Here is a 1,149,846-nt window from a genome sequence, read left to right on the forward strand (position 1 = left end):
TTACCCTAATGTAGGCCTATTTGCCTACTAGCCAAATAAAGTGCAGAGCATGCATGATGCGTGCAACTCATCATTCCAACATATTTGAACATTTAATTAATCCTTCATTCAGTTCAGTCAGTCAGTATGTCATCCATTCAGTCATTTGTCTGAGTTGCAATAGGATCCAATGAGAATAGAACAGTCTTATCCACTTGTTTATTGAAATGCATGTGTATTCACTTTAATAATTAAATGTTTAATTTAGGCCTATCCAAATAAAAGAAATTGTCCTTCAACTTGTAGGCATTGCAATTTAGGGTTTTTGGGTACTTCATTTTGGGTACTGGTGTCTTGCGGAATCATTTTTTAACTATTTGTGTTTAACTGTTTTTATTATAGAGTAGGCCGTCATTGTAAATAATAATTTGTTCTTAACTGACTTGCCTAGTTAAATAAAAACAAAGAGACTAGCTCACAGGCCTCTAAATACAGCCTCTAAATAAATGTGAAAAAATTGTTGAAGCAGCACGTGCAGTGACTGATAGGGAAAAAAGATCTCGCAATAAGAATAGGCTATAGATAGTCTTGACCATTTGGGACCCCTTGGCTATTTCGCTCAGGACAGGTTACAGCCAAGACTTAATCAATATTTAGTTTTGTCTCATTTATTGAAATGGATATAGCCTCTGCGTGATGGGGTTGTGTAACGCAAATGGCTATAACAAGCCTATATAGAATGGAATTCATTAATATAACAGTCGAAATGCCTAATATGAGGCCTACAGTCCGTGCTCCCAAATACTGGAAAAAGTGTGATTCATTAGGTTACATGATCACCACAATAGCCCCACGCGGCTATAAAAATAAATTATGCAATTATATGGCCATTAGATAACACACAACAGCATGGCATATTTAGATAGCGGATTAGACTCAACAGCCTTGGTTTCTCAAACTACTGCCTCGCCAACTACTCCTTAGATAGAGTTCAGTGTGTCAAATCGGAGGGCCTGTTGTCCGGCCCTCTGGCAGTCTATGGGGGTGCCACAGGGTTCAATTCTCGGGCTGACTCTTTTCTCTGTATATATCAATGATGTCGCTCTTGCTGCTGGTGATCCTCTGATCCACCTCTACGCAGACAACACCATTCTGTATACTTCTGGCCCTTCTTTGGACACTGTGTTAACAAACCTCCAGACGAGCTTCAATGCCATACAACACTACTTCCGTGGCCTCCAACTGATCTTAAATGCAAGTAAAACTAAATGCATGCTCTTCAACCGATCACTGCCCACACCCGGCCGCCCGACTAGCATCACTACTCTGGACGGTTCTGACTTAGAATATGTGGACAACTACAAATACCTAGGTGTCTGGTTAGACTGTAAACTCTCCTTCCAGACCCACATTAAGCATCTCCAATCCAATATTACATCTAGAAATCGGCTTCCTATTCTGCAACAAAGCCTCCTTCACTCATGCTACCAAACATACCCTCGTAAAACTGACTAACCTACTGGCCCTCGCTTCATATTCGTCGCCAAACCCACTGGCTCAAGGTCATCTATGTCTTTGCTAGGTAAAGCCCTGCCTTATCTCAGCTCACTGGTCACCATAGCAACACCCACCCGTAGCACTCGCTCCAGCAGGTATATTTCACTGGTCATTCCCAAAGCCAACTCCTCCTTTGGCTGCCTTTCCTTCCAGTTCTCTGCTGCCAATGACTGGAACAAATTGCAAAAATCACTGAAGCTGGAGACTTAAATCTCCCTCAATAACTTTAAGAATCAGCTGTCAGAGAAGCTTACCGATCATTGTACCTGTACACAGCCCATCTGTGAATAGCCCACCCAACTACCTCATCCCCATATTGTTATTTATTTTTGCTATTTTGCACCCCAGTATCTCTACTTGCACATCATCATCTGCACATCTATCACTCCAGTGTTAATGCTAAATTGTAATTATTTCGCCACTATGGCCTATTTATTGCTTTACCTCCCTAATCTTACTACATTTGCACACACTGTATATAGATTTTTTCTATTGTGTTATAAGTGTGTTTTTGCCGCTTTGCTTTGCTTTATCTTGGCCAGGTTGCAGTTGTAAATGAGAACTTGTTCTACACTGGCCTACATGGTTAAATAAAGGTGAAATAAAATATTTAAAAAATATATTAAAAAAAATATCATATTTGCTTTCTATTTTGCAGCTCAGGTGGTTATTCTAGACAAGGCTCTTCTGTTTCTTTATCATTCTCACACAAGTAATTTGTTGAAGGCCCAAGCCTATACTATGGGATCTACTGGTATAACGCCATTATTGAATGCAGTTCTAAAACAAGCTCCAGACTTTTATTTTGGAAATTAAACCGGAAGCTGCAAACTAACGTCTGGGCTAGAGTTGCTTGATTGACTAGCTAACTTCGACTAGCTACGTTCAGATCATGTCCTTTGCAGATGCCACATTACTGACAACAGTTTGTACGCATAAAAAATATCTGTAACAGAGTAAAGGGAGACGTAAAGTAAGAATTTAACGTGTAAATATTAATAGTCGTAACATAGGGTTTGTACGTTTACAGATCTATTTTAACATTTAGATTTCATGTTTCACGCAAGGCTTTTCTTACGATCCTAACAATTTACAAATGGATTTTCTTACAATCCTAACAACTTTTTGGCAGGTATTTGGCTCCATATGGTCTTCTCTTTCCTAGCAGTTGAAACTCAAACAGAAAAACAACCTAGTTTGTGAACAAAACAAAGTAAAGAGCCAAGAAACACAATGACAGTCTCACTTCAGTAGACCTTCGTTTCAAGTAAATTAGACCAACTTTTATGCCTGTACGCAGCGCTTCTAAAAAGGTATTTCACTCAACTCTTTGCGTGTACACAGCCCCCAGCCAGGCAGTGTTGCAGCGCGAGGTGAAATAGGCAATAGGATTCGTAGTTTTGACTTTGTGATTATTTTACCAGCTATGAAACAAAACGGCGAAAATACTTACAGCTACTGCAGCATTTATTTTAATATAAATGTGATCATACTTGACTATTTTTATTCACAAATGCGAGTGAAATGCTCGCACCGTAGAACCCTGACCACCCGTCAACGTGGCTGGTGAAATAGACATTTTACCCGCTAATGCCAAAATCTACCCGCATTTGGTGGGTGTTAATTTTAGGGACTGGCTCAATCTGAACAATAACACGTGTCAGTTGTGGTACAGTTTTGGAAACATAAGGACCGTATCTTTCATAACGAGAAATAATAATTTAAAAAAGGTTAAATTGATACACACCTTGATAGGGTTAGTGTTCCCACAAGGCCATATCTCCATGTTACAGCGCTTTTTACGGAAGACAAGAGGCGACCACCTGAGGTAATTAGTTATCTAGCATGCGCCGAACACCTGTGTAAGTGTAACCTGGGAAGTGTAGTTTCTTCGGATGGAGGCACACTTAACTGTTAAGGATCAGTTCAAAACTGCTACAGTATGTGTATCTTTTTTATTTAAAGGATTGTTTCTCGCCGATGAAAGATATGTTTCGAAAGCTGTATCGCAAGCAATGATTAACGTTTCTAAATGTTAAAGTTAAAACACAGCATCGGGATTGTAGTTCACATGAGCCAGTCATGGGCGAAACTAATGGCTGAAAACTGTATGGAGAAGTCAGAATGTCGCCGAGACCAAGATATACTACATGGCCAAAAGTATGTGGACACCTGCTTGTCAAACATCTCATTCCAAAATCATGGGCATTAATATGGAGTTGGTTCCCCTTTGCTGCCTTAATTTTGTCAATCTAGGGGGTGCTGTTTCCACTTTGGAAAATATCGTCTCCAAATTAAACTGCCTCATACTCAATTCTTGCTCGTACAATATGCATATTATTATTACTATTGGATAGAAAACAATCTCTAGTTTCTAAAACCGTTTGAATTATGTCTGTGGGTGAACCAGAACTCTTTCTGCAGCGAAATTCATGACAGGAACTGCGAAGGTCTGAAAACGAGGCTCTGTTCTCAGATCAGTTTTAAAGCTCTGTATGTATCCTATGGGTCGACATGAACTGCACCCGCCTTCCCCTGGATGTCAGTAATCAATGAGAATTGGAATGGAGTTTCTACGTAGATCTCAGACCTTATAAAAGGCCAAGGAACGAAGGGAGCTCTCTTTTCGACGTTCGTCATTACGCAAAGCAAGACCTCAGGATGGCATTTTGAAACGCTCAGTTATCGGCCTTAGATATATCCGTCTGTAATTTAATTCGATATAGGTGTTAGAAACATCATAACGAAGTTATTTTAAACCGAGTTATATCAGTTTATGCGAGTATATTGCTATTTTCGGAATTTCCTTAGTATTGCGTTTTGAACATTTGGGCATGTTGTGGCCACATAGCTATTGTTAGCTGCTAATTCCGAAGTTGAAGACGACGTTTTACAACCAAGCAACGATTCTTTTGGACAAAGGACAACTTGCCCAAGATTCTGATGGAAGCTCGTCCAAAAGTAAGAGCTATTTATGATGTTATTCCATATTTATGTGGAAAAATGTAAACGGATTTGTCCGCCATTATTGCGGCACTGGTCTGGCTGTAACGCACACTGTATGTCTAGTAACGTTAATTTTAAAAATCTAACACAGCGGTTGCATTAATAACTAATGCATCTTTCATTTGCTGTCCAACCTGTATTTTTTAGTCAAGTTTACGATTATTTATTGATTAGATTAGGTGCCTCTCCAAGATGGCGCTGGCCAGAATGCATGAAATGTTGCTAGTGATCACATTGTATAACCACGATTGTGCTGCTAAATATGCACATTTTCGAACAAAACCTATATGCATTGTGTAATATGATGTTACAGGACTGTCATCTGATGAAGTATATCAAGGTTCGTCAAAAATTATATATCTTTTGCTGGATTGTCACGATCGCTAACATTTGCTGCTGGTAAATGCGGTTGTGTTTCTGGCTATTGTGGTAAGCTAATATAATGCTATATTGTGTTTTCGCTGTAAAACACTTAAAAAATCTGACATATTGGCTGGATTCACAAGATGTTGGGCTTTCATTTGCTGTACGCTGTGTATTTTTCAGAAATGTTTTATGATGAGTAATTAGGTATTTGACGTTGGTCTCTGTAATTATTCTGCCTGCATCTACGCTATTTCAGATTGCAGCTGCAATGTAGAACTGTGATTTATACCTGAAATATGCACATTTTTCTAACAAAACATATGCTATACAATAAATATGTTATCAGACTGTCGTCTGAAGTTTTTTTCTTGGTTAGTGACTATTTATATCTTTATTTGGTCGAATTTGTGAACGCTACCTATGCAGTAAGAAAATGGTGGAGAGAAAAAAGTTGTGTCTTTTGCTATCGTGGTTAGCTAATAGATTTACATATTGTGTCTTCCCTGTAAAACATTTTAAAAATCAGAAATGATGGCTGGATTCACAAGATCTGTATCTTTCATCTGGTGTCTTGGACTTGTGATTTAATGATATTTAGATGCTAGTATTTACTTGTGGCGCTATGCTAGGCTATGCTAGTCAGCTTTTTTTACTGATGGGGGTGCTCCCGGATCCGGGATGCGTAGCAAGTAGAAGTTAACAGCCTCCACTCTTCTGGGAAGGGTTTACACTAGATGTTGGAACATTGCTGCGGGGACTTGCTTTCAATCAGCCACAAGAGCATTAGTAAGGTTGGGCACTGATGTTGGGATATTAGGCCTGGCTCGCAGTCAGCGTTCCAATTCATCCCAAAGGTGTTCGATGGAGTTGAGGTCAGGGCTCTGTGCAGACCAGTCAAGTTCTTCCACACCGATCTCAACAAACCATTTCTGTATGGACCTCGATTTGTGCACGGGGGCATTGTCATGCTGAAACAGGAAAGGGCCGTCCCCAAACTGTTGCCACAAAGTTGGAAGCACTGAATCGTCTAGAATGTCATTGTATGCTGTATGTGGCGTTAAGGGGCCTAGCCCGAAGCATGAAAAACAGCCCCAAACCATTATTCCTCCTCCACCAAACTTTACATTTGGCATTATGCATTGGGGCAGGTAGCGTTCTCCGAGTATCTGCCAAACCCAGATTTGTCCGACGGACTGCCAGATGGTGAAGCGTGATTCATCACTTCAGAACAAATTTCCACTGCTCCAGAGTACTATGGCGGCGAGCTTAACACCACTCCAGTCGACGCTTGGCATTGCGCATGGTGATCTTAGGCTTGTGTGTGGCTGCTCAGCCATGTAAACCAATTTCATGAAGCTCCCAACGAACAGTTATTGTGCTGACGTTGCTTCCAGAGGCAGTTTGGAACTCGGTAGTGAGTGTTGCAACTGAGGACAGATGATTTTTACACACTTCAGCACTTGGCGGTCCAGGCTGAGCAGTTGTTGCTCCTAGACATTTCCATTTCACAATAACAGCTCTAGGTGGGCAGAAATTTGAACTGACTTGTTGGAAAATTGGCATCCTATGACGGTGTCAGGTTGAAAGTCACTGCGCTCTTCAGTACAGACATTCTACTGCCAACGATTGTCTATGGAGATTGCATGGCTGTGTGCTCGATTTTATACGCCTGTCAGCAACGGGTGTGGCTAAAAAAGCCGAATCCACAAATTTGAAGGGGTGTTCACAGCTAGCCCTTAAATCATGACTGTTAGTCTGGTGTTAAAGTAGATTTAATTTCTTACTGGTACAGACACCCAAGCGTGCACACTTGTTTTTATAGCCTAGTTGTAATGATAGAATCCCGATTATCTGTGGACCTAGAAAAGATGTCATATCACTTTTAACAAGTTATACCTTTTAACATAGGCGGCGTGTAGGTATTAAGTTAGGGGAAGCTAATTTTCAGCATAAACATGCACTGTTATAATAAAGTAATTCCATGCATCCTCGCATTTGCAGACTTATGTAAAATATCCTACTATTACTAATGTGATGATTAGATTGGATAGTGATAATTTGGGCTAATAATAATTTAGGCTAATAATAACTCAATTACTGTTCAATGGAGCGAGTAGTGTCGTAGATTAGGCTTATCAAATACATTTCATGCAATTCTACTACACATTGACTGGAGACAGCATAATGTTTTTAATACGACAAACTACAGGGTAGCCTACTCTGCTGACGCTTACAAACAGATCAATAAAAACGACGTTGTCTGATCCATATACTAGGCCTAAGAAAAGGGGAGATACAAATACAATATGACGTCCACCTAACCTGGAGTGGGAAATTATTGTCCAAAAACAAACCAAAGTGGCACTGACTCAATGATAAAGACAGTGAATTTAGGGGGGATTTATGTTTTTATAACTGTATCGCAATTGAGACTCGATTCGCGTTTAGATGGGAGTATTTGGCTTTTTGGGCTTCCAAAGTAAATTCGCCCTTTAAACAGACTATGTGAGGTACTTGGACTGCAAGGAGTAACGTTCAGCCAGTCCAACGTTAGGCTACAAAATAATAGCTAGCTACAACTAGCTAACTAGCGAACAGAAAGGTACACAACACTTGACAAAACACCACTTGAAATGTATGCATACTACTCAGATTTGAAAATAATGAATTTACCTGGTATTTGCTCATTTAAACGTAAAACAAATTAGTTAGAAATTTGCACACGTAGACGCCTGTGGTCCCAATGTTTACTGTTCAGCAGTAGGAAGGGATCACTACTATTCTGCAAGCAGCACTAACAATGACGTCACTTTCATATGGTAATGAAGAAAACTTCCAAATAAAAGCTCGCATTTCAAAACATTGCAAGGTGGATAACTCATTCAAAAGATATTACATTTTAATCAATGTCGATTTTTATTGTGCTTATTTTAACATTATTTTAAGACCTCTATGGAAAAATACAATGCTCAGACTGGTATGTTGACAATATGGGCTTACAGTAAAAAATAATAATATATATTAAAAAAATACTATATTTTGTAAAAATATAAAAGTGGGGGTGGGAGTACTCAGTAGTGCCTGTAGAAACTATATATGGTGTATTTTCCTGAGCGAGGCAGTTAACCCACTGTTCCCCGGGTGCCGAAGACGTGGATGTCGATTAAGACAGGGGGGGGGGGGGGGGGGGGGGGGGGGGGGTTGGGTTAAATGCGGAAGACACATTTCAGTTGAAGGCATTCAGTTGTAAAACTGACTAGAAGGCCAGCATCCCGGAGTCGACTCTCCACTGTTGACATTGAGACTGGTGTTTTCCGGGTACTATTTAATGAAGCTGACAGTTGAGGACTTGTGAGGCGTCTGTTTCTCAAACTAGACACACTCATGTATTTGTCCTCTTGCTCAGTTGGGCACTGGGGCCTCTCACTCCTCTTTCTATTCTGATTAGAACCAGTTTGCACTGTTCTGTGAAGGGAGTAGTACACAGCGTTGTACGAGATCTTCAGTTTCTTGGCAATTTCTCACATGGAATAGCCTTCATTTCTCAGAACAAGAATAGACTGACGTGTTTCAGAAGAAAGTCCTTTGTTTATGGCCATTTTGAGCCTGTAATCGAACGCACAAATGCTGATGCTCCAGATGCTCAACTAATCTAAAGAAGGCCAGTTTTATTGTTTCTTTAATCAGCACAACCGTTGTCAGCTGTGCTAACATAATTGCAAAAGGGTTTTCTAATGATCAATTAGCCCTTTAAAATAATAAACTTGGATTAGCTAACACAACGTGCCATTGGAACACAGGAGTGATGGTTGCTGATAATGGGCCTCTGTACACCTACGTAGATATTCCATAAAGAATCTGACGCTTCCAGCTACAATAGTTATTTACAACATTAACAATGCCTACACTGTATTTCTGATCAATTTGATGTTATATTAATGGACAAAAAATGTGCTTTTCTTTAAAAAATAAGGACATTTCTAAGGGCCCCAAACTTTTGAAAGGTATTGTATACAGTGCATTCGGAACGTATTCAGACCACTTTACTTTTTCCACATTTTGTTACATTACAGCCTCATTCAAAAATATATGAAATACTTTTTTTCCTCTTATCCATCTACACACAGTACCCCACAATGACAAAGCAAAAACTGTTTTTTAAAAACTTTTTTGCAAATGTATTAAACATTAAAAACTGAAACATCACAATTACATAAGTATTCAGACCCTTTACTCAGTACTTTGTTGAAGCACCTTTGGCAGCGATTACAGCCTTGAGGGTTCACGGGTATGATGCCACAAGCTTGGCACACCTGTATTTGGGGAGTTTCTCCCATTCTTCTCTGCAGATCCTCTCAAGCTCTGTCAAATTAGATGGGGAGCGTCACTGCACAGCTACAGTGGCTTGCAAAACTATTCACCCCCTTGGCATTTTTCCTATTTTGTTGCCTTACAACCTGGAATTAAAATGGATTTGTATCATTTGATTTACAAGACATGCCTACCACTTTGAACAAGCAAAATATTTTTTATTGTGATACAAACAGGAAATAAGACAAAAAACTGAAAACTTGTGCTTGCATAACTCTTCACCCCCTGAAAGTCAATACTTTGTAGAGTCACCTTTTGCAGCAATTATAGTTGCAAGTCTCTTGGGGTATGTACAGTCTCTCACTGTTGCCGCCTGCTACCGACCCCCCTCAGCTCCCAGCTGTGCCCTGGACACCATCTGTGAATTGATCGCTCCCCATCTAGCTTCAGAGTTTGTTCTGTTAGGTGACCTAAACTGGGATATGCTTAACACCCCGGCAGTCCTACAATCTAAGCTAGATTCCCTCAACCTCACACAAATCATCAAAGAACCCACCAGGTACAACCCTAAATCCGTAAACATGGGCACCCTAATAGACATTATCCTGACCAACTTGCCCTCCAAATACATCTCTGCTGTCTTCAATCAAGATCTCAGCGATCACTGCCTCATTGCCTGTATCCGCTACGGGTCCGCGGTCAAACGACCACCCCTCATCACTGTTAAACGCTCCCTAAAACACTTCTGCGAGCAGGCCTTTCTAATCGACCTGGCCCGGGTACCCTGGAAGGATATTGACCTCATCCCGTCAGTTGAGGATGCCTGGTCATTCTTTAAAAGTTACTTCCTCACCATATTAGACAAGCATGCTCCGTTCAAAAAATGCAGAACTAAGAACAGATATAGCCCTTGGTTCACTCCAGACCTGACTGCCCTCGACCAGCACAAAAACATCCTGTGGCGAACTGCAATAGCATCGAAGAGCCCCCGCGATATGCAACTGTTCAGGGAAGTCAGGAACCAATACACGCAGTCAGTCAGGAAAGCAAAGGCCAGCTTTTTCAAGCAGAAATTTGCATCCTGTAGCTCTAACTCCAAAAAGTTCTGGGATACTGTAAAGTCCATGGAGAACAAGAGCACCTCCTCCCAGCTGCCCACTGCACTGAGGCTAGGTAACACGGTCACCACCGATAAATCCGTGATAATCGAAAACTTCAACAAGCATTTCTCAATGGCTGGCCATGCCTTCCTCCTGGCGACTCCAACCTTGGCCAACAGCCCCGCCCCCCCCCGCTGCTACTCGCCCAAGCCTCCCCAGCTTCTCCTTTACCCAAATCCAGATAGCAGATGTTCTGAAAGAGCTGGAAAACCTGGACCCATACAAATCAGCTGGGCTTGACAATCTGGACCCCCTATTTCTGAAACTGTCCGCCGCCATTGTCGCACCCCCTATTACCAGCCTGTTCAACCTCTCCTTCGTATCATCTGAGATCCCCAAGGATTGGAAAGCTTCCGCAGTCATCCCCCTCTTCAAAGGGGGAGACACCCTGGACCCAAACTGTTACAGACCTATATCCATCCTGCCCTGCCTATCTAAGGTCTTCGAAAGCCAAGTCAACAAACAGATCACTGACCATCTCGAATCCCACCGTACCTTCTCCGCTGTGCAATCCGGTTTCCGAGCCGGTCACGGGTGCACCTCAGCCACGCTCAAGGTACTAAACGATATCGTAACCGGCATCGATAAAAGACAGTACTGTGCAGCCGTCTTCATCGACCTGGCCAAGGCTTTCGACTCTGTCAATCACCATATTCTTATCGGCAGACTCAGTAGCCTCGGTTTTTCTAATGACTGCCTTGCCTGGTTCACCAACTACTTTGCAGACAGAGTTCAGTGTGTCAAATCGGAGGGCATGTTGTCCGGTCCTCTGGCAGTCTCTATGGGGGTACCACAGGGTTCAATTCTCGGGCCGACTCTTTTCTCTGTATGTATCAATGATGTTGCTCTTGCTGCGGGCGATTCCCTGATCCACCTCTACGCAGACGACACCATTCTGTATACTTCTGGCCCTTCCTTGGACACTGTGCTATCTAACCTCCAAACGAGCTTCAATGCCATACAACACTCCTTCCATGGCCTCCAACTGCTCTTAAACGCTAGTAAAACCAAATGCATGCTTTTCAACCGTTCGCTGCCTGCACCCGCACGCCCGACTAGCATCACCACCCTGGACGGTTCCGACCTAGAATATGTGGACATCTATAAGTACCTAGGTGTCTGGCTAGACTGCAAACTCTCCTTCCAGACTCATATCAAACATCTCCAATCCAAAATCAAATCTAGAGTCGGCTTTCTATTTCGCAACAAAGCCTCATTCACTCACGCCGCCAAACTTACCCTAGTAAAACTGACTATCCTACCGATCCTCGACTTCGGCGATGTCATCTACAAAATAGCTTCCAATACTCTACTCAGCAAACTGGATGCAGTTTATCACAGTGCCATCCGTTTTGTTACTAAAGCACCTTATACGACCCACCACTGCGACCTGTATGCCCTAGTCGGCTGGCCCTCGCTACATGTTCGTCGTCAGACCCACTGGCTCCAGGTCATCTACAAGGCTATGCTAGGTAAAGTGCCGCCTTATCTCAGTTCACTGGTCACGATGGCTACACCCACCCGTAGCACGCGCTCCAGCAGGTGTATCTCACTGATCATCCCTAAAGCCAAAACCTCATTTGGACGCCTTTCCTTCCAGTTCTCTGCTGCCTGCGACTGGAACGAATTGCAAAAATCTCTGAAGTTGGAGACTTTTATCTCCCTCAACAACTTTAAACATCTGCTATCCGAGCAGCTAACCGATCGCTGCAGCTGTACATAGTCCATCGGTATATAGCCCACCCAATTTACCTACCTCACCCCCCCATACTGCTTTTATTTATTTACTTTTCTGCTCTTTTGCACACCAGTATCTCTACTTGCACATGATCATCTGATGATTTATCACTCCAGTGTTAATCTGCTAAATTGTAATTATTCGATTTATTGCCTACCTCCTCATGCCTTTTGCACACATTGTATATAGATTCTCTTTTTTTCTACCATGTTATTGACTTGTTTATTGTTTACTCCATGTGTAACTCTGTGTTGTTGTCTGTTCACACGGCTATGCTTTATCTTGGCCAGGTCGCAGTTGCAAATGAGAACTTGTTCTCAACTAGCCTACCTGGTTAAATAAAGGTAAAATAAAAATAAAAAATGTATAAGCTTGGCACATCTAGCCACTGGGATTTTTGCCCATTCCTCAAGACAGAACTGCTCTAGCTCCTTCAAGTTGGATAGGTTCCGCTGGTGTACAGCAATCTTTAAGTCATACCACAGATTCTCAATTGGAATCAGGTCTGGGCGTTGACTAGGCCATTCCAAGACATTTAAATGTTTCCCCTTAAACCACTCGAGTGATGCTTTAGCAGTATGCTTAGGGTCATTTACCTGCTGGAAGGTGAACCTCTGTCCCAGTTTCAAATCTCTGGAAGACTGAAACAGGTTTCCCTCAAGAATTTCCCTGTATTTAGCGCTATCCATCATTCCTTCAATTCAGACCAGTTGCCCAGTCGCTGCCAATGAAAAACATCCCCACAGCATGATGCTGCCACCACCATGCTTCACTGTGGGGATGAAGTTCTCAGGGTGATGAGAGTGGTTGGGTTTGCGCCAGAAATAGCTTTTTCCTTGATAGCCAAAAAGCTAAATTTTAGTCTCATCTGACCAGAGTACCTTCTTCCATATGTTCCGGGAGTCTCCCACATGCCTTTTGGTGAACAACAGTTTTTTTCTTTAAGCAATGACTTTTTCTGGCCACTTTTCCGTAAAGCCCAGCTCTGTGGAGTGTACGGCTTAAGGTGGTCCTATGGACAGATACTCCAATCTCCGCTGTGGAGCTTTGCAGCTTCTTCAGGGTTATCTTTGGTCTCTTTGTTGCCTCTCTGATTAATGCCCTTCTTGCCTGGTCTGTGAGTTTTGGTGGGCGGCCCTCTCTTCGCAGGTTTGTTGTGATGCCATATTCTTTCAATTTTTTAATAATAGATTTAATGGTGTTCTGTGGGATGTTCAAAGTTTCTGATATTTTTTTATAACCCAACCCGATCTGTATTTCTCCACAACTTTGTCCCTGACCTGTTTGGAGAGCTCCTTGGTCTTCATGGTGCCACTTGCTTGGTGATGCCCCTTGCTTAGTGGTGTTGCAGACTCTGGGGCCTTTCAGAACAGGTATAGATATACTGAGATCACGTGACACATAGATTGCACACAGGTGGACTTTATTTAACTAATTATGTGACTTCTGAAGGTAATTGGTTGCACCAGATCTTATTTATGGGCTTCATACCAAGGTGGTGAATACATATGCATGCATGCACCGCTTTCCGATTTTTATTTGCTAGAATGTTTTTAAACAAGTTATTTTTTAAATTTCACTTCACCAATTTGGTCTATTTTGTGCATGTCCATTACATGAAATCAAATAGAAATCTATTTAAATTACAGGTTGTAATGCAAAAAAATAGAAAACACGCCTAGGGGGATGAATACTTTTGCAAGGCACTGTATTTTCAGATCGGGTTCAAGTCCAAGCTCTGGCTTGGCCACTCAAGGACATTCAGAGCCCTGTCCCGAAGCCACTCCTGCATTGTCTTGGCTGTGTGCTTAGGGTCTTTGTCCTGCTGAAAGGTGAACGTTCACCACAGTCTGAGGTTCTGGGCGCTCTGGAGCAGGTTTTCATCAAGGATCTCTCTGTACTTTGCTCCGTTCATCTTTCCCTCGATCCTGACTAGTCTCCCAGTCCCTGCAGCTTGGCAGACGCGACGCTTGGCATTCAGACGTGACGCTTGGCCTTCAGGCCACAGAGTTCAATCTTGGTTTCATCAGACCAGAGAATCTTGTTCCTCATGGTCTGAGTGTCCTTTACGTGCCTTTTGGCAAACTCCAAGTGAGCTGTCATGTGCCTTTTACTGAAGAGTGGCTTCCATCTGGTCACTCTACAATAAAGGCCTGATTGGTGGAGTGCTGAGATGATTGTCCTTCTGGAAGGTTCTCCCATCTCCACAGATGAACTCTGGAGCTCTGTCAGAGTGACCAGAGTGACCGTTCTTGGTCATCTACTGGACCAACACCCTTCTCCCCCGATTCCTCAGTTTGGCCGGGCCGCCACTCTAGGAAGAGTCTTGGTGATTCCAAACTTCTTCAATTTAAGAATGATGGAGGCCACTGTCTTCTTGGGGACCTTCAATGCTGCAGAAATGTTTTGGTACTCTTCCTCAAATCTGTGCCTCGACACAATCCTGTGTCGGAGCTCTACAGACAATTCCTTCGACCTCATGGCTTCGTTTTTGCTCTGACATGCACTGTGAAGTGTGGGACCTTATATAGACAGGAGTGTTTCTTTCAAAATCATGTCCAATCAATTGAATTTACCACAGGTGGACTCCAATCAAGTTGTGGAAACATCTCAAGGATGATCAATGGAAACAGGATGCATCTGAGCTCAATTTCGAGTTTTATAGCAAAGGGTCTGAATACTTATGTAAATAAGGTATTACTAAAAACCTGTTATCACTTTGTCATTATGAGGTATTGTGTGTAGATTGATAAGTAAAATAAATATTTAATACATTTTAGAATAAGGCTATAATGTACAAAATTTGGAAAAAGTGAAGGCGTCTGAATACTTTCCAGAATGCACTGTATATATTCACAAAGTTTAGCATGTCATTACGGAAGCCCAAGGCAAAAAAGAAAGACAAAAAGTAGACTCAAGGAATTATCTTGTTTAAACGACTTCGTAAAAAAAGGCGTTTTAAATACTTAATTGTTCTTATGTCTAATTAAGCCTAATTTGTTATGCAGCTTATCGGACCGTTTAATGGTTGCTGCAGCCATTCACTGATTCCATCAATTGATATGATTGACAGTTCTTTGATAGCCTAAAATAGGGCTGCTTTTGAATGCCAGAGCATGTTAGTGGGCGAGTGTGGAGTGAGGAGCAGAGCGTAATTCGATGCAGATTTAAAAAATGGTGTTGGCCATCTCTCTCTCTCTCTCCAATTTCGCTCTGGTAATGCTCAGCCACAAGCTCTGGGCATGCTCTACATAGCATTTCTTGTTTCCTTTGTCACCATTATTTTAATTAACCCTACTCGGTTGTAATTACTTAGCCTGCCCCACCCACAGTAACCCAGTAATTAATTTTGTTTGTTAATTTAAACATAACCTCTATGTACGTATGTGCATTGAACATTCTTCTTGATAAAGGCATAGAAGGATGGAGAGACTTATGTTCTGACACTTGAATAAAGGTGTGTTTTTGCTATTGTCTGTGGTCAATTCAGTTTTAACAAGCAAACCATGTGACTGTAATTTGATGTAGGCTATTACTCTAATCTCATGTTATTATCATGCCACAGCTATTTTACCCCCCTATATCTCAGAAATTTGATAGGATGTGATTTGATACACCCCGCACACTTCAAAGAAAGAGAGTGCACATGTAGTAAGCTTTCGATCTAGCAGACCTCCATTAGAACATATAGCATACGTACAGCCTGCATTACATACTGCCACTTTCTCTGGACTCTATAACACCAGCGGCTATTTACTTTGTGTGTTTGGGATCTGTTTAAATGTGATATTTTACTATAAATATCTTATTAGTACAGTAAACAGGCACGGGTTATTCCTTTTTGGTAGTTTATTCCGTTATTCCATCAGGGCATGGCCTGCAGGGTCTCATTATAATCATGCAGAAGGCAGTATTGAGTCATGACCTGAAGGCGTGACTCAATTCTGCTATCTGCAGGAAGATAACGAGACTCCAATATACCATAGTACTCTATTACATTTAAGTAAGGAATTATAATCGTGAGTCCAGTAGGACAGTGTCACAAGGCTACACAGTGTGATGGAAATGATGGAAATATTATTGGTTGTTCTTTTCTAATAACACATTTCTGTGTTCTATTCATGTACTTTTCTAATAACCCATTTATGTGTTCATGCAAGTGACTGATGTCCTCAGGCCAGGATGTCCTCAGTCGTGGTCCAATAGCCTCAGGTCCCCCGGAAGGAGAGACAGAGAAAGATTTTAAAAAATCTGGGTTAGTGAGAGCATGGCAAAGACCATAGTACACCACATGCACTGGGGGTAGAGAATAATCAATAGTGTTGCTGTTGACACAAGATAATCTGACTAACACACACACTTGTTTGACCTCGCTGCGATACTGTAGGCCTACTTATGTTATTTTTCTGAGTCAGTTCAGGTAGCATTCAATGTCCTGTGTTTGTGTTAACCATGGCAGCCAGCACTGTAAATAAAGAGATGTGCAGAAAGATAATCTGTGTCTGTGGATTCTTTTCCCTTGAATGTATTTTTCATGTCAACCAGGCCCATCTTTTCAAAGAAACCATTTATTTCAATCTCTAGTTGAGTAAAATAAGGAGTCTATTGGTTGAGTCCTTGTTTCGTTTTCACTTCTTGTTACCTGGTAAATAACCAACAACCATGGATGATTCCAATCATTTAGGTAGTCTAGTAAACAGTGCCCCCCTCTGGTATGTTCTATTGCAAACTGTCTGGGACTCGTTTCCCTGTTTACTACTCAAAGATATTTTACTTATTAAATCGTAGACTAAATTAACTGCAATAGACTGGTCTCAAGTATATTAGAATTACTAGGCTACACAGAACCACAGCAGAGCCATTGTATATTGAGAGGCTTTTCTTTATTATTATTTTTCATACAATAAAGTGTCCCAGTAATCGGTGTTCTCTTTTGGTAATATCACCATTGCGCATGCCCTCGGTGACAGACTGTTCGATTACAGCTATAAAAAGAAGCCGATACTGGCCTTGATTAGTTATATTAGGGTGGTTCTATTCTATATATTGCCTACCTAAAACATCCATTAATACATTTGAAGTCCTTCAAAATAGAAACTACATATCTTAATATTAGAAAGTAGAAAATAAACTAGATATAGGCTACTGTGGGTGGGTTAGGCTAAATAATTACAACCAAATGGGCCTAATTAAAAGAATAGTGATAAAGTAAATGAAAAATGCTAGACAGCAGAGCATGCCCAGAGCTTGTGACTGAGCAGTACCAAAGAGAAATTGGAGCAGGAAAAAATGCAGTCACAATTTTTTATATCTGCCCAATTACGCTCTCCTCCTCGCTCCCCTCTTGCCCACTTACATGCTCTGGCATTCAAAAGCAGCCCTGTTTTAAGCAATCAAATAACTGTCAATAAATGATCATATCAATGGATGGATAATGATGCCGGAGGAGATGGCTGCCGTTTTACTGTCTCCTAACCAATTGTGCTATTGTGTGTTTTTCGCGTTATTTGTAACTTATTTTGTACATAATGTTTCTACCCCATTCTCTTATGACCGAAAATAGCTTCTAGATATCAGGACAGCAATTACTCACCTCGTACTGGACGAATATTTTTTCTTAAAGAGTCGCACGCAAAGGATTTACTTCAGACACTCCACAAGGCCCACATCCCTGTCATTGGTAGGAGAAAGAGACTGAGATATTGGGGACATAGGTCGGGGTGCCTTGTAAGGATCTGACATCGGGTAAGTAATCTGCCTCTACCATCAGTCCTATTAGCCAATGTACAATCATTGGATAACAAAATAGACGAGCTACGATCACAAATATCCTACCAACGGGACATTAAAAACTGTAATATCTTATGTTTCACCGAGTCGTGGCTGAATCGGCAACATAGAACAGCCACCTCAGGTAAGGGGGGTGGCAGTCTGTGTATATTTGTAAACAACAACTAACTGGTGCACGAAATCTAATATTAAGGAAGTCTCAAGGTTTTGCACGCCTGAGGTAGAGTATCTCATGATAAGCTGTAGACCACACTATTTACCAAGAGAGTTTTTATCTATATTTTTCGCAGCTGTCTATTTACCACCACAAACCGATGCTGGCACTAAAACTGCACTCAATGAGCTGTATGAGGCCATAAGCAAACAGGAAAATGCTCACCCTGAGGCGGCACTCCTAGTGGCCGGGGACTTTCATGCAGGGAAACTTAAATCCGTTTTACCTCATTTCTACTAGCATGTTAAATGTGCAACCAGAGGGGAAAAAATCTAGACAACCTTCACTCCACACACAGACGCGTACAAAGCTCACCCTCGCCCTCCATTTGGCAAATCTGACCATAATTCTATCCTCCTGATTCCTGCTTACGAGAAAAAACTAAAGCAGGAAACACCAGTGACTCGGTCAATAAAGAAGGGGTCAGATGACACAGATGCTAAGCTACAGGACTGTTTTGCTAGCACAGACTGTAATATGTTCCGGGATTCTTCCGATGGAATTGAGGAGTACACCACATCAGTCACTGGCTTCATCAATAAGGGCATCGATGACGTCGTCCCCATAGTGACTGTACGTACAAACCCCAACCAGAAGCCATGGATTACATGCATTATCCGCACTGAGCTAAAGGGCAGAGGGGACGCTTTCAAGGAACGGGACTCTAACCCAGATGCTTATAAGAAATCCCGCTATGCCCTCCGATGAACCATCAAACAGGCAAAGCATCAATACAGGATTAAGATTGAATCATACTACACTGGCTCCGACACTCGTCGGATGTGGCAGGGCTTGCAAACTATTACAGACTACAAAGGGAAGCACAACCGCAAGCTGCCCAGTGACACAAGCCTACCAGACAGGCTAAATTACTTCTATGCTTGCTTCGAGGCAAGCAACACTGAAGCATGCATGAGAGCATCAGCTGTTCCGGATGACTGCGTGATTACGCTCTCCGTAGCCGATGTGAGTAAGACCTTTAAACTGGTCAACATTCACAAGGCCGCAGGACCAGACGGATTACCAGTACGTATACACCGAGCATGTGCTGGCCAACTGGCAAGTGTCTTCACTGACATTTTCAACCTGTCCCAGACTGAGTCTGTAATACTAACATGTTTCAAGCAGACCACCATAGTCCCTGTGCCCAAGAACACCAAGGTAACCTGCCTAAATGACTCCCGACCCGTAGCACTCACGTCTGTAGCCATGAAGTGCTTTGAAAGGCTGGTCATGGCTCACATCAACACAATTATCCCAGAAACCCTAGACCCACTTTAATTTGCATACCGCCCCAACAGATCCACAGGTGAGAATGCTATTCATTGACTACAGCTCAGCGTTCAACACCATAGTGCCCTCAAAGCTCATCACTAAAATAAGGACCCTGGGACTAAACATCTCCCTCTGCAACTGGATCCTGGACTTCCTGACGGGCCGCCCCCAGCTGTGCCCTGGACACCATATGTGAATTGATTGCCCCCCATCTATCTTCAGAGCTCGTGCTGTTAGGTGACCTAAACTGGGACATGCTTAACAACCCGGCCATTCTACAATCTAAGCTTGATGCCCTCAATCTCACACAAATTATCAATGAAACTACCAGGTACAACCCTAAATCCGTAAACACGGACACCCTCATAGATATCATCCTAACCTACCTGCTCTCCAAATACACCTCTGCTGTCTTCAACCAGGATCTCAGCGATCACTGCCTCATTGCCTGCGTCTGTAATGGGTCTGCGGTCAAACGACCACCCCTCATCACTGTCAAACGCTCCCTAAAACACTTCAGCGAGCAGACCTTTCTAATCGACCTGGCCCGGGTATCCTGGAAGGATATTGACCTCATTCCGTCAGTAGAGGATGCCTGGTTATTCTTTAAAAGTGCTTTCCTCACCATCTTAAATAAGCATGTCCTATTCGAAAAATGTAGAACCAGGAACAGATATAGCCCTTGGTTCACTCCAGACCTGACTGCCCTTGACCAGCACAAAAACTTCCTGTGGCGTACTGCATTAGCATCAAATAGCAACGATAATTGAGAATTTCAATAAGCATTTCTCTACGGCTGGCCATGCTTACCACCTGGCTAACCCCACCCCGGTCAACAGCCCTGCACCCCCCACAGCAACTTGCCCAAGCCTCCCCCATTTCCCCTTCACCCAAGTCCAGATAGCTGATGTTCTGAAAGAGCTGCAAAATCTGGCCCCCAACAAATCAGCCGGGCAAGACAATCTGGACCCTCTCTTTCTAAAATTATCTGCCGAAATTGTTGAAACCCCTATTACTAGCCTGTTCAACCTCTCTTTCGTATCATCTGAGATCCCCAAAGATTGGAAAGCTACTGCGGTCATCCACCTCTTCAAAGGGGGAGACAGTCTAGACCCAAACTGCTACAGAACTATATCTATCCTACCCTGCCTTTCTAAGGTCATCAAAAGCCAAGTTAACAAACAGATCACCGACCATTTCGAATCCCACCGTACCTTCTCCGCTATGCAATCTGGTTTCCGAGCTGGTCATGGGTGCACCTCAGCCACGCTCAAGGTCCTAAACGATATCATAACCACCATCGATAAGAGACAATACTGTGCAGCTGTATTCATTGACCTGGCCAAGGCTTTCGACTCTGTTAATCACCACATTCTTATCGGCAGACTCAACAGCCTTCGATTCTCAAATGACTGCCTCGCCTGGTTCACCAACTACTTCTCAGACAGAGTTCAGTGTGTCAAATCGGAGGGCCTGTTGTCCGGACCTATGGCAGTCTCTATGGGGGTGCCACAAGATTCAATTCTCGGGCTGACTCTTTTCTCTGTATACATCAATGATGTCGCTCTTGCTGCTGGTGATTCTCTGATCCACCTCTATCCAGACAACACCATTCTGTATACTTCTGGCCCTTCTTTGGACACTGTGTTAACTAACCTATAGACGAGCTTCAATGCCATACAACTCTCCTTCCATGGCCTCCAACTGATCTTAAATGCAAGTAAAACTAAATGCATGCCCTTCAACCGATCGCTGCCCGCACCTGCCCGCCCGTCCAGCATCACTACTCTGGACGGTTCTGACTTATATGTGGACAACTACAAATACCTAGGTGTCTGGTTAGACTGTAAGCTTTCCTTCCAGACTCACATTAAGCATCTCCAGTCCAAAATTAAATCTAGAATCGGCTTCCTATTTCGCAACAAAGCATCCTTCACTCATGCTGCCAAACATACCCTCGTAAAACTGACTATCCTACCGATCCTTGACTTCGGCGATGTCATTTACAAAATAGCCTCCAACACTCTACTCAGCAAATTGGATGTAGTCTATCACAGTGCCATCTGTTTTGTCACCAAAGACCCATATACTACCCACCACTGCAACCTGTATGCTCTCGTTGGCTGGCCCTCGCTTCATATTCGTCGCCAAACCCACTGGCTCCAGGTCATCTATAAGTCTTTGCAAGGTAAAGTCCCGCCTTATCTCAGCTCACTGGTCACCATAGGAGCACCCACCGTAACATGCGCTCCAGCAGGTATATGGCCTGCTTGCCTCCCTACCTCTGAGGAAGTACAGTTCCCGCTCAGCCCAGTCAAAACTGTTCGCTGCTCTGGCACCCCAATGGTGGAACAAACTCCCTCACGACGCCAGGTCAGCGGAGTCAATCACCACCTTCCGGAGACACCTGAAACCCCACCTCTTTAAGGAATACCTAGGATAGGATAAAGTAATCCTTCTAACCCCCCCCCTTAAAAGAGTTAGATGCACTATTGTAAAGTGGTTGTTCCACTGGATATCATAAGTCGCTCTGGATAAGAGTCGCTCTGGATAAGAGCGTCTGCTAAATGACTTAAATGTAAATGTAAATGTATATTTCACTGGTCACCCCCAAAGCCAATTCCTCCTTTGGCCGCCTTTCCTTCCAGTTCTCTGCTGCCAATGACTGGAACGAACTGCAAAAATCACTGAAGCTGGAGACTCATATCTCCCTCACTAACTTTAAGCACCAGCTGTCAGAGCAGCTCACAGATCACTGCACCTGTACATAGCCAATCTGTAAATAGCCCATCTGTAACGATTCTCGTCTGGTGAAGGAGAAGAGGACCAAAATGCAACGTGGTAAGTGTTCGTCATAATTTAATTGAAAACAGAACACTACACAAAATAACAACGAGGAGAAAATGAAACAGTTCTGCAAGGTGAACAGACACTACACAGAAAATATACACCCACAACCAAAATGGGGAAAACAGGCTACCTAAGTATGATTCTCAATCAGAGACAATGATCGACAGCTGCCTCTGATTGAGAACCATACCAGGCCAAACACAGAAATACAATAACATAGAAAAAAGAACATAGACTACCCACCCCAACTCACGCCCTGACCAAACTAACACAAAGACATAAACAAGGAACTAAGGTCAGAACGTGACAGTACCCCCCCCCCCCCCAAAGGTGCAGACTCCGGCCGCAAAACCTGAACCTATAGGGGAGCGTCTGGGCGCGGGACGTGGACCCCACTCCACCATAGTCTTTGCCCGCTTAAGTGGCGCCTTTGGAGCGGAGACCCTCGCCGCCGACCTCGGACTGGGGACCCTTACAGCAGGCCCCGAATAGATGGGAGACTCTGACAGCGCAGGACAGGCGGGAGACTCCGGCAGCACCGTAGTGAAGGGCGACTCCGGCAGCGCCGTAGTGAAGGGCGACTCCGGCAGCGCCGTAGTGAAGGGCGACTCCGGCAGCGCCGTAGTGAAGGGCGACTCCGGCAGCGCCGTAGTGAAGGGCGACTCCGGCAGCGCCGTAGTGAAGGGCGACTCCGGCAGCGCCGTAGTGAAGGGCGACTCCGGCAGCGCCGTAGTGAAGGGCGACTCCGGCAGCTCCTGACTGACGGGCGGCTCTGGCAGCTCCTGACTGACGGGCGGCTCTGGCAGCTCAGGACAGACGGGCGGCTCTCGCTGCTCCGGACAGGAGGGAGACTCTGGCTGCTCCGGACCGGAGGGCGACGCTGGAGGCTCCGAACCGGAGGGCGACGCTGGAGGCTCCGGACCGGAGGACGTCGCTGGAGGCTCCGGACCAGAGGGCGTCGCTGGAGGCTCCGGACCAGAGGGCGTCGCTGGAAGCTCCGGACCGGAGGGCGACGCTGGAGGCTCCGGACTGGAGGGCAACGCTGGAGGCTCCGGACTAGAGGGCGACGCTGGAGGCTCCGGACTAGAGGGCGACGCTGGAGCTTCCGGACTAGAGGGCGTCGCTGGACGCTCCGGACTAGAGGGCGTCGCTGGAGGCTCCGGACTAGAGGGCGTCGCTGGAGGCTCCGGACTAGAGGGCGTCGCTGGAGGCTCCGGACTAGAGGGCGTCGCTGGAGGTTCCGGACTAGAGGGCGTCGCTGGAGGCTCCGGACTAGAGGGCGTCGCTGGAGGCTCCGGACTAGAGGGCGTCGCTGGAGGCTCCAGCCTAGCTTCCTTCGTTGGAGGCCTCGTGCCATAACTCCTCACTGGAGGCTTTGTGCCATGGATCCTCACTGGAGGCTTCGTGCCATGGATCATCGCAGGAGGCTTCGTGCCATGGATCATCACAGGAGGCTTCGTGCCATGGATCATCACTGGAGGCTTCGTGCCATGGATCATCACTGGAGGCTTCGTGCCATGGATCATCACTGGAGGCTTCGTGCCATGGATCATCACAGGAGGCTTTGTACCATGGAGCATCACTGGAGGCTTCGTGCCCTGGATTATCACTGGAGGCTTCTTGCCATGGATTATCACCGGAGGCTTCTTGCCATGGATCATCACCGGAGGCTTCTTGCCATGGATCACCACTGGAGGCTTCGTGCCATGGATTATCACTGGAGGCTTCTTGCCATGGATATCACTGGAGGCTTCGTGCCATGGATTATCACTGGAGGCTTCTTGCCATGGATCACCACTGGAGGCTTCGTGCCATGGATCATCACTGGAGGCTTCGTGCCATGGATCATCACTGGAGGCTTCGTGCCATGGATCATCACTGGAGGCTTCGTGCCATGGATCATCACTGGAGGCTTCTTGCCATGGATCATCACTGGAGGCTTCGTGCCATGGATTATCACTGGAGGCTTCTTGCCATGGATCATCACTGGAGTGGAGAGACACACAGGAGGCCTGGCTCTGGGAGAAGGCACAGGACTCACCAGGCTGGGGAGACATGCAGGAGGGTTAGTGCTTAGCACAGGCACAGAACTCACCAGGCTGGGGAGACATGCAGGAGGCCTTGTCCTTGGCCGAGGCACCGGATGCACTGGACCGTGGAGGCGCACTGGCGGTCTCGAGCGCAGAGCTAGCACCACTCGTCCTGGCTGGATCCCCCCTGTAGCCCGGCAAGTGCGGGGAGTTGGAACAGGCCGCACTGGGCTGTGCTGGCGAACTGGAGACACCGTGCGTAGGGCTGGTGCAGTATACCCCGGGCCGAGGAGACGCACTGGGGACCAGATGCGCTGAGCCGGCATCATCCCTCCTGGCTCGATGCCCACTCTAGCCCGATTCGAGGAGCTGCGATGTAGCACACCGGGCTATGCGTGCGCACTGGGGACACCTTGCACTTCCCCGCATAACACTGTGCCTGCCCAGTCACTCTCTCGCCACGGTAAGCACGGGGAGTTGGCTCAGGTCTCCTACCTGAGTCCGCCAATCTACCCGTGTGCCACTTCCCAAAAAATTCTGGGGCTGCCTCTCGTGCCAGTTACCTCGTGCCAATTCCTCGTAGTGGCGCCGCTCCGCTCTAGCTGCCTCCAGCTCCTCTTTCGGATGGCGAAACTCCCCCGGCTGTGCCCAGGGTCCTTTGCCGTCCAAAATTTCCTCCCATGTCCAGGAGTCCATGTTCCCACGCTGCTTGGTCCTTTGTTGGTGGGTGTTTCTGTAACGATTCTCATCTGGTGAAGGAGAAGAGGACCAAAATGCAGCTTTGTAAGTGTTCGTCATAATTGAATTGAAAACAGAACACTACACAAAATAACAACGAGGAGAAAACGAAACAGTTCTGCAAGGTGAACAGACACTATACAGAAAATATACACCCACAACCAAAATGGGGAAAACAGGCTACCTAAGTATGATTCTCAATCAGAGACAATGATCGACAGCTGCCTCTGATTGAGAACCATACCAGGCCAAACACAGAAATACAATAACATTGAAAAAAGAACATAGACTACTAACCCCAACTCACGCCCTGACCAAACCAACACAAAGACATAAACAAGGAACTAAGGTCAGAACGTGACACCATCCAACTACCTCATCCCCATACTGTTATTTATTTATTTTGCTCCTTTGCACCCCAGTATCTCTACTTGCATATTCATCTTCTGCACATCTATCACTCCAGTGTTTAATTGCTATATTGTAATTATTTTGCCACTATGGCCTATTTATTGCCTTACCTCCCTTATCTTACCTCACTTGTACACACTGTATATAGACTTTTCTATTGTATTATTGACTGTATGTTTGTTTATTCCATGTGTAACTCTGTGTTGTTGTTTATGTCGCACTGCTTTGCTTTATCTTGGCCAGGTCGCAGTTGTAAATGAGAAGTTGTTCTCAACTAGCCTACCTGGTTAAATAAAGGTGAAATAAAAAAAATAAGAAAAATAAAAGTTAACAACACATCTGCCACGCTGATCCTCAACACGGGGGCCCCTCAGGTGTGCGTGCTCCGTCCTTCCCTGTACTTCCTGTTCACTCATGACTGCATGGCCAGGCACAACTCCAACACCATCATTAAGTTTGCCGATGACACAACAGTGGTAGGCCTATCACCGACAACAATGAGACAACCTATAGGGAGGAGATCAGAGACCTAGCCATGTGGTGCCAGGATAACAACCTCTCCCTCAACGTGATCAAGACAAAGGAGATGATTGTGGACTACAGGAAAAGGACGACCGAGCACGCCCCCATTCTCATCAATGGGGCTGTAGTGGAGCAGGTTGAGAGCTACCACATCACCAACAAACTTTCATGGTCCAAACACACCAAGACAGTCGTGAAGAGGGCACTACAAAGCCTATTCCCCCTCAGGGGACTGAAAAGATTTGGCATGGGTCCTCAGATCCTCAAAAAGTTCTACAGCTGCACCATCGAGAGCATCCTGACTGGTTGCATCACTGCCTTGGCGTCCGACCGTAAGGCGATACAGACTGTAATACGTATGGCCCAGTGCATCACTGGGGCCAAGCTCCATGCCATCCAGGACCTCTATACCAGGCGGTGTCAGAGGAAGGCCAAAAAATGGTCAAAGACTCCAGCCACCAGCCACCCTAGTCATAGACTATTCCCTCTGCTGCCGCACGGGAAGCGGTACCGGAGCGCCAAGTTTAGGTCCAAAATGCTTCTTAAAGCCTTCTACCCCCAAGCCATAAGACCGCTGAACAGCTAATCAAATGACTACCCAGACTATTTGCATTGTCCCCCCCACCCCTCTGTTATACTATTGCTACTCTCTGTTTATTATCTACGCATAGTCACTTTAACTCTACCTACATGTACATATTACCTCAATTACCTCGACTAACCTGTGCCCCCGCACATTGACTCTGTACCGGTACACCCTGTATATAGCCTCGCTACTCTTATTTTACTTCTGCTCTTTAATGAGTTGTTATTTTTATTTACATTTTTCACTTATCTATTTTTTACTTAACACTTATTTTTCTTAAAACTGCATTGTTGGTTAAGGGCTTGTAAGTAAGTATTTCACTGTAAGGATGTATTCAGCGCATGTGACAAATACATTTTGATTTAATTTCATTTGAATCAGCTGTCACGGATCCCCCGGTACTGATGCTCATTCTGTTCACCAGTTCCGGAGGTCTAAGTCACCAGCTTTCTAGGCTTCACTGAACCGAATTCATCATCATCAACCCTTGACTGTCATGTCTGATTACACACACCTGGTTCCCATTTCCCCTGATTAGTATGTTATATATGTGCCTTCTGTCTTTGTCGGTTATTGTTCCCATGTCCGTTGGTCGTGTGAGTACCTACGCGTTGGTGCAGCTGTTATGCTGCTTGCTTTAGAAAACTCATGAGACCATATGGCTACTGGTAAATGCACATGCGGGGGTAATTCAGAGGTACTCCAGGCAGAACAAAATTCAGTTGGTGGTACAGTCACTAGAAAAGGTTGGGAACCAATGCATTACAGCAGGTATTCCCTAACGGGTACGCGCAATGCCGTAGGGGGTGTGCCAAAAAAAAATGTGATTCACATTATAAAAAAAAAAAAAGGAATAATATATATATATATATTTTTTTAAATATTCACATTTTCAAACAGTCCATTTATATTTTCCAACAGGGCCATACATTTGGCTGAGGATTTTCTCTCGCCTGAGTAGCCTCGTTTCACTGCCAAAAATCAAATTAAAGCATCTAGTGTTCAGCGAAACAACAACACAAATCAAATCAAATCAAATGTTATTTGATACAGCCAACACTATGTCAAATACAGGTAGCCTAGCCAAATAATTAACAAACAATCACATTAACCGTTACTCTCTCACGGGAATTCCACTAACGGTCAGTATGTAGCCAAACGTAGCTGCTGCTCATTCCGTTTGCTCGAAAATTGATAAATAGTTAAAAAAAGTAAGGCCCGCGTCCATAGAGACACATAGCAGCTCTACTGGCAGTACTGCTACTACCAGCAGTACTACACCTGCACCTTTCAATGACACAAGTTGTTCCACTTCCACGAGCAAATCCAATGCTAGCATTAGTAATTCTACACTTGTTGTTAGCCCAGCTAGCATGGACACTGACAGTTGTGAATCTGATACAGCCGAAGAGCTACTACCCCCTCACCCGGGAAAGCACCGAACAACAGACAGGGACAATGGACCATCGAAGAGGTACAAATATGATGAGAACTACATTCATTTGGGGTTCACTTATATTGGGAGTAGTGTTATCTGTGCAAAAGTACTATCTCACAACGCAATGAAACCTTCGCTCTTGCGCAGACATTGTCGTGGCAGAATCAGATTTAGCTAAGTAACATAGATAGATAAGATGTTATTTTCATCATATGCTTATGAGACACTTGTCATTAGAATGGTGCCCTTTGGACTATAGAATTGGCAGTGCATTTTCCTCTTCTGTGATAGGGCTTAGTAACTTGGGGCCAGAGAGGGGAGAGGTCAGGCTTGTCTTCATATGTCAATGTACAGTGGGGCAAAAAAGTATTTAGTCAGCCACCAATTGTGCAAGTTCTCCCACTTAAAAAGATGAGAGAATGTTACTTAGCTAAATACTTATTTTCCACCATAATTTGCAAATAAATTCATTAAACATCCTACAATGTGATTTTCTGGATTTTTTTTTCTCATTTTGTCTGTCATAGTTGAAGTGTACCTATGATGAAAATTACAGGCCTCTCTCATATTTTTAAGTGGAGAACTTGCACAATTGGTGGCTGACTAAATACTTTTTTGCCCCACTGTATATGTTAAACCATGTGGTGCTATGTAGAATATCAGAAGGGGAGGAGGACAGAGTGGAACGTTGTTTTCTTATGGGAATGTGTCTGTAACTATTCCTAAACCATGTGAAGGGATGGCGTTATTAATGGGGAATCAGTTAGTTATCTCATACAATGTCTGTACGCCAGTCACTCCCTACTTTTCTCAAGGGGGGAAGGAGTAAGGCAGTGTTTGGAACCATTGTATGTCCCCTCTGAGGTTGCCCTTATCTTGATCTGGTATATGACCTAAGAGGTTCACTGTCTTTTCTGAGCTTATCCAGGAGGGGGTGTATTTGAGATGGGAGTATCTCAAATGACAATTGTTATATGCCATTGGATAAGGTAATGTTTTGGTAGACAGTGAAGTACCAAGCATGAAACCTTGTCTTGGGAGACCAAACTGAACGATGATTTATAGCTGATGCTGTCTAGCGATAGGATACTCCTCTTTGGGGTAAAGGATTCTTTGTAAGTTGAGAGGGGTGTATCTTGGCTATAAATGAAACTAAGAATTGTTTTGTAAGGACTCTCAGATAATTCATTGATAGACACTGAATTGATCTGAGAGTCATAAAGGTCTATGGTGAAACTTATATATTATTAAAGATGGATTTTATAATATAACTCTGACTTGTGTGTGGTTGGCTCTCTCTCTCTCTTTATTGAGTAATACAGGAAATTACCACGACAACATTTAGAAACAAAACATGCCAATTTGAAAAATAAGCCACAGGAGTTTTTTGAGATTCGAGTAGTAAGACATGTATAAAAGCAACAGATACCATTAATAAGAAGGGTCTAGAAGCGTCTTATATGGTGAGCTACCGAGTGGCTAGGACAGGCAAGCTCCATAATATTGTGGAGGACTTAATTCTTCCTGCTGTCGGGGATATGGCTGGGACATTGCTGGGGGAAAAGGCCAAAAAAACTATACAGACAATGCCTTCATCAAACAACACTGTTTCACAACGCATCAGTGACATGGCAGGAGATGTTTTGAGACATTTGTCGCTTCGCATACAAGCCAGTGAATTCTATGCGTTACAGCTGGATGAGTCAACAGATGTGGCGGGCCTGGCACAGCTCCTGGTATATGTCCGTTACGTTTATGGGGGGTCAATTAAGGAAGACATCCTCTTCTGGAAACCAGGACAACAGGAGAGGATATTTTTTAAGTATTGGACAGCTTTGTGACATCAAATGGACTTTGATGGTCAAGATGTGTTGGTATCTATACTGATGGCGCGAAAGCCATGACAGGGAGACCTAGTGGAGTGGTAACGCGCGTAAAAGCAGTTGCTCCTGACGCCACTTGGGTACACTGCAGCATCCACCGAGAGGCTCTTGCTGCCAAGGGAATGCCTGACTGCTTGAAAGACGTTTTGGACACTACAGTGAAAATGGTTAACTTAAGGCCCCTTAAGTTAACCATTTAAAGCAAGGCCCCTGAACTATCGTGTATTTTCTGCAACATGCAATGATATGGGCAGCAAGCATGTAACGCTTTTACAACAAACATTGTATAATTTTGTGTGTGCAAATGAACTAAAGCTTACGGACAATGTCAAATGTGATATAGCGAAGCACCTGAGTGAGTTTTGTGCGCAACTACGCAGGTACTTTCCCGAAACGGATGACACAAACAACTGGATTCATTATCCCTTTCATGCCCTGCCTCCAGTCTTACTTACCGATATCTGAAAAAGAGAGCCTCATCGAAATTGCAACAAGCGGTTCTGTGAAAATTGAATTGAATCAGAAGCCACTGACAGATTTCTGGATTGGGCTACGCTCAGAGTATCTGTTAAGACACTGATGCTCTTTGCAACCACATACCTATGTGAGAGTGGATTCTCAGCCCTCACTAGCATGAAAACTAAATACAAGCCCAGACTGTGTGTGGAAATGTATTTCAAATCAAGTTTATTTTATATAGCCCTTCGTACATCAGCTAATATCTCGAAGTGCTGTACAGAAACCCAGCCTAAAACCCCAAACAGCAAGCAATGCAGGTGTAGAAGCACGGTGGCTAGGAAAAACTCCCTAGAAAGGCCAAAACCTAGGAAGAAACCTAGAGAGGAACCAGGCTATGAGGGGTGGCCAGTCCTCTTCTGGCTGTGCCGGGTGGAGATTATAACAGAACTATGCCAAGATGTTCAAAATATTCATAAGTGACAAGCATGGTCAAATAATAATCATGAATAATTTTCAGTTGGCTTTTCATAGCCAACTGAAACTGAAATAGCCAACTGAAATTTAAGACTGAGACTCTCTCCAATACAACCCAACATTGCAAAATTATGTGCAGCCTTTCAAGCACACCCTTCTCATTAACCAGTGGTGAGTTATTCACAATATTCAATTAAGTTTTATATGTAGGATGGCTAAATAAAGAGCAAAATTATTGATTAGTATTATATTATTATTAGTGCCCTGGTCCTATGAACACTTTGTCACTTCCCGCAAGCCAGGTTGTGACAAAAACTCACACTCATTCTTAAGTTTAATAAATATATTGTATACTGTGTGTGTGGCAGTCTTACAATGATGGCAAAAAACAACATTTGAGAGTGCGCTGACCCTGGTGCTAAAGGGGGTAAGCAGCTAGAGGTTGAATGTTTGAAGGGGTACGGGACTATTAAAGTTTGGGAACCACTGCATTTACACGTTCTGACAAGCTTTGTAACAAGTTAGACAAAATAACAATTATCTTTCAAACGAGATACTAAGTCGTTCAAACAAGATAATTCCAAGAGTGTAAGTTTTAGTAGATTTTTTTGCCTTGGGCTTCAGGGCTTCCATATGTCTTTGTAGGGGGATAAAACCAAGATTGTGCTGCCAGCATAATATTCTGCTGCCAGGAGAACGGTAATGAAGTGATCGGTGAAAGTCCGAAGTGCATGCACAAGTTATGTGCTCACAACCATCTGCACCAATTTCGGTTCTCTCCAATTCCCCAATAGTGTGTGATTACAGCCCACAATTTGGGGCGTTCCTGCATGTGGTTATTCCCCGACCCTTGAGCATCCCATTGGTTCCTGCATGAACGCCCTCCCCTCGAGCATCCAATTGATTGGGTGGGCCTGAAGAAATTTGGGTGGGTAGAGAAACAGTTAACCTCTTGCAATTCTATACATTCTGCCATGGGGCAAAGAGAAAAATGTGCAGTTTTATAGCTAATCTCATGCTATTCTATTTTGCCATGAGGCTGAGAGAAAATGTTGCATTTTTAAAGTTAATTAAAGCTAAAATATAGGTGATAAAGTCACTATATGAGTTGTCTTGTTTGCTAAATTGACAAATGAAGTAGGCAGTGACATGGTGCATATAGCCATAAAAGCACAACAACATACTGTGTGTGTGTGTCTATATACAGTATCAGTCAAAAGTCTGGACACACCTACTCATTCCAGGCTTTTTCATTTTTCTCTCTCAATTATCTACATTGTAGTATAATAGTGAAGACATCAAAACTATGAAATAACACATATGGAATCATGTAGTAACCAAAAAATGTTAAACAAATCAAAATATATTTTATATTTGAGATTCTTCAAAGTAGCCACCCTTTGCCTTAATGACAGCTTTGCACACTCTTGGCATTCTCTCAACCAGCTTCATGAGGTAGTCACCTGGAATGCATTTCAATTAACAGGTGTGCCTTGTGTGAAATTTGTGGAATTTCTTTCCTTCTTAATGCGTTTGAGCCAATCAATTGTGTTGTGACAAGGTAGGGGTGGTATACAGAAGATAGCCTTATTTGGAAAAAGACCAAGTCCATATTATGGTAAGAACAGCTCAAATAAGCAGAGAAACGACAGTCCATCATTACTTTAAGACATAACGGTCAGTCAATCTGGAACATTTCAAGAAGTTTTTAAGTTTCTTCAAGGCAGTCGCAAAAAGCATCAAGCCCTATGATGAAACTGGCTCATGAGGACCGCCACAGGAAAGGAAGATCCAGAGTTACCTCTGCTGCAGAGGATAAGTTCATTAAAATAACTGAACGTCAGATTGCAGCACAAATAAATGCTTCACAGAGTAACAGATACATCTCAACATCAACTGTTCAGAGAAGACTGCGTGAATCAGGCCTTCATGCAAAGAAACAACTACTAAAGAACACCAATAAGAAGAAGAGACTTGCTTGGGCCAAGAAACACGAGCAATGGACATTTGATCAGTGGAAATCTGTCCTTTTGCCTGATGAGTCCAAATGTGAGATTAATGGTTCCCACCGCCGTGTCTTTGTGAGATGCAGAGTAGGTGAACGGATTATCTCCACATATGTGGTTCCCACCGTGAAGCATGGAGGAAGTGTGATGTGTGGGGGTGCTTTTCTGGTGACACTGATTTATTTAGAATTCAAGGCACACTTAACCAGCATGGCTACCACAGCATTCTGCAGTGATACGACATCCCATCTGTTTTGCGCTTAGTGGGACTATGCTTTATTTTTCAACAGGACAATGACCCAGACCACGAGAAACAAAATTATCTGGTCTGATCAAATCAGCAGATGTTTTTTACGAGTGTAGCGAAATGCTTGTGCTTCTAGTTCTGACAGCGCAGCAATATCTAACATGTCATCTAACAATTCCACAACAACTACCTAATACACAGAAATCTAAGTAAAGGAATAAGAATATATACATATAAATATATGGTTGAGCAATGGCAGAGCGGCATAGGCAAGATGCAATAGACAGTATAAAATACAGTATATACATATGAGATGAGTAATGTAAGATATGTAATTCTGGCCTGATGACTCCTTGCTGCCCCCAGTCCATCTGGTCGTGCTGCTGCTCCAGTTTCAACTGTTCTGCCTGCGGCTATGGAACCCTGACCTGTTCACCGGACGTGCTACCTTGTCCCAGACCTGCTGTTTAAAACTATCAAGAGACAGCAGGAGTGGTAGAGATACTTTAAATGATCAGCCATGAAAAGCTAACTGACATCTACTCCTGAGGTGCTGACCTGTTGCACCCTCTACAACAACTGTGATTATTATTATCTGACCCTGCTGGTCATCTATAAACATTTTAACATCTTGAACATGTTCTGTTATAATCGACAACCCGGCACAGCCAGAAGAGGACTGGCCACCCCTCATAGCCTGGTTCTTCTCTAGGTTTCTTCCTAGATTCCGGCCTTTCTAGGGAGTTTTTCCTAGCCACCGTACTTCTACACCTGCATTGCTTGCTGTTTAGGGTTTTAGGCTGGGTTTCTGTACAGCACTTTGTGACATCAGCTGATGTAAGAAGGGCTTTATAAATACATTTGATTGAAATTTGATTGATTTGATTGATGTAAACATTATTAAAGTGGCATTATTAAAGTGACTAGTGATCCATTTATTAAAGTGGCCAATGATTTCAAGTCTGTATGTAGGCAGCAGCCTCTCTGTGTTAGTGATGGCTGTTTAACAGTCTGATGGTCTTGAGATAGAAGCTGTTGTTCAGTCTCTCGGTCCCAGCTTTGATGCACCTGTACTGACCTCGCCTTCTGGATGGTAGCAGAGTGAACAGGCAGTGGCTCGGGTGGTTGTTGTCCTTGATGATCTTTTTGGCCTTCCTGTGATCTCGGGTGCTGTAGGTGTCTTGGAGGGCAGGTAGTTTGCCCCCAGTAATGCGTTGTGCAGACCGCACCAACCTCTGGAGAGCCTTGCAGTTGTGGGCGGTGCAGATGCCATACCAGGCGGTGATACAGCCCGACAGGATGCTCTCAATTGTGCATCTGTAAAAGTTTGTGAGGGTTTTAGGTGACAAGCCACATTTCTTCAGCCTCCTGGGGTTCACTATACAGTCTGTGTGGGTGAACCACTTCAGTTTGTCCGTGATGTGTGCCCCGAGGAACTTAAAACTTTCCACTTTCTCCACTACTGTCCCGTCGATGTGGATAGGGGGGTGCTCCCTCTGCTGTTTTCTGAAGTCCACAATCATCTCCTTTGTTTTGTTGATGTTGAGTGAAAGGTTGTTTTCCTGACACCACACTTCGAGTGCCCTCACCTCCTCCCTGTAGGTTGTCTCGTCGATGTTGGTAATCAAGCCTACTACTGTTGTGTCGTCTGCAAACCTGATGATTGAGTTGGAGGCGTGCATGGCCACGCAGTCATGGGTGAACAGGGAGTACAGAAGGGGGCTGAGCACGCACCCTTGCGGGGCTACAGTGTTGAGGATCAGTGAAGTGGAGATGTTGTTTCCTACCTTCACCACCTGGAGGCGGCCCGTCAGGAAGTCCAGGACCCAATTGCACAGGGCGGGGTTGAGACCCAGGGCCTCAAGCTTAATGATGAACATGGAGGGTACTCTGGTGTTGAATGCTAAGCTATAGTTAATGAGCAGCATTCTTACATAGGTATTCCTCTTGTCCAGATGGGATAGGGCAGTGTGCAGTGTGATGGCGATTGCATCGTATGTGGAGCTATTGGGGTGGTAAGCACATTGAAGTGGGTCTAGGGTCACAGGTAAGGTGGAGGTGATATGATCCTTGACTAGTCTTTCATAGAACTTCATGATGACAGAAGTGAGTGCTACAGGGCGGAAGTCATTTAGTTCAGTTATCTTTGCCTTCTTGGGTACAGGAACAATGGTGGCCATCTTGAAGCATGTGGGGGATAGCCGACTGGGTTAGGAAGAGATTGAATATGTCTGTAAACACACTAGCCAGCTGGTCTGCGCATGCTCTGAGGACTGGGCTAGGGATGCCGTCTGGGCTGGCAGCCTTGCGAGGGTTAACACGTTTAAATATTTTACTCACGTTGGCTGCGGTGAAGGAGAGTCCGCAGGTTTTGGTAGCGGGCCGTGTCGGTGGCACTGTATTGTCCTCAAAGCGAGCACAGCCCAACAAGGTGAGTCCAAAAATGCATTGTATGCCACTGCATAATTTATGTAATATGCCATGGATATATGAATACTGTAGCTAAGAAAGTAATACTTACTGTATGTTGTGTAGTAAGATGTTACTAGTCCATGTGCCTCACCTTAATAATTTGGTCTATTTACCGCTCTTAATTTCACCTACTGTTCTGACTTGGTGGTGCACATGTAGCCTATAGCCTGTTTTAGAGAAATGTAATCATCGAATATTGTAAGAGCTTTCATCGGCTGCTTATATGCCCCCTTTATTTATCCTACGGTTCCGACTTGGTGTAAAGGGAGAACACTAAGAACGGCCCATGTTCTGAATTCTGTCGCTGTACATTTCAAAAGTGCTAAACAAATAGTTATATTGACTACGTCCGTCCTAGCTCGCTCAATGGCTTAACCGAAATTATGAACTTCCTCTTATCCGCTTGTCGTCCCCTTATTCCATAGTTTCTACATCTCAATTATCATTAGAAACCACATTTCTTTAAACAAGTCAGCCATATCAGCTGTTTTTTTAAAGGCAATAAATGAGGCTGAATTGAACCATTTCGCTGCCAGATAAGGCTCCGCTGATAGCCAGGTGTAGCAGCGGTAAGATGTTGGGACAGCTTTATGTAGGCCGTTTGTGGACACTGTCACTGTTATAATGCAATTAATGTACTGTTTAGTGGCTTTGCTGGCATGCATACCACATTTTTTTGCCCCACCAAGATTTACATGCTAAAATCGTCACTGCCTATTTGATACATTTGGGTTAACTTGCTCATATCAAGCAACACATACCAGTATGTGGAAAGGTAAAAATAACAAGTGATCGTTTTTTGAATGATCAGACAGCGAAACCAAAATAAATTGGTTGCTAGCTGGTGAGACTTATTTATTTCTCAATTAATTTGGTGATGAAGCTGAAGCTGGTTTCCAAAGTCGTTCAGACGGTGCTAACTGCTCATGCCGGCGGGACGAACTAGCTAAGCATATGGCTCTGTAGAGCATCTGTGAAGTCACACACTCAAGAAGGCTCAACCAATCACCCAACAGGTACTATGTTGACTGATGAATATTCAGGATATTGACTGCACCCTTCTCATTCAACCAGTTTTCAACCCACTAAAAAGTAAGAAATTCAATCCAAATTATTTTGAATGTCATTCCTTTATTACTAAAGTCTCAAAAACACAAATGAACACAAGCATGCTTGAATCATCACTGAACAAGTTTATGGTTTCAGATCAGGTTCAGTTATGTGCTATAGGGTAAAGGTGAGTACATAAGGTCGAAGTACATAAGTATGTCTCTTTGGCTGCACTGCATTAACAAGTATTAAAGGACAGGCATAAGAGCAGCACAATCTTCTGAACGTTCTAAGCAGTGCATTAGATTAGTTTTAGAGCGACATTTTGAAATGAACATTAAAAATAGAAGTCTATTCAATCAACATGCAAAGATTATAAACTTCAGAGCCTTCAATTTTCATTCCATATTTTTTTTTAGGAATGTTTGATCTGTAGCGAAGGCAGCGGTAGAAGTCCCAGTACTACAACATTTCAGCAACAGTCTGTCCATGTACATATCAGAATAAAATAGAGACTTGAAGCTTTGCGCCAGTGTATGAAAAAGACATGGACATTGAAAAAAAAAAAAACTCCTCTTAGCTCGATGAAACACCAAGAGGTACTTAATAACAAAACATTTCAAATATTAAAACATTACTTTGGAAATTCCACAAGTTTCTCAAAATCAAGTGCTTTAAAACATAAATATTCCAGCATATACTACTGCCCACCAAAAGCTCATGAACTGTGGCGCAGCGGTCTAAAGCACTGCATCTCAGTGCTAGAGGCGTCACTACAGATCCTGGTTCGATTCCAGGCTGTATCACAACCGGTCGTGATTGGTAGTCCCATAGAGCAGCGCACAATTGGCCCAGTGTCACCCAGGTTAGGGTTTGGCCGGGGTAGGCCATCAATGTAAATAAGAATTAGTTAACTGACTTGCCTAGCTAAATAAAGATTAAATAAAATAAAAAACTGAAGACAGACCAATAAACTGTGGTGTGCAGAACAGTTCAAGTGCTGTCCAGTAGAGGGAGTCCCAGTGCAGTCATTACTTGCAGTCCTCAGTAGAAGCAAAGCCAAGGACTGACTAACTCCTACAGAAGGCATACATTTCTGTGTACAATTGGCACAATAGTTTCTACAATAATTGTTTTATTATTTACAATCAGCTTGTTTGCTTTTTTAAATCAAATTGACGGAATTAAACAAATTGAATGAAGTAACGTTTTAACTGTTTTGTCGTTACATTGTTATTAAAGGAAGGATAGGATAAGGAAGCGAGGCCTTGGCGTGGCAGTTGCTATTATCACTGCCTGATTAAATTCTTATCGGAAGAGCCCTTTAATAAATAAATGAGCTAAGAATAGCGTCATGTAAAGTGACAGTGGAAAAAGTAATGTTTATATTATGAAAAACAAGGGACATAGTATTTTTTTTTGTTATAGTGATGCATATTATACAGTTGGCTTTGTATACAAAGAAATATTAATTCTATATAGGGATACTCTACAGTTGGCCTTCTCAATACGTAGCTATCCATACCCCTTGTGTAATCTATAACATGGCATAAAGGCAGTGTACACAAAAATTCCTCTGAATAACAAGCTGTCCCAACAGAATTTGTTTTAGAAAATCTAATAAATGTAGTACACTTGCAATCTTTAGATCAACTACAAAAGACAATAGAATATTGGTTCTTCAGGTAGAGCAGACAGGACATTGACCTGATTACAGATGTGTTGCTCCACCTAAAATACCCATTCCATACCCCTGCACTTGTATCAAGTTTGGCAACAATTTGTAGAACTTTTGCAACAACTCAAACAAGCAAAACAAAATCAGCAGACACCTTGGAACTTGGCATTAAAAAAAGAGAACATTAAACATGTATGGCTAAGTAACCATCACTAAAGACCTAAACCCTACATTACCCTCATGAACATATCAATCAATTGGATAAACACTAATCACTCTTTTGTAATGAGTACTTTGTAGTGAGTACTGAATATTAAATCTGCTCTCTAATAGTAAACTCTAAGCTATCTTACTGGGAAGTTCAGACTCAGAGTATGATACATGTTATTTTTACATGTGAACTCCCCACTCCTATTTAGAAACTCAAAGAACGTTTTTGGATGTTGTAAACTCAGTTCTGAACATTCTGGGAGCTTTTGGGGAGTTTCTGTCCCGAGATGTCAATAATTCCAAGAGCACATGAGCGCAGCATAACATCTCAAACAGAGAGCTGAACTCTAACTCTAGTCAACTAATGGAAGATTACATCATGTTGAAAAGGGATGCTGGACACGGGACATGCAAAAGTATAGAATTGGCTACATTTATTATGTAACAGGCCTAAAGGGTTTAGGGAAGAAATCTATTGAGTCATATTTTATGGCTGAGATAAAGGGAGAAATTCAAGAAAGAAATATGCCTCCATTTCAACATCCCCCATTTATATTTTTCTCACCTTATCTGGCTGCAAGTTCTGATGCACACAACAATAGAGCAAGGAACAAGCAGCACAAGAAACAAAACTGCTTCTCTCTCCCAATCTCTCTTACAGCTGTTTAGTTAGGAAATGAGCCATACATTTGGACAGAATTGTAGAAGCCCATAAACCTTAACAGCAACAAGTGCTTTGTTTGAAAAAACACACTCCCCTGCTTGATGCGTGAGTGAAAGGGCAACGTCTTTCCATACCCATAGCAGATGGCATGATGACCACCACAAGCTTCCTATGGACTAACATTCACCCAGAGCCATCCCAACAGAGTCCCATACACCCAGGTTCGGACATAGAGTTTCCTGCCAGACTCCGTCAACAGCATTGGCAGTGTTAGCCCCCCCCAAAATAGCAGCGATGGCAATGTCTTCATAATACTCAGATGGGACCTTTGACCTTCTCCAGGGAATTTGCCTTTTTTGTCTGGATCCTCAGACTCATAGAAAGTAGTCAACATCCTGTGGAGAAAGAGAAGGTTCATTTTAGAGTTAACACATATCCCCAGTTTGTGTATAAAATTAGCCAATCATACCAATTTATAACTCTAATTGTCAGTTCTAGGTCTGCAAATTTTCACTAATTCTGAGATTTTCCAGAAATTATGGTTGAAAGATTCACGGCATCAAATGAGAATAACCAAGAAGCCCGGAATCCTCCAATCAGGTTTTCCCGTAAAACTGGATATTCTGTGCACACTTTTATTGTGTAGTCAGGGCACTCATATGATTGAATGAGCAATCAAAACAGACCAGCTCTAACATCCTTAAAATTAACATTGCAGTCCACCATTTGAAGTGGTGGCAGCATTTCTGATACATTTTCCTAACATGAACTGAACCTTGGCCTACATGTGGAAATTGTGTATAGCAGGTTGGTCAGTGTCGTATAGTCAGACAGGGTTAGAGAGAGGGGGTAAGTAAGAGGATACTCACTGGTCCTTGATCTCAAATCGCTTGTGCAGCCACCCACGGAAAATCACGGACTCCGGAGGAATTTCCTTCATGTCCACACGTTCAAAGTGGATGTGAACTCTTGGAGATTCCTTACACAGGAATTCTATCAAACAGAGAAAACATGAATGAGAGACAGAACATGAGGAAGAGCATAGGGCTTAGGCCACGTAGTCAGCCATCAAATCAAAAGTGTGTTCAAGAGGTTGTTAATGAGGCACCATGTAGGTTCAGAAGATTATGGATGTGACCCTAAATTCTTCCAAAATGCTGGCCTTCTAGGCAGAGTTGCAAAGAAAAACAACATATCAGACTGGCCAATAAAAAGAAAAGATTAAGATGGGCAAAATAACACAGACACTGGACAGAGAACTCCAGCATCCCGGAGTCACCTATTCACGTTGAGATTGGTGTTTTGCGGGTACTATTTAATGAAGCTACCAGTTGAGGACTTGTGAGGCGTCTGTTTCTCAAACTAGACACACTAATGTATTTGTCCTTTTGCTCAGTTGTGCACCGGGGCCTCACTCTTTCTATTCTGGTTAGAGACAGTTTGCACTGTTCTGTGAAGGGAGTAAAAGGTTTTTATTTTTATTTGACCCTGCTGGTCATCTATGAAGGTTTGAACATCTGGCCTTAATGGCCATGTACTCTTATAATCTCCACCCGGTACAGCCAGAAGAGGTCTGGCCACCCCTCAGAGCCTTGTTCCTCTACAAGGTTTCTTCCGAGGTTCCTGCCTTTCTAGGGAGTATTTCCTAGCCACTGTGCTTCTACATCTGCATTGCTTGCTGTTAGGGGTTTTAGACTGGGTTTCTGTATAAAGCACTCCGTTACATCTGCTGATTTAAAAAGGGCTTCATAAATACATTTGATAACAGGGCTGCAGTGGAGCAGGTCAAAGTCTTCAAGTTCCTCGGCGTCCAAATCACAAAAAAATTACAAATAGTCAAAACACACACTCTTCCCCCTCAGGAGGTTGAAAAAGTTTGGCATGGACTCTCAAATCCTCAAAAAGTTCTACAGCTGTACCATTGAGAGCATCTTGACTGGGCTGCATCACTGCCTGGTAGGGCAATAGCACCGCCCTCGATTGCATGGCTCTACAGAGGGTGGTACGGACAGCCTAGTACATCACTCGGGCCGAGCTCCCTGCCATCCAGGACATCAATATCAGGCAGTGTGGAAGGAAGGCTCGGAAAATCGTTAACTCCAACCCCCCAACCCATAGACTATTCTCTCTGCTTCCACATGGCAAGCGGTACCGTTACATCAAGTCTGACACCAACAGGCTCTTGAACAGCTTATATCCCCAAGGACTAAGACTGAAAAATAGCTAACAAAATAGATACACAGACTGAGTTAACCTTGTATCTTTATTGACCTTTTAGTATTGCACTCACTATGCACACTCACAGGACCTTACACACACACCATCATCTCCTCACTCACACATAATATGCGCATACCTTTATACTGACTCTCCACACACGCACACCTACTCACATACAAGCTGCTGTTACTCGGTTTATCTTATATCCTGTTGCCTAGTCACCTTACCCCTATACATATCTACCTCCATCACTCCAGTATCCCTGCACAATGTAAATATGGTATTGGAACTGATCCTGTATATACAGTTGAAGTCGGAAGTTTACATGCACCTTAGCCAAATACATTTAAACTCAGTTTCACAATTCCTGACATTTAATCCAAGTAAAAATTCCTTGTCTTAGATCAGTTAGGATGACCATTTTATTTTAAGAATGTGTAATGTCAGAATAATAGCAGAGAATTATTTATTTTAGCTTTTATTTCTTTCATCACATTCCCAGTGGGTCAGATGTTTACATACACTCATACATACATATACATACACATACACTAGTATTTGGTAGCATTGCCTTTAATAGTTTAACTTGGGTCAAACGTTTCGGGTAGCCTTCCACAAGCAATGAGTTGGGTGAATTTTGGCCCATTCCTCCTGACAGAGCTGGAGTAACTGAGTCAGGTTTGTAGGCCTCCTTGCTCACACACGCTAATTCAGTTCTGCCCACAAATTCTCTAGGATTGAGGTCAGGGCTTTGTGATGGCCACTCCAATACCTTGATTTGTTGTCCTCAAGCCATTTTGCCACAACTTTGGAAGTATGCTTGCGGTCATTTGCGATCAAGCTTTAACTTCCTGACTGATGTCTGGAGATGTTGCTTCAATATATCCACATAATTTCCTCATGATGCCATCTATTTTGTGAAGTGCACCAGTCCCTCCTGCAGCACATCAGAATCTTCTACAGCTTCTAAAGCTTCTAAATCTTCTACATCCTTTTCGGGAATTTTCCAAGCTGTTTAAAGGCACAGTCAACTTAGTGTATGTAAACTTCTGACCCACTGGAATTGTGATACAGTGAATTATAAGTGAAATAATCTGTCTGTAAACAATTGTTGGAAAAATTACTTGTCAAGCACGAAGTAGATGTCCTAACCGACTTGCCAAAACCATAGTTTGTTAACAAGAAATTTGTGGAGTGGTTGAAAAATTAGTTAATGACTCCAACCTAAGTGTATGTAAACTTCCAACTTCAACTATATATATATATATGTGTGTGTGTGTATATATACATACACAAACACATACAGTACCAGTCAAAAGTTGGCACCTACTCATTCCATTTTTTCCCCTTTACTATTTTCTACATTGTAGAATAATAGTGAAGATATCAAAACTATGAAATAATACATATGGTATCATGTAGTAACCAAAAAAAGTGTTACATCAAATTAAATTTGAGATTCTTCAAAGTAGCCACCCTTTGCCTTGATGACAGCTTTGCACACACTTAGTAAATAGTCAAAATAAATTAAAACCCTTGAATACATGTGTCCAAACGCTTGACTGGTACTGTATATATAATACATAAAACGATGCCAGCTGATTCCTGATTTCGACAGGCTGAGAAATGCTGCCTGCCAGTCTGTCTCATCCTGATACATTCATTACATTACAGCTGGAGATCGAATTTGAATACTGAAACAATCTTGCAAATGTCAGAGGCAGACAGCAAGGTTTATATAAATCGCCGCTGTTGAAAACTAAATATTAGTCTAAAAGAAATGTGAAATAATGTATAGATGCTTTTTACAGTGGAGATCAAGTTAATAAATTGGGGTTTTAGGCTGGGTTTCTGTACAGCACTTTGTGACATCAGCTGATGTAAGAAGGGCTTTATAAATACAATTGCCTGGCTGGACTGATGAGACAGTGGATTGCAAAGTCAGATGGAGGTAAATAGGCATTTTAACGTCGTAGATTTAGCTGGTGGTAGCTTGTGGAATAGACACTGGTTAAAACCGCATTCCAGCCTATCAGCATTCAGGATCAGAACCACCTTTATAAAAGAGTAAAAACACCAGGAAATCTGCTCCAAGTGATTTTAATTTAAGAAATCTGCTCAAGTATTCCCATATATAATAGAAAGACACGTTAACGTATACAAATGTAAGCAAGGTTTGAAATTATTGTCTTAGTCAAATATATGTTTGGGCTTCTTGGTCAATTTTCAGTCTACAAATGATTTGTAATTATATTGGAGAGATGGTGAGGATACAGCACAAAATACCAGCGGATGGTGGCTGTATTACATACACTCAGCAGTTCCTGTCAGTCTGTCTTGATGGCGATGTATTGGACGTGTCACTTCTTGGTAGAAGAGGTTACTGAAATTTTTCTTGATTATACATTGTTTGAAAGCTAACAGTAGTGGGTAAGTGCTCAACATATATAATAAGTAACCTATAACGATCATTATCACAAGTGCTGTTTGGCGCAATGGTAACGCATTTGAATCGCAGACATGATTCATGAAATCTCATTCTAACCAAAAACAGGGCATGCTAAATATAAATACATTATGATTTAGTTTCAGTATCAGAATCTCTTTTATGATTTTGTTTGCAGTGCATACACTCTGGCAGCTAACCGCCAGTTCACCCTATGAACACAAGGGAGAATTGGACGAGGTGTATGGCGTACCATCCCTGCGCATGCCGTCTCTTTCATAAAGCGCAAGTGGCATTTACATAGGGTTTGAGTTTGAATAAAACCAGTTCATTTAGTAAATCTACCCTGCTGTAATGTTTAAGACATATGCATAATTTGAGAGTGGTTACATTTCTTCAGCCGCATCCCTCAGCTTTTTACCGAAAGAGGAGCAGGAAGAACACTTTGTTATTATTTCAACTGCCGACTGCCGCTTTAAGATAAATTGCAGATTAAATACCAAAATATGTTACAGATACTATAAAAATGTCACATTACTCACACAGTTAGTGAATACACAGCATAGCAAAAATTTTACAAATCCCTTTTTACATCAAAATAATAACCAGTGGTTATAGAGGGTGCAGCACTTCACCACCTCAGGAGCAAATGTCAGTTGGCTTTTCATCGCTGAGCATTCACAGGTCCAGACAGCAGGTCCGTGGGTAGGAGGGCGAAAGTGTCGAAACCGCAGGTCCGGGACAAGGTCGCACGTCTTTTGAAACAGGTAAAAAAATAAAAATCTGTATAAAAACAATTCCACTCAAATTGCCTCTATGGATGGGTGTATCTTTGAATTGGCTGTTGAATGGCCTGCTCCTTCTCCACTTTCAGGAACATCAGCCCGCTTCCCCAAAGTGACCATCACTCTTTCTCTTTGGGCACTCAGGAGTCTTCTGGGATGGTCCTAGAGACAGATAAAAGTTACACAAATAATTTTAGCTGATTTCTCTCTCCATGTCTACATCTGACATACAGTCGTGGCCAAAAGTTTTGAGAATGACACAAATATTATTTTCACAAAGTCTGCTGCCTCAGTTTGTATGATGGCAATTTGCATATACTCCAGAAAGTTATGAAGAGTGATCAGATAAATTACAATTAATTGCAAAGTCCCTCTTTGCCATTCAAATGAACTGAATCCCCAAAAAACATATCCACTGCATTTCAGCCCTGCCACAAAAGGACCAGCTGACATCATATCAGTGATTCTCTCGTTAACACAGGTGTGAGTGTTGACGAGGACAAGGCTTGAGATCACTGTCATGCTGATTGAGTTCAAATAACAGACTGGAAGCTTCAAAAAGGAGGGTGGTGCTTGGAATCATTGTTCTTCCTCTGTCAACCATGGTTACCTGCAAGGAAACACAGGCAAGGATATTGCTGCCAGTAAGATGGCACCTAAATCAACCATTTATTGGATCATCAAGAACTTCAAGGAGAGCGGTTCAATTGTTGTGAATGCTTCAGGGCGCCCAAGAACGTCCAGCAAGCGCCAGGACCGTCTCCTAAAGTTGATTCAGCTGCGGGATCGGGGCACCACCAGTACAGAGCTTGCTCAGGAATGGCAGCAGGCAGGTGTGAGTGCATCTGCACGCACAGTGAGGTGAAGACTTTTGGAGGATGGCCTGGTGTCAAGAAGGGCAGCAAAGAAGCCACTTCTCTCCAGGAAAAACATCAGGGACAGACTGATATTCTGCAAAAGTACAGGGATTGGACTGCTGAGGACTGGGGTAAAGTCATTTTCTCTGAATCCCCTTTCCGGTTGTTTGGGGCATCCGGAAAAAAGCTTGTCCGGAGAAGACAAGGTGAGCGCTACCATCAGTCCTGTGTCATGCCAACAGTAAAGCATCCTGAGACCATTCATGTGTGGGGTTGCTTCTCAGCCAAGGGAGTGGGCTCACTCACAATTTTGCCTAAGAACACAGCCATGAATAAAGAACGGTACCAACACATCCTCCGATAACAACCTCTCCCAACCACCCAGGAACAGTTTGGTGACGAACAATGCCTTTTCCAGCATGATGGAGCACCTTGCCATAAGGCAAAAGTGATAACTAAGTGGCTCGGGGAACAAAACATCAATATTTTGGGTCCATGGCCAGGAAACTCCCCAGACCTTAATCCCATTGAGAACTTGTGGTCAATCCTCAAGAGGTGGGTGGACAAACAAAACCCCCAAAATTCAGACAATCTCCAAGCATTGATTATGCAAGAATGGGCTGCCATCAGTCAGGATGTAGCCCAGAAGTGAATTGACAGCATGCCAGGGCAGTTTGAGAGGTGTTGAAAAAGAAGGGTCAACACTGCAAATATTGTCTCTTTGCATCAACTTCATGTAATTGTCAATAAAAGCCTTTGACACTTATGAAATGCTTGTAATTATAATTCAGTATTCCATAGTAACATCTGACAAAATATCTAAAGACACTGAGGCAGCAAACTTTGTGGAAATGAATATTTGTGTCATTCTCAAAACTTTTGGCCACGACTGTAGGTAGCGGTGAAGTGACTATGCATAGATAATAAACAGTGACTAGCAGCAGTGGTCCTAGACTTGGCGCTCCGGTACCGCTTGCCGTGCGGTAGCAGAGAAAACAGTCTATGACATGGGTGGCTGGAGTATGACAATTTTATGGGCTTTCCTCTGACACCGCCTATTATATAGGTCCTGGACTGCAGGAAGCTTGGCCCCAGTGATGTACTGGGTCATACGCACTACCCTCTGTAGAGCCTTACGGTCAGATGCTGAGCAGTTGCCATACCAGGCGGTGGTGCAACCGGTCAGAATGTTCTCGATGGTGTAGCTATAGAACCTTTTGAGGATCTGGGGACCCATGCCAAATCTTTTCAGTCTCCTGAGGGGGAAAAGGTTTTGTCATGCCCTCTTCACGACTGTCTTGGTGTGTTTGGACCATGATAGATCATTGGTGATGTGGACACCAAGGAACTTGAAACTCTCGACCCGCTTCACTACAGCCCCGTTGATGTTAACGGGGGCCTGTTCGGCCTGCCTTTTTCTGTACTCCACGATCAGCTCCTTTGTCTTGCTCACATTGAGGGAGAGGTTGTTGTCCTGGCACCACACTGCCAGTTCTCTGACCTCCTCCCTATAGGCTGTCTCATCGTTGTGTCGTCAGTGTCGTGCCTACCAGTGTTGTGTCGTCAGCAAACTTGGTGTTGGAGTCGTCTTTGGCCACGCAGTCGTTGGTGAACAGTGAATACAGGAGGGGACTAAGTACACACCCCTGAGGTGCCCCAGTGTTGAGGGTCAGCGTGGCAGACATGTTGTTGCCTATGCTTACCACCTGGGGACGGCCTGTCAGGAAGTCCAGGCTCCAGATGCAAAGGGAGGTGTTTAATCCCAGGGTCCTTAGTTTAGTGATGAGCTTCGTGGGCACTATGGTGTTGAACGCTGAGCTGTAATCAATGAACAGCATTCTCACATAGGTGAGAAACACACATTTCCTTTTGTCCAGGTGTGAAAGGGCAGTGTGGAGAGTGATTGAGGCTGCATCATCTGTGGATCTGCTGGGGGGGGGGGGGGCGAATTGGAGTGGGTCTAGGGTATCCAGACATTTCTGGGAAAATGACCAGCCTTTCAAAGCACTTCATGGCTACCGACGTGAGTGCTACGGGGCGGTAATCATTTAGGCAGGTTACCTTCTCTTTCTTAGGCACAGGGACGATGGTGGTCTGCTTGAAACATGTAGGTATTACAGACTCAGTCAGGGAGAGGTTGAAAATGTCAGTGAAGACACTTGCCAGTTGGTCCGTGCATGCTTTAGTATTTGTTTTACATTTTTTACCTTTATTTAACTAGGCAAGTCAGTTAATCTTGACACTACAGGGGGTGCTGTTTCAACTTGGACATTTATCGTTCCCAAATTAAACTGCCTCGTACTCAATTCTTGCTCGTACAATATGCATATTATTATTACTATTGGATAGAAAACAATCTCTAGTTTCTAAAACCGTTTGAATTATGTCTGTGGGTGAACCAGAACTCTTTCTGCAGCGAAATTCATGACAGGAACTGCGAAGGTCTGAAAACGAGGCTCTGTTCTCAGATCAGTTTAAAGCTCTGTATGTATCCTATGGGTCGACATGAACTGCACCCGCCTTCCCCTGGATGTCAGTAACCAATGAGAAGTGGAATGGAGTTTCTACGTAGATCTCAAACCTTATAAAAGGCCAAGGAACGAAGGGAGCTCTCTTTTCGACATTCGTCATTACGCAAAGCAAGACCTCAGGATGGCATTTTGAAACGCTCAGTTATCAGCCTTAGATATATCCGTCTGTAATTTAATTCGATATAGGTGTTAGAAACATCATAACGAAGTTATTTTAAACCGAGTTATATCAGTTTATGCGAGTATATTGCTATTTTTAGAATTTCCTTAGTATTGCGTTTTGAGGATTTGGGCATGTTGTGGCCACATAGCTATTGTTAGCTGCTAATTCCGAAGTTGAAGACGACGTTTTACAACCAAGCAACGATTATTTTGGACAAGGACACCTTGCCCAAGATTCTGATGGAAGCTCGTCCAAAAGTAAGAGCTATTTATGATGTTATTCCGTATTTACGTGGAAAAATGTAAACGGATTTGTCCGCCATTATTGCGGCACTAGTCTGGCTGTAACGCACACTGTATGTCTAGTAACGTTAATTTTAAAATTCTAACTCAGCGGTTGCATTAATAACTAATGCATCTTTCATTTGCTGTCCAACCTGTATTTTTTAGTCAAGTTTACGATTATTTATTGATTAGATTAGGTGCCTTTCCAAGATGACGCCGGCCAGAATGCATGACCTGTTGCCACTGATCACATTGTATAACCACGATTTGTGCTGCTAAATATGCACATTTTCGAACAAAACCTATATGCATTGTGTAATATGATGTTACAGGACTGTCATCTGATGAAGTATATCAAGGTTAGTCCAAAATTATATATCTTTTGCTGTATTGTTACGATCGCTAACCTGTGCTGCTGGTAAATTGCTTGTGTTTCTGGCTATTGTGCTAAGCTAATATAATTCTATATTGTGTTTTCGCTGTAAAACACTTAAAAAAATCTGACATATTGGCTGGATTCACAAGATGTTGGGCTTTCATTTGCTGTACGCTGTGTATTTTTCAGAAATGTTTTAAGATGAGTAATTAGGTATTTGACGTTGGTCTCTGTAATTATTCTGTCAGCTTCGGCACTATTTCAGATTGCAGCTGCAATGTAGAACTGTGATTTATACCTGAAATATGCACATTTTTCTAAAAAAACATATGCTATACAATAAATGTTATCAGACTGTCATCTTATGAAGTTGTTTCTTGGTTAGTGGCTATATATATATCTTTATTTGGTCGAAATTGTGATAGGAAAAATGGTGGGAAAAATGGTGGGGGAAAAAAAGTTGTCTTTTGCTATCGTGGTTAGCTAATAGATTTACATAGTGTCTTCCCTGTAAAACATTTTAAAAATCAGAAATGATGGCTGGATTCACAAGATGTGTATCTTTCATCTGGTGTCTTGGACTTGTGATTTAATGATATTTAGATGCTAGTATTTACTTGTGACGCTATGCTAGGCTATGCTAGTCAGCTTTTTTACTGTGGGGGGTGCTCCCGGATCCGGGTTTGGGAGGAATTAGAGGTTAAGAACAAATTTTTTTGATTCCAGCCTACAAACAAAAACTCAAACAACAAGCTCCCGCGCTCAGGTCTGTTCAACGCTGGTCCGACCAATCTGAATCCACGCTTCAAGACTGCTTCGATCACGCGGATTGGAATATGTTCCGCATCGCGTCCAACAACAATATTGACGAATATGCTGATTCGGTGAGCGAGTTCATTAGGAAGTGCATTGACGATGTCGTACCCACAGCAACGATAAAAACATTCCCAAACCAGAAACCGTGGATTGACGGCAGCATTCGCGTGAAACTGAAAGCGCGAACCACTGCTTTTAACCAGGGCAAGGTGACCGGAAGCATGACCGAATACAAACAGTGTAGCTATTCTCTCCGCAAGGCAATCAAACAGGCTAAGTCTCAGTACAGAGACAAAATCGAGTCGAAATTCAACAGCTCAGACACAAGAGGTATGTGGCAGGGTCTACAGTCAATCACGGATTACAAAAAGAAAACCAGCCCCGTCGAGGACCAGGATGTCTTGCTCCCAGACAGGCTAAACAACTTTTTTGCCCGCTTTGAGGACAATACAGTGCCACTGACACGGCCCCCTACCAAAACCTGCGGGCTCTCCTTCACTGCAGCCGAGGTGAGTAAAACATTTAAACGTGTTAACCCTCGCAAGGCTGCAGGCCCAGACGGCATTCCCAGCCGCGTCCTCAGAGCATGCGCAGACCAGCTGGCTGGTGTGTTTACGGACATATTCAATCAATCCTTATCCCAGTCTGCTGTTCCCACATGCTTCAAGAGGGCCACCATTGTTCCTGTTCCCAAGAAAGCTAAGGTAACTGAGCTAAACGACTACCGCCCCGTAGCACTCACTTCCGTCATCATGAAGTGCTTTGAGAGACTAGTCAAGGACCATATCACCTCCACCCTACCGGACACCCTAGACCCACTCCAATTTGCTTACCGACCCAATAGGTCCACAGACGACGCAATCGCAACCACACTGCACACTGCCCTAACCCATCTGGACAAGAGGAATACCCATGTGAGAATGCTGTTCATCGATTACAGCTCAGCATTTAACACCATAGTACCCTCCAAACTCGTCATCAAGCTCGAGACCCTGGGTCTCGACCCCGCCCTGTGCAACTGGGTCCTGGACTTCCTGACGGGCCGCCCCCAGGTGGTGAGGGTAGGTAACAACATCTCCACCCCGCTGATCCTCAACACTGGGGCCCCACAAGGGTGCGTTCTGAGCCCTCTCCTGTACTCCGTTCACCCACGACTGCGTGGCCATGCACGCCTCCAACTCAATCATCAAGTTTGCGGATGACACTACAGTGGTAGGCTTGATCACCAACAACGACGAGACGGCCTACAGGGAGGAGGTGAGGGCCCTCGGAGTGTGGTGTCAGGAAAATAACCTCATACTCAACGTCAACAAAACAAAGGAGATGATTGTGGACTTCAGGAAACAGCAGAGGGAGCACCCCCCTATCCACATCGACGGGTCAGTAGTGGAGAAGGTGGAAAGTTTTAAGTTCCTCGGTGTACACATCACAGACAAACTGAATTGGTCCACCCACACAGACAGCGTTGTGAAGAAGGCGCAGCAGCGCCTCTTCAACCTCAGGAGGCTGAAGAAATTCGGCTTGTCACCAAAAGCACTCACAAACTTCTACAGATGCACAATCGAGAGCATCCTGTCGGGCTGTATCACCGCCTGGTACGGCAACTGCTCCGCCCACAACCGTAAGGCTCTCCAGAGGGTAGTGAGGTCTGCAGAACGCATCACCAGGGGCAAACTACCTGCCCTCCAGGACACCTACACCACCCGATGTCACAGGAAGGCCATAAAGATCATCAAGGACAACAACCACCCAAGCCACTGCCTGTTCACCCCGCTATCATCCAGAAGGCGAGGTCAGTACAGGTGCATCAAAGCAGGGACCGAGAGACTGAAAAACAGCTTCTATCTCAAGGCCATCAGACTGTTAAACAGCCACCACTAACATTTAGCGGCCGCTGCCAACATACTGACTCAACTCCAGCCACTTTAAAAATGGGAATTGATGGAAATTATGTAAAAATGTACCACTAGCCACTTTAAGCAATGCCACTTAATACAATGTTTACATACCCTACATTACCCATCTCATATGTATATATACTGTACTCTATATCATCTACTGCATCTTGCCATCTTTATGCAATACATGTACCACTAGCCACTTTAAACTATGCCACTTTATGTTTACATACCCTACAGTACTCATCTCATACGTATATACCGTACTCTATACCATCTACTGCATCTGCCATGCCGTTCTGTACCACCACTCATTCATATATCTTTATGTACATATTCTTTATCCCTTTACACTTGTGTGTGTGTGTAAGGTAGTAGTGTGGAATTGGTAGGTTAGATTACTTGTTGGTTATTACTGCATTGTCGGAACTAGAAGCACAAGCATTTCGCTACACTCGCATTAACATCTGCTAACCATGTGTATGTGACTAATAAAATTTGATTTGATTTGAATTCTTATTTTCAATGATGGCCTAGTAACAGTGGGTTATAACTGCCTTGTTCAGGGACAGAACGACAGATTTGTACCTTGTCAGCTCAGGGATTCGATCTTGCAACCTTTCGGTTACTAGTCCAACGCTCTAACCACTAGGCTACCCTGCCGCCCCAGTACACGTCCTGGTAATCCATCTGGCCCCGCAGCTTTGTGAATGTTGACCTGTTTAATGGTCTTGCTCATATTGGCTACCGAGAGCATTCAGAGTCATCCAGAACAGCTGGTGCTCTCGTGCATGCTTCAGTGTTGCTTGCCTCGAATTGAGCATAAAAAAGGCACTTAGCTCATCTGGTAGGCTCACGTCACTGGGCAGCTCGGGTCTGGGTTTCCCTTTGTAGTCCGTAATAGTTTTCAAGCCCCGCCACATCCGACGAGCATCAGAGCTGGTGTAGTAGGATTCAATCTTAAATCATGTATTGACACTGCTTGTTTGAAGGTTCGTCGGATGGCATAGCGAGATTTCTTACAGGCATCCAGATTAGTGTCCCGCTCCTTGAAAGCGGCAGCTCGTCTTTAGCTCGATGCAGATGTTGCCTGTAATCCATGGCTTCTGGTTGGGATATGTACGTACGGTCACTGTGGGGACGATGTCATCGATGCACTTATTGATGAAGCCGACGACTGTGGTGGTATACTCCTCAATGCCATTGGATGAATCCCGGAACATTATCCAGTCTGTGCTAGCAAAACAGTCCTGTAGCGTAGCATCCGCGTCATCTGACCACTTCCGTATTGACGAGACTCTGGTACCTCCTGCTTTAGTTCTTGCTTGTAAGCAGGAATCTAGAGAATATAATTAGGGTCAGATGTGCCAAATGGAGGGCGGGGGAGAGCTTTGTATGCATCTCTGTGTGTGGAGTAAAGGTGGTCTAGAGTTTTTTCCCCTCTGGTTGCACATGTGACATTTTGGTAAAAGTGTCTGCATTAAAGTCCCCGGCCACTAGGAGCACCGGTTCTGGGTGAGCATTTTCTTGTTTGCTTATGGGCTTATAGAGTTGGTTGAGTGCGGTCTTAGTGCCAGCATCGGTCTGTGGTGGTAAATAGACGGCTACGAGTAATACTAAGTTCTTCCCCGCACAAAACACACTGGGCGATCCTCGTTATTTCTCAAAGTTTGTATGAAAATGAGAGTAACTCATCACTGTATTTGCGTTCCATGGCGATCGAGCTCAGTCAGAACTTGTGGCTAGCTTGAGTCCATTTGATGAGTGGTGAGTGCTGGCAAGAGGGAATGACAAGTCAGTGGCTGACAGCGCATCACCTGCTGCTGAACGACATGGGTAGCGGAGTGATCTTCAAGAAAACTGCCGGGGGGAAAATCTGGTAAAACGCTTAGCGGGCATCTCCCTCTCCCGCAGCTGCCAAACTGAGCAGAGAGCGCACTGAACCGTGAGCGCAGTTGCACTTGCCCAAATCAATTAAATAATTATACATTTACTCCGACACGTCGCAACCCACCATTAACAGGTCAACGACCCACTTTGGGTCGAGACCCTTACTTTAAGGCTGCCACAGACAATTTGATGATTCCTGCCAGTGACTCACTGGCATCAGTCATTACTATTGCAATTTAAAATGGCGCTGACCATAGCTCAAATAAAAAGGGGGATACCTAGTCAGTTGTACAACTGAATGCATTGTGAAATGTGTCTTCCGCACTTAACCCAATCCCTCTGAATCAGCCTTGTCGATAATCAAAATACTAAATATAGAGCGTTTGTTAAATGCACATGTTTAGTATTAGTGGATTGAATACATCGCTTTGCTTAGTTTTGCTTCCTAAAGTGTTTCCATTCCCCTTAAATACCTGAAAGAAATGAATTGTCTCGAACAACTTCATACCTGGCATGGTTGGGGCAGGTTGTCTATCACTGCTTTTGCCCAGTGTTGCCTCATACACAACAGTGATATCATAAACAGCATCCAGGTGATCCCTCATGGTCTCTATGGCAATGTGAGAGGCTTTCATTCTTGGGGTCAGAACATGGTCTAAGGCAGCCAGCCCTGAGGGAAATAAACAGGAGAGCATTGGTTAACTCTGATGTGCCAGGCAACATGCAGTGGTAGTCCTTTACACTCGTACCTGTATACATGTTGAAAATGGCAGATTTGGGCACTAATATGTGTCTCAAATGGAACGTAGTAACTGTACAGTAACATGCTATACATGAGGTCAGAGCTCAGGCTCTGTGCTTCACAGTGCTGTATGGTTTTTGATTGACGGCTGTTCTGAACTTGAGCGTGACAAGTAGTCCCCCTCCTCCCTCCCAGTAATTGGGCAACTTTTGCAATGTTGTCTGAGTGAGGGAAACGCTGTAAATTAAGAGGACTCAAAGTATTTTGAAAGATGAGACAATGAGGATTATAATAAATACTGCTTTGATATCATACAAGCCAAACACCCATGAGTCCAAATGTGCACTGTACATTTCCAAATCATTAAACCCATGTCATACAGTTGAAGTCAGAAGTTTACATACACCTTAGCCAACTACATTTAAACTCAGTTTCACAATTCCTGACATTTAATCCTAGTAAAAATTGTTTTAGGATTAAGAATGTGAAATGTCAGAATAATAGGAGAGAGAATGATTTATTTCAGCTTTTATTTCTTTCATTACATGCCCAGTGGGTCAGATGTTTACATACACTCAATTAGTATTTGGTAGCATTGCCTTTAAATTGTTTAACTTGGGTCAAACGTTTTGGGTAGCCTTCCACAATAAAATTAGTTGAATTTGGGCCCATTCCTCCTAACAGAGCTGGTGTAACTGAGTCAGGTTTGTAGGCCTCCTTGCTCGCACATGTTTTTTCAGTTCTGCCCACACATTTTCTATAGGATTGAGGTCAGGGCTTTGTGATGGCCAATACCTTGACTTCGTTGTCCTTAAGCCATTTTGCCACAACTTTGGAAGTATGCTTGGGGTCATTGTCCATTTGGAAGACTCATTTGCGACCAAGCTTTAACTTCCCGACTGATGTCTGGAGATGTTGCTTCAATATATCCACATAATTTCCTCATGGTGCCATCCATTTTGAAGTGCACCAGACCCTCCTGCAGCAAAGCACCCCCACAACATGATGCTGCCACCCCCGTGCTTCAGTTGGGATGGTGCTCTTCGGCTTGCAAGCTTCCCCCTTTTTCCTCCAAACATAACCATGGTCATTATGGGGCCAAAAAGCTCTATTTTTGTTTCATCAGACCTGAGGGACGTTTCTCCAAAAATTACAATCTTTGTCCCCATGTGCAGTTGCAAACCGTAGTCTGGCTTTTTTAAATGGCGGCTTTGGAGCAGTGGCTTCTTCCTTGCTGAGCGGCCTTTCAGATTATGTCGATATAGGACTCGTTTTACTGTGGATATAAATGCTTTTGTACCTGTTTCCTCCAGCATCGGATTTTTTTGTGCAAATTCTTTTGATTTGACAGAATTGGCTTTAGGGCAAACTAGTTTTCAAGGGAAGTGGGTGACAACTGTCAGCCCTCAACAAACTGTTACGATCAGTAGGTTTCCTGTAAAGATCAGTGTATAGAACATTATTTTCACACAAGATCAGAAGATCAAGAAAACTGATTTGACGTGTATCAGATTGCATAGTAAATCTCAAATGTTCAGAACAGGAGTTAAGAAAAGCATGGAATGCCTGGAGCTATTTTGCATCACCCCTCCATAGAACAAAAATATCATCAATATACCGTTTCCAAATAATGATGTTAGGCTAGAAAACATGCACCTACCCCACATTTTCCAGGAATATTCCTCTCATGTATCCAGAGTATTTTCAGATTTTGCTAACGAAAATGAAAAGTACAGTAAATATAATAATTTACCACTACAGTAAATGTAATAATTGTACCACTATCTCCAAACTGTTCCCTTTCAATTGCTACCATGGTTATGCATATGCTTTTTGGATCTTCCAATAAATGCTAACAGCAATACAGCACTCCATTTAAATAATCAGGTCACATATCTGAATGGTAGACAGTGGACAAATTGCAGGATCAAAGGACAAACGAGCCCATACTTCACTGAGAGGTGACTAATGTAGTCTTTCAAAATGTCACCCGGTTGTTGTAATCACTAAAATCATTAAGAATGTCGGCTGCACTTGAGACCAGCAATTATCTAAAACCATATACGTAATGGCACCGGAGGATGGCTGCCGTTTCATGGGCTCTTAACCAACCGTGCTATTTATTTAATTTTGCATTTTTGTAACTTATTTTGTACATAATGTTGCTGCTACCGTCTCTTATGACCGAAAAGAGCTTCTGGAAATCAGAACAGTGATTACTCACCTTGAACTGGACGAAGAAACTCTTTAACGAAACGGACGAGAGGGATTTACTCCAGACACCCGAACAGGCCCTCATCTCTGTCATTCGCAGGAGAAAGAGATGGAAAAGATATCGCGGAAAGAGATCAGGGTGCCTTGTGAGGATCTGCCGACGAGTGGCTAATCTTCCCTTGCCAACGCACAATCGCTGGAAAATAAACTGGACAAGCTAAATGCACGTTTATCCTACCAGCAGGACATTAAAAACTGTACAACTAATGCACGACGACATGATTAACATACAGCTGGCGGGTTACACACGGCATCGTCAGGATAGAACTGCAGCCTCTGGTAAGACAAGGGTTGGCGGCCTATGCATATTTATAAACAGTAGGAAGTCTCAAGGTTTTGCTCACCTGAGGTAGAGTATCTCATGATAAGCTGTAGACCACTCTACCTAGAGAGTTTATCTGTATTTTTCGTAGCTGTCTACATACCACCATAGACTGATGCTGGCACTAAGACCGCACTCAATGAGATGTATACCACCGTAAGCACACCGGAAAAAGCTCATATAGGCGGCGCTCCTAGTGGCCAGTGACTTTAATGCAGGGAAACAAATCTGTTATACCCAATTTCCATCAGCATGTTAAATGTGCAACCAGAGGAGAGAGAAAAATAAATTAATAAAAAACAAAAACTCTAGCGATCCCCTTTACTCCACACACAGATGCTTACCAAGCTCTCCCTCGCCTTCCATTTGGCAAATTTGACCATAATTCTATCCTCCCGATTCCTGCTTACAAGCAAAAACTAAAGCAGGAAACACCAGTGACTAGATCAATAAAAAAAGTGGTCAGATGAAGCAGATGCTAAGCTACAGGACTGTTTTGCTTGCACAGACTGGAATATGTTCCGGGATTCCTCCGATGGCATTGAGGAGTACATCATATCAGTCATCGGCTTCATCAATAAGTGCATTGATGACGTCGTCCCCACAGTGACTGTACGTACATACCCCAACCAGAAGCCATGGATTACAGGCACTGAGCTAAAGGCTAGAGCTGCCGCTTTCAAGGAGCAGGACTCTAACCCGGAAGCTTATAAGATATCCCGCTATGCCCTCCGACGAACCATCAAACAGGCAAAGTATCAATACAGGACTAAGATTGAATCATACTACACTGGCTCCGACACTCGTCGGATGTGGCAGGGCTTGCAAACTATTACAGACTACAAAGGGAAGCACAGCCGAGAGCTGCCCATTGACACGAGCCTACCAGACGAGCTAAATTACTTCTATGCTCGCTTCGAGGCAAGTAACACTGAAACATGCATGAGCACACCAGCTGTTCCAGATGACTATGTAATCCCGCTCTCCACAGTCGATGTGAGTAAGACCTTTAAACAAGTCAACAATCACAAGGACGCAGGGCCAGACGGATTACCAGGACGTATACTCCGAGCATGCGCTGACCAACTGGCAAGTGACTTCATTAACATTTTTAACCTCTCCCTGTCCGAGTCTGTAATACCAACATGTTTCAAGCAGACCACCATAGTCCCTGTGCCCAAGAACACTACGGTAACCTGCCTAAATGATTACCGACCCGTAGCACTCACGTCTATAGCCATGAAGTGCTTTGAAAGGCTGGTCATGGCTCACATCAACACAATTATCCCAGAAACCATAGACCCACTCCAATTTACATACCGCCCCATCAGATCCACAGACGCACTCCACACTGCCCTTTCACACCTGGACAAAAGGAACACCTGTGTGAGAATGCTGTTCATTGACAGTAGATCAGCATTCAATACCATAGTGCCCTCAAAGCTCATCACTAAGCTAAGGACCTTGGGATTAAACACCTCACTCTACAACTGGATCCTGGACTTCCTGACGGGACGCCCCCAGGTGGTAAGGGTAGGGAACAACACATCCTCCACGTTGATCCTCAACACGGGGGCCGCCCAGGGGTGCGTGCTCAGTCCCCTCCTGTACTTCTGGTTCACTCATGACTGCACGGCCAGGCACGACTCCAACACCATCATTAAGTTGGCCTATGACAACAGTGGTAGGCCTGATCACCAACAATGACGTGACAGCATATAAGGAGGAGGTCAGAGACCTGGCCGTGTCGTGCCAGGACAACAACCTCTCTCTCAACGTGATCAAGACTAAGGAGATGATTGTGGATTACAGAAAAAGGAGGACCGAGCACACCCCCATTCTCATCGACAGGGCTGTAGTGGAGCAGGATCAGCGCTTCAAGTTCCGTGGTGACCACATCACCAACAAACGAACACGGTCCAAGCACACCAAGACAGTCATGAAGAGGGCACGATAAAACCTATTTCCCCTCAGGAGACTTAAAAGATTTGGTATGGGACATCAGATCCTCAAAAGTTTCTACACCAGAGAGCATCCTGACTGGTTGCATCACTGCCCTGGTATGACAACTGCTCGGCTGCAAGGCACTACAGAGGGTAGTGCGTATAGCTCAGTACATCACTGGGGCCAAGCTTCCTGCCATTCAGGACCTCTATACCAGGCAGTGTCAGAGGAAGGCCCCAAAAAAGTTGTCCGACTCCAGCCACGCTAGTCATAGACTGTTCTCTCTGCTACTGCACGGCAAGCGGTACCGGAGCACCAAGTCTAGGTCCAAGAGGCTTCTAAACAGCTTCTACCCCCAAGGCATAAGACTACTGAACATTTAATTAAATTGCTACAAAGACTATTTTCATTGTCGTCCACCAGCAGATATTGCTGCAGTCAGCATGCCAATTACATGCTCCCTCAACTTGAGACATTGTGGCATTGTGTTGTGTGACAAAACTGTAGATTTTAGAGTGGCCTTTCATTGTTCCCAGCACAAGGTGCATCTGCGTAATGATCATGCTGTTTAATCAGCTTCTTGAAGTGCCACACCTGTCAGATGGATAGATTCTCTTGGCAAAGCAGATATGCTCACTAACAGGTATGTAAACAAATTTGTGCACAACATTTGAGAGAAATAAGCGTTTTGTGTACAAACAATTTCTGGGATCTTTTATGTCAACTCATTAAACATGGGACCAACATTTTACATGTTGCGTTAATATTTTTGTTCAGTGTAGTTAAATCTGTTGCTATGCAAACATAAGACTGCAGTTTATCGAGTGCCACACTGGGTATATATTGCATTCCATTTCATGGTGATATGGCTGTGAAGGCCAAAGCAGTTAATTGAGAAATCAGCAATTGCAAATGTTATAACTTCAGAAGCGGCTCACACAAGGAATTATGATCTAAAAGACCCAAAGCAGCAGTTTCTCAATATCAAACAATTTCTGGGTAACAAACTAAGTACCTAATTGTTTTCAATTAAAATGGTAAAAAAAATAAACAAAAATAGCTTCTTAGCAAAGAGCAATTTCTCAAGCTAGAATTTTGCTAGGACATTCTGGGAGTGGTCCGAGAGGAGAGGAAAACTAGCTGTTATTGGCAGAAGTTTGGAACTCTCGTTCTTATTGGTCTACTAACTAATTAACTGCCTGGTAAGGTCACCAGGCAGGCCAAAACACCATTCCACCAAAACAGACTGAAATTCCAGGCAGTCTTTTCAAACAGCTCATACACTTTAAGGGCATTATCATTTTCACAATATTATTAATAAAATTAAGCTAATGCTAAAGATCAAATACCCTGTGCAGTCAAGTGATATTCCTGTGTTTTAATATTTCCACACTGTGGTTGGAATAATATTGTGAAAATGATAATGCCCTTAAAGTGTATGAGCTGTTTGAAAAGTATTAATATATTTTATAGAAAAATAAGTACATTATAGTAAACAAGAAGTATGTGGACACCCCTTCAAATTAGTGGATTTGGCTATTTTAGCCACACCCGTTGCTGACGTGTGTAAAATAGAGCACAGCCATGCAATCTCCATATACAAACATTGGCAGTAGAATGGCCTTACTGAAGAGCTCAGTGACTTTCAACATGGCACCGTTATAAGTTGCCAACAAGTCAGTTCGACAAATTTCTGCCCTGCTAGACTGCCCCGGTCAACTGTAAGTGCTGTTATTGTGATGTGGAAACGTCTAGTAGCAATGTTTCAACCGAGAAGTGGTAGGCCACAAAAGCTCACATAATAATGGGACCGCCGAGTGCTTCAGTGCATTAAAATCGTCTGTCCTCAGTTGCAACACTCACTACAGAGTTCCAAACTGCTCCTGAAAGCAACGTCAGCACAATAACTGTTCATCGTGAGCTTCATGAAATGGGTTTCCATGGCCGAGCAGCCGCACACAAGGCTCAGATCAGCATGCACAATGCCAAGCGTCGGCTGGAGCAGCGGAATCGCGTTCTCTGGAGTGATGAATCACGCTTCACCATTTAGCAGTCCAACTGACAAATCTGGGTTTGCCGGATGCCAGGAGAACACTACCTGCCAATGCATAGCGCCATCTGTAAAGTTTGGTGGAGGAATAATGGTCTGGGGCTGTTTTTCCATGGTTCGGGCTAGGCCCCTTAGTTCCAGTGAATGAAAATCTTAAAGCTACAGCATACAATAACATTCTAGACAATTCTGTGCTTCCAACTTTGTGGCAACAGTTTGGGGAAGGCCCTTTCCTGTTTCAGCATGACAATGCCCCCGTACACAAAGTGAGGTCCATACAGAAATGGTTTGTCGAGATCGGTGTGGAAGAACTTGACTGGCCTGCACAGAGCCCTGACCTCAAACATTTCGGAATAAATTGGAACGCCGACTGCGAGCCAGACGTAGTCGCCCAACATCAGTAGCCAACCTCACTAATTCTTGTGGCTGAATAGAAGCAAGGTCCCGCAGCAATGTTCCAACATCTACTGGAAAGCCTTTCCAGAAGTGGGGAGGCTTTTATAGCAGTTAAAGGGGGACCAACTCCATATTAATGCCCATGATTTTGGAATGAGATGTTAGACGAGCAGATGTCCACATACATTTGTCCATGTAGTGTGGTAGTCGGCTACCAAACGAAAATATCCTACTTTATGAAACAAAAGGTCTTAAACAAGAAGCCATTTCAAACCTTTCAACTTGCGAGTTAGGTCTAGCAACATAAATCACTTATAAGTCAGCAGTAACATACTTTTGCAATCACAAATTAACCTTTTGCCCAATTTATAAGCTACAGCCTCTGAAATATTTAATTAAAAGGAGCTCACTGGTCCAAGCTGCCAAGCTCTTAGCACTGTACCAGCAAACCACTGACGAGGATAAAAAAATAGAACAGCCAGGTGGCGTTTCATTTTGTCTAAGGTTCCACTCTAATGCGGTCAACAAACAATTGGGTTGTGAGATTTTGACAAGAGATTGCAAAAAGTTAGTTGGGAGGGTGGGTAGATTGTATCCGCTGTCACGGTAAATGTATCTTGCTTTAAAAAGTTGCAAGTTGTATTTTTTCAAAACCTTATTACCAAATACCTTATGACCCAAAAACCATTATACAGTTAAAAAAAAAAGTTTGGGATCGAGTCCTCTGTATTCTGCCACTGAACATGGCCAATGCAAAGTTGCTGAGTTTCAGAGGTTAAAGGTTGAAAAAGAAAGCAGTGCTACAACAATCACTTTCAATGTGGGATAAGGAATCCATTAAGCATGGGAGGGGAAGGTGAAGTACCCGTTCCAATGCATTACCCCTACATGACCCCCATTCGTTAATCCTCCCCAAAGCTTTGCTATTAGTCATGAAAGAATACACTAGCTTGGAATTTATAAATCAATGTGAAAGTATGAAAGAGCACCTTCTTTAGTGGCAAAAGCCTGACTGTCGCTGATCATCTTCTTGAGTTCAGGGTTGTATCGGGTTCCTTCTGGGAAGATGACAAGATACATCTGCACAGAAATCAAAACAAACGGGGGTTGAGTTACAGCAAGTGAAGTCTTGCAGGGGAGATCAGCACATCATTTCTCGTAAGGTAAGTAGTCTAAGACTATGTTTCTAAACTCTACATACAGAGCATTCGGAAAGTATTCAGAGCCCTTGACTTTTTCCACTTTGTTACGTTACAGCCTTATTCTAAAATGGATTAATCTACACACAATACCCCATAATGACAAAGCAAAATATCACAAGTGTTGAGACCCTTTACTCAGCACTTTGTTGAAGGATTACAGCCTCGAGTCTTCTTGGGTATCACACTACTAGCTTGGCACACCTGCAGATCCTCAAGCTCTGTCAGGTTGGATGGGGAGCGTCGTTGAACAGCTATTTTCAGGTCTCTCCAGAGATGTTTGATCGGTTTCAAGTCCGGGCTCTGGCCACTCAAGCACATTCAGAAACTTGTCCCGAAGCCACTCCTGCGTTGTCTTCACCGTTTGCTTAAGGTCACTGTCCTGTTAGAAGGTTAACCTTTGCCTAAGTCTGAGCACTCTGGAGCAGGCTTTCATCAAGGATCTCTGTGTTTTGCGCTGTTTATCTTTCCCTCAATCCAGACTAGTCTCCCAGTCCCTGCCACTGAAAAACATCCCCACAGCATGATGCTGCCACACCATGCTTCACCGTAGGGATGGTGCCAGGATTCCTCCTGACGTGACGCTTGGCATTCAGGCCAAGTTAAATCTTGATTGTATCAGACAAGAGAATCTTATTTTTCATGGTCAGAGTCATTTAGGTGCCTTTCAGCAAACTCCAAATGGGCTATCATGTGCCTTTTACTGAGTGGCTTCCATCTGGCCACTACCATAAGGCCTGATTGGGTGAGTGCTGCAGAGATGGGATAACCTTCCAGAAGGACAACCATCACCACAGAGGCAATATAGAGCCTTTTCAGAGTGGCCATCGGGTTCTTGGTCACCTCCCTGACCAAGGCCCTTCTCCCCTGATTGCTCAGTTTGGGCGGGCGGCCAGCTCTAGGAAGAGTCTTGATGGTTCCAAACTTCTTCCATTTAAGAATGATGCAGGCCAGTGTTCTTAGGGACCTTCAATGCTGCAGAAATGTTTTGCTACGCTTCCCCAGATATGTGCCTCGACACATTCCTGTCTCGGAGCTGTACAGACAATTCCTTCGACCTCATGGCTTGGTTTTTGCTCAAACATGCACGGTCAACTGTGGGACCTTATATAGACAGATGTGTGCATTTCCAAATCATATCCAATCAATTTAATTAACAAAGGTGGACTCCAGTCAAGTTCTAGAAACATCTCAACGATAATCAACGAAAACAGGATGCACCTGAGATCAATTTTTAGTCTCAATTCAAAGGGTCAGAATACTTATGTAAATAAGCTGTTTTTCAATTAACAAATTTGCTAAAATTTCTAAAAACCTGTTTTCGCTTTGCCATTATGGGGTATTGTGTGTAGCTTGATGAGGAAAAGACTAACATAACAAACTGTGGAAAAAGGTCTTAATACTTTCCGAATGCACTGTACCCATGCACATATGAAAACATGGGTGTCATGAAGACAAGACTAGTCAGAAAATCATGACAAAATGCTAGCACAGAAGCCCAGGGACAAAGGGTAGCCCAGAAGCTCAAACAACAATCTGTGGATCTTAGTGTCCTGGGAAGAAGTTATTTGGCAACAGCAGTCCTTCCTGATATAGACTAGGCACAGGGAAACATTTAGAACGGACATGCCAGTGACCAAAACAGCCTTTATAGATATTTATTTTAGTTGGTTTCATGTATATTTTAGAATTTTTATTTTATTTTATTTTTTATTTCACCTTTATTTAACCAGGTAGGCTAGTTGAGAACAAGTTCTCATTTGCAACTGCGACCTGGCCAAGATAAAGCATAGCAGTGTGAACAGACAACACAGAGTTACACATGGAGTAAACAATAAACAAGTCAATAACATGGTAGAAAAAAAAAAGAATAGCAATGCTCTTCAAAGAATGACAAATTGGGATAAAGTAAGAGCACTTTCATGGTATTTCACTGACAGCCTCACAGCCCATCAATAGAATCCATTGAATGAAGTGACAGTATTAAACATTAGTTTTGTTGGCAGCCATGTAAAAAGTTATTGGCTGCGATGCAAGAAATAACATGCTTATCACCAAAAATGCTTTTGGGAGTAAATAACATTCACAAAATCAAACAGTTTCTGTCAGTGTGCTCCTTAAATACTTACTGGTGTTCCCAACACTGTTTGTGAAGAGAGCTTCTTTTTCATTGCCTTCTCGTCAAACTTTGCGCTTCGCTTCACGTAGACACCACCATGCTAAAAATGAAATTTTAATAAAAAAATGTATACCAAATAGGATTAAATCGCTCTTACCAATAAGCACAATATATATTATAGCATCTAACAGTACAAAACTTTTAGATAAATATATTACCTGAGAGAAATACCATCCGTATAATGGGAGCCATTTCAGCCCATCTTTTAGGACGTATCTCACATGTCCAAGTGCTTCCTGCCTAATGGCTAACATGTCAGCAATGATCCAGTCCGCTGTATGACAAGAGAAAGCAAGGGTTTTAGTCCAACTGCATCATGTGCCAAACTTTAACTAACAAATTATTCTCGCTCAGAATGAACAGAAATGAATTAGTTAAGCATTTTGTTGAAAAGGAACAGCTCACCTGTGCATTGATGGTTGGAAAGGTAGACTACATTCTCTTTAATCTTTGGCACGTCTCCATAAATAACAATCTAAAGAAGAATGAACATCGTTTTACTAGGCCTAAAAGACTTAAGGGCATAATGACAAACAGAAACAAAATGGAAGAAATTTGGGTGGCAACCAAACTGAAATTATTTGTGCGAATGTTTGTAATTAGACATACACCCAGGATTTCGTGGAAAATCCACAGTGCTGAGGACGTCAATGGCAAGCCAACTGTGTCTTAAGTGTTTTGTTCATAAAAACGGGTCTCATCATCTTAACCTTTTAGAAGCTGTTAATGAACCAACTTCGCCACTTGTTAAAACACCACAACTCAGAAGTGTTGGTGTGCTTCATAAAACAAAGGGTGTTTCTCAATATGCATACTAATGTTATCCACACTCATGCTCCGAGTTAGTTCGCCAATGACGTTCTTGTGAGGACGAGAGGGTTGAGAATGCATTAACATTAGAATTTGTGAAGCTAGCTATATGTGAATCGTATTAATATAGCTAGCTTGACAGTTTGATTTGGAGTCATTCTCTGACCATTGCATGCTCCAATTTGCTTGCTTGGAGCACGGTATAATGCATATTGAGAAACACCCCAAAATGTTTGAAAATAGTAGGGAATTCCAGGTCTTCAACGTGTCTACTGGTATTCCTACTGTCGGCCTATGTGAAATATCATTTAGAAAGCCATATCCAAGAACACCCATAATAAATGAAGTCATCACCAGACTAGGCCTAAATAGCAAACAAAGCTGAACCACAAAGGAATGGCTTAGTAGTTAAGTCATACATAAATCAGATAACATTGGCAATAGGCTCGATTTGTTCCTACCAACCTAAGGATTCATTTCATAACCCCCATGCAGCAATAGCTCAAACACAGACCAAATCGAAGCTTACTTTGTTAGTTGTTTGGTGAAAACGTTGTGTAAGATAGACCTGGGCGGTATACCGTATTTTACTATACCGGTATTGATGCACGGACTGGTTTGGGTTTTTACTTTACCTTCTATAATAGTATTTAAATGTTTGTTAAATGTGATATGCCATGTGTAATGGTCAATGCAGCACAAGCAACAAAGTTGTTTCCACTTTAACCTTAATATAAATCCACAAGCTTTCTATAATTACAATATTAGTTTGTGTTTCTTACATCAGCAAACTCGTGTTAGCCACTAATGCTAATCGCTAGTCAGCTGGCTAAAAGTCAGAGCAAACGTAGCTAGCTAATACAGCCTGATACCAGTGCTGGTGGAGGCCTAAATCAGCATGTTTGTGCAACAGTATCTTCGAAATCAAAGAGGAATAGGCGAAGCATGACCATGTTGGCTACATGAATAAAGATTTAATGTAGCCAAAGATTATAGGGTCCCCTAGGCAACACTGAACATCACTTTGGTTCCTACCCTGTCACAATAACTCATCCATAGCATTTTTAATTCGTTGTCATGTTAAACACTGTATTCAAAGTGCCCACTATTTTTTTTTTTTCTTTCTTTTTTTTTTTTTTTTTTTAAATTTTATCCCCTTTTCTCCCCAATTTTCGTGGTATCCAATCGCTAGTAATTACTATCTTGTCTCATCGCTACAACTCCCGTACGGGCTCGGGAGCGACGAAGGTCGAAAGTCATGCGTCCTCCGAAGCACAACCCAACCAAGCCGCACTGCTTCTTAACACAGCGCGCCTCCAACCCGGAAGCCAGCCGCACCAATGTGTCGGAGGAAACACCGTGCACCCGCCCCCCTCAGTTAGCGCGCACTGCGCCCGGCCCGCCACAGGAGTCGCTGGAGCGCGATGAGACAAGGATATCCCTACCGGCCAAACCCTCCCTAACCCGGACGACGCTAAGCCAATTGTGCGTCGCCCCACGGACCTCCCGGTCGCGGCCGGCTGCGACAGAGCCTGGGCGCGAACCCAGACTCTGGTGGCGCAGCATAGCACTGCGATGCAGTGCTCTAGACCACTGCGCCACCCGGGAGGCCACAAAGTGCCCACTATTATTAGTATTCTAACTATAGAATTATAATAAACATTCTATTTCCATAATGCCAACAGTTCACCCAAGTGTTTTGATCTAAATCGCAACATTTGGTTAAAAATAAGGCCTAGTTTTTTTGCCCATATCGTGGCAGTGTGGAAATGAGTGCAGGAAATGCAGAAATTGATGGAAATGCAGGAAATTATTTTAGGTTAAAGTTGAACAGTATAAAACAATCAGAATGCAGAAAGACCCATTGAAATAATTTAGAATATATATATATGCTGCCTAGGGTCACGCACTACTCAAAGCAAATGTAGAACTTTTATTAATCAAAAACATAAAATACCGTTGAATTTGAAAAATACCATATGATGTTTTGGACATATCGCCCAGCCCTAGTGTAAAATATTTTTTTGACTCAGGGCTGGTGGTCAATAGCGGTAGGTCACAGACGGACAAATAAGACATCCCCATGATCTGTGGAGTCCCGGATTTCGGTGTGATTCAACGTATTCCGTGTTTATTTTGTTTATGCTTTCGCAATCCTAACCGGAAAGTAGGTAGCAGCTATCTTGAAATGAGGTCATCGGCTCGGCCTGCTCTTAACTACCATATATGGGCATATGAATGTAAGTCACACCAACGATTTTAAGGCACAGATCAATAGCCAAGATACTCAGCTTTCCGCAGACAACCTGCTTTTGCAGATAGGGGCTACTGTTCTCATACCAGACGGAATTGAATAAAAACAAATCTAACATGGGGACTTTACATTTAAGAGGCGTGGTGCCACAAAATAAACAAATAAAACAGCATACCACAGGTAAAACTGGATGCCTAATGCAATGTCCCAGACTCATAAAGCACTAAAACGTATACAGACCACATTCACACGTTTTTAACTAGCCATTATTTTGCTCCCTAGAGGACTGGTGAAGTAGTCCAACACTAATGACAACCGGTTCGGTTTCAGTTAGATTCTTCAAAAATAATCAGTTTTCGAGAAGAAGAAAAACGATAGTGTCCAAACCGTTTGGGCTACACACTAATATGACCCCTCTGTGCAAAGGTGAAACTCTCACGAACACTGTTGTTTTGCTCTAAGACGCCTACAGGCCTCACAAGACTCGTCTGATGGACACCCAGTAACAGTTGAAAAATTAATGGAAGTATATATGGAGACTGTTTAGTTCCAAAAATGTGTCCTGATCTTATCTCTCAGATATAGGTCAGACACTCAGAACAAACTGCCTTAATTTTAAGGGGGATTATCTGTTGTTCCATGTAGTGAATATGTTATTTAATGAGTTTGTATGGGCTAATAGCAGTAAGGCCAAATAAAATGTTTAATCAAAAACTTTTGGATATTTTATACTTCAAGGGGTCTTCAAATTGATCCATTTTTGGAATGACCTTTAACACAGAATAAAACTATTAAAGGGTAGTTAACATAAAATCTAACTACATGTAACATATGGATTTGCATTAGTATACACATCAAAAGTCCCAAAGCAAAGTCACACCTCATTTTTCAATTTTTCAAGTTATTACTTAAACCAATCAGAATTCCCGAAACCATGTCGGGAATTGTTTGAGGTGATATAATATTTCCTGTAATGTAAACTCCAACTGAAATAATATCAAATGTATAACTTCATTTTCAGCCAACAAGCAAATACTTTATGAATTTATTGTTACAAATCAACTTTACGTTAGCAATTGCCTGACTTGTGCAGTGGAATCAACACCTGGCTTACAGCTACATTAAAGTAAACCAAAGTTTGGGAAATACATAACACTATCTAACCTGTTAGCTATATGCAGTAATCCTAGCCAGCTAGCTAATTTTAGCCATTTAACCAAATAGCTATTAGCCTCGCCAATCACCACAGTTATGGTCAGCAAGCCAGAGCCCAACAACTGGAGACCAGCTAGACCACCACAACTAAAACATAACCACAGATCAAAAGCAGAGAGCAGAGACTTACAGATTGTTGGCTGGGGCTCAGCCGATGATAAAACCTTTCAAAGAGTGCAGGTTGAGTTAGCTACAAAAGCAAGGGGGAAGCGGGCACTTCACCAAGCTGAGTGAAATCTAATGGCAAGAAAATCTAAATTAGATAGATTCCAGATGTCAGTCAGCTAGCGTGCTAGCACTAAGCCAAAGAGGGAAAAGTTACAAAACTCCCATAGCCAACTCAACAGAGAACATGGTGAAAAGGTGACCAAAAAAAGAGAACAGACAAAGTGCTACACAATTAGAGCAATTGGTTGGAGCCCACGGCAAGAAGGCACCAGAGTCTGCCATGCTAACGGGTTCCCACTAGATAACACAGCCACAAAGTCTGAAGAGTATGAGGATGCTAACCGTAGCCAGCTACAGAGCTAGCATACAAACTTGGTAGCACAGAGTAGATCCTCCATTTGACGTTGATAAATACTGCAGTGGGTAGTTTAGAAGATACCTGAAAATAAGTTAATACATTTGTAATAACCCAAAAACATAAGTTTGTAGTTATAGGTACCAGATCGTGACTACAACTAAGTTACTAACTCTGACCACATTGTTGTTACTTTGGTGAGTAAAAACTCATGCTTCCTACCCTTTAATAAGAGCCCCATAATGGTAGTGACTGCCCATTACTGCTTATCACTTATTAACCATAATTTGTAAGCATTACTTTAAGTAATATACTGAAATATTGTTAGTTTTACTTTGAAGCAAGGTAAGACGTTACATAAATGAGCAAAGTAGCCTAGCCAAAATCCAACCACAGAAAGGGAGGCAATTATTTTATAAAGACTTCCTATTCGTTTTCATAACTTTCTTCCATTGTCCAGAAGCCAAAGGCACAATCCTAGTCATTATCAACCAATCCTAGTTGTTACTATTAGATCCCCTCTCTTAACTGAGATTCTCATCTCTGTCACATATGGAACTACTCGCATTAGGTGCGCTGTTTAGAACGGTGGTTTCCCGCGAATTGCATTTTGGCAAATGTTTGAAAATGACTTATTAGCTGCTTCATTATACAGGAGTAGCATGTTCAATAATAGGCTATAGCCTTTTGACCAAGATGATAGGCTTGCTATTGTTGCATGTTTTCATTAAGAGGCATTTTCTCTGCAAAACAGGTATGACTGAAGAATGAAGCAGTTGTTCAAGATGGCTTTGCTACAGAGAAAGCAGCAATTGGCTACTCCATTGTCACTGACTAAATCAGTAGACCTATAGTGCATTCGGAAATTATTCAGAACCCTAGACATTTTCCACATTTTGTTATGTTACAACTTTAGTCTAAAATTGATTCAATAGTTTTTTTCTCATCGATCTACACACAATACCCCATAACGACAAAGCAAATTTATAAATTTTTTAAAACAGAAATATTTAATTTACAAGACCCTTAACTCAGGATTTTGTTGAAATAACTTTTGCAGCGATTACAGCCTCGAGTCTTGTTGGGTAGGACTCTACAAGCTTGGCACACCTGTATTTGGGGAGTTTCTCCCATTCTTCTCTATAGATCCTCTCAAGCTCTGTCAGGTTAGATGGGGAGCGTTGCTGCACATCTATTTTCAGGTCTCTCCAGAAATGTTCCATCGGGTTCATGTCCAGGCTTTGGCTGGGCCACTCAAGGACATTCAGAAACTTGTCCCGAAGCCACTCCTGCGTTGTCTTGGCCGTGTGCTTAGGGTCGTTGTCCTGCTGAAATGTGAACCTTCGCCCCAGTCTGAGGTCCTGAGCGCTCTGGAGCAGGTTTTTAATCAAGTATCTCTGTAATTTGCGCCGTTCATCTTTCCCTCGATCCTGACTAGTCTCCCAGTGCCTGCAGCTGAAAAACATCCCCACAGCATGCCGCCACCATCATCATCATGCTTTACCGTAGGGATGGTGCCAGGTTTCCTCCAGACGTGACGCTTGGCATTCAGGCCAAATCGTGCTTTCATCAGACCAGAGAATTTTGTTTCTTATGGTCTGAGTCATTTAGGTACCTTTTGGCAAACTCCAAGTGGGCTGTCATGTGCCTTTTACTGAGGAGTGGCTCCCATCTGGCTACTCTACCATAAAGGCCTGATTGATGGAGTGCTGCAAAGATGGGAGAATTTCCAGAAGGACAACCATCTCCACAGAGGAACTCTGGAGCCCCGTCAGTGGCCATCGGGTTCTTGGTCACCTCCACCAATTGCTCAGTTTGACTGGGCGGCCAGCTCTAGGAAGAGTCTTGGTGGTTCCAAACTTCTTCCATGTAAGAGTGATGGAGGCCCCTGTATTCTTGGGGACCTTCAATGCTGCAGACATTTTTGGGTACCCTTCCCCAGATCTGTGCCTCGACACTATCCCGCCTCGGTGCTCTACGGACAATTCCTTTTTTCATTGACATGTGTTAAGCTCGCCGCCATTGGACTCTGGAGCAGTGGAAACGCGTTCTCCGGCAGTCCGATGGACAAATCTGGAGTTGGCGGATGCCAGGAGAAGGCTACCTGCCCCAATGCATAGTGCCAACTGTAAAGTTTGGGTCGAGCTAGGCCCCTTAGTTCCAGTGAAGGGAAATCTTACGCTATAGCACACAATGACATTCTAGACAATTCTGTGCTTCAAACTTTGTGGCAACAGTTAGGCCCTTTCCTGTTTCAGCATGACAATGCCCCATGCACAAAGCGAGGTCCATACAGAAATGGTTTGTAGAGATCGGTGTGGAAGAACTTGACTGGCCTGCACTGAGCCCTGACCTCAACCCCTTCTTAAACCCTGGGGATGAATTGGAAAGCCAAATGTGAGCCAGGCCTAACCTCCCAACATCAGTGCCCGACCTCACTAATGCTCGTGGCTGAATGGAAGCAAGTCCCTGCAGCAATGTTCCAACATCTAGTGGAAAGCCTTCCCAGAAGAGTGGAGGCTGTTTTAGCAGCAAAGGGGGACCAACTCCATATTAATGTCCATGATTTCTTAATGAAATGATCGACAAGCAGGTGTCCACATACCTTTTGTATGTAGTGTAAGTAGTTTGGAGGTGCATTTTCAAAATGGTACAGTATAAATGCTTTTAGTACATAAGATCGATAGTGGAGTAGTTGTAATACTTTATGTAAACTCAATTGATTCATGTATTTGAAACATTATTTTAATTGAGTCTTTAATAGGGATGAATGGCATTATCGCTTATGTGATGCAAGTATGTTTGGAGGGGTGCATTTCCAAAATGGTAAAGTAAAAATGCTTCTAGTGCATAACAGATAGTGGAGTAGTTGGAACCCTGACCTGTTCACTGGATGTGCTACCCCTCTCTACCTCTGAATGCTCGGCTATGAAAAGCCAACTGACATTTACTCCTGAGGTGCTAAACTGTTGCACCCTCGTTAACCACTGGTATTATTATTTGACCCTGCTAGTCATCTCTGAATGTTAAAAAATCTTGAAGAACGATCTGACCTTAAAACCTCTTGACGCTAGGGGTCAGATTATTATTATTATTATTATTATTATTATTTTATTTTTTTAAATAACGTTCCCAAGGTAAACGGACTATTTCTCAGGTCCAGATCGTAGAATATGCATATAATTTACAGATTAGGATAGAAAACACTCCAAAGTTTCCAAAACTGTCAAAATATTGTCTGTGAGTATAACAAAACTGATTCTGCAGGCGAAAACCTGAGAAAATCTAACCCGGAAGTGATATATACACTGCTCAAAAAAATAAAGGGAACACTTAAAACAACACAATGTAACTCCAAGTCAATCACACTTCTGTGAAATCAAACTGTCCACTTAGGAAGCAACACTGATCGACAATACATTTCACATGCTGTTGTGCAAATGGAAGACAACAGGTGGAAAGTAGAAGCAATTAGCAAGACACCCCAATAAAGAAGTGGTTCTGCAGGTGGTTACCACAGACCACTTCTCAGTTCCTATGCTTCCTGGCTGATGTTTTGGTCACTTCTGAATGCTGGCGGTGCTTTCACTCTAGTGGTAGCATGAGACGGAGTCTACAACCCACACAAGTGGCTCAGGTAGTGCAGCTCATCCAGGATGGCACATCAATGCGAGCTGTGGCAAGAAGGTTTGCTGTGTCTGTCAGCGTAGTGTCCAGAGCATGGAGGCGCTACCAGGAGACAGGCCAGTACATCAGGAGACGTGGAGGAGGCCGTAGGAGGGCAACAACCCAGCAGCAGGACCGCTACCTCCGCCTTTGTGCAAGGAGGAGCACTGCCAGAGCCCTGCAAAATGACCTCCAGCAGGCCACAAATGTGCATGTGTCTGCTCAAACGGTCAGAAACAGACTCCATGAGGGTGGTATGAGGGCCCGACGTCCACAGGTGGGGGTTGTGCTTACAGCCCAACACCGTGCAGGACGTTTGGCATTTGCCAGAGAACACCAAGATTGGCAAATTCGCCACTGGCGCCCTGTGCTCTTCACAGATGAAAGCAGGTTCACACTGAGCACATGTGACAGACGTGACAGAGTCTGGAGACGCCGTGGAGAACGTTCTGCTTCCTGCAACATCCTCCAGCATGACCGGTTTGGCGGTGGGTCAGTCATGGTGTGGGGTGGCATTTCTTTGGGGGGCCGCACAGCCCTCCATGTGCTCGTCAGAGGTAACCTGACTGCCATTAGGTACCGAGATGAGATCCTCAGACCCCTTGTGAGACCATATGCTGGTGCGGTTGGCCCTGGGTTCCTCCTAATGCTAGACGTCATGTGGCTGGAGTGTGTCAGCAGTTCCTGCAAGAGGAAGGCATTGATGCTATGGACTGGCCCGCCCGTTCCCCAGACCTGAATCCAATTGAGCACATCTGGGACATCATGTCTCGCTCCATCCACCAACGCCACGTTGAACCACAGACTGTCCAGGAGTTGGCGGATGCTTTAGTCCAGGTCTGGGAGGAGATCCCTCAGGAGACCATCCGCCACCTCATCAGGAGCATGCCCAGGCGCTGTAGGGAGGTCATACAGGCACGTGGAGGCCACACACACTACTGAGCCTCATTTTGACTTGTTTTAAGGACATTACATCAAAGTTGGATCAGCCTGTAGTGTGGTTTTCCACTTTAATTTTGAGTGTGACTCCAAATCCAGACCTCCATGGGTTGATAAATTTGATTTCCATTGATAATTTGTGTGATTTTGTTGTCAGCACATTCAACTATGTAAAGAAAAAAGTATTTAATAAGAATATTTCATTCATTCAGATCTAGGATGTGTTATTTTAGTGTTCCCTTTATTTTTTTGAGCAGTGTATATATATATATATATATATATATATATATATATATATATATATATATATATTTTTTTTTTTAAATCTTTGTTTCCTTGCCTGTCTTTCTTCCATTTAAAGGGATATCAACCAGATTGCTTTTCCAATGGCTTCCTCAGGCTGTGACCAGGCTTTAGACATAGTTTCAGGCTTTTATTTTGAAAAATGAGCTAGATTTTTCAAAAGTAGTCAGGTGTCCTCTGAATAGTTCCTGCGCGCGAGAGGGGAGTTCTCCATTTTCTTTTTCTCTCTTATTGAATAGGTTACGGTCGAAATATTATCGATTATGTTTGCTAAAAACAACCTGAGGATTGATTATAAAAAACATTTGACATGTTTTTACGACCATTACGGATACTTTTTGGAATGTTCATCGAACGGAACGAGGCTTTGGTTTTCTGAAAATAACGCGCAACCCAAATGGCGTTTTTTTGTTATAAAAGTAATATTTATCGAACAAAAATAACATTTATTGTGTAACTGGGAGTCTCGTGAGTGCAAACATCCAACGATTATCAAAGGTAAGCGATTAATTTTATTGCTTTTCTGACCATGCTAATTTGGGGCTAGCTGTTCTAGCATTGATTGATACACTCACAAAAGTTTGGATTTCTTTCTCTGTAAAGCATATTTTCAAAATCTGACACGATAGATGGATTAACAACAAGCTAAGCTGTGTTTTGGTATATTTCACTTGTGATTGCATGATTATAAATATTTTTGTAATATTTTGCGCCCTGCAATTCAGTGGTTGTTTAGGAAAATGATCCCGTAAAAGGGATCCGTGCACAGAGAAGTTAATGGCCATGTACTCTTATAATCTCCACTCCGCCCAGTCAGAAGAGGACTGGCCACACCTCGGAGCCTGGTTTCACTCGTCTTCCTAGGTTCCTGCCTTTCTAGGGGAATTTTTCCTAGCCACTGCTTCTACATCGGCATTACTTGCTCTTTGGGGTTTAACCTCCCTTGGGTACGTGAGACGTTAGCGTCCCACCTCTTCAACAGCCAGTGAAACTGCTGGGGGCCAAATTCAAATACAGAAATACTATTTTTTTTATTTTATTCAGAAAACAAAACATATTTTACATAGGTTTAAAGATTAACTTCTTGTGAATCCAACCGCGGTGTCAGATTTTTTAAATGCTTTACGGCGAAAGCATACCTTACGATTATTTGAGAACATAGCCCAGCAGACAAATCATTACAAATAGTAACCAGCCAAGTAGAAGAGTTACACAAGTCAGAAATAGAGATAAAATTAGTCCCTTACCTTTGATGATCTTCATATGGTTGCACTCAGCAGACATTCATTTACTCAATAAATGTTCCTTTTGTTCGATAAAGTCTCTTTATATCCATAAACCTCAGTTTTCTTCAGTAATCCACAGGCTCAAACGCAGTCAAAACAGGCAGACAAAAAATCCAAATTGTATCCGTAAAGTTCATAGAAACATGTCAAACGGTGTTTATATTCAATCCTCAGGTTGTTTTTAGCCTAAATAATGGATAATATTTCAACCGGACAATAACGTCGTCAATATAAAAGGTAAACAAGAAAGACACTCTCAGTCGTGCGCATGAAAAAGCTCTGTGACACTTTAGGGTCCACTCATTCAGACTGCTCTTACTTCCTAATTTTTCAGAATACAACCCTGAAACAATTTCTAAAGACTGTTGACATCTAGTGGAAGGCATAGGAACTGCAATTTGAGTCCTAAGTCAATGGATACTGTAATGTAAATGCCATTATTACAAATGCGATGTATGTGTATTTTCAAAATGCTACATAACGTATTTGAAAGAGTATGTTAAACTTTCACTGAGTCTCAAATACAGGATACATATTTTTGGAATATGAGATGAAACTAACCCGGTAATTACTTGTATTGGCAATCTATTTGAATTAGCTCTTCAATAAAAAAATAACCATTCAAATATTATACATGCTGATATTTGACAATAGGATATGATTACAAATTCCAATCGTGGCTATACTAATCCGAATGATTTTAAAATCAGACCCGTGCCTTTATAAAGTAGTTAGATGTTTCTTTGCAGCAAGACTATTCCTGACCTAACTTATGTGATGACATCCAATTGCAATCATAGTTAAGTGCAATCTCAATCACTAAAGATGGTCTACCCGAACTACCGTGTGTTGTTTACGAAGCGAAACTAAAAAAGGTGAATAATGTACCGAGGTAAAGACAGTTTCAGGTTGGATATTCAAAAGATATATTCGCCTGTAGTTTTCCTTACGTCCACCAACAGCAGTTAGGGACCGTAAACATGGTGAAAAATCACATTTTTACATTTTCAATAGCTCTTTAACCATCACTCCAAACACTTTGAGAACTGGTTGTAGCTAACCCGATGGCATAGACACACATTGCACACCCTTTAGTTTGTCCATTTTTATTTCACATGGTTTTACATGAATTTTTCAAAATGTAGAATTTCAATAGCTCCTTGGTCATGTGACCTAATGACTTCAAACAAGGTTCAGCATGTCCACTGACTATGCCTTCATATTGCACACTCTGATGTTTGTCTACTTTCATCTCATGCTATTAGACTTAAATCTGTAAGCTTTGCAGGCCTTCATTTTACATGGGTGTTTAAAAAAAAACTTTTACGTCAACAAATGTTCCATCCTCGCAATAACTATCGTTCACATGGACACTGAAAAGATCTGCAAATGGCTGTATGTGGAATGGATCAAGGACAGGAGAGGTGTTCAAACAGAGGTGCTTAAAGGAAGGCGCTCAGGTAGGCCTCATGAAAAACAATGTTTCATATGCTCTTTATAATCACAGAAATAGGCAGGGATTTGTCAGTCACAGTGAGCTTGATAACGTAAAAGAATCCTTTTTATAGCATCACTTTCATATACTGTACATTAAGACAAATCCTTCTACGTTGAGAATTAGAACGCAGTTTATATAACCTGAAAATGACTTGATATTTGAGTGCATTCACAACAAGCCACCTGCAGACAACTTACAAAATGCAATATTGCATTTGAGGGTTTGTTTTTCTGATGAAAATAGTTATTTGATGCATGGCCTACTATTTCGAACTGGGAAAATAAATTCCTACGTCTTTTGTGAGTAAAATCCTTTTCCCAAAATTGATTTAGGTACATTTTTGTGAAGAGGTATGCGGGTTGTGATATGGGTCATTTAACAGTAAAATCATTTAAGGGATCAATACATTTCTATATTGCTTCCTTAGTATCTGCATGAACCATCAGGCCACGTGTTTTTGGTTGACCTTGTTGGACAGAAAGAGAAGGAGGAATTGGAACACGCTGCATTCAAATTCTGGTCTTAGTTATTCCATTGTACTGGATCTAATACATATTAGCATTTTACATACATTCATAAGTGTAATACTTTTTTATGACATACTGTGAAAAACTCTTGGCTGCTGGCTCTGTCACTTTCAGACATGCGCAGAGCAGACATGAACCACAGGGATTCTGTGTAAAGAGAGAGTAATCCAAAAGGCACAGACACACCCCTTGACTTTCAATTGGCACCGTTGACCTGTATGTATTCTCTCCTGATTGGCTCTGTGGTGCACAGTCTGGCTAAAGTGCCAGAGGTATGAGGAGAGATCCTCCTTTGTATTTATGATAACAAATATTTCCTAACACTTTGGATCTTATTTTCGGACAGTTAGAAGACACAATGCATCAATGCATCAATGCATAAAGCTGAAAAATGCCTTTATGCATGTGTATACATTTTCCACCAAGACAGAACTGTCAAAGGGGGTGGAGTTGCAATCTACTGCAGAGACAGCCTGCAGAGTTCTGTCATGCTATCCAGGTCTGTGCCCAAACAGTTCGAGCTTCAACTTTTAAAAATCCACCTTTCCAGAAATAAGTCTCACTGTTGCTACTTGTTACAGACCCCCCTCAGCCCCCAGCTGCGCCCTGGACACCATATGTGAATTAATTGCCCCCCATTTATCTTCAGAGTTTGTAATGTTAGGTGACCTAAACTGGGACATGCTTAACACCTCAGCCGTCCTACAATCTAAGCTAGATGCCCTCAATCTCACCCAAATGAACCTACCAGGTACAACCCCAAATCTGTAAACTCAGGCACCCTCATAGATATCATCCTGACCAACCTGCCCTCTAAATACGCCTCGGCTGTCTTCAACCAGTTTCTCAGCGATCACTGCCTCATTTCCTGCGTCAGTAATGGGTCCGCGGTCAAACAACCACCCCTCATCACAGTCAAACGCTCCCTAAAACACTTCAGCGAGCAGGGCTTTCTAATCGACCTGGCCCGGGTATCCTGGAAAGATATTGACCTCATTACGTCAGTAGAGGATGCCTGGTTATTCTTTAAAAGTGCTTTCCTCACCATCTTAAATAAGCATGCCCCGTTCAAAAAATGTAGACCCAGGAACAGATATAGCCCTTGGTTCACTTCAGACCTGACTGCCCTTGACCAGCACAAAAACTTCCTGTGGCGTACTACATCAGCATCGAATAGCCCCCACGATATGCAACTTTTCAGGGAAGTTAAGAACCAATATACACAGGCAATTAGGAAAGCTAAGGCTAGCTTTTTCAAACAGAAATGTACATCCTGTAGCACAGACTCCAAAAAGTTCTGGAACACTAAAGTCCATGGAGAATAAGAGCACCTCCTCCCAGCTGCCCACTGCACTGAGGCTAGGAAACACTGTCACCACCGATAAATCTACAATTATCGAGAATTTCAATAAGCATTTTTCTAAGGCTGGGCTTGGTTTCCACCTGGCTACCCCATACCCCGGTCAACAGCTCTGCACCCCTCACAGCAACTTGCCCAAAACTCCCCCATTTATTCTTCACCCAAATAGCTGATGTTCTGAAAGAGCTGCAAAATCTGGACCCCTACAATTCAGCTGGGCTAGACAATCAGGACACTCTCTTTCTAAAATGATCTGCCGCAATTGTTGCAACCCCTATTATTAGCCTGTTCAACCTTTTTCGCATCGTCTGAGATCCCCAAAGATTGGAAAGCTGCCGCGGTCATCCCCCTCTTCAAAGGGGGAGACTCTCTAGACCCAAACTGTTACAGACCTATATCTATCCTACCCTGTCTTTCTAAGGTCTTAGAAAGCCAAGTTAACAAACAGATCACCGACCATTTCGAATCCCACCGTACCTTCTCCGCTATGCAATCTGGTTTCCAAGCTGGTCATGCGTGCACCTCAGCCACGCTCAAGGTCTTAAACGATATCATAATCGCCATCGACAAAAGACAATACTGTGCAGCCGTATACTTCAACCTGGCCAAGGCTTTTGACTCTGTCAATCACAGCATTCTTATCAGCAGACTGAACAGCCTTGGTTTCTCAAATGACTGTCTCGCCTGGTTCACCAACTACTTCTCAGAGCTCAGTGTGTCAAATGGGAGGGCCTGTTGTCCGGACCTCTGCCAGTCTCTATGGGGGTGCCACAGGGTTCAATTCTCGGGCTGACTCTCTTCTCTGTATACATCAATGATGTAGCTCTTGCGGCTGGTGATTCTCTGATCCACCTCTATCCAGACAACACCATTCTGTATACTTCTGGCCCTTCTTTGGACACTGTGTTAACTAACCTCCAAACGAGCTTCATGCCATACAACTCTTCTTCCGTGGCCTCCAACTGCTCTTAAATGCAAGTAAAACTAAATGTATGCTCTTCAACCGATCGCTGCCCGCATCTGCCCACCCGCCTATCATCACTACTCTGGACGGTTCTGACTTAGAATGTGTGGACTAGAGGTCGACCGATTATGATTTTTCAACACCAATACCGATTATTGGAGGACCAAAAAAAGCCGATTTTAAAATGTATTTGTAATAATGACAATTACAACAATACTGAATGAACACTTATTTTAACTTAATATAATACATCAATAAAATCAATTTAGCCTCAAATAAATAATGAAACATGTTCAATTTGGTTTAAAAAAGTGTTGGAGAAGAAAGTAAAAGTGCAATATGTGCCATGTAAAAAAGCTAACGTTTAAGTTCCTTGCTCAGAACATGAGAACATATGAAAGCTGGTGGTGGTTCCTTTTAACATGAGTCTTCAATATTCCCAGGCAAGAAGTTTTAGGTTGTAGTTATTATAGGATTATTTCTCTCTATATGGTTTGAATTTCATATACCTTTGACTATTGGATGTTCTTATAGGCACTTTAGTATTGCCAGTGTAACAGTATAGCTTCCGTCCCTCTCCTCGCCACTACCTGGGCTCGAACCAGGAACACGTCGACAACAGCCCTCGAAACATCGTTACCCATCGCTCCACAAAAGCCACGGCCCTTGCAGAGCAAGGGGAACAACTACTTCAAGTCTCAGAGCGAGTGACGTCACCGATGGAAACGCTATTAGCGCGCACCCCGCTAACTAGCTAGCCATTTCACATCGGTTACACCAGCCTAATCTCGGGAGTTGATAGGCTTGAAGTCATAAACAGCTCAATGCTTGAAGCACTGCGAAGAGCTGCTGGCAAAACGCACAAAAGTGCTGTTTGAATGAATGCGTACGAGCCTGCTGCTGCCTACCATCGCTCAGTCAGACTGCTCTATCAAATCATAGACTTAATTATAACATAATAACACACAGAAATACGAGCCTTTGGTCATTAAAATGGTCGAATCCGGAAATTATCATTTCGAAAAACAAAACGTTTATTCTTTCAGTGAAATACGGAACGTTACATATTTTATCTAACGGCTGGCATCCCTAAGTCTAAATATTGCTGTTACATTGTACAACCTTTAATGTTATGTCATAATTATGTACAATTCTGGCAAATTAATTACGGTCTTTGTTAGGAATGAATGGACTTAATATATACTTGTGTATTGATTTTAAAGAAAGGCATTGATATTTATGGTTTGGTGCAACGACAGCGCTAAATCATCACCCATTTGTCGAAGTAGGCTGTGATTCCATGAGAAATTAACAGGCACCGCATCGATTATATGCAACGCAGGACACGCTAGATAAACTAGTAATATCATCAACCGTGTGTAGTTAACTAGTGATTATGTGAAGAGTGTTATTTTATAAGATAAGATTAATGCTAGCTAGCAACTTACCATGGCTTCTTGCTGCCCTCGCGTAACAGTTAGTCAGCCTGCCATGCAGGCTCCTCGTGAAGTGCAATGTAAGGCAGGTGGTTAGAGCATTGGACTAGTAACCGGAAGGTTGCAAAAACAAACCCCCGAGCTGACAAGGTAAAAATCTGTCGATCTGCCCCTGAACAAGGCAGTTAACCCACCGTTCCTAGGCCGTCATTGAAAATAAGAATGTGTTAACTGACTTGCCTAGTTAAATAATGGTGTAAAAAAAAAAAAAAAAAAAAACATTTTTAAATCGGTGTCCAAAAATACCGATTTCCGATTGTTATGAAAACTTGAAATCGGCCCTAATTAATCGGCCATTCCGATTAATCGGTCGAGCTCTAATGTGGACAACTACAAATACCTAGGTGTCTGATTAGACTGAACTCTCCTTCCAGACTCATTAAGCATCTCCAATCCAAAATTAAATCTAGAATCGGATTCCTATTCCGCAACAAAGCATCCTTCACTCAGGCTGCCAAACATACCCTCGTAAAACTGACGATCCTTGACTTCGGCGATGTCATTTACAAAATAGCCTCCAACACTCTACTCAGCAAACTGGATGCAGTCTATCACAGTGCCATCCGTTTCATCAACAAAGCCCCACATACTACCCACCACTGCGACCTGTATGCTCTCGTTGTCTGATCCTCGCTTCATATTCGTCGCCAAACCCACTGGCTCCAGGTCATCTATAAGTCCTTGCTAGGTAAAGCCCCGCCTTATCTCAGCTCACTGGTCACCATAGCAGCAACCACCCGTAGCACGTGCTCCAGCAGGTATATTTCACTGGTCACCCACAAAGCCAATTCTTCCTTTGGCCGCCTTTCCTTCCAGTTCTCTGCTGCTAATGACTGGAACGAATTGCAAAAATCACTGAAACTGGAGACTCATGTCTCCCTCACTATCTTTAAGCGTTAGCTGTCAGAGCAGTTTACAGATCATTGCACCTGTACGTAGCCCATCTGGAAATAGCCCATCCAACTACCTCATCCCCATATTGTTATTTATTTATATATTATTTGCCCCTTTGCGCCACAGTATCTCTACTTGCACATTAATCTTCTGCACATCTCACTCCAGTGTTTATTTGCGAAATTGTAAATATTTCACCACTACAGCTTATTTATTCCCTTACCTCCCTAATCTTACTTAATTTGCACACACTGTATATAGACTTTTGTATTGTGTTATTGACTGTACATTTGTTTATTCCATGTGTAACTCTGTGTTGTTTATCATACTGCTTTACTTTATCTTGGCCAGGTCGCAGTTGTACATGAGAACTTGTTCTCAACTGGCTTACCTGGATGAATAAAGGTGAAATAAAAAAATATTGTATGTGGGAATGTCTTATGTCCGTCCTACATGTAGTGTTGGTACATGGAATATTCCTCAACTGCATATATCATAAATTGCTATTGCAAGTAGAAGTATTATGTTCAACAACTGACATTTTCAGATATTATTTTGACAAACACACTTTGGTGCTTACAATTCGTTCTCTATTGTATTGGGCACTGTCATCTGTGATGTCTTTCTTTAAGCATGCACTGATGAAACTGTCACTTAATATTTTTTTCTTAAAGTCTACAAAACGCTCTACAGTCATGGCCAAAAGTTGAGAATGACACAAATATTAATTTCCACAAAGTTTGCTGCTTATGTGTCTTTAGATATTTTTGTCAGATGTTACTATGGAATACTGAAGTATAATTACAAGCATTTCATAAGTGTCGAAGGCTTTTGACAATTACATGAAGTTGATGCAAAGAGTCAATATTTGCAGTTTTCTTCAAGACCTCTGCAATCCGCTCTGGCATGCTGTCAATTAACTTCTGGGCCACATCCTGACTGATGGCAGCCCATTCTTGCATTATCAATGCTTGGAGTTTGTCAGAATTTGTGGGGTTTTGTTTGTCCACCCACCTCTTGAGGATTGACCACAAGTTCTCAATGGGATTAAGGTCTGGGTAAATTTCCTGGCCATGGACCCAAAATATCTGTTTTGTTCCCCGAGCCACTTAGTTATCACTTTTGCCTTATGGCAAGGTGCTCCATCATGCTGGAAAAGGCATTGTTCGTCACCAAACTGTTCCTGGATGGTTGGGAGAAGTTGCTCTCGGAGGATGTGTTGGTACCATTCTTTATTCATGGCTGTGTTCTTAGGCAAAATTGTGAGTGAGCCCACTCCCTTGGCTGAGAAGCAACCCCACACATGAATGGTCTCAGGATGCTTTACTGTTGGCATGACACAGGACTGATGGTAGCACTCACCTTGTCTTCTCCGAACAAGCTTTTTTCCAGATGCCCCAAACAATCGGAAAGGGGATTCATCAGAGAAAGTGACTTAACCCCAGTCCTCAGCAGTCCAATCCCTGTACCGTTTGCAGAATATCAGTCGGTCCCTGATGTTTTTCCTGGAGAGAAGTGGCTTCTTTGCTGCCCTTCTTGACACCAGACCATCCTCCAAAAGTCTTTGCCTCACTGTGCGTCAAGATGCACTCACACCTGCCTGCTGCCATTCCTGAGCAAGCTCTGTAGTGGTGGTGCCCCGATCCCGCAACTGAATCAACTTTAGGAGACGGTCCTGGCGCTTGCTGGACTTTCTTGGGCGCCCTGAAGCCATCTTCACAACAATTGAACCGCTCTCCTTGAATTTCTTGATGATCAAATAAATGGTTGATTTAGGTGCAATCTTACTGGCAGCAATATCCTTGACTGTGAAGCACTTTTTGTGCAAAGCAATGATGATGGCACGTGTTTCCTTGCAGGTAACCATGATTGACAGAGGAAGAACAATGATTCCAAGCATCACTCTCCTTTTGAAGCTTCCAGTCTGTTATTCGAACTCAATCAGCATGACAGAGTGATCTCCAGCCTTGTTCTAGTCAACACTCACACCTGTGTTAACGAAAGAATCACTGACATGTCAGCTGGTCCTTTTGTGGCAGGGCTGAAATGTAGTGGAAATGTTTTTTTGCTTTTGCCGATTCAGTTCATTTGCATGGCAAAGAGGGACTTTGCAATTAATTGCACTTCATCTGATCACTCTTCATAACATTCTGGAGTATATGCAAATTGCCATCATACAAACTGAGGCAGCAGACTGAGAAAAGTAATATTTGTGTCATTCTCAAAACTTTTGGCCAAGACTGTACATTTATTCACTCTGTGATAGGGTTGGATCCTATATGCTACTTTTATTGTCCTGTAAATGGTTCAGTGCCTATCATTTAGGCTGTGGGTAGAACGGGGCATTAAGGAAATTACCTCTACTAATAAATTACTACTAGATTATAGTGATAAGGAAAACAGCATACAAATGTGGCTTGTGTATTAATTTGCCTATAACTAATCATAATTCCATTATTTTTACATAAAAATGAGAATACTTCAAAATGAGATCCCGCCATGGAAAAGACTGGGCAGACAAAGTGTAAAGGAGGGGAAATAACTCACACCATGCAGCAGGACACCTTCAGCTGTGGGGTCTTTGTCATGCAGGTTTGATAGTTATATTTTCAATAATGAATGTTTAGCTGTTATGTGACAATTAGGTAAAAAACTATATTTAATTTTTTGGTGTAGATGGCCAAGGAAGTTGCACAGAACTTCCAACATCCCCTCCCAAATTGATATGGAACCTAAAAAAACACATGGAGCAACTGCGAAAAGAAATGGCTGAGGATATGCTAAAAATGTCTGGTATGTAATTACATTTAATTCAAAGTAAATGTAAATTCTTTATTTTTGTGTGGGACAGCCATATGTTCAGTTCATGCCTATGATTTCAGAGTTCAACAAAGCCAACAACTGCTTCATGTGTGCCACTGATAAAGAACCTGGATGTGGCCCAAAGACTGGGTTAGTAACTTTATTTAACATGTTTATAATCTTCTGACAACAGTGGCGGTATGTAAGACAATTTATGGCTAATATTTGATATTATTTATAACGTGTTACGCTTTATTTGGTTTTGATTGAATGTTTTGCATGCCAACTGAGGTTCCATGTGCTGTGCCTAGGAATGAAGACAAAAGAGTTCAGAGTAAAGAACACAAACTGGAAGTGCAGTCTTTGTTGTTGAAAATGTATGCTATACCCCATCCACACTGAAGAGGCTCTGAAATATACATCAACCAGGGATAAAGAGAACCAGGGATAAAGAGAAAGTTAACACTGAAATGTTTCATACTTAATTGAAGTTAAGTGTCTGTTGACATGTTGGAAAATATTAAAGGTATACAATTTCTTTAATTTGTCAATATTATATTTTTATTCATTGATTTACTTGCCACAATTACTGTGGTTACTTACATGTTCAGCATATGTATTGACCAGCAAACCACTGCAGTCTACCTCACTAGCTCACTCTCCATCCCTGCTTTGGACAATTAATAGCATGACTCTCGTACTTTGCCCTTTTCCTTTATGGTTGATATTAACGACGAAAGGAGATATCTGTCTCTTTCCTATTGTGTACCACTGTTAAATACTGTGGAAAAATAAAGAACAGGGAAAATAAATACTTAGAACTACCAATTATTGTAGATAAATATTAAAGAAAAGGGTAAACAACACTGGACCCCGTAATTGTCAAACTAATAATAATGAAAAATTCATATAAAACCACGTGAGATGAAAATTGACAAACTAAAGGGTGTGCAATGTGTAGGCCCACTCAGTGGACATTCGGAACCTTGTTTGAAGACACCAGGTCACATGACCAAGGAGCGATTGAAATTCTAAATTAAAAAAATTCATGTAAAACTATGTGAGATAAAAATTGACAAACTAAAGGGTGTGCAATATGTAGGCCCACTCAGTGGACATTCTGATCCTTGTTTGAAGTCACTAGGTCACACGACCTAGGAACTATTGAAACTTTACATTTGGAAAAATTCATGTAAAATCTTGTGATGAAAATTGACAAACTAAAGGGTGTGCAATATAGAAGAGTAGTCAGTGGACATTCTGAACCTTGTTTGAAGTAAGTATGTCACATGACCAAGGAGCTATTGAAATTTGAATGTAAAAAAGTTTGTACTTTGTTCACGCTCCCTAACTAATTCAACTAGGAATACAAAACACTGCTCACAATACCACATGTTTATTAGCTTTGGAAAGCAAATGAATGTCTAAATCGTGAAAATAAGACCTGTGCAATGTTGTGCGCAATTTTTCCAACACCATGACACTTATTTGGAGTCTATTGAGGTTTGAAAGCGATATACGTCGAATATCGAACTTGAAACTGTCTTTACCTCGGTGAATAAAGTCAATACAAATTCACCTCACTTTTTGAATAAAGTAACTGGATGTAAACATCACGTCATCATACAATTCACTGGCAACACTAAATATGAGGTTCAGAAGAGGTTCATAGATCGGAGATTCTCTCCTTTCAAGCATATTCCGCGTGATACCATAATGTGCAGTGCATGCGCGCACTTAAATTCTACAGCTCGTATAGCTTGACCGATCATTTTCAGCATAGGTTGACTGCAGTGAGGATTCACCACGTGCAATCAGCTATCGTATAGCAAGCCAGGAGGCAATACAGGTTGCATGCAATTCCATTTAGGACCTAACAGTTCAATGTGAATCCTTAAAATGAAATGCAGGCCTACTCACCTCCACCCCGGTATAGTTTTCGAAGAAAAATAGGACGAGGCTCTGGTAGATGTTATAGAGGTGGTCGTCCATCCTGCGATATAGTCTTGATGGTAAGACAGCGGTAAGCACACGACATGCACCCCATGACAGCACATAAGCCGGAGCTGTGCCTAGCATTACCACTGCAGGAAACCAGTACCGCAACGAGTATGTGTGCACAACCAGGGAGAGCAGCATTCTGTATTACTGCACACTTATAGCTAGTTCAACTAGCTATAACTATAAGATATCTGCACGTTCACTTCTCGGTTGACTGTTTCCTATTGAAAGTAAGCTAGGATGAGAAGTTGCAAATATAGCTTATACAACGGCCACATAGTAACACCACATGTCAACGTTATGCATATCGCAAACGACCTCGAATCTCCGATAGCTAGCTAACTTTACCTAGCTAAGCTAACTTACTTTGCGGCTAAACACTGCTCAACCGGCACATGACCCAAACGAATGGTTTCGTACAAAACCACGGTTAAAACAGCAGTGGTAAATCATTACTATATGCTTTGCATATAAATTCTCCTCAGTCAACAGTGAAGTTTTAGTTCAAAAACTACCTCTACCAAAGTCACACACACGCCTCATGGACTCAATGGGGGAATCGCGTTCTCCTCGCCTCCTCAAAACCCATTGGAGGAGTAGGCCAGAGGGGCGGGACTTCTGGCTTTCTCATCCAATGGGGTTTGAGGAGCGAGGAAGCAATTGCGATTGGTCCGTGCTATCCGGGATCATTGGGACCCCTCTACCCCACTGAAGTTAACATTTTAAATTACATTTTAAATTAATATGGTAGGGGTTAAGGTAGGGACATCCCAATGATCCCGCATAGCACTGGCTATTGAAATTCTATCCATGTTTAATAATGATTCATGCTATCTGGGGTCATTGGGGCTTCTGTACCCTAAACTTAACCCGTACCTGGGTAACCCGTACTACGCTGCAGTATAGAACGACCAGTTGAAACACCGGAAGGGTTGTGGGACGCTGTCAGCATCGCTACTTCCCTTTAAATACGTAATTCATTGCTTAAAGCCACACCCACCAAACGGGAGCAAACGTACCTCAAACAACTTGTTCACACTGACAGGGTTTTGGGACACCAGAAGTACATTACACATGATCACACCGACAGCATCATTGCATTTTGGTACACTAGTACATTCAATTCCAATGGAATGCTGAGTTTGCCTTGCAGCATTGTGTTGCAGATGCAGTTGCAGTATGTTCTGTGGTGCATATGTTGGATTTGTCTTTTTTCTTTCATCAAACTATGCATAGAAATGGTAGCAGAACGTGAATGTTGAACTTCTGTTGCAGGTATATCCAGATGATGCTGCATACTATTTTGCACAATGACACTGTAGGTGTGATCAAGGTGTTTGCCTTCCAGCATTGAGTTGCAGAGGCAGGTGCAGTGCATTCTTTGTGGCACTTACCTTGTATTTATCAAACATATATATATATAAATGTATGCTGTAGACAGCTTGCTGTTGCGTACCAATTTGCGCAATGATGCTGTAGGTGTGATCAAGGCGAAAGTCTGTTCAAGAAAGTACAAGAACGTTTTGGGGAAACTTGTCATACAGTCCAAACCCGTTCCGCAAAGTAGCAAACTGAACGCACCTCTAGTGTCATGTCAGATGGCGTCACTCCTATGCTACGCTCGTCCCTCATCATCATGCACTACTCGAAACTAGGACTCTCAGAAAATGTCCGACTTGCTAACTGGTTGAAAGTGGCAGTGGCACCTGTATAACTACAATCATTTGGCAAGTCGGAAATGTCAGTTTCCTAGTTCCAACTACCACATAAATGCGGAATCAGTGTAGACTGCGGTCACGCTATCTGACTGAAGACAATGACCCTAAACCCTACCCTTACGCCTCGATCACACCTACAGTGTTTGCGCAAAATGGTACGCAGCATCATCTGGATATGTGTGCAACAAAAGTCCAACATTCACCTTCTGCTACCATTTCTGTCAAACTGCCGATTTATACAATTTGATGCATACTTCGATAAAATCCAACATATGCACCACACAGAACGCACTGCAGCTGCCTCTGCAATGCAATGCTGCAAGGTAAACGGAACGGAGCATTCCATTGGAAATGAATGTACTTCTGGTGTACCAGAATGCAATGACACTGTTGGTGTGATGGAGGCTGGAGGCGTAAGCCATTGGCCAACATTGTGCAAGCTGATTGGTTTAAAGAAGAGTTCTGAGACTGGGGGGTTGCTAAGGGTGGATGACAGTTGCTAATGTGCTGGTGTCAGGGACAAGTCTAAACGGGATACTTGGGACATCCCATCTCTGACATCACCCCCATTTAAGTTGACATTTAAAACGTTATAAAGGTTCCAATGCAATCATTTTTTTAAATCTCAATTTCAAATAATTTCTGGGTAACAATTAAGTACCTTACTATGATTGTTTTCAATTAAAAATGGTAAATAAAATAGCTTCTTAGCAATAATTTTGCAAGATGTCTGGGAGGGGTCTGAGTGGGGAGGAGAAAATGGAAAATTATGTTATTGGCCGAGAGGTTTGGAACTGCTATTTGTAACTAATTCCCCAGGCAGGCAAAAACTCTACCCACCAAAACAGGCTGACATTTCAGGCTGTCTTTTCAAACAACTCTTACATGAAAAGGGCATTATAATTTTCACAATATTATTCTAACCTCACTGTGAAAAAGAAAAGAAAAGGGAAATCACATTTTTTGGCTGCACTGGGCCTTTAAGGTTAGGGTAAGGATGTCCCAAGGACCCAGCATTGAACTAACCCTGGTGTCAGTGCCAGATGCCAGCAGCAGTAAAGCAAGATCTGCCGAAAACTAAGGCTGAGTTTTAAAGTTATTTAGATAGTAGTGTGTGTCTGATGAAACCTGACAAGTGTGTGACCTGTGCTATCCAGTATAACTTAACAGTAAATTACTGAGTGAATTGTTAAATAGACACTGTATAAGCACTAGCCTAGTCCCAGATCAGTTTGTCGTATAACCAGCTATCTTTGATGCATAGTAAACTCCTATGACATTAAAGCACTGCTTTGACAATAGACTCATCTTTGAATTGGAACTGTGATGAGTGGATGGACTGACATGACTAGTTTTGTGACAAATAATCACAAATAGAGATGTCCTTATACTTCAGTCTATATCAAACAAAAACCTGCAAAGTTATGCTGCGATGAACATTCTGACAAGGTAAACGTTTTATTAAATAGAATGCAATAACAGTAGAAAGTCAATTCACATTCAAGGGGGAAAAAAGCCAAAACGATTTCCATGTGTGTTCTCTCCATGTTTGAGTCCAACTTCATATTACCCGGACTTCCATTCCAAGTCATACTTCTCATATGGAAGTTGCTTGAGATGTGTGATACAATCTAGAAGAAAAAGGAAGTCAATGAATGCCATTGTTAAAGAAACATAATGAGACAGAGGGTAAAAACTTCAATTTACATAAATATTCTAAGCTAAAGCCAAATGTAACACCACACAATCCAAAAACAAATCACAACATTTAGTAACATAATACAAATATTCATGAACATTTGGGGTAGGTGCAACATGAGAAACTGAAAATGTCAAGGGTTTGAGTGAGAGTTGTCTCCAAGTGGCTATACAGCTATTCAAAGTGTACACAGTTCCTAAGTAATTTCAATGCACTTTTATAACTCAAGGAAAGAGCCTTCAACTATTATTAGATGCTTTCTGGAGCTCTCCTAGCTGTTCCATTGAGGAACTTAATGAGCACAGTTTTTTGTTTGGAATGCAGCCATGCACCCCACCTTCACGCAATTACTGTTGTTACGCAATTCAAAACCAGCCCATCACAAATCACAATCTGCGTCAGATGGGCATCATTTGAAAGCGTATTCTATTGCCAACATGACTAGTGAAGTTATAAAATACGACCTTGCAGTGTTAGGCTTCCCAAGGTACTTCAGAGAACAATACAATTTTGGTGCATATGGAATGTCATGAGTGCATTCAGGTGAGTCTTCCATGGCCATTTTCTTCACAACACAGAGAACATAGGCCCATTTTGTTCAGAATAACCTGGGGTATGACGCAATGTCATTCTGTAAAGCATCATTACGATCATACATTTCGATGCTGTAAATGACATGAGTTGGAAATGTGAAGTGCACATTTGGACTCATGGGTGTGTGGTTTGCTTGTGTGACAAAGACATATTTATAATTTTCGACTTCTCATCTTTCTGAACACATCGAGTGCTCTTGATTTACAGCACTCCCCTTACTGAGACAACACTACAATGTGCAAATGTAACCCAATTTGCGGGAAGGATGGGGGCATCTTGTTGCGGGTGATGCTCCGGCCTAGAACTTGAACTCCCATACATCGCAGTAAAGCGGTGACCCAGAGCCTGACAGCCACTGTGTTCCAATTTAAGTGCTTATCAGTGACGTAATCTACATTTTTCAACCTGTATATGGGATGGAGAGTAAAAGGGCTACACATGAATTAACACTGGGCTGACATCTTACCCAGCACCCACTGCTCGGAGAGAATCCTGCTCCCTTCTGGTCTCTTGCCGTTGTACTCCCCTATGCAGAGGCCTGTCTGCCGGACCGTTTTGCAGACTGTGCCCCCACACAGCTGGATGAGCTCCACCAGGCTGTGGGTGGGGGGCTGGGTGTTCCGGGAGACAAACATTGCAGGCTGACCCAGGAAGAGGTCCTGCTGGTGCTCCCCTGCAGACAGGTGCTGCTGCAGACGGCAGATCTGGGAGGAGAGACATGGTATGGTCTTAGATGGGATGTATTTTCAGGAAGAGTGGAGTTGTTTGCAGCGGTGTTTTAAAAGAGCTCATCTTAATATAGCTAAATGAGTAGTTATTCAGAAATGTACATTTTGTATATGTATTGTGCGTTTGCCTGACCATTAGTTGTCACAACTCAAGTGTGTTGCAGTGTTCTCTTTTCACAAGGAGAGGGCAGAAAAACACCTTGAATTTGTAAATACATTGAACAAAAATATAAACAACACGTAAAGTGTTGGTCCCATGTTTCATGAGCTGAAATAAAAGATCAGACATTTTCCATACCCACAAAAATCATATTTCTCTCAAATGTTGTGTACAATTTTGTTTACATCCCTTTTAGTGAGCATTTCCTCTTTTCCAAGATAATCCATCCACCTGACTGGTGTGGCATATCAAGAAGTTGATGAAACAATATGATCATTATACAGGGGCACCTTGTGCTGGGGGCCATAAAATGCCACTGAAAATGTGCAGTTTTGTCAACACAATGCCACAAATGTCTCAAGTTTTGACGGAGCGTGTAATTGGCATGGTGACTGCAGGAATATCCACCAGAGCTTTGCCAGATAATTTCATGTTAATTTCTCGACCATTAGCTGCCTCCAACGTTGTTTTAGAGAATTCAGCATTATGTCCAACCAGCTTCACAACCACAGACCAGGTGTATGGCATTGCGTGGGTGAGCGGTTTACTGATTTCAACGTTGTGAACAGAGTGCCCCATGGTGGCGGTGGGGTTATGGTGTGTGCAGGCACAAGTTACAGACAACAAACACAATGGCATTTTATCGATAGCAATTTGAATGCACAGAGATACCGTGACGAGAACCTGTGGCCCATGGTGAGGCCCATATTTTAAAAAGTATCTGTAATCAACAGTTGCATATCTGTATTCCCATTCATGTGAAATCCATAGATTAGCGCCTAATGAATTTATTTCAATTGACTGATTTCCTTATATGAACTGTAACTCAGTAAAATCTTTGAAATTGTTGCATGTTAAGATTATATTTTAGCCACATTTCATACAAACAGAGTTGCTGTTGTCATTATCTGTACAATCAAATGCCCTCCAAAAAGCTTAACCGAATCTGACTCCAAATCACACACCATCTACCATTTCCCCACTTGAAGAACAATCTACTAACTTGGTATCTTGACAAGTGCAGAATTGAAATAAAATGTGTGTGAAATACAACACAATATGAAAGGGATTTGAGGTTCGAATTATAAATAAATGTGTCTGCCAGAGTGAACCATAACAACCCTTAGCAGTATAACATTCACTACCGGTCAAAAGTTTTAGAACATTTTTAGATCACACTCATTCAAGGGTTTTTCTTAATTTGTACTATTTTCTACATTGTAGAATTATAGTGAAGACATCAAAACTATTAAAATAACACATATGGAATCATGTAGTAACCAAAAAAAGTGTTCAACAAATCAAAATATATTTTATATTTGAGATTCTTCAAAGTAGCCACGCTTTGCACACTCTTGGCATTCTCTCAACCAGCTTCATGAGGTAGTCACCTGGAATGCATTTCAATTAACAGGTGTGCCTTGTTAAAAGTTAATTTGTGAAATTTCTTTCCTTCTTTACGTGTTTGAGCGAATCAGTTGTGTTGTGACAAGGTGGGGGGTATACAGAATATAGCCCTATTTGGTAAAAGACCAAGTCCGTATTATGGCAAGAACAGCTCAAATAAGCAAAGAGAAATGACAGTCCATTACTTTAAGACATGAAGGTCAGTCAACACGGACAATTTCAAGAACTGAACGTTTCTTCAAGTGCAGTCGCAAAAACTATCAAGCGCTATGATGAAACTGGCTCTCATGAGGACCGCCAAAGGAATGGAAGACCCAGAGTTACCTCTGCTGCAGAGGATAAGTTCATTAGAGTTACCAGCCTCAGAAATTGCAACCCAAATAAATTCTTCAGAGTTCAAGTAACAGACACATCTCAAATTCAACTGTTCAGAGGAGACTGTGTGAATCAGGCCATCATGGTCGAATTGTTGCAAATAAACCACTACTAAAAGACACCAATAATAAGAAGAGACTTGCTTGGGCCAAGAAACAGAGTCAATGGACATTAGACCGATGGAAATTTGTCCTTTGGTCTGGAGTCCAAATTTGAGAGTTTTGGTTCCAACCGCCGTGTCTTTGTGAGATACGGTGTGGGTGAACGGATGATCTCTGCATATGTATTTCCCACAGTAAAGCATGGAGGAGGTGGTGTTATGGTTTGGGGGTGCTTTGCTGGTGACACTGTCTGTGATTTATTTAGAATTCAAGGCACACTTAACCAGCATGGCTACAACAGCATTCTGCAGCGATATGCCATCCCATCTGGTTTGGGCTTAGTGGGACTATCATTTGTTTTTCAACAGGACAATGACCCAAAACACACCTCCAGGCTGTGTAAGGGCTATTTTACCAAGAAGGAGAGTGATGGAGTACTGCATCAGATGACCTGGCCTCCACAATCCCCCAACCTCAACCAAATTGAGATGGTTTGGGATGAGTCGGATCGCAGAGAGAAGGAAAAGCAGCCAACAAGTGCTCAGCATATGTGGGAATTCTTTTAAGACGGTTTGGAAAAGCATTCCAGGTGAATCTGGTTGAGAGAATGCCAGGAGTGTGCAAAGCTGTTAAGGCAAAGGGTGGCTATTTAAAGAATCTCAAATATAAAATATATTTTGATTTGTTTAACACTTTTTTGGTTATTACATGATTCCATATGTGTTATTTCATAGTTTTGATGTCTTCACTATTATTCTACGATGTAGAAAATAGTAAAAATTAAGAAAATCCTTGAATGGAGTAGGTGTTCTAAAACCTTTGACCAGTAGTGTATATATGTTATAACAGGAGTCATGATGAATGATTACATGTAATTTTTGTAATCTGGGCCCATGCTTATTTACTTGTAATGATTGAAAATACAAAAAAAAAAAAAAGCGAACCACATGGAAAGAACTCATTCCACTCATTTTGTTTACTGCTTTCCATTGTGTAATTTTGGCAATGGATTTAATGTCTTAGGTTCATAACGGTGCACATTTTGGAGGTTGGACAAGGGGTAGAGCATTGTACCTTATACTAAGCTTGATCTAAAGGTGATCCCCTACTCAGACCAGGTAGACAATTACTTTTCACTTTGAGGATACATGTTGGTTACCTCGGACTCCAATCCACATCTCTGTGTGAGTAATACCCCTTTATCCACAGCCTCTAAGAGTGGACGATGGGAAGTAAGCCTTATTGTGCTGAGAAGCTAAGCGATAACAAAAGTCCTATGACATTGGCTGACACAGCTCATAGCTTGTAGTAATACAAAGATTCAATACAATGCCATCAAAATTTCAGTAACTTTCCCCAAATTCCCTGGTTTTCCAAAAATTCAGGTTGAAATTTTCCTTGAATCATACAGGAATAAGCACAAAACCCGGAATCCTCAAACCAAGTTTTCTAGAAAACCTGGGAATTTGGGGGGAAATTACTGGATTTTGCAACCCTAGTCCAGCATGGGACGGTTGCAAGGCTGAAAGGGACAATCTGCTCCTTTTTGAATGAGTGCCAGAAAACAGGCTGTAAAGGATTTTGGTCCTCCTCTGTACATAGCAGCAGCCTTTTTATCACTATTTTATCAAGGGTTTGTCAAATGGTTCAGATGGAGAGTGAACTGAGCATTGAAAGTACATTGTTCACTTCATGGGGCGTGATACTAGTGGTGGATTCATATTTAAGACATGAGGATTATCAGTGTCTTTAAATCAGGGAACACTGATTTGGACTGGGACAAGAAGTCAGCCCTGGCATTTTATTATTTGAACTGGCTAGCCAGCTAGCTAACAACGGACAAAAAGCATTGTTTAGAAAATTGCTTGTAGTTGCTTTGCTTGCTAGGCTGACATTTACTGAATTCATTTTAAACAGATTAGTGTTAAAATAGAGAACATATGCTATTTGGAGCACCGGGCCGCTGATGTCATGCAGAGGCTGCCGTTTTGTGTACTTTTTCATAATGACAAGTTTAATGTCAGACGACAATAGCACGTTCATGATATCGCTACGACAATTGTCTACAGACATATCAATAGACAGACTGTAAACAAGCCATTAGGCTATATTGCAAATTAGTGCTGGTCATATGTGTTCTCTGAATCAACACCTACCCTGAGTGTTTATTACTACAGGATTCCAGCCTAACATTTTCCCCTGGTGTCACTGGTGCCTCTAACTTTTACAGTTGGTGGCACTAGTGCATGATTTGGTGGGATCCAAGTTTTTCGAGTGGTGTAAAGTACTTAAGTAAAAATACTTAAGTAGTTTTTTTGGGGTATCTGTACTTAAAAGAAAATAAATTTACTTTTTCACTCCATACATTTCCCTGACACTCAAAATTACTTACATTTACATTTTGACAGGAAAATGGTCGAATTCATACACTTAAGAGAACACCCCTGGCCATCCCTACTGCCTCTGATCTGGTGGACTCAAACAAATGCTTTGTTTGTAAATTATGTCAGTGTTGGAGTGTGCCCCTGGCTATCCATCAATTAAAAAAAATAAAAAAGTTAAATGGTGCCATCTGGTTTGCTTAATATAAGGAATTTGAAATGATTTATACTTTTACTTTTGATACTGAAGTACATTTTAGCAATTCCATTTACTTTTGATACTTAAGTATATTTAAAACCAAATTATTTTCGACTTTCTTTAGTATTTTATTGGGTGACTAACTTGATTAAATTTTCTATTAAGATCTTTACTTTTACTCAAGTATGACAATTGAGTACTTTTTCCACCAATTGCATTTTGAAATGTTATACGATCAGCATGCATCTCTCTGTAGCGCATGGTGCAGAGAGGACAGTGGTTCGCTCATCACAGCAGGATACCCCAGCGAAACAAGCACAGCGGCAGGGCACACACTTTCATCAGAGAAATCATGAGGATAATGCACTTTACCGTTTGACCAAATCATGGTTTTAGCCGCCACAAAAATAGAAGTTTTGAGTGAGGTGATAACGTAGAATGTGCTCCTACGTTTATAGGCACGATTTCCATTTTTTACGATCAATGATCTTGGCAGTCTAACTGATGACGAGTCAGAGCAGGTATCTTTCCCGATGCCGCGTTTGACTATGAATGTGAGGTTGAGTAACCTCAGCCTATCAGAAAACCGGGCTGGTCTATCTTGGTAGGGGGGCTGGCCTTTGCCCACTAGTCAGGCAACGGTTCATTATAGAGTAGTATAACAGAAACATTTAGCAAAAAATCTAAACAAAAAACTATAGGCCCATGGGCCTCCGGCCATGTCACATTTTTCAAAAAAAATCTTATATACAGTGCATTCGGAAAGTATTCAGAGCCCTTGACTTTTTTCACATTGTTACGTTACAGCCTTATTCTAAAATTGATTAAAATATATTCCCCCCCACCTGATCAATCTACACACAATACCCTATAATGACAAAGCAAAAACTGTTTTTTAGACATTTTTGCAAATTTATATAAAAAAATATATCACATTTACATGAGTATTCAGACCTTTTACTCAGTACTTTATTGACGTTCCTTTGGCAGCGATTACAGCCTTGAGTCTTTTCGGGTATGATGCTACAAGCTCCCCACCTGTATGTGGGGAGTTTCTCACATTCTTCTCTGCAGATCCTATCAAGTTCTGTCAGGTTGGATGGGTAGCGTCGCTGCATAGCCATTTTCAGGTCTCTCCAGATATGTTAGATCGTGTTCAAGTCCGGACTCTGGCTGAGCCATTCAAGAACATTCAGAGACTTGTCCCGAAGCCACTCCTGCATTGTCTTGGCTGTGTGCTTAGGGTCATTGTCCTGTTGGAAGGTGAACCATCACCCCAGTCAGAGTGCTCTGAAGCAGGTTTTCATCAAGGATCTCTATACTTTACTCCATTCATCTTTGTCTTGATCCAGACTATTTCCCAATCCCTGCCGCTGAAAAACATCCCCACAACATGATGCTGCCACCACGCTTCACCGTAGGAATGGTGCCAGGTTCCCTCCGGACGTGATGCTTCCCATTCAGGCAAAATAGTTCAGTCTTGGTTTCATAAGACCAGAGAATCTTGTTTCTCATGGTCTGAGTCCTTTAGGTGCATTTTGGCAAAATCCAAGCGGGCTGTCATGTGCCTTTTACTGAGGAGTGTCTTCTTTCTGGCCACTCTACCATAAAAGGCCTGAATGGTAGAGTGCTGCAGAGATGGTTGTCCTTCTGGAAGATTCTCCCATCTCCACAGAGGAACTATGGAGCACTGTCAGTGACCATCAGGTTCTTGGTCACCTCCCTGACCAAGGTCCTTCTCTCTTGATTGCTCAGTTTGGCTGGGAGGCCAGCTCTAGAAAGAGTGCTCGTGGTTCCAAACTTCTTCCATTTAAGAATGATGGAGGCCACTGTGTTCTTGGGGACCTTCAATGTTGCAGAAATGTTTTGGTTACCATTCCCCAGATCTGTGCCTCGACACAATCCTGTCTCGGGGCTCTACGGACAGTTTCTTCGACCCCATGGCTTGGTTTTTGCTCTTACATGCATTGTCAACTGTGGGACCTTATATAGACAGGTGTCTGCCTTTCCAAATCATGTCCAATCAATTGAATTTACCACATGGACTCCAATCAATCTGTAAAAGCATCAAGGATGATCAATGGAAACAGAATGCACCAATTTCGAGTCTCATGGCGAAGGGTCTGAATAGTTATGTAAATAAGGTATTTCTGTTTTTTTTTTTATAAACTATCAATTCCTATAACGTTGTTTCAATATGGCTGCGGCCACATCTCTAAGCTTGTGCTAGGCTCTTGAAAACGTTTAATATTATGTTCAAAGCATTTTCATAACATCACATTCAACAAGGTTACCTAACATCGACATGTAAAACAATGTAGATTGATTTGAGCATTTCAGTGCCACTTAGGTCCAACCAAAATTTTACTTCCGCTTTATCCCACCCGCTTTATCCCAACCCCTTCCGAAAGATACAATATACAGGTTGGAGAGGATGGAGCAGTGGGCTGCCACACTGGGCGATTGTGGAGCAGTTTTGCATCTTTGAAAATAAGTTGTTTTAATGATCTTAAAATGTGTCCCAAGAACAAACTACTATTGAATTAACTAAACATATCCTCTACACCAGGTATTCCCAAACTGGGGTACGTGCAATGCTATCGGGAGTACGCCAAATATAAATGTGATTCACATTTAAAAAACAAAAAGAAAATGGTTTTATTTTTATTCACATGTTCAAACAGTACATTCATATTTTCCAACGGGGCTATACATTTGGGAGAGGTTTTTTTCTCGCCCGAGTAGCCTCGTTTCACTGCCAAAAATAAAATTAAACCATCTAAGCAACAACACAATGTCAAATACAGGTAGCCTAGTAAAATAATTAACCTCCAATCACATTAACCGTTACTCTCTCATGGGAATTCCACTAACGGTCCGTATTATAGCCAAACGTAGCTGCTGCTCATTCCGTTTGCTCGAAAATTGATAAATGGTTAACAAAAGAAAGGCCCGCATCCAAAGACGAATATACCAGCTCTACTGGTAGTACTGCTACTACCAACAGTACTACACCTGTCGACGACACAAGCTGTTCCGCTTCCACAAGCACATCCAATGCTAGCATCAGTAATTCTACACTTGTTGTTAGCCCAGCTAGCATGGACACTGACAGTTGTGAAACTGATGCAGCCAAAGAGCTGCTGCCCCCTTACTCGGGAAAGCACCGAACAATAGACAGGGACGTTGGACCATCGAAAAGGTGCAAATATGATGAGAACTACATTGATTTGGGGTTCACTTAGATTGGGAGTAGTGCCTTTCCTCAGTTACAGTGCATTATATTTGCAAAAGTACTATCTCATCACTCGATGAAACCGTCACTCTTGCATGGACATTTAGAAACAAAAACATGCCAATTTGAAAAATAAGCCACAGGAGTTTTTTGAGCGAGAATTAAGATGACTTTCGAGTAGTAAGACATGTATAAAAGCAACATATACCATTAATAAGAAGGGGCTAGAAGCGTCTTATATGGTGAGCTACCGAGTGGCTAGCACAGGCAAGCCCCATACTATTGTGGAGGTTCTTAATTCTTCCTGCTGCAGCGGATATGGCTGGGACAATGCTGAGGGAAAAGGCCCCCAAAAAATATACAGACAATGCCTTCATCAAACAACACTGTTTCACGACGCATCAGTGACATGGCAGGAGATGTTTTGAAACAATTACTTCTTTGCATACAAGCCAGTGGATTCTATGCATTACAGCTGGATGAGTCAACAGACGTGGCGGGCCTAGGACAGCTCCTGGTATATGCCCGTTATGTTTATGGGGGGTCAATTAAGGAAGACATCCTCTTCTGCAAACCAGTGGAAACCAGGACAACAGGAGAGGATATTTTTAAAGTATTGGACAGCTTTGTGACATCAAATGAACTTTGGTGGTCAAGATGTGTTGGTATCTGTACTGATGGCGCAAAAGCCATGACAGGGAGACATAGTGGAGTGGTAACGCGCGTGCAAGCAGTTTCTCCCAATGCCACTTGGGTACACTGCAGCATCCACAGAGGCGCTCTTGCTGCCAAGGGAATGCCTGACAGCTTGAAAGACGTTTTGGACACTACAGTGAAAATGGTTAACTTTGTTAAAGCAAGGCCGCTGAACTCTCATGTACAGTGCTGTGAAAAAGTATTTGCCCCCTTCCTGATTTCTTATTTTTTTTGCACGTCACACTTAAATGTTTCAGATCATTAAACAAATTTAAATATTACACAAAGATAACGGCATTTTGTGTTTACTTGGGTTAAGTGATGATTTTATTTATTAACGGAAAAAAGCTATTTGAACCTTCATGGCCCTATGTGACAAAGTAATTGCCCCCTAAACATAATAACTGGTTGTGCCACCCTCAGCAGCAACAACTGCAATCAAGCGTTTGCGATAACTGGCAATGAGTCTTTCACATCGCTGTGGAGGAATTTTGGCCCACTCTTCTTTGCAGAATTGTTTTAATTCAGCCACATTGGAGAGTTTTCAAGCATGAACCGCCTTTTTAAGGTCACGCCACAGCATCTCAATCGGATTCAAGTCCGGACTTTGACTAGGCCACTCCAAAACCTTCATTTTGTTTTTTAAGCCATTCAGAGGTGGACTTGCTGGTGTGTTTTGGATCATTGTCCTGCTGCAGAACCCAAGTGCGCTTCAGCTTGAGGTCACGAGCTGATGGCCGGACATTCTCCTTCAGGAATATTTGGTAGAGAGCCGAATTCATGGTTCCATCAATCACAGCAAGTCGTCCAGGTCCTGAAGCAGCAAAGCAGCCCCAGACCATCACACTACCACCACCATATATTACTTTTGGTATGATGTTCTTTTTCTGAAATGCTGTGTTACTTTTACGCCAGATGTAACAGGACGCACACCTTCCAAACAGTTCAACTTTTGTCTCGTCAGTCCACAGAATATTTTCCCAAAAGTCTTGGGGATCATCAAGATGTTTTTTTGCCAAAAGTGAGACGAGCCTTTATGTTCTTTTTGGTCAGCAGTGGTTTTCGACTTGGAACTCTGCCATGGATGCATTTTTGCCCAGTCTCTTTCTTATGGTTGAGTCATGGACACTGACCTTAACTGAGGCAAGTGAGGCCTGCAGTTCTTTAGATGTTGTTGTGTGTTCTTTTGTGACCTCTTGGATGAGTCGTCGCTGTGTTCTTGGGGTAATTTTGGTAGGCCGGCCACTCCTGGGAAGGTTCACCACTGTTCCAAATTTTCTCCATTTGTGGATAATGGCTCTCACCGTGGTTCGCTGGAGTCCCAAAACGTTAGAAATGGCTTTGTAACCCTTTCCAGACTGATAGATGTACAATTACTTTGTTTCTCATCTGTTCCTGAATTTCTTTGGATCGCGGCATGATGTCTTGCTTTTTGAGATCTTTTGGCCTACTTCACCTTGTCAGACAGGTTGTATTTAAGGGATTTCTTGATTCAACAGGTCTGGCAGTAATCAGGCCTGGGTGTGGCTAGTGAAATTGAACTCAGCTTTCCAAAAAATGTGATTAACCACAGTAAATTCATGATTTAACAAGGGAGGGGCAATTACTTTATCACACAGGGCCATGAAGGTTCGGATAGGTTTTTTCCCTTAATAAGTACAATTATCACTTAAAAACTGCATTGTGTGTTTACTTGGGTTATTTTTGTGTAATATTAAAATTTGTTTGATGATCTGAAACATTTAAGTGTGACAAATGTGCAAAAAAATAAGAAATCAGGAAGGGGTCAAATACTTTTTCACAGCACTGTATTTTCTGCACTATGCAATGATATGGGCAGCGACCATGTAACGCTTTTACAACATACAGAATGCACTGGTTATCAAGGGGCAAATTATTGACACTTTTTAAATTGAAAAATGAGCTTAAAGTTCTCTTTACTGACCATCATTTTCACTTGTCTGACCGCTTGCACGATGATGAGTTTCACACACGACTGGCCTATCTGGGTGATGTTTTTTTAAATCGCCTGAATGATCTGAATCTAGGATTACAGGGACTCTCCACAACTATATTCAATGTGTGGGACAAAATTGAGGCTATGATTTAAGAAGTTTGAGCTCTCCTGTGTCTGCATTAACAAGGACAACACACAGGTCTTTCCATCAAATGAACTCAAGCTTACGGACAATGTCAAATAGCGAAGCACCTGAGTGAGTTTGGTGCGCAATTACGCAGGTACTTTCCCGAAACGGATGACAAACAGCGAATTCATTATCCCTTTCATGCCCTGCCTCCTGTCCACTTACCAATATCTGAACAAGAGAGCCTCATTGAAATTGCAACAAGCGGTTCTGTGAAAGTTTTATTTAAATCAGAAGCCACTGCCAGATTTCTGGATTGGGCTGCGCTCAGAGTATCCTGCATTGACAAATCGCACTGTTAAGACACTGATGTGCTTTACAACCACGTACCTATGTGAGTGGATTCTCGGCCCTCACTAGCATGAAAACTAAATACAGGCACAGACTGTGTGGAAAATGATTTAAGACAGACTCTCTCCAATACAACCCAACATTTCAGAGTTACGTACATCCTTTCAAGCACACCCTTCTCATTAACCTGTGGTGATTTATTCAACATTTTCGATTAACAAATAAAGTGTTATATGTAAGATGGCTAAATAAAGATAAAAATGATTGAGTATATTATTATTTGTGCCCTGGTCCTATAAGAGCTCTTTGTCACTTCCCACGAGCCAGGTTGTGACAGAAACTCACACTCATTCTTATGTTTAATAAATGTATCGTATAATGTGTGTGTTAAAGGTCGACCGATTAATCGGAATGGCAGATTAATTAGGGCCGATTTCAAGTTTTCATAACAATCGGAAATCTGTATTTTTGGACACCTGTATTTTTTTTATTTTTTTTTACACCTTTATTTAACTAGGCAAGTCAGTTAACACATTCTTACTTTCAATGACGGCCTAGGAACGGTTGGTTAACTGCCTTGTTCAGGGGCAGAACGACAGATTTTTACCTTGTCAGCTCTGGGATTCAATCTTGCAACCTTACGGTTAACTAGTCCAACGCTCTAACCACCTGCTTTACATTGCACTTCATGAGGAGCCTGCCTGTTATGCGAATGCAGTAAGAAGCCAAGGTAAGTTGCTAGCTAGCATTAAACTTATCTTATAAAAATCAATCAATCATAAATCACTAGTTAACTACGCATGGTTGATGATATTACTAGTTTATCTAGTGTGTCCTGCGTTGCATATAATCAATGTGGTGCGCATTCGCGAAACAGGACTGTCATTGCTCCAACGTGTACCTAATCATAAACATCAATGCCTTTCTTAAAATCAATACACAAGTATATATTTTTAACCTGCATATTTAGCTAAAAGAAATCCAGGTTAGCAGGCAATATTAACCAGGTAAAATTGTGTCACTTCTCTTGCGTTCCTTGCATGCAGAGTCAGGGTATATGCAACAGTTTGGGCCTCCTGGCTCGTTGCGAACTAATTTGCCAGAATGTTACGTAATTATGACATAACATTGAAGGTTGTGCAATGTAACAAGAATATTTAGACTTATGGATGCCACCCGTTAGATAAAATAAAATACGAAGTCTATGATTTGATAGAGCAGTCTGACTGAGCGGTGGTAGGCAGCAGCAGGCATGTAAGCATTCATTCAAACACCACTTTCGTGCGTTTTGCCAGCAGCTCTTCGCAATGTTTCAAGGAGCTGTTTATGACTTCAAGCCTATCAACTCCCGAGATTAGGCTGGTGTAACCGATGTGAAATGGCTAGCTAGTTAGCGGGGTGCGCGCTAATAGCGTTTCAAACGTCACTCGCACTGAGACTTGGAGTAGTTGTTCCCCTTTTTCTGCATGGGTAACTCTGCTTTGAGGGTGGCTGTTGTCGATGTGTTCCTGGTTCGAGCCCAGGTAGGAGCGAGGAGAGGGACGGAAGCTATACTGTTACACTGGCAATACTAAAGTGCCTATAAGAACATCCAATAGTCAAAGGTATATGAAATTCAAACCGTATAGAGAGAAATAGTCCTATAATAACTACAACCTAAAACTTCTTGCCTGGGAATATTGAAGACTCATGTTAAAAGGAACCACCAGCTTTCATATGTTCTCATGTTCTGAGCAAGGAACTTAAACGTTAGCTGTCTTACATGGCACATATTGCACTTTTACTTTCTTCTCCAACACTTTGTTTTTGCATTATTTAAACCAAAAATTGAACATGTTTCATTATTTATTTGAGGCTAAATAGATTTTATTGATGTATTATATTAAGTTAAAATAAGTGTTCATTCAGTATTGTTGTAATTGTCATTATTACAAATAAAAAAAAATATATATAAAGAAATTGTCCGATTAATCGGTATTGGCTTTTCTTGGTCCTCCAATAAATCGTTATCGCTGTTGAAAAATCATAATAGGTCGACCTCTAGTGTGTGTGGCAGGCTTACAATGATGGCAAAAAAACAACATTTGAGAGTGCGCTGACCCTGGTGCTAGAGAGGGTACGCAGCTGGAGGTTGAATGTTTGAAGGGGTACGGGACTATAAAACATTTGGGAACCACTGCTCTACACTATACACCAGATGTAGCCTATTGTGTCTATAGAGCCTTGTAGCATCCACAAAGGAGCATGAAGCAGATTGGATTTTGAATGTCAATTCCGGCAACAACAAAAAAAAAGGCTAGGTCATTGTGCGACACTTCCTTCCCCCTGATGCTCTTCCTCCCGACATGAAACGACTGACAGACAAACATCCACGCCCACACATCTAATGGTGTAGCGATTCAACCAGAACACCTGAATCATTCCGTGTTCTGTGTTTCTGGAATGAACAGCCTTCCTCTGTGGTCATCTGCCTAAAACGTGCCGCATTTCCTTCACATTCTATTACATCACTTCACTTCCTGTAGTTCAGCTTCTTGTGTGTGCTGGGAACTAAAGAGAGAGTGTGAGTAGAAGGCAAATGCAATGCGTTCATGGATCGCCTCAATAACGGAGGATGTTGGTTATTGTGTGGTAGGCCTATATGATGATGGTCAATGCATTGTAATAGGAACTGATGCTTAGAAATAGACAGAATATACCTAAAAGGGGACAAGACTAACAGACCTTTGGAATAATGTAAGACCTTTGGCTATGTTGATCATTTTCTCAAAGTACAAAACTGTCACTCAAAAGGCTTCCGCATTCTTCGGTTTGGCTAGGTGAAAGAGTGTGCTCGCATACCTTTGACCTTCACTTGAAAAATGAGAAAAAAAGTGTCAATTTTGAGATGCCATAGCCAGCATACACTACCTAAAAAGTCTGAATTAATAGATAACTCAAGACATCGGTCATTAATTTTGATGTTTTTGCATAGGAGAGCTTAGGTCGCGCAATTTTACATCTATACTAAACAAAAATATAAACGCAACATGCAACAATTTCAACGGTTTTACTGAGTTACAATTCATAAAAGGAAATCAGTCAATTCAAATAAATTCATTAGGCCCTAATCTATGGATTTCACATAACTGGGCAGGGGCGCAGCCATGGGTGGGCCCCAGGAGGTTAAAGGCTCACCCAGTGGGGAGCCAGGCCCAGCCAATCAGAATGTGTTTTTCTCCCACAAAAGGGCTTTATTACAGACAGAAATACTCTTCAGTTTCATCAGCTGTCCGGGTGGCTGGTCTCAGACGGTCCCACAGGTTAAGAAGCCAGATGTGGAGGTCCTGGGCTGGCACGGTCACACATGGTCTGTGGTTGTGAGGCCGGTTGGACATACTGCCAAATTCTCTAAAACGACGTTGGAGGAGGCTTATGGTAGAGAAATTAACATTCAATTCTCTGGCAACAGCTCTGGTGGACATTCCTGCAGTCAGCATACTAATTGCAGGCTCCCTCAAAACATAATGCCACAGATGTCAAGTTATGTGACAAAACTGCACATTTTAGATTGGCCTTTTATTGTCCCCAGCACAAGGTGCACCTGTGTAATGATTATGCTATTTAATCAGCTTCTTGATATGCCACACCTGTCCAGTGGATGGATTATCTTGGCAAAGGAGAAATGTTCACGAACAGGGATGTAACCAAATTTACGCACACAATTGGAGAGACATAAGCTTTTAGTGCGTATGGAACATTTCTGGGATCCTTTATTTCAACTTTTAAACATAAGATTAACACTTTACATGTTGCATTTATATTTTTGTTCAGTATATTTTGGATGTTTGGTGCAGTATTTCTGAAGTGAAAAATGTGCATGAAAATGAGTCTATCGTTGAATGATAAACACTTAATTGAAGAATCCCTACTGTTGACCAATCACCAACGAAGTGGCGTAGACTTCGGGTTCCAAACTTCAGCTTCCCCCGAGAAAATATTACGTGCAAAAAAAAATCTGAAAAAAACCCTTGCTGAAGGCAAAAACATTGTCGTAATATATGCAAAATGTTCCGTACTGTTTAGATGGGATGCATGCGGACACCTAAGAGAGACTCAAGCAGTTTCACTCAGAGGTGAAATATGTTCAGCTTTAGTGTTAAAGGAAATGAAGAATGAAGCCAGTGGAGCAATAGGAAGATGATCATGATTGAGAAACATCCCTGGGGTTTAAGACAAAACATCCTCCAAGCGGACTCACTTCCTGTACAGACCACCTCCATCGCACCGTGTGTGATATCAGCTGTTTGATATAGCTCACATCATTGGAATAGACAATGACTGAAAAACAACTTTACATCACAGGCTGGCTCATTATCTTGAAGATAATAAATGCAATACACTCTCCATAAATCTTATGTTTGATGTTAATTGTATAAACTGAGCGATAAGCAGCCTGATTAGTAGTTTTGACATTAAACTTATTTATGTCGGTTTTTACAAAAAGCCATAAACTAGGAATATACATTTTTTTGATATTCCTGTGTTTTATATACAATTCCACACCAAGTTTGTAATAACGGGAAATGTGAAAATTATGTCCTTTTAGTGCGAGGGCGGTTTGAAAAGACCACTTTAAATTTCTGCCTGTTTTGGTGGGATGTTTTGGCCCACCTGGTGACCTCACCAGGCAGTAAATTAGTTAATAGATTAATAAGAAAGAGTTCCAAACCTCTCTGCTAATAACAGCTAGTTTTCAGTTTCCCCTCCCAACTCTGACCACTCCCAGACAGTCCTAGCTAAATTCTTGCTTCAGAAATTGCCCTTCGCTAAGAAGCTATTGTTTCTTTTTGACCATTGTAATTGAAAACAATCACAGTAAGGTACTTAATTGTTACCCAGAAATTATTTGATATTGAGATAAAAACAGCTGCATTGGACCTTTAATGTGTGACCCTCACCTTGCACCGACCCAACTTGATCTCTCATCCATTTAAGCCAAAGGTTAATGTAAATTAGTTATGTTTGCCAAGTGTGTCAGTTGGACATCTAGATACACAGCAGACAAACCATTAACATTCCGGAGCTTGGTTGGCACCTTTGAAATTAAGCGTCTGCTTTCCTCAAGAGGCACAAGTCTCCTTGGAAGACAGTTTCCCAGCAAAATGTATTGCCTATACCCCCTCCCTAAGAATAAATAATTATCAAACCATGCTTGAACTCCTGAATAATCACAATATTTGATCAGTAAGGACAAAAAGGCTTTTTTTTTTTTTTAATATAAATATGATTTGAACCTAGGTCTGGGCTCAAATGACTAGGCTATTTGGGGCCGTTTTTTCCTCATGCTACTCCATGATAGTCTGAGAAGGATTGAGACAGGATGCAGGGAACACAGCCGCCCTGACCTGAAACATCCTCTAAAATCAAAGGTGGGAAAATCGTGAGGGGAACGTGGTCTGGCGACAGCCAGGCACCACTGAAGATTGTAATCGAAAGTTACTACTACAGCACAATAAGCTAATATTCAGGCTACATTACCTTAGCTTCAGACATGGCTACAGTGTAGTGTGATTCTGATGGTTCCCCAGCTGCTCGTCTACAGTTGCCAGGATCAGAGGATGGAAAAAATATACTTTAAAAAAAGGACTAGATGAAGAACCTTGACTACTTCATTCCCACACAGGAAAAAAAAAGCAGGCAATCTGGACAACAGGGCTCTGTGAAGCCAAGATCAGTCTATTTTAAGTCACATTAAAATTGAGATTTAGCATCTTATCATGATGACATGAAGTGGAAGGATGAGCTTTATTAATGTCCCCAGAACCCCAGCCAGATACTCGTCTCCCTCTGTAAACATACTGGATCTCACCCCTACATGTGTAACAAGATCCAGATACAACCCAGAGTTGGAGAATGACAGGAAATAAGAGCTAATGTTTTTTTATGACTGAGCAAAGAGATCGGAATGGGATGTGACAGAGAAAAGGCTCTCCTTCCTTTAACATTCTCACTTAAACAAATGCCTGTGCTTTGTCGTGGGGAGAAAAATGTTTACCACGGTTGAGGATGGACATTGCAATTCCAGACTTTACTTGATGGAAGCTGCATCCTGAATAGATGTTCGGCCATCGGCTTGTGAGAAAACACAAATATGGGCATTGTTGTTTTATCCTCTCTGCCCTTCTCCCTGACCTGTTGATGAAGCTCTATCCCAGGCAAAGATGAGGATATGGTGGGAAGTGTTTAATTAGTGCATCTGCTCCTGTGTGTGTGTGTAACAAGTAGAGTCTACACATTGCTTCTTCCAGCCTAGCAGCTCTTCGTGGTGACTGGCTACAGGGATATAGTGGGAGGGGCCTTGCCATTACTCCCATAGCTAGTAACCAGAGGGCCAACTGCAGCTGAAATCAAGAGGCTGGAGGCTTAGTGAAAAAGAGGGAAACATGCAGTCTAGGAATGACACCATCTACCCGGCGTACCCACTGACTGTATCCCCTCCTCCTGCCTATAAAAGAACCTGAAGAATTGGACTGTGTGCACTTCGATATTCCAGAGGATAGCAATACAACAATATTTAACCTCGAAAAACATTCAACTGCAAAGGCAGTGACCCAAAAGGAGAGCTTTGGGTAACATTTTTACAATAACATTTTTGTTTTAATTCTTGTAAATGTTTTATGTTGGCTTACTGGTGGTCTTGAGTGGCTGCCTGGCCCTGGGGACAGGCTACAGGAAAACTACAGACCCAACAGCTGCTAAGAGACAGTACCAGATCCAAAATGGCCCGTGCAGCTACACCTTCCTGCTGCCTGAACAGGACAACTGCAAGACCCCAAGCAGCACCTACACCAACCTGGTCCAGAAGGACGATCCGGCAGAGTATGATGAGTCGGTCCAGAGGCTAGAGCAGCTGGAGAACATCATTGAGAACAACACACAGTGGCTCCTCAAGGTAAAGTCTTCTGCTTGACGTCACACAGCAGCTTCTCTACTGGGAGTGCAGGTCTGTGTTCAATGGGGTCCCTCTATTTAGTATGATATTTTACATCCCTCCAATTTGTATGTTATGTGTTACTTGCATGTCCAGGTACACTCTGGTATAGTGCCTACATTTAAAACGTAACAAGGAACTTGGTTCCGGATAACCCGTTGGGTGCTGTGAACCTTTCAGAGATTAAAAAGTAAATGAATGGTTCTGCTGCTCTGCCGTCATGTTACATCAACTTGAGATGATAAAGAGACCGCAAGTTTTTGCAGCCTTTGGTATAGAGGTATAATTTGGAGGGGAGTGGGGGGGACAAACTGAGCTCATTATGTAGCCTACTGTGCAGAGGTGATGTAGTGTCATGATTTCCCACTCTGCACAATATTATTAAGAAGTTGCTTTCTATAGGAATGTCTCATTTCCCACCCCATCAGAAAAGATGAGTATACACACTAACTTTTCAGTGATGTGCAGACGCGTTATACTCCAGTCACCTTCGTTACTGCAAAGAAGGCTTTGAAAGACTAATTCAGATTTTTAAAATCCTCCTTGTAAGGAAGCAGGCAAGTGAATTGTGACATTGTCCTACTATTTGAAGGGGGCATCTTCACATGGATTCAGTCTTGAGCAATAAGAAAGCGAATGTGAGCCGAAGTAGGGAGAAAGTAGCCTGTGTCACAGAAGCAGGGCTGTGGTGGCTCTAAGTGGGTGAGAAGGGCCGAGTAGTGACAAAGCCTCTACACAGGTGCCCAGATGAAGGATCTGCGCATCCCTTTCAGCGCTACTGAGCCATCACTTGTGTGAAAGGAACGAGCTCAGGCTACCTACATTCTTTCCCACTCTTTAGAGTTTGATTAATGATGAGGTCTATAGAGCTCTGACAAGACAAGCACAACTCATTGCCTGATCACACAGCTCACAACCAAAAAAAACAGACCCTGGCCTGAATCATTCCACCAGCTCAGTCATTGGGGTACCTAGACCTTTTGTCATTGCCGTTTTATCAGAGCAGAGCCACTGCTTAAGAACACTTTATTTAGAATAATGTAGGCTTTGATGCTTTGAATTTGGCACTGAACATAATTTAGCTTTTAAGGTAAAGACAGCAACTTTTAAGCTAAGGACAGTGATTGAGCTACTTTTTTAATAAGATGTCCTCACACCGGAGGAATACCTAGAAATTAAGCGGTTCAAATAGTGAATCTCTAGTCTTTAGACTCCATAATGATCCTTCATTCAGTTCATTAAGCATTTACTGCCTCACAGGCTTTTATCCTCCAAGGACAGATTTGTTACGTGAGATACATTTGCGTAACTGTGCTAAAATCTCAAATCAATTGACATGTATGATTTATGCTGCATAAAAGTCAGCGTAACGTGTGTTTGCGGTTAGGATTCGTCCCAAAGTGACTACTCCGGAAGGATTAAGAACTTTGTCATTAATATCTGTCAAGGAAAGAATTGCAATACTTAATTGATTGATGTAAAACCAACATTAAGTGAGGGGAACTAATCTATAGGAGCTCTGCAAAGGTTAAGAGACTCCTGGTAAAAATTTGGTTGACTCAACGCATCCAGAATTCTGGAGGCATTGTAAAGGAAAAAGTAAGCTATGTAAGGGTCCTTTCATGCACATTACTACTACTAACAATTAACAAGCCTTATCCAAAATATAAGTATACATTTTCCTAATACATTGCTAATGAACAAACACTTGAAATTGCCCTTTAAACATATAAATAATTTCCTGACGTGTCAATTTCATACACTAGAGCTTGTCCGTATATTGGCATTATACGTAATAACAGAAGAAAAGGTCTTCCTTTGAACTTCCCCATGTAAGACCGAGTCGAAGACAGAGGAAATCATTGTACATCAACTGACGAAAATACAATTTGTGAGAGCCGAGGTAATACCTCAAAATCTTGTACTGTCTCACTCTCAAAATTGGAAGACAGGATGAGGGACTTTGCTGTCGTGCCGGTAAAATAAAATGTCAGTTTGCCGTCACGCTTTTCATGTAAACCGGGTGTACAAACAAGAATTCCTCGTGGAATACTTAGAGGCAGGAGTGGAGTAAACAACTGATTAGATCATTTGCCGTCAATGGAATGTCCCGCTCGCAGTTCCGATGACACACTCTTCCAGCCTCCACGTGCCTGTGTCCAGGAACACAGACAAGATGGAAGTGGAGAAAGGAAGACAAACAAAATTAGCACTGATTGCAGCACTTGTCATGGCAAAAAGCAAAATATACTTCCCGTTTTAAAATTGTCCCAATAGTTTACCTTTTTGGCAGATGGGTATACAGCCTAATTGTTTACGCAAACAAAGATCAGAACGACTAGGCCTACTAACGCTACTAATATCCTCTTGCAGTGTAAGACGCAGTGTCGTAGAGGATGCAACTCGTCACTCATCATTTCCATCCTGTTTACAAGACTTTCAGGCCTGATTGCCACTCAGGAACTCAATGCAGGAAAGAGCTTTATGATTGGGTTTGTTTTAAATCTGTCAGTTTCATTTTGACAGGTGGCTACTGGATAGGGGTACAAGACTCCTATTTAAAGCTCTTATTTGCTCTAAAGAAAATTATACAGTGTGGGACAGACAAGAGAGAAAAAAATCTTATTTCAAACTTTTCTACAGGTAGGAATGTTACAATTATGAGTTTGCCTTCACAATGACTTAACCAAACTCATGTGAAGGCTCAGTCAGCAGTAACATTTAACAAAAAAAGAGCCTTAGAGGTTGAAAGGGCATTCCAGTGCAGTCCCCATTGACAGTGATACAATTTGATATGACCAAAAATGACCATATTAAAACGTTTTAATTTTCGGGAAGCTATTAATCCCTTGTGTAGATCAAATATGAATCAGCAGGGATGCTGGGAAAATATTCTCAGTCTTTCATTTTTGACCCCTCTGAAAAACAGAAGCACATGAACTTCCTGACCCAATTTTTAGAGGCTTCAACATCATGTAATCTAAACACTTGTCAAAAATCCCTGGCCTGTCACCAGATAATTCTGCCCACTTGTACCGCTCAAGAGACTTCTAGGTCAGACACAAGGGGGAAAGCCATGAACTCCATGACAAGGCGGTAGTGCTTAAAAATAGTAATTCTAAAGAAAAACAGCCTATACTTTCACTGCGACATCCATATGGTAAACGACAGTTTCGTACACAATTAATTTGAACCCATCACAATGGCCCAATAACTCTGCCAGGGGACAAGGCAGTACGCTCCAATCTTTATGCCCTGTACAAAATATAACCACTCCTTTTCCAGCTCCCCTACCATTACTGAGAAAACATGGACAAAGGCCCAATATCATGGTAAATCACTTAAACCATCTCACTAACCTGCCTTCATCAACTTTTCTTCATCCTTACTGCAGCTGGAGAACTACATACAGGAAAACATGAAACAGGAGATGTTCCAGATCCAGCAGAATGCAGTGCACAACCACACGGCAGCCATGATAGAGTTTGGAACTAACCTGCTGAGTCAGACCGTTGAACAAACACGGAAGCTGACTAACGTAGAGGCACAGGTGAGGACCTTTTACTTAATATAGTTTTGAAAATATATGCTAAATGAATAAAACATTCAAAACCCAATAGCCTACACCAAACAAAAGTTATAAAAATTTGCAAAATATGAAAAAAATCTAATGCTGTCCAACAGGGCCAGGATTTGCTGTAGAAAGTCATTGACCTTTTGTGAACGAACTACACAGCATTTCCTGTTATTAACGGCATTGTATTCCCACAAGAAAGGGTCTATCAATTTGTCACAATCAGACATCCGTTTGTTCAAAGCCACCAACACCAGGTCCAATAGTAGCCCGACACATACCCAACATTCATGTAAACAACAAATTGGCACAGGATTTTGCTGAGTTCAGTTCCTCAAACTGGAAAATAAGAGGGGGCTTTCTAGAACCAGGAGTTCAATACGTCTGTGAGGAGACTTTCATTACATTATACAGCCACTTTCACAGTAGACCCTACATCCCCTGACCCCTTTCCAACATATCTGTCCTTTATTGGAATTTGATTGTTCTGTTTTTTCCTGTTACGAAACAGATTTTTCCGACCATCTAGGCCTATGCACATTGTGCTCGTTAGAAAGTGAAGCGAACCACAAAACCGTGTTTGCACATGAAGTGAGATAGGACTGTTACAAATCGAGTTTGGACTGAAATTGTAATCAAGTTAAGCGCTACTATTACAAGATAAGTGTATTGAGGCCCTGTATTGTATTTAGTGTACTGTAAATGTTTTCAGTGAGAGGGAAAAAAACTAAACTGATGGCTGGCTGTGCACAATTTATTTTTAACTGTAGCTGATCCAAAAGTATTGCAGTGAACTGTGGAATTGTTTGTGAAACAAATTACTCAAGAGAAAAACAGGGAGATGTCAGAATCCATCCATTACATAATACCAATTTGAGATTTTTTCTAACCAGGAAAGACCAAGTTTTCATTTAATCATACCACATCCCTAATTGAGAGAGTACCTCAAGGACAGGTTGTGAAATTACAGAAGTAAAATGACTTGTTCATTTGGTTCTTGCCAAATATTCAACATAATGACAAATCAAAATGGTGTTTACTTAATTTAATCTGTAAAGGGCTTGCAGCAATTACTAGCTCCATCTAATCTAAAATTTCTATTTAATCTTTAGGTAATAAATCATACAACTCGGCTCGAACGTCAGCTTCTTGAGAACTCTCTATCAACGAGTAAGTTGGAAAAACAGCTCATTTTCCAAACAAATGAAATAACCAAGCTGAATGACAAAAACAGGTAAGGATATTTGTTTGCATTAACAAACTTCCCTTTCATTCAGGTGCCCCATCTCTAAATCATGCTTCAACTAAAACAAGGCTACAAACACTAGACAGTAGCCTAAATAGTTAGGCTAATATTTCCTGTGTTTTCTGTTAAACACATTTTTGCCTAATTGTAGGCTTATATGTTCTGTTCCCGTAAAACAATTTGCTTCTTGATATGAAATACTACAAGACCAGTAATGCCAACCAGCTCTGCTACGGGTTTCTGAGCGTGTACCTTGCCCTTGTTCCTCCCCAGCTATCTGGAGAAGAGGGTGGGGGAGATGGAGGAGCAGAGGCAGGTGGAGCTGAAGACGCTGAAGGAGGAGAAGGAGCAGCTCTCTACACTGGTACTGAGACAGACGGCTGTCATCGAGGAGCTGGAACAACAGCTGCTGCGGGCCACCACCAATAACTCTGCCCTGCAGCGGCAGCAACAGGAGCTGCTTGAGACCGTCAACAACCTCATCTACACAATCTCTATCCCCACAGGTGGAGGTGGGTGACACTATGACAGCGTCTGGTAGACTTAGGAGGGGGCTACATTGGCATCACTAATTAAGACCAGAATGCTATGGGCAATTCAATTTTTGTAGCGTAACTAATAAGCCACAGTTTAGTAAAATATAGAATGTCAATTGTTGATCAAATCACAACCTTTGAAAAGTCACAGTATACTAGTATGTATTTACAGTGCCTTCGCAAAGTATTCAGACCCCTTGACTTTTCCACATTTTGTTAGGTTACAGCCTGCTTTTCCCCCTCATCAATCTATACACAATACCCCATAATGACAAAGCAGAAACCGGTTTAGACATTTGGGCTAATTTATTAAAAATAAATAACAGAAATATCATATTTACATAAGTATTCAGACCCTTTACTCAGTACTTTGTTGAAGCATCTTTGGCAGCGATTACAACCTCGAGTCTTCTTGGGTATGACGCTACAAGCTTGGCATACCTGTATTTGGGGAGTTTCTCCCATTCTTCTCTGCAGATCCTCTCAAGCTCTGTCAGATCTCTCCAGAGATGTTCGATCGGGTTCAAGTCTGGGCTCTGGTTGGGCCACTCCAGGACATTGAGACTTGTCCCGAAGCCACTCCTGCGTTGTCTTGCCTGTGTGCTTAGGGTTGTTGTCCTGTTGGAAGGTGAACCTTTGCCCCAGAGTCTTTAGGTGCCTTTTGGCAAACTCCAAGCGGGCTGTGTATGTACCTTTTACTAAGGAGTGGCTTCTGTCTGGCCACTTTACCATAAAAGCCTGATTGGTGGAGTGCTGCAGAGATGGTTGTCCTTCTGGAAGGTTCTCCCATCTCCACTGAGGTATTCTAGAGCTCTGTCAGAGTGACCATCGGGTTCTTGGTCACCTCCCTGACCAAGGCCCTTCTCCCTCAATTGCTCAGTTTGGTCGGGCGGCCAGCTCTAGGGAGAGTCTTGGTGGTTCGAAACTTCTTCAATTTAAGAGTTATGGACGTCACTGTGTTCTTGGGGACTTTCAATATTGCAGACATTTTTTGGTACCCTTCCCCAGATCTCTGCCACGACACAATCCTGTCTCGGAGCTCTACGGACAATTCCTTCGACCCCATGGCTTGGTTTATGCTCTGACATGCATTGTCAACTATGGGACCTTATATAGACAGGTGTGTGCCTTTCCAAATCAATTGAATTTACCACAAGTGGACTCCAATGAAGTTGTAGAAACATCTCAAGGATGATCAATGGAAACAGGATGCACCTGAGCTCGATTGTGAGTCGCATAGCAAAGGGTCTGAATAGTTATGTAAATAAGATATCAGTATTTTATTTGTAATAAATGTGCAAAAATGTCTAAAAAACGGTTTTTGCTTTGTCAGATTGCTGAGGATAAATTTTTTTTTTTTAAATCAATTTTAAAATAAGGATGTAATGTAACAAAATGTGGAAAAAGTCAAGGGGTCTGAATACTTTCCGAAGGCACTGTATGTTAAAGTACATGTACAACTTTGCTGTATTATCAATTTGATCGGCCCTCCACTTTTTGCAGGGAACAAGCCTACCATGATGCAGGACACACCAACCACATACCCAGACTGTGCTGCTGTCTACAAGTCAGGAAACACAGACAGTGGAGTCTACTCACTGACCCTTCCCAATACTACACAGGAGATTAAGGTAGAATTAAACTTTTATGTTAATATTGTACAATAAAAGTACAATCACATGGAGACTAGTTAAGAAATAAGTAAAACATTTCTAACACCACAGCCAATCCGTTAATTCAGAGTAAATTCAAATGTTCTCAGCCTTTGGTTTGTTTTGTGCATGCCCGAGCTCAAGTAGGGATCTCCTTAGATACTTTTCAGTGGTTAGAGTTAGACTCTGGCACATCACTTGTTTTAAGAAACCTCCCATTCCATTCAACTAGACTGAGAAGGCACTGCTTTTGTCAAGTTTGCTGCTGAAGTCGAAAGTCCCTCAGTGTAGTCAAAAATCTGAATTTATTATCATTGATAGTTGGAGTAATCTATGTTTTTTGTTTGAAGGCTTACTGTGACATGGAGACAGAGGGGGGTGGATGGACAGTACTACAAAAACGATTTGATGGCCGTGTTGACTTTCACCGTACGTGGAAAGAGTACAAAATGGTGAGAGCTAAAGGAAATTATCCAAGTTCCACAGCACAAAGATTAGATAACACTGCCAAGTGTCAACAAACAGTGAAAAATGTTTTGTTAAAATATCTCAGAATGCAACTCAACTGTGACATTGTGATCATGCTAAAGGCGAATCATTGTTTCATGTTCTTTCAAAGGGCTTTGGAAACCCTTCAGGTGAATACTGGTTGGGAAATGAGTTTGTTTCGATACTGACCAATCAGCACCCATACGTCTTGAGAATACAGATGATGGATTGGGAGGAAAACGCAGGATTCTCACTATATGACCAGTTCTCTCTAGGCAGTGAAGCAGAAAACTACAGGTAGGCCTACGTTTCCCAGGTGTGGTGTCTAAATATAGGCTACATATGTAATGTAAAAACAATGTTGGGGGAGTCTGTGTGTGTGTGGAGGACCATTGAATATACAGTGGGGAGAACAAGTATTTGATACACTGCCGATTTTACAGGTTTTCCTACTTACAAAGCATGTAGAGGTCTGTAATTTTTATCATAGGTACACTTCAACTGTGAGAGACGGAATCTAAAACAAAAATCCAGAAAATTACATTGTATGATTTTTAAGTAATTCATTTGCATTTTATTGCATGACGTAAGTATTTGATCACCTACCAACCAGTAAGAATTCCGGCTCTCACAGACCTGTTAGTTTTTCTTTAAGAAGCCCTCCTGTTCTCCACTCATTACCTGTATTAACTGCACCTGTTTGAACTCGTTACCAGTATAAAAGACACCTGTCCACACACTCAATCAAACAGACTCCAACCTCTCCACAATGGCCATGACCAGAGAGCTGTGTAAGGACATCAGGGATAGAATTGTAGACCTGCACAAGGCTGGGATGGGCTACAGGACAATAGGCAAGCAGCTTGGTGAGAAGGCAACAACTGTTGGCGCAATTATTAGAAAATGGAAGAAGTTCAAGATGACGGTCAATCACCCTCGGTCTGGGGCTCCATGCAAGATCTCACCTCGTGGGGCATCAATGATCATGAGGAAGGTGAGGGATCAGCCCAGAACTACACGACAGGACCTGGTCAATGACCTGAAGAGAGCTGGGACCACAGTCTCAAAGAAAACCATTAGTAACACACTACGCCGTCATGGATTAAAATCCTGCAGCGCACGCAAGGTCCCCCTGCTCAAGCCAGCGCATGTCCAGGCCCGTCTGAAGTTTGCCAATGACCATCTGGATGATCCAGAGGAGGAATGGGAGAAGGTCATGTGGTCTGATGAGACAAAAATAGAGCTTTTTGGTCTAAACTCCACTCACCGTGTTTGGAGGAAGAAGAAGGATGAGTACAACCCCAAGAACACCATCCCAACCGTGAAGCATGGAGGTGGAAACATCATTCTTTGGGGATGCTTTTCTGCAAAGGGGACAGGACGACTGCACTGTATTGAGGAGAGGATGGATGGGGTCATGTATCGCGAGATCTTGGCCAACAACCTCCTTCCCTCAGTAAGAGCATTGAAGATGGGTCATGGCTGGGTCTTCCAGCATGACAACGACCCAAAACACACAGCCAGGGCAACTAAGGAGTGGCTCCGTAAGAAGCATCTCAAGGTCCTGGAGTGGCCTAGCCAGTCTCCAGACCTGAACCCAATAGAAAATCTTTGGAGGGAGCTGAAAGTCCGTATTGCCCAGCGACAGCCCCGAAACCTGAAGGATCTGGAGATGATCTGTAGGGAGGAGTGGGCCAAAATCCCTGCTGCAGTGTGTGCAAACCTAGTCAAGAACTACAGGAAACGTATGATCTCTGTAATTGCAAACAAAGGTTTCTCTACCAAATATTAAGTTCTGCTTTTCTGATGTATCAAATACTTATGTCATGCAATAAAATGCAAATTAATTACTTAAAAATCATACAATGTGATTTTCTGTTTTTTTGTTTTAGATTCCGTCTCTCATAGTTGAAGTGTACCTATGATAAAAATTACAGACCTCTACATGCTTTGTAAGTAGGAAAACCTGCAAAATCGGCAGTGTATCAAATACTTGTTCTCCCCACTGTAGGTGATAGCTTTTATTACTTTGCGATGTGGACTGAAATACATCATAGCTGCATAAGAGTCTATTAACATTACTATATCAAAACATTTTGTGTAAAGTATTATAATGAAATGGTGTGCAAGTCATGTTCTTGAAAATCAACAAATGACAAACAAAACATTTAACTTGCCTGAAAATACACATAAATACATGGGGTGGAAGGGTCACCAGTACAAAACAAATGTGTTGCCATCTAGAAAATGTTTTGGATCTGTGACACAGAAGGCTAAAATGAATCAGTCTCCTAAACCTTCAATCTGTACCCCTAGACATCACCAGCGCCTGCTAGAACATAAGCTGATTTCAAGGAGAGAGCCGATACTTCCTTTCTATTTGAGCAGCACACCTCAACTCAAGCGCACTCCTGTTAATTCCTTTAGTCTCAAAGTATATCCAATGACAATTCTAGAGCCAGACAAAGCTGATTTCCATATAAATTATTTTTATACTGGAATTGAGAGGCCACAAAACAATGTAGGTCAGCATTGACATCAATATCTCATCACCTGCGTTAAAATTTTGTACAGAATGAATGACAACCAAACCATTACAGGGCACTTCTTTCAGAAAACCCTGCTGCAGCTTTCATGAGTCACTTAACATCTAAATGACTAGTGTGTAGACATAGCCTATAGATTCTCATGGAGCACAGGAAAGGTTAAAAAGTCAGGAAAAAAAGAAAGAAATAAAAAGTCAGTAAAAAAAAAAAAAAAAAACGCATCTACAAATACAACCTCTCCTGTACATAGTTTACTGCTAGCAGAGTAAGGAATAAATGGCGGACTCAATTCCAGCATTTCCCTTATATTGTAAAAAGATTCATAAAAAATAAACAGCACCAGTGAAAGTTTGGACACAGCTACTCTTCATTTTTACTATTTTCTAAATTGTGGAATAATAGTGAAGACATCAAAACTATGAAATAACACATGGAATCATGTAGTAAACAAAATCAAAATATATTTGAGATTCTCCAAAGTATCCACCCTTTGCCTTGACAGCTTTGCACAATCTAGGCATTCTCTCAACCAGCTTCATGAGGTAGTCACCTGGAATGCATTTTAACTAACAGGTGTGCCTTGTTAAAAGTTCATTTGTGGAATTTCTTTCCTTCTTAATGTGCTTGGGCCAATCAGTTGTGACAAGGTAGGGGTGGTATACACAATATAGCCCTATTTGGGAAAAGACCAAGTCCATATTATGGCAAGAACAGCTTAAATAAGCAAAGAGAAATGACAGTTCATCATGACTTTAAAACATGAAGTCAATACGGAACGTTTCAAGAACTTTTAAAGTTTCTTCAAGTGCAGTCGCAAAAAGCATCAAGCGCTATGAAACTGGCTCTCATGAGGACCGCCACAGGAAAGGAAGACCCCGAGTTACCTCTGCTGCAGAGGATAAGTTCATTAGAGTTACCAGCCTCAGAAACTGCAGCCCAAATAAATGCTTCACAGAGTTCAAGTAACAGACACATCTCAACACCAACTGTTCAGAGGAGACTGCATGAAACAGGCCATGTTCGAATTGCTGCAAAGAAACTACTACTAAAGGACACCAATAACAAGAAGAGACTTGCTTGGGCCAAGAAACAAGAGCAATGGACATTAGACCAGTGGAAATCTGCCCTTTGTCTGATGAGTCCAAATTTGAGATTTTTGGATCCAACCGCTGTGTCTTTGTGAGATGCAGAGTAGGTGAACGGATGTGTGGATCCCACCGTGAAGCATGGATGTGGTGTGATGGTGCTTTGCAGGTGACACTGTTATTTATTAGAATTCAAGGCACCACAGCATTCTGCAGCGATATGCCATCCCATCTGGTTTGCGCTTAGTGGGACTATCATTTGTTTTTCAACAGGACAATGACCCAACACACCTCCAGGCTGTGTAAGGGCTATTTAAACAAGGACAGTGAAGGAGTCATGCATCAGATGACCTGGCCTCCACAAATCACCCGACCTCAACCCAATTGAGATGGTTTGGGATGAGTTGGACCGCAGAGTGAAGGAAAAGCAGCCAACAAGTGCTCAGCATATGTGGGAACTACATGATTCCATATGTGTTATTTCATAGTTTTGATGTCTTCACTATTGTTTGACAATGTAGAAAATAGTCAAAATAAAAACCCTTGAATGAGTAGGTGTGTCCAAACTTTTGACTGGTACTGTATATAATATATTTAATTTTCGGGATGGTAAAACGTTTTCATTGTAAACTTAGACTAAAACCATATATAATGAAGATAATGGAGGCATTATTTTTTTTATAAGATCATCTTTGAGAACTAACAAACAAAATAATTGCCACCACTGCTGAAAAAAAACCCAGAGGAAAAACACTGATAATTCCTTCCCTAAACTTGGGTCTTTTGAGGAATGTCAATCACGTACTTCCTCCTCACAGTGTATTTCTCCGTTTTCATTTCACAGAATACACCTTAAAGGCTACAGTGGCACAGCAGGCAAAATTAGTAGCCTTGGTCAGCCGGGAAGTGATTTCAGCACAAAAGATGCAGACAACGACAAATGTGTTTGCAAATGCTCACAACTGACAACAGGAGGTAAGGAACAGGTTCCTTTGCAAATCACCTTCGAGTTTTCACTGGCCTTTATTAAGAAGATCACTTATTCCCTTCATTATTCCCTCCACTTGACCCCCCCCCCCCCACAAGCTTTGGTACTTCTCCCAGAAATCTGCAAGAAAGTTAAAAGACCTCTTGTTTTTTCTTTCTGTTGCGGGGTCAAGGTTCTTGAGCAAAATTAGCTCAGAGTTAATCACTGATGAGCTCATTTGGGAATTCTGCCCCTGCAACTGCTGACATTAATAGTCTGGGAACTGAGGATTTTTTCCCCTCCCTCTCTTGGAGCTCAGAATAGAGGTCCTGCTCCATGTCACTGACATTTGGACTGCTTTGGGGCCAGACTTGGACTCCTTCAGTGTATCGGTGTCTGCTTACTTGACATATGAGAGGGTCTTCTCCAAATGAGAGGGTCCCCTCAGAGGTCTTGCACAGAGGAATCCCTCTACCTCAGGGAATTGTTGGGGATAACCAGCTGCATATTAACGAAATAGGACTAAGATGACAGACACCCGGGGGGAATGACCTAGACTAGCTTGCACTCCATGTGATAACAATCCAGACCTTCCCATTTAACTCAACAAAGAGGTACAAAAGTGTGCAAGTTTGTTGTAATGTGATAATTCAAAGCATCAATGTTAGAAGGAGAAGCACAGTTACTTACTGGGCATGTTGTCTTATAGACAATGCACATCCTGAAAACCCTCAGACTGACAATCTCGTTTTCTGCTTTCCTAGGCTGGTGGTTTGACGCCTGCGGCCCCTCCAACTTGAACGGAATATTTTTCCAGCAGGGCCAGAACTCAAATCGATTCAATGGAATCAAATGGTACTACTGGAAAGGCTCAGGCTACTCACTGAAGTCCACCACAATGATGATCAGACCAGTAGACTTCTGAGGCTGTGACAGAGACATGCCTCTCACAGACATGCATAGAATGGAGAGCAGAGCTCTGTCACTCTGGGAAACAACAACACAGACAAACAAAAAAGACCAAACAGGCCAAAGTGCTCCATAACAGCAACCTCATCACTTCCGAACATTCCACAAGGGAAGGAACAATTTGCTTTGCTCCAACAAGTCACTTTAAAAAAAAAATGTTTTATTAACTTTTGTACAAAATGGACAGGTGAAGACTAGCAGAAAAGTCTATGAACTATCTATACTCAGAAATATATGGGCTTTGGACTGCATAACCAACCAGGACAAGGCAGTCAAAAGATGACCAGTTGGAAATCTTGTATTTATAGCAAACTGGAACTGTGGTAGAGATAACAGTATTGTTTTCTATTAATAAGCAATACTAGGGGAAATGTCAGTGTGTAACACATTGCAAGGTTGACAAAGTTAATTTTGTAATAACAATATTTCACCCCATTAACATTTGATACAATGAATTGGAAAATAAGTTAAATTTATAATGTAAAATAAAAATGTAACAATAGCCCTAATTTTAAAAGCAAAGAAAACTAGGGTACAAAGCACAATACTTCATACATATCAAATATGAACATAATGCAAAAAGGCAATCTGTAATGAATCTACGGCTTTTCTTCCTTACAGAAATTGTACATACTCCGTGCCTTCAGAGAGTACTCATACCTCCCTGGTCTTTGTGGTTGAATGTGTTTGAAATTCACTGCTCAACTGAGTGTCCTTACAGATAATTGTATGAATGGGGTACAGAGATGATAGTCATTAAAAAATCAACACTATTATTGCAACTTACTACGTGACTTGTGAAGCACATTTTTACTTCTGAACTTATTTAGGCTTGCCATAACAAAGAGGTTGAATACTTATTGACAAGACATTTCAGCTTTTCATTTCTAATTCATTTGTAAAAATATCATTCCATTTTGACATGAAGTATTGTGTGTTGGCCAGTGACACGAAATCTCAATTTAATCAATTTTAAATTCGCACTAAGTCAACAAAATGTGGAAAAAGTCAAGGGGTGTGAATACTTTCTGAAGGCACTGTACATTATTTAATTCAAATGTATAGATGGTTCACAAAATGTATTAAAATCAATGTGATAACTTTGATCGGCATGTTACTCAAAACATGTCATCAATGTCAATTAACCTAATTATGCAAGCACACGTGATATCAATTGCAAATCCTAAAGTGTGTTAAACTTTTTCCATGATTACTTCGCCTTCCACCTCTTTTGCCTGACTTAGACTACATACTCTCATGACTCCAATCTGTACAAGTTATCCAGTACTATGGAGCATATCTGCTTATATTTATCAATCTAATTTAATTGTTTTATTGTAGAAATGTGATTTATGGTCATAACTTATTCATGTAATATACTTCACCTATTGTTTTGTGAACATTCGGGATCACAAGTTAATTTTCACTTAATTCTTCTAAGTGACTTGTGGTATGAGTAAGATTAGTCTATTTTGGACTTTTTCTATGTGGAGTATGGATAATGGTTGTCAACAGCAGGAATGTAAACAAATAGACTTTAGAACTTAATTCCAATCATGTTGAAAGTACAACCTACAGTTCTTATGTTTTCATTCTGCTTTAACACAAAACATAAAATATTTGTTTTAATGTCTGATGTGTCATATGCCTTTGCTTTAAAATTGCCTTTAACTTTCAATTCAGTTAGATTTTCTGCAAATATCAGACATTTTTCAGGAACGGCCAGGAAGCTATTTACCTCAACACAATCCACAAGACAGAGGAATCAGCACAGATGGAGTATGTGTCAGGTAAAAATGCTGATTGGCCCCCCACCAAAAAAGCCTTTAGGGAATGTGTGGATTGTTATGGCCACCACAACAGAACTGTGTGTGATTTCAAGAGGAAATGTGATATTCTATACTAAAACACCCCTTCCCCTTCACAGATGCAGGACAAAGATTCATGAATGAAGGAGGACAGGAAGAGGCAACATCCACATCTGACACAGGATGCCGGAGTAAAAAACAACCGCCTTAAGTTAATGAATGGCAATAAAATTAGCAGGTTTCCAACCCACTTCCTTCTGTTTGGAATTCCAGGTCTATGATAGTCAAAAAGATGGTAAACTGACCAGGCTATTTCATTATAAAAGCATAGATTTAACCAATTTGACCCCAAGGGCTATGTGTTTAGATATGAATGGTATACAATATTAGCAGAATCTTCAGTTACTTACAGATGCTGCTGGAAACTGATCTGAAAGTTCATATGGTTCTTCTGGAATCCATTGTCTTTGCTCCAAACACCACAAAATCTGTTTAGGGGAAAATTACTAGAGTTTACCATTGGCCAGAATTTTTGAGCTGTGGAGTTTATGGATGGCAAAATCATGTGTAATGTACAATCTACTGTACAATGTGTGCTAAACAGTGTTGTGTTCTTCAACTAACACTCAAACCATCTAAAATCAGCGAATTCACGTTGCCAAAGACCCACAAAAATAACATACATACCCACTCAAAAGAGAGGATCCAACAGCCACGTGCGATGCCCAGGAGAATGTTGAGGGTCCGCCGGTGGCCCCCTGACACCACGTGGGTAGTGCTCTCACACACCTGGGCCACCACTGAGAACCCACCCAGAGCTCTGACCACCTGGGCCACTGTGTGCTGCTTTCTGAGGAACCAGAGGAGAAAAGAGGAAAACCTGAAATGGGATTTCTAAATACCTAGGTTAGTAGGTTGAGAAGGAAAAGCATTAGAGTCAACAAGACACTATCAAATGTTAATCTGTTCAAAAGGTGGATGTGTCATACAGCTGGATATACTTACTCGGTGGGCATGCTTGTCATAACTAATGTCCTTAGAGTCTGAAATGAAAAATCAACCAAATGTAAACCAATTATATGCACTTGAGAGTACATTAGCATGGAGTGAGGTTCAATACAAAGTATTCACCCAAAAATTACCATGGAATAATAGCATTGATAAAGGCTTTATCAGTTTTCTATTTCCTTATTGCTTTCCATTGTTGATATTGAGGGACAACACAGTGGTACAGCTCTGGATAGGTAAACAGTATCTCGCTCATTTTCACAAAAAAACACCACATGCCGGATATCTGCATATTTGATGTGTGAAAAGGAAATGAAACCCAAGGCCATGAACAGTGATAAACAGGCTGGAGAGCACCGGTATTGAAATAGAATTGTAGGTTAGTGTGGTTCTGTCCCATCCATATCATGTACTGACGCAGTGCCGTGGTCCCCCACACAGCAGGCCATCAGCACTGAACACCTGAGCGCCAGTTAGAGAGACTGACAGGGCGACCAGGCTCTTTCCTGTCAGGAACAGCTCTCCAGTCCCCGAGCAGGAAGTCTGGGGTGAAGGCCTCCTGAGCAGAGGGCAGCCAAAACAGCCCACCAGTACACAGCCCCATATATGACTGCTTTACAGGCATAACAGGGTGTCCGTGACATCAATATGTGGCCAGGTGTGATCACTAATAAAAAGGTTGCTTGTTGCGTATTAGCAATGTGGGGGTTGGAAACTGGCAGCATACGGCAGGGGCTGAGGTAGTTTAAAACAGGCATTAGGATGAGAAGAAGCTAACACAGTATATTGACTGAGCTGAGGATTGTTTGTCCGAGGGCTATCATGACTCAAATAAATAAGTTAGAAATACTAAATAATTCACCCTGCCCAACCCCTCTATAGAGAAGTCCTTGCTTTTCATCTGAAGGTTTTCAACAAGAACACCTAGAGCCTCCGTGACAAAATAACCCTTTTAATCTACCATACCCAATACACTCAGCAAAAAAAGAAAGTCCTCTCACTGTCAACTGCATTTAATTTCAGCAAACTTAACATGTGTAAATATTTGTATGAACATAAGATTCAACAACAGACAAACTGAACAAGTTCCACAGACATGTGACTAACAGAAATGGAATAATGTGTCCCTGAACAAAAGGGTGGGGGGGGGGTTCAAAATCAAAAGTAACAGTCAGTATCTGGTGTGGCCACCAGCAGCATTAAGTACTGCAGTGCATCTCCTCCTCACGGACTGCACCAGATTTGCCAGTTCTTGCTGTGAGATGTTACCCCACTCTTCCACCATGGCACCTGCAAGTTCCCGGACATTTCTGGGGAGAATGGCCCTTAGCCTTCAACCCCCCAATCTCAGCCTATTGTCTCTCTCAGCCTATTGTGGACAGTATGAGAACTGATGGAGGGGTTGTGCGTTCCTGGTGTAACTCGGGACAGTTGTTGCCATTCTGAACCTGTCCAGCATGGGTGATGTTCTGATGTACCGATCCTGTGCAGGTGTTGTTACACGTGGTCTGCTACTGCGAGGGCAATCAGCTGTCCGTCCCGTCTCCCTGTAGCGCTGTCTTAGGCGTCTCACAGTACGGACATTGCAATTTATTGCCCTGGCCACATCTGCAGTCCTCATGCCTCCTTGCAGCATGCCTAAGGCACGGTCACACAGAGGAGCAGGGACCCTGGGCATCTTTCTTTTGGTGTTCTTCAGAGTCAGTAGAAAGGCCTCTTTAGTGTTCTAAAATGTCATAACTATGACCTTAATTGCCTACCGTCTGTAAGCTGTTAGTGTTTTAATGACTGTTCCACAGGTGCATGTTCATTAATTGTTTATGGTTCATTGAACAAGCATGGGAAACAGTGTTTAAACCCTTTACAATGAAGATCTGTGAAGTTATTTGGATTTTTACGAATTATCTTTGAAAGACAGGGTCCTGAAAAAGGGACGTCTTTTTTTGCTGAGTTTATAACACACCACAAATCTCTATACGAATGCACATAAAGGGATTAATTGGTGAAAAAGTTCTCAGCTTTCTTTAGTAAAGCATGGTATGGTTTGTGTCATCATTAATTACAAAAGGATTGTCCTTAGCTCAGTGCTGAAATAAGTTACTAATCTTTAAGATGGACATAAACCATCACCACTGTGATGATGCTGATTAAGTGACATGGAAAATAACGCAGCTGCTGCTAATACCAAAGAAAGGTATTTATCAGGGGGAAAACAATGTTTTCAGTAGTAATTGTGTGCTACTGAGCAAGAGAATGCTTTTCAGACTTCAAAACAAGGCCACGAGGACTTTGTTAGAGGGGACAACCCTAAAGCACTAGCAGTTCTATTAACTTTTCACTTATTCAACAAGAAACAAACTACAAGGAATTTCAGCAGCTACGTTTTAATGGTTCCTCAAGGGGAATTTTTGGCTTCACTTATGCAATGGACATGTTCTTGCAGCAGTTGAAGAATGGGTCCACACTAAATAAACATGAGACAAAGAGTTGGTGAACTGTTGCACCAGGCTCCATTTCAATGTGCCTCACACAAATGAAGGAAATTCTTTTGGGTATGACAAGGTCCCCTTGATGGCCGGTCTATGCAAACTGAAATGACTCAGGCCCTATTCATACAGTGAAAGAGGTCAACTTCCATAGGCCCTTGTCCTAATCCATCTGGGGGTCTGGGATGGCCAATTATAACTGAAAAATCACCTTTGAGTACAAAAATCTGATTACAACTTGTCACAATTGAACAGTGAGTTAATTTGCAAAGGCCGTGCATAGAAAAACTTAAATCACATGGTTAGGCTACATGCTATGAATAAAGTGGTTATGACATATTTCCTGAAGTTCTTTAAGGACACATACACAATGCCATCGTATAGAGCCAAGTACTAAGGTAAAATTAACTCATTTCTACTTTAGGGCATCATACACATGCTGCATGATACACATACAGGACAACTCCCCTAGCTGCTAAGGGTACAAAGTACACATCAGATGCCATGCTTCATCAACCCAAACAACTTTTCACCAAATGAGTTATTTTAAAATTACTTTTAGTGAGTATTAAAATCACTATGCTGTAATGCCTCAGTAAACTATTTTACAAAACCATAGATTGTCTAAATTTGGTACGTATGATACTGTCTAAAGAACAAAGAGGCTAAAAGTGGTTTCTGTCATGGCTGTTGCACTTGCACATGACTTCTTTCCACTTTTGGTAAGACTACCTTTGTCCAGATGCTGAGGGGGATGGAGTCTAATCCAAACAAAGCACTCCATAACCTCATAATGAGTGCTCTTCTTACGTGGGCTGTTCTGTGAAGGTTGCACCTGCAACCTAGCACAGAAAACCAATACCATCTTTCACAGTTGTAAAACAGGTGGCCAGTTTTCCAGACCCTGCTAAGTAAACTATTTCCTGGAATTAAAAATAAACGAATTTGGGGGTAGAAGTAACATGACAGTGTTACAATTAATAATTTAAATTCATATTTAATCTCGATCATGTAACGATGAAAGAATATTATGCATTCTGCGATACAGTTCACATGGGAATTCAAACAAGGTTCCTAGGGAAGATGAAAGCCATTTTCACCATAGTGTTAAAAGCTGAAGTTTTGTTCAGTTTGAGAGAACACAAAGACTGAGCCAGGTGCATTTTCACAGACAAGGATGTTGTGCTACCAACATGGAGGTAACACACAGGAACCCCTGAAGACTACACAGACAGAGCCCCCGTGGCAGCAGCTTCAAAGACTACCCATTAATACTCATGCGTGTACTGCTCACTTTCTGAGCAGCTGTATTCAAAAGGAATGGAACACAAAGGCAAAAAGATGCCACTGTTCCTCCACGGCTTGGTTTTACCAAGAGATTGAGGACAAGTTTATAAAGTTTAGGTTTCGTATTTAATTCGCAAACTGTCAGGTTAATCAATATCTAAGATTTTTTTTTAAACCATAACATTGTTGAAAATGCTATTGTATGTTTATAGTCTGTTTAAATGCTGGGCTATAACAATTACAGCAAACACCACAACAACTTAGATGGTTACCTTTGTATTTTTGTCCATGCTCTTCTCCACCACATTGACTTGTCCTTTCTGTTTGCTTAAATTGTCAGAAATTGTGTCCGTGACACCAGCTGTTGCAGCATATGCAGTTCCTCTGCCTACAACTGAAAATGTTGAAAACGTTACAAAACAACACACACAGGTGCATTTTCTTCCTGCTGAATGCTGATTCACTTGTGTTTATGTGTTTACGGCTATCATGCGAACAGATATTGTCAGTAAGGTTAATCTGGAACGAAAGGTTAACATCTGTTTATTTGAAAATGTACCATCACATCAGTATTAAAACAGTTAATTTAATCAATTTTCCAATTGTGCTGGAATGACACAGCCATACTAAAACTTAATCATACTGTGAATTTAACTTACATGGCTAAACATTTTCCAATATGAAAGTACATATTTTCAGCTTTTGCTTCACAAAATACTGATCAAGGTAATAATTCTGATGTGGCTAATAAGTGCTATGCCGTTGCTGTGATAAAACCCCAGTTTGGGACACTTGCAGAGAAAGGATTGTAAACATTCATGTGGATAATGAAACCATGAACAACTACAGTACCAATTTCACAGCACATTATTACTACCCGAGAGTCGAAGGTGTTTTATGTTGATCAGTTATATTGATTAGTAAAACAATCTCTTAAATGCTATTGCATTGATTATATTGATGACATGGTAACATCCCAACATTTTGTAATATTTAGGTTTTAGAATTCACATACTTTCCAAACGTGGGCTACTTTTCCCTTTATTGTCCTTGTGCCGAGGTAGGATATATGAACTGTTTGGCTTATCTAGTGATTTTTTGGCCGCTGTCAAATTTGGTTTTGAAAGTTGTGTGGGATCTGTTGACGCGCTCTGCTTCTCAGGGGCACAAGTCAGATCATCGGTTGAGTCTTTAGGCACTCTGGAGAACGGCAATGTGCATTGTGCACTTCTTTTAGTCACAGTTTGTTTTGTATTATTGTCCTCTGAGGATGCAAGTCCTTTTGTATCCTGGTGTGGGTGCTCGTGTTGAGACAACATGCTGCTTACACTGCTGGACTCTTTTACACTTGGCACCCCATGTTTTCTCTTTTTGGCACTGGCTGACTCAGACCCTGTGGTTTCACTCTTGCCCCTCTTCCTCTTCCCAGGGCTAGGCTGAGGCTCCAGTTCAAAGGGAACAAGAACCTTCAAATCTGAGGGCAAGCAGGGCAAAAGGAGACTTTGTTGTCTCCGCAGGTTGTTAGCTGGAGAGAAGAAGTCCTCAAATACCCCATCATCATCATATGCACAGGAGGAGGCATGAGAGTCATTTGAGACAGTGCAAGTTCTTGCCAAAGCAGGAAGCAAGGATTTTCTACGTTGGCTCACTTTTGATTTCAGTGTGGTCATCTTTACGGATGTTTGATGAGGCACATTGGGGTTTTCTGGTAAAATTTTAGAAGAACGGCGACTAGAAATGCTAGAAATGTCCAGATTAACAGTTGGCTTACTTTCTGGAAGAGACTGTGGTGTTCTGCTTTTTCTAACAGGTGGTGTGACTTTTGACATGTTACTTCTGCTGGTTGATCGTCTATTTTTTCCCACTACAAAACTGTCAAACGTAAACACTGATTGCACACTCTTGCTACCCTCCGGGAGGTCATCCAGGCATGGACTCTCTAAAGACCTGTGTTTCTTGATGCCATCACTTTTGACTGAGGTCCTTTTAGGATTTTTGTCTTGTTTATTTGCTTTTTCTTTAGCCGGTGAATTGGGTAACGGACTTGTCTTTTGTCTCGGCACAACACTGCAAGGTGACATCCAAGGTTTCTGAAAGTCTTTCTTGTGCTGTATTTCTATGGTGTCTTCATGTTGCTTCTCTCCATCTGTCTTATTTGAGCCAACAGATGCATTAAAATCCTCATCCGGTTCTTCATCTGCATAGGGAAAGATATGCCATTATGAGAATTAGAAAAGATACTGAAACTTATAGCATTATATAAATGAGTGTCAATGCATCTTATGTCCAAGTACTTACACAGTTGTTGCAAAAAAGAGCGAGATGGTGTATTCCCAAGAGGAGGCTTGAGCTCAGGTGATAACCTAGATTGTATCTGTGAAGCTGAGAGAAATCATTAACTAGAGTTGCCACATATCTCAGCTCTTTCACAGACTCTGGCCCATGTTTTGCAGGTGCTAAACATACTATACACATCAAACAATTGGCCATAGACACATAAAACATACCTGTCGGGGAGAGGTTTTCCCTTTTTTCTCTCATTTCTTTCAGGCGCTGTGCCATGGACTCAGACCTTTTCATAGAAGGACTGTAAACTATTCCGTTCTCTTCGTCGATAATGTAAGGGGACACATCTGTAACTATACAGAAATACATTTCAATATGAAACCACATCCACGCACAAAATGTCAGACATGAGGACAGATTTCTTACTAAGAGGTGATTTTGGCACTAGGTCTTTGATCATCTTGTCCAGTTTTTTTTTCATGCGCCTGTCATTCTCAGGGGTCCTCTGAGGGGTGTCTCTTGGCTGCATACAACGATGCTGTATGAAAGAAAATATATAATATTATTTTGGATTTGGTTGAATCTCATAAAAAAAAACACTTTAAGGCCCTTTCAATAAATACACTTAATTAAAGCAATAAACAAATTATTCATGTTCTTTGGTAAAAAGTCCTTGCTCAACTATTACAATTTTTAAGAAATAAAATAAATATAGTTTAACTCCAGACAGCCAAGGAGTTGACAGTGATCAAAGAGAAGTTATGTACAGTAATTATTTAAACCTAGCAAAGATTTGTACATTTGCTTACCACCCTTTTCTTGAGTGCTGGATTGACTTCATCATTTAATGCCGGACACAACTCTTCATTAACATGTTCACCATCATCTTTACATCTGCATTAATAAACAGAAACAACATGAGTGTTAGGATAACAGAGCGCCCAACTATTTTATTTGTCAGTCAGTGACACCATGTGGCTGGTGTAATAATTGCAAAAACAAAATGGCCATATCACTGACTTGTCAACACGCAGACCAAAATATATTGAAGATACATTGTTGCCATTGCTATGATGGTGCACTTTAAAGAAAATAAAGAATATACACAGAAATTAAGCTTGAGGTTTACCTGGCCACCCAAAGGACAGACACAAGTTTCACACCCGTCTTCTTGGCTTTATTCCAGGTGGCTTGATGGCCATTTTTAAAGACTACGTGGGTGACTTGTTTATTGAAGGTTTTTGATACCTGGAATTATACAGGGAAAATCACATGTGAAACTGCACATAGTAAAAACAAACTTCTGTGTAGTTAGTTAGCAGTGTAGCTATAAAAGGGTAACTCACCTCAACTCCCATATCCTGCAGCTGCTGGATGAATGGTTTAGAGTAATTCTCTGTTTTACTTGATGACCACACGTCAACATAGGCAACAACATCTAGAGAAAAGATCAAACCCCCATACTTAATTCACAGAAAAATTTGAAAATACATGAAAAAGCTGTAGCTAGTTAGGCAAGCTATTCAAAGCATGAAAGGTGTACACATAATTTACCTTTTAAAATAGCAGCACAGTTAGGCCTACTGTTTGAGGTCATTTGAATCTCTTACTGAAGTATTCCCCTACAACCAGAGAAAAATAAGTAACCAAGTTAAATTTAGGGAAAGAAAGTGGAGTCAGTTAGTTGGTGAAATGCTGCGGGGGATGTGCTTCTGGCAAGCAACAAACCATCTGATGACATGTAACGTTAAGTCTACACCCACATGCAAACTGAAACTCATAGCTAGCTAGCTTGCTCTCCAGAATCTAAGGCATTAACAAGTCATTCTGTTTAATCCCAAAGGTTCTCAGCTATAAGCACCGGCGGGTAAGGCCCACCGACTATGATTTTAGCGGTCTTATGCCACGATTTTGCCGTCCCAAACTCTTAGGTAGTAAATGGTTGTCGGACGACTTGGCTTGTTCAGTGTGACAGGGTCTAGGTCTGCCGATTAAGTACAACTACGTGTGGTCGTAGGCTCCGACAAAGTTCTGGCAGGGTCAGAAATGTTGAGCCTTTATCATGTATGCCCTAGTGTGGTCGGTGTTATGAGCGGACCCCGTGACTGACCAACAGGAACACGGCCCTAATTATCTTGTTCAGCCTACAACATGACATCTTAATTCTTATGGCTGAGATCCCGTTAACGGGATCGATATGACAACAGCCAGTGAAAGTGCAGGGCGCCAAATTCAAACCACAAAAATCTCATAATTAAAATTTCTCAAACATACAAGTATCTTATACCATTTTAAAGGTAATCTTGTTGTTAATCCCACCACAGTGTCCGATTTCAAAAAGGCTCTACAGCGAAAGCACCACAAACCATTATGTTAGGTCACCGCCAAATCACAGAAAAACACAGCCATTTTTCCAGCCAAAGACAGGAGTCACAAAAAGCAGAAATAGAGATAAAATTAATCACTAACCTTTGATGATCTTCATCAGATAACACTCATAGGACTTCACGTTACACAATACATGTATGTTTTGTTCGGTAAAGTTCATATTTATATCAAAAACTCTCAGTATACATTGGCGCGCTATGTTCAGTAGTTCCAAAAACATCTGGTTATTTTGCAGAGCGCCACATCAATTTCCAGAAATACTCATAATAAACGTTAATCAAAGATACAAGTGTTATACATGGAATTTTAGATCCACTTCTCCTTAATGCAACCGCTGTCAAGATTTCAAAAAAGCTTTATGGAAAAAGCAAACCATGCAATAATCTGAGGTCGGCGTTCAGAGCCCAATCAAGACAAAAAGATTCCCGCCATATTGTGCCGTCAACAGAAGTCAGAAATAACATTATAAATATTCACGATTCATGATCTTCATCAGAATGCACTCCCAGGAATCCCAGTTCCACAGTTCCACAATCCCAGTTCCACAATAAATGTTTGATTTGTTCGATAATGTCCATCATTTATGTCCAAATAGCTACTTTTGTTAGCGCGTTTGGTAAACAAATCAAAACTCATGCAGCGCGTTCACTAGTTGCAGACAAAATGTCAAAAAAATCCGTTACAGTCCGTAGAAACATGTCAAACGATGTATAGAATCAATCTTTAGGATGTTTTTAACATAAATCTTCAATAATGTTCCAACCGGAGAGTTCCTTTGTCTTCAGAAAAGCAAATGGAACGGGAGCTACCTCTCATGTGAATACGCGTGACCAGCTCGTGGCTGCTGGCAGACCTCTGACTCATTCCCCTCTCATTCAGCCCCCCTTTACAGTAGAAGCCCCAAACAAGTTTCTAAAGACGGTTGACATCTAGTGGAAGCCTTAGGAAGTGCAACATGACCAATATCCCACTGTATCTTCAATAGGGGCTGAGTTGAAAATCGACCAACCTCAGATTTCCCATTTCCTGGTTGGATTTTTTTCTCGGGTTTTTACCTGCCATAAGAGTTCTGTTATACTCACAGACATCATTCAAACAGTTTTAGAAACTTCAGAGTGTTCTCTATCCAAATATACTAATAATATGCATATATTAGCAACTGGGACTGAGGAGCAGGCAGTTTACTTTGGGCACCTTATTCATCCAAGCTACTACGTTAGCTATTTAGCTATTTGTTTTATCTCCTAATGTATTGCACATTTTGACTGCAGGTAATTACTTAAATTGTTAAATATCCAAATGTAAGGAAAAACTTCACCCAAAAAAATTATACGATATTGAAAAACCATCCAATGGCTATTTCCAAATACCCCAGTATACCGCCCAAGCCTACTAGGCTGGCCACTCAACTACAATACATTTTGAATGCACCAAACAGCAATGCTGCATTCAACTGCACCGGTAATCCATGCAGTACAAAAAAAATAAAAAACACGTTTTAAGTTTAAATGTTACACAGGGCTTGACATGAAAATTGTTGGACAAGGGAATTATAGATTTAAGTTGTCAGGAAAAAAATAATTATGTACACAATAACAATTGGGCTGCTCCGGATGCAATGTTTTGCTCACTGTCCTCTCAATTTCTGCAGAGCCCATGAGAGTTTAATTATTGTAGGCCTGCATTGACAGGTACGAGCAGTCTTTCAATCATGCAGTCGCGAGTTGAGTTTGAGATCAAAGCAAGCCGCATTTGCTGATAATTTCCATTGAGTCACTTGCAAATTTGTTGATGATAACTGATAGAGTTTTTTGCCCAGTTAAAGCAATGAAAATCCTGGAAAAGTAATGGTGTGTGTATCACCTGCGTGTGTGCCAGTGGGCAGTTGCGGGGGGGGGTAGCCAATTCAAAACATTGTGTCGCTTGGCTGTTTAAAAAATATATATGTATTATGAACACATTTTTATTATGAACACTTGGCTGGTTATCTCGCTAGTTAACTATTTAGCATACATTAATGCATCATTGTTATGTCCGATGTCCTAAAATAACTTCACACAGGCACTTGTGTATAACCGCAAATGACCAACACTCAGTTGATACAGGTGCCTTCTATTGTCAATACCAGTCATAATAATGGTTATTTTGTTTAAGTCGTTATTTGCATAACTTTTCATTCACCTTTTTGGCCATTGTGTTACAGACCATTTTTTATTTTTGGACAAGTGACTTGAGCTTTTGGACAAAATAAAATAAAATCTGTCCTACTTGTCTGAAGGACAAGAGGCAAAAAAAAGCCCTGTTACAACAACCTAAAGCTACCTTTTTTGTTATTTGAAGTTATTAAATACTTTGATTAGGGTCGCAGAATATTATGCACATCTGCAAGCATAGCAGCAAAGACTGGACAAATATTACTTATCTTTTGTTTTAATATGTTAAAATGCTAGTACATTGTGGGCATTATAAAGGGACATATTCTTTCTAAAAAAACAATGGCCAGTTTGGGTCCCCCGCAAATTCGTTGTGGTTTTTAATATGGCCCGTGTGCTGATCGAGTTTGACACCCCTGTGCTAGCGAATCTATTTATGTAGCTAGATATTTATTAAGCAAGCTAAAAACCCAGACTCAAGTTAGCTAGCTAGCTGCTAGGAGGATGTCATGTCATTGGATGAGTGGCTGAGTGACTTAATTTTCCCCCCTCATATCATTTTTGGGTGGCTACAGCTAGAGATGCAGGTGTCATTTGGTTAGCTAGCAAGAAATGTGAATCGCTTTGCTAGCTAGGCTGAACTTGTTATCCACAGTTAGTGCATCTCCTAGTTATCAATCAAATGTATTTGGCATTGATCAAATGGGCAGGTAGGCAGGCAAGTTCCCATTCAGTTGACAAAACGTGGGTTGAGACAAGCATGCATTATGCAGGCAAACTGCAGAAGGACGAGCAGGCTACTATTCCCCATCGTTTATCTAGCTGAAAAAGTTTAAGAGGGTTTATCTAATGTTCCCTAATTAGATTTTTAGCTCATCTCGCTCTGGCTAGCATTAGTTGTTGATCTTGTTGATGGGCATAGGCAACTGAGGGAGTCTACCTTTTCATGGTTGTTTTGATCAGTAGGACTGAAGTTCCCAAAATGTAAGAAGACTCCCGTGGTATTTACATTTGTAGAAATCCATTAAGGTGTATTTTGTGGCTTAGGGCAAACGTTTTCTAATGATCTAAAGTCACGCTGTTGCTAATGCCTGTAAAAACACAGTCAACTTCAAAGTGAATTTATGGCAGGCCCGTGTGGAAAATGGATAATTTTTTATATAGGCTTACTGTAGCTCTGATTGGCTATGGCACATCTGTGTTGACTCAGGTCCTGGACAAGACAGATGTTTTTATTTACTGCAGTGTCTATTACAACGTCCAAACGCACGGCCGCTTTTCCCACTATATTGCAATCTAATTTTCATAAATGCCTTACTATATTCCCAAACGTTCTATGAATTTATGAAGAAAAAAAGTGTTATTCTTCCTGGGGGTGTATATGAACATATTTTAATAAGACTTCAAAGGGACTACAAAGGGAAACCCAGACATGAGCTGACCAATAACGTGAGCCTACCAGACGAACTAAATGCCCTTTATGATCGCTTCGAGGCAAGAAACACTAAAGTATGCACGAGAGCACCAGCTGTTCTGGATGACTGTGTGATAACGCACTCGATAGCCGACGTGAGTAAGACCTTTAAACAAGTCAACATTCACAAAACAACGTGGCCAGATGGATTACCAGGACGTGTACTCAAAGCATGCACGGACCAACTGGCAAGTGTCTTCACCTGACATTTTCAACCTCTTCCTGACTGAGTCTGTACTTATTTGGCTTCTATCCCCAAGCCATAAGACTGCTGAACAATTACTCAAATTGCCAACGGACTATTGACCCCCCCCCCCATTTGTTTTGTACACTGTTGCTACTCGCTGTTTATTATCTATACATAGTCACTTCACCCCTACCTACATGTACACATTACTGCTAACTTGTACCCCCGCACACTGACTCGGTACCGGTGTTGTGCCAGAATTCTCCCCCTTTCTCGTTCTCCATTGCTGCAACTTGCTTGCTAGTTGAGATTTCTGCTCTTCACTCCATTGTCAGTTTAGCCTACGTCTCACTGATCTTAGTAGCAGAAAGCATTTGTCTGCAGTTTTCAGTTTGGCTATTTGTTTCATGTGTAATTGGCGGTTCTAGCTTGTATGGCGCCCTGGGTGAACCCTACCTTCAGCACCCGCGCCCGCCCATGTCGCCCGTACCTAAATCCGCTACTGATTTGTATTAGTCTATAAATAAATCTCTTTGACAAAATTCGTCATCTCTCCCATGTCTTATTCGACTAGTATTTTTGAAAGTGTAAGGATAATAATTCAGCAATTTATTGCTTGCCAACATTTTACTCCCTCTATGTTTAATATAACACACATACATTCATTATTAATTTCGGTTGCCTATCCTGACGTGAAATTTGTTCTATATTAAGTATTTGACTCTGATGTGTGCCACAGAAAGTATTTGACTCTAGCCACAAAATTAAGGAAATTAGAAGGGAGGGAAATTCTGTCAGGAGGGGGATTTTCGCCACAACACCGGTATATAGCCTCGTTATTGTGTTACTTTTTACTTTAGTTTATTTGGTAAATATTTTCTTAACTCTTCTTGAACTGCACTGTTGGTTAAGGACTTGTAAGTAAGCATTTCACGATAAGGTCTACACTTGTTCTATTCGGCGCATGCGACATACAGTTTGATTTGTTGCTAAAACGCTTTCAGTTCCACGTTAATATTAGCATGTTCTAATCAAAAACCAATGTAATTCAGTCTCCCCCAGATAGCATACTCTAAATGTCATGCCCAAATAGTATCTTCAAACCAAGAACTCGAAAGTGTAACCAAAGATTTGTATAACTCATTCTGTCTTTGGTGTAACGTTAACGTTTAGGTATTTCTTTGACGGCTAGCAAATTCACATAACCTTGAGTCCGAAGATTTCTAGCAAAGTAGCTAACAATAGCTAACTTCCTAGCTTGTGAATGCAAATCGTACCATAATGATACTTAGCAACTTGACAAAAAGGTATGAGTGCTAACGTCGGCTAGCTACTCTAGCTAAACAAAGCAATTTAGCTAGTATATTCCGACGGAGTGTGTGTCGACAAGTTCAAACAGATCCAGTACTGTGATCCAGCCAGTTACTTTTATAAAGCGTGTACTAAAACTGTATGGCTTTAAAAAACACTTTTCTCTACTTACAATCTTGAGACTTTCCGCGGGTGTAATTTTATGACACAAGGCATGCTGGGAAATAGAAGACGTACGAACCTGTCATTGGTTGGTCTGAAATATACAGTATTAGCTAGCTAGATTTGTGGGTCTTTTAAGAAGATCACGATAGAGCAATTATGAGAACAATAGCTTTTGAAGCCATAGCCTACCCCTCTGGATATAATCTCCTCTCCTCATTCTAGCTTTCACTTATCTGATGTCCCCAGACCTCCTGACAAGCTGTTTTGTGTTTCAACTAATATCTCTGCTAAGCAATGCATTTTTTGTTGATAAAACAGTGAGGACGACAAGAGTGACTGACGCATATTATTTTGGTATGCTGATGCTGCTGAATAAAAACATTTTCCACAATGCTTCTGACTGGAACCAGTAAGAATAGGCCTGCATGTTCATTTTGTTAAAAATTTATTTGGTTGGCACGTCTCAAAAGCATGCTATGAAAGGCTGGTGAGGCTGGGTGATGGAGTTGATTGTTCTAAGTTATCCATGCAACACTGGCATCTGGAATCACAATACCTGCCTGACTATCATTCTAATTCATCATTCTTCTAGATATGAATGCACTCATTTGCATAAATAGTTGCCACATTTGTGCTCATACTGTGCTTGTTGGTTGGTGAGACATTTTTACTCTCTTGCTCCAATTAAGCAAATTGCATTTCAGGTGTGAAATTCCAATTGTACCTGTTATCTCTAATGAGAATAATGAGAAACAGTGGAACATTTTTAGAAAGTAACTAATCTATTAAGTGCAGTCTCTCTGTGAAAAAAAAAAAGAATTATGAGAGTTCATATAAAGCTAAGTAATGTGCAGGGGACACAACCATCAAAAGGTTGACTGTCAATCCAATAATCATTATTACATTTCCCTCTCCATACAAAAACACAACAATTCGGGCAAAGAGCCATGGAGAAAAGTCTCAAAATGTATTAGCTCAGATTGATTGATCATTTAGATGTGATGCAATCACAGGTGCATGGCACTGAGAAGCTTTTCATCACTCATACTCATTAGCCGGGGTAATGCTAAATTGATTTTCAACTACTCTATTGGATTCATAGACCCTAACATAGAGCAGCACATTTGCAGCTCTTGCCCAAGCAAACAGCAAGACAGTACATACATAAAACGTTTTTTATACAGTTTATCATATTTTTATAATCATCTATTTTAAATGTTTTTTGAATGACCCTCTATGTAAAGGTTTACTAACCTAATATAATGTAACCTCTTGCCAGTGGAGGTCTCTATGTCGCCAGATTGCCTCAACATTCTGCAGTGGATGCTTGCTGTGTGTGTATTTTTATCCACTGAGTTTTGAGGTGTGATTTTATTTAGCAGTTTATCAAGGTGATACCATACCTAATATGCTGTAACCTCTTGCCAGTAGAGGTCTCTGTCTCCAGCTTGCCTCAACATTCTGCAGTGGATGATTGCTGTGTGTGTATTGAGGTGTAGATTCTATTTTGCAGTTCATCAAGGTGATACCATACAGTGTACCAAAGACACATTGTCTTTTTCATAAATATGAATAAATCAAATATTAATAAAACATTTTAGCTTGATTTAGCTTTTGCACTTCTGGGACTATTTTATTGGTTCCAGAATACCAGGCAAATTAAATCAGAACATGTATTTATTTGACCTATGTCTGGAGTCTTTTGAGTAGAAATACAGTACCTCTGGTATTGTGCTTAGGCCAACATCTACCTGTTTCATGGAGAGAAGAATGACATTATCTTTATAAATCTCAAAAATGGTCAGTGTATAAAATAAATAAAGATGGTTGCCTGAATGTGCTACCACCAACAGCATGCAGTTATCTCCTCATGCACAATTCACCTTGACATGATGAAAACACAACTAATAGCATTTTTGTTTAGAGCCCTTTGAAAAAGAAAGCTAATTGACAAAGAGTTCCATTGTAACAGACACTGAGTTGGATGACATCAATGAGGATCTTCTTCAACGCCAGAGATGGAAAGAACTTATCCCAGCTATGAAAGCTGCCATAGAGTGTGGGGACATTGCTTACATCCGCAATTACAAGCTCATTGTCCAGAGTTTCCAGGTCAGTAGCTTCAGCCCAACATCATACACACACAGTGGTGTAAAGTACTTTAAAGTAAAACTACTTTAAATTACTACTTAAGTCATTTGGACGGGTATCTGTACTGTACTTTACCATTTATATTTTGGACTACTTTTACTTCACTACATTCCTTAAGAAAATATTGTACTTTACTCCATACATTTTCCTTGACACCCAAAAGTACTTCTTACATTTTGAATGCTTAGCAGGACAGGAAAATAGTCAAATTCACGCACTTATCAACCGAACATCCCTGGTCATCCCTACTGCCTCTGATCTGGCGGACTCACTAAACACAAATGCTTTGTTTGTAAATTATGTCTGAGTGTTGGTGTACATAACATGTCTATCACTGCTAAGCTAGGCTTTCCGTAAATAAAAAAATACAAGAAAATGGTGTCATCTGGTTTGCTTAATAAAGGAATTTGAACAAATGTATACTTTTACTTTTGATACTGTAACGGCTGTCTTCGGGTGAAAGAGAGGAGGACCAAAATGCAGCGTGATGATAATCCATATTTTAATAAGGATATTTAAACGACGAACAAAAACAACAAACTGACAGAAGGAACCGAAAACGCTACAGTCCTGAACATGGGAACACAGAACAGATGAACACACGAACAGGAACAATCACCCACAAACAAACAGTGAAAACAGGCTACCTTAATATGGTTTCCAATCAGAGACAATGACAAACACCTGCCTCTGATTGAGAACCATATTAGGCCAAACAACACACCCAACATAGAAACACAAAACATAAAATGCCCACCCAGCTCACGTCCTGACCAACTAAACAAAGACTAAACAAAGGAAATAGGGTCAGGAACGTGACAGTCGTCGTCGTCGTCCCCCCCCCCCCCCCCAAGGTGCGGACTCCGGCCGCAAAACCTGAACCTATAGGGGAGGGTCTGGGTGGGCATCTGTCCACGGTGGCGGCTCTGGCGCTGGACGTGGCCCCCACCCCACCATAGTTAATCCTCGCTTCCGTGGCCTCCTCTTAACGGCGACCCTCCAAATTAACCCCACTGGACGGAGGGGCAGCTCCGGACTGAGGGGCAGCTCCGGACTGAGGGGCAGCTCCGGACTGAGGGGCAATTCCGGCATCGCCGGCGTGACTGGCAGCTCTGGCAGCTCCTGGCTGACTGACGACTCTGGCTGAATGACGACTCTGGCAGCTCCTGGCTGACTGACGGCTCTGGCAGCTCCTGGCTGACTGACGGCTCTGGCAGCTCCTGGCTGACTGACGGCTCTGGCAGCTCCTGGCTGACTGACGGCTCTGGCAGCTCCTGTCCGGCGGGCGGCTCTGGCAGCTCCTGACTGGCGGGCGGTTCTCGCAGCTCCTGTTCGGCGGGCGGCTCTGGCAGCTCCTGACTGGCGGCTCTGGCAGCTCCTGACTGGCTGGCGGCTCCTGATTGGCGGGCGGCTCTGGTGGCTCCTGACTGGCGGGCGGCTCTGGCGGCTCCTGACTGGCGGGCGGCTCTGGCGGCTCCTGACTGGCGGGCGGCTCCTGACTGGCGGGCGGCTCTGGCGGCTCCTGACTGGCGGGCGGCACTGGCGGCTCCTGACTGGCGGGCGGCTCTGGCGGCTCCTGACTGACGGACGGCTCTAGCGGCTCCTGACTGACGGACGGCTCTGGCGGCTCCTGACTGACGGACGGCTCTAGTGGCTCCTGACTGACGGACGGCTCTAGCGGCTCCTGACTGACGGACGGCTCTAGCGGGTCCTGACTGACGGACGGCTCTGAAGGCTCAGGACAGACGGGCGGCTTTGAAGGCTCAGGACAGACGGGCGGCTTTGAAGGCTCAGGACAGACGGGCGGCTTTGAAGGCTCAGGACAGACGGGCGGCTCAGACGGCGCTGGGCAGACGGGCGGCTCAGACGGCGCTGGGCAGACGGGCGGCTCAGACGGCGCTGGGCAGACAGCAGACTCTGGCCTGCTGAGGCGCACAGTATGCCTGGTGCGTGGTGCCGGAACTGGTGGTACCGGGCTAGGGACACGCACCACAGGGCGAGTGGGTGGAGGAGGAACAGGGCTCTGAAGATGCACATGAAGCCTGGTGCGTGGTGTTGGCACTGGTGGTACTGGGCTGGGGCTAGGAGGTGGCACCGGATATACCGGACCGTGAAGGCGTACTGGAGCTCTTAAGCACCAAGCCTGCCCAACCTTACCTGGTTGAATGCTCCCCGTAGCCAGGCCAGAGCGGCGACGTGGAATAGCCCGCACTGGGCTGTGCTGGCGAACCGGGGACACCATGCGTAAGGCTGGTACCATGTACACCGGCCCGAGGAGACGCACTGGAGACCAGATGCGTTGAGCCGGCTTCATGGCACCTGGCTCGATGCCCACTCTAGCCCAGCCGATACGTGGAGCTGGGATGTACCGCACCGGGCTAAGCACACGTACAGGAGACACCGTGCGCTTTTCCGCATAACACGGTGTCTGCCCGTACTCTCACTCCACCCTGAATGACGGACGGCTCTAGCGGCTCCTGACTGACGGATGGCTCTGAAGGCTCATATTAATATACTGTATGTAGCCTTAGAAATAAGGTTCGTGAAATCAATAACTTCCTAACATCAGATAACATTCATGTACTGGCCATCTCTGAAACGCACTTAGATAATTAATTTGATGATACAGCAGTAGCAATACAAGGATATAACATCTGTAGAAAAGACAGGAATGCCTATGGGTGAGGTGTTGCTATATTTGTTCATAGCCATTATTCCTGTAAAGCTTAGACTGGATCTCATGTCAAATGTTTTTGAAGGGTTGTAAGTTCACTTGCCTCATCTAAAGCCTCTTCTTTTGGGGTGCTGCTATAGGCCACCAAATGCTAACAGTCAGTATTTGGATAATATGTGTGCAACGCTTGATAGTGCATGTAATGTTAACAGAGAGCTCTATTTTCTGGGTGACCTGAACATTGACTGGTTAGCAACTATCTGTCCTCTCAAGAGGAAGCTTCTAACTGTGACGAATGCTTGTAATATGACCCAGGTTATCACTCAACCAGTTGGAGTGCATACCAATAGTGTTGGATCTGTGACATACACTTGTATTGATCATATAAAATAAAATAAAATAAAATGTTATTGGTCACATACACGTATTTAGCAGATGTTACTGTGGGTGTAGCGCAATGCTTGTGTTCCTAGTTCCAACAGTGCAGTAGTATCTAACAATTCACAACAATACACAAATCTAAAAAGTAAAAGAATGGAATTAAGAAACATATAAATATTAGAACGAGCAATGTTGGAGTGGCATTGACTAAAATACAGTTGAATAGAATACAGTATATACATATGAGATGAGTAAAGCAGTATGTAAACATTATTAAAGTGACGAGTGTTCCATTATTAGTGGCCAGTGATTCTATGTCCACGTATATAAGGCAGCAGCCTCTAAAGTGCAGGGTTGAGTAACCGGGTGGTATCCAGTTAGTAATGGCTATTTAACAGTCTGATGGCCTTGAGATAGAAGCTGTTTTATAGTCACTCTGTCCCAGGTTTAATGCACCTGTACTGACCTTGACTTTTGGATGATAGCGGGGTGAACAGGCCATGGTTTGGGTGGTTAATGTCCTTGATGATCTTTTTGGCCTTCCTGTGACATCGGGTGCTGTAGGTGTCCTGGAGGTCAGGCAGTGTGCCCCCGGTGATGCATTGGGCAGACCCCATCACCCTCTGGGGAGCCCTGCGGTTGCGGGCGGTGCAGTTGCCGTACCAGGCGGTGATATAGCCCGATAGGATGCTATCAATTTTGCATCTGTAAAAGTTTCTGAGGGTCTTAGGAGCCAAGCCGAATTTCTTCAGCTTCCTGAGGTTAAAGAGGCGCTGTTGCGCCTTCTTCACCACACACACTCTGTGTGGGTGGACCATTTCAGATTGTCAGTGATGAATACGCCGAGGTACATGAAGCTTTCGACCTTCTCCACTGCGGCCCAGTCGATGTGGATAGTGGCGTGCTCATTCTGCTGTTTCCTGAAGTCCACTATCAGCTCTTTTGTTTTGTTGACGTTGAGGTAGAGGTTACTTTCCTGGCACCACTCTGCCAGGGTCCTTCCTCCTCCCTGTAGGCTGTCTCGTCATTGTTGGTTATCAGGCCTACTACTGGTGTGTCGTCTGCAAACTTGATGATTTGAGTTGGCCACGCAGTCATGGGTGAACAGGGAATACAAGAGGGGGCTGTGGGGCCCCTGTGTTGCGAAGTGGAGGTGTTGTTTCCTGCCTTCACCACATGGGGGCGGACCTTCAGGAAGTCCAGGACCCAGTTCCACAGGGCGGGATTCAGTCCCAGGGCCCCGAGCTTAATGATGAGCTTGGAGGGTACTATTTTGAAGGCTTAGCTATAGTCAATGAACAGCATTCTGACGTAGGTATTCCTCTTGTCCAGATGGGATAGGGCAGTGTGCAGTACGATTTCATTGTCTGTGGATCTATTAGGGCAGTAAGCAAATTGGTTCTAGGTGGGTCTAGGGTGTCAGGTAAGGTAGAGGTGATATTGTGGCGAAATCCTGCACGGAGCCTTCACCGTGCGCTGCCACTTTAAGAGCGCATGAGCAGTAGAAAGGAGGAAATAAAAGAGCTCGTTCAGCTCTTTGGGGAGGAGCTATTGATTGGCGCGACAGTTTTGGTTGTGTGTGTTATGCTGCAGAGTTTGTTTGTTTATCTTCAGCGTATGTGGTTGTACAGTTTTTGGAACAATCCTCGGTGTGATCGCTCGACGACGTGGTTGTTCTCATTTGGGACCGCGACGGTTAGGCTGCAGAGGTTTTTGTTTGTCTTCAGCGTCTGTGGTTGTACAGTGTTTGGAACAATCCTCGGTGTGATCGCTCGACGACGTGGTTGTTCTCATGTGGGACCGCGACGGTTATGGATCAAAGGGATTAGTAGCAACATTGTTGCGAAGCGTTCAACTACAACCCAACACTCCATCGGACAGTCAGACCGTACACCTGCAACCTCAAGACCACAGCTAAGACCTCTCTTGTTCCCTTTCTCTCTTTCTCTTCCCGCTATGGTCCAGTGCTTTACACTGCAACCGACTCTATTTTCATAAATGCATTGAAGTTTCATTGGAGCTGGACTAGTGTGTATATGAACACCACACATTCATACCCTCTGCACTCCTTCCCTGGAAGAGAATACAAACTCTTGCAAATCCTCTGTGTGATGACTGGGTTCAGTCGTTATTGTATGAAGTTGCTGTTTATTTGCTCTGCCATTATTGTTATATGAGGTATGCTTGGTGGGGTTACCAAGAATTGTGGAAGGACTGTGATGTGATGTGGGATCTATAGGGTGTGTATTCTTTTTTCTATCCGCTGGCTATCTGGTCAACAGGCTACACTCTAGGCAGTCTCTTCTGTTGATGTGTGTGGGTCTGGTAGTGGTACTCTCACTGTTCTACTATTTTCCTTTCGGCAGGGTTAATACCTGCCTGGCGCCCGAACAAAATCTTCTTTACCTTTCTCTAATTAATACCGCTACAGAAGTGGCGCCCGAACAGGGACTTGAAGAGAAACACCCATGACACCATCCACACAAGGTTGAATCATGTCTTTTGTTGGAACCCCATACTGTGTCAATGTGGACACACCTAATGGTAATCGTGTTCAAGATTCTTTCATTGTGGAAGGATTCGATGAACTAATGGAGTTGGATAGCACTGACCCTAATCCCCAGGTTTCTGGCTCACCTATAACCTCTCCACCATTACCCTCCCCTCAACCTCTTCCTGTTACCCTGCCCAGAGAGACTGGGAGAGGTGTCTCTGTGATCACTGGACAACTGGAACATCAATGGACACACACCAATCATAGTTTTTGTTCATAGGAACAAAAACAGAGAGCAGAGGAGTCAGCCTCTGTTGTGAAGGGAGTGTGTTCTTATCTGAAGGAAGTTATGGAGGACATGAAGAACTCTCTCACAGGGGAACTACGATTGTTGATTGAACAAACTAAAAAGGACACCGTTAATGAGATGGGAAAAGCACAGAAGGCCACAGACCTTCAAATGGAAGAGCTGCACCAGGAGGAAATGAAAGGCTTTTCCCTTCTGGACAAATCTTCTGTACCTCCCTTAGGTTTTACCTCTGCCACTGGCTTGGTCAGTAACGGAATAGGAACAGGTAGCACTACAAAAAACCCTATGAAGATACTGTTAAACAGAACTGAAACTGTCATGCCTCCTCTAGAGCGCTCCCTCCCTATCAAACTACTTTTCCCCACTTTTGGCAGCCCAGAAGATGATGTTGATCCACTGTTTTTCTTATCTAAGTGTAATGATTTTCTTTCTATCCGGCCCCTTACTGACTGGGAGGTTCTTGCCACCCTCCGCAGTGTTCTCCATGGTACAGCAAGAGACTGGTGGGAGATAGCCTGTGAACATGTGAAAACCTGGGAGGAGTTTCAAAAAATATTCCTCTCAGCCTTCCTCTCAGAGGACTATGGGGATGAACTGGCGGAACGTGTTCGTAACAGAGTCCAGGGTGAAGCAGAGCCAATACGGGACTTTGCCTTCTCCTATCGAGTTCTATGTAGGAGATGGAAGGCTGACATTACTGAGCCGGTGATGGTCAAACTCATTCTCAAGAACATGATTCCCCGCCTTGCTAGTCAACTTCGAGAACGTGTGCAGAATGTGGATGATCTGGTGCGTCTGGGGACTCAGTTTGAGAAGGACTGGAAGCACCACCTTCAAACTAAAAACCCTGTTCCCTCATCCCAGTATACCCATAGCTCTCTGGGGGCTAAACCATCTCAGATATTTGTACCCAAGAGCCAAGACAAAAGTCCAGTGATGTGTTGGAGGTGTAAAGTCCAACATCCTCCAGGTTCTTGCCCGCTCTATGTCCAGCGTCAGGATTCCGGAAAAGGTCAGAAAGGACAGAAGACCGACAGTCTAGACAGACGTGGTGGCTTGCATACCATTGGGTCAGCCTTAATGCCCATGAAGCCTTTAGACATCACCCCTAGCTGTCTTATTACTATTCCGCAACAACTATTGGTGCCCCTGACTGTTAGGAACTGGAGAGGGAAGGCCATAATTGACACAGGAGCAACTTGCACCCTGATGCAAGAGGCCCTGTGGCAGAACATGGCATTACCTCATGAGGAGCTACAAACATGGGAGGAGGGACCATTGTACTTGGCCAATGGAGAACCTACCACCCCTTTGGGCTGGATTAGTATAATAATACAACTGCATGATGAGACTATTAAACTTCCTGTGGCTATTCTTGCAGATTCAAGCCTTGCATTTGCTGTAGTCCTTGGTCTAGACTTCCTGTTCTTCAGTGGACTGACCATCTCGATGTCTGAACCCTCCTATCGGCTGCACTCTGACTATTCCCAGCCTCATCCATTTCAACCTGGTAATGCACTGATTTCAGGCTGGAGCCTGCTACATTATGCAGAGTCCGGATAAGGTCAAGTCAGAGACCGAGAAAATATAAAAAGACAAAGACAAAAACATGTTCCACCAGTGAAGTCGGAGAACCCAACTGTCACCCTGATTACCGCCGTACCCCCCTTCTATCCGAGAGCAAAAGCAAACCTGATGCTGATTTCTACATCAAACAAGCAGTGGAACAGGCATGTCTGTCGGATGATGAAAGGTGGAAGCTCTCCCAGATGTTGGAGATGAATAGTGAGGTCTGCACTCTTACACTCGGCCGTACCACCATCTTCAAACACAAAATTTATACCCGGCATGATGTCCCTATTAAGCAGCGTCCCTACAGGTTGTCCCCCGCCAAACTGGCAATCCTCAATGAACTGCTCAAAAGCATGTTGGAGAATGGAATTGTGGAACCGTCTTTTTCCGGATGGGCTTCTCCGGTTGTCCTGATTCCTAAGAAAGATGGTGGATATCGATTCTGTGTGGACTACAGGAAGCCGAATGCCATAACAGAAAGCGATGCCTACCCTCTACCAAACATAAATGACATACTGGAATCTCTGGCAGGAGCATCTATCTTTAGTCATCTGGATCTGAACAGTGGCTATTGGCAGGTGGCAATGGATCCCGCTAGTCAGGACAAGACTGCCTTTGTCACCCCTGCTGGTTTGTACTACTTCAAAGTCATGCCTTTTGGTTTGAAGAATGCTCCAGCAACCTTCCAAAGGTTGATGGAGACTGTCCTGGGAGATCTGAGGGGTAGAAATTGTCTTGTGTATCTGGATGACATCATAATCTACTCTTCCTCTGTCGCGGATCATCTGAAAGACATACAGTCCGTCTTCAACAGACTAAAGGCTGCAGGTTTGACCTTGAACTTGAAGAAGTGTCGTTTCTGTTTGCTAGAACTCAAGTTCCTTAGTCATGTGGTTAATGCTGAAGGTATCCATGCAGATCCAGCCAAAGTTGCAGCCGTGCAGGAATTCCCAATTCCCACATCCCTCAAAGCTGTTCAGCGTTTTCTGGGTATGGCTGGATGGTACCACAGGTTTGTGCCTGACTTTTCAAAGGTCGCCGAACCCCTCAACCACCTTAAGAAGAAGGGTGTGAAATTCCAATGGACCTCTGCATGCCAAAGTGCATTTGAAGCACTCAAAAACAGTCTCATTACTCCTCTAGTGCTTGGACATCCTAATTTGAATGCTCATTTCATTGTGTACACGGATGCAAGTCAAACAGGACTTGGAGCCGTCTTGGCTCAACAAACAGGACTTGGAACAGAAGAAGTTCTTGCCTATGCAAGTCGCACCCTTAATTCAGCCGAGAGGAATTATTCAACGACTGAAAGGGAGTGCCTCGCTGTGGTCTGGGCTTTGGAGAAATGGAGCTACTACTTGGAGGCGAAGATCTTCATCGTTGTCACAGACCACGCTGCTCTGCAGTGGGTTCTGGCATCAGGCAAGACCAACAGCCGTCTTATTCGCTGGTCTATCCGACTGCAGAAGTTTGACTTCATCATTGAGTATCGCAAAGGAAAACTGAACGTTGTACCAGATGCCCTTTCTCGGATTACAGAGACTGCCAATGTTTGTCCTCCCTTGTGCAGCACTTACACTACCGCTAAGTGTCTGGATGATTCCTTTCCTCTGGATGATGAGAGTGTATGGAGAGCACAGCAGAAGGATGCTACCATCATGGCGATCCACAAGAGTCTGTCTGAAGAAGACTCAAAGAGTCGTTTCAATGATAAGTATAGCATAATTCAGGATAAAGTGTATCGAAAAACTCCAAGAGGAGAGGGACAACACAGCTCCCATTATCACGTCTTCATTCCCTCTACATTGAGTGACCAGATAATCCAAGCTTATCATGCTAACCCCATGAGTGGCCATCGCCAGCTAAATCTGGCGAGTGTAGAGAGTATAGAGATATTGTTATCCACGTCGGCACCAACGATGTTAGGATGAAACAGTCAGAGGTCACCAAGTGCAACATAGCTTCAGCGTGTAAATCAGCTAGAAAGATGTGTCGGCATCGAGTAATTGTCTCTGGCCCCCTCCCAGTTAGGGGGAGTGACGAGCTCTACAGCAGAGTCTCAGCACTCAATCGCTGGTTGAAAACTGTTTTCTGCCCCTCCCAAAAGATAGAATTTGTAGATAATTGGCCCTCTTTCTGGGACTCACCCACAAACAGGACCAAGCCTGACCTGCTGAGGAGTGACGGACTCCATCCTAGCTGGAGGGGTGCTCTCATCTTATCTACCAACATAGATAGGGCTCTAACTCCTCTAGCCCCACAATGAAATAGGGTGCAGGCCAGGCAGCAGGCTGTTAGCCAACCTGCCAGCTTAGTGGAGTCTGCCAATAGCACAGTCAGTGTAGTCAGCTCAGCCATACCCATTGAGACTGTGTCTGTGCCTCGACCTAGGTTGGGCAAAACTAAACATGGCGGTGTTCGCCTTAGCAATCTTATTAGGATAAAGACCTCCTCCATTCCTGCCATTATTGAAAGAGATCGTGATACCTCACATCTCAAAATAGGGTTACTTAATGTTAGATCCCTCACTTCAAAGGCAGTCATAGTCAATGAACTAATCACTGATCATAATCTTGATGTGATTGGCCTGACTGAAACATGGCTTAAGCCTGATGAATTTACTGTGTTAAATGAGGCCTCACCTCCTGGTTACACTAGTGACCATATCCCCCGTGCATCCCGCAAAGGCGGAGGTGTTGCTAACATTTACGATAGCAAATTTCAATTTACCCCCCAAAAAATGGCGTTTTCGTCTTTTGAGCTTCTAGTCATGAAATCTATGCAGCCTACTCATTCACTTTTTATAGCTACTGTTTACAGGCCTCCTGGGCCATATACAGCGTTCCTCTCTGAGTTTCCTGAATTCCTATCAGACCTTGTAGTCATAGCAGATCATATTCTAATTTTTGGTGATTTTAATATTCACATGGAGAAGTCCACAGACCCACTCCAAAAGTCTTTCGGAGCCATCATCGACTCAGTGGGTTTTGTCCAACATGTCTCTGGACCTACTCACTGCCACAGTCATACTCTGGACCTAGTTTTGTCCCATGGAATAAATGTTGTAGATCTTAATGTTTTTCCACATAATCCTGGACTATCGGACCACCATTTTATTACGTTTGCAATCGCAACAAATAATCTGCTCAGACCCCAACCAAGGAGCATCAAAAGTCGTGCTATAAATTCTCAGACAACACAAAAATTCCTTGATGCCCTTCCAGACTCCTTCTGCCTACCCAAGGACGTCAGAGGACAAAAATCAGTTAACCACCTAACTGAGGAACTCAATTTAACCTTGCGCAATACCCTAGATGCAGTTGCACCCCTAAAAACGAAAAACATTTGTCATAAGAAACTAGCTCCCTGGTATACAGAAAATACCCAAGCTTTGAAGCAAGCTTCCAGGAAATTGGAACGGAAATGGCGCCACACCAAACTGGAAGTCTTCCGACTAGCTTGGAAAGACAGTACCGTGCAGTACCGAAGAGCCCTCACTGCTGCTCGATCATCCTACTTTTCCAACTTAATCGAGGAAAATAAGAACAATCCAACATTTATTTTTGATACTGTTGCGAAACTAACTAAAAAGCAGCATTCCCCAAGAGAGGATGGCTTTCACTTCAGCAGTAATAAATTCATGAACTTCTTTGAGGAAAAGATCATGACCATTAGAAAGCAAATTACGGACTCCTCTTTGAATCTGCGTATTCCTCCAGGGCTTAGCTGTCCTGGATCTGCACAGCTCTGCGAGGGCCTGGGATCGGGAGAGACACTTAAGTGTTTTAGTACTATATCTCTTGACACAATGATGAAAATAATCATGGCCTCTAAACCTTCAAGCTGCATACTGGATCCTATTCCTACTAAACTGCTGAAGGAGCTGCTTCCTGTGCTTGGCCCTCCTATGTTGAACATAATAAACAGCTCTCTATCCACCGGATGTGTACCAAACTCACTAAAAGTGGCAGTGATAAAGCCTCTCTTGAAAAAGCCAAACCTTGACCCGGAAAATATAAAAAACTATCGGCCTATATCGAATCTTCCATTCCTCTCAAAAATTTTAGAAAAAGCTGTTGCGCAGCAACTCACTGCCTTTCTGAAGACAAACAATGTATACGAAATGCTTCAGTCTGGTTTTAGACCCCATCATAGCACTGAGACTGCACTTGTGAAGGTGGTAAATGACCTTTTAATGGCGTCAGACCGAGGCTCTGCATCTGTCCTCGTGCTACTAGACCTTAGTGCTGCCTTTGACACCATCGATCACCACATTCTTTTGGAGAGACTGGAAACCCAAATTGGTCTACACGGACAAGTTCTGGCCTGGTTTAGATCTTACCTGTCGGAAAGATATCAGTTTGTCTCTGTGAATGGTCTGTCCTCTGACAAATCAACTGTACATTTCGGTGTTCCTCAAGGTTCCGTTTTAGGACCACTATTGTTTTCACTATATATTTTACCTCTTGGGGATGTTATTCGAAAACATAATGTTAACTTTCACTGCTATGCGGATGACACACAGCTGTACATTTCAATGAAACATGGTGAAGCCCCAAAATTGCCCTCGCTAGAAGCCTGTGTTTCAGACATAAGGAAGTGGATGGCTGAAAACTTTCTACTTTTAAACTCGGACAAAACAGAGATGCTTGTTCTAGGTCCCAAGAAACAAAGAGATCTTCTGTTAAATCTGACAATTCATCTTGATGGTTGTAAAGTCGTCTCAAATAAAACTGTGAAGGACCTCGGCGTTACTCTTGACCCTGATCTCTCTTTTGACGAACATATCAAGACTGTTTCAAGGACAGCTTTTTTCCATCTACGTAACATTGCAAAAATCAGAAATTTTCTCTCCAAAAATGATGCAGAAAAATTAATCCATGCATTTGTTACTTCTAGGTTAGACTACTGCAATGCTCTACTTTCCGGCTACCCGGATAAAGCACTAAATAAACTTCAGTTAGTGCTAAATACGGCTGCTAGAATCCTGACTAGAACCAAGAAATTTGATCATATTACTCCAGTGCTAGCTTCCCTACACTGGCTTCCTGTTAAGGCAAGGGCTGATTTCAAGGTTTTACTGTTAACCTATAAAGCGTTACATGGGCTTGCTCCTACCTATCTTTCCGAGTTGGTCCTGCCGTACATACCAATACGTACGCTACGGTCACAAGACGCAGGCCTCCTAATTGTCCCTAGAATTTCTAAGCAAACAGCGGGAGGCAGGGCTTTCTCCTATAGATCTCCATTTTTATGGAACAGTCTGCCTACCCATGTGAGAGACGCAGATTCGGTCTCAACCTTTAAGTCTTTACTGAAGACTTATCTCTTCAGTAGGTCATATGATTGAGTGTAGTCTGGCCCAGGAGTGTGAAGGTGAACGGAAAGGCTCTGGAGCAACGAACCGCCCTTGCTGTCTCTGCCAGGCCGGTTCCCCTCTCTCCACTGGGATTCTCTGCCTCTAACCCTGTTACAGGGGCTGAGTCACTGGCTTGCTGGTGCTCTTTCATGCCGTCCCTAGGAGGGGTGCGTCACTTGAGTGGGTTGAGTTACTGACGTGATCTTCCTGTCTGGGTTGGCGCCCCCCCTTGGTTTGTGCTGTGGTGGAGACCTTTGTGGGCTATACTCGGCCTTGTCTCAGGATTGTAAGTTGGTGGTTGAGGATTTCCCTCTAGTGGTGCGGGGGCTGTGCTTTGGCAAAGTGGGTGGGGTTATATCCTTCCTGTTTGGCCCTGTCCGGGGGTTTCTTCGGATGGGGCCACAGTGTCTCCTGACCGCTCCTGTCTCAGCCTCCAGTATTTATGCTGCAGTAGTTTATGTGTCGGGGGGCTAGGGTCAGTTGGTTACCTGGAGTACTTCTCCTGTCTTATCCAGTGTCCTGTGTGAATTTAAGTATGCTCTCTCTAATTCTCTCGTTCTCTCTTTCTCTCTGAGAACCTGAGCCCTAGGACCATACGTCAGGACTACCGGGCATGATGACACCTTGCTGTCTCCAGTCCGCCTGGCCTTGCTGCTATTCCAGTTTCAACTGTTCTGCCTGCGGTTACGGAACCCCTACCTGTCCCAGACCTGCTGTTTTCAACTCTTAATGATCGGCTATGAAAAGCCAACTGAGATTTATTCCTGATTATTATTTGACCATGCTTGTCATTTATGAACATTTTGAAAATCTTGGCTCTCTCTAATTTTCTCCTTCTCTCTTTCTTTCTCTCGGAGGACCTGAGCCCTAGGACCATACGTCGGGACTACCGGCCGTGGTGACTCCTTGCTGTCCCCAGTCCGCCTGGCCTTGCTGCTATTCCAGTTTCAACTGTTCTGCCTGCGGTTATGGAACCCCTACCTGTCCCAGACCTGCTGTTTTCAACTCTTAATGATCGGCTATGAAAAGCCAACAGATTTATTCCTGATTATTATTTGACCATGCTTGTCATTTATGAACATTTTGAAAATCTTGGCTCTCTCTAATTTTCTCCTTCTCTCTTTCTTTCTCTCGGAGGACCTGGGCCCTAGGACCATGCGTCGGGACTGCCGCCCGTGGTGACTCCTTGCTGTCCCCAGTCCGCCTGGCCTTGCTGCTATTCCAGTTTCAGCTGTTATGGAACCGCCACCTGTCCCAGACCTGTTGTTTTTCAACTCTTGATGATCGGCTATGAAAAGCCAACTGAAAATTATTCATGATTATTATTTGACCATGCTTGTCACTTATGAACATTTTTGAACATCTTGGCATAGTTCTGTTATAATCTCCACCCGGCACAGCCAGAAGAGGACTGGCCACCCCTCATAGCCTGGTTCCTCTCTAGGTTTCTTCCTAGGTTTTGGCCTTTCTAGGGAGTTTTTCCTAGCCACCGTGCTTCTACACCTGCATTACTAGCTGTTTGGGGTTTTAGGCTGGGTGTCTGTACAGCACTTCGAGATATTAGCTGATGTACGAAGGGCTATATAAAATAAAATTGATTGAAATTGATTGATCTTGGAGTTTTTAAGACGTATTGAAGACTACAAGAGGTGGTTTACTGGCCAGGCATGTGGGTTGATACCCGGAAGTTTGTACAGCAGTGTGAAGTCTGCCAGAAATACAAACCAGATATTGGCAGACCTGCTGGAAAAATGCAGCAGACCGTGGTAAACCATCCAAATGAAATGTTGGGAATTGACCTCATGGGACCTTCTCCTCCCAGCCGGGGAACCCGGAATTAATTTTTATTGGTGGTAGTGGACTACTACACACACTGGGTGGAGTTGTTTCCACTCCGCAAAGCCACTGCATCAGCCATTGCTCTAATTCTGCGACGGGAGGTCTTTACCAGATTCGGAATGCCAGACCAAATCCTCTCTGACCGAGGTCCGCAATTCATATCAGGAATATACAAAGAGCTTTGTACCTACTGGGGTGTAATTGCCAAGCTGACCACAGCCTACCATCCTCAGACCAACCTGACCGAGAGGGTAAACCGTACCCTGAAAGGGATGATTGCTTCATTCGTGGGGGATCAGCACACAAGGTGGGATCAGCATCTTCCTGAATTTCGCTTTGCACTGAACTCTGCCGTGCAGGAGACTTCTGGGGTCACTCCCGCTGAACTCCACCTGGGAAGACCACTAAAAGGTCCGATGGACAGAGTCTTGCAAAGTTCTAATGTTTCACCTGACTGCCCAGCGTTTGATGCCGTACAACACCACCACACCTTGCTAGCCAGAGTGGAGGCCAGAAAAACCAAAGCCAAACAACGACAGCTGAGAAACTATGATAAACATAGACGAGACGTGTGTTTCCCACCTCAGTCTCGCGTCTGGGTACGTTCACATCATCTGTCGAAGGCATCTAAGAAGTTCACTGCCAAGCTAGCTTCGAGATGGAAAGGCCCATACCGTGTAGTGCAGCAGTTGGGACCAGTGAACTACTTGGTCTGTTTGGAGGACACTGGGGAAGATGTCAGGACGGTGCATGTTGTTGACCTAAAGCCCTGCTACCCTACGGCAGAAGAGCTGGATCGCCGGCAAAAGCAACACCTGCAGGAACTCTTCGTGGAGGACTCTGATGATGAGGACTTCCCTGGTTTTGTATAGCAGGAACATTAACTTGTCAAAGCCTGCATCCTCTCTGTTTCTACAGGTTTGTTTTTTCATGGGGGGAGGAGTGTGGCGAAATCCTGCACGGAGCCTTCACCGTGCGCTGCCACTTTAAGAGCGCATGAGCAGTAGAAAGGAGGAAATAAAAGAGCTCGTTCAGCTCTTTGGGGAGGAGCTATTGATTGGCGCGACAGTTTTGGTTGTGTGTGTTATGCTGCAGAGTTTGTTTGTTTATCTTCAGCGTATGTGGTTGTACAGTTTTTGGAACAATCCTCGGTGTGATCGCTCGACGATGTGGTTGTTCTCATTTGGGACCGCAACGGTTAGGCTGCAGAGGTTTTTGTTTGTCTTCAGCGTCTGTGGTTGTACAGTGTTTGGAACAATCCTCGGTGTGATCGCTCGACGACGTGGTTGTTCTCATGTTGTTCTCATTGCCTGTTTGATTACGTTACAGAGGGAATAACTACACTGTTTGTATTCAACCATATTCCCAGTCACCTTGCCATGGTTAAATGTGATGGTTCACGCTTTCAGTTTTGTGTGAATGCTGCCATCTATCCACGGTTTCTGGTATGGGTAGGTTTTAATAGTCACCGTGGGAACAACATCCCCTATACACTTCCTGATGAACTCAGTCACCGTGTCCGTGTAAGCGTCAATGTTATTCTCAGAGGCTACCCGGAACATATCCCAGTCCGCATGATCAAAACAATCTTGAAGCATGGATTCCGATTGGTCAGACCATTGTTGAATAGACCTTAGCACGGGTACTTCCTGTTTGAGTTTCTGCCAATAGGAATGGAGGAGCAAAATGGAGTCGTGATCTGATTTGCCGAAGGGAGGGCGGAGGAGGGCCTTGTAGCCATCTTGAAAAGGCAAGTAGCAGTGGTCTAGTGTTTTTCCTAAGCGAGTACTACAGTCAATGTGTTGATAGAACTTTGGTAGCGTCTTCCTTAATTTGCTTTGTTAAAATCCCCAGCTATAAATGCGACCTCATGATATGTGGTTTCCAGTTTGCATAAAGTCCAGTGTAGTTCCTTGAGGGACGACCATGGTATCAGCTTGATGGGGAATATACACGGCTGTGACTATAACCGAAAATAATTATCTTGGGAGGTAATACAGTCACCATTTGATTGTGAGGTGTTCTAGGTCAGGTGAAAAAGGGACTTTAGTTCCTGTATATTATCACAATCACACCATGAGTAATCATGAATCATGAAATATACACCCCCGCCTTTCTTCTTCTGTCTGCGCGATGAACTGAGAACCCAGCTGGCTATATTTACAGGGACAGTATATCCCAAGAGAGCCATGATTCCATTGTATGTTACAGTCCCTGATGTCTCTTTGGAAGGAGATCCTCGCACTGAGCTCGTCTATTTTAATGTCCAGAGACTGAACATTAGCAAGTAATATACTCGAAGTGGTGGATGCTGTGCTCGCCTCTTGAGTCGGACTAGAAGTCCACTCCGAATACCTCTTCTCCACCGTTGGCGTCTCGGAGCAGCCTCTGGGATAAGTTAAATTGCCCTGGGGGATACGAACAAACATGTGGAATGATCTACAATGCACTTAAAAATTGGAGGAATTGGTGTCTAGGGCATTTCAGACAGTTTCTAGGGGACCTTTTTACTGAAGAATGTGTCTGTTTTTTATGATTGTGTTTTGCTTTTCATGTATTGTTGTGTATCATAACATGTATTTTATTGAGTATATGAATGTGTAGCTTAATGTGTTTATTGTATTTTGATGTGTGTTGTGGTGCTGTACAGGGCTCATCTGGAAAAGAGACCTTGGTCTCAGCATTGACTCCCTGTCAAAATGTTAAATAAAAAGTCACATTGACAAAGATGTTGTGAAATTGGGGAGGGGTATGTCTGTTAGAAAAATATGATTTCAGACACCCATACATACCCCACAAGACATGCCACCTGAGGTCTAGTTACAGTCCCCAATTTCAAAACGAATTCACGTAAACGCACTGTATTATACCATGATCGCATGGAACTCCCATTTCCAATTACTCAAGCAAACAGCAAAATTACCTTTACAAAACCAATTAAACAACATCTCATGGAACAGCAGGGACTGTGAGGGGACAGACACTAACACACGCACACATTCTAACATACATAATTTTTTAGTTGTATTGTTTGTATATCGTTGTATTTTACATTTGTGTGACTGTCTTTGACTATCAGTGTATCAGTGTTTTGTTACTTGTCATCTTTAGTTGTTTTTGTGGACCCCAGGAAGAGTAGCTGCTGCTTCTGTAAAAGCTAATGGGGATCCTAATAAAGAAATAGGCCCACAGAGAGTATGGTAAAGAGATTTGCCACTTGTGAGGCTTGCAATTTGCGAGGAGAAATAGATTTTTCAGCATCTGTCTGTCTGTCTGTCTGTCTGTCTGTCTGTCTGTCTGTCTGTATCACAAATAGTTATCTACCTTTATAAACAATGCATCCCACTAGGCAGAGGCATCAGTTCAATGTCTAGTTTTGGTTGAGTTGTCAACTAATGTGAGTTCAACATGAAATCAACAAAAAGTGTCACCATGTCATTGGATTTAGGTTCAAAGTTGTGTGAAAAAAGTCCCTTATGTTGATTACTTTTTGCAAATCCAATCAGTTTTCCACGTTGAATCAACGTCACATAGATTTTTTGGTTGAAATTACTTGATTCAGACCAGTTTTTGCCCAGTGGGTTGGCATTGTCCATGATCAAACTTTCATACAAATATGGCTCTAATTTGTCCTTTATTCATAGATATACTGGGACATTTTCAGAGCAAGACCTGTGGTTATTTTGCATTGAGGCTACAATACCTTTAATTTCTGACGCCTTTGATTAAGCTCTGAAGCTAGAATTCTCAAAATTTGGCAGCTGCTTTTGTCAGAAGGTGGGTGTAGCTGGTGCATGAAGTCAGGCGCAGGAGAGCAGAATGAGTGAGCAACGTACTTTACTCAAAATAAAGGCACAAGGTAACAATACACTTGACCAACAATAAACGGTAATCAATTACGCACGGGTGAAAACAGCACCCGTCGAAATCCAGCCATAACCTACCGAATGAACATAGAAACAATCCCGCACAAAAACATGGGGGAAACAGAGGGTAAATACATGAACATGTAATTGGGGAATGAAACCAGGTGTGTATAAAACAAAGACAAAACAAATGTAAAATGAAAGGTGGATCAGCGATGGCTAGAAGACCGGTGACGTCGACCGCTGAACGCCGCCCGAACAAGGTGAGGGACCGACTTCGGTGGAAGTTGTGACAGCTTTCCTGTACGTGTCGGTGTGTATTGGCATCTACCTTTATTCCAATTCATTCTAGGGAGAGGTGGCGTTACAATACCAGAGAGCAGATGCACTGGGCCCAGCTGCACTGAGACAGCTTGACACTGGTACTTAGGGGGATGGCTCCAGGACTAATATAAAAGGAGGAACGGGACCACTGTTTGCTTTTCTCACTCCACCACATAGTTGGCAAAGGAGACAGAAAGAGGGAAAACAAACATCAGACCCAATTTAACAGTGAACAAAGCAACAAGAGAATGCTCTTGCCATCAGCCCAATGCTCTCCTGCACAGCTGTACTCTCACCAGCATTAGACACAGCCACTCTGTGCTCAGTCACTTTTTGAACAAGTGGATTCCAAAGAGGGTATCATTCATGCTTCTCCCCCAAAGATGTGCACTTGGAGAATGGGAACAAAAGGAGGACAGACCTTAAATGGATCCTTGGACAAAGGTCTGCAACTTCTGCATGTGTACCAGAGCTATCTGGCTCACAGTTTTTACGAAGACTTTGTCTTCCTGCTGGAAAATCCAGTTTAACCCCTGAGCTGGTCAGTTGATGGAAGACTAGCTTCAAGCTGGTGGAAACATGGTTGAGCTGGTAGATCATAGCTTGGCTAAGCTGGTGGAAATATGCTTTAACTGGCCATGTTGGTCAAGATGGTATGGTAATATAATTGCTTGAGCTGATATTAACATTGGCATTGATGTTTATTTATGGTGGAACGAATATATGGTGGACATATATATTTTTTTACAGAATATGAACATAGCCTATCCATGATTTTCATACACAAATGAACATTGAACATTTTAAGGTAGACTCAGCAAAATGTCATTGCCACGAGCAGCACCACAAATATTGCGATGATTGCGAAGACTTCGCTCCCACACAGTCACAGACAGTATCTACGCACGTGCATGGGTTTGCTTCACGCTGTTCGAGTGTGGGAGGTATGGGACCAAAACAGTATTTAGAGTTTATTAGTCACATGCACAGGGTTGCAGATGTAATTGCAGGGTACAGTTACATTCTTAAGCTCCAACGGTACAGTTCAAAGCGAAGTGAATGACACAATTATACAAATACAAATAATAATATATACAGTACCAGTCAAAAGTTTGGACACACCTACTCATTCACAGCAAAGCTGTCATCAAGGCAAAGGGTGGCTACTTTGAAGAATCTCTAATACAAAATATATTTTGATTTGTTTCAGACTTTTTTGGTTACTTCATGATTCCATATGTGTTTTTTCATAGTTTTGATGTCTTCACTATTATACTACAATGTAGAAAATAGTAAAAATAAAGCAAAACTCTTGAATGAGTAGGTGTGTCCAAACTTTTGACTGGCATTGTACATATTTACAACTGTAACAATGACAAATGTCCATTGGGGGTGGGGGCAGGGAAAATGTCCATTGAGAAGGGGGGTGGGGGGGGGGGGGGTAAAATGACCATAGGGGGATTAGCAGGGGGGTGGGGGAGGGGTAGGAAGCCTGGAGGACAGGAGGGGGAAAGGGGAGCAGGTAGCTGACTAGTGGTGGCTGTTCTGCAGCCTGATGGTCTGGGGGTAGAAACTATTGGCCAGTCTGTCAGTTTTTGCCATGATGCTCTTATATTGCCCGCCTTTGAGTGATGGAAGCGGGGAGAACACGCCGTGGCTTGAGTACCCTGTCTTCATAATAGAAATACCTGTGAGAATGCTGTTTATTCACTACAGCTCAGCGTTCATCACCATTGTCCCCTCCAAGCTCGTCACCAAGCTTAGGACTCTGGGACTGAACATCTCACTCTGCAACTGGATCATGGACTTCCTGACAGGCCGAACAATGCTGGTGAGGGTAGGCCGAGCTCCATGCCATCCAGGACCTCTATATCAGGCGATGTGAAGGGAAGGACCGGAAAATCGTTACAGACTCCAGCCAGACTGTTCTATCTGCTTCCGCACGGTAAGCGGTACTGGTGCATCAAGTCTGACACCAACAGGCTCCTGAACAGCTTCTATCCCCAAGTTATAAGACTGCTAAATAGCTAACAAAATGGCTACACAAACTATCTGAGCTGACCCTTGTATTTCTTTTTATTATGCACACTCACAGGGTTCTACACACTCACCCATAAAAACACTCCAACACACACACAAAGATAGCTTTGAAGTTTATAGTGATGTTGACTAGGTCTGGGTTTCTCTGACAGCAGATATTTAGAGCTGGCTAGCTAGATAGATCAATACTATTTAAATAATTAACTCTCCCGTAGTGGATCCTCCTGTTCTGGAGCCTCGGCTGCCTATCAGACCCAAAGTCTTTCCCAATTAAATAAAAATGAGTGTTCTCAAAACATTTACGCCTACCCCTAAGTGTGCTTTGTTTCACTGTGTCTGTCATCTATGAATTTTTGTAGGTAATTGCAACTAATTCTAGCGGTGCAACAGAGCTCAAGAATGAGAAGCATCATGCTTAGATGTAGTTCTCGTCAGATCCCTGTATTTTGGATGAATGGATGTCCTCCATATAGGGTTCTAGCGTAGGAAAGAATATGGATAGGGGACACATATACAACCTACCTTTACTTGGCAATGTTAATAAAACAGCAGTGCATGTACTAACTGTGCTCAACAGTTGCACATTGTCATAGCTGTAATTGAGACATATTGAATCACTACCAATGGTCAGGCCAGGGAGAGCAAGAGAGGATGAAAGGCTCACTCCCTCACTGTGCTGCCCCTGTAGCAGATTATCTTTTCTTCAGTGGGGCTCTGTCTGGAGGTCCCTCACAGCTGTCCACAATTCCTCCACCACATATGCATGCCAATGATTAATTATTGATATGCCTGACCACTGTGTCCAAGCTGTCAGACGTAATGAGATAGACAGGGAAAAAAATCATAATTTGGTTCAGTTCCAAAAGGTGCTCTTTAGGGTTTCCATGTGTCACAACACATCTCATCACATAAATTCCTCTTGACATAGGATAGGCACATTGACATTTTCTTTTTACATATTGTCTTTAATTCTAAGTCCCCAAAACCCATTTAGAAATAGCCATGTTTGTCCTCTTTAACTGAATACTGTTGAATTGATTGACGGATATTCAAATGTATATATTCAGACTATATTTCAATTGTGTGATTGCTTTTCTCAAAAGCACTTCTGTTTCTAGCTCTAGGCCATGGCTATCTGTTCAAAAAATAAATGTGTGGATTCAGAGGATGGACCTACAGCCCTACCTGTAGAGGTGTTCCATAGATTCAATACATGCTCAGAATCATGTAGAATAGCTTTAGGCAACTCAAACAGCCAGCTCAAGTTCACATGTCCCCCTGAGTTCAAGGGCTCATAACAAACACAAAAAGCTCCGGTTGATAGGAGGGAAACAATAAATTAAGAGACAGATTGATGCATTCTAGACCACAGCGCTCTACAGTCCACACACCTTAGTTCCTTCCAACCCAGATACTGTATGTCATAAAAAGTCAGAAAGCAAGCAACTTCTATCAATCTAGTCTGAGCATGGTTGTTGAGCGTGGTTGAGCTTGGACAAGCAGACTCATTGTCAAGGTGGGAAATGAACAGGGTTCAATGTTGTAGTGTTCTGTGAAATTGTTGAATAATGTTCCACTTGACTTCCTTTAGGGCACTTCCTATACTGTATCTTGAGCTATGTATGCGTAACTTGAACGTTTCCATACAATATGCATTGAAGTTTATTGAGTAGCCTCACTTGTGTAAAAATAGAATTACACAGATTTACTGTAGAAAAACACTACTGTAAGCAACCAACAGCAGCTCATGGCAAGTAGCAGCTGTGCAGAGTGAGATCTCTACTGTCGATGCACAGCAGCACTGACTCACTGTTAGCCTGACCCCTGAGACCTCCTGGAGAATGCTGCAGAGCATGCCCACAAGCCCAGGCTTGAGTGTGATACAATATAGAATCTTGATGGGGACAGATAAAAAAATCCTCTACTTTCAAACTCTTTCCTTGGTGTGTTTAGGCCAAAGCTTATGTTCAGTGTGCCTGTTGACTGATTCAATCACCTATACTCTGCAGCACTGTTTAACATCCCACATTTTAGGTAGCTACCTATCTTTGAAGCAACATTTAGGTAAGAGACAGGAAAAATAACTAGGGAAGATACTGTAATTTTGAATTTTCTGTAGCCTTAAGTACTTCCATAATTCCATATTGTAGCCTATAAAATGAATTTAATAACGGATGAATATGATGTTATGCGTTTGGACTTCCTCCCACAGATGCTCCCAGAGAGTTGTTCTCCTCACACATAAAGAGGCACAATCATTTAAAGTCCACATAAGGTGAAATAAACAGATGTTTGTATATATATATATTTTGATGTGTCACCATGGAGTCACGAAGGAGTCACCATGTGTCATCTATTTATCTGTCCTGTTCTCTTCTTCGTCTTTGCACCATCTGAGTTTCTCTTCAAAGAGTCTGGTAATAGAGTGCAACGGTCGGGAACCAATGGGATGCTCGAGCAGGGGTGTTCATGAAAGAACCAACAGAATGCTCGAGGGGGGGCATTCGTGCAGAAGCAGGAATGCCCCGATTTGCGGGCTGCAGTTGCACACTAGTGGAGATTTCTGTTAAAAATAGAATCACATGGTTTATTGTGTCTCTGTGACCGCTGATAACTTCAGAACAAAGTTGACTACAAATACATATAAGTTGCCAATGTCTTTGCAATTGATACAAACAAGCTTCAAATATAAAATGCTTCAAATTAAAACCAAGATGACTGCATTCAGATATAAACAGTAGGATATAGTCCTATTTCAATCATATTTAAATACATTTAATGTTCAATCAATTGAAATCAACTTGCTACTTGTAGGCTACTGTCTGTAATTTGTCTTAATATGTTTGATGTGTAACCTAATGTGCGTAATTTGCCAAATCTTTGATTTAGTGAATTTCTATTGGGTAAGCAACATTGCACATGGTAGGTCAGGTGCATTTTTTCCCTAAATCTTTCCCTCTGGACAGTTTCTGATGGAATCTTATTGGTGTTTTTGTCTCAGCGGCCATAATAAAAGTAGAACTGTGAAGTTAGACTTGATTCCCAATGTTGTCTTTGAGCGTGTATGTATGTTGGGAAAATATTCAGACCCCTTGCCATTTGTTTACGTACAGCATTATTCTAAAATGGATTAAAAAAGAATGTTTTCTCATCAATCTACACACAATACCCCATAATGACAAAGAAACAAATGTTTTTTAGAAAATTTTGCAAATGTATTAAAAATTAAAATATAAAACCTTATTTACATAGGTATTCAGAACCTTTGCTTTGAGACTCGAAATTGAGCTCAGGTGCATCCTGTTTCCATTGATCATCCTTGAGATCTTTCTACAACTTCATTGGAGTACACCTGTGGTAAATTCAATTGATTGGACATGATTTGGAAAAGCACACACCTGTCTATATAAGGTCCCACAGTTGACAGTGCACATCAGAGCAATTGTCTGTAGAGCTCCGAGATATGATTGTGTCGAGGCATAGATCTGGGGAAGGGTACAAAAACATTTCTGCAGCATTGAAGGTCCCCAAGAACACAGTGGCCTCTGTCATTCTTAAATGGAAGAAGTTTGGAACCACCAAGACTCTTTCTAGAGCTGGCCGCCCGGCCAAACTGAGCAATCGGGGGAGAAGGGCCTTGGCCAGGGAGGTGACCAAGAACCCGATGGTTCCTCTGTAGAGATGGGAAAACCTTCCAGAAGGACAATCATCTCTGCAGCACTCCACCAATCAGGTCTTTATGGTAGAGTGGCCAGACGGAAGCCACTCCTCAGTAAAAGGCACATGACAGCCCACTTGGAGTTTGCCAAAAGGCATCTAAAAGACTCTCAGACCGTGAGACACAAGATTCTCTGGTCTTATGAAACCAAGATTGAACTCTTTGGCCTGAATGCCAAGCGGCACGTCTGGAGGAAACCTGACACCATCCCTACGGTGAAGCATGGTGGTGGCACCATCATGCTGTGAGGATGTTTTTCAGTGGCAGGGACTGGGAGACTAGTCAGGATCGAGGAAAAGATGAATGGAGCAAAGTACATAGAGATCCTTGATGAAAACCTTCTCAAGAGTGCTCAGGACCTCAGACTGGGGCGAAGGTTCACCTTTCAACAGGACAATGACCCTAAGCACACAGCCAAGACAAAGCAGGAGTGGCTTTGGGACAAGTCTCTCAATGTCCTTGAGTGGCCCAGCCAGAGCCGGGACTTGAACATGATCAAACATCTCTGGATTGACCTAAAAATAGCTGTGCCGTGAGGCTCCCCATCCAACCTGACAAAGCTTGAAAGAAACTGCAGAGAAGAATGTGAGAACCTCTCCAAATGTCATCCCCAAGAATACTTGAGGCTGTAACCGCTGCCAAAGGTGCTTCAACAAAGTACTGAGTAAAGGGTCTGAATACTTTAAGTAAATGTGATATTTCAGTATTATATGGAGTATTGTGTGTAGATTGATGAGGAAAAAACAAACATTTAATACATTTTAGATTAAGGCTGTAACGTAACAAAATGTGGAAAAAATCAAGGGATCTGAATACTTTCCGAATGCACTGTATGTTTGCACGTGTGTGGTCATGTGAAAATATCCAGTATGCATTGGTCATTAGAAAAGGGAAAATATTAGTTGTATTTCTTTGAAAGTTCAAAGATCAATGAACAGTGGGAAAATGCATTGCCATACTGTGGTACTCCTGGATAAAAAAAATGTTTTAACCATTTTTATGAGAAATGCTTGATGCTCATTTCTCATGCTTTGCTTCATGTCTGCACAATGGAATTAGTAAAGAATGCTAGGGAGGTGGGTGCTGGATAAACCAACAGAGGTTAAATCAGGGAGAATTTTTTAAAACTTTCTTTACTTGTCCAGTCATGTAGAAACAAAGGCAGCTGGCTCTTGATCCACAAGCAATTCGACTCCATAGCCTTTTTCATCTAGATGCAACCAGCTGAGTAAATTAATTCACAGAAGATGCATCTCAAACTTATCAAGGTACGGGGGAAAATGATATGCATGATCTTTCCTTGAACAGCGTGAAACATCATAACAATATCAAGAATGTGAAAAAACAATACCGTTAGATACTGTGAACCATCAACATTCAGTAACAAAAATGTGGGTGTAACTGTAACAGATGTGATTGTACTTTGTTTGTAACTCTCTTGCTTTGTGTTTTTGAAGAAAGGACTGCCCAGCCAGTGGTCCCAGTTGGTGTTTATTCTGACGATAGACAGAAGGAAGCACATTAGATGTGTAGGACAACAGTATGTTGATGGCTGTAGATTTATGATTTGTCGCTTGCATGTCAATATCAGACTGGGTATTTTGTAATCAAACATCTTAACAATGACAAATTGTACAAAATACAATAAATGTAAGTACCTGACGATAGACACAAGAAAGCACATTAGATGTGCAGGACAACTGGATGTTGATGGCTGTAGATTTGTCTGTGAGCATGGAAGTAATTGTGAATTAGCAGGGACCACTACAATTAGCGCATGCCAGCTAACTCGCTCTTACATTCAAAAGCACATCCCAGGAAGCCCCCAAAATCTAACAGGTACCTTACACACACACACACACACACACACACACACACACACACACACACACACACACACACACACACACACACACACACACACACACACATTAAGGACACCTGCTCTTTCAATGACATAGACGGACCAGGTGAAAGCTTTGATCCCTTATTGATGTCACTTGTTAATTCCACTTCAAACAGTGTAGATGAATGGGAGGAGAGGTTAAATAAGGATTTTTAAGCCTTGAGACAATTAAGACATGGATTTTGTGTGTCATTCAGAGGGTGAATGGAGAAGACAAAATATTTCAGTGCCTTTGAACGGGGTATGGTAGTAGATGCCAGGTGAACCGGTTTGTATCAAGAACTGAAATGCTGCTTGGATACACACAGTTTCTTGTGTGTATCAAGAATGGTCCACCACCCAAAGGACATCCAGCTAACTTGACACAACTGTGGGAAGAATTTCAGTCAACATGGGCCAGCATCCCTGTGGAACGCTTTCGAAACCTTGTAGAGTCCAATAATACAGATATTTATGCAGTGGTAAGTGACAACATAACCAATCCTGTTACATGGGTATAAGATTGATGTATGTTATACACAAAGCGGCAGTTTCTCAGACACAGATTAAGCTTTACTAAAAAACATTCTTAATGGAGTCTCCATTGAGTTTGCTTGTTAGTCCAGAACTAGGCTTAATCTGTGTACAGGAAACTGCCCCATTATGTTGACATGCTTGTACTTGTCACGTGTATTGGTACTGATTTGCTTTACAATACAGGTTATGTGTCATGCCAGTATGATTCAAGCATTTGATTTGATACCGCATCACATTTCTTGAAGAATCACTTTCTTAAAGTAAACATATTTTTATAGGTTTGTTCCTCGGAGCACTTGTCAGTAAATATTACTGTGGCTTCATGGGAGAAAATATTAAAGCAACATGACTTTTTAACAGCTGATGATGGAATTGAAGCATCTGACATTTTTGACAGCTCTTTCTAGCGAAACATAATATTGACCAGACCCAACTCTCTTTCAAATAACGGACACCACAACTTAGTAGTATAACAGTCATCTAATCTACATCATATTATTACAGTGCCCTGTTAAATCAAAGGCGGTAACTGAGTTATATAAGAGCCACCTGTAGGGTTAATTTAGTTGAATACTTATCATTACTTTATTGAAATCATGAATCTAAATATATTTTCTGGAAGCAGTTGAAGATAATTTGTGGGAAATAGGAATCCATTTACCAGTTTTCATACAGTAAGGCCTTAGATTTATTTTTGAATAGCCTGTGTAGACTAGTTCCCTTGGAACCCAGAGACTATATACTGTATGTAGTGTCATGTAACAGAAACTTTCAAAGTCCATTTTTGAGAACAAGTTGAACCAAAGTGTTTAATGAATACAGTCCTCGACACTGGAAGAATCTGTCTTTTAACTCTCTAAAGTGGGGTCTTAGCAGTGTGTACAATATTTTATTGAATCCAAAAGGACATGACCCATACTGTCTGCTCTGTCTAAAATCCAATACAAAACGTTTGCTACTTACAGACAAATCGCATCGCAGGAACTTATTAGTTAATAGCCTTATGTACAGAGCCCACCCCTTCTCAAGGTTACTGGTGAATAAAAACAAGGTAATTAAACATAACTTAATTTCCTCTCCCCTATCATCTGTTTCAAAGCTGGATACCCACTTTCAGTCCAACACACTGTAGATCTCATAATGCAATCTTCTCTTCTGCTTATTATAAATATTTCATTGGGGCTTCCAGCTTTGCATTTAACCGTTCAAAGTCGCAGAGCTGGGCTAAAGACCCGGGAGTGCCTGCGGGATAGAACTGACTCGAAAGTGCTGGATATGTGCTGCAGCAACAGAGTGTTTTTCATAATACACCATAAGATTTTGATATTTTACTTTGACACTCTTCTGTCCTGAAATTCTATACAGACACATCTACCTTAACAAACACCCCTCACCTCGACCCACTGACAATGCATGCATCAGCATCTCTCATGTTCTGATCCCAATGGTGAAGGGATTAATAAAATAACACCCGTCTCTATGCTATAAAACACATTATATGATTTCAAAGACATACCATCATAGGCTTAACTTTGTAAATAAACATGATGTACTGATCAACTCACACCTTTAAGGGCCCAGTGCAGCCCCAAACATTTATATATATTTCCACACTGATGTTTGAATAATATAGTAAAATTGGGAAAATTATGATTAAGGCCCTTTTAGTGTAAGAGCTGTTTGACAAGACCGCCTGAAATTTCAGGCTGTTTTGGTGGGATGGAGTTTTGGCCTGCCTGGTGGTATCACCAAGTAGTAAATTTAGTTAATAGACCAATAAGAAAAAATTCCAAACCCTTGTTTTTGTTCTCCCATGAAATGTAATGTGCTGCAATGCAAATTAATGCCATATCTAGGAAAAAGCACATTTGTTTCCAGGGGAAGTTGTGGGAAAGTACGTTTTTGGTTTCCCATTTTTATGGGAATGAAGCCATATGTTTCCTGACTGGTAAAACTGAACGTTTTTTAAAAACATTCTCAGAACAGAAGTGAAAATTTCGCTTGTTCTGGGAACATACATTTTTAGGTTGCAGGGAGGTTTTAATAATGTTTTATGGTAGCCAAGTTTAATTTTTTTTTTTTAATATGCGCATTTTCCCCACCAGAGATGTTTTCCCATCAAATTGGCAGATAAAGGCTGCGTGTGATGACACATTGCACATAATAATACCTTTTGCATTAAGTTAAATGGGTTTCCATTGCATTTTCAACTCTACTGATAGTTTTCTCACAAATGTTTGCGTTATATAGCCAGTGTGCCCACTCTGGTATTGATACGTGCGCTCTAGCCAACAGTGCTACCGTATATGCGCGCTGTTGGCTAGAGCACACGTATAGCCTACATTATGAGATTATGATTATGCCCAAAAGAGCGACATTATTTGTATTTGTCAAACGGCAAAGGAGCATCAAGCTCTTCACCTTGCACTTTCACCACCCACATTTATTTAATATGTAGCCTAATAAACGGCATGCTTCCCCGAGAGTTGGAGGACCACACAACATCGCCTGACTCCACGTTTACTTCGACATGGATATAATATATCATACCTTGCCTAGCATTTTTTTTTTTTTTACATTGTTTTGTTTCCATCAGACCTCTAATGACTTTTTTAAAATCAGACATGTACTTTATTTTCATTAAAAAGGTTGGATGGAAACCTGGTTAGTAGTTCCCTGAAAGTTTTCCTGTGAGAATTTATTAAAGTTCTGAGAACAAAACTGATAGGTTATTTGAAGTTAATTACACAGAAAAAAGTCCCATCTTCCATTAGCTGAATTCGTTTTTATCCCAGACATTTTTCATAAGCACAAATCGCTTATTTCTCTCAAATTTTGTGCACAAATTGGTTTACAACAATGTTAGTGAGCATTACTCCTTCGCCAATATAATCTATCCACCTCACAGGTGTGGCATATCAAGAAGCTGATTAAGTACTTTACACCACTGATTAACGGCATCCAACATTTAATCGGGGGTTGTTTTTTTTTCTCTGTCCTCAATGTCTACATTTGTAATGGTAAAGGATTTAAACTTTTAATATATGTATTTCATACATTTCAGGTCTAGAATATGCACTCGGTTCATTCTCCAAGTTTTGCTGCTAAGTGTATTTTCTGTTGGTGTATTAAGCATGATACCAGACAATTATCTATACTGAACAAAAATATAAACGCAACATGCAACAATTTCAATGATTTTACTGAGTTACAGTTCGTATAAGAAAATCAGTCAATTTAAATACATTCATTAGGCCCTAATCTATGGATTTCACATGACTGGGCAGGGGTGCAGCCATGGGTGGGCCTGGGAGGGCATAGGCCCACCCACTAGGGAGCCAGGACTTGCCAATCAGAATGAGTTTTTCCCCCACAAAAGGGCTTTATTACAGGCAGAAATACATCTCAGTTTCATCAATTGTCCGGGTGGCTGGTCTCAGACAACCCCGCAGGTGAAGAAGCTGGATGTGGAGGTCCTGGGCTGTTGTGGTTACTTGTGGTCTGCTGTTGTGAGGCCGGTTGGACATACTGCCAAATTCTCTAAAACGAAATTGGAGGCGGCTTATGATAGAGCAATTAACATTCAATTCTCGGATAACAGCTCTGGTGGACATTCCTGCAGTCAGCATAACAATTGCACGCTCCCTCAAAACTTGGGACATGTGTAATGTCATGCTGTTTAATCAGCTTCTTGATATGTCAGACCTGTCAGGTGGATGGATTATCTTGGCAAAGGGGAAATGCTCACTAACAGGGATGTAAGGAACATTTTTGGGATCTTTTATTTCCGTTCATGAAACCAACACTTTACATGTTGCGGTTATATTTTTGTTTAGTATATATAGTACCAGTACCAGTCAAAAGTTTGGACACACCTACTCATTCAAGGTTTTTCTTTATTTTTACTATTTTCTACATTGTAGAATAACAGTGAAGACATCAAAACTATGAAATAACACATACAGAGTCATGTAGTAACCAAAAAAGTGTTAAACAAATCAAAATATATTTTATATTAGAGATTCTTCAAAGTAGCCACCCTTTGCCTTGATGACAGCTTTGCACACTTTTGGTATTCTCTCAACCAGCTTCATGAAGCAGAGTCCTCATTAACTTATTTTGTACATAATGTTTCTGCCACCGTCTCTTATGACCGAAAAGAGCTTCTGGATATCAGGACAGTGATTACTCACCTCGTACTGGACAAAGATTTTTTTCTTTAACAAGTCAACGTGAAGGATTTACTTTAGACACTGGACATGGCCCATATAGCTGGCAAGATCGAACAGCTGCCTTCGGTAAGACAAGGGGTGGCGGTCTGTGTCTATTTGTCAATAACAGCTGGTGCACAAAATCTAATATTAAGGAAGTCTTGAGGTTTTGATCGCCTGAAGTAGAGTATCTCATGACAAGCTGTAGACCACACTATTTACCAAGAGACTTTTCATCTATATTTTTCGTAGCTGTCTATTTACCACCACAAACCGATGCCGGCACTAAGACTGCACTCCACGAGCTGTATAAGGCCATAAGCAAACAAGAAAACGCTCATCCAGAAGCGGCGCTCCTAGTGGCCTTGGACTTTAATGCAGGGAAACTTAAATCAATTTTATCTTATTTCTACCAGCATATTACATGTGCAACCAGAGAGAAAGAAATTAAATAAAACTCTAGACCACCTTTACGCCACACACAGAGACGTGTACAAAGCTGTCACTCGCCCTCCATTTGGCATATCTGACTGTAACTCTATCCTCCTGAATCCCGCTTACAAGCGAAAAACTAAAGCAGGAAGCACCAGTGACTTGCTCAATACTGAAGTGGTCAGATGACACAGATGCTAAGCTACAGGACTGTTTTGCTAGCACAGACTGGAATATGTTCTGGGATTCTTCCGATAGCATTAAGGAGTACACTACATCATTCACTGGCTTCATCAGTAAGTGCATCGATGATGTCGTCCCCACAGTGACTGTACGTACATACCCCAACCAGAAGCCATGGATTACAGGCAACATCCGCACTGAGCTAAAGGGTAGAGCTACAAATTTCAAGGAGCGGGTCTCTAACCCGGACGCTTATAGGAAATCCCACTATGCCCTCCAACGAACCATCAAACAGACAAAGCTTCAATACAGGACTAAGATTGAATCGTACTACACCGGCTCCGACGCTCGTCGGATGTGGCAGGGCTTGCAAACTATTACGGACTACAACGGGAAGCACAGCCGCGAGATGCCCAGTGACACAAGCCTACCAAACGAGCTAAATTACTTATGTGCACACTTTGAGGCAAGCAACACTGAAGCATGCATGAGAGCACCAGCTGTTCCGGGCGACTGTGCGATAACGCTCTCCGTAGCCGATGTGAGTAAGACCTTTAAACAGGTCAACATTCACAAGGCCGCAGGGCCAGACTGATTACCAGGACATGTACTCCGAGCATGCGCTGACCAACTGGCAAGTGTCTTCAATAACATTTTTAACCTCTCTCTGCCCAAGTCTTTAATACCAACATGTTTCAAGCAGACCACCATAGTCCCTGTGCCCAAAACCACCAAGGTAACCTGCCTAAACGACTACCGACCCGTAGCACTCACGTCTGTAGCCATGAAGTGCTTTGAAAGGTTGGTCATGGCTCACATCAACATCATTATCACCAAAACCCTAGACCCACTCCAATTTGCATACCACCCTAACAGGTCCACAGATGGCACAATCTCTATTGCACTCCACACTGTTCTTCCCCATCTGGACAAAAGGAACACATACGTGAGAATGCTATTCATTGACTACAGCTCAGCGTTCAATACCATAGTGCCCTCAAAGTTCATCACTAAGCTAAGGTCCCTGGGACTAAACACCTCCCTCTGCAACTGGATCCTGGACTTCCTGACAGACAGCCCCCGGATGGTAAGGGTAGGTAACAATACATCTGCCACGATGATCCTCAACACTGGGGTGCATGCTCAGTCCCCTCCTTTATTCCCTCTTCACCCATGACTGCATGGCCAGGCACGACTCCAACATCATCATTAAGGCGACACACAGTGGTAGGCTGTCTCACCGACAACGATGAGACAGCCTATAGGGAGAAGGTCAGAGACCTGGCAGTGTGGTGCCAGGATAACAACCTCTCCCTCAACGTGATCAAGACAAAGGAGATGATCGTGGACTATAGGTAAAAGAGGGTCTAGCACGCCCCAATTCATATCGATGTAGCTGTAGTGGAGCAGGTTTGAGAGTGTCAAGTTACTTGGTGTCCACATCTAGGAACTGTCATGGTCCAAACACAGCAAGACAGTCGTGAAGAGGGCACGATAACGCCTATTCCCCATCAGGAGACTGAAAAGATTTGAGGGTCCTCAGATCTTCAAAAAGTTCTACAACTGCATCATCGAGAGCATCCTGACTGGTTGCATAACTGCCTGGTATGGCAACTGCTCGGCCTCCTACCACAGGGCACTACAGAGGGTAGTGCGTACAGCCCAGTACATCACTGGGGCCAAGCTTCCTGCCATCCAGGACCTCTATACCAGGCGGTGTCAGAGGAAGGCCCTAAAAATTGTTAATAACTCGGCCACCCTAGTAATAGACTGTTCTCTCTGCTACCGCACGTTCTCTCTGCTACCGTACCGGAGCGGCAAGTCTAGATTCAAAAGGCTTCTTAACAGCTTCCACCCCCAAGCCATGAGACTCCTGAACAGCTAATCAAAAGGCTACCTGGACAGTTTACATTGACCACTCCCCCCACTCCCATTTTTCTGCTGCTGCTATCCTATTTATTATCTATGGGTAGTCACTTTACCTACATGTGCGTATTACCTTAATTACCTCGACTAACCTGTGCCCCCACACATTGACTCTGTACCAGTACCCCCTGTTTCTAGGCTCATTACTATTATTTTATTGTTGCTCTTTAATTATTTGTTATTATTATTTTTTTACTTTAGTTTATTTTAGTAAATACTTTAACACTTATTTTTCTTAAAATGGCATTGTTGGTTAAGGGCTTGTAAGTTTTTCACTGTAAGGTCTACTACACATGTTGTATTCGGCGCATGTGACAAATAACATTTGATTTAAATGCATTTCAATTAACAGGTGTGCCTTGTTAAAAGTTCATTTGTTGAATTAATTTCCTTTTTAATGCGTTTGAGCCAATCAGTTGTGTTGTGACAAGGTAGGGGTGGTATACAGAAGATAGCCTTATTTGGTAAAAGACCAAGTCCATATTATGGCAAGAACTGCTCAAATAAGCAAAGAGAAACGACAGTCCATCATTACTTTAATACATGTAGGTCAGTCGATACAGAAAAATGTCAAGAACTTTGAAAGTGGGTTACCTCTGCTGCAGAGGATAAGTTCATTAGATTTACCAGCCTCAGAAATTGCAGCCCAAATCAATGCGTCACAGAGTTCAAGTAACAGACACATCTCAACATCAACTGTTCAGAGGAGACTGCATGAATCAGGCCTTCATGATGGAATTGCTGCAAAAAAACACTACTAAAGGACACCAATAAGAAGAGACTTGCTTGGGCCAAGAGACACGAGCAGTGGACATTAGACCGGTGGAAATCTGTCCTTTGGTCTGATGAGTCCAAATGACATTTTTGGTTCCAACCGCCATGTCCTTGTAAGACGCAGAGAAAGTTAAATAATATGCCTACATATGTCATCTGAGAGCATAATAATAATAATAGAACCGCAATCTACATTTTTTAAATTTTTAAATTTTTCCTTTATTTAACTATGCAAGTCAGTTAAGAACAAATTCTTATTTTCAATGATGGCCTAGGAACAGTGGGTTAACTGCCTTGTCATGGATGATGTTCCAACATGTTATAGCCTACGTTACTGGCAACAACAGTTAAAACAAGAAAAACATATATGAAGTAATATACTTAATAATAAAGATAAATGTCCAAGGGAATATGATCAAGACAGACTTAATTGTTTCTTTGACCCTAATTAGCATTTGTCATCAAACGTAGCACAACACATCATTGTAACGGCTGTCGTCGGTGGAAGAAGGTGAGGACCAAGGTGCAGCGTGGTAAGTGTTCATGATATTTAATAATAATCAAAACTGAACACTGAATAACAAAACAACAAAGAAACAACCGAAACAGTTCTATCTGGTGCAGACACACAAAGACAGAAAATAACCACCCACAAAACCCAACAGAAAACAGGCTACCTAAATATGGTTCCCAATCAGGGACAATGATTGACAGCTGCCTCTGATTGAGAACCATATCAGGCCAAACACAGAAATAGAAAATCATAGAAAAACTAACATAGACAACCCACCCAACTCACGCCCTGACCATACTAAAACAAAAGACAAAACAAAGGAACTAAGGTCAGAACGTGACAGTACCTCCCCCCCAAGGTGCGGACTCCGGCCGCTGTCACTGTCACGTTCTGACCTTTATTTCCTTTGTTTTGTCTTTATTTAGTATGGTCAGGGCGTGAGTTGGGGTGGGCAGTCTATGTGTGTTTTTCTATGTTGGGGTTTTGAGTTCGGCCTGCTATGGTTCTCAATCAGAGGCAGCTGTCAATCGTTGTCCCTGATTGAGAATCATACTTAGGTAGCCTGGGTTTCACTTTTGGTTTGTGGGTGTTTGTTTCCGTGTGAGTGTTTGTTGCCACACGGTACTGTTTCGGTTTCGTTCATGTTCACATTTATTGTTTTGTATTTCATAGTGTTCAGTTTATGTTTTAAAATAAACGTTATGGACACGTACCACGCTGCACCTTAGTCCTCCGATCCTTCAAACTTCTCCTCCTTAGATGAGGAGGACGACAGCCGTTACAATCATAGAGTATGGAGTCAGGAACCATGTTGCCCAGCTGCATTATACCTTTACCAGCCGTTAATTTATAGAGAAGAAGAAAGACTGAAAGCCAGATGCTCTCTAGATTGAGGAAAATTGTAGTTAAACAAAACATGGCTGCATCGATGAAAACCCATTCCATCTTTAGTGTGCGATGTTTTCATAATTCCCAGTACAGATATGAAAAAACAAACAGTTCTTTGTCCATCTGTTCGTGTTTTTCATAATCTTCTTTGATTATTCCCAAATTGCAAAGTGGCAAAGGAGGCATGAACACTTATAGAATGGAAAATAGTTTATTTGAATAAAAAAAGAAAAAACTAGTCTAAACAAAAGGAAAACCCACTGACAATATTTAGGAAATAGTGTGTGTTGAATCAAGATGTATTTTTCTTCCTAAAAAGCATGTTTTTACCACAAACTAGGCCTAATAATTAGTTTTCTCTTATTGAGAGCCAAATATCAGCCTGTGCATTTTGAGAGGAACATTATTATGGTTCTATTGTGCTGTGTCAGAGGTACACAACATCAAGATCACTATGACAAATTGTTCAGAGCTGAAAAACACCCCAAATAATCATAGCATCAATAGGATTGACTGCAAAAATAGGCAGGTTGCTCGTAATTGTAATAATTAATTTGTCGGTAACAAATGGGACCAGGACTTCAAAATATACAGGTATACAGACAAATTGAGCCAAATTCTTTTAATTCCCAAGGTATATAACTATAGGTTAAAAAAATATCCATATGTGCTCCTTATGAAAGGTTATAGACGAGCATAGAGAGCAATAACTGTAGAATGGAAATACAGTGCATTCAGAAAGTGCATTCAGAAAGAAAGACCCCAGAACTTTTCCTACATTACAGCCTTATTTTAACATGGATTTTAAAAAATCCTCAATCTACACACAATACCCCATAATGACAAAGTCAAAAGAGGTTTTTAGAAATGTTTGCAAATTTATAAAAAATAAAAAATCTGAAATTCCTTATTTACATAAGTATTCAGACCCTTTGCTATGAGACTCGGAATTGAGCTCAGGTGCATCCTGATTCCATTGATCTTCCTTGAGATGTTTCTACAACTTGATTCGAGTCCACATGTTGTAAATTCAATTGATTGGACATGATTTGGAAAGGCACACACCTGTCTATATGCGGTCCCACAGTTGACAGTGCACGTCAGAGCAATTGTCTGTAGAGCTCCGAGATATGATTTTGTCGAGGCACAGATCTGGGGAAAGGTACCAAAACATTTTTGCAGCATTGAAGGTCCCCAAGAACACATCATTCTTAAATGGAAGAAGTTTGGAACCACCAAGACTCTTTCTAGAGCTGGCCGCCCGGCCAAACTGAGCATTCGAGGGAGAAGGGCCTTGGTCAGGGAGGTGACCAAGAACTTGATGGTCACTCTGACAGAGTTCCATACTTACTCTGTGGAGATGGGAGAAACTTCCAGAAGGACAGCCATGTCTGCGGCACTCCACCAATCAGGCCTTTATGGTAGATTGAAGCCAGACGGAAGCCACTCCTCAGTAAAAGGCACATGACAGCCCGCTTGGCGTTTGCCAAAAGGCACCTAAGGGACTCCCAGACCATGAGAATCAAGATTCTCTAGTCTTAAGAAACCAAGATTGAACTCTTTGGCCTGAATGCCAAGCGTCACGTCTGGAGGAAACCAGACACCATCCTTACGGTGAAGCATGGTGGTGGCAGCATCATGCTTTGGGGATGTTTTTCAGCGGCAGGGACTGGGAGACTAGTCAGGATTGAGGGAAAGATGAACAGAGCAAAGTACAGAAAGATCCCTTGATTCTAAAAACCTATTTTTGCTTCTTCATTATGGGGTATTGTGTGTAGATTGATGAGGAAAATTTGATATTTAATCCATTTTAGAATACGGCTGTAACGTAACAAAATGTGGAAAAAGTCAAGGGGTCTAAATACACTCCGAATGCACTGTATATCTAGAGGGAGCCTTATGGAATTACATACATTTTGACTGGGTCGCGTCTCTGGCAACCAAATCGATAGAACGAATGACCAGCCGGCTAGGGTAGCAAACCTAGATTTGTGTCGGGACTATATCTTGTGGAAGGAATAGTATGAATAAATTAATCAAAATAACTTTTTAATTAAAATATGTCAATCATTATTTGAATATGTTGGAAATCCTTTGTATAAAAGTGATAATGCATGTATGTTTAAGTGATAATCCCCTCGAAGCTGGTGTTTGGAGGATATATTGGCATGGTTTGCCGGCCCTCGACTTTGTTTCGGGCCTAACAACACCCATGCCAATATATCCTCCAAACACCGGCTTCTCGGGCATTATCACTTAAACATACATTTTTTGGTGGGCAGGAAAACTCAAATGCCTCTTTGAGATGATTGACTGGAAAATGGCATAGCCAATTAAATAACCAATAGTGACTGTAACTATGCCGTTCGGCTCATTTTAAGATCCCATATTGATACTGGTTAACACAGATTTACGCAACGTGAAAAACAGTAGGCTATTTCTGTGGAATGGGTGTGTTAGCCATATTCAAGTTCAGTTGAGGGAGACAATGGTCAAATGTCCAAAGTGGCCTTTAAAATGGAAAACAGTAAACATACTGAAATGATACAAAGAAATGGTGATTTGAAATTGCCACTGACATTTTTAAAGCCATACATCCAAGTTGGAAAAAAATGTAAACAACCTAGAAGTCTCTAACTGGCAATGGAGCTGAATTAAAGGTGTTATTTGTTGATGACTCACTTTGCTGCAATAATGTGCCCACCCTTTTCTCCACCATAATTGCCAATGCATTATTACTGTGGAGCCCTAACATGTGATGCGTGGCTAACATGTAGCCTATAGAATGTGTTAGACAGAAAAATGTAAAGGTATTGGAGCTGCTAGGAGCTTGAATAAGATGTTGAGAGCATTGAGGACAAAGTGGAGTTCATTGAGGGTGACACACATAACTCTAAACATCAGCTGCATTTCAAACACATTATCAAGTTCAACCAGTATGGAGCTTGAGCTGATTTATTTCTGGCCTGTATCGGGTAACCAAGGTGAAATACAGTACAGTCTGACTTAATCTCTGTTAAAAAAAACTGCTGTTATCACTATTATAAAATCTATGAGTAAATGGAGAGGGAGAGAGGGAGGGGGAGCAGCAGCAAGGGAGGTTCAGTTTAGTATAACTTTGATTACTTGTCTTATCTGGGTGGGGCGATTGTGCTAAATTACTACCATGTCAATCCGTTCGGGTGAGCTTGGAAACTCAAAAATGTTTTTGCAAGGGCCCGTCAAGGTGCTTAGCTCATGAAAACGCACATCTTAAATATAGGAGAACAACGGAAGTAAATTCCTGTGAGAAGGTGCTTAGAGGTCATGAGTTCATAAGCTATAGTGCTTAGAGAGGCAATCACAGAGGACTGTTACTGTAAAAAGGTTGAGTTGAGAGAAACTTTTTTAGTTTCAGATGTTCTGCAATTAAATCTAATTCATTGGAGATGGTAAATCAAAACCGGCTGTTCTCTCGCCGTATGCAATGCAATAGAGCGATTGAATGTCCCAAAATACAACCGCTGTGGGTCAAAACAGATTAGACCCAATGACACCATGATGAACAGCTTATTTGATAACCTTAAAGAATCACATTACTTTCAATTACTCTAATGTCAGATAACCCCCACGAGATGCCATTTTGGAACATTGTGACTTACAGTAGAGGCCGCCGCAGTGAGCGCTGTAGACATCGTTCTTTCCAGAAGTGACTTTTCCTGCCGAGGGGACAAACTGTATAATGACATTAAAATCAGGTTTATACTAGTCGTGGATAACAAATTAAATGAATTTTCTCTAGACCACTTTAATCCTTGCTTTAGGGGTATTGGCATGTGCGATAGGCAGGTTCAGGTTATTGCCATACTAAATGTTTGAAGTTTGTCACAGTTAAGTTTGATATTGGGTAAAAGTCAAATCATGTCCGCATGCGTCTCAAAAGGCATTTTATGAAGTTCTGAAGGCAATGCTTATTCTGTAACTGATGACGGTAAAAAGCCAGATTTACATTGTCCCTGTGTGTTTATGTGGTTTTGAAGGATAGCTCCGCCAAACAGGTATTCATTGAATAGGAAATATGTCAAACATTTCCTATACAATGAATAGCCTACCTCGGCAGACGGGTTGCCTCCCACATTAACAATGTTCCAGAATACACGTCTGCACAAAACCCAGCGTCGGTTGGGTCAAGCGGAACTGGACATCTGTCATGTTTCCGTGGGGATACTTTTTCCAAGAGCACAAGGTTGATCTTTATGGCTGGTTGTGAGCCCATGTTGGCATGAACAACACTTCCCATATTCTTAATTCTCTGCATGTCCTATTCATTTGCTGAAATGCATTTGACAACATGTCGTCCTCCAAACATGCCATGTATATATTTGTCCCCACTCTCCCGTTTCCATCAGCCAAGTGCCATTTTCTTGTTCTGTTAAGCTTGTCCCTTCAAACTGACGAAAGCATTTCTAAATGAAACATGCCAATTACATAAAATTAAAACACAAAATAACACTTTAGTAGGGTCTTTTAGCAAAATCTGCTCCCTGCACCCAATATAATTAAGCAATAAGGCTTGAGGAGGTGTGGTTTATGGCCAATATACCACGGCTAAGGGCTGTTATTAGGCAAGACACAAAGCAGAGTGCTTGGATACAGCCATTAGCTATGGTAAATGGCCATATACCACAAACCCCTGAGGTGCCTTATTGCTATTATAAACTGGTTACCAATGTAATTACAACAGTAAAAGGTCATGTTTTGTCATACCCATATATACCACGTATTTCAGCCAATCATCAAATCTAATTTATTTATAAAGTCATTTTTACATCAGAAGATGTCACAAAGTGCTTATACAGAAACCCAGCATAAAACCCCAAACAGCAAGCAATGCAGATGTAGAAGCACGGTGGCTAGGAAAAACTCCCTAGAAATTCAGGAATTCAGGGCTCAAACCACCAGGTTTATAATACAGTATACTGTATTGAACTGTGTTACTGCTTTCAATCCAGATAATATTACTGGACACTACACAGAGTTTCCGCCAAAGAACCATTGCATTGTCTGCCATAAGAACAGCAGGGGCGTTTGGCTCACTGTTTCCCCCCATGGGGAAGTAGAAATAAAAAAAATTCTTTGCTTGATGGGGATTCTTGTCAGACGCCATCAAGGGAGACAACAACCACTGTTTGCATAACTATGTGATGGTTGCAGTAAATGACAGAACCACTTAATCCATGAGGATGTACAAATACACTGTTCAACACTGCATGTGAATTACACAAAGGTACAGCGGTTTGAAAGGCTGCACAATGAGCCTGGACATGGAATATATACAAGAAGAAGAGAGAGCTATAAATAAATTATTTATTTGTCAGAACAAGCCTTGTGGTAGCATGATTTACTTGAGCAATTTTATACTGCGATAGGTTCACATTGTTTTTTATTTTGCTTTGATGCATGAGCGCAGTACACAGTAAGTTATACTTGACAATGGTTATTATTTATACTGATTGTACCTCAGGAATTGTAATGCTATTTCCATGAGCATGGTTAGTATTGTAGTCAAATCAAATCAAATTGTATTGGTCACATACACGTATTTAGCAGATGTTATTGCGGGTGTAGCGAAATGCTTGTGTTCCTAGCTCCAGTAGTATCTAACAATGCAGTAGTATCTAAAAACAATTCACAACAAATCACACAAATTTAAAAGTAAAAGAATGTAATTAAGAAATATATAAATATTAGATTGAGCAATGTCGGAGTGGCATTGACTAAAATACAGTAGAATAGAATGCAGTATATACACATGAGATGAGTATGCAAACATTATTAAAGTGACTAGTGTTCCATTATTAAAGTGGCTAGTGATTCCAAGTCTATGTATATAGGGCCTCTAAGCTGCAGGGTTGTGTAACCGGATGGAAGCTGGCTAGTGATGGCTATTTAACAGTCTGATGGCCTTGAGATACAAGCTGTTTTTCAGTCTTTCGGTCCCAGTTTTGATGCACCTGTATTGACCTTGCCTTCTGGATGATAGCGGGGTGAACAGGACGTGGCTCATGTCCTTGATGATCTTTTTGGCCTTCCTGTGACATCGGTGCTTTATGTGTCCTGGAGGGCAGATAGTTTTCCCCCAGAGATGCGTTGGGCAGACCGCACCACCCTCTGGAGAGCCCTGTGGTTGCGGACGGTGCAGTTGCCATACTGGGCGGTGGTACAGCCCGGCAGGATGCTCTCAATTGTGAATCTGTAAAAGTTTGTGAGAGTTTTAGGGGCCAAGCCAAATTTCTTCAGCCTCCTAAGATTGAAGAGGTGCTTGTGCCTTCTTCACCACACTGTCTGTGTGGGTGGACCATTTCAGATCATCAGTGATGTGTACGCCGAGGAACTTGAAGCTTTCCACGTTCTCCACTGCGGTTCAGTCAATGTGGATATGGGCGTGCTCCCACTGCTGTTTCCTGAAGTCCACGATCGGCTCCTTTGTTTAGTTGACTTTGAGTGAGAGGGTATTTTCCTGTCATTACCCCTGCTTGAGTCTTTGATTCAGTCTGTGTCAAGTCCGCAGCTATATTTCCTTTGAAGTCAGGGGGAGAATATGCATGTTTGCCCAAATCAATGAGTCTGAAAGAAGCACTTCCTATTTGGATGTAATAGTGGCTCAGCATCTCTCTCACTCCACTTCCTTAGATGGGCTGGTTGGTCATTCCAAGCACAGGGCTGGTGTATGGGGCCAAATGTTCAACGAGAACAGATCTTGACAGAGATTAGCCTATGTTTTTAATTTACATGTTTATGCCTCTTGAACCACTTTGAGTCAAGACAATGAATTGATTGGGGGATGGAAGGAGGATCCAATGCCAGCCCGACATAAGGCGCCGCTAGGGGAACCCTGACCCCCAGAAAATGTTTAGGAACTCAGTCAAGGTCTCAACTTCCTGTTGAGAGTTAGAATAGTTGAATACTCAAGATGCAATTTAGAAATTGGGTAGTGCATAATCAGTTTACACTCAATTAGCCCATGTTAGCATTTTTGGGGGGATTGCTGGGTAAGTTAGTCCAGCCACCTATTTAAACCTTGTAGTAATCATGGCCGAATTACCCACATGCCCATGGGCCCTGACCTTCCGTGGGCCACTGTTGATTTTGTTAGTCACTCTTATTCAGATATCATATGAACATGGCATATAAGTCATGGCAAAACTTGCTTTAATACGGCAAACTTTTTTTATTTCACCTTTATTTAACCAGGTAGGCTAGTTGAGAACAACTTCTCATTTCCAACTGCGACCTGGCCAAGATAAAGCAAAGCAATTCGACACATACAACAACACTGAGTTACACATGGAATAAACAAAACATACAGTCAATAATACAGTAGAACAAAGAAAACAAAAAGTCTATATACTGTGAGTGCAAATGAGGTAAGATAAGGGTGTTAAGGCAATAAATAGGCCATGGTGGCAAAATAATTACAATATAGCAATTAAACACTGGAATGGTAGATGTGCAGAAGATGAATGTGCAAGTAGAGATACTGGGGTGCAAAGGAGCAAGATAAGTAAATAAATACAGTATGGGAATGAGGTAGATAGATAGATGGGCTGTTTACAAATGGCCTATGTACAGGTGCAGTGATCTGTGAGCTGCTCTGACAGCTGGTGCTTAAAGCTAGTGAGGGAGATATGAGTCTCCAGCTTCAGAGATTTTTGCAGTTCGTTCCAGTCATTGGCAGCAGAGAACTGGAAGGAAAGACGACCAAAGGAGGAATTGGCTTTGGGGGTGACCAGTGAGATATACCTGCTGGAGCACGTGCTACGAGTGGGTGCTGCTATGGTGACCAGTGAGCTGAGATAAGGCGGGGCTTTACCTAGCAGAGACTTGTAGATAACCTGTAGTCAGTGGGTTTGGCGACGAGGATGAGGTCAATGTCATTCCAGGATACCTTGGCCAGGTTGATTAGAAAGGCCTGCTCGCAGAAGTGTTTTAGGGAGCGTTTGACAGTGATGAGGGGTGGTCGTTTGGTCGCAGACCCATTACGGATGCAGGCAATGAGGCAGTGATCGCTGAGATCTTGATTGAAAACAGCAGAGGTGTATTTGGAGGGCGAGTTAGTTAGGATGACATCTATGAGGGTGCCCGTGTTTACGGATTTGGAGTTGTACCTGGTAGGTTCATTGATCATTTGTGTGAGATTGAGGGCATCAAGCTTAGATTGTTGAATGGCCGGGTTGTTAAGCATGTCCCAGTTTAGGTCACCTAGTAGCACGAGCTCAGAAGATAGATGGGGGGCAATCAATTCACATATGGTATCGAGGGCACAGCTGGGGGCAGAGGGAGGTGTATAGCAAGCGGCAACAGTGAGAGACTTGTTTCTGGAAAGGTGAATTTTTAGAAGTAGAAGCTCGAATTGTTTGGGTACAGACTTGGATAGTAATACAGAAGTCTGCAGGTTTTTTTTGCAGTAGATTGCAACACCGCCCCCTTTGGCAGTTCTATCTTGGCAGAAAATGTTATAGTTAGCGATGGAGATTTCAGGGTTTTTGGTGGTTTTCCTAAGCCAGGATTCAGACACGGCTAAGACATCCGCGAGTAAAACAAACTTAGGGAGTAGGCTTCTCATGTTAACATGCATGAAACCAAAGCTTTTACGGTTACAGAAGTCAACAAATGACAGCACCTGGGGAGTGGAAGTGGAGCTAGGCACTGCAGGACCTGGATTAACCTCTACATCACCAGAGGAACAGAGGAGAAGTAGGATAAGGGTACGGCTAAATGATATACGAACTGGCCGTCTAGCACGTTCGGAACAGAGAGAAAAAGGAGCAGGTTTCTGGGCACGATAGCATAGATTCAAGGCATAGTGTACAGACAAAGGTAAGGTAGGATGTGAGTACATTGGAGGTAAACCTAGGCATTGAGTAATGATGAGAGAGATATAGTCTCTAGAGACGTTTAAACCAGGTGATGTCATTGCATATGTAGGAGGTGGAACAACATGGCATATTAAGGCATATTGATCAGGGCTAGAGTCTCTACAGTAAAATAAGACAGTAATCACTAACCAGGACAGTAATGGACGAGGCATATTGATATTAGAGAGAGGCATGCGTAGCCAAGTGAACATATGGGTCCAGTGAGTGGTTGGGCTGACTGGGGACACGGCGATTCAGACAGTTAGCAGGCCGATGCTAACAAGGTAACAGTTAGTAGGCCGGGGCTAAACAAGCTAGCAGTTAGCAGACCGGGGCTGGCAAACTAGCAGTTAGCAGACCGGGTTAGCAAGCAAGCAGTTAGCAGGGGCTAGCAGTTAGCAGACCGAGGCAGGCAAGCTAACGTTAGCAGTTAGCAGACTGGGGCAGGCAAGCTAGCAGTTAGCAGATGGGGGTAAGTCTGTTTTTGCCTCTTTGTGCGGTGACGTTGATAGACCAGTCATGGAATGAGTAGGGTTCCAAGTAGCTCTAGGTAGCTAGCAGGCCTAGCAGGTTAGCAGAATGGGCCTTCAGCGGGCGTCGCGCCTGAGGGGCCTGTTGGAGTCCTTGGGCAGATTATGTCGGTATTCCAGTCGTAGAGGATCGGCTGGGTTCCGTGCCCCGTACCGGCAGTAGAAGGGGTCCGGATATCAAATCAAATTTTATTTGTCACATACACATGGTTAGCAGATGTTAATGCAAGTGTAGCGAAATGCTTGTGCTTCTAGTTCCGACCGTGCAGTAATAACCAACAAGTAATCTAACCTAACAATTTCACAACAGCTACCTTATACACACAAGTGTAAAGGGATGAAGAATATGTACATAAAGATATATGAATGAGTGATGGTACAGAACGGCATAGGAAAGATGCAGTAGTTGGTATCGAGTACAGTATATACATATGAGATGAGTAATGTAGGGTATGTAAACAAAGTGGCATAGTTTAAAGTGTCTAGTGATACATGTATTACATAAAGATGCAGTAGATGATATAGAGTACAGTATATACATATACATATGAGATGAGTAATGTAGGGTATGTAAACATTATAGTAAGTAGCATTGTTTAAAGTGGCTAGTGATATATTTTTACATCAATTTCCATCAATTTCCATTATTAAAGTGGCTGGAGTTGAGTCAGTATGTTGGCAGCAGGCACTCAGTGTTAGTGGTGGCTGTTTAACAGTCTGATGGCCTTGAGATAGAAGCTGTTTTTCAGTCTCTCGGTCCCTGCTTTGATGCACCTGTACTGACCTCGCCTTCTGGATGATAGCGGGGTGAACAGGCAGTGGCTCGGGTGGTTGTTGTTCTTGATGATCTTTATGGCCTTCCTGTGACATCGGGTGGTGTAGGTGTCCTGGAGGGCAGGTAGTTTGCCCCCGGTGATGCGTTGTGGATATTGTAGCCCAGGAGTGGGCTTCGGTGGTAGCACAGGAGCCCTGGCCGGGCTAGCTTCAGGCTAATTGGTGCTTGCTCCGGGATGGAAACGCTAGCCAGGAGTGGTCACCCGGGATTGTGGTTAGCTAGTTGCGAAGATCCAGATGAAAATGATCAGAGTTTGCGGTAGGGGATATAGAGAGAAATAGGTCCGTTATGCTCTGGTTTGAGTCACGTTGTACGAACTGGCGAGAGCTTTCCGAGCTAAAGGTTAGCTGATGACCGCTAGCAATGGTTTGTTGACTGATAGCTGGTAGGTAGTTAGCTGGCTAGCTTCAGTTGAGGGATTCCAGATCTGAAGTAAATAGAAATACTTTAGAAAAAAGCAGATCCACGCCACATTGGGTGAGGCGGGTTGCAGGAGAGTATTTAGAAGTTGAGGTTTAGGAAAATATTTTAAAAGATATGCAAAGAAAAAGATGTAAAAATATATATACAAGGGACACGACTGCTACGCCATCTTGGTTTCGAAGTTGAACCTTTCCTTTAAACCCAATGGCAAAATTTGTATAATTCCAGGAAATTAACATTAAAACTGCAAAATGTTCTGCCCGCCACCAAGAGGGGGGCCACAAATGTTTTTGCCGGTGAGATGGGGTTGCCCCCCCCCAAACAAATCTTACTTAGGGCCCCTAAAAGTCTGGGGCCGGCCCTGGGGGGGATTATATACACTATCTTCAAAAGAAAGTTGGAAGGTTGAGATCTTGTGCAATGACTCAGAGTTTGGTCCAAAAAGAAGGTGCTGTCTTGTTTCGTTCTTCTTCATCAAATAATATCAAAGGCATCCAATCATCCACTCCTGACTGGCATACAAAGCTTGAAGTGGTTTGCTATGATGGTTTGTTCACAATGAATAACAACAATGAATCTCAGAAGAAAGTAATATCTGGGAATGGCAGATCGCAGACCCAAGAGGGCCGGCAGGAGATTGCTGTAACTGACAATACAAAATCTCACTGAATTTATCCAGTATATCCATCTTGTTGTGTTTCTCAGCAAGAAAACCAAAAATGAATGCTCGAACAGAAATGACAACAACTAAATGAAACAGGTGGGCTTTTAGGAGGGATTCTGAAAGACTCATGGGAGTGTCCACTGAAAGTAGACTAGCATCAACAACTGGGACCTAAAAGACTTGAAGTGTGTATTAGGCTATGTAATGACAGTCTTTATATGCATGAACCTCATAAAGCAGGTACATCATACAATCCTACCTCATTTGCACACACTGTATATAGACTTTTTTATATTGTATTATTGACTGTATGTTTGTTTATTCCATGTGTACAGTTGAAGTCGGAAGTTTACATACACTTAGGTTGGAGTCATTAAAACTCGTTTTTCAACCACTCCACAAATTTCTTGTTAACAAACTATAGTTTTGGCAAGTCGGTTTGTGCATGACACAAGTAATTTTTCCAATAATTGTTTACAGACAGATTATTCCACTGTATCACAACTCCAGTGGCTCAGAGGTTTACATACACTAAGGTGACTGTGCCTTTAAACAGCTTGGAAAATTCTAGAAAATGATGTCCTGGCTGTAGAAGCTTCTGATAGGCTAATTGACATAATTTGAGTCAATTGGAGGTGTACCTGTGGATGTATTTCAAGTCCTACCTTCAAACTCAGTGTCTATTTACTTGACATCATGGGAAAATCAAAAGAATTCGCCAAGACCTCAGAAAAAAATTCTGGTTCATCCTGGTTCATCCTTGGGAGCATCCTTCAAAGTCTGGTTCATCCTTGGGAGCAATTTCCAAACGCCTGAAGGTACCACGTTCGTCTGTACAAACAATAGTACGCAAGTATAAACACCATGGGACCATGCAGCCATCCATACCGCTCAGGAACTCAGGAAGTTCTGTCTCCTAGAGATGAACGTACTTTGGTGCGAAAAGTGCAAATCAATCCCAGAACAACAGCAAAGGACCTTGTGAAGATGCTGGAGGAAACATGTACAAAAGTATCTATATCTACAGTAAAACGAGTCCTATAACGACATAAACTGAAAGGCTGCTCAGCAAGGAAGAAGCCACTGCTCCAAAACAGCCATAAAAAAATCCAGAATACGGTTTGCAACTGCACATAGGGACAAAGATCATACTTTTTGGAGAAATGTCCTCTGGTCCTATGAAACAAAAATATAACTGTTTGGCCATAATGACAATCGTTATGTTTGAAGGAAAAGGGGGGAGGCTTGCAAGCCGAACACCACCAACCCAACTGTGAAGCACGGGGGTGGCAGCATCATGTTGTGGGGGGTGCTTTGCTGCAGGAGGGACTGGTACACTTCACAAAATAGATGGAATCATGAGAAAGGAAAATTATGTGGATATATTGAAGCAACATCTCCAAACATCAGTCAGGAAGTTAAAGCTTGGTCGCAAATGGGTCTTCCAAATCGACAAGGACTCCAAGCATACTTCCAAAGTTGTGGCAAAATGGCTTAAGGACAACAAAGTCAAGTTATTGGAGTGGCCTTGACCTCAATCCTATAGAAAAGTTGTGGGCAGAACTGAAATAGCGTGTGCGAGCAAGGAGGCCTACAAACCTGACTCAGTTACACCAGCTCTGTCAGGAGGAATGGGCCAAAATTCACCCAACTTATTGTGGGAAGCTTGTGGAAGGCTCCCCGAAATGTTTGACCCAAGTTAAACAATTTAAAGGCATTGCTACCAAATACTAATTGAGTGTATGTAAACTTCTGACCCACTGGGAATGTGATGAAAGAAATAAAAGCTGAAATAAATCATTCTCTCTACTATTATTCTGACATTTCACATTCTTAAAATAAAGTGGTGATCTTAACCTGATGAGGACCAGAGGGCGCTGTTTTCACTTTGGGGGAAAATCGTATCCAATTTAAACGGCCTCGTACTCAATTCTTGCTCGTACAATATGCATATTATTATTACTATTGGATAGAAAACACTCTCTAGTTTCTAAAACCGTTTGAATTTTGTCTGTGGGTAAACACAACTCATTTGGCAGCACACTTTCTGACCAGGAAGTGGAAAGTCTGAAATCGATGCTGTGTTCAAGGGCCTGCCTATAAATGGGCATGATACGTATGACTATACGTACACGTCATACACCTTCCCCTAGATGTCAAGAGGAAGTGACAGGAGAAATGAGTTGATTATCTCGGTCTGAGATGATATGAATCGCCTTGGAACGACGTGTCCTCCATTTTCTGTTTTCTGCAAGGCGCGTGAAGGGACCTGTTATTGCGTTCTGGAAAGCTGTCGTTATAGTCGAATACTATCTCCGGCTTTGATTTTATTTCATACATGTCACAATATCATCGTAAAGTATGTTTTTTCAATATAGTATTATTAGATTATTGAAATTTATTCGGGACGTTAGGCGTGTTGCGTTGTTTGCGTTTGTTCAGGAAGGAGAAGCTTAGCACCACCTGGCCAGTGTGCTTGCTAATTCAAGAGGGAAAAAGAACGTTCTAATACCAAACAACGATTGTTCTGGACAAAGGACCCCTTGTACAACATTCTGATAGAAGATCAGCAAAAGTAGGAACCATTTTGTGATGCTATTTCATATATCTGTCGAACTGTGTACTAGTAGCTTTGCGCTCAGGTTTTGGTTATTCCCTTACCATAACTAAGTCTTATGTCGTAATGAAGATATTTTTAGAATTCTAACACTGCGATTGCATTAAGAACTAATGGATCTATCGTTTCCTATACAACATGTATTTTTTTGTAATGTTTATGAATAGCTATTTGGTCAGAAAAGGTGAGAGTCTAATAGAAATATCCGCACATTCTGGGAAAAATATGCTACGTTAGCACATTGTATTACCACGGATTTCAGCTCTAAATATGCACATTTTCGAACAAAACATAAGTGTATGTATAACCTGATGTTATAGGACTGTCATCTGAGGAAGGTTTATGAAGGTTAGTGAAATTTAATATATTTTGCTGGTTTATTCGCTAACGCTAACGTGCCTATTGCTATCGCTAACGTGCCTTGATGAATGAATGCGGTAGTGTGGTAGGCTATTGTAGTAAGCTAATATAATGCTATATTGTGTTTTCGCTGTAAAACACTAAAAAAATCGGAAATATTGGCTGGATTCACAAGATGTTTGTCTTTAATTTGCTGTACACTATCGATTTTTCAGAAAGGTTTTATGATGAGTATTTAGGTAATTCACGTTGGTCTCTATAATTACTCTGGCTGCTTCAGTGCTATTTTTGACGGTAGCTGTGATGGTAGCTGCAATGTAAAACTGATTTATACCTCAAATATGCACATTTTTCGAACAAAACATAGATTTATTGAATAACATGTTATAAGACTGTCATCTGATGAAGTTGTTTCTTGGTTAGTTTGGTTGGTTCTAGGTTAGTTTGGTTGGTTTTGTGCATGCTACCTGTGCTGTGAAAAATGTCTGTGCTTCTTTCTATTTGGAGGTGAGCTAACATAAATATACGTGGTGTTTTCGCTGTAAAACATTTAAAAAATCGGACATGTTGGCTGGATTCACAAGATGTGTATCTTTCATTTGCTGTATTGGACTTGTTAATGTGTGAAAGTTAAATATTTCTAAAAAATATTTTTTGAATTTCGCGCTCTGGCTTTTCAGTGGAATGTGGGAGGAGTTCCGCTAGCGGAACGCTGGGGCTGTAAAGGTTAACTGACCTAAAACAGGGAATTTGTACTAGGATCAAATGTCAGGAATTGTGAAAAACTGAGTTTAAATGTATTTGGCTACGTTGTACTGTATGTAAACTTCCGACTTCAACTGTATGTCCCTGTGTAAGTGTCAAAAAAAATATTTCCAGTTGGAATAAGTTTAGTGACAGTGAAAATAATGTATTATTAATATTGACGTTGACATTTGGTGAGCCCTGTGAATCAAAATGAAATATTAGCCATAATTAAAAATACATATTTTTTTATGGAGTTCTCTTTTGACTTGACTCTTTGTGTGACACACTGTGATGATGCTCATTATTGAACTGAAGAAAAATTAAAGAGACACATTTCATTAGGCTGTTGGACTTGGACAAGATAGATATATTTTCAATGTTACTAAATGTTCAGTGTATGTGACACATACACTCCCACCTAAAGTGTATTTGGACAGTTAAGCTGAAAAGGATCAGACCATTTTTTTCAATTTTCACCTAAAATGATATACCCAAATCTAATTGCCTGTAGCTCAGGACCTGAAGCAAGGATATGAATATTCTTGATACCATTTGAAAGGAAACACTGAGGTTTGTGGAAATGTGAAATTAATGTAGGAGAATATAACACATTTGATCTGGTAAAAGATAATAAAAAAATGTTTAAAGAAAAGTTCATCTTTGAAATGCAAGAGAAAGGCCATACATTAAGACAGGATCCTAGGTGTAATTTAGATTTTGTCCACAGGATGGCAGCAGTGTGTGTGCAAAGTTTCAGGCTGATCCAGTAAAGAATTAACTCACTACACAATATTTCTGCAAGGAGTTTGCCCAAATGTGCCAAATTGGTCAATTTAGAAAATAGAAAAATGCTATGGTAATATAACATTTACGTTTACACATTCCCAGGAATGTCATACATGATGGATCATTAGCTTCCCTACAGAAAAGACACTTCTAGATTTCCGGGCAGGTGTAACGGATGTGAAATGGCTAGCTAGTTAGCGGGTACGCGCTACTAGCATTTCAATCAGTTACGTCACTTGCTCTGAGACTTAAGTAGGGTTTCCCCTTGCTCTGCAAGGGCCGCGGCCTTTGTGGCGCGATGGGTAACGATGCTTCGTGGGCGACCGTTGTTGATGTGTGCAGAGGGTCCCTGGTTCGCGCCCGTGTCGGGGCGAGGGGACGGTTTAAAGTTATACTGTTACACAGGGTGTGTTATTGCCCTGCTGAAAGGTGAATTAATTTCCCAGTGTCTGGTGGAAAGCAAACTGAAAAAGGTTTTCCTCTAGAATTTTGTCTGTGCTTAGCTCCGTTACATTTCTTTTATCCTGTAAAACTCCCCAGTCCTTTATGATGACAAGCATACCCATAACATGATGCAGCCACAACTATGCTTGAAAATATGGAGAGTGGTACTCAGTAATGTGTTGTATTAGATTTGCCCCAACCATAACACTTTGTATTAATAAGGACAAAAAGTGAATAAGTTTTCCACATTTTCCCCAGTATTACTTTAGTTACTTGTTGCAAACAGGATGCATGTTTCGGAATATTTTATTCTGGACAGGTGTTATTTTATTCTGGACAGGTGATTATGCAGGTGATCCTAAATGCTCCCTCATTTTCGAACTCCAGTCCTCTTCGTTCCCGTCAGACCAATCCAAGGTACCGTATTTCGGCGACCAGTGTGTGAAAATCTATTGCGTAGTCTGCCACACTACGGGAGTTCTGACGTACCTGCAGTAGTTTTTGAGCCGCCTCCCTCCCGGGCACCGGAGAATCGAAAATCTTCCTCACCTCTGCCATAAATTCCTCCGGGCTGTAGTACACAGCGGATTGCTGCTCCCACACAGCCGTCACCCAGGAGAGCGCCCTTCCGGACATTAGCGTGATTAAATACGCTATCTCAAATCAAATCAAATTTTATTAGTCACATACACATGGTTAGCAGATGTTAATGCGAGTGTAGCGAAATGCTTGTGCTTCTAGTTCCGACAATGCAGTAATAACCAACAAGTAATCTAACCTAACAATTCCACAACTACTACCTTATACACACACACAAGTGTAAAGGGATAAAGAATATGTACATAAAGATATATGAATGAGTGGTGGTACAGAACGGCATGGCAAGATGCAGTAGATGGTATAGAGTACGGTATATACATATGAGATGAGTACTGTAGGGTATGTAAACATAAAGTGGCATAGTTTAAAGTGGCTAGTGGTACATGTATTACATAAAGATGGCAAGATGCAGTAGATGATATAGAGTACAGTATATACATATGAGATGGGTAATGTAGGGTATGTAAACATTATATTAAGTGGCATTGTTTAAAGTGGCTAGTGGTACATTTTTACATAATTTCCATCAATTCCCATTTTTAAAGTGGCTGGAGTTGAGTCAGTATGTTGGCAGCGGCCGCTAAATGTTAGTGGTGGCTGTTTAACAGTCTGATGGCCTTGAGATAGAAGCTGTTTTTCAGTCTCTCGGTCCCTGCTTTGATGCACCTGTACTGACCTCGCCTTCTGGATGATAGCGGGGTGAACAGGCAGTGGCTTGGGTGGTTGTTGTCCTTGATGATCTTTATGGCCTTCCTGTGACATCGGGTGGTGTAGGTGTCCTGGAGGGCAGGTAGTTTGCCCCCGGTGGTGCGTTCTGCAGACCTCACTACCCTCTGGAGAGCCTTACGGTTGTGGGCGGAGCAGTTGCCGTACCAGGCGGTGATACAGCCCGACAGGATGCTCTCGATTGTGCATCTGTAGAAGTTTGTGAGTGCTTTTGGTGACAAGCCGAATTTCTTCAGCCTCCTGAGGTTGAAGAGGCGCTGCTGCGCCTTCTTCACAACGCTGTCTGTGTGGGTGGACCAATTTAGTTTGTCCGTGATGTGTACGCCGAGGAGCTTAAAACTTACTACCCTCTCCACTACTGTCCCGTCGATGTGGATAGGGGGGTGCTCCCTCTGCTGTTTCCTGAAGTCCACAATCATCTCCTTTGTTTTGTTGACGTTGAGTGTGAGGTTATTTTCCTGACACCACACTCCGAGGGCCCTCACCTCCTCCCTGTAGGCCGTCTCGTCGTTGTTGGTAATCAAGCCTACCACTGTAGTGTCATCCGCAAACTTGATGATTGAGTTGGAGGCGTGCATGGCCACGCAGTCGTGGGTGAACAGGGAGTACAGGAGAGGGCTCAGAACGCACCCTTGTGGGGCCCCAGTGTTGAGGATCAGCGGGGTGGAGATGTTGTTACCTACCCTCACCACCTGGGGGCGGCCCGTCAGGAAGTCCAGGACCCAGTTGCACAGGGCGGGGTCGAGACCCAGGGTCTCGAGCTTGATGACGAGTTTGGAGGGTACTATGGTGTTAAATGCTGAGCTGTAATCGATGAACAGCATTCTCACATGGGTATTCCTCTTGTCCAGATGGGTTAGGGCAGTGTGCAGTGTGGTTGCGGTTGCGTCGTCTGTGGACCTATTGGGTCGGTAAGCAAATTGGAGTGGGTCTAGGGTGTCCGGTAGGGTGGAGGTGATATGGTCCTTGACTAGTCTCTCAAAGCACTTCATGATGACGGAAGTGAGTGCTACGGGGTGGTAGTCGTTTAGCTCAGTTACCTTAGCTTTCTTGGGAACAGGAACAATGGTGGCCCTCTTGAAGCATGTGGGAACAGCAGACTGGGATAAGGATTGATTGAATATGTCCGTAAACACACCAGCCAGCTGGTCTGCGCATGCTCTGAGGACGCGGCTGGGAATGCCGTCTGGGCCTGCAGCCTTGCGAGGGTTAACAAGTTTAAATGTTTTACTCACCTCGGCTGCAGTGAAGGAGAGCCCGCAGGTTTTGGTAGGGGGCCGTGTCAGTGGCACTGTATTGTCCTCAAAGCGGGCAAAAAAGTTGTTTAGCCTGTCTGGGAGCAAGACATCCTGGTCCGCGACGGGGCTGGTTTTCTTTTTGTAATCCGTGATTGACTGTAGACCCTGCCACATACCTCTTGTGTCTGAGCTGTTGAATTGCGACTCGATTTTGTCTCTGTACTGGGACTTAGCCTGTTTGATTGCCTTGCGGAGAGAATAGCTACACTGTTTGTATTCGGTCATGCTTCCGGTCACCTTGCCCTGGTTAAAAGCAGTGGTTTGCGCTTTCAGTTTCACGCGAATGCTGCCGTCAATCCACGGTTTCTGGTTTGGGAATGTTTTAATCGTTGCTGTGGGTACGACATCGTCAATGCACTTCCTAATGAACTCGCTCACCGAATCAGCATATTCGTCAATATTGTTGTTGGACGCAATGCGGAACATATTCCAATCCGCGTGATCGAAGCAGTCTTGAAGCGTGGATTCAGATTGGTCGGACCAGCGTTGAACAGACCTGAGCGCGGGAGCTTGTTGTTTTAGTTTCTGTTTGTAGGCTGGAATCAACAAAATGGAGTCGTGGTCAGCTTTTCCGAAAGGGGGGCGGGGGAGGGCCTTATATGCGTCGCGGAAATTAGTATAACAATGATCTAGGGTTTTTCCAGCCCTGGTAGCACAATCGATATGCTGATAGAATTTAGGGAGTTTTGTTTTTAGATTAGCCTTGTTAAAATCCCCAGCTACGATGAATGCAGCCTCAGGGTGTGTGGTTTCCAGTTTACAAAGAGTCAGATAAAGTTCGTTCAGGGCCATCGATGTGTCTGCTTGGGGGGGAATATATACGGCTGTGATTATGATTGAAGAGAATTCCCTTGGTAGATAATGCGGTCGACATTTGATTGTGAGGAGTTCTAGATCAGGTGAACAGAATGACTTGAGTTCCTGTGTGTTGTTATGATGATCACACCACGTCTCGTTAATCATAAGGCATACCCCCCCGCCCCTCTTCTTACCAGAAAGATGTTTGTTTCTGTCGGCGCGATGCATGAAGAAACCAGCTGGCTGCACCGACTCCGTTAGCGTCTCTTGAGTTAGCCATGTTTCCGTGAAGCAGAGCACGTTGCAATCCCTGATGTCTCTCTGGAATGCTACCCGTGCTCGGATTTCATCAACCTTATTGTCAAGAGACTGGACATTGGCGAGTAGTATGCTAGGGAGTGGAGCGCGATGTGCCCGTCTCCGAAGCCTGACCACGAGACCGCCTCGTTTGCCCCTTTTACGGCGTCGCACAGGGTCGCCGGCTGGGATCAGATCCATTGTATTGGGTGGAAGGCAAAACACTGGATCCGTTTCGGGAAAGTCATATTCCTGGTAGGAACGACGATGAGTTGACGTTAATCGTATATTCAGTAGTTCCTCCCGACTGTATGTAATGAAACCTAAGATTACCTGGGGTACCGATGTAAGAAATAACACATAAAAAAACAAAATACTGCATATTTTCCAAGGAACGCGAAGCGAGGCGGCCATCTCTTTGATCGGTCTGACGGGAACAAAGAGGACTTGAGTTCGAAAATGAGGGAGCACTGGGAAAGTAATGCCTGGCAGGTACCAGGATCACCTGCATAATGCTCCAGAGGTGGTAAGCGGGGTTCTCGGGGAGCCGGGGTAGGTTGAACCACTCCACAACTAGTAGAAAGGTTAGTGGGTGGCTGGGAGGTCTCAGATGTGGCACGCTGCCTATGAGCCACTTCACGGATTTGCTCCATTATCGCCTTAAACCCTCGGTCCTGGCATTCCGTCAGGGAAAGAAGCCCTTCCAAAAGGTCCCGAAGTAGCTCCTCATGCCTCCCAATGGTGGCTCCCTGCAGGGAGACAACGTGGCGGAGCTGGTCCAAGTCTGCTGGGTCTGTCATGGCCAGTTCGTACTATAAGGGCACAAGGTGAGACCCAAATGCAGACACAGAAGGCAGATGGGAAAAATAAGAGCTAGGAGAAACACTGGTTGACTTGGCAAAATAAGACGAACTTGCACAGAGAGACAGGAAACACAGGGATAAATACACTGGGGACTAATGGGGAAAACAGGAGACACCTGGGGGTGGGTGGAGACAATCACAAAGACAAATAAAACAGATCAGGGTGTGACAATGAAGGCATTGTATGAATGAAAAAACACTCAAATAAAAGGTGACCTTCTGTACTGTTGTCTTATATAATACATTTGATCTCAAAATTGAAAATGTAGCAGTAAATAGCCACATTAAATATTTTAGCTTTTAGCTTTAGCACTGTCCAAATACATAGGGAGGGGGGTGTTTGTACATGAAAAATGTTTGCCAAAGATCAGTTTGAGATATCAAGGATTTTACTTGAACTATCGGTATGACTTACATACTGTAATTCTGTAATACAACTGATAGCCAATGTCCTTAGGAGTTATGACAACAGTCAACAAGTCTTCATTGATACTTTACTTGAACATTTATTTTAGTGCCTGAAAAAATACGGTAGTCACTTGGAGAAACAGTCCCTCTTGCTATTATTGCTCTTAAAAGAGACACAGTATTTCTGTTTCTAACATGCTGGGATCACTGCTACTAGAGGCTCATCTCTACTACCTCATGTTGATGAGAAGGTTATTTATTTTCTTGTTTTTGTTTTTACTCTCACCTGTTTATGTCTGTTTTTCGCAGTTGAAATATCCAGCTCCTCCCTGCCTGAACAAAAACAAAAGATGTTGTAAACCCACCAGTATGTTCACACTTTAGGGTAACACTTTATTTTTAAAGAAAAAATCTAATTTAAGCAGATGCTTTGCTTGCATTAATTATATATATATATTTTTTACATACAGGTGGTCCCGGGAATTGGACCCACTAACTTGGCTTTGCAAGCACAACGCTCTACCAACTGAGCTACAGAGGACCACATTGGACCACTTTGATCATCCCCTACAGATGGTTCAACTAACTGTTCAAAAAACTGTTCAACCAACTACTGTATACAAACGTGTCTTCATGACCACTTTGACCTATTGAATTATAAGTAATTGAATAGAATAATTTAAATCACACAATGATCTCTGGTTAGGCTACTGATACTGGAACAGGTTAATGGAATGGGCCATAATGTGGGTGTCCATATTAAATACCTATTTCAACAGTAGCCTGAGGGCAGCAGTTCAGGAGAAAAGGAGGAGAGTTGTATGGCATTGAAGCTCGTCTGGAGGTTAGTTAACACAGTGTCCAAAGAACGGCCAGAAGTATACAGAATGGTGTCGTCTGGATAGATGTGGATCAGAGAATCACCAGCAGTAAGAGCGACATCATTGATGTATACAAAGAAGAGAGTCGGCCCGAGAATTGAACCCTGTGGCACCCCCATAGAGACTGCCAGAGGTCCGGACAACAGGCCCTCCAATTTGACACACTGAACTCTACCAGAGAAGTAGTTAGTGAACCAGGCGAGGCAATCATTTGAGAAACCAAGGCTGTTGAGTCTGCCGACAAGAATGTGGTGATTGACAGAGTCGAAAGCCTTGGCCAGGTCGATGAATACGGCTGCACAGTATTGTCTCTTATCGATGGCGGTTATGATATCGTTTAGGACCTTGAGCGTGGCTGAGGGCGTGAGCGTGGCTGAACATTAAATGTTCATGAGTGGCCTAGTTACAGTTTTGACTTAAATCGGCTTGAAAATCTATGGCAAGACATGAAAATGGCAGTCTAGAAATTATCAATCAACTTGACAGAGCTTGAAGAATGTTTAAAAGAATAACGGGCAAATATTGTACAATATTGTATTGTACAATTAAGGTGTACAATTAATACGTCTCTTAGAGACGTATCCAGAAAGACTCCGTTGTTATTGCCGCCAGAGGTGCTTCTACAAAGTATTGACCCAGGGGTGTGAATACTTATGTAAATTGAATAGTTCTGTTTTTCTATTTAAAAAAATAAATAAATGTGCAAATATGTCTAAAAATACATTTTCACTCTGTCATTATGGGGTAGTGTGTGTAGATGGGTGAGAAAAAAAGGTTTTTAATCAATTTTGAATTGAGGCTGTACCAACAAAATATGGAATAAGTCAAGGGGTATGAATACTTTGAAGGCACTGTAAGTTCCCCTCTAGGCAAGATATGCACTTACTGTAATGATGTAATGATGTCCTAGGGTCAGTTGGTTATATCTGGAGTACTTCTCCTGTCTTATCCAGTGTCCTGTGTGAATTTAAGTATGCTCTCTCTAATTCTCTCCTTCTCTCTTTCTTTCTCTCTCTCGGAGAACCTGAGCCCTAGGACCATACGTCAGGACTACCGGGCATGATGACTCCTTGCTGTCCCCAGTCCACCTGGCCTTGCTGCTGTTCCAGTTTCAACTGTTCTGCCTGCGGTTATGGAACCCCTACCTGTCCCAGACCTGCTGCTTTCAACTCTTAATGATCGGCTATGAAAAGCCAACTGACATTTATTCCTGATTATTATTTGACCATGCTTGTCATTTATGAACATTTTGAAAATCTTGGCCATGTTCTGTTATAATCTCCACCCGGCACAGCCAGAAGAGGACTGGCCACCCCTCATAGCCTGGTTCCTCTCTAGGTTTCTTCCTAGGTTTTGGCCTTTCTAGGGAGTTTTTCCTAGCCACCATGCTTCTACACCTGCATTGCTTGCTGTTTGGGGTTTTAGGCTGGGTTTCTGTACAGCACTTCGAGATATTAGCTGATGTACGAAGGGCTATATAAAATAAACTTGATTTGATTTGATTTGATGCCTGAACATTACAGATGTGTCATATTGCTGTTAAAGATAAAGTACCTTCCCTGTTGAAGCCTTAATTACTTTTTCAACCACTCCCTAACTTTGTACCTTAATACATGCAGCTTAGGTGCTGAACAATGTCTGCAAATCGAAAATATAACAAGAAGGAATTTAATTGAGATCTTATATATATTTTTTACTTGTACTTAATCCACATCATAGTACAAACATTTCATCTTTACTTCAAATTTCAGTCACACAAATCTTACATTAAAATTGGCAGACGACTCAATGGAATACTAATATCTTTTATATTCAGTCGACGAGAACAAAATAAGTCAAGCGAAGTCAACCAGTTAGGCTCGCTTGTAAAACATTCTCAATGCAGATTGACAGCCGGTGTAAAACGTCTATATGGGCTCAATGGAAGCATGAGACTGAAAACCTGTTTCACTCAATACAGGCAAGATGGACCTGGAATAAAGATCAATAATGGCAAACCTGTGCATCTCAAAGGAATAATCTATTAGCAAGAGATGAAGGTGCATCAGTTAGGCAGAGCAGAATTGAAATTGATTTGGCAGACAATTGCATAGGTCCTGTGCTAAGCTATTTAATTACATGTGAAGCGTTGCCCAGGAGAATTGATAGAGCAGGTTTCTGCCAGTTTTGTTAGACGGTTCTTTCATTCTGGGTAGAAGTTGCCTGTTGGCACAGATCTAGTATCAGTGTACCCTCCCTCAAATCTTAACTTAGGGGGGAAACAGAATTTACCTAAGGTCAGAATATAAGGGGTTGTTACAGGGGCAACTTCATCCCATTGTTGTTCATTCGTAATGTATCTCAGGGATGTGCAGCTCATAAAGGAATCAATATTTTTTACTGGTTGTTAGACTTGTTCCCAGGAATGTGTTGTCCCTTTTCCCCTCTGTGAAGAAAGAAGTGATTTGAGTGCAATTAATGCAAGCAACAAAATACAGCACAGCAATCTACCTTGATCAATGTGGGCCTACACTAACTTCTGAGGTAATTGGACTTCTTTATTAACATAATTACAAGCTTTTATCATATTTGTGGCTTTGCAAGTAAAGCTAAATATGGTATTAGAGCTTACTATGGCATGCCTTGTACTTACAGCGGACCTTGGTGTCGCTGTCCTTGGTTCTGAAACCTAGCTGTCCCGTTTGCACTATCAACTTGTTGAAACACTGTTACCAACCTCACTGCATTTTCAGACAATTGAACATAATACTGCCCATCCAGGCAGCCCAGTGAAAGGATGATCTTCTTAGTGATCCTCTTTGTGGTCCTATGTAGCTCAGTTGGTAGAATGTGGTGCTTGCAACACCAGGATTGAGGGTTTGTTTCCCGGTACCAAACGTAGATCAAATGTATGCACGCATTACAGTAACTCGCTTTGGATAAAAGCGTCTGCTAAATGGCATATATTTTTGTCATTATATTATCCTCTGTACTTAGAATAGGTGTTGCTATCTGTGGTTTTGAAGCCAAGCTGAATATTGAATATAATAATATATAATATATATATTGAATATTGATTGATTTGTAAAGTTTTTAGATTTTCTGTTAAACCTTCATGATGCCTGGCAATTAACACACATCCTGGGGTCTACCACTAAAATAATATGAGAGAAAATGTTGCCATTACATTTTTATCGGCAGCTGTCAAAGATGTCTACTTGCACTCATTTTATTCAAGAGACAACATCTTGACATCCCAATGATTTGCAATATATGATTGATTAATGAAATGGCATCTCAAATTCAGTACATTCCAATTGGCAATTAACCAGTCCATTAGACTGGCGAACAGATGTTAATTTAATATGAGTTGGCAAAGCATGACTCCATAAGGAGCTAGACTTTAAATCTTTTTTTTCATCTTTTTTTTCTATCTTGGAGGCCTCCTCAGACTCAATGTTTAAAGTGATACCTGCAATGGAATAATGCTCTCCTAATCAGCTCAGAGCATGACCTTCCTTTAACCTAATTTGCTTAGTTTGACCCCAGCAGGAGTAATGAAGCGAATCTAAAATAGTCCTCAGCTTTAGCATTGTCAAATGGAAATATGACCTTTCCACCATAATAGCACAAGGCTGCAATTCACTTTTATTAATCAGACAGCCAATAGAATAATACATGAAGGAAGAAAGGAGAGGAATCATACACTATATATACACAAAAGTATGTGGACAACCCTTCAAATTAGTGTTTTCGGCTATTTCAACCCCACCCTTTGCTAACAGGTATATAAAATCAAGCACACTGCCATGCAATCTCCATAGACAAGCATTGGCAGTAGCATGGCCTTACTGAAGAGCTCAGTGACTTTCAACATGGCACTGTCCATAGTGGTTAACATGCACCTGTCCAACAAGTCAGTTTGTCAAATTTCTGCTATGCTAGAGCTGCCCCAGGTCAACTGTAAGTGCTGTTATTGTGAAGAGGAAATGCTCATAGAACAGTGAAGTGGACAAGCTCATAGAACAAGACTGCTGAGTGCTGAAACACGTAGCGCATAAAAATCTACCGAGTTCCAAACTTCCTCTGGAAGCAACGTGAGCACAATAACTGTTCGTCAGGAGCTTCATGAAATGGCCGAGTAACTGCACACAAGCCTAAGATCACCATGCGCAATGCCAAGCGTCGGCTGGAGTGGTGAGAAGCTCGCCGCCATTGGACTCTGGAGCAGTGGAAACGCATTCTCCGGAGTGATGAATCACGCTTCACCATCTGGCAGAATCTAGGTTTGGCAGATGCCAGGAGAATGCTAGCTGTCCCAATACATAGTGCCATCTGTAAAGTTTGGTGGAGGAGGAATAATGGTCTGAGGCTGTTTTTCATGGCTAGGCCATTTAGTTCCAGTGAATGGACATCTTAGCGCTACAGCATACAATAATATTCTAGATGATTCTGTGCTTCCAACTTTGTGGCAACAGTTTGAGGAAGGCCCTTTCCTGTTTCAGCATGACAATGCCCCCATGCACAAAGCGAGGTCCAAACAAGAAATAGTTTGTCGAGATCGGTGTGGAAGAACTTGACTGGCCTGCACAGAGCTCTGACCTCAACCCCATCGAACACCTTTGGGATGAATTGGAACACTGACTGCGATCCAGGCCTAATCGCCCAACATCAGTGCCCAACCTCACTAATGCTCTTGTGGCTGAATGGAATGGAAGTCCTCGCAGCAATGTTCCAACATCTAGTGGAAAGCCTTCCCAGAAGAGTGGAAGCTGATATAGCAGCAATGAAGAACCAACTGCATATGAATGCTCATGATTTTGGAATTAGATGTTTGATGAGCAAGCGTCCACATACTTTGATCATTTAGTGTTTGTCAAAACTAGGTTTAAACATGTTTTGACATAATAGTCTGGGTATGTTACGTCTTCAATACAAATGAAGTGGAGCTTCTCCAAGGAGAGAAATAAGCATTGATTTGTATTGGGTGTCCAAAACAATCTGACACAGGACCTCTTTCCAACAGTTAAGTTGTCAATAAAATCATACAATACAAAATTGGAGACAGAGTCCTGTCTTTAAGGCTGGAAACATGAACATGGGGCTACTTTTGCCAATAGCTGATCTAAACAAATCTTATTATTGAACTTTTCATGTCAATATAAGTATGGGAACTGATGCTTTATTTTGTGGTCATTATACTGGAAATACAGCACAAATCTTTGATGAACCCCCCAAGTTAAATCTTTGGAATACAAGTGTAAATTGTAGTGTGCATTGCTCATTAGCTGCAGGTAAATGACTACAGGATGACCGCTTATGGGCTCTCAATCAAATTAAAACTCTTTAGCCATATTCAGATAAATGGATGGAAAATTCAAATAAATTCTATTTGATAGCTCTGACTCGAATCACCGGATGTCAGTCATGTCTGAATTATTTATGATCAGTGTCAGAATCTGAGCTTGTACAGCGTTGCACACGACCAGAGGCTGATCATTTTATTTAGAGCAAATTAAAAAAAAATGTTTTTAATGAAAATATCTCAACAACATGTATTGAGAAACCAAGTCTATTTGTATCCACTCTGCAAACAGGAAAGCAAAGCAGCATCTGCATCACAAATGCAGGGAATTAAAATGCTACAGAATTGCTGTGGAAAGTTAAACAAACAAGTGCCAAGAATGAGATTAGTTATGTCATGATCCTGGATGTAAATTTAATTTGGAAGCTTGTAATGGCACGGGTCTCATATTTGCAAGACTTAGTGTTAATTGCAAATTCTGTGTGATTGCAGAATGAACAGAATGAAAATAGCTTAGTCCTGTTTTTCAGAAAGAGGACCTAAAATCATAGCTAGCTGTTGGTAGATGTGGGGTGTGAGTGCATAATGCATGCATAATGCGGCAAAGGACTTTAAAGCTCCCAAGTGGCGCAGCAGTCTAAGGCACTGCATCTCAGTGCTAAAGCATGGCCTTACTGAAGAGCTCAGTGACTTTCAACATGGCACTGTCCATAGTGGTTAACATGCACCTGTCCAACAAGTCAGTTTGTCAAATTCTGCTATGCTAGAGCTGCCCGCGGGCTTTATCACAACTGGATGTGATCGGGAGTCCCGTAGGATGGTACATAATTGACCCAGCATTGTCTGAATTAGGGGAGGGTTTGGCTGGAGTAGGCAGTCATTGTAAAATAAGAGTCTGTTCTTAACTGACTTGCCTAGTTTAAAAAAAGGTTAAGCTTTAATTGAGGAAAAATACTTTATAATGTGCAGATACACACAGATGGTTTTATTTAGACAGTAAATTGAATCACCATTGGCATCTCTGTACACGGCGCTACCAACAGTAACTGCCATAGTAGAATTAGTATTTTTTATTCCATCCCCTAACAGCTATCTCTGAATAGAATGGTTCTAGACTGCAGATATTCCCAAAAGATCATCCCACTTACTACACAATCCACGTGTTTTTAAAGTAGAGACACTAAAATGTTCTCGGAAAAACAAAACATGGTTACTCTCCGCAATTACATCCCCACGATTCAACTCAAATCCATATTAAATATGCACACATAAAGTACTGTGATTATATTTGTAACATTTCAAAACCACCTATGAGAGTAAACATCATGTTGGTCTTAATGAGAATCCGTTTATTTTCTTTATCAAGATCTAAATGGACAAAGAAGGACAATATTAAGGGGGCATTCTATCTATCCTTTCTTTGAAAAGCCATGATACAGATTTCATTTAAAAAAAATGTCTTTCATAGCCAGCTTCTTTTACCACACCCCAGGGTAGCTCTTCCATACAAGCAGCTTCACCCACTCACTCTTAATTGACTGCCATGAATGACCAAGTCCGTCATTCACCTCCTTGCCTGCCCCCTAATTTAGTCTAGTGTGTGGGCAATAGAAAGTCTACAGTACTTCTTGCAATAAACACTATCAATTGCTAAGATCACAGAGAGGGTTAACCCACATCAAAATGAAATGTCCAAACACAAATTACACCCTGGAGGGGTCATTTGAGCAGATTAAAAGTTAACCAAGAGACCTGGATCGGACCCTTTTTTTTCCAATTTTCACCTAAAATTACATATCCAAATCTAACTGCCTGTAGCTCAGGACCTGAAGCAAGGATATGTATATTCTTGATACCATTTGAAAGGAAACACTGAAGTCTGAAGAAATGTGATATTAATGTAGGAGAATGTAACACATTAGATCTGGTAAAAGATAATACAAACAAAAAAACATTCATTTTTTAATATATTTTTTGTTCCATCATCTTTGAAATGCAAGAGAAAGGCCATAATATAATATTGCAGTTTAGACACAATTTATATTTTGGCCATTAGATGGCAGCAGGGTATGTGAAAAGTTTCAGACTGATCCAGTGAAGCATTGCAATTCATCAGAAAATGTTGTATCAAGTCTGCCCAAATGTCCGAATTGGTCATAACTATAGAGAACATACAAAAATTATATGGTAATAGCAAATTTAAGTTTACACAATCCCAGGAAGGTCATACATGATGGAAAATAAGCTTCCCTACAGAAAAGACACTAACCTTCACACATCCAGATGGCCGGACAGGGTGGGTGTAGAGCCAGAAACAGCAGGGGTTCAAACTTTAGAACCCAGTTCGTACATTTGAAAATAAAAATGTATTTGATCAAACAAACTATGCTGTATTTTATCGCTGGGACCCTCAGGACAACAAATCAGAGCAAGATTACTGAATGTAAGTACATTATTTATCTTCAGAGGTGACTGTATCAAACCAGTTGCCGTGATAAGTTTTTTGTTGTTGTGCTCTCTCCTCAAACAATAGCATGGTATTTTTTCACTGTAATAACTACTGTAAATTGGACAGTGCAGTTAGATTAACAAGAATGTAGCCTTCTGCCCATATAAGACATGTAAATGTACTGTGAAATTTCTTGTTACTTACAACGTCATGCTAGTAAATTTCAATTGACAAAAAAACAACTATGTTTTCGTCTTTTGAGCTTCTAGTCATGAAATCTATGCAGCCTACTCAATCACTTTTTTATAGCTACTGTTTAGAGGCCTCCTGGGCCATATACAGCGTTCCTCACTGAGTTCCCTGAATTCCTATCGGACCTTGTAGACATAGCAGATAATATTCACATTTTTGGTGATTTCAATATTCACATGGAAAAGTCCACAGACCCACTCCAAAAGGTTTTCGGAGCCATCATCGACTCAGTGGGTTTTGTCCAACATGTCTCTGGACCTACTCACTGTCACAGTCATACTCTGGACCTAGTTTTGTCCCATGGAATAAATGTTATGGATCTTAATGTTTTTCCTCATAATCCTGGACTATCGGACCACCATTTTATTATGTTTGTAAATCGCAACAAATAATCTGCTCAGCCCCCAACCAAGGAGCATCAAAAGTCGTGCTATAAATTCTCAGACAACCCAAAGATTCCTTGATGCCCTTCCAGACTCCCTCTGCCTACCCAAGGACGTCAGAGGACAAAAATCAGTTAACCGCCTAACTGAGGAACTCAATTTAACCTTGCGCAATACCCTAGATGCAGTTGCACCCCTAAAAACTAAAAATATTTGTCATAAGAAACTAGCTCCCTGGTATACAGAATATACCCGAGCTCTGAAGCAAGCTTCCAGAAAATTGGAACGGAAATGGCGCCACACCAAACTGGAAGTCTTCCGACTAGCTTGGAAAGACAGTACCGTGCAGTATCGAAGAGCCTTCACTGCTGCTCGATCATCCTATTTTTCCTACTTAATTGAGGAAAATAAGAACAATCTGAAATGTCTTTTTGATACTGTCGCAAAGGTAACTAAAAAGCAGCATTCCCCAAGAGAGAATGGCTTTCACTTCAGCAGTAATAAATTCATGAACTTCTTTGAGGAAAAGATCATGATCATTAGAAAGGAAATTACGGACTCCTCTTTAAATCTGTGTATTCCTCCAAAGCTCAGTTGTCCTGAGTCTGCACAACTCTGCCAGGACCTAGGATCAAGAGAGACACTCAAGTGTTTTAGTACTATATCTCTTGACACAATGATGAAAATAATCATGGCCTCTAAACCCTCAAGCTGCATACTGGACCCTATTCCAACTAAACTACTGAAAGAGCTGCTTCCTGTGCTTGGCTCTCCTATGTTGAACATAATAAATGTCTCTCTATCCACCGGATGTGTACCAAACTCACTAAAAGTGGCAGTAATAAAGCCTCTCTTGAAAAAGCCAAACCTTGACCCAGAAAATATAAAAAACTATCGGCCTATATCGAATCTTCCATTCCTCTCAAAAAAAATTGAAAAAGCTGTTGCGCGGCAACTCACTGCCTTCCTGAAGACAAACAATGTATACGAAATGCTTCAATCTGGTTTTAGACCCCATCATAGCACTGAGCCTGCACTTGTGAAGGTGGTAAATGACCTTTTAATGGCGTCAGACCGAGGCTCTGCATCTGTCCTCGTGCTCCTAGACCTTAGTGCTGCTTTTAATACCGTCGATCACCACATTCTTTTGGAGAGATTGGAAACCCAAATTGGTCTACACGGACAAGTTCTGGCCTGGTTTAGATCTTATCTGTTGGAAAGATATCAGTTTGTCTCTGTGAATGGTTTGTCCTCTGACAAATCAACTGTAAATTTCGGTGTTCCTCAAGGTTCCGTTTTAGGACCACTATTGTTTTCACTATATATTTTACCTCTTGGGGATGTCATTCGAAAACATAATGTTAACTTCCACTGCTATGCGGATGACACACAGCTGTACATTTCAATGAAACATGGTGAAGCCCCAAAATTGCCCTCGCTAGAAGCCTGTGTTTCAGACATAAGGAAGTGGATGGATGCAAACTATCCACTTTTAAACTCGGACAAAACAGAGATGCTTGTTCTAGGTCCCAAGAAACAAAGAGATCTTCTGTTGAATCTGACAATTAATCTTGATGGTTGTACAGTCGTCTCAAATAAAATGTGAAGGACCTCGGCGTTACTCTGGACCCTGAGCTCTCTTTTGACGAACATATCAAGACTGTTTCAATGACAGCTTTTTTCCATCTATGTAACATTGCAAAAATCTGAAACTTTCTGTCCAAAAATAATACAGAAAAATGTATCCATGCTTTTGTTAATTCTAGGTTAGACTACTGCAATGCTCTACTTTCCGGCTACCCGGAAAAGGCACTAAATAAACTTCAGTTAGTGCTAAATACGGCTGCTAGAATCCTGACTAGAACCAAAACATTTGATCGTATTACTCCAGTGCTTGCCTCCCTACACTGGCTTCCTGTTAAGGCAATGGCTGATTTCAAGGTTTTACTGCTAATCTACAAAGACTTACATGGGCTTGCTCCTACCTATCTGTCCGATTTGGTCCTGCCGTACATACCTACACGTACACTACGGTCACAAGACGCAGGCCTCCTAATTGTCCCTAGAATTTCTAAGCAAACAGCTGGAGGCAGGGCTTTCTCCTATAGAGCTCCATTTTTTATGGAATGGTCTGCCTACCCATGTGAGAGACGCAGACTCGGTCTCAACTTTTAAGTCTTTACTGAAGACTCATCTCTTGAGTAGGTCATATGATTGAGTGTAGTCTGTCCCAGGAGTGTGAAGGTGAACGGAAAGGCTCTGGAGCAACGAACCGCCCTTGCTGTCTCTGCCTGGCTGGTTCCCCTCTCTCCACTGGGATTCTCTGCCTCTAACCCTATTACAGGGGCTGAGTCACTGTCTTACTGGTGCTCTTCCATGCCGTCCCTAAGAGGGGTGCGTCACTTGAGTGGGTTGAGTCACTGACGTGATCTTCCTGTCTGGGTTGGCGCTCCCCCTTGGGTTGTGCCGTGGCAGAGATCTTTGTGGCTACTAATACTCGGCCTACACTATACACTAATACTCGGCCTTGTCTCAGGATGGTAAGTTGGTGGTTGAAGATATCCCTCTAGTGGTGTGGGGGCTGTGCTTTGACAAAGTGGGTGGGGTTATATCCTGCCTGTTTGGCCCTGTCCGGGGGTATCATCGGATGGGGCCACAGTGTCTCCTGACCCCTCCTGTCTCACCCTCCAGTATTTATGCTGCAGTAGTTTATGTGTCGGGGGGCTAGGGTCAGTCTGTTATATCTGGAGTACTTCTTCTGTCTTATCCGGTGTCCTGTGTGAATTTAAGTATGCTCTCTCTAATTCTCTCTTTCTCTCTTTCTTTCTTTCTTTCTCTCGGAGGACCTGAGCCCTAGGACCATGCCTCAGGACTACCTGGCATGATGACTCCTTGCTGTCCCCAGTCCACCTGGCCGTGCTGCTGCTCCAGTTTCAACTGTTCTGCCTGCGGCTATGGAACCCTGACCTGTTCACCGGACGTGCTACCTGTCCCAGACCTGCTGTTTTCAACTCTCTAGAGACAGCAGGAGCGGTAGAGATACTCTTAATGATCGGCTATGAAAAACCAACTGACATTTACTCCTGAGGTGCTGACTTTCTGCACCCTCGACAACTACTGTGATTATTATTATTTGACCATGCTGGTAATTTATGAACATTTGAACATCTTGGCCATGTTCTGTTATAATCTCCACCCGGCACAGCCAGAAGAGGACTGGCCACCCCTCATAGCCTGGTTCCTCTCTAGGTTTCTTCCTAGATTTTGGCCTTTCTCGGGAGTTTTTCCTAGCCACCGTGCTTCTACACCTGCATTGCTTGCTGTTTGGGGTTTTAGGCTGGGTTTCTGTACAGCATTTTGAGATATCAGCTGATGTAAGAAGGGCTATATAAATATATTTGATTTGATTTGATAGTCACATTAGCACACATTAGTTCAACCGTCCTTGTGGAGGGACACAGATCCCGTAGAGGTTAATATAAGGAATTTTGAATAATTTATACTTTTACTTTTGATACTTAAGTATATCTAAACCAAATAGTTTTAATCAAGTACTATTTTACTTGAGTCATTTTCTATTAAGGTGTCTTTACTTTTACTCAAGTATGACAATTGGGTACATTTTCCACCATTGGCCATAAGTTAAGCATCGCAGCCATGTATAAAATAAAATTTGCATGCAAACTGTGTGTGAAACACAACATGGGGCACATTTGCACATTGTTAAAGGGCATTGTGGAATAATAGTGAAGACATCAAAACTATGAAATAACACATATGGAATCATGTAGTAACCAAAGAATTGTTAAACAAATCAAAATATATTTTATATTTGAGATTCTTCAAAGTAGCCACCCTTTGCCTTGACAGCTTTGCACACTCTTGGCATTCTCTCAACCAGCTTCACTTGGAATGCTTTCCCAACAGTCTTGAAGAGTTCCCACATATGCTGAGCACTTGTTGGCTGCTTTTCCTTGACTATGCGGTCCAACTAATCCCAAACCATCTTAATTGGGTTGAGATTGGGTGATTGTGGAGGCCAAGTCATCTGATGCAGCACTCAATCACTCTCCTTCTTGGTCAAATAGCCCTTCCACAGCCTGGAGGTGCGTTGGGTCATTGTCCTGTTGAAAAACAAATGATAGTGGGACTATGCGCAAACCAGATGGGATGGTGTATTTCGACGCATTTCGTCTCTCCCGCATTTCGCTCCGCAGGTAGTATTACATTTCATTACAGTACAACGGTTTGACTTGTCTGATCTTAGCTAGCTACATAGCCGTCTTTGTATCAAAGATAATTGTGTAGTTTAGAGTAATTATCGTAATTACTGAGGTTAGCTAGTCAGCTATTTTCGTCCTAGTCAACACTGCTAGCTAGCCAGCAGCTAGCAGCTAGCCAACGTCTACCGTCTACCGAATAGCAGCACTGTTGGAGCGAGTGGTCACATTTCGCATTACATTTCATTACAGTACAACGGTTTGACTTGTCTGACCTTAGCTAGCTACATAGCCGTCTTTGTATCAAAGATAATTGTGTAGTTTAGAGTAATTATCGTAATTACCGAGGTTAGCTAGTCAGCTATTTTCGTCCTAGTCAACACTGCTAGCTAGCCAGCAGCTAGCAGCTAGCCAACGTCTACCGTCTACCGAATAGCAGCACTGTTGGAGCGAGTGGTCGCATTTCGCATTTCGCTACGCAGGTAGTATTACATTTCATTACAGTACAACGGTTTGACTTGTCTGATCTTAGCTAGCTACATAGCCGTCTTTGTATCAAAGATAATTGTGTAGTTTAGAGTAATTATCGTAATTACCGAGGTTAGCTAGTCAGCTATTTTCGTCCTAGTCAACACTGCTAGCTAGCCAGCAGCTAGCAGCTAGCCAATGTCTACCGTCTACCGAATAGCAGCACTGTAGAAACTATTACATTAGTTTCTACATTACAACGGAACGACTTGATTAGTGTAGTGTTAGCTAGCTACATAGTTGTCTTTGCTGTCGTTGTATCCAAGATAATTGTGTAATTTAGAGTAATTGTCAAGGTTACCTAGCCAGTTACCGAGGCTACCTAGCCAGCTACACTTTCAAACTAAGTCAACAACGCAACCACTGCTAGCTAGCCTACTCCAACAGCCAGCAGCACTGTATCATTTTAGTCAATAAGATTTTTTTTTTGCAACGAAAGCTTAACTTTCTGAACATTCGAGACGTGTAGTGTCATTCCAATCTCCTTTGCATTAGCGTAGCCTCTTCTGTAGCCTGTCAACTATGTGTCTGTCTATCCCTCTTCTCTCCTCTCTGCACAGACCATACAAACGCTTCACACCGAGTGGCCGCCGCCCCTCTAACCTGGTGGTCCCAGCGCGCACGACCCACGTGGAGTTCCAGGTCTCCGGCAGCCTCTGGAACTGCCGATCTGCGGCCAACAAGGCAGAGTTCATCTCAGCCTATGCTTCCCTCCAGTCCCTCGACTTCTTGGCACTGACGGAAACATGGATTACCACAGATAACACTGCTACTCCTACTGCTCTCTCCTCGTCTGCCCACGTGTTCTCGCACACCCCGAGAGCTTCTGGTCAGCGGGGTGGTGGCACTGGGATCCTCATCTCTCCCAAGTGGACATTCTCTCTCTCTCCCCTGACCCATCTGTCTATCGCCTCCTTTGAATTCCATGCTGTCACAGTTACCAGCCCTTTCAAGCTTAACATCCTTATCATTTATCGCCCCCCAGGTTCCCTTGGAGAGTTCATCAATGAGCTTGACGCCTTGATAAGTTCCTTTCCTGAGGATGGCTCACCTCTCACAGTTCTGGGTGACTTTAACCTCCCCACGTCTACCTTTGACTCATTCCTCTCTGCCTCCTTCTTTCCACTCCTCTCCTCTTTTGACCTCACCCTCTCACCTTCCCCCCCTACTCACAAGGCAGGCAATACGCTTGACCTCATCTTTACTAGATGCTGTTCTTCCACTAATCTCATTGCAACTCCCCTCCAAGTCTCCGACCACTACCTTGTATCCTTTTCCCTCTCGCTCTCATCCAACACTTCCCACACTGCCCCCACTCGGATGGTATCGCGCCGTCCCAACCTTCGCTCTCTCTCCCCCGCTACTCTCTCCTCTTCCATCCTATCATCTCTTCCCTCTGCTCAAACCTTCTCCAACCTATCTCCTGATTCTGCCTCCTCAACCCTCCTCTCCTCCCTTTCTGCATCCTTTAACTCTCTATGTCCCCTATCCTCCAGGCCGGCTCGGTCCTCCCCTCCTGCTCCGTGGCTCGACGACTCATTGCGAGCTCACAGAACAGGGCTCCGGGCAGCCGAGCGGAAATGGAGGAAAACTCGCCTCCCTGCGGACCTGGCATCCTTTCACTCCCTCCTCTCTACATTCTCCTCTTCTGTCTCTGCTGCTAAAGCCACTTTCTACCACTCTAAATTCCAAGCATCTGCCTCTAACCCTAGGAAGCTCTTTGCCACCTTCCTCCTCCCTCTCTGTGGATGACTTCGTCAACCATTTTGAAAAGAAGGTCGACGACATCCGATCCTCGTTTGCTAAGTCAAACGACACCGCTGGTTCTGCTCACACTGCCCTACCCTGTGCTTTGACCTCTTTCTCCCCTCTCTCTCCAGATGAAATCTCGCGTCTTGTGACGGCCGGCCGCCCAACAACCTGCCCGCTTGACCCTATCCCCTCCTCTCTTCTCCAGGCCATTTCCGGAGACCTTCTCCCTTACCTCACCTCGCTCATCAACTCATCCTTGACCGCTGGCTACGTCCCTTCCGCCTTCAAGAGAGCGAGAGTTGCACCCCTGCTGAAAAAACCTACACTCGATCCCTCCGATGTCAACAACTATAGACCAGTATCCCTTCTTTCTTTTCTCTCCAAAACTCTTGAACGTGCCGTCCTTGGCCAGCTCTCCTGCTATCTCTCTCAGAATGACCTTCTTGATCCAAATCAGTCAGGTTTCAAGACTAGTCATTCAACTGAGACTGCTCTTCTCTGTGTCACGGAGGCGCTCCGCACTGCTAAAGCTAACTCTCTCTCCTCTGCTCTCATCCTTCTAGACCTATCGGCTGCCTTTGATACAGTGAACCATCAGATCCTCCTCTCCACCCTCTCCGAGTTGGGCATCTCCGGCGCGGCCCACGCTTGGATTGCGTCCTACCTGACAGGTCGCTCCTACCAGGTGGCGTGGCGAGAATCTGTCTCCGCACCACGTGCTCTCACCACTGGTGTCCCCCAGGGCTCTGTTCTAGGCCCTCTCCTATTCTCGCTATACACCAAGTCACTTGGCTCTGTCATATCCTCACATGGTCTCTCCTATCATTGCTATGCAGACGACACACAATTAATCTTCTCCTTTCCCCCTTCTGATAACCAGGTGGCGAATCGCATCTCTGCATGTCTGGCAGACATATCAGTGTGGATGACGGATCACCACCTCAAGCTGAACCTCGGCAAGACGGAGCTGCTCTTCCTCCCGGGGAAGGACTGCCCGTTCCATGATCTCGCCATCACGGTTGACAACTCCATTGTGTCCTCCTCCCAGAGTGCTAAGAACCTTGGCGTGATCCTGGACAACACGCTGTCGTTCTCAACTAACATCAAGGCGGTGACCCGTTCCTGTAGGTTCATGCTCTACAACATTCGCAGAGTACGACCCTGCCTCACACAGGAAGCGGCGCAGGTCCTAATCCAGGCACTTGTCATCTCCCGTCTGGACTACTGCAACTCGCTGTTGGCTGGGCTCCCTGCCTGTGCCATTAAACCCCTACAACTCATCCAGAACGCCGCAGCCCGTCTGGTGTTCAACCTTCCCAAGTTCTCTCACGTCACCCCGCTCCTCCGCTCTCTCCACTGGCTTCCAGTTGAAGCTCGCATCCGCTACAAGACCATGGTGCTTGCCTACGGAGCTGTGAGGGGAACGGCACCTCCGTACCTTCAGGCTCTGATCAGGCCCTACACCCAAACAAGGGCACTGCGTTCATCCACCTCTGGCCTGCTCGCCTCCCTACCTCTGAGGAAGTACAGCTCCCGCTCAGCCCAGTCAAAACTGTTCGCTGCTCTGGCACCCCAATGGTGGAACAAACTCCCCCACGACGCCAGGTCAGCGGAGTCAATCACCACCTTCCGGAAACACCTGAAACACCACCTCTTTAAGGAATACCTAGGATAGGATAAAGTAATCCTTCTAACCCCCCCCCCCCCCCCCTTAAAAGAGTTAGATGCACTATTGTAAAGTGGTTGTTCCACTGGATATCATAAGGTGAATGCACCAACTTGTAAGTCGCTCTGGATAAGAGCGTCTGCTAAATGACTTAAATGTAAAAATGTAAATGTGTATCGCTGCAGAATGCTGTGGTAGCCATGCTGGTTAAGTGTGACTTGAATTCTAAATAAATCACAGAGAGTGTCACTAGCAAAGCACCCCTACTCCTATTTTCCACATCTTCAATTTAAGCCTATTAGAAAGTGTGTGCCCTCAGGCCTGGAGGGAAGCTGGAGTAATTCCGCAACCCAATAATAGTAAAGCCCCCTTTACTGGCTCAAATAGCCGACCAACCCTTAGTAAACTTCTTGAAAAAATGATGTTTGACCAGATACAATGCTATTTCACAGTAAACAAATTGACATCAGACTTTCAGCACACTTATAGAGAAGGACATTCAACAAGCACAGCACTTACACAAATGACCGATGATTGGCTGAGAGAAATTGATGATAAAATTATTGTGGGGGCTGTCTTGTAAGACTTCAGCGCAGCTTTTGACGTTATCGATTATAGTCTGCTGCTGGAAAAACTTGTGTGTTATGGCTACACCCCCTTTATAATGTGAATAATGAGTTGCTTGTCTTACAGAACACAGAGGGTGTTCTTTAATGGAAGCCTCTAAAACATATTCCAGGTAGAAGCAGGAATTCCCCAGGGTAGCTTTTTAGGCCCCGTGCTTTTTTCAATCTTTACTAATGACATGCCACTGGCTTTGAGTAAGGCCAGTGTGTCTATGTATGTGGATGACTCAAAACTATACACGTCAGCTACTACAGCGACTGAAATGGGGTAGCCTAGTGGTTAGAGCACTGGACTATTACCCGAAAAGTTGCAAGATCAAATCCCCGAGCTGACAAGGTAAAAATCTGCCGTTCTGCCCCTGAACAAGGCAGTTAACACACTGTTCCTAGGCCGTCATTGAAAATAAGAATTTGTTCTTACTGACTTGCCTAGTTAAATAAAGGTAAAAACTGTTTTTTTACTGCAACACTTAACAAAGAGCTGCAGTTTGTTTCGGAATGGGTAGCAAGGAATAATGTCCTTTTAGTAGCGGTTTCTTTGCAGCAATTCGACCATGAAGGACTGATTCACGCAGTCTCCTCTGAACAGTTGACGTTCACATGTGTCTGTTACTTGAACTCGTGGAAGCATTTATTTGGGCTGCAATCTGAGGTGCAGTTAACTCTAATGAACTTGTTTTTTTGCCAAATAGGGCTATCTTCTGTATACCACCCCTACCTTATCTCAACACAACTGATTGGCTCAAACACATTAAGAAGGAAAGAAAATAGTGAAAAATAAAGAAAAATCCTTGAATGAGTAGGTGTGTCCAAACATTTGACTGGTACTGTATGTAACAATGATATTACTGTATTAATTACAGTGTTACTACAGTTATAAGATAAACATACATGATAACATGATAACAGGGTAGAGGATATAGGGTTTGCAAGGATTTGGTTGATTGTTTATTCCATTAAAATCCATTTTAGTTTTCTTCAGGATATGTGGTAGTTATCAGAAGAGGTTTGCGTGGATGCACTATTGAAAATAACCCCTCACTGAACTGCTTACCTGTAAGCTGTGGGTGGAGTGAGTGATTAACGGTGGTGGTATTTCTTTGCAGAGTAGGCCTGCTTTCATTACCAAAAGTGCTTGTCATTAGTAGGGTGCAATAGGTAGAATTTTGGCTTGCAATATTTAAAGGTAGTATACAGAATTGCAAACACTGTTGGCAAGAAAACACGATTGCTAATGTGACCAACTGGGGCTGAATCCCTTTCACCTGCCATTATATACTGAACAAAAATATTAAAAACGCAACATGCAACAATTTCATTGATTTTACCGAGTTACATTTCATATAAGGAAATCAGTCAATTTAAATACATTCATTTGGCCCTAATCTATGGATTTCATATGACTGGGAATACAGATATGCATTGTTTGGTCACAGATACCTTAAAAAATTGCATTGACATCAGCAAACCGCTCGCCCACACAACGCCATACATGTGGTCTGCAGTTGGGAGGCTGGTTAGAGGTACTGCCAAATTCTCTTAAACAAAGTAGGAGACGGCTTATGGTAGAGAAATGAACATTAAATTCTCTGGCAACAGCTCTGGTGGACATTCCTGCAGTCAGCATGTCAATTGCACGCTCCCTCAAAACTTGTTGCATTGTGTTGTGTGACAAAACTGCACATTTTAGAGTGGTCTTTTATTGTCCCCAGCACAAGGTGCACCTGTGTAATGACCATGCTGTTTAATCAGCTTCTTGATATGCCACACCTGCCAGGTGGATCAAATATCTTGGCAAAGGAGAAATGCTGACCAACGCAGATGTAAACACATTTGTGCACAAAATTTGAGAGAAATAAGCTTTTTTGGGCGTATCGAACATTTCTGGGATTGTTTATTTCAGCTCATGAAACATGGGACCAACACTTTGTTTGATATTTTTGTTCAGTGTACTTTGTTATCCCACTGAACTAAAGCATAGGCTTTAGCAAGTGTTCAGATCTCTGGCATGATTTACTCATCACTCAATCGTGGTTCACTGAATGGCCAATTCATTAATTCCTCAATTAAATATGCACGATGGCATACTTAGACCTTGCAGATTATACAGAAATATCAATTTCACTGTTAATCAGTTCTAATTTTCAGCTCAGTGAATTTTGTCATTCAAATTAGTGTAGAGCCACAGAAAATCTCCCCACCCACATTGATCTCTAATTCAGTCCTTTCAGCCAATTACTATGAAGAGGGAGAGAGGAATGCCACATTCAGAATAGACAATAGATCTACCTATTTGTTCGTGTTTGTTATAGACATGTTCATTTTCTCCTCTAAAAATGTACTTCTAAATCTCACCAAAACTCTTGTTTGTGTAGGCCCTTGATCGTTTGTAATTGTAAATCTTTATTGGAGTGAAAACTATATTATTTGTCTTTAAACTATTGTGGACTTCGGGAACATTCAGTATACTGGCCATGTATTCATTTTCACTAGATGGCAGCAGAGTCACACGTTTTACTTTAGTGTGATGCTGTCCAATGTACATGACGCAGTTAACAGAAAACAGCTGGACTTACCATTTTAGACTTTCTATTTTGGCAATGACTGAATATTTTTTGTTGTATGTAGGCTTAATGAACATGTGCACAACTGAACACATATTGTGTTCTATCCTATTTGAACATGTTTTATACGGTGAATTGGAATTTGATGTTTTGAAAGGTTTGATGACAAGCTTTCTTCCATTAGTTACCTGTCCATAAAAATTATATATTTTTTCTCCCAATACAGCAAACCAGATCATTTAGGTTACTTTATAATCAAATAGATGCAAGTAGACATCCATCTTAAGGGAATTTCAGCTTTATGCAGGAGTCATTCACACCTTCTGAAACCAAAGTGCAATTGTGAAACATATTTCATTAACCACATCATAATGTCTATGTATGTCTTTGTAGGCTTCCAACCAAAATGGAGGGAACAGAGCATTGGTGCTAGTTGGAGAGTGATGATAAGAATGCAGTGTTACATTTCTGATTATAAAGCAGTGGTGTTCCCACTCTGCTTACATACTGGGCTACACCAATAAACAAAGGCTACACGCAACAATCGCTTGCATATTAATTTGATTTGATTTTATAATGGGTGAAGCACCCTACAGGTGTGATCTTGTGAAATTGGTTTAATTCCTAGGGTTTGTGTAAAGCAGAAACATAGAAAATATCAATTTAAAACATGTTCACATTTTCCTTCTCTTGGTCACATTGTCTGCCAATCATTAATCTCTTGGTCTAGTAGGTGATATTACAGTGTTAACATGCGTTTCACTGAATTTGATGCATTTGCACCTGTGTAGGTGCTTCTTCAGAGTGGTGGTATGCTACCAGTCTCAAAGTTGCAGTACAGGCACTCAGATTGATGCTAAATTCCCTTGTATCATATATGGCAACCTGGACTCAGGAGTAGATGTAACACAGTAAATATAATTCGGAGACACTCCAATGAGTATGAAATGTTAAGTTTCGTGAGGTATGTATTCAGTTGTGTATGTCCATCATCCTTCTCGTAAAATATGTTATCAATTGCAATCTATACACTATGTTACGAATTTGCAAAATGTATGATATGTTACGAACTCCAATTTGTGGGGCAAACGTTAGCTAGGTGGCTAACAATAACATTTGCCAGGGGTTAAGGTTAGGCTTAAGGTTTGTCGTTAAGTTAAAGGGTTAGGGGGAGGGTTAGATAACATGCTAAGTAGTTGTAAAGAAAATTGTAAGTAGTTGTAAAGTAGCTAATTAGCTAAAATGCAAAAGTTGTCCGTGATGATATTTAACACACAACCTTTAAGTTGCTAGACATTCACGTCACACGTCTACAAGTCCACCCCGACCGACCACCCTACTTTAGTTTTTGCCTTAAGCAGCCTTCTGTCTTATGTAACCATACCAAATGTAACATAATACTAATTTGAGTGTCTCGGATTTACAATTACTGTATTACGTCTACTCTATGAGACCAGGCTGTATATGATGGTTGAGTCCAACTCTTTTTGTTGGATACAGGCTCCCTCTACTCTTCCCTCTCTTGCAATCTCGTAGTAGCCAACAGTACACATTCTGTCTATCCTTGGATCAAGGAAACCTATTTGGGTCTCTGCTCGACAATCTCGTATCTCTGCAGTAGCATTTCTTGATGACATGAGAGCTAATATAGGCGAATCCCTGCACCATAGGCGTCACATCTTCTTGCCAAAGCTGGATCTCTATGTATTTTTTTGATCGTTGAACAAAACCCAAGAAACCGGGGGCTGCGTGGAATAACAACGAACATGACTGCGATGGGGAAATTTAAGCATACCCTGCTTATTTTTGCATGTCTGATTACCGCAGCTAACGGTAAGTTAAAATCCTTTCCATATGTGGGGTTTGCTCTATAGAGATGTGACTGTGTCATACGTCTAATCTCACGTTTAATAGTTTGAGAAAAACTTGCATGTATGCAATATATCCAGAGCCAAAACGTTTCTCAATTAGCCTACAGTGATTAAACGCCTGATGAATGACGGTGACAATTTATTGTGTCTTTTCATGGTAGTCTATTGATAAATTATAATTTGGGCATAATTTCAGTTTTTATATATGCTTTTGACTGAAACCTGACGTCGGTCTCATTCTTGCATTTCCCGAGAGAGACTGGCATGCCGTTGCACAAGTGCCTCATCAATAGCGCCTTTATGAGCATTTTATTTCTCCTCTGACAAGTGACCGTGCCCTCCAATGGTTTAAGTGTTTTAAAAAGCCACATTCGTGTGAAAGAAACAATGGCACAGGCTTGTGTCACTTTAGCCTGATCATGAAATCTCTGTGGAGGCCATCATTGCCATTAATATTCCTCCACTAGCCAAATTAATGATTTGTTATCAGACTGTTATTTATTGTTCTTTCACCATGGATTGTAAAACAATCCCTTCATGATTATACCAGTGGTTTATATTCTCATGTACTTTTCATTGCCATTATTGGATTAATCATGTAGGCCTATTGGACATGTGTGTACTTCTTATTTGAAACTGTTTTGGTTCCTAAAGATTCGTTTTTATTGATCACATATGTACTTTCATGTAATTTAGTTTAAATAATGTCTCTATCTTTTAATGGTAAACCACAGAAGTACAATGATGGGCAATTTGTGAATATTTGTAATGGTTCATGAATATTGCTAGTAAGGAAAACACGTTGGTAACTTGGCAAATAGGCTATCATCAGTGTCGTTTTCTTTGTAATGCCTCTTAAAATGTCAGTTTCAATCACGTAGATGTACTGTAATTGAAGGGGGGAACCAGTACTGAAGAGGGGAGGGGGTTGGGGGTAGAGTGAGATACAATATTGATCATAAGTTCAAGACTATGTCTATCGTCGACTACAGTGGCCAGTGTTGAATATTGAATATATATCAGTAGCATCTGTGGTCATAGCTAGCTGGCTGCTACGCATTTCTGAACCAGATGTGCATTCCAATGTTGTTCTGACAATAGACAGTAATGATAATGACATGCCTCAAATTCAGGTTCATAGGCAATTTAAATTGCTACAGTCTACCCTAACATCCAACGTTAATCCTGGGAAAACCTTATGGAACACGTGTTGACAAGGGAGGCTCACTGCATAGTTTGTTGTAACATCTGAATATTTAATTATTGACACAAGTGATTCAACATTGTATCACTTATGTCATTAAAACTAGGCCGTTTTGACAACAGACTGTTACATAGCAGGCTTAGCAGCATATGACTATGACTATTGCTGTTTGTGTATGACAATTGTTCTGTAGCAGCCTATATATTCACTCAATGTTTGTCTTAAGTAGTAAGGCCATGGAATTGCACATGCGGGCATAAAGGACATCACACTGCTTGCCTAGCGAGTACCACTTTTATGGATTCGTCTCACAGCGAGGCTCAAACCGAGGACCTCTGCCTTGCTAGCCTTCCCAAAGCGTTTTACCAGTCGCGCCACACAGAACACTAGTCATTCAGAGACACAAGTGGGGACACTTCAGTCTGAGGTGTAAGTTTCACATCCCCATGTGCAACACAGGCTATATGTTTCTAAACTGAGGAGTGTCTGAACCTCTGAACACAACACCCTCAGCACGCTTACAGGTCATAGGCCTACCTCCTGGCAAAGGGTGAACCCCAGACTCCAATTAATAATATTGTGACCCACAATTGATAGTGAAGTGCAGTTTCATCATAACTCCCACCCACACCCACCCAATCCTTTAGCCATATTAGGCAAGGTCCCATGTTTGTGCTGACACTCAAGTGGATTCTAGATGCATATACGGGCCATAAGGACAACTTCCACTGACTCTCGCAATACTTTGATCACATCCAATTCTTCTAGATATAATTTAATTAAGCATTCTTCGGAACGCACCCATCACAGACTAACTTGCAGATGTTTTTTTGATGCAGCAATTGTTGTAGTCTCTCCTGTGCTGGTCACTTTATGTAGTGCAGCTGGCATTTCCATAGAAACAGAGAACTTAGTCCAAGTGGTTTATACTCATCGTAAGAATCTGGTTTGAAATGGCACAATGACAGAGGTCAAAGATTTTTGTTGGACTCAGTAAGACTTTGTGATGGCCAGTGGTGTAAAGTACTTAAGTAAAAAATACTTTAAAGTACTAATTAAGTAGGTTTTTGGGGTATCTGTACTTTATTTTTTATATTTTTGCCAACTTTTACTTCACTACATTCCTAAAGAAAATAATATACTTTTTACTCCATACATTTTCCCTGACACCCAAAAGTAATTGTTACATTTTGACAGGAAAATGGTTCAATTCATGCACTCATCAAGAGAACATCCCTGGTCATACCTACTGCCTCTGATCTGGCAGACTCACCTAACACACATGCTTTGTTTGTAAATTATGTCTGAGTGGTGGAGTGTGCCCTTGGCTATCCATCAATAATAAAAAATTATAAAAACTGTCCCATCTGGTTTGCTTAATATAAGGAATTTGAAATTATTTATACTTGAACTTTTAATACTTAAGTATATTGTAGCAATTCCATTTACTTTTGATACTTAAGTATATTTAAAACCAAATACTTTTAGACTTTTACTCAAGTAGTATCTTACTGGGTGACTCACTTTTACTTGAGTCATTTTCTGTTAACATATCTTTTACTCAAGTATGAAAATTGAGTACTTTTTCCACCACTGGTGATGACCTCCTCTTACATTAGGCTAGCATCCTTCGTCATGGGATACTGTTAAAGAACGAGTTTAGGAGTCGCTTGGACAAAGTGGCATTGCGCCGGCAAGGCAGTTGCCATTAGATTATTCAGTCTTTTACCTTCATTACAGCATTGGTTTTCAAGTTCTTCAAGTTTCAATGTCATATGCACAAGTACTGTACAGTGAAATGCCTTTCTAGCAGCTCTAAACCCAACAATGCAGTAATCAATAACAATGTACTATTAAAAATGACATAAGGTAGAACAAAAGCACACAATATATAATAATAAGAACACGAGAAAGTAAGCAAGCATAATATATACGGGGTCAGTCAGTACCATATTTACAATGTGCAGGGATACGGGCGTGATAAAGGTAGATATGTATAGGGTTAAGGTGACTAGGCATCAGGATGTAATATACCTGGTACTCATTTAGCCAGCCTGATATATTCATATGAAGCCTCTACTTTCTGCAGAGAGGGACCTAATGTGCATGAATCATACGTCAAACACTAGTTTTTCAACTCCAATAATATTTAGTTTTGAGTGATACGATTTCCAGAGGAATTAACAATGCTGCAGGCATTTTCAGTGGTTCCCAGGCTTGTGAAAGAAACATTTGTTTTGTCACAGCTGTGCCATCAGAGTTAATGACAATGCTGCATCTCAAAGTCATGTGGGGACTTTGGGCAGACATGGCCTAATTCATCTTTTTTTATCATGCAGGATGTTATAGATTATTCTAATAGAATGCACCGTACACATTTCAGACCTATGTCATTGTAATGCCAATAATAAGTTTATGGTTAACAAATACATGTGTTTATTAATTTAACCTTTAGGATAGAAAGTGAGTTCCCTGATTCACAAAAATTCTAGTCTCAACTGTTTGCCTTATTCTGTAGACCAGAATGCACAGATTGAGACCCTATGATGACGGTAGAGATACAGTGCCTTCAGAAAGTATTCACACCCATTGACGTTTTCCAAATGTTGTTGTGTTATGGCCTGAATTTAAGATTACATTTATATCTTTTGTCACTGGCCTACAGACACACAACACCCCATAATGTCAAAGTGGTATTACGTATTTTGAAATGTTTACAAATGTATTCAAATGATAAGCTGAAGTGTCTTGAGTCAATAAGTATTCAATCCCTTTGTTATGGCAAGCCTAAATATGTTCAGGAGTAAACATTTGCTTAACAAGTCACATAGTAAGTTGCATGGACTCACTGTGTGCAGTAATAAATTATTTTTGAATGTCTACATCATCTCTGTACCACACACATATAATGAATTATCTGTAAGGTCCCTCGGTCGAGCAGTGAATTTCAAACACAGATTCAGCCACAAAGACCACAAAGGTTTTCCAATGCCTCGCAAAGAAGGGCACCTATAGGTAAATAAACTCAGCAAAAAAAGAAACGTCTTTTCACTGTCAACTGCATTTATTTTCAGCAAACTCAACATGTGTAAATATTTGTATGAACATAACAATATTCAACAACTGAGACATAAACTGAACAAGTTCCACAGACATGTGACAGGCAGAAATTTAATAATGTGTCCCTGAACAAAGGGGGATCAAAATCAAAAGTAACAGTCAATATCTGGTGTGGCCACCAGCTGCATTAAGTACTGCAGTGCATCTCCTCCTCATGGACTGCACCAGATTTGCCAGTTCTTGCTATGAGATGTCACCCCACTCTTCCACCAAGGCACCTGAAAGTTCCCAGACATTTCTGGGGGGAATGGTCCTAGCCCTCACCATCTGATCCATCAGGGCCCGACGTGCTCAATGGGATTGAGATCCGGGCTCTGACATTCCTGTCTTGCAGGAAATCATGCACAGAACGAGCAGTATGGCTGGTGGCATTGTCATGCTGGAGGGTCATGTCAGGATGAGCCTGCAGGAAGGGTACCACATGAGGGAGGAGGATGTCTTCCCTGTAACGCACAGCGTTGAGATTTCCTGCAATGACAACAAGCTCAGTCCAATGATGCTGTGACACATCGCCCCAGACCATGACGGACCCTCCACCTCCAAATCGATCCCGCTCCAGAGTACAGGCCTCGGTGTAACGCTCATCCCTTCGACAATAAACGTGAATCCGACCATCACCCCTGGTGAGACAAAACCGCGACTCGTCAGTGAAGAGCACTTTTTGCCAGTCCTGTCTGGTCCAGCAACGGTGGGTTTGTGCCCATAGTCGACGTTGTTGCCGGTGATGTCTGGTGAGGACCTGCCTTACAACAGGCCTATAAGCACTCAGTCCAGCCTCTCTCAGCCTATTGCGGATAGTCTGAGCACTGATGGAGGGATTGTGCGTTCCTGGTGTAACTCGGGCAGTTGTTGTTGCCATCCTGTACCTGTCCCGCAGGTGTGATGTTCGGATGTACCGATCCTGTGCAGGTGTTGTTACAAGTGATCTGCCACTGCGAGGACAATCAGCTGTCCGTCATGTCTCCCTGTAGCACTGTCTTAGGCGTCTCACAGTACGGAAATAGCAATTTATTGCCATGACCACATCTGCAGTCCTCATGCCTCCTTGCAGCATGCCTAAGGCACGTTCATGCAGATGTGTTTTTCAGAGTCAGTAGAAAGGCCTCTTTAGTGTCATCAGTTTTCATAACTGTGACCTTAATTGCCTACCGTCTGTAAGCTGTAGTGTCTTAACGACCGTTCCACAGGTGCATGTTCATTAATTGTTTATGGTTCATTGATCAAGCATGGGAAACAGAGTTTAAACCCTTTACAATGAAGATCTGTGAAGTAAGTTATTTGGATTTTTACGAATTATCTTTGAAAGACAGGGTCCTGATAAAGGGACGTTTCTTTTTTTGCTGAGTTTAGGTCAAACAAAAAATGTAGATATTGAATATCCCTTTGAGCATGGTGAAGTTTTTTATTATACTTTGGATGGTATGTATCAATTTACCCAGTCACTACAAAGATACAGGGATCCTTCCTAACTCAGTTGCCGGAGAGGAAGGAAACCGCTCAGGGATTTCACCATGAGGCTAATGGTGACTTTAAAACAGTTACAGAGTTTATTGACTGTGATAGGATCAACGTCATTGTAGTTACTCCACAATATTAACCTAATTGACAGAGTGAAAAAGAGAATTCCAAAACATGTATCCTGTTTGCAACAAGGCACTAAAGTAATGTGCACTTTTTGAGAAATACAAATCCAATACAACACATTACTGAGTATCCATATTTTCAAGCATAGTGGTGGCTGCATCATGTTATGGGTATGCTTGTAATCGTCAAGGACTGGGGAGTTTTTCAGGTTAAAAAAAGAAACTGAATGGAGCTAAGTACAGGCTAAACCTGAAAAACTGTTTCAGTCTGCTTTCCACCAGACACTGGGATATGTATTCACCTTTCAGCAGGACAATAACCTAAAACAAGGCCAAATCAACACGAGTTGCTTATCAAGAACACAGTGAATGTTCCTGAGTGGGCGAGTTACAGGTTTGACTTAAATCTGCTTTAAAATCTATGGCAAGACTTGAAAATGGTTGTCTAGCAATGATCATCAACCAATTTTACCGAGTTTGAAGAATTATGAAAATAATAAATGTGCAAATATTGTACAATCCAAGTGTGCAAAGTAAGCTGTCAGAGTCTTACCCAGAAAGACTCGCAGCTGCAATCGCTACCAAAGGTGTTTCTAACATGTATTGACTCAGGGGTGTGAATACTTATGTAAATTAGATATTTTGGAATTTAATTATCAATAAATGTGCAAACATTCCCTCCCCCCAAAATTAACTTTGTCATTATGGGTTATTGTGTGTAGATGGGTGAGAATGAAAATCGATTTAATCCATTTTGAATTCGGGCTGTAACAAAATGTGGAATACGTCAAGGGCTATGAATACTTCCTGAAGGCACTGTATGTAAAACAAAGGCTATACATGTAGTTTATTGATGGTGCTTTTTACACATATGTATACTAACTACTTTGAGTTTTGTGACTGATTCTGGAGCATGCACATATAATTGTTTTACAAGGAAAAACATGTAAATTATTAAAATAATCTACAATTCTTAGAAGAGGCAAGATGCATAGCTGTCCATGCCATTTTAGCCATTTTAGACTCTATATCGTGTAATCAGTAAAATAGATTCCTATTCATAGTTACAGTGCTTTGCAAAAGTATTCACCCATCTTGGCGTTTTTCCTGTTTTGTTGCATTACAATCTGTAATTTAAATTGATTTTTATTTGGATTTTATGTAATGGACATACACAAAATAGTCCAAATTGGTGAAGTGAAATGGGGAAAAAAACTTGTTTCAAAAATGCGAAAAAATACAAAACGGAAAAGTGGTCCGTGCATATGTATTCACCCCCTTTGCTATGATGCACCTAAATAAGATCTGGTGCAACCAATTACCTTCAGAAGTCACATAATTAGTTAAATAAAGTCCACCCGTGTGCAATCTAAGTGTTACATGATCTGTCACATGATCTCAGTATATATACACCTGTTCTGAAAGGCCCCAGAGTCTGCAACGCCACTAATCAAGGGGCACCACCAAGCAAGCGGCACCATGAAGACCAAGGAGCTTTCCAAACAAGTCAGGGACAAAGTTGTGGAGAAGTACAGATCAGGGTTGGCTTATAAAAAAAAATCTGAAACTTTGAACATCCCAAGGAGCACCATTAAATCCATTATTAAAAAATTGAAAGAATATGGCACCACAACAAACCTGCCAAGAGAGGGCCGCCCACCAAAACTTACGAACCAGGCAAGGAGGGCATTAATCAGAGAGGCAACAAAGAGGCGAAAGATAACCCTGAAGGAGCTGCAAAGCTCCACAGTGGAGATTGGAGTATCTGTCCATAGGACCACTTTAAACCGTACACTCCACAGAGCTGGGCTTTACGGAAGAGTGGCCAGAAAAAAAGCCATTGCTGAAAGACAAAAACAAGCAAACACGTTTGGTGTTCGTCAAAAGGCATGTGGGAGACTCCCCAAACATATGGAAGAAGGTACTCTGGTCAGATGAGACTAAAATTGAGCTTTTTGGCCATCAAGGAAAACGCTATATCTGGCACAAACCCAACACCTCTCATCACCCCGAAGACCCATCCCCACAGTGAAGCATGGTGGTGGCAGCATCATGCTGTGGGGATGTTTTTCATCGGCAGGGACTGGGAAACTGGTCAGAATTGAAGGAATGATGGATGGCGCTAAATACAGGGAAATTATTGATGGAAACCTGTTTCAGTCTTCCAGAGATTTGAGACTGGGACAGAGGTTCACCTTCCAGCAGGACAATGACCCTAAGCGTACTGCTAAAGCAACACTCAAGTGGTTTAAGGGGAAACATTTAAATGTCTTAGAATGGCCTAGTCAAAGCCCAGGCCTAGTCTCAATCCAATTGAGAATCTGTGGTATGACTTAAAGATTGCTGTATACCAGCAGGAACTCATCCAACTTGAAGAAGCCAGAGCAGTTTTGCATTGAAGAAAGGGCAAAACTCCCAGTGGCTAGATGTGCCAAGCTTATAGAGACATATCCAAAGAGACTTGCAGCTGTAATTGCGGCAAAAGGTGGCTCTACAAAGTATTGACTTTGGGGGGGGTGAATAGTTATGCATGCTCAAGTTCTCTGTTTTTTGTCTTATTTCTTGTTTGTTTCACAATAAAGAATATTTTACATCTTAAAAGTGGTAGGCATGTTGTGTAAATCAAATGATACAACCCCTCAAAAAATCTATTTTAATTCCAGGTTGTAAGGCAACAAAATAGGAAAAATGCCAAGTGGGGTGAATACTTTCGTAAGGCACTGTATACACTTTCCATTGAAAAATATTGATTAGACAGACGGATGCAAAGTTGAGAGCCAAAAGCATCAATTATTTAGCAGACAGCTGGCGCTATGTGGCAGCAGAATCTTTTATTTGGAGTTTGTGACAGCCACCTCATTTCCCACACAAGGAAAATGGAGAGTTTTGTGACTTCGAAAATTGTTCCCTGTCCAGTTATTTCACTTCTTTGGGCACTAGGTTCGAGGCCCACTTATGCATTTAAAAGACCCCTCTTATAAACCACGTTTCCATTGACAGTTGTGCAAGTCAAGTAATACCGAAAAAAAATCTAAAATCACGACACCTGTGATGGAAACAGATGTTTTAGTACAATTTTATAAATGTAGATCATTTGTTTGTTCAACATGGTGGGATCTTTTGGTGTCGATAAAATTTATTATGCGAGAATGGCGGTGGAAACACCTTCATGCACAAATATTGATATAATAATATCATATCAAATTAAACTTGGAGTCACGCGATGATATGGTGTGTGGTCCTCCAACTACGACTCGGGAAACCATGCAGTTTTTTAGTCTGCAGATGAAATAAATTATGAGGAACTTCACAGGGTGGTGGAAGTGCATGGTGATGAGCTTGATGCGCCTTTCTAATAAATATTGAGGGTCTTATTCTGATGACATGATGATCGTTGCTTGACTGCCGTTTCACAAAAGAAATATTCTCACTCTTATCCATAATCATCTCATCATGTAGATGAGCCTACTCGCACAGCCTACCCGCACTGTATCTGCGAGCTGTTGGATAGAGCACACGTACCAAGACCAGAGTAGGCACATTTGCTATTTAATGCAACAGTTGTGACAAAACTATCAGTAGAGTTGAAAATGCAATGGAAAACATTGAATTTTTGATTTTTATTCAGTGCATGAAAACATAAGCAAAAAAGTACATTGTGTGCACTACGTCATCACGCACTGATTTTCTTTACGCAACAAGTCAGTTTGGTGGAAACACATCCCTGGTGGGAAAATTCACATTTTCTTTATGCGGATTGTAGAATACTTCCATGAAAATCTGTTGCCATTTGGATGGAAACTATAGCTATATATAACCAATAAGCCATTTGCATTTCAAAGCAGACAGAGTCAGCAGAAATTGTGTTGCATTTTTCATCTTTTAATGTGATTTTAAGGTTATTGAAATCAGAGGCAGAATAAAAGAAAGGCTGGATGGCTTAAAACTCCAAAAATATGCATTTAAATTTAGTGTCTGGTTGGCACAGTTTAGGGTATTGAAATGTTGAAGTTGTTCTCTCCCGTTTGGTGATTATCGGGATGTATGGTATATGTCAATTAAAATGGTTATGTAGGCTACTCTGATTTTCAGAGGAGAAATGTAGGGCATTTAAAATGGATATGTCAATAATTTCTACAGACTCTGTGTACTGCTCAAATCAAATCAAACGTTATTTGTCACATGCGCTGAATACAACAAGTATAGACCTTACGTGAAATGCTTACTTACAAGCCCTTAACCAACAGTGCAGTTCAAGAAGAGTTAAGAAAATATTTACCAAACAAACTAATGTAAAAAAATAATAAAAAGTAACTATAAAATAACAATAACGAGGCTATATACAGGGGGTACCGGTACCGAGTCATTTGATTAATTGTTCAGCAGTCTTATGGTTTGGAGGTAGAGGCTGTTAAGGAGACTTTTGGTCCTAGACTTGGCGCGCCGGTACCGCTTGCCGTGCGGTAGCAGAGAAAACAGTCTATGACTTGGGTGCCTGGAGTCTCTGACAATTTTATGGGCTTTACTCTGACACCGCCTATTATATAGGTCCTGGATGGCAGGAAGCTTGGCCCCAGTGATGTACTGGGCCGTACACACTACCCTCTATAGCACATTACGGTCAGATTCCGAGCAGTTGCCATACCAGGCGGTGATGCAACCAGTCAGGATGCTCTCGATGGTGTAGCTGTAGAACTTTTTGAGGATCTGGGGACCCATGCTAAATCTTTTCAGTCTCCTGAGGGGGTCTTCACAACTGTCTTGGTGTTTGGACCATGATAGTTCGCTGGTTATGTGGACACCAAGGAACTTGAAACTGGAGGTCGACCGATTAATCGGAATGGCCGATTAATCGGGGCCGATTTAAAGTTTTCATAACAATCGGAAATCGGTATTTTTGGGCGCCGATTTGCCGATATATATATATATATATTTTTTTTTACACCTTTATTTAATCTTTATTTAACTAGGCAAGTCAGTTAAGAACACATTCTTATTTTCAATGACGGCCTAGGAACGTTCTGCCTCGACAGATTTTTAACCTTGTCAGCTCGGGGGATCCAATCTTGCAATCTTCCAATCTAGTTAACTAGTCCAATGCTCTAACACCTGATTACATTGCACTCCACGAGGAGCCTGCCTGTTACGCGAATGCAGTAAGCTAAGGTAAATTGCTAGCTAGCATTAAACTTATCTTATAAAAAACAATCAATCAATGGCTGTCATTGCTCCAATGTGTACTTAACCATAAACATCAATGCCTTTCTTAAAATCAATACACAAGTATATATTTTTAAACCTGCATATTTAGCTAAAAGAAATCCAGGTTGGCAGGCAATATTAACCAGGTGAAATTGTGTCATTTCTCTTGCGTTCATTGCACGCAGAGTCAGGGTATATGCAACAGTTTGGGCCGCCTGGCTCTTTGCGAACTAATTTGCCAGAATTTTACGTAATTATGACATAACATTGAAGGTTGTGCAATGTAACAGGAATATTTAGACTCATGGATGCCACCCGTTAGATAAAATACGGAACGGAATAAACGTTTTGTTTTCGAGGTGATAGTTTCCGGATTAGTCAAAGGTATATGGTTTAGAGAGAAATAGTCGACGCGTTATAATTCCTGTAATAACTTGCGGCTGAACTTGAAAGGGGTTCCTTCGTTATTTTACCGTTCATGTCTTCCATAGAGAATGTCTTGATCTACTTCAAATAAGGTCTGTGTTTCGTGCAGGCTTAAACCGCCTCGACGTTTTGATACCCGTGTAAATCTCACTAGGATAAGGTAACGTTTGTCAACATATTTTCATAAATCCACTCTACAATTTTTTTTATCTTCGCTTATATTTAGCCAATATTGATCAGAGTTACCTTGTCCTATGGATATCTACACAGTTATAAAATTGGCAAGGTGGTGTAAGCCTACACGAAACACAGACCTTATTTTAATTGAATCTAAAAATATCCTATGGAATAAATGAAGGAACCGCTTTTCAGATTTTGCTAGAAGGTGTCATGGGAATTATGACTCGCACTTTGGTCGTCAATTCTTACCATGCCCATTATTAAAATAGGATTTCCTGCATATAGAAATGACAGTTTTTGTTTTCAACATTCATCACAAGTAACTTAAACTCTATTTTTATTCAAACAGTTGAGAGTATTTGTCTCCTAAGCAGACTCTTCAGTATCATTGTCACTTCAGAGCTGTGTGTGTGTGTGTGTATTTATGTATTATATTAATTAAAAATAAAAGTGTTCATTGTTCATTCAGTATTGTTGCAATTGTCAATATTACAAAAATGTGTGTGTGTGTATGATATATATATATATATATATAAAACATTATAAAAAAATAAATTTAAAAAATCGGCCGATTAATCAGTATCGGCTTTTTTTGTCCTCCAATAATCGGTATCGGTATTGAAAAATCATAATCGGTCGACCTCTACTTGAAACTCTCGACCCGCTCCACTACAGCCACTTTGACGTTAGTGGGGACCTGTTCGGCCCTCCTTTTCCTGTAGTCCACGATCAGCTTCTTTGTCTTACATTGAGGGAGAGGTTGTTGTCCTGGCACCACACGGCCAGTTCTCTGACCTCCTCCCTATAGGCTGTCTCATCGTTGTCGGTAGGTCATTGGTGATGTTGTAGCACTGTTGTGTCGTCAGCAAACTTGATGGTGTTGGAGTCGTGTTAGGCCACGTAGTCGTGGGTGAACAGGGAGTACAGGAGGGGACTAAGTAGGATCAGCGTGGCAGACGTGTTGTTGCCTACCCTTACCACCTGGGGCGGTTCTTTACATTGCCGTGTGAGTGCAGTTCTTTGTGGTGGTTGTGTGGTGGAGGAATACTCTACTGTTGCGATCATATTTAATTGGCTTTAAATGGACTGTGATTTCTGAAATAACCACTGGGAATTGTGAAATGTCCCACAGTCAATGTCATCTCAGTGGTTGGAATGGAGGTGCTTTGGCATCAAGGCTCCAGTGGTGAGCAATATTATAGCTCCTTGACCAGATAAGAGATGGACCGTCCTTGCACCAGGTTACAGTTGTTTTGAGGCTTCAGTAACACACTTAAGGCATACAGATAATATGCATGATGATGCAGTCATGCATCATAAGAATGGTCAGCATTCAAAAGAATCAACATTGCTACATGGAAAAACATAACAAAAGACCAGGAAAAACTTATCGGCACTAGGTTTACTGTTGATAGATGCAAAACCATTCCTGACAGGGAGATATAGGCTAGGCCTACTTAATACATGTTATCACTCAGGCTATTTATGGATAACCCTTTATAACTATGGATAACTATGGACATGTTCAAAGGGTTATGAGGCCCTGATGGGAAGTCTCATTGGTAGAGGTAGATGCTATAGTTCTGTAAGAATATTGTAATTCTATTTCATATGCATTATTTTTCCTTTGGTCTATTTTGAGATTCAGTGTATGGTAAACCCAGGGGGGTGAAGCCCAGGGTGCATATTAAACACAAGAACAATGAAGAACAATGTTTACCTGAATTCTCATGTGACTTTGCTGGGGCCGGTTGCTCCAGTTGGTTGTAAGTGGGTCGTAACTCTATGTCCAACGCAAAATGTACTCTACGCCGGACCTACAAATTATACCTGTTTGGGCATAAACTTTTCTATGAGCTACGACTGGGCATGTCCACACAGCTGTTCATCCATAAATATGTTCAAAGTAGGCTTACTCCAGAAGAGTAGAAATGTATGAAATATAGATGCAGGCCTACAGTATATTTAGGAGTAAGACAAACTGTATAACGATTGTTTAGCCTTTAGAGTCCTCCTAACTAGTCAGATATGAAGAAATTCTCATGACCTCTCCTATAATTGGCTAAACGTTACCAACAGGTGGCTGCGTTTCCTAATAAGGCAGTGTGCTAGCACTTCTTGAGTGACATCAGAACGTGAGAAAGAAAATGAGGTTGAGAATCAAGTGTGATGAATCCAGACTAATTTGTGATAGCTATCTATAGCTATTAGACAGTACTAGCTAATATCTTGTGCTTTGTGAATAGCTGATTAAATTTTACATTTACATTTACATTTTACATTTAAGTCATTTAGCAGACGCTCTTATCCAGAGCGACTTACAAATTGGTGCATTCACCTTATGATATCCAGTGGAACAACCACTTTACAATAGTGCATCTAACTCTTTTAAGGGGGGGGGGGTTAGAAGGATTACTTTATCCTATCCTAGGTATTCCTTAAAGAGGTGGGGTTTCAGGTGTCTCCGGAAGGTGGTGATTGACTCCGCTGACCTGGCGTCGTGAGGGAGTTTGTTCCACCATTGGGGTGCCAGAGCAGCGAACAGTTTTGACTGGGCTGAGCGGGAACTGTACTTCCTCAGAGGTAGGGAGGCGAGCAGGCCAGAGGTGGATGAACGCAGTGCCCTTGTTTGGGTGTAGGGCCTGATCAGAGCCTGAAGGTACGGAGGTGCCGTTCCCCTCACAGCTCCGTAGGCAAGCACCATGGTCTTGTAGCGGATGCGAGCTTCAACTGGAAGCCAGTGGAGAGAGCGGAGGAGCGGGGTGACGTGAGAGAACTTGGGAAAGTTGAACACCAGACGGGCTGCGGCGTTCTGGATGAGTTGTAGGGGTTTAATGGCACAGGCAGGGAGCCCAGCCAACAGCGAGTTGCAGTAATCCAGACGGGAGATGACAAGTGCCTGGATTAGGACCTGCGCCGCTTCCTGCGTGAGGCAGGGTCGTACTCTGCGAATGTTGTAGAGCATGAACCTACAGGAACGGGTCACCGCCTTGATGTTAGTTGAGAACGACAGGGTGTTGTCCAGGATCACGCCAAGGTTCTTAGCACTCTGGGAGGAGGACACAATGGAGTTGTCAACCGTGATGGCGAGATCATGGAACGGGCAGTCCTTCCCCGGGAGGAAGAGCAGCTCCGTCTTGCCGAGGTTCAGCTTGAGGTGGTGATCCGTCATCCACACTGATATGTCTGCCAGACATGCAGAGATGCGATTCACCACCTGGTTATCAGAGGTTATCAGAGAGTTATTTACAACCTGCGTGGAACAATGTTAGAATCATATTAGACACATCAAAGTATTTTTTGCGTAAAAGTGGTTTTGTCAGTAATGTCACAGATATCAGTGACTATCTAGCTAAATCAAAGTTGATCACTTTCAGTAGCATATTGGCTAAAATCAGCACTTTAAAAAAGAATTCAAGAAGAAAAACATATTTAACAAACATTAGATTAAGTTTAATAAGCAACATATTAGGGATCAAATCCCTCTTCCTTACAAGTCGTAGGCCTACGTCTTTCCAAAAATACAGCATAAAAGAACACATACAGGAAATTGTAATTTTTAACTGAAAATGTGATTATCTCACCCATTCTGATTGCACTGCAGAAAGTGGCTCAGTGTAAATAAATAATTTATTTGGTAAAATGGGAAGAGAATACTGTAGACATCTGATTTGAATGTAGATAGCCAAATGTAGATAGCCCATTAACTCATGCACTTAACAGCTTTAGCTGTTCTGCAATACGTAGTCAGTGAGAGAAACATAATCACACCCAACAAAATTCTGGTGATTTTCCCTAAATCTATCAGTCTCATCAAAAAGTTCTCATTAATGATGCTTGGCCTAATGTACATTTACATCAATGTGTTTACTCCTGCTGCAATTACAGCCATCAGTATTGGACATTATACTTTGTGTTTAGCTTACCTGAATGAGCAAATAGCAATGGAGTATTAGAGTGTCACGTCTGCTGTTTAGGAAAGACCATAGACGTAACAATTGGTTGTCAACTTTCTGACAACTTCTAAGGATGTATAATTATCTTTAAAGGCTTCACCCAGCATTTTAATTTGGTACATCTTACAGTAGTCATACTGTCGCGTCAACTAAATAGAAACTGCAGAGTCTCTCTCTCTACACATAGTCTGCTAAGTATCAACAGGTAAGAATCATCACGTGATAAAAAACTGTGGTGTTCTGGATAATTCTTTGACACCTTCAATAGAGAACTGAGGACAACTGCAGTGTTTGACAATAGAAAATAACAGGCATTGTGTTATGTTGTACATGCAGCACAGATGCATTGACAGTAATTGGAGCCAAAGATCTGAGGGTAGAGTATCTCACAAAGAAAAGCTTCAGTAGAGTCTTACATGAAGTAACACTTCAACAAAATGCCAGCAACCTAATCAAAATTCTCTAAAGGGCAAAATATTGCCAAAAATAGGAGTTGCCAGCTGCTTGGTATTTGACATTTACCATTTGAAGGTGGATTTTACTGGACTATTGCAACTTTCTCCTCAAAACTATGTGGGCATATTTCAAATATTGTACTATCTTAAAGTAATTACCCACTGAAAATCGCACATTCTGTTAACTCATATACAAAAAAGGTTGTTGACTCGTCCTCTACTCGTATGTGGCCAAAGCATGGAGAAGAATATATATATATTTTAAACACATCAAACAGACCATTTAGAAATGCTTGCTATTTCCTCATCGAACATGATGTCATCTCCCTGAGGAGGATGAGCTGGCCAATCAGCTGTCACTTGTATGAATATTTTTTATGACCTGTATAAGCCCACACCATTGTTGTTGGGTTATGCCCACAACATTTCAACACATAAAAGCTGCTCGAAAGCTCATATTGTAAGTAATTATAGGTCATATTTTATAGAACTCTGGAAACACTGCAGTTAATTTAAAATGTGAAACTTTTTTGTGAAAGTATTTTAGAAATACCACGAGGCACTATAGACCCACAATCGTTTGGTCGACTGAAGTTCCTTTCAGTGTGCTGGGGTTTACATCACAGGGACTCAGAGAAACAATGGTTATAGTAGTTATACTTTAAGGTGTTCTGATTGACTTCTCCTTACATACCCTCACTAGGCCTACATTATTCAGTTCTCCTTCCCAAACGCCTCACTGACTATTTTACCTCCTGAAAAATAATAGGAAAATACAAGCCTACTGGTAGGTAGCACTGATATGAGCTGTGAGATGAATGCCCAGATTTAATTTGATTTCTCACATGAAATGCAAATGTTTACTATTGGGGGTACTCGAGGACCAGGGTTGGGAAACACTGGTCTAAGATCCCTCCCAACATATTCTCCTTGCAAGGTGAGGTATTGAAAGGTATTGAAAACAGTGGTGTCAATTTTTACCCCTACCGTTGAGAAAAAAAACTTATATTACTTGTTAAATAAAATCTTTCTCTGAGCAATTGTATTAGTACAAAATAATACAATTTCCCAATTTTTGTGCGGACAATAAAGCTCAGTATTTGAATTATTTATTTTATAGTCATTTTTGCACATTTTTATCAAGGCTGTCAATCATTTCAGACTCCACGGTATAAAACACCAAACAAATAAAATGTTCAGTTCACTAGGCCTTTAATAATTCTTGTTCCTACTTTGTAAACCAACTTGATTTAAAATTAATAAAATGAAGTGGATTGTTAGTTGCACAGTATAGGCCCCTTGCACAGGAGGTACCAATAAGGCTGCCATGGAACTATGGGATCTTGTCTAGACATATTTTTGATTGATGTCTGACGGACTTTGACACTAAGTCTGTTTGACTGAAGTCTGTATGACTGAGATTGTCTGTCTCCCTGACAACATACCAGTGCATGCTACTCCATAGTAAATTGGGCAAGAAGTTCAAGAAATTCCCTTCATATAAAGTTTATTCTTGACAGCTTTCTGCTATGGTTCTCTACTCCATGACTGGAGGTAGAGATCATAATGACAACATTGTCAGAAGGGAGAGAATGAGTAGTATGGAGCCTGTGAACCTTTGGCCCTCTCGTTTCACAGTACACAGCACTCTACTGTGGAGCAGTATCAGAGTATCAGAGCCCCGGAGACCGGCCCAGCCAGGGACTGTGTTCACCACAATCTAATGAGCTGTCAGGGCGGAATTGATGGTTTAACACTGGCAATTTCTCAATACACAGCTCAATGTAAATCGTCACAGCATAAAATACAAAGCGTGAGCTGGTTTATTATAAATGGCTAGAGAAAGGGTTGGCCAAAAGATTGGCTGTCAATTGTAACAATGCCATTGGATGCCAGGAGTCATGCCGATAAACGTTTTTGTGTAAAACTGTTGTCAACTATCCCTACTGAAAAAAACTGTTGGTCGCTAAATCAGGCGAGAACTGGGACCATGAAAAAATAGCTAGCTGGAGCTTGTCTGAGCAGTTGGCCGGATATGCCCTCACACGCTATATACTTAATACTGATTGGTTTTGGTTCTGCCCACTATAATGCTGTCCGGTTAGAACGTGATGTCGAGGCCCATTACAGTAACTTGGTCACCACCACACACACACGCGGACACAGCTGCTTCCATTGGAATATTTTTTATAATCAGTGTGGTTATTACAATGGACGCACAACACTTCATAGAAAGGCAGCATGTGAAAAGCCCGTCAGCATCAAACAGTATTTCTCAAGATGGTAAAACACGCTTGGTTGGTTGGTGAGTGATTGAGTCTGAAGGCCAGTCATATTAAGAGAGCCGGACATTTTTTTATACCTACAGCTTGTTGAATACATTATAATGCTTTTACAACACTTGAGGCCGCAGGTATAAATGCAGACCGGAGCAAAGTATTTTATTTAAAATAATTTCAAAAGTAGTGCAACTGCAGGGTGAAACGAGCCTCTAAAGTTCAATACCTCATTACTTGGTGTGGAAAAATGTTGTGATCAGAAGGTGAGTGCAAAAGTCACATTATCAGCAGCACTTAAGATATATGTACAATGTGGAATAGTATGGAAGTACCTTGGCGCAACTTTACTCAGAGTAGCCAGAGTCAGGCCCCAGGGCTATTTGTACATGCAGAGTTTGTCTATATAGTAAATAGACATACCAGTATTATACAGCCACGCAGAATCATTCCATTGTGGGAACTGCAGCCCAAACAGACATGCCAAACTGATGGCTCCCTGTATTTTCTCAGCTAAACTTTGGAGGAGTGTTACGAAACACCTCCCTTCATGAATCAAGTCCATTTACATAATGTTGACAGACCCTGAAGGGAAATGTGTGTTGTTACTGTACATGAATCAATAAAAATAACACCAAGTATATAAATCACTGAGATGAATTCTAATGTTTGAATGTGTAAATCATTTAGTGATGTAAATAGGAGATTTACGTATAAAGTCTAGTTACGCACACATCTTATTGAGGTGTTACGGGCGCTAAGGCTTAGGGCACACAAAGATTTACATCTCACTGATACATGCAAAACCATACCTATCCATAAAATAGTTTGAATCTCAACCATTTTGAATTCAGACCAAGATTTTTTAAGTTTTGTAATGTTTGAATTTTGCAATGTGAAATTATTGAATTAGAGCCTTAAAACCGTGTATGACAAAAGGGCTAACATCTGTGTCATGGCCTTAAGGTAAATGGAAGATAACCATAGCGGTTGATTTGCTACCCTTGTAGTGATCTTACTTCCAAAAGGTTGCTCATTATTCCCACATTGGAGAGCTAGTTGGGTATGCAAGCACCATGCGTTTTATTAATGGCAGTAGTCAGTTTCCAGATACGCACATCAACTTGTGTAGACTCAGGCAATGCTGCATTCACTCATGGGCTGTTGTACATTAAGCAGCTTCTGACAGCCTTGTTTCGTACTTAATTGGACTCCTATCACCGCAGATTACAGGAGATTAACTGTTTCCTTTTTGTCTGGATGCCACACAACATTGAGAAATAACTCCGCTTGGTGAGTGTTTTCTTTAGCCTTTCAGTTGTGCTTTTTGTGTTTTTAGAGTGTGTGAGTAGGTGAATGGACCTCAAAAGGCAAATGACATTTCTGCATGACTTTTCCAACTTTTCCAAAAATATGCAAGCAGGAAGGGTCCTGCTTGCATATTTTTTTTCTTTTTTTATTGTAATTTTATCCCCCTTTTCTCCCCAATTTCATGATATCCAATTGCAATTTTGTCTCATCGCTGTACTCCCCAATGGGCTCGGGAGAGGCGAAAGTCGAGTCATGCGTCCTCCGAAACATGACCCACCAAGCCGTGCTTCTTAACACTTGCTCTCTTATCTCGGAAGCCAGCCGCACAAAGGAAACAGCATTCAACTGACGACCGAAGTCAGCCTGCAGGCACCTGGCCCACCACAAGGAGTCGCTAGAGTGTGATGAGCCAAATAAAGCCCCCCTGCCAAACCCTCCCTTAACCCAGACGACGTTGAGCCAATTGTGCGCCGCCCTATGGGACTCCCGGTCACAGACGGTTGTGACACCTGTAGTGACGCTGCAACACTGCGATGCAGTGCCTTAGACCGCTGCGCCACTCAGGAAGCCTTCCCCGCTTGGATATTATATAGGGATAGATTCAGTAAGCTACAGTTTGCTGTTCAGCTAATCTCCTTGAAATGATTAATACCATTATGTCGAGTAAGAAGGCTGACATCTATGGGGTCGGGATTGTGTGTATGTGAGTGTGTGTGTGTGTGTGTACATGTCTGTGTGTAGTGTAGTGAGGTCGTGTGAATACAGTAGTAGTAGACTCAAGGCACATAGGTGGTGGAGGTGCACCTAATTCAATTCCCCAGGGACGATCACAATCATTTTAATAACCTGACCTGAATGAGGTTGAAAGAGGAAAATTGAAAGGACGTGAATTATGCCATAAGCCCAAGAAGCATATCTGTATGTGTCATATTTGATATTCAAAAGTATATGCCTCTAAACAAAGGGAGATGTTTTCTATTAACTGTTGATTAAAGGCCACATCAACCGAATGAGGAGTGTGTAGGGAAGGGCAAGTATACTAATCATGCCGTTTGAGGACACATACTAACAGGAATGTTAAATTGTTTTTCAACTGACTATCATGAATAATACTGATTAAGGTAAATGATCACCATCCTTCTCGTGCCTGCAACATTGCAATTACTAGCACGTTGTTCCTTATGGTGTCTCCGTGTAATAAGTGTCTTAGAGGATACATGTATATTTATCATTTTGAACACCAGCACTTAGTGTAAGGCAGGAATGTATGGTTTGGTTAACTGCTTTCATATTGTAAAGAAATTGATCCAAAAACAATCAGGTTCAAGAAGGCATGAAGGAGAGGGAAACACATCCCCCCCTCTCAAAGGGGTAATGGATGTTATCTTCAACAGGGAAGGGGATTTTATACATTAACACAGAGAAAACTAAAATGGACAAGTGGCAAAAGCCCTGGAGCTTAATATGGCTGTCTTGGATATTTTAATCAATATAGAGCTCTCTATGAAAGGATGTGAGCTTGAGAGAAAAAAAGGGACAGAATGATTGTGTTGCTTTATTGTCTTTGCCAAAACCGTTCTTTATAGAATGGTTCCAAGCTGAGAGAGTATTTGGAAAAAAATAAACAAGATTCAAGATAGATGTTGTGCAGACAGCTGTGTTTCTTTTTTCTATTTATTTTGGTTTTGAAGGAAATATTCAGCTTTGGTCAGTATTTCTTTGTAGTACTTGTAAAACTAAAGATCCACTGTCCCACAACAACACATTTTAATATATATAATAATAATAATAATAATGATAGCCATTTAGCAGACTCTAATCCAAAGCGATTTACGGTCAAGCGTGCATAACCAAATCAAATGCTATTGATCGCATTACAGATTTTATCGCAGGATTTTATCGCAGGTGCAGCGAAATGCTCATGTTTCTAGCTCTAACGGTGCAGTAATACTTAACAATACACACAATATATATATATATATACAAAAAATATAGAAATTAAGAAATATCAGAACAAGCAATGTCAGTCCGGAATATAAATATCTATGTATAAGTATATTTGATTTGATTTATTAGGATCCCCATTAGCTGATGACAATGGCGACAGCAAGTCTTACTGGGGTCCAACATACCGAAAAAGACATTACAGACAAAATACAATTTACATACGTTTAAAAAATATTTCCATGTAGTGTGTGTGCGCATCTATCAGTTAAACATACATGTCAGTACATACACACAAGTAGGTCACATGTGGGAGAGGCGTTGTGCCGTGAGGTGTTGCATTAGTTTTTTTTAACTAGGTTTGCTGTTCACTAGTGTCGTGGAAAATCATTTCAAATACAACGCTTATCAGAACTTGTAAATTCAAACATGCTCTTTATTACAACTGTACAGCCAACTGGCATGTCCCCGCGGAACACACCCCGCGGAACACACCCCTCCCAGCAGTCCATTTCCTATATTTATACCCACATAGTATTATGTCCATCCCCTATGAAGTCATTCACCACCATCTGCCTTCAATCAGTTTATAATGGTGGCCGGACCCTCTATCCCAGTGTGTCAACAGACCCCATGCCCCTTCCCTTCACCACTAAATCAATGCACTCTTTGTTCTAGTCTCCCCCATCCTTAGTGTGTCCAACTGCTCCAGGCGCCTCTCTGGTATGTCCTTATTGGAATTGGCAGACTCTATGTCTCTTCTTATCATTAGTGTCCAGTTGCCTTAGGCATATTTCTCTGGTATGTGTCTTATTGGAATTGTCAGACTATATGTCTCTTCTACCATTAGCATCCAGTTGCCTTATGTTACTACTACAATCCCCCCTCTGGGGCTATTTAGCCACATAAATGATACAAATAAGACTTTGGGATAGTAAATGAAAATACCTATGATAAACAAGAAAATACAAAAAATAAAAACAAAGTGAAGCATATAAACCAACTAGACCAAACATCTCCAATATTCATAAGAGTAAAAGATCCAATCAGAAACATTAAAGAAAACCTAACTAGACCAAACATTTCAACAACATCCTCCCTTGCAGACACCTACCAACCTTTGTGAAATGATTAAAGACATGGTCCATAGACACTTGTAACCGGAATACCCTCTGTCACCTAACATGTGTTTGTAAAATGATCCTAATTTTAGAAGGCAAAACTAATTGAAAGGAAAAGAAAATATATATATGTTCATCGATATATATATAAAAATTCAAAGAAACATACAAAGAACACAAAGCATTAGGCAAAATAAAAATGCTAAACCCCATTATCTAGAAGCACAGTCCTCATCCTTACAAATAAAACAATCTCCTCTTTGACACTTGGCACAGAAAAAAGGTTCCGGGTGATGGTTATGACCATCCTCATGAATTTTTGTACACCACTTGCAATTGTGACGCAAATGACACTTTTTGTGGACATGTATAAGTAAACATTCATCTGAACTGGGTAATTTAACATATACATGGAAACCATCCTTACGAAAATCGTGACACGCATGACCACCCCCCCAATCACTTCATAGAGACAGTTAGGGTTACCAAAGGGGCAGTCAAGAGGTCCTCCAACCGCATTGCAAGGCTTTCCATACTTATTGGTAAAATTGCCTGGGCTTCCTGGTACAAGATCAATCACCACAGGAGAGTCATCTCTCATTACAGACATCTGTTTAACTGTTGTCTGAACCACAATTAACTTTACCAGGGGTATAACACAACAAACTGCAATACCCAGAGTCAATAACCCTCCTTCCAACACGATGGCCATCCTAGCAAACATGGCTCCCCACTTTCCTAACGCGAGGTCTAACCAATCCCATACAAGGGAGTCTAAACCAGCATTAGCCTTTACTTCTGCTCATAATCCTTTGAGTTTGTCCATAGCAATATTGGGAATAAAGGTGCAACAGTCATCCCCAAACATGACACAAACTCCACCCTTCTCCGCTAAGAGCCAATGGAGAGCCTGTCTATTTCGCCAAGTCATTTTACTGGTAGCCTGTACCTGTTCCCCCAACGCCGTTGGAGCCGAATCAGTATAGTTAATGAACATCTGTTGGTTATAATATATATAATTAATCCACTCTAAATTTTTATTTGGTGTTATCCACAAAAACATAGATTCAAATCCTGATTTAACTCCATCTCTTGCCTTGAACTCTCGAGGTACACCTCTAGGCTGGCCAATTGCATCAAGGTATACCTCAGGGTCTTCCTCATACTTCCTTTTAACTCTAGAATTAACATAGTCATCGTGGGGTGATTTAATAATGGTAACCTGTTGAATTGCTCTTACTAAGACACAAAGACCAATCCATTCATTAGGCAATACATTCAACAATTTGTTTTTTCCACACATCCAGAAATTATCCGCAATACCTCTGTCTTGATTCTTTAGCATAGTGAGAGACGGTGCAACCTGAGTTATGTGACCACACAACCCTTTTCTATTCATAATCAACCCTTTACCATTTCTTTTACAAACTCCCACATTCTCTAACACCCAAATAGTATCACTTCTACTGTGGTGTTTCCTACATCAATTCCTTCGGTGTGGTGTCTGTAAAAACATTCATATTTTCCTTCAATCACGGTACCTCTGTCGAATTGAGGTACAGTTAATTCAGTCCTAATGTTATAGGCATCACAATCATTGTCTCCCAACATGGTCTTATTCAACATAGTTATACCCCTAGTGCTTACCCAGAGCAATCCTATATTCTATGTCACACAAGGGAATAGAATACTTTCTATTGGTACAATGGTCCTTTGTCCAACTTACACAGTTTTTAAATGATGACAGTTCAGAAACTATTAAAAGATCAGACAAATGTGATTTTCTACACAAAATACAATTGTCCATTCTGTGTTTGTTTGCCATATACTTAGCCCATTTGTACCACTCGTTCTTCACTACTTCTTCTCGTGTGCTGTCCTTGAGTGGTTCTAATATATCTAATTCTGTCGCTTTTTCAATGTTCTTATCTTGAGGTAGATCATTAGAGTTTATCAGAAAGTTCCAAATGTCAGTAAAAAACTCTCCTGACTCTGATGTCTCAGGTTGCTTTGTGGGTACAGTGATCTGCTTGGTAAGGGAGGTCGATGTCATCTTAGTGGTAGCTACTGTGGTCGTCACAGCAGCCGCCACCCTTGTTGTTGTCACAGGTTCTTCCTGTTCAGTTGCAGGGGTAGGATCAATCTTAATGACCATGGTGCTACTCCCTTCGGTCACTGTTGTTCTTGTTATTTCAACTATTAATTCTTCACCTTCAACTGGTTCAATCTGATTCATGATGAGCACCCTCTCGTCTTTTTCTTTGATTAATGTCAGGTCACATCCTTTCGGATCCCAAACGACTTGTCCCTTTGTTTGGTGATGTGTCCATCCACAGAGTGCCATCTCTGGTAAGGGTTTGATCCTTATGATTGAGATAGACTTCAGTTCTCCAGCTTCTGTTATAAGTTGAGGTGGAACAGAGATTCTAACCTTGTCAGTCTTTTTGGATTGTTCGGTTGATTCCTTTCTTCTCTTCCTGCTTCCACCATACCTCTTGATTGTGCATTAGTCTGTTGGTTCTATACTAGCATTCACTGTTACTTCTGTTATGTCAATGTCATTATTCTTTTGTAGTTCTAACTTCAATTGTCTGTAAAGGAGACCATTCAAAAGTTTGAAAGTCAATTGTGGGGAAATCCCCATTTTCTTCAGCTTGCGGGACTTTTCCTCCTCTTTCTTCACCTGAGGCTCCCTCCTCAGGCCGGACTTAACTTCCATCTGGAAGGTTTCAATTTTTAGGGAAAAGATGTTCTCATTCTGTGCCTTGTGAGGCCTCTCCTCCTCTTATGGGTGCATTAGTCAGTGCACTTGTCGTATTTTGGCTTTCACTTCATTTGCTGTTTTCTTGGCTCCTCCCTGGCGTCTCAATCGTTTCCGCTGCTCCTGCTCCCTCCGGGCTCCCTCCTGGTGAATCAGCATCCTCTGTGTCCTCATCTCTATGTGGTTGTATCCTTCTCTCTGTTGGGACTCAGCTGCAGTGGTTCAGATGGTACCACGTCTGGCTTCCTTTCACTTTGACGGCCGTTCTTGTTGCTTTGGCCACCTCATAGGGTCCTTCTCTTCTTGGTTGATCCCACTTCCTCCGGAACACTCGAACGTGGACTAGATCTCCTGGTATCACTGGAAGAGGTCCTTCTGGTCCCCTTGGATCATCAGACGCGGAACCTCTCGTCCTGGTTCAGGTTTCTGCCTTCTTTCTGTGAGGCATTCATACTTAGAGACATATGGCCTCTGTTCTATGATTACACCATACATCCTCTTACTTCCATCACTCATCACACAACAAACTGACATTCCAGCTGAAGCTGGCGAACCCCTCTCCTTCTGTTTTCCTAGACATAAGACTTGGAAAACAACAGACAAAACATAACAGCATTGACAATGTTATGTGTTATGCATAAATATATTCATGCAAACTGAAATCTGAGACCATGACAATTCCCACTCTCTCTTTACCTGACTCTATGCCTCCAGGATACTTTTCTGCTGGACTCCACAAAAATAAAAGCCATAAAAAGCTTCCTCATGCTTCCACCCAGTCTTCCCCTTTCGGCCCCAGGTTCTGAGAGGTGTTCCCAAATCATGTCAATTTTTACTTAGTTTCCCATCTGCTCCATTTCAACTGATAATCATGTGCATAACCTACAATTAACATTATCTCTTCTTGAATTAATTCAACACTGTTTATGCTTTCATATCAATCCCTTTAACATGTTTGTTTAGAGTATAATATCCTATCATCTATTCTTTTTCACATGATGTATTAAAAAATGAAACAAGTAACCTCCAAACTCAACCCAGTATGTCTAAAGTAGCCCCCAAACTCAACCCAGTATGTCTATAGTGGAATCTAATCTCTCTCTCTCTCTCTCTCTCTGATTCCACGTCCTCTGTCATGGTGTTTTCAAGCTCACCCATTATTCAGCTGGACCTCACTTCTCGTGAGACTTATGCACCCACCAAAGAGAGACATGAAGAACTTTACCACTGCAGTGTTGTAAGAAGTATACCACCAGCCTGGTGTATCTCGATGTACACTCAGTCTCCAGAATGCAGCCCAAGCCCTTCCATTTCTGGCTGTTTTTTTTCCTGAGGACATACACACTAACACATGGGTTATTCCCTGACAACAGACTTCCTTCTTATAGCAAGATCACTAAATCTTAATTTTTAATAACAGCCCTATGTAACCATTCTGCCTCAAATACCTGGCCTCCTGCCACAGAAATATTCATAATGATAGTCAAATGATTGTCCCTACAGCAACTGCTGTAAAATAACATATAATCATTCAAGCGTCTTCCAGTTGGATTAATATCCAATCCTAACAAAACTAAGTCATAAGTTTCTTAAACTTTTGCTCTAATGTTCAAAATGCCACCACTTATTCTTTTTACCATATCTTTAGATATGTGAATTGTTCTATTTACTTTTAGAATTGTCCCTATATTTTACACAGCCAGCTGTCTTTCCTTTTCTGTGAATTATCTCTATTTTTATACATAGTTTCTAGAAATAACACCCCTTCACTACCATTACCTTCTTTTATGAGTCCCCTAACCCATAACTGCCATTGTTTGATACATACTTAAAACATCCTTAAGTCAATTTATATATCATTTATATCAGTATCAGTCCCTCCACAGGAACATATACACAACCTTATGTTCCTCAAAACAAAAATAAATTGACCAAACGAGAAAAAAAAAAAAAAAAAAAAAAAAAAAATTAATTATAATAATTACACATTTGCAATAAATTACCACTATTTGTAATGTAATTAAACCTGGAGAAAACGTCCATCCGTGTCATTCTATGCCCAAGTTATTGTTGGTCTCTTTCTTCTTCATCATTGGGTATCATCGCACAACAGAATACCTTTTTATTCCATTATTTTAGAAAAGTTTTATCATTACAATTCCAATGACATTATAAAACAAAATAAACAAAAAACCTTATCTAATCTTCTGTAAGTTGTCAACCTCCTTGTCTCAGGAGTATTTTCCAGAGCTTCCCTAGGCCAATTAAATTTAAACAGTTCTATATCAAAATAACTAAACAGATCTTTTTTAAATACATTTTCCAACCCAATATTCAGGATAACAATCCTTAGTGTTTACTTTAACTCAAATTTGACCTTATCTATTCAATACACATCATCCCTCCAATAATTAACATTTATACTAAACACTTTTATTACCAGTATTATCTATTTTCCCAATAGCCTTTTTGTCTCGGTTTGTCTCTCATGAGTGGCCTGGTAATAAAAGTTCAATACCCCAATTCCTTTAATTCATAATTCACCCTGGCCCATATCATTTCAACATGTCTATTATTTGATACAGTTCACAGGTCATCAGACACAGTTGTCCCTCACTATTCAGTCGATTAAGGTGGGTATGAGCTCCACACCCACTAGTGGTGATATTCTCTCCCATGCCTTAAAGCATTCTGACGTCACCTTTCATGACAACTCCCTTATTCTACTGGTGATCTCTCAGATGAATTACAGATGATGTATTTATCAACAAAACCCTCACAGAAACCCACACTCCAATAAACCCTTTGGAGTAACTTACATCACTTTTTATATGCAGAATGAACAAAGCACATTTGTGTAATTACCCAAAGACCATAACCCCAAGGAATTGATAATTTTACCTATGAACACATGTTATATCAAAAAAACAAAAATAAACCTATTCCGAATAACTTATTCAATTTAAGGGTACAACTCTTCATAATTTTCCCAGGGACATAATAGATTTTCAAAGTAATTATACATTTTGAATAGAGTCTTGTGTCTTTTAATCATTTAAAAATTAAATCCCACCTGTTCCAACAATTTCTAGTAAAAGGTGATCAGTCTTTCACAGGAAATTCTTAGGAATCAGGGCATTTTGACACCATTAAAATGTTTCCACTCCCCTTTCTTTAGGAACAACTTAAATACATTTTTCAAAAAATAATTCCATCATTCTGCATACCCAAATTGAAACTGAAGTGGAAAAAGCCCTTCCAATAAATCTACTAATGTATATTCATTCCCAGTACATGGTGCACTTACTAGTAAACCATAGCCAATAGCACACAGGGACTGGACTCACTTATCCAGAACTCTATTTATTAGCCTTATCCAGATATTTTTATTTTTAAAGCGTCTGACTTTAATTAACTGCTTTCCACAGTAATGCAGACTCCAATGATATTTTGACCAGAGAAGATTAAACCCTTTTATTTTCCTGGAAAAGAAAGTATACATATCGTTAATTTCACAACGTCAGCTTTTAATCTGCAAATAGTTTTTATTCCATAAACGTCTTAACATTTTTCAGAGAATGACGGTATAGAATGTCTAACAATTAAAATTCCATCTGTACTCTACTATATGTCAAGTCAAACGTGATCTAATACTTCTTCTTGACCACATATAAACTGTAATCTCTATGAACCACTCATTGTTCGCTCAGAGACAATACACCGCCAAGTAAAAATTCCATTCACACTAACCTCAAACCGATTAGTTGTTTGTTATTTTGACAAGGAAATAAACTCTCGTATATCGGCATTTCCTGCTACCACACTAAGTTCTAGTGTCACCTTACACTAATTTTCCCCATAACCCGCTATATCCATATTCAAAACAGGAACTATTTTCTTATTCGTTTTTAGATATTGTCAATAGTTCTACTAATCACCCGCACGTCTGCGAGGACGAGTGGAACCACATTTGTCTTTTATAGTAATGTATTTTCTGATGATAGAATGTTACCGGGTAATGGTGTCCCCCATTATCCAGTTTTTTCATATTCAATCCGAAGTCGGTAGAACTAATGTGCGCGTCTTTCAGGGACTCCATGGCTTTTTAAAATCCCTCTATGCTAGGGAGAAACAAACATTTTTGTTTTCATGCCACTATTTATTCATTTATTTTTCCTAAATACTCCCATGTATTATACACCTTTTATTTATTATTTTTCCGAGGTAGAGCTAATCTCCTTTCCAATTAATAATTCATTTGTCACATCACTTAATTTCTCTTATCAAAGCCTACTCTTTATAGTACAGACATTATTTCTGAATACTACAGATGACTTAATGTCTTATTCTAGTACAGTACTTCAAATATCACTGTGTTTTTCCCTTTACAGATATCATTATTAATTCATTTTATCCGTTTGGTTTAGTCTATTCTTATAGCTCTAATCAATTTTATGATTACATTTACATTACATTTAAGTCATTTAGCAGACTCTCTTATCCAGAGCGACTTATAAATTGGAAAGTTCATACATATTCATCCTGGTCCCCCCGTGGGAATGGAACCCTCAACCCAGGCGTTGCAAGCGCCATGCTCTACCAACTGAACCACACAGGTCCACTGCCCGCTCCGTTAAGATCTCTATCTAACGTCTTACTTTTACCTTTATTTATTTATTTTGTCTCTACTTTCTTACCTCTTCTCCATATTCTTATTGTTTGATCCTATGGTCAATTTACTAGTGAGTCAAGTCTCAGTATTTTTATACCCCTCTCTGCCCTTCAGACTATTCCTAGACCGTAATTTCTGTGACCACAGAGTGTCTGACGGCCTGTTTTTTCCTCTTTCTTTGTTTCACCGTACGCGAATTCTTAATGTGTCCTGGATTCCACTATTTATCTTAACCAACCTAGATTCATTTTTAACTTTATAGTATAATTTCAATTTATTGGCGCTCCTACCTTCTGTTTTGTTTCACACTTTTCTATCCGTATTTATACTATTCGGTTAACGCCTTTTTAAGTATTTTTATTTATTATTTGTTTTGACACCTTTTTGTTATTCTTACTGCGGTCTCTTACCATTTTATCACATCAGTGTTTTTATCCTTGCTTATAACTTATTTTACTTCGATGTTTCTTAACTTCTTTCCCTCTGCCTAATAGCAGTTAACGGCACCCTTCATCAACTCTACTCTGTCACAGGAGAGCTGCGCGCTCCCTTTTCTGGACGTTCTGCCTACACACACACAACTTGTCTTTCCTTCCTAATGTTCTATTTTTACACAGATCCACTCATTTCTTACAACATTCTCATTCATCCTTTTTATTTTTCACCTGTTCATTCAATCCCTTTGTTTTTACCTCAAAACAACTTAGTCTTTCTTTATTGACTTAATTCACTTCCTCCTACATAAGCCTAGACTGCTAAGATTTCTACAATATGACGAGACTACTGTCTAATCGGATCAGCTTGTCTTCATATCCTATTCACCCCCCCAATACTGATCTTTTCTTCTATTATTAGAGTAGTATTGTGGCGTGACCTACTGAATTACAAAACCCTGTTAGCTAGACAGAGCGTTTTTTTTATTCGCAGGATTTCTTTTGCATTTGAACGCCGCACAATCGGGCCAACGTTTTCCTGCGTCCTAAATATTTCACCCGTACAGTCCTTCTTTCAAAGCGGTAACCATGAAATATTTATTTAACTACTAAATATTCACCCACAGATTATTCTGCCGTGAATATCCCACCCAAGCAGACCTTTTTAAAAATGTTCCTTTTTTAAAGAGCGGTATCGTGGCTTCCTAACTACTTATTTATGCAGTTCTCTATTACTTTTAGAGCCATTATTCATAAGTAACCTGTCCAAGCATTCCTTCTACTAATTTTATTGAAGAGGTATCACAGGATTTTCTACCTACATTATCTGTTTTGACCGTATGAGCTGTCCCTTATTATAACCAGCCATCTCAGCCAGATGCGCAAACAACCGCATCATTTAAGCTACACATTCGAACGGTCTGATCTGAACGAGCGCATGCATGCCCACTCTACATCTAACACAAGCAAAGTTCACAGCACCTATTCACTCAGTCTCTATACATGCGCATACATTTATATTTAATACAATTCCCCAAATTACACATACATGCAAATTCATTGAATTTAAAAGTTATTTTGTATTTACTGGTTTCATTTTAGGAAATTTGAAAGAGAGACTTACGTGGCGCTCCTCTCGCTGAGACAGTATCTCTGAAGCAATCTTACACAAACATTTCAACTATTGTAAGAACTTGCTTACCGTCCTATAGTTGGGCGGCCACCCTTGTTTGTCAGATTGTCCAAAGAACCCATCATCAGCCAAGAACGTCCCAGTCCCTATCAGCTCCTGGCAAGCTCGCCAAATTTGTCGTGGAAAATCATTTCAAATACAACGCTTATCAGAACTTGTAAATTCAAACATGCTCTTTATTACAACTGTACAGCCAACTGGCATGTCCCCGCGGAACACACCCCGCGGAACACACCCCTCCCAGCAGTCCATTTCCTATATTTATACCCACATAGTATTATGTCCATCCCCTATGAAGTCATTCACCACCATCTGCCTTCAATCAGTTTATAATGGTGGCCGGACCCTCTATCCCAGTGTGTCAACAGACCCCATGCCCCTTCCCTTCACCACTAAATCAATGCACTCTTTGTTCTAGTCTCCCCCATCCTTAGTGTGTCCAACTGCTCCAGGCGCCTCTCTGGTATGTCCTTATTGGAATTGGCAGACTCTATGTCTCTTCTTATCATTAGTGTCCAGTTGCCTTAGGCATATTTCTCTGGTATGTGTCTTATTGGAATTGTCAGACTATATGTCTCTTCTACCATTAGCATCCAGTTGCCTTATGTTACTACTACAATCCCCCCTCTGGGGCTATTTAGCCACATAAATGATACAAATAAGACTTTGGGATAGTAAATGAAAATACCTATGATAAACAAGAAAATACAAAAAATAAAAACAAAGTGAAGCATATAAACCAACTAGACCAAACATCTCCAATATTCATAAGAGTAAAAGATCCAATCAGAAACATTAAAGAAAACCTAACTAGACCAAACATTTCAACAACATCCTCCCTTGCAGACACCTACCAACCTTTGTGAAATGATTAAAGACATGGTCCATAGACACTTGTAACCGGAATACCCTCTGTCACCTAACATGTGTTTGTAAAATGATCCTAATTTTAGAAGGCAAAACTAATTGAAAGGAAAAGAAAATATATATATGTTCATCGATATATATATAAAAATTCAAAGAAACATACAAAGAACACAAAGCATTAGGCAAAATAAAAATGCTAAACCCCATTATCTAGAAGCACAGTCCTCATCCTTACAAATAAAACAATCTCCTCTTTGACACTTGGCACAGAAAAAAGGTTCCGGGTGATGGTTATGACCATCCTCATGAATTTTTGTACACCACTTGCAATTGTGACGCAAATGACACTTTTTGTGGACATGTATAAGTAAACATTCATCTGAACTGGGTAATTTAACATATACATGGAAACCATCCTTACGAAAATCGTGACACGCATGACCACCCCCCCCAATCACTTCATAGAGACAGTTAGGGTTACCAAAGGGGCAGTCAAGAGGTCCTCCAACCGCATTGCAAGGCTTTCCATACTTATTGGTAAAATTGCCTGGGCTTCCTGGTACAAGATCAATCACCACAGGAGAGTCATCTCTCATTACAGACATCTGTTTAACTGTTGTCTGAACCACAATTAACTTTACCAGGGGTATAACACAACAAACTGCAATACCCAGAGTCAATAACCCTCCTTCCAACACGATGGCCATCCTAGCAAACATGGCTCCCCACTTTCCTAACGCGAGGTCTAACCAATCCCATACAAGGGAGTCTAAACCAGCATTAGCCTTTACTTCTGCTCATAATCCTTTGAGTTTGTCCATAGCAATATTGGGAATAAAGGTGCAACAGTCATCCCCAAACATGACACAAACTCCACCCTTCTCCGCTAAGAGCCAATGGAGAGCCTGTCTATTTCGCCAAGTCATTTTACTGGTAGCCTGTACCTGTTCCCCCAACGCCGTTGGAGCCGAATCAGTATAGTTAATGAACATCTGTTGGTTATAATATATATAATTAATCCACTCTAAATTTTTATTTGGTGTTATCCACAAAAACATAGATTCAAATCCTGATTTAACTCCATCTCTTGCCTTGAACTCTCGAGGTACACCTCTAGGCTGGCCAATTGCATCAAGGTATACCTCAGGGTCTTCCTCATACTTCCTTTTAACTCTAGAATTAACATAGTCATCGTGGGGTGATTTAATAATGGTAACCTGTTGAATTGCTCTTACTAAGACACAAAGACCAATCCATTCATTAGGCAATACATTCAACAATTTGTTTTTTCCACACATCCAGAAATTATCCGCAATACCTCTGTCTTGATTCTTTAGCATAGTGAGAGACGGTGCAACCTGAGTTATGTGACCACACAACCCTTTTCTATTCATAATCAACCCTTTACCATTTCTTTTACAAACTCCCACATTCTCTAACACCCAAATAGTATCACTTCTACTGTGGTGTTTCCTACATCAATTCCTTCGGTGTGGTGTCTGTAAAAACATTCATATTTTCCTTCAATCACGGTACCTCTGTCGAATTGAGGTACAGTTAATTCAGTCCTAATGTTATAGGCATCACAATCATTGTCTCCCAACATGGTCTTATTCAACATAGTTATACCCCTAGTGCTTACCCAGAGCAATCCTATATTCTATGTCACACAAGGGAATAGAATACTTTCTATTGGTACAATGGTCCTTTGTCCAACTTACACAGTTTTTAAATGATGACAGTTCAGAAACTATTAAAAGATCAGACAAATGTGATTTTCTACACAAAATACAATTGTCCATTCTGTGTTTGTTTGCCATATACTTAGCCCATTTGTACCACTCGTTCTTCACTACTTCTTCTCGTGTGCTGTCCTTGAGTGGTTCTAATATATCTAATTCTGTCGCTTTTTCAATGTTCTTATCTTGAGGTAGATCATTAGAGTTTATCAGAAAGTTCCAAATGTCAGTAAAAAACTCTCCTGACTCTGATGTCTCAGGTTGCTTTGTGGGTACAGTGATCTGCTTGGTAAGGGAGGTCGATGTCATCTTAGTGGTAGCTACTGTGGTCGTCACAGCAGCCGCCACCCTTGTTGTTGTCACAGGTTCTTCCTGTTCAGGTGCAGGGGTAGGATCAATCTTAATGACCATGGTGCTACTCCCTTCGGTCACTGTTGTTCTTGTTATTTCAACTATTAATTCTTCACCTTCAACTGGTTCAATCTGATTCATGATGAGCACCCTCTCGTCTTTTTCTTTGATTAATGTCAGGTCACATCCTTTCGGATCCCAAACGACTTGTCCCTTTGTTTGGTGATGTGTCCATCCACAGAGTGCCATCTCTGGTAAGGGTTTGATCCTTATGATTGAGATAGACTTCAGTTCTCCAGCTTCTGTTATAAGTTGAGGTGGAACAGAGATTCTAACCTTGTCAGTCTTTTTGGATTGTTCGGTTGATTCCTTTCTTCTCTTCCTGCTTCCACCATACCTCTTGATTGTGCATTAGTCTGTTGGTTCTATACTAGCATTCACTGTTACTTCTGTTATGTCAATGTCATTATTCTTTTGTAGTTCTAACTTCAATTGTCTGTAAAGGAGACCATTCAAAAGTTTGAAAGTCAATTGTGGGGAAATCCCCATTTTCTTCAGCTTGCGGGACTTTTCCTCCTCTTTCTTCACCTGAGGCTCCCTCCTCAGGCCGGACTTAACTTCCATCTGGAAGGTTTCAATTTTTAGGGAAAAGATGTTCTCATTCTGTGCCTTGTGAGGCCTCTCCTCCTCTTATGGGTGCATTAGTCAGTGCACTTGTCGTATTTTGGCTTTCACTTCATTTGCTGTTTTCTTGGCTCCTCCCTGGCGTCTCAATCGTTTCCGCTGCTCCTGCTCCCTCCGGGCTCCCTCCTGGTGAATCAGCATCCTCTGTGTCCTCATCTCTATGTGGTTGTATCCTTCTCTCTGTTGGGACTCAGCTGCAGTGGTTCAGATGGTACCACGTCTGGCTTCCTTTCACTTTGACGGCCGTTCTTGTTGCTTTGGCCACCTCATAGGGTCCTTCTCTTCTTGGTTGATCCCACTTCCTCCGGAACACTCGAACGTGGACTAGATCTCCTGGTATCACTGGAAGAGGTCCTTCTGGTCCCCTTGGATCATCAGACGCGGAACCTCTCGTCCTGGTTCAGGTTTCTGCCTTCTTTCTGTGAGGCATTCATACTTAGAGACATATGGCCTCTGTTCTATGATTACACCATACATCCTCTTACTTCCATCACTCATCACACAACAAACTGACATTCCAGCTGAAGCTGGCGAACCCCTCTCCTTCTGTTTTCCTAGACATAAGACTTGGAAAACAACAGACAAAACATAACAGCATTGACAATGTTATGTGTTATGCATAAATATATTCATGCAAACTGAAATCTGAGACCATGACAATTCCCACTCTCTCTTTACCTGACTCTATGCCTCCAGGATACTTTTCTGCTGGACTCCACAAAAATAAAAGCCATAAAAAGCTTCCTCATGCTTCCACCCAGTCTTCCCCTTTCGGCCCCAGGTTCTGAGAGGTGTTCCCAAATCATGTCAATTTTTACTTAGTTTCCCATCTGCTCCATTTCAACTGATAATCATGTGCATAACCTACAATTAACATTATCTCTTCTTGAATTAATTCAACACTGTTTATGCTTTCATATCAATCCCTTTAACATGTTTGTTTAGAGTATAATATCCTATCATCTATTCTTTTTCACATGATGTATTAAAAAATGAAACAAGTAACCTCCAAACTCAACCCAGTATGTCTAAAGTAGCCCCCAAACTCAACCCAGTATGTCTATAGTGGAATCTAATCTCTCTCTCTCTCTCTCTCTCTGATTCCACGTCCTCTGTCATGGTGTTTTCAAGCTCACCCATTATTCAGCTGGACCTCACTTCTCGTGAGACTTATGCACCCACCAAAGAGAGACATGAAGAACTTTACCACTGCAGTGTTGTAAGAAGTATACCACCAGCCTGGTGTATCTCGATGTACACTCAGTCTCCAGAATGCAGCCCAAGCCCTTCCATTTCTGGCTGTTTTTTTTCCTGAGGACATACACACTAACACATGGGTTATTCCCTGACAACAGACTTCCTTCTTATAGCAAGATCACTAAATCTTAATTTTTAATAACAGCCCTATGTAACCATTCTGCCTCAAATACCTGGCCTCCTGCCACAGAAATATTCATAATGATAGTCAAATGATTGTCCCTACAGCAACTGCTGTAAAATAACATATAATCATTCAAGCGTCTTCCAGTTGGATTAATATCCAATCCTAACAAAACTAAGTCATAAGTTTCTTAAACTTTTGCTCTAATGTTCAAAATGCCACCACTTATTCTTTTTACCATATCTTTAGATATGTGAATTGTTCTATTTACTTTTAGAATTGTCCCTATATTTTACACAGCCAGCTGTCTTTCCTTTTCTGTGAATTATCTCTATTTTTATACATAGTTTCTAGAAATAACACCCCTTCACTACCATTACCTTCTTTTATGAGTCCCCTAACCCATAACTGCCATTGTTTGATACATACTTAAAACATCCTTAAGTCAATTTATATATCATTTATATCAGTATCAGTCCCTCCACAGGAACATATACACAACCTTATGTTCCTCAAAACAAAAATAAATTGACCAAACGAGAAAAAAAAAAAAAAAAAAAAAAGAAATTAATTATAATAATTACACATTTGCAATAAATTACCACTATTTGTAATGTAATTAAACCTGGAGAAAACGTCCATCCGTGTCATTCTATGCCCAAGTTATTGTTGGTCTCTTTCTTCTTCATCATTGGGTATCATCGCACAACAGAATACCTTTTTATTCCATTATTTTAGAAAAGTTTTATCATTACAATTCCAATGACATTATAAAACAAAATAAACAAAAAACCTTATCTAATCTTCTGTAAGTTGTCAACCTCCTTGTCTCAGGAGTATTTTCCAGAGCTTCCCTAGGCCAATTAAATTTAAACAGTTCTATATCAAAATAACTAAACAGATCTTTTTTAAATACATTTTCCAACCCAATATTCAGGATAACAATCCTTAGTGTTTACTTTAACTCAAATTTGACCTTATCTATTCAATACACATCATCCCTCCAATAATTAACATTTATACTAAACACTTTTATTACCAGTATTATCCATTTTCCCAATAGCCTTTTTGTCTCGGTTTGTCTCTCATGAGTGGCCTGGTAATAAAAGTTCAATACCCCAATTCCTTTAATTCATAATTCACCCTGGCCCATATCATTTCAACATGTCTATTATTTGATACAGTTCACAGGTCATCAGACACAGTTGTCCCTCACTATTCAGTCGATTAAGGTGGGTATGAGCTCCACACCCACTAGTGGTGATATTCTCTCCCATGCCTTAAAGCATTCTGACGTCACCTTTCATGACAACTCCCTTATTCTACTGGTGATCTCTCAGATGAATTACAGATGATGTATTTATCAACAAAACCCTCACAGAAACCCACACTCCAATAAACCCTTTGGAGTAACTTACATCACTTTTTATATGCAGAATGAACAAAGCACATTTGTGTAATTACCCAAAGACCATAACCCCAAGGAATTGATAATTTTACCTATGAACACATGTTATATCAAAAAAACAAAAATAAACCTATTCCGAATAACTTATTCAATTTAAGGGTACAACTCTTCATAATTTTCCCAGGGACATAATAGATTTTCAAAGTAATTATACATTTTGAATAGAGTCTTGTGTCTTTTAATCATTTAAAAATTAAATCCCACCTGTTCCAACAATTTCTAGTAAAAGGTGATCAGTCTTTCACAGGAAATTCTTAGGAATCAGGGCATTTTGACACCATTAAAATGTTTCCACTCCCCTTTCTTTAGGAACAACTTAAATACATTTTTCAAAAAATAATTCCATCATTCTGCATACCCAAATTGAAACTGAAGTGGAAAAAGCCCTTCCAATAAATCTACTAATGTATATTCATTCCCAGTACATGGTGCACTTACTAGTAAACCATAGCCAATAGCACACAGGGACTGGACTCACTTATCCAGAACTCTATTTATTAGCCTTATCCAGATATTTTTATTTTTAAAGCGTCTGACTTTAATTAACTGCTTTCCACAGTAATGCAGACTCCAATGATATTTTGACCAGAGAAGATTAAACCCTTTTATTTTCCTGGAAAAGAAAGTATACATATCGTTAATTTCACAACGTCAGCTTTTAATCTGCAAATAGTTTTTATTCCATAAACGTCTTAACATTTTTCAGAGAATGACGGTATAGAATGTCTAACAATTAAAATTCCATCTGTACTCTACTATATGTCAAGTCAAACGTGATCTAATACTTCTTCTTGACCACATATAAACTGTAATCTCTATGAACCACTCATTGTTCGCTCAGAGACAATACACCGCCAAGTAAAAATTCCATTCACACTAACCTCAAACCGATTAGTTGTTTGTTATTTTGACAAGGAAATAAACTCTCGTATATCGGCATTTCCTGCTACCACACTAAGTTCTAGTGTCACCTTACACTAATTTTCCCCATAACCCGCTATATCCATATTCAAAACAGGAACTATTTTCTTATTCGTTTTTAGATATTGTCAATAGTTCTACTAATCACCCGCACGTCTGCGAGGACGAGTGGAACCACATTTGTCTTTTATAGTAATGTATTTTCTGATGATAGAATGTTACCGGGTAATGGCGTCCCCCATTATCCAGTTTTTTCATATTCAATCCGAAGTCGGTAGAACTAATGTGCGCGTCTTTCAGGGACTCCATGGCTTTTTAAAATCCCTCTATGCTAGGGAGAAACAAACATTTTTGTTTTCATGCCACTATTTATTCATTTATTTTTCCTAAATACTCCCATGTATTATACACCTTTTATTTATTATTTTTCCGAGGTAGAGCTAATCTCCTTTCCAATTAATAATTCATTTGTCACATCACTTAATTTCTCTTATCAAAGCCTACTCTTTATAGTACAGACATTATTTCTGAATACTACAGATGACTTAATGTCTTATTCTAGTACAGTACTTCAAATATCACTGTGTTTTTCCCTTTACAGATATCATTATTAATTCATTTTATCCGTTTGGTTTAGTCTATTCTTATAGCTCTAATCAATTTTATGATTACATTTACATTACATTTAAGTCATTTAGCAGACTCTCTTATCCAGAGCGACTTATAAATTGGAAAGTTCATACATATTCATCCTGGTCCCCCCGTGGGAATGGAACCCTCAACCCAGGCGTTGCAAGCGCCATGCTCTACCAACTGAACCACACAGGTCCACTGCCCGCTCCGTTAAGATCTCTATCTAACGTCTTACTTTTACCTTTATTTATTTATTTTGTCTCTACTTTCTTACCTCTTCTCCATATTCTTATTGTTTGATCCTATGGTCAATTTACTAGTGAGTCAAGTCTCAGTATTTTTATACCCCTCTCTGCCCTTCAGACTATTCCTAGACCGTAATTTCTGTGACCACAGAGTGTCTGACGGCCTGTTTTTTCCTCTTTCTTTGTTTCACCGTACGCGAATTCTTAATGTGTCCTGGATTCCACTATTTATCTTAACCAACCTAGATTCATTTTTAACTTTATAGTATAATTTCAATTTATTGGCGCTCCTACCTTCTGTTTTGTTTCACACTTTTCTATCCGTATTTATACTATTCGGTTGACGCCTTTTTAAGTATTTTTATTTATTATTTGTTTTGACACCTTTTTGTTATTCTTACTGCGGTCTCTTACCATTTTATCACATCAGTGTTTTTATCCTTGCTTATAACTTATTTTACTTCGATGTTTCTTAACTTCTTTCCCTCTGCCTAATAGCAGTTAACGGCACCCTTCATCAACTCTACTCTGTCACAGGAGAGCTGCGCGCTCCCTTTTCTGGACGTTCTGCCTACACACACACAACTTGTCTTTCCTTCCTAATGTTCTATTTTTACACAGATCCACTCATTTCTTACAACATTCTCATTCATCCTTTTTATTTTTCACCTGTTCATTCAATCCCTTTGTTTTTACCTCAAAACAACTTAGTCTTTCTTTATTGACTTAATTCACTTCCTCCTACATAAGCCTAGACTGCTAAGATTTCTACAATATGACGAGACTACTGTCTAATCGGATCAGCTTGTCTTCATATCCTATTCACCCCCCCAATACTGATCTTTTCTTCTATTATTAGAGTAGTATTGTGGCGTGACCTACTGAATTACAAAACCCTGTTAGCTAGACAGAGCGTTTTTTTTATTCGCAGGATTTCTTTTGCATTTGAACGCCGCACAATCGGGCCAACGTTTTCCTGCGTCCTAAATATTTCACCCGTACAGTCCTTCTTTCAAAGCGGTAACCATGAAATATTTATTTAACTACTAAATATTCACCCACAGATTATTCTGCCGTGAATATCCCACCCAAGCAGACCTTTTTAAAAATGTTCCTTTTTTAAAGAGCGGTATCGTGGCTTCCTAACTACTTATTTATGCAGTTCTCTATTACTTTTAGAGCCATTATTCATAAGTAACCTGTCCAAGCATTCCTTCTACTAATTTTATTGAAGAGGTATCACAGGATTTTCTACCTACATTATCTGTTTTGACCGTATGAGCTGTCCCTTATTATAACCAGCCATCTCAGCCAGATGCGCAAACAACCGCATCATTTAAGCTACACATTCGAACGGTCTGATCTGAACGAGCGCATGCATGCCCACTCTACATCTAACACAAGCAAAGTTCACAGCACCTATTCACTCAGTCTCTATACATGCGCATACATTTATATTTAATACAATTCCCCAAATTACACATACATGCAAATTCATTGAATTTAAAAGTTCTTTTGTATTTACTGGTTTCATTTTAGGAAATTTGAAAGAGAGACTTACGTGGCGCTCCTCTCGCTGAGACAGTATCTCTGAAGCAATCTTACACAAACATTTCAACTATTGTAAGAACTTGCTTACCGTCCTATAGTTGGGCGGCCACCCTTGTTTGTCAGATTGTCCAAAGAACCCATCATCAGCCAAGAACGTCCCAGTCCCTATCAGCTCCTGGCAAGCTCGCCAAATTTGTCGTGGAAAATCATTTCAAATACAACGCTTATCAGAACTTGTAAATTCAAACATGCTCTTTATTACAACTGTACAGCCAACTGGCATGTCCCCGCGGAACACACCCCGCGGAACACACCCCTCCCAGCAGTCCATTTCCTATATTTATACCCACATAGTATTATGTCCATCCCCTATGAAGTCATTCACCACCATCTGCCTTCAATCAGTTTATAATGGTGGCCGGACCCTCTATCCCAGTGTGTCAACAGACCCCATGCCCCTTCCCTTCACCACTAAATCAATGCACTCTTTGTTCTAGTCTCCCCCATCCTTAGTGTGTCCAACTGCTCCAGGCGCCTCTCTGGTATGTCCTTATTGGAATTGGCAGACTCTATGTCTCTTCTTATCATTAGTGTCCAGTTGCCTTATGTTACTACTACACTAGCGCTATACAAGGTGGAAGGGAGTTCCATGCACTCATGGCTCTGTATAATACTGTACACTTCCTTGGATTTGTTCTGGACCTGAGGTCTGTGAAAAGACCCCTGGTGACATGTATGTTGGGGTGTGTGTGTCAGTGCTGTCTGTAAGTTGATGTTTCTTATAAAAACAAGAAGTGACACAGTCAGTCTTTCCTCAACTCTTAGCCAAGAGAGACTGGCATGCATAGTATTTATATTAGCCCTCTGATTACAAAGAAGAGCAAGACGTGCCGCTCTGTTCTGGGCCAGCTGCATCTTAACTAGGTCCTTCTTTGCAGCACTTGACCAGATGACTGGACAATAATCAAGATACGATAAAACTAGAGCCTGCAGGACTTGCTTTGTGGAGTGTGGTGTCAAAAAAGCAAAGCATCTCTTTATTAAGAACAGACCTCTCCCCATCTTTACAACCATTGAATCTATATGTTTCGACCATGACGATTTACAATTTAAGGTAACACCAAGTAATTTACTCTCCTCAACTTGTTCAAAAGCCACACCATTCATTACCAGATTCAGCTGAAGTTTAGAACTTAGGGAAGGATTTGTACCAAATACAATGCTCTTAGTTATAGAGGTGTTCAGGACCAGTTTATTACTGGCCACCCATTCCAAAATAGACTGCAACTCTTTGTTAAGGGTTTCAGTGACTTCATTAGCTTTGGTTGCTGATGCATATACGATTAAATCATCAGCATACATGGACACACATTCTTTGTTTAATGACCGTGGCAGGTCATTGGTAAAAATAAAACAGAGGACCTAGAGATCTGCCCTGCAGGACACCACACTTTACATGTTTGACATTATAGAAGATTCCATTAAAGACAACCCTCAGTTCTATTAGATAGATAGCTCAATCCACAATATGGCAGAGGTTGAAAAGCCATAACACAAGTTCTCAACAGGTTATGGTCAATAATATCAAAGGTTGCACTGAAATCTAACAGTGCAGCTCCCACAGTCTTATCAAATTATTTCAACCAATCATCAGTCATTTGTGTCAGTGCAGTACATGTTGAGTCCCCTTCTCTATACGCATGCTGAAAGTCTATTGTTAATTTGTTTATAGAGAAATAGCATCGTATTTGGGAAAACACAATTTTTTCGAACAGTTTGCTAAGAGCTGGCAGCAAGCTGACTGTTCTGCTGTTAAAACCAGTAAAAGCCGCTTAAAAAATGTATTTCACCTTTATTTAACCAGGTAAGCTAGTTGACAACAGGTTCTCATTTACAACTGCGACCTGGCCAAGATAAAGCAAAGCAGTGCGACACAAACAACAACACAGAGTTGTTTTACCACTCTTGGGTAGTGGAATGACTTTGGCGTCGCTCCAGGCCTGAGGACAAAGACTTTCCTCTAGGCTCAGATTAAATATATGACAGATAGGAGTGGCTCTAGTGGTTACCATCCTCAAGTTGTTAACTTCTTTGATATAGGGGGCAGCATTTTCACTTTTGGATGAATTGCGTGCCCATAGTGAACTGCCCCCTACTCTGTCCCAGATGCTAATATATGCATATTATTATTAATATTGGACAGAAAACACTCTGAAGTTTCTAAAACTGTTTGAATGATGTCTGTGAGTATAACAGAACTCATATGGCAGGCAAAAACCTGAGAAAAAAATCCAAACAGGAAGTGAGAATTCTGAGACTGGTCGATGTTAAAGTCATCGCCTATTCAATTCCCTGTAATATATGGATATGTTTGCACTTCCTACGCCTTCCACTAGATGTCAACAGTCTGTAGAACGCTGAATGAAGCCTCTAGTGTGATGTGGGGCCGGATGGGAGGTGTTTCAGTCATTGGTCTGGCAGAATGCCAGTTACTGGTCACGCGCTTTCCTCATGATATCGCCTTGCGTTCCATAACTTATACAGACATAAAGGAATGCTCCGGTTGGAACGTTATTGGATATATATGATAACAACATCCTGAAGATTGATTCTCTACTAAGTTTGACCAGTTTATTCGACTTGTAATATAACTTTTTGAAGTTTTCGTCCGACGTTTGCCTGCATCTGCGCGAGCGTTTGGACACATGTACTACACATGCTAGCAAAAGTAGCTAATTAGACATAAGTAATGGACATTATCGAACAAAACAACGATTTATTGTAGAACTAGGATTCCTGGCAGTGCATTCTGATGAACATAATCAAAGGTAAGGGAATATTTATGATGTAATTTCGTATTTCTATTGACTCCAACATGGCGGAGAAATGTTGTTAAATCTGAGCGCCGTCTCAGATTATTGCATGGTGTGCTTTTTACGTAAAGTTTTTTTGAAATCTGACACAGCGGTTGCATTAAGAACAAGTGTATCTTTAATTCTGTGTAAAACCTGTATCTTTCATCAAAGTTTATGATGAGTATTTCTGTTATTTGACGTGGCTCTCTGCAATTACTCCGGATATTTTGGAGGCATTTCTGAACATGGCGCCAATGTAAACCGAGATATGTGGATATAAATATGCACATTATCGAACAAAACATAAATGTATTGTGTAACATGATGTCCTATGAGTGTCATCTGATAAAGATCATTAAAGGTTAGTGATGAATTTTATCTCTATTTCTGCTTTTTGTGACTACTATCTTTTGCTGGGAAAATGGCTATGTTTTTCTGTGGCTATGTACTGAGCTAACATAATTGTTTGGTGTGCTTTCCCCGTAAATCGTTTTTGAAATCAGACATGTTGGCTGGATCCACAACATGTGTAGCTTTAATTTGGTATCTTTCATGTGTGATTTCATGAAAGATAGATTTTTATAGTAATATATTCGAATTTGGCGCGCTACATTTTTTCTGGATTTTGGCCAAGTGGGACGCTACCGTCCCACCTATCCCAGAGAAGTTAATACCAGGTTTGTCATTATTGATCAATAATATTTTTTCCACCTCTCCCACACCAACTTAAAATTCAAACTTGCAATGCTTTTCTTTCATATGTTTTTTTTTATGCATGAGTACGATGGCTCACTGTTTGCTGTTGGCATTTCCTGCCTAGTTTGCCCACTTTGCCAATGAAGTAATTATTAAAATAATTAAATGGTTGTGTGATGAATAAGCCATCTGGTTCGATGAAAGATGGAGTTGAATTTGTCTTTCTGCCCATGATTTTCCATAATTTATATCATTGACCTTGGCTTCATAATACAGTTTCTTATTTTTGATGAGGTAAGTCAGCCAGTCAGATGTTCAGCCAGACTTATTAGCCAATCCTTTTGCCCCATCTCTTTCAACCATACAGTTTTTCCCAATTCCTCAACCCATGGAGCCGTAACAGTTCTAACAGTCAGTTTCTTAAGAGGTGCATGTTTATCAATAATTGGAGGGAGGAATTTCATCAATTCATTAAGTGCAGTGTCTGGATGCTCCTTATTAATCACATCAGACCAACAAATATTTTTAACATCCACCTAAGAGTCACAGCAAAGGCTTACACTATTTTAGGCCCAGCTTTTGGAACTTTGGCTTTCCTGGATATAGCCACAATTTTGTGATCACTGCATCCAGTGGGTACGGATACAGCTTTAGAACTAAGTTCTATAGTATTAGTAAAAACGTGATCAATACATGTGGATGATCTTGTTCCTGTACTGTTTGTAAACACCCTGTTAGGTTGATTAATAACCTGAACCAGATTACAGGGACTGGTTACAGTGAGAAGCTTCCTCTTGAACAGACAGCTTGATGAAAACCAGTCAATATTCAGATCCCCAAGAAAGTTCACCTCTCTGTTTACATCACATACACTATCAAACATTTCACACATTATCTAGATACTGACTGTTAGCACTTGGGGGCTATAGCAACACCCCGAAATAAAAAGGCTTTAGATGTGCCCGGCGAACCTGCAACCACAACACTTCAATAACCCTTGACATAAGATCTTCTCTAAGCATTACAGGGATATGGCTCCGAATATACAGTATACAGCAACACCTCCACCATAAGTATTCCTGTCTCTTCTATAGATGTTATATCCATGTATTGCTACTGCTGTATCATCAAATGAATTATCTAAGTGAGTCTCAGAAATGGATAATAAATTAATGTTATCTGATGTTAGCAAGTTATTGATTTCATTAGTCTTATATCTAAGTCTACACATTAATATGGGCTATTTTCAGCCCTTTCCTGGGTAGCTTATTAGAGACATATGGGAAAGAGCAAACAAATAAAGAGAAAAAAATATACATTCAGCAATCCATTAATCAGTTGGTGTGTGTAAGCGTGTGTGTGCTGCAGGGTTGAAGGTATGAATCATAAGGCTTGTTTCTCTCATCCCTTTTGGGATAGAGGGTGGACAGTGAGCCTGTCATAGCACATGTAAGCAATGCCCCCACACGCGCTGATGGCTTTCATGACTGGGATACATTTTTTCTTCTTCTGGCGCATAGCTTCAGCATAGTCCTCGTTGAGGAAAATATAAATTACGTTCCTCTCAAGTTCTTGGCTATTTCCAGAACAGCTACCTTGTTCTTGAACCTCAGGAACTTGACCACTTATGGCCTGGGCCAGTCACTGGGCTGGTAGTGGGTTTTCCAGCCCTATGGGCGTGCTCCACAATCTTCCTGTGGTCGGTTTTCAGTTTCTCTGAGATAATTTCCCTCACTTTGTCCTCAGACTCTGTCCAGATCACATGTGGAGATTCTGCAATTCCATCCACAACCGTGTTGTTCTGCCTTGATTGTCCCTTGAGATAATCTGATTTCTCCGTCATTGTTATTATGGATTCTAATACAGAATTGATGTCATCTCTCAGTGACTAACAGATTACTGTCATCTTGCCGTTCTCCTGTTTAAACTCCTGTTCAAGCTGACCCTGTGGGAGAACTGCAAACTGTTCTTCAGGTCCTGGACCTCTGGTCAGGTCATCCATTATTTTATTAGTTAGCTATTTTTGTGTTGTAACAACTGCTTGTAGAACTAAATTCAGCAAAAAAAGAAACGTCCTCTCACTATCAACTGCGTCCTCAACTGCGTCCTCTCACTAACAACCGAGAGAAACTGAACAAGTTCTGTTGTGACTAACAGAAATTGAATAATGTGTTCCTGAACAAATCAAAAGTACCAGTCAGTATCTGGTGTGGCCACCAGCTGCATTAAGTACTGCAGTGCATTTCCTCCTCATGGACAGCACCAGCTTTGCCAGTTCTTGCTGTTAGATGTTAACCCACTCTTCCACCAAAGCACCTGCAAGTTCCCGGACATTTCTGTTGGGAATGGCCCTAGCCCTCACCCTCCGATCCATCAGGTCCCAGACATGCTCAATGCGATTGAGATCCGGGCTCTTCGCTGGCCCTAGTAGAACACTGACATTCCTGACTTGCAGGAAATCATGCACAGAACGAGCAGTATGGCTGGTGGCATTGTCATGCTGGAGGATCATGTCAAGATGAGCCTGCAGGAAGGGTACCACATGAGGGAGGAAGATGTCTTCCCTGTAACACACAGCGTTGAGATTTCCTGCAATGACAACAAGCTCAGTCCGATGATGCTGTGACACACCGCCCCAGACCATAACGGACCCTCCACCTCCAAATCGATCCCGCTCCAGAGTACAGGCCTCGGTGTAACGCTCATCCCTTCGACAATAAACGTGAATCCGACCATCACCCCTGGTGAGACAAAACCGCGACTTGTCAGTGAAGAGCACTTTTTGCCAGTCCTGTCTGGTCCAGCGGCGGTGGGTTTGTGCCCATAGGCGACATTGTTGCCGGTGATGTCTGGTGAGGACCTGCCTTACAACAGGCCTACAAGCCCTCAGTCCAGCCTCTCTCAGCCTATTGTGGACAGTCTGAGCACTGATGGAGGGGTTGTGCATTCTTGGTGTTACTCGGGCAGTTGTTGTTGCCGTCCTGTACCTGTCCCGCAGATGTGATGTTTGAATGTACCGATCCTGTGCAGGTGTTGTGACACATAGTCTGCCACTGCGAGGATGATCAGCTGCCCGTCCTGTCTCCCTGTAGCGCTGTCTTAGGCATCTCACAGTACGGACATTGCAATTTATTGCCCTGGCCACATCTGCAGTCATCATGCCTCCTTGCAGCATGCCTAAGGCACGTTCACGCAGATGAGCAGGGACCCTGGGCATCTTTATTTTGGTGTTTTTCAGAGTCAGTAGAAAGGCCTCTTTAGTGTCTTAAATTTTCATAACTGTGACCTTAATTGCCTACCGTCTGTAAGCTGTTAGTGTCTTAGTGACCGTTCCACAGGTGCATGTTCATTAATTGTTTATGGTTCATTGAACAAGCATGGGAAACAGTGTTTAAACCCTTTACAATGAAGATCTGTGAAGTTAATTGGATTTTGAGAATTATCTTTGAAAGACAGGGTCCTGAAAAGTTTCATTTTTTTGCTGAGTTTATTTTTGTTCATTTAAAAAGATCCTTCCCCTGTGATTGAGACACACCACTGTCCTCAACGGTACTCCCGCCGGCTTTGGTCTTTGTCATGGTAGCAAGGTAGGTTACGCTGTTATTCGTCTCAGTTCCACACAGGGCAGTTTGCAGGGAAGATTAATGGTGTGTATAGACATTATGGACAGAAAATATGTATACAGCAGTAGTTATATAGGATGATCCTTAACTAAACTATATTATAATGCACATATGAAGTGGGTAAAACACTATGTAAACAATACATACTACATATACAGTACCAGTCAAAAGTTTGAACACACCTACTCATTCCAGGGTTTCTTTATTTTTACTATTTTCTACATTGTAGAATAAAAGTGAAGATATGAAATAACACATATGGAATCATGTAATAACCAAAAAAACAAATCAAAATACATTTTATATTTGAGATTCTTCAAAGTAGCCATCCTTTGCCTTGATGACAGCTTATACCCCCAAGCCATAAGACTCCTGAACAGCAAAACAAATGGTTACCCAAACTATTTGCATTTCCCCTTCCCCTCTTTCACGCTGCTGCTACTCTGTTTGTTATCTATGCATAGTCACTTTAACTCTACATACATGTACATATTACCTCAATTACCTCGACTAACCCTCACATTGACTCTGTACCAGTACCCCCTGTATTTAGCCTCGCTACTGTTATTTTACTGCTGCTCTTTCATTTTTTCTTAAGTAAAAAATAGATAATTTATTTTTCTTATAACTGCATTGTTGGTTAAGGGCTTGTAAGTTAGCATGCCACTGTTGTATTCAGCGCATGTGACACATGCAATTTGATTTGACACTTGGCATTCTCTCAACCAGACTCATGAGGAGTCCCATGGAATGCATTTCAATTAACAGGTGTGCCTTGTTAAAAGTTAATTTGTGGAATTTCTTTCCTTCTTTATGCATTTGAGCCAATCAGTTGTGTTGTGACAAGGGGTGGTATACAGAAGATTTACCAAATAGGGCTAAGACCAAGTCCATATTAGGGCAAGAACAGCTCAAATTAGCAAAGAGAAATGACAGTTCATTATTTTAAGACATGAAGGTCAGTCAATCCGGAAAATTAAGAACTTTTAAAGTTTCTTCAAGTGGAAGACCCAGAGTTACCTCGGCTGCAGAGGATAAGTTCATTAGAGTTACCAGCTTCAGAAATTGCAGCCCATATAAATGCTTCAGACACATCTCAACATCAACTGCTCAGAGGAGACAGGCCTCTGAACAGTTGATGTTGAGGCCTTTATGGTCAAATTGCTGCAAAGAAACCACTACCAAAGACACCAATAATAGGATACTTGCTTGGGCCAAGAAACACGAGCAAACCAAATCACTTTTTATTGGTCACATGCACATGGTTAGCAGATGCTAATGCGAGTGTAGTGAAATGCTTGTGCTTCTAGTTCCGACAGTGCAGTAATATCCAATAAGTAATCTAACAATTCCACAACAACTACCTAATACACACAAATCTAAAGGGATGGAATAAGAATATGTACATGTAAATATATGGATGAGCGATGACCAAGCGGCATAGGCAAGATGCAATAGATGGTATAAAACACAGAATATACATATGAGATGAGTAAGGTAAGATATGTAAACATTAATAAAGTGGCATTATTAAAGTGACTAGTGATCTATTTATTAAATTGGCCAATGATTTCGAGTCTATGTAGGCAGCAGCCTCTCTGTGTTGGTGATGGCTGTTTAACAGTCTGATGGCCTTGAGATTAAAAAACAGCTTCTATCTCTCGGCCCCAGCTTTGATGCACCTGTACTGACCTCGCCTTCGTGAACAGGCAGTGGCACGGGTGGTTGTTCTTGATGATCTTTTTGGCCTTCCTTTGACATCGGGTGTTGTAGAAGTCCTGGAGGGCAGGTAGTTTGCCCTCGGTGATGCATTGTGCAGACCACATCACCCTCTAGAGAGCCTTGTGTTTGTGGGCGGTGCGGTTGCTGTACCAGGCCGACAGAATGCTCTCAATTGTGCATCTGCAAAAGTTTGAGGGTTTTAGGTGACAATCCAAATTTCTTCAGCCTCCTGATGTGGTCCCGTGTGGCTCAGTTGGTAGAGCATGGCGCTTGCAACGCCAGGGTTGTGGGTTCATTCCCCACGGGGGGACCAGGATGAATATGTATGAACTTTCCAATTTGTAAGTCGCTCTGGATAAGAGCGTCTGCTAAATGACTTAAATGTAAATGTTAAAAAGGTGCTATTGCGCCTTCTTCCCCACACTGTGTGGGTTGACCATTTCAGTTTGTCCGTGATGTGTACGCCGAGGAACTTTAAACTTTCCACCTTCTCCACTGTTGTCCCGTCGATGTAGATAGGGGTGTGCTCCCTCTGCTGTTTCCTGAAGTCCACGATCATCCCATTTGCTTTGTTGACGTTGAATGAGAGGTTGTTTTCCTGACACCACACTCCGAATGCCCTCACCTCCTCCCTGTAGGGCTATCTCGTCGTTGTTGGAAATCAAGCCCACTACTCTTGTGTCGTCTGCAAACTTGATGATTGAGTTGGAGGCGTGCATGGCCACGCAGTCATGGGTGAACAGGGAGTACAGGAGGGGGCTGAGCACGTACTGTACCCTTGTGAGGCCCCAGTGTTGAGGATAAGCGAAGTGGAGATGTTGTTTCCTACCTTCCCCACTTGGGGGCAGCCCGTCAGAAAGTCCAGGACCCAATTGCACAGGGCGGGGTTGAGACCCAGGGCCTCAAGCTTAATGATGAGCTTGGAGGGTACTATGGTGTTGAATGTTGAGCTGTAGTCAATGAAGAGTGTTCTTACATAGGTTTTCCTCTCATTCAGATGTGATAGGGCAGTGTGCAGTGTAAAGACGATTGCATCGTCTGTGGACCTATTGGGGCGGTTTTCAAATTGAAATGGGTCTAGGGTGGCAGGTAAGGTGGAGGTGATGTGATCCTTGACTAGTCTCTGAAAGCACTTCATGATGACAGAAGTGAGTGCTACGGGGGCGATTGTCATTTAGTTCAGTTCTTTGCCTTCTTGGGTACAGGAACAATGGTGGCCATCTTGAAGCATGTGGGGACAGCAGACTGGGATAGGGAGAGATTGAATATGTCCGTAAACACACCAACCAGCTGGTCTGCACATGCTCTGAGGACGCGGCTAGAGATGCCGTCTGGGCCGGCAGCCTTGTGAGGGTTAACACATTTAAATGTCTTACTTACCGTGGCCATGGAGAAGGAGAGGGGGGGGCACGTTGGTGGCACTGTATTATCCTCAAAGCGGGCTAAGAAGGGGTTTGGCTGACGTGGCTGGTTTTCTTTTGGTAGTCTAATTGCCTGTAGACCCTGCCACATACGTCTCGTGTCTGAGCCGTTAAATTGCTACTCCACTTTGTCCCTATACCGACATTTTGCTTGTTTGATTGCCTTGCAGAGAGAATAACTACACTGTTTATATTCAACCATATTCCCAGTCATTTTCCATGGTTAAATGCGGTTCACGCTTTCAGTTTTGCGCGAATGCCGCCATCTATCCACAGTTTCTGGTTAGGGTACAACATCTCCAATCCGCTTCCTTATAAACTCACTCACATTTAATCTCTTCACAAATCATTTCATATTCAAACATTTGAATTAAACAACAATTCCATGTGAATCCGATACCTCTAGGCCAACGTCATGACACGTGGATTCTGATTGGTCAGACCAGCGTTGAATAGTTCTTGTCACGGGAACATCCTGTTTGAGTTTCTGCCTATAGTATTGTTGGTGAAAAATGGAGTCGTGGTCAGATTTGCCGAAGGGAGGGCAGGGGAGGGCCTTGTATGCATCGTGGAAGTTAGAGTAGCAGTGATCCAATGTATTGCCCGCACGAGCGCTACAATCAATATGCTGATAGAATTTAGCTAGCCTTGTTCTCAAATTTTCTTTGTTAAAATCCCCAGCTACAATAAATGCATCCTCAGGATATATGGTTTCCAGTTTGCATAGAGTCCTGTGAAGTTCCTTGAGGGCTGTCGTGATATCAGCTTGAGGGGGGCTATATACGGCAGTGACAATAACCATTGAGAATTGTCTTGGGAGATAATATGGTCGGGATTTTATTGTAAGGAATTCTAGGTCAGGTGAACAAAAGGACTTGAGTTCCTGTATGTTGTTACGATTACCCCATGAGTCGTTACACCCCCCGTAACAACACCCCCGCCCTTCTTCTTCCCAGAGAAGTGTTTATCTCTGTTGGCGCGACACATGAAGAATCCCGGTGGCTGTACCGACTCCGACAATATATCCCGAGAGAGCCATGAAAGAGCCATGAAACAGAGCATGTTACAATCTTTGATGTCTCTCTGGAAAGCAAACTTTGCCCTAATTTCGTCTACCTTGTTGTCTGAAGACTGGACATTGGCGAGTAAATATACTCAGAAGCGGTGGGTGGTGTGCACGCCTTTGAAGTCTGACTAGGAGGCCGCTCCGTCTAACTCTTCTGCAGCGATGTTTTGGGTGGGCCCCTGGGATTAGATCCAATGTCCTAGGCGGTGGTGCGAACAAAGGATCACCTTCAAGAAAGTAGTATTCCTGGACGTGTCATGTCGATACTATCATTAATGCAATGACGGCTATTCATCGAATAATTACATACCACGTTCAATTATTACATGATTAAATAAATCATATAAAAATGATTTAAGTAATAATCCGGTGCACCACGGGAAAAGTTCATTTAACAAGTTACCGTTTCCCGAATTAACTCAAAATATCAGAATCTCGATATCATAGCCGTCATCCATTAATTATTTATGTATTGTTACCTTATCAGTCTCATTCTGAATGTCGCAAAATCCTTGGATATCTGCACAAATGGATCTTCCAGAGGTCTACCGCGCATTGTTCAGCGGGATCTTTTCGTTAGAATAGAGGTATCTATAGGTGGTGAGAGTAAATTGTTCTTTGTCTTCTCATCTTCGGTCAAGTTTCTTCGACTAAAGTGCTTAAACAGCTGCAGACTGAATGTTCCTGTGTAGTCTTCTTCTTCGAGAGAGTTTCAGAGTTTCTCTACCATTTCGTACCTTTCAGCACACGCTTTCGGTCACGCTGGTCTAATGTAAAGTCTAACCATTTTACACGTCCGGCTTACCATCCGTGTACTGGTCTAATCTTGTGGAATTTAAACCATTCGTGACGTAGTCACCTGGCGCTGCACGTATACTGGTCTGATCTGAATTTTGGCACGGGTCCTTTTATACACTCTGGCAAAAGGGCGGTTCCATTACGTTTGGCATAATGTCTGTGCTCACGTGGGTGTGGTTACTGACTGGATAAACTGTATATGAAAAAACATGTTCTCATTTAGAAGGCTAAGATCAAACTGCATCTTCTCGCAAATAGTTTCATATTTAATCATAAGTTCAACAACATTTAGATGTAAATCTGATAACTGGGAAATATACACATTCAGAGATAGTTGTTCTACTGTCATTAGTTACATCACAAATTAGTAACGAATTCAACATGATTGTTCTTTAAAACCCCCCCATCATTTCCGACATCCTTTATATTAGAAATATTGTTTCATTCTCCACTTTTGGATGATGGAGTTTTGGCGGGAAGAATGTCTTTGTTCCCCAGAGGTTCTCTCCCTCAATACTCCGTGGCAATGAAGAGAAAGTTTCTGCAAGGAATTTACGACCATCATAAAACATCCAACTTCACCCCCCCCCCCCCCTCTGGTGGGAGAGATGTGTGGTTCCCACTGTGAAACATGGAGGAGGTGTGATGTTGTGGGGGTGCTTTGCTGGTGACACTAAGGCACACTTAACCAGCATGGCTACAACAGCATTCTGCAGCGATACGCCATCCCATCTGTTTTGCGCTTAGTGGGACTATCATTTGTTTTTCAACAGGACAATGACCCAACACTCCTCCAGGCTGCGTAAGGGATATTTGACCAAGAAGGAGCGTGATGGAGTGCTGCATCAGATGACCTGGCTGGATGTCCTTTGGGTTGTGGGACCATTTTTGATACACACAGGAAATTATTGAGCATGAACAGCGTTGCAGTTCTTGACACACTGACCAGTGCGCCTACTACCATATCCAGTTCAAAGGCACTTAAATCTGTTGTCTTGCCCATTCACCCTCTGAATGGCACACATACACAATCCATGTCTCAATTGTCTCAAGGCTTAAAAATCCTTCTTTAAACTATGTCCTTCCCTTTATTTATGCTGATTGAAGTCTGACATCATTAAGGGATCATAGCTTTCACCTTAATTTTCCTGGTCAGTCTGTCATGGAAAGAGCTGTTTTGTAGACTCAGTGTGTATTGCATTGTATGGGTGTCGGGAATCAAACCCACAATACTGGCATTGCAAGCGCCATGCTCAACTGAGCCATACAGGAGCACATAAAAAAAGTTTTTACTACTGATAGAAAATAGGTGAACATTATTAATTTGTTATCATACTGTAGAGTAGAGCATTTCATTATTAATTTTGCCATGACCTCAGTGTGATTCATTAAATATTTATTAGAATAGATTTGAGGTGAATAACTTGACGATCTTGCTTACTTAACTGAAATTGGCGATAGTAAAATGAGTCTGTCTAGTAACCATCTTGAACCCAAACCTGTTTAAGATCCGTGGTGTAAAGTACTTAAGGAAAAATAATGTAAAGTACTACTTAAGTCGTTTTTTTGGGTGTCTGTACTTTACCATTTATATTTTTGACGACTTTTACTCCATTTACTACATTCCTGAAGAAAATAATGTACTTTTTCTCCATATATTTTCCCCAACACCCAAAAGTACATTTTGAATGCTTAGCAGGACAGGAAAATTGTCCAATTCATGCACTTAAAGAGAAAATCCCTGGTCACCCCTACTGCATCTGATCTGGCTGACTCACTAAACACAAGGAGGTGACTAAAAATGGTATTTGATGCAAGAAACCACTTTACAAAATAAAAAGCATTATTATTCTCTTACCATTGTTACAGATAATCAGACAAATGATGCTACCCTCTGCCTATTGGCTACTTGTCTTATTCAAGCCTGCTTCAAAATACAATACTGCCCCTTTAAGACAAAAAACCTCTTCACCTGACTCATTTTTCAAAAACAATTTTGTGCTGTTGTAGGAAGCAATCATTCCCTCATTGCTGACTAGAAAGTATCTATAACTGGGCTAATAACTCACTAACTAGCAAAGGATATTAACAAAATGTGCGCAAGTGGCTACATGCAGCTCTCGCTTTGATCTCAAAACAAGCTTCTACTCACGACCGCTCATGCTGTAAATACAGTCCAGTTCAAAGGGAATGGCACAGATCCATATATGGCAATGGTCTATTTGCATATAGGCCTATTGCAGTTCTGATTGGTTATACCGCACCGGTCATTGTAGAGCACTGACTGAGTCATGGGTGTCATTGCAATAGAATCCTATTCCGCTGCATTCTGCCTACAACAAAATCTCTTGCATAGTTTGTTTTGTTTCAGTATGTTGCTTTGAAAGTGGCTAATATTGCGTTAATTTGATCACAATGTCCACAGTAAAGGGAAACATTGATAGTGTTAACAGGGAAACTCTAGAAAGTTGAGTGAAGTTCAATCTCGTGCTTCTCTCTGTGGGCTGATATTTCTTCTGCGCGCTGGGGGCTGCACAGCAGTCTTAGGGCTACTGCGCACCAGTTCGCAGCTTAGAGGGAACATTACATATGACTCCATATTAAACTTGAAGTGGTCCTTTATGTTGCGTAAATCATTCTCTAATTTTCCAGCACTTACAGTTCGCATTTGTCACCAACCCACCATTGTATTGAACAAAGAGTGCATGTAAACATCAGCTATTTAACATGACTTTTCCAGGTGACACAAAGAACCAAGTGACTCTTAAAAAAACGAAATACTATAAAAGAATATGGCACTGCTTGGTATTGTCAGGTTGGTCTTTTGGTTGCCATTACCAAGGGAATCAAATCATTTGTTTCTACTAACCATTGATTTAACAGGAGGACTAGTGAATTTAGATTTTGTTCAGTAGACTTTTATTTTTGGGCTTTCAATCTTCATGCAAGTCTAGAGGCAATGACTGCACTGCAAACAATCACAAACCCATTTGGAATATCAGAGTAAATCTACTCCATAGGAATTGAGACAAACTTATTTTACAGCTTGTGTTTTATGATAGTCAATATGAATGCCCTGGCTGACACTTCTCATCTAGATACAGAAAATTAGTTCAATAAAGGGGACCATTTCTTTGCAATTGAAGAGTAAGCCAAGCAATTATGAAATTGCAATAAGCCTGGGAGGCAGTGGGCAGTCCAGAATAATTAATTTAGTTCGGCTAAAAGGCCAAGGGGTGGACAGAAATCCTAGTCTGCGATGAAAGTCTGTGCAATGCTATCAATCACACAGGACAATTAAGATACTCTACAGTAAGTCTCCTCCTCTCCAACATTCAGACATAATTTACAAACAAAGCATTTGTCTGAAGGACAAGTGGATATCCAGGTTAATGTCAAGCCATGCATGTTTTTTTTTCTCAAAAGTATCATGGAATGTAGGTCTACATTGAACACCACACATTGGTTGCTACTGTAGGCTGAATGATAGAACAGCTATGTCCATGTTAAATGGTTATGGGATGCATTTTCTCCATAGTTCTTGAGAGTAGTCCACTCTGGTAAGCCTACATTATGATCGCTCTTAAAACTAAGTGGGTACAGCCTCAGTGTTCACAGTAAACGCACACTGAAAGTTACACAGAATTTTCACAATGTGGAAGTTTGCGCTCAGCAGACCTGAAATTTGCTGAGTGCAGGAAAAAAATGTATGGAACATTGTCATATTGTGTAGTCTCACTAATACTACACCCTTTAGAAATAAAAGGTACAATGACATTCAGATTTGTTCCAACTGACTTCTCAGGTGAATTGTCTGTGGTATTAAGTTAATTGTGGCTTAATCCACATTTGACAAATCAGGTGTTGAGGTACACAAATCAAGAGTGGAGGTACACGGTGTTAATTACAGATTTGGCTCCTCTTTATAGATCAAAAAGAGATACTGTACTGTTTAAAAAACATATAGTCATGAGCATTCACAATAATGAGTCCTGTTTTTTCACTGCTATCTGCCCTTTTGTAGAAGACAGGGTCCTGGTCATTTGCATAATACAGGACTTTCCAACTAAGTTTCACACTTCTGTTGGAATAGAATAATATTAGTAGGATACTTTTGAGGAAGTATGTATATTTGTTGTAGGATGTCTTTAGTAGACTTTTCACACCATCATGGACACTTCATATCTCCACCCTGAATGTTGCAGTAATATATTTTTAACATGCCATTTGTGGCACTGCTGTGGAATGTCATTTGAAGCATGTTTTGAATTTAAATGATCAACAATACTACAGCTCAGAACACACATAACCCTCCACCCTACCCAGGAGTCACATTTCACTTATGTTACATACCATGAGCAATTATTGAATTACAGTATATAAACCAAGACAGCCTACAAACAAATACCATTTTCAATGCTTGTCACTTGTGTAACCTGGTTCTCAGTCAGCTCCACTGATTGACAGGTTGTTCCACAGAACCATAGCTCACCACTGAATACATCCTCTCCCCTGTCACGGCGAGGGATCAGTGTCACTCCGCCACCAATCTCATATTCAGTGGGAGAACACGCTGGGGCTTCCGCAATTTTTTTGCTGAATGCCAGAGTAATTGGCCGGACTGCCACCTCTCCCACGTCCTCTGCTGCAGTGTACTGCTCCCCCTTTCCCCTCAATTTGCAATGTGTGTGAGCGCCTGCTGATACAATCCTAGAGTAAACTGACCTGCTTTGGCTCCTCTCAGACAGTTGTTTTCAAATAATGCTTCTTGACGAGACTGCTTGATGAAATGTGTTGGAGGGCCCGCTCATTCCCTTGCACCCCTGTCACCCCACATAAGCTCACTTTCTACTGCTCCTTTACTTCTCCCCAACACTAATCGGCTCCTATTGAGTTTCAGGGACTGTTTGCTGAAGCCCCAGCTCAGTGTTGTTGTGTGATTATTCAGGGAGATAATGTCTAAAGCAATTCACTACATAACCGCCAGACCTGGGTCCCGGTATATAAGTTGTTTTCTCGCAAATACTTTAGCTGCACTTGAGTGAGCTTGCCTGGTACAGTGGAACGAATGTTCAAACTCTTGCCATTTGGCACTCCAGGTAGGTTTAATCAAAGTATTTGAAAACAAATATTATTTGGTCTTATAACTTTTTCTCCACCCTGATAAAATCTGATATTGAACTTTGTTAATTGAATTTAAACACACTAGCTCAGGGAAGTGAGTGTGATGTGAAATATTGAGCAATGAAGTGACAGACAAATTGATAGAGCGTTTTACACTGAAAACATAATTTAATTGTTGCTTTGTAACCTCAGTTTCATAAAGAGATACACTGAAAATACAGTTGAAGTCGGAAGTTTACATACACTTAGATTGGAGTCATTAAAACTTGTTTTTCAACCACTCCACAAATTTCTTGTTAGCAAATTATGGTTTTGGCAAGTCGGTTAGGACATCTACTTTGCGCATGACAAATAATTTTTCCAACAATTGTTTACAGACAGATTATTTCACACAATTCCAGTGGGTCAGAGGTTTACATACACTAAGTTGACTGTGCCTTTAAACAGCTTGGAAAATTCCAGAAAATTATGTCATGGCTTTAGAAGCTTCTGATAGGCTAATTGACATCATTTGAGTCAATTGGAGGTGTACCTGTGGATGTATTTCAAGGCATACCTTCAAATTCAGTGCCTCTTTGCTTGACATCATGGGAAAATCAAATGAAATCAGCCAAGACCTCAGAAAAAAATTGTAGACCTCCACAAGTCTGGTTCATCCTTGGGAGCATTTTCCAAACGCCTGAAGGTACCAGGTTCATCTGTAAAAACAATAGTACGCAAGTATAAACACCATGGGACCACGCAGGAAACAGGTACAAAAGTATCTATATCCACAGTAAAACGAGACCTATATCGACATAACATGAAAGGCCGCTCAGCAAGGAAGAAGCCACTACTCCAAAACCACCATAATGTAACGGCTTTCTTCCTGGGCTGAAGGAGAGGACCAACATGCAGCGCGGTTAGTGTTTAACATGTTTAATAGACGGTAAACTGTGAACACTTAACAACAATACAAAAACAACAAACGTGAAAGCCGAGACAGTCCTATCTGGTGCAGAACACAAACACAGAGACAGGAAACAACCACCCACAAAATCCCAACACAAAACAAGCCTCCTATATATGATTCTCAATCAGGGACAACGATTACCAGCTGCCTCTGATTGAGAACCATATTAGGCTGGACACAGAAACAGACAAACTAGACACAACATAGAATTCCCACCCAGCTCACTTCCTGACCAACACTAAACAAGCAAAACACATAACTATGGTCAGGACGTTACACATAAAAAAGACAGATTACGGTTTGCAACTGCACATGGGGACAAAGATCGTACTTTTTGGAGAAATGTCCTCTGGTCTGATGAAACAAAAATAGAACTGTTTGGCCATAATGACCATTGTTATGTTTGGAGGAAAAAGGGGGAGGCTTGCAAGCTGAAGAACACCATCCCAATCGTGAAGCACGGGGGTGGCAGCATCATGTTGTGGGGTGCTTTGTTGCAGGATGGACTGGTGCACTTCACAAAATAGATGTCATCATGAGGTAGGAAAATTATGTGGATATATTGAAGCAACATCTCAAGACATCAGTTAGGAAGTTAAAGCTTGGACGCAAGTGGGTCTTCCAAATGGACAATGACCCCAAGCGTACTTCCAAAGTTGTGGCAAAATGGCTTAAGGACAACAAAGTCAAGGTATTGGAGTGGCCATCACAAGGCCTTGACCTCAATCCTAGAGAAAATTTGTGGGCAGAACTGAAAAAGCATTTGCGAGCAAGGAGGCCAACAAACCTGACTCAAACCCAACTTATTGTGGGAAGCTTGTAGAAGGCTACCCGAAACATTTAACCCAAGTTAAACAATTTAAAGGCAATGCTACCAAATACTAATTGAGTGTATGTAAACTTCTGACCGACTGGGAATGTGATGAAATAAATAAAAGCTTAAATAAAATCACTCCACTATTATTCTGACATTCACATTCTTAAAATAAAGTGGTGATCCTAACTGACCTAAGACAGGGAATTTTTACTAGGATTAAATGTCAGGAATTGTGAAAACTGAGTTTAAATGTATTTGGCTAAGGTGTATGTAAACTTCCGACTTCAACTGTATATATGGTATGTATAAGCTCAAATCAAATTTTATTTGTCACATACACATGGTTAGCAGATGTTAATGCGAGTGTAGCGAAATGCTTGTGCTTCTAGTTCCGACAATGCAGTAATAACCAACAAGTAATCTAACCTAACAATTCCACAACTACTACCTTATACACACAAGTGTAAAGGGATAAAGAATATGTACATAAAGATATATGAAAGAGTGATGGTACAGAACGGCATATGCAAGATGCAGTAGATGGTATAGAGTACAGTATATACACATATGAGATGAGTAATGTAGGGTATATAAACATAAAGTGGCATAGTTTAAAGTGGCTAGTGATACATGTATTACATAAAGATGGCAAGATGCAGTAGATGATGTAGAGTACAGTATATACATATGAGATGAGTAATGTAGGGTATGTAAACATTATATTAAGTGGCATTGTTTAAAGTGGCTAGTGATACATTTTTACATAATTTCCATCAATTCCCATTATTAAAGTGGCTGGAGTTGAGTCAGTATGTTGGCAGCGGCCACTAAATGTTAGTGGTGGCTGTTTAACAGTCTGATGGCCTTGAGATAGAAGCTGTTTTTCAGTCTCTCGGTCCCTGCTTTGATGCACCTGTACTGACCTCGCCTTCTGGATGATAGCGGGGTGAACAGGCAGTGGCTCGGGTGGTTGTTGTCCTTGATGATCTTTATGGCCTTCCTGTGACATCGGGTGGTGTAGGTGTCCTGGAGGGCAGGTAGTTTGCCCCCGGTGATGCGTTGTGCAGACCTCACTACCCTCTGGAGAGCCTTACGGTTGTGGGCGGAGCAGTTGCCGTACCAGGCGGTGATACAGCCCGACAGGATGCTCTCGATTGTGCATCTGTAGAAGTTTGTGAGTGCTTTTGGTGACAAGCCAAATTTCTTCAGCCTCCTGAGGTTGAAGAAGGCGCAGCAACGCTGTCTGTGTGGGTGGACCAATTCAGTTTGTCCGTGATGTGTACACTGAGGAACTTAAAACTTTCCACCTTCTCCACTACTGTCCTGTCGATGTGGATAGGGGGATGCTCCCTCTGCTGTTTCCTGAAGTCCACAATCATCTCCTTTGTTTTGTTGACGTTGAGTGTGAGGTTATTTTCCTGACACCACACTCCGAGGGCCCTCACCTCCTCCCTGTAGGCCGTCTCGTCGTTGTTGGTAATCAAGCCTACCACTGTAGTGTCGTCCGCAAACTTGATGATTGAGTTGGAGGCGTGCATGGCCACGCAGTCGTGGGTGAACAGGGAGTACAGGAGAGGGCTCAGAACGCACCCTTGTGGGGCCCCAGTGTTGAGGATCAGCGGGGTGGAGATGTTGTTACCTACCCTCACCACCTGGGGGCGGCCCGTCAGGAAGTCCAGGACCCAGTTGCACAGGGCGGGGTCGAGACCCAGGGTCTCGAGCTTGATGACGAGTTTGGAGGGTACTATGGTGTTAAATGCTGAGCTGTAGTCGATGAACAGCATTCTCACATAGGTATTCCTCTTGTCCAGATGGGTTAGGGCAGTGTGCAGTGTGGTTGCGATTGCGTCGTCTGTGGACCTATTGGGTCGGTAAGCAAATTGGAGTGGGTCTAGGGTGTCAGGTAGGGTGGAGGTGATATGGTCCTTGACTAGTCTCTCAAAGCACTTCATGATAACGGAAGTGAGTGCTACGGGGCGGTAGTCGTTTAGCTCAGTTACCTTAGCTTTCTTGGGAACAGGAACAATGGTGGCCCTCTTGAAGCATGTGGGAACAGCATACTGGGATAAGGAGAGATTGAATATGTCCTTAAACACACCAGCCAGCTGGTCTGCGCATGCAGCCTTGCTGGCCCTGCAGCCTTGCGAGGGTTAACACGTTTAAATGTTTTACTCACCTCGGCTGCAGTGAAGGAGAGCCTGCAGGTTTTGGTAGCGGGCCGTGTCAGTGGCACTGTATTGTCCTCAAAGCGAGCAAAAAAGTTATTTAGTCTGTCTGGGAGCAAGACATCCTGGTCCGCAGCGGGGCTGGTTTTCTTTTTGTAATCCGTGATTGACTGTAGACCCTGCCACATACCTCTTGTGTCTGAGCTGTTGAATTGCGATTCTACTTTCTCTCTATACTGGCACTTAGCTTGTTTGATTGCCTTGCGGAGGCAATAGCTACACTGTTTGTATTCGGTCATGTTTCCGGTCACCTTGCCCTTATTAAAAGCAGTGGTTCGCGCTTTCAGTTTCACGCGAATGCTGCCATCAATCCACGGTTTCTGGTTTGGGAATGTTTTAATCGTTGCTGTGGGTACGACATCGTCAATGCACTTTCTAATGAACTCGCTCACCGAATCAGTGTATTCGTCAATGTTGTTGTTGGAAGCAATGCGGAACATATCCCAATCCACGTTATCGAAGCAGTCTTGAAGAGTGGAATCAGATTGGTCGGACCAGCGTTGAACAGACCTGAGCGCGAGAGCTTGCTGTTTTAGTTTCTGTTTGTAGGCTGGAAGCAACAAAATGGAGTCGTGGTCAGCTTTTCCGAAAGGAGGGCGGGGGAGGGCCTTATATGCGTTGCGGAAGTTAGTATAACAATGATCCAAGGTTTTACCAGCCCTGGTAGCACAATCGATATGCTGATAGAATTTAGGGAGTTTTGTTTTCAGATTAGCCTTGTTAAAATCCCCAGCTACGATGAATGCAGCCTCAGGGTGTGAGGTTTCCAGTTTACAAAGAGTCAGATAAAGTTCGTTCCGGGCCATCGATATGTCTGCTTGGGGGGAATATATACGGCTGTGATTATAATTGAAGAGAATTCCCTTGGTAGATAATGCGGTCGACATTTGATTGTGAGGAATTCTAAATCAGGTGAACAGAATGACTTGAGTTCCTGTATGTTGTTATGATCACACCACGTCTCGTTAATCATAAGGCATACACCCCCGCCCCTCTTCTTACCAGAAAGATGTTTGTTTCTGTCGGCGCGATGCGTGAAGAAACCAGCTGGCTGCACCGACTCCGTTAGCGTCTCTCTCGAGTGAGCCATGTTTCCGTGAAGCAAAGAATGTTACAGTCTCTGATGTCTCTCTGGAATGTTACCCTTGCTCGGATTTCATCAACCTTGTTGTCAAGAGACTGGACATTGGTGAGTAGTATGCTAGGGAGTGGAGCGCGATGTGCCCGTCTCCGAAGCCTGACCAGAAGACCGCTTCGTTTGCCCCTTTTACGGCGTCGTTGTTTAGGGTCGCCGGCTGGGATCAGATCCATTGTACTGGGTGGAAGGCAAAACACAGGATCTGCTTCGGGTTGAGTCATATTCCTGGTTGTAATGATGGTGAGTTGACGTTGCTCTTATATTCAGTAGTTCCTCCCGACTGTATGTAATGAAACCCAATATTACCTTGGGTACCAATGTAAGAAATAACACATAAAAAAACAAAATACTGCATAGTTTCCTAGGAACGCGAGGCGGCCATCTCTGTCGGCGCCGGAAGTAGAAAGTCGTAGTAGCTGGAAGTAGAAGCCTAAGTTTTGTTGTCGATTAGTTTACTCCAATTAGGGGAGGGGTGGTAGGGTTAGGGGAAAATATTAAGGGAAAATATATTTATGAACTCCTCTAAAATGTGTTCATGAGGAAATAAGTGTGGCAATATTAACAGAGAACGCGCAAATTGAATTGAGTTACACTGATCAGCTCAGTAAGCAAGGGAGAAAATGTCAGAAGGAAATCTGGGAATTGTCCAATGATAAATGATTTTCAACTTACCCCTGCTGTTGTGAAACCCCAGATGTCCTTCAGATGAATATCTAAATTATATATACTGTATCTACAAGACTTTGCTTTTCTAAAACCTATATACAATACCATGCATTATAGACCATTGTCAATACCTTGTGGATATTAGTAAAACAGTGTATATGCTCTTTCAAAGAAACTGATCGATATTTGATTTACCAAATAAATAACTCCACTGTTTAGCAGAACTTACATTTACATTTAAGTCATTTAGCAGACGCTCTTATCCAGAGCTTGATTGAAAACAAAAAATGCTTTCAGAAGTTAGGCACAACTTGTATTACATTCATGTCAGTAAGACTAATGACGGACAATGAAATGTCTGCACTAAAATCGTGTACACATAAAGCCTTTCTTCCTGCATCAAATTCTACCTGGTGAGAACAGATGCTACATATGAAAATGGGGAGGTTGCTTTGCCAACCTCACAGAAGAAGGATTGGATTGTTGACTACAGATGACACAAGATGCCATTGCTTATTTGAAGTGCAAAATTGTTTTATTGGAACAGAAGGAATTGCAGCACATAAAAAGGGAAAAGTAAATGAAAACAGAGCTTGGAATCAGAAACTGATGAGGATAGTCACATGAAAAGAGACACAGAATGAAAGGGAATTTTAAAGGAACGATAAGCAAGCAGTTATACCAATGGGGTGGGGGTAGCTGGGTTAGACGGTTTAGAAATAATTTTCATCTTGAAGTACGACGGTAAAATACTACTTTTTCTGAGAGTAAGATCAAGGATTTCAAAACACACCAGATTGTCAAATGCGTTTAAAGCTAATCTGAGAGGTGGGATATTTATTTTCGATTGGAGGGTACTTGATTAAGTTCTCTTCTTCCTCCTAATCAAGTCTGGTGCACTGTATTGAATCAATTTGTTTAAACCAGCAGACAGATGAGCAGAACTGCACTATTTATTTATAAAATATCACTCTGTTTCACAGAAAAAGGTGATATGTACAATGCTTGTGGTGGTGGTTTTTTGCCTAAAAACAAATGTAAGATCATGACCAAGCTTACCCGGTGGCACTGGAGAATGTGTGGTACAGACACACTTATGCAGGCTGTGTGTGTGTGTGTGTGACTCACTCTACAACCCCATGCTGTGTTGAGTGGCTCTTTAGAACACTGTAGGTGACCCGACCTATTGATGTCTATCTATCTGATCAACGAGACAAGGGGTCAGTGAAGCAGCACAGAAAGGGGCTATAGCCATGTACTGGCTCCCAGTCTCTTGTGAGAGCTAGTTCACCCACCAACTACTTCACACACAGAAGAGGATCTTGGATGAGTGGTCTATGTTCCACATGGTAACTGTGGTCTATGTTCCACATGGTAGTGCAGTCTAGCAATGCAGAGATGATTAATAGGATGAGGTTGTGAGATGAAAGGCTTGGGAAGAGGGACATGGTGTTGATGGATGTTCTGGCACAGGTACAGTAGATGGCAGTCAAATGTAATTCAGACAGATAGGTGGCGTTAAAGCAGTTCACACCTCCCACAGTGATCTGGGGATAATGTGATTTTTCAAACATCATTGGTTTGAAATGGGATGTGTGATTTACACTTATAGGATACCTTTGCAATGGAAATATCCTTTAAGTAGTTTCATTATAAAGTTTGAATTCTATAATGTGTGATTCATTACTTAATTTTAGAAGCCCAAGGAAATAAAAACAAAATAAAAAGACTCTTGGAATTCTAATTAGAACTAAATGGTATTGCGTTTTTACAACTTTTTTATTTTATTATAATTTTTTTATGTCGTTCAAACCAGATACCGTACTAAGTTGTTAGAACAAGATACTAAGTCGTTCAAACAAGATAATTGTCATTTTGTCTATTTAGGCCTCATTTGTTATGGTTGCTGCAACCATTAATTCACTGATTCCATCCGTTGATATGATTGACAGCTCTTTGATACCCTAAAGCATGGCTGCGTTTGAATGCCAGAGCATTTGAGTGGGCGATTGTTTAGCGAGAAGCAGAGCGCAATTGAGCAGATTTAAAAAAATGTCTGCTTTTATTTTGTTCTGGTACTGCTCAGTCACAAGTTTTGGGCATGCTCTGCCTAGAATATTTTGTTTCCATTATCACTTTTATTTTAATTAGGTCTATTAAGTTGTAATTATTTAGCCTACCCCACCCACAGTAACCTGTATCTCGTTTATATTCTACTTTCTAACAGGATATGTAGTGTCTTTTTGAAAGCAATTTGTGGGTTCGATTACAGGCAACAAAAAAAAGAAACAAAGACCTTTCTTCTGAAACTCGTCTGAAACTTCTTCTGGTTAGAGCCAGTTTGCGCTGTTCTGTGAAGTGAGTAGTACACAGCGTTGTACGAGATCTTCCGTATCTTGGCAATTTCTCGCATGGAATAGCCTTCATTTCTCAGAACAAGAATAGACTGACGAGTTTCAGAAGAATGTTCTTTGTTTCTGGCCATTTTGAGCCTGTAATCGAACCCACAAATGCTGATGCTCTAGATACTCAACTAGTCTAAAGGCCAGTTTTATTGCTTCTTTAACTCAGCACAATTGTTCAGCTGTGCTAACAATTTCAAAAGGGTTTTCTAATGATCAATTAGCCTTTTAAAATTATAAACTTGGATTAGCTAACACAACATGCCATTGGAACACAGGAGTGATGGTTGCTGATAATGGGCCTCTGTACTAGAGGTCGACCGATTATGATTTTTCAACGCCGATACCGATTATTGGAGGACCAAAAAAAGCCGATACCGATTAATAGGAGGATTTTTATATATATTTGCAATAATGACAATACAACAATACTGAATGAACACTTATTTTAACTTATAATATACACTGCTCAAAAAAATAAAGGGAACACTTAAACAACACAATGTAACTCCAAGTCAATCACACTTCTGTGAAATCAAACTGTCCACTTAGGAAGCAACACTGATTGACAATACATTTCACATGCTGTTGTGCAAATGGAATAGACAAAAGGTGGAAATTATAGGCAATTAGCAAGACACCCCCAAAAAAGGAGTGATTCTGCAGGTGGTGACCACAGACCACTTCTCAGTTCCTATGCTTCCTGGCTGATGTTTTGGTCACTTTTGAATGCTGGCGGTGCTCTCACTCTAGTGGTAGCATGAGACGGAGTCTACAACCCACACAAGTGGCTCAGGTAGTGCAGTTCATCCAGGATAGCACATCAATGTGAGCTGTGGCAAAAAGGTTTGCTGTGTCTGTCAGCGTAGTGTCCAGAGCATGGAGGCGCTACCAGGAGACAGGCCAGTACATCAGGAGACGTGGAGGAGGCCGTAGGAGGGCAACAACCCAGCAGCAGGACCGCTACCTCCGCCTTTGTGCAAGGAGGTGCACTGCCAGAGCCCTGCAAAATGACCTCCAGCAGGCCACAAATGTGCAAATGTCCAATAGGAATTATTGGACTATTTCTCTCTATACCATGTGTATTTCATATACCTTTGACTATTGGATGTTCTTATAGGCACTATAGTATTGCCAGCCTAATCTCGGGAGTTGATAGGCTTGAAGTCAAACAGCGCAATGCTTGAAGCACAGCGAAGATCTGCTGGCAAATGCAGGAAAGTGCTGTTTGAATGAATGCTTATGAGCCTGCTGATGCCTACCACCGCTCATTCAGACTGCTCTATCAAATATCAAATCCTAGACTTAATTATAATATAATAAACACACAGAAATACGAGCCTTAGGTCATTAATATGGTCAAATCCGGAAACTATCATTTCGAAAACAAAACCTTTCTTTCAGTGAAATACGGAACCGTTCTGGATTTTATCGAACGGGTGGCATACCTAAGTCTAAATATTGCTGTTACATTGCACAACCTTCAATGTTATGTCATAATTATGTAAAATTCTGGCAAATTAATTACGGTCTTTGTTAGTAAGAAATGGTCTTCACACAGTTCGCAACGAGCCAGGTGGCCCAAACTGCTGCATATACCCTGACTCTGCATGCACAGAATGCAAGAGAAGTGACACAATTTCCCTAGTTAAAATAAATTCATGATAGCAGGCAATATTAACCTCTAACGAGCCACAAACCCAGATCCGGGATCCCCCCCATCAAAAAAGCAGACTAGCATAGCCTAGCCTAAAGCTACAGGGATATCATATAATCAAATGTTCATGAAATCACAAGTCCAAGACACCAGATGAAAGATACAGATCTTGTGAATCCAGCCATCATTTCCGATTTTTTTAATGTTTTACAGGGAAGACACAATATGTATTTCTAATAGCTAACCACCATAGCAAAAGACACAACTTTTTTTTCTCCACCATTTTTTTCCTGCATAGGTAGCCATCACTAATTCGACCAAATAAAGATAGAAATAGCCACTAACCAAGAAAGAACTTCATCAGATGACAGTCTGATAACATATTTATTGTATAGCATATGTTTTGTTAGAAAAATGTGCATATTTCAGGTATAAATCACAGTTCTACATTGCAGCTGCAATCTGAAATAGCGTCAATGCAGGCAGAATAATTACAGAGACCAACGTCAAATACCTAATTACTCATCATAAAACATTTCTGAAAAATACACAGCGTACAGCAAATGAAAGCCCAACATCTTGTGAATCCAGCCAATATGTCAGAGTTTTTAAGTGTTTTACAGCGAAAACACAATATAGCATTATATTAGCTTACCACAATAGCCAGAAACACAACCGCATTTACCAGCAGCAAATGTTAGCGATCGTAACAATCCAGCAAAAGATATATAATTTGATTAACCTTGATAAACTTCATCAGATGACAGTCCTGTAACATCATATTACACAATGCATATAGGTTTTGTTCGAAAATGTGCATATTTAGCAGCACAAATCGTGGTTATACAATGTGATCAGTAGCAACATTTCATGCATTCTTTCCGGCGCCATCTTGGAGAGGCACCTAATCTAATCGATAAATAATCGTAAACTTGACTAAAAAATACAGGTTGGACAGCAAATGAAAGATGCATTAGTTATTAATGCAACCGTTGTGTTAGATTTTTAAAATTAACGTTACTAGACATACAGTGTGCGTTACAGCCAGACTAGTGCCGCAATTAATGGCGGACAAATCCTTTTACATTTTTCCACATAAATACGGAATAACATCATAAATAGCTCTTACTTTTGGACGAGCTTCCATCAGAATCTTGGGCAAGTTGTCCTTTGTCCAAAATAATCGTTGCTTGGTTGTAAAACGTCCTCTTCAACTTTGGAACTAGCAGCTAACAATAGCTATGTGGCGCAGACATGCCCAAATCTTCAAAACGCAATACTAAGGAAATTCCGAAAATCGCAATATACTCGCATAAACTGATATAACTCGGTTTAAAATAACTTCGTTATGATGTTTCTAACACCTACAGTGGGGAGAACAAGTATTTGATACACTGCCGATTTTGCAGGTTTTCCTACTTACAAAGCATGTAGAGGTCTGTAATTTTTATCATAGGTACACTTCAACTGTGAGAGACGGAATCTAAAACAAAAATCCAGAAAATCACATTGTATGATTTTTAAGTAATTCATTTGCATTTTATTGCATGACATAAGTATTTGATCACCTACCAACCAGTAAGAATTCCGGCTCTCACAGACCTGTTAGTTTTTCTTTAAGAAGCCCTCCTGTTCTCCACTCATTACCTGTATTAACTGCACCTGTTTGAACTCGTTACCTGTATAAAGGACACCTGTCCACACACTCAATCAAACAGACTCCAACCTCTCCACAATGGCCAAGACCAGAGAGCTGTGTAAGGACATCAGGGATAAAATTGTAGACCTGCACAAGGCTGGGATGGGCTACAGGACAATAGGCAAGCAGCTTGGTGAGAAGGCAACAACTGTTGGCGCAATTATTAGAAAATAGAAGAAAATAGAAGAAGTTCAAGATGATGGTCAATCACCCTCGGTCTGGGGCTCCATGCAAGATCTCACCTCGTGGGGCATCAATGATCATGAGGAAGGTGAGGGATCAGCCCAGAACTACACGGCAGGACCTGGTCAATGACCTGAAGAGAGCTGGGACCACAGTCTCAAAGAAAACCATTAGTAACACACTACGCCGTCATGGATTAAAATCCTGCAGCGCACACAAGGTCCCCCTGCTCAAGCAGGCGCATGTCCAGGCCCGTCTGAAGTTTGCCAATGACCATCTGGATGATCCAGAGGAGGAATGGGAGAAGGTCATGTGGTCTGATGATTCAAAAATAGATCTTTTTGGTCTAAACTCCACTCGCCGTGTTTGGAGGAAGAAGAAGGATGAGTACAACCCCAAGAACACCATCCCAACCGTGAAGCATGGAGGTGGAAACATCATTCTTTGGGGATGCTTTTCTGCAAAGGGGACAGGACGACTGCACCGTATTGAGGGGAGGATGGATGGGGCCATGTATTGCGAGATCTTAGCCAACAACCTCCTTCCCTCAGTAAGAGCATTGATGATGGGTCATGGCTGGGTCTTCCAGCATGACAACGACCCGAAACACACAGCCAGGGCAACTAAGGAGTGGCTCCGTAAGAAGTATCTCAAGGTCCTGGAGTGGCCTAGCCAGTCTCCAGACCTGAACCCAATAGAAAATCTTTGGAGGGAGCTGAAAGTCCGTATTGCCCAGCGACAGCCCCGAAACCTGAAGGATCTGGAGAAGGTCTGTATGGAGGAGTGGGCCAAAATCCCTGCTGCAGTGTGTGCAAACCTGGTCAAGAACTACAGGAAACGTATGATCTCTGTAATTGCAAACAAAGGATTCTGTACCAAATATTAAGTTCTGCTTTTCTGATGTATCAAATACTTATGTCATGCAATAAAATGCGAATTAATTACTTAAAAATCATACAATGTGATTTTCGGGATTTTTGTTTTAGATTCCGTCTCTCACAGTTGAAGTGTACCTATGATAAAAATTACAGACCTCTACATGCTTTGTAAGTAGGAAAATCGGCAAAATCGGCAGTGTATCAAATACTTGTTCTCCCCACTGTATATATATATATATATATATTTTTTTTTTATATATATATATATATATATATATTTTTTTTACCTAAAGGGGTCCTAAAATTCAAAATCAAATAGCTAAATGGTCATTGGAATGACCATCTTAAAAAAATGCCATATGTTAGCGCCGTAGATATGCTTTACTGTGTATGGATGAGCATGCAGCCATGTCTTCTTTTGTTTCAACCAAAAAGTGGATATTTCCTCAAAATCGCCAATCAGTTGTCTTTTCCTTTGGATTGTGCAAAGATTACACTCAAGTCATGTGAGATAGCATACAAAAGGTCCTAAAGTTTGTTGGCATCGGGCATGCGTTTCGAGGCAATGTTCCTGATGCTATTGTGAATAAGTGCAAGACTGTTTGTGTGGGTGTGTGGGTTTGTATCAGAAAGCGGTAGAGTTAGAGGGGGAGGTGGCTGGAATGGGAGGAGAGAGATACTGTGCACGTATGAGGGTTCAACCAGCAAATTCATGAAGTTACACAAAAGGACCAAGAGGCATGGAGAGAGCCTTTAATTACTATGCACCCATCCTCTGGAATAGCCTGCCAGAGACCCTGAGGGGGGCCGAAACTGTGGACATTAAGAGAGATCTTAAAACACACCTTTTTAGCTTTGATTTTTCCTTAGGTTGCTTTTTAGTCGTTCAGTTTTTATTGGTATTTTTTATTTTTTTGCCTCATGTTTGTTGTGTAGTAAATATTTCAGTTTTTAATTTTCACTTTTAAATTTTTCCTGTGAAGCACATTGTGTTGCATTCCATGTATGAAATGTGCTGTATAAATAAAGCTTGATTTGATTTTGAAAAAGATAATGTCTTAATAATGGCTGGAAAAGGGCTATTCTTAGGAGCTGCTGGTGTTAACTGCCTCTGCTGCAGATTAGACATATTTTTCCACTCACTGTGTGGGTGTAGATGGTTTTCTGCTGCAGAGGAGGAGACAGAAATAAAGGCACGAGAGATAAATCCGCATTTATGTATGTTTCCAGATAAAGGAGGACTGTGTTCCTGTTTTTTTCTTCCATCTCTCCTCTTTACTGCACTATTCACTAGATTAGCTTATTTTGTATTATATTTTTTTAGGTCCAATGCAGCCGTTTTTCTCTCAGTATCAAATAATTTCTGGGTAACTTATGTTCTTTACTGTGATTGTTTTCAATTCAAATGGTCCAAAATAAAAAAGCTTTATTTTGTATAATTGTTTTAGGGGGTAGATCAGCTTTAATATTGCAGATGGATTGTGGCTTTCAATGTAATTGTCTGCATCATTTCCAATCCCCCAATATATATATATATATATATATATATATATATATATATATATATATATATATATATATATATATATATATATATATATATATATATATATATATATATATATATATATATATACACACATGCATATATATATATATATATATATATATATATATATATACACACACAGTATACATACACACACAGTGGGGCAAAAAAGTATTTAGTCAGCCACCAATTGTGCAAGTTCTCCCACTTAAAAAGATGAGAGGCCTGTAATTTTTATCATAGGTACACTTCAACTATGACAGACAAAATAAGAAAAAAAATCCAGAAAATCACATTGTAGGATTTTTAATGAATTTATTTGCAGATTATGGTGGAAAATAAGTATTTGGTCAATAACAAGAGTTTCTCAATACTTTGTTATATACCCTTTTTGGCAATGACAGAGGTCAAACGTTTTCTGTAAGTCTTCACAAGGTATTTAATAAGAATATTTTTAAATATATACAGATACATATAGATATACACAGAGATACATATAGATAGATATACACAGAGATACATATAGATAGATATACACAGATATACACAGATAGATACATACACATAGATACATACATATACACAGATAGATACATATACACAGATAGATACATATACACAGATAGATACATAGATATACACAGATAGATATACACAGATAGATACACATAGATAGATATACATAGATATATACACATACATATACACAGATAGATACACATACATATACACAGATAGATATACACAGATACACATATAGATATATACAGATAGATATACACAGATACAGATAGATATACACAGATACAGATAGATATACACAGATACAGATAGATATACACAGATACAGATAGATATACACAGATGCAGATAGATATACACAGATGCAGATAGATATACACAGATGCAGATAGATATACACAGATAGATATATATGCACAGATAGATATATATGCACAGATAGATATATATGCACAGATAAATACAGATAGATATATACAGTGGGGAGAACAAGTATTTGATACACTGCCGATTTTGCAGGTTTTCCTACTTACAAAGCATGTAGAGGTCTGTAATTTTTATCATAGGTACACTTCAACTATGAGAGACGGAATCTAAAACAAAAATCCAGAAAATCACATTGTATGATTTTTAAGTAATTAATTTGCATTTTATTGCATGACATAAGTATTTGATACATCAGAAAAGCAGAACTTAATATTTGGTACAGAAACCTTTGTTTGCAATTACAGAGATCATACGTTTCCTGTAGTTCTTGACTAGGTTTGCACACACTGCAGCAGGGATTTTGGCCCACTCCTCCCTACAGATCTTCTCCAGATCCTTCAGGTTTCGGGGCTGTCGCTGGGCAATACGGACTTTCAGCTCCCTCCAAAGATTTTCTATTGGGTTCAGGTCTGGAGACTGGCTAGGCCACTCCAGGACCTTGAGATGCTTCTTACGGAGCCACTCCTTAGTTGCCATGGCTGTGTGCTTCGTGTCGTTGTCATGCTGGAAGACCCAGCCACGACCCATCTTCAATGCTCTTACTGAGGGAAGGAGGTTGTTGGCCAAGATCTTGCGATACATGGCCCCATCCATCCTCCCCTCAATACGGTGCAGTCGTCCTGTCCCCTTTGCAGAAAAGCATCCCCAAAGAATGATGTTTCCACCTCCATGCTTCACGGTTGGGATGGTGTTCTTGGGGTTGTACTCATACTTCTTTTTCCTCCAAACACGGCGAGTGGAGTTAGACCAAAAAGCTCTATTTTTGTCTCATCAGACCACATGACCTTCTCCCATTCCTCCTCTGGATCATCCAGATGGTCATTGGCAAACTTCAGACAGGCCTGGACATGCACTGGCTTAAGCAGGGGGACCTTGCGTCCGCTGCAGGATTTTAATCCATGACGGCGTAGTGTGTTACTAATGGTTTTCTTTGAGACTGTGGTCCCAGCTCTCTTCAGGTCATTGACCAGGTCCTGCCGTGTAGTTCTGGGCTGATCCCTCACCTTCCTCATGATCATTGATGCCCCACGAGGTGAAATCTTGCATGGAGCCCCAGACCGAGGGTGATTGACCGTCATCTTGAACTTCTTCCATTTTCTAATAATTGCGCCAACAGTTGTTTCCTTCTCACCAAGCTGCTTGCCTATTGTCCTGTAGCCCATCCCAGCCTTGTGCAGGTCTACAATTTTATCCCTGATGTCCTTACACAGCTCTCTGGTCTTGGCCATTGTGGAGAGGTTGGAATCTGTTTGATTGTGTGTGGACAGGTGTCTTTTATACAGGTAACGAGTTCAAACAGGTGCAGTTAATACAGGTAATGAGTGGAGAACAGGAGGGCTTCTTAAAGAAAAACTAACAGGTCTGTGAGAGCCGGAATTCTTACTGGTTGGTAGGTGATCAAATACTTATGTCATGCAATAAAATGCAAATTAATTACTTAAAAATCATACAATGTGATTTTCTGGATTTTTTAGATTCCATCTCTCACAGTTGAAGTGTACCTATGATAAAAATTACAGACCTCTACATGCTTTGTAAGTAGGAAAACCTGCAAAATCGGCAGTGTATCAAATACTTGTTCTCCCCACTGTATATACACAGATAGATATACACAGATACACATATAGATATATACAGATATATACACATACATAAAAATATATACAGATACATATAGATATTTAGATATACACAGAGATACATATAGATATACACAGAGATACGTATAGATATACACACATATATATACACAGATAGATACACATAGATACATATAGATATACACATACACACAGATAGATAAACAGATAGATATACACATATAGATACATATAGATATACACAGCTAGATACATATAGATACACAGATAAATACATATACACAGATAGATATACACAGATACATATAGATATACACAGATACATATAGATATACATAGATATACACATAGATACACATAGATATACACATAGATACATATAGATATACACATAGATACATATAGATATACACATAGATATACACATAGATACATATAGATATACACATAGATACACATATACACAGAGATATACAAAGATATATATATACAGATACATATAGATATTTAGATATACACAGAGATACATATAGATATACACAGAGATACGTATAGATATACACACATATATATACACAGATAGATACACATAGATACATATAGATATACACATACACACAGATAGATAAACAAATAGATATACACATATAGATACATATAGATATACACAGCTAGATACATATAGATACACAGATAAATACATATACACAGATAGATATACACAGATACATATAGATATACACAGATACATATAGATATACACAGATACATATAGATATACATAGATACATATAGATATACACATAGATACATATAGATATACACATAGATACATATAGATATACACATAGATACATATAGATATACACATAGATACATATAGATATACACATAGATACATATAGATATACACATAGATATACACATAGATACACATAGATACACAGACATATACAAAGATATATATATACAGATACATATAGATATACACAGATACATATAGATATACACAGATACATATAGATATACACAGATACATATAGATATACATAGATACATACAGATATACACATAGATACACATATACACATATACACAGAGATATATATACATAGATATACACATAGATACACATATACACAGAGATATACAAAGATATATATATATATACAGATACATATAGATACACAGATATATACACATACATATATACACATAGATACATATAGATATACACATAGATACATATACAGAGATACACATTTAGATATACACAGATAGATATACACAGATAGATATATACACACGATAGATACACATATACACAGAGATATACAAAGATATATATATACAGATACATAGATACATATAGATATACACAGATACATATAGATATACACAGATACATATACACATAGATACACATAGATATACACATAGATACACATAGATACACATATACACAGAGATATACAAAGATATATATATATACAGATACATATAGATACATAGATACATATAGATATACACAGATACACATATACACAGAGATATACAAAGATATATATATATATACAGATACATATAGATACACAGATATATACACATACATATAGATATATAGATACACATATAGATATACACATAGATACATATACACAGATATACACATAGATACATAACCACATATAGATATACACATATAGATATACAGATAGATATATACATATACACAGAGATATACACAGATAGATCTATACACAGATATATATATATATATATATATACAGATACATATAGATATACACATAGATACATATAGATACACATACAGATATACACATAGATACACAGATAGATACATATAGATACAGATATATACACATACATATATATATATATATATATGTATCTGTGTATCTCTATACAGGTATATACACACACATATATACAGTTGAAGTCAGAAGTTTACATACACCTTATCCAAATACATTTACTCATTTTTCACAATTCCTGACATTTAATCCTAGTAAAAATGTCCTGCCTTAGGTCAGTTAGGGTCACCACTTTATTTTATGAATGTGAAAATGTCAGAATAATAGTAGAGAGAATGATTTATTTCAGCTTTTATTTCTTTCATCACATTCCCAGTCGGTCAGAAGTTTACATACACTCAATTAGTATTTGGTAGCATTGCCTTTAAATTGTTTAACTTGGGTCAAACATTTCAGGTAGCCTTCCACAAGCTTCCCACAATAAGTTGGGTGAATTTTGGCCCATTCCTCCTGACAGAGCTAGTGTAACTGAGTCAGGTTTGTAGGCCTCCTTGCTCGCACACGCTATTTCAGTTCTGCCCACAACTTTTCTATAGGATTGAGGTCAAGGCCACTCCAATAACTTGACTTTGTTGTCCTTAAGCCATTTTGCCACAACTTTGGAAGTATGCTTGGAGTCCTTGTCGATTTGGAAGACCCATTTGCGACCAAGCTTTAACTTCCTGACTGATGTTTTGATGTTGCTTCAATATATCCACAATTTTCCTTTTCTCATGATTCCATCTATTTTGTGAAGTGCACCAGTCCCTCCTGCAGCAAAGCACCCCCACAACATGATGCTGCCACCCCCGTGCTTCACGGTTGGGATGGGGTTCTTCGGCTTGCAAGCCTCCCTCTTTTTCCTCCAAACATAATGATGGTCATTATGGCTAAACAGTTCTATTTTTGTTTCATCAGACCAGAGGACATTTCTCCAAAAAGTATGATCTTCGTCCCCATGTGCAGTTGCAAACCGTAGTCTGGCTTTTTTATGGTAGTTTTGGAGCAGAGGCTTCTTCCTTGCTGAGCGGCCTTTCGGGTTATGTCGATCTAGGACTCGTTTTACTGTGGCTATATATACTTTTGTACCTGTTTCCTCCAGCATCTTCACAAGGTCCTTTGCTGTTGTTCTGGGATTGATTTGCACTTTTTGCACCAAAGTACGTTCATCTCTAGGATACAGAAGGCGTCTCCTTCCTGAGCGGTATGACGGCTGCGTGGTCCCATGGTGTTTATACTTGCGTACTTTTTTTTGTACAGATGAATGTGGTATCTTCAGGCAGGCGTTTGGAAATTGCTCCCAAGGATAAATCTTTCTGAGGTCTTGGCTGATTTCATTTGATTTTCCCATGATGTTAAGTGAGAGGCACTGAGTTTGAAGGTAGGCTGTGAAATATATCCACAGGTGCACCTCAAACTGACTCAAATGATGTCAATTAGCCTATCAGAAGCTTCTAAAGCCATGACATCATTTTCTGGAATTTTCCAAGCTGTTTAAATGCACAGTCAACTTCGTATATGTACACTTCTGACACACTGGAATTGTGATACAGTGAATTATAAGTGAAATAATCTGTCTGTAAACAATTGATGGAAATATTACTTGTGTCATACACAAAGTAGATGTCCTAACCGACTTGCCAAAACTGTAGTTTGTTAACAAGAAATTTGTGGAGTGGTTGAAAAACAAGTTAATGACTCATCTCCTACTGTAGCTGGCAACTATGCACAGACTAACTGCAGTACCCATGTTTTCTATCTGGTCTTGTCACCTGAAGTATTTCATGGTGCTTGTGTAGGCAACATACTGAATAACAATTTTATAATAAGTAGAACAAAGCTTCACGTTTACACAATTTGGCACATTTATAAGATTTAAATCAGTAGCAAAACCAGCAAAGAGACATGTTGCACAGAGTCATCATACAGCATTGTTTGAATCTCACCATGTTCTTCCATTCACTATAGATGAAACACAATGTCATCACCACATAGTCCATCATGGTTATTATTCAGGCTGTTACAGTGACCATGTTACCGCCGCACCTGTCATGACCGCAGTCAAATTCCACATCACTGTTTAGTCACAGTAACTAGGCTTCTCCAAGCTCTAATGCTGCTGATGATCATTAGAGGCCTATCAAACTTGCTACCTGCCTGGTACTCAGCACTCCAATGTCCCTCTAATCGCTGACATCAATGCAAATGATCCAAAATCAAATCAAACACTTCATGAGAGCCCATGAGCTCATGTTGTGCAACATTTCTATAGTCGATGCAATTGCAAGAGAAAAGAGTTGATGGCCTCTTTTAAAAAGAGGATCCCATCAGCTTTCTATAGGCTATGCCTACTATATTTATTTCTCAACTTTCCTAATATTAAGCACATGGCTTCACTTTTAACAGGAGTATAGCCTAACTGGCTGGCACGAAAATTAAACAAGGGAAACATTTCCTCCATTCGCTATTTAAGTTCAGAGACTGGTGCATGATAATGGTCCATTCTAAATCAAAACTAATTTCACTTATATTATTTAGCATATCTAAAGACAAGATTAAATTAAGAATTGTCTGATGGGTGACAATTAACCTATCACTTCTGAATGAAGCCCAGCATGTGCATTAAGGCAAGATACAGCGCATGCCTTTTTTTGCGACTTTTTCTAATCATAGTTGCGTACCTCATGTAGCCAAGCCCATATGTTTTTAAGGTTTGTATCACAACTAAAGTGGCCAAATAACTTCTTAAAATGAAGCACATTAATCTGCTTTACAACCGGTGTAGAGCCTAACTGGCACACATAGGCGATGCACGAGTTTGAAGTTCAACCAAGATAATTTTTACCATAAAAATTCACCGTTATAATAAAACATTACATGCATAAATCACGTTTGCGGTCACTTTTGAGAATGGTGTTTTCGCTAATTGATTCCATTTTGGAACATTCACGCTTATAGCCTACTGCAGTGTGCATATTGCTGCTCTTATAATATGAAGAAATTGCCTAAAAGTTTAACATTTTAAGCTATGCCCTCAGAAGAACCACCAAACAAGCAAAGCGTCAATACAGGATTAAGATTGAATCCTACTACAGGGCTCAAACTATTATGGACTACAAAGGGAAACCCAGACGTGAGCTGCCCAGTGACACGAGCCTACCAGAGGAGCTAAATGCCTTTAACTTCTTATGGCTGGGGGCAGTATTGAGTAGCTTGGATGAATAAGGTGCCCAGAGTAAACTGCCTGCTACTCAGGCCCAGTTGCTAATATATGCATATTATTAGTAGATCTGGATAGAAAACACTCTGAAGTTTCTAAAACTGTTTGAATGATGTCTGAGTATAACAGAATTCATATGGCAGGCAAAAACCTGAGAAAAAATCCAACCAGGAAGTGGGAAATCTGAGGTTTGTAGTTTTTCAACTCATAGCCTATCGAATATACAGTGGGATATTGGTGATATTGCACTTCCTAAGGCTTCCACTAGATGTCAACAGTCTTTAGAACCTTGTTTGATGCTTCTACTGTGAAGGAGGGGGGGAATGAGGGCTCTGAGTCATGGGTCTGGCAGAGTGCCATGAGCTGACCACGCGCGTTCACGTGAGAGAATTAGCTTGCGTTCCATTGCATTTCTGAAGACAAAGGAATTCTCCGGTTGGAACATTATTGAAGATTTATGTTAAAAACATCCTAAAGATTGATTCTATACTTCTTTTGGCATGTTTCTACGAACTGTAATATGACTTTTGTCTGAACTTTCGCATGGACTTGCCCACGTGTCGTGAGTTTGGATTGTGTACTGAACGCGCAAACAAAAAGGAGGTATTTGGACATAAATTATGGACTTTATGGAACAAATCAAACATTTATTGTTGAACTGGGATTCCTGGGAGTGCATTCTGATGAAGATCATCAAAGGTAAGGGAATATTTATAATGCTATTCTGACATCTGTTGACTCCACATGGCGGATATCTTCATGGCTTGTTTGGGCTCTGAGCACTGTACTCAGATTATAGCATGGTGTGCTCTTCCCGTAAAGTTTTTTTGAAATCTGACACAGCGGTTGCATTAAGGAGAGGTTTATCTAAAGTTCCGTGTGTAATACTTGTATCTTTTATCAATGTTTATTATGAGTATTTCTGTAAATTGATGTGGCTCTCTGCAAAATCACCGGATGTTTTGGAAGCAAAACATTACTGAACGTAACGCGCCAATGTAAACTGAGATTTTTGGATATCAATATAAACTTTATTTAACAAAACATACATGTATTGTGTAACATGAAGTCCTATGAGTGTCATCTGATGAAGATCAAAGGTTAGTGATTCATTTTATCTCTATTTCTGTTTTTTTTTACTCCTCTCTTTGGCTGGAAAAATGGCTGTGTTTTTCTGTGAATAGGTGCTGACCTAACATAATGATATGTTGTGCTTTCGTCGTAAAGCCTTTTTGAAATCGGACACTGTGGTGGGATTAAAAACAAGTTTATCTTTAAAATGGTGTGAAATACTTGTATGTCTGAGGAATTTTAATGATGAGATTTCTGTAGTTTTGAATTTGGCGCCCTGCACTTTCACTGGCTGTTGTCATATCGATCCCATTAACGGGATCCCAGCCATAAGAAGTTAACCTGTTGAGGATAGAGGGCGCTATTTACACTTTGGGGGAAAATCGTGCCCAATTTAAACGGCCTCGTACTCTATTCTTGCTCGTACAATATGCATATTATTATTGGATAGAAAACACTCTCAAGTTTCTAAAACCGTTTGAATTATATCTGTGAGTAAAACAGAACTTATTTTGCAGCATACTTCCTGTCAGAAAGTGAAAAATCTCAAATCGAGGCTCTGTTCCAGGGCCTCCCTATCATTTTGCTTGAAATTTGTGACTATACATGCACTTCATACGCCTTCCACTAGATGTCAATAGGCTGTGAGAGGTGAAATGGGGTCTCAATCTCTTTCTATGGTCAAAAGAGACAGCTTGGAATGACATGACCCCAGAATTCGTTTGTTCAGGAAGCGCATAAAGGTCACCAGTATTGGCTTCTGAAAAGCAATCGTTATAGACGTCTTATATCTCCGGCTTTGATTTTATTTGATAAATGTGACAATATCATCGTAAAGTATGTTTTTTTCAATATAGTTTTATTAGATTATTGAAATTTTTTCGGGACGTTAGACGTGTTGCATTCTTTGCGTTTGGTGAAGATGGACAGCTTAGCGCCAGTTTTGCTTGCTAATTCGCGAGGGAAAAAGGCCATTCTAAAACCAAACAACGATTGTTCCCGACAAAGGACCCCTTGTACAACATTCTGATGGAAGATCATCAAAAGTAGGACCCATTTTATGATGCTATTTCATATATCTGTCGAACATGTGTACTATTAGGTAGCGCCCAGATTTTGGGCACGCTCTCGCTATAACGTAAGCTGGATGTCGTAATGAAGTTATTTTTAGAATTCTAACACAGCGATTGCATTAAGAACTAGTGTATCTATCATTTCCTATACAACATGTATTTTTTTGTCATGTTTATGAATAGTTATTTGGTCAGAATAGGTGAGTTTTAGAAAAATATCCGCACATTCTGGGAAAAAGATGCTACGTTAGCACAATGTATAACCACTGATTTCAGCTCTAAATATGCACATTTTCGAACAAAACATAAGTGTATGTATAACCTGATGTTATAGGACTGTCATCTGATGAAGTTTATCAAGGTTAGTCAAAAATTATATATCTTTTGCTGGTTTGTTACGATTGCTAACTTTTGCTGCTGGTAAATGGCTTGTGTTTCTGGCTATTGTGGTAAGCTAATATAATGCTATATTGTGTTTTTGCTGTAAAACACTTAAGAAATCGGAAATATTGGCTGGATTCACAAGATGCTTGTCTTTCATTTGCTGTACACCATGCATTTTTCAGAAATGTTTTATGATGAGTATTTAGGTATTCCACGTTGGTCTCTATAATTACTCTGGCTGCTTCGGTGCTATTTGTGACGGTAGCTGTGATGGTAGCTGCAATGTAAAACTGATTTATAGCTCAAATATGCACATTTTTCGAACAAAACATAGATTTATTGTGTAACATGTTATAAGACTGTCATCTGATGAAGTTGTTTTTTGGTTAGTTTGGTTGGTTCTTGGTTAGTTAGGTTGGTTCTGTGCATGCTATCTGTGCTGTGAAAGAAATGTCTGTGCTTTTTTGTATTTGGTGGTGAGCGAACATAAATATACGTGGTGTTTTCGCTGTAAAACATTTTAAAAATCGGACATGTTGACTGGATTCACAAGATGTTTATATTTCATTTGCTGTATTGGACTTGTTAATGTGTGAAAGTTAAATATTTCTCAAAAATATTTTTTGAATTTCGCGCTCTGCCTTTTCAGTGGAATGTGGGAGGAGTTCCGCTAGTGGAACCCCGGGGCTAGACAGGTTAATGCACATTTTGTGGGATTAAAGGTCGAAAATGGTAATACAACGCTAATTTGACCACTTCATGTCAAAGTACATCAACCTACAGTGTAAGGAAAAATAGAACCAGCCGGTTATCGTAGTTTACGAAAAATTGTACAACATCCATTTCTTGATGCAAAAAAATTATAATTTGAGATCCAGTTGAGGCGTGTAAAGGCGAATTCGTTAAGGCGGGTTTTGGGGGCTCTCTAGGATTTCTGTTATTTTATGTACACACACAGCCAAGATGGAGTGACACAGTGTGGGGCTTAGACACACAGAGCCTGCAATAGTTACCGGTGTTCGAACCATCAAAGAACCGTCAGACCTACGGCTCTGAAACTTTATAAACCTGTTCTAGAGCTTAAGTTGGTAGTGCACGGTGAGTTATGTGGCTCTAGAAGGTTCTCAGGCCAATAAACAGTCTCGTCCATTTGCAATATCTTCAATTAATTTTAAACATTGCAAAAATGATGACATTTACAAAAGTCCCAGAATCACAAGACTAGGTGCATTGAAACCGCCTCAGCCCATAGAGATGGACCCTACACGTTTCTGTCTGATAGCTCTTTCAGGGACCCGAAGCAACGCCTGAAAAAAAAGTGAATTTAATATCAATATGAAAAGATTGAAGTATGAACTTTACCATCAAATAGGGCTGAAAACAAATGGTCAGGCTAAAATCATCACTGAAAAGGAAATAAAGGGCATCACTATAGTCTCTAGGCTGTGCCGAGTTCAAAGAGGCCGTAGCTCGCTCGGTCTGACCGCAGCGACTGTGCAAAAAGTAGGCCCGGAATGAAGCCTGACCTAAATTTGTGGTGCTGTTGGTTGACAGCGACAGGACCGTTGAGGCTAGAAACACAATTCAACCACAGTACCGTTCCTAAGGTCCTCCCGGTCTGCGCAAGCCTATCCTTGACCATGTGGAATTAACCCTTAACAGAGAAAACAGAGAGTATTGACATCTCTCCCCATAGGAATACATTGCCTGCTGCCCTAACTTCAACCTGATGCCTATGTGGGTTATGATTGCCATATCAAATCGGTCTTCAATGACAATCCATCAGGCCACTATAAGGATTACCTGTGCTCCAGGAAGCTTAAAATCAACAACCAGAAGTGGTTCAATTGACCCTAAACGTTTTGATTTCACTCCCTGCAGTTAGTGAAAAACACTGCATTCAACCCTCTGTAAATCTCTCATGGTTCTGTAAAAGCCTACCCCAATGAGGATATGTGTCTCAGCTTCCTGTGACAACCGGAAGTGCCTTAAATTTGGGTCATAAGGGCAGTGTCTACTTCCAATGCACTTAATTAGGGATTTACCATCACCAAATGGACAGGCTGATATTAACACTACCGAGTGATGGAGAGGAACCACTATCACTGCTAGGCCATCCCAAGTTCAATGAGCCAGACAATTGGGCATTTCAGCAATATATTAGCGCATGTCCAATTTGTGATGGTAAATGTCCATTGTAATGTATTGCTAATAGACAGTGTCCAATACACATAATACATTGCCAGTCTTAACATGGACACTGTCCAACTGCAGTATAACATTGCCAATATATTGCTATTGGACAGTGTCCATTACAATATGCTATATTGTCAGTGTGAACATGCCCTTCTGCAAGTTGACAGTGTTCATTGCCAATGTATATCCATAAGGACTTCCCATTATGAAATAGACATGCTGAATCAACACCAACGAGAAATTCTGACTTCCTATGACCAAACATGACAAATAGACCTTCTAGGTTGATTCAGGGCTTAACATAGTGATATCACTTGGTCAGTATATAGGCCATCTCGACCTTATGCCATTTGCACATGGTTCAGATTCCTATGATCATACATGGAAAACGGACATAACATCCTGATTTAGTACTTTCATTAAATATATGCTATTTGGACATTTCCTATGCCATTTGGACATGGATCTGTGACTTTTGGGTTCAGAACCCGACTTCCTAAGATCATACAGTAGTTCCTCCTTTAAAAGTTGCGAGCTTACTCCGTGGGACTTAGAGGTACCCAGCATCACGGCTTCATTGCTCCAGACCACCGCAAGGGGGAGTTAGAGCACTCATTATGCATTTGGGTCCCAAGGTTTATATGACCAATCATATTGAGTTGTTCCAATGACGAATTTGACACGAGCCATCTGTCACTGGTGACATTCTTCAGCAAAGATGGCTGACAAAACATTCCGGTGGAATTTATTATAACATCATAACAAGTTAAGCAAAACATGTACAATTGAGAGGAATATGTTAGTTAATGTAGAGAAACGATTGTGCATATTTTTTTGTCATAAAATTAATTTACAAAAATCGCTATTTAGCAAGTTGACTAGTTAGCTAGCTAGTCAGCTATGACATGAGTATGAAATTGTAATTCATGTTGTTTAATGTTTTAGGGACTCCTGAGAAAACCAGCAAACCAGGCTGTCATGTGAAACAGTGGATGTAAAGAATCTAGTTAGCTAAAGCATTTACTGCAAATTGAATGTACAATTGTGTAAGCTTGCCTTGCTGATATTTGCCATGCAATGCAGCTGAAGTAACATAGCTAGCTAACTATTTACTTGCTTATTGTGTAGTGGAGGATAAAAATAACTGTATGCCTATGGATGTGTAGCTAGCTACAGGATGTAGCCGATCTGTGTATGGGCCCTAAAACATTTGGTATGAATATTAGTTCAGAACCTATGAACCTCAGCTATCATAGTTGTTGTATCGACTTCAAGTCTGAATGGCATTAATGAAGCCTATGGATTGAGTAGAATATAATAACTTTACATGTATATAGGACTTTCATCCTTGGCACAATAGTTATTACCACGCATGAGATCCCCACATTGTAGCTTGTACATTGAATATATTCACTGATCATGTACTCTTCCTTGGCAAATAAAGGTGCAGTTCAGGTATGAATCTGAGATGTTCTTTTTCAGTTATATCCAATACCAGGTGTATCAAACGCCATTCTTTAAATGATGCTGTGTCTGCATGTATGTATTAGAATTATACACTTCAACAGTGTTTACCACTCCTGCTCCTGGGACATCAATGATTACACATTGTAACTATGCAATAGACTAGAAACATGATTTAAGTAAAGGCTGATTTGTAATTCATATATACAGAAAAACTGTACACTACACTGCCTATGCATATCTAACTCCCTTCATCTGAATTATAGTTCATTATCCAGGTGTTATAAATATATAATACATGCATTATAAATATGATAATTGTAATATTATAAATACAAGTTGAATCTGTACTTCAATGCACATATGGCATTATAAAAAAAGAGGTGTAAAAGACAAAGGGAAAGAGGTAAGAGCAGAGGAGCAGGGAAGACAGCATATGATTAATGAATTACAGTGCTGCCTTAATATTCTCAGTACATCACAATTACATAGGGTCTCTAGCAGTGTCTCCTAACCAGCCTAATCTTTCTAGGGTAGGTGAGACGGTAGCGTCCCACCTGGCCAACATCCAGTGAAATTGCAGAGCGCGAAATTCAAAAATACTATATTCAAATATTTAACATTCTTGAAAATATATGTGTTATACATTAAAATAAAGGTTAACTTCTTGTTAATCTAGCCGCCCTGTCAGATTTCAAAAAGGCTTTACGGCGAAAGCAAACCATGCGATTATCTGAGGACAGCGCCTCGGAAACAAACACATGAAAACCATATTTCAACCAGGCAGGTGCGACACAAAAGTCCGAAATAGCGATATAAAAAATGCCTTACCTGTCACGCCCTGACCTTAGAGATCCTTTTTATGTCTCTATTTTGGTTTGGTCAGGGCGTGGGCATTCTATGTTTTGTGTTCTATGTTTTCTATTTCTGTGTGTTTGGCCGGGTGTGGTTCTCAATCAGAGGCAGCTGTCTATCATTGTCTCTGATTGAGAACCATACTTAGGTAGCCTTTTCCCACCTGTGTTTTGTGGGTAGTTGTTTTCTGTTTTGTGTGAATTCCATGACAGAACTGTTGCGTTTTGTTCCACTTTTCTTTTTTGTTTCAGTGTTCAGGTTATTAATAAACATCATGAACACGTACCACGCTGTGCTTTGGTCTACTCCTTCTTCCTCAGACGAACATTGTGACATTACCTTTGATGATCTTCTTCTGTTGGCACTCCAAAAGGTCCCAGTTACATCACAAATGGTCCTTTTGTTCTAAAATGTCCTTCATATTCCTAAAAACTCAGTTTAGCTGGCACGCATCAGTCAATAATCCACCAATTTTCCCTCCATCAAAATGCATACAAATCGAAAACGTTACTAATAAACTTTTCCAAACAAGTCAAACAACGTTTATAATCAAACCTTAGGTATCCTAATACGCAAATAAACAATAAAATATAAGACGGAGAATCGTTATTGTCTTTACGGGAGAAAAATACCAAAGAACATGCTTTCTTCCACGCGCTTGGAAACACTACAGCCAAATGTGAGCCACCTAGAAAAACAAAAATTTCTGGCTAATTTTTCCAAAATCCAGACTGAAACTCTTTCTAAAGACTGTTGACATCTAGTGGAAGCCCTAGGAACTGAAATCTGGGAGAACCTGGCCTTATAATTAAAGTAATAGCCATTGAAAAAAGTGGTAAGCTGAATCTTTTTGGGGGGGATGGTTTGTCCTCAGCCATATCAGTTATGTTATACTCACAGACATTATTTTAACAGTTTTAGAAACTTGAGAGTGTTTTCTATCCGAATCTACCAATTATATGCATATCCTCGCTTCTGGGCCTGAATAACAGGCAGTTTACTTTGGGCACGCTTTTCATCCGGATGTCAAAATACTGCCCCCTACCCCATTGAGGTTAATAATACTTCCTGTTGACCCGACCAAGTGACCTCTCACCTATGATCATGCTGTGCCCTCTGTCAGCTGGAGGGGTACACCAACACAGCTGATATAACCTAGAGGATTTAGGGAGAAGGGGGAGAGGGATGAAGTGAAGGAGAGAGACTGTTATTGAGAAAATAAGGTAGTTAAAGAGACTGTTCAACAGGAATCTGTGTGTGTGTAGTCTCACCTGGTGTCCACACTAAGTGGCTACAGAGTACTTTATGTTGAAAAACAGACACATGAGGACAAACAATAGAAGATAATGTCATTATTAGACTTTTACATTACCAGATCATTGTGAATTAGTAAAGTATAATATCCCTTATAACAAATCATGATAACATTGGATAGATAGATGTGCATGTGTAGCATGTTACAATAGCAGAATCATATAAAGGATAGCGTCACAAATGAATACATAAATACCACTTGAAGTTTGATCATTTGAATCAGCTGTGTAGTGCTAAGGCAAAACACAAATGTGCACCCCTTTGAGTCCCCAGGACCAGGACTGAGAACCGCTGCCCTTCATTGGGACCTCTTAATCTGCAGACAGGCTTTCACAGCTCTCTGTATCTGAGGACAGAAAACCTCACAAGAAATAGACTTCAGTATACTCATATTAGACAGCACTGAATATGATGTTCTCTGTCCTCAGTTCTAAGGACTGAAACTATACAAAGTACCTGCTCTTTCCAGAATAGCCTACTCTCTCACTTTGACAGCTGGGCCTGCTATCCTTTCACCCTCCTCCATGGCTGTTAGCTAGCTACCTACACATGTATTTTACAGTGTTAACTAAATCAAGATAGCTAGCTAATATGAAGTTAGGTAGCTGGTCAAATGTAATTAACTTAGCTAACTATCTATAAAGTATGTAAACTAGCTAGCTACGTTAGCAGCTCATTTGAGTTGAAATGCCATTTAGCTAACGTAAACTCACCCCATTCCGTACAAATGTGCGTAACTGCGACATTCAAACGAGGCTACAAAGAAAACTAATGGGACTGTAGCGACTTTGTTGACTTCAAAATAGGTTTCTATTCAAGCGTTGATCGACATGGTAATGGCTCTATAGTAATTAGGAAAGTTGAAAAAAACTGACCCTCCGTTACATCTTGACGTGTCATGTCGTAACGTACAGCACGCATAAAACAACTATTTCTGTCTTACAATCTCTCTCCACCAGGTGTAGCACTTCTCTCATCGTTTAAAAACAAGAAATGGACAGTGACGGGGTAAGGGGGGATACCTAGTAATTTTTTTCGTCATCATTACATGCGATCATCATTCTCAAATCCGCTGTTTACTTCTAAGATCACTTTAGCACCGCCCTAAAAACCCGATTCAAATTCGACACAAACCTTCAAATAGGTATGTAATGACACATTATATAAACTCTTTATAGTGTTTTATTTACATTTTAGAGGCGATAAGGTGATAAGTTGGACAGATCGAGTGAAAAAAGCAATTTTCCCACACGACATCTGTCCTTATCACTATCACGCATTAGTTTCGCTTCCCCATCCGCCATTTTTAAAAAGACCCGACGGGGCTCATTGCCTGCTTGAATTTTGCAGAAACGGGCAGTGTTTAGGTCATGTAATTGATTTTGTTGGAAAGGGGAGAAATTGTGCTTTACAATGGTATTGACATTACAGTTAAAATAAGGGCTAAAATAAGGGCAATTGTACGGACCAAGGCGATGTACGAGTTTACGTGAGTTTACGTTAGTTACTGTAGCTAATAATACATCGTTTTTTTACATTTTCAAAATGTATTTACTTACTTGAATAGGTTCTCCCAGCCATGTGGACGATTGAAAGCAGGGAATCAAAGTGTCACCAGAGCGGTTTAGACCATATTACTATTTGCCTTTGAATAACCAGACCTTCATACAAACTTGGTATGCTGAATTCTTGACGCACAACCGAAGGTGCTGCCATATCCTGCCAGCACGCCCACAAGCGAGCCACTCAGGCGGAGAATGACGCGTGGAAGAGGAACGAGATGGGAGTAACAATCCAGGCTATTTAACAGGTGGAAAGGGGAAAAAGTATTATTAACCCCGCATTATAATTATATAAATGCCCCTTAGATATTCTGTGTTTCAACAGCTGGAGGCATTTTGTTTTTCACAAGCGTACTGTAGCAGGCTGGGAATTCTGCAAACAACGTTTCTAGGATGGGCTATTAGCTGAACAAAAGACTATTCAACCTTTACTAAAGAATTGTCTAATAGCCAAGCGAGGTGTGAAAACCCCCCCTCCCCCACTTGCAACAAATAATTTGTTTCGACCTTTAAGGCACTTCATCTCAGTCCCTGGTTCGAATACAGGCTGTATCACATCCGACCGTGATTGGGAGTGCCATAGGCTGGTGCACAATTGGCCCAGCGTCATCCGGATTTGGCCAGGGTAGGCCGTCATTATAAATAAGAATTTGTTCTTACCCGACTTGCCTAGTTAAAGGTAAAATCTAAAAAACAACTGGCGGCAACTGCAGCGCAATCAACAGGAGGTGAACAGTGCCTGGTGATTATTACGAAGCTATTATTTAATTTAGAATGATATAAAAGCCCCTTAGATATTCTCACAGATCCTAACAGAAAATGTCCCTTAGATATTAATTTAGAATCCTCCAATCCTCTTATGCTGTAGCCTTCTCCCGACCGTCACGTTGTACAGTGCAATATTTTTCATGCCATCCTAACAGAAACCCAGAAGGTTTTGTTTTTCTCGGAATATAAACACCATAATATTAATACAATTAAGCCACATTTATGTTATTACAAAAATTCTCTAGTAATGCCAATATGGGAGACTATCAAATGCTTCTCAACGATGACGTTTGGTGGTCAAACTAGGACTAACTTGCTTTAACGTAACAAATTGCAACAAATGTCTGGCAATTAAATAAAGTGCCATAGAATGCTGCATCAGCCTGCATGATGTGATTGTGTATATGGTCTGCCCAAAGCCAATAACTTGCCATACATTTTTGTCAATTTCATGGGGGTCTTCCCTTACCTCGACTAACCTGTACCTCCGCACATTGACTCGGTACCAGTACCCCCTGTATATAGCCTCGTTATTGTTATTTTGTGTTACTTTTTATAGTTTATTTGGTAAATATGTTCTTAACCAACAGTGCAGTTCAAGAAGAGTTAAGGGCTTGTAAGTAAGCATTTCACGGGAAGGTCTACACTTGTGGTATTCGGGCACATGTGACAAATAAAGGTTGATTAAATACTAAATGTTGTTTATTTGTTGCATCAGCCTCATTGATTTTCACTTTTTTTTAATGTGAGTGGTTGTATTAATTTGGGATCCGTCAGATACCACAACTATCCTGACTATGTTTGGAATATTTCTCTATCACACAGAAGGACAAGAATTTGTCTACTTTTGTACTATGGGGTGTAGTAGATTGATATAGGCTAGTACTTTTGCTCTTTGTTAGGCCTACTCATCTTGTTGGCTAACGAAAAGTAAATGGACAGTTCTTCCATCATCAATATGTTCCTCGGAATTCGATAAGGATGTGCACAGTTGCGTCCCCGATGTGTCTGTCTTCATTTGAAGCCTACTTCAGAGCTGAGACGCCTGTGAGAAGGACCCGATCACGTGAGAATATTATCAAGTGAGAAAATTATCAAGTGCTTGTCAAATTGAGAATGAGAGACTGATGAAGTGTATGCAGCCCGTGCAAGAAACAAAGCAGAGCTCATGCAACATTTTTCAAAATCAGTCGCATCATGCAGCCCTTCAACGTATAAAAAAATAAACATATAGTCCAACGTTTGTATCACAATCAATTAAAGTTGCATAAATAACTAAATTAAGCATACAAGAAGACTGGTTTCTTAGTTAACCGCTCAACACAGAATAGCTGGATGTGCGCACTCCCTCAGAAATTGTTATGTTATTAAGCCATGTTCAATTGTATTCTTCATACTATAAAATAGTGCCATAGAATTCTAAGCAAATATTGTCTGCTAAATGAACTAATGTAGCCCACAGCCATATGGCATAGCCAGATCAGGGCCTAACATAAGGACAACACAGAGAATGCAATTCTGTTCTTCTGAAATATAATAAATTCTGTTTCTTTAGACCGGTCTAAAATAAATAATGGATCTATTGTGATGGTTTAGGCCAGGTATTCCCAAACTGGGGTACATACGTGCAATGCCGTTGGGGGTACACCAAAAAAATATGTTATGTATAAAAAACACATTTTCAAACAGTCTATTTATATTCTCCAACATTTGGGTGAGGTTTTTTCCCCCCCTCGCCTGAATAGCCTCGTTTCACTGCCCAAAACAAAATTAAACCATCTAGCGTTCAGCGAAATAACAATGCCAAATACAGGTAGCCTAGTCAAATAATTAACATCAATCACATTAACACATACTCTCTCACGGGAATTCCACTAACGGTCCGTATGTAGCCAAACGTAGTTTCTGCTCATTCCGTTTGCTCGAAAATGGATAAATGGTTAACTTCTTATGGCTGCAAGCCCGGTGTCGGTACACTTATGACAACAGCCAGCTCAAGTGCAGGGCGCGAAATTCAATATATATTTTTTTGAAATATTTAACTTTCACACATTAACAAGTCCAATACAGCAAATGGAAGATAAACATCTTGTGAATCCAGCCAACATGTCCGATTTTTAAAATGTTTTACAGCGAAAACACCACGTATATTTATGTTAGCTCACCACCAAATACAAAAAAGGACAGACATTTTTCACAGCACAGGTAGCATGCACAAAACCAACCTAACTAACCAAGAACCAACCAAACTAACCAAGAAACAACTTCATCAGATGACAGTCTTATAACATGTTATACAATAAATCTATGTTTTGTTCGAAAAATGTGCATATTTGAGCTATACATCAGTTTTACATTGCAGCTACCATCACAGCTACCGTCACAAATAGCACCGAAGCAGCCAGAGTAATTACAGACACCAACATGAAATACCTAAATACTCATCATAAAACATTTCTGAAAAATACATGGTGTACAGCAAATGAAAGACAAGCATCTTGTGAATCCAGCCAATATTTCCGATTTCTTAAGTGTTTTACAGCGAAAACCCAATATAGCATTATATTAGCTTACCACAATAGCCAAACACACAAACGCATTCATTCACCGCAAAGATAGCATTCGCAAAAACCAGCAAAAGATATAAAATGAATCACTAACCTTGACCAACTTCATCAGATGACAGTCTTATAACATCAGGTTATACAATACACTTATGTTTTGTTCGAAAATGTGCATATTTAGAGCTGCAAACCGTGGTTATACATTGTGAATATGTAGCATCGATTCACCAGAATGTCCGGAGCTATTTTGGACACTCACCTAATCTGACCAAAGAACTCATCATAAACTTTACATAAAAATACTTGTTGTATGGCAAATGAAAGATACACTGGTTCTTAATGCAACCGCCGTGTTAGATTTTTTAAAATAACTTTACCATAACAAACAGCTTACGTTATAGCGAGACAGCGCCCGCCAAAAACGGCAGATAATAGAATAACATTTTCCACAGAAATACGAACTAACATCATAAATTGTTCTTACTTTTGCTGAGCTTCCATCAGAATCTTGTACAAGGAGTCCTTTGTCCAGAATAAATTGTTGTTTGGTTTTAGAATGTCCTTCTCTCCTGTCGAATTCGCTCCACAAGGCTAGCCATGTGGCGCGAACATGCCCATCTTCTCTTGACGCATAGAACGTAAAACTCCAAAAGTCCCATTAAACGTTGAATAAACTGATGAAACTCGGTTGAAAAACCTACTTTATGATGTTTTTCAAGGTATTGGAGTGGCCATAACGAAGCCCAAACCTCAATCCTATATACAATTTGTTGGCAGAACTGAAAAAGCATGTGCGAGCAAGGAGGCCTAAAACCCCACTCAGTTACACCAGCTCTGTCAGGAGGAATGGGCCAAAATTTACCCAACTTATTGTGGGAAGCTTGTGGAAGGCTACCCAAAACGTTTGACTCAAGTTAATCAACTTAAAGGCAATGCTACCAAATACTAGTTGATTGTATGTAAACTTCTGACCGACTAGGAATGTGATGAAAGAAATTAAAGCTGAAATAAATAATTCTCTACTATTACTGTGACATTTCACATTCTTGAGTGTTTTGGTTCCGTGTGAATGCTGTTTGATTCTGGGTGTGAAAGGTCTCATTTCCAGGACTCTGGAGAAATCGATGACAATACAGATGATAAGATACAGACCGATTCCAAGTTCTGACCAGTGGAAGGATGAATACTGGTTCCCAGACAGAGAATGGATCCGGCTACTTTGAGACATATTTAGGTCCCTTCTTGTGTTGATGCTTAGACTGTTTTTTGATAAAGATAACGAAAATCCTGATAGGAAGAGTTATGATTCTGATGTAGGCCTGGAACAGCCATCGTAAATACATATATTGGTTTTTGTGTGATTAGATGTTGTGGTTGATTTAGGTTGTATTTGGATAACAATAAATATTTATAATAAAAATAGATTTGTGCCTTTTAATATTTCTAATAAAACTAGATGTGTGATCAGATGTATAACATTTTGTCATAGGATTTTTATGAATAATGACTAAATTATGTATACATGTAGCTTAGAACTATAACTAAACAGAGTACTACTATGTTACTGTATGGATGTATGAATCTTATTATAATCATAATACTGAATATAATGTGTGTAGTTTTAGTCAAGAATTAGAACAAGGACTTTCTGTTCCTTGTTAGAAACGAATGGAGTTATCAGACTGGCTGGAATGATGTGTATCATTACAGGACATTCTGTCTCTACCCAGGGAGGGGAGAGACCTTGGGCTGGTTGTAGATTGTTTAACAGGTGGCAGACAATGTAAGAAGGCTTGTAAAACTGTACTGCCATTGTATCTGAGAGGAGGAAGGACATTTTAAAACCTATGACGTCATTTTTATTATATAACCTGATGTAAATTGTACTATGTCAGTACTCTCGAGAATAAACGCTATTGATTGATTGATTTTGAGACTGGTTTCTGTCCATTTTATGCAAATAAGTATCTTACAAATTCTTATGAATGGGCAGAGTGTTTTAATTGAATTGATTGATGAACATATAGGAATATAATTCCTTTAACAACTATTACTGTGACATTTCACATTCTGAAAATAAAGTGATGAGGTAACTGACCTAAGACATGGAATTCTTACTAGGATTAAATGTCAGGAATTGGGAAAACTGTTTAAATGTATTTGGCTAAGGTGTATGTAAACTTCCGTGGAAGCCAGGAGATGCTAAACATGTTTATGTTAATTAACCGTCAATTACGGTGAGACCAACAGTTATTTGCCTGACAATCACCAGCTTTAGAAATTTCATAACCGCCACAGCCCTAGTTATTTTTGACCTTTTCCATGTCAGGAGTACTGTGCACTATCCCCCCAGTACCATGGCCTATGGCCCTTTTTGTCAACTAGTGGTTGCCACTTAGCCATATATATTAGAACATGAGGCATCTTAGAGCCTCAGAGAGATGATGTCCTTGTCATCCACACTGACTCACTCCTCTGGTGCCTCTCACTCACACTTGCTTTGCTAACATCGTCTTGACGAGCAGTGTCAGAGAGGCATGACTCACGTTTATCTTAAAGCCAAACGACACTAAAATCTCTGGCGTTGTGTATGAGGGAGAGTGAGTACTGGGATTCAAAAGGGGTGATATTAATTAACAGTAATTTCGATCCAATGTGCAAATTGTCCAAACAGATCATCAAGGTAGATTGATTATTATAAATATGTTTTTGGACCATAAACAGATATGGCTAATTAACCTATACACTCCAAATAATGATGATCTTCTTTGAAAATATAAGAATTTATCAACTCTACAAGCAACACTAGATTATTATTATAGTGGGAGATTTTAAATATGGTTTTAAACACCTCTACGGACTGTAAAGGAAATCACACTAAACTATCATCCTAGGGCAATTCAGGAAATCATGAATGTCATGGATATTGGAATTAGTGGACATATGGAGGCTTAAATACCCTGACCTAGTGAGATATACGTGGTGACCGTAGACCGTAATCCCATTCCCCAGACCGTAATCCCATTCAGTCCTCAAGAGGCGGGTGGACAAACAAAACCCCCAAAATTCAGACAATCTCCAAGCATTGATTATGCAAGAATGGGCTGCCATCAGTCAGGATGTGCCCCAGAAGTTAATTGACAGCATGCCAGGGCGGATTGCAGAGGTGTTGAAAAAGGACGGTCAACACTGCAAATATTGACTCTTTGCATCAACTTCATGTAATTGTCAATAAAAGCCTTTGACACTTATGAAATGCTTGTAATTATACTTCAGTATTCCATAGTAACATCTGACAAAAATATCTAAAGACACTGAAGCAGCAAACTTTGTGGAAATTAATATGTGTGTCATTCTCAAAACTTTTGGCCATGACTGTATAGTAACCCTAGGTGTGAAATAGTAAATAATAGCACGTCTCAGAAAGTTTTAAACTGTCAAGAGGAGTGAAACAAGGTTGTCCACTATCAGCATATCTATTTATTATTGCCATCAAAATGTTAGCTGTTAAAATTAGATCCAACTATAATATTAAGGGATTAGATGTCCGTGGCTTAAAAACAAAGGTGTCATTGTACACTGATTCATGTTTTCTTTTAAAACCACAATTAGAATCCCTCCACAGCCTCATAGAGGATCTAGATACTTTTGCTAACCTCTGGATTAAATCCAAATTATAAGTGTACTATATTACGCATTGGAACTCTTAAAAAAAAAAGCACATTTTACATTATTGTGTAGTTTATCAATAAAATGGTCTGATGGGGATGTGGACATACTCGGTATACATATCCCAAAAAAAAAAAAAATATCACTCCAATATATTTTTATATAAAGTTAGCAAAAATAGATGAGTTCTTGCTACCATGGAAAGGAAAATACCTGTATATTTGTGTGTGGGGGGGGGGGGGGGGGGGGGGGGGGAAATCACCCTGATTAACTCTTTAGACATATCAGTCATATCATATCTATTTTCTTATGGTTTTGCCTACACCTAATGACCTGCTTTTTAAATTATATTTACAAAAAATATAACATTTTATTTGGAATGGTAAGCCAGACCAAATTAAAAAGGGCCTATTTATATAACAAATATGAATGAATTTGGAGGGCAGAAATGATTAAATATTAAAGCATTAGACTTCTCACTAAAGACAGTCGTACAAAAGTTATATTTAAATCCGAAATGGCCAGGTCGCAGTTGTAAATGAGAACTTTTTCTCAACTAGCTTACCTGGTTAAATAAAGGTGAAATAAAAAAAACAATGGTTCTTTAGGAAAAAAATGTCTCAACATGTTCAATAATGGCCTTTTCCCCTTTATTCAGATTACAACTGCTCATTTTTGGTTGTTTGAAAGGAAATCTCCAAAATAGTTATTTTTCAAATAAGCCTTATTGGTTGCAATTTCAGTTTAATCCACCTGGAAAGACAGACCAAATAATACAACAAATATTGTGGTTACCTTCTAACGAGTCAGAAACCCGGATCCGGGAGCACCCCCCACCCCCCACCAGTAAAAAAGCTGAATAGCATAGCTAGCATAGCGTCACAAGTAAATAGTAGCATCTAAATATCATTCAATCACAAGTCCAAGATACCAGATGAAAGATCCACTTCTTGTGAATCCAGCAATCATTTCTGATTTTTAAAATGTTTTACAGGGAAGACACAATATGTAAATCTATTAGCTAACCACGTTAGCAAAAGACACCATTTTTCTTTGTCCACCATTTTTTCTCTCCACCAGTAGCTATCACCAATTCGGCCAAATAAAGATATTGATAGCCACTAACCAAGAAAAAACCTCATCAGATGACAGTCTGATAACATATTTATTGTATAGGATAGTTTTTGTTAGAAAAATGTGCATATTTCAGGTAGAAATCATAGTTTACAATTGCACCCACCATCACAACTCGACTAGAATAAATACAGAGAGCAACGTGTATTACCAATTTACTCATCATAAAACATTTCATAAAAATAGACAAAGCATAGCAATGGAAAGACACAGATCTTGTGAATTCAGACAATATTTCAGATTTTCTAAGCGTTTTACAGCGAAAACACAATAAATCGTTATATTAGCACACCACATGTGCAAACGTTACCCCAGCATGAATCAAAGGCAAGGGGAGCGATAACGTTATGATCACCAAAATATATTAATTTTTTCACTAACCTTCTCAGAATTCTTCCGATGACACTCCTGTAACATATTACAAAATACATATAGAGTTTGTTCGAAAATGTGCATATTTAGCCACAAAAAAACGTGGTTATACAATGAGAATACTAGCAAAACTGCCCTGAAAATGTCGGGCGCTATATTTGAGAGTGATCTAGTCTAATCGATAGCTAATCATAAACTTGACTAAAAAATACAGGGTTGACAGGAATCGAAAGACAAATTAGTTCTTAATGCAATCGCTGACTTAAATTTGTAAAATTATCCTTACTGTGCAATACCGGGTCCGCCAAGCGAAGCTACACATAACAAAATGGCGACATATGCGTTTAAATTTTTTCAACAGAACAGCGATTTATCATCATAAATAGTTCTTACTGTGAGCTGTTCTTCCATCAGTATCTTGGGCAATGTATCCTTTCTTGGGTCTAATCTTCTTTTGGTCGAAAGCTGTCCTCTTGTCCGTCGAAATGCCCACTAACGTTCGACCGGGACCCCGAAACGTGCCCGGTGCTTCAATGTGCATCACAAAGCAATGCCTCAAAATCGCACTAAACGGATATAAATTACTATAAAACGGTTTAAATTAACTACCTTATGATGTTTTTAACACCTATAACGAGTAAAAACATGACCGGCGATATATAAGTGGCTAAACCAACGCTTGGAAAGAGAGAGAGTCCGACGTCCATCTTGCGTGAGGCGCAGCGGGAAAAGAACGGTACATCCGGTCTTTTCTGTTTTATACTGGCCCTGATTGCGCAATCGACTCCATTCAAATTGTCACCTCTTACTGACATCTAGAGGAAGGCATGGGCAGTGTTTGTATCCTCATAGGATTTACAGGGACTTTAAAACTGACCTGGGACCAGAGGCCAAAATGTTTGAAATCTCACTCCATATCAGGAAAAGTGCTGTAGAATGGGTTCTGTTTCACTCAGAGACATAATTCAAACGGCTATAGAAACTAGAGAGTGTTTTCTATCCAATAATAACTATAATATGCATATTGTACGAGCAAGAATTGAGTATGAGGCAGTTTAATTTGGAGACGATAAATGCTAATGTTGAAACAGCACCCCCTATATTGAGAAAAATTAAACTCAAAATATACTAATTGGTAAAAAAAAAAAAATTATAAATGTAAAAAATAAAATATATATATATATATATAATCTTTGTCAATTATAACATAGAGTTGTGGAGTTGTGTCACACATGCAGCTAACACAGACATATGTGAATGTCTGCTCTACCCAAAATTACAACCAACCAATTGCAGCATTACCACAAAAATGGGGAAAAGTAAGGAACGTGTCTGTCGGCCCTGCAGTATAAAGACCAAAAATGGTTAAAGAAAATTGTGATCAAAATATATACCAGTTTCATTTAAGGACCCCCAAAAATTGACAGCTGTGCAATATAAATTGCAAAATAGTTGTGAAGAGATTAGAGATGTACTGATTCCATTGCACATGGTTTATGAATTGACATGCAAAACGACACCGGATTCAAAACTTCACATTTTTCAATTTAAAATTGTACAAAATTCTTGCAACCAATAAAATGTTATATAAAATGGGGGATACAATCTTCCCAGCTCTGTAGATCATTTATTTTGGTACTGTCCATATGTAGCTCGTTTTTGGTCACAGGTCCAGGAATGACTTTAGAATTGCAACATTTACCTAGAACTAACGCTGCAGATAGCAATACTAGGTGATTTGAAAAGCCAGTCAATCGATCAATAATATAATTATTTTAGCAAAATAATTATTAATAACTTTAATTTACAATCTGTAGAAGCTATGAGAATAGAAAGGGTCAGTACTTTTGTGAAGCATCACAGCACAGTTGAAAAATATGGCAAATAGAAATTCAAAATGGATGGTGTTAAGAGATGGATGGGAGGGGTTGAATGGAGCTGAAGGGTGGGACTAATAACAAGATTTTTTTTTAAGTAAAACATACGGGGTCTGTAAAATATATATAGGTTCAGAATTCTTTTGAAATAGCACAGTTACAAATAGAAATCAAACTGGATGGACATCAGAAATAGAGGTCCACGACTAAAAACAAACAAAATCTAACTATTGTAAATTGGATTGTGTCTGTAAAATGTGTATAGTACAGTATGTATAGACTGAAGGTAGAGGCCTAAGTGTTATTGTTTATTAGTTTACTCTAATTGGGGGAGGGGATGGTAGGGTTTGCGTCGAATAATAAAAGTATATTCAAAAAAAAAGAAGTGTACGTACACTACCATTCAAACGTTTGGGGTCACTTAGAAATGTCCTTGTTTTGGAAAGAAAAGCACATTTTTCGCCCATTAAATGTGACGACCCTCCCACTCTGTCTGCCGAATTCTCTTTGCTCTTGTTTTCCTTAATAGGATGTCGGTGGGCGGAGCTGGGAGGGTTGTCAGCGAAATGGGACACACCTGGCCTCGGTGTGTCCCGGGATAAATACACCTTTTCCACATTCATTGAGGAGACTCTCTCCATGCAGACGCACTGTCGGATTTTGGTTGTGGCATTTTTGTAGCCGTTTTGGTTTGCTTTGGCACCTTTCAACACCCCCCATTATCACATCTATGCACGCAACCACTCACACTACTGATTACACACAGCATTGTTAATTGTATTTAGGTTACTTCAGTTAATAAATATGTTAGTTATTCCTCATCTCCACATTGTCTCCCTTTTTGTTACGGACTTCGAGCCGGTTCGTGACAATTAAAATAACATCAAATTGATCAGAAATACAGTGTAGACATTGTTAATGTTGTAAATGACTATTGCAGCTGGAAACCGCAGATTTTCTTTTAATGGAATATCTACATAGGCGTACAGAGGCCCATTATCAGCAACCATCACTCCTGTGTTCCAATGGCACGTTGTGTTAGCAGGATTTCTGGCTCTCACAGACCTGTAACTTCTTTAAGAGGCCCCTCTGTCCTCCACTCGTTACCTGTATTAATGGCACCTGTTTGAACTTGTTATCAGTATGAAAGACACATGTCCAACAACCTCAAACAGTCACACTCCAAACTCCACTATGGCCAAGACCAAAGAGCTGTCAAAGGACACCAGAAACAAAATTGTAGACCTGCACCAGGCTGGGAAGACTGAATCTGCAATAGGTAAGCAGCTTGGTTTGAAGAAATCAACTGTGGGAGCAATTATTAGGAAATGGAAGACATACAAGACCACTGATAATCTCCCTCGATCTGGGGCTCCACGCAAGATCTCACCCCGTGGGGTCAAAATGATCACAAGAACGGTGAGCAAAAATCCCAGAACCACACGGGGGGACCTAGTGAATGACCTGCAGAGAGCTGGGACCAAAGTAACAAAGCCTACCATCAGTAACACACTACGCCGCCAGGGACTCAAATCCTGCAGTGCCAGACGTGTCCCCCTGCTTAAGCCAGTACATGTCCAGGCCCGTCTGAAGTTTGCTAGAGAGCATTTGGATGATCCAGAAGAAGATTGGGAGAATGTCATACGGTCAGATGAAACCAAAATAGAACTTTTTGGTAAAAACTAAACTCGTCGTGTTTGGAGGACAAAGAATGCTGAGTTGCATCCAAAGAACACCATACCTACTGTGAAGCATGGGGGTGGAAACATGTTTGGGGCTGTTTTTCTGAAAAGGGACCAGGACGACTGATCCGTGTAAAGGAAAGAATGAATGGGGCCATGTAGTGAGTGAAAACCTCCTTCCATCAGCAAGGGCATTGAAGATGAAATGTGGCTGGGTCTTTCAGCATGACATGGAGGAATGGGCCAAAATACCAGCAAGTGTGTGAAAACCTTGTGAGGACTTACAGAAAACGTTTGACCTCTGTCATTGCCAACAAAGGGTATATAACAAAGTATTGAGAAACTTTTGTTTTTGACCAAATACTTATTTTCCACCATAATTTGCAAATAAATTCATTAAAAATCCTACAATTTTTTTTCTCATTTTGTCTGTCATAGTTGAAGTGTACCTATGATGAAAATGACAGGCCTCTCTCATCTTTAAGTGGGAGAACTTGCACAATTGGTGGCTGACTAAATACTTTTTTGCCCCACTGTATATAGATAGATATTTAGCAAAAAAATATGATGGATTTCAAATGATGCAGACAATTACATTGATGGAAGCTACAATCTGTCCGCAATATTAAAGCTGAAAAAAATAACAAATTAAAATAAACATTGTCGGAGGAATCTCCATACACCTGGTGCCCATGCATGCGCCTGGCCCACCACAGGAGTCGTTACAGCGCAATGGGACAAGGATATCCAAACCCTCCCCTAACTCAGATGACACTGGGCCAATTGTACGTTACCTCATGGGTCTCCCGGTCACGACCGCCACTGGTCTCAAACCAGCATCTGTAGGAACACAGTTTGCACTGCGATGCAGTGTCTTAGACCACTGCGCCAGTTGGGAGGCTTCATCCAAAGTTAATGTTTATTAATTGCCTTGCACAAATAATTAAAATACTACTTAATCAGGAATCTTAAGGAATTTGATTTACATGTTGATTGTATTTTTTGATCACAGAAACAATGAGAAAATATGGAAAAATAAATAATGTTAATTATATAAAGCAGCACACAAAATCATCTGCCAGAGTGTAGCCCCAATCGGCCCCGCATCCTAGCCATAAGTAATACTTCCGACTCTCAGCCAAAATCGGCCCAGATCCACTGTGCTAGTTGGGATGTCCCAGATCTGCATGACATTAGGACTTGATTGAGTTCCCACCATCTCATCTGAGCCTGTATTCATGTGCCATCTGTTCTTTGAATTAAGCAAACCGTTACAACAATGCCACAGTCCCCCAGACAAAATGCCATATAAGCTGTGTTTGCCTTTTGAAATAATGATCAGCACTAAAGACTGACAAGATTACAATCATAAAATGTGACCGACCGGCTCAAAATCGGTCTTATATAGCAACATTTCACGTTGGATAAAAGTAGAGACTCAGAGCTACAAAATGGTATATTATACACTGCATTTGAGGAACAATGGGAAAGTAATTTTGCTTTGAAAGTTGATAAACTTGTAAACTCACTTTTGAGAAAATGGCCTTTGAATCTTTTGGTACTACTATTGGAGCCCTCTTTGTCTACACCCATTCAGCAACGTTCACACCCTCTTAAGCTTTAGCCCCACCCATCTCTTTAAGGGTTGATCTGAATGTACTAACAGCAGTCAAGCACCCAAGCTAACTTGCTAGCTACTTCCAGACATCTAAGTGAGAGAGAACAGCTCACAGAACATTACTCACCCTAGCAAAGCTGGTTAGGCTGTTATGTTATCCATAGCGTTGCTGACCAACTGTGTTGTCAGATTGTCCGTTCGTAAATTCAGAGCGTAACTCTGCTGCTGGCAACAATTATATATATATTTTTTTTTCTTCTTTTTTTTTTACCCCCTTTTCTCCCCAATTTTCATGGGATCCAATCGCTAGTAATTACTATCTTGTCTCATCGCTACAACTCCCGTACGGGCTCGGGAGAGACGAAGGTCGAAAGCCCTGCGTCCTCCGAAGCACAACCTAACCAAGCCGCACTGCTTCTTAACACAGCGCGCCTCCAACCCGGAAGCCAGCCGCACCAATGTGTCGGAGGAAACACCGTGCACCCGCAACCCCTTGGTTAGCGCGCACTGCGCCCGGCCCGCCACAGGAGTCGCTGGAGCGCGATGAGACAAGGATATCCCTACCGGCCAAACCCTCCCTAACCCGGACGACGCTAGGCCAATTGTGCGTCGCCCCACAGACCTCCCGGTCGCGGCCGGCTGCGTGCTGGCAACAATTTAATGACGCTTTTTCCCCCGACATTTACTGACACTGGCCATATTCAACAGGTGTTGAGCGTTCGTAAATTCATCAGTTCATCTGCTCTTTCTGGGACACAGACGAGAGTGCTCTGAAATTGGAGTAGATGGCCAGGCTGAATTTACGAACCCGAAATGGTTACTTGCATAGTGGAGTATTTTGTTAAGACATGTAGTTAGCTTGGTAAACAATGAACCATAATCACAACTCATGATGTTAATACCCTTCATGAATCTGCAGGTAGCTAACCAACCAGGTTCAATGTTAGCTATCTAACAATAGGCTATAGCTAGCTAAGCAAATGTCTGAGATACGAATAATAAATGGTCATATATGCAACGTTAGCTAGCGAGCCAGCCAGCTAAGGTTAGCTAGCTAGGTAAACAATTAACCATAACCACAACTCATGACATTACTACCCTGCATGAATCTGCAGATGGCTAACCAACCAGGTTCAATGTCAGCTAGCTAATTGGCTATAGCTAGCCAACCAAATGGCTCTTTGTCAAAATTAGAAACGCGTATTATCTGCAAATGTAGCTATCTAGACTATTGTCGTGGAAATTCAGTACTGAGAGAGACTTGGTAATTTCTTCAAACAATCAACCTTTATCTTGATTAATTGATTAACTATTGCAATAATGAAACCGTCAGCCCAACAGTCTTGACTGACTGTTAGACTGAGAGCCTTCCCTTTACAGATAATGCACATTTTATATAGCTAATACCCAGAATGCTTGGTTCCAACCCTCCCATATAGATTGGGGGGCACCATAAGCCCCTCTTGGTTCATCTTCTGGTTTTCTGCCACTGGTGTCATTTTTACCACACCTCGTCTTAGTTTCCCAGATGCCAGGTTAATTAGGAATACTGAGGCCTTTGTTCTGCTCCTCCAGGCCATCTCTATCCTGGCTAAACATACACCATATATTGTCTATGGAATGCAGGCTCAATCAGACCAGAGACATACAGTGGGGAGAACAAGTATTTGATAACCTGCAAAATCGGCAGTGTTTCCTACTTACAAAGCATGTAGAGGTCTGTAATTTTTATCATAGGTACACTTCAACTGTGAGAGACGGAATCTAAAACAAAAATCCAGAAACTCACATTGTATGATTTTTAAATAATGAATTTGCATTTTATTGCATGACATAAGTATTTGATCACCTACCAACCAGTAAGAATTCCGGCTCTCACAGACCTGTTAGTTTTTCTTTAAGAAGCCCTCCTGTTCTCCACTCATTACCTGTATTAACTGCACCTGTTTGAACTCGTTACCTGTATAAAAGACACCTGTCCACACACTCAATCAAACAGATTCCAACCTCTCCACAATGGCCAAGACCAGAGAGCTGTGTAAGGACATCAGGGATAAAATTGTAGACCTGCACAAGGCTGGGATGGGCTACAGGACAATAGGCAAGCAGCTTGGTGAGAAGGAAACAACTGTTGGCGCAATTATTAGAAAATGGAAGAAGTTCAAGATGACGGTCAATCACCCTCGGTCTGGGGCTCCATGCAAGATTTCACCTCGTGGGGCATCAATGATCATGAGGAAGGTGAGGGATCAGCCCAGAACTACACGGCAGGACCTGGTCAATGACCTGAAGAGAGCTGGGACCACAGTCTCAAAGAAAACCATTAGTAACACACTACGCCGTCATGGATTAAAATCCTGCAGCGCACGCAAGGTCCCCCTGCTTAAGCCAGTGCATGTCCAGGCCTGTCTGAAGTTTGCCAATGACCATCTGGATGATCCAGAGGAGGAATGGGAGAAGGTCATGTGGTCTGATGAGACAAAAATAGAGCTTTTTGCTCTAAACTCCACTCGCCGTGTTTGGAGGAATAGAAGGATGAGTACAACCCCAAGAACACCATCCCAACCGTGAAGCATGGAGGTGGAAACATCATTCTTTGGGGATGCTTTTCTGCAAAGGGGACAGGACGACTGCACCGTATTGAGGGGAGGATGGATGGGGCCATGTATCGCGAGATCTTGGCCAACAACCTCCTTCCCTCAGTAAGAGCATTGAAGATGGGTCGTGGCTGGGTCTTCCAGCATGACAACGGCACGAAGCACACAGCCATGGCAACTAAGGAGTGGCTCCGTAAGAAGCATCTCAAGGTCCTGGAGTGGCCTAGCCAGTCTCCAGACCTGAACCCAATAGAAAATCTTTGGAGGGAGCTGAAACTCCGTATTGCCCAGCGACAGCCCCGAAACCTGAAGGATCTGGAGAAGATCTGTAGGGAGGAGTGGGCCAAAATCCCTGCTGCAGTGTGTGCAAACCTAGTCAAGAACTACAGGAAACGTATGATCTCTGTAATTGCAAACAAAGGTTTCTGTACCAAATATTAAGTTCTGCTTTTCTGATGTATCAAATACTTATGTCATGCAATAAAATGCAAATTAATTACTTAAAAATCATACAATGTGATTTTCTGGATTTTTGTTTTAGATTCCGTCTCTCATAGTTGAAGTGTACCTATGATAAAAATTACAGACCTCTACATGCTTTGTAAGTAGGAAAACCTGCAAAATCGGCAGTGTATCAAATACTTGTTCTCCCCACTGTATGTCTCACATGCACCACTAATCATAGAATGGAATGTGGCTGTTGGTTTTTATCACTAAGATATCCATCTCAAGCCATCTCTAGTAAAACCATGTCCTCGGCACCCAGACTAGCTGCAGGAAGCTAGAGTGGACAGCGTAAAACTCAGCATTAGCAGGACAGAAATACCTTACTGTTTGTTAAGTAAGTAATTGTTACATATCCAGCAAATAAGGTGAATACATAATCCTACCCTATCTTAACCATATACATCATTCATGGTTGAATGCGTTTCCTGTCGGATGCCATGGTTATTCTTATTTTGAAGATGTAATCCGGAGACAGGGGTTCTCAATCGCTTTCGATCTACTCAAATTCCACTGATTTCAAAACTCAGTCCTCCAGGAAGTGGAGAGCAACACTTATGTAGTTTTAATACACTATACATTAATTATTATATATATTTTTTTAAAGATACAGGATTACCTAGACATACTGACCACCTCAAATAGACAGAAGCGCGCTATATGGCAGACCAATCCCAACTCATCTCTCGGCATGTCCAGCCCAGGCATTATTTCAACCAATCATGGCTAGCGAGAAGGTTGATGTATTTTTCTGTGGCTAAACCAACTAGGCTCGTAATTTAACAATTGTATTTACAGATGGCATACAAGTTTAAGGCACATGAAAGTTCAAGAACGCATGTCTGCCAAAAAACGCATTTTGATCAAAATACATTTTTACGTTCAAACGGCTCTCCTGTGAAGTAGTGACCCGCGACATATGCCTAGTTTCCTGAAACGGGTCACAAATGGAATATATAAGGTTTTCAACACCACTGTTTGCCACATATAAATAAGCAGATACTGTACAAAAGTTAACTACAGCACTATATACAGTGCATTCATTCATTTCTCAGACCCATTGACTTTCCTCATTTTGTTACGTTACAGCCTTATTCTAAAATGGATTAAATTGTTTCCCACCCCTCACCAATCTACACACAATAACCCATAATGACAATGTAAAAACAGGTTTAGAAATTTTAGCACATTTTTATAAAATTCTGAAATATCACATTTACATAAGTATTCAGACCTTTAGTCAGTACTTTATTAAAGGACCTTTGGTAGTGATTATGGCCTTGATTCTTCTTGTGTATGACGCTGCAAGCTTGGCACACCTGTATTTGGGGAGTTTCTCCCATTCTTCTCTGCAGATCTGCAAGCTCTGTCAGGTTGGATGGGGAGCGTCGCTGCACAGCTCTTTTCAGGTCTTTTCAGATATGTTAGATCGGGTTCAAGTTTGGGCTCTGGTTGGGCCACTCAAGGACATTCAGACACTTGTCCCGAAGCCACTCCTGCGTTGTCATGGTTGTGTGCTTAGGGTTGTTGTCCTGCAAGTTAAACCTCGTAACAAATAAAATTTGATTTATGCGCCAAATACAACAGGTGTAGACCTTACAGTAAAATGCTTACTTACAAGCCCTTAACCAACAATGCAGTTAAAAAAAAAAAAAAAAAAAAATTAAAGAGCAGCAGTAAAATAACAATTGCGAGGCTATATACAGGGGGTACCGGTACAGAGTCAATGTGCGGGGGCACCAGTTAGTCAAGGTAATATGTACATGTAGGTAGAGTTAATAAAGTGAGTATGCATAGATAATAACAGAGTAGCAGCAGCAGCATAAAATAGGGGGGAAATGCAAATAGTCTGGGTAGCCATTTGATTAGATGTTCAGGAGTCTTATGGCTTGGGGCTAGAAGCTGTTTAGAAGCCTCTTGGACCTAGACTTGGCGCTCCGGTACCGCTTGCCATGTGGTAGCAGAGAGAATAATCTATGTTTAGGGTGGCTGGAGTTTGACAATTTTTAGGGCCTTCCTCTCACACCGCCTGGTATAGAGGTCCTGGATGGCCGGAAGCTTGGCCACAGTGATGTACTGGGCCGTACGCACTACCCTCTGTAGTGCCTTGCGGTCGGAGGCCGAGCAGTTGCCATACCAGGCAGTGATGGAACCCGTCAGTATGCTCTCGATGGTGAAGCTGTAGAACATTGAGGATCTAAGGACCCATGCCAAATCTTTTCAGCCTGCTAAAGGGGAAAAGGTTTTGTCATGCTCTGTAGGATTTGTCTTGGTGGTTCAAAACGTATTCCATTTAAGAATTATGGAGGCCTCTGTTTCCTTGGGGACCTTCAATGCTGCATACATTTCCTCATGCAAATTGGAGTGGGTCTAGGGTTCCTGGGATAATGGTGTTGATATGAGCAATGACCAGCCTTTCAAAGCACTTCATGGCTACAGACGTGAGCGCTACGGGTCGGTAGTCATTTAGGCAGGTTAACTTAGTGTTCTTGGGCACAGGGACTATGGTGGTCTGCTTGAAACATGTCAGTATTACAGACTAAGACTGGGAGAGGTTGCAAATGTCAGTGAAGACACTTGGTCAGTGCATGCTTGGAGTACACTTCCTTGTAATCTGTCTGGCCCTGCGGCCTTGTGAATTTACCTGTTTAAAGGTCTTAATCACATCGGCTGTGGAGAGTGATCAGGGACTGGGAGACTAGTCAGGATTGAGGGAAAGATGAATGGAGCAAAGAGAGATCAGAGAGATCTTTAACCTTCGCCCCAGTCTGAGGTCCTGAGCAGGTTTTAATTAAAGATCTGTACTTTGCTCTTTTCATCTTTCCCTCGATCCTGACTAGTCTCCCAGTCCCTGCCGCTGAGAAGTGGCTTCCGTCTCGCCACTCTACCATAAAAGACCTGACTTGTTGAGTGCTACAGAGATGGTTGTTCTTCTGGAATGTTCTCCCATCTCCACAGAGGAACTCTGTCAGAGTGACCATCGGGTTCTTGGTCACATCCCTGACCAAGGCTCTTATCCCCTGATTGCTCTGTTTGGCCAGGCGGCCAGCTCTAGGAAGAGTCTTGGTGGTTCCAAACTTCTTCCATTTAAGAATGGAGGCTGCAGTGTTCTTGGGGACCTTCAATGCTACATACATTTCCCCAGATCTGTGCCTTGACACAATCCTGTCTCAGAGCTCCTTTGACTTCATGGCTTGGTTTGTGCTCTGACATGCTGTCAACTGTGGGACCTTATATAGATAGACAGGTGTGTGCCTTTCCAAATCATGTCCAATCAATTGAATTTACCACACGTGGACTCCAATCAAGTTGTAGAAACATCAAGAATGATCAATGGAAACAGGATGCATCAGAGCTCAATTTCAAGTCTCATAACAAAGGGTCTGCATGCTTACGTAAATAAGGTGATTGTTTTTTTTATACTTTTGCAAAAATGTCTAAAAACCTGTTTACGCTTTTTCGTTATGGGGTATTGTGTGAAGATTTTTTATTTAATAAATTTTCGAATAAGACTATAACAAAATATGGAAAAGCGGAAGGGGTCTGAATGCACTGTATGCTAAGTGTCTTTTCAACACTCCTATACACCATTAAAGGATAGTGAAGGCTAATCAGCACAAATCCACTACCTACTTGTGGTTGTGGTTTTGTAGGTTACTGTCTAAAAACTGTCCCACAAAATGATGGGTCTATAAAAACCCTCCTTGTGTAACTTTTTTTTAAGGCTTATTTTTTCCAGGCACTGAGGGATTACTTGGAAGGGTTCATTTCATTTGATCTCTTATCTGAGGCATACATTGATACAGGAACTTATTTATTTTGGGCCAACGCTCCCATGTGTGCAGTATATATAGGGGGGAAAGTGTCCTTGACTGTCATGTGTTGAAAAAGAGCCATGGTGATATTAATCGAAATTGTCCTTCAGAGGACAGGAACGCTGATAGAAAATATGCATGCAAATTAAGTCTCTCGCTGTAACCCTTTTCATACTGTATTCATACCAAGAATTATACAAACCTTCACCTGGTAGTGGGTTTACTCCTGTATATGGGCCACTGAGCACTGACTAGCCAATGCGGTGGGCAAACAGAGCAGTCAGAGACCATGTTAAATTCTCCGGCATCCATTGACTTGTTTAATCAATGCATATTTCAATATTATAATGTGTCAAGCGTCCGGTCACAGTGAACTTGGCACTGTAAAATGCTGACTTTTGCATTGATTTAAGTATACTTCATTGTATGCCCATTTACTTTTAGTGCATGTCCCCTCACCTTAGCTATCCAGTCATTGCACTGCACAGTTCTTTACAAAAACAGTAAAAAAAAAAACTGTGCAATTTTATGCTTAACTGGAGATGACTAACAAAATCATATTTATCCCGCCTTTAAGAGAACACAGCAGTAAACTGTCATATTGTTTAAGGTGTAGACAACTGCATGGTGGTGTAGCCTAGTGCCTAAAAAGATAGTAGACAAACATAACAAACCGGAATTAAACCCTCTATGTGCAGTGGGTAAGCACTTGTACTGTGTACTTCCCCAGTTAGTGGTAAAGCTACAGCTGTAAAAATATAAAAATGTCACTCTCGATCAGGGGGAGGACAGAGAAGTGGGGAAAACGCCTTCAACTTGATATCGCAGACTCTGCTAGAGGGTAGATGTGGAACACGGAAAAATTGAAAGACAGTAAAGTGCAAAAGAAATGTAATGAACCAAGTAGAGGTGTGTGTGTGTGTGTGTGTGTGTTTGTGCATGTGTGTGTGCATCTGCGTACATACTTGCGTGCATATGAAGTGATCAATCATGGACTCGAGCACAACAAGCTGTAGCCATAGGACTGTCAGTATCTCTTCACACTACGGTCTTCTTTCTTTTTCTGTGCTGTGATGTATTGTGTTGTGTGCTTCCCCTGCTCTCTTTCATGAGCCTTATCACCCTCCAGGTACTGTATGTGATTAGCAATGGGCTGCAGCTGCCACCATTGAGTCATCAGCTCTGTTCGTGGTTGCTGAATAAGGAGGGGGAGAATGGTGGAGGCTGTCCATGTTGCTACAGCCCTCTGCTGAGCCACACAGGCATATTGGAATGATGAGCGCAAAGTCCCCTGAATTGAAGGAATAGAGGGACTGAGGCCATGAAATGCAACATTAACTTTGAAATTACCAGCAATGTCTGTCTAGTCTGTAGAGCCAAATTACCATTTGTGGCTGGCTGAGCTCTGGGGCTATGAGCATGGAGAGACTATTCATTGAATATCCAGTCCTCACGCTTAATGGCTCAGCCAACATGCTATAGGCGTAACCCGTCTGTGTGTTCAAATCTAAATAACAGATTAAGAACGCTAAGGTGTTGAGAAACAAAAACAGTAGTAAAATTGATAAAACTGTAATAAAAACTACTAAGAGATTATCTGTTTAAAGTTTACTTGCCCATTTTGTGGGCGACACCATCAGGTTCCAATTCAATTTAAGGGTTTGGATATTTATTGGCTGGCAACTTCTGCACCCAAACTGCTCTGGCCACAAAGGACTCAATGAATATATGAAATTAAAACTTAGAATGGATAATTTGAATATACACATTTATGAATTGGAAGGCATGTTGTGTGTCACTTCTTTGATTGACACACAATGATAATTACACCAATGAATGGTTGGCCTGTACCATCCATTCCGTTCTAAAGCAGAAACAAATACAGTCGTGATTTATAGGACTATACAAAAGCCTATGCAAACAACAACAAAAAACTTTGCCCATGTGGACAAATAACAATTTGCACAGGCAAGCAATGTTTTAGCCCTATGGGTATAATGACCTCGTCTAATGTTGGCAAGGTGTAGAGTTTATAGGCACACACAGAAATGTGCTGAATCATGCCTACTCTAATGTACAATACCTTAATTTCTCATGTTCCTCACTGGCCATATGTTTGTGTCTCTTTTACGCACATGTTGAAAAGGCTCTTAACTTTTTCCTAAGATATTGTTTTGCTAAATGTTCACTTGGCTATTTTACCCATAACTTCCTTTAAGGCTAGAATCCTTAATTTAAACATTTATAAAGCGGCCATCCCACCTCTGTTTTGGTAAGAAGCTGAGGGATGGGCCTGGAGATGCAAGGCCTGACCATCCATGATATCAAAATTATAGTTTTAACCAGTGTTTGTTTACATTTACATTGTTTACAAACATTGGAGTAAAACAAGCATGTATTTTGGGTTCTGATAGAAATGCCTATGAGCTTAGTCTAACTAAGTTATATTCTTCAAGAGTAAAATGGGTATATCATTAATTTATAAGTCCAAAAATGGATGTAGTAACTAAGTATTCCAGCTTTAATATTGGATTTGTATGGGTTGTTATAGTAAACATGTGTAGCCTATAACTACATCATCCCTTCTCACTCTTGTCCCTGTAGGAATGTTTTTCCACCCTCACTGTTCCTCAAATGAAGATGTCATTTTCGAAATGCTATATCCACCAGTTTGTCAGTTTGTGTTTTTTCAGAAATGATTGCTTATGGGTACCTTCATGCGTGTGCAAAAATATTCCTGTTCTCATATGTAATATATTTGTGTGCAAAATGCTGTATAGCCATTGTTTAATATTTGACTGTGATGGTTGTCTCACCTAGCCATCTTAAGATGAATGTACTTACTGTAAGTTGCATTTGATAGAGCATCTGCTAAATGACTAAGATGTCAAATGTAAATGTTTTGCATACAGATATCATATTACTGTATTGAAATATTATATTAAAACTAAATCATTTGTACAGTTTATTTAAAAAATGTAGTTGTTTGTTCCATTTGAGTGTGTAAAACTTACAGCAGTACTACTTCTCAGAGTGAGGCAGATAGTATTTAGCAAAAAAACATGATTATTTCAAACAGTCAGGTGAGAGATTTTAAACAAATACATTCCAGTCATTGAACAACCCCATGCCATGATTAGATAGTCGAAAAAAGCAAAAGCTAATTTACTAACATTTCTTAAAATGGATATACACTCAATATTTGGAAGTTCCTAATGTTTGGTATACTCAGTGTATAGTGTTTTGGAATTAAACTCAAAGTGTTTAAATACATTTTCAATTACTAGCCTTCTCTGGAGCATTTTCTCTCTTGTTAGCTGTGTAGCGCGTCTCAAGGGGTGACAAGCTGTGACATTTAATAGCTGGCAAAAACCCACATATTATTACAAATAAACAGCCAACATAGCATCCAGCATAGGGTAGAAAACAACAGTCCCTTTCATATGCATGGCTTTGCCCAACAAAGCCATGCATTTCAACTCTCATTGTGACAAATGTGCACTGTACAGATTAGCATAACTGATAAATACTGTATGTTTTCCCTTCTTAATAATGAAGGGGCTCAAATATAAAGGGGGCTGTGGGTTTGTATGCACAAAAATGTAGAAAACCATCAACAAACCATTTATGCCGTGCTCCCTCCATCGCTTTTGGTAAGGTTGAGAAATCCAGTCTTTGTATCCAATAATGCAGGCAAACTGTTTAGACACATTTTGTGAGGTGACTCATAGGCTGCGATTTCTTTAATGTAGAAACAGTGCTGTTTCGTGACTGTCGTGTGCAGATGATCTCAACTCATACTGGCAAGATTCAAAATGTATTAAATATTGCCAGTGGAACTGCCCGTGGAAATCAGTAAAACACAACCGTTAGCAATTGTCTTGCATGCAGCATTTGACAGATTTCTAGATATACAGTAAGTCACATTTCAAAAGACCCAGCAAGCGTTCAGACATGACAGCTAAAGCTGATCCTGTTCACACAATCCTATTCACTTTAGGCTTGACTGAAAACCATCACATGTACTTTTAGGTTTCAGTGCTTTTTTCATAGCAGCACAGTTGCAGGTACTAGTGAGATCTATCCAGCTGCACCATTGTAACCACTACCCACCATTTTCTGTGTGAAAAATGTAATATGTGCAGTGAAAAAGGCCTGTTTGGGAAGCAACAATAGTTTGGAACAAATGGGAGTGTCCATTTGTAATAAAAAATGAAAAAAATGAAACGCTGTCTATATCCGGAAGCAATCAATCCCAGTTTAGAGGCAGTGGACATTAATGCCCCTCCCCCCCTCCTCTCCCCTGTAACTATTCCCCAGGTCGTTGCTGCAAATGAGAACGTGTTCTCAGTCAACTTACCTGGTAAAATAACGGTGAAATAAAAATAAATAAATAAAAAATGCAATTAGCCAGCCTAACAGTTGTTACACTTGGGTTCAGCATGTGTAATGGCTTTATTCACATTAATGACAAGGCATTTGTGTGGATGTGGCTCTGTGAAATTATGTCTTTGGTGGGAGTTGAGCGATGGGGTTCTAGTTAATTAGATCAGATCGAGGCTGAAGTGAATACATAAATCAGATGGACAGATGGGCATGGCATGCCTGGATTAATCATTACCTTGTGCAGGTTAGTGTGTATGACGTAGTACTTCAAACATAACATTTACTGAAGGGTTTACTGCCATTGTTTTGGCAGCAGATAAGATCTTGGGACACGCTTTGAAAACAAAAATGTTGGTCGAAATACTGTGGTGATAGCCTAAGACGGCCATTGACAGCAGACAGGATTTGGAAGTGTCAATTGGCCTGGAATGTTAAGAATTGGCATGAAAGCCAATGTGAAGGATTAATTTTAGATGGGGCTTCAATTTACAAATCCATATCCTCATCAACATTTATTCCAGGGTGTTAGTTGTAGGGTACTGTGATGTGGCTGGCTCTACAAAACCAAGGATATTGATTAGTTTCACTCTTTGTGAATTTGCCGCTTGAACATTTACAGGTAGACAGACACACGACACAGCGCCTGAACTATACTCATTACTTATCCGCATTGCTATTACTCGTAAGCTAGCAGGCATCTTGTGTCTGATTATGTCCCAGTCCTGGTAATTAACACAGAGCGGCATGCTGGTCGGAGCATGCTGTTTTTTAGGGAATCAATGTCTAATAGAATAAAAAATTCAATTCGCCTGTGACTGTGGGGCAGACTGCCGTCCCGCTGCGAGATGGCTGGAATGAAAGAAACAAGTGTATGTCTGTGTATTAGATATTTTCTTATGTTTGACATGGCGGAAACAAGCTATTTTCGCCCCATGTAGGATACTGATGACTGAAACAAGTTTTTTTTAGTTCAATTCAATCTACCGCCTACCTAGGGGAGTGTTCCAGTGGAATTCGAGAGAATTTGGCATAATGACATGGTCTGGTTCTCACTCTTATTAAAAGTATTCCATTAGCCAGCTGATTACGTAGGGTGAAGAGTCATTCAGAAGTATAACACCAGGCATGCCCCAGGATAATACTGCCAGACTCAAGTTAAATGTTGCCAAATGGAGATCTTATTTTCTGCTTCGGAACAAGAGTGTTCAGAGATTTCTATTGTAACTGTCATTCTACGAGTTGGATAGTTGTAGGCTATATTCTTTCTCTCACAGAACGTTCTGTTGGGAAATCATTCTGTTTGTTTTAAAAATACATTTGAATCTATTTCAATTTACAGAGTTGGAATCAAGATGATTTGTCAGGAAATTGAAAAAGCTATCATGTGATATACTTTTCCAACACCTTTGCAATTATGAGCTTTTAATAGTGCCAGGAGAGACAGGGATCGTCTTAGCCATAATGGTACAGATGTAGAATCTTAATTTAATCACCCTGTTGCAGGGGAAAGTTCCAGTAATGCCTGAACGTTCAAACGTATAGTGTATTTGAGGTTCAAAAAGGATCCTGAAGTTTGGAATTTCCACTTTCACATTTCAGGCTGGATTTTTCCCTATTAAAAAAACTGTATCAACCCCTACAAAAACTTGAATTATCAAATTTCCTGTTGATGCAGCATTATTTTCCTGTTGTAGCAAACTGGCTCAAATTAAGTTCCTATGGGGTGGCAGGTAGCCTAGTGGTTAGAACGTTGGACTAGTAACCGAAAGGTTGTAAGATCGAATCCCTGAGCTGACATATAAAAAATCTGTTGTTCTGCCCCTGAACAAGGCAGTTAACACACTGTTCCTAGGTCATCATTAAAAATAAGAACTTGTTCTTAACTGACTTGCCTAGTTAAATAAAAGGTAAAATAAGATTCTACATCTGTATGCTAAATCCTCTGATCTGGCAATTAGCTGCCTGGCAAGCATACTGTACCTGTGTCAAAGGATGGTCTGTAAAGCCCAACATAAGGGTCACCAGATTTCAGTTTAGACACATAGGTCCTTGAATGCAACGGATGCTAACACAATTAGCCACCGCTCGCAGTCGTGCCACTTTGGCGGTGTAACGCCAACAGTTTTATGAAGACCATACTCTAAAGCGGACAACAGCTGTGGAGACAGTCAGTAAATGGCGTTCGCTCTTTAATGCGTGGAAAGAGCCCTTCAGCCAAACCACATTTCTGATCCCCCTTAGACTTAGACAATATGGGTGGAGTAGAGGGGCCTTCCAGAAGGGGGACAGCTGCAGCCAGGGTTGTAATTAATGGAGCGAAGAAGTAGCTGGATTGAGGATAAAATACCATTGACACTGTTCGAGAGGGAGGGAGCTCCTCTAAATCACAATGCACAAGTGAGGTCTTGAGAGATCGAGAGAGAGCTGCCAGTGTAATGGTGCATACAGAAATCTAGGCCAATCTGTTTGGTTTTGTTAACCTAACCTTTTATGGGCTATGCTTTCCAACAGCTCCCTGACCTTTGGAAATCCTGATGAGGCTAAATATTGATAAAGCCTAATTCAAAATTAAATTTCTAAATTGTAAGATGGTGTGTTGAGTAATGCTCCAAAACTTTGGCGACTCCTAAGTATTTTTTAAACATCCCGCTTTGGGCTGGATTTATCAATGTGTAGTTCATACATGCATAATCTATGAGCAGAATTACAGTTTTACCTCAATTAGCCACAAAATCCCTAGTTTGAAATGAATGTTTTTCTGGAGGCTGTCCTGTGCCATTTTCCCTCCATTTCCCCCACGTGGGCCAGCCCCCTAGAAAATCGAGTTCAACCAATGAGCTTCAGCCCCTCGCCATATGAATGCACATTATGCACCCACAGCAGACCAAGCGAGAGCAATGACGCGGTGCACATATCTGCACATATGTGACCTAGTACACAATTTTACGGGACCCCTTTTGGCTCGTGACCACTACTTTCAAAACTACTTGCTAAAAGGTATCACAAATCTCACAAGTGTCCTAACATCAACCTCTGTTATTTCATTTTCGTTACTTTTCAATTACTTTCCCACACTATATTCCCAAAGGTTCTCTTGTCAGGGCGCAGAGAGACAGGGTGTTGGCAGACAGGGCTCAAAGACAAGTCATCTCAGTCAAATTGACATGAGTTAACCTCCAAAACAACTAATAATGAATTTAAAAAAATGTAAGTCTCTCTGGGAGCTGTTGCCCTTTGACCCAGGGCATAATGACTTGACTAATTGGTTCTCTTTATTCATATACCTATCTAGCGCTATAGAGAGGTGGACTAAGATTTAATGGAACACATTGCTTCATAAACCTTTTCTCTGTCATTCTCTTACCCACACAGATGGACTCTTTCACTGATCCTTTTGTGTGGCAGTTTTTTTCTAACATTTTCTATTACATTTATTTTCACATTCATATCAAAGGACTGGCCTGCCTTTGTTGCAAGTCAATTGTAGGCCTTGGTTTAATTGAAACATGTCTCAGACACACTTACTGTGATTGTTTGGCAAAGTGAATAACATTGGGCTCGGTTTTGTCGTGGCCGGGCCTTTACAGTAATGGTGGCAGTGTATAGATGATTAGAGGAGAGGAAGACCAGCAGGGAAAGGACAAGGCACAACTAGGACTCCCTTTGGCATGAGTCCATTTGGCTCTACACTCTGTGCCAGTGGTGTAAAGTATTTAAGTAAAATACTACTTAAGTCATTTTTGGGGTATCTGTACTTTACTATTAATATTTGACTACTTTTACTTCACTACATTCCTGAAGAAAATATTGTACTTTTTACTCCATACATTTTCCTTGACACCCAAAAGTACTTGTTACATTTTGAATGCTTAGCAGGACAGGAAAATGGTCCAATTCACGCACTTATCAAGAGAACATCCCTGGGTATCCCTACTGCCTCTGATCTGGCGGACTCACTAAACACACATGCTTCGTTTGTAAATTATGTCTGAATGTTGGAGTGTGCCCCTGGCTATCCGTAAATAAATAAAAAACAAGAAAATGGTGCTGTCTGGTTTGCTTAATATAAGGAATTTGAAATGGCTTATACTTTTGATACTTAAGTATATTTTTTCAAATACATTTACTTTAGATACTTTACTCAAGTATGCCAAATGGGTACTTTTCCACTGCTTGGTGCTGTACTTTCGAATTAGACGGCTCGTAGTTAAGGATATGTCGAGACTAGAGATCGTTTTGGTATAGATAATTTCCACTGGGATGAAAAATCGGATAGTGTATCCAGTTGTGATTTTAGCAGTATTTTTAAAGTTGCTTTGTGAAGCAATAGTATTTTCAAATTTCTTGATAGATTTCCCTCAATTCGCCGTCTGATTTGTCCAAATAATATAATTGTCTGGAAAATCTCTTAAAGTGTTAGGCCTTCTTTATTTGAGACGTAGAGGTGATTACTTTGACACAAAATGTCAGTAGTGTCTATTCAGCTCTGATGCTTTTACAGTTAATGAGAATCCATCCTGCCAGTTATGCTAATTAGACAATATGGTGTCAGTCATCACAGGAAGTAAGGAGGTTTTGACAAATATCCTACTTGTCAAGTTGTACCAGTTTCTCCTCACAGCTAAACGAATGAAGCATGGAATAATCTGATAGATATGCACGGAGTCACTATTTAATCTCCTCTGTCAACAGGGAAAGCCAACAGTGCAATCAATGTACACATCATGTACATATACACTTTCCAAAAGCGATTGAGAAGACTCAACCAGGGGAGCAAAGTGCTTTAAGAAATACATAAGGCCTTATTATTCATTGACCAGCGAGAGGATCCCTGGCTGCTCTAAGCTTTGTGAATGTGCTTTGAAATGCACAGGGGTGGTAAACAGATATACAAATTTAAAATAGTTTAATTCAGGAATGTAGACCTCAGTACTCCACTGACAATTCATTTTGCCACTACAAATTACTCTAACACTAAGAGGGCCCACACAGCATAAAGGATGAGCAGGTTGAAGTGTTACTCAGTAAATCTTTATTGAACATCTCATGTAAGAACTTGTAGTTGTGCATCCCACATCTGTTTTCCCATGCGATTTTACGAGGGTACAGTAGCTGCCACAGTTCAAACCACCAATGGGTATTAAAATGTGAAATATCCATGTATATTGTTTAATTAAACCAGTAATAAAAAAAGGAATAGTTGCTAATTCTAGAATTAATATGCTTATACGTCCCTGAGGAGAAAAGTAGTTGGCGAACAGCGGCAAGACAAAGGTTTTAAAACCATTGCCATGGACAACGTTGTTGTTGAAAAAATAAGAACAATTTAAAAGGTTGTGCCAAACCACGCCATTGTTTCTCTTTTAATTTTGACACAGCAACTAATAATCATGCAGGAACTACCGTGGAGGAATCCCATGGAGATGATATGGGTAGATTCCTTCTGTTTAGGTCTTTTGTCGACGGGGAGCATTTGTCCAGATGTCGCTGCCAATGGGCTGGACATGAACTGACTCCACGCCCACTCTCTCACCCGAACAGATATTAAATGGTCAAAGCAGTGACAAAAGCCTGTGTCCAGGCACCATCTGGTCCATGATGGATCCAAGTAAAGATCTCCGTGCCACGTGACAATTTCATGGAAGAACCTCTAAGGCAGTGGTTCCCAAACTTTTTATAGTCACGTACTCCTTCAAACATTCAACCTCCAGCTGCGTACCCCTCTAGCACCAGGGTCAGCACACTCTCAAATGTTTTTTGCCATCATTGTAAGCCTGCCACACACACATTTATTAAAACATAAGAATGAGTTTGTCACTTCCCATGAGCTGAGTTGTGACAAAGAGCTCCTATAGGACCAGGGCACAAATAAAATAATTGCTCTTTATTTAACCATCTTACATATACAACTTTATTTGTTAATCGAAAATTATGAATAACTCACCACAGGTTAATGAGAAAGGTGTGCTTGAAGGCATGCTCATAACTCTGCAATGTTGGGTTGTATTGGAGAGAGTGTCTTAAATAATTTCACACAGTCTGTGCCTGTATTTAGTTTATGCTAGTGAGGGTCGAGAATCCACTCACATAGGTACGTGGTTGCAAAGCGCATCAGTGTCTTAACAGCGTGATTTGCCAATGCAGGATACTCTGAGCGCAGCCCAATCCAGAAATCTGGCAGTGGCTTCTGATTTTAAATAAAATGTTCACAGAACCGCTTGTTGCAATTTCAATGAGGCTCTCTTGTTCAGATATTGGTAAGTGGACTGGAGGCAGGGCATGAAAGGGATAACAAATCCAGTTTGTGTTATCCGTTTCGGGAAAGTATCTGCGTAATTGCGCACCCAACTCAGGTGCTTCGCTATATCACATTTGACATTGTCTGTAAGCTTGAGTTCATTTGATGGAAAGACCTGTGTGTTGTCCTTGTTAATGCAGACACAAGAGCTCCAACTTCTTAAATCATAGCCTCAATTTTGTCCCACACATTGAATATAGTTGGAGAGTCCCTGTGATCCTAGATTCATATAATTCAGGCGAGAAAAAAAACACCCAGATAGGCCAGTCGTGTGAAAATAATGGTCAGTAAAGAAAACTTTAAGCTCGTCTCAATTTTTTTTAAATTAGTCAATACTTTGCCCCTTGATAACCAGCGCACTTCTGTATGTTGTGAAAGCGTTACATGGTCGCTGCCCATATCATTGTATAGTGCAGAAAATACCTGAGAGTTCAGGGGCCTTGCTTTAACAAAGTTAACCATTTTCACTGTAGTGTCCAAAACATCTTTCAAGCGGTCATGCATTCCCTTGGCAGCAAGAGCCTCTCGGTGGATGCTGCAGTGTACCCAAGTGGCGTCGGGAGAAACTGCTTGCCGGCGCGTTACCACACCACTGTGTCCCCGTTATGGCTTTTGCACCATCAGTACAGATACCAACACATCTTGACCACCAAAGTCCATTTGATGTCACAAAGCTGTCCAGTACTTTAAAAATATCCTCTTCTGGAAACCAGGACAACTGGAGAGGGTATCTTCCTTTATTGACCCCCCATAAACGTAACGTACATATACCAGGAGCTGTGCCAGGCCCGCCACTTCTGTTGACTCATCCAGCTGTAACGCATAGAATTCACTGGCCTTGTATGCAAAGCAGTAATTGTTTCAAAGCATGTCACCGATGCGTCGTGAAACAGTGTTGTTTGATGAAGTCATTGTCTGTAAAGTTTTTGGCCTTTTCCCCCCAGCATTATCCCAGCCATACCCGCGGCAGCAGGAAGAATTAAGTCCTCCACAATAGTATTGGGCTTGCCTGTCCTAGCCACTTGGTAGCTCACCATATATGATGCTTCTAGCCCCTTCTTATTAAATGGTAACTGTTGCTTTTATAAACTCAGCAAAAAAAGAAACATCCTCTCAAGGTCAACTGTGTTTATTTTCAAATATTTGTATGAACATAACAAGATTCAATAACAGACATAAACTGAACAAGTTCAACAGACATGTGACTAACAGAAATGGAATAATGTTTCCCTGAACAAAGGGGGGGGGCTCAAAATCCAAAGTAACAGTCAGTATCTGGTGTGGCGACCAGCTGCATTAGGTACTGCAGTGCATCTCCTCCTCATGGACTGCATCAAATTTGCCAGTTCTTGCAGTGAGATGTTACCCCACCCTTCCACCAAGGCACCTGTAAGTTCCCGTACATTTATGGGGGGAATGGACCTAGCCCTCACCCTCCGATCCAACAGGTCCCAGACGTTCAATGGGATTGAGATCCGGGCTCTTCGCTGGCCATGGCAGAACATTGACATTCCTGTCTTGCAGGAAATCATGCACAGAACGATCAGTATGGCTGGTGGCATTGTCATGCTGGAGGGTCATGTCAGGATGAGCCTGCAGGAAGGGTACCACATGAGGAAGGAGGATGTTTCCCTGTAACGCACATCGCTGAGATTGCCTGCAATGACAACAAGCTCAGTTCGATGATGCTGTGACACACCGCCCAGACCATGACGGACCCTCCATCTCCAAATCGATCCCGCTTTAGAGTACAGGCCTCGGTGTAACGCTCATTCCTTCGACGATCAATGCAAATCTGACCATCACCCCTGGTGAGACATAACCGCGACTGGTCAGTGAAGAGATTTTTTTGCCAGTCCTGTCTTATCCAGCAACGGTGGGTTTGTGCCCATAGGCGACATTGTTGCCGGTGTTGTCTAGTGAGGACCTGCCTTACAACAAATCATCTTTGAAAAAGACAATCCTGAAAAAGGACGTTTCTTTCTTTGCTGAGTTTACATGTCTTACTACTCGAAAGTCATTTTAATTCTCGCTCAAAAAACTCCCGTGGCTTATTTTTCTAATTGGCATGTTTTGTTTCTAAATGTCTGCGCAAGAGTGAAGGGATCATCAACTTGTGAGAGAGTACTTTTGCACATTTAATACACTGTGGCTGAGGAAAGGCACTACTCCCAATATAAGTGAACCCCAAATCAATGTAGTTCATCATATTTGCGCCTCTTCGATTGTCCAACGTTCCTGTCTGTTTGGTGCTTTCCCGGGTAAGCGGGCAGTAGGTCTTCGGCTGCATCAGATTCACAACTGTCAGTGTCCATGCTAGCTGGGCTAACAAATTTAGAATTAATGCTAGCATTGGATGTGCTCGTGGAAGCAGAACAACTTGTGTCGTCGACAGGTGCAGTACTGCTGGTATGTGTGTTTATGCGTCTTACTTTTTTAACCATTTATCAATTTTCGGACCAACTGAATGAGCTGCAGCTACATTCGGACCGTTAGTGGAATTCCCGCGAGAGAGTAACGGTTAATGTGATTGGATGTTAATTATTTGACATTGTGTTATTTTGCTGAACACTAGATGGTTTTAATTTTATTTTTGGCAGTGAAACAAGGCTACTCAGGCAACAAAGAAAAACTCACCCAAACGTTAGAAAATATAAAAAGGTCCGTTTGAATTTGTGAAGAAATTATATATTTTTATCGTTAATCATTTTTATTTGGAGTACCCCCGACGGTAGTACGTGTACCCCAGTTTGGGAATACCTGCTCTAGGGGATTCATTCCCAGGCTTTAGAATCATCTGCACTCAATTTCCCTCTTGTATACCTGATATAGTCAAATATATCACCAGAGAAGTAATCTTCTCTCAGGCCACTGAATAGCACTTTTGTTTTCCATTGACTCTTCTTGATGATTTCATTTTCCCAGTGATATGTTTTGTGGTCTCTAGACTCAACTTTAAGGGGAGTTGTTCCATAAGATCTTTGCCAAAATACTTCCTTTTGGGCTCTCCCATGAGATTCATTTTTCTAAATGTAATTCTCTACCTGTGCCTTTGGACACTTCATATCATTGGTGGCCAAGATGAGGGTACAGCTAAATCATATGTAATGCTGTTTTCATTTCTTTATACTTGTATTTTATATTTACCCTATTAAAGCCAGGAGTGGTGTATGTCTCAGCAGGCTTTCAGCTCTTACCTCAGGACTGGTTCTTGTAGAAGATGTGTTTCTTCTGTTAGTTAGATTGGGCATCTGAGGAGAACCTCCCGAAATGGGCGGCAGGTAGCCTAGTGTTTATAGCGTTGGACTAGTAACCGAAAGGTTGCAAGATTGAATCCCCGAGCTGACAAGGTAACAATCTGTCGTTCTGCCCCTGAACAAGGCAGTTAACCCACTGTTCCTAGGGCGTCATTAAAAATAAGAACTTGTTCTTAACTGACTTGCCTAGTTAAAAGGTAAAGTAAAAAATAGTAGGGCTAGATGTCTTCCTCTTAAAACATGATTCACTGAAGTGTTTCCAATAATGTCTTACATTTCCCTAGAAATCTGTTTCTAAAGAGCATGGAGGCCCACTCACCTTGTTTTGCAAGTAAACATCTACGAGCCTTGAAAATGTCATGTCTCTTGTTGCCATTCTTTTATTATGATTTTCTCTTTTTCCATGAGATGTCAAAGAGAAAGGAATGTATAACCTGTACAGTGCCAATAATATCCTCCATTTTCACAGACTGCAAAAATGTGCAGGAAATAACCTAGTCGATTGTTATCAGACATTGGCTTAGGCTACATTTGTGTTCATTTTTCCTCACTGAAAGGATATTGTAGTGTCTGTATGAAGGAGTGGGCCAAAATCCCTGCTGCAGTGTGTGCAAACCTGGTCAAGAACTACAGGAAACGTATGATCTCTGTAATTGCAAACAAAGGTTTCTGTACCAAATATTAAGTTCTGCTTTTCTGATGTATCAAATACTTATGTCATGCAATAAAATGCAAATTAATTACTTAAAAATCATACAATGTGATTTTCTGGATTTTTTAGATTCCATCTCTCACAGTTGAAGTGTACCTATGATAAAAATGACAGACCTCTACATGCTTTGTAAGTAGGAAAACCTGCAAAATCGTCAGGGTATCAAATACTTGTTCTCCCCACTGTATATATATACAAACATATATCTTTTTTAAGGTGGTGACTGGCCTTAGCTCAACATAATTATTGGTATACGAATATATGCATTAACTTCTAGACGCTACGGATCCCGTTACCGGGATCATTTTCCTAAACAACCACTGAATTGCAGAGCGCCAAATTCAAAAATAATACTAAAAATATTTATAATCATGCAATCACAAGTGAAATATACCAAAACACAGCTTAGGTTGTTAATCCACCTATCGTGTCAGATTTTGAAAATATGCTTTACAGCGTGAACAATCCAAGCGTTTGTGAGTGTATCAATCAATGCTAGAACAGCTAGCCTTATATTAGCTTGGTCACGAAAGTCAGAAAAGCAATAAAATTAATCGCTTACCTTTGATAATCTTCGGATGTTTGCACTCACGAGACTCCCAGTTACACAATAAATGTTATTTTTGTTCGATAAATATTAGTTTTATAACAAAGAAACGCCATTTGGGTTGCGTGTTATGTTCAGAAAACCACAGCCTCGTTCCGTTCCTGAAAGGTAGACAAATTCCAAAAAGTATCCGTAATGTTCGTAGAAACATGTCAAACGTTTTTTTATAATCAATCCTCAGGTTGTTTTTAACATACATAATCGATAATATTTCAACCGGACGGTAACCTATTCAATAAAAGAGAGAAAGAAAATGTCGAGCTACCCCTCTCGCGCGCAGGAACTAATCAAAGGACACCTGACTCGTTTTGAAAAATCTCACTCATTTTTCAAAATAAAAGCCTGAAAATGGAAGAGGGGCAGGCAATGAAACAGGGATTAAAAAAAAAAATATATATATATATATAAAAAAAAGCACTTCCGGGTTGGATTTCCTCAGGTTTTTGCCTGCAGAATCAGTTTTGTTATACTCACAGACAATATTTTGACAGTTTTGGAAACTTTGGAGTGTTTTCTATCCTAATCTGTAAATTACATGCATATTCTACGATCTGGGCCTGAGAAATAGTCCGTTTACCTTGGGAACGTTATTTTAAAAAAAAAATCTGGCCCCTAGCGTCAAGAAGTTAACAGTGAACATTTAAGACGATGAGCGCACTGCGATACCGCATATCAGTAGTTGCCAGGTGTCAAACAAGTAGCCTATTCATAACTCAAAGATACTTTCTGTACATGGAGGCATAGCAGCAGATCCACAGACAGTCACTGACTGCTTCTATATTTTCTAAACCTTCTGACCCTCCATTTCTCTCCTGTAGATGCAGTGAAAAGTAGGAGTCCTTATGGAAAGACACTATGTATTGTTAGCTTGGGGAGAACTGTGAGATTGCACTCCTCTTATCATCCTTTTTTTACCTCTCTTATCCGTATTTTTTTTTAAACTGCATTGTTGATTAGGGGCTCGTAAGCAAGCATTTCACTGTAAGGTCTCTACACCTGTTGTATTCGGCACATGTGACTAATAACATTTCATTTTTCATCTGTCCTGGAAGTTAAGCCAGGGAGAACTGAACCCAAAATTCCTGGGAAGTCTCATGGTTGACTTATAGGGCCATGCACTCTGGCAGGTTACGTATCAGTCTTTGGTGACAGATGGGCCTGGCGTGAAAGGCAACTCAGGAGCGGCATTGCATTGCCCACTGAGATGTGTAGTGGAGGGCCGACCTGACGGGCTTGCCTTTATTATTTTTTATCCTAGTGCATGATGCATACTAAAGACGCTCGTCTCCTCAATGGGCTCAAAACACTTGCCAGAGCTGACCTAGTTCCATTTTGGAAAAACAATACTGGGAGAGCTTCGAACAGCATTTTCATTCTGCCAATCCAGGACATGGAGAAAAGGAAGATGAATATTTCAGCACGGCTAAATCCATCTAATTCTAATCCAACCTTCCTCAGACACCTGCCCTTATTCAAATCACACCTCCAGATGTTAAAGGGAAATATGGTAACCCAGTGCATCACACCGGCAGCAATTACATCAAACTTAATTAAGCTGTCAAGGCAAAAAAAATAATAGATTGTAGTGCTAGGATTTCCATTTAATTCGGGCCATAGTCTCATTTGTTCCTTAACCTTCTCGGTCCTCATGAACTTTCACCATAGGAGAGAAGTTCAGACCTCCGAGGTCACAGTTAGTTTTAGTGAAAGTGTCACTTTCCCTCTCTGAATGGCTGTTTGATACACCAGCTTTAGCATATTAATCAAGCCCATCTGTGCATAGGTCATACCCCCTGATCACCTGACTTTAGGATTAGAAGGGAAAAACCATACCATTGTGAGTAATTGCTTCAGTGTGTAATAAGGTCAGCGGTGTTGGTCACCTTTGGTACATTTCTACTCTACCATCACAAACAATCATGGTCTGTCACAGCCAACAGATCTGGGTATCATTATAAGGGGCTCAAGGTGCATTAGAATTCCTCACTGTCTATCCTAGGGCCTTTTCAACGGGGATTTAAGTGCACAGTCTGTCTCTCTTGATGTACAGTAATTACCTGTCAGATTTGCCCACACCGTAGAATCACCAAGGCAAATCTAACCAACTCTTGACTGCAGAGTTGTGCGTCATGTTTCTCTGATGTAAATTACATTGCAAGATGAAAATTAATGAGGCCTTGATTTCAGTTTCTTACATAATACCTTGATTTATCATCTCATGGCTCTTTAGCATTTTTTTTTTTACATAGAATTAAATGCCTCAAAATGCTGGCGTGCTAAGTTTGATATTTGCTATATTAATATATTTGCAAACAAGCTGGTACTTACTTATTCTACACAATAGTTAACTACCTGGTACCAACCAGTGCCCAGTGGTTTTTGATTTAGTGAATACCAATGAAATACACAATAATAACCTATGAATCACTTGTTTAACTAACATTTTACCATGTAGTTTCCTAACAATATTTACCTAAAATTTGACCTGGTGTAAAAATGCTTTCAGTTATTTAGTTAATGTATTATACTATAGTGCTATAGTCAATTAATCCAATGGCTTTATGAGATCTAATGTACTAGGTTCATCAAGGTTTCATTATGTACTTTTGAACTGATAGGCAGAAAGCCAGCACATATACTCAGCAATAAAAAGGAACGTCCCTCTTCAGGACCCTGTCTTTCAAAGATAATTCGTAAAAATCTATATAACTTCACAGATCTTCATTGTAAAGGGTTTAAACACTGTTTTCCATGCTTGTTCAATGAACCATAAACAATTAATGAACATGCACCTGTGGAACGGTCGTTAACCTGTTTGGGCTGCAGGGGCAGTATTGAGTAGCTCTGATAAAAGGTGCCCATTTCAAACGGCCTCGTACTCAATTCTTGCTCGTACAATATGCATATTATTATTACTATTGGATAGAAAACACTCTCTAGTTTCTAAAACCGTTTGAATTATATCTGTGAGTAAAACAGAACTCATTTGGCAGCAAACTTCCTGACCAGGAAGTGGAAAGTCTGAAAACGATGCTCTGTTCTAGGGCCTGCCTATAAATGGGCATGATACGTATTAGTATACATGCACGTCATACACCTTCCACTAGATGTCAAGAGGCTGTGAGAGAAGAAATGGAATGTTTATCTTGGTCTGAGGTGGAATAACTGCTCTTGGCATGACGTGTCACCCATTTCCTGTTTTCTGGAACGCGCGAGAAGGGACCTGGTATTGCCTTCTGGAAAGCTGTCGTTATAGACGGCTACTATCTCCGGCTTTGATTTTATTTGATAAATGTGACAATATCATCGTAAAGTATGTTTTTTCAATATAGTTTTATTAGATTATTGAAATTTATTCGGGACGTTAGGCGTGTTGCGTTGTGTGCCTTTGTTCAGGAAGGAGAGCTTCGCGCCACTTGGCTAGTGTGCTTGCTAATTCAAGAGGGAAAAAGGACGTTCTAAAACCAAACAACGATTGTTCTGGACAAAGGACCCCTTGTACAACATTCTGATGGAAGCTCATCAAAAGTAGGACCCATTTTATGATGCTATTTCATACATCTGTCGAACATGTTGTACTAGTAGTTTGCCCCCAGATTTTGGGCACTCTCTCGCTATAACTAAGCTGGATGTCGTAATGAAGTTATTTTTAGAATTCTAACACTGCGATTGCATTAAGAACTAGTGTATCTATCATTTCCTATACAACATGTATTTTTTAGTAACGTTTATGTATAGTTATTTGGTCAGAATATGTGAGTGGCAGAAAAATATCCGGACGTTTGTGGGAAAAAGATGCTACGTTAGCACAATGTATAACGATGTAAATATGCACATTTTCGAACAAAACATAAGTGTATGTATAACCTGATGTTATAGGACTGTCATCTGATGAAGCTTATCAAGGTTAGTCAAATTATATATCTTTTGCTGGTTTGTTACGATCGCTAACTTTTGCTGCTGGTAAATGGCTTGTGTTTCTGGCTATTGTGGTAAGCTAATATAATGCTATATTGTGTTTTTGCTGTAAAACACTTAAGAAATCGGAAATATTGGCTGGATTCACAAGATGCCTGTCTTTCATTTGCTGTACACCATGTATTTTTCAGAAATGTTTTATGATGAGTATTTAGGTATTTGACGTTGGTGTCTGTAATTACTCTGGCTGCTTCGGTGCTATTTCTGACGGTAGCTGTGATGGTAGCTGCAATGTAAAACTGATTTATAGCTCAAATATGCACATTTTTCGAACAAAACATAGATTTATTGTGTAACATGTTATAAGACTGTCATCTGATGAAGTTGTTTCTTGGTTAGTTTGGTTGGATCTTGGTTAGATATGTTGGTTTTGTGCATGCTACCTGTGCTGTGAAAAATTTCTGTCCTTTTTTGTATTTGGTGGTGAGCTAACATAAATATACGTGGTGTTTTCGCTGTAAAACATTTTTTTTTTAAATCGGACATGTTGGCTGGATTCACAAGATGTTTATCTTTCAAATGCTGTATTGGACTTGTTAATGTGTGAAAGTTAAATATTTCTAAAAAATATATTTTGAATTTCGCGCCCTGCACTTGAGCTGGCTGTTGTCATAAGTGTACCGGCGTCGGGCTTGCAGCCAGAAGAAGTTTTTAAGACACTAACAGCTTACAGACGGTAGGCAATTAAGGTCAGAGTTATGAAAACTTAGGACACTAAAGAAACCTTCCTACTGACTCTGAACAACACCAAAAGAAATACACCCAGGGTCCCTGCTCATATGCGTGAACATGCCTTAGGCACGCTGCAAAGACGCATGATTGCAAATCTCTGTACTGTACACCTAAGACTGCGCTACAGGGAGACAGGACGGACAGCCGATCGTCCTCGCAGTGGCAGACCACGTGTAAAACAACCTCAGGTCAGGATTACACAGGCCCATCCTTTCGACCTTGCAGTGAACAAATCCTGCAAATCCTACCAACCCAGACATCACAGGGTTACCAATTAGGCAATTAATAACCATCAATCAGAATGATCCTCCCTGTTTGAGGGGAGAAATGTACACAGCAAGACACTATTAAAAAGCAAACATGTAGCAGACATGGCAATTCCTCTCTGGAAGCATGCCGTTTGTGGCTGAGAGACAGTAGCTAATAGCATGGTAGCAACATCCATAGCAGATGTACACGTGTTCTCTCAGATCCATAATCAGTTAAGGCTGAGGACTTTTTCCTCTCTCAGCTGAAAAGTGATATTTTTAAAGGGAATACAATTTCCAAGAGTACATGCAAGTGGCACAGAAAAAGGCTCTGCAAGGCTGCCGTTCTCCTTCAGTCCCCCGAAAGAAATGCTATTAGTTTCCATGGAGACAATGCTCTTGCACATTAGCATACAATATTAACCCTTTATTCCACATCTATTCTATTTTGTTAGTATGGTTAAAGTAGTACATCCCATACTTTCTTGGTTTTGTTCATTTTATGGTCAACATTTTATCCTTTTTCTTCCCTACCTCGTACTGTGTAATCTTGCAAAATGAGGGGTGCACACAATCACCGGGAGACTCACATCAAGTAACCTAGGCACTCAGACAGGAAAGAAAACCCCACCCTATTTGGATTTAGGAGTGTGGGACTATGGGGGGAGGACACCGACAGGCCCTTCCACAGTACTGTGAGTAGCTAAATGTGTTTTAAAGAATCTGGATATGAATGTTGCCTAAAATAGATGAAATGGCTCTTTTGGCAGAACACAATATCCTGGTTCAACTCAATATTAAAACCTATCCAAACCAAAAACTGTGGATAAATGGCAGAATTCACCAAAATTGAAAGCACAAACCACTGCATTTGTCTGCGGCAAGGTGACTGGGAATATGGTCGAGAACAAACAGTGCAATTACGCCCTCCGTAAAGCAACGGCTCAGACCCAAGACTTGTGGCAGGAACTCCAGACAATCCCAGATTATAAAGGGAAAAGCAGCCACGTCACAGACACCGACGTCTTGCTCTCAGACAAGCTAAACACATTTCCCCGCTTTGAGGGAAACAGTGCCGCTAACGTGGGCCACCACGTGGACTGTGAGCTCTCGTTCTCCATGGACGGCGTGAGTAAAACATTTAAGTTTGTTAACCCTCGCAAGGCTGCCGACCCGGACGGCATCCCTAGCCGCGTCCTCAGAGCATGCGCAAAACAGCTGGCTGCAGTGTTTACGGACATAGTCTGGGATAGGAAGAGACTGACTTTTGTCCCCACTTGCTTCAAGATGTCCACCATTGTTCCTGTACCCAAGAAAGTGAAGGTAACTGAATTAAATGACTACCGCGCCATAGCACTCACTTTTGTCATCATGAAGTGCTTCGAGAGACTAGTTAAGGATCATAGCACCGCCACCCTAGACCCACTGCAATTTGCATACCACCCCAATAGATCCATGGATGATGCAATCGCCATCGCACTGCTCTATCCCATCTTTACAAGAGGAATACCTAAGTTAGAATGCTGCTCATTAACCTCTAACGAGTCACAAACCCGGATCCGGGATCCCCCCCATCAAAAAAGCTGACTAGCATAGCCTAGCGCCACAGGGATATCATATAACATAATTTTCATGAAATCACAAGTCCAATACAGCAAATGAAAGATAAACATCTTGTGAGTCCAGCCATCGTTTTCGATTTTTTAAATGTTTTACAGCGAAAACACAATATGTATTTCTATTAGCTAACCACAATAGCAAAAGACTCAACCGCATATTTTCACAATTTTTCTACCGCATAGGTAGCTATCACAAAACCGACCAAATAGAGATATAATTAGTCACTAACCAAGAAACAACTTCAGATGACAGTCTTATAACATGTTATACAATAAATCTATGTTTTGTTCGAAAATGTGCATATTTGAGGTATAAAATCATAGTTTTACATTGCAGCTGCCATCAAAAATATCACCAAAGCAGCCAGAATAATTACAGAGAGCAACGTGAAATACCTAAATACTCATCATAAAACATTTATGAAAAATACATGGTGTACAGCAAATGAAAGAAACATCTTGTGAATCCAGCCAATATTTCAAATTTTTAAGTGTTTTACAGCGAAAACACAATATAGCATTATATTAGCTTACCACAATAGCCAAACACACAACCGCATTCATTCACCGCAAAGATAGCATTCGCAAAAAACAGAAAAATATATAAAATGAATCACTAACCTTGACCAACTTCATCAGATGACAGTCTTATAACATTTACATTTAAGTCATTTAGCAGACGCTCTTATCCAGAGCGACTTACCAATTGGGATATAACAATCAATATAACAAACAATATAACATCATGTTACACAATACATATATGTTTTGTTCGAAAATGTGCATATTTAGAGGTACAAATCTTGGTTTTACATTGTGAATACGTAGCCAAAATGCACAAAATTCTCCGAAGATATTTTGGACAGTCACCTAATCTAATCAAAGAACTCATCATAAACTTTACTAAAAAATACATGTTGTACAGCAAATGAAAGATACACTGGTTCTTAATGCAACCGCTGTGTTAGATTTTTTAAAATAACTTTAGTACGACATACAGCTTGCGTTATTGCGAGACAGCGCCCGCTATAAGGGCGGAGAATAGGACTAAACATTTCACACAAAAATACGAAATAACATCATAAATTGTTCTTACTTTTTGCTGAGCTTCCATCAGAATCTTGTACAAGGAGTCCTTTGTCCAGAATAAATCGTTGTTTGGTTTTAGAATGTCCTTTTCTCCTGTCGAATTAGGAACCTTATCTAGCCAAGTGGCGTGAAGATGTTCATCTTCACCTAACGCAGAGAACGGAAAACTCCAAAACTCCCAATAAACGTTGAATAATCTGATAAAACTCGATTGAAAAAACATACTTTACGATGATATTATCACATGTATCAAATAAAATCAGAGCCGGAGATATTAGCCGTGTATACCGAACGCTTTTCAGAAGGCAATCTGGGGTTCCTTCTCGCGCCTTCGAAGACAATGAAATTTCCAGACCTGTCACTCCAAAAGCTCTTATTCGACCTCAGATCAAGCTAGACACACCATTCCACCTCCCACTGCCCGTTGACATCTAGTGGAAGGCGTATGAAGTGCATGTATATCCATAGATTTCAGGCAATTGAATAGGAAGGCCCTGGAACAGAGCCTCAATTTCAGATTTTTCACTTTCTGTCAGGAAGTTTGCTGCAAAATGAATTCTGTTTTACTCACAGATATAATTCAAAGGGTTTTAGAAACTTGAGTGTTTTCTATCCAATAGTAATAATAATATGCATATTGTACGATCTAGAATAGAGTACGAGGCAGTTTAATTTGGGCACGATTTTTTCCAAAGTGGAAACAGCGCCCCCATATTGACAAGAAGTTAACTACAGCTCAGCCTTCAACACCATAGTACCCTCCAAGCTCGTCATTAAGCTTGGGGTCCTGGGTCTGAACCCCGCCCTGTGCAACTGGGTCCTGGACTTTCTGACAGGCCGCCCCCAGGCAGTGAAGGTAGGCAACAACACCTCCACTACGCTGATCCTCAACACAGGGGCACCACAAGGGTGCGTGCTCAGCCGCCTCCTGTACTCCCTGTTCCCCCAATGACTGTGTGGCCACGCACGTCTCCAACTCAATCATCAAATTTGCAGATTACCAACAACGACGAGACAGCCTACAGGAAGGTGGTGAGGGCCCTGGTGGAGTGGTGCCACGAAAATAACTTCTCCCTCAACGTCAACAAAATGAAGGTACTGATCATGGACTTCAGGAGACAGCAGAGGGAGCACGTCCCCATTGATGAAAAGCTTCAATTTCCTCGGCATACACGTCACTGACAAATCTGAAATGGTCCACCCACATAGACAGTGTGGTGAAGAAGGCGCAACAATGCCTCTAACCTCAAGAGGCTGAAGAAATTCGGCTTGGCCCAAAAGATCCTCAAACTTTTACAGACGGGCTGTATCAGGGCTGTCCAGAGGATGGTGCGGTATGCCCTACGCGTCACCGGAGGCACACTGCCTGTCCTCCAGGACATCTACAGAACCTGGTGTCACAGGAAGGCCAAGAAGAGCATCAAGGACCTCAGCCACCCGAAACACGGCCTGTTCACCGCGCTACCATCCAGAAAGCGAGGTCAGTACATGTGCATCAAAACTAGGACAGAGAGACTGAAAAACAGCTTCTATCTCAAGACCATCAGACTTAAAGTCACCATTAGTTAGCCCCCGCCTGGTGAACTGCCCTGAACTTAGTCAATCTCACTAGATGGCTACCACGCGGTTACTCCACCATGCACCTTAGAGGCTGCTGCCCTTTGTACATAGTCAAGGAACACTGGTCACTAAGTAATGTTTACATACTGTTTTACCCACTTCATATGTATATACTGTATTCTAGTCAATCCTATTTAACCATTGCTGTACATACAGTGGGGCAAAAAAGTATTTAGTCAGCCACCAATTGTGCAAGTTCTCCCACTTAAAAAGATGAGGCCTGTAATTTTCATCATAGGTACACTTCAACTATGACAGACAAAATGAGAAGAAAAAACCCCAGAAAATCACATTGTAGAATTTTTAATGAATTTATTTGCAAATTATGGTGGAAAATAAGTATTTGGTCAATAATTCTCAATACTTTGTTATATACCCTTTGTTGGCAATGACGGAGGTCAAACGTTTTCTGTAAGTCTTCACAAGGTTTTCACACACTGTCGCTGGTATTTTGGCCCATTACTCCATGCAGATCTCCTCTAGAGCAGTGATGTTTTGGGGCTGTTGCTGGGCAACACGGTCTTTCAACTCCCTCCAAAGATTTTCTATGGGGTTGAGATCTGGAGACTGGCTAGGCCACTCCAGGACCTTGAAATGCTTCTTACGAAGCCACTCCTTCGTTGCCCGGGCGGTGTGTTTGGGATCATTGTCATGCTGAAAGACCCAGCCACGTTTCATCTTCAATGCCCTTGCTGATGGAAGGAGGTTTTCACTCAAAATCTCACGATACATGGCCCCATTCATTCTTTCCTTTACACGGATCAGTCGTCCTGGTCCCTTTTCAGAAAAGCAGCCCCAAAGCATGATGTTTCCACCCCCATGCTTCACAGTAGGTATGGTGTTCTTTGGATGCAACTCAGCATTCTTTGTCCTCCAAACACGACAAGTTGAGTTTTTACCAAAAAGTTATATTTTGGTTTCATCTGACATTTACATTTACATTTAAGTCATTTAGCAGACGCTCTTATCCAGAGCGACTTACAAATTGGACCATATGACATTCTCCCAATCTTCTTCTGGATCATCCAAATGCTCTCTAGCAAACTTCAGACGGGCCTGGACATGTACTGGCTTAAGCAGGGGGACACGTCTCGCACTGCAGGATTTGAGTCCCTAAAAAATAAATGGTTTTCTGATCCACACCCAGTCTGTATGTGGTGTGACCATTTGCCTCATCCCATTTACGACATCTCCTTCGCATAAACACAAAACGAGAGTTTCTATGTAAGATGGCGCTGGAGCAGAAGGCAAACGTTTTACGTGCCCTCAACCAATTGTGTTTTGTTATCTGCATTGTTTGTAACTTATTGTTTTACTCATTTTGTACACAACGTTGCCACTATCGTCTCTTATGACCGAAAATAACTTCTAGACATCAGGACAGAGATTACTTACTACGGACTAGCAGAATCCTTTCTCTTCTTTCACGACTCTGACGAGCCGGAGGATATACGGCTCCCTCGGGAAGAGGCCCCGACCCCAGTGATCTGCGTGAAGAGGAGGCGGAGAAAGAGAGGCCGGAGAGCGGGCTGCCTTCTGAGAAGTCGGAGGCGATCAAATAAACCCCCACTTCCCTCAATTCTGCTAGCATACATGCAATCTTTAGAAAATAAAATGGACGAGTTACGGGGAAGACTAAACTACCAACGGAACATTAAAAATTAACATCTTATGCTTCACAGAGTCGTGGCTGAATAAAGACAATATCAACATACTTGGCTGGTTATACAATGTACCGGCAGGATAGAACAGCGGCGTCTGGTAAGATAAGTGGCGGCGGTCTATGTATTTTTGTAAACAACAGCTGGTGCACGATATCTAAGGATGTCTCGAGCTATTGCTCGCCTGAGGTAGAGTAACTCATGATAAGCTGTAGACCACACTATATACCTATACCTGTATTTTTCATAGCAGTTAACATACCACCAGTCAGAGGCTGGCACTAAGACGGCATTGAATGAGCTGTATTCCGCCATAAGCAAACAAGACAACTCTCACCCAGAGGCAGCGCTTCTAGTAGCCGGGGACTTTAATCCAGGGGAAATTTGTTGAAAATGATTTATCAGAATGTTAAATGTGCAACCAGAGGGAAAAGAACTCTGGACCACCTTTACTCCACACACAGATGCATAGAAAGCTCTCCCTCACCCTCCATTTGGCAAATCTGACCATAATTCCATCCTCCTGATTCCTGCTTACAAGCTAAAAATAAAAGCAGGAAGCACCAGTGACTAGATCAATAAACTAGACTGGAATATGTTCCGGGATTCCTCCAATGGCATTGAGGAGTACACCACATCAGTCATTGGCTTCATCAATAAGTGCATCGATGACGTTGTCCCCACAGTGACCGTGCGTACATACCCCAACCAGAAGCCATGGATTACAGGCAGCAACCACACTGAGCTAAAGGGTAGAGCTGCCCCTTTCAAGGAGCGGGACTAACCCGGAAGCTTATAAGAATGCCCTCCGACGAACCATCAAACAGGCGAAGCGTCAATACAGGACTAAGACTGAGTCGTTCTACACAGGCGCTGACGCTCGTCGGATGTGGCAGGGCCTGCAAACCATTACAGACTACAAAGGGAAGCACAGCCGAGAGCTGCCCAGTGACACGAGCCTACCGGACGAGCTAAACTACTTCTATGCTCTCTTCGAGATAAATAACACTGAAACATGCATGAGAGCACCAGCTGTACTGGAAGACTGTGTGATCACGCTCTCCGCAGCCGATGTGAGTAAGACCTTTAGACAGGTCAACATTCACAAGGCCGCAGGGCCAGACGGATTACCAGGACATGTACTGCGAGCATGCTTTGACCAACTAGCCATTGTCTTCACTGACATTTTCAACCTCTCCCTGTCTGAGTCTGTAATACCAACATGTTTTAAGTAGACCACCATAGTGCCTGTGCCCAAGAACACTAAGGTAACCTGCCTAAATGACTATCGATCCATCGCACTCACATCTGTAGCCAATAAGTGCTTTGAAAGGCTGGTCATGGCTCACATCAACACTATTATACCACACACACTAGACCCACACCAATTTGCATACCGCCCCAACAGATCCACAGATGATGCCGTTTCTATTGCACTCCACACTGCCCCCTCTCATTTCCCGCCATCCAGGACCTCTATACCAGGCGGTGTCAGAGGAATGCCCTAAAAATTGTCAAAGACTCCAGCCACCCTAGTCCTAGACTTCTCTCTGCTACCACACGGCAAGCGGTACCGGAGCACCAAGTCTAGGTCCAAGAGACTTCTAAACAGCTTCTACCCCCAAGCCATAAGACTCATGAAAATCTAGTCAAATGGCTACCCAGACTATTTGCATTGCTCCCCCTCCCCTCCTCCTCACCACTGCCACTCTCAGTTATCTATGCATAGTCACTTTAATTAACTCTACCTACATGTACACACTACCTAACTGGTGCTCCCGCACATTGACTCTGTACCGGCACCCTCCTGTATATATTGTCATTTTTTACTGCTTCTCTTCTCTTCTTACTTGCTACTCTTTAATTACTTGTTACTTTTAACTCTTATCTGTATTTTTTGAAACTGCACTGTCGGTTAGAGGCTCGCAAGTAAGCAATTCACTGTAAGTTCTACACCTGTTGTATTCGGCATGTGACTAATAAACATTTTATTTGATAGAGTTGATCAGGCTGTTGAATATGGCATGTGGAAGGTTGTCCCACTCTTCAATGGCTGTGCGAAGTTGCTGGATATTGGTGGGAACTGGAACATGCTGTCGTACATGTCAATCATGAGCATCCCAAATGAGCTCAATGGGTGACATGTCTGTGAGTATGCAGGCCATGGAAGAACTGGGACATTTTCAGCTTCCAAAAATTGTGTACAGATCCTTTCAACATGGGGCTATGCATTATCATACTGAAACATGAGGTGATGGCGGCAGGCCTCAGTATCTCGTCACGGGATCTTAGTGCATTCAAATTGCCATCGATAAATTAAATTGTGTTTGTTCATACCTGCCCATACCATAACCCCACAATTGGGCACTCTGTTCACAACGTTGACATAAGCAAACCGATCGCACACACGATACCATACACTGTCTGCCATCTGCCTGGTACAGTTGGAACCAGGATTTAGCCTTGAAGAGCACACTTCTCCAGTGTATTCAGTGGCCACCGAAGGTGAGAATTAGCCCACTGTAGTCAGGTCAAGACCCAGGTGAGGACGACGAGCACGCAGATGACCTTCCCTGAGAACGTTTGACAGTTTGTGCAGAAATGTTTCACTTGTGCAAACCCACAGTTTCATCAGCTGTCCGGGTGGCTGGTCTCAGATTATCCCGCAGGTGAAGAAGTTAGAAGTGGAGGTCCTTGGCTGGTGTGGTTACATATGGTCTGCTGTTGTGAGGCCGGTTGAACGTACTGCCAAAATGACAAAACCACACCTTTTAGAGGGGCCCTTTTTCCCCAGCTTCCTGATATGTCACACCTGTCAGATGGATGGGTTATCTTGGAAAAGGACAAATGCTCATTTACAGGGATGTGAACACATTTTTGCACATTTGAGAGAAACACTTTTTTTCCGTATGGAACATTTCTGCCATCTTTTATTTTAGCTCATGAAACATGGGTGGGACCAACACTTTACATGTTGCGTTTATATTTTAGTTTAGTATAGATTGAGTTCTGTTGGTTGATTTTTCAAGCACCAGCTGTAGACTGCTCTTAATTAAGAATTCATTTTCATCTTGATTTAATTATCTTTAAGGTTGACCTAATTGAGTTTCCATTTGTTCTGTACTTTTCCTGGTCTCCCCCTTGTGTCATTGTCCCGGGTGATTTGCTTAGAGAATGGTTGATACAATAGGAGCTGAAAATGTTTAGAATATTACCTAATCTGCACTAGAATTGCATTTCCACTTTCATAATACTTCATGATACTTGAGTATAGCCCCCATTCCAGTCATAAACATTCTGTTTGTATTCAGACACAACCCTGGGTTCAGCAAGACCAGCAAGAGGTCCAAGTGCAGCAATTTCCAGATTTCAAATGATTGTATAATTTCTCCCCCAGAGCATATTGAGGTTTAGTGTTCAGTAGTTGTTGGTCCCTTGAGATGTGTGTTTTGCGGGGGTGTGTGGCTCCTCAATGTGCAGCTTCTAGGACCTGCGCCAGGTTTATAATTAATGCTGACTCCGAATCATCTGTTGCAAGACCACCTGGGTCAGACGTATTGAAAAGAGGTGTGGGGTGGGTGAGGGGGGATTAAACAGCCATGGCTCTTTATTAACGGTCAACAGTTTAATGAAATCGTCACAGTTTTGTTCACGGTTTCACGCGTCAGTGTATTGTCTAAAGCTATTTTCCGAGGAAGGTGTACCGACGCAGCACAAAGGCAGGTATTTAAATACATAAGCCTTGGGAACCCAGACTCTTGAACGATTGAAATAACTATTTTGGGTGAAAAACTACCCTGTGGGAATAATCTTCAAACTTGCCCTCTGATCTTTAGAAAAAGCTAGGCTCTACTTACTTTGCTTTAGTAGGCTACACTGCTCTCTCAGAATATAGGCCATCGCTTCTGATTAATTGAATCGTGGTCCCCTGACATTTAATGTTTGCTGACGTGCTATGGAGGTTTGTGCAGGTTGGTAAGAGTTAGACTTCCCCTATGAACTTCACCTTACTACGTCAGATCCATCTGTCTGAGCCCGAGGAGCCTTTAAAAAAATCAGGATGACTGGCGCAGATTGGACTTCCTTGGTTTGACAATTTACTGCATGTTCTTTAAATTAAGATGGTAGTTTTACTCAACTCAGAGCATACAGATGAATAAGTCATTGTCAGTGTGATTAGATTGGTAGACCGCATCTGACTGGAATCGAAATGAGGTTGATGACAAGGGCTGGCATGGCTTCACTAACAAGCTTGCTCAGGCAGTATACACAACAGGAGAGAAACACTTTGGCACACCACATTTTTAGCTAAATATAAATGTGTGAAGTTTCAGTAGACACCCTCTGCATTGCCAACTACTGTAGTTCACAATACAAATCTTAAGATGGCACTGTACAATCAACACTTCATTAGGCAATGCAAATGATCATGGTTTCACCTATCACAATGTATATTAAGTCAGTCTACATGTGACACACATTGAAGACATTTGACACACATTGACAAAATGTGATTCAAAAAAGTATTTCTCTGTGTAGTACTGTACCAAGACTGAGCTCTAAAAGGGGAGTTATAGAATCTAAATAAAAACATTTAAAAACAATTTCACCTCACACGGGACTGAATCAAGCCAGGCAGGAATAATAATGTCTAATAGGCTGTTGTTGGAATAATAAACTCAGCCAGGCTGCAGCTGGGTAGTAGTTAGGAAATGATTGATGCAAAAATCAACATCCATGAAAGAAAGTCCAATTTATTTTAGTGATGTTACATTCCCGAATAAGAAACCAAAAATCGTCGATCAACAGAAAAAGGGAACTAACAAATGAGCCACCGACAACCGAAATTAAACTGGCAGGGTTTTAACATGGGTTCTGAAAGGCATCCATGAGAGGGTGGGGGTTTACTGAATGCTGGCCAAGCAACTCCAGTTGGTTCTTAAAAAGGTCCCCAACCATGGACACCCACTGGATTGTCCCCCACGAAAAAACACACCTTAGGATAGGGAGTGAAAAACATGGCGAAACATGGAGATAAAAAGCGTTGTTTAGCAACTTAACTAAGAAGAGCTAAACAGCTGTGTAGCTTTTCCAACATCTCTCATGCCACCTGGAGCATTGGCTCTTCAGCTCTTAAATATCACCTGTGCCAGCACTAATGACTGACTAACAGATGCAACACATCCTAACCAAGAAGGATGATTCAAATCCTAAATCTAAATATTCTGAACAAAAATATGAAAACAACATGTAAAGTGTTGGTCCCATGTTTCAGGAGCTAAATAAAATATTAATGAAAATGTCCATACAGTATGCACAAAAAGCTTATTTCTCTCAAATTTTGTGCACACATTTGTTTACATCCCTGTTGGTGAGCATTTCTCCTTTGCCAAGATAATCCAACCACCTGACAGCTGTGGCATATCAAGAAGGGGGGTGCTGATGTATCAGTCAATTGTAATAAATTCCAATTGTCTGGGCCTGGCCTATGCCCTCTCAGGCCCACCCATGGCTGCACCCTTGCCCAGTCATATGAAATCCATAGATTAGGGCCTAATTCATTAATTTCAATTGACTGATTTCTAACTAACTCAGTAAAATCTTTGAAATTGGTGCATGTTGCATTTATATTTGTGTTCAGTATTTAGAACCAAGCCTCGAAAACCAAAAGCTTATAACACCTTCCCCCTTAAAGTGATTTTCCAGGAGTTTTGTATACTTTTTAGCCTGTAGTTCTTAATGTAGCTCTCATGAGCCAAAAGTGGTCCCCGAAAATAGCGTACAATGTCACATGTGTAGATATGTGCACCACGATTGGTCTCAGTCTGCTGTGTGCACATCTTCTAGCTCAAATGGTTAGGGGCTGAACCTAATTTGACTGGAACTCAAATTGCTAGAGGGCTGTAGGGAAAATGGCGCTGCACAGCTTCCAAACTAGGGATTTCTAACTGATGTAAGACCGTAATTCTGCTCATAGATTATGCATGTATGAACTAGACATTGAAACATCCAGCCCAAAGCGGGAGGTTGAATAAAAATACTTACTAGTTGGCAAAGTTCCGGAGCAAGTCTTTAAGACAACAAATTTATACCATGTAGTTTGCTCACAACCACAGAAAACAACTCCCAATTCACAGCATGATCAACTTAAGTGTCACTACCTAAACGCATCACTTTTCGCCAAGAAATAAATAGAAAATATCCTCTTATTTTTTTTAAATAGTAGTTTACTTTTTTTTTTATATATAAAATAAAGTAGCCACCTAAAATTCATAAGTTTTGAAAACATATGGAAAATCTTGATCTTTATACCCTTACAGTATTCCCATTCCATCGGGACAAGCCCAACCAAAACCAAACTTACATCCCCAATACGGCAAAATGTGAAGTCAAAACAAAATGTGCTGGCTAAACAAAACAAATGTATCAACTGCACCCCCTCGAAAGACAATCAGCCTATACCTGCTTTGGGCAAAGGACCAACACAGTCCACCAGAACACTGCTTAAAGGTTTGTCAAAATCAGGAATAGGCTGCAAAGGTGGAACCGTCATGGTTTGGTTCAGTTTACCCGTCAGATGGCTAACGCGGCACTATTTACCGTAGACCACAACATCATCTTTAAGATTAGGCCATAACAAGTTACGCAAGATATGGTCATACATCTTGTTGACACCATGATGGCCTGCAGTACTACCACCGTTGTTGACACCATGATGGCCTGCAGTACTACCATCATGAGCCAACTTCAGTATCTCTTGTCAAAGTGTTACTGGAATGTCAATTTGAGATACAATGGGCCAATTGTCTTGCCGGGAAGTGGTGTGGGAATGCCATTTCCTCATCCGACACTATTTGTCACACTGAATTAAAGTAATCCATTATTGATTCTGTTTATCCATTTGTCAGGAACCATGCATAACATGTCCGTTGCACTGCTAGTAAGCTCATTTGCATCTGAGGTGCTTGCATGTTGGTCCTTCTATACAGTACACTTTATTTTGTATGCACTCCTACACTCCCATAAGTACCTGTATCTTGAAAGGGCAAGGGGATTATTTAGGGAAGGGATACATCACATCTCCTATATTTTTACAGAATCACAAACATGATTGCCAGATCAAAGTGAAATACAGCATTCAGACACATTTCCACACTCAAAACACAGAGGTTACATATTGAATGTGTATCATGAAGGAGTATGTTCATGTGCGTGTTCACAGACCAAGACAGTTCAGAGTGACTGAGTTCTATTGAAGTGAGCTTCAGTCCAACTAGCACTACTATGTCATTGCTAGTATAAGTTCAAGCAGCCTCTGATCATTACATAAACTAGAAAAGAAAGAGCTAGTGTTACAAAACCACCTAGGTAGCCAACTTTTTTGCTACACTCGCTAAGTCTAGGGGTACTAGGTTGAGCTGAATTGTCCGTAACCTGATTTTATGTGCCAAGTCAGAGTATGCAGACCGTGTTGTATGGATGTGCCCCATGAGACAGCAAACTTACCTTGGGCCAGGGCCAGCTCAGTCTTGACTCCTTGGATGGTCAGCCCAAGAAGATCATTGTGTGTTCAGTTTCTGCTGAAGAAAATAAATATATACAAAAAAGAAAATTACAAAAATGTATGCCTGAAGAGGTAACACAAAACAAACACTGGCAGGCCGAGAGGCTGCTGTCCACTCCTGAATGCCGATCGCTGATTGTCCACACCTGTGTGCTTATCAAGGCTTGTCACAGCACCTGGCCCGACGCTAACACTCAACTGCCCCCTCATATCATAACAATAGCTGCTCCCGAAAATAGTATTTTTGGTTTCTTTTATAGCAGGATAAGCCATGCACTTTAGATTTTTTTAAAAGTTATTTAAGATAATAAACCACAGTATCATCATGGTTGGAGTCACACTGTCAATTTACCATGCATCGATCTAGGGGGACAACTTAGTCATATCATCTTGCCCCCTTGTGACAGTACACATCCGAGGTGGTAGAGTAAGAGAGAGATTCAGCAGCTGCATCACAGTGCAGTGAGTGAGATTAATTGGACAGTTGCTAAGTTTGCTGCAGAGTTTGGGGAGGGAATGTGCACCATGGTTCATTGTGTATATAATGAGTCTCTTACAGTGGTGTCAACCCCTGTTAACAGTGTTCAGATCCAGCGCCAGGAAGCTGATCTTCATGCACAGAGGGTTTGTGGTGATGGAGTGGAGGGGGCTAGCATCTGCAGAAGTCTGAATGGCTCATTAGAAAACAATAGAATCTACAAAGTCTCCCAATCAAAGAGTGGAATTTAAAGAGAGTACATTTTCTGCCAAATAACAGGGAAACATGTTGCTATTCCTAGGATTTTTATGTTTTTAGGGAGAGAATAGTACACACTATATATTATAGTTAATAAGCCAATTTAAGCAGCCCATGGGTGTAATTCTGTATCATTGCTAAAACATGATGTGATGATAAACAGATAGAAATCTGTTGTCATTTGGATTTAGTGACTTCAGTCCATGTTGATCATTTCACTACTTGTTTGTACAGTAGGCCTACTGCTTTCTACTGAATTGCAAAACGAATACACCGATTTCTAGAAATCCATTCCCAGGTTGATGCTCACACAGCGTGCCATAAAACTAAAATAAATCCATGTGCTCCCACCTCTCCAGAAACATTGAACTTTTTAGCCATTTCTATCAGTGAGTGACTATGCTATGCTTTGCAGCATCAGTCATGCTATTCTGCTAGGAGTAACTGTCTGAGGGGATCTCCTCACTGGATGAGCAGCCAGAGGCAGACTGTCCAGGTAAGTGCTTGGGAAAAAGCACTTGTCGTGTACAGTCGCACTCTATGCCACACTCTTTCTAAAGGTCTTTGACACAGGTGTTTGTTGTTCTCAGATTGCATTACTGTTGGTGGGTTCCTACATTAAGTCACATCTTAAAGTAAACTGTCAGTCTCTCGCTGTCTGCTTTTTAAGTATGTTGCTAGATGTGTTATATGTGATGCGCAATAGGGAACGAAATAAAAAAAACTATGAAGATATTTGCCCAGTTCCACTTAATTTTGAGTATCTCCGGTTCTACTTTGTCAATTTTTTGATATTGTTGGTTTCAGAGAGGGAAATACAAAGCCTCACATCACTGATATATTTTACAGGAATCCAAGTGTACAGACTTTCTTTAGAGAAAGTATGGCATACTTAGGGGATTGTGGTCTATCAAGAGTAAGGAAAAGCTTTTTGTTAAAGGAAGGGTCAAACTGTAGTGTATGATTCCATCTGTTCAAGCATGCATGCAGAGGAGCTTGAGCCTGTACAGGTGGTGGATCTTAATTTGATCACCCTTTGCAGGAGAAGTTTAAAAAGGCTTCTAAAGTTTTTAGTTTTCACTTAGATTTTTCCCTTACGAAAAATGTATCAACCACTACAAAAATGGCCAGTATTTATAATCCACATAATAATTCACATTTCCTGTTGTTGAAGGATTATATTTTCCTGCTGTAGGACTCTGGCTCAAATTAAGATCCTACATCTCTAGTACTACTTCAGCTATGGAGTTTATGTTCCTTATCAGAAGCTGTGAATGTACTGCTGAGTGTGTCAATGCGCGCCAAGGCTAAAAAGGTATGTCAAAAAGCAGACCTCTTTCTGTCCAATCAAATCATTTCTGGACCCGTATCTGCAAAGAGTTTCAGAGATCTAAGGCCCCCCGTCCATTCATTATAATCTAAAAGGGAAACCTGATCCTAGATCAACACTTCTATTTTGTCCATTTAGGGCACACTGGGGTGTCAGACTACAGTCCTCGAGAGCCAAGTATCTGCAGGTATTAGCTTCCCCCTTGTACTTGATTGATCAATTAAGGTCGTTGATTATTTAGGACCTCCCCTCACCTAGTTGTTTAGCTCTTAATTGGACACAGTGAAAGGAAAAAACAACACCCCTCATTTAGGGGACCTATTTGGGGTCAAGATACACCCCAGAGGAAAAGGTTCCATAGAGTATCTTTAAATGTGATTCTATATTGTTATTATTGTTACTTTCAGACTGGAACTTTTAGCAACCATTGTTATTCTATCCAACTTGCCCTTGCAAGCAATAAGACAGTGTGGCGCATCCCGGTTAAATGATACATGTGAAAAATCATGCAGTCTTTGCACACACTAGCTTGTATGAAATGGGCTTGGTAGTGGACATTTGGCTTTGTTTTGCCCAGATAGCCAGTACATTGGGAGGCAGGTAGCCTAGTTGGGCCAGTAACTGAAAGGGTGGTGGATCAAATCCCCGAGCTGACAAGGTAAAAATCTGTTGTTCTGCCCCTGAACAAGGCTGTCATTGTAAATAAGAATTTGTTCTTAACTGACGTGCCTAGTTAAATAAAAATACATTCCCCAGTGTCTCAGCTGTGTGTTTATGATACACTAGCCCCATCTATCTCAGAAAATCAGACTCATAAGTCACTGGAGTTGGATTGATGTCTTGCAACAAAGTTCAAACACTCCTTAATGAATTCAGAGGATGTATTAAAGATACTTTATGCTTCCAAATCTAAGGAAAGCTAAAAATAAACACATATCACCCTCTCTTGTGTCAATGCTTTCTGACCATCAATTCCCATAGAGAGAGGTGGTGCTAAAAATCAGTTCATGTGTCATGCCCCCACATGCACATACTTTTTGTTGCCAGGCAGCAAGCCATTAATGTCTGGACGTAGAGTAATGACATTCTGCTTTTGGATGGCTCCCAAAGGTAGACTTCACTTCGTAAGAGAAAACAAAATGACTCAGAAGTCATATAGCTTAAATGTCATAGGTCGAGTCAGAACTGGTCAAGTCACAATTTAATGTCTCAAAAACAACTCCAGTGCTTAGTGCACTATGAAGAATGTCACATCAATGTTCAAAAGTCGCTCTCCACAATTGATTGTCATCATTACCAGTGGAGGATTACGAAAATCGCTATTGGAAAAGGCTAAGATAGTCTTCAGTGACTTCTCAAGCCTAAATAATTCGTTTGCTGCTGCTTTAGTCTCCAACCCCGTTATCTCAGACTAACAATGTGGGAACATTGAGTCCAAAGCGTTCAATGACCCCAGAAAAGACGCAAAATAATTGTGATTACACACAAATCCAATGCAAGTGAAGGTACATATATTAGCATTTTCACACTTTATATCCAATTAACATCACTGAGATACACACATTTTTGGGGGGCACTTTAGGATGATTTGAACATGAAGCATGAAAATGCTAATATAGGTGCCATTGACTTGTATTGGATTTTTGACACAAATGCTAAACTGTTAACATTTGAAAAAGTGGCCAACAAAACCACAGTATGGGTTGCTGTCATACCGTATCAATAGACTGCTTACAGGGTAAGGAAACAAATAAAATTTTGTAATTTGGGTGAACTATCCCTTTAATGTTGAAGGGGTGGGATTCTTCAAACTTATTTCACCTAATAGCAGGAACAGGTTCTAGTGGTCAGAACCTGGTTATATCAGGATGTCGGATGGTACATTAACCTAACAACTTCGATGACAAATGTATCTGAAAGGGGAAAAAAACATCACCAAATTCACTGAGAATGCATTACATGGGATGAAGAAAGAATACTCAGAGCCACAGCTCCATCAGTGGAGGCTGCTGAGGGGCGGACGGCTCATAATGGAATGGTATCAAATACAGTCGTGGCCAAAAGTTTTGAGAATGACACAAATATTAATTTCCACAAAGTTTGCTGCTTCAGTGTCTTTAGATATTTTTGTCAAATGTTACTATGGAATACTGAAGTATAATTACAAGCATTTCATAAGTGTCAAAGGCTTTTATTGACAATTACATGAAGTTGATGCAAAGAGTCAATATTTGCAGTGTTGACTCTTCTTTTTCAACACCTCTGCAATCCGCCCTGGCATGCTGTCAATTAACTTCTGGGCCACATTCTGACTGATGGCAGCCCATTCTTGCATAATCAATGCTTGGAGTTTGTCAGAATTTGTGGGTTTTTGTTTGTCCACCCGCCTCTTGAGGATTGATCACAAGTTCTCAATGGGATTACGGTCTGGGGAGTTTCCTGACCATGGACCCAAAATATTGATGTTTTGTTCCCCGAGCCACTTAGTTATCACTTTTGCATTATGGCAAGGTGCTTCATCATGCTGGAAAAGGCATTGTTCTTCACCAAACAGTTCCTGGATGGTTGGGAGAAGTTGCTCTCGGAGGATGTGTTGGTACCATTCTTTATTCATGGCTATGTTCTTAGGCAAAATTGTGAGTGAGCCCACTCCCTTGGCTGAGAAGCAACCCCACACTTGAATGGTCTCAGGATGCTTTACTGTTGGCATGATACAGGACTGATGGTACCGCTCATCTTGTCTTCTCCGGACAAGCTTTTTTCCGGATGCTCCAAACAATCGGAAAGGGGATTCATCAGAGAAAATGACTTTATCCCAGTCCTCAGCAGTCCAATCCCTGTACCTTTTGCAGAATATCAGTCTGTCCCTGATGTTTTTCCTGGAGAGAAGTGGCTTCTTTGCTCCCCTTCTTGACACCAGGCCATCCTCCAAAAGTATTCGCCTCACTGTGCGTGCAGATGCATTCACACCTGCCTGCTGCCATTCCTGAGCAAGCTTTGTACTGGTGGTGCCCCAATCCCGCAGCTGAATCAACTTTAGGAGACGGTCCTGGCGCTTGCTGGACTTTCTTGGGCGCCCTGAAGCCTTCTTCACAACAATTGAACCGCTCTCCTTGAAGTTCTTGATGATCCGATAAATGGTTGATTTAGGAGGTAACCATGGTTGACAGAGGAAGAACAATGATTCCAAGCACTTCCCTCCTTTTGAAGCTTCCAGTCTGTTATTCAAACTCAATCAGCATGACCGAGTGATCTCCAGCCTTGTCCTCGTCAACACTCACACCTGTGTTAACGAGAGAATCACTGACATGATGTCAGCTGGTCCTTTTGTGGCAGGGCTGAAATGCAGTGGAAATGTTTTTTGGCGATTCAGTTCATTTGCATGGCAAAGAGGGACTTTGCAATTAATTGCAATTCATCTGATCACTCTTCATAACATTCTGAAGTATATATATGCAAATTGCCATCATACAAACTGAGGCAGCAAACTTTGAGAAAATTAATATTTGTGTCATTCTCAAAAATTTTGGCCATGACTTTACATGGTTTCCTTGTAGTTCCAGCCATTATTATGAGCCATCCTCCCCTCAGCAGCCTCCACTGAGCTCCAAACTACTTGTCAGACATAGAAAACTGATACTGTATACTTGTTGTTGGGGTGGGATTGGTGTGGGGTGTGGAGGGTCCGTGGGTTGCTTTTGAACCTTTCCTTTGGATTCCTCATGTCTAACTCATTGTTTGAAAAAAAGTGTGGTCCAAATAAGATGTTAGGTACTATATTTATTGAATGTTATATGAATCCTATACATTAACCTTTTCTCAATATAGGGGGTGCTGTTTCAACATTAGCATTTATCGTCTCCAAATTAAACTGCCTCATACTCAATTCTTGCTCGTACAATATGCATATTATTGTTATTATTGGATAGAAAACACTCTCTAGTTTCTATAGACGTTTGAATTATGTCTCTGAGTGAAACAGAACTCATTCTACAGCACTTTTCCTGATATGGAGTGAGATTCCAGAAATTTTGGCCTCTGGTCCCAGGTCAGTTTTAAATTCCCTGTAAATCCTATGAGGATACAAACACTGCCCATGCCTTCCTCTAGATGTCAGTAAGAGGTGACAATTTGAATGGAGTCGATTGCGCAATCAGGGCCAGTATAAAACGCGATGCACCGGATGCACCGGTCTTTTCCTGCTGCGCCGGACGCAAGATGGACGTCGGACTGGATCTCTTTCCAAGCGTTGGTTTAGCCACTTATATATCGCCGGTCATGTTTTTACTCGTTATAGGTGTTAAAAACATCATAAGGTAGTTAATTTAAACCGTTTTATAGCAATTTATATCCGTTTAGTGCGATTTTGAGGCATTGCTTTGTTATCCACTTTGAAGCGCCGGGCACGTTTCGGGGTCCCGGTCGAACGTTAGTGGGCATTTCGATGGACAAGAGGACATCTTTCGACCAAAAGAAGATTAGACCCAAGAAAGGATACATTGCCCAAGACTCTGATGGAAGATCACCTCACAGTAAGAAATATTTAAGATGATAAATCGTTGTTCTGTCGAAAAATGTTATACGCATATTTACGCATATTCCGCCATTTTTTTTGTTGGTATAGCTTCGCTTGGCGAACCCTGTATTGCACAGTAAGGATACTTTTAGAAATGTAAATCAGCGATTGCATTAAGAACTAATTTGTCTTTCGATTGCTGTCCACCCTATATTTTTTAGTCAAGTTTACGATTAGTTATCCATTACGCCAGATCACTGTCCAAAATGGAGCCCGACATTTTCAGGCTAGTTTTGCTAGTATTGTCATGTTATAACCACGTTTTTTTGTGGCTAAATATGCACATTTTCGAACAAACTCTATATGTATGTTGTAAAATGATGTTACAGGAGTGTCATCGGAAGAATTCTGAGAAGGTTAGTGAAAAAATTAATACATTTTGGCGATGATTACGTTATCCTCTCTTTGGCTTGTATCAATGCTCGGGTAACGTTTGCACATGTGGTATGCTAATATAACGATTTATTGTGTCTTCCCTGTAAAACACTTAAAAAATCTGAAATATTGTCTGGATTCACAAGATCTGTGTCTATCGATTGCTGTAGGCTGTGTATTTTTCAGAAGTGTTTTAGGATGATTCTTTTGGTAATTGACGTCGGTCTCTGTAATTATTCCGGCTGCTTCCAACGCTATTTCAGATTGCAGCTGCAATGTAGAACTGTGATTTATACCTGAAATATGCACATTTTTCTAAAAAAAACTATCCTATACCATGAATATGTTATCAGACTGTCATCTTATGAAGTTGTTTCTTGGTTAGTGGCTATATATATCTTTATTTAGTCGAATTAGTGATAGCATACTGATGCAGGAAAAAATGTTGGAGAAAAAAAGATTGTCTTTTGCTATCGTGGTTAGCTAATAGATTTACATATTGTGTCTTCCCTGTAAAACACTTAAAAAATCTGAAATATTGTCTGGATTCACAAGATCTGTGTCTGTCGATTGCTGTAGGCTGTGTATTTTTCAGAAGTGTTTTAGGATGATTATTTTGGTAATTGACGTCGGTCTCTGTAATTATTCCGGCTGCTTCCAACGCTATTTCAGATTGCAGCTGCAATGTAGAACTGTGATTTATACCTGAAATATGCAAATTTTTCAAAAAAAAACTATCCTATACCATGAATATGTTATCAGACTGTCATCTTATGAAGTTGTTTCTTGGTTAGTGGCTATATATATCTTTATTTAGTCGAATTAGTGATAGCTACTCATGCAGGAAAAAAATGGTGGAGAAAAATAGTGGTGTCTTTTGCTATCATGGTTAGCTAATAGATTTACATATTGTGTCTTCCCTGTAAAACATTTTAAAAATCAGAAATCATGACTGGATTCACAAGATCTGTATCTTTCATCTGGTGTCTTGGACTTGTGATTTAATGATATTTAGATGCTTGTATTTACTTGTGACGCTATGCTAGGCTATGCTAGTCAGCTTTTTTACTGTGGGGGGTGCTCCCGGATCCGGGTTTGGTAGCAAGTTTAAAATGGCCAATTTGGATGCAATCAATTAGCTTAATTTATCAGATATGAAATTATATTTCAACCAAATAATGTTGCATGAATGCTAATCTTTTGTTTCTAACAGAAATGATTTCTGAATAATATGAGATGGTGGGTGTCGAAATCCTCTTTGAGGTGGAACATCCAACATCCTTCCATTTTTCGGCTTGATGTTACCCTGAAAGGAGCTTTACATTTTGGATTCAAGTGGATGACATTGGAATGTTTGCCTCAGCACTCGCCGATAGCCATGTGACGGAACACTTCATTTTCTAGCATTGTCAAGGTGAAGCATTTGAGTGCAGTCTGTTCTGAGCTCAAACAAACACTCTCATTTCATAAACATCCTCTGAATGTCAACCCCTTTATACATATAATTTTTTTGTCTGAATGGCACACTAAACAATGCCTGTGTTCCATAGCTTTTGAGTCACGACGCTCATTGGACAGAGTAGGGCCTCAATTCAATCATCTGGACTGGCGTTCAATGTTTACAAACCTTATTTTTTACCACTTCATCCCTGCATACAATATTCTATAGTATTTTGGTTACTGTGAAAATAACAGACTCCTCTCACTTGTAGATGCTTTCAGTTTTCCTCCAAGGTAAATAACGTCAAAGGTACTGGTGAAAGCAATAACATTAGCTGCAAGGCACAGGCAATGATCTGTTTATGGTTCCAGTAGTGGTTGTTTGACAGCTCTGCAAATCAAATTGGAGCGAACATTGATGTATGGCTTATATTGAGCTCAGCTATGTACAATCTGAATGGCCCATATGGCGTTTGCCAGATTATGGATTATGGGAAATCAAGGACATGGAACCATATCTTTGATGTAGCCTCACAGCCCCCCTGTTAAAACATGAGAGTGCCTTGAGGGCCAGTGAAAGGAGGGTCCACAGCAGCCAACTGCAACCTCACAGTGGGTTGACAGTCAAGTAATACCAAGGCAGCTTCAGGAGACTGGAGGGTAAATTAATGCTAATGCAGGATCTTGGAAGGAGGGAGGGATTTTTGCCAACGTGAATAGATTTGGTGGTCTGTAAAACAATATTAGACGGGCCAGTGCTGCAGAATGATATCTCTCCAGATGTGACCTATGCAAGATGGAAGGGCAAAGGATCAGAATTGTGTTTGCTGATTGAATCCCATTCTGATTGATTCACTTTGCTGAGGGTTAAGGGACGATGACAGTCGGTTGGCAGACTCCTGGTAGACTGGTTTATTTAACAGGGCATCATGGTGGATTTGACCTAGCAGCTCGAGACGAGCAGCATATCATATCAGGGAAACAAAGCTGAATTCCGAAACGCAAAATCCTAATACAAACCTAAATAGGAAATGTTATTTATTTTATTATGCATGAGAAGGAAATGTGTCCATGAGATACCGGAATTCAAAAAATGATAATCAACAATAAACATATAGCTCTCTCGTTTTCACCCTATTGGATTTCGTGGCGAGACCTCGGTGAAGACTGTAAACAAAACAGTGGAGAACATGGATGGACATACGTTAGATTTCTGAAAAGGGAAGACAGATTAATTGCTGACAAAATCAGTAAATCAATGGAGAACATGGCAGACAGTAATAAGGGAAGTGGAACAACGGCTGTACATCTCAATGGTGGGCAACCTGATGCACTTGGCAGGTGGTTAGTCTATTCTCAGTTTTCTACATCACAACTTGTGAGCAATATAACAGCGGAAACAGTACCATAAAATGAAGTGCTGCTGTGCTACCATAGTTATTATGGTATGTATGTGGAAGATGCTGGAAGGTGTGTGATTGTAGAGGAGGGTTTTTCATCTGTTGGAGACTGTACATGACTTATAGGAGTTGGTGGTTACTTGTGGTGTAGCTCTTTGTGGCCTGTTGGACCTACTTTAAATGCGGCTTCCAGAGGCATCTCCCGTTACAGTATCCAATGAGTTGTTAGAGAGACACAATGCTGTCTAGCAATAATGCATAGTGATGATTTGACATTTAGTTTTCTCCCTGTAGTGTTTTGTTACAACTCCTGATTCTCTCTGTGCCGTCCTAATGTGATGTTTGTGACCCCTCTTAGTGATGTCTGTCGAAATGTTAGTTCCTGGTTGTTTTTCTTACTGTTTGAAATTAAATCACCCAGACGAGAGTGGGGCTTATTCAAGTGGGGCTGTAGCATTGGTTTTGCCACAATGTTGATGATGGATGATATAATCTGCTAAACTGTTTTGGAAATGTAATTGCATGTACTTTGAGTGTTTAAAGAGACAACATTGTATTCAGCAAAACATATGTGTTCAATATAATTTCAAATGTGCAAAAAAAGTCCTTTCCACACGGAGGTCTGGAGGTTGGATGTGCGCTCATGCTGGTTTCAATAGTCTGAGGCAGTGGTACATGTCTTGGCCTATTCTCAGCGTACTGGTTACAATTAAACCAAGCATATCCAGGGTATTATATAATAAACTGCTTAACACAGTTTCAACATGTGTTATGGTAGAAATACGCATGAAGATTTAAATGGTCTCTCTCAACATGCTGTTGACTCTCTTGTCGTAATTTGGGGGCGGTTCATTATTACTTAATGCCTCAAAGCTATCATATTACCATCTTTTTTATAACATTATAGTATTACATTATAACTGTAAACTACAACTTGAATGTTTTATTAATCTATGAACACATTTCCATTGGCATTAATTACAGACATCTCCGGCTAAAATTGCTTTAGTGCAAGATGTTGTGATGTCAGTGACAACCCCAACTGTTAAATTTAATGTACATCTGGCACGGTCTTCATTATACACTGATTGTATGTTCATGAGGCAGTATAACGGGAGAAGTAGAACATTTTCATCAATCTCACCTTGTCACATTACATCTTTCTCCATGACACGTTAAAAAGAGTGGGAGGCTTTTATTTAGCAGTTTAGGCTCTGGGCATAGTCGGTGTCACCTCTAAATACAAGGTATTTAGTCGCATGGTGGAAGTCCTTTTTTTAGGCAAACCCCAGATTGATTTATGTTATCAACCCCAGATTATGCAATTTCAAGATGAGTTTATTCCATGACTGAATTAGTAATGCTATTATATGAGCTCAATGCTGCAGACACCAAAAGGCTTCCTTCTCTTTTTGTCTCTGTGTGCGGCGGGAAGGTATGAAGCTGAAGGATGTCATAAATACAATGTTAAGGCAGGCCAGGGACCGTCATGTCTAATTAAGTACAAAACAACCTTCCCTACTGATCCTTCCCTTTCTCCTTACCATGCTCAATCTATACAGTGTGTTAAGCAAACTACTGTGGGGGCAGTAGGATGTAAATGTTTCCCAAGGGTATGCACCAGTCAGTTACTGGGTACTGGAGTGTGTCCATATAATACAGCTTCGTGTTGAAATAATTGGCAATGTATTAGAGCAAAATTTAAGAGTAATAACTTGAGTCACCTTAAATGGCTTTTTGAAGTTCCTGACTGACACAATGTGAATTGGAAATGATTATTGGGGGTCCATGTTAATTGAGTTGATATTCAGAGAACCGTGTCGTGAGTTAATTATTTCTTATATGCAAGATTCTTTCAGTTGGAAATACTATCCGTCTCTTTTTGCAGTAATGATCAGAAAAGAATAATTATTGAAGAAAATATATTGGAGTCAAAAGATAGACGTTAATTTTAAACAAAGAAACTGTGATGTGTATTTATCTATTCATTAGAATATAAAAGCTGCTGGTTTCTTTTGAGGTTTTGCAGTGATGACACAGCCAGGATGCGGGGACACCCACATATTCATCAGAAAATACATCAATCGGCACAAGCATTTCTTCCTTCCCCCCCGTCGACAATGCTCAGCAAATATACCTTGTAGTTTATCAGTAGAGTAGGCCTAGGTTGGAACATTGAATTTCCCTCACAACTTTGCTGTTGCATCTTCCAGGTTAGTGCCATTTGAAAAAGCCCCAGGGAAACTATGATGAGATATTTTTCCATGCACTGTATTTGTATTACTAAGATTGGAAAGCATATCAAATGGAGGAGCAGAGTTGATAGAAATAGAATTGAAAGAAAAAAAATACACACTGGACCTTACTGCTGGTCTCACACTGCTGGTCTCACATCATTGATGACTCATTGAAAAAATAAATAAAGAGGGAATTGTGCTTAACCTAGAGGGAAAAGTACTCTGAAAGCCATGGGTTTAGATGGCTTATCAGAACCGAAGGACACCCCTTTTTCAAGTAGTTTCCTTTGAACCTTTGTCTACTCCAACTAGGTTTCGCAAAGCTTGATTTTTGATATTTTTTCTGAGATAAGATTCCCGCATTTGTATGGACGACATGACATTAAAAGCTAGACGGACCATCTTGAAAGATTATATCCTCAGACCACAACAGAAGAGCAACTGTAAATCTAAGGTGACAGGCTTTATCTGATGTTTTCTTAGGGTAGCTTCAAGGACACCATTTGTCATTATGTTTTCATATGAAGCCTGAGGAAAAAGGTGATTATTAACATGACATTAAGCTGAACTAAATTCTGAGGTCCTTCAAATTATGTTTCAGACACCTCGGCCAGTCTTACCCATAAATATCAGAGGTGTGTCAATAGACACAAGATTTAGAGATTAAAAATAGGAGGGCTATACTTGAAAACATAAATACAAGCCATTCAATCCATGCCCTTTTTTCTTTTTCTATACCTGAAAACAAAAATACAAGTCATTCAATCCATGTGATTTGTTATGGACAAACCAAGATTGCACAGCATTGTTTTGATCATTCAGATACTCATACTCTATTGTTAAGAATATTTAATTCTCAAATAACTGGTTTAAAATATTTACATTGTAATACTAGTAATGCATGCTGTAGGTGCTGTCACTATTTGCGGTGTAACATTATTCTACCATACATATGATAGTTTACTGAACATACAAGTTACACAGTAATACTCTCATTTTGCACTGTAACATTATTCTACCATACATATGATAGTTTACTGAACATACAAGTTACACAGTAATACTCTCATTTTGCACTGTAACATTATTCTACCATACATATGATAGTTTACTGAACATACAAGTTACACAGTAATACTCTCATTTTGCACTGTAACCACTGCAATGCAAGGCCTGCTTTTACTATTGAAAAAACAGAATGTTTCTAATGACCTCAAAGTGTTGATAGCAATTTATTTATGTGCATCGGTGTTTTGAAACCTAGGATGGCAGTGTCTTGAAACTATCTCTGACACCTTGCTATACATTGCCAATTGAAAAACCTTTCAATTGGAGCTATAATGGATTATTCATCTCATCCCGACCTCAGCATGTGACTATTCCTATGTGAGCCAGAGTACAGCACCTGTGATATATGGAGCATTTGGATCAATGCATGTTCAGACTCCATGGAGTAAGCTCACAAATGGGAGAATCTGACGAAGGGCACAGTTAAGTACATCATCACCAGGGTTGGGTAGGTTACTTTCTAAATGTATTATTATAATTGTTTTTGCATTTTACTTCCTAATTGTGATCTGTTACAGTTACTAGTTACCCTTCCAAAATTGTAATCAGTAATGTATTAAACTCAGTAACGTTATCTGATTACTTTCAGTTACATATGGATTACTTTCCCCTTAAGAAGCATTAGAAGATGACGAAAATAATCCATAAAACGCATTTGATGTGACATCATATTTACACATAGTATAGTTTGCATCAGTAAGAAAGTCAACATTACCATTATGTCACTCCAAAGATCTAATAGATGGGAAAACAAGGGGGATCCCTGATGAAAAGGACCATTATTTTCCTCTTTTATAGGAATAATAAAGTACCAGAGGGATTGGCAACTTCCGCCGAAGTCGGTCCCTCTCCTTGTTCGGGCGGTGTTCGGCGGTCGACGTCACCGACCTTCTAGCCATCACTGATCCATTGTTCATTTTCCATTGGTTTTGTCTTGTCTTCCTTCACACCCGGTTCCAATCCCATCAATTGCATGTTGTGTATTTAACCCTCTGTTTCCCCTCATGTCCTTGTCGGAGATTGTTTGATTGTATGTATTGTGCAAGTCATGTGTCGGTGTGCGACGGGTTTTGTACCCACTTTTATTATTTCTTGTATAATTTGGTTTTTGGAGTTTTATGAGCACTTATTAAACGACTCCGTTTATACCAAGTTCGTTCTCCTGCGCCTGACTTCCCTGCCACCAACACGCACCCACTACACTCTGACTTGTGGTCAGATTCACTCAGGTGGAACAAACTTAAAACTGCAGAACTTTTTTATGCTGAATTGATGTGATTGAGAAAACAGAAAGGTGTCATAATGTATTTGTTGACAAACATCCATTTAAAAGTAATCCAATAAGTTTTTCAAAAGTATCTGTAATCTGACAATATTTTAGCTGGTAGCGTAACTGATTACACCCTACTTTTGTACATGCCTTTGTTGTTTCTTGAACTTGAACACTTGAACTTGTCTTTTCTTACTAGGACTGACTTTGCTGATAGCTGCTTTATTGAAGAAAGTTTTACTGACTAAGACTGTGATGTGGCTGTCATACCTAGTGATATGTGGTTGTCGTACCTAGCTACCTTAAAATGAATACACTAACTTCCGGCGCCGACAGAGATGGCCGCCTCGCTTCGCGTTCCTAGGAAGCTATGCAGTATTTTGTTTTTTTTACGTGTTATTTCTTACATTGGTACCCCAGGTAATCTTAGGTTTTATTACATACAGTCGGGAGGAACTACTGAATATAAGAGCAACGTCAACTCACCATCATTACGACCAGGAATATGACTTTCCCGAAGCGGATCCTGTGTTTTGCCTTCCACCCAGGACAATGGATCTGATCCCAGCCGGCGAACCTAAACAACGTCGCCGTAAAAGGGGCAAACGAAGCGGTCTTCTGGTCAGGCTCCGGAGACGGGCACATCGCGCACAACTCCCTAGCATACTACTCGCCAATGTCCAGTCTCTTGACAACAAGGTTGATGAAATCCGAGCAAGGGTTGCCTTCCAGAGAGATATCAGACAATGTAACGTTCTTTGCTACACGGAAACATGGCTCACTTGAGAGACGCTATCGGAGTCGGTGCAGCCAGCTGGTTTCTTCACGCATCGCGCCGACAGAAACAAGCATCTTTCTGGTAAGAAGAGGGGCGGGGGTGTATGCCTTATGATTAACGTGATGTGATCATAACAACATACAGGAACTCAAATCCTTCTGCTCACCTGACTTAGAATTCCTCACAATCAAATGTCGACCGCATTATCTACCAAGGGAATTCTCTTCGATTATAATCACAGCTGTATATATTGCCCCCCAAGCAGACACATCAATGGCCCTGAACAAACTTTATTTGACTCTATGTAAACTGGAAACCACATATCCTGAGGCTGCATTCATTGTAGCTGGGGATTTTAACAAGGCTAATCTGAAAACAAGACTCGCTAAATTCTATCAGCATATCGATTGCGCAACCAGGGCTGGTAAAACCCTGGATCATTGTTATTCTAACTTCCGCGACGCATATAAGGCCCTCCCCCGCTCTCCTTTCGGAAAAGCTGACCACGACTCCATTTTGTTGCTTCCAGCCTACAGACAGAAACTAAAACAAGAAGCTCCGGCGCTCAGGTCTGTTCAACGCTGGTCCGACCAATCTGATTCCACGCTTCAAGACTGCTTCGATCACGTGGATTGGGATATGTTCCTCATTGCGTCCAACAACAACATTGACGAAACGCTGATTCGGTGAGCGAGTTCATTAGAAAGTGCATCGGCGATGTCATACCCACAACAACTATTAAAACATTCCCAAACCAGAAACCGTGGATTGATGGCAGCATTCGCGCGAAACTGAAAGCGCGAACCACTGCTTTTAACCAGGGCAAGGTGACCGGAAACATGACCGAATACAAACAGTGGAGCTATTCCCTCCGCAAGGCAATCAAACAAGCTAAGCGTCAGTATAGAAACAAAGTAGAGTTGCAATTCAACGGCTCAGACACAAGAGGTATGTGGCAGGGTCTACAGTCAATCAAGGATTACAAAAAGAAAACCAGCCCCGTCGCAGACCAGGATGACTTGCTCCCAGAGAGACTAAATAACTTCTTTGCTCGCTTTGAGGACAATACAGTGCCACAAACATGGCCCGCTACCAAAACCTGCGGACTCTCCTTCCCTGCAGCCGAAGTGAGTAAAACATTTAAACGTGTTAACCCTCGCAAGGCTGCAGGCCCAGACGGCATCCCCAGTCGCGTCCTCAGAGCATGCGCAGACCAGCTGGCTGGTGTGTTAACGGACATATTCAATCTCTCCTTATCCCAGTCTGCTGTTGCCACATGCTTCAAGAGGGCCACCATTGTTCCTGTTCCCAAGAAAGCTATGGTAACTGAGCTAAACGACTACCGCCCCGTAGCACTCACTTCCGTCATCATGAAGTGCTTTGAGAGACTAGTCAAGGACCATATCACCTCCACCCTACCTGACACCCTAGACCCACTCCAATTTGCTTACCGCCCCAATAAGTCCACAGACGACGCAATCGCAACCACACTGCACACTGCCCTAACCCATCTGGACAAGAGGAATACCTATGTGAGAATGCTGTTCATCGACTACAGCTCAGCATTTAACACCATAGTACCCTCCAAACTCGTCATCAAGCTCGAGACCCTGGGTCTCGACCCCGCCCTGTGCAACTGGGTACTGGACTTCCTGACGGGCCGCCCCCAGGTGGTGAGGGTAGGTAACAACATCTCCACCCCGCTGATCCTCAACACTGGGGCCCCACAAGGGTGCGTTCTGAGCCCTCTCCTGTACTCCCTGTTCACCCACGACTGCGTGGCCATGCACGCCTCCAACTCAATCATCAAGTTTGCGGACGACACTACAGTGGTAGGCTTGATTACCAACAACGACGAGACGGCCTACAGGGAGGAGGTGAGGGCTCTCGGAGTGTGGTGTCAGGAAAATAACCTCACACTCAACGTCAACAAAACAAAGGAGATGATTGTGGACTTCAGGAAACAGCTGAGGGAGCACCCCCCTATCCACATCGACGGGACAGTAGTGGAGAGGGTAGTAAGTTTTAAGTTCCTCGGCGTACACATCACGGACAAACTGAATTGGTCCACCCACACAGACAGCGTGGTGAAGAAGGCGCAGCAGCGCCTCTTCAACGTCAGGAGGCTGAAGAAATTCGGCTTGTCACCAAAAGCACTCACAAACTTCTACAGATGCACAATCGAGAGCATCCTGTCGGGCTGTATCACCGCCTGGTACGGCAACTGCTCCGCCCACAACCGTAAGGCTCTCCAGAGGGTAGTGAGGTCTGCACAACGCATCACTGGGGGAAAACTACCTGCCCTCCAGGACACCTACATCACCCGATGTCACAGGAAGGCCATAAAGATCACCAAGGACAACAACCACCCGAGCCACTGCCTGTTCACCCCGCTACCATCCAGAAGGCGAGGTCAGTACAGGTGCGTCAAAGCAGGGACCGAGAGACTGAAAAACAGCTTCTATCTCAAGGCCATCAGACTGTTAAACAGCCACCACTAACATCGAGTGGCTGCTGCCAACATACTGACTCAACTCCAGCTCACTTTAATAATGGAAATTGATGGAAATTGATCAAAAATGTATCACTAGCCACTTTAAACAATGCCACTTAATATAATGTATATGTATATACTGTACTCTATATCATCTACTGCATCTTGCCATCTTTATGTAATACATGTATCACTAGCCACTTTAAACTATGCACTTTTATGTTTACATACCCTACATTACTCACCTCATATGTATATACTGTACTCGATACCATCTTCTGCATCTTGCCTATGCCGTTCTGTACCATCACTCATTCATATATCTTTATGTACATATTCTTTATCCCTTTACACTTGTGTGTATAAGGTAGTAGTTGTGGAATTGTTTGGTTAGATTACTCGTTGGTTATTACTGCATTGTCGGAACTAGAAGCACAAGCATTTCGCTACACTCGCATTAACATCTGCTAACCATGTGTATGTGACAAATAAAATTTTATTTTGATTTGGTAAGTTAAATAACCAAAATGTAAATGTGTACTGGACAAAAATATAAGCGCAACATGTAACAACAAGATTTTACTAAGTTATAGTTCATATAAGGAAATCAGTCAATTGAAATAAATTCATTAGGCCCTAATCTATGGATTTTACATGACTGAGAATACAGATATGCATCTGTTGGTCACAGATATCTTTAAAAATAATGTAGGGGCATGGTTCAGAAAACCAGTCAGTATCTGGTGTGACCACCATTTGCCTCATGCAGCTCAATACATCTCCTTTGCATAGAGTTGATCAAGCTGTTGATTGTGGCTTGTGGAATGTTGTCCCACTCCTCTTTAATGACTATTAAAGTTGCTGGATATTGGCGGGAACTGGAACAGGTTGTCGTACACGTCGATCCAGAGCAACCCAAACTGCTCAATCAAATCAAATTGTATTTGTTACTTGTGCCGAATACAACAGTTTGACCTTACTGTGAAATGCTTACTTACAAATCTTAACCAACAATGCAGTTTTAAGAAAATAAGAGTTAAGAAAATATTTACTAAATAAACTAAAGTAAAAAAGTAACACAATAAAATAACAATAACGAGGCTATATACAGGGGGTACCGGGACTGAGTCAGTGTGTGGGGGTACAGGTTAGTCGAGGTAATTTAAGTAATATGTACATGTAGGTAGGGGTAAAATGACTATGCATAAATAATAATCAATGAGTAGCATCAGTGTAAAAAAAAAAGGGGTGGGGGGGGGGTCAATTCAAATAGTCCATTTGATTAATTGTTCAGCAGTCTTATGGCTTGGGGGTAGAAGCTGTTAAGGAGCCTTTTTGGTGACATGTCTGGTGAGTGTGCAGGCCATGGTAGAACTGGGACATTTTCAGCTTCCAGGAGTTGTGTACAGATCCTTGTGACATAGGGCCGTGCATTATCATGCTGAAATATGAGGTGATGGAGGCAGATGAATGGCACGACAATGGGCCTCAGGATCTTGTCACGGTGTCTCTGTGCATTCAAATTGCCATTGATAAAATGCAATTGTGTTCCTTGTCCGTAGCTTATGCCTGCCCATACCATAACCCCATCACCAGCATGGGGCACACTGTTCACAACATTGACATCAGCAAACCGCTCGTCCACATGACTCTATACACGTGGTCTGCAGCTGGGAGGCCGGTTGGACCTACTGCCAAATTCTCGAAAATGACATTTGAGGCCGCTAATGGTAAAGAAATTAATATTAAATTCTCTGGCAACAGCTCTGGTGGACATTCCTGCAGTCAGCATGCCAATTGCACGCTCCCTCAAAACTTGATACATCTTTGGCATTGTGTTGTGTAACAAAACTGCACAGTTATCTCTTGGTAGATTGAATACAAGGACATCAATTTATATTACACAAGATGTGAATGAGCTATTATACATTTTTTACCCATTTAAAATGGTCTATGCACGCCAAAACACAATGGTGTAAAATACAACTTTTACTTTTACTTCACTACATTCCTGAAGAAAATAATTTACTTTTTAGTCCATAAATTGTCCCTGACACCCAAAAGTAGGCTACTCATTACTTTTTGAATGCTTAGCACAACAGGAAAATGGTCCAATTCACGCACTTACTGTATCACAAGAACGTTCCTGGTTATCCCTACTGCCTCTGATCTGGCAGACTCACTAAACTCACATGCTTTGTTTGTAAATGATATCTGAGTGTTAGTGTGCCCCTGGCTATCCGTAAATACATTTTTTTTTAAATAAGAAAATGGTGCCATCTGGTTTACTTAATATAAGGAATTCGAACTTCAGATACTTAGGTATATTTTAGCAATTGCATTCACTTTTGATACTTAAGTATATTTAAAACCAAATACTTTTAGACTTTTACTCATGTAGTATTTTACTGGGTGACTCACTTTTACTTGAGTCATTTTCTATTAACCTATCTTTACTTTTACTCAAGTATGACAATTGGATACTTTTTCCACCACTGCTGAAACATCATACACTGCATACAGTCATTGCATTCTCTACGTCAATATCTGGTGTGTATTTCATTTTAAGGTGGTGTGCAGTGACTCTATGGTATGGTATGTGAAAACAAACACAAAGTCAATGGCCGTCGGACTCGATATCACACTGTTGAAGTACTCCTTGCCTTTGTCTTTTCATTACTAACAACTGATCAATCAGATGGAGGAAAAAATAAAAAGGAAAGGAAAAAAATCTGTCTAGCACCTGACAATCAGTCTCATGTGAGAGGCTAGCTGTCAGTGAATGAGGAACTGGCATGAGGATAAGTGATCACTTGCCACCATGTGTTGCCCCTAAGGGTCCTACCATGGTAGAAAAAGAGGCCAGCAACCTTAATTCAACCTTATCCACATTCTTGATCACCGATCTGAAAATATTGTTAATTTCTTCATAGTGAAATCCTTCTTGTTATGTGCAGTGATCTTGTTCGGTCTGTCTTATAGCTTCAGGTTTGCTTAATTGCAGGAAAATTACTATTTATTGGTAGGCTTTTGTTGGATGCAGAGTAAAATATTGTTTATGAGTTTATGTGTTGAGTAAGTAATTGTGTCTATTTTTCCTGGTTGGGGTGAGTTCTGTGGAGCTTGTATGAAGCAAGGGTGTATCGTTTTCTGTTTTGCTCCGAAAACCTTTTAAGATTATACTAAGTCCTCCCTTTAATGCGTAAGACATTTTATTTTTATTTCACCTTTATTTAACCAGGTAGGCTAGTTGAGAACAAGTTCTCATTTGCAACTGCGATCTGGCCAAGATAAAGCATAGCAATTTGACACATATAACAACACAGAGTTACACATGAAATAAACAAAACATAGTCAATAATACAGGAGAACAAAAGAAAACAAAAAGTTTATATACAGTGAGTGCAAATGAGGTAAGATAAGGGAGTTAAGGCAATAAATAGGCCATGGTGGCGAAGTAATTACAATATAGCAATTAAACACTGGAATGGTAGATGTGCAGAAGATGAATGTGCAAGTAGAGATACTGGGGTGCAAAGGAGCAAGATAAATAAATAAATACAGTATGGGGATGAGGTAGGTAGATAGATGGGCTGTTTACAGATGGGCTATGTACAGGTGCAGTGATCTGTGAGCTGCTCTGACAGCTGGTGCTTAAAGCTAGTGAGGGAGATATGAGTCTCCAGCTTCAGAGATTTTTGCAGTTCGTTCCAGTCATTGGCAGCAGAGAACTGGAAGGAAAGACAACCAAAGGAGGAATTGGCTTTGGGGGTGACCAGTGAGATATACCTGCTGGAGCACGTGCTACGAGTGGGTGCTGCTATGGTGACCAGTGAGCTGAGATAAGGCGGGGCTTTACCTAGCAGAGACTTGTAGATAACCTGTAGCCAGTGGGTTTGGCGACGAGTATGAAGCGAGGGCCAACCAACGAGAGCGTACAGGTCGCAATGGTGGGAAGTGTATGGGGCTTTGGTGACAAAACGGATGGCACTGTGATAGACTGCATCCAGTTTGTTGAGTAGAGTGTTGGAGGCTATTTTATAGATGACATCACCGAAGTCGAGGATCGGTAGGATGGTCAGTTTTACGAGGGTATGTTTGGCAGCATGAGTGAAGGATGCTTTGTTGCGATATAGGAAGCCAATTCTAGATTTAATTTTGGATTGGAGATGCTTGATGTGAGTCTGGAAGGAGAGTTTACAGTCTAACCAGACACCTAGGTATTTGTAGTTGTCCACGTATTCTAAGTCAGAGCCGTCCAGAGTAGTGATGCTGGACGGGCGAGCAGGTGCGGGCAGTGATCGGTTGAATAGCATGAATTTAGTTTTACTTGCGTTTAAGAGCAGTTGGAGGCCACGGAAGGAGAGTTGTATGGCATTGAAGCTCGTCTGGAGGTTAGTTAACACAGTGTCCAAAGAGGGGCCAGAAGTATACAGAATGGTGTCGTCTGCGTAGAGGTGGATCAGAGAATCACCAGCAGCAAGAGCAACAGAGAAGTATACAGAGAAGAGAGTCGGCCCGAGGATTGAACCCTGTGGCACCCCCATAGAGACTGCCAGAGGTCCGGACAACAGGCCCTCCGATTTGACACACTGAACTCTATCAGAGAAGTAGTTGGTAAACCAGGTGAGGCAGTCATTTGAGAAACCAAGGCTGTCGAGTCTGCCAATAAGAATGTGGTGATTGACAGAGTCGAAAGCCTTGGCCAGGTCGATGAATACGGCTGCACAGTAATGTCTCTTATCGATGGTGGTTATGATGTCGTTTAGGACCTTGAGCATGGCTGAGGTGCACCCATGACCAGCTCTGAAACCAGATTGCATTGCGGAGAAGGTACAGTGGGATTTGAAATGGTTGTTAATCTGTTTGTTAACTTGGCTTTCGAAGACCTTAGAAAGACAGGGTAGGATAGATATAGGTCTGTAGCAGTTTGGGTCTAGAGTGTCACCCCCTTTGAAGAGGGGGATGACCGCGGCAGCTTTACAATCTTTGGAAATCTCAGACGATACGAAAGAGAGGTTGAACAGGCTAGTAATAGGGGTTGCAACAATTTTGGCAGATCATTTTAGAAAGAGAGGGTCCAGATTGTCTAGGCCGGCTGATTTGTAGTGGTCCAGATTTTGCAGCTCTTTCAGAACATCAGCTATCTGGATTTGGGTAAAGGAGAAATGGTGGGGGCTTTGGCGGGTTGCTGTGGAGGGTGCCGGGCAGTTGACCGGGGTAGGGGTAGCCAGGTGGAAAGCATGGCCAGCAGTAGAGAAATGCTTATTGAAATTCTCAATTATAGTGGATTTATCAGTGGTTACAGTGTTTCCTAGCCTCAGATCAGTGGGCAGCTGGGAGGAGGTGCTCTTATTCTCCATGGACTTTACAGTGTCCCAGAACTTTTTTGAGTTAGTACTACAGGATGCAAATTTCTGTTTAAAAAGCTAGCCTTAGCTTTCCTAACTGCCTGTGTATATTTGTTCCTAACTTCCCTGAAAAGTTGCATATTAAAAAGTTGCTATTCGATGCTAATGCAGAACGCCACAGGATGTTTTTGTGCTGGTCAAGGGCAGACAGGTCTGGAGTGAACCAAGGACTATATCTGTTCCAAGTTCTACATTTTTTGAATGGGGCATGCTTATTTAAGATGGTGAGGGAGGTACTTTTAAAGAATAGCCAGGCATCATCGACTGACGGGATGAGGTCAATGTCATTCCAGGATACCCCGGCCAGGTCGATTAGAAAGGCCTGCTCGCAGAAGTGTTTTAGGGAGCGTTTGACAGTGATGAGGGGTGGTCGTTTGGTCGCAGACCCATTACGGATGCAGGCAATGAGGCAGTGATCGCTGAGATCTTGATTGAAAACAGCAGAGGTGTATTTGGAGGGCGAGTTAGTTAGGATGACATCTATGAGGGTGCCCGTGTTTACGGATTTGGAGTTGTACATGGTAGGTTCATTGATAATTTGTTTGAGATTGAAGGCATCAAGCTTGGATTGTAGGATGGCCGGGGTGTTAAGCATGTCCCAGTTTAGGTCACCTAGTATCATGAGCTCTGAAGATAGATGGGGGGCAATCAATTCACATATGGTATCGAGGGCACAGCTGGGGGCAGAGGGAGGTCTATTGCAAGGGGCAACAGTGAGAGACTTGTTTCTGGAAAGGTGAATTTTTAGAAGTAGAAGCTCGAATTTTTTGGGTACAGACTTGGATAGTAATACAGAACTCTGCAGGCTATCTTTGCAGTAGATTAAAACACCGCCCCCTTTGGCAGTTCTATCTTGGCGGAAAATGTCATAGTTAGCGATGGAGATTTCAGGGTTTTTGGTGGTTTTCCTAAGCCAGGATTCAGACACGGCTAAGACATCCGGGTTGGCAGAGTGTGCTAAAGCAGTGAGTAAAACAAACTTAGGGAGTAGGCTTCTAATGTTAACATGCATGAAACCAAGGCTTTTACGGTTACAGAAGTCAACAAATGAGAGCACCTGGGGAGTGGGAGTGGAGCTAGGCACTGCAGGACCTGGATTAACCTCTACATCACCAGATGAACAGAGGAGAAGTAGGATAAGGGTACGGCTAAATGCTATACGAACTGGCCGTCTAGCACGTTCGGAACAGAGAGTAAAAGGAGCAGGTTTCTGAGCACGATAGCATAGATTCAAGGCATAGTGTACAGACAAAGGTAAGGTAGGATGTGAGTACATTGGAGGTAAACCTAGGCATTGAGTAATGATGAGAGAGATATAGTCTCTAGAGACGTTTAAACCAGGTGATGTCATTGCATATGTAGGAGGTGGGACAACATGGTTGGTTAAGGCATATTGAGCAGGGCTAGAGGCTCTACAGTGAAATAAGACAGTAATCACTAACCAGGACAGTAATGGATGAGGCATATTGATATTAGAGAGAGGCATGCGTAGCCAAGTGAACATATGGGTCCAGTGAGTGGTTGGGCTGACTGGGGACCCGGCGATTCAGACAGTTAGCAGGCCGATGCTAACACGCTAACAGTTAGTAGGCCGGGGCTAAACAAGCTAGCAGTTAGCAGACCGGGGCTGGCAAGCTAGCAGTTAGCAGACCGGGTTAGCAAGCAAGCAGTTAGCAGGGGCTAGCAGTTAGCAGACCGAGGCAGGCAAGCTAACGTTAGCAGTTAGCAGACTGTGGCAGGCAAGCTAGCAGTTAGCAGATGGGGGTAAGTCTGTTTTTGCCTCTTTGTGCGGTGACGTCAATAGACCAGTCATGGAATGAGTAGGGTTCCAAGTAGCTCTAGGTAGCTAGCAGGCCTAGCAGGTTAGCAGAATGGGCCTTCAGCGGGCGTTGCGCCTGAGGGGAGTGTTGGAATCCTCGGGCAGATTATGTCGGTATTCCAGTCGTAGAGGATCGGCGGGGTTCCGTGCCCTGTACCGGCAGTAGAAGGGGTCCGGATTTGTAGCCCAGGAGTGGGCTTCAGTGGTAGCACAGGAGCCCTGGTCGGGCTAGCTTCAGGCTAATTGGTGCTTGCTCCGGGATGGAAACGCTAGCCAGGAGTGGTCACCCGGGATTGCGGTTAGCTAGTTGCGAAGATCCAGATGAAAATGTTCAGAGTTTGCGGTAGGAATCCGGGGATATGGAGAGAAATATGTCCGTTATGCTCTGGTTTGAGTCACGTTGTTCGAACTGGTGAGAGCTTTCCAAGCTAAAGGTTAGCTGATGACCGCTAGCAATGGTTTGTTAACTGATAGCTGGTCGGTAGTTAGCTGGCTAGCTTCAGTTGAGGGATTCCTGATCCGAAGTAAATAGAAATACTTTAGAAAAAAGCAGATCCACGCCACATTGGGTGAGGCGGGTTGCAGGAGAGTATTTTGAAGTTGAGTTTTAGGAAAATATTTTTAAAAGATATGCGAACAAAAATATGTAAAAAGATATATACAAGGGACACGACACGACAAAGACGTCTGACTGCTACGCCAACTTGGGAAAAATCGGTTGATGCTTTCATAAAATAAATATACAATAAAACAAATAGTACCCTTTGTTGCCGTGATACACATACATGGTTGTTTTTATGGAAAAACACCTTCAAGGTGGCAGGTAGCCTAGTGGTTAGTGAGTTGGTCAGTAACCTAAAAGTAGTGGTTCGAATACCCGAGCCGACAAGATGAAAGATCTGTCTATGTGCCCTTGAGCAAGGCACTTAACCCTTATTTGCTCCAGGGGTGCCATACTACCATGGCTGACCCTGTAAAACAACACATTTCACTGCACTTATCTGGTGTATGTGACAATATATATATTTTTAAATGTAAGTAAAAAAGACACATAAAAAAGAACCTGTCCCTGTACTGTTGACAACCTGAGACCTATTGTCCCTGTACTGTTGGCTACCTGAGACACATTGTCCCTGTACTGTAGGCTACCTGAGACCCATTGTCTCTGTACTGTTGGCTAGCTGATACCCATTGTCCCTGTACTGTAGGCTACCTGAGACCCATTGTCCCTGTACTGTAGGCTACCCGAGACCCATTGTCCCTGTACTGTTGGCTACCTGAGACCCATTGTCCCTGTACTGTAGGCTACCTGAGCCAGTTTCTTAGCAGTACATTCAGTGAATTACTGAAAAAATGTACTGCCGCTAATCTCTCCATCAGACTGATTTCTGCCAACTGTATCTCTGTGAGAGAGCCACGTAATTAATCACGAACGTAGCACAATTACTCAGAGATCTGTAATGATCTGCACTTCATTTAACTAAGTATAATATACCTCCATTGATTAATTACCGCGTGTTATATAATGAATTATGATAGACATTTTGGGAGTCTGCTGTTTTTTTGCAGCAGCATGACTCACTGGGCCTTCCTGGTATTACTGCATGGGACTCTTGCTACAGTTCAGATGTGTGTGTGGGGGGGTGCATCTCTTACCCAGACTAAAAAACCTATGTGAACACAATCCATCAACCATAACCGTCAAACTCTCACATTAGCCTTCATAGCGTATCAATGTTCAGGGCATGTGTCAAGGAATGTGTATGGTAAGGTGAGATCATGCAAACCATACCACCATACAGGTGTACATGAGTGTTTTTCTATTAGGACGATTTCCTGCACTTCAGTTTGGGCTTGAGTCAATGGCCTGACCACTATTGTGCATTAGTACTCAACATCAAAACTGCATAGCTTTTATAGTGATACTGACCTTGGTTTGAATAAACATAACCATAGGGTATTGACAACATTTTGGAGGCTATATTTTACGTACTGTATTTAAACCATTAAACCAACCTCCACAGGAACCAGCAACCACTTTTCCAAGATACAACCTTACTGACTCAGAAATTAATACTGTGAAAGGATGCATGTTCAAAGAAATCAATGTAAAATCTATTTTAACCCGGTGAGGTGTTCCTTTATACGATTTGTCTATTTGCCCTTTCACTCACCTCATGCGCAAGTACTGGTCACTCATCACTGCTTCTGCTTCGTCACACCAGCCAGGTCCCCTCTCCCACTCGTATACGGTGACATTAAAGTCTTCCACTAAACCCTTTAGGCAGACCCACATTCTGTTTCCCGCAACCACCACACGGGTGAAGGTGACAATCGCATCCAGCTTCTAAACACTCCCCTCATATCTCCCCTCACATTCTGTTGGCATTTATTCCCCACACATAATCCAATCAGAATCAGTTTGCCTCTAGTCCTGGCATTGGTTCTATCTAGCCAGAAAGGCAACTCTCTCTTATCTCTCCATGTGTCCCTTTCACAGCTTGTTTCAACTGTGTCGCTTCCAATGTTCTTTGTGGAATCTACTGCACTTGTTCAACTGCCCGTCCCAGACATTTGTCCACTCTGACCTACCAATCCTAGCCATTTGCCCCAGTCTGACCTTCCGTTAACATTTAAAAATAAATTCAGTTTGATGATATAGGATGAAAAAAAAAATCTAATCAAATCAAACTTGTATTAGTCACATGTGCCGAATACAACAGGTGTAGACCTTACAGTGAAATGCTTACTTACGAGCCCCTAACAACAATGCAGTTTAAAAAAGAATACGGATAAGAACAAGAAATAAAAGTAACAAGTAATTACAGAGCAGCAGTAAAATAACAATAGCGAGACCATATACAGGGGGTTCCCGGGACAGAGTCAATGTGCGGGGGCACCGGTTAGTTGAGGTAATATGTGCATGTGGGTAGAGTTATCAAAGTGACTATGCATAGATGATAACAACAGAGAGTATCAGAGGTGTAAAAGAGGGGAGGGGGGTGTGTGCAATGCAAATAGTCTGGGTAGCCATTTGATTAGGTGATCAGGAGTCTTATGGCTTGGGGGTAGAAGCTGTTTAGAAGCCTCTTGGATCTAGACTTGGCACTCCGGTACCGCTTGCCGTGTGGTAGCAGAGAGAACGGTCTATGACTAGGGTGGCTGGAGTCTTTGACAATTTTTAGGGCCTTCCTCTGACACCGCCTGGTATAGAGGTCCTGGATGGCAGGGAGCTTGGTGATGTACTGGGCTCTTCGCACTACCCTCTGTAGTGCCTTGCGGTTGGAGGCCGAGCAGTTGCCATACCAGGCAGTGATGCAACCAGTCAGGATACTCTCGATGGTGCAGCTGTAGAACCTTTTGAGGATCTGAGGACCCATGCCAAATCTTTTCAGTCTCTTGAGGGGTAATGGTTTGCAAGCCCTGCCACATCCGACGAGCGTCAGAGCCGGTGTAGTACGATCCGATCTTAGTCCTGTATTGATGCTTTGTCTGTTTGATGGTTCATCTGAGGGCATAGCGAGATTTCTTATAAGCTTCCGGGTTAGGGTCCCGCTCCTTGAAAGCGGCAGCTCTAGCCTTTAGCTCAGTGCGGATGTTGCCTGTAATCCATGGCTTCTGGTTGGGGTATGTACGTACGGTCACTGTGTGGACGACGTCATCGATGCACTTATTGATGAAGCCAATGACTGATGTGATGTACTCTTCAATGCCATCGGAGGAATCGCGGAACAATTTCCAGGCTGTGCTAGCAAAACAGTCCTGTAGCTTAGCATCTGCTTCATCTGACCACTTTTTTATTGATTTAGTCACTGGTGCTTCCTGCTTTCATTTTGCTTGTAAGCAGGAATCTGGAGGATAGAATTATGGTCAGATTTGCCAAATGGAGGGCGAGGGAGAGCTTTGTATGCGTCTCTGTGTGTGGAGTAAAGGTGGTCCAGAGTTCTTTTCCCTTTTCCTCTGGTTGCACATTTAAATATGGCTGCAATCCCGCTAACGGGATCGATATGACAACAGCCAGTGAAAGTGCAGGGCGCCAAATTCAGAAAGCAGAAATCTCATAATTAAAATTCCTCAGACATACATGTGTTTTATACCATTTTAAAGGTAATCTTATTGTTAATCCCACCAAAGTGTCCGATTTCAAATATGCTTTTCAGCGAAAGCACTACAAATGATTATGTTAGGTCACACCAAACCTCAATAAGCACAGCCATTTATCCAGCGAAAGATAGCTTTCACAAAAACCAGAAATATAGCTAAAATTAATCACTAACCTTTGATGATCTTCTTCAGATGACACTCATAGGACTTCATGTTACACAATACATGCATGTTTTGTTTGATAAAGTTCATATTTATATAAAAAAATCTGAGTTTACATTGGCGCGTTACATTCACTAGTTCCAAAAACATCCAGTGATAGTGTATAGCCACATCGTTTCAACAGAAATACTCATCATAAATGTAGATGATAATACAAGTTATACACATGGAATTAAAGATATACCTCTCCTTAATGCAACCGCTGTGTCAGATTTCAAAAACTTTACGGAAAAAGCAAACCATGCAATAATCTGAGACGGCGCTCAGAACATTAGTAAAATTTGCCGCCATGTTGGAGTCAACAGAAACCAGAAAATACATGATAAATGTTTCCTTACCTTTGATGAACTTCATCAGAATGCATTCCCAGGAATCCCAGGTCCACAATAAATGCTTGATTTGTTCGATAATGTCAGTTATTTATGTCAAATTAGCTACTTTGGTTAGCGCGTTTGGTAAACAATTCCAAAGTCACAAAGCGCGTATAACGTGACGAAATGTCCAAAAGTTCCGTAACAGTCAGTAGAAACATGTCAAACGATGTTCTGAATCAATCTTTAGAATGTTGTTAATATACATCTTGAATAACGTTCCAACCGGAGAATTAGATTGACTTCAGTTGAGCGATGGAACAGAGCTGCCTATCACGTGAACGCGCGTGGTCAAAGCATGGTCAGCTCGTGGCAGTGGTGACTAATTCCTGTCTCCTTCGGCCCCCCTTCACATTAGAGTCATCAGACAAAGTTCTATTGACTGTTGACATCTAGTGGAAGCCGTAGGAAGTGAAAACTCATCCTTATCTTGCTGTAATTTCAATGAGAGCTTGGTTGAAAATCTGCCACCCTCAGAAAAAATCCAAACAGGAAGTGGAACTTCTCAGGTTTTTGCCTGCCATATGAGTTCTGTTATACTCACAGACATAATTCAAACAGTTTTAGAAACTTCAGAGTGTTTTCTATCTAATACTACTAATAATATGCAAATATTAGCAACTATGACTGAGGAGCAGGCCGTTTACTCTGGGCACCTCTGTGCACCTTTCATCCAACCTACTCAATACTGCCCCTGCAGCCATAAGAAGTTAACATGTTGATAGAAATTTGGTAAAACGGATTTAAGGTTCCCTGCATTAAAGTCCCTGGCTACTAGCAGCGCCGTCTCTGGGTAAGCGTTTTCTTGTTTGCATATGGCGGAATACAGCTCATTCAATGCCGTCTTAGTGCCAGCCTCTGACTGTGGTGGTATGTAAACAGCTACGAAAAATACAGATGAAAACTCTCTAGGTAGATATTGTGGTCTACAGCTTATCATGAGATACTCTACCTCAGGCGAGCAATAGCTCAAGACTTCCTTAGATATCGTGCACCAGCTGTTATTTACAAAAACATGTAACCCACCGGCCCTTGTCTTACCAGACGCCGCTGTTCTATCTTGCCGGTACAGTGTATAACCAGCCAGCTGTATGTTGATAGTATTGTCGTTCAGCCACGACTCCGTGAAGCATAAGATATTACAGTTTTGAATGTCCCATTGGTAGTTTAATCTTGTGCGTAGGTCATTTATTTTATTCTCCAAAGATTGCACGTTTGTTAGCAGAATGGAAGGAAATTAGGCTTTATTCGATCGCCTACAAATTATCAGAAGGCAGCCCGCCCTTTGGCCCCTTTTTCTCTGCCTCTTCTTCACGCAAATCACTGGGATCTGGGCCTGTTCCCAAGAAAGCAGAATATTGTTCGCGTCGGGCTCGTCAGACTCGTTAAAGGAAAAAAAGGATTCTGCCAGTCCGTGGTGAGTAATCGCAGTCCTGATGTCCAGAAGTTATTTTCGGTCACAAGAGACGGTAGCGGTAACATTATGTACAAAATAAGTTACAAAAAACTTTTACTAGTATATGGAGATACGTACTGATTATGGTTAACTTCATTTCTGTCAGTTGGATCCTGTAGCGGGCACATCAGGTTAACAACTGTGGCTCGTCATGATTTTACCCAGTTGTGGTTTATATCTACTTGGATGAGTGAGAGTTAATTTAACTGTGTGCAGTGACCTTCTAGTGGCTGTCGGTTTTTGAAAGGATGGTTTTGTATCTCCATTTGACATCTGTAAATATAGTAAACAGGCAGAGATCCCAGAGATATAATTTGATTCCTGAGAGGAAATTACAAAGAAATAATGCAATCCATCTCCCTTTCTCTCTGTCATTCACAGAAGCCCTGAGCTCTTTTCTTTACGTCAGTCATGCATTATTTAGTATTGACACTCTCCTGTCATGAGAGCCAGCGTCTGCTCTGTTCCAGGTTTGAAGTAGCAGGCTTAGTTCTTACGAACAAGTATGTTTACTTACACCTTGGTTACAGAATTAATCAAGAATGAATGCATATGTTAATTTTATGCACAGAATTGATGTGTGTGAGAACTTTCATGAGCGAAAGTAGAAACATGTCCTTTTCCCTCCATTTTGGATTAAAAAAAAAAGTGTTTTACACTGGTTTCATAGTTCAATTTGCAATGTAAAACTGTTTAATAACATGGGAAATTAATTGAAAAGGTAATGCCCTTGTATTAAATGAATTTAATACAAGGGAATTGAATTATACCATGTTATTATTAATCCTGGTATTTTAGTCAACCCATTATCATAAATTATCGTGAAATAGACACAAAATACTTATGATCACCACACAATTTTTATTACAGTGCATTTCAATCACAGATCAAGGTAAAAGCTGCTTAATACAGAAAGGATAGGAGGGAGGTTGGTCGGGGAGGATGGGTGAGCGTATAACGTGATGGACAACTTTAGCATTTTAGCTAATTAGCACTTTGTGACTACTTACTACTTTTCAACTACTTAGCTAGCATGTTAGTTAACCCTAACCAACCCTTTAACCACTTTGCTAGCATGTTACCTAAGCCTAACCTTAACCCTTAACCCTAACCTTAACCCCTGACCCTAATCTTAACATAGAGCCTACCCAGCTAGCAATGAGGAATCGGCCCAAAAGCGGTCCTCTTCCGGGGGGCCGGAACTGATTGAATTGGCCCGGAATCGGGTGTCAGACTCGGCCCGGAATCAAAATGAATGACTGCCCAGAATCAGCCCAAGTACATTGGGCCGTGTCCGTCTATCGGAATTCAGCCGACTTTGCCGGCATCTTACCAGAAACCCCCCAGAAGCGGCCCGATGCAAATTTAAATAAATGTATGAAAAATTACCTGATTTAGTCATTTTAAATATTACTATTATACATTTTATACATACAAATTATACCCATCCACAAAAAAATGTTTTGTTTTGGAGGAAACACCATACACCTGGTGACCGTGTCAGCATGCATGCGACTGGCCCGCCATAGGAGTCGCTACAACACAATGGGACAAGGACATCCCGGCCGGCCAAACCCTCCCCTAACTTGGGCAACGCTGGGCCAATTACATATCGCCTCATGGGTTTCCCGGTCGGGGCTGGCACAGGTCTCGAACCAGCATCTGTAGCAACACAGTTTGCACTGCGATGCAGTGTCTTAGACTGCTGCACCACTCAGGAGTTGCCTTGCACAAAGTATCAAAATACTAAAATGCTACACAAGACGCTTAAAGAATTTCATTCAAGTGTTAATTGTATTTTTTATCATGCAAAAATAAATAATGAAATGTTAATTATATAAAGCAGCCCATGTAATCACCTACCAGAGAGTAGCCCCAATCGGCCTGAGCCCCAAGTAATACATTTGGGCCAGATAACTCACACCGGAATCAGCCCGAGCCCCAAGTAATACATTTGGGCCAGATAACTCACACCGGAATCTGCCCGAGCTCAATCCCTGCTCGGGCCACATGATGTTGGCAGAGTCTGACTCTCAGCCGAGTGCCCTGACTCTCAGTCGGAATCGACCCAGATCCACAGTGCTAGCTGAGTAGCTAACGTTAGTCACCAAGCTAACGCTAGCCACAACAAATTGGACTTCATTATGAACAAAATCGTGTTTTGGACACGAATGCGTTACGAAAAAAAATTGTGTGGTAGACAAGAAAATCGTGTACTGGACACGAATCCTTTATGAAGAAAATCATGTGGACATGATTATTCTTATTTTTGTGCCTGTCACGAATTTCGAATAAGTAATTTGTGTCTATTTCACAATAATCTGTGATAGTGTGGTGATTTTACTAGGTGGCATCTCACTTTGCATAATTTTCAGTGCAGAATTATACAGAACTGTGGCTGATGTAACCATGGAAACATAGGATTAAAGCAGTCTGTGCTGCAACTTTAAATGCAACTCTGGAAGCTCATTTAATACTGCACATGAACACCAAGGGTTCCGTTTTAATGGCTTAAATAAGCGGCACTGGTGTCAAATGAAACCATAATACACCCAACATTTTTACTTCAAAACCTCTAATTTAGAAATTAACATCACCCTACATGTCACATAATAATGTACTGAGATGTACATTTCTACGGGTTTAGAGATGAATGATGTACATTTCTACGGGTTTTGAGATGAATGATGTGCCAGGTGTTTGAAGGTATAAATTGTGTTTTTTGTACCCTGTCAAAATATCACCCTTATAATCCACTTAATAAGTAATCCAATCAACGACATACCACCAAGGAGATTTTGGAGCCATTATACAAACGAAGTAAAATGAAAAGCATGTCTATGACACTACTTTATCACTTAAAGACTGGAAGTTTGGCATTGTAGTCTTAGACTTCAAAATCAATGTTATGCTACCCGTATATTTTGTGACTGATACACTATGATCGTTGTACTGCTCTCTTTTTAGAAATTCTGTCAACCCACCCCCAAAAAATGTATCATGATAACTGGTGCTAAATTACATAATACAGAAACTCGTTGAGTCAGTCCCATACATTGCCAGTTCAACATAGCAACCAGGCGTGAGGTAATGGAAGGTTTAGGAACCTGAAAATGCAGCACTAACATACCAGTGAATTTCTGAAGGACAGTGCAATTAATAGGCTTCAAGGGGAATACAGTCATTTATCGAGGGAGGGAGCAGCACAATTGTTAATTTCTGTCCCCCAATGATAAAGGGCTAAATTGATTGGTGTGTCTTGCAGTGTATCACCGACAGACATTGTGCTGAAGGCCACTACTCCTGACTTATAGTGTTTTCTAGGGCACTAATATATTATTTTTTACCTAATTGAGAAGCTTTTATTTATTCCTTATACACTGGAGGCATAGTGGATGAAATTGAACCTATTCTGAAATGTCACAAGCCATACTGTAAAAGCTTGTAAATTCCCTCCTTGGAATTTATTCCCCCCAATTGTCTCAAAAAGAACTTTGAACATAGCAGTCTGCAAGATGTACATTTATTTACACTTATCCACATCTGAAGATAGCTAGGTTAGACAACCACATATCTCTGTCATAGTAGGTACAATTTTCCTCAATAAAGTAGCTATCAGCAAACTCAGTGCTAGTAGGAAAAAGAAAAGTGTGAGTGTTAGTTCACGAAAGGCAAGGTTTTTAGTCCGATTTTGAGTCTTCCCTTCTGATTTTGAACCTCTGCTGCTTTTAACTCAAAATAAAAGAGTAAAGGTATCTAGGGCTATACCAATCTTGCCACTGATTTAGTTCCATAAAGGAGTATTTTTTTCCCCTTGGTCATGCATGTTACACCTCCACACCCTGGACCGGCCCTGCCAATATGCCACATAAGCGGCCACTTAGGGCCCCCCTGACCAAAGGAGGAATTCAGTTTGTTGAGACCCTGACTAATAGTATAATACACAAGTTCCAATTTCAAAATTGGGTAATGCGTCTGCAGATTTTTCTCTTATGTCAGTCACTGACAGTGAATCAGTTAGCCCATGTTAGATTGCTATGTAAGTTCATTGATCTAAATCTTGTAGTGATCATGGTCAAGTTATCGACAGGGAAAACAGGGCACGTGCCCAAGAGCCGTGACCTCCAGGGCCCCCCCCATTGATTTGGCATAAGTCATGGCGAAATGTGTAAAATTGCAGGTAATTCATTTCAAAACTGCAAAATTGTCTCTCCACCCCACTGGAAAATATGTAGAATTGCAGGATATTAGCTTTAAAAATGCTTGGCAAAATAAGTAGAATTGAGTAGAAATACGTTTTAAAACTTTTTTAAAAAGTATCTGCCCCATGGCAAAATGTGTAGAATTGCATGAAATAAGTTTTAAAACAGCAAAATGTTCTCTCCACCCCACAACAAAATGTGTAGAATTGCAGGAAATTTGCTTTAAAAATTTAAAAAGTTATCTCCACCCCAGAGCAGAATTTGTATAATTGAAAGAAATTCTTTAAAACTGCAGAAATGTCCTTTGCCTGTCAGCAAAATGAGTAAAAATTGCATGAAATTACTTTAAAAACTGCAACAAAAAAATATCTGCTGCCAAGAGAGGGGCCACTAAAATGTTTTGCCCGCGAGGTGGGCTGGCCCCCAACCAAATTTTGCTTAGGGCCCACAAAGCGCTAGGGGCCGGTCCTGTACACACTCAATGAGAACATACCCTTACAAAAATACTCTTTCAAATTTGCAGTTTCACACGTGAAACCATATTTTCACATATTACATTTAAAGTTCACATGTTAACGCCACCTTTTCACATGTGAGGAGAATAAGTGGTTACACCTCACATATGAATTGCAATTTGAAACCATATTTTCACATATTACATTTAAAGTTCAAACGTTAACACCACCTTTTCACATGTGAGGAGAATAATTGGTTACACCTCACAAATTAATTGTAGTTTCACATGTGAAAATCATATATGCAATTTCACATGTGGAATTGCATTTGCCGTTTAACATGTTATAAAAAACTCACACGTGAAAATGTCACTTTCATATGTGGAATTGCAAGTTCACATGTGAAAATCAATCACATGTGAAAATCGAATTTTACTCCAATGTTTATAAAAAAATGCAAACAACCACTATATAGACTAAAACATGGTTAAAACTATCATTTTGATATCATGGATGGTCCGTCATTGCATCCATAGCGTAGTCTGAAACTGTGGCTAGGAGAACACTTAATGTTAATGTTTCAATTAAGGATTGCCGCTTTAAACACCTTTAATAGAGAAATAGTGTTATTATATGGTGCAATCCTTTAGTGAGTGAGTTACTTTTGTACCATTAATATCAAGCAAAACTTGAAAGTCGAGAATAAAATTCTTAGTATTTCAATCAAAAATAATGATATTGAAAGCAAAGCATAAACCAAAAAGTATTGATTGCAAAACAAAATATTGCAAGGAAATAATAAAAAAAATGCGAGAACAATTAATTGTAAATGGATGCAAAAAAATATTTTGCAGCAACAAAAACAAAATATGCTAATGCAATTTTAATAAAACATCTCCCTCTTTCCTGAAATTTTTCCAATCTTTAGTTATGTTACCCTGACCTTTTATTTTGTTTCCTTTTTTCCAGTTGCAAGTTTTGGCACATTCATTCCAGCAACATAGCACCCTCCATCCCACTGCCGGTTTGCCTCTGAAGCTAAGCAGGGTCTATCCTGGTTGGTCCCTGGATGGGACACTGGAAGTGGTGAAATTAAAAGTGTGGAGAAAACAATTTCACATGGGGGTTTTGTTTTCACAGGTGAAAAATGTACATGTGAAACTTCACACATGTTTGAAAACCACGTCTGACCTGTGATTTCTTTTTTAACATGTGACATTTTTCACATGTGATTTGTTCACACGTGTGTGTTTAAAAATGTTTTTTTTTTTATGGTGGTGGGCATAAAGAAAATGTATGACATTGGTTTCCCTTTCTACTATGCTCTGTGGATGGCATTTCTGTTGTCTCTGAGGTGTTTTGCTAGTTCCAATGTAATTCAGTTTTATTTGGATGGTATTTCCTTCCTTTCCACAGACAACTTAACAGGCCTAAAGGCATATAAAGCAAACCAAGTGTGAGTGGCAAGTAGACCTTGTAAACTGTGTGTTGAGAAAACAAAATAACCCTTCATGGCACCCTGTACATGACAAGGTTTATTTGCAGGGTTTCTGTCAATATAGGGCTTATCTGTTGCAGATGTAATGGAATGCATACTCTCTATGCATACTCTATGGCAAGGGTGCTCCAGTCCTCGTGGTCTATGTTGGTTCCAGATTTGGTAGATTTGATAGAAGATTTTCACCTGGAGTTTTTTTAACAGGTGAAACAGCAAATGTGATTTTCACATGAGAAAGTTAACATGTAAAACCGCCAATTTCACATATGAAACTGCAATTCACATGTGAGGTGAAAATATGTTATTCTTCTAATTTGAAAAGGTGACAATAACATGTGAATTCTAAATTTAATACATGTGAAGATATGGTTTCACGTGAAATTTAAGCTCAACGTGTGAAAACAGCTATTTCACGTGTGAAAATGCGATTTTCACATGTGAAACTGCAAATTTGACAACAACAAAAAATGTGTAAGGTTTCTACATTGAACCTAAAAGAGTTCTACCTGACCCCAAAAAATATTCAGGTATAATTACGCACCACTGCACAGCGGGCACAGCAGGCACCGCACCTTTTGGTTAGACAAAACCCTGAAATTATTGCTAATATCATTCAGGTGGTTTAACAATATTTTTCTACTTGAGAAATACATTATGTGTACTGTTTGTTTTTGTTGCAATTTCTGGTCCTTACCCTTGCCCTCAGACATTACTGCGTGAGCATATTTCAGAAGTTGTTATCGGTTCTACATTATGCAAATGTCAATACAAAATGCTGTCAAAAGGGTATAGCTGGCTGGATTAAAAGGATATTAGGCTTTCACTGCACAAGGACTGACCCTCAAATGACATTTCCACCAAATATAGTAAATCTAGTGTATCAGTTCTTAGAAAAAAGGGTTCTTCGGCTGTCCCCATAGGATAACCCTTTTTGGGTTCAGGTAGAACTCTTTTAGGTTCAATGTAAAACCCTCTGCGGAAAGGGTTCTACATGGAACAAAAAAATATTATTCAAAGGGTTCTCCTATGGGGACAGCCGAAGAACCCTTTTAGGTCCTAGATAGCACATTTGTAAGAGATATCAACCACTGAAATATTTTAGATTAGTGTGTGGTTCATTTAATTGTATGTCTACGGTTCTATTGCAAGAAGTGTTCAAATGCTTAAATCCAATATCTTTGATATTACAGCTGTGATTGAATTTGATGCATTTTCATTAATGGGGTACAAAAATGAAAAGTAAATATCAATGTCAAACTTTTCCATTGGGGATCCACTATTGCTTTCCACTTTTGTCAAAATAACTTGACAAGAAGAAGCTCTATGTCGAGTGTGATGACATTGTAGCAAACAATTTTCCCACAGAACCGTCTGTCCCCGCTCCCTCACTGTTTGTGAGCTTTCTAGCTTTCTTTGAGAGCTATAGCATGAACGCATTCAGGCACACACTCACTTCTCATCTCTCTCACCTACTCCTTGTTGCCAGGCCACTGGACTCAGCCACACACTCTTCTGCGTACACTGCTGGAGCTGCAGTCAGCCGACAAGACGCTCCCCATTCCAATTATCCCATGCACCTGCTTGCACTCACCTTAGATGTCCACATCACTCACATGTTAACTTGGTGGGCGCTCTGTCTCGCAGTAGCACTAAGGCCCACCGGCACTTGTGTGAGACCTGTTCCTTACTATAGCTCATCACATGGTTGGGATTTTTTTTTTATGAATAAAAAAACCCATCAGTATGATAACTTGGCTGTGACATCATCAGTATGTTAGAAAAACATTACACATGTATAACTCAATTTGAGGCTGGTTTTGACCTATTTTCAAGTTACTGCTATTTATTTGTATTGAATAAACACCCCTGATTATAAAGGCATTATATTGAACGTCATACCAGTGGGAGACATTTTCTTTCACGAGAGACATCTGGCAATTGTAATGAATATTCAGGGAGAAAAAGGTGTGGATTCACGCACAGAGCGCGGCAGATGTTTATTACGCCTTCGCAGAAGGCAGAAATCGTGGTCACAGGCAGGCAAAGGTCAAACACAGGTAGGCAGTCAAAAACAAACAATACCTCACAACCATACAAACAGAAAGAACTGAACAGGGAGATGATGAGACCAGGTGAGAAACTAACACAGGTGAAATCAATTAACTAAATTGAAAGACAGGGCTACGTTCAAGAACACAAAGAATAAGAACACAAGGTTGACTAAGAAAAGAAAAGCAGAACCTTACAGCAATACTTCGATTTTTTTTTGTGTGCCTCAGCACTACAATTCACATCATGACAGTTTTTTTTACTCTTATTAGCGCAGTGAAACAAAGCACGGTGACTTTAAATTTAATCTAAGATTGTGACCACAAAGTGCTTATTAAAGAACGGTACTTAGAGGGGATATGGTTTATTTGTAAGACCAGTGTTGAGGTGTAAAAGAGGCTTTTAATTAGGCTAGGGAAGGTCAAAGAGTCTGAGAGGAAATTTCTCTATAGCCTATGCAGTCGCCAAAAAACGCTAACATCGTCCTTGTTGCCTCTGTGGGCTTTGTGTGCAGGGCCCAATGCATGGCTAGAACCCATTTTTTAACCAATCAGATTGCAAGGCTGTAAATAACCGTTTTATAATGCACATTGAATTCAGGTTGGTCAGCGATCCAAACATTGATTGCAGGGGTCTACGTCTGTAGGGCAAATTTAACAGAATTGAGTACACAGCTCTGCAGAGACCATTAAAAACTATGACAGAACATTCATCTCAGTTCTTATTTTAAAGCCACAGTTATAGGCGTTAACAATCTATATTTGATTGAGAGCTGACTGCTCTCCGCAGAGTGATGAATAACCTTTTACTTACACATTGAAATAAAATGAAGCATGACAAGGTCAAAGGTGAAGACTCAAAAGAGACATTGATAAATCATTTAGCAGACAGAATTCTAAAGTGGTCCAACATATAGGTCACTCAGCTGCAGGCAAATCCAAGCCAAATCAAAGTTGGAATAATCTACTCTATTAACAGCAAGAGAAACATCTCAACGGGAGTGTCACGGCCGTTAAAAAGAACTGGACCAAAGTTCAGCGTGATGAGCGTACATTTTCCTTTTATTTCAGTAAATGTCGCCAACAAAACAACAAACGAAAAAACAACCGTGAAGCTTACAGCGCTATAGTGCCACTAACAAAGATAACTACCCACACTGAAAGGAGGGAAAAAGGGCTACCTAAGTATGATTCCCAATCAGAGACAACGATAGACATAGAAATAAAGAAACATAGAAAACAAAGCATAGAATGCCCACCCCACATCACACCCTGACCTAACCAAATAGAGAAATAAAACAGCTCTCTAAGATCAGGGCATGACAGGGAGGGTGTTTTTCTCTTTAACTATCCTTGTGTTTGTGGTAATCTCTAAGGCAGGGGTCGGCAACAGGCGGGCAGCAGGAAAGTTGTGATTTATTTTGGTCCCCAAAGTTTTGAGTAAGTAAATAAAATAATTATATTTTGGGGATTCTAGTAAAATAAAAAATAAAGACTTTAAAATCAGTAAATCAGGTCAAATGTGTTTAATTTAGGAAATCTATTCCCAAGTATTTCCACGAATAAAGAAAAGAGACATACAGTATTTTTACTATTTTCTACATTGTAGGATAATAGTGAAGACATCAAAACTATGAAATAACACATATCGAATCATGTAGTAAGCAAAAAAAGTGTTAAACAATTCAAAATATATTTAGATTTGAGATTCTTCAAAGTAGCCTGCCTTTGCCTTTGACAGCTTTGCACACTCTTGGCATTCTCTCAACCAGCTTCACCTGGAATGCTTTTCCAACAGTCTTGAAGAAGTTCCCACATATGCTGAGCACTTGTTGGCTGCTTTTCCTTCACTCTGCGGTCCAACTCATCCCAAACCATCTCAATTGGGTTGAGGTCAGGTGATTGTGGAGGCCACGTCATCTGATGCAGCACTCCAGCACTCTCATTCATGGTCAAATAGCCATTATACAGCCTGGAGGTGTGTTGGGTGATTGTCCTGTTGAAAAACAAATGATAGTCCCACTAAGCGCAAACCAGATGTCATGGCATATCGCTGCAGAATGCTGTGGTAGCCATGCTGGTTAAGTGTGCATTGAATTCTAAATAAATCACAGACAGTGTCACCAGCAAAGCACCCCCACAACTCCTCCTCCATGCTTCATGGTGGGAACCACACACGCAGAGATCATCCGTTCACCTACTCTGCATCTCACAAAGACACGGCAGTTGAAACCAAAAATCTCACATTTGGACTAATCAGACAAAAGGACAGATTTCCACCGGTCTAATGTCCATTGCTCGTGTTTCTTGGCCTAAGCAAGTCTCTTGTTCTTATTGGTGTCCTTTAGTATTGGTTTCTTTGCAGCAATTCGACCATGAAGGCCTGATTCACGCAGTCTCTTCTGAACAGTTGATGTTGAGATGTGCATGTTACTTCAACTCTGAGGCATTTATTTGGGATGCAATTTCTGAGGCTGGTAACTCTAAATTACATATCCTCTACAGCAGAGGTAACTCTGGGTCTTCCTTTTCTGTGGCGGTCCTCATGAGAGCCAGTTTCATCATAGCGCTTGATGCTTTTTGCGACTGCCCTTGAAGAAACTTTAAAATGTTCCATATTGACTGACCTTCATGTCTTAAAGTAATGCTGGACTGTCGTTTCTCTTTGCTTATTTGAGATGTTCTTGCCATAATATGGACTTGGTCTTTTACCAAATAGGGATATCTTCTGTATACCACCCCTACCTTGTCACAACACAACTGATTGGCTCAAACGCATTAAGAAGGAATGAAATTCCACAAATTAACTTTTAACAAAGCACACCTCTTAATTGAAATGCATTCCCGGTGACTATCTCATGAAGCTGGTTGAGAGATTGCCAAGAGTGTGCAAAGCTGTCAAGGCAAGCGTGGCTACTTTGAAGAATCTCAAATATATTTTGATTTGTTTAACACTTTTTTGGTTATGACATGGTTCCATATGTGTTATTTCATAGTTATGTCTTCACTTTTATACTACAATGTAGAAAATAGTAAATATAAAGAAAAATCCTTGAATGAGTAGGTGTGTCCAAACCTTTGACTGGTACAATATGTGATGGTGTCTCAATGTAATTAAGGTTTGAAATTATTGTTATTTTCAAATCTTTTTGAGCTTAGTTGTGGTCAATTCGAAGTGTACAAATTATTATAATTATGTTCTGGCCCCCCGACCATCCTCTCAGACAAAAATTTGCCCACGGCTGAATCTAGTTGCCTACCACTGCTCTAAGGAATGAGTGTGTCATTATTTATGCATGTAGGCTAGATCATGTAATAGCACAAAACAGTTTTATAGGCCATCCATATAATGCAATACATGGACAGAAGGAGGAGGAAGGAGGAGTTTGGACAATGGAATGAGGATGTCATAAAATGGACACCATACTATAGCCTATAGATAATGTCATTTGACAGCCTCTTACTGCAATGCTACTCTTCATTGTTATATGTAAAAGACCACAATATAAATGTGCCAGTTAAATAACTCTTGAAGTTTATCTCAATTAAATGCAAATTTACTGGAGACTATTGTCAAACAAAGTTTTTGTAATTATCGTCAGTATAATGGAATTGCACTGCTCCATTTTATTTTCAAATGGTGTTATTCATAGCAATAGAGATACTTTTATTATTGAAGGCCATGTATTTCTGTCAGTGGATATGCTTTGTAAAGTTACAGGTTTCTCTAGATCTATAGGTTTCTCAAGATGTAAACGAGGCTAATACGTCTCTTAAAGATATACACAAACTTTGTACTGGTCTCATTAACATGCGCTTTTAAAATTAAAATGCATTTATACTGCATGGTTGAGTATGTAACTCACACGTATGCAAATATAATGAGACCAGTGGTGTCATTTGTAGAAGTGAGGACTACAACATTGCATACATACAGGCAGAGGTATGAACTCTGGGAATTTACTCCTGACACCCCCTCCCCATAGCCTTATCAACAAATATAATCTATGATTTGCTGTTTAGTTGAAAATTAAAATATTTTCACCTCATGCAATAGCATTAGCATATTGATTGTAATCTTGGGTATGAGCTAAGATATGACATTGCAGTCAGCAAATGGGCCAGTACACATTATGCACAGTATAAATGGAATGAAGCCAAGTTAAATATGCCAATTAAAATATGGTACTCATATTAGATTACAAATTCGTTTTAGTGATGGTAATTTTACAGAGGATGATAGTAATCATGCTGTATTGGCTCAAGGTTCTTACCACTGTTGTTGCTTTTGTAGACATCCTCAATTTTAATGTGTGGATTAGCATCCATCCGTAATTGTTGTTCATCTTATTTTGTTATGAGTTCAAGGTTATGCTGGTACATTTACCTTAGATTGGTTGATTATTTTGTCTCATACTAATGGTCCGATGTTTCAAACGACCTGAAGTTGTCATCCTGTTATGATAAGGAATCAGTAGGCATGCCAGAAATAGTCTCTTAATTTTGTTCTCCTTTCTGCCTCACCCTTGTGATAATACATTTCTGCTAAATTTTAGCCTTATCTAATTCTCTCAATGAAAACAGAGCTATTTATGTTTGGATGCTCCTTTACAATCTATTTTGGAAGTTTTGAGTGAAGATTAAAGGGACAGTCAGCAGTTGAAACAATAAAATCATTTTCCCCACAGGTGTTTGATAAAAATCTGAGGGATGGGGCTGGAGACATGTAACCACTCTCAAGTTCATAGACAGAGCTATGGATGCAAGGACCATGTTTTGAGGCTATACAGTGTTTGTTCACATTTATGTGGTTTATATATTTTTTTGTAAAACAAGCTTGTGTTTTGGGGTCTGATGGGATACGACTGTTGAACTAAGCTCATGAGGCATTTCTAAATTGTATTTTTCAAGAATCAATGGGTACATAATTAATTTTAAAGTAAAAAATGGATGCATCAACTGCAGATTGCCCCTTTAATAATCTCTGTAGTTTACTAAAAAGGTTCAATACAATAGCTGATGATTGATTAGATCAGTGGTTCCCAAACTTTGTATAGTCCCTTACCTCTTCAAACATTCAACCTCCAGCTGCCCTCTAGCATCAGGGTCTCGAATGTTGTTTTTTTGCCATCATTGTAAGCCTCCACACAAACACAATACATTTCTTAAACATAAGAATGAGTGTGAGTTTGTCATAACCCAGCTTGTGGGAAGTGGCAAGGAGCTCTTATAGGACCAGGGCACAAATAATATAATAATCAATAATTTTGCTCTGTATTTAACCATCTTACATATAAAACCTTATTTGTTCATTGACAATTGTGAATAACTCACCACAGGTTAATGAGAAGGGTGTGCTTGAAAGGATGCACATAACTCTGCAATGTTGGGTTGTATTGGAGAGAGTCTCAGTCTTAAATCATTTTCCACACACAGTCGGTGCCTGTATTTAGTGCTAGTGAGGGCCGAGAATCCACTCTCACATAGGTATGTGCTTACAGAGGGCATCAGTGTCTTAACAGCGCGATTTGCCAAGGCAAGACACTCTGAGCGCAGCCCTATACAGAAATCTTGCAGTGGCTTCTGATTATATTTAATTTTCACAGAACCTCTTGTTGCAATTTCGATGAGGCTCTCTTGTTCAGATATCGGTAAGTGGACTGGAGGCAGGGCATGAAAGGGATAACAAATCCAGTTGTTTGTGTCGTCCGTTTCGGGAAAGTACCTGCGTAATTGCGCACCCAGCTCACTCAAGTGCTTCGCTATATCACATTTGACATTGTCCGTAAGCTTGAGTTCATTTGCACACAAAAGTATGGGGCTCGTCTGTCCAAGCCACTCGCTAGACCCTTCTTATTAATGGTATCTGTTGCTTTTATACATGTCTTACTACTCGAAAGTCATCTTAATTCTCGCTCAAAAAACTTGTGGCTTATTTTTAAAATTGGCATGTTTTGTATCTAAATGTTTGCGCAAGAGTGAAGGTTTCATCGAGTTGTGAGATAGTACTTTTGCACATATAACACACTGTGGCTGTGGAAAGGCACTACTCCCTATATACAGTGGGGAGAACAAGTATTTGATACACTGCCGATTTTGCAGGTTTTCCTACTTACAAAGCATGTAGAGGTCTGTAATTTTTATCATAGGTACACTTCAACTGTGAGAGACGGAATTTAAAACAAAAATCCAGAAAATCACATTGTATGATTTTTAAGTAATTAATTCGCATTTTATTGCATGACATAAGTATTTGATCACCTACCAACCAGTAAGAATTCCGGCTCTCACAGACCTGTTAGTTTTTCTTTATGAAGCCCTCCTGTTCTCCACTCATTACCTGTATTAACTGCACCTGTTTGAACTCGTTACCTGTATAAAAGACACCTGTCCACCCACTCAATCAAACAGACTCCAACCTCTCCACAATGGCCAAGACCAGAGAGCTGTGTAAGGACATCAGGGATAAAATTGTAGACCTGCACAAGGCTGGGATGGGCTACAGGACAATAGGTAAGCAGCTTGGTGAGAAGGCAACAACTGTTGGCGCAATTATTAGAAAATGGAAGAAGTTCAAGATGACGGTCAATCACCCTCGGTCTGGGGCTCCATGCAAGATCTCACCTCGTGGGGCATCAATGATCATGAGGAAGGTGAGGGATCAGCCCAGAACTACACGGCAGGACCTGGTTAATGACCTGAAGAGAGCTGGGACCACAGTCTCAAAGAAAACCATTAGTAACACACTACGCCGTCATGGATTAAAATCCTGCAGCGCACGCAAGGTCCCCCTGCTCAAGCCAGCGCATGTCCAGGCCCGTCTGAAGTTTGCCAATGACCATCTGGATGATCCAGAGGAGGAATTGGAGAAGGTCATGTGGTCTGATGAGACAAAAATAGAGCTTTTTGGTCTAAACTCTACTCGCCGTGTTTGGAGGAAGAAGAAGGATTAGTACAACCCCAAGAACACCATCCTAACCGTGAAGCTTGGAGGTGGAAACATCATTCTTTGGGGATGCTTTTCTGCAAAGGGGACAGGATGACTGCACCGTATTGAGGGGATGATGGATGGGGCCATGCATCGCGAGATCTTGGCCAACAACCTCCTTCCCTCAGTAAGAGCATTGAAGATAGGTCGTGGCTGGGTCTTCCAGCATGACAACGACCCGAAACACACAGCCAGGGCAACTAAGGAGTGGCTCCGTAAGAAGCATCTCAAGGTCCTAGAGTGGCCTAGCCAGTCTCCAGACCTGAACCCAATAGAAAATCTTTGGAGGGAGCTGAAAGTCCGTATTGCCCAGCGACAGCCCCGAAACCTGAAGGATCTGGAGAAGGTCTGTATGGAGGAGTGGGCCAAAATCCCTGCTGCAGTGTGTGCAAACCTGGTCAAGAACTACAGGAAACGTATGATCTCTGTAATTGCAAACAAAGGTTTCTGTACCAAATATTAAGTTCTGCTTTTCTGATGTATCAAATACTTATGTCATGCAATAAAATGCAAATTAATTACTTAAAAATCATACAATGTGATTTTCTGGATTTCAAATTTATCAACCCATGGAGGTCTGGATTTGGAGTCACACTCAGAAATAAAGTGTAAAAACACACTACAGGCTGATCCAACTTTGATGTAATGTCCTTAAAACAAGTCAAAATGAGGCTCAGTAGTGTGTGTGGCCTCCACGTGCCTGTATGACCTCCCTACAATGCCTGGGCATGCTCCTGATGAGGTGGCGGATGGTCTCCTGAGGGATCTCCTCCCAGACCTGGACTAAAGCATCCGCCAACTCCTGGACAGTCTGTGGTGCAACGTGGCGTTGGTGGATGGAGCGAGACATGATGTCCCAGATGTGCTCAATTGGATTCAGGTCTGGGGAACGGGCGGGCCAGTCCATAGCATCAATGCCTTCCTCTTGCAGGAACTGCTGACACACTCCAGCCACATGAGGTCTAGCATTGTCTTGCATTAGGAGGAACCCATGGCCAACCGCACCAGCATATGGTCTCACAAGGGGTCTGAGGATCTCATCTCGGTACCTAATGGCAGTCAGGCTACCTCTGGCGAGCACATGGAGGGCTGTGCGGCCCCACAAAGAAATGCCACCCCACACCATGACTGACCCACCGCCAAACCGGTCATGCTGGAGGATGTTGCAGGCAGCAGAACGTTCTCCACGGCGTCTCCAGACTCTGTCACGTCTGTCACATGTGCGTGTGAACCTGCTTTCATCTGTGAAGAGCACAGGGCGCCAGTGGCGAATTTGCCAATCTTGGTGTTCTCTGGCAAATGCCAAACGTCCTGCACGGTTTTGGGCTTTAAGCACAACCCCCACCTGTGGATGTCGGGCCCTCATACCACCCTCATGGAGTCTGTTTCTGACCGTTTGAGCAGACACATGCACATTTGTGGCCTGCTGGAGGTCATTTTGCAGGGCTCTGGCAGTGCTCCTCCTGCTCCTCCTTGCACAAAGGCGGAGGTAGCGGTCCTGCTGCTGGGTTGTTGCCCTCCTACGGCCTCCTCCACGTCTCCTGATGTACTGGCCTGTCTCCTGGTAGCGCCTCCATGCTCTGGACACTACGCTGACAGACACAGCAAACCTTCTTGCCACAGCTCGCATTGATGTGCCATCCTGGATGAGCTGCACTACCTGAGCCACTTGTGTGGGTTGTAGACTCTGTCTCATGCTACCACTAGAGTGAAAGCACCGCCAGCATTCAAAAGTGACCAAAACATCAGCCAGGAAGCATAGGAACTGAGAAGTGGTCTGTGGTCACCACCTGCAGAACCACTCCTTTATTGGGGGTGTCTTGCTAATTGCCTATAATTTCCACCTTTTGTCTATTCCATTTGCACAACAGCATGTGAAATGTATTGTCAATCAGTGTGGCTTCCTAAGTGGACAGTCTGATTTCACAGAAGTGTGATTGACTTGGAGTTACATTGTGTTGTTTAAGTGTTCCCTTTATTTTTTTGAGCAGTGTATTAATGGACTGTTTGAAAATGTGAAGACATTTTTGTAAAAAATACACGTTTAAAAAAAAAAAATGTGAATCACATTTTTATTTGGTGTACCCCCAACGTCATTGCGCGTACCCCCGTTTGGGAATACCTAGATTAGATCATACAAAAGTATAGACAAAAGGAGATAGCATTCTTCCTCCATTTGGTATAATGTTTACAAAGATCCAGACTTTATAAATGCCCTCTTCAGTGTTACATAGCTCTAAACTATATTATTCTAGTCTGGTTAATGCATGAGTTCTAGGGCTGTAACGGAGAACATAAATACAGCCACACTGGCAGTCAAGAACATAGTGAAATTCCATGTGACCGTTGAGTCACGGTAACTAGGATTCTCCAAAACTGCATCCTTTAAATGAATCGTACTGATGGTTGTTAGTAGACTAGAAAACTTGTTAATGGCCCTCAAGTTGCTAATGGCCTGGGCCCGGTGTCCTGATAGTGATGGAACGTCCCAGACCACAGGGTCCACGACTCGAGAGGGATTATGGGTGCAGTTAGGACTGGACCTTCTCCCGAATCGTTGACGGGACAGGGCATTGCTGTTCTTTGAACCTGGGTGATAGGTCAGCGTGAAGTCAAATCTCGTAAAGATAAGGGCCCACCTTGCTTGTCGCGGATTCAGCCTCCTCGCTGTCTGTACGTACGCCAGGTTGCAATGGTCAGTGAGGATGATGAAATAGGTCCTTGGCACCCTCCAGCCAGTGTCTCCACTCCTCTAATGCCAACTTCACCGCCAGGAGCTCTCGATTGCCGACGTCATAATTCCTCTGCAGGAGACAGTTTCTTAGAGTAATACGCACATGGATACATTTTTGTGGATTACCTTGTCGTTGAGACAGAACTGCCCCCACTCCCACCTCTGAAGCATCCACTTCCACCACGAAGGGTATTGTGGGATCTGGGTGTTTCAGCAATGGGGCAGAGGTGAAATGTCCCTCCAGTAGGCGGAAAGCCTTGTCAGTTGCTGGACTACACACCAACTTACGGGGACCAACCTTGAGAGAGATGAGGCGATGGAGCTAAAGTTCCTGATGAAACGGCAGTAGAAGTTGGCAAACCCCAAAAATCATTGTAACCCCTTTATGGTGTTTGGGATTTGCCGTGACCTGACCACATCTACCTTCTTGATGTCCATCTTCACTACTTGCGGGCTGAAACTGGCACTTCTCTGCCTTGACAAAAAGTTGGTTAGCCAGGAAGCATTCCAGGATTACTCAGACGTGAGCGATGTGATCCTCCATGGTAGTGGAGTAGACCAGGATGTCGTCGATATACACCTGGCGTCCAAGTATGTCCCCGAACACCTCGTTGACGAATGTCTGGAACACTGACAGCGCATTGGCATCGCCAAGTGTTCATAGTGACCAGACATCGTGCTTAAATCCATCTTCCATTCATCCCCCTCCCAGAAGCGGATGAGATTGTATGCATTTCACAGGTCCTATTTGGTAAAGAACCAGGCCCTGCGGAGCTGTTCGATGGCTGCTGGCACCAGCGGGAGAGGGTAACGGTACTTGGTGATTCATTAAGTCCTCTGTAATCAATAAACGGGCGTAACCCTCCATCCTTCTTGGCCACGAAGAAGAAGCCTGCAGACGCATGAGAAGTGGACGTGCGGATGAAACCTTGTTGGAGCGCCTCATGGTGTACTCCTCCATGGCCTTGGTTTCAGCCACTGACAGAGGGTAGGGCGATGAAGAGGGAGACAGGTGGTGCGGGTTTTGGAAAATACCTCCCACTGATCCTGACCTCTGGGATGTTGGGCTGAAGGGCAACCACAGGACTCTCAACCGACGTGGAACTTCAGGTGACGGCAAAGCAGGCCCTCTGGCATTCGGGTGCCAAGTCCGTGATTTTCATTCTCAACCATGAGATGGTGGGGTTACGGAGTTGAAGCCAAGGATGATCTTGTGATGAAGGGAATGTTCTCCTGATGGATGGACTCCACAGTGAGGGTGAGTGGTTTGGTGATGTGTGTGATAGTCCCAGAACCTAGTGGACGATTATCGAGGGCTTGAACCGGGAAAGGAGAGAGAGTATGAGGTGATGTTAAGAGAGCTGGCAAGGTTCTGGTCAGTAAAGTTCCCCGCGGCACTGGAAACCACTAACGCTGTAGAAACAGTACATTTATTTAACTAGGCAAGCCAGTTAATAAATTCTTAATTACAATGACGGCCTACCAAAAGGCAAAACGCCTCCTGCAGGGACGGGGGCTGGGATTAAAACTACATGAGGGACAGTCAACTAGTGTGATCGACACCAAAAAGGGTTTAGCAGAAAGTGATGAAGAGGGAATACTCACACATGCCCCAGGAGGAGGATGATCATGTGACCGTCCCTCTGCTCACGTGGAACCCAAGTTGGGACGTACCGGACACTGCTGGAGCTGGTGCCCTCCTTGACCACAATAGAGACCGAGCCCCAGCTGTCTCCATCTGCGTCACACCGCCGTGGGGAGGCATGTGAACCCTACCTTGGTTCAGGCTCTGATCCAAAGTGTTCACTGAGGGAGGGAGAGAAGCTATGAGAGTACAGACGCGATGAGTGAGTCCAAGCATGGCACAATACAACATAGGCGTAGCATCTTGACATGAAACACAGAAACAATACTGCCTGGGGAATGAACCTAAGGGAGTGCCAGATAAAGGGGAGGTAATGAGTGAGGTAATGGAGTCCAGGTGTGCCTCGTGATGAAGCACAGGTGCGTGTAATAAATGATGCCAGGTGCGCGTGATGATGGTTGTTAGACGTGACAACTATAAAATATATTTTGAATTGTTTAACACTTTTTTGGTTACTACATGATTCCATATGTGTTATTTCAGAGTTTTGATGTTTTCACTATTATTCCACAATGTAGAAAATAGTAAAAATAAAGATAAAGCCTTGAATAAGTAGGTGCGTCCCAACTTTTGACTGATACTGTATACTTTCATTCATTTTTTCAACTGTTACTGGGGGACCTTCAGATGAGTCTTGTGAGGCCTGTGGGTGTCCTAGAGTAAAACAACCGACATGTACAGTGCCTTGCGAAAGTATTCACCCCTCTTGGCATTTTTCCTATTTTGTTGCCTTACAACCTGGAATTAAAATAGATTTTGGGGGGGGTTGTATCATTTGATTTACACAACATGCCTACCACTTTGAAGATGCTAAATATTTTTTATTGTGAAACAAACAAGAAATAAGACAAAAAACAGAGAACTTGAGCGTGCATAACTATTCACTCCCCCAAAGTCAATACTTTGTAGAGCCACCTTTAGCAGCAATTACAGCTGCAAGTCTCTTTGGATATGTCTCTATAAGCTTGGCACATCTAGCCACTGGGACTTTTGCCCATTCTTCAATGCAAAACTGCTCTGGCTCCTTCAAGTTGGATGGGTTCCTGCTGGTGTACAGCAATCTTTAAGTCATACCACAGATTTCCAATTGGATTGAGGTCTGGGTTTTGACGAGGCCATTCCAAGACATTTAAACGTTTCCCCTTAAACCACTCGGGTGTTGCTTTAGCAGTATGCTTAGGGTCATTGTCCTGCTGGAAGGTGAACCTCCGTCCCAGTCTCAAATCTCTGGAAGACTGAAACCCTCAAGAATTTCCCTGTGTTTAGCACCATCCATCATTCCTTCAATTCTGACCAGTTTCCCAGTCCCTGCCGATGAAAAACATCCCCACAGCATGATGCTGCCACCACCATGCTTCACTGTGGGGATGTGGTTCTCGGGGTGATGAGAGGTGTTGGGTTTGTGCCAGACATAGCGTTTTCCTTGATGGCCAAAAAGCTACATTTTAGTCTCATTTGACCAGAGTACCTTCTTCCATATGTTTGGGGAGTCTCCAACATGCCTTTTGGCGAACACCAAACGTGTTTGCTTGTTTTTTTACTCTTCTGTAAAGCCCAGCTCTGTGGAGTGTACTGCTAAAAGTGGTCCTATGGACAGATACTCCAATCTCTGCTGTGGAGCTTTGCAGCTCCTTCAGGGTTATCTTTTGTCTCTTTGTTGCCTCTGATTAATGCCCTCCTTGCCAGGTCTGTGAGTTTTGGTGGGCAGCCCTCTCTTGGCAGGGTTGTTGTGGTGCCATATTCCTTCCATTTTATATTAATGGATTTAATGGTGCTCCGTGGGATGTTCAAAGTTTCTGATATTTCTTTATAACCCAACCCTGACCTGTACTCCTCCACAACTTTGTCCCTGATCTGTTTGGAAAGCTCCTTGGTCTTCATGGTGTTGCTTGCTTGGTGGTGCTCCTTGCTTAGTGGTACCCAATGCTTAGTGGTGTTGCAGACTCTGGGGCCTTTCAGAACAGGTGTATATATACTGAGATCATGTGACAGATCATGTGACACTTAGATTGCACACAAGTGGACTTTATTTAACCTTTCATTGCTACTAACCCCGGATCCGGGAGCACCCCCCACCCCCCACACACTGATTAGCATAGATAGCATAGCTTCAGAAGTAGATAGTAGCATCTAAATATCATTAAATCACAAGTCCAAGACACCAGATGAAAGATACAGATCTTGTGAATAAAGCCACCATTTCAGATTTTTAAAATGTTTTACAGGGAAGACAAAATATGTAAATCTATTAGCTAAACACGTTAGCAAAATACACCACTATTCTAACTCCATCAGTTTCTTACTCCTTCAGGTGCTATCACCAATTCGGCTCAACTAAGATATTGATAGCCAATAACCTATAAAAAAAACCATCAGATGACAGTCTGATAACATATTCATGGTATAGGATAGTTTTTGTTAGAAAAAAGTGCATATTTCAGGTAGAAATCACAGTTTACAATTGCACCGACCATCACAAATCCACTAGAATTACTAGATAGAGCAACGTGTATGACCAATTTACTCATCATAAAACATTTCATAAAAATAGACAAAGCATAGCAATGGAAAGACCCAGTTCTTGTGATTTCAGACCATATTTCAGATTTTCTAAGCGTTTTTCAGCGAAAACACAATAAATCGATAAGTTAGCATACTACATGTTCCAACGTTACCAGAGCATCGATTCCAGCCAAAGAGCGCTATAACGTAACCACCGCCAAAAGATATTAATTTTTTCACTAACCTTCTCAGAATTCTTCCGATGACACTCCTGTAACATCATTTTACAACATACATATACAGTTTGTTCGAAAAGGTGCATATTTAGCCATACAAAACCGTGGTTACACAATGGAAATACTAGGAAATCAAGCCTCAATATGTCTGACGTCATCTATCAGAGTGATCTAGTTTAATTAAAAGCTAATCATATACTTGACTAAAAAATACAGGGTTGACAGGAATCGAAAGACAAATTAGTTCTTAATGCAACCGCTGATTTACATTTTTAAAATTATCCTTACTTTTCAATACAGGGTTGGCCAAGTGAAGCTATACCAAACAAAATGGCGATATATGCGTTTAAAATATTTCGACAGAAACACGGTTTATCATATTAAATATTGCTTACTTTGAGCTGATCTTCCATCATATTCTTGGGCAATGTATCCTTTCTATGTTATAAACGTCTTTTGGTCGATAGATGTCCTCTGTCCTTCGAAATGTCCATCACCAACGACCGACACCCTAAAGCGTGTCCAAACTTTCAGAGTGCACGACAAAGAAATTCCTCAAAATCGCACTAAACGGATATAAATTGATATAAAACGGTTAAAATTCACTACATTATGATGTTTTTAACAACTATAACGACTGAAAACATGACCGGAGAAATACTGCTGGTTAGAAAACGATTTGGAACGAGGCAGGTCCGATGGCCTTCATGCTTGAGGCGCACGTTGAGAAAGAGGGGTCTCTGTACATTTTTGTCATTTATAATGGCTGTGAACGTCCCATCGACTTCATTGAAAACGTGATGACGTACAGACACCCAGAGGAAGACGTAGGCAGTGTCGGTTTCTTCATAGCATTCACTGTGGCCTTATAAACAGACCCCAGATCAGAGGTAAAAATTTCTGAAATCTGAACCCTGTCATGAAAAGTGCTGTAGAAATTGTTCTGTACCACTCAGAGACAAAATTTCAACTCCTATAGAAACTATAGACTGTTTTCTATCCAATAATAACAATAATATGCATATTGTACGATCAAGAATTTAGCACGAGGCAGTTTAATTTGGAGACACAAATATGCTAATGCGGAACAGCACCCCCTATAGTTGCAAGAAGTTAACTAATTATGTGAATTGGTTGCACCAGATCTTATTTAGGGGCTTCATAGCAAAGAGGGTGAATACATATGCAAGCACCACTTTTCCATTTGAAATTCTTATAATTTTTTTTGTTGAAATTTCACTTCACCAATTTGGACTATTTTGTGTATGTCCATTACATGAAATCCAAATAAATATCCATTTAAATTACAGGTTGTAATACAACAAAACAGGAAAAACGCCAAGGGGGTGAATACTTTTGCAAGTCACTGTACATGTTTGTAAGAGTCTCACCTTTGTATAGAATGTGTACCAAACGGTTCGGACGCTACAGACAGAAACTGGCAGATCAGCTGTACCGAATTCAGACAAGTCTACTGACACTTGTGGAGGTCGTAGAGCAAAACGGAGAACACCATCGTGTTTGTTAGAGTCTCATAGAAGGATCATGATATTTGTAGGCCAAAGTGTTTGGACGCTACAGATTACTTTTGTGAGAAGACCGATTTACGGTCTCATGGTCTGACAAACACCGCTCTGTTACCTTTCTGCAGATGTGGAAGTGTTACATAGGCGGATGCGGTGGATTGAGACGCTTCCAAAGCGAAAAAACGGATCTCTATCTTAAACTGAGGGAATTTTATGGGGATTTCTTTATTATGCTAATTCGATGTTTGATGGGGGCATGGACATCAACCTTACTTAATAACGATGGTTTTGGGAAACAGCTCCAACGAAGGTTTTAACGATGAACTTAGCCTTAACTTCTTATGGCTAGGGGCAGTATTGAGTAGCTTGGATGAATAAGTTGCCCAGAGTAAACTGCATGCTACTCAGGCCCAGAAGCTAAGATATGCATATTATTAGTAGATTTGGATAGAAAACACTCTAAAGTTTCTAAAACTGTTTGAATGATGTCTGTGAGTATAACAGAACTCATGTGGCAGGCAAAAACCTGAGAAAAAATCCATCCAGGAAGTGGGAAATCTGAGGTTTGTAGGTTTTCAAGTCTTTGCCTATCCAATATACAGTGTATATGGGGTCATATTGCATTTCCTAGGGCTCCCACTAGATGTCAACAGTCTTTAGAACCTTGTTTCAGGCTTCTACTGTGAAGAGGGAGAGAATAAGAGCTGATTGACTAAGAGGTCTGGCAGAATGCCATGAGCTCAGTCAGGCGTACGCCCGTGAGAGGTAGCTGCGTTCCTTTTCCTTTCTAAAGACAAAGGAATTCTCCGGTTGAAACATTATCGAAGATTTATGATAAAAACATCCTAAAGATTGATTCTATACATCGTTTGACATGTTTCTACGAACTGTAATGGGACTTTTTGACTTTTTGTCTGGCCTGCGCTTCGTGAATTTGGATTTGTGAACTAAACGCGCGAACAAAAAGGAGGTATTTGGACATAAATGGACTTTATCGAACAAAACAAACATTTATTGTGGAACTGAGATTCCTGGGAGTGCATTCTGATGAAGATCATCAAAGGTAAGTGAATATTTATAATGCTATTTCTGAGTTCTGTTGACTCCACAACATGGCGGGTATCTGTATGACTTGTTTTGGTCTCTGAGCACTGTACTCAGATTATTGCATGGTGTGCTTTTTCTGTAAAGCTTTTTTGAAATCTGACACAGTGGTTGCATTAAGGAGAAGTTTATCTATAATTCCATGCATAACGTTTTTATCTTTTATCAATGTTTATTATGAGTATTTCTGTATATTGATGTGGCTCTCTGCAAAATCAACGGATGTTTTGGAGGCAAAACATTACTGAACATAATACGCCAATGTAAACTCAGATTTTTGGATATAAATATGAACTTTACCGAACAAAACATACATGTATTGTGTAACATGAAGTCCTATGAGTGTCATCTGATGAAGATCATCAAAGGTTAGTGATTAATTTTATCTTTATTTCTGCTTTTTGTGACACCTCTCTTTGGCTGGAAAAATTGCTGTTTTTCTGTGACTAGGTGCTGACCTAACATAATCGCATGGTATGCTTTCGTCGTAAAGTCTTTTTGAAATCGGACACTGTGGTGGGATTAACAACAAGTTTATCTTTAAAATGGTGTATAATACTTGTATGTTTGAGGAGTTTTAATTATGAGATTTCTGTTGTTTGAATTTGGCGCCCTGCACTTTCACTGGCTGTTGTCATATCGATCCCGTTAACAGGATTTCAGCCGTAAGAAGTTTTAAGAAGCTTTTGGGAAACAGGACCCTTGTACTCAACACTCTATTGTCCCTCTTATTACTCTGACATCAATGCGAATGCAGTCTTGTTTCAAATTCAAAGCCAAACACAACAGCAGCCATTTGGACGCATTTTGGATGTGAGTCTAATAATTAGCTAACTGAATCAGGTTAGTAACATCTGAGGTTGGAGCTAAAATCTAGCTCTTCAGGAACAGGGTTGGAAAGCACCAGGCATTCAGAGTTTGAACGGAATATCACCTGTCGCATAGCGAGAGCCAGATCCCAGTCATTGCGAGTGTGAAAACAGAGTTTTGATGGCTTCTTTTAAAAAGAGTAGGATCCCAGCATTATATTGCTAGGCTATATTTATTTCTAAACTTACCTCATATTAAGCACATTGCTTCCTTTTACAACCGGAGTAGCCTACCTGTCTGGCATGTAAATTAACACTGGGAAAAGTTCCCTCCATTCAATATTCAAGTGCATATGGATGAAATGTAATATTTTCCCCCTGGCCCTGTTCTGACAGGTGCATGATAATGTCTAAATCAAAATTCATTTCACATATATTAGTTAATATATGTAAAGACAAGAATACATTGAGAATAGTCTGATATGTGAGAACATTATCACTTGTGAATGAGAAACTGTTCAGCATGTGCAGTCTACTATGGCAGGAAACATAGCACATACATTTTTTTGCAACTTTTTAAAATAATCAATAGTCGTATCACGCAGCCCATAGGCCTATATGTATTGATAAGATTTGTATCACAACTAAAGTGGCCAAATAACTCTAAATTAAATGTAGCCTATAGGACCCCCAGAACAGTGTTGGAGAGCCCTGACATATAGCCTATAGTGAAACGTGTTCTTATAAACTCAGTCATTGCGTAATCGTTTGTGAAAACTTAGTTTTGACTGGCCACTATTTAAAAGAAGAGATTCCCAGCTTTCTGTGCTACTATATAATTTTTTTAAAACTTATAATTAAGCACATTAATCCCCCCCCCCCCCCATCTTCATGCTTGTGTCACAATTTTTATTTGTGTGACACCGGTGTCACCCACGCCTCCTGCCTGTGTACTGGAGTCCTAGCTAGCTAGCACACAGTATCCTTCGCCCCCGACTGCTGCTTAACAGCTTAGCTTCCTAAATAAATTGTTGTTTAGCCTCCTCCTAACAGCTTTGCTTCCTCAACTGTCTGATTGCCCCATACTGGGGCAACACACATTACAGCCCTCCTTGACAATGTTCCACCGGGATGAGCCACTAGAAATGTAATGATTGATATATTTTTCCAGGTAGCTGTGGAGTCAGCTTAGGGTAAGTTCTTAACTCCGTTATGCTATCTAGCTAGCTAGTATTCAGACCCCTTGAATTTTTCCACATTTTGTTACATTACAGCCTTATTTTATAACGGATTAAATTAAATTAAATCCTCATCGATCTACACACAATACCCAATAATGACAAAGTGAAAAACAGGTTTTTAGAAATGTTTGCAAATAAAAAAAATACAGAAATATTTAATTTACCTGAATATTCAGACCCTTTGCTATGAGACTCAAAATTGAGCTCAGGTGCATCTTGTTTCCATTGATCATCCTTGAGATGTTTCTACAACTTGATTGGAGTCCACCTGTGGTAAATTCAATTGATTGGACATGATTTGGAATGCCAAACACCTGTCTATATAAGGTCCCACAGTTGACAGTGCATCCCTGCATGTGCACCCCTGGAAGGTGAACCTTCGCCCCAGTCTGAGGTCCTGAGGACTCTGGAGCAGGTTTTCAGCAAGGATGTCTCTGTACTTTGTTCCGTTCATCTTTCCCTCGGTCCTGACTAGTCTCCCAGTCCCTGCCGCTGAAAAACATCCCCACAGAATGATGCTGCCACCACCATTCTTCACGGTAGGGATGGTGCCAGGTGTCCTCCAGACATGATTCTTGGCATTCAGGCCAAAGAGTTAAATCTTGGTTTTATCAGAGCAGAGAATCTTGTTTCTCATGGTCTGAGTCTTTAGGTGCCTTTTGGCAAACTCATAGCAGGCTGTCATGTGCATTTTACTGAAGAGTGGCTTCTGTCTGGCCTCTCTACCATAAAGGCCTGATTGGTGGAGTGCTGCAGAGATGGTTGTCCTTCTGGAAGATTCTCCCATCTCCACAGAGGAACTCTGGAGCTCTGTCAGAGTGACCATTGGGTTCTAGGTCACCTACCTGAGCAAGGCCCTTTTCCCCCAATTGCTCTAGGAAGAGTCTTGGTGGTTCCAAACTTCTTCCATTTAAAAAGGATGGAGGCCACTGTGTTCTTGGGGAACTTAAATGCTGCAGAAATGTTTTGGTACCCTTCCCCAGATCTGTGCCTCACCACAATCCTGTCTCGGCGCTCTACAGACAATTCCTTCGACCTCATGGCTTAATTTTTGCTCTAATTTGCAGTGTTAACTGTGGGACCTTATATAACAGGTGTGTGCCTTTCCAAATCATGTCCAATCAATTGAATTTACCACAGGGGGACTCCAATCAAGTTGTAGAAACATCTCAAGGATGATCAATGGAAACAGGATGCACCTGAGTTCAACTTTGAGTTTCATAGCAAAGGGTCTAATTACTTATGTATGTTAAAATATTTATTTTTAATACATTTGAAAAAATGTATAACAACCTGTTTTCGCTTTGTAGTTATGGGGTATTCTGTGTAGATTGCTGAGGATTAAAAATATATATTTTTGGAATAAGGCTGTAACCTAACAAAATGTGGAAAAAGTCAAGGTATCTAAATGCTTTCCGAAGGCACTGTATATAGCTGTCAGTGCCCTGAACAGTGTCAGTATGTGTATAACCAGTTGTCAGGAGGCTCTAGCTTGTAGAATTAAAAAAAAATCATTTACACTGAATCATGGGACAGACCTGTGACCTCCATTGTCATCTTCACATATGACGTTCTGTTCTGCTAGCATGCAACCCAGTGTGAAACAGCAATTACCTACAGCTACTCTCACTTGGCCAAACGTACATGCAGAATGTACAATGTCTCTGGCTGTGTATGCCATAAATCATGTCTGAAAACAGTGTGGTACCAAAAACACAATTCTATCACCCACCATGGAAATAAAAATCAAGTATCGTTTTAGGGGATTACAACTACAGTATTTGATGTTGCCAAACAACAATAACAAGCAAAGTACCTGACTCACCTCTGTACTGCAACTCAGCAAAATCAGGACTCTTTACTCCTAACATCCAGATATTCATGCCAGAGAGGAAGAGGTGAAGAGAGACGCCCAATTTGGTAGAAAGTCTGTCTCTCTCCAGCAGGTGGCATTTTTTTTTTTGACACACCAAGCAATGAGTTTTTGTGTGGAGGTCAATGAGAGTGTCCAATTTGGTCAACAAACAAAATGAATGGCTTATTTGCTACGTGAGGTTAATTTGATTTAATCTAAGTTTCATAATGCTTAGGTTGTTATGAATGTACTGATATAAGTAAGACCCTTGTCATTCCCGCAACTTTGAGAAAAAACACAAGGTGTCATGTCCTGTGATATGTGCTCCCGGTTCCTTTAAATGTTGCCACGGTGATTATTAAGGTCCAACCTACTGTCAACAAACATTTTACATCTATGGACTGGGCGAATCCTTGATATTCCTTTTCGTCTTTCTGTAACTGAATGTAAACAATGCATCTAAAGATAAGCTTTTTGCCCCTATGGGTTGTCGATGGGTTACATACAGATTGTGGATTTTGTGCTACTGTTATTTATAGTATTTGTGTGGGTGTGAAACAATATGACTGGAAATGCATTGCATGGAGCAGTGTTAATTTTGTGAACAGTAACTATGATAAAAAATCCTTGTCAACGACCAATTTGTTTCTGACTAAAACTATGACGATAGCGAGATGTCCTGGTAAAACCACTAACTATTACAAATTACTTTTCATTTTAGTCAACAGAAATGTGACAAGAATAGAATTCCATGTGAGACTAATGGACATTCCATTTGACATTAAGCTTATTTTCATCTGTTTTGTACAATTATAATCATGCATGCAGAATACTTCATGCAATCCTGTCATTGACAGAACTAACATATTTCAGTGTCCTAATTGAGCTGATCTATCAGGCTCTCCCACACAGCTCCCATGCGGTCACTTCAGTCACTCGTCAATCTGTTGAATTGATGCATATGTAACAGTATAACTTTAAACCGTCCCCTCGCCCCGACACGGGCGCGAACCAGGGACCCTCTGCACACATCAACAACGGTCGCCCACGAAGCATCGTTACCCATCGCTCCACAAAGTCCACGGCCCTTGCAGAGCAAGGTGCAACACTACTTCTAGGTTTCAGAGCAAGTGACGTAACTGATTGAAACGCTACTAGCGCGTACCCGCTAACTAGCTAGCCATTTCACATCCGTTACACTCACCCCCCTTTCAACCTCCTCCTTTTCCGCAGCAACCAGTGATCCGGGTCAACAGCATCAATGTAACAGTATAACTTTAAACCGTCCCCTCGCCCCGACACGGGCGCGAACCAGGGACCCTCTGCACACATCAACAACGGTCGCCCACGAAGCATCGTTACCCATCGCTCCACAAAGTCCACGGCCCTTGCAGAGCAAGGTGCAACACTACTTCTAGGTTTCAGAGCAAGTGACGTAACTGATTGAAACGCTACTAGCGCGTACCCGCTAACTAGCTAGCCATTTCACATCCGTTACACATAGCCAGGACACTTCACTTGTAACTAACTTCAACTAGTCTAGAAACAATAATGTTTACTCTCTCTCTTACTATCATGTAGGCTATTTTTGCTTTGATCACATCAGAAGCTCTATTATCCCATGTGCGCAGTTATTCATTCATCTGTGTTGCTGCTCTCGCTCTACGGTCCGCAAATGTCAGTTGCGGTTGCTTTTTTCTTATGTGAAAAACTAATGATATTTGTTGAGTATTAGGAGTACAGTAATACTTCTGGTATTTGAAAAGCTGAAATTCGCCCCTTTTCAAGGAAACCACTGTTATTTACCCTCCTTGACGGTTATGATGCGGAGAAAATCATAGCTGTAATTGTTTAAAACCTGTTAGCCAAGGCTTTATGTGGTTAATTATGGCTGGCATTGTTTAGTATCTGCCACAATATCAATGTTGCCAGCTAAGGTATACAAGGGGGTAGGAGGCCTAGTTGAACAAGGCTATCTGAATGTGCACATCATGGAAGTTAGAGGTAGCCTAAATATGAATTGTTTCATAGAAACTCTGACGAAACCTAGACTAAAATTGTCCAGTTTTAGTCAACTGATTAATAACTAAAACTAACAAAGGATGAAATGACTAAAATGTGACTAAGACTAAAATGTATTTTAATACTAAAACTAAGACTAAAACTACATCTAAAATACCTGCAAAAATTAACACTGGCATGGAGAGACAGCAGACATGGTCAATGTTATTTAAATAGTACAGTGGAATTATTGCACACTGTGCAGATATAATTCGTTAGGCTACTCTTGTGAATGGTATATATACATGTATTTCTTATGAACAAGAAGCTGAGAACCTTAACAGCTTGGCATTTTAGATTTGATAATGAAACAAAGGCACATCTGATATTCATGGAGGAATTTAGAGAAAACAATGGCAACAATCGTCTCATGATAATGTTTGTAGGAGATTGTTGTTCGCCCTTTTGCAAATGTCCTTTAGATGATTTTGTGTCAGTGAATCATATTCCACTGTAATTGAAACATGGATTTGCCTGCTTTTCCAATGACTCACAATGCTGCATCGTAACAGTGTCACAATCTTGATGTGTTATTGTCAATGCAATAGCTTTCCTCAAACAGTTTGTTCTGACCTTATATGATAGGTTAGAATAAGAGCATCATTATGTTGTAATCTTGTTTACGATCTCACCTGAGTAGGTACCTTATTTCATCAGAAATGCTTCTGTACTGTACTGTTGTTTTTCTGAACATCACTGGATGTCCCTGTTCTAACAAAGCATGCAGAGATCACTCATTTGGGTGTCACTAATACATGACTGCTAATAGCATGTTTACTGTGCATTAATAAAATGGTAATTTGCTGTTGCTTTTACAACCCCCTTGGAGAAGCAACCAACTGGCTATTCATCATAGATTGAAATGATATCTTTATTAATGGAGTTATATGGTTGTTTATTCAATGCAATGTATCTCAATATCTGGCCCCTGCTTGGTTGTTATTGAGGCAAATTATGGGAATGTATTGACCGTCAGCCCCGGGTTGGCTACTGCAGTAATAATGTTAATAAATCAATAAAGAGTTCTATCAGTGGCACAATTAAAGCTGTATTTCTTGTTCAAGAGTGCAAGGTGGTCCTCTGCAAGGGCAGCTTTAATGTTGGTCAGTTCAAACTAGTCAAAAATGAATCCCTTGTTGTGGATCTCAATACTGTTGCACTGGTGACATTTAAATCAGCTTTGAAAAAAGGCGCAAGTTTAAGTTTATTCGGCCTGAGCGAGTCTGACCACATGTTGCAACACAATCTCACACTCAATTCGTGCAAATATGTACAAAAAGTCTTTCAGCAGATTTCGTGCGTTTTTTGTGTGGCTTAATTCGTGTGAAAAGACACATGTTTGTGCAACTTCGTTCATAGGAAAATATTTTTTGAAAGTTAGCGCAACGCATGTTGGGCAAATTGTGTTCTACACTGACTTTGTTTTGTGTCCCACAGTTATTTATATATATTAAAAAAAAGTTAACTTCTTATGGCTGCAGGGGCAGTATTGAGTAGCTTGGATGAATATAATATGTGGGAGTATTGGGAGTATATGTGTGGGAGTAATACTAAGGAGTATTGGTGTCTCCGAGGGGTCTTTGGCCTGGTTTGCTAACTACCTCTCTCAAAGATCAGAACATCTGCTGTCTCAGCCAGATGAATAGCCAAATTAGCCGCCATGTTGGACTCAACAGAAACCAGAAAATACATGATAAATGTTTCCTTACCTTTGATGAATTCATCAGAATGCAGTCCTAGGAATCCCAGGTCCACAATAAATGCTTGATTTGTTCGTTAATGTCCGTTATTTATGTCAAATTAGCTACTTTCGGATTGTTTACCAAACACCCTAACCAAAGTCTCAAAGCGCGACCACTATAACGTGACGAAATGTCCAAACGTTCCGTTACAGTCAGTAGAAACATGTCAAACGATGTACTGAATCAATCTTTAGAATGTTAACATACATCTTGAATAACGTTCCAACCGGAGAATTACATCAACTTCAATTGAGAGATGGAACGGAGCTGCCTCTCATGTGAACGCGCGTGTTGAATGCATGGTCACCTCATGGCAGTGATTACTAATTTCTGTCTCCTTCGACCCCTTCACATTAGAGTCATCAGACTTAGTTCTATTGACTGTTGACATCTAGTGGAAGCCGTAGGAAGTGAAAACCCATCCATATCTCTCTGTATTTTCAATGAGAGCTTGGTTGAAAATATGGCACCCCCAGAAAAAATCCAAACAGGAAGTGGAACTTCTCAGGTTTTTGCCTGCCATATGAGTTCTGTTATACTCACAGACATAATTCAAACAGTTTTAGAAACTTCAGAGTGTTTTCTATCTAATACTACTAATAATATGCAAATATTAGCAACTATGACTGAGGAGCAGGCCGTTTACTCTGGGCACCTTTCATCCACGCTACTCAATACTGCCCCTGCAGCCAAAGAAGTTAATGGTTAAATAAAAATAAATAAATAAATGATAGCTTCGATGCAACCAAGAGAGTTTTTATAGAGTTTTTACATTGCGCTGGACGCACTCTCTTGGTTGCATAGAAGCTACACTTATTGATATCTACATAGCGCATTGATGTGAATCACACTGCTACTCTCTCATTTAGCTATTTGCACCTTACGGGTTTTTGTTGTTGTGAATGGCTGTTCACAAATGTAGATGTGTATTTTAACCCAATAATGGTTGAATTTAAGAAGTTTAAGCTGCTTATCAATCATTGTTTTTGTGACCAGTGGACAGCCAGTGAAAAATGTGATCTTCCAACAGCTGCATAGTGGTGATCCAAGACTATGGAAAAGTTTGAGGAAGTTCCTCCCTTCTAAACTTCTCAGTGGTATTGTGCTCCATACTGTCAAAAAACTAGTTTAATTTAAGAAGACTATGAGTGGGGCTTTTATTGCTCAGTCTAATTTGTGCTGATAAAAGAAAAATGGACACATGCTCAAATTCGCACACTTTTGATAGACTTAAACAGCTACAAATTATCGAGATATTAAAGTGTCACCAACAAAAACATAAACTAGGCCTATAGCAAATGCAGCATATGGCATACATTGTTCACATGCAAATAGCCATTCCATGAGAGCAGCATTTATTTTTCAACTCGAAGCAACGAGCCCAATTAGTCCTCCATGACAACAAGATAAACATAGGCTAATAAATCCTTAGTTTTTGGGTTATACTCGTGTAAAAACAATTTGCCTAATCTATATGTCCAAGTCCTATTCTTGAAGATCAAGGGACATTCAATTAATTGGAATGACTAGAAATCTGACAGACTTTGGTTTTTAATGCAAAGAAATAGCCTAATCATATTACTATACAGTTGAAGTCGGAAGTTTACATACACCTTAGCCAAATACATTTAAACTCAGTTTTTCACAATTCTTGACATTTAATCCTAGTAAACATTCCCTGTCTTAGGTCAGTTAGGATCACCACTTTATTTTAAGAATGTGAAATGTCTGAATAATAGTAGAGAGAATGATTTATTTCAGCTTTTATTTCTTTCATCACATTCCCAGTGGGTCAGAAGTTTACATACACTCAATTAGTATTTTGTAGCATTGCCTTTAAATTGTTTAACTTGGGTCAAACATTTCAGGTAGCCTTCCACAAGCTTCCTACAATAGATTGGGTGAATTTTGGCCCATTCTGACAGAGCTGGTGTAACTGAGTCAAGTTTGTAGGCCTCCTTGCTCTTAACACACACTTTTTCAGCTCTGCCCACACATTTTCTAAAGAATTGAGGTCAGGGCTTTGTGATAGTCACTCCAATACCTTGACTTTGTTGTCCTTGAGCCATTTTGCCACAACTTTGGAAGTATGCTTGGGGTCATTGTCCATTTGGAAGACCCATTTGCAACTAAGCTTTAACTTCCTGACTGATGTCTTGAGATGTTGCTTCAATATATCCACATCATTTTCCTTCCTCATGATGCCATGTATTTTGTGAAGTGCACCAGCCCCTCCTGCAGCAAAGCACCCCCACAACATGATGCCCCCCCCCCATGTAGGCTTCTTCTAATGGGTTAGAAGAAGCCTAAATAACCAACCTATAATGTAAAATGCAACATCCATTTATAACTAGCTATGTAAACTGTAACATTTATTTATCCTACAAATGATGTCGTTCAATTGGTAATATTACATTTTGTAACCAAAAGTAATCTGATTACGTTACTGACTTTTGGTAATCCAAAAGTTACGTTACTGATTACAATTTTGGACAGGTAACTAGTAACTGTAACAGATTACATTTAGAAAGTAACCTACCCAACCCTGGTTATCATTCATGCTAACAAATACAATATGAAATAATATGCCAACAAATATTGTTTGTACACAAAGTGTATTGGAACAGAAAGTTCCCTACTATTACACTTTTAGAGAGCATTTTGCTACACCCGTAATAACATCTGCTAAATATGTGTATGTTACCAATCAAATTTGATAACAATATACAGATGTCTGAGGGTGTCCAGCATCAAACAAATCCAGCATCATCTGGTTACAGCCTGAGCATGTTTTAGGCATATTTGGAGTGCTCAATTAATGTAAACTCTTAGAGATATAGCATGTCCCATCTGCTGTCTATTTATTTGGTTTTAGTTCCTTTATAGGTTTGGTCCATTAGTTAACAATACAACATGACACTGATTTCATACATACTGCTTTTCAATCATAAATAAGCCAAGCTATTGGAAGGTCCCCCTGGTTACACCGTCTAATGCGTAAACACATCTACTTGTTTTAATTCGCTGCTTAATGAATACCTAGTTTTACCTTAGAATTACTGTAGCCTTGTAACGGCCGTCGTAATCCTCCTCGTCTGAGGAGGATAAGTTAGAAGGATCGGAGGACCAAAACGCAGCGTGGTATGTATCCATATTTATTAGAATACTTTTCTAGACGAACAAAAACAATAAACAAAACAAAACCAACGACGCTAACAGTCCTGAACATGTGAACAAATGAAAAACAATGAACGCACGAACAGGAACAATCACCCACAAACAAACAGTGAGAACAGCCTACCTTAATATGGTTCCCAATCAGAGACAACGTAAAACACCTGCCTCTGATTGAGAACCATATCAGGCCAATTAGACAACCCTAAACCAATGAAACACATAACATAGAATATACCCACCCAGCTCACGTCCTGACCAACTAAACAAAGACTTAACAAAGGAAATAAGGTCAGGAACGTGACAAGCCTATTCTGTTTTGTTTGTCACTACCGATTAAGTTTTTATTGCTGTGTTTGATTTCAGAGGTATTATGATTTAATAATTTGATGGTACCATAGTTAGAATATATTGGCTCAGAAGCTTTGACAAAGCTTTGATAATTCATCATTCTTTCATTCTCTGTTTGTTTCTGAAAATAGGGTTTTTCTTACATATGAACAGACCCCCATACTTGTAGTTCCATCACCCTTTATCAATTTAGAGCACTAGTCTAGAAAATTGTGGACTGTTTATATTTCTGACGTTATGTTCTAAGAATAACAATGGTAATTAAAATACATCAACAGATAGGAAATTGAGAGCAATGTTTTCCAGTGGCAGATAATTAAAATTAGCCCTAGCCTTTCAGCTACTCTCATAGCCACCAACAACATTTTAAAATTATGTCTGTCTTCTTTCTATGAGTGGGTTTCGATTGACACGAATGTCTGCCGGGAGTATTAGCAGCAAGCACATTTAATTGAATTCAATGCTTGACATCTACATACACACACTCTGTTTATTTACTTTGAGTAAATGGTTCTTGCCAAAGAATGTCAGGATTTAGCCTTGTTACTCTTTCATTGCAAATCTCGAGAGGTTGAAAGGACAATAATCTCCTTTTATAAAAGATTCTACACCTCTTTGATGAGGTATAGCCTAATGACTTGTATAATCATGGTGTGTTCAAGCATTTGTGTGTGTGCTGTATTTCTCACATGCTGCTTTTCAATCATAAATAGGCCAAGATATTGGAAGGTCCCCCTATGCTGCATACGATATGACGCAGCGAGAAAGCGAGAAATGTGAAATGGAACATTGAGGAACATTGACCATCAATGTGCATATGTCAACACGTTAAAACATACCCAAACACATATATATTTAATGTTTGTGAAGAGAGGTTATTGTATTCAGACCTGAGGCTTCTAATGGTCAATGGGATGCTTTGTTATGCTACAAAAATGCTGTTTAAGTGGCATACTTGAGGACGGTTCATCAGGACACCAGAGAAATCCCTCTGTGAGTCACGTATAATATTGCTGAAGGAGTTTCCCTACAGAGTAGTTCACCGGGTTCAGTGTTGTTATATCCAAAAGTTTTGTGGTACAATGTGTAAATTCTTAGATTGAAAATCTAAAAGACCCATATTATATCTAATGTCTGTCTTTGATCTTTGTCCTCAGGTCAAACTTGTGGTGGTGTTGTACAAGGACTAAATGGAACGATAGAGAGTCCTGGCTTTCCCCATGGCTACCCAAACTATGCCAACTGTACCTGGATCATCATTACAGGAGAACGAAACAGGATACAGTTGTCATTTCACACCTTTGCTCTTGAAGAGGACTTTGACATAGTCTCCATTTATGATGGACAACCGCAGCCAGGAAACCTGAAAATTAGGTAAGACTTTTACTTACTCATATGCAGTTTTATATGTATTCATTGGATTTGAGTGTTACAGTACTGTATTGTTGTAACTTTAGTGGTCCTGTGTGGCGCTAGCAATGCTAAGGTTATTATCATGCTGACATGACTGCTTATGCCAGTATATAGATTTTGTCCTGTTGTGCTAGTTAAGTGATACATACTTTAGTTGTGTAGTGTTGAACATTCATGTGTACCCACTGAATAGTTATATTGATGTTGTAATGGCACTCATTCATTCCAACTGTACCTAAAGTACCACGGGGCTTCTTTATCTTGCCATAAAATAGCAAATCAACTGAAAACGTAAAATTCCCATCAGGACCCTTCTGAAACAAGTGAACATTTGTAACGCCATGCAGGCTAAACTGTATCCCTGTGGTTGCCAAGGTTGCGCTTACCAGGTTTGAAGTATGCCAATAGTTTGGTACGGAAGGCACCCTCTTGGCGTTGAAGTGAGTAATGGGGATCTGCAATTAATAAAGAAAATCTCAAAATACTTGTTCTGCAAGTGAAAATGGAATGGCTTAATTCAGATGCAGATTTTTGTAGATTTTTGTAAAAACATACACATGATTAAAACAACTGTTTGCATAAAGAGGGTGAAGTGAAACTAATGCTGCTGAAAAGTATTTACCAAGTAAATATGTGAGTGGTATTATAAAGTGTTTACCAACTCAGTGGCCTTCTAGTTTGATTGTCCGTCCAGAGATTGGAAGGTTGGGAGTTCGATCCCCGTTTGAGTTATACCAAAGACTCTGAAAATGGTACCCGCTGCATCTCTGCTTGGCAATGAGCATGACGGAGATAGATTGTTGGTAGGGCCCTGCGATTGTATAGCGTCCTGTCTAGGGGGTGTACTAGTACATCAAACTGCCTCACGCTACCGAAACAGGAGAGCACTTTCCGGCTCACACAAGCCAAGGCTCGTGCAAGGCTACTTACTTAATGAATATAAAGTGTTAGACAGAGCACCCGCTCAATGTGATTCCATGTATTACTTGACTAGATCAGTGAAAATGTCAGTCAGTCTCTTGGCCAGTGGGAAAATACCAGGCTAATGATAATTATACATTTCATTATACAGCTCTCAAAGTCAAGAAAACAAAGTTTTAAAGGACATGCAAATACATCAACTTGTGTGGAAAAGTACAGTGCATTTGGAAAGTATTCAGACCCTTCTCTTTTTCCACATTTTGTTACGTTATAGCCTTATTTTAATCAATCTACACACAATACTCAGTAATGACAAAGCGAAAACAGGTTTTTAGAAATACCTTATTTATGTAAGTATTCAGACTCTTTGCTATGAGACTCAAAATTGAGCTCAGGTGTATCCTGTTTCCATTGATCATCCTTGAGATGTTTCTACAACTTGATTGGAGTCCACCTGTGGTAAATTCAATTGATTGGACATGATTTGGAAAGCCAAACACCTGTCTATATAAGGTCCAACAGTTGACAGGGAATCTCAGAGCAAAAACCAAGCCATGAGGTTGAAGGAATTGTCTGTAGCGCTCCGAGACAGGATTCTGTCAAGGCACAGCTCTGGGAAGGGTACCAAAACATTTATGCAGCATTCTTAAATGGAAGAAGTTTGGAACCACCAAGACCAAGAACCTGATGGTCACTCTAACAGAGCTCATGAGTTCCTCTGTGGAGATGGGAGAACCTTCCAGAAGGGCAACCATCTCTGCAACACTCCACCAATCAGGCCTTTATGGTAGAGAGGCCAGACGGAAGCCACTCCTCAATAAAAGGTCAAAAGGCACCTAAATTACTCTCAGACCATGAGAAACAAGATTTTCTGGTCTGACGAAACCAAGATTGAACTCTTTGGCCTGACTGCCAAGTGTCACGTCTGTAGGACACCTGGCACCATCCCTTTAGTGAAGCATAGTGCTTCAATAGAGTACTGAGTCTGAATACTTATGTAAATGTGATATTTCAGTCTGTTATTTGTAATACATTTGCAAAAATGTCTAAAAACATGTTTTTGCTTTGTCATTATGAGGTGTTTTGTGTAGATTGATGAAAAAAATGTTTCAATCAATTTTAGAATAAGGCTTTAACGTAACAAAATGTGAAAAGTCAAGGGGTCTGAATACTTACCAAATGCACTATAAGTGTGTGCACTGCAACACACAAGCAAAATCACTAGTGATGTACATTAAACAGCAAGAAATTAGCAAACTGAAAAATATACCTACCATTTTTTTATTTTACGAGTTTAACCAAAAGACCGTTCTGAGAAGATACATTTTAATCAAGCCTTGATTCAAACATTGACCAAGTCTGAGTTACAGACAGAGGCAGGGAGAGAGCTCCTGATTGTCGAAGCAGCTTGCGAGAAAAGTTGGATTTCCACAAAATTTCTGTCTGGTAAAGGCTCAATGCACTCCATCTGGTATTCACAACCTTCTCATTCCATCTCATTTAGGTGTGTGTGTGAAGACATGGAGAACTGTTAATAGTCTGTTAACACACACCTCATACTGTGTGACATGAAGTGTTGATGTCATTACTTCAGGGCAATAACTAGCCTAAGCAGGTCATTAAACGGGCAAAGATCACTTGCTATATGATCTCTTCAGACTCTGTAAAGGGGGCTTTCTTTACCCCGTCCTCCGTTTCACCAATGGCTCTTTATCATTTAGGATTTAATAGTATGGAAATGCAATTCTGTGTTTATGCTAATTAAACACAAGGCATTACCAGAGGGTTTGGAGCGATGCTCCAGTGACAAGCAGTATCCGTCTCTGGTGAACCTCTCCTTGGCTGAGATGGGACTCTACCTCTGTGTCTGTGGAGAGTGACAAACATTGCTCACCATGACTGCAGTGTCAAACTTTATAACACTGTGGGTTTCGACCTATAAACACTGCCTGCTACCGTCACAGTTGCCCTCTCTGTCTGTCTCCTCAGCTCCAAAAATGTACCCATTACCTCTAAGATGCTGGCTGGTAACAGTGCCTTACCGCCACAAGGTGTCAGTGAAACCTAAATTCCTGTGTTTTTATGCTAATGAAATGCATCAGACATATATAACAGAATAGCCTACAGTCAGCAAGGAAAATAGGGCAGGCTAAGATAACCAGTGATTTGAACAAATCCAGCACAGGAGGATAGGGATTCAAGCTAGCTGAACTAAGTAAGCATGGGTAGGATGTGGAGGAAGTAGCTTTGCCCTGTTGGTTGCATTGTTGCATTGGATAATTTTATAAGCTTTTTTATTCATGTCTCAGAATGGTATCAAATGTTGAAGGCATTAAAAAAAAATAAAGATAACAAATAGTGCAGTAGCAGCAAGACACAACTAACTGTACAGTACTGTAGGCCCACAACAAACAACGTATTGAGCTGTATTGAATTGAGCTCTATGAATAAAGACAACAGTCTTGGGAAAGTAGAGATAAACAACAATTCACTAGAGATGAAGACTTCATATTCATTGAAAGAGAGCAGTAGCACTTTGCAGGTCTGAGTGTGAATAAAGGTCGCTGAAACGGTCATTCAAAAGAGAACATGCTGGCCACACCCAGGCCGACTGGCATTTCTGACTGATAGGAGGCATTATGCTGCACAGATTTCCTCCACATGAAGCAGCTGTTATGTTGCATATGCTGTCCTTTGAGAATGATACTTCCCCTGACCTTTGAATAACATACTGCTACCTGAACATGTGCAGAATATGGATGCAGGTAAAAGGGAGTTCACCTGTGCATTGTAAAGAGATGGAAGCCTACGGTGTATTGTAGTGAAGGAGTACATATCTTACTGTCAATTATTATTGCAATACACTTGAATAACCTTCTTTCTTACAGTAATACCTTTTCACAATAGTTTTCAAACCATTTCAGATGTATTCATTATTTTGAATGACAAATGGCTCCCTATTTACCTATGTATTTACATAGGCTGTCAAAGTGTAATTACAAAGGAACAAATTCATTACTATGTAGTGACAGTGTAGGTACCCTCTGTGGTCTAAGTGAACAGATCTCATGTTTGGCTGAATCTTTGGCTGAATCTTATATCTCACTGGCACAGGAGTAATTACAAATATGTACTAGTGATTTCTAGGGTGAGAAATAGCTTCTTTGCACCTGAAGACAGGCGATAACCGCAGTGCTGGATGGAATAAGAGCAAACACTTATTTCAGTTATATTAAAACCAGGAAAATCTGGAGAGCCCCTTGCTGATTACAGACTCATAATTTTAATACATTTTGACAATAATATAATAACAAAGCTCATAAGCAATAGAATGGCAAAAGTCTTACCAGATTTGATACGTTTAAAAATAGACACAAACAAATACAAGAACATGTTTCAATTTAATACAATAGGCAAAACAAATATATAGATTTATCAATAATGGCTGTTGATGCTGAAAAGGCTTTTGACCGTCTTGAATTGACTTTTCTATTCAAAACTTTGGACGCTTTCAACTTTCAACAAATATTAGATGAATGTAATAAATACACAAATAATACATTATCTGATGAAATTGCTTTAGAAATAGGCACAACAGGGAGGTCCTCTCTCCCCCCTCCTGTTTGCACTGGCAATTGAACTGCTTGCAGAAAGAATTAAACAGGACCCAAATGTAACAGGTATCAGTATTGGAAAGCATAAATATAAACTAAACTTATTTTCAACTTATCCCCTGATATACCTGACTGATATTGAAAACTCAATGCCCACCTTGCTAAAAAATATTTTCAGAATATTCTAAAATCTCACGTAAATATAAAATTTACGTGAAAAAACAACAAAATAATGGCAATAGGAAAAATAAAACGTTTAACTCATGAGCTACAAAAATCCTTTAGGTGGACCACAAAAAAAATAAAAAATACTTAGGATGCTTACTAAGACAACAAACAACAACTATATAAAGATAACTTTATCTCATTACTCAACAACATGAAAGCCAATATAATTAAATAGAACAATCTTCCCATAAATATTATAGGTAGACTAAACCTCTTCAGAATGGCATGGCTCCCAAAGTTTTTATATTTATTCTAGGTAATACCAATTACCCCACCGAAGACATTTGAAAAAAAAGTAACAGACTTTATATTAAACGTCTTCTACAAGAACCAATATCACTCCTTTAAAACACAACCCTATGGAACAATCCTTGAATAGCTTTTCTCAATTCAGCTGTAAATTGGTCCACATGGTAAACTAAAGGCATAGAAACCGTAAATGACTTGGTAATAGGAAATACATTTACAGTATTTCCATGACAGAATTTAAAAGCAATTTTGGACTGACCAATCTAGATATTTTCAAATACATGGAACTAAAAAGGTTTCATATCACGAAATTTCTATTTGAAATATTTTGGACGTCAGAGCAATCTTGAGGGAATCCTATTTGTATCATGTTTCAGGTAAGACCCAGATGCAGACAGTGTCGAAGAAACAAACGTTTATTACTAGTACAGGGGCAGCAAACAATAGGTCAAGGGCAGGCAGAGGTCAGTAATCCAGATAGGGTGCAAAAGGTCCAGAACGGCAGGCAGTCTCAGGTTCAGAGCAGGCAGGGGTCAATAATCCAGTGTGGTGTGGCAAGGTTCAGAACCTGCAGGCAGGCTCAGGGTCAGTTCAGGCAGAAAGATCAAAACTGGGAAAACATAGAAAACAGGACAGGAGCAAGGGGAAAACCGCTGGTAGGTTTCACAAAACAAAACGAACTGGCAACAGACAAACAGAGAACACAGGTATAAATACACTGGGGATAATGGGGAAGATGGGCGACACCTGGAGGGGGGTGGAGACAAGCACAAAGACAGGTGAATCAGATCAGGGTGTGACAATTTGAGTCAGAAAATGACATGATACATAACAAAATATCTGATATTGGCACAAGATGGAGGGAATGTTGGAACATAACTAACAAAATTACAGTTAACAAAAAATTGATGCTTAATCCAGTATAAACTAATGTATATAATGTATTATACAAGAGACAAAATTCACAAATTACACAGCACAACGGCAGTCATGTCTTAAGTGTAAAACTAACAATGACTCAATAATCCATGCCTTCTGGGAATGCAATAATGTCCAAAAGTTATGGGCGGAGTTAGAAAGTTGTCTGTCAGAATTTTTACAATGTAAATTTACTTTCAATCCGTCTGTCTGCATGATTCAATATATGGCATATGAGGGTGCAGTGAGATACCAGATGGGTTGGACGGTACTATTCTCGTCAATCATCTTGAAAAAATGTATACCTAACTGTAAAATTAACCAATCCTCCATCGGTAACACAATGGAAAGGTCAAATGCTTTATTATCTAAATGTTTAAAGTGTGTGGGCGAAGGAGAGAAACAAAATGGTGCAGTTTGAGGCCATGTGGCTGAGAGTGATGCGGGAACTGGAGTTGGGGAGGGGGGTGAGCAGGTGGGTCTGGGCAGGTGTGATGTTGTTGATGTTTGTGTGCGTCTGGATGCTGTTTGTATGTGTATGTTTTGTATTGTTTAAAAAAGTAATAATAACATTAGAACACAACATGCTATGGATTTTGAGAACACTATGTTCTGGCTTGCCTATTTAAAATTTACTGGCATTAGGCCTCATGGTACAAAACCATAGGCTGGGGAGCACCTCCTACTGGAGAGTTGATCTACACCTATTCTTTTGGTCTCCCATCCAGTGTTTAACCAAGCCCTGCTTAGCTTTTATATTTGTCACTGAAATATGCTAAATATGTGTACTGTAACGAACGTCGTCGGGAGAAGGAGAAGAGGACCAAGGTGCAGCGGGGTAAGTGTTCATATTACTTTTAATAAAATACAAAACACTTGACAAAACAACAAAAACGACAAACGAACAGTTCTGTAAGGTGACGAAACACAAAACAGAAAACAACCACCCACCAACACAGGTGGGAACAGGCTACCTAAGTATGGTTCTCATTCAGAGACAATGATAGACAGCTGCCTCTGATTGGGAACCATACCAGGCCAAACACATAGAAATACAAAACAAGGACAACATAGAACACCAGACACAGAATGCCCACCCAAACTCACGCCCTGACCAACCAAAATAGAGACATAAAAAGGATCTCTAAGGTCAGGGCGTGACATGTACACGACCAATAACATTTTATTTGTTTTTGATTACTACTGTGCTATTGTGAGAATGATTATTGAGATACCTCTTAATAACTAAATATATTGACTGTTGCTATCAAAATCATTCCAAAGGGTAGGTTTAAGAGAGCAAATGAAATGTAACCATTTTTTCAAGTCATATATAATCAATGATACTATTTAGGCCTATATAGCATTTGCAAAGTCATCAACAGCTATCGTTTCAATTCAACACAGTGTTTAGTGCTCCTGGCACACAATTGGCCAAGTGTCATCCGGGGTAGGCCGTCATTGTAAATAAGAATTTGTTCTTAATGTTCTTAACTGACTTGCCTAGTTAAAATAGACAATATAAATAGGCCTAGGGTTTCAAGCTTTGGTTGATTTAAAATTGAATCATTAATATGGTGAATTCACGTTTCCATATCAACCAAAAATCTAAGTTAAAGAATAGGACTAAATCTAATCAAACTTTATTTGAAGTGCATTTAAAGTTGAATTAGATTAGATTTTGTCCTATTCTTTAACTTCGATTTTTGTTTGAGATGGAGACTTGAATCCAACATATCAATTGTTAATTTGTAGACCAACTGGAATTTGTTGACAACCAAACACAATTCTATATCACTTTTGCAATACAGCAAATAGGCTGTAACAAATTATATGTTGGATTCATGTTGCCAACTAAACCAAAAACAAAAGTTAAAGAATAGGATTAAGCCAGTAGCTCAGATGAAACTATCCAAGCCTTAGATACATCTTTTAAAAAAGTTGATATTTGGTTGCGTTGTGAACCAAATACAATTTAATTTTAACTTTGTAATACAATAGATGGCCAAAAGTAATGACTATTTTAAAAAACTAATGTGAGAGTATTTATTTAACCTTCAAATTAGTAACACAACCATGGCCACATTTTGAGGTTACTGTTATTATGTCTTCTTATGTAATCATAGAACGTGTGCATGTTCAACATAGCATGCAAATGCCACAGGTCTGTGGAAATCTTCACAATTGCTGTACTAATCTGAACACCATTGATCACTTGCACTATGTACATTTAATGTAATCTCAACTGCAATCCAGGTAATTTGGCTGTGCTATTAGATGAAGCACTGGGATAACACATTAAGTTGTTGTATAAAAACAAAATATCTGACACTGTATTCCCATTTGAAATTAGTTTTGCTTTGATAGGGTTGAAAGCGCAGTGATAACACATTTAGATGACAACTAAACAAAGAATCTGACATTTTTCCATTGGAATTGAGTTGTTCTTTTAGATGGTTGAAAGCACAGTGATAACACATTGGGAATTCAACAAACTTCTGGTTGTAGGTGAATAAAGGTTGAAATCCATATCTCAACCAAATATTACCCAAATGTCCACGTTGAAATTACGTGGTGTGTCCAGTGGGTCTCTTTATGGTGATGTATCAATTATAGGTACACAAAGGTAGAAATATGCAATATCATCCTTTGCATATACAGGTATTATTCTACACATTAGTAACTAATGAGCTCTGCCCCCAAACAAAACCAAATTCGGTTGGTTCGCACCGGAACCAAATCTGAACCAATCATAGATCTTGATGTTTTACAAGTCTGGACAGTACAGCACAGGATAGTACAGTACAATAAAGCACATCACAGTAGAGTTCAGTAAAGTACAGTAGAGTTCAGTACAGTAATAATAATAATAATATACGTATTTTATATAGCGCTTTTCATTACAAAGAGAATCTGAAAGATGCTGTAAAAACAAACAAAACAAATGTAGAGATCTGGCAGGTCTTGGGCGATGTTCTTCCACAGCTTCAGATGATAAGGTGTATGTCAGCCAGGCAGTTCAGAAAGGCTGGGCTGTAGCGCAAGCAGAGGGAGCTTTGATGGCACAGAGAGGGAGCAGCGTCAGTTAGTTATTTAGGCCCGAGCTCTTTATTTAGGCACCTCGCTCGTAGTCTCCTCCTCCTTCTCCTATTACTCTGTACTGTAGATAGGCTGGATAGTCCACTATCCAAGTGTAGCACCCACCTTGGTGATGCTTCGGCAGCTAAAAGCGCCAGAAAGACCACTACACCTCGGCAGTAGTCAGGAAACAGTCCCCTATGAGGCGGGCCTTGCTCAACCCCTCACACTTCGTTCATGCAACCAGGACAGGTGGAAAAAAGGTGGAAAAAGGTGGAAAAAAGATGGTGCTGTAATGATGCATCATTCAAGTGATAGCATAGCCAGCTAGCTAACTATCTAGCCAAGCGGAAAAAAACAGACTTTCCATTAGTCTAGTAACTCCATGGACCAAAACCACCAGATAGATACTGTAGTTCAGAGACACTCAAGAAGTCATGAAAAATGCTATGAAAATACTTAAAACACAATATTTACAAATGTACAGGAGCTCTCTGCCTCGACACGGCACCATGGCAACCACGGAACTCAGTAGAGTACAGTAGAGTACAGTACATTACTGTGCTCTACTGTACTGTACTGAACTATATTCTACTCCAGGGTTTCCCAAACTCAGATTTCGTAACAGAATTCTGAGTTTTAATCACTTAATAATTCATAAACAAAAAGGTATATAAGTTAAAACACTAACTAATTGGTAGGTCTAACTTTACTTGTTACTTCTGTGAACATTCATTATCCCTCCTCATGAGGGAGATAAGTTAGAACATACCTTAAAGATATGTGGGTTTTTGGTAACGGAATTACGAAGAGTAAGGCAATGTTTCTTAAACTTACGGAGGCTAATAATTTAAAGAGCAGCAGTGTGTGTCTACAGTAAAGATTTAAGCAGCTATTTGTACTCTGAGTTGAACTAATAGTATTTCATCACCTTTGCAGCAGGATGCACTGTTGTTTTATCGCACAGAGGGTTTGTATTGCCCATCACTTTTTTCTCCTTGTAATCTTGATTCAAAAGTGGTCAGAGTTTGCCACTAGGCTGGAGTGTCTCCAAATTACTTGCCTCTTCATTGCTGACTAAATGAATAAATGATTTCTCCAACACTGGATAAAATCCTTGTAAGCTTGTGACACTGTTTTAATTGCTTCTGCCACGTTATATGTACAGTGGCAGAACAACTATACAAATGCAAAATAAACTAAACTTATAGTGTATGAGTACATCGCATGGCCGTGCAGTATCCTAGGCTATTACTCTACAACAGACAGTATATTATGTACATTTTTAGAAAGGTGTGAGCCTTTTTGATATTTTTCGTTGCAGAATGCATGCTGTTGGTCAGGAGGTTGAAATCACAGCCATTTGAGACCCACACTGTTGGGATTTCACTGATAGCATTAGGCTACTCTGTTGGAGACATTCTAAAAGCACATAATTACATGTTTGCAACACTGTTGACTCACATGAGCAGGTTGTATGCTATGACAACAGGAACAAAGATTTAACCAAATGTTCTCCAGCTGTTCTGTTGTGATATATACAATGCTTATTAATTATAAAGACATGATAAAAGGTTGGAGTTGGCAGGTTGGAGTTGATTTCCATGGTTCGTAATCCAAAGAGAAATTTAGTCCTTTGGTTATCGCTATAGCTTACATGAAATGTTTGTATAGTAGATTGATCTAGCACTTCTCTAAACCTCTGAGGCAATCAAGTTAAGTTCTTTACATTCTCCTCTAGGGTATGCTTCATTGCCAAACAAGAAAAGAGCATCTGAAGGGCCAGTGGATAAGGCGTTCTGCTTGGAAATGGGAGATTGAGATGCCTTTTCTGTGTAGGGTCTGCAGAAGATGTGTGGATGAGGCTTTCATTTCACAGCGGTTTTACATACAGTAGTGCTGATATGTTCTCAGAGGTAATGACCTCCACTACTTGAGACTAAAAATCCTAATCTTTGGTTCTATAGTGAAGCACTGTCATTAGTATCACTACTTCACTACAAGAGGAAACTTGGAAAGCTCTGGGATCTATAAACAACATAATTGTTTAAACAAATAAAGCAGCTACTCATAGTTGAATATTAACCAATATACAAACTGTGTTGTATTCAGTAGCATGCTTTGAAAGAAAAATAAATAATTCCCTTAATGAACTCTCAAAGAGAATAAAAATGCTGTTAATAGGTTTCCACCATCTCATTCCCCTCATCCCTCAAAGTGGAGCTTTGGGAAAGTCAACATCTCAGTGTTTTCCATTTGTCTCTCTTGCGCAGTAGTCTCGGTTCAGTTACATCACACTTGTCTACTACAGTTCTTTATCAACTCTGATTCTTCTTCCTTTGTTTGCTCCCACCCCACCATCTACAGCAAGGCCTACCTCTCCACTACTGATAGAAGAATAACCCTGTCATTACACAGTCACAACTCACAGGCCCAGAGCAGAGTTTTACTTTCATCCAAGAAACTGGCACCAACGTTGGCACTTAAGTGAAACGCAGCCTTCGTCACTGACAGCAAGTGACATGTGAGGTTGCTGTCATGTTTTTAAAATATTTTTTCACAATTATTATAATGTGAGGATAGGAATGCTGGCACAGGCTCCGTTACCTTCCAGAGGGAGAGTAATTGCTCTGGAGGCTGCGATAAAGAGTAGAAATAGGATGAACCGGTTTTGCATGTGATAAAGAATGTCAAAGAGGAGGCTTGGAGGAAGGCTGCATGATTCTGTTATGAATATGAAGGGGGAAAAAAACATTAATGCTGATGCTCAATTGTACACCTAGAGATGATTTGGTGCCATTGCTTAACAGAAGATTTGCATAACAATGCTTCTACTTTTAACTGTTGGTCATTTCTCTTCTGAGGGTACTATAAAGTGAGCAAAGAAATACAAAGCGACTTAACAGGCTACTAGTCTTTCAAAAGTCTGGGCTTGGACCAGACATGTTTGTGTTTTATAGCCATTCCTGTAGCCATTTAGAAATTAAATACATACATACATTACATTTAAATCATAAGCTTCTTATATTGGCATGGGGCACAGCATTGTTATGGAGATTAAATAACATAATTAACCAGAAAGACAGTATAGAGGACATAGACATACACTGTGATTTTTTATTCTGATTCTTGAGGCTGAAGCAGATATGCTTCATTATGCTAACAGAGGTGTTTATGTATGACATGCATTGCAATATATAATAAACACAAGTATTATCATTAACAGTTTGATTAGGGAACTGCAATCAGCATGACACATTACACTGGCCTCTCCTAATTATCTCACTTCTAGCAAGTTTTCCTTATGAGTGAAAGTTCTCTCGAAGACATACACAAATGTATCTGGTATGTCATATATAATCTCCCAATTAAGTACAATTTATAGCTGAATGCTTGACATCATAGTGCTGTCATCTTGGACTCATATGAATAACAATCCAATTTATTTCCGCCATAGAGGTGAACATTGAGTGACAATTTCCCTATGAATTTTAGTATCACTATCTATCACATAAGGTTCATAACAGTGTATGCTGAAACTTAAAAAAATCACACATTTTAGTCTCAATAGGAAAATACAGTCTATTCTACAGAACCCAGTGACATATGGCTCTGAATTTCTTCCCTTATTAAACACTATATTATTGTTCATTTTCACTTCAAATGGAAATAATAATAACATAATTCACATATACTGTATATTTTTTTTATTGAATGTCTACAATACATCACCCCTCATATACTGTATGTTGCTATACCACTGAGCTAGACCACAGTACAATATTATTAAAAGCAGAGTGAGAGATTGAGGACAGGGAGGAAGAGACAGAGATAGGGGAGAGAGTGGGAGAGGAAGGGAGGGCCGGAGAGAGAGACAGAGCATCAGGGGAAAGAACAGCAGTATAACTTCCTTGAAGAGAGAAACAAACCAATGTTCACTGTTGTATAACTTTTGAAAACCCCAGGGCCAGGCGAGAAATTGAACAGTGTAAAAATAATTAGAACACCAGGTGTGGGCACAATGAGACGGAGGGAGAGACTGTTGACAAACCAATTCAACCGTCTTCTTCGCCTCACACTGTGTTTAAAGTCAATTTAGAGTTTCACCGGCCACCTCTCTTTGTCTCTCAGGCACAGGTACGTCACGAGCCCTGGCCAGCGACAGAATGGGTTGAGAGAATGATTCTGATTCAAACCACTGCTGTATAGGCGTGTCTTGATTCACTTTCCCATTACATAAAACATACCGAAATATAGTGTTATATTTACTCCATTCTGTATCTCTTTAAAGGCATTCTGGTTCTGTGTGTTGTAGGATTGTGCTGTGATTTTCTACTATTTCACTGGCCACAATGGCAAGATGGTGGAGGAATATTTCTGCAATATAATTCTTCACCGTTTATGCTGAAGGTGACAGTTCCCACAAGATTTTTGGCTATTTCAGGCAGTTTGTCGAGGCATATTTCCATGGGCTTCAGAGACAAAGCGAGGCAAAAGCACTCCCCATTGTTCAGTGCTGTGAGGCATCACTGCAGAGATTTTTAGCAGGTGAACAAACAATCATGTTTTAGGATGTTCAATAGAGTAGTTCAAATAATGGTTAAACCTAACCCAGTTCTATCCTCAACTGATTGATTGCATGCAGAGAATCTGGCACGGTGACTTGATCTCTGTGCTGATTTAATTTACTTATTCAGTTAACATCAACACACAAGCTCTGTAATTTTATGCAATCTATTACAAGGTTACATAATATATAAACCAACTCGTAGTTAAATAAAGGTTACATATAAGCTATTGTTTAATAAGGTACTGCTTGAGTGGTACACTCTTAGAAAAAAGGGTTCTTCGGCTGTTCCCATAGGATAACCCTTTTTGGTTCCGTGTAGAGGAACCCTCTGTGCTGGAACCAGATAGGTTTTACTTGGAACTAAAAATGGTTCTTCAGGTTCTAGATAACCCCTTTTTTTCTAAGTGTAGGTATGTGAAACAAAATATTGGATGAATGTACACACACACACACACACACACACACACACACACACACACACACACACACACACACACACACACACACACACACACACACACACACACACACACACACACACACACACACACACACGTCTTCGTATATAACTCATTCAATTGTTTTGAAGAACCCTTGCATTTGTAGTTGTTCCCCTCACAGATAAACTGTGGTCTCAGATGGATGCTTTGAATCTCACATTCAGAAAACAATCCTGCATTTACATCTGATATGCTTGTAAAAAATATAATTATTTTGCAATGGAACCACACAGATTAACCTCCATATAAATGTAAATTGTACTAGTAGGTGTAATTTTGTTGGCAGGTATCATAATCTGCATTGATTTTGTTATTATTGACGCTCATACTTTGGTCAACATCGGACTATCCATTCATATTTTTGCATCGTCTGTGCATTGTTTGATTGTCTTTTCAGTATTGTCACATAATATATTTTTAGAGACAATATTGTATGATAAATGAGAGATGGATTCATCGTAATAATTTTCATATGTAACATTGAGGTCTTGCAGGTTGCAGTCCTTGTATGAGATCCTCTGACTGACCTAAGACAGCCCCTTGAGAGAAGTATTTTACAGAAACATCAATTGGACAGGCATGGGCTTCTAATCACTCGGGCAACCATGAGTTTCAGAGTATTTTTCTGCATCATCATACAATGCTGTATGCATGTTTGAAGAAAAGCATACTTCTGGAGTATATTAGTATTACATAGCTTTTTGTGTAATGGATCATGATGTACGGATATCAAAACCGTCAGGCAAAATTACGTTAAATGATGAGACGACCTACATTATTCCCATATTTCCTTTTTTTTTAATGGTAGAGACAAATACAGTATCCTGCAATGCTTGCTGTAAAACCTCTAGTTACTGCTGGTGAATTGAGCACTGTGCTCAACAGTGGCAAAAACTGGCAAATTATCAGATATATAAATCAATGTTAAACATTAAAATACTGCAGAAGAAGTGATCTAGTTTTGCACTAGACAGGATTTGAAATGCCAAAATAGTGTGAAGAAGATTTAGAGAGAGAAATCAACTTTAAAAGAGAAAGTAACTAATTCTGCACTAAACAGAACTCGAAACACCAAAATTGTGATTTTAACCGTTTTCCGGTAGGGCTCCCAGTCCCTGGCAAGGTGTTGCACAACACTTGATTAAGTGATGTTACAACACACCGTGTCATGTTTCAAAACATCTCAGGATGACGTGTTTCAATACTCCAGCCAAGTTAAGGTTTCGTCTCCTTCGCGTTTGTTGCAGCACAGTTCCCAGTTTCTCAGTTACAACGCACATCATTTTAACAGAGGAGGTATTAGGGCTATTTGGGAATAGGGAAGGATATTAGTAACAATGTATTTCCTGTGTGGCTTTATTCCCACCCAGAGTGCTACTGTGGCAATGTATCATCGGCTTGCAGCTAATATTCTGGCTAATGTTGCAATGGGCTAAGTATCAACTGTCTGGTTTAATTCGAGATTCAGATTGACATTACACAAAACTGAATTGGCGATTCAAGATGATTTAAAGCCTCATACTCTACACACCATTAAATAGCTGGCCACCAAGAAAAACATAAATTGATGGTAAGAGAGAGAGAGAAAAGGAATATATTGAAATATCTATTTTTTAGCAACCTTAGGTGTGTTTGGTGGACGTATTGGAGAGGAAGTGACTTACAACCTCACTGTTGCTCTGATCACCGCCCTGGTCTGCCCATGTCATCTACATTCTAGACCAACACAGTGCTACCTCACTGGCAAGAGCATACTTTACCACAAGCCAGACAGAAACGTGGCAATGACTGGTCAGAACTCAATGACAATGTAAAGACATAAATCATATCTGTTCGAAGCGACTGAATCTTACATGGTGTCAGGGACAGTTTCATAGACAGCATAACTCTGCCTTGAGCCAGAGCTGTGTCTGTAGTAAATGAAACCAAGTCCATTTTTATTTCCCTGGGCATTTGACTTTCTTAATTCTCCAAAACAAAGAATGCAGGAAGAAATGTGATTGGTTAATAACAATGAACAATGCCAAGACACACATTTTTTGGTTGGTGATTTTCTCCATGCAATCCTAATTTTCCCCAAAATTGGCTCTGTTGAAACTTGATATAGAAATTGTCAGTTTGTTTGTACACTGGTACACTGGATGACTTCTCTGCCAGGTTTGCCATCAACAACAGTCCCACAACATGGGACTGCCAGTTTCTAAATCACGTGCCAACTCCCTCCATCCGGGTCATGCTGCTGTGCAAATAAAATGCACTTATGAAAGCCATAGCTGGAAAACCACTATCTGAAATTGAATGAATATCGAGTATATTGAACATGGGTATTACCAATGTTGTTGTTAAGGAACAAGCTCTATGTATTGTAGTGCGGTCAATAAATTCACAACACTAAGGGCCTCGTGAAAATGTATGCAACAACTAAATACAGTTCAAACTACAGACTAATTGGGACTGGAACGAATTGCAAAAATCTCTGAAGTTGGAGACTTTTATCTCCCTCAACAACTTTAAACATCTGCTATCCGAGCAGCTAACCGATCGCTGCAGCTGTACATAGTCCATCGGTATATAGCCCACCCAATTTACCTACAGTGGGGAGAACAAGTATTTGATACACTGCCGATTTTGCAGGTTTTCCTACTTACAAAGCATGTAGAGGTCTGTAATTTTTATCATAGGTACACTTCAACTATGAGAGACGGAATCTAAAACAAAAATCCAGAAAATCACATTGTATGATTTTTAAGTAATTAATTTGCATTTTATTGCATGACATAAGTATTTGATACATCAGAAAAGCAGAACTTAATATTTGGTACAGAAACCTTTGTTTGCAATTACAGAGATCATACGTTTCCTGTAGTTCTTGACTAGGTTTGCACACACTGCAGCAGGGATTTTGGCCCACTCCTCCCTACAGATCTTCTCCAGATCCTTCAGGTTTCGGGGCTGTCGCTGGGCAATACGGACTTTCAGCTCCCTCCAAAGATTTTCTATTGGGTTCAGGTCTGGAGACTGGCTAGGCCACTCCAGGACCTTGAGATGCTTCTTACGGAGCCACTCCTTAGTTGCCATGGCTGTGTGCTTCGTGTCGTTGTCATGCTGGAAGACCCAGCCACGACCCATCTTCAATGCTCTTACTGAGGGAAGGAGGTTGTTGGCCAAGATCTCGCGATACATGGCCCCATCCATCCTCCCCTCAATACGGTGCAGTCGTCCTGTCCCCTTTGCAGAAAAGCATCCCCAAAGAATGATGTTTCCACCTCCATGCTTCACGGTTGGGATGGTGTTCTTGGGGTTGTACTCATACTTCTTCTTCCTCCAAACACGGCGAGTGGAGTTAGACCAAAAAGCTCTATTTTTGTCTCATCAGACCACATGACCTTCTCCCATTCCTCCTCTGGATCATCCAGATGGTCATTGGCAAACTTCAGACGGGCCTGGACATGCACTGGCTTAAGCAGGGGGACCTTGCGTGCGCTGCAGGATTTTAATCCATGACGGCGTAGTGTGTTACTAATGGTTTTCTTTGAGACTGTGGTCCCAGCTCTCTTCAGGTCATTGACCAGGTCCTGCCGTGTAGTTCTGGGCTGATCCCTCACCTTCCTCATGATCATTGATGCCCCACGAGGTGAAATCTTGCATGGAGCCCCAGACCGAGGGTGATTGACCGTCATCTTGAACTTCTTCCATTTTCTAATAATTGCGCCAACAGTTGTTTCCTTCTCACCAAGCTGCTTGCCTATTGTCCTGTAGCCCATCCCAGCCTTGTGCAGGTCTACAATTTTATCCCTGATGTCCTTACACAGCTCTCTGGTCTTGGCCATTGTGGAGAGGTTGGAATCTGTTTGATTGAGTGTGTGGACAGGTGTCTTTTATACAGGTAACGAGTTCAAACAGGTGCAGTTAATACAGGTAATGAGTGGAGAACAGGAGGGCTTCTTAAAGAAAAACTAACAGGTCTGTGAGAGCCGGAATTCTTACTGGTTGGTAGGTGATCAAATACTTATGTCATGCAATAAAATGCAAATTAATTATTTAAAAATCATACAATGTGATTTTCTGGATTTTTGTTTTAGATTCCGTCTCTCACAGTTGAAGTGTACCTATGATAAAAATGACAGACCTCTACATGCTTTGTAAGTAGGAAAACCTGCAAAATCGGCAGTGTATCAAATACTTGTTCTCCCCACTGTACCTCACCCCCCACACTGCTTTTATTTATGTACTTTTCTGCTCTTTTGCACACCAGTATCTCTACTTGCACATGATCATCTGATGATTTATCACTCCAGTGTTAATCTGCTAAATTGTAATTATTCGATTTATTGCCTACCTCCTCATGCCTTTTGCACACATTGTATATAGATTCTCTTTTTTTCTACCATGTTATTGACTTGTTTATTGTTTACTCCATGTGTAACTCTGTGTTGTTGTCTGTTCACACTGCTATGCTTTATCTTGGCCAGGTCGCAGTTGCAAATGAGAACTTGTTCTCAACTAGCCTACCTGGTTAAATAAAGGTGAAATAAAAAATAAAATAAATAATTAGCTATCCCTTGAAAAGGGAAAGAGAGTTTTCAAACGGAAGTTATTGTAATCTAGGTTCTTGTGAGCAAATTACTATTAAACTGTGAGCATGATAGATGTTTATAGTCACCATGCAAATGTGATCACAGGTCTTTAAGCTTATATTAAGAGGCTACTAGAATAACTTTTGTGCTTGATTGAGGCTACTTTTCTCTAATAATTGAAAGTGAATAGTTGCTATACAGATGTCAAGGCCCTGGGTGAAGTCAAAGACAGAGGCAGAGGACGAACCAGCAATTAATGATGTACAAATGTCACGATCGTCATAATAAGCGGACCAAGGCGCAGCGGGATATGAGTACATCTTCTTTTAATAGAGATGACGAAACACGAAAACAAACACTTTTACAAAACAAAACAACAAACGACCGTGAAGCTATCAACGAAAGTGCACACACAAGCTACTAACGTACCACATAGACAATTACCCACAAACACCTAAAGCCTATGGCTGCCTTAAATATGGCTCCCAATCAGAGACAACAATAACCAGCTGTCTCTGATTGAGAACCAAATCAGGCAACCATAGACTTTCCTAAACACCTACACTGAACACAACCCCATACATACTACAAAACCCCCTAAACAATACACACACCCTAAACTAGACAAAACACACAAACATCCCCCATGTCACACCCTGACCTAACTAAACTAATCAAGAAAATATATATAACAAAGGCCAGGGTGTGACAACAAAATTAAGTAGAGGACTGGAGTCATTCAATACAACTCCACGTTTCAACTGAGTAATATACTGATTGTCAATGCCGATTTCAATTCAGAAAATTATTGAATTTACCGGCACAGTGAGAACTCTTGACCTTGCCTATCCAGTTAGATATCCAAAACAGTTTGTCTGTTGGTATTGCACCACATACAATATAAAAAAGGAGTCCCTGAAAATGGCCTTATTGTTTTACAGCCTCAATTCAAACTTGATTAAATAGATATACACACAATACCCCATAATGACAAAGTGAAAACATGTTTTTAGAAATTTTTGCTAATGTATTGTAAATTAAATACAGAATAAGTGTAATTTCGGCGTGTCATAACAAAGGGGTAGAATACTTATTGACTCAATAAATTTCAGCTTTTCATTTTTTATTAATTTGTCAAAATTCCGAAAAACATAATTCCACTTCGACATTATGGGGTATTGTGTGTAGGCCAGTGCCCCAAAAATCTAAATGTAATGCATTTTAAATTCAGGCTGTAACACAACAGAAATGTGGAAAAAGTCAAGGGGTGTGAATACTTTCTGAAGGCACTGTAGGAGACAACATACAGTACTTTCAGAGGAAGCAAAGCACTGCACCTTAAAGGCCCCGTGTTTCTTTTTGATCATTTTAATTGAAAATATTCAGAGTAAGGTACTTAATTGTTACCCAGAAGTTATTTGATATTGAGAAAAAAACAGCTGCATTGGACCTTTAACTTGTGGAGCAGATGGCTGTAGATTGTATTGCATTTACTCTTGACAGACCCTGAGTGTATCAGATGGAACATGCTGTCCAATTCCTCCGCAAGCAGTCTTGCACACTGTATTGGACACCTTCTATAGTGCAAGAAGAAATATAAAAAAATTCCAGTCATCACAATAATGTATTATCTTTAATTGTGTCTTATTACAATAGGTTAACTGGATTTCGAAAAACACAAGTGAATTCTGGTTGCTCATTTGAAACTGAGCCATATATTTTGGAAAAGGTGCAACCGAGGCCTTGGGGCATACTCTGGTTTTTATTTTATTTTTATTTAACTAGGCAAGTCAGGAAGGAGGTGGACTGAGTTGTAGACAAATTTGTCCGTCTAAAACTGTTCTCTTTGTCGCTCTTTTGTTGATGGTTGTAAAGGCGTCTGCATTCATAGGTTCGGTTTGCTCCTAGCAAAACTCGGCTAGGCGAAGCAAACTTCTGTGCTCGCATACTCCCTAAAGACCTTATCTTGAAAAACAATTAAAAAGCGGCAATATTAGTGCTGTCTGTCCCTCTTTTGCCAATCAAGCAATTTGACATCTAAGATGTTTGGTGCAGTATTTCTCAAGTAAAAAAATGTGCATGAAAACTAGTTGTCTCTCGTTGAATGACATCAAACACCTCATTGACGAATCCCATCCATAGTTCCCACTCCTACTAGAAGTAGTACTGTTGGCCAATCACCGACGAAGGGGCGTAGACTTTGGCTACCGAACTTTGACTTCCTCAAGAAAAAATGCTGTATGCACGAACAGCTCCACAAAAAACTTCTGAAGACCAACACTTTGTCATAATATATGCGCAAATTGTTTTGACTCGGAAGGATACGGTAAGCTTACGACTCCCAGTGGGATGACAACATAGAATTATATCTGAGGAGGACATACTCCAGGGTAATGATCAGTTACGTTTATTTTTTAACTATTTTTTAAAAATTATTTTGTATGTTTATTAGATAGAAAGACAGAGGACAAAAGTAGGAGTGATAGTGCTAAAAGAGGATTCGAACCCATGCTGGCAGTGGTACATAGTACATGTTTTCTAAAGGCAGCTTAGAGCGCTAGACAACCCCAAACCAAGACCAGTTAAGTTTCTTTAAGCCCTGTAAATTTGTTATATTTGCAAGGATAGAGGATATTGCGGCAATAATCACTAGTCAACTATTCATCATTCCCTGTTGTGTTTATGCTGAAAAGCCAATCTGAAACAGCTGGGGGGCCCGAGGACATGCAGGTTAGAGAAATGCTTAGTTAGACGACCGACATAGAAACCTACTTTCACAACATCTAGGGTGCCTATAATAGGCTTCCTAGGTAGTCCATAACCTGATCTCAATGTTTATGTAAAATAAGTGGTGGTAGTTGAATATGTAATGGTGTGGTTCTGCTCTAACCAAAGGTTTACTTAGCTTCACAGATGGCTGGTGGCACCTAATTGGGGAGGACAGGCTCATAGCAATGGCTTGAACGGAATAAATGGAATGGTATCAAGCACATGGAAACCATGTGTTTGATACCACTCCATTCACTCCATTCCAGCTCTCTCCTCATCAGCCCCCTGTGCTTAGCTTACCTTTCCAATTTGTGACCTGAGATTGGCGAGATCCCACAGAGTTGTTGAAGTTTTTGTTTTGGGGTAGAAAGGGTTAAAGGAGAGAGACATGCATCAATAGTTCACAGAAGCGGTGCGTAGGTGAAATCACTGAGGAAGCCAAGCCAGGGAAAAAAGCCTTATTATAACCTGTGTTGTGATAATTGCGTTGTTTGCTCTATAACCTGTTAGTTCATATCCTTTGCCACCGTGATATATAGGCCTAAGGCCGAGACAATAAGAAGACAGTGGCAGAATAAATGCAATAATAGTTCAGAATAAAATTGTGTTTCATCACAAAACCGGAAAGCAACATCTGTCCGGTGAAGTCCATGAACAAACAGTTAGATGACCTACAACAGCATGGTCAAGCAAGTTAATGTTTACAACATTTTCAGACTACTAAACAACTATTGATTTAGAACCACAGAGAGTTATCGCAAGTAGCAAATAAAACAGGAGCTGCCTCCACTATTCCAGCACCATTTCAACTTCAATATTTCAACATCATCAAATCACCTAGGCTGAGTCTATTACAGTAACAAGTCAGATACCAAAAACTATTTAGGCCAATCAACGTAAGCTAAATATGATATGGCTGTCCATGGTACTGTGTGTGTGTGTGTGTGTGTGTATGTGTGTGTGTATGTGTGTGTGTGTGTGTGTGTGTGTGTGTGTGTGTGTGTGTGTGTGTGTGTGTGTGTGTGTGTGTGTGTGTGTGTGTGTGTGTGTGTGTGTGTGTGTGTGTGTGTGTGTGTGTGTGTGTGTGTGTGTGCAAGTAGAAAAAAACATGTTGGCTCATCCAGAAACGGCAATCATCCTCATCTCTTTCATGACTCTGTCATACAGTACACACGTTTAGTTTTTGCTGTCCTAGGCAACCTGGCTAAAATGCTTGCTCACTAACCTAACTTCCTTTCATGGACAAAAATGCGCCAGCTAGTCAACATTAGCCTACTACATCTAGCTACATATTGAACTTCCATCCTCTCAGGCCAGGTGCACAATGTATGAATGTATGGTTAGATCAGAATCGACCTTATAATAACTGTCTAGTACGGAGAATTAAGTAAAACCCACAAATCCAAATCCCTATCTCTAATTTAGGATGATTTTAGCTAGATAAAACAACACAACGAGATGCAACAATTCAAGTTTTTTTCTGTAATTGACGTTTGGCTTGTGATTGGTGTGAAGCCAAATCCAAACTGGCTTCACTTTTTTTTGGTGCTCCAGGACCATTCTCACAGTTGAGCTCACTTAGTTTCTCTCGCTGATTGGCTATTTTATTGCTGCCTTCCATTGCATTCAATGCTACGTACAGCAACAATTTCATACTCTTTTTGACCAAACCACATCAGATAGATGGCCTATTTATACTGAGACAGAGGGGTGATGTTTCCCTCGCTCTGATGCTTTCTCCGGTGAGGTACATTCATCCTCTTGCGAATGAAAGAAAAGTTATGAAACACAGAGATAAGATAAATTATGTTATTTTTTTCTTGGTAGATTTTTTGGGGAAGCCTGGCTTCCCTTGGTTTCCATGAATACACACCACTGATAGTTCATATGTTCCAAAAGCTATTCATTTCATGAGCTTGGCACCACTTGCAGACAGGATGGACGAGAAATCCACTGGATACTAGTGATGCGCAGGATTCGTTCTTTTTTTACAACACTTTTCACTGACTCAAGAGTCATGATTTGTTATTCTGGGTGACTCGTTCATTTTAGTAATTAGTTTGACCTGTTGGCTGCAATGAATTCTACAACAGGATTAATATGCCCTCCTCCGGTGACTCTGGAGACGTACTTTCATCAGCTTGTTCGATATGGAGGCTTAGAATGTATCTACATTAAAAAAGAGCACTTCACTCTGACACTCCATCCCCCAGAAGGCGGTAACTTCTCAGAACTGACTCGCTTGTAGTCCCATGTAGCTCAATTGGTAGAGCATGGTGCTTGCAGCATCAGCGTTGTGGGTTCAGTTCCCATGGAAACCAGTATGAAAAAAGTATGAAAATGTATGCACTCTCTACCGTAGGTTGCTCTTGTTAAGAGTGTCTGCTAAAATGTAAATGTCAAAAGGCATACAAGACTGTGTTTTTGTGTGCAACCGCGCATATATGTCTGTCATATATGCGCCCAGGCAAAATAGATAATGTTGCACTGGCAATAACCCGCACATGGTGAACGATATGTGAACGCCAGGCTTGTAGAATCATGACTCTTTTGAGTTCTCAGTTCATCCTGCATGCTCTGGGCATTACTGACTCAAATGAACAAAATTAGTCTAAAGATTTGTTATTTTGACTGAACAAGTTGAAAAAATCAGAGTCAGTAAAAAGAGCCAAACTTCCCATCACTACTGGATACGCTCTGCATGCTCTCTGACAGAAAGTCAGTTCTCCTTCTTCTTTGTCTTCTTCTTTGAGCTTTAGTGGCAGACTACAACCGATAAGGTGTATTGCTGCCACCTACTGTACGGTAGTGAAAAAAAAATCCATTGCAGGAAAGGGGAAGAAACTACATCATATACAATATGTAAATAAAATAGATCTCCAAATCACATCCCACTCCTTCAGTCATACTCCAAATCACATCCCACTCCTTCAGTCATAAACCAAATCACATCCCACTCCTTCAGTCATACTCCAAATCACATCCCACTCCTTCAGTCATAAACCAAATCACATCCCACTCCTTCAGTCATAGTCCAAATCACATCCCTACACAGGCACAGGTGCTTGTGAGGACTAAACATTAGTCTATAGGATTTCTTGTAATTCCTCTGCTGTAACATCCCTAAAAAAAGTCCTAAAAAAGGTTCAGCCGCACTCAATTTTTAAATTTAACTAAGCTAATCAGTTAAGCACAAATTCTTCTTTACAATGACGGCCTTTCAAAAGGCAAAAAGCCTCCTTCGGGGATGGAGGCTGGGATTAAAAATATAGGGCAAAACACACATCACGACAAGAGAGACCCCACAACACTACATAAAGAGAGACCAAAGACAACAACATAGCATGGTAGCAACACAACATGGCAGCAGCACAACATGATAGCAGCACAAAACATAGTAGAAACATTATTGGGCACAGACAACAGCACAAGCTTCCTGCCATCCAGGACCTCTATATCAGGCAGTGTCAGAGGAAGGCCCTAAAAATTGTCAAAGACTCCAACCACCCTAGTCATAGATTGTTCTCTCGGCTACCACACGGCAAGCGGTCCCGGAGCGCCAAGTTGAGATCCAAAAGCCTTCATAACAGCTTCTACCCCCAAGCCATAAGACTCCTGAACAGCTAATCAAAGGGCTACCCAGACCCCTCTTTTACACTGCTGCTACTCTCTGTTTAAAATCTATGCATAGTCACTTAACTCTACCTACATGTACACATTACCTCAATTACCTCAACTAACCGGTGCCCCCGCACATTGACTCTTTACAGGTACCCCCTGTATGTAGCCTCACTTGTTATTTTACTACTGCTGTTTAATTATTAGTTACATTTATTTTCTATTTTTTACTAAAGACTTATTTTAATTTTAAAGTATTGTTGGTTAATCTCTGGGATATGTGGGACGGTAGCGTCCCACTTGGCCAAAAGCCAGAACAAATGTAGCGTGCCAAATTCAAATATATTAGTATAAAATCAATCTTTCATGAAATCACACATGAAAGACACCAAATTAAAGCTACACATGTTGTGAATCCAGCCAACATGTCTGATTTCAAAAAGGATTTACGGCGAAAGCACACCAAATGATTATGTTAGCTCTGTACATAGCCACAGAAAAACACAGCCATTTTCCCAGCAAAAGATAGTCACAAAAAGCAGAAATAGAGATAAAATGAATCACTAACTTTTGATGATCTTCATCAGATGACACTCATAGGACATCATGTTACACAATACATTTATGTTTTACTCATCATAAACGTTGATGAAAGATACATGTTTTACATATAATTAAAGATACACTTGTTCTTAATGCAACCGCTGTGTCAGATTTCAAAAAAACTTTACGTAAAAAGCACACCATGCAATAATCTGAGACGGCGCTCAAACATAACAACATTTCTCCGCCATGTTGGAGTCAACAGAAATACGAAATTACATTGTAAATATTCCCTTACCTTTGATCATCTTCATCAGAATGCACTGCCAGGAATCCTAGTTCCACAATAAATCGTTGTTTTGTTCGATAATGTCCATTACTTATGTCTAAGTAGCTACTTTTGCTAGCATGTTTAGTGCACATGTACAAACGCTCGCGCAAATGCAGGCGAACTCAGACGAAAACTTAAAAAAGTTATATAACAGGTCGAATAAACTGGTCAAACTAAGTAGAGAATCAATCTTCAGGATGTTGTTATCATATATATCCAATAACGTTCCAACCGGAGCATCCCTTCATGTCTGTAGAAGTTATGGAACGCAAGGCGATATCATGAGGAAAGCGCATGACCAGGAACTGGCATTCTGCCAGACCAATGACTGAAACACCTCCCATCCGGCCCGACATCACACTAGAGGCTTCATTCAGCGTTCTACAGACTGTTGACATCTAGTGGAAGGCGTAGGAAGTGCAAACAGATCCATATCTTACAGGGAATTGAATCGGCAATGAGTTGAACATTGACCAGTCTCAGAATTCTCACTTTCTGTTTGGATTTTTTCTCAGGTTTTTGCCTGCCATATGAGTTATGTTATACTCACAGACATCCTTCAAACAGTTTTAGAAACTTCAGAGTGTTTTATATCCAATAGTAATAATAATATGCATATATTAGCATCTGGGACAGAGTAGGAGGCAGTTCACTATGGGCACACAATTCATCCAAAAGTGAAAATGCTGCCCCCTATCATAAAGAAGTTTTAAGGGCTTGTAAGTAAGGTCTACACCTGTTGTATTCGGCGCATGTGACAATTAAAATGTGATTTGATTTGATTTGAAAGGCAAGAAGGTAGAGACAACAATACATCACGCAAAGCCATAATTGTCAGTAAGGGTGTCCATGATTTGAGTCATTGAATGAAGAGATGGAGATAAAACTGTCCATATTGAGTGTTTTTTGCAGCTCGTTCCAGTCGCTTGCTGCAGCGAACTGAAAAGAGGAGCGACCCAGGGATGTGTATGCTTTGGGGACCTTTATTAACAGAATGTGACTGGCAGAATGGGTGTTGTATGTGGAGGATGAGGGCTGCAGTAGGTATCTCAGATAGGGGAGATTGAGGCCTAAGAGGGTTTTGTAAATCAGCATCAACCAGTGAGTCTTGCGACGGGTATACAGAGGTGACCAGTTTACAGAGAAGTATAGAGTGCAGTGATGTGTCCTATAAGGAGCATTGGAGGCAAATCTGATGCCCGAATTGTAAAGAACATCTAGCCGCTCGAGAGCACCCTTACATGCCGATCTATAAATTACGTCTCTGTAATCTAGCATGGGTAGGATGGTCTTCTGGATCAAGGTTAGTTTGGTAGCTAGGGTGAAAGAGGAGTGATTACAATAGAGGAAACCAAGTCTAGATTTAACCTTAGCCTGCAGCAATGCCTATTTTCTCTGATTTCCGCTTTGTTTGCGCTGTTCAGTTGATACCCAATGCAATAAACAATACATAGTCAACCTTTTCAACATGCAACATGTCAGGATCCTGTTGGCGAGGAACATTTACTGGTGTCTCTAGTTGAGAACGACAGGGTGTTGTCCAGGATCACGCCAAGGTTCTTAGCACTCTGGGAGGAGGACACAATGGAGTTGTCAACCGTGATGGCGAGATCATGGAACGGGCAGTCCTTCCCCGGGAGGAAGAGCAGCTCCGTCTTGCCAAGGCTCAGCTTGAGGTGGTGATCCGTCATCCACACTGATATGTCTGCCAGACATGCAGAGATGCGATTCGCCACCTGGTTATCAGAAGGGGGAAAGGAGAAGATTAATTGTGTGTCGTCTGCATAGCAATGATAGGAGAGACCATGTGAGGATATGACAGAGCCAAGTGACTTGGTGTATAGCGAGAATAGGAGAGGGCCTAGAACAGAGCCCTGGGGGACACCAGTGGTGAGAGCACGTGGTGCGGAGACAGATTCTCGCCACGCCACCTGGTAGGAGCGAGCTGTCAGGTAGGACGCAATCCAAGCGTGGGCCGCGCCGGAGATGCCCAACTCGGAGAGGGTGGAGAGGAGGATCTGATGGTTCAGATCCGTTGCCCTCCCTATCTCCCTCTTCCTCTCTCCCTCTCTATCGCTCTGCATTAACTTGTTCATTAATCCAACTTTTTAGAGCATTTAATCTCTCATAAATGTTAAAACAGAGTCCCTTCACACCTTCATAAAACCTTTCCCTGGCTTTCCTACATTAATATTTTGGAGTTGAATGCATGTGTGAAAGATGAAAATTGAGCCCACTTTGTTTTAACAGCTCCTGTGACCATGCAGAGATAAATGACTGACTTATTTTGTCTCTTGCTTTAATTAAACAACTTGTCATCTTCATTATTTAATGCAGTTTTAAGCTTTCCATAACCATAATCAAAGTGAGACACAGAGACCTTGAGTTTAAAGTTGAATATTTAGGACTAAAGATGGTTCAGAGCCAGTGGGGCACACTGGGCACTCTTTCTATGCCTATGCTTTTAGGTTTAGCGTGATTAACCCTAATTTAATGGCATCGTATGGATAATGGCTTACAGTGCAAACATTTTTGAGAGGTTGCCAACACCAGCTACATCATTTCAAATGATGTGCTCAGCTTGCATAGTGCACACATACTGAACGTTGCACAGGCAGGGAAACTCCAGTACGCAGGTGGATATGCTGTTAATGAATTACATGTAAATGTCTTTCCAATGCTATACTGACACAAGAGGTTGCTAAGAGGCTGGACAAAATACATTTTTGATTTAGTGTTGCTAATTATTAAATAACATTTATGAGATTAAATAATTTTTTGTTTGCCAATAATTCATCTCATGAAGTAATTTAAAACAAACCGGTGGTGCTATTTATTTCCACAACATTTCTTTGATAGAGCAGCCATTTTACTTTTCAGTGCTCTGTATTTGCCTGACAGCCCTTAACGGTTATTATGGAGTGATTCTTTCCTGAGTATTTCTTCATCAGGTGAAGTCTTTGTCCAGGGATAAAATGTGTGCGCTTTCTACCTTTGTTTTGCATGTCCAGGCATGAGTTCTGACACATTTTAGTTGTACAGTAAAACCCTCTTTGTCTGTTCAATAAAACTGACTTGATCTGTATTGGGATTTTTAGGACGAAACAGGTAGGACCTGAAATGAACCGCTTTTTGCTGCCGTTTTAGGTTCAGGCCCTATTTAAGCCAGTTTCAATCAGGCATTCCAAAACGCAGCTATATCTTTTTTTTCCTTTTTTTTCTTCTTTCAGAATCAGAATCACCAAATACATTTGTATATACAGTGCATTCGGAAAGTATTCAGACCCCTTGACTTTTTCCACATTTTGTTACGTTACAGCCTTTAAAAAAAATGTATTACATTGTTTTTTTCTCATCAATCTACACACAATACCTCATCATGACAAAGCAAAAACAGGTTTTTGCAAATTTGTGACTCGTTTCAGGAAACTACTTCACAGGAGAGCCATTTACCGTAATTTCCGGACTATAAGCCTCTACTTTTTTCCCACGCTATGAACCTCGCGGTTTATACAATGACGCGGCTAATTTATGATTTTTAATTTTTTTTCACAAGATTCACGCCGCCAAAAAACTGAGCACCGTCACATAATGTGACGTAAATCGAGCGCGCTCAAACTTCCCATCATTCTGATTACGGTAGTCATTTTGTCACCCTCATCATGGCAAAGACACGGAGAAATGCATATGATGCAGCTTTCAAGTTGAAGGCGATCGATCTGGCTGTTGGAAAAGGAAATAGAGCTGCTGCACGGGAGCTTGGCCTTAATGAGTCGATGATAAGACGTTGGAAACAGCAGCTTGAGGAACTGACTCAGTGCAAAAAGACAACAAAAGCTTTCAGAGAAGAAAAGCACATGGCCCGAACTAGAAAATTAGCTTGAAGACTGGGTCAACACACAGAGAGCAGACGGCCGAGGTGTTTCAACTGTGCAGATCCGACTGAAAGCCAAAACAATCGCCACCGCAATGAAGTTTGACTTTCTTGGTAGGCTACTGTTTACTGCTATTTTTTTTATTTTTGTTACAAGCCGTGTTTCGTTAAAGCCTATTTATTTTTGTTACAAGCCGTGCTTCGTTTAAAAGCCTATTTATTTTTGTTACAAGCCGTGTTTCGTTTAAAGGCTGTGTAAAGTTCATTTGTTTAAATGTACCGGTAGGCACTTGCGGCTTATAGACATGTGCGGTTTATTTATGTACAAAATACATAATTTTTTTTAAATTCAGAAATGCCTTCTGGAACATGTGAACTTTCATTTAACTAGGCAAGTCAGTTATTAACAAATTCCTAATTACAATGACGGCCTACCCCGGACTACGCTGGGTCAATTGTGAGCTGCCCTCTGGGACTCCCAATCACAGCCACATGTGATGCAGCTGGATTTGAACCAGGGACTGCAGTGACACCTCTTGCACTGAGATGCAGTGCCTTAGACCGCTGCGTCACTCAGGAGCCCACAAAATGTGCCTTAATAACAAACTTGTATGCCATCTGTAAATATGAATAAAATTGTTAAATTACGAGCCTAGTTGGTTGAGCCACAGAAAAAGTCAGCAACCTTCCCGCGAGCCATGATTGGCTGAGATAATGAGTTGGCTAGAACTGCCGAGAGATGAGTTCGGATTGGTCACGTAGTAGAATTGGATAAGTGTTGCGCTCCATTGTCTGGATGACTGAGTTTTGAAATCAGTGGAATTAGAGTATGATAGTTAAGGAGATGGAGAAAATTCTGCCGTTTGATTGCAAATATGAGACGGAGTCGAAAAGAGAACACACAGACCGCTGTTGTAAAACGCCTGTCTCCGGATTACATCTTCAAACTAAGGGCAACCATGGCATCCGTGACAGAGAGGGGGAAGCATCCATCCCATGTATACGGGTAAGAGAGTCTAGCTAGCTACATTTTCAGATATTACACGTTTCTAATTTTGTCTGAAAATCATTTTCATTTCAAGTAAAAGTGTACTGTTAGCTAACTAGCTAATGTTAGCTGGCTGGCTAGCTAGCTAATGTTACATGTATGATCTGTGTAGTAATATTACTCATATCTCAGAGCTATTTGCATTGCTAGTTATAGCCTAATGTTAGCTAGCTAACATTGAACCTGGTTGGTTAGCTACCTGCCGATTCATGCAGGGTAGCAACGTTATGAGTTGGGATTATGGTTCATTGTTTAGCTTGCTAGCTACATGTCTAAACAAAAGACTCCGCTATGCAAGTAACTATTTCAATAGAATGTTTATGATGTCACTGCAACAACTGTCAATAGATATAGCTGGTAAATTCGCTCTGGCTATCTACTCCGATTTCAGAGCACTCTCGTCTGAGTGTGCCAGAGCGCAGAATAACTGACGAATTTACGAACGCTCAACACCAGTTGAATAAGGCCGGTGTCAGTAAACGTTGGCAAAAAAGCGTAATTCAATTGTTGCCAGCAGGACAGTTGCAGTCACCAACGCTCTGGATAACATAAAAACAGACTAACCAGCTTTGCTAAGGTGACTAAAATGATCAGAGTGGGGTGTTCTCTCATTTGTGTCTGGAAGTAGCTAGCAAGCTGGCCAACGTTAGCCAGTTAGCTTGGGTGCTTGACTTCTGTTAGGTCAGAACGCTCGGATCAACCCTACTTTTCGTCCAGAGCGTCCAGTGTGCGCTGAACACTCCGAGAGAGAAGCGCTCTGAATTTACAAACGGCCAATCTGACAACGCTCTGAGTTTACCAACGCACAGAGCACTCTGACACTCCAGATGAAATTTACAAACACACCTGTGGTATAAGTCAGCCTTTGGTCTTGAAATCTCAGTTTGTTTAGTACATACTGTAGCCTCACATGTGAATCCTTAAAGAGATGGGTGGGGTTAAAGCTTAAAAGGGTGTGAACGATGCAGAATGGGTGTAGACAAAGAAGAGCTTTCCAGTATGTACCAAAACATTCAAGGGACATTTTCTCAAATGCGATTTTACAATTGTATCTACTTTCAAAGCATAATTATTTCCCCATTGTTCCTCAACTGTAGTGTATAAGGGCACAAGGCGAGACCCAGATGCAGACACAGGAGGCAGATGGTTAGAGTCCAAGATGTTTATTAACAATCCAAAAGGGGTAGGCAAGAGAATGGTCATGGACAGGCAAAGGTCAAAACCGGGAGGACTATTAAAAGAGAATAGAAAAGCAGGCGCACGGGAAAAACACGCTGGTTGACTTGAACATACAAGACGAACTGGCACAGAGAGACAGGAAACATAGGGATAAATACACCAGGGAAAATAAGCAACACCTGGAGGGGGTGGAGACAATCACAAGGACAGGTGAAACAGATCAGGGTGTGACAATGATATACAATTTTCTAGCTCTCTCTACTTTTATCAAATGCAAAACACACCATTTCAAATGTTGGTTTTTCTTTATTTTTACAATTTTCTACATTGCAGAATAATAGTGAAGATATCAAAACTATGAAATAACACACATGGAATCATGTACAGTACCAGTCAAAACTTTGGACACACTCTTGGCATTCTCTCAACCAGCTTCATGAGGTAGTCACCTGGAATCCATTCTAATTAACAGTTGTGCCTTGTTAAAAGAATATTTGTGGAATTCCTTTCCTTCTTAATGCGTTTGAGCCAATCAGTTGTGTTGTGACAAGGTAGGGGTGGTATATAGAAGATAGCCCTATTTGTAAAAGACCAAGTCCATATTAGGGTAAGAACAGCTCAAATAAGCAAAGAGAAATGACAGTCCATCATTACATGAAGGTCAGTCAATCCGGAACATTTCAAGAACTTTGAAAGTTTCTTCAAGCGCAGTCGCAAAAACCATCCAGCGCTATGATGAAACTGGCTCTCATGAGGACCGCCACAGGAAAGGAAGACCCAGAGATACATCTGCTGCAGTGGATAAGTTTATTAGAGTTATCAGCCTCAAATATTGCATCCCAAATAAATGCTTTAGAGTTCAAGTAACAGACACATCTCAACATCAACTGTTCAGAGGAGACTGCATGAATCAGGCCTTCATGTTCGAATTGCTGCAAAGAAGCCAATACTAAAGGACACCAATAATAAGAAGAGACTTGCTTGGGCCAAGAAACAAGAGCAATGGACATTAGACCAGTGGAAATCTGTCCTTTGCTCTGATGCGTCCGCTGTCATGTGCCTTTTCCTGAGGAATGGCTTCCGTCTGGCCTCTCTACCATAAAGATCTGATTGGTGGAGTGCTGCAGAGATGGTTGTCCTTCTGGAAGATTCTCCCATTTCCACAGAGGAACTCTGGAGCTTTGTCAGAGTGATCATTGGGTTCTTGGTCACCTCCCTGACCAAGGCCCTTCTCCCATTATTGGCCGAGCAGTGGTTCCAATCTTCTTCCTTTTAAGAAGGATGGAGGCCACTGTGTTCCTGAGGACATTCAATGCTGCATACATTTTCTGGTACCCTTCCTCAGATCTATGCCTCGAAAAAATCTTGACTGAGTTCTACGGACAGTTTCTTCAACCTCATGACTAGGTTTTTGCTCTGACATGCACTGTCAACTGTGGGACCTTATACAGACAGGTGTGTGCCTTTCCAAATCATGTCCAATCAATTGAATTTAGCACAGGTGGACTTCAATCAAGTTGTAGTAACATCTCAAGGATGATCAATGGCAGCAGGATGCACTTGAGCTCAATTTCGAGTCTCATAGCAAAAGGTCTGAATATTTATGTATTAAGTTATTTTTGTTTTTTATTTCTAAAAACCTGTTTTCACTTCGTCATTATTGCATATTGTGTGTAGATTGAGGAGTTTTTTATTTATTTAATCAATTTTAGAATAAGGCTGTCATGCTTTGTCATGATGAGGTATTGTGTGTAGATTGATGAGAAAAAAACAATGTAATACATTTTTGAATAAGGCTGGTACGTAACAAAATGTGTAAAAAGTCAAGGGGTCTGAATTCTTTCCGAATGCACTGTACAGTGGGGCAAAAAAGTATTTAGTCAGCCACCAATTGCGCAAGTTCTCCCACTTAAAAAGATGAGAGAGGCCTGTAATTTTCATCATAGGTACACTTCAACTGACAGACAAAATGAGGAAAAAAAATATCCAGAAAATCACATTGTAGGATTTTTAATGAATTTATTTGCAAATTATGGTGGAAAATAAGTATTTGGTCAATAACAAAAGTTTATCTCAATACTTTGTTATATACCCTTTGTTGGCAATGACAGAGGTCAAACGTTTTCTGTAAGTCTTCACAAGGTTTTCACACACTGTTGCTGGTATTTTGGCCCATTCCTCCATGCAGATCTCCTCTAGAGCAGTGATGTTTTGGGGCTGTTGCTGGGCAACACGGACTTTCAACTCTCTCCAAAGATCTTCTATGGGGTTGAAATCTGGAGACTGGCTAGGCCACTCCAGGACCTTGAAATGCTTCTTACGAAGCCACTCCTTCGTTGCCCGGGCGGTGTGTTTGGGATCATTGTCATGCTGAAAGACCCAGCCACGTTTCATCTTCAATGCCCTTGCTGATGGAAGGAGGTTTTCACTCAAAATCTCACGATACATGGCCCCATTCATTCTTTCCTTTACACGGATCAGTTGTCCTGGTCCCTTTGCAGAAAAACAGCCCCAAAGCATGATGTTTCCACCCCCATGCTTCACAGTAGGTATGGTGTTCTTTGGATGCAACTCAGCATTCTTTGTCCTCCAAACACGACGAGTTGAGTTTTTACCAAAAAGTTCTATTTTGGTTTCATCTGACCATATGACATTCTCCCAATCTTCTTCTGGATCATCCAAATGCTCTCTAGCAAACTTCAGACGGGCCTGGACATGTACTGGCTTAAGCAGGGGGACACGTCTGGCACTGCAGGATTTGAGTCCCTGGCGGCGTAGTGTGTTACTGATGGTAGGCTTTGTTACTTTGGTCCCAGCTCTCTGCAGGTCATTCACTAGGTCCCCCGTGTGGTTCTGGGATTTTTGCTCACCTTGTGATCATTTTGACCCCACGGGGTGAGATCTTGCGTGGAGCCCCAGATCGAGGGAGATTATCAATGGTCTTGTATGTCTTCCATTTCCTAATAATTGCTCCCACAGTTGATTTCTTCAAACCAAGCTGCTTGCCTATTGCAGATTCAGTCTTCCCAGCCTGGTGCAGGTCTACAATTTTGTTTCTGGTGTCCTTTGACAGCTCTTTGGTCTTGGCCATAGTGGAGTTTGGAGTGTGACTGTTTGAGGTTGTGGACAGGTGTCATTAATACAGGTAACGAGTGGAGGATAGAGGAGCCTCTTAAAGAAGAAGTTACAGGTCTGTGAGAGCCAGAAATCTTGCTTGTTTGTAGGTGACCAAATACTTATTTTCCACCATAATTTGCAAATAAATTCATTAAAAATCCCACAATGTGATGTTCTGGAATTTTTTTTCTCATTTTGTCTGTCATAGTTGAAGTGTTTTTTTGTTGCACTGAGCAATTTGGTACGCCACCTTATATGATGCCAGTAGTGCTCGCTGGTTTACTGAAGTAGCATTCACAAAGCGGGACGATTGTTGGCAATATTCGGCACGATTTCGCTGAAAAAACTCAAGCGGCTTATCAGCGTGATTGCGGTGTAATGTCTTTAAGTGACGCCTTAATTTATTTGGCTTCATGCTGTCCGCTGCCAACATTTTTAGACACAGTAAACCAGTATACCGGTCTTTCCTCGTCTCCCACTGTAGTCACAGTGAAGCCAAGCGCTACATACGCGTCGTCATATTTCCTCGTCTTAGCTTTCGGGAGACTTACGTTTGTCTCATTATCTCCGTCTCTCTCCGCCTTTCTTTTCATCCCTGTTAAATATTTTTCCATGGTGTCTCTTAAGGGTTTGTTATCTGCACTTCATATATCCTGCTCTGTGCTGTGTGCTCTTGTTCGGTGCAAAAAAAAACTACTCCCTGCGGCAAAAAAAAGCATGTTCCCCGGGGTCCCCTGGCGCGCCCCACTATTTGAGAAGGACTGACCTAACTCAATAGGTGGCTGGTCACAAACCTGTGTGTCTTATGTTTTGGTTGAGGTAACTCTAGTTGGCAGGTGTTACTACAAAATACTACAGTCATATCAGCAAAAACACTACAGTATACTACAGTAGTTCGTCCCTTAAAAGTTGCAGCGTACTGTGACGCAGCTTGCATGGTGCCGCAGAATTCTATGATACGTTATTTAAGTGTGAACCACTGGTACCATTAATGCTAGTTAGTGCTAGTTTGACCACCAGAGGGCATCTTTGAGAAGCATTTGATAGCCTTCAATAGTGGCTGTACTAGAGAATTTAAAACCTTTTTTTGTAAGAACATAGTATATATATGGGACTGATTTTAAGACATGTTGCTTAATTAGTTTGATTAATATTATGGTGTTTCTATTTCAAGAAAAATGAAAAAATATGGCGCTGTACAACTTGACGGCCAGGAGTAGGCTATTTAGCTAAGACTCCCTGTGTTGTGCGGGCACTAAGAGCATAACATTTCTACACCCTAATCGTATAATTGTAGTCTAACCAATACCCAAACGGAGATTCAGTGAAAATAAAAATCTCATTGATTTATCAAACCAGTCCCCATGCTTGTCTCAGAGAAGCGCGAAGCAGTGCTAAAATAGTTGTAGGCTATTGCTTCAAATCCTATTGCTTCTAACTTCAATATGCTCTTTAAATTAATAAGACCTACACCACTTTTAATAATGTATCTGTGAGAATATCCAAGGGGCTTTTATATAATTCTAAATGAAAAATAATAATAAATCGCTTTGTTTAAAAAATAACAATATTTTGGATAGGATTTTGTATTCAAATTACATAAAATGAGCGAGAAAAAGGCCATTCTTGAACATGGGGTGAGACATTGTTACTAATTTGTAAATAAAGCCAGTTTGTAATTTAGAATTATTTATTTCTGTTATAGAGGGAGAGAAACCAAAAACCAGTAGTCATCTCATGGGTCTCCCAGTCGAGGAGCAGGTATTGAATCAGCATCTATAGCAACACAGCTTGCACTGCAATGCAGTGTCTTTGACCATTGCGCCACTCAGGCATTGTACAACGTGACCAGTCGGGATTGGGCTACAGTACTACAGTAAAATCAAAATAATCCTAACAAAATATAATAATAAAAACCTTAGTCTAACAACAGTTTTAGTAAGTAATACTGAAGTCGTGCACAATTATCAGTTTCTATTTAGGTTTATGTCACCCATTCATTGTCAGTTAGAGACACAGTAGGACCCAGAAGCATAATCAGTGCTCTAACTTCCCCTTGCGCTGGTCTGGAGCAATGAAGTGGTGACGCAGGGTACCGTACTAAACCACAAATTACCTAAACCACAAAGTCCCGCAGCATTATCACAAAACTTTTAGTGGAGCAACCACAGTACAGTCATGTATGCATAAAACTACAGTAAATACTACCATATACTACAGTCATGTCCACAAAAACACTACAGTAAATACTACCGTATACTACAGTCATGTCCGCAAGAACACTTCAGTGAATACTACATTCAAGTCCGCAAAAACACTACAGTGAATACTATATTATAGAAATATAGAAATACTAATATATTTTGACCATAGTATACTATAGTCTACAGTTTATGACATTGTTTTTAATGGTTTGTCATTTAATGCATTTTATCCCCACAGAGACTATTTCAGATATTTTTCAGGTAGTGCGTGAGGGGTGGCATAATGTGAACATTCTCCTGCCCTACTTTAGATTTGAGTGAAAATTGCTTGGAGCACTAGATTATAAAAACAGACAATGCAGACAGACAGGCATTGCTTTAGTGCTTTGTATTTAGTCACCTGTAGTGCTTTGTATTTAGTCACTTATAGGCTTAGTGTTTCTTATCATTTGATAAAAACACTAACATGTTTGGTTATTCTACCCTAATGTATGCTATGCTGAACGTGTTGGGAGTGTCGATAAGCCACAAACTCACACCACTTTACTTTAACAATTTGAATTATGCTTTTCTATATGCTAAAGGTCTTGCTATCAATCATGCTCATCTAGGAAAAACAAACATCCAAGATAGCACACTATTACACTCTTAGAAAAAAAGCTGTTATCTAGAACCTAAAAGGGTTCTTCGGCTGTTCCCATAGGAGAACCGTTTGAATAACTCTTTTGGGTTCCATGTAGTGTATGCCTTTGTATCCGTATGGATCAGAAGTTACGGTTCAGTCACCTGAATTCTGTGCAAAAGTGCTGGGGGCGTTGCAGAGAGTACCACTGTCAGGGAATTGAATTCTGTAACAGAACAGAGTCTGCGTTTGACTCCTATGATTGATGCAGTTGTACTGTGAGTCAAGGAGAGCCAAGGCTTGCTGAGCCATGTGATGGATATACCAATATATTTTGACTACACCGTTGGTGGGCTCCAATAACCTGCTCACCTTTTTGCAGGATGACAAATGGTAGAGCTGGTGTCCATTTCATGATTCACTATACTATATATATTGGGGTGTATTTCTAAGACAGTTGCTTGAGTCCATAGTGTGGCAAAACACACTACATGACCAAAAGTATGTGGACACCTGCTCGTCGAACATCTCATTCCAAAATCATGGGCATTAATATGGAATTGGTCCCCCCTTTGCTGCTATAACAGCCTCCACTCTTCTGGGAAGGCTTTGCACTAGATGTTGGAACATTGCTGCAGGGACTTGCTTCCATTCAGCCACAAGTGCATTAGTGAGGTCGGGCACTGATGTTGAGTAATTAGGTTGGGCTCATAGTCTGCATTCCAATTCATCCCAAAGGTGTTCGATGCGGTTGAGGTCAGGGCTCTGTGCAGGCCAGTCAAGTTCTTCCACACCGATCTCGACAAACCATTTCTGTATGGACCTCGCTTTGTGCACTGGGGCATTGTCATGCTGAAACAGGAAAGGGCCTTCCCCAAACTGTTGCCACAAAGTTGGAAGCACAGAATCGTCTAGAATGTCATTGTATGCTGTAGCATTAAGATTTCCCTTTTCTGGAACTAAGGGGCCTAGCCTGAACCATGAAAAACAGCCCCAGGCAATTATTCCTTGGCATTATGCATTGGGGCAGGTAGCGTTCTCCTGGCATCTGCAAAACCCAGATGCGTCTGTTAGACTGCCAGATCGTGAAGCGTGATACATCACTCCAGAGAACACGTTTCTCCTGCTCCAGAGCTTTACACCACTATAGCCCACGCTTGGCATTGCACATGGTGATCTTAGGCTTGTGTGCGGCTGCTCGACCATGGAGACCCATTTCATGAAGCTCCCGACAATTAGTTATTGTGCTGATGTTGTTTCCAGAGGCAGTTTGGAACTTGGTAGTGACTGTCGCAACCAAGGACAGATACGCGCTTCTGCACTCGGTGGTCCCATTCTGTGAGCTTGTGTGGCCTACCACTTCACGGCTGAGCTGTAGTTGCTCCTAGACGTTTCCACTTCACAGTAACGGCACTAACAGTTGACGTACGACGTACGACGTACGAATTAGAATCAGGGCAGCTCTAGCAGGGCAGAAATTTGACAAACTCACTTGTTGGAAAGGTGGCATCCTATGACGGTGCCACGTTGAAAGTCACTGAGCTCTTCGGTAAGGCCATTCTACTGCCAATGTTAGTCTATAGCGATTGCATGGCTGTGTGCTCGATTTTATACACCTGTCAGCAACGGGTGTGGCTAAAATAGCCGAATCCACTAATTTGAAGGGGTGTCCACAAACTTTTGTTTATATAGCGTTCAAACATAGTTATTGCTTGTTTTGTCTAGTGTTGTTTCCAAACACCTTGCAGCTTGAGGGTATTGAAACACAAAATGAGATGACTTAGACTTCATTGTACTAGAGTGAATGCTGTAGAGTGAATACTATAGAGTGAATACAGATGGATCTCAGAAATAATGAGAATAAAAATCCTCAAACAATACACTGGTTGATAATCTAGAATCAGCTCTGTATCAGTGACTGAGGTGTTGAACCCATTGTCAACTACTGAAATATCTCTATTCACAAACCAGGCACAAAGATAATCCCAGAAACAGAATAACCCAGGACTGAGAATGATACATCAGGCAACTTGAAACAGCAATATGAAATCACAGTATACTTTTTCTATGACTGTCATTGTTCAGTCCAGAGATTGACAAAGTCAGAAAACTAAACCTCCTCTAAGACAGCCAATGATATTTTTTTGCATGGCGAAGCATCCCTCATGGAAAACTCTTGAAGTGAAATGTTGTAATATGAATAGGGCCGAGGGAACTGCACTGTTCTCCTTACCTTAGAACTGAAACTGAAATGCTTGACATTATACCTACTTCTCTGAGGCCCCCACAGAGTTACAGTATTACAGTCGAGACCAATTGACTTAAAACAATGATTTGAGGAATTGAAAGAGTTGAACGGCAAAGCCTAAGCGGAACCGATTTCTCAGATACTTGATAATTGACGAAGCAATCCTACATCTATGACATGGTAATGCTGCTCACCATTCACTTAAAATACATTAGTGACACACAGTGGTTCCTCATTTAAATGTTGCGTCATACTGCATAATTGCGTGCGTTATGCTTTGGTTTGTTGTGGTATGCTTCGGGTTATTTTCAGAGCTTGCCATTAATGCTCATTTAACCACCAGAGGGCATCTTTGAGCACATCTACTTGATTATGCAATATTATGGTGTTTCTCTTCCAAGAAAAACAAAAATGCATTTTACAGTAGCCTATGTAGGCCTATAGCCTACTGTACCTAAAACATCTGTTGGTTCAAGTCCTTCAAAAATAGAAACATGGGCAAAATATTGTATAAAATATTTCTATGGTTAAAGGTCTATCGATGGTCATTTCAATTCAAATGTAACTCATTCCATTCTTGTTCCAGGAAAATATGTCGCCATACAACATGACAGGAAAGATTTTAGTTTACCGGCCATTTGAAAAATTTACCGGAGCCATATGCATTGGATGCCCACCATCTTGTCGCGTAAAGGCAACTCCAAAAGCCTGCGAAGGTTGTGTAATATGAGACTCACATGCTCTAGAAAATATATAATGCTATTATTTTCTATTGGTATCATGATGAAGATGCTCTCAATGTAAGACACTACGCCTGCTAAGTTTCAAAATATAACTCTTTATATGTTAATTGTTGTTATATTTCATTATATTCTTAGCCTACTATAAAATATGTGTGTTGACTGTGATCAGGGTAGCCAAAGTGTGTCTTGTCTGTTTAATGAACAAAATAACTATTGATTTAATGTGCATGGCGCAGCCGTATACAGTAGGCTGCACAGACCAGTAACATAATTAAACGTATGTTTTATTCGGACCTGCCTAAAACAAATTAATAATGGATTTCTTTGTGATGGTGTATTCAATGGATTTATTAAAATAGATAATAATGTATGTTGAGACAGCGTGCAACCTGAGCATGCATAACTACCTGGCCTGCTGCGTGGAAATATAGGAAAGTGCTTTTTTAACATCCATTACGAATGATAATACAGTATATTCAAACTATAGTTCCTCACAGTAAGCTATTTGAAAAATCTTTCAACAATCAATCACACTTTCTCGGTATGAAAGAGCACTTCCTTCCCAAATGTACAGTTGCATCTTGTTAAGAATCAGTAGCAGACGAGTACAGTGGTTGGTCTCATTGGACAAGTTGTGTGACACACTGACCTATTGTCAATAACAGACAGAATCGACACTTCCTTTCCCCTGTTTCTCTCGATATTTGTCTTTTTACTTTGGCTGTGGTGGTGTAGTATACCCCTGTAGTTACTTGGCTCTTAGGCTAAGTCTCATCACTAGCCAGACTCGATTCACAGTCGAACAGTAACGCAATCAACTGTGCATGCAAATGAGCACATACACTGAATCAATCTGCACATACACCCAACCACGAACATGAGATCTCTCTTAACTAAACTGATGGATGCTTTGTATGGGTGCACACTGGCCCCATTGATGACTTGTAAGGCAGACATTCAAAGACCAGCTCACCTAATCTTACAATCAGTGTTCACCAGTGAAATTATGCACACATCTCTCATTTACAGGAACCCTCATCACAGAATATAAAGGCAATTTCAGAGCTTCCAGCCTTTATTCCACACAAAGCATTGTTCTTTTGCTTGGAGTCCATTGAGGTACATTACAATTAAGCTCCAGATCAAGCAAATTAGAAAGGGAGGGAGTTCTAAGAAAGTAATTGGACACAATTGTCTTTATGACTAAGTGATCACTTAGTTACTTTTCCTAGTCATTAAAAAAAAAAAATCAGCTCAAAATTCTGAACCTATAGAGAAAAGCCAGGATGTATGATCTTTGGACTTCTGTACCAATTTGCCTTTAAAGATGAATTGTCACAGTGATCAATAGAGATGACGTAAAAACCCTAAACTTTTAAAGTTATGTGTAGGTTTATAACAAAACAAAAAAGTTTCATAAAAAAAGGACGCTCCATCGTCTGTGAATAACCTATTGCTATACTTCTGAAAATACTTTAGAAATTATCGTTAAAAGGGAGGGATAGAAGTCAAGGTGGATGAATCGTCTGTCAGTAAACAGATAGGCCTACAGTTACTCCAAAGACCTTGGAGTCATTGGAAATGGAGCTAAGTCCCATGTTCTCTCTGAGCTAATGCACACTGTGCTGACACCCTTGAAAGAGTAGCAGCATCATAACAACTCCACAGACTAGCTCTGTTATGGACTCTAATAAAAGCCTCTGACTGGTCTGGGAACTTACTGACAATATCATTTTTCAACACCAATCAGGCATCTCTTTGCAAACTGCAAACATGCATGCACTCAAAAAGTCCCAAACGTACGAATTAGAAGCCAAAGTTCAAATCCTAGCCATAAAGATGGTTGTATTTATTAACACAATCTATCCAACAATGGTATTGGTCAACAATGGTATGTATACACATTAGTTGGCCGTGCTGTACAGTATCCAGGCTCTAAGAATTCCATTCAGACATGTCAATTAGCCCTTTGTGAATGTTAGCAATGTATTTGTTGTACTTGGTTTTTGTACTTGTTGGCTAAGTTATTCCCCAAGAGCTAAAAGCTGACAACAAGAATCTAAGTCCTCACACCCATAACTGTCTCTAATTGCAGAGGTGCTGTTATGCCATGATCTAACAGTCTGTTGATTCTGAGAAAACCCTCACATTGTTTGCAACTTGCCACTCTTCCATTTGAAATAGAGTAACGGTTGAACACTAACCACTAATACAGTCTCTGTGACCAGACCCCGGCATTAGTCTTGCTATTATCATTACTCAGATTTATTCGCTATTCCCCTTCTCCATTTTAACTGATTGAAAAACTAAAGAGAATACCCTGAATATTATTTCCTTCTAGTCCTCAGTTCCGGTTTGTTTATTCAAGGATTATCAATATAACAACAATCACCGTCTAATTAATTTTGTGCTTCCAAAGTATGGTGATGTGGCCATGGCAGTGTCAAAAGGAATTCTGTTTTCAGAGCTGTTGTCAGTGCAGCTGCTAATCAGGAGTTTTCATCTGTGAACAAGAGCTGCATTTACTCAAGGGTCTCGTCTTTGAGGTGACGGAGAAACCACTTATTTCAGCAGTTTTGACTCTTAGACAACTTTCCAAGTGATTTTCCAAGAGGAACTGAGAGTTAAACCAAACAATAATTCAATGTCAAGCAAGGATAAGGAGCCCATTCTCATTGAACAAAGCCATGGTATTTCGGCAAGTTGAAGCTGTTTAGGGTTGTATCCCTTTATTTTAAGCAATAGTTGAAAGATTAGTGTAATCTGTGTGGGTAGCTGGACAGGTAAGATGACGGACAGTGAAGGTGAACAGGTGGTCACGTGTCAGGTGACAGAGGAATGGATGAGACTGAGGCAGGAATTCCTTTAACCATAAAGTGGTATATTTACTGAGTAGTCTGTGCTGCATAACAAAGGAAACAGAATAACATGTATCCAATCAAATTCATAATCACAAAAATTAAATCATAACAATTACTCATTATTAACATAATTAGGTAATTCAGTTCAATAAGAAGTCAATAGGAATCATCCTTGAGTCATTTAGGCTCGTAACTATTCATCATAATCATGAGAAGACTAATACAAATAATTCAATCAGTGATCGGTTATTCAATCTATAATCTCCATCAGTTTGATATCAGAATGGACCAGTTCAGCAAACAATGACATTTCATATTTTACCCTTTCAAGTTTGTCTTCATATGTACATGTCATTTCATTACATATTAACCATATCGATTGCATAATTGGCCTGTGATGATCTGTAGGCCGTGATCATTGACCATTTACATTACATAATAGGTTTGAAAGCGTGAGCTCCAAGCCGCACTCCGCGGTAATAACTATAAACAATAACTGATGGCCCGCTCTCCCGATCGCAACAGATAGTTCAGATGAAAGGTAACAGATTCGGTGGATTTACGTGGATTCATGGGGATTAGACGGAGTTAAGGAAGAGAAAGCAGCGAGATCGGGCGATGGCGATTTCCTCCTTTTAATGAGTTGAGATCTGTCGGACATTTCCACCTGACCCAATTAAAGCGCCCCTGGCCCAGATGAGCAAGTGGCCACGAATTAAAGGATTCTTCCAGCAACTCCATGGGCCTTTTCTACAATAGTGTTGTCAATATAACATAAGGACATACATACTGTATATTGGTGGCAGAATACACAGATATTTTCTGTGGATTATACATAGATAAGGTAATAATAGCCTTAATATACAATAGCATGAAAGCTGACTGAAACCAATGTTATTGCCAGAGGTTTTCACAGGGACATCTCAAATGTCCACACAATCATCCTCAGTGTAAACAGTTTAGCACCTTTGTTTCTTTAGGCCATGTTGGTCATCTGTCCTCTGTGTGCATATGCTTGAAACATGTTTCTGCGCTGACACCTGTGTCTGGATTAGGTAGATCGTTTGGATTAGTGACAGGCCCATGAAGAATAGGTGGCTCACTGCATAGTGTATATTAATTAGCGTGGCATTTAAGAGATTATGACATATATCCTGACAATCTATTTTACTTGGTATTACCCAGTGTGTTGACAGCCATTGGTGAGCTAACAGAAGCTAACAGTAATAATACACTGAGGGTAGACCTTTTTTTTTAGTTGTGGAAAAAATACAATATCTCTCACAGGTGAGTGAATCAAACTATTAGTGGTAAACATTACAGTGGCAGTTATTTGTTTTTGTGCCCAAGCAAGCCACTTCATTCATTGGATACAAATAGGTGTGTGTGTATGTGTGTGTGTGTGTGTGTGTGTGTGTGTGTGTGTGTGTGTGTGTGTGTGTGTGTGTGTGTGTGTGTGTGTGTGTGTGTGTGTGTGTGTGTGTGTGTGTGTGTGTGTGTGTGTGTGTGTGTGTGTGTGTGTGTGTGGAGGGTGGGGCGAAATAAATTATTCAGTGCAGTTGTCTCCTGTACCAACACAGAATGAAAGATTCACACGCTGCTCAAGTTTGAAATTAAATTAACACAAAATGGCTTGTTGAACAAAAGTAAGTGGGAAAATCACTGGACATAAAATGAATGATTGATTAAAGACCTGCCAGGCAGATTGATACTCTACTGCAAACAAGAAGTGCACACATCATTCTGGGAACATGCTCCAGTAGTAGTACAGTATAGGAATGCCATTGGTGGCTACACTCTTAGAAAAATAGGTGCTATCTCCCCACAGGAGAAACCTTTGAAGAACCCTTTTTGGTTCCAGGTAGAACCCTATTTTGGTTCCAGGTAGAACCCTTTTGAGTTCCACATAGAGCCCTTTCCACAGATGGTTTTACATGGAACCCAAAATAGTTCTACCTGGAACCAAAACTGTTATCCTATTTTCTAAGAATGTAGGAAATATCTATAGTAAGCGTTTGATTTCAGTGACTAATATGATTCATATCAGCCTTTAGTAAGGGTGTCATTGAGAAAGGATTAAAAGCCTCCTTCTTGAAATTATTATTGGATAGACCTAATGGATCAGTGGTTTATTACCACTTTTTTTTTTACAGACTTTACAACTCTTGGTTTGATGAGTTGAAACAAGATTATAGGCTAACTAGTTAGCTTGTTTAATGGCAAAATATTGATATTCATAATATTGGTTACTAGGTGTTTGTACCTAAACGCTATTGTAACAAATTAACAATAATGCCTTTATTATCCAGTAAATATTATGCATTTGTTTGGTACTCTGTTCAGTAACAGTTTTTTGATTGTTAGAACTTAGCTACATCAGAAAATATTGACATTAGCTACAGAACAGTCACTTTACTTATCTTTGGCAGCCTCATGCTCTGATTGTTTGTGCATTAACAGGTCAACGAGATGCTGCCCGACTCTGGTTTAGCATTCACACCTAATGGACTGACATTTTGGCAGTAGAATCTGGTCAGTCTGAACTGGCTTTAGGAAATAGAAAGTTGTGAGTGCACATCACGCAGCGATACACATTTTGGGGAGCTTTATCTATAATTGAATGTGGACACTAGCGATGTAGGCGTACAGGGAAAATCAGTTGGGTTTATTTCTGTGTCACATCTGCACTGTTTCTGTGAGCTGCACTCTGTCCATGTGACACTATCTTATCTATGTGCTCTGACACCAGAATGTGTTAGCGTTAGATCCTAGTGAAGGCATACCCTGGTTCTTTGTTCCTGGGTCCTTGAGGCAGTCTAGCAATGCTATTGTCCTTCTGTTCTTGTTCCTTGCCATGCTTGTTATTGTGTGCCTGATGTCATTTCCTTTTCTGCTGGGTGTAAAGCCTTTTACTTTTACGTCCTTTCTCTGAAAACTTAAAATTTGAGACAAAAGCACAGTACAAAACTGGGACCACTAACAATAATGTGAAGTACTTAAATATTTGATAACAATGACTAGATGTTATGTAACATTTCTCTCTCTTCGCAGGTTATCTGGCTTCATGTTGCCGTCGCCTATTGTGAGCACAGGGTCAATAATGGCCCTTTGGTTCACAACAGATTTTGCTGTGAGTGCACAAGGATTTAAAGCAATTTATGAAGGTGAGACCTATTATTATTGCATGTTTCTCTAATTAAAAGCCTGGCTGGATTGATGTATTATAGGGTTTAAAAATACTGAACATATTTGTGTTACCAAAATGGTAATTGTCTTACTATTGACTTGTTTCTCTACTATATATTGATTTCATTGGTTAAGTTGACAGTGGATTGTACTTGCATCACCAGAGTAGTTTGTTTGATTCCCTCATGGGCCACAAATAATCAATATAAAATATAAATTACTGTTCTTTTTTATAGGGTAATTCTTGAATCTGTGTCTGAAAATCTCCATATTATATTTCATATGAAAAAACACGGCTAAGTTCACTTAAATTGACAAAAACCACCCCAAAACGATCTTTTGGTATTTGTTTTTACAGCCGGTATGATACATTTAGCATACCGCATCATAACGGTTGTGTTTCTTTATTTTGAAGTTATGTATCTTTAAAACTTGATTGTTGACACGCAAAACATTTTGGGACTATAACAACAATGGACTAATGAAACAAAAAACCAAAGATAGTTCTTGGGTGGAGTTTTCCTTTAACATGCACCTCTTCAGGACCTCAATTTGTTACTGTTTAAGCTGTGTGCAGAGAGATGTGGCTAATGCTGTAGTTGTTATCTGCTTAGTACATGTTCCCATTTACGTTATTTTGGCATTATTTGCATGATTAAACCTGTGGTTGATAGCTGTGGCATTTCAAGGGAGTTCAGGTCAACTGTATCAAACTAGGGTCATTACAAAACTGTATAGTGTGTTTTATAAAGTAAACAGCACAAATCACTTTGACCCAGCCAGGACAATACTGCATGTCATTTATTTTCCATGAGTCTAAATATCACTGGAGTCTCAACTCACCCCCTTTGTAGGAAACATCTCTCAGGATGGCATACACTGTATGAGCCCTCTTGAGACACTGGGGCCTAGGCTATGAATGATGCACGAGCATGGCACTTTGCTCGTAAACCTTTCTAAAGATAAGCATGCTTTTTTCTTTGTTTTTTTCTCTCGGAACATTTTCATCCCTAGTGATTCAGAGTTGTGTTAGTGCTACAGGGTTGTGAGGGGATACCAAAACTCAATTCCCTAAATGTTTTCTAACGCAATATCAGTCTCATTTGGCAACAACACTTGTTCCTGGTTTTGACAATTCCTTTTATGGACAATGGTTTATTGTGTGTAGCGTGCGCTAGTTCTTGCTTTGAGTGATAAGAAAGAATGAACAATGATGGGCTTATCTAATGTTGGCTGTATCAGAACACTTTCTCCTGATATCTTAGCACTGACTACTGATATCTTTGTACTAACCACTGCCTCAGAATGAATTACAGCTACTGTATGTTGTATGTTACAGCATGAATAAGGTTGGCAATATTGCGTTATATTGCGTTCTCTACATGTGTTTTATTCATCCACATAGAAGAAGAATTGTCACTTTTGCATTCTAGGAAAATGTCACATCTTCTTTTATTATGCGTTAGTGGCTGGCCTCTCAGAACATGAATAGCTAATCCATCAGGGTAATGGCGTTTAATAAGGGTGTTTTGTCTGGTTGTCTGAATGGGCTCCATTTAAGCCGACAAAGATTGATTTTCCATGTAACCATTGGAGTCTAAATGAAATTGACTGCAGATTTTGTCTGGGATTTTAAAGAATTTTGATACAGGCCAGGATTTCATTGATAAAAGTGTCACAACCATTGTTATGATGAAGGGTGTTGCTGGACCCCTAGAGTGTTAATAGTATTGATGGTAACAACATTTCCTTTGGTAGCATTGTATTTTTCATTTTCAGTTTATTGCAGTTGAGATTGAGATATGATGTTATCCAACTATGCAACCTGCAGGTTTTCCCAGCAGCCCTTAGATTGTGATTTATGGGCCATTACACTTGACTAATTGTAGCTAATCTATTTGCCTCTCTTGATTGGCACAACAGTGTGCGAGATGGATAAATATCCTAGCAGCGTATTTACCTCCACAGATGCTCTCAGGAATCAGAAATAGCTATGTTTGCAAATTGATTTACTGTTGATGAAGCTAAATGAGTACAAAAAGACAAAAAGACAAATAAGCATATTATTATAAAAACCATCATAGTGATCCCATTTTAATTCAATCATTGTCACTAACATTTCATTAAGTATATTTCTTTAGACCTTTATTGGAAAGATTTTTATGAAAAATTATAAGTACAAAATCCTGCAGTAGATAATGGACAACTCCAGCAGGGTGCTGTTCCAACATATAGTGAAACCTTCAAATGGAGCCTGGTCCATCAAGTAGGATGAGAGTCCAACCGATATTTAACCAAGCCTTGAAGATTCAGAATAGTGCTTTACGCCAAGAATCAGCTTTATATGAAATAATTGGCTACTATGTTTTATGAAACAATGAAACATATATTTTAGAGATTTACGGTAGCATGCAAATATGCTATTTTATTCAGCCTTTCATTCGTAAGGCTCTATGGGGACACACTTAAAGTGTGTTCAATTACAATCCAAGAAGAGTAACAACAATAATCTTAGAAGTGGCGTCTCTCATATTAGATCAGTTGAAAAATAGTAACTTTCCTCAAAGGACCTTTGAACACATTACTTTGAGAAAATGCATGGGAGCCACCCAGGTGTGAAACAAGCTGTACTAGATTGTACAGAGAAAGTGCCCATGAACAACCAACGCCTCTTTCCGATTTGTTAGAGGTATTGCTCCCCATAGTACTAACTGCAACCACCAAGATGCCATCTTCAAAGCACTAAAGTTGGCACACTGGAAGGATTTAAATCCCTGTGCCACTTTTAATCATTCCTTTCAAGTCTCTTGTTAAGGGATATCTTTAACTTTCTTGCACAGCGCAACATGAAGACGTTTTAAAATCAACCGTAAGACATATCTGAATATTATTTGATGGAACTATTATCTGAGACAAAATAGAATTAGAAAACAACTAAATAAGAGAGAATTACAACCAGAGGATGCATATAGCTCATGTTTTAAATGACAAGAAAATTGTACAGCGGTATCAAAGTGTTTATCTTATGTTAAACTGCCAAAAGGTAAAGCCTTTAACAAACCATCATGTTGCTTTGCAGTTAGCGCTGTATGCATGTGAATGCACTGGTGTGCGGTGTGTGTAAATCTGTGCATTTTTGGAGGCATGAAAAAGTGGGAAGTGCTGCAGCAGTTAAGCTTAGGTACACAATCACACATCTTTTTTGTTGGTTTCAGATTCCACTGAACAAGAGTCAAACACTCAGCATTCTTTGCCCCATTCCACCATGTTAAGTATTAATCATTATTTTGGCCCCTTAATTTTCACTTGGGATTAATTCTCAACAGGATCCTACACTGAGCAAAAATATAAACACAACATGTAAAGTGTTGGTCCCATGTTTCATGAGCTGAAATAAAAGATCCCAGACGTTTTAAATACGCACAAAAAGCGTATTTCTCTAAAACAAAAATGTGTTTACATCCCTGTCAGTGAGCATTTTTCCTTAGCCAAGATTAAACAGCATGATCATTACATAGGTGCACCTTGTGCTGGGGACAATAAAAGACCAGTGTAAAATCTGCAGTTTTGTCACACAACACAATGCCACAGATGTCTCAAGTTTTGATGGAGTGTGAAATTGGCATGCTGACAGCATGAATGTCCACCAGAGCTGTTGCCAAAGAATTTCATGTTAATTTCTCTACCATAAGCCGCCTCCAAAGTCGTTTTACAGGATTTGGCAGTACGTCCAACTGGCCTCACAACCGCAGACCACATGTATGGCGTTGTGTGGGTGAGTGGTTTGCTGATATCAAAGTTGTAAACAGAGTGCACCATCGTGGTGGTGGGTTTATGTTATGGGCAGGCATAAGCTACGGACAAAAAACATAATTGCATTTTATCGATGGCAATTTGAAAGCACAGAGATACCATGACGAGATCCTGAGGCCCATTGTCGTGCCATTCATCCACTGCGTTCACCTTATTTTTCAGCATGATAATGCACAGCCTCATGTCGCAAGGATCTGTACACAATTCCTGGAAGCTGAAAAGTCACAGTTCTTCCATGGCCTGCATACTCACCAGACATGTAACCCATTGAGAATGTTTGGAATGCTCTGGATCGACATGTATGACAGTTCCCGCCAATATCCAGCAACATTCCACAGGCCACAATCAACAACCTGATCAACTCTATGCGAAGGAGATGTGTCGCGCTGCATGAGGAAAATAGTGGTCACACCAGATACTGACTGGTGTTCTGATCCACCCACCTACTTTTTTTAAGGTATCTGTGACCAACAGATGCATATCTGTATTCCCAGTCATGTGAAATCCATAGATTAGGGCCTAATGAATTTATTTCAATTTACTTATTTCCTTATTTGAACTGTAACTCAGTAAAATCATTCAAAACTGTTGGATGTTGCATTTATATTTTTGTTCAGTATATAAGGGAATTTCCCATGACATTAAAATGAAAATTTGTTCACTATTTCCTTTAGGAAGATGTTTACTCCTGCATCGTATGTATAGTTCTTACATTTTGTGCTGAGATGCATATATTTGTTATGTACCTTATAGGGGATTCTATTCCTCATGGGTGTTTATATTGCAACAGCTTCATTTAGAGCCATAATCATATTTCATATAGAAAAAAGCCCAAGATGCAATAATCAAGTTCTGCAGAGCATTCAAAGGATGATAGACTATCACCTGTGCAATACAATTATGGCTTGGACATATTGGATGGCCTGTAGTGTGAGGTGAGCTAATCCCATGAATAGCTAAATTATGTGACAGAAGTCATTTGAATGATTTAAAGCAAAGTGCACACCGGTTATGTTGAATACCTTGAAGATACATGTGCATATTTAACACACACCAGCTTTGGAGCTTGCCATACGATGTTTATCTACAATTCCACACCTTTGTCAGCTTTGTCATTAACTTCCAGTCAGTTTTATATCAAAATGCTTATAGCCCAGATACTTTCCAATATGTGGAGTGTTTTATCTGTTTACACAACTAAAAAGTAAAATGTATGAACACATTCACTCAGATTGTGTGAATGTATTGGTATTTACAGTATGAGGGGGAGATCAACATTGATATTCAGATCAATCAGCGCTGAATGTTTGTGGTTTTAATGACAGATCTTTATATCGACAGTCAAGGACAAACTCCAAGACAGAGTGCCTTACATATCCAATAAAATCCAAGATGCCTCTTAGAGTTTGTCACGCCCTGGCCTTAGTATTCTTTGTTTTCTTTATTATTTTAGTTAGGTCAGGGTGTGACATGGGGTATGTTTGTGTTTTTGTCTTGTCTTGGGTGGTTGTAGTGTCTAGGGGGATTTGTTAGAGTGTATGGGTTTGTGTTGAGTGAATGTTTCTAGGGAAGTCTATGGTTGAGTGAGTGGTTCTCAATCAGAGACAGATGTTTTTCATTTGTCTCTGATTGGGAGCCATATTTAAGGCGGCCATAGGCATCATGTATTTGTGGGTAATTGTCTATGTTCTATGTTGCATGTGTGCACTAGTTTTTCATAGCTTCACGTTCGTCTGTTCGTCTGTTTTGTTTCATTTTTCTTCTTATAATTAAAGAAGATGTATTTTGCACACGTTGCGCCTTGGTCATCTCTCTCTCCTATAGACGATCGTGACAGAATTACCCACCAATCTAGGACCAAGCGGCGTGTCAAGCGGCAACAGGACCCACCTACACAGGATTCATGGACATGGGAGGAGATACTGGATGGTAAGGGACCTTGGGTACAACCGGGAGAATATCGCCTCCCTTGTGAAGAGCTGGAGGCAGCTAAAGCCGAGAGGAGGCGATATGAGGAGGCAGCACGGAAACAAGGCTTGAAGCCCGTGAGTACAACCCAAAAATGTATTGGGGGGGGGCCTTAAAGGGAGTGTGGCGAAGTCAGGTAGGAGACCTGCACCTACTCCCTGTACTTACCGTGGAGAGCGGGAGTACGGGCGGACACTGTGTTACGCAGTAGAGCGCACGGTGTCTCCTGTACGTGTTCATAGCCCGGTGCGGGTTATTCCACCTCCCCGCACTGGTAGGGCTAGATTGGGCATTGAGCCAGGTGCCATGAAGCCGGCTCAACGCGTCTGGTCACCAGTGCGTCTCCTCGGGCCGGCTTACATGGCACCAGCCTTACGCATGGTGTCCCCGGTTCGCCTACATAGCCCGGTGCGGGTTATTCCACCTCCCCGCACTGGTCGGGCGACGGGGAGCATACAACCAGGTAAGGTTGGGCAGGCTCAGTGCTCAAGGGAGCCAGTACGCCTGCACGGTCCGGTATTTCCGGCACCACCTCCCCGCCCCAGCCCAGTACCACCAGTGACTACACCACGCACCAGGCTTCCAGTGCGTCTCCAGAGCCCTATTCCTCCTCCACGCACTCTCCCTGTGGTGCGTGTCTCCAGCCCATTACCACCAGTGCCTACACCACGCACCAAGCCTCCTGTGTGTCCCCAGAGTCCTGTGCGTCCTGTTGCTGCTCCCCGCACTAGCCTAAAGGTGCGTGTCCTTAGCCCGGTACCTCCAGTTCCGGCGCCACGCACCAGGCCTATAGTGCGTCTCAGCCGGCCAGAGTCTGCCGTCTGCCCAGCGGCGCCTGAACTGCCCGTCTACCCAGCGCCATCTGAGCCATCCGTCTACCCAGCGCCATCTGAGCCATCCGTCTACCCAGCGCCATCTGAGCCATCCGTCTACCCAGCGCCATCTGAGCCATCCGTCTACCCAGCGCCATCTGAGCCATCCGTCTACCCAGCGCCATCTGAGCCATCCGTCTGCACAGAGCCATCTGAGCCGCCCGTCTGTCCAGAGCCGTTAGTCAGTCAGGAGCCGCTAGAGCCATTCGTCAGACAGGATCTGCCAGAGCCGCCAACCAGACAGGATCTGCCAGAGCCGCCAACCAGACAGGATCTGCCAGAGCCGCCAACCATGAGCAGCCAGAGTCGCCAGCCAGCCATGAGCAGCCAGAGTCGCCAGCCAGCCATGAGCAGCCAGAGTCGCCAGCCAGCCATGAGCAGCCAGAGTCGCCAGCCAGCCATGAGCAGCCAGAGTCGCCAGCCAGCCATGAGCAGCCAGAGTCGCCAGCCAGCCATGAGCAGCCAGAGTCGCCAGCCAGCCATGAGCAGCCAGAGTCGCCAGCCAGCCATGAGCAGCCAGAGTCGCCAGCCAGCCAGGATCTTCCGAAGCCGCCAGCCAGCCAGGATCTACCAGAGACACTGAAGCGGATATTGACAATGGTGGAGTGGGGGCCACGTCCCGCACCCGAGCCGCCGCCATATTAAGGCCCACCCCGGACCCTCCCTTTATTTGTCAGGTTTTGCGGTCGGAGTCCGCACCTTTTGGGGGGGGTACTGTCACGCCCTGGCCTTAGTATTCTTTGTTTTCTTTATTATTTTAGTTAGGTCAGGGTGTGACATGGGGTATGTTTGTGTTTTTGTCTTGTCTTGGGTGGTTGTAGTGTCTAGGGGGATTTGTTAGAGTGTATGGGTTTGTGTTGAGTGAATGTGTCTAGGTATGTCTATGGTTGCCTGAGTGGTTCTCAATCAGAGACAGATGTTTTTCATTTGTCTCTGATTGGGAGCCATATTTAAGGCGGCCATAGGCATCATGTATTTGTGGGTAATTGTCTATGTTCTATGTTGCATGTGTGCACTAGTTTTTCATAGCTTCACGTTCGTCTGTTTGTTGTTTTGTTTCATTTTTCTTCTTATAATTAAAGAAGATGTATTTTGCACACGCTGCGCCTTGGTCATCTCTCTCTCCTATAGACGATCGTGACAGAGTTCATGTTTTTAGTTGTTGCTGTAAATCTTCTTGCACCTTTACACTGATAATGATTATCCTCCTATCTGGGCCACCACCCTAAGGGAGCTGCTTTTGTCAACTCCACAAGTCAAAAGGATTTGTAACATCTGAAAAAAGCGTTTCAGTTCTGTATCAACATTTTTATATTTCTATATACTTCTTTGTGGATCTTTCATTTGATACCATAACCAATAATGCAGTGGCTATGTTCAGATTGTCTCTCTCCAAGTTGCAATAATGTAAAGGACACAAGTGTAACCGTTGTGAAATGGCTAGCTAGTTGGCTGTGCTCGCTAGTAGCGTTTCAATCGCTGACATCACTCACTCTGAGACTTAGAAGTAGTTGTTTTTGTGGAGTGCTAGGTAATGGTGCTTCATGAGAGGCAGTTGTTGATGTGTTCAGAGGTTCCCTGGTTTGAGCCCAGGTTGGGGCAATGAGAGGGACGAAATCAACACTGTTACACAAGTAAATGTCACAAAATCCATTGCCGAAATTGCAGAAATTAAAGCACTCTAGTTCTGCGCTCATAGACTGGTGTTCTGCTTTGTGTGAATACACTGAGATGTTAAATGTAAAACATGTCTTACTCCCTAGCTCACTCAACAGTGACCCTCATTGGCTCACTTATCCGTAGAGGCCATGACAGATCAGCATGGGTCAGAGTAAAAACCTTCAAGGCTCAGTGGCCTGGGACCATAGACATTTCATATTCAGCAGGTGTAAAGAAGACTTGGCTGCGCTCTGTGAGCACAGCTCTAACACGTTGTCCACATTTTAGACTGAAGCGTTGTAAAAAAATAAAAATAGAAAAGTAGATTGAAGCAGCACTTTGCATAAAAAAAGAGAGGGACGCCTCCTTGTAACTGAACTATTTTCTGCTGACTCATTCAAATGGCTCCAACTTTTTAACTTGAGAAGTGAATTAGAAAGGAAATGTACAGAAATTTAAGGCCAGTGTCACTGTCAATGTTATAAGGCTGCTTTTGGCCAATTTGAAAATATATTGTTTTCCAGTTAAATGTGTATCCAATTTATTTTCAGTTAATCTATACATGTCAAAGGTCTACGGTCTCTTACGCTGTCCAGATCTCAGAGACCTGAACTGACAGGGTAGCTGGATGGAGTCCTTGAATCATGGCCCTTTATCAAGGAATACCAAATATATGGCACTACAGTGTCCCATAAATTGATACAGTGCTTACACAGACAATGCAGAAACATTTAATGAAATGAATCAATGTTATATGAGTCTATATGTTTTTGTCCTTCATGTTCAAACTGTGACATCTATAATCCATTTATCACGTTTGAAGATAAGAGCCAGGCTCAGACAATGTCGAAGTAACAAAAGTTTATTAATTTGAACACGAGCAGGCAAAGGTACAGGATGGCAGGCAGGCTCAGGGTCAGGTCAGGTAGAGGTCGGTAATCCAGAGTAGAGGGCAAAGGTACCAGACGGCAGTCAGGGTCAGGGCAGGCAGAGGTCGGTAATCCAGAGTAGAGGGCAAAGGTACAGGACGGCAGGCAGGCTCAGGGCAGGCAGAAAGGACAAAACCAGGAAAATAGACAAGGCAGGCGCAAGGGGAACAAAACGGACTCTCACAGACAGATAGAAAACACAGGTAAAAGTACCCAGGGGACAATGGGGAAGATGGGCGACACTTGGAGGGGGGTGGAGACATGTACAGGTGAACAGATCAGGGTGTGACACGCTTTCATAATTAACAGTGTCATGTCTTTGCTATGCCGCATTAAGTGATATGACATGCTATTCTATAAAATAATTTCTCTGTAATTAATATTGCCTGATTAAACTGATCATGTAAATGTAATTAACTAGAAAGTCGGAGCACCACGAAAGAATGTTTATAAAGCTGTTATCTTCCGAATAAACTCTTAAAGACCTGGTAATCTTTTACCTCAATAGCAGTCAATTATTAATCGTCACCTTATTCAGTCTCATCTGAACGTCGTAGTATTCTTGGTTATCTTCACGAACCCTGGCTAACAAGTTGAATCAGCAATACAAAATTTGGTTTAATTATTTATTTACTAAATTCCTAAATAATCACACAGAATTACATATACACCGGATGGATCATACATTGATTACTAATTATGTTATACAAGAAAACGTCCCTGGTGGACGGAACCGATATGACGGCTGGTTACACAAAGAAAGGGGGTTGGGTTTGAATGAAAGCGCAGGAAGACTGAGGAACAAAAGGTTTGGGTCGCTATCGGACCTCGTGAAGCTATACTATCGTAAATACAGAATATTATGCATTCTAAATAACCGCCCATTTGGAAAAGGAAAATGCAAGAAATATTTACTCTGAGCTGTGCTTCGATAGATTGGTCGTAGATGGAAGGCTGAGTTGCCCAGCAGGGATCTCTTGTCCTCTGAAGAATGTCTGGTGGTAAAGTGGATGGATACGTTGTAGTACCGTCGTCGTGTGGTAGAATAGATACTTTGTCCGTCCTTTCCTAGCCCACGTTTACAGCTGCTGCTGCTAACTCAACGGCTAGGAGGTATCACTTCTCTAGTGAATAAGAGTTCAAAGTTCATACCAGGTTGCCATACTATACGCTCATGCTATATTCTGGCTGGTATAGTCGAAATTCATCCTTCCGGCGTGTCGATTGTTACCTCCACGTTGAAATTCGCCCTTTTTAACGTATGGACAGCAGTCCTCACGTCACCGGGAACAGGATGCTAATTTCTTTAGGTTATTGTCGTTCAACCGTTTGCAACCAGAGCTCACGCTGAGGCTGGCTTAGTTCTGTAGTTGATATTAGCCCTTTTAACGTATGGACAACAGTCCTCACGTCCTTGGGAACACAATGCGAAAGGGGCTTTTGTAGTAGGGAAGAGAAGGGCGTGTTTCATAGTTCACAACCAATGTCTGTTCACTTGAGTGGGGCCACTGAGTTGAGCCTTGTTCACTTATGAAAACCATTTCTATAATTTAGAAGCTAAAATTACAATTAATCTTTTCACAAATAGTTTCATATTTAAACATTTAACTTCTCTGCGCTATGGATCCCTTTAGCGGGATCATTTTCCTAAACAACCGCTGAATTGCAGGGTGCAAAATATTACAAAAAATATTTATAATCATGCAATCACAAGTGAAATATACCAAAACACAGCTTAGCTTGTTGTTAATCCACCTATCGTGTCAGATTCTGAAAATATGTTTTGCAGCGAAAGCAATCCAAGCTTTTGTGAGTGTATTAATCAATGCTACAACAGCTAGCCCCAAATTAGCATGGTCACGAAAGTCAGAAAAGCAATACAATTAATCGCTTACCTTTGATAATCTTCGGATGTTTGCACTCACGAGACTCCCAGTTACACAACAAATGTTCTTTTTGTTCGATAAATATTACTTTTATAACAAAAAAATGCCATTTGGGTTGCGCGTTATGTTCAGAAAACTACAGCCTCGTTCCGGTCCTGAAAGACAGAAGAAAATTCCCAAACGTATCAGATTCAAAAATATTACTAAAAATATTTATAATCATGCAAACACAAGTGAAATATACCAAAACACAGCTTAGCTTGTTGTTAATCCACCTATCGTGTCAGATTCTGAAAATATGCTTTGCAGCGAAAGCAATCCAAGCTTTTGTGAGTGTATCAATCAATGCTACAACAGCTAGCCCCAAATTAGCATGGTCACGAAAGTCAGAAAAGCAATAAAATTAATCGCTTATCTTTGATAATCTTCGGATGTTTGCACTCACGAGACTCCCAGTTACACAACAAATGTTATTTTTGTTCGATAAATATTACTTTTATAACAAAACAACGCCATTTGGGTTGCGCGTTATGTTCAGAAAACCAAAGCCTCATTCCGTTCGACGAAAATTCCAAAAAGTATCCGTAATGTTCGTAGAAACATGTCAAATGTTTTTTATAATCAATCCCCAGGTTGTTTTTAACAAACATAATCGATAATATTTCAACCGGACCGTAACCTATTCAATAAAAGAGAGATAGAAAATGGAGAGCTACCCCTCTCGCGCGCAGGAACTAATCAGAGGACACCTGACTAGTTTTGAAAAATCTCGCTCATTTTTCAAAATAAAAGCCTGAAACTATGTCTAAAGCCTGGTCACAGCCGAGGAAGCCATTGGAAAAGGAATCTGGTTGATACCCCTTTAAATGGAAGAAAGACGGGCCAGGAAACACAGATAAAAAAATAAAAGAATCACGTCCGGGTTATATTTTCTCAGGTTTTCGCCTGCAGAATCAGTTTTGTTATACTCACAGACAATATTTTGACAGTTTTGGAAACTTTGGAGTGTTTTCTATCCTAATCTGTAAATTATATGCATATTCTACGATCTGGACCTGAGAAATAGTCCGTTTACCTTGGGAACGTTATTTTAAAAAATCTAATTAATCTGACCCCTGCGTCAAGAGGTTAAATTGCACAACAATTCCATGTGAATCTGATAACTAGAATGTGTAGACTTTCCAAGATACAGGTTATGTCATCCTATCATCAGTAATAATGTCTCAGACGACAACTGATCTGACATCATATTCTATAAGTACCAATTCATATTTTCAGCTGGTTGGATTACCAAAATATGGTTCCTTTCCCCACCATTTTGATGCTACCATACTTTCTCTATGTTAACAAAGGGCTTTCCATGGGTCAAATCTGTAGAGTAGAGAGAGAGGAAAGGGGGAAAGGTATTTATGGAGGTCATAAACCTCACCAACAGGGCAACGTCATGACAACAGTCCATCCATATGATTCCTCATGAGGAAAGCCAACCTGCAAAGCCAGTCTAGTTGCCAGGTATCAGGGTTGTTGTTTCCACTCGTAAAGCAATCTGTCTTGCTTAGTCTTTGTCAAAATAATTCCCACAGCTTATTAACACAGCCTGTGACACATTTAATGGTATATACTGTATAGTATTGTTTACTGGAGTGATTCATGTCTCATCAACAAATAAATAGTATGGAGAGGGTATACTGTATAAAATATGAGGAATTGGGGAGAGGGTATACTGTATAAAATATGAGGAATTGGGGACATTGATCAACTTAAAATATAGACTAGAAACGTTTGATAAACGACTGAAAGCAGTTTGAATGTATTGGCACTTATCGTCTACTTCCTATTTCAATACTCCTATCTTGCTTCTGAATTCATACATTAACAAGCCACTCTCTGTACCAGAAATGGTTGTAGTATGCACAGTTGCAGCCTCTCCAATGTCCTAAGCCAGTGTTTTCTTATTCAGTAACAACGTGCTGGCATACAGTATGTGAAATGCATTAAAGGTCCAGTGCAGTCAAAAATTTGATTATCTTGTGCTTTATACTTACACACTATGAGGTTGGAATAATACTGTGAAATGGTGAAAATTATGAAAATTATATTTTAGTGGACTATAAGAGCTATTTGAAAAGACTGCCTGAATTTCAGCCTGTTTGGGTGGGATGGAGTTTTGGCCTGCCTGGTGACATCATCAGGCAGTAAATTAGTTAATAGACAAATGAGAAAGAGAGTTCCAAACCTCTCTGCCAATAACAGCTAGTTTTCAGTTTTCCCCTCCCCAGTCAGACTACTCCCAGACAGTCTTAGCAAAATTCTTGCTTGAGAAATTGCTCTTTGCTATTTTAATTGAAAACAATCATATTATTAAGGTACTTAATTGTTATCCAGAAATGGTTTGATATAAATGGCTGCGTTGGACCTTTAACTTCTGCTTAATGACAGAACCTTTACTCTGTTACAGTCATGAGCTAATGTATGCTAAGCAGTATGCTAAGCAGTGTGGGATCCACAGTCTAAAAGCGATCCCCCTCTGTCTGCTGGGCGGCCTCTCTACAATTATAGCCAAAATATGAAATCTACACTGTGCTATGCTGAATTCTTGACTCTTGTCATAACCTTCAGGATTATTTCTGTGTTGATTACCTAATCAGTAGTCAAGAGACACATGTTGTGGAATGTTTCTGAAGGCCCACAAAAAGGAGCTCAATATTTTTTGCCATTTTATTTTGAAAATATAACTTGTTCAGGCCTGCAGGCTACTTGTAAACATTGATTCTGTATCACTTCTTACTATTTTCAATAATATTAGCTTAAAAATAATGGACAATTGATGTTTGAATCATGTAAGGTGTCCCCAATGAGGATAAAAGAAGATACCCTACAGTTGTTAAAAACATTTTTAAGTGCATTTCTGGCAGAAGGTGCGAGGATTATCCTAATGGGAGATTATTTTCCATAATTTCCTCCCACATTAACAAACATTTAACTTTCTATTGTGAGTTAAAACAGGATTGGATCAATATTGTCACACACAGTACATACTGTACAGTGCAGTGCTGGTTAAAACAAGATTGTGCCAATTCTTGTGCAGGCTCAGTGGCACATCTAAAATTTCTGACATCTGGTAAAACATATTTCTCTGCAATATGGCATGACTGTCTTCATAGTCTGAGCCACTCTCCAAAAAGTGCATAATATCACATAGCCATACTCTTTGTTATACTCTCATTTTTGTAGTCATGGGCTTATTAATAATAGTAACAAAAATGAACAGCAAGTATTCAGCTGTAAAAAGTAAAGAATATACTTTGGCCTTATTCAAACAATCACCAAACAGATACAAATCTGGTCTGGTGAGTATTATGTCTGGTGAGTAATTTTATTACCCTTTTAAGGAATTAATTAAGCTTATAATTCTTACAAAATCAGTTAAATTGTTTGACCACCGTTGACCCACAGCATCTTTAAAACTAAGAGAGAAAATTAATGGAAGCTAATATCTTACACTTTTGCTAATATCTTAGAGTCATGCTGTTCTGAAATAATTAAAACCCCATTGCATTTAACTGACAGGTCTAGTAAATAAGATGCAAGAAAGTTTGACCTTAACACCCTTCAATTTGAGTCTATATTGAGTTTAGTATTCTGACTCCATATTCATATGTCACTTACGTACATACATATATTAATTACATATCCCTCTAAAGTTACCGTAAGATTATAACATACCTACAGAGGATATATATATATTTCTTTTCAGGAACACATTGGTTCTTTAGTGCTGTAATGTAAAAGCCATTGATTTCAAATGGCTTAGTTCATTAAGCTTTGAAAAGCATAAATGCAATGTCTCATACATCTCAGAACACTTTGAAATCCTGTACGGTGTACACTAGGTTGTCAAGTGTCAGGTCCAAATGTGGTTAGTTAAATGTTACAAAGGGTACTGTTGTTGAAAGAACTGGTTGATGGTAATATTGATGCCTCAGGCAAAAAAAGTATGAGTCACTAATGTTTGAGCAAGGGTGATGTTTGGGAAATAAGGAAGTGACCCATATTCCTGACACAAGAGAGTGGTTGACTGGTGTTAACCCATATACTGCAGTGATGTGAATGAAGGCTACACAGAAGTGAATTGTGTTTGTATTCAGTAGAATTAACGCAACTTAAAATCAGACATTTGTGTATAATTTCTCATCAATATTACAACATTTTGTGTAAACACAGACAGCTTTGATGAGAATGTATACACAAATGTCTGATTTTAAGTTGAGTGAACTTCTACTGAATACAAACACAATTGAAAGTTGTGAAAACGGAAAGAAGCCAGTTCCAAAGAACATAATGTATAAAAAAATATGAGATCACATTCTGCCACGTCTGTATTGATAATCCATGAATTCCATTGAATTCTCAAAGAGGTGAGGAGAAATGTACTTACTAAGGCTGTTGTCGCACCTAGCTACGGTGCATTCGGAAAGTATTCAGACCGCTTCCATTTTTCCACATTTTGTTATGTTACAGCCTTATTGTAAAATGGATTAATCTACACACAATATACCCCATTATGAGAAAGCAAAAACAGGTTTTTATACATTTTTGCAAATGTATTAAAAATAAAAACAGAAATACTTTATTTACATAAGTATTCAGACACTTTGCTATGAGACACGGAATTGAGCTCAGGTGCATCCTGTTTCCATTGATCATCCTTGAGATGTTTCTACAACTTGATTCGAGTCCACCTGTGGTAAATTCAATTGATTGGGCATGATTTGGAAAGGCACACCCCTGTCTATTTAAGGTCTCACGGTTGACAGTGCAAGTCATGAGGTCAAAGAAATTGTCAGTAGAGCTCAGAGACAGGATTGTGCCGAGGCACAGATCTGGGGAAGGGTAACAAAAAATATCTGCAGCATTGAAGGTCCCCAAGAAAACAGTGGCCTCATCATTCTTAAATGGAAGGAGTTTGGAACCACCAAGACTCTTCCTAGAGCTGGCTGCCAGGCCAAACTGAGCAATCGGGGAGAAGGGCCTTGGTCAGGGAGGTGACCAAGAACCTGATGGTCACTCTCACAGAGGTCCAGAGTTCCTCTGTGAAGAACCTTCCAGATGGACAACCATCTCTGCCGCACTCCACCAATCAGGCCTTTATGGTAGAGTGGCCAGACGGAAGCCACTCCTTAGGAAAAGGCACATGACAGCCCCCTTGGAGTTTGCCAAAGGGCACCTAAAGGACTCTCAGACCTTGAGAGACAAGATTCTCTGGTCTGATGAAACCAACATTGAACTCTTTGGCCTGAATGCCAAGCGTCCCGTCTGGAGGAAACCTGGCACCATCCCTACTATGAAGTATGGTGGTGGCAGCATCATGCTGTGAGGATGTTTTTCAGCGGCAGGGACTGGGAAGACTAATCCGAATCGAGGGAAAGATGAACGGAGCAAAGTACAGAGAGATCCTTGATGAAAACCTGCTCCAGAGCGCTCAGGACCTCAGACTGGGATGAAGGTTCACCTTCCAACAGGACAACGACCCTAAACACACAACCAAGACAACGCAGGAGTGGCCCAGCAACAGCCCGGACTTGAACCCGATTGAACATCTCTGGGGAGACCTGAAAATAGCTGTGCAGCAATGCTCCCCATCCAACCTGACAGAGCTTGAGAGGATCTGCAAAGAAGAATTGGAGTAACTCCCCAAATACAGGTGTGCCAAGCTTGTAGCGTCATACTCAAGAAGATTCGAGGCTGTAATCACTGCCAAAGGTGCTTCATCAATGTGCTGAGTAAAGGGTATGAATAATAATGTAAATGTGATATTTCCATTTCTTTATTTTTATACATTTGCAAAAATGTATAAAAAACAGTTTTTGCTTTGTCATTGTGGGGTATTGTGTGTGGATTGATGAGGGGAAAAAACTATTTAATCCATTTTAGAGTAAGGCTGTAAGCTAACAAAATGTGGAAAAAGTCAAGGGGTCTGAATACTTTCCGAATGCACTGTACCATCAGATGAAGCACTTACTGTACGTCGCTTTGCATAAGAGTCAGCTAAATGACTAAAAGGTAAAAAAAATGTAACCTTTTACTGCAGTAGGCTAAATCAGGGTCACATGGTGTTTCTTGGTAGTCTTAAACAGAAAAAGAAGACACCTGTTTAAAGTCAGATATAGAGTTGAAATGTAATCTATTGAGTTTGCATCCCAATATTACCCTTTATATAAATCACAGAAGACTGAAATATAAAACCGTATGACATAGAAACACCGGATTTTCTGTGTAATAAAAAAAACAAAAGTATATTAATTATGAAATTATGAAAAGTATTAATAACCCATGAGGCCACTAGAGGGTGTTTTGGTCATTTATCTGCAGGAAAGCCATGTAGGTGTTAATGTATTTGTATTTGAGAGACCCTGTCTGAAATGGACCTACTGCAAACGGAGACCAGGGTGTGTACTCACTTACATTGCGTTCTGAGTAAACACACAAATCCCCTGTGTAAACCTTCTCTGTGAGCTAATGTTTTCTTATCAGTACCTGATTTGGCTTCTGGAGTTCTGGATTTCTTCATGAAAGAGTAGAGGAAATTAAAAGTCTTATCAGCTATGCATAGACCGATTAAGATAATACAAATTAACTTCAGCAATTTGAGCTGGCACAAGGCATGGAAATCATTTGAAATTAAGCACTTTAGTTGAAAATAAATGACATTGTGATTTTTATTTATCAGATTATCTGTTGTAATGCACTCCTCAGAGCAATTGTGTGATTAGAGATGTATTAAACTCGATTCTAAACTGAACAAGATAAACAACACTATAGGATCGCTGCTTTTTTAATGTTATTCACCAGTTGTAGTCTACATTGTTTTCATTTTTCAACAACCAACAAAAACAAGGGCCTGGCAAATTTGTCACAGAAACAAGGCCCACTGGGTTTTACAATTGTTTTGTGGAAGAAGTTTGTTATTTTGTTTCAATGAAAAATCAATGCCACGAGCTGATTATATCTGGTTCTTGGCTCAGGATTAAAGGCCTTTAGAGATGTTCCCAAACCTACCCATACAGCACTCCTTCCCCCCCCATCACCTCCCTTTTAATATCTACTTCATCACATCTAGAGACCACACGCTTGCTATAGACATTTTAGTCATTTAGCTGACACTCTTATTCAGAGCAACTCCCCGGAGCAATAAGTACCTTGCTCAAGGGCACCTCGAAAGACTTTACACCTAGTCGGCTTGGGTATTCAAACCAGCAACCTTTCAGTTACTGTCCCAATGCTCTTAACCACTAGGCTACCTGCTTCACAATAGAACACCATTCCAATTATATCAAAAGACTAAACACTGTGGCCTCCTGAGTGGACTAAGGCACTGCATCGCAGTGCTAGCTGTGCCACTAGGGATCCTGGTTCGAGTCCAGGCTCTGTTGCAGCCGGCCACAACTGGGAGACCCGTGGGGCGGCGCACAATTGGCCCAGCATCGTCCGGGTTAGGGGAGGGTTTGGCCGGCAGGGATGTTCTTGTCCCATTTAGTGACTCCTGTGGCGGGCCAGGTGCAGTGCATGTTGACATGGTCGGCAGGTGTATGGTGTTTCCTCTGACACGTTGGTGCGGCTGGCTTCTGGGTTAAGCGGGCGTTCTGTCAAGAAGCAGTGCGGCTTGGCTCGTTTGTGTTTCAGAGGACGCACAGCTCTCGACCTTTGCCTTTCCCGAGTTCGTATGGGAGTTGCAGCGATGAGACAAGACTGTAACTACCAATTGAATATCACGAAAAGGGGTTAAAAAAGTTAACACTTAGACAAAAGTTGTATTTATCTGTGTATTGCTGTGTAATCTCTGTTTAGTTCATGCCTTCATTTGAAACAGTAGCACCAAAAGAAGCGATCATTTTGACACTTCCTCTGCAAAATAATCCTTTGCCAAGATAATCCATCCACCTGACAGGTGTGGCATATCAACAAGCTGATTAAACAGCATGATCATTACATAGGTGCGCCTTGTGCCGGGGACAATAAAAGGCCACTTTAAAATGTGCAGTTTGCCACAGATTCTATCCACACACTTTTTGTTTGTGTTATCCTGATGAATGAGGACCCAAAAGCGACTTAAATGAAACAGAGTCTTTATTCCAGTCTTAAACAAAAACCGATACTCCTGGATATTATCTTAGGTAAATCCAAAACAGGAAAACTGAAATCCTCTCGTCAGTAGAGAGGAACGACTGGAGACGCGGCCACAGACTGCAGGTCGCTTCGGGAAGGCACAGGCCGTAGCTGACATAGACACCTGCTCACACGCAGCATCTGAAGAAGGCAAAAACACGACAGGGCGGAACAAGGACACAGAACAGCAAACATCAAACAAGGATCCGACAAGGACAGAAGCGGAAAACAGAGGGAGAAATAGGGACTCTAATCAGAGGGCAAAATAGGGGACAGGTGTGAAAGAGTAAATGAGGTAGTTAGGAGAATGAGGAACAGCTGGGAGCAGGAACGGAACGATAGAGAGAGAGAGCGAGAGAGGGAGAGAGGGAGGGGGAGAGAGAGGGATAGAAAGAGGGAAAGAACCTAATAAGACCAGCAGAGGGAAACGAATAGAAGGGAAGCACAGGGACAAGACATGATAATCAATGACAAAACATGACAGTACCCCCCCACTCACCGAGCGCCTCCTGGCGCACTCGAGGAGGAACCCTGGCGGCAACGGAGGAAATCATCAATCAACGAACGGTCCAGCACGTCCCGAGATGGAACCCAACTCCTCTCCTCAGGACCGTAACCCTCCCAATCCACTAAGTACTGGTGACCACGTCCCCGAGAACGCATGTCCATGATCTTCCGTACCTTGTAAATAGGTGCGCCCTCGACAAGGACAGGGGGGGGGGAGGGAAGACGAACGGGGGCGCGAAGAAAAGGTTTGACACAGGAGACATGGAAGACAGGGTGGACGCGACGAAGATGTCGCGGAAGAAGCAGTCGCACAGCGACAGGATTGACGACCTGAGAGACACGGAACGGACCAATGAACCGCGGAGTCAACTTGCGAGAAGCTGTCGTAAGGGGAAGGTTACGAGTGGAAAGCCACACTCTCTGACCGCGACAATACCTAGGACTCTTAATCCTACGTTTATTGGCGGCTCTCACAGTCTGCGCCCTGTAACGGCAAAGTGCAGACCTGACCCTCCTCCAGGTGCGCTCACAACGTTGGACAAAAGCCTGAGCGGAGGGAACGCTGGACTCGGCGAGCTGGGACGAGAACAGAGGAGGCTGGTACCCAAGACTACTCTGAAACGGAGATAGCCCGGTAGCAGACGAAGGAAGCGAGTTGTGAGCGTATTCTGCCCAGGGGAGCTGTTCTGCCCAAGACGCAGGGTTTCGAAAAGAAAGGCTGCGTAATATGCGACCAATCGACTGATTGGCCCTTTCTGCTTGACCGTTAGACTGGGGATGAAACCCGGAAGAGAGACTGACGGAAGCACCAATCAAACGACAGAACTCCCTCCAAAACTGTGACGTGAATTGCGGGCCTCTGTCTGAAACGGCGTCTAACGGGAGGCCATGAATTCTGAACACATTCTCAATGATGATTTGTGCCGTCTCCTTAGCGGAAGGAAGCTTAGCGAGGGGAATGAAATGTGCCGCCTTAGAGAACCTATCGACAACCGTAAGAATCACAGTCTTCCCCGCAGACGAAGGCAGACCGGTAATAAAGTCTAAGGCGATGTGAGACCATGGTCGAGAAGGAATGGGAAGCGGTCTGAGACGACCGGCAGGAGGAGAGTTACCTGACTTAGTCTGCGCGCAGTCCGAACAAGCAGCCACGAAACGGCGCGTGTCACGCTCCTGAGTAGGCCACCAAAACCGCTGGCGAATAGAAGCAAGCGTACCCCGAACGCCGGGGTGGCCAGCTAACTTGGCAGAGTGAGCCCACTGAAGAACAGCCAGACGAGTAGAGACAGGAACGAACAGAAGGTTACTAGGACAAGCGCGCGGCGACGCAGTGTGAGTGAGTGCTTGCTTTACCTGTCTCTCAATTCCCCAGACAGTCAACCCGACAACACGCCCTTCAGGGAGAATCCCCTCGGGGTCGGTAGAAGCCACAGAAGAACTAAAGAGACGGGATAAGGCATCAGGCTTGGTGTTCTTATTTCCCGGGCGATAAGAAATCACGAACTCGAAACGAGCGAAAAACAACGCCCAACGAGCTTGACGTGCATTAAGTCGTTTGGCAGAACGGATGTACTCAAGGTTCTTATGGTCAGTCCAAACGACAAAAGGAACGGTCGCCCCCTCCAACCACTGTCGCCATTCGCCTATGGCTAAGCGGATGGCGAGCAGTTCGCGGTTACCCACATCATAGTTGCGTTCCGATGGCGACAGGCGATGAGAAAAATAAGCGCAAGGATGGACCTTATCGTCAGAATGGAAGCGCTGGGACAGAATGGCTCCCACGCCCACCTCTGAAGCGTCAACCTCGACAATGAATTGTTTAGTGACGTCAGGAGTAACAAGGATAGGAGCGGATGTAAAACGCTTCTTGAGGAGATCAAAAGCTCCCTGGGCGGAACCGGACCACTTAAAGCACGTCTTGACAGAAGTCAGAGCTGTGAGAGGGGCAGCCACTTGACCGAAATTACGAATGAAACGCCGATAGAAATTAGCGAAACCGAGAAAGCGCTGCAACTCGACACGTGACTTAGGAACGGGCCAATCGCTGACAGCCTGGACCTTAGCGGGATCCATCTGAATGCCCTCAGCGGAAATAACAGAACCGAGAAATGTGACAGAGGAGACATGAAAGGCGCACTTCTCAGCCTTCACGTAGAGACAATTCTCTAAAAGGCGCTGGAGTACACGTCGAACGTGCTGAACATGAATCTCGAGTGACGGTGAAAAAATCAGGATATCGTCAAGGTAAACGAAAACAAAGATGTTCAGCATGTCTCTCAGTACATCATTAACTAATGCCTGAAAGACAGCTGGAGCATTAGCGAGACCGAACGGCAGAACCCGGTATTCAAAATGCCCTAACGGAGTGTTAAACGCCGTTTTCCACTCGTCCCCCTCTCTGATGCGCACGAGATGGTAAGCGTTACGAAGGTCCAACTTAGTAAAGAACCTGGCTCCCTGCAGAATCTCGAAGGCTGACGACATAAGGGGAAGCGGATAACGATTCTTAACCGTTATGTCATTCAGCCCTCGATAATCCACGCAGGGGCGCAGAGTACCGTCCTTCTTCTTAACAAAAAAAACCCCCGCTCCGGCGGGAGAGGAAGAAGGCACCACGGTACCGGCGTCGAGAGAAACAGACAGATAATCCTCGAGAGCCTTACGTTCGGGAGCCGACAGAGAGTATAGTCTACCCCGAGGGGGAGTGGTCCCCGGAAGGAGATCAATACAACAATCATACGACCGGTGAGGAGGAAGAGAGTTGGCTCTGGACCGACTGAAGACCGTGCGCAGATCATGATATTCCTCCGGCACTCCTGTCAAATCACCAGGTTCCTCCTGAGAAGAGGGGACAGAAGAAACAGGAGGGATAGCAGACATTAAACACTTCACATGACAAGAAACGTTCCAGGATAGGATAGAATTACTAGACCAATTAATAGAAGGATTATGACATACTAGCCAGGGATGACCCAAAACAACAGGTGTAAAAGGTGAACGAAAAATCAAAAAGGAAATGGTCTCACTGTGGTTACCAGATACTGTGAGGGTTAAAGGTAGTGTCTCACATCTGATACTGGGGAGAAGACTACCATCTAAGGCGAACATGGGCGTGGGCTTCCCTAACTGTCTGAGAGGAATGTCATGTTTCCGAGCCCATGCTTCGTCCATAAAACAACCCTCAGCCCCAGAGTCTATCAAGGCACTGCAGGAAGCAGCCGAACCGGTCCAGCGTAGATGGACCGACAAGGTAGTACAGGATCGTGATGGAGAGACCTGAGTAGTAGCGCTCACCAGTAGCCCTCCGCTTACTGATGAGCTCTGGCTTTTACTGGACATGACATGACAAAATGTCCAGCAGAACCGCAATAGAGGCAAAGGCGGTTGGTGATTCTCCGTTCCCTCTCCTTAGTCGAGATGCGAATACCTCCCAGCTGCATGGGCTCAGTCTCTGAGCCGGTGGGAGGAGATGGTTGAGATGCGGAGAGGGGGAACACCGTTAACGCGAGCTCTCTTCCACGAGCTCGGTGACGAAGATCTACCCGTCGTTCTATGCGGATGGCGAGTGCAATCAAAGAGTCCACGCTGGAAGGAACCTCCCGGGAGAGAATCTCATCCTTAACCTCAGCGTGGAGTCCCTCCAGAAAACGAGCGAGCAACGCCGGCTCGTTCCAGTCACTGGAGGCAGCAAGAGTGCGAAACTCTATAGAGTAATCCGTTATGGATCGATCACCTTGACATAGGGAAGCCAGGGCCCTGGAAGCCTCCTTCCCAAAAACTGAACGATCAAAAACCCGTGTCATCTCCTCTTTAAAGTTCTGATAATCGTTAGAACACTCAGCCCTTGCCTCCCAGATAGCTGTGCCCCACTCCCGAGCCCGACCAGTAAGGAGTGATATGACGTAAGCGATCCGAGCTCTCTCTCTTGAGTATGTGTTGGGCTGGAGAGAGAACACAATATCACACTGGGTGAGAAAGGAGCGACACTCAGTGGGCTGCCCAGAGTAACATGGTGGGTTATTAACCCTAGGTTCCGGAGACTCGGAAGACCAGGAAGTAGCTGGTGGCACGAGACGAAGACTCTGAAACTGTCCTGAGAGGTCGGAGACCTGAGCGGCCAGGGTCTCAACGGCATGACGAGCAGCAGACAATTCCTGCTCGTGTCTGCCGAGCATTGCTCCCTGGAACTCGACGGCAGTGTTGCGAGAATCCGTAGTCGCTGGGTCCATTCTTGGTCGGATCCTTCTGTTATCCTGATGAATGAGGACCCAAAAGCGACTTAAATGAAACAGAGTCTTTATTCCAGTCTTAAACAAAAACCGATACTCCTGGATATTATCTTAGGTAAATCCAAAACAGGAAAACTGAAATCCTCTCGTCAGTAGAGAGGAACGACTGGAGACGCGGCCACAGAATGCAGGTCGCTTCGGGAAGGCACAGGCCGTAGCTGACATAGACACCTGCTCACACGCAGCATCTGAAGAAGGCAAAAACACGACAGGGCGGAACAAGGACACAGAACAGCAAACATCAAACAAGGATCCGACAAGGACAGAAGCGGAAAACAGAGGGAGAAATAGGGACTCTAATCAGAGGGCAAAATAGGGGACAGGTGTGAAAGAGTAAATGAGGTAGTTAGGAGAATGAGGAACAGCTGGGAGCAGGAACGGAACGATAGAGAGAGAGAGCGAGAGAGGGAGAGAGGGAGGGGGAGAGAGAGGGATAGAAAGAGGGAAAGAACCTAATAAGACCAGCAGAGGGAAACGAATAGAAGGGAAGCACAGGGACAAGACATGATAATCAATGACAAAACATGACAGTTTGTCTCAGGTTTTGAGGGTGTGTGCAATTGGCATGCTGACTGCAAGAATGTCCACCAGAGCTGTTGCCAGATAATTTAATGTTAATTTCTCTACCATAAGCTGCCACCAACGTCGTTTTAGAGAATTTGGCAGTATGTCCAACCGGCCTCACAACCGCAGACCATGTGTAACCACGTCAGCCCAGGACCTCCACAACTGGCTTCTTCATCTGTAGTATCGTCTGAGGGGGGTGGCAGGAAGTGCCGAGAAGTATTTCTGTCTGTGGGGAAAAACTAATTCTGATTGGCTGGGCCTGTCTGCCAAGTGGGTGGGCCTATGGCCTTCCAGGCCCACCTATGGCTGCACTCCAGCCCAGTCATGTGAAATCATGTCATGTGAAATCCACACATTTCCTTATATCAACCTGTAACTCAGTAAAATCTTTGAAATAGTCGCGTTGATATTTTTGTTCAGTATAGTATATCTATACTATCAAAGTAATGGGAAGTGTTTTAGGTTATTGTCCTGCTGAACAGTGAATTCATCTCCCAGTGTCTGGAGGAAAGAAGACTGAACCAGGTTTTGCTCTAGGATTTTTCCTGTGCTTAGCTCAATTCCGTTTATTTTGTATCCTGAAAAACTCCCCAGTCCTTAACGATTACAAGCATACCCATAACATGATGTAGCCACCACTATGCTTGAAAATATGGAGCATTGTACTCAGTAATATGTTGTATTGGATTTGCCCCAAGCATAACACTTTGTATTCAGGACAACAGGATGCTTGTTTTGGAATATTTTTATTCTGTACAGGCTTTTCTTCTTTTCAGTCTGTCAATTAGGTTAGTATTGTGGAGTAACTACAATGTTGTTGATCTATCATCAGTTTTCTCCTATCACAGCCATTACACTCTGTAACTGTTTTAATTATGTGGTGTTCATGTTATTGTTATTCACCCAATGTTCTCGGGTCTGATGGACACACAACATTATTGTTTAAAAAAAATAATACAACCATAACAATTTATGTAAAAATACTTAATACTTAGATGTTGACTTATATCAATTACAAGCAATATAGGCAGCATACAGTACATGGTTAATATTTGCCATTTACCTCTGCTAGATCACATTTATCAATAAAAGTGCTATTCATTCTTTTTAAATAAAATGTGTTTTTTTGGAGACAAAAATCAATTATAATCAAGCCATGGGTGGAATAAATCATGTTTATCTTGAACAAAAATAAATAAAACAAGGTTTTCATCACTATTGATGTTTATTGCTTTGAATTGAACAAATTGGAAGGACACATTTTACATACAGTATTTTATAGAAATGATAAATGAGCCCCATTGAGCACAAATTATCCCGGTCTACACACCACATGAGGGACAGCGTTTTACTGTCTGTGTGTTGCAAATGTATTTCTTGCACTTGATGCATGTATACTGTGTCTTCCTGTCCTTCTTGGGTCCACACACATCGCAGTGCTTCTTTAGTTGCTACCAGCTGCAATCTAGAATGATAAAAACACTTAGTTCAGGAATTTCACTAATTTCACTATCTCATTCATATACACTACCGTTCAAAAGTTTGGGGTCACTTGGAAATGTCCTTGTTTTTTAAAGAAAAGCTTTTTTTTGTCCATTAAAATAACATCAAATTGATCAGGAATACAGTGTAGACATTGTTAATGTTGTAAATGGCTATTGTAGCTGGAAACGGCTGATTCTTTTATGGAATATCTACATAGACGTACGGAGGCCCATTATCAGCAACCATCACCCCTGTGTTCCAATGGCACGTTGTGTTAGCTAATCCAAGTTTATCTTTTTAAAAGGCTAAGTGATCATTAGAAAACCCTTTTGCAATTATGTTAGCACAGCTGAAAACTGTTGGTCTGATTAAAGAAGCAATACAATTGGCCTTCTTTAGACTAGTTGAGTATCTGGAGCATCAGCATTTGTGGGTTCGATTACAGGCTCAAAATGGTCAGAAACAAAGGACTTTCTTCTGAAACTCGTCAGTCTATTCTTGTTCTGAGAAATGAAGGCTATTCCATGCGAGAAATTGCCAAGAATCTGAAAATCTCGTGCAATGCTGTGTAGTACTCCCTTCACAGAACAGCGCAAACTGGCTCTAACCAGAATAGAAAGAGGAATGGGAGGCCCCGGTGCACATCTGAGCAAGAGGACAAGTACATTAGAGTGTCTAGTTTGAGAAACAGACTCCTCACAAGTCCTCAACTGGCAGCTTCATTAAATAATACCCACAAAACACCAGTCTCAACGTCAACAGTGGGGAGGCGACTCTTTGATGCTGGCCTTCTGTTGTTCTGTAATAACATTATTCAGGTTCCCGCAAGACATTGTGTAGTTTCACACACTACAAATGGTAAAGAGTACGAGAAAAGCGGGAGACAGGCAGACAAGCAGACAGGCAGGGAGACAGACAGGTTCTTGGTGTTAGGTTGAAACAGCAGGCCCAGGGAGGAGGAAGACAGAGTGAAGGCACACAGCAAACCTTTTTGTTTAATTTTTACTTGTTTTCAATGCCCTCTGAGTGCAGAGGGCATTGAGCTGTGGATGATTTCTTCAGTCAGCTCAATCTGAGGTGGCTTGGTATTCTAAGGACCATCCACCTTCTCTGCCCCGAGGGCCTAGACAGCACCTTTGGAGTTTTCTTTCCACACTTTTATTACCTGAACAACTCATATCTAATATAAATGTGTAGGGGGGTGCGCAGTGTGCACTCAGTGAAAATGTGCTATTTTACATGTTCTTTACAAATCCCACAGACCTGAACATCACACAAGGGTTAAAGTCACCATTGGCCTCATGGTGAAATTCCTGAACGGTTGCCCTTCTTTGCGAGGCATTGGAAAACCTCCCTGGTCTTTGTGGATGAATCTGTGTTTGAAATACACTGCTCAACTGAGGGTCCTTACAGATGATTGTATGTGTGGGGTACAGAGATGAATTAGTCATTCAAAAATCATAAAGTGAGTGCATGCAACTTCTTAACTTATTTAGGCTTGCCATAACAAAAGGGTTGAATACTTCTTGACTCAAAACATTTCAGCTTTTGATTTTTATACATGTTGATGGTATAAGTTGTTTATTTACAGACTCACATGACAAATAAAGACATAAATAATGGAGTAATACAATCATGACATATTTTATCAATTTTATTTTCTCCATTAAATCCTTTGACCCACATTTCTGATGATCAAAGTTATAGCAGCACTTAATAAAATACTCAAGCATATCAGGTAGTTGATATACTAGTCGATCTGGGAAGCCTCCTCAATGTTCCTAAAAAGTGTAAGAGGAGTGTAAATCAGATTATTTAATATACTGTACTGTCAGTGCCCTGCAGCTTCAGCCTTGTGGCATCATTTGTGGATAGACATAGCTTGCCTGTGGCCAGATATATGGAGTAATCTGAAGTTTCCTTTCTTCTAAATGTGGAAGCTCAATCTTTTTATATTAAACAGAAAATACCTTCCCCATTCCCTCCCTGCAGTCAGACAACAAGTGGAATGAGAAGATAGGTCTACTTTTGACAGGATGCTGGCCTGAGGAGACCTTAGGGAAAATGTTTATTTTTAGTTCCCTTTGCAGAGACCATCTTGAGTGCAGAGGGCATTGAGCTGTGGATGATTTCTTCAGTCAGCTCAATCTGAGGTGGCTTGGTATTCTAAGGACCATCCACCTTCTCTGCCCCGAGGGCCTAGACAGCACCTTTGGAGTTTTCTTTGTAGACAGCAAGCTCTCAAATAATTCAAAAGCCAGTCATCCATGCCAGGTGATTAGGGATTCTCAGGAAATTCTTTCACTGAGACATAAAAGGGCTACCTGTATTCTTGTCACCCCATTCCATACCAAACCCTTCATCATACTGACCAAAGAGTAAAGAGAGTAATTTATTATTCACGTAGAGTGCTAATCACTGATCAAACATTTCTCTCTAAAATACCTCAATAGCCTTCCTCATATTCAACAGTTCCCAAAAAGTTAAGATTAGTACAATTTAGAAATGATGGACTTGCTGACAACAAACAACTTGGAACAACATTGTGGAGATTATACGTCCAAATGTCTGTGGTTTTTACTGGTCTGTACTTCCCAAAATGCAAGGGCCAGATTGTCGCTTTCTTTTGTTCCATTGAGCTCTGTATCCAGCGATATTATAACCACTGACCAACAACTTAAATAACTTGCCTAATACCCATGTAAAGTTCTCTTAGAATAGGCCATCCAGTGCTAGTTGACCAATTTCCTCTGCTGACTGCTGAGTGTTGGTATCCTCTATTAAGGTGGCTGGTACTTTGGGAGGTGTTGGGATTTGAATGCCTACCAATCCCTCTATGGCGTTCAAATCAAATCAAATCAGATGTTATTCCTCACGTACAGTTTACAGCAGGTATAAAAGGTGCAGCTAAATGCTTGTGTGCTAGTTCCCTCAACATTGCAGAAAAATAATCAATATCAATAATAAAAAATATATAAAAAATAACACGTAATAGAAGAGGTAGTTTGCATAGTAATAACCGGATATGTACACAATAGGATATACAGTATAGGTAATGAATGTACTATGTCAAGTAAACTGGCTTTACTCCTGATCGACTAATCTTCCATTCTCTGGGCACTCCCAAACCTAATAAGCAATCAAGTGACCACCCAGGGCCGCAAGAGATGCCAGGACTCAGACCCTCCAGCCCTCCTTTCAAAACTCCACACACTAATATCCCATGCCGACAAAGTAAATGAAATCTTTTGCTTAATTAAGGACAAATATCAGAATAATTTTCCAGAGAGATAAAAACTCTGATGACTTTTAAAATTTGCTTTAAAATATGTCCGTGCCATAGGGACTTGGGGACAGTCGAAAATGATGAGCTTTGTTTTTTTATTTGTTCATTATCCACTCACTGCTGCTGAACAGATGATATGCATGTATGTAAATGACTAGTGGGCTGTTCAATAACAATTCTTGTCAAGACTGTTTTGACACATAACATTTCATTTTAACTCAAACTATTCAAACACACATTCAATTTAAACAGACTACTGTGCAATAAAATGGTGTGTTGGATTAACTTCTATGATAGTTTGTATACTAGTATGATGGTATAATATAGTATAGTATAGTATAGATAATATTATCAAATACTGTATGATAGTTTCTGGTCCTCTGTAGCTCAGTTGGTATAGCATGGCGCTTGCAATGCCAGGATAGTGGGTTTGATTCCTGGGACCCCCATATGTAAAATGTATGCACGCATGACTGTAAGTCGTTTTGGATAAAAGCGTCTGCTAAATTGCATATATGATATATATTATTTCCCAAGGCGTATTCTTCCACTAGGCACACTTGCTGTGCAAGATTCTGAAGTTAGTGAATATTAAAGGGATACTTTGGGATTTTGGCCGCAGATACCCAGACACTTCCAGTCATTGCGCTACTGCTAAGTAGCATTGGCTTGCAAAACTACCTCTGTAACTTCCTTCATACTGGACACAGAGACAGACAATTGGTATCCATGAGTTCATCTGACTATGGGGAAGTAGATAAAGGGCATCATTGCCAAAATCCTGAAGTGCCCCTTTAAGATTCCCCTGTTTACTGTTGCAATGTTTGAGTGCAAATAATCACTCAAGTGATATATATTCTACGTCATCTGTGACAGTCATAAGAAAGTCAAGCAAATAAAGTGTTTACTTTGGTAAATCAGGTGGCAGTCTCACTATGGCTGAGTTTGGAGTCAAGCAGCCGAGGAAAAAAAATGATATCCCTCAGAGAACTCCCACTGTTTTCATTCTGTGCTCCATAGAAGGGAATCCACAGCAGCAGGTTGTTTTAATTACACGACAGAGAGGAATAACTCTGAGTCATAGAGAACAAGCACAAACCCCTTAAAATGAACAAGGAGACACATTTTATGAAGATGTGGTTTCCATGGTACTGAACTTTAGATGTCTCCTGACTACAGAGAGCACACTTCAGATCTAATAAGATAAGTTAATCGTCCATCTTAAAAGGATATTATTGAGCACGTTGTTGTAATTTGTCAGAATGGTGTGCACTTAAGGTGTAAAAGCTTTTTAGCCATTAGAGAAAAAAAATATACCCCAAATAAGCTACCAATATGTATGGGTGGGCATGAAACACCTAAACTCCCAATATGTGGTTGGTGCACTACATACAGTAAACCACCATTCCATTAATTAAAACATAATTTAATATCCATGATGTGCTGTAATGAATATGTCGTATTACATGTTGGTGGCTACCAAGTACTTTCATAAGCATATCTTATTTTCTCATCACACATTTGTAATGTCAGTTTCATTTAAGTTTCTAAGTTCAGTGCCTCCCTTGAATGAATGTTGTCTGTCATTACTAAAGTGAAGGTGACATTTTTTTGTTGCAATGGGTCTTATTTGGATTATTTTAACAGCTTGAGAAGATTAAAAGTGCAATCTGTGGTTTTATTCTGGTCAAAATATCAACCTCAGGAATCTGGTGCATGGGCTTTGTTCTAGCTTTGATTGTAGCCACAGAGAACAAAGCAATTACACAATTGATTATTTCAGAATGCAGAGAGGAATTGGATACCTGCAAAAAGTTTAAACTACTTCCTTAGGTATGTCTATCAGAATGGTGGAAAAAGTGTTTATAGTTAATACAGGTTTACTCATGAGTATGATACTCTTAACATAATACATCTAAAAGACTCAAACAGTATGCTTACACTCACTTTTGCATTTTCGTCCCTAATATTTCATGTACAGTACCAGTCTATCATGACTCAGGATATGACCCAGATGCAGACACGGGAGGCAGATAGTACAGTTCTCAGATGATTTATTATAAACACGGGGCAGGCAAATGGCAGGTCGAGGGGGTCACAGGCTATTTTCTACATTGTAGAATAATAGTGAAGAAAAACATGAAATAACACATGGAATTATGTAGTAACCAAAAAAGTGTTAAACATATCGAAATATATTTTATATTTTAGACTCTTCAAAGTATCCACCCATTGCCTTGATCACAGCTTTGCACACTCTTGGCATTCTCTCAACCAGCTTCATGAGGTAGTTACCTGGAATGCATTTCAATTAACAGGTGTGCCTTGTTAAAAGTTAATTTGTGGAATTTCTTTCCTTCTTAATGCGTTTGAGCCAATCAGTTGTGTTTTGACAAGGTAGGGGTGGTATACAGAAGAGAGCCCTATTTGGTAAAAGACCAAGTCCATATTATGGCAAGAACAGGTCAAATAAGCAAAGAGAAACGACAGTCCATCATTACTTTAAGACATGAAGGTCAGTCAATCAAGTCCAGTCGCAAAAACCATCAAGCACTATGATGAAACTGTCTCTCATGGGTCTTCTAATTTTTGGCTTAGCTTTTGGCTTACCTAATTCACAATGACAACTACTGTACTATAGCTCATGATTAAACCATAATTAAAATAGATACCTAATGAGTGGCATTATCAGAAATATAATCATCAATTTAATCAAAGTTCCTCATTAATGTCACAGCATTCCCTTTTTACCACAATGAGGTATTGAATACTAGTCGCAGGGGGTACAGTATGGTCCCGAGAGCAAATGATATTTAGCAAAGTAAGGGGTAAAATAGAGCAAATACCCTTAAGCCTTATGCATGCTTCAGTTCGGCTGGAATGTAGCCGAACTCGGCTATGCGAATCGAACGAGTATGCTCATACTCCCTTAAAAGACCCTCCTTTTAAGGGAGTATATACTCTTCCTCTTAGTAGTCAGAATTAATCTAAGTTAACTATCATTCCTTTTGACGTTTTTGCAGAGGATATCTTAGTCGCACAATATTACATCTAACAAAGATGTTTGGTTCAGTATTTCTCAAGTGAAAACATTTGCAAGAAAACGATTGGTCTCTTATTGAATAACAACAAACACTTCACTGAAGAATCCCTACTGTTGACCAATCACAGATGAAGGGACGTAGACTTCGGCTACCGACTTCGGCTTGCCTTGAGAAATAATGTTTTGTGCACGAACAGCTGAAAAAAACATTGCAGAAGACCAAAACGAACATAAATGTCACAAAATATTGCCATATATACATGAACTGTTCCAAACTGTTTTGGATGGGAAGCATGCAGATTCGTTGAGGCTGCAGTGTTCTATTTGAAAGTGAATATAACGTTAGATTAACAGCATGTACTAATTTGTGTTTCAAGGACATTGGTAATTATTACTTTTCCAAGCAGCAGGTTTGATTGGGCGGGAGTATCGTCTTTCCACGGTGACATTACCATGCAGGAAATTGGTTAATAGACCAATAACAAATAGTTCCAAAACTCTCTGACAAAACAGCTAGTTTTCAGTTTCCCCCTCCCCACTCAGACCACTCACAGACAGTCCTATCAACATTATTGCTTGAGAAATAGTTTTTTAATAAAAAGCAATTTTTGCCAATTTTTATCAATTGTTTTTACAGTAAGGTACTTAATTGATACCCATAAATTATTTGATATAAAAACAGCTGCATTGGGCCTTTAATATGACTTGCAAATTCAAAATAGGGCCGTCTGCATCACATTTGATGTAATTGTCTGAAATCAATGCAGTTCTTGAAATGAGTTGTGATTATGATTCAGTTTTGGCTTTTTTCTCTGTTCTTGAATTCCCAAGATATTGTTAATCTTTTCTTCAAAGTAAAATGCCTTAATATGTTTTTGTTTTTTTACATTTGATTGACCAATTTAATTTTTTGTCAAAATGGTTTTAAATGCATTGGTAGCATAAATGTCCCTTTCTCTCAATTGAAATGTCAAAGGACTTTCAGGCTGCATGCATTGTTCCAAGTTACCTTGTCCATCTTAGCCTTGAAAATGACTGTAATACTGCAGGGAATACTACTTTGTGAATGTCACTGGCAAGATATTTTGTACTTCTGCCAATAGGCTCTATAGTTTCTCTAAGGTTTGTCTTCAAGAACAGAACTTTATCTCCCTCTTTTTCTCGCTCACTTTCTCTCCATATTTTTTCCTCTTTTGCAAATTGTCATGAAAACCAGTCTGTCATACAAAATCAGTCTCTTTCAAAGTTTTACTTAACAGAGTATCTCGTTGGAACAGCCTACACAAATTACTTTCTATCTTGGTTGGGCAGCCATAATCTGACTTGTTCCGCTGGAGACCTCCATGAAAACCTTGATTCCATGAATCTGCCAGTTTTGCTTGACACAAATAGAGAAAATAGCTTTTATTTTATGACTGTACTTTTATTAAAAATCATCATAGCAATATATTTTGAGTAGCTAATGTAACAATTAACATAATTCTCCAAAACGTATTTATTTGTGAGGCTTTACATAACAATGCAGGCTACAAAGCCCACATCAACAGTAAACGCCTAAAAGAAAATGTTTCACTCAATGATATACTTTGGCATTACATTTAATCTACAATGCCAATTTCTGTATGTGCCATCCAGAATGACATTGAGGTCATGGGCCTTGAGATAAGTGCTTTGACGCCATACAGAGACACTTAGTGCTTTTTAGAAAGACTTGCTTAGAGAATAAGACGACATATCCAATGCACAGCAGTCAAGATGAAGTGACCAACCGCAAGCCAGCATGACTGACATTCAAGACGACATGAAAATCCCTCCAAAGTTCCCACAAATGGACGGTAAACAGAAACAGCCCTGGGCTCAAAAGACAAACCACATCAGAACCAGGATGTCAACAGTCAGCAGTGTTGTGATGTGTGGTAGACCAGGAAGGCTAGATGTGTAATATACCAAGCCAGTAGGGATGGTAATTATTTGAATATTTTACTGCAGAAAGACAGAAGGGATCATAGGGAGACCCATGCTTTTATTGCTGATGTTTTGGCCACACCATTGCACCATCGCACTAAAGCATTACTGTCAATTGGAAATGTGTGCAGAAATGCCAGTCATAGGCACACTAATCTCATGTCAGGATTTGTCTTTTAGTTTTAAGATTATTGGTCCGCCAGATACACATACTGTATTGAAGGAAGTCTGTTGACCAAGTTTTTATGATGTTGCATGTGACGTGAATGCTTATGAATACAAAAGCAAAGAAGTGCCTCTTAATTTTTTCAATACTGCTACAAGAGAAGACACTTGGATGCCCTTTGACTAATATATGCAAGTAATTTACATTCACATTTAAGTAAAGCTGTGGATTTTCACCTGTGTGTGTGTGCAGTGACTGAGTAATTATTTAAAAAGGCTGAAAAGGTCAACATAGAATATCTTATTCAATTTATAATATACATTTTATTAACCCTTTTATCCATAGTATGCCTGAACGCTTTTGAATGTTTTGTCAAATTAGACATTTCAAGATGAGATCACTTTGCCTCTAATTTGTTTGTTCAGTAAACAAATGTATAAGTGAAGTAAACCAAGATTGCATTTGAAGTTTGCCATTAGAGTAGAAAACTGTCAGAGTGTTTTAATTAAATAATTGAGGTGATTGCAAACAAACCTGAATCATGATCATCAGGCCAAGATACACTGAGTGTACAAAACATTAGGAACACTTGCGCTTTTCATGACATAGACTGACCAGGTGAATCCACCTGAAAGCTATGATCCCTTATTGATTTCACCTGTTAAATCTACTTCAATCATTGTAGATGGAGGGGAGGACACATGTTGAATAAGGATTTTTAAGGCTTGAGACAATTGAGATGTGGATTGTGTATGTGTGCCATTCAGAGGGTGAATGGGCAAGACAAAAGGTATATGTGCCTTTGAACTGGGTATGGTAGTACAGTAGGTGCTGGGCGCACTGGTTTGACTGTGTCAAGAACTGCAATGCTGCTCGGTTTTTCACGATCAACAGTTTACCGTGTGTATCAAGAATGGTCCACCTTCAAAAGGACATCCAGCCAACTTGACACAAATGTGGGATGTTTTGTACACTCAGTGTATATCCGCATATTTACAAATAGTCGACATGTGCCAGCATCTCTGTGGAATACTTTCGACACCTTGTAGAGTCCATGCACGATGAATTGAGGCTGTTCTGAGTGCAAAAAGGGTGCAACTCAATATTAGGTAGGTGTTCCTAATGTTTTGTACACTCAGTGTATATCCGCATATTTACAAATTCACAAGGATACAATAGAAGCAATCTCTCATAAACCCTGCATACTATGATACACTTAAGAAAGCACTTAGAGCACCTTCAGAAGGTATTCATACCCTTTGACCTATTCCACATTTTGTTGTGTTACAGCCTGAATTCAAAATGGATTACATGTATATTTTTCTCATCCATCTACACACAATACCCTAAAATGAAAAAGTGAAAACACGTTTTTAGACATTTTTGCAAATGTTTTCAAAATTAAATACAGAAATATCTAATTTACATAAGTATTCACACCCCTAAGTCAATACATGTTAAAAATCACCTTTGGCAGCGATTACAGCTGTAATGTCAATGTTGTGCGCTACTGGTACGAAGTCAGGTGCAGGAGAGCAGTGAGTTGTTTTAGGTTATTGTGCTGCTGACAGGTGAATTTGTCTCCCTGTGTCTGTTGGAAAGCAGACTGAACCAGGTATTCCTCTAGGATTTTGCCTGTGCATAGCTCTATTCTGTTAATTTTTATCCTAAAAAACTCCCTAGTCCTTGACGATGACAAGCATACCCAAACCATGATGTAGCCACCACTATGCTTGAAAATAAGAGTGGTACTCAATGATGTGTTGGATTTGCCCCAAACATAACGCTTTGTATTCAGGACATGAAGCAAATGTTTTACAGTATTACTTATTTCAAACAAGATGCATGTTTTGGAATAATTTTTGTACAGGCTTTTCTTCTTTTCACTCTGTAAATTAGGTTAGTATTGTGAAGTAACTACAATGTTGTTGATCCATCCTCAGTTTTCTCCTATCACAGCTATTAAACTCTGTAACTGTTTTAAAGTCACCATTGGCCTCATGTTGAAATCCCTGAGTGGTTTTCTTCCTTTCCAGTAACTGAGTTAGGAAGGACTCCTATATCTTTTTAATGACATGCCCACAATGAGCCATTTTTGGCTAATATTAGGTTGGTTCATCATGACTGCTTGAAGCAGAAATACGCTCCTTCTACATGACCTTAGTCATCAGAATTAACATTGGATGAACCAAATGCTCTAATAATGCCATCAGCAAAGACACATCAAATATATGTCAAAACAATGTCCCTGTTAAGTCAATTTGTTTCTTAACCTTCAGATTAAGTTGTATGTTCTGTATGTAGGTTATAGTCTATCAGAGCCAACTTATCAACACTTCTCAGCATTGGTTGAAGACAAAATGTCAAAATAAATCTAGTTCTTTGAAGTACAATGTGTGATTGTGCTGACGTTTTCCCCTAAAGAACTCTACTTCTCAAGAATTCCTTCTTGACATGTACTCAGTTGCTGTATATAAAAGGTGGGGAAGTCGTAATGTTTGGCTTTGAGTGTTATGATGATAAATTCCACATTTATAGGGGTGGAAAATCATCACATTAAAAAAACATGTATCTCAGGAATGGTATTCTCTATCCTTAGCGAATAATACAGATTTGTACAAATTTAAGAATGTTAAAGAATCTTATTATCATACACATACAGTTATGGAAACTGTAGCAATACGATGTAAGTTATCAGCTAGATGAGGATCAGTGGTCCAACAATCCTATCTCTGTAGACCTCTTTGTTGCTAAGTTGATTGTTTTAAGGCCAGGTTGTCATTTGGATAATATATATTTCTTGCATGTATCTGTAGAGTTACTGGCAAGCGCTTGCATACTGTGGAGAGATCTAAGGTTTACAGTAATGTACAGTACCACATATCTTGACCTTTTCAGTATCTTACCTTCAATCTCATGGGGAAATAAATTCATCATGGAAGATTTTTTAAAGAATTGTCTTTAGCTCTCATGTGTGGCCTCACTTTTCACTTAATACATCAAGTCCTGTCTGCTTATTGGCTGCCAGCCTTAAAAACTGTAAAACTGCTTGGCAACTTTATGTTGGTACATGCACAACATGACAATATTATGATGTAGCCTGCAAACTGTTTTGAAGGGTATTGGAATCCATATAAACTACGGCAAGGCCCCTCTAAAGATCTTAATAAATCTGCTTCTGATGGCATCCTACGTGTTATTAGTATTGTGGTGTTTACATAAAGGGTGGCTACATCTGGGTCGACTCTGTAGTCACTTTATGGTGGCACTATTGGAGGCAGGGGAAATGTTTCAGTTTTGGGTCGGCATATGCTAATGATATAGTTTGTCAATCATGGGGAATGAGGGTGGCCATCTTATTATAAAGATCTAATTTTGTCAATTCTAAGCAAGTCTTTATCTTTCTTTTTTCAAAGACACAGCAATTATCTTGCATCACAATGAACTAACAATGTAGATATATAATTTGTAGATACACAAAGTTTTATGCTAAAGAAATTGAGTCCAGGCTGTCAATAGCTTTGCTCGCCACATGTAGTTTATCTATGATACACCACTTCACTTCTCTCAGTATGATAATGACCTAAACCACTTTCATGTCTTGTAGTGCAATATGCAGTGATGATTGTAATAACAAGCTGCTAAATGTCCTCTAATATTTGCATCCTTCATGGTCTGTGATTCACCTGATTACATTCCTATTGTTCCTATTACTATTTATAGATTCTTAAAAACAAAATGATCAAAACTATGCAGTCGCATTGTATATTTAAGCAATAAGGCACAAGGGGGTGTGGTATATGGCCAATATACCACGTCTAAGGGCTGTTCTTATACACAACGCAACACGGAGTGCCTTTATACAGCCCTTAGCCGTGGCATATTGGCCATATACCACCCCGAGGTGAATTATTGCTATTATAAACTGGTTACCAACGTAATTAGAGCAGTAAAAATAAATGTTTTGTCTTACCCGTGGTATACGGTCTGATATTGCACGGCTGTCAGCCAGTCAGCATTCAGGGCTCGAACCACCCAGTTTATAAGTAAACATATCTATAAGCTGCTGTCGTCCTAATACACATTGATTATAGAATCTCTTATCCCATTAATATTTCTCTTTGTGCCAGTGTCATTCTTAAAGTTGGATCACTGCATTAGGTTACAAGGTGTTCATATAAGGAATCTTTAGGCTGAGTAGATGCTAAGAAGTTAGAGGGTGTCATTTTCTCCTCAAACTGAAAGGGCTCACCACCGTCCATTGGAGACCTGAGATTAATTAGAATTTTAATGATTGCCCAGCCGCCTTACTGTTGGCCAGTAATGTTGGGAGGTTGCTGTGCTAATGGAGTACTTAAATTGATAGGATATAAAACCTTATAGTTAACCTTAAAGAGACCTTTATTCAAACATTTTATTTGTCACATACACAGTTTACATCAGGTATAAAAGGTGCAGTGAAATTCTTATGTGCTAGCTCTCTCAACAATGCAGTACATCAGTCAATAACAATAATAACAAGTAATAAGAGAGGTAGTATGCATAGTAACAATGGACAGTATTGTAATGTATTCACAAATATAAACTGGGTAGTGGTTCACACAGATATCGGATGGATTATTTGTGGGTATTAAAAGAGCCTACGCCATTAATATACATTGTTAAAAAAAGGAGAAAGAATACAGCCGAGCCAAAACCTACCTCAATAACCTAACAAATCTTAATGGCATCAGTGGAGTTTTCTGTGGTCTAACAGCATTCCGTACCTGTATTAAGAACAGTTCATAGATAAAAGAGAAAGGCCAAGCATTTGGAAAATGCCTTTTTAGGTGATTTTAATTGAGCAGCCACTTGCCTCCCTTTTTATGATGAAAAAGGGAATCCATTTGTGACAGAGGAAAGATTCTGCTGCGACCCTCAGTGTGTTTCTAATCAATGGAAGCCTTCACACATATCGGGCCTTTCATTCCTATGCAAATGAGGACGGTCAAGCAAAAGCTGGAATGGACTTCCTGAAAGGATCAATGAGGCCTGAAGAATGGATATGGGCATGTGACGGAGTACCATCTGTCAGTAACTCAGGGAAAGATTCTAGTGCTAATGCTACTAATGTGAGGTGCAACAACACCATCACATTATCAAAGATGTTTTGTGCAGACAAGAGGATTGGAAAGACAAATGGCTACGTGCTGAAAGTGGAATTGTGATTCTTCACTGCCTGGTCTTCACTTTGGTTTCAGTCAGTGTGCAGGGAAATCCCTCCCCCCAAATTCATGAGAACCTCGAATGTACCATGATTTTGAAAAATGGATGAGTTTACAACACATTTAAATATGAGTTGGTATCTAAACCAGGAATTCTAAATGGTAGAATCTGTGAGACATGGGGCCCTCAACAGGTGACTCTATGGAACTGCAACTCCAGCACAAAAATACAAATCAGCAGGTTGACATTTATTGGGATGACTCATGTACTGGAGGCAGCTCTTCAGGGTAGGCTCTAGATCCGCAGGGTAGACACACAGGGTACTACCTTTACCCTAACCTTAACCACACTGCTAACCTTATGCCTACCTAAACTTAAATTAAGGAATTTTTACAATATATAGCCAATATTGACTTTGCAGCTGGCCCATCTTGTGGAAATCATTCTAGATTCACCCCAATAAACATCAGTCTACTACAAATCATGGCTGAGGATGCTTAGGTTCCTGAGCTGGAATGTAGCAAAAGAGCAGAGCACAACTCAACTGCTGAAGAAGAATGGTTCGGTCATTGCCTCTATGATTAGGTGTCATCTAATGTCAGGTGGCAGGCAATGTATGAGTAGGAGAAGACTTGTGAACTATATTGTCATTGTCTCTGAGAGGAGGAGGGACATTTATGATGAAATGAGAGGTATATAAACCAATGTACAGGAAATGATAAGCAGAGCTCTCAAAAACTAAACATTCTGACTATTGTAGACTGGCCTCTGTCTGTTTCATTTCAACAAGAACCTTACAAATTATTGCTAACAGACCGAGTAGTTTAATTGAAGTTCAGTTTATGAGCATTGAGAACAGAATTCTCTTAACAACATGCTTGTGAATTGTTGCGTTATTCAAGAGTGTAATATGATTTTGTTGCAATAATTAAGATCGTAATATTGTCACGCCCTGATCTGTTTCATCTGTCCTTGTGATTGTCTCGACCCCCCTCCAGGTGTCGCACATCTTCCCCATTATCCCCTGTGTATTTATACCTGTGTTTTCTGTCTGGTTTTTGACCCTTGTCTGTCCTGACCCTGTACCCGCCCGCCTGAACACTCTGCCCGTCCCTGGGCCTGCCGTCCTGTACCTTTACTCCACTTCTGGATTACTGAACTCTGCCTGACCCTGAGCCTGCCTGCCATCCTGTACCTTTGCTCCATCTCTGGATTACTGAACCCTGCCTGTCCCTGACCCTGAGCCTGCCTGCCATCCTGTACCTTTGCTCCTACTCTGGATTATCAACCCATGTCTGCCTTGACCTGTCGTTTGCCTGCCCCTGTGGTTACATTAAACATTGTTACTTCACACAGTCTGCACTTGAGTCTTACCTTGATTCCTGATAAATATGGTAGATGCATGAAGAGTTGCTTGCTTAACGTTAGCTAGTAGCTAGCTAGTTGAATAATTTGCAATGCTCCGCCTGTCTAGTGGCTACGGTGACATTTATGGTACTTCTGAGCTGTGAATTGAAAAGTGTATGTACATATTATGCGAATAGAAATTTCATCCCAATAACTCTATTCAGTGAGAATAAGCCCTTACACAGACAAATTGTAACTCACTTAACAAATGTATTTGTTGTCTAAAAGCACTTGATTACAAAACTATTTGTCACACTTTTAAGCTAAAGAAATATGATGTTACGTTAGTAGGTGCAATATGAGCACTCTCAGGTCACTACTGCACAAGGGCACTGATGCACCAATACCTGTACAAATCCAAGCTGGCTAGCTTGCAATTGCTATCTATAGCAATTTGTCTTTTAGCTGATTGACGATCTTGGGTCAACACAGCTACAGTAAATGACGATCCAGGATCAATACAACTAAATTATCCAGGATCAACACAACTAAAAGACAACCCAAGTTTTTCCTCCGTTTAATCAGAGCGATATATTAAGTTTTACATCATCAACTATACAAGTAAGCCTATGAAAGTTTGTCTACAAGTATGTATCAGCAAACAGTTCCTTTGTTTTACCATTATCATGAAGCGTTCCTAAAATCAATCTAAGAGAAATTAGTTTGGTCTGACCTCCCCTTTACAGATTCTTAAAAAATGCTATTGCAAACCATGTCATTTCCAAACACAGCGGGGATCAGTAGAGAAGCAAATAATCTTTTGATTACATTTCTTTTTTACAACCACACAAAATTTGTTTTATCAAATGCATTATAGGGATTTGAGAAGTCTGAGTCCTCAATGCATCCATTTTTCATTACATTGACATTTCTATTCAACATAAATTCTTGAAGGATATTATGCAAATCTAAAATGTTTCCATTGTGTTTTTTGCAACATTCCTGTTATACAATCTACTACAAGCCCAAGGTTTCTCCCCTCACTGGGTGGGGACAGAATGTCCTGTAAGGAACACAGTAGTACAGCTTGTCTGTCGATAGCTCCTCTTATCATTTGTTTCACACTTGCACCCTGCTTACATACTAAAAAGGAGCAAAAAGTCCTTGTTCTAATTCTGACTAAAACTACACACATCAGATTATAGTTTTATGATTCTAATAAATTTCATACAATTATATGGTTTCAGGGTGGAATATTTTTCGTCATTACCATTAATAAGCATATAATTCCCTTATCACATGTGCAGACAATTAAAGGGCTTATTTTCTCGTCTGTAGCCTACACTTCACAGAGTTACTGCTAGCTAAAGCTAACATGTCTTCATCAAGTAACATTAGCCTAGCAAAAATGAACGATTATCCCTCTAATTCAAATATAAAAGTACAGTAGGCCTACCTTACACCATAACAAACCATGCTTCATTTTTATTAATATTATGCAAATCATTAGGCTACATGTGGTAAAAGCAAATTGCAACTGAAAATGTGGGTATAATTCACTGGGTAATTGAGATGTTGAGCTGTTTTATATGGAAGCTCATTCCAGCCACCCAAAAATAAAATGCATATATCATACATAGTTTATTAATTTGTGTTGATTTCTGTAACGACTGCGCTGAGAGTCCCGACTCTCATACATTGGTAAAATGATAGTCTAGAAACTAAAGCTTTGGTTGTCTTCCTCTCAGGCTTCCATGTCTTCTCCCTGGACCTCCTCAATGTCCATCTCTTTATCATCAGACTCTGAGGCCTCATCTTCACTGTCATTTTCTAACCTTGTTGAGGATGGCTCGTTGTCAGGCTCAAAAAGCCGCAAATTTGCCCGGATAGCCACCAATTTTTCAACCCTTGTATTGGTCAGCCTGTTGCGTGCTTTGGTGTGTGTTTTCCCAAACAATGACCAGTTGCACTCTGAGGCAGCTGATGTTGGTGGGATTTGTAGGATGATGGAGGCAACAGGGGAAAGAGCCTCAGATCCACAAAGTCCCTTCCACCAGATGGCTGATGAGATATGTTGGCACGACTGCCATATTGCATCTCCATCCCAAAGCCCTTGCTTGGAAGTGTACTTCACCAGACTGCCGAGAACCTTGCCCTCATCCAGGCCAAGGTGGCAAGACAGGGTAGTGATGACACCATAGGCCTTGTTGATCTCTGCACCAGACAGGATGCTCTTGCCATCATACTTGGGGTCCAACATGTACGCTGCGGCATGTATGGGCTTCAGGCAGAAGTCTTCATGCTTTTTTATGTATTTCAGAACTGCAGTTTCCTCTGCTTGGAGCAACAGTGAGGTGGGCAGGGCAGTACATATTTCTTCTCTTACATCTGCAAGCAGAGTCTGAACATCAGACAGGATGGCATTGTCTCCCTCAATCTGTGCAATGGCTACTGCTATAGGTTTCAGGAGTTTCAGGCTGCTTACCACTCTCTCCCAAAATACATCATCCAGGAGGATCCTCTTGATGGGGCTGTCCATATTGGCAGACTCTGATATGGCCATTTCTTGGAGAGACTCCTTCCCCTCCAGGAGACTGTCAAACATTCTTCTCACTTTGCTTGGTGAGATAGATTGCTGTATCCATTCTTTTCAGTACCATGATGTCCTTGAGGAGCAGATTCAATCCATGAGCAGCACAGCCAATGGGAGTGATGTGAGGGTAGGACTCCTCCACTTTAGACCAAGCAGCCTTCATGTTTGCAGCATTGTCTGTCACCAGTGCAAATACCTTCTGTGGTCCAAGGTCATTGATGACCACCTTCAGCTCATCTGCAATGTAGAGACCGGTATGTCTGTTGTCCCTTGTATCTGTGCTCTTGTAGAATACTGGTTGAGGGGTGGAGATGATGAGGTTAACTATTCCTTGCCCACAAACATTCAACCACACATCAGATATGATTGCAATACAGTCTGCTATCTCTATGATTGGCTTGACCTTCACTTGAACTCTGTTGAACTCTGCATCCAGCAAAAGAGTAGATAAGGCATATCTGGTTGGAGGAGTGTATGCTGGGCGAAGAACATTCATAAATCTCTTCCAATACACATTGCCTGTGAGCATCAGAGGTGAACCAGTTGCATACACAGCTCGGGCAAGACATTCATCAGCATTTCTCTGACTACATTCCTTCATTGAGTCAAAAAACTTCTGATTCCAGGAGGACCATGAGCTATTGCTATCGATAAGGTGTCTGATTCATAATTTTCACCTCGAATAGAAGTAGAGAGACTTTTGTCAGAGGTTGCTTGTTGTGAACGCTGAGGGAACTTTATGCACTTGGCCAGATGATTCTGCATCTTTGTTGCATTCTTCACATATGATTTGGCGGCAGGGCGGCAGGGTAGCCTAGTGGTTAGAGCATTGGACTTGTAACGGAAAGGTTGCAAGATTGAATCCCCGAGCTGACAAGGTACAAATCTGTCGGTCTGCCCCTGAACAAGGCAGTTAACCCACTGTTCCTAGGCCATCATTGAAAATAAGAATGAGTTCTTAACTGACTTTCCTAGTTAAATAAAGGTAAATTTTTTTTAAAATTGGCACAGAATTTGCAAATGTACACAGCTTTTCCTTCTACATTAACTGCAGTGAAATGTCTCCACACATCAGATAATGACGTGGCATTTTCCTGTAAAGATTAGAAAAAAATGAGTAAAAAAACAACAAATACAATTCCATGCACAGATAAATAGTTAAGCAGTTAGATTAAACAACTTCTTTGTTAGATAAATGTTTTAAAATGAAACATGTATGGAAACAGGTGAATTAACACTCCTCGGTTAGCAGGCTCAAGCAAGCTAAAACCCACATGGTAGCAAAAACTAACTAGTAGAAATTGTTAACCAGTTAGAAATTATTTAAACACACTTTTCTGTAGGCTACTATTTACTAGTTAACAAAAAATAATGTATGTCATATAAAATATATTCACCCCACCCAGTATTGTAATCAAAACTTTCCAGAAAGCATGTAGTCCTAGGCTCAGACAGTGTAGTAGTGTGGGCTCAATAGCATCTCATTAGTGTGCAAGATCTTTAGAATCAGCTGTACTGTACATGTGATGGAAGAGTGCACTGCACATGTGATGGAAGAATGCACTATGCATGCAGAGGGTTGCAATTCCATTGAATTGGGGATAGTTTAACTTCTTGCCACTAGGGGGGTGCCATTTCGACATAGTCCAGATTCGTCTCCAAATTAAACTGCCTCGTACTCAATTCTTGCTCGTACAATATGCATATTATTATTAGTATTGGATAGAAAACACTCTCTAGTTTCTAAAACCGTTTGAATTATGTCTGTGGGTGAAACAGAACTCGACTTAGAGCGATTTTCCTATGTGTATGTCAGAATTCAGAATTGTACTGGCTGTTCTGAGATCTGTGTATTAATTTGCCTGTCCTCTATTGGTTGAGATGCACTGCATACGCCTTCCCCTGGGTGTCAGCGAATAGGGAGACTTGAAATGGAGTCTCTGTGTAATTCCCAAAGTTTATAAATTGATTGGAATCACGGTGGCCATTCTTTGGGATCTGCGCTCGGGCGCGAAGAGGAGCTTTGCATATCGTTGTGGAAGCTCTGGTTTTAGCTCCTTAGATAATTCCGGTCATGTTTTTATTCGATATAAGCTTTAAAGACATCATAATCTTGTTATTTTGAACCGAATTATTTCAGTTTATATCAGTTTATTGCGATTTTCTGGCATTTCTTTGTGACGCACTTTCAAGAGTTGGACACTTTCCCTGTACATGCCGAACGTTAGTGGCCATTTCGACAGGACAAGAGGACATCTTTCGACCAAAAGACGATTAGACCGGAGAAAGGACACATTGCCCAAGATTCTGATGGAAGCTCAGCTAATAGTAAGTAAATAGTAAATAGTAAGAACTATTTATGCTGATAAATCGTTGTTCTGTTGAAAAATGGTAAACGCATAAGCTGCCATTTTTTTGGGGGTAGCTTCGCTTTGGCGCAACTTGTATTGCGCAGTAAGGTTAATTTTAAAAATGTAATTCAGCGATTGCATTAAGAACTAATTTGTCTTTCAAATGCTGTCCACGCTGTATTTTTTTAGTCAAGTTTATGATTATTTAATGATTAGACTAAGTCACTCTCCAAGATGGCGCCCGACATTTTCTGCCCAGTTTAGCTACTTTTCTCATTGTATAACCACGATTTGTGATGCTAAATATGCACATTTTCGAACAAACTCTATATGCATTGTGTAATATGATGTTACAGGACTGTCATCTGAAGAATTCTGAGAAGGTTAGTGAAAAAATTTATATATTTTGGTGGCGATAACATTATCATCCCTTTTGCATTGATTCAATGCTGGGGTGATGTTAGCTCATGTGGTATGCTAATATAACGATATATTGTGTTTTCGCTGTAAAACACTTAGAAAATCTGAAATATTGTCTGGATTCACAAGATCTGTGTCTTTCGATTGCTGTATGCTGTGTATTTTTCAGAAATGTTTTAGGATGAGTATTTTGGTAATTGACGTCGGTCTCTGTAATTATTCCGGCTGCTTCCAACGCTATTTCAGATTGCAGCTGCAATGTAGAACTGTGATTTATACCTGAAATATGCACATTTTTCTAAAAAAACATATCCTATACCATAAATATGTTATCAGACTGTCATCTTATGAAGTTGTTTCTTGGTTAGTGGCTATATATATCTTTATTTAGTCGAATTAGTGATAGCTACTGATGGAGTAAAAAACTGGTGGAGTAAAAAAAGTGGTGTCTTTTGCTAAAGTGGTTAGCTAATAGATTTACATATTGTGTCTTCCCTGTAAAACATTTTAAAAATCAGAAATGATGGCTGGATTCACAAGATCTGTATCTTTCATTTGGTGTCTTGGACTTATATAATGCAAAAACAAAGTGTTGGAGAAGAAAGTAAAAGTGCAATATGTGCCATGTAAGAAAGCTAACGTTTAAATTCCTTGCTCAGAACATGAGAACATATGAAAGCTGGTGGTTCCTTTTAACATGAGTCTTCAATATTCCCAGGTAAGAAGTTTTAGGTTGTAGTTATTATAGGAATTATAGGACTATTTATCTCTATACCATTTGTATTTCATTAACCTTTGACTATTGGATGTTCTTATAGGCACTTTAGTATTGCCAGTGTAACAGTATAGCTTCCGCCCCTCTCCTCGCTCCTACCTGGGCTCGAACCAGGAACACATCGACAACAGCCACCCTCGAAGCAGCGTTACCCATGCCGAGCAAGGGGAACAACCACTCCAAGTCTCAGAGCGAGTGACGTTTGAAACGCTATTAGCGCGCACCCCGCTAACTAGCTAGCTATTTCACATCAGTTACACCAGACTAATCTCGAGAGTTGATAGGCTTGAAGTCATAAACAGCGCAATGCTTGAAGCACAGCGAAGAGCTGCTGGCAAAACGCACGAAAGTGCTGTTTGAATGAATGCTTACGAGCCTGCTGCTGCCTACCACCGCTCAGTCAGACTGCTCTATCAAATTATAGACTTAGTTATAACATAATAACACACAGAAATACAAGCCTTAGGTCATTAATATGGTAATCCGGAAACTATCATCTCGAAAACAAGACGTTTATTCTTTCAGTGAAATACGGAACCGTTCCGTATTTTATCTAACGGGTGGCATCCATAAGTCTAAATATTTCTGTTACATTGCACAACCTTCAATGTTATGTCATAATTACGTAAAATTCGGGCAAATTAGGCGGCCCAAACTGTTGCATATACTGACTCTGCGTGCAATGAACGCAAGAGAAGTGACACAATTTCACCTGCTTAATATTGCCTGCTAACCTGGATTTCTTTTAGCTAAATATGCAGGTTTAAAAATATGTACTTCTGTGTATTGATTTTAAGAAAGGCATTGATGTTTATGGTTAGGTACACATTGGAGCAACGATACGCACCGCATCGATTATATGCAACGCAGGACACGCTAGATAAACTAGTAATATCATCAACCATGTGTAGTTAACTAGTGATTATGATTGATTGATTGATTGTTTTTTATAAGATAAGTTTAATGCTAGCTAGCAACTTACCTTGGCTTACTGCATTCGCGTAACAGGCAGGCTCCTCGTGGAGTGCAATTTAATCAGGTGGTTAGAGTGTTGGACTAGTTAACTGTAAGGTTGCAAGATTGAATCCCCCGAGCTGACAAGGTAAAAATCTGTCGTTCTGCCCCTGAACAAGGCAGTTAACCCACCGTTCCTAGGCCGTCATTGAAAATAAGAATGTGTTCTTAACTGACTTGCCTAGTTAAATAAAGATTAAATAAAGGTGTAAAAAAATATATATATATTAAAAATCGGTGTCCAAAAATACCGATTTCCGATTGTTATGAAAACTTGAAATCGGCCCTAATTAATTGGCCATTCCGATTAATCGGTCGACCTCTACTTTGCAACCATAAGTATACGTGACAGTACCCCCTCCCCAACGCGTGTCTCCAGCCGCAGGATGCCATCAAAGGCGATAAACCTGGGGATCAGGAGCGGACTGGTCATCCCTGCTGATGCGGGAGAACCTGTCGAGTCAGCTGGGGTTCCGGAACCTGACAGATCAGTTGAGGCAGGGGAGCCTGGCGATCCGGCTCAGGCATGAGATCCAGACGAGCCGGTGGAAGCAAGGGAGACTGGCGATCCGGCGGAGGCATGAAAGCCCTATGAGCCGGCTGAGGCAGGGGAGCTTGGCGATCCGACTGAGGCATGAGAGCCTGATGAGCCGGCAGAGGCAGGGAAGCCTGGCGATCTGGTTGAGGCATGAGAGCCTGTAGCAGTTCCCGAACCCGACGTCATTACTCTGACACAAAAAAATAATTAAAAAAATACTCCCTGATGCTTCCCTTAGGTGAGGTGTTATTCTGTAACGAGTGCGTTGAGTCAGGAAGCAAGTTCAGGGAGTGAGTGTTTTAATAAATAAAATAAACAATGAACACGAAACACAAACAATGCACCAACATGAGGAGTGACAGATTTAGGGAAGATAATCATGGAGGTGATGGAGTCCAGGTGAGTGTCATGAGGCGCAGGTGCGCAAGACGATGGTGACAGGTGTGCGGGATAATCAGCAGCCTGATGACCTAGAGGCCGAGCTGGCATTTGGCCCAGCACTTTTGATTTATTTTGCTAAAAAAAGCATTGAAAAGAGGGACGAAGTATTGTTGTATAGACTGATTCGCGTCATGATTTGTTTGACAGGATATTTGTGTTTTCATCCTCCCTAGGGCCAGGAGTTTTTCCAGGAGTTTTCTTTAAAACCATATGACCTGATTAGAAAAAATCTGGCCCCATCATTGCCCATATAAAACCTTTCATACAGGTGATTTATTACTATGTTATACCCAGAGTTTCTACCTGGCTAGGTTAGCCTACCAGATCAGGAAAAACTCTGGGCCACTGGAATACAATTCTCCCCCCACACCACTCTTGGACCTGTGGTGCCATCTCTGAAATCCCCACACAATGTTACAAATGAAAATACATTCTATTTGTATGATCGACTATATTAAAATTTATGTCGGGAAGGGGCTTCAATAGTTTTACATGGATCAGTGCAGCCGGCGGGCAACAGCTACTGTGACAATTTTAGAATGTAAGAGGCTGTTACAGCAATTTCAGGTAAAATCTCAATAAACAAGTCTCAAATACAAGAAAAATGTCTATACATTTCAGCTGTTTCAAAACATTGGCCTACTATTACCATGCTAATTACCCTGCAAGTTTTTCACAAGTTTACACAATAGCATTGTCTCTCGAGAATCTATACCTTTTGAGAACCTTGAAAATGTTGCTATCGTCAATGTCAGAGTGGTCTAAGCGTTTGTGCACTGTCCTGTCTCAGTGATACAGCTGTGTAAAGTTGTCTTGCTCAAGATAAAATATTTTTTGGTGGTCATCATTTTTTTAACCAATTAACCATCCCGTAATGTGGCCTGAGGTAAGGTTGAGACATGAGGTGTAAGGTTGAGACTTGAATTATGTAGGGTTGAGGGTTGACACAGATGTCTGATGACGCCCTAAATATGGATGCCATAAGAGAGAGGCAGAACACATAGCAAAAGACAGTCTGTGCTGTGATGCACAGGATCAGATGTGTACAGAATCTGTGTTTAATGTCAGAGTGAATCCCATCAGTTTCAGACAGGAGGAAAGACTACCGTGAAATACTTACCTACGAGCCCGCAGAGTGAAAAGTACAAAAAAAGCTTAATAAAAAATGGAAATAGTAACACAATAACATAACTATAACGAGATTATATACAAGGAGGACTGGTACCGAGTAAATGTGCAGAGGTACGAGATAGTTGAGGTAAGTGAGGTAATATGTACAGTACATGTAGGAAAATTGACTAGACAATCAGGATAGAAATAAACAGAGGAGCAGCAGCATACGTGAAGAGTCTGAAAGTGTGTGTGTGTGTGTGGCGTCAATACGCATGTGTGTGTTTTGTGTGTGTGAGCGTGTGTGTGTGTGTGTGTGTTGGAGTGTCACTGTAGTATGTGTGAGTGTGGGGTTAGAGTCCAGTGAGTGTGCATAGAGCCAATGAAAAAAATAGGGGGTCAATGTGTAACGCTTGTCGTCTTCTTCGGACGAGGAATAGGAAGGATCGGACCAAAATGCAGCGTGGTACGTGTCCATGTTAAATTTATTAAAACTGAACACTGAAATACAAAATAACAAATGTGAAACAACGAAAATCGAAACAGTCCTGAAAGGTGACACAACACAAAACAGGAAACAACTACCCACAAACACAGGTGGGAACAGGCTATCTAAGTATGGTTCTCAATCAGAGACAACGATAGACAGCTGCCTCTGATTGGGAACCATACCAGGCCAAACACAGAAATACAAAACATAGAACAAAACAACCCTGCAGGCGCGACACAAAACGCAGAAATAGAAATATAATTCATGCCTTACCTTTGACGAGCTTCTGTTATTGGCACTCCAATATTTTTACTTCGCCACCATGGCCTTTTTTATATTTTTATTTATTTATATATATATTTTGTTTGCCTTCACCTCCCTTATCTCACCTCACTTGCTCACATTGTATATAGACTTATTTGTCACTGTATTATTGACTGTATGTTTGTTTTACTCCATGTGTAACTATGTGTTGTTGTATACGTCGAACTGCTTTGCTTTATCTTGGCCAGGTCACAATTGTAAATGAGAACGTGTTCTCAACTTGCCTACCTGGTTAAATAAAGGTGAAGTAAAAAAAATAAAAAAAATAAAAAAATATGTCCCATAAATATCACAAATGGTCCTTTTGTTCAATTAATTCCGTCGAGATATATCCAAAATGTCAATTTATTTGGCGCGTTTGATCCAGAAAAACACCGGTTCCAACTTGTGAAACGTGACTACAAAATATCTCAAAGGTTACCTGTAAACTTTGCCAAAACATTTCAAACTACTTTTGTAATACAACTTTAGGTATTTTTTTACGTAAATAATCGATAAAATTGAAGACGGGATGATCTGTGTCAGAAATAGAGATAAAATGAATCACTAACCTTTGATTATTTTCATCAGATGACACTCATAGGACTTCATGTTACACAATACATGCATGTTTTGATTAAGTAAGTTGTTGTTTGATTAAAATCTGAGTTTACATTGACGCGTTAGATTCACTAGTTGCAAAAACATCAAGTGACTTTGCATAGCCACATCGTTTCAACAGAAATACTCATCATAAATATAGATGATAATACAAGTTATACACATGGAATTATAGATATACCTCTCCTTAATGCAACCGCTGTGTCAGATTTCAAAATAACTTTACAGAAAACAGAAAAATAAACCATGCAATTATCTGAGACGGAGCTCAGAACAATAGCCAAATTAGCCGCCATGTTGGACTCAACAGAAACCAGAAAATACATGATAAATGTTTCCTTACCTTTGATGAATTTATCAGAATGCAGTCCTAGGAATCCCAGGTCCACAATAAATGCTTGATTTGTTCGTTAATGTCCGTTATTTATGTCAAATTAGCTACTTTGGTTCGCGCCTTCGGTAAACAATTCCAAAGCCAGAAAGCGCCTCCACTATAACGTGACGAAATGTCCAATAGTTCCGTAACAGTCAGTAGAAACATGTCAAACGATGTACTGAATCAATCTTTAAAATGTTGTTAACATACATCTTGAATAACGTTCCAACCGGAAAATTAAATTGACTTCAGAAGAGCGGTGGAACTGAGGTCCTCCTCATGTGAAGGCGCATGGTGAATGCGTGATCAGCCCGTGGAAGTGATTACTCATTCCTGTCTCCTTCGGCCCCCCTTCACATTAGATTCATCAGACAAAGTTCTGTTGACTGTTGACATCTAGTGGAAGCCGTAGGAAGTGAAAACTCATCAATGACTCGCTGTGATTTCAATGAGAGCTTGGTTGAAAATTGGCACCCCCAGAAAAAATACAAACAGGAAGTGGAACTTCTCAGGTTTTTGCCTGCCATGTAAGTTCTGTTATACTCACAGACATAATTCAAACAGTTTTAGAAACTGCAGAGTGTTTTCTATCCAATATGAATAATAATATGCATATATTAGCAACTGGGAATGAGGAGCAGGCCGTTTAATATGGGCACCTCTGTGCACCTTTCATCCAAGCTACTCAATACTGCCCCTTCAGCCATAAGAAGTTAATAAATATAATGATGAACACTTACCACGCTGCGCTTTGGTTCTCACCTCATTCCAACGACGAGAGTTACAGAATCACCCACCAACCAAGGACCAAGCAGCGTGGTAAATTGGAGCAGTGCAATCTGGACTATGTAACAACCTGGGAGGAAATAGAGAGGTGGTCGATCGATCCAGGGAGAGTGCCGGAGCCTGCCTGGGATTCTCTGGAACAGTGCGAGGAGGGATACAGGAGAATGGAGTTGGTGACAAGAACACGGCAGCGCAATAGGCACGAGAGGCAGCCCCCCCAAAAAATTGGGGGAGGCACACGGGGAGTGTGGCAGAGTCAGGTTGGAGACCTGAGCCCACTCCTCGTGCTTATTGTAAGCAGCTCGTTACTGGTCAGGCACCGTGTTATGCGGTTAAGCGCACGGTGTCGCCAGTACGCGTCCATAGCCCGGTGCGCTATAGGACAGCCCCCCGAAAGTGTCATGCGAGTGTGGGCATCCAGCCAGGGCGTATTGTGCCTGCTCAGCGTGTCTGGTCTCCGGTACACCGTTTCGGTCCAGGGTATCTTGCGCCGGCTCTGCGTGCTGTGTCTCCGGGGCGCTGGGAGGGTGCAGTGCGTCCTATGCCTGCGCTCCGCTCGTGCCGGGCGAATGTGGGAGTTGAGCCTAAGGGAGAGGTGCGCGTAGTATGCACTAGACCTCCAGTGCTCACCCACAGCTCGGTTCAACTTGTGCCTGCACTCTGGAGGGTCCGGGCTAGAGTAGTCATCCAGCCTGGGGGAGTGGTGCCAAGGCTGTGCACCAGAGCTCCAGTGCTCCCCCACAGCCCGGTCCTTCCGGTGCCTCCTCCAAGCACCAGGCCTCCTGTAGGTCTCCCCAGCCTGGTGGGTCCTGTGGCAGCCCCACGCACCAGGCTGTCTCTCCGTCTCCTCCCTCCAGGTTCTCTCTCCAGGCCAGAGCCGCCCGTCTGTCCTGAGCCGCCTGAGCTGCCAATCTGTCCTGAGCCGCCTGAGCCGTTTCGCCTGCTAAATAAGTTATGTTATACTCACAGACATGATCCAAACTGTTTTAGAAACGTCAGAGTGTTTTCTATCCAAATCTACTAATAATATGCATATCTTATATTCTGGGGATGAGTAGCTGGCAGTTTAATTTGGGCATGCTTTTCATCCAAAATTCCAAATGCTTCCCCCTACCCTAGAGAAGTTAAGCACGCACCCCTGAGAGGCCCTGTGTTGAGGGTCATCTGTGGATCTGTTGGGGCGGTATGCAAATTGAAGTGGGTCTAGGCTGTCTGGGATGATGGTGTTGATATGAGCCATAACCAGCCTTTCTAAGCATTTCACAGCTACAGATGTGAGTGCTACAAGGTGAAAGTCATTTAGACAGGTTACCTTGGCATACTTGGGCTCAGGGACTATGGTGGTCTGCTTGAAACAGGTATTACAGACTGGGTCAGGGAGAGGTTGAAAATGTCAGTGAATACACTTGCCAGCTGGTTAGTGCATGCTCTGAGTATGCGTCCTGGTAATCCCTCTGGCCCTGCGACCTTGTGAATGTTAACCTGTTTAAAAGTCTTACTCACATTGGCTACGAAGAGCATGATCACACAGTCGTCCGGAACAGCTGGTGCTATAAGGGCACAAGGCGAGACCCGAGACGGGAGGCAGATGGTTTGAGTCTTGATATTAATTAAACTATCCAAAAGGGGTAGGCAAGAGAATGGTCGTGGACAGGCAAAAGGTCAAAACCAGTTCAGAGTCCAGGAGGTACAGAGTGGCAGGAAGGCTCGAGGTCAGGGCAGACAGAATAGTCAGGCAGGCGGGTACGGAGTCCAGAAAACAGGCAAGGGTCAAAAACCGGGAGGACTAGCAAAAGAGTGGGTGTCTCTGAGTGGGGATGCCCAGCTCGGAAGCTAGGGTAGAGTCCAAAAAGCTCTCATCGGCCCCAGAGTCGATGAGGACCCGGATGGAATTTTGACTGGTTTCCCACAGCAGAATGGCATGAGTGCGAGTAAGGGAAGCAGAAAAGTTCTCCATATGGTCCACCAGAGTACTCGCTCCTACGGGTGAGCCTGGTCTTTGAATGGACAAGAGGACACAAAATGACCACGAGTCCCGCAATACAGGGAACTCTTAGTGTTGAGCTTGTATTACCATTCCGCTGGAGACAACCCAGCTCTGCCTAGTTGCATAGGCTCGGGAAACGGTGATTCGGCCGTCTTCGGCGACTCTCGGGGAACCTCGGGTAGCCTCGGGTTCTCTCGGCAACAGGGCCATCGGGGACTTCCGGGATGCCTCGGAGGCGAGATGGAATCCTTGGACGGGCGAGTGAAATCGAATCTCCTCTCCCTTCGTCGTTCCCTCCATCGATCCTGATGGTCAAGGTGATGAGGGATTCGAGATCCATCTGTGATTCCTGGGCTGCAAGCTCATCCTTGACCTCCTCCGAGACTCCGTGTAGGAACATGTCGAACAGCACTTCCTGGTTCCAGGCACTCTCAGCTGCCAACGTGCGGAAATCCACTGCATAGTCTGGCACACTACGGGAGTCCAGCCGAAGCTGGAGTAGCTTCCAGGCAAACGCTCTCCCGGAGAATGGGGCATCAAACACTTTCTTTACCTATCCCACGAACTCTTCCAGACTGATGCATATGGCCGGCTGTTGCTCCCATACAGTTGTAGCCCAGGCGAGCGCCCTCCCGGACATCAGCGGGATAAGGTACCCTATCTTAGAGCGGCCCGAGGGGAAGGAGGAGGGCTGAAGCTCGAAGATGAGAGCACACTGAGCTAGAAACGCCCGACAGGTGCCCGGCTCTCCATTGAAGCATTCCGGGGGAGGTAAGCGGGGCTCCCAGGAAGGTGAAGTGACCAGTGGGGCGGCGCTGCTAACAGCCAAGTTACTGAGGGGCTGTGAGGTTACCGTCGTAGTAGGCTGCCTCCCAGCCAACCCACGGAATTATGGACCCCCTCAATAAAGCCACGAAGCAATTCCTTGTGCCTACCAATGATGGCTCCTTGGGAGGAGATGGCGTTGCGCAGCTGGTCCGAGTCTACTGGGTCAGTCATGGCCAGTTGGTACTAGCAAAGTTTAGTAATCCAGAAAGGTGGGGCAAAGGTACAGGAAGGCAGGCAGGCTCATGGTCAGGGCAGGCAGAATGGTCAACACCGGGAAAACTAGGAAACAGGAACAATCGAGAGACAGGAGCAGAGGGGAAAATGCTGGTAGGCTTGACGAAACAAAACGAACTGGCAACAGACAAACAGAGAACACAGGTATAAATACACATGGGACAATGGGGAAGATAGGCGACACCTGGAGGGGGATGGAGACAATCACAAAGACAGGTGAAACAGATCAGGGTGAGACAAATCCATGAATCTCAAAGCACCCCAATGGTGGAACAAACTCCCTCACGACGCCAGGTCAGCGGAGTCAATCACCACCTTCCGGAGACACCTGAAACCCCACCTCTTTAAGGAATACCTAGGATAGGATAAAGTAATCCTTCTAACCCCCCCCCCCCCTTAAAATAGTTAGATGCACTATTGTAAAGTGGTTGTTCCACTGGATATCATAAGGTGAATGCACCAATTTGTAAGTCGCTCTGGATAAGAGCGTCTGCTAAATGACTTAAATGTAATGTAAATGTAAATCTCCTTAGTCAACAGCTAGTCTTGTTTCTGAAGGAAACATTTTTATGTAGCATCATAGCATCATTGATTGTGTATTAAAAGCTACATTAAAAATAAGATGTTACCTTTCATCTAAAAAATATTAAGTGATAAGAAATAAACAAATAATTCTAAAGCAGTGCTTTGCTGCTGCACAAAAGGTGCCTTATGTGAAATAATGTATATAGATGTAATGTATATATTTTTTCTTCAACCATCCTTGATCAGTGATTTGAATTTCCAAAAAGATTCTCTGATCTCAACATTGATTCCACTTTTTATATGTTGTATTACTCCTTTCAGCTTTTTTTCTGTGTAAATAAAATCCTGGTCAATTTCTGGTATTGGAAACATATTAAATATTGCCATTTGTACAAACTCTGACAGTCATAAGTTATTTTGTAGATAAATCTGAGGTGGTGAGTGGGAGAGTCTTTATAGGCCTACTTATGTACCCTTTTGGTGACGTGCATTTTTTGGAATTCATTGGATTTTAGTTAGTCTTTGGGTAAATAAATCACCTGCTAAATGGACACAACTCTGGTTCTGCTGTCATTGCTGTGAAAAGGCACATAACTACATTGACAGTGTGCTTGTAAGAGCAGTCCAACAATAAAGCTATTGTTTTGCTGAGAGGGCATGCTTGCTAATATCAGTATGCTTGGCCTAATGGTAAGCAGGCGGATAAGCCAACCTCTGCAAAGAGCAACACCGGTACGTTTGACATGGGGCATGTCAAGCATGACTTCTGTTGTGTTTCACAGAGATGGCCTCAGACAGGGATCGTTGGTTAAGTCCATTACATGTCTCAGGCAGACTAACAACAGCAGCACTAGCGATGATGATAGGCATGCTGAAGCTGTGACGGCTCTATGTGGTTCTGTGCCTTCAGCCTCACATGTATGGAATGTACATAATGTCAAGCAGTAAATGTTGTCTGATACCATTAGACCTGACAAAACAGGTCAATGTAATGGAGGTTGTTTGGTGTACATGCTCAAGTGATAAGTAAACTTGCCGCTGCTTTTAGCTCTCTGAGCCAATGCATAGGCTTAGGCATAGCGGGCGAATGCACTTTTCTGGCATTCAAGAGACATGGAGTTCAAACCTTGTTGAGCATTGTCAATCATATCAGAGCTTACATGTTTCATGAGAGAGAATATATCCAAATAGTGACTTGTCACACAATGTATTAATATGGTAAGTGATCTTGACATTTATGCCATACAAAAAGATTGAATACAATTATTCATGATTACATCTAATTAAATGGGTGGAATATACATCTAATTTAATTGAGATAGTAATTTTTGCACTGTTTGAGTCTCAATGGAATGGATTATGCATATGTTCTTCAATAAAAAAGGAAAGTATAACGAATAGCTGTGATTCTGTTCTTCTGACCTCAGTGTTACAGGTTCAGTCATAGATGAGACGCTTGTACTGTACCTTTCAGCGATAATACTTAACCTAACATGCCTTTGCATGAATCAGGCATTAAACCATAATTAGTCATCACATCTTGGGTGAAATGGCTGCATTTCAGCTATTCCTATTACATGGTTGAAGAATTAGCATGTCTCTTTCAGTCAGAATTTACATTAAGGGACAGCTTTTCTATTCTAAGACAACAGTTCAATTATAAATTATGAAAGTTTCATGTCCTTTTTGGTATTATATTTCTCACTATAAACAAAACATACAACATAATAAATCTGGCATCTACATGTTTAGAATTTACTGTACAATATGTATTCAAATGGTGGTGAATACGTTTGAAGAGTACAAAAGGTGCAAAGTCTGTCAGACTATTTATCCTCGTCCTTATATAATCTAATGTAGTGAAATGACCTCATCAGGAAACACAGTCAAACAAAAAGCCTGCAGTAATTCTTTTGTATTAGTTACCACGAAGTGGAAAATTACAGTAGGGCTCCAGAAAATTAAGGTTCCCTGAAATAGTGGGAAAACCAAGGTGTATGTCAAGTTTTATTTAACCCTGCACCAGGTTTACTGGTGATTCACCTTAAATTGTAACTAAAGGACTTGACTTTTGAAATACTATGGTAGCCTTTCACACGTTCCAGTAAAAGAACATGTCCTTGATCCCTTCACACAGCCATAAACTCACACATCAATACAGGTAAATATACACTATGTAGGCCAGGGCCTTTGATAGAAAGGGGGCTCAGGTTGTTATAATAGTAATCCTAACAAGAAAATATGGAAGGAGAATCTGTTTGGCTTTGGGGTTGAGCCTATTGATCCAGATGGCATTTTTTAAAATCGAGGAAAGAGGCATTGATGCACACATATATTCTAGGGTATAACGTAATTAAGATTTTTCTGTTTTTTATTTTTAATAGATGTGCACATATTTCTAAAAAACAGTTTTCGCTTTGTCATTGGGGGCATTGTGTGTAGACTGATGAGGAAAAAATATAATTGAATCAATTTTAGAATAAAGATGTAACGTAAGTCAACGGGTATGAATACTTTCCGAATGCACTGTGTGCCTCCAGTAAGACCCTATGATCTGTGAACCGTACATGATACATCTTGGTGTCATTCAAATCAAACCAACTTTTATTTGTCACATGCTTCATAAACAATAGGTATAGACTAACAGTGAAATGCTTACTTTATGGGCCCTTCCCAACAATGCAGAGAGAACTAGAGTATGTCTAGATTCTTTTGGTTTTTGCTTTTTTTTGGCAAATTGTTTGAAACCACATACTCTTCAAACATATCACATTTCCAGAATGGGCTCACTGGTACTTTTAATGATATGACCAATTGTATACTTAGTTAAATAAAGGTTAAATGAAATTAAAATAAAGAATAAGGCCCGAGGGGGTTGGTATATGGCCAATATACCACAGCTAAGGGGTGTTCTTAGACACAAAGCAACGGGGAGTGCCTGGATACAGTCCTTAGCCGTGGTATATTGGCCATATACCACAAACCCCTGAGGTGCCTTATTGCTATTACCAACGTAGTTAGAGCAGTAAAAATACATATTTTGTCATACCCGTGGTATACAGTCTGATATACCACGGCTGTCAGCCAACCAGCATTCAGGGCTCGAACCACCCAGTTTATAAAAATACATGTACATTATCGGTCATTAACCAATCACAGCAGTCTTTTGGGATTGCACATTCAGCTAATCACCAGTGGAGGGAGTTTCCTTTGAATCCATTTACCGTTCAGTTAGGTTGGCTGTATCACAACTGCCCGTGATTGGGAGACCCATAGGGCGGCGCACAATTGGCCCAGCGTCGTCCAGGTTTGGCCGATGTAGGCCGTCATTGTAAATAAGAATTTGTTCTTAACTGACTTGCCTAGATAAATAAAGGTCACATTGTACAGCGCCATATTTTCCTAACGGAAACCCTGAGGGTTTCATTTTTCTTGGAATAGAAACACCATAATATTAATCTAATTAATTAAGCTACATTTCTTAAAATCAATTGTTACGGGTTTCGTCCTCTTCGTCTGACGAGGAGTAGCAAGGATCGGACCAATACGCAGCGTGGTAAGTGTCCATAATGATATATTTAATAAATCAAACAGAACACTGAACGAAATAACAAAAGTACAAAACAAACAACCCGAAACAGTCCCGTATGGTGAAAACACTAACACAGGATACAACCACCCACAAAACACGAAGGAAAAACAGGCTACCTAAATATGGCTCTCAATCAGAGACAACGACTGACACCTGCCTCTGATTGAGAACCATACTAGGCCAAACACATAGAAACAGACAACCTAGACATACAACATAGAATGCCCACCCACATCACACCCTGACCAAACAAAACATAGAAACATACAAAGCAATCTATGGTCAGGGCGTGACATCAATCCCATACAGTATACTATGTTCTTACAAAAAAACGTTTTAAATTCTCTAGTACAGCCAATAACTTTCGGTTATTTGAAAACGAAATAATCTCCAAAATTTTGTTAATGTTTTCAAACACTTATTTTTCACAAGGGCTATTAGCAGGACAATAGACATGATGGGGTCCAGCATATATCTTGCTGATGTCATTGAATGTCTCTGTTTAAGTAGTATTTTAGTATTTTGATACTTTGTGCAAGGCAATTGATCAGAATTAAAAACTTTGTGGGTGGGGCCTCCCGACTGGTGCAGCGGTCTAAGACATTGCATCGCAGTAAAAACTGCATTGTTACATATGCTGGTTCGGTACCCGTGCCGGCCACGACCGGGAAACCCATGAGGCGACGCACAATTGGCCCAGTGTTGTCCAGGTAAGGGGAGGGTTTGGCAGGCCGGGATGTCCTTGTTTAAGAAATAGGCACGGTGGGCTTTTGGTTTCTTTCCCTCTAAAATCTGAAATAAATCATTCTAAATAACAAATTGGCTTTCTTTAAAAAATAGTAAGAATGTCTCACCCCATGTTCAAGAATGGCCTTTTCCTCTATGTTCAGATTACAATCGCTCACTTTCGGTTATTTGAAAACAAAATAATCTTCACAATATCATTATTTTTTAAACAAGCCATAAAAAGTTTGCAATTTCAGTTTAATCCACCAGAAATGCAGAACAAATAATACAACAAATATTGTGGTTAAACTGAAATATACTAATTGATTATAACATTCTTTATCAATTGGAACCTTTAACAAGTGGAAGGGGGGAAAAGTATAATTATTATTAACCCTAAATTATAATTATATGAAAGCCCCTTAGATATACAGTGTTTTTATTTACAGTAGTGATGGACAGCTGGAGGCATTTTGTTTTTCACAAGCGTAGCAGGCTGTAAATTCTGCAAACAACATTTCTAGGATGGGCTATTAGCAGGACAATTGACTTTTCAACCTTTACAAAAGGATAGTCTAATAGCTCAGCTACTGTAGGTGTGAAACCCCCCTCCCCTCCCCAATTTGCAACAAATAATTTGTATCTACCTACACACATGGATAATGTTCTGAAAAAAAATAAATATATGCCTTAGACCACTGCGCCACTCGGGAGCCATGACCAATATTGGTCTTGGCTCCCAAGTGGCGCAGTGGTGGCGCAGTGGTATATATATATATATATTGGTCATGGCTCCCGCGTGGCGCAGTGGTCTAAGGCACTGCATCGCAGTGGAAGAAGCATAACTACAGTCCCTGGTTTGAATCCAGGCTGTAAGTATTGTTGTCCCTGAGTTTACTCCAATTAGGGGATTGGTGGTAGGTTTAGGGGAAAATAATAAAGAAGGAAAATATATATATAGTAAGAATTCAGACCCCTTCACTTTTTCCACATTTTGTTAGGTTACAACATTATTCTAAAATGTATTAAATAGTTTCCCCCCCCTCATCAATCTACACACAATACCCGATAATGACAGAGCAAAAACTGATTTTGCTTATTTATAAATAACGGAAATATCCCATTTACATAAGTACTCAGACCCTTCACTCAGTACTTTGTTGAAGCACCTTTGGCAGCGAGTATAGCAATATTAAAGCTGATCTACCCCCTAAAAAAATAATATATATATATATATATAGTATATGTGCAAATCTGTCATCAAGGCAAATGGTGGCTACTTTGAAGAACCTCAAATATAAAATACATAGTTTTTTGGTTACTACATGATTCCATGTGTTTTATTTCATAGTTTGATGTCTTCACTATAGTTTTACAATGTAGAAAATAGTAAAAATAAAGAAAAACCCTTGAAACAGTAGGTGTGTCCAAACTTTTGACTGGTACTGTATATAATAATAATAATTAGTTTGTTTGGTTACCAAAGCAGTTACTGTAGCTATCTAGAAAACTTGTTCGCTACTTCAGTGGATGTTGGCAAATTAAAACATTTATAGCGGCAAATGTGTTAAATAATAGTTGTGGTGTGTCATGTCTGACTATGATTAAATTATATGACATGCTATTTTATCAAATCGATTACATAACGTTTAATTGATTACGTGATTGAATTAAACCATGCAACAATTAAACCATTAATAACCTGGGGCACCACGGAAGCATTCATTTATATAGAGCGGTTATCTCCCGAATCCACTCTCTTAAAGATCTGAAGATCTTTTATATCAATAGCAGTCAATTATTAATTGTTACCTCAATCGGTCTCATTTTGATTGTCGTAAGTACTTGGCTATCTGCCCAAATCCTAGCTAATAAGTTGAAACAGAAATACACAAAATTGCTTAAATATTTATTTACTAAATACTGAAATAATCACACAGAATTACATATATATACACAGGATAGATCACACATCGATTACTAATCATGTCATGAAAAGACCCTAGTGGGCTAACCCGATATGACGGCTGGTTACACAAAGGAAGGGGGTTGGATTTGAATGAAAGAGCGGGAAGACTGAGGGACAAAGGGATTTAATCTCTATCGGACCTTGAGAAGCTATGCTACAGTAAAAACAGAATCTTATGCATTCTAATAACCGCCCATTCAGAAGAGGAAAATGCAAGATATATATATTTACTCTGAGCTGCGCTTCGATAGATATGTCGAAGATGGAAGACTGGTTTACCCAGCAGAGATTGCCATTGTCCTTTGAACAATCTTTCTGGTCGTAGTGTTGTAGAGCGAATACGTTAAAGTACCCTGTTGTTTTTCTGAGATTGTCTGTCTTTTCCTAGGCCACGTACGTTTACAGCTGCAGCTGATAACTCGACGTCTAGGAGGTATCACTTCTTCTTTTGTGAATAATCGTTCAAAGTTCATACCAAGTTGCCATAATCAGCTCGCGCTGTATTCTGGCTGGTCTAGTCGAAATTCACCATTCCAGCGTGGTGATCTTCACCTCCAAGTTGAAATTCGCCCTGGAACTAAATGTTAATTTTGTTAGGTTGTAGTTGAAATTATCCCTTTTAAATGTATGGACACCAGTCATTGGGAACTAAGGTTGACTTCCGTCAACGGCGTCAACGGGCTTTTGTACTGTGGGAGAGAAGGGTCATAGTTCTCAACCAATGTCTGTTCACTTGGGCCTGGTCACTGAGTGAGCATAGTTTACTTATGAAAACAATTCTCTCATTCAGAAGCTACAATTACATTATCTTTTCACGAATAGTTTCATATTTAAACATTTAAATTGCACAACAATTCCATGTGAATCTGATAACGAGAATGTGTAGACTTTCCAAGATATAATTTATGTTGTCCTATCATCAGATATAATGTCCCAGACACCAACTGATCTGACATCATATTCTTTAAGTACCAACAGACACTTTCAACTGTTTGAGAAAGGGAAATATTGTTCCATTCCCCAACCTTTTGATGTTACCATACTCTCTCTATGTTAACAAAGGGCTTTCCAATAGTCCATTCTGTAGAGTGGAGAGAAAAGGGGGAAAGGTATTTATGGGGGGTCATAAACCTCAGCCAACAGGGTAACTTCATGACAGGTGTAAACAGGATAATCAACTCGGGATTTATACATTTTCTGGAAAATAATGCAACTCTCTGTAAGGTTAGTGCCATTCCGCTTATGCGTCATGGCACACACGTTCCACATTGTGCATTATCAGTGGTGAAAAAAGTACTCAATTGTTATATATAGTAAATATATCTTAACCCTCCTGCTGTGTTCTGGTCTAATTGGACCAATTTCCAAGTTTTCTCTCTGAAAAATATAGTTCATTTAATCTGATTGTCATAAGGTTCCATGACTTTGTCCACACAGGGCATCTGATCACACAAAATACATTTGGATGATTTTCATTATATTTTGGGTGTTCTATTTAACTTTTGTAAACCTGTGGTGTTCCCGGGCAAAAATGACCAGTCAGTAGAAATAAATGGGTGAGACTACAATTAGTGTATAAAATTGAGTTCAGGCACATGCCCATTCATCAGATGGACACACTTCCTTATCAGACCCCCACATGCATGTGTGTTTGAGCACACACGCACACCTCACTCCCCTTCTTGGCTTCTATGGCAACCCCCACGGGAACCTTTCCCCAATAGAATCTTTCCCCCACGGGAACAACACCTGTTGGCATTCTCACAAACAATCGCAGCATTGTTTCAATAATATATAGAACTTTTCTCGCAGCTTTGGTATATAAAGCTTTTTTGAGGCCTTGCTCACAATTAATTCTGTGGCAGCACAATGACCAAACGATATACTGTATGTGAGGCTCTTGATCATATCTTTGATCATGGCACTGGTGAGGAGGAGAGAGTCCTTGTTAAACTTTGATACAAAGTAGTCTGTGATAAATAGCACAATATGTTTCATCTGAGTATTTGTTGTAGTCAAAATAATCCATATGTAATCAGCTATAATGGGGCGGTCATTTTGGACCGGGAACACAGAATGAAATAAGATGAAACGAACACAACAGGAGGGTTAATACAAAATGACTCAAGTGAAAGTCACCCAGTAAAATATGACTTGAGTAAAAGTCTAAAGGTATCTGGTTTTAAGTGGGAAAAGTACTCAATTGTCATACTTGAGTAAAAGTAAAAAGTTAAAATAAATGCTATATACATCAAATCCCTTATTAAGCTTACTGTACCATATGGCACACTTTTCTTCTTTTTTTATATTACGGACAGACAGGGGCACACTCCAACACCCAGACATAATTTACAAATGCACTATTTTTGTTTAGTGAGTCGCTAGATCAGAAGCAGTAGGGATGACAACGCGTTATATTGTTAGGTGTGTGAATCGGACCATATTGCTGTCCTCCCTGATCATTCAAATTATAAGTACTTTTTGGTGTCAGGGAAAATGTACAGTTTGGAAGTAAAAAGTACATTTTTTCTTCAGGAATGTAGTGGAGTAAAAGTAAAAGTTGTCAAAATATAAATAGTAAAGTACAGATACAAAAGAAACTTCTTAAGTAATATTGTAAAGTATTTTTACTTAAGTTCTTCACACCACTGTGCATTATTTTCCATGGAACGCATATCCCCTTGTTGATTATTCCTTACATATACAGATGTGAAATGCTTGTGAGATGGTTGCTTTATTGCAAATCGGATATTATGTGACATAACCACCAATTAATTTGCCATCATTATATTATGCTGTTTACCAAATCAGATGTAATTGATCACCCAGCTGTGTGCAATCACAACACATGCTGAAGCAGACAAAATTGCAGGTGCAACAGGGTGATCTATTGTAGGGGTGCATATCAGTAGCAACATATCAAAGTAGCTTCCTCTACTCATCTCCTTTGCTTCATCTGCATTGATATGAAAGAACTGGAGAAGAGAAAGTACAATCTCAGGTAGGCATCTACCGTATTGCTTACTCTAGTCATGTAATTTCACGAGTGCAAATGATGGAGAGGAGACCAGGAGAGGAAAACCACGTGCTCTCACCACTGGTGTCCCCCAGGGCTCTGTTCTAGGCCCTCTCCTATTCTCGCTATACACCAAGTCACTTGGCTCTGTCATATCCTCACATGGTCTCTCCTATCATTGCTATGCAGACGACACACAATTAATCTTCTCCTTTCCCCCCTCTGATAACCAGGTGGTGAATCGCATCTCTGCATGTCTGGCAGACATATCAGTGTGGATGACGGATCACCACCTCAAGCTTAACCTCGGCAAGACGGAGCTGCTCTTCCTCCCGGGGAAGGACTGCCCGTTCCATGATCTCGCCATCACGGTTGACAACTCCATTGTGTCCTCCTCCCAGAGTGCTAAGAACCTTGGCGTGATCCTGGACAACACCCTGTCGTTCTCAACTAACATCAAGGCGGTGACCCGTTCCTGTAGGTTCATGCTCTACAACATTCGCAGAGTACGACCCTGCCTCACGCAGGAAGCGGCGCAGGTCCTAATCCAGGCACTTGTCATCTCCCGTCTGGATTACTGCAACTCGCTGTTGGCTGGGCTCCCTGCCTGTGCCATTAAACCCCTACAACTCATCCAGAACGCCCCAGCCCGTCTGGTGTTCAACTTTCCCAAGTTCTCTCACGTCACCCCGCTCCTCCGCTCTCTCCACTGGCTTCCAGTTGAAGCTCGCATCCGCTACAAGACCATGGTGCTTGCCTACGGAGCTGTGAGGGGAACGGCACCTCCGTACCTTCAGGCTCTGATCAGGCCCTACACCCAAACAAGGGCACTGCGTTCATCCACCTCTGGCCTGCTCGCCTCCCTACCTCTGAGGAAGTACAGTTCCCGCTCAGCCCAGTCAAAACTGTTCGCTGCTCTGGCACCCCAATGGTGGAACAAACTCCCTCACGACGCCAGGTCAGCGGAGTCAATCACCACCTTCCGGAGACACCTGAAACCCCACCTCTTTAAGGAATACCTAGGATAGGATAAAGTAATCCTTCTAACCCCCCCCCTTAAAAGAGTTAGATGCACTATTGTAAAGTGGTTGTTCCACTGGATATCATAAGGTGAATGCACCAATTTGTAAGTCGCTCTGGATAAGAGCGTCTGCTAAATGACTTAAATGTAAAATGTAAATGAAAACACTTCGGACCATTCAGATGTCCCCTTGTAGTGATAAAACAGATCAATTATCTTTACAAGTGATGGTAGAACTTCAGATATTTCCCATATGAAATTTCATGATTCAAGGAGCCCACAGACCATGGACGCTTTATGGGCGTGTCACCGATGGAGGTGCTGTTATTGACTCTCTCATTGTTGTGTATAGAAGCTCTGTCATACAGTAATACACACAAATCATGTTTTCAGGGAAACATTAAGAAAGAATTGTTGCTTGTTTCCTAACATAATAAAGCTTGTTTCCCTGGGTTTGAAGTAAAGCTCTTTAAGACAGACATCATTGACTTTTTTTAAGGTCGCCCTTCAATATAGAGTTTCCAGGAGGTTGGGGAACAGCTTGACTGAGTATACCTTGGTGGCCCGAGGACCTTGTGTGTGGGTTCTAGGCCTGAGGGGCAGGTTACTCAAGTGTGGCAACAACACTGGCATTATCGATGATCACTTCGCAACATTTCAAATACATATTCGTCACATTTTGTCATTTCTCTGGGAGATAAGTACAGATCTAGCCCTGCTCGATGACAGGAAACTGCAATTCCAGCAAAGCTTGAATTAACATATAATTTATGACTGTACACAATGCAAATGATTGCAATAACAAGGTTATAAAACAAGGATAATGCACTATACATAATTGAAATGGATATGAGGTGAAAGGCCTCAATGTCAATGCTTGCTCATGTGTTTAATTCACATTTCAAGGTACCCAGTTTTATATGCCTCATGGCAGTAGATGTTGGTGACTTCCTTACTTCCTGAAATCATATTAAATCAATTTTTATTTGTCACATGCTTCGTAAACAACAGGTGTAGACTAACAGTGAAATGCTTACTTATGGGCCCATCCTAACGATACAGAGAGAAAGAAAATAATAGAAAAGTAAAACATGTAATAATACAAAAATTTATAATAAGTACACAATGAGTAACGACAACTTGGCTATATACATGGGGTACCAGTACCGAGTTGATCTGCAGCAGTACGAAGTAATTGAGGTAGATATAACTAAGAATTAAGTGACAGAAAATAAACAGTAGCAGCAGTGTATGTGATGAGACAAAAAGGTTAGTGTAAAAATGGTCAGTGCCGATAGTTAACTAAAGCTACCCAGACTATTTAACTATTTAGCAGTCTTATGGCTTGGGGAAGCTGTTCAGGGCCTTGTTGGTTCCAGACTTGATGCATTGGAACCACTTACTGTGCGGTAGCAGAGTAATCAGTCTATGACTTGGGTGACTGGAGTCCTTGACAATTTTTTGGGCCTTACTCTGACACCGCCTGGTAAAGAGGTCCTGGATGGCAAGGAGCTTGGCCCCAGTGATGTACCGGGCTGTACACACTACCCACTGCCAGTCAAGATGCTCTCAATGGTGCAGCTGTAGAACATTTTGAGGATCTGAAGGCACATGCCAAATATTTTCAGCCTCCTGAGGGGGAGGAGGCATTGTTGTGCCCTCTTCACAACTGTGTTGGCGTGTGTACCATGATACTGTAGAACCTTAGTGATGTGGACACCGAGGAACTTGAAGCTCTCAACCCGCTCCACTTTAGGCCCGTTGATGTGAAGGGGGACATGCTCAGCCCCCCATTTCCTGTAGTCCACAATCAGCTCTAGGTTGTTGTTCTGGCAGCACACTGCTAGGTTTCTGACCTCTTCCTTATAGGCTGTCTCATTGTCGTCAGTGAGCAGGCCTACCACGTCATGTTGTTGGCAAACTTAATGTTGGTTCTGGAGTTTTGGTGAATAGGGAGTACAGGTGGGGACTAAATACGCACCCCTGAGGGGCCCCTGTGTTAAGGGTCGGATGTGTTCACCACCTGGGGTCGGCTCGTCAGGAAGTCCTGGGTCCAGTTGCAGAGGGAGGTGTTGAAACATGTACAGTACCAGTCAAAAGTTTGGACACACCTACTCATTCCAGGGTTTTTCTTTATTCTTACTATTTTCTACATTGTAGAATAATAGTGAAGACACCAAAACTACGAAATAACTAATGTGGAATGATGTAGTAACCAAATAAAGTGTTAAACAAATCAAAATATATTTTAAATGTTTGTTTCTTCAAAGTAGCCACCCTTTGCCTTGATGACATCTTTGCACAATCTTGGCATTCTCTCAACCATTTGGTCCCCCATTTGGAGTTGGTCCCCCATTTGCGGTCCCCCAGCCTACACTCTTCTGGGAAGGCTTTCCACTAGATGTTGGAAAATTGCTGCAGGGACTTGCTTTCATTCAGCCACAAGAGCATTAGTGAGGTCAGGCACTGATTTGGGGCGATAAAGGCCTAGCTCGCAGTCGGCATTCCAATTCATCCCAAAGGTGTTCGATGGGGTTGAGGTCAGGGCTCTGTGCAGGCCAGTCAAGTTCTTCCACACCGATCTTGATGAACCATCATGCTGAAACAGGAAAGGGCCTTCCCCAAACTGTTGCCACAAAGTTGGAAGCACAGAATCATCTAGAATGTCATTGTATGCTGTAGCATTAAGATTTTCCTTCACCAGAAATAAGGGGCCTAGCCCGAACCATGAAAAACAGCCCCAGGCCATTATTCCTCCTCTACCAAACTTTACAGTTGGCATTAGCATTTGTGATTGATCTGACTGCCAGATGTTGAAGTGCGATACATCACTCCAGAGAATGGGTTTCCACTGCTATGGAGTCCAATGGTGGCGAGCTTTACACCACTCCAGCCGATGCTTGGCATTGCGCATGCTGATCTTAGGCTTGCGTGCGGCTGCTTGGCCATGGAAACCCATTTCATGAAGCTCCACACGAACAGTTGTTGTGCTGACGTTGTTTCCAGAGGCAATTTTGAACTTGGTATTAAGTGTTGCAACCGAGGACAGACAATTCTTACGCTTTACGCGCTTCAGCACTCAGCGGTCACGTTTTGTGAGCTTGTGTGGCCTACCACTTTGTGGCTGAGATGTTATTGCTCCTAGACGTTTCCACTTCACAATAACAGCACTCTTAAGGTTGACCGGGACAGCTCTAGCAGGGCATACATTTGACAAACTGACTTGTTGGAAAGGTGGTATCCTATGACGGTGCCACGTTGAAAGTCACTGAGCTCTTCAGTGAGGTCATTCTACTGGCAATGTTTGTCTATGGAGATTGCATGACTGTGTGCTCGATTTCATAAACCTGTCAGCAACTGGTGTGGCTGAAATAGCCAAATCCACTAATTTGAAGGGGTGTCCACATACTTTTGTTTATATAGTATATCTACCGTAGACAGACCATATAGTTGTTCGTCAATTTCTATTGCATCAAAGGTAAAAGGCATTTTAGTGTCTGTTGAGACACACTAAAAATGTCAAGATAAGAGAAACCATAACTCAAAGAAATGTTTCCTTAGATATAATTACTGATATTCTATATGTCTAGAAATAAATCAATGCACCAGTCAGATGCATTATTGTAGCCAGGGTCTACTGATATAGTGATTCAGGGCCCTAATCAAGTTGATTGAAATCCCTTTACACTTTAAATATATTTTGGGTAGCAAAATTATATTCTCTACAGTCACAATGGGACATTATCTGGTTGACTGAAATTGTATTTCATCAGAATGGGTCGATATAGAGTGCAGGGACAGATTGGGGTCTTGAATTAGCAGCGGCTTGTAGGCTAATTACTGTATCTTTATCAATGTTGTAACACCATTCTATTACCCAGTGTGAATAAATTAGGGTCAGATAAGGAGTAACCATGTTTTTATTTGTGTTGCATAGTAACAGATTTGGCCTCAAAGCTCCAATGGCCCTACTTGTATTTATGAGAGATATTGACATGTTGAATGCACCAAGCTGTCTGTCTAAACTACGGACACCCATGCATACCCCACAAGACATGTCACAAGAGGTCTCTTCACAGCCCACAAGTCCAGAACAGAGTATGGGAGGTGCACAGTACTACAAAGAGCCATGACTACATGGAACTCTATTCAAGTAACTGATGCAAGCAGTAAAATTAGATTAAAAAAACTGATTAAAAAACACCTTATGGAACAGCGGAGACTGTGAAGCAACACAAACACAAACATAGGCACAGACACATATACGATAACATATGTACTATACACACACATACACCTGTATTTAGTACTGTAGATATGTGATAGTGGTGGAGTAGGGTCCTTAGGGCACACAGTGTGTTATGAAATCTGTGAATATATTGTAATGTTTAAAAACATTATATAAACTGCCTTACTTTTGCTGGACAGTTTCATACATACAGCTGTCAGTGATGTCAAAGCACCACACAGCATGTGAAAGAAGAAATCCTTGGCCAATAGAATAGGACCTGACATTGCCACAAAGTGCAGGGTGAAAAATGATGTGTCCCCAAATGTGTCATTTATGTTGGCATGTTGTATCAAGCTGGGTCTCTTGGATTAGATTATGAAAATGCTTTGCCTTATAAAAAAGATTGAGCAGAGAAGAATATCAAAACCACTAACTAATACTGCAAGACAAAAGAAAATCACTTTTTGGACTAAATTTAAGACAACAGGTTTGGGTTTGGGTCAAATCTAATTCAACAAAACACAGTGAAAACCTCTGTATTTTATAATATTGTGGTGGCAGTATCATGTTATGAATATGCTTGTCACAGACAGGTGCTTGGAAGTTTATCTGGATGAAAAAAATTAAAGGAGCAAAGCCCAGGTTAAAATGTAGAGGAAAATCCGCCTCAGTCTTCTGAGGGGAAGGTCACCACTTTTTCCATGTAGACTTGTTTTTACTCTTTCTGTGATTGTAGTTGATCCCCAAAACCTTTGTTTTTATATTTGTTTCTTTACAAAGAAAATTGGTAGTCATCACTTGCCATGTTAGAAAACGCTTCAAAACACTCCGAACCGATTCATACTACATCAGAATCCCATTTTGAACGATGTCTCTGCAAATTCTCTTTTTTAATGTTCCACTGTCCTATAAATCCCATATTTGCATATTTTTGTTGGTGTTGTAAACAACATCATTCGAACATGAATTTATGGCACACAGGAACATTTAAAAAACAATTTAGTGCAGAGACATCATTCAGAATGGGATTCTGATGTAAGATGAGTTGGTGTGGAGTGTTTTAGATTGTTTTCTAATATACTTTAGACATATTTGCATATTGCATTATTATCAATGGCAAGTGTTGACTCAGCAAAATGTGACAACCAATTTTCTCTGTAACAAAACAAAATATTTTAAAAAACAGTTAAATTACAAGCAAAGAAACAGTGAAAATAAAGCCACATGTAAAAATATAAGCCTGGGATAGAGTTTTTCAGTGGGAGATACCAGAATGGCTATCCAATAGTGTTCCTGAGTGGTCCAGTCTCAGTCCTGACTTAAATTTGATTGAAAATCAGAGACAAGTTTTGAATATTGCTGTCCATCAATGATTCACAGCCAAGTTGACCACACTCAAGATATTTTGACAACAACAATGGATTAATGTTGCCCTATAAGAGTTGTACAAAGTTGGTAGAATCTTATTCAAAATTATCCACAGCTGTAAGGGCTGCCAAAAGAAGCTTCCTCTGATCTATAATTTTTTTTGCACTTTAAAAATATGGAGTAGGTTGTGTAGACCGGCAGGGAAAAAAATCGAATTCAATACCTTTTAAGGCAGCAAAATGTGAAGACTGTGCAAGGGGTGTGTAGACTTTCACTAGCGACTGTTTATACACTCCCCTACGTATTTATTTGGACAGGGAAGCTAAAGTTTTTAATTTGGCACTATACTCCAGCATTTTGGATTTGTGATTAAATGTTTTATATGAAGCGACAGTACAGAATGTAATATTTTAGGCTATTTTCATAGATATCTGTTTGACTGTTTAGAATGAATGTACTTTATGTATCTATATTTAAGTATTTGGACAAATTCACTTATATTGAGTCTTATATTATATACTTATATTCAGTCAAAAGTTTAGTATTTGGTTCACATACCACCCCCCCCCCCCCCCTAATTTCGCAGGAAATTAGTTGTAAACCTGCAACATTTTCTCTTAGCTTCATGACAAAATATTCCCCGGGGCCCCAAATGCAGTAATATTCCAGCAATTTAACAATGGTTGTATCCACATTAATGTAGAAATGTTCAGAAACATATTACATTCTAAAGGGTTTATCATCGTCCAAAACGTGTACGCGTACACACAGCAGTGTTCTAGAATATTGGACTGTTGGCTTTCATACTTCTCGAATTCTCAGCGGAGCTCAAGCAATTTCTCCAACTGCCAACACATTCAAATGAATACAAGACTCACACCAGAGTAGCGTTGGTTGGGAATTGTTGGGAGGTGTGCATTCGGGCTCCTGCAGATGGTGGTGTTAGAGCCGCATAGCTATTTATTTATTTAACTAGGCAAGTCAGTTAAGAACAAATTCTTATTTACAATGACGGCTTAGGAACAGTGGGTTAACTGCCTTGTTCAGGGTCAGAATGACAGATTTTTATCTTGTCAGCTCGGGGATTCGATCTAGCAACCATGCGGTTACTGGCCCAACGCTCCAACCACTAGGCTACCTGCCGCCCTAAGACACAATGGGACGCCAGACTATCACTTCACAGTGTCTGTGGACTATGAGTTAGGCTTAATTTACAATGAAAGTGACTCCACAATGACACAATACATTATTTATCATGATTGCATTTTTGGGGGACCAATTATATACAGTACCAGTCAAAAGTTTGGACACACCTACTCATTATAGGGTTTTTCTTTATTTGTACTATTTTCTACATTGTAGAATAATAGTGAAGACATCATAACTATGAAATAACACATATGGAATCATGTGGTAACCCAAAAAGTGTGAAACAAATATATTTTATATTTTAGACTCTTCAGCAGTCTTGAAATAGTTCCCACATATGCTGAGCACTTGTTGGCTGTTTTTCCTTTACTCTGCGGTGATATTGCCGTAATTTCTTTTGATTGTCGAATTGCCTGGACCAGTTGCTCCATATACAATAAAAAGAGATTCGATCACCTTGCCAGCTACTTCTAGTTATTTTGAATGGAACAGAGCAGGTATTGCCTCTTATTACCATGGCTGAGGGATTGGCATATAATGTTGTTTTCATTTGAATGAAATTGGAGCCAAGTCCCATATGTTACAAAACCGACCAAAGATATGACCATTCTCCGTTGAGATATAGAACTGCCCAATGAGCTTTTGGTTCCTAAAGAAGCAAGTAAGATACTGTATGTAATAGATGACAGAGGTTATCTGAGGATAATTATTTTTTAACAAACCCGCTTTGATCCGGATGTACCAATTTGGGCGAGTAAGTTGACCCACACATTGAATTTACGAGTGATTCAGTTTTCTCTTTTAGGAGTTTGATTAGCCCTTCCAACTTACAAAACTTGTCAATACTAAACATCATATTAAGGTGTGGGATTGTGTGACAAGAAATAACTAGCAGGTCTACCGCAACAGCCCTAGCAGAGTTGCAGAGAAGGATAATAGTTTATTTTTAAAAAGAACCACCCATCAGGAGGATACAGACAGCTCAACAGGTATGCTTAGATATTCAGATATATATATTTTTTTTACATAGAATTAAGCATAATGATTATGACTCTAGATTGCTGGAAAAAGCTGTTTCAGGTAAAAAAAAAAGTGTTTTCCTGCAATCTAGAGCCATAATCATTAAGCTTAATTAGATGTAAAAAATATTGTGTATTTTTCTGAATATCGGCTTTATAATTATAGTGAATTTCTATGAATTTGATTTTGAATAGCCTAGTAATAGGTCATTTTTTCATAATTAATAGGCTGACACATTACCTTTAGCTACAGAATATCTTACCACCGTGCATTTCCATCTCTTCCCCTCTTTCCTTTATTCCTTTCTTGAGTGTGCAGAGAGAGGGACTGTCAACAGTTTAATGAAACATGTTTCGTTGTGAGAACATGTTACTATAGATGTTCCTGAACAGATTTCACTTGGTTTCCCAAATGAAGCACTGGATAGCTACAGGAACATGACTGGAGAGCCCATAGCATACATTGTTTGGGCGGAATGTCACCTGTCAAGCAGTGAGAGGCTGCATGCTCCTCAAACAATGGTTGATGTCTGGAGTGAAAAAAACAGAGTAGCTTACTGGCATGATTCAAAAACGAACTGGAGGAAAGCGTCCTCTATTGGCTATTTGAGTGCATGACTTATCTTTCTTCCCCTGCCCCTGTTTCATGCACATTTGTTAATGGGCCATTCTAAATCAAAACAAATGTTTTATATTAGTAAAGATTGAATTGAGAATAGTGAAAATATGATCACTTGATGAGAAAACATCATGTGAAGCCTGAGGCAAGGAACAGAGTGCAAGCCTTTTTTGCAACATTCTCAAATCATCAATAACCTAAAGTTGCATCATGCAGCCCATATACACTGAGTGTAAAAACATTATGAACATCTACTCTTTCCATGACATAGATTGATCAGGTGATTCCAGGTGAAAGCTATGATCTCTTATTGATGACACCTTCGATCAGTGTAGGAAGGGGAGGAGACAGGTTTTAAAGAAGGATTTTTAAGCCTTGAGACCATTTAGACATGGGTTGTGTATGTGTGCCATTCAGAGGGTAAATGGGCAAGACAAAAGATTTAAGTGCCTTTGAACTGGGTATGGTAGTAGGTGCCAGCAACGGTTTGAGTGTGCCAAGAACTGCAACACTGCCGGGTTTTTCACACTCAACTGTTTCCATGTGTATTAAAAATGGTCCACCACCCAAAGGACATCCAGCCAACTTGACACCTTTTAGTCCATGCCCTGACGAATTGAGGGTGTTCTGAGGGCAAAGGGGGTGCAACTCAATATCAGGAAGGTGTTCCTAATGTTTTGTGTTTTGATTTCTAAGACATTCTAAGGTTTGTATCATTCACAACTAAAGTTGCCAAATACCTTTAAATCTAGCATATAGGAGCTGTTTCAAATGATCACTTTTACCCTTTACATAGTCAATTCATATGCGCACTCGCTCCGGAATGGGAAAAATATCCTTTCTATTTTATTCAGCTAAGTTCAATTATATTCTTCATACTATAATATCATATAATGTCAATTAATGGCACGGAATATATTTGAATATCTTGTCTGCTAAATGAACTGGCCTACAGCCTATGGCATGTCACATAGCCAGATAGAATAAATTGATTTAAATGTAGATGTTCCAAGGGCGTGCATCAGTGGATTGTATGCGTGAAGACCTGGAAATGCTAAATATGTTTATGTTAATTACTGGTAAATTACCGTGAGATCGGCAGTCTTTTGCATGACAATAACCGTCTGAAAAAATGTCATGACCACCACAGCCCCATACTCTGCTAAAATATTGGTAAAAGATTGAAAGGAATATCAGTCTTATTCAGTACATTTAGTTATTGCTTGCTTTTCTAAAGTCTACCAACCTTGCCAGCAGGCATGCCAGCTAAGATAGTTACACAAGCTAGCTACTGTAACTTGTTTCATACTGCAGCCTGAAATGGCTACTTGGTAGCTAGTTATGAGTTTGGGAGATTGGTAACCTATCTGGGCTAGCGAAAGCCAACTTCGTAAAATTTCTAGGTGGCTAGTAGTATTACAAATAATTTATAATTATTATTTGTTTTTTAAACAGGACAAATCTGAGTGGGGCACGATACCTCTGCAAATAAATACGTAGGGGAGTGTATATACAGTATAAGCACAGTATTCCCTCCCTATTAGGTGTGTCATTTAGACTGTACTTTAAAAATAATCATAATTCGAACCAGTATTGAAGATTTGAAAGATTCTAATTGAGATACAGCTTTCAAAGTTCATACGTAACAGCGAGTAATTAGATAAAGGTCAAGACTTGTCTTGTGCATCCTAGGATTCAATCACTAACTCATTTTGACTGGATATCATTTAACTTAATTGAGTTGTAATGGTCAGCCTTTTTACAATTGTGCCTATGATGAATTTGTTCATGTTGATATGCAAATTGACTGTAAGATGTGATTGGAGAGGTGACTTCTGTTAATGAGGCCAGGCCGCTTTTGTTTTTGTAATGTATATTGTAAAGGAAACAGGGCATTCTTAACAATTTATCTGCATATTGTTATACTGACCGGGCGTGTTTTGAAGATTTGTCTGAACATGTCTGAAAATGTGTTTTCTATATGTAAAGCTGTGTTAAGCAATCAATTTTAAACCGCAAAATAGGCTTTCACACAAGGAAAAAACAACGTATGGCAAGAGTATTTGGGAAGTCAGTTTTCAAAGTAAACTTGGAGAGAGAGACTGAAAATTACACAAACAAAATAGGAAAAAACTACCCCATCAAATCTATATGCTTGATCAGTAGTCCTTGTCTAGACGTTCCCATATGAATGGCTATTTTCGCAGCATGGACTGATGCAATAAAACGTGTTATGAAGAACATTAATATAAGGATAATGTACCTAGCAGAGCATTAGTTACAGTGATAATTAACTGAAAACAATGATATCCCACACATGCATCATGTGCTTAAAGTTATTGACCTGCTACTTTTGTTAGATTGTTACAATCTGAATATGTCACGAAATGTCACTGGAACACGAGCGTTAGTTACTGTATGCACAACCTGATACTCTCGTAACTTGACAGATATCAACAACATTTATACATATAGTATGTTAATGATTGTTTCCAGTATTTTGGGAAAAGTGCTACTCTTCACACATTGTGCATTTTGTAGCTTTCACAGCAGCACTTTTATACCCAGAAGAAATGTGCCTTTGTGGCCTTATCGCCATGGGCTAGATATTTAAAATTTTATATTTAATGGATTGAGCTATGTAAAGGGAAAACAAAAATAAACAGCATCCATCTTTCATTATTATCATGTGAATTGAAGTTAAAACAATATATCCATCACATGGAGAAAAGTATAGCTTTGGCTGCTTTTGTGGCAGTGCTGTTTGGCTAGAATTCAGTTCGAATAGTTTTCTTTCTGGTCTCAATGTAGAGTACTGCATACTGTAATACAGCTCCATCAGTTGACTGTCAGCAGGAATGCATGCCAATTGAGCATCATAGTTTTGGATGTGTTTAGGAATTGGAGGCTAAACTCAATCAATCACAATGTCAACACTCAGCAAATTCTTGTCCAAAAGACAAAAGTAGAGTTCCGGGATATTGTAACAACCTGGGATAGCTAAGACTAGCTTTTTTCAAACTATGTAATGGCCGATTGTTGTAAAAAACAACAACTAAAATATCATATCATTTGTTCCACGCGTGTAAATAAAGAAATCTCGGTGCCATATTATTAGTCACAAGGCAGTAGGTTGACTGTATTACCACTTGCCACTTGAGTAATTACAATGTTACCATGCAAGCACAGTCAAGCAACTCAAGCAACTCACACATCATTCTGCCCACCCCTCTGCACATTGTCATCTGCCATTCTCAAAAACGTGTGGGTTGACCATAAAAGAGAAAGCCCTCGTAAGCCAGAACACATTTCTCTTTCCCCACTTTCATTTTACTGAGGGTGGTATGAAGAGGCAAGGATCAATATCTGTTGATGGTTTAAGAGTAAACGCCCTCTTTAGGGGTCTCTGTTGCGTAGCAATGCATGGTTCCACTTGTCCGATAAGCCCTTTCTCAAGAGCTCACTGATATTCAAAAGACAAATGCGATTCTACTGAAGAGGCTTTAGGCTGGTGGCAGCAACACTGATGTTTGTGCCCATGAAGACATTTTTCATTTTTATATGCAGATATCTTCCTCTCCAACAGATATGCATGAAATACATAAGCTCTTCAAGGACCATCTTTTCAGCTGGTAACCAAACACAATTTTTACCATGCTGTGAGTACAGCTAGACATAATATGTCCCTAGATTTGTTCTTAATACAGCTGGGTATGCCAAATCTTCCTGAAAAATATGTAACTCCAGATTGCATTTTGGAAGGATTGCAAAGTTTATGCATTTCAACAATTTCCCCCAACTAAGAAAGTGCTACGAAATGTGATGTATCTGCTCAGGGCAGTCAAAACAATACAAGACAAGACCCATGACAGCTCGTCTAGTCACTCCATGGGATTCGTTTGGACAAGGCAAATGATACATGGGGGCAAAACAGATGCTAAAGTTAGCCACAAACGTCTGAGCTGATGCGCCGGGGAAGAATGAACAGCCTCCCGAGCAACAGGTTCTGTGGGAAATTGACTTACACCCCCTTCCAACTTAATGCATCTTCATTTAACAGCTTGCAGTCACATTTACATCTGTCATTCCCCATTCAATGTGGATTGATATTTTGTGCCTGAATGAAACCTCCATAGGGCCACAAAGTGTATGGGGACCACAATGGATCCAGTCATAGTACTGTCACATAAAAGAGTTGTTCCAATCTGTATTTTATGTGATATTTGGCTGAATGACCATTAGTTACATACTTTTTAAAATGGGAATGTTTTCATGAATGCCAACATATACACATTAATAGTGAGTGTGAGAGACTGCAAGGTAGCGTCTCATCATATCTTCTCATCACATCTCCAACAGTGAGCAGTTCTGGAGCAGCCCTCTTCTCTGAACCAACACAAACTGCAGGGGATGTTACATTTAGCTGGCTAGTGATGCAATCAGTTTGGGCAGGCAGCGGGGGGAAGCAGATGCAGTCTGTTGACAGTGTATTTTCTGTCATTTCAGATGTCGTTAAAACGTGTCAATTTGTTGTGGAGGCTTAGAGATCTTAATGGATGCCCATCATTTTCACATTATAGGTAATCATTGAAATCTAGGCCTACTTGAAAACCAACTTGTGTTTCTCATTGAGCGCCCTGTAATGAGGAAGTGCATGTATATTGGAATTTAAAAGGGTTTATTCTTCACCCTTGAAAACAAACAGATCTTCACATGTGATGTTTAATGGTCTTGTCTTGTCATTAGATGATTAAACTGACAAACAATTATTTAAAAATAAAATTGATAAGGTTCATTATGCAATCACTATGCTGCCAGCACACATGAATTAATCAACCTTTTTTATCTGAAAAAAGATGCTATATGGAGACTGCTAATAAAAACTTAATGACAGAGAAAGAAAAGTGTCAGAGTAAGACATAAAAAACAGTCTCAAAAAGTGCATGCAAAGTGCACAACACTGCATAATAAATGCCCCTCAGCTGTGACAGAATTGGAAGAAACGAACCATTTATTTAGACAGAAAGGCCTCCATTGATTTCAACATTAAGGTGAAATATCAGTCTCTGTAGATTTGGCATGGGTAGGAAAGGAAAGTGAGTCATTCCTTCAGAAAATCCCTGTCGTATTGGGGAGACGTGCCATTGTCCTTAATTAACACCATACATATGGTAACATCAAAGGCTGTTGCTCATGATTTAAGACAATGGGCATCATTTTCTGTATGTAGGACTTCTTCTTCTTCCAGTGTCTTTGCCCTATATACCACTTGTGTTTTGTGAAGCATCATAGAAGGGAAATTCCAGCAACATTGTCACATTGTACATTTATGTGATCTATATTCTTTCTGTCTGTGTCTCTTGAATGTAGAATTCCAGATATTAGATACTGTAACAACTATTTAGTATGAACATCTGGGGTGTCTCAAAATCTTCACATTGTCTTTCAACTACTGCATCTTGGCTTATGTAGCCATTACAATCCTGTGTTTATAGTAATCCATTGATTCGTGAAGAAGGCTGAGGGCTGGGCTAAAAAGAGACTATATTACTCACTATATAAGTTACAGCATTTATTTCAAAATCCCAAATAGTGAATCCATCCGCGGGCGTGAATAAGTTATGTAGGTAACCGCAAAACTGTTGCATTTCAAATGCTTTTTAAAAAGACATGTCATCTAGATCTGAACCAATACTGGTCATTTTACACATTTGGGGAGATGAAGGTTATGCTGAATGTGCAGGCTTGGAGACTTCTCGTCATTACGTACATTATGTGACTTGTTTAGATTAACATTAGTTTACTGTAGGTACTTATGCTTGTTTCGTCTAAGGCGGGACAGTAGGAACATACAGTGCATTCGGAAAGTATTCAGACCCCTTCCCCTTTTCCACATTTTGTTATGGTACAGCCTTATTCTAAAATGGATTAAATAAAACATTTTCCTCATCAATCTACACACAATGCCTCATAATGACAAAGTGAAAACAGATTTTTAGAAATGTTTGCAAATTTATAAAAATTAAAAAACTGATTTACATCAGTATTCAGACCCTTTGCTATGATAACTGAAATTGAGCTCAGGTGCATCCTGTTTCCATTGATCATCCTTGAGATGTTTCTACAACTTGATTGGAGTCCACCTGTGGTAAATTCAATTGATTTGACATGATTTGGAAAGGCACACACCTGTCTATATAAGGTCCCACTGTTGACAGTGCATGCCAGAGCGAAAACCAAACCATGAGGTCGAAAGAATTGTCTATAGAGCTCTGAGACAGAATTGTGTCGAGGCACAGATCTGGGGAAGGGTACCAAAAACTTTCTGCAGCATTGAAGGTCCCCAAGAAGACAGTCACTTCCATCATTCTTAAATGGAAGCAGTTTGGAACCACCAAGACTCTTCCTCGAGCTGGCTGCCTGGTCAAAATGAGCAATCGGGGGAGAAGGGCCTTGGTCAGGAAGGTGACCAAGAACCTGATGGTCCCTCTGACAGAGGTCCAGAGTTCCTCTGTGGAGATGGGAGAACCTTCCAGAAGGACAACCATCTCTGCAGCACTCCACCAATCAGGCCTTTATCGTAGAGTGGCCAGACGGAAGCCACTCTTCAGTAAAAGGCACATGACAGCCCACTTGGAGTTTGCCAAAAGGTACCTAAAGGACTCTCAGACCATCATTACAAATCAAAAACTTTGAACACATCATTGTGATCTCTACAGCACTGTTGGCTGGTCATCATTAACCTTGTGCTGGCTTAAACACTGGCATACACTGATTTATAAGGCCATACTGGGTAAAATGCCATTTTATCTCTGTTATTTTTAATCAGGTCGGTAAATAAATATCAATTACAATCCCATTCTCATTTGCTTTTGACCATACCAAGAATTAGAACAGGTCATGGTAGAAATTGTTTCAGTTAATCAGCTCCGTGGTACTGGAATTCTCTCCTGAACATTTTAAAATTTGATGATCTACTCTCGTTGGTGGAATTTAAACACTTGATCAATGTAAATATCATAGAAGTGTGTAATTGTCTTTTGTACAGCTGTTTTTTAGTCAAGACATTTGTGTTTTTTTTTTTTTACATATTATGTAATTGTTGAACTGTATATGTGTCTATAGTTTTGTTTAATGTTGTGTTAGTGTATGTAAATTGTAAATTTGTTCCCCCTGCTGCTATTGGACCAGGTCTCTCTTGAAAAAGAGATGTTATCTCAATGAGAAAAACCTGTATAAATAAAGGTAAAACAAAAAAATAAAAATGAGAAAGAAGATTCTCTGGTCTGATGAAACCAAGATTGAACTCTTTAAACTGAATGCCAAGTGTCACGTCTGGAGGAAACCTGGCACCATCCCTACGGTGAAGTATGGTGGTGGCAGCATCATGCTGTGGGGATGTTTTTCAGCGGCAGGGACTGGGAGACTAGTCAGGCTTGAGGGCAAGATGAGCGGAGCAAAGTACAGAGAGTTCCTTGATGAAAACCTGCTCCAGAGTGCTCAGGACCTCAGACTAGGGCGAAGGTTCACCTTCCAACAGGACAACTATCCTAAGCACACAGCCAAGACAACGCACAGCCAAGACAACGCACCTGAAATTAGGGAAATATCTGAATGTCCTTAACATCTCTGCAGAGACCTGAAAATAGCTGTGCAGCGACGCTCCCCATCCAACCTGACAGATATGAGTGGATTTGCAGAGAAGAATGGGATAAACTCTCCAAATACAGGTATACCAAGCTTGTAGCATCATACCCAAGAAGATTCGAGGCTGTAATCACTGCCAAAGGTGCTTCAACAAAGTACTGAGTAAAGGGTCTGAATAGGTACTGTATGTAAATGTGCAATTTCAGTTTTTTATTTTTAATACATTTGCAAAAAATTCTATAACCTAGTTTTTGCTTTGTCATTATGGGCTATTGTGTGTAGATTGATGAGGGGGAAAAATAAGTTAATCCATTTTACAATAAGGCCGTAGCCTAAAAAAATGTGGAACATTTCGAAGGTGTCTGATAACTTTCAGAATGCACTGTAATACTCTGTCAGGTTTCCATTCTTATATTATATTTATTTGTAGAATGTCTTGCTCTATGCAGAGGCCCTTCAGGTGCCCTTTGAGTAATAGACTTGTCCTCAATTGCTGGACACCGCAATATCCTCCTCTCCAGTTACTGCCCCCTACAGTGGTGATTTCCTACACCTCCAGATCCATGTCAGTTCCTAACTGAGAAGATTCAGTCAGTCTTATCCACTGGGGTAGTGGTGTGACAGAGACGGTCTGATCCATAAGGGAAAGCGGGGCGGGAGTCAGGGGGCAGGGGGCAGGGGGGCGGGGGGAGGACTCAGCCACCGGTCTGAATATAGATGCTTGTATCAGGCTTTCACTATTGATTTTATTTCCAGTTCAGAAAAAGGAACTGCAATAAGACATGAAGCTCATTCAAGGTCTAATCAGCACAGAGGTAGTTATTTCAAAGGTCCACGGAACACAACACTAAGGAGGCAGCATTTGCATCCGGGGCATGCAGTTATTTATTTATATCGAATTACATGTGGGTGGCAGGTAGCCTAGTGGTTAGAGCGTTGGGCAAGTAACCGAAAGGTTGCTTGATCAAATCCCTGAGCTGACAAGGTAAATATCTGTCGTTCTGCCCCTGAACAAGGCAGTTAACCCACTGTTCCTAGGCTGTCATTGTAAGTAAGAATTTGTTCTTAACTGACTTGCCTAGTTAAACATGTATTTCAATTTAGCTGGAATATCCATGACAGTTTTATTGGTGCCTTACATGAAATGAGGGAAAAAATTTAACATCTTGTAAACTTGAAGCACAGTCCACCTAGCTTTGAGATTAAGCTGATATATAGTATACTCTGAGTCGCTGTTCAGGTCATGAAGTAGTCCCCTAAACCACGCCCACCTTGGAGGAAAACAACTGCAGAAAGCCATCGTTTTTGGATACAGTAGTTGTTAGCTAGAATGCTAACTCTCATTGACATAGGCTGGTAGCAAAGCTAGCCAAAGAGCATTTTACTGGTTGATGTTGAATGTTTTTTAAGTATAATGCAGTTGATTGGCGACGATTACACAAACATTATATTATTAAGCAGGCCATTCATACGAGCCTTACGATCCAATTATAATCCAAAAGTAGTGCGAAATGCACTCCTAAGCAACATAAATGGAGACTTTTTTTGCTTGCGATCTATGAGAATCCCGTGTTTTCCCCCACGGTTGTGAAATTGTGAATAGTGACTATACTGTATTATATACAATATATATACAAAAGTATGTGGACAGCCCTTCAAATCAGTGCATTCGACTGTTTTAGCCACACCCGTTCCTTACAGGTATATAAAATCGAGGTAATAATCTGTCACTCTGCCCCTGAACAAGGCAGTTAACTCACTGTTCCTAGTCCGTCATTGAAAATAAGAATTTGTTCTTAAATGACTTGCCTAGTTAAATAAAGGTAAAATAAAGTAAAAAAAAAATTTTTGACAAACATTAGCAGTAAAATGGCCTTACTGAAGAGCTCAGTGACTTTCAACGGGGCACCATCATAGGATGCCATCTTTCCAGCAAGTCAGTTCGTAAAATGTTTGCCCTACTAGATCTGCCAAGGTCAACTGTAGGTGCTGCTATTGTGAAGTGGAAACGTCTAGGAGCAATATCGGCTCAGCCACGAAGTGGTCACCCACATAAGTCCACCGAGTGCTGAAGCGCGTAGTTCCAAACTGTGCATGGAAGCAATGTCAGCACAATAACTGTTCGTTGGGAGCTGCATGAAATGGGTTTCCATGGCCGAGCAGCCGCACACAAGCCTAAGCTCACCATGCGCAATGCCAAGCGTTGGCTGGAGTGGTGTAAAGCTCGCCACCATTGGACTCTGGAGATGTGGAAGCGCGTTCTCTGGAGTGATGAATCAAGCTTCACCATCTGGCAGTCCGATGGACAAATCTGGGTTTGGAGGGTGCCAGGAGAACGCTACCTACCCGAATGCATAGTGCCAACTGTAAAGTTTGGAGGAGAAGGAATATTGGTCTGGGGTTGTTGTTCATGATTCTGGCTAGGCTCATTAGTTCCAGTGAAGGGACATCTTAATGCTACAGCATACAATGAAATTCTAGATGATTCTGTGCTTCCAACTTTGTGGCAACAGTTTGCGGAAGGCCTGTTCCTGTTTCAGCATGACAGGTCCATACAGAAATGATTTGTCGAGATCGGTGTGGAAGAACTTGACTGGCCTGCACAGAGCCCTGACCTCAACCCCATCTATCACCTTTGGGATGAATTGGAACACCGACTGCGAGCCAGGCCTAATTTCCCAACATCAGTGCCCAACCTCACTAATGCTCTTGTGTCTGAATGGAAGCAAGTCCCCTCAGCAATGTTCCAACATCTAGTGGAAAGCCTTACCAGAAGAGTGGAGGCTGTTATAGCAGCAAAGGGGGGACCAACTCCATATTAATGCCCATGATTTTGGAATGAGATGTTCGACGAGCAGGTGTCCACATACTTTTAGTCATGTAGTGTACGTACATTTTTGCGCCATAAAGCATCAGAATTCTATCTGGAATTGCATCATAAAATTGCATCCCCCTTATTTTGTGATGCAGACTGGTACCTAGGCTGGTTGTGTTCATGCCAAATTAAAAGGTAATAAAAAAATATGTGAAATGACATCTTTACTATTAGGCCCATAAAAAACACATAGGAGGTCCCTTGAAAAAAATAGAGACCCCCAAATGTCACAGATATATTTCACACTAGTTAATCTTTTGACACAGTTAGTTAGGAGTTTACAGGATGTAGCAATGCTCTTTGACATGAACCCTGGAAGTTAAGGTTTTGGAATGTGTCTTAAAGATCAGAAAAACTGTCTTATTTCTGGTATCTGTTGGGCAGTGCCAAAGTAGATACATTTTTATTTGATAAGACAGGCAATGTTTTGTCAAAATTAACAAAGGATGATGTTTTAGTTATGCATGTTTAAATGTTTCTTCAATTAATTAACCTCTTTCTTGTTACAACATCCTAGTTCTCTAGAGACTAAATTTAAGCTTTGTGTAAATAAAATGGCAAAAAAGTACATTTCACCATAGAACAATAACTGACTAAAGGAACTTTACAATAATATGATATAATTGAACTACCTTTCTAAAATGTTTAAACACGTGGAAAGGCGTTGCTGAATAAAATGTGTTTATTTTGACCTGATGAGAAAGGAGTTGTGTACAAATTGTCTTTCAGAAGATGGATGTGACTCCTCTGTTCTGACTGAGAACAGAGGGGCACTTGTGGGTGATGAGGACCTGAAATGATCTTGGTGACATGACAATAGAATAGCACTTGGGCCTGCCATGGAAATGAATTGACCTTATTAATCTATACGGTTTGTTTTTCAGTGCTACCAAGTCACACATGTGGAAATCCAGGGTTGATACCAAAAGGAGTAATTCATGGAACAAGGTACAACATGGGAGACAAGATCCGTTACAGTTGTCTCATGGGATATATACTGGAGGGACATGCTGCACTCACTTGTATTGTGAGTCCAGGTACTGGAGCATCATGGGACTTTCCAGCACCATTTTGTCGAGGTAAGACACTACATTTTAAGTTTGTAGTGGGGGGCAAGAATATCAATATTTACATATTAGTCTCAGGGTTCTACAGCTGCACCATCGAATAGCATCCTGACCGGTTGCATCACCACCTGGTATGGTAACTGCTCGGCATCTGGCCAGTACATCACTGGGGCCAAGCTTCCTGCCATCCAGGACTTATATACAGTGGGGAGAACAAGTATTTGATACACTGCCGATTTTGCAGGTTTTCTTACTTACAAAGCATGTAGAGGTCTGTAATTTTTATCATAGGTACACTTCAACTGTGAGAGACGGAATCTAAAACAAAAATCCAGAAAATCACATTGTATGATTTTTAAGTAATTAATTTGCATTTTATTGCATGACATAAGTATTTGATCACCTACCAACCAGTAAGAATTCCGGCTCTCACAGACCTGTTAGTTTTTCTTTAAGAAGCCCTCCTGTTCTCCACTCATTACCTGTATTAACTGCACCTGTTTGAACTCGTTACCTGTATAAAAGACACCTGTCCACACGCTCAATCAAACAGACTCCAACCTCTCCACAATGGCCAAGACCAGAGAGCTGTGTAAGGACATCAGGGATAAAATTGTAGACCTGCACAAGGCTGGGATGGGCTACAGGACAATAGGCAAGCAGCTTGGTGAGAAGGCAACAACTGTTGGCGCAATTATTAGAAAATGGAAGAAGTTCAGATGACGGTCAATCACCCTCGGTCTGGGGCTCCATGCAAGATATCACCTCGTGGGGCATCAATGATCATGAGGAAGGTGAGGGATCAGCCCAGAACTACACGGCAGGACCTGGTCAATGACCTGAAGAGAGCTGGGACCACAGTCTCAAAGAAAACCATTAGTAACACACTACGCCGTCATGGATTAAAATCCTGCAGCGCACGCAAGGTCCCCCTGCTCAAGCCAGCGCATGTCCAGGCCCGTCTGAAGTTTGCCAATGACCATCTGGATGATCCAGAGGAGGAATGGGAGAAGGTCATGTGGTCTGATGAGACAAAAATATAACTTTTTGGTCTAAACTCCACTCGCTGTGTTTGGAGGAAGAAGAAGGATGAGTACAACCCCAAGAACCCATCCCAAACGTGAAGCATGGAGGTGGAAACATCATTCTTTGGGGCTGCTTTTCTGCAAAGGGGACAGGACGACTGCACCGTATTGAGGGGAGGATGGATGGGGCCATGTATCGCGAGATCTTGGCCAACAACCTCCTTCCCTCAGTAAGAGCATTGAAGATGGGTCGTGGCTGGGTCTTCCAGCATGACAACGACCCGAAACACACAGCCAGGGCAACTAAGGAGTGGCTCCGTAAGAAGCATCTCAAGTTCCTGGAGTGGTCTAGCCAGTCTCCAGACCTGAATCCAATAGAAAATCTTTGGAGGGAGCTGAAATTCCGTATTGCCCAGCGACAGCCCCGAAACCTGAAGGATCTGGAGAAGGTCTGTATGGAGGAGTGGGCCAAAATCCCTGCTGCAGTGTGTGCAAACCTGGTCAAGAACTACAGGAAACGTATGATCTCTGTAATTGCAAACAAAGGTTTCTGTACCAAATATTAAGTTCTGCTTTTCTGATGTATCAAATACTTATGTCATGCAATAAAATGCAAAGGAATTAGTTAAAAATCATACAATGTGATTTTCTGGATTTTTGTTTTAGATTCCGTCTCTCACAGTTGAAGTGTACCTATGATAAAAATTACAGACCTCTACATGCTTTGTAAGTAGGAAAACCTGCAAAATCGGCAGTGTATCAAATACTTGTTCTCCCCACTGTACTAGGCGGTGACAGAGGAAGTCCCCAAAAATGGTCAAAGACTCCAGTCACCCAAGTTATAGACTGTTTTCTCTGCTACCGCACTGCAAGCGGTACCGGAGCATCAAGTCTAGGACCAAAAGGCTCCTTAACAGCTTCTACACCCAAGCCATAAGACTGCTGAACAATTAATCAAATGGCCACCAGATTATTTATATTGACCCCCCCCCCCACTTGTTTTTTACACTGCTGTTACTCACTGTTTATGATCTATGCATAGTCACTTCATCCTTACCTACATGTACAAATTACCTTGACTAACCTGTACCCCTGCACATTGACTCGATACCGGTACCCCCTGTATATAGCCTCTTTATTGTTATTTTATTGTGTTACTTTTTATTATTTTTTACTTTAGTTTATTTTGTAAATATTTTCTAAACTCTTTCTTGAACTGGATTGTTGGTTAAGGCCTTGTAAGTAAGCATTTCACGGTAGGTCTACACATGTTGTACTCAGCGCATGTGACAAATAAAGTTTGATTTGATCCTGGATCATCATTTAGCTGTGTTGATCCTGGATTGTTATTTAGTTGTGTTGTGCCTGGATAATCATTTAGCAATGTTGATCCTGGATCGTCATTTAGCGGTATTGATCCTGGAGTGTCATTTAGTTGTGTTGATCCTGGATCATCATTTATCTGTGTTCTTACTGGATCACTATTAAGCAGTATTGATCCTGGATCGTCATTTATTTCTGTTGACCTAGTGTGTCATTAAGATGTAGTGATCCTGGATTGTCCTAGATCCTGTAACCTGAAGTATCAAATTGTAGGTTTTAGAGGTCTTTGAAAGGTCACAAGGCCATAGCTTCCAATTGTCACTGTTTTTGTTGTAAAACTTGCAACCTGCAACGACAAACAACATTTATTTTACACATTTGCCAATCTTGTTTCAGGAGCGATGCCAATCTTAGCTGCCAAACCTTTATCTCCCACAAGTGAATATTCATCCACTCAGTAGGAGCAGTAACAATTGAAAGAGTCAGGACTCAGTCGAGACTGATTTATTTTCTAAGAGCAAGTTGTGACCCAGTCAGTAATGGAATTTTGTCTTACTTATTTTCTTCCTTTAGCCGAAGGAGCTTGCGGTGGGACATTGAGGGGAACAACAGGGACGATATCAAGTTCACATTTCCCTTCAGAGTATGAGAATAATGCAGACTGCACATGGAGTATTCTGGCTGAACCAGCTGACACCATCGCCCTGGTCTTTAGTGATTTCCAGCTGGAAGACAGATACGACTTTCTGGAGATAAGTGGGACTGAGGCGCCATCAATATGGTAAGTAATTAACAACCGCAATATAATTATAGCACCTCTTGTATTCTAATGGTAGCAACTGTCATGGCATCAATTATCTGCTAATTGCTCAAAAAGTCATTGAGGGACATGATGGTGATTCACTCATATGTGAAAGCTGTAAGTTAAAGTATTATTGTGTTATAAGTTTGATCCCAGTATGTCAATAATATACCTATATTTTCAACTGAGAGAATATAAAGATGAGTCACTAAAGTTTTACAGGACCTCACAACACTGCTTAATTTTGTCCTGTCAACAGCTAAGGTATGACATGAGACATTTCAGGACTTGAAACCTGACACTTTGAGGACCGGTCCATTTGACAATTCCTTGACAAAATAATATTTACGACGTGTTGTCAATGGAATGCCACTTCAATGTAGAGAGCTATAGTGTGTGTTCTGAGCAGAATGGGATGACATATCTGTATTTAAACACATACACAGCATGTGAAGACTGTGGAGACTGCCTGTGAAGACTGTTGAAGAGGCTTCCATTTCTGTTAGGGAGCAGGGTTGGGTAGGTTACTTTCTAAATGTAATCTGTTAGTTACTAGTTACCTGTCCAAAATTGTAATCAGTCATGCAATTTTTGGATTACCCAAACTCAGTCATTTAATCTGATTACATTCAGTTACTTTTAGATTACTTTCCCCTTAAGAGGCATTAGAAGAAGACAAACATTTTACCAATTGAACCACATCTATTACAGGATACATCAATGTTAAAGTTTACATAGCTGGCCATATATGGATGTTACATTTTAATTTATGTGTTGGTTATGTAGCCTTCTTCTAACTAATTAAATTGTATCTTTACATTAAAAACCAAAGTCTATCAGAATTCCAGTCATTCCAGTAAATGTTATACCCCTTGATCTTCAAGAATAGGACTTGGAAATATGGAAGTATAGATTAGTCAAAATGTTTTAGCTGAGCATAACCCCAAAACGAATGACTTATTAGCCAGCCCTACTCTGTTGTTTATGATTTTGTTGTCATGGAGGACTGATTGGGCTCCTTGATTTGAGTTGAAAAATAAATGCTGCCCTCATTTGAGCACTACTGAAAGTGCTATTTACATGTGAAAATGAATGCCATATGCTGCATTTGCTATAGGCCTGTTGTTGAACTTTTTGTTGGTGACACTTTTATATCTTGATAATATGAAACTGTTTAAAGGGCAAATCCACAGATGAAAAAAAAACGAAACGGTCGCCCCGCCTCTGTTTTGGTAAAAAGCTGAGGGATGGGCCTGGAGAAATGTAACCTCTCAGATTAATAGACAGAGCTATGGATGCAAGGACTGACCATCCATGATATCAACATTATAGTTTTAACCATGTTATGAGGCTATACAGTGTTTGTTTACATTTACAATGTTTACAAACATTGGAGAAAAACAAGCTTATATTTTGGGTTCTTATGGAGTGTGGGTTCTTATGGACAGTTGAACTAAGCTCATGAGACATTTCTAAGTTATATTCTTCAAGAATCAATGGAGATATATAATTTATAAGTCCAAAAAATGGATGTAGATACTACAGATTGCCAATTTAAGTGTGCGAGTTCAAGTGTGCGAGTTTGACCATCTGTCCATTAGGCCTATGGATTAAAAACAACTATCAGCATGAATTATATTGAGCAATAAAAGCCCCACTTTTATTCCATAGGCTGGGATCAGCACTGTACAGCTGTTGCAAGAGTGCATTTTTCACTGGCTGTCCACTGGTTTCAAAAACAATGATTGATAGGAAGCTTAAGCTTCTTGAATTCAAACATTGGGTTCAAATACAGATTTAGATTTTTGAACAGCCATCCACAACAACCACAATCCGTAAGGCGCAAACAGCTAAATGAGAGAGCAGCAGTGAGATTCACATTAATGCGCTATATAGATATCAATAATAAGTGATTTCCGTATCGCCTGTAGACTACACCACTGCTGTCATCCTTACCTCTAAGTGTTTATTCAAGTTGGATCATCTTTGGATGCCGACAGCAGTCACACCATTGGAAGACATAGCTTGGACTGTAGCCTACAAAAGCCTATTCCTGCTCTTTTCCCGCGATCCATCAAACCCATTTGGTGTGTCATCATAGTGGTCTCTGACTTCTGGTCAGAGTCGCTCAGGTGGAACAAACTTAAACTTGCACCTTTTTCAATGCTTATTTGAATGTCATTAAGGGAATAGAGAAGTTTCAGATTCTTTTTCTCACAAACGGAATTTAAAAGTAATCCTCAAAGTAATCATCTAGTTTTTCAAAGATATCTGTAATCTGATTACAATGTTTTTGCTGGTAACATGTAATCCGTTACTTCCCAACCCTGTTAGGGAGTTACATTTTTCAACAATGTGGTGTCCATTTTAGGACGTCCTTTTCACTAGGGATCGGCACCGATATGGAACATCTATATCGATGTCAGTTGCATTTTTTCAATACGATATCAATATCATATTAGTTTTATGAATAACATTGCATTACTGCAGCATCCCATGATAAATGGGTGATTTCTCACGAAACTACTTGGTGAGCCTGGCTCCCAAGTGGGTGGCCCTGTGCCCTCCCAGGCCCACCCATGGCTGTGCTCCTGCCCAGTCATGTGAAATCCATAGATTAGGGCCTAATTAATTAATTTAAATTGACTGATTTCCTTATATAAACTGTATATTGCATGTTACGTTTATATTTTTGTTCAGTATATATCAACAACCCTCCCTCCAAAGGACCCTTCAATGGATTACATTTAGTGAAAATCTCCAAAATCATGGTCTTGTTCTGTTCTAGTTTTGTGAGGAATCACCCATATGTCAATGTGCACACTGCCAAAGATGTCCTCTTTTTCAGGTTGATGCTAGGCGTCCGTCATTTAAGAAACAACTCAAACCAATGACTCACAAGATCTGCGTTTGCACCACCTAATATTTGATAGCAGAAATCCACACCCGGAGCATGGATAGAGGAATGACATCAACATCAAAGCAAAGCTTGACAGTTTTTCATACTTTAAGTCTACTCAGCTTGTGCAAATAGGGTTTAAAGTAGGTGGCAATATCTACTTTAGCTGTGGATAGCACACATAGATGCTAATTCCAATAGGGAATTCTACTATCTGATGAATTGTATTTTTTTAACAATAGTCATTGCTGGGTTATGTTGTGTCTTCAATTAGCATGTAAAAGTCCCATAAGTTAAAGTCAATGAAAAGTACTTCACTGAACTCAAAATAGGTCAAATTAATATTTTCAGGAGCTGCTTTCACTGGCAATTACAGAAGTACACTTCGCTAGCATTAATCAATGATAGGTTACAGGAGTTGAAAAACTAGGCAGTCACTAGGTAACAATAATCACTACCCTCATTCTTCTGTCTATTAAAGTCTGAAAGGGGCAAGGGGGCATCAATCGTTTGAGTGACTTTCACACAGCCTTTCAAAGTCAGTTAGTGTCTTATAACATTGCTCTACTACTGACATTGTTGTGCACTCCGATGATTGGAGGCAGTTTGATAGACATACCATTTATAGACATACCACACACGTGACCTTAACATCCGCAACTCTTCCACCTCCGAGACATGTGTCCAGAGATGTTTGGAATTCATACTTCAACTTCAGAAGTTCTACGCGGTCCTTGCCCATGAGACATTGTGAAATAAGTCTAGTGGTTTGTTGGACAAAAATGATACCATTCAGTAAAAATACTTGGGAGTCATAAAGCAAATACATGTTGCTAATTAGACACATGGGTCGTTCCATCAATAGATTGCCTTTTATGTCCTTCAGACATTGTGTACGTTTTGATAAAACACTAAATTTAACAGCTGCATCACATGCTATAACTAGTCTAAACCATGTAAAACATTTCAATAGCAGTGTGTTTTTGTTAAAATAAATGTGTTTTCTCAGAAAATCCCAATTGTGGCATGTCACAAGTCATTTTCGTCCAACTTCTAGGACTAAAGTTTTATCCCACTTAACCCCAAGAGTTTCCCATGTTTTCAGCATCATTGTAATGCCCTGGTTCATTTGTTGCTTTGGGAAAGTCATTTCTAAATGTACCGATATGCACTGAGAGTCAGGAAGCAAGTACAGGGAGTGAATATTTAATAAATAAACGGATCATAATACAAAATAAGAAACACTAACAGCACACAGACATGAACCAGATACAGAAACAATAACGCCTGGGGAAGGAACCAAAGGGAGTGACATAAATAGGACAGGTAATCAAGGAGGTGATGGAGTCCAGGTGAGTGTCAATAAGCGCTGGTGCGCGTGACAATGGTGACAGGTGTGCATAATAATCAGCAGTCTGGTGACCTAGAGACCAGAAAGGGAGAATACGTATTATGTTTTTTGGTTGAAAACAGAGTGTGTCGAGCATAACACGTCAACCCTGTTACCCAAATGTAGATAGGGTACTGTCAACCCTGTCACTTTATTTCTCGCTGTTATAGTCATTTTCTTAATTTAACTTCTTGAGATGGGAAAACATGTTTGTTATGAAGTTGAAAACGTGCTCTTTATGATAGAATGTTAAAATAAGAAGAAATAAATAGTTATTTCTGACGAAATTACACTACCCAAAAGGCACTCTATTTGTCAAATGAGATACATACAGTAAGAATGTGAAATGTCAGAATAATAGTAGAGAGAATGATATATTTCAGCATTTATTTATTTCATCACATTCACAGTGGTTCAGAAGTTTACATACACTCAATTAGTATTTGGTAGCATTGCTTTTAAATTGTTGAACTTGGGTCAAACATTTCAGCTAGCCTTCCACAAGCTTCCCACAATAAGTTGGGTGAATTTTGGCCCATTCCTCCTGACAGAGCTGATGTAACTGAGTCAGGTTTGTAGGCCTCCTTGCTAGCACACGCTTTTTCAGTTCTGCCCACACATTTTCTATAGGTTTGAGGTCAGGGCTCAAGGTATTGGAGTGTGATGGCCACTCCAATACCTTGACTTTGTTGTCCTTAAGCCATTTTGCCACAACTTTGGACGTATGCTTGGGGTCATTGTCCATTTGGAAGACCCATTTGCGACCAAGCTTTAACTTCCTGACTGATGTCTTGAGATGTTGCTTCAATATATCCACATCATTTTCTTTCCTCATGATGCCATCTATTTTGTGAAGTGCACCAGTCCCTCCTGCAGCAAAGCACCCCCACAACATGATGCTGCCACCCCCGTGCTTCAGTTGTGATGGTGTTCTTCGGCTTGCAAGCCTCCCCCTTTTTCCTCCAAACATAACGATGGTCATTATGGCCAAACAGTTATATTTTTGTTTCATCAGACCAGAGGATATTTCAAAAAGTACGATCTTTGTACCCATGTGCAGTTGCAAACCGTAGTCTGGCTTTTTTATGGCGGTTTTGGAGCAGTGGCTTCTTCCTTGCTGAGCGGCCTTTCAGATTATGTCCATATAGGACTAGTTTTACTGTGGATATAGATACTTTTGTACCTGTTTCCTCCAGCATCTTCACAAGGTCCTTTGCTGTTGTTCTGGGATTGACTTGCACTTTTCGCACCAGAGTACGTTCATCTCTAGGAGACAGAACGCGTCTCCTTCCTGAGTGGTATGACGCCTGTGTGGTCCCAAGGTGTTTATACTTGCATACTATTGTTTGTACAGATGAATGTGAGACCTTCAGGTGTTTGGAAATTGCTCCCAAGGATGAACCAGACTTGTGGAGGTCTACAATTTCTTTCTGAGGTCTTGGCTGATTTCTATTGATTTTGATGTCAAGCAAAGATGCACTGAGTTTGAAGGTAAGCCTTGAAATACATCCACAGGTACACCTCCAATTGACTCAAATGATGTCAGTTAGTCTATCAGGAGCTTCTAAAGCCATGACATCATTTTCTGGAATTTTCCAAGCTGTTTAAAGGCACAGTCAACTTAGTGTATGTAAACTTCTGACCACTGGAAGTGTGATACAGTGAATTGTAAGTGAAATAATCTGTCTGTAAATAATTGTTGGAAAGATTACTCGTGTCATGCACAAAGTAGATGTCCTAAACGACTTGCCAAAACTATAGTTTGTTAACAAGAAATTTGTGGAGTGGTTGAAAAACTAGTTTTAATGACATAAGTGTATGTACATTTCCGACTTCAACTGTATATTGATATTTCACCTGGAGTTGACAGGGACTGCTTCTGTCTGAATTAAATAACCTCAGACAAAATGATAATATTATAGAATATTAGATCTTCGTCACTGGTACGTTGTTGACACAAGATGGTAATTGATATACAGACAGACATGAATGAATGTTGAACAAGATTGACAACTGACAGGTGAACAAATTCCTGTTTACATATCCTCCTCTTAGGAAGTTCCCTAAAAGGCTTTCCTCAGCAATTTCCACCACATGATCTTGGCAGACAGTTGCCTGACAAGCTGTCATGTCAGATTTTTTCATACTGCATAGCATAATAAATATGTTAATTTCATAATTGAACTTTCCAGCCAGTGTCAAGATTAGTTATTTAATTTACGCTGACTCTGAGGTGTAACAGTTGTGATACAAATTATACCAAGGGATTTTTTCTACTTGAGTTGTTAAAATCAATGTTGATGTTCACTTTCAAAGGATATTTTCGGAAGTTTTGAAAGCTTGCTTAAAATACACTGCACATAATATTAGTATAATTAATGTCCCTGAAGCATCACTATTCACTTGGCAACAGATATGGAGGAGATGCAGAAATCTACAACCATGGCATCAAGTTTAACATTTTAGTCATTTAGCAGACATTCTTATCCAGAGCGACTTACAGGAGCAATTAGGGTTAAGTGCCTTGCTAGTCGGCTCAGGGATTCAAACCAGCAACCTTTTGGTTACTGGCCCAATGTTCTTAACAGCTAGGCTACCTGCCGCCCACTATTAAGTCACATGACACCTTTTAACAATTTAAATTCAGATTAGGATATAATCATCGGAAACATACATTTTTTGACAGAAATTACAATGACCATATTTGACAAAAGCACAATTATCCAATTATCTATTTAAGACTCTATTTGGCACCTGTCAAATGCCAATCATGTTCTTTGAACATGACAGAGGCCCCATAAACTCTCAGGCAGAATAATGGATGTTGAATGCATTTGACACATCTCATGTGTGACAACAGATATTTGCATCTAATATGCATGGACAACAGTGTTTGCACAACCATTGTGGCAACACTATAAGCAGGAGGAAGTGTCCAATGGTTGAGAAGGTATTGTGCCTTGAATTGTGGTCCAAAGGTTATTATAGTTAATCCTAGGAGATTTTGTCATATGACAATGTGTATGTTGTGTGTGGAAGACTCTCCATTCTTTTCACATACTAGTAGAACTCATCAAAGTGCAGATATGCCTGTCCTCATGACCTCTCTGACATTCTGTTGCCAAAGCTGAATTAATTATATAATAGCTTCTGCATAAAATAAAAGCCTACCTTTTCGTTGAAGTTTTGCACCTTTTATCACATTGGTTTTCTAAACATCATGAACTCATAAATACCACTACTCAATTAAATCAAGTAAACCCCCCGATAATGAACAATACATTTACTTACAAGAAGGATTTACTTACAATAAGATACAGGAACAATTTTATGATTGTAGCATAGATAGATCTCACCTCATTACAATGGATTGGATTGAAGGTCTAGCCGGAGTTGGTACAGGACAGTGAACGAATAGCAATTAATGCTGAGTGGTGTTGGGCCTTCTCAATTTCTTTTTAACAGTGTTGCTCATTGGAGTGTGAAAGCTAGGTTGTGAGGCAGTATGAGCAGAAAGAAGGCAAAAAAGTGTTCCCAATACCAGGTACAAGGAAAAAGAGCAAGAAGCTGCTGTACTTTTAAAGCAGATTGAAATAACCACTGAGTTTTTAGTACTGTTTGTGAAGATTTAAGAGTTGGCTGATCAACGAGTATTGGTTTCAGTTGCTCTGAGGCTATTGAAATAAACAGAGATTGAACTGGGCTTGTGTAACTAAAATGGCTGAGGTGTTGATGGAACAATCATGATGTGTCCATGGTCTGAGGTACTTTACCTAAATTGCTTCACCTGCAGAGACTCACTCCATCACCAAAGCTGCTTCCCATAAAGACTGTGTTATGATAGTGAAATACAGATAGCAGTTAATCTTTAAGTTTCCTATGATGTGGGTAAAGATTGATTTGAAAGATAACTGTATATATTTGTTGGTACGCCATATTGAAATGTCTAAGGTTGTTGATAAGGGTTTCATTCATTTGGGTTCAGGTAACAATTTTTCAGTTGACACTTTTATAGTTTGTTCTCTATTGCTCCTGTATTGTTCCTTAAGTAAGGGGGAGGCTGATGACATCAGAGGGCACCATCAGAATCCTTGGATGCCCAAGTTTTTCAACAGGAAAAGTAATAAAAAAAACTGTGGAATAGAGCAATACAGCCATATCAAAATGTGTGATTACTCAAGGCATCTGTGAGGTTAATGGGGTAGAGCAGCAAAGTTAACCCTGCAAAATATATAACACACAGCTGTCATATTGAGTAGGCATTGCATAACTCTTTGGGCTAGAAACAATCAGGCTAGACTTCAGAGTAAACCATGTGTGTGATTTTATAACACAAATGTCCTTATATTAAACTTTTGATTTGGTATGTACTCTTACCAATTAACCCATTGTGTAATCATTCCAGTAGTCATGCAGTGTAGATGTTCCATTGTTACTAAAAGCACCCCATGTGTTTTACTTTGAGTGTCCTGTCGTGTCTTTACTATAATTAAATTGAAGACTTAGTTTTTATCAAAGATTCTCTGTAATTAGTATTACGCGATCAAACTGATTAAACATGTAACTGTAATTAACTAGGAAGTCGGGGCACCATGGAAAATATTCAGATTACAAAGTTATAATTTCCCAATATAACCTTTCAGATATTTTCATATCTGATCAATAGTCTTCTGATTAATTAATTATTTATTTTACCTCACGTTAGTCTCATTCCAAACGTCGTAAATTGATGGTTATCTGCACGAACCCAGTCTTCACTATGAGTCATCCAAACATCAATTGTCTTAAATAATTTATTTATTACTAACTAAGTAATTCACAGAAATGCATAAACAAACAAACAAAGTAAATATGGTTACAAGAAATTATAGGAGAATGTGTCCTAGTGGGCTAAACCGGTATCGCGGCTTGGTGGACAAACAGGGAAGTGGCGGTCAACTGAGATGAGACACTACAAAGTTGATAATTATAACAATTGAAATACTAATCCTTTGCACATGAACGCTCACTCATTCGGGAACAATTGCAATCAATATATATATTTACGCTCCGTGTGTCGTCTTGATCGCTGTTGAAAAGTTAGTTTCTGTTGGAGAGATTCCGTCCTCTCTCTCTCTCTCTCTCTCTCTCTCGTGCGCTCTCTGTCGTGGTTAGAGTGGATAGTTCAGAGTGACATTAATTTGTGTTGTTGTAGAATGAATGTTTCGGTGGTTGTCGTTCTTCGCGTTCAATGATACCGAATTCCTAGCTGCAGACTAGTAATTAATATCAAAGACTTGTTCTTATTCTGTCGGTATCGATAGTCTCAGAGTTTAACCACGTGGTATGGTTAAAAGATTCAGCAGTCTGGTCTCAAACCTTGGCCCTCTCGTTATCGAGGTAAGCTGGTCTGGTGATAGTTTCTCAAAATCGGAATTGCAGAAAAGGGGCTGTCCCAGGATGCCTGACCCTAACTGGGCTCATGGGCGGTCCTCTGATTTAGTTAAACTCAAAAGGGAATTGGAGTTTCCTTCATTAAACAGTCCAAAATCACATTACACAATTTTACAAACAGTATCTTACTCACTCATTCATCTTATACAACAATTAGATGTAAACCTCATATCTGAGGCTATTATATAAACAGAGTTATGGTAATGTGGCCGCACCATCTCCCATGAGCTTCACCAAGTTGTAACAAACGGACCAGTTCGTAGCTGGATTCTTCACCGATCTTTAATACCTTCTCCGGAACGTAAATGTTGTTCGGACCTCAAGTTCTGTGAGGTGGAAGAAATTCCTTTGTTCTCTATGAAACTTCACTCTATCTCTATACTGTGTGGCCATGAAGCAGGGTCTTCCCTAGGAATTTACGACCTCACTGACCACAGCAGCTTAGTTGTAGGGGGCAGGGAGAGGCAGGGAGAGGGGGATGGGGCTTGCTGTACCCAAAGAGGGCAACGTCATGACAGTCCTTTTGATGGAAGTTTTGGGTCACTCTGCTGAATTGAGAATCATATTTTCTTCCAGGCTGACCGGTATGAATCTACCTTCCCCTGTCATCAGCAGCAAGAACTGGCTACGGCTGCATTTCACATCAGACAGCAACCATCGGCGGAAAGGATTTAGTGCCCAGTACCAAGGTAAGGGGTCAATGTCAGAGGGTTGGGATAGATCCCTTCCCATTGCAGGCAGTCGTCAGTGCAATTGGCAGTGAGTTCCTTCACATCACGTCACTTCTCACGCTCTGCCAGAGCTCTGCTAAACATGACATCTTGGCCTGACCTGGATTCTGCCCGCATACGGTTTGCAGGTGTATGCATAGTTATTTCTCTGGTTTCTGCCTGTTAAATGGAGTTTGACGAAGTGCAACATGACTTGAGGCCCTCCAGGCTTAGTCACTAAGTGTAGCCCCAGCTACTTCTGCCTGAAAGAGTTTGGATATGAAGCCCATTCTCATTAAAAATTGTTGGCAACTTTTTTCCCTCCCACATACATTTTTTCCCCCTATTATTTAGCATTTGTGTTATATTGTTGGGTAAAATTACTATACTTTCCCTTAATACCACCTCACACTGAACCTATTTCAGATTTCTCAGGGTTTAATTGGCTTCCCTGCATGACATAATTAACAGATTAGATTCCGAGTCATATCCAAATCCAAATTGGCTTCCGTTGACACTAACGCAGGCTACACGTTCACTGCACTGCCTGCTGGGAACTGAGCCCAGTGGTGTTAGGTGACAGTGTGGCCACCACTGTTCACAAGCTGGCCCTCCCTTGCCCTGCACAACAAAGGACTCCTCTGACTTGGATGATCTATAAAGACTAAATAATACAACCCCAATAATTGCGCGGTGGCCTGGGCACATTGGCACCATGCTGGCCCTCTGCAATCACCTGGAGGACAGCTTGACATCTCTGCTTGTGAATTTCTCAAGTAAACGCCAGCTTCAAAGTATATTTGGAGGCGGGCGTGGGGGGTCCTTCTATAGCAAAGGAATCTCACAGAAGTGTTTGCATGTTGTGACACAGATTTTCTTTCAGCCTGTGCTCTTAGGGTGTTTTGCTAATTACATAATGGATTATGACGTGCACTACTTTCTCTCCCCAACAGTAAAAAAGGCCATTGAGCTGAAGTCCAGAGGGGTGAAACTGCTTCCAAGCAAAGACACAAACCACAAAAATGCTGTTTGTAAGTACTTTCTTATAAGCTGAGGTGCAGTTTTACAGACATCAGAATTGTAATCATCATAAAATCAAGCATGTCTTAAAAGGGTTTGTCTTTCCCCAGGCAGTCCAAAACAGTGAAGAAATGTAAACTTACGATAAGCTTTTTAAATTACGATATGTTTTTAGGATTTGGTAGTTGTACCAGAGTCAAACAAATGAGTCTTTCTTACAAAGTTAAGTCAAGTTGATTGATCTTTCATCCTACTAAACTCCACCTACATTGGCATCTCTGGGACTAGAGTCTACTGGAGGGTTTGGATAAGCCCTCTTTGTTTAAAAATAAATGACATCTGTATGTGTCCATTACATGACTGTCATGACCTGACCTTAGAGATCCTTTATTCTCTATTTGGGTTAGGTCGGGGTGTGACTAGGGTGGGCATTCTAGTTTCTTTATTTCTAGGTTGGCCTGGTATGGTTCCCAATCAGAGGCAGCTGTCTATCGTTGTCTCCGATTGGGGATCATACTTAGGCAGCTTTTTCCCACCTGTTGGTTGTGGGATCATGTTTTTGTATTGTTGCCTTTGAGCACGACAAAGCTGCACGTTCGTTTCTTTGCTCTTTATTGTTTTTGTGCCGGTTCTCATAATAAAAGATGATGAACCCAAACCACGCTGCATTTTGGTCCGATTCTTACAACAACGATCGTGACACTGACAGTTACAGTGCCTTCAGAAATTATTCCCACCCCTTGACTTTTTCCACACCAAGTGGGATTAAAATTAATGCAATTACTCTGTAATATCAAAGCAGGAAGAAAAACCCTTTTTTGTTATTATTATTAATGAATTAATGGAAAATAGAACACTAATATATCTTGATTAGATTAGTATTCAACCCCCTGAGTCAATACATGCTAGAATCACCTTTGGCAGTGATTACAGCTGTGAGTCTTTCTGTGTAAGTCCCTAAATGCTTTGCACACCTGGATTGTACAATATTTGCCCATTATTCTTTCAAATTCATCAAGCTCTGTCAAGTTGGTTGTTGATCATTGTTAGACAGGCATTTTCATGTCTTGCCATAGATTTTCAAGCCAATTTAAGTCAAATCTGTAACTCGGCCAATCAGGAACATCCAATGATGTCTTGGTAAGCAACTCCTGTGTATATTTGTCCTTGTGTTTTAGGTTATTATCCTGCTGAAAGGTGAATTTGTCTCCCAGTGTCTGTTGGAAAGCAGACTTAACTAGTTTTTCCTGTAGGATTTTGCCTGTACTTAGCTCTTTTTATCCTATAAAACTCCCAAGTCCTTGCCGATGACAAGCATACCCATAACATGATGCAACTCATAACACCACCATTCTGGAAAATATGAAGAGTGGTACTCAGTGATATGTAGTGTTGTATTTGCCCTAAACAGAAGGCTTTGTATTCAGAACAAAAAGTGAATTTCTTTGCCAATTTGCTATTAGTATTACTAAAATGCCTTATTGCAAACAGGATGCATGTTTTGTAATATTTTTATTCTGTTTAGGCTTCTTTCTTTTCACTCTGTCATGTATGTTAGTATTGTGGAGTAACTACAATGTTGTTGATCCATCCTTAGTTTTCTCCTATCACAGCCATTAAACTCTGTAACTGTTTTAAAATCACTGTTGGCCTCATGGCGAAATCCCTGAGTGGTTTCCTTCCTCTCCGGCAACTGATTTAGGAAGGGAACCTATATCTTTGTAGTGACTGAGTGTATTGAAACACCATCCAAAGTGTAAAATCAATAACTGCACCATGCTCAAAGGGATATTCAATGTCTGCTTTCTTTTTCCTTATCTGCCAATAGGTGCTCTTCTTTGCGAACCATAGGAAAACCTCCCTGGTCTTTGTTGTTGAATCCGTGCTTGAAATTGACTGCTTGACTTTGGAACCTTACAGATAATTCTATGTGTGGGGTACAGAGATTGGGTAGTCATTAATACTAAACACCATTATTGCACACAGATTGTGACCATGCAACTTATTTTAACATAACAAAAGGGTTGAAAACTTATTGAATTAAGACATTACAGCTTTTAATTTTTTATTAACTTGTAAACATGTCTAAAAACCTAATTCCACGTTGACATTATGGGGTGTTGTGTGTACGCTGTAACAGAACAAAATGTGGAAAAGGTCAAGGGGTGTGAATAGTTTCTGAAGGCATTGTCAATGATCAATTTTAATATTGAATCATTCTATTGCATGATTGCTATTCATTACCTAGGGGGTATACTATACGTGGAAATATCAATATGCCCCCTAACAGATTTTATCAGACAGATTTTTTTTCTTATTTTATTTGTCTAGGCAGGTCAGTTAAAGAACAAATTCTTATTTTCAATGAGGAACAGTGGGAACAGTGGGTTTAGTGCCTTGTTCAGGGGCGACATATTTTTACCTTGTCAGCTCGGGGATTCAGTCTTGCAACCTTTAAGTTACTAGTCCAACACTCTAACCACTAAGCTACCTGCCGCCCCAGATATACTAAATGATATACTAAATCCACCCAGTCTGATGTATGCTGTCACAGGTCAGGGTTTCTTACTGGAGTGTACTACCTGTGGTTGCCACTGGAGGGCACTCTTGAGTTTCCTCTAGTATCCAGGTGACCCTGATTGGGCTTATTGGGATCACCTGCTGGATGACTATCTAGGTTCCTCTGTGGACTGGGCCAGTTGCTCAGGTCGCATGTTTTGTTCAGTGTTCTTGTGTGCCCTTTCTTTGTTATGAAGACCTTAAGTAAATATTCTGGATTTACCCTTACCTCTGCCTGTTGTGTTTCTCTGCACCTGTGTCCAAGTTTGTACTAGCGCTCTTGTCACTGTAGACCTGAGCCTCAAAATGGACCCAGCAGAGATTTCTCTGTCGTCCGAGGGACACTCCGAGCTCCACCACTTACGGTCGGCTCTCACTCACCATGGAACAGTGATTGGCCCTCCACTTCCTACCAGCTCCACGTCTCCCTCCCCTTGGGAGCCTCATCTCCCAGCACCAGAGCGCTATGAGGGGCATCCTGGGAGGTGTCGTGGGTTCGCTGGTCTTTGAGCTACAGGCATCAGCGTTTCCCACCAAGCGTTCCAGAGTGGCATATGTCATCTCCTTGCTCTCAGGACGGGCTCTGGCCTGGGCTACTGCCATCTGGGAGCAGCAATCAGACATTTGTTTCAATTGGCAAAGCTTCACCCAGGAGATGAGGAGGGTTTTTGAGCAACCCATCAGTGGCAGGAATGCTGCTCAAAGACTCATTGCGCTTCGGCAGGGCAGCCGGAGCGTAGCTGATTACACCATTGACTTTCGGACGCTCGCCGCTAAGAGCTGTTGGAATATGGAGGCACATCACTCAGTCTTTCTGAACGGACTCAGTGAGGTTCTCAAGGATGAACTGGCTTCCCGGGACAACTCTTACACTCTTGGGTAGCTTATCGTTCTGGTTATCCGGATTGACAACCGGCTTCGGGAACGTCGTCATGAGAGGACGGAGGGGTCCCGAGTTGGTTCCAGTGTTTCGGGCCCTGCTGAGGGAGTCGACTCTTCATTTGTTCCACTGTCGTATGATGGGCCTGCTTGTCCTGCACCCCGTCAGGGTTCTCAAATCGGCTATGGTTCTCCTTCATATCCTTCAGAGGAGCCGATGCAATTGGGAGGACTTTCTGCTCTGGAGAGTCAGATACAGTTTCCTGCGGCCAATACGGTATGCACCTTGCTTTCAGCCAACCTGCGGTGGGACAAGGGACAGTTGGACATATCGACTTTCATAGACTCTGGGGCTACTGGCTGTTTTCTGGATCGCACATTAGCTCTCCAACAGAGGCTGCCACTCACTAAGCTGGACACTCCGTTGTCGGTCACAGCACTGGATGGTCAACCCCTAGGGTCTGGGAAGGTGAAGCAACTCACCATGCCTATCCAGCTACGAATTCTGGATGACCATGTGGAGCTTATCCAGTTACATCTGGTGGACTCTCCTGAGCTTCCCCTGGTTCTTGGACATCCCTGGCTTTCCACACATAATCCTCAAATTGACTGGCCTTCGGAAAGAGTTCTGGGGTGGAATCCTTCATGCCAGTTCACCTGCCAGCAACTCTCTACACACCTTTCCGGCCCTGCTCATCTGGAGACTTCCGATCCTCCTGTTCCTCTGGCTGGGAATGACAAGCCTGATCTTTCCCACGTACCTCGGGATTACTGGGATTTGGATCAGGTCTTCAGCAAACAAAGGGCCAGCAAACTACCTCCTCACAGGCCCTACGATTGTGCCATGAACCTCCTGTCTGACACCACTCCCCTGAGAGGAGGGCTGTATTCTCTCTCAGGTCCAGAGACTGCAGCCATGAACAGTTATATTGAGGAAGTGCTGGTGGCTGATTTTATTCAGCTGTCCACTTCACCTGCAGGAGCGGGCTTTTTCTTTGTTGGGAAGAAGGATGGGGGATTACGCCCCTGTTTCTATTACCAGGGTTTAAATAACATTACCATCAAGAACCATTACCCCCTTCCTTTTATGTCATCAGCTTTTGAGAGACTCCACGGAGCTACGGTTTTCTCTAAATTGGATTTACGGAACGCGTAAAATCTGGTGCGCATCAGACAGGGAGACGAGTGGAAGACAGCGTTCAACACTCCTAATGGACATTATGAGTACTGGGTCATGCCGTTTGGACTTACTAATGCTCTTGCCGTTTTCCAGGCCCTGGTCAATGATGTGCTGCGCATCTTCCTTCACCAGTTCGTGTTTGTGTACCTGGATGACATCCTCATCTTCATGGTTGAACACATCCAACATGTCCGCCAGGTACTTCAAAGACTCCTCGCTCATCACTTGTTCGTGAAGGCCGAAGAGTGTGAGTTTCACGTTCCTCAGATCTCCTTCCTGGGGTACATCGTGTCTCAGGGCTGTGTACTGATGGACTCCCAAAAGGTAGGAGCTGTGGTCAACTGGCCGCGACCCAGCACGGTCAAGCAAGTTCAGCGTATTTTGGGTTTTGTTAATTTCTATCTGAGATTTGTGAGAAACTTCAGTGCTGTGGCGGCGCCATTGACAACGCTCATTAAGGGCTCGGCTGGGCATGTATGCTGAGAAGGCATTCCAGAACCTGAAACGTCGGTTTTCTTCTGCACCCATTCTCGTTCATGCGGACCCTTCTCTCCCCTCGTGGTAGAGGTGGATGCCTCTGACATTGGCGTGGGGGCAGTTCTGTCGCAACGCTCGGTGAAAGACCAAAAGCTCCATTCCTGTGCCTTCCTCTCCAGGCATCTCACTCCAGCGGAGAGGAACTATGATGTCGGCAATCGGGAGCTTCTTGCGGTCAAACTGGCTTTGGAGGAGTGGCAGCACTGGTTGGAGGGCTCGGAATATCCCTTCATGTTTTGGACTGACCACAAGAACCTGGCCTACATCCAGGAGGCTAAACGCCTCAACCCCCGACAGGCTCGTTGGGCTTTTTACTTCACTCAGTTCAGATTCACGTTATCTTACCGTCCGGGGTCTAAGAACGTCAAGCCGGATGCCCTTTCTCACCAGTTCCCCAGCTCCAGTGAGGATTGGCGGCTTGAATCCATCATCCCCTGGGGTATAGAGGGGTATATGTCCTGGGATATAGAAATTGTAGAGAGGGAAGCGCAAGGTAGGGAGGCGGTTTCAGACGGCTGTCCACCTAAAATACTTTTTGTTCCTCTTGGGGCACTGTCCAAAGTACTTCAGTGGGCTCACTCATCGCCTCTCACCTCTCATCCGGGAGTGCAGAAAACGCTTGAATTTTTGAGGAGGAAGTTTTGGTAGCCCTCGGCGGAGGCAGACACTCGGACCTTTGTGGCTGCCTGTCCGACATGCGCCCGGAACAAGACTCCTCGTCAGCAGCCTCTGGCGCTTCTTCATCCGCTGCTAACACCTTCTCGACCCTGGTCCCATTTCTCTATGGATTTCATCACGGGCCTTCCATCCTCAGAGGGACACGGTCATCCTGGTTATTGTGGACCGCTTTCCTTCCCTGGGTGGAGTATGCACACCACACTCTCCAGTGTTCCTCCACTGGCCTGTCACAATTCCAGGTGTTGTACGGTTACCAGCCCCCGCTGTTTCCAGATCAGGAGATTGAAGTGACGGTTCCTTCCGCTCAACGCCTCATCTCTCGTTGTTGCTGGACCTGGAAGAGGGCTCGGTCAGTGTTCCTGAAGTCCTCAGCTCGGGTTCAACGACAGGCCAACCGTCATCGCAGCCCGAGTCCCCTCCTGCATCCAGGCCAGATGGTCTGGTTATCTACTAGGGATCTGCCTCTACGCATGGAATCAAGAAAGTTGGCTCCCCGGTACACTGGGCCATTCAAGGTTCTATTGGGCATCAATCCAGTGGCCTATCGTCTTCATCTTCCCCGGTCCACGAGGGTTCATCCCACCTTCCACATCTCCAGACTCAAGCCTGTGGTGTTCAGTCCTCTGGTTCCGGCTACTCGGCCTCCACCTCCGCCTCGCATGATAGCGCGACAGCCAGCCTACACGGTGCGACGCATCCTCTCCAGTCGTCAGTTCCGGCGAGGGACTCAGTATCTCGTGGACTGGGAGGGTTATGGGCCTGAGGAATGTTTTTGGGTTCCGGCCCAGTACATTTTGGATCCCGGACTCATTCTGGACTTCCGTCAACATTCAGCTACCCCTGGTGGAACGCCGTGAGCCATTCCTTAAGGGAGGGGGGGTCCTGTCACAGATAAGGGTTTCTTACTGGAGTGTACTACCTGTGGTTGCCACTGGAGAGCACCATTGGATTTCCTCTAGTATCCAGGTGACCCTGATTGGGCTTATTGGGATCACCTACTGGATGACTATTTAGGTTCCTCTGTGGACTGGGCCAGTTGCTCAGGTCTCATGTTTTGTTCAGTTTTCTCGTGTGCCCTTGCTTTGTTGTTTTGCTATGAAGACCTTAGGTAAATATTCTGGATTTACCCTTACCTCTGCCTGCTGTGTTTCTCTGCACCTGGGTCCAAGTTTGTACTAGCACTATAGTCACATATGCATGGTGATCAGGTAGTTTCTGATGTGTTTATGGATATGTACAGTACATGCACATGCAATCTCTTTGACCTGATGAATGACCACCTTGGATTGAAACGCTGTTACAAGAAAGCCAGTGATTTCTTTTCATTCACACTGGGTGTTGGACTAAAATGTATTTCAGACCTTGCTAGTAACACTGTTCTGAGTATCCAGGGAAGAAATGTCTCCATATAATTGAGGTCATAGTATTTGTTTTTCATATTTATTTATCCAAAAGTGGTAAAATGTTTGATTATCAGTTGGACATTACCACTATGAGTATCACACATAATTATGTGCGTAATTAATTAAGATTTTCATTTTCACACATATCCACACACATACAAACGATTATCCAACTTGCAGTGTTTGCTTGGCTTTAATGTTTGCCCAATTTCCATAATGTGTTTTCCAAAAGATGCCCTTGATGCTATCTATAATAGTATGGGGAAAAACAATCCCCTGGTGAACACCACATTAAATTGTATTAGTAATGTGCGCCATGCTATGCTTCACAAAGCATGTTCTATTGCAATTAGTGTTACTAAATGGCTGATTTTGCAAAAGTGAGGCACCATGCGCAATCTGGAATTTGAATCTCAGGTATATGGTGATATTAGGTTCTGGATGGATAAACAAATAGCAATTATGAAAACACCATTTTGTAACGCTGGTGTAAGGCAACCTTGTCAACAGTGCAACATAATGCAATGCATGAAAAAAGTAATCTTTATATACTTGAATAGTATCAATAAGCACAGATAATTATTAATAAAGTTTGTAACTCTTAACTGCCTTTAAAGCATTCTAAATTCTGCAAAGGAAAAATGTATTTGGTCATTCATACACAAGGTTATTGTAACGGCTGATTTCCTCCTCTTCGTCTGAAGAGGAGGTGTAGCAGGGATCGGACCAAGACGCAGAGTGGTAAGTGTCCATGTTTTAATATAATCCACTGAACACGACAAAAAATACAAAATAACAACGTAACCTAACCGAAACAGTCCCGTGTGGCATGAACACAGACACAGGAAACAAACACCCACAAACCAACAGTGAAAACAGGCAACCTAAATATGGTTCCCAATCAGAGACAATGCAAAACACCTGTCTCTGATTGAGAACCATATCAGGCCAATTGACAAACCTAAACATAGAAACACATAACATAGACTGCCCACCCCAACTCACGCCCTGACCATACTAACTAAAGACAAAACAAAGGAAAATAAAGGTCAGAACGTGACAGTACCCACCCCCCCCAAAGGTGCGGACTCCGGCCGCAAAACCTAAACCTATAGGGGAGGGTCTGGGTGGGCGTCTGTCCGCGGTGGCGGCTCTGGCGCGGGACGTGGACCCCACTTCATCATCATTTTTGTCCGCCCCCGTGGCCTCTTACGAGCGGCGATCCTCGCCGCCGACCTTGGCCTGGTAACCCCAATAAATGGGCTCATAGGACTGAAAAGCACCTCTGGACTGAGGGGCAGTTCCGGACTGAGGGGCAGTTCCGGACTGAGGGGCAGCTCCGGACTGAGGAGCAATTCCGGCATCGCCGGCGTGGCAGGCGGCTCTGGCGGCTCCTGGCTGGCGGGCGGCTCTGGCGGCTCCTGGCTGGCGGGCGGCTCTGGCGGCTCCTGACTGGCGGACGGCTCTGGCAGCTCCTGACTGGCGGGCGGCTCTGGCGGCTCCTGACTGGCGGACGGCTCTGGCGGCTCCTGACTGGCTGGCGGCTCTAGCGGCTCAGGACAGATGGGCGGCTCAGATGGCGCTGGGCAGACGGGCAGCTCAGACGGCGCTGGGCAGACGGGCAGCTCAGACGGCGCTGGGCAGACGGGCAGCTCAGACGGCGCTGGGCAGACGGGCAGCTCAGACGGTGCTGGGCAGACGGGCAGCTCAGACGGCGCTGGGCAGACGGGCAGCTCAGACGGCTCAGGACAGACGGGAGACTCTGGCTGCGCTGGAGAAGAGGAAGGCTCTGGCAGCGCTGGACAGGCGGGAGCAACTGTAGAGAGAAAACGGAGAGACAGCCTGGTGCGGGGGGCTGCCACCGGAGGACTGGTACGTGGAGGTGGCACCAGATATACCGGACCGTGAAGGAGTACAGGAGCTCTTGAGCACCGAGCCTGCCCAACCTTACCTGGTTGAATGCTCCCCGTAGCCCGGCCAGTGCGGCGAGGTGGAATAGCCCGCACTGGGCTGTGCTGGCGAACCGGGGACACCATGCGCAAGGCTGGTGCCATGTACGCCGGCCTGAGGAGACGCACTGGAGACCAGATGTGTTGAGCCGGCTTCATGGCACCTGGCTCGATGCCCAACCTAGCCCGGCCGATACGAGGAGCTGGAATGTATCGCACCGGGCTAAGCACGCGTACTGGGGACACCGTGCGCTCCACCGCATAACATGGTGCCTGACCAGTACGACGCCCTCTCTCTCCACGGTAAGCACGGGGAGTTGGCTCAGGTCTCCTACCTGGCTTAGCCATACTTCCCGTGTGACCCCCCCCAAGACATTTTTGAGGCTGACTCTCGGGCTTCCAACCGCGTCGCCGTGCTGCCTCCTCATACCAGCGCCTCTCTGCCTTCGCTGCCTCCAACACTGCCCTGGGACGGCGATATTCCCCTGGCTGAGTCCAGGGTCCTTTGCCGTCCAGAATCTCCTCCCAAGTCCATGAATCCTGTGTCTTCTCCCGCTGCTGCTGCTGTCCTTTACCACTCTGCTTGGTCCTTGGTTGGTGAGTGTTTCTGGCACGGCTGATTTCCTCCTCTTCGTCTGAAGAGGAGGTGTAGCAGGGATCAGACCAAGACGCAGAGTGGTAAGTGTCCATGTTTTAATATAATCCACTGAACACGACAAAAAATACAAAATAACAACGTAACCTAACCGAAACAGTCCCGTGTGGCATGAACACAGACACAGGAAACAAACACCCACAAACCAACAGTGAAAACAGGCAACCTAAATATGGTTCCCAATCAGAGACAATGCAAAACACCTGTCTCTGATTGAGAACCATATCAGGCCAATTGACAAACCTAAACATAGAAACACATAACATAGACTGCCCACCCCAACTCACGCCCTGACCATACTAACTAAAGACAAAACAAAGGAAAATAAAGGTCAGAACGTGACAGTTATGCATATTATCACCATCACCAGACTCTTTTAGATGAGGGATTAAGCTCAGGTGACTCACTCTGGTCATTAAAGATCCCATGGTGCTCATTTAAGGAGAAGAGGTGTCAAATTATGGGTTCTGGCCAAACCTCGGATGTACAGACAGCCTACTCGTAATATCTTCCAAGACGTCTAATTACTGCAGCTACATTTCAATTATTCTCATCTGCATTGATATGGACAATTTTTTTGGTAAATTTTGTTGATGGCTGGAAAGATGACTGACATCCATCACCAAGGTGGTTTCTTCACATTTTTCACTGGATGAAAATTCCACCTATCTACACAGTGTGGAGCCTGTGTTTGCCATCAAATGTCGAATAAACTGTGAGAATACAATAGAGTGTGGGAATTCATTACCCTTCCTTTTGATGGTTTGCACATACTGGTCAGAAGAACCAGCTCCACCTGCACAAATTTAGCAGATTGATTGCATGTGCGATGAAAGAGTTCTTTGTTCTATTCCACTTAACCTTAGGTAGTATAAACCTACAGCCCGAAGGAAGAAATTATAATTATTTATTCAAGCTGCACTGGCCACTATCTAAAGTTGTCTTGGCTTTACCTAGAACTTGCTAGGTAAATATTTCTGAGAGACATCTGTTGTACAGTATTCTGATGACCTTACTGAATACCATCCCAATCTATTCATTCTGTTCCAAATATTTATTTTCACTTCAAATTCCCAAACTAGGCAGCCATGGAAAAGGTTACAAGAGATTTGAAAAAATCTATAAAATAGAGTCACTAGTTCTATTTACAATGAAATAATACAATTTTCTCAAATTAAATTATTTTACAAATTGGTATCTATGTTTGGAGCAAAGTTCAGTTTGTTATCGTTGACAGTACTCAAATATGTGTCTTAACGAAGTCATCCGTGGATCTTTAATGATAATAGTCATTAAAGATGGAGTGGAAAGTTTACCTTTCGCAGCAGAAGTGACCTATGTGAGCTCATCATTGATTATAATAGAAGTATAGAGAAGTCAAAATGGGGAGGCTGTGAGAGGGAACAGAAACTTGCAGTTGTAGTTCTCCCTGCTAAAAATTCCCTGCAAAAAACCCGCTGACAAACAAATATCTTTGTTAAATTAGTATGAAATTGAAGTCATGATCCTTTTAATTTTCAAACCATAGTCCTAACACAAAAAAAGTGGAGTAGGATGATCATTGTGCAGAACAGGAAACAGAAATGTTAGTGCAGAATTCACATCAGTAAGCTGGACATTAGCTTTGATCGCAGGGTGTAACTTTACAAACTGATATCAGCAATAAACAGAGATGACGTTTGAAGACAACATCAAACAGAAAGACATGACAGTTTATCAAAATGGATAGCACTGGCTGTCCATGCTGCTAAATCCATGAACACATTCTCTGACCTTGGCTTGAAATGAACATATTAGCATTATAAATTATTACATCGGATTTCATGGGACAAGGTTAATATGTTCTCAAATGCTCTGAACGTATCCTCCAATATGCCATTTCGCATGTAGCATGTTGATCTTTCATAGAAAATAATTGTAACTTAAACCAATACCATACTGTATATTGAGCGTACACTCATGGAAATGGTTATGAAAGGATGCTGTAGTCTGTGATTACTGTGCAGTACATCAAAAGGAATGGGGGGAACCAGCTTTTTTTCAACAGATTGAGATAAAATTGTGTGTAACCTGATGTAATGTGATTTGGGAGCAGTAAACCATCTGAGATTATGTGACAGAATGATGAAGAAATGAAGGTGAGAACACCAACACACATTGGCACAGGAATGGTAGACTTGGATGTGCTATGGAGCGGAGCCATCCCATGATTTTTCATGTTTTTTTCCTTTGTATTACCACTTGGGTTGCAAAGCTACCAGTAATTTACCAAAGTTACTAGATTTTTTGGTAATTAACATGTAGTCTATGGCAATCTATGATACCTTTGGTAATTTATACTTGAATAACTTGTATTTCATATATTCATTTATAGTATTCATTTTTTATATCTGTGTCCATACTGTCCATGGGTTTCTAGTGGATAGACTATATGGTTCAAGAGAAAATAGTCTAATTAGTGAAAAGAATTGCATTATTTCCAATTAACTCTGCAACACTTCCAAATGTTTTGTTTTCTCACAACTGCCACCAGTTTGCAATAAAACATTTACAACAAAGACATATTTACATAGTAAAATTTAAAAAAAATGTCTACAAAAATATTATGGATATTTCATGCAGAAACCCTCATATTAAACACTTATTCACTAAATATATGTTTTATATTTAGGATAATATTTTACAGGTTTATCATTCTATTTTTATATTCAAATAATATTTTTTTATTATTTTATACACTCACCAGACCGTTTACTAAGTACACCCATCTAGTACTGGGTCGGACGCCCCTTTGCCCCCAGAACAGCCTGAATTCTTCGGGGCGTGGATCCTACAAGTCAGAAACGTTCCACAGGGATGTTATTCCACTATGACGCAATGACATCACGCAGCGGTACACCACCGCCACCAGCCTGTACTGCTGACACCAGGCATGGTGGGTCCATGGATTCATGCTGCTTACGCCAAATCATGACTCTGCCATCAGCATGAAGCTTCATCAGACCAGGCAAGGTTTTTCCACTCCTCAATTCTTACTTTTAGCTCAAATGAGGGGAACCCGGTGCAATAGCCCATCCGTGACTAAGATCGACGAGTTGTGTGTTCCGAGATGACGTTTTGCACACACGTTTTGACCTCTCTCATCAATGAGCTGTTTTTGCCTAAAGGACTACCACTGACTGGATGTTTCTTGTTTATTGCACCATTCTCGGGAAACCTTAGACACTGTCGTGCGTGAAAAGCCCTGGAGGGAGGACATTTCTGAGATACTGTATCCGGCGTCCCTGGCCCCGTAGATCATACCAAGCTCACAGTCACTTAGCCCACTCGTTATGCCCATTCTAACATTCAATCGAACAGTAACTGAATGCCTCGATGCCGGTCTGCCTGCTTTATATAGCAAGCCATTGCCACATGACTCACTGTATGTAGGATCGATCCATTTTCATGAACAGTGTGGTGTACCTAATAAACTGTCTGGGTGAGTGTATATTTTACATGTGATAAGGCCACACAGAGGGCCAGAGATAATTACAGACACCTGGGATAATTTGAAGTACCCAAAACGGCCACTAGATGTTATCTGATAAAATTCCATATAATTCCTTGAAAGTTATAACAATTCTGGAAGATTACTGGTAAACTTTGAAAGTTTCCAGTAAAATACCCTCCCTTTGCAACACTAATTGCCATGAGCGGTAAATCATTAAAGCTCCTGTCATCACAAGGTGGAAATACGGTCATGGTTCCTCCTGGCACCAGAGGGCAGCAAAGACCGCCCTAGAGACATTTATTGGACTCAGGTGTGTCTTATTATTTCATGATTGTGTCCGTGTTAAAAAAACGGGTGTTTTCTGTGGTCCTTTGCAGAAGCTTGAGTTGTTTACCGTGTGAGGTCGGTTCCTGAGTGAGTTTTCGAGACTTAAGCTGTGTTCGAATACCCATACTAACATACTGTATACTACATACTTAATGAGTATATGCTATTAGTTCATTTTAGTGTACTGTAAATGAACAGTAGGCTTTCAGTTGAGCGTACTAGCTCTTTGCCTGTCTACCAGAAGTTGATGCTGTTGCTATGCAACCTCTTGCTAGCTAGTTAGCATAACAAATTACTTGTTTGACATTTTACGACTTCGGGTGTGTTCTTAAAATCAATGTGGAGTGCCAAAGTGCGCTCGTAAATTCAGACCGTTGTCAGATTGTCCGTTTGTAAATTCAGAGCGTTTCGCTCTCGGAGCGCACACTGGACGCTCGGGCCAAAGAATAGGGTTGATTTGAGCGTTCTGACCTTACAACGGCAGTCAAGCACTCAAGCTAGCTACTTCCAGACGCAAATGAGACCACTGATCATTTTACTCGCCCTAGCAGAGCTGGTTAGGCAGTTTTCATGTTATCCAGAGCGTTGGTGACTGTGCTGCTGGCTACAATTTAATTACACATTTTTGCCAACGTTTACTGATACCGGCCACATTCAACGGGTGTTGAGCGCTCGTAAATTCATTATTCTGCGCCCTGGTACACTCAAACGAGAGTGCTCTGAAATCGGAGTAGATAGCCAGAGCGAATTTACAAAGCACCCGAATGTCCATTGAGAACGCACAACGACTATACCATTTAGCAAAGCTAAGAATGACGGGAATAATAAAGTCAATAAATGTTAGGTAGTTAGATAGCTTATAGTTAATATACTGGCAAGTTTGATGTATAAGTAGCCAACTAACGTTAGGTAGCGAGCTAACATACCGGTACATACTGCTGCTAAGTGGTTCGTAAGGACAGCGTAGCTAACAAATTGTCAGCCAACATAACGGGTAACGTAACTTATTTGAAAAGTCATTACTCTATTACATTGCTCAACATTTTTTAACATTTGTCATAATTAGTCAAAGCAATGAATTTGTATCCGCTCTCATTGTACTTTGGCTTCATATTTTCCGCCATTTCCTGAAGAATTGCATTATGGGCCCTAAAGTACGGAAATAGTGTCCTCTGTGTGTATACTTTCAGTACAACATCTGGGAACTTTTGGCATACTAACTATATCCATACTATGACCAATAAGCATGCTATATACTCAATTCACATTACAAATAGTACAGTAAGTGCGGTTAGTATGATTATTCAAACACAGTGTTTGTTGTTTTTCTAGTGTACTGTGATCCTGCGGCTACTGTTTCTCAGTAAAGTATTTATGTTTATCCTTACCACTGATTTCTCGTCTGGTCTCTTCTCTGCACCTGGGTCCAACCTCACCACGTCACAAATATATATTTCATATCTGAATGCAATCCATACAAATGTTATGATGAAACATTGTACAGGCTGTTATATTTCTATAGCTGTTGACTCACCTGTTCAATTATTTCACTTGAAGCAAAGCTTATAAAACAGTTCGATTTAATATAAAAATATATTGTTCCTTTAATAAATGCATCTATCCAAACATTATTCTGTAAATTGTATGACAAATTTCTTACCTTAAACGTTTCACTTACATTTTGCTTACATACGCTAACATTAAGTAATGTGTATTATATTAGAATAGATAGAATACTATAAAAGTGTATTGGGGTATTGTCCAGTGGTGTTGTGTCGTGTTAGATGCAAGATTATTATGTTTAATGATTTGTCTCAGTCTGTGTTGTGGTCATTAGAGACTTTTAACTTTTTATTTCAAGACATGTTTTACATGAAACAACGCCCAATGATCAATGTATTTTCCATTCCGAAAGCAATTTTTTGTCCAAATTGGCGCCAAAAGTTTTAATTGACAATTTTACTACTAATGCTCTAAGTTTGCAGTAACTGTGAGTGGACTCATCTTTGTATTATTTCATGGCATCTGAATTAACGGCAGCGATAGAGGAATATTTTTCTTTCATTGAGACTAATGGCGCGTGATCTTGTTAGAACATGAAATGAGATGTATTGCTCTAATACTATAATTGTGAGGGTGCTGTTTGTCGCCGCTGTCTCTTGCTCCTGGCCCTGTGCTTCTAGTGTAATACCTTTCCGATTCTTGTCAGCACTTCTTATGGAGCATCGATAGCAAACTCAACCTTTTTTTCTAACCATCAGTGTGTATATTTTGTAGTGTCAATAAATGAATTAGTCATGAACATTGTACAGTCAAGTTTATCACATTACTTTGATTATTATATATATATATATACATATAGGTATTTTTTCCATACCTGCCCGGTATACACAGTACTTACTTGTATATACACAGTATATACTTGTGGTGCCCCACTTTCATGGTATTATTTTATTATATCTGTCACTAGTATTTCAATAGGTTTTGTACCTCTTTTCCCTCACCACTCTGTTTTCCACCTATTATCCTCTTTCTGTAGTGAGCCAAGGGGGCATGGCAGCAGACATTTGTCCAGATCCTGGGATTCCAGAGAATGGGAAGAGGATGGGCTTTGACTTTCAGTGGGTGCCTTTTCTTCACTCTTATCAGGTTTGGCGTCAGTGTAATGGGAACTGTGTGGAACAGCTTTAATCAGTGCGAGCCCTGCTGTGTTGCATTTTTAAACCCCCACTGCTATACCATCACCATTAGTGATTGCAATTGCACCCCCTCAATAGGTGATAAGACCCTCTTAGAGAAGATACCTTAATTCAACAAGGGTCATTACTTGTTTGTTAAGGAGGCAGACTTACTTATCACCATTAAAAACAAAGAAACTTGAGAATGGTAGTGAACTTGTACACAGAGAAGAAAAGTATATTTAGAGGAAGGAAGTCTGTCACAGGCATAGAGGGACCAGGGGTCGATGGTGCGCTCTGTGCGACAGGTCAGTCACTGATGGTCATTTGTCTCTCCAACTCCCATAGGGTCGGAGCCAGCATCCAGTTTTCCTGCGATGACAGCTACGTGCTTCAGGGATCAAAGAGCATCACTTGCCAGAGAGTGACAGAGACACTGGCCGCGTGGAGTGACCACAGGCCTATCTGCCGCAGTAAGTGTGAATGCATCTAGACCATTTTCCCATCCCAACACTTTCTGTTGATACATTTTCACATCTCGTTAAGGGAGATGGGGGACACGCACCAATGATGAGTAGGGTGTTCAATGGTAAGGGACTACAGTACAGAGATTCTTATATTTTGAGGATATAACTGCTACCTACTACCTCCCAGGTCAAAGACTTGAATGTTCTCTATTCTTCATATTACCATGGCTTTACCTGGAATTTACAAAGGCTATTCAAGATTCAATCCCCTTGATTTAAAAGCATTGAGACGTCTTCTCTCTGTCTTTATTGAGACTTGCAGTTGTTAGCCATCTGTGAGAGGCAGTAACTGCAAGCTGTCTTCCTTTGAAGTGTTAATAGCTGGGATGAATATCACATGAGCTCCCAAAATTATTATGACTGCATGGTAGGCTTTTGTTAGCACATGTTGTGTACAAAAACAGAAAAGGTTTATTTTTACAAGTTTTTTGTTGTTGTTGCTATATACACTATTTATCACCTTTGAAAATGTGATCCTGCTCTCAATGGGTTTCCCCTGACCAAATACAAGTTAAAAATATATACAGTATATATAGAAAAAAATCTGTAATCCCTATCCATTTAGATTTGGGGAAGTATGGATGATTTAAAATGTTTATTTACAAGAAATTTATAGCAGTCCATATACAATAGATTATATTAAGTGCTACCAAACTGTAAAAGTGGAAAATATATTGGATGTGAAAAAAGTCATCAACGTAAACTCTTGTTTTGAGGGTGAAACTTCAACCACAAGATTATGTCATCATTGTAACAAATTTTCCACATATCATTTTTTATTTGAATTTGGACCTTTGAAACAACATTTGATCTTCAACTATAGGCTGTGCAGCACCTCCTACTGGATAGTTGATTTATCTACAATTATTTATTTGATCTCTCATCTAGGGTTTTAGCCAAATCCAGCCTTACTTAGCTTTGATATTTGTCACTGACTTCTACCAATGTGCTATCATGAGAATGATTATTGAGAGCTCTCTTAATAACTAAATATATTCACTGTTGCTATCAAAGTCATTCCAAAGAGTAGGTATAACGGAGCAAATTAAATGCAATCATACTTTATAAGTCATATATCATCAATGATACTATTTAGGCCTATATAGCATTTGCAAAGTCATCAACAGCTGTTTTTTCAATTCAACTCAGAGTTAAACTAAAAATAGACAATATAAATAGGCCTAGGGTTTCAAGCTTTGATTGATTTTCAAATGTAATCTTCAAGTTAATCATTAATATTAAAATCTAAGTTAAAGTATAGGACTAAATCAAATCAAACTTTTTTTAAAGGGCATTTAAATTTTGAATAGATTCGATTAAGTCCTATTCTTTCATTTAGATTTTTGGTTGAGATGGAGTGGCGAATCCAACATGAATTATAAATTTGTAGACAAACTGGATATTGGATTGTTTTTGGTTGTCAATGCAACCAAATAACAACATTTGAAGGAGACGTATCAAATCAAATCAAATCAAGATGTATATACTGGTTGGATAGTGCCATCTATGCCACTGACTTAGTCTGGCTTTAATTCAAGTTTGTCTACAAATTAATAATTGATATGTTGGATTCACGTCTCCATTTCAACCAAAAATCTAAGTTAAAGAATGGGGGGAAACTATAGCGGTAACACATTGGGAATTCAACAAGTCTGTGAATAAAGTTTGGAATCTCATTGATCAATGTCTCAAATATTACCCACATTTCCACGTTGAAATGACATGGTGTGCCCAATGGCACACTTGTGAAAGCATGGTGTGGCTAAACTGATACTCCAATCTGAACTTAAACCAGGTAGAAAGTGTGTAGAAATGATAATGAACCTAAATGCTTTAATACTTTAATCTCCAAACTATTTTTCTTCAATCACAGCATTTTTAATATAGAGTTATTAGCCGTGCTATTTAGCGGATTTGGTTGATCTTGTGGTTTCAAACCAGTGAGCTTATTAATATTATTCATCAAGAATATGGGCAGATGGAATTATTGACAATGAAAAAGGTTGAAATGTTGTTCCCTTGTTATATAATTAATATATAATAATTTACTATCAATATACCATAAAAAATGTGTTTTCCAGATTGCGTTTGGATACAAAAAAATAGGAATGTAAATATTTGGTCGCGACTGAGACAACCTGGTTCAATTTGAGATCTGCAGAGTTCTAACTTTCAAAGCCATAGAGGACACAAGCCTCCAGATAACATAAATCAAAATTAAATGAGGCAGTATGTCAACCATCCAGAAGTAAGAGTAACCATGTTTGACAATTTCTTAGCACCATTCCTGGAAAGTACTGATTGATCCAGACACTTTTTGTCACAGCATCACCCAGTAAACCCTTTAAGAATAACACTCTACTACCCCCTCACCCCCAAACCTCTCTCCACTACCACCCCCTCCATGCGGAGCTAAGTAACAGGTAGAAGCCATTAAATGTGAAATTAAAAAGCCTCCAGCTCAGAGATACACTGCTGCTCTTTTCTCTCCCGGATTGGCATGATCCCAGGTGATTACTTAGTTAATTATAGACTGTGGTTCCGACCTGTAAATGAAGAATGTGCTCGTTTTGCCATTTTTTTCTACCGACTATAGAACCCTCTGACACTTCGATAATTAACAGGCGCACAGCGTAGTCATCAGAGATTTCAAAATTAATCATTTTCAGCTTCACCTCTTGATGATTTCACTCACCAATCCTCAGTTGTTGTGGAGAGGATAAAGTTTGAGTAATTAGGTGCTATTAAAAGGCACTGTTTTGTAAACAAGCATGTTGGCTTCCAGCCTTTCAGTGAAGGATACCACTGTAGAAGGATACCACTTAAGGTTGGATTCTCAGAAGGCTGGAATCCAACCTTAAGATTCCAGACACATTTTCTATGACGCAAAACATGGAATCTCATTTTTGTAGAGAAAGTGTCCAACCTTGAATGCATTCCACGACCAACTGTTTTACAGAAAATGTACAGCAGTGTCAAGTCTATTTCTGGAGTTCGTTGAGGTTATTGCTTTACCAAATAGCTCATTTTCTCAGTGTAATTGTGGGATGTATATCACCTGTTGTATCATTGCATTGTTGTTTCCAATGTTTCATTTCTGATGGATGTATTTGATTTGATTTCAACAGCGAGAACGTGTGGCTCTAATTTAAGAGGACCAAAGGGCTTCATCACGTCCCCTAATTACCCTGTTCAGTATGAAAATAATGCCCACTGTGTCTGGGTCATAACAGCAGTGGACAATGGGAAGGTGAGTCAGATGTATTTTCTTCTTTCTTTCACTTTAACACGGTGAGTAATCAGCATTCATATACTTGCTAATGAATCCCTCTGCAAGGTGAATGGTTCAACTTCAATCATTTAATTAATTTTTTGTAGTATTTTGCAAGTTGAGTATCAAGGCATTATCACATTATTTTGGATGCAGTCTGAGAGATTTTTTTACTCTAAATGAAGGGAAATATATTTTATTGTGACAGTGACCCAATAGGACAGATCTTACGAGAGACAAAATGTTCTGTAATGCAAAATAGTATGTGAGGCATAAACCTTTAAATTATAACAAATGTGTGGTATATCTACCCTGCATGATGCCAAACAACCCATGACTTCATTGGATGGCTTCATTGGCATTGTTAAGGAAACATTTCATTATCATGCATTCTTTCAGCGATTAAACAATTTGTTTATACTTGGCATACTCCATGTTTATTTCATTTTCTTTGAATAATAAACTCCACAAGTTAACGGCAAGAATGGAGATGATTTCTGTGTGAAAATGATTTATTTTAATTCAGTCACCTCAATGTCAGAAAAGTTTCAAGAGCAGTATTGGAATCGTGCTGGTGCAATGGATAAATATCTATTCCGTGGTGGGGGGGATCCAATCACATAATCATGATTATGTTACCGCATTAATGCAATGCCATTGTGTGCATTAGCGTACAAATGGCATTAAACTCACTAAATGATCATTACAAATATGAGGCATAAAAATCTAATTTTATAAAGAGGGCCCACTTAAAACTGTTCAATTAATGGTTTCTACTTGTCGTTTATATCCCTCGTGCAACATAGGGGTCAGAGCACTAAAGATAAAGCAAACAGTAATTAATATTTCCTGCTTTAAATTATGGATACTTCAAGAAAGAGTGCCTTAAAGGAAGTGGAACTCTTCAAAGTGATTGGAAATTTAAAAAAATGTCACTTGGCTGCCCCCCAAAAAGCCATATCACAACCTACAGTTGAAGTCGGAAGTTTACATACACTTACGTTGGAGTCATTAAAACTTGTTTTTCAACCACTACACAAATTTCTTGTTAACAAACTATAGTTTTGGCAAGTTGGTTAGGACATCTACTTTGTGCATAACACAAGTAATTCTTCCAAAAATTGTTTACAGACAGATTATGTCACTTATAATTCACTGTATCACAATTCCAGTGGGTCAGAAGTTTACATACACTAAGCTGACTGTGCCTTTAAACAGCTTGTAAAATTCCAGAAAATGATGTCATGGCTTTAGAAGCTTCTGATAGGCTAATTGACATAATTTGAGTCAATTGGAGGTGTACCCTTGGATGTATTTCAAGGCCTACCTTCAAACTCAGTGCCTCTTTGCTGGACATCAGGGGAAAATCTAAAGAAATCAGCCAAGACCCCAGAAAGAAAATTGTAGACCTCCACCAGTCAGGTTCATCCTTGGGAGCAATTTCCAAATGCCTGAAGGTACCACGTTCATCTGTACAAACAATAGTATGCAAGTATAAACACCATGGGACCACGCAGCCATCATACCACTCAGGAAGGAGACGCGTTCTGTCTCCTGGAGTTGAACGCACATTTGTGTGAAAGTGCAAATCAATCCCAGAACAACAGCAAAGGACGCTGTGAAGATGCTGGAGAAAACCGGTAAAAAATTATCTATATCCACAGTAAAACGAGTCCTATATCGACAGGGACTGGTGCACTTCACAAAATAGATGGCATCATGAGGTAGGAAAATTGTGGATATATTGAAGCAACATCAAGACATCAGTCAGGAAGTTAAAGCTTGGTCGCAAATGGGTCTTCCAAATGGACAATGACCCTAAGCATACTCCCAAAGTTGTGGCAAAATGGTTTAAGGACAACATAGTCAAGGTATTAGAGTGGCCATCACAAAGCCTTGACCTCAATCCTGTAGAAAACTTGTGGGCAGAACTGAAAAAGTGTGTGCGTGCAAGGAGGCCTACAAACTTGACTCAGTTACACCAGCTCTGTCAGGAGGAATGCGCCAAAATTCACCCAACTTAAGCTTATGGAAGGCTACCTGAAAAGTTTGACCCAAGTTACATCAAGGACATCATGTTACACAATACATTTATGTTTTGTTCGATAATGTGCATATTTATATCCACAAATCTCGGTTTACATTGGCGCCATGTTCAGAAATGCCTCCAAAATATCCGGAGTAATTACAGAGAGCCACGTCAAATAACAGAAATGCTCATCATAAACTTTGATGAAGATACATGTTTTACATATAATTAAAGATACACTGGTTCTTAATGCAACCGCTGTGTCAGATTTTCTTTTTAACTTTAGGAAAAAGCATACCATGCAATAATCTGAAACGGCGCTCATTTCTCCGCCATGTTGGAGTCAACAGAAATACGAAATTACATCATAAATATTCCCTTACCTTTGATGATCTTTCATCAGAATGCAGTGCCAGGAATCCTAGTTCCACAATAAATCGTTGTTTTGTTCGATAATGTCCATTACTTATGTCGAATTAGCAACTTTTGCTAGCATGTGTAGTTCACATGTCCAAACGATGGCGCCGGTCCAGGCGAACTCGGACGAAAACTTCAAAAAGTTATATTACAAGTCGAATAAACTGGTCAAACTTAGTAGAGAATCAATCTTCAGGATGTTGTTATCATATATATCCAATAACGTTCCAACCGGAGCATTTCTTCATGTCTGTATAAGTAATGGCACACATGGCCATTCCATGACTAGCGCGCGTGACTAGAAACTAGCATTCTGCCAGACCACTGACTCATTCCCCTCCCATCCGGTCCCACATCACACTAGAGGCTTCATTCCACGTTCTACTGACTGTTGACATCTAGTGGAAGGCGTATGAAGTACAATCAGATCCATAAATGACAGGGAATTGAATAGGCGATGACTTTCACATCGACCCTTCTCAGAATTCTCACTTCCTGTTTGTAAGTTTGCCTGCCATATGAGTTCTGTTATACTCACATACATAATTCAAACAGTTTTAGAAACTTTAGAGTGTTTTCTATCCAATAGTAATAATAATATGCATATATTATCATCTGGGACAGAGTAGGAGGCCGTTCAATTTGGGCACCAATTCATCCAAAAGTGAAAATGCTGCCCCCTATCCCAAACAGCTTTTAAACAATTTAAAGGCAATGCTACCAAATACTAATTGAGTGTATGCAAACTTTCAAAAATAAATAAAAGTTTATATAAATTATTCTCTCTACTATTATTCTGACATTTCACATTCTTAAAATGAAGTGGTGATCCTAACTGAACTAAGACAGGGCATTTTTACTAGGATTAAATGTCAGGAATTGTGAAAAACTGAGTTTAAATGTATTTGGCTAAGGTGCATGTAAACTTCCGACTTCATCTGTATGTGTTGTGATAATTGCGTTATTTGCTCTATAACCTGTTAATTCATATTCCTTGCGAACCTGATATATGGGCCTAAAGGCCGAAACAATAAGAAGACACAGTGGCAGAATGAATTCAACAACACCTTTGCTTTATCACAAAACCGGATAGCAACCTAAGTCCACAAAGTATATTGCATGTGCAGTAACAGATAGTTACATGACCTACAGCATGGTCAAGCAAGTTAATGTTTCCGAACTTTTCGGACCACTAAACAACTTTTGATTTAGAACCACAGAGAGTTACCGCAAGTCCCAAAGAAACAGGAGCTGCCTAACCTATTCCATCCTCCTCTCTTTCATGTTGACGAAGCAGTCTATCACTTTGTCATACAGTACATGCTTTTATTTTTCGTTGTCCTAGGCTACCTGGCTAAATAGCTTGCTCTCTAGCCTAACTTCCATTCATGGGCAACGTTAGCTAGTTAACATGAGTCTTCTACATCTAGCTACATATTGAACTTCCATCCTCTCAGGCCAGGGGCACAACAATGTGTGAATTAATGGCTGGATCAGAATTGCTGTTATAATCATTGGCCAGTATGGAGATTTAAGTAAAACCACAAGTCCAAATCCCTATCTCCATCCATGGCTAATTTAGGAAAGTGCCAATTTTAGCTAGCTGGCTAGCTAGCCACCGAAGGACAACAACACAAATAGATGCAACAATTCAAGTTTTTCTGTCAATGACATATACTCTCAATGGGATTTGATAGGAGTGACGCCAAATCCAAGCTGGCCTCCCTTGACACTTTTCTTTGGTGCGCCAGGACCATTCACAGTTGAGCTCGCTTAGTTTAGCTCAACTCTGATTGGCACATTTTTTATACTTTTTTTGTCAAGGGAGGCCAGATAGTTGCTGGCTTCCTTTGCCTTCAATGCTAGAGTCGGCAACAATGCCATACTCGTTTGGACCAGACAGCATCAGATAGATGGCCTACACATAGAGAGACAGAGGGGCGCTATTTTGCTTGCTCGGTTGCTTTCTCCTGTGAGATACATTCAGCCTCTTGCGACTGAAGGAAAATTGTGAAACACAGAGAGAGGAAAGATACATTTATTTTTGTATTAGTCCATTAGTCCCTTTACAGTTGGCACTATGCATTAGGGCAGATAGCGTTCTCCTGGCATCTGCCAAACCCAGATTCGTACGTTAGACTGCCAGATGGTTAGGCATGATTCATCACTCCAGAGAATGCGTTTCCAGTGTTCCAGAGTCCAATGGCGTTGAGCTTAACACCACTCCAGTCAACGCTTAGCATTGTGCATGGTGATCTTAGGCTTGTGTGCGACTGCTCGGCTGTGGAAAATCATTTCATGAAGCTCTTGTGCTGACGTTGCTTCCAGAGGCAGTTTGGAACTCGGTAGTGAGTGAACAGAAAATGTGTACGCGCTATGCGCTTCAGCACTCGGCGGTCCTGTTCTGTGTGGCCTACCACTTTGCGGCTGAGCCGTTGTTGCTCCTAGACGTTTCCACTTCAACACTTGACAAACTGAATTGTTGGAAAGGTGGCATCCTATGACGGTGCCACGTTGAAAGTCACTGAGCTCTTCAGTAAGGCCAATCAACTGCCAATGCTTGTCTATGGAGATTGCATGGCTGTGTGCTTGATTTTTTTACACCTGTCAGCAATGGGGGTGGCTGAAATATCTGAATCCACTCATTTGAAAGGGTGTCCACATGCTTTTGTATATATAGTGTATCTTGCACCAAGTACATGGTCCTTAGAGATTTTGATTCATTAAATGGGTTCAAACTTGTCTTCCAATGGCTGGGGTTGTGGCAAATGTTCCTGTCTGTCTCCTGTTTGTTCCTTTTCTTTAAGCCTATTCTCAATTAATTTTGCAGGTAGTATAGGATAGAATTATCTTAAAGTAGTCTGTTTTTTAATAAAATTACTCTTCTGAAAGTTGTTTTTACCTATATTTATTGCAAGAAGCAAGTGCCCTTTTTAAATTACTTGCTGTGTAAGTCAAGTTTTCATTATTTCCTTCTCTAATTTGTTGCATGCCATTATTCAAACATGAGCATTTATCTTGGTGGAAAACTTGGGTTTTGAAAACAAACCAGTGAGTTATTTTTAGAACACATGGACGTCACTGACATAGTAGCTGTCATTCAGCTCTAATGAACGTCCATTCTGTGGCTTTTGTTGCTAGTTTGGGAAGATATGATACTCAAGTTTTGGGCTTAGGAATTATGTTCTCCATCTAATTGGAGGAAGGATTGCTTTCAAAGTATGAGCAGGACAGAGTATGAACAACCTTTCTTCCGATCTGTTCTCCAGCTAATATTTTCTGACATTAAGTATTACAAGTAGTGCTGCCTCATCAGATCCCTAGTTGATTTGTGATCATAAGCCAACCATAATGTGTTACATTGATTACACAGGTGTATGTATAGGATAGGTCTAGATGTCCACAGTTCAATGAACCGTCCAGGTTCTGAAAATGCCCACCAGTTGACCCTCTTTCAAGATAACACTGTTGTTTGTAGGGAATATTCCATTTTGTAAATTGCACCTCAAACAACTATGTTCATATCTGGAGCAAGTTTTGATGAATTTTTATTAATTTTTTGCATACAATAATTTGAATGTTTTAACTCACAATTGGACTTCAATGTTATGCTCTAAACCGAGCTGTGTTTTTCCAGAGTCACCTGGCATACCATCATACATCAGACTAGGTTACCCCAAGGAGTATAATCCATTCAGTAATTAATATAGTCATTGACACATGAATATATTTACCCCGATGTGTTAGTGTTTGTGTATGTAACTGGTTGACAGTATTTATAAACAAATAGTGTGATGTTTTTGACAAAACAATGTTGTTGGGACACAAAATGGGCAAAATGGGCAAAATGTATAGGGACAGGTGTTCAAACCAGACATTGATTCTTTTGGATGAGTTACAAAACATCAACAATCTCTACAAAGTCACAGGGAGGTTTTAAAAGCATTTTAGAAGTCTTATCAACAATTGAATACAAAACAGAACCATTGAACCAGTTGTCATGCCTTTCGGTTCTGCATAAAACAAAGGAATCAATAGTGCCCTAAAATATTATCTACAGGCCACTTAAAGGAACAATCACCAAGATGTGCTGTCAGCATGCAATTGTGTTGATATAGACTATGAGTTCTGTTTTCTCCATTGCTAAGTCTTCTGTAAAAACCCTATTGGTTTTTGACAGGGTAATTTGAGAGGGTGGTAATGTAGCCTTCTCATTTAAGATTGCCTTAAACCGCTTACTATGAAACAAAGTTTGACATTCCACACAGATTGCTTGTCCAAAAACTTCAGAGGTGCTCACAGTTGCGTAAAAACCAACAACATATATTTACCTCTATTGACGGTATATTATCCCAGAGACATAAGAGAAGGCTAGTAAAATGTCCCAACAGTACAGGTGTCACCTGATTCAATATATACTGTATATACGGTTATAGCACAGCTTTAGGGAGTTACCATGGACATGGATATTGTGGTGACACTGAGAAATTAAAGGCTCTCCATATTCTATTGTAATTGTAAATGGCATGTCATTGTGTAATTGCTAATTTATTCTTAACCCTGTCCATCTCTCGACTTGTATTTTGGCTTGTTCCAGTTATCATGACTTCATCACATTGCTACATGTATTTGGACATGTGTCTGTTTTTTATTAATATTAAAGCATAGGTCGGAATTCAATCTTAGCACACATTGGTTATGCAGTGCGATTTCTCTCAGGTGGCTTATGCTGTATTGGAGTTGTCAATGGTGTTATGCCAAGAAGATTGACATTTCATGGATAATGGATTGCCACAAAGCCACAATGATCCTTAGACAATGTATTGTTTTTGTGCCCTTTGAAGTGCAATGCATGACGATTGATATACAAACAGATGGTGCAGCAGTCTAATTAAACACACATTCGTCAAATCTACATATATTTGTGCTAAGTTCCATTAAACTGTATATTATTCTTGGTTTAGTAGCCGTTGGTCATTGAGGGAAAATGTGTGTGTTAGATCTTGCCCCGAGCTATTGTTATCATTAATCTCTGCAAAGAGTTGAGAGTACAGTGTCTTCAGAAAGTATTCATACCACTTTACTTTTTCCACATTTTGTTGTGTTACAGCCTGAGATTTTGTGTCACTGATCTACACACAATACCACATAATGCCCAAGTGATTTTTTTTAGCAGAATTTTTTTGAAATTAATAAAAAATTTAAAGCTGAAATGTCTTCAGTCAATAAGTATTCAACCCATTTGTTATGGCAAGCCTAAATAAGTTCAGGAGTAAAAATGTGCTTCACAAATCACATAATAAATCGCATGGACTTATTCTGTGTTCAATAATTGTGGTTAACATGATTTTTGAATGACTACCCCATCTCTGTACCCCACAAAAATCTCCCTGGTCTTTGTGGTTGAATCTGTGGTTGAAATTCACTACTCAATTGAGGAAACTTACAGATGAGTTTCCTCAATTGAGTAGTGAATTTCAAGCACAGATTCAACCACAAAGACCAGGGAGATTTTTCAATGCCTCACAAAGAAGGGCAGTGATTGGTAAATGTGTTAAAAAAAGGCAGATGTTGAATATCCCTTTGAGCATGGTGAGGTTATACATTAGGCTGTGTATGGTGTATCAATACGCCCAGTCACTAAAAGATACAGGCGTCCTTCCTAACTCAGTTGCCTGAGAGGAAGGGATTTCACCATGGTGAATTTAAAAGAGTTACAGAGTTGAATGATTGTGATAGGAGAACTGAGGATGGCTCAACAACATTGTAGTTACTCCACAATACTAATCTAAATGACAGAGTGAAAAGAAGGAAGCCTGTACAGAATAAAACATATATTTGCATCCTGTTTGCGACAAGGCTCTTAATAAGTAATACTGCAACATGTGGCAAAGAAATGTACTTTTTGTCCTGAATACAAGTTTTGGGCAAAACCAACACAACACATCACTGAGTACCGTTCTTCATATTTTCAAGCATGGTGGTGGCTGCATCATGTTATGGGTATTTAAAAAAAAAAATGTTTCACTTTTATTTAACCAGATAGGCAATTTGAGAACAGGTTCTCATTTACAATTGGGACCTGGCCAAGATAAAGCAAAGCAGTTTGACACATACAACAACACAGAGTTACACATGGAGTAAAACAAACATACAGTCAATAATACAGTAGAAAAATAAGTCTATATACAATGTGAGCAAATGAGGTGAGATAAGGGAGGTAAAGGCAAAAAAAGGCCATGGTGGCGAGGTAAATACAATATAGCAAGTAAAACACTGGAATGGTAGATTTGCAGTGGAAGAATGTGCAAAGTAGAAATAGAAATAATGGGGTGCAAAGGAGCAAAATAAATAAATAAATACAGTAGGGGAAGAGGTAGTTGTTTGGGATAAATTATAGATGGGCTATGTACAGGTGCAGTAATCTGTGAGCTGCTCTGACAGCTGGTGCTTAAAGCTAGTCAGGGAGATAAGTGTTTCCAGTTTCAGAGATTTTTGTAGTTCGTTCCAGTCATTGGCAGCAGAGAACTGGAAGGAGAGGCGGCCAAAGGAGGAATTGGCTTTGGGGGTGACCAGAGAGATATACCTGCTGGAGTGCGTGTTACAGGTGGGTGCTGCTATGGTGACCAGCGAGCTGAGATAAGGGGGGACTTTACCTGGCAGGGTCTTGTAGATGACCTGGAGCCAGTGGGTTTGGCGACGAGTATGGAGCGAGGGCCAGCCAACGAGCGTACAGGTCGCAGTGGTCTGTAGTATATGGGGGATGCTTGTCATTGGCAAGGACTAGGGAGATTTTAGGGGGGGTGGATACAGATATAAGCACAGGCAAAATCCTAGAGAGAAACCTGGTTCAGTCTGCTTTCCAACAGACACTGGTAGAAGAATTCACCTTTCAGCAGGAGATTTAACCTAAAACACAAGACCAAATCTACACTGGAGTTGGTTACCAAGATGACATTGAATGTTCCTGAGTGGCCTAGTTAAGGTTTTGACTTAAACCGTCTTGAAAATCTATGGCATGACTTGAAAATGGCTGTCTAGCAATGATCAACAATCAACTTGACAGAGCTTGAAGAATATTTTAAAGAATAATGGGCATATTGTACAATCCAGGTGAGCAAAGCTCTTAGATACTTAGCCAAAATGACACACAGCTGTAATCGGCGCTAAAGGTGATTCTACAAAGTATTGACTCAGGTGTGTGAATGTAAATTACATATTTCGGTAAAACTTTTTAAAAATACATTTGCAAACATTTCTTGAAATACGTTGTCATTATGGGATAGTGTGTGTAGATGGGTAAGAAAAAATATTTAATCAATTTTGAATTCAGGCTGTAAAACAACAAAATGAGGATTAAGTCAAGGGGTATGACTACTTTCTGAAGGCACTGTACATGACATGGTGAGTTATCAGAGGCTCCTGAATAGTAAACTGGCTTTCAGTGAACTTGTACTCAAGGGTTTAGGTTCTCACATTGATCATTCACTTTTGGCCCTTTGGCTTGCTAATACACATTTCAGTGAGGATTGCCCAACCTACACAGGTAATATATTTGTGCTTCAAGTTTCAGAATAAAAAAATATGGATGGGAATAATGGTTATTTAATTGCCCAAATGAGAGAATTTTAGGATGGTGATAATGGGTTTGTCCTAATTAAGCTTTATTTCTTCCCTTCAAGCAATCTCCGCTGAAATCCAATTTTCTTTTAATTGCCTTTCATCCTGTACAGGCATCAAATGTGGAGGCATCTTTTTTTCTCAAGGCTTTGTTTGTGCCCAGGCATTGCAAATACTTGAACTGCTCTTTTGCATTTCATCATGTTATTGCTACCCCAAAATAATTTGTAAATGTATTTCATGGTTTCATTATTTCAGCTTCCCTGGTAGCAGTGGCAGGGTTGCTTTTTACACATACTATGCAATGATAATCAGTCATCACAGCACTCCCAAAAGACGTGTTTGAAATGATAGAGCTTCAGCAGCTGAAATGTTGCTGTCTTTTGAAGCTCTCATATGACTAAGCTATGTTTTGCCATGATGCATATCATAGAGTACCATGATGTTTTTATACATTACATGCTAAAAGACTCATTATTATTGTATGGGATCTATGGTTATAATTCAATCATAGTGCATTACACTTTTGATGCAAAACCACACGTATTTTAAATATTTGTTTAAATCCCAACCACAGTTGACACAGATATGGATTGTTTACTTTTTGCATGATTTGAAAGTCAATTTGTTATGATTGAATTCCGACCCAAGGCTTTTAATTTATAAATTTTCTAGGAAAATAAAGCAAACGAAGCATTGTATAAATAGTACAATTGCAAAATTGTTTATGGCCATGCTATCGTGGCTGTCCTTGAACCAATGGAACATTTATCCTTTTTTGAGCAGGTTATTAAGCTTGCCTTTGAGGAGTTTGATCTTGAGAGAGGATATGACACGCTAACAGTGGGGGACGGAGGGAAAATTGGCGATGCCAGGAGAGTGCTCTATGTGTGAGTACTCTGCAGATGCTCTGAATTTATCATTTAATATCTCAAACTATCCCTCCAGCATTCTCTGTGGGATTTTTTAAGTTGCACAGAACTACTACTGCATGCTCTAGTCTACACAGATGAAATAGGACATTATATTGTGCATTTATTCAGATAATACATTGAACATAATTGTCATATAATTAATACACATTTAACCCTTACTTGAAAATACTGGTCAAAGCTTTTGGAGCATAAAAACAATAAATTGAGCTTCTGATGTGAGTTAGAGACAATGAATCATTGAGTTCCATGTGATGTGTTTCAGGCTGACAGGGTCCAGTGTTCCTGACCTGATAGTCAGTATGAGCAACCAGATGTGGCTACATCTCCAGTCTGATGACACCATCGGGTCCCAAGGGTTCAAGGCCCTATATGAAGGTATGCTTCCCATTCTCTTTGAGAACATATACAAATGTCTGCCAAAAAAATGGATTGGGTCTGGATTTAAACCCTGTACATTTCTGATTTCATGTTGAGGTCATGCTTATTTGAGTCTCATAGTTGGTGCCACTTTTCCGCATACATAAAATCTGATATGTAAGATATGTGTTGGTCTACCCAGCATGTCCTTTTGACTAGGCAACTTTATGTGCATTTATTTACACCCTGTAGAATGTTCACTGTATGCCTAGCCAAGTCATCAATTCTATAGATTCAGCAAAAGATTAAAGCAAATGGGTCAGCATATGTGCTCGACACAGACACTGATATGTTAGAGTTATCCAAATGAAATGCACTGGCTGGTTTTGGATAGGCTACCAAATAACATCAAAGCAAAGTTCTATGAAAATATATAAGCATCTGTTTCAATAAACACTAATGTGCAGAATTTGCTTCCACCAGCATAAACGGTAATTAATTTCCAGTATCAGATGGTCGGTCTAATTCCTTCCAACTGATGAATAGCAATGAACTTGCACTAATAAGTCATGTGTTGACTGGGCACAGTGTGCCACTCTGGCAAAGTCAAACCCACATTAAAGTAGTGTCATGCTGTGAGAGTAGAAGAGATTTGGGTTGCTGATACATACTGTGGGGACACGGTTTGCTTTAGAAGATGCTTTCCATTCAACTCACCTGCTAGGTGGAAGTACAGTTTACTTAGGCCCCTATTCAATAAAATATTTTGTGTGGAAACATTGTACAGAAAGTCTGTTGTCACCACCATCAACTTTCCATTTAGACATTTATGACATGGCCAAAAGTTTGAGAATGACACAAATATAAAAAAAATCAAAGTCTGCTACCTCAGTTTGTATGATGGCAATTTGCATATACTTCAGAATGTTATGAAGAGTGATCAGATGAATTGCAATTAATTGCAAAGTCCGTCTTTCCCATGCAAATGAACTGAATCCCCTAAAAACATTTCCACTGCATTTCAGCCCTGCCACAAAAGGACCAGCTGATATCATGTCAGTGATTCTCTCGTTAACTCAGGTGTGAGTGTTGACAAGGACAAGGCTGGCGATTACTCTGTCATGCTGATTGAGTTCGAATAACAGACTGGAAGCTTCAAAAGGAGGGTGGTGCTTGTTCTTCCTCTGTCAACCATGGTTACCTGCAAGGAAACACGTGCCGTCATCATTGCTTTGCACATAAAAGGCTTCACAGGCAAGGATATTGCTGCCAGTAAGATTGCACCTAAACCAACCATTTATCGGATCATCAAGAACTTCAAGGAGAGCGGTTCAATTGTTGTGAAGAAGGCTTCAGGGCACCCAAGAAAGTCCAGCAAGCGCCAGGACCGTCTCTTAAAGTTGATTCAGCTGCGGGATCGGGGCACCACCAGTACAGAGCTTGCTCAGGAATGGCAGCAGGCAGGTGTGAGTGCATCTACACGCACCGTGAGGCGAAGACTTTTGGAGGATGGCCTGGTGTCAAGAAGGGCAGCAAAGAAGCCACTTCTATCCAGGAAAAACATCAGGGACAGACTGATATTCTGCAAAAGGTACAGGGATTGGACTGCTGAGGACTGGGGTAAAGTCCTTTTCTCTGAATCCCCTTTCCGATTGTTTGGGGCATCCGGAAAAAAGCTTGTCCGGAGAAGACAAGGTGAGCGCTACCATCAGTCCTGTGTCATGCCAACAGTAAAGCATCCTGAGACCATTCATGTGTGGGGTTGCTTCTCATCCAAGGGAGTGGGCTCACTCACAATTTTTCAGAAGAACACAGCCATGAATAAAGAATGGTACCAACACATCCTCCGAGAGCAACTTCTCGCAACCATCCAGGAACAGTTTGGTGACGAACAATGCCCTTTCCAGCATGATGGAGCAACTTGCCATAAGGCAAAAGTGATAACTAAGTGGCTCGGGGAACAAAACATCAATATTTTGGGTCCATGGCCAGGAAACTCCCCAGACCTTAATCCCATTGAGAACGTGTGGTCAATCCTCAAGATCTGGGTGGACAAACAAAAACCCACATATTCTGACAAACTCCAAGCATTGATTATGCAAGAATGGGCTGCCATCAGTCAGGATGTGGCCCAGAAGTTAATTGACAGCATGCCAGGGCAGATTGCAGAGGTCTTGATGAAGAAGGATCAACACTGCAAATATTGACTCTTTGCATCAACTTCATGTAATTGTCAATAAAAGCCTTTGACACTTATGAAATGCTTGTAATTATACTTCAGTATTCCATAGTAGCATCTGACAAAAATATCTAAAGACACTGAAGCAGCAAACTTTGTGAAATTAATATTTGTGTCATTCTCAAAACCTTTGGCCACGACTTTACAATTACCCCTTCATACACAAGTCTCAACCCTGACTTTATATGGCCACACTGACAGTTTGCACAATTGACAGCTCAACAAAATGCATAACCCTGCACAATGACACCACCTCAATGTCACACTAATGCCTACTGTCCAGGTACCATGTTTGACAGATAAAACACTGAATATAAGTGGCGGGACTTATTCTTAGGGGGCCCCGTACAGTAGGTGTCCATGTCTACTGTATATATAATCTGGGGGAGTATTCAGTCAGCCTTGTTCACCTGTAGTATGCATCATATAATTACATCTGTGTGAGAAATGCTGGCAACACCAAGTGATACCTACATTTGAACTATTTGAAACATTCACAACCCATAAGTAATTGCTTGTGTAAATGATGAAGCAACATGTATCAGTCAGAGGGAGAGAATCATGGTATCCCGATAAGATATACTAATAAAAAATATATGTTCTAAAGACTGTCTATAGATACATATAAATCATTAAATTGCCACATATAATGTTGAACGTTAAGGATTAAGTATTAGAATAATTGCATAATACCATCAAACTAAGCATTTTTAGGCAGAGGCTCCTAGTAAATACTGTAGTTTACCCGTAACTTGTACTTGATTTCCTTCTTTAATTCCTTCCTGTAGCACATTCTATGTGCATATTTCTTATTTATTCTGTGACATGATTCTGATTTTCTGTCATACAACAGGGTAAGGTAGGCTCATTGTGAGAAAATGTATTTTGAGGGATGTCTCACAAGGCGGCTGTTTAAGAGGGAGCAAAATTGTGTTTTTGTTGTCATGCATTTCCAGATACATTACAATGCGAGAACAGAGCCAAGTAAACCCGTTGCTATGGAAAATGGAAACAATGAGCTTCATTCACTGAGCTTTATTCGGTGGAACTGCAGTCTCTTTTATTTATATACAGTATATATATATACAGTATATATATATATATTTTTTTTTTTACATGCAGTATATATCCCAGAAAACAGTGACACAGAGGGAGCATAAAGATAAAATACCAACATTTCTCTGTTATTTGTGGACATTGATATGATGCTTTGAGTTGTTTATGACATCTGTCAGGACCCGGTGCGAGAAACAGTCACTAATAATCGTCAGAACCCAGAAGATGAGGCAGACACAGCAGTACTAGAGATGGTGGTTTAATTAAAGAACAAAATCTTCAGGCAAAGAAACTAAATCCACAATGTCCAAAAATAAAGCCAAGAGGCACAAAATGGAAATCCTCCAAAATACAAAAGAAACTCCACAAAGTTGTAAAAAACAGCAGGGAAAAACAAACCTCAAAAGACTACTCAAATAATACACAAGAACTAAACCAGAGAACCTCTGGAAAATCCAACAAGAGAAATATCTGTATAAAACAAGGCTTGGGCTGGGGCTGGGTGCTAACTTACAAACACTGAGCAAGGAACTGAGGAACACACAGGGTTTAAATACTAACAAGGGAACGACCCACAGGTGCAAACAATAATTAGAGCAAGAAAAAACAAAAGGTACAAAAAAGGTGAAATGGGGACATCTAGTGACCAAAACCCGAACAGTCTTGGCCAAAACCTGACAACATCTCTGAAATATTTGCATTAACTCTGAAACAGACCACTGTGTACCTCAATGGCACATATTTTGATGTTATCACCTGCTTACCATTTCTTCATTGTTTGTAATTTCACCCACAATATGCATGTAAATGGTAGACATGTCCTAGACAGCTGATTTGACTCCCAGCTCATCATAATTTAGGTTATTGGACAATAAATTCAGCGATGGACAGCCACTTGAGGCATTTTTACATATTAGTGTTTAAGAGCATGGTAAATCCTTAGTAAGACAGTTTACATCTCAATCACGGTTGCGATCGGGCTGATATGCCCTTAACCTAAATGTGGAGCCTACGCATAGATCCCTCAACTAATTGCTCTTGGCAGCTCCAAAGGTATTTAACCGGCACTTAACATCTCACAAAGGTTGTTGAATGTGCTGCTGGAATTAAACTCATCCCCTGTAGATTATTGCTCAGCTGGGCCAGTGGAGCGATAGCTACTGAGCTGACATGCTGGTTGTTAACACAAAAAATGAACTCTTCCAGAACATCATTCATTTGTCACTGTCATTTTACTCTTGCTAGAAAATGCTGCCTCCACCTGAACTTGTAGAGGAAATAGACAACAGTTGGCATGCCAGTATATTGGTCTCGCTGTCTTGTTCTCTATTGGATTATATTGAAGGTTCTAAAATGATTATTCTTGTGTAAGGAATGTTGTGTTAGAGGAAAGCTGTCATGTTATGTTTTCAGGATCTGAAGATTGCTCAGTGGATATCAGTTTTAGGACATTCAACCCTAAGAGCAACTAACCAGATGTACTTAGGAATTGAAACCATTGAATGAACTTGAACATGGTAACACTTGCATATTTTTACAGAAATCGACAAAGGAGGATGTGGGGATCCTGGCATTCCGGCCTACGGCAGAAGATCGGGGGAGCAGTTTTTACATGGCGACATGCTGACGTTCGAGTGTCAGGCGGCCTTTGAGTTGGTCGGCGAGAGAACAATATCTTGCCAGCAAAACAACCAGTGGTCTGGAAACAAACCCAGCTGCGTGTGTAAGATGACATTTCAAAATGTATGACTTTAATTAACAGCACTCTTATTTAGATTGATCCATCTGATACACCTACATACTCCCAACAGTCTGAAGGAATGTGGTATGACTATACTCCCTGACACATGTAAAGCTGTCATCATTGCTTGGTCAACACTCCCCACTGTCCATTCTGGAGCTATACCATTCAAAGATCATTACTCCTGTCATTTAGACATTGCTCACTGAGCTTATTATTTACAGTTTCTATACAGAGGTCTTAAGAGTTATTTTTTATTTAAAGTAAGAGCTGCTGTTGGAGATAAGCCTGTATTGTTAGTTAGTAGAGTTCAATATTTTCAGTTCACCCTCCCTCTGGCACGAAGGCTGACACCAGGGTTAAGCAGCTATACAGCCAAGGGCAGGCAGCTCTTGGTTGATAGCCTCTCTACTGTCATGACACTGGGTTATAGTATTTCACCTGGTGCAGTGAATAGAATGAAGAATTCAAAGGAAAGCATGTATCCCACCTATTTCAAACAAAATGTCTTCAGTGATGTCTTATAAAAGAGCTAATTTATCTCACTGTGTGCTGCATCAAAGCATGATGGCAGATCTGTGTGTGTGCCCCTATCTATTTTTGCAGTTTCCTGCTTCTTCAATTTCACCACCCCATCAGGAATAATCCTCTCCCCCAACTACCCTGAGGAGTATGGGAACAACATGAACTGTGTGTGGCTCATTATCGCAGAGCCAGGGAGCAGGATTCATCTAATTTTCAGCGACTTTGAGGTAGAGCCCCAGTTTGACTACCTCATTGTGAAAGACGATGGGATGTCGGAGCCCACCACGTTTGGCACATTCTCCGGGAAGGACGTACCATCTCAGATAGCCAGCAATGGACACATCATGCGCCTGGAGTTCCAGACTGACCACTCCAACACTGGGAAAGGATTTAACATCACTTATACAAGTAAATGGCCCTTCCTTCTAAAGATATTTGCGGTTTAGCTATATTTTGATGATCCATGGCCTTCACAATGTCTTCTGTTATGCAATTCAGAACTGCTTGTAGCACAAATACTGAGTCAAGGGGTCTCCATAGTATCTCTTCATATGTGTTCAATCAAATGCTAAGTCAAGTATACTCTTACAAGGGAAGTTACAATTCAGAATTATTTACAAAGAAAATATATTTTTTAAATTCTGTCTTCAATTAGAGGATCCCTGTCTGAGAATGGAGACTCATTAGCTGGAAGTGGGTGGGACCGTTCTATTTAAGAATTTGTATGGCCATACTATACATTTCCCTGTGTAGACAAATCTATCTTTTCCCTGTAATTAAAACCAGCCACATCCCATCTTAATTATTATTAGTTATATCATATGTGATTAACTGGTCAAGATATTGGTCAAGAAGTAATGCATCCCTTTTCCTACTTACTTACCCATGATTTCAATGAAATAATTTCACACCGATGACATTATGACAAATTTAATTCAAATTTCTCCCTTTCTCAATACTACACCATTTAAAGGGGCCTTGGGAATGTTTGTAATTTTAATAATTTACAATCCTAACATTTTAATGCATATTTTAATGCAAATGTGTGTACCAGTTGGCCTCCAACATTTTGTATCTGTAAACACGAGATAAGAAAAACAATAATACTGCAAGGCAATTCCGAACCTTGAAGGTAAACATGATCTATTTACCCTTTTTTGCTGATAATTTAGAGACATTATCATGAAACAGGAAACAGCAATGGTAGAGGTGTGTTCATGTCCTTTGCCTCGAAATAGACACACTCTGTAGCAGAAAAATATTGAACTGATCCAGCTGTACCCAGTGTTAATGGAATTATGCTTGTGCCACACTGAGCTGAAATTAGGTTTGAGTATTGCTGTCCCCAGTTCCTGTTTGCTATCTCTAGGACACATTCTCTTCTTGAACTCTCGGCCGGGGAGACTATGCAGAGACATGTCTCTCCTCCGCAGCTTCTGGATTTATTTGGTGGGAGAGTAACAGAGGCAGGCTGCAGTGGTCGGAAAGGTTAATGGAATGGAGGAGGATGTTGTTACCGTTCTTATCTCGATTATGCATCTGCATCCAGGGGCATCATGCACCCCAAAATCTGAGGGGTCACAAAGCATGTGAGGATGACTGGGGGGTGGTCCGGAGGGGGGCTATTCATTTTTCAAACACCTGAAACAGCATTTTCCTACAATCTAGAGCCAGAATCATTATGCTTAATTATATGTAAAAATAAATATATATATATTTTTCTGCAAATCTAAGCATACCTCTTGAGCTGTCTGTATTCTCCTGACTGGTGGTTCTTTTTTTAAAGAAACTAAAAATGCTTCTCTGCATCTCTGCTAAAATCTGGGTAAAATATAGAAAAGAATGTGAGTCTTATTCAGTACATTAAGTTATTGCTTTCTTATTTAAAGTCTACCAACCTTGCCAGCAGGCATGCCAGCTAAGATAGTTAGACAAGCTAGCTACTCTAACTTGATTGATAGCCTGAAATGGCTTCTTGGTAGCTTGTTATGACATTGGGAGATTGGGAACCTATCTGGGCTAGCTAAAGCCAACTTTAGGCTAGTAGTATTACCAACAAAAAAAGCTAGCATAATTTACAAAAAATCTGATGGGGCACATGCCCCTGTGCCTCCTGTGGGCATGAAACCTCTGCCTGCACCCGCTGGACTCTCCTGTCACGATTGGCTAAGACAGGGAGTTGTTTTTGGCGGGAGGTGTCAGCCATGTGATGGGGATGGCGGGGGAGCCTGTGGTGTGGCAACTCAATAGCTCGAAAGAACTGGTGTCACCGTGTTAGGAGGAGAGGGACATGTCTTCCAATCTGGCATGGGAAGTGACTATCAGCGAGCAGGCGTGTATTGACAATGAGGCAGGGAAATGGACGTGTTGCCTTCATGGCATCAGTCTTTGCCACTGTGCTGTGTTCATGTTGTTGCCTCATTAGCATCTATTCTCAATTCCTAAATAATTAACCAGGTTCTCATTGTGTTCTCTGGGATAAGACACACAAGTTAAATGTGGCACCGAATCCAGTTTGATATCTTCTTATTGATTAAAAACAATAGTACAGAAAACACTGAAATCACTGAAAAACACTGAAACCAGTTTTTTTTCCCTCTCTAGCGTTTGGTCAGAATGAATGCCACGACCCCGGCATCCCTGTCAATGGCCAGCGGAATGGGGAACACTTCTTGTTGGGGAGCTCCGTGCTCTTCACATGTGATGAAGGCTTCATCAAAACCCATGGGTCTGAGTCCATAACCTGCATCATTCAGGATGGAAATGTAGTGTGGAATGCAGCAGTTCCTCGGTGTGAAGGTACTGTGTAATGTTGCACAATAATCCATATAATCCTATAAGTATCCAGCGGAATCTGCCAATATCATCCTGACTCCCTTGGGTTGGAGTGGGTGGGCACTGGGCATATCATTGTTGTCATTTGGTGAAACATTGTAGAGCCACTAAAAGTATGCTACAATTCTACAAGTAGTAAAGTATACCCGGTCTACAGTCGTGGCCAAAAGTTTTGAGAATGACACAAATATTAATTTTCACAAAGTCTGCTGCCTCAGTTTGTATGATGGCTATTTGCATATACTCCAGAATGTTATGAAGAGTGATCAGATGAATTGCAATTAATTGCAAAGTCCCTCTTTGCCATGCAAATTAACTGAATCCCCAAAAAACATTTCCACTGCATTTCAGCTCTGCCACAAAAGGACCAGCTGACATCATGTCGGTGATTCTCTCGTTAACTCAGGTGTGAGTGTTGACGAGGACAAGGCTGGAGATTACTCTGTCATGCTGATTGAGTTCGAATAACAGACTGGAAGCTTCAAAAGGAGGGTGGTGCTTGGAATCATTGTTCTTCCTCTGTCAGCCATGGTTACCTGCAAGGAAACACGTGCCGTCATCATTGTTTGCACAAAAGGGCTTCACAAGCAAGAATATTGCTGCCAGTAAGATTGCACCTAAATCAACCAAATCAAATCAAATCAAAAACAATATTCACATACACATGGTTAGCAGATGTTAATGCGAGTGTAGCGAAATGCTTGTGCTTCTAGTTCCGACAATGCAGTAATAACCAACGAGTAATCTAACCTAACAATTTCACAACAGCTACCTTATACACACAAGTGTAAAGGGATGAAGAATATGTACATAAAGATATATGAATGAGTGATGGTACAGAACGGCATAGGCAAGATGCAGTAGATGGTATGGAGTACAGTATATACATATGAGATGAGTAATGTAGGGTATGTAAACATATTAAGTGGCATTGTTTAAAGTGGCTAGTGATACATGTATTACATAAAGATGGCAGGATGCAGTAGGTGGTATAGAGTACAGTATATACATATGAGATGCGTAATGTAGGTTATGTAAACATTATATTAAGTGGCATTGTTTAAAGTGGCTAGTGCTAAAAAAAAAATTACATGTATGGCAGCAGCCACTCAATGTTAGTGGTGGCTGTTTGGCCTTGAGATAGAAGCTGTTTTTCAGTCTCTCGGTCCTTGCTTTGATGCACCTGTACTGACCTCGCCTTTTGGATGCTAGCGGGGTGAACAGGCAGTGAGTCGGGGGATTGTTGTCCTTGATGATCTTTATGGCCTTCCTGTGACATCGGGTGGTGTAGGTGTCCTGGAGGGCAGGTAGTTTGCCCCCGGTGATGCGTTGTGCAGACCTCACTACCCTCTGGAGAGCCTTACGGTTGTGGGCGGAGCAGTTGCCGTACCAGGCGGTGATACAGCCCGACAGGATTCTCTCGATTGTGCATCTGTAAAAGTTTGTGAGTGCTTTTGGTGACAAGACGAATTTCTTCAGCCTCCTGAGGTTGAAGAGGCGCTGCTGCGCCTTCTTCACCACGCTGTCTGTGTGGGTGGAACAATTCAGTTTGTCCGTGATGTGTACGCCGAGGAAATTAAAACGTTCTACCCTCTCCACTACTGTCCAATCTATGTGGATAGGGGGGTGCTCCCTCTGCTGTTTCCTGAAGTCACCGATCATCTCCTTTGTTTTGTTGATGTTGAGTGTGAGGTTATTTTCCTGACACTACACTCCGAGGACCCTCACCTCCTCCCTGTAGGCCGTCTCGTCGTTGTTGGTAATCAAGCCTACCACTGTAGTGTCGTCTGCAAACCTGATGATTGAGTTGGAGACGTGCATGGCCATGCAGTCGTGGGTGAACAGGGAGTACAGGAGAGGGCTCAGAACGCACCCTTGTGGGGCCCCAGTGTTGAGGATCAGCGGGGTGGAGATGTTGTTACCTACCCTCACCACCTGGGGGCGGCCCGTCAGGAAGTCCAGTACCCAGTTGCACAGGGCGGGGTCGAGACCCAGGGTCTCGAGCTTGATGACGAGTTTGGAGGGTACTATGGTGTTAAATGCTGAGCTGTAGTTGATGAACAGCATTCTCACATAGGTATTCCTCTTGTCCAGATGGGTTAGGGCAGTGTGCAGTGTGGTTGCAATTGCGTCATCTGTGGACCTATTGGGGCGGTAAGCAAATTGGAGTGGGTCTAGGGTGTTAGGTAGGGTGGAGGTGATATGGTCCTTGACTAGTCTCTCAAAGCACTTCATGATGACGGAAGTGAGTGCTACGGGGCGGTAGTCATTTAGCTCAGTTACCTTAGCTTTCTTGGGAACAGGAACAATGGTGGCCCTCTTGAAGCATGTGGGAACAGCAGACTGGGATAAGGATTGATTGAATATGTCCGTAAACACACCAGCCAGCTGGTCTGCGCATGCTCTGAGGACGCGGCTGCTGATGCCGTCTGGGCCTGCAGCCTTGCGAGGGTTAACACGTTTAAATGTTTTACTCACGTCGGCTGCAGTGAAGGAGAGTCCGCAGGTTTTGGTAGCGGGCCGTGTCAGTGGCACGTCCTCAAAGCGAGCAAAGAAGTTGTTTAGTCTGTCTGGGAGCAAGACATCCTGGTCCGCGACGGGGCTGGTTTTCTTTTTGTAATCCGTGATTGACTGTAGACCCTGCCAAATACCTCTTGTGTCTGAGCCGTTGAATTGTGACTCTACATTATCTCTATACTGACGCTTAGCTTGTTTGATTGCCTTGCGGAGGGAATAGCTACACTGTTTGTATTCGGTCATGTTTCCGGTCACCTTGCCCTGGTTAAAAGCAGTGGTTCGTGCTTTCAGTTTTGCGCGAATGCTGCCATCATTCCACGGTTTCTGGTTGGGGAATGTTTTAATAGTTGCTGTGGGTACGACATCGCCAATGCACTTGCTAATGAACTCGCTCACCGAATCAGCGTATTCGTCAATGTTGTTGTTTGACGCAATGCGGAACATATCCCAATCCACGTGATCGACGCAATCTTGAAGCGTGGCATCAGATTGGTTGGACCAGCGTTGAACAGACCTGAGAGCGGGAGCTTCCTGTTGTAGTTTATGTCTATAGGCTGGAAGCAACAAAATGGAGGGCCTTATATGCGCCGCGGAAGTTAGAATAACAATGATCCAGGGTTTTACCAGCCCTGGTAGCACAATCGATATGCTGATACAATTTAGGGAGTCTTGTTTTCAGATTAGCCTTAAAATCCCCAGCTACAATGAATGCAGCGGTTTCCAGTTTACATAGAGTCAAATAAAGTTCATTCAGGGCCATCGATGTGTCTGCTTGGGGAGGAATATATGCGGCTGTGATTATAATCTAAGAGAATTCTCTTGGTAGATAATGCGGTCGACATTTGATTGTGAGGAATTCTAAGTCAGGTGAACAGAAGGACTTGAGTTCCTGTATGTTGTTATGATCACACCACGTCTCGTTAATCATAAGGCATACCCCCCCCGCCCCTCTTCTTACCAGAAAGATGTTTGTTTCTGTCGGCGCGATGAGTGAAGAAACCAGCTGGCTGTACCGACTCCGATAGCGTGTCTCGAGTGAGCCATGTTTCCGTGAAGCAAAGAACGTTACAGTCTCTGATGTGTCTCTGGAATGCTACCCTTGCTCTGATTTCATCAACCTTGTTGTCAAGAGACTGGCCATTGGCCAGTAGTATGCTCGGGAGCGGTGCGCGATGTGCCCGTCTCCGGAGCCTGACCAGAAGACCGCTTCGTCTGCCCCTTTTACGGCGTTGTCGTATTGGTTCGCCGGCTGGGATCCGATCCATTGTCCCGGGTGGTGGGCAAAACACAGGATCGGCTTCGGGAAAGTCGTATTCCTGGTCGTAATGATGGTGAGTTGACGTTGCTCTTATATCCAGTAGTTCCTCCCGACTCTATGAAATAAAACCTAAGATTACCTGGGAAACCAATGTAATAAATAACACGTAAAAAAACAAAATACTGCATAGTTTCCTAGGAACGCGAAGCGAGGCGGCCATCTCTGTCGGCGCCGTAAGTAAATCATCAAGGAGACGGATCATCAAGAACTTCAAGGAGAGCGGTTCAATTGTTGTGAAGAAGGCTTCAGGGCGCCCAAGAAAGTCCAGCAAGCGCCAAGACCGTCTCTTAAAGTTGATTCAGCTGCGGGATCGGGGCACCACCGGTACAGAGCTTGCTCAGGAATGGCAGCAGGCAGGTGTGAGTGCACGCACCGTGAGGCGAAGACTTTTGGAGGATGGCCTGGTGTCAAGAAGGGCAGCAAAGAAGCCACTTCTCTCCAGGAAAAACATCAGGGACAGACTGATGTTCTGCAAAAGGTACAGGGATTGGACTGCTGAGGACTGGAGTAAAGTCATTTTCTCTGATGAATCCCCTTTCCGATTGTTTGGGGCATCCGGAAAAAAGCTTGTCCGGAGAAGACAAGGTGAGCGCTACCATCAGTCCTGTGTCATGACAACAGTAAAGCATCCTGAGACCATTCATGTGTGGGGTTGCTTCTCAGCCAAGGGAGTGGGCTCACTCACAATTTCGCCTAAGAACACAGCCATGAATAAAGAATGGTACCAACACATCCTCCGAGAGCAACTTCTCCCAACCATCCAGGAACAGTTTGGTGATGAACAATGCCTTTTCCAGCACGATGGAGCACCTTGCCATAAGGCAAAAGTGATACCAAGTGGCTCTGGGAACAAAACATTGATATTTTGGGTCCATGGCCAGGAAACTCCCCAGACCTTAATCCCATTGAGAACTTGTGGTCAATCCTCAAGAGGCGGGTGGACAAACAAAAACCCACAAATTCTGACAAACTCCAAGCATTTATGATGCAAGAATGGGCTGCCATCAGTCAGGATGTGGTCCAGCAGTTAATTGACAGCATGCCAGGGCGGATTGCAGAGGTCTTGAAAAAGAATGGTCAACACTGCAAATATTGACTCTTTGCATCAACTTCATGTAATTGTCAATAAAAGCCTTTGATACTTATGAAATGCTTGTAATTATACTTCAGTATTCCATAGTAGCATCTGACAAAAATATCTAAAGACACTGAAGCAGCAAACCTTGTGGAAATTAATATTTGTGTCATTCTCAAAACTTTTGGCCACGACTGTATACTGTTACATTTTGCACACTGTTGCATATAGACTTGTAAGCTCTCTATGTCAGAACCTTGCCACTAAGATTATACTTTCCCCTCTAGCACCTTGTGGGGGACATTTAACAGCTCCAACCGGAGTTCTGCTGTCCCCTGGCTGGCCGGGATACTACAAAGATTCTTTGAACTGTGAATGGGTTATTGAAGCCAGCAAAGATCACGCCATCAAGATATCCTTTGACAGGTTTTCCTATTTTGTTTAGAATTGATCTTGTCCTTGATGCAGCTATTTCAATTTCACACAATAATTCCGTTTGAGATAATCTGCCATGATTGGCTACATAAAATTGCCTGGATGGAATAGTAGCTTCTAATTTACTTCCATTTCCCCTTCTTTTTTGTCTGTTTTCATGTAGATTTCAGACCGAGGTTAATTATGACACACTGGAGATTCGGGATGGCCCCTCCAACTCCTCTCCTTTAATCGGAGAGTATCATGGCACTCAGGCGCCCTATTTTCTCATTAGCACCAGTAATTACATGTACCTGCTATTCACCACGGACAACAGTCGCTCCAGCGTGGGCTTCCAGATCCGCTACGACAGTGAGTTCTACGGTTTTCAATTTGAAATGTATCCACAGGGCTACCTTTGAAAGCTGAGGACGTTGTGTTTGCAATCCACAAAATGTTTAATGGCTACAACTGGTGGTGCAATATCGCTTTCATGTGTGTGCTGCTGATGTCAATATTGACTCAGCTCGTGTGGTGGGTGTTGTGATCACAAGAAGTGTAAATCTAATTTCACAGCTCTTACACCATTTCAATATTACTGAAGTGGTGTAGGAGCTGTGAAATTAGATTGACACTTATTTTTGATAGCTTGTCATCATTAGTGTTGTTGCCTGAACAGGACTGTGATTTAAATGCCAAATAATTGGTGATTACGAAGGCCAACCTCATGAGATTTAGCTCATGAGATATAACGTTATTACATCACCAATGATAGCACTAGGCTGTCATTTGCAATAAGATGATTTAGTAATCTATCAACAATTCAATAGTGTTGTAAAATAGCTAGCCAAATTCTTCCTCCAAATACTATGATACAGTGCATTCGAAAAGTATTCAGACCCCTTGACTCTCCACATTTTGTTACATTACAACCTTATTCTAAAATGGATTAAACTGTTTTAACCCTCATCAATCTACACACAATATGTAAAAACAACAAAGCAAAAAACAGGTTTTTAGATTTTTTTTGCAAATGTATAAACAATGTACATCTGAAATAATAAATGTACATAAGTATTCAGAACCTTTACTCAGTACTTTGTTAAAGCACCTTTGGGAGCGATTACTGCCTTGAGTCTTCTTGGGTATGACGCTGCAAGCTTTGCACACCTGTATTTGGGTAGTTTCTCCCATTCATTTCTGCAGATCCCCTCAAGCTCTGTCAGGTTGGATGGGGAGCTTGAGAGGATTTGCAGAAAAGAATGGGAGAAAATATCGAAAAACCTGTTTTCGCTTTGTCATTATGGGGTATTGTGTGTAGAATGATTAGGAAATTTTTTTATTAAATCCATTTTAGAATAAGGCTGTAACGTAACAAAATGTTGAAAAAGTCAAGGGGTTTGAATACTTTCTGAATTTATTCAAGCTTCCATACTATATACTCACAAAAAATGTATGCCATAAATGTTTCCTATATTAACCTAACCACAATTACTATAGCACAATACTGGCTGTCATTTTAAGTAAGCAGGGATGAGACATGACTACCAAATCCAGACAGATGGCTGAAAATTGTTAATGACATCTATTGTGCTTTATAAACATTTCATGTGTGCTATTTGGAAAAACTCATTAATAAAATTCACATTTGATTATTATTACAATATGTTCTATGAGAACAACCCTCCATCAAGGGATGAAATGGAGAGAGAACTCCTTGTGGCTCCCTCTCATGATTTATACAGTAAAGAGCAATTATGACACCATTCTCTATTACATTTAGGGCCTGAAATTGGAATTAAATAGTTATTTCTATCCCTAAAGGTATTATGATGGAAACAGATTCCTGCTTAGATCCTGGGATCCCGGTCAATGGAAAGCGGCATGGGAACAATTTCGCCATTGGCTCCAGGGTGACATTCAGCTGTGATCAAGGCTACACGCTGAGCGATGAGGAACCCATCGTGTGTGAGAGGAACCATCAGTGGAATCACGCACTGCCCAGCTGTGATGGTAGTGTACCCCATCTAGCCTCGTCCAACCCTTCCTTCCTCTCCTTTTTCCTGTTCGTGTCAGGTGCACTTACAGTACGTGCGTGGCAGCACCCAGCTATCACCACTTCTCCTCACACTCCCCATCACATTCACAGAAAGAGATGTGGGAGACACAACTCCCTGCTAATGAATCTCTCTCTTATCTGGGGGAAAGGGTAAGCCTCTTTGACTCCCCTCGGGGGCTGAGTTCATTAATTCTTGATGAGAGGAGAGGTGACTGGAATATACACACTAAGATAACTTTGGATGTCGGACAACAGAGAGTCAGAGAGGCAGTAGACAGGGTGGAGGTTCTGCAGAAAGACATTATTCTAACTGTTTATCTCATTTGTTTCTCACTACTTGGGATGAAAATAAACCTGTACAGCATATTTTTCCAGTAAGTCAAGCGTTTGACCGTCAGGTTTTGTACACCCAATATCATCCTCCAGACAACTAGCTTATCAGTTGTATTTTCTATTCCAGCCAAGTCTGATACAGAATGTGTTCTCTTCTGAACTTGACCTTCATGATCGACAGTGGTGGCATTTCCACATCCCATTCAGATATATGAAATGTTTTCTTCCGTTGTATCTGCCTATTTGTCCCTCTTACTTACTCTATCATTTCACAAGGCTGTAGGCATATGCAATAGACAGGTCCTGTTCTAGACAAAGCTGCTATCTGGTTTTTAAATTGGATTTATCACCCATTCATTTCAGGAAGAGATAGAATGTTTTATATTAGAAGGAGGATTATGGCACAATACTTTTTGGAAATTGTGAAAAATAATGAACAATCACAGAGCATAACATTGATCATCCATCATTGTGTTTTTCTTGTAGTATAATTCTTTGAACCCTCATTCTTAGAAGTGCAGCAGAAATGCACTCTTCATATCCCGTAGAAATGGTTCACTAGTCCTGCATCCTGAGCACCTGTCTCCTCCTGCCCACTGCTGTGTTTATGGTGCAAGCAGGACTTAAGCTCTTAAGAGCGGGGTCATCTTTATGATCCATTTCATTGTGGCAAAGACGATACTGTAGATATGGATTGTTTACGCCCACAATTTGTCTTATCCATGTCTTATCATAAACATACAGTGCTGCTTTTGTGGCCCGCTTTGTGATATCTATACCAGAAGTAATTTGTAATGATTTCCAAGGATCCCTCACTTTGGGGGAAGGTACACCTTGTTTTTCACAACAAAAATATCTTCCCCTCTTCTTTCAAACGGGACGACTCAGACCTCAGTAAATATGTAGACGCATGCTGGGATACCATGCAATTATGATATTTTTATTTGTCTCACACTCAAAATAACTATCCTCGCTGATTAACTTTCAGTGGTAGCCTTGGGCGTGTATGATAACACGCGCGACATGAGCCCCATTTAATCACCAGCATCTCCATAGCCTACGGAATCGGGTATAATTGCAAGTGCCAACTCCATGCATTTGTTCATGGGAACCTGTGCTATCTTGGGAACGCCGGCTTCCTTTTTCAGCTATTTTCAAACCATTTAACAGATCCTCACACCAAATATAAACACTGAGTGACTTCATCCTCATAGGCTAGAGGTTCTGGACCTCTGTTTGTCTATTCACATATACATTCATGTTATAGATTCCATGCTTCAAAAACATGGTAAGTACAATTAAAGTGTAAAATTTACATTGAAACCAAAGTAGATTAGCATATTCCTTTAACTTGTTCTTCCTTTTTTATTTATCTTGTAATTAAGGCAGTGATAAGTTGTTGTTTCAACGACTCTGCCTGACTTTCTCCACTGACAGAGTCTATCCTGTCAGAATTCTGCCTCGGTTATTAAGTTCGCCTTTGATCTTCCCAGACAGACTCACTATCAGTGTACAGTATCCCATGTCTTCATCTTACTCAGCTTTAGTTGGGTAAACTGAGGCTTTTAATCTAGAAACATGTGTCTACGTCTGTGTTTCACATTAGGTTTGTCTCTACAAATAACATGGAGGAGTGACTAAAAGTTTGTTTAGAACATTTACAAAGTGCAAAAGAGATTATCTTACACCCAGGGATATTGTTTGCAGGCTCTGACCTAAATTCTGGTTTCAAACCCACCTGGACTTTTTAATTTAGCAATTTCTTTGAGCAATTTTCTGCGCTATTGGCATACTAATCAAAATTCTAATTCTAATACGAGCTCATAATCGTTTGCATCTTTATTTATTTAAATGCTGTTATAATTTATTTTTCTAAAACCACTGATTGTTATGCAAGAAATGGCATTCATTTATCACTGATAATGTTCAGTTCTCAATGTATGGGAGTCTAGAAAACAATGCCTCATACACTCATTCACAACGTGTTTCATTTTGTTTCCCTTAGCGTTGTGTGGTGGTTATATCTTTGGTAAAAAAGGAACCATTCTCTCCCCTGGATTTCCTGATTTCTACCCAAACTCATTGAACTGCACATGGACGATAGAGGTGTCTCATGGCAAAGGTAAGACTCATGAATAGCTCTCTACAGTAAGAACCAACCAATAATTTGTTGCAGCATTAAGTAAGTAAAAGCGGCTGTGACTAGGCCTACATCACCCCATTTGAATGATGTATCTCTATATTCTCATCAACATTAAGCCCCAGCCCTCCCTTAGGGCTGGTGTGACGTAGAGACAGGGATTTTGATGTGTGACTTAGGGAGGCCTAATCTTATCTGAATCTCTCCAGGAGTGCAGCTGCTCTTCCACACGTTCCACCTGGAGGACTCCCATGATTACCTCCTCATCACAGAGGACGGCAGCTTCATGGAACCCGTGGCCAGGCTCACTGGCTCCATCCTGCCCCCCTCCATCAAGGCCGGCCTGTTTGGAAACTTTAGCGCCCAGCTCCGCTTCGTCTCAGATTTCTCCATGTCCTATGAAGGTTTCAACATGACCTTCTCAGGTGGGTTGTCATGCATTGTGTATAATGTATCATTTTAAGAGTCCGTTTCATGTGGATTCAAATATCTGATGTGACTGCAGTGATTAGAACATTGTTATTGATTATAAATGCAATTGTAAATGGCATTGTGTTAGGATAGAGGATCCAGTGTGAGGCAGTAACAGTTAAGACGTCAGTAGATCAAATGCGGTATTTATTTATAGTGCAGGTGATGGAGAAGACTGTATCCAGAGTTGTATCTACAAAAATGTACACATTTTAAACATGACCAAAATCATTAAAGGCCCAGTGCAATCAAAATTATGTTTTTTCCTGTGTTTCATATGTGTACAACAGCTGATGAAACTAACACTGAAAAAGTGCGGGAAAAAATATGATCACTGTTATTTCTGACAGTTGCTGGTTGAAAATGCAATTTATACAGGACATTCTAATCCGCGGGTTTTGCATGGGTGGAGTTTTAGCTTTCCTGGTGAATAGACCAATAACCAAAATATTTCCAAACCTCTGCCAATAACAGTTAGTTTTCAGGTTACATATTCCTCCCATTAGGCTCCTCCGCTGTGGTGGATTGATCAACTCTGTGGTCAATGCATCCCTTTGGTGCCTTTTCCCTCCCCACTCAGACCACTCTGAGACAGTCCTAGCAAATGTCTTGAGAAATTTTATTTGTGTATATTTTGACAATTTTAATGGAAAACAATCACAGTAATTTACTTAATTATTACCCATAAATGATCTGATATTGAGATAAAAACATTACATTGGGCCTTTAACTTGGTTGCAAAATAATAAACTTACTCGGCCAATAATATAATAACTTAACTCGAATACAAGGCAAAAACTGACAAACTGCCCTGAATGAGGATTAGGGAATCCTAAATAACCACTTGGCATAAACCATTTAAACCTCTAAATAGCACACTTTAAAGTTATTACAATTGCCCAATTAACATTCTTATGGTCAACACTTAACACGTTTATGAAAACAAATACACAGTTAGCATAAACATTTCCAATAAACAATGAAAACACCCCTGAGAAACGGGAGAAACCAAATAACGAGGTTTGCAGCCTGTGCCTATCTTCAACGGCACGCTCAAATAGGAGCCAATTCACAGTGGTGGTGAGTAGAGAACAGGACAGGTTGGCGTTACCAAACAGATTAAATACAAACTGAAAGATTAGTGGAATCTGTGTGGGTAGCTGGACAGGTAGGATGAATGACAGTGAAGGTGAACAGGTGGTCACGTGTCAGGTGACAGAGGAATGGATGAGACTGAGGCAGGAATTCCTTTAACCATAAAGTGGTATATTTACTGAGTAGTCTGTGGTGGATTCATGGACGCACAGAACTTCTGGAGCAGACAGAGTTAAGAGAAAGCAGCGAGATCAGGCGATGGCGTTTTCCTCCTTTTATGTGGATGAGATCTGTCGGTCATTTCCACCTGACCTAATTAAAGCGCTCTGGCCAAGCTGAGTAAGTGGCCATGAATTAAAGAATTATTCCACCAACTCCATGGGCCTTTTCTACACAAACATTTCTAAATAAATAATAATAATAACCAGACGCTTTGACAGACCAGACTTTGATTACAAAACACATGTAACAGTGTTTGAAAGATGGTACCGAAGACCATGTCTGACGTTTTACATTATCCCAACCAATTGTGCAATTTTGTTATTTTTTTTGCGTTTTGTGTAACTTTTTTTTTTACTTATTCAAATCAAATGAAATGTATTTATATAGCCCTTCTTACATCAGCTGATATATCAAAGTGCTGTACAGAAACCCAGCCTAAAACCACAAACAGCAAGCAATGCAGGTGTAGAAGCACGGTGGCTAGGAAAAACTCCCTAGAAAGGCCAAAACCTAGGAAGAAACCTAGAGAGGAACAATGCTATGAGCGGTGGCCAGTCCTCTTCTGGCTGTGCCGGGTGGAGAGTATAACAGAACATGGCCAAGATGTTCAAATGTTCATAAATGACCAGCATGGTCAAATAATAATAATCACAGTAGTTGTCGAAGGTGCAACAAGTCAACACCTCAGGAGTAAATGTCAGTTGGCTTTTCATAGCCGATCATTGAGAGTATCTCTACCGCTCCTGCTGTCTCTAGAGACTTGAAAACAGCAGGTCTGGGACAGGTAGCACGTCCGGTGAACAGGTCAGGGTTCCATAGCTGCAGGCAGAACAGTTGAAACTGGAGCAGCAGCACGGCCAGGTGGACTGGGGACAGCAAGGAGTCATCATGCCAGGTAGTCCTGAGGCATGGTCTTAGGGCTCAGGTCCTCCGAGAGAGAGAAAGAAAGAAAGAGAATTAGAGAGAGCATACCTAAATTCACACAGGACACCGGATAAGACAGGAGAAATACGCCAGATATAACAGACTGACCCTAGCCCCCCGACACATAAACTACTGCAGCATAAATACTGGAGGCTGAGACAGGAGGGGTCAGGAGACACTGTGGCCCCATCCGATGATACCCCCGGACAGGGCCAAACAGGCAGGATATAACCCCACCCACTTTGCCAAAGCACAGCCCCCACACCACTAGAGGGATATCTTCAAACACCAACTTACCACCCAGAGACAAGGCCGAGTCTAGCCCACAAAGATCTCCGCCACGGCACAACCCAAGGGGGGGCACCAACCCAGACAGGAAGACCACGTCAGTGACTCAACACACTCAAGTGACGCACCCCTCCCAGGGACAACATGGTAGAGCACCAGTAAGCCAGTGACTCATCCCCTGTAATAGGGTTAGAGGCAGAGAATCCCAGTGGAGAGAGGGGAACCGGCCATGCAGAGACAGCAAGGGCGGTTCGTTGCTCCAGAGCCTTTCCGTTCACCTTCACACTCCTGGGCCAGACTACACTTATTGTGTACATAATGTTGGTGCTACTGTCTCTTATGACCGAAAATAAGTTCCGGACATCAGAAAAGCGATTAATTACCGCGGACTGGAAGAAACTTCCTTTAACGAGTCCGACGAGAAGGATATCCTGCTTTCACTGGAACAGGCCCAGATCCACACCTTTTGCATGAAGAAAAGATGCCGGAAAAGGGGACACAGATCGGGGATCCTTCTGAGAATCCGGAGTCGAGCGAGTAAACTCCCAATGCCTTCCATTCTTCTTGCTAACGTGCAATCGTTCGAAAATAAAATTGATGACCTAATATTAAGATTATCCTACCAACGGGACATTAAAAACTGCAACATCTTATGTTTCACCGAGACGTGGCTGAACGAAGAAACTGACAATATAGAGCTAGCAGGTTTTCCATGCACCGGCAGAAAATATATGCTACCTCTGGTAAGACGAGGGGTGATGGTGTGTGTCTTTTTGTCAATAACAGCTGGTGCGCAATGTCTAATATTAAAGAAGTCTCGAGGTATTGCTCTCCTGAGGTAGAGTACCTTATGATAAGCTGTCGACCACACTATCTACCAAGAGAGTTCTCATCTTTACAATTCGTAGCCGTCTATTTAGCACCACAAAGCGAAGCTGGCACTAAGACCGCTCTTAACCAACTCTATAAGGCCATAAGCAAAGAAGAAAATGCTCACCAGAAACTGCGCTCCTAGTGGCCGGGGACTTTAATGCAGGCAAACTTTAATCAGTTTTAGCAAATTTCACATGCGCAACCAGGGGAAAAAAATACAAGACCACCTTTACTCCACACACAGAGATGCGTACAAAGCTCTTCCCAGCCCTCCATTTGGCAAATCTATCATGACACAAGGCGAGACCCAGATGCAGACACAGAAGGCAGATGGTTGGAGTCTTACAATGTGTATTAAAACTTCTTATGGCTGCATCCCGCTACCGGGATCGATATGACAGCAGCCAGTGAAAGTGCAGGGCGCCAAATTCAAACAACAGAAATCTCATAATTAAAATTCCTCAAACATACATGTGTCTATTATCATTTTAAAGGTAATCTTGTTGTTAATCCCACCAAAGTGTCCGATTTCAAATATGCTTTTCAGCGAAAGCACTACAAACGATTATGTTAGGTCACCACCAAACCACAATAAGCACAGCCATTTTTCCAGCGAAAGATAGCTTTCACAAAAAGCAGAAATAAAGATAAAATTAATCACTAACCTTTGATTATCTTCATCAGATGACACTCATAGGACTTCATGTATCACAATACATGCATGTTTTGTTTGATAAAGTTCATATTTATAACAAAAGATCTGAGTTTACATTGGTGCGTTACATTCACTAGTTCCAAAAACATCAAGTGATTTTGCATAGCCACATCGTTTCAACAGAAATACTCATCATAAATGTTGATGATAATACAAATTATACACATGGAATTATAGATATACCTCTCCTTAATGCAACCGCTGTGTTAGATTTCAAAAGAACTTTACGGAAAAAGCAAATCATGCAATAATCTGAGACGGAGCTCAGAACAATAGCCAAATTAGCCGCCATGTTGGGGTCAACAGAAACCAGAAAATACATGATAAATGTTTCCTTACCTTTGATGAACTTCATCAGAATGCAGTCCTAGGAATCCCAGGTCCACAATAAATGCTTGATTTGTTCGATAATGTCCATTATTTATGTCCAATTAGCTACTTTGGTTAGTGCGTTAGCGGTAAACAATTCCAAAGTCACAAAGCGCATCCACTATAACGTGACGAAATGTCCAAAAGTTCTGTAACAGTCAGTAGAAACATGTCAAACGATGTACTGAATCAATCTTTAGAATGTTGTTAACATACATCTTGAATAACGTTCCAACCGGAGAATTAGATTGACTTCAGAAAAGCGGTGGAACGGAGGACCTCCTCATGTGAAGGCGCGTGTTCAATGCGTGGTCACCTCATGGCAGTGATTACTAATTCCTGTCTTATTCGGCCCCCCTTCACATTAGAGTCATTAGACAAAGTTCTATTGACTGTTGACACCTAGTGGAAGCCGTAGGAAGTGAAAACTCATCAATATCTCGCTGTAATTTCAATGAGAGCTTGGTTGAAAATCTGCCACCTCAGAAAAAAATCTAACAGGAAGTGGAACTTCTCAGGTTTTTCCCTGCCATATGAGTTCTGTTATACTCACAGACATAATTCAAACAGTTTTAGAAACTTCAGAGTGTTTTCTATCCAATACGAATAATAATATGCATATATTAGCAACTGGGACCGAGGAGCAGGCAGTTTACTATGGGCACCTCTGTGCACCTTTCATCCAAGCTACTCAATACTGCCCCTGCAGCCATAAGAAGTTAATCCAAAAGGAGTAGGCAAGAGAATGGTCGTGGACAAGCAAAAGGTCAAAACCAGATCAGAGTCCAGGAGGTACAGAGTGGCAGACAGGCTCGTGGTCAAGGCAGGCAGAATGGTCAGGCAGGCGGGTACAGAGTCCAGAAACAGGCAAGGGTCAAAACCAGGATGACTAGAAAAAGGAGACTAGCAAAAAGCAGGAGAATGGGAAACACGCTGGTTGACTTGGAAAAGCATACAAGATGAACTGGCACAGAGAGACAGGAAACACAGAGATAAATACACTGGGGAAAATCAGTGACACCTGGAGGGGGTGGAGACAATCACAAGGACAGGTGAAACAGATCAGGGCATGACATTACCCTGCCCCACCCTAGGGACGCCACCTGGTGTCCTACCTGGGTGCATACCTGGCTGACCGGGGTGTCGGCGGTGGAAATCGGCGATGAGGGCCAGGTCCAAGATGTCTTTAGCAGGAACCCCAGCACCTCTCTTCCGGGTCATAACCCTCCCAGTCAACCAGGTACTGGAAACCACTACCCCGTGGTCGATCCTTCAGGAGTTCGAGGGTGTAATAGAGGAACTGTATAGGCGTGAGAGAGCGTCAGGCTTCACATTTTTTGACCCTGGTTTGGTAAGAAATGGTGAAGTTGAATCTGGTAAACAAGAGGGCCCACCGGGCCTTCATGGAGTTGAGGCGCTTGGCTGTACGGAGATATTCTACGTTTTTATGGTCGGTCCAGACCAAGAATGGCTGTTCTGCTCCTTCCAGCCAGTGCCTCCACTCTTCCAACGCCATCTTAACCGCCAGGAGTTCTCGATTGCCTACATCGTAGTTCCTCTCTGCAGGATTGAGACGATGGGACAGGAAGGCACAGGGATGAAGCTTTTGGTCCTGGGCTGATCGCTGGGACAGGATGGTCCCCAGTCCAACATCCGAAGCATCAACTTCCACCACAAATTGACGTGAGGGGTCTGGATGGATGAGGATGGGAGCTGTTGTGAACCAATTCTTCAGGTCCACAAAGGCTTTGTCGACAGCTGGAGACCATTTGAATGGTGCCTTGGGAGAGGTGTGCCGAGAGGGGGGCCGCCAGGGTGCTGTAATCCAGAATGAAACGGCGGTAGAAGTTAGCAAAACCAAGAAACCGTTGCAACTGCACCCTGGACGTTGGTTGAGGCCAATCCACCACTGCTTTCACCTTTTCAGGATCTATCTGAATATTACCCTCAGCAATACATATCCCAGAAAGGTGATGGTGGAGTGGTGGAACTCACACTTCTCGGCTTTCACAATCAATTGGTTCTCCAGGAGGCGCTGAAGAACCTGTCTGACATGAAGTACATGTTCTTGGGCAGATCAGGAAAAAAGAGGATGTCGTCAACGTAAACGAAAACAAAACGGTTTAGCATGTCCCGGAGCACATCGTTGACCAAAGCCTGGATAACAGCGGGGGCATTTGTGAGTCCAAATGGCATGACCTGGTACTCATTATGTCCACTGGCTGTGTTGAAGGCTGTCTTCCACTCATCCCCCTCACATAACCAAACCATGTGGTAGGCATTTCGAAGGTCCAACTTGGAAAACATGGTGGCTCCCTGGAGAGGTTCAAACACAGAAGAGAGGTAGGGGATAACAATTTTTTACCGTTAAGTCACCGGTAGTCAATGCACGGACGCAGGGTCTTGTCCTTCTTTTCCACAAAGAAAAACCCTGCGCCGGCAGGAGATGCAGACGGACGAACGGCCTCCTCTATGTACTCCTCCATAGCTTTGGTCTCTGGTCCGGACAGAGAATACCACCGACCCAGAGGTGGTGTAGTGACTGGCAGAGAATCAATAGCACAGTTATAAGGACGGTGCGGGGGAAAGGAAGTAGCACGTGCCTTACTGAACACTTCCAGGAGATCATAGTATTCAGTGGGAATAGCTGAGACACCCACAGTCTTGCTAACATCCCGAGGAAGGCGACTTGGGGAAGGCTGTGCTGGCAAAATGGGCCCCAACCCAGGATGGAGCTTGTGGTCCAGTCAATCACCGGATTGTGCTTTTGTAGCTAGGAACATCCCAAAACGACACGAACATGGGGAGATGCAATGAGGAGGAACTGTATAGTCTCATTGTGGTTACCAGAAACCCGTAATTGAACGGGCACAGTACTATGAGTGACTTCCCCTATAGAGCGGCCGTACAGTGCCCTAGCATCCATGGGAACAGAGAGAGGCTGAGTGGGAATACCAAGCTCTGAAGCAATAGTGGCATCCATAAAACTTTCATCAGCCCCAGAGTCAATGAGTACTCGGAGAAACTTAGATTGGTCTCCCCACAGCACAAGCACAAAAAAGGGTGTGCGGGTGATGGGAATTAGGAACTCCCAGTCTGACTCACCATAGTGCTGGTACCCATTAGAGACAAGGGTTTCCTAATAGGGCAGGTAGCTATAAAATGTCCTGCCCCTCCACAGTACAGACAATAGTTACTGTTCATGCTCCGTGAGCATTCCCCAACTGATAACCTAGCTCTTCCCAACTGTATAGGCTCAGGAGTATCCAACTCACCCATCGTAGAATCACGAGAGTGCTCGGGTGGCTTCGAATCCTCTCGGAAAAGCTGCCTTCTGAAAAACTTCCGGATTCCCTCGAAGGTGAACGAGCCGTAGCGGGTGCACGAGTGTGCACGAGACCTCCTCTCACTCCTACGTTCCCTTAGGAGTCCATTGATTTTGATGGTTAGGGCGATAAGGGAGTCGAGGTCAACCGGCAATTCCCGAGCAGCTAGCTCATCCTTTACATCCTCAGGTAATCCGTGCAGAAAAGTATCGAAAAGAGACATGCGAAAATCATCCGCCTAGTCTGCTACACTACGGGAGTTCTGGCATAAGTCAAGCAGTTCACTGGCCACCTTTCTCCCAGATACCGGAGACTCAAATACCTTTCTCACCGTTGCCATAAATTCCTCCAGATGACCTCCAGATCGTTGCTCCCAAACTGCCGTAGCCCAGGAGAGCGCCCTTCCCGACATAAGCGTAATGATATATGCTATCTTCGATCGGTCTGAAGGAAACGAAGATGGCTAAAAAATAAGCGAGCACTGAGAGGAGGTGGTCGTAAGCGGGGTTCTTGGGGAGCCGGAATAGGCTATACAAACTCACCACAGAGAGGGAAAAATTGCTGGGTGATTGGGGTTTTTCAGAGGTGGCAGGCAGCCTCTGAGCTATCTCCCTGATTTGCTTCATAATAGCCTTTAACCTCTCTGGTACAAGTGGGACGGTAGCGTCCCATCTCGACAACAGCCAGTGAAATTGCAGGGCGCCAAATTCAAAACAACAGAAATCCCATAATTAAAATTCCTCAAACATACAAGAGTTATACACAATTTTAAAGATAAACTTCTTGTAAATCCAACCACAGTGTCCGATTTCAAAAAGGCTTTACTGCGAAAGCACACCATGCGATTATGTTAGGTCAGCGCCTAGTAACACTAAACCATACAGCCATTTTCCAGCCAAGGAGAGGGCTCACAAAAGTCAGAAATAGCGATTAAATTAATCACTAACCTTTGATGATCTTCATCAGATGGCACTCATAGGACTTCATGTTACACAATACATGTAGTTTTGTTCGATAAAGTTCATATTTATATCCACAAATCTCAGTTTACATTGGCGCGTTATGTTCAGAAATGCATAGTCTCAAACAAACATTCAGGTGAAAGTGCAGAGAGCCACATCAAATTACAGAAATACTCATCATAAACATTGATCTAAGATACAAGTGTTTAACATACGATTAAAGATAAACTTCTCCTTAATGCAACCGCTGTGTCAGATTTCAAAAAGGCTTTACGGCGAAAGCAGACTTTGCGATTATGTTAGGTCAGCGCCTAGCCACAGAAAACCATACAGCCATTTTCCTACCAAGGAGAGGTGTCACAAAAATCAGAAATAGAGTTCAAATTAATCACTTACCTTTGATGATCTTCATCTGATGGCACTCCCAGGTCTCCATGTTAGACAACAAATGTTTGTTTTGTTCGATGAAGTCCATCATTTATGTCCAAATACCTCCTTTTTGTTCGCGCGTTTAGTTCAGTAATCAAAATGCACAAGGCGCAAGCACAAAGTTTAGACGAAAAGTCAAAAAGGTTCTATTACAGTTTGTAGAAACATGTCAAACGATGTATAGAATCAATCTTTAGGATGTTTTTATCATAAATCTTCAATAATATTCCAACCGGACAATTCCTTTGTCTTTAGAAATGCAAAGGAACGGAGCTTGCACTCACGGCCGCACGCGTGACTAAACTAATGGCTTTCAGCCAGACCCCTGATTCAAACAGCTCTTATTCGCTCCCCCTTCACAGTAGAAGCCTGAAACAAAGTTCTAAAGACTGTTGACATCTAGTTGACCCCATAGACACAGTATATTGGTAGGCAATCACTTGAAAAACTACAAACCTCAGATTTCCCACTTCCTGGTTGGATTTTTCTCAGGTTTTCACCTGCCATATCAGTTCTGTTATACTCACAGACATCATTCAAACAGTTTTAGAAACTTCAGAGTGTTTTCTATAAAAATCGACTAATAATATGCATATCCTAGCTTCTGGGCCTGAGTAGCAGGGAGTTTAATTTGGGCATGCTTTTCATCCAAAATGCCAAATGCTGCCCCCTACCCTAGTGAAGTTAACCCATGGGCGTGGCAATCCGTCAAGGAACTGAGCCCTTCCAAAAGGGCCTGTAACAACTCCCCATGTCTCCTAATGGTGGCTCCCTGCAGGGAGACAGCTTGGCAGAGCTGGTCCAAGTCTGCTGGGTCTGTCATGGCCAGTTCGTACTATCATGACACAAGGCGAGACCCAGATGCAGACACAGAAGGCAGATGGTTGGAGTCTTACCATGTTTATTAATCCAAAAGGAAGAGAATGGTCGTGGACAGGCAAAAGGTCAAAACCAGATCAGAGTCCAGGAGGTACAGAGTGGCAGATAGGTTCGTGGTCAGGTCAGGCAGGCGGGCACAGAGTCCAGAAACAGGCAAGGGTCAAAACCAGGAGGACTAGAAAAAGGAGAATAGCAAAAAGCAGGAGAACAGGAAAAATGCTGGTTGACTTGAAAAAACATACAAGATGAACTGGCACAGAGAGACAGGAAACACAGGGATAAATACACTGGGGAAAATCAGCGACACCTGGAGGGGGTGGAGACAATCACAAGGACAGGTGAAACAGATCAGGGTGTGACAAAATCTGACCATAATTCTATCTTCCTGATTCCTGCTTACAAGCAAAAACTAAAGCAGGATGTACCAGTGACTCACTCAATACGGAAGTGGTCAGATGACGCGGATGCTACACAGACTGGAATATGTTCCGGGATTCATCCAATGGCATTGAGGAATACATCACCTCAGTCATCGGCTTCATCAAAAAGTGCATAGATGACGTCGTCCCCACAGTGACTGTTCATACATGTCTCAACCAGAAGCCATGGATTACAGGCAACATCCGCATCGAGCTAAAGGCTAAATCTGCCGCATTCAAGGAGCGGGAGACTAATTCGGACGCTTATAAGAAATCCCGCTATGCCCTCAGACGAACCATCAAACAAGCAAAGCGTCAATACAGGCTCTGACGCTCGTCAGATGTGGCAGGGTTTGAAAACTATTCCGGATTACAAAGGGAAACCCGGACGCGAAGTGCCCAGTAACGCAAGCCTACCAGACGAGCTAAATGCCTTTTATGCTCGCTTCGAGGCAAGCAACACTGAAGCATGCACGAGAGCACCAGCTGTTCTGTATGACTGTGTGATAACACTCTCGGTAGCCGATGTGAACAAAACCTTCAAACAGGTCGACATTCACAAAGCCGCTGGGCCAGACAGATTACCAGGATTTGTACTCAAAGCATGTGAGGACCAACTGTCAAGTGTCTTCACTGACATTTTCAACCTCTCCCTAACCGAGTCTGTAATACCTACATGTTTCAAGCAGACCACCTTAGTCCCTGCGCCCAAGGAAGCGAAGGTAACCTGCCTAAATGATTACCGCCCCGTGGCACTCACGTCGGTAGCCACGAAGTGCTTTGAAAGGCTGGTCATGGCTCACACCAACAGCATCCTCCCGGACACCCTAGACCCACTCCAATTTGCGTACCACCCCAACAGATCCACAGATGACGCAATCGCAATCGCACTTCACACTGCCCTTTCACACCTGGACAAAAGGAACACCTATGTGAGAATGCTGTTCATTGACTACAGCTCAGCGTTCAACACCATAGTGCCTATGAAGCTCATCACTAAGCTAAGGACTCTGGGAGTAAACACCTCCCTCTGTAACTGGATCCTGGACTTCCTGACGGGCCGCCTCCAGGTGGTAAGAGTAGGCAACAACATGTCTGCCACGCTGACCCTTAACACTGGGGCCCCTCAGGTGTGTGTACTTAGTCCCCTCCTGTATTCCCTGTTCACCCACGAGTGGGTGGCCAAACACAACTCCAACACCATCATTAAGTTTGCTGATGACACAACAGTGGTAGGCCTGATCACCGACAACGATGAGACGGCATATAGGGAGGAGGTCAGAGAACTGGCAGTGTGGTTCCAGGACAACAAACTCTCCCTCAATGTGAGCAAGACAAAGGAGCTGATCATGAACTACAGGAAAAGGCGGGCCGAACAGGCCCCCATTAACATGGACGGGGCTGTAGTGGAGCGGGTCGAGAGTTTCAAGTTCCTTGGTGTCCACATCACGAACAAACTATCATGGTCCAAACATACCAAGACAGTCGTGAAGAGGGCACGACAAAACCTTTTCCCCCTCAGGAGACTGAAAAGATTTGTCATGGGTCCCAAGATCCTCAAAAGGTTCTACAGCTGCACCATCGAGAGCATCCTGACCAGTTGCATCACCGTCTGGTATGGCAGCTGCTCGGCATCTGACCGTAAGGCGCTACAGAGGGTAGTGCGAACAGCCCAGTACATCAATGGGGCCAAGCTTCCAGCCATCCAGGACCTATGTAATAGGCGGTGTCAGAGGAAAGCCCAGAAAATTGTCTGAGACTCCAGTCACCCAAGTTATAGACTGTTCTCTGCTACGGCACGGCAAGCGGTACCGGAGCGCCAAGTCTAGGACCAAAAGGCTCCTCAACAGCTTCTACCCCGAAGTCATTAGACTGCTGAACAATTCATAAAGCGGTACCGGAGCGCCAAGTCTAGGACCAAAAGGCTCCTCAACAGCTTCATCCCCGAAGTCATTAGACTGCTGAACAATTCATAAAAATCGCCACCGGACAATTTACATTGACCCCCCCCCCCCCCCCCCCCCTCTTGTACACTTCTGCTACTCGCTGTTTATTTGTTACCTATGCATAGTCACTTCGCCCCCACCTACATGTACAGATTACCTCAACTAGCCTGTACCCCTGCACACTGACCCGATACCGGTCGCCCTCTGTATATAGCTTTGTTTTTGTTGTTCTTTTTGTGTTACTTTTTATTATTACTTTTTATTTTAGCCTACTTGGTAAATATTTTCTTCCTCTTGAACTGCACAGTTGGTTTAAGGGCTTGTAAGTAAGCATTGCACAGTAAAGTCTACACTTGTTGTATTCGGCGCATATGTGGCAAATAAAGTTTGATTTGAAGGGACTTTTCTTTTTGTGCAGCAATCTGTCGTTTTTTATAAAAACTTAATTCTCTGTGACCTCTGTCAAATTGCACAACGTAATCCAGTTTTCCAATGGAGTATGAAGTTAGCGACTTCAAACATGCACTACCACGCGATACTTTTATAAATATCAATTTTTAATGCTTACTGTGTACCTGTGCGTGTGTAGGCACCTAGCACTATGGTTTGATTAGCTGAGATGGAGTTTGCAAACAAAATGGACACTGGATTGATGAAAATAATCATATCATTCTGACAGGTAGGCGCAGGCTACTTTGTAGCTAGTTAACGTTTAATAGAGAGGGGTTTTGGGAAAGTCTTTCCATCTGCCAGTGAACGGTTAGGCCTATCATTAGCGTCGCTATATTTTTCCTGTTCCTTAATTGTTTGAAACCTGGAAGTTTTACTTCATATTATGAGGCATGTCTCTTTTACCTTGCTTCGTAGCCTATAGTCAAAAACCTACCATAGAAACGTGGAACCAATTATTTTTTATAAAGGCATACTCATTATGCGTTCTCCTGTTCTATTGGCTTTCTTTCAACTGCATTTCATTGTATAGAAGCTAAAGGTATTATCCTAATCATATTAACAAACCATGATAGTTGTTGCATCTTTAAATCCCCCCTATTTCAAAGGGATATTTCCATCTATGTCCATGAAACCGCTTGCATGTGCTGTGCGCATTTTAGAATGGTGTGTTTCCACAATTGCATTTTTGAACATTCACGCGTAGGCCTACTGCCGTGTGTGTATATTGCTGCGCCTAAAATGTGAAGAAATAATGAAAAATAAGTGGGTATACCTGCGTACACCCTCCACTACACCACTGCCTGCATGGTTCTGGTAACAGTTCCAACCGAATGTGAAATCTGAAACCAATTGAAGCTGGGATTTCCCTTCTACCAATGTATTCACTCTTCAGACTGTCCATCAACTCCTGGCTCTCTCCCTACTTCACAGCCACTGACAAAGCACATTCCTACAATCAAATCAAATTGTATTTGTCACATTTGTCACAATACAGTAGGTATTACCTTACCGTGAAATGCTTACTTACAAGCCCTTAACCAACAATGCAGTTCAAGAAATAGAGTTAATAAAATATATACTAAATAAACTCAAGATAAATAATCAAATCAATCAAAAAGTAACACAAGAAATGTACATAACAATAACGAGGCTACGTACTGTACATCCTTACATCGTAGCACAGCAGGAGAGAGTGGTTTCATTACTATAGCACATTCAGATACTGATTTATATCCATTAATATTTTTTAAACAAATAACTATTTCTGTTAGTCATAGATGGACAAGTTAATTAATATGAGATGAAAGGCGAGTTCCTGATGAGTTCAGGAAGCCAAGCTAGAGCTCTGTGTGACGGTTGGGGTAGATGTTTTGATCAAGAGAGAACCTTAGAAATGATGCACATTTTCTCTAATACTAAACATACAAATATATACTTTACAGTTATAAGGAAGGTTAAATATATATATATATTTTTTGAATGTTATTGTACTATATTTAGAAAGCATATGTAATTTCAAGCCTTATTCATACAGTTTTGTTGAATACCAAATACATCATATAGAATATTTAATATTTTCATATTTGTACTATGTAATTGAGCTTGTGTCTTTAAATGTGACTACTCCTCAGCAATTTATAACTATTTTTACCAAAATGGTGAGATTTTAACCTTAGAGTATGCAGCATTACTAGTTATTGCTTATGGTCTTCTCATGATGCAGTAAATAATTACTTTTGGGGATTACATAGATTATATTTTAGATTACTTCAAATTCTGGTCATTTTTACCACAAATATATATTTCAAAATTTTAAAAATGAAATGATTCTACAATCAAATGATGGCAAATCTACATTTTAGTAATAATGTGGATTGTACTAAACCTATAGTATTTTAGTTTTATAGGATATGCAAAATAACTGTAATTTTGCTAAAACATCAGTCTGTTATGGTAAATTTATATTTCAGATAACATTATTTACATGTCTAAAGATATTTTGATAAGAATTAAGTTGATATTTTGCGATGATTGTTGCTTTTTCCAATAGTTTCTGGGGCCAAAATGTCCACGTATGTAAAATACTGTATGTTGGTAATTTGAGAGTTAATAAACATGTTGGTGTATTCCACAGAGTACAGCCTAGAGCCTTGTGAAGATGCAGGAGTGCCAGCCTACAGCCGGCGAGTTGGTTTCCAGTTTGGTGTGGGGGACTCACTCATTTTTTCCTGCTTCCCGGGTTATCGATTGGAGGGGGACCACAAGATCACCTGCCTGGGGGGAGGCCGGAGGGTCTGGAGTGGAGCCCTGCCAAGGTGTGTGGGTAGGTGGACACATGCTTTCATTTCATTTGGACAAACTGGGAATACTTGTACTTTGAAAAAACTTGTACTATACTTTACCCATGACAGGAGAACATACAATGTAATGCAAGTGAATGAGCTAGTTTCTAATGGATTGATTGATTTACCTCAATTGCAGAAAAAAGTAAAATTGTTAATTTACAATCTCAAGAATATAACTCAGCTCGTTCCTATTATCAATTACATACTTTTTTATGGGCAGAGTTTGGACACAGTTATACACATATCATATCTATTGTGCTAACAGATGATCTGGCTGTCATTTTGTCATCCCCTACAAAGAACCTTGTGCTTTCCCATAAAAAGTTCAGTAGAGAAAATTAGGCAATCACCCCACGATAACTTAACTCGGGCTCAAGCTCACACAGCTCAAGTTCTACAGGCAACATCTGCTTCTTTCTATATCTGAGGAACAACATCAGAATATTAACTACAAGGACATCCAATTCCAGCACAGCCCTGAGCCTTTGTGACCAACACACACTTAATTCAGAGAGCCGTTCATTAATTCATATTCCTCTCAAGTTTTTGTTGTGGCGATTCATCAATATGCCATTGGGTAATATTCCAACAGGTGCAACACCTGATTGGCCCATCAGTGGGTAACAGAGCAGCAGCTGCGGAAGTATTCTGGGTTCAACCTGCTGAATATTTGTGGTGAACTCTTCTCTCTGGGTTAAACTGCTCCTTTAATGCCCCTCTTCAGTTTCATGACCGCCAGATATACATTTTCTCACAGGTCTTCTAACTCTCTCTCTCTCGTTCTGTGGAATCAGCAGCTTCTAGTGTGTAGGGAAATTTGACAGTTCTCTAAAGTTAATTAAGATATTTTTCTTGCTTCAAACCCAGATTGCCATGAAATGTCTTAATATCAAATTATCTCCATTCCTCTGTCTCTCTGACTCTCTCTCTTTGGCTCATTCTCTCTCTCCTGCTCTGTTTCTCTCTTTCCTGCTCTTTCTCTCTCTGTGTCTCTGCCTAGCTGAATGTGGAGCCACTACCGTTGGGAGTGAGGGGGTTCTGCTATCACCCAATTACCCATCCAATTATGACAATAACCATGAGTGCATTTACCGCATTGAGACGGAGACAGGGAAGGGCATCCGTGTCACAGCCACTCACTTCCAGCTACATGAGGGGGATTACCTGAAGGTGAGTCTCACACACACACTACACATCACTCATACACTACACTGGATATTTACTCTGTTGATGTTACACATAAATACTGCCCCACGCATAATCCTCTTACTGCAAGGTGCATAAATGGTTAATAAAGGGCTCAATGTGGGACTTTTTCACTGCACCATCTTCTCTTTGAATGCAGTTTGAATATGACCCAAGGTAACTTGTAGGAGACCAGAGCCAGTGACTCAGTCAGATCATGAACTATTAATGCCTTCATTTACATTACATGGTGACAGAGCTTGAGGCATATAGAGCACTGTGAGGGAAATACGTTTTTAACAATCCCTGAAGACCACTAATTATACAGATATGTTATTGAAAACAAGAGAGGATAAGTGTTCTCTTTGAGTGTAACATCATATGAGAAATCTGAAATGCCTGTGCATGTGGCTTGTACAATTAAATGTTTTTGTTAATCTTTCATCATACATTCTGTGCATCTAATAGCCAATAATTGAGGAAGTGGAAGGGGATTCAGGAAGGAATGTTTATCCTAATGGCAAAGTTCTTGATTGAAAGAATACATTTAAAGTTTTATTGGATATCTTATACCGACTATTTCCCATTATAGTGCTATCTAATGTACAGAAGTGGCACTGCTTATTGCTGTAACAAATAAAGATTATGGGCCTCCCGAGTGGCACAATGGCATTGCAGTGCTAGCTGTGCCACTAGAGAGTCTGGGTTCAAGTCCAGGCTCTGTCGCAGCTGGCCGCGACTGGGAGACCAATGGGGCGGCGCACAATTGGCCCAGCGTCATCCGGGTTAGGGGAGGGTTTGGCCGGCAGGGATATCCTTGTCCCATCACGCACTAGCAACTCCTGTGGCAGGGCGCAGTGCACGCTGACACAGTCACCAGGTGTACGGTGTTTCCTTTGACATATTGGTGTGGCTTCCAGGATAAGTGAGCATTGTGTCCAGAAGCAGTGTGGCTTGGTTGGGTTGTGTTTCGGTGGATGCACGGCTCTTGACCTTTGCCTCTCCCGACTCCGTACGGGAGTTGCAGCAATGAGACTAGACTGTATCTACCAATTGGATATAATGAAATTGGGTAGCAAAAGGGTTCAAGGATTCTCCGACCTCCTGCATTGTTTGCCATTGTGTTTCTTGTATTATAATGATTTTGCGGAGACTGAAGGATTCCCAATAATGTTGCATTCATCTAATGTTTTAGTTCTTACATTTTGTTCTTCCAAATGAATTGTATTTTATGTTGTAAATTGATTGGTCTTGAAACTTTCTTCTGCATTGGAAATGCTCAGTCAAACACAGGAAATATATTTTCTCCTCATTTTGGTCTTGAATTATGTAACCCAGCCTACTACTCTGCTCAGGGTTGAAACAATGTTAACTGTGTTAGAAAATTGGAAAACTGACATTGATTTATGATGACCTCTGCCATTTTTTTTATTAAACAGCACACTTCTCTGTGTAGTCTCAATATATACAGTATGTTATTTGGAAAAGGCACCCTTCTGGTTTCCCCGCATGAACATGATTCTCCCTTTGTCTTGATCACTATCCTTTGGAAGGCCCACACTTTAAATATTCTTCCTTTGTGTATGCATTCATAGTATGTATGTAGAATATGTATCTTTATTGTTTTCTTGATTGATTGAATACTAACTGCTCACTCAAACTACTCACGCTGCCACTCTGCGAATAATGTAATTGTACTGCAAGAGGCTGCATACTGTACAGTCAAGGTGTGAATTACAGAGGAGCCAGGTGGGCTTAGCTCCCCTGAATGAGATATTAGCTGCCCTAACTGCAACAAAAAAATTGGGAGGGGTTTCTAAATAATGCTAATTGAACCATTCTCCTATTTCTTTCAAATGTAGTGTTAAATATGTTTTACAGTGGTAAATATGAAAATAAAAGCTTCTAAATTTAACAAACACCCCCACCACTTTGTCATGGTTTTAACCATTTATTTCTATGTGGTGGTGCTGTCCATTTAGTAGTGTTGAATTTCAGCCTCAGCGGAGCTCCTTTACACGTAAATTTTCCTTTGTACTTCTTCATTTTCGCCATTTGTTTGCCATGCATCCTTGATAAAAATAGCCTTTATTCCAATGTATTAGATTTATCAGTTGATTTATCATTGTTTGCTTTTGTCAGTCAGCTGTTTAGAGCGCTCATTGCTTTGTTTTTCAGATGCGCACGGGTATTGGTGTTCTCCGTGGCTAGAAGTAATGGACCATTTAATTAGCTTTATCATTTTCTATAAATATTTGTTTTCTTTCCTGGATCAGCTGATGATGGTCGACAATATCACTAGACAACTAGCCTAAAGCTAGACACCAATGCGCATCCAATCCATCCAACAAGCAGGCTGGCTATCCGATAATGACAGTAGGCCTATAAGGTGACTTATAAGCCTACTGTCATTAACGTTCGGTTAGAAGCATTCGATTTTGCAATGGCATAGGCCTACGTTATTTGGGATTTGTGTGCCCATGGGAGCTGTTTTCATGGCGAAACATTTCATGGCGAAATGTTATGTAGGCATAGTTACACTTACAGGGCATTCTCCAAGATCCATGATTCGTACAAGGTTTAAGTTACATTTTCTAATTAAATTGTTAAATGCTTAATAATTACAAATAACACTGTCATTAATGCCATTAATGTAAGAAAATACATTTTGTGATTTACAGTATCAAAACATGTTTTGATTCTACTCATGTATTATATTGAATGTAGGCTACCTGTTCTGGGTGTATTCATGTGTGTTAAATTGTCTCGGCTAAAAGAGGGTAGGCAACCGACAGTGGTGTAGGCCTAGTGGAGGGTTAACACCGTTTACTCAGATTTTCAGAAAAATGCATTGAAAGTATAGGGAGTGTTACCTTTTTTTTTTAGAAAGAGAAAGGATTTCAGAGTTTACTCACCTTTTTTTTACCATTACATCACTGGCTACTGGTAGGCCTATTTGATGTTCATGGTAATACACATTGTAGCCATTTGAACTTGTATGTTAGGTTGAGGTTTTTCCAGGGACAGTTTCAGACCCATTTCAGGTGTCCCGACTTTTTAGGCTACAAAAAAGGTCAATTTGGCAGCAAGACGCATCAATGAATATAAGCCTAAGCAATGGCAATCACTGAATGTCAATAGGCACACTGTTTGGTGTTTTGTAACAAATGTCTATTTCCATTCATCAAATTGCGTGAGTATACAATACATGCAGTTTGGAATGGTTTTCTGAGTGGGTGAACATGCACAGGTAGCCTACTTTTTGAAGTGATTTGTTTGAAAATCAGATGAAAATATCATGACTGGTTGTGTTCATGCCACATTAAAAGGTAAATCATTTACATTTAAAATAAAATTGAGACCCCCCTGAATCACATGGTGTAATTCGCACTCTGTATACAGTATGCTATTTATTAGCGTGCTATTGTGGTCCTCTGTACCCCAGTTGGTAGATTATGGATCTTGCGATGCTATGATTGTGGGTTCAATTCCCGGGACCACCCATATGTAAAACATTGAAATATGAATGACTGTAAGTAGCATTTGATTGAAGTGTATGGTAAATATAAACTGTACCAGTCAGAGTTTTTATTTACTTTGACTATTTTCTACATTGTAGAATAAAAGTGAAGACATAAAAACTATGAAATAACAATTCAAAATAAATTTGAGATTCTTCAAAGTAGGCACCCTTTACCTCGATGAGAGCTTTGCACACTCTTGGCCTTCTCTCAACTACCTTCATGAGGAATGCTTTTCCAACAGTCTTGAAGGAGTTCCCACATATGCTGAGCACTTGTTGGCTGCTTTTCCTTCACTCTGCGGTCCAACTCATCCCAAACCATCTCAATTGGGTTGAGGTTGGGTGATTGTGGAGGCCAGGTTAACTGATGCAGCACTCCATCACTCTCCTTCTTGGTCAAATAGCCCTTATACAGCCTGTAGGTGTGTTTTGTGTCATTGTCCTGTTGAAAAACAAATGATAGTCCCACTAAATGCAAACCAGATGGGATGGCGTATCACTGCAGAATGATGTGGTAGCCATGCAGGTTAAGTGTGCCTTGAATTCTAAATAAGTCACAGACAGTATCACCATCAAATTACCCCCACAACATCACACCTCTTCCTCCATGCTTCACGGTGGGAACCAAACATGCAGAGATCATCTGTTCACTTACTCTGGACTCATCAGACCAAAGGACATATTTCCCCCGGTCTAATGTCCATTGCTCGATTTTCTTGGCCCAAGCAAGTCTCTTCTTCTTATTGGTGTCCTTTAGTGTTTGGTTTCTTGGCAGCAATTCGACCACGAAGGCCTGATTCACGCAGTCTCCTCTGAACAGTTGATGTTGAGATGTGTATGTTACTTGAACTCTGTGAAACATTTATTTGGGCTGCAATCTGAGGCTGGTAACTCTAATGAACTTGTCCTCTGCAGCAGAGAGAACTCTGGGTCTTCCTTTCTTGTGGCGGTCCTCATGAGAGCCTAGCGTTTGATGGTTTTTGCAACTGCACTTGAAGAAATTTTCTAGTTCTTGAAAATGTCCGTATTGACTGACCTTCATGTCTTAAAGTAATGATGGACTGTCGTTTATCTTTGCTTATTTGACCTGTTCTTGCCATAATATGGACTTGGTCTTTTACCAAATAGGGCTATCTTTTGTATACCACCCCTACCTTGTCACAACACAACTAATTGGCTTAAACGCATTAAGAAGGAAATAAATTCCACAAATTAACTTTTAACAAGGCACACCTGTTAATTGAAATGCATTCCAGGTGACTACCTCATGAAGCTGGTTGAGAGAATGCCAAGACTGTGCAAAGCTGTCATCAAGGCAAAGGGTGGCTACTTTGAAGAATCTCAAATATAAAATATATTTTTGTTTGTTTAACACTTTTTTGGTTAATAAATGATTCCATATGTGTTATTTCATAGTTTGATGTCTTCACTATTATTCTACAATGTGGAAAATAGTAAATATAAAGAAAAACCCTTGAATGAGTAGGTGTGTCCAAACTTTTGACTGGTACTGTATGTTATTATGGTAACGATTTACTTTGAGTACACATCCATAGTGCATTTATTACACATCTATTAGCATTTCATGAACTTGTTATAACAGTTCCCACCTGCATTATTAAAGGTTCATGAAATATATCCATGTCATATCTAAAGTAGATTCATGTCATGCTCTGCAAGATCTCATATTTAGGTATCTTAATAAATGTATCATTACAATGGCAGCGTAGTGTCATCATTATGGCTGTTCACAAAAGTGTGCTTCTCTCATACCAGTGATAGGGAATATGCCAAAAGGCCAAACAACATTTAGAAAATTATGCTGATATATAGCCTGTACTAGCCCCATTTCCCCCACCAGCCAGTATAGGCCTGTGACGTATGTTCTTCTTCTTCTCTCTGAGGTCAATGGTGCTTGAAGATCTCCGCAGGGTTGATTCCTCTGGGTAAATCTTACGTATCAAATCATGTAGTTGAGGGTTATATCATAACGCTTTCGTAATTAATTAACAGCCCTCCTCCACAACACAGTGAGGCCTAAGATGGTCATACTGGGCTATAACGCACACATGAAGGTTATATGTATGAATTACATGCAGTCAAAGTAAAGTCAAATCTATTTTCCCATTCATAAAGCATTTATAGCTAAGCACTTCATGGTAATTAACTGAGCAGTTTGCCATCTGATCTATAACGCCATCATTAAAGGTCTATGTATGAAGTATATGCAGTCAACATACTGTCATTTCTGTTTTCCCATTCATAAAGCATTTATAAAGCATTTATAAAAATGTCTCATTTATCAAAATGAATACGGACACAACGCAAATGTCAAAGGAAATATTACAATTTAATTTACATTTTCCAGACGTAGGACAGAAAACAATTGCTGAGGACATCGCCGAAGAATCACGCTGTTGGCATTTTTCAGTTTGAATTTTCTTGAGTAGATTTAACAAAGATTGAAATCAAAGCATTCGAATTCAATTATCCATAAATGCTTAGCTATAACTGCTTTTTGCATGGGAAAATAGATTTGACTTTACTTTGACTGCATAGAATTCATTAATAGACCCTTCATGTGTGAGTTATAGACCAGTATGACCAACTTAATTGTGATGTGGAGGAGGGCTGTTAATGAGTTACGAAAGAGTTATGACCCTCAACTACACAATTTGAGCCGTAAAAGTTACCCTGAGGAGTCAACTCTGTGGGGACCCCATACACTCTTGACCTCAGTGAGAAGAAGAAGAAGATAAGTCACGGGCCTCCCCCGGCTGGTGGGGGAAATGGGGCTAGTACAGGCTATATATATATATATATGTATATATATCAGTATAATTTTCTAAATGTGGTTTAGCAGAAGCATGCTTTTGAGAAACAGCCATAATAATGATACTAAGCTCTAATTGTAATGATGCATCTATTAAGATACCTAAATATGAGCTCTTGCATAGCATGACATGAATGCCCTATGGATATACTATAAATATATTTCATTAATGAACCTTTAATAATACGATTAGGACCTGTTATAACACATTCATTAAATGCTTATGGAGATATGTAATCAATGCGTTATATATACTGTATATAGTCAAAGTAAATTGTTATCGTTATTATTTATATTATTATTATTATATTACCTTGAATATTAATAGTATTTTGAGAAACCTGTGAGTTATAGTGTTGTTCTTTCATCAACAGGTGTATGACGGAAAGGATACTTCATATCGTCTTCTTGGCAATTTCTCCAAAACAGACATGTACAATGCCATCATCAACAGTACCTCAAATCACCTCTGGATTGAGTTCAACAGCAACGGCACTGAAACCAACAAGGGATTCAGACTGACGTACAGCAGTAGGTAGACTATGTCCTAGAACAAATGTGAGACAGCCTCTATAGATATTCCCTGATTCGTGTTCAAACAGGCTTTACTGAAAAACTGGCCCCCTCAAGACTAACTAAATTTCCAATTCTAAGCTTACAGTGGTTCCTCCTTTAAAAGTTGCGAGCTTACCTTAAAGGTAATTTGTGGTTTAGTACGGTACCCTGCGTCACCACTTCATTGCTCCAGACCAGCACAAGAGGGAGTTAGAGCACTGATTATGCTTTTGGGTCCTACTGTGTCTCTAACTGACAATGAGTGGGCGACATAAACCTAAATAGAAACTGAAAAGTGTGCAAGACTTCAGTATTACTTACTAAAACTGTTGTTACACAAAGGTTTTTATTATTTTATTTTGTTATGATTATTTTTCTCTTACTGTAGTACTGTAGGCCACTCCCGACCGGTCACTTTGTACAGTGTCTCAGTGGCGCAATGGTCTAAGACACTGCATAGCAGTGCAAGCTGTGTTGCTACAGATATTGGTTCAATGGCCTTGACTGGGAGACCCATGAGATGACTGTAGGTTTTTGGTTTTTGTCCTTCCAAAAAATTTAAATAAATCATTCTAAATAACAAACTGGCTTTATTTACAAATTAGTAACAATGTCTCACCCCATGTTCAAGAAAAGCCTTTTTCTCGCTCATTTTACGTTATTTGAAAACAAAATCATCTCCAAAATATTCAAGGGGCATTGCACTAATAATGGCGCTGACTAGGGAAACGTTCCCGCTGTTTTGTTCTTAGTGCCAGTCTGCACGTTCAAACTAAAACAATGTAACTAATAATGGCGCTGACTAGGGAAACGTTCCCGCTGTTCTGTTCTTAGTGCTAGTCTGCACGTTCAAACTAAATCAATGTAACTAATAATGGCATCTTTATGCTTTCATCAATAAAATAATATATAATAATAAATATAACTGAATTACAGAAATATCCTCCAATCCTCTATAATGTGCTGTTAAAAGTGGTGTAGGTCTTATTTATTTAAAGAGCATATTGAAGTTAGAAGCAAAAGCCTACATCTATTTTAGCACCGTATCGCGCTGCTCTGATACAAGTATGTGTACTGGTCTTGAATCTCCGTTTGGGTATTGGTTAGATTTGAATTAGAAAATTTGGGTGTAGAAATGTTATGCTTTTAGTGTAACCTTTATTTAACTAGGCAAGTCAGTTAACTCTAACGAGTCACAAACCCGGATCCGGGATCCCCCCCATCAAAAAAGCTGACTAGCATAGCCTAGCCTAAAGCCACAGGGATATCATATAATAAAATGTTCATGAAATCACAAGTCCAAGACACCAAATGAAAGATACACATCTTGTGAATCCAGCCATCATTTCTGATTTTTAAAATGTTTTACAGGGAAGACACAATATGTATTTCTATTAGCTAACCACCATAGCAAAAGACACAACTTTTTTTTCCCACCATTTTTTTCCTGCATAGGTAGCTATCACAAATTCGACCAAATAAAGATATAAATAGTCACTAACCAAGAAACAACTTCATCAGATGACAGTCTGATAACATATTTATTGTATAGCATATGTTTTGTTCGAAAAATGTGCATATTTCAGGTATAAATCATAGTTTTACATTGCAGCCACCATCACAACTCTCACCAAAGCAACTAGAATAACTACAGAGAGCAAACGTGAATTACCTAAATACTCATCATAAAACATTTATGAAAAATACACAGCGTACAGCAAATGAAAGACAAAGATCTTGTGAATCCAGCCAATATTTCAGATTCTTTAAGTGTTTTACAGCGAAAACACAATTTAGCATTATATTAGCATACTACAATAGCCAACCACACAACAGCATTTATTCAAGCCAACAGTAGCGATAACGAATAAACCAGCAAAATATATTAATTTTTCACTAACCTTCTCAAACTTCTTCAGATGACAGTCCTATAACATCATATTACACAATACATATATTGTTTGTTCGAAAATGTGCATATTTAGCGGCACAAATCGTGGTTATACAATGAGCTACATTTTGTTGGCCAAGCTGCCAACAAAATGTCGGGAGAAATCTTGGGAGAGGCACCTAATCTAATCAATAACTAATCATAAACTTGACTAAAAAATACAGGTTGGACAGCAAATGAAAGATACATTAGTTCTTAATGCAACCGCTGTGTTAGATTTTTTAAATTAACGTTACTACGACATACAGCGTGCGCTAAAGCGAGACCGCACCGAAATTAATGGCCGAATAATAGTTTTACATTTTTCAACAGAACAACGAATTAACATCAGAAATAGTTCTTACTTTTTGATGAGCTTCCATCAGAATCTTGTGCAAGTGGTCCTTTGTCCAGAATCATTGTTGCTCGGTTGTAGATTGCCGTCTTCAACTTAGGAATTAGCAGCAAACATTAGCCATGTGGCGAAGACGTGTCCAACTCACCATAACGCAGGACAAAGAAATATCCGAAAATCGCAATATACTGATATAAATTGATATAACTCGGTTTAAAATAACTACATTATGATGTCTTTAACACCTATATCGAATAAAATCAGAGCCGGATAAATCTAAGGCCTATAACGAGAGCTTTCAGAATGCCATCCTGAGGTCCTCCTCTGCGCCATGACGAACGTTGAAAAGAGCGCACCCCCGGTTCCATGAGCCTTTATATGGCCTCAGATCTGCCTAGCAACACAATTCCAATTCTCACTGCTTACTGACATCTAGGGGAAATCGTATGCAGTGCATGTCGACTCATAGATCACATGCAATTTAATAAACTGACCCTGGAACAGAGCATCGATTTCAGATTTCTCACTTCCTGACAGGAAGTTAGCTGCAACTTGAGTTCTGTTTTACTCACAGATATAATTCAAACGGTTTTAGAAACTAGAGAGTGTTTTCTATCCAATAGTAATAATAATATGCATATTGTACGAGCAAGAATTGAGTACGAGGCAGTTTAATTTGGGAACGAATTTTTACAAAGTCGAAATGGCAAGAAGTTAAGAACAAATTCTTATTTACAGGGACAGCCTACTCCTTCCTCCCTGTCGGGGAATTGAACCCCGGTCTTCCACAGGACTGGATTCTTTAGCTAAATATCCCAGTACTGTACTCCCGACCGTCACGTTGTACAGCTCCATATTTTCCGTTCCATCATAACGGAAACCCAGAGGGTTTTTCGTTTTCCTTGAAATAGAAACACCATAGTATGAATCAAATTAATCCCAAACTCTGAAAGTAATTGGAAAGGTAGATACAAATTATGTGTGACATTGTGGTTACAATAAAGAATGTAAACAAGATTTTTATTTACAGTAGTGATGGACAGCTGGTGGCATTTTGAAACACTTGTAGCCCGATTAGCAGGACAATAGACTCTTTATAGCCCTGCTACTACCCTGCAATGTATCCGATGCTTAAGTACTCTGAAGTGTTACATTTCTAACTCAAAACAGCAGTACAGTATTTATTCACCAAAATCTTTATGCTTTCGTAAATAAAATAATAATAAAAATACTTTTTCAAAATGCTGATGTTTATTTAGTTATGGATCCATAGAATTACTATTGTAACGATTCTCCTCTTCGTCTGAGGAGGAGTAGGAAAAGTCGGACCAATGTGCAGCATGGTAAGTGTCCATAATAGATTTTTAATAAATCAACTGAACACGGAACAAAATAACAAAAACTCGAACAAACAACCGAAACAGTTCTGTATGGTGAAACACAGACACAGAAATTAACTACCCACAACCCATAGTGGGAAAACAGGCTACCTAAGTATGATTCTCAATCAGAGACAACGATCGACACCTGCCTCTGATTGAGAACCATACTAGGCCAAACACATAGAAATATAACACACAGAACAAAACATAGAATAACAACATAGAATGCCCACCCCAACTCACGCCCTGACCAAACTAAAATAAAGACATAAAAAAGGAACTAAGGTCAGAACGTGACAACTATGGGAATAAATATCACTGAATTACAGAAATGTCCTCCAATCCTCTAAATATAATTATTTGCAGAGAAATATTGGAACAATGGTGTCTAATGAAGGTAAACAAATAGTTGCTTACTGGAAAATATTATTTCAAACACATGGTCATGTTGTACAAAGACATTATGTCTATTAGCAGGGCTATATTTTGGCCTTTATGGGCAGCGCACAATTGGCCCAGGGTTTCTCTCCCTCTAAAAACAGAAATAAATGTTTGGCCTTTACAATTATTATTTTGGCCTTTATTCAGATTACAATCGCTCTCTTTCATTTTTTTGAAAACTAAATAACCTCCAAAATATCGTTATATATGATCAAGTTGATGACACAGTCATATAGCCGGCCACTACATAAAGCTGAGTGACTCACTCATTCATGGCTTTTGATCAAAATAAATAAGTACTAACATTCTTTCTGATAGTCTTAAATAAAGAAATGTTTTGGTTATCCTGACCTGGGCACCATGTACAGTATTATAATAGCCCATTATGGGATATTAGCAGGACAATATACCTTTACCAACACCTCTCTGTATTTTGATCATTTGTGGATGGGGGCTCCCGCAGTGCAAACAGATGCAGGTTCGATACCCGTGCCGACCGCCACCGGGAGACCCATGAGGCGGCTTTCAGTTTTAATTTAGAATCCTCCAATCCTCTATATGTAATTATTGCCGGAGAGTCACATCATATTTTTCGATATACTGTAGGCTTACCGTAGGCGACATGAGTCTCACAAGTGTATGCTGTTAAAAGTGGTGTAGGTCTTATTTATTTAAAGAGCATATTGAAGTTAGAAGCAATAGGATTTGAAGCTAAAGCCTACAACTATTTTAGCACCGTTTTGCACTGCTCTGAGATAAGCATGGGACTGGTCTTAATAAATCAATGAGATTTTAAATTTCACTTAATCTCCATTTGGGTATTGGTTAGAGAATAGTCAGTTAAGAACAAATTCTTATTTACAAGGACAGCCTACTCCTTCCTCCCCATTGGGGAATTGATCCCCGGTTTCCTGCGTGCCCTGCCCGCACGACACGGGGATTCTTTAGCTAAATAGCCCAGTACTGTACTGCCAACCGTCACGTTGTACAGCGCCATATATTCCATTCCATCCTAATGGAAACCCAGAGGGTTTTTCATTTTTTTCTTGGAATAGAAACACCATAATATTAATCAAATTAATTAACCAAGTACCAGTCAAAAGTTTGGTTAAAATCATTCCAGGATTTTTCTTTATTTTTACTATTTTCTACATTGTAGAATAATAGTGAAGACATCACAACTATGAAATAACACATATGGAATCAGTTAAGAACAAATTCTTATTTACAAGGACAGCCTACTCCTTCCTCCCCATCAGGGAATTGAACCCCTGTCACCGGCGTGGCCACATTCTCTAGTGCAGCCATTATTGAAGGTACTTGAGGTCACCGAGAAAGTCTGGACATGGCCTGCTCTCCCTTATGTAAGTTAGGTTTCTTCAGAAATAAATCATTCTAAATAACAAACTGGCTTTATTTACAAATTAGTGAGAATGTCTCACCCCATGTTCAAGAATTGCCTTTTTCTCGCTCACTCTATGTTAAATGAAAACGAAATCTCCAAAATATTGTTACTTTTTAAAGCGATTATTATTATTGTTATTATTATTAATTCATTTAGAATGATATAAAAAAAACTTTGATATTATAAGACATTCTCACAGATTCTAATGGAAAATGCCCCTTAGATATTGATTTAGAATCTTCCAATCCTCTAAATGTAATTATTGGCGGAGAGTCACGTCATTGAAAAAAATATATTTTTATATACTGTAGGCCTACCAAAGGCAAAATTAGTATTGGTTACACTACAATTAGGGTGTGGAAATGTTATTCCCTTTAGATATTAATTTAGATTCCTCCAATCCTCTTATGCTGTAGCCTACTCCCAACCGTCACGTTGTACAGCGCAATATTTTCCATTGCATCCTAACGGAAACCCTGAGGGTTTTGTTTTTTGTTTTTCTTGGAATTGAAACACCATAATATTAATCTAATTAATTAAACCAAATTTCTTAAAATCAATGTACTATGTTATTACAAAAAAGGTTTTACATTTTCTACTAATGCCAATAGGTGTGGTGCAGTATGACGCAACTTTTAAAGGAGGAACCACCAACAACAAAAAGGCCTCGTATTGTATGTTTAGTCCTTGTTTACTTGCCCTATATGAACAGTATTATCTTTCACATTAGTTGAACGTGGTCTGATGGACAACCTCTACAGGTAGAGGCACAAATGTATCTTGTTTCAAGAATGTATATTTTTTGTAAGTAAGTACAATATTGTGAATTTCTCATGAGAGAGTCTAGTTTAAGATGGTAAACAAAAGAAATCTATAATGCCAGTGAGCGTTGCAGTTGTGCTTTGAGACAGATATATCTGCTCCCATTCATTCTACAATAACCTTGAACTACAATATTGCATGCTCAAGGCTGATGTATGAAAAGCATCACTAATATAAAGTCAAACTAGAATGCTTGAAGCAGCTTGCTTTATTTCACCAGACAGATGTCTTTTTTATTGTTCAACCTTTGTCATTAATGAAAATAAATGAATGTTTGTTATGTTTGAATGAGTAACAGTCTCAAATCTGTCTTTGTAGGTTTTGACCTCGTCAAGTGTGAAGAGCCAGGAACTCCGAATTACGGATACAAGATTCAAGATGATGGCCATTTTGCAAACACATTTGTGTTGTACAGTTGTAACCCTGGCTATACTCTCCATGGAAGCAGCACTCTGACATGCCTAAGTGGAGACCGTAGGGTTTGGGACAAACCTTTACCTTCCTGTCTAGGTGAGTGAGTCACAGCTGAAAACAAACAAATCTAATCATCAAGGATACAATTCCTTATTATGGTGAAACACTTACCATTCCTAAGTAACATTTTGTTTACATTTTAATTACCATGGTAATGGTCAAGTTCAAGATGCCCATACCAAAGGATTCATTTTCATCTGATGCGTTTGAAAATATTATACCGTTTTACCAGTCAACATGGAATTTGTTGTGTTGTCTGCATTCTGTCCCACTGTTATTAATATTGTACTGATTCCATTATATGACCAGCTTTGCCAGTTACGCTCTCTCAGGCTAACTCCGAGTCAAACCCCGGGCTAACATGCTGTCATTTATAGTATACTGAAATAGTTACGCTAGTTAACAGCTTTGAACATGTATCCCCTAATGCTGGCTATATTATTGCCCCTAAAGCTATACAAACTGTGTGTGTCTCCCTCTTAATTGAAGTATGGACAGTCTGAGCTTTCTGTACTGGAGAGAACTGATACATTACAGTGTCATTCTTCAGCCTCATTCCTTAATTAGCCCAGCTCGTTTCAGACAAATTTCCATACAGCCGAAAAGTAGCATGGAAAATGGATGACATTGCCTTAGGCTGCCATTGTATTTTTTATTTCCTTTGAACGATGCGACATAATAGGGATATCCTCTCCTCTTTTCCAGTGTCGTCAGCAGTCACTAAAATAATACACATGTATTTTGAGACGCTTGAGAACATATTTGATTATTTCAAGTGCATGTAATGATGTGATGTATTATGTAATGTTTATAAATTCAGCTGGTTGATGCCAGAGAGAAGGCTAATTTAATCGGATTTCTATTTTTGATGATATGAGACATTTTGGTTTCCTTATCTAGCTGAATGCGGAGGCCACATCGCAGGTGCAATATCTGGACGGATACTCTCCCCGGGTTACCCTGCACCCTATGACAATAACCTCCACTGTACCTGGTCTATCGAAGCGGACACAGGCAAAACCATCAGGTACAGTATCTCACAATAGGGACACACCCCCTTGGAATAGGCAATTAGATACACAATAGCCCAATTTTTCTTGACTCCATTTAAATTTGAAATGAAATCAGTGAGTTTATAGCGAGGCGTGTCTAGTATAGCGGAGCATTTGTTCTGCTGCACTTTTGGAAAATAAGCTGTGATTAAATGTGCCATTGCTGATTGCATTTCACCCCACTGCTAGCCTTCCTACCATTAGCATCTATTCCTTCAAGTCCATTACTGGCTTCTTAAAAACAAAACAATAACCCCCAAGATAAACCAATTATGCACACTTGAAATGCCATAGAAATCAGATATGCCAATTCAGTTCAACCAATTTACAGATGAAGGAGGAGGAGAGATACAATTGACATCACTGGCTATTAGACTTTATTAAGGAAATCTTCTCAAACCCGACCTCTTTAAAGAGTATCTTAATTAAATCTCATGACACTTGTCTTTTCCTACTAGCACTGACTTTGCTGATAACTACTTTGTTAAGGGAAAATGTAATTACTACGATAGTGATATGTTGTTGTCTCACCTTTATGAATGCACTAATTAAAGTCGCTCTGGATAGGACCGCCTGCTAACTGAATAAAATGTAAAAATGTAAAAATCTAAGGAACTCATCCTCTCCCTAATTATTGCTGAACATAACTGAAACATTCCTTAAATGGTTTGGTGAGCAAGACTGATCTAATATAGATGTTTCATTGGTCTGAGACATTACTTGAGAACTGGTTCTATAGAATTCCAATGATATTTTCTTATTACAAGTCAGTAGCAACCCTTGGTCAGTTGATTTATAGAGTATTGTTGAGTGTGTAGGTGTTTGTCACAGATGTAAACCAATGGTAAGACCAGACTTCAGTATGAAAGGTTCTAATTCTTAAGGAGGTGCATAGTGTGTAATCAATATCGCCCTCCCTTTCTCTATTTAGCCTCCACTTCATAGTGTTTGACACGGAAGTGGCTCATGACATCCTGAAGGTGTGGGACGGTCCAACAGAGGGGGGTTTCCTCCTGAAGGAATGGAGTGGGTCAGCTCTGCCCGAAGACACCCACAGCACCTTCAACATCCTAACGCTCCAGCTTGACAGTGATTACTTCATCAGCAAGTCAGGCTTCTCCATTCAGTTCTCAAGTAAGTAGTACCTGTCACAATGGACCAGAGGAATTCGGACATGACATTCTATTCAGTAGCTTTTCAGACAAAGGCTACAGTATGTTTCTTGAGATTTCCCTCTCTTTATCCTACTCTGGGCCATGTATAAAACACTGTTATGACAAATCCTTTTGACAAATAAGTATTTCATACAAATATATGTAAATTCAATTGAGCATAGCATTTGTATATAAATGGCAAATATTTTCTGGAAATATGATTTAAAAGACAATTAGTCTCCACAAATCAGTTTGCTGCCAGTCCAATGATTTCAACACATGAAATTATGCTTATATCTTTATCAGCCGTTGGCTGAAAGAAATGAGAGTTGTATGATTTAAAACCGTCCTGTCAAAATGTTTATAAGGGATTCATTTGTGTGATTTCAGCTACTACTGCGACGACCTGTAATGACCCCGGGACACCCCAAAATGGGACACGTTACGGGGATAGTCGGGAGCCTGGGGACACTATCACCTTCCAGTGTGACCCAGGTTACCAGGTCCAGGGCCTAGACAAGATCACCTGTGTACAGCTCAATAACAGGTTCTATTGGCAGCCAGACCCTCCGACCTGTATAGGTATGTTGCTTTGATCTCCACAGTAATGGAGAAATAATACATTTCTTTTCATGGCTATACCTGTATGTCATCAAAGGGTTTGTACAATAGGTAGATGATCCCTTTAGGATTATTCTGCTGCAAGAAGGTGATTTGGAATGTGTATATTAGGCCTATAGCGCCCCACTGTCTTATTTTCATTGAAGGATTTGTGGTATCTGAAAATACATGTAAGCAGTGTTTTATGAACTACTTACTGTTGGTGTTGGGCACCCAACCATTCATTTGCATCAGTTTAATTAATTTATGTTGAATGAGTGACATGTTTATTATAAGAATTCATGAATCCTTAAGAATGTAAACCATGCCTCAGTAGAGTGTGAATCCCTGTGCGAAGAATGATTCATCAGTAACTGAAATGTAATTGGCATTTTCTGCCATTGTCAACAAATCCTTTGTCAGACAGTACGCTTTGTCACTTCTAGTCATTTGACATGTTTACTACAACACTGATCATTGTTTGATGGAAGGCCATTTATAGGCCGAATCATTAGTAACGGTGGAAAATTACTAAGGTTATAAAAATATTGCTCTCACAGACCCTCCCAAACAAGCACATGATTGACAGGATTTTGCTTAGCACACACACTTAAATTGACAATAGAGCAATGCTAAAAAGAAAAAGCAAAGATGCTAGTAACCCTTCTGAAGTTGCAGGAAGGAATTCCATCACTACTGTTTGTCACTGAATGTCTATGGGGGCCTGTTTTGTCACTTCAATCACCGTAAACATTAAATGTGTTGGAGACATGTCGTATTAAAACCTGTGTTGCCCTCACTCTCCTTGTTGTGATAGCTACCTGTGGCGGCAACGTGACAGGCGCTGCTGGGGTAATTCTATCACCCAACTATCCACAGCCCTACCCTCCAGGAAAAGAATGTGACTGGAGAATTAAAGTCAACCCTGACTTTGTTATAGCTCTAATTTTCAAAAGGTATGTCGCTCATGCTACGCTGTGAGCTACCCACGGTAATAAGGACCAAAGTCAAAGAACAGATGGAAAGAGCGAATCCACTCTGTCTTTGTCAGTTTGGCAATTACCGTAAACAAACATCAAACACTTCTGTGTTTGAGGTGAAATAGTTAGCCTTTGTTCAAATATTATCCAAATCGATGTGTTGTACTGTATTATCCAATATCCCTAGATGATACCTATAAATGGAATAGCTTTTATAAAATGTATAATTTTAGCTTGTGTTACTTTTTTTTTTTAACCTTTATTTAACTAGGCAAGTCAGTTAAGAACAAATTCTTATTTTCAATGACGGCCTAGGAACAGTGGGTTAACTGCCTTGTACAGGGGCAGAACGACAGATGTTTACCTTGTTTGCTTGGGGATCCAATCTTGCAACCTTTTGGTTACAAGTCCAATGCTCTAACCACTAGGCTACCTGCTGCCCCAAAGTTATAGGCCTACAGTGTGATGAATTTAGAATACTTGCTAGCTGTGTATGTACCCACAGGAATTACATTGACTCCCATGAGAAAAATCAAAACAAACTGATCTGATCTTTCTAATAACAGTTACAGACAGTACAGACAGCCCCCACATGCCTGATTCAGGGTCAAGCCAGGCTGAGCCGGGCTGGCCTTGCCATAGTCGCTGGAAAAGACAATGTGAAAGGAAATATGTGAAAAGGAAATATCCGAGCCAGCACAGTATGGTTCTGATTGACCCTATAGTGTGAATCAGGCATCAGTCTTTTATGACCCAGGTTCTCTTTTGTATCCTCCCAGTTTCAACATGGAGCCCAGCTATGACTTCCTGCACATCTATGAGGGTGAGAACTCCAATGGTCCATTGATCAGCAGCCTGCAGGGAAACCAGGCCCCGGAGCGCATCGAGAGCAGTGGGAACAGCCTCTTCCTCGCCTTCAGAAGTGACGCCTCCCTCGGGATGTCTGGTTTTGCCATTGAATTTAAAGGCAAGTGATGCATCATGTTAGTCTCGTAGGAGGTGACCCTAGGTTCCTTTGAAAGTGTATAGCTCCGGCCATATTGTAAGGTTGATGTCTCTATAGAAATGTTTTCTGTAGATATAGGTTGTTAGGATGAAAGATTTCTAGCCACTGGATAATATATTTTGTAGACTATTTATTGTTAAAGCCTTATTGCATGTGTTTCTTCCTGTCAGCTAGCTGTACTTATTAAATGGCCCTTTTGCCTGTTGTTCATAGAGAGCTATTCAGCATCTGAAAAACAGTAGGTTTTCCAACCTACGTCTTGTATTAAATGCCTTTTGATTGAATGCATTGATGATCGACTGGATAAGTGGTTTTATTTATTAAGCCCATGAAGTTCACAAAACCCATGAACACAGATGTGTATAGTATTTTTCCTTTTTGACCTCTCGTTCTTCTTGGAAGATTTATTAAAACCAATCAATAGCATAATTTGTTGTTTGATTTTGTACAGACGGCCCTGTATTTACCTCTGCTTTTGACAATTAGAGCAGCTAATTACCTTTTATGGGAACTGGGTGAGATTTGTCATCTCCCGAGGCTAAAAACACAATTTTTCCTGTAAATCAATCTCCTATATCGTACTTTTCCCCCCCATCCATGCACCGGTAACTAAGGTAATTTAAATGTTGATTAAAGAGGGTAAAAACAAATGGCATTGCTATTTCTGTTTTCATACTTAATACTGTAATATACTTCATATATTTTTAATTGTTTTCTACTACTGTATTTCTAATGTATTCATAAATCCATTTCAAAATGTAGCTTTAGGTTATGGGCATTAGCATGTAGACTTTGGCCTTATATGTTGAGAAGCATTTCCTGTCTCTGTGTATTGAAATGCGGTTGAAATTGTGATGCACTGTAGCAATTTCAGTGATAGAATCTCCCACCACAGGCCTCCTACTTTCACCGCTCCCCAAAGCACAGGGCAGCAGAAAGAAGTGGGCTGTTAGCTGTCATCTTGTTTGGCAGTGTATACAAGCACCACCTCCAGAGCTTTTTCCAACTGTCCTTCTTTGAGTGTCTGTTGCCAGAAGGACACTGGTTGGCTGCCTCTACAGACCCACATGCTTACCTTGCATTTCCCTCTGTGCTGGTCTTTTCTATTGAGGATGCCTTGGAGCAACTCTACTGTACCTGCTCTTTTTTACTCTCAAACTCCATGTGTTCTGCCTCCTACATTAAGGTTCACCGCAGAGCCACAGCAGAAGTCTAGGCGATAAACTAGGGGATCAAAATATCAGTAGCAGCTTCTGGGTTCAGTGTTTGAATGCATCAAATATCTCAGGATGCATACCCTACCTGTTCATGATATCTGGGCTTTTCAACTGCTGAGTTTCTTTTGCATTTATGGATAAATTACAATGCTTTAGCAAAATAAAAATGGTTTTACATTTTCCTCCTTGGTGTTGTATTGAAATCAATTCTCTCTGCTCAAGACCTGTTGTCCTGCACAGTACTTTATCTTGAGCTTGTATATGTTTTCTATTCCACAGAGAAACCCAGGGAGGCATGTTTTGACCCTGGTAATATCATGAACGGCAGTCGTGTGGGGATGGACTACAAACTGGGCTCCACAGTGACCTATCAATGTAACTCGGGATATACTGCTGTTGGACAAGCCACAATCACATGTGTTATCGGTTTGGATGGAAAACCTATATGGAACAAGGCCCTACCAACGTGTAAAGGTACGATATTTTCGGTTTTGGTTTGCCTACAGTTCTAAAAACTGATTTGCAACAGCTTATCAAAGAGAGAGTACCTTTTGTTGTTGTTGTTCTCACTTCAAGTCTAATTGGTTGGTCTTGGTACCATCATCTTCACTATCAATCAAGGCTAATATCAAGCCAATTTTCACTGGCTTTACCAAATGGTTTTGAGGACCCCTTTTTTTCTTTGCAAAAGAGGGGAGTATGGGTTTTTCAAAGACCAAGGCTGAACTTTCTGTCATTTATTGACAGTCGTGAGAGCTTGGGCGGTGACAACTGCCACTCATATGTCCTCTCTCACACTCCCTCTCTTTTTCATCCCCCTCTCTTTCCCTCTTTCTCTCTCTCTCCTTTATGTCCCTGCGTCTCTGAGGAGACACAAAAACCCAGACAGGTGGCCTTGTAGTTGCTGCCACTCACCGTCTCTATGTCTCCACCCTGCCACTTCACACACCGAGCCTCTACCTTATAGCAGCATGGCCACTTGAGACATGACTTGGATATGGGAGACACACACCAACGTTTTATGGTTGACATGATAAACATGGAATGATGTTGTTTTCAATAAAAATGGTTAGATGTATGCATAAAGCTACTTGTTTTCATATACAGTATAAGCTATTTTCATGGAAACATACAGAATCTAGCTTTAGCTACCTTCTACTTTTTAAACCAAATTTAACCTGTTTTCATTTTTCAAGTGTCAGATCAAGAGGGGAGTGTGAGACGCATGAGAGGAAATCCACCTGAGCTCCTTCTTTTGAGAGATTTGGGGCTTTTGTTAATGTGATTAAATGTAATTAAGAAGTTACTCTGGAGTTCACATAAACAATAGAGGGTGTTTTGTGTACCAAGACACAGCTGAAGCAAAGCAAACAGCACATAGTCTCTTGACCATACTGGGTTGAACACTGAAAAAACAAGTTAGTTTCAAAGGATATATTTTGTTTACAACAACAACAACAGGAGACTGGAGAACAAACCAGCAGAGTTACTAAAAACGAAGCCATGGATCTATAATGGTTTTACATTGCTAACACTCCTGACCCCTGTTTGTAAGTCAGTCTAAGGGGATTTGTGCTTTTAAACAGCATGTGTTGATTAGTTGACCCTTTTTGATTGAGCCAAAATGCCTTGCCCTTTGAGAGAGAGAGCCCTCAATCCTTCACTCCCAGATCATTTATTTGCATACACTGATGGTACATTTGGCCCGTTACCTTTTCCATTTTTATTCTTTCCTTTATTTATTTATATTCATTTTGGTGACGAGCTAGAGCATTCATACCATGAGCTGTATTCCCTTGATGAACATTGTGCATTATGGATGTGGCTTAAACATTCAATATTTAATTCTTAATGGAATTATTAAATTACATTGCGTAATTAGAGTTTAGGCTTGGTCATGGACATAGCGGCACAGTTTGGTTGACCTTGTGGTACAGCTAAGGACCTCAGGATCACTATCTGCTTATCCATTATATCATTAAATTGAACCTGACTTTCAACCTGACTTGAACCTGACTTGTCTAGTCCTGGGTTTTGTCTCATTGAACCTTTCATAAGTGGAAATGGGAAAGTGTCTTTCTGCTAAGAGCTTATTGAAATATAATTTGTCATTATCAAGAATGTTAAACAGTGACAATGTGGTACCATAACATTGATTTATGGATGTCTGAGCACATGCTGTTTAATCCCTGAACTCCATAAAGGAAAAGTGTGTGGATTGTAAGGGTGAGACATGATGTTGTTAGTGATTCACAAGGCCTCTCAACAATGGCACAATGGCCTCTGTTGATCGATTCCCTGGGCTTGAAAGAGAGCGTAGGTAATGAGCTAAATGGGTTGTTCTGGCCTTTTCAACAGTTGTATATAGCCTACCGCCAATAGCCAACAGAATGTGCAGGCAAAATTTGATCTGTGAAAGGAATACCACTTTACTGTGTTTTTTTTATGAAAAGCACACAGCAGGCACAATTGGAAATCACTCTGAAAACCAAAGGGATGTGAAGCAAATGTTGCTGTTTCATGGGCCATTTGCTTATATGGTCTGTCAGTTATGTGTATTTCTAATCCTGATTTTTTTTAGTTATGTCACCTTCGAAGAGGATTGTGGGTGTGTATACGCAACACTAAAGTAATGTTATGAAGAACAAGTTTTAAATCCATGAAAGGAAGGGAAATTCTTTTTTTTTAAGTCGTTCGAGTCATTCCTTCAAGGTCATGGATTTTGGCTAGATGAAACAACATTTTGTGAAAGGACATTGTAATCTGCTAGCTAATAGTTTGATGTCTGGGAAACATACATCAGTAGCCTAGCCTATTTCAACATGCTTAAACATAAGCATATTTCCAAGCAAACACATAATGACCGCTTAAGTAAAAGCATTTGTGGTTGAATTGAGCTTATTTTTCCAGATGATAAAAAGGTGAACAAAGCTATTTGCTGGTTGTGTTCATAAATTAACAAAAGAAAGAGCCATTTCTAAAGGCTGTGGCTGTGCCTGCAAGCCAGGGCCCCTTGAGTGGCAGTGAAACGCCACGTGGGTTATATGCAAATCAGTCAAAGTGAGACAGGGAGTACTCACTGTGAATGTTAAACTCTGCCCTCCTGACATTCTGCTGCCAGTTGAGAGAAATGATTACTAATGTCCCCAGTATCACCCGGCTAATGAAAGGAATCGTTATGTATTCAATAAGGACTGTGGGGGAAGGTGGTGGGAATATTTGTCCGTGAAAACCGTCCCGTACCCAATTAATCCCCACTTTTAGCAGCCGTAGGTGTTTAAGTGGTACATTTTGAGCATTCAGTATGGAAGAAAAGCAAACACTTGCAATGTATCTGTCATGTATTGTTGTTGCTTCAGGGTGATGGTGGGTATCTAGGGCCAGCTTTACTGAATGTTTACACAAGTGCGAAGTTTACAACTGTTATGTTCAAAAAGGAAAAGTAATGTAAAAACAAAACCCAAACCATGATACTGTCTTTATTTAACACCAATAACCCTTATTTCCAACTTTATTTAGCTACTTCATGTTCAGCCTTTTATGTTTTAATCTCCTCGGAAAATAGCAGGCGCAAACTGTTCACCCATGAAAAACTTGCAGTATATCTGCCCCTTTAGTTTTGCTCTCGACAAGCTGAGGACCAAGTTGTTGCCATTTGAAATGTTTCACTGGGCTGTGATTTTCGGCTGCTTTTTAGAATACTGATGTACTCTGAGGCACTTTTTGGGGCCTTTAGACAAAACTAATTAGAAAAGGGGTGAGATCCCTTTAAATAATAAAGAATTTCCCCCCCTCTCTCTCAGCTTCTCATCCAAACAGGTCTTCTATTTGTTTCCATAGTAACTAAAAGACTTTCTCAGTGCTCTTGAATGAGGAATCCTCCATGGCTGTAAATAGAAGGGGTGTGTAATGTGGTTAAAGCACAGTAGTATAGCGCCCCTCAGAGGCAGGAAGCAAAATAACTGCATACACTAGAGCAGTGGTTGACAAACTTTTTATAGTCCTGTACCCCTTCAAACATTCAACCTCCAGCTGTGTACCCCCTCTAGGACCAGGGTCAGCGCACTCTCAAATGTTGTTTTTTGCTATCATTGTAAGCCTGCCACACACACACTATACGATACATTTATTAAACATAAGAATGAGTGTGAGTTTTTGTCACAACCCGGCTCGTGGGAAGTGACAAAGAGCTCTTATAGGACTAGGGCACAAATAATAATATTATAATAATCAATAATTTTGCTCTTTATTTAGCATCTTACATATAAAACCTTATTTGTTCATCGAAAATTGTGAACAACTCACCACAGGTTAATGAGAAGGGTGTGCTGAAAGGATGCACATAACTCTGCAATGTTGGGTTGTATTGGAGAGTCTGTCTTAAATCATTTTCCACACACAGTCTGTGCCTGTATTTAGTGCTAGTGAGGGCCTCATGCTAGTGAGGGCCGAGAATCCACTCTCACATAGGTACGTGCTTACAAAGGGCATCAGTGTCTTAACAGCGTGATATGCCAAGGCAAGAAACTCTGAGTGCAGCCCTATACAGAAATCTGGCAGTGGCTTCTGATTAAATTCAATTTTCACAGAACCTCTTGTTGCAATTTCGATGAGGCTCTCTTGTTCAGATATCGGTAAGTGGACTGGAGGCAGGGCATGAAAGGGATGACGAATCCAGTTGTTTGTGTTGTCCGTTTCGGGAAAGTACCTGCGTAATTGCGCACCCAGCTCACTCAGGTGCTTCGCTATATCACATTTGACATTGTCTGTAAGCTTGAGTTCATTTGCACACAAAAAATCATACAATGATGGAAAGACCTGTGTGTTGTCCTTGTAAATGCAGACAGAAAAGAGATCCAACTTCTTAATAAATGTTGTCCCGCACATTGAATATATTTCGGAGAGTCCCTATAATCCTAGATTCAGATCATTCAGACGAGAAAAAACATCACCCAGATAGGCCAGTCGTGTGAGAAACTCATCATCATGCAAGCGGTCAGACAAGTGAAAATGATGGTCAGTAAGTCAAACTTTAAGCTTGTCTCTCAATTTAAAAAAACATGTCAATACTTTGCCCCTTGATAACCAGCACACTTCTGTATGTTGTAAAAGCATTACATGGTTGCTGCCCAAATCATTGCATAATGCAGAAAATACATGAGAGTTCAGGGGCCTTGCTTTAACAAAGTTAACCATTTTCACTGTAGTGTCCAAAACTGTAGTGTCCAAAACTGCATTCCTTTGGCAGCAAGAGCTTCTCTGTGGATGCTGCAGTGTACCCAAGTAGCGTCGGGAGAAACTGCTTTTACGCACGTTACCACACCACTGTGTCTCCCTGTCATGGCTTTTGCGCCATCAGTACAGATACCAACACATCTTGACCACCAAAGTCCATTTGATGTCACAAAGCTGTCTAGTACTTTAAAAAATATCCTCTCATGTTGTCCTGGTTTCCAGTGGTTTGCAGAAGAGGATGTCTTCCTTAATTGACCTCCCATAACGTAACGGACATATACCAGGAGCGTTGCTAGGCCCAAGAGTGAAGGTTTCCGGCGAGAGAGTAACGTAAATAGATTAGGCTACCTGTATTTGACATTGTGTTATTTCGCTGAACACTAGATGGTTTAATTTTATTTTTGGCAGTGAAACGAGGCTACTCGAGGCTAGAAAAAAAACTCGCCCAAATGTATAGCCCCATTGGAAAATATAAATGTACTGTTTGAAAATGTGAAGAATGTTTTTATTTTTTAAATTTGAATCACAGTTTGATTGCGCGTACCTCTGGGGGAATACCTGCACTAGAGGAACTAGACCTTGTTTGGATTTAGGCATGGTCCTTCTCCCTCTCTCTCCCTCTCTCTCTTTATCTATTTATAACAGCCCACAGTGTACGGTCTGGTCTGTTAGGTTTAAGGAGCTTGTGGCGTCTGTTACATTACTGTATGCATAAACATGATGCTATGTTAAATGTCCTTAAATAATTCCCATATTATTATTTTTTTTTTTAAATAAGTTCGGACAATGACTATGTTGGCATGTAGCTACAGTGGCTGGCATATCATCTGGTGTTGATTGAGCATATTGTATAGTGTATTATTTTGTCTTTATTCTCTTATTTTTGTCCATACTTCTGTTCACTTTGGATAATATTTGTTTCTGGAACCTTCTCATTATGTCATTGTCTGAAATAAACTCTTACTAGTCATGCTAGTACAAATTTATAACTACTATCATTATAATTCATACTGCCTGACTAATGCTTAAGTAACCAGTAATATCAACAGCATATTTCATATTAAATTGAAATATTCAGTATCACCGTGGTATCCCACAGTTGGATGTCTGCTGATTAGATTGACCCCCCCAGTCCCCTGATCTTTGAGATGTTCATATTTTTTGTGGGTTATGTTATGGCCCTGGTTTGTAAATCTATAATGAAGATGGTTACATTTCCCATCTTGACAGATTAAATAATGAAATCCAATTTTGCTTTTGATAAATATAGAGGGACCAAGGATTTGGAGTAATTGGTAAGGTTTGTGTTTTCTATCAAAATCCTTAGTGAGTGAGTGACCCAGCATTTGATACCTAGAAGAGAAAGGACACTTTGGCCTGACATGACACTGACTGCTCACAGTGGAAACAGTTAAAAAATGAACTACAAATTACTGACTGTTACCTAATTCTCTCGTTCTCTCTCTCGTGTGTGAAATTTCTAGTTTCAGGCAGGGTAGACCCCGCAACCAAGAGTTTTTTTCTTACAGTACCAACTCAGTCTTGCCATAGAAAGTATGAGGTGAGGGTGATGTGATCAAAGGTATGGGGAAGGTGTTTGATATGCAGAGGACCATGAGCTGTGGCTGCATCCTGACACCAGGTTTATGAGCTCCACAAGGTATTGTGGGCAGATGAAGGAGCAGACCTGGGGGGATGAGCGCTGGGAGGCTTAGCGTGCTGGAGATGTGGCAAGAATCTAAATCCACGATCATTGTAGCAAAGACAAAGGGGATGAAAGAAACAAGGTAGGTGCAGAAAGATCACATGAGGGTTTCAAGCGATTGGGATTGACATTTTCTGAAGGGAGGGAGCAATAATACTATGAAAGGAAATGAGAAGAAGGGTTAACTAGGGATTTAGGGTCAGGGAGAACAAGAGGGTGAGCGCTCGCTGCTCTCTAATGTTGTGCGTTCAGTAATTTTCTCTCCTTTGGTCAGTATTTATTCAGAGTTTTTTAAAGTAGTTTGGAGAGCAGTACACTACTAGTCCAGGGGCACATGTACAGTAAGATAATAGAATATTGACATTGACAGATTTCCTCGGTTGTGTTCTGTTTTCATTGACCTTACATTTTAAAGTTTGATACCCTCAATTATTTTATTTCACCCTTCATGCTCATGCTATGTCCTTAAAGGGGAATTTCACCCTGGGGGAATCTGTGCTTGTTTTTATCATGTCTGAGGCATTTCTAGGACAGTGAGATGTGTTTTACACATAATTGCCCAGGAGGAAGGCAGGTCAGGGCTTTGCATGCTGAATGATAGATAACCCTATGATGGCAGTATTGATGGGGGGCAAGATCTAAAAATACATGTAGTCCTACTTTGTGGCATTTCGCAAAGGCTCTATGTTATACTGATCTCACTATACGTGTTTTGGGGTGTAGATATGGCTGTCCTTGTTCGATAGAGCCATTGGACATCTTTCAGCGATGTTCCTATCAGCGGATTCATTGCTAAATATACAAGCTGACACAGTTTTTCAAGTTGTAGTCTCTGAAAGACTACCACTTGTGTTGGGAGGTGCTTTGTGCTCTGGCCCCCATCCCTTCCCCAAACTGGGATTTTTTTTAAAAGGAGGGTGACACTAACAACAATCCTTTGGGCAAAACTCAAAGAACTGACCAGACGCATTTGCTTCAAGTGATTCCTCTCATCAACACGAATTTGAGGATGGAACATTTATTAGCTACATGGTGACATTCAACCATACATGTTTCAATATAGCGAAGAGGATTCTAAACACAGAGTTTGATTTAGCTAACGTCAGAAGCTCAGCTACAGCCAATGCCAGCACCAAGAGGGCAGATGACAAATACGGTGCCTAGCTAAATAAATTATCTTTCCTGCAAGCCACCTAGCTAAATTTTGTATATCTACTAAAACCCGTATTGTGTATTGCTGGCTAACAGTGTTACAGTGGGGGGAATCAATTAATTGGTATGTTTGCTAACTTAGCCAGCTATGTAGCTAGCTAGCTAGCTAGCTAAACAGTAACCATATCTATGACTTAAAATAGAAGAGGTTTTACAATCAGTGATCTTTAGCACATAACTGGAGTTGGCTAGCTAGTTAGCCTGGTGCCTGCTAACTTGTTATGCACCACTGCTCACATTTGCAACTTGTTAGCAAACATGTGTAACATCAGCAACTGTAAATCATTTTTCTAGCTAGCTATGTAACATAATTGACAAGGGTTGACATTGGTTATGATTATGACCTTGGATGCATTTCAATCTCACAAAATTATAGGCATGACGCGAGATAGGATTCCAAACAGATTTAAATAACATGTATTGCATATCCAGCAAGCTATTCGCTAAGTTTACTAGCAAACAGTGAGGAGAAACAACAATACAACAATTTATGTTGTAAATCTCTAAAACTGAAGCTGGTTTTGCTATAATATTATTTGCCTAAGCATGCCTGATAGACATGGGTGTAGGTAGATACTGTCTGCCTGCTTACCTAGGCTAATTAGTACTGTCTGGCCACTGCAAAGATTGAGGGAGGGATATGCCAGATTTCATTCTATTAGGCTAGATATGGTTGTAAATGTAATCTCTGTGCCTGTGCACATGTATACATGTTCAACTAGTTTACCCTAAGGTTGATGTTATGCTGAACTGTTGTTCAAACTGTACAATAGAGTATCATTTAGTCATTTGTCTAAAGACAATACTGTGGAGTGCCTGGGCTTCTTCCTGGAGTGGTTTCTAGATACAGAAGCAACATTCTTTGGCCTGCATGTGTCATTATAGCAGAACTCTCTCTCTCTCTCTCTCTCTCTCTCTCTCTCTCTCTCTCTCTCTCTCTCTCTCTCTCTCTCTCTCTCTCTCTCTCTCTCTCTCTCTCTCTCTCTCTCTCTCTCTCTCTCTCTCTCTCTCTCTCTCTCTCTCTCTCTCTTTCTCTTTCTCTTTCTCTCTCTCTCTCTCTCTCTTTGGATTAGACATTATGCTGGATTTCAAGCAGATGACTCATGAGGAGCTGAATGGCAGTTTGATCAGAACAACACTCCTCCCACAGCTTTACAAGTATTCTCTGAACATACTGTATGTTTCTTTGGAATGGCAATTTCATCAAGACCATCTCTCCCCTCATCTGCTGATCACCAGTTCTCTTAGCTACAGATTGTTAAACAATATAATGTGATTTAACCAAAGATGTTTGGTATCCATTACTGGGAGTTACAGTTACTGTTTGGTGTTGCACAGAGATTTTTCGACCAACCTACAGTAGCAATGCCATCTTCGTCCTTGATTTGGGGAAACAGGTGCCTCATAAAATGTCTGTGTCCAGTTGCAGGGGGTCAGTTTGAATTTAGAAAATACTCTGTTATTAAAAAAGTAATACAACAATATGTGCACCGCCATCGTGTCTATTTCAAGTCTTCTCACACATTGATCGAGACAGGTCTCTGTCATCATGACATGCAGTACTTTGGGGTAGACACCCACCTGTCTCGATCAATGAGAGAAGACTTGAAATAGACATGATGTCAAATAGACGAGATGTCTTTGGGTAAATCACATTATCTGGTGCAACAATCTGTAGCTACAGTTCTCTGCACTTGTGTGTCTCTACACCTGACACACTCAGACACACTGAACTGTACTACACTGTTCATACTATTTTTTTTGTATGTTACTTTTACCATATAACATTGTTTTTGAATACCCAGTTCTCTTGGGGTAGCATTAAATAGTAGACACTCTCCTGTATTTTAGATTTGGACAAATAAACAAAAAATGTTGGATATCTTAATGTCTAGCATCTGTTTGATGCTACAGAGCCTTGGCCCCTGTACAGTTTATATAACTATTTTATGTGAATCCATAAAGGCAGACACATTTCAAAGATTGATAGAAAATATCCATATTTATTTTATGGGGGTTCTACATCAGGGCTCTCCAACCCTGTTCCTGGAGAGCTACCATCCTGTAGGTTTTCAATCCAATCCTAATCTAGCACCCCTGATTCTAATAATTTACTGGTTGATAAACTGAACCAGGTTAGTTCCAACCGGAGTTGGAGACTTACAAACACCCATAGGCAAAATTTTAACCAAAAGTGTTAGGCGGTGACCCGTTCCTGTAGGTTCATGCTCTACAACATTCGCAGAGTACGACCCTGCCTCACGCAGGAAGCGGCGCAGGTCCTAATCCAGGCACTTGTCATCTCCCGTCTGGATTACTGCAACTCGCTGTTGGCTGGGCTCCCTGCCTGTGCCATTAAACCCCTACAAACAAGGGCACTGCGTTCATCCACCTCTGGCCTGCTCGCCTCCCTACCACTGAGGAAGTACAGTTCCCGCTCAGCCCAGTCAAGGTAGGGAGGCGAGCAGGCCAGAGGTGGATGAACGCAGTGCCCTTGTTTGGGTGTAGGGCCTGATCAGAGCCTGGAGGTACTGAGGTGCCGTTCCCCTCACAGCTCCGTAGGCAAGCACCATGGTCTTGTAGCGGATGCGAGCTTCAACTGGAAGCCAGTGGAGAGAGCGGAGGAGCGGGGTGACGTGAGAGAACTTGGGAAGGTTGAACACCAGACGGGCTGCGGCGTTCTGGATGAGTTGTAGGGGTTTAATGGCACAGGCAGGGAGCCCAGCCAACAGCGAGTTGCAGTAATCCAGACGGGAGATGACAAGTGCCTGGATTAGGACCTGCGCCGCTTCCTGTGTGAGGCAGGGTCGTACTCTGCGGATGTTGTAGAGCATGAACCTACAGGAACGGGCCACCGCCTTGATGTTAGTTGAGAACGACAGGGTGTTGTCCAGGATCACGCCAAGGTTCTTAGCGCTCTGGGAGGAGGACACAATGGAGTTGTCAACCGTGATGGCGAGATCATGGAACGGGCAGTCCTTCCCCGGGAGGAAGAGCAGCTCCGTCTTGCCGAGGTTCAGCTTGAGGTGGTGATCCGTCATCCACACTGATATGTCTGCCAGACATGCAGAGATGCGATTCGCCACCTGGTCATCAGAAGGGGGAAAGGAGAAGATTAGTTGTGTGTCGTCTGCATAGCAATGATAGGAGAGACCATGTGAGGTTATGACAGAGCCAAGTGACTTGGTGTATAGCGAGAATAGGAGAGGGCCTAGAACAGAGCCCTGGGGGACACCAGTGGTGAGAGCACGTGGTGAGGAGACAGATTCTCGCCACGCCACCTGGTAGGAGCGACCTGTCAGGTAGGACACAATCCAAGCGTGGGCCGCGCCGGAGATGCCCAACTCGGAGAGGGTGGAGAGGAGGATCTGATGGTTCACAGTATCGAAGGCAGCCGATAGGTCTAGAAGGATGAGAGCAGAGGAGAGAGAGTTAGCTTTAGCAGTGCGGAGCGCCTCCGTGATACAGAGAAGAGCAGTCTCAGTTGAATGACTAGTCTTGAAACCTGACTGATTTGGATCAAGAAGGTCATTCTGAGAGAGATAGAGGGAGAGCTGGCCAAGGACGGCACGTTCAAGAGTTTTGGAGAGAAAAGAAAGAAGGGATACTGGTCTGTAGTTGTTGACATCGGAGGGATCGAGTGTAGGTTTTTTCAGAAGGGGTGCAACTCTCGCTCTCTTGAAGACGGAAGGGACGTAGCCAGCGGTCAGGGATGAGTTGATGAGCGAGGTGAGGTAAGGGAGAAGGTCTCCGGAAATGGTCTGGAGAAGAGAGGAGGGGATAGGGTCAAGCGGGCAGGTTGTTGGGCGGCCGGCCGTCACAAGACGCGAGATTTCATCTGGAGAGAGAGGGGAGAAAGAGGTCAGAGCACAGGGTAGGGCAGTGTGAGCAGAACCAGCGGTGTCGTTTGACTTAGCAAACGAGGATCGGATGTCGTCGACCTTCTTTTCAAAATGGTTGACGAAGTCATCTGCAGAGAGGGAGGAGGGGGGGAGGGGGAGGAGGATTCAGGAGGGAGGAGAAGGTGGCAAAGAGCTTCCTAGGGTTAGAGGCAGATGCTTGGAATTTAGAGTGGTAGAAAGTGGCTTTAGCAGCAGAGACAGAAGAGGAAAATGTAGAGAGGAGGGAGTGAAAGGATGCCAGGTCCGCAGGGAGGCGAGTTTTCCTCCATTTCCGCTCGGCTGCCCGGAGCCCTGTTCTGTGAGCTCGCAATGAGTCGTCGAGCCACGGAGCGGGAGGGGAGGACCGAGCCGGCCTGGAGGATAGGGGACATAGAGAGTCAAAGGATGCAGAAAGGGAGGAGAGGAGGGTTGAGGAGGCAGAATCAGGAGATAGGTTGGAGAAGGTTTGAGCAGAGGGAAGAGATGATAGGATGGAAGAGGAGAGGGTAGCGGGGGAGAGAGAGCGAAGGTTGGGACGGCGCGATACCATCCGAGTAGGGGCAGTGTGGGAAGTGTTGGATGAGAGCGAGAGGGAAAAGGATACAAGGTAGTGGTCGGAGACTTGGAGGGGAGTTGCAATGAGGTTAGTGGAAGAACAGCATCTAGTAAAGATGAGGTCGAGCGTGTTGCCTGCCTTGTGAGTAGGGGGGGAAGGTGAGAGGGTGAGGTCAAAAGAGGAGAGGAGTGGAAAGAAGGAGGCAGAGAGGAATGAGTCAAAGGTAGACGTGGGGAGGTTAAAGTCGCCCAGAACTGTGAGAGGTGAGCCGTCCTCAGGAAAGGAGCTTATCAAGGCATCAAGCTCATTGATGAACTCTCCGAGGGAACCTGGAGGGCGATAAATGATAAGGATGTTAAGCTTGAAAGGGCTGGTAACTGTGACAGCATGGAATTCAAAGGAGGCGATAGACAGATGGGTAAGGGGAGAAAGAGAGAATGACCACTTGGGAGGGATGAGGATCCCGGTGCCACCACCCCGCTGACCAGAAGCTCTCGGGGTGTGCGAGAACACGTGGGCGGACGAAGAGAGAGCAGTAGGAGTAGCAGTGTTATCTGTGGTGATCCATGTTTCCGTCAGTGCCAAGAAGTCGAGGGACTGGAGGGAGGCATAGGCTGAGATGAACTCTGCCTTGTTGGCCGCAGATCGGCAGTTCCAGAGGCTACCGGAGACCTGGAACTCCACGTGGGTCGTGCGGGCTGGGACCACCAGATTATGGTGGCCGCGGCCACGCGGTGTGGAGCGTTTGTATGGTCTGTGCAGAGAGGAGAGAACAGGGATAGACAGACACATAGTTGACAGGCTACAGAAGAGACTACGCTAATGCAAAGGAGATTGGAATGACAAGTGGACTACGCGTCTCGAATGTTCAGAAAGTTAAGCTTACGTAGCAAGAATCTTATTGACTAAAATGATTAAGATGATACAGTACTGCTGAAGTAGGCTAGCTGGCAGTGGCTGCGTTGTTGACTTTGTAGGCTAGCTGGCAGTGGCTGCGTTGTTGACACTACACTAATCAAGTCGTTCCATTGAGTGTAATAGTTTCTACAGTGCTGCTATTCGGGGGCTAGCTGGCTAGCTAGCAGTGTTGATTACGTTACGTTGCGTTAAAAGAACGACAATAGCTGGCTAGCTAACCTAGAAAATCGCTCTAGACTACACAATTATCTTTGATACAAAGACGGCTATGTAGCTAGCTATGTAGCTAGCTACGATCAAACAAATCAAACCGTTGTACTGTAATGAAATGAAATGAAAATGTGATACTACCTGTGGAGCGAAGCGGAATGCGACCGGGTTGTTGAGTGCGGAAGTTCTATTCGGTAGACGTTGGCTAGCTGTTGGCTAGCTAGCAGTGTCTCCTACGTTAAGGACGACAAATAGCTGGCTAGCTAACCTCGGTAAATTAAGATAATCACTCTAAAACTACACACTCTAAACTACACGATTATCTTGGATACGAAGACAGCAAAGACAACTATGTAGCTAGCTAACACTACACTAATCAAGTCGTTCAGTTGAGTGTAATAGTTGCACAGTGCTGCTATTCGGTAGACGGTGGACGTTTGCTAGCTGGCTAGCTGCTGGGCAGATAGCAGTGTAGACTGCAATAGGACGACGAAATACGATAATTACGCAATTGTCTTTGATACAAAGACGGCTATGTAGCTAGCTAAGAAGAAATTGCTAAGATTAGACAAATCAAACCGTTGTACTATAATGAAATGTAATGAAATATAATGAAAAGTTATACTACCTGCGGACCAAAGTGCGAATGCGACCGCTCGCTCCAACCCGGATGTGTAGGCACCTTCCGGAGACACCTGAAACCCCACCTCTTTAAGGAATACCTAGGATAGGATAAAGTAATCCTTCTAACCCCCCCCCCCCTTAAAAGAGTTAGATGCACTATTGTAAAGTGGTTGTTCCACTGGATATCATAAGGTGAATGCACCAATTTGTAAGTCGCTCTGGATAAGAGCGTCTGCTAAATGACTTAAATGTAAAATGTAAATGTAAGTGTGTAAACCAAAAGATAGCTATATGATTTAGCTGATGGCTTTCAGAGTTCAATACAGGACTGTAACGTTATCTAGCTAGCAAATTTACCCAGCTACCCTTGCAAGCTAGCTAACATTAGGTTACCTTTAATTGCAAATCTTCTGTTTTGTTGTGAAGGAAACAAAATTGACGTATCGCATCACTTCTCAGTTGTCGTCTAAATTAATTCCCCATCAATTCAGCCTGAAAATCCCTCTGATAACCTTTGGTCACCGCATCATTCTTGTTAGCCGCAAGCCACTGGCAGAATTTGGGTGAATCTCTAGTAGGTAGAATGATAAAAGATAACTAATTTTGTGCTTGTTTGTAATTAGCACAGCCATGCACAGAACACCACATGGGCATGATGGAAAACATTAGCGAAAAACAAAAATGTTCACAAAATCTTGCCTCGAGAATTTCTGAGATTACTGTGTGTTGGTCGTTCGAAGTAACAATGCTATTAGCCTCCTCTACCTAGCGGGCGGTATCAGCATTCGCTATGAATGCCGCACTTAGTGGTTCACTATGAGCAGACGAATACACAGGGATTCGAAACTTCCCGATTCTACCAGTGAAATTTAAATTTGCTAGTTAGCTTGTGGTTTGGATAATTGTGATGTTTATGATAAAAACGTAATGTTGTTGATATCGTAATGACTATATGCCATGACAGAGCCTGGGTGAAATTCCCCTTTAAAGTGAAGCCACGTGTGTTTCCATGGAGCCATTGACATCAGTATATTTAATCTCTGTACCCATTACAGGCCATATTAAGAATTTACACATGCTTAAGGGCAACTTTAACACACCAGTCAATTTGGACTTCATACCTATTTTAAACATTGTGTGTTTGAGCTACAGACTTCTGGGTTGTACTGTTGGATATGTCCATTTCTTCTGCATCAGTTGTCTGTGTGATTAACGGGGGCTGAGCTAGAGCGGTGTTTGTGAGACAAGGGCGGTTCCCAAAGGGGCCCGGGCTGGATCTTTTTACAAAAACGTCTGTAGAGTCTGAATAGTTTGAGCTACAAACTATTAGAAGCTATCTATGAAAAGCTGAGATTCTCACAACCACTCACATGCTCTATAATGCTCACAAGCTACACAAGAGTCGTTAGAAGGTAAGGGGTTCTTCTACATAGAAGGTCATAGGAAATCCAAGAACGTAGTGTCTATAATACTGTAATAAACTCACATAGTTGCTGTCACAGACTACAAACTCCACACAGTTGCCACTGGCTAGTTGGATATTCATTTTCCACTGAGAAAAACAATTTCTGTAATTGCAGCATTCATATAAATTCATTTGTATTAGGTTTTTCCTTTAGCTGACCTTTTTTTATTCACATTGAATAAATAAAACATAATAAAACTCATGAATGCAACTCTTTATTTAAAATTGTTTTGTGTTTTACTTGTGGCCTGGTTGTCCTGAATATAAATTGGTAAAACACTTTATTGTAAATATAAGGGCTGGACATACAGATAAATGAAAGTCAGATAAATAAAAAGCCGATTTTTGCTCGGGTCTCGGGACTCATAGGCTTAATGTTGGTCTGGAACTGTTGATATTCTGTACAGTGAGTTTAGATCTATCCTAGAACATCCTTGTTCCAACACAACAGCTCGCAGCTAGTGCACTGACTTTTATCCCATGCTAATCCATGGTGCTTGTTCTTTCAGGATTATTGTCTCTGGGAATTGAGTAACACTGAGGTTGTTTTGTTGTCTTTCAGCCCCTTGTGGTGGCCATTATAATGGATCTGAAGGTGTGGTACTATCTCCTAACTTTCCCCACAACTACACCGCTGGGAAAACCTGCTCCTACTACATCACTGTCTCTGGAGAATTTGGTGAGGTTAATCAAATGCATCATTATTAATTCAACACTTAAACTTATCCTACGCTTGACTAGTTTTACACCTCTGATTTATCTGCCTATTCTTGTGTTGCTCCTCCGTCACTCGGTCGCAATGTTGCCATTGTGATCAGCATTCTACAGACTCCGCAGTCACATTAATGTACAAAAGTAAAACGTGAGCTAATGACTGTTTCGCCGAAATTACACTGGTGGCCTGGAAATATGATGACATTGCTAAAGTAGGCAAATATTTAGTAGGAAACAGCTTAGCCATCATCATCATGTCATCACATTTACATTAGACCGATGGCAATGTTGTCATTAGCTAGAAGAGTTTGTCAGAAATAGCTAGCAATGCTAACATTAGCTAAAATCCAGTGGTATCCCCTCAATCTTAGAACAGGAAGGCCTGCACACTGTTTTTGCTCCCAATTCACTGCTTTATTGATGACATTTAGATCCAAAACAAATCTTTGTCAGGTAAAACAGACTGAGTGCTCACATCCCAAAATATAACGTACACATTTCACCTCACATGACTATCACACCCATGACACATGGTGGGTGTGGAAACAATTCAATTAACTTTTGCGCATATTCATTCATAATTAAAGGTACATATGTTCAGAAAATATTATATGCATACAAATTGGTCCGAGTTAAAACCTATGCAACAGTAAAAAAGATTACGTTGGAAACTGTTGGAATACCTGCCTTAATGACCATTACGCACATAGCGTGCTGTGGCTGTAGATATAATTAGAGTGACCTATTTAAAAAAAAAAATGGTGTACCTCTAATAATTGTATATCAATGAGATGGGCACGTAGTAGTTACAGAAAATCTAATATATACGTACAGTATGTGCAAAATGACAAAGTGCAGACCTGGATGGCAAGACAAATCAATGTAACACATGCATGTAAGAAATGGTCTGATATCAAATTCTTGGTTCAGACCTTTGGGAGGCATGGTGGACAAACAGTGAATCCAATACAATTCTCTAGACTATTTTAAGTTGACATCCCTGAAATCTCCTAATATTCAGGCTTATAGAAAGCATAGATCAGTCATGAAGTGCTGAATCATGGACGAGGCATGCTAGAGATGGTGCTGGTTGTTGTTTGTCCTCACACAAGTCATGCTTTCTTAATTGTGAGTGATATGCAGCAGGTATGACATCCAAAACATCTCTAATTGCATAAGATATTTATCTATGCCTCAGTGTGTGTTTATCATGCATGACCTGGTGTAGCAGATGTGAAATCACTAGTTAAACAGTGTTGGCTAGCCCATTGTGTGGTGACATCACCCACCCTGAGACCTGAGTCGGCCCCAGCCTACAGTATAACAACAATGGTTTTGGTAGACGAGTGGTTATCACGCTAGCTTTGTGTCATTGTTGACAAGACACCAAATCCCAATTTGCCATTTTAAGCACTCAATTTACCATTTGGGGATATGATTGTTTTGTAGCCACATTTTACATGTACTGAGATAACCTGTATGATGTCCCCATTTTTCCTCCTCAGTGGTATTTGGGCAGTTTGCCTACTTTCAGACAGCAATGAATGACTCAGTGGAACTATTTGATGGGGCCAATCAGAATGCCAGGCTGCTAAGCTCCCTCGCTGGGTTTCACTCAGGTAAGTAATAGCTTTTCATTCCTTCCATTGATTATAGTCTTTAAATGAACAAAACTAATGGAAAACACTCACACGTGGATTTTGTTTGCAGTCAGTTGGGGAACACAAGAGGTGTTGCAAGGACAAAAGGCCTCAGCATGATAACTGTATTAGTAACTGCTGTTGGCACTTGTTACTATCTCATTCAAAAAGTTTTAGTTTCAGTAATTAGTATTGCGACATTCTATCCATGCAAGAACAGGAAGGGCAGCCATTTGGGAAATAAGCGTTGCTTCAATGAGTATCCCAAGACACGGTGTCAGTCCTTATAGTGGCCACATTTATCTCAAAAGCTCTGTATGCCTTCGGAAAGTATTCAGACCCCTTGACTTTTTCCACATTTTGTTACATTACAGCCTTTTTCAAAAATGGATGACATAAAAAAAATCCACAGCAATCTACAGACAATACCCCATAATGACAAAGTGAAAACAGGTTTACATAAGTGTTTACATAAGTGTTCTGACCGTTTGCTTTGAGTCTCGAAATTGAGCTCAGGTGCATCCTGTTTCCATTGATCATCCTTGATTGGACACCTCACACCTGTCTATATAAGGTCCCACAGTTGACAGTGCATGTCAGAGCAAAAACCAAGCCATGAGGTTGAAGGAATTGTCTGTTGAGCTCCGAGACAGGATTGTGTCCGGGCACAGATCTGGGGAAGAGTACCAACACATTCCTGCAGCATTGAAGGTCCCCAAGAACACAGTGGCCTCCATCATTCTTAAATGAAATAAGTTTGGAACCACCAAGAGTCTTTCTAGAGCTGGCCGCCCGGCCAAACTGAGCAATCAGGGAAGAAGGACCTTGGTCCAACAGTGTTGGAGAAGAAAGTGAAAGTGCAATATGTGCCATGTAAAAAAGCTAACGTTTAAGTTCCTTGCTCAGAACATGAGAACATATGAAAGCTGGTGGTTCCTTTTAACATGAGTCTTCAATATTACCAGTTAAGAGGTTTTAGGTTGTAGTTATTATAGGAATTATAGGACTATTTCTCTCTATACCATTTGTATTTCATATACCTTTGACTATTGGATGTTCTTATAGGCACTATAGTATTGCCAGCCTAATCTCGGGAGTTGATAGACTTGAAGTCATAAAAGTCATACTTAATTACGGTCTTTGTTAGGAAGAAATGGTCTTCACACAGTTCGCAAAGAGCCAGGCGGCCCAAACTGCTGCATATACCCTGACTCTACTTGCACAGAACGCAAGAGAAGTGACACAATTTCCCTATTTAAAATAAATTCATGTTAGCAGGCAATATTAACTAAATATACATGTCACGGTTTTCTAAAGTAGAACCCAGAAGCAGACCAGGACAAGGAGAGTAGGACGAAGGTGAGTATTTATTTACAAGTTTAAACGTAGAGGTAGAAAGATCCAGGTGGCGGAGCGGGCAGCGGAGGTGAGTTGATGGGAGTGAATAGGCAGATCCAAGGGAGTAACAGAAGCCACCGACGTCCAGGCAGGGATGGGGTGAGTGTTCCGGGTGAATGACTGTAGACAGAACAAACGGAGGTAAGTTCAAGGCAAGCAAGACGTACAAAACAACAAAACAAACTCTATCAAACTGGAGGCTGATACGCTGGCACAACATACTGTTCATGGCTAACGATCCGACAGGGAATGGATGGCAGGTCAGAGCTTATGAAGTGGAGGGGTGATGATCAGGACCAGGTGTGCAGATAGCTGATGGGATACAGGTGCGGGTAATCAGAGATCTCCCAACTAGCTACGTCGCCCGGCAACCAGACAGGGTACGTTCCAGGACACCGGAAAAACACTCCAGGACAGAACACAGGCAAAAACAGACTCAGGAAGCGGGATTCGTGACAGAACCCCCCCTCCGACGAACGCCACCGGGCGGACTACCCGGAGCGCCAGGGTGGAGGCGGTAGAAGTCACGAGGCAGGTCAGCATCAAGGATCTGACGCCGAGGAATCCAACTCCTCTCCTCTGGGCCATATCCTTCTCAATCCACGAGATACTGGAACCCTCGACCCCGCCGTCTGGAGTCCATGATGCGGCGCACCGTGTAGGCAGGACCACCTCCGATCATCCGAGGAGGAGGAGGACGAGGAGGAGGGGGCAACAGAGGACTGAGGAGAACCGGCTTGAGGCAGGAGACATGAAATGCGCTTGTTAAATCATCACCCGTTTGGCGAAGTAGGCTGTTATGCAACGCAGGACAAGCTAGATAAACTAGTAATATCATCAACCATGTGTGGTTAACTAGTGATCATGTTAAGATTGATTGTTTTTTATATGATAAGTTTAATGCTAGCTAGCAACTTACCTTGGCTCCTTGCTGCACTCGTGCAACAGGTAGTCAGCCTGCACGCAGTGTCCTCGTGGAGTGCAATGTAATCGGCCATAATCAGCATCCAAAAATGCAGATTACCGATTGTTATGGAAACTTGAATTCGGCCCTAATTAATCGGTCGACCTCTAGTCTGAATACTTTCCAAAGGCACTGTTGCAATCCAAATCTGTTTTGAAATGCAAGCTGGAAGAGTGTTTGACTTGATAGGATTTGACGTAATAAGTATGTGTTATCAAAATGTCAGCCATTGTGTACTGTATCTACTTACTTAATTAAGAAAGGATTATTCACTGAAGATAGAGCCAATCACAAATAAACAAGTCTTTTTTTTAATGATAGGTCTGTTCCACCAAGCTCAACGGTCATATGCCTTGTAGAAAATTCTCTCTGTATTTTTATTATTTCAAGCCAACTTATAACATTTGAGAATGCTGTCCCCATCTGATTTATCGCTGTCATTGGGGAAGGTAGTTACATTTCTGAACATAAATCACCCTCAACATTACATTATTTTGAGGATTGATGAAGGCAAATGAATATAAACTGTTTCTATGGCACCTTTTATGGTACAGATTTGTTTTATTCTACTGTGCAACCATATATTCCCAAAGGAGATGCTTTGATTTTACTTTGTCTTTGAAAACATTAGATTTCAGCATTCAGTAATGCAGTATGTGGAGTACAGGGTTGGGTATGTTACTTTCTACGTGTAATCTGTTACAGTTACTTGTTAACTGTCCAAAATTGTAATCAGTAAAGTAACTTTTGGATTACCCAAACTCAGTAACATAATCTGATTACATTCAGTTACTTTTATATTACTTTCCCCTTAAGAGGCCTTAGAAGAAGACAAAAATGTATGTTACCAATTGAACCATATCTATTGCAGGATAAATCAATGTTAAAGTTTACATAGCTGGTCATATATGGATGTTACATTTTACTTTATGGGTTGGTTATGTAGGCTTCTTCTAACCCATCGCTTTCTACTTCATATAATAATACTATAAAATTATATGTTTACATTAAAAACCAAAGTCTAACAGAATTCCAGTCATTTCAATAAATGTTATAGCCCTTGATCTTCAAGAGTAGGACTTATGGAAATATGGAAGTATAGATTAGCCAAATTGTTTTACCTGAGCGTAACCCCAAAATTAAGGACTTCTTAGCCAGCCCTACTCTGTTGTTTATGATTTTGTTGTCATGGAGGACTGATTGGGCTCGTTGATTAGAGTTTAAAAATAAATGCTGCGCTCATGGAATGGCATGCTTTGAGCACGACTGTAAGTGCTATTTACATGTGAAAAATGAATGCCATATGCTGCATTTGCTATAGGCCTATTGTTTAACTTTTTGTTGGTGACACTTTGATATCTTGATAGCTGTTTAAAGGGAAAATCCACAGATGAAACAACAACAAAACGGTCACCCCTCTGTTTTGTAAAAAGCTGAGGGATGGGCCTGGAGAAATGTAACCACTCTCAGATTAGACAGAGCTATGGATGCAAGGACTGACCATCCATCCATGATATCAAAATTATTGTTTTAACCATGTTATGAGGCTATACAGTGTTTGTTTACATTTACAATGTTTACAGACATTGGAGAAAAACAAGCTTATATTCTGGTTTCTCATGGAGTGTGACAGTTGAGCTAAGCTCATGAGGCATTTATAAGTTATATTTTTCAAGTATCAATGGATATGTGTGTGTATATACTGTACAGTTGAAGTCAGAAGTTTACATACACTTAGGTTGGAGTCATTAAAACTCGTTGTTCAACCACTCCACAAATTTCTTGTTAACAAAGTATACTTTTTGGAAACGTAAAACACCTGCCCCTGATTGAGAACCATATCAGGCTAATTGAACATGAACCCAACATAGAAACACATAACATAGAATGCCCACCCAGCTCACGTCCTGACCAACTAAACAAAGACAAAACAAAGGAAATAAGGTCAGGAACGTGACAATGACACAAGTAATTTTTCCAACAATTCTTTACAGACAGATTATTTCACTTATAATTCACTGTATCACAATTCCAGTGGGCCAGAAGTTTACATACACTAAGTTGACTGTGTGTTTAAACAGCTTGGAAATTATGTCATGGCTTTAGAAGCTTCTGATATGCTAATTGACATCGTTTGAGTCAATTGGAGGTGTACCTGTGGATGTATTTCAAGGCCTACCTTCAAACTCAGTGCCTTTTTGCTTGACATCATAGGAAAATTAAAGAAATCAGCCAAAACCTCAGAAAAAAATTGTAGACCTCCACAAGTCTGGTTCATCCTTGGGAGCAGTTTCCAAACGCCCGAAGGTCTCACATTCATCTGTACAAACAATAGTACGCAAGTATAAACACCATGGGACCACGCAGTCATCATACCACTCAGGAAGGAGACGCGTTCTGTCTCCTAGAGATGAACGTACTTGGTGCGAAAAGTGCAAATCAATCCCAGAACAACAGCAAAGGACCTTGTGAAGATGCTGGAGGAAACAGGTACAAAAGTATCTATATTTATATTCTAGATTTCACCCCATGTGTTCTGAAGCACCTCCCACAAATTGGATTGGCTTGATGGGCACTTCTTACATACCATACGGTCAAGCTGCTCCCACAACAGCTCATTAGGGTTGAAATCCGGTGACTGCTGGCCACTCCATTATAGACAGAAGACCAGCTGACTGCTTCTTCCCTAAATAGTTCTTGCATAGTTTGGAGCTGTGCTTTGGGTCATTGTCCTGTTGTAGGAGGAAATTGTCTCCAATTAAGCGCCGTCCACAGGGTATGGCATGGCTTTGCAAAATGGAGTGATAGCCTTTGAGCACTTTGAGATATCAACCGATGTAAGAAGGGCTATATAAATACATTTGATTTGATTTGATTCCTTTTTCAAGATCCCTCTTACCCTGTACAAATCTCCCACTTTATCACCACTAAAGCACCCCCAGACCATCACATTGCCTCCACCATGCTTGACAGATGGCGTCAAGCACTCCTCCAGCATCTTTTTATTCTGCGTCTCACAAATGTTCTTCTTTGTGACTCGAACACCTCAAACTTAGATTTGTCTATCCATAACACTTTTTTCCAATCTTCCTCTGTCCAGTGTCTTGTGTTCTTTTGCCCATATTAATATAACATTTTTATTGGCCAGTCTGAGAAATTGCTTTTTCTTTGCAACTCTGCCTAGAACGCCAACATCCCGGAGTCGTCTCTTCACTGTTGACGTTGAGACTGGTGTTTTGCGGGTACTATTAATGAAGCTATAATGAAGCTGCCAGTTGAGGACTTGTGAGGCGTCTGTTTCTCAAACTAGACACTCTAATGTACTTGTCCTCTTGCTCAGTTGTGCACCAGGGCCTCCCACTCCTCTTCTATTCTGGTTAGAGCCAGTTTGCGCTGTTCTGTGAAGGGAGTACTACACAGTGTTGTATGAGATCTTCAGTTTCTTGGCAATTTCTCACATGGAATAGCCTTCATTTCTCAGAACAAGAATAGACTGACGAGTTTCAGAAGACATTTCTTTGTTTCTGGCCATTTTGAGCCTGTAATCGAACCCACAAATGCTGATGCTCCAGATACTCAACTAGTCTAAAGAAGGCCAGTTTTATTGCTTCTTTAATCAGCACAACAGTTTTCAGCTGTGCTAACATAATTGAAAAGGGTTTTCTGATGATCAATTAGCCTTTTAAAAAGATAAACTTGGATTAGCTAACACAACGTGCCATTGGAACACAAGAGTGATGGTTGCTGATAATGGGCCTCTGTACGCCTATGTAGATATTCCATAAAAAAATCTGCAGTTTCCAGCCACAATAGTAATTTACAACGTTAACAATGTCTACACTGTATTTCTGATCAATTTGATGTTATTTTAAATGGACTACATTTTTTATTTTCTTTAAAAAACAAGGACATTTCTAAGTGACCCCAAACTTTTGAACGGTAGTATATATATAATTTATGTCCAAAAATGTATGTCGCAACTACAGGTTGCCCCTTTAAGTCTATCAAAGGTGTACGAGTTTTAACGTGTCCTTGAAGCCTATGGATTAAAAACAATTATCAGCATGAATTACATTGAGCAATAAAAGCCCCACTTTTATTCCATAGGCTGGGATCCGCACTGTACAGCTGTTGCAAGAGCGCATTTTTCACTGGCATTCAGCTGATTTAAAAAACAATGATTGATAGGCAGCTTAAACTTCTTGAAATCAACCATTATTGGGTTCAAATGCACATTGAGATTTGTGAGCAGCCATCCACAACATCGACAATCCGTAAGGCGCAATTAGCTAAATGAGAGCAGCAGTGTGATTCACATCAATGTGCTATGTAGATAACAATGATAAGTGATATCCTTATCGCCGTAGACTACACCACTTCTGTCATCCTTTACTCCAAGCTTTTTTAAAAAGTTGGATAATCTTTGGATGCCGACAGCAGTCATATCATTGGAAGACATAGCTTGGACTGTAGCCTACAAAAGCCTATTCCTAAACCCATTTGGTGTGTCATCATAGTGGTCTCTGACTTCTGGTCAGACTCGCTCAGGTGGAACAAACTTAAATTTGTGCCTTTTTTCAATGCTGATTTGAATGTCATTGAGAAAACAGAGAAGTATCAACAACCAAAAAATTCTCCTTTCTGAATTTAAAAGTAATCATCTAGTTTTTCAAAAGTATCTGTAATCTGACAATATTTATGCTGGTAATGTAACGGATTACAGTTGCCGTTTTTTGTAATCCGTTACGCCCCAACCCTGGTGGAGTACTATAGAAAATGGCAATTAAAAGGTTATTACTAAATTAGATAACACATGAATTACCTCTGACATGTCCAAGACGTGCACACTAATCTTCTCTGGGTTTCTGTCAACAAATAACTTGTGTTTTCCCTGTCTATTCATAGTGACATTTGAATTATAATGATACATTACATCATACAGGTTCATAATGCTTTGGGTGTTTTCACCTAAATGGAGCCTGATTAGCCACCTACATTAGCCACATCCACAATAAGCTACTCTACCTTATTATAGGCTTTCAAATGTCATGGCTTTCAAATAAGTTCAAGCCATTAAGAAAACACTCCCTACTATGTTTTCTTCATCCAGCTCATTCATCACGGCTGATGAAAAATTTCAAGACTCAGGCCTACTATTGTGTATAAAAAGTTGTTTCCTTGTCCAACATTCTCATTATTGATTAGACTTTGTTCGCCGCCTTATTATTAAAATAGTTCTCTACTGCATACATAATACTTCAAAGTTAAACTACTAACAGCATGCTATTTACCCATCAAGTGTTTGAATGTGAGCTGGTATATTTTGTTAAGAAGCTTTTCATCATGCAGCCTAGGTATTGTTACGTATAGCACACAAGAAGGATCGGGGATATCAAGAAAGAGCACTGTTGGCTTCAGATGGTTAACACTGTAAGTCAACATATTGTTTGAAAAAAATACTGTATATTTTAATATTTCATATCCTTTCTTTTGTAGGAGAGACCTTGCCCCTGGCCACATCAAACCAAATTATGGTGCGATTCACTGCAAAGAATGGTCCTTCTGCCAGAGGTTTCCACTTTGTTTACCAAGGTATGTGTACATACTGTAGCAATACATACACACACTCTGGTCACATGCGTGACAATTCCTCCCTGTTTTTACTCCTGTGGCAGTGGTTGTGTTTCTGGGGGTCCTGGAGGCCTCCTAAAGCCCTCCCACCCCAGGCACCAGAAGGTCTTATCTTCTGGTGTTATTGTTCTCATGGTTGTCAGGCTGTTCAGGGGGTTTGCCGTTATATCTCTTGCCCCATGGCAGCCTAGGGGGGCCAGTCCTCTAATCATTACAGCTGCGCAGGGAATGTAATGGGAAAAGGGATTTCTATCTGCATTACTGTAGTAGGCAAGGAGCAGAAGGGCTCACAACCTCCGTACAGATAGTGTTGAAAGTATGTTGAAAGTGTCATATCTAATATTCAAGGACTCCCTCTCTTGCATAATCAATAGAAAATGTCACACATGAATACATAAAACAGAAACCCACGTTTTATAAAACGTTTCTAGAATGGAGTACGAATTAACTTTTTTTTTACTCAATCTTTTTGGATTCAATAATTCCAATGATGTTTTTGGTGTCATTCCTACTTTATTTCAGTGTCAATTAGAGATTCTCTCCAGATGCAGATACTAGCCCACCCTTAGGACGCATCAAGCATTTTCTCTCTGTGAAAGTTGTAATAACTAAGCTGTGTGAATTACATGAACTTTTCAAACTTCTAGCTGACTTATAAAAATTGATGATCTCAGATCTTAATCTTTCATGAAGGAATTTGAGCACGTATACTGTACAGTGTTTGCCAGCGCATGCTTACTATGTCTGCAGTTTTCCTGCTTCACTGTTTGATGAAATACTCCCTGACAGTTAGGACAGTTTGTTTGGTACATGGAGGCATCCAAGTGATGATTGCAGAGCACTCTCTGCTCCTGTACAGATCTAGAAATATTAGACACAATATCAGCCCAACAGTTAAGGCCTCAAATATGGCACCAAGGTATACCACAGAGATTAAATAGTATTTGAATCATGTCTAGATGAAAACAGGCACAGCGCAAACCAAGCTATTATTCAGTTCAGGGACTTGAATTGAACCTAAAGTTTAAAAAAATGCTATGCATTAATGCTTTAATATAAAACAGTTTATGAGAACGCAGACTGTTTTGATAAGTAAAATCAAAAATTATTTCAAGTGCATTTTAAACCTCAACACACTTTACATCAAATAAAGTAAACAAGAGGAAGTAAAAATTATTAATAAAATAAAACTAAACACAGAGGATGTCTAACACAATCATTGATTAAAGGCCAGGCTAAAAAGGTTGTTTTTTAAATGTGATGTAAAAACCTCAATAGTGTCTGCCCCTCTTACCTGACAGGGCAAGCTGTTCCATAACTGAGGGGTTTTAATAGAGAACCTCTTTGGGTTTGCATCTAGGTACAATAAGCAGACCGGCTCCTTGGGAGCAGAGCGCACTCACTGGGTTGTATGGAACGAGCATGTCTGTCAGATAAGAGGGGGCAAGGCCATGCAGTGGTACATACTTGTTTTAATGTACTGTAGTACAGATTGTACCCAGTCATGTTTTGAATATCAGATATACATCTGGTTTCATTGTCATCTTCCATGCCTTGGTGTTCTAAATGTTCATGATTGAATAACAGTGGTAACACATGGTAATGCATTATTAATTCAGAATGCGTTAGCCACACATTTCAGGGTGGCAGGTAGCCTAGTGGTTAGAGCATTGGACTAGTAACCGAAAGGTTGCAAGATCAAATCCCTGAGCTGACAAGGTAAAAATATGTTGTTCTGCTCCTGAACAAGGCAGTTAACCCACTGTTCCTAGGCTGTCATTGAAAATAAGAATATGTTCTTAACTGACTTGCCTAGTTAAATAAAGGTAAAAAATACATATATGGCTGATGATTCATTTGGGTCAGTCTAAAAGGTCTCATATGTCCATAATGACAAATCATATGTCACTATCACATTTCCTGTGTTAACACACCTCTAAGTGTTAAAAACACTTTTCTTTGTAGCTGTTCCTCGCACCAGTGACACGCAGTGCAGCTCTGTCCCAGAGCCACGCTACGGCAGACGGATTGGGTCCGAGTTCTCCGCAGGCTCCGTTGTTCGCTTTGAGTGCAACCCAGGGTATTTGCTACAGGGATCCAAAGCCATCAAATGCAATGCGGTCCCCAACGCGCTAGCCCAGTGGAATGATACTGTGCCCTCTTGTGCTGGTAAGCCTCCTCAAAGCAGTCACATTTGTGGAGATTGATTTAAAGATGGATAAAAGTTGTTGTTAATAGACAATTCCACTACTTTTCAACCTCATATTAATTATATACGATCTGCGGTTAAAATAGACTTTAACTTTATATATTTATATATTCAATATGCAGTACCAGTCAAAAGTTTGTACACACCTATTCATTCAAAGGTTTTTCTTTATTTTCACTTTTTTCTACATTGTAGAATAATAGTGAAGACATCAAAACTATGAAATAACACATGGAATCATGTAGTAACCAAAAAAAAGTGTTAAATCAAAATATATTTTATATTTGAGATACTTCAAAGTAGCCACCCTTTGCCTTGATGACAGCTTTGCACACTCTTGGCATTCTCTCAACCAGCTTCATGAGGTTGTTACCTGGAATGCATTTCAATTAACAGGTGTGCCTTGTTAAAAGTTAATTTGTGGAATTTCTTTCCTTTTTAATGCGTTTGAGCCAATCAGTTGTGTTGATGATTCCATATGTGTTATTTTATAATTTTGATGTCTTCACTATTATTCTACAATGAGTATTAATGTGTCATTTTCACATATGTACAGTCGTGGCCAAAAGTTTTGAGAATGACAGAAATATTAATTTCCACAAAGTTTGCTGCTTCAGTGTCTTTAGATATTTTTGTCAGATGTTACTATGGAATACTGAAGTATACAGTGGGGCAAAAAAAGTATTTAGTCAGCCACCAATTGTGCAAGTTCTCCCACTTAAAAATATGAGAGAGGCCTGTAATTTTCATCATAGGTACACTTCAACTATGACAGACAAAATAAGAAAAAAAAATCCAGAAAATCACATTGTAGGATTTTTTAAAAATGTATTTGCAAATTATGGTGGAAAATAAGTATTTGGTCACCTACAAACAAGCAAGATTTCTGGCTCTCACAGACCTGTAACTTCTTCTTTAAGAGGCTCCTCTGTCCTCCACTCGTTACCTGTATTAATGGCACCTGTTTGAACTTGTTATCAGTATAAAAGACACCTGTCCACAACCTCAAACAGTCACACTACAAACTCCACTATGGCCAAGACCAAAGAGCTGTCAAAGGACACCAGAAACAAAATTGTAGACCTGCACCAGGCTGGGAAGACTGAATCTGCAATAGGCAAGCAGCTTGGTTTGAAGTAATCAACTGTGGGAGCAATTATTAGGAAATGGAAGACATACAAGACCACTGATAATCTCCCTCGATCTGGGATTCAAGATCTTGCTCCACGCAAGATCTCACCCCGTGGGGTCAAAAATCCCAGAACCACACGGGGGGACCTAGTGAATGACCTGCAGAGAGCTGGGACCAAAGTAACAAAGCCTACCATCAGTAACACACTACGCCGCCAGGGACTCAAATCCTGCAGTGCCAGACGTGTCCCCCTGCTTAAGCCAGTACATGTCCAGGCCCGTATGAAGTTTGCTAGAGAGCATTTGGATGATCCAGAAGAAGATTGGGAGAATGTCATATGGTCAGATGAAACCAAAATAGAACTTTTTGGTAAAAACTCAACTCGTCGTGTTTGGAGGACAAAGAATGCTGAGTTGCATCCAAAGAACACCATACCTACTGTGAAGCATGGGGGTGGAAACATCATGCTTTGGGGCTGTTTTTCTGCAAAGGGACCAGGACGACTGATCCGTGTAAAGGAAAGAATGAATGGGTCCATGTATCGTGAGATTTTGAGTGAAAACCTCCTTCCATCAGCAAGGGCATTGAAGATGAAACGTGGCTGGGTCTTTCAGCATGACAATGATCCCAAACACACCGCCCGGGCAACGAAGGAGTGGCTTCGTAAGAAGCATTTCAAGGTCCTGGAGTGGCCTAGCCAGTCTCCAGATCTCAACCCCATAGAAAATCTTTGGAGGGAGTTGAAAGTCCATGTTGCCCAGCAACAGCCCCAAAACATCACTGCTCTAGAGGAGATCTGCATGGAGGAATGGGCCAAAATACCAGCAACAGTGTGTGAAAACCTTGTGAAGACTTACAGAAAACGTTTGACCTCTGTCATTGCCAACAAAGGGTATATAACAAAGTATTGAGATAAACTTTTGTTATTGACCAAATACTTATTTTCCACCATAATTTGCAAATAAATTCATTAAAAATCCTACAATGTGATTTTCTGGATTTTTTTTTCTCATTTTGTCTGTCATATTTGACGTGTACCTATGATGAAAATTACAGGCCCCTCTCATCTTTTTAAGTGGGAGAACTTGCACAATTGGTGGCTGACTAAATACTTTTTTGCCCCACTGTAATTACAATCATTTCATAAGTGTCAAAGGCTTTTATTGACAATTACATGAAGTTGATGCAAAGAGTCAATATTTGCAGTGTTGACCCTTTTTTTCAAGACCTCTGCAATCTGCCCTGGCATGCTGTCAATTAACTTCTGGGCCACATCCTGACTGATGGCAGCCCATTCTTGCATAATCAATGCTTGGAGTTTGTCAGAATTTGTGGGGTTTTGTTTGTCCACCTGCCTCTTGAGGATTGACCAAAAGTTCTCAATGGGATTAAGGTCTGGGGAGTTTCCTGGCCATGGACCCAAAATATCGATGTTTTGTTCCCCGAGCCACTTAGTTATCACTTTTGCTTTATGGCAAGGTGCTCCATCATGCTGTAAAAGGCATTGTTTGTCACCAAACTGTTCCTGGGTGGTTGGGAGAAGTTGCTCTCGGAGGATGTGTTGGTACCATTCTTTATTCATGGCTGTGTTCTTAGGAAAAGTTGTGAGTGAGCCCACTCCCTTGGCTGAGAAGCAACCCCACACATGAATGGTCTCAGGATGCTTTACTGTGTTGGCATGACACAGGACTGATAGTAGCGCTCACCTTGTCTTCTCCGGACAAGCTGCTGCCATTCCTGAGCAAGCTCTGTACTGGTGGTGCCCCGATCCCGCAGCTGAATCAACTTTAGGAGACAGTCCTGGCGCTTGCGGGACTTTCTTGGACGCCCTGAAGCCTTGTTCACAACAATTGAACCGCTCTCCTTGAAGTTCTTGATGATCCGATAAATGGTTGATTTAGGTGCAATCTTACTGGCAGCAATATCCTTGCCTGTGAAGCACTTTTTGTGCAAAGCAATGATGACGGCACGTGTTTCCTTGTAGGTAACCATGGTTGACAGAGGAAGAACAATGATTCCAAGCACCACCCTCCTTTTGAAGCTTCCAGTCTGTTTTTCGAACTCAATCAGCATGACAGAGTGATCTCCAGCCTTGTCCTCGTCAACACTCACACCTGTGTTAATGAGAGAATCACTGACATGATGTCAGCTGGTCCTTTTGTGGCAGGGCTGAAATGCAGTGGAAATGTTTTTTGGGGATTCAGTTCATTTGCATGGCAAAGAGGGACTTTACAATTAATTGCAATTCATCTGATCACTCTTCATAACATTCTGGAGTATATGCAAATTGCCATCATACAAATTGAAAATTAATATTTGTGTCATTCTCAAAACTTTTGGCCACGACTGTAGACTCCAGTATGGTGCTTGAGATTATTAATTACTACAAAACGTAAGAATGCACCGTTTTCACATATTTAGACATAAGGTGCTGGAAATAATGATGAATATGAGGTTGAAATGTGGTGGAATTTCTCTTTAAGAACATACAGAATATGTAATAGATATGTCATTATTTTTACATTGGTAAGTTACCATAAACACACTAAGATATTGGTGAGTGAGGTGATTCTTTAGTCACAATAATGTTCTGCATAGAAATGATTCAAATTTACCCTGGTTGTCTTGTCTCACCATGTGTACAGGAACCTGGCATGTGCCCCATTCAGTGTGATTTTAATTTCCCCTCTGTTTCGCTCCCCAGTTCCATGCAGCGGTAATCTGACAGAGAGAAGAGGCACAATCCTCTCCCCGGAATTCCCAGAACCCTATGGGAACAGCTTGAACTGTGTGTGGAAAATCATTGTCACCGAAGGAGCTGGGATTCAGGCAAGTACAAAAGGGTCAGGTTTGAACTCATCAAAAGCAATAAGTTCCTCTGACAGAGAGAAGATAGGGAAAATGTATTTTGAGTGACAGGCTGTAGCAAATATTAACCGCCAGTCATCCTACTGAGAAGAAAATAAAATTAGACTGGCTACGTAGGTTTAAATTTGACCTGCTGCCAACAGAAGTAGTTTAAAAGCACACAAAAAACAGCTGAATTACTATCGCTATTGATCGTGCCACAATGAGAACAACTTTTTTTCTGAAAATTTTCTTACAAAGGAACAGTATAAAACCTGGGTTTATGTTTATAATGCTTTAGCAGGAAAGAAAACTTCCCCTCAATAAAAAACACCAGTCTCTCAACTAACCATCACAAATTCTTGTCCTTTCAGAGAGAAGACAGGTACATCATTTTTGTCACTCTATTTATTTTCATTTATTTTGCAGATCCAGGTGATCAGCTTTGCCACCGAGCACAATTGGGATTCCTTGGAAATCTATGATGGACGGGACATGACAGCTCCTAAACTTGGAAGCTTTTCAGGTGGAAATTGGATCACTTAATCACGCATTGAACCGCAAGTTTCCCCTTCATTCTATCTGAGAGATCATATCTGTGTGCAATATAATACTTCTTCCGAATTAGGTTTCATGTGTTCTACAGAATTCTTACAGGCCTTTAATTTTGAAGACCACAGTAAAATGAAATCCACTCATTTTTATCTTCCGTAGTTCCTCCAGGGGACTGAACATTGATTTGGCTCCAATACTTTTCTGTGCCATCTTGTACACAGCAGACCAATGTCCCTATTTTACATTTAACATTTACATTTAAGTCATTTAGCAGACGCTCTTATCCAGAGCGACTTACAAATTGGTGCATTCACCTTATGATATCCAGTGGAACAACCACTTTACAATAGTGCATCTAACTCTTTTAAGGGGGGGGGGGGGTTAGAAGGATTACTTTATCCTATCCTAGGTATTCCTTAAAGAGGTGGGGTTTCAGGTGTCTCCGGAAGGTGGTGATTGACTCCGCTGACCTGGCGTCGTGAGGGAGTTTGTTCCACCATTGGGGTGCCAGAGCAGCGAACAGTTTTGACTGGGCTGAGCGGGAACTGTACTTCCTCAGAGGTAGGGAGGCGAGCAGGCCAGAGGTGGATGAACGCAGTGCCCAAGTAAATTTTCATGTTGGATGACTAACAGTATCAGCTCCAGAGACCTTTTGAGATCCAGTTGGCTGTCATCTTGGCCTTCATTGCCTCTATGTTAATTCTAGTAACAGCGTTCCCACAATTGAACAGCTGTGTATGCTATCTAATGAAGATTTTGAATGCTATGGCTGTATTAGGCATGATCAGTGATACATATGGGCCTTATTAAAATAGAAAATAGAGGGCACTTCCCCTGTCTGGCAAATGTTTGGGTTTATCAATCTTGACTAGATCCACTAGTTCATGATTTTCAGTGTGTGTACGTCATTTTAAATGAGTCAGTAAGCGAGGCCAGTTGGGGAAGAAGCTAATGATTGACATCTACATTGGGGACAGTTGGGAACTCAGCAACCCTGAACTCACATGCCTGGTGCACCAGTGGGCGGAGGGTGTCTTGACTTAAGTCTGTCCTCCTTTAGCCTAACCCGATCATGCTAAATGAGAACTGATAGGTGTTAGCCCAGTGGGCGTGTTAAACTGTGGGAGATTTCCATGGCAGGTTTAAAGTTCTCAAGATTTCCTATCTTTGGCCTTTTAGGATGTACTCCTGTGGGTCAAAACTACACATCCTTAGATGTAAATTGTGGATGTGAGAATGGGTGCAAAAATATAATAATAATAATAATAATAATAATAAATAAAATATATATATACAGTACCAGTCAAAAGTTCGGACACACCTACTCATTCAAGGGTTTTTCTTTATTTGACTATTTTCTGCATTGTAGAATTATAGTGAAGGCATCAAAACTATGAAATAACACAAATATAATCATGTAGTAAGCAAAAAAGTGTTAAAGAAATCAAATATATTTTATATTTGAGATTCTTCAAAGTAGCCACCCTTTGCCTTGATTACAGCTTTGCACACTCTTGGCATTCTCTGAACCAGCTTCACCTGGAATGCTTTTCCCCCCACATATGCTGAGCACTTGTTGGCTGCATTTCCTTCACTCTGCAGTCCAACTCATCCCAAACCATCTCAATTGAGTTGATGTCGGGTAATTGCGGAGGCCAGGTCATCTTATGCCACACTCCATCACTCTCCTTCTTGGTCAAATAGCAATTACACAACCTGGAGGGTTGTTGGGTCATTGTCCTGTTGAAAAACAAATGATAGTCCCACTACGCACAAACCAGATGGGATGGCGTATCGCTGCAGAATGCTGTGGTTTCTATGCTGGTTAAGTATGCCTTGAATTTTAAATAAATCACTGAGAGTGTCACCAGCAAAGCACCCCCACACCATAACAACTCCTCCTCCATGCTTCACGGTGGGAACCACACATGCGGAGATCATCCGTTCACCTACTCTGTGTCTCACAAAGTGGTTGGAACCAAAATTCTCATTTGGACTCATCAGACCAAAGGACAGATTTCCACCGGTCTAATGTTCATTGCTCGTGTTTCTTGGCCCAAGCAAGTCTCTTCTTTTTATTGGTGTCCTTTAGTAGTGGTTTCTTTGCAGGAAATCGACCATGAAGGCCTGATTCACACAGTCTCCACTGAACAGTTGATGTTGAGATGTGTCTGTTACTGTTGCATTTATTTGTGCTGCAATTTCTGAGGCTGGTAACTCTAATGAACTTATTTTCTGCAGCAGAGGTAACTCTGGGTCTTCCTTTCCTGTGGCGGTCCTCATGAGAGCCAGTTTTATCATAGCGCTTGATGGTTTTTGCGACTGCACTTGAAGAAACTAACATTTCTTGAGATGTTACGTATTGACTGACCTTTATGTCTTAAAATAATGATGGACTGTTTCTCTTTTCTTATTTGAGCTGTTCTTGCCATAATATGGACTTGGTCTTTTACCAAATAGGGCTATCTTCTGTATACCATACCTACCTTGTCACAACACAACTGATTGTCTCAAACGCATTAACAAGGAAAGAAATTCCACAAATTAACTTTTAACAAGGCACACCTGTTAATTGAAATGCATTCCAGGTGACTACCTCATGAAGCTGGATGAGAGAATGCCAAGAGTGTGCAAATCTGTCATCAAGGCAAAGGGTGGCTACTTTGAAGTATCTCAAATATAGAAAATAGTACAAATAAAGAAAAACCCTTGAATGAGTAGGTGTGTCCACATTTTTGACTGGTATATATATGCCACTCGCACTTGATCCCTCCCACTAGCACTGACTTTGCTGATAGCTACTTCATTACTATAACTGAGGAAATGTGGTTGTCCTACCTAGCTATCTTAAAATGAATGCACTAACTGTAAGTTGCTCTGGATAGAGCAACTCCAAAACTGACTAAAATGTACATGTAAAATGTGCATATCTGTTAGCCTGGTCTCCCCAGCAGGAGAGTAAGAAGGGAGTCTTCTGCAGGGGGAATGGGGGATTAACCTTTTTTTGTACCTCCCAATGGAGATTCATGTGCCCATGTCTCAAACAATGCCTTCTACAAGCCTGTAATGAACTCTGCTAGTGTCATGACAACAGGCTTTCCAAAGGTCAGGCAACTATGGAGTTCAGTTGCTGGAACAGAGCAAATGGACTGGCATCAAACACATGGAAATTATGTGTTTGATGTATTTGATACCATTCCTCCTATTCCACTCCAGCCATTACCACGAGCCCATCCTCCCAATTTAAGGTGCCACCAACCTCCTGTGATGGAGTTGTGTGTGCTTTAAGGCAAAGTGTTTATGCCCAGATCTCATGCTGAATATATTGGTTCACTTTCCACCACCGAAAAAAGGTTGTCTGGCCCATCTTGCGAATTAATAAATAATGATGCCAGAGAGCACCTGGTTACAGGTGCGTAAGAATCTGAAGGAAAATACAATGCTAATTTGGCTCCATTTTGAACTTGGTTCTCCAGATGGCACAGCCACTGAGTCATCTCTAACACTGGTGAAATATCTCCAAATCAGCAATCAGTGACATTAGGAGGGGATAAGAGAGAGGGGAGGGGTGAAGGCCGTATTGTGTGCGATGACACATTAAGATGCACAGTTTCCTCCATCGTTGTGTGGTCCGCCATTACATCCTTGACACCCTCACCCATTATAATCAGGCTTTTCATTCTACTTTTAGTAACAAATCCATTAGGATAATTCTCTTAATTAAACTTTCAAAAATGCTTTGTGTTCTCTGTCTCCCTTTGCATGATGTATCATATAGGATTAATCACACTTCATCAAATACCAATTCAATTACAATTGAATGAGTTATGTTTTTTAGTTTACCTCTATTTTTACCACTATCACCTATTACCACTATTAACAGTGGTCTGTAAAACGTGCAAATAATGAGGATATGCTGTTGAAAAATTGGTAGGTAAAGATAGGTAAAGATCAAGACAAAGGTGATGATCGTGGACTACAGGAAAAGGAGGGCTGAGCACTCCCCCATTCTCATCGACGGGCTGTAGTGGAGCAGATTGAGAGCTTCAAGTTCCTTGGTGTCTACATCACCAACAAACTTTCATGGTCCAAACACACCAAGACAGTAGTGAAGAGGGCACGACAATGCCTATTCGCCCTCAGGAGACTGAAAAGATTTGGCATGGGTCCTTGGATCCTCAAAACGTTCTACAGCTGCACCATCGAGAGCATCCTGACTGGTTGCATCACCGCCTAGTATAGGATCTGCTCTGCCTCCGACTGCAAGGCGCTACAGAGGGTAGTACGTACGGCCCAGTACGTCACTGGGACCAAGCTTCCTGCCATCCAGGACCTCTATACTAGGCGGTGTCAGAGGAAGGCCCTAAAAATTGTCAAAGACTCCAGCCACCGTAGTCATAGACTGTTCTCTCTGCTACCGCACTGCTAGCGGTACCGGAGCAACACGTCTAGGTCCAAAAGGCTTCTTAACAGCTTCTACCCCCAAGCCATAAGACTGCTGAACAGTTAATCAAATGGCAGCTATTTGCATTGACCCCCTCCTTTTTCTACGCTGCTTATTATCTATGCATAGTCACTTTACCCCTACCTGCATGTACATATCTCAATTACCTCGACTAACCTGTCCCCCCACACATTGACTCGGTACCGGTACCCCCTGTATACAGTGAGGGAAAAAAGTATTTGATCCCCTGCTGATTTTGTACGTTTGCCCACTGACAAAGAAATGATCAGTCTATAATTTTAATGGTAGGTTTATTTGAACAGTGAGAGACAGAATAACAACAAAAAAATCCAGAAAAACGCATGTCAAAAATGTTATAAAATGATTTGCATTTTAATGAGGGAAATAAGTATTTGACCCCCTCTCAATCAGAAAGATTTCTGGCTCCCAGGTGTCTTTTATACAGGTAACGAGCTGAGATTAGGAGCACACTCTTAAAGGTGTTACCTGTATAAAAGACACCTGTCCACAGAAGCAATCAATCAATCAGATTCCAAACTCTCCACCATGGCCAAGACCAAAGAGCTCTCCAAGGATGTCAGGGACAAGATTGTAGACCTACACAAGGCTGGAATGGGCTACAAGACCATCGCCAAGCAGCTTGGTGATAAGGTGACAACAGTTGGTGCGATTATTCGCAAATGGAAGAAACACAAAAGAACTGTCAATCTCCCTCGGCCTGGGGCTCCATGCAAGATCTCACCTCGTGGAGTTGCAATGATCATAAGAACGGTGAGGAATCAGCCCAGAACTACACGGGAGGATCTTGTCAATGATCTCAAGGCAGCTGGGACCATAGTCACCAAGAAAACAATTGGTAACACACTACGCCGTGAAGGACTGAAATCCTGCAGCGCCCGCAAGGTCCCCCTGCTCAAGAAAGCACATATACATGCCTGTCTGAAGTTTGCCAATGAACATCTGAATGATTCAGAGGACAACTGGGTGAAAGCGTTGTGGTCAGATGAGACCAAAATGGAGCTCTTTGGCATCAACTCAACTCGCCGTGTTTGGAGGAGGAGGAATGCTTCCTATGACCCCAAGAACACCATCCCCACCGTCAAACATGGAGGTGGAAACATTATGCTTTGGGGGTGTTTTTCTGCTAAGGGGACAGGACAACTTCACCGCATCAAAGGGACGATGGACGGGGCCATGTACCATCAAATCTTGGCTGAGAACCTCCTTCCATCAGCCAGGGCATTGAATATGGGTTGTGGATGTGTTTTCCAGCATGACAATGACCCAAAACACACGGCCAAGGCAACAAAGGAGTGGCTCAAGAAGAAGCACATTAAGGTCCTGGAGTGGCCTAGCCAGTTTCCAGACCTTAATCCCATAGAAAATCTGTGGAGGGAGCTGAAGGTTCGAGTTGCCAAACGTCAGCCTCGAAACCTTAATGACTTGGAGAAGATCTGCAAAGAGGACTGGGACAAAATCCCTCCTGAGATGTGTGCAAACCTGGTGGCCAACTACAAGAAACGTCTGACCTCTGTGATTGCCAATAAGGGTTTTGCCACCAAGTACTAAGTCATGTTTTGCAGAGGGGTCAATACTTATTTCCCTCATTAAAATGCTAATCAATTTATAAAATTTTTGACATGTGTTTTTCTGGATTTTTTTGTTGTTATTCTGTCTCTCACTGTTCAAATAAACCTACCATTAAAATTATAGACTGATAATTTCTTTGTCAGTGGGCAAACGTACAAAATCAGCAGGGGATCAAATACCTTTTTCCCTCACTGTATAGCCTCGTTATTGTTATTTTATTGTTGCACTTTCTTTTTTTAATTTTTTTAAATATTTTCTTAAAACTGCATTGTTGGTTATGGGCTTGTAAGTAAGTAAGCATTTCACAGTAAGCTCTACTACACCTGTTGTATTCGGCACGTGACAAATACAGTTTGATTTGATTTAAATGTGAAATTTGTTGACAAAGTCTCTGTCCAATTACTCTAGCTGCTGTCGTTGCATAGTTTGGTATTCCTAGACTGGAATATGAATAACAGATTGTGGCTTTAATGACTTGCTGTAAATACTTACATTTGAAGCATGATTAATTTGTGATTGATGGAAATATAGGGCTCCGAAGTTGCTCATTTACTGTTGCCGTCCCTAGATAGGGACAGTTTGTCTGGATACTTTTCTCATTCTGTGGCTCTGGCATTTATTGATGGTTTTGCTTCATCATGTTTAGAGATGAATGCCCAGTGGTTAATGTTGATATTTTTTTTAATTGTACTTCATGATTGGTTTTCCTTGTAAACATTTCAACCAAATGAGCCATAATTACAAAAATAAATTTACCCTGCTTCCTGGCTGAAAGTTCACATCAAGAATTTCTTAAATCATAGCACGGTTCTAGACTCCCTAATCACATGTACATTCTAAGTATGCCAGATTTAATCCCACAAAATACATTTTAAGCTCATGTGATTTATCTGACAAGCTCTATAAATGCTGGAGATGCCTGTCTCACTAATATATATGATGGACCTCTGAATAGCTGGACAGTGGATGAGCTCTACGGAGCTGTCAAACTTAATCCCAAAATGATTAGTCAAGTCATTCAAGCGTAAAGAAGCATTTTACAGACCCCAATCATCAACATAATGGACTATTTTATACCGTCCCGTTCTTCTACTGCCATGCTATGCTGGATCCCATTACATTACAGAAGCCCATTGCAAAGTGGGTGGCTCACTAACATGATTTGCAGGTGACCATATGTTAATATCTATCAAGTCAGTATTTTCCATGAGAGCTTTATTATTTAATCAGATTAATTAATGTGACTGAATATAAACGTTGTTCGTATTTGGTCAGTCAACAGTTTGTCATGAGTGAGTAAAGGGTATTTTGCCATCTCATAGCATAACTCTAAAACCTGTGAAGATGGCTCGAATGGAGGATAAACATGTCATATGTTTGACATTGTTGAAAAGCATAACAATTTTTGTTTTCTTTAACTACAGTGGGGCAAAAAAGTATTTAGTCAGCCACCAATTGTGTGTAACGTTCGTTCTCCTCCTCGTCTGAGGAGGAGCATGGATCGGACCAAAACGCAGCTTGTGTAGAATACATGATGAATTTATTTAAACAAGACGAACACAAAGCACACTTGAGAAATTACAAAACAATAAACGACGTAGACCGACCTGAACATGAGAACTTACAGAACACGAAGAACGCACGAACAGGAACAGACTAGACAAACGAAACAGTCCCGTGTGGTACATACACTGACACGGAAGACAATCACCCACAAACAAACGGTGTGAACAGCCTACCTTAATATGGTTCTCAATCAGAGGAAACGTCAAACACCTGCCCCTGATTGAGAACCATATAAGCCTAATTAACAATGAACCTAAACAAGAAACAAATAACATAGACTGCCCACCCAGCTCACGTCCTGACCAACTAAACAAAGCTAAACAAAGGAAAATAAGGTCAGGAACGTGACATTGTGCAAGTTCTCCCACTTAAAAAGATGAGAGAGGCCTGTAATTTTCATCATAGGTACACTTCAACTATGACAGACAAAATGAGAAAAAAAAATCCAGAAAATCACATTGTAGGATTTTTAATGAATTTATTTGCAAATTATGGTGGAAAATAAGTATTTGGTCACCTACAAACAAGCAAGATTTCTGGCTCTCACAGACCTGTAACTTCTTCTTTAAGAGGCTCCTCTGTCCTCCACTCGTTACCTGTATTAATGGCACCTGTTTGAACTTGTTATCAGTATAAAAGACACCTGTCCACAACCTCAAACAGTCACACTCCAAACTCCACTATGGCCAAGACCAAAGAGCTGTCAAAGGACACCAGAAACAAAATTGTAGACCTGCACCAGGCTGGGAAGACTGAATCTGCAATAGGTAAGCAGCTTGGTTTGAAGAAATCAACTGTGGGAGCAATTATTAGGAAATGGAAGACATACAAGACCACTGATAATCTCCCTCGATCTGGGGCTCCACGCAAGATCTCACCCCGTGGGGTCAAAATGATCACAAGAACGGTGAGCAAAAATCCCAGAACCACACGGGGGGACCTAGTGAATGACCTGCAGAGAGCTGGGACCAAAGTAACAAAGCCTACCATCAGTAACACACTACGCCGCCAGGGACTCAAATCCTGCAGTGCCAGACGTGTCCCCCTGCTTAAGCCAGTACATGTCCAGGCCCGTATGAAGTTTGCTAGAGAGCATTTGGATGATCCAGAAGAAGATTGGGAGAATGTCATATGGTCAGATGAAACCAAAATAGAACTTTTTGGTAAAAACTCAACTCGTCGTGTTAGAAGGACAAAGAATGCTGAGTTGCATCCAAAGAACACCATACCTACTGTGAAGCATGGGGGTGGAAACATCATGCTTTGGGGCTGTTTTTCTGCAAAGGGACCAGGACGACTGATCCGTGTAAAGGAAAGAATGAATGGGTCCATGTATCGTGAGATTTTGAGTGAAAACCTCCTTCCATCAGCAAGGGCATTGAAGATGAAACGTGGCTGGGTCTTTCAGCATGACAATGATCCCAAACACACCGCCCGGGCAACGAAGGAGTGGCTTTGTAAGAAGTATTTCAAGGTCCTGGAGTGGCCTAGCCAGTCTCCAGATCTCAACCCCATAGAAAATCTTTGGAGGGAGTTGAAATTCCGTGTTGCCCAGCAACAGCCCCAAAACATCACTGCTCTAGAGGAGATCTGCATGGAGGAATGGGCCAAAATACCAGCAACAGTGTGTGAAAACCTTGTGAAGACTTACAGAAAACGTTTGACCTCTGTCATTGCCAACAAAGGGTATATAACAAAGTATTGAGATAAACTTTTGTTATTGACCAAATACTTATTTTCCACCATAATTTGCAAATAAATTCATAAAAAATCCTACAATGTGATTTTCTGGATTTTTTTTCTCATTTTGTCTATCATAGTTGAAATATGATATGATGAAAATTACAGGCCTCTCTCATCTTTTTAAGTGGGAGAACTTGCACAATTGGTGGCTGACTAAATACTTTTTTGCCCCACTGTATGTCAAAGAACTTGTGAGCTGGGGTTTGAACATAATATATAAAAGCCTGCTAGTGAACTGGTTTATCAACAGAATTTGTTACTGTATCTTTAAACTGCCCAGGGGAGTTTCAACATTTCTTTATTAAACTGACCAATGCCGAAGACACCAGAGATGTATTGCTATTATAAAGTTTGATACAAGTGATGAATGACACTGTTTCAGGTTATATAACAACAGACTCTTTTTCAACAGCATGTTTGCTTACACATAGTGAACATTATGTTCTGATTTTTAGCAGCCTGAGCCAAAGGATATCATCCCAAAACAAAGGATATCACTCATTAATTACTCTACCACCCCGATAGACTCCTGTGAGCTCTGTAGACATTTTTAAAGGCATCCTTGAGAGGAAGTTGCCGCCCCTATTTCGACGTAATTCCTGTCCTAGAGAGGAAATGCTTGTTTAGGTTCTACCTCCGAAGAATGACGTATGGCTCCTAATACATATTCGCGAATTGGGGATGGAAACGTGGTGATTTCCACGTGAAGTGGAGAAAAAACACTAGGGCACTGACAGTTGTCAGTGTAGCTAGCTAGAATGCTAACCTTATCTAGCTAGCTAACTATAGGTACTGTAACTGCCAAAATAAATGAAACACCAACATAAAGTGTATTAATAGGGCGTTGGACCACCATGAGCTGCCAGACAGCTTCAATGCACCTTGGCATAGATTCTACAGGTGTTTGGAACTCTATTGAAAGGATGCGACACCATTTTCCATGAGAAATTCCATCATTTGTTATCAAATCACATGGTTAGCAGATGTTAATGCGAGTGTAGCGAAATGCTTGTGGTATTTTGTTGGTGGTGGTGGAAAACGCTGTCACAGGCCGCTCCAGAATCTCCCATAAGTGTTCAATTGGGTTGAGATCTGGTGTTGGTGACTGACACACACACACACACACACACACACACACACACACACACACACACACACACACACACACACACACACACACACACACACACACACACACACACACACACACACACACACACACACGCACAACCTTTAAACCCCCTATGCTTCTTTGAGACCCCTCTTTCAAAGTCACTGAGATCTCTTCTTCTAGCCATGGTAGCCAAAATAATGGGCATTTTTATACATGACCCTAAGCATGGTGGGATGTTAATAGCAAAATTAACTCAGGAACCACACTTGTGTGGAAGCACCTTCTTTCAACATACTTTGTATCCCTCATTTACTGAAGTGTTTCCTTTATTTTGGCAGTTACATGTAACCTGTATTTTGCTAACCTTATCTAGCTAGCTAATGTTATCTGTTGTTGCTAAGTTTTTTTTAATACACCGTATTAAAAAATAATTGCCAGCTGGCTAGGCTGGTTCTGGAGCTGGATTTGTCATAAGCATTTTGGGGAAACTTTGCAACAGATGGATAGGGAAACCAATATATTTGACATCTATTGTTATCTCCAAATTTCTTCCATAAATTGTGGCCACGAATCCACCTTAGAAATAGTTTGAAAGAATACAATGAAGCTCCAGTAATATGGATAAGTATTGAACAGTTTGTGATAGAGACATGCTTTTCTACATTGTAATGGACATGGTGCAACCTTTGGTTGGCTGCTGGAGGCTGCGGTACAGCAAAGCCAAGTTAGCCCATGCTCATCGTTCTCACAGGGGAAGTAGAATGATAGGCTACAAGAAATGTACTCATGATGAACGCCGCAAATGATACACTACATGACCAAAAGTATGTGGACACCTTCTCATCGAACATCTCATTCCAAAATCATGGGCATAAATATGGGGTTGGTCCCTCCTTTGCTATAACAGCCTCCACTCTTTTGGGAAGGCTTTGGAACTAAGGGGCCTAGCCCGAACCATCAAAAACAGCTCCAGACCAATATTCCTCCTCCACCAAACTTTAAAGTTGGCACTATGTATTCAGGCAAGGAGCATTCTCCTGGCATCCGCCAAATCCAGATTCATCCGTGGGATTGCCAGATGGTGAAGCGTGATTTATCACTCCAATGGCGGCGAGCATACACCACTCAAGCTAACGCTTGGCATTGCGCATGATGATCTTAGGCTTGTGTGTGGCTGCTCGGCCATGGAAACCCATTTCACGAAGCTCCCGACGAACAAGGGGTGTGAATATTTTCTGAAGGCACTGTATAGAGGTGCAAAAACAAGTTTGCACCTCCTATTTTTATATGCTTCATGGCTCAGGAGCTCAAGTGGATGTTGAAAGGCTATTTGGCTCAGCTCAATCATGACTCGTGAAGAGGAAGAACATTGCAGATGTTTCTGATTAATTAACAATGCCATGCTGGTGGGTGGTAACTTTGAAATAAAACCCAGCCCTGAAACGAAACGTAGTCAGATAAGTATTTGCATGTCATCTCATAGGAAAAGACATTGCATTGACACGGATTTCCATGCATTTTCCACATCAAGCTCAAATGTATCATACTTTGACTAAAACAATGACTTATTGACTAAAATCGTTGCGCAACATCATGGGTAAGCTCTGGGCATTGTCTTTCAGCAGTTGTGGGTGTTTAAATTGTACTTTTCCCCTAACAGTGGTCAGATGGTTGACTGCCCCTTGGAAGCCTTTGCCTGACTAACCGGTGTCTGTATGTAGCCTCGCTACTTTTATAGCCTCGCTACTGTATATAGCCTGTCTTTTTACTGCTGTTTCATTTCATTACTTACCTATTGTTCACCTAATACCTTTTTTGCACTATTGGTTAGAGCCTGTAAGTAAGCATTTCACTGTAAGGTCTACACCTGTTGTATTCGGCGCACGTGACAAATAAACTTTGATTTGATTTGATGAGAGCTCTCCCCTGGGAGATCAGTTCTTGCTGAAGATCAGCGATAAACTTCAATGGCCACTGCCTGTCAGAATTTATCAGCATATTTTGGATTTCTCTTCCTCCCTTTCCCATTTGTTTCCTTTGGTTGACTTCCAAAAAGGATTGTATTTTATAAAGGAGGAAAAAAGTCCATAGAATAGCAAACAGCTGTTCACCTTATTCTGTTTTGGCAATCAATATAAACTGTAGTCATTTGACAAACCAATCCTCAAGAGAACATCCATATATAATCAGTAGTGCAAATGGACTTCTTTCAACAGTGAGATGAAAGTGGATTTCTTCTGTGATGCATTTCAGGTACAACTGCTCCAGCCTTGCTGAATAGTACCTCCAACCAGCTCTACCTTCACTTCCAGAGTGATATCAGTGTTGTTGCCGCTGGATTCCACCTTGAGTACAAAAGTGAGTACAGTGTGTCTCATTTTAAAACGTTAATTATCTCCATACCCTCTGCCACGGTGAAGAAAAAAAAGGAATCCACAATATGTCCCCTTTGCAAATTACATTTTGCTTAAACACTCTCTATCGCTCTCCCTCCCCCCTCTCTCTCTCTCTGTGCATCCTTGTTTATAACAAGGATGTAGTGGGTATGTAGTAGCATCACCTACAGTGCAGTTAAAAATATCATGATCAAAAACTCTCAACAAGACATTTTACTTTTTTATGTCCAGAATTAAGAAGCTCTGGGTGAGGTTTGTGCATTTTCAACATATGTAAAAGCTTAAGAAAAGTAACCAAAGCTGTCATCATAGTTGGCATTCTGTCCACCTGTCTATTAACTCACTACTGTAGCCTACTGAGTAAGACTGATTTGAATACAGTAACCTGTCTAAGGGAAAATGATAGCCTTCGGAAGGTTGTCAGCTTGCCTTTGGATGCCATCCCTCTCAACTACTTTCACTCAGACAACAAAAGACAGTAGACCAAAGAATTGCCCCCTCTTGAATCTCTACTGTGCTGTATAAACCAATGTACTTTAGCAGGATCAAATAATACATCATCTACACATACACAGACCCTTGTTGCTAGATGAAGTGCCAACCTTTTTACAACATAACGACAAGTGCATTACAACCGAAATGTTGTTAACCCAAAAATAAATACAAAGAAAACTGGCCGATTTAAAATCTGATGTCTCCACCTTTTACCGTTGCCTCTTAGATCGGTTGGAACCAGATTTTAACCGCTGCCTCTTAGATCAGTTGGAGACATATTTTTACCACTGCCTCTTAGATGGGTTGGAGACAGATTTTTACCACTGCCTCAGATGGGTTGGAGACAGACTTTTACCTCTGCCTTTTAGATGGGTTGGAGACAGATTTTTACCTCTGCCTTTTAGATGGGTTGGAGACCGATTTTTACCACTGCCTTTTAGATGGGTTGGAGACATATTTTTACCACTGACTCTTAGATGGGTTGAAGACAGATTTTTACCTCTATCTTTTAGATGGGTTGGAGACATATTTTTACCACTGACTCTTAGATGGGTTGAAGACAGATTTTTACCTCTATCTTTTAGATGGGTTGGAGACAGATTTTTACCTCTGCCTTTTAGATGGGTTGGAGACCTATTTTTACCACTGACTCTTAGATGGGTTGGAGACATATTTCTACCACTGACTCTTAGATGGGTTGGAGACAGATTTTTACCACTGACTCTTAGATGGGTTGGAGACAGATTTTTACCACTGACTCTTAGATGGGTTGGAGACAGATTTTTACCACTGACTCCTGGAGCCTGATGTGAATTCTTATTTGTATTCTGAAATGGGCTCCCAATCTGTGCTGTGTGGACACTGATAGCATCAGAGATCCTCTGTCTCTGTGTCCGCTTGCCTCACCTGGCTCTGTCTCAACAGAAGAAACAGTGCCCTTTAGCTGCTGTGGCATGTCATGATGTATACCATTTCACCTTATTCATTCTTAACACCTCCAATTCCTCTGTCACTATCTCAAAGTCCTCTCAGTGGATACCAATTTGTCTATTTCCCCTCTCTCAGTCCACTTAGAAGGATAGCCCCTATGTGCAGCCAGTGTGTTATGTGATATACAGTAGATCTAACCAGGAAACTTACCAAATTTGTGTTTGCGCTTTACAACTAAATAACCTGTTCTCGGTTTCTCAAAAAACATCTTAAGGCTAAGTTAATTTTCAGAACCTTTGTAGGAGGATCGTTAAATCTCCGAGCTCTTTACCAAAACCATTTTTATTAACGTTGTGCTTGAAAAATGCTCGTAGTCTAAGACCTGATGCATTTTTGCCCTCCCACGACACTTTTTACACTGAAGGTCTCCACTAAACATAAAATAACATGGTTTATCCAACTCTGTGACTGCCAATAACTTCAGAACAAAGTTGAATACAAATACAAAGTTGCCAATCAAATTCAATTTATTTATATAGCCCTTCTTACATCAGCTGATATGTCAAAGTGCTGTACAGAAACCCAGCCTAAAACCACAAACAGCAAGCAATGCAGGTGTAGAAGCACGGTGGCTAGGAAGAACTCCCTAGAAAGGCCAAAACCTAGGAAGAAACCTAGAGAGGAACCAGGCTATGAGGGGTGGCCAGTCCTCTTCTGGCTGTGCCGGGTGGAGATTATAACAGAACATGGCCACGGTGTTCAAATGTTCATAAATGACCAGCATGGTGAAATAATAATAATCACAGTAGTTGTCGAGGGTGCAACAAGTCAGCACCTCAGGAGTAAATGTCAGTTGGCTTTTCATAGCCGGTCATTGAGAGTATCTCTACCGCTCATGCTGTCTCTAGAGAGTTGAAAACAGCAGGTCTGGGACAGGTAGCACGTCCGGTGAACAGGTCAGGGTTCCATAGCCGCAGGCAGAACAGTTGAAACTGGAGCAGCAGCACGGCCAGGTGGACTGGGGACAGCAGCAAGGAGTCATCATGCCAGGTAGTCCTGAGGCATGGTCCTAGGGCTCAGGTCCTCCGAGAGAGAGAAAGAAAGAAAAAGAGAGAAAGAGAAAATTAGAGAGAGCATACTTAAATTCACACAGGACACTGGATAAGACAGGAGAAATACTCCAGATAAAACAGACTGACCCTAGCCCCCCGACACATAAACTACTGCAGCATAAATACTGGAGGCTGAGACAGGAGGGCTCAGGAGACACTGTGTCCCCATCCGATGATACCCTCGGACAGGGCCAAACAGGCAGGATATAACCCCACCCACTTTATCAAAGCACAGCCCCCACACCACTAGAGGGATATCTTCAACCACCAACTTACCATCCTGAGACAAGGCCGAGTATTGCCCACAAAGATCTCCGCCACGGCACAACACAAGGGGGGGGTGCCAACCCAGATGTCTTTGCAATTGATACAAACAAAGCGACGTATAAAAAATATGCTTCTAATGAAAACTGAGATGACTGCATGTTGAAATACATTTCATGTTCAATCATTTGAGTTATATTTTCCTACTTGTAGGCTATTGTCTGTAATTTGTCTCAGTATATTTTAGGATAACGTGCGAAATGATGTACGAAATCTGTGATTTTGTGCATTTTTATTGAGTAAGCATTATGATAAGCCGCCTCAATATTTGCAGCCGTAAGTGGTAATATCTCTAAGAGGCCAGCAGCCATATTGCCCTGCCCCCCTATATTTCAGACCCCCCCTATATATCGACTAGCATTGTGCTCATGCCTTTCTGCTCATGCATTTTCATTTCGATGCCAAACCCACCACTGGTGTGCGTGGCCAAAGAGCTATATTTTCATGTCATCCAACAAATGTAAACGCCTGAATTGAAGAGGGTGCAGATGAAGGATATCAAGGATCTGAAAGGATTCTGTATGGTGGAATGGTCAGTGGTGTAAAGCTCTTAAAGTAAAAATATTTTTAAGTACTGCATTTGTAAATTATGTCTGAGTGTTGGAATGTGCCGGTCTGTCCATTAATAAAAATAACAAAATAAAATCATGCCATCTGGTTTGCTTAAAAAGAAATATATATATATATATCATTTACTTTTACTTTTTACTTTTACTCAAGTATGACAATTTAGTACTTTTTCCACCAATACATTTAAATTCAGATACTTTAAGACTTTTACGCAAGTAGTATTTTACTGGGTAACTTTCACTTTTAGTAATTTTCTATTAAGATATCTTTACTTTTACTCAAGTATGACAACGGAGTACTATTTCCACCACTGGGAATGGTCTAAGATCTCTTCCAATGTGTTCTCCAACTCATAAAATGTTTATCTGTTATCCTCATAAGGTGAGGTATTGAAAGGTATTGAAAACAGGGGTGTCAATAATTTTTACTCAGATAGCTTTTTGAGAAAAAAAAGTATTACTGTTAAACCAAATCTCTTTCTCTGAGCATTTGTATTAAGGAAATTATATACATTTATACTATCTTTTTGAGCATACAACATAGCTCAGTGTTTTAGTTATTTATTTTATACAATCATATTTGCTCATCTTTATCAAGGGTGTCAATAAATTCGGACCCCACTGTATATGGAGAGGAGATATTTAACGAAGGTCATGACTCCTTCTGGTCACTACCCACTGGGCACACTCTGGTTGAATCAACTGTGTTTCCATGTCATTTCACGTTAAATTGACATCTGTGCCCAGTGGGTACACGCCCCACAACACAAACCTACATGCTAGATTAGGCGTATTAACCTTTGAGTCCTGGCTCAATTGCCAACCTGGAACCTCCTTCAAACATAAAAGAATGCAGAACAGGCAGGTTCAAACCAAGGAGGCATGTGCAAATGCTGGGCAAAAAATCTCAGCCCGACCTTGCTAATAGACTTGGACAAAACTAAGACCTGCTGAGAATGTCATGATGTTCCAAATTAAGATGGTTTAAGCCAATTTAATATATACTATTTGCCAGTTCTCTTGAATATTACACATAATTGTCAGGATATCTTCCTGGAAGCGTTATGCATTATAAAGCCATGCCATTTCTGCAATGTTCTGCAGAAGAGGGGAAAGAAATGTATGTAAAGGACATACACTGTCCAAATGCTTTTATCTCCAGAGCTACTTGTACTGTAAAAATAGATATCATTAAAAAGAAAAAGCTTTCTGACTTTCTGTCAGAACGAGAGCAGCTTGTTATATTTGCATGGAGATGGCTGTCATTGACTTTTAGGTTCATTCTTAATTTTTGGCATCGGATGACTGTGGCTGCATCTTAATGATCCTAGACTAAATCTGTCTTGTGCGCAGTAGTTGCGAAGTGCCAAAGTTATTATGCAGTTGGGAGATTCATGGCACGTGTTTTGATCACCCATTAAGATGGTGAATTAGTTAGAGCTCGGGTGACGAGACAAGTGTATCAAATGTTCGACTTTCTAGATCTTGAAGGCTGAATTCCTGCCTGGATCAGTCCTCTGTGGTTGTGGAGAAAATGTCAGATTTTTATGCTCAAGGGTTATCATTTATCATCTGAGAGAATATGGCCATGTGGCATTTTATTGATTTATTCTGCAGAAAAACATTTAAAATGGTTGGTATGTGTAATGTGAGTGTCAGCTAGATGGAATTGGAATTAACAAGTGATATTGATAAAAATAAATGATGTGCTAGTAGTTTGGTATAAGCCAGTGTTCTGATGCCTTAGCATTTAATGAAATACCCAGTTTTCCTTTTATGGTTCAAACGGTTTTTCATCAGTTGTATTAATCTCCACTCACCCCCTCCTGAACATGAGCACGGGCTCCTTAAAATCTATTGAAAGTAACTTGCTCCGAATTCTGCTGTGAATTCTCCAGGAACCAAAGCTAATGTTTAATCTCCATAGTCTCACCCCATCCCCCAACAGCCATTTGGGCTTCCCTGTTTGAAACAGTTTACCTTTTTTCGTGTTTGGTATTGTAGGACTAAGCATTGCATGTGAAAGTGCTTTGCTATTGATAGGGAGAGAAACAATGAGGCAGTTTTACACACACTCACAACGGCACAGTGCCACCTGCTGAGACGTACATCCAAACAAGGTAAATTTATACAGGTTCTCCTTTCATTGGCTTGACTAACGTGGTTGTCATGGCAACATGCTCTCTCACCGCCTCATACTGCAGTGCGTACAGTTTTAACCTACTGAAAGATGCTTTAAAGATGTTTAATTACATTATGTATTTGCATAACGCAGATCAGTGGTTATGCTGTTTTCAGATTTTTTAACAATACAGTTTTTGCGTTCTAAATTCAAAAGCATGGAGACAAAGGTTACACAGCAAAAATGGCACTTATAGCTTCATCATTTTGTCAATACCCTGTGCACCTGGTTACCCCAACTGTAGTCATTTATCAGCATTACCTTCCCACGACTGTGGGTTTATCCATCCAAATTATAGGTGAAATTGCCACGGGAGATGGGCAGACATGTCCCCCCCCAATATTCAGAACAGGTCGATTCGTGTCCCACCAATTATTTCTTTAAAATCCCAAAATATATTATTGGAGGTCAGGGGCCCACAGATAGCATAAGAACACCTCATTAGCAATGGCAAAATGTGTAGAATTGCAGGAAATTAGCTTTAGAGATCGACTTTGGGCACGAAAAACGATCCACGTACTGTACATCACTGGGGCCAAGCTCCCTGCCATCTAGGACCTCTATACTAGGCAGTATCTGAGGAAGGCCCAAAAAATTGCAAAAGACTCCAGCCACCCAAGCCACAGACTGTTCACTCTGCTACCACAAGCGGTACCAATGCACCAAGTCGGGAACCAACAGGACCCTCAACAGCTTCTACCCCCAAGCCACAAGACTTCTAAACAAGACTGCTAAATAGCTAATCAAATGGCTACCCAGACTACCTGCATTGACCCTTTTTGCAGCAACTCTTTTGCACTGACTCTATTCACACACACACTGGACTCTACCCACACACTAGCACCAACACCCCAACACACTCATACAGTACACACACACACACATACACACTTACTTTCACACTCACCGCATACGCTGCTGCTAGTCACTTTACCCCTATCTATATGTACAGTACATAGCTACCTCAATGACCTCGTACCTGCACATCGACTCTGTACTGGTACTCCCTGTATATAACCATGTTATTTTCTACTCCCTATATATAGCCAGGTTATTTTACTCGTAATTTTTTATTAGTTATTCACCGTGTCACTATTTCAATTTTTAATTTTTAATCTTATCTTTAACTCTGCATTGTTGGAAAAGGACCCATAAGTAAGCATTTCACTGTTAGTCTACAATTGTTGTCTACAAAGCATGTGACAAATAACATTTGATTGATTTGACTTGAACTCCTCTTTCTCAATTTTCAAACAGAAATGGGGTGTGCCTTTGGTGGTTCATCATTGTGTCATCCGGGTCATGCGGACCCCGACCGACGTACTGTAGCTAGTTCGTTAGCTAAGCTAGCCACTTGTAGCTAGCTAGTAACTCCTCCAGTATGTGTTGGCATCATTTCACAGGATTCGTTTTTGGACTGTTCTGTAAGGATCAATAAGAAATGTCACTTCTGTAGCCAAATATCTTATTCATCCATTTTTGTTTTGTTTTTAAGCATTAAATGACCTTGGTATGATGGTGCATTAAACAGTTATACAGTTTAAAGCCGTAATTTTTTCTTTATTCAGATTTTTTCAAAAGGTCAACCAGTGTTTCCAGATTTCTATGAAATATGACATATAATTAATTACAATATGAGTGAAATAATTAAAAAAATTGGGAAGAAAAGCGATGTTAAAAAGCACATTTTCTGTGTTGGAATGGTGTGGGCTTACCCCAACAACAGAATGGTATGAAACCTGTGAATGTATTGTAATGTTTTAAAAATTGTATAACTGCCTTAATTTTGCTGGACCCCAGGAAGAGTAGCTGCTGCCTTGGCAGAATATAAACTTTTAAAAGTGAGATTTTCACTGGACAGTTCCTTTAAAACTACAACGTTTTCTCTCAGCCTCATGGAACAATGTGTAGAGTAGCAGGAAATTAACTTTAAATCTGCAAAATGTTCTATCATCCTCATTGCAAATTGTGAAGAATAGCATGAGATAAGCTATAAAACTGCAAATTTTTCTCTCTGCCCCATGGCCAAATGTGTTGAAATGCAGGAAGTTAGCCGTTTTCCCCAAAAGATATCTGTTGGACAGCCTTCCACTTATCCTTCCACTTATACTGTGTTTTCAAAATACCCTTCCATATTACTCCCATATACCCCTCCATATACCCCTTAAAATACCCCTCAGAGGCATAATAAGTAATGTCAAACTGTGTAGAATTACAGGAAATAAGTTTTAAAATGTCAACAACAAAACAATCAGTGGGAGAACCCCTGTCTGTACTGTTTCACCCTTGATCCAAATGACAAATTATTTAAATATACAAAACTTTGTCACGTTCGTCATAACGAGGATACCAAGGCGCAGCGTGATTTGAATACATTCTTCTTTAATTGACGAAGAATACTGAACAAACAACAAAACGTGCCGCTAATAATAACGAGTGCAGCCATGCAACATCACATAGACAATAACCCACAAACCTAACCAAACTACACACACACACACCTAGACATACAAAAACCCTAGACAATACAAAACAATCATACCCACCCTCGTCACACCCTGACCTGACCAAAATAATACACAAAACATAGAATACTAAGATCAGGGCGTGACAAAACTTAAACTTACTAAAATCATTATGTCAAAACCAATCTACTGTTTCTCTATTTAATTAGCTATAGGCTATACTAGAGCCTGTTCACAGCATTCAATAATCATATCCAATTGGCTTTGCAATATTCTCCAATGTGTTTGCCTCTTGTTGCTCCAGATTTGATAACTACTGTGCAACTCTGAAACACATAAGTCTCAAAACATGATCACCAAACTGAGGTATAAAGACCAAACATTCTTGTGATGTGCAACATCAAGTATTCTATCTAACCAGACATGATGACACCTGTTTTCTCTCTCTGCTTCATCCAGCCGTTGGTCTCACCACCTGTCCGGAGCCGATGGTGCCTGCCAACGGGATCAAAACAGGGGACAGGTACATGGTCAACGAAGTAGTGTCATTCAGCTGTGAACCGGGATACATGCTGCAGGTGAGAGCTTTTGCCTTTTAGAGAATCATGTCTGCTGTATTCCCACTGTTATGTCAACTTGTTAAGCTTTATTCAATAAGTAAATGTGCAGAGATGTGTGCTGGGTCACGTGTATGCATGGTAAACTCAGTAACAGAGGCAAACAGTGATTTGTCTCTGAGTTCAGTGTGCTTAGAGAGAAACCCCCTGCCTTTACTTCTGCTGGGAAACTCTTTTCCAGGGCCACTCCCATATATCATGTATGCCAGGAACCGTGCGGCGCTGGAACTACCCTCCCCCACTCTGCATTGGTAAGAACTTTTACTTTGAAATAGTCACATTCAAGGCTCTTTTTGACAGTTTCATTGCTATTCATTGTCTGCACTATTTTACAATGTGTACCACGCATTATGTGCATTTTCCTTTCCAGCAAAGTGTGGTGGAACAGTACATGACTTGACCAATGTTATTTTAAGTCCTGGATTCCCTGGCAACTACCCTGGTAACCTGGACTGTACATGGAGGATTATTTTACCAGTTGGATATGGTGAGGAACCTGCTATGGTAACGATAATGATAAGGAGCCATGGCTAATGTTAACAAGGTCAGCGATAATAGCTTTATTTTTTTGTATTTTGTTGGAACTAACAAAAGGTAGTCCTTAGGAAAATGGATAGCGGGTCCCCCCTTAGTTATCCTCTTGCTTCATTTATCTACATTTTTTACCTTTGCTGTGAGTTTAAATCCGTAAAGTAATATACAAGAGAGCTGTTGCTTGCAGACCACATATTGGTGGTTCTTCATAGTTCAAATGACTCCAGAACAAAGTAACCATTCCAGATGTTAGGTAATTGTGTGTGATTTAAAAAGCTATTCAGCTATTCAGGCTCTGAGCACAAAAATGTTCTTTACCCACCATAAGAAAAATAGTGTAACACATCGAGATATACAAAAGCAATTTTCTGCCTTATCAAGCAGCCACTCAAAGTAAAAAAAAATAAAAAATACTTTTGTACTATGTGTATACCAACAATGCATAAGCTTGTGTTTTTTACAGGGCCCAATATTTTTTATAAGACACAAAAAATGCTTTTGCAGATGCTGATTTGAGCTTTTAGGACAGACACAGTGGGTAGAATAAAGCATTGCAAGAAAGTGGTATATGGATGCATAACTACGAGATTATCCTTCAATTGTCACGCCCTGACCTTAGAGAGCCTTTTTATTTCTCTATGTGGTTAGGTCAGGGTGTGATTTGGGTGGGCATTCTAGTTTTCTATTTCTTTGTGGCCGGGTATGGTTCCCAATCAGAGGCAGCTGTCTGTCGTTATCTCTGATTGGCAATCATACTTAGGCAGCCTGTTTTCCCACCCTAGTTTGTGGGATGTTGTTTTTGCACAGTTGCTGTCTGCCCTGCAGAACTTTAAGTTTGTTTTTTCCTTTGTTGTTTTTGGTGTTCATTGAAATAAAGTACGATAAACACCTTCCACGCTGAGCTTTGGTCTCATTCCGGCGACGGACATCAATGGATTGTCCTAAGCATCACCAAGTGGCAAATGCTTTCCTCCAGCATTAGGCCTTGAACTAACAGAACACAACTTACCAGAAAAACACACTGAAATTGATTATAATAATTTCCCACTTCTGTGTTTCCCCTGGAAAAACATGAGCTGATCTTAATGTCATATTGAGGAATCATTTGTACCATCATAACAAATGATGAGTTGAATAGTTTCTCTCAACATGCCGATATGATGTAGCTTGACAAAAATAGGCTAGCACAATAGGTGAAAATAAACCACATCAAATGAGCCATGCTAATGTCTGCTAAATGCATAAAATGATTACAACACATGTCCACACGTGCCACAATTTCTGTTAACAGTTAACGCTTTAGGTTAATGGGACTTAAACCATTTAACACTTTGATGCATGTTTTGATTATGAAATTAACATAGCTCCAACAACTGTAAGCCTTTGTCCATACAGTACACCTCATATAATATTTCTGTTTTACAGGTGCTCATATTCAGTTTTTCAACTTCTCCTCTGAAGACAACCATGATTTTTTAGAGGTGCGAAATGGGCCGCAGCACAGCAGCTCTCTGATTGGACAGTTCAGCGGAAGTCAGCTGCCACCCAACCTGCTGAGTACAACACATGAGACCATGATCCACTTCTACAGTGACCACTCCGAAAACAGGCAGGGATTCAAACTGGCCTACCAAGGTGAGGTATACTCTGTTTTCATCAACCATGTGAAACCCTATCCGTCTAGCTCCATTTCTTCTAAATGAGCTTGGTCTCTATTGGTTTCAATTGACAATTTTGGTACTTGGTTATTGTTTTGGGGGATTTTGTGATACATCTGGAAAACAATCTATGGAAAAGGCCGATGTGAAATCCTTATTGTCTTCTGTTGATATACTCTAGCTTTCTTTTTAGGAAGAAACTCAGAGTGATTAAATGTTAAATTCAAAATAGATGGAATGTCAGATTCAAGGACTTAAGTGCCTGTCAGTTAAATTATCTGAGAATCTGCCCTCTTAGGATCATTGAGAGGTTTCTCCATTATGTGGCTGCTCCCGTCTGGATAAAGCATTCGGAATCAATGTAGAGTGGCATTTAGATGTTGAGTGTATGGCTTCCACCTTACAAGAGATAACCCTGTATGTCTTCTTCTCCCACTTCTAGGCCAGAGGGTTCATATTCTGGCTTTCCCTCCTCTCCTCTTAGCAGACAAAAACAACCATATGGCTAGAATACTACATCTCATTTGACAATTGCTGCTTACAGGCTAGTTCATTGTTGCCTGACTACCCAACCTCCTTTCTCTGGCCAAATGCCAGTTTAGTCTCCACAATGAGTCTGGATCTGAATACCTCCCCGAAGATTTCTAGAACGCAAACACATTCTAACCGTTCTGATTGATCCCAGAAACCGATGGGTTGGGCCAGAGCCAGAACACATGTGGGTAAAGCAGTGTTTTGAAAATTATTCATTGGCATTTATACTCTGATTGGTTAGAGATGATCCAATCACTGATGACTTTTATATAACACCCCTCATTTTGGCGTCACCACAAACGACTTCAACGATGGCACTCTCAGACTGAAGCCTGTAGCTAACATAGAACAGCGGAATAATTCAATTTGAGTCGTCAAGCAATGTTAATTGTATATGTCAATTGTCAGCTTTATCAAGCTTCATTAGCTTTTGGAGTAACGCTGATGGCATTTAAAAAGTTTGGGGTCACTTAGAAATGTCCTTGTTTTTGAAAGATAAGCAAAACAAAAAGTTCATTAAAATAACATGAAATTGATCAGAAATACAGTGCAGACATTGTTAATGTTGTAAATGACTATTGTAGCTGGAAACGTCAGATTTTTTATTGAATATCTACATAGGCGTATAGAGGCCCATTTCAGCAACTATCACTCCTGTGTTCCAATGTCACATTGTGTTAGCTAATCCAAGTTGATCATTTTAAAAGGCTAATTGATAATTAGACATTTCTAAGTGACCCCAAACTTTTGAACGGTAATGTATTTTTAGGTTGAAATAGAAAAGCTTGATGGTTTCCTGATGGCCATTCTTTGTTGTTGGCATATGCTTGAAATACACATGTCACTGTGACATTTTGTGGAAATGTGTCTGACAGGTGGCATGTGTTCCAGTACTGTCTCAAAAGGTTAAGTGGGATGAGTCACCTGTGGAGAGACCACAGAATTTGTTTGAAAATGTCTTGTTGTGATGATAGTACGTATATTCCTGTTATAATAATTATGTTCTCTCTCTCTCTCTCTCAGCATATGAATTGCAGAATTGCCAAGACCCTACTCAATTCCCTAATGGATATATTATTAATAATGACTACAATGCTGGCCAATCAATAACTTTTGAATGCTTTCCTGGATACATTCTGATTGGACATCCTGTGCTAACATGCCAACATGGAATCAACAGAAAATGGAATCATCCCTTTCCCCGGTGTGAGGGTGAGCATGAATTAATATGATACATTTCAGATGTTTCACCAAAAGCATAAATGACTTCTTTGCTTTACAGTTTATCAAACTATTTTAGAATGTATTTGTTAGGAAGTGTTTTAGCCCTACACTAGAATTCTATCCAGCCATTACCTATTTCTCGTAATGCTCTTGAAGTGAAGTTCTGTTGTTTTAACTCTGCACAAAAAATGGCGGTGTTTTCCAAAACTGACTCTAATTACTGCCTTTGAAAACTGCTCCAGTTAAGACCCACACTACTGGGACGTCTTCTAAATTGCTTCTGATTTGAGCAGTAAGAGCTGAAAAAATCCTTAATCAATACCTCCAAAGATTTCTCAGAGTCGTCCCACGTGATTTAAAAAATATATTTTAATATATTAAAAGTATTCTTAAATATACCAAAAATTGAACAATATACTTCAAATATGAGATGTATTTTTCTATTATATCTGAAGTATACTATAAATATAATATCATTACACTCTAAACAGACTTAAGTGTACTTTATATTCAATGTTTTTTCAGTCTTTTAGTATACTATATGTTCCCTATCATTAAACCTAAACACACTCATTAAAACTGTACTTCAACTTCAAACACTTTAATTGTAGTTTAGAATCTTCATTAAAAATACTCTTGGAGTTGTTTTTAATTATAGATTTTTTTTAAATTAAACTCTTCTTCTGAGTGATCAGGTACACGAAGTATACAGGGCCTTGCAAAAGTATTCACACCCCTTGTATTTCTTCAAATTGTATTGTGTTAAAAAGTGGGATTAAAATTGATTTAAATGTGATTTGTTGTCAACAATGAACTCAAAATACTCTGTAATGTCAAATTGGATAACTAAAATATAGTAATTTCATAAGTATTCAGCCGCTTTGTTTAGGCACACCTAAATTAGATCAGGAGTCAAATTTGGCTTAACAAATCACAGAATATGTTACATAGACTCTGTGTGAAATAATAGGGGTTTGTAATCATTTTTGTTATGATTAACCCTTCCTCTGTCCCTCATTCATACAACATCTGTAAGGTCCCTCAGTCAAGTATTGCATTTCAGGCACAGATTACACTACAAAGACCCGGGAGCCTTTCAAAAGCCTCATAAAAGGGCAGTGATTCGTAAATCGTTCACAATATCCAATCAAACATTGAATATCTCTTTAAGCATGGTCAAGTTAATAATTATGCAGTTGATTATGTATTAAACCACCCAGACACATCAAAGAAACAGTCGTCCTTCTGAACTGAGCTGCAGGACAGGAATGAAACTGCTCAGGGATGTTACCATGAGGCCATTGGTGATTGTAAAACAGTTGCAGAGTTCAATGGCTGTGATGGGAGAAAACTTGTGTCATGGCACAGGATTGTGTCATGGCACAGATCTGGGGAAGGGTACAAAAAATGCTGCATTGAAGGTCCCCAAGAACACAGTGGCCTCCATCATTCTTAAATGGAAGAAGTTTGGAACCACCAGGACTCTTCCTAGAGCTGGCCGCCTGGCCAAACTGAGCAATTTGGGGAGAAGGGCCTTGGTCAGGGAGGTGACCAAGAACCTGATGGTCACTCTGACAGAGCTCCAGAGTTCCTCTGTGGAGATGGGAGAAACTTCCAGAAGGCCAACCATCTCTGCAGCACTCAACCAATCAGGCCTTTGTGGTAGAGTGACCAGACCGAAGCCACTCCTCATTAAAAGGCACATGACAGCCCACTTGGAGTTTAAAGGACTCTGACCTTGAGAAACAAGATTCTCTGTTCTGATGAAACCAAGATTGAACTCTTTGTCCTGAATGCCACGCGTCACGTCTGGAGGAAACCTGGCACCATCTCTACGGTGAAGCATGGTGGTGGCAGCATCATGCTGTGGGGATGTTTTTCAGCGGCAGGGACAGGGAGACTAGTCAGGATTGAGGGAAAGATCGGATCGAACATCTCTGGAGAGACCTGAAAATAGCTGTGCAGCGATGCTCTCCATCCAACCTGACAGAGCTTGAGAGGATCTGCAGAGAATAATGGGAGAAACTCCCCAAATACAGGTAGGTGTGCCAAGCTTGTAGCATCATACCGAAGAAGACTCTAGGCTGTAATCGCTGCCAAAGGTGCTTCAACAAAGTACTGATAAAAGGGTCTGAATACTTATGTAAATGTGATATTTAAGTTTTGTTTCGTTTTTTTGCAAAATTTTAAAAAACGTTTTTTTTGCTTTGTCATTATGGGGTATTGTGTGTGGATTGATGTGGGGGGAAAAAATATTTAATGCATTTTAGAATAAGGCTGTAACATAACAGAATTTAGAAAAAGTCAAGTGGTCTGAATACATTTGGAATGCTTATGCAATTAGTATATTTGAGTTATTTAATTTCTATCGATCAAATTTTTTTTATTTAATTGAAATCTTCCACTTTGACAGAATATTTTCTGTAGATTGTTGACAAAAAAAATACATTTTTATCTTACTTTGTAACAATAAAATGTGAAGAAATCCAAGGGTTATGAATACTTTTGCAAGGCACTGTAGTTTCAGTGCCAATAATGAGTTCAAGTATAGTACTTTCTGAATTCCTGTTCAGAAGAGTGCAGAGAAAGTTGACAATGATGACGATAGTTTATTCCACATAACAAAACATGCACAGCTGAGGCATGCTTCCTGAGAGTAAACTTTTTCATATCTCAAGAAAATATACTTAAATACACTTTTTTGAAAGTATACTTAACTTAAATGTCCACATAATATATTTCAAGTGCACTTTCAAAAACGCATGAGCTCAAACATTTGCATATTACCAGCATACTTTTCTGCATGTGAAGTTTTGATTTATAATCGGATATTGTTCCTCATATTTAACTTATTCAAATGTTTTGATGTTCATTTTCAAACTGAATAATGGTGTAATTTTAATTACACATTTAATTTTATTGAAATGTGAACTTATTACCGTAATAAGAATAACTAAAGCGTGAAATGCGCATGGTGCACAGTTATCAAAAGTGGTATTCGTAAATTGTTGGTCCAGCTAGAACTGCTTTGTAAATCGCATGTTGACATTGGTTGAGAAGATGCCTTGGACAATTAAGGTAACATTTACATGGCTAATTACGATAGCTGATGTGCTTAAAAAGTATGACTGTATTTGTAAAAGTATACTTGAAATACAATATAAATATTTTTTTAAAGAAAATACAGGAATTGTATTTCAAATAACATTTTAGTATAATTCTAATTTATGAGAAATATACGTAATATTTACCTGAGGTGTATTTGAAGTATATTTGTTTTTGCTCTTTATTTATTCTCCACTGTAAGACAATACTTAAGTACAAAAAAGTGTCCCAATTTAGATAAATATAAGTGTGTTTAATATACTTAAATGCTCATAAAATACAAATAAAATTGACAATGCAATATATGTATTTAAAATGGTTCCAATTTAGATTATTTTAAATGTACTTAAAATGCAAAAAAAATATATGATTAATGTATATTTAAAAAATTTGAATAATCCCGCTTGCGGTCCCTCATTCAACCACACCTTTCAGCATCATGATAGTGTGTTTTTGCAGTGTATTTGGTATGTTCGGTTCTTGTTGAAGTATCTAAAGTCATTGCCACTTTTCCCTTTTAGTTTCAAAGCTCAATGTGCAGAATTGACTAATCCCGGAAAACAGGGAAAGAGACAGCAGGATAGTACAATAAAGTGTGAGGTTTACTCTGTTGTCAACACTGTCAAAACTCATGTTTGCTGCTCATATTTTATCGACAAGTAGTAGAGTATACAGAATTTACCAGCAAATATTTGAAATGAAGGTTCAATTGGTGAAGTAATGCTCTTAAATTGTTAGCAGACAAAGCCAAGCAAAGCTACTGAGACCAATCCACTTAACATCTATTCCCACTACATGCTACACATACCCTCTGTGATAATACTGCTCCCTCTTCCCTTCTAATGCAGCTCCATGTGGCTACAACATGACAGCTCAGAATGGCACCATATTCTCGCCTGAATACCCAAATGAGTACCCTAACTCACAGGACTGCACCTGGCTTATCATCGTGCCACATGGACATGGCATTTACATCAACTTCACCCTGCTTCAGACAGAGCCTGTCACGGATTACATTGCTGTATGGTAAGGGACTAATGGTTTTCACAACACCCGTCGGTTAATCCATTGGCTGATATGTATTTTCGGTGGAGAACTACCATTTACGTCACAGCATAGGAAGACTCAGAGTTATACTAAGAATACAGGAAACAAATAATCATATTACTGTACAGTACATGTTGCCTTAACTCCCTTTACTAGTGAAGATGCACTTGAATGTCACAATAGAATAATCTGCAGCACTCGAGAGTGGATTAAAACACTGTATATCAATGGGGAAAATACACACTTTTTGCCACAATACAGACCTCTGAGTTATATAAGCTACTACTATTCAAAGCCATTAAAAGAGGCCAGTAGTCAGTAAAGCCATATTTTTTTTGCTTTTTCATTCAACAGTGTGTAATTTAATGCTTTTATCTGAAAGTGAGCACAAATATTGCTATAGATTTGAGAACAAATCAATTCAACCAAGACACACTGAAATGCTGGACATTATTGCACTCTTTAACGTGTGCATTATAAATGTAATGCATTTTCAATGCCTTCTGGTCTCTTCCAGGGATGGCCCTGAGCAGAGCTACCCACAACTTGGGATTTTCAGTGGTAATACAGCGCTAGAGTCAGCCTACAGTTCTTTCAATCAGGTCCTTATCAAGTTTCACAGTGACTTCTCCACAAGTGGATTCTTTGTCCTCAATTTCCATGGTTAGTTTCTCTTCCAAATCAAACATGTTGTAGCTAAAATGCAATACTGTTAAGGCTTGCTGAATACCTGTTTAAAAATATATCAGAAATAAAGTATTCTCATGTTTTTACTATGAGATTGGGTAAGTGTAGTACATTTTAGTGTTGCAGTTTGTATTTATATATCCCTTTTATTTGTTGTATAACCTATCCCTTGTGGGTGACATTTGATTATGATGTTTTTCAAATGGATAAAATGATAGTGTGAAATAATGTGATTTGAGGGATAATTTTTCTATGTTGTAGCCATAATTTGCAAACAGTTTTTGGCAAAATACTTATTATTTCTTTCTCTCCTCCAGCCTATCGTCTGAAGAAATGCCCACCTCCCCCAACAGTGGAAGAAGCTGAAATAGTATATGAAGATCAAGATTATGAAATAGGTTAGTGTGAACCAGGGAGATGATAAACACTGGGTTATCCACATATTCATCATTTATTACTATCAGTGGAACGCCAGGCAGTGATCCGCTACTTGTTTCAGTTCAACATGTTCCTATGTGACTTTGAATCAAAGAGGGTTTACTGTACCATGGTAGTGTGTGATCCTCATTTTTGCTCAGGGTTGAAGGGGAAATATAATTGAAATGTGTTACATACATATTGTCACCAATGCTGCAGTTTTTAGACAACCATGTTAGGGTAATAACCAGTGTTGTAGTATTCAAGACCAGTCTCGGTCTCGAGTCCAGTCTCGAGACACATATTGAGTGTCTCGGTCTTGTCTCGGTGTCAGATACATTTTTACTTGGTCTCGGACAATGAGGACTTGTCATTTCTTGCTGAGACCAACCGAGACTAGCGGAGTGAAAGATTCAGAATTATCAGCTCCCATTCAGTCAGCCCATTAAACCTCTTTGCCAGACGAAATATCCACACTCCTTCATGACACATGACTATCTTATTGCCTATTGAAACCTGGGCTTACTACTTTACTCGTAACATTACTGTCCTTTACTTTCATTGAAAAATATTCTCAAACTTTGTCGCGCAAATCAGAATTTCCTTGATTTGCTGGTAGGGAAGAGCGGGGGACATTGTTTGGAAGTTGCACGCTCATTATTAGTAAGGGGAGACTGGGGGAAGTTGTAACATGGCTTTTTATCTATTATAGACCTGTTCGGGTTAGTGGTAATTTATGAGTGGCTCTCTATTTGACCTCAGCATGCTTTTTCTCACCATTCTGAATGTCTAAAGAATCCATGTTGTTCTGAAGTATGAACACAGAAATACTGGACATTTTGACCTCTTAATATGGTGACGATTTGACACAATTACAATTACAACCATGGTCTTGAATTGGACTCACATTGTTCTGGTCTTGACTTGGTCTCGGACCCCTCGCCCCCCCTCCCGGTCTCGGTCTCGCCCCACCCTCCGATCTTGGTCTTGACTCTGACTTTATTTGCTCCAGTCTTGAATCGGTCTCGCTTTACGGTAGGTGGTCTCGAACACAACACTGGTTATTACACAGGCTGTTGTGTAATATAACATTTGTTATGCCTCTAGAGACAATACCCTTAATATCCAATGTAGGTTTCCATCAGACGTTGATAATGTCACATCTGCTATAAGATTTATTAAATAATTATTTTGTCCAGGAGACATTGTGAAGTATCGCTGCTTCCCTGGATTTACCCTGGTAGGCAACAGTGAGCTTACCTGTAAACTCAACTCTCATCTCCAGTTTGAGAGTCCTCCGCCTACTTGTGAAGGTAAGAGAATGTTCAGACCAGAATATTTGGATTATTATTATTAAATTTTTTTCTTGGAAAGGAAAGTTATAACAGGCGGTGAACTTTCAGCTCAGTTCCAATAAATGATTTATGTTATCTGCTTTTACAAGCATGGCAGTTTGCTGCCCTTTGACATTCTATGCAAATCTATGCACATTTCCCCCCGAATACAACAGGTGTAGACCTTACAGTGAAATGCTTACTTACCGAGATCCTTGTTCCCTTGCATCCTTGTGATGACTCCGTTATACTACAGTATTAGTATGCATTGTTCCAAGGTGTGTATCACCCTGTTAAAAATACGAACACCCCTTTTTTGTCATGGTAGTGCACTGCTGCTAGAGCCTGTGTCTCTTTGTAATCAGAGCTCTAACAGAAGTGAGTCACAGATTTAATGGCTTATTCATACATATCATTTCTAATTATAGTGCCAACGCGATGACACAGATGGGAGGCAGCACTATGGCTCTATTAAAGCACAGCACAAAGCACTACCAAGCCTTTTTTGGGGAGATAGAGAAGCAGAGCAGTTTCCTTGAATTTTGTAATTCCATAATGGAGCTAAGCAGCTATGGTCCATTCGGTTTGTTTTCATTATTATTTGCCCACATTGTAGAATATGAAAATGTTAAATCGATTCACATTATTTATTGTCGTAGATCATTAACCCTAAGCTCATTTTGATTTGCAACCTGAAGAGGTTCACAAGAACTACAGTTGAGGTGATAAAGATGTGTACTGTAGCAACAATTACCTTTTTCTCATGAGTAATTTTTGTCTGCTTGTGTTTGTTGTGCTTTTAGCCCAGTGTCCTGCAAATGAAGAACGCGCCTTCTCATCTGGGGTTATCCTTAGTCCAGGTTTCCCTAAAAACTACCCCAACTCTCAGACCTGCTCCTGGGTCATCAGAGTTCAACCTGCGTACACTATTTCCATCTTCGTGGAGATGTTTCAGAGTGAGAAGCAGTTCGACGAACTTGAGATCTTTGACGGTAGTTTCCTTTTCCAACAGCCAACTAAGTCACATGCATTGATTTTTTTGTGCAGTTTTCAAATGTTTATCTAATGTCAGCGATGTGTGATTTAAAAAAATTATTCCACGACGAGCACTGTAATGTTTTAGTGTTTATTTTTATTCGTTAGGACCATCTGGCCAGAGCCCTTTGCTGGTGGCCCTTAGTGGAAATCACTCCACACAGTTAAACTTTACAAGCAAGACCAACCACCTTTACCTGAGATGGTCCACTGATCATGCAACCAGCAAAAGAGGGTTCAAAATCCGATACACAGGTTTGTAGTGCATAACCATATGTTTCCTTTTGCGATAAGACATTATATGTTTCACAGTTGCTTTGGGGATGCCTACAGCATTGCATCAATTTTTATAAGGACTGACTGTTATGTTTCAAGACAACTTCTACCCCCATGCCATCAGACTGCTAAATAGCCATATGACTGCTAAATAGTTAGTTAATGTTTACCTGGACTATCTTCACTGACCCTATCTTGCATTGACTCTATGCACACTCACAATACTACAGTATATACTGTATAGAGACTTTATACACACACACTACACTGACACTCACATAAAACTCACACACATTTACATACACACAAACTTATACTGACAATACAAACACAACACAAACACACTTAAACAAACACACACACACACACTTTTACACTCATAATTTGCTGCTGCTACTCAGTTCTTTATTTTACTCTTATTATTATCTAGGCTGATGCCTAGTCACTTTACCCTGCCTTCATGTACATACAGTATCTACTTCAAATACCTCATATCGCTGCACATTGATCTGGTACTGGTACTCCCTGTTTATAGCATCTTGTGCATTTTATTCCTCTTGTGTTATTTTTTATTTTTAATGATAATTGTTTTACTCTGCATCGTTGGAAAGGGCTTGTAAGCAAGCATTTCACATTTAAGTCTACACCTGTTGTATTCAGCACGTGACAAATCCAATTTGATTTGATGAATTCTGAAACATTTGAACTACAGTACATTCAAAATGGGGGAAAAGCACCATAGCCTTTTCCTCTTGTATGGGTGTCAGAGAATATTATACACCATCCTCTGTCCTCTGAGGCAGTTGCTTTGGATCCAATTTAGGTCAAAGAGTGTGAGGAAGTCAGACCTTTCCAAGTTAGCCCTCATTAGGCTGGGCCCAGACATGTATACCTGTAGGGATCCTTTTGCAAGTCCTCCATAATAGAGGTCAAAGATCCCATAATGAATTTGGCTGAATAACTGCCATGTCCAGTGACTCAAACAGACATTTCCACCAATGACCAAACATGATATATAGCTCACAAAGCCCAGTGGCCATGATTACTTTCCATTTATTTTCTCTCCCTCTGCCTTTTCTGTCACTTTTCTGCTCTCTATTCATTTTAGTCGATCCTTTTGCCATTCCAGCCCCTGTGCTGGTTATTATTCCAGTTCGTTTCCACGTTTCCCTATTTTTTCAATTTGCCATCCCTTGTGCTGTGGAGAAAAAAGGCGTGATTCGGGGTAAAAAATGGTTACATTGCATTGAGGCCTGACGTGTCAGAATGAGTGATGGTTTCTGAAGGTTTCAGAATGGCTACCACGGTGCCGTCAGACTGTGTAAAAGGCTTTTTAAATAATGCAGGGATGTTGAACACAGACAGGGTAATACACCTCTGCTTGATCTTTACAAAACTGCTTTGGGAGCAAAGAAGTCTTTACCCAGCCAGGGGATTTTTTCCCTTCGTCTTTAACAGTCCATTGGGCATTCATCAAAGTAAATTAGAATGATATGCTGCCTGGAGTTTTAACATGTGGTCTAATCACCCAGAACCTAGACTCAACCATTTAGCCCGATTAATGGTTTTAATTTAGGGCAGGGGATTTTGAGAATTCTGGAAAATACTTATGTCATGTTATACTAATGTAATGTAATGTAAAGTACTAATATATATGTAATATAAAGTACTAATGTATATGTAGCGTATGCCGTTAATAATTTAGATGGTGGCATGATATAGAAACACTTAAAATGCTCTTTCTTTTCAATGTAGCTCCTTATTGTAGCATTAATGAGCCACCTGGAAATGGAGGGGTGCTTAATCGAACAAGAGAGCGCCCAGGAAGCAAGCTGCAGTACTATTGTTATGCTGGCTACAGGCTAGTGGGCCCCAGAAATTCCACCTGCCGGTTGCATCGGAATGGGCTGTATCATTGGGATGCCCCAGCTCCACTATGTCAAGGTAATGCAGAGCTGCGAATTACATTTACTGACTTGAGGGGGATTCACTTTAATCTTATGTCTGGGGGCTCCCTCGTGTCAGAATGTGGAGATGTGTTTGCACAAATCTGGAGGAGTTGTGACTCATTGTCTTTCTCCATTTATTTTTCTCTTCAACATAGCAGGCTACAATTCATTAATATTTCCTAATATCATACTGTAGCTAGAAAATATATTATAATGAGTCTTCTAACAAACTTTGTTCAGAAGTATATCATTGACAGTTATGTAACTGACCCTTTTTCTATTATGTTAATTAGTGTGACAGCCTGTTGCTTTAAGCAAAGGAGATGTATATTTGCATAAAGGAATAGAGGATAAGTTGGAGCTAATTACTTCTGGGGGTTGTATCTGTACATGCCTGTTTAAGAGCATGCAAGGCAATTATCTCTTTAAAAGGTACTGTGTCCCCTCATTTGTGGTAAACTACAGGTGGGTAAGTAGCGTACAAAACAATAGAACTGTTTGTTATTCTCACTAAACCTGATTGTAAATTATAATTTGATTAAATGAGATTGATTGTTCCATTTGCACAGTATTCTGAACATGGTATTTGAATGGTAAATGTGTGTTTAAGCAATTGAATGCCACAATCTTCAAGGGAAATATCTGGTTTCCATAGTACCCTAACAGTTGGAACATACACACTTTGCTTACTTACTCTTTATCCCCTTTGAGATATAATGCCACTATAGTCAGAACACTTCACGTTATACCCTTTTATTAGAAGTGGCCAGTGTCCACTAATTATGTGCCATAATTTCTGTAAGTGCTGAGAGTAATCCATGCAGCTGAGGTCATCGTTTGATAAGTATCATATTAATATTTTAATGTCTTTCCATCGGCAGCTTTATCTTGTGGAATCCCTGAGTCTCCTGCCAATGGTTCATTCCATGGTTTCCAGTACACAGTGGGAAGCAAAGTGAATTACCAGTGCAATGAAGGGTACAGGATGGAGACAAGTCTCCCCACAAGCACCGTCTGTCTAGAGAATGGGACATGGAGCAACGCTGCACACCCACCTCTTTGTTTACGTGAGAAAAATAACCTTTGTTTCTATGCCAACAGTATGATAAATTCCCCTGCCTCATTGAGCCACTGCAGTCAATGCAGGTCTCATTAATGTTCTCCTTAGAGAGTAATGTGGAGCAGGTAACGGCTGAGATGAGAGCAATAATGACTAGATTTTTGCAGTTAAGCACTCACAAAAATCAAATGGTAGGATGCAACCCGCCCCCTCAGGTCTGCATTATCAGAAACACACTAAGCAATCATGTTGGAGTCATTTTGGGACATGACTGTATAAATTACATTTTAATACCTGAATGAATGTGATGTATGTGAATACAGTATATATAACATACTTTTATACTCATTATATTTTATAGTTTTATATCATAAAGTGCTTTGGCATTTCTCAGTTTTAACAATAGATACTGGACAGATTGATAATGCAGATAAGGCTTTTAGAATATTACATCGGCAAATATGGAGAAGGAAATGGAGAAAAGTTTCTCTGTCATGTCTGGCTTTTTGAGTGTGTTCTATTAAATCTGGCATGTTCTCTCTCCCCCCACAGCGATCCAGTGCCCTTACATTGAGAGCATGCTCTCAGAACACATGGTGTGGCGGCTGATCTCGGGGTCACTGAATGAATTTGGATCTCAGATAATGCTGAGCTGCACTCCTGGCTTCTACCTGGGAGGCAGGAGGACCATCAAGTGCTTAGCTAATGGAACCTGGGCTGGAATCCAGGAGAGGTCTACCTGCAAGAGTAATCTACCACCAGGCTGCACTGCTTAGAGTTCTGGAAAAATAATAGGAAATAATAATAATAGTTATAATAATAGTTGACATTTTGAGTACCTTGTTCTAATTACTGAGAGCAATTTCATTGTCTGGCCAGAGCTGTTATTCACACTGGCAGTTAACACGTCTGAAATCTTTCCTCTTTGTGGCTCCCAGTGTATTTCTGGACGGATGCATTCATAATCTCCAGGATCTGGTGTGGGAGCTGGGAAGTCACAAGGCAGTATCCAATCATTTGTTTTGGTCACAGCCCTCCCTATTTCCTCTGCATAGACGTGCTGAGTAAACAATAAACTGTAGTGGCGATGAAGTAATCAGGGAAATACGGTCCGGCTAATTAGAGGTCAGAGGGAGAAGATAAATATTCTGATTAGCGGGGACTTAATATGTTTACATGCCATGGTGAACATTGTAACGGTTTTGACTTGAGGTTATTGTTTGCAGGGGTGCCAGGTAGGTTGTGCCTACCAGAGAAAACAGTGAATGAGTCCCGTCTGGTCCGTCAAGTCTACACCAATACAAAGGACTCATGTAAAAGTCAGGATGGACATACACTTTTCATAAACCCTTAAAACATTGGAAATAACTTCAAAACAATTGTATTCTTTTGCGTGGGTTGTATTACCAACATAAATGATCACACACATAATAATTTAACAAACAACTAGCTCTGGTTCCTCAAGAAAAGTCCCGTACCTCAGGCCTAAAAGAGTCCAGCCCGGTAAATGAGTGAACTCAAGTGACCTTATTCACGCAATGTTTGGCCATTCATAAAGTGTAGCGTAAACCCAGTCTCAATCATACAATCAGAATGTCAAACTCTTTTACCACACAACCATAAAGAGTATCAAATCTCAGTAAGTCTTCAACTACAACTGACCACATAAATCATCACGGTATACATCACACTAAAACAAATGTAATACCGTATGCAAAATAGTTGTCGTCAATCGGTCAGTTAGACAATCCAATCCGCCAACAGATCTCCAGCAGAGAAAGGCCACGAAGAACCAGAGGAGAGCAACTGAGATGTGTAGTCCAAAGGAAGCAATGAGTGGATCCGATCCTGGTTAAACTTGAGACAAGGCTACAAAGCACACTTTTAAATACAACAAAACAAACGGAGTAAAGAAGCTTCGGAACTGAGGGTTGAACACATCCTCGTTCGCACCACCATCACAACCCCCTTTTGCGCAGCTGATGCTGGCTATTCAGCCCAGCCTCACATTCAATTCGCGCATATATGTACAAAATGTATTTCAGCAGATTTCGTGCGTTTTTGTGCATTTTTGGGGTGGTTCAATTCGTTTGAAAATACACGAATTTCTGTGCTACTTAATTCGTGCGAAAATACACGAATTTCTGTGCTACTTAATTCGTGCGAAAAGACACGAATTTAACCAGTAGGCGATACACAAGCCGTTGCAACAACCATAGACGCGATCGCCTGTATTTATTTATTTTACGTTATGAATATATAGATATTTTGTCTTTTTTTAACCATTTAACCATAAGAGGTTATATATATATTGTCTTTATTTAATCCCTATTAAAACATTGTGGTTTTATGCCTATATGTACTGTTTTCGATTTTTCTGAACAGACTTTTCAGGATAGAATGCAATGCATGATGGTTAATGGTATTTTATTCGGTTGTAGTTCCATGTATTTCTTAAAAAATAAACGTGTAAACCATTTTTATTGAACAGAATGTAACTGAAAATACAATGGCAGCCTTGCCATTGTCCATCAATAACAAAACTTTTTTTTTTCGTATAACATTTGGGGAAATGTATGCAGTCATTGTAGTCTTACATTTTGTTGGCCAACCAAAATTACCAAAACGTTAACACGTAATAAGGCTAGGGTGGCTGAGTGTAAATACATGGCTCTGAGTGTAAGCACCTTTTCACTAGAAACGTTCTTGTGTTCAAATTACCGTCAGTGCGAAATAGCTAGAAAGCTTTCGTATTTCCACTTGGCTGCACCTACGGTTACGATAACGATGAATCAAGTGCAATACCTGCGTCGAACTGTGTCGAGCAGCAAAACACCGGAAAGCTTCTAGCCTACCGGAAAGTTACAAGAAGAACAAGAATAGTTACCTCATCCGGTCATGTGACACTCTGGACGCCCCCTAAAAGCAATTTCAACCGTTTTGAAAAATGATGCCTGGTAACCCCAAAAAAATACCAGGTGCATGAAAAGTTTGGACTTAGAATATTTTTTGAAAACCTCCATAAATCACTCAGGCCATTGACTCGAGAAGAAAAAACATAAAATATTTTCCAGAAGAAAAAAAAGAATATTTTTTGAAAACCTCCATAAATCACTTAGGCCAGCACCCATTGATTTGGGGCGGTAGTATAGCGCTCCCAGAGCGGGTATGGAAGTCTGGATCCCCTCTAAAAGCATTTAAGGCTCTGTGTGTCTTTAAGCACCATACTTTTTCACTACATCCTTGCTGTGTGTGTGTGTGTGTGTGTGTGTGTGTGTGTGTGTGTGTGTGTGTGTGTGTGTGTGTGTGTGTGTGTGTGTGTGTGTGTGAGTGTGTGTGTGTGTGTGTGTGTGTGTGTGTGTGTGTGTGTGTGTGTGTGTGTGTGTGTGTGTGTGTGTGTGTGTGTGTGTGTGTGTGAGAGCTTTTCTTTGACATCTGTTTAGCGAAATTACTGATTTACAGTTCATGAGGGTTGACCGATTCACACATTTAAAGTTTTGGAAAGATCTGACTTTTTTAAACCTTCGAAACAGCACCTATGACCCCATTTTAAGGCACTTCCGGTTGGCACAGGAAGCTATAAGTAAATACATATCCTGATCGGGGTATGCTTTTACAGAATCCTGAGTTTTAAGTCTATACGTTAAGAACTGACTGATTTACACAGGGTTGAATGCACTATATATCACAAACTGCTGGTTGGGTATGGCAAAACACTTTTAGGGTGATTTTATCACTTCCGGTTGCTCCAGGAAGCTTAGAATCAACACAGGTAGACCTCATAGTGGCTTGATGGATTGTCATTGAAGACAGGTTCATAAGACATTCATAACCCACATAGGCTTCAGGTTGAATTTAGGGGTGCAGGCAATGTGTTCCTATGGGGTGAGATGTCATTGTAAACTGTTTGATGTAAACACCTTCTTTTAACTGTTAAGGGTTAATGCCACACGGTCAATGTTAGGCTTGCACAGAGACCTTAGGAACGTTCCTGAGGTCAAATTGTGCTTCTAAACCTTAACAGTTCTCTCTCTGTCTCCCAAAAGCAAAATACTTGAAATGTAGGTCAAGGGTCATCTTCTTGTCACTGTCGCTGCGCTCAGACCGAGCAAGCTACGGTCAAGCGGGGCATCTCGTTGAACTCGGCACGGCTATGGTGATGTCATTTTTAGTGGTGATTTCAGAATGCTATTTTGGTGGTTTTTCACTGTTGAAACATATTGCAAATGCACAAAAGTCAACTAGCAAGTCAGTGTCCATCAGCCAATTAGATATTTTCAGACACCAAACTGATACCATCTGACTCCAAACTCACTTTTTCCAACTCGTTTAGAAGCCAACTATCACATATTTCAGAGCAGGCCCAAAATTCACAGCGCCTTCCATTTAAACCATAATAAAACAAATAATACGTAGTTATGTTCTAGCTGCGGGTCCAGTTTTCACATTATGTTTAGCCCTATGTGAGGCGACCTCGAATCCCACGTTTCGGCTCGATAGGTCATTCGGTGCCCGAGCAAAACCTTAATTGGTGCTGAAATTCCACTTTTTTCCATGCCTTGCTACGGGGTCCTTGAATGAGCTATCGGACAGAAATGTCGGGGTCCGTCTCTATGGGCCGAGCCGGTTTCAATGCACCTAGTCTTGCAACTCTGGGACTTTTCTAAATGTCACCATTTTGTAATGCTCAAAATGAATTGAAGTCAATGCAAATGCACCGAGGCTTTTTATCGGTCCGAGAACCTTCTAGAGCCACATAACTCACCGTGCTTAATCGACCTGAGCTCTAGAACAGGTTTGTAAAGTTTCAGAACTCTAGGTCTGACGGTTCTTTAAAAGTTCAAACAAAAGTAACTATTGCAGGAACTGTCTGCCTCTAAGCCCCTCAGTGTGTCACTCCATCCTTTCTGTGTGGGTGTGTAAATTTTTCCTTGAAATCTGATGGGATGAATGACTGATTTACAGTTCATGAGGGTTGCCTATTCACATATATTAAGTTTTGGAAAGATTTGATTTTTTTAACCCTTCGAAACAGCCCTTTTGACACCAATTATGGCACTTCCGGTTGGCACAGGAAGCTGAAAGTAAACACATATCCTCATTGGAGTGGGCTTTTACAGAATCCTGAGTTTTAAGTCTATACGTTAAGAACTCACTGATTTACATAGGGTTGAATGCACTATTTCTCTCAAACTGCAGGTTGGGTATGGCAAACACTTTTAGGGTGATTTAAAATCGAATCTTTAGAATCGACACAGGTAGACCTCATAGTGGCCTGATGGATTGTCATCGAAGACAGGTTCATAAGGCATTATTAACCCACATAGGCTTCAGGTTGAATTTAGGGGAGCAGGAAATGTATTCCTATGGGGAGACATGTCATTGTAAACTGTTTGATGTAAACACCTTCTTTTAACTATTAAGGGTTAATGCCACACGGTCAATGTTAGGCTTGCACAGATCGGGAGGACCTTAGGAACGTTCCTGAGGTCAAATTGTGCTTCTAACCTTAACGGTTCTCTCTCTGTCTCCCAAAAGCAAAAAAATATGAAATTGAGGTCAAAGGGTCATTTGGGTCCTTCTTCTTGTCCCTGTCGCTGCACTCAGACCGAGCTAGCTACGGTCAAGCGGGGCATCTCGTTGAACTCGGCATGGCCTGGAGATAATGGCAATGCCATTTCAGGCTTTGTGTGTCTTTAAGCACCGTACTTTTTCACTCCATCCTTTTATCCCCTTTTCTTCGTGGTATCCAATCGCTAGTAATTACTATCTTGTCTCATCGCTACAACTCCCGTATGGGCTCAGGAGAGACGAAGGTCGAAAGCCACGCGTCCTCCGAAGCACAACCCAACCAAGCCGCACTGCTTCTTAACACAGCGCGCCTCCAACCCGGAAGCCAGCCGCACCAATGTGTCGGAGGAAACACCGTGCACATGGCCCCCTTGGCTAGCGCGCACTGCCCCCGGCCCGCCACAGGAGTCGCTGGAGCGCGATGAGACAAGGATATCCCTAACGGCCAAACCCTCCCTAACCCGGACGACGCTAGGCCAACGGACCTCCCGGTCGCGGCCCGGCTGCGGCAGAGCCTGGGCGCGAACCCAGAGACTCTGGTGGCGCAGCTAGCACTGCGATGCAGTGGCAGAGCTTCGAGACCCACTTAAAAAATGTTCGTCTGAACACACTGCAACTGGATCTGTAACTTTTTTTTTTTTAACTCCTTTTTGTGAACATGACCAATTTGTCAATGTACGATTTCTCTTAAATTACGATAGATAAATGGCTGGTTCTTTTTTTCCTGACACCGTATGCTTATGTACTTTGACGTGAAGCGGTCAAATTAGCACCCTACTTTACGTTTTTGAACTTTAATCCCAGAAAAATGGCCATAACTCAAAAAGCGTTGAGGCCTCGACGCCATCTTGTTCGGAGCCAACTGTCCATTACGTCTTCGAAATATTTTCCGTTTAGGAGAAAAGGCCACATGAATTTGCAATGTGCTTGTGCATTTGCAATATTATTTATTTTCCCTCTGGTGGGAATTTCCTAGACTGCGGAAAAATGACCAAAATGTGTTATTTTTATAAAACGGAAACCGAACGTCCGAGAGATTTAGTTTGATGACTTCCTGAAAGATCTCTCCCCCGCGCACGGCCCGACACCGTCCGCGAATTTTAGAAACGTTGCAGGACGTCTAGTAAGGGACCTTACATTTGCAATGTGGCGTTTCTCACTAACCATATGGCGAGTGCTAAAATGTTCCCTTAAGGTATGGAAAGGCCTTGGAAAGGCCATAAGTGTAAGCCAACATAATTCATTATTTTACATTATGGTGTAATTTAGGCTCCACGAAATATGAAATGGGTTATGAAGAAAATCGTGTATGGTTGCCTACATGACAAAAAGGCGTTCTGATTACAAGTGCACCAGTATCCAAAGTATTAAGCGAAATCAAGCACAGAAAACAGCATTGGCATTAATAAAACAATATTTCCCACGAATTAAGTCGCAGGTAAATGTGCGTCTTTTCTCAAAAATTCTGTTCAGCAAGTCTAAAACAGTACATATAGGCATACAACGACACATTTTAAAACATGGTTAAACAAAGACAACATTTCTGTATATTCATGACGTTGAATTAGCCATTAAGAAGAACAAAAATGAAATATAAATTATCGCGTCTATATGGTTGTTGCAAAGGCTTGTGTCGCCTACTGGTTAAATTCGTGTCTTTTCGCACGAATTAAGTAGCACAGAAATTCGTGTATTTTCAAACGAATTTAACCAGCCCAAACCAGCCCAAAAATGCACAAAAACGCACGAAATCTGCTGAAATACATTTTGTACATATATGCGCGAATTGAATGTGAGACTGTGTTGGGCTATTTCATTGGGAATTAAAGGGGAAGCGTTGAGACAGTTCAGACAAATTCAGAGCCGTCACAACATGCAAAGGTACATTGGTCTTGGCTTTGATTGGGTGCGTCTAGGAGCCCCTGATATTTTCTGATCATTCCATGAGTGCCTTTTTTACAGGGAAGACAATATGCTGGATGAGTACTCATTTGTATGTATAGCCAATGCACTTACATACTCGGTTTAGCGGCTCTCTTTATTCATGTGGTGAACCAGACTGTATTTGAATTGAAAGAAGGTGAATACACACAGTGATCCACAGGGCACTGCTCTATATAGTTCATCAAAAGTTCACCCTCTTTAGTCATTCCTCTTGAATCTAGTAGACAAACAAATAAGCACAATGTAGCATACATTAGAACGATATGACAAAACAGAAAGAGGGGTAATATACAGTATAATGTCTGTTGGCATAATGGCCAGCAATGTGTGTTTACATAAGGTAGTTGCATATTCAAATTATTGTAACATTTACAGGTAATTTGTTAGGGCTGAATCAATCAGCTGCTGTAAGACACATTTCACTTCCCCATTCAGTGTTCTAGAACAAATACACAATACTCTGCATACCTTTCATCCAGGATATCTAGTAACTAGATCAAAATGATTCGCTAATCATTCCTCATTGTGGAATTTGTTTCCACTCAGGCACAGTGGCGTGCAACCAAGTATAACCCAGTCTCTGATTGTCTGTGTCACTTCCAGTTATCTCGTGTGGGGACCTCCCCTCTCCTCCCTATGGCAACAAGATAGGAACCCTGATTACGTTTGGCGCCACAGCGATCTTCATGTGTAATACGGGCTACACACTGGTTGGGTCACATGTGAGGGAATGTGGGGCCAACGGGCTCTGGAGTGGAGTGGAAACCAAGTGTCTTGGTACAGTATAAATGGTTTTCTAATGCTTAAGTTTTCTTTCTTTTCTCATCCTGGACGAGCCCCAAAATTGTATCATCCTGGACAAGTCCCCAAGTTTATGTTCTTGTAAGACCCCCAAATAGGCTAGCACATCTTTATGGTTTTCACATCATTATGCCAGAAACTCATTAAGATTTCTCAGGTTACAGTTGTGTTTACAGTTTCAAACTCTTGAAGGTCATGATTTCTCTTCAATTACCAGCGTCCCAAATTTTATGTAGGGAACTTTTTATATTGATAATTCTATTCATGAGATTGAGACTATTTTACCTAACTGAAAATATTATGCAAATATTTGGTTTATTCTCCCTTCTAGCTGGCCACTGTGACTCCCCTGATCCAATCATCAATGGTCATATCAGTGGAGATGGCTCCAGTTATCGTGACACTGTTGTCTATCAGTGCAACCTGGGCTTTCGCCTTATTGGAACATCGGTTCGGATCTGTCAACAGGACCACAGATGGTCTGGACAAGCTCCTGTTTGTGTTCGTAAGTGCAATAACTTTAGTTTTTTAATTGTTCCTATCGATTCTCCCTTAACAATCAGAGATGTACAGGAATTCTCCACCTTCAGGTGGTGGGCTGATGCTTAAAAACGTGAAGCTGATCGATCCTTGTCAAGGGAGGAGCTGATTTTTTTTTTATATGACAGTAAAACATTCTTATGATGACTGTAACATTTGTTGTCACCTTCAGTTCTTGCACACTTTCTCATAAAAAGTATACTTCAACACTGTCTTCTCAGGCAAATTTGCCAAACTGCTGAACTTGGAACCAATCAGAACTCCCGTATATTCCCCACGTGACGAAGGCAGCCAATATAAGATGTAAACGCAGCCTCACGTGTGTGATGAAATAAGATAAATATCTTGAGTGCACTTGAAATATTCCACTGGGCACAGACTTCAATTCAATGTTTTCAGTATTCCATGTTGGTTCAATGTAATTTCATTGAAATTATGTGGAAACAATGTTAATTCAACCAGTCTGTGCCCAGGGGGATGCAGCATGCAATACAAATTGTCTTGATCGTTTGAAGAAGTAAGTTCGTTAATCACACGCCAGGCCTGGTATTCATAGATGACTTTGAAAAGGCTTTTGTCACACCCTGATCTGTTTCACCTGGCTTGGTGATTGTTTCCACCCACCTTCAGGTGTCTCCTGTTTTCCCCATTAGTCCCGTGTATTTATCCCTGTGTTTCCTGTCTCTCTGTGCCAGTTCGTCTTGTTTGCCAAGTCAACCAGTGTTTCTCCTAGCTCTTATTTTCCCCAGTCTCTGTTTTTCTAGCCCTCCTGGTTTTGAGCCTTGTCTGTCCTGATGCCGAATCCGCCTGCTTGACCACTCTACCAGTTCTGACCTCGAGCTTGCCTCTCCCGTTGTACTGTTTGGACTCGGACCTGTTCACTGAACCCCTGCCTGTCCTGACCTCGAGCCTGCCTATGCCCTGGTACTGTTTCGATTCTTACCTGGTTTATGAACTCTCGCCTATCCCCAACCTGCCTTTTGCCTACCCCTTTTGGTGTAATAAATATCGGAGCTCAACCATCTGCCTCCTGTGTCTGCATTTGGGTCTCGCCTTGTGCCCTTATAGCTTTTGATAAAGTAAGACTGGAATTTTTATATACAGCGCATTCTGAAAGTTTTTAGACCCCTTGATTTCCACATTTTGTAACGTTCAGCCTTATTCTAAAATGGATTAAATACAATTTTTTCCTCATCAATCTACATACAATACCCCATAATGACAAAGCGAAATCAGGTTTAGACAATTTTGCAAATACATCTTTTAAATAAATAAAAATACATTATTACATAAACATTTAGATCCTTTGCTATGAGACTCAAAATTGATCTCAGGTGCATCCTGTTTCCATTGATCATCCTTGAGATCTTTCTACAACTTGATTGGAGTACACCTGTGGTAAATTCAATTGATTGGACATGATTTGGAAAAGGCACACACCTGTGTGTAGGGTCCCACAGTTGACAGTGCATGTCAAAGCAAAAACCAAGCCATGTGGTCGAACGAATTGTCCGTAGAGCTCCGAGACAGGGTACCAAAATATAATATAAGGTCCCACAGTTGACAGTGCATGTCAGAGCAATTGTCCGTAGAGCTCCGAGACATGATTGTGTCGAGGCACAGATCTGGGGAAGAGTACCAACACATTTCTGCAGCATTGGAGGTCCACAGGAATGCAGTGGCCTCCATCATTCTTAAATGGAAGACGTTTGGCACCATCAAGACAATTCCTAGAGCTGGACGCCCGGCTAAACTGAGCAATCGGGGGGGGATTCTTGGTCAGGGAGGTGACCAACAACCTGATGGTCAGTCTGACAAAGCTCCAGAGTTCCTCTGTGGAGATGGGAGAACCTTCCAGAAGGACAACCATCTCTGCACAACTCCACCAATAAGCACTTTATGGTAGTGGCAAGATGGAAGCCACTCTACAGTAAAAGGCACCTGACAGCCCGCTTGAAGTTTGCCAAAAGACACTTAAAGGACTCTGACCATGAGAAACAGGTTTGATGAAACCAAGATTAAACTCTTTGGCCTTAACTATTTGGCATGCCAAGCGTCACGTCTGGAGGAATCCTGGCACCATCCCTACGGTGAAGCATGGTGGTGGAAGCATGATGCTGTGGCTTTGGAACAAGTCTCTGAATGTCCTTGAGTGGCCCAGCCAGAGCCCGGACTTGAACTCGATCGAACATCTCTGAAGAGACCTGAAAATAGCTGTGCAGCGACGCTCCCCATCCAACCTGACAGAGCTTGAGAGGATCTGCGAGAAGAATGGGAGAAACTCCTCAAACAGTACCCGCAAAACACCAGTCTCAATGTCAACAGTGTAGAGGTGACTCTCCGGGATGCTTGTCTTCTAGGCAGAGTTGGGGAAAAAAGCCATATCTCAGACAAGCCAATCTAAAGAAAAGATTAAGATGGGCAAAAGAACACAGACACTGGACAGAGGAACTCTGCCTGGAAGCCCAGCATCCTGAATTCGGCTCTCCACTGTTGATGTTGAGACTGGTGTTTTGCGGGTACTATTTAATGAAGCTGACAGTTGAGGACTTGTGAGGTGTCTGTTTCTCAAACTAGACACTAATGTACTCTCTCTTGCTCAGTTGTGCACCGGGGCCTCTCACTCCTCTTTCTATCCTGGATAGAGACAGTTTGCGCTGTTCTGTGAAGGGTGTAGTACACAGCGTTGCACGAGATCTTCAGTTTCTTGGAAATTTCTCGCATGGAATAGCCTTCATTTCTCAGAACAAGAATAGACTGACGAGTTTCAGAAGAAATTTCTTTGTTTCTGTCCATTTTGAGACTGTAATCGAACCCACAAATGCTGATGCTCCAGATACTCAACTAGTCTAAAGAAGGCCAGTTTTATTGCTTCTTTAATCAGAACAACAGTTTTCAGCTGTGCTAACATAATTGCAAAAGGATTTTCTAATGATCAATTAGCCTTTTAAAATGATAAACTTGGATTAGCTACTGTAACACAATGTGCCATTGGAACACAGGAGTGATGGTTGCTGATAATGGGCCTCTATATGCCTTTGTAGATAATCCATGAAAAGAAAATCAGATGTTTCCAGCTACAATAGTCATTTACAACATTAAACATGTCTACACTGTATTTCTGATCCATTTGATGTTATTTTAATGGTCAAAAAGTGTGCTTTTCTTTAAAAAACAAGGGCATTCCTTAGTGACCCCAAACTTTTGAACGGTTGTGTATTTATACAGTACCATTCAAAAGTTTGGACACACCTACTCATTCCAGGGTTTTTCTTTATTTTAATTCTACATTATAGAATAATACTGAAGACATCAAAACTATGAAATAACACCTATGGAATCATGTAGTAACCAAAAAAGTGTTCTACAAATTCTACAAAGTAGCCACCCTTTGCCTTGAAGACAGCTTATAACACTCTTTGCATTCTCTCAACCAGCTTCACCTGAAATGCATTTTTCCCCCACATATGCTGAGCACTTGTTGGCTGCTTTTCCTTCACTTTGCGATCCAACTCATCCCAAACCATCTCAATTGGGTTGAGGTCAGGTAATTGTGGAGGCCAGGTCATTTGAGGCAGCGCTCCATCACTCTCATTCTTTGTCAAATAGCCCTTACGCAGCCTGTAGGTGTGTTTTGTGTCATTGTCCTGTTGAAAAACAAATGATAGTCCCATTAAGTGCAAACCAGATGGGATGGCGTATCGCTGCAGAATGTTGTGGTAAAAAGAGTTAAGAGTGCCTTGAATTCTAAATAAATGACTGCCAGTGTCACCAGCAAAGCACCCCCACACCATAACAACTCCTCCTCAATGCTTCACAGTGGGAACCACACATGCGGAGATCATCTGTTCACCTACTCTGTGTCTCACAAAGACACGGCGGTTGGAACCAAAAATCTCAAATTTTGACTCATCAGATCAAAGGACAGATTTCCACCAGTCTAATGTCCATTGCTCTGGTTTCTTGTCCCAAGCAAGTCTCTTCTTCTTGGTGTCCTTTAGTAGTGGTTTCTTTGCAGGAACTCGACTATGAAGGCCTGATTCACACAGTCTCCTCTGAACAGTTGATGTTGAGATATGTCTACTTGAACTCTTTGAAACATTTATTTGGGCTGCTATTTCTGAGGCTGGTAACTCTAATGAACTTATCCTCTGCAGCAGAAGTAACTCTGTGTCTTCCTTTCCCGTGGCGATCCTCATGAGAGCCAGTTTCATCATAGGGCTTGATGGTTTTTGGGACTGCATTTGAAGAAACTTTCAAAGTTCTTAAAATGTTCCGTATTGACTGACCTTTTTGTCTTAAAGTAATGATGGACTGTTGTTTCTCTTTGCTTATTTGAGCTGTTCTTACCATAATATGGACTTGGTCTTTTACCAAATAGGGCTATCTTCTGTATACCACCCCTACCTTGTCACAACACAACTGATTGGCTCAAATGCATTAAGAAGGAAAGAAATTCCACAAATTAACTTTTAACAAGGCACACCTGTTAATTGAAATGCATTCCAAGTGACTACATCATGAAGCTGGATGAGAGAATGCCAAGAGTGTGCAAAGCTGTCATCAAGGCAAAGGGTGGCTACTTTGAAGAGTCTGACATACTGTATATTCCATATGTGTTATTTCATAGTTTTGATCTCTTCACTATTATTCTACAATGTAGAAAATAGTAAAAATAAAGAAAAACCCTGGAATGAGTAGGTGTGTCCAAACTTTTAATTTTTACTGTATACATTTGAGTTCAGAAGTTTATACATACACTTAAGTGTGTCATTAAAACTTGTTTTTCAACCACTCCACACATTTCTTGTTAACAACTATAGTTTTGGCAAGTCGGATAGGACATCTACTTTGTGCATGACACAAGTAATTTTTCCAACAATTGTTTACAGACAGATTATTTCACTTATAGTTCACTGTATTACAATTCCAGTGGGTCAGAAGTTTACATACACTAAGTTGACTGTTCCTTTAAACAGCTTGGAAAATTCCAGAAAATGATGTCATGGCTTTAGAAGCCTCTGATAGGCTAATTGACATAATTTGAGTCAATTGGAGGTGTACATTTGGATGTATTTCAAGGCCTACCTTCAAACTCAGTGCCTCTTTGCTTGACATCATGGGAAAATCAGAAGATATCAGCCAAGACCTCAGAAAAAGAATTGTAGACCTCCACAAGTCTGGTTCATCCTTGGGAGCAATGTCCAAATGCCTGAGGGTACCACGTTCATCTGTACAAACAATAGTATGCAAGTATAAACACCATGGGACCACACAACCGTCATACCGCTCAGGAAGGAGACGCGTTCTGTCTCCTAGAGATGAACGTACTTTGGTGCGAAAAGTGCAAATCAATCCCAGAACAACAGCAAAGGACCTTGTGAAGATGCTGGAGGAAACAGGTACAAAAGTTTCTATATCCACAGTACAACAAGTCCTGTATCGAGCCAGTGCTCCAAAACCGCCATCAAAAGCCAGACTACGGTTTGCAACTGCACATGGGGAGAAAGATACTTTTTGGAGAAATGTCATCTGGTCTGATGAAACAAAAAAATAACTGTTTGGCCATAATGACCATCGTTATGTTTGGAGGAAAAAGGGGGAGGCTTGCAAGCCGAAGAACACCATGCCAACCGTGAAGCACGGGGGTGGCAGCATCATTTTGTGGGGGTGCTTTGCTGCAGGAGGGGCTGGTGCACTTCACAAAATACATAGCATCATGAGGAAAGAAAACTATGTGGATATATTGAAGGAACATCTCAAGACATCAGTCAGGAAGTTAAAGCTTGGTCGCAAATGGGTCTTCCAAATGGACAATGACCCCAAGCATACTTCCAAAGGTGTGGCAAAATGGCTTAAGGACAACAAAGTCAAGGTATTGGAGTGGCCATCACAAAGCCCTGACCTCAATCCTGTAGAAAATTTGTGGGCGGAACTGAAAAAGCGTGTGCGAGCAAGGAGGCCTACAAACCTGACTCAGTTACACCAGCTCTGTCAGGAGGAATGGGCCAAAATTCACCCAACTTGTTGTGGGATGCTTGTGGAAGGCTACGTGAAACGTTTGACTCAAGTTAAGCAATTTAAAGGCAATGGTACCAAATACTAATTGAGTGTATGTAACCTTCTGACCCACTGGGAATGTGATGAAAGAAATAAAAGCTGAAATCAATAATTCTCTCCACTATTATTCTTTCGCTTTCTTAAAATAAAGTGGTGATCCTAACTGACCTAAGACAGGGAATTTTTACTGAAATTAAATGTCAGGAATTGTAAAAAACTGAGTTTAAATGTATTTATCTAAGGTATATGTAAACTTCCGACTTCAACTGTATATATTTGATATATTTACAAAATATATATGGGGGATTGGAAATGATGCAGACAATTACATTGATGGAAGCCACAATCTATCTGCAATATTAAAGCTGATCCACCCTCTAAACAAATAACAATAATTAATAATCACATGCTGTCAACAGCATCAACATTTAAGAGTTGTATTCCAACTTGTCATGAGCGCCCATTTTAAACAGTTGTATTTGTTATGTTCTCAATGTATCCCTTTTGAATTATTGTTGTGTGTTCTTTTTCACTCACCTTATATGCCCTATGGGAGACACCATACCTGCTTGCGTTATACAGTATTTATGTTAGCTCGAACATGAGGAGAGATGTAGCTAGTACACCCAAGCAGTTTATAAAGAATGTAGCTAGTCTTGTTCGTCTACATAACAGTATTCTCTCATGAAATCGGAGTTCCTGAAGTTTCCCAGCCTCAGGCCAGTTGGAATGTGAATATACAGTATATGTCACGATCTATCACAAGGATGACGCTGGAGAGACGAAGCAGGTACGGGGAGTAACATTTAATAAATAACGGACATGGAACGAGACATAAACAGCTTAGCAAACAGAAAAACAATCAATGCAGAAGCAGGGAACAGAGCTGGGGAACTGACACATATAGGGGAGGAAATGAACAGGTGATAAGAGAGTCCAGGTGAGTCCAATAACGCTGATGCGCGTGACGAGGAAAGGCAGGTGTACGTGATGGATGGCAGGAGTGAGTGATGCAAGGCATTCTGGCGCCCTCAAGCGCCAGGGGGAGGGGAAGAGCGGGAGCAGACGTGACAGTATATAGGTGGTTTAAATGATTAGGCTAACTTTCCTGCTCACCTTCTGAAAGTTGATGGTGCCTAATTCTTGACAATCCATTATTTTACTACTAACAACGATTGAGTTTGCAAAATTACTTTACCTAATTGATTTTGGTAGCTAGCATCAGACTACAACGTTAGAGTTACAAACACTTAATAACAATAATTTGGACAATAGCTTCCAAAAACGTATTACAAAGAAGAAAAAAGCTTGCTACCTAGCCATAAAATAAATACATTTAAACTTACCCACCATGACAGCTAACAGCTGGGCTTCTTTGGTGGACATTGCCCAAGTGGTAACGTGGTTAAGCACGTCGTGATTGACAGAGAACACGGCCCATGTGAGCTGTCACCAACTAACCAGTGTAGAGTATACTGGTCTTTGAAAACCTCATGTGATCTGTTAGAAGAAACAGGTCCCACCACCAAGAACTCCTCTCTCTCCATGCTTGCAAATTACTGTTTGCACATGGTAGGGTGCTAAATCAGTGCCGAAAGTCTGAGCGCGCAAAATTGATATGCACATTTTTCCATGTTCACAACTCATCAGTTACATGTTCGAGAATGTATTTACAACTACAGATTATTCTTTCATGTTCACAATTTATCCTCAAGTACAGAAAACGTGATTGGCAGACGTAATCAACAGAGATGGTACCTGGATAGTACACGAGTTTTGATTGGTTTACTGTTAAGTACTTGGCAGAGTTTGCCTGTCCAGCTAGCGAACATAAAAGCAGGTATTTTTAAAAACATTTTCCATAACAAATGGAAATGTATTCAGAAGAAAGAAATATACACAGTATGTAAAAACCAGCTCCTCCCTCACCAGAGATCGATCAAATCGAAAACTAAAGCAGATACGATGCTTCGGCCCATTACCTACTTTAAATATCTGTACCAAACTATTTTTGCTCTCCCTTGGCTACCTCAAATGTTTTCATAGCCATTACCTGCGGTCACCCTGGAAACCCAACAAATGGTCGAACTAACTGCAGCGAGTTCAACCTGAACGATGTGGTAAACTTCACCTGCAGCAAAGGATATCTGTTGCATGGTGCCTCAAGAGCCCAGTGCAGGATGAATGGACAGTGGAGCAACCCTCTTCCAGTCTGTAGAGGTAAGACACAGTAACAAATACATTCAAATGAATCACCTCTTAGGGCAACATACAGTAAATCCATTGTTTTTATAAAAATTGCTCAAGCTTAGTAAATCTGGTTGGGAATCATTGATGAACAGCAATATTGAAACCTTGTCTCTGATTTTCAAGCAAATTTAAGTTAGGACAGACTGGATCACTCACTAACACTCAACACCTCTTGAAAAGCCATTCTGGTGTCTATGACATAACTTTTGTTTTTATTGTCCCTCTGAAAAATAACATTCTATCCCAGGGTTAGGTTTTCAAAAGACTGAACCGGGTTTTCCTCTAACTTTTTACTTGGGCTTTGCTTCTTTCATATTTAATTTGATCCTGACAAACTCCACAGTACCTGCCGGTGACATGCATACCCATGACATGATGCTGCCGCAATGCTTGAAAATACTACCGACTGTATATCAATTTAATTTGTGGGTAAAGTGCATTCTTTATTTTGTATTACTAGTCTGTGTATGTCAATGTCTGTGCATTCATCTTACCCACTGTGTATTAGGTGATTTCCTGTTCCAGTGAGGTGATTTCAAATTCTAATGTAAAGCAACAAACCATATTACATTACAGCATATTTTCTGACACAAAGTAGGTGCATGTAGGCCAATTAATTAATCTGGTTATGTGCTTAAGGAATGGTAAAATTGACTTTAACAGTTATCCAGGACATCTTGTGCTGTGACTTTGACCTGGTTTCAACTATTTTCCAATTTACAGGTCAAAAAAGGATGGATTTTGGTTTCTATCCCCTCTTTGGAATCAATGAAGAATAAAACAAGTGTAGTGGTAGTGTGACAGAATTTGCCCAATTTATGTAAAAATCCCCTGGATGAATTTTCACTTTCAGATTATATATATCACTATCAGATTAAACGTTCTCTGAAGACCAAATGCTTAAGTCAATAATCACATTAATTTGTATGGAAAGAATAGTTCTGCATGTTGAAAAAGTCAGGTACAACTAGGGGAAAAAAAGTCACATTTGTAAAGAAAATATCCTCATACACCTGCCACAGCAATGGTCAGTCACTTCCTCACTCAATCTGTTGAGTGTTCTTATAGTATGTCAGTGTGCTCCCTGCTACTGACATGGTTCTATTTCATTTTGTAAGCCAATCTGCACTTCCACACTTTCACAGAGGGTTCCTGTAGTATAGCCTTCCAACAATCACCTCAAGAGGGTTACCCCAATAAGGGTTTCTATTATAGGCAAGGAACACGCCAAAAAATCTATTTTTATTAGTCACATGCGCCGAATACAACAGGTGTAGACCTTACAGTGAAATGCTTACTTACGAGCCCCTAACCAACAATGCAGTTAAAAATAAATAAATAAATAAATAACAGGAACAGGTAATTAAAGAGCAGCAGTAAAATAACAATAGTGAGACTATATACAGGGGGGGTACTGGTACAGAGGCAATGTGCGAGCGCACCGGTTAGTTGAGGTAATTGAGGTAATATGTACAGTGGGGCAAAAAAGTATTTAGTCAGCCACCAATTGTGCAAGTTCTCCCACTTAAAAAGATGAGAGAGGCCTGTAATTTTCATCATAGGTACACTTCAACTATGACAGACAAAATGAGAAACGAAAATCCAGAAAATCACATTGTAGGTGGAAATTATGGTGGAAAATAAGTATTTGGTCAATAACAAAAGTTTATCTCAATACTTTGTTATATACCCTTTGTTGGCAATGACAGAGGTCAAACGTTTTCTGTAAGTCTTCACAAGGTTTTCACACACTGTTGCTGGTATTTTGGCCCATTCCTCCATGCAGATCTCCTCTAGAGCAGTGATGTTTTGGGGCTGTTGCTGGGCAACACGGACTTTCAACTCCCTCCAAAGATTATCTATGGGGTTGAGATCTGGAGACTGGCTAGGCCACTCCAGGACCTTGAAATGCTTCTTACGAAGCCACTCCTTCGTTGCCCGGGCGGTGTGTTTGGGATCATTGTCATGCTGAAAGACCCAGCCACGTTTCATCTTCAATTCCCTTGCTGATGGAAGGAGGTTTTCACTCAAAATCTCACGATACATGGCCCCATTCATTCTTTCCTTTACACGGATCAGTCGTCCTGGTCCCTTTGCAGAAGAACAGCCCCAAAGCATGATGTTTCCACCCCCATGCTTCACAGTAGGTATGGTGTTCTTTGGATGCAACTCAGCATTCTTTGTCCTCCAAACACGACGAGTTGAGTTTTTACCAAAAAGTTATATTTTGGTTTCATCTGACCATATGACATTCTCCCAATCTTCTTCTGGATCATCCAAATGCTCTCTAGCAAACTTCAGACGGGCCTGGACATGTACTGGCTTAAGCAGGGGGACACATCTGGCACTGCAGGATTTGAGTCCCTGGCGGCGTAGTGTGTTACTGATGGTAGGCTTTGTTACTTTGGTCCCAGCTCTCTGCAGGTCATTCACTAGGTCCCCCCGTGTGGTTCTGGGATTTTTGCTCACCGTTCTTGTGATAATTTTGACCCCACGGGGTGAGATCTTGCGTGGAGCCCCAGATCGAGGGAGATTATCAGTGGTCTTGTATGTCTTCCATTTCCTAATAATTGCTCCCACAGTTGATTTCTTCAAACCAAGCTGCTTACCTATTGCAGATTCAGTCTTCCCAGCCTGGTGCAGGTCTACAATTTTGTTTCTGGTGTCCTTTGACAGCTCTTTGGTCTTGGCCATAGTGGAGTTTGGAGTGTGACTGTTTGAGGTTGTGGACAGGTGTCTTTTATACCGATAACAAGTTCAAACAGGTGCCATTAATACAGGTAACGAGTGGAGGACAGAGGAGCCTCTTAAAGAAGAAGTTACAGGTCTGTGAGAGCCAGAAATCTTGCTTGTTTGTAGGTGACCAAATACTTATTTTCCACCATAATTTGCAAATAAATTCATTAAAAATCCTACAATGTGATTTTCTGGATTTTTTTCTCTCATTTTGTCTGTCATAGTTGAAGTGTACATATGATGAAAATTACAGGCCTCTCTCATCTTTTTATGTGGGAGAACTTGCACAATTGGTGGCTGACTAAATACTTTTTTGCCCCACTGTACATGTAGGTAGAGTTAATAAAGTGACTATGCATAGATAACAACAGAGAGTAGCAGCGGTGTAAAGGGGGGGAGGACAATGCAAATAGTCTGGGTAGCCATTTGATTAGATGTTTAGGAGTCTTATGGCTTGGGGGTAGAAGCTGTTTAGAAGCCTCTTGGACCTAGATTTGGTGCTCAGGTACCGCATGCCGTGCGGTAGCAGAGAGAACAGTTTATGACTAGGGTGGCTGGAATCTTTGACAATTTTTAGGGTCTTCCTCTGACACCACCTGGTATAGAGGTCCTGGATGGCAGGAAGCTTTGCCCCAGTGATGTACAGTGATGTACCCTCTGTAGTGCCTTGCGGTCACAGTTTTCATACCAGGCAGTGATGCAACCAGTCAGGATGCTCCCGATGGTGCAGCTGTAGAACATTTTGAGGATCTGAGGACCCGTGCCAAATCTTTTCAGTCTCCTGAGGGGGAATGCTTGGACCATGTTAGTTTTTTGTTGATGTGGACACCAAGGAACTTGAAGCTCTCAACCTGCTCCACTACAGTCCCGTTGAAAAGAATGGGGGCGTGCTCGGTCCTCTTGTTCCTGTAGTCCACAATCATCTCCTTTGTCTTGATCACGTTGAGGTAGAGGTTGTTGTCCTGGCACCACACGGCCATGTCTCTGACCTCCTCCCTATAGGCTGTCTCGTCATTATCGGTGATCAGGCCTACCACTGTTGTGTCATCAGCAAACCTAATGATGGTGTTGGAGTCGTGCCTGGCCGTGCAGTCATGAGTGAACAGGGAGTACAGGATGGGACTGAGCACGCACCGCTGAGGGGCCCCTGTGTTGAAGATCAGCATGGCGGATGTGTTGTTACCTACCTTTACCACACGGGGCGGCCCGTCAGGAAGTCCAGGATCCAGTTGCAGAGGGAGGTGTTTAGTCCCAGGGTCCTTAGCTTATTGATGAGTTTTGAGGGCACTATGGTGTTGAATGCTGAGCTGTAGTCAATTAATAGCATTGTCACATAGGTGTTCCTTTTGTCCAGGTGGGAAAGCGCAGTGTGGAGTGCAGTAGAGATTGCATCATCTGTGGATCTGTTAGGGCGCTTTGCAAATTGGTGTGGGTCTAGGGTTTCTGGGATAAGGGTGTTGATGTGACCCATGACCAGCCTTTCAAAGCACTTCAAAGCTACAGACGTGAGTGCTATGGGTCGGTAGTCATTTTTGCAGGTTACCTTAGTGTTTTTGGTCACAGGGACTATGGTAGTCTGCTTAAAACATGTTGGTATTGTAGACTCGGACAGGGAGAGGTTTAAAATGTCAGTGAAGACACTTGCCAGTTGGTCAGCGTGTGCAATGAGTATATGTCCTGGTAATCTCTCTGGCCCTGAGGCCTTGTGACTGTTGACCTGATTAAAGGTCTTACTCACATTGGCTGCGGAGAGCGTGATCACATAGTTTTCCAAAACAGCTGGTGCTCTCATGCATGTTTCAGTGTTATTTGCCTCGAAGCGAGCATCGCAGTTGTTTAACTCAGCTGGTAGGCTTGTGTCACTGGGCAGCTCTCGGCTGTGCTTCCCTTTGTAGTATGTAGTGGTTTGCTGGCCCTGCCACATCCGACGAGCGTCAGAGCCGGTGTAGTACGATTCGATCTTGGTCCTGTATTGACCCTTTGCCTGTTTGATGGTTCGTCAGAGGGCATAGCGGGATTTCTAATAAGCTTCTGGGTTAGAGTCCTGCTCCTTGAAAGCGGCAGCTCTAGCCTTTAGCTCAGTGCGGATGTTACCTGTAATCCATGGCTTCTGGTTGGTGTATGTACGTACGGATTCTGTGGGGACGACGTCATCGATGCACTTATTGATGAAGCCAATGACTGATGTGGTGTAGTCCTCAATGCCATAGGAAGAATCCTGGAACATATTCCAGTCTGTGCTAGCAAAACAGTCCTGTAGCTTAGCATCTGCTTCATCTGACCAATTTTTTATTAATCTAGTCACTGGTGCGTCCTGCTTTACTTTTTGCTTGTAATCAAGAATCAGGAGGATAGAATTATGGTCAGATTTGTCAAATGGAGGGTGAGGGAGAGCTTTGTATGCGTCTCTGTGTGTGGAGTAAAGGTGGTCAGAGTTTTTTTCCCTCTGGTTGCACATTTAACATGCAGATAGAAATTTGGTAAGACGGATTTAAGTTTCCCTGCATTAATGTCCCCAGCCACTAGGAGCGCCTCCTCTGGGTGAGCATGTTCCTGTTTGCTAATGGCGGAATACAGCTCATTGAGTGCAGTCTTAGTGCCAGCATTAGTCTGTGGGGATATGTAGATAGCTACAAAAAATACAGATAAACTCTCTAGGAAGATAGTGCGGTCTGCAGCTTATCATGAGATACTCTACCTCAGGTGAGCAAAACCTTGAGACTTCCGTGCACCAGCTGTTGTTTACATATATGCATAGTCCGTAACCCCTTGTCTTACCAGACGCCACTGTTCTTTCCTGCTGATACAGCGTATCAGCCAGCTGTATGTTGATCATGACGTTGTTCAGCCACGACTCCGTGAATCATAAGATATTACAGTTTTGAATGTCCCGTTGGTAGTTTAATCTTTGACGTAGGTCATGGATTATATTTTCCAAAGATTGCACGTTCGCTAGCAGAATGGAAGGCAGTGGGGGTTTATTCGATCACCCACGAATTCTCAGATGGCAGCCCGCCCTCTGGCCCTTTTTTCTCCGCTTTCTCTTCACGCAAATGACGGGGATCTGTGCCTGTTCCCGGGAAATCAGTAAGTCATTCAGGTCGGGCTCGTTAAAGGAATAAAAGAATTCTGCCAGTTCGTGGTGAGTAATCGCAGTTCCGATGTCCAGAAGTTATTTTCAGTCATAAGAGACGGTAGTAGCAACATTATGTACAAAATCATTTAAAAATTAAGTTACAAACAATGCAAAGAAACAAACAAAAACACACTTGGATAGGAACACGTAAAACGTCAGCCTTCTCCGGTGCTGTTTTAGGAATAAGAGTTTTTGGCACCTGCCAATAGCAGGTGCTAATTATCAATTGTTTTATATTTTTTTCCTCCCTCTTTTCCCTAGGGCTTAATTGACTGCCAGAGCATTGCCAGCTGTCAATCTTTTTTTGTTTCCCCTGGACATTACTTTAACTTTAGGCATTTTTTGTTGTTGATGGGCAATAGCTGAAAACAATGTTCAGCCAACTCTGAGGCAAGAGGTGCAACTTATTGTTACTGGGGCTTCCTGCCCTGATGGTTTTACATTTTGTGACAAGTGAATCTAAACTAAACTGAAACTGCATATCAACCCACATGAATGACATTGTTACACAGTTATTAGCTCAACTTTATGTCAAATGCTATTGACTATAGAAACATGAGAGAAGCTTACACACTGTTTAAGTATATATTAAAAAGCATGAATGGGTTGATTGAAATGACTCAGAACTTGAACAATAACCCTGCTATTCAAGCTTTCTCATTGATTTCCCTTCTCTTCTCACTCTTGGTTTCACTGTCAGGCGTTAAGCATTCGGTTGATTTTATCTTGCAGTGGTAAACTGCTCCGATCCAGGCTTTGTGGAGAATGCCATTCGTCACCCGCAGCAGCGTTTCCCCGAGAGCTTCAACTATAGAACCAGTGTGATGTATCACTGCAAGAGGGCCTTCTATCTGCTCGGCTCATCACTTCTCACCTGTCAGTCAAACGGCCTCTGGGACAGATCACTTCCTAAGTGCCTTTGTGAGTAATATGCTAGGATTGTCTTGATCAGGGTACAAGAAGTGGCAGAGGTGGAATCTGGGTCCCACTTTGTGTGGTTAGTCACTGTTGGAGAATGATAGAAAGTGTGAAATGTACCATTCTAATAGTGGGGAGAATACGGGGATGGTGCAAGGGATTTGTGAAGAATTTATATTGGTAGTGTTTGAAAATAAAGAATATAGAAACATTATCTTTGCTGACAATGTCATATGTAGTGTTAATGTTTGTGATAAAAGGTGGGTAGTGGGAGTAGCAGGAGTGGTTAGTAGTAGTGGGAGTAGTAGTGGTGGTAGTAATAGTAGTAGTGGTGGTAGTAGTAGCAGCAGCAGGAGCGGGAGTAGTATGAGTAGTAGTGGGAGTAGTAGTAGGTAAACAACTCAAATGTAATTGTGGTAGTAGCTAACACTGAAGGCACAAGAACAATGGCGTATATCCATGATCAACTCAGTATTCCTATCAACTGTCCTCTCTGAACCATTTCTCTCCATTTCCCCTGAAGCTATTTCCTGTGGTGATCCTGGCACACCACCCCAAGCTGTCATGTCAGGCAGGAAGTTCACCAACGGCGGCGTGCTCCATTATACCTGCAGCCAGGGCCGAGCGCTGATTGGGAACGCCACGCGCTACTGTCAGGAGGACGGGCGCTGGAGTGGGTCACCACCCTACTGCTCAGGTATTTCCATCAGCAGGGGCCTATCACTCTGCCAGCCAGGAGCGACCTGAAGGCTCTAATGGTGCACAGAAATACCACAGATCAACAGGTTTCAGGGATGTCAAACCGAGCTAGAAAAGCTATGGATTTCTGTGGGTTTTTCATGTGTGGTAGCTAGAGATGTAAGATGCAAGCACTCTGGGTAGAGCCTTGGTAGCCTTTCATGTTAGTTAAAAGGGAGGGGGAAAAGCCTATTTCCATCTCAGAAAACAGGCTAGAGTGACTGATATGAGCTGCCTATGGGACTGCTGTGGTGAGGGATGGCTGGTTGTTTGAATGTTGGATATTTTCTCTCTCCCTCACGAGGTGGTAGTTCCGGGGAGTGCGGTGACCCTGGAATCCCACCTCACGGCTCCAGGCTAGGGGAGAAGTTCCAGCTGAAGAGCCTGCTGCGATTCACCTGTGATGCCGGTTTTTCCCTGAGTGGCTCACCTGAGAGGACCTGCCTCCACAATGGCTCCTGGAGTGGCACCCAGCCAGTCTGTGAAGGTGAGACCCCTGCCATATATAATAAACTACTATACCTGTAGATACGTTATCCACTGTGACAATGACTCCCTTGACTGGGAATGAGCATAATCTGGGCATCATTGAGGGCTGATAAGGCAGTGTCATGGTTCGCCTTGTCGGACTGTTTTAATGATCAGTTCTATTGCAAAAAGGAAATATTTTAGATTGTATGGCATTGCACAAATAATTATTTTCCCAATGTATTGCTATTTAATTGGAAAATCAATGACGAGAACATTGCATGTCTGTGCATGTGCAATGCAGGGATTTTTTCATAATTATGATAAACAGTAGAACTATTTAAGCATGATATATTATAATAACAGTTAAACCGGCTATTTGACAGATTTACTGGTTGCTATAAATGCAACATTTTCCTACTCACTTGTCTGAATTTAGGACTCATTGATGTATGCAAGGGTTAGGAGTCCTACACAGACAACCCGCCACCGGTAATGTAGTGTACGATAATGCATTGCTTTAATGCACATTTTCAGAAAGGATTGCTCCACCCAGCACCTATTATAGTCTGCAATTACCTTAATGCTCAGACATTTTGTGAGGAATTCAAAAGAGGAGAACCCAGGGTTATTTCTGACACTGTTTAATTCATCGGTTGAAAAATTAAGAGGGAACCTTGAGTGAAGCCAGGAGGGATGCTTATTGGCACTTTTATATGAAGTATAAAATACCTACACACATTATGTACAAAGGTATGCAAATGTGGGTGTACTGAATATCTAAGCTGATCAGGGTTGGGGTCAATTCATAAAGTAAACTAAATTCAAATTCCAAATGTTCCTCATTGAAAAGTTTTGAAGATAATTGGAATTTCAATGTACTCCCTGAATTTAAATAGAATTGATCTATATTTCTAAAAAAATCTTAAATGAAGAACTTCTTAAACTATGTCTCATCGGCCAACAACATTGATTGAGCTTTATATCTCTATAATCAAAGAATCAAATACAAAGAATTAGTAAAAATCTAATGAATTATGACCGTCATTATTATGTATGCTCAACATAACGCATATCGTAGCGTGCCTTAAGATTGTGGGTAATTATGGGGTCCTTGTTTTCAGGCTACGTTGTTTCTCATTCCTATGTATGTTTTGGTGTTGAGGTTGTTATGAATTCTTCAGCTCTTAGTTGCTCTGTTGTTTGGTTCTTATTTTAACCCAGTTATCATCAGTGTTGTCTGTTAGATCGGGTCGGATCCCCTATGCTAAGTGTTGGTTGACATTAGCATTTATTATTTTGCATTACCTAGTAGTTAATGTATCGCTTAGATAAAGATAAATTATTACCAGGGGTGTTTGACTATGCCATTTAGCCCCTAACCTTAAACATAATTAATGTAATACAGATATTTGTTTTGCCCATGTAAGCCTGAGTGGTTAATGGATTGTCTACTATCTGAAATCAGCATGGCACAACCTTCAAGGGGTATTTACCTTTCATCCAAGCTGAAGGAATTCCTCTCTGATACATCTGTCAGAGAACACTATATCTTTAAAAAAATGCCCTGGTGGATTACTCCGTCTCCTTCCACCTTTCCTTCCGTCCTTCATTCCTTCATTCGTCGTTTTTATTTTCATCTTTAGGTCAGTTTTTGTGCATTTCTATATTTCTAAATGTATTATTAATCATAGTTATTCAGTCTTCACGGCAACAGTACAAAGTACAAAGTGAGATAAGCCCGCAGATTGGTTACAGGAGATCAATAACGCTGCATTATTTAGAGGTCATTCATAATTGACGATGGTTTAACGGTTACTATAAGGGAGTTGAGACGGATCACTGCTTGGGTGATGCAAAGTGGATGGCGGCACACTATTTCTGTGATACAATAATGCTGTGCCCAGGTACTAAATGCAAATGCTCATGCACAGGGGGAGCACAACACTGCTGTCACTTGGGAAATAATGACTTTGACCACCACCTAATTGGCAGCACCTGATATGCTTATCAACAAGGCTCAGCACCTGGACAAGGTTGCTGCTGCCCACTGGATGAATGGAGTGTGGAAGGGGTAGTGAGCTGTAGTGTGCTATTTAAACTACCTAACCTATTCCCTAACGGTTGGGAAATACATATGGCCACAGCAGTCTCCCTGAGGGACTTCATTAACTCTTTATTGTCTCCACTTATTCTCTATATAAAGTGTTTACTATCTTATGGGAAGCTGTACATGGGTATTTGCTTCCTTTAACCTACTGAGTATCCTGTTGCAGCCTTGAAGTGATATTATGTCTACACAGAGATAATGCTAAACATACTTATTACCAAGATGAATGATTAGCAGAGTTCACTGCTCTTAAATGCTCAGCTATTGGCTTTTCTATGACTTGAGCTAATGAGTATTCGCTCAATCAACCCTAATTGAGTCATAAATACTCAAAGCTTGCACTGTAGCATAAGCCCCATATATTCCCGCTGTAATCAAAAGCATTCACTGCATTTTGAGATCAGCATTTGTGTACATTTGCCATTCACCTTTACATGGGGGAAAGTGGAGAGCATATTTCCTCACAACGTATGTCACGCTTTGACTGATCCCTCTTTGATTAATGCCCTCTGAAGATTCCCATGCTGCTGGTTCTCCCCTTTTGTAAACAAAGATGAAACTGCTTAAGCGCTATTGAGAGTATTTAAGCAGGCTGTGTGAGTGAAAGCTCTGAAAGCTCTATTCATGTGAGTCATGTGGTCATTTGTTGTCATATGTCCCCAATACCTCATTATTTATGGGATGGACTTGTTGTTCCCAATTAACGTAATTGGTTTTTAAAGACGTTATCTATCACGGTGTGTACACAGGCAGCCCAATTCTGATTCTCTTTTCAGTAATTGATCTTTTGACCAATTAGATCAGCTTTTAAAAATATTTGATGTGAAAAGATCTGATGTGATTGGTCAAAAGACCAATTAGTGGAATTAATATCAGAATTGGGCTGCCTGTGTAAATGCAGCCTTTGAGAGTGAGGATCCCATTTAATATATTGCCTTCTAAAATGCCACTCCAAGTCATTGACAAAGGCTGATACATTTCATTAAAAAGGTTTAACTAATTGGATCAAATCAATAAGTATTTGATTTTAATGTCTTGTTTCTGTTAGATTACAATTAAGTTGATCGGGTTGGTCAGCACCTGTAAAATACAGTGGGGAGAACAAGTATTTGATACACTGCCGATTTTGCAGGTTTTACTACTTACAAAGCATGTAGAGGTCTGTAATTTTTATCATAGGTACACTTCAACTGTGAGAGACGGAATCTAAAACAAAAATCCAGAAAATCACATTGTATGATTTTTAAGTAATTAATTTGCATTTTATTGCATGACATAAGTATTTGATACATCAGAAAAGCAGAACTTCATATTTGGTACAGAAACCTTGGTTTGCAATTACAGAGATCATACGTTTCCTGTAGTTCTTGACCAGGTTTGCACACACTGCAGCAGGGTTTTTTGGCCCACTCCTCCATACAGACCTTCTCCAGATCCTTTAGGTTTCGGGGCTGTCGCTGGGCAATATGGACTTTCAGCTCCCTCCAAAGATTTTCTATTGGGTTCAGGTCTGGAGACTAGCTAGGCCACTCCAGGACCTTGAGATGCTTCTTACGGAGCCACTCCTTAGTTGCCCTGGCTGTATGTTTCGGGTCGTTGTCATGCTGGAAGACCCAGTCACGACCCATCTTCAATCCTCTTACTGAGGGAAGGAGGTTGTTGGCCAAGATCTCGCGATACATGGCCCCATCCATCCTCCCCTCAATTCGGTGCAGTCGTCCTGTCCCCTTTGCAGAAAAGCATCCCCAGAGAATGATGTTTCTACCTCCATGCTTCACGGTTGGGATGGTGTTCTTGGGGTTGTACTCATCCTTCTTCTTCCTCCAAACAGGGCGAGTGGAGTTTAGACCAAAAAGCTCTATTTTTGTCTCATCAGACCACATGATCTTCTCCCATTCCTCCTCTGGATCATCCAGATGGTCATTGGCAAACTTCAGACGGGCCTGGACATGCGCTGGCTTGAGCAGGGGGACCTTGCATGCGCTGCAGGATTTTAATCCATGACGGCGTAGTGTGTTACTAATGGTTTTCTTTGAGACTGTGGTCCCAGCTCTCTTCAGGTCATTGACCAGGTCCTGCCGTGTAGTTCTGGGCTGATCCCTCACCTTCCTCATGATCATTGATGCACCACGAGGTGAGATCTTGCATGGAGCCCCAGACCGAGGGTGATTGACTGTCATCTTCAACTTCTTCCATTTTCTAATAATTGCGCCAACAGTTGTTGCCTTCTCACCAAGCTGCTTGCCTATTGTCCTGTAGCCCATCCCAGCCTTGTGCAGGTCTACAATTTTACCCCTGATGTCCTTACACAGCTCTCTGGTCTTGGCCATTGTGGAGAGGTTGGAGTCTGTTTGATTGAGTGTGTGGACAGGTGTCTTTTATACAGGTAACGAGTTCAAACAGGTGCAGTTAATACAGGTAATGAGTGGAGAACAGGAGGGCTTCTTAAAGAAAAACTAACAGGTCTGTGAGAGCCGGAATTCTTACTGGTTGGTAGGTGATCAAATACTTATGTCATGCAATAAAATGCAAATTAATTACTTAAAAATCATACAATGTGATTTTCTGGATTTTTGTTTTAGATTCCGTCTCTCACAGTTGAAGTGTACCTATGATAAAAATTACAGACCTCTACATGCTTTGTAAGTAGGAAAACCTGCAAAATCAGCAGTGTATCAAATACTTGTTCTCCCCACTGTATATTGTACTGAAGAACGATTGGACTTATTATGGGAGTAGATGAATTTCCTTTTATCCACAACCATAGTCAAGAGTATGACTTTCATGGTTGCAAGTGACTTTAACCCTTTAGACCCCAATATAACTCTAGAATACTGCTGTAGATTACTGAGAATTTTAAAGATAAAGCACATTTTCTCAAACATTTCAAACAAACAGACATAGCTCAAAAACAAAGATATAGCCCAAAAACAGAAATGACAATTACAAGTTAACTTAGTTTTAAAGAGCACAACCTCTTCTATAATATGACACCACATAGGCCTCACGAGTGGCGCAGCGGTCTAAGGCACTGCATTGCATTCCGTGGCCGCGAGTCCCATAGGACAGCGCACAATTGGCCCAGCGTCATCCGGGATAGGGGAGGGTTTGGTCGGTGGGGCTTCACTTGGCTCATCGTACTCTAGCGACTCCTTGTGGCGGGCCGTGCGCCTGCAGGCCGGGTCCCTGCCGGCTGACCCCGGTCGCAGGTTGAATGGTGTTTCCTCTGACACATTGGTGCAGCTGGCTTCCGGGTTAAGCCGGCGGGTGTTAAGGATCGAGGTTAGGTGGGTCATGTTTCGGAGGAATGCCTTCAGGAACCAGTGCCTGCAGTTTCTGAGAAGCGACCTTTGCAGCATCCCCGACACAATGTACGCATTTATGATGACAATGCTGAGCATCCCCCAAAACACATACTCCCACCATTTTATGCCTGTGCGTCCAACATTGTAATAGTTCCTTAGTTGGTCAAGGTGGTCAACCCTGCCCATTTTATTGTTGTAATCCATTACAAGCTCTGGCACAGATATAAGTTCCTACCACATTTTAAATACAACTCCAAAACCCCTGCCACAAGGGTGAATGGTGGGACCTAGGGCAGACAATGGAAACGTAGGCTCCCCTCTCATGTGTGCTCTCCCTCTTCCCCTACCTCTTCCTCCTCCCCCCCCTTCTGGTTCTCCCCCTCCCTCTTCCTCCTCCTCTCCTTCTCTATGTTCCTCTCCCTCCACTCTCCTCTCCCACCTCTTCACTCCTCTTCCTCTCTCCCTCTAATCTCCTCTCGCTCCACTTCACCCTCCACATCTCTATCCCTCCAATCATCTCTAACTCCTCTTCCTCCCTGCCTTTTGCTGCTTAGCCCTGTCTCTCCACATCACTTCCCTCGCTTTCATCGAGCTAGAGAAATAGAGTAACAAAGGGAGACCAGACAAGCAACAAATAGGATACAATTGTGGTCAAGAACATAATCTCTCTCCCTCTCACACTGTCTCTCTTATCCTTTCTCTCTATTTCCTTTTCTCAACCATACAAATCACATAACTGCATTTGACACTAGCTAAGTAAGTGACAGTGAAAAAATATACTAAGAAATATACAGTGCATTCGGAAAAGTATTCAGACCCCTTGACTTTTTCCACATATTGTTACGTTACAGCCTTATTCTAAAATTGATTAAATAACATTTTCCCTAATCAATCTACACACAATATCCCATAATGGCAAAGCGAAAACAGGTTTTTAGATAAAAAAAACCCAGAAATACCTTATGTATATAAGTATTCAGACCCTTTGCTGTGAGACTCGAAATTGAGCTCAGGTGCATCCTGTTTCCATTGATCACCTGTGGTAAATTCAACTGATTGGACATGATTATGAAAGGCACACACCTGTCTATATAAGGTCCCACAGTTAACAGTTCATGTCAGAGCAAAAACCAAGCCATGAGGTTGAAGGAATTGTCTGTAGAGCTCCGAGACAGCATTGTGTTGGGGCACAGATCTGGGGAAGGGTACCAAAAAATGCCTGCAGCATTGAAGGTCCCCAAGAACACAGTGGCCTCCATCATTCTTAAATGGAAGAAGTTTGGAACCACCAAGACTCTTTCTAGAGCTGGCGCCCGGCCAAACTGAGTAATTGGGGGAGAAGGACCTTGGTCAGGGTTCCTCTGTGGAGATGGTAGAACCTTCCAGAAGGAAAACCATCTTTGCAGCACTCCACCAATCAAGCCTTTATGGTAGAGTGGCCAGATGAAAGCCACTCCTCAGTAAAAGGCACATGACAGCTTGCTTGGAGTTTGCCAAAAGGCACCTAAAGGACTCTGACCATGAGAAACAAGATTTTCTGGTCTGAAGACACCAAGATTGAACTCTTTGTCCTGATTGCCAAGCATCACGTCTGGAAGAAACCTGGCACCATCCCTACGTTGAAACATGGTAGTGGCAGCATTATGCTGTGGGGATGTTTTTCAGCGGCAGGGACTGGAACACTAGTCAGGATCGAAGGAAAGATGAATGGAGCAAAGTACAGAGAGATCCTTGATGAAAACCTGCTCCAGAGCGCACGGGACCTCAGACTGTGCCTAAGGTTCACCTTCAAACAGGACAACGACCCTAAGCACACAACCCAGACAACGCAGGAGTGGCTTCGGGACAAGTCTCTGAATGTCCTTGAGTGGCCCAGCCAGAGCCTGGACTTGAGCTCGATCGTACATCTCTCGAGAGACCTGAAAATAGCTGTGAAGCGATGCTCCCCATCCAACCTGACAGAGCTTGAGAAGATCTGCAGAGAAGAATAGGAGAAACTCCCCAAATACAGGTGTACCAAGCTTGTTGCGTCATACCCAAGAAGACTAGAAGCGGTAATCGATGCCAAAGGTGCTTCAACAAAGTACTGAGTAAAGGGTCTGAATACTTACGTAAATGTGATATTTAAGTTTTTTTATACATTTTCAAAAATGTCTAAAAAACTGTTTTTGCTTCATCATTATGGGGTACTGTAGCTAGCTCTCCCCGTCTCTCTCTTTTGCTTCTCCTTAATTTAGGAATAAATTAATTTGTTAAAACTGTTCAACTATTGCCTTTTTTTCACTTTGAGTCAACTACATTTTATGAACTGCAGTGCAAGCTTTTTGGTATTTGGTATTTTATCAGGATCCCCATTAGCTGTACTCTTCGTGGGGTCCACACAAAACATGAAACATTACATAATAGAGAACATTAATAGACAAGAACAGCTCAAGAACAGAACAACATAAAAACATTTTGTAAAGGCACACGTAGCCTACATATCAATGCATAGACGCAAACTATCTAGGTCAAATACGGGAGAGGCATTGTGCCGTGAGGTGTTGCTTTAGCTGTTTTTTGAAACCAGGTTTGCTGTTTATTTTTAGCAATATGAGATTGAATGGAGTTCCATGCAATAATGGCTCTATATAATACTGTATGCTTTCTTGAATTTGTTCTGGATTTGGGGACTGTGAGAAAAAAAACTGGTGGCATGTCCGGTGGGCTAAGTGTGTGTGTCAAAGCTGTGTGTAAGAGGACTATGCAAACAATTTGGGATTTTCAGCAAATGAATTTTTCTTATAAAAATAAGAAGTGATGCAGTCAGTCTCTCCTCTACTCTTAGCCAAGAGAGACTGGCATGCATAGTATTTATATCAGCCCACTGATTACAATGAAGAGCAAGATGTGCCGCTCTTTTCTGGGCCAGCTGCAGCTTAACTAGGTCTTTCCTTGCAGCACTGGACCACACGATTGGACAATAATCAAGATTAGACAAAACTAGAGCCTGCAGAACTTGCTTTTTGGAGTTTGGTGTCAAAAAAGCTATGTTTATTACGGACAGACCTCTCCCCATCTTTACAACCATTGAATCTATATGTTTTGAACATGACAGTTTACAATCTAAGGTAACGCCAAGTAATTTAGTCTCCTCAACTTGTTCAACAGCCACACCATTCATTACCAATTACCAGATTCAGATTAATTCTAGAACTTAGGGAATGATTTGTACCAAATACAATGCTCTTAGTTTTAGAGATGTTCAGGACCAGTTTATTACTGGCCACCCATTCCAAAACAGACTGTAACTCTTTGTTAAGGGTTTCAGTGACTTCATTAGCTGTGGTTGCTGATGCGTATATGGTTGAATCATCAGCATGCATGGACACGCATGCCTTGTTTAAAAATATTGAAAAGAGAAGAGGGCCTAGAGAGTTGCCCTGCGGTACACCACACTTTGCATGTTTGACATTAGAGAAGCTTCCATTAAAGAGAACCTTTTGAGTTATATTAGATAGATAGCGCTGAATCCACAATATGGCAGAGGTTGAAAAACCATAACACATATGTTTTTTTAACAAAAGGTTATGGTCAATAATATCAAAGGCTGCACTGAAATCAGTACAGCTTCCACAATCTTCAATTTCTTTCAACCAATCATCAGTCATTTGTGTCAGTGCAGTACATGTTGAGTGCCCTTCTCTATAAGCATGCTGAAAGTCTTTTGTTAATTTGTTTACGGAGAAATAGCATTGTATTTGGTCAAACACAATTTTTTCCAACAGTTTGCTAAGAGCTGGCAATAAGCTTATAGGTCTGCTGTTAGAACCAGTAAAGGCCGCTTTATCACTCTTGGGTAGTGGAATTACTTTGGCTTCCCTCCAGGCCTGAGGACAAAGACTTTCCTCTAGGCTCAGATTAAATATATGACAGATAGGAGTGGCTATAGAGTCAGCTACCATCCTCAGTAGCTTTCCATCTAAGTTGTCAATGCCAGGAGGTTTGTCATTATTGATCGATAACAATCATTTTTCCACCTCTCCCACACTAACTTTACAAAATGCTTTTCTTTCATTATTTTTTTTATGCATGAATACGATGACTCACTGTTCGTTGTTGGCATTTCCTGCCTAAGTTTTCCCACTTTGCCAATTAAGTAATCATTAAAATAATTGGCAACATCAAATGGTTTTGTGATGAATAAGCCATCTGATTCGATGAAAGTTTGAGTTGAATTTGTCTTTCTGCCCATCATTTCATTTAAAGTACTCCAAAGTTTTTATCCATCATTCTTTATATGATTGATCTTGGCTTCATAATACATTTTCTTCTTCTTTTTGTTGAGTTTAGTCACATAAGTCAGCCAGTCAGATGTGCAGCCAGATTTATTAGCCACTCCTTTTGACCGTACACTCTTTCAACCGTACAGTTTTTCAATTTCTCATCAATCCATGGACCCGTAACAGTTCTAACAGTCAGTTTCTTAACAGGTGCATGTTTATCAATAATTGGAAGAAGCAATTTCATAAACTCATCAAGTGCAGCATCTGGATGCTCCTCATTAATCACATCAGACCAACAAATATTTTTAACATCATCCACATAAGAGTCACAACAAAATATTTTGTATCTCTCTTACACAATTTTAGGCCCAGCTGTAGAAACTGGCTTTCCTTGATATAGCCACTATATTGTGATCACTGCATCCAGTGGGTACGGATACAGCTTTAGAACTAAGGTTTACAGTATTAGTAAAAATGTGATCGAATACATGTGGATGGTCTTGTTCCTGTAGTGTTTGTAAACACCCTGGTAGGTTGATTAATAACCTGAACCAGATTACAGGCACTGATTACAGTAAGAAGCTTCCTCTTGAGCGGACAGCTTGATGAAAACCAGTCAATATTCAGGTCCCCAAGAAAGTAGATCTCTCTGTTAACATCACATACATTATCAAGCATTTCACACGTATTGTATAGATACTGACTGTTTGCACTTGGTGGACGATAGCAACACCCCAAAAGTCAAATGACAGCATACCCTGTTTCTGGTTGATGACAACAGCCACATGAATACGGCAACAGAGTGTTTGCAAGTTAATTTTGCGATATTGACACTGATATTATTGTTAGAAAAACAAGGTTGTTCGGGACCGCTATAATAATTTAAAGAAAGGCAGTCGACGACCGCTATGGGTTCTAAAGCATTAATGATACAATTAATGTAGGGTTTATTTACCTTAAATTTATCTTAAAGTATTTTCCAAATATTTGTTTATGTTTATCTATTGATGTTTTTTCAGCGGTTTCCTGTGGGAATCCAGGTACGCCTGCCTACGGGAAGATTGTCTTCAGTGATGGAATACTGTTTTCAAGCTCCGTGGCATATGCTTGCTGGGAAGGATATAAGACTTCAGGCCTCACCACTCGCCACTGCACCACCAATGGCACCTGGACCGGCTCGGCCCCAGACTGCACAGGTACTGTACTCAGTGGCGATTTTAGCATGTAAATCTTGGTGGGGCAAACAAAAAAATATTTTGTTTTATGAAGGCCAGCAAAGCCTACACATCACATCACAACACAACACTAAACAATACATTTATTGCACTATAACGGTGATAAACAGTGCCCACAAACTGTTAGGGCAGCAGAGTCCAAACAGCAGTCCCAACACCTTACCACTGCTACACCTGGCTATCAGCAGAGCCTTGTCTGGCAGCGAGCCTTGTCTGGCATTTACTACCCTTTAAAAAATATATAGCTGATATGGCTGACTTGCTTAAACATATGTGGTTTCTACTGACAATTGAGATGTACAAACTATGGCATAAGGGAACAACAAGCGGATAAGAGGCAATCCGTAATTTCGATTAAGACATTATTGAGCAAGCTAGGACGGCCGTAGTCGTTATAACTATGTGTTCAGCACTTTTGAAATGTACAGCGACAGAATTCAGAACATGGGCCGTTCTTACAGTATTCTCCCTGTACAACAAGTCAGAAATTAGGCTATATAAAGGTGGCATGAAAAAGACAATGAAAGCTCTTACAATATTAAATTATTACATTTCTCTAAAACAGGCTATAGGCTACATGTGCACCATCATGTCAGAACAGTAGGCTAAGTTATGAGGGTGGAAAGGAACCAAATTATTAGGGTGAGGCACATGTGCTACTAACAGCTTACTACACAACATTCACTTAATATTACTGTCTTGGCTACACTACACATATCTCCCTGGCATATTACATAATTTATGCAGCAGCATACAATACATTTTTGGACTCACCTTGTTGTGGAAGTTGGCACGGAGGTCCTTCTTGTGGACCGAAATCCCAACCCTGAATTCTGAGTTGGATGACCGTTCAACATTTTTTTCCGTATTTTCCCAGTCTGACATAGTTTTTTCCGAGTTCCCAGTTGTCTTGAACTCACTGAAGCCTGAGATTTTCCAGTTCCAAGTTTTTAGTTGTTTTGAACGAGTCAGAAATGCTGGATTGACAGCATGGCCAAAATGTTCAAACTTTTATGACCCATGGCGTTACCCTCTTTTTCGTGATATCCAATTGGTAGTTATGATCTTGTCTCATCGCTGCAACTCTCCTACGGACTCAGCAAAGGTCGAGAGCCAAGCCGCACTGCTCGCTTAACCCGGAAGCCAGTTGCACCAATGTTTCAGAGGAAACACTGTCGACCTGACGACTCAAGTCAGCTTGCTAGAGCACGACAAGGACATCCTGGCCGGCCAAAACCTCCCCTAACCTGGACGACACTGAGCCAATTGTGCGATGCCTCATCGGTCTCCCAGTCACAGCCGGCTGTGACACAGCCTGGGATCGAACCCGGGGCTGCAGTGGCGCCTTAGCACTCATTGCTGAATTTACGATTTCCAACTTGTTGTGTAATGTTTATGGCCAATGAGCACTGATACATTTTTGTCTATAATTTCTCTTCATGTGACAAGGGTTGAAAAGCATTTGCCAGTAGGTTGCAGACTTGATGCATGATGATGACTGCTTGTCTAGCTTGCTAGCTAAGATTATGAAAGTATTGACATGATCAGTCCAATCAAAGCTATGGTAGATATAACGTTATTTGATGTCCATTTTATCTTTGGTCAATGACCTCGAGCATTCTTGGATGGGCACTTGAGTTTTCGAGCTCTGTAGATTCTGCTGTGACGCAGTGTCTCCATCAGTGACAGAACACTGAGCCAATCATAGTGCAACTAGAGAATATTACCAACCCGTACGCTCCGGCTCTGCCCCACCTGCCCAGAATGACTATAGGAGCACTACAGTGGACTCGTCTAACACACATCTTGTGTTCATTCAATTTAGACAATGAGACGTGGCCACAATGCACCTAATCCTACATGCCACGCTATGCTTTTGATTATGCTTGTACAGTACTGTCTATGACTATTTGACCAATTCAACAGTGATCAGCTGTGGAGATCCAGGTCCTGTTGCCAATGGGATTTACATAGGGAATGAGTTTACCTTCAACAAGACTGTTCAGTATCACTGTAACCCAGGCCACGTCATGGATACTGTCGGTACATCTGTGCTCCTCTGCACCAAGGACGGATCTTGGAACCAAACCAAGTCTAACTGTAAAGGTAATTCAACTTTGGTTATGACTCAGTAATACTTGTCGTTGGCTTACAAAGAAACAAACATTTCTACTTTAATTTCTTTACTTAGGGCTGAGATGAGAAGGCGCAACAAGAGAAATATAGTACAGATATCACAACACCCCAGAATTTCAAGCACTCAGAGATCAAAAGATTTCAAAAGTTTTTTGATCCTGTTTGGAGTAGTTTCTCTACCTTTTTGGCACAGCAAGCAAAATGATTGACTTGCACAGACTGAAGGGATGTTATCCATGAAATGTGTAAGCTCTGTGCTATCAGATGTCAGACTTCAAACTTGTGGAGAAAACAATGTATCCAGTTAGTGGTGCAATGCAGGCAAGCATAGAGCAGGGAAGTCTCCTCCTGAGCAGATTGACAGGCAGAGAATGAATGTGTGCACTTCACATATAATTCCCCAGAGTAGTACTTTAGCAAAGCAATTGCAATCCTGTGGGTGAATACTGTTCAATATGCCAGAAGTTCCTGTTTTAGAATTGTAATATTTTATCGTCTCAGCGGGAGTGTTAAGAAATTACAATTCATGCAATACCATGCATATAATCAAAAACAGATACACTTCCCATAACGGATATGTATTGTGATTAAAGGGACGGCTACTTCCCAGTGAATTACAATACTTGCCATTAATAGGAAAGTGAAAACACTTTCTCCCTGTTGGAGAACGGATATGATAATCAAATAGGATATGAACCATTGTAAATCATCCATTCCCTTCTAGTACATCAATAGATATGTTTAGAAAATTGAGGCGTTTTGAGTTAACATATAGTACTTACTCACTCAAAATATTGATATTGTTTTGCACCCATATCAGTGATCATGTGTGGCCAACCTCCGGCTGTTCGCAATGGGAAGGTTGAGGGATCAGACTTGCAGTGGGGCTCCAGTGTCACCTATAGCTGCTTCGATGGGTACCAGCTATCCAGCCCTGGAATCGTCTCATGTGAGGGGAACGGCACATGGAGAGGGGAGATCCCTCATTGTCTTCGTAAGTTGAAATTCAAGTTATTTTAAGACTGAACCTGAGCACTTGATCTAATCTTTAGTGCAATGGCAGTGTGCTCAAAGCTTAGCTATTTGCCTATTGCTGGTTTTTGTAACAAATGTTATTCTATAGTAGACACATCAAACTAATGAAAGCGGTGCCTTTCAAATTAAATGTGCCTGGCCTACTTATCCTTCCTATAGCCCTGTTAAAGTTGTGCTGCTGGAGGGTGCATGACCAGACTAAACCCTCTGTGAAATGTCAGATTTGACAGATTGGGAAACTGTTGTGACAGACCCAAACATTTTCTAAATTGATCCCTCAAGTATCCGCAGCTAGGTCTGCCCATAACATGAGCATTACAAGGTGCATGGATGGAGTCTGCTGCTGCAGCCTGCAGGCCCTTGATAATAAGCTCCTGACACAGTGTCAGAAGTAGAGCCAGAATGTTCATCTAAAGTCTGCAGGAGAGCACACTCTGTAAAATAAACTTCTCATGCTGTGGGTCTGAAAGAGGTCTGAGTGACTTCTGCCTCTAAACTCTTTGTGGAAAATTTAAGTGAGGCATTTCGCAAACATGAAGGACCTATTATGAAAAAGCAACTTGAAACCATTGTATTATCCATTATAAAGAGCAGGACTAGTTCACACACTTTTTACACTCCCCTACATTATATCAGGGGTTCCCAAACTTTTTCACTCAAAGCCCCCTTCCAGCATTGTGGAACATCCCACCCCTCTTGTTGGTGGAGACAACATTTTGCAGGTTTTAAACTTATTTCCTGTAATTCTACACATTTTGTCATGGGGTGCAGATAACATTTTGTCATTTTAAAGCAAATTTCCTTGCAATTCTATACATTTTTCTATGCCTAATGTCTATTCATGTGATATTTCAGTGACTCAAACATTACAACAAAATCTATGGGCTAAGAAATTCTTAACTGACATGGGCTAGTTGATCTGGACATTTCTGACAAGATATAAATACAGTGCCTTCGGAAAGTATTCAAACTCCTTGACTTTTTCCACGTTTTGTTAGGTTACAGCCTTATTCTAAAATGTATTAAATCGTTTTTTCCCTCATCAATCTACACACTATACCCCATCATGACAAAGCAAAAACAGGTTTTTAGACATTTTTACGCAAATGTATTAAAAATAAAAAACTGATATGGCATTTACATAATTATTCAGACCCTTTACTCAGTACTTTGTTGAAGCACCTTTGGAAGAGATTACAGCCTCGAGTCTTCTTGGGTGTGACGCAACAAACTTGGTACACATGTATTTGGGGAGTTTTTCCCCATTCTTCTCTGCAGATCCTCTCAAGCTCTGTCAGTTTTGATAGTGACGTTCCTGCACAGCTATTTTCAGGTCTCTCCAGAGATGTTCGACCGGGTTCAAGTCCAGGCTCTGGCTGGGCCACTCAAGTACATTCAGAGACTTGTCCTGAAGCCACTCCTGCGTTGTCTTGGCTGTGTGCTTAGGGTCATTGTCCTGTTGGAAGGTGAACTTTCACCCCAGTCTGAGGTCCTGAGTGCTCTGGAGCAGGTTTTCATGAAGGATCTCTCTGTACTTTTCTCCGTTCATCTTTGCCTCGATCCTGACTAGTCTCCCAGTCCCTGCCGCTGAAAAACATCCCCACAGCATGATGCTGACATGTCCTCCAGACATGACGATTGGCATTAAGGCCAAAGAGTTCTATCTTGGTTTCATCAGACTAGAGAATCTTCTTTCTCATGGTCTGAGAGTCTTTTGATGCCTTTTGGCAAACTCCAAGTGGGCTGTCATGTGCCTTTTACTGAGGAGTGGCTTCCACCTGGCAACCAATGTGCCTGATTGGTGGAGTGCTGCAGAGATGGTTGTCCTTCTGGAAGGTTCTCCCATCTCCACAGACGAACTCTAGAGGTCTGTCAGAGTGTGGGACCTTATATAGACAGGTGTGCGCCTTTCCAAATCATGTCCAATCAATTTAATTTTACACATGTGAACTCCAATCAAGTTGTGGAAACATCTCAAGGATGATCAATGGAAACAGGATGCACCTGAGCTCAATTTCGAGTCTCATAGCGAAGGGTCTGAATACTTAAAATCAAATCAAATGTTATTGGTCACATACTTATTGTTAGCAGATGTTAATGCGAGTGTAGCGAAATGCTTGTGCTTCTAGTTCCGACCATGCAGTAATATCTAACAAGTAATCTAACAATTTCACAACAACAAAGGAATGAATCAGAATATGTACATATAAATACATGGATGAGCGATGGCCAAATGGCATAGGCAAGATGAAGTAGATGGTATAGAGTACAGTATATACATATGAAATGAGTAATGTAGGTTATGTAAACATTATATAAATTGCCATTGTTTAAAGTGACTAGTGATACATTTATTACATCCAATTTTTTATTATTAAAGTGGCTAGAGATTTGAGTCAGTATGTTGGCAGCAGCCACTCAATGTTAGTGATGGCTGTTTAACAGTCTGATGGCCTTGAGATAGAAACTTTCCACCTTCTCCACTACTGTCCTGTTAATGTGGATAGGGGGGTGCTCCCTCTGCTGTTTCCTGAAGTCCACAATCATTTGTTTTGTTGAGGTTGAGTGTGAGGCAATTTTCCTGACACCACACTCCGAGGGCCCTCACCTCCTCGCAAGGCCGTCTCGTCGTTGTTGTTAATCAAGCCTACCACTGTAGTGTCATCTGCAAACTTGATGATTGAGTTGGAGGCGTGCATGGGCACGCAGTCATGGGTGAACAGGGAGTACAGGAGAGGGCTGAGAACGCACCCTTGTGGGGCCCCAGTGTTGAGGATCAGCGGGGTGGAGATGTTGTTACCTACCCTCACCACCTGGACCCAGTTGCACAAGGTGGGGTCGAGACCCAGGGTCTCGAGCTTAATGACGAGTTTGTAGGGTACTATGGTGTTAAATGCTGAGCTGTAGTCGATTAACAGAATTCTTACATAGGTATTCCTCTTGTCCAGAGGGGTTAGGGCAGTGTGATTGTGATTGCGTCGTCTGTGGACCTATTGGGGCGCTAAGCAAATTGGAGTGGGTCTAGGGTGTCAGGTAGGGTAGGGTGGAGGTGGAGGTGATATGATCCTTGACTAGTCTCTCAAAGCACTTCATGATGACGGGAGTGAGTGCTATGGGGCGATAGTCGTTTAGCTTAGTTACCTTAGCTTTCTTGGGAACAGGAACAATGGTGGTCCTCTTGAAGCATGTGGTGTAAATAAGGAATTTCTGTTTATTTCTTTTTAATAAATTAGCAAAAAATTCAAAAACTTTTCGCTTTTTCATTATGGGGTATTGTGTTTTAAAAAAAAATCGATTTTAGAATAAGGCATTAACGTAAGTCAATGGGTCTGAATACTTTCCGAAGGCGCTGTAGCTCTTTAAGGTATGCAATGACTGACTTGAGAAGAGGAAAGTTGATGATGTACAACCCAGTTTTGAAAATTGCACTTTGTGCATTCTACTATTACAACTTTCAAGATTAAGTTGAAAGCCGGACTCCAAAATAAATATGTATATGTGTATATATACTGTGTGTGTGTGTGTGTGTGTGTGTGTGTGTGTGTGTGTGTGTGTGTGTGTGTGTGTGTGTGTGTGTGTGTAATGGGAACCACTGACATATATTACATAGGCTCTCTGTCTCACATAACCCTCTAAAGAACAAGCTCTCACAAGAAGATTATCTTTTTTTCACCTCATAATGTTGTGATTCCAAGAGCCATGTGATAAATGACTAGCTAGTCAGTTGTCATTTTTACCCTGATGTAGACAGCTTGTCTGTCGAAACGTTGGTTATTAGGTTATTAAATTATTGCATCTGAGCTCCTAGAGTGTGTGGCTCTCCTTTTCTTTTTCAAGTGTTCTACTCCACTAGCTAGCACCTCGCTAGCTCCTCTTTCACCTCCAGATTAGCTGGTCAGTTTTGCCTATGAAACGTTCTGATCCTCATGCCTATTAAAAAATTGTGAATCATGAAATCCGAAACCCACGTAACCCGGATTATGTGTGCGATGTCAATTGTGTGATTTGATTTATGGTCTCTGTGTTTTGTTGTTTCTAGCTGTGCTGTGTGGAGACCCTGGCACCCCCGCAGAGGGTTATGCTGAGGGGAAGCAGTTCACCTACAAGTCAGAGGTGACCTTCTTCTGCAGGGACCCCAACATCCTGGTCGGGTCCCCCAGGAGACTGTGTCAGGTTGATGGGAGCTGGAGTGGAATACAGCCCTCATGTATAGGTGGGTCGCCCATTCATACCATAAAAATAATAATAATACACATCTGCTGCCTTAATTGTGGTGAGTTGTACTATATCGTGTTGTGTTGTTGAGTGTTTCCTTCTTTTCTTCAGTGATGATGATGTTGGTAGGCAGTGAGCTAAACATTACATTTGTCTTCAGATCCTGCATATAACACATGCAGAGACCCTGGAACTCCATCTTACGGGATACCAGTCACGTTCCAAGGATTTGAGGTAAGGTCCTTACTTTAAGCGATGTGAAATTATGAGTAGACAGACATCTTTGTATTGACATTTGTGCTCAGATACTTAGCTAAAACAATCCAAAATAGTATTCTGGTCAGTCAAAGTAATTCCCAGGTTGTTGACCATTTATAGTAAAGTGTCTTCTATTTTAGGTTGGAAGCAAAATCTCCTTCAAATGTCGTAAAAACTACCACATACTGGGATCTACGACAAGAACCTGTCTGGAAAATTTGACGTGGAGTGGTGTGCAACCAGAATGTATTGGTAAGACTTTTTGAAAGATTTGTTTTTGTCCCAAGACATTGTCAAGAAAAGTAATTTATTAATCCGGCAGGTATCATTTTTCTTAGCATTGACTTGTTAATGACTAGAGGGAGAGATACATGCGGTATATAGGGGGGTATGACAGCCAAAAGGAGTAAAGTATTGGTTTAGCAAATGTAACCCTTTGATTTACTGCATTCTAGATCACTACTCTCCCCATGGCAGTGTCATGTTCTCTATCCCTCTTCTTAATAACTCTGCCCAATATTATAGGTCTTGAGCTGTATATATGGATTAGAAGACAGATCAAAACGGAAAAGCCATTGAGGGTGATGTTCAAAAGGGAATGGACATTTGAGAAATGGCTGTGTGATTCATGGACGGAAGTAAAGTAGGGATTGCTGCCCTCAGCAAAGAAATTGATAAAGTTAGCCAAGTTTAAGATGTTCGTATGTGAGTTGTAAATCAGTGTGCGATTTTGACAACATACCCCACAAAATCCTTCAGGCCTTTCCTCCACATAAAGTGGCTTCACTGTCAGAGGCTTGGGAGTAGGGAGGCTTAAGTTGATGACAGGAAGGTGTGAAGACTGAGCTCATATATTATGTTACAAATAGATAGCAACACTCAGGATTTGTTTAATAATTTCACTCCTGATAGGATTGCTTGATCTCTACATAACTCCATAGTACTGGTGTGGGTGTGGGGCTGTTGTATTCTGACCGGTAATCCCGGTTAGTGGTCAAGGGAATTTATTGTGAATTACCTTCCTTTCTTAATTTTTTGTAGCCCATGCCTGCAGACAGCCCGAGACACCGTCTAACATTGACGTGAGGGCTATTGATCTACCAACTCTGGGCTATACTTTGATCTATACATGTCAAGACGGATTCTTCCTGGATGGGGGATCAGAGCACAGGACATGTAAACCTGATGGAAAGTGGTCCGGAAAGCCACCTGTCTGCAAAGGTATACTTTTGCACTGGAATATGACTATTATTAAAATGTCATTAATTCCAGTGAGAAGGATAAATTGTACTGTGGGCCATATATTTAAATGATCAGTTCACCTGCATCTTGTATTTATCAATCATATTTCCCCCTACAGTGGGGAGAACAAGTATTTGATACACTGCCGATTTTGCAGGTTTTCCTACTTACAAAGCATGTAGAGGTCTGTAATTTTTATCATAGGTACACTTCAACTGTGAGAGACGGAATCTAAAACAAAAATCCAGAAAATCACATTGTATGATTTTTAAATAATTAATTTGCATTTTATTGCATGACATAAGTATTTGATCACCTACCAACCAGTAAGAATTCCGGCTCTCACAGACCTGTTAGTTTTTCTTTAAGAAGCCCTCCTGTTCTCCACTCATTACCTGTATTAACTGCACCTGTTTGAACTCGTTACCTGTATAAAAGACACCTGTCCACACACAATCAAACAGATTCCAACCTCTCCACAATGGCCAAGACCAGAGAGCTGTGTAAGGACATCAGGGATAAAATTGTAGACCTGCACAAGGCTGGGATGGGCTACAGGACAATAGGCAAGCAGCTTGGTGAGAAGGAAACAACTGTTGGCGCAATTATTAGAAAATGGAAGAAGTTCAAGATGACGGTCAATCACCCTCGGTCTGGGGCTCCATGCAAGATTTCACCTCGTGGGGCATCAATGATCATGAGGAAGGTGAGGGATCAGCCCAGAACTACACGGCAGGACCTGGTCAATGACCTGAAGAGAGCTGGGACCACAGTCTCAAAGAAAACCATTAGTAACACACTACGCCGTCATGGATTAAAATCCTGCAGCGCACGCAAGGTCCCCCTGCTTAAGCCAGTGCATGTCCAGGCCTGTCTGAAGTTTGCCAATGACCATCTGGATGATCCAGAGGAGGAATGGGAGAAGGTCATGTGGTCTGATGAGACAAAAATAGAGCTTTTTGGTCTAACTCCACTCGCCGTGTTTGGAGGAAGAAGAAGTATGAGTACAACCCCAAGAACACCATCCCAACCGTGAAGCATGGAGGTGGAAACATCATTCTTTGGGGATGCTTTTCTGCAAAGGGGACAGGACGACTGCACCGTATTGAGGGGAGGATGGATGGGGCCATGTATCGCGAGATCTTGGCCAACAACCTCCTTCCCTCAGTAAGAGCATTGAAGATGGGTCGTGGCTGGGTCTTCCAGCATGACAACGACACGAAGCACACAGCCATGGCAACTAAGGAGTGGCTCCGTAAGAAGCATCTCAAGGTCCTGGAGTGGCCTAGCCAGTCTCCAGACCTGAACCCAATAGAAAATCTTTGGAGGGAGCTGAAAGTCCGTATTGCCCAGCGACAGCCCCGAAACCTGAAGGATCTGGAGAAGATCTGTAGGGAGGAGTGGGCCAAAATCCCTGCTGCAGTGTGTGCAAACCTAGTCAAGAACTACAGGAAACGTATGATCTCTGTAATTGCAAACAAAGGTTTCTGTACCAAATATTAAGTTCTGCTTTTCTGATGTATCAAATACTTATGTCATGCAATAAAATGCAAATTAATTACTTAAAAATCATACAATGTGATTTTCTGGATTTTTGTTTTAGATTCCGTCTCTCATAGTTGAAGTGTACCTATGATAATAATTACAGACCTCTACATGCTTTGTAAGTAGGAAAACCTGCAAAATCGGCAGTGTATCAAATACTTGTTCTCCCCACTGTATATATTGGTATTCAATAAAGTAGTTAATTTGCTTTGTTCTCTGTGCTGGCTGAGAATACCTAGATAATTGAGTATACAACATTTCTGCTATCATCACATCTGAATCACTTTGGTAAAATGTGGCCAAAATAACGTTGTGACTATTAGGCTACAAGCAGCAACTGACAGTGAGTAGGTCACATCCATAAATGTAATTGAATCAATTATTTATTCCGTCTTTCAGTTGGCCCAAAAATAAATGGTAAAAAAGGAGTGGAGTCGGATGTTCAGAAAAACAAGATTGGTGGTATGTTATTTTCTCTGAGTCATCTTCTCTGTTCAAATGTCTTTTGGTATTTTGCGTCGTCATGATGATGTGGCAAGTGACACCTTGCTTCTTGAAAGTCCAATATCTTGAAAACTTGACTGCTGACATGCAAAACATTTTGGGACTGTATCAACAGTGGACTAATGAAAAAAATACAAATATAACATTTTTAATGGATTTTTCCTTTAATATGGATACTGCACATCTTGAGATTACTCTTAATGACGGATCTTATGTACAGACAGCCGATGGATGACGCAAAAATTTAAATAATCTGGTTGAATTATTGTACTTTATCTTGTTCTAGGCATACAGTATAACACAAATCTTTCTTTCCTTCAGTTCCTGTAAATGTGTTTTCTTTAAACTTTGGCTGGACCGGGTTCTATGAGTACCTTGGGGCAAGAGAAGGTGCCACTATTACTGTAAATGGATTCAATGCAACAACCAGTAGAGTTAATGTCACACTTTTGGATCAGAGCAGAGTGCAGCTTAAACTCTCTGGTAAAGCACAACACTCATGTTAACGCTGACATTATTTGATTTGCCAAATATTACAGTTGAAGTCAACATTACAACAGTAAACACCAACCGATAACCCAATTTCCATTGTTTTCAGGAACATACAAAAAGGAGGAGAATCATTTGCTACTGAAGGTTTACCAGATACGTGGTCCAGCAGAGCATCATTTCAGTAAATTCAAGAACGACAACTGGGCAATGGATGGCTACGTGAGTCTTTTATTTTAATTAAATTATCATTATTTCCAATTACATTAGGGCCTTATTATGGACTTCAAAACAAAAATATTTTGGCTCCCTTACTTAAGCATGTTTTCTCCTTCCTCTGTTTTCTAATATGCTGTACACCTAGCTCATGAGGTGCTAATGTCTGCAGACCATGTCCTTCATCAATATGCAGCTCTGGCAGCTCTGGCATAAGGTTTTGACTAGCATACCTAATACAAGTGGCTTAAAATTATTTGAATGAACATGTGTCAGTTTTAAGATACCGTATTACTTTACTGTAGCCCTCTTTTGAAATTTAAAAAATATACTGTATCTTCATTTATACAACAGGCAGAGATGTAAAAATACTTGAAAGTACTACTTAAGTCATTTTTTGGGGTATTGTACTTTACTATTTATATTTTTGACAATGTTATACTTTTACTTCACTACATTCCTGAAGAAAAGGATGTACTTTTTACTCCAAACGATCTCCAGCTGTCCCACAGTAATGAACGTGTTGGGAGTCGGGACAAGACAGACAGGCAGGCAGCGTTTCTCAGCCAGTTGAAATCATGAATCAGCTGGCATAATTTTTATGGATATATACAAAGAAATGTCAAACTAAACAAAGTGCAGCTAGTTTGCAGTCTTTCCAGCTTCAGTTTGAAGTCATTGTGTTTGCTGTGTTGTTGGCTAGCTCCTCTGAAAAACAGTGTCCAGGCGAGTGAACACATTTTTCTATGCCAGACGAAATCGCGCCTCATTAGCTCATTGTTATGGATGTATCCAAATAAATGTCACTAGAAAACAGCTAAAGCAAATACGGCTACTTTGTTGTTATTCTGACTGCACTTTTTGACGTGACTGTAAGTTAGCCGTAGTTGGCTAGCTAGCAAGCAAGGGATAAGAATGTTGCCAGCCAGTATGGCAATGGAACATTTAGAACGAACGACTGGGTTGGGTCCATAGATACAGAACAAAAAGACTGAACAACTGGGTTACGTCTCTAGCAACCGAACCGATAGAACGAACGACCAGCCGGCTTGGGTAGCAACCCTAGATTTGTGTCGGGACTATATCTTGTGGAAGGATGAAATAGTATGAATGCATTCATCAAAATAACGTTTTTTATGAAAATATGTCAATCATTATTTTAATATGTAAGTAACCCGTTGTATATAAGCACCGACTTCTCGGGCATCACTTAAGTGAACACTACAGAAGTAAGTAACTTCAAGGCGAGTGAGAATGATAAGCTGTATGAGATCCAAAGGGTTATGTGAGGTAAATGGGTAATAGTTCTCGTTGTGCAATGGTTCTGCATTTCAGCTCTGCCCTGATTTAATCAGTAAAAAAAGAAAATTCCCTCTCTTTTGTGTTGGTTTAGGTGACCGCAGAGTCTGACCAGAAAACCTTTGTTTACCAGGGTCATATTCACAGCAAGGACTTTGGAAAATTTGTGCTAACAAGAGGAGGTACAGTCATTGTGTAGTCTCAGTAATACAACAACATAAAAAAAAATGCATGCACGGTTACATTTTACTGCTGATACATGATTCCTTTTATATAAGTTACTCCCGAAACCTTGACAAGAATGATTGTACTGTTATGTTTCTTTATTAGGTCTCTTTACAACAGACCTGGACCCATCAAATCCTCCATACTATGGCACAAATAGCAGTTCAGTAGCAGTTGCCATACTAGTGCCATTCTTTGCCCTTATTCTATCAGGGTTTGCATTTTACCTCTACAAACACAGGTAAGGAGTGCTGGCTATTGGATGTCTTGGTAACCTGCATTGGGGATGTTTGTCCATATATGCTTGGATGTTAAACATTGTTGTCTCTTTCTTATAAGTTATGGGAAACTCCTGTGCCAATTCACCAACGATGAGTGATCCCTAAAGGTTTCAGTTGATAAATCGTTACATAACAAAGCCAAATGTTAGATGAGTGTGTGACAAAATGATTACAAGAAAGAGCAGTGGAGTTTTCCAAAGCTAATTGAACAAGCAAAAGAAAGAAAATGTGACAATATAAAATGGAAATTACCCAATATTAAAAGAACATAAAAAATTGGCAGGGTACTTTCACAAGACACTGATGACAATGAGAGACCCAAAGATGTAATCAGGGCTGGCGGCAGGTAAGACATAAGAAACTAAATCACTATAAACAACAATTCCTACTTCCACATCGTCATTACTATCTTTTACTTTTTTCATTTTGTGGAGAAAAAATGATAATTTGAGGGAAAAACATCAACTTGCTGGGCTTAAATTAATATGTTGTCTTCTTTGATCTCATATTGTCATCTCTCTGTCAGCATATTTCAACCAGCTGAATGTTGTTCTATTTGTTTTTTGTAGACATTTGCCCAAAAGATTTCATGAGAATCCATGTTTTTTGACTGATAAAATTACCGGAGGGGAGTTTTGAAGTATTGTGTTTTAACGTATAATGAATACAGAATCATGCTTACTAAGTATCTTCATATTCACGTAATTGTCAGATTTAGAATACTGTCTTTTGACAATGTCATAATCACATAATATAGGATTAGTCTGTTTTGATAGTGTTTTCTTCTTTCTTTACTGAATTTTGCATACCATACTGTACATGTTTAGCCGCTAAGCTTCATTACCACCCTCTCTTCCTCATTCAAACTCCCACAGAGACTTTGGAAAGCTTTGGAAATGTGTTTTTTAATATGCAGAGGTATTCTCCACATACTGTATGCAGATAGATCCTGCTTTAACAATGCCTTTATGGGGGATTAGCTTTAGGACTTTTTAAATCCAAACAAAGTTAATGTAGAAGACACTAAGCCCTCCAGGCAAGTCTCTAAACCTGCATTTGTCTTACTTTTACTTAGTGAGATTTGTAAGGTAATGGAGGGAATATTAAGTAAAGGCTTACAAAGTAACTCCCGGATGGAATCAAGGTCTTCACACTGATCTTATATTGAAGCTTAAAACCAGGTCAGTAGGCTTTTAGTAGGACTCCTCAGTATCATATTTCAAATAATAAGAGGTTATATAGTCTCCTAGGGTAAATGTGTATTCTAGATCAAAGGAGGACTGAAACATAATTTCATTAGCTACGGGTTTCATTTATTCTTATTCGTTATATTTAAAGATGCAGTTACAATAATTTACAGAGTTTCTTCAAGTGGGAAAGAGTTTCTGCTTCGTCTTTGCACTTTTTGCTGTACATTAACATCCCTTCATGAAGCAAAGTCATATTTGTCTGAAAAGTAAACAACAATCATAGCTAGTAGAGTTATTAAAATATTGTAAATGTATTAAGACTTTTAAATGTTCACCTTTCAGAACAAGACCAAAAGTACAATACAATGGCTACACAGATCATGAAAACACAAATGGACAAGCGTCATTTGAAAACCCTTTGTATGACACAAACATGAAACCCACGGAGGCGAAAGCTGTGAGGTTTGATACAACTCTGAACACAGTCTGCACAGTAGTATAGCCCTTGTTTCGCCAGCATTGGACTGGTTTTTACAGCAAGATGCAAATATTCCTTTGACTCATCACGTTATGAGATGATAAAATACAAGTTTTAAATCAAGGACAGTTTTATATGGACTAAAACAACAACTATTGTTGTTCTATGGAGCAAGGACTATGTACATGGCCAGGACAGAAGATACTCTCTTGGATCAAGGAGTTCTGCCTTTCATGGCTCTTTGCAGGATGAAAGTTTTCATTCTCCTCTCTTTTAAAATTTTTTTCTGTATTTTTTCCCCAAAGGCCCTCCTTGGGGAAACACGGAAGTGTCTTGAAAAGCCACATAATTGTTGATAAAAAGTGTTTTCTTCAGTGAAGATGAACAACAAAGGAGGGAGCAACTTTGATCGTGTTGCTGCTCATTCCTTGCCAGACTTCTCCAATAAAGGGAAAATATGCTACAACTACAACTGTCTCGCAGGAGATCTTGGCTATCTAATCTCTGGGTAGTTAAAGGAACTCTCTCAGCTGTTGTGTTGAAAAACTTTATCGCACAAATTTTGCACTAGTGTGTTATGAATGGGTATGAAATGAGTCAAAAGAGGAATTTTCAAACCAACTGAAAAGATTACGTACAGGGTTTTTGACCATTTGTAGATAAACATACAGTATATTTCCATATCCACAGGGAGCAAGTTGTCATGCTGCCATGCTACTGTTTATGAACAGAGAGGCTTATTTTATTTTCAATATTGGTTTTGCAAATACATTTATGGAACACTCTGCTTACTTTTTTACATAGTTATATAATTTTAACTCTGGAGTCACAAATACCATGCAGTTTATCAGGCATCATTCCACAAATCTCAATTAAGGAGCAACTTGTAACGGCGTTCCTCCTCCTCTTCATCCGAAGAGGAGGAGCAGGGATTAAACCAAAATGCAGCGTCTTGATATGACATGATTTATTTTAAGTAAAGACGAAAACACGAACTTCACTTGAAACTAAACAAAACAACAAACGGAGTAGACGAACCTTAACATAAGAACTTACATAACACGATGAACTCACTAACAGGAAAATGACTACACAAAACGACGAACGAACGAAACAGTCCCGTATGGTGCAAACAAACACAGACACAGGAGACAACCACCCACGACAAACAAAGTGAAAACACCTACCTTAATATGATTCTCAATCAGAGGAGATGAAAACCACCTGCCTCTAATTGAGAACCATATCAGGTACCCAAAACCAACATAGAAACAGAAAACATAGACTGCCCACCCAAACTCACGTCCTGACCAACTAACACATACAAAAACTAACAGAAAACAGGTCAGGAACGTGACACAACTGGTGTACATGCAAATGTGCAGCTATTGTGAATCATTTATCATTGTATTCACAGATCAATATTACTGCAGAGCAAACCGATCTGGCTCATCTGCTTTGAAAAAACAACAATACCCAATATTGTAGTATACTGTAAATTGCATCAAATAATTACAGTATGTATCATGCATGATAGTTTGTTTATATTGTCGATCATCAGTTTGCTGTTCATATTGTAGTTTATTTCACATTACCACAAGCATTGAACATTGTTAACATTTGTAACCCTACAAAACAGATTGCAGTCCTATCTTGTGGTCTTGCTGCAAATTTGCTTACATTTCAAATATACCTCGTTGCGCAGAAGGACATCATTTTTCTACTCTACAATACTGGAACTAATTAAATGTTTATTTTTCATAAATGCTGCACTTGCTTTAAATCACAGTTTTAATGCAGAAGCGTATTTTAATTTATATGTGCCATACGATTACACCATGTTTTATTCTGACACACATGTCACTTAAGGCCAGATGGGGAATGAAGTTGGATGGCAATCCTTCTTTAGCAGAGGCATGAGCTGGTTGTTTAGAAGCTTGTCTTAATAATCTATTTTTCCCCCTTTATGGTATGTCCATCCTATCCTTAAGGGTATTGAGTCAGTGATGATGAATTGAACACTGACTTCATATTTACACTCCAAGAAACACTGCCTTATTAAATTCAAAAGCATGACAAAGCTGTCACAGTTACAAATGACCTGTTACAACACTAATGCTTGAGAGTGTAGGGCTACTTGAATGCATACAGTACACTGTGATTCCAAAGTCATAGATTACCTTATTGTTTTTCCTAATAATTTTGGTTATGCATGTTTTCACAAATAATGTTAAAAATTAACAGTAGATTAACTACCTTAGCTTGTCTTTTCAAAATCTGTTATCATATGCACTTGCTTTGAGATCAATGACAAAATGTGTAATATAATCTTGTGAGCTATCAGATTACAGTTAATGTCTGTTGTATTTGTGGCCATTGAAGCATTGCAGGATTCCCAGAGTGTGATGAATGTGTGTTTGTAAAATAAGAAGAATTTGCATTTCCTTCATTTTTCTACAAAGTGAACTATTTAGCATTTTACATTTCAAATTATGCCTGTTGTTCATTGCACACCTACATACTGTACAGCAGTGTTTTCAATCAATAGGGTTAAGACGAAAATTAATCAAATCATCCCCCATTCTTTGTCAACATTTTGTGATGTAAGACCCACTGCTTTTAATCCACATCTTGCCTTCCTTTTGGCTTGCTGCAATAACGTTTTTCTTTCATCATCTGTAAAATATATTCCCAAGAAAAGAGCTGTACAACTGCATTCAATTAAATATCATTCCATCTTACAACATCATGTTATCATGTGCTGCTGACTTGAAGTAGGTGCAAAAGAAAATGTTTTTGTACAGAAATATATTTTTTATGAAGAATTTGTAAAATTATTAAATATGCTGTGCTTTTTTGATTAATGTAGGACAAAACTTGTTAAAATAAATGTTTTTACTATACAAAATGTAAATTTATCGTCTGAGTATGAATATAAAATGTATATGGTTGAAACTTTTCTTGCAAATGTCGATATATACAAGCTTTTATTTGAAAACATTGCTCGTATATATTTGTTTATACAAGAAAAAACAAACCTTAGAAAAAAATTGTATTACAGATTGTTCTATGACACAAGTTATATGACATATTTTGAAAACATTATTTCAGATTAAACATTTTTTATATAATTATCTATGGTCTCATCTGTATAGAACTTTTTTATTTTCGTTTTGTGTCATGACATATTTTACAAGACTATAGTGATATGTATACAACAAGAAAACAAAATCAGAATTTGTGTACTTAGGCCTGGACTCAATCCCATCGCGCTTTGTCAGCAATGTACCTAAGCGTTGGCAGTGACTGCATTCGCGGTCAATACTGCATATGTCGGCTCAATCGGCAAATTAACATTAAATGGGGCATTTGTCGACAAAGAGGGATCGGATTGAATCCCTGCCTTACTCTAACTCTATGACAATAGATTTACAATCCTGATGATAATAAGATTTAGATATAATAGATAAAGTATATACATTGCTATATCAATTTTGTATGTTGTTTCCCTAAGGTGGCCTTAATCACTTATTAAATATGTTCAAGACTGGCCACGGCCCATGCCTCGCCAACCTCCACTAATGGGGCATAAAAGCAAGCTGCCTATGTGCCTGTGGGGTGGAGCACACCATGCACCACATTCTTGAAGTCTGTCCAATCAAAAAACTCAGCGGAGGCTTACTCACCCTCAACACAGGAGGACCAGAAGAAAAACGCTTGACTCAGACTTTGCATTAGCTAGGTAAATAAATAGTAAAGCAGTGCTAAACCAATACATTGTCATCCACTACTGTATGCTGGCATGCTGTAGTCCAAACAAATGAATCAGTAGGGGCTCTTGTGCATCAACTAACCATCCCTTTATTAAACTGCAAAAAGATAATGAAACGACACACCAAATAATAAAGGTAATCTGAAACTGAAATGCTACAATGGTATTGAAACGGAAACTCGGTAGGTTTTACTGCATATTGCCTGTCCTGTTAGTAGTACTGTAGAGTGACATGACTGATCTAGTATAGCATGAACCTATTTTATAAACAAAACATTCCTCCCCTTTTCCCTCAGAACAGCCTCAATTTGTCGGGGCATGAACTCTACAAGATGTCGAAAGCATTCCACAGAGATGCTGGCCCATGTTGACTCCAATGCTTCCCACAGTTGTGTCAAGTTGGCTGGAGGTCCTTTGGGTAGTGGACCATTCTTGGTACTATTGAGCGTGAAAAACCCATCACCATTGCAGTTCTTGACATACTCAAACCGTTGCGCCTGGCACCTACTACCATACCCCGTTAAAAGGCACAAATCTTCTGTCTTGCCCATTTAACCTCTGAATGGCACACATACACAATCAATGTCTTAATTGTCTTAAGGACTAAAAATCCTTCTTTAACCTCTCTCCTCCCCATCATCGACACTAATTGAAGTGGATTTAAGAAGTGACATCAATAAGGGATCACAGCTTCACCTGGTCAGTCTATGTCATTGAAAGAGTGTTCTTAATATTTTGTACACTCGGTATACAGTGGGGAGAACAAGTATTTGATACACTGCCAATTTTGCAGGTTTTCCTACTTACAAAGCATGTAGAGGTCTGTAATTTTTTATCATAGGTACACTTCAACTGTGAGAGACGGAATCTAAAACAAAAATCCAGAAGATCACATTGTATGATTTTTAAGTAATTAATTTGCATTTTATTGCATGACATAAGTATTTGATCACCTACCAACCAGTAAGAATTCCGGCTCTCACAGACCTGTTAGTTTTTCTTTAAGAAGCCCTCCTGTTCTCCACTCATTACCTGTATTAACTGCACCTGTTTGAACTCGTTACCTGTATAAAAGACACCTGTCCACACACTCAATCAAACAGACTCCAACCTCCAAGACCAGAGAGCTGTGTAAGGACATCAGGGATAAAATTGTAGACCTGCACAAGGCTGGGATGGGCTACAGGACAATAGGCAAGCAGCTTGGTGAGAAGGCAACAACTGTTGGCGCAATTATTAGAAAATGGAAGAAGTTCAAGATGACGGTCAATCACCATCGGTCTGGGGCTCCATGCAAGATCTCACTTCGTGGGGCATCAATGATCATGAGGAAGGTGAGGGATCAGCCCAGAACTACACGGCAGGACCTGGTCAATGACCTGAAGAGAGCTGGGACCACAGTCTCAAAGAAAACCATTAGTAACACACTACGCCGTCATGGATTAAAATCCTGCAGCGCACGCAAGGTCCCCCTGCTCAAGCCAGCGCAAGTCCAGGCCCGTCTGAAGTTTGCCAATGACCATCTGGATGATCCAGAGGAGGAATGGGAGAAGGTCATGTGGTCTGATGAGACAAAAATATAGCTTTTTGGTCTAAACTCCACTTGCCGTGTTTGGAGGAAGAAGAAGGATGAGTACAACCCCAAGAACACCATCCCAACCGTGAAGCATGGAGGTGGAAACATCATTCTTTGGGGATGCTTTTCTGCAAAGGGGACAGGACGACTGCACCGTATTGAGGGGAAGATGGATGGGGCCATGTATCGCGAGATCTTGGCCAACAACCTCCTTCCCTCAGTAAGAGCATTGAAGATGGGTCGTGGCTGGGTCTTCCAGCATGACAACGACCCGAAACACACAGCCAGGGCAACTAAGGAGTGGCTCCGTAAGAAGCATCTCAAGGTCCTGGAGTGGCCTAGCCAGTCTCCAGACCTGAACCCAATAGAAAATCTTTGGAGGGAGCTGAAAGTCCGTATTGCCCAGTGACAGCCCCGAAACCTGAAGGATCTGGAGAAGGTCTGTATGGAGGAGTGGGCCAAAATCCCTGCTGCAGTGTGTGCAAACCTGTTCAAGAACTACAGGAAACGTATGATCTCTGTAATTGCAAACAAAGGTTTCTGTACCAAATATTAAGTTCTGCTTTTGTGATGTATCAAATACTTATGTCATGCAATAAAATGCAAATTAATTACTTAAAAATCATACAATGTGATTTTCTGGATTTTTGTTTTCTGTCTCTCACAGTTGAAGTGTACCTATGATAAAAAATTACAGACCTCTACATGCTTTGTAAGTAGGAAAACCTGCAAAATCGGCAGTGTATCAAATACTTCTTCTCCCCACTGTATATAATAGATTTAAGCAGAGACTGAGACATCCCTCATATTAGCTCTTAGGGTTCTGAGTGTAGGAGGCGCTAATGGCGAGCAACGCATTTGTTCTCTGCGTGTTTGTTCTCTGTCATAAAGAGCACATTTTCAACTTATTAAAAAACATGTTTTCCCATCTCAAGAGTTAAATAACAACATACTATATTAAGACACCTATTAAGTGCCAAATAAAGGAACAGGGTTGACCGTGAGAAACATGGTTGACGACTTCATCTGAAATCATCCATAAATCCCCTTGTGACAGAGAATGGAAGCTTGTTGTGTGCAACAGGGAGGGGCAATTGAATGCAATTTTTCAAAAATTGTTAAACATTTTCTAGCCTGTCTATCCATGGGTAACACGGTTGGCATGGTATGATCGACCCACTCAGCTTTCCAACACAAAACACCAGAAAATAACCAAAAAGAGTAGAACCAGTTAAACTGCTTTTACAATATTATTTGACTGTTAGAAAGTAATAAGTACTTGAAAAGGAATAGTTTTGTAACGTATACGCAGGGAGTCAGGAAAGATAATCCAAACATAAAGATAATCCAAACAGGACTAGCGTACTGAACGTAAACAAAACTAATACTGCCTGAAGACAGGCTACTGAGGGCTAAATAAGGGGGGAGTAATCAGGGTGAGGATGAAGTCGAGGTGTGCGTAACGATGGGGAGCAGCTTTGCGCAATGATGGTTGCCAGGTGAGGGTAATGTGTGTTGCCAGGACCGCTGGTTAAGACCGGCAACGTCGAGCCCAGGAGTATGCGTGACAAGTTTCACCATATTGAAACGAGTTCAGTTCACAAAAATGAGGGACAGGTAGTTTTTTTAACCTTAAAATGAATCACTAATCACATGTAATAAATACTCATCTTTAGAAATGACTTTCTCAAAGCAACAAAACAACTAGCGCTTTACAATGATTGTGAAAACTTTGATAAATGTTGGGGTTAAGTGGGTTAAAGCTTCCTAGAAGTCACAGAGGCTGCACAGAGGGACATGTCAACATGTTGAATTTTGACACTTTAGCAAATCTTTATTCCCATGTGGTCTATATTAAAGGGCACTTCATTTAATATAACAAGCTTTTAAAATGCAATATGTGGGCACAATTTCTGCTAAAATATCAAAGGTATGCAAAAGGAACACATCTTGTGGAATTACCCATTAGACTAAACACTAATTTAAATATAATTATGTGCAAACAGAATGTGCCCTGTGAGTTGATTCCAGCATGTTTACACCATTAATCAGGCTTGATTTAATTTTTTGTGCTTAGCACAAATGCACACTATGGCTTACATCTGGCACCAAGGCAGCGGAAAGACCAGCACATATGCAAATGTTAAGACAGTATTGCTGGGCAGGATCATAGTTGATGAGCAGTTTTGCCACTACAGTCTGCAGATATAATAAGACAATAAGAAGTAATCTATAACATATTCTGAGGTGCGGGTCCTTTCAAAATACTTTACAACATTCCTAATAAACCTTCACTACTATACACTAGTACACTACATAATTATGATTGATGATAGAGTGTTTCAAACCTAATTATGCGCTATAGTTGTATTTTTTAATGTTTTGCTCGGGGAGAGTTCAACCAATTACGTCATTGGTTGATTGAGCCTGCTGTCTGATCTAAAAATGAATGGAATCACGTTTAGTAGCAAATATTGTGGCCTTTTTTGTTTCGCCGATTGCACGATCACGCTAGCAGCGAGTAGATATGGTTGTCATTGTTCAATAGAGAAATTGGACTTGTCTCAACGATGTTCCTATCTGCCATGATATTGCAGGATATCTAGGTTGACTCATTTTCCCTGGCTTTGTAAAGACTACAGCATAATGGGAGCCCTACCTCCTTGTTCCCACCCTCAAAGACAGGCTTTTCAAAACGGGGACGGGACTGCTTTACAGGTTCACAGGAGCTATGTTACTGTGCACTGTATATCCGAGATTGCTAAATAATTCACTACAATGGCTGCTTCTGATGATTCCACTTTCCAAGAAGAGCTGGAAGCCAAATTTTGGGGGATGTTCATTTACATAGGAACATACAGCCCTGTTTATTTGAGTCGGAATGCACTGAAGAGGAGTTGAGATAGCAATAAAAATAATTGTGAAACCAGCAAGCAGCGGCGGCAGCCTAGACCAGCTGGACCAGGTCAAAGGAAGGCAAATGACAAACATGTAAGTTGTTTTGCTGTCGGTAGCTAGCTAGTAATATAACCTCACGTTTTACACAAGGCAGTATTTTCAGTAAATTACAATTTGGTGATCTATTCACCCATAACGGGGCTTGCTAAAAACAGTACAAGCCAAGCTAGCCCAGTTTAGCTAGCTAGCTAACTGGTCCAGTATATAGCCTTGCTACTGTTATTTTCAAATGTCTTTTTACTGTTGTTTTATTTCTTTACTTACCTACACACACACACACACATACCTTTCTTTCGCACTATTGGTTAGAGCCTGTAAGTAAGCATTTCACTGTAAGGTCTACTACACCTGTTGTATTCGGCGCACGTGACAAATACACTTTGATTTGATTTGTTTGCTATACCTAAAATGTACTGTAGTCTAGCATTATAGCTACTGTAGTTAGCTAACTAGCCTAGCTAGACTCAGTGCCTCTCATTAGGAGCAAAACTGGATAAATGTTTTGATGATGATGGCGGAGACTAAAGGAATGACTTTGGGTTTATGACTCATATTAGTATTGGAGTAACTATACTTGTGTGTTGTAGGTAGCTAGCTAACGTGTGTCTGTGAGATGCCTCAAATTCTACACCATGCTGCTACAGTAGGAATACAGACAGTACACAACGATTGCCCATTAATGTCTAATAGCGTTTTCGTTGTTCTCTCACAGACAATACCGCTTGAATGCAACGAAGTTAATGACTCTCAAGAGGAGATGTGGAAGGACCCATAACAAAAATGTTCTGTAACACTTCATTTTAAAGGGTCCTTATTACAGTGTAATTACACATCTAATTACACTAACAAGTATTATAGTTAACTGTAACATCTCCTAGTTACAGTGTAATAACAACATGCAACTGGTAGTAATTGCGGTATGTACAGTGCATTCGGGAAAAGTATTCCGACGCCTTCACTTTTCCACATTTCCTTACGTTACAGCCTTATTCTAAAATGGGTTAATTCGTTTTTTTCCTCATCAATCTACACACATTTTTTTTTTTTTTTTTGCAAATGTTTTTTTAAACAACTGAAATATCATATACATAAATATTCAGACCCTTTACTCAGTACTTTGTTGAAGCAGCTTTGGCAGCGATTACAGACTCAAGTCTTCTTGAGTGTGACACTACAAGCTTGGTACACCTGTATTTGGGGAGTTTCTTCCATTCTTCTCTGCAGATCCTCTCAAGCTTTGTCAGGTTGGATGGGGAACGTCACTGCACAGCTATTTTCAGGTCTTTCCGGAGATGTTCGATCCTGTTCAAGTCCGGGCTCTGGCTGGGCCACTCAAGAACACATCAAGGATCTCTCTGTACTTTGCTCCGTTCATCTTTCCCTCGATCCTGACTAGTCTCCCAGTCCCTGCCGCTGAAAAACATCCCCACAGCATGACGCTTGACATTATGCAGACGAGACGCTTGGCATTCAGGCCAATCTTGGTTTCATCAGACCAGAGAATCTTGTTTGTCGTGGTCTGAGAGTCCTTTAGGTGCCTTTTGGCAAACTCCAAGCAGGCTGTCATGTGCCTTTTACTGAGGAGTGGCATCCGTCTGTCCACTCTACCATAAATGCCTGATTGGTGGAGTGCTGCAGAGATGGTTGTCCTTCTGGAAGGTTTCCCATCTCCACAGATGAACTCCGGAGCTCTGTCAGTGTGACCAATGCGGGCTCTTGGTCACCTCCCTCACCAAGGCCCATCTCCCCCGATTGCTCAGTTTGGCCAGCTCCAGGAAGAGTCTTGGTGGTTCCAAATTTCATCCATTTAAAATGGAGGCCACTGTGTTCTTGGCTGGCCTTCAATGCTGCAGACATTTTTTGGTACCCTTCTCCAGATCTGTGCCTCAACACAATTCTGTCTCGGAGCTCTATGGACAATTCCTTCGACCTCACTGCTTTGTTTTTGCTCTGACATGCACTGTGAACTGTGGGACCTTATATAAGCAGGTGTGTGCCTTTCCAAATCATGTCCAATTAATTGAATTTACCACAGCTGGATTCCAATCAAGTTGTAGCAACATCTCAAGGATGATCAATGGAAACAGGATGCACCGGAGCTCAAATTCGATTCTCATAGCACAGGGTCTGAGTACTTACGTAAATAAGGTATTTCTGTTTTTTGTTTGTAATACATTTTCAAAAATTTCTAACAAGCTGTTTTCGCATTGTCATTATGGAGTATTGTGTGTAGATTGACGAGGGACATTCTTTATTTAATAAATTTTAGAATGAGGCTGTAACATAACAAAATGTGGAAAAAGTCAAGTGGTCTGAATACTTTCCAAGGGCACTGTAATTACAGCAGTGTAACAAATAATTATTGTTACCATGGTTGTTACACACGGGCAGGTTTCCACTAAATTCACCAACTTAGTGTTTCACTTCTTCTAAGCTGCATACAGTAACAACTGTCACAAAGGTTGTGATCCCTCATGAATGTGATGGGTGTCGTAGAGATTATAGCCTATACTCAATAGGCTCTAATTACTTACCCTTGAATGTGCACTCAGGGTTGTTGCTAGCACTTGCCCTCAAAATATAGTATACCGTCTGGGGTAACTTGGTTAAGGTGGTAAAAACAGATCAGTAGGTCAGCCTCACTGACTGGGATCTAATATAGGTGTCAACCCAGATGTGGAAAAATAAATTATTTGAAAGCATAGTACATGTAATGTTTGCCTAAGTACAATGTAATCACTAGCTGTTACACAGGATTTAGCTTGTTAAAATGAAGTCTCGTGAGGGGTAGTTACCTGTAATTAGTGTGTATTTATACTGTACATTACCCATCCTGACATCCTGGCCCTCATTTTAAAGCTTCTGGAAGTTTCACTTAATTTCTGTGTACTTATACAGTACATTACCCATCCTAACAACCTGGAACTCAGAATTAAAGCTTCTAGAAGCACTATATAAGTGGGAGACTAAACAAATTTGTACACCACAGAGTACATGTAATGTCTGCATAAGTACAATGTAATTACTAGGTGTTACACAGGATTTAGCTAGTTAAAATTAAGTATATCTTGAGGAGTAATTACTTGTAATTAGTGTGTATTTATACTGTACATTACCCATCCTGACATCCTGGCCCTCATTTTAAAGCTTCTGGAAGTTTCACTTATTTTCTGTACCCTATTGTAAAAGACAGATATAGCAACAACCATAAAAAAGGCAGGAAGAGGAAGATAATCTCTTAGGAACAGCTTTATTACATGATAGCATTGCCATAGTCTTCCTGAGAGGACATTTGTAATGTAAAAACATTTGAATAGTTTACTTAAACATTGTTATCCGAGGTATCATTTCACAATTTAACTTTTTTTTTTACTAATCTACGAAGGCACAAGTCTCTGCAAACTGCCATAAATGTATCAACTGAAAAATAACAACAAAACATGTGGTGCAGACATTCTTCTTTAAGAATGGTTTTCTGAGGTAGAATTTCACACAAAAAATAAAACAACGGAAGACAATATTTTTCAATAATCTACTAAGGCACAAGTCTCACAGCAAACTACCTGCCATACAAGTATAAACTGAAGAAGAACAACACATCACATGGTGCAGACGTTCTTTAAGAATTAAAACAGATTTTTCAGTGGGTTTTTCAATATATTAGGCTGCATGATGTAGGAGATACAAAAAACATTCAAACTGGAAAATTTCAAAACATCATGGTAGCCTAATTAACAGAACATGGTTAATCTACCAAAACTTTGGCGTTATAGACCAAAGCTTTCCCCTTGCCTTCTTCTTTTGTTTTAATTTAATAGCTTCGGGCTGAGGGTCCCAAACCATATCTTGCAATACTCCAGAAGTTTCTCATTCTTATTGTTGTAATTTGTTAAAGTTAACAATATTTCTTTCTTTTTTAGCTTTTTTTTATTTTCTTGAAATGAAAATACTGTGGTCACAAAATCCAATGACAGATCAATAACAGAACAAAAGTGAAATTATCTCCAGATCTACTTCTCCACACCTCCAATGGTATTAGAAGATGGGCCCAATATGTGCTTTTCTCCCCCCAAAAATTCAGTCACACTTTATATCTCCTCTTTATGTTGTTGATCAGTCGTCCGAAGATGCCTCCCCTGTGTTTTTTGCCCAACCAGTAAATCCATTCAATAAATTTCAAATGGTTCTTCAACATTTTCTCTGATTGATTCCCTTTAAGTCTCCAGACCTGGTTTTTGATCATCTGCAAAGAGCGTTCAATGTGCTGTGTGTGGCTGCTCAAATGTGGATCAACAAAGTTCTGCCTGTGGTTCACAGTGTGATGCTGATAACCTAGTCGATTCAGCGCCTGCACATATGCTCTCCACGAGTCACTGTAGATGGTTGTTCCTCTTTTGATGTTGTTGCGTGAGCTTGACGGTACCATTTTCAGATCTGGTCATCTATTACCTCTGTTGACCTCCAACATCCCAAAGACCCAGTTGTACTGTGAAATAAAAATTGAATAAAAGACATGACACAAAACGCAATACAAAGCAGACAGATCTGTGAGGTGTTCAAGTACTTAACAGTTTGGTAAACCACATATACAGTACTATATTAGTGTCTATTCTTGTATCAACTCCATTGTTAAAAAAAAAGATATGTATTTACATGGAAAAGAAAGATTAACACATCAAGAAGACTGCAATATCAACATCAACCTATTGAATAAAGTACCTTTCTTTTATGGCTGAATTTGGACTCAACGATAACCACAAATGTCACAGAAATCAATCGAATTTAATCGATTTCTGTGACTTCTGCCAAATTTGAAAGCGTTCCATCTCTTCAATCTTCTCAAAGCCTTTGTACACATACACACCTTTAAAACACGTTTGAGTTATACGTGTATGTCATTGTTTATGTGAACACACACAAACACTATCATCCAGTGGAGGCTGCTGAGGGCGAGACAGCTCATAATAATGGCTGGAATGGAGTCAATGGAATGGTATCAAACACATCAAAGATGTGGTTTCCATGTGGTTGATACCATTCCAGCCATAATTGTGAGCCGTCCTCCCCTCAGCAGCCTATCATAATATGTATACAGGTGTGTAGCCCGGATGACGCATACAGTGAGGGAGAGCTATGACCCACTGGTCTGGACAGGAGTCTTTGTTGGTGCAAATCTGACAGTTGTAATGGAAGGGGGCAGCGCTCGGGACTGTGTGTAGCTGTACATGTGGGTCTTTGATTGAGAAAGACACAGAGAAGAACAAAGCAGTAAAAGCACAACTCCCTTCATTATCGCCGTATCGTTCTGACAACATCAAACAGTCTCTCCAGACTCTGAAGTCAGGAGGATTTTGAGTTTGGTATCAGCCAGACTAACAGGTGTGAGCATGTGTTAGCTGAATGTGCACAAGGGTTAACTGATTGTTTATTCTTACTGATTACACATACAAACTTGCGTTTTGACAACGAAGGGATCAATAATTTAGTGCAAGGTCATGGAGATACTGTACATTTCCACCGGAAGAGAACGGCAAAATGCGTAATTACAAAGAAGTGCATAATTACACTTCTTTGAACCGGAGACCGGTGTTTTTGCTAACATTTGCAATGATGCCCGGCCATAACAGACTAATGGTTGTTGTGGACTCGAGTCATAAGCTTTAAATAGTGATCTGGATCTAGGTTAATTTATTTCTTATCTTTCTGAGCTTCTTGATTTGTGAACTACCAGCCAATCCATCCTGCTTCATGTCAATTTGAGTCATAGGCCTTGGGAGAAGCTGGTAATGAAATGTAAACCAATAGAAATGTTTCTGTAGAACTATAGACAGAAATATGCACGCATTCAGGTTTACTGCTTGAGATGACTTCATATACTGTAGCTTAGTGAAGGCCCTATGCCTTAGATTTAAAATGTCTAAAAGATCATTGACATGCCTAACAAAACAAACGTAGTTCCAGCACAGCTGCAACACTAACATGCTTATAATGGCACACAAAATTGTAGAATACCCCTCTCATGTAATACAGTTCGTGCTCATGCATCTACAACGTGCTTAGAGACTTCCCCATTGTTAATTGGTCAGGTTAAAAAGAAGTGTGCATCACTCAACAGGCCTACTGAGTAAGCATAAAAGAGGACAGTGGAGGTATGGAGGCGTATAGATTGGCACTTTGCCAGTCACTCATTCGGGATACTATATAATGCAATCGGGTGCATAGTCCCTCTATTTTGCACACTGAATGATGAACAGTGGGTAGCTATAGTAATTGCACAATTATCAATATATTGAATAGGGTCAGGGTGTGCAATTTAAATGAATTTAGTGGGTTGTCATTATCTAAAATGGGCTGACTTACCGGAAGATGAATCCCATCCGTTCATTTAGTGCATTATGCGAACTGACTTAACATTGATCCTTTCCGTATTGAGCATTTTGTTTTCCAGAGATGGTTACACATCCTATATGAAGTAATTACAGTAGTATAATGTTATTATAGTCACATACATTAACTTCTGCAGGCCCTCATAAACCGGGTCAGCAACAAAAGTATAAACAATGGAGCAAATGCATAACATTATATTTTCCTACGCAAATAGCACTTATCTATCATTATGTAATAGTGCAGAGTTACAATACTGTAGTGAACGGAGAGACAGGAACAGGTCGTTGGGGTGAAACGCAAACACCCTATTCGTTGCGCAAACACCTCACAAGTACTCAACTGCAGCTTCATTAAATAGTACCTGCAAAACACCAGTCTCAACGTCAACAGTGAAGAGGCGACGCCGGGATGCTGGCCTTCTAGGCAGAGTCGCAAAAGAAAAGCCATATGTCAGACTGGCCAATAAAAAGAAAAGATTAAGATGGGCAAAAGAACACAGACACTGGACAGAGGAACACTGCCTAGAAGGCCAGCATCCCGGAGTCGCCTCTTCATTGTTGACGTTGAGACTGGTGTTTTGCGGGTACTATTTAATGAAGCTGCCAGTTGAGAACTTGTGAGGTGTCTGTTTCTCAAACTAGACACTCTAATGTACTTGTCCTCTTGTTCAGATGTGCACCGGGGCCTCTCACTCCTCTTTCTATTCTGGATAGAGACAGTTTGCGCTGTTCTGTGAAGAGAGTAGTACACAGCGTTGCACGAGATTTTCAGTTTCTTGGCAATTTCTCCCATGGAATAGCCTTCATTTCTCAGAACGAGAATATAGTTTCAGAAGACATTTCTTTGTTTCTGGACATTTTGAGCCTGTAATCGAACACAAATGCTGATGCTCCAGATACTCAACTAGTCTAAGGAAGGCCAGTTTTATTGCTTCTTTAATCAGAACAACAGTTTTCAGCTGTGCTAACATAATTGTAAAAGGGGTTTCTAATGATCAATTAGCCTTTTAAAATTATTAACTTGGATTAGCTAACACAATGTGCCATTGGAACACAGGAGTGATGGTTGCTGATAATGGGCCTCTGTACGCCTATGTAGATATTCCTTAAACAAATCAGATGTTTCCAGCTACAATAGTAATTTACAACATTAACAATGTCTACACTGTATTTCTGATCAATTTGATGTTATTTTAATGGACAAAAATTTGCTTTTCTTTCAAAAACAAGGACATTTCTAAGTGACCCCAAACTTTTGAACGGTATTGTATATACTGTATTCTATTCTACTGTATTTTAGTCTATGCTACTCTGACATTGCTCATCCTAATAGTTATATATTCCTTAATTCCATTATTTTACTTTTAGGTTTGTGTGTATTGTTGTGAATTGTTAGATATTACTGTACTGTTGGTGCTAGAAACACAAGCATTTCGCTACACTCGCAATAACATCTGCTAAATATGTGTATGTGACCAATACGATTTGATTATAGATCTGTCATTCTCATTGAATGCAAGTCAAAGAAGCTGTAGATCTGTTCTATTTGCACTAGTTCTATGCTTCCCGTTCTTAAATTAGGTTTTTGCCTCTTTTACTTTAGTTTTATTGTACACCAGCTTCAAACAGCTGAAAATACAATATTTTTTGTTATAGGCGGGTTGGTTGTTTCGCAACAAAACCAACGCGTTGTGACAGCATTGAATTTGTCTGAACCGTCTCAGTGTTTCTCCTGCCGATGGGGCGCTTCCCCTTTAGTCCCCTATTAAATAGCCAGCATCAGCTGCGCAACAGTGGGTTGTGACAGTGTCGCGAGAGAGGAATTGTTCAACCCTCAGCTTGGAAGCTTGTTGATACCCAGTTTATTTTGGTGTATTTAAAAGTGTGTACTGTAGCCGTGTCGCAGGATCAACCAGTATCGGATCTATCTACTTATGTATATTGTTGGCAGGGGCACCATATGGGCGGAAAAGCTTAGGACGATTCTAAGGGCCTGTGACTCACAGGGGCCCTAAGAAATTATTAGAACATTAGGTAAAAAAAATTCAATATTAAATCATTAACCTATCATCATTAATATAATAATTTATTTACATTGTACTAATAAATCTAACGGTTCTTTTTCTTTTCCTGTTTAGGGCAAAGAGTAAACATCCAGAGAGCCTCTGTATTGCCCAACCCCCCCTAGCAGTGAACTGCGAGTGAGGAGTGCCGGAGCATCATGTCGCAGCTTCCTAAAGAAAAATCTGGCTTCCAAAAACGAAAAGAAAGAAAAGAAAGACAGGAGAGAGAAAAGAAAGGGCGACAGTATGTCACCCAATTTTTCACAAAGGAAGGTGGGTGTAGTCCTTGAATGATGGTAATTAACCTGTTAGCTTAGTCCATAGTGAAATAAGCAACTTTTGCTCTCCTAACATTAGTTACTTAATATCTTCACAGAACATTCTGAGTGTACATTTCGCTCCTCTTTTAGCCGACATTTAATAAATGCAGGCAAACTTTTAGCAAGCTATTCATACTAAATTAGTTGTCGCTGCCCCTGCCTGGTGCCAGGCCCAACAGATGCAGTGTCAGGCTCAGCAGCCCTGTCTCTCCATCCCCATACCCCTGAACCAGCCCTACTCCCAACTGAAGAAGGAGGTGAGCTGCATTGTGTTGAATGACATGTCAGTTGGCATAATTACAGGTACTGCAATGCATTGAGATTAGGAATGTGATTCTCCAGTCAGGAGAAATCTCACTTGACACAGAGGCAACCAATATCAGAGCCTTAAAGGAAGAGATGCAGGCTCTTCGAGATGGATGGGAGTCTCTCCTGTCTGAGGCAACACTGATTGCTACGCAAATGGATGTTGCATCTCAATTTAGCAAGGAACACAGCTGCCATGAGGAAAATGAAGAGATTCCATGTTGAGACCTCTCAAGAGGAGACAGCTCAGGACAGTGCAGCAATAATGTTTCAGAACACAGTGTTTTTTACTGCTATGGACAACATCATAAGTGACTTGGGCACTGGGTTCCACACCACTGCAAAATTGTAGAATAATGTTCTGCTGTTCTGAAAGTTGGGCAGATTAGTGAGGATAAAGTCCCTTCTGTGTCCCATCCACTGATCATGAAGTGTTCCAGAGATCTTACACCTGAGTTTCAAAATGACGTCAGACACCTGAACACTGTATATGCTGCCGCTTTCCCCCGTAACGTGTCTCCTCTTGGTCTCCTGAATAAGATGCAGATGCAAAGCATTTTTGGAGAAGTGTGCATTGCTTTACGTATATTTTGCACACTGCCTGTGACTGTTGCTGGTGGTGAGAGAGCTTTCAGTAAGTTAAAACAGATTTTTTTTTAACTATTTGAGGTCCACTATGTTCCAGGACAGGCTTTGCAGTCTTGCCATGCTGTCCATTGAAAGTCAGTTAGCTAGAAAGCTGGACTTCAAAGACTTGATCAGTGACTTTGCTAACAAGAAGGCTCGGCGCTGGGTTCTTGGTGAATAAGGCTGTGCAAGCGCCAGTGATAACTGTTAAATGGCATGGCTATGGATATTGGATCACTACACACATGATGCCCACAGACTGAGAACAGACTGAGAACAAGATATATCTCAAGTAATGGCTGGATTGCCATAAAATTTGTTGTGCACAATCAAGACCCCAAGTGGAAGAAACCTATTGATTTGGTGACCACTTGACCTTTCCTCTAGCGCCACCATCAGGCCTTTTCATTTCCATTTTGTTTTCCATTTCCACTTTTACAGCTGCTTATTTTCTAGTTGGTATGTATACTTAGTTAAAAAATCTGCTTCTGCTTTTATTATTTTGTTTGTTATATTCTATAGATGATAATGTTAATTTATTGTAATTGAAGAGGTTAATGTATTTTTAAGTTATATTTATTTTAAGTTATTGATTAATATTAAGATAATTTTCCATTCAAGAATTTTACCATTCAAATTACAATAAGACTGTAAAAGATGGCCTTTAGCACATTTCTTATAGAGAGTATCAGTCTTGCATCAAATAGTGAATTCCGCTGTATGCCGAATGTTGCATGCATATCTGCACAGTGTTATATTTTCACAGCTCACTATCAGTAAATATCGTACAGTAAATATTGGACTACAAGAGAGTTGCAAGTCTGCAAAGGTAGAGTTATTTAAAGCTTTGAATGGGTCGATTGGGTTCTGGAGGTGTGTGGTTACAGCAATTGTGCAGGGTTGGTGTGGCCTGTGGTAGTGGGGCCCAATGTGATATCTTTTCATGGGGCCCAAAATCCCTCGCTGTGCCTCTGATTGTTGGACTACTGATCTACGTTAGTCTTTGCTGTTCTCCGTGGCCTTTCGCCGCTGGCAGATTGGATTGTCTGACTGATTACAACTTTTTTGCATATGGAATTTAATTTGCTTTGGTGTGATTTATACCGTGTTGGTTTATTTGTTCATTTGTAGTTGAATACGACTGAGATTTCTGATCATCTTTATTGTGTGTGGAACAGGAACTTACGCACCACTTTATGGTAGGACTCAGGTCACGTATTTATTGGCCCGAGGTACGGGACATTTACCATTGAACCAAGGTTGTTATTATTTGTGACTTATATTGATTGTGTGATTATTGTGACAATAAAACCAACACAAAATAACTGTTGTTTTGAAGTTATTTCAAATATTTTAAAGGGTTTATGAAAAGTGTATTTCCATACTGACTTTTACATGAGTCCTTCGTATTGGTGTAGACTTGACGGACCGGACTCATTCCCTCACAAACAAAAAGGAGAAATCTATATTTTCTCTGGTAGGCACAAGCTAACAAACAACAACCTCAAGTCAAAACCGTTACAGCGTGCACAACTATGGGGCAAAACAGACAGGGTTGGCTTAGATAGTTGACAACATGTAAACTATATTTCGTCTCCAGTGTTAATTGAAAACATAAATAAATGAGCACTTGTTGTCTCTCAAAAACATTGTCCCAGTTGTTGGTTAGCAACTTAGCAATTTTTTGCCATATTAGCATTAACATGAAATTAGTCAACTCCTCAAAACAAGACATGGTATCAATAACAAGATGAACTAGCTGAAACGAGTCACTTACGATTCCCCACATGGCAGTTTCTTGTCATTGTTGGTAGCTATCTGGACATCCAGAATCACAGCCCCATTGAAGCGTGTGCATCATTTTCGTCAGCTAACCCATCTATTGAAAATATATTCCACAGTGGTTTAGATGGTACAATGATTCTCTACACATTGCTTGTTTTGTCACATAAACTGAAAGTAGGGGAACTATTAGAATTTTAGCAACCAGGAAATTGTCATGACTGTCCTGTGAGGATCCAAATAAGTCAGATCAGGTTTGCAATGAATGACTTCAACCAGACCCCCTTTCAACCACAGCGGGGGGTGGGAGGGAACTGGTGGGGGTTAACAACTCACGCTCTGTTGTAAATCAAACAGAGAAGATTCAGGTCTCCCTCTCCAAATTCACCCAAGGAATGTGCTTTGTCTCAACAGCCTCTGAAACTCTAGCACGTTCTAAAGCGAATACTGGAACAATATTTTGAATGTCGAATGTGGGGAATGGTCAGAGGCGATCTAAAGAACACTAATGTCATCACGTTTGTTGTTTTGTGATGTCATTAAAAATGTTATAAAGGAAATACTGTAGCTTGGAAAGTATACCCACTACATGTGTGAAGTGTCCATCCTATGTGAATCCAAAGCACATTCAATAAAGGAAGGCGGTAGATATAATCAAATGTTTTATTTACATGCAATTATTTCACCTCATACTTTCTTCTGACCCTCCTGGGATGTAAAATATTGCCTTCTGTTTAGTTTAACTGTACATAGTGGAGTGTAAGGAAAAGGTAAAATACAAAAGAGAATTTATGTGCAGGGAGGTAAAAATTGGGACACTCCTGTGAAACCATATGGCATAATTCTGTTGGGGTAAGTTTCCTCCGGGGGGAGGGAGGACTTACCCCATCTTACTCCGGTAGCTGGACAAAATGCCCCTTTCCTAAAATATTTTTTAAATTAAATAACTACAAATCTGCCAACTGAAGCCATTTCTTTTCCTTTCTAGTTTGTTACCCTAAGCATGGCCATCATCCACCTACATTTTGTTCTGAAATCTGCTTTTTTGTGTCAGCAAATATACATTGATCTTAGAGTGTGTGTTTACCCCAATGTTTTATTTGTTTTGCGAAATGCTATCTCAGATTCTTAAGGAAGAACTTCTGCACCATGTGATTTGTTTTTCTCTTTTAGTTGATGCTTTTATGGCAGTTTGCAGAGAGATTTGTGCCATAGTAGATGTGTGAAAAATATATGTTGTTACCTCAGATAACCATGTTTAATAAGCAAACTATCAAAATGTTTTTGCACTAATGTAAAGGAAGAATTTGGCAATGTTATCATGTAATAAAGATGTCCCTAACCTGACTTCGTTATGGTTGTTGCTGTATCTTTAGTTTTAGTTTAGTTTATTAATTCGACCATTTAAAAAAACAAGCACACATAAAACATGAAAAAGCCATACACGCACATGAGTAAAATCCTTGAGGATAACACACAATAATGTCTGGGACTTATTTCCATTGTGGTCCTCTTGAAACAAGATGGCTAGGCAAGATCGAACACGGTTGAACACAGTATAACAACGAGATAATAAAATAAAGAAGAACATCTATCTCATCATTGCAGTTCCATCTTAGGGGTCATTCATATAGGCACAGAAGACATTAAAATGTTTATAAATGTGTTTTTAAAGTTGCCTAGAGAGTACGTCGTTTTTATGGGCAGAGGCAGATCATTCCACTCTGAGGCTCCAGTATACAAGAAAGTACCTTTCCCAGCATTACTCCTGAACATGTATAAGTACAGACTTGTAACCAAAAGGTTGCAAGATCAAATCCCCGAGCTGACAAGGTAAAAATCTGTCGTTCTGCCCCTGAACAAGGCAGTTAACCCACTGTTCCTAGGCCGTCATTGAAAAAATAATTTGTTCTTAACTGACTTGCCTAATTAAATAAAGGTAAAAATAAAATATATATATATTTTTTTTCTTCCACTGTATATATATGCAATACATTGCCATAACTGTTCCTGCAGACTGCTGTGTAAACTCACCTCGGTCTCCAGATCAAATGTCTTGAATACAAGGCATATCTACTTTTTTCCACATATTTTTTTGCTACTAAGTGGTATTAAAATTGATTTAATTGTCATTTTTTTGTCAATAATCTACACAAAATACTCTAATGTCAAAGTATAAGAACAATTGTAACGTTTGTAAAATAATAGGTTAGTGTTGTGGAGTAACTACAATGTTGTTGATCCATCCTCAGTTTTCTCCTATCACAGCCATTAAACTCTGTAACTGTTTTAAAGTTCCCATTGGCCTCATGGTGAAATCCTTGAGTGTTTTTCTTCCTCTCCGGCAACTCAGTATAGTTAATAACATCACCATGCTCAAAGGGATATTCAATATCAGCTTATTGTTAAAATTTTAGAATTCCTTGCGAGGCATTGGAAAACCTCACTGGTCTTTGTTGTTGAATCTGTGTTTGAAATTCACTGCTCGACTGAGGGACCTTACGGATAACTGTAGATGTGGGGTACAGAGATGAGGTAGTCATTCGTTAAACACTATTATTGCACACAGTGTGACCTTATAAGCACATTTTTACTCTTCCACTTTCCATAACAAAGGGGTTGAATACTTATTGACTCAAAACATTTAAACTTATTTTGAATTAATTTGTAAATATAAAAAATAAAAAAAAATCCACATTGACATTATGGGGTATTGTGTGTAGGCCATTGACAAATAAATCTCAAATGAATCAATTTTAAATTCAGGTTGTAACACAACAAAATGTGGAAAAAGTCAAGGGGTGTGAATACTTTCTGAAAGCACTGTATTTGCTATATTGACAACCTAATCTACTGTTTTATTGAAATATGCTTACTTGCCAACAATTTAACGTTTGAATCCAAATACATTTCATGAATATCACAATGAATCGATTCAGAAGTTGAAGTCAACACTTTAATGGTTTCTGATGCAGCTGGAATAATTTCGGCACTTGTCCAGTACACTTGTAAAACATATTATATAAAACACCATTATATACATACAGTGGGGAGAACAAGTATTTGATACACTGCCGATTTTGCAGGTTTTCCTACTTACAAAGCATGTAGAGGTCTGTAATTTTTATCATAGGTACACTTCAACTGTGAGAGACGGAATCTAAAACAAAAATCCAGAAAATCACATTGTATGATTTTTAAATAATTAATTTGCATTTTATTGCATGACATAAGTATTTGATCACCTACCAACCAGTAAGAATTCCGGCTCTCACAGACCTGTTAGTTTTTCTTTAAGAAGCCCTCCTGTTCTCCACTCATTACCTGTATTAACTGCACCTGTTTGAACTCGTTACCTGTATAAAAGACACCTGTCCACACACTCAATCAAACAGATTCCAACCTCTCCACAATGGCCAAGACCAGAGAGCTGTGTAAGGACATCAGGGATACAATTGTAGACCTGCACAAGGCTGGGATGGGCTACAGGACAATAGGCAAGCAGCTTGGTGAGAAGGAAACAACTGTTGGCGCAATTATTAGAAAATGGAAGAAGTTCAAGATGACGGTCAATCACCCTCGGTCTGGGGCTCCATGCAAGATTTCACCTCGTGGGGCATCAATGATCATGAGAAAGGTGAGGGATCAGCCCAGAACTACACGGCAGGACCTGGTCAATGACCTGAAGAGAGCTGGGACCACAGTCTCAAAGAAAACCATTAGTAACACACTACGCCGTCATGGATTAAAATTCTGCAGCGCACGCAAGGTCCCCCTGCTTAAGCCAGTGCATGTCCAGGCCCGTCTGAAGTTTGCCAATGACCATCTGGATGATCCAGAGGAGGAATGGGAGAAGGTCATGTGGTCTGATGAGACAAAAATAGAGCTTTTTGGTCTAACTCCACTCACCGTGTTTGGAGGAAGAAGAAGTATGAGTACAACCCCAAGAACACCATCCCAACCGTGAAGCATGAAGGTGGAAACATCATTCTTTGGGGATGCTTTTCTGCAAAGGGGACAGGACGACTGCACCGTATTGAGGGGAGGATGGATGGGGCCATGTATCGCGAGATCTTGGCCAACAACCTCCTTCCCTCAGTAAGAGCATTGAAGATGGGTCGTGGCTGGGTCTTCCAGCATGACAACGACACGAAGCACACAGCCATGGCAACTAAGGAGTGGCTCCGTAAGAAGCATCTCAAGGTCCTGGAGTGGCCTAGCCAGTCTCCAGACCTGAACCCAATAGAAAATCTTTGGAGGGAGCTGAACGTCCGTATTGCCCAGCGACAGCCCCGAAACCTGAAGGATCTGGAGAAGATCTGTAGGGAGGAGTGGGCCAAAATCCCTGCTGCAGTGTGTGCAAACCTAGTCAAGAACTACAGGAAACGTATGATCTCTGTAATTGCAAACAAAGGTTTCTGTACCAAATATTAAGTTCTGCTTTTCTGATGTATCAAATACTTATGTCATGCAATAAAATGCAAATTAATTACTTAAAAATCATACAATGTGATTTTCTGGATTTTTGTTTTAGATTCCGTCTCTCATAGTTGAAGTGTACCTATGATAAAAATTACAGACCTCTACATGCTTTGTAAGTAGGAAAACCTGCAAAATCGGCAGTGTATCAAATACTTGTTCTCCCCACTGTATGTACAATAGCTAGCAATATCTATACCACAATGCAGTTGTGAGCATACTAGGCCTTTTATATTATACTACAACAGCAGTCTAACTGAATTTGGATGTTGTGTTGGTTGAATGTTCAGGGCAGGTCCAGAACATTCTTCAGCTGGTGAACCTTTTCTTGTGTTGGGTAATGGTAGCTGGTTTAGTAGGCTTTGGCACTGTGGCGATGTTATTCACCACCCACTGCTTTGACCTCTTGCAAAAGATGTGTATGTACTGCAAGTCTCCTGTAAAGACATGAAGACTGATCATGAGGATGCGTAACCATACAATAAACCATGTTAATCTGTAAACAGAAAAGGGTACACTAGACTGGTATGTGTTTTGTTACACTCAGTCAGTAATTGGGCATTGAGATGGGCTGTTAGCAAATATGTGAAAAGTTTGAGGGGGGCTTGACTTGTAGACAGTCTAGTCATGTATTGTTGTGTATGAGCATGTACAGTTGTGCTGTTGAGTAGACAAGCACAGCCAACAATAGAGTGAATAGGCTTGAAGAGTATACTATCTAAAGTTTGAGGAGCACTTGTCTTGTAGACAGTTTAGTGTATTGGTGATTTTGTTTTCTCAATTGGGTATTGTGCTTTCATAAATACTTTTGGCTGTCCAGGCTTGTTTCAAAGTTAGATGATGTTGAGCTTGAGTTTATTCCAGGCTGAAAGCTTTCACCCAGTGGGTCTACGGGCTCCGTACTACTAAAGCTGGTGTCAAGGTCAACATTTTACTACTTTGTCCCCATCAATATGCAGTGAAACAAGGTACTATATCAACCCACCCCCTCATGTCAATAGATTATGCAAACTAACCTTCACACACATTACCCAACCCCAACATAAATCAGTCAGTCACCCACACCATCCCCTCCTTACCTCCTTTTCTCCAAATTAGACTTCAAGCCTTGCATGAACAATCAACTAAGACTCCATAATACAGAGAAAACTACAGTAGAAGTTGTAGCCTACTTTTAAACACACCAACTATGACAGACCATGTTTATGCCTAGCTCCAGTATATTTATTTGCTCATCATGGAGTCATGGAAGGATTTAGTAGATTTAAGTAAGATTTTAGAAGGTGACATACACTAGTTCCTGGTGCTGAGCTTGATGTTGATGCCTCTGCAGTTGTTGATAGGATCAGACTAAATAGAACACATAACCTTTGCTACGTTAGCCTCTGTGGTAGTTAGTTAGCTAGCTAGCTACCGTAACCTAATGAGTCTAACGTTAGCTTGCAAAGTTACAAATCACATTGCCAGATAGCAGCTGGCTAATTATATTGATATGTTTTGGAATATACAGCCAGCGTATTATGAAAGCTAGTTAGCTAGATTTTGGTTTAGATAAACAAATGTAGTTCACTAGCTATAGGAATTTAACGACTGCATAGGGCTATGTTTTGGATGACTGGCTGCGAATGCTTATTGAATTGTTTTATTTCTGCCTTTTCTATTCCAGGCATTCTGAAATTCACTAAAGCATCCCATGTATGTGTCACGTTCGTCGTAGTGAGGAGACCAAGGCGCAGCGTGATGTGAATACATTCTTCTTTAATAAAACGAAGAACACTTAAACAAACTAACAAAAACAACAAAACGAACGTGAAACTATAATAACAGAGTGCTGACATGCAACTACACATAGACAACTACCCACACAGACAGGTGGGAAAAGGCAACCTAAGTATGGTTCTCAATCAGAGACAACGATAGACAGCTGCCTCTGATTGAGAACCACACCCGGCCAAACACACAGAAATACAAAGCATAGAAAAAAGAACATAGGATGCCCACCCAAATCACACCCTGACCAAACCAAAATAGAGACATAAACAGCTCTCTACGGTCAGGGCGTGACAGTATGTAACTTTAGTCTTTCACCTTTCTGCTGAGTTGATGTTGGCTGATCGGAGGCCTTCCTCTTTGAAGTGAAGGGAAAAGTGAAGGGAAAAAGTGAAAATCAATGGAATAGCATCACTTTTTAAAGTTCGACAACATGGCAACACCATGTGATGAGACTTCAGTTCCATTTCGAAATACTCTGGCTGAAAGTGCCGGCTACAAACACAGACATTTGGATATTTCTCACATCAATTGGATAGACCTCCACGGGGCGGTGCTATGTCCTGAAATCACTATGAATTCTGGATATTGTGATTAGCTTATAACAGGAAATGTAGCTGGCCCGTTTCTACCGGTGAGATGCAGAAATGCTCATAAATGCGTGAAGTGAAGAAATGCAATTATGATATGTTAATAACATATGAATGGACATATATAGTGAAATAGAGCAGCAGTGAAATGTCACTATAAGTCTCTCTCACACTTAGAATGAATAGGGAAAAAGTGAAATTCAGAACTCAAGCATCTTCTCAAGAACATTGCTGGCTATGAAATAATAGAGACCTCAAGTATGGATGGCTCTAAGCAACCACAGCTCCAAAAATAGTAATAGCAGCATTTGAAGACTAATTTTCACAGTTAACATTTAATGGGGCACCAAATCATTGCTTCAGTCAGTAAGAGTGACTCATGTTCAGTCCATCTGTGCAGCACCAACCTTTTAGATGTTTCCCTCATCCACAACACGTCTGCAGCACTTTCATGTGTCCTTCAATATCTTTAGAACTCAACTTGTGTGTTGTAAATGAGAAACTTTCAACTGAATTGCCAGCAATGCTGCAAACAATATTTAATTTAATGATAAAGACTTTGTAGTTTAGATCAAAATGAAGATGTTCAGTTCATTGTGAAAGCTCTTTAAGATTTAATGGCAATGATTATGTGGTGGTTGAGGCAGCAATATTTGAACACAAGGTTCCATAAAAAGATAGATCGTAAAAACAGTGTTTGGATTAAAAAATTGGATCACAAAGTTAAATATAGCTGGGAGCAGCAATGGATAGGGTTCACAGGATGACATAAAGGACAGTTGGATAACAAAGCACTCCATCTTGTAGGAACTATCTTCCTTTATGTACAATCAGTGAAAGCATTACTATGTTTATCTCTAAAATAATTTAGGTTTACTTTACTCAAATCAAAGGCGCATTTCTGATAGTGTTAGAGCACAATCGTAATGCATATAGGCCAATATTATTTATAAAAACTCAGAAAAGATTGCTTCACTCTGAGGTTTACATTCATGAAATCAAAGGCATATTTATGATAGTGTATGATATCCTTTGTACAACAAACATACTCACACATTAACTATAGCAATTGGTTTATTCCCAGCGATTAAAATAAAACGTTGGTCTTTGTGCAACATTTACACAAAATAAGAATTAACAATAATATACTTAATATTAGAAAGGTGTTTTAATGTTTTGGACAGTACCTGGTTGTGTGGTTGGTTGTGTGAATACAGAGTCACTTCCCCTTCTCCATAATCCATGTCTGCTTTTCAGTCTCATAAGAGGCGTTGGAGTATTTTCCTGCCACTCCAGGAAAGCCGGTATGTGTGTGAGGGCTGTTGGGGCCTTGTTTCAGCATCTGGTGGCAGAACCTGCACAGATGGCTGAAGGAATGCTGCTCTGAGGATTTTCTCTTTCCTCAGTTCGCTCCTTCCTCACTGCCCCCCTCTACTTTAAGGCCTCCAGCTCTCGTTGAAAGGCAGTGGCAGCAAAATCCTAAAATGGTATCCTTCTGCTGTACAAGTCTGGAATACTTTTTTAAAGCAGTAGAAGTAATTCAACTCTCCGGTCTGATAAAATAAATGAATGGAGCAGCCATCACCGAGGTAACGGGACTTTGGCTGGCCACACGCTAGACAGGTCCTTGTTTTTTATTTTGCTGCTTCTTCTCCAAGATCTCTTTTAACATCCAGCCTTGGTCAGAGGGGCATCCTGGGGAGGACTCAACACTGGTTGGTTTACTGGAGCAGGTGGCAGGGGATGTGACTGGGACACTGACCAGACACCAAGATGCAGCCACAGCTCGTTGTCTCTAGGAGCTTCCTTGGGCTGTTAAGCGCAGAGCAGATCCACCCACTTCAGGATCTCCTCCTCCCCTTAGTGCTTTGTCAGTAGCCCATCAATGGCAGCTCTCATGGGCTCTGTCCATAGGCCGTGGTCCAAGACAAAGACGCAAACTCCAATGTAGGCAGCATGGGGAGAAGCTGTCATCGGCAGTGGTGGTGTGGCTGGCAGAGGTGTTATTGGCAAATCTGCAATATTATTTTAATGACAAAACCTTGACTATACACGAACCTAAATCAAATGTCTCTGTGTGTGTGTGTACACACCTATCAACCACTGTGATATGCATTAATTGGCTAAACCGTTGTTGACAAGTGCATTGCATATGCAATGGTCCACCTGAGTGTAGAATAGGCCTGTTTATTTAGTCACTCTAAATCTAAATACGAACTTGAGTGATGCAAAGTAATGCTTTTCTAGGGTCAGGGGGCTTCACATGCGGGAATGGAGGACCTAGAGTAATGGAATATTAACAATAAATACAGTGCATTCGGAAAGTATCAGCCCCCTTCCACATTTTGTTACGTTACAGCCTTTTTCTAAAATTGATTAAATTGTTTTTTTCCCATCATCAATCTACACACAATACCCCATAATGACAAAGCAAAAACAGGTTTTAAGAAATTCAAATATCACATTTACGTAAGAATTCAGACCCTTTACTCAGTACTTTGTTGTAGCACCTTTAGCAGCGATTGCAGCCTCGAGTCTTCTTGGGTATGACACTACAAGCTTAGCACACCTGTATTTGGTGAGTTTCTCCTATTCTTCTCTGCAGATCCTCTCAAGCTCTGTCAGGTTGGATGGGGAGCGTCACTGCACAGCTATTTTCAGGTCTCTCCAGAGATGTTTGATCAAGTTCAAGTCCGGGATCTGGCTGGGCCACTCAAGGACATTCAGAAACTTGTCCCGAAGCCACTCCTGCGTTGTCTTGGCTGTGTGCTTAAGGTCATTGTCCTGTTGGAAGGTGAACCTTCGCCCCAGTCTGAGGTTCTGAGCGCTCTGGAACAAGTTTTCATCAAGGATCTCTCTGTACTTTGCTACGTTCACCTTTCCCTTGATCCTGACTTGTCTCCAAGTCCCTGCCGCTGAAAAACATCCCCACAGCATGATGCTGCCAATACCATGCTTCACCGTAGGGATGGTAGTGGCCAGGTGATGAGCTGTGCCTGGTTTCCTCCAGACATGATGCTACGCATTCAGGCCAAGGAGTTCCATCCTGGTTTCATCAGACCAGAGAATCTTGTTTCTCATGGTCTGAGAGTGCTTTAGGTGCCTTTTGGCAAACTTCAAGCGGGCAGTCATGTGCTTTTTACTGAGGAGTGGCTTCCATCTGGTCACTCTACCATAAAGTCTTGATTGGTGGAGTGCCACAGAGATGGTTGTCATTCTGGAAGGTTCTCCCATCTCCACAGCTCTGTCAGAATGACCATCGGGTTCTTGGTCACCTCCCTGACCAAGACCCTTCTACCCCAATTGCTCAGTTTGGCCGGGCAGCCAGCTCTAGGAAGAGTCTTGGTGGTTCCAAACTTCTTCCATGTAAGAATGATGGAGGTCATTGGGGACATTCAAAATGTTTGGTAGCCCCAGATATGTTCCTCAACACAATCCTGTCCCGGAGCACTACGGACAATTCCTTCGACCTCATGGCTTGGTTTTTGCTCTGACAAGGCTCAAGGTATTGCTATATTTAAAAAATGAAAAAAATTCAAAAAACCTGTTTTCACTTCACCATTATGGAGTATTGTGTGTGGATTGATGAATAAGGCTGAATCGTAACAAAATGTGGAAAAAGTGAAGGAGTCTGAATACTTTCCGAATGCACTGTAAGTATGCAGAAAGATATCAACACAGTAAATTAAGTAGCCACATTTATGAATGAAACTCTATTTGACTGAGATATTTATCGTCAGAGTAAGGTTCATGCATTGTGTTTTTGGCACCCACAGCAATAGTGGCAGCTTTTGTATTTGTATTTATTATGGATCCCCATTAGCTGCTGTTTGTGTCTCTTCACAGTTCCTGCTGATCCATAAGGTATATTTTTATCTGTTTTTTCCAATCTAATTTTACTGCTTGCATGAGTTACCTGATGTGGAATAGAGTTCCATATAGTTATGGCTCTATGTAATACTGTGCACCTCCCATAGTCTGTCCTGGACTTGGGGACTGTGAAGAGACCTTTAATGGCATGTATTGTGGGGTATGCATGGGTGTCCGAGCTGTGTGCCAGTAGTTCAAAAAGACCAAATCGGGGCATTCAACATGTCAATACCTCTCAAAAATACAAGTATTGATGAGGTCAATCTCTCCACTTTGAGCCAGGAGAGTTTGACATGCATATTATTAACTTTAGCTCTCTGTATACATTTAAGGGCCAGCCGTACTGCCCTGTTTTGAGCCAATTGCAATTTTCCTAAGTTCCTCTTTGTGGCAACTGGCCGCACGACTGAACAGTAGTCAAGGTGAGACAAAATTAGGGCCTGTAGGACCTGCCTTGTTGATAGTGCTGTTAAGAATGCAGAGCAGCACTTTATTATGGACAGACTTCTCCCCATCTTAGCTAATGTTCTATCAATATGTTTTGACCATGACAGTCACCACAAATTGCTAAATTTCTGCATTATTTATTATTTTATTTTAATTTTTTTTAAATAAGGGGCGTAGACAGCTGCCCTGGGGAATTCCTGATTCTACCTGGATTAAGTTAGAGGCTTCCATTAAATAACACCCTCTGTTCTGTTAGACATGTAACTCTTTATCCACAATATAGCAGGGTGTGTAAAGCCATAACACATACGTTTTTCCAGCAGGAGACTATGATCGATAATGTCAAAAGCCGCACTGAAGTCTAACAAAAGAGCCCCCACAATCTTTTTATCATCAATTTCTCTCATCCAATCATCAGTCGTTTGTGTAAGTGCTGTGCTTGTTGAATGTCCTTCCCGGTAAGAGTGCTGAAAGTCTGTTGTCAATTTGTTTACTGTAAAATAGCATTGTATCTCTTCAAACACAATTTTTTTCAAAAGTTTACTAAGGGTTGGTTACAGCCTGATTGGTTGGCTATTTGAGCCACTAAAGGGGACTTTAATATGCTGAGGTAGCAGAATGACTTTTGCTTCAGGCCTGAGGGCAAACCCTTTCTAGTAGGCTTAACCCTTGTGTTGTCTTAAGGGTCAAAAATGACCCGCCACTATGTTTAATAGCAGATAAAACCCCCTAAATTATATTTTTTCAACTTGAAATGTGATGACTTTTCATAGAGTGACTCCAACATTAGAAAAAGTAAAAACATCGCCTATTTCGCATATTTCCATGAAAGCTGTACACCACCAGGGTACAAAGATTGTCTTAGGGTCATTTTGACCCGGCAGTTATAAAATAATTTACACACCACAAAAACCACAAAGACACACACACACACAATAAGAAATTGAGATTATGTGTGCTACTAATTGAACTCAGACAAAAGTTAAACTGTCTTGTTCATGTTCAGCATCTCCTCTCCACAACCCCACACATGACTCAAGTAAAACCCCTCACAGACAAAATAAAAACAACTTCAGACAAAATAAACAAAATTTCAGACCAAATAAACATTTCTTGAAAGCATTGTTTACTAATGGGGAATGCAGTCAGAGGCTATAAAGGTGCTGAAGATGACAGTCCCCCCAGTTCTCTCTTTTCTGAAGCCATTAGTGCACTTTTCAGTGGCCAACAGGTTGTAGATCAGATTTTTTCAGATGTCCAGGAGGAACAAGAGAACAATGATTTAGAAGAGGAGGGGGTATCTTAAGAAGAAGATGGGGAAGAATACAACCCAGAGCACGGTACATCATCTTCAGATGAAGAAGAAATCCCCCAAGTTGAAAGAGAGACTTTTTTTGTCAAAGAACAGCAAAATAACATGGTCCTTCTCACCATATGACAAACAGGGCATGATGGTAGCACAAAATGTCATAAGGATGACCCCAGGGCCCACAAGACATGCAGTTGCCAATGCCCAGGACATCGCCTCAACATTCTAGATGTTCATCACACCATCCATCGAAAAAATCATCCTGGAGATGATACATTTGGAGGGTTTCCGTAAATATGGAGACATCTGGAAAAGGATGGATGAGATTGGCCTGCGTGCCTACATAGGGCTGCTAATCTTAACGGTTGTGTATAGGTCCCTAGGCGAGGCTACATGTAGTCTCTGGGATGTAGAGAGTGGAAGGGCGATTTTCCATGCCACGATGCCACTGAAAGTCTTTCACACTTTTTCAAGAATGCTACGATTTGATAACCGTGAGTCAAGACCTGATAGACATGTGAGAGACAAACTGGCGGCCATAAGAGAGGTCTGGGAGAAGTGGGTGGAGCGTCTGCCATAACTCAACAACCCTGGGACTGAAGTAACGGTGGATGAGCAACTGGTTCCATTCAGAGTTACATTTTTATTTTCATATCTGTAATGTAAGTGATTTTCATTGTTAATTTTATTATGTATTGCTGTAATATCATTGATTTATGTGATTGTTTTCTGTGACACTGATACCAGTTACTGACAGTAATCTCTTTTGTCAAAAGTTTGCTGTCCTTTCCGGCAGAATATGCCCAGCAAGCCAGCAAGGTATGGCATCAAGATATGGGTGACCTGTGACGCACAATCCAGCTACTCATGGAAGATGCAAGTCTACACAGGGAAGCCGACCAGTAGAGGCCCGGAGAAGAACCAGGGGATGTGGGTTGTGCTTGATGTGACAGATGGACTGAGGGGGCACAATGTCACGTGTGACAATTTCTTCACCTCTTATGAACTCAGCCAGCAGCTCCTGAAGAGGAAGATCACCATGGTTGGCACAGTTAGAAAGAACAAGCCTGAGCTCTCCCCTGCACTCCTCACAACAAGGGGGAGAGAGGCCTTCTCATCAAAGTTTGCCTTCACCCCCACCACCATTCTAGTTTCTTACCTCCCAAAGAGGATCAAGAATGTGGTCCTCCTGAGCACACTGCACAAAATGGCTGAGATCAGTGATCTTGAGGACAGGAAGCCAGCCATCATCCTGGACTACAACCACAACAAAGGAGGCATTGACAACCTGGACAAGGTGATTGGACCTTACAGCTGCAGGAGAATGACTGCCTACTGGCCCCTGGTCATCTTCCATAACATCATTGATGTGTCCTCATATAATGCCTTCGTGATATGGAACAAGATCAACCCTACTTGGATGCCTGATAAGCCGAACAAGAGGAGGGTGTTCCTGGAGCAGCTGGGAAAGGCACTTGTAACCTCACACATTCAAAGAAGGGAGTGCATCCCTCGCGCAGCAGCCTCTGCAGCACTTGTGAAAGCTGTTCAGGGGGCTGAACCTTGTCCTGATCCACCTGTGGCTGCAGCTGGGGCAGGCAAGAGGAGGAGATGGCAATTCTGCCCCCCAAAGAAGGACTGTAAAACAAATAATATGTGATGCACATGTGAGAAAGGCATCTGCAAAGTCCATGCACACACACTTGCATACTGTCCTACATCTGCTAATTAGAGTTGATTGATTTATATTCTTCATGTTTTTGTTTTGTATCTATTATCTTATTTTATTCTTATTTATTGTTGTTGTTTATACACCTTGTGGGTGGGGGTAATGATTCAAAAAATGGGAGGAGACTAGTATCTTGTAGTTGAATTCCTCATTGTACAGTATATAAGAATATATCACTATGTTCCCAAAATGCATTTAAAGCTACTTTCTGCATGTTTCTGCTACTTTCTTAGGTTATACAAGCGCTATCTCTTGCTATAAAATGTATGTTTACACCTATGCAGTACCTTTAGCATGAGCAAATAGGAGTGGCAATATGGAGTGGCAATATCGTCCGTTATTATCCTCAGTAATATTCCATCCAAGTTGTCAGACCCCGGTGGCTTGTCATTGTTAATAGACAACAATATTTTTTTCACCTCTTCCACACTCACTTTACGGAATTCAAAATTACAATGCTTGTATTTCAAAATTTGGTCAATTATACTTGGATGTTTAGTGTTAGCGTTTGTTACTGGCATGTCATGCCTAAGTTTGCTAATCTTGCCAATGAAAAAATAATTTAAGTAATTGGCAATATCCGTGGGTTTTGTGATTAATGAGCCATGTGATTCAATGAATAATGAAGCTGAGTTTGCTTTTTTGCCCAAAATTTCAAAGCTTTTTACTATCATTCTTTATATAATTTATCTTTGTTTTAAAGTCTAGTTTCTTCTTTTTTTATTCAGTTTTGTCACATGATTTCTCAATTTGCAGCACGTTTGCCAATCGGTTGTGCAGACAGACTTATTTGCCATTCCTTTTACCTCATTCCTCTCAACCATAAAATGTAAAAAATTCCTCATTGATCCATGAGGATTTAACAGTTTCTACAGTCATTTTCTTAATGGGTGCATGTTTAGTAGTAATTGGGATAAGCAATTTCATAATTGTGTCAAGTGCAGTGTCTGGTTGCTCCTCATTACACACCATGGACCAACAAATATTCTTTACACCAACAACATAGGGATCACTACAAAACTTAGTGTATGACCTCTTATTCACTATATTAGACCCAGCCTTTGGTTTTCCTAGATATGGCTACTATATTGTGATCACTACAGCTGATTATTTAACTAGGCAAGTCAGTTAAGAACAAATTCTTACTTACAATGACAGCCTACACCAGCCAAATCCAGACGACGCTGGGCCAATTGTGCACCGCCCTATGGGACTCCCAATCACGGCCGGTTGTGGTTCAGCCTGGATTCAAACCAGGGTGTCTGTTTTGACGCCTCTAGCACTGAGATGCAACGCTTTAGACCGCTGTGCCACTAGGAAGCCCAAAGATGAGCTTGGAGGTTACTATGGTGTTGAATGCTAAACTATAGTTAATGAACAGCATTCTTACATATGTATTGCTCTTGTCTAGATGGGATAGGGAAGTGTGCAGTGGGATGGCGATTACATCGTCTGTGGATCTATTGGGATGGTTAGCAAATTGAAGTGGGTCTAGGGTGACAGGTAATGTAGAGTTGATATGATCCTTGAATAGTCTCTCAAAGCACTTCATGATGACAGAAGCGAGTGCTACGTGGCGATAGTAATTTAATTCAGTTACCTTTGCTTTCTTGGGTACAGGAACAATGGTGGCCATCTTGAAGCATGTGGGGACAGCAGACTGGGATAGGGAGAGATTGAATATGCCTGTAAACACACCAGCCAGCTGGTCTGCGCATGCTCTGAGGACGTGGCTAGGGATGCCGTCTGGGCCGCCTTGCGAGGGTTAACACGCTTAAATGTCCTACTCACATTGGCCATGCAGAAGGAGGGCCCACAGTCCTTGGTAGCAGCCCGCGTCAGTGGCACTGTGTTATCCTCAAAGTGGGCAGAGAAGGTGTTTAGCTTGTCCGGAAGCAAGACGCGGGTGTCCGCGATGTGGCCGGTTTTCCTTTTGTAGTCTGTGATTGTTTGTATACCCTGCCAGATACGTCTCATGTCTGAGCCGTTCAATTGCGACTCCACTTTGTCTCTATACTGACGTTTTGCCTGTTTGATTGCCTTGCGGACAGAATAACTACACTGTTTGCATTTTGCCATATTCTCAGTCGGCTTGCCATTGTTAAATGCGGTGGTTCGCACTTTCAGTTTTGCGCGAATGCTGCCATCTATCCATGGGTTCTGGTTAGGGTAGTTTTAATAGTCACAGTGAGTACAACATCTCCTATACACTTCCTGATTAACTCAGTCACCGAATCAGTGTATTCGTCAATTTTATTCTCGGAAGCTACCTGTAAATTATCCCAGTCTGCGTGATCAAAACAATCTTGAAGCGTGGATTCCAATTGGTCAGACCAGCGTTCAATAGTCCTTAGCACGGGTACTTCCTGTTTGAGTTTCTACCTATAGGAAGGGAGGAGCAAAATGGAATCATGTTCAGATTTGCCGAAAGGACGGCAGGGGAGGGCCTTATATGCATCCCAGAATTTAGAGTAACAGTGGTAGAGTGTTTTGGCAGCGCGAATACTACAAACGGTATGTTGATAGAACTTCGTCATCCTTTTTCTCAAATTTGCTTTGTTAAAATCTCCAGCTACAATAAATGCAGCCTCAGGATATGTGTTTTCCAGTTTGCATAAAGTCCAGTGGAGTTCTTTGAGGGCTGTCGTGGTATCAGCTTGAGGGGGGATATACACGGCCGTGGCTATAACCGATGAGAATTCTCTTGGGAAATAATACGGTCGGATTTTGATTGTGAGGTATTCTAGATCGGGTGAACAAAAGGACTTGAGTTCCTGTATGTTATCACAATTACACCATGAGTCTTTAATCATGAAACATACACCCCCGCCCTTCTTCTTCCCGAAGATATATTTATTCCTGTCTGCACGATGAACTGAGAATCCAGCTGGCTGGATCGATTTGGACAGTATATCCTGATAGAGCCATGTTTCCGTAAAGCAGAGTATGTTACTGTTACATTCCCCAGTCTCTGTGTTGTGGTTTTGTATGTTTGTGTTTCAGGATGGCTTCCTGAATTCCCCCAAGCAGCTGATTGGTCGGCCCCATTGATGATTGGAGAGCTGACCCCGCCCCCTCGTCAGGATACAGCTGTATCCCATTACAGACTCCTTCTCCAGCTATATAAGCTAGTGTTCCTTTGTAAGAGATAGAGCTGAGGGTTATATCATATGTGGGTTGTTTCTCAGAAAGAAAGTTGGTATGTACTATGTTAGTTGTTGCTGAGAGAGCTGATTGTTATGTTCTGTGTTAGTTTGTTGCTCAGAGAGAGAGCCTCTTTAACTTCTTTGGGGTAGGGGGCAGTATTTTCACATCCGGATGAAAAGCGTGCCCAGAGTAAACGGCCTGCTACTCAGCCATAAAAGCTAGAATATGCGTATTATTAGTAGATTTGGATAGAACACACTCTGAAGTTTCTAAAACTGTTTGAATGATGTCTGTGAGTATAACAGAACTCATATGGCAGGCAAAAACCTGAGAAAAAATCCAACCAGGAAGTGGGAAATCTGAGGTTGGTCGATTTTCAACTCAGCTCCTATTGAAGATACAGTGGGATATAAAGAACAAGGTTCTAAAGATCTAGTGGAAGCCTTAGGAAGTGCCTTAGGAAGTGCAACATTACCAATATCCCACTGTATCTTCAATAGGAGCTGAGTTGAAAATCGACCAACCTCAGATTTCCCACTTCCTGTTTTTTTTTTTTTTTTTTTTTCTTCTACTGTGAAGTGGGGCCGAATGAGAGGGGATTGAGTAAGGTCTACCATGACCTGAACATGCGCTGACCATGCGCGTTCATGTGAGAGCGAGCTCTGTTCCATCGCACTTCTGAAGACAAAGGAATTCTCCGGTTGGAACATTATTGAAGAATTATGTTAAAAACATCCTAAAGATTGATTCAATACTTCGTTTGTCATGTTTTTACGGACTGTATTATAACTTTTTTAACTTTTCGTCCGTACTTTCCGCTGGACTTGCCCGCGCGTCGTGAGTTTGGAAAGTGTACTGAACGCTAGAACAACAAGGAGGAATTTGGACATAAATGATGGACATTATCGAACAAAACAAACATTTATTGTGGAACTGGGATTCCTGGGAGTGCATTCTGATGATCATCAAAGGTAAGTGAATGTTTATAATGTTATTTCTGACTTCTGTTGACTGCACAATATGGCAGATATATTTTTGTCTTGATTGGGCTCTGAGCGCCGACCTCAGATTATTGCATGGTTTGCTTTTTCCATAAAGCTTTTTTGAAATCTGACACAGCTGTTGCATTAAGGAGAAGTGCATCTAAAATTCCATGCATAACACTTGTATTTTCATCAAAATTTATAATGAGTATTTCTGTAAATTGATGTGGCTTTCTGCAAAATCACCGGATGTTTTGGAACTACTGAACGTAACGCGCCAATGTAAACTCCAATTTTTGGATATAAATATGAACTTTACCGAACACTACATACATGTATTGTGTAACATGAAGTCCTATGAGTGTCATCTGATGAAGATCATCAAAGGTTAGTGATTAATTTTATCTATATTTCTGCTTTTTGTGAATCCTCTCTTTGGCTGCAAAAATGGCTGTGTTATTCTGTGAATAGGCACTCACCTAACATAATCGTTTGGTTTGCTTTCGTCGTAAAGCCTATTTGAAATCGGACACTGGCTGGATTTACAACAAGTGTAAATGCTGTAAAATACATGTATGTTTGAGGAATTTTAATTATGGGATTTCTATTTTGAATTTGGCGCCCTGCAGTTTCACTGGCTGTTGACGAGGTGAGACGCTATCGTCCCACATACCCTAGAGAGGTTAATGTCCTGAGTTGGGGGTTTTTCTCCGTTTTTGTTGTGAAGTAGTTTGTAACAGTTACGCGCCCTGACCTCATCAACTTTATTATTCAAAGACTGAACATTAGCAAGTAATATACTCAGAAGTGGTGGGTGGTGTACGCGCCTCCTAAATCGGACTAGAAGACCACTCCAAGTACCTCTCCTTCGCCGGCGTTGTTTTGGGTTGGCTTCTGGAATCAGTTAAATTGCCCTGGGGGGTACGAACAAAGGATCTGCTTCGGGAAAGTCGTATTCCTGGTGGTGATGCTGGTAGTGCTGGTGAGTTACCGATACTCATTAGTTCTTCCCGGCTGTATGTAATAACACAAAAACAATCTGGGCTAACATTGTAAGAAATACAAAATAAAAAAACGAAATGCTGGAATACTTTCCTAAGAGCAAGAAGTGAGGTGCCATTTTTACATACTGATCTGAATTTGGAAACTCACTCACACACTTGAAATAGTGCTATTGTGAGCGTTGTTCGAGTTCCCTTCGGCAGTCTAGCTCGGTGAAAGCTGGTTTTACCAGTTGTCCCTTGCTCTGCACCGGACACTTAGCGTGGTGGCGTGTCCATGCTTTGTTCATCATGTATCAGAGCTCCATGTTCCTGTCTGTCATTTGAGCTGACTTTTGGATTGATGTGTGTTTAAAACACCATGGACAATAACAGATATGGAAATCATTCTTAATCGAAGCAACATCTGTAAATTAATCTGATTGAGAATTGCTGGTACTATCTATGTTTATAGAGAATCTGCCATTTTAGCTTATTTTACCTTGTTGTCCGATTTAAGTCAACATCACTTTTTCAAGGGAGACCTTCCCAAGAGGGCAGCTACAGTAAATTGTATATACATATAAAAGACTAAGTAGGCTATATTCCCTCTTTTTAAAGCAGGCAGCTAGCTAAAAAAAAACACAGCTGCATGAATGTGTGATCTCTCCATATATTAATTTAGCAATTTCCAAGCACAACTTAACTAGCTAGCTAGACAGAACAGTGATCAGGCTAGCTAGCTACATTGTTGTCATTCAGTAAAGGTGTAGCTACTGTACTATAGCTAACCTGGCTACAGCCTACAACCAAGCTAATTACAAAGTAGCTAATATGATCGCATGCCAAACAACTTGAGATGATTACAAAGTTATTTTTAATGAGTGGTGCTATGGAGGTGAACTGGATGTAACGTTAGAGGTTAGCTAAATTTAGCTAGCTAGTAGGTAGCAATAGCTAGTTAACGTTCTAGCTGTATTCTTTGACATACAACACAACTGCAATTATTTTCTTTAATGTAAGTAGTCATTTTCAGATGGAGAAATGCCAAATCGTACTGTAATAACTAATGTTAAATAACTGAGATCTCTATATCTAAGTTACAAGGATGGTCGTTCGCTCCTTGCTCCATAAAGTAGCTAGCTAGCTTCAGTAAATTACAGACAGACTGAAAGTGTACTTTCATGTATGGGAGTTGGAATAGCGCCATAAAATCAACACAATCAATCAGTGGCCAAAAATATAATACATCCGGAATGGAAAGTTACATGCTGACCACACCGCTCACATTGCAAAATAAATGTATACATACATGTTATTAAATTATTGCATCCACACTGCTCGCGCGCTCCAACAAGTGTCTGCATTGCCAAGCGCTAAAATAGAAGTCAGTTCTATTTGTGACTGAAGGAGTTAGGTGTAGACCCCATGCCTTTTAATGGGTTAATAACTTGCTATTAACAAACTGAAGTCTCATTATGAGACTTGTGTGTTAAAACCTGTTTTGAGTGGTGTGCCTTGCAGATGCCTTTAGATGCCTTTACGTTCACACTCTTCGTGTCTGGGTCCCACGGTGGCTGGCTGAGGTTCTGAGAAGACGACTGGTTTTCTGAGAATACAAAGCCAACGCAGGCCTGATGGAATTCATGCTTTAAGATGCTTAAAGACTCGCCTGTTGTGAAATGGCACCTTGTTATGACCATGTGCCTGTGATGAAATGTTAAGTTTCGGTCAAACATACTTTTGAGCTATATAAGTTGCAGGATGTCTTAGACTCCTTGCAGAACCTGGGGAGAGCTATCATATACTGTACTCTGTACCAACTTCTGCCTACAATTGTATTACTAAAGGATCATTTTTATACTTAGAGTCTGTGTTTCCTTTCCATTACTAATGTATGTTTGAATATTATATAGACCTGATCATTTGTTGAAGAAATTGACCAACACGACGCTGAACATGGTGCAAGTCCTGCCTCTCCCATCTCCTCATTGGTTTATAGAAGCAGATACCCACGTGCCATCTCCTCATTCGTTATACCCACGTGGGTGATTGAAAGATGAACTGAGTTTTGTCGGTCGTCGTGGTAACTATGAAAGATAGATGCCAATTGCCATATAAAGTCCAAAGAAGAAAAGGCCTGGAAGGAGGAGAGATGACTAGAAACGATTTGGTTGACTGTTTTATGTGTAGATTAATTATCGAAGTAGAGGACCTTGTGCATTTCAGGTAAAATAACAACTCACGTTTATATCCCAGGACAAATTAGCTAGCAACAGCAAGCTAGCTAAGACAAATTAGCTAGCAACTGCAAGCTAGCTAGCTAAATTGCCATAAATGTTTAATGTTTTTCGACCTGTCCCCAAATTAATATAATTGGTTCGGAGTTTGTTTTGATATTTCAACTTGCGTGTCGTGATCGTGTTTGGTGTGGGGGGACAAAATCAATTTGCGCACGTGCACGGCCGGTTTGGGTACGGTGTTAGGGTCGATGTCTATGCCCCCATGGAAATTCTATTAGCATAATATTTATTTTCCATCAAAATATGTCTGTTTAAGGTAGAGCTATCTGTTTTTTGGGGCTGCATCTCAAGCCACCGCAATCGCCGATGTTGGCCTTCCGCATCTGCAGTGGAAGCAGACACGGATCCACGAAGGGGCAAAAGGGGACTTAGACCCTCAGTTGAAACTTGTGCCACCTCAGTTTTCATTTAATGTCCGTTTAGGGACATTAAAAATAGCAAACAAGTTTGAATGATTGAGTGACAGGTTGGCGTGAAATCTGTGTCTCCACTGCACCATATCAGCACCACGGACAGAGCGCACCGCGGTGTGTGTTTGTGTGTAGGGGGTGTGGTGGTATTTTCCTGTATTACCAAATGAGGAGAGTTACAAACTACACACCAGTCAGAGTTATACTTAAACTTCATCAATAATAAGCTTTAGCCTTTTGATTTTCAACAATTCACTATAATGAATTTTGAGAGTGACTACAGAAGAATACAAAGATCTTTTATAGCCAAGATACACCCCTCTCTACTTACATGACGAACCACAGATCTTAGGAACTCTTCACAAAGGGACTTTTACTTGAGAAAGGAGTATCCCTTAGCCAGATAGCATTCACTATAAATTATCGCTCAGTTTGGTCTCTAAAACAAGGTTCTAATCTCGTTCCCCATACTTCATAGTACAAAAACATTACCTCATCCAAGGCATAACTCAATTGTCAACTCTAGATCCTCCCATCTCAAGTAAACCCCCTCTTTACCCCACTCCTGGACAAGCTCACTGAGGGGAGTGAGCCTCTAGGTCATACACTGTCCCAGGATAAGTGTAAGATGAGAGAGGACCTACAATGTTTCCAGACACTGCCATACACCTCCCCCCTATGGGAAAAGGAGGGAGTGACTGGCGCACAGACATTGTGGAGACAAGTAATTGGTTCCCCATTAATCACGCCATCCCTTCACATGGTTAAGAATAGGTAAAGACACATTCACATATGAAGACAATGTTCCATTCTGTCCTCTTCCCTTTCTGATATTCTGCATAGCACCAGGTACATGTGAAAGACAAGCCTGACCTCTCCCCTCTCTGGGCCCCAAGTGACTGAGCCCTAGCTGAGGGAAAAGTGCAACTGCAAACACTGTAGTCCAAAAGGATAAATTCTAATGACAAGTATCTCACATAAGCATATTAGATAAATAAAACATCTTATTTATCTATGTTACCCAACTAATTCTGATCCATCCGCCACAGGGGGCTATGGAAAGCCATTGTGCGGTTGGGTACGACTCCTTTGGGTTTCCATAAAAAGCAGGAAAAAACACTGTTAATCTGTGGTAGGCTATGTGAATAATGAGATATGCCTCTGCCTGTAATATTTGATTTTGATTTATAAGGATGGTGTCAAGTTTACAGTTGAAACTGCTTCACTCAACTCTGCTCACGCCCCACCACTACAGAGTGAAATTAGCTTCTCTGCTAACTGTAAAAGGCGTTTGTGTTATTAGCCTATTTAACTCTAACCAGCTAATCTGCCACTGCCACGATGGGGATCAGAAATCAAACCACTGAGGCCGCCACCAAATCCAGCAGCGATGATGCTGCTTCAGCTAGATCCGCCTGAAGAGCCAAACCCTCCATTCCACAAGTGCCGCCAGGATAATGGCTCCACAGCGCCCTCCACCACCGACTGTTCCTCACGATCTTGGAACAGATGTTGGTGTTTACTTTATCTTGGCAGTTACCTGTAGGTTACACGTGATACTGCCAGGATGTTACAGTACATGGACGCATGTGTGCACTGTGTGCGCACAAACACCTTTTTAATTAAATTACCACTGCACTGAAAGGCTGTAGGGTCTTATTAAAATAATCTGATATAAGAGCAGCCTGTAGTCTTCATAGTGTGAAACATATTTGTGGAAGTGTATCTCAAAATGTGATATTTTAGCAACACATTATTCAATATCCGACTGGACAATATATGAGAAAATAACAGACAAATTCTGCTAATCATGGTTGAAACATTCCAACATGTCTAAGAGATAACAGTTAAGAAAAAGAATGCAAGGATAGATGAAAAAGTACCATTGTGGTTCAGCATTGTATTGTACAGTGTGTGTTTGACAACACTTGCCACAAAAGTGAGTCAGGAGTTGAAAGAAGAACTCCAACATTAAACTTGGCTCCCATGTCTTATTGTTCAATGAAATCCCGAAACTGGTGGAGACAAGTCAGCATGACATTCATACTTGATTGATCAGAGTTTTCCAGCGAATGATGATAAAACTCAAAGCATCAATGAATTCTCTGCAGGGTGGCTGGTTGAAATTTCTTGTTGCACCTTAGATTTCATATTTATTACTATGCCATCCCTTTGTTGCTAGCAGGAGACTTGTAAGATTTTTTTCAGGTTGTTGAGGGAAAAATGGCAAACTACATGCACTTCACCAGGATTGCACTCTGTATCAGTGAATGATTTTCAGAAATTGTGCTCCATGTCACTTGTCAGATCCAATCTGTAGGCTGTATGGTCCTCTGTCAATCTGTGGAAGAGAGTTACATACATTCCATGTTTGTGCCTCTGGAACAATTTCCAGATTCAATTGGTAATCATTCTAAACCGGGAATAGAGAAAAAACAATCTTCTCGAGGTTGAGAACCATAAGTAATGGATGACTGTCACCTTTGAACACTGTTTTAGAATGTATCCTGTCTCATTCAAACATATACCAAGTATGACTAGACAACATGTTTTTAGGGAACACTTTGGCATGCCCCAAATTTCAAACAAACTACAACTTTCAAGGCTTGATTAAATACTTAATTATTCATAAGGATATGACTTGCTATATAAAGGATGGAATAAGCACTAGAGGCCCGATTCAGATGTCGGAAATGTACGACTTCCCTACGCACGCCTTTCCTACTCACTTCTCAGTAGTTGGTATTCAGACTTACCTTATGCAGGTGCATAACGAGCTTTGACGGTGTGGTTCCCTTTGCGCGAACTGAATTAATTTCATTCAACTGCTGAAAACCCTCCCACTTGCTGGTCAATAGATTTTCTCGTGGAGTTTTCATTCAATAGGGTTTTCATTACGTTTATCTAAAGCCATCCCTTTAAATTTGGTGTACCTTTAATTTTAATTCTCTCTACTACTCACTAGAATATATGGAAAGAACATAGAGATGGAAGGAGGCCTCACCGTTGTATTTGTGCCATTATGGCATCTGTGACAGCATGGGCAGCACCATTGAGGCTATCTTCATTTTGAAGTAGTCAATTTTCTTCTTCACGATTAGCTGATCCCTCTTGATAACACGGTTGGATATGACTCCAACAGGGTCACCAGGAGGGATCAGCCAATGAAGTTGGAAATCTCACCCAGTTGACTATATTAAAATGGTGGAATCCCTCAAAGACGCTGCCCATGCTAAAACGGCATTTTGGCAACTAGAGGCCTCTCATTCTGTATAGGAGAGAACGGTTCAGAATATTAGGGATCAATGAAAGAAAATACATACAGTGGGGAGAACAAGTATTTGATACACTGACAATTTTGCAGGTTTTCCTACTTACAAAGCATGTAGAGGTCTGTAATTTTTATCATAGGTACACTTCAACTGTGAGAGACGGAATCTAAAACAAAAATCCAGAAAATCACATTGTATGATTTTTAAGTAATTAATTTGTATTTTATTGCATGACATAAGTATTTGATACATCAGAAAAGCAGAACTGAATATTTGGTACAGAAACCTTAGTTTGCAATTACAGAGATCATACGTTTCCTGTAGTTCTTGACCAGGTTTGCACACACTGCAGCAGGGATTTTGGCCCACTCCTCCATACAGACCTTCTCCAGATCCGTCAGGTTTCGGGGCTGTCGCTGGGCAATACGGACTTTCGGCTCCCTCCAAAGATTTTCTATTGGGTTCAGGTCTGGAGACTGGCTAGGCCACTCCAGGACCTTGAGATGCTTCTTACGGAGCCACTCCTTAGTTGCCCTGGCTGTGTGTTTCAGGTCGTTGTCATGCAGGAAGACCCAGCCACGACCCATCTTCAATGCTCTTACTGAGGGAAGGAGGTTGTTGGTCAAGATCTCGCGATACATGGCCCCATCCATCCTCCCCTCAATACGGTGCAGTCGTCCTGTCCCCTTTGCAGAAAAGCATCCCCAAAGAATGATGTTTCCACCTCCATGCTTCACGGTTGGGATGGTGTTCTTGGGGTTGTACTCATCCTTCTATTCCTCCAAACACGGCGAGTGGAGTTTAGAGCAAAAAGCTCTATTTTTGTCTCATCAGACCACATGACCTTCTCCCATTCCTCCTCTGGATCATCCAGATGGTCATTGGCAAACTTCAGACGGGCCTGGACATGCGCTGGCTTGAGCAGGGGGACCTTGCGTGCGCTGCAGGATTTTAATCCATGACGGCGTAGTGTGTTACTAATGGTTTTCTTTGAGACTGTGGTCCCAGCTCTCTTCAGGTCATTGACCAGGTCCTGCCGTGTAGTTCTGGGCTGATCCCTCACATTCCTCATGATCATTGATGCCCCACGAGGTGAGATCTTGCATGGAGCCCCAGACCGAGGGTGATTGACCGTCATCTTCAACTTCTTCCATTTTCTAATAATTGTGCCAACAGTTGTTGCCTTCTCACCAAGCTGCTTGGCTATTGTCCTGTAGCCCATCCCAGCCTTGTACAGGTCTACAATTTATCCCTGATGTCCTTACACAGCTCTCTGGTCTTGGCCATTGTGGAGAGGTTGGAGTCTGTTTGATTGAGTGTGTGGACAGGTGTCTTTTATACAGGTAACGAGTTCAAACAGGTGCAGTTAATACAGGTAATGAGTGGAGAACAGGAGGGCTTCTTAAAGAAAAACTAACAGGTCTGTGAGAGCCGGAATTCTTACTGGTTGGTAGGTTATCAAATACTTATGTCATGCAATAAAATGCAAATTAATTACTTAAAAATCATACAATGTGATTTTCTGGATTTTTGTTTTAGATTCCGTCTCTCACAGTTGAAGTGTACCTATGATAAAAATGACAGACCTCTACATGCTTTGTAAGTAGGAAAACCTGCAAAATCGGCAGTGTATCAAATACTTGTTCTCCCCACTGTACATACAGTATTCATCTCCTTTTCAGGACCAATTGATAGATACAAAAATACTCTGTTCTTGTATATTATTTAGGAAAGTATTTTTGAATAATACTAAATACACTACCTGACCAAAAGTATGTGGACACCTGCTCATCAAACATCTCATTCCAAAATCATGGGCAATAATATGGAGTTAGTCCCCCTTTGCTGCTATAACAGATTCCACATGGAACATGGCTGCAGGGACTTACTTCCATTCAGCCACAAGAGCATTGGTGAGGTTGGGCACTGATGTTGGGCGATTAGGCCTGGCTCACAGTTGGCTTTCCAATTCCTCCCAAAGGTGTTCGGTGGGGTAGAGGTCAGGGCTCTGTGCAGGCCAGTCAAGTTATTACACACCAATCTTGACAAACCATTTCTGTATGGACCTCGCTTTGTGCACAGGGGCATTGTCATGCTGAAACAGGAAAGGGTCTTCCCCAAACGGTTGTCACAAAGTTGTAAGCACAGAATCATCTAGAATGGCATTGTATGCTGTAGCATTAAGATTTCCCTTCACTGGAACTAAGGGGGTGGCAGGTAGCCTAGTGGTTAGAGCGATGAACTAGTAACTGAAAGGTTGCAAGGTTGAATCCCCGAGCTGACAAGGTAAAAATCTGTTGTTCTGCCCCTGAACAAGGCAGTTAACCCACTGTTCCTAGGCCATCATTGAAAATAAGAATTTGTTCTTAACTGACTTGCCTAGTTAAATAAAGGTTTAAAAAGGGGGCCTAGCCTGAACCATGAAAAACAGCCCCAGACCAATATTCCTACTCCACCTAACTTTACAGTTGGCACTATGTATTGGGACGGTGAGTGTTTTCCTCCAAACCCAGATTTGTCTGTCGCACTGCCATGATGGTGAAGCGTGATTCATCACTACAAGGAATGCATTTCCACTGCTCCAGAGTCCAATGGCAGTGAGCTTTACACCACTCCAGCCGACGCTTGGCATTGCACATGGTGATCTTAGGCTTGTGTGTGGCTGCTCGGCCAAGGAAACCTATTTCATGAAGCTCCTGATGAACAGTTATTGTGCTGACGTTGCTTCCAGAGGCAGGTTGGAACTCAATAGTGAGTGTTGCAACCGAGGAAAGATTATTTTCTGGAGTGATGAATCACGCCTCACCATCTGGCAGTCCGACAGACAAATCTGGGTTTGGCGGATGCCAGGAGAACGCTCCCTGTCCCAATGCACAGTGCCAACAAGTTCAGCACTCGGCGGTCCCGTTCTTTGAGCTTGTGTGGCCTACCACTTCGCGGCTGAGCCGTTGTTGCTCCTAGACGTTTCCACTTCACAATAACAGCACTTACAGTTGACGGGCAGTTATAGCAGGGCAGAAACTGGACTTGTGATATCCTATGACGGTGCCCTGCTGAAAGTCACTGTGTCACGTTCCTGACCTTATTTCCTTTGTTTTAGTCTTTGTTTAGTTGGTCAGGACGTGAGCTGGGTGGGTATATTCCATGTTATGTGTTTTCATTGGTTTAGGGTTGTCAACGAGCCTGATATGGTTCTCAATCAGAGGCAGGTGTTTTACGTTGTCTCTGATTGGGAACCATATTAAGGTAGGCTGTTATCACTGTGTGTTTGTGGGTGATTGTTCCTGTTCGTGCGTTCATGTATTTATGTTCTTAAGTGCAGGACTGTAGCATCGGTGGTTTCGTTTTGTTTATTGTTTTGTAGTTTGTCAAGTGTTCTTAGTGTTCGTCTTCGTTTCTTTATTAAAATTATGTATTCTAACCACGCTGCGCTTTGGTCCGATCCTTGCTCCTCCTCAGACGAGGAGGATTACGACGGTCGTTTCACACTGAGCTCTTCAGTAAGGCCATTCTTCTGCCAAAGTTTGTCTATGAAGATTGCCTGGCTGTGTGCTCGATTTTATACACCTGTCAGCAACGGGTGTGGCTATAATAGCCGAATCCACTAATTTGAAGGGGTGTCCACATCAGTGGTGATCAGTGCAGTTTAAGATGAGGGAGGCAGATTTATTTAATTTTATTTCTATTACAGCATATTGGATGACTGTCATTCATATTCCAATCACCCAGTTTAATGAAACAGCGATAGGTTTATGCTACTACATGATAATCAAATTTTCCCTATACCCATCATGAGGTTGCTACAACCTAGCCTATGACTGAAAGTTAACAATGTAGGTGCACACAGGTTGAGGTGACAGACACATGGACAGTGACACATTCAATACTGCCTTGCACACTCTTGCCTGTGTCTAGCTGATCTAGGGTGTAATCATTAGTCCAACAGTTGCATTAGAAAGTTTCGATTGGACAAATTCAGGTATGTTTATCCCCATTTCGTTCCGTTTGCTTCCGTTCAAGAAACGTCTTTCAACAGAATTGGCAGAATGAATACACCCCTGATCACGCATAAACGCAGATCACTTTCATAGCAGCCACGTTGTGTTCCTTCTTGCATCTATGTGCTCTATAACTCATCTTTTCCCTTTTCTTGTGGACTTCAATGCCCAACACATCAACTGTATGTGACCAGGTGAGAGAACTTTTCCAAACCATATCATAACCTCTATACACAGCCTACATCGTTGTCACCATATTAGCTAAAGTAACGTCAGTTAACATCAATAGTCAACGTAGCAAATAGAACTAACGTGTTAGTAAACCCGCTACAATCATATGGTAACGTTACAGTGTACAGTCAGTAAGAACTTTAGCACTTACACCGGCGGGCCCTGTTGGCAGTAAATTAGTAAAACCAAAAGCTTACCTTGACTTGGAAGAGTTCCAGTGTTGTGTTGGATAGTCATAGTTATAGCTAGCTAGCTAACATAGCATCCCTCTGTTTGAGAAGGATGTTTGAGTAGGCTAAACTAGATAGTTGCATTTGCTACCTAAGTACCTACATGTACATATTACCTCAATTACCTTGACTAACCTGTGTCCCCGCACATTGACTCTGTACCGGTACCCTCTGTATATAACCCCCCTGTATATAGAATCACTACTGTTATTTTACAGCTGCTCTTTAACTTTTTGTTATTTTTATTTTTTACTTATCTATTTTTTACTGAAGACTTCTTTTTCTTAAAACTGCATTCTTGGTTAATTAAGTGCTTGTAAGTAAGCATTTCACTGTATGAGACAAATACGATTTGATTTGAAGTAAGTGAAACTGAAAATATGATAAAATCTCTCTCTCGCTCTCTCTTGCTTCTCCTTCATTTTGGAATAAATAAATACATTAACTATTGTCTTTCTTTTTTTGGGGGTGGACAGCATGTCAGTTCATGCTGCAACAGCTCTGGTAGGTTGGAGGACATCCTCTGGAAGTTGTCATAATTACTGTGTAAGACTTTGGATGGCGGTGAGAACCATGAGCCTCTTAGGTTTTGTTTTCAAGTTAATGTAGCCAGAGGAGGATGGAAGCTAGCTGTCCTCTGGCTACACCATGGTGCTACCCTACAGAGTGCCTTTGAGGCTACTGTAGACCTTCATTGTAAAACAGTGTATTTTAATAAATTATTTGGTGAAATGTGTACAGTCGTGGCCAAAAATTTTGAGAATGACACAATTATTAATTTCCACAAAGTTTGCTGCTTCAGTGTCTTTAGATATTTTTGTCAGATGTTACTATGGAATACTGAAGTATAATTACAAGCATTTCATAAGTGTCAAAGGCTTTTATTGACAATTACATGAAGTTGATGCAAAGCGTCAATATTTACAGTGTTGACGCTTCTTCTTCAAGACCTCTGCAATCCGCCCTGGTATGCTGTCAATTAACTTCTGGGCCACATCCTGACTGACGGCAGCCCATTCTTGCATAATCAATGCTTGGAGTTTGTCCGAATTTGTGGGTTTTTGTTTGTCCACCCGCCTCTTGAGGATTGACCACAAGTTCTCAATGGGATTAAGGTCTGGGGAGTTTCCTGGTCATGGACCCAAAATATCGACGTTTTGTTCCCCGAGCCACTTAGTTATCACTTTTGCCTTATGGCAAGGTGCTCCATGATGCTGGAAAAGGCATTCTTTGTCACCGAACTGTTCCTGGATGGTTGGGAGAAGTTGCTCTCGGAGGATGTGTTGGTACCATTCTTTATTCATGGCTGTGTTCTTAGGCAAAATTGTGAGTGAGCCCACTCCCTTGGCTGAGAAGCAACCCCACACATGAATGGTCTCAGGATGCTTTACTGTGTTGGCATGACACAGGACTGATGGTAGCGCTCACCTTGTCTTCTCCGGTCAAGCTTTTTCCCGGATGCCCCAAACAATCGGAAAGGGGATTCATCAGAGAAAGTGACTTTACCCCAGTCCTCAACAGTCCAATCCCTGTACCTTTTGCAGAATATCAGTCTGTCCCTAATGTTTTTCCTGGAGAGAAGTGGCTTCTTTGCTGCCCTTCTTGACACCAGGCCATCCTCCAAAAGTCTTCACCTCACTGTACGTGCAGATCCAGTCACACCTGCCTGCTGCCATTCCTGAGCAAGCTCTGTACTGGTGGTGCCCCGATCCCGCAGCTGAATCAACTTTAGGAGACGGTCCTGGCACTTTCTTGGGCGCCCTGAAGCCTTCTTCATAACAATTGAACCGCTCTCCTTGAAGTTCTTGATGATCCGATAAATTGTTGATTTAGGTGCCATCTTACTGGCAGCAATATCCTTGCCTGTGAAACCCTTTTGTGCAAAGCAATAATGACGGCACGTGTTTCCTTGCAGGTAACCATGATTGAAAGAGGAAGAACAATGATTCCAAGCACCACCCTCCTTTTGGAGCTTCCAGTCTGTTATTCGAACTCAATCAGCATGACAGAGTGATCTCCAGCCTTGTCCTCGTCAACACTCACACCTGTGTTAACGAGAGAATCACTGACATGATGTCAGCTGGTCCTTTTGTGGCAGGGCTGAAATGCAGTGGAAATGTTTTTTGTGGATTAAGTTTATTTGCATGGCAAAGAGGGACTTTGCAATTAATTGCAATTCATCTTATCACTCTTCATAACATTCTGGAGTATATGCAAATTGCCATCATACAAAGGCAGCAGACTGTGAAAATTAATATTTGTGTCATTCTCACTTTTGGCCACGACTGTATATATTTAGTTTAGTTTTATCTAAAAATGATATTTTGTAATGTTTTAGAACAACAACAAAAAATGAAATTCACTGTGGAGGATGGTCCTCCCCTTCTTCCTCTGGTCCTCCACTGGTCCTCATACTTTTGTATTTATAGTGTATCTTACTAAAAAGTACAGTTTAAAAGGATAGTCTGTTGGATTTACTGGATTAAACTGTTTCTGTGTTGGATAGAGGCTCAAGTCGTTTTGTGAGCTAGCCTTCATCAGATGGAGTGGATGGCTTGGTCAGAGATGATCTGGGGACTTCTGTGATGCTGGACATCGTATCTTGGTTGCATCCAGGGCATTTTCGCCGTGGCATTTTCGCCTCATAAATAAGGTATCTAGACCTGGGATTAATAGTCCGCTGATCTGGGCGAGAGCGGAATCTACAATTAACTTTACACTGAATATGTCACGCTGGTATAAAGGATTTTGGAGACAGGCGCAGGAATACACAATAGGGGTTTTTAATACACCCAAAACAAACACGTATATAAAAACACTGGGCTGTACATAAACAAAAGAGCGAGGGTAAACCTTCGCAGGGCCAAACCGTCAGGATATAACCCCACACCACTAGAAGGATATCTTCAACCACCAACCTACTACCCTGAGACAAGGCTGAGTATAGCCCACAAAGATCTCCCCCATGGCACGAACCTGAGGGGGGCGCCAACCCGAACAGGAAGATTATGTCAGTGACTCAACCCACTCAAGTGACGCACCCCTCCTAGGGACGGGATGGAAGAGCACCAGTAAACCAGTGACTCAGCCCCCCATAATAGGGTTAGAGGCAGAGAATCCCAGTGGAGAGAGGGGAACCGGCCAGGCAGAGACAGCAAGGGCGGTTCGTCGCTTCAGTGCCTTTCCGTTCACCTTCACACCCCTGGGCCAGACTACACTCAATCATAGGACCTACTGAAGAGATGAGTCTTCAATAAAGATTTAAAGGTTGAGACCGAGTCTGCGTCTCTCACATGGATAGGCAGGCCATTCCATAAAAATTAAGCTCTATAAGAGAAAGCCCTGCCTCCAGCTGTTTGCTTAGAAATTCTAAGGACAGTAAGGAGGCCTGTGGCTTGTGACCGTAGCGTACGTGTAGGTATGTACGGCAGGACCAAATCGGAAAAATAGGTAGGAGCAAGCCCATGTAATGCTTTGTAGGTTAGCAAACATTTCGAATGCTACGTTTTCACGAGAAGACCGATTTTCGGGGTGTCTCATGGTCTGACACACACCGTCAAATATAAGTACCCACCAAATTATTTCTAGTTCGTGGATCGATGCTGCTGCCATTCCCCATCACCACCTAACAGAGACGGAGAGTAGAGCAACAGACAGAGAGATCCTGAGGGATGAGTTAGAGAAACAGGGAATGAGACTTTACAGACAAATGACTGAAGGAAGTTAGTGGTGTTTGGGTGTTTGTGTGTGGACTTGAAAATACCCCTGAGCCTGTAATAACGCTTATCAGTTACTCACCCTGCTTTTTTCTTGTGTTCAGCAAACTCCTTGCATGTATCCAGAGCACTCTCCTCCTGCTGTGAACTGCCACTCTCTCTCTTCCTTTCACAGATGGTCAGTATTTCTATTACATGTATTTTGTAATTGGTATTACACTGGGAGGAACTACACTCCAATGTATTTTGTAACAAAATACTTTCGAGAGCTGTAATGTCACCCCCTGATTTGTTTCACCTGTCCTTTTGCTTGTCTCCACCTCCCTCTTGGTGTCACCCATCTTCCCTATTATTCCCTGGGTACTTATACCTGTGTTCTATGTTTGCCTGTTGTCAGTTTATCTTGTTTGTCAAGTCAACCAGTGTTTTGTCTCTGCTCCTGCTTTTCCATATTCTCTCTTTTTCTCTCTCTCCTGGTTTTGACCCTTGCCTGGCCTGACTCTGAGCCCGCCTGCCTGACCACTCTGCCTGCCGCTGACCCTGAGCCTGCCTGCCGTCCTGTACCTTTGACCCACTACTCTGGATTATTGACCCCTTCCGGTCTTGACCTGTCGTTTGCCTGTCCCTGTTTCTTTAATAAACATTGTTACTTCAACACTGCATTTGGGTCTTACCTGAAACATGATAGTATGAACTGGCCATGACTGACCCAGCTCCACAACACCAACCCCTCCCAAGGAGCCATCATTGGTAGGCACGAGGAGTTGCTTCGCAGTCTGATGGAAGGGTACCAGGACGTGGCCGAACGTCACGACCTAGCATTGGACGCATTGCGGGAGCAATTCCGTAGGCAGCCTACCACGACGGTAACCTCCCAGCCTCTCAGTAACCCGGCTGGTAGCAGCGGCGTCACCCCGGTTCCCCGGGAACCCCGCTTACCTCCCCCGGAGCGCAAAGATGGAGATTCCAGAACCTGCCAGGCCTTTCTCTCCCAGTGCTCCCTCGTTTTTTGCACTGCAGCCTTCTTCATTCCCCTCGGACTACTCGAGGATAGCGTATAGTATTGTGCTGATGTCCGGGAGGGCACTCGCCTGGGCCACGGCAGTGTGGGAGCGACAATCCGCCGTTTGCCTCAGTCTGGAGAAATTCGTAGCAGAGATGAGAAAAGTTTGATGCTCCGGTGTACGGGAGATAGGCTGCCTGTAAGTTACTCCAGCTTTGGCAGGACCCTCAGTGTATGCAGTGGATTTCCGCACGCTAGCAGCGGAGGGTGCCTGGAACCCAGAAGCGCTGTTTGACACGTTCCTGCATGGATTGTCGGAGGAAGTAAAGGACGAGCTTGCAGCACGGGAACTATCAACGGATCTCGACTCACTCATCGCTTTGACCATCCGGATCAATGGACGGCTACGGGAACGCAGGAGGGAGAAGTGGTCTGATTGCGGTCCCATACGCTCACTCAAGGATCCCACCTTGCATCTGATGAACTCCTGAATTCCTCGGCATCTACGCCCCCGAGAGGATACAAGCTTACCCGAGTTCCTCCAAGAGCCTCCAAAGTCTGCTAATTCAGCTCTTCCCGAGCCGATGCAACTCGACAGGGCTAGGCTGTCTCCAGCCGAACGCGTACGCAGACTTAACACCCAGAGTTGTCTGTATTGCGGTACTGCCGGTCATTATGTGTCTGCCTGTCCCTTCAAGAGACCTAGCTCTGTTCCTCCACATCCATTGCCTGAAATCAGCTCTGCCTGCCCCGGGACGTCTTCCTGGGGGCTTGGAAATTGCCCCGAACCTCTCCTTCATTCCCACGGAGTACCAGGACCTCCGGGAGGGGTTCAGTAAGGCCCGGGCCACTTCGCTTCTGCAACACACACCGGTACTCAAGGATGTTAAGCCGGATGCGCTGGTACGCCGCTATAGCCCAGCCGCTACACCTCCGGAAGCCGAGACCTTTTCCCCCTGCTGCAAATTCATTAGCCCCTCTGCCGTTCGTCCTCTGTTGCCCCGTACCCTCCGTATACTTCTTACTTTTCATGTGTCTAGATGTAAACCCATGTCTCACAGCCCTTTGTCTCCTGTTTCCCCTGTTTGCCCCTAATCTGGATTATCGACCTCTGCCTGACCTGACCCTGAGCCCGCCTACCGTCCTATACCTTTTCCCCACTATTCTGGATTATCGACCCCTGCCTACCTTGACCTGTCGTTTGCCTGCCCCTGTTATTGTAATAAACATTGTTACTTCAACACGGTCTGCATTTGGGTCTTACCTGAAACGTGATAGTAATTAATATTTTTAAAATACAAAATACTTTTCTATACCATTTCTTATAGTGGTTCACAATTTTGTGGCTAACTTTCAACCTGGTGTCAGAAGTCTGATGGCACTATGGCGTGATAAGAGTGTCTGCTATGAAGTAAAGATAACATGTACAGTGGGGAGAACAAGTATTTGATACACTGCCGATTTTGCAGGTTTTCCTACTTACAAAGCATGTAGAGGTCTGTAATTTTTATCACAGGTACACTTCAACTGTGAGAGACGGAATCTAAAACAAAAATCCAGAAAATCACATTGTATGATTTTTAAGTAATTCATTTGCATTTTATTGCATGACATAAGTATTTGATACATCAGAAAAGCAGAACTTAATATTTGGTACAGAAACCTTTGTTTGCAATTACAGAGATCATACGTTTCCTGTAGTTCTTGACTAGGTTTGCACACACTGCAGCAGGGATTTTGGCCCACTCCTCCATACAGACCTTCTCCAGATCCTTCAGGTTTCGGGGCTGTCGCTGGGCAATACGGACTTTCAGCTCCCTCCAAAGATTTTCTATTGGGTTCAGGTCTGGAGACTGGCTAGGCCACTCCAGGACCTTGAGATGCTTCTTACGGAGCCACTCCTTAGTTGCCCTGGCTGTGTGTTTCGGGTCGTTGTCATGCTGGAAGACCCAGCCACGACCTATCTTCAATGCTCTTACTGAGGGAAGGAGGTTGTTGGCCAAGATCTCGCGATGCATGGCCCCATCCATCCTCCCCTCAATACGGTGCAGTCGTCCTGTCCCCTTTGCAGAAAAGCATCCCCAAAGAATGATGTTTCCACCTCCAAGCTTCACGGTTAGGATGGTGTTCTTGGGGTTGTACTAATCCTTCTTCTTCCTCCAAACACGGCGAGTGGAGTTTAGACCAAAAAGCTCTATTTTTGTCTCATCAGACCACATGACCTTCTCCAATTCCTCCTCTGGATAATCCAGATGGTCATTGGCAAACTTCAGACGGGCCTGGACATGCGCTGGCTTGAGCAGGGGGACCTTGCGTGCGCTGCAGGATTTTAATCCATGACGGCGTAGTGTGTTACTAATGGTTTTCTTTGAGACTGTGGTCCCAGCTCTCTTCAGGTCATTGACCAGGTCCTGCCGTGTAGTTCTGGGCTGATCCCTCACCTTCCTCATGATCATTGATGCCCCACGAGGTGAGATCTTGCATGGAGCCCTAGACCGAGGGTGATTGACCGTCATCTTGAACTTCTTCCTTTTTCTAATAATTGCGCCAACAGTTGTTGCCTTCTCACCAAGCTGCTTACCTATTGTCCTGTAGCCCATCCCAGCCGTGTGCAGGTCTACAATTTTATCCCTGATGTCCTCACACAGCTCTCTGGTCTTGGCCATTGTGGAGAGGTTGGAGTCTGTTTGATTGAGTGGGTGGACAGGTGTCTTTTATACAGGTAACGAGTTCAAACAGGTGCAGTTAATACAGGTAATGAGTGGAGAACAGGAGGGCTTCTTAAAGAAAAACTAACAGGTCTGTGAGAGCCGGAATTCTTACTGGTTGGTAGGTGATCAAATACTTATGTCATGCAATAAAATTCGAATTAATTACTTAAAAATCATACAATATGATTTTCTGGATTTTTGTTTTAAATTCCGTCTCTCACAGTTGAAGTGTACCTATGATAAAAATTACAGACCTCTACATGCTTTGTAAGTAGGAAAACCTGCAAAATCGGCAGTGGATCAAATACTTGTTCTCCCCACTGTATATGTAAAAACAAACAATTGCAAAGCTTGCTGAGTATTCTAATGAGATCTGCCCCGCAACAAGGCCAATAATAATACCCAGTGTGCTTTTCAGTTAATTTGGTGTGTTCATTTACATTTTGGTTAAAAAAAATTGCAAACAATCTTATCAAGAATGACTTACAGTCAGTGCATTCAACTAAGGTAGATAAACAACAACATATCACATCACACGCTTCTGTAACAGTTACTGAGAATGTTGTTGCTGTTCGGCCGGCTGCTTGTAAATTTATTTTTGTATTTTTAAGATACAAAATACATGTATTTTAATTAAATACATTACAAGTCTTTTGTTTATTTTGATACATTGATCTTTATTGTATTTTGTCATTTTTTCCCATCCCTGCTCCTTTTGATTCCACATATCCAAACTATTCACATAGAAATGAACTATTTACAGTTTGTTTCCTTTCTTTAGTTTTTTATTTTATTTCACCTTTACTTAATCAGGTAGGCTAGTTGAGAACAAGTAGTAGGCCATAGTAGCAAGTAATTATAATTTAGTAAATTAACACTGGAGTGAAAGATGTGCAGATGATGATGTGCAAGTAGAAATACTGGTGTGCAAAAGAGCAGAAAAGTAAATAAAAACAATATGGGGATGAGGTAGATAGATTGGATGGGCTATTTACAGATGGGCTGTGTACAGCTGCAGCGATCGGTTAGCTGCTCGGATAGCTGAAGTTTAAAGTTATTGAGGGAAATATAAGTCTCCAGATTCAGCGATTTTTGCAATTAGTTCCAGTCATTGACAGCAGAGAACTGGAAGGAAAGGCAACCAAAGGAGGTGTTGGCTTAAGGGTTGACCAGTGAAATATACCTGCTGGAGCGCGTGCTACGGGTGGGTGCTGCTATGGTGACCAGTGAGCTGAGATAAGGCGGAGCTTTACCTAGCAAAGACTTATAGATGACCTGGAGCCAGTGGGTCTGGCGACAACTATGTAGCGAGGGCCAGCCGATTAGAGCATACAGTTCGCAGTGGTGGGTGGTATATGGGGCTTTGGTGACAAAACGGATTGCACTGTGTCATGACGTTGGCCTGTGGGTAAGGTTTATGACCCCCCCCCATAAATACCTTTCTCCCTTCCCTCTCTCTTGACTCTACAGAGGGACTCTTGAATAGCCTTTGTTAAACATAGAGAGTCTGGGAACATCAAACAAGTGGAGGGAAAGGAACCATATTTCGGTAATAGAACCAGTTGAAAATATACGTTGGTACTTAATGAATATGATGTCAGTTTGGTTGTCATCTGAGACATTATGACTGATGACAGGACGACATAAACTGTATCTGGGAAAGTCTACACATTATAGTTATCAGATTCACATGGAAGTGTTGTGCAATTTAAATGCAATTTAAATGAAACTATTTGTGAAAAGATGAACCTCTCTAGGGTATGTGGGACGGTAGCGTCCCACCTCGTCAACAGCCAGTGAAACTGCAGGGCACCAAATTCAAAACAACAGAAATACCATAATTTAAATTCCTGAAGCATACAAGTATTTTCACACCATTTTAAAGCTACACTTGTTGTAAATCCAGCCAAAGTGTCCGATTTCAAAAAGGTTTTACGACGAAAGCACACCAAACGATTATGTTAGGTATGAGTCACAGAAAAAGACAGCCATTTTTTCCAGCTAAAGAGAACAGTAACAAAAAGCAGAAATAGAGATAAAATTCATCACTAACCTTTGATAATCTTCATCAGATGACACTCATAGGACTTCATGTTACACAATACATGTATTTTATGTTCGGTAAAGTTCATATTTATATCCAAAAATCTGAGTTTAGGCAAGACGCTACTGTATCACTTGGCAAAAAGCCTGAGAAAATGCAGAGCGCCAAATTAAAATTAATTACTATGAAAATTACTAGAAAATCAAACTTTCATTAAATCACACATGAAAGATACCAAATTAAAGCTTCAGTGGTTGTGAATCCAGCCAACGTGTCAGAATTCAAATAGGCTTTTCAGCGAAAGCATACGATGCTATTATCTGAGCATAGCACTTATAGTAAACAAAAGAGAGAAAACATTTCAACCCAGCAGGCGCGACACAAAACGCAGAAATAAAAATATAATTCATGCCTTATCTTTTACGAGCTTCTGTTGTTGGCACTCCAATATGTCCCATAAACATCACAAATGGTCCTTTTGTTCGATTAATTCCGTCGATATATATCCAAAATGTCCATTTATTTGGCGCGTTTGATCCAGAAAAACACCGGTTCCAACTTGCTCAAACGTGACGACAAAATATCTCAAAGGTTACCTGTAAACTTTGCCAAAAAATGTCAAACTACTTTTGTAATACAACTTTAGGTATTTTTTAACGTTAATAATCGATAAAATTGAAGACGGGATGATATGTGTTCAATACAGGATTAAAACGATATGTAGCATGCCTTCTGTTTGATTGAAGCACATGTCCAGGACACCTGGAGTTCCTCGACTTCAAGATGGCCGTATTTCTTCATTACACAAAGGAATAACCTCAACCTATTTTACATTTACATTTACATTTAAGTCATTTAGCAGACGCTCTTATCCAGAGCGACTTACAAATTGGTGCATTCACCTTATGTGTTCTTGGGGACCTTCAATGCTGCAGAATTATTTTGGTACCTTTCCCCAGATCTGTGCCTCGACACAATCCTGTCTTGGCGCTCTACGGGCAATTCCTTCGACCTCATGGCTTGGTTTTTGCTCTGACATGCACTGTCAACTGTGGGGTATGTCTCTTTCCAAATCATGTCCAATCAATTGAATTTACCACAGGTGGACTCCAATCAAGTTGTAGAAACATCTCAAGGATGACCAAAGGAAAGGGGATGCACCAGCACCCAATTTCGAGTGTCATAGCAAAGGGTCTGAGTACTTATTTACATAAGGTATTTCTATTTTTAATACATTTGCTAACATTTCTAAAAACCTGTTTTCGCTTTGTCATTATGGTGTATTGTGTGTAGATTACTGATATGTTTTATATATTTAATCAATTTTAGAATAAGGCTGCAACGCAAGAAAATGTGGAAAAAGTCAAGGGGTCCGAATACTTTCTCGAAGGCACTGTATGTCTTGACCATGACACTAAAGCGGTACATAAAGAGCTTGTATTGGTTTGTTTCTAATGTCGGAATGGAACTAGCACTACTTCTATTAAGTCAACATGTACATAGGTATAAAGGCTATTACAGATGTGTATGTTCATTTGCAGGACAACAAATAAATCAAATAGAGAAAGAGATTAGAATATGATGCAGGCAGCATGATTCTGGATTTGTTCAATGTGATTATTTCTTTCTGGTTTTGCCACTGACCGTTTCTTTTCTCTAACAATGATCCACAACATCACTTGGTCAAACAAGCATGCATGTTCCTTACCAGAGTGCAGGTTGGCTTAGAGTCCAGGGAGTACAATAGCACTTCAGAACAGTAAATAGTTTGATTTGATATAAGTCCACCTGACAGGAGGGAACTGCAACGGAAGTTCAGCATTGGAAAATTGACTGAAATATTGCCAACGGTTGTAGTGGTTCATGGTGTTTCATTACAAAATGTAGGACAGACCACTAAGATCAGCTGGAGCGAAAAAAAGGGGCAAGTTGCTCCCATTATAAAATGTAACAAAATTCCCCCAAAATTGTACAAATCTGTAGCAACACAGAAAAAATATATTTACAAGAAACCTTTTTTTAAAAGTGTAATAATGCAGCAAATCCAGCTTTGGCACTCAACGATCACCACCTGGTCAGTGCTTCAGGCACACATTCAGTGCACTGTGCCTTCTACCTCATCCTAAATCACACACAACATTACCACCATGTTTTTGAAAACGTTCTACAAAGTTAACTCAACCTTGAGGAAATGTTGGGCACAAACTGGGATGGAACAAGCAAGAAATTATTTGTTCAGAAAATACAATATTCAATAATTAAACTCTTTCCTTTTCAGCTCCTGTGTGCAACTGACAGTGGCAACTGTTCTCACCCTTTATCCAGTCACCCTTCCAGAAGCATCCTCCCTCATCCTGTCTTTGTCCGAGACCAGCTCCTTAGCACCCATGCGTGCATCCATCCCCTTGGTTTCCTCCATCCAGCTCCCGAACCCCTCTCGAGAGCCTCCATTTTGGCCACAATTCTGGCTGATATCAGATGTGTTTTGTCTCAATTTGCTGGCAAACCATTCCTTGATCTCCTGGCTGCTAAGACTGGCATGCTCCGTTAGCCTCCCAATATCCTCCACCTTGGGTACCTTTACTTCCTGGTAGCGCTGGATTATGCTGAAAGCATTCTCTGTGCTCAGTAGCGCCCCCTCGCCATTTTGCCCACTGCTGTTCAGTTTATGGAAAAACTCCATCCACTCCAAGGTCCCACTCTTCAGTGCTGACCTACTGTCCTTGAACCAGCGGACGATTTCTGTGCGAGCCAGGCCTGTCTGGGCCTCAAGCTGATTGTATTCTTCAGGGGAAGGCCACCGAGTTTGTGCAAAAACATCCTTGAGAAGAGCCAAGGATTTGCTGTCTATAGGCACTGAGCAAGTGGTGGTGGGGGCAATGATGGCAAAGGGAGAGCTTCTTGGATGGCCACCTTGCTTGCGCACACCATTCAGCGGTCCGTGTTGTTGCTGACGCTTATCAACGTTGAGTCTCTTTGAGCCCATGGAGTTTAGAAGAGCTTGTTCAAGGTTGTCACGCAGCGCCCGCCGCTCTAAAAACCAGCTGTCAATTTCCTCCCGCGACAGTTGGGTTGCAGTCACTAGATTGTCAACGTCATTGTATGTTGGAGAGCTGTTTCTCTGGAAGTTCTCTTCTAGAATCTTCAACTGCTCAGAAGTCTTCCCTTTCATTCTCTCCAAGAGTGGAAATTGAGTCTGTACTGATTTTTGCTGTTCTGGTTTCGATGCTAGCTCGTTGTACAACTGTAGAATGCCGTTCTGTGCATGAGGCCCTTGGTCATGAACCCACTTTGCATCCCCACGAGAGACACCATTGGCTATTTCTCAGGACTGTTGACATCTAGTGGAAGCCGTAGGAACTGCAAGCAATTCGCTTAGAAATCTGGTTTCCCAATGAAAATTCATTGAAAAGACAGTGACCTCAAAAAAAAAACATCTGAATGGGTTGTCCTCGTGTTTTCGCCTGCTAAATAAGTTCAGTTATACTCACACACATGATTCAAACCGTTTTAGAAACGTCAGAGTGTTTTCTATCCAAATCTACTAATAATATGCATATCTTATCTCCTGGGGATGAGTAACTGGCAGTTGAATTTGGGTATGCTTTTCATCCAAACGTGAAAATGCTGCCCCCTACCCTAGAGAAGTTAAATGTAATTTTAGCTTGGATTGGAGATGTTTGATATGAGTCTGGAAGGAGAGTTTACAGTCTAGCCAGACACCTAGGTATTTGTAGTTGTCCACATATTCTAAGTCAGAACCGTCCAGAGTAGTGATGCTAGTCGTGCGGGCAGGTGTGGGCAGCGAACGGTTGAAAAGCATGCATTTAGTTTTACTAGCGTTTAAGAGCAGTTGGAGGCCACGGAAGGAGTGTTGTATGGCATTGAAGCTCGTTTGGAGGTTTGTTAACACAGTGTCCAAAGAAGGGCCAGATGTATACAGAATGGTGTCGTGTGCGTAGAGGTGGATCAGGGAATCACCCGCAGCAAGAGCGACATCGTTGATATATACAGAGAAAATAGTCGGCCCGAGAATTGAACCCTGTGGCACCCCCATAGAGACTGCCAGAGGTCCGGACAATAGGCCCTCCGATTTGACACACTGAACTCTGTCTGAGAAGTAGTTGGTGAACCAGGCGAGGCAGTCATTTGAGAAACCAAGGCTGTTGAGTCTGCCGATAAGAATGTGGTGATTGACAGAGTCGAAAGCCTTGGCCAGGTCGATGAAGACGGCTGCACAGTACAATCTTTTATCGATGGCGGTTATGATATCGTTTTGCACAGCGGAAAAGGTATGGTGGGATTCGAAATGGTCAGTGATCTGTTTATTAACTTGGCTTTCGAAGACTTTAGAAAGGCAGGGCAGGATGAATATAGGTCTATAACAGTTTGGGTCTAGAGTGTCACCCACTTTGAAGAGAGGGATGACCGCGGCAGCTTTCCAATCTTTAGGGGTCTCGGACGATACGAAAGAGAGGTTGAACAGACTGGTAATAAGGGTTGCAACAATGACGGTGGATAGTTTTAGAAAGAGAGGGTCCAGATTGTCTAGCCCAGCTGATTTGTACAGGTCCAGGTTTTGCACCTCTTTCAGGACATCTGCTATCTGGATTTGGGTGAAGGAGAAGCTGGGGAGGCTTGGGCAAGTAGCTGCGGGGGTTGCGGAGCTGTTGGCTGGGGTTGGGGTAGCCAGGAGGAAAGCATGGTTGATGAAGGGTGGTCGTTTGACCGCGGACCCATAGCGGATGCAGGCAATGAGGCAGTGATCGCTGAGATCCTAATTGAAAACAGCAGAGGTGTATTTGGAGGGCAAGTTGGAGGGCAAGTTTCTCTTCTTTTACAGTAATTAAGAGTGTTGTCCTCATCTACCTCAGCTTGTTGTGCTGAGTAGGTGTCAGCGGTGAACAATAAGAGCATCCTTGTTGAAGGCCTGAATTTGAGGCAGCATATCTTGTTCTTTTGCATGTGGGCTTGGAATCTCATGATGATCAAGGGATATTTCCTACATTATTTTTCTCAGCTTATTTTTTTATCAATACCATCTGGAAGAAGGTGTGTTCAACAGCATGTCTGAATGGCAAAGAGAGCTTGGAGAGAGCAAAATGCAGCATCAGCATGTTTAACCACCTCTAACCAGAACCCCTCTATTTTACAGTCTTCTTTGTTGTTCCATTCTTGAGTGTGGATCACTCTTCACTGTTAGTCAGCCTTTCCAGGATCTCCTTTGAATAGAGGGAAGAAGGAGAGCGCATCTAGACGTGGCTTGATGCTACTGCGCACAACGCTCAGGGAGAGAGACTTGAGTGCCTACAGTTATACTGAAGTCTCTTCTTGAGCTCCCTTGTCAGAAATACTATGTAGTCACTGCAACAGGTTTTCATGTCCTGTACCATGTAGTCTCTGAAGTGGTTTTATCATGTCCTGTACCATGTAGTCTCTGCAGTGGGTTATCGTGTCCTGTACCATGTAGTCTCTGCAGTGGGTTATCATGTCCTGTACTATTAGCGGGTCTATTCCTCTGGCTTTAGAGAGGGCAAGGCAGAACTGATCCCCGAAATCCACAGCTTTGAGCGGCAGGCGATGCTCATCTGTCAAGTTGAATTCCATGACTTTGTTTCAGGTGTGGAATTCTTGTGGCACCATGATTCTAGCGGAGTCTAGCTGCAAACGTTTGTTGATCCTGTTCAACTCTCCAACGATTGGCTGCAGAAACTTCAGGTACACAAGGTTGGCTGAGTCAGTGTACATCTGGTAAAGTAGCTCTGCAGCATAGTTTCTCTCATTGTCTTTGGTGATCTGAAAGTGCAGCTTCAGTTCATCATACATTGACAGTACCCGATTGACACACTCACTGACTGCAAGCCATCTGGTTGCAAAATCTTCAGAGGGGTTTCACCAAAATTGATGGTGGTATATATGTCCTCATATTTCAAGAGTCGCTGGGTGGCATTGGAGAACCATTATAATCGTCTGTGTGGAAGAACATTCACTGCTTTGGAGGCACAGGGAATGACTCACACATTTAATGTAGACGATATTCATGTTCTGTGCTTGAAATTTTGTCAGGATGGAATTGTTTTGGACACACATTGTATTACAGCCATCTGTGGCTAGACCGATGCAGTTGTCAATGGGAAATGTATTGTCATCAAGAAACTTGAACAAGACATTGGCAATAGTCAGTGATTCTCCAGCTAGAATGTTGATTATTCCACCAAATGTGCTTATGATTTGAGAGTTTCTTGCTGTGGTATCTTATCACCAAACACAGCTGCTTCTTGGTCGTAACATCAGTACTTAAATCAACAATCAACAAGTAAAACTCATTCCCAATGTCCTTTATTAGTTCCTTATGCACTGCAGGCCCTCTAACTGCATTTATTACCGCTGTGCATTTTCTTTCCTGTGGATGTTGATTCCGTTCTTTGCAATGTATTCAACAATACATCCCAGGTGATCTACAGTTGCAATGCTGGAGTGGCATGCAATATGTGCAGCGATCTGTGACTGATGTTTTTATATTTTACATTTACATTTGAGTCATTTAGCAGACGTTCTTATGCAGAGCGACTTAGTCAGTGCATACATCTTAAGATACAGTAGCTTGGCTATTCTCTCTTACAAACAGTGTGTGTAAACAGTGTGTATTTACCGATGGTATTAAATCAAAAATAGGGTTTTCCACAGGGTCAATTCTTGGTCTGTTTCTTTTCACTATTTACATGACTAATTTTGGTTTATCTGTATTAAAAAATAAAACAATTTTCACCTGTATGCAGATGACACCGTGGTGTATGTTATTGCCCCCACAGCTAACCAGGCTCTGCAGAAAGCCGTTGTTGAACTGAAATTGGTACTTAATGCAGTTAAAACTAAGTATATGTTATTTTCCAAATCATGTACAAATGTATCTGATTATTTATGCATATGTATTTTGGATGGTGCCCTCATTGATCGTGTCCCTGCTTATACATTTCTGGGCATCTGGATCACAGGAAGTTGATGGTACCTTAATTGGGAAGGATGTGCTTGTGGTAATGGCTGGAGTGGTGTAAGTGAAATTGTATCAGATACATCAAACACATGGTTTCCATGTGTTTAATGCCATTCCATTTGCTCCGTTCCAGGAGTTATTATGAGCCGTCCTCCCCTCAGCAGCCTTCTGTGATCTGGATTGACGAATGTTGATGTTGATGAATTAAGAATAAAAATAGGCTTATTCTATAGCAGTGGTATTCAAAGTTGGGGTCGCGGGGAACTGGAGTGGGGTCGCCAAAATAAAAATTATAAAACAACAAATAAAAATTAGGAACAAAAAAATTCAGTGTACAGATTATTGTATGGGACAATACTAATGTTTTGTTTTGAAAAATAACTGAGTAGATTCTATTATTGGTTTCTTTTCATTTCGTTAAGATAAAAATGTAATGAACTGAAGGTTGTTTATGTAAAAATTGAAATGTACCGATTTTAAGGTTGTGTCATTAGATGTGGGGTGGGGTGGTTAAATTCTTGCTGAAAAAAATTGGGTCTCCAGACATTCGGGCAGATTGGGTCCCTCCTGAAGAAGTTTGAATACCACTGTTCTATAGAAATAGATCCTGTCCTTCATTAAATCCAGGCTGTATCACAACCGGCCGTGATTGGGAGTCCAATAGGGCGGCGCACAATTGGCCTAGCGTCGTCCAGGTTTGGCCGGGGTAGGCCGTCATTGTAAATAAGAATTTGTTGTTAACTGACTTGCCTAGCTAAATAAAGGTTAAATATATTTAAAAATAAATAAATAAATAGAAGAAAACAAATAATTCAGGCAACATTCATTCCAGTTATTGATTATGGCGAAATTGCCACTGTATTGAAGCCATTGGACGCAGTTCGTTATAGCTCATTGTGCTTTATTACGGGCAATAAGTTCAGTACACATCCTATTTGCCAAGTAAAAATAACCTTTGAATGATCAAAACATCATCCGTAATATGTTTACGCTATTAAAATAATCAAAATTGAAGAAATGTTTCTCTCATCTCTAACTATCAGGGAGCCTTGACTGACAGCTCTTGGATGCCCTTTTGGTTGTTGCTAGGTAACAAGATAAACAATGGGCCACATGTCATTGATGACAAGGTAAACAATAGGCAACATGTCATTTCGAGCATAAATAGTATTCTTCAACCCATGCTCTCATGGTCAACAGAGCTGATCATGGACTGTTGAATATCAGACAAACAGCAGCAATGCACAATTTCATTTCTATTGTTTTGTAACTAATTACAGAATACAGTTCACTGACACACTTCTTCACAATAATTAGTAAAGCCTGAGTCACATTAGAAACTTAGACATAAGGGAATGTAGATGAAAAGATTTATTGGTTGCTCTGCATTAGCATTATAAATGACAATATGTTTAGAATTGCATGTATTGATCAGACATTTATTGATCTTTTACAATAGGCCAGCATAGCCAAAATATTGATCAACTGTCACGACCTCCCCTGAAGTCGGCTCCTCTCCTTGTTCAGGTGGCGTTCAGCGATCGACGTCACCGGCTTTCTAGCCATCGCCGCTCCATTTTTCATATGTCCATTTGTTTTGTCCCATACACACCTGGTTTTCATTCCCTAATTATCTACATGTATTTAGCCCTCTGTTTCCCATCATGTCTTTGTGTGTAATTGTTTGTTGTTATGTGGTTTGTCAGGCGCATTACTTTTGTTATTTCCGTGGTTTTGGCACTTGTATGTTTTTATTGTGCTGTCAATTTCGAACGGAATTAAAGTGTGCCTGTTTGCTACACTCTGCTCTCCTGCACCTGACTTCGCCTCCGCTACACACGCTTAACATCAACATGAACATTCATGAGAAATAAAGGCGAACAATAATGGTGAGACATGATTTGACATAAATACAATTATTAGTGCCATAAGCCTAATATAGCCACCCGGTCGCTCTACAGTGTGCAGGACCCCATTGATTCGTACAATTTGTAACACTCATGTCTCGTCACGAATGCTTGAAAAAACAATACAAAGTAACAAAATGTAATATCATATCATGTAAAAGTGAATTACTTAGGCTTTAGGAAATGCGACCAACTACAGAGAATGATAGGGAGGGGAGCGGGAGAGGAGGGGGACCCATGTACCCCGCTTCAATCAAGCAGGCTTCAGTCACCCACTCCAAACAAATATTAGCAGGAGGCAAATCCAGCCATGGCCTCTTCCTTGTCAGGCCTCTCACAGTGGGCAGACAAGGCTCCTGGGATGGACAGATCATACCTCTTCCCCACATACGGCATTGAATCAAGGGTGACCTCGTTGAGGAGGAGAGGAACATGTCTACATATATAGCTTGTAATGTTTTTGAGAAGGGAAATGTTTGTTAAATGGGTAGTGAATAAAATGTTCTTTTTTTGTCCTTCTGAGTTATGATTCTATCAATTTGTTGATGTAGTGATCTACTTATTCTGCTATGTCTTTTCTGGTGTTTTTGAACTACTCAATTTTAAAAATGCAATATTTGGTTGTGCACCTTTTTGGGAAACTTTTCAATGTTTATATTTTAGAAATGTTGTGTGCCTGAATTGCTCAATTGATGCAGATTTGAAATGAATAACTATGACTTTCAGTATGTTGGGTCTGTCTTCACAGTCTACACAGCATATCCCCTGTTCTTTGCCATGGGAAAGCTGATTTTGCATTCCTGCTGCGGTGGTTGCCTCGGAAGCAGTGCAGACAGATTAGATGTTGAATTTTCTAAAATGTCTATCATTACAGCTTGATGATAGTGGAAAGAGAAAAAGTGAAATAATAATACCCACGCCCCTAATCATCATGATTAGTCCCAATGACACAAGCCACATCAACTGTAAGACAAAAATCCACACAATGGAATGGCAAAATATGATTTTTAGGGATAAATTACAAATACTATACACACAGCAAATCCTTATGTGGACATTCCTTCATGTCAGCTGTGTGCTCGAAGTTCTAAGACTCAATGTAGAGAGCTTAGGGATGGAAGAACTAAAACCATATAGTGACTATCGGGTGTGTTACAGAAAATATACTGTTCATAAAAGTAATAGCAGCCACAGCGACAGTTGCATTATCAAACGTTAGCCCCCCGATCCCCCCAAAATGCTGGTTACAGTGTCAGACTCAAACTCTGATACTTACGTTATGGCCAGCTCTTGCAAGATCCACTGTCGATTGTACAGCATCTGTCTTCAGGATTAGCTTACTGGCACGACCCATCGAATGTTCTCCCAAATTGATAAAGCAACTTCACTCGAAATGTGCATTGGACACGCATGACATGATCGTAATTTAGCCATACAGCCTGTCCACCCGAAATGAAAAGCAGTCACTGCTGTCGGCTGTCTTCGTTCTTCTGAAAATAGTGTAAGGTTAAAACTATGGAATTCATTCACAACATTCTGGTAAGTAGCTTGCTAGTTAACAGTCACACCACAGATGAAAGGTTACCTGTATCTTTGGTCATATGTTCTGATAGAGCATGATACTAGTAGCTTGCGGTTTGTAAACAAAGCCAAAGTTAAGATGATAAGATGCTACCATTGGTGCATAACATTTCTGGTTTAATGTGACGTTGCATAAAGCCGGAAGTAAATCCTTGCTAGTGCCTGTATCCTGAATCCAAGTGTTTGACACAGGGGAGGTGACCAGTACTTTCTGATCAAACTTTATCAATATACCAGTGACAGTCATTCATACTTGGGTCACCCTCCTAATATCAACCAATTTAATGATTCTCACTGTTTGGGATCTTTAGATAAAGGTAAAATAAGTCCAATGTAATGTCAAACAATGTTTTTGCAATAGAAAACAGAGCAGCATTTCTCGTGTTACTCAGTTTGTGCATGAGAAATAAAATTGTTGTGGTATTCTCGCATTTCTGATCTGTAATACCTACAGTAAACGTTTCTGTTATCTCCTGGGATGCTCTTAATCCACCATTATACCCCCTTCTCTTTCCCAATAATTTCACCCATATTTTGCCGATTTACCTGGCATTCTGAGTGTAGAATTGTGTCTAGCCAGTAAACAAGATTATCAAATCGGTTCCTCTCTGTTCTCACCTCTGCCTGCCAATCTCTCTCCTCTGACTTCAACTTTCTGACCAATGTTAGCTAGCTAGCTACATACCCAGGGAGAAAGCATACAGTATCGTTCGATCCTCTCTCCCTCTATCTGAAACTGATGAATGATTATTTCTCAGTTTCTCTCCCTTGCTGTGTTGGCTCTAGTAATGAGGACTGGGGGGCGGTCAGAATACAACAAACGAGGCAAACAAGAATTATGAGGGAGAAGTACACTACAATTCAAAAGTTTGGGGTCACTTAGAAATGTCCTTGTTTTTGAAAGAAAAGCAATTTTTTTTGTCCATTAAAATAACATCAAATGGATCAGAAATACAGTGTAGCATTGTTAATAATGTTGTAAATGACTATTGTAGCTGGAAACGGCAGATTTTTAATATAATATCTACATTGGCGTACAGAGGCCCATTATCAGCAGCCATCACTCCTGTGTTCCAATGGCACGTTGTGTTAGTTAATCCAAGTTTATCATTTTAAAAGGCTAATTGATCATTAGAAAACCCTTTTGCAATTATGTTAGCACAGCTGAAAACTGTTGTGCTGATTATAGAAGCAATTAAACTGGCCTTCTTTAGACTAGTTGAGTATCTGGAGCATCAGCATTTGTGGGTTCGATTACAGGCTCAAAATGGCCAGAAACAAACACATTTCTTCTGAAACTCGTCAGTCTATTCTTCTTCTGAGAAATGAAGGCTATTCCATACAAGAAATTGCCAAGAAACTGAAGATGTCGTACAACGCTGTGTACTACTCCCTTCACAAAACAGTGCAAACTGGCTCTAATCAGAATAGAAAGAGGAGTGGGAGGCCCCGGTGCACAACTGAGCAAGAGGACAAGTACATTAGAGTGTCTAGGCAGAGGTGCGAAGAAAAAGCCATATTTCAGACTGGCCAATAAAAAGAAAAGATTAAGATGGGCAAAAGAACACAGACACTTGACAGAGGAACTCTGCCTAGAAGGCCAGCATCCCAAAGTCGCCGCTTCACTGTTGACGTTGAGACTGGTGTCTCAACATCAACAGTGTGGCTACTTTGAAGAATCTTAAATCTAAAATATATTTTAATTTGTTGAACACTTTTTTGGTTACTATATGATTCCGTATGTGTTATTTCATAGTTTTAATGTCTTCACTATTATTCTACAATGTAGGAAATAGTAAAAATAAAGAAAAACCTTTGAATGACTAGGTGTGTCCAAACTTTTGACTGGTACTGTATATATATTTATATTTTAAGCATTTCACTGTTAGATTACACCTGTTGTTTAAAACTTCTTTGGGACAGGGTGGCAGTATTGAGTAGCTTGGATAAAAAGGTGCCCAGAGTAAACTGCCTGCTACTCTGTCCTAAAAGCTAGAATATGCATATAATTAGTAGATTTGGATAGAAAACACTCCGAAGTTTCTAAAACTGTTTGAATGATGTCTGTGAGTATAACAGAACTCATATGGCAGGCAAAAACCTGAGAAAAAATCTAACTAGGAAGTGGGAAATCTGAGGTTTGTAGTGTTTCAACTCTTTGCCTATCCAAGATACAGTGGAAATGGGGTCATATTGCACTTCCTATGGCTTCCACTAGATATCAACAGTATTTAGAACCTTGTTTGATGCTTCTACTATAAAGGAGGGGGGAATGAGAGGGGATTGAGACAGAGGTCTGGCAGAGTGCCACGACCTGGTCACGCACATTCACATGAGAGGTAGCTTGCATTCCATTGCATTTCTGAAGACAAAGGAATTCTCCGGTTGGAACATTATTGAAGATTTATGATAAAAATATCCTAAAGATTGATTCTATACTTAGTTTGACATGTTTCTACGAAATGTAATATGACTTTTCGTCTGAACTTTCGCCTGGACCTGCCAGCGCGTCGTCAGTTTGGATTGTGTACTAAACGCGCAAACAAAAGGAGGCGTTTGGACATAAATGATGGACTTTATCGAACAAATCAAACATTTATTGTGGAACTGGGATTCCTGGGAGTGCATTCTGATGAAGATCATCAAAGGTAAGTGAATATTTATAATGCTATTTCTGACTTTGTTGACAACATGGCGGATATCTCTTTGGCTGAGTGCTCTACTCAGATTATTGCATGGTGTGATTTTTCTGTAAAGCTTTTTTGAAATCTGACACAGCGGTTGCATTAAGAAGTTTATCTGAAGTTCCATGCATAACACATGTATTTTCATCAACATTTATAATGAGTATTTCTGTAAATTGATGTGGCTCTCTGCAAAATCACCGGATGTTTTGGAAGCAAAACATTACTGAACGTAACGCGCCAATGTAAACTGAGATTTTTGGATATAAATATGAATTTTATCGAACAAAACATACATGTATTGTGTAACATGTCCTATGAGTGTCATCTGATGAAGATCATCAAAGGTTAGTGATTCATTTTTTAACTATGCTTTTTGTGACTCTTCTCTTTGGCTGGAAAAATGGTTGTGTTTTTCTGTGGCTATGTACTGACCTAACATAATCGTTTGGTGTGTTTTCGTCGTAAAGCCTTTTTGGAATCTGATACGTTGGCTGGATTCACAACAAGTGTAGCTTTAATTTGGTGTATTGCATGTGTGATTACATGAAAGTTTAATTTTTATAGTAATTTATTTGAATTTGGCGCTCTGCATTTTCACTGGATGTTGGCCATGCGGGACGCTAGCATCCCACATATCCTAGAGAGGTTTTAAGAAGCATGTGACAAATAAAATTAGATTAGACTTGATTGGTAAATTTACTAAGGAACCACTTCTATCCCTCATTTACTGAAGTGTTTCCTTTATCTTGGCAATAACCTGTATTTCTACAACAGACATCCCAAATTACTTTAGTGACAACGTCACTGGGATTGGATTTAAACATCATCCAGTTTATCATCTTTCAACTGGCATTGGAGGGTCTTCACGGCCGCAGGCATGTCACAGTGGTGGGATCGCTGAGTCTATCCTTCACTAAGTTCACAAATCCCTGCTCTCCAAGTCATTTTACTCACATAAATAATTAAGCAGAGAAGGCTTACATATTCACAATGTACTCTATTCCTTTGAAGAAAAACTATTTTGTTGAATAAGATTAGAGCCTGCAGTTTGGCATAAGTCTATATTGTCCATTGTTTTGCTGCAGTAAGAAAAATCTATATTGAAGAGGTGAGCATTAATGATGAGTGATGATAAAGTCAAAATATGACACAAAAAAGCATAGCCATTCAGCAATTGGCATGCTATGTAGTAAAAGGGTTGTTCCATGAAATGAGTGCATTTTGCGTCCCTTTTCTATTTTAAGTGGAAATTGTGCACACATATTGAATTTTAAAAGCCTCTTATATTAATATATTTTCTTTCATTTGGACTGACCTGACAGAACTGGGTAAATGTTAGCAAAAACCCCTGAAAGGCCTCTACCACAATACTTTCACCAGTATGTGTTTTCAGATGTGTGCAGATAAAGGAGAGGAAGGCACTTTGAGATGCAACTGACACTATGCATGGGACGATGGCTGTGGCTAAACTACCGCTCCACTGGCTGGGGGTTCAGCATGGTGTTTATGGGTCATTAGGTGATGCCCTTGCAGATGAGTAAATTGGTAGTTAGCAATTGTTGCGTCACAGGTCTGCTGTGTGAGCACTATAAAGCCAGGCTATCCTGGGCAAGATGTACCCATTGCACCCAGACTGGCTTATTTTCACAGGGCTCTAGGCAAGCCTATAAACACAACAGGGGATTCTGGCCCAAAGCATCTAGCTGTTGCTACTATCGACAAAATAGTCAATGTGAGCTTCAGCGCTTAGATATGCTGCCACTGACTGCTGTCCAGGGAGAAACAGACTGGCAGCAGGCACAGAATGCTTACCAGGAAAAAACAAGGCATGAGGTGAGTTCTCTTATGTGTCCTCATTATATCTGACAACAAGGAAAATCATAACACAGGGGCAGTGGAAATCAGATGAAATGCCCCATGTGTAATGTCAGGCAGTGCTCATCTTCCTGGAACAGTGCAGTACAAACTGGGGTGTTTGAGTTGGCAGCCAAGTTCCCTAACAGTGTTGCAGAGCATGTGGTGTCAAAGTCATGCAGTGTACTCCCACTGTAAAAAAAAAAATCTGGATTGAAGGCAAAAAATCTGTAATCTAAGGAGTTAATGATTTTAACATTTAAACTGTTCATTTTGCAGACTTCCAGGTGCATAACTGGGTACCATTTCAGCAGAAGGGTTGCTCCTGGTTTGTTAAGTGGTCTCTTGTAGCAAGGCACAGTGTGTACTTTGTTTGTTAACTTTTGTATTTGTTTGTTTGTTGTGGTCCACACTATAATTTGGTCAGTTACAGTTTGAAATACTTTGCTACCCCCTAGCCATGTACCACTCACACACCATGTTTTCTGTTGTCTCATCACATCATTGTCCTGTGGCTGAACATTACTGTTACTCCATGGAGATTGTGGAGTTTGGCACCGGCGCTGTAGCGTCAGTAAAATGCATAAACACTTCAGGAAGACAGTGTGATGTGAGTCATCCTTCTTGGCACTCCAATAGGCACCCAGGGGGCACGTTGATATGGCTTAATTTCCAGCACAGAGCCAAGGTGAGACAAGGTGGGACAGAGACATGACTTTAATCAGCCTTAACTGTACTCAATAGCTTAATCTAATATATTACCTGTAAATTATACGGCAAGCGCTGTGTGTGCATTCATTTCCATTTAGCTTTGTTACTGTGATACCAGATAACATGGACGAAGAAATACAAAATGGGAGACTATCAGTAGTATACACGTCACAGTGGTATACACTGAGTGTACAAAACATTAAGAACACATTACTAATATTGAGTTGAACCCCCTATTGTCACCTTCAGAACAGCCTCAATTCGACGAGGCATGGACTGACTCTACAAGGTGTCGAAAGCGTTCCACAGGGATGCTGGCCCATGTTGACTCCAATGCTTCCCACAGTTTTGTCAAATTGGCTGGATTTCCGTTGGGTGGTAGACCATTCTTGAATCACATGAGAAACTGTTAAGCGTGAAAAACCCAGCAGCGTTGCGGTTCTTGTGCCTGGCACCTACTACCATACCCTGTTCAAAGGCACTTAAATCTTTTGACTTGCCAATTCACCCTCTGAATGAGACAATCTATGTCTCAATTGTTTCAAGGCTTAAAAATCCTTCTTTAACCTGTCTCCTCCCCTTTATCTACACTGATTGAAGTGGATTTAACAAGTGACATCAATAAGGGATCATAGCTTTCAATTGGATTCACCTGGTCAGTCGATTTCATGGAAATATCAGCTGTTCTTAATGTTTGTACACTCAGTGTACAAAACATAAATGTATTTAGATATTGTATTGACCAATACAAGCATGTGTAACGGGCCCCATCCCACAATGTAACAACCATTCCTATTGTTATTATTTTTTATTGTTTTATCCAGTATTTGATTTTATAGAGAGCTTGCAGGAAATGAACAAACCAATCACAAATCATGAGATTCTGAATCTGTGATGCTTTTAAACTACATCATGAGATATGTTTAATGACTAACTCTGAATGAAGGTTACTTGCTGCCTAAGCTAAAGTGCTCTGACATGGTTCTCTCTGGTCATAGAACCCTTTTGATAGAGTTGAATGCAAACTGCTCTTGACAGTAGATGTGAGTTTAAAAGTCGTAAAGACACGAGTACTCAGAATACCAATGTGAAAGTATCAGATCAGCTTATTGAAAGGTAAGGTCATCAATACATTTGATAAAAGAACCAAAAATATGTAACAGGTCATTATGATAAAGCAGGACTTGTATTTTATGATTAATCAAGCTTGAAGCAATTGAGAGGGTCTTTTTCACATAATCCCAGTTAGTGGAATTTGTCTCAAATAGCACTTTCAGTTATTAAATGAGAGAATCAGGGAATCAATGATTTCATGCACTGAAATAGAGTGGACATATTTGCCTCAAGGTCATGCAGGATGGAAATGAGTGAGCCAATAACATCTGCTTCAAGACTGATTCCTTTTATTGCGTTCTTTAATTACTTTGAATAGAGATACTGTATGTGCAACAACACACATCTACTATTACAGCATTCAAATTAAACTAATTAATTTCACATGGGTCTCCCAGACTGAAGAAAAGGTTAAAAACTAAAGAGAAAAATAATGTACTGTAAATTGTAATTTAATGATGGCATATCTGACTAGAGATTTTGTCCGATGTGTAAACTCAATAGTATGGATAATTGACTGATGAATTTCACAAACTGAAAATGTTTTTATTTGTCACATGCAGCAAACACAAGTGGTGTAGACTTTACAGTGAAATGCTTGCTTACGAGCCCTTCCCAATGATGCAGAGTTTAAAAATAATAATAAATAGTAACACAATAGTAATAAAATAAAATATACAAGAATTTAGTTATATACAGTGAGTACCAGTACCAGATCAATGTGCAGAGGTACGAGGTATTTGAGGTAGATGTGTACTTGAAGGCAGGGTAAAGTGACTAGGCATCAGGATAGATAATAATACAAGTAAAACAAAGAACAGAGTAGCAGCAGTAAATGTTGAGTGTAAAAGTGTGTGTGTGAGTGTGTGTCAGTCTAATGTGTATATATCTGTGTTTGTGTTGTGTCGGTATGTGTGAGTGTATTAAGTGTATGTGTGCTTATGTTGTGTATGTGAATGTGAATGTGTCTGGGTATTGTGTGGGAGTGTGTATTTGGTGTGTATACAGTATATAGTCTAGCGAGTGTGCAAGATAGAGCCGATGCTCCGGGACCATTTGAGCAGATGCTCTGGTTGTCACGTTCTGACCCTAGTTATTGTGTTAATTCTTTGTTTTGTTGGTCAGGACGTGAGCTGGGTGGGCATTCTATGTGTTGTGTTTCTATGTTGGGTTTAATGTGCCTGATATGGTTCTCAATTAGAGGCAGGTGTTTGACGTTCCTCTGATTGAGAACCATATTTAAGGTAGGCTGTTCTCACTGTTTGTTTGTGGGTGATTGTCGCTGTGTCTGTGTTTATTGCACCACACGGTACTGTCTCGTCTCGTCTCGTCTCGTTTGTTCTTTCCTGTTAGTGCGTTCTTCATTTTATGTAGTTTGCATGTTCAGGTCCGTCTACGTTGTTTGTTTGTTATTTTGTATTTATCAAGTATAGTTCGGTTCAGTGTTCGTCTTGTCTAAATAAATTCATGATGTCTACATACCTCGCTGCACATTGGTCATCTGATCCCTCTCTCCTCTCCTCGTCTGAGGAGGAGGACTACGTAGAATGCCGTTACAGAATCACCCACCCCCAAAGGATCAAGCAGCGGGGAAAAGGGCAGCGACAGCAGCAGCAGAAATCCCAGGACTCCTGGACATGGGAGGAGATTTTGAACGGAGAAGGACCCTGGGCACAGGCTGGGGAGTATCGCCGCCCCAAAGCTGAGCTGGAGGAAGCGAAAGCTGAGCGGCGGCGATATGAGGAGGCAGCACGGCAGCGCGACAGGTACGAGAGGCAACCCCAGAATTTTTTTGGGGGGGGCTAGAGAGGAGTGTGGCTAAGCCAGGTAGCAGACCTGAGCGCACTCCTCGTGCTTATTATAAGCAACGCGTCACTGGTCAGGCACCGTGTTATGCGGTTAAGCGCACTGTGTCGCCAGTGCGTGCCCATAGCCCGGTGCGCAATAGGGCAGCCCCCCGAAAGTGTCATGTGAGTGTGGGCATCCAGCCGGGTGTATTGTGCCTGCTCAGCGTGTCTGGTCTCCGGTATGCAGTTTCGGTCCAGGGTATCCTGCTCCGGCTCTGCGTGCTGTGTCTCCGGGAGTTGGGAGGGTGCAGTGCGTCCTATGCCTACACTCCGCTCGTACCGGGCAAATGTGGGAGTGGAGCCTAAGGGAGAGGTGCACGTAGTAGGCACTAGATCTCCAGTGCTCATCCACAGCCCGGTTCAACCTGTGCCTGCACTCTGGAGGGTACGGGCTGGAGTAGTATTCCAGCCTGGGGGAGTGGTGCCAAGGCTGCGCACCAGAGCTCCAGTGCTCCACCACAGCCCGGTCCTTCAGGTGCCTCTTAACATCAAGCCTCCTGTAGGTCTCTCCAGCCTGGTGGGTCCTGTGGCAGCCCCACGCACCAGGCTGTCTCTCCGTCTCCTCCCTACAGGTGTGCCCGTCTGTCCCGAGCCGTCAGAGCTGCCCGTCTGTCCCGAGCCGTCAGAGCTGCCCGTCTGTCCCGAGCCGTCCAGCCAGGACCAGCCAGAGCCGTCCAGCCAGGACCAGCCAGAGCCGTCCAGCCAGGACCAGCCAGAGCCGTCCAGCCAGGACCAGCCAGAGCCGTCCAGCCAGGACCAGCCAGAGCCGTCCAGCCAGGACCAGCCAGAGCCGCCAGAGCCTTCTGCCAGACAGGAGCCGCCAGAGCCTTCTGCCAGACAGGAGCCGCCAGAGCCTTCTGCCAGACAAGAGCAGCCAGAGCCTTCCGCCAGACAGGAGCAGCCAGAGCCTTCCGCCAGACAGGATCCGCCAGAGCCTTCCGCCAGACAGGATCCGCCAGAGCCTTCCGCCAGACAGGATCCGCCAGAGCCTTCCGCCAGCCAGGATCCGCCAGAGCCTTCCGCCAGCCAGGATCCGCCAGAGCCTTCCGCCAGCCAGGATCCGCCAGAGCCAGCCAGCCAGGATCCGCCAGAGCCAGCCAGCCAGGATCCGCCAGAGCCAGCCAGCCAGGATCCGCCAGAGCCAGCCAGTCCGGAGCGGTCCCTCAGTCCGGGGCTGCCCCTAAGTCCAGCGGGACCCATGTCTAGGGTTCCCAGTCCAAGGTCGGTGGCGAGGGTCGCCACTTTGAGGAGGCCACAGAAGCGGACAAAGACAAGGGTGAAGTGGGGTCCACGTCCTGCGCCAGAGCCGCCGCCGCGGACAGATGCCCACCCAAACCCTCCCCTATAGGATTAGGTGGTGCGGTCGCAGTCCGCACCTTGGGGGGGGGGGGTTCTGTCACGTTCTGACCCTAGTTATTGTGTTAATCCTTTGTTTTGTTGGTCAGGACGTGAGCTGGGTGGGCATTCTATGTGTTGTGTTTCTATGTTGGGTTTAATGTGACTGATATGGTTCTCAATTAGAGGCAGGTGTTTGACGTTCCTCTGATTGAGAACCATATTTAAGGTAGGCTGTTCTCACTGTTTGTTTGTGGGTGATTGTCGCTGTGTCTGTGTTTATTGCACCACACGGTACTGTCTCGTCTCGTTCGTTCTTTCCTGTTAGTGCGTTCTTCATTTTATGTAGTTTGCATGTTCAGGTCCGTCTACGTTGTTTGTTTGTTATTTTGTATTTATCAAGTATAGTTCGGTTCAGTGTTCGTCTTGTCTAAATAAATTCATGATGTCTACATACCTCGCTGCACATTGGTCATCTGATCCCTCTCTCCTCTCCTCGTCTGAGGAGGAGGACTACGTAGAATGCCGTTACACTGGTACCGTTTACCGGACGGTAGTAGAGTGAACAGTCTATGGACTGGGTGGCTGGAGTCTTTTGCAATTTTTTGGGCCTTTCTTCTGATACCTCCTAATATAGAGGTCCTGGAAGGCAGGGAACTCAGCCCCAATGGTGTAATGGGCCTGCACCTCCCCCTGTAGCACTTTGTGATCAAGGGTGGGGCATTTGCCATACCAAGTGGTGATGCAGCCAGTCAAGATGCTCTCGAAGGTGCAGCTGTTTTTGGGGATCTGAGGGCCCATGCCAAATCTTTTCAACCTCCTGAGGGGGAAGAGGCACTGCTGTACCATCTTCACAACTCTGCAGGTGTGCGTGGACCATGGTATGTAATTAGTGATGTGGACGCCAAGGAATTTAATCTCTCGACCCGCGCCACAACAACCCTGTCGATGTGGATCTGGGCGTGCTCTCCTCACTTTTTCCTATAGCCCACGATCAGCTCCTTGGTCTTTCTGAAGTTGAGGGAGAGGTTGTTTTCCTGGCACCACACTGCTAGGTCTCTGACCTCCTTCCTGTAGGCTGACTCATCACCGTTGGTGAGCAGGCCTACCACCGCCGTGTTGTCAGCAAACTTGATAATGGTATTGGAGTTGTGTGTGGCCACGCAGTTGTGGGTAACAGGGAGTACAGGAGGGGACTAAGTACACACCGCTGAGGGGTTCCCTTTGTAATTTGTTATCGTCTGCAAGCCCTGCTACAAAGGACGAGCGTTGAAGCCGGTGTAATAGGATTCCACCTTGCTCCTATATTGTCCTTTTGCATGTTTAATGTCTCTTTAGAGGTTGTAGCGAGCTTTCTTGTATGCGTCCGTGTCCGTATCCCGCTCCTTGTAAGCGGTAGCTCTAGCCTTTAGCCCAGAGCCGATTGTCACGATCGTGTGGAGGAGAGACGGACCAAAACGCAGCATGTGGAAAATAAGCCATCTTCTTTTTATTTGAACGACGAAGATGAACACGAAACACTTATACAAACTATACAAAACAACAAACGACCGTGAAGCTACAAACGAAAGTGCACACACAAGCTACTTACGTTCAACATAGACAATTCCCCACAAACAGCTAAAGCCTATGGTTGCCTTAAATATGGCTCCCAATCAGAGACAACAATAACCAGCTGTCTCTAATTGAGACCCAATTCAGGCAACCATAGACTTTCCTAGATACCTACACTCAACCATAGACACAGCTAGACTACTATACTAAACATAAACCCAACTACTCTAATAAACCCAACAACTCTAATAGACACAGCTAGACTACTATACTAAACATAAACCCAACTACTCTAATAAACCCCCTAAACCTTACAACCACCCTAGACACTACAAAAAACACATACATTCCCCATGTCACACCCTGACCTAACTAAAATAATTAAGAAAACAAAGAATACTAAGGCCAGGGCGTGACACCGATATTTCCTGTAATTCATGGTTTTTGGTTTGGATAAGTTCTCAAAGTCACTGTGGGTACAATATTGTCTATGCACTTATTGATGAAGCCCATGACTGTTGTGGTAAACTCCTCCATGCTATCGGATGAATCACAGAACATATCATGTATGTTAATGAGGAATCTTCCTGTTCCATAAGTAACACAGCCTCTCAATTTGCCTCTCAATCTATTGTGTTTGTACAAAAAGAGAGGAGATAATTACAGCATTGTTATGATATTAAGATTGCTTTAGTGGTTTATTGCACTCAAGGTACAACTGAAATTTGACTTCTGCTTTTAACCTCTCCAAAACATACATACACGTTTTGGAGAGGTGCAGGGTGCTGCCACATTGGGCATCTATTCACATCTAGGATTTCACGCCAGCAATCCTACAGTTGCCAGCTAACTTCCTGGCAGATTCTTCCTTTCAGACCCTGGATTCAAACTGGCAACCCTACGGTCCTGGCTCGCGTCTCTAACCATTAGGCCACCTGCCACTCGATACACATTTTACATGCCTGCATCACAGATTTCCTCCTGCTTTTAACGCATGCTTTTTTTGGTGAGATGACGATTACGTACATTTGCTTTCTTCACAGATGGCTACAGCCGCACAGCCTTCCCATGTCAATGACGCATTAGCATCTGGCTCCGACAACACAGACATTATTTAAGCGCCCCTTTATAGCCCCATACTTCAATAGCATCCATACCTCCCTCCGCCCATTTTATCCCATCATCTGATATGATTGTCAGATTCAACACTGACATGCGTTTGCCAAGCTTTAATATTGGTCCGCATGTGGCTATCAGGGCTGGCGTGTTACACTGATTGGAGCTGGCTTGCACACTTTAAGGTAGGATGGTTTCTCATACGTCTCTTTAACAGATGTGAGCAGAGGAGGGACAGTTTCATGTGGAGCACAGAGATGGGCAGGCGGTGTATTTTGCATTGGTGTGCTCACACAGTGGCGTCATGCACCCACTATTTTAGAGAGGGCACGAAGTACGTGATGGTGGAGGGTGGTCCAGAGGGGGGGTATGTTTTTGTTTGAGTTTCGTTTTTTTGTCTAAAATATGTCTATGTTCACCATTTTTGATGAACAAATAAGGTTTTAAATGTAAGATGGCTAAATAAAGAGCAAAATTATTGATTATTATTACATTATTATTTGTGTCCTGGTCCTATAAGAGCTCTTTGTCACTTCCCACGAGCTGGGTTGTGACAAAGTCACACTGCTTCTTATGTTTATTAAATGTATTGTATAGTGTGTGTGTGGCAGGCTTACAATGATGGTAAAAAACAACATTTGAGAGTGTGCTGACCCTGGTGCTAGATGGGGTACACAGCTGGAAGTTGAATGTTTGATGGGGTACGGGACTATAAAAAGCTTGGGAACCACTGCTAGAATATCTAGTGTCCTGCCTAGGCATCTCTTTGCCCCGTGCACCTTGGAAGGAACTAGTGACACAACTGTGATCACAGCTCCTTGGAAGCCTCATCCAACAAGGATTCTTTAAAAGGCTTGCTAAGTGAAGGATAAAGCATATTAAAGGAGGCAATGACTCCCAAAGGCATAGCAATCCACTGTGATTGGGATATCTGAACGTCCTTGACACCACTGATAAATCTTCATCTGCTTAAGGAAAGCGGAGAATCATAACCCTGGAATTGAAATAAGTACATTGAAGGGATGTATCATGTTAGACTGAAAAGCCATTAATTTGTAATTAAGAGGTGTCAATCTGTTGAGAATGCAACGCAACAGGTCCACTGACAAGTTATTTAATTTGCAGTCAGCATCTACTTTGGCTTATAACATTGTTTCTCCTCCTCAATTTATTTCATAAGATCTTGCTTGCGCATATTTTACATTGTGCCATGTCGTTGCTGCAGCCTCTATTTCTTTACAATTCTAGCTACTTCCTCTACCATAAATAGTTGAAGTGTAGCTCTCTCTCTGTGTGTCTCTGTATCTCTCTCGTAAACCACTTTTTGGCCTAGATTCATTCCATAAAGTGGAAGATCTGTGCTATTGCATAGTTGAAAATTGATTCCCGATTGAGCTGACATATGCAGCGTTTACCGCAGTCTCCACAAACGCGGGAATATTGCGTTTAAATTTTAATCAAGCTATAGAGCAGATATTGCAGGCTACGGTTGAATCTAGCCCTAACTCAACATTCATATTTTCTCTGTCTCATTTTCTCTACAATATGCATAATTGCATGTGTGCTTGTGGCAAGCATTGCTAACTGAGATTGATGACTTGTGGGAATGATGACTGATGGCAGATATTAATAAGTTCATATCCCTGACACTCTCAGCTCCATTTCCCCATGGTAACCCTCAATTACAGCATATCCATACGCTCTTCACAATATTTAGTACTTCATGTAACATTACGCTCTCGTCCATCCCTGTGCCGCTGCTGTAATGTTTTTGCAACACAGGATCTGGCCATAGACCATTATGAAGTTAAGGAAATAGTTCTCACTGTCTTGGGTGCAAAATCGTTGATGTTGTGGTGTTATCACAGCTCTCACTGCCTCCCAATAGTATCTTAGAAATATGGTACACAGTGCAATCAGAAAGTATTCACGCCCCTTCACGTTATCCACATTTTGTGGCGTTACAAAGTTTTAGTTGCATTTTTTCGTTAAGTGGAAAGATTATTTTTTATTATATTAAAATACTACAAAAATAAATATATATATATATATATACAGTCGGAAGTTTACATAAACTCATTTTTCTACCACTCCACATACGTATTTTTAACAAACTATAGTTTTGGCAAGTCGGTTAGGACATCTACTTTGTGCATGACAAGTAATTTTTCCAACAATTGTTTACAGACAGATTATTTCACTTACAATTCACTAAATCACAATTGCAGTGGGTCAGAAGTTTACAAACACTAAGTTGACTGTGCCTTTAAACAGCTTGGAAAATTCCAGAAAATTATGTCATGGCTTTAGAAACTTCTGATAGGCTAATTGACATCATTTGAGTCAATTGTAGGTGTACCTGTGGATGTATTTCAAGGCTTACCTTCAAACTCAGTGCCTCTTGCTTGACATCATGGGAGAAAAAAAATAATAATCAGAAAAAAAATTGTAGACCTCCACAAGTTTGGTTCATCCTTGGGAGCAATTTCCAAATGCCTGAAGGTACCACATGCACCTGTACAAACAATAGTATGCAAGTATAAACACAATGGGACCACTCAGCCATCATACCGCTCAGGAAGGAGACGTGTTCTGTCTCCTAGAGATGAACGTACTCTGGTGCGAAAAGTGCAAATCCATCCCAGAACAAAAGCAAAGGACCTTGTGAAGATGCTGGAGGAAAAGGGTACAAAGGTATCTATATCCACAGTAGAATGAGTCCTATATCGACATAACCTGAAAGGCCGCTCAGCAAGGAAGAAGCCACTGCTGAAAAACCGCCATAAAAAAGCCAGACTATGGTTTGCAACTGCACATGGGGACAAAGATCGTACTTTTTGGAGAAATGTCCTCTGGTCTGATGAAACAAAAATAGAACTGTTTGGCCATAATGACCATCGTTATGTTTGGAGGAAAAAGGGGGAGGCTTGCAAGCCGAAGAACACCATCCCAACCGTGAAGCACGGGGTGGCAGCATCATGTTGTGGGGGTGCTTTGCTGCAGGAGGGACTGGTGCACTTCACAAAATAGATGGCATCATGAGGGAGGAAAATTATGTGGATATATTGAAGCAACATCTCAAGACATCAGTCAGGAAGTTAAAGCTTGGCCGCAAATGGGTCTTCAAAATGGACAATGACCCCAAGCATACTTCCAAAGGTGTGGCAAAATGGCTTAAGGACAACAAAGTCAAGGTATTGGAGTGGCCATCACAAACCCTGACCTCAATCCTGTAGAAAATGTGTGGCCAGAACTTAAAAAGTGTGTGTGAGCAAGGAGGCCTACAAACCTGACTCATTAAAACCAGCTCTGTCAGGAGAAATGGGCCAAAATTCGCCCAACTTATTGTGGGAAGCTTGTGGAAGGCTGCCCGAAACGTTTGACCTATGTTAAAAAATTTAAAGGCAATGCTACCAAATACAAATTGAGTGTATGTAAACTTCTGACCCACTGGGAATGTGATGAAAGAAATAAAAGCTGAAATAAATAATTCTCTCTACAATTAATCTGACATTTCACATTCTTAAAATAAAGTGGTGATCCTAACTGACCTAAGACAGGGAATTTTTACTAGGATGAAATGTCAGGAATTGTGAAAAACTGAGTTTAAATGTATTTGGCTAAAGTGTATGTAAACTTCCGACTTCAACTGTAAATCAATTTCTGAATGTGAAAATCTGAAATGGTAGGAGGGGCATCCCAGCTTCAAGTGGTTTCATATTTCACAGCCTGCTTCACACAGGCAGAAGAGACATACTCCTGTGTACGAGCCATTTCTATCTATGGGGTCCACATATCGATTTATAAGTTCAAATATAGGTCGGAACCGGTACCAGAACCACGCAGGTCCCAAAACAGGGGACTTTATATCTAAGAGGTTTTAAACTTTGTAACTGTTTAAAATCACCATTGGCCTCTGGGTGCCCTTCTTTGTAAAGGCATTGGAAAACTTCCCTGGACTTGGTGGTTGAATCTGTGCATGAAATTCACTACTTGACTGAGGGACCTTACAGATAATTGTACATGTGCGGTACAGAGATTGGGTAGTCATTCAAAATTCATGTTAAAAGTTCATGCAACTAATTATGTGACTTGTTAATCAAATGTTTACAGCTGAACTTATTTAGGCTTGCCATAACAAAGGGGTTGAATACTCAATGACTCAAGACATTTCAGCCTCACATTTTAATTAATAAAAAAAAGATTATACAAAACAAATTCCACTTTGACATTATTGGGTATTGTGTGTAGATCAGTGACAAAAAATCTCAATGTAATTTTAAATTCAGACTGTACACAACAAAATATGGAAAATGTAAGAACAAGTGAGACATTTCAAGTCAAATCGTGTTAGTCACATGCGCTGAATACAACAGACCTTATAGTGAAATGCTTACTTACAAGACCCAAACCAACAATGCAGTTTAAAAAATACAAATAAGAATTAGAAATAAAAGTAACAAGTAGCTAAAGAGCAGTAGTAAAATAACAATAGCGAGACTATATACAAGGGGTACCGGTACAGAGTCAATGTGCGGGGGCACCAGTTAGTCGAGGTAATTGAGGTAATATGTACATGTAGGTAGAGTTATTAAAGTGACTATGCATAGATAATAACAGAGAGTAGCAGCGGCGTAAAAGAGATGGGGGGGGGGCAATGCAAATAGCCTGGGGAGCCATTTGATTAGATGTTCAGGAGTCTTATGGCTTGAGGGTAGAAGCTGTTTAGAAGCCTCTTGGACCTAGACTTGGCACTCCGGTACCGCTTGTCGTGCGGTAGCAGAGAGAGCAGTCTATGACTAGGGTGGCTGGAGTCTTTGACAATTGTTAGGGCCTTCTTCTGACAACGCCTGGTATCGAGGTCCTGGATGGCAGGAAGCTTGGCCCCAGTGAAGTACTGGGCCGTACGCACTACCCTCTGTAGTAACTTGCGATCGGAGGCTGAGCAGTTGCCATACCAGGCAGTGATGCAACCAGTCAGGATGCTCTCGATGGTGCAGCTGTAGAACCTTTTGAGGATCTGAGGACCCATGCCAAATCTTTTAAGTCTCCTCGAGGGGGAATAGGTTTTGTCGTGCCCTCTTCACAACTGTCTTGGTGTGCTTGGACCATGTTAGTTTGTTGATGATGTAGACACCAAGAAACTTGAAGCTCTCAACCTGCTCCACTACAGCCCATCGATGAGAATGGTGGCGTGCTCAGTCCTCCTTTTCCTGTAGTCCACAATCATCTTCTTTGTCTTGATCAGGTTGAGGTAGAGGTTGTTGTCCCTGCACCACACGGCCAGGTCTCTGACCTCCTCCATAGGATGTCTTGTTGTCGGTGATCAGGCCTACCACTGTTGTGTCATCGGCAAACTTAATGATGGTGTTGGAGTCATGCCTGCTGTGCAGTCATGAGTGAACAGGGAGTACAGGAGGGGACTGAGCACGCACCCCTGAGGGGCCCCTGTGTTGAGGATCAGCGTGGCGGATGTGTTGTTACCTACCCTTACCACCTGGTGGTGGCGCATCAGGAAGTCCAGGATCCAGTTGCAGAGGGAGGTGTTTAGTCCCAGGGCTTTGAGGGCACTATGGTGTTGAACGCTGACCTGTAGTCAATGAATAGCATTCTCACATAGGTGTTCCTTTTGTCCAGGTGGGAAAGGGCAGTGCAATAGAGATTCCATCATCTGTGGATCTGTTAGGGCTGTATGCAAATTGGAGTGGGTCTAGGGTTTCTGGGATAATGGTGTTGATGTGAGCCATGACCAACCTTTCAAAGCATTTCATGGCTACAGACGTGAGTGCTGCGGGTTGGTAGTCATTTACGCAGGTTACCTTAGTGTTCTTGGGCACAGGGACTATGGTGGTCTACTTAAAACATGTTGCTATTACAGACTCAGACAAGGAGAGGTTGAAAATGTCGTTGAAGCCATTTGCCAGTTGGTCAGCGCACGCTCGCAGTACATGTCCTAGTAATCCGTCTGGCCCTGCGGCCTTGTGAATGTTGACCTGTTTTAAGGTCTTACTCAAATCGGCTGTAGAGAGCGTAATCACACAGTTGTCCAGAACAGCTGGTGCTCTCATGCATGTTTCAGTGTTATTTGCCTTGAAGTAAGCATAGAAGTAGTTTAGCTCATCTGGTAGGCTCGTGTCACTAGCTCTCGGCTGTGCTTCCCTTTGTAGTCTGTAATGGTTTGCAAGCACTGCCACATCCGACGAGCATCGGAGCCGGTGTAGTACAATTTGATCTTTAGTCCTGTATTGACACTTTGCCTCTTTGATGGTTCGTCGGAGGACATAGCGGGATATCTTATAAGCTTCCGGGTAATAGGATTCCACCTTGCTCCCATATTGTCCTTTTGCATGTTTAATGTCTCTTCAGAGGTTGTAGCGATCTTTCTTGAATGCATCCATGTCCGTGTCCCGCTCCTTGAAAGCGGCAGCTCTAGCCTTTAGCTCAGTGCGGATGTTGCCTGTAATCCATGGCTTCTGGTTGGGATATGTACATACGGTCACTGTGGGGACGACGTCATCGATGCCCTTATTGATGAAGCCAATGATTTATGTGGTGTACTCCTCAATGCCATAGGAAGAATCCCGGAACATATTCCAGTCTGTGCTAACAAAACAGTGTTGTAGCTTCGCATCTGCTTCATCTGACCACTGTTGTATTGACCGAGTCACTGGTGCTTCCTGCTTTAATTTTAGCTTGTACGCAGGAATCAGGAGGGTAGAATTATGGTCAGATTTGCCAAATGAATGGCAAGGGAGAGCTTTGTACACATCTCTGTGTGTGGAGTAAAAGTGGTCTAGAGTTTTTTCCCCTCTGGTTGCACATTTAACCTTTCACGAGCCTCTACCCCGGGTCCGGGATCACCCCCCACCCCCCCCACACACTGATTAGCATAGCTAGCATAGCTTCACAAGTAGATAGTAGCATCTAAATATCATTAAATCACAAGTCCAAGACACCAGATGAAAGATACAGATCTTGTGAATAAAGCCACCATTTCAGATTTTTAAAATGTTTTACAGGGAAGACAAAATATGTAAATCTATTAGCTAAACACGTTAGCAAAATACACCACTATTCTAATTCCATCAGTTTCTTACTCCTTCAGGTGCTATCACCAATTCGGCTCAACTAAGATATTGATAGCCAATAACCTATAAAAAAAACCATCAGATGACAGTCTGATAACATATTCATGGTATAGGATAGTTTTTGTTAGAAAAAAGTGCATATTTCAGGTAGAAATCACAGTTTACAATTGCACCGACCATCACAAATCGACTAGAATTACTAGATAGAGCAACGTGTATGACCAATTTACTCATCATAAAACATTTCATAAAAATAGACAAAGCATAGCAATGGAAAGACCCAGTTCTTGTGATTTCAGACCATATTTCAGATTTTCTAAGCGTTTTTCAGCGAAAACACAATAAATCGATAAGTTAGCATACCACATGTGCAAACGTTACCAGAGCATCGATTCCAGCCAAAGAGCGCTATAACGTAATCACCGCCAAAATATATTAATTTTTTCACTAACCTTCTCAGAATTCTTCCGATGACACTCCTGTAACATCATTTTACAACATACATATACAGTTTGTTCGAAAAGGTGCATATTTAGCCATACAAAACCGTGGTTATACAATGGAAATAGTCACAACTCAAGCCTCAAAATGAGGAACGTCAGCTTTCAGAGTGATCTAGTTTAATCGAAAGCTAATCATATACTTGACTAAAAAATACAGGGTTGACAGGAATCGAAAGACAAATTAGTTCTTAATGCAACCGCTGATTTACATTTTTAAAATTATCCTTACTTTTCAATACAGGGTTTGCCAAGTGAAGCTATACCAAACAAAATGGCGAAATATGCGTTTAAAATATTTCGACAGAACAACGATTTATCATATTAAATATTGCTTACTTTGAGATGTTCTTCCATCATATTCTTGGGCAATGTATCCTTTCTATGTTATAAACGTCTTTTGGTCGATAGATGTCCTCTGTCCTTCGAAACATCCACTAACGATCGAACGGGACCCCAAAACGTGTCCAAAGTTTCAGAGTGCACAACAAAGAAATTCCTCAAAATCGCACTAAACGGATATAAATTGCTATAAAACGGTTCAAATTAACTACATTATGATGTTTTTAACAACTATAACGACTGAAAACATGACCGGAGAAATGTTGCTGGTTAGACAAGGATTTGGAATGAGGCAAGTCCGATGTCCTTCACGCTTCAGGCGCGCGACGAGAAAGGGCGGTCCCTATACATTTTGTGGTTTTATAATGGCTGGGATTGTGCAATAGACTCCATTCAAAACGTGATGACGTACAGACACCCAGAGGAAGACGTAGGCAGTGTCGGTTTCTTCATAGCATTCACTGTCGCCTTAAAAACAGACTCCAGATCAGGGGTAAAAATTTCTGAAATCAAACCCCTGTCATGAAAAGTGCTGTAGATATTGTTCTGTACCACTCAGAGACAAAATTCCAACTTCTATAGAAACTAGAAGGTGTTTTCTATCCAATAATAACAATAATATGCATATTGTACGATCAAGAATTTAGCACGAGGCAGTTTAATTTGGAGACCCAAATATGCTAATGCGGAACAGCACCCCCTATAGTTGCAAGAAGTTAACATGCTGATAGAATTTTGGTAAAACAGATTTAAGTTTCCCTGCATTAAAGTCCCCGACCATTTCGAGCGCCGCCTCTGGATGATCGTTTTCCTGTTTTCTTATGGGGGAATACAGCTCATTGAGTGTGGTCTTAGTGCCAGCATCAGTCTGTGGTGGTTTGTAGACAGCTACGAAAAATACAGAAAACTCTCTAGGTAGATAGTGTGGTCTACAGCTTATCATGAGATACTCTACCTCAGGTAAGCAAAACCTTGAGACTTCCTTAGATATCGCGCACCAGCTGTTGTTTACATATATGCATAATCCGCCACGCCTTGTCTCACCAGACGCCGCTGTTCTATCCTGCCAATACAGCGTATAACCAGCCAGTTGTATGTTGATAATGTCATCGTTCAGCCACGACTCCGTGAGCATAAGATATTACAGTTTTAATGTCCCGTTGGTAGTTTAATCTTCCTCGTAGGTCGTCGATTTTATTTTCCAATGATTGCACGTTAGCTAGAAGGACAGAAGGCAGGGGGGGGTTATTCGATCGCCTACGAATTCTCAGAAGGCAGCCTGACCTCCGTCCTCTTTTTCTTTGTTGTCTCTTCACGCAACGGGGATGACGGGGATTTGGACCTGTTCCCGGGAAAGCAGTATGTCGGACTCGTCGGACTCGTTAAAGGGAAAAAAAACATCTGCCAGTTCGTGGTGAGTAATCGCTGTTCTGATAACCAGAAGTTATTTTCTGTCATAAGAGAAAGTAGCAGCAACATTATGTACAAAATAAATAAAAAAATAAGTTACAAACAATGCAAAAAATCTAACATAAAAACACATTCATTTAAATTAATTTGTAAACATTTCTAAAAACATTATTTTTTTCTTGCATTTATCATAGTACATTTTTCTAGTAGATTTAGCTAGTAAATATAATGTTCTGAAGTAGATGGTTAATAGACAGGGATATCTGTAGACTAGGAACATCACCTATTGTCACCCACCCTGGTGTCTGCCACAAACACAAACCCTCATAAATAATCAGAAATGTCCTGTATTTGCACTTAATTCTCATTACATTACCTTTAGTCTGCATTCGGATGAGGCATTCATCACTGTCATATCATATCAAGCTGTGCTAGGATGAGAATACAAATATTTCAGGGAGGGAAAGGCAACTTACAACCTTAAGTGAAAGTCAGAGCCTCAGCAGATGACATTTACCTTCCCGATTACTTATACTGTAGAATGGACACTGTGGGGAAGGTTACTTTCTAACTGTAATCCGTTACAGTTACTAGTTACCTGTCCAAAATAGTCATCAGTAACGTAACTTTCAGATTACACAAACTTGGTAACATAATTCGATTACTTTCCCCTTTAGAGGCGTTAGTTTACATAGATTACCATAAATGGATGTTGCATTTTACTTTGTGTTGGTTATGTAGGCTTCTTCTAAATCATTGCTTTCTACTACCGATAATAATATCATTAGGTCATACAGTGCATTCGGAAAGTATTCAGACCCCTTCCCTTTCCAAATCATGTTCAATCAATGAAATGTATCACAGGTGGAGTCCAATCAAGTTGTATAAACATCTCAAGGATGATCAATGGAAACAGGATGCACCTGAGCTCAATTTTGAGTCTCATAGCAAGGGGTCTAAATAGTTATGTAAATGTGATATTTAAAAAAATTAAATTAAATTAGCAAAAATGTCTAAAAAACAGTTTTTGCTTTGTTATCATGGGGTATCGTGTGTAGATTGTTGAGGGGAAAAAACAATGAAATCAAGTTTAGTATAAGGTTGTAATGTAGCAAAATGTGGAAAAAGTCAATGAGTCTGAATACTTTCCGAATGCACTGTATCTTTAAATTAAAAACCGAAGTCTGTCAGATTTCCAGTCATTCCAATTAATTTAATACCCATTGATCTTCAAGAATGGGACTTGGAAATATGGAAGATTAGCCAAATTGTTTTACTTGAGCGTATCCCAAAAACGAAATACTATTGTTTATGATTTTGTTGTCATGGAGGACTGATTGGCTCATTGCTTCGAGTTGAAAAATAAATGCTGGAATGGCATAATTTGAGCCCTGCCGAAAGTACTATTTGCATGTGAAAAATCTATGCCATATGCTACATTTGCTATAGGCCTATTGTTTACATTTTTGTTGGTGACACTTCTCTATACTTTGCAGCTGTTTAAAGTGCAACTCCACAGTTGAAAGAGTAACAAAGCGACACCCTCCCTCTTCTTTGGTAAAAAGCTGAGGGATGGACCTGGAGAAATGCAACCTCTCTGAGATTAATAGACAAAGCTATGAATGCAAGGACTGATATCAAAATTAAAGTTTGAGTCTATACAGGGTGTTTGTTTACATTTACAATGTTTACAATCATGGAGGTCAATGTTTCTCTATAGAGCCCTGTGGCTGTGTGTGGATGGCGAGCTAAATCGAAATGCGATACTATATTCGATCGTGGATCAGGTGGCATTTCAGAGAAAGGAACCAGGTTTTCTATTGAGGGGTGGATTATGAAATTACATTTTAATTCTATAAAGATTGTAATTATGTTAAAATGTTGTGAATATTTAAGAAAAATCCTCACAGCCGTTTTCCATACTAAAACAAGTATAACTTTGTGTGCACCAGTTTACCATGTACAGTAGGCTACAGTAGGCTCATCATGTGAGCCATCAAAATTACAATCTTGCGTTCTGGCCATTCCAGCAGTCTTTGTGGTTTTATATATGTGGGGAACATAGATGGTAAAGATAATCCATTCACCTGACAGGTGTTGCATATCAAGAAGCTGATTAAAACTTGGGACAATAAAAGGTCACTCTAAAATGTGTAGTTTTGTCACACAACACAATGCCACAGAGTTTTGATTGTTTTGAGGGAGCATGCAATTGGCATGCTGACTACAGGAATGTCCACCAGAGCTGTTGCCAGAGAATTGAATGTCCATTTTTCGACTATAAATTGCCTCCAACATCGTTTTAGAGAATTTGGCAGTACGTCCATCTGGCCTCTCAACCGCAGTCCACGTGTAACCACGCCAGCCCGGGCCGCCACATCTGGCTTTGTCACATGTGGGATCATCTGAGACCAGCCACCCAGACAGCTGATCGAACTGTGAATTTCTGCACAAACTGTCAGAAACATTCTCATAGAAGCTCATCTGCGTGCTCGTCGTCCTCATCAGGGTCTTGACCTTACTGCAGTTCGACGTCGTAACTGACTTCAGTGGGCAAATGCTCACCTTCGAAGGCTACTGGGATGCTGGAGAAACGTGCTCTTCACGGACGAATCCCGGTTTCAACTGTACCGGGCAGATCGCAGACAGCAGACAGCATGTTGTGTGGGCGAATAGTTTCCTGACGTCAACGTTGTGAACAGAGTGCCCCATGGTGGTGGAGTTATGGTATGGGTAGGCATGAGCTACGGACAACGAGCACAATTGCATTTTATCAATGGTAATTTGAATGAACAGAGAAACCGTGACAAGATCCTGAGGCCCATTGTCGTGCTCTTCATCCGCTGCCATCAGCTCATGTTTCAGCATGATAATGCATGGCCCCAGGTCACAAGGATCTGTACACAATTCTTGGAAGCTGAAAATGTCCCAGTTCTTCCATTGCCTGCATACTCACCAGACATGTTACCACCCATTGAGCATGTTTAGCATACTCTGGATTGACACTTGACACAGCCATTGAAGAGGATTGGGACAACATTCCACAGACCACAATCAACAGCCTGATCAACTCTATGCGAAGGAGATGTGTCGCGCTGCATGAGGCAAATGGTAGTCACACCAGATACTGACTGGTTTTCTGATCCACGCTGTTACTTTTCTTTTCTGTGACCAACAAATGCATATCTGAATCCATAGATTAGGGCCTAGTGAATGTATTTCAGTTGACTGATTTCCTTATATGAGCTGCAAATCAGTAAAATCTTATTAAAATCTTAATTATTGTGTTCATACTTTTCTTCAGGAGTAGTTTTGTGTTTTTTAAATCAGATTTTACTGCTTGCATGAGTTACTTGAAATTGTTGCATGTTGCATTTATATTTTTATTCAGTGTAGATTGAGCAATAAAAGCCCCACTCATGGTCTTCTTAAATTAAACTTGTTTTTGACAGTATAAAGCACAACACCATGGAGGAGAAGGTATGAACCTTAGGCTGGGAGCTGTTGCAAGAGCACATTTTTCACTGGCTGTCCACTAGTAGCAAAGAAAATGATTGATAGGCAGCTGAAACTTCTTCAATTCAACCATTATTGTATTAAAATACACATATACATTTGCGAACAGCCATCTACATCAACCACAATCTTTAAGGTGCAAATAACTAAATGAGAGTAGCAGTGTGATTCACATCAACGCGCTATGTAGATATCAATAATTATTTATATCAGTATTGACCGTAGGCGACACCACTGCTATTGTCCTTATCTCTAAGCATTTATTCAAGTTGGATAATCTTTGGATGCCAACAGCAGTCACACCATTGGAAGACATACACTACATGACCAAATGTATGACACCTGCTCGTCGAACATCTCATTCCAAAATCATGGGCATTAATATGGAGTTGGTCCCCCCATTTGCTGCTATAACAGCCTCCACTCTTCCGTGAAGGCTTTCCACTAGATGTTGGAACATTGCTGCAGGGACTTGCTTCCATTCAACCACAAGAGCATTAGTGTGGTCAGGCACTGATGTTGGGCAATTAGGCCTGGCTCGCAGTCGGCGTTCCAATTCATCCCAAAGGTGTTCGATGGGGTTGCGGTCTGAGCTCTGTGCAGGCCAGTCAAGTTCTTCCACATCGATCTCAACAAACCATTTCTGTATGAACCTCACTTTGTGCACAGGGGCATTTTCATGCTGAAACATTAAAGGGCCGTCCCGAAACTGTTGCCACAATGTTGGAAGCACAGAATTGTCTAGAATGTCATTGTATGCTGTAGCGTTAAGATTTCCTTTCACTGGAACTAAGGGGCCTAGCCCGAACCATGAAAAACAACCCCAGACCATTATTCCTCTTCCAGCAAACTTTACAGTTGGCACTATGCATTCAGGTAGGTAGCGTTCTCCTGGCATCTGCCATACCAGATTCATCTGTCGGACTGCCAGATGGTGAAGCGTGATTCATCACTCCAGAGAACGCGTTACCACTGCTCCAGACTCCAATGGCGGCAAGCTTTACACCACTCCAGCCGACACTTGGCATTGCACATGGTGATCTTAGGCTTGTGTGCGTGCGGCTACTCGGCCATGGAAACACATTTCATGGTCCCAACGAACAGTTCTTGTGGTGACGTTGCTTCCAAAGGCAGTTTGGAACTTGGTAGTGAGTGTTGCAACCGAGGACAGACAATTTTACGCGCTACGTGCTTCAGCAGTCGATGGTCCCATTCTGTGAGCTTGTGTGGCCTACCACTTTGCGGCTGATCCATTGTTGCTCCTAGATGTTTCCACTTCACAATAACAGCACTTACAGTTGACCGGGGCAGCTCTGGTAGGGCAGAAATTTGATGAACTGAATTGTTGGAAAGATGGCATCCTATGACAGTGCCACGCTGAAAGTCACTGAGCGCTTCTGTAAGGCCATTCTACTGTCAATGTTTGTCTATGGAGATTGCATGGATGTGTGCTCGATTATATACACCTTTCAGCAACGAGTGTGGCTGAAATAGCCAAATCCACTCATTTGAAGCGGTGTCCACATACTTTTGTATATATAGTGTAGCTTGGACTACAAAAGCCTATTCCTGCTCTTTTCCCGTGATCCATCAAACGCATTTGGTGTGTCATTATAGTGGTCTCTGACTTGTGGTCAGACTCGCTCAGGCGTAACAAATTTGTATTGATTATTTGAATGTAATTTTGAAAACAGAAAGGTGTCAAAGAATGTTTCTGCAAAGATCCTTTCTGAATTAAAAGTAATCTTCGAAGTGATCATCTAGTTTTTCAAAAATATTTGTAATCTGATAACAATATTTTTCTGGTAACATAACTGATTACAGTTACAGTTTTTTTAATCCATTACAGTTTTTAACCAGTACATATAACCCTGAGAATGGAATGCAATAGCTACAGATGCAGGTATGAGTAAAACCAAAAGTTGGTTTTACATGGTATTACATGGCACTCTCAACAACAACAAAAATGGATATGGTGGAGAAGATTAGAGAGTGGTAAAAAGTTTGAGTCATAAATACAAATAAATAATATCGTCATGTTGAATGTAGAGAGGTATTGAGAGTTTAGTTCAAGAACATTCAGAATTATTTGTCAGTAATGGGGATCAGAGATTCGTCCAATAATTTAACCTGACTACAGACAGTCTCTGCTTTAGGCAAACTGGTCATGGAGCTATTTGCTTTAAAATGTTTCATGCCTACTTAAATGCAATGTTATTGCTCTTGATAGCAGTCCTTTCCCATGAATGAAAGGAAATTCCAGGCATTTCAAATAACGAAGACATTTATTGTTTAAGCCCAATAGGGGAAAAAAATCTATTTAAAGTATACTTAAATATGCAGAAAATGTCATTAAATATGCAAACAATACAAATAATATACTTCAAATATGAGATGTACTTTCTACTATATCTTAAGTATACTATAACTGTGAAATAATTACACTTCAACAAAATTACTAAAAGTGTACTTTAAATTAGTTTTCAGTCCTTTAGTATACTATAAATATACTAGTATCAACCTTCAATACACTTATTAAAAGTATACTTTCAATGCATTGTTTTTCAGTCTTTTACTATACTATAAATATACTATTATCAACCTTTAATACACTTATTAAAAGTGTACTTTAAATTAAGTGTTTTTCAGTCTTTTAGTATACTATAAATATACTATCACCAACCTTCAATGCATGTATTAAGTGTACACTAAATTAATTGTTTTCCAGTCTTTTAGTATACTATAAATATACTATCACCAACCTTCAATACATTTATTAAAAGTGTACTCTAAAATATTATTTTTTTCAGTCTTAAATTATACTACATGTTCACTATCATTGAACTTCAACACACACATTAAAACTTTACTTACATTTCAAATGCTTTAATTGTAAATTAGTATATTCATTCAAAATGCACTTGGAGTTGAAGCAAAGATTTTTTTATGAAACTGCTTGTGAGTGATCAAGTACACTATAAGTATACAGTGCCTTGCAAAAATATTCTTCACATTTTTGTGTTACAAAGTGGATTAAAATGTATTTAATTGTCATTTGCTGTCAAAAATGTTTAAAAAAAGTTTGATTCATATATTTTTTATAACTAAAGTATAGTCGTTGCTTAAGTATTCAGACACTTTGTTTAGGCAAGCCTATATTATACTGAACAAAAATATAAAAGCAACTGATTTGCAGTTCATATGCCTTCGGAAAGTACTCACATCCCTTGACTTTTTCCACATTTTGCTACGTTACAGCCTTATTCTAAAATTGATTACATAAATGTTTTCCTCAATCTACACACAATATCCCATAATAACAAAGCGAAAGAAAAGAAAAAAACACTGGCTCCAGGTCATCTATAAGTATTTGCTAGGTAAAGCCCCACCTTATCTCAGCTCAGTGGTCTCCATAGTAACACCCACCCGTAGCACGCGCTCCAGCAGGTGTATTTCACTGGTCATCCCCAAAGCCAACACCTCCTTTGGCCGCCTTTCATTCCAGTTCTCTGCTGCCAATGACTGGAACGAATTGCAAAAATCACTGAAGCTGAAGACTTATATCTCCCTCACTAACTTTATGCATCAGCTGTCAGAGCAGCTTACCGATCACTGTACCTGTACACAGCCCATCTGTAAATAGCACACCAAACTACCTCATCCTCATATTGTTATTTATTTTTACACACCAGTATCTCTACTTCCACATCATCTGCACATCCATCACTCCAGTGTTAATGCTGAATTGTAATTATTTTGCCACTATGGACTATTTATTGCCTTACCTCCCTAACCTTACTACATTTGCACACACTGTACATTCATGCAGTGTCCTCTGAACAGTTGATGTCTGTTACTTGAGCTCTGTGAAGCATTTATTTGGGCTGCAATCTGAGGTGCAGTTAACTCGAATGAACTTATCCTCTGCAGCAGAGGTAACTCTGGGTCTTCCTTTCCTGTGGCGGTCCTCATGAGAGCCAGTTCCATCATAGCGCTTGATGGTTTTTGAGACTGCACTTGAAGAAACTTGAAATTCTTGAAATGTTTCTTATTGACCGACCTTCATGTCTTAAAACCTCTACGGCAGGTATTCCCAAACTGGGGTACGGATACGCGCAATGCTGTCGGGGGTACGCCAAATAAAAATCAGATTCACTTTTCTTTTTTTCTTTTTTTCAATTATTCAGATTTTCAAACAGTCCATTTGTAAGCCACGGGAGTTTTGAGCGATAATTATGATGACTTTTGAGTTGTAAGACATATACAATAGCAACAGATACCATTAATAAGAAGGGGCTAGAAGCGTTTTAAATGGTGAGCTACCGAGTGGCTAGGACAGCCAAGCCCCATACTATTGTGGAGGACTTAAATCTTCCTGCTGCCGCGGATATGGCTGGGACAATGCTGGGGGAAAAGGCCCAAAAAACTATACAGACAATGCCTTCATCAAACAACACTGTTTCACAACGCATCAATGACATGGCAGGAGATGTTTTGAAACAATTACTGCTTCGCATACAAGCCAGTGAATTCTATGCGTTATAGCTGGATGAGTCAAAAGACGTGGCGGGCCTGGCAGAGCTCCTGGTTTATGTCCGTTACGTTTATGGTGGGTCAATTAAAGAAGACATCCTCTTCTGCAAACCACTGGAAACCAGGACAACAGAAGAGGATATTTTTAAAGTACTGGACAGCTTTGTGACATCAAATGGACTTGGTGGTCAAGATGTGTTGGTATCTGTACTGATGGCACAAAAGCCATGACAGGGAGACATAGCGGAGTGGTAACGCGCGTGCAAGCAGTTGCTCCCGACGACACTTGGGTACACTGCAGCATCAACCGAGAGGCTCTTGCTGCCAAGGGAATGCCTGACAGCTTGAAATATGTTTTGGACACGACAGTGAAAATGGTTAACTTTGTTGAAGCAAGGCCCCTGATCTATTGTGCATTTTCTGCACCATGCAATGATATGGGCAGCCACCATGTAATGCCTTTACAACATACAAAAGTGCACTGGTTATCAAGGGGCAAAGTATTGACATGTTTTTTAAAAATTGAGACACGAGCTTAAAGTTTTCTTGCTGACCATAATTTTCACTTGTCTGACCGCTTGCATGATGCACAGCCAATTGTAGCAACCATCACTCCTGTATTCCAAAGATCTGAATCTAGGATAACAGGGACTCGCCGCAACTATATTCAATGTGCGGGACAAAATTGAGGCTATGATTAAGAAGTTCAAGCTCTTCTCTGTCTGCATTGACAAGGACAACACACAGGTCTTTCCATCATTGTATGATTTTTGTGTGCAAATGAACTCAAGCTTACGGACAATGTCAAATGTGATATAGCGAAGCACCTGAGTGAGTTGGGTGCACAATTACGCAGGTACTTTCCCGAAACGGATGACACAAACAACTGGATTCGTTATCCCTTTCATGCCCTGCCTCCAGTCCACTTACCGATATCTGAACAAGAGAGCCTCATCAAAATTGCAACAAGAGGTTCTGTGAAAATTGAATTTAATCAGAAGCCACTGCCAGATTTCTGGATTGGGCTGCGCTCAGAGTATCCTGCCTTGGCAAATAGCGCTGTTAAGACACTGATGTGCTTTGCAACCGCGTACTTATGTCAGAGTGGATTCTCGGCCCTCACTAGCATGAACACTAAATACTTGCAGACTGTGTGTGGAAAATCATTTAAGTCTGAGCCTCTCTCCAATACAACCCAACATTGCAGAGTTATGTGCATCCTTTCAAGCACACCCTTCTCATTAACCTGTGGTGAGTTATTCACAATTTTCGATTAAGAAATAAGGTTTTATATGTAAGATGGTTAAATAAAGAGCAAAATGATTGATTATTATTATATTATTATTTGTGCCCTGGTCCTTTAAGAGCTCTTTGTCACTTCCCACAAGCCGAGTTGTGACAAACTCACTAATTCTTATGTTTAATAAATGTATCGTATAGTGTGTGTGTGGCAGGCTTACAATGATGGCAAAAACAACATTTGAGAGTGCACTGACCCTGGTGCTAGCCCCTCTAGCACCAGGGTCAGTGCACTCTCAAATGTTGTTTTTACGCAGCTGGAGGTTGAATGTTTGAAGCGGTATGGGACTATAAAAAGTTTGGGAACCACTGCTCTACAGGATCTGTGTCCCCCCCACCGCGGGACCGTTGAGCTAACGTAGGCTAATGTGGTTAGCATGAGGTTGTAAGTAACAAGAACATTTCCCAGGACATAGACATATCTGATATGGGCAGAAAGCTTTCATTCTTGGTAATCTAACTGCACTGTCCAATTTACAGTAGCTATTACAGTGAAAGAATACCATGCTATTGTTTGAGGAGAGTGCACAGTTTTGAACTTGAAAATGAATTAATATACCAATTAGGCACATTTGGGTAGTCTTGATTCAACATTTTGAACAGATATGCAATGGTTCATTGATCTGGGTCTCGACCCCGCCCTGTGCAACTGGGTACTGGACTTCCTGACGGACCGCCCCCAGGTGGTGAGGGTAGGTAACAACATCTCCACCCCGCTGATCCTCAACACTGGGGCCCCACAAGGGTGCGTTCTGAGCCCTCTCCTGTACTCCCTGTTCACCCACGACTGCGTGGCCATGCACGCCTCTAACTCAATCATCAAGTTTGCGGACGACACTACAGTGGTAGGCTTGATTACCAACAACGACGAGACGGCCTACAGGGAGGAGGTGAGGGCCCTCGGAGTGTGGTGTCAGGAAAATAACCTCACACTCAACGTCAACAAAACAAAGGAGATGATTGTGGACTTCAGGAAACAGCAGAGGGAGCACCCCCCTATCCACATAGTAGTAAGTTTTAAGTTCCTCGGTGTACACATCACGGACAAACTGAATTGGTCCACCCACACAGACAGCGTTGTGAAGAAGGCGCAGCAGCGCCTCTTCAACCTCAGGAGGCTGAAGAAATTCGGCTTGTCACCAAAAGCACTCACAAACTTCTACAGATGCACAATCGAGAGCATCCTATCGGGGTGTATCACCGCCTGGTACGGCAACTGCTCCGCCCACAACCGTAAGGCTCTCCAGAGGGTAGTGAGGTCTGCACAACGCATCACCGGGGGCAAACTACCTGCCCTCCAGGACACCTACACCACCCGATGTCACAGGAAGGCCATAAAGATCATCAAGGACAACAACCACCCGAGCCACTGCCTGTTCAACCCGCTATCATCCAGAAGGCAAGGTCAGTACAGGTGCATCAAAGCAGAGACCGAGAGACTGAAAAACAGCTTCTATCTCAAGGCCATCAGACTGTTAAACAGCCACCACTAACATTTAGTGGCCGCTGCCAACATACTGACTCAACTCCAGCCACTTTAATAATGGGAATTGATGGAAATTTACTGTATGTAAAAATTTATCAATAGCCACTTTAAACAATGCCACTTAATATAATGTTTACATACCCTACATTACTCATCTCATATGTATATACTGTACTCTATATCATCTACTGCATCTTGCCATCTTTATGTAATACATGTATCACTAGCCACTTTAAACTATGCCACTTTATGTTTATATACCCTACATTACTCATCTCATATGTATATACTGTATTCTATACCATCTACTGCATCTTGCCTATGCCGTTCTGTACCATCACTCATTCATATATCTTTATGTACATATTCTTTTTCCCTTTACACTTGTGTGTATAAGGTAGTAGTTGTGGAATTGTTAGGTTAGATTACTCGTTGGTTATTACTGCATTGTCGGAACTAGAAGCACAAGCATTTCGCTACACTCACATTAACATCTGCTAACCATGTGTATGTGACAAATAACATTTGATTTGATTTGATTTGATCAGTCTCAAACTTTGCACATACACTGCTGCCATCTAGTGGCCAAAATCTAAATTGTGCCTGTGCTGGAATAATACATTATGTTGTTTCTCCTGCATTTAAAAAATATGGTGGTACAATAAATAAAAACAATGTATGTTTTTTTCTTTGTATTATCTTTTACATGATCTAATGTGTTATATTCTCCAACATTAATTTCACATTTCCACAATCTTCATAGTGTTTCCTTTCAAATGGTATCAAGAAAATGCATATCCTTGCTTCAGGTCCTGAGCTGCAAGCAGTTCGATTTTGGTATGTCTTTTTAGGCAAAAATTGAAAAAAAGGGTCTGATCCTTAATGACGGACTGTCATTTCTCTTTGCTTATTTGAGCTGTTCTTGCCATAATATGGACTGTCTTCTGTATACCACCCCAATCTTGTCACAACACAACTGATTGGCTCAAACACATTAAAAAGGAAAGAAATTCCTCAAATTAACTTTTAACAAGGCACACCTGTTAATTGAAATGCATTCCAGGTGACTACCTCATGAAGCTAGTTGAGAGAATCCCAAGCGTGTGCAAAGCTGTCATCAAGGCAAAGGGTGGCTACTTTGAAGTTTCTGAAATATTAAATATTTTATTATTTGTTTAACACTTTTTTGGTTACTACTTGATTCCATATGTGTTATTTCATAGTTTTGATGTCGTCACTATTATTCTACATTATTTTGATTTATGAATAGAGATCACCAATTGTCTCGGGTTCAGTAAGTCAAATACAATTTCATCAAATACATTAAACATATTTGATGTAGTCTACTTGTATTAACAAGACAAACCAAATCAATTGGTTCTATCAATTCTAACTCTCAACAGTAAGTTTTGACCCCGCTTGAGTTCCAAAAAAATACGACCCCCAAAAAATCATAGGTCCTGAACTCGGTAGCTACGGCCCTGCTTACAGTGAACCTCATTGGGAAACAATATTTTTTCCTATAAAACTGATGGTCGTTGGAGCATAATTCACACGTAGTACTCTAAAATAACATCAAATTGATCAGAAATACAGTGTAGACATTGTTAATGTTGTAAATGACTATTGTAGCTGGAAACGGCAGATTTTTTATGGATTATCTACATATGCGTACAGAGGCCCATTATCAGCAACCATCACTCCTGTTTTCCAATGCCACATTTTGTTAGCTAATCCAAGTTTATAATTTTTTTTGTCCTGATTAAAGAAGCAATACAACTGTCCTTCTTTAGACTAGTTGAGTATCTGGAGCATCAGCATTTGTGGGTATGATTACAGGCCCAAAATGGCCAGAAACAAAGAACTTTCTTCTGAAACTCATCAGTCTATTCTTGTTCTGAGAAACGAAGGAAATTCCATGAGAGAAATTTCCAAGTAACTGAAGATCTCGTACAATGCTGTGTACTACACCCTTCACAGAACAGCGCAAACTGGCTGCAAACTAACCAGAATAGAAAGAGGAGTGGGAGGCCCCGGTGCACAACTGCGCAAGAGGACAAGTATATTAGTGTCTAGTTTAAGAAACAGATGCCTCACAAGTCCTCAACTGGCAGCTTCATTAAATAGTACCCGCAAAACACCAGTCTCAACGTCAACAGTGAAGAGGCGACTCCGGGATGCTGGCCTTCTAGGCAGAGTTGCAAAGAAAAAGCCATATCTCAGACTGGCCAATAAAAATAAAAGATTAAGATGGGCAAAAGAACACGACACTGGACAGAGGAAGATTGGAAAAAAGTGTTATGGACAGACGAATCTAAGTTTGAGGTGTTTGGCTCACGTAGAAAAACATTTGTGAGACGCAGAAAAAATGAAAAGATGCTGGAGGAGTGCTTGGCGCCATCTGTCAAGCATGGTTGAGGCAATGTGATGGTCTGGGGGTGCTTTGGTGGTGGTAAAGTGGTAGATTTTACAGGGTAAAAGGAATCTTGAAGAAGGAAAGCTATCACTCCATTTTGCAACGCCATACCCTGTGGACGGCGCTTAATTGGAGCCAATTTCCTCCTACAACAGGACAATAACCCAAATCCCAGCTCCAAACTATGCAAGAACTATTTAGGGAAGAAGCAGTCAGCTGGTATTCTGTCTATAATGGAGTGGCCAGCACAGTCACCTGATCTCAACCCTATTGAGCTGTTGTGGGAGCAGCTTGACCGTATGGTACGTAAGAAATGCCCATCAAACCAATACAACTTGTGGGAGGTGCTTCAGGAAGCATGGGGTGAAATCTCTTCAGATTACCTCAAAAAATTGACAACTAGAATGCCAAAGGTCTGCAAGACTGTAATTGCTGCAAATGGAGGATTCTTTGACAAAAGCAAAGTTTGAAGGACACAATTATTATTTCAATTAAAAATCATTATGTATAACCTTGTCAACGTCTTGACTATTTTTCCTATTCATTTTGCACCTCATTTCATGTATGTTTTCATGGAAACAAGGACATTTCTAAGTGACCTCAAACTTTTGAACGGTAGTGTATATATATATATACACACAGTGCCTTTGGAAAGTATTCAGACCACTTGACTTTAGAAATGTTTTACGTTATTCAAAAATGTATTTTAAAAAGTATAATTCTCATCAATCTACACACAATACCCCAAAATGACAAAGTAAAAACTGTTTTTTTTTACATTTTTGCTAATTTAAAATAAAAAATAAATGAATTAACACATTTACATAAGTATTCAGACCCTTTACTCAGTACTTTGTTGAAGCAACTTTGGCAGCGATTACAGCCTTGAGTCATCTTGGGTATGACTTCTTGGGTATGACATTTGCAAACATTTCTAAAAACCTGTTTATGCTTTGTCATTATGGTGTATTGTGTGTAGATTGATGAGAATTTTGTTTTATTTAATCCATTTTAGAATAAGGCTGTAACGTAACAAGATGTGGAAAAAGTCAAGGGGTCTGAATACTTTCTGAAGGCACTGTATAACAAAGATGTAATACTCACAGGATAAATGTAATTTATGAAATGTATTCTTTATTTGGAACTTGATTTGGAAGATATTTGATTCTTAGATAAGATGTTCAATTGTGTCCTAACTCTCATGCAAAATGAAGAGGGAGCAACAATTAACTTGTCTAATACAAAAAGTATATTGCTCCACCGTTCATTGACCCATCCATCTGTATGGGGATCATGTCTCAAGGCAGACTCAAGTGCAGTCAGGACAGGGTCGTCATGCCCTTAGTGGGCACAGAAGCACATTTTTTGTTGTCCTGTTTAAAATAAAATAAACAACATTTCATGTTTTTATTAAATGTTTGTTGTTGTTGTTTCTCTGTAATACTTGTAACCACCTAGCATTTGATGAAGTTGGATGTAGCTAACTCAGGTTTCAATCTCCATTTCGTTCTGTCAATCAAGCTAGAGTAGCTAGCTTGTTTAACTATCTTAGCTGGCATGCCTGCTAGCAAGGTTGCAAGTAATAACTAAATGAATAACTAAATAACTACACTATCCTTTTTATATATCAATCTAACTGTGTATATCTGAGTTATATTCAAAAAATATATATTATCTTTAACAGACTTTCTACTCAGACGTTAAATTTTATTTAAACTTTATTCTTGATTTGGAACTAAATGTCACGAATCCCGCTTCCTGAGTCTGTTTTTGCCTGTGTTCTGTCCTGGAGTGTTTTTTCCGGTGTCCTGGAACGCACCCTGTCTGGTTGCCGGGCGACGTAGCTAGTTGGAGGATCTCTGAGTACCCGCACCTGTATCCCATCAGCTATCTGCACACCTGGTCCTGATCATCACCCCTCCACTTCATAAGCGCTGACCTGACATCCATTCCCTTCCGGATCGTTAGCCATGAACAGTATGTTGTGCCAGCGTATCAGCCTCCAGTTTGATGGAGTTTGTTTTGTTGTTTTGTACGTCTTGCTTGCCTTGAACTTACCTTCGTTTTTTCTGTCTACAGTCATTCACCCGGAACACTCATCCCATCCCTACCTGGTCGTCGGTGACTTCAGTTACTTCCTTGGATCTGCTTACTCAATTCCATCAACTCACCTCCGCTGCCCGCTCCGCTACTTGGATTTTTCTATCACTACATTTAAACTTGTAAATAAATACTCACCTTCGTCTTACTCTCCTTGTCCTGGTCTGCTTCTGGGTTCTACTTTAGAGAACCGGGACACTAAATTTGGAGGATATTTCGTTCTTACATAAGATGTTGAATTGGGTCCTAACTCTCATACAAAATGAAGAGGCAGCTACAATTGACTTGTTTAATACCAAAGGTATATTGCTCCACCGTTCATTGGCCCATCCATCTGTATGGAGATCATATGGCCCACCAGAGTACTCGCACCTACCGGTGAGCCTGGTCTTTTACCGGCAAAGAGGACACAAAATAACAAAAAGTCCCACAATACAGACAGCTCCTTGTGTTGATCCTGTGTTGCCGTTCCACAGGCGACAGCCCAGCTCGGCCTAGTTGCATAGGTTTGGGAAACAGTGCCTCGGGCGTCTTCGGTGACTCTCGAGGAAGGTCGGGATGACTCGAAGGCGAGGTAGAATCCCTGGACGTGCGAGCGAAATCGAATTTCCTCTCCATTCGTGGTTCCTGCAATCTCCCATCAATGCGCATGGTCAAAGAGATGAGGGAGTCAAGATCGGTGGGTAGCTCCCGAGCAGCAAGCTCGTCCTTAACCTCCTCCGAGATGGCGTGCAGGAACATGTCAAACAGTGCTTCCTGGTGCCATGCACTCTCCACTGCCAACGTGCGAAATCCAGCGCATAGTCGGCCACTCTGCGGGCGTCCTGCCGGAGCTGGTTTAGCTTCCGGGCAGCTTCTCTCCTGGAGAACGGGGCATAAAAAACCTCCCATTAACCCCTCCAGACTCACGCACATGGACGGCTGTTGTTCCCATACAGCGGTAGTCCAGGTGAGAGCCCTCCCAGACATCAGCGTGATGAGGTAGGCTATCTTGGAGTGATCCGAGGGGAAGGAGGAGGAATGAAGCTCGAAAATGAGGCCACACTGAGCTAAAAATGCCCGACAGGTGCTCAACTCTCCATTAAAGCACTCTGGGTGAGGTAAACGGGACTCCCAGGAAGGTGGAGTGGCCGGTGGGGGCAACGCTGCTAACCGCCGAGTTACTGAGGGGCGGTGAGGTTACCACCGTGGCAGGCTGCCCCCAGACAACCCGCGGAATTGCTCCAGCAGCATGTCCAACGCCTGGTCATGGCGCTCAGCCAACGTTTGGACCCCCTCCATAAGACCGTGAAGCAATTTTTCGTGCCTACCATAGGAGGCTCCTTGGGTGGATATGTCGTTGCACAGCTGGCCCGGGTCTACTGGGTCAGTCATGGCCAGTTCGTACTATCAGGTATGAAGGTAAGACCCAGATGCAGACAACGTCAAATTAACAATGGTTCAATAATCCAACAGGGGCAGCCAATAGACAGGTCAAGGCAGGCAGGGGTCAGTAAACCAGAGGTGGGGCAACTGTACCGGACTGCAGGCAGGTTCAGGGTAGGCAGAGGTCAATAATTCAGAGGTGGGGAAAAGGTACAGGTCGGCAGGCAGGCTGGCTCAGGGTCAAGGGCAGGCAGAGTGGTCAGGCAGACGGGCTCAGAGTCAGGACAGGCAAGGGTCAAAACCAGGAGGGCGAGAAAAAGAGACTGGGAAAAGCAGGAGCTGAGACAAAAATGCTGGTTGACTTGACAAACAAACTGGCAACAGACAAACAGAGAACACAGGTATATTTACACAGGGGATAATGGGGAAGATGGGCGGCATCTGGAGGGGGGGGACAATCATAAAGACAGGTGAAACAGATCACGGTGTGACACATCTAGCAATAGATGCCCTTCTTTGCCAGGTGTTGGAAAACCTGCTTGATCTTTGTGATTGAATCTATGTTTGAAATTCCATGCTCGACAAGGGACCTTACAGATAATTGTACGTGTGGGGTACAGAGATGAGGTAGTCATTCAAAAATCATGTTAAACACTATTATTGCACACAGAGTGAGTACATGTAACTTATTATGTGACTTGTCAAGTACCTTTGTACTCCTGAACTTATTTAGGCTTGCGATAACAAAGAGGTTGAATACAATTATAGCAGCCCCCCCCCCCCCCACACCTCTCTGATTTCAGTTGAATGCATTCAGTTTTACAACTGTCTAGGTATCCCCTTTTCCCTTTACTTTCCTTATTGACTCAACACATTTCAGCATTTTATTTTTAATTAATTTGTAATTTCGAAAAACATAATACCATTTTGACATTATGGGGTATTGTGTGTAGGCCAGTGACAAAGAAAATCCCAATTGTATCAATTTTATCAGTTAAATGTGGAAAAGGTCAAAGGGTGTGAATACTTTATAAATGCAATGTATTGGATCGGTAATACAATGCATAGAGCGTTTCCTATGAAACATATTTAATTCACCATGTACCATGTCAACAAATAATTACATAAATATTTAGTCCCTTAGCAGTGTCTGCATGCACACCTATAAGCCCTAATAATACCTGCACAAGAAAAATGAGATTTAGCTAATTCATATTTAATATTCAAAGTCTTGCCCTCAAGATAAATAGGCATGATGGGAGAAGTCAGAGTTCAGGGGCAGGTCGGAAGCAGAAACCAGAGTATTGCATTGTTTATCAAATTAAAATCCAAATTAAATACGGCATATGATTTCTTTAACACCGAGGACTTCAGATTGAATTTGTCATGACATAGAAGCTATTATGAAGAGAGGTTTGGTTCCATAATGTTTTACGCTGCTTCTGTTTATGTCAACTCGTGAATACAGCTTTATTTGCTCAGGTTTTTCTTTTGTGTAAGTGACTGTCACACTTATTCAGCGATTCTTGACAGCCTCAAACGCAATAGTCAAAAGATCTATGATGCACCAACTTGTTTGCCTTAACATCCAATGCTACATAAATGACCCAGGAACGAAGGCATAGAAAATGGATTGCAACCTCTCACGCTCTTAGTCCATTTAAGGACAATTCGCATTTTCCATTTCAACTATAACATAGAGCAATAATCTGTATTTATACCCTAGTTTTGTTCTCTCTGCAAAGAGAAGCAATGGATTTCACAGCTTTTGGAGGGGGCATTATTGGCTCAGTTGTGAAATATGACCTTGTTTATTTTACTATCTGTTCAAAATCAATTTCAGATCCCTCACGTCATCTTGTCCTGGGCAACTTGTGAAGAAAGATATGTGGTATTATCCCAAGAGCAGACGCAGTGATTCAGGGACAATAAAAAGACAATGTGGTCCCTTTTTGGCGCTGCCTTTTTATTGCAATCCCTTGTCCTTAAGATATTGCCAATATTACCAAGAAGACATTCAATGTTGTTCCAATTAAGCCATTCATAAGTGTAAAACCTTCATATATAGAAAAGGGACTGGTGTAATTTGAAAGTCAGTTTCTAAGGGATTCTGAAGACATCCATTCTTATCCCCACATGATCCATGGGCAATAAAGCCCCATAGTTGATGCATCATAATATCCATAAAACCTAGCGGTCAAATACAAAAAAAATTGTTCTAATCCACTATGAGAAAAATGTATGGTGGAAAAATTATTGGAACATGGTTTCATGTAAACTTTCCCTGTAGTGACATTTTGATAACTGTGTAAATCCCTCTCGGACAAGGTGACTTTTCTCAATATATTCTTTTCTATTTACTCTGTGATTTTAAAATGCTAATTAGCATCAGAGGTAGACATCATGCAATACTAAGAATCCCTACACCTTTGCTGTCAAATAGCTAGCTCCTGTACTAGCTACCTTGATCCAAAACGAAAGACTTATAGAACATTTTCATTTACTGTTCCATATTTTATTTAACTAATATTTGTTGGCTTATTTATGCGTGAAGAGGGCACGACAAAGCCTATTCTCCCTCAGGAAACTAAAAAGATTTGGCATGGGTCCTGAGATCCTCAAAAGGTTCTACAGCTGCAACATCGAGAGCATCCTGACTGGTTGCATCACTGCCTGGTACAGCAATTGCTCAGCCTCTGATCGCAAGGGTAGTACAGAGGGTAGTGCGTACGGCCCAGTACATCACTGGGGCTAAGCTGCCTGCCATCCAGGACCTCTACACCAGGCGGTGTCAGAGGAAGGACCTAAAAATTGTCAAAGACCCCAGCCACCCCAGTCATAGACTGTTCTCTCTACTACCGCATGGCAAGCGGTACCGGAGTGCCAAGTCTAGGACAAAAAGGCTTCTCAACAGTTTTTACCCCCAAGACATAAGACTCCTGAACAGGTAATCAAATGGCTACCCAGACTATTTGCATTGTGTGTCCCCCTAAACCCTCTTTTACGCTGCTGCTACTATCTGTTTATCATATATGCATTGTCACTTTAACTATACATTCATGTACATACTACCTCAATTGGGCCGACCAACCAGTGCTCCCGCACATTGGCTAACCGGGCTATCTGCATTGTGTCCCGCCACCCATCACCCGCCTACCCATCTTTTACGCTACTGATACTCTGTTCATCATATATGCATAATCACTTTAACCATATCTACATGTACATACTACCTCAATCAGCCTGACTAACCGGTGTCTGTATGTAGCCTCGCTACTTTTATAGCCTTGCTACTGTATATAGCCTGTCTTTTTACTGTTGTTTTATTTCTTTACTTACCTATTGCTCATCTAATACCTTTTTTGCACTGAATGAACACTGAATGACAAAACAAAATGAGAATGACCGAGACTGAAACAGTTCTGTATGGTAAAACACAGACACAGAAAACAACTACCCACAACCCATAGTGGGAAAACAGGCTACCTAAGTATGATTCTCAATCAGAGACAACGATCGACAGCTGCCTCTGATTGAGAACCATACCAGGCCAAACACAGAAATACAAACATAGAAAAACAATATCGAATGCCCACCCCAACTCACGCCCTGACCAAACCAAAATAAAGACATAAAAAAGGAACTAAAGTCAGAACGTGACAGTACCCCCCCCCCCCCCAAAGGTGCGGACTCCGGCCGCAAAACCTGAACCTATAGGGGAGGGCCTGGGTGGGCATTTCACCGCGGTGGTGGCTCTGGTGCGGGACGTAGACCCCACTCCACCATAGTCCTGACCAAACCAAAATAAAGACATAAAAAAGGAACTAAGGTCAGAACGTGACAATCCCCTTCTCCTTCTGCCGATGGAGGTCTATATTAAATAATCCCTTATCATTTCTGCCAACTATATGAACTAGGTGAAATCTATTTCAATTCATGGTGTCAGAATTTCCTGCTGTATTTAAGCAATTCAGAACTAACTTGTTGACATGTTCTTTTGCAGATACAAAGCCAGATTAACTTCTCTGCGCTACGGATCCCTTTTACGGGATCATTTTCCTAAACAACCGCTGAATTGCAGGGCGCAAAATATTACTAAAAATATTTATAATCATGCAATCACAAGTGAAATATACCAAAACACAGCTTAGCTTGTTGTTAATCCACCTATCATGTCAGATTTTGAAAATATGCTTTACAGAGAAAGAAATCCAAGCTTTTGTGAGTGTATCAATCAATGCTAGAACAGCTGGCCCCAAATTAGCATGGTTACGAAAGTCAGAAAAGCAATAAAATTAATCGCTTACCTTTGATAATCTTCGGATGTTTGCACTCACGAGACTCCCAGTTACACAATAAATGTTCTTTTTGTTCGATAAATATTACTTTTATAACAAAAAAACGCCATTTGGGTTGCGCGTTATGTTCAGAAAACTACAGCCTCGTTCCGGTCCTGAAAGCCAGAAGAACATTCCCAAACGTATCAGATTCAAAAATATTACTAAAAATATTTAGAATCATGCAATCACAAGTGAAATATACCAAAACACAGCTTAGCTTGTTGTTAATCCACCTATCGTGTCAGATTTTGAAAATATGCTTTGCAACGAAAGCAATCTAAGCTTTTGTGAGTGTATCAATCAATGCTAGAACAGTTACCCTTATATTAGCTTGGTTAGCTTGGTCACGAAAGTCAGAAAAGCAAAAAAATGAATCGCTTACCTTTGATAATCTTCAGATGTTTGTACTCACGAGACTCCCAGTTACACAACAAATGTTATTTTTGTTCGATAAATATTACTTTTATAACAAAAAAAAACACATTTGGGTTGCGCGTTATGTTCAGAAAACCAAAGCCTCGTTCCGTTCGATGAAAATTCCAAAACGTATCCGTAATGGTCATAGAAACATGTCAAATGTTTTTTATAATCAATCCTCAGGTTGTTTTTAACAAACATAATCGATAATATTTCAACCGGACCGTAACCTATTCAATAAGAGAGAAAAAGAAAATGAAGAGCTACCCTCTCGCGCGTAGGAACTATTCGGAGGACACCTGACTACTTTTGAAAAATCTCGCTCATCTTTCAAAATAAAAGCCTGAAACTATGTCTAAAGCCTGGTCACAGCCTGAGGAAGCAATTGGAAAAAGAATCTGGTTGATACCCCTTTAAATGGAAGAAAGACGGGCCAGGAAACAAAGAAAAAAGAAAAAAAATCACTTCCGGGTTAGATTTTCTCAGGTTTTTGCCTGCAGGATCAGTTTTGTTATACTCACAGACACTATTTTGACAGTTTTGGAAACTTTGGAGTGTTTTCTATCCTAATCTGTAAATTATATGTATATTCTACGATCTGGACCTGAGAAATAGTCAGTTTACCTTGGGAACGCTAATAAAAAAAATTTTTTTAAAGATCTGACCCCTAGCGTCAAGAGGTTAACACATTGCAGAATGTATCCATAATCATGGATGAATAAGCATATTTATTTGACAAGAATGCACCTAGTCACCCATCAATCACGTCAAACATCTGAATTGGAGAAATTATAATAGTAAAAACTCCATACAAATGCCTTTTATACATATAACATATAAACATCTGACTTGTAGTAAAGAGTACATGGTGTATTCATCAATGCCACAAACCTGGGACATCAAATGACACCATATGAACTATTATTACTATCTGAGAGCACACAGATTATTCTGTTTTTCCATTTTAGGAATTAGAACAGCACAAATAACACAACGTAAAACAGCATATTGTGATTGTCGGTGGGTGAGTTACAAATGGAGAAACAATTGGATGAATAAGGTATATTTAATATAAAATACTAGGTCAACTCCAGCAGAATGAGAAACACACTTAACAGACTCAAAACAAGGAAGCCATGCCTAAACGCAGCTATATCAACCCGCTTCTGGTCAATTTAACAGGTCCATGTTGTTGCTGTCAATTGTGAGCAGCACATTTACCATTACATTCAGTCCGAACCCCAGAATAAGCAGGACATCAATACATAGGTAAAAACAGTGTTGATGGCCTCTATTAAAAAATGGAGGGTCCCATCAGCTTTCTATAGGCTAGGCTTATTATATTTATTTATCAACTTTACTAATATTAAGCATATTGCTTCACAACAGGAGTGTAGCCTACCTGGCTGGCATTAAAAATAATACACGGGAAAAGTGTCCTCCATTCACTATTTAGGTGCATCGACTTATTTTTTTCCCATGCCCCTGTTCTGAGACAGGTGAATGATAATGGTCCATTCTAAATCAAAAGTAATTTCACACATATATTATTTAGTGTACTGTATGTAAAGACAACATTACATTAAGAATAGTCTGATGGGTGACAATATTAGCATATCATTTTTGAATTATGCATTATCACTTGTGAATTATACCCAGTGTCACGTTCTGACCTTAGTTCCTTTTTTATGTCTTTATTTTAGTTTGGTCAGGGTGTGAGTTGGGGTGGGCATTCTATGTTGTTTTTCTATGTTTTGTTCTGTTGTTAGATTTCTATGTGTTGGGCCTAGTATGGTTCTCAATCAGAGGCAGGTGTCAGTCGTCTCTGATTGGGAGCCATATTTAGGTAGCCTGTTTGTCATTGTGTGTTGTGGGTGATTGTTTCCTGTTGTGGTGTTTGTTTCACATGTCAGGACTGTTTCGGTTTTCGGTATTATTCACTTTGTTATTTTGTATTTTTCAGTGTTCAATTTTAATAAATTAAAATGGACACTTACCACGCTTCGTATTGGTCCGATCCTTGCTACTCCTCAGACGAAGAGGACGAGAACCGTTACACCCAGCGTGTGTAATAAGGAAAGAAACAGCACATTATTCTTTTTGCGACTTTTTCAAATCATAGTCGCACACATCATGCCTATAGGCCTTTATGTTTTGATAAGGTTTGTATCACAACTAAAGTGGCCAAATAACTTCCTAAAATTGAGCACATTAATCCACTTTACAACCGGTCTAGAGCCTAACTGGCAGTTTCGAGTTCGGCCAAGTTAATGTTCACCATAAAAATGCACCGTTATAATGAAAAAGCATTTACACACATAATTGCATTTGCGGTCACTTTTGAGAATAGTGTTTTTCTGCTAACTGATTGAATTTTTGAACATTTGCGCTTATAGCCTACTGCCGTGTGTGCATTGATGCGCTTATAATGTGATGGACAATTGTCATTCACCTGTCTCGGATAGCCTAATAGTTTATCAACATTTTAAGCTAAATGTTCTGATCTGTCGCATCAGCCATATTGCTTTTAAATGTTTTTTTGATGCAATGGTTGAATTAATTTAATTTAAAGGGGGATGCCGCCGGCAAATTCGAGGCCTGGTGAGAATATTATCAAGTGCTTGTCAAATTGTGAATGAGAGACTGATGAAGTGTTTGCAGCTTGCACAAGAAACAAATCAGAGCTCATGCCATTCATGCAACTTTTTTAAAATCCTCATGCAGCCTTAGAATGTATTAAAAATCAAAACATATAGCCCAATGTTTGTATCACAACTAAAGTTGCATAAATAACTCTAAATTAAGCATACTGTATAGGAGGACATGTTTCTTTGTTAACTGCTCAACACAGAATAGCCGCATGTGCGCACTTCCTTGGAAATCGTTTGGAGAAAATAGTATTTCTAAATTATTCAGCTATGTTCAATTGCATTCTTCATACTTTACAATAAAAATAACTAGGCAAATCTTGTCTGCTAAATGAACTAGTGTAGCCCACAGCCATATGGCATAGCCATATCAGGGCCTAACATAAGGACAACTCAGTGTTATGCTATTCTGCTCTTCTGAAAGATTACATTTTCTTCATATCTTGTTTCTTTAGACCGGTCTTAAATAAATAACGGATTTATTGTGATGGTGTAGGCTATATTAAATGGATGTATTAGACTTTTTAAAATGTAGATGTTTGAAATGTCAGCATCAGTGGCTTGTAGGCTATGTGTTGAAGTCAGGAGATGCTAAAAGTGTTTACGTTAATTTATGGTCAATTACCGTGAGACCGGCAGTTATTTGCTTGACAATCAAGGCTGACAAAATGTCATGACTGCCACAGCCTTAGTCATGAACAGTGCTTGTGCCCATAGCAATAGACGTGTGCATGCGAATGTGCTGGGAGAAGGAGGTCCTGAGGGAAAAGGTTTGGGAACCCCTGTCCTAGAGGGATGGTTATAGCCGCGGGAATTAGGGGTGCTGCAACACCCCCTTTTGGTGAGATGGTAAAACTGCACGAATTTGTGTTGTTGCAATAAAAAACATGGGATATTTATATGTGGGCCCCATTCTGCATGGAGATGTCTCAGCTCTGTTTTGTAAGCGCTCATCAAATGCTCTTATCTATTCAGTTGTGGGGGTTTGGAGTCGGATACACGCTCTGCTGTATGATCTGTACGAGACTATCTGAGTTGAGCCCATTTTAATCTGTTTATATTGTGTATATATGATATATTTAGTGTAATTAGCCTAGCAGTAGTAGTTATTAGATGGGTTAGATGGAATGATCTATGTGCATTGTATTTGAGGCAGTAGTAACTATCGTGTTATGGGTTAGATGGAATGAACTATGTGCATTGTGTTTATGCAGAGGGAAAGGGGGCCTGTCTCTGAGGGCAAGAATGAATCATAAGGGTGCAATAGGAACCATGTGTCTGGAGTTAGAACTGATAGATCGTAATTACTGTTCTAAAATCTTTACAGGGGGAAAGTCAGAAATAATAAATATATGTGTAGGGCAGTCCAGCCCTCGAAGTTACTCTTCTTATCAACTGTTTGCAAGAATTTCCTTTGTGTTGTCTTGTCTAAGGAATTCAACATACTCTGTGCTGATCTTGCCAACCGTGGTGGAGAGGTCTTTGAGCAGGCAAGGCTTCCCTGGGAGGAAGAGCATCTCAGTCTTGTCTAGGTTGAATTTGTGATGGTGGGACAAAATCCAAGCTCAGATATCTACCATGCATGCAGAGATGCGTGTCACCACCTGGGTGTCAGAAGAAGAAAAGTAGTTGAGTATCATCCGTGTAGCAATCAAATGAGACACCATGTAAGGATATGACAGAGCCGAGTGACTTGATGCATAGAGAGAAGAGGATAGGGCCTAGAACCGAGCCCTGGGGGACACGAGTCATGAGAGTATGTGGTGCAGACACAAATCCTCTCCACATCACCAGGTAGGAGCGGCCTGCCAGGTAGAATGCAATCCAAGAGTTTGTAGAGCATGAGACTCCCACCCCTGAGAGGGTGGAGAGGAGCATCTGATGGTTCATGGTGTCAAAGGCAGCATATAGATCTAGGAGGATGAGAACAGAGGACTGGGAGTCAGCTTTGTCGGCGCGGAAAAACTCTGTGACACAGAGAAGGGCAGTCTCGGGTTGAGTGACCCATCTTGAAGCCAGACTGGTTAGGGTCAAGAAGATCGTTCTGAGAGAGATAGCAAGAGAGTTGGTCAGAGATAGCACGCTCAAGTGTTTCGGAAAGAAAAGAAAGGGATACCGGTCTGTAGTTTTAGACATCAGAGGAGTCGAGTGTTGGTTTCTTGAGGGGAGCAACTCAGACTGGTCTAATGTCCATTGCTCATGTTTCTTGGCCCAAGCAAGTCTCTCCTTCTTATTGGTGTCCCTTAGTAGTGGTTTTGTTGCAGCAATTCGACCAGGTGACTACTTTGAAGGATCTCAAATATAAAATATTTGTTTAACACCAAAAATATTTGTTTAAAACAAATGTTTGTTAAAAACATTTTGGGTTACTACATGATTCCATATGTGTTATTTCAAAGTTTTGATGTATTCACTATTATTCTACAATGTAGAAAATAGTCAAAATAAAGAAAAACCCTTGAATGAGTAGGTGTGCCCAAACTTTTGACTGGTACTGTAGCTGTTTTGCCATTTTGTTCAGGTATTTTATGATGTATCCACTGGATTTAGGGATACCTGGTGATTATCGAGGGAAAGAGTGATGGAAAGATTTTTCAAATACTGTGAGAAACTATTATCATACACAATAATAAATTAATAAGTAAAAATGGATTAAAAAAACGGACTTCATGGACTTACGGTGTGAGGTGAAGAGAAGTTTAAGCTTATTAGTAGTGGTGAGTTAAGACAATCAGAAATCAGACAAATGGGCACTTTCCTACATTTGCCTGCAGCAGGCCAGTTAGCCTACTTCTAGCAGTGCTCAGGCACGCGTTCTGTCAACATTAAGAAGACAGAGAAACCAGACATGCTCATTGCTCACATGCAGCACTCTAAACAAAATACTATGAAAACATTTACAAAACTTGTAAATGATGGTATGAAATAAACCCAAACTTATTTCTCACAAGTGTAGCAGGTCGTGAACTCTGCAAACAACATTTCCACTGTCACGTTCTGACCTTTATTTCCTTTGTTTTCAGTCTTTGTGTGTCTGCACCAGATAGAACTGTTTCGGTTGTCACTTTTGTTGTTTTGTATTTTGAGTGTTCACCTTTATTAAAGTAAGATGAACAATTATCACGCTGCGCATTGGTCCTCCGATCCTTCTAACTTATCCTCATCAGACGAGGAAGACGACAGCCGTTACATCCACTCTGAGAATGAGAACGGTAAATTACTCTAGATCTAATTAACCCATGCAATAACAGAAATGAATGTAACCAAATTACGTGGATTAATGGTAAATGTAACACTGGTGATGTTTGTAATGGGAATTTGATAAAAAATAAACAAAGGGCAAACAATTAACACCATAAAACAATGAATGCACAAGAATTTGCAGGAGACAGCTCAGAGCATTCTGGAGAGCTGAGTGCATGCATTCTGGAGAGAGACACCAATATCTTCACCACAGACCCCTACCCTTCTTCTTGTTTCAACATTTCAAATAATACTCAAGACACATTATCGTCACACATGTTTTAGATGCATTGCTTTTCACTGACAGCTGCATCTCAATAATCAGTTAGGCCTATTGCCACGCACGCTGCCCAAATTGCGGGCTTTCCAACTAGACATATAGGCCTACACGCTTGGGATTTTAAACAATCCACAACTTTACAATAAGGTAATGGTCCTCTGTGGCCATTTCATGCTCTCTGGTGAAGTATTTTTGAATGATTTTATATATTTATGTGTCGAAAGGGGTAATTATATAATTTTGGCAAATATATTTCAATTTATTTTAGGCTGCAGTGACATTTACCGAATCTTGTCGTATGCTTATATCCGGCCCATGTCCAGTCATACTCGGGATCTCAACGTCTGTCCCTCGACGTGTGTCCCTCAACATCATTCTCTCTCAGTTGCAACATTCAAATTGTGGTCATCATGTGTGTCACGGCTGTCGTTGGAAGGAGACCAAGGTGCAGCGTGGTGAGCGTACATTTTCTTTTATTATTGTAAATGTCGCCAACAAAACAAGAAACGAAGAAACAACCGTGAAGCTTAACAGTGCTATAGTGCCACTAACAAAAATAACTACCCACAAACACCAAAGGAAAAAAGGCTGCCTAAGTATGATTCCCAATCAGAGACAACGATAGACAGCTGTCCCTGATTGAGAACCATACCGGCCAAAACATAGAAATACAAAACATAGAAATAAAGAAACTAGAATGCCCACCCTAGTCACACCCTGGCCTAACCAAAATAGAGAATAAAAGCCTCTCTATGGCCAGGGCGTGACAATGTGTCTGTTAATCACAACATTAAAGAAGATGAGTGATCACAGAATTTCAACAAATTGAGCCATACACAAGCATTGAGTACAGCATTTTGTTGACAACATGGTGATTTACACTAGGTCTACTGTGTGTGAATGATGGCAGAATCGTACCCCAGCTGTAGACCCATTCGAGTGTGTGTGATCACTTAGACCTGCAAATCAACCGATACTGGGAAATTTGGAGACTTGGGATGCTTGCTCTATTCGTCCTAGCAGCTGACGCCTTGGCAGTAGTCAACAAGTTCAACTTCAACTTAAGAGTGGAGCATGCGTTATATATTAATACCATCTAAATACTCCCCCTCCCCTTTTGTTCCAGCCCAGCTCATACATGATTACAAATCATAGTCTATCGCTGTGATTTGTTATGCTGATTATTTATTTAAGTCAGGTGTTAGTGACATCTCTGAAACCTCTCAAAAAGACAGACCATAATGATACAGCTAGCTAGGGTAGCTACAAGTACTTGAAGTAGGCTACCCACCCCTCACCCACAGACACAAACAAACATTATCAAAAATACCTAGCTTCACCATCTAAGTTAGCTAGCTAGTTAGCAATCTATATTCATTTGTATGAGTATCTCAAGGATTGAAATGGCTAGATAAATAGACGGCTAATGTAACCATCTACTGTAGCCAGGCTAAACCATGAGCTAGCTAGCTAGATAACAGGTATTGTGTCAATGTAAAACTTGCACAAGATAGTTCGCAGAATTGTCCAGAGATGAATCCAGAGATTCTTACCTTTGCTTCGATTTGGCAGTCTCGTCCATATCATCATGGCCCTGGTGAGTGACATGAAGCTTGAGACAGGCATTTATAGTTCTGTATGATAGTGATATTATTTAATATTTAACCTTTCCCTAAGAGCTCAAAACTTAAAAAAAAAAAAAAAACAGTTTGGAACTTGTCACCAATGCTTGCAGTATATTCTAAAACATTTTACTTTGAAATGGCATAGATACTCTGAGAAAGACATAGTGAAAATGCCCTACTGCAGATCCTAATGAGATTAGCAGTGGCAGCCTCTGTGCTGAGCTGCATTGTTCTCTTGCCAGTCCTGCAATCTGAAAACTGTCACACGAGGGGCAGAGCATTCCTGGTGGGCTAGCCGTGGTCGAGAGGAAGCTGCCAGGGTTAATCTGACCAATTCTGCCATGTCAAACCCTTTGGAGTCCCACACAAGATTGGCCCTATTGTCCAGGGTTCAGTGCCATAGCGAATTCAGCCTAATGGAATCATTGGATGAAAATTGGATCAGACTAGAAGATGGGTTTCGAGGAAATATTGATAATCACTTTGGTTTTCTCACCTAGGGCGGGTAGGCCCATGGTGCCCAGTGAATCACATTTCCTATTATGTTTTCCACCTGGATCCATTATCAGTGGACAGCTTGTGATAGGATATGCTTCTGAGCTTTAAATCACTAGTGCTATTTTTTTCATTCTGTCATACCAGGTGTCTGATCTAGCTGTATGACATCCGAATAAGGCTTGGTGACACGTCTTTCTATTCACTTCCTTGGTTGGGGGAGTATGAAGTAAACATCTCAGGAGTTGCTGCTTGGAACCAGCAATGCACTCCTAACTCTGCTGCACATTGTGTGCCTGTGCTCATCAGAATATGGCTTCCAATGCCATGAATCTCAGAGGGTTACTAGTGAATACAAAATGTGGTCATTTTGAAAAGACAGATTGTGACAAATAATCATTTTCAGTGATTCATTTTCAAACCCAATTCAGAAATGACATTGATGTAGAATAAATGTGCTAATGCACTCTGCATAATACTTGTGGTCAGAGGTGGTCAGGAAAGGCACATTTATTATTACCAGAAGCATCCCATCTTCTTTCATTAGGCCCTGATTGGAAAAACCACAAGATATTTATGGCAATGCATCTAGAAATTCAGAGAGAGCTAAATGTAATACAACCCCGTTATTCAGAGACTCTATATTGCTGATCTACCATTACTTGGCATTCCTTCCAGAGGTATTGTAGTGGAAGAATGAGAGCAGGTGATACTCGTGACTGGTGACTTTCAGGCACTGAGGCACAGCGTGATGACTCAATCACCATTTATGACATGGTTTGGATGGCTGACCATCTGCGGACTATCATAGGGATCAAACACTATCTGTGGCAATCTCGAGGAAGAGACATGGTCGCATACACATATTTAGCAGATGTTATTGCGGGTGTAGCAAAATGCATGTGTCGTAGCTCCAACAGTGCAATAATATCTAACAATACACACAAATCTAAAAAGGAAAATAATGGAATTAAGAAATATATAAATATTAGGATGAGTACTGAGTATATATTTATATATATATATATACACATTACCATTCAAAAGTTTGGGATCACTTAGAAATGTCCTTGTTTTTGAAAGAAAAGCCAATTTTTTGTCCATTAAAATAACATCAAACTGATCAGAAATCCGGTGTAGACATTGCAAGCCCGATATCGGTACACCTCTGACAACATCCAGCTCAAGTCCAGGGCGCGAAATTCAAAATCTATTTTTTTTTAATATTTAACTTTCACACATTAACAAGTCCAATACAGCATTTGAAAGATAAACATCTTGTCAATCCAGCCAACATGTCCGATTTTTTAAATGTTTTACAGAGAAAACACCACATATATTTATGTTAGCTCACCACCAAATAAAAAAGAGACAGACATTTTTCACAGCACAAGTAGGATCCAAGTAGCATGCACAAGCCAACCTAACTAACCTAGAACCAACCTAAATAACCTAGAAAAAACTACCTCAGATGACAGTCCTATAACATGTTACACAATAAATCTATGTTTTGTTCAAAAAAAATTCATATTTTAGCTATAAATCAGTTTTACATTACTGCTACCATCATAGCTACAGTCAGAAATCGCACGGGAGTAGCCAGAGAAAATACAGACACCAACGTCAACTACTAATTACACATCAGAAAACATTTCAGAAAAATATATGGTGGATAGCTAATGAAAGAGAAAGATCTTGTGAATACAGACAATATTTCCGATTTCTGAAGTGTTTTACAGCGAAAACACAATATATCGTTATATTAGCTTACTACAATAGCTAACACACAGCAGCATTGATTCTAGTCAAACGCTAGCGATAGCACAGTTCGACAGATATATGAAAAAGCATCCCAAATTGGGTTCTTATCTTTGTTGATTTTCCATCAGAATGTTCTCCAAAGGGTCCTTTGTTCAGAACCGTCTTCATTTGGACCCAGAACGAACGATGTCCCTCTTGAATTAGCAGGCACACTGGCCATGCCGTGCTAACCTCTCCGTCTTGACAAAATTCTTGCGTCGCATCACGTCTAAAGTCCAGAATAAATTTCAATAATATAATTAAAGTATATTGAAAAAACATACTTTAGGATGATATTGTGACATGTATCAAATAAAATCGAAGCCGGAGGTCATATTCACCTATAACGAGGGTTTTCCAGGAGCGCAGTCCAGTTCCTACTTCGCGCCCAGAAAAAAAAATAAAGTGCGCACTTCTCACTCCAAGATGTTGTTTTCAGTCCCTGACAGAGATAATCAAGTCATTTCTTCTCTCACTTCCGCATGACACCCAGGGGAAGGCGTGTGACGTGTTTCTACAGTCCTAAGTGCCAAGGCCTTTTATAGAGAGTATCTTGAAGAGAGACATAGCTTCTTGGAAATTTCACTTCCGGATAGAAAATGGGCTGTAAAAAGAGTTATGTTTCACTTAGAGAAATAATTAAACCTGTTTTAGAAACTAGACAGTGTTTTCTATCCAATAGTAATAATAATATGCATATTGTATGAGTACGAGGCCGTTTGAAATGGCCACCTCTTTCCAGGTTACTCACTGCTGATACTCACTGCTGATATTTGAGCCATAACAGGTTAATGTTGTAAATGACTATTGTAGCTGGAAACAACAGTTTTTTATGGAATATCTACATAGATGTACAGAGGCCCATTATCAGCAACCATCACACCTGTGTTCCAATGGCACGTTGTGTTAGCTAATCCACGTTTATAATTTTAAAAGGCTAATTGATCATTAGAAAACAATAGTCTAAAGAAGGCCAGTTTTATTGCTTCTTTAATCAGGACGACAGTTTTCAGCTGTGCTAATATAATTGCCAAAGGGTTTTCTAATGATCAATTAGCCTTTTATAATGATAAACTTGAATTAGCTAACACAACGTGCCATTGGAACACATGAGTGATGGTTGCTGATAATGGGCCTCTGTACCACATTTACATAAGTATTTAGACCCTTTACATTTACATTTTAGTCATTTAGCAGACGCTCTTATCCAGAGCGACTTACAGTAGAGTGCATACATTTTATTACTTTTTTTAATTTATTTTTTATTTTTTACATACTGAGACAAGGTTATCCCTACCGGCCAAACCCTCCCTAACCCGGACGACGCTATGCCAATTGTGCGTCGCCCCACGGATCTCCCGGTTGCGGCCGGCTGCGACAGAGCCTGAGCGCGAACCCAGCCCAGCCTGGGCGCGAACCCAGAGACTCTGGTGGCGCAGCTAGCACTGCGATGCAGTGCCCTAGACCACTGCGCCACCCGGGAGACACGGGTGTACTTTACTCAGTACTTTGTTGAAGCACCATTGGCAGCAATTACAGCATCGAGTCTTCTTGGGTATGACGCTACAAGCTTGGCACACCTGTATTTTGGGAGTTTCACCCATTCTTCTCTGCAGATCCTCCCAAGCTCTGTCAGGTTGGATAGGGAGCGTCGCTGCACAGCTATTTTCACGTCTCTCCAGAGATGTTCGATCAAGTACATTCAGAGACTTGTCCCGAAGCCACTCCTGCGTTGTCTTGGCTGTGTGCTTAGGGTTGTTGTCCTGTTGAAAGATGAACCTTCACCCCATTCTGAGGTCCTGAGTGCTCTGGAGCAGGTTTTCATCAAGGACCTCTCTGTACTTTGCTCCGTTCATCTTTGTGTCGATCCTGACTAGCCTCCAAGTCCCTGCCACTGAAAAACATCCCCACAGCATGATGCTGCCACCACAATGCTTCACCGTAGGGATGGTGCCAGGATTCCGCTTGGCATTCAGGCCAAAGAGTTCAATCTTGGTTTCGTCAGACCAGAGAATCTTGTTTCTCATGGTCTGAGAGACTTTAGGTGCCTTTTGGCAATCTCCAAGTGGGCTGTCATGTGCCCTTTACTAAGGAGTGGCTTCTGTCTGGCCCCTGAACCATAAAGGCCTGATTGGTGAAGTGCTGCAAAGATGGTTGTCCTTATGGAAGGTTCTTCCATCTCCACGGAGGAACTCTTGAACTCTGTCAGAGTGACCATCGGGTTCTTGGTCACCTCCCCGACCAAGGCCCTTCTCCCCCGATTAATCAGTTTGGCAGGTAGGCCAGCTCCAGAGCGCTCAGGACCTCAGACTGGGGCAAATGGTCACCTTCCAACTGGACAATGACTTTAAGCACACAGCTTAAGGAGTGGTTTTGGGACAAGTCTCTGAATGTCCTTGAAATAGCTGTGCAGCGACGCTCCCCATCCAACCTGACAAAGCTTGACGGCTCGTGTACACTAGCATCCTTGCCTACAGTTACCGTGTAGGGCAGTGCAAGGTTGGTTGACCAGGGCCATCTGGGACTGCCTCCTGGGGGAATTCAGGCGTGTGAAGGCCACCTGTGTCCTGCATAACTTCATGAGGATGGACACGAGGACCAGAAGGGGATCTGGAGCTTGCCGCCATGTGCCAGAGGAGAAGTCTGCTGCTCTGCAGGATGTTTCAAGGATGGGGTCCAACAAAGCAGCAAGAGAGGCAATCCGTGTGCGGGAGATCTTCACCTCCTACTTCTTCGAAGAGGGTGCTGTTCCCTGGCAACACCATAGACTACACTATGCAAAACCAAAGGCTCTTTTAAGAGCCATCCACATTGCAATAAGAGTATTATTCTATTTACTTAGCTATGTAGTTATTCAATTACCAGTTTCTCTACCTTTGGTTTCTAGTTCTCAGGTGAGGGTGCTGTTTAGGTAAGGGTGTGATATCTGTGCAAAAACAAAACAGGCTATTTTAAGTCACCCACACCATAACCCACACCTACACACACATGTATCAATCTGATTGATGAATTGTGTTGTGCAGTAAGCAGGCTCAGGTGTAAACTGTGGCTCCTTCCACCTTCAAAGAATAGGCAACAATGGAGAATAGTAAGACACATCATTATTTCTATAACTATGCTATATTATTTGTCCTCGTGTGTCTGTGCATGTTTTTCAGCATAAAGTACTCTGCAGCCACTTAGTGTGGACATCAGGTGAGGCCACACTCACAGATTCCTGTTGAACACTGTCGCTTTAACTACCTTATTTTCTCAATAACAGTCTCTGTCCTTCACTTCATCCCTCTCTCCCCTTCTCCCTAAATCCTCTAGGTTATATCAGCTGTGTCGGTGAACCCCTCCCGCATCTGAACTGGCTACATAGAGGGCACAGCATGATCAGAGGTGAGAGGTCACTTGGTCGGGTCAACAAGAAGTATTATACAGATGGAGATGTAGTAGTCGAAAGTTAATGATCCAAGGTCAGTTTTGCATTTCACCTCCTGATGATTATGTTGACTGACAGCGTTATAAAAAATATAAAAAAACACAAGGCTTAAACATGCTATCTCTCTCTCTCCATCTGTCTCTCGTCTGCAGGTATGTTTTGATGTGAGAGAGGATGCCAACCCCCAGTCCTGTCATCGCCACCTCACGAAGGTTCTTAAGATAACCTGGGAGCCAAAGACTGTTTAGGAGACACCACTAGAGACTCTATTATGTAATTGTGATGAACTGAGAGAATATTAGGGTAGCAGTTTTCCCTGCTCCTCTGTTCTAACCTCTTTGCCTTTTACACCTCTCTCGCCACCTCCTCTTTCTTCCTCTGTTTATATAATGCACACGAGATGTGCATTGAAGTACAGATTGAACTTGTATTTATAATATAATATTACAATTATAATATTTATTATGCATGTATTATGTATTTAGAACACTTGCAGAATTAACTTCTTTCAATAAAGCGTTTCACATTCTCTACTGGTGGAAATTAAATCTATAATTTGATTAAATACTACACCTATCCAGTGTTTATTAGATCAATGCAGATGAAGGAAATTAGATATTGAGATTAACCAGTTTTAGAGTATTTACATGATGCATAGGAATTGTATGGTACTGTTTTTTTTATTGTATTTCAGTGTAAATGAATTACAAATCAACCATAGTTACAATGTGTTTTATTTTTATTTTTAATTTCACCTTTATTTAACCAGTTAAGCCAGTTGAGAACAAGTTCTAATTTACAACTGCCACCTGGCCAAGATAAAGCAAAGCAGTGTGACACAAACAACACAGAGTTACAAATGGGATAAACAAACATACAGTCAATAACACAATATAAATATATATATACAGTATGTGCAAATGTAGTAAGATTAGGGAGTGTTGGATTCAGGCTAAACTTTGAACATTGAGATATTAAATGCATGATAGAGTGTTGGAGGTTATTTTGTAAATGACATCACCGAAGTCAAGGATCGTTTTACGACGGTATGTTTGGCAGCATTAGTGAAGGATGCGTTGTTGCGAAATAGGAAGCCGATTCTAGATTTAATGTTGGATTGGAGATGCTTAATGTGAGTCTGGAAGGAGAGTTTACAGTCGAACCAGACACCTAGGTATTTGTAGTTGTCCACATATTCTAAGTCAGAACCGTCCAGAGTAGTGATGCTAGACGGGCGGGCGGGTGCGGGCAGCGATCAGTTGAAGAGCACGCATTTAGTTGTACTTGCATTTAAGAGCAGTTGGAGGCCACGGAAGGAGAGTTGTATGGCATTGAAGCTCGTCTGGAGGTTAGTTAACACAGTGTCCAAAGAAGTGCCAGAAGTATGCAGAATGGTGTCGTCTGCGTAGAGGTGGATCAGAGAATCACCAGCAGAAAGAGCGACATCATTGATGTATACAGAGAAAAGTGTCAGCCCGAGAATTGAACCCTGTGGCACAGAGACTGCCAGAGGTCCAGACAACAGGCCCTCCAATTTGACACACTGAACTCTATCTGAGAAGTAGTTGATGAACCAGGCGAGGCAGTCATTTGAGAAACCAAGGCTGTTGAGTCTGCCGATAAGAATGTGGGGATTGTCGAAAGCCTTGCCCAGATCGATGAAGACGGCTGCACAGTATTGTCTTTTATCGATGGCGGTTATGATATCATTTAAGACCTTGAGCGTGGCTGAGGTGCACCTATGACTAGCTCAGAAACCAGATTGCATAGTGGAGAAGGTAAGGTGGGGTTCGAAATTGTGGGTGATCTGTTTGTTAACTTGGCTTTCGAAGATTTTAGAAAGGCAGGGCAGGATGGATATAGGTCTATAACAATTTGGGTCTAGAGTGTCTCCCCCTTTGAAGAGGGGGATGACCGCGGCAGCTTTCCAATCTTTGGGGATCTCAGACGATACGAAAGAGAGGTTGAACAGGCTAGTAATAGGGTTTGCAACAATTACGGCTGATCATTTTAGAAAGAGAGTGTCCAGATTGTCTAGCCCTGCTGATTTGTAGGGATCCAGATTTTGCAGATCTTTCAGAACATCAGCTGTCTGGATTTGGGTGAAGGAGAAGCGGGGGGAGGTTTGGGCAAGTTGCTGTAGGGGGTGCAGGGGTGTTGACCAAGGAAGGGGTGGCCAGGTGGAAAGCATGGCCAGCCGTAGAAAAATGCTTACTGAAATATCCAATTATTGTGGATTTATAGGTGGTGACAGTGTTTCCTAGCCTCAGTGCAGTGGGCAGCTGGGAGGAGGTGCTCTTATTCTCCGTGGACTTTACAGTGTACCAAAACCTTTGGGAATTAGTGCTACAGGATGCAAATTTATATTTGAAAAAACTAGCCTTAGCTTGGTTCCTGACTTCCCTGAAAGTTGTATATCATGGGGGCTATTCGATGCTAATGCCAAACACCACAGGATGTTTTTGTGCTGGTCAAGGGCAGTCAAGTCTGGGGTGAACCAAGGGCTATATCTGTTCTTCATTCTACATTTTTTGAATGGGGCATGCTTAATTAAGATGGTGAGGACAGCACTTTTAAAGAGCAACCAGGCATCCTCTACTGACACATCGATGGCCCTGAACGAACTCTATCTGACTCTCTGTAAACTGGAAACCACACACCCTGAGGCTGCATTCATCGTAGCTGGGGATTTTAACAAGGCTAATCTAAAAACAAAACTCCCTAAATTCTATCAGCACATCGATTGTCCGACCAGGGCTGGCAGAACTCTGGACCATTGTTATACTAACTTCCGCGACGCATATAAGGCCCTCCCCCGCCCTCCTTTCGGAAAAGCTGACCACGACTCCATTTTGTTGATTCCAGCCTACAAACAGAAATTAAAACTACAAGCTCCCGCGCTCAGGTCTGTTCAACGCTGGTCCGACCAATCTGAATCCACGCTTCAAGACTGCTTTGATCACGCGGATTGGAATATGTTCCGCACGGCGTCCAACAACAACAATGATGAATATGCAGATTCGGTGAGCGAGTTCATTAGGAAGTGCATTGACGATGTCGTACCCAGAGCAACGATTAAAACATTCCCAAACCAGAAACCGTGGATTAACGGCAGCATTCGCGTGAAACTGAAAGCGCGAACCACTGCTTTTAACCAGGGCAAGGTGACCGGAAACATGACCGAATACACACAGTGTAGCTATTCTCTCCGCAAGGCTATCAAACAGGCTAAGTCCCAGTACAGAGACAAAATTGAATCGCAATTCAACAGCTCAGACACAAGGGGTATGTGGCAGGGTCTACAGTCTATCACGGATTACAAAAAGAAAAGCAGCCCCGTCGCGGATCAGGATGTCTTGCTCCCAGACAGGCTAAATACCTTTTTTGCCCGCTTTGAGGATAATACAGTGCCACTGACACGGCCCACTACCAAAACCTGCGGGCTCTCCTTCACTGCAGCCGAGGTGAGTAAAACATTTAAACGTGTTAACCCTCGCAAGGCTGCAGGCCCAGACGGCATTCCCAGCCGCGTCCTCAGAGCATGCGCAGACCAGCTGGCTGGTGTGTTTACGGACATATTCAATCAATCCTTAGCCCAGTCTGCTGTTCCCACATGCTTCAAGAGGGCCACCATTGTTCCTGTTCCCAAGAAAGCTAAGGTAACTGAGCTAAACGACTACCGCCCCGTAGCACTCACTTCCGTCATCATGAAGTGCTTTGAGAGACTAGTCAAGGACCATATCACCTCCACCCTACCGGACACCCTAGACCCACTCCAATTTGCTTACCGACCCAATAGGTCCACAGACGACGCAATCGCAACCACACTGCACACTGCCCTAACCCATCTGGACAAGAGGAATACCTACAGTGGGGAGAACAAGTATTTGATACACTGCCGATTTTGCAGGTTTTCCTACTTACAAAGCATGTAGAGGTCTGTAATTTTTATCATAGGTACACTTCAACTGTGAGAGACGGAATCTAAAACAAAAATCCAGAAAATCACATTGTATGATTTTTAAATAATTAATTTGCATTTTATTGCATGACATAAGTATTTGATCACCTACCAACCAGTAAGAATTCCGGCTCTCACAGACCTGTTAGTTTTTCTTTAAGAAGCCCTCCTGTTCTCCACTCATTACCTGTATTAACTGCACCTGTTTGAACTCGTTACCTGTATAAAAGACACCTGTCCACACACTCAATCAAACAGATTCCAACCTCTCCACAATAGCCAAGACCAGAGAGCTGTGTAAGGACATCAGGGATAAAATTGTAGACCTGCACAAGGCTGGGATGGGCTACAGGACAATAGGCAAGCAGCTTGGTGAGAAGGAAACAACTGTTGGCGCAATTATTAGAAAATGGAAGAAGTTCAAGATGACGGTCAATCACCCTCGGTCTGGGGCTCCATGCAAGATTTCACCTCGTGGGGCATCAATGATCATGAGGAAGGTGAGGGATCAGCCCAGAACTACACGGCAGGACCTGGTCAATGACCTGAAGAGAGCTGGGACCACAGTCTCAAAGAAAACCATTAGTAACACACTACGCCGTCATGGATTAAAATCCTGCAGCGCACGCAAGGTCCCCCTGCTTAAGCCAGTGCATGTCCAGGCCCGTCTGAAGTTTGCCAATGACCATCTGGATGATCCAGAGGAGGAATGGGAGAAGGTCATGTGGTCTGATGAGACAAAAATAGAGCTTTTTGGTCTAACTCCACTCGCCGTGTTTGGAGGAAGAAGAAGTATGAGTACAACCCCAAGAACACCATCCCAACCGTGAAGCATGGAGGTGGAAACATCATTCTTTGGGGATGCTTTTCTGCAAAGGGGACAGGACGACTGCACCGTATTGAGGGGAGGATGGATGGGGCCATGTATCGCGAGATCTTGGCCAACAACCTCCTTCCCTCAGTAAGAGCATTGAAGATGGGTCGTGGCTGGGTCTTCCAGCATGACAACGACACGAAGCACACAGCCATGGCAACTAAGGAGTGGCTCCGTAAGAAGCATCTCAAGGTCCTGGAGTGGCCTAGCCAGTCTCCAGACCTGAACCCAATAGAAAATCTTTGGAGGGAGCTGAAAGTCCGTATTGCCCAGCGACAGCCCCGAAACCTGAAGGATCTGGAGAAGATCTGAAAGGGAGGAGTGGGCCAAAATCCCTGCTGCAGTGTGTGCAAACCTAGTCAAGAACTACAGGAAACGTATGATCTCTGTAATTGCAAACAAAGGTTTCTGTACCAAATATTAAGTTCTGCTTTTCTGATGTATCAAATACTTATGTCATGCAATAAAATGCAAATTAATTACTTAAAAATCATACAATGTGATTTTCTGGATTTTTGTTTTAGATTCCGTCTCTCATAGTTGAAGTGTACCTATGATAAAAATTACAGACCTCTACATGCTTTGTAAGTAGGAAAACCTGCAAAATCGGCAGTGTATCAAATACTTGTTCTCCCCACTGTATGTGAGAATGCTGTTCATCGACTACAGCTCAGCATTCAACACCATAGTACCCTCCAAACTCGTCATCAAGCTCGAGACCCTGGGCCTCGACCCCGCCCTGTTCAACTGGGTCCTGGACTTCCTGACGGGCCGCCCCCAGGTGGTGAGGGTAGGTAACAACATCTCCACCCCGCTGATCCTCAACACTGGGGCCCCACAAGGGTGCGTTCTGAGCCCTCTCCTGTACTCCCTGTTCACCCACGACTGCGTGGCCATGCACGCCTCCAACTCAATCATCAAGTTTGCGGACGACACTACAGTGGTAGGCTTGATTACCAACAACGACGAGACGGCCTACAGGGAGGAGGTGAGGGCCCTCGGAGTGTGGTGTCAGGAAAATAACCTCACACTCAACGTCAACAAAACAAAGGAGATGATTGTGGACTTCAGGAAACAGCAGAGGGAGCTCCCCCCTATCCACATCGACGGGTCAGTAGTGGAGAAGGTGGAAAGTTTTAAGTTCCTCGGTGTACACATCACGGACAAACTGAATTGGTCCACCCACACAGACAGCGTTGTGAAGAAGGCGCAGCAGCGCCTCTTCAACCTCAGGAGGCTGAAGAAATTCGGCTTGTCACCAAAAGCACTCACAAACTTCTACAGATGCACAATCGAGAGCATCCTGTCGGGCTGTATCACCGCCTGGTACGGCAACTGCTCCGCACACAACCGTAAGGCTCTCCAGAGGGTAGTGAGGTCGGCAGAACGCATCACCCGGGGCAAACTACCTGCCCTCCAGGACACCTACACCACCCGATGTCACAGGAAGGCCATAAAGATCATCAAGGACAACAACCACCCAAGCCACTACCTGTTCACCCCGCTATCATCCAGAAGGCGAGGTCAGTACAGGTGCATCCAAGCAGGGACCGAGAGACTGAAAAACAGCTTCTATCTCAAGGCCATCAGACTGTTAAACAGCCACCACTAACATTTAGCGGCCGCTGCCAACAAACTGACTCAGCTCCAGCCACCTTAAAAATGGGAATTGATGGAAATTATGTAAAAATGTACCACCAGCCACTTTAAACAATGCCACCTAATATAATGTTTACATACCCTACATTACACATCTCTTATGTATATGTATATACTGTACTCTATATCATCTACTGCATCTTGCCATCTTATGTAATACATGGACCACTAGCCACTTTAAACTATGCCACTTTATGTTTACATACCCTACAGTACTCATCTCATAGGTATATACCGTACTCTATACCATCTACTGCACCTTGCCTATGCCGTCTGTACCATCACTCATTCATATATCTTTATGTACATATTCTTTATCCCTTTACACTTGCGTGTATAAGGTAGTAGTTGCGGAATTGTTAGGTTAGATTACTTGTTGTTATTACTGCATTGTCGGAACTAGAAGCACAAGCATTTCGCTACACTCGCATTAACATCTGCTAACCATGTGTATGTGACTAATAAATTTGATTTGATTTTGATTTGACTGGATGAGGTCAATATCCTTCTAGGATACCCGGGCCAGGTCGATTAGAAAGGCCTGCTCGCTGAAGTGTTTTAGGGAGCATTTGACAGTGATGAGGGGTGGTCGTTTGACCACGGACCCATTACGGATGCAGGCAATGAGGCAGAGATCGCTGAGATCCTGGTTGAAGAGGTGTATTTAGAGGGAAAGTGGGTCAGGATGATATCTAAGAGGTTGCCCATGGTTACGGATTTGGGGTTTTACCTGGTAGGTTCCTTGATAATTTGTATGAGATTGAGGGCATCTACACTCTAGTCATGGCTCATCCTACATAACTACTGCTGTACACATATTTTCTATTAATTTACTGTCCAAACTGTGTATACACACCATGTATATTCAGTGCCAGTCAAAAGTTTTAGAACACCTAGTCATTCAAGGGTTTTTCTTTATTTTTACTATGTTCTACATTGTAGAATAATAGTGAAGACATCAAAACTATGAAATAACACATATGGAATCATGTGATCACCAAATCAGTGTTAAACAAATCAAAATATATTTTATATTTGAGATTCTTCAAAAAGACACCGTTTGCCTTGATGACAGCTTTTCACACTCTTGGCATTCTCTCAACCAGCTTCATGAGGTAGTCACCTGGAATGCATTTCAATTAACAGAAGTGCCTTGTTAAAAGTTAATTTGTGGAATTTCTTTCCTTCTAATGCTTTTGAGACAATCACTTGTGTTTTGACAAGGTACGGGGGTTATACAGAAGATAGCCCTATTTGGTACAAGACCAAGTCCATATTATGGCAAGAACAGCTTAAATAAGCAAAGAGAAACGACAGTCCATCATTACATTAAGACATGAAGGTCAGTCAATACGGAAAATTTCAAGAACTTTGTAAGTTTCTTCAAAGTGCAGCTGCAAAAACCATCAAGTGCTATGATAAAACTGGCTCTCATGCGGACCGCCACAGGAATGGAAGACCCAGAGTTAACTCTGCTTCAGAGGGTAAGTTCATTAGAGTTACCAACCTCAGAAATTGCAGCCCAAATAAATGCTTCACAGAGTTCAAGTAACAGACAAATCTCAACATCAACTGTTCAGAGGGGACTATGTGATTCAGGCCTTCATGGTTGAACTGCTGCAAAGTAACAACTGCTAAAGGACACCAATAAGAAGGAGAGACTTACTTGGGCCAAGAAACACAAGCAATGGACATTAGACAGGTGGAAATTTGTCCTTTGGTCTGGAGTCCAAATTGGAGATTTTGGTTTCAACCTCAGTGTATTTGTGAGACGCGGTGTGGGTGAACAGATGATCTCCACATGTGTATTACCCACTGTAAATCATGGAGGAGGTGTTATGGTGTGATGGTGTTTTGGAGGTGACACTGTCTGTGATTTATTTAGAATTCAAGAAACGCTTGAAAGCATTCTGCTGCGATATGCCATCCCATCTGGTTTGGGCTTAGTGGGACTATCATTTGTTTTTCAACAGGACAATGACCCAACACACCTCCAGGCTGTGTAAGGGCTATTTGAACAAGAAGGACAGTGATGGTTGGCTGCATCAGATGACCTTGCCTCCACAATCACCCGAGCTCAAACCAATTGAGATGGTTTTGGATGAGTTGGACCGCAGAGTGTAGGAAAAGCAGCCAACAAGTGGTCAGCATATGTGGGAACTCCTTCAAGACTGTTGGAAAAGCATTCCAGGTGAAGCTGGTTGAGAGAATGCCAAAAGTGTGCAGAGCTGTCATCAATGCAAAGGGTGAATTTGAAGAATCTAAAATAAAAAATATATTTAGATTTGTTTAACACTTTTTTGGTTATTACATGATTCCATATGTGTTATTTCATAGTTTTGATGTCTTTGCTATTATTCTACAATGTAGAAAATAGTAAAAATAAAGAAAAACACTTGAATGAGTAGGTGTTCTAAAACTTTTGACCGGTAGTGTATCTTAGATTGTAGGACGGCCGGAGTGTTAAGCATATAACAAGCGGCAACGGTGAGACTTGTTTCTGGAAGGGTGGATTTTTAAAAGTAGAAGCTTGAATTGTTGGGGCACAGACCTGGATAGTATGACAGAACTCTGCAGTAGATTGCAACTCCGCCCCCTTTGGCAGTTCTATCTTGTCGGAAAATGTTGTAGTTGGTGATGGAAATGTCAGGGTTTTTTGTGGCCTTCCTAAGCCAGGATTCAGACACGGCTAGGACATCAGGGTTGGCGGAGTGTGCTAAAGCAGTGAATAAAACAAACTTAGGGAAGAGGCTTCTAATGTTCATGCATGAAACCAAGGCTTTTACGGTTACAGAAGTCAACAAATGAGAGTGTCAGGGGAATTGGAGCGGTGCTGGGGGCTGCAGGGCCTGGGTTAACCTCTACATCACCAGAGGAACAGAGGAGGAGTAGGATAAGGGTAAGGCTAAAGGCTATAAGAACTGGTCGTCTAGTGCATTCGGAACAGATAGTAAAAGGAGCAGATTCCTGGGCGTGGAAGAATAGATTCAAGGCATAATGTACAGACAAGGGTGTGGTAGGATGTGAGTACAGTGGAGATAAACCTAGGCATTGAGTGACAATGAGAGAGGTTTTGTCTCTTGAAGCACCAGTTAAGCCAGGTGAGGTCACCGCATGTGTGGGGGGTGGAACAAAAGAGCTATCTAAGAATATTGGGCAGGGCTAGGGACTCTACAGTGAAATAAGACAATAATCACTAACCAGAACAGCAATAGACAAGGCATATTGACATTAGGGAGAGGCATGTGTAGCCGAGTGATCATAGGGTCCAACGAGTAGCAATAGATGAGTCAGGGAGCCGATTCAGTAGTCGCTACTACGTTAGGCGAGCTGGAGACAAGGCGATTCAGACAGCTAGCGGGCCGGGGATACCAGATGGGCCTCCGGTGACGTCGCAATGGAAGAGCCTGTTGAAACCACCTCAGACGGTTACGTCGGCAGACCAGTCGTGATGGATCGGCGGGGCTCCGTGTCGTCAGTAAAGGGTCCTGGCCAATTGGAAAAAGAGGTATTGTAGCCCAAGAATTGGCTGGTGGACCTCTTTGGCTAACCGGGAGATGGGCCTAGCTCAAGGCTAGCTCCATGCTAACTGGTGCTTGCTTCGGGACAGCGATGTTAGCCAGGAGTAGCCACTCGGATTGCAGCTAGCTAGCTGCGATGATCCAGTGTAACGGTTCAGAGCTTGCGGTAGGAATCCTGAGATGTAGTAGAGAAAAAGCAGTCCGATATGCTCTGGGTTGATATCGCTGTGCAGACTGGCAGATAGTGACTGAGCTGAGGCTGGCTGATTTCTAAGTTAATGGTGAAGACCGCTAGCAGTGGCTAACTGACTACTAGGTAGTAGCTAGTTAGCTAGCTCCTGATAGGGGTTCCAGTTCTAAAGTATAAAAATAGCAGATCCGTACCACATTGGGTGAGGTGGGTTGCAGGAAAGTATATTCAGTCAGTAGATGGAAAGTGAGATTAAAATATATACGAAATATATACGTAAAGAACGAGGGAAAACGATATTTACACGGGACAGGACGGGACAAGACAAAACACACGTCCGACTGCTACGCCATCTTGGAGAGCGATGTGTCGTAGCTGAATCAGAATTAGTTAGGTAACATAGATAAATAAGATGTTTTATCTACTTTCATAATATGCTTATGTGAGATACTTGTCATTTGAAATGTCTCTTTTTGGACTATACTGTCGGCAGTTGCATTTTCCTTTCTTCTCTAGGGAAAAGTCACTTGGGGCCCAGAGAGGGGAGAGGTCAGGCTTGTCTTTTACATGTCTGGTAATTTGCAGAATATCAGAATGGAACATTGTCTGCATATGTGAACAGGTTTGAACATATTCATATGTGAATGTATCTGTTAAACAGTGTGAAGGGCTCCACAATGTCTGTACTCCAGTCACTCCCTCCTTTTCCCATTGGGGGGAGGAGTATGGCAGTGTCTGGAACCATTGTATGTTGCTGGAACCATTGTATGTTCCATGATGTTGCATGAATCTTGAGATAGTATATGACCTAGAACTCACTCCCCTCAGGGAGCTTGTCCAGGGGTGGGGTGTATTTTAGATGGGAGGATCTAGAATTGACAATTGATATATGCCATTGGATGAGGTAAAGTTTTGGTACTATGAAGTACCAAGAACGAGATTAGAACCTCGTCTTAGAGAGCAAACTGAACGATAATTTATAGCTAATGCTATCTGGCTATGGGATACTCCTCTCTCAAGTAAAAGGCCCTTTGTGAAGTTCCTAAGATCTGTGGTTCGTCATGTGAGTTGAGAGGGGTGTATCTTGGCTATAAAAGATACTAAGTATTATTTTGTAAGCACTCTCAGAATTCATTTATAGACACTGAATTGATCTGAGAGTCAAAGGGTTATGGTGAAGCTCATTTGATTAAAGATGAAGTTTAAATATAACTCTGACTTGTGTTTGGTTTGTAAACTCTCCTCATTTAGTATTACAGGAAATTACCACGACAGATGTCTTCACTATTATTCTACAATGTAGAAAATAGTCAAAATAAAGACAAACCCTTGAATGAGTAGGTGTTTAAAACTTTTGACCGGAAGTGTACATTCACACAAATGGATACAGATAAAGTACAGCATCTCTATCACGAGTTATCAACAAGAAAACGAGCCTATCTAGCCAACATGACAGTGTAGAAATGATGACAATTTACATCACAGGAATGATGCAACTAAACATATACACACAATCCTAGAGTCCATATAGCTCATGCTAGGGTCTATTTTTCTCCACTTCCTGTCTGACTGATGTGCCCAAAGTAAACTGCCTGTTACTCAGGCCCAGAAGCCAGGATATGCATATAGTTGGTACCATTGGATAGAAAACACTTAGAAGGTTGTAGAAATGTTAAAATAATGTATGAGACTATAACACCATTGATATGGTAGGAGAAAATCCAAAGAAAAACCAACCGGGGGGGAAAAATGGAAAGCTAATGGTCCTATGCAATTCCAGCTCCCAGATTGCAATTCCTATGGTTTCCATTAGATGTCAACTGTCTTTGTTCAAGGTTTCAGGCTTGTTTCTTCCCAAACGAGGAAGAATTTAGAGTTTTGGTACTGGGAGTCAGAGTTGGAAATCAGTCTGTGCGTGCGCGATTAAGAGGGCGTGCACAAGCTAATTTAGCTTTTCTATTGAACATACTTCTTTGCGTATGAAATATTATAGTTTAATTACATTTTAGGGTACCTGAGGATTACATAGAAACATATTTTGACTTGTTTTAACAAAGTTTAGCGGTAGCTTTTTGGATTCCTTTCTCTGCATGTTTAACGAGTGGATTACTCAAATCGATGGTGCCAACTAAACAGACTTTTTGGGATATAAATAAGGATTTTATCTAACAAAACAATCATGCATGTTGTTGCTGGGACCCTTGGGATTGCAAATCAGTAAGATCGCTCAGATAGTTCTGACAGGAAATAGCTCTAAACCGAAAGATAGCAAATTAAAAGCTACAGTACCCAAATTCTCCACTAGATGACAACATAGGACAATATAATACTTTTACAGAAGTACAGCTATCAGAACACTCCTTGCTTAGCATAATGACCTTTTATGTCACTATGTTTATTTTTGGTGGAGGGTGCCCTGTCTCCTGACTTTTCACATCCATTTTCCTGACTTTATTGTCACCGTTTGATACAGTTTTGACGATGAGTCATACAGGCCATTCGTTTTGGTGGACTTGTGTCTTTTAGTAAGATGACATCTCCAACTTGCAGGTTAGGCTTGCCAACTTAACATTTTCTGCGTGTCACCAGGTATTCTTGTCTCCATCTTTTCCAGAATGTGTCTGCTAGGCTCTGAACTTGTTTCCTTCCATTGCTTGCTGTAGAGATTTTTGAGGTTGACGTCTCCTGGGGGTGCTGTTGTAGTTTCAATCTTTTGTGTCAGAAGCATTGCAGGTGTAAGAACTGCTGACATCTCTGGATCCATGGACACTGGAACTATGGGTCGAGCGATCATGATTGATTTGACTTCAGCCATGAGTGTGTGAGACGGATAGAACTAACTTCCAGAAGCGTGGCATCCAGAATGCGACGAGCGATTCCAATCATCCTCTCCCAAGCTCCTCCCATATGTGAAAATCCACGTGCATCCTTGGTCTCGAAGGTAAGTACTCATCTCTGAGTCATCTGTTCTTATTTTCAGCTCTTTGCAGGCACCGATGAAGTTTGTTCCACAATCCGAGCGTAGCTGCTTTTCAGGTCCTCGGATAGAGAAGAATCTTCTCAAAGCTTCGATGTGTACCGCTCTTTTACTCATGCAGAAGAACAGGACGGCCCAGCTTTAACTTTCAGCACTGCCTTCTCTGGTCCTATGAGAGGTGATGCTCCAGGGTCCAATGATGTCCTGTCCAACATGAGTGAAGGGTGGATCAGAGGCAAGTCTGTCTCCAGGTAAGTCTGACATATTTTGCTCATCCAGTTTTCCTTTAAGTGTTCTGCATATCACACACTTATGAATTACTTCCAATGATCCACAATCCAGCTGACCGGACTGCGTCTTCAGTGAAGTTTTTTATTTATTTAACCTTTATTTAACCAGGTAGGCAAATTGAGAACACGTTCTCATTTACAATTGCGACCTGGCCAAGATAAAGCAAAGCAGTTCGACACATACAACAACACATAGTTACACATGGAGTTTAACAAACATATAGTCAATAATACAGTGAAAACAATAAAAAAATAAAATAAAAAAAAAATAATAATAATAATAAGTCTATATACAATGTGAGCAAGTGAGGTGAGATAAGGGAGGTGAAGGCAAACAAATATATGTATAAATAAATAAAAGTATAAAAAGGCCATGGAGGCGAAGTGAGTACAACACAGCAAGTAAAATAAAAACTAAAAAACACTGGAATGGTTGGTTTGCAGTGGAAGAAAGTGCAAAGTAGAGACAGAGCTAATGGGGTGCAAAGGAGCAAAATAAATTAATAAATAAATACAGTAGGTAAAGAGGTAGTTGTTTGGGCTAAATTGTAGATGGGTTATGTACAGGTGCAGTAATCTATGAGCTGCTCTGACAGCTGGTGCTTAAAGCTAGTGAGGGAGATAGGTGTTTCCAGTTTCAGAGATTTTTGTAGTTCGTTCCAGTCATTGGCAGCAGAGAACTGGAAGGAGAGGCGTCCAAAGGAAGAATTGGTTTTGGGGGTGACTAGAGAGATATACCTGCTGGAGCGCGTGCTACAGGTAGGTGCTGCTATGGTGACCAGCGAGCTGAGATAAGGGGGGACTTTACCTAGCAGGGTCTTGTAGATGACCTGGAACCAGTGGGTTTGGCGACGAGTATGAAGCGAGGGCCAGCCAACGAGAGTGTACAGGTCGCAGTGGTGGGTAGTATATGGGGCTTTGGTGACAAAACGGATGGCACTGTGATAGACTGCATCCAATTTATTGAGTAGGGTTTTGGAGGCTATTTTGTAAATGACATCACCGAAGTCGAGGATTGGTAGGATGGTCAGTTTTACAAGGGTATGTTTGGCAGCATGAGTAAAGGATGCTTTGTTGCGGAATAGGAAGCCAATTCTAGATTTGACTTTGGATTGGAGATGTTTGATGTGGGTCTGGAAGGAGAGTTTACAGTCTAACCAGACACCTAGGTATTTGTAGTGGTCCACATATTCTAAGTCAGAGCCGTCCAAAGTAGTGATGTTGGACAGGCGGGCAGGAGCAGGCAGCGATCGGTTGAAGAGCATGCATTTGGTTTTACTTGTATTTAAGAGCAGTTGGAGGCCACGGAAGGAGAGTTGTATGGCATTGAAGCTCGCCTGGAGGGTTGTTAACACAGTGTCAAAAGAAGGGCCAGAAGTATACAGAATAGTGTCGTCTGCGTAGAGGTGGATCAGAGAATCACCAGCAGCAAGAGCGACATCATTGATGTAAACAGAGAAGAGAGTCGGTCCAAGAATTGAACCCTGTGGCACCCCCATAGAGACTGCCAGAGGCCCGGACAACAGACCCTCCGATTTGACACACTGAACTCGATCAGAGAAGTAGTTGGTGAACCAGGCGAGGCAATCATTAGAGAAGCCAAGGCTGTCGAGTCTGCCAATGAGGATGTGGTGATTGACAGAGTCAAAAGCCTTGGCCAGGTCAATGAATACGGCTGCACAGTATTGTTTCCTATCGATGGCCGTTACGATATCGTTTATGACCTTGAGCGTGGCTGAGGTGCACCCATGACCAGCTCTGAAACCAGATTGCATAGCGGAGAAGGTGTGGTGTGATTCGAAATGGTCGGTAATCTGTTTGTTGACTTGGCTTTCGAAGACCTTAGAAAGGCAGGGTAGGATAGATATAGGTCTGTAGCAGTTAGGGTCAAGGGTGTCCCCCCCTTTGAAGAGGGGGATAACCGCAGCTGCTTTCCAATCTTTGGGGATCTCAGACGACACGAAAGAGAGGTTGAAGAGGCTAGTAATAGGGGTGGCAACAATTTCAGCAGATAGTTTTAGAAAGAAAGGGTCCAGATTATCTAGCCCGGCTGATTTGTAAGGGTCCAGATTTTGCAGCTCATTAAGAACATCAGCTGACTGTATTTGGGAGAAAGAGAAATGGGGAAGGCTTGGGCGAGTAGCAGAGGGGAGGGCAGTGCTGTTGTCCGGGGTAGGGGTAGCCAGGTGGAAAGCATGGCCAGCCGTAGAAAAATGCTTATTGAAATTCTCAATTATAGTGGATTTGTCGGTGGTGACAGTGTTTCCTATCTTCAGAGCGGTTGGAAGCTGGGAGGAGGTGTTCTTATTCTCCATGGACTTTACGGTGTCCCAGAACTTTTTTGAATTTGTGTTGCAGGAAGCAAATTTCTGCTTGAAAAAGCTAGCCTTGGCTGTTCTAACTGCCTGTGTATATTGGTTTCTGGCTTCCCTGAAAAGTTGCATATCACGGGGGCTGTTCGATGCTAATGCAGAACGCCATAGGATGTTTTTCTGTTGGTTAAGGGCAGTCAGGTCAGGAGAGAACCAAGGGCTATATCTGTTCCTGGTTCTAAATTTCTTGAATGGGGCATGCTTATTCAAGATGGTGAGGAAGGCATTTTTAAAAAATGACCAGGCATCCTCTACTGACGGGATGAGATCAATATCCTTCCAGGATACCCCGGCCAGGTCGATTAGAAAGGCCTGCTCGCTGAAGTGTTTCAGGGAGCGTTTGACAGTGATGAGTGGAGGTCGTTTGACCGCTGACCCATTACGGATGCAGGCAATGAGGCAGTGATCGCTGAGATCTTGGTTGAAAACAGCAGAGGTGTATTTGGAGGGCAAGTTTGTTAGGATGATATCTATGAGGGTACCCGTGTTTACGGAATTGGGGTGGTACCTGGTAGGTTCATTGATAATTTGTGTGAGATTGAGGGCATCAAGCTTAGATTGTAGGGTGGCTGGGGTGTTGAGCATGTTCAAATTTAGGTCGCCTAGCAGCACGAGCTCTGAAGATAGATGGGGGGCAATCAGTTCACATATAGTGTCCAGAGCACAGCTGGGGGCAGAGGGTGGTCTATAGCAGGCGGCAACGGTGAGAGACTTGTTTTTAGAGAGGTGGATTTTTAAAAGTAGAAGTTCAAATTGTTTGGGAACAGACCTGGATAGTATAACAGAACTCTGCAGGCAGTCTTTGCAGTAGATTGCAACACCGCCCCCTTTGGCCGTTCTATCTTGTCTGAAAATCTTGTAATTGGGGATGAAAATGTCTGAATTTTTGGTGGTCTTTCTAAGCCAGGATTCAGACACGGCTAAGACATCCGGGTTGGCAGAGTGTGCTAAAGCAGTGAACAAAACAAACTTAGGGAGGAGGCTTCTAATGTTAACATGCATGAAGCCAAGGCTATTACGGTTACAGAAGTCATCAAAAGAGAGCGCCTGGGGAATAGGAGTGGAGCCAGGTACTGCAGGGCCTGGATTCACCTCTACATCACCAGAGGAACAGAGGAGGAGTAGGATAAGGGTACGGCTAAAAGCTATGAGAATTGGTCGCCTAGAGCTACTAGAGTAGAGAGTAAAAGGAAGTTTCTGGGGGCGATAAAATAGTTTAAAGGAATAATGTACAGACAAAGGTATGGTAGGATGTGAATACAGTGGAGGTAAACCTAGGTATTGAGTGATGATGAGAGAGATCTTGTCTCTAGAAACATCATTGAAACCAGGTGATGTCATCGCATATGTGGGTGGTGGAACTGAGAGGTTGGATATGGTATAGAGAGCAGGGCTAGAATCTCTACAGTGAAATAAGCCAATAAACACTAACCAGAACAGCAATGGACAAGGCATATTTACATTAAGGAGAGGCATGCTTAATCGAGTGATCAATAAGGGTCCAGTGAGTAGAGGTTGGTTGGGGTCGTGGCGATCCAGACAGCTGGCCAGGTATATGGCTATCGGTAGCAGCATAGGATGGAGGTCTGTTTGTAGATACCTCGTGCGTTTCCGTCGGTAGGTTCCGTGTAGTGGGGTTTTGTTCAGATAGCAGCCGATAAGACAGCTAACGATTAGCGGGCCTCAGATGAGCGTTCAGGTAACGTCGGGACGGAGGTGCCGGTTGAATAAATCCCTCGGGCAGATAACGTCGGCAGTCAGTCGCGGCAGTCAGTCGTGAAGGCCCGGTGGGGTTCCGTATCTGCAGCAGCAACAAAAGAAACGGGTCCGGATGGTGATGGAACTCCTTAGCTGGCTAGCTCCAGCATGATTTGAGTTTGCTCCGGGGTCGACGTAAGCCAATAGTCACACGGTATGCAGCTAGCTAGCTGCGAAATCAAGGTGCAGGTGTCCAGAGCCTGCGGCTGGAATCCGGGGAAACTGAGAGAAAAATAAAAAAAGTCCCGGAATGCTCCGGTCCGAGTCGCGTTGCACAAAAGTGCCGGTAGATTATCGAGCTAAAGGAATAGCTGATGACCACAAAACGTGGGTCAACGATGATCACAAAAGTGACAACCCTGATGTGCAACTTGCTCGTGGTATTGCCTCACCAACAGAGTGGTGACATGGTGGTTCTTGGGCATGATGACAGGGTGTTTCTCTTCCCATGACATATCAGCTGCTGCTGTGCGACCTCTGATTCTTAGCAACCCGTCCGTATCGATGACAGAGTCCAGCTTGTTTAGTGGACTGTGTTTGGTGACCTCTTCTCTTTTGGTGAGGCACTTGATTTCTTCTTTGAAGACTTTTTGCTGTACGCATCTGATGATGGTGGTTTTGGCTTGTTTAAGATGGTAGCCTTTGTCACTGTCTGGAGCCCTGGAGAAGGATTTGGCCATTTGGAGTCGTTTTGTGATTGCTTGGGTGAGCAACTTCCAGCTGGAGAACAGTTCAAACCTGTGTGAGCCAAATAGGACTTCAGTAGCTTCGGTAGTGAAGGTTGTGACTTGCAGTTGGATCTCTGTGTCAGTATCTGATCCCAAAAGTTTGAAAGTTTCTGACTGAGTAGTCTCTTCTCTCTCTATCTTTGTTAGGAAGGGTGGGCCTGAGAACCAGGTGGTGTGTTTGAGGACGGCTGCTGGCACAGGCCTAGTTCCACGATCTGCTGGATTTTTCTCTGTACTGACGTGGTGCCACTGGTCTGGCTGTGTGGACTTCCTTATGCGAATTACTCTGTTTGACACATAGACGTAGAATCTTCTTGAGGTGTTGTGAATATATCCTAGCATAATCTTGCTGCCTGTGTAGAACTTCACTTCATGAATCTCAATGTCCATCTTATCAATGATCAGTTCTGTCATCTCAACTGCTAAGACAATGGCACAAAGCTCTAGGCGTGGAACAGTGTGAGCAGAACGTGGAGCCAGTTTGGAATTTCCCATAATGAACCCAACATGACTTTTTCCTTTGACATCAGCCATTCTTAGGTAGGCTACAGCTGATATGGCCATATCTGAGAAAATGCACAGTTCTCTTTGCTGCGTGGAAGAATCCAATCCGAGATGACGTAGCAGTCAGCCGTTTTTTGTCTTCGTCTTGTCCCGTGTATATATCTTTATATATATCTTTTTATATCATTTTTCTTCGCATATATTTTTTAAATATTTTTCTTAACCCCAACTTCAACATACTCTCCTGCACTCCCGCCTCACCCAATGTGGTATGGATCTGCTATTTTCTTTACCTCAGAACCGGAACCCCCAACAGAAGCTAGCCAGCTAACTAACTACTAGCTAGTAGTCAGCTAGCCACTGCTAGCGGTCATCAGCTAACCTTTAGCCAGGACAACTCCTGCCAGTCTGTACAGCGTGTTTCAACCCAGAGCTTATCGGACTCCTTTTTCTCCATATCACCTGATTCCTACCGCAAGCTCTGAACCTCTTCACCTGGATCGTTGCAGCTAGCTAGCTGCTATCCGTTTGGCTTCTCCTGGCTAACGTCCCTGTCCCGAAGCAAGCACCAATTAGCCTGGAGCTAGCCTATGCTAGGCTTGTCTCCCTGCTAGCTGAAGAGGACCATCAGCCACTCCTTGGGCTACAATACCTATTTTGCCAATTGGCCTGGACCCCTTTTATTGCCGATACGGAGCCCTCCGATCCATCACGACTGGGCTACTGACGTAATCCACCCGAGGGGGTATTCAACTGGTCTTTCGTCGCGATGTACCCTGAAGGCCCATCTGCTAGCCTGCTAGCCGCGGCCCACTAGCTATCCAGAGCATACCGGACTGTTAGCTGTAGTGGTCCATCAGTCAATTTCTTTGGCTACTATTAATATTTTGCCAATTGGCCTGGACCCTTTTACTACACGGACACCTGCTGATCCACCACGACTGGTCTGCCTACGTAACCGCATGAGGGGGCTACAACAACAGACTTCTTCCATCGCGACGTCCCCTGAATGCGCATCTGCTATCCCCGCGTAACGGCTTCCGTCGGTAGAAATAGAGGAGGACCAAAATGCAGCGTGATGATAATCCATATTTTAATTAGGATATTTAAACGACGAACAAAAACAACAAACTGACAGAAGGAACCGAAAACGCTACAGTCCTGAACATAGGAACACAGAACAGATGAACACACGAACAGGAACAATCACCCACAAACAAACAGTGAAAACAGGCTACCTTAATATGGTTCCCAATCAGAGACAATGACAAACACCTGCCTCTGATTGAGAACCATATTAGGCCAAACAACAAACCCAACATAGAAACACAAAACATAGAATGCCCACCCAGCTCTCGTCCTGACCAACTAAACAAAGACTAAACAAAGAAAATAAGGTCAGGAACGTGACACCCCGGCCCACTAGCTGTCTGAAACGCTGTGTCTCCAGCCTGTCCAGATACTCATTGGACCCTATGATCATTCGGCTACGGATTGCCTCTCCCTAATGTCAATATGCCTTGTCCATTGCTGTTTTGGTTAATGATTATTGTCTCACTGTAGAGTCTCCAGCCCTGCTCAATATGCCTCAGCTAACTCTCTTGTCCCACCCCCCACACATGCGGTGATCTCACCTGGTTTATTGATGTCTCTAGAGACAATACCTCTCTCATCGTCACTCAATGCCTAGGGTTACCTCAACTGTATTCACATCCTACCATGCCTTTGTCCGTACATTATGCATTGAATCTATTCTACCGTGCCCAGAAACCTGCTCCTTTTACTCTCTGTACCGAACGTACATGACGACCAGTTCTTATAGCCCTTAGCCATACCCTTATCCTACTCCTCCTCTGGTGATGTAGAGTTTAATCCAGGCCCTGCAGTGCCTAGCTCCACTCCCATTCCCCAGGCCCTCTCATTTGTTGACTTCTGTAATCGTAAAAGCCTTGGTTTCGTGTATGTTAACATTAGAAGCCTCCTCCCTAAGTACGTTTTATTCATTGCTTTAGCACACTCTGCCAACCCTGATGTCCTGGCTGTGTCTGAATCCTGGCTTAGGAAGGCCACCAAAAACCCTGATATTTCCATCCCTAACTATAACATTCTCCGACAAGATAGAACTGCCAAAGGGGGCGGGGTTGCAATCTACTGCAGAGATAGCCTGCAGAGTTGTGTCTTACTATCCAGGTCTGTGCCCAAACAATTTGATCTTCTACTTTTAAAAATCCACCTTTCCAGAAACAAGTCTCTCACCGTTGCACCTGCTATAGACCACCTACTGCCCCCACCTGTGCCCTGGACACCATATGTGAATTGATTGCCCCCCATCTATCTTCAGAGCTCGTGCTGTTAGGTGACCTAAACTGGGACATGCTTAACACCCTACAATCCTACAATCTAAGCTTGATGCCCTCAATCTCACACAAATTATCAATGAATATACCAGGTACAACCCCAAATCCGTAAACACAGGCACCCTCATAGATATCATCCTAAGCAACATGCCCTCCAAATACACCTCTGCTGTCTTCAACCAGGATCTCAGCGATCACTGCCTCATTGCTTGCGTCCGTAATGGGTCTGCGTTCAAACGACCACCCCTCATCACTGTCAAATGCTCCCTAAAACACTTCAGCGAGCAGGCCTTTCTAATTGACCTGGCCCGGGTATCCTGGAAGGATATTGACCTCATTCAGTCAGTAGAAGATGCCTGGTTATTATTTAAAAGTGCTTTCCTCACAATCTTAAATAAGCAAAAGATTTAGAACCAGGAACAGATATAGTCTGGAGTGAACCCGTGGTTCACTCCACACCTGACTGCCCTTGACCAGCACAAAAACATCCTGTGGCATACGGCATTAGCATCAAATAGCCCCCGCGATATGCAACTTTTCAGGGAAGTTAGGAACCAATATACACAGGCAGTTAGGAAAGCAAAGGCTAGCTTTTTCAAACAGAAATTAATTTGCATCCCGCAGCACAAACTCAAAAAAGTTCTGGGACACAGTAAAGTCCATGGAGAATAAGAGCACCTCCTCCCAGCTGCCCACTGCACTGAGGCTAGGAAACACTGTCACCACCGATAAATCCACAATAATTGGATATTTCAATAAGCATTTTTCTACGGCTGGCCATGCTTTCCACCTGGCCACCCCTTCCCTGGTCAACACCCCTGTACCCCCACAGCAACTTGCCCAAGCCTCCCCCATTTCTCCTTCACCCAAATCCAGACATCTCTTTCTCTTCTGGTAGAGGGGTGTCCCATTCACATTGTTCGTGTTCTTCTTGTGAACGGCTTCTCTTCTCGGGATACACGAAAGGTGAAGCTGTCTGTTTCCAGATTCCAACTGATGCCTAAGCTTCGCTGAAGAGGTAGTGGATCTACCCCTACTTTTGTGCAATCCTCTGGAAGAAATGCTTCCATGACTTTACTGCTGTAGGAGGCTATCTCGTGCAGCCCCCCAGTTTCACCTTATACCGGAGCCTGTGAATGTATATTTTTATCCTACAAATGGATGAAACTGAGCCCCTTCTGTTTCAATGGGAAGGACACCTCTGAGTTTAGTTTCTTGTGCTCTATCACCAGATCATCAAACAGTCATTGCATCTGTATGTGAATATTAGCGTATCTCTTTGAGGAGTTAAAATTACCGGTGCTGCTCTAAAGCTCACTTCATAAATTATGGTCAAATACAATTATTTACTCAAGGTGCTTTTTAATCAATCATGCCAGCGCACATGTAATGCATATTTCATCAAGCTTTTCTCTGTGATTCTAAGGATTACAAGAGTGGATGATCTAAAAATAAAGTGGTATGCAATACCATATTTTTATTCTGTAGTCTTCTTTCACTCAATGTTATTGATCCATCCTCAGTTTTCTCCCATCACAGCCATTGAACTCTGGTCTTTGTAGTTTAATCTGTGCTTGATATTCAATACTTGACTGAGGGGCTTTACAGATGTTGTATGTATTGGGGACAGAGGAAAGATTAGTCATACATGTTTTTTTTAAATACAACATTCATTGAACTAGGCAAGTCAGTTAAGAACAAATTCTTATTTACAATGACGGACTACCCCAGACGACACTGGGCTAATTGTGCGCCGCCCGATGGGACTCCCAATCACGTCCGGATGTGATGCAGCCTGGATTCAAACCAGGGACTGCAGTGACGCCTCTTGCACTGAGATACAGTGCATTAGACCGCTGCACCACTCTTCCACTTTGACATTGCAGAGGATTCTTTGCATATTGTTGACAAAAAAAAAGTACAATTAAATCCCCTTTAATCCCACTTTGTAACACAATAAAATGTGAAGAAATCCAAGGGGTCTGAATAGTTTTGCAAGGCACTGTATATGCTGGCATCATTTAAAAAATATTTCAAAATTCTTGACGTACCTTACCAAAATCATGTCAACTCCTATTATGTCATTCGGCCAAATTTTACTCCTGAACTAATTTTTGGCTTTCCAAAACAAAGGGGCTGAATACTTAAGCAATGACTATACTTTTGATTTGCATTTTTCTTCCACTTTGACATTGCAGAGCATGTTTTGTATATTGTTGACAAAAAAAGTACAATTAAATCCCTTTTAATCCCACTTTATAACACAATAAAATGTGAAGAAATCCAAGGGGTCTGAATAGTTTTGCAAGGCACTGTATATGCTGGCATCATTTAAAAAATGCTTGACGTACCTTACCATCCTTACTTACCAATGATTTGTGTATTAAAATGTTGACAACAGTGCATTGGTTTTTTACTTGGAGATTATAGCATCCTCAATACAATATGAATGACCTCAGAAACAGGTTTGGATGTCAATTGGTTGTATGGTTTAGGTTTTCTAAAGTCCAGGCCCTTTGTTCAGTTGCAAAACTGATCAGTACTCCTACTCTGAGACGTTTTATGAATACAGGCCCTGCTCAGGCTATCCAGTAACTACTTTGGTGTCAGACCATGTTGCTTGCTTGGGGTAGACAAACAGCACAGATCTTCAAATGGACAAGTTTGGTAATGTTTTTTTTTACAAATAAACACTGGGCTTTAGAAAACTAATTTTTGGGAGCAAACATCAAGTTTTTGCTGACACAAAAGGCAATCATTACATAGCAGTTTTGCTAATTGTACCCTGCAGCTACTAAGCCATACTTTGTAAGTGTCACTTTGGCTGTGGTTACAGATCTGTGCTTCGGGTGTAGGAACGGATTTGGTACTGACTGATCATGTAATGTGTCTGAAAACCTCTCTAGGTTGGAGTGTAGACCAGACTGGGAAGTGGGGTTCTCTGTATAACACACCAGACACCTGCAATTGCCTCAGGGCTTTTCCCCTGTCTACTTTGTGTGCACTCAAGCGTTTTGGCATGTTTCAGGGCTCCCCTTGTGTGCCTGTTGCCACTTCTCTCTCAGCTCTCTTGCCTCCAGGTCCTCCTCAGCACTCTTGCCTCCAGGTCCTCCTCAGCACTCTTGCCTCCAGGTCCTCCTCCCTACAAGTTGAGGCCCCTCTGCTCCCTAGAAAAACACTTCTCTAGCCAAACCTCCAGCCAGAATATTACAAGACTGATGATATTTCAAATCAAATATCAAATCAAATCAAATCGGTCACATACACATGGTTAGCAGATGTTAATGGGAGTGTAGCGAAATGCTTGTGCTTCTAATTCCGACAGGGCAGTAATATCTAACAAGTAATCTAACCATTCCCCAACAACTACCTAATACAAACAAATCTTAAGCGGTGAATGAGAATATGTACATATAAGTATATGGATGAGCGATGGCCGAGCAGCATAGGCATGGTGCAATAGATGGTATAGAGTACAGTATATACATGTGATATGAGTAACGTAAGATATGGAAACATTATTAAAGTGGCATTATTTATAGAGGTGTTGTTTAAAGTGACTAGTGATCCATTTATTAAAGTGGCCAGTGATTGGGTCTCAATGTAGGCAGCAGAGTTAGTGATGGCTGTTTAGCAGTCTGATGGCCTTGAGATTGAAAAACAGCTTCTGTCTCGGTCCCAGCTTTGATGCACCTGTACTGACCTCGCCTTCTGGATGGTCGCGGTGTGAATAGGCAGTGGCTCGGGTGGTTGTGGCCCTTGATGATCTTTTTGGCTTTCCTGTAACATCGGGTGCTGTAAGTGTCATGGAGAGCAGGTAGTTTGACCCCGGTGATGCATTGTGCAGACCGCACCACCCTCTGGAGAGCCTTGCGGTTGAGAGCGATGCAGTTGCCGTACCAGGCTGTGATACAGCCCGACAGGATTCTCTCGATTGTGCATCTGTAGAAGCTTGTCAGGGTTTTGGGTGACAAGCCAAATTTCTTGCGCCTTCTTTACCACACTGTCTGTGTGGGTGGACCATTTTAGTTTGTCTGTGATGTGTACGCCGAGGAACTTAAAACTTTCCACCTTCTCCACTGTTGTCCCTTTGATGTGGATAGAGGGTTGCTCCCTCTGCTGTTTCCTGAAGTCCACGATCATCTCCTTTGTTTTGTTGATGTTGAGTGAGAGGTTGTTTTCCTGACACCATACTCCGAGTGCCCTCACCTCCTCCCTCTCGTCGTTGGTGGTAATCAAGCCCACTACTGTTGTATCGACTGCAAACTTGATGATTGAGTTGGAGGTGTGCATGGTCATGCAGTCATAGGTGAACAGGGAGTACATGAGGGGGCTCAGCACGCACCCTTTTGGGACCCCAGTTGACCCCACAGTTGAGGGTTAGCGAAGTGGAGAAGTTGTTTCCTACCTTCACCACCTGGGGGCGGCCCGTCAGAAAGTCCAGGACCCAATTGCACAGGGCGGGGTTGAGACCCAGGGCCTCCAGCTTGATGATGAACTTGGAGGGTGCTATGGTGTTGAATGTTGAGCTGTAGTCAATGAACAACATTCTTACATAGGTATTCCTTTTGTCCAGATGGGATAGGGCAGTGTGCAGTGTGATGGCGATTGCGTCGTCTGTGGACCTGTTGGGGCGGTATGCAAACTGAAGTGGGTCTAGGGTGGCCGGTAAGGTGGAGGTAATATGATCCTTGTCTAGTATCTCAAAGCACTTCATGATGACGGAAGTGAGTGCAAGTGGCGGTAGTCATTTAGTTCAGTTATCTTTGCCTTCTTGGGTACAGGAACAATGGTAGCCATCTTGAAGCATGTGGGGACAACAGACTGGGATAGGAAGCGATTTAATATGTCTGTAAACACACCAGCCAGCTGGTCTGCGCATGCTCTGAGGACGCGGCTAGGGATGCCTGGGCCAGCAGCCTTGCGAGGGTTAACACGTTTAAATGTTTTACTCACGTCGGCCACGGAGAAGGAGGGGGGTCAGTCCTTGTTAGCGGGCTACGATGGTGGCACTGTATTATCCTCAAAGCGGGCGAAGAAGGTGTTTGTTTAGTTTGTCTGGAAGTATGACATCGGTGTCCGTGACGTGGCTGGTTTTCTTTTTGTAGTCCGTAACAGATTTCTGCAGTATGTACTGTAAATCCTGACACATAAAATGTTTACCAGGTTTCCTCAATGTCATCAGAGATACAGTATATGTTTACCACTTACACTATTGGGTGGTACCATAACCATTAACACACAATGTTGACAACACATTTCCTGATAGTGTTTTCTTACCTAACATTGATTGAAATAACTTCAGCCTGTTTTTAATTGTTGATATCTCTTTAAAGAGACGGCAGCTGAGCTCATCACATCTGATAAATAAAACTCCAATGCCGCAGATATTTTTTTCCATGAAAGAATATCATGCAATGCCACAAAATAATGTCTTTATACAAGATTATCATATTCTCATATAATTCAATGGGCTTGTAACCAACATTGTTCCTCAAGCTTTGCTACCAACCAACCAGGGGCTAATCACATGATGAAAATCTGTCAATTTGCTCTGGGGGCACCATACTACCATGGCTGACCCTTTGAAACAACACACTTCACTGCACCTATCCGGTGTGTGTAACAATAAAAACATTAATTTAGTTTTTTGGTTAGCACACATGACCTTTACTGCTGTATTTCTAATAGAGCTTCAAAGAATACATTCACTAATGGGTGGTAAACCTGCATCTTAAATTGTATCAATATAAATAATTGTAAATTTAAAAAACACTAGCCTACATTAGCTTTGTTCCCACTAGAGAAATAAGCAAATCAACTGTAAACCTGGTGGATGACTGCAGATAAATAACATTGCTTTAACAGGCCAGAGAAAGAAATGACAGATGTATTATTTCATATTTTGGGGGGTAAGTTCTGCAAATACTACAGTTTGTGAACACAATGCTCCTGTGGTAAATCCCTTGATTCAGCAGCAAATTGTCTGTCAGTCTCTGAACCTGCATTCGATTTCTAGGGTCCCTGGCTTTGTGATTATAATACTGTCCTATAAATTCCAAGGTGTGAAATCATATCCTTAATCTACACACCAATGACCGACGAACGTAAGCCAAACTACAACCCCCACATCCCACCGAGTTACCGCAATTAATGTGTTATGTTGCTCTGTTGGTTAAAGCCTAATCAGATGGGGGGGGGGTATCCAGGGAGACATATTGGAGACCACCGACTGATGTCATTAATTGTCATTTGGCTGCAGTACAAATGCTAATACACTTGATCAGAATAGGATTTAAAAACAGGATGTTTGAGTTTCACTTCCACCATCCAGTCTGCATGAAAACCAATGATGACACAATATATGCTTTTCAGCACCAGAGAAAGAGACACGGAGCCCACTTTGCCTTAACTCTCTGCAATGAACAACTTTGTGGTGTCTGAACTTTCCAGCCACTCAGAGGTAAGTATACAGAGAAAAGCACTACAGTATGTGGACACCCCTTCAAATTAGTGGATTTGGCTATTTCAGCTGTATAAAATCGAGCACACAGCCATGCAATCTCTATAGACATTGGCAGTAGAATGACCTCACTGAAGAGCTCAGTGACATTCAACGTGGCATCATCATAGAATGCCACCTTTCCAACAAGTCAGTTCGTCAAATTTCTACCCTGCTAATGCTGCCCTGGTCCTGTAAGTGCTGTTATTGTGAAGTGGAAACGTCTAGTAGCAACAACGGCTAAGCTACGAAGTTATAGGCCACACAAACTCACTGAGCGGGACCGCCGAGTGCTGAAGCACGTAGCAACACTCCCCACGAGTTCCAAACTGCCTCTGTAAGCAACGTCAGCACAATAATCGTTAGTCGGGAGCTTCATGAAATGGGTTTCCATGACCGAGCAGCAGGACACAAGCCTAAGATCAACATGCGTAATGCCAAGCGCCGGCTGGAGTGGCGTAAAGCTTGCCGCCATTGGACTCTGGAGCAGTGGAAAAGCGTTCTCTGGAGTGATGAATCACGCTTCACCATCTGGCAGTCTGACAGACGAATCTGGGTTTGGCGGATGCCAGAAGAAAACTACCTGCCTGAATGAATAGTGCCAAATGTAAAGTTTGGTAGAGGAGGAATAATGGTCTGGGGCTGTTATTCATGGGAGATCTTAACGCTACAGCATACAATAACATTCTCGACGATTCTGTGCTTCCAACGTTGTGGCAACAGTTTGGAGAAGGCCCTTTCCTGTTTCAGCATGACAATGACCCCGTGCACAAAGCAAGATCCATACAGAAATGGTTTGCTGCGATCGGTGTGGAAGAACTTGACTGGCCTGCACAGAGCCCTGACCTCAACCCCATCAAACACCTTTTGGATGAATTGGAACACCGACTGCGAGCCAGGCATAATAGCCCAACAACAGTGCCCAACCTCACTAATGCTCTTGTGGCTGGATGGAAGCAAGTCCCCGCAGCAATTTTCCAACATCTAGTGGAAAGCCTTCCCAGAAGAGTGGAAGCTGTTATAGCTGCAAAGGGGGGGAAATCTACATTGTAATCCCCATGATTTTAGAATGAGCTGTTTGACGACCAAGTGTCCACATACTTTTGGTCATGTAGTGTACAGTATAGGGGTAAGGGGACAAGGCAACAGAATATAAGATAAACAGAGCAGCAGCAGCTTGTACAGTCCATTCGGGAAGTATTCAGACCCCTTTACCTTTTTCCACATTTTGTTATGTTACAGCCTTATTCTAAAATGGATCAAATAAAACATTTTCCTCATCAATCTACACACAATACCCCATAATGACAAAGTGGAAACAGGTTAATCGAAATGTTTGCTAATTTATAAAAAAAATACAAAAACAGAAATACATCATTTAAATAAGTATTCAGCCCCTATGAGTAAGGCTGTGGTAAATTAAATTGATTGGGCATGATTTGGAAAGGCACACACCTGTGTATATAAGGTCCCACAGTTGACAGTGCATGTCAGAGCAAAAACCAAGCCATGAGATCGAAGGAATTGTCCATAGAGCTCCGAGACAGGATTGTGTCGAGGCACAGATCTAGGGAAGGGTACCAACACATTTCTGCAGCATTGAAGGTCCCCAAGAACACAGTGGCCTCCATCATTCTTAAATGGAAGAAGTTTGGAATCGCCAAGACTCTTCCTAGAGCAGGCTGCCAGGCCAAACTGAGCAATCGAGGGAAGGGCCTTGGTCAGGGAGGTGACGAGACCTCAATGGTCACTCTAACAGAGCTCTAGAGTTCTTCTGTTGAGATGGGAGAACCTTCTGACAACCATCTCTGCAGCACTACACCAATCAGGCCTTCATTGTAGTGGCCAGACGGAAGTCACTCCTCAGTAAAAGACACATGACAGCCCACTTGGAGTTTGCCAAAAGGCACCTAAAGGACTCTCAGACCATGAGAAATAAGCTTCTCTGGTCTGATGAAACCAAGATTGAACTCTTTGCCTGAATACCATGCGTCACGTCTGGAGGCAGGGGCGCCGTATGGGGGGTGGTGGGGGGGGGGGGGGGGGTTAGGACGATTCTAAGGGCCTGTGACTGACAGGGGCCCTAAAGAAATATGATATTTACAAAGTACTAATAAAACGAACGGTTTCTTTGAATTTTCTTGTTTTTGGCAAGAAGTTAACATCCAGAGAGCCTCTGTACTGCCCCTGCCTGGGGCCAGGCCCAACAGATGTGGCTTCAGGCTCAGCAGCCCTGTCTCCCCATACCCCTGAACCAGCCCTACTCCCAACTGAAGAAGAAGGTGAGCAGCATTGTGTTGAATGACATATCAGTTGGCATAATTGCAGGTACTGCAATGCATTGAGGACAGGAATGTGATTCTCCAGTCAGGAAAAATCTCACTTGACACAGAGACAGCTAATATCAAGGCCTTAAAACTTCTTATGGATCAAATCCAGATCGATTTGACAACATCCGGTGAAATGGCAGAGCGCCAAATTCAAATTAAATTACTATAAAAATCTAACTTTCATGAAATCACACATGCAATACACCAAATTAAAGCTACACTTGTTGTGAATCCAGCCGCAGTGTCATATTTCAAAAATGCTTTACGGCGAAAGCAAACCGTGCTATTATCTGAGGGCAGCACCCCATCAAACAAAGACAGACAATCATAATTCAACCCGCCAGCCGCGACACAAAACTCAGAAATAAAGATATAATTCATGCCTTACCTTTGACGAGCTTCTTCTGTTGGCACTCCAATATGTCCCATAAACATTACAAATGGTCCTTTTGTTCGATTAATTCCGTCGTTATATATCCAAAATGTTGATTTATTTGGCGCGTTTGATCCAGAAAAACACCGGTTCCAACTCACGCTACATGACTACAAAATCTCTCATAAGTTACCTGTAATCTTTGTCCAAACAACTTTTGTAATACAACTTTAGGTATTTTTTACGTAAATAATCGATAATATTTGAGATGGGATAAACAGCGTTCGATACAGGACGAAAACAAAGAAAGCATGTTCTAGGTCGCGCGCACCAAATCATTAGAGTGCACCTGGAGTGACACAGGAAAATAACAGGGCTACTTCTTAATTTCTCTAAAGAAAAACATCAACCAATTTCTAAAGACTGACATCTAGTGGAAGCTATAGGAACTGCAAGGATATTTCAATTAAAACGGCCTTGCCATAGAAAACCAATGGAAAACAGATTGACCTCAAAAACAAACTTCGCTGGATGGATTGTGCTCGGGGTTTCGCCAAATCAGTTCTGTTATACTCACAGACTTTATTCAAACAGTTTTAGAAACTTTAGAGTGTTTTCTATCCAAATCCACCAATTATATGCATATCCAAGCTTCTGGGCCTGAGTAGCAGGCAGTTTACTTTGGGCACACTTTTCTTCCGGACGTGAAAATAGCACCCCCAAGCCATAAGAAGGAAGAGATGCAGGCTTTTAGTTATGGATGGGAGTCTCTTCTGTCAGAGGCAACACTGATTGCTATGCAAATGGATGTTGCACCTCAATTTAGCAAGGAACACAGCCACCAGAGGAAAAGGAAGAGATTCCATGAAGAGACCTCTCAAGAGGAGACAGCTCAGGACAGTGCAGCAACCGTGTTTCAGAACATAGTGTTTTTTACTGCCATGGACAACATCTTAAAGTGACTTGGACACTAGGTTCCACACCACTGCAAAAATTGTAGAAGAATTGTCTACTGTTCCTAAAGTTGCTCCGTTCACCTTTCCCTCAATCCTGACTAGTCTCCCAGTCCTTGTCGCTGAAAAACATCCCCACAGTATGATGCTGCCACCACCATCCTAGGAACAGTCTTGGTGCTTCCAATCTTCTTCCATTTAAGAATGATGGAGGCCACTGTTTTCTTAGGGACCTTCAATGCTGCAGAAATGTGTTGGTACCCAGATCTCTGCCTCGACACAATCCTGTCTCGGAGCTGTACAGACAATTTATTCTACATCATGGCTTGGTTTTTGCTCTGACATGCACTTCCAACTGTGGGACCTTATATAGACAGGTGTGTGCCTTTCCAAATCATGTCCAATCAATTGAATTTACCACAGGCGGACACCAATCAAGTTGTAGAAACATCTTAAGGATGATCATTGGAAACAGGATGCACCTGAGCTCAATTTCGAGTCTCAGGGTCTAAATACTTATTTAAATAAGGTATTTCTAAAAACCTGTTTTTCCTTTGTCATTATGGGGTATTGTGTGTAGATCAGTGGCGGTCAGTGCCGTTTCAGATGAAGGAGGATGATTTTATTTTTCATGAACATGGCCTTATCTCTATTACAGCATGTTGGATGACTGACATTCATGTTCCATTCACCCAGTTAAATGTAACAGCGGTAGGTTTAGACTACTACATGGTACTTGAATTTTCCCTATACCAATCATGAGGTTGCTACAACCTAGCCTATGAATGAAAGTTTACAACTTAGTTGTACACAGGTCGATTGATAAAGTTGATGTGACAGACAGTGACACATGGACAGACAGTGACATTCAATACTGCCTGCATCTTGCTGATAGTGGGTGTAATCATTAGTCCAACAGTTGTAAATGAGAGTTTCTATTGGACAAATTCAGGTATGTTTAGCCCCGTTTTGTTCCGTTTGCTTCTGTTTAAGAAACGTCTTTCAATAGAATCGGCGGAATGAATACACCCCTGAACACACGTAAACACATTTCACAGTTTCATAGCAGCCACTTTGTATTCCTTCTCACATCTACATTATGCGCTCTCCTTGTTTCACCTCTTCACTTCAATGCACAACACATCAGCTGTATGTGACCAGGCGAACAAACCTTTCCAAGCCAAACTGCTATACATCGTTGTCACCATATTAGCTAAAGTAACGTCATAGTCAGTATAGCTAATAGAACTAACGCGTTAGTAAACCTGCTACAATCCTGCAGTAACGTTACAGTAAGCAGTTACACTGGCTGGTCCCGGTGGCAATAAATTAGTAAAAGCTTAAAAGCTTAACTTGACTTGGAAGAGTGTTGTGTTGGATAGTCATAGCCAGCTATCTAACATAGCATCCCTGTGTTGAGCAGGGTGTTTCAGTGGGCCAAATTAGCTAGCTGCATTTGCTAGCTAAGTAAGTGAAACTGAAACTGAAAATAAATGATGAAATCTCTCTCTCTATTTCTCTCTTGCTTCTCTTTCATTTAGGAAGAAATTAATTTGTTCAAAACTGATTTACTATTTTCTTTCTCTCTCTTTGAGTCAACTACTCACATTTTGGCAATACACCAAACTGGAAATCTTCTAATTAGCTTGGAAAGACAGTACTGTGCAGTATCGAAGAGCCCTCACTGCTGCTCGATCATCCTATTTTTCCAACTTAATTGAGGAGAATAAGAACAATCCAACATGTATTTTTGATACTGTCGCAAAGCTAACTAAAAAGCAGCATTCCCCAAGAGAGGATGGCTTTCACTTCAGCAGTGATAAATTCATGAACTTCTTTGACGAAAAGATCATGATCATTAGAAAGCAAATAAGCAAATTACAGACTCCATCACAGCACTGAGACGGCACTAGTGAAGGTGGTAAATTACCTTTTAATGGCGTCAGACCAAGACTCTGCATCTGTCCTCGTGCTCCTACACCTTAGTGCTGCTTTTGATATTATCAATCACTACATTCTTTTGGAAAGATTGGAAACCCAAATTGGTCTACATTGACAAGTTCTGGCCTGATTTAGATCTTATCTGTCAGAAAGAGATCAGTTTATCTCTGTGGATGGTTTGTCCTCTGAAAAATAAACTGTAGAATTTGGCGCTCCTCAAGGTTCTGTTTTAGGACCACTACTGTTTTCACTATATATTTTACCTCTTACCGCTTGGTGATGTCATTCGGAAACATAATGTTAACTTTCACTGCTATGCGGACAATACACAGCTGTACATTGTGATGAAACATGGTGAAGCCCCAAAATTGCCCTCCCTGGAAGCCTGTGTTTCAGACATAAGGAAGTGGATGGCTGCAATTTCTTTTACTTTTAAACTCGGAAAAAACAGAGATGCTAATTCTAGGTCCCAAGAAACAAAGAGATCTTCTGTTGGATCTGCCAATTAATCTTGATGGTTGTACAGTTGTCTCAAATAAAACTGTAAAGGACCTTGGCATTACTCTGGACCCTGATCTCTCTTTTGACGAACATATCAAGACTGTTTCAAGGACAGCTTTTTTACATCTACGTAACATTGCGAAAATCAGAAACGTTCTGTCCAAAAATGTGGCAGAATAATTAATCCATGCTTTTTTCACGTCTAGATTAGACTACTGCAATGCTCTACTTTCCGGCTACCCGGATAAAGCACTAAATAAACTTCAGTTAGTGCTAAACACAGCTGCTAGAATCTTGACTTGAACCCCAAAAAATTATTATATTACTCCAGTGCTAGCCTCTCTACACTGGCTTCTTAAGGCTAGGGCTGATTTCAACGTTTTACTGCTAACTTACAAAGCATTACATTGGCTTGATCCTACAGTGAGGGAAAAAAGTATTTGATCCCCTGCTGATTTTGTATGTTTGCCCACTGACAAAGAAATTATCAGTCTATAATTTTAATGGTAGGTTTATTTGAACAGTGAGAGACAGAATAACAAAAAAAAAAAAAAAAAAACGCATGTCAAAAATGTTATAAATTGATTTGCATTTTAATGAGGGAAATAAGTATTTGACCCCCTCTCAATTAGAAAGATTTCTGGTAGTTTGTGCCAACAAAACAAGTATCCAAAAATTGCAATAAAGCAACAATTCTAAATGTGATATCTAGAGGGGTCCTAAAATTCAAAATCAAATAGCTAGATGATCCATCTTAAAACAATTCCATATGTTAGCTTAGTTGAACAGAAATGCAATGGTTCATTGGATCAGACTAAAACTTTGCACATACACTGCTGCCATCTAGTGGCTAGTATCTAAATTGCATCTGGCTGGAATAATACATTATGGCTTTTCTCTTGCATTTCAGAGATGATGGTACAAAAAAAATACCAAAAAACTGTTTTTTTTTTTCTTTGTATTATCTTTTACCAGCTCTAATGCAGGTAGCCTAGTGGCAGGTGGCCTAGTGGGTAAAGCGTTGGGCTAGTAGCCGAAAGGTTCCGAGATCGAATGCCCGAGCTGACAAGGTAAAAAACTGTTGTTCTACCCCTGAACAAGGCAGTTAACCCACTGTTCCTATGCCATCACTGAAAATAAGAATTTGGTCTTAACTGACTTGCCTAGTTAAATACATTCCTTCACATTTCCACAAACTTCAAAGTGTTTCCTTTCAAATGGTACCAAGAAAATGCATACCCTTTTTACAGGCAGTTAGATTTGGGTATGTCATTTTAGGCTAAAATTTTAAAAAGGTGGCTGATCCTTAATTAAGCAAGGTTATAATAGTAAACTAAAACTGAAACTAAACGAAAACTAACGATGGAAAAACTATTTTGTAAAATGAAATACAATAATTAACCAACCTGTTTGAAAACTCAAACTATACTGAAACTATTATCTTTGACTCCAAAACAAAACAAAATAAAAACCATCATGAATTATGCTCAGTTTTTCTTTTTTTTTCTTCTAAACTTCTTTTTTTTCTAATTGGGTTTTCAGGCTTCTGAAACTGGTGTGTAAATGCTGCCAGGAGATGGCGATGTTTCAAATTGACCTAGCTTGTGCATCACTATCACTAGCTATCACTAAGAAATTAGGAGATGGGAAACTTGATTCGATTCGTATTAACGCAAATTGTGTATGTTGCCCGTACGTTGTCAATGGGCCTTCTGGGCAATGCTGGGACATGGAGTGCACTCCTTGAAGGAGTGAATTGGGTGCTAGCTCAAAAACCCAACATTCCCATGAATTAGCCTATGTGAACAAGAAGCACTACATTACAAATATTTTACAAGATGTGAGATAATTAACTTGTTCTCTGTAATATCGTATAGCTTTGAAATTGTGAAATTAAGTACGTTTGAGGATGTTTCAGGTTTCTCAACTCATATCCTGACTTTATACTTGAACTTTCTGCCCCTAACACTAAAACTAAAACTGAGACTGATATAACAATTTAATCCACATGTTTTTATAAAACTTAAACTAAACAAAAACTAGTAAACCAGGTCTGAAAACTAAACTGAATATCAAGTCAAATTGAAAAATGAATAGAAATAAAAACGAATAGAAAAACACAAAACTATAAAAACCTTGCTGGTAAGTGCATGGCGCCAAATAGACCACACTTCAAGACCTTTCATCAAATATCAGCCGTGATTGCATTTAGAGTGATTAATTACCCTAATCAAATTCATGAAAGACATGTAATTAGAATAGCTAATTGACATGGCCAGCACAATGGAAGATTTGTGAACCTGACTGTAGCTTGGCTGTGCCACCTCTTTTCCATTGCCCACCTCTAAGACAGGCTGAAATATCGGTGCTAGCATTGTGAAATGGATAGAAAGTGCAGAATGTTTTATTTAGTCATTTACAGTTCTATATGCTATTGTGTAATGGAAGTGATACAATCCTAATAGAACCAATTAACACCTTACATTTTCATAAAGGTAATTTATTTAATGACAGGACTTAACAAATAACACTATTAACAGCAAATATCATATTATATTAATACACATATTTTTTCTACTTATTCTTTCTTAACTAGAATGCAGCACTTGTAAGAGTCATCTTGAGAGAGCGTGAGAGATACTCTGCTATACTTGATGTATTTCGGTGTGATGTATTTCCACATCATACTGACAGCTATTTTAAGGTAGTGCCTGTTGTTGATGTTTTTCTGCCAATAGCTCCAGACTCCAGTTTTTGAACTGTCTGTTGGTTGTGTTTTGGAGACAGGAAACAGGCCCATGGGCATGAGTGACTCTAGTAGTCTTCTTGGTCCCCCTTGTCCTCGACAGGGCCAAGCTGCTTCTCCAGCTAGTGATCATGCATGAACATCAACATAGCCCAGAGACGTTTGCATGCTCAAAAAATAAATGCTGTAACATAAACAAACCAATTCCACGCTGTGTGTCCTCCCTTTCAAAGCCAAGTTGAACTACCAGTAATTTTAAGTGATCATAAATTGGAGGGTTTGTCTAAACAACTGCTTAACTGTCTGAAGCTTAGACCAGTGTTCAACAGTTGCATTGTTACACCACCAGGATGAGTATAAACTTAACTCCAGCTGTGAAGCTAGAGGGATTGGGAATGTGACTCTCAGTAGTGATATTTGTAGTGACGTTTATGTGAAGGTGATGATAGTGGCCATCACCACCTATATATTTAAATATTTCAGGGATACAAGGGGCATGTATATTTATTGCCCTCGGGGAAAACACAGTTCCCAGTGAAGAATATTCTTGGAAATGTCAATGTTTAGTCGAAGGCCCTGAATGCTTTTCAGGAATTTAGAGACAAAGCGCTCAACCGTAAGATGGAGGTTACTGAGCATGTTGGTGAGGAAGCCTGTACATTATAAAGTGTCTGTAAAAGTGGATGATGCTGCACCCATTTCTCAAGATGAACTCAAACAGTTTAACTTTTAAAAACTACTAAGGTATAAGCATCATGCAGAATAATTGAATGTCAACTGTGATTTGACATTTATATTCCTTTGTTGAATTAATACACAGAGCATATTTTCCCGCCCTATGTTTAATGGGAATGTCTAGCTTTGAGATTCTGACATAAATTAATACTGTTGAGTCGTTCCACAAAAGAGTGCCTTCTGCGTCCCTTTGGTATTTTAAGTAGTAAATGTGCATCAATATTAAACATTTTAAGTGAAAAATCAGATTTTTTTATATGAATAAAGACTTGCTAAAGTGCCAAAATGCAGCATTTATACATGTCCCTCCGTGCACCGTCTGTGACTTCTAGGAAGATTTTAACCCACTAACCCCAAAAAATACTCAATTTTCACCATCATTTTCTTTCTTTGACAAAGTCATTTCTGAATATTATTATTTATTTCATGTGATTAGTGATTCATTTATGTCTGGTTAATATGTTGAAACTATTCCTTTAAAAATATATATTTGGAAACATTGAACATATAATAGTCAAACCATACTGAAAAAGCAGGTGAGCTGATTCTACTCTTTTTGGCCATTTTCTAGTGTGTTGTAGTGGAAAACTGAGCAAGTCCAGCGTAACACGTCAACCCTGTTACCCATAGATAGACAGGCAAGAAATGTTTTAACAATAAAAATAAATGTGTGAAGCTTGCATTCAATTGCCACTGCCCATTGCACACAACAAGCTTTCATTCCCCTATCACAAGGGGATTTATGGCTGATTCAAACCTGTTATGGTCAACCCTGTTACAGTCAACCCTGTTACTTTATTTGGCACTTCAAATTATGCTACAGAACCTTTGTATAATTTCAGCCAGTAGTGGTGCTCACAAGCCAAAACAGGTCCCCGTTTTTTGTGTACAATGTCATCAAATTGTGTACTCCATTTCATACGTCTTGCTAAAAAAAAATATATATATATCTTGCTAAAAAAATATATATATATATAGTTTTGCAATTCACATGATATGTTATGAATTTGTTGTGCGTAAGATCCCGGACTCCATCTTTCATAGACAATTACTATCGTTTATTTACATTTTTATTTAACCTCTAAAAGTCTAACATGCTGACCAAACCGGATGCGCGCGTGCAGGACAGGATTTGGGGACAGGTCGAAAACCATTAAACATTTATGGCAATTTAGCTAACTAGTTTGCTGTTGCTAGCTAATTTGTCCTGGGATATAAACATTGGGTTGTTATTTTACCTGAAATGCACAAGGTCCTCTACAATTAATCCACAGATAAAACGGTGAACTGAATTCCTTTCTCGTCATCTCGCCTCCTTCCTCAGGCTTCTTTTGTACTTCTTTGGACTTTATATGGCAGTTGGCAACCAACTTTACGGTGCATTACTACAACCGACTGGAGTGTGGACATCAGTTCATCTTTCAATCACCCACGTGGGTATATGCTCTTAAAAACTAATGAGGAGATGGGAAAGCGCCTGGCCACACAGGCCACGCAGGCGCGTGTGGTCAGCATGCAAGCCTTTGTGGGGGTGGGGGTTCAACTAAGATAACATATGGAATTGTCTTAAGATGGTCATACCAAGGATCATTTAGCTATTTGATTTTGAATTTTAGGACCTGTCTAGATATCAAATGTTGAATTTGGCCTTTACTGCTGTTTTTTGATACTTTTTTTGTTGGCACAAAACTACCTCCATACTTCCATACATTATTTTAACCGGTACGGGTTACCTTCAGATGAGTCCCTTGACACTTGTGAGGGTCGTAGCGCAATCTGGGAGTTGAATCTCATCTTTCCATATCGTGGTCATATTAGTTTATAAGCCAAACCGTTTGGACACTACTTACGTTTTTGTGAGAAGACCAATTCTCGAGACGTCTCATGGTCTGACAAACACCGCTGTAGCTTGGCAACCTTCCCCCGCAGATGCGGAAGGGCGACATAGGCGGAAGTGGTATATTGAGATGCAGCCCATGCAAAAAATATCAATAACCAACAATAGCTACATAGACTATCTGAGTTAACCTTCTATCTTTATTGACCTTTTATTTCAACACACACACATAAACTCACTCCACCATTTGCTCACTCACACATAATTTGCACATACATTTATACTGACTCTACACACACGCACACCCACTCACGTACAAGCTGCTGCTACTCTGCTTATCGTATATCCTGTTGCCTAGCCCCCTTACCCCTATACATGCACTACATTACCAAAAGTATGTGGACACCTCGTCAAACATCTCATTCAAAAAATCATTTTCATGCTGAAACAGGAAAGGGCCTTCCCCAAACTGTTCCCACAAAGTTGGAAGCTCAGAATCGTCTAGAATGTCATTGTATGCTGTAGCGTTAAGATTTCCCGTCACTGGAACTAAGGGGTCTAGCCCGAACCATGAAAAACAGCCCCAGACCATTATTCCTACTCCAACAAACTCTACAGTTGGCACTATGCATTGGGGCAGATAGTGTTCTCCTGGCATCCGCCAAACCCAGATTTGTCCATCAGCACTCGGCAGTCCCAGTCTGTGAGCTTGTGTGGCCTACCACTTCAGGGCTGAGCCGTTGTTGCTCCAAGACGTTTCCACTTCACAATATCAGCACTTACAGTTGACCAGGGCAGCTCGAGCAGGGCAGAAATGTTAATTTTACAATCTGTTGGAAAGGTGACAGTGCCACGTTGAAAGTCACTAAGCTCTTCAATAAGGCCATTCTGCTGCCAATGTTTGTCTATGTAGATTGCAAGGATGTGTGCTCGATTTTATACACCTGTCAGCAATGGGTGTAGCTGAAATAGCCGAATCCGTTAATTCGAAGGGGTGTCTACATGCTTTTGTATATATGTATATGTATCTACCTTCATCACTCTAGCACATGTAAATATGGTATTGGGAATGACTTTTTAATTAAATATTTCCTGTATATAGTATGCTTACTTACTTACTTTATTGTGTATTTCATATTTCCAATTCTTATTTCTCATGTGTTTTTTTCTAGTAATATCGTTATTGGTTATTGCATTGTTAGGTTTTGAGTTTGCAAGAAAGGAATTTCACTGTACTTGTGCATGTGACATTACAACTTGAATCTTGAAACTTGAAATATCTCTAGCTTAAACTGATAGATTTTGATAGGGATTTTTTTATTATGTTACTTAGATATAGACTCTTATTAACCTCTTGAGTTGAACATGTGCTCTTTATGTCAGAATGTTAAAATTAGGTGAAATACATGTTGTTGTTTTTTTTACCAAGTCACACTTCTCAAAAGGCACCAAATTGGTGAAACGACCCTGTTGTGTTGTTGATCAAAGTGACAATGTATCCAACTCAGGTCAGGCCATTGGAGAACTGGTTCTACACAGTATGCTACTGTATGTGCATGTATTTTCCACTACGATCTTTCTGATATTTCTACTGGCAAAATGTGTGATTTGATTTATTCGTCAACTTTTACCGTCACTAGGGCCTCTCGAGTGGCGCAGTGGTCTAAAGCATGGCATCGCAGGGCTAGCTGTGCCACTAGAGATTCTGGGTTAGAATCCAGGCTCTTTGCAGCCAGCCGCGACCAGGGGACCCATGGGGCAGTGCACAATTGGCCCAGTGTTGTTAGGGGAGGGTTTGGCCGGCAGGGATGTCCTTGTCCCATCGCACACTAGTAACTCCTGTGGTGGTCTGGGTGCAGTGCACGCTGACACAGTCACCAGGTGTACAGCGTTTCCTCCGACACATTGGTGTGGCTGGCTTCCGGGTTACGCGGGCATTGTGTCAAGAAGCGGTACGGCTTGGTTGTGTTTTGGAGAACGCATGGCTCTCGACCTTTGCCTCTCCTGAGTCTGTATGGGAGTTGCAGAGATGAGACAAAACTACCAATTGGATACCATGATAAAGGGGTAAAAAAAGTAACTTTTTCAAAAACTTTTACCATTACTATCTAGTCTTACAGATGGGCATGATGTGTCTGAAGGCATGTAACAAACGTCAGCTAAACTCAAATTAATCATTCATTTTAAGGCTACAGTATTTGCATGTAAAATACAAGAGCTGCAGCATGCTTGTATAGAGGAGGAAAAAAACGGAAAAATGGCAAAACAGGAATTTCAGTGTTCAAACTGTTGCAAAATGACTGGGAACAAGGGCGAGCACGGGGGAGCAGCATGCCACGGTGTGCCTGCCTGCCTCCTGATAAAGCCATTGTCTGTTTATCTTTTGGAATTAGTTCCAAAATGGTCCTGGCTGAGGTGACCAATATACAGTCACAATACAAACTTAACTCCGTGCCCAAGGGCTGCTGGAACAGGAATTCCTCCAGCTGCCACCACACAAGAGTTTCCACCGAGTGTGTGCCAGCCATTACATGGATCCTAATGCTGGGAGTGCTCAAGCGGGATGGAGAGAACAGTAGCATGCTAAAAACAACAACGTAGGGAATGGCTTTGTGAGAGCTAAGGGTTCAGATCAACTGGGTGTGTGGATATTTCCCCTCATTATTTTGTAAATTTTCACAACTTTTCTCCCTGCATTTTTAATATGTTCAATGCTTCATGGTGCACATCTGTAATAACAGAAATGGAAAATAACAGAAATGTTCACAGTTTGATTAGATACAGCATGTTTTAAATAAACATTTTTAAGAAGCATTACAATTATTTGATTTACTTAAACCTTTCCCTCATTCAGCTGTAGTATTTATCCACAAACACACTGTTGGTTTAAATGTGGTGCTGCCATACCAAATCCTTATCATTTTTGGGGAGGCTCTGATACTTTGTGGCAAACCTCTCAGTCCAACCTGTGAGTGATCATTATCATTCCTCTGTCAGTAATCCCATGTCAGAGGTCCTTCATCACCACAACAGACTGCCTAGTGGATAATGGGAATCCACTTTGTGACAAAAGATGTAGTCACTCACAAACCTCACACTAAATCTTAGCCCTCTGTTAGCCCTATGGGCAAATGCAAAGGAATTAGCTTGGAAAGCCACTTCACAAATGATGGCTAAGCATAGCCACTCACAAACTTAACACCTATTCATCATATCACATTGCACCGTGCCTCTTCGCTCTCTGTGATGCTGTTTCACTTGAATCCTATAGTACAAGAGAGACTGCTGTCCAACCATTACTTTACGTTCAATGCACAAAGTGTTCCCCGGATGGTTTCAGGGCCAGCGACAGGAGTGAAAAGCCTTCTAATAAACACATCTGCTTAGTGTCTCCAGAGTGACTCAATGCCAGCCGTGCTCAGGTACAGCCACAGCTGTTCTGCTCAGCTGAAGCAGCAAGTATACACCACCCGACCAAACGTTATGTAACCAGAAGCACAAACACACATGCCTGTGTATTCTGCCATGGTGCAGGGAAGCTTTTGTTTTGGATGTGTAAGTAGGACAACTGTGAACAGATCATTTAAACACAGGTTTTGCTGTCTTTTTCCCCCCTCTGTGTTGCCTAGCTGATAGAGACGATGACCCACATTTTGTAATCCCCTGTATTGTGTAGCGGTGCTGGGAGAATTGGGATAGTGGCATCGCAGAGGAAACAATGGAGCAGGACATTCTCCATCTCTAGACTTGTCTTCTCTCCTGCGGCAGATTGTCTCCTCTCACTGCTGCAATGTCTGCTCCACATAATGTCACGTTATTTGCTGGGGATCAAAGTCTGCTTTTCTCATATGAGGGAACGTAAACAAGTGCGAAGCTGAGGCTTTCAGACAGACTGAAGCACTTTGTGATTCTTACATTACATTTTAGTAAAAGCATTTATTACATTATACTACAAAGTTATTTTTCTTTATGATCCCTCAACTGGAGAAGGATTTCCATATTAACATTAGCAAATAATCCTCCTATCCAAAGCCTATTACCACCACAAGGGAAATATCTCTAATAGGGGGAATCCAATTTGATGCTACAATATTGTTTAATGCAATTACCATCGCACTTGAAAACAAAGCATATTTGGTTTCTTTCATCAATCTATTGAACTGCGACAGTTTAATCAGTTGGCCTTAAAAAGTGTTGCAGTTGCTAATTCTTGAATTACGCTTCTGAAATATGCACGCTCCCCAAAGCCTAACACACTGTCTCAACGTTGGCTTCATAAAATCCTGTAAGGTTCTCTAATACAGGGTCAATATGACTGGCAAAGTGAATGAGCTGATGATAATAAATAATAGAAGAAAACATACACTGTATGTACAAAAGCATGTGGACACCCCTTCAAATTAGTAGATTCGGCTATTTCAGCTACACCGGTTGCTGACAGGTGTATAAAATCGAGCACACACATATGCAATCTATTTAGACAAACATTGGCAGTAGAATGGCCTTACAGAAGAGCTCAGTGACATTCAACGTGGCACCGTCATAGGATGCCACCTTTCCAACAAGTCAGTTTATCAAATTTCTGCCCTGCTATAGCTGCCCCGGGTCAACTATATGTGCTGTTATTGTGAAGTGGAAACGTCTAGGAGCAACAACGGCTCATCCGCAAAGTGGTAGGCCACACAAGCTCACAGAACAGCACCGCCGAGTGCTGAAGCGCGTAGCGTGTAAAAATAATCTACCCTCAGTTACAACACTCACTAGTTCCAAAACTGCCTCTGGAAGCAATGTCAGCAGAAGAACTGTTCATCGGGAACGTCATGAAATGGGTTTACATGGCCGAGCAGCCGCACACAAGCTTAAGATCAACATATACAATGCCAAGCGTCAGCTGGAGTAGTGTAAATCAGCATCTGGCTGTCCGACGGACAAATCTGGGTTTGGCGGATGCCAGGAGAACACTATCTGCCCCAATGCATAGTGCCAACTGTAGAGTTTGTTGGAGTAAGAATAAGGGTCTGGGGCTGTTTTTCATGGTTCGGGCTAGACCCATTAGTTCCAGTGAAGGGAAATCTTAACGCTACAGCATACAATGACATTCCAGACAATTCTATGCTTCAACTTTGTGTTAACAGTTTGGGGAAGGCCCTTTCCTGTTTCAGCATGACAATGCCCCCATGCACAAAACAAGGTCAATGCAGATGTGACTTCCCAGAAGAGTGGATGCTGTTACAGCAGCAAAGGCGGGGACCAACTCCATATTAATGCCCATGATTTTGGAATGAGATGTTCGACAAGCAGATGTCCACATACTTTTGGTCATGTAGTGTAGCTTTCAGTATGATAATGACTCGTTTATATTCCACACAGGATTCATTCAATATCAGATTTAAATAACTACAGGGATATTAACGTCTTCAGCTGTAGCTATTGATTGTCTGGCATCTCATCTCACAGAGGATTCTCACAGAGGATTGCTTTTGTTCCTGTCTTAAAATTGTCTTTTAGCGAGGTCCTCCTGTCTAAAGATGAAGAATACATTTGTCACTGACTCGTCAATTGTTGATAGATTTTTCACAAGAGTAAATTTACCCTGCTGTGCTGTGTTCAACACTTTAATCGGTTGCTCCCACTTCTCAAGTGTCACCTCTGGAGAACTTGGGTAGCCTACACATGGGTCTATTACAATAAGGCTCTCAAGAATAAAATAAAAAAACATGTGTTTAGCCATTTTTAAAGTCAAACGATTTCAAAGTCTTTCAGGAAAAAAACGTATTCTCATCTTTAGATCAGAGTTGTAGTTGTACTGACTTACACAGTGCCTTCAGAAAGTATTCATACCCCTTGACTTATTCCACATTTTGTTGTGTTACAGCCTGAATCCAAAATGGATTAAATAGATGTTTTTTCTCAGCCATTTACACACAATACCCCATAATACAAAGTGAAAACATGTTTTTAGAATTATTAGCAAATATATTGAAAATTAAATACAGAAATATCTCATTTACATAAGTATTCCCACCCCTGAGTCAATACTTTGTAGAAGCACCTTTAGCAGCGATTACAGCTGTGAGACTTTCTGGGTAAGTCTCTAAGAGCTTTCCACACCTGGATTGTGCAACATTTGCCCATTATTCTTTTCAAAATTCTTCAAGCTCTGTCAAATTGGTTGTTGCTTGGGCCTCCTAAGTGGTGCAATGGTCTAAGGCACTGCATCGCAGTGCTAGCTGTGCCACTAGAGATTCTGGGTTTGAGTCCAGGCTCTGTCGCAGCCGGACGCGACCAGGAGACCCATGGGGCGGCGCACAATTGGCCCAGCGTCGTCCGGGTTAAGGGAGGGTTTGGCCGGCAGGGATGTCCTTATCCCATCGTGCACTAGCGACTCCTGTGGTGGGCTGGGTGACATGGTCACCAAGTGTATGGTGTTTCCTCCAACACATTGGTGCGGCTGGCTTCTGGGTTAAGTGGGCAGTGCGGCTTGGTTGGGTTGTGTTTTGGAGGACACACAGAGACAATTGAATACCATGAAAAAGGGGTAAAAAAATACATATCTTTAAATTGGTTGATCATTGATAGACAACCATTTTCAGGTCTTGCCATGGATTCTAAAGCAGATTTATGTCAAAACTGTACCTCGGCCACTTAGGAACATTCACTGGTTTCTTAGTAAGCAACTCCAATGCGAATTTGGCCTTGTGTTTTATTTTTTATTATTTAGCCTTTATTTATCTAGGCAAGCCAGCGAAGAACAAATTCTTATTTACAATGACGGCCTACCCGAGCCAAACCCTAACAACGCTGGGCCAATTGTGCGCCACCCTATGGGATTCCCAATCACAGCCGGTTGTGATACAGCCTGGAATCAAACCAGGGTCTGTAGTGATGCCGCTAGCACTGAGATGCAATACCTTAGACAGCTGCGCCACTTGGGTGCCCCAGGTTATTGTCCTGCTGAAAGGTGAATTAATCTCCCAGTGTCTGGTGGAAAGCAGACTGAGACAGGTTTTCCTCTAGGATTTTGCCTGTTCTTAGCTCCATTCCGTTTATTTTTTCAATCTGAAAAACTCCCCAGTCCTTAACGATTACAAGCATACCCATAATATGATGCTTCCATCACTATGCTTGAAAAAATTGAGAGTGGTACTCAGTAATGTGTTGTACTGGATTTTCTCCAAACATAACACTTTGTATTCAGGACATAAAGTTAACTGCTTTGCCACATTCTTTGCAGTATTACTTTAGTACCTTGTTGCAAACAGCATGCATGTTTTAGAATATTTTATTCTGTACAGGCTTCCTTCTTTTCACTTTGTCAATTTGATCTAGCAACCATTTGGTTACTGGCCCAACACGCTAACCACTAGGCTACCTGCCACCCTGTAAGCAAAGTTCACTGGCCCATCCCTTTAGGCGCTATGTTGCTGCCAAAGCTTGTATACAGCATAATGTTTAAACCATGTTTTAACAATGTTTGAGGAAACTAAAAAAATCTTGATACTTTTTTTTGTGCATTTCCTGTATTAACTGTAGCCTAGATCAAATCAAATCAAATCACATTTTATTTGTCATATGCTCCTGTCACGGCTGTCTTCATTCTCCTCATCTGACGAGGAGAAGCGAGAAGGATCGGAGGACCAATACGCAGCGTGGTAAGTGTTCGTCATTTTACAGTTTTTTTTGATTTTTTGATTTTTTTTGATTTCACCTTTATTTAACCAGGTAGGCTAGTTGAGAACAAGTTCTCATTTGCAACTGCGACCTGGCCAAGATAAAGCATAGCAGTGTGAACAGACAACACAGAGTTACACATGGAGTAAACAATAAACAAGTCAATAACATGGTAGAAAAAAAGAGAATCTATATACAATGTGTGCAAAAGGCATGAGGTAGGCAATAAATCGAATAATTACAATTTAGCAGATTAACACTGGAGTGATAAATCATCAGATGAACATGTGCAAGAAGAGATACTGGTGTGCAAAAGAGCAGAAAAGTAAATAAATAAAAGCAGTATGGGGGGTGAGGTAGGTAAATTGGGTGGGTAGTTTACAGATGGACTATGTACAGCTGCAGCGATCGGTTAGCTGCTCGGATAGCAGATTTTTAAAGTTGTTGAGGGAGATAAAAGTCTCCAACTTCAGAGATTTTTGCAATTCGTTCCAGTCGCAGGCAGCAGAGAACTGGAAGGAAAGGCGTCCAAATGAGGTTTTAGCTTTAGGGATGATCAGTGAGATACACCTGCTGGAGCGCGTGCTGCGGGTGGGTGTAGCCATCGTGACCAGTGAACTGAGATAAGGCGGCACTTTACCTAGCATAGCCTTGTAGATGACCTGGAGCCAGTGGGTCTGACGATGAACATGTAGCGAGGGCCAGCCGACTAGGGCATCCAGGTCGCAGTGGTGGGTCGTATAAGGTGCTTTAGTAACAAAACGAATGGCACTGTGATAAACTGCATCCAGTTTGCTGAGTAGAGTGTTGGAAGCTATTTTGTAGATGACATCGCCGAAGTCGAGGATCGGTAGGATAGTCAGTTTTACTAGGGTAAGTTTGGCGGCGTGAGTGAAGGAGGCTTTGTTGCGGATTAGAAAGCCGATTCTTGATTTGATTTTGGATTGGAGATGTTTGATATGAGTCTGGAAGGAGAGTTTGCAGTCTAGCCAGACACCTAGGTACTTATAGATGTCCACATATTCTAGGTCGGAACCGTCCAGGGTGGTGATGCTAGTCGGGCGTGCGGGTGCAGGCAGCGAACGGTTGAAAAGCATGCATTTGGTTTTACTAGCGTTTAAGAGCAGTTGGAGGCCACGGAAGGAGTGTTGTATGGCATTGAAGCTCGTTTGGAGGTTAGATAGCACAGTGTCCAAGGAAGGGCCGGAAGTATATAGAATGGTGTCGTCTGCGTAGAGGTGGATCAGGGAATCGCCCGCAGCAAGAGCAACATCATTGATGTATACAGAGAAAAGAGTCGGCCCGAGAATTGAACCCTGTGGTACCCCCATAGAGACTGCCAGAGGACCGGACAACATGCCCTCCGATTTGACACACTGAACTCTGTCTGCAAAGTAGTTGGTGAACCAGGCAAGGCAGTCATTAGAAAAACCGAGGCTACTGAGTCTGCCGATAAGAATATGGTGATTGACAGAGTCGAAAGCCTTGGCCAGGTCGATGAAGACGGCTGCACAGTAATGTCTTTTATCGATGGCGGTTATGATGTCGTTTCGTACCTTGAGCGTGGCTGAGGTGCACCCGTGACCGGCTCGGAAACCGGATTGCACAGCGGAGAAGGTACGGTGGGATTCGAGATGGTCAGTGATCTGTTTGTTGACTTGGCTTTCGAAGACCTTAGATAGGCAGGGCAGGATGGATATACTGTAGGTCTGTAACAGTTTGGGTCCAGGGTGTCTCCCCCTTTGAAGAGGGGGATGACCGCGGCAGCTTTCCAATCCTTGGGGATCTCAGATGATACGAAGGAGAGGTTGAACAGGCTGGTAATAGGGGGTGCGACAATGGCGGCGGACAGTTTCAGAAATAGGGGGTCCAGATTGTCAAGCCCAGCTGATTTGTATGGGTCCAGGTTTTCCAGCTCTTTCAGAACATCTGCTATCTGGATTTGGGTAAAGGAGAAGCTGGGGAGGCTTGGGCGAGTAGCAGCGGGGGGGGCGGGGCTGTTGGCCAAGGTTGGAGTCGCCAGGAGGAAGGCATGGCCAGCCATTGAGAAATGCTTGTTGAAGTCTTCGATTATCACGGATTTATCGGTGGTGACCGTGTTACCTAGCCTCAGTGCAGTGGGCAGCTGGGAGGAGGTGCTCTTGTTCTCCATGGACTTTACAGTATCCCAGAACTTTTTGGAGTTAGAGCTACAGGATGCGAATTTCTGCTTGAAAAAGCTGGCCTTTGCTTTCCTGACTGACTGCGTGTATTGGTTCCTGACTTCCCTGAACAGTTGCATATCGCGGGGGCTCTTCGATGCTATTGCAGTTCGCCACAGGATGTTTTTGTGCTGGTCGAGGGCAGTCAGGTCTGGAGTGAACCAAGGGCTATATCTGTTCTTGGTTCTGCATTTTTTGAACGGAGCATGCTTGTCTAATATGGTGAGGAAGTAACATTTAAAGAATGACCAGGCATCCTCAACTGACGGGATGAGGTCAATATCCTTCCAGGGTACCCGGGCCAGGTCGATTAGAAAGGCCTGCTCGCAGAAGTGTTTTAGGGAGCGTTTGACAGTGATGAGGGGTGGTCGTTTGACCGCGGACCCGTGGCGGATACAGGCAATGAGGCAGTGATCGCTGAGATCTTGATTGAAGACAGCAGAGGTGTATTTGGAGGGCAGGTTGGTCAGGATAATGTCTATTAGGGTGCCCATGTTTACGGATTTAGGGTTGTACCTGGTGGGTTCCTTGATGATTTGTGTGAGATTGAGGGCATCAAGCTTGGATTGTAGGACTGCCGGGGTGTTAAGCATATCCCAGTTTAGGTCACCTAACAGAACAAACTCTGAAGCTAGATGGGGAGCGATCAATTCACAGATGGTGTCCAGGGCACAGCTGGGAGCTGAGGGGGGTCGGTAGCAGGCGGCAACAGTGAGAGACTTATTTCTGGAGAGATTAATTTTTAAAATTAGAAGTTCGAACTGTTTGGGCATAGACCTGGAAAGTATGACAGAACTTTGCAGGCTATCTCTGCAGTAGATTGCAACTCCTCCCCCTTTGGCAGTTCTATCTTGACGGAAAGTGTTATAGTTGGGTATGGAAATCTCAGAATTTTTGGTGGCCTTCCTAAGCCAGGATTCGGACACGGCAAGGACATCAGGATTGGCAGAGTGCTAAAGCGGTGAGTAAGGCAAACTTAGGGAGGAGGCTTCTGATGTTGACATGCATGAGGCCAAGGCTTTTTCGATCGCAGAAGTCAACAAATGAGGGTGACTGGGGACATGCAGGGCCTGGGTTTACCTCCACATCACCCGAGGAACAGAGGAGTAGTAGGATGAGGGTGCGGCTAAAGGCTATCAAAACTGGTCGCCTAGAGCGTTGGGGACAAAGAATAAAAGGAGCAGATTTATGGGCGTGGTAGAATAGATTCTGGGCATAATGTGCAGACAGGGGTATGGAGGGGCGCGGGTACAGCGGAGGCAAGCCCAGGCACTGGGTGATGATAAGAGAGGTTGTATCTCTGAACATGCTGGTCTCAATGGGTGAGGTCACCGCATGTGTGGGGGGTGGGACAAAGAGGGTATCAGAGGTACGGAGAGTGGAACTACAGGGTCCATTGCAAACCAAAACAATGATAATGAAAACTAGCCTGAACAACAGTATGCAAGGCATATTGATATTTGAGAGAGACATACAATAAGGCATAAAGTGATTGCAGGTCTTGATTGGGAGAGCTAGCTAAAACAACAGGTAAGATAACAGCAGCAATAACAGGGTGTTAGTCTAACACAGCAACAACAGGTAAAAATGGCGACGACTAGGCAGAGAGGGTCGGATTAACTACACACAGATCCTGAGTTAAAGCACAGAGCCGACAGGTAAAACACAAATAAACAGAATGGAGTACCGTGAATTAATGGACAGTCAAGCATGCATCAGCTATGTAGCCAAGTGATCATAGTGTCCAGGGGGCAGCCGTAGATGGAGCAGAGGAGGCCTCCACTAAGCTAGCACGCAGCGTATAAAGTTAGTAGCCCGGGGGGTGGTCTGCTCAGACGGAGGGGGTCTGCTCAGACGTGGTTGTGTCGACAGAGAATCCAAGCCAGATGGCGATGGCGAAAGAGAGGTTGTGAATTGTAGAATTGTGTTTGCTAACTGGTGCTAGCTTCGTGGCAGTGGCAGTGGCGCTAGCTCTTCAGCTAGCCGGCAGATGGGCCTAGCTCGAGGCTAGCTCAAGGCTAACTGGTGCTTGCTTCGGGACAGAGGTGTTAGCCAGTAGTAGCCACTCGGTTGCAGCTAGCTAGCTGTGATGATACGGTGTAATTGTCCAGAGCTTGCGTCAGGAATCCGGTGATGTGGTAGAGAGAAAGCAGTCCTATATGCTCTGGGTTGATATCGCGCTTGCAGCTAGCCGGCAGATGGGCCTAGCTCGAGGCTAGCTCAAGGCTAACTGGTGCATGCTTCGGGACAGTGGTGTTAGCCAGTAGTAGCCACTCGGTTGCAGCTAGCTAGCTGTGATGATACGGTGTAATTGTCCAGAGCTTGCGTCAGGAATCCGGTGATGTGGTAGAGAGAAAGCAGTCCTATATGCTCTGGGTTGATATCGCGCTTGCAGCTAGCCGGCAGATGGGCCTAGCTCGAGGCTAGCTCAAGGCTAACTGGTGCTTGCTTCGGGACAGTGGTGTTAGCCAGTAGTAGCCACTCGGTTGCAGCTAGCTAGCTGTGATGATACGGTGTAATTGTCCAGAGCTTGCGTCAGGAATCCGGTGATGTGGTAGAGAGAAAGCAGTCCTATATGCTCTGGGTTGATATCGCGCTTGCAGCTAGCCGGCAGATGGGCCTAGCTCGAGGCTAGCTCAAGGCTAACTGGTGCTTGCTTCGGGACAGTGGTGTTAGCCAGTAGTAGCCACTCGGTTGCAGCTAGCTAGCTGTGATGATACGGTGTAATTGTCCAGAGCTTGCGTCAGGAATCCGGTGATGTGGTAGAGAAAAAGCAGTCCTATATGCTCTGGGTTGATATCGCGCTTGCAGACTGGCAGGTATTGGCCCGGTATTGAAGCTGGCTGTGTCCGAGTTGAGGGTGAAGACCGCAGCAGTGGCTAACTGACTACTAGCTAGTAGCTAGTTATCTGGCTAGCTTCTGCTTGGGGTTACGGTTCTAAAGTATAAAAAAATAGCAGGTCCGTACCACATTGGGTGAGGCGGAATGTAGGAATGTATATTCAGTTCCTAGATGGAAAGTGAAATTAAAATATATACGAAATGTATACGAAAAATACGAAGACTATTTACTATTTACTATTTACACGCTACAGGACAATACAAACACACGTCCGACTGCTACGCCATCTTGGATTCTATTTTTTTTTTAATTTTAGTGCTTACACACTAAAATTAAAAGTAGTACACTATTAGCAAAACCTTACACTCAAGAAGCAAAACATCAGCCCATATTTGCACAACTATAAGCACATTGTCAACCTCACACTTGTTGAAAAACTCTACACACAGTGATTTGCAAAACACTAAACACACTTAACATACATTACACACAAAAATCTATCATGAAGTCACGTCCTTGCAATACCAAAGCACTGACTGTCAAATTACCACACCGTCCAACCAATTGGTTCAACACAGTCATCAGGTGTGCAAACACTCGTTTGCTTAATTGTAGACACACCAATCAGGTGTATAAGCACTATAAAAAGCAACAGGTGATTTCATCGGTCTTCAAGCACAATGGAAAGAGTCAGAGAAAGAGTAAGACAAGGACGAGGAGGAGGAGGAGGACGAGGAGGAGAACGAGGAGGAGGAGGACGAGGACGAGGAGAACGAGGAGGACGAGGAGGAGGACGAGGAGGAGGAGGAAGGGGAGGAAGAGGAAGACAAGAAGGTGCTCAAAGAGGACCGAATCTGACAAATGAGATCCGCGCAACACTGGTTGACCACGTTGTCAACCACGGCCTGACGCTGAGGGAGGCTGGACTGCGAGTACAGCCAAATCTAAGCCGATATACAGTGGCAAGTGTGATGAGAACATTTCGACTGGAAAATAGGTATTGTAAAAATATCATCATATCAAAAACATCTGCACGGTTTCAGTAACTGCTTACAGTACTGTATTCTATGCACTATCAGCACTTCTGTTACCTTTTCCTGTGAAATTACTGTACTATTGTATACTGGGTTTTTTTCTACATAGGATTGAGGGTCAGGGACGACAAGGGGGAAGGCCTCCAATGTTCACAGAACAGCAAGAGAGGGAGATAGTAAACATGGTTTTGGCCAACAATGCTATAACACTCAAGCAGCTCCAAGCTAACATTGTCAATAACCACGCCATTTTCAACGATATCCATCAGGTCTCAACATCAACACTGGCACGCATCCTAAAAAAAAACATATTCAAATGAAGCAAATTTATCGAGTGCCTTTCGAGCGCAATTCCGAAAGGGTGAAACGACTGCGGCATGATTATGCAGAGGTATGTATTCACTTTAGCAGTGTGATCTTGCATACTGTCTCATAATCTTTTACTGTACTGTAATATGTATACTAGATCTACACTGAACTACACAATTTTGCCTGACACTGTTTTTCAGAGAGTTTTACGAATGGATGGAGAGGAGATCCAGCATGAGTTCATTTACGTAGATGAGGCTGGGTTCAACCTGACGAGAACACGGAGGGGAAGAAACATCATTGGCCACAGGGCTATAGTCAATGTCCCAGGGCAACGTGGGGGTAATATAACACTCTGTGCAGCCATTACACAGAATGGGATCCTCCACCGCCATGCCCATATGGGCCCTTACAACACAGCACTCATACTTACATTCTTGGACCAATTGCACAACATAACAGCAGCAAATCAAATCGATCATATGCAATACATTGTTGTCTGGGACAATGTGTCTTTCCACCGCTCTGCTCTGGTTCAGAACTGGTTTCAGCAACATCCACATTTCACCGTCCTATATCTTCCACCATACTCTCCATTCCTCAACCCCATAGAAGAGTTTTTCTCGGCATGGCGGTGGAAGGTATATGATCTCCGTCTCCAGGCTGAGGTACTCCTCATCCAAGCCATGTAGGAGGCCTGTAACCAGATGGAGGTAGCAGCAATGCAAGGATGGATTTGTCATTCAAGACGTTTCTTTCCAAGGTGTCTTGCTAATGACAACATTGCCTGCGATGTTGATGAAATTCTCTGGCCAGATCCAGCTAGGCGAAGAGACAATGTCTAGTTATTAAAAATAAAAATAAATTGAACAATACGTAAAGTGACGTTTGGTTACAGTATTATGAATCTCCATGTCAACATTTTGGGCGTGTTGAGAAATAAATGAGTTTCTTCAGTCTGCAACATTGGTCTTGTGTAGTGTTTGGTGAATTTACATTATATTTGTACTTTGTTGATAGTAGCCTACTCTAATCATAGGGAAGTAGAAGTGCTAAAAGTGTTTTAGGTTTATCACAGCAGAGTGTAACTCGTGCAAACAGAGTATAGTAATGTGAAACGTGTGTGTTTCATATGGTAACAAAGTGTGGTTTCTAAAAAGAAGTGTATAGTTTTTACAAGAGTGTTTAATTTTGCAAAGGATCTGTAGTGTTTTGCTAATTGGGTGTGTGGTTGTGCTAATTGTGTGTAGTGTTTTGAAAACACGGGCCCTGTTTTGAAAATCGTGCTTAAGCAATCAAAAAAAACTGTAATGGAAAAACTGAACACTACAAAAACAACAAAGAAACAACCGTGAAGCTAAATAACAATCGCGCTGACACAAACACTACACATAGACAATCACCCACAACCCACAATGACAAAACAGGCTACCTAAATATGGTTCCCAATCAGAGACAACGACTAACACCTGCCTCTGATTGAGAACCATATCAGGCCAAACACAGAAACAGACAAACTAGACATACAACATAGAATGCCCACTCAGATCACACCCTGACCAAACAAAACATATAAACATACAAAGCAAACTATGGTCAGGGCGTGACATCTCTGAATACAACAGGTTATATTTTCCCTTTTCGTTGCACGATTTAAAGGTTCAGGACGATTTTATTTTATCTTATATTTTATCTGGCCCTTTTTATTCTTTTTTTTGGGGGGGGGCAGCCAAGATAACAACCCAATGAAACTCACAGCAGGGACTGGCAGATGACTGTTAAAATAATAAATGGGCTTACTGTGGTGCCCCTTCTGTTCAGCAGCGGAAGAGTGAGGTTAACAGGGAGGATGCGGCGCCTCAACAACTCTGAGCAACAAAATAACAGCTGAGATAACTGCTCTCACTTCTGATACTGAACTCCATGTCACCAGTGAACTTCTTTGACCCCTGGCTGTAGTTTCAGCATCATTTTGTCCTGTCTTCCAATTTATCCAGTCTGGGGGTAAAGATTCAATCTATGGCATTTGGATTAACTGGCAGTGGCTGTACTGTTCGATACTTTATCATCGTCACTATCATCACACACCCCAACTACTGGAAGTTCAACTTTCGGGATAAACTCTCTACAGTAATTGAACCACAGAGATTTTGATAGTTTGTTTGCACCTCATCTTCCTGTTAGGAGCATCTTTTGCTTTTGTGTGAGCGTCTAATTTCTTCTCAAAGGCTTCATAACTGTCTCTGTGCTTTTCAGCTGGTGCTGAGATTGTTCTCCCTGACTACTCAAGTCCTTGCTGCCTCAGTATATCAGTGGTAAAGCTGCAGTATTTGACAATGGTATTGAGAAATGGCTGGGCACGCCATAAATAGTGCATTTCCCTGTTATAAACACCCTCAAAATGTCCTTTACTTGGAGGTAAAATCAGATAGATCTGCACATGAATGAGAGTCTATTGACGCAACCTAAGTAACATTATAAAAAAATCCCCATCAAATTTAGTCGGTTTAAGCTAGATATATCAGATTTTTGCATGGGCTGCGTCTCAATCCACTGCATCCGCCTATGTCGGCCTTCCGCATCTGCGGTGGAAGTTGGCCGAGCTACAGCAGTATTTGTCAGACCATGAGACATCACAGAAATCTTCTTCTCTCACAAAAAAGTCTGTAATGTACGAACGGTTTTGCTCAACAACCCCCACAGGTGTCACGGGACTCGTCTGAAGTCGGTAATGCTGATGTGCCAACTTCTGTCTGTAGCCTCCGAACTGTTTGCGCTACAAACTAATGTGACACTATGGAAAGGGGAGACGATTGGAAGTATGGAGGTAGTTTTGTGCCAACAAAAATAAGGGGTTAAATATGTGTCTAAATCTACCCCCTCCCCCCAATGGCTTAGACTTTTAGAGGTTAAATTATCAACAGAACAAAAAACCTGGCAATTAGGTTTGTGTTGCACATAGTGAGTTCTGGGCACCTGGTGTGGGAGGCCTTTATTCCTGGAGAGGAGGCACAGCTAGATTGGAAGTGCAGTAACTGTGGGAGACCGCTCATAATGGGCTCTTTGCCGAGCCAGACATGAAGTCCGCACGTCTCTGGATGAGAGCACTGTTAGAAATCACTAGAGGTGGCCACTCAGAGCACAGGACTGGAGGATGTGTCAGGTTTGATTGGCTCTCCCCTGAAGGGCAATGGTTGTTTGTTATTCCAGCAGGTGCCATTTGCACACAGAAGGGGAGTGTTCTGTTTGCCTCAGCATTGGGGGTCCACAACAGCACTGCCCACCAATAAAGATGGATTAAAGCTTTATTTTGTGTTTATCTGTGCAGGAATCTTTACCCTTTCCCTCCTATAGTGATGGGGAGGTGTTACTCTTTGTTGTCTAACTTTTGAGTAACATTTAAAGTGCAGAAAAAAAGGCTACTGAATCCAGAGATTAATTTATGGAATGATTAACTTTGGACCATTAGAATCAGTATTTCTCCCAAGGTAAAAACAGCATAGGATTAATAGCTGAAAGCTGTAAAGGTATTGTACTCATGATGACTAAATGCCTCAGGCTGGTTAAATGCAGGTACGTCGGCTACTATAGGTTTGGGGAACTGTGAACTCATCTGATGTCATCCTGAGATACAGTCACTACAACAACACATCTTTCTGAACAGGAGTCTCTCAGAGTTAACATACCACAGAGACAGAATATAAGGCATTCCCATATAATATCATTGGTCAACCCAGCAAATTATCTAAATAATCTTGCAGAGAGGAATCATTCTTGTTATGGTGACCAGATGGCCAATTAGTTATGAAATGCAGAGCATGTCTTAATGAGCTAAAACCTGGGCATTTTCTTGGGATATTCAAAAACTCTAGTACTTCAGATGTAACATCTCAATAGTGTTTATTTTATAATGTCACCCTCTCTTGAACATGCTGATTCTAATTTCCCTAAAGAATATCTTAATTGTCTCAACTCTACTCCTGTTATTGTGTGTGTGTGTGTGTGTGTGTGTGTGTGTGTGTGTGTGTGTGTGTGTGTGTGTGTGTGTGTGTGTGTGTGTGTGTGTGTGTGTGTGTGTGTGTGTGTGTGTGTGTGTGTGTGTGTGTGTGTGTGTGTGTGTGTGTGTGTGTGTGTGTTGCGTGTGCCATCCAAGGGGCAAGGGTTCCAGTCTAGAAGCATGGTTTCGACTGCTCCAACAGTCTTGCTTTGCTGTTGCAGTTTAACTGACGCCCGGCACAGAAAGACAATTTCCATAGACTGCCACATAGAGAAGTCAGATCTGAAAATTCCTAATAAGACACTTTAGTCAGAACCTTTGTGAACCAACTATCCATTGTATTATTCAAATAATTGTCAATGAGGCAAAACATTTTTTATCACTCACAGCCAAAGATATGAACATTTTGTATTCATCCAATCGCGCTTCCCGGTGTGCACCGAGTGCTAGTGCGCATGTGAAGTTGGGACGTGTAAACTGGATGCTTTTCGGCTATAGATGGTCCGTCCATGAATCGGCAAACGAGAACGTGAGTAGATTACGTTGAAAACAACGGTCGGACATCTTGGACACAGACTCCAGTTCTTTTATACCTCAGTGGTGCAGTCCCTAACCTGAAAGGGTTTAGATTCAACAGAAAATATTGCTATTCAAGATTTCATGCTAAACTTGCCAGTATGGTTACAGCCCTGATCCTGTGGTTTTCCAGAAATCTTGGTTGGAGGATCCAGGTTTCCACCTTATTACCTCCTAATTCCGTGAATCTTCCAATCGGGATTTTGGGAAAACCAGGGAATTTATTGAAAGTTCCCGGAATTTTGCAATCCTAATTCTCAGCAATCCCAGACACTAAACTCAGACCCAAAGTTCAATTCATTGTTCGTGTGACCTGAACTATTGGGAATTTTTGATTTCCCAATAGGTGTATGTGTGGGGTTTTATTCTTTCAATTGTATCACTTTTAAAAACATTCATTGAGACAGAGGGTGTCACAGGAAGGCCAAGAAGATCAACAAGGATCTCAGCCACCCGAGCAACAGCTTGTACATCCCACTACCATCTAGAAGGCGGAGACAGTGCAGGTGCATGAAAGCTGGGACCGAAAGACTGATAAACAGCTTCTATTTTCAGGCCATCAGACTGTTAAACATCCATCACTAGCTGGCCTCCTCCTGGTACCCTGCCCAGAACCAAAGACACTGTCACTAGCCAGCTACACCCGGTACCTTAGAGACTGCTACCCTATGTACATAGTCATTGAAGACAGGTCACTTTAATAATGTTTACATACTGTTTTAGCCACTTTATATGTACGGAACATTAGGAACACCTGCTCTTTCCATGAAATAGACTGACCAGGTGAATCAAGGTGAAAGCTATGATCCATTATTCATGTCACTTGTTAAATCCACTTCAATCAGTGTAGACGAATGGAGGAGACAGGTTAAAGAAGGATTTTAAGCCTTGAGACAAGTGAGACATAGATTGTGTATGTGTGCCATTCAGAGGGTGAATGGGCAAGACAAAATATTTGAAGTGCCTTTGAACGGGATATGGTAGTAGGTACCAGGCGCACCGGTTTGAGTGTGTCAAAAACTGCAATGCTGCTGGGTTTTTCACGCTCAACAGTTTCCCGTGTGTATAAAGAATGGTCCACCACCAAAAGAACATCCAGCCAATTTGACACAACTGTGGGATGCATTGGAGTCAACATGGGCCATCATCCCTGTGGAATGCTTTTGATACCTTGTAGAGTCCACGCCTCGACAAATTTAGGCTGTTGTGAGGGCCAATAGGGGTGCAACTCAATATTAGGAAGGTGTTCCTAGTGTTTTGTACACTCAGTGTGTACAGTATACTGTATTCTAGTCATGGCTCATCCTACATAACTACTGCTGTACACATATTTTCTATTAATTTACTGTCCAAACTGTGTATACACACCATGTATATTCAGTGCCAGTCAAAAGTTTGGACACACCTACTCATTTCAGGTTTTTCTTTATTTTTGCTATTTTCTACATTGTTGAATAATAGTGAAGACATCAAAACAATGAAATAACACATATGGAATCATGTAGTAACCAAAAAAGGGTTCAACAAATCAAAATATATTTTATATTTGAGGTTCTTCAAAGTAGCGAATCCTTTGCCTTGATGACAGCTTTGCACACTATTGCCATTCTCTCAACCAGCTTCATGATTTAGTCACCTGGAATGCATTTCAATTAACAGGTGTGCTGTGTTAAAAGTTAATTTGTGGAATTTCTTTCCTTCTTAATGCGTTTTAGCCAATCAGTTGTGTTGTGTTGTGAAAAGGTAGGGGTGGTATACAGAAGATAGCCCTAATTGGTAAAAGTCCAAGTCGATATTATGGCAAGAACAGCCCAAATAAGCAAAGAGAAATGACAGTCCATCATTACTTTAAGACATGAAGGTCAGTCAATGCGGAAAATTTCAAGAACTTTGAACGTTTCTTCAAGTGCAGTCGCAAAAACCATCAAGCGCTATGATGAAACTGGTTCTCATGAGGACCGCCACAGGAAAGGAAGTACCAGAGTTACCTCTGCTGCAGAGGATACGTTCATTAGGGTTACCAGCCTCAGAAATTGCAGCCCAAATAAATGCTTCACCGAGTTAAAGTAACATACATATCTGAACATCAACTGTTCAGAGGAGACTGTGTGAATCAGACCTTCATAGTCGAATTCCTGCAAAGAAACCACTACTAATGGACATCAATAAGAAGAGACTTGCTTGGGCTAAGAAACACGAGCAATGGACATTAGACCGATGGAAATCTGTCCTTTGGTCTGATGAGTCCAAATTTGAGATTTTTGGTTCCAACCGCCGTGTCTATATGAGACGCAGAGTAGGTGAACGGATGATCTGCCCCACCATGAAGCATGGAGAAGGAGGTGTGATGGTGTGGGGGGTGCTTTGCTGGTGACACTGTCTGTGATTTATTTAGAATTCAAGGCAGCGATACGCCATCCCATCTGGTTTGTGCTTAGTGGTACTATCATTTGTTTTTCATCAGGACAATGACCCAAACACACCTCCAGGCTGTGTAAGGGTTATTTGACCAAGAAGGAGAATAATGGAGTGCTGCATCAGATGACCTGGCCTCCACAATCACCCGACCTCAACCCAATTGAGATGGTTTGGGATGAGTTGGACCGAAGGAAAAGCAGCCAACAAGTGTTCAGCATATGTGGGAACTCCTTCAAGACTGTTGGGAAAGCATTCCAGGTGACTACCTCATGAAGCTGGTTGAGAGAATGCCAAGAGTGTGCAAAGCTGTCATCAAGGCACTAAAGAAAATAAAGAAAAACACTTGAATGAGTAGTTGTGTCGAAACTTTGGACTGGTACTGTACATACAGTGTATTCGGAAAGTATTCAGACCCCTTGACTTTTTTCACATGTTGTTACGTTACAGACTTATTCTAAAATGTATTTTTAAAATGTTCCCCTCATCAATCTACACACAATACCCCATAATGAAAAAGTGAGAAATACTTTTTTGAAATGTTAGCAAATTTATCAAAAGTAAAAAACTTAAATACCTTATTTACTTGAAATTGAGCTCAGGTGCATCCTCTTTCCATTTATCATCCTTGAGATGTTTCTTCAACTTCATTGGAGTCCACCTGTGTTAAATTCAATTGCTTGGACATGATTTAGAACGCCACACACCTGTCTATATAAGGTCCCACAGTTGACAGTGCATGTCAGAGCAAAAACCAAGCCATGAGGTTTAAGGAATTTTCCGTAGAGCACCGAGACAGGATTGTGTCGAGGCACAGATCTGGGGAAGAGTACCAAAACCTTTCTGCAGCAATGAAGGTCCACAGAGACACAGTGGCCTCCATCATTCTTAAAAGGAAGAAGTTTGGAACCGCCAAGACTCTCCCTAGAGGTTGACCCAATGGTCACTCTGACATAGCTCCAGAGTTCCTCTGTGGAGATGGGAGAACCGTCCAGAAGGACAACCATATCTGCAGCATTTCACCAATCACCAATAATTTTTTTAACTGACTTGCCTAGTTAAAATAAAAGGCACATGACAGCCTGCTTGGAGTTTCACAAAAAGGCACCTAAAGGACTCTCTGACCATGAAAAACAAGATTCTCTGGTCTGATGAAACCAAGATTGGTCTCTGGTCTGATGAAACCAAGCCTGAATGCCAAGCGTCACATCTGGAAGAAACCTGGCACCATCCCTACTGTGACGCATGGTGGTGCCAGCATTATGCTGTGGGGATGTTTTTCAGCCGCAGGGACTGGGAGACTAGTCAGGATTGAGGGAAAAATGAACGGAGCAAAGTACAGAGAGATCCTTGACGAAAACCTGCACCAGAGCACCCAGGACCTCAGACTGGGGTGAAGCTTCGGGACAAGTCTCTGAACGTTAACATCCGGCGCCGAAACGAGATGGCCGCCTCGCTTCGCGTTCCTTGGAAAATATGCAGTATTTTGTTTTTTTATGTGTTATTTCTTACATCGGTACCCCAGGTAATCTTAGGTTTCATTACATACAGTCGGGAGGAACTACTGAATATACGATTAACGTCAACTCATCATCGTTCCTACCAGGAATATGACTTTCCCGAAACGGATCCAGTGTTTTGCCTTCCACCCAATACAATGGATCTGATCCCAGCCGGCGACCCTGTGCGACGCCGTAAAAGGGGCAAACGAGGCGGTCTCCTGGCCAGGCTTCGGAGACGGGCACATCGCGCTCCACTCCCTAGCATACTACTCGCCAATGTCCAGTCTCTTGACAATAAGGTTGATGAAATCCGAGCACGGGTAGCATTCCAGAGAGACATCAGGGATTGCAACGTGCTCTGCTTCACGGAAACATGGCTAACTCAAGAGACGCTAACGGAGTCGGTGCAGCCAGCTGGTTTCTTCATGCATCGCGCCGACAGAAACAAACATCTTTCTGGTAAGAAGAGGGGCGGGGGGGTATGCCTTATGATTAACGAGACGTGGTGTGATCATCATAACAACACACAGGAACTCAAGTCATTCTGTTCACCTGATCTAGAACTCCTCACAATAAAATGTCGACCGCATTATCTACCAAGGGAATTCTCTTCAATCATAATCACAGCCGTATATATTCCCCCCCAAGCAGACACATCGATGGCCCTGAACGAACTTTATCTGACTCTTTGTAAACTGGAAACCACACACCCTGAGGCTGCATTCATCGTAGCTGGGGATTTTAACAAGGCTAATCTAAAAACAAAACTCCCTAAATTCTATCAGCATATCGATTGTGCTACCAGGGCTGGAAAAACCCTAGATCATTGTTATACTAATTCCCGCGACGCATATAAGGCCCTCCCCCGCCCCCCTTTCGGAAAAGCTGACCACGACTCCATTTTGTTGATTCCAGCCTACAAACAGAAACTAAAACAACAAGCTCCCGCGCTCAGGTCTGTTCAACGCTGGTCCGACCAATCTGATTCCACGCTTCAAGACTGCTTCGATCACGCGGATTGGAATATGTTCCGCATTGCGTCCAACAACAATATTGACGAATATGCTGATTCGGTGAGCGAGTTCATTAGGAAGTGCATTGACGATGTCGTACCCACAGCAACGATTAAAACATTCCCAAACCAGAAACCGTGGATTGACGGCAGCATTCGCGTGAAACTGAAAGCGCGAACCACTGCTTTTAACCAGGGCAAGGTGACCGGAAGCATGACCGAATACAAACAGTGTAGCTATTCTCTCCGCAAGGCAATCAAACAGGCTAAGTCCCAGTACAGAGACAAAATCGAGTCGCAATTCAACAGCTCAGACACAAGAGGTATGTGGCAGGGTCTACAGTCAATCACGGATTACAAAAAGAAAACCAGCCCCGTCGCGGACCAGGATGTCTTGCTCCCAGACAGGCTAAACAACTTTTTTGCCCGCTTTGAGGACAATAAAGTGCCACTGACACGGCCCCCTACCAAAACCTGCGGGCTCTCCTTCACTGCAGCCGAGGTGAGTAAAACATTTAAACGTGTTAACCCTCGCAAGGCTGCAGGCCCAGACGGCATTCCCAGCCGCGTCCTCAGAGCATGCGCAGACCAGCTGGCTGGTGTGTTTACGGACATATTCAATCAATCCTTATCCCAGTCTGCTGTTCCCACATGCTTCAAGAGTGCCACCATTGTTCCTGTTCCCAAGAAAGCTAAGGTAACTGAGCTAAACGACTACCGCCCCGTAGCACTCACTTCCGTCATCATGAAGTGCTTTGAGAGACTAGTCAAGGACCATATCACCTCCACCCTACCGGACACCCTAGACCCACTCCAATTTGCTTACCGACCCAATAGGTCCACAGACGACGCAATCGCAACCACACTGCACACTGCCCTAACCCATCTGGACAAGAGGAATACCCATGTGAGAATGCTGTTCATCGATTACAGCTCAGCATTTAACACCATAGTACCCTCCAAACTCGTCATCAAGCTCGAGACCCTGGGTCTCGACCCCGCCCTGTGCAACTGGGTCCTGGACTTCCTGACGGGCCGCCCCCAGGTGGTGAGGGTAGGTAACAACATCTCCACCCCGCTGATCCTCAACACTGGGGCCCCACAAGGGTGCGTTCTGAGCCCTCTCCTGTACTCCCTGTTCACCCACGACTGCGTGGCCATGCACGCCTCCAACTCAATCATCAAGTTTGCGGATGACACTACAGTGGTAGGCTTGATTACCAACAACGACGAGACGGCCTACAGGGAGGAGGTGAGGGCCCTCGGAGTGTGGTGTCAGGAAAATAACCTCACACTCAACGTCAACAAAACAAAGGAGATGATTGTGGACTTCAGGAAACAGCAGAGGGAGCACCCCCCTATCCACATCGACGGGTCAGTAGTGGAGAAGGTGGAAAGTTTTAAGTTCCTCGGTGTACACATCACGGACAAACTGAATTGGTCCACCCACACAGACAGCGTTGTGAAGAAGGCGCAGCAGCGCCTCTTCAACCTCAGGAGGCTGAAGAAATTCGGCTTGTCACCAAAAGCACTCACAAACTTCTACAGATGCACAATCGAGAGCATCCTGTCGGGCTGTATCACCGCCTGGTACGGCAACTGCTCCGCCCACAACCGTAAGGCTCTCCAGATGGTAGTGAGGTCTGCAGAACGCATCACCGGGGGCAAACTACCTGCCCTCCAGGACACCTACACCACCCGATGTCACAGGAAGGCCATAAAGATCATCAAGGACAACAACCACCCAAGCCACTGCCTGTTCACCCCGCTATCATCCAGAAGGCGAGGTCAGTACAGGTGCATCAAAGCAGGGACCGAGAGACTGAAAAACAGCTTCTATCTCAAGGCCATCAGACACCTCTACTACCTCAGAAACCCGGATCCGGGAGCACCCCCCACCCCCCACACACTGATTAGCATAGCTAGCATAGCTTCACAAGTAAATAGTAGCATCTAAATATCATTAAATCACAAGTCCAAGACACCAGATGAAAGATACAGATCTTGTGAATAAAGCCACCATTTCAGATTTTTAAAATGTTTTACAGGGAAGACAAAATATGTAAATCTATTAGCTAAACACGTTAGCAAAATACACCACTTTTCTAACTCCATCAGTTTCTTACTCCTTCAGGTGCTATCACCAATTCGGCTAAACTAAGATATTGATAGCCACTAACCAAGAAAAAAACTCATCAGATGACAGTCTGATAACATATTTATGGTATAGGATAGGTGTTGTTAGAAAAAAGTGCATATTTCAGGTAGAAATCACAGTTTACAATTGCACCGACCATCACAAATCGACTAGAATTACTAGATAGAGCAACGTGTATGACCAATTTACTCATCATAAAACATTTCATAAAAATAGACAAAGCATAGCAATGGAAAGACCCAGTTCTTGTGATTTCAGACCATATTTCAGATTTTCTAAGCGTTTTTCAGCGAAAACACAATAAATCGATAAGTTAGCATACCACATGTGCAAACGTTACCAGAGCATCGATTCCAGCCAAAGAGCGCTATAACGTAATCACCGCCAAAATATATTAATTTTTTCACTAACCTTCTCAGAATTCTTCCGATGACACTCCTGTAACATCATTTTACAACATACATATACAGTTTGTTCGAAAAGGTGCATATTTAGCCATACAAAACCGTGGTTATACAATGGAAATAGTCACAACTCAAGCCTCAAAATGAGGAACGTCAGCTTTCAGAGTGATCTAGTTTAATCGAAAGCTAATCATATACTTGACTAAAAAATACAGGGTTGACAGGAATCGAAAGACAAATTAGTTCTTAATGCAACCGCTGATTTACATTTTTAAAATTATCCTTACTTTTCAATACAGGGTTCGCCAAGTGAAGCTATACCAAACAAAATGGCGAAATATGCGTTTAAAATATTTCGACAGAACAACGATTTATCATATTAAATATTGCTTACTTTGAGCTGTTCTTCCATCAGATTCTTGGGCAATGTATCCTTTCTATGTTATAAACGTCTTTTGGTCGATAGATGTCCTCTGTCCTTTGAAATGTCCACCACCAACGACCGACACCCCGAAACGTTTCCAAAGCTAAAAAGTGCACGACAAAGAAATTCCTCAAAATCGCACTAAACGGATATAAATTGCTATAAAACGGTTCAAATTAACTACATTATGATGTTTTTAACAACTATAACGACTGAAAACATGACCGGAGAAATATAACTAGTTAAACAACGATTTGGAATGAGGCAGGTCCGATGTCCATCTTGCTTGTGGCGCGCGGAGAGAGAGAGAGGTCCTCCCACGTTTTGTGGTTTTATATGGGCTGGGATTGTGCAATAGACTCCATTCAAAACGTGATGACGTACAGACACCCAGAGGAAGACGTAGGCAGTGTCGGTTTCTTCATAGCATTCACTGTCGCCTTAAAAACAGACTCCAGATCAGGGGTAAAAATTTCAGAAATCTGACCCCTGTCATGAAAAGTGCTGTAGATATTGTTCTGTACCACTCAGAGACAAAATTCCAACTTCTATAGAAACTAGAAAGTGTTTTCTATCCAATAATAACAATAATATGCATATTGTACGATCAAGAATTTAGCACGAGGCAGTTTAATTTGGAGACCCAAATATGCTAATGCGAAACAGCACCCCCTATAGTCCCAAGAAGTTAAACAGCCACCACTAACATTTAGCGGCCGCTGCCAACATACTGACTCAACTCCAGCCACTTTAAAAATGGGAATTGATGGAAATTATGTAAAAATGTACCACTAGCCACTTTAAACAATGCCACTTAATATAATGTTTACATACCCTACATTACCCATCTCATATGTATATACTGTACTCTATATCATCTACTGCATCTTGCCATCTTTATGTAATACATGTACCACTAGCCACTTTAAACTATGCCACTTTATGTTTACATACCCTACAGTACTCATCTCATATGTATATACCGTACTCTATACCATCTACTGCATCTTGCCTATGCCGTTCTGTACCACCACTCATTCATATATATTTATGTACATATTCTTTATCCCTTTACACTTGTGTGTGTATAAGGTAGTAGTTGTGGAATTGTTAGGTTAGATTACTTGTTGGTTATTACTGCATTGTCGGAACTAGAAGCACAAGCATTTCGCTACACTCGCATTAACATCTGCTAACCATGTGTATGTGACTAATAAAATTCGATTTGATTTGATTTTATTTGATTTGATTTGAATGTCCTTGAGCGGCCCAGCCAGAGCCTAGACTTGAACCTGATTAAACATCTCTGGAGAGACCGGAAAATAGCTGTGCAGCGACGCTCTCCATCCAACCTGACAGAGCTTAAGAGGATCTGCAGAGAACAATGGGAGAAACTCCCCAAATACAGGTGTGCCAAGCTTGCAGCGTCATACCCATGAAGACTCAAGGCTGTAATTGCTGCCAAAGGTGCTTCAACAAAGTACTAAGTAAAGGGTCTGAATACTTATATGTAATTGTGATATTTCAGTTAAATGTTTTTGCAAAAATGTCTAACAACCTGTTTTTGCTTTGTCATTATGGGGTATTGTGTGTAGATTGATGAAGAACAAAAAAGCAATTTAAACTATTTTAGAATAAGGCTGTAACGTAACAAAAAGTGAGAAAAGTCAAGGGGTCTGAATACTTTATAAATGTACCGTATATATTTATATATACAGTACTCCGGACTCTGACATTGCTCGTTCTAACATTGCTCGTTCTGATACAGTATGTCTCAATTTCTTGTTTGTTTAGTTTTCTGTTATTCACTCATGGATTGTTTGTGTATTGTTATTGTATTGCTAGATATTGCAGCACCGTAAGAGCTAGAGACATACTTAGAGCTAGAGACATACGTTCATCTTTGCTTCGATCGTGACTAGTCTCCCAGGTTCTGCCTCTGAAAAACACCCCCACAGCATGATGCTGCCACCACCATGCTTCACCGTAGGCATGGTGCCCTTCCCCAGATCTGTGCCTCAACACATTCCTGCCTCGGAGCTCTACGGATAATTCCTTTGACCTCATGGCTTTTGCTCTGACATGTACTGTCAACTGTGGGACTTTATATAGACAGATGTCCAATCAATTTAATTTACCACAGGTGAACTCCAATCAAGTTGTAGAAACATCTCAAGGATGATCAATGGAAACAGGATGCACCTGAGATCAATTTTGAATCTCATTGCAAAAATCCTCAGCAATCTACACACAATACCCAATAATAACAAAGCAAAAACTGTTTTTTATACATATTTGCTAATTTATAAAACATAAAAAACTGTTATTCACTCATGGATTGTTTGTGTATTGTTATTGTATTGCTAGATATTGCAGCACCGTAAGAGCTAGAGACATACTTAGAGCTAGAGACATACGTTCATCTTTGCTTCGATCGTGACTAGTCTCCCAGGTTCTGCCGCTGAAAAACACCCCCACAGCATGATGCTGCCACCACCATGCTTCACCGTAGGCATGGTGCCCTTCCCCAGATCTGTGCCTCAACACATTCCTGCCTCGGAGCTCTACGGATAATGTACAGTATGTAAATGTGATATTTCAGTTTTTTATGTTTTATAAATTAGCAAAAATGTATAAAAAACTGTTTTTGCTTTGTTATTATTGGGTATTGTGTGTAGATTGCTGAGGATTTTTATTGATTTAACTTCTTATGGCTGCAGGGGCAGTATTGAGTAGCTTGGATGAAAGGTGCACAGAGGTGCCCATAGTAAACTGCCTGCTCCTCAGTCCCAGTTCCTAATATATGCATATTATTATTAGTATTGGATAGAAAACACTCTGAAGTTTATAAAACTGTTTGAATGATGTCTGTGAGTATAACAGAACTCATATGGCAGGCAAAAACCTGAGAAAAAATCCAAACAGGAAGTGGGAATTCTGAGGCTGGTCGATTTTCAACCAAGATCCTATTGAGTTCACAGCGAGATATGGATGAGTTTGCACTTCCTACGGCTTCCACTAGATATCAACAGTCTGTAGAACCTTGTCTGATGCCTCTACTGTGAAGGGGGGGAGAATGAGAGGGGAATTAGTCAGGTCTGCAATGACCTGACCATGCTTTGACCATGCGCGTTCACATGAGAGGGAGCTCTGTTCCATCGCTCATCTGAAGTCAATGTAATTCTCCGGGTGGAACGTTATTCAAGAGTTATGTTAAAAACATTCCAAAGATTGATTCAATACATCGTTTGACATATGTCTACTGATTGTTACAGAACTTTTGGACATTTCATCAGCTTTTAGTGAACGTGCTTCCTGACGTTGGATTTGTTTACCAAACACGCTAACAAAAATAGCTATTTGGACATAAATGATGGACATTACCGAACAAAACTAACATTTCTTGTGGAAATGGGAGTCCTGGGAGTGCATTCCGACAAAGATCAGCAAAGGTAAGTGAAGATTTATAATGCTTTTTATGAGTTTTGTTGACTGCACAATTTGGCGGGTAACTGTATGGCTTGCTTTTCTGGCTGAACGCTGTTTTCAGATTATTGAATATTGTGTTTTGCCGTAAAGCTTTTTGAAATCTGACACAGCGGTTGCATTAAGAACAGGTATATCTTTAATTCTATGTAAAACATGTATCTTTCATCAAAGTTTATGATGAGTATTTCTGTAATTTGACGTGGCTCTGCAATTTCTCCGGATATTTTGGAGGCATTTCTGAACATGGCGCCAATGTAAACTGAGGTTTTTGGATATAAATATGAACTTAATCGAACAAAACATATATGTATTGTGTAACATGAAGTCCTATGAGTGTCATCTGATGAAGATCATCAAAGGTTAGTGATTCATTTTATCTCTATTTCTGCTTTTTGTGACTCCAGTCTTTGGCTGGAAAAATGACTGTGTTTGTCTGTGATTTTACAGTGACCTAACATAATCGTTTGTGGTGCTTTCGCTGAAAAGCCTATTTGAAATTGGACACTTTGGTGGGATTAACAACAAGATTATCTTTAAAATGGTATAAGATACATGTATGTTTGAGGAATTTTAATTATGAGATTTCTGTTGTTTGGATTTGGCGCCCTGCACTTTCACTGGCTGTTGTCATATCGATCCCGTTAACGGGATTGCAGCCATAAGAAGTTTAATCAATTTTAGAATATGTGGAAAAAGTCAAGGGGTCTGAATACTTTCCGAAGGCACTGTATGTCCCCTTTTGAGGAATTACATTTCTGAGTGCATGATATTCAGTTTCACTGGCATATAGTACATTCTATGGATGGCCTTAAACTGCAGTAATTTATGTCTGAGATTATATGAACATGACTTGGAATTCAAACATATCTGTATCCATTCATCATCAATAGTGTCTCCCAGGTCTTCCTCACATTTTTGTTTTACATGCTTTGTGGCTCTATCAACCCTTGATACAGTTTGGAAATCAACTTTAGAGATTTGTCAGACTACCTGAAAATACAGTAGTTTCAATCATTGAAGCTTCTGGCTCGTCCAGTGTTTGCTGTAGAGAGAATAAAGTGTTCATCTGAAACATTTCAACTCAGAGCTGTCACAGACTGGTCTTCCCTGGTTGCCTGACCCTGATGAGACCCCTGTCATCATATGATCCTGCTCAGATGAGGTATGACAAATAATTACCTTGGTGTACATTTATACATTATATTATCCAAGTGTAGAATCAAAGGTTCAATTGAAATGACCATTATTCCCAGATCCCAGACTGTAGCCTACCCATCAACTCAAGATGGAACTTTGTATCCATTCACAGATTGTTATAATATACTGCAAAATTCACCTGAGTTCTGTAGACTGGTCTTCCCTGGCTGTCTGACCCTGCTGGGACACCTGTCACAATCTTTTCCTGTTAAGACATGATGAGCATAGTGTTGTGTACTGACTGTGCACTGTCACGATCATCGTTGGAAGCATACTCGGACCAAAGCGCAGCGCGATATGGGTTCCACATGTTTATTCAATGAAACGCACAAAAAACAATAAAGAACAAACTAAACGTGATGTTCTGGAGTGCACACAGGCAACAACACAAAAACAAGATCCCACAAAGCACAGTGGGGAAATGGCTGCCTAAATATGATCCCCAAAACCTGAAACCAACTGGGGAGGGTAGGGTGGGTGACTAGTGTCGGTGGCGGCTCCGGTGCGGGTCTTTGCCCCCGCCCAGACCACGGGTCCGGCCATGGAGCCGGGTAGAACGCCATGCCCGGACTGGGCACCGGCGCCGAGGTAGGCTCCGGCCATGGAGCTGAGTTGGCCGCCATGCCTGGACTGGGCACCGGCGCAGAGGAAGGCTCCGGCCTTGGAGCTGGACTGGACGCCGTGCCCGGACTGGGCCCTGACACAGAGGAAGGCTCCGGCCTTGAAGCGGGATGCTGTGCCTGGACTGGGCACCGGCGCAGAGGAAGGCTCCTGCCATGGAGCGGGACTAGACGCCGTGCTTGGACTGGGCATCGGCGCAGGGGAAGGCTCCGGCCATGGAGCTGGAGGTTCCGGACCGTTGACCGTCGCTGGAGGTTCCAGACCGTGGACCGTCGCTGGAGGTTCCAGACTGTTGACCGTCGCTGGAGGTTCCAGACCGTGGACCGTCGCGGGAGGTTCCGGACTGTGGACCGTCGCTGGAGGTTCCGGACTGTGGACCGTCGCAGGAGGTTCTGGACTGTGGACCGTCGTAGGAGTTCCGGACTGTGGACCGTCGTAGGAGTTTCCGGCCTGTGGACCGTTGCAGGAGGTTCCGGACTGTGAAACGTCGCCGGAAGCTCTGGACTAGGGACCGTCGCCGGAAGCTCTGGGCTAGGAACCGTCGCCGGAAGCTCTGGGCTAGGAACCGTCGCCGGAAGCTCTGGACTGGGGACCGTCGCCGGAAGCTCTGGACTGGGGACCGTCGCCGGAGGCTCTGGACTGGGGATTCGCACTGGAGGCCGAGTGCGTGGAGCCGGTACAGGTGGCACCGGACTGGTGACACGCACTTCAGGGAGAGTGCGGGGAGCAGGCACAGGATGTACCGGACTGGGAAGGGGCACTTGAGGCCTAGTGCGTGGAGCCGGTACAAGTGGCACCGGACTGGTGACACGCACTTCAGGGCGAGTGCGGGGAGCAGGCACAAGACGTACCGGGCATTGGAGGCGTACTGGAGACCTGGTGCGTAGAGCCAGCACAAATTGTACCGGAACGATGACACACTTTGCACGGCGAGTGCGGGGAGCTGGCACAGGACGTACTGGGCTGTGAAGGCGTACTGGAGACTTGGTGCGTAGAGCCGGCACACATGGTACCGGACAAATGACACGCTCCTCAAGTCGAGTAAGGAGAGCTGGCACAGGAAGTACAGGGCTGTGGAGGCGTACTAGAGACCTGGTGCGTGGAGCCGGCACAGTTTTTACCAGACTGCTAGCATGCTCCTCAGGACGAGTACGGAGAGCTGACTCAGGTGGCATCAAACAGATAATACGCTCCTTAGGGCGAATATCGTGCATCATACACCAACACAACAACTCTCTCATTTCTCTATCCTCCAATTTCTCCATCAACTCACTGATGGTCTCTGAATCTCTCCGTTCACTCTCCTCCAATTTCTCCCTCTTCTCCCAGATTGGCTCTGGTTTACTTCCCGGCTCCGCCGACCACCCCTTGTCCCCCCCCCCCCCCCCCCCGCCATTGTCGCTGTCCTCCCTTCTCTCCTTGCGTCTGCCGCCAAGGAAGGCTTTTGTCTCCTGCCATAATTTCCGCCCAAGTCCAGGATATCTTCTCCTCCTTGATCTCATCCCAAGCCCAGGATGCCTTCAACCTCCTGGGCACGCTGCTTGGTCCTGTTGTGGTGGGATCTTCTGTCACGATCGTCGTTGGAAGAATACTCGGAAACAAAGCGCAGCGCGATATGGGTTCCAAATGTTTATTCAATGAAACGCACAAAAAACAATAAAAAACAAACGAAACGTGATGTTCTGGAGTGCTCACAGGCAACAACACAAAAACAAGATCCCACAAAGCACAGTGGGGAAATGGCTGCCTAAATATGATCCCCAATCAGAGACAACGACAAACAGCTGCCTCTGATTGGGAACCATACCAGGCCAACATAGACATAAACAACCTAGATTAGAACACCCCCCTAGTCACACCCCGACCGAACCAAAATAGAGAATAAAAAAGGCTCTCTATGGTCAGGGCGTGACATGCACCATGACAGTGAAGCCTGTAGAGCTGTTTATACCGTGTCAGTGTGAAAAGTAGGGAATTAGCTTGGGAAACTGACAGCTCAATAACGTTACATTGTAGAATAGTGAAAATTCACTTTGTCTGAGGATGACAGAGAATTGTAGAGGAACCCTAATATATGATGTACTATCTGACTCCACCATATAATTCGAAGGCTAAAGGCCCATCGTATCCAGTGGGTATAGCCAAGGTTGTGGGTATAGCCAAGGTTGCGAGCCTTGCGTCACCACTCAGAATACTATAAGATGCACATGTCTAGGTTTACCGTTATGCAATTATTAAGAGGCTAAGGAACAAAGAGCTAATATCTAGCAATCAATGTCCTAGCATTAAATTATTGAGTTAACCTTAGCTCAGAGATGCACAGTTAGAGACAGAGCATATATGCTATGTATATTGTGAATAACATTTACCATTAAACATTTCACCAAATAATAATTCAAGGAATATTACACAGAAATGTGATGACTACGGTTCGTATCCATTTAAAAATAATCTGATTTATTACAGTTTCGCAATAAGAATAGAATTAACAAATGATACATACCAGAAATCTTCATGATGAAAAGAATACAAAAATATAAGTCTTTTAACAACGTATAAAATTCATCACTCTGACATACAAGCGTATTGTATATCAGGAGATCGGTTTACCAATGACTCCATTTAAACCGAGCTAATATTCTTCCAAGAGCGCCAAATCTCAGTATCTTCCATCGTCTAATTAACATCACTTTGCATGGCCCAAAACATTTTTAAAAAGGCATGAAAACAACACAAAGATTCTTGGATCTAATCATCACAACATTTATCTAAATTATACGGATTCACCCCTGTATCACTCTTCTTTTAACTATTCCCTGTCTGACCAACAGAATAACACAGTTTCTCTGTAACAATAAATCCATAGCTCTTACAGTACAATGAAACGTATCAAATGTCATAGCTCTTCGTGAACTCTTGAAACAATCCAAACATGACAATTGAATTCACACAGTGACATTCATTTAGTCGATTCAAGTTTCATCAGTCTTCACCTCTCCTGACTTCTTTGGAAATGTATCTTCATCAAGATTGCCACAGATAAGGTGTGTTTGACCGCTGTAATAGCCCACAGACGGTCTGTCATGCAAACATTGCCAAAAATCGTGATTGTGTCATCACGCTGGCCCTCGGTGCCAGCAAGTCGCTAGATGCATCTTCATCACTGGCCTTCATCATCTTTCACATTTGTTTACTCTCTTTAGTTTTCCACTGCAACATTGCTATACTGACTCTAATAAAAACTCATATTGCGTTGTCAAAAAACTTCAGAAAATCAGTCTTCATTTGGCCGGTGGTTTCATCATTTCATTCATGTTTAGTGTGATTGAGACACAAATAATAGCTAACGTTAGCCAACCTTTGGTACATCAACTGGCGAAAAACAACCAAGTTAATTTACTTCCGTTGAAACAGAACAAAGCAAAGGCTACAAAACATTTCCATACACACAACAGCTGTTAGATACAGATAGCTAGAAGCTAGAGCTGAACTGTCTATGTTAGCTGCTAACTAGTTCATTTACTTCAGACAGAACTTCAGTTGAGAGGGGATTCAAATTAGCTAAAGTTACATGTCAGTTACACTACTAGCTCAGCACTGGGAATAGATACTTTTTTCTGTTAAGTCAAACAGCAGTTAACTTGCCAGCTACATCAGTCAAATAAAGAGTAGCCAGTTTCTGCTCTGCTTGCTTTTACAACTGAGAAAAAGCACAACACAGACAGACAACAGCTGCTTCTTTTCGAAGGCTCTGTGGTGTCCTAAATCCAGCCGTCTGAAACTTCAAAACAGCCTACGCGAACGCTCGGAGGCTTCCGCATGGTCCTAAAGCACACTGATACCACTTTTTGTATCACATTGCAATGATAAAACTGGGGGGGACAAAAATGCAATTTCAGAATATGGGGGAGGGTCATGTCTATCAGGCAACACATGTTCTAGCACCCCTTGAAATCCCTTACATTTTGTTAACAAAAAGGATAAAAGCATTTTCGTAATACTTCACTTGAATTGGTCTGAAAGAAGGCATTTATAGCAACCTGACATGAACCTCTTATGTTAATTCAAAGCGTTTGTTTTCCTATGAGCTTCACAATGGTTGATGTCATGTTCTGGTATTTTACAGTCCATTAAATCTATTATAACGGTGAAGCAAAACTGAACAGAATCCCATTAGATGTACCTTCTTCTGCATCTCTTCATAAGTAAATTTAGCTTCTGTCAATATTTTGTCTTGAACAGTAACTTTCAGCAAAGACAACAAACTTACTCAGGTCTGGTGCCACGTGGGGCCTAAACAGGGCTTAGCCCCCTCAGTTCCAACTTTATTTTTGTCCCTATATAAAAATTGCAACAAAAACAAAAGTTTAAAAAAAAGTTTAAATGATTGAGTGACAGGTTGGCACCAAAAAATATGTATCTCCGCTGCACTGTGTCAACACAATGGACAGGGCTGGCTACCATGTGTGTAGGCAGCCTGGTCTCATAGACTAGACGTAACATAGTAAATGTAAATCCGGGACACTCAATAAGAAAGACAGAACTATAACTCAACTTTTCTATGCAGCGTTAAGGCAAAAACTTATTGTACGTTTTGTAAATTCATAACATATTGTAGTATATTTTGCAGGACGTAACATATTATACATATTTAAAATTGTAACATATCATACAAAAGTGTATCAGTATGTATCATATTAAATGGAGTGCCACAGATTTACGTACAGAATAAAACAAAATACTCTGAGACCAGGTTGCAGCAGGGGGACTATGGAAAGCCACTGGGTGGTTAGGTATGACTCCTTTGGATTTATGTAAAAAGCGGGAAAAACGCTCCTCATTTCTCCTCGCTGTGGTAGGCTAAGTGAATAACGTGATACACCTCTGCCTGTAATATTTGATTTTGATTTAAAAGGGTTAAGTATATCATTGAAGCTGCTTCACTCTTAGCTATAGCTGTAAAAAGCATTAGTGTTATAAGCCTTAGCCTATTTAGTTAGCACGAACCAGCTAATCTGCCTAGATGGATATCAGAAATTGGCTTCGCCAAAGTACCCAAACAAAGGAGGAGATCAATGAGCAGCAGCAGCTGGAAAACATTTTGCCTGCGCTGCAGACGGCTATATTGGTCCGCTAATACAGCACTATTAAAGGCCCAAAATATTTTTTTCAAATAAGAATATTTATTTACTTGTTTTTTGATTCAGATTTTTCAGGGGGTGCTAACTGTATCCACTGTAGAATATACTATATTCACTGGACAGTACAGTAGGCCAGCAGGACAGAGGAGAAGAGACTTTGTGTAAAATACTGTTCTTCAGCATGATGGATGCTGTCATTGGTGAAATGTCAGAACGATTCAACAAACGCAACAATCAACTGGTGGAGGCCCTGTGTGCCCTTGACCCAGAGAGCCATTGCTTTCTAGATGTGAAAAAGGTGAAGCCACTGCTGGATCTAAGTAAAACAGATTTAGTGGAAGCTGAGTTTAGTGTCGCTCGCCAGTTTTTGCAGATTTAACTTGCCTGCTCTGGCTCCAATGAGGACAAATGGACCCCACTTGATATCCTGCAACGATTCTCTGGGCCTCTCTCCGCTATGCTGACCGTGCTTACTGCACTGAAACATGGACTGACTTTTGGGACATCCACAGCTACGTGCAATAACTAATTTTCCACTTTGACAAACGTGTTCAGTCAGCACATAAGAAGCATGCTACACCAGAGGAAAGCTCAACTAATCCAACTGGTATTTGATGGGGATCTTACAAGAACATTTTGGGGAAAATGAAATGATCGATTACTCAGGAAGTTCAACAGAGCATCAAGGAAGCTGCAACTCTTTTGAAAAGGTAAGATTTAAACAAGCTAGCTGGTTGGTTGCTTTATTGTGTATGGCGCTGTCCATGGTGCTGATAGAGCGCAGCGAGATTTTGAGACATTGAACCTGTCACTTCTTGGTCAAAATACTTTTAAAAAAGTTTTATGTGTATTGTGGTATAGCGTGATATAAGCATAATTCAGTATAATTCCAATGCAAGAACCCAAGTGACGCCCCTGGGTATAGCTGTATATCGGTATGTTTCATCATAGAAATTGATAACCATAATATAACGTAGGCTTTCTTGGTAGCCTATTGGTTTTCATTGCTATAAATAACTGTACGTATTGGAAACGTGTTTATGGTAGGCTGGCATTGCTTAATTGATTTCGTAGGTCAAATTTGATTCACAGAAATGTATTGTGCCATATCACAACGTGTTGCTGAACTCAAGAGCGAGCGGCATGATTTTCCATGTTTGAAGTGGGCCTGTATAGGCCTATTTATTTGTCAAGACAGCTGTGCATGGCTGCATCTCACTGTAGCAGGTTGTAGGCTATGTTTTGGTTTTGGATCTCCATTAGCCTTTAGTTTACTGTGTTTTATTGCTGTTAATGTAACTAGCCTACATATAGATTGTGTCATACCTTTATTTATCTGATATTTAGTTTACTAGGCCCACTACTTAGTACCGCTGTTCTGTTCGCATTTATTCATTCATTCGCATTCGCAGTTGTGTCGGTATTCTAAGCCAAACTGCTATTCAGTATTTTTGTTTGCATGCATGAATAACTAGGCTACTACATTCAGCATTTAGTTTGCATTATTTTGGCAAGACAGCTGTGTGTACGGATGCATTCACATAGGCTATTTGCAATAGGGTAATTGCCCATCTAAACCGCATTGCTATAGGGGGCTGTTCAATGTGCTGATACAGCGCAGCAGAGATTGGCTACCGATTTCAAAAGCACTCAATGATCTCGGAATCTCGGCATTTGAACTTTATGTTTATTATGGCATAGCGTGGTAATATAAGCAGAATTCAATATCATTCCAATGCAAGAACCTGAAAATGTTTTGCCCCCCTGCGATTTCAGCTGCCCCCTTAGTCACTTTATCCTGGTGCCAGGTCTGAACTGACTGTATGATAAACTGTTGAGATAGCAGTCCATTTTTGGTAGTGTGCTAGTGTCGATTGGAGTGCAGAGATGTCACGCTAGTCTCTCTAGACATCTCGGTTGCTTTCCACAGTTTTTAAATGTTCTGGCTTAACACGTCTGTATGTAATAGAACGTCCGTTTGGCATAGAGGAACTACGCCACTGCTTACATCACTACCTTGTCTGCTTGAAAGAAATGCAAAATAGTAGCTAGCAAGATGGAGATCACATAGGTTATTTTTAATGAGTGCATTTTGGCTAGCTGGCATCAACTACCTTCACTAAAACCACTGCAAAGGTTTTGTCTGCAGACTTTGTTTTCAAATCGCAACGTTCTGGCTTGTCTCCTGTGATTTGTTGGGATAGTTGTCTGTCTGAAGAGGACCTACCCTGGAATATTTTTTCCCTTTATGGAAATTGCCAAAGGAGTCGGTTATTGAAACCAGCTGTTGCCTAGGGTCAGGTTTACAAGACTAGTGTCACGCACATATTGAAACCCAGGGGCACAGGACCTTCAACTTGAAACTGTACATTTTAAGATAATAAAATATAAATGTACAGACTTTGGCCATCAGTGCTCCCTGAAACATTTTGGTGAGGGGGAACATCGTAATAACTATATACCTGTAATAGAGGCATTGCCATGTAATTTCACGGGGCAGAGTGGACCGGCTTCAAAACATTTAATGTGATTGCCATCATCCCTGGACTATCATTAAAGCCCCTTGGAAGTATATGTTAGAATATTAACTGTAGCCAAAGTAAAAACCCCAAAAATGAAGATGGCACCTCAGTAAACACCATGAAACACTGACTTTTCAAACATGACGCACCAAATGACGCACCGAAACCAACACTCTTTGTTACCCTCATTCACAAAATGATATGTGGTCAATTGGTATGAATCATCTTCTACCCAATCTTCATCTTGGAATGCCACTCCATCCTGTAGTAATCCTGATGGTCTGGTCTGGTCGGTGAATAAGTGACTAGTTAACTGGACGTTTAACCTGCAGATTGAAGGTCCACATTCCGAGTAAATTTTGTATAACGTGTTTCTGGCCTGAATTGAATTATAGGATGTTTATCAGTTGTTTATCAAATAGATTCTTTTCACCAAAGATTTGTTTTAAAGGTGTGCACGGGAACCCTGGATGACCCTAGCGAACACATTTGGAGCATGAACTGAAATGTAGAAAGAGCTTTAAGCATAAAAAAGTAAACAATTGCTGTCTATTTTATAAAATGTCTGCGAAATGATGCACTTTCCTATAACACACACAACATGTTTAAGTAAAATTGCATGGCCTCAGAAAGTAACCTGTCTCAGACTTGTGCAGTATTACAAAATTAACACTGACATGATTTGTCTTCTTTATAAAGTATCAGTTCTGTAAGCCTGTTATTATCAAATAACACTGATGTATTTCTTGGCATGTGACAAATCCTTCATTGTCTGGATCTATCCATCGCTATGGATATTATAAAAGGTTCTGGGGCACTTATCGTAGGAGGTAAAGGTATTGACCCTCATGTCCTGGAGATATTCCAAACCAGGTGTATTTAACTTTCTGACCAGATAGTCATTCCCTGTGACGACTACACACAGTATAGCCAACTCCCCAGTGGCCAGGTGAACAATACCTTGGATATTGCAGACCGGAGAAATACATTTCACGTTTAGATACAATACATTGTGATTTACAGCATAGCATTGAATTAGCTTTTACTTTAGTCAGAGCAAAAATAGCTGGTAAAGTTCACAATATTACAAGACTTATCATTTCAAAATGTTGTATTTATGAGAGAGACTCAGAAATGTCTGTTGGCACCATTCCTTTGTTCTGTATAGAGAAAGCTAACATTTCTTCAAAGGGATTTCACCCACACTCACTTTATCTGAAAGTGAAAAATGCCTTGTGCCTCCAATGATAACAATGGCAGTTTCTACTTCAAAGTAATCTAAAATCCGACTTTTTTTACTCTCATACACCGAGAACCAAGATACTTCTGTTCTAAAACAAATTGTATCACAGACTCAGGGCTCTATTCAATCTGTATCACTGAAGCGTTCCAGATTGCGCGATCAAAATGTAAAGGTAAATTCTGATTGTGCCAACCTATGCCGCGTTTAACCGTAAATTTCAATCACGCTGTAACGTTGAACTTTCACGATACGGATTGAATAGAGCCCTCTATTCAAGTAACTACAGTAGTAGTGCCCTCTTTGTTTTGGGTTATTAAGTCAATGAACACATACAACTATTTTTAAATCACTGATAATGATCAGCAGAGGCGTCATGCCCATAGGAGGCACAAGGGCACGTGCTCCTTAAGATTTGTTGTGAGTTTAAATTTGTCAGTTAAATGAATTACTAAACTTTATTATTAAGCCCACGTTTTATCATAATTCTTGATAAAATTGTATTTTGCAGATTAGGCACACTGACTGGACAGAGTAAAGAGGACCCCCCCTCTTCCCCCTAGTAAGTGGTTCCTTCCAAGGTGCACCAAAGAGAAAAGATACTTTAGGATGCTAGATACTTTAGTGTTTGCAGACAGTATCGTCAATGGAGGAGGAGAGCGGGTGTAGTGACACACCCAGCGTTTTATTTGATTTTAGCTGCCGGTGATGGGCAGGGCTCGCAGGAGGTATATTTGTAAATTAATTTGATCAAGCTACGTAGCCTATTGATTCCTTCTTGATGAATAAATAAAACACAAATCGTTTTTTTCTCTCTGTAATATTAGCCACATAGCGATTTTATGAAGTTGGCTTTAGCTAGACAACTAGATAGGTTCCCAATCTCCCAAACTCATAACTCTCTACCAAGACATTTCAGGCTATCAAGTTAGAGTAGCTTGTGTAAATAAATATCTTAACTGGTATGGCTGCTGGTAAGGTCACTAGACTTTAGAAAAGCAAGCAATTACCAAATGTACTGAATAAAACTCACATTCCTTTCAATCTTCAACCCAGATTTTAGCAGAGATGTAGAGAAGCATATTTCATTTCTTTATAAAAAGAACTACAAGTCAGGAGGCTACAGACAGCTAAAAAGGTATAGATATTCAGAAAAATACTTGATTTAAATCATGATATTTGTGTATTCATTATTATGCCATGATGTGCCTGTATTGATGATGTGTGTTATGATCTCATGTACTGTGTTATAATTTTGATGTAATAGCCTAGGCATGTTAGTGCAGTACATTGAGATATGTGATTTACAACAGTCAGAATGACACCCTCATTAAAATGAAAATTGAACAGCTAAAGAGGTATGCTTAGATAACCTATGTAGAAAAATATACACTACATGACCAAAAGTATGTGGACACCTGCTTGTCGAACATCTCATTCTCCATTCCAAAGTTAAATCTAGAATCGGCTTCCTATTTCGCAACAAAGCCTCCTTCACTCATGCTGCCAAACTTACCGTCGTGAAACGGACTATCCTACCAATCCTTGACTTTGGCGATGTCCTTTACAAATTAGCCTCCAACACTCTACTCAGCAAATTGGATACAGTCTATCAGAGTGCCATCCGTTTTGTCACCAAAGCCCCATATACTGTACTACCCACCACTGCGACCTGTATGCTCTCGTTGGCTGGTCCTCGCTACATATTCATTGCCAAACCCACTGGCTCCAGGTCATCTATAAGTCTTTGCTAGGTATAGCTCCGCCTTATCTCAGCTCAATGGTCACCATAGCAACACCCACCCGTAGCATGCACTCCAGCAGGTATATTTCACTGGTCATCCCCAGAGCCAACACCTGCTTTGGCCGCCTTTCCTTCCAGTTCTCTGCTGCCAATGACTGGAAAAAATTGCAAAAATCACTGAAGTTGGAGACATATCTCCCTCACTAACGTTAAGCGTCAGCTGTCAGAGCAGCTTACCGATCACTGCAGCTGTACACAGCCCATCTGTAAATAGCTCATCCAACCAACTACCTACCTCATCTCCATATTTGTTTTTGTTTTTCTGCTCTTTTGCACACCAGTATTTCTACTTGCACATCCTCATCTGCACATATATCACTCCAGTGTAAATTGCTAAATTGTAATTACTTCGCCACTATTGGCCTATTTATTGCCTTACCTCCTTACTTCATTTGCACACACTGTATACAGATTTTCTATTGTGTTATTGACTGTACGTTTGTTTATCCCATGTGTAACTCTGTGTTGTTGCTTTTGTCGCACTGCTTTGCTTTATCTTGGCCAGGTTGCAGTTGTAAATGAGAACGTGTTCTCAACTGGCCTACCTGGTTAAATAAAGGTGAAATAAAAAATGGCAATTCAATTCCAGAATCATGGGCATTAATATGGAGTTGGTCCCCACTTTGCTGCTATAGAAGCCTCCACTCTTCTGGGAAGGCTTTCCACTAGATGTTGGAACATTGCTGCAGGGACTTGCTTCCATTCAAGTCACAAGAGCATTAGTGAGGTAGGGCACAGATGTTGGGCGATTAGGCCTGGCTCGCAGTCGGAATTCCAATTCATCCCAAAGATGTTCAATGGGGTTGAGTTCAGGGCTCTGTGCAGGCCAGTCATATTCTTCCACACCGATCTCGAAAAACCATTTCTGTATGGACCTCACTTTGTGCATGGGGGCATAGTCCTGCTGAAACAGGAAATGACCTTCCCCAAACTGTTTGCACAAATTTGAATCGTCTAAAATGGCATTGCGGGCTGTAGCGTTAACATTTCCCTTCACTGGAACTAAGGGGCCTAGCCCGAACCATGAAAAACAGCCCCAGACCTATTATTCCTCCTCCACCAAACTTTACAGTTGGCACTATGCATTCGGGCAGGTAGCATACTCCTGGCATCCGCCAAACCCAGATTCGTCCGTCGGACTGCCAGATCATGATTCATCACAGAGAACGCGTTTCCACCTCTCCAGAGTCCAATGGCAGCGAGCTTTACACCACTCCAGCCGATGCTTGGCGTTGCGCTTAGGGATCTTAGGCTTGTGTACGGCTGCTCAGCCATGGAAACCCATTTCATGAATATCCCGACTAACAGTTCTTGTGCTGACGTTGCTTCCAGAGGCAGTTTGGAACTTGGTAGTGAGTGTTGCAACCGAGGACAGACTATTTTTACATGTTACACGATTCAGCACTCGGCGGTCCCGTTCTGTGAGCTTGTGTGGTCTACCACTTTGCGGGTGAAACGTTGTTGCTCCTAGTCATTTCCACTTCACAATAACGGCACTTACAGTTGACCGGGGCAGCTATAGCAGGGCAGAAATTTGACAAACTGACTTGTTGGAAAGATGGTATCCTATGACGGTGCCAAGTTGAAGTCACTAAGCTCTTCAGTAAGGCCATTCTACTGCCAATGTTTGTCTATGGAGATTGCATGGCTGTGTGCGCGATACACCTGTCAGCAACCGGTGTGGCTGAAATAGTCAAATTGATTGATTTGAAGGGGTGTCCACATACTTTTGTATATATAGTGTACATTTTTTTTACATAAAATTAGGCATAATGATTATGGCTCTAGATTGCAGGAAATAGTTTCAGGTGTTTCAAAAATTCATCCTCATATACTTTGTGTTCTAAAAACAATGGGTGCATGACGCCTCTGATGATCAGTCATCAAAATATTTAATAACGCCATATCTTATGGTACATTATACATTAATAACATGGATTATATATTTGTTTATTTGCGATTCACCCAGCATTGATTGGTACCAGGTACTAGTTGCCAATTGTGTTGTAAAAGTACCCAGAAACAACCCAGTGGTAACACATAATTTCCTAGTAAACACTTGATAAATACCAAATGTAAGCAGAACCATACAGAATAAAGTGAGACCTACAATTATAATAGATCATTCCCATATTACAGTATTATTGGTCAGCAATCACTTGTGGTTGATGATTGTTTCTGTTGAATATACCTTGGAGATATTAGAACCATTCCAAATGTAGAAATGTAGAATTTATTAGCACTGAATATCCTCCTTTTTCAGCCATGTTCTTATCTTCATATTTGTTGAATAGCCCCTTTGGGAGCAGTAAGTAGATAAATCCCTTGCTTTTGTGTGTATTTGGGGTGGTATTTTGTCCACAATGTAGTTTTGTGATTCATCCTCCCACAGCAAATCGATGTGTAAAAGTAAGCCACATGATTCAGTGACTGGTGGCTCCCATCGGGTTTAGTGGCTGTACATGGGAGGTGTCTGTATGAAGCACCAGTGCCACCATGTGGTCAGAGGAAATGGAATACGTCAAAACTGCATTTCAAGGAATGGCTCCAATATTATACTGTATTTGAGTTGAAATGCACATTTAGGCTATTGATGGGGGGGGGTTACAAATACAGCTCTACAGCTTTTCTATTTAGAGCCTGTTTGCAAGTAGCAATAATCCATATGTATGAACATTTTTCAGGGGACGACTGTTGAGAGATAGATGGGAACTAGGACCAATATTTACATAATTGATTGATATAAGTTGCTATTGAAAACGATGATTTATATAGACAATTATTTTTAGTGATTAAATATGTATGATTTAATTACATTCACATTTATAATTATTTCAAAAGCTAAATAAGACCATTTTCCTTAATTTGAATTATTCCAATCAAATCCCAACTACAGTGTAATGATTACTAGAGACAGTTTATCAGTGAAATGAGGAAAAACTGTGACGTTGCAAAATTACTTCAAGGGCTAGGGCTTTGAAGTGTATCAAGCTGAAACAGTTTATCAACTACCCAGAAAGTGTATGACGCAAATAGTTAATTGGCTTGTGCTTGACATGTCTCATATTTGGCTTTTTGAATTGAACACACTCAATTAGGTTAGGAGAATGCAACATGAATACAGTTATTTCCTTTCCCATCAAAAGTAGATGTGTGATTGTGTATATTAATGATATCCTTGTGGAGATACTTTACTTACAACTCCCAATGAATAGTGGTGAATCTGGTGGCAAGTTTGCATTGTGCAAACAGCCATACATGAAGTGATTTGTCGATTTGAAAATGAGAGTGGACAAAGAGGCTGTGAAAAGTGCTGATGCGATTCAGATATGCCTGTAGCCACTCTAATTGCTTACATATTTTACACTGCATTCAGACACCTTGGGTGAGTGTGCGCTGGAACCCAACAGTAAACAGCTCAGGGACGACACAGTGGGAAGTGATTTTGGCTCTTTTTTATTAACACAAAAGCAGGGGGAGACACGCAGCGGTGAGGAGGGTAACATGATTTATTTGGGGCAGTGACTAGAAACGCCACACCTGCCACTATGGGCTAAGTGGAGGTCCAGCAGGGTTATCCATCCGTAGGGAGAGCCAATTCCTCAAGATTCCACCAGCTAATTGAAAATGCAGCTTTTAAAACAGAGATTTAATAAACTAAACATCAAAGCTGGTCATTTTTCACCAAAGCGCCTCAAGGAAGACAGAGCCAAGTTCATTAAAAGGCTCATTCAGCTTTGTAAACATTGGTGACAAACTCTCTGTTTTTTGTGGCACAACTTCCAACACACTAAATATCTCTTGGCTTCCCGCTCCCAAACCCCCTTTCTTTCTCTCCGAGACATTGGCTCTATCATAAGAAGAAAAAGAGTAAGAGAGCTCAACTGCATCTTCAGTGAAAAATGACAGATATCTACTGTTAAATAACTTTCTATTTGATGACTCATGCTAACAGATTAATAACTTTTTATTTTCCTTTCTCTCTTTGGAATTGAAATGCTTTTGTTGTTTACTTTCTCTTTGTTGGGGTAGGGGACTTCATGCCACGAGCTGGGGTGGGGGACTTAAGTCCCCTAGGAGGGGTGGGGGACTTGGCACCGGCTGGAGAAGAGACATGAGCAGGGGCTGGGGAAGGAGTGACAACCTTGGGACCTGGGATCTCAATAGGACGTTTAGGTGGGATAATCGACTTGGGCGTTAGAGTTGGTTTGGCCTGAGGAATCGTATCACCGTGCTTGTAGATGCTCACAACGATATCCACAGACTCTCCTCCATATTTGTTCTGCACCGTCATGGTGTACCTGCCAGAGTTTTCCAGGGACACACCTTTGATGGTGAGACTGGCAAACTTTCCGGACTCGAGGGACACCAAGTACTGGTCATCGGGATACACCTCTGCACCATTTTTGAACCAGGTGACTTGAGGTTTTGGGTCTCCGCACACTGTGCAGGTCAAACTCAGGGTCTACCAAGCGGGGCAAAGGAATTGAAGGAATGGAAAGACATTGGTTACCAACACAGATATAACAGAAGAACATAGAATGTTGCTTGTGTTGTTCTCACCTAAGCAGTGCTGTTCTTTAATTTAATCAGAGTTTACTATGTTTATCATGTCCTATTTCCCTAGTCTCTTGTCTTTGCCTTACTGAGATGAGCATGTTTCTCAATCCGCTGGAAGAATCCCCTCTTGTAGCATCAAGGTAAAATAACCAATCACACTACAAACAAGTGTGTGTAGTCACTTTGGAGAGACGTGCCGGTTACATTGACCTTTACAAGTAGCTCTATTCTGCCATTATGTAAACCATATACCTCTATGACATGTCTACAGAATACTCCTAGCACATACATCACACTGTATTTCTTTCATAAGGACCCCAGTTTATGCTTACCCCACAATATTTCATATGCTGTGTGAAACCAGACATGAGGTGCTGTAAAAGGCAATATATCTGCACAATCTTCGCCCTATGGGTGATTCTCTAGTGCGGTGTATAATGCAACTGTAGGCTACAATGGACTCAATCAGAAGGCTCTCCAGATTGAATGGAAATTGGGAGCATAGACATCAGCTGCATCCACCTGGTTATGATAGTTGACACTGACTTTCCCAATGTGTTAAATCATGTCTGGTTACCTGTTCTAGCGTTAAATATATTCCCATAATTGTATTCAATCGCTAAATAAAATGTAAATTACCTTCTTCTCCATGATGGTAACAACATCAGGCAGACCGCCCAGCACTTTGCCACGGTCTAAAAATGTAGATATCATATAATCACAAAATTGTCTGAATCAAAAGATTTCCCACAGAGCCACGATCTAGCATTATGACAAGAGAAGGTACTCACTGGCTTCAGCATATGCTTCCTCTCTGGAAAACAATAGAAGAATGGCATTGTTAGTGAGTTCATTAGCACAGTGAGGCGTGCTATATTTCACCCCAAGACTGTGACTCCGTACACATGTTCTGCTTTGCCAAATACTTTAACACTATGTAGGAATCCAAGCTGCATTTTAGCTGAAGGAACGTGGCATTTATACAGTACCGATGCCCTACATATATGTGCATGAAATGAACACTGAACAGAATTATGACGTGATTATCTTACTTTAGTGTTGTGAATTCCGCAAAGGCTTTATCGTAGGCTGTGAACGAAGAAAGAAAAGAGAGGCTACAGTTGGGCTTTTCATAATGTTTCATTAATGTTACACCATACAAAACCAATTTTGAAGTATAGATGGAGTAGCCTACTTTCTTTCTTTTTGTTGCTGTACTTACTGCTACTTGTCTTGGAGACACAACAGCAGTGTGGCAGAGACATATCGTACCTCAATATTGTAATGTTGTTCTGTTTTGCCTGAAATAGCTAATCCTCGCTCACTCATTACTGTTTCCAGACCACAAAATCGCATCACCTGTCAGGGACCAGCCCTTGATTATGTTTGCCATCAAACACTATGTTGACTAACTGAAGTATGAGCCAGGATTGCACCTTTAATATTGTTGTTCCTGTTATTTCATCCCCCGGATTTGCCTAAATATGCAGCTTGCTTCTGTGTACCCAGCTGCAGAGATGCTAGTCTAAGACTGTGGCAGGACAACAGTCGTGTGGGCAATAGTTAGAGATGGTATGCAAAAACTGCAACAGTGTTTAGTAGTTGGTCATTTTAATAAAGATGTGCAGTGATCTCATTACTGTGGTCCAACTGAAGACTCCACCTCATTGATATACTGCCAGAGCAATGATAATGATATACAACCTCTGCTTTTTCTACATTCAGATGTTATGTACACGTACTAAGATGTTATGTACACATACTAAGATGTTATGTACACATACTAAGATGGTATGTACACATACTAAGATGTTATGTACACGTACTAAGATGTTATGTACACGTACTAAGATGTTATGTACACATACTAAGATGTTACGTACACATACTAAGATGTTATGTACACATACTAAGATGTTATGTAGACATATTAAGATGTTATGTACACATACTAAGATGTTATGTACACATACTAAGATGTTATGTACACGTACTAATGAAGACAACTACAAATGCATGTGAACATAAAAAAAAAAAAAGGAACTTCATTTATCAGGTTTATCATTTCCAGGTTACCATTATCCTGGTATTGTCATTGAGGTTCATACATGCTGAATGTGCTAATATCACTCTTTGATTTCATTTATTATGCTATTTGCAAGACTGACGGAGAAGTAGGTTGTTAAAGTATAGGTACAACAACATACATACTCAATATCAGATATCGTCTGACTTACCATCTCCAGAAAGGTCAATGGTGCGACTGTAGGTGTTCTCCGTATCTATTATCTGGATGTGGTACAGACCCTTATCCTTGTCTGTGGGTTCAAGGATCTCCATAATGGCCATGGCAGGGGTACCTCCAATATGCACCTTCTCAGAGTGAGAGAGTTTACTTTCCCTGAAAGGGTAAAAGGGGAGGAACCGATGGAGCATAAGTATTGTTTTTGGAATCCATTGTGTTGGATTGAGTAGGTCCCTACTGGTTTAATCAAAGAGCAGTCAATGAAACATGGTATCAACTGAAATTCACAGGTAGCTCGATGAGGAATTTATTAGGAGAACATAAAAAAAAACATAATATGAAATTGTGATTGATTCTAATGAAAATAGTCAAATGTCCAGATTTCTCACATAATAAGTGTAACTTTCTAGTAGTTTATCAAATATTGACCTGCTACAATTGCTGTGCTGGACCATTTGAGCATCATCATTATCTTATTTATGTGCCATTGCCCTCTTGGCAGTCAGGGAGGTCCTGAAATTTGCCCAGCTCAAATTTGTGAGGAATCATGGGAAATGGTAGGCTTTGTTCATTCATTGTGTGAAATTGTTGCCATGCTGAAACATGCTCCCCCTGTCAGTGCCATGCACACTGGAAGAAAGTAAAGACCTGAAGCAGCTACTTCAAAATGTTCATACAGGGATTAGAAGACCCACGCATGGTTTAGCTGAAACTGGTTTGCCTTACACAAGCTGCTGTAACCAATGACTTCCCACAAGCCTGAGGGAGTGTTTTTTTTTTTATCCTGTAGCTATTCTACTAGGTACAGTAGGCCTGTATAATTGTTTCCAAAAAACAGATAATTTGGGAAAATTGTAAATATGATAGATTTGTTTTGTATAGATAGTGTGTGAAGAGAGGCAGTCTCTAGTCTCCCTTTTGTGTCACTCATTTTCAATATCCACCTTTTTATAATAATCTCAAATCATGTTTACATGCCTGGCTCATGTTAAGCCTTGGAATAAAACCTTGTGCGGATTCTATTTCCATAAACATTTCCATAATTTCTAATTATCTGCATAATTGAATAAAAAAGCACCCCCCCAAAAAACGTTGCATATGCTTACGCATGCAGCCAATGGATTTTCATCTCCTCTGTGTAGTATTTCATGTGGCAGTGGAGCTGAATGCCTGTTGCAGTGCAGTGAATTGCCAGCTCCGCTGCAGAGGATCCTGGAGAGAAAAAAAGGAAAAACCATGCGTTCTTTAGTGTACATATGCTGACATTTATGTTCTATACTTATCTTAAGCTAACATATCTTCTTAGATATATACAACTTGGGTATTTGCTGTGGTTTACTAATTGGTTGGCCTGTGCTGGGAATTGGAATCAGTGCAATAAATGCCGTAATGGAGATACGACTTCTGGCTAGGATGACAGGTACTGTATAGATGTTACTTGCAGCCCAGTTCATGAGGGTGTAGTAACAGGACCCTCGGTATGCCCAATGGCTGTGCAATCCTCCTCATTAGTTGTGCTGTACTGATTTAGCTGCACTGAGAAAAACCATAGAACTGTGTGAGGAACAAATTATCTGCAATCTAACGATCAAGTGAGTCTAACTGATTTCTTGCACTGGTTGAATAACAAGCAGAATAAACTGATAACAAATGTGTTTTAATACTAAAAAGAGAAGTGACAATCAAGAAGATATTAGTACCTACCAGCAAGTTTAGAAAGCTTCTCGATTATTTCATCAAAGGCTGTAAGAGAGATGTTGATAAAGCAAAAGTATGTTCAAAGTATGTTTACAGTAAGACAATATTTCAGATGCAACATAATATAGTTTTCATATTAATATTTACCATGGCCGGATATTTCAATTTGGGACTGATCCTTTCCTCTGTCATCACTGATGGTAGCTTTATAAATGCCAGTGGAAGCCTTGGAGAACTAGGTTGGATAAAAAACAAAGCACAATTTCAGGGATCACAATAGAATGCAGTCGATAGGCCCACCCTCTGCAATAGTAGCAGAGACCATGTAAGCTACATTAGCTGCCTTACATTGAGAATAATTGTTTTAACTTAGTAATTTCCTGTTCATATAATTGAAAACAATTGTCCCAATTTCATATAATTTTCTCAGCTCTTCTGGGACTTACAGTGCCTTCAGAAAGTAATCACACCCCTTGACATTTTCCACATTTTGTTGTGTTACAGTCTGAATTTAAAATAGATTTAATTGAGATTGTGTCATTTTTTATGAAAAATTAAAAGCTGAAATGTCAATAAGTATTCAAACCCCTTTGTTATGACAAGCCTAAATAAGTTCAGGAGTACATTTTTACTTAACAATTCACATAAGTTGCATTGACTCACTTAACATGATTTTTGAATGACTACCTCATCTCTGTACACCACACATACAATTATCTGTAAGGTCCCTCAGTCGAGTAGTGAATTTACAACACAGATTCAACCACAAAGACCAGGGAGGTTTTCCAATGCCTCACAAAGAATGACTCCTATTGGTAGATGGGTAAACATTTAAAAAGCAGACACTGAATATCCCTTTGAGCATGGTGAATTTATTAATTACACTTTGGATGGTGTATCAATACACCCAGTCACAACTAGCATACAGGTGTCCTTCCTAACTCCGTCGCTGGAGAGGAAGGACACCACTCAGGGATTTCACCATGAGGCCAATGGTGACTTTAAAACAGTTACAGAGTTTAATGGCTGTGATAGGAGAAAACTGAGGATGGATCAACACCATTGTAGTTACTCCACAATACTAACCTAAATGAAGGGTGAAAAGAAGGAAGTCTGTACAGAATAAAAATATTCCAAAATATGCATCCTGTTTCCAATAAAGCACTAAAGTAAAACTGCAAAAAAATGTGGCAAAGAAATGTACTTTATGTCCTGAATACAAAGTGTTATGTTTGGGGCAAATCGAACTGATTACCACTCTTTATATTTTCAAGCATGGTGGTGGCTGCATCATGTTATGGGTATACTTGTCATCGGCAAGGACTAGGGATTTTTTTTATATAAAAATAAACGTAATAAAGCTAAGCACAGGCAAAATCCTAGAGGAAAACCTGGTTTGTATTTATATTTGTATTTATTATGGATCCCCATTAGCTGCTGTTAAGGCAAAATTAAGGCAAGTATACAATTTTAAAAACATGACAAGGCATTCATAACAGATTTCACAACACACTATGTGTGTGCCCTCAGGCCCCTACTCCACTACCACGTATCTACAACACAAAATCCATGTGTACGTATGTGTATAATGCACATGTTATCATGTGTGTGCATGCATGTGTCTGCGCCTATGTTTGTGTTGCTTCACAGTCCCCATAAGGTGTATTTTTATCAGTTTTTAAAATCGGATTCTACTTCTTGCATCAGTTACCTGATGTGGAATAGAGTTCCATGTAGTCATGGCTCTATGTAGTACTGTGCGCCTCCCATAGACTGTGAAGAGACCTCTGGTGGCAAGTCTTGTGGGGTATGCATGGGTGTCTGAGCTGTGTGCTAGTCGTTTAAACAGACAGCACGTGCTTTCAACACGTCAGTACCTCACACAAACACAAGTAGTGATGAAGTCAATCTCTCCTCCACTTTCAGCCAGGAGATATCGACATGCTTATTATTAATGTTTGCTCTCTGTGTACATCCAAGGGCCAGCCGTGCTGCCTTGTTCTGAGCCAATTGCAATTTTCCTAAGTCCCTCTTTGAGGCACCTAACCAAACGACTGAACAGTAGTCCAGATGCGACAAAACTAGAGCCTGTAGGACCTTCCTTGTTGATAGTGCTTTTAAGAAGGTAAAGTAGTGCTTTATTACGGACAGACTTCTCCCCTTCTTACCTACTGTTGTATCAATATGTTTTGACCATGACAGTTTACAATCCAGGGTTACTCCAAGCAGTTTAGTCACCTCAACATGCTCAATTTCCACATTATTTATTACAAGATTTAGTTGAGGTCTAGGGTTTAGTGAATGATTTGTCCCAAACATAATGCTTTTAGTTTTTGAAATATTTTTTACTAACTTATTCCATGCCACCCATTCTGAAACTAACTGCAGCTCTTTGTTAAGTGTTTCAGTCATTTCAGTTGCTGTAGTAGCTGACGTGTATAGTGTTGAGTCATCCGCATACATAGACACTCTGGGTTTACTCAAAGTCAGTGGCATGTCGTTAGTAAAGATTGAAATAAGCAAGGGGCCTAAACAGCTTCCCTGGGGAATTCCTGAATCTACCTGGATTATGTTGGACAGGCTTCCATTATAGAACACCCTCTGTGTTCTATTAGACAGGTAACTCTTTATCCAAAATATAGCAGGGGGTGTGAAGCCATAACACATACATTTTTCCAGCAGCAGACTATGATCGATAATGTCAAAAGCCGCACTGAAGTCTAATAAAACCGCCACCACCATCTTTTTTTAATAAATTTCTCTCAACAAATCATCAGTCATTTGTGTAGGTGCTGTGCTTGTTTAACCCTTTCATGCGTGAGTTCCAAATATCTCTAACGGTCGCCCCAGCGTGAGTTTTTTTATGCACGTGATATTAGAACGTTCTCTCCATTCCAGAATGTGTTTGTTATGTAACAGTACATTTCATCCCCGCTGCCCTCAAACAAAAGCACGCAGCCTGTTTTTATTTGTCAATTTTAAATAATTTCTAACAAGTTTTTTATTTTCTAATAACAGTTTGAAATGAGGTGTGTTCCGCCTCATTCATTCACATAAAAGTAGTCATTTTTACTTTTGCGGACCAATTAATTTTTTTGACATTTCTGACCCGGACAAAATTCCCCAAACACTTCTCAATTGTTTGTGCAGGACATTTACTCATCTGCCGTCCTGCATACACGTGTTCATATTATTCCACCTGTCGCCTGCATCGAAATCAAAGTTGTTTTCGTTACCAATAATACCTTTGGAAATGTGTGCGTTTCTATCAAAGTGCCTTATTACGTTATAATAGTTTCTGCATGTCGTGTTATGTCGTTTCTACTGTAGCATCATGTTTTTGTGTATATTCCTTATAACCGCGGACACGCGATGTAACGTTACTCATTTCATAACATTTATGGTGTTATACTCAATGCTTAGGTAGCTAGCTACATTCTCCTATTAGCTCTGGAAAACAATGCTAATTGCGTCAGGGAAGTATTAGCATGTGTTGTATTTTGAAGCTACCCTGGCCTTATGACTCCCAAGTGGCACAGCGTCTCAGTGCTAGAGGCGTCACTCCAGACACCCATCTTCAAATCAAGACTGCGTTTCTATCAAAGTAAGTGCCTAATTACGTTATTGTGTCGTGTTATACCGTTTCTACTATAGCTCACTGTGTGAATGGAGCATAATATATTTGTATATGTAACGGATGTGAAATGGCTAGCTAGTTAGCGGGTACGCGCTACTAGCATTTCAATCAGTTACGTCACTTGCTCTGAGACTTAAGTAGGGTTTCCCCTTGCTCTGCAAGGGCCGCGGCTTTTGTGGAGCGATGGGTAACGACGCTTCGTGGGTGTCAGTTGTTGATGTGTGCAGAGGGTCCCTGGTTCGCGCCCGTGTTGGGGCGAGGGGACGGTTTAAAGTTATACTGTTACATTGATGCTGTTGACCCGGATCACTGGTTGCTGCGGAAAAGGAGGAGGTTGAAAGGGGGGTGAGTGTAACGGATGTGAAATGGCTAGCTAGTTAGCGGGTACGCGCTACTAGCATTTCAATCAGTTACGTCACTTGCTCTGAGACTTAAATAGGGTTTCCCCTTGCTCTGCAAGGGCCGCGGCTTTTGTGGAGCGATGGGTAACGACGCTTCGTGGGTGTCAGTTGTTGATGTGTGCAGAGGGTCCCTGGTTCGCGCCCGTGTTGGGGCGAGGGGACGGTTTAAAGTTATACTGTTACATATATATTCCTTATAACCGCGGACACGCGAGGTAACGTTACCCACCTTTTATGGTGTTATATTCAATCGTGCTTATGTAGCTAGTTACATTATTCTATTAGTTCTGTAAAACAATGCTAAATGCGTCAGAAGTATTGGCATGTTGTATTTTGACGCTACCCTGGAAAAATTGAAAAATATCTTATACCACTTGGTCGTTTTCTGAGTGCATTCCACAAAGCTGTTTATCATCCACTGCCCCCATTTTGAGGTAATAGTCAAGCACGCAGTCTGGTTTTATGTTTCTCTGTCTGGTTTGTTTCTCTCTCCCGTCAGGTGGTCCACCTTCCCTGTGGCCGACATGGTTGCTGTATGGACAGTGGAGAGGACATGGACGTCTCGTTTGTCATGCCACTTTACTGCCAGCTGTTAACATTTCTTATTTTGTATAACGGGTCATTTAGGATGGTAGTAGCGTTGATGAAATGCAGTCATAGCAGCAGAACTAGAAAGCAGTCTTTACTGTCACCAGGAATGTATACATTTCACTAATTGTGGTTGTCCCCCACTCCTGGCTCTCTCTTATCCTGTAGCTCCAAGGCATAGCAATTGGTCTCTACTATGTCTCCCACCAGCTCCTCTGTCAGAAACAACTTGAAGCACTCTGCCTCAGTTGGAAATGGCAAGGGGCGTTGCACTCCAGACTGGGACTCATCAAAGCAAACACCAGGGCCAGGAGGGGTGAAACAGCAGGGCCAGGAGGGGTGAAACAGCAGGGCCAGGAGGGGTGAAATGACTGGTGGCCTTCCAGCTACCACAGAACTCCTGTACTTCATCCACTGTTGGTATGCCTCCATCACCACCAGCATCTTCAAAGGGAACTGGGACTTTGTCAGTGGACAAGGGAAATTCAGATTCAGGGTTCTCAATGGCTACAAGGTTGGGGGGCAGCTCCTCACTGTCACTGTCAGAATCTGATTCCTGACTTTCATACTCAGACTCATTGTCAGAATTTTAAAAAATCTCCAGAATTTCCACATTTGTTTGTGATCTCCTTTTGAAAGACATTGCTAATGCTTCAGCTCATCTCACTAGCTACATACATAAACAACAACACTGAATGGTTTAGAGTGAGAGGGTACGTGGTTGACTGCCGGCACGCGCCACTTGTATCAATAAATCACTATCAGAAAATGTTTTGTGTGGCAATTATTTGTGTATTTACGGTTTTATTCACATGTTTTCAAATCTAGGTGACAAATCATGCATTCCGATTCTTGCACAGATTGTAATGGGCACATATTATGTGTGTAAAATACTTTTTTGAAGGTTGTACTGATTATGATGAGCTAAGCTAATTCCAGCTGTGTAGTCATGTTTGTTGACATTCAATGCATTCTGGGTTCACGTAATCGTCTGTTTGACCAAAGATGTTATAACAAAATGAGGTGAGTAAGAGTTCACTCGTTTTTTGAGGACTTCCGGAAATGAATGGTGGGATGTGAACGACGGTAGAAGACACACCCCTTCAACATGCATACTATAAACAGACTAAACTCATCTCTCTTCTCTTATTATCTTCGGTTTCTGTGAGGAAAAAAATGCATGGCTGCGCGCTGAAACTAATCGTCGGATTACTTTCGATTTCTAAAAAGTGCTTTACCTAATTATTTCGATCAATGGTGTGCTCACCCGTGATGTGATTAATTATACATAGTAATTGCTATTAGCTAATTCATATTGTAGTTTATGTCAGCCGAGAGTTAGAAAATATGACTGCTTGTGTTGGGTCAATCTTTCCTCAGCGCTAGGACAAATGTAGCCTACATTTTTCCGGTTAGGATGATTGTGTTATGCTATATATTCTTCTGTGAATATCTGAACATTGAATCCAAAAATAAACTGCTCACATTCTGGACATAACTTTGTAAGGACTGTGTTTGTGTAAATAGTTTCTGAAAAAAGTGTGGCCAGCTCAAACGCTGATTGTTGCGTCATTCGAAACTGTCCGTTCTAAACGAGCGTTCTAAATGAGTGTTCTAATCACACGGGTGTGATCGTACGCTTCAGGGACCACTGTAGAACGATCACACCCGTGTGATGGTATGTGTGAAAGGGTTCATGTCCTTCCCTATAAGCGTGCTGAAAGTCTGTTGTCAATTTGTTTACTATAAAATAGCATTCTAGACACTGGGAGGCAAATTCACCTTTTAGCAGGTTAATAACTTAAAACCCAAGTCCAAATATACACTGGAGTTGCTTACCAAGATGTTCCTGAGTGGCCTAGTTAGTTTTAACTTAACTCGGCTTGAAAATCTATGGCAAGACTTGAAAATGGCTGTCTAGCAATGATTAACATCAAACTTGACAGAGCTTGAAGAATTTTAAACAGAATAATGTGCAAATACTGTACAATACAGAGACTTACCCAGAAAGACTCACAGCTGTAATTGCTGCCAAAGGTGATTCTAACATAACAGGGGTGTGAATACTTATGTAAATTATATATTTCTGTATTTCATTTTCAATACATTTTCAAACATTTTGAAAAACATGTTTACACTTTATCATTATGGGGTATTGTAGGTTGTTGAGTGAGAAAGAAAATCAATTTAATATATTTTGACTGTAACACAACAAAATGTGGAATAAGTCAAGGGGTACGAATACTTTCTGAAGGCACTGTACATGTGGCCACTTGATGAGCAATATCAAACATGTGACTGTATGTCAAGCACAGGATCAGAGTATTCTTTTTCCATCTCATAGCTTTGTGAGGACATAGTATGAATGAGAAAGCAAGATTGCAGGGCGTGATTATTTCTAATGACATCATTGGATGTGACTGGTTTCTATGACAGCGGTGCTCTACTGAGGAAAGAGGCGTTCGTCTTCTTCCCTTCAGGGTTATTCCTCTTGTTTCCTATAAATGGCTGGTGTTCCTAGGACCGAGAGTCAAAACTCGTCTTGACTGCATCAGTGTCCGCTTCTCTGACTTCTCTTACATGATCACCAAATGTTTTGGTGGCTGTGTTTTTGTCTTGTCTTATTGTATAAAGCCAACCGTTCCCCTAGGAACTGACTGCATGAGCGTGTAGGCGGATAATACCCTCCTTCAACACAAACAATAGCGATATATTGTAGTACTAGCGACAAAGATGTCTGTCTGACTCTTGCTTGGCCTGATTGTGTCTAGATGTTTGCTGATGATATGGAAAGCCATACCTCTTCAATGGCTGCCTTGAGATTTCCAGCAATGGAGGTCATAGTATGAATGCACCTAACCCTGTTTAACTGGAATCCAGACGGTAAGGTCCTTCACTGTAGCCTATTATTAAAACTACAGGGTTTTAAGAACTCCATTGTGCTTCTGCCTATTGTCCACATAACAACTGCTATTATATGTAGTTTGTTCAATCTGTGTGTTTGTGTGATAAAATTACCAGGGAAATAGGAAGCTTGCAGGCTCCAGATGCCAGATTGGCTGGCCCTTCAGTGGTAATCTCAACGTCATCCTTGAACCAGTGCAGCGCTGTTTCTTTCTTCAGATTATCCACCTGCATTATGAAACAATAGACCCGTGACCCACAGAGAGGTGGACCAGCCCAAACAAAGAGGCATGACTGCACTACAACAACACCATCTGTCATCATGCCTCTCAACAGAGGGGAACAACGACTAAACTGAATCATGCTGACTGTGTTTGTCGTTTAGATTGGCATTAGCGATAACTCACGCCATAATTTCCATTTAATCTCTTGGCCTAATCTAATTGTACTTAAGGTGAATGTTTAATTACCTTGCAGACGAGTGCAACAGAACAGTCGTCCCCAACATGGACTGACAAAAACTCACTGAAGTGGGGGCCTGGAAATAGGGCAATAGACAGAAAGTGGGAGAGGGGGGATGTGAGGGAGAGAGGTGGGGGAGGGGGAATTTGGAGGGAGGGGGAGGGGGTCAAAAAGGGCAGATTTGAATGCATTGTTTTGATAATAACATCCTTGTATCCTTATAATATCCTTCTTGTAATATCCTTGTAACAATGGGTGGCTTATGGATTTGCAGGTGCGATAACAGTGTGTGGTTTCCATAAATAATGTGAACCTTAATAATTCATTATGATACCTAATCATCATCTGAGTGTACTGGCTGTTTGAAATTAATATTTCATTCAAATATTACTCAAATTAATTTCATAAATGTTTTACTTTTACCTTCTTTCACTCTGATGTACTCGCTCCTTTGGTGTTCTGCGTCTGCAAGAGCTGCCTTGAAATCTACAACCCAAACAAAGTGATACATGGGATACATCCTGGATACCTCATGGACCCCTACCCTGGATTAGAGCACAACAACTCCCCCACAGCAGACAGGCTCTCACCATCTCCGATTAGCACCAGAGAGGACTGGCCTCTGGCTTTGCCATCTTCGATCTGAACAGTAAAGGTACCCTCGCTATCCTCTGTGAAATGATCCAGCACAAACTCAATGATACCAGTCTCCACGTTGTGACTCGCATGATTTGGCTGAGAACACAGAGAAGAAGACACCAAGAAAGTTTACAGGAGAGGACTTTACTGAGGGAATATTGTGAATCCAATAATGTGGTTATGTTGTGTGATCTACTCTAGTCTTGGCTTTAAAAGGCTATTCATGCCATACATTGTGATGAGAGTAGAATGTCTAGTTCAAAGACAAAAAAAATTGTCTGTGCATGTTTTGTCTGAAACGACACCTCCTGTATAGTGCACTACTTTTGACCAGAGCCCCATAGGGTTAGCCTCCTAGGACCCTGGCCAGAAGTTGTGCACTTTATCGGAAAAGGGTTTCTAAAGAAGTGCACTAAATAAGGAATGGGTGTCAAAAGTGCACTAGGAAATAGGGTACCATTTTGGACAAAGACAATGTGTCCGTTTAGTGTTGACAGGAATAAGGAAGTGACTCTTACATCATTTGCTGAGAGCTCCTTGTTGTTAGCAAAGAACTTGTAGGTGACAGCAGAGGAGATGTGCTCAGCCTGCAGCCAGAAGCACATGCGACCACGCTCCAGAATCTTGTAGGCCAGTTGAGTCTTTAGAGGGATCACTGTGGAAGCAGGATAAAGGGAGGAAGAAGGTGATGCAAATAGAGGTAAGTTTTGTGATAGAAATTACATTTGCTCATGAAAGAAATGTCATTTGTTCAACAGGTATACATTTTCCTCTTCAGAAAATTAGAATAGGCTGTGATGAACCACATGCTAAAAAGTTGATGGAGCAAGGGCTGACAAAAACTATTTTCTGGGATTAACAGTTGTCTCCTTTATGTGGTTTACACGGATCTTACCTCATCACCAGTCTACAACGGCTCACACGCCCATACAGTATATGCAGATTGTTCAAGCCAAATCCCCAAAAATGTAATCTTCCTTTTACCCTGAGCTGTGTATTTCAAAATATAATTTGATGGGGACCAGAATGAATGAGATTGAAAATAAAAAATCCATATTGAATAAATCCGAACAAAACCTACCCGGGTGTCTGATACCATAGCTCTTTGCCAGCATTTTCTCCAGCTCTGTAATAGAGGTAAATAAGGGGAAATGCATTTCAGTATTCCAATGATCCAATATCTGTTTCGCAAATTGATTTCAGGAAACAGCCAAACAGCTTCCTTCACAGCAAAGCCTTTTTACATGAAACGTCATCGTATACTTCCACAGTAACAGTTATCTGCACTGCACAAGACCAGACATGCATGTACTGTATCACTAGATCATATCATATTTATGAATGACTGTGATAGGTGCCATTATTGTTTGCCGTATAATGAAGTGCTGTTGTGTTGATTTAGATGTACTAGTACAGTATGCATGCATGTATGGACAAAATCTATTTTATACCATGATATGTCCAGAATGAGGGTTATAAATAAGTAACCTCCTATTTATGATCCACTCCCCAGCCAGGGCCTACCTTCGGCATGGATGTCATGGCTGGCAGAAACACCATCAGTGTTAGTTACAGAAACAGAGAAGCAACCCACATCCCCCTGGTCAGGGTGCTTGAAAATAAGCTTGGAGCTAGAATGTAAGAAAAGAAAAGACACACCATTGAATATAGAGTCCAGGAGATATTTAGCACATCAATTGAAGTATATATTTTTATTTAACTAGGCAAGTCAGTCAAGAACAAATTCTTATTTACAATGACGGCCTGGGAACAGTGGGTTAACTGCCTTGTTCAGGAAGCAGAACGACCAATTTTTACCTTGTTAGTCGGGTATTCGATCTACTAACCACTTGGCTACCTGCTACCTATTACACATTTCTGAATCACTACTGAGAAGTTTTATTTAGATAAAATATATTTGATCTGTTGACAAGTTTTGTGCATAGCTTACGTGCTGCCCTCTGTTTTGATGACAATTTCTTTAGAGAAGTCAGTGATTTCCTTGTAGAATTTCTTCCACACAAAGTGGGAGCTCTCCGTAATTTGACAGCTTTCAAATGACAGGATGATGTCACCTGACTCTTTGTCCACTGTGCAGGTCATCTCCTGGGCACCTTTTGGATTGACAAAGCAAAGAGTGAAGTTGACAGGCAACAGCAATAAAAATCTGGCACTGCAAGTACAGCATGTCCTCGAGATGGGTGTTTAGGTGCAGTCATACAGTACTAGCGTAGTATGCTCATTATATGTCCACAGTGTATTTGTGTCTGTATGTTCTGCATCCTCTGTTGAATTAATATCAAAAGAATTGTGAGAATGACTTTTCCCTGATCTCACCCAGTGCTTGAGTTGCTGAGGTCCCTGCTGAATACAACACTGCTCTCTGCTGGTTGCCTGATGCTCTCATTCCAACCACTTTACAGAGCTCAATATGAGTCATCTATTTTTCTCTCCTCCCACGTCCTCCCAATGTTCCTTATCAACAGAAGAACAGACAACCCCTCCCTAGGCTCCTCCTCAACATCCCTGTCTAGTGTACCCCACACTTTGTGGTGTTACTCTCCTACATTTCAGCTAATCTAACTCCCATTTTAATGGGAATCCTGAGCCAAATAAACATTCTCCGTGGAACGCACTGAATGAATGCTGCTCTGTACTAAGCCACATTGAAGCTCAGCATGGGGAATTGTGTCTGTCCAACAGTACCTTCCACTGCTTTGGCAACCACAGGGTTAGAAGCCAAGGAAGGCTTGCCGGCACCTTCAGAGTTCGCCGCGCGCACTCTGAACACATATGACACTCCGGCTTCCAGCCCAGTCACCTGAAAACAACAAGGACTATAAAATGTGCCAGACAGGGTACATTGTCATAACTCATAGGTATTCTAGGAATACTCTGTACCTTGTGGTAGCGGTGACTGACAGCATGGCTCTCATTGGAACAGTGCCATTCATCTGAGCCTTTCTTGGCAAAGTCCACAAAGTAGCCTGTGATTGGGCTGGCGCCGGTGTAGACGGGAGCCTTCCACTCCACCACCACAGAGTCATCACGGATCTCGCAGAAGGTCATGTCATAAGCTGGACCTGAAATTCAGAGTGCAGTAAATGTAGAAAATTACAGCCAAGCAGTTCTTTAAGTCAGACACACAGAGCATAGAGGTCAGACTGTGTAATGTGTACGTGCTGGTATTTGCATGTAAAATGGCATTCGCTTCTTTGAACAATGCACACTTTGTTTCATCTTTAAAATATCAACTTGTTTCAGAGAGGTTTTCGGTACTGTACCTGGCTCTGGCATGGTCCAGGCATCACAGTGAAAAGCCTTGCTAGGGGCAGAGGGGGCACCAAGACCAGCAAGACTTCCACCATAAACCATGAACTCATAGACTGCACCTGCACTTAGATGTTCAACCTGTAGTTGATAGGGAAAGTATTAAAACTGTTAAAACTGTTTGAATCACTGCATAATTGATTCATTATGATCCAATGATCCTAACTGTAACAGCAAAAAAATTTTTTACTAAGGTCTATCAGATTTATACCTTGAACAGCCTCTCTTTGATGGGTGGGATGTTGACCTCTCTCCATGTGTGTTCTCCGTGCCTGCGTTTGTTGATGTAGTATTCAGCCACCGGAGAGCCACCAGAGTGGACGGGCCGCTTCCAGTTCAGAACCATGGACTCTCCATCACAAGCGAGCAGAGCAATGTCATATGGAGCAGAGGGAATCGCTGCAAACAGAGTTTAAAAGTGTCTAAACATGTATCATGGTGGATATATAGCAGGGGTCCCTAACTCCTGGTGAAATACTGGTTGTGCTTTAAGTAGCATGTATACAGTGCATACTTTCCGAATCCACATCATGGAGTAAACTAGCATGTTAAATATGATCATTGTTCACTACAAACTACAAAATACTGCCATCCACATAGTTTGGAGCATCACCAATAAATGAGTTTAGAAATGTATGGTGTGATGAAACAATCTGCAGTTGTTGGTTGAATGTCCCAAAGGAACTCTGAGCCAATGGTTGGTTTTTGACTCATATTGCCTAAATTATTCACATTATTTGGACGAGAAAAGTACATGACGATTGGCTAAATCAAATAGGCTCCCAGTCTGTCCTGCTGAAACTTTTGAATTGGAAGGATAATGGTGCTCTTTTATTGGAGACATTGATTTTAGATATTCGGCCAAGTTAAGGCATCAAAGTTAGATGTCTTTGTTTGTCATACTTCTGGACAGCTACCAACAGACTTGTTAAACAGTCTTGATAACCTTCCTACAATTGAATCACTATGATCATTCACAGAGAAAAGAGTCTCCAGCTAAGCACAGTGGGTCGCTAAAATCGTGTATTTGCATTTTTCTTCTGCTGTTACTTTTTCTACTGCCAGATTGAACCCAGCACTTTTTACGCCTGGTTGGAACCTTGACTAATGACAATTATATCCTGTGCGTGTGCGTGTGCATGTGTGTGTGTGTGTGTGTGTGTGTGTGTGTGTGTGTGTGTGTGTGTGTGTGTGTGTGTGTGTGTGTGTGTGTGTGTGTGTGTGTGTGTGTGTGTGTGTGTGTGTGTGTGTGTGTGTGTGTGTGTGTGTGTGTGTGCAAACTCACTGAGGGCAGCTTTGACAGAGAGGGGGGACGACTCCTGTGATTCATCACTAAGACCCAGCTCATTGATGGCTTGCACACGGAAGACATACGTCTCACCAGTGGTCAGGCCTTGAACCACAAATCTAATCAAAAATAGCAGATGAAGTAAAATGTCAACATATTATGATGAATGAAATCACACTCTTTAAATAATAAGTCTATGACTGAATACATACTTGTTGCTCTTGTGAGGCTTGTGGTTAGCTGAATCCCAGTCCTTGGAGCCTTTTACACAGACATCAATGTAGTAGCCAATAAGGTTATTAGGCTCCTTGGGTTCAGCCCATTGGATAACAAGAGATGTGTCAGTTTGCCTTGTGGCAACCACCTGACCAGGAGCGGAGGGGACACCTACAGTAGATCAACAGGGCATGGTTAGGCTCCTTAAGTTCAGCCCATTGGATAACAAGAGACATGTCAGTCTCCCTTGTGGCAACCATTTAACCAGAAGCGGAGGGTTCACCTACAGCAGATTAACAGGGTTAATGTCTAGTGGAAAATGTCAACTATCTACTTACTTTGATTGAAGGACTATTATTTCTTAGCAAAATCTACAATATGAATTACTTTTTACATTTTTTCAAATTCCACCCTTGACTATTGTTGTGATTTGCAGGGAGTTTGACTTTTAGAGAGAATACTTGAGCACAACCTTGGGGAGGACTCTAAGAGATAGCTATAAAGCCATTGAAGAGGACACTTACCACGCAGCTCTTGAGTCTGAATGGGCTCAGTAGGCTCAGAGGCTTCACTGCTGCCGTACATGTTTGCAGCCAGTACGCGGAACAAGTACTGTTTTCCCTCAGCCAAGTCAAACACGGCATAACGAGGAGATCTCACAGGCACCTGAGTGTTCACCCTCTGCCATGCACCGGTCTCAGCTAGGCACTGTGAGGGAAGAACCCCAAAAACAAGATTTACACCCTGTTACAACATCCACAGAAACAGGCAAATGAAATGGAGAGAAAGATAGAACCCTAAATCATTTTGCTGACTTCAGCTATTCATTCGGGTGGTGACCCTGATTGTTTTTGCCCTCGATTATACTATTGAACGCATCTTAAGAAAGATTCCATCTGTTTTAGAGCAGAGTTTCTCAAACTTGTTGGGCCCGCTGACCTCATAATCAGAACACAACTTGAGTGAGATAAAAAACATTTTGCATACAAGGAATTTTACTACAACTTCCGCAGTGCATGGCCTGACGAACCAAGTCTCGGGAACATTTTAAAGGCCCGCCTCTTGTGCAGTTTTCAAGCTAATTTCCAGCAATTCTACACCTTTTGTCATGTGGCACAGATATGTTGTTGCAGCTTTAAAGCTAATGTCCTGCAATTCTACAAATGTCGTATGAGGCAGAGAGATATTACAGTTCATTTATATGAATACATTTTTTTTAATCTGTTCTTGTTAGTAATAATCCTAAAAATAAATGAGACATTTGGATTTTTGATTTTTTTTGTTGATATTTTGAGATCTGGCCACAGACCCCACTTTGAGAACCCTGTTTTAGAGGACACAAATATATCAATTCCATGTTGAAATGTGTCTCTATTCTGTAGCTGCAAAATTTGTGAAAAAAATAAACCTGGTGGAGAACAGTGAGAGACCAACCTTCTCAATATAGTACCACACTGGGGCCCGGCCGTGATAGGGGGCAGGTTTCCAGCTGAGGACAACATATGTTCGGTCGGTCTCTGGGGCATGCAACTTTGAGGGGGTTCCTGGCACCTTCTTCTCGTCTACGGACACAAGACATCACAGAGATTTACTGTCTTTAGCCCAAGTGGGAACATTCACCCGAGTTGACAAAAATATTGCCACAATAACAAATGTTTTCAAGGTTATGAAATTGTAGTACTGAAGACTTTTTCTCTAGCCTGTCTATGCACATCGATCTGTTGCTAGTATAGATGTGTTACGTTCAGTCTGAAGAAGGTGTCACAGATGGTTGGATCTCAGCATCCTGATGGAATTCTCATCAAAAACTAATCAGCAGCTCTCTGATGAGCCCAAATTTAGGCTGTATAATTATTGCTAATTATTGAGACGGGAGAATCGTGAAAAGAAAAATGTGAAATGTGACAGTTGTTATTGGTGTTTTATTATACAGATGGAAGACATGGTACAATGTGAGGGGCTAATGATATCTCAATATTCTAAATGGGTAGTTTACCCTCATTATTCTTCTTAGTGCTACTGACACTGATGAAGTGTAAAGAAATAAGCCTAAAAAAGTAATAGCATGACTGCTTAGAAGAACGTCAAAGATTTTTGTATCAAACTAGTTATCGAGTTTCAAGGACCCCCATACATCATAGAAAACCATTTAGTACCTTCAACGTCATCGTAGTAAGTTACAACGTCAAGTTTACCACCCAACTTGATGGCTGTCAAACAAAGATAAAAACAGAAAATTATATACATTCATTTGATTCTAGGGAATACATGACCTCACAAGTTAAAGTTTACGAATTCATCCTCACATTACCATGGAGCCTTTCAAATTCAGTTGGGTCCAGGGCGGCAATGGGGTCAGACATTCTGGAGGGCTTGCTGATACCTTTTGAGTTTATCGCCCGCACACGGAAGTAATAGGAGTGGCCCTCAAAAAGGCCAGGCACAGGGTATTTACAGATCTTAATGGGGGAGTCGTTGCACTGCACCCAATTTTCAGTTCCAGTTTCGCATCTGCAAAAAAAAATGGTAAATTGGTACATCTCCAATATATAGCTACATTATCCTGTCACAAGATACGAACAGTGGTGGGAGATTATAGCTTGTAATTTACAGATTTGCCTCCCATTTTCAGCCTAGAATGATATGTGATTTTAAGAAAAAAACTTAAACGAGGGCCTGGAGTTTTTCCTGGTCAGGTAATGGCATCAGGGAAAAAGTAGCTGGATATATTCACATTTGATTCCCATTTTAACACCTTCCGTTACCTATCTACAAAGTATCCAATAATGGGGCCTTCAGTAGTGGTGTTGGGAGGCTTCCAGGACACGATGACATAATCTCTGTTGGCGTCATGGATCTTGATGTCCATAGGGGCACCTGGAGACCCAGGTACTGGGGGTGGACCATCTGGCATAGGGACACAAAGCACGTCACATCATCACAGTCTGTCAAAGTACATCACGCTATACTTGAAATGCCCTGTGAACAGAATCATTCAAGGACCAAAGAGCTTTTTGAAAAATAGAAGAATATGGCTCATACTAGTTTTCAAAGTAGATGCATTGCTGGTACACACAGAGGTGGTATACAATTCTCAAAGTTAGCAGATTTTTTACCGGCACAGGAGACGAATGCACTGTGCGCAGCATCTCCCCCCTTTGTCACCATACGGAGAGTGTAGACGCCTTCATCATCCTTGTTCAGGTGAGGCAGGTTCAGCTTGGTCTCGCCTCTACCAGACTCTATCTTCACCCACTTGGAGTCTGACAGCCGATGATCTAAAACAAAACAAAAACGCCAACATTAAAAGTGAACAACTGTCCATTGCTGAAGTTACAAAAATGGTCTTGTAAATCGGCTGTTATTGAAAGCAGTAAGAGAAAATGTGTTACCATCTCTGAACCATTGAGCTTCAGGCTGCAGATTGGCTAGGTTGGGGCTAATGTTCATTGTGGCTGCCAATGTGACCGTGTCTCCTTCTGTTCCAAAGACCGAGCCAAAAGTCTCCAGGAAGGTGATGTTGATCTTGGTGTATTTGATCTCCGGCAACATGGGAACTGCAGAAGATAGTAAAACAGGATAGACTTACAGTATTATGTGTCTATTTTAGTAATATAATTATAGATGACCATGATCAGAAGTATATTCAGCAATGATGTATGTAATTACATACACTTTAAAAGAGAGAAAGCACTGAATTATTAGGAAGACTTTGTGGTTTTCTTTTTTTTTTATCCATACAAAGGTGCAATTCATGTTGTGATTAGTATAGAAGTTTCATCAGATAATGTCTCTGTCGATTCTTACAGGGATAAATAAAAACTAACATTATTCTCATATGTTGAGAATGCATGTTTGAGTTGATATACCATCTACAGTAGTTTATGTTTGTCTCTCACAATAGTATAAACATTGTTTATATGTAGGCTACATCCTTGCAACGCAAGAAGAATGTTGCCATATTCAAACAATCCCCAGTTACTGGATTTGACTCAACAGTGGTCAAGATCTACTCAGAGGATAAATGTATCAGGAAAAATACACAGGACAGTGGTGTTGGGTGGACTTACTTGTGTAAGGAAGCCATGCATAGGAAGATAAATGCCCTTCTTCTCTGAATCCTGCAAAACAGACATATTATACACATACAATCACTACACAACAACAAAATACATTACACTATAATATTGTATCGTGGTATAAATCAAGTATATAAACATACCGTTTAAATAAGCCATATCATGAAAATCAATGCATTAACAAAACATATATACTGTATGTTTGCTTTGCCAAACTTACTCTTGACAATGACAGAGGCCTGAGTAGAGACCTGTCCATGAATGTTACTAGCTACAGCAGTGTACTGCGCAGTGTCATCGGTTTCACACCTATAGGGAATACCAGAAGAATACATTGTTGATAATGTACATGAACACATAAAAACATCTCAGCAATACCTAAGGCTTAGACTTTGTCTCCATCTATAGTTTGTGTGGGTATATTTTTGTATGTAGGACTTTGATTAATTGACTAACCACCAAACATAATTTCCTGAGTTGAATTTACAGGATGGTAAACTTTCAAAGGATGACAAATTATGCAGATTATGCAAATTGCTGTTGACAAAATGATTACTGGGAAATATCAAGCCATGATCCTCATTTGAAATGGTGCTATGACTTTATGAATGCACAGTAAATTAATACTGCAAATATACATAATTTTCTAGCTTGAAAGGGAAAGGGGGATACCTAGTCAGTTGTACAACTGAATGCATTCAACTGAAAAGTGTCTTCTGCATTTAACCCAACCCCTCTGAATCAGAGAGGTGCGGGGGGCTGCCTTAATCGACATCTACGTCATCTGCGCCCGGGGAACAGCGGGTCAACTGTCTTTCTCAGGGGTAGAACAACAGATTTTTACCTTGTCAGCTCAGGAATTCGATCCAGCAACCTTTCGGTTACTGGCCCAACGCTCCTACCCACAAGGCTACAGTACCTTCCGCCCCAAGGGTCTCTTATTTTGACCTCTACAGTATAACCACACACTCAAGGTCAGATATTATCAAATCTTTGGAACTTAAGACAGGAGAATAATGCTATGCAGGGGAAAAAAACTATGCATGAATTATTCATGAGATATTCATGAGAGGCTCTAAGACATGAATGGCAAACATCTGAAGCTGCAAGGAGAGAGGAGGTTGAGAATAGTGACAGATATAAGACCTTGACCCCGCATATACCATTTTAAAGCTGTCCATGCTCACTTTCCCTCACTGTTTCCAAACCATGGTTGTTTTCTTTTGAGTGTGAAAGAGTATGAACCCAGGGAGAATACAGAGTGGGATTTCTTTATTGAGACCCTTCACTTTGATTTGGAGAGGCAAAAAGGGCTTTGAGACTTAAGGTGCGATTTAGCGTTGGTGCTCCTGACACTGACAGCGAGCGTATACAGTGCTCTTTAAGGAGCTCCAGGATCAAATGACAAAGAGCTCAGCACTTTGCTATGAACAGCTGATGAGTCCTCAAGACGAGGGCAGTGCCCAGGGGGGCTTTGGACTAAATTGGAAAAGCTCCACTGCTACGGCTCCACCATTCACAAGGGTCCCTTTTGTGGACACTTGCGTGTTAATTAAGTTAACAGTAAACAATGTGATTGTGAGTGAAATGCAGGGAGGCCACAATGAAAATCTCAGATGGTCCAGGAGCAAAGTCATGATATTGTATAAGACTTTTTAAATGGGGGTGATAAGCTATCATGAGAGGATAATGTTTTCCGGACAAATGGATCTAAATAATATAAAAACCTGTGATTTCCCATAATATAAAAACCTGTGATTGTTTCACCACTGAATGTGTGTATCCATTGTGCAGCCTAAGGTTTTTCCTCCCGTGAGAATAACTTACTTGACGATCTCCAGGTTATGAATTCCAACATTGTCCTGCACATTGTATTTCATTGACGATATGTCAATGCTGACACCATCTTTATACCTGGAGAGAAATCAATTAGAAATGGTTAAGGTGAAGTCTTTCAAGTGGCTGTGGTAACACAGGAAAAAAGTAATAACAGTATGCAGACTATTGTGATGTGACTGTGTATAAGCAGTCTGTACCTTTGTCATAACGTATACCTTTAGTGTAAAACTATAAGACGCAAATCTCAAGAATGGGAAAAAAAACATTATTACAGAGACAGTAACAGGTTAAGATTAGCTATGCTGACTTCTAAATCCAACACCATCAATCATCCGTAAAACTTTGACCACTATTTCAATCTAACAGAGTTTATGAAAGAAAAACACTAGCATTAAGCAGTTCTCCCTTTGTGCTACACCAGTACAATAACATTCTGCACCGATAGATAAGCCGCTAAATGCTGCTGTTGAACTTGCTGAATGACTGTTTTGGACACAGATGTAGGATATTAATTTGATCACGCTTTTGTAACTGAGAATTTGCTTGCAAACTTGTAGTGTATTCTAGGTTTAAAAATGTCAGACTTGATTTGCCATAACGAAAAAATGTACCACCCCTACCAAAAATGTCCATTCATTATTATCCACATAAGAATTCACATTTCTTGTTGCTGCAGGCTTATTTTACTGCTGTAGCAAACTGGCTCAAATGACGATCCTACATCTGTATTTAGACTGAATCCTCACCATTTCACAAAAGGGGTTGGGTAGCCCTCGACTGTGCAGTATAGCTTCACGGGAGTGTGCTCCCAAACAGTATGGGATCGGAGTGTGGTCAGGAACTTAGGGCCCCTGATCATAGACTCCTCACGGACGTACTTCTCAACCATCTTCTTCCTCACCTGAAGGCAAAATGGACATTTTACATTTTTCTTCAATACCCTTTTCAAACTACTAAGCCAAGCCAAGCTGAGGCGACCTGTACTGCCCTGGCCAGGTAATGCATCCATCATAGTTACTGGAACTGTGCTAGACAGGATAATGCAAAAAGTAAATATCAGAGCCTGCACAATATGGTTTGGCTTGGCTCAAATGTGTGAAAAGTGTACTTGTGCAGATCTGATACTTAATATTTTCGCTCATCTTTTTCAAATGACATCTTTAATTATGGTGACATGCTGAAATCTCCCAACATGACAGATGAGGACCTTACCACTCCCTGGATTCTTGTTTCTTGTTTGTGATGATAATCGTCCTCCACCACCTCAGAGCTATATGAGCAAAACAAACGTAGTTATTAAAGGATAATTTACAAAAAGTCAACAAGCATAACAAGCATTTACGAACTAATATAAGAAAGGCCCAACACAGTGAAAAACTAAGCACCACAAAAAACATCTATGTTAAGTCTAACCATAACAATCATTATTTGCTATACATACAGTAAGCATCTTATTTGCATTTTAATCATTGGCTTATTGCTGAGTAAATGTAGTCATAGAGCTACAGAGCACTTCGTTAGCATCAAAAGACCTCTAACAGCATCATGTTGACAGTATTCTCATGCCCTTTTTTGTCAGATTACTTAATGTACTATTTCTTGCGGATGAATCATCAATCTATACATACCTGACAGAATGATCATAGAAGTGTGTACAGGTAATATAGATTACGTGATCGGAGATGACACAGATGAAACTGGGTACAATCCATAGAATGTATGGTGCAAACTAATATGAGTGTCCTGTCTCTACTCCTGACGTCAACAAACACAAGTAAACACACCCTTCTTTAAAGGCAAATCAGTCCAAGGTGTATTACAGAGGAAAACGTTAATGGTATTATAATCATACCCAAACAAATATGACAATTAGTCACCATACAAGACAGTAAAGCATATGTGTCCCCAGTTTATAGAAGAGAATGTGATCCAGTGATGTAGTAGCAATAGGATGGCTGCATAGTTACATGAGATTTGACAATTAGCAGGGAACCAACCTATTAGTGGGTTACAAGTGCTCTCTCTAGGTGTAAACTTAGCCACTGTTAAATGCCAAGCTGAAAACACTACCTACCATTTGAAACTGTACACCGAGGGCCAGATTTACTTGATGTATTTACACCAGTTCTTTATTTTCAGAGGAGAATAAAGACTGGGGAAAAAATGTGTTAACTGTCTTAATTTACATTTAATCTAACTATGCTAAATAAGCTCTATACAGTTTAAATGCTTAATTTACTCTGGTAGATAGCAGGTGCAATTTATATTCCTGTGCAAACAATTGTAAATCTGGCCACCAGTTTCCAAACCACTAGTATGTTTCAAATGAAGCATAGGATTCCAATGGGCCGATCTCCTTACCTTGTGTACTGCTTTGCTACCACCTTAGACTGTGCACTGTGGTAGTCATGGCTGATGTGCACGTGCTTGTGTCTGGCAACTGTCGCAGCCATAGTTGATAACTTTTAATGACCTGTGATTCAAATGAGGAACACACTTACTGTATTCTATTGGCTAACAGCAATATAATGGCAACCATAGAAATACAATATAATAGTTGTATCTCGATGATGACAACAAACCATGTTAATGTAGAATTACTACAATGCAATGCAACGGATGCATGGCTCTTCGGGCTCTTTGATCCATTGATGCATTTCAGGGCACAATATGCAGTACGGTACAGTATGTCCTTCAACATCAAATTATATGTCTTAGGTATTAGTGCCTGTAAGATTACAGACACTGGGGATAGAATTCCATCAAACCTGCACTGCGGGAGAAAGATTGGGCCTGTTCTTATGTAATGGAAGAGTCTGAGTTATGGGCAGAAGAAATGGAAAGCAAATTCATTGGAGGTTTGAATTAGATGGTGGGGGGGTTGAGGCTTAGAGCTAGTTAATGGCTTAAGTATTCATCTATGAGTTCAGTTATTACCAGTTATTCTCACAATACAGCAATCTAAATGTAATTCAGACACCTATTAAATATGAATGAGTTATATATAGCCTATATTCACAGGTGATGTGGTGATAAATAAGAACATACAAAACCATATAGCCTTTAACAGATTGAATATTAACATACACAAGAACAGTCTGAGCACTTGGAAGTTATTTTTAATTGCAGTAAATAATATGGGAATAAAGTCAAAACTTAGTTTATAAGTAACTGTCCAGTGTTTGCAGATTTCTATGAAATATGACCTATAATTAATTACAATATGAGTGAAATAGTTTTCCTTCCAAAAATGTTTAGTTAGGTATGCTAATTTAAAAGCAGCTTTTCTTTGTTGGAATGATGCGGGCAAACCCCAACAACAGAATGGTGTGGGCGTAAACCGGTCATAAAAAATATTCACATCAGTAGACCGCTGATTGGCCAGCTCAGCCAACGAGCCAACATGACATCATTTTCTGTGAGGAAATAGCAAGCATTTTTTAAACGGTCTGTTTGAGATACAAGTTTTTGAAGTGTTTTTCACCTATGTATGCTTTGGCCACAAATACGAGTAAAGGACAACGTTATTTGGGTGTCAGTTAACAGAATATAAACTTTTAAAAGTGAGATTTTCACTGGACAGTTACTTTAAAACTTACTGTAGCTTTGAAAATGTTCTCTGAATATGGAAATAGTTTAAATGTTCTATAGGCCTATGGCAGCCTTAAATTCCCACAGTCGTACAAAGTTGTATATTGCCTCTCAATGTGTATTGGAATAGGTTACAAACAAATAACAGCTTTTTGACTCTATTCTTTTCCTTTTCTATCTTATTCGCTCATTCATTTATCAGTCAGGTTCAGCTAATTCTCAAGTGCAGCAAAAGTGCTTAACATCAGAGATTCAAGTACCAGAAATATCAACCGCTTGACACTTGAACTCCTGAGCCACATTTCTCTGCATATAGAAGACCAAGTAAACTGTCTTTTTATAGAATTAATTTTAAAAGTCTATATAAGCTGATGCCTCCATTTATCAACATGCCATCAGAGCAATATTCTCATATCAATAATTTGTGTCCAAAAACTCTTAAAATGAAGATTGCTAGATAATATCCTTATTATGTCAAGGTCTAGGCAGTAGCCTAGGCCCTAATTAGGTAACTGGACTAATCAATCTCAACATTCTGATATAACCAAGAACCAAGCATGCATCTCTCAATTCAACACCTTTCTGAAAAATCCAATAATCTGAAAAGGAAGGAAATAATAGGCCTGACTTACCCCAAGAGATTACACGAGCGCAAAGCAGAGGTAGGTCAGCCTAAACCCGCTTGGGAGTCACTGGCTGATGAAAACCAAAGATTACCCACACAGAGTGCAGCAACTCTTGCATCCCATTTATGGATAGGCATATGACTATATATAGCTTTTACATCAACCCTTAACATAATTTCTTACTTGCAGTAGGCTAGGCACATATCACGTAGTGTTGGTTATTCTTTGATCACTGAAAAGGTCATAAAAACTGTATCCAGTTTGCAATATTTACAAAATTTGGACTGAGCACAATGTTCAGTTTACATCATTTAAATAATGTCATACTTTCTTTTTATTCAACTCTATCCATGAAATTGAGGATAATTTTGATATAGCCTATATTTGTGTTTATATTTATTAGCTTTAGGCTATGTTAATATAATATTGCTTAGCTCTATGCTCAACTGAAGGAACCTTAAGACAGAATCTTAAGATGACCTCCTGAAACCTGAACTGTAGCCAAGCACTATTTTTAACAAGAGATTGGGTTAACAGACACAGCAGTGTGATATGCCTAGGCTACGGCTATTCCTGCCAATAGCCTGAGGCAATGTCACACAGTTTGCTAGCTTCATGCAAGCACAATTCCTCCATTACTTATCTACAAGGCCTAAATGATACAATAACATAGCCTACTGTCTAAAATAACATTGTAAAACATTTTGCAATGTCTGACCATTTTTTTATAGAAGGATTACAGATAAATGCAATTGCAATAAAGATTCAACACATTTGTCTTATTTTTATTCAACTGTATGTGGCACAGTGGAATATCATCGTATGTGTGCGCGCCTGTGCGGTACAGTTGCCTACAGTACACGTTTCACATGATCTCACGTGACTTACATTTTCTGAGCATGTGACGCTCAGTTCAGCTGTTGCGGGAAACAATTTCACGGTATTGTTGTTGTAGGCTTCTACCAGACGTCTAATCGGACGGAGTGTGGCTGTCTCATTTTAAACCATAATAAGTGATACTAGTGGAATCTTCATATTGCTAATCTATCAAACGACATCTCTGTTGCCTCATCTAAATGGCCCTTCCAAACGTATAGTTGTATATACGAGTTTATTTTTTAACCACAGGAACAAAACAGGGGTAAGAACTTATTGTATACGTCGTAGGTTACATTTAAATCTTACCCACACAGTCTACGTTAGCCAGGTGGCAGGCCCAGGTGATACTGGAGACCTTGTATTTGTAAAATAATGTACGTATGTAACCTTTTATACAAACTGAAGTTGCGCTCCCCCACATACACGTCAGGTTTGGTGGTTGGCTACAGAGTTGCGAAAAGCGTTCCATTATTTGACTGCGGTGTTGATGGGCGCAAATATAAGCTCAATAGTATTTGACAGGCACCAAAATAACAATCACGTCATGCCAACCATTATATAACTGTTTGTTACACAAGCTATCTATAAACTAAAATTGAAATAATTTATATTAGGCTTGTAATTATAATTGGCCTATAATTGTAAGAGTTATACTTCTACTTATAATAGGCTTTATAATTGTAAGTTTGCCTACCATCACATATTAGACCAGCTAAAATCAGATCATCTATGACCCAAAATCTACTTCTCCTAATTGTAAGTTTTCTTTGTTTCAGTGTAAATATGAAGTCATTAGCATTTGTTGTCCTGCTGTGCCTTGGCTGCGGTCTGATGACTTCCTCATTCGTACACAAACCGCCGTAAGTAACGTTACTGGTTATATCTGTCTGGTTAATGTCAGATGCCAACCATGGCCTCTGCATCAAGCCCTTAACTGTGTCTGTCATTCCAAAGTAAGTAAGTAGCCTTTTTCAAGCCACAATGGCCCATAGGGCAGCTTGATGTACAAGTACACACCCTGGACAGGAGGTTACCTCCAATCCATCTCCTTAATGTTGAATGCCAAGTAGCATGATCATGTCCCGTTTTTAGAGCTTTGTGTTGACCAAGGAACCTTCCAATCTCGGGAGGACACTAACCACAAGACCACTGAGTTGGTGTCATTCCATAGTCGGCCTCTATGCGAATTGAAGGCCATTAAATGAGTGAGGCACTATTTCACCTTTATTTAACCAGGTAGGCTAGTTGAGAACAAGTTCTCATTTACAACTGTGACCTGGCCAAGATAAAGCATAGCAGTGTGAACAGACAACAACACAGAGTTACACATGGAGTAAACAATAAACAAGTCAATAACACAGTAGGGGGGGGGGAAATTAGTCTATATACATTGTGTGCAAAAGGCATGAGGAGGTAGGCAATAAATAGGCCATATGAGCGAATAACAATTTAGCAGATTAACACTGGAGTGATAAATCATCAGATGATCATGTGCAAGTAGAGATACTGGTGTGCAAAAGAGCAGAAAAGTAAATAAATAAAAACAGTAAGGGGATGAGGTAGGTAAATTGGGTGGGCTGTTTACAGATGGACTATGTACAGCTGCAGTGATCGGTTAGCTGCTCAGATAGCAGATGTTTAAAGTTGGTGAGGGAAATAAAAGTCTCCAACTTCAGCGATTTTTGCAATTCGTTCCAGTCACAGGCAGCAGAGAACTGGAAGGAAAGGCGGCCAAATGAGGTGTCGGCTTTTGGGATGATCAGTGAGATATACCTGCTGGAGCGCGTGCTACGGGTGGGTGTTGTTATCGTGACCAGTGAACTGAGATAAGGCGGAGCTTTACCTAGCATGGACTTATAGATGACCTGGAGCCAGTGGGTCTGGCGACGAATATGTAGCGAGGGCCAGCCGACTACAGCATACAGGTCGCAGTGGTGGATGGTATAAGGTGTTTTAGTAACAAAACGGATGGCACTATGATAAACTGCATCTAGTTTGCTGAGTAGAGTATTGGAAGCGATTTTGTAGATGACATCGCCGAAGTCGAGGATCGGTAGGATTATCCTAATGTTACACTTCAATTTAACTTTATTTCAGGCATATGTGGAGTAAGCTGATCCTGACTCACCACTGGCCGAGCACATTTTGCAGTGTAAGTTACTTTATTATATGGTTTCATGGCATAATAAACTCAACGTATCATGTGATGATCTGATCGTATGATTGATACGGTGGCCCTAAATTGCCAGATTTGCCAACTTGTATGACCAAATGAACATTTCTATTTGCAGATGGAACACTGTCATTCCAAATTTGACTACTGGACTTTGCATGGACTGTGGTAAGGAAGGACTTCCAACAAATTCAGTAGGAAAGTGCTTTTTTTTGACTGACCAGATAACATACAGTGGGGAGAACAAGTATTTGATACACTGCCGATTTTGCAGATTTTCCTACTTAAAAAGCATGTAGAGGTCTGTAATTTTTATCATAGGTACACTTCAACTGTGAGAGACGGAATCTAAAACAAAAATCCCGAAAATCACATTGTATGATTTTTAAGTAATTAATTTGCATTTTATTGCATGACATAAGTATTTGATACATCAGAAAAGCAGAACTTAATATTTGGTACAGAATCCTTTGTTTGCAATTACAGAGATCATACGTTTCCTGTAGTTCTTGACCAGGTTTGCACACACTGCAGCAGGGATTTTGGCCCACTCCTCCATACAGACCTTCTCCAGATCCTTCAGGTTTCGGGGCTGTCGCTGGGCAATACGGACTTTCAGCTCCCTCCAAAGATTTTCTATTGGGTTCAGGTCTGGAGACTGGCTAGGCCACTCCAGGACCTTGAGATACTTCTTACGGAGCCACTCCTTAGTTGCCCTGGCTGTGTGTTTCGGGTCGTTGTCATGCTGGAAGACCCAGCCACGACCCATCATCAATGCTCTTACTGAGGGAAGGAGGTTGTTGGCTAAGATCTCGCAATACATGGCCCCATCCATCCTCCCCTCAATACGGTGCAGTCGTCCTGTCCCCTTTGCAGAAAAGCATCCCCAAAGAATGATGTTTCCACCTCCATGCTTCACGGTTGGGATGGTGTTCTTGGGGTTGTACTCATCCTTCTTCTTCCTCCAAACATGGCGAGTGGAGTTTAGACCAAAAAGCTCTATTTTTGAATCATCAGACCACATGACCTTCTCCCATTCCTCCTCTGGATCATCCAGATGGTCATTGGCAAACTTCAGACGGGCCTGGACATGCGCCTGCTTGAGCAGGGGGACCTTGTGTGCGCTGCAGGATTTTAATCCATGACGGCGTAGTGTGTTACTAATGGTTTTCTTTGAGACTGTGGTCCCAGCTCTCTTCAGGTCATTGACCAGGTCTTGCCGTGTAGTTCTGGGCTGATCCCTCACCTTCCTCATGATCATTGATGCCCCACGAGGTGAGATCTTGCATGGAGCCCCAGACCGAGGGTGATTGACCATCATCTTGAACTTCTTCTATTTTCTTCTATTTTCTAATAATTGCGCCAACAGTTGTTGCCTTCTCACCAAGCTGCTTGCCTATTGTCCTGTAGCCCATCCCAGCCTTGTGCAGGTCTACAATTTTATCCCTGATGTCCTTACACAGCTCTCTGGTCTTGGCCATTGTGGAGAGGTTGGAGTCTGTTTGATTGAGTGTGTGGACAGGTGTCTTTTATACAGGTAACGAGTTCAAACAGGTGCAGTTAATACAGGTAATGAGTGGAGAACAGGAGGGCTTCTTAAAGAAAAACTAACAGGTCTGTGAGAGCTGGAATTCTTACTGGTTGGTAGGTGATCAAATACTTATGTCATGCAATAAAATGCAAATTAATTACTTAAAAATCATACAATGTGATTTTCTGGATTTTTGTTTTAGATTCCGTCTCTCACAGTTGAAGTGTACCTATGGTAAAAATTACAGACCTCGACATGCTTTGTAAGTAGGAAAACCTGCAAAATCGGCAGTGTATCAAATACTTGTTCTCCCCACTGTAACATAAACTGTTTTGCATTCTATCTTTGTACACATTTGACCAATGTCTGTCTTACAGGCCAGATAAAGGCCAGGAATGCAATTCATCTTTGCACTTCAATGAAACTCTAATCCAGGTATGTTCTGCTGGGGGGAAAAAAACATTTCAAATACAAACATTTACAAAAGGCAGATTGAGCTTATTCATAACAAAATATCATTTTGATGGTAAAAGTAAACGTGTTTATATATTTTGAAATTAAGATAAATATTTGATAATGAATATGTTTTACAGGACCTACTTCCAGAGATGCAGAAGTGGTGGCCGGATCTTAAAATTCCAGAATCCTCTAGATTCTGGTCTGTTCCAGTTTTCTATTTTGTATTAATACTTTATTCCAGGTAATTGTTATATTTTCAGGTAACAATATTTTTCTAAACAAATGTTAGTGTTTGATCTTCTATTTACAGGAAATATGAATGGCAAAAACATGGAACATGTGCTGCAAAAGCGGAGTCCCTAAACAGTCAACACAAATACTTTGGCAAAGCCCTGGAGCTGTATCACAAGTTAGACCTTGATGGGTAAGTGTACTGAATTAACAATAAAGTACCCTCATGAAACATATGGGATAATGTATGGTTTCAATACCCTGAACCCTAATTTATGTTTTCTACTAGTTATTTATAAATTCTTTGTATGTTTTCAGGGTGATGAAGAAATGTAACATTGTGCCCTCTGAGACTTACTACACAGTAAGTACATGAAATCAATATTACTACATTACCAAGGACAATGTAATTTTCACAGAGTAAATAGTTGCATGTTTAAACTTCAAGCATTACCGCATTGTATCAAACAACACACTGTGTTTTGGGAAGATGGACAATTTTAAATGTGCGAGTATGTGATGTCAACAGTGACTCATTTACTGCAAGTCATTTGACTTACTGTTCCTGTTTACTTAGTTACTGGCAGTAAAATGACCCAGATGTGTGCATGCATTCAATACCAGGTTATCGGCCGGTATTGGCCTTTTACCACGATAACCGATATTCAATAAATAGGATGGATAAAAGGGAATCTCATGCTCAACTGAAGATTCACAGCCATTCCCATGATGTTTTATTATTGTCACAATGTAAGGAATCAACATTTGAAGCACATTTCTTGAACAATTGGTCTTTAGGATGGCAATTTATGAGAAATCAGTGTGGGAAAATTACACTTTTTAATTTCCCCTCTTTAAAACAGTACAGTTGAAGTCAGAAGTTTACATACACTTAGGTTGGAGTCATTAAAACTCGTTTTTCAACCACTCCAAATTTCTTGTTAACAAACTATACTTTTGGCAAGTCGGTTAGGACATCTACTTTGTGTATGACAAGTCATTTTTCCAACAATTGTTTACAGACAGGTTATTTCACTTATAATTCACTGTATCACAATTCCAGGGGGTCAGAAGTGTACATACACTAACTTGACTGTGCCTTTAAACAGCTTGGAAAATTCCAGAAAATGATGTCATGGTTTTAGAAGCTTCTGATAGGCTCATTGTCATCATTTGAGTCAATTGGAGGTGTACCTGTGGATGTATTTCAAGGCCTACCATCAAACTCAGTGCCTCTTTGCTTGACATCATGGGAAAATCAAAAGAAATCAGCCAAGACCTTTGTAGACCTGTAGACCTCCACAAGGCTGGTTCATCCTTGGGAGCAATTTCCAAACGCCTGATAGTACCACGTTCAGCTGTACAAAAAATAGTACGCAGGTATAAACACCATGGGACCACGCAGCCCTCATACCGCTCAGGAAGGAGACGCGTTCTGTCTCCTAGAGAGGAACATACTTTGATGTGAAAAGTACAAATCAATCACAGAACAACAGCAAAGGACCTTGTGAAGATGCTGGAGGAAGCAGGTACAAAAGTATCTATATCCACAGTAAAACGAGTCCTATATCGACATAACTGCCATAAAAAAGCCAGACTACGGTTTGCAACTGCACATGGGGACAAAGATCGTACTTTTTGGAGACATGTCCTCTGGTCTGATGAAACAAAAATAGAACTGTTTGGTCATAATGACCATCGTTATGTTTGGAGGAAAAAGGGGGAGGCTTGCAAGCCGAAGAACACCAACCGCAAACGTGAAGCACAGGGGTGGCAGCATCATGTTGTGGGGGTGCTTTGCTGCAGGAGGGACTGGTGCACTTCACAAAATAGATGGCATCATGAGGGAGGAAAATTATGTGGATATATTGAAGCAACATCTCAAGACATCAGTCAGGAAGTTAAAGCTTGGTCGCAAATGGGTCTTCCAAATGGACAATGAGCCCAAGCATACTTCCAAAGTTGTGGCAAAATGGCTTAAGTACAACAAATTCAAGGTATTGGAGTGGCCATCACAAAGCCTTGACCTCAATCCCATAGAAAATGTGTGGGCAGAACTGAAAAAGATTGTGCGAGCAAGGAGGCCTACAAACCTGACTCAGTTACACCAGCTCTGTCAGGAGGAATGGGCCAAAATTCACCCAACTTATTGTGGGAAGCTTGTGGAAGGATACCCGAAACGTTTGACCCAAGTTAAACAATTGAAAGGCAATGCTACCAAATACTAATTGAGTGTATGTAAACTTCTGACCCACTGGGAATGTGATGAAAGAAAAAAAGCTGAAATAAATAATTCTCTACTATTATTCTGACATTTCACATTCTTAACATAAAGTGGTGATCCTAACTGACCTAAGACAGATAATTGTTACTAGGATTAAATGTCAGGAATTGTGAAAAACTGAGTTTAAATGTATTTGGCTAAGGTGTATGTAAACTTCCGACTTCAACTGTATATCATCAGATACTTTCAGAAGGCACTGTATTCATACCCCTTTACTTATTCCACATTTTGTTGTGTTACAGCCTGAATCCAAAATGGATTAAATATTTTGTTTTTCACCAACAATACCCCATAATGACAAAGGGAAAACATGTTTTTAGAAATTTGGGCAAATTTATTGAAAATTAAATACAGAAATATCTAATTTACATAAGTATTCACACCCCTGAGTCAAAACTTTGCAGACGCACCTTTGGCAGCGATTACAGCTGTGAGTCCTTCTGGGTAAGTCTCTAAGACAGGGGTGGGGGCCACAAAAAATCTGAACATGCAGTTGCTCATGGTTCTGCGTACCCACGAGGGGCTGCAGTTGCTCGTGGTTCTGCGCACCCACATGTGCATAGTTGTTACACAGCTAATTTCCTCAATTTTACACATTTTGCCATGGGGTGGAGATAAGATTTTGTGATTTTATTACTAATTTCATGCAATTCTACTCATTTTGCCATGGGGCTGAGAGGAAAATTAGCTATTAATAGTGACATAACAAAAGAAAAACTGCTAATTCACAACCAAATTTCGAAATTGCACCTCGTGTATTGCACCTTCTACTATTCTAACTTGAAACAGTAAGTTGAGACCCTAGCTCTTTATTTATTTTTTTATGATCCGAGGACCGGCCAGTTGCCCATCCCTGCTCTAAGAGCTTTCCACACCTGGATTGTGCAACATTTGCCCATTTATTCTATTAAATTCTTCAAGCTCTGTCAAATTAGTTGTTGATCATTGCGAGACAACCATTTTAAGGTATTGCTATAGATTTCCAAGTAGATTTAAGTCAAAACTGTAACTGGGCCACTCAGGAACATTTTGTCTTCTTGGTCAGCAACTTGTGTTTTAAGTCATTGTCCTGCTGGAAGGTGAATTCATCTCTCAGTGTCTGGTGGAAAGCACACTGAACCAGATTTTCCTTTAGGATTTTGCCTGTGCTTCTTTTTTATCCTGAAAAACTCCCTATTCTAAGAATTACAAGCATACCCATAACATGATGCCACCACCACTATGCTTGAAAATATGGAGTGTGGTACTCTGTAGTGTGTTGTATTGGATTTGCCCCAAACATAACACTTTGCATTCAGGACAAAACATTTTTTTTGCCACAGCAGTATTATGTGCCTTGTTGCAAACAGGATGTATGTTTTGCAATATTTTTATTCTGTACAGGCTTCCTTCTTTTCACTCAGTCAAATATATTAGATTTTTTAGATTTATATAACGCTTTTGTACCAACTGAGGTACTCAAAGGACTTTACATAGTAAATGGTGACCATTTTTGTGCCACAGCGCTCACCACCCATCAGGTGAGGAGTGATATGCCAATTAGAAATTAGGGGGATGATTAGGTGGCCTTGATGGAATGGGGCTAGGTTGGGAATTTAGCCAGGACACCAAGGTTAACACCCCTACTCTTAAGATAAGTGCCATTTTTAATGACCAGAGTGTCAGGACAACCATTTAACATCCCATCCGAAAGACTCCACCCTACACAGGGCAAGGGTGGTATGCTGCTAGCAATTGTCTCAAGTCAAACTCATCACAGCCTTTTTACCATTTTTGAATTTACTACAAACACTTACATCAAACTTCCAAATTATATTTATTGACAATAAGAAAACATATCCTTTTAAAATACATATTTACAGATGTAGAAACCTGAGGCAGGGACAAGTCTCTGGTTTATATTGCCCATCTTGAAATACCAGTGAAATACATTTAACATGTAATATCATTAGAAATAGGCCTAGAACAAGTCTGAGGTTTATACAGTCCATCATAACAGGCTAGACCAACTAATCAATCAGTTCTTCAACGCAATGCTAACCTGTGGAGATCAGGACCAGTATCCACAAAGCATCAGAGTAGGAGTGCTGATCTAGGACCTGTCTACATAATCTTATTCACTATGATTTAAAAAGGCAAAACTGATTCTAGATCAGCATTCCCACTCGGATATGCTTTGTGGATACAGACCCAGAGATCCACAGCTGTAGTTCTGAGGGGTAAAAGTAAATAAAAAGTCCCCTTGCTATCGACACGTTATACTGGCACAATGTTAAAAACGGGAAACATTAACATATGATAAAAAGGTACACATACAAACTATATATGTATTAAACTAGCCTGCAAATGGATCAAATAAATTCACTAAAGAATTTTGAGTATAAATGATTCCCTGTTTGGTTTTAGTATGTTGCCATTGCCCTGAAATTGAGAGGTCTCACAATCAGGTTTAAAAAGTAACGATGTGATCAAGGTGTGCTGGAAAAGAGCTTCAGATGGTGGACAGTCTGTGTCCACTAACAATTGCTGGTGAATCCTCTGACATCTTCAAAGACTGCTGTACTATAGTCTGTGTTACAGGCAACTTTACCATACTTCAATGGTTTTGGTAATGGTCCGAAACAAAGAAAGAACAGGGCAAATATGAAAGGAAAGGGTTGAGGCCTCATCCGCATGGTTTTTGAGGGGAAAGTCCCAGTTGAAATACCTCTCTGGCCTGCCTGTATGGTTAGTATTGTGGAGTAACTACAGTGTTGTTGATCCATCCGCATTGAATAACAACTTTATACATAATAAAAATTAAAAATAAACTCTATACAGAAGTTTGTTCTGAAGTGTCTGTCCTATATCTGAGCGATAAAGATCAGAAACTATTTCTTTTTTTCTTTTTATACATGTATTTAACCCCTTATTTTAGGCATTAAACTAATCTCCATATATATACTGCCATTTGTTTTTTAAACTGGTACCTGGCTACCTTCAGACTAGTTTCGTGAGGCTTGTAGGTGTCCTAGAGCAAAACAACTGACATGTATGTGTTAGTGAGAGAATCACCTTTCCATATTAGTGTGTAGCCCAAACTGTGCTGGGCTGTACACACAGATGCTGGCAGATTGGCTGTACCGATTTCAGACAAGTCCTGTGACACTTGTGGGGGTCGTAGAGCAAAACCGTTCGGTCGCTACATATGTTGTGACAGGACCAATTTTCGGGATGTCTCATGGTCTGACAAACACCACTCAAGCTCTGCCACCTTTCACCGTCAATGCGGAACAGGATCCGGTAGATTGAGTCGCAGCCCATGCAACAAAAAAACAATCTCTAGTTTAAACTGACGGATAAAAAAAAAAAATTTGAATTAGATTTCCACGGGGGTGTGGACAACGACTCTAGGGGGTTTTAAACTCAGTAACTGTTTTAAAGTTACCATTGGCCTCATGGTGAAATCCCTGAGCGGTTTCCTTCCTCTCCGGCAACTGAGTTAGGAAGAACACCTGTATCTTTGTAGTGACTGGGTGCATTGATACACCATCCAAAGTGTAATTAATAACTCCATGCTCAAAGGGATATTTATTGTCTGCTTTTTTTTTTTACCCATCTACCAATTGGTGAACTTCTTTGTGAGTCATTGGAAAACCTCACTGGTCTTTGTGGTTGAATCTGTGTTGGAAATTCACTGCTTGACTGAGGGACCTTACAGATAATTGTATGTGTGAGGTACAGAGATGAGGTAATCATTCAAAAATCATGCTACACACTATTATTATACAGAGTGAGTCCATGCAACTTATTATTTGACATGTTAAGCAAATCTTTACTCCTGAACTTATGGCTAGCCATAGCAAGAGTTGAATACTTATTGACTGAAGACATTTCGGATTTTTAGTTTTTATTTGTTTGTAATAAATAAATACAAATGTAATCCATTTTAAATTCAGGCTATAACACAACAAAATGTGGAAAAAGTCCGGAATCGGACCCCAAAAACCCATGTCGGTCAGGTTCTAATAGCATGTGATGAGTGCTCGTGGTAAAATTGATTACGTCTGTTTTTAGTTTGACCTCATTGAAGGAAACATTCTCAACTTCTACAACGTGAAACCAAAGATTCAGTGTATTCATCCAAAGGTATCATGTTTTTTATATTTTGTCTTTGGGTAAAATGCAAACTCAAGCACAACTGGTTAATGGATATGCTACAGGTTTTCATTGAAGAGTATAGGATAACAAGAATTGCGTACCATTTTGTATTTAGAATACGTTTCTCTAATCATTCTACATGAAGAATAGTCATTGCACACAACTTAAAGAAAAAAATCATGAATCCTAACCCTAAATCTAGAATGTATCATTAAGTTATTTATTGTTTACAGGAAGGGAAGGTGCAAATCTTGGGGCAGATCGAGATCTGCTTCAACTCAGACTTTCAACTGGACGACTGTGAGCATTCTGAGACAGACACAGTGAACTTCAATGTTAAGGGTGCAGGGTTTAGTGTGTGTGACCATGCCACACCAGTCTACTACCCTCCCCTGAAGGGGAAACTGTTAGTGTAGTGGCTAGTGCGGTATGGTCACACATCCCTTTATAATCAGTGCCATATCTCACATGGAACATAGATACAGGAAGGTTCCACTTGGTGTGAGTTCGCACAGAAATACTCTATCTGAAAAACACTAACAGTTTTTAATTGAATGTGTCTACTGCTATTTGGATCTGTTTGCTGGCATTCAATAAAATTGTTCTGCTTGATTCTTGGAAACAGGGTGGTCATGTTGTAACTCAAGGAACAAATCAGCTTTTTTTGTTTATATATATAATACTTCGCAAATCATAATAAAATGTACGTAAATAAGAAGTTCCCCACAGAGCATCTTAGATGTGGCAGAGAAAGGGGGGAATATATGACACCAGGTATCGTGGCGGATGCTACATGTGATCGTCAGTCATGTAGTATGCAGTGCATTATATCCTGTAGAGGGGAGGGGCGTCCATGTTTGAGCCTGTCGATGTATAATGTGAGTTTGTGGAATGTAACACTAATGCCACCTGTAATATAGAATGACATTTGCTTTCAAGCGATTTGTGAGTCATTTTAAATAGGCCTTATTTTGTTTAAAGTATGGTCCTACATTTTGTTAAACATAACATTTAAAGTTTGATGCACAGTTTATGAAGAGGTCTGATGACTGCATTCATTAATTTTGTCTTTCAATATGTTTTTCATTTTGTTGTAAACTGTGTTGAGTAATTATGGTAAGAATGTGCGTGGTGGTGGTTAAAATGCATTGGTTAACATAAGTTATGGAGATGGCATTACTAAAGTCGAGATTTTCTGCGCACAGTTTAACAAGGCTATGATGATCATGATTTAACCAGATATAGGTATTTAACAATGTAATTTCTGCTGTTTAGTTAGTTTGATTTCATTGAATTGTGGGATAAGCTTTGGTTTTTAAATGGTGGCCTTATTTTGGTAGGTTCCAATCCTCTGTAATGTTTATGTACAATTCATTAAAGTAATTGTTCTATTGCAGCAGTTTGTACGTACTATTTACCCTGCAATTTGCTTTTTAGTGAATCCAGTTAACAAGCTTAAGTATGCACATTCAACTAAATGCCACAAGAGGTCAGAAAACCTCAACAGAACGCCAATGGCCAAAAGAGGCAGTATCCCTGTCTAACACTGTGTGGCATTGTTCAGTCTAACAAATTACACATTTTAAAGAAATGTTATATGCATAAAAAGTATACAATTATATAAAACTCCATGTCCAGGAACGCTGATGATTTTGACTTAAAATCCTGTATTTGTATTGTAACCCTCTCTTAATTTTAACACCATGTCAACTGCAGATGTATAGCCAGATGTATATTAGAACAAAGATGATGATTACTCCTGAGCAATTTTTAAGACATAAAAAAAAAAGTTAAGCTATTTACTATAGTGTTCACGAGTGGTAGAATAATAATGCTGGTGGTGTATACGCTAGTTGTACCCTACAGGCATGCCATTGATCTATCCTCATGACACCTTGTGTGTAAGAGATTTATAGGCTGTTGGAGTACATGGAACATTGTGTCATGTCAGCACACTGAAGAGATTTGTCTGTTGGTGACTGGTGGTAAGTAAAGCTTATTTTTGCAACAAGTATTTTACATTTCATATAAAAGGGTTTTATCAAAAATATGACATGTGTATCTGTCCTGGGCACAATAACTTGTCTACTTATATTTCAGCATAGTTTAATATTCCCCTTGTGAACTGCATTTGAATCCCTGTCCCCAAAATAAGTTTTGTATTATGGGCCTTGGCTGTCGGTAAAATGGATATTATGTGTGGTGCAATCAGTTTTATGTAAGCTGTCATCGTAGGATAAGAGGAAAGAGGTTATAGTGTCAATGTGAAATCTCATTTGCCAAGAACAGGCAGAACCAAATAGTTGTAGGGAGGCAACGGTTGCCTCAGTGGGTATTACACACATACACACAGTGAGATCCATGCACTACTCTTAATGTGCTTATTGAAGCTTATCAGTGAGTGAAGTAGTCAGGTTGATTCTTCCTGACAAAAAAAACTCTGGCTCGCAGCCATTCCGAGGGCTGAACAATGGCTCGGCTACATCACTGCTTCCTAATTGGTGACAAGGCCCATTAGAAATGCATTTCACTCTTCTTCCCTCCCTCTCCTTTTGGAGAGAGTTAAATGTCTTATGTCCTCAAGTCAACAGAGACAGCATGGGATAGTCACTGCACACAAGAGCACTCATGGCCTTATACCTCAGCTCCTCTATAGCCAGGGTAGTTTCCTCTTGGTGGAGGTTGTAAGTCAGATCCAGCCAACTGGCTTTTAAGCAGTGTGAATTAATAGGACCTGGTCCCAGAGATAATGGTCATGGCTGAGAGCAATTCTGGATGCCCTTGAAAGCAATCGTTTTGTCATTCACTCATATCTGTGGTAGAGGAGAGCAGAGATTCTGTGTTGGTTCTGCCCTTCTTCCTGTAAGGGTGACGGGCCGAAAAGGAAGTAACTTCACCATGAGTCATCGCCAGTACTCCCTGACTGGAGTGAGCGGGAATGTAAGGCTGAGTTTGGATTTGCCATGTGCAGACGTGGAGACGTTGTCTATCGACAGTGCCTTCGCCTCGTTGACCGAAGACGAGGGTCCTTATGAAGAGCTCCTGAATATAGCGCAAGTTAGTATACTAAAGCAGTATCTGTGTTTTACATGTTCAGTATCTGATATCCTTCATTACAACTTCCTGTAGTATAGCAGTAAGAATAGCCAGTGGATACAGAGGACACATACTGGAAAGGGGGATACCTAGTCAGTTGTACAACTGAATGCATTCAACTGAAATGTGTCTTCTGCATTTAACCCAACCCCTCTGAATCAGAGAGATGCGCTGTAGTTAGAGTATCCAACTATCTTATGTGTTGATCTCTAAAATGCTTCAATAGAAGGGAGGAGTTTGGAAGACATACAAATAACTATGATATACTGGCTAACTCAGGAATACATGAGTTGTTAGCAATACTACAGAGGCGATGCATGCAGAGTTCCTATATATTCCATTCGGTGCCTGTGTAGTCCTCAAAACCACAGAGCCTAGAAATACATTAATTCTCGGTGCTCAGTCTGTCCTCCAAAATGTAGTTAAAGACGGGTAATCATTCAGTGATGCACCGGTCAGGGACAATAAGAGAGATCTGTAGACTTTCAAACAAAGGCATTTTATGGTAGTAAGTTGGTTAAATCTATCATTGCTACTCACCTATGTGGTGATTAGTGTAGTTAGTTATATGTTAGGCCACTGTGTTCTTGGGGACCTTCAATGCTGGAGAAAAGTTTTGGTACCCTTCCCCAGATCTGTGCCTCGACACAATCCTGTCTAGGAGCTCTACAGACAATTCCTTCGACCTCATGGCTTGGTTTTTGCTCTGACATGTACTGTCAACTGTGGGACCTTAAATAGACAGTGTGCCTTTCCAAATCATGTCCAATCCATTGAATTTGCCACAGGTGGACTCCAATCAAGTTGTAGAAACATCTCAAGGATGATCAATTGAAACCGGATGCACCTGAGCTCAATTTCGAGTCTCATAGCAAAGGGTCTGAATACTTATGTTAATAAGGTATTTCTGTTTATTTTTAATACATTTGCAAAAATGTCTAAACCTGTTTTCGCTTTGTCATTATGGGGTATTGTGTGTAGATTGATGAGGGGGGAAAACAATTTAATCCATTTGAGACTTTAATGTAACAATGTGGAAAAATACAAAGGGTCTGAATACTTTCTGAATGCATCAGTCATCTAAGGAATCACAACTTTTCAAGGAAATTAATAAATCCACAATAAGATCATGTCAACTGCAGATGTCTACCTCTATCAAGGAACAGTGTTATGATCAGGTATTATAATACTACTTAGTTAAGTGTAAAAACCTCTGTAGGATATTTAAAATCCTTTTCCTGCAGTTGCATAACCAAAGCGCCCTCTAGTGGCCTCATGGATGGAATATTAATATTTTAAATCATTTCATAATTAATAAAATAAATATAAACGTCCGAAAAGCCTGTGTTTCTACGTCAAACGGTTTTGTAATAGATGCTGTTTTGAACATGTGCATCTGCACAGGTGAGTTGAAAGCAGACAAGGAGACCTATCTTTTCACAGCAGACCTATAAACACCACCAGGGTTACCACTATGCCCTGTGACTCTCCAGAGAGTGGAGAGAACAGGAGACAGACGTGTGGCTGACAGTCTGGGTCCTAATGGATTGCTCTCTATATGAATCACAACACACCTGGCTTTGGGCAAGATAACTCTAATCAGCCACAGGTCAGACCTGGCTGCAAGTCAGATACTTCTCCACTTCGGTATCTCTGCCTTCAAGCCCTCTATAGCTTGTATGTTCCTGCCTAACTATAGTTCTTCCAGCCATTTAGACACAACAAAGCAAAGCAGTCCCTACCTAAGCAAGGGTTTGGACTGCACTGACAACCATGCCATTTCTCATTAATGTACATTATGATATTTGAGGGGTAATGTGGAATGGACAGTTTTTCAGGAGGATGTTTTGCTGACGTGAAATACATTACTTTTTCACATGATTGAGCATGAACAATGGCTCAAATTATGTGCTCAGTGAATCTATTCCAGTACCTTCTTAAAAAAGATAAATGTTTTCCATACTGTGTCTCGATTTCATTAAGCAAGACACATTTATTTTAATGAATGTCTACCTCTATCAAGGAACAGTGTTATGATCAGGTATTTTAATACTACTTAGGTAAGTGTAAAAACCTCTGTAGGGATATTTAAAATCCCTTTCCTGCAGTAGAATAACCAGTGAAATGCTTACTTACAAGCTCTTAACTACTTTGAAATAATAGTATACACCTCACACACATGGTTCTGTTTTTTTTTTTAAAGAAGACACCTGTACCATGTCAGATATAGAGTTGAAATGCATTCAGTTTTGAGTTTGCGTCCCAATATTACACTTTATATACATCACAGACGACTGAAATATTACAAAACCGTTTGACATAGAAACACAGGATTTTCTGAGGTTTATATTTGTTTTATTAATTATGAAAAATATGAATATTCCATCCATGAGGGAGCCTGTTATATTCGGCGCATGTGACAAATACAATTTGATTTGTTTGACTACCAAGAAACACTCTGTGTGACCCTGATTTAGCCCACTGCATTAAAAGGTTAAGGAATGCAGTAATATGGATACACTACTACCAACCTTGCATTTCATAGAAGTTCATTTATTGTATGACTTGAACATAAATGTAAGGTTCTGATATACTGTATGAAATATCTGCATTAGACATATCATAAGCTTATACCTGCAGGCTAAGGTTCAGATCTACTACTGTATTCAGACAGTTATTAATTTTCAGCTCCATGGGGACCAGTGCTGTGTGAGAGGTTTACATAATCTGCTTGAAAGATCACTCGAAATTAGCTAATTTCATTGTGCTAATTGGCTTTTTTATTGTTCTGTAATAATATAGATATGTTCCTTTCAGTGGCGGTTGGTGCCATTTAAGAGGATGGAGGACGATAATTGTTTTTATGAGCATGGCCTTATTTCTATTACAGCATATTGGATGACTGTCATTCATATTCCGTTCACTCAGTTCAATGTAATATCAATAGGTTTAGGCTACTACATAATACTCAAATTTTCCCTATTCCCATCATGAGGTTACTACAACCTTACCTATAAATGAAAGTTTACAACGTAGGTGCACACAGGTCGAGAGGAAGATTTGAGGTGACAGTGACACATGGACAGACAGTGACACATTCTATACTGCCTTGCCCACTCTTGCCTGCATCTAGCTGATAGAGGGTGTAATGTAATCATTAGTCCAACAGTTGCAAACGAGAGTTTCTATTGGACAAATTCAGGTATGTTTATCCCCGTTTGCTTCCGTTTTAAGAAATGTTTTTCAACAGAATCAGCTGAATGAATGCACCCCTGATCACAAGCAAACAGTTCACTTTCATAGCCACATACTAAACAGCTTGTGTGTTCCTTCTCTCATCTACACGCTCTCCTCCTCGCCCTTTTCCTTCGTTTGTGAACTTCAATGTTCACCACATCAGCTGTCTGTTGACCAGGTGAAAAAACCTTTCCAAGCCAACCCGTCATACCATAACCGTTAAACACATCGTTGTCACCATTTTAGCTAAAGTAACGTCCTAGTCAACATAGCTAATAGAACTAACGCGTTAGTAAACCCGCTACAATCATGCAGTACAGTGTAGTAAGCAGTTTAGCAGTTACACCGACGGGCCCTGGTGGCAATACATTTGTGAAACCAAAAGCTTACCTTGACTTGGAAGAGTTCCAGTGTTGGATAGTGATATCCAACTAGCTAACATAGCATCCCTCTGTTTGAGCCAAGTGTTTGAGTCGGCTAAACTAGCTACCTGCATTTGCTAGCTGTGAAAGTGAGAAGAAAAAAAACGAAATATAGCTATCTCTCTCTCCCTCTCTCTTGTTCCTCCTTCCCTTTAGAAGAAATGAATTTGTTCAAAACTTTACAGCTATGATCTTTTTCTCTCTGAGTCAACTACTCACCACATTTTATGCACTGCAGTGCTAGCTAGCTGTAGCTTATGCTTTCAGTACTAGATTCATTTTCTGATCCTTTGATTGGGTGGACAACATGTCAGTTCATGCTGCAAGAGCTCTGATAGGTTGGAGGATACCCACCGGAAGTTGTCATAATTACTGTGTAAGTCTATGACAGGGGGTGAGAACCATGAGCCTTCTAGGTTTTGTATGGAAGTTAATGTACTCAGAGGAGGACGGAAGCTAGCTGTCCTCCAACAACACAATAGTGGTACCCTACAGAGTGCTGTTGGGGCTACAGTGGACCTTCATTGCAAAACAGTGTAATTTAGTAAATTACACTGAACAAAATATAAATGCAACATGTAAAGTGTTGGTACCATGTTTCATGAGCTGAAATAAAAGATCCCAGAAATGTTCCATATGCTAATGTGGATCCGAATAAACCGAAAGGTTGCTAGTTGGAATCCCCGAGCCGACTAGGTGAAAACTATGTCTATGCCCTTGAGCAAGGCACTCAACCCTAATTGTGCCAGGGTCGCTGTTGATAATGCCAGGCCCTGGCCATGACCCCACTCGGAAGGAGTCTCAGGGAAAAGTGTGCAAAAACAAAATCTGTATTAATACACACTTGTACATGTGAAATAGGAAAAATATAAGCACACACCAAATTATTATTATTATTATTATGGACTGTACTTGCCTTATGTGATGTGCTCAATATGTCAATGTAAGTAGTTAGAACCTACTGGTGTTGTACAGAACTATGAGGAAATATTTGCATGATTACTCCCACCTTCCATCTGTGTTCTCAGAGTGGGATCATGTCCAGTACAATTATGTTCAGTCCATATGACTGCTATACAAACTGAAGTGATGACGGAATTTTTTTTCACACCCTGTGAATCTAAAATAAAGAAATTGCCTATAGACATGTCTTATACATCTTGAACAGATTCTAAGGACATTATTGCAACTAGGAAAATGTACTTTAATGGGGGAACAGCTCTGTATCATGAATCCCAGTCAGATATAAGATGGTTCAATCCTTTCCAGGTAAATTACTGTATGGAAAGCGGGTATGTCAAGAAAGACACGGTAAAGCTTTTTGAATGAAATCCTTTCTGATGTTTGTTTTGAGAAACAGACCGCAACACTTTTGCTGTACGGTTGCTCCAAAGGGGAACATTTTTAGTTGCTTATATCCACTAAAGCATGCACTTTGAAGTCTTGACATTATCATTGCAAAGTAGGGTGTTGACTTTTTAAAGTGGGTTTACATGTCAAATCCTGACATTCTTTTGAAGTCACACCAATATGGAATATATTCACAGCAGTGACTCTTCAAAGATATGAAAGATTGGTTTTGAGCCCTTTATTACCTTTGTCAGACAGTACTCCATGAAATTCCAATCTAAAGTATGTCTTTGGCTTTTTCTAGGTATGATATTTTGTGCAATTACCACCTTTGTGGATGACTCGTTATCTCGTTATTTGTAGTATTTCAAAGATATTAACATATGGACAGATTCTCGTAGAATCACTCAGATGTTTCTGTTTTTTATTTGCAAATATAAAACCCACCAGGGTGTAAATTTATTTGTCACGCTTCGTAGACAACAGGTGTAGACTAACCATGAAATGCTTTTTACGGGTCCTTTTCCAACAATGCAGAGTTAAAGATAATAAATACAATAAAATAGAAATAGTGACAGTGAATAACAAACAAAAATAAGGAGTAAAATAAGATGGCCATATATAGGGAGTAGAAAATAACATGCTATATACAGGGAGTACCAGTACCGAGTTGATATGCAGGGGTATGAGGTAATTGAGGTAGCTATGTACTGAGCATGTAGGTAAGGATAAAATAAGTATCGGCAGCGTGTGTTTGGGTGTCAGTGTAAGTATGTGTGACTGTGTGGGTAGAGTCCAGTATGTGTAGAGTCCAGTGTGTGTGTCCATAGTCAGTGCAAGAGAGTTCGTTTTTAAAAAAGGGTCAATGCAGGTAGTCCGGGTAGCCAGTTGATTAGCTATTTAGCAGTCTTGTTTAGGAATTTAAAACCCACCAGGGTGTAATAAATTGCAGTCTGTCCCACAGAAGGCCAGAGACAGAAATAATTCATGCCTTGTGTTGTCCAAAGGAATGAGGTATTATGGAAATGTTCACATTTACTGAAGATTCACCACATACAGTGTATGCAGGCCTTTTAACGACTATACAAGTACTGCTCTGCTTTAAACAAACAACTGTAGAGGCTTCTGGAAAATAGTGACACATTTTCACAGGATTTGGTGAAAATATCATTATCCTTAACTTACAGGTGTATGAAAAGTTGTTTATGCCCCCTGACAACGTCTGGTGTCCTGTCCTCCCCATAGCCTCTGGATCAGGCTTAGATCAGACGGTGACCTGGTGAGTCTGGGACTGGGTCATTGCTAATTATAAGCTTGTTATTCTTAGAGGCATTGTCCCCTTTGTGAGAACAGAAGCAAGCGTCCCTATAGGGCTGGTAACAACTGTTACCACTGTTTGATTGTACTGGTACAAGTGCAATCTATTCCCAACAGTCCCTGACATAAACTATGTCTGGATGTTCATATACTGTAAGCATGCTCTGATGAATGTGGAACATTTGAGTGTGAAAAAAAATCTGATCCACTGCAATGGGTATTTCTCACCTCACTCACTACCTCTAAGCTGCACATGCAGAAGGAGAAAATATGTTCTATCTGAAGGTTTCAGTGTGGCTCTGTATGCAACATCAGATTTGTACATTTGTACAAAGCATTGGCTTAGGTACCACTTTAACCAGTTACAGCGATACTTTCACTGTATTGTAGGCCTAATACATCATTGCATAAACTAGCTAAGTGTGTGCATAATTTCATTAACAATCTCTACACAGTAAACCTATTCAAAGTTGTTTATGCATTTGTAGCTGCGCTGTGACGACCCTCTACGGCCTAATGGAGTTCTCCTCATAATGGCTCCCATATTGATTAACTAATGTACATTATATAATGAGCTACTCCTAAGAGGTCAAGTTAGGATTCTTAGTGCACACTATCAAGATGAATTGTACATTTCAATTGAGTACATGGGTTATACATTTCAAATTAGTGATTTACCAGGTTATATTACAGGCATTCTAATTTTGTAAAGGTTGTTTGCATTTTATCTTAATCATCTTCCTGGGGACAGTTCGAAATTTACTGGGGTGTGTGGGGGGGGGGGTCAAAAAAGGGGGAGGGTTGTCTAACTTTATTTATTTTTGCTTTGGGGGCGGTTGTGTTTCTTTTTATTGGGCACCGTGGAGGGTAGTGCGTTTTTTCCCAGGTTAACATTCGCTCATTTGCAGGGTTTACTCTATATAATTTCTTACATCCTAGCCAAATTTCCTCGTGCTTGCATGCACCTCCCGATAGCAAGGTGTATTGGTACTTCCCTTATGCACTACACTTTTCCAGACGCCAACTTTTACTATACCACAGGTCAATATAGTTTACCAGTCTAAGTATCTATCCTGCCCCTCTGTCCACCATTCTTAGTGACAATAGTGGTAGGTGGATCATTTGTCCAGATCTGCAATAGGCTAACTACCAATCATACCACACATAAAAGCATTCAAAGCTGCATCAATGTTCAATATGAATCCACAAGAACAAATAAGAATAGTTTGATAGGTAGCGGGGAGGCCAGGTGCACCTTGTGCATGAAAGAACAATCAAGACATGAGACGTTCAGCTCAAAAAGCTCCCCTATTGATCTTGTTTAGGGACAATATAATTATCCTACCTAGACTAGCCAACAACACCATAATACTATGAATAATAGCATTATTATTTTCAAGTGAGAACATGTTTTTACTTTAGGCTGCAGTGAAATGTCATTTGAATATTGGCGCAAAAGCTCTGTGATTCTAATGTTTAATTCCATTTGGATCAATTGTGGGTCTACTCTCGACAGTTTACAAGGGTTAGAAACGCAGAGTAGCAGGCCAGTCTGACTGTATTTTTACTTCTGATACTGAGATGTGCTTCCTGTTGCAGATCATTATTCTCCCAAGTCGTCCTACAATAATGTGACCACATATGTTCCCGGCAGACCCAGTTATTCAGGAAAGCTTAACGTGCGCTCTGCCTCCTCCAATCTGGGCAGCTATTCCTCGCACACCTAGAACCTAACGCTTCAATATAGCCTAAATAGTTGTCATATAACTTTTAAAATGTATTACCTTTTATATGTAGCATAAACACAACCAGTCACAATATTTTAATATGATTAGGCTACTGCAAAAGTCTGATGTAGGCATGGGCACGTTCATCCAAAATATAATTTCAGCATCCTCAAAATGGCTTGACATTAACCAGGTTTCCATCCAACCTTTATGTGAGTAACGTACATGTCAGATATTTTTTTTTTACAACATCATGGGAAAGCATGCAATTTCTTACAGATTAATTAAACAAATTATGATTAACTTCATAGGGTGGTGAAAGTCCACGGTGATGAGCTTGATGCTCCTTTCAATAAATATCGATGGTCTTACTCTGGTGACATGATGATCAATGCTTGACTGCCGTTTGACAATAAAAAATTATCTCGCACCTTTGTCCATAATAATCTCATCATGTAAACTATACCCGCACTGTATCTGTGCGCTGTTGACTAGAGTGCATGTGCAAATACCAGAGTGGGCACATTCACTATACCTAAGCAACATTATCAGAACCTGGGAATTTAACCGCAAAAGTGATTTTTATGCGCGCTACGTATTTACACACAGACTTTTATCTGCAACAAGTCAATTTGACGGAAAATGTGCATATTGTTTTTATACAGATTTTAGAATATTGGCATGAAAATATTTTGCCAATTGGATGGAAACCTAGCTATAGACACAGTTAAGATGCTGGCAAGTGTGCTAGTCCAGTGTCACTTTGATTATGACTGCACATCATGATTCACCAGCAGCCCCAAACATCTAAAGAATAAACTACAAATCAGCCAAAACAAGCTTGTAAGAATTGTACTTAAACTCCCCCTCATACGCATCTGAAGGTCGAGCATTTTAACCAGATAGGCTGGCTATCTGTGGAAAAAAATGTGTAGTATTAATTACACTTGGTCTGGTCTACAGAATTATCACAGACTCAGTCCCCTAGCTTCTGTCCAACTATTTTTCATTTGTTAGAGATGTCCACCAGTATAATACCATAGCCAGAGTCTCTAAAATGCACTGTTTTAAATAAGAATATGTGGTAAGAACATTTTTATATACTGGTGCTGTTGTGTGGAAACTACCACAGCAACTCAAACCCATACCAACCATAACAACTTTTTAAAAGAATGTCAAAAGCTGGTTAATGTGTGAACAGTATAACCTTTCTTTCAGGTATCTCTGTAATATGTCTGTATCCATGTAATTGTATATGTATTTATGTAAAAAATAGGACCTCAGTGGAAATAATTCCCTCACTTTATTGTACAATTAGTTGGATATATTTTATAAAATTATAAATATGGCATCAATGTTTAAAATCTGATTTCCTCTTAGCTGATCCTTGTTTGAAGCAGACACTAATCAGCCGACACTCCAACCTTAATTTATTCTGAGGTTGGGAGGATGTACATATTTGGGCTACCTGTGTAAACACAGCCTTAAAAACACCACAACATTCACCTGTGATCCATGCATCCCTAACATGCCTGAAAACAGATGAGACGTCTCATAATTTCACTGGGCTTCATACCAACATTGCATGCTGCTCTCTGAGTCTGTGTCCACCCTCCTTGATATCTACATGAGGTAGGGGTGTATCATGAACATGTGGATTAGTTGCTCTCTGTTGTCAGAGAAGGGGGAGTTCTCTACTATCAACGGTGAGAGTCCTGTTTGATTGGGCGCAAAAAGAAGAAGCTGAATGTTGGGGAGGAGGGGAGCCCTCGCTTGCTTCACATTGCATGACTGCACCGTGCTGATTCAGCAGGACAAAAGGGATAGCGGCGGGTGCTGAGGACCGTAATCGCCAGAATCACTGCTGCTTGGATGGCACTGTCAAATCAAATCAAATCGTATTGGTCACATACACGTGTTTAGCAGATGTTATTGCGGGTGTAGCGAAATGCTTGTGCATATCAAAGCATTGCGCTGTAGCAAGGACGGACGGACACTGCAGTGGTGTCAACAGTGACCAAATCGCTGGTTTTCCTGGTGGTTGTTTATCTGCCATATAGGAAGTGGATTAGAAGAGAGTGGCTGGGAGGAAACTAAATCCTTCTCTATTGTTGTGTACTGATCTGGATTTAGGTGTTGAGCAAAGGCAAACTGCCAATGCAGATCTGAAGCGGGGCACACAATGGACACGAACATGCAGAAATTTACAGTTAGGAGATGGTTTTCCATCTACCTTCAGAAGAAGTCACGGTCCAAAAATGCGAACCTCTGCAGATTAGAGGTAAGTGTATTGTTGTTTACTGCCCAACTACTTTGTGTCTGTGTGTGCCATAACGCAGAATAATTGTTTGCTAAAGGTGTGATTCAGCTGCCACTCAATGATGTTGTGGTAGGCTGTTGTGGAACCTTGTTTCGGTCTTGTTTGTTACCCGATATTAGGCTATACTTGCCAGTACAATTTCAGCATTTTGACAAGCTTTGTAGACTACCATTGCACAACATTTTCATTAAAAATCATGTTGAATTCTGTCAACCTGCTCAACTACAGCTTTATTTTTTGCTTGTAAGCAGGAATTGGGAGGATAGCATTGTGGTCAGATTTGAGAAATGGAGGGCGAGGGAGAGCTTTGTATGCGACTCTGTGTATGGAGTACAGGTGATCTATATTTTGTCCCCCTCTGGTTGTGCATTTAACATGCTGATAGAAATGAGGTACAACTGATTTAAGTTTCCCTGCATTAAAGTCCCCGGCCACTAGGAGCGCCGCCTCTGGGTGAGCGGTTTCCGGTTTCCTGTTTGCTTATTTCCTTATACAGCTGACTGAGTGCGGTCTTAGTGCCAGCATCTGTCTGTGGTGGTAAATAAAAAGCCATAAAAAATATAGGTAACTCTCTTGGCAAATAGTGTGGTCTACAGCTTATCATGAGATACACTACTTCAGGCGAGCAAAATCTAGAGACTTCCTTAGATTTTGTGCACCAGCTGTTGTTTACAAATATGCACAAACCCCCCCCCCCCCCCCCCCCCCCCCTTGTCTTACTGGAGTGTGCTGTTCTATCTAGCCGGTGCAGCATATATTCCGCAAACTGAATATCAATGTCGTCATTCAGCCATAATTCTGTGAAACATAAGATGTTACAGTTTTTGATGTCCCGTTGGTAGGATATTCTTGATCGTATCTCGTCTAATTTATTGTCCAATGATTGTACGTTGGCAAGTAATACTGACGGTAAAGGCAGATTTCCCACTCGCCATCAGCGGATCCTTATGAGGCACCCCACTCTGTGTTCTCTGTACCTGCGTCTCTTGCCATTGACAGGGATTTTGGCCTTGTCGGGTGTCTGAAGTACATCCTATACATCCTGCTTGTTGAAGAAAAAATCTTAGTCTAATCCGAGGTGAATGATCGCTGTCCTGATATCCAGAAGCTCTTTTTTGCCATAAATATGGTGGCAGAAACATTATGTACAAAATAAGTTACAAATAACGCGAGAAAAAACACATAGCACAATTGGTTAGGCGCCTGTAAAACGGCTGCCATTTCTTCCGGCACCATTTTTGAAAGCATTTAAAAGCTTACAAAAAGGGTTGTCAAACTATTCGATAATTTCTAGATTTTTTTTAACCTTTTATGTCAATGATCTAAAAACGCATTAACTCTAATTATTTTTTATATTTGCATATGTGGTAGCTTAGACCCTATTTTACATCATCTGAGGTTTTTGTGTTGTGCCCGCCATTGGTTGAGACACAACATGCTCTTGAATACAGGGTGGATGCCATGTTTTGGCTGATAAATGTACTAAAATAGGAAAACAATTTGAAATTTTAACTTTCAAATGGTACATCAAAAGTTTGAGGTCCAGACATCAGAGAATGTTGATGTGAATATCTGTTTTATATTATACTGTCAATTCTCCATAGGAAACCTATTGAAATCATAGAAATGTACTGTATATTGAAGAAAAATATAAACTCAACATGTGAAGTGTTGGTTTCACGAGCTGAAATAAAATATCCCAGACATTTTCAATACACACAAGAAGATTATTTCTCTCAAATGTTGTGCACAAATTTGTTTACGTCCCTGTTAGTGAGAATTTCTCCTTGGCCAAGATAATCCATCCACCTGACAGGTGTGGCATATCAAGAATCTGACTAAACAACATGATCATTACACAGGTGCACCTTGTGCTAGGGACAATAAAAGGCCATTCTAAAATGTGCAGTTTTGTCACACAACACAATGCCACAGATGTGTGCAATTGGCATGCTGACTGCAGAAATGTCCACCAGAGCTGTTGCCAGATAATTTTATGTCCATTTCTCTACCATAAGACACCAATGTCAATTTAGAGAATTTGGCAGTACGTCTAACCGCAGACCACATGTAACCACGCCAGCCCAGGACCTCCACATCTGGCTTCTTCACCTGCGGGATCGTCTGAGACCAATCTCCCAGACAGCTGATGAAACTGAGGAGTATTTCTGACTGTTATAAAGCCATTTTGTGGGGGAAAACCCATTCAGCCAGTCTCCCCCAATGGATGGACCTGGCTCCCAAGTGGGTGGGCCTATGCCCACCCATGGCTGCGCCCCTGCCCAGTCATGTGAAATGCATAGATTGGGGCCTAATACATTTATTTAAATTGACTGATTTCCTTATATGATCTGTAACTCTGTAAAATCATTGAAATTGTTGCATGTTGTGTTTTTTATTTTTGTTCAGTAGGTAATAGAATGGACATGACCATATAAGTTGACATTCGACGGTGGGTGGACCGGCGGCCATCTTTGTGGTAGTAATTTAGAAGTTACAATTTCAATTCAATTAAAATGTCAATGGTGGACCAGATTAATTCCAGTGGTCCTAAGAGACTGGTCCGTTCTATGAATTATGTTTCTGATTAAAATGACACCCTCCCTGTATTCAAGAGCATGTTGTGTCTCAACCGATGGCGGACACAACACAAATCTCAGATGATGTAAAATAGGGTCTAAGCTACAACGTATGCAAATATGATTTGTTTTATTTTGTTCACACGTTTTACGATAGTTGACTTTTTTTTTCTTCCATCAAGACATTTTAAATAGTTTGACAACCCTGTTGTAAGCTTTTAAATTATATCAAACTCAACCATTTATCTTTTCCAGTGATGAAGACATGGATGTCTCATGGTAGGGTGGGGTATGCAAAATGGGTCAACTTTGAGCACCTTTATCTCCTGAATGTTTGGCATTCAGGTCCAAAAAGTAACAATCTGACAACTTCTTCAATGGGCAAACAATAATGCAAAGTTGTCTTTTAAATCAAAAGGGATGCTGTGAAAAAGTCAGTGGTGTTTAGGTAAAAATACTTTAATGTACTACTGAAGTAGTTTTTTGTTATCTGTACTTTACTATTTATATTTTTTAACAACTTTTATTTTTACTTCACTACATTCCTAAACAAAATAATGTACATTTGACTTTGTACATTTTCCCTGACACCCAAAAGCAAGACAGGAAAATGGTCCAATTCGTGCACTTATCAAGACAACATCCCTGGTCATCCCTACTGCCTCTGAACTGCCGGACTCGCGAAACACACATGCTTCATTTATAAATGAAGTTTGACTGTTTTAGTGTGTCCCTGGCTATCCATAAATAAAAAAAACAAGATAATTGTTCTGTCTGCTTTGCTTAATATAAGCAATTTGAAGTGATTTTTACTTTTGATACTTAAGTACATTTTTGTAAATACATTTACTTTGATCCTTAAGTATATTTAAAACAAAATACTTTTAGACTTTTACTCAAGCACTATTTTACTGGGTGACTTTCACTTTTACTTGAGTCATTTTCTATTAACATATATTTACTTTTACTTAAGTATGACAATTGGGTACTTTTTCCACTACTGCAAAAAGTGATTGCATTCAAATGGATTTTTCCCTAAACCAGGTTTCCCCAATACCAAATACAGCTTGGGGGGTGATTTTATTTGGCCACCCAAGTTATCTGAGGAAAAACAATGTTTATATATAGTACCAATCAAATGTTTGGACACCTACTCATTAAAGGGTTTTTATTTATTTGTACTATTTTCTATATTGTAGAATAATAGTCGAGACATCAACACTATTAAATAACACATGGAATCATGTAGTAACAAAAAAAGTCTTCAACAAATCTAAATATATTTTATATTTGAGATTTTTCAAAGTAGCCACCCTTTGCCTTGATAACAGCTTTGCACACTATTGGTATTCTCTCAACCAGCTTCATGAGGTAGTCACCAGAAATGCATTTCAATTAACAGGTTTGCCTTGTTAAGTTAATTTGTGGAATTTCTTTCCTTAATGAGTTTGAGCCAATCAGTTGTGTTGTGACATGGTAGGGGTGGTATACAGGAGATAGCCCTATTTGGTAAAAGACCAAGTCCATATTATGGCAAAAACAGCTCAAAAAAGCAAAGAGAAACGACAGTCCATCATTACTTTAAGACATGAAGGTCAGTCAATCCGGAAAATTTCAAGGACTTTGAAAGTTTCTTCAAGTGCAGTTGCAAAAAGCATCAAGCGCAATGATGAAACTGGCTCTCATGAGGACCGCCACAAGAAAGGAATACCCAAAGTTACCTCTGCTGCAGAGGATAAGTTCATTAGCGTTACCAGCCTCAGAAATTGCAACCCAACTAAATGCTACAGAGTTCAAGTAACAGACACATCTCAACATCAACTGTTCAGAGGAGATTGTGTGAATCAGGCCTTCATGGTCGAATTGCTGCAAAGAAACCACTACTAAAGGACATCAATAAGAAGAAGAGACTTGCTTGGGCCAAGAAACACGAGCAATGGACATTAGACCGGTGGAAATCTGTCCTTTTGGTCGGAGTCAAAATTTGAGAGTTTTGGTTCCAGCCGCCGTGTCTTTGAGACGCGGAGTAGGTGAACGGATGAACTCTGCATTTGTGGTTCCCACCATGAAACATGGAGGAGGAGGTGTGATGGTATGCGGGTGCTTTGCTGGTGACACTGTCTGTGATTTATTTAGAATTCAATGCGCCCTTAACCAGCAGAGCTACAACAGCATTCTGCAGCGATACGCCATCCCCATCTGGTTTGCACTTAGTGGGACCATCATTTGTTTTTCAACAGGACAATGACCCAAAACACCTCCAGGCTGTATAAGGGCTATTTGACCAAGAAAGAGAGTGATGGTGCTGCATCAGATGACCTGGCTTCCACAATCACGCAACCTCAACCCAGTTGAGATGGTTTGGGATGAGTTGGACTGCAGAGTGAAGGAAAATCAGCCAACAAGTGTTCAGCATATGTGGGACCTTCTTCATGACTGTTGGAAAAGCATTCCTCGTGAAACTGGTTGAGAGAATGCCAAGAGTGTGCAAATCTGTCATCAAGGCAAAGGGTGACAACTTTGAAGAATCTCAAATATAAAATATGTTTAACACTTTTTTGGTTACTACATGATTCCATATGTGTTATTTCATAGTCTTCACTATGACTGGCACTGTAATTGGGGACCCCTGCCCTAAATGTATTCAGTACTTGGTCTTATTGCAACTGTTACTGAGATGCATTGGTGGCTGCTGAGGGAAGGACGGCTCATAATGGCTGAACGGAGCGAATGGACTGGCATCAAGCACATGGAAACCATGTTTGATGTATTTGATACAATTCCGCTCCAGCCATTACCACGAGTCCGTTCTCCCAAATTAAGGTACACATGATTAAGCATAGCCTAATGCGGGCTGGATTTGGTGTACCTAGGTCTATTTGCTCATTTGTTTATTAGGGACTATTATATTTTAAGAGATTAATAATTTGTAAGAATCCAGATTTTTTTTACGTGGCAATCATAGATTGCAATTTTTTTAAACTTTTATGTAGGCTACTTATATTGATTCTTGAAAAATACAACTTGTTTTTGCTTATTGAGCTTAGTTTAACAGTTTAACCCAATCAGAACCCAAAATATAAACTTGTTCTACTCCATTGTTTGTAAACAATCTAATTGTGAACAAACATTGTATAGCTTCAAAACATGGTTACAACTATCTTATTGATCAAATGGATGGTCAGTCCTTGCATTTATATCCCAGTCTATGAATTTGAGAGAGGTTACATTTCTCCAGCCCCATCAGTAAGCTGTTTACCCAGAGCGGTGGCCGGATGAGTGCTTTATTGTTTGAACTGCAGATTGACCCTTTCAAATTATTAATTCTTTATTAGATTTGGACTGAAAAATGTAAGCATGAAACCAAGATCTTCAACGTATTCTCTAGGCCTAGTTTTACAATTGTAAGTTTCGGGGGGAATGGGAATTGGAACAGTAGACAAACATGTCTAACCCAACCACTACACAGGTGATTGCAATCTTCACCTTTTTCTCCGCCACACTGCAAAGCTACCTGGGCATGGCGCTGTTCAGCAGCCGTGGTGCTGAATCGACGATTAGTCTTTTGTCCATTTGAAATTTCAAATTGATCGCAATGCTATCCATGGTGTTGTCCATGGTGCTGAATGTTGTGCGATGGTTAAAGGCACAAGTTATTCCCGCATGTTTGGAATGTCTTCTAAAGTGGTGGAACCACAGATATCCTATTAAATTACTATGTGTGGAACTCTGTACGATAAAAAACGATATACTACACTGAGTGCACAAAACATTAGGAACATCTGCTCTTTCCATGACAGACTGACCAGGTGAATCCAGGTGAAAGCCGTGATCCCTTATTGATGTCACTTGTTAAATCCAGTTCACTTCAGTGTACATGAAGGGGAGGAGACAGGCTAACAAAGGATTTTTAACCTTTACGGGATCGGTGTCCCTATACCTGGACGGTTGTTGCTAAAGTGCTCTGTGACTAGAATGACGTTGTAAGTAACAGCCATCTTTCCAGGACATATACATTTTTATATGTGCAGAATGCTTAAATTCTTGTTAATCTAACTGCACTGTCCAATTTTACAGTAGCTATTACAGTGAAAAAAGACCATGCCTCTTGTTTGAGGAGAGTGCACAGCAACAAACTTTTATCACAGCAACTGTTTTGATACATTCACCTCTGAAGGTAAATAATGTACTTACATTCAGTAATCTTGCTCTGATTTGTCATCCTGAGGATCCCAGACACAAAATGTAGCATAGTTTTGTTTGATAAAATCAATTTTTATTTTCAAATGTAGGAACTGACTTCTACAGTTTTCCTTTCAAATGGTATCAAGAATATGGATATCCTTGCTTCAGGTCCTGATCTACAGGCAGTTAGATTTGGGTATGTAATTATTATTATTTATTTTTTTAAAGGGTCAGATACTTTTTTGAGGTTTTAAGCCTCGAAACAATTGAGACATGGATTGTGAATGGGCAAGACAAAATATTTAAGTGTCTTTGAACGAGGTATGGTAGTAGGTGCCAGGCGCACTGGTTTGTGTCAAGAGCTGCAACGCTGCTGGGTTTTTAACACTCAACAGTTTCTCATGTATATCAAGAATGGTCCACCACCCATAGGACATCCAGCCAAATTGACACAACTGTGGGAAGCATTGGATTAAACATGGGCCAACATCCCTGTGGAACGCTTTCGACACCTTGTAGAGGCCATGCCCCGACAAATTGAGGCTGTTACCCCTCTCACAACATATTTCTCTGTATAGCATGCACCTCAATTACCTCGACTAACCTGTGCCCCCACACGTTGACCTTGTGTACCAGTACCGTCCTGTATATAGCCTTGTTACTGTTTTTTTATTGTTGCTCTTTTAATTATTTTAAATTTTTCAACAAAAAAAAAAGAATTACTATCTTTACACAATTGTTTCTTAACTGCGTTGTTGGTTAAGGGCTTGTAAAGTAAGCATTTCACTGTTGTATTCGGTGCAAATGTTTTCAGACTAGTTGGGATCTAAGTGTTAGCTAATGGTACTGTTTGTGTGAACATTGCTGGGGAGTTATAGACATGTCACTGCTTGTGACTGTTTGTCTTACAGAATGCTGTGTGCAGTTATCAGTAGAAATCACATTCACTTTGACGTCTCTTTGTAATCCTTCCTGAGTGTCTCAAAGCAAGATGTTCAGACAGACCAGCCTCTCTGAGATAATATGTAGTCATCATGTACCAAACCCCAATCCCTTCACCAGGAAACAGACATTCACATCACACACTAGACATAGGGGATTTAATATTACATGCTAGACGTAGGGGATTTAACATCACACGCTAGACGTAGGAGATTTAATATTACACGCTAGACGTAGGAGATTTAATATTGCACACTAGACGTAGGGGATTTAATATTACACGCTAGACGTAGGGGATTTAAAATTGCACGCTAGACGTAGGGGATTTAATATTGCAGCCTAGACGTAGGAGATTTAATATTGCACGCTAGACGTAGGGGATTTAGTATTGCACGCTAGACGTAGGGGATTTAGTATTGCACGCTAGACGTAGGGGATTTAGTATTGCACGCTAGACGTAGGGGATTTAATATTGCACGCTAGACGTAGGGGATTTAATATTGCACATCTGCAATACACTGAGCAATGCTAAGCATGACTAACATAATGCATACAAATTAGAGGTCGACCGATTATGATTTTTCAACGCCGATACCGATTATTGGAGGACCAAAAAAAGCCAATACCGATTAATCGGCCGACTTTTTAAAATTGTATTTATTTGTAATAATGACAATTACAACAATACTGAATGAACACTTATTTTAACTTAATATAATAGATCAATAAATCAATTTAGCCTCAAATAAATAATGAAACATGTTCAATTTGGTTTAAATAATGCAAAAACAAAGTGTTGGAGAAGAGTGCAATATGTGCCATGTAAGAAAGCTAACGTTTAAGTTCCTTGCTCAGAACATGAGAACATATGAAAGCTGGTGGTTCCTTTTAACATGAGTCTTCAATATTCCCAGGTAAGAAGTTTTAAGTTGTAGTTATTATAGGAATTATAGGACTATTTCTCTCTATACGATTTGTATTTCATATACCTTTGACTATTGGATGTTCTTATAGGCACCTTAGTATTGCCAGTGTAACAGTATAGCTTCCGTCCCTCTCCTCGCTCCTACCTGGGCTCGAACCAGGAACACATCGACAACAGCCACCCTCGAAGCAGCGTTACCCATGCAGAGCAAGGGGAACAACTACTCCAAGTCTCAGAGCGAGTGACGTTTGAAACGCTATTAGCGTGCACCCCGCTAACTAGCTAGCCATTTCACATCGGTTGCACCAGCCTAATCTCGGGAGTTGATAGGCTTGAAGTCATAAATAATGCAATGCTTGAAGCATTGCGAAGAGCTGCTGGCAAAATGCACGGAAGTGCTGTTTGAATGAATGCTTACGAGCCTGCTGGTGCCTACCATCGCTCAGTCAGACTGCTCTATCAAATCATAGACTTAATTATAACATAATAACACACAGAAATACGAGCCATAGGTCATCAATATGGTCGAATCCGGAAACTATCATCTCGAAAACAAAACGTTTATTCTTGCAGTGAAATACGGAACCGTTCCGTATTTTATCTAATGGGTGGCATCCATAAGTCTAAATATTTCTGTTACATTGCACAACCTTCAATGTTATGTCATAATTACGTAAAATTCGGGCAAATTAGGCGGCCCAAACTGTTGCATATACTGACTCTGCGTGCAATGAACGCAAGAGAAGTGACACAATTTCACCTGCTTAATATTGCCTGCTAACCTGGATTTCTTTTAGCTAAATATGCAGGTTTAAAAATATATACCTCTGTGTATTGATTTTAAATCAAATCAAATCAAATTAAATTGTATTTGTCACATACACATGGTTAGCAGATGTTAATGCGAGTGTAGCGAAATGCTTGTGCTTCTAGTTCCGACAATGCAGTAATAACCAACAAGTAATCTAACCTAACAATTCCACAACTACTACCTTATACACACAAGTGTAAAGGGATAAAGAATATGTACATAAAGATATATGAATGAGTGATGGTACAGAACGGCATAGGCAAGATGCAGTAGATGGTATAGAGTACAGTATATACATTTTAAGAAAGGCATTGATCTTTATGGTTAGGTACAGTCGTGCAACGATTGTGCTTTTTTTGCAAATGCGCTTTTGTTAAATCATCCCCTGTTTGGCGAAGTTGGCTGTCTTTGTTAGGAAGAAATAGTCTTCACACAGTTCGCAATGAGCCAGGTGGCCCAAACTGCTGCATATACCCTGACTCTATTGCAAGAGAAGTGACAAAATTTCCCTAGTTAAAAGAAATTCATGGTAGCAGGCAATATTAACTAAATATGCAGGTTTAAATATATATATACTTGTGTATTGATTTTAACAAAGGCATTGATGTTTATGGTTAGTTACACGTTGGAGCAACGACGGTCCTTTTTCGCGAATGCGCACCGCATCGATTATATGCAACGCAGGACACACTAGATAAACTAGTAATATCATCAACCATGTGTAGTTAACTAGTGATTATGATTGATTGTTTTTTATAAGATAAGTTTAATGCTAGCTAGCAACTTACCTTGGCTTCTTACTGCATTCGCGTAACAGGCAGGCTCCTCGTGGAGTGCAATGTAAGGCAGGTGGTTAGAGCGTTGGACTAGTTAACCGTAAGGTTGCAAGATTGAATCCCCGAGCTGACAAGGTAAAAATCTGTCGTTCTGCCCCTGAACAAGGCAGTTAACCCACCGTTCCTAGGCCGTCATTGAAAATAAGAATGTGTTCTTAACTGACTTGCTTATTTAAATAAAGGTGTAAAAATATATATATATACCTACAGTATACTGTAGGTCATCAGCCTTTACAAACAGCATGCACAGAATGATCAGCCTTTACAATACGGCATGCACGGAATGATCAGTCTTTACAAACGGCATGCACGGAATGATCAGCCTTTACAGACGGCATGCACGGAATGCATGATGATGATGGTTTGGAATAGTAAACTGGTATAGCTGCTATCAGAGTTGACATTAGAACTACCAAGCTACCATTGAGATGCATAAACATGAAGTCATGGTCAAATAGCTGAATATGAAAACAGCAGTTTTTATCCAGGTGGCCCATGCAGGAATCATACCCAAAATGATTGTATTGCAAGCACCATTGTCCAACCGACTGAGACATTTTGTCAAGTTGACTTTTTCAATCAAAGAGATTATCTTGAAATACACACCATCAACAGCTGTTGACCCAGATAACAAATCTTGGTGTTCAGAATACACTACGCATGTCACTATGTCATCCATGTTTATTGGTAAAGAGTAATAGTTGGACAAGGGTTGTTTATTATTTTGATTCAATAAGATAATCTGCACTGGTGTCTTTTAAAAAATACTGATTTAACAACAGACTGATTGGGTACTGTGAAAACCTACTAGTACTACCAGGTTGACTCCCTCCACAGGTAAATGTTTTCTTTTCCATTCCAGTATTTTAGAATAATGTGAAAGGCTGTTAAGTGGAACTGAGCTAAATCCATTCTCGCTTTCTTTCTGATGTGTAGTAGTAATGTATATATATTTTTTAAATTTCCCACAGACTTAACATTAGTTTGATCTTTAGGATAATAAAGCAATTCTCTGTAATCTAAAATGGTATAGTTTTCTTCCAATTATTCTATTTCAAAAACAGCCCTCGTTTGGAAAACAAAACTGATGCTTTAACTAAACTCAGCAAAAAAAGAAAGTCCTCTCACTGTCAACCTCGTTTATTTTCTGCAAACTTAACATGTGTAAATATTTGTATGAACATAACAAGATTCAACAACTGAGACATAAACTGAACAAGTTCCACATACATGTGACTAACAGAAATTGAATAATGTGTCCCTGAAAAAAGGGGGGACAAAATCAAAAGTAACAGTCAGTATCTGGTGTGGCCACCAGCTGCATTAAGTACTGCAGTGCATCTCCTCCTCATAGACTGCACCATATTTGCCAGTTCTTGCTGTGAGATGTTACCCCACTCTTCCACCAAGGCACCTGTAAGTTCCCGGACATTTCTGGGGGGAATGGACCTAGCCCTCACCCTCCGATCCAACAGGTCCCAGACATGCTCAATGGGATTGAGATCCGGGCTCTTCGCTGGCCATGGCAGAACACTGATATTCCTGTCTTGCAGGAAATCACGCACAGAGCGAGCAGTATGGCTGGTGGCATTGTCATGCTGGAGGGTCATGTCAGGATGAGCCTGCAGGAAGGGTACCACATGAGGGAGGAGGATGTCTTCCCTGTAACGCACAGCGGTGAGATTGCCTGCAATGACAACAAGCTCAGTCCGATGATGCTGTGACACACCGCCCCAGACCATGACGGACCCTCCACCTCCAAATCAATCCCGCTCCAGAGTACAGGCCACGGTGTAATGCTCATTCCTTCGACGATAAACGTGAATCCGACCATCACCCCTGGTGAGAGAAAACCGCGACTCGTCAGTGAAGAGCACTTTTTGCCAGTTCTGTCTGGTCCAGCGACGGTGGGTTTGTGCCCATATGTGACGTTGTTGCCGGTGATGTCTGGTGAGGACCTGCCTTACAACAGGCCTACAAGTCCTCAGTCCAGCCTCTCTCAGCCTATTGCGAACAGTCTGAGCACTGATGGAGGGATTGTGCGTTCCTGTTGTAACTCGGGCAGTTGTTGTTGCCATCCTGTACCTGTCCCGCAGGTGTGATGTTCGGATGTACCGATCCTGTGAAGGTGTTGTTACACGTGGTCTGCCACTGCGAGGACGATCAGCTGTCCATCCTGTCTCCCTGTAGCGCTGTCTTAGTGTTACGAGAATTTTGTTCTCAGTTGTTCATAATACCAAATTGAATTAATTACTCAGCCTGAAACCCAGAATTTGTAAGAAACTGGTTGAAATGAATCAGGCGGAGGCCCAGCTACAATTGTCAGGAATGTTTATTTAGAGAGCTCTGCTGTGTATATACAAAAACGTTCCTTTAATACCTTCTCTAACCTACGCACATACATACACACTAAACTTTGGATTCTCTCTTATCCTGGAGTCTCACCAAAGTTTATTACCACACAGCTGACAGTTCCAGTATCCTCCAGATACGGGAAATCTGGAGGGGCTCTCCATGTCTTATCTTATCTCCCCAGAGTTATAGCCCGGTCGGTTCAAACATAGTTTAATGATCCACTTTGTTTTCTTTAGGCACACACATACCTTCCTCTCTTCCCATGCACATGCTACATAACCTCTTTCTTATGAACTAACATTATTTATCAATACAGAAAAACAGGGTAGAATTCAATTAGTTCTAGTTAAATGTATACATCATTTAGTCATTATTCATAAAATTCATAACACTTAGGGGTCTTACAGTACGGACATTTCAATTTATTGCCCTGGCCACATCTGTAGTCCTCATGCCTCCTTGCAGCATGCCTAAGACACGTTCACACAAATGAGCAGGGACCCTGGGCATCTTTCTTTTGGTGTTTTTCAGAGTAAGTAGAAAGGCCTCTTTGGTGTCCTAAGTTTTCATAATTGTGACCTTAATTGCCTACCGTCTGTAAGCTGTTAGTGTCTTATCGACCGTTCCACAGGTGCATGTTCATTAATTGTTTATGGTTCATTGAACAAGCATGGGAAACAGTGTTTAAACCCTTTACAATGAAGATCTGTGAAGTTATTTGGAGTTTTATGAATTATCTTTGGAAGACAGGGTCCTGAAAAAGGGACGTTTATTTTTTTGCAGAGTTTAGTATTAATGGATGGTGTACTGGTTACTGTGGAGTATCACTGTTTGTACAAGGCATCATGACTCATTTCTTTGTTTACTTTTAGACAGCGGACTGTTGAGGTGTTAGAGGTTTGAAAATATAAAAAGCCCATGGGACTGACACCATGGATAGCTACAGAGCATTTGTAATCCCATTGTTTGATTTATTTGCCTTTATTATCTAGAGCCCCTACAGAGGTCATCCTTAACCCATTGATTCTTCATCTACATGATACATGATTTTCTTCCTATTCAATGCTGTGTTCAACATGATATAGTGAAGGAGAAGTTATAGGTTAACGTAAACCATAAGGGACAAATCGGCATATGGATTTGAAAAGCATCCTTTTTTATTTCATCCCAATGATATATTGTATGCAAAGGGTTATGTAACTGTTTGTTGTACTTGTATGTATTGAGGGAGATAAACAGGTTTAACCATGCTCTCTGCTGTGTCAGCGTGGCAGATTCTGCATCAATCAGCGACAGTCAGGGCAGGACTCTCACATGCCTGGGTCGGCATATTTCAGAGGCACGTCATGAAGACAGCATTAATAGCCGGAGTGTTCCCTTTTAAGATCTCCCGTTTGGCAGCCACATAGCCCCACTCACGCAAAACATGGTCACACTAATCTCCCCTGATAAGAGGGGAACAGGATGGACTACTGGCTGGTTCTGTAGCCAAGGTCACACTCTGACTGTTAGCCTGCAACATCTGTTTCAAATCCTCCTATTGTCACCAGTTAACGTGGATATGTTTGGAGATTGAGAATACTAAGGGAAAAAAGTGTAATAGCAATGTGCATGTTCTATCCTTCAATGTAATAATGCTGAGTTTCCTCTGATACTTGTATACTCATGATACTGTAACATCTCAATTCATGATTATGTTGAGTAGTCTCCGTTTGCCCTGATCAAATTTGACTTCTCTAAATTGGACATCTGACTAAATCCCTCTTTCTGGCTCTCCCTGTGTCTCTGGCTCTCCCTGTGTCTCTGGCTCTCCCTGTGTCTCTGGCTCTCCCTGTGTCTCTGGCTCTCCCTGTGTCTCTGGCTCTCCCTGTGTCTCTGGCTCTCCCTGTGTCTCTGGCTCTCCCTGTGTCTCTGGCTCTCCCTGTGTCTCTGGCTCTCCCTGTGTCTCTGGCTCTCCCTGTGTCTCTGGCTCTCCCTGTGTCTCTGGAACGACATGGGTGTTCTTGGGATTCCTATAATCACCTGATTGATTTGATATGAGGGCCATCTGTTTCCCTGCAGGACGATGGCATCCTGAAAGAGATCGACATCAGCCAGCACACCAAAGAGGGCTTTGAAAAGGCAGACCCCTCCCAGTTTGAGCTGCTGAAAGTGCTAGGCCAAGGCTCCTATGGAAAGGTAAACATATAGCTACCTGAATTAAGGTGTTCGCATCTATGTTACACCTACTGTGTATGTACTATGCATTCGTCACATTTCCCCTACTGTTCAATCTGATATGAATCTCCTCCATAGGTGTTCCTGGTGAGAAAAATCAAAGGCTCTGACAGAGGACAGCTTTATGCCATGAAAGTGTTAAGGAAAGCAACGCTAAAAGGTACTTATTCTGATACTTTCGATGTTTTTCATTGGACCAATCTTACTAAGAGCGTAATATTATTACAGTAAACAGACATGATATGGGTATGATTTAATTCCCTATCCAGCCAAACTGGTTTTCCGGCATAAGTAATAAAATATATATTCATTTAAAAATATATATATTTTTTTACATCTCACGTTTCCTATACTCATCAAATCTCAGTCAAAAACATCTTGCGTTTCCTATACTCATCAAATCTCAGTCAAAAACATCTTGCGTTTCCTGTACTCAACAAATCTCAGTCAAAAACATCTTGCGTTTCCTGTACTCAACAAATCTCAGTCAAAAACATCTTGCGTTTCCTGTACTCAACAAATCTCAGTCAAACGCTTTACATAAAAAAAAAAAATCTGCTCTAGATAATGAAATGCAGCCTTTTGGCCCTGTCTCAGGAAATGGAGATGATGTTCTCCTTGCTTACATAATACAGGCACAGCTGCAGGAATGTCCTCTGCAAAGCAGAGAGACATTGCAAGAGGAAGCTGGCATAATATTCTGCATTGCAGCACAGGTGCTTGAGGGGATTATGATTTTGATTATTATTGATAACGAAGTAGCTGACCTCCATTTCTCAGGTGACATAGGGAGAAGGCTTAGGTAATGCAGATAGATGAGCATAATGCAGCAAGTCATTGCATTAGCTCACTCTGTCTCGATTATGCGATGACATTCCCAATGCACTGATTAGGTAAGTGGCTGACTAGTGAGGGAGACGTTACATATGCATGGTTGAGTGGTTTACAGATTTTCATAGTATCAACAGTTTTGACAGTATAGAAATGTATAACTGAGGTATTTTATACAGTATCGTCAGACACCGGCCCAACTCTAATGGGTTGTATATGTATAGCTTTTGTCCACATCTGTTCAGTTCTACAAGTATCTTAATTCATTACCACTATTTTGATAAGCTTTGTCTGTTTTTCAGTTCGGGATCGGGTGCGGTCCAAAATGGAGAGAGACATTCTGGCTGAAGTCAACCACCCCTTCATAGTCAAACTCCATTATGGTGAGCGTATTTCCCAAGTGCCGTCTTTCTCATCCATGCAACCATGTTCTGACTGGCACACATACATACAACAAACATTGAGACATGAAAACCCTCTTGTTAAGACAGCCAAATAATTATGTGACGAGATTGTCTTTAGCCATCAGTTGTTAGAATGGTTCTGCCATTAGGCAGCAGGCAGAAACACATTGTGATATCAAATGGAGTAGGTTCTTGCATTGAATAACTCTCCAAGCGTTTTATAAGGCTTGGCACGTCCCTCTAAACATTTCAGTGACGTCTGGAGCCCTTCAGACAGCGTAAGCCATCACTCCGTCTCAAAGCACCTTACCTCCTTATTTATTAGCATGCTCTGAGTATTGCCACAGCAGCCCCAGGCAAACAGATGCACTCAACAAAGCAGATAATAGGAATACACGAGAAGACTATATTATCAAAATTATACCAGGAAAAAATATTTGCCTTGACATGTACCTTTTTAAGCAGAGCTGGATTACTGAACGGGCACATAGGGCACATGCCCCGGGGCCCCCCGAACTCCAGGTGGTACCCAACCAAATTGATTTATTTTGGGTTGTGGTCCCCCTGGTTGTGGGCCCCCCAGATAGCATATGATAGCTAAATGTGTAGAATTGCAGGAAATTGGCTATAAAACTGCCAAATCGTCTCTGAGCCTCATTGTAAAAACAAATATATATATATTTTTTTACTTAACCTTTATTTAAACTAGGCAAGTCATTTAAGAACAAATTCTTATTTACAATGACGGCCTACCCCGGCCAAACCCGGACGACGCTGGGCCAATTGTGCGCCGCCCTATGGGACTCCCAATCATGGCCAGATGTGATACAGCCTGGAATAGAACCATGAACTGTAGTGATGCCTCTTGCACTTTGGAGTGTTTTCATTTTATTGCATGTCATGAGCGAAGGAGAATATGTATTTTGCGTGACCATTTATGTTGTTTTTATGGCCCAGCCTTTCAGACGGAGGGGAAGCTGTATCTGATTCTAGACTTCCTCAGAGGGGGAGACCTCTTCACACGGCTTTCTAAAGAGGTCAGTCATCATGTTACTCACTGTGATGGCTTACTGCTCATTCACTGTTTTATTAATACATTCAATCACCACATGCATATGTTTAAAAATATATATACTTTTATTTCCAATAATTTGTTTTCTTGGTGCAGATGTCCCTTTTTGATTGAATAGGTACAGTATATTTCGAGGCATTCTCAATTTGCGTGATATTACTTTTTTTTTTTGGTCAACTCAACAGCAATTGGTAATTTGGCTTATAGAGTAAAAACCCTCCCAAGTAAAAACCCTTGCAATGCGTTATTTTTATGTCATGACCCTTGAACTATCTCTTTAGATTTGTTTGCCTTTATTGGCAACAGCAACAAACAAGCACATTCCAAAAGAGCTGTAGATGAATGGTATTCTGCCCTCATGAAAATCTGTTTTGATGGCCAATTGAATGTTCAATGCCGAGCTATTAATGGATCTTTGACACTTCTTAGTAGTACACTGATTCATCATGCCACTTTGGGGCCCATCACTGTGCAGCACAATGTTCAATCTATAACTGCCTCTCTGCCACCACCATAGTTAGCTTTCCTGTGAAGGGATTTCAGAGCTTGAGCCAAGTAGGACGTTCATTCATCACACGTGCACGTTCCAAAGCTTCAGGACTCATTCTGTGACTAAAAATAGGTCCGTCCTCCCCACTGATTCAATCGATATGTATAAACACCCTGCCATTGACCAGACCCCATCAGGAATAGGTCCCTATATTGCAAATGTTCATTCCTAATTGGTTTGGCTTTAATCTTGTACTTCAGCATCTCTGAATGTCCATGCATTCATAGTGAGTTGAAATAAGTAGGCTACTTCAGTAATAAAGTGTAGCTCTTTCAAGTGCTCACTTCCAATTACCAGCACAGGTTTATTTCAAACCACAGACATAATGGCTTGTGTGGTATGTCTAGCATGGGCTTTCGATGCAAACATTTTCAAGTGCTCACTGCCAATGAACAGCCCAGACCTCATCAGTCAGATTACAATATATCCTTCTTTGCATTGATTAATTACTCCTGAATCCAAGTAACTAACCCAGGGTTGGGGGGGGAATGATTATTTTGGGTTAAATAACACTCCAGGTCACATTTGAACATCTAAAACTAGATAGAAATTATGTAGAAATGATTTTCAAATAACTGCCCTTTTTCTGGCCTGCAAAATGATTTTGACGAGCAAATCGGTCCCCCAAAAATTGTGGCCCTTCGTTGAATTTCGAAATCCCAATGTGGCCCTCGAGCCAAAATTATTCCCCACCCCTTCAATAGCCTGTATTGTAATACTGCTATTATGAAGAAATTATAGATAACGACTCAATTGATGAAACCATTGACTCATAGAGTTCCTTTGGGACATTCAGCTAACAACTGCAGATTGTTTCATCACACCATACTTTTTTTTACTCATTATTTGGCAATACGCCAAGCTATGTGGATTGCAATAGTTTGTGTTTGTAACGAACAATGATCATATTTAACATGATAGTTGACTCCATGATGAACTAAGATGCATGTATCATATACAGTGCATTCTGAAGATATTCAGACCCTTTGACTTTTTCTACATTTTGTTACATTCCAGCCTTATTCTAAAATGTATTAAATTGTTTTTCCCCCTCATCAATTTACACACAATACCCCATAATGACAAAGCAAAAACAGGTTTTTAGAAATGTTTGCAAAAAATGTAAACAATAAAACTGAAATATCACAATTACATAAGTATTCAGAACCTTTACTCAGTACTTTGTTGAAGCACCTTTGGCAGCGATTACAGCCTCGAGTCTTCTTGGGTATGATGCTGCAAGCTTGGCACACCTGTATTTGGGGAGTTTCTCCCATTCTTCTCTACAGATACTTTCAAGCTCTGTCAGGTTGGATTGGGAGCGTCTCTCCAGAGATGTTTGATTGGGTTCAAGGCGGGCTCTGGCTGGGCCACTCAAGGACATTCAGAGACTTGTCTCGAAGCCACTCCAGCATTGTCTTGGCTGTGAGCTTAGGGTCGTTGTCCTGTTGGAAGGTGAACCGGTCCTGAGCGCTCTGGAGCAGGTTTTCATCAAGGATCTCTCTGTACTTTGTTCCATTAATCTTTCCCTCAATCCTGACTAGTCTACCAGTACATGCCGCTGAAAAACATCCCCAAAGCATGATGCTGCCACCACCATGCTTCAACATAGGGATGGTGCCAGATTTCCTCCAGACGTGACGCTTGGCATTCAGGCCAAAGAGTTCAATCTTGGTTTCATCAGTTTCTCATGGTCTGAGAGTCCTTTACGTGCCCTTTGGCAAACTCCAAGGGGGCTGTCGTGCCTTTTATTGAGGAGTGGCTTCCATCTGGCCACTATACCATAAAGGCCTGATTGGTAGAGTGCTGCAGAGATGGTTGTCCTTCTGGAAGTTTCTCCAGAGGAACTCTGGAGCTCTGTCAGAGTGACCATCATGTTTTTTCCCTGACCATGGCCCTTTTCCCCCGATTGCTCAATTTGGCTGGGAGGCAAGCTCTAGGAAAAGTCTTGGTGGTTCCAAACTTTTTGGTACCCTTCCCCAGATCTCTGCCTCGAAACAATCCTGTCTCGGAGATCTACGGACAATTCCTTCAACCTCATGGCTTGGTTTTTGCTCTGACATGCACTGTCAACTGTGAGACCTCATATAGACAGGTTTGTGCCTTTCCAAATCATGTCCAGGCAATTGAATTTACCACAGGTTGAGTCCTATCAAGTTGTATAAACATCTCAAGGATGATCAATGGAAACAGGATGCACCTGAGCTCAATTTTGAGTATCACAGTAAAGGGTCTGAATACTTATGTAAATATTTAAGATGTTTTCATTTTTAATACATTTTAGAATAAGCCTGGAGCGTAACAAAATGTGGGAAAAGGGAAGTGGTCTGAATACTTTCCGAATGCACTGTATATGAATGTTATCAGATGTTAGCAAGTTATTGATTTCATGAACCTTATTTCTAAGGCTACATATATTAATATTCTTAGCCCTATCCTGGGTAGCTTATCGTAGATAAATATGGAGAGAAAAAATTTACTTGTGAGTGTCAGTTGGTGTGTGTGATGTTGGGCTGAAACAACTGAACCTGAAGCTTGGCTCTCTCACTCCTCCCAGGCTTTTGGGACAATGTGCTTTGCTTGTTGTAGCGGATGTAAGCAATGTCCCAATGCTCTCTGGCAGCTTTTATAGCTTGGATAAGTTATTTCCGGCTCTGGCGCACAGCTTCAAAGAAGTCCTCGTTGAGGAAGATGTTGGTTTCTCTCAAGTTCTTGGCTCTCACCAGAACAGCCGTCTTGTCTTTGAATCTCAGGAACTTGACCACTATCGGCCTGGGTCTATCATCTGGGCTGGTTACAGGTTTTCCAGACCTGTGGGCGTGCTCCACTTTTTCCTCAGACTCCGTCCAGGCCTCATGTGGGGACTGGTATGCCATCCACAACAATGTTATTCCTCCTGGATTGTCTAGATAGTAGGGCCGGGAATTGCCAGGGACCTTACTATACGATATTATCACTATACTTAGGTGCCGAAACGATATGTATTGCGATTCGATACTGTGATTTTATTGCGATTCGATGTTCCAAACATATTGAACACCATATGTCTGCTGTAGAGGGACAAGACAGAGCCATGATAAAATCAGTCATGGAAATAAAAGTTCTCAAGACAAATTGGAGTTGTGGTGTAGGTACAGCCAACTAGGACAAAAATAATATTCCTATATTGTCAAAACGATATCATATATCGTCAAAAATAATATCCTAATTTCACTACTGTTTTCCCAGTCATCTGAAATAATGATCCACAGACTGCTGTCATCTCGCGTGGGCTTACAGTTTGTTGTCATCTTGCTGCAAGACATCCACCTCTCCCTGGGAGAACTGAAATACTGTTCCTATGTTCTTGGACTTTTCTGATCAGATTGCCCATTATTTTGTTCGTTGAGTCCACCAGTATTTGGACAAAGCTCTTGAAGCTATTTTTCTGTTGTTGTAACAATTGCTTGTTGACATATTTTTGTTGATTTTAAAAGACCACGCACCTGTGATAGTGAAACACTGTCCTCTCCATTTCTCCAAACTTCTTTAACTTTGGGCGGCATGACGGTAGCAACGTACGCTAATGCTGGTTATCCACGGAATTCCAGCCAGCACAGCTCACAGGGCTGATATGAACAGCAACAAACAGCAGAGATTTAAACCGCCACTAGGGCTGGGACAATATCAGTATCGCGATACTCATTAGTATCGTGGCAAGGAAACAAAACTTGAAGCAGATTTAACTTTAGGAAAACAGACCTAATGTTGGAACCAAACATCATTATGTTGTCATCCAGAGTCACATTTATTTATTTTTCCAGCTATAGCACACTATATTTTACATACATCAGGTTTCTAAAGGACCAAAGAATTTGTTCTGCTTTGTGTTTTAATTTTTGCCATGGAAAAAATTGTGCAATACTGGTATCGTCACAGCCCTACTGAGCACACACCCCTGGGGGCCCCTGTGTTGAGGGTCATAGTGGCGGAGGTGTTGTTGCCTACTCTTACCACCTGGGGTCGGCCCGTCAGGAGTCCAGGATCCAGTTGCAGAGGGAGGTGTTCAGTCTCAGGGTCCCGAGCTTGGAGGGCACTATGGTGTTTGAAAACTGAGTTGTAGTCAATGAACAGCATCCTCACATAGGTATTGCTCTTTTCTAGGTGAGAGAAGGCAGAATGGAGTGCACTTGAGATTGCATCGTCTGTGGATTTGTTGGGGCAGTAGGCAAATTGGAGTGGGTCCAGGGTGTCTGGGATAACGGAGTTGATGTGTGCCATGACCAGCCTTTCAAAACACTTCATTACAGATGTGAGTGTTATAGGGCGGTGGTCATTGTGGCACGATGCCTTAGTGTTTTTGGAACAGGAATGATGATAGTCAGCTTGAAACATGTGGGGATTACAGACTGGGAGAGGTTGAAAATGTCTGGAAAGACACCTGCCAGCTGGTCTGTACATGCCCGGAGGACACGCCCTGGAATACCGTCTGGCCTTACAGACAGAGAGATTTAACCTAGTCCTCCGGATCAGCGGGGGGCCTCATGCAGGGCTCTGTGTTGTTTCCAAACCTCTCCTTGAGTACCCCCAGCCATTCTTATTTGTTCAATTCCAACTAGCATACCTGCTCCAACTAATCATCAAGCCCCTGATAGCCCCATCAAGCCCCTGGTATTCGAGGGGAGGTTTGCTCAAAGAAGTGATTAAATGGATGGAGACCTTGATTATTATTGAATAATAAAAACAACCTGCAGTCCGGATAATAGACCACCAACTTTGGAAATGCGTTCACCCATGTTTCCTAAAACTACTGCCTCCTATGTGTCATCGTGACTACTACCAATCCTTTTGTGAATAATAACTGGAATGAAATTGAGCAAACAATTTGTCTCTAGATTTAAATTTGCTCTTCTGGGCTGACAGACAAGTGGGAATTGAAATATGAATGAATTACTGCTGGTTTTGGAAATCACTCATCTGGAACAGCTAGCAGATGCCCTAATGCTGGTAGCAACTTGTTACTTTCACCGCAATTAAATGCTCTCCTTGGCACCGCAGTTTTTATTCCCCACACATATTCCATTTGGGAGCTAAAGTAATCTTTCTGTGGTTAAAATGATCTATTTAGTAAACAAAGAGAAATACAACAATCCATGCTCTACCTGAGGAAACTCAGCAAAGTTTTTATTAAGAGGAATGCAACTCGCTCTGGATAAGAGTGTCTGCTAAATTACTCAAATGTAAATGTGTAACATCCTTGATGCAAATATTTTGGGTGAGGTTCCAAACAGCTGGCTTTGTGATCAAGTTAATGCATTTCAGTAGTGTTCAATCTGTGGGTAGTGCTCTTGTTTTGCTCAGGCTACCTGACATTGGAATTATGGAAAGCTGTCTGTTTCTTTTTTATATGTTTAAAACACGTCAATGTAGGCTACTCTGTGAAAATAAAAGCTGTGTTTTTAAAATCGTAATCATATATCACACATGTACTGTTTGCATCTTGTCAATGACTGTTACTTTATCTTTCACCTTTCTCCATCTGCAGGTGATGTTTACTGAAGAGGATGTGAAGTTCTATCTGGCTGAGCTGGCCTTGGCCTTAGATCACCTTCACAGTCTGGGCATCATCTACAGAGACCTCAAACCAGAGAAGTAAAGCCTCACTGACTGTACTGTGCCATAGTCTACTTCCTTATTCAAAGAGCATCTTGCATATCCATTCTCCGCAGCTATAAAATGTTTACCCATATGAGTACTCCTACAAATTGTTTCTTTATCTCCGAGACTTATGAATATTCTGATCGGGAATGACCAAGTACATAACTGTCGGATTTGATATCATATAATTCCGATCCATGAGTTCAAACAAGGTTGCGTTACTGCTCCGTGGTGCTGCCTGTGACAGGTCTATCAAAACAAAAACAGGTCTCTGGTGCAATCAATGCTGCATCTGTTCTGCATCTTTTTCCTCCTAGACTTGTAAATTGGCTCTCGGGTATTTGATGAGAGAAAATAAACAAGGAACTCTCAGCATGGGAATAATTGACGTTTGAAGGTCTCGCGTAATTCCTGGTTTCAGTGGTTCTGCTTTTTTTGTCTTTGAAGGACAAGCTATTCCCAGCTTTACTATTGATGATTAATGACACCAACCCAAGGGCAAAAGTGTGCTGTGCACAGATCCATTAGTTCTAACAAACAAACACTCAATAAATGTATGGGTGTGCAGTGCTGAGAGGTGTGTAAGATGTGAAGATTTTATATAAATTATTTATATTATACAGATAGTTTATTAGGTACACACATCTAGTACTGGGTCAGAGCCCCCTTTGCCTCCAGTACAGCGTGAATTCTTCAGGGCATGGAAACGTTGCTCAGTTGGTATCAAGAGACCTAACATGTTTCAGGAAAACATTCCCCACACCATTACACCCCCACCATTACACCACCGCTACATCATGACTGGATGTTTTTTGTTGCACCATTCTCTGTAAACCCTAGACACTGTTGTGCTTGAAAAGCCCAGGAGGCTGGACGTTTCTGACATACTGAAACCGGCTCGCCTGTCACCGGCGAACATACCACGCTCAGTGGCTTAGGTTACTCGTTTTGCCCATTCTAAGGTTCAATAGAACAGTAACAATGCTTCAATGCCTTACTGCCTGCTTTATATATCAAGCCACATCCACGTGACTCACTGTCTGTAGGAGCAAACTATTTTCGTGAACTCGTGTGTGTGTGTGTGTGTGTGTGTGTGTGTGTGTGTGTGTGTGTGTGTGTGTGTGTGTGTGTGTGTGTGTGTGTGTGTGTGTGTGTGTGTGTGTGTGTGTGTGTGTGTGTGTGTGTGTGTGTGTGTGTGTGTGTGTGTGTGTGTGTGTGTGTGTGTGTGTGTGTGTGTGTGTATATATATATATATATATATATATATATATATATATATATATATATAAAATACAGTACCAGTCAAAAGTTTGGACACACCGACTCATTCCAGGGTTTTTATTTATTTTCTAATAGAATAATAGTGAAGACATCACAACTATGAAATAACACATATGGAATAATGTAGTAACCAAAGAAGTGTTAAACAAATCAAAATATATTTGAGATTCTTCAAAGTAGCCACCCTTTGCCTTGATGACAGCTTTGCACACTCTTGGCATTCTCTCAACCAGATTCATGAGGCATTCACCTGGAATGCATTTCAATTAAAAGTTAATTTGTGGAATTTATTTCCTTCTTAATGCCTTTGAGCCAATCAGTTGTGTTGTGACAAGGTAGGGGTGGTATACAGAAGGTAGGCATATTTGGTAAAAGACCAAGTCCATATTATGGCAAGAACAGCTCAAATAAGCAAAGAGAAACGACAGTCCATCATTACTTTAATACATGAAGGTCAGTCAATCTGGAAAATTTCAAGGACTTTGAAAGTTTCTTCAAGTGCAGTCGCAAAAACCCTCAAGCCCTATGATGGAACTGGCTTTCATGAGGACCGCCACAGGAAAGGAAGACCCAGAGTTACCTCTGCTTCAGAGGATAAGTTTATTCGAGTTAACTGCACCTCAGATTGCAGCCCAACTAAATGCTTCACAGAGTTTAAGTAACAGACACATCTCAACATCAACTGTTCAGAGGAGACTGCGTGAATCAGGCTTTCAAGGTCGAATTGCTGCAAAGAAACCACTACTAAAGTACACCAATAAGAAGAGACTTGCTTGGGCCAAGAAACATGAGCAATGGACATTAGACTGGTGGAACTCTTTCCTTTTGGTCTGATTAGTCCAAATTTGAGATTTTTAGTTCCAAACGCCGTGTCTTTTGAGACACAGAGTAGGTGAACAGATGATCTCTGCATGTGTGGTTTCCACCACGAAGCATGGAGGAGGAGGTGTGATGGTGCTTTGCTGGTGACACTGTCTGTGATTTATTTAGAATTCAAGGCACACTTAACCAGCATGGCTACCACAGCATTTGGTGGCAATACACCATCCCTTCTAGTTTGCGCTTAGTGGGACTATCATTCGTTTTCAACAGGACAATGACCCAACACGCCTCCTGGCTATGGAAGTGCTATTTGACCAAGAAGAGGAGTGAAGGAGTGCTCCATCAGATGACCTGGCCTCCACAATCACCCGACCTCAACCCAATTTGAGATGAGTTGGACCGCACAGTGAAGGAAAATCAGCCAACAAGTGCTCAGCATATGTGCTCAGCCCTTCAAGACTGTTGTGAAAGCATTCCAGGTAAAGCTGGTTGAGAGAATGCCAAAACTGTGCAAAGCTGTCTTCAAGGCAAAGGGGTGGCTACTTTGATGAATCCAAAATATATTTAACACTTTTTTTGGTTACTACGTGATTCCATGTGTTATTTCATAGTTTTGATGTCTTCACTATTATTCTACAATGTAGATAATAGTAAAGATAAAGAAAAACTCTTGAATAGGTGTGTCTAAACTTTTGACTGGTACTGTATATATATTGATGTCGCATTCCTTCCCTCTACAGTATTCTTCTTGATGAGGAGGGCCACATCAAGATAACAGGTGACTAAAGACTGTTTTAAAAACATACAGCAGTGGTAGTAGTAGTTTGAACATATATAGCAGTAGTCTCTCTTTTTTATGTTGAATCCATTAAGCCCATAGCTGGTGGCTGTTTTCCTCTGTCTTTGACATCAATCCCTTTTATCAAATGTATTTTAGATTTCGGGCTGAGTAAAGAGGCAATAGACCATGACAAGCGAGCGTACTCCTTCTGCGGGACGATAGAATACATGGCCCCTGAGGTGGTCAACAGAAGAGGACATACACATAGTGCTGACTGGTGGTCATTTGGCGTCTTAATGGTGTGGACCTCCCTCCCTTTCTTTTTGATAATGCATTACAGACATACTATAGCTATTGGTTGGCTGCAATGTTATTGCAACACAATCTCTAGGTCAGAGTTTCATATAATGAAATTGTTTGCATACAGTATATGGACGTGCAGCACTATGCATACAGCCTGTTAGACCAGGTCACTAATGGTCCAACCTAAAGTCAAAATGTGGATCTTAATGCAGAGACATCATAATGACGATGCATACTGGTATGGTAGTAGTCCACTACTTCTACACCATACACTAGTCTCACCTCTTCAATCCTCTTATATTAAAAGATGAATGCTGATTGAATAGAGCCAGACCTGTTATAATAAGGTTGCTGCTGACTAATCCACACATTACTCCACCACCTCTAAAGAACAAAGGACTCCCTAATGGTTTCTAAGCTCAGTACTTTAGCCTCACGTTAAAAACAGATCAATACAAACCTTGCCAAATATATCCCTTTAGGGCCAGAATTTATAACGCAAGCTTTGCTCTCTCCAAAAGAAACCCGCCAGGCACTCTCACTGATATCACCTTGAAGACACATTTCAGTTGAATGCATTCAGTTGTACAGCTGACTAGGTATCCCCCTTTTCCTTTCTCTTTGCTCTGCAGTTTTAGAACAAGTGCATGTGTAGTAACTGGAAAATATTATTTTCCTATATCATGCCATAATATAGTGAGTTTGTCATCCAAGAAACTGTCAAAATTGTGGTGGAATACATTATATTGTTTTGTAAAGAGATTTAGAGGATTGGCACTGACATTGTTTGTCTTTATTTTCAGTTTGAAATGCTGACAGGATCTCTACCATTTCAAGGCAAAGATCGCAAGGAAACAATGGCCCTCATACTAAAGTAAGATACGACAATTTGTATGGCAAATATATATGAAATGCTACTTTGTGAAATAATTGTATTTTTTTGTTTTGTTTTGTAGGGCAAAACTTGGCATGCCGCAATTCTTAAGCCCAGAAGTGCAAAGTTTAATACGGGCCCTCTTCAAAAGAAATCCTACCAATAGATTAGGTATGTAGTCAAGAGAATTAATCGTGTGTGTCATTTCACATGCTCCTCTAATTGGAAGACTAATTTACAGCATTAGATAAGCCATTTCTCATTTATTAAATGTGACACAGACAGCATTGAAATCGGAATTTTACATTTGACATCTTCGCATTGAGGGTTTAGGGACAGTGCAGTCTAGAAAGCACAGTTACTGCATGTCCTCTCTTACCCCTCGGTGGAAGCTGGTTGACCAGTGTTGGGGTTGAATATAACCACATTAATCACTTCCTCCATGATTTATAAGATGGAGAGTAATGTCAAGCTAAATTTCAACTGTACCAGGCATCACTAGTGTGGTACCTGTGGTGCAGTCAGATTAAAGCCAGAAGTCATTCTGTATGTATGATTGCGTTAAATATTAGTAACAATTTACCTAAAGTATTTATTTTTTTTAAATATATATTTCACCTTTATTTAACCAGGTATGCCAGTTGAGAACAAGTTCTCATTTACAACTGCGACCTGGCCAAGATAAAGCAAAGCAGTGCGACAAAAACAACAACACAGAGTTACACATAAACAAACGTACAGTCAATAACACAAAATAAAGGAAAAATAGAAAAATCTATGTACAGTGTGTGCAAATGTAGGGAGGTAGGCCTAAATAGGCCCTAGAGGCGAAAATAATTACAATGTAGCATTAATACTGGAGTGATAGATGTGCAAGTAGAGATTCTGAGCAAGAGGGTAAGTAATAGAGCAAGAGGGTAAGTAATAATATGGGGATGAGGTAGACGGGTGTGCTATTTACAGATTTGCTGTGTACAGGTACAGTGATCAGTAAGCTGCTCAGACAGCTGATGCTTAAAGTTAGTGAGGGAGATATAAGACTCCAGCTTCAGTGATTTTTGCAATTCGTTCCAGTCATTGGCAGCAGAGAACTGGAAGGAAAGGCAGCCAAAGGAAGTGTTGGCTTTGGGGAGGACCAGTGTAATATACCTGCGGGAGCGCGTGCTACGGGTGGGTGTTGCTATGGTGACTAGTGAGCTAAGGCAGGGCTTTACCTAGCAAAGACTTATAGATGACCTGGAGCCATTGGGTTTGGCGACGGATATGTAGTGAGGGCCAGCCAACGAGAGCATACAGGTTGCAGTGGTGGGTACTATATCAGGCTTTGGTGATAAAGCAGATGGCACTGTGATACACTACATCCAGTTTGCTGAGTAGAGTGTTGGGGGCTATTTTGTAAATGACATCGCCGAAGTCAAGGTTCGGTAGGATAGTCAGTTTTACAAGGGTATGTTTGGCGGCATGAGTGAAAGAGGCTTTGTTGTGAAATAGGAAGCCGATTCTAGATTTCATTTTGGATTGGAGATGCTTAATGTGAGTCTGGAGAGTTTACAGTCTAACCAGACACCTAGATATTTGTAGTTGTCCACATATTCTAGGTCAGAACCGTCCAGTCAGAACCGTCCAGAGCAATGATGCTAGTCGGGCGGAAGGGTATGGGCAGCAATCAGTTGAAGAGCATGCACTTTGTTTTACTAGCATTTAAAAGCAGTTGGAGGCCACGGAAGGAGAGTTGTATGGCGTTGAAGCTCGTTTTGGAGGTTTGTTAGCACAGTGTCCAAAGAAGGGTCAGAATGGTGTCGTCTGCGTAGAGGTGGATCAGAGAATCACCAGCAGCTAGAGCGACATCATATATATATATATATAGAAAAGAGTCGGCCCGAGAATTGAACCCTGTGGCACCCCCATAGAGACTGCCAGAGGTCCGGACAACAGGCCCTTCGATTTGACACACTGAACTCTATCTGAGAAGTAGTTGGTGAACCAGGTGAGGCAGTCATTTGAGAAGCCAAGGCTATTGAGTCTGCCGATAAGAATGCAATGATTGACAGAGTCGAAAGCCTTGGCCAAGTTGATGAAGACGGCTGCACAGTACTGTCTTTTATCGATGGCGGTTATGATAAAGTAGAGAGGTTTAATGCTTTATTACGTGTTATACAATGGGTTGGTCTACGGGTGGCATTCCAGCTGGTGTCTATTCCACAAGTTACCACCGGCTAAATCTGATGTTAAAATGCCTATTTACTCCGTTCCATCTGACTGTGCAAGCTACTGTCTCATCAGTCCAGCCAGGCAATTTATAAACTTGATCTCCACTATAAAAAACATCTAGACATTATCTCACATTTCTTTTAGATTAACCTTTAGTTTTCAACAGCGGAGATTTATATAAACCTTGCTGTCTGTCTCTCTGACATTTGCAACATTGTTTCAGTATTCAAATTCCATCTCCAGCTTTCCCATAGTAATGAACATGTCGGGAGTCAGGACAAAACAGACAGGCAGGCAGTCGAAATTATTAATCAGATGGCATAATTTTTATGGATATATACAAAGAAATGTCAATTGAAAAAAGGTCAAACAAAATGAAGTGCAGCTACTTTGGTGTCTTTCCAGCTTCAGTTTGAAGTGATTGTGTTCGCTGTGTTGTTGGCTAGCTCCTCTGAACAGCAGTGTCCTGACGAGTGAGTGAGCGCATTTTCTATGCCAGGTGAAATCACGTATCATTAGCTCATTGTTATGGATGTATCCAAATAAATGTCACTAGAAAACAGCTTAAACAAATTCAAATGTGGCTACTTTGTTGTTATTCTGGCTGCACTTTTTGACGTGACTGTAAGTTAGCCATAGTTGGCTAGCTAGCGAGCAAGGGATAAGAACATTGCCAGCCAGTATGGCTATGGAACATTTAGTACGAAATACTGAGTCGCGTCCATAGATACAGAACAAAAAGACTGAACGGCTGGGTCCCGTCTCTGGCAACTGAACTGATAGAACGAACGACCAGCCGGCTTGGGCAGCAACCCTAGATTTGTGTCGGGACTATATCTTGTGGAAGGATGAAATAGTATTAATAAAGGAATCTAATTAACGTGTTTAATGAAAATATGGAAATAATTTTTTGAATATGTTGGTAACCCGTTGTAGAAAAGTGATAATGCCCCTGCTGGCCCTTGACGAACAACACCAGTGGCAATATATCCTCCAAACACCGGCTTCTCGGGCATTATCACTTAATTATATGCATGTACAGTGGGGAGAACAAGTATTTGATACACTGCCGATTTTGCAGGTTTTCCTACTTACAAAGCATGTAGAGGTCTGTAATTTTTATCATAGGTACACTTCAACTGTGAGAGACGGAATCTAAAACAAAAATCCAGAAAATCACATTGTATGATTTTTAAGTAATTAATTTGCATTTTATTGCATGACATAAGTATTTGATCACCTACCAACCAGTAAGAATTCCGGCTCTCACAGACCTGTTCGTTTTTCTTTAAGAAACCCTCCTGTTCTCCACTCAATACCTGTATTAACTGCACCTGTTTGAACTCATTAGCTGTATAAAAGACACCTGTCCACACACTCAATCAAACAGACTCCAACCTCTCCACAATGGCCAAGATCAGAGAGCTGTGTAAGGACATCAGGGATAAAATTGCAGACCTGCACAAGGCTGGGATGGGCTACAGGACAATAGGCAAGCAGCTTGGTGAGAAGGCAACAACTGTTGGCGCAATTATTAGAAAATGGAAGAAGTTCAAGATGACGGTCAATCACCCTCGATCTGGGGCTCCATGCAAGATCTCACCTCGTGGGGCATCAATGATCATGAGGAAGGTGAGGGATCAGCCCAGAACTACACGGCAGGACCTGGTCAATGACCTGAAGAGAGCTGGGACCACAGTCTCAAAGAAAACCATTAGTAACACACTACGCCATCATGGATTAAAATCCTGCAGCGCACGCAAGGTCCCCCTGCTCAAGCCAGCGCATGTCCAGGCCCATCTGAAGTTTGCCAATGACCATCTGGATGATCCAGAGGAGGAATGGGAGAAGGTCATGTGGTCTGATGAGACAAAAATAGAGCTTTTTGGTCTAAACTCCACTCGCCGTGTTTGGAGGAAGAAGAAGGATGAGTACAACCCCAAGAACACCATCCCAACCGTGAAGCATGGAGGTGGAAACATCATTCTTTGGGGATGCTTTTCTGCAAAGGGGACAGGATGACTGCACCGTATTGAGGGGAGGATGGATGGGGCCATGTATCGCGAGATCTTGGCCAACAACCTCCTTCCCTCAGTAAGAGCATTGAAGATGGGTCGTGGCTGGATCTTCCAGCATGACAACGACCCGAAACACACAGCCAGGGCAACTAAGGAGTGGCTCCGTAAGAAGCATCTCAAGGTCCTGGAGTGGCCTAGCCAGTCTCCAGACCTGAACCCAATAGAAAATCTTTGGAGGGAGCTGAAAGTCTGTATTGCCCAGCGACAGCCCCGAAACCTGAAGGATCTGGAGAAGGTCTGTATGGAGGAGTGGGACAAAATCCCTGCTGCAGTGTGTGCAAACCTGGTCAAGAACTACAGGAAACGTATGATCTCTGTAACTGCAAACAAAGGTTTCTGTACCAAATATTTAAGTTCTGCTTTTCTGATGTATCAAATACTTATGTCATGCAATAAAATGCAAATTAATTACTTAAAAATCATACAATGTGATTTTCTGGATTTTTGTTTTAGATTCCGTCTCTCACAGTTGAAGTGTACCTATGATAAAAATTACAGACCTCTACATGCTTTGTAAGTAGGAAAACCTGCAAAATCGGCAGTGTATCAAATACTTGTTCTCCCCACTGTATATGAGCCTTTATGTATTACTGCATAGGGCTTGTATTTTACCACCCTAGACCCTTGTTTAAAAATCATGTTTAGAGAGTGTAGCCTAATATTCCCCATAATACACCATATTCTCACTGAATAATATGGTGGAGCAGAGATACTTGAGATAGAATTTTAGTATGTGAGCAATTACAGCCCAGTGAAGCTAAAAAGAGTATTCAATCTAAATGTTCTGGTGCATTTTACTGTTAGGTGCTGGACCAGATGGAGTCGAGGAGATTAAAAGGCATAATTTCTTTGGAAATATAGATTGGAATGTGAGTATAAAGCTCTTCATAACCCTTTCTAAAAATCATTAAAGGCATTGCTTCGGATATGTCCTCCTGAGGATTTGATTGTCATACCTTCAGAATAGAAGTAAAGGTATTTTACCCCAGAGCTTGTACTTACAGATGTAGGACCTTACATTTGAGCCAGTTTTCTACAGCAGTACAATAATCCTGCAGCAACAGGATTAACAGTAAATTAATATGTGGATTATAATTAATAGACATTTTTGTAGGTGTTGATACATTTTTGTAAGGGGGGAAAAGTGGAAATTACAAACTTCAGAAGCCTTTTTAAACCTCAAATACTCTAGAAGTTTTACATTTCCTGCATTGCAAGACAGTTCATCTGCAACTGGGTCCTTCTCCTGCAACAGGATCCTACATCTGTAGCTCAAATACTAAATGGAAAAATACAAGTTTTATTTTTCCTTTTCCCCTCATGGTGAAACCACAGAAACTTTACAGAAGAGAGATCAAGCCTCCATTCAAACCAGCAGTGGGCAGGCCAGATGACACCTTCCACTTTGACCCTGAATTCACCTCCCGCACACCAACAGGTGATTGGTAATTGTAGGTGAAGTAGTTCATCTGTGCGTGCCTGTGTACGTGCTTACATCCCTGTCGCCTCATAATTTCATGAATCATGTTATGTTTTACTTCATACTGTTTGCTTCATTGTTATGCTCAGAATAATAATTTCTCCATGCATCTGGGTTACCCTCACACTGACATAAAATTTCCACTCAATTACTGACAAACAACCCCCTCTTATAATGTCCACATAAACTCACACTTATATATCCGCATAAAGTCACCCAGCTGCAACTTTAAATCTTTGAATTTTGAATCCTCTGAAATTATTATATCCTTCAATGGATCATAGTCCATGGGCAAAGGAAATGTGGGACAAAAGTGCCAATATTTAGTCTCCTATATCAGCTGCTAGTTTGCAAAGTCAGAGCTGGGCAGTTGCCTGTCGACAAGACCCTCTAGGCCACAGCTGTACAGTACAATGGGACTAACCTTTTCAAATGTCAATTTAATGATAACTGACATTCAATCAACTGTGATGTATTTCCAGTTGCCAATGTGTCCTAGTTCCCATGTTTGTTTCGTGCCTGCCCGTTAGACAGTAGTGGTTGTAACATTTTCTGTACCTTTCTCCCATCAGACTCGCCGGGCATCCCTCCCAGTGCCAACACACACCAGCTCTTCAGAGGGTTCAGCTTCGTGGCAACTAATCTGGACCAGGAGCAGTCCATTGCTGAAATACGGCAAAGCTCAACTGTCAACACTATTGTCCAAGTGAGAATGATAGACTAGACTGAGAGGACTAATCATCTCTGTTATTCAGCTCTATCAACCATACTCTATTTAAATACTTGAAATAATCTAAAAATATCTCTATTTTTAGATATGACACTGCCTTCAGGCTATTGTCTTTTATTTTTTATATGTATATATATATATATAGTATATATATCTCTAGAGAAAGAGAGAGATTTTTTCCCCATTAATTAAACGTAACCACCGGACAAGAGTATCAACATCGAGGGGAATGTCAATCCTTGTTTCTGTATGGAAGAAGAAGAAATCAATATGATATCAGGAAGGAACCTCATGGGGATGTCATGGCATTACATCAGAATACAATGGATTAACCACTTTTGATACTGTATTCAGAAAGTGTTGAGTAAAGAAAGTAAAGACCCCTGTCAATTATCAAAACTCATATTCAAAGGTAATTTCTGGTGATTTTGTAATTGTGTGGGGCATAAAAGATTCAATTAAATACATTTTCTCTGTACATAATTCATACCTTTTTGCTACCTTCGTCCTCTTACTTACACATTGGACACATAACATGAAAGGTGGGAGCTTAAGGAAGATAAGATTGTAGCCCAACTGTACTAACAAGCTGCCACTAGAGACCTCTGTCTTTCTGTGTATGGTGCTGTTACTGACATGACTGTCAGCTTACCTATGGTACAGCACAAACATCTAAGGAATTTGTCTTTTGACGAATTCAATTTATTTTAAGTGGACACATGACAGTGAGGTCGAAGTGACCCTCTTCTTTAAGGCTGACCCCTGATCTTTTGATCTAACCGCAACACACATCTTAGCCACTGCTCCAGAGAGGCCCTCTTGTGTGTCCTGCAGCACACACAAAAACAGATCAACTTACATAACCACCCGGACTGATTCTTACCAGATGGTTCATACCTGAGTGAGCATTTCATTGAAGTCACTCACCAGAGAGGCCTCCCAGTGCCCTCAGCAAAGCATATTGATTTGTGAGAACACTTAGTTCCCTCTGACATCATGGCCATGGGTGCTCTGCAGTGGCAGCGTTCTGAGAACATTTGGATCCTCTGCTGCGGCAGTGCAGAGATCAACGGTGAACATTTTCATTGTATTGAACAAGTGAGATTAGATGCCGCTGCAGTGTGGATGAATATGAATGAGCCAACATATGTGCAGGCAAGGTCTCTCAGCGAACACAATAGAATAGCATGGACTATACTGCAGACCGCAAGGTGGATGTGTGAACCCAAGATGGACTATTACTGTGAACATTTTCAATTCACCTTTCTTGCTCTTATTTTTGTTTTGACATACTGTACAGCAATAAAGGAACACGTCCAAAATCTCCACATATGAAGCATTACATCACAAGAGAAAGGAGAAATGCCACCAAAGTGCACTCTCGCTGGAACACTGTTCACATAGAATGTTCTTCAAGGACAATTCTTACTAGGGGAATAATTTGATAGCTACAGTAGATCTGTTTTGAATACCAGTGTGCTACCCCTGAATATGTCTGAGGATTATAGGAAGACTGATGGATTCCCTAGTCTGCCTGAGCAGGATTATGACATGAGCGAATAGTAAGGAAATCAGATGACAAGCTTAAGAGCATAAATATGAGCAGAGGCTTAAACGTTTTCATGATGACTGGAAATGTTTGTCATTTCAGCAACTTCATGGGACCAACATCCATTTCACTGATGGGTATGAGATGAAGGAGGATGTGGGCTTGGGAGCGTACTCCGTCTGCAAACGCTGCATCCACAAAATCACCAGTGTTGAATATGCTGTCAAAGTAAGTGAACGGTATAGGTAGATTTTTCAAGAGGAATAGTTTTTATAGGTACTTTATCATTCTTGGAGAGAAATAATTTTCACGGCCAATCAGTTATAAGAAACAGCATCATACGCAGCAAGGGGACGTTATGATCAGTACAAGGATTCCAGAATGATATATCATCTTTAATTATAGTAGCTTTGTGATATACTGTATGTAGTTTACACATTTCACTTCCTTGAATCCTGGAACAATTACAAGCCTTTCAACTATAATATAGTCTCTCTCAGGATGATTCATGCAGCGACAATGATTCTGTATTTTGTGCAGATGATGCTCTGTCACACATTTTATCATAAGAGGATACCAAGCAGGGGGACCAGTACGAATATGTATGCACTACTGTAAGTCGCTTGATAAGAGCGTCTGCTAAATAAAAAATTAAATAAAAAAACAGTTCTAATCTAACAGGGGGTGTGGTGTGTCTCTTTCAGATCATCGACAGAGCCAAAAAAGATCCATCTGAGGAAATTGAGATTCTGTTGAGATATGGGCAGCATCCAAACATTATCACGCTGAAGGATGTAAGTAATCATTCAATGACTCAAACACATGCCCATGCTGAAAGCCCTCCATAAGGACAGAGAACCTTGTGAGTTTGCATGACTAATGAAAAATGTGTCCTGCAAACTTGAGTTTTCACTGACCATCATATTTGACTGCATCTTCTCTTGTCCATTTGTATCTCTATTAGATTTTCACTAGCCACTTTTTGTGGGCTCTGAGGACTAGACTAATGTACTCTTGGTTCATAAATAACTCCATGTGGTATTAAACTGTCTTTTTGGCCCCTAGGTCTATGACGATGGGAAGTATGTGTACCTTGTGATGGAGCTGATGAGAGGTGGAGAGCTGCTGGACAGAATCCTCCATCAGAAGAGTTTCTCTGAGCGAGAGACCTCTGCTGTGCTCTGCACTATTACCAAGACAGTGGAGTACCTTCACTCACAGGGGGTCAGTATCATGAATGTATATGTCCAACTAAAATCTGTATCAAAGTGAAAGGAGTAGTGCTCCTAGCTAGGACATATTCATACTGGCAATTTATTTTATTTATTTTGTCATAGGTTGTACATCGTGACCTTAAACCAAGCAACATCCTCTACGTGGATGAAACGGGAGATCCGGAATCGATCCGAATTTGTGATTTTGGGTTCGCCAAACAATTAAGGGCAGAAAATGGTCTCCTCATGACGCCCTGTTACACAGCAAACTTTGTGGCTCCAGAGGTAAGGAGTGGTTTGATCAGCTCTTATTTATTTCAAGTGCTGTATATCTCTATATTGTGATATGACACAGATTCTTCATGTCTTTCATAGGTCCTGAAGAAGCAGGGGTATGATGCTGCTTGTGACATCTGGAGTTTGGGAATCCTACTCTACACTATGCTCGCAGGGTAATCCTAATTCGCTGGTTTATTTAAACCTCAAGAAGACTGAACACGCAGGGTCAGACCATTTATATCCCAATTTCCCTTTGCTAAGTGACAGTTTACCTTTGCTAGAAACCTGGTTAAACCAGTTTCACAGTAACAAACAAAAAACAATGAATTCTGGACTGCGCTACCTCTCCTGGCAACCAATGATTCAGGACTCATTTTTGAAACGGTGAGAGGGACAGTGGACGACGGATTACTTTTTAAGCTGAGGTTGAGTCTGCGGTAGAGTCATTTTAATTGTACTCTGCACAATGCCAAATCTCTCAGGACCTGCTCTGACAATTTAATGTCCCAGCCTGTGGCTCATGTTTTAAATCTCTGTAATCAGGGCATTAGAAAAAAAGCTGAATTCTTTCATAGATGTCAAACACTGTTTAGATGCCATTATTATTATTTGTTTTTTTAGCTCAATAAGGGTGTTGGAGAAATGGCCTAAAAATAGCACCTCACATATAGCCCATACTCACAAAGACACGCACACTCACACACACCAACAGCCAATGCTGCTGTACCATGTATATAGAGACATTAAACAATGGACACTTCCTGTTTCTTTTATACTGTTTTTCACACTGTGTGTGTATACTGTATTCACGACATAGCTCATTCTGACCTACTGTATCTACTACTGTACATTGCATTTTTTGTTACACTGTTTATACCCACCGCGTATTTATACTGGATTCTTGACATAGCTAATAGTGCCTTCAGAAAGTATTCAACCCTCTTTACTTTTTCCACATTTTGTTGTGTTACAAAGTGGGATTAAAATGGATTTAATTGTAATTTAAGAAAAGTTGAAGGAAAATTATAAAAAATAATTGACAAATAACTAATATATTTGTTAGAAACACCTTTGGCAGCGATTACAGCTGTGAGTCTTTTGGGGTAAGTCTCTTAAAGCTTAGCTCACCTGGATTGTACATAAAAAAAATTATTTAAAAAAATAAATAATTGTTGTTGGTTGTTGATCATTGCTAAACAGCCATTTTCAGGTTTTGCCATAGTTTATAAAGCCGATTTAAGTCAAAACTGTAACTGGGCCACTCAGGAACATTCAATGCCGTCTTGGTAAGCAACTCCAGTGTATATTTGGCCTTGAGTTTTAGGTGAACTTTTCTCCCTGTCTCTGTTGGAAAGCAGACTGAACCAGGTTGTCCTCTAGAATTTTTCCTGAGCTTAGCTCTATTATGTTTATTTTTATCCTGAAACTCCCCAGTCCTTAACGATGAAAAGCATATCTATAAATGATGCAGCCACCACCATGCTTGAAAATATAAATAGTGTTACTCAGTGATGTGTTGGATTTGCCCCAAGCATAAGGCTTTGTATTCAGGACAAAAATGTTGTTTCTTTGTCTCATTTTTTGCAGTATTACTTTAGTGCCTTATTGCAAACAGGATGCATGTTTTGGAATATTTGTATTCTGTATAGGCTTCCTTCTTTTCACTGTCATTTAGTTTAGTATTGTGGAGTAACTACAATGTTCTTGATCCATCCTCAATTTTATCCTATCATAGCCATTTATACTCTAACTGTTTTAATGTCACCATTGGCCTCATGGTGAAATCCCTGAGCAGTTTCTTTCCTCTCCAGAAACTGAGTTAGTACGCCTGTATGGTCATAGTGACTGGGTGTATTGATACACTATCTAAAGTGTAATTAATTTATTCACCAAGCTCAAAGGGATATTCAGTGTCTGCTTTTTTATTTGTACCCATCTACCAATAGGTGCCCTTCTTTGCGAGGCTTTGGAAAAGTCCCTGGTCTTTGTAGTTGAATCTGTGCTTGAAATTCGCTACTCGACTGAGGGACCTTACAGAGAATTGTATGTGTGGTGTACAGAGATGGGGTAGTCATTTGAAAATCATGTTAACCTCTATTATTGCACACAGAGTGAGTCCATGAAACATATTATGTGACTTGTTAAGCAAATTTTTACTCCTGAACTTATTTAGGCTTGTCATAACAAACGGTTTGAATACTCATGACATTGAATACTCATGACTCATGACATTTTAACTTTTCATTTGTAATTCATTTGTAAAAAATTCTACATACAAATGTCTACTTTAACATTATGGGGTATAGTGTGTAGATCAGCGACACAACATTTTACTGCACTATTAGGAGCTAGTAACACAAGCATTTTGCTACACCCTCTATAACATCTGCTAAACTGTGTATGCGACCAATTCAATTTGATTTTGATTTGAGATACTAAAAGAAATACAAGACCCCCAATTCAAACAAACCCAGATACATAATTATTTGTGCAACAGGAAAGCACATTCATTATGGTAGAGCAGGGTGAAAAAGGTTAACTCAGTTACCTAAAGTATTATTGAAAAGTGTTTGATTGTTTTGTCCTTCCTCACACTTGTGCTTACAGCTTCACCCCTTTTGCCAATGGTCCTAATGACACCCCGGAGGAAATACTGGCTCGCATTGGTAGTGGAAAATATGCCCTCATCGGAGGAAACTGGGATACAGTTTCTGATGCTGCAAAGGTGAGGTTACTTGGCTTTTATTAATGACACATCACTGTTAAATTTGATTAATAAATGCAATTCACATCCAACTGTTGTACATGAAAGTCTGAAATAAAATCCCACCCACATTTGTTTAGCTGCAACGCTGCATTTCATACTAGTCCTAACTGGACTATTTCTTTATTGGGTTCCAAAAGGACATTGTGACTAAAATGCTTCATGTGGATCCACACCAACGGCTGACGGCCCCCCAGGTTCTCAGACACCAGTGGATAGTCAACCGAGAACAACTGTCTCAGAGTCAGCTCATCAGACAAGATGTACAGCTTGTGAAGGTAAGGAGGAAAACCTAAGAAAAACACTAAACCTGACATAGTGTAAGAAGCACCATCATCTGCATGTTGTGCCAATCTCTAGCCTCGTAAACCAGACTGACCACATTGTTTCACTTCAGCCCAGCGGTTTGACTGATTGACCAGGCTAGTCGATTTGTCCCTGAGCAAATTATGTTAGCTAATTGTGATAGTTATTTTTTAGCATCACAAGCATTTTTGCCTGCTAAAGCTCACTGACTTAGGTCTCTCACAAATTAATTTGTCCTCTGTAGAAATGACATTTTTGTATTCACTGACATTCTACTGCCACGCTGTGTACAGATCTGCCATTACATGTAGACCTTTTGCGTTCTTCTCTGTGTCAGCAAAAGTCATTTGAAACCTGCTCAAAGTTTCACATACTGTGCTTGCTTTGCCCGCTTAAAAAGGTCCAATGCAGCCTTTTTTATCTCTATCAAATCATTTCTGGGTAGCAATTAAATACCTTACTGTGATTGTGTTAAATTAAAATTGTCAAATAATAGCTAATTAGCAATTTCTCAAGTAAGAATTTTGCTAAGTCTGTCTGGGAATGGTCTGAGTGGTGAGGTGAAAACTGAAAACTAGCTGTTATTGGCAGAGAGGTTTGGAATGCTCTTTCATATTGGTCTATTAACTAATTTACCGCCTGAGGATATCACCAGCTGGGCAAAACTATCCCACCAAAACAGGCAGCAATTTCAGGCCGTCTTTCCAAACAGTTCTTACGCTAAAAGAACATTATCATAATTTTCACAATTTCACAGTATTATTCCAACATCATAGTATGGAAATAAAACACAGATACATCCTGTTTTGGACTGTACTGGGCCTTTAAATATGCAGGTTTTTTTCCCAGAGCAATTTTTCCAGCTTTATATCATTTAAAGACGTTTTTCTCTGTCATTCTAGGGCGCAATGGCTGCAACATACTTGGCTTTGAATCGTTTGCCTCTGGCCCCAAAGCTGGAGCCTGTGGAGTCTTCAAGTTTGGCGCAGAGAAGAGGAATGAAGAGACTCACATCCACTGGTTTATAGCACCCTCATAGATGATTCAGTGACAGAGCTTGAAAAGGGGTCAAAGTGCAATGACTTACATCAGACACTGGTTTAAGTGCCCGTCCAAAATACCAGGAAGTCCACAGTAGTGGGAGCAAGGAGGAGCAACTTATCAGAAGAAAAAATGTGGAGAAGATACATCCGGTTGTTGCACTAAGAAAGAAATCTTTACGGATTTTAGATGCACTAGAAACAAATGGTGGTATTAAAAGACCAACCAGAATGATGTTCAAATGTTCATTGGTATTGAAGATATGTAATGTTCATATATTTTATTCATTCATATTTGCCTTTTCCTTTAGGTGCCATCTGCTACTATTTAATTATTTGACACCTTTGTATTATGTAGAGTATGTTTCATATGATATTATCTAGGAGACCAAGTAATCTTACAGAACCTCAAGTTGACACTGTCATAAAAGCTGTAACAGAGAAGTTGAGAACAGTTTAACTAACATGATGACTACAGATAACTAACTACATTTACGGGATTTTATCAACATCAGACATCTGTATTTTTCGCTGTGGCAGGTGGGAATGTTACTTTTATTAGTCTTCATCTGGGAGAATAATTGCTGACAGATTGTTGTAAATGTAAATGTTCAGCTGCTAAGGATACGTTGGTACATTTTTGTAACAAAAACTGAAATGGCTAAATGAGCACAAAGAGTATATGTATGCATCTGTAGTTGATTTTCAGGTTGGTTCATAAGGTTCGATATGCTGTAGTGTACAATATTTATTTTCTGTAGATTACAAATTCACTCTATTGTTTAAAAAAATCTAGTGAGCATTATTTTGGATGCTTTTAATAGTTTTGGCAATTTATAACAGCATTCTATGTGTTTTTGGAGGGTTTACTGAAAACAGACCCATTTATAAATTGCCATTGTAAGTTATATTTATTTTAAATGTGACTTATTTGATCAAACAAATGTATTTGTTTCTACTCTATCCATTATTTTTGTGTATTAATTTATGTAAATGTCTATTTATTTTATTTTTAATACACAACATATTTAAGTGTTTTATACCTGATCTGAAGTGACTTTGGAAGGAAGTATTTGTTGTATTAGCAAATACATTGCCTTTATCGGCATTACCTTGTTTTGCCGTCTGTAAAATTACTTATTTATTTTTTCAGAAAATATACCATTCATCTCTAAACAGTATGGAACCAATATGAATGCACATGAGTATTTACATGTATTGTTCATATTTTGAACAGGGACAACAAAAAACACCTACAGTAGAATGCCACCTTGGATGCCTTTGTTTCTGATTTATGTGCAAGTCAAGTAGTAAAGAAGCTATGTGAAACAAACAAGAAATCTCAACAGTATTCAGTGTACTCACACATTGAGATATCATAGAATTACAGGTAGAAAGCACACAGGATTCAGGAATGGTTTATCAATCAACCTAAGCCCACAATGACGCTTTAGTTGCTCCATAATAAGAATATGGGATACACACCAATATGACAAAACAGGTTACATAGGGTAAATACTACAGACTTACCTTTAGAATATATTCATCATTTTGACAGTACAGCTTGCTAAATTGGGGCAGAGAAAATTAAAAGCATTATAGCTGATTGCACAGTGAGCCTTAATTTCTGTTTTCACAAAGCTTCATTGAATAACTACTAAAATACACGATGTAAAGAGAGATCCCCCATAGAATAACACAATAGAGTACCAATGCCTCTCCTTGTGCTGCTGTGGCTTGTATAGATCTTAAGTGTTTTGTGCATACTGAAGGTACTTCTACAAAGATAATTGATTCAAAGTCTTCAGCTCTGTGTTGTTCAGTCAAAAAGCCCTCGAGTGAGCACACACTGTCTCATAACCGCTAAGTAAAAAGTAACATTGTGAAACGAGTACATTTACATTGACATTTTAATCATTTAGCAGATGCTCTTATCCAGAGTCACTTACAGTTAGTTAGTGCATTCATCTTAAGACAGCTAGGTGGGGCAACCGCATATCTCAGTCATAGTAAGTACATTTTCCTCAAAGTAGCTATTAGTAAAGTCAGTGCGAGTGTTAGTATCTGTGCTAGTAGGACTGTACATACTGTATAGGCAAAATTTTACAAATAAATCAAGTGTGGAAGAAACTCTTGTGTTGATATTTTGTGATGATTGTGTCAGGCATACACACAGTGACTGAAACAATGTGGTCAGTCTGGTATACGAGGCTAGAGATTGGCACAACATGCAGATGATGGTGCTTCTTACACTATGTCAGGTTTAGTGTTTTTCTTAGGTTTTCCTCCTTACCTTCACAAGCTGTACATCCTATCTTATAAGATGACTCTGAGACAGCTGTTCTTAGTTGACTATTCACTGGTGTCTGAGAACCTGGGGGGGTGGTTAGCCATTGGTGTGGATCCACATGGAGCATCTTAGTCACAATGTCTTATTGGAAACCATTAGAGAAATAGTCCAGTTAGGACCCGTATGAAATGCAAAATTGCAGCATAAATCGCATATGGGTCAGGCATATGTAACAGTATAACTTTAAACCGTCCCCTCGCCCCGGGCGCGAACCAGGGACCCTCTGCACACATCAACAACTGACACCCACGAAGCGTAGTTACCCATCGCTCCACAAAAGCCGCGGCCCTTGCAGTGCAAGGGGAAACCCTACTTAAGTCTCAGAGCAAGTGACGTAACTGATTGAAATGCTAGTAGCGCGTACCCGCTAACTAGCTAGCCAACAGCATCAATGTCACAGTATAACTTTAAACCGTCCCCTCGCCCCGACACGGGCGCGAACCAGGGACCCTCTGCACACATCAACAACAGTCACCCACGAAGCGTCGTTACCCATCGCTCCACAAAAGCCGCGGCCCTTGCAGAGCAAGGTGCAACACTACATCTAGGTTTCAGAGCAAGTGACGTAACTGATTGAAACGCTACTAGCGCGTACCCGCTAACTAGCTAGCCATTTCACATCCGTTACACATACACACGTTGACTCTTGGCAGTTTGTTGACAATTTGTGGTCCTGTGTGGCTCAGTTTGTAGAGCATGGTGCTTGCAAAACAAGGGTCGTGGGTTTGACTTCCACTGGTGCCACTCGTAAAAAAATGTGATGCATACACTACTGTACGTTGCTTTGGATAAAAGTGTCTGCTAAATGGCATGTTATTCATTATTATAATACTATGCAAATAGTTGAAATCAGCCTAATTGAATGGAAGTGTGGTCAGTCTAGAACAGTTGCTCATTGTTTCCTGGTTCTACATGTTTTATAGGTGGTGGCTATATGTTTGAGCCAGTAAGTGATAGCTAAAGGGACAGTTCCTTCTGAGAATTGTGGTGTAACCAGTTCAGCCACTATTCTTGAGCAGTATGTGTATTGGGCTCCCGAGTGGCGCAGTGGTCTAAGGCACTGCAGCTCAGTGCTAGAGGCATCACTACAGACCCTGGTTTGATCCTGGGATGTATCACAACCGGATGTGATTGGGAGTTCCATAGGGCGGCACACAATTGACTCAGCGTCGTACGGGTTAGGCTGTCATTGTAAATAAGAATATGTTCTTAACTGACTTGCCTAGTTAAATAAAGGTTAAATAATGAAAAATAATTATACCAAGAGAGAAGATGCTGATCCTGGATCCGTGGCACAATCTCAGAAAGTAGATGCACAGATAGACAAATGAGACAGATATTTCCCCAGATGCCTAAATGTGAAGCACCCGCTTGGCGTTTCCAAATATGGTAGTGAGAGGAAACCCACTGGTCAGCAGTGGGAGATGGAACGAGATGGAATTTAGCCGACATTCTGCAAATTTTCTCATCGATGAAACATTTGATTTCAATACAGTTTTCTGTTCCCAAAACTAGAATATTTAATGCACAGAGTGGACAAAGTTTTGTAGACTTTACCCGTGGCAAAAGTTTGTTTTAAATCTCGTTGTTTCGAAAGAGTGCAAAGGTGAAATGAGTTATTGCACACGCGCACTTCACAGCGTAGGCGTTCCCTAACGGAAATATGCAGATGTACTACAACGCGCCAATAGGATCTCGCTAGCTCGTGCTTTGTTCTGCCATCCTCCTTGCTTGTTCTGCCCACTATGACTCATTTGTTCCCATTGGAAACGACAGGCTTTGGTCTATCTTGGTTTAGTTGTAAACAATCTTTCGTAAAGGCGAGTCATCACCATGAGGCCGGAAATCGTGAAATTGCATAGCAACACCAATGAGAGCCGTCCTAACTGAGTGATTGCGATACTGTCGTAAATATGTTTTGGTGACCACTAGTGTCCTCTACGCTAAGCTGCATTTATCCAGCTTGTACATTCCCATAGTTATAATTTCCTCTGCACTGCTAACCACCACAGTCATGGCAGGTACTTTGGCACGTAAAGCTATTGACCATCTTAAAAGCAAGGAGTTCAGAGAGTATCTCATGAGGTATGACACATTTGCAAGATCTGGAAGATAGCTAACTTCAGTAACACTTACTTTACCAACTAGCCAGCTAACGTACCTAATATAGCAATGCAATTAATTATCAAACGTATCGAGCTAACGTTAGTTGTAAATTGTAGCTACCACCGTTAACTTTAAAAAAAAAAATTTTTTACAAATATTGTGGCTGGTCTGAAGGACGTTTGTTCTTGAATGTTTTTGGCATCACTCAAGCTAGCCCTTGTCGTCATGACCCCAATTACAATGCTGTTTCATTGCACGTCCCCTTTTGCGGGAAACATTTCGAACTTAACTTTTACGAGTTAGAAATAATTGTACAAATACAAAAGATACACTTAACGTACTTAGTTTAGCAAAGTTGCACCCAGCTGTGCTCTGAGTAACACTTGCTTTGAAACCCGACGTTGAATTGCATGGAATTTGAATCAGGAACGTTTCCTCTCGTGACCTCTATAAGCTAGAATGTTGAATAAAATTATATTTTAAAGTACTGGTTGTCCATGTGGTTGGTCCTTATGGCGGTAGAAATACGAGACAATACATCCACCTGAAAGTTTAATTACATCACCTTTTCAAAGCGCTGGTAGTGCGTTCAGATTTCTATCACCTGAAACATGTGCAGAACCATGTAAACACGAGCTCGGCAAGTATGCATGCTTCTCATGCATGTATTTTTATTTTTTTGTATCTTGTGCGAATGTTTCAGGCGATATCAAATGTGAATGCACAACCAGCGCTTTGAAAAGTTGCTGTAATTATACGTTCCAATGGATATATTGTCTCGCATTCTTACCGCCAAAAGGACCAACCGCACGGACAACCGGTATAGTATGTTAAAATATCATTTTATTTAACATTCTGACTTGTAGAGGTCATGATTGTTCCTTATGCAATTCAACGTGAGTTTTCAGGCAAGAGTAACACAATAGAAGTGCTAGAGCAAGTTGAGAGGTTGTGTGGTACCTCGGCTGGAGGCTGTGTTGTACCTCTTTTGTATTTGAAAGATTGTTTCTCGTTGGTGTGAAAGTTAAGGTTTACAAAACCGTATCACAAGCGAGGATTATTAAAGGTGCAATATGCAGAAATCACTCCGCCATTTCTTGGTTGCTAGAATTCTAATAGTTTGCCTAATTTCGGTTTGTGACAACAAGCAAGTTTAGAGAATCATCGTCCCCTTTAAATCATTGAAGTAATTTTCAGTAACCAAAAATATTGTGTTTGAAGCTGGTGTGGAGGGGTAAGACACAAAAACAAAATTTAAGACAGGAAGCATAGAAATAGCGCACATAGAAATTATTCACAAGCATTTCGCTACACCCGCAATAACATCTGCTAAACACGTGTATGTGACCAATACGATTTGATTTACCACTTCAGTGAGAATGACACATCTATAACTCACATTTCTATGTGAGTTTGGTCGGGTCGCCCCAAAAGGTTTGATATTGCAGCTTTAACGTTTCTAAACGTCAAAACAGAGTGTCAGGACACCTTCAGCTGAACCCAAAAGGGGGCCAGCGGCTGTAAGCCCTTGTGGGCCCCCTTGGGTTCTCGAGAGCTAGCTGTCAAACTAGCCTACTGCTGTGTGTGCTGATGTGTTGCTGGTGATGTCAGCCCTATATTAGTATTATGCCGTGTTTACGTCATGTCGGCATAATCAGAGGAACAACTTGGGAGTGTTGAGATTGGTTCTTGCATCTTTCCTTTCTCAACATTGACAGCCGAAAACATGGCCATGTTTGTGGCCATTTTCAGTGATGCGTGACGTCATAGTTCAGCATGTGGGAAAGATCGGGGTCCAGAGATCATACCGGAGTTTCCTAGTCGTAATTATGAGTTGGAGGGGCGTTCACATGCAATGTTTCCTGGTAGGAAGGTCATATTCACGAGTTCCCTACATGACTTGAACTCTGCATTATTAGTTTGTCAGGCATGATGCGATGTGTTGGTTGTTTTCCTGAGGTATAGGCATATCTCCTAACCAAAACTCCTTTGTCTTATGTCTGTCATCTTGGTGTCCTCCCGGGAACGTTGAAAATAAGCACAGTAAGTTTTGTTTTTGTCTACTCAAAAGGCACTCGCACATCTGAGCTATCTGTGTTACTGGTACATGGTAACAATTGAATAATGAGGAAAAAAGAAGAAATCCCACACACTGCGTTTGTTAGCATCACTGCTCTTTATTTAGCTTTACGTATCGGCCTCAAGGCCTTCGTCAGAGCTTTTTGTATACTAAAAAAATCACAGAATGTTTTGGCTTCATTGAACATAGCAGATAGACTCCTCGCTTAGGTAGTTAGTTGGCAAGACTGTATAATTGCTATGGCAGCTTGAATACATTTGACCCTTACAGTAACCTTGTTGCTCTCTACATGAATTGTTCCTTGAAATGTTGTTTTCTACTTCTATTCCAGCACTTCTGGGGACCTGTGGCCAACTGGGGTCTGCCCATAGCTGCCATCAGTGACATGAAGAAAAGCCCTGAGATTATCAGTGGCAGAATGACCTTTGGTGAGACGATTGGAGAACAGACACAACACAATTGCTGCCGTTTAGCTAGCTTATAACATTAGGGACTTTCTGCCAGGATTGATCGCCTGTTCACTATAATACCAGCAGCAGTCTCACGCTTGTTGAATAACTCCATGCTTTGATAAAGTAGAATTCCAATAGGTTAACATTATTCTTTGAACTTCAACAATCCTTTCCTGCAGTCTAACACACGAGGCAAGAACATTTTGTTTTTTTCTGATAAGGATGTCTGAAAGATATGAATAAAGTTTCAAGTCCTTATTTATTCAGTGTTCTTTGTTGTTGCCCCCCCTCCCCGGCAGCTCTGACCTGCTACTCACTCCTGTTTATGAGGTTTGCATACAAAGTTCAGCCAAGGAATTGGCTCCTCTTTGCTTGCCACCTAACCAATGAGACAGCCCAGCTCATTCAAGGATCACGACTTATCAAATACAAGTAAGCTCACATTTTACTGTACTGCATGATTTGCTTATTTCAATGCCAAGCTCATTTTATTTTATACCAGTTTTCCATTTTGGTTACAAAGCACTGTGCAACAACAGCACCGTGCAACAATTGGCCCAGGGTCGTCCAGCTTTGACCGGTGTATGCCATCATTGTAAATCAGAATTTGTTCTTAACTGACTTGCCTAGTTAAATAAATAAAATAAAAACACATACAGTACCAGTCAAATGTTTGAACACACCTACTCATTCAAGGGTTTTCTTTATTTTTACTATTTTCTGCATTGTAGAATAATATTGAAGACATCAAAACTATGAAATAACACATATGGAATCATGTAGTAACCAAAAAAGTGTTAATCTCAAATATATTTTGAATTGTTTTTCAAATAGCCACCCTTTGCCTTGATGACAGCTTTGCACACTCTTGGCATTCTCTCAACCAGCTTCATGAGGAATGCTTTTCCAACAGTCTTGAAGGAGTTCCCACATATGCTGAGCACTTGTTGGCTGCTTTTCCTTCACTCTGCGGTCAAACTCCTCCCAAACTATCAATTGGGTTGAGGTCGGGTGATTGTGGAGGCCAGGTCATCTGATGCAGCACTCCATCACTCTCATTCTTGGTCAAATTGCCTTTACACAGCCTGGAGGTGTGTTCTGGGTTATTGACCTGTTGAAAGAAAAATGATAGTCCCACTAAGTGCAAATCAGATGGGATGGCGTATTGTTGCAGAATGATGTTGTAGCCATGCTGGTTAAGTGTGCCTTGAATTCTAAATAAATCACTGACAGTGTCACTAGCAAAGCACCATCACACCACCTCCTCCATGCTTCACGATGGGAACCACACATGCGGAGTTCATCCGTTCGCCTACTCTGTGTCTCACAAAGACGTGGCAACTCGAACCAAAAATCTCAAATTTGGACTCATCAGACCAAAGTACAGATTTCCACCGGTCTAATGTCCATTGCTCGTGTTTCTTGGCCCAAGCAAGTCTCTTCTTCTTATTGGTGTTCTTTAGTAGTGGTTTCTTTGCGGCAATTAGACCATAAAGGACTGATTCATGCCGTCTCCTCGGGAACAGTTGATGTGTCTGTTACTTGAACTCTGTGAACCATTTATTTGGGCTGCAATCTGAAGTGCAGTTAATTTCTGATTTCTGAGGCTGGTAACTCAAATGAACTTATCCTCTGCAGCAGAGGTATCTCTGGGTCTTCTTTTCCTGTGGTGGTCCTCATGAGAGCCAGTATCATCATAGCGCTTCATGGTTTTTGCAACTGCACTTGAAGAAACTTTTTTTTAAATTTTCTGCATTGATTGACATTCATGTCTTAAAGTAATGATGGACTGTCAGTTTATTTTCTTATTTGAGCTGTTCTTTCCATAATATTAACTTGGTCTTTTACCAAATAGTGCTATCTTCTGTATACCAACCCTCCCAAGTTGCGCAGCGGTCTAAGGCACTGCATCTCAGTGCTAGAGGCGTCACAACAGACCCTGGTTCGATTCCAGGCTGTATCACAACCGGCTGTGGTTGGAGTCCCATAGGGCGGCGCACAATTGGCCCAGTGTCGTCCCGGGTAGGGTTTAGCCGAGGTAGGCCGTCAATGTAAATAATAATTTGTTCTTAACTGACTTGCCTAGTTAAATAAACAATACCTTGTTGAAACAACTGATTGACTCAAACACATTAAGAAGGACAGAAATTCCACAAATTAACTTTTTAAGAAGGTACACCTGTTAATTGAAATGCATTCCAGGAGTACTTCAGAGAATGCCAAGCGTGTGCAAAGCTGTCAAGGCAAAGGATGGCTACATTGAAGAATCACAAATACAAAATATATTTTGATTTATTTAACACTTTTTTTTGGTTACTACATGGTTCCATATGTGTTCTTTCATAGTTTTGATGTCTTCTTTGTGGCACTTGTTAGGGTATAATAGATGGATATTTCAAGGAGGCCACAGCCTTGAAGCCCAAGCATCTTTTGGGATTTCTCCGTACAAGAACATGTTGAAAGTTACCATCAAATTAACAAAAAATTTACAACATGGAAGCACAGTACTTTATGGCATTCATTTTATCCATATCCATGAAAGCATCTTAACTACAGTCTCTGTCTTTCTCTCTTCTTTAAAAAAAAAAATATATATACAGTTGAAGTTTACATACATCTTAGCCAAATACGTTTGAACTCAGTTTTTCACAATTCCTGACGTTTAATCCTAGTAAAAAATGCCCTGTCTTAGGTCAGTTAGAATCACCACTTTATTTTAAGAATGTGAAATGTCAATAATAGAGAGTGATTTATATCAGATGTTATTTCTTTCATCACACTCCCAGTGGGTCAGAAGTTTACATGCACTCAATTAGTATTTGGTAGCATTGCCTTTAAATTGTTTAAATTGGGTCAAATGTTTCGGGTAGCCTTCCACAAGCTTCCCACAATATGTTTGGTGATTTTTTGGCTCATTCCTCCTGACAGAGCTGGTGTAAGTCAGGTTTGTAGGCCTCCTTGCTCGCAAATGCTTTTTCAGTTCTGCCCACATATTTTCTATAGGATTGAGGTCAGGGCTTTGTGATGGCCACTCCAATACCTTGACTTTGTTGTCCTTAAGCCATTTTGCCACAACTTTGGAAGTATGCTTGGGGTCCATTTGGAAGACCCATTTGCGACCAAGCTTTAACTTCCTGACTGATGTCTTGAAATGTTGCTTCAATATATCCACATCATTTTCCTACCTCATGATGCCATCTATTTTGTGAAGTGCACCAGTCCCTCCTGCAGCAAAGCACCCCCACAACATGATGCTTCCACCCCCGTGCTTCACGGTTGGGATGGTGTTCTTCGGCTTGCAAGCCTCCCCCTTTTTCCTCCAAACATAACAATGGTCAGTATGGCCAAACAGTTCTATTTTTGTTTCATCAGACCTGGGGACATTTTTTCAAAAAGTATGATCTTTGTCCCCATGTGCAGTTGCAAACCGTAGCCTGGCTTTTTTATGGCGGTTTTGGAGCAGTGGCTTCTTCCTTGTCCTTTTAGGTTATGTCGATATAGGACTCGTTTTACTGTGGATATAGATACTTTGTTACCTGTTTCCTCCAGCATCTTCACAGGGTCCTTTGCTGTTGTTCTGGGATTGATTTGCAGTTTTTGCACCAAAGGACGTTCATCTCTAGGAGACAGAACGCGTCTCCTTCCTGAGCGGTATGATGGCTGCATGGTCCCATGGTGTTTATACTTGCGTACTATTGTTTGTACAGATGAACGTGGCACCTTCAGGCGTTTGGAAATTGCACCCAAGGATGAACCAGACTTGTGGAGGTCTACAATTTTTGTTTCTGGGGTCTTGGCTGACTTCTTTTGATTTCCCCATGATGTCAAGCAAAGAGGCACTGAGTTTGATGGTAGGCCTTGAAATACATCCACAGGTACACCTCCAATTGACTCAAATGATGTCAATTCGCCTATCAGAAGCTTCTAAAGCCATGACATTTTCTGGAATTTTCCAAGCTGTTTAAAGGCACAGTCAACTTAGTGTATGTAAACTGCTGACCCACTGGAATTGTGATACAGTGAAATAATCTCTGTAATAAATTACTTGTCATGCACAAAGTAGATGTCCTAATCGACTTGCCAAAACTAAGGTTTGTTAACAAGAAATTTGTGGAGTGGTTGAAAAACGAGTTTTAATGACTCCAACCAAAGTGTATGTAAACTTCTGACTTCAACTGTGTGTGTGTATATGTGTGTGTATGTATGTATATATATATATATATATATATAAATTACACACACACACACTGTACCCACATAGATATTGAAACATAGTCACTGGTTATAATTTAAGACTAAATGCTATTCTACAGAATGTGTATCTACAGTAATGCTGATGGATTTTTCCCCCCTTCTTTCCAGCATGGAGAAGAAGTCATCTTAGGGGTGGAATTGCAGAATATTTAGTTTAATTAGAAACCAGCATCGTTTGGCTGTATGGGTTTCAGGTGTATGGCAATTTTATCTTATCATTGCATACCTATGTAAAACTCTTAACTTAATTAACAATTTTTAAGTTTCAACTTATGTTGAAGATCGCCATGTCTGTTTCTTCAGGTATATAAATGAGGTCAATGAATAGATTGATTTTGCACCATGTATCATGCACAAACTAATGAAATGGAGTCTGTAGAGGCCCTTTTACAGATGTCTTTTAAAGAGATGGTCTGTAACACATGCACTCTAGGTTACGTCCTCATTTTGGTAAATGTATTAGCTACCAATAACACAATCTTTATCAGAATGTACAGGCAATACAAGTGGTACTCTGTTGTGTTGCCATGGCAGTGTTATTTCTGAAGATAATGAATAAACCGTTATCTATTTCCCATAAATGAAACTTCCTCTTACACTGATCAAACTACATGCTCATAATGTCTAATAAACTGTCTGATATCCATTGAGTGGCTGATTAACTTTTACATTCATGAAGACAGAACTCTTCCAGGAAGGCTGCATTCTGAATTACCTTGATGAAAGGCATCAGTGAACATTCTGCCTTAGTTATGTGAACTGCAATGTCTTTTTGAAGTTGTATCTTGCTCTCAACATGCTTTTTATTTTAAATGTCTTGTTAATTTTAGTAATGATACTTGAGGTGAAATAGCTAGACATATCTTCTTATAGACAGACGCATGCAGTGGCCATTGAATGTTATGACTCGTAATACAGTATCTGTTAAAAATATTCCTTTTTTTATTTGAGTTTAGCATGAGCAGTCACACATTTACATCATAAACATAGCAGTATAAATACTAGTAAAATTACCTAATGTTTTACATTGTTGAAAATTGCAAAACCCACTTTTAATTTTATTTTTATCAAGAAACTACCTTTTTATGGTCAGGCTTTTCTTCAGTTGGATAGGTTCAGTGCAATACATTTAGAAAGGGTCATTTTCCCTTGAAAAATGTATGTTAGTGTATTAGTAGAAAGAAGTATGTGTTTTAATGATTTTATTTATTGTCTGATCATAATACTGTCTTGTTTCCCAGTTAGTAATTACAATCTGTCTGAATTACAATTATTTTCAATACACATCTTATCACTCATATTGTTATTCAATAGATAGTTTATTTTTTACTGAGGCATTGGACAACTGCTTTAATCCTAGTATACCACTTCCTATTTCACTGCTGCAGTATCATAAGCTTTCCCTGCTAGGTATATCTGAATTATGTTAACACATAAAGGTGCAATACACTTCACAAAGTCACCCTTTTTATTGATGGAACACTTGGTTAAAAAAAGTCACCCCCAAAAAGCCTGTTTCACAAGTCATCACTGGTGATCACAAGGCCATTGGCTATCTGGTTCTCAAGAATCAGCCCCTCCTCGTCCTCCTGCACAAACAATGGAGATAATTAAAATGATCAACAACAAGCATTTTAGGTCTGCACAATGTTTTCATACAAGGTCTAGGAAATGTATTAACCTATTAGATATATTTGCACCATAATTACACAAAGGATTCATTGTCTACTACAGTGCATAGTGATCAAGTACACTTTATTCTTCCTATTGTTTGGATTAACAGGTCACTCACCTCGTCTCTGGGAATGTAGTCTTTTTCTGTGCTTCTGTACGACACTACATGGATAAGAGTATATACTCTGAAAAGAGAAACCGCACAGTGTACTTTTAGGTTGAGGTTGTAATCATATTCTATTTGTCTTTCTGTCTTTTATTTGGAAATGTCTGTCTTATGCATGTTTGGAAGGTGGTGTTATGTTGATATATCATGTATCAAATTATTATATATCATGTATCATATTGTGTTTGAGAAAAGTTTGCCCACCTGTGGTAAAGCATAGCCAGGAACTGCACCACTAGAAGCACAGCAAATGACAAGAGGAACATCAGACTGAGAGGCTCCACCTTCAGGTATTCTCCAGATGATGTGCCATTTGGCCAGACTTTTTCAATCTTGATACTAATCACATCACTTCCAATGGCTTGTAAAAAGAAAGTGGCCACAATCCACAAAACGTTGACGATGAAATACAGAAACACTGCCTGTAAAACAGCAAAAATAAAATATCATTCTACAAGCCATGTGAGTAAACAAATAGATGGATTTAGAAGAAATTAATATAAAAGCACACCTTGTTCCGTAGTGACTTCAGTTCCCTTGTCACTTCCTCTTTATGTGCTTTATCATCAACAATAGGTGCAAGGTATCTCTCAAGCAGTTTCTTCCAAAAGTCATGTTCTTCCTGCCAAAATGCATAGGGAAACATGGTAGCTATATTTGCCCATTTGTAATATTCATAATCCCTACCTAGATGAGAACAAACACATTGTTGTGCAACACTCTATTATTCAGGTCAGGGGCAGACTCGGACCAGAAATCAGCCCTGGCATTTATAACACACCTGGCGATTATTTTCCTTGCGGGAACCATTATTAGCCAGATATTTATAATTTTGCGCTAAAATCCCAGGTTAGACAGGCACATTGGGCTAAAAATGGACCAGCCCAACTGTCATTTCAGCCGCCCCTGATTCAGATTATAATTCAAAGGGTGGTTCTAGAGTACTGAGTCTACTTGTTGCTGAAGTCCATCCCAGGCCATATGTAGAGAAAACAATGCCTGGAGCTGCATTGATAAAACACCAGGCGATACAATATAACATATAAATACAATATGAATGGCATGTGGCACTCAAGCAAATACCTCGGTCAGTTTCTCCACCTGTGGGGCAATGAGGGTCTTCTCTATGGCTCTTTTCACCCTCCTCTCCAGCCTCTCCATGCGGTTGGTTTTTAGGATCCTCCTGGCGGCCTCGTTAAGGGCGTACTGCAGCTCTTCTAGCTGGCTGTCGCTCAGCACGTCCTCTGGGCCCACCTTGTCCTTCAACTCTCCGTTCACCGTGTCGGTTAGCATCATCACCAGCTCTTCACACACATCCTCCTGGTTCTTGTTCCTCAGGTTGTAGCGGATCTGCTCCTGAAGGTTCCTTTTCATGTTGGCGTAGGTCAATTTCTTCAGGAACTCTTCCTTGACAGGCTGAACCCAATCTATTTATTGAAAGCAAATTGTGTAGAGATGAGGGTGCTGTTGAGTATAATTCAACTTGCAGTTACATACTGACTTTTTGTATGTTAGCAGTTACAGCTATACTCTTTTATTGACGTGATCCTTTATCAATAATCATGTCTACAGGTTGCGCATTATTTCACAGGATGTTTCTATTGGTATTTACCTGGTATTGTATGTAGGAAATCAGTGGGTACTTTGATACCAGATGGTGGCTTGTGGTACTTGATTTAATTAAACGTTTTTAATTAATTGGTAATTATGATGTAACTACAATTTTACCTTGTAAGTTTTCAATAAATGCCTAGTCATTTATGTACTGTAAGATTAAGTGCTTTCAATTGAAAAGGGTTATCAAGAAGCAGGTTAGCAAATGGATGGTAAAGATTAGACTTTCATGAACTAAAACACCTACCACTTTGAGGTAGTATTTCTCTTTCTTCCTCGGTGAAGCCACTATAAAGCGAACCATCATAAAGCATATTATCATCATCTTCGTTGTCATCTTCAATGCTGGAATAAGCACTCTCCTTTTTAGCAATGCTGTCAACACTGTCATCACTGCTGTGAACAAGATTATGAAAAGTTACAACAGATATAGCACTTCATTTGATAAAAGTTTGCATTAAACAGTATAATGAGCAAGATCCTTTGGGCCTTTGTGAAATGCTTTGTACATGCCTTGTATCAGATTTTGAGTCGCTGTCTTTCTTGGCCAATTTGCTGTCTGAAGACTTTGAAAGTATTCCCTTGTTGTTTTCTTCATTCGGTGCATTATTTATCTCTTTCTTAGTGTTGGCCTGTTGTTCTTTCACCACCTGTTCGGTGACTTGCGTGTTTGGATTGACTGCCTGCTGGAGTTGCTGGAGTAGCAAGTTATCGGTCTCTTGAGTAACTTGTAGTTTCATATCCCAACAGCAGAGTTTGCAGTTGTGATCACAGAGAACATTCTGGGTCATCTTTTCTTCTTTTTCCTTGTTTGTCTCTCGGGTGCCCCATGTGACAATGTGCATGTTCACCAGCGAGTAGATTGTGAGCAAGAGATAACCACTGGGGATACAGATGAAGTACATCAGACCATAGATGATCATGCTGAACTCCTGGGGATGAAGGATGGCAGTTACCAGGTACATGACAGCCATTGACACCAGGAAGAGGCCAGTTGGGGTGATAAATGTGCCCTGCATAGCCATGTCACCTGGGGAACGAATGAAATTAAATGTGACTCGTAACAGTCTGACTTGGCACCAATCAACAATAGTGATGTAAGAGTTAGTGGTAAACTACAGCTTAATCTCAGAACACAGAACTAAATCAGTTACTTAGGCTGTCATGAGAGACTAAACACAGCTCAATGTCATACAGTATGTTTGGGTGAAAATAAACTAGAACAAAGTCTACCTGTGGCATACTGATGATAGGTTAACCGACAATGTCAAAATATAGAAATAGTTATGATGATGGGACAGGCAATAACATATTATTTATCACCAGCCCCCACCCTTTAAATGATAAGAGGTAGCTTCTATCTTTGCATAAATAACTTGTGGTATGTAGTGAAAAGTCATTGCCAAAGCTTACCGATGATGGCGAAGAATGATGCTAACATCAGAAAGGCGTATAACACACTCATAATGGCTGCAATGATGATCTGGGCGTTTGGTTTTGCCAAAAAGCAAATGAACATGTAGAAAATAGGTGGGATGACTGCTATGATTATGGACAGGGTTCCTTTAATTTGGAACACAAACTGGAAAGCACCTAAAAGGAAGACAGAAAAAGGGTGAATACTTCCTGGAATAGAGATCTGTATATCCTATCATATAAGAACAATACCATTTGAACTCATCTTCGCCACATTACTTTTATGGTTTTATTGAACCAAAGCAAAAGTCATACAGTGCTGTGAAAAACTATTTGCCCCCTTTCTCTACTTTTGCATATTTTTGATACTGAATGTTATCAGATCTTCAACCAAAACCTATTAATAGGTAAAGGGAACCTGAGTAAACAAATAACACAACAATGAAATACTTATTTAATTTATTTCATAAACAAAGTTATACAACACTGAATGCCCCTGTGTGATAAAGTAATTGCCTCGTTACACTCAATAACTGGTTGTGCCACCTTTAGCTGCAATGACTCCAACCAAACGTTTCCTGTGGTTGTTGATCAGTCATTTTGTCCCACCCTTCCCATTTTGTCCCATGCAGAACTGCTTTAACTCAGCGACATTTGTGGGTTTTCAAGCATGAACTGCTCGTTTCAAGTCCTGCCACAACATCTCAACTGGGATTAGGTCTGGACTTTGACTAGGCCATTCCAAAACTTCAAATGTGTTGCTTTTTAGCCATTTTCATATAAACTTGATTGTGTGTTTTGGATCATTGTCTTGCTGCTGCATTGTCTTCCAGCTGCGCTTCAGCTTCAACTCACAGACGGATGACCTGACATTCTCCTGTAGAATTCTAACGCAACTCGTCCAGGTCCTGAGGCAGCAAAGTATTCCCAAACCATCACACTACCACCGCATGCTTGACTGTTGATATAAGGTTCTGACTGTGGAATGCAGTTTTTGGTTTTTGCCAGGCATAATGGGACTGATGTTGTCCAAAAGGTTATACTTTTCACTCATCTGTCCATAGAACATTCTTCCAAGAGTCTTGATGATCATCATTCCAGCTGCTTTTTGGCAAACTTGAGTCAACCTTTTGGGTGTTGCATGACTTTGTTAATTAATTAAATAAAATTAGTTAACATTTTTTTTGTTATTTGTAAACTCAGGTACCCTTTATCTAATATTAGGTTTTGGTGGACATTCAGTGTCAAACATACGCAAAAAATAGAGAAAATCAGAAAGGGGCCAAAAGCTTTTTCACTGAACTGTATACTGTAACTCTGTCACGCTTGTGATAATGGACGGACCAAGGCGCAGCGTGATTTGAGTTCCACATCCTTTTATTAAGTGAAAACTTCTCAACAAAACAATAAACAAGCAACGGAACGTGACTTACGTGGTGCAACAAGCACAAACACAAACAATATCCCACAAAAGCAGGTGGGAACAGGGACACCTTAAGTATGATCCCCAATTAGAGACAACGATAGAGACAACGATAATCAGCTGCCTCTAATTGGGAACCATACTCAATCCCAAATAATATAAATAAATTGACTAGAACACCCCCTAGTCACACCCTGACCTACAACACCATAGAGAACCAAGGGCTCTCTATGGTCAGGGCGTGACAGTACCCCCCCCCCCCAAAGGTGACTACTCCGGCCGCAAAACTCATGGGTTTTCAAACTTGTTTTGCCCAGGGACCCCTAACCAGGCAAACATGAGACCCAGTGACCTCCATCATAAATTAGCACAAAAAAAATGTAAATAAACTAAATAGATTTGGGAGACAGTTACTTTTATTTTGACCTCCCCACTGTTCATTGGAAGAGGAAGTGTAAAGTCTAACATAGTCTATTAATTAACTAGAAAGGTATCTTGGCGGCATAGGAAACATTTTGCTTTTGTAAAGCACATTTTCTGCAATTCTCCAAATTATTTCATGGAGCTAAGAGAAAATGTTGCAGTTTTAAAGCTGCAATTCTATGCATTTTGCCATGGCTAATGCTGTGTTCCTCTGCTCAAGCATTATAACAAAATCAATGGTCATGTGTCCTGAATGCCCGGTTTTAAAACATTTCTATTCTACCTAACTGTCTGACTGTGTTTGATTGTTAGTTATTTTCTGCATGCTTTCTATTTGTTTTTGGTCATCTGTTTTTGGTCATCTAAGTTAACACTGAAACTTTTTTTCCATCCCAAAATGTAATTTTCTATATCAGTAATTAACTCCAATGACTGTAATTTCCTCCATATTAAAGGGATAGTTCGAGATTTTGGCAATGAAGCATTTGATCTACTTCCCCAGAGTTGTGAACAGGAACAGCTAGCATGTTAACTGTTCATTGCGGTAATGCTAGTTAGAATTGGCTCATGAAACTACCTCCTCATGAAACTTCCTTCATGCTGGACGCAGACGTAAAAATGGTATCTAAGGTGATATTCTGTTGCAGCTAGCGATATTCATAAAATAATAATTTTTCACAAAAAATCGCCCAAAATATTCTTTCTAACAAATAAACTAAATCGCAGACCCCTGCAGTACCTCCGCGGACCCCAGTTTGAAAAGCCCTGCTTTAACTGATGGGTAGACATACTTTATGGTTATACCTTTAGCCCTGTGCCCTAAAATGTTAAAGTCATATGTAATCTCATCCACCCAGTCAGTCGACGCTCTGCCTGAAGTTGAGCTTTTGAATTTTCTGACAATTAGAAATACTTAACTTTACTTAATTATTTAGAGTGTAAGATGTTGGGGGGTGTTAAGCTGACATATGGATTGTTTTAAAATGGTCATACTATGGATCATTTAAATATTGATTTTGGCCTTTACTACTAAAGCCCATAGAAATGCATTGAATAACACATTCATAAATGTTTGTGAGAGTGTCCCTTTCTATAGAGTGGTTATAATAGTGTGTAGGTCAAACCGCAGGTGCGGAAGTGCGACACTGGCGGATGCGGTGGATTTAGACGCATTCAATGCAAAAAAACAGATATCTCTAGTTTAAGCTGACAGATTTTGACAGGTATTTGTTTGTTATGTAATATAGATTGACGCACCAGTTTTTAAGGGAATAAGTGGTACATCTGCTTTTACCACAGCTCTAGTTATTCTCGGTCATACAGTATAATCGGTATTCATAAACATTAATTTCCAAGAAATAACCGAACAAGTACAGTGTGAGATTGGTGCCCACCTGCTATCATCAGAGAAACAGAGGCAGGGCCAAGAATGGAGGAGCTGACAGTGAATATCTGGTAGAAGATGTAGAGCCTGGAGATAGAAGAGTTCCTCTTGACTGTCTCATTGCCGCTGTGCAGGAGGTCCAGGGTGTTGGCTAGAGTGGAGGGCCCCCAGCGACGCCTCTGGTTATAGAACTCTTTGAACTCCTGAGGGGAGTTGGTGTAGGCGTCTGACGCAGCGTTGTACTCCACTCTCCAGCCCTGCTGGAGGAGCAGGGTGCACAGCCAGCGGTCCTCACCTGGCCAGCAGGAAGAGGGAAGATTCATGAAAGTCAATGTACGAATCAGGTCCTAGGACAGGTGCGCACTATAATGATTATCTCTAGGGAACACTTAAGCAGCTTGCAAATATGTATGGCACCCTTGGTCGACTGAAGCCAACAGAGATAGTTCAAGGAACTGTGATAATAATACTTTCTATGAACCCCCTGTGTAAAGGCTGATATCGACAATCAAGTTTTGTTGATGAGAGAATAAGAAAGTAGTCACCTTGATCATATTGAACGTACTCAGAAGCTCTAGTTGCAGTGGTTGTATATCTCTTGAGCACATTGTCATCCATCAGAGCTGATCCCCTGAACAAGCTGAAGCATCCAGGACTGCAGAGGACTGAACCAAAAACGTGCTCAGCTGTTTTCTGGAGCCAGTGACCAACAGCGTACTCAAATTTCTGATACCACACCATTGGACCTACAATAGAATAAAATGCACGTTAAATCTTTTGTCTTGCCCATTCACCCTCTAAATGACACACATACACAATCCATGCCACAATTTATTGTCTCAAGGCTTAAAAATCCTTCTACCTGTCTCTTCCTCTTCATCTACAGTGATTGAAGTGGATTTAACAAGTGACATCAATAAGGGATCATAGCTTTCACCTGGATTCACCTGGTCAGTCTGTGTCATGGAAGAGCAGGTGTTCCTAATATTTTGTACACTCAGTGTATATGCTAGACATTGCAATGTCTGAGTGGACCACCTAAATATTTGGTAAAGCTTTACTCACCCATTCCTGTTGGATGGATTCTTCCACATGCAGCACCCACATTGCCGTACTTCCGAAGTCGATCCACCAGTAAGATCAGAGCTGCGGGGTGGAAGTCTGTATCCCCATCCAGAGCCATGATGTAGGTATTGTCATCAGATATGTGTTTTCTCTTACTGTCATTGTCATGCTGTGGCAACAGGAAACTCTCCCCATCCAATGATATTAGACTGGCACGGCAAGGATTATTCTGTCTCTGTACAAGACACACAAAAAATATCATACACATTAATTTAGGAAAACCATGGAAACCATGGCTGTCTACTGATTTAAATTAGCATTAAATGTATTACATACCGTTATCTTTTGAGGATTCTTGACAATGTATCCTTTCCACCCAAGCAGATAGTACAGGTACATGATCTGAAAGACATGTCAGATGCAAACCTATAACCATTTGATTTTCCTGAAGTGTTTCCATTCTAAAACCAGAAAGCAATAACAAGATATACATATATTCTTCAAGAAATGTAATTAAAGTATGTTAACATACAGGAATATTGAAAATATTGAATATTGAAAATCATCCCACCCACCTGTGACCATCTCTTCTTGTTTCGGATCAGCTGTTTGTCTTTCAGATGGAAATACAGCATGTTTCCCTCTGGCATCACAAACATTAATCGCCCACCATAGGGAGTCTCAATAATTGACACATCATCAGGCTCCTTATTGGTGAATACCCTGAAATACACAAACATTCAAGATTCATTATAATACAGTTTGCAGTCTTTGGATGAATAGAATTGTCAGTTGTAGTGAATGCATCATTACGCGTGCTTGTGCTCATTAATTGACACTATTGTTTCGGTTATATGGAACAAAGAGCAAAGAAAAACCAAATATCCACTTACCTGTATACCTCTATGACCACATGAATGAGATCGGTCACATATTCGTTGACAAACTTTTTGCCTGTCTCCTTTTCTATCATGAATGCGTCATCTACAAATATGTGGCATTCAAAGTCAAAAACATCTTTATGTTCCTCTTTTGGGTCACCTCTGTACCGGTCCAACCTGAAACCATCAAGACACATATGATTACATAAAGTCAGATTTTTCTGCTTAACATTGTGATCACCTCCTTATCATTCGTTCTATTTTCTGAAAGTCTTTTGGCCCCGTACAACTGATATGCAACGCATTTTACACAATGTTTGTGATACAAATTATATCTTGTGATACAACAGAGAGTTTGTCTGTACAAACATGTTTACACAAACATTTTACGGTGTCACAACAACTCTTGTGTACTTATTTTTGTTCAGAACAACTCTCTGTTGTATCACAACCGTTTGTGCCAAATGTGTTTGTGCCAAAAGGCTTCATGAGTTATACAACTTGAGTGTGTACGGGGCCATTGTTTTGTGTTGTATACAAGAGGCCTCTGCTTTACCTGAACATGGATGTCAGGATCTTCAACATCTCATCATAGGTCTCATGCCACATTGTTGCACAGAGGTAAATTACACAATTTTCCACGTCATCAACAACACTACTGTAGAAGGAAAAACATTGGGAAAGTGTGAGAACTTGTTTGGATGGATGGGGAGAGAGAACTGTTTCTAATCATGTTAATGTCAGTGAGTATATTTCAGCACAATACCACTGAGTCTCTGTGTTATATAGTGCACTGTCGGTAAAACTAAACAATAAGTGAACAAATGTCTATTTGCACTGTTGCAATGTGAAGTATTGGACCACATGGACTTAATCAATTAAATAGTAGAATCTTGCCTCTCTTGGTTCCTCGTTCGTACAACCTTCATCTTGGTGTTCAGAAGCAGAGACAGGTCGATGAAGGCAGACTCGTATAGGCGTCGCACAAACAGCTCAGTTGTGCGCTCGATCCTCTGGACCCTGAAGTTCCACACGTAGTAGGTGCATGTGATGAGCCCGAGCCACATGCAAATCCCCTCCAGCGCAAGTAGGGAGAAAGGCCAGGTCCAGTAATGGCTGCTCAAAGATGTCCTGCAGATGCTCTTGGTGATCTCCAGCATCACAACTGCGCTAGTGTTCTTTGTGCTTAGTTCAACTAGGCTCGAGCAAAAGTCTGTGATAGAAGTTGTGTCGGCCCCAGCTAGGTCTTCAGATTGCGTTAGGAAAAGGATCATGCCGAGGATAAGAACGGCAGGCCCAGTGAAACAGACAGGGAAGGCGAAGCTCATTCGCACAGAGTGGATCTTACAAGCCACCACCCCAAACCAATGGCATGCAGCAGAAAAAAAGGCTTGGAGGAAAAGGACAATAAGACCAATATCAAGTGTCTCTCTATGCCTTGCAATTGTATTTTCATCGTCATCTGCCTTAGCAGTGAAATCAAAATCTGACCATACAATGTTTTCCTGTATCAACACGTGGTAGATGAGGTACACAGCAGCAATGACTACTATCCTTAAGAGGCTGGATATCACAAACACAAAGTCTCTGAAGGTGTCCAACTCAGTCAGCATTTCTTGCATGTTGTTGCTCGCCTGCACTGGGTTTTCCCACCAGGTCAGAGAAACCAAAAAGGATGCAAAAACTGCAATGCCAACATACCAATAACAGTCATCTTCCTGGCCTGATACATAAGAGGATACCCGAACGTAATAGTCTGCCCCAAGGAGAAAGTAGCCAGTCAAGACAAGCATAAGAGAACAAATGGGGAAGATGATCTTCCAGTTCTCTCTCTGCAGGCGAAATGCTATCTGTAGGACAGAGGAAAGCATGCAGACTCCCCCAGAGATGAACAGATTTGTGAGTACATCAAACTGGGGCATCACTACCAGCACCAGGATGGAGGTCCCAAGAGACACCAGGCATTCAATGCCACACACCTGAAAGATATAGATTTCAATTTGTATTGACAGCAAGCAATTCAAGGAGCAATTAAGAGTTACAAAGATCACCAAGGAGTCAAATTGTGTAGTATTTCACAGTGTCAACTTACAATTCCCAGAGTTCTCATGTTTGGCGGAACAAAGTTCTTGAAAGCGCATTTCCACAGTGACTTGAGGAACACGAGCAGGTTGGGCACCACCAAAGAGCACACCAACATGAGCACGTAGTATTGTCTTTCCTTGGGAGTCCTAGTCGATGTGGGGCTTGAGAGCGTGGATAGAACGAGCAGAGAGCCCTGCAGATTGGATGTAACACAACTGACATCAGACTTCTTATATTATAAAATCAAAGGTGACTGAATTAATTCATTTAGACACTGATCTACACAGGGTTGGGTAATAGCTGATTACATGTAATCGTTTTTTTTTTTAAATAACACTGGAATCCATTATGTTACTATCAAAAATATTGTAATCAGATTACATATACCAAAAAAAAATGATGATTACTTCTTGGATTACTTTTAAATTCAGAAATGACATAGGCAAAAATACATTATGACACCTTTCTGTTTTCTCAATGACATTAAATTCAGCACTGAAACAAGGCTCAAGTTAAAGTTTGTTCCATCTGAGTGAGTCTGACCACAAGTCAGAGACCACTATGATGACACATCAAATGCGTTTGATGGGCTCTATTTGTCTTCTTCTAACGCCTCTTAAGAGGAAAGTAATTGAAAAGTAAATTAATGTAATCAGATTACGTTACTGAGTTTGGGTAATCCAAAAATTATATTACTGATTACAATTTTGGACAGGTAACTAGTAACTGTAAAGGATTACATTTAGAAAGTAACTTACTCAACCCTGAAACTACATAGTACATAGTAAATGTGAACATGTCCTTCATAGTATTTTGACCTCACAAGGAGAATGTTTGCAGTGTACATGTTAGAGAGAAAAACAGATAGGAGAGTACAAAGTGTCTAGGGTACAGTCATGTCATAAATTCTCTTGCTCCACATCTGCCCATGGAGATGGCAATACCAGCTGAGACGGTAAGGGGAAACGTACAAGAGGCTTTAATTAGTATTACTTCTGTCAATGGAAACATTATTAATTTAGTTAGAAAAAATCGATTGCTCAGTCGTTGTCATGCATGGCCTACAGTATCACATAAATAATATATGTGGATATAGACCAGTGGAGGCTGCTGAGGGGAGAACGGCTCATAATAATGGCTGGAACGAAGCGAATGAATGGCAACAAACCATGTGTTTGATGTATTTGATACCATTCAACTTATTCCATTCCAGCCATTACCACAAGCCCGTCCTCCCCAATTAAGATGCCACCAACCTTCTATGATATAGACATAACATATTTCTATATGCCCTCTCATTAAAGACAGTCATGAGTTTTGTCTCATATAGAACCTATACCGCTTCCCTTGTAAATTATTAATCAATGCTGATGTGGGTAAGGGAACGATGGCCCCAGTGAAGCAGACAGGGAAGGCGAAGCTCATTCGCACAGAGTGGATCATTCAAGCCACCACCCCAAACCAATGGCATGCAGCAGAAAAAAAGGCTTGGAGGAAAAGGACAATAAGACCAATATCAAGTGTCTCTCTATGCCTTGCAATTGTATTTTCATCGTCATCCGCCTTAGCAGTGAAATCAAAATCTGACCATACAATGTTTTCCTGTATCAACACGTGGTAGATGAGGTACACAGCAGCAATGACTACTATCCTTAAGAGGCTGGATATCACAAACACAAAGTCTCTGAAGGTGTCCAACTCAGTCAGCATTTCTTGCATGTTGTTGCTCGCCTGCACTGGGTTTTCCCACCAGGTCAGAGAAACCGAAAAGGATGCAAAAACCGCAATGCCAACATACCAATAACAGAATTTTTCCACATTTTGTTACAGATGATTCTAAAATGTTTTTTTAATTTTTTATTCCTCATCAATCTACACACAATACCCCATAATGACAAAGCAAAAACAGGTTTTTGCTAATTTATAAAATGTTTAAAAAAATAAATAATAACATTTACATAAGTATTCAGACCCTTTACTCAGAACTATTGAAGCACCTATGGCAGTGATTACAGCATCAAGTCTTCTTGGGTATGATGCTACAAGCTTGGCACACCTGTATTTGGGGAGTTTCTCCCATTCTTCTCTGCAGATCCTCTCAAGCTCTGTCAGGTTGGATGAAGAATGTTTCTGCACAGCTATTTTTATTTTATTTATTTTACCTTTATTTAACTAGGCAAGTCAGTTAAGAACAAATTCTTATTTTCAATGACGGCCTAGGAACAGTGGGTTAACTGCCTTGTTCAGGGGCATAATGACAGATTTGTACCTAGTCAGCTCTGGGATTCGAACTTGCAACCTTTCGGTTACTAGCCCAACGCACTAGGCTACCCTGCCGCTACCCTGCCGCCCCTATTTTCAGGTCTGTCCAGAGATGTTCGATCAAGTTCTAGTCCAGGCTCTGGATGGGCCACTCAAGGACATTCGGTACAAAGACTTGTACCGAAGCCACTCCTACATTGTCTTAGCTGTATGCTTAGGGTGGTTGTCCTGTTGGAAGGTAAATCTTCGCCCCCAGTCTGAGTTCCTGAGTGCTCTGGAGCAGGTTTTCATCAAGGATCTCGCTGTATTCTGCTCCGTTCATCTTTCCCTCGATCCTGACTGGTCTCCCAGTCCCTGCCACTGAAAAACATCCCCACAGCATGACACTGCCACCACCATGCTTCACCGTAGGGATGGTGCCAAGTTTCCTCCTGATGTGGCGCTTGGCATTCAGGCCAAAGAGTTCAATCTTGTTTTCATCAGACCAAATAATCTTGTTTCTCATGGTCTGAGAGCCTTTAGGTGCCTTTTGGCAAATTCCAAGACGGCTGTCATGTGCCTTTTGCTGAGGAGTGGCTTCTGTCTGGCCACTCTACCATAAACACCTGATTGTGCTGCAGAGATGGTTGTCCTTCAGGAAGGTTCTCCCATCTCCACAGAGGAACTCTAGAGCTTTGTCCGAGTTACCATTGGGTTCTTGGTCACCTCTCTGACAAATTAAGTTGTAGAAACATCTCAAGAATTATCAATGGAAACAGGATGCACCTGAGCTCAATTTTGAGTCTCATAGCAAAGGGTCTGAATACTTTTGTAAATCTTTTTTTTCCTTTTTTTTTACAAAAATGTAGATAAAACTGTTTTCACTTTGCCATTATGGGGTATTGTGTGTAGATTGCTGAGAAAAAAATATATCTAATCCATTTTAGAATAAGGCTGTAACGTAACAAAATGTGGAAGAAAAGGGGTCTGAATACTTTCCCGAAGGCACTGTATCTGATACTGTATGGATTCGATATACATTACAGGGATAGTTTACCCAAATTACACAATTACATATTGGTTTCCTTACCCTGTAAGCAGTCTATGTAAGCAGTCTATGGACAAGGTAGATCTATGGAGTCTATGGATAAGGTCTGACAGCAAACCATGATTTGTTTTAATTTCCCTGGCACTGTTCCACATGCTAACATTTTAGCATTTGTAGCACAAATCCCATTAAATCATGAATGTATTGCAATGTATTGCAATGCATCTGTCATGGGACCGATATTTGGACATGATGTGCGAAAAAAATGCTAATATCTGTTCCATTACTTAAATGGGATTTCTGCCGCAAATGCTAAAAAGTTAGCATATGGAAACAGTGCCAGGGAAACTAAGCCAAATCATGTATTGCTGTCATACTTTATCCATAGACTGATTACAGGATAAGGAAACCAATGTGTTATTTTGTAATTTGGGTGAACTATTCCTTTAAAATATGATTATAAGATGATGGTATTATGCTTGAATGTGCTGATCCAGTAGTTGCCAGGTTCAGGGTGCTGGTCCGTAATTGTGGCTCACCTTGCTGATGACAGCACTGGACAGGACCATTATCCCCACGAACCCTGCCACCAGGTGCTGGAACAACTCAAAGCATCTTCTCTTCTCCTCTTTCTCAGCACCAATGGGATTCAACTGGAATGGATCCCAGGTGTCCCTATGACAGTATCAAAAACAATTTCAAACATTTAGTTAAAACTGTTTTTACTGACTCATAAACCATCCTTAAAACATGAACTGTAAGTCTTTATAAACCCTTTATAAACTGTTACTTTAATATCTAACTTGAAGATATGTTATATCAAAGGAAGTCTAGTGGCACAAGTGAGTCACAAGTGGCATCAAACAACATCCATTTTCAAGTGTGTGGCAGGCAAAGATGACACTATATTAGGCACTATTGAATCAATGGAAATGGGACTGTTGATGGGGTACAGTAGATACTGACAACTTCATACCCCAGTCTACATATATCTAATGAGCTTTGCCTTTGAAACATCCAAACACACCCAACCCAATTGTGACCCGCCCTACAAGTTGAATCACCCTAATTAAGATAAGACCGTTTATCCATTATATTAACCTTATGTAAACTATCGCTTATACAAGCTTTGTGGGTTAAGTGTCATCTCTACCAGGCTTACTGAAAGAAACTGATTTGAAGAGGGAACCAAATGTTGATAATCGTGTCTCAAATAATTAATCTGAATAGACTGTTGATTATGATCTAGCTCAGTGGTTCTCAACCTGGCCACCTATAACATAGCCTGCCTGATCATAAGCCTTACACCTATATTTGTAGGCTATTATTCACCCTGAAACATGAATGTATTGCAATGCATCTGTCATGCTCGTTCGAATGAGTCTCAAAACACTTATTGTAAGCATAATGTAGTAATGAATAATACATTGTCAGATATCTTTGTTTTTTCATTCCTTTTGATAGGCTTATCAGAACAAAAGGTCATAAGAAGCATTTGGGAAGGAATTAAACTTTGCTTCCTTCCCACTGGGCAAAAACTGGTTCCACGTCATTTCAACAACAAAAACAACAATAAATGTGATGAGGTTGAATCAACATGGAACATGGATTTGCAAAAAGTCATCAGCGTAAGCAATTTTTGTCTGTTTTTCACCCAACTTGCAACCTAAATCCAATGACATGGTGAAATTTGTTGTGGATTTCAAATTTAATTCACACGAGTTGACAACTCAACCAAACGTAAATCAAAACTAGTGGGTTGTAATGTACACTGAGTGCACAAAACATTAGGAACACCTTCCTAACATTGAGTTACACCCTCTTTTGCCCTCAGAACAGCCCCAATTCATCGGGACATGCACTCTACAATGTGTCGAAAGTGTTCCACAAGGATGCTGGCCCATGTTGACTCCAATGCTTATCACAGTTGTGTCAAGTTGGCTGGATGTCCTTTGGTTGGTAGACCATTCTTGATACACACAGCTGTTGGTCGTGAAAAACCCAGCAGCATTGCAGTTCTTGACACACTCAAATCAGTGCGCCTGGCACCTACTACCATACCCCGCTCAAAGGCACTTAAATATTTTGTCTTGCCCATTCACCCTCTGAATGGCACACACACAATCCATGTCTCAAGGCTTAAAAATCCTTCTTTAACCCATCTCCTCCCCTTCATCTACACTGATTGAAGTGGGTTTGTTTCCTATGCATAGTCACTTCGCCCCCACCTACATGTACAGATTACCTCAACTAGCCTGTAGCCCCGCACACTGACTCGGTACCGGTGCCCCCTGTATATAGCCTCGTTATTGCTATTGTGTTACTTTTTATTATTACTTTTTATTTTAGCCTACTTGGTAAATATCTTCTCATTCTTGAACTGCACTGTTGGTTAAGGTCTTGTAAGTAAGCATTTCACGGTAAAGTCTACACTTGTTGTATTCGGCGCATGTGGCAAATAAAGTTTGATTTGATTTAACAAATTACATCAATAAGGGATCATAGCTTTCACCTGGATTCACCTGGTCAGTCTGTGTCATGTTCCTAATGTTTTGCGCACTCAGTGTAATTTCAATTTCATAATTTCATTTCTTTCTACAGAGCTAATTATTTTCAGGATCAGGCCCTGTGAATCCTAACAGTTTTGCCTGAAATTATTCCCACATTTCATCTGAATTCATTTATTTTAAATGACTAAAACTTACCTGTGCCTCCCTTCCCTTTTCCGCCCTCTGAATTTGAGCTCCTCCATGTTTCACCGTCCTTAGTGGTAGAGCTTAGTAGTCCTTAGTAGCAGTCCATTTACTGAGGTACTAAGGTATTGATATGCGTACGTTTACTTTAATCAACTACCACTGTCTGCAACGCCTCGCCCCTCCCTCGTTTACTGCTCATTAACCATAAAGAGGTACAAGGATCATACATAAGACACTTTAACATTTTTATTATCGCTCACGGAAATGAATGAAACAAGAAATGTGGCATTATGAGGTGTCTTTTTGTTTGCCTTTATGATAGTGTACATGTGATAGGTTGATTTACATGTTGTATGTACAAAATTAACCACCTCAAACATTTACATGTCTTCAGTGGGGCAATTTCTTTACCAAGATGAGTTACATAGCAACAATGTTTTGAGAATATGTTTGATATTCTAGTTATATTGTTACAGAGCATAAATTAACAGTGATTCAGTGCAAGGTCATAGTATGATGAAGGACCTCATAGATGAAAATCCACCACTCACACAATCTTAAACACTTTTAGATGTGATTTTTCTTTCAGGCCTTCTTTAACTATGGTTTTATTGGATTACAAATTATGAATTTGTTCGAAATATCCCTCAGTATATGTAGATCCTCCGTTTTGTACTTGTTGCCTATGTGTACAAAAATAAGATATACAAATCTCCACTGCTGTAACGGTCGTCGTTGCATGAAGTAGGATCGGACCAAAGCGCAGCGTGGTAAGTGTTCATGATATTTATTAAATCAACAAACACTCGAACAAAATAAACAAAGTGAGAAACGAAACCGAAACAGTCCTGTCAGGTGCAGAACACTACATTTAACATTTACATTTAAGTCATTTAGCAGACGCTCTTATCCAGAGCGACTTACAAGTTGGTGCATTCACCTTATGATGTCCAGTGGAACAACCACTTTACAATAGTGCATCTAACTCTAAGGGGGGGGGGGGGGTTAGAAGGATTACTTTATCCTATCCTAGGTATTCCTTAAAGAGGTGGGGTTTCAGGTGTCTCCGGAAGGTGGTGATTGATTCCGCTGACCTGGCGTCGTGGGGGAGTTTGTTCCACCATTGGGGTGCCAGAGCAGCGAACAGTTTTGACTGGGCTGAGCGGGAGCTGTACTTCCTCAGAGGTAGGGAGGCGAGCAGGCCAGAGGTGGATGAACGCAGTGCCCTTGTTTGGGTGTAGGGCCTGATCAGAGCCTGAAGGTACGGAGGTGCCGTTCCCCTCACAGCTCCGTAGGCAAGCACCATGGTCTTGTAGCGGATGCGAGCTTCAACTGGAAGCCAGTGGAGAGAGCGGAGGAGCGGGGTGACGTGAGAGAACTTGGGAAGGTTGAACACCAGACGGGCTGCGGCGTTCTGGATGAGTTGTAGGGGTTTAATCGCACAGGCAGGGAGCCCAGCCAACAGCGAGTTGCAGTAATCCAGACGGGAGATGACAAGTGCCTGGATTAGGACCTGCGCCGCTTCCTGTGTGAGGCAGGGTCGTACTCTGCGAATGTTGTAGAGCATGAACCTACAGGAACGGGTCACCGCCTTGATGTTGGTTGAGAACGACAGGGTGTTGTCCAGGATCACGCCAAGGTTCTTAGCGCTCTGGGAGGAGGACACAATGGAGTTGTCAAGCGTGATGGCAAGATCATGGAACGGGCAGTCCTTCCCCGGGAGGAAGAGCAGCTCCGTCTTGCCGAGGTTCAGCTTGAGGTGGTGATCCGTCATCCACACTGATATGTCTGCCAGACATGCAGAGATGCGATTCGCCACCTGGTTATCAGAAGGGGGAAAGGAGAAGATTAATTGTGTGTCGTCTGCATAGCAATGATAGGAGAAACCATGTGAGGATATGACAGAGCCAAGTGACTTGGTGTATAGCGAGAATAGGAGAGGGCCTAGAACAGAGCCCTGGGGGACACCAGTGGTGAGAGCACGTGGTGCGGAGACAGATTCTCGCCACGCCACCTGGTAGGAGCGACCTGTCAGGTAGGACGCAATCCAAGCGTGGGCCGCGCCGGAGATGCCCAACTCGGAGAGGGTGGAGAGGAGGATCTGATGGTTCACAGTATCAAAGGCAGCCGATAGGTCTAGAAGGATGAGAGCAGAGGAGAGAGAGTTAGTTTTAGCAGTGCGGAGCGTCTCCGTGACACAGAGAAGAGCAGTCTCAGTTGAATGACTAGTCTTGAAACCTGACTGATTTGGATCAAGAAGGTCATTCTGAGAGAGATAGCAGGAGAGCTGGCCAAGGACGGCACGTTCAAGAGTTTTGGAGAGAAAAGAAAGAAGGGATACTGGTCTGTAGTTGTTGACATCAGAGGGATCGAGTGTAGGTTTTTTCAGAAGGGGTGCAACTCTCGCTCTCTTGAAGGCGGAAGGGACGTAGCCAGCGGTCAAGGATGAGTTGATGAGCGAGGTGAGGTAGGGGAGAAGGTCTCCGGAAATGGTCTGGAGAAGAGAGGAGGGGATAGGGTCAAGCGGGCAGGTTGTTGGGCGGCCGGCCGTCACAAGACGCGAGATTTCATCTGGAGAGAGAGGGGAGAAAGAGGTCAAAGCACAGGGTAGGGCAGTGTGAGCAGAACCAGCGGTGTCGTTTGACTTAGCAAACGAGGATCGGATGTCGTCGACCTTCTTTTCAAAATGGTTGACGAAGTCATCTGCAGAGAGGGAGGAGGGGGGGGAGGGGGAGGAGGATTCAGGAGGGAGGAGAAGGTGGCAAAGAGCTTCCTAGGGTTAGAGGCAGATGCTTGGAATTTAGAGTGGTAGAAAGTGGCTTTAGCAGCAGAGACAGAAGAGGAGAATGTAGAGAGGAGGGAGTGAAAGGATGCCAGGTCCGCAGGGAGGCGAGTTTTCCTCCATTTCCGCTCGGCTGCCCGGAGCCCTGTTCTGTGAGCTCGCAATGAGTCGTCGAGCCACGGAGCAGGAGGGGAGGACCGAGCCGGCCTGGAGGATAGGGGACATAGAGAGTCAAAGGATGCAGAAAGGGAGGAGAGGAGGGTTGAGGAGGCAGAATCAGGAGATAGGTTGGAGAAGGTTTGAGCAGAGGGAAGAGATGATAGGATGGAAGAGGAGAGAGTAGCGGGGGAGAGAGAGCGAAGGTTGGGACGGCGCAATACCATCCGAGTAGGGGCAGTGTGGGAAGTGTTAGATGAGAGCGAGAGGGAAAAGGATACAAGGATACACTAAACAGAAAACAACTACCCACAAAACACAGGTGGGGAAATGCTACCTAAGTATGGTTCCCAATCAGAGACAATGATAGACAGCTGTCCCTGATTGAGAACCATACCCGGCCAAAACAAAGAAATACAACACATAGAAAAATGAACATAGAATGCCCACCCAAATCACACCCTGACCAAACCAAAATAGAGACATAAAAAGCTCTCTAAGGTCAGGGCATAACTGCATGAGGAGCCAAGTTTTTCCAACGGTTTAAGAGAGAGTTCAGAGGGGTTATTTCCTTGTTAATGTGTACAGTAATCAATTATAAAAATATATATATATAAAAATCTTGCCAAGGATGTAGGACATGAGGAAGTGAAGACCTTTTTGATTTAACAAAACAATTTAAGTTATTAGAGCAATCAAAATGTCTGAATTGACTTTATCCATTACACCCAGACATGACAGAGTTGATTTTCTTCTATACTTGACTGGCCAAGGTTAAGCATTCAACCTCAGGGATAGTTACAGTTTTTTCCAACTGCTTACACACAAAATCTTTTCATGTCACACGATTTTTGAAACCTCTCACTCAAAGTGCAAAACTACACACCAAATATCCAAAACCATAAGCTATTTCTCAGCCTTAGACTCAGTTGTCAATTGCATAAAACACTTTTTTCAAAACACTACACACAATTCTCTACCTGAAACACAAAAATCTAACAGGAAGTGACTTGCTTTCCTTTTCCAAACACAACCAATCAAAATGCTACACACCAAATATCCAAAACCATAAGCTATTTCTCAGCCTTAGACTCAGTTGTCAATTGCATAAAACACTTTTTTCAAAACACTACACACAATTCTCTACCTGAAACACAAAAATCTAACAGGAAGTGACTTGCTTTCCTTTTCCAAACACAACCAATCAAAATGCTACACTTATTCACCAGGTCACACACACACTCCTCACATGTGCAAACACTAATAGCTTAACTGATCACTAACCAATCACTGCTTTACTGTAGTATAGGCCTATAAATAGGTCAAAGGTCAGATTACCTGTTTTGAACAATGGATGCCAATAATGGACAGAGAGCAAGAGGAGTAGGAGGGAGAGGTAGAGGAAGAAGAGGACAAGGGCAAAGAAGAGAAGGAAGGAGAGCCATCTCTAATGAGAGGGCAACACTTGTTGATCATGTGATCAACCACGGTTTGACCATGAGAGAGGCTGGACTGAGAGTCCAGCCCAACTTGAGTCGATTTACAGTGGCGTCCATAATTCAAACCTTTAGAAATGAGAACAGGTATGCAACTATCTAATGACTATTTTTGCATTACAGTAATGTACTGTAAAATACGTATGACTGCATAGTATTGCATAAACATTTGTAACTCTAAGCCATCCATTTACTGCACTGCATTGAATGAATGAGGTTGGTTATCATGCTGTACTACCTTTTTTTGTACATTGTTTACAGTTCCTATGCTGAACACATACTGTGTTTGAATTCTGTACAGAGTGGAAAGGCAAAGACATCATGGAGGACGAGGACGCTTGTTTACAGATGTACAAGAGACTGCAATTATAAATATGGTTTTGGCCAACAATGCAATTAGGATTCGAGAGATAAGAGAGCATATCTTGAATAATGACACCATATTTAACAACATCAATGCTGTAAGCCTGTCGACCATACAACGCATCCTCCAACGGCACCGAGTGACGATGAAACAACTTTACAAGGTGCCATTTGAGAGAAACTCTGACAGAGTCAAGAATATGCGACATGACTTTGTAGAGGTATGTATGCAACACTACTTCCAGTACTTCAGACATACCATATTTACTCATCTGTATATCCTTTTGTCTGTTACAGCGAGTATTGGAGCTGGATGCCCATGTAATTCGCCATTAATTTATTTATGTGGATGAGGTTGGCTTCAACCTCACCAAAACCAGGCGCCGCGGAAGAAATGTAATAGGACAGAAGGCAATTACCAATGTCCCTGGACAGCGTGGGGGTAATATAACTATGTGTGCTGCCATCACTCAAAACGGGGTCCTCCATCACAATGCCACACTGGGTCCGTACAACACTGGCCATATGCTCACTTTTCTGGATGCAATTTACACAATGCTTGTCCCTGATCCAGATCAGGAGCCTGCTAGATTTGTGGTTTTATGGGACAATGTTAGTTTTCACCGGGCTGTTCTGGTCCAAAACTGGTTTGCCACCCATCCACAATTTGTAGTTTGTACCTACCCCCATATTCACCTTTTCTAAATCCCATAGAGGAATTCTTCTCAGCCTGGCGCTGGAAAGTGTATGATCGCCAACCCTATGCCCGCATGCCGCTTCTCCAGGCAATGGAGGACGCATGTGGGGACATAGAGGTTGCCTCTGTCCAAGGTTGGATACGCCATGCTAGGAGATACTTCCCTCGATGTTTGGCAAGAGAAAACGTATCTTGTGATGTGGACTAAGTATTGTGGCCAGACCCAGGCCGGTGAAGAGATGAAGCGTAGCTTGCTTAGCACTGGTGACTGCCCCCCCCCCCCCCACCAATTCCTGGACTGCCCCCCCGGGAACCCACACACACAATTGTGTTCTTTACTGTATTCTAAAGAATATACTTTTGGTTTACATATGTTTATGGTTTTGTTCTATGCTACTGTATACAACAGTAATGTTTGGCCTAATAAATATTTTCTGTTTCTACATTGCATTAGTGTTTACAGGGTACTCGTTAAACCTCTCAGCAGATTACTTTCACTGTAGAACATTGTATTGAAATGTAGATATAAGCCTATGAAAGACCAAAGAGCTTTAGATTTAGAACAACAGTGTTTACATGGTATATCCAAAAATGTACTATTATGAAAGCAGTATTTGCCATTTGATGCAAATGCTTCATTCTGACATGTGTTTATGGCATTTTGAATGCAGTGTTACATTTTGAAGGAGATGTGAGGCATTTTTCATTTTGTGTGTAGAGTTTTGAAAAAAGGAGACCGTTTTGAAAACGTGTGTAAGCAGTTTAATATAGTTAGTTATAGTCATTCCTTTTTTTTAATAAATAGATTTTATGTAGTTTATTTCACATTTATTCATCCAAGTTAGACTCTTTAGGTATATTCTTTTTAAAGGTTTTTGTGATTTTCAACTGAGTTACAAATACAGGGACGCACTTTACAAACTTACTAGGGTATCACAGATCATTAGTATGGAACCCAAAATATCCCTGTTGTTCACTCAGAAGAATTTGAGAGGGCAATATGACCCCTTGGCCGATGTGCCAGGTTTAGCTGATACTATTACAGTAAATCACAGCCATCCATTCAACTTGAACTTTGATATGACACACTATTACACTGACTATCATAACAAGCAAGCAAACCCAACCCTAACTCATACTCAACTGTTTTCAATGCAATAGACTGACAAATTAATAACATTTAATTGGATATGTTGGTTGCATGGTTACCTGATATTTCTGTTTATTCTTTGACAAATGATAATCAATAAACCTACAGAAGCACTGATAGAACAAACATCTGAGACAGCTCTTACTATTTGACCACTTTCTATGTGTGTGTGTGTGGAGAGAGAGAGATGTTACACTAGGTTGGGCAAAGATAATTATTTACTCCACAGCTGTTTTGGGGAAGAGGGGGGTAGGGGTTGAAGCTTGGTCTGGAAGTGGGTGGGGGGTGGGGGGGGGGCTGAGGTGGTATCATGAAATTCGCGTTTACTTGTACATTGCTAGAAAAGCGTATTTACGAGCCGTCAGATAAGAGGGCTTCAGTGATGAGGAAATGGCCAAAGTTTAAGTTTGTTGAAAAGTTCAGATCAAAAAGTTCAAGTCTCTAAGATCAAAAGTTCAAGTCTCTAAAGTTTGGTAAGCTATAATTTTATCTTGATCCTTATATGTCTTGATCTCTCCCCTTGTTCAGTAGCTCAGAAAGCATCTCTGCATGGAGCATTTTCTGAATCCTGAATATATAGGATGTTACACACAGACATTGCTTCAAGCCATTCCTTTATACCCTTTATGATCCATCTCCTTCACCTTCTCCCCTCTCCTCCCTCTCCTCATTCTTCTGAAATACTGTAACAATCTCAACCACCGCCAAATAGAAGTAGACATTGTGTAAAACTTTTTCTTTCTCTCCCTCCCACTCCCTTTGCTTTCTGTTAACCCCCTACCACCTCTCCCCTACCCCACTGCTCCTCTCTATGGTCTCTCTCTCTCTTCATCTCTCATGTTGGAAAACAGCTGGGGTTACAGAACAAAACCAGCTATGTCATTTCTCTAAGTTCAACTGACGGACATTCAACATTCAAAATAAACCTGTAGTGCATGTTGGCAACATTCTACTCTGCTCTGTCTTTTTTCTACCTTTCTCAAAAGTGTTCAGTTCCTTTTAATGATTCAGGACAGATTCATTGTAAAAACATTTCTGTGGCACTATCATCTGCCCGCCCGCCCGCCCAACCACCCCCACACCCACCCGTCTCCCTCGTGTCAATATCTCCCTCCATTGTGTAATATTTGTTCATCTACAAGGTTCTGTTCTGTTTCAAGCCAGGTCTGTAACTATTTTAGCACTTTCTATGCTATACATGTACAGTATCTATCTGTTAAATATTCTACAATTCAATTATTTGTGCATTTGTAACAGGTTAGGTTCTCTTATCAACACAACGGACATCCTTATCTTTACATATGCCACCAAAAGTAGTCAAAGTCCATTTGAACATGACGACCATATTATGTCATAGGTTCTGTGGTGCTCTATGCAATTCTAGTGCTGTTTTTGTTGGTGATGAACTATTAGGTGAATATTGCAGTTCTCTTCAAACAAATACAGTATAATACATTATTTATGACATTTGTTAGTTTTGATTTATAGATTCAGACCTAGTACTTAATCTCAGCCTTACTCTTTTCAAAACACAAAAAAGTTAGGCTATCTTGGTTTGATGAGGCATATAGAAACTGGCTATACATTATAATCGGCTTATCAGTATGGCCTATGATGATTGTCACACGTAGAAAAGATGAGCTCAGTGGGTTTTTTCAAATGGTTCATTTGTTGCTAGATTGTTTTTGTGTGATGCATACCATAGCATATTTATGAACTTTCACCAAGTTCTAGACCCCTGTGATTGGCTCTGGCCCTTTACAAAAGTATTTTCAATGTTGGCTGCTCTGAGGTTTGCTTTGCCACTGTTCTTATACTGTTCCCACATAGTTTAAAGTGTAAATAAAACCACACGGGTTCAATTATTTTAATCAAAGCTGATCTTGCTGTTTATGGCACTCTTCTGTTTCTCTGTCATGGTGTTATCAGTGTTGTCATGGTGTTGTTGTTGTTATTGTGTTATTGTGTTATTAGTGTTGTGTTGTTAAGCCTATAGATCTTATCAGGTCTGTATCCTTCAACAGATGATGTCGGTGAACATGGTGTCTGACATCAGTCCAGCAGGGGGAGGAAGAGAGCCACATTCTGCCACAGTGGGAGGTAGTAAACCCCTGCACCGCTTCATAAGAGGGGAGCCGAAGAGTATTGGGGTGAGACTGGAAAACAGAGAACTGATGTATTCATTGTTAACAAATACTCCAAGATATCATTGCAGACAAAAATGTAAACTTTGAATTTGAGGATTTACCGTTAATTTAGTGGTAGCACTTTACATTACAGTACAAAATAAAGTGGTAATAACATGGTAATAGCACGGTAACAGGCTACAGTTACTCATAATGAAAACATTATATGCCCAGATACCCCGTCATTTATGTGTAAATATATAATTTCTCTGTCTGGTTGGTTAGATTGTAATGCTGTTCATGGGCTCATCACTCTTCATCTTGGCGATTCCCATGAGAATGGATCCACTGGAGTCCTCTGCGGAGAATTTCACCTCTTTTTGGCTAGGAATCCTGGTATGCATTTCTTGCGTGTGTCTATATAAATCTATCATATTGACAATCCAAATGTCATACCATAACATCTAACTTACAGTAACACATAACTTGGAGTCTTAAGCCCGCATTTTCAAATCTTCCAATCAATGATATCTTTCTCCCATGACAGTTTGTGTTTTTGAATTTATAAACCCGCTCCCTCCACTGTTTTGCAGTTTATCATCTGTGGGCTGTTATACGTGCTCACAGAGAAGAATACTTCAAAACAATTGGTGAGTAACATGAATTGGAATTCAGCATGTACCGATCCTGTACAGGTGTTGTTACACGTGGTCTGCCACTGCGAGAACGATCAGCTGTCCGTCCTGTCTCCCTGTAGCGCTCTCTTAGGCGTCTCACAGTACGGACATTGCAATTTATTGCCCTGGCCACATCTGCAGTCCTCATGCCTCCTTGCAGCATGCCTAAGGCACATTCACGCAGATGAGCAGGGACCCTGGGCATCTTTCTTATATCTTTCTAATCCCAAACCATCTGTTGATTGTGGAGGCCAGGTCATCTGATGCAGCACTCCATCACTCTCCTTCTTGGTCAAATAGCCCTTACACAGTCTGGAGGTGTTTTGGGTCATTGGCCTGCTGAAAAACAAATGATAGTCCCAGATAGGATATCGTATCGTTGCAGAATGCTGTGGTAGCAATGCTGGTTAAGTGTGCCTTGATTTCTAAATAAATCACTGACAGTGTCACCAGCAAAGCACCCCCACACTATCACACCTCCTCCTCCATGCTCCATGCAATGGTCTATTTGCATATAGGCCTACTGCAGCTCTGATCGATTATGCCACGCAGGTCTGTGTAGAGTATGGCTTGTCAATGCAATAGAATCCTACTCCGATGCGTGCCTTGAAAGAGACTTTGTCACAAAGTGCTTGCTGTTTTTTCACCATTTTCTTTGTTCTCACCCTCCAGGTGACAGCAAGCCTGGCCCTTAGCATCATCTCTATATTGGGGGTCACAGTGGCTTTCTTTGAATTCCTTAAAGGCATCCTGAATTTGCAGTATTACCATTACAGCTATTATCATTCCTACTATGATGACATCACAAACTCTACCAGAGATGATGTCCCCTGGCGTAAACATCATACGGTAAATGTTGTTGTTGTTGTTGTTGCTGTTGTTGTTGTGAAACTGGATCACTGCTATGTGGAAAAATTATTATTGGCACTCTTCTCTTGGGTATTTGGTTTGTGACAATCTCTTTAAAATCCCATCCAGTAAATGGAATAAAGAAAGGATAAACATCTTATAACACAGCTTTAAACTGTAAACTTTCTCATTCTTTCTAAATAAAGAAACCCTTCATTTTGCTTTCTCCTGACAGGGCCAGTTGCGCAGCCTTGAGGCTGTATTCATGTATCAGAGCTTAGTGGGAATGGTGTTCCTAATAATGATGACAGCATTTGCCAGGGCTGCCTTGCGGTCCAGTAAGACACAGGTAAAGTACTGTGGCAGTGATATACTTTATAACCTCATATTTATCCTAGCCTGGGGCTTGTAGACTGTGGTAAGTATGCCAGTGCAATTAATCAAATACATTTAGATTTTTAAGTGCCCTAAAGAATCTGACATAATCTTATCTGTAAATTATGTTATTACAGTGTATGTTTCAGTGAAGGCTGGTGAGGGGAGTACGACTCATAATAATGGCTGGAACAGAGCAATTGGAATGGCATCAAACACAGAAACCATGTGTTTGATACCATTCCACTCAACCGCTCCAGCCATTACCCCAAGCCTGTCCTCCCCAATTAAGGTTCCACCAACCTCCTGTGGTATGTTTGTACTGTATAGAGTGTACATAATGTTTTTTTTGTTTTTGTCTTGCAAGGTGAATATCTAAGATAAACTCGGCCCTTTTTCTTCTTTACAGGCAATTGTTGTAATGAACAATCTACCATCAGCAGACTGAATTAAGAAAAAGCAAGCATTTTATGACTGTCTCTGCCATGAAGGATGGATAGAAAACTTGGATTTATTGATATAAAATAAATGTATTCAATGTGTAGAACATTTCATTAAATCCACATATAGAAATTGTCTTTGTATACACTTTTCATTTCTACTTTGAAATAAATGTAATAAAATAAAATAAAACATCCATGTAATACAATAGACAATTAACATGATCATTGTATGCCACTCACAGCATTATCATTTCATAGAACACTGTCGGCTTGTTTACTCATTATTGAAAAATCACTTTTTGCTCAAGTATGAGTAAAGCACTCAGTTAAGTGCATACAAATGTCCACTAGACATTTGTTTTGCTCATCTTGATGGTCCAAAATATCATTACCTTTCTTTTATGCCAGAAACAAGAGCCAGAGAACTCTCTTTCACTGCTTTTATGTTTCTACAAAGGAGGTCACGTCACTCTACACACAATTTATAATGCCTCATTGCCTACTTTAGATATGCGATTTACAAAGATGGTCACTTGTACAGTATAAGACCACTTGAATTAGAGTTGAAGAGAAATCCATCTTAATGATTCATGGTTCATTTTCAGACAATCTATTAATATATCATACAAATCTGAGTCATCTTCACTTCATCAAACGACATTGCACAATAGACTAATGCCAAAAAGTGCTTTCCCAAATTGTTTTAGTGAGAGAGAACATCTGAAAGCATTTCCTTTTCATCAAATGGCTGGTAGCACAGACTATATTACCAAAAGTGTTTTATTCTTATACGATTGAAATAATTAACAGAAGGATTATTTACCTGCAACAGAGCAGTCTGACTTAGATGATGTGTCCAGTTGGCTCCTTAATAAAGTCTGCTTTAGTTCCTCCATTTGCAAATAAGTAGCAGCTGCAGCAGAGAGAAGAGATTCATCCTGATCTGGTGGGGGTAGTGCCCCAATGTAGATCAATACCAACAGAGACCCCATAATTTCAGTGGGAGGGAATGGAAACTGCAAGTCTAACAGTGCACCTTTACTATAGAAAAGAGAAGCCAGGACGGGACTATAAACTGCCAGGACATTTTGTGGGCCAGATAGAGTTTCCCCGGTTTCAGATTTTGTGGAATCATACAGTCACAAATTTTTAGCTCTATTCTCTGAAAAAATTGTTTCCTCAGCAGGACCACAGCATGTGCCCCACAGCTTTCATCTAGGTTACAGAGTGTTTTAATTACTTGTTTTAATCTAACTCTTTAGAGTGTGGAGTCTTTTGTTCAATATATGTGAAGAGATCTGTAGGCTAGCTAGACAATTGCAAATATTATGACAATTTAAAACATTTTCAATGATTCTAGAGGGCTTCTGTGCAACAATAAACACTTTTTCAAACCTGTAGAACTGATTTTGAGTTTCATGCACACAACAGGTCGATTTGGTTTTGCATTTATAAAATACAATTAACATCCCAACACGAAACAAGACAGAATAGTGACATTTTATAGGCCTGTCAATACCTAGATTGTAGACCTATTATTATAGCCTACATCACCAGCATTTGCATTAATTCACTCCAGTGGCAATTGTAGCATGTAGATATTGGTGGGGCAAAAAAATAATAATTTGGGATGCATGCCAGCAAAGCCACTACACAACACAACACTAAACAATACATGAATTGCACTATAAAGGTGACAAAGGGTGCCCACAAACTGTTAGGGCCTACATAAAGCTGTCCCAACAGCAGAGTCCCAACACCTTACCACAGCTACACCTGGCTATCAGCAGAGCCTTGTCTGGCAGCCGAAACAGTTTAATCAGCCTCATTTACTGCCTTTTACAAAACTATAGCTGATATGGCTGACTTGCTTAAACAAATGTGGTTTCTAATGACAATTGAGATGTACAAACTATGGCATAAGGGGACGACAAGCAGATAAGAGGCAATCCGTGATTTCAATTAAGACATTAATGAGCAAGCTAGGACAGACATAGTTAATATAATTATTTGTTCAGCACTTTGAAATGTACAGCAACAGAATTCAGAACATGGGCCGTTCTTACAGTGTTCTCCCTGTACACCAAGTCAGAGCCGTAGGATAAATAAAGGGGGCATATAAGCAGACAATGAAAGCTCTTACAATATTAGATGATTACATTTCTCAAAAACAGGTTATAGGCTACATGTGCACCACCAAGTCAGAACAGTAGGCGAAATTAAGAAGAGAAAATAAACAACATTATTAGGGTGAGGCACATGGGCCACTAACAGCTTGCTACACAACATACAACATATTTCTTTGTAGCTACATTATACATATCTCCCTCGCATATTACATCATTTATGCAGCAGCATACAATACATTTTTGGACTCAACTTGTTGTGCTGTGCTCACTTGAACAGAAAGGTGGGGCGACGGTCCTTTGTGGACAAATTTTGTCATCAAAGTCTGGCATTCTTTGGATTTATGGTTCTTTCAAGACAACTGGGAACTCAAGAAAAAAAAGTTGAATCATGATGACGTCAGTGATCTTCAGGTCGTAGCTCTAGAAAGAGGCCCAAGTTCCAAATTTACAATTTCGAGTTGGATGAACATTCAAAAAGTATTTTCCCAGTCGTAGCTCGTTTTTCCCAAGTTCCCAGTTGTCTTGAACTCACTAAAGTCAGATTTTGCAGTTCCCGAGTTAACAGTTGTTTTGAGCACGGCACAAATCATGTTTCATTGACAGCATGGCCAATGTTGTATGTTTATCATTTTAAACTAGGAAAAGAGACCATTAATCTTAGACTTGAGACCACACAGCCACTCTACTGAATAGCAGGCTAATGATTGTTTTGCAATGCTTGCAGTTAGACACACTGATTCCTTCTAAACTACTCATTGTTGAATTTGCGATTTCCAACTTGTTGTGTAATGTTTATAATGTTTATGTCCAATGGCCGATGAGCACCGATACGTTTTATCTATAATTTCTCTTCATTATTTCTCTTCATATGACAAGGATTAAAAAGGATTTGTCAGTAGATTGTCGACTTGATTCATGATGATGACTGCTAACTAAGATTTTGAAAGGATGATGTTGACATGATCAGTCTAATCAAAGCGACTGTAGATATAACGTGATTTGACATAATTTTATCTGCGGCCAATGACCTTTAGCCTTCTTGGAAGGGCACTTCTGATGTAACTCTATGGCAGCACCCAAAGGGCTCACATTCTTGATATCTACCTTTACTAAAGGTGGGTGACATAGTGTCCCCATGAGTGACAGAACACTGAGCCAATCACGGTGCAAGGCTGAGCCATTTAATACAATGCCACTTAATATAATGTTTACATGTTTACCTCATCTCATATGTATATGTATATACTGTACTCTATATCATCTACTGCATCTTGCCATCTTTATGTAATACATGTATCACTAGCCACTTTAAACAATGCCACTTTATGTTTATATACCCTACATTACTCATCTCATATGTATATACTGTACTCTATACCATCTACTGCATCTTGCCTATGCCGTTCTGTACCATCACTCATTCATATATCTTTATGTACATATTCTTTATCCCTTTACACTTGTGTGTATAAGGTAGTAGTTGTGGAATTGTTAGGTTAGATTACTCGTTGGATATTACTGCATTGTCGGAACTAGAAGCACAAGCATTTCGCTACACTCGCATTAACATCTGCTAACCATGTGTATGTGACAAATAAAATTTGATTTGAGCCAATCACGGTGCAATGCTCCTATTTTCTGCTGTCTTGCCCCATCACCACAGAAAGCATGAGCTAGGCTTAAACACCTGCATTTTGGAGCTGCCTTACTCAAGAAAACAAAAAAGAGACCATGTTTGTATGCGACTTTATTAACTCAATGATATATATACATTTTTTTTTACATTGTTTGCAAACTGATATGTGACACGTATTAATGCCAAAATAACATGCAAAAAACATGTAAAGGCTCTGCCCCACCTGCCCTGAATGACGGGTCGCCACTGATTCACTCAATAAATCGACCATATATTCAGTATGTACAGGTCCACAGTGATAAAGTTGGCATTTGCTGCAATAAGTGTGAAACACTGGATTAAATTCTGAAATAATTACATTTCACATTTTCATTAAGTAGGCCTATAGTTTTATATACTGGTTAATAGCATATACGATAATCGAAAATCAATAAAATAAGACAAACCTATTGTGTTACATTCATCGGTAAAAGCACTCTTCTTAAATAAGTGCATAGAATCCTTGCAAAAGTTACATCTAAATAGAAGCAATAATTCACTCAGGCCGTTGAACTTTTTTTTTTTTTTTTCAGTTCCCGTCTACTTAACTGGGTGGGTCTCCCATCGACACCAATGCAATTGGAGGTTGGTCTGGTCTACTTTTTTTTACTAGGCAAGCCAGTTAAGAACAAATTCTTATTTTCAATGATGGCCTAGGAACAGTGGGCTAACTGCCTTGTTCAGGGGCAGAACGACAGATTTTTACCTTTTACCTTTACCTACTTAGCTCATTGACTTTCATTGAACCCAAAAAATTAACAACAAAAAACAGCAAGCGAGGTGTTTCGCTTCTTCTGTCTCTGATAGAAATACCTGGGTATATGCCCGGTTTAGAAGTTTACATACACCGAGCTGACTGTGGATTTAAACAGCTTGGAAAATTCCAGAAAATGATGTCATGGCTTTAGAAGCTTCTGCTAATTGACATCATTTGAGTCAATTGGAGGTGTACCTGTGGATGTATTTCAAGGCCTACCTTCAAACTCAGTGCCTCTTTGCTTGACATCATGGGAAAATCAAAAGAAATCAGCCAAGACCTTGGAAAAGTCTGATTCATCCTTGGGAGCAATTTCCAAAAGCCTGAAGGTACCACGTTCATCTGTACAAACAATAGCACGCAAGTATAAACACCATGGGACCAGGCAGCCATCATACCGCTCAGAAAGGAGACGTGTTCTGTCTCCTAGAGATGAATGTACTTTGGTACGAAAAGTGCAAATCAATCCCAGAACAACAGCACCAGACCATGTGAAGATGCTGGAGGAAACAGGTACAAAAGTATCTATATCCACAGTAAAACGAGTCCTATATCGACATAACCTGAAAGGCCACTGCTCCAAAACCGCCATAAAAAAGCCAGACTACGGTTTGCAACTGCACATGGGGACAAAGATTGTACTTTTTGGAGAAATGTCCCCTGGTCTGATGAATCAAAAATAGAAATGTTTGGCCATAGTGACCATCGTTATGTTTGGATGAAAATGGGGGAGGCTTGCAAGCCACAGAACACCATCCCAACCTTGAAGCATGGGGCTGGCAGCATCATGTTGTGGGGGTGCTTTGCTGCAGGAAAGAGTGGTGCACTTCACAAAATAGATGGCATCATGAGGAAGGTACATTATGTAGATATATTGAAGCAACATCTCAAGACATCGGTCAGGAAGTTAAAGCTTGGCTGCAAATGGGTCTTCCAAATGGACAATGACCCCAAGCATACTTCCAAAGTTGTGGCAAAATGGCTTAAGGACAACAAAGTCAAGGTATTGGAGTGGCCATCACAAAGCCCTGACCTCAATTCTATAGAAATTTGGTGGGCAGAACTGAAAAATCGTGTGCGAGCAAGGAGGCCTACAAACCTGACTCAGTTACACCAGCTCTGTCAGGAGGAATGGGCCAAAATTCACCCAACTTATTGTGGGAAGCTTGTGGAAGGCTACCCAAAATGTTTAACCCAAGTTAAACAATTTAAAGGCAATGCTACCAAATACTAGTTGAGTGTTTGTAAACTTCTGACCCCCTGGGAATGTGATGAAATAAATAAAAGCTGAAATAAATCATTCTCTCTACTATTATTCTCACATTTCACATTCTTAAAATAAAGTGGTGATCCTAACTGACCTAAGACAGGGATTTTTTACAAGGATTAAGTGTCAGGAATTGTGAAAAACTGAGTTTAAATGTATTTGGCTAAGGTGTATGTAAACTTCCGACTTCAACTGTATATATACAATATGGGCTCCCTACTGGCGCAGCGGTCTAAGGCAGTGCTAGAGGCATCACTACAGACCCTAGTTCAATCCTGAGGCTGTATCACAACCGGATGTGATCGGGAGTCCCATGGGGCGGCGCACAATTGCGCCCAGACCACACAACCGTAAAGGGCAATGTGTTCTATAACTGATTCAAGTATTGTTAGCCAGATCCTAATTGGTGTCAAATTTTCTGTTCCTTTTGATGACATAGAAGGCCTTTCTTGCCTTGTCTCTCAGCTCGTTCACAGCTTTATGGAAGTTACCTGTGGTGCTTATGTTTAGGCTGAGGTATGTATGTCTAGATGGAATTTGTATTTGTGGTCCTGGCAACTGGACACTTTTTGGAACACAATTATTTTTGTCTTTATGAGATGTACTGTCAGGGCCCTGTTTACTGTCTCTCTCTCCCTCCCTCCCTCCGCTGAGACTAATGCCGTGTTCAAAACAACTGGGAACTCGGAAATCTCAGACTTCCGACTTCAGTGTTTTCAAGACGACTGGGAAAAATAGGAAAGGAAACTCAAGCATCTTTCTAGAGCCCCAACTTTCCGACCTGAAGATCACTGACTTCAAATCAAACTTTATTTGTAACGCGCCGAATACAACAGGTATTCCTTACCGAGGAATGCTTACTTACAAGCCCTTAACCAACAGTGCAGTTCAAGAAGGAGTTAAGAAAGTATTTACCAAATAAACTAAAGTAAAAAATAAAGTAACACAATAAAATAATAATAACGAGGTTATATACACAGGGTACCGCCTCATTATTGTTATTTTATTATGTAAATTTGTCATTCTTTTTTACTTTAGTTTATTTGGAAAATATTTTCTTAACTCATAATTCAGTCTTGTTTTTATTCCAAGTTCCCATTTGTCTTGAAAGCACCTTAACCATCAGTCCAGTAAAATAAAAAGCAAATTATTTGAATTTATGCTCAGCTATGCTTTGCAAGTGATACACGAACTGATCTATTTTGTTGTCAAAGCTTGAGTTTTGAAAGATAATATGGTCTGAGAATACAATATTGGTAGGCAAGGTATATAGCCAATATGCTGTGATAATGTATTAGGCCTACTGCACAAACCTCATTCCTACAGAACTGTTTTTATTAGGTTAATGTAAAAAATTTGTTATGTCATGTTTAAAAAAAACAAAGGTTGAGACGAGCACGCAAATGCTGATTGGCTGACATCCATGATATATCAGACAGTATACCACGGGTATGACAAAACATTTATTTTACTGCTCTAATTACATTGGTAACCAGTTTATAATAGCAATAAGGTACCTCTGAAGTTTGTGGTATATGGCCAATATACCACAGCTAGGGGCTGTATCCAGACACCAAGCATTGCATTGTGCGTAAGAACAGCCCTTAGCCATGGTATATTGACCATATACCACACCCCATCGGCACAGAATATCATTGTGTTTGTCTGGTGTGGACGCCAGGTAGGCTAGAGGTTGGTCAGCAGTCCCAGGATTGCCAGTTCGAATCTTAAGTCAGTGAGTAAACTGTCAACTGGAGGGTTGCTGCCAACATCTAGTATCAGTTACAACCAATGACATACATTGTGTGTACAAAATATATTTTCTATAACCAAAAATATTGTATTTTCAGCTGTTTGAAGCTGGTGTACAAAACTGAAAGTATAAGATGCAAAAACGAAACTGAAGAACAGAAAGCAAAGAAATCACACACATAGAACAAATCTACGCTTCTTAGACTTAATTTCAATGGGAATGAGAGATCTATAGCTCACATGTCTATGTGAATTTGGTCAGGTGCCCCAAAGATTTAACAACTTCTTAGGGATAGCCCCCTTTTTAAAAAAAATGTGCCTAAAATGACATATCCAAATCTAACTGCCTGTAGCTCAGGCCCTGAAGCAAGAATATGCATATTCTTGGTACCATTTGAAAGGAAACACTTTGAAGTTTGTGGAAATGTGAATTGAATGTAGGAGAATATAACACAATAGATCTGGTAGAAGAAAATACAATTTTTTTAAAAATAATAAATAACTTTTTTTTACCACCATCTTTGAAATGCAACAGAACAGTCCTAATTCTAGCCATCACTCTAATTTCGATGGTGTCCACAAGATGGCAGCAGTGTATATGCATAGTTTCAGATGGATAACTTGCAGTATGAGCGAACTACATGACATTTAGTGTGAAGTCACCCAGGTACATTTAGGCAAATCGTGAAGGAGACATTTGCATTCATATTAAATTTTTCTGCAAGAATATCGTCAAATCTGTATGCTTGGACTTTGATTTAGTTTTTCCAGTAGTAGCAGCCATATTATAAGTTCCTCCACTCATCACTGTCAAACGCTCCCTGAAACACTTCAGCGAGCAGGCCTTTCTAAACGACCTGGCCCGGGTATCCTGAGGATGCCTGGTTATTTTTTTTAAATGCCTTCCTCACCATCTTAAATAAGCATGCCCCATTCAAGAAATGTAGAACCGGGAACAGATATAGCCCTTGGTTCTCTCCAGACCTGACTGCCCTTAACCAACACAAAAACATCCTATGACGTTCTGCATTAGCATCGAACAGCCCCCGTGATATGCAACTTTTCAGGGAAGTTAGAAACCAATATACACAGGCAGTTAGAAAAGCTAAGGCTAGCTTTTTCAAGCAGAAATTTGCTTCCTGCAACACAAACTCAAAAAAGTTCTGGGACACTGTAAAGTCCATGGAGAATAAGAAAACCTCCTCCCAGCTACCCACTGCACTGAGGATAGGAAACTCTGTCACCACCGATAAATCCACTATAATTGGGAATTTCAATAAGCATTTTTCTACGGCTGGCCATGCTTTCCACCTGGCTACCCCTACCCCGGTCAACAGCACTGCACCCACCACAGCAACTCGCACAAGCCTTCCCCATTTCTCCTTCTCCTAAATCCAGTCAGCTGATGTTCTGAAAGAGCTGAAAAATCTGGACCCCTACAAATCAGCCGGGCTAGACAATCTGGACCCTTTCTTTCTAAAACTATCTGCCGAAATTGTTGCAACCCCTATTACTAGCCTGTTCAACCTCTCTTTCATGTCGTCTGAGATTCCCAAAGATTGGAAAGCAGCTGCAGTCATCCCCCTCTTCAAAGGGGGGGAAACTCTTGACCCAAACTGCTACAGACCTAAATCTATCCTACCCTGCCTTTCTAAGGTCTTCGAAAGCCAAGTCAACAAACAGATTACAGACCATTTCGAATCCCACCGCACCTTCTCCGCTATGAAATCTGGTTTCAGAGCTGGTCATGGGTGCACCTCAGCCACGCTCAAGGTCCTAAACGATATCTTAACCGCCATCGATAAGAAACAATACTGTGCAGCCGTATTCATTGACCTGGCCAAGGCTTTCGACTCTTTCAATCACCACATCCTCATCGGCAGACTCGATAGCCTTGGTTTCTCAAATGATTGCCTCGCCTGGTTCACCAACTACTTCTCTGATAGAGTTCAGTGTGTCAAATCGGAGGGCCTGTTGTCTGGGCCTCTGGCAGTCTCTATGGGGGTGCCACAGGGTTCAATTCTTGGGCCGACTCTCTTCTCTGTATACATCAATGATGTCGCTCTTGCTGCTGGTGAGTCTCTGATCCACCTCTACGCAGACAACACCATTCTGTATACTTCTGGCCCTTCTTTGGACACTGTGTTAACAACCCTCCAGACGAGCTTCAATGCCATACAACTCTCCTTCCGTGGCCTCCAACTGCTCTTAAATACAAGTAAAACTAAATGCATGCTATTCAACCAATTGCTGCCTGCACCTGCCCGCCCGTCCAGCATCACTACTCCGGACGGTTCTGACTTAGAATATGTGGACAACTACAAATACCTAGGTGTCTGGTTAGACTGTAAACTCTCCTTCCAGACTCACATCAAACATCTCCAATCCAAAGTCGCAACAAAGCATCCTTCACTCATGCTGCCAAACATACCCTCGTAAAACTGACCATCCTACCGATCCTCGACTTCGGCGATGTCATTTACAAAATAGCCTCCAATACCCTACTCAATAAATTGGATGCAGTCTATCACAGTGCCATCCATTTTGTCACCAAAGCCCCATATACTACCCACCACTGCGACCTGTACGCTCTCGTTGGCTGGCCCTCGCTTCATACTCGTCGCCAAACCCACTGGCTCCAGGTCATCTACAAGACCCTGCTAGGTAAAGTCCCCCCTTATCTCAGCTCGCTGGTCACCATAGCAGCACCCACCTGTAGCATACGGTCCAGCAGGTATATCTCTCTGGTCACCCCCAAAACCAATTCCTCCTTTGGCCGCCTCTCCTTCCAGTTCTCTGCTGCCAATGACTGGAACGAACTACAAAAATCTCTAAAACTGGAAACACTTATCTCCCTAACTAGCTTTAAGCACCAGCTGTCAGAGCAGCTCACAGATTACTGCACCTGTACATAGCCCATCTATAATTTAGCCCAAACAACTACCACTTCCCCTACTGTATTTATTTATTTTGCTCCCCATTATTTCTATTTCTACTTTGCACATTCTTCCACTGCAAATCTACCATTACAGTGTTTTACTTGCTATATTGTATTTACTTCGCCACCATGGCCTTTTTTTGCCTTTACCTCCCTTATCTCACCTCATTTGCTCACATTGTATATACTTATTTTTCTACTGTATTATTGACTGTATGTTTGTTTTACTCCATGTGTAACTCTGTGTTGTTGTATGTGTCGAACTGCTTTGCTTTATCTTGGCCAGGTCGCAATTGTAAATGAGAATTTGTTCTCAACTTGCCTTCCTGGTTAAATAAAGGTTAAATAATTTTTTTTTTTTTTTTGTTTTTTTGTTGTTGCAAAAGACAGTTTTCATAACTGTCGCACAAGGTTAGCAGCTACATTTTGCAACAGATACAGGGTTTCTGGATACTCCCGTAAAGCCCAGCTCATTGGCTATCTAGCTAGCTTTGTTTGACCCCGATTGGTGCTTATTTGACGCGTCATCGGCGTGCCATGAAGGTGTCGCTCTCTGACCAAATTTGGTGTCCTATAGGATATACTACACCCCTAATTATATAGTGAAGTCTGGTTACGTTCTAGGATCTCTGAGGAATACATACGGACATGATTTGACTGGTTGAAACAACGTTTAGGGTTAGATTTTCACAGATTCCTTTCTTTGCAAATTGAACAAGTGGAAATACAAAATCGATGCATGCTATATGGACCTTTTTAGGATATGAAAAAGGATTTCATCTAACAAAACGACACTTCATGTTATCTCTGGGACCCTTTGGATGATAAATCAGAGCAAGATTTCAGAATGTAAGTACACATTTCACCTTCAGAGGTGAATTTATCAAACCTATCGTGGTGAAAAAAGTGTTTGTTGTCAGGAGCTCTCCTCAAACAATAGCATGGCAATATTTCGCAGTAATAGCTACTGTAAATTGGACAATGCAGTTAATATTAACAAGAATTTAAGCTTTCAGCAGATATAAGACACTTATATGTATCGACATTTGTTGTTTCGCTAAAATCTGTGATCGTGACACAAGGCGCTGCATGATTTACAACTGTCCCGTTGACGGGATGCCGATCCCTAAGATCTTGTACACTGCCAATGATGAAGTCTGTAAAAAGACTTAGATAAGTGCATGTGACATATGAAAAACATTAAAGTTTCTCTGGTAAAATATATACACACACTAACTGTACAAAACATTAGGAACACCTGCTCTTTCCATGACATGGTGACCAGGTGAATGCTATGATCCCTTATTGATGTATCCTGTTAAATCCACTTCAATCAATGTAGATGAAGGGGAGGAGTCAGATTAAATAATGATTCACCTCTTCAGATTGGGTTTGTGTGCCATTCAGATGGTGAATGGGCAAGACAAAATATTTAAGTGCATTTGAACGGGGTATGGTAGTAGGTGCCAGGCGCACCGGTTTGAGTGTGTCAAGAACTGCAAGACTGCTGTGTTTTTCACGCTCAACAGTTTCCCGTGTGTATCAAGAATGGTTCATCACCCAAAGGACATCCAGCCTGTATTCAACCATGGCCAGTGGTTGAATACAGGTCATTGATGAAAGAGGACAAAGGAGGCTGACACGAATTGTGCAGCGCAAGTGACCGGCTACAGTTAGTCAACTGACAGTCCATGAAAACATTGGTGCCCTAAAACCCATAGAAGAATGCACAACTTGCCGTACTTTTACACTAATTGGGTAACCGACGACCTTAAAGTGTTTCACTTCTTTCAGCAAAAAACAACTGAGGTTGCAGACTAAGGAACGAAAACACAGAATACTGGAGAATTGGAAACACATTGCCTGGTCTGATGAATCCCAGTTCCTGCTGTTTCATGCTTATGTGAGGACTAGGGTATGGAAAAAACACGAGTACATGCATCAATCATGCCGCATGCCAACATTGCAGGGTAGTGGTGTTGGTGTGGGGTGAGTTTTCATAGCACACATTGGGCCCCTTGATAAAAGTGGAGCAACATTTGAATGTCACAGGATAGCTAAACATCATTACCAATTAGGTGCATCCCTTCATGGCAGCAGTGTATACATCTGTGAATTATTTTTTTCCCAGCAGGATAATGTCTCATGCCACAAGGCTAGGATTGTCCAGGAATGGTTCTCACGAACATGACAGTGAATTCAGCTTACTGCAGTGGCCTGCCCAATCACCAGATCTCAATCCAATTGAGCATCTGTGGGATGAGATGGAACAAGCTATTTGGAGTAGAGATCCACTACCAGCCAACTTGACACAACTGTGGGAAGCAATGGAGTCAACTAGGGCCAGCATCCCTGTGGAACGCTTTTGACACCTTGTAGAGTCCATGCCCTGACGAATTGAGACTGTCCAGAGGGCAAAATGTGGTGCAACTCAATATTAGGAAGGTGTTCCTAATGTTTTGTACACTCAGTGTAATATATATATATATATTAGATGTATCTCCTGCCATTCCTTGTGCCCTTGAGCAAGGCACCTAAATTGCTGGG

General features: G+C 41.2%; 12 protein-coding genes, 1 long non-coding RNA gene and 1 pseudogene across 25 annotated transcripts in view; 8 read left to right on the forward strand and 6 right to left on the reverse strand.

The window, feature by feature from the left end:
* The window catches only part of LOC139571130 (transmembrane protein 14A-like), an 11,180-nt gene extending 3,458 nt beyond the window's left edge, over positions 1-7,722 (reverse strand). The window contains exon 1 of one of the 4 annotated variants that reach the window (XM_071393722.1): positions 7,582-7,703. The gene's annotated coding sequence lies outside the window, so the exon portion shown is untranslated. Of the gene's footprint in view, positions 1-3,283; positions 3,309-7,581 lie in introns of those variants that run through there. The other 3 variants (XM_071393720.1, XM_071393719.1, XM_071393721.1) reach the window with 3 other exon arrangements.
* A 28,901-nt stretch (positions 7,723-36,623) lies between these two features.
* Positions 36,624-87,591, reverse strand: LOC139571176 (1-acyl-sn-glycerol-3-phosphate acyltransferase epsilon-like). 3 transcript variants are annotated; one of them, XM_071393792.1, is made up of 9 exons: positions 87,391-87,591; positions 86,944-87,245; positions 64,892-64,961; positions 64,645-64,760; positions 64,437-64,526; positions 62,098-62,188; positions 53,889-54,050; positions 39,984-40,107; positions 36,624-39,509 (listed from the first exon to the last, which is right to left on the reverse strand). In XM_071393792.1, exons 2-9 carry the CDS (start codon positions 87,160-87,162, stop codon positions 39,284-39,286), a joined length of 1,098 nt encoding a protein of 365 aa, XP_071249893.1. In that variant the 5' UTR covers positions 87,163-87,245; positions 87,391-87,591; the 3' UTR covers positions 36,624-39,283. The 3 variants fall into 3 exon arrangements, with proteins under 3 accessions (XP_071249893.1, XP_071249894.1, XP_071249895.1); XM_071393793.1 differs by having other exon boundaries at positions 87,540-87,589; XM_071393794.1 differs by lacking the exon at positions 53,889-54,050 and having other exon boundaries at positions 86,944-87,591.
* A 2,586-nt stretch (positions 87,592-90,177) lies between these two features.
* LOC139571132 (microcephalin-like) lies at positions 90,178-139,511 on the reverse strand. Of its 2 annotated transcripts, none has more exons than XM_071393724.1 (15): positions 139,419-139,511; positions 133,219-133,286; positions 133,011-133,102; positions 132,794-132,912; positions 132,474-132,558; positions 132,091-132,202; positions 131,886-132,017; positions 131,677-131,760; positions 130,394-131,575; positions 129,651-129,772; positions 125,603-125,640; positions 125,285-125,447; positions 125,008-125,085; positions 91,502-91,739; positions 90,178-90,373 (listed from the first exon to the last, which is right to left on the reverse strand). In XM_071393724.1, exons 2-15 carry the CDS (start codon positions 133,259-133,261, stop codon positions 90,309-90,311), a joined length of 2,553 nt encoding a protein of 850 aa, XP_071249825.1. In that variant the 5' UTR covers positions 133,262-133,286; positions 139,419-139,511; the 3' UTR covers positions 90,178-90,308. The 2 variants fall into 2 exon arrangements, with proteins under 2 accessions (XP_071249825.1, XP_071249824.1); XM_071393723.1 differs by having other exon boundaries at positions 139,350-139,471.
* On the forward strand, positions 108,293-124,422 carry LOC139571133 (angiopoietin-2-like). Its single transcript, XM_071393725.1, has 9 exons — positions 108,293-109,686; positions 113,120-113,275; positions 114,412-114,533; positions 114,819-115,057; positions 116,585-116,712; positions 117,084-117,185; positions 117,353-117,519; positions 121,698-121,828; positions 122,585-124,422. Exons 1-9 carry the CDS (start codon positions 109,405-109,407, stop codon positions 122,743-122,745), a joined length of 1,488 nt encoding a protein of 495 aa, XP_071249826.1. The 5' UTR covers positions 108,293-109,404; the 3' UTR covers positions 122,746-124,422.
* Positions 139,512-220,794: 81,283 nt separating the features above from the next.
* LOC139571177 (CUB and sushi domain-containing protein 1-like) lies at positions 220,795-793,411 on the forward strand. The gene is made up of 71 exons (XM_071393795.1): positions 220,795-221,151; positions 434,686-434,902; positions 481,805-481,917; positions 568,601-568,795; positions 571,705-571,912; positions 582,232-582,344; positions 583,319-583,396; positions 599,585-599,666; positions 600,072-600,196; positions 603,379-603,500; positions 614,374-614,477; positions 614,785-614,897; positions 619,715-619,897; positions 620,522-620,848; positions 623,045-623,239; positions 628,473-628,611; positions 628,784-628,971; positions 630,424-630,612; positions 632,997-633,113; positions 633,341-633,556; positions 648,637-648,825; positions 649,848-650,017; positions 656,763-656,919; positions 663,597-663,788; positions 664,653-664,779; positions 665,736-665,938; positions 666,349-666,540; positions 667,376-667,514; positions 668,318-668,505; positions 670,041-670,235; positions 686,130-686,246; positions 687,787-687,900; positions 695,780-695,875; positions 697,880-698,083; positions 701,960-702,084; positions 702,532-702,628; positions 715,389-715,493; positions 724,068-724,186; positions 724,407-724,476; positions 724,596-724,712; positions 726,185-726,394; positions 727,975-728,163; positions 732,129-732,306; positions 732,845-732,990; positions 733,332-733,412; positions 734,631-734,744; positions 735,569-735,757; positions 735,909-736,055; positions 737,832-738,020; positions 738,907-739,092; positions 739,638-739,832; positions 747,204-747,377; positions 747,733-747,906; positions 756,048-756,221; positions 762,856-763,044; positions 763,565-763,738; positions 764,084-764,266; positions 774,947-775,123; positions 777,089-777,268; positions 778,119-778,292; positions 782,373-782,546; positions 782,709-782,782; positions 782,947-783,058; positions 783,848-784,027; positions 785,993-786,055; positions 786,419-786,580; positions 786,696-786,808; positions 788,196-788,283; positions 788,432-788,567; positions 788,891-788,953; positions 790,140-793,411. Exons 1-71 carry the CDS (start codon positions 221,085-221,087, stop codon positions 790,297-790,299), a joined length of 10,755 nt encoding a protein of 3,584 aa, XP_071249896.1. The 5' UTR covers positions 220,795-221,084; the 3' UTR covers positions 790,300-793,411.
* A 4,644-nt stretch (positions 793,412-798,055) lies between these two features.
* On the forward strand, positions 798,056-809,608 carry LOC139571135 (uncharacterized). The gene is made up of 3 exons (XR_011674240.1): positions 798,056-798,614; positions 807,106-807,303; positions 807,521-809,608. It is a non-coding gene; the product is annotated as an uncharacterized lncRNA (long non-coding RNA).
* Positions 809,609-822,534: 12,926 nt separating this feature from the next.
* LOC139569838 (piggyBac transposable element-derived protein 4-like) lies at positions 822,535-844,590 on the forward strand (annotated as a pseudogene).
* A 5,542-nt stretch (positions 844,591-850,132) lies between these two features.
* LOC139571136 (zinc fingers and homeoboxes protein 2-like) lies at positions 850,133-852,616 on the reverse strand. Its single transcript, XM_071393727.1, has one exon. The coding sequence runs from the start codon at positions 852,457-852,459 to the stop codon at positions 851,605-851,607; it is 855 nt and encodes a 284-aa protein (XP_071249828.1). The 5' UTR covers positions 852,460-852,616; the 3' UTR covers positions 850,133-851,604.
* A 148,808-nt stretch (positions 852,617-1,001,424) lies between these two features.
* LOC139571137 (myomesin-2-like) lies at positions 1,001,425-1,048,772 on the reverse strand. Of its 3 annotated transcripts, none has more exons than XM_071393729.1 (36): positions 1,048,508-1,048,772; positions 1,028,232-1,028,343; positions 1,027,083-1,027,140; positions 1,026,617-1,026,771; positions 1,025,859-1,025,945; positions 1,024,252-1,024,340; positions 1,024,023-1,024,073; positions 1,023,345-1,023,509; positions 1,023,069-1,023,230; positions 1,022,718-1,022,859; positions 1,022,264-1,022,463; positions 1,022,109-1,022,162; positions 1,021,387-1,021,514; positions 1,020,477-1,020,660; positions 1,019,949-1,020,123; positions 1,019,734-1,019,855; positions 1,018,660-1,018,847; positions 1,018,403-1,018,529; positions 1,018,020-1,018,201; positions 1,017,825-1,017,939; positions 1,017,070-1,017,232; positions 1,016,643-1,016,749; positions 1,016,200-1,016,244; positions 1,015,637-1,015,773; positions 1,015,070-1,015,214; positions 1,014,903-1,014,965; positions 1,014,488-1,014,555; positions 1,014,132-1,014,245; positions 1,006,635-1,006,722; positions 1,006,494-1,006,532; positions 1,005,896-1,006,001; positions 1,004,782-1,004,945; positions 1,003,597-1,003,633; positions 1,003,336-1,003,358; positions 1,003,184-1,003,239; positions 1,001,425-1,002,449 (listed from the first exon to the last, which is right to left on the reverse strand). In XM_071393729.1, exons 2-36 carry the CDS (start codon positions 1,028,321-1,028,323, stop codon positions 1,001,994-1,001,996), a joined length of 4,287 nt encoding a protein of 1,428 aa, XP_071249830.1. In that variant the 5' UTR covers positions 1,028,324-1,028,343; positions 1,048,508-1,048,772; the 3' UTR covers positions 1,001,425-1,001,993. The 3 variants fall into 3 exon arrangements, with proteins under 3 accessions (XP_071249830.1, XP_071249829.1, XP_071249832.1); XM_071393728.1 differs by lacking the exon at positions 1,048,508-1,048,772 and adding an exon at positions 1,030,094-1,030,233; XM_071393731.1 differs by lacking the exon at positions 1,028,232-1,028,343 and having other exon boundaries at positions 1,048,508-1,048,771.
* On the forward strand, positions 1,030,908-1,043,180 carry LOC139571139 (ribonuclease T2-like). Of its 2 annotated transcripts, XM_071393734.1 has the most exons (10): positions 1,030,908-1,031,228; positions 1,031,743-1,031,826; positions 1,033,064-1,033,118; positions 1,033,258-1,033,307; positions 1,035,048-1,035,105; positions 1,035,264-1,035,328; positions 1,035,440-1,035,553; positions 1,035,679-1,035,724; positions 1,041,701-1,041,772; positions 1,042,018-1,043,180. In XM_071393734.1, exons 2-10 carry the CDS (start codon positions 1,031,750-1,031,752, stop codon positions 1,042,198-1,042,200), a joined length of 720 nt encoding a protein of 239 aa, XP_071249835.1. In that variant the 5' UTR covers positions 1,030,908-1,031,228; positions 1,031,743-1,031,749; the 3' UTR covers positions 1,042,201-1,043,180. The 2 variants fall into 2 exon arrangements, with proteins under 2 accessions (XP_071249835.1, XP_071249836.1); XM_071393735.1 differs by lacking the exon at positions 1,041,701-1,041,772 and having other exon boundaries at positions 1,030,986-1,031,228.
* On the forward strand, positions 1,044,456-1,098,420 carry LOC139571138 (ribosomal protein S6 kinase alpha-2-like). Of its 2 annotated transcripts, none has more exons than XM_071393732.1 (21): positions 1,044,456-1,044,841; positions 1,069,948-1,070,064; positions 1,070,182-1,070,263; positions 1,071,237-1,071,317; positions 1,072,296-1,072,375; positions 1,078,485-1,078,591; positions 1,081,441-1,081,478; positions 1,081,638-1,081,780; positions 1,082,588-1,082,658; positions 1,082,741-1,082,829; positions 1,087,752-1,087,816; positions 1,088,283-1,088,385; positions 1,089,000-1,089,133; positions 1,090,809-1,090,934; positions 1,091,411-1,091,500; positions 1,091,772-1,091,930; positions 1,092,044-1,092,205; positions 1,092,296-1,092,372; positions 1,094,807-1,094,924; positions 1,095,104-1,095,241; positions 1,096,172-1,098,420. In XM_071393732.1, exons 1-21 carry the CDS (start codon positions 1,044,560-1,044,562, stop codon positions 1,096,295-1,096,297), a joined length of 2,388 nt encoding a protein of 795 aa, XP_071249833.1. In that variant the 5' UTR covers positions 1,044,456-1,044,559; the 3' UTR covers positions 1,096,298-1,098,420. The 2 variants fall into 2 exon arrangements, with proteins under 2 accessions (XP_071249833.1, XP_071249834.1); XM_071393733.1 differs by lacking the exon at positions 1,044,456-1,044,841 and adding an exon at positions 1,054,569-1,055,214.
* A 2,132-nt stretch (positions 1,098,421-1,100,552) lies between these two features.
* LOC139571140 (mitochondrial pyruvate carrier 1-like) lies at positions 1,100,553-1,108,197 on the forward strand. Its single transcript, XM_071393736.1, has 5 exons — positions 1,100,553-1,100,744; positions 1,102,805-1,102,808; positions 1,103,177-1,103,273; positions 1,103,597-1,103,729; positions 1,107,660-1,108,197. Exons 1-5 carry the CDS (start codon positions 1,100,674-1,100,676, stop codon positions 1,107,679-1,107,681), a joined length of 327 nt encoding a protein of 108 aa, XP_071249837.1. The 5' UTR covers positions 1,100,553-1,100,673; the 3' UTR covers positions 1,107,682-1,108,197.
* Positions 1,108,198-1,108,489: 292 nt separating this feature from the next.
* On the reverse strand, positions 1,108,490-1,125,723 carry LOC139569839 (chitin synthase chs-2-like). Its single transcript, XM_071391175.1, has 19 exons — positions 1,125,677-1,125,723; positions 1,123,511-1,123,646; positions 1,119,690-1,119,875; positions 1,118,495-1,119,576; positions 1,118,154-1,118,255; positions 1,117,610-1,117,774; positions 1,117,292-1,117,439; positions 1,117,053-1,117,118; positions 1,116,717-1,116,951; positions 1,116,197-1,116,397; positions 1,115,662-1,115,946; positions 1,112,419-1,112,598; positions 1,111,519-1,112,035; positions 1,111,253-1,111,401; positions 1,110,475-1,110,818; positions 1,109,903-1,110,013; positions 1,109,596-1,109,813; positions 1,109,344-1,109,410; positions 1,108,490-1,109,140 (listed from the first exon to the last, which is right to left on the reverse strand). Exons 1-19 carry the CDS (start codon positions 1,125,721-1,125,723, stop codon positions 1,109,069-1,109,071), a joined length of 4,311 nt encoding a protein of 1,436 aa, XP_071247276.1. The 3' UTR covers positions 1,108,490-1,109,068.
* Positions 1,125,724-1,132,587: 6,864 nt separating this feature from the next.
* Positions 1,132,588-1,136,987, forward strand: LOC139571141 (membrane-spanning 4-domains subfamily A member 15-like). Of its 3 annotated transcripts, none has more exons than XM_071393739.1 (7): positions 1,132,588-1,132,784; positions 1,134,336-1,134,461; positions 1,134,723-1,134,833; positions 1,135,031-1,135,087; positions 1,135,787-1,135,963; positions 1,136,199-1,136,312; positions 1,136,748-1,136,987. In XM_071393739.1, exons 2-7 carry the CDS (start codon positions 1,134,336-1,134,338, stop codon positions 1,136,784-1,136,786), a joined length of 624 nt encoding a protein of 207 aa, XP_071249840.1. In that variant the 5' UTR covers positions 1,132,588-1,132,784; the 3' UTR covers positions 1,136,787-1,136,987. The 3 variants fall into 3 exon arrangements, with proteins under 3 accessions (XP_071249840.1, XP_071249838.1, XP_071249839.1); XM_071393737.1 differs by lacking the exon at positions 1,132,588-1,132,784 and adding an exon at positions 1,133,358-1,133,475; XM_071393738.1 differs by lacking the exon at positions 1,132,588-1,132,784 and adding an exon at positions 1,133,642-1,133,724.
* The last annotated feature ends 12,859 nt before the right edge of the window (positions 1,136,988-1,149,846 follow it).

The sequence above is a fragment of the Salvelinus alpinus genome, chromosome 3 (genome assembly GCF_045679555.1).
Source record: "Salvelinus alpinus chromosome 3, SLU_Salpinus.1, whole genome shotgun sequence".
Classification (NCBI taxonomy): domain Eukaryota; kingdom Metazoa; phylum Chordata; class Actinopteri; order Salmoniformes; family Salmonidae; genus Salvelinus; species Salvelinus alpinus.

Bases quoted from the DNA above. Each gene is read 5' to 3' on its own strand.
- LOC139571176 (XM_071393792.1), bottom strand. From the start codon at position 87,162: ATGCTGCTCTCCCTGGTTGTGCACACATACTCGTTGCGGTACTGGTTT. The intron at 64,761-64,891 runs GTGAGCTGTTCC...CTTGTCATACAG, and splicing joins TTCCAACCATCAATGCACAG to CGGACTGGATCATTGCTGAC. The intron at 39,510-39,983 runs GTGAGTATCCTC...CTTTCTCCACAG, and splicing joins CGATTTGAGATCAAGGACCA to GATGTTGACTACTTTCTATG.
- LOC139571133 (XM_071393725.1), top strand. From the start codon at position 109,405: ATGTTTTATGTTGGCTTACTGGTGGTCTTGAGTGGCTGCCTGGCCCTG. The intron at 114,534-114,818 runs GTAAGGATATTT...GTTCCTCCCCAG, and splicing joins AAGCTGAATGACAAAAACAG to CTATCTGGAGAAGAGGGTGG. The intron at 117,186-117,352 runs GTGAGAGCTAAA...GTTCTTTCAAAG, and splicing joins CGTGGAAAGAGTACAAAATG to GGCTTTGGAAACCCTTCAGG.
- LOC139571132 (XM_071393724.1), bottom strand. From the start codon at position 133,261: ATGACCTCAAACAGTAGGCCTAACTGTGCTGCTATTTTAAAAG. The intron at 132,559-132,793 runs GTAAACCTCAAG...TTATTAATGCAG, and splicing joins TCTGTCCTTTGGGTGGCCAG to ATGTAAAGATGATGGTGAAC. The intron at 131,761-131,885 runs GTATGTTTTATG...GATTTCTCTCAG, and splicing joins GGAAAACCTCTCCCCGACAG to CTTCACAGATACAATCTAGG.
- LOC139571177 (XM_071393795.1), top strand. From the start codon at position 221,085: ATGACTGCGATGGGGAAATTTAAGCATACCCTGCTTATTTTTGCATGT. The intron at 735,758-735,908 runs GTAGTTTCCTTT...TTTATTCGTTAG, and splicing joins CGAACTTGAGATCTTTGACG to GACCATCTGGCCAGAGCCCT. The intron at 788,954-790,139 runs GTAAGACATAAG...TTCACCTTTCAG, and splicing joins GTAATCAGGGCTGGCGGCAG to AACAAGACCAAAAGTACAAT.
- LOC139571136 (XM_071393727.1), bottom strand. From the start codon at position 852,459: ATGAAAGGGAAGACTTCTGAGCAGTTGAAGATTCTAGAAGAGAACTTC.
- LOC139571137 (XM_071393729.1), bottom strand. From the start codon at position 1,028,323: ATGGCTGCGACAGTTGCCAGACACAAGCACGTGCACATCAGCCATGAC. The intron at 1,025,946-1,026,616 runs GTGAGGATTCAG...ATTTCTCTCCAG, and splicing joins CCAACCCCTTTTGTGAAATG to GTATAAAGATGGTGTCAGCA. The intron at 1,006,723-1,014,131 runs GTAATTTTATCA...TATCCAACCTAG, and splicing joins GCAAGCTTCCTATTTCCCTG to TTCTCCAAGGCTTCCACTGG.
- LOC139571139 (XM_071393734.1), top strand. From the start codon at position 1,031,750: ATGAAGTCATTAGCATTTGTTGTCCTGCTGTGCCTTGGCTGCGGTCTG. The intron at 1,033,119-1,033,257 runs GTAAGTTACTTT...TTCTATTTGCAG, and splicing joins GGCCGAGCACATTTTGCAGT to ATGGAACACTGTCATTCCAA. The intron at 1,035,329-1,035,439 runs GTCTGTTCCAGT...TTCTATTTACAG, and splicing joins CCAGAATCCTCTAGATTCTG to GAAATATGAATGGCAAAAAC.
- LOC139571138 (XM_071393732.1), top strand. From the start codon at position 1,044,560: ATGCCCTTGAAAGCAATCGTTTTGTCATTCACTCATATCTGTGGTAGA. The intron at 1,081,781-1,082,587 runs GTGTGGACCTCC...CTTTATTTTCAG, and splicing joins GGTCATTTGGCGTCTTAATG to TTTGAAATGCTGACAGGATC. The intron at 1,088,386-1,088,999 runs GTGATTGGTAAT...TTCTCCCATCAG, and splicing joins CACCTCCCGCACACCAACAG to ACTCGCCGGGCATCCCTCCC.
- LOC139571140 (XM_071393736.1), top strand. From the start codon at position 1,100,674: ATGGCAGGTACTTTGGCACGTAAAGCTATTGACCATCTTAAAAGCAAG. The intron at 1,103,274-1,103,596 runs GTGAGACGATTG...CCTCCCCGGCAG, and splicing joins CAGTGGCAGAATGACCTTTG to CTCTGACCTGCTACTCACTC. The intron at 1,103,730-1,107,659 runs GTAAGCTCACAT...CCTTCTTTCCAG, and splicing joins TCACGACTTATCAAATACAA to CATGGAGAAGAAGTCATCTT.
- LOC139569839 (XM_071391175.1), bottom strand. From the start codon at position 1,125,723: ATGGAGGAGCTCAAATTCAGAGGGCGGAAAAGGGAAGGGAGGCACAG. The intron at 1,117,440-1,117,609 runs GTAAGTGGATAT...TGTGTATTTCAG, and splicing joins GTGGTCATAGAGGTATACAG to GGTATTCACCAATAAGGAGC. The intron at 1,112,036-1,112,418 runs GTAAGCTTTGGC...TTCGTTCCCCAG, and splicing joins ATCATTCTTCGCCATCATCG to GTGACATGGCTATGCAGGGC.
- LOC139571141 (XM_071393739.1), top strand. From the start codon at position 1,134,336: ATGATGTCGGTGAACATGGTGTCTGACATCAGTCCAGCAGGGGGAGGA. The intron at 1,134,834-1,135,030 runs GTATGCATTTCT...ACTGTTTTGCAG, and splicing joins CTTTTTGGCTAGGAATCCTG to TTTATCATCTGTGGGCTGTT. The intron at 1,136,313-1,136,747 runs GTAAAGTACTGT...TCTTCTTTACAG, and splicing joins TGCGGTCCAGTAAGACACAG to GCAATTGTTGTAATGAACAA.